General features: G+C 40.0%; 3 protein-coding genes, 3 long non-coding RNA genes and 2 pseudogenes across 22 annotated transcripts; 3 read left to right on the plus strand and 5 right to left on the minus strand.

The window, feature by feature from the left end:
* The first annotated feature begins 238,024 nt into the window (after positions 1-238,024).
* On the plus strand, positions 238,025-598,099 carry SLC8A1 (solute carrier family 8 member A1). Of its 13 annotated transcripts, XM_022573995.3 has the most exons (11): positions 239,620-240,004; positions 258,981-260,812; positions 499,180-499,286; positions 502,741-502,761; positions 503,204-503,221; positions 503,322-503,336; positions 507,445-507,513; positions 512,651-512,781; positions 517,028-517,127; positions 538,326-538,601; positions 579,564-598,099. In XM_022573995.3, exons 1-11 carry the CDS (start codon positions 239,936-239,938, stop codon positions 579,938-579,940), a joined length of 3,015 nt encoding a protein of 1,004 aa, XP_022429703.1. In that variant the 5' UTR covers positions 239,620-239,935; the 3' UTR covers positions 579,941-598,099. The 13 variants fall into 13 exon arrangements, with proteins under 13 accessions (XP_089779371.1, XP_089779372.1, XP_089779369.1 ...); XM_089923245.1 differs by lacking the exons at positions 239,620-240,004; positions 499,180-499,286; positions 502,741-502,761; positions 503,322-503,336; positions 507,445-507,513 and adding exons at positions 238,025-238,111; positions 499,819-499,922 and having other exon boundaries at positions 258,978-260,812; XM_089923246.1 differs by lacking the exons at positions 239,620-240,004; positions 499,180-499,286; positions 502,741-502,761; positions 503,322-503,336; positions 507,445-507,513 and adding exons at positions 238,031-238,111; positions 499,819-499,922.
* On the minus strand, positions 427,749-433,591 carry LOC149747769 (uncharacterized). Its single transcript, XR_016395465.1, has 2 exons — positions 429,765-433,591; positions 427,749-427,919 (listed from the first exon to the last, which is right to left on the minus strand). It is a non-coding gene; the product is annotated as an uncharacterized LOC149747769 (long non-coding RNA).
* Positions 581,563-836,825, minus strand: LOC149747770 (uncharacterized). Its single transcript, XR_016395466.1, has 3 exons — positions 835,221-836,825; positions 769,411-769,604; positions 581,563-584,462 (listed from the first exon to the last, which is right to left on the minus strand). It is a non-coding gene; the product is annotated as an uncharacterized LOC149747770 (long non-coding RNA).
* On the minus strand, positions 617,363-624,688 carry LOC149747771 (receptor-binding cancer antigen expressed on SiSo cells pseudogene; annotated as a pseudogene).
* Positions 836,826-908,113: 71,288 nt separating the features above from the next.
* Positions 908,114-953,753, plus strand: THUMPD2 (THUMP domain 2 tRNA and snRNA guanosine methyltransferase). 5 transcript variants are annotated; one of them, XM_089923253.1, is made up of 10 exons: positions 908,114-908,289; positions 913,372-913,507; positions 914,878-915,284; positions 916,209-916,319; positions 918,712-918,764; positions 926,517-926,604; positions 933,218-933,289; positions 933,778-933,892; positions 946,293-946,401; positions 948,482-949,346. In XM_089923253.1, the coding sequence occupies exons 1-10, from the start codon at positions 908,164-908,166 to the stop codon at positions 948,522-948,524; spliced, it is 1,260 nt and encodes a 419-aa protein (XP_089779379.1). In that variant the 5' UTR covers positions 908,114-908,163; the 3' UTR covers positions 948,525-949,346. The 5 variants fall into 5 exon arrangements, with proteins under 5 accessions (XP_089779379.1, XP_089779380.1, XP_089779377.1 ...); XM_089923251.1 differs by lacking the exon at positions 948,482-949,346 and adding an exon at positions 952,798-953,753 and having other exon boundaries at positions 908,115-908,289; XM_022573996.3 differs by lacking the exon at positions 948,482-949,346 and adding an exon at positions 952,798-953,753 and having other exon boundaries at positions 908,115-908,289; positions 916,242-916,319.
* A 16,788-nt stretch (positions 953,754-970,541) lies between these two features.
* Positions 970,542-1,021,665, minus strand: TMEM178A (transmembrane protein 178A). Its single transcript, XM_022574014.2, has 4 exons — positions 1,017,247-1,021,665; positions 983,092-983,205; positions 980,128-980,265; positions 970,542-971,893 (listed from the first exon to the last, which is right to left on the minus strand). The coding sequence occupies exons 1-4, from the start codon at positions 1,017,644-1,017,646 to the stop codon at positions 971,652-971,654; spliced, it is 894 nt and encodes a 297-aa protein (XP_022429722.1). The 5' UTR covers positions 1,017,647-1,021,665; the 3' UTR covers positions 970,542-971,651.
* A 26,597-nt stretch (positions 1,021,666-1,048,262) lies between these two features.
* On the minus strand, positions 1,048,263-1,077,459 carry LOC111174852 (uncharacterized). Its single transcript, XR_004024172.2, has 4 exons — positions 1,076,325-1,077,459; positions 1,060,628-1,060,729; positions 1,059,621-1,059,730; positions 1,048,263-1,054,342 (listed from the first exon to the last, which is right to left on the minus strand). It is a non-coding gene; the product is annotated as an uncharacterized LOC111174852 (long non-coding RNA).
* Positions 1,069,810-1,070,856, plus strand: LOC111174849 (josephin-1 pseudogene; annotated as a pseudogene).
* Positions 1,077,460-1,144,517: the final 67,058 nt, after the last annotated feature.

Below are 1,144,517 nucleotides of genomic sequence, written 5' to 3' on the forward strand. Positions count from 1 at the left end.
AAAGATGTACTTTCTCATACTTAGAGCTATTCATACAGGAAATGAGCTACAATTTTTGTTCTTTGATCTTCCTGTCATATGAGAGTTCAAGCAGTTTCCAGATGATCATTATTCAGGAGAAGTAGGGAAGCGTGATCTGAGTGGAGATGTGTCATTTGTAAGTTCTAATTTTGACATTCTATTATTTTGTAATTCAAGGTTTCTTTTCGAACCACGCTTGACTGACCTGATAAAACTCATCCTGAACGTTTCCCAATTTGCGACATGAACACAGAACATTTGCTGGGGCCATGTTGTACCTTGTTCAGGATTTGAAGTCCTGATTTGAAAAAAAAATCAAATCCAATGATTGTTGCCATCTAGTGGGTGCCCTTTCAACTTAAAAACCAGAAGATACAATTTAAATCAATCCTGTTCAATAAGCCCAGCTGAAAAAATACACGGAAAATGACCACTGTACACTTCTCTTCTCTGAAATTAAATACTTACATCATAAAAAGTGGCTTTGAAAAACACACAGTCTTGGACTTCCCTGGTGGTGCAGTGGTTAAGAATCCGCCTGCCAATGCAGGGGACACGGGTTCGAGCCCTGATCTGGGAAGATCCCACATGACGCGGAACAACTAAGCCCATACGCCACAACTACTGAGCCTGCGCTCTAGAGCCTGCAAGCCACAACTACTGAGCCCGGATGCCACAACTACTGAAGCACATGCGCCTAGAGCCCATGCTCTGCAACTAGAGAAGCCACTGTAATGAAGAGTAGCCCCCGCTCACCGCAACTAGAGAAAGCCTGCATGCAGCAATGAAGACCCAATGCAGCCAAAAATAAATAAATAAAATAAAATACATTTTAAAAGAAAAGCATAGTCTTTTTAATTAACCAAATGACTTTTAAATGTAAAACTGAAGAAACTTCCTTGTCATTTATAGTTCCTAAAAGTACATGAAGCTATCCTGAAATAGAAATCATGAGAAATTGATTCCCGCACTAAGCAAATGTAAGCCGATGAAATAAATGGAAAAAAAATGAGAAGGAAAGGAATTATCAGACACTGACAGGAATATGACAGTGGCAAGAGAACAAGTACAATATAATAAAGATAAATTCTGCTTGAGCTGTTTTGTCTACTCAGGGAACATTAAATACTGGCTAAAACATTTTTTTCTCTGCTTAGCTTCAAGAACGAGAGGGTGGAATAAGTATTTGAATTGTTCTCCGGCTTTTGTGCCATATGTGACATGTCTAAGAGGCAGTAATAATTTTCTTTGAAGAAATCTGCTCCCACATATAAGAGCTATTAGAACTTCCACATGGTAATAAAGTGGGCCTATCTTAGTAGTCAGGGAGGGTAATAAGGCAAGTGGATACACAGGCTGCATATCAGTCAGGATGGAGTAGGTTACTGTATACTTATACATGACTCCCAAATCTTAGTACCTTAAATCAAGGTATATTTCCCACCTACACCACATGTCCATTATAGGTTGACTGAGGCCTCTACTCCATGCCTCTTCGTTTTTGACTCAGTTTAATCTCTCAAACGTTATCAGGTTCTATGTCTAAGGGAAAGAGACTCTTTTTTTTTTTTTTTGCCGTACGCGGGCCTCTCACTGTTGTGGCCTCTCCCGTTACGGAGCACAGGCTCCAGAGGCGCAGGCTCAATGTCCATGGCTCACGGGCCCAGCCGCTCCATGGCATGTGGGATCTTCCCGGACCGGGGCACGAACCCGCGTCCCCTGCATCGGTAGGCGGACTCTCAACCACTACGCCACCAGGGAAGCCCGGAAAGAAACTTTTGAAGAGTCTAGAAATGGAGATGAATGCCCTAGTCTGGAAGTGACACAGGCCAACCTGTCCACAACCCATTGACTAGAATTAGTCACAAGAACCCACTCAATTTTCAGGAAGTCAAAAACTGTAATCCTGATAGAGCCACAAATTCTTTGACTCTCCTTTCCGTGAGAAGTTGGTTCTGTGACCCTTTTTCTTGAATCGGAGTAGGTTTTGTGACAACTTTTACAAATATAGAATGTAAGGAAATGACCCTGTACCAATCTCCAGGCCCGGCCTTTAAGAGATTGGCAGTTTCCTACTCTTGGAAGGCTCACTCTGGGAGAAGCCAGTTCCTATGCAACATTTCTGACTACCCTGGCACTGCTGTGATATGAGGAAGCCCACGAAGGACACATGGAGAGGATGTAAAGAGAGAGTTGCCTGGTCATTAGGCAAAATGTGGAAAAGAACTGAAGAACCCATTCAACACCCCTATCTGAGGCCCCAGCCATATGGCTCTGGTGAAGTCATCCACTTATATGCAGCCACTGAAGCCACCACAGCTGAGGGGGCACCAGTCACTGTAGAGCAAAAATGAGCCATCCCTACTGTGCCCTTCCTTAATGTCTGATCCATGTGATAGAGAACATAATAAAATTGTTGGTTTACTGCACTAATTTTTAGGAGTATTTGCTGCGCAGCAATAGAAAACTGGCACATGCACCATAAATCTGGAAAGTGGAGAGAGGGAAATATTTTGTACATATATGACCACCACAGTCTTTTTAAACTACAATACACCTTTGTGTAAATACCATAGGTGGTTTTCTAGATGCTTCCTTATTCAATTTACCTCTTAGGATTCTTCTTCTTCCTCCAGTGACAGGGATAAATTTCCTCTACAGAGATTTTAATCTGAGGATTTTTATTGTACCTAATATATTTTACCTAAAGAACTGAAAGCTCATATTCCTCTCGCACTCTATGATTTGAGAAGAAAACAGGGCAAAGATGAACTCTTATGCTCTAATGCACACGTAGAAGGGAAAACATGAATAGAAAAGAAGGATTATATAAATGAAGTGAGAACAGTCTGGATGTTGGAAAATATATTGTTCTTCCCCCTATTTCCCCTCACAGGAGTCAAGATAGAGCTGAGAAATTCTGCAAGCTCTGAGTAGGAAGACATCTTTCTGGCCTCGGTATCTCTGGCAAGAGAGAAGAGGAGACCCTCAGAATTCTGCAGGTTCCTGACAAGATGTTTCCTTTTCCACAGAACTTACAGCCTTGCCTCCTCTCTCCACCTGAGACCATCAGGACTAATTTCAAGCTATCTTTCATTTCCAGAAATCTATGCCTCATTCGTTTCCAAGCAAATTGGAGATAATACCCATCTGTGCCTAATTACGGCAATTCCTACTTCTCTTTCCTTCCCTTGACATAGCACTTATCATATATGACATTGTATTGTAACTTATTTATTTGACCATTTTAATTCTATACCCCTTTCCCCAGAATGAAAGTTTCATACAGTTATGAATATTTGTCTGTTTCATTACTATTTGTACTCCCGAGACCCAGAACAGTGCCTGGCATAGACTGGATTCCCTTTAATTTTATGAAATGCATGGCTGCATGGGTAGATGAATAAATGTAAAGGAAAAATAAATGAAAGATTTTAGTTTCTGTAGCTATGACCCCGAATTTTTAGTTACTGGAATTGTCCTGTAAACTAGATATGTTCCACTTTTTGGATTAATTTAATCCATAATCTCAGTAAAGTTTAGGGAATGCTATATCTTTAAAAAGTGTATAATAACTATAAGAAATGTTAAAAATAAATAATATAGGATAGATAATTATTTTAGTCAGCAACTCTGTTGGCACCTACAGATAACGAATCACTTTTGAGTTACTGTCTTGTTATAATTACAACTTTATTCACTTATTTCCTTTTTGGTACTCCACCTACAATTATGATTAACTGTTCGCCAAGTGAATGGTAGTTAATACCATGTGGATGAGTGACTTCATTTCTACCAGGTACGTATTAAAAATTTTAGAGATCAGAGCCATTAACACATGTATTTATCATATCATCCTGTAAATATGTTTTCATCCAAGTTCTAAATGTAGCAAAACTAAAAAAAACTCTACAAATAAAATATGATACACGTAAAAGAAAAGAAATGAAAAAGGAAGAAGCACCTGTGTTTTCATGAAATATTATTATAGGACATGACAGGTGAGAAAATTTCCATATATTTATCAGAAATGTGCAAGACACTAAAATGGATACAAGCCAGAGTAACTGCATTTCAAAGAGAAAAAAAGTTGATAATTTCAGAATCTTTTTTTTTTTTTTTTTTTTTGTGGTACGCGGTCCTCTCACTGCTGTGGTCTCTCCCATTGTGGAGCACAGGCTCCGGACGCGCAGGCTCAGCGGCCATGGCTCACGGGCCCAGCCGCTCAGCAGCACGTGGGATCTTCCCGGACAAGGGCACGAACCCGCGTCCCCTGCATAGGCAGGCGGACTCTCAACCACTGTGCCACCAAGGAAGCCCCCAGAATCATTTTTAAGTGCCTCAGGGATTTCCTATACAAGAGAGGAAATTTTAAAGGGAAAAACTAAAAAATATTATCCTTCTAAGTGACACTAAATTCTTTGATATCAATTGTTCCCAGGAAATTTCCTGAACTTTGGTTCTTATAAAGATAATCCAGGTCACCTTTAACACTTTTAAATGTACAGCCTACCTGGGAACTAAAGTGGTGGGACTTTTCTTCCCCTTTAATTAATTTCCACCAATCAGCCCATCTTCCTAAAACATCTTCATTCCACAATATTTTCCATTCCAGGAAATGGAAACTCCATTCTTCCAGAAACCAGTGGAATAGAACACAACCTAGAAGACATCACTAACTACTCCTTTACATGATTCCAATTCATCATGAAACCATAAATGTTCTATCTTCAAAATATATCTGTACAATCCCTCTCTCATCTAAACCATGACACTGTCTCTCCTGGGTTATCAGTGCAGCATCCTAGGCAAACACCCTGCTTCCCCCATTGCCCTCCTAAAATTTATTCTCAAAACAGCAGCCAGAGCAAGCTTTCAGAGCATACTCTGATCATGTCTCTCTTTTGTTTAATACACTACACTGATTTTTTCCATCTCAATTAGCTACTGCTGTGATTACTATATCTTACTAGATTTTGGCGTCCCTCCCAACTAATCTCTTATGATTCTCCTCACCGTACCCAGCTCATTCTTTTCAACCACACTTGCTTGTCTTCAAAAAGTCCATATGTAACTCCTGCATGAATATTTTCGCTTTCTACTTATTCAGCCTGGAAACACTTCCCACATATAACTGTATTGCTTGTTTTGTCATTTTCTTAAGGTCTCTAACTCAAACATCATGTTGTCAAGGAACTTTTATTTCTTCCTCCCCTTCCTACTGTAGCAAACATGCCCTATTCACATAAGCTTACACTATTTTTGCCCAGTGTACATATCACTATCTGATAGCTTGTATATTTATTTGTTTATTCATTTGTTTCTCTCTCACTAAGTGAAATAAAAATAAGCTCCATGAAGGTAAGGAATTTGTTTCTTTTGATCAATGCTGTATTTATAGCTCTGAGTGAGTATGGAATGTGGCACATGATCTGAAGACAATCTATATACTGTGTGACTCAGAAAGGACCCTGAAGAGCTGCATCTGGAAGTCTCCTGGGATGCCAGTGTGTTGCCTGTTCTTTCTTTCTCCTACTCAACCATAACTTCTATCTTTATTAAAGCCTCATGAGTAAAAGCCTGAAGAGTCTTTTAAGTACTTTCAATTATCCAAACCTGTGCAACTGATGCAAAATACCATTAAGGTGAAAAACAAGCTCTAGAAGGAAAAAATTGTAATGTCTATATCAATAAAAGGTTAATATTCAGAATATATAAATCAATAAGAAAAAAAGCAGCTCTTTAAATAAAAAATGGGCAAAGGACTTGAACAGGAATTTCACATGGCTGATTTCACAATGAGTAACAAAGTTATAAAAAGGTTATCAAATTCATTAGACATTAGGAGAAATTCAAAATAAAAACAAAATGCAAAGTTGTTCCTATCCACCAAAATCACTTACTTGAAAATTTCAGATAAGATCAAATATATACCAAGGACGTGGAGCAACCACGGACTCTCATATACTGTGCATAGAAATAAAACTGGTACAAGCACTTTGAAACACTGCTGTCAATAGATTTGAAAGTTCATCCTATTCATGGCATTATGACCTAGCAATTTTATTCCTGTTCATACGCCTGATGGAAATGTATACATAGCTCATGAGAATTATGAAAAAGAAGCTCCTAAAAGCACTGTTTGTAATAGTTCAAACTGAAAACATCCCAAACTTCTTTCAACAGTAGAATGGGTAAATAAAGTTTTGTATATTCACATAATGGAATGCTATACACCAATGATAATTAAGAAATTAAACCACATGCAACAGCATGGACTAAAGCTGCCAAATAAAAACAAAGGAATACAAGATTTCAGTTAGAAAAACTTGAGAAAGAAGAAAAATTACTTTAGGCTGTTAGAAGTGAGGGTAAAGGGAACACTAGAGGAACTTCTGGTGAGCTGGTATTAGTTTATTGATTGATTTGAGCACTGGTTACATGGGCTTTATAATGTTGTAAAAAAAATTCATCCATTTGTGTCCTTAAAGGTTTGCATAATTTTATATGCCTATATTTCAATAAAAAGTTAATAATTACATCATGAGTATTTCCCAATATATTCCACTAATCTTTGAAAACATGATGTTTATTTTCATAATATCCCATAGTATTAGTGGACCAAATATATTTAATTAATGGCTAAATGTTGGACATCAGGTTTCTCAAATTGTTATTGCTATAAATGCAGTATGTCCCTGCACTTACTTCAGTGTGGACCTCTCTGGTTATTTCCTTCTCATAAAATCCTAGAAGTGGATATATTTAAAACTTAAGAACAATTTTTCAGAAATTGTTGGTGTGGTACTTCATATTTGGTATAAAGTAAAAAATTACCCTCTAGAGGGTTGATGCTAGTGAAGATTACGCTAACATCTCTGGGTTATCTTCTGTACAATATGAAAGCAAAGGAGTTGGGATAAATATGGAGTTGCCTCATGCCATATTCAAGAAGCTCTGAAAGATATTTATTTGTTTTAGAGTATATTGCCTTTGGCGGGAGATTTTTTTCCATCAAAGGTTTATTCAAGGCAACGGTGCATGAAAATTTCCAAATTATAATCTTCTAAGCAGTCTTTTATGAACAGTATTACAATAGGTTTCCATTCAAGACAAGGAAAAATGCCTACTTTGTCCAAGCCCCAATCATGTTTTATATCTTGTTTTCATTTCATTAACCCTCCTCGCCAGGCAGCTACTTGTTTTCCTGTTTCTCTTCCCTGCCATACTCATTCCCATTTCCATGATTTAATTAGTTTTGTTCCCTGCGTCTAGGTTTTCCATTTTCTACCAAATCATACCTCACCCAGACTTTGAAGCCTAGTTCAAGGTCTGTCATCTTCACAAACATTATTCTAATGTTTCCCAAGTTTAAGCCTTTTCTTTGCTGAATATCCAAAGTGCTTGAGCCTAAACTGCCAATGTGTCACTTTGGAAGCAATGACTACTAGGTACCATTTTCAAATTTCCTCCATTCAAGTCAAGTATTGTACCTAGGTTTTGCTAGAATGAGTGTGCCTTTGTAGGCACAGCTATCTTGTTTACCCCTATGTTCCAAACCCTTAACAAGACAAGAGTTACAGGTGCTAAGTAACTCTTTTTGAAATAATTAATTATTGAGGACTTATCTTCTCGAATCAGCTACTCACACTGGAGTATCTTACAGTAAAATAACAGAAAGAAACATTGTAACTTGGGTGAAAATGAAGCATGATTATGAGGTTCTGTTTGGGTTATACGTAAGAGACACAGTCTACACAGTGAATAGTCTCGAATGTAAACTATCCAATATGGCAACCGTTAGCCACAGGTGTCCACCAAGCCATTGAAATGTGGATAATCTGAATTAAGATATGCAGGAAGAGTAAAATACACATTAAATTTTGAAGATTTAGGCAAAAATAGAATGTAAACTATCTTATTAATAATTTTTATATTGATTACATATTGAAGTAATAATATCTTGGCTATATCATGATAGACAAAATATATTATTAAAATGAGTTTTGCCTGGTTTTTATGTGTTTCTGCCTTCTTAGCGTGTCTCCTAGAAAATTTAAAATTAAACCCGTGGTTCAAGTTATATTTCTGTTGCACAGCATATCCCTAAGTCTTTTTAAGATATAATCTATTATTAAAATATGGAGATGTTAGAAAATACCTACGTAGATTTGTTCCCATCAAGCAGAAACTGAAAGAATGCAGATAGAAAAGTAAGGCTTGCTGATGCACATGACAGTGAACTAGTGAAGATGTAAAAATGTTTGTGATGCTAAATTTTATGGAGACTGGGGCATTAAAGTTCTGAAGACATTCTGAATATTTATGTTTGTCTTTCCTGAAATATTTGTAATATATAATTCTATATTATTTTCCCTCTTCTAAAACTGATGGTTTTACAAAAAATATTGTGGCAGAGGTCTACTTATATAACTGAAATTGCCATGATCTTTTAAATCTTTATTTTATCAAGAATAAAAGCTGGAGATGTGAATATTGAAAATAAACTTTCAGATTAGTTTCTGCCTTTCTTTTAAGGTACATTAAGCTACTTTTGTGAGTCCATTAATTTCTTACACAAATATGTATTATTCTATTGGCTTATGAGGCTTAGTGCCATCATTTGAATTTTCTTCAGTCTGCTTGCATTCTTCATACTTCAATTTGCTAAGCATATACAAAAAAGAACGATTTTTATAATAGGCAAAAGAAAGGGGCGTGTGTGGGTAGGTGGATGGGTGGGTGTGTATGAAGACCCCTCATTCTGAGATATACATACATTGTATGTGCTTGCCCCCATCGCTTATCTTCCCTTTCAGTGACAATTCATAAAATTTAGGTTATCACTCTTACTCCTCTAAGTTCACCAATGGCTTTAAAATTGCAATTTCAAAATATTTTACTCAGCCTCTTTGGGTATTTATCACAATTAAGCATTTGTTTCTTGAAATTCTCTCCTCTCTCAATTTCTATAATTTCTGCTTCTCTCATCATTTCTTCCTGACCTTCTTTATGAAATTTAATGGTTATATATATATTGACAATTTTCAAATCAATGTCTTAGAGCATTTTTTCTCCTGAGATGCAGATTGGTATGTACAACTGACCCCTGAGGTGATGCTGAACCTCATTTACAAATAAACATGCCAAGTCTGAACTCATCTTTTTGCTAATAATACCTTCCATCCAATTACTCAAATGAAATGCCTGCAAGCAACTGTATATTCTACCCTCTTCCTTACTTCTATTAACTCTGCTCCTAAGTCCTGTCACTTGTCAATTCCAGCTCTTAAATATTTTAAATGCCCATTTCCTACTTTCTATTCATTTTCACTGCTGCCCTAGTAAAGGCCTTCATTATCTCCCTCTTATAGTACTGTCATAACTTCCCTAGCAAATATATCATTTTGCCCCCAATATATCTCCTATACTTTTCTCATGCTGTTAACAATATGAAAATCTATTCACATTTCCCACATTACATTTCTTTAATGCTGTGCCATCATCCAGAGAAGTATTTCTCAAAGTAGAGCAGGCCATCATCAACAGAATCACTGGATCAGAAGTACTGGAGACAGTCCAGGAATCTTCAGTTATATAAGTTCTCCAGGTAGTAACATAACACATACTACAGTTTGAGAAACACTCCCATAGGAGTAAAGCAACCAATACACTTGCAAGGCATATACTGCCCTTCATTATCTGACTCAAGTCTATTTTTTTCTAACCTCATTCAATTTTTGTTCCAACACAACTGAACTGATTTGTAATCCTTTGAAGGTACCATTTCCTCTCACAAATTCATTCCTTTGCACAAACTGAACCTTCAGCTTGACATTCCCATCCATGTTTATTTCCTGGCAGTCTTTATTCAACCTTCAAGTCCAGTTATTTTGCACTGGGGAGTTATTTTGAAGCTCTGTGTCCTCAGTGTCTACAAGTATCAAGCATCTAATACAGCTGCTCGAATTCACCACCCCTACACCCCATATTGCTCTTGAGTCATTTCCTCACTTTTTTTATTTATGTTCATTGTAGGTGTCCTTTTCTTCCTTTCCATCATCAAGGGTTAGCTCACTGAGTATAGGGCTTTTGTTTTCTGCTATATTCCTTTTACTTGGAATAGTGGACGACACATAAAAATTTGCTGACTGCCTCACTTAATAATTTAATGTTACAAGTAAATAGATGATAAATCCCCAAATTCCATGATGTATGAGGAAACAACAAACTTTGGAGAAAGCACACTGGTATTCTGGAGAACTCTGTTCTAGGCCTAGCTTTTTTTATCGATCAGCAGTGTGAGCATATCTCTTACAGCCTCTAATGCTAAGTTTTCGAAACAGGAAAACGAGAGGATTTGGAATGTTGGAATGGCTCTCAACCCTGGCTGGACTTTCCATTGACGTGTGGGGTTAAAATTCACTGAGCCTAACCGGGTGTGAGGCCCCAGCATCTGTAGTTCTAAAGGCCTCCCATGGTTTCAGGGAAAAGGCAGCTTGGGCCCCTCTGCAGCAGGTGAGAGTATTGTGTACCTACGGTGTTCTCACCCTATCCTCCGTGACCTTCTGAATTTTTATACACAAAGAATGACATTTATTAAGCTCTTTAAGCACACGTGGAACAGCTAAGTGGTTTTCACATAACATTACTGTTTCTGGTAAAAAATGTCTTTCTGCTTTATCCTGAAGTTTGACGCGAGGTATTTGAAACTGACAAAATATCACAGCATTCACTTCTAAGAAGCGAAACAAAAGCATTGAGGTGAACAAATGCATTTTGTTTTGATTTCTCTACACACACATTCCCCCGCCTTTTGCTGTTCTGGACATCTTTCAGCATCTGTGCCCTTTTGCCTTTCCGTGGGCCAGTGGGATTCACTGACATGGCATTTATGAGATGTCTGAAGAGAAAGAGACAAACTGGCCCTGACTCATTCTGTACCTTCGGAATCAGCCTGTGAGCTAAGCAGAGAAGGAAAAGGAGAGACAACCCACAGGGTATTTAAAGGAAAGCTAAGCCTAAGCTGAGCCACTCTGAGTATGTAGAGTCAACAAAAACAGAAAGAGGTACTATATTTGGTCAATCAAGATTTTCTACTATTTGACCCCAAACTTTCATCTTCCCAGCCTTTTTATCTTTTCTTACATTCTAACATCCAGAAAATGTAAGCATACATATTAGTCCCTGTAAGAGGTACATTATTATGTTTTACTCATGCTAAGCTCACTGTTTGAAATCCCCCTTTCTCCAAGGACACAGGCTCAAATCTTAGCTTTACTTCAAGGTCACCCTCAAATGCCTTCATCCACCCACCCAGGCACCTCCCATCCCTGCTCCAAATGGCAAGTACCCTCTCTCTGCTCTCAATATATGGCTGGTGACTAAGGGTATCATCATCTCACAATTGGTATCACAGTTATATTTGTATAGATATTATGTCTCCAATTTTAAGTTCTGTCCAGGTAGTTTCTAATTTATATCTGTGGCTGACTCAGTGCCTAAAACAGTTATCTTTTGTTTTCCAGTTTTATTGAGAAATAGTTGACGTGCATCACTGTTTATGTTTAAGAGGACAGCATGATGGTTTGATTTACATATATTGTGAAATGATTACTGCTATAGGTTTAGTTAACACCCATCATCTCATATAGATGCAATAAAAAGAGGGAGAAGAAAAAATTCGTGTGATGAGAACCCTTAGGATCTACTCTCTTAACAACTTTGCTACATATCATAGAGCAGTGTTAACTACAGTCATCGTGTTGTACACAACATGCCTAGTACTTATTTATCTTGTAACTGGAAATTTATACCTTTTGACTACCTTCCTCGAATTCCCCCTCCTCCTACTCTCTGCCTCTGGTAACCATAAATATGATCTCTTTTTTCTATGAGTTTGGTGATTTTGTTTGTTTAGAGTCCACATATAAGTGAGATCATGCAGTATTTGTCTTTCTTTGTCTAACTTATTCCACTTAGCATAATGCCCTCAAAGACCATCCATGTTGTCAAAAATGGCAGGATTCCACTGTTTTTAAGGCTGAACCACGCCACATCTTCTTTATCCATTTAACCATGACGGACACTTAGCTTGTTTCCATGTCTTGGCTATTGTAAATAATGCTGCTATAAACATGGGAGTGCAGATATCTTTTTGATTTAGTGGTTTTTTTTCCTTTGTATATATTCCCAGAAGTGGAAGTGCTGGATCATATGTAGTTGTATTTTAAATTTTTGAGGAACCTCCATACTGTTCTCCATAGTGGCTGCACCAATTTACATTCCCACCAACAGTGCATGAGGGTTCCCTTTTCTCCACATCCACTTCAGCATTTGTTGTCTCTTGTCTTTTTGATGATGATCATTCTAACAGGCATGAGGTGATATCTCAATGTGGTTTTCACTTGCACTTCCCTAATGACTAATGATGTCGAGCATCTTTTCATGTACTAGTGCCTAATACAGCATCTTAATTCTAGTTAGTTAGGCACTTCATAAAATTTCCTGATAAAAGAAAGATGGAAATAAATATTATTTATTCAAAGTGCATGTTATTCCCTGACAAGAAGAAAAATATTGACACTTGAAAGAGTATAAGCAGCCTCAGAAACTCTTAAACTCAATAAATTGTTGATGGAGAACACACATACATACACACATAGATGAAACAGTAAATTTGGTTATCATTTGTTATGCCTCAACTTCTGTCCAGGGTGCTTTACATATATTATCATTTTTAAATGTGACATTAACCTCACAAGATAGGTACTATTCTATTTTAAAGTAGGAAAACTGAGGTACAAAGTTGTCTAAGGTTCCAGGCCAAGATAGGGCTTGAAATTGTCTTGTTTATTCCTAAGCCCTTGCTCTTTCCATTATGCTGCATTGCTTGGATAGATGTATTTTAAAATACAGTCAAATAAAAAACAAGAATGATTGAAGAGATATGTGGATTTCGAAACCTTTTCTGGGGCTTCCCTGGTGGCGCCGCGGAGCGGCTGGGCCCGTGAGCCATGGCCGCTGAGCCTGTGCATCCGGAGCCTGTGCTCCGCAACGGGAGAGGCCACAACAGTGAGAGGCCCTAGTACTGCAAAAAAAAAAAAAAAAAAAAAAAAAAAACAAACCTTTTCTGGAATCCTGCTCTTTCATAGAAGAAGTGAGTTCTGAATTTTTAACATTTAAGCCAGGTAATCAGAGTATGAAAAAAAAAGATCCTGGCCTTAATTTGATAGCTTTTGTTCCATTTTAACATCCTTTGGCAGTTTGGAACAGCAGTGTTTTATTCGTGTTAATCCAAGGGCATTCGAAGGTTGATTGGCACCCTAAGATTAGAATGATTTGATTTTGATACAGTTGAGTCTATCTATGCCAATTGTCTCTTTCTGCTGATCCAATCACCCAAGTCAAAGGGGTATATTCATATGAAGACAAAATAAGGATGACTAAGTAGAAAATGGTTTTGTAAGTTTCAAAAATATTAGGTTAACCAAGAAGTTGAAACTCTTGAAAATTGAGAGTGGTGGTACTATGTAAGCAAGCTACCAAATCTCTGTATGTGACTTATTTTGTTATTTCTCAAGCTTTTCATGATCTGAAAGAATCACTTGATTTTCAGGATTTGTAGGGGCTGTGCTTAGACAGTGTGTAAATTTACTGAAGCACATTGCTTGACTTCAGATAATTTCTGGAGGAACCACAGAAGATATGGAAAAGAAGCATAGACTATACATCAATTCACCAACATGGGCTTTTCAAACAGGTTTTGAAGCTTATAAGTTTAAATATTAATTTGCTGGCTTAACAGCTACAAAATGAAAAGGACTAACAAATGTAATATAAGCAGAAGATATTAAGGCCTGTATTTTGCAAGTGGATGCCCTTGAGAGGCTTCTATAAGAGATGAATAGCAACTCCAGAGTTTGTGAATTCACAGACTGTGGAGACCAACATCTGTAATTACTCTCCACCAAGATCTGTCAGCACTGATATGCGACTGGCACCTGTAAGTTGCAAATTCTATAAATCTGCAACTGATGCCGTTTCAAACAGACACACAAAAATTTATATCCATCAATTTCAGGAAAGTATTGTTAATGTAGGTAAACAGATAACGGTGTCTCTAGGGTCTAGAAAAAGGCAAGGTCAAAATATATGTATTTATATACATATATGTATTTAAATACATGTATTTATATACATATATGTATATAAATACATGTATTTATATACAAAATATATGTATTTATATACATATACAAACACAATGGAACAATGTGTTTTATTTTTCCCCTGGGAATTAAAACTGTAACACTATAATACTAATATTGGGCCCACTGGGTAAGCACATATACTTCCTAGTATTTTTCATATTATCAATTAAATATGTTCTAATGCCTCAAAAAATTACTGATCTGTGCTGTTAGTTTCATGCGTGCCCCAGCCATTCTAAGAAAAGGATTTCTCTTTCAATAGTCTTTTTTTTCCAAATAAAGTATTCTAAATAAGTTTATATAATTAAGTTAGATAACAGCAAATCCAGGGATGTTTCTTCTCATTCAATCTTATCATAAAAAAGCTTAATGAAATTTGTTGCATTCTTCAAAAATGTATAAATTTTTTGTTTCATACATTTTATACTCTTTTCATTTCTGAATTATAGAAACTGGAGACAATATCCTTCCTTGGTGGTATTTATAACCACTAGCCAATCCTTCATTCAAGACTCACCTTATTTAACAACAACAAAAAAGAAATAAGAGCTATTTACCAACAATTTTTAAAAATTGAGTTCACTGTGTGTTAGTCAAACAGGAATTTGAATAACAGTATTAAATGAGCTAGTGTTAAAATTGTATACATTCTCATGATGGGTTCTCTTGACAGATAGAGAGCTAGCTGATCCTCATTTTTACCCAGAATTGTTTTGTCACACGTAATATTCAGAAAAGCGAATCCAAACTGGTCTAGCTAGTTGTTTTTGCTAGCCTCGTGATACAGTTTTTTTTCATCTTTCCCATAGTGAATTTATAAAGAGAATTGTCCCCCCAATTTACAGGCTGAACAATTGTTCCCTCAATTTCTGCATATCTCAGAAATATATCAAGAAGAGATATGGCAAGTCTTCCAGGGCATGCAACAATTTTTGTCTAAAATGTAATTGTGGTAGATTGTTTGCACAAATGGCTGTAATCATTCATTTTCCTGTATATGCTCGCATTGGCAATATAACCCCACAGCTCCTCTTATCAAAAGGTGGAGTCTAATTTTTCTATAACCTGAATTGGACTGGCTCTGTGACTTGTTTTGGCCACAAGAATATGACAAGTGGAGCAATGGGCCATTTTTGAACTCGGGCTTCAAGAGGCCTTCATGCTTCCACTCTCCCTGCTGAGGTACCATGTGAACAGGCCAAGGCTACCCTACCAGACTCTGTGAGACACATAGTTCAGCTGTTCCCATTGCTCCAGGTGATATCCAGCCAATCTCCTAAAGCAGAGCCAAGTGGCAGACTTGCCCAGATGCATGTAGAGCAGCTGGGGCCAGAATTGCTCAACTGAGCCCAGTCTAAACTATCAACCACTGAGTTATGAGCTAAATAAATGTTTATTGTTGTAAGCCCCTGAGCTATTGGGGTGACTTGTTACACAGCAACAGATAACTGACAGGCTACTTGTGCATGAGTCCTGTTTCTCTGAAGACTTTAGGGTATTTACCTTTCTCTAATATCTTAGCATAATGTATAGTCCAGAGTAGTTGCTCAACAATGAATTATTTAATTTTTTGAAATGGTTCTATAACAAGAATAAACAGTTACCTTTTGGTACTTTGGTAATATCCAACTAATCACCATGACTAATCAATCCCTCATTCACCTTATTAAATAATTTGAACATTTAACAGATATATTGAATATATAGAGAGGGCTGAATCTCAAGGTGATGGACTGTTTTCATGAAACTTTTGATCTTGGTTTAAACACACATACTCTAATGCCTATAACTCTATCAAGCATTTATCATAGCAGAAAAGTCAGATTCAATATTTTCTTCACATCTGGGGAACAAACCCTTATAACAGTCCTATCATAGCTTACATTTCTGGGAACAGTTCACTAAACATCACTATATTTGCCAACTGACAGACATACAGCAGCCTTTTCCCTCAAAAGCATGGTTCTTGGAGCACATATGATCTGTATTACCTGGTGGCATATTAGAAATACAAAATCTCAGAATCCCCCCACTTCGCTCACTCCTACTACATCAAATTCTTCATTTTAATAAGACCCTCAAGTCCTCTGCCAATCTCTCAACCTGAAGTAACTTAGAGAGCACCTCTCCCAGCCCAGAGAGTGATTAGTGGCACTTCCAGGAAAGGAAAATAAAATTGAACTCATTTAGTGTTTTCAAATCATTTACATACAAGAGTGCAAAAAGACAGTCGGAGATACAAGCGGATTAAGAGACATTTTTTCAGTTCTGTTCAAATCAGCATTACTAAGCTTCACACAGCTACTCATGGAGCACAGAAATTCTCAATATTTCCCAAAAACTTTCTGGGAAATTTTATAATCAACAGGGTGTGAATGAAAAATGTTGGCTGCCTTGTCCACAAACAAAGGGCGTTGCAGCCATCAAGCCACTAAGCCACTTAGCCACTCTAGTGGCCCCTGACAGTGAGCCCTGAGGAAATTCAGGATGGAGACAAACAGGCTGCCTGTTGCCAAGCCCTCAGCCACTGCAGCCACCGCCACCCCTGAGGGGTCTCAGGAGGGAAAGCACATGACACTGGCCCTAGATAGCTAAGGTGCACATCCAAGGAATGATTTCAATGAGCCCAGACTTGCATCTTCCCATACATAGAAAAGTGCTAAACTCATTAACTTGAGATACCTAGTTTTCTTTAATTAACCATAACCTTTTGATCTTCTGACTACCTGGTCTTTGTTGCAAAAACCCCTATATATCCCGGCTCCTCCCTTACCTCTTTGGAGCAAGCCCTCAGAGCTACCTGAGAGGCTGCCTCCCGGGCTTAAGTCCTAAGAAAGTCCAACAAGTAAAACATAATTCTCAGTGTTTAGGTTGTACATTTTTTCAAGGGGACCAGGCAAGAAAAGGGGTTGTAATGGGATAAAACCTCAGAGGGTATTAATTGATTTCTGTCCATGAGCTGGGCCTAGCTGGAGAATGAAAGAATTAGCAGGGGTGAGGGAGAGGACCTGGGAGGATTACCTGTAGTCTCCAGTCACTTTCTATTCCCTGGTAGAAATGCCTGGGAGGCACAGAGATGGACACTGTGGGCCACTGTGACCATGGTTGATTATAAAATTTCCCAGAAAATTTCTGGGAAATACTGAGAACTTCTGTGGTCGTGGTCAACCAGGTTGTACCTCATGGTTTGATAACTGCAATGGCATCAGTGGATCCTTGCACTTTCCATATTTATAAAACCATACAGTTCAAGGGGCCTAAAATGTCATTTTTCTGAAATCATGTTTCAGTGGAAGTATTCTTTCTGAATAGGACTCTCAAACCTGACAGTACATCTACTTGAAAAACAAACAAAAAGGGCTAAGAACTCTCCGTAACTCTCTTTTAGGCTGAAAATGATCAGTCTTTCCAATCTTCTCAGGAAATGGCTTTTTGATCCTCTTTCAAATCCAATTGCCTTCCTCTAGGAAGCACTCTTTGTATTCTCAGCTTCAATTACTTCAATTTGTTTTTGCCAGGCTATCCTAAGAATGGAAGGAAATGCTCTGCACAAATGGTAGAGTTTATTTTTACCAAGACAGCAGAATATATGGTTGGATTGGAAAATAAAAGGAAGTTTATCTTATGTGAACTTTCTGCCCACGGGGACTCAACAGGCTTTTCTCTTCTAAAAGAAGGAGGAAGTCCCAGTAACTCTGCATAATAAAGTAATTTGATTTTTCTTTTCTCTAGTTGTACAGGAAGCCAGAGAGGTTTCCACTCACAGGAAGCCAGAGAGGCTTCCACTATCATATTAAGAGACCAATATGAGAATCACTTCTAAAGAAGTATCTTAAGCAATTATCCAGATATGGAGTTCATAGGCATAAGTTTACTTTGGTTAAGTTTTTGTATGATATTTAAAAATTGGAAGCAATTTAATATCTAACAGTATTGAAATAGTGAAATAAAATCAGAGTATAACCTTCCAATTAAGCATTACAAATCCATGAGTGGAAACTTGCTTATAACACCATGAATACTAAAAATAATTGCAAAATATTATGTTTGCTATGATCATTATATACAGGTTTCATATGTACAAGTGAAAACAAAAATTTATAAACTCTCAATTTGTGAAATTTAATAAATCAAAAAGCCACAAGCCTAATATAACTATGTAGTACACCTGAAACTAACTTAATATTGTACGTGAAATCGATTTCAATATAATTAATTAATTAATTAAAGGAAGAGCTGGATTAAAAAAGAAGTCACAAGCTTGACAAATGCATCTCAAAACTGCCTAATTTTACAGTTTTCATAGTTAAATAAACTTGCAACAGCTTTTGGGTAACCAACATGTAACAAAGTACAGGAACTTCTCACTTCAAAGTAAAAATTACAATATAGTTTCATTTATTATATTGTTTTTAATTTTCTGCGCTTTTCTGTAACCTTATCAAAACTTATAATTTAAAGATGGATGATGGCTATTTTTTATGGCATAAACAGATAAAATGAAAATATTCTGGCTATGAAACTGGAAGAAGTATATTAATATTGATTTTTAAATGCATAGTTAAATTGAAAAAGGGAATCCCCAGGGGTCAAAATCAAAGAGGAAATTGAAAGGCAGAGCAATTAGCTGAAGTGGATGCCTTGGCTGTCCTGAGGGTAGTTATTACAGAGGAGTGATCAAGAGGATTGAGTGTTAATAATTACACAGGTTGAAAAGAGGAGGCTTTGTGTTGACCAAAGTCAAGGAGTGGTAACTTCTCATGAAGCTGGGACATTCAAAGGCTGCAACTTAAATGGAAGTGTGGACAAGAGAAATCCACTCATATTCATGGAGTGATAATAAGGCAGTTAGTCTGTTCCTGGTTGGACTCTGGGTAAGAAAAAAAAATTCCTAGACAATTCATAGCTTTGCAGCAGCCTTCACATTGGGTTGAAGCTGTGATTTCCTGGGTTAGAAACAGAATACATGGGGGAAAATGGGGGGGGGGTCCTTGATTTTTAGCATCTACTAATTTCTGTGGTGTAAGTAATTCCACTGTTGCTGATTTCAAGCTACCAAGGTGATGTCATGAATGTGGAGTTGGGGAGAGATGTAGACAATCAGCTCTCACAAGCCAGTATGAGCTAGCTCCATTCAGCATACCCTTGGTCTAAAGAGTGAATTTATACCACTTGAATAATCCAGAAATAATGAGATAAAGAAATAGCAATCCGGGCTTCCCTGGTGGCGCAGTGGTTGAGAGTCCGCCTGCCGATGTGGGGACACAGGTTCGTGCCCAGGTCCGGGAAGATGCCGCGGAGCGGCTGGGCCCATGAGCCATGGCCGCTGAGCCTGCGCGTCTGGAGCCTGTGCTCCTCAACGGGAGAGGCCACAACAGTGAGAGGCCCCCGTACGGAAAAATAAAAAAAGAAATAAAGAAATAGCAATCCACTGGCACATCGTAATATGTTTACTGCTTATTTATACTTTAACTCTGCAACTTAAAACAAAAAAGTCATTTCTGAAAGGTTTTATACATAGAACTGGCCTCACCTAGATTTCCAATTCAAATGTATACTATTCACATGGCTTGGGAAATCCCACCAGGAAAAGTTAAGAGCAATGAGTTGCTTTGGGATTCATAATTTCTTTGGTACATCTAACAAAGCAAATATAAAATTAGTCTGGAAGAAGAGACTCTCAACCTCGGTGGCACAGGCAGTATCCAATGAAAAATAATGAGCTCACAAAACAAAAATTTAAAATATGCAATGAAACAAAATATATAAGCTAACACTAGTGGAAACAAAAATCATCAGTATTGGATTCTCAACAACTCTAAATTTTGTGTGTGTGTGTATGATGTGTGTGTGTCTGGGTGTCTGGGTGTGCAGGTGTATACCTGTGACTCCATGATTTTAATGACTGTAGGACTATTTGTGTTTTCTAAGTCTCCTTGAGTAAGTTTTATGCCTATATTTTTGTCTAGAAATTTCTTGATTTCATCCAGTTTTCAAACATATTTGCATAAAACTGGATGAAATACTATTATATTATTAATACTATTATATAAATACTATTATACTATTATATAATAGTATAATATTAGAAGTATCCCCTTTAAACCAAGGAATTGGAAAAGGAAGGCTTCTACCTCATAATGAAAAAGCACTATAAAAAAAGGAAAATGACAAAAGTTACAAAGACTGGATAGAAAGAGGAAAAGCTTAAATTTTTTTATGAATTAGTGGTAGTTTATCTAAGGAAAAAAAATAATTAAAAAGTTGTTGAATAGAAATATAATAGCACTACTTAAAATTTGCATAGCATTACTATTATGCCAGGTATTATTCAATTTACTTCACGTCTTTTAATTTGTTTAATCCTCAGGACCATTTTATGAGGTACTTTCTCTTACCCAATGTATAAACGAGTACTCCTATGAAGAGAAATGTTTTGTAGTGGAATAAAGATAAAAAGCTAGTATGTGGAGAAGCCTAGATATGAACCTGGGCAATCAGATTCTAAAATCCATGTTCTTGTCTTATGCTACGCTGCCTCTCTCATTGTATTAGGATTATTATATTATTATAAATAATACAAAATTTCAACAAGTCTTCTGGAAACGGATATGAGAAATGTTTTTTGAAGTACATCTTATATTAGCAATCATAAGCAATTAAAAACAAATCTAACAAAGTACATGCATGACCATATGATACAAAGTGTATCGTACAACTTTATTGAATTTAAATAAATGGAGAGGTTCACTATGTTCACTGATGAAAAGACTCAAAGTGCAAAACAAATGTTAATTTGGCAATCTCAGTAGAAACTCCAAAGTGCATGAATTAAAACTAACACAACAATAACAAAAAAATAAAAAATTAAAATAAAACACAATATTTTAAATCAACTATATTTCAATTTTTTGAAAAAAGTTTATATTCAAGTAAACATTTAATAAAACCCTGACAATTAAAAGACAAGCCTCATAGAAGAAATGTATGAAACTGAGCCCACTTGTGTGACTATTAGTGTACAAAAGAAGTAACATTATGTGAATTTTGAAGATAGATCACAAAAGTGCTATGACATGCACCTTGCTTACTGAAGTCCTAGCTCTCAGAGCCATTAACTGTCATGTAAAGCAATTTGACCACCCTGGGGCACCATGCTATAAGGAAGTCAAACTAGTCCACATGGAGTGACCACATGCAGAAGCCCTGAGAAAATATGACAAAGTCTTGCCCGACTAGTCCCCCAGCTGCTCTATACGTTTTCTCTTCTAGTTCCAGCCACTAACTGACTGCAGCTGCAAGAGAGACCTTGAGCTAGAATTGCCCATCAAAGTCCTTCCCAAATTCCTGACCCAGAGGAAACCTGAGAGATAACAAAATGATTGTTGTTGTTTTTAAGCCACTAGCCGCTGGGGTGATTTGTCATGCAGCAATAGTAACTGATCAAGGTATAATTCTGTGAATGAGAATATACATTCTTAGCATTACTTGACATATCAAAAACTAAAACAATCTAAAATTCTATCAGCAGGGGGATGACTTAGAATAACTTGTAGAGCATATATACAGTAAAATAATAGGCGCCAGTTAAAAGAACTACGTAGACCTACCCACGTAAGTACGGCGAGATCTCCAATAGTAAGTGAAAAAGATCAAGTGAACGGACATGTCACTTATACATGTTTCTATTTGTGTAAAGGAGTTTTATACATCTACATGCATGGAAACCTATTTGAAGGTATATATAGGAAATTTTTAGCAGTGGTTATCACTCAGGCAGGGAGATTGAAAAGGATGGGAAATGAATATTGTTAATGATACAAACAAACCAGGAGTAGGTAAAGCATTGGCCAAGTCCACTCTGCCACCTGTTTTTGTCAATAGAGTTTTATCAGAACACAGCCATACCCATTTGTTTAGGCGTTTTCTGCGGCTGCTTTTGCACTACAACTGCAGGTTGAGTAGTTACAACAGAGATTTTACAGCCAAAGAACCTCTAATATTTACATCTAGCCTTTTACAGAAAAAAAATTACTAACTGCTAATCAAAATAATTCTACTTCGTTTAAGTTTCTGACAATAAATGTACATTTATAGTTTACTTTTTTATTGAGGTATAGTTGATGTACAATATTAGATAATGTAGATTAATGCTTGAAAAATCAGTGCTTACTCCTAGATACACAGAAGATTAGAATACAAGACGTATTTGTACGAAAACATATTGTTTCTGTACTTTGAAATTCAGGTTTGCATTTGATGCCAGAAATATAATCCAAATAACATAAAGTCCCTGCTTTCAAGAAACTAGATAGATTTCTGAAGTAGACTGTCAATTAAATTTATAGGAAAGCCTGGCTATTACTGGCTATGTGTTGAGGAAAAATAGAATACAGACATTTAATAAATATTTTATAATATGTAGCTGGGAATATTAATTTGCATTTGTATCTGAAATCAGCAAAATCCCATATATAGAAGTTGCCAGAATATATCAAATTTTCGTAAGTTAAACTCAATCATACCATGAAATTTTATTATACAATTTATAACCTAATGCCAGAGAAACCTAGGAGGGTGAATTGACCTCACTACACAGGAAGGTTTTGATGGTAACTGAACTCAGTAAATGCATGTGCATTTTCCATGTGTTCTCAGTTCAGGCACCTCTTAATGCTATGTTTGTTTTCTACTCCAACTTCTGCAAACTGTAATAGAACATATAAGAATACTCACAGACACAGTTCTTAAAGCATAGCTCCCTTCATTAAGTCGCTGTGTTTGTTAACTTTTCAATTCCTGTGTTTCACCTCAGTGTTATTTATTACTGCCTGACCTGATACATTTTGACATAAAACCTTTCAGATGGAGGGTTCTTATTCTATACACGTAAATAGCATCAGCATTTTACCAATTTTATACACAAATAATTTAAATTAACTATACTCTTGCATAACACTTTAAACTACCACGGAAATATATAGGCTATATATTTGGAAGTTCTCTCCTCCATATGCTCTGAAACACTGTACAGTATTTCTCTTCTTCCTCTGCTTTTCTCCTGATTCACCGACCACCCCTAACCTTACTGACCTATCACTTTGGAAGAAAGCGTAAGTAAAGAACTAAAGTCAGGCAGGAGAACTACCCAAGTTTAGCTTTATTGCTGAAAATAGTTGTACTCCTTCTGCAAGGCGCTATTTGATAAGAGTAACTCATTTCTAGATCAGGAACTATAGATCAGGAAGACAAAAACGACAGCCATCATAAAAGCCAAAGACAATAAAATTAAAACTACAGGTTCACTGTGTTCCCTGGATGTAGGATAAAACCTGAACCATGAACTGAAAACAAACAAAATACGTAAATAATAAAGTGAGGAATCCTCCAAATTGCAACTGCAACAGTTCTGTCAATGTGATTAATCTGAACAACTAGGAATAAAACTTCAAGTTTTATTAAAATACACACTTCAAGTGTTAGGACGGACACACACACAGAGCTAAAAATCAGTCGTTCTTGTCCAAGCTCCCACTTTGCTTGCTGCTTGCAAACTTTATAAGACATCCTCAGGCCAGAGATTCACCCTCAATAAATAGAGATGTCTACTGCACAGCTATCTTTTGGCCATAAAATAAGAGCCTCTGTAGACGAAAATATTTAAAAGCTACGCGGTAGAATTTTGTCCCCATCTATTTTTAAGGAACAGTGTAAGAGAATTTTTAAGGTAACAAACAAAACCTGATATTTCAGAAGCCTGCCTGCTAGAATTATCCTAGCTATAATCAGTCATCTGTGGAGGATCATCTCCAATTCTCTTTAAATCATCTGATAACGAAGTGTTCTCTTGTTCATCCTGGTACATATCAAAATCCAAATTTATTTCACTAAACTTGTTAAGGAAATAATATATCTGATGGATGTGACCGCCTAGAAACTTCAGCCTTTCTGTTGCCTAACACGTTTCACCTGTTATTGTTGTCTGTAGAAGAATAAAGGGGTTTTGTAATTCATCACTTTTGTTCTGGAGGACCTGGCTAGCAAAGTAACATGGTATTGTTGCCAAGATGACACCAGCTTCTTCTGAGGGCAAGAGGTCACAACAGAGAAAACACTCAAATGCTCCTCTACGCCCAAGGAAGAGGCCAAGAGAAAACTTCATTTTTGGATGTGATCCATGAGATGGAGCTTCTGCCATACAGTCCACTGCAGTCATTACTGAAAGGGCTTTTGAATAAATTATTTCCATCTCACTCTGAGATTTCTGTTTCCATTTTCTTTGTTTCTCCTCTATTTATCCCACCTTGACCTACACCATCATGCTGCCCCACTTGCCCTTAAGTTCCCTTTAATGGGATATTTGAATTTTTCCTATGGATCACTGGAAAAAGGTAGAACCACAAGCTCTCATTCTTAGATCCAGATATATCTTAAAACATGGCTTAAAATGGATTAGACACCATAGATTAAAAATCTACTTTGGGGATAACATTTAAATATGAAGTTTATAGTGAAGAAGTAATATGTCCCCACCCGTTCAATCAATGTGATAAAAAAAATATAAATTTTGCATTCTTATTTTGTTTTAAGGTAATACTAACAAGTGCTTGTTATAAATAAATTTTCAGTTAACAATAATTTATAGGAACTCTAGTTCCAGCTACGGTCATTTGGAAAAATAATACTTTGCCGCGGCAATATGGTACTGATTGAAAGAGTTTATGTCAATATTTTCATATGGAAGGGGTGTAATTTAAAAACTAGAGGCTTTACAAAATTTTGTTTAATAGAGTTTGGCATCTAAGCAATAAAGATTTTGTAGAAACAATGATCCAAGATGGTGGTGAGGGAAGACCCCGAGCCCACCTCCCCTGAACACACTGAATCTACACCTAATAGAGCAATTCTTCCTGAAGAAGACCTGAGGGCTGATTGAACAGCTACTGCGCAGAGAAGGACCACATAGAAACAGGTAGGAAAGACAGAGAAACGGTATCCACGTATCCTTGTTGCAGCGACCTGCAGTACAGAAGGATATTGCTGAGAGGCCCGAGCACAGACTCACCCATGCCAGGATACATCGAAAGAAACAGCACTTTAAAGGGCATCTACATTATATTGGAAGGAAATTCATTTACTAACCTTAGAGCTTCCGTAAACTGTCAGGGAACTGCTGGAACTCTCGGGGTTGACTGCAGCAGCAAGCGGGCACTGTTTGAGCCTCCCCAGGACGCGCCTGACTTGTGCCTGCCCCACCTCCAGCTGCCCCACCAAAGTGGCTTCCGGTGTAGTACTCCCCAGGGACTGCTTCAGGCTCACACACGCTCCAGCTCCGGCCAGCCCGCCAAGGCCTCCAGGTGCAAGCAATCTTCACAAAGCCACTCCTTCAAGACCAAGAGAGGTAGAGGTTTCACCTGATTTATAGAAACAGAAACTGAAAGTCAAACAAAATGAGACGGGAATTGTTCCAAATGAAAGAACAAAATAAATCCCAGAAAAAATCCCTAATGAAACAGGGACATAAATAATTTAGCTAATAAAAAGTTCAAAGAAGTGGTCATAAGGATGATCACTGAACTCTGGAGAAAAAGGAAGGAACTCAGTGAGCGCTTCAAGAAAGACTTGGAAAATATAAGAAAGAACCAATCAGAGTTTAAGAATATAATGACTGAAATTAAAATATATATATATAATAGAGGGAATCAACAGCAGGCTAGATGATAACAGAAGAATGGATAAGGAATCTGGAAGATAGAATAGTGGAAATCACCCAATCAGAACACCAGAAAGTAGAAAAAATTATTTTCAAATGAGAAAACTTCAAGGGATCTGTAGGAAACATCAAGCATACTAATATTCTCATTAAAGGGGTCCAGGAGAAAAGAGAGATAAAGGGATAGAAAACTTATTTAAAGAAAACTTCCCTAACCTGGGGAAGGAAACTCATTCGGGCACAGAAAACACAGAGAGGCTCAAACAAGATGAACACAAAGAGAGCCACACCAAGACATTATAATCAATAGGGCAAAAGTGAAAGATACAGAATCTTAAAGGCAGCAAGAGAAAAACAACTAATCACATATAAAGGGAACTCCACAAGACTATTATTAGATTTTTCAGCAGAAACTTTACAGGCCAGAAGGGAGTGGCAGGATATATTTAAAGTGCTGAAAGGAAAAATACTGACAACCTAGAAAATACTCTATCCAGCAAGGTTATCGTTCAGAAGGGATAGGAGAGATAAAGTGTTTCCCAGACAAGCAAAGCTAAAGGAGTTCATCACCACTAAATTAGGCATAAAAGGAATGTTAAAGGGTCTTCTCTAAGTGGAAAAGAACAGGCCACGGTTAGAAATAAGAAAATATTGTTTGATTTATTTCATGTAGCATAATGCCCTCCAGGTCCATCCATGTTGCTGCAAATGGAAGTTTTTATTCTTTATTGTGGCTGAGTAGGATTGCATTAGTGTGTAGATATACCACATCTTTATCCATTCATCTATTGACAGGCACTTAGGTTGCTTCCATATCTTGGCTATTGTAAATAGTGCTGCTGTGAACATAACATACATATGTTTTCGATTTAGTGTTTTCAATTTCTTTGGATAAATACCCAGAAGTGGAACTGCTAGATCATATGGTAGTTTTATTTTTAGTTTCTGGGGGAAACTCCGTACTGTGTTCCACGGTGGCTGCACCAATTTACATTCGCACCAACAGTGTTCAAGGGTTCTCAGACAGAGGAAAAAAAATCACTGTATGATTTAATTTATATGTGGAATCTTAAAAAAAAAAAAAAAAACCAACCAGCAAGGAAAACCAGAAACATACTCATAGATACAGAGAACATGCTGGTGGTTTCCAGAAAGGAGGAGGGTGGGGGGACCAACAAAATAGGTGAAGGGGATTAAGAGGCACAAACTTCCAGTTTTAAAATAAATAAGTCATGGGGATGTAATGTACACATAGGGAATATAGTCAATGATACTGTAACAATTTTACATGGTGACAGATGGTAACTGGACTTATTGTGGTGATCATTTCATAATGAATAAAAATATAAAATCACTGTGTTGTAACCTGAAACTATATAATACTATATGTTAATTATAACAATAAAAAAATTTAATGCATAAATAATAAATAAAAATAAATTTTAAAAAGATTTTATAGATCTTCTTAAGTCTGGCTTACTCCACAGTGACCTATTAATAAAAATAAAAATACTTATTATTTTTTCCTTTGAACTTGTTTTTATAATTCTATATACAGTAAGGAAACAGACATGGCATAAGTTGCATTTATTAATTTCTAAAATGTTCTCATAACTGAATTTCTTCACCAATATACTTCCTCTAAATTAAAAGGAGAAGAGTCAGAGTGACCTTTTGTTTTGTCTTTAATTACATATTTTCCACACCAGCCTACTTAGATCTGCCATGTTTCTCTTTACTACAATATATTTAAGAAAACTCTCTATTTTGTTTTTTATACTGTCTTCTGTATTTTAAAAAAGTGAAGGGGAAAATTACTTAATAGAAAACAAACTTCTCACACAGGAAAGAATGTACACATTTAATGCAAAATAGAGTAAAACACATGACAAGCTCACCGATGTAGGCATAGTCACACAAACAAACTCTTGTCATAACTTCATATATTGATCATTTGAGTTAAAAACGCTCACATTTTATTTATGTAAAAGTTTTCCAGAATAACTTCACTCCTAATCCTATAACCATAATACTTAAGATAATATGTAATTATTTGATACAACCCTGAATCAACATCTTTTATTTTACTTCTAAATCAGATACATTTTAATTTTAATCATTTCAATTGATATCTTATTTTCAGATGATCTTACTTTTTAAATACTATTTACTTAAAATAAATGGTTACTGACTGTAAAGATTTCAAACACCTTTGATTTTGAATGCACTGAAAAGATTAACAAGTCAAAAAAAATGATTTTTGACTGAAAGACACCTATAGAAAAGATGAGCTATTTGGCTATAATATTTTTAAGACTCAATCTGACAAGTTCACAAACTAACTTTCTTAATAAAATTTAATTTTCTTATCTTTGTGAGTCTTTACTTGTGAAGTTTTCTAAAAGGAAGAATGATAAAGTCTTTGTGAACTTGAACTTAATTTCAAATAATTAACAATTTTAACAGGGCCAGTAACCCAATGGCATGAGGCCAGGCTTACATCAATGCTTCTTTCCTTTTCTGGCAATATGTTGCCGTAGAAACATTCAAGAAATTCCTGGGCTCAAAAACATACTGAATGAGACAAATAAAAGTATTCTCCTTGGCACTCCTCAGCTTTTAAAATGGATTAATAGCCGTTGAAATGTGGTGATTTTGTTGCCACATAAAAGAACAGGCAGATTGCATCAGCACAAGCTTAACGGCAAGTAATAGCAAGGCTGAGATTTCGAAGATGTTGATGTAAGAAGACAAATTAAAACTGGAAATTCATAATGGAAACAATGGTGGGGGAAGCACAGTCTAAGGGTTGCGAGATGGATCTCACATCACGGTTCTTGGAGGATGGTTTTGGCAATGGTGCAGCAAACGATTTTTTTTCTTTATAAAGGCAAGTTCTTTGAGTGATTCCCATCAATGTGACTTTTTTCTTTTTCTTTTAATTTATTTTATTGAAGTATAGTTGATTTACAAAAGGTGACAGAAATAGACCTCTTTCCTCCAAAATTTCTCAACCTAGTATTTAGAGCTGGAATAGATTTTAGATTTCATCCCATATTTTCTTATCATCTTTTAAAATATTTAAAAAAAAGAAATACAGCACTATAAATTTGGCTAAAAGATCAAAACACTCATTATCCCACATTGTTTTTATTTTGCATATCATTTTACTAGTTATACATATTTACCCCAATATAATGTATCCATAAGCACATGTATTCATTTCATGAATGTTTATTTTATGCCTATCTGTCCATGTAGAAAATTAAGATTGTGAGTAAAACAGACACAAATCCTGCTCCTGAAAGGTTATGATCTAGTGAAGAATACAAACATTAAAGAAATCATAGCATGTTTTATTAGTTGCTATTATCAGCTAATGTGTCATTATCAATTCTCCACATTCCTCTCCAATCCTTTTAATCATATTTGCTTTCTGCCTATTTCCCCACTAAGGTAATGAAATGGAATGTAACCATGCCTCTACTCCCCCAATTATGTATTCATTTTTTCCAATAATGAGGAAACTGAGGCCCATTGGGAATAATAGGAATCAGTTGAAGATGGACTAACATGACAACTTGCTCCCTACTAGCATGTCAATATGGCAGACAATTAGAGACATCCTATTCTCGCCACTTTGCAATAATACACCCATGTGGATCAAGGTGGGATGGAGAAGAGGGCTCACCAGTGGGTGCCTGAGGAGAGGAGAGGTGCTTCTGTGAGGGCACAGAACTGTGGAATACAGAGGGAAATGGAGGACACATTTTATCCACTACCCACCACTACACAGCATTTTGTAGGCCCACTCAACCCTGTGCCCAGAAAGGACTCATTTGCATTCTCTAAGGCTAGTAACCCAGTAACCTGAGTTATCTTAGAGGGAATTGCAAACTACTACAGTTTCTTCTGATATGTATCAAAGGAAGAATGAAAGAGTGTGTGGAGGAATCTAACTTATGAATGATGAGACTCTACTATGGGCTGCATCCTTTCACTTACACTTTCTCTTTTAATCTTCATTATAACTGTATAAGTTGGGTATATGTATCCTCATTTTATGGATGACCAAAATTAGGCTGAGCAATTAACAAAATTGTCCAAGATAATAAGGAATAAAAATTTAAACCTGGCTGTATTTCATTCTACTGCACCCAATAACTAAAATGTCTTCAGTAGGTACTTGCATATTACCTATAGGCCAATTGGTAATGAGTACATATTTCTATCTGTAATAAGGCAGAACTTGTATGTATATCTAGTCAGTAGATTTTAGACCTTTGTTGTAACTTATCAAATTATTACCAAAATCTAGTTGCAAAAATGAATTCCCCCAATTTCTGGTTCTGGTGTTTGTTTTTACATCTAGATTTATATGAGATGAAAAGGAAGTTATGCTAAAATTTGCAATGCAGAAAGCATCACTGAAAGTGCTTCGCACAATGACTGGGATATTAGCATTCATACAGACATAATCTTTATATCTATTTTTGAATGTCATATTTTAGGAAAAAAGCATATCAGCTCCTCTCTATAAAAATATAGCATCAGATTATGAACGCTGCCTTTAAGAAGGGAAATCAGCATTTTTTGTGTTTTTTTGCCTTGATCTTACTGTTCTCACACTCCTGAAAACCAAAGAGGGTAGGATAAGAATTCTTCTAGTGGTAACAAATTTGGTAATGTATTTTCTTTATGAAAGAAAATTAGGACCCTTCATATGATTATTTGAACATTCATAAAATAGTTACTTTTCCAACAGTACAAAAAGAATTTAAATTTTCTCCTCTGACCTCAAAAGAAGGGACACTCAAAATTTTATCTCTGGGAAGCAAGGAGAAAAATTAAGTTTATATTACTCTCATTTTTAAGCTTTAGATATATAAGTCGCTATTTATTGTATTATTTGCTGTTTTATTTTTCTATTTAAATAAAACTTTATACACACACACACACACACACACACACACAGTCTTAAGGCTTTAAATAGGTTTACTTGATTGTGAGTACCTCCCCCCACCTCCCTAAACTTATACTATATTTAAGTTCTCCAAAAATTAGTGATTTCTGGAGAAACCCGTAAGTTTAAGACTCCTGGATTTGTAACCTGTTTCAATAGGCCCAGTAATACCAATAATTGGTTGGAATACATTTAAACCTATTGAGTCTAACTCCACAAGGATGAAATCAACCCAGCTGCAGCCTGGAGCAAATGGACTGCAAACCATAGAGCTCTCCAAGGTCCTGCTGGTGATGCATCTGTCAGGCATCCACTAATCTCAAACAATGAAAATTGACATTTGTCTGGCCACTTGAAGATATATTGAATCCTACTGCCCTGATTTAACAGTTACAACTACCCCACCCAGTTGCTTTGAATTCATTCATCTGGTTCATAAGGTCTCTTCAGTAATCTTATCAGTTTACTTCTTAATTTTATGTAATCTACCTTATAACTAATTTGTGAAAGATTACTAGAACTGTTAAGAGAACAATTATGAATAAGACTGGATATCTATTCTGATTAAGTGTTCACTATAGTATATATAATAAGATATCCATTCAGATAACTGCATTTTAATGAAGATGACACTAAGTAAAAAACTGTAATAGAGCAATATGCAACATATGTAGAGACACAAACATCTATACATTTCTGGAAGATTAACATAAGAAGATTAAAATGGTGAAAATTTGTGTGCTAAGGTACAGAGAATTACTATTCAACATTAACATATTTGTGTGTTTATATTTTTAACATTTTCTGATGAATTCATAAATCTTTAAAAACAAAAATCATGCAAATGTGTGAAATCTGCATTAGACCCAATATGGAGAAAGGCAAAGAGATATTTTGATAACATGTGTATTTCATTTTCACTTTCTGCCTGCATGTTTCTCTTGATCATAGTTATCTGATTGTTAAATTGACAAAGTTAGGCTAGATGATCCATTAGTTGCATTTTGGTTTAGATCATTTAAAATGTGATCTATAAATACTTCTCTTAATAATATTGCTAATCATACCATCTGATACTTGACAGATCATCAAAGACAGATGCAATTCTTAAAGTTCTTATATATTTTAAATTTTGATTTCTAAAACACACAACAAAATAATGTAATGAAATGTTTAAATGGGTATAATGTAAGAATTTCCCAAGAAATTTTACATGCAACACAAAAAAGTTTAGAAAATGTCTTTGATGGTTAGCCATGTTGAGCATATTTTCATGTGCCTGTTGGTCATCTGTATCTCTTCTTTGGAAAAATGTCTATTAAGGTATTCTGACAATTTTTCTAATCGGGTTGTTTGCTTTTTATATTAAGCTGTTTATATATTTTGGATATTAACCCCTTATCAATCATCTCATTTACAAATATTTTCTCCCATTCAGTAAATTGTCTTTTCATCTTGTGGATGGTTTCCTTTGTTGCACAAAAGCTTTTAGGTTATTTATGTTCCATTTGTTTATTTTTATTTTTGTTTCTTTTGCCCTTGGGGACAGATCTAAAAATGTATTTCTACAATTTGTGTCAAAGAGTGTTCTGCCTATGCTCTTTTCTAGGAGTTTTAAGGTTTCAGGTCTTACATTTAAGTCTTTAATCCATTTTTAGTTTATTTTTGTATATGGTGTGAGGAAATATTCTAATTTCATTCTTTTACATGTAGCTGTTCAGTTTTCCCATCACCACTTATTGAAGATACTTTTTTCCATTGTATATTCTTGCCTCCTTGGTCTTAGATTAATTGACCATAAGTGCTTGGGTTTATTTCTGGGCTCTCTATTCTGTTCCATTAACCTATGTGTCTGTTCTTGTGCCAGTAAAATGTTGTCTTGATTACTGTAGTTTCGTAGTATAACTTGAAGTTAGGGAGCCTGATACCTCCAGCTTTGTTCCTTTTCCTCAAGATTGCTTTGGCAATTCGGGGTCCTTTTTGGTTCCATATAAATTTTAGAATTATTTGCTACAGTTATCTGAAAAACATCATGCGTATTTTGATAAGGGATTGCATTAAATCTGTAGACTGCTTTGGGTAGTATGAAATTTTAAAAATATTAATTCTTCTGATCCACAAACATGGAATATCTTTCAATTTCTATGTATTCAATGTTCCTTCATCAACATTGTATAGTTTTCAGATTATAAGTCTCTCACCTCCTTGGTTAGCTTCATTCCTAGGTATTTTATTCCATTTGATGTGATTTTAAATAAGATCGTTTTCTTGTTTTCTCTGATAGTTCATTTTTAGTGTCTAGAAAAGCAACAGGTTTTTGTATATTAATCTTGTATCCTGCAACTTTACTGAATTCACTTATTAGTTCTAATAGTTTTTTTGGTGCAGACTTTAGGATTTTCTATTTATAGTATCATGTCATCTGAAAATAGTGACAGCACCACAATGAAAAAACCACAATGAGCTATCACCTCACACTTGTCAGAATGGTTATCCACATTCTGGATATAGACCACAAATAACAAGTGTGGGAAAGGATGCGGAGAAAAGGGAACCCTAGTACACTGTTGGTGGGAATGTAAGTTTGTGCAGCCACTATGGAAAACAGTATGGAGGTTCCTCAAAAAAACTAAAACTAGAACTACCATATGATCCAGCAATTCCACTCCTGGGAATACATGCTAAAAAAATGAAAACACTAATTTGAAAAGATATATGCACCCTAATGTTCATAGCAGCATTATTTACAATAGGCAAGATGTGGAAGCAATCTAAATGTCCAACAACAGATGAATGGATTAAAAAGATGTGGTATATACATACAATGGAATATTAGCCATAAAAAAGAAAGTCTGCCATTTTCAACAATGTGGATGGACCTAGAGGCTATTATGCTTAGTGAAGAAGTCAGAGAATGACAAATATTCTATGTTACCATTTATATGTGAATCTAAAAAATAAAACAAATGAATGAATGTAACAAAACAAAAAGACTCACATATTAAGAGAACAAACTAGTGGTTACCAGTGGAGAGGGAAGGGTGGGAGGGCACTATAGGTGTAGGGATTTAAGAAATACAAACTACTATGTATAAAATAAATAAGCAGAGGACCTTCAAGATGGCAGAGGAGTAGATGTGGAGATCACCTTCCTCCCCACAAATACATCAAAACTACATCTACATGTGGAACAACTCCTACAGAACAGAAACTTAAAAGCTTTTGCACAGCAAGGAAACCATAAACAAGATGAAAAGACAACCCTCAGAATGGGAGAAAATATTTGCAAATGAAGCAACTGACAAAGGATTAATCTCCAAAATTTACAAGCAGCTCATGCAGCTCAATAACAAAAAAACAAACCACCCAATCCAAAAATGGGCAGAAGACCTAAATAGACATTTCTCCAAAGAAGATATACAGACTGCCAACAAACACATGAAAGAATGCTCAACATCATTAATCATTAGGGAAATGCAAATCAAAACTACAATGAGATATCATCTCACACCAGTCAGAATGGCCATCATCAAAAAATCTAGAAACAATAAATGCTGGCGAGGGTGTGGAGAAAAGGGAACACTCTTGCACTGCTGGTGGGAATGTGAATTGGTAAAGCCACTGTGGAGAACAGTATGGAGGTTCCTTAAAAAACTACAAGTAGAACTACCATACGACCCAGCAATCCCACTACTGGGCATATACCCTGAGAAAACCATAATTCAAAAAGAGTCATGTACCAAAATGTTCACTGCAGCTCTATTTACAATAGCCTGGAGATGGAAACAACCTAAGTGCCCATCATCAGATGAATGGATAAAGAAGATGTGGCACATATATACAATGGAATATTACTCAGCCATAAAAAGAAATGAAATTGAGCTATTTGTAATGAGGTGGATAGACCTAGAGTCTGTCATACAGAGTGAAGTAAGTCAGAAAGAGAAAGACAAATACCGTATGCTAACACATATATATGGAATTTAAGAAAAAAATAATGTCATGTAGAACCTAGGGGTAAGACAGGAATAAAGACACAGACCTACTGGAGAACGGACTTGAGGATATGGAGAGGGGGAAGGGTGAGCTGTGACAAAGCGAGAGACAGGCATGGACATATATACGCTAACAAACGTAAGGTAGATAGCTAGTGGGAAGCAGCCGCATAGCACAGGGATATCAGCTCAGTGCTCTGTGACCACCTAGAGGGGTGGGATAGGGAGGGTGGGAGGGAGGGAGACACAAGAGGGAAGAGATGTGGGAACATATGTATATGTATAACTGATTCACTCTGTTATAAAGCAGAAACTAGCACACCATTGTAAAGCAATTATACCCCAATAAAGATGTTAAAAAAAAAACAAGTAACCCAATCCAAAAATGGGCAGAAGACCTAAACAGACATTTCTACAAAGAAGATATACAGACTGCCAACAAACACATGAAAGAATGCTCAACATCACTAATCATCAGAGAAATGCAAATCAAAACCTAAATGAGGTATCACCTCACACCAGTCAGAATGGCCATCATCAAAAAATCTACAAACAATAAATGCTGGAGAGGGTGTGGAGAAAAGGGAACCCTCTTGCACTGTTGGTGGGAATATAAATTGATACAGCCACTATGGAGAACAGTATGGAAGTTCTTTAAAAAATTTAAAATAGAACTGCCATATAACTCAGCAATCCCACTACTGGCCATATACCCTGAGAAAACCATAATTCAAAAAGAGACATGTACCACAATGTTCATTGCAGCACTATTTACAATAGCCAGGACATGGAAGCAACCTAAGTGTCCATCAACACATGAATGGATAAAGAAGATGTGGCACATATATACAATGGAATATTACTCAGCCATAAACAGAAATGAAATTGAGTTATTTGTAGTGAGGTGGACGGACCTAGAGTCTGTCATACAGAGTGACGTAAGTCAGAAAGAGAAAAAGAAATACCAGATGCTTACACATATATATGGAATCTAAAAAGAAATAAAAGGTTCCAAAGAACATAGGGGCAGGACAGGAATAAAGATGCAGACATAGAGAATGGACTTGAGGACATAGGGAGGGGGAAGGGTAAGCTGGGACGAACTGAGAGAGTGGCATATATACACTACCATATGTAAAATAGTTAGTGGGAAGCAGCCCCATTGCACAGGGAGAACAGCTCGGTGCTTTGTTACCACCTAGAGGGGTGGGATAGGGAGGGTGGGAGGGACACGCAAGAGGGAGAGGATATGGGGGTATGTGTATATATATAGCTGATTCACTTTTTTATACAGCAGAAACTAACACATCAATATAAAGCAATTATACTCCAGTAAAGATGTTAAAAAATAATAAAATAAATCAGCAACAAGGATATATTGTACAACACAGGGATATAGCCATTATTTTGTAATAACTTTAAACGGAGAATAATCTATGGAAATGTTGAATCACTATATCGCATACCTGAAACTACTATAATATTGTAAATCAACTATACTTCAATGAAAAGTAGTTTAGAAAATCATGAAAGAATTAGTAATTTGATTAAAGTTGTAATTTTCTAATTCTATTGAATCAACTATATTTATTATATACCTACCTTTTTGAAAATACTGAAGTATATCATCCAAGTTTTGACAAATGTATCACTCCTTGTCTGATTTTTTAATTGGAATTAAAAAGTTGTAGCAATCAACATTGTCTCCACAGAAGGTTCTTTCAATTTTTTGCCCAGAATTTGCCAGTATTCTTGAAGTTAACTGATATATTAGTTTGCTAGACTTGCCATAACAAAATACCAGAGACTGGGTGGCTTAAGCAACAGAAATTTATTTCTCACAGTTCCAGACACTAGCAGTCCAAGATCAAGGTGTCAGCAAATTTGTTTTCCCCTGAGGGCTCTCTTCTTACCTTGCTCAAGACTGCCTTCCTTGTGTCTTCATATAGTCTTCCCCCCTGTGTGTGTGCATCTCTGGTCCCTCTCTGTACGTCCAAGGTTCCTCTTCTTGTAAGGTCACCAGTCAGACTGGATTAGGCCCCCACCACGAAGGCCCCATTTTGACTTAATCAGCTCTTTAAAGGTCCTATTTCCAAATACAGTCATATTCTGAGATACTGGGGGTTAGGATTTCAACATATGAATTTGGTGGTGCGGAGACACAATTGAGCCCTTAATAACTGGAAACGAAAGCAGGGGATCTCAGAATTCAGTTGATTCCCCAGTTTTCAGAATGTGTCTCTATTCTCAGCCCCATTGCTATTCCCAAGAGCAGATGTTCTCTTCACATTTTCCAGAAGCTAAATCTTCAGTTTTCTGCTGGTGTGGTTTCACTGCTCAGGATGGAAGAGGATCCGAACATTTCTTCATTTCATCTTAAGACATCTTTGATCAATCCTTTTCTTTTTAGTCCTAGTTTTATTGCCACTTCCAATGTTACAAGTGCTATCGTCTTTTGTGTTTGGGTTGTTAGCTAGTATTTAATTGGTCCCTCCTTGGCTTTCTCCCCTGGCTTAGAGATCAGGTTTGAGTTAAGACCCTTTTGGCCACCTGCTTATCAGCTTCTGAAATTTGTGATTCTAATAACCCCTCTCATTCTGTCTTGGAATAGTTGCTCATTTTGCAAAAATTTCTTCCTCTGTCTGACATTCTGAGTGGGATTCTAGAGGGAACATCCTAGAGGGAATAAATGTTTGTGTTCAAACTGTCATCTTAAGTCTGAAGTTAAGTATAAAATATGTACGCGAGAGCACTCTACTCAAAATAGTTATTCATAAAATTCAGATTTATGACAAAATATAAATTTGCGCTGTGACAGTTGCATTTGCTACTCAATGCACATTGTAAAGTTTGCCTCACAGTTACGTCAGGTTAGCTCTTCTACTCTTCACTGTAGTTATTTTTCTTGCTTAATTTTTGCAGTTATTAAAATGCAGTCCTACATGGGGAAGTCAGAAGGAGGGCATGCACTCAGCTATCAAGGAATTAGTTGCTATCTAGTACAACTTCACTTAATTTTATTTTATACCTTTCCCTTTTAATATTATTAATAAATAAAGTTACTACTAGAGAAAAATGTTTTAAGGAATAAGATGAAACTGATAATTTTCCATTTTAAACAGTATTCAATAAATGTTTATGGTGGGTATTAATGAATGGGATAAAAACTTCTTAGACCTCTAAAATTTTTCTTTATCATATAAAAATTGTTATCATAGTTGGAAGAGTCCAAATTTTAAAAAAATTAGTAGATAACTGAAGGAGAAGTCAGTATATACAGTCTGCAGTTAAATTATTAATATTTGGTCCAATCTGGGATGTATATGAGAGATTTGGTGATCCAATTCTATGCTTTCTTTGGATTTCTCTCAAAGTGTTTCCTAAGATTATTTTCATATATAAATATTTGAAGGTGATTCTAGCCTAGAAATAACACACAGCATAAAAATACATATTTAAATCTACAAACAGCATAGACTGTGCCATTGAGTTTCAGGACATAGCTTGGCTTGGTCTTAGCTAAAAGCTGTCTTCCATGCAAGACGCATAATTCCATTTTGAAATTTTACCTGCTTTGCCTGAAAGCCACCCACTGTGAAAGCATGAGAATTAGGTGTTTCAATAGAATAAATCATACTCTTTCAAAACTGCCATGGCAACTTACTTCTAAATAGATGATTCATCTTGGACAAGAAAATTAAAATGATTTTAATTATTATAAATAATTAAATAATATGCTGCATGCTAATACATGTAAATTATAATTAAAAGAATTATATATCTATTTTCATATAGTCTATATATATATGGGGTTGGGCAGAGAGACAAAGACAGGAAGAGAGAAAGAGAGAAACAGAAAGAATAAAGATATTGGTGAAAAGTCCTTCTTGCTGTGTGTCAGGAGCCAGAAAAAGGGGGATGGAGGAGGGGACAAGGAAGAAGAGGTAATATAGATATTCTCTTAAGTTACTAGCATAGCAAGTATTTTGGAAAAGTCCTTCTGTGAAAAGTGCTTGGAAACATGCTGTTATTATTGACACAGAGGTACTAATGTGATGAAAGTCAAGACATTATTATCTTGTCTGGAAAATCACATTGACTACTGCCTATTATTTTCAGGAGGAAAAACAATCACATTTTTTATGAACTCTGAAAATATATTTTATTAATCCTAATGAAAGAATCATGATGTGATGCTCTAGTTTTAAAAAATAAGCTACATATATTTTCTAATATCATAATCAAGATGAGAGAAGTTTGATACATCTGCTCTTTCTTTTCTTTTTTTTTTTTTTTTTTTTGCCAAAAATATGGCTCCAGGGTTTTTAAATAAGAATTTCCACATGAAGATGAGAGTGTTTATAACATATTGGAACAATTTTGTTCACTTTCATTTTCCAACCAGATTGATTCAAGGAAATGGGTATTAGAATAAAAAATCATGCTCACATCTAGATGATTATTTACTGAACACCAGACAAGGTCTGTCTAAGGACAAGGACAACTTTGGCTCTAGCAGTTACTTCTGCAAAGTATCCCGGAAAATGTTCAGAAATAAATAAATATTGTGTTATAAAATTCCCCAATATGGCTCAGTACAACATACGTTACATAACTATATATTTTCACACCAACATTCCTGTGGCTGCATGAACCACAGAACATAGTGGGGGTAGAGAAGCTTGGCATGTGGTGAGACTGACATTTCTATCAGAAGAGTAATTTTCTGTGCACGACGTTTAAATTTCCATAAAATTAAGCCATCTGACGAGCTCTTCAAAACCTCTTCTATCTCCAAAATAACATGTCCTTGTTTCTTTTATTTAGCTAAACATAAACAAATCACATTTATAGGCAGCATACATAATTTGAAAATAGGTAACAGGCGTGAGCTATTTGTGAGTGGGCAAATTTTCAAACTTTGTTTAATTCTATGTGTTCTCCAATATTTTACCTCCAAGCTCAGAACAAAAGAAACCATCAGGATATGTCCCATATTTGTCATGATTTCTTTTCCAAACTACACCACTGAGAGCATCTCCCCTTTAAAGATGTATACACATGCTAAATTTAAAGAAAGAAGCTAATTATCTTACACTCATTATCTATTAGCCAACATTCTTTACTGAATGTACTCATGCCTTGCTGCATATTTGGAAAATGAGTCACTAAACTCATATCCTATCTTTGGTAGTCTTGAATTCTACACTGTCAAGGTGGGCAAATGGGAGAGAAAAGAACACTTCAGTAGCAGAAAATCAGCAGAGTTAGTTGAATCTTTCACAGTTGTATGTTTTGAAGAAATATAACAGCATGTTAATGACTATCAGAGGATGGATATCAATTATATTACTCTATTTTTAAAGATTATATGAATATTGAAGAAGAATCTAGAAGTCATGTTTACACCTGTATTAGTGGTACTGCTCATGATTATTATGAAATTTTTAAAACTAATTTGTTTTCTTTGATTCTGTCATGCTTGAAAAGTAGTTAGTATGGTCTAGAATATATGAGACTCAAGAAATTTAATTTAAGTTAAAAACCTGAGTGATTTTTTAATAATGAGCCTATAGGGCATAGCTTGTGTACCTGAGGCTATTAAGAAGGCAATGATGGATACCCAGGAAAAGAGAAGTTACATTGAGAAGAGGAGAAACAGGCTGAAAAATGACAAAAATATTCTTGCAAACTTACAAAATTTTAGAAAAGGTATGTGATTTTTTTTTTAATGTTTGTTTTTGTTCCTGAGGGTTACAAGGAAATAATAATCATGAGGTGAAAGGTATTGAAGCTTCTATGCTTCCTGCTTTACTGGGCTCTAGATGCTACAGCAAGAAAGAACGATGGTCCGCAAAAGCCACAACTCTTGATTCTCTTTGTAATGCTCCCTGCCTAACTGGGGTCGAGTAGCTGGGCCTCTGCAGGCACGGTAAGATTGTGAGTGGGAAGGGCTTTGAGTTCTTTAGAGAAATATGTTTTTAAAATACTATTATTATTACAGCTGTTATCAAGGCTGAGCCCTGGTTTTAGCTGATGCCTTTCTGGAGGCAGTGGGTGGGCAGCAACCCACTTTCTCACCCTTCCAGAGGTACTTAGCATCCTCCTTGCTTTCCACCCTGTGCTGTATCTCAGCCCTATTGTTTTTAGTTTCCTCGCTTTCTCAAGGACCTTACCCTCCCTGCTTCTCACAAAAGGTCAGTCCCCAGAGAGGGAGACAATTGGGAAGGAAATCTCCCAAGAACAAATCAAAGTAGTAATTTTAGTAAAAAAAATAGCTGAATTTAGCCCATGTTAAAACATTTTCATTACAGAGTATTCTTGGCACACACATTCATTACCATACGTCTCTCCCATGCACTGCAGGAGCCCAACATATCAGCTGGCTAGGAGCTTAAATTTTGCTCAGGCATTCTTACAATTTCTCCAGCTGCTTCTTAACCATGTGCCTGGGGCTATGAGATGAGCACTTATCAATTGGATCCTGTCTTAACTTACTTACACACAGTTTGGCACATGTGCAACTTCTACATATCCAAGGAAGCCCATTTTACAGAAATGTTTTCAGAACCTTTTCTTTCTCTCTTTTAAAGTGTTTGAAATTACACTTATGACGTCCAAAACTGAATGTCCTCCCACACACATTCTAATTGTAGCTTGCACCTAGGAAGGCTCAGAATCATGGAAGCATATATGGTTTTACATATATGTACATATGTGTGCGTGTGTGTGTGTGTATATATATATATATATATATATGTGTGTGTGTAAAAAATATGTCGGTAACTGTTGGTTCCCACAAGAAACTGAAATGAGAAATTCCCAACAGAAGAGTCAAGATTGATGTTGAACTCTGCCATGTTTATCACACTGTGGTTTGTAGAACTGGATATTTTCTGAATTTCAGACACTTTGAGATCACTATTTCAAAGAGCACCCAGAAATAAATGAAATTAATCTCCTTTTCATGTAAATTAAGCAACATGGTACAAAATAGTTCTTAGAATAGTATTTTCATAATGAACTTATGAGTCCAGAGGAGGATTTTTAGAGGTCATCTGCCCCAGCCCTTTAGGTTCAGAGACAGAGGAACTGATGGCCAGAAAAGTGAAGTCCCTTCTAAATGTCACATAATTTATGAAAGTGAAAGCCAAGATCAGGGTTTTCAGAGTCAGTGAATTTTCTGTTCACCACTCCTTCTATTGTTATATTCTATTAGTTTTGTCACTCTTGAGAATCAAGAGAAAAATTCCTAAATAAAAATGGAAGTTTTATATTAAATTAAAAACTAATTTTATTGTCTGATTTAAAGATTTGAGAATTATATAGCTCCCCTTTTGTTTTAGACTAATATATTTTTGTGACAAAACATATAAGATGATTGGACTAATTTTGAAAATACATAAAAGGTAGAAAAAAAATACAGAAAAATATATATAAATAAAAATTGTCTCCCAGAGAGAACAACTATTATTTTGATGTAATTCTTTCTATTTTTATCTCTCACTCTTCCATCATAGGTATGTGTGAATATATTTATGCATGTATACATGTACAGACATGTAACTAACATTGAGTTGATGGTGGAAAATAATACACAATACTGAAAAGAAATTAATTTTAATTTGTAAATATTTACAAAGAAGTCCCAAACCTCCAAACTCACATTTGCATTATATTTTGATTGCTATTTTTATTTCTACCTAAAAAAGCCTGTAAATCAGGATTGAACCCAAGGCAGAGTGATTATTCTTCTTTTACTAGTAGATATAAATGGCTATAATGGGACACTGTTGGCCAATAGGATGATGGAATGAACATCTTTATTATAAAATAAATTTTAAAAGAATTGGTCATGGAATCTCAAGAAAGCTAGATCACTGCACTTATAAACCAGAAAAAAGAGAAGCTTTATGAAGTTTTGAAACAGATTTAAGTTCTGATTATGCAAACTGAAGAAAATGGTTTCAATTTTCAACGAAAATGTCATTGCATCTATAATATGCCAAGCATGGTGTTAGGTGTTGGAGACAAAAAGGTACATGAAACATGATTCCAGTCCTCAAATAATTCACATCCTAATAGGATGTACCAATCCATACACCAGTGACTACTATGAAGCTCTCCAATTTAATAATGACATTGTGGATATGTGCAAAGTGCTGTAGAATGACAGAGGAATGATCGATTAAAAATTGACCCATTCCTGGGAAAGATCTAGAAGACCTCTCAGAAAGAAATAGTTAAAAATTACCATCCCACAAAGTGAGAGAGTGGCATGGACATATATACACTACCAAACGTAAAATATTTAGTGGGAAGCAACCACATAGCACAGGGCGATCAGCTTGGTGCTTTGTGACCACCTAGAGGGGTGGGATAGGGAGGGTGGGAGGGAGATGCAAGAGGGAGGAGATATGGGGATGTATGTATATGTACAGCTGATTCACTTTGTTATAAAGCAGAAAATAACACAGCATTGTGGAGCAATTATACTCCAATAAAGACGTTAAAAAACAACAACAACAAAATTAATTAGATAAAATATGCCAAAACATTGTCAGGCTTCTGAACCAATGACTGAATATCAAGATGTTAGGTAATTTTTAGATGTTCATTTTAGTGTCCACTGTTTCAGACCTGCTTATGTAGGGAGTTTTTTCCTAAGGTTGAATTCTTATCTTTATTTGGTAAGACCCACTAATCTGTTATAGGGGGTTAATTTTTCTTGCCTTATAGTTGAGCTGTTTGGTTTGACAAAGCTCAGCAGAAACTTAGTGTGAAATCTAAGAATTTCTCCCACATTCTTTAATGCCCCCAAACATTGCATACACTAGAAAATGCCTTCAATGTGTGTTTTACAAGAATTTTGATACTGGTCAAAAATTTTACCCTGCCAGCAAAGAAGACTCAACTTCTCAGATATACAGTGAAATGCATTGTTGTGATCCAGGAACTTGTATATAGCAAGTTTTAATTGAGTATGTTACATACAAGCATTAAATTCTCAGATAATTCTTAACCTCAGTGATAAGCCTAAATTTACTCTGTCTGGCTCTCTACACATGGCATTTCAGGGTAAAGGTGTAGCATTTCAATGTATAAGATACACATAGTGAACATACGTGTTAGTATCTTCGTTATTAACATCCTTTTTTATTGCTTGGCTGTAATTTTTGTAAAGATAAATTATATTGCTTTTGTGTGTGTTTTTGTGGTATATGTTCAGAAGCCAAGCCATCCTTGGTATTTTGCTAGCTTTGCAGCACCCTACCTGTACTTATCATTACTGTGTAAAAACAGATTTCCAGTACTGTTCAGCATTTGACTTTTTTACATGTTTAAAATGTTGCTGAAGTTTTGTGCTGTTTGCCAAACTTATGCAATAAATAAATGAAGTATTGTGTTATTTAAAAAAAAGAAAGAAAAATCAAAAAAGAAAAATTACCGTCCCAGGGATAAGAGGATGCTTCAAAATGAAACTGTTATAAATACATAACAGGTTGTGTGCTGTAGGAATAACAGAAAATTTATTCAGTCATTGATTCAACAGAACCGTATGGAACACCTACCATATGTCAGACACTATTCCAGACATTAATAACAGAGCTGTGAACCAGACAATCAAAGCCCTTACCTTCAAAGGTGAAACAAAATCTTGAGACTGAACTTCAAGGTAAACTGTGGGCCTAGAGATATAACTTTGACAGTGAATCATCAGCCCACAGGTTTTCATTTAAAACGAGCAGTACCAAATAAAATCATCTAGGAAGTGAGGAAAAGCAAACAGAGAAAGGAGAAAGTGTGAGACTTGGGGCTCCATAACATACAAAGTCTTGGGGAAAAAGCAGAGGTACTAAAAAGAGACTGAGAAGAAATGGCCAGTTAGTTAGTTCAGAAAGTCTCCAGGAAAAACATGACAGGGAGGAATCCCACAAGACAGGTGAAGAAAATGTTCAAGAAAGACAACTGAGTCAAATACATCAAGTGAGGTAAGACTGGGAATTTACCATTGGATTTAGCAGTGATGAGGTCATTGGTGACCTAAAGATTTATTTGAGTGGACTGTGTATATAATTTTAACTAAGATTATCTTCCAGAGGGATCTTAATCTATTAACAAGGCAGAAATTGCACAACATCAAATGATGAGATTTTTGAGTAAGATGAGAACTGGGTGTTTAATATTGGATTTGATAAAATGGCCACCATTGAAAACCCGTGACAAGAGGGTTTTCATTGGAGTATAGGGAAGAAAGCTTGATTACTTGGGGAAGAAAGCTTGATTAGAGAGAATGGGAAGTAGGGCATTAAAGACAATAAAGGGTATGAAAAGCAATTTCATGGAATTTTCCTATAAAAGGAAAGCAGAGTGCAAAGGATTAAAACAGATGTGATACAGAGACCCGTTTCCCTTGCTCCAACCATAGCTTCGGTTCCATTTTCTTTCTCTTTCTCCTCCTTTTTTTTTCCTAAATCTCCCACCCTTGAACCTTGTCTAACCAACAAACCACAGGCTTACCAAACAGCTTTTGATAAAAACTGTTCTGACAGTTATTGGGATGTCATCGTGCCAAGAATACCAAGTAGAAGGAATGGAAAACTGGAACAATCTTCAACCGACCCAACAGCGAGTTTCACAAGAGACAGAGGTGAAAACTGCTATGTGAGTGAAACCGCAAGTCTTCCTTTCTGCTCCTCTCTCTATAAAATCCCACTTTGACTCAACAAGTTACCTGGTCTTCAGGTGGCCCTTGATATGCACCAGGTGAATAAAGCCTTTAACCTTTACTCGAGTTACCTAAACGATTTTTTCCCCGCCTTGGCAAGAGAAATGGGACAGTAACTGGAGAGAGATTTGCCCTCCAGAGAGTCTCATAAAAATAAGAGACATTCTTACTTGTTTCCAACGAAAACAATTCTATGAAGAGGGAAAGATCCCTGATGTATATGTAAAGGGAGTGGATAATTGCAGGAGAAAAGTTTGTGTATCCAAAAAGAGACGGGATCCAATAAAAAAGTGGAACGTAGAAAGGAGCAACGAGAGCTTACCCTTTACTACCGGAGGAAAGTGGAGGATACCAGTGCAGATCTTAAGAGGATTTGGTAATGGAAAGATTTTTTAAAAATCTGTTCTGATAGCTTCTATTTGCTCAATTAAATAAGAGAAGTCATCATATAAGAGTGAGGAAAGAGGAGGGGAGTGTTGGTATTTTAAGGAGAGGTGAGAAGGCAAGAAATGGTATATTCTGTATTATTAATATCTAATTTATTGGATTATGATTCTGGAGTTTGGGCTTGTAAATATCTGGGAAATGTGATGGGATTGAAAGGCAGTGCTAGGAGACCATTTGGGATGATGTGCTGGGGAAATTTTAGATTCAGATAGCAAATAGCATAAAAAAGTGTTTGTTTGAATGTTATTTTCTAACCAATGAAGACACATGAATTTTAAACAAGTGATGACAAGATTGATTCTGTTACAAATGTGTTGCTTGCTTTATGATAATTTTTGACAATAATTTGTTTTTGAAACATATTTATTCAATTTTCTGTGTAAAATATTGGTGATGATCATTGTAAGAGTAAGAAAGAAGTAATCCGTTCTTACTAATGTAAATGTAAATGTTTACCTAATAGCAACTTTTTTGAATCTGGCTCCGTAATAAAATATAAGCCAAATAAACTACTTTTAATTTATCAATTGCATATTATTTTCTCAAATATTCCCTTGAGTATCATTTGAAAATTTGACTATTTGAAAACAAATTAAGTCCTATATTTAGAATGAAGTGTGTTTCGAAACATCATTTCTTTCTGATTACAAAAATAATACATGCTAATTGTGGATAATTTGGGAACTATGAAAATGTACAATGAAGAAAATAAAAATTATCTATAGTCCTAATCCAAATATATAGTCATTTTAATAATTATAGCATATTTCATCACATGCATTTATCATCATTTATTTAATTGGTTATATAGGTAATTTACAGATGCATATTGTATTTGTAAATTAATTTCTAATGAACATTGGAGGAGTGGGAGAAGGGGCTGCATAATCGCAACTCAAGGGCAGATATTTTTGAAAACTATAACAAATTAGACAAATAAAAAATGTAAAATTATGACACTAGCACCCAAAGATTTTATTATGGTCTTCTAGAATGCAGCTCATCTATCTATCTTTCACCTCCTTAAGATTCCTGCATGACCTGGACCCAAATCAGGAATAAACCTTGATTCTTTCTGACTCATAGCAAAACACGTATTGTATTACTTCGGGAAATCTGAAATCAAATAAAACCAGGTCAAGTTAACCGTATGGCAGTGTTTTTTAAGTCTGCTGCAAGTCCTTTTAACAGTGCAGGTTATTATTGTCACAGGGCAAGGCTTTCTGAGTCAGAAAATGTGCATGAACTAGGCCAGGGTTTTGATATTTTGAAGAATTTTTAAAATTAAAGCATTATATACAACATAGAGCAAACGTGGCTTAAAAATAATATCTGAAACTACCTTCTATCTTCAAAAGGTAATTACTGAATCCACAGGATTTGAAAAAAAATAGATGTAGGAAAAAGTAGATTCCCATCAAAATCACTTACCCTCAAGGTAAAATCCATGAGTAAAATCTTAAGACAAAAAAACCCCCCAAAACTTTAAAACTTCCTGTATTTTTTGGCACTTATGGTGAAACCTGATAATACATTAAGGCGATTTATTTTGTTTGTGGGTTTTTTGTCTCTCACTTGTCAAAATCATGGACTCATAAAGTACACATATAGTAAGATAAACATGTGTCTGAAAAAAAAAATTAGTTCAGAGGAGAACCGTACAAGAGCAAAATAAAGATTTCAAGTTAATTGTACTTGCTTCAGTATCACCTCACTGAGGAGGTTAGTAGCCAAAATGAAGAAAATAACCAACATTAGAAAATCTGTGAAAAGAAATGTTGTTTCCTTTCTTTTCTAGATGACATCCTCCTAGTTATAGATGCAGGACACCTGCTTTGGGTCTTATCATAGAGGTGGCCTAATTAGGATAAAGTAGGTCTAGTGAAGGGTATTAAACACGATGATCTGTCAGCCACTGAATGATAAAGTGACTTGTCAAAAGATGTGGGAATGTACAAAAATCGAGATACAGGGAGTTTTTATTTTAGTGAACTCCAAAAGAATGTTGGAATTTTGAACTGAGTTTTAGCAGGAAGGCAGCAGAGTGATTTTCAGGAGCAGGGACTGGTCACTGGCAACAGTTTTATTCCTTAAACACACCAAAGAGATGAACTCAATGTACAGTTCTGAAGCAGTTCATATGATGTGTAAGGGCTCCTGCAAGCAAGAAAGACAGTTACGCTTGCTCTATACACTTTGTTGAGAGGTTTTTTTTTAATCATAAATGGATGTTAAATTCTGTCAAATGATTTTTCCACATCTATTGAGATGATCATATGATTTTTATCTTTTTTGTTAATGTAACATATTTATATTGATTTGCACATGTTGAACCATTGTTGAATCCCTAGAATAAATTCCACTTATCGTGGTGTATGATCCTTTTAATGTATCGTTCAATTCTGTTTGCTAATATTTTGTTGAGGATTTTTGCATCTATGTTTATCAGGAATATTGACCTGTAATTTTCTGTTCTTACAGTGCCCTAGTCTGGCGTTGGAATCAGGGTAACGCTGACCTTGTAAAATGAATTTTAAAGTGTTTCCATTTCTTTTTTTTAAAGAGTTTCAGAAGAATTGGTATTAGTTCTTTAAAATTTGGTAGAATTCACCAATGAAGTCATCTGTTCCTAGTATTTTCTTTGTTGAGAGTTTCTGATTACTGATTCAGTCTCCTTACTAGTAATTGATCTGTTCAGATTTTCTATTTCTTCATGATTCAGTCTTGATATGGTTGTATGTTTTTAGGAATTTATCCATTTCTTGTATATTTTCCAATTTGTTGTCATATAGGCTCTTATGACCCTTTATATTTCTGTGGTATCAGTTGTAATGTATCTTCTTTCATTTATAAATTTATTTGAGCCTTCTCTTTTTTCTTGATAAGTCTAGCTAATGGTTTGTCGATTTTGTTCATTTTTTTTTGAAATCAACTCAGTTTCGTTGCTCTTTATTGTCATTGTAGTTTCTATTTCATTTATTTCCATTCTGATCTTTATTCTTTCTTTTACTAACTTTGGGCTTAGTTTGTTCTTCTTTTTCTAGTTCCTTGAGGTGTACAGTTGTTTGTTTTTTCTTTTCTTTTTTTTTTTTTTGAGCATTTGTTGAATTCTGTTAAAGATATGATTCATTAATGTCTATGTCAGTAACATTTTATGTTATCCATACAAAAATATGAAGCTTTCAATATTAAAAAAAGGATGACTATAAGAGGTTAATAAAAATGTAATCACTGAATGTTTTCCATTGGACTTTTCACAAAACTCTGAGTGTTTCCTATATATTCTATCACTTGAATACCCTATGCCTTGACTCTAAGTATTTGGCCATCTAGCATGTCTTTTTTTAAAATATATTTTAATTCTTAGAGTACTTTTATGTTCACAGCAAAATTGAGTGGAAGGTACAAAGATATCCCATTAGCCTCCTGATCTCACACATACATATCCTCCCCAGTTATGAATATCTCCCACTGGAATGGTACATTGTTACAATTAATGAACCTACATTGATACATCATGATCACCCACAGTCCATAGTTTGCAATAGGTTTCACTCTTGATGCTGTACACTCTGGATTTGGTCAAATATATAGTGACATGTATCTACCATTTTACTATCACACATAGTAGTCGCACTGCCCTAAAAATCCTCTGTGCTTTGTGCATTCATGCCTCCTTATCCCCTAACCCATAACAACCACTGATATTTTTACTATTTCCACAGTTTGCCTTTTCCAATTTTTACTATTTCCACAGTTTGCCATATAGTTAGGATCCCACAGTATTTAGCCTTTTCAGATTGGCTTATTTACTAATATGCATTTATGATTTTTCTGTGTCTTTTCACAGCTTGGTAGCTCATCTCTTTTCAGGACTGACCAATATTCCATTATCTGGATGTGCCACCATTTAGTTAACCATTCACCTACTGAAGAACATCTTTGTCAGCCAGTTTGGGCAGTTATGAATAACCTGCTATAAATATCTGTGTGCAGGTGTTTGTGTAGACATAAGTTTTCAACTCACTTGCTCTTTTGGGTAAACACTAAGGAGTGCAACTGCTGAAGGGCATGGTAAGAGTATGTTTAGGTTTGCAGGAAACTGTCAAACTGTCTTCCAATATGGTTGTATCATTTTGCATTCCCACCAGCAATGAATGAGACTTGATGTTGCCTCACATCCTTTCCAGCATTTGGTGCTGTCCTTAATTATGGCCATTCTAATAGGTATGTAGTGGTATCTCATTGTTCTTTTAATTTGCATTTCCCTGATGACATATGATGGGGAACATCTTTTCATATGCTTATTTGCCATCTGTATGTCTTCTTTGGTGAGGTGTTCATTCAGGTTTTTGATCGATTTTTAAATCGGGTTGTTTGTTTTCTTACGGTTACGTGTTAAGTATTTTGTATATTTTGGATGAAAGTCCTCTATCAGATGTGTCTTCTCCAATGGTTTTCTCCAAGTCTGTGCATCTGCTCATTCTCTTAGCATTGTCTTTTGCAGAGCACAAATTTTTAATTTTAATGAAGTCCAGATAATCAATTATTTCTTTCATGGATCAGGTCTTTGGTTTCGAATCTTAGTCATCACCATATCCAAGATCATATAAGTTTTCTCTTATATTATCTTCAAGGAATTTTGTAGTTTTGTGTTTTACACTTAGATCTATATTCCATTTTGAGTTAACTTTTGTGAAGGCTGTAAGGTATGTGACTGTGTGTGTGTGTGTGTGTGTGTGTGTGTGTAGCTATCCAGTTGTTCCAACACCATTTCTTGAAAAGACTGGTTTTCTGCCTACTGGATCCATTTGTCCAATTGTGGTAGAGAGGTGTTGAAGTCTCCAACTATGATAGTGGATGTATCTATTTCTCCTTGAAGTTCTATCAGTTTTTGCCTTATGTCGTTTGATACTCTTGGCAGGTATATACATGTTAATAATTGTTATGTCTTCTTGGAGAATTGACACTTTTATTGTTATGTTACACCCCTCCTTTCTCCCTGATAACTTTCCTTGTTCTGAAGTCTGCTCTGTCTGAAATTAATATAGCTATTCCTGCTTTCTATTCATTAAAGTTAGCATAGTAGAGCTTTCTCCATTCTTTTACTTTTACTCTATATATGTCTTTATATTTAAAGTGGGTTTCTTGTAGACAACATATAGTTGGGTGTGGTTTTTGATCCACTCTGATAATCTCTGTCTTTTGATTGACATACTTAGACCACTGATTTATTTTTCTTTTTTTTTTTTTTGCCGTACGCGGGCCTCTCACTGTTGCAGCCTCTCCCGTTGCGGAGCACAGGCTCCGGATGCGCAGGTTCAGCGGCCATGGCTCACGGGCCCAGCCGCTCTGCGGCATGTGGGATCTTCCCGGACCGGGGCACAAACCCATGTCCCCTGCATCGGCAGGCGGACTCTCAACCACTGTGCCACCAGGGAAGCCCTATTTTTCTTTTTTTTTATAAATTTCTTTATTTTTGGCTGCATTGGGTCTTTGTTTCTGCGCACGGGCTTTCTCTATTTGCAGTGAGTGGAGGCTTCTCATGGAGTGGCTTCTCTTGTTGCGGAGCACACACTCTAGGCACGGACTTCAGTAGTTCTGGCACGTGGGTTCAGTAGTTGTAGCTCACGGGCTTAGCTGCTCTGCGGCATGTGGGATCTTCTCAGACCAGGCCTCGAACCCGTGTCCCCTGCATTGGCAGGTGGATTCTTAACCACTGTGCCACCAGGAAAGTCCCTTGACCACTGATTTTAAAATGATTATCAATATAGTTGGATTAATATCTACCATATTTGTTATTGTTTTTTATTTGTCGAACTTACTCCTTTTTCCCAGTTTTGTCTTCCACTCTTTGTCTTCCTTTTGTGTTTTTAATTGAACATTTTATATAATTCCATTTTCTCTCCTTTCTTAGCACATTAATTATACTTAAAACAATTTTTAGTAGTTGCCTTACAGTTTGGTAATATACATTTGCAACTAATCCAAGTCAACTTCCAAATAACACTATCCTACTTCAATAGGTAGCATGAGTATTTTATAATAACAAAATAATCCTAATTATTTTATGTCCTTTGTATTATTGCTGTCATTTATTTCACTTATATTTAAGCATAAATATATAATATACTTAAGCATACATAATCAAAATCATTGTGGCTATCGTTATTTTGAAAAAATAGTCCTATTAAATCAATTAAGAATAAGGAAAATAAACATTTTTATTTTATACTCATTTATTTCCTCTTCGCTATTCCTCTTTAACTTCATTCCCTCCCTATATAATCACACCTAGTCGCATGACTTTAAATATTAGTTATATGTTGATAAACTATTATATGTATATATCCAGCCAGGATTGTCCCCCAGTTCTCCATATTCAGATACTCAGTAGCATACAGAACGTCTTCACACAAATGTCTAACAGATATTTCAAACCTAACCAAATTCTTGTTTTTTTACCCCACATGACGCATTTCTTGAAATTGTCCATGACTTAGTAAAGTGCAACTCTATTTTTATCTTCAAAGGTCTCTGCTCAAAAGTTAGAGTGGTTTTCCCAACACTAGATTCATAAATTTACAGCCCCCAATCCCAGGTACTGCTTTCTCTCCTCCCCTGAATTTTCACCATTTGTTACGCTAGTTATGTAATTCATTTTTGTTTATTAGATGCCTTCCCAAGCTAGAATATAAATTCTGATTTTTCTGCTCTATGCCTAGGGCCTAGAAGATGTATTGGAACATGGTTTGTTGAGTGAACAACTGTTAAGCAGTGTAGTTTCTTGGAAGCCTAGATCACAAACTTCAGTATCATCACCTTCATTATGCCAGACAACCTAGCATGTAGCAACTGGGGAGCAGAGCTAGGCCTATAACCAATCCTCCCCAAGATAGAAGTCTCTCCTTTCAGTACCTCAGCTCTCAGAGAGATGAGTTGGAGATTCAGCAACGTTGACTGAATTCGGTTTGGAAAACAATGAGAACTTAGCCCAGCAACCTCATCTTCACTTTGAATAAAATATACCTTTAAAAAGGTGTATTCTGTTGCCTAAGGAGTCTGATGGTGAAAGGCACTAAGTGATAAGTTTACTATATAGGGAATACTACTAAAATATCAGTAGTCTACAGGTTAGACCACATTTATACCTGACTCCTGAAGTCAGGAGTTTGGCTTTATCTGCAATAAAAATTGAATTGTTACCTTCCAATGTACATAGCAAAATATGCCATTTTAGAGATATAAAAATTGAATGACTTACCAAAGATCAAATAATAATAGCCTAACAATACTAGCAAAGATGTCTAGTATTTTTACCCTATGCTAGGTATTATTCTAAGCAATTTGTACGTATGTATTTATTTAATCCTCATAAAAATTCTAGTTGGTATGAACTTTTATAATTATTTTACTGATGGAGCAGCTGAGGCACATAGAGGTAATATTTACTCAAGGTCAGTCAGCTAGTTAGATTACAGGGCTGGAATTAAAATCCAGGCAGTCTGGCTGGAGAGTCCAGACTGTTAAACAGTTCACTTCACTCTTCTCACAGAGGAAAGGAGTGACCAAGTTGTGATTTAAATCCAGTTCTTCCAGCCAAGTTTTATTTCCCTCTCATTTCAGGTGCTGGAAATCTGACTTGTAGTGGAGAAAGAGAAAGGGGCTAATTTATGTAATTATGTTAAAAGAAAAATAGGGTGCCTGAGATATATGAAGGAGTCACGGAAAGCTAAAAGATTTTCCTGGAATTAAAAAACTGGTCGCTAGAAGGTAAGAGAGAGAAACACGGGGAAAGAGAGAATGAAAGAGAAAATAAGCATTTATTTCCTCGACATCAACCTAATCACCAATAAACTGCATTAAATTTCACCAAGAAGTCTGCTTAAATATCAAAGTAATATGATGGATATTAAAACACCATCCAAGTGAGATCCACTATCTTATATGAACTTTGTTCTGCTATAATATTTTGACTTAATTATTAATTTGAAGAATGCCTCCACACTTAAAATAAATGAGCTTATGTTAGGAATTTATCGTTAAATGCTTCGATCTTTCTGAGAAATATAATATTTTCACTAAAAATTTTGATGCACATTAAAAGTGAATGCCAGTTCTAAAAGAAATAAAGATAAATCATCCCAATTTTATCAAGGAAAGGGACCTTGATGAAAGAATAACAATATGGAATTTTTAAATAAGTGGAATATTATATGATCATGTAGAAAATTAGCTCTTTTCTCCAATACCTATGTGGCTTAAATTTTAGTCACAGTGCATTAAGATTAAAGGCCCACATGATAAATGCTCATTTTGCTTACTATTACATTAACTCGTCTATGCAGCTTTCAAGAACAGCAAACACATTCTATTTACCTTTATGCAATTTTAGTTAAAAGAGAAGTATATTAGGAGAAATAAATCAGACCTTAGCTGAGGAAACTATTCCTATGTCTATAGCTCAGAGGTAACCATGGAAGAGATGCAAGTAAGATGATAGAAATGTCACTACACATTTGTTCTGGAAATGTGAGATGCTCAGTAAATTTAATTAGGTAGACTATTGTCTATGTAAAAGCTTGACTGTTATCCAAAGATAAAAAATAGCGAAACTTCATTAGTTGATAGTTTTTCTGCTTCTAAAATGTGTAAAGCTACTAAAAACAATAACATAAATAAAAGCAAATAAGAAAATCACTTAATGGTCTTCCATTTCATCATGACACTTTACTAAGAGAATTACAGAAATATGCCCTCTGCCCTTTAGAACATTAAAATTGATGGTGAATAACAACTTATAAGCAAAAAATTTAAAATGTAGCACAGAATAACACACACACACACACATATACACTGAACACTCCTGTTGAGCTTTGTATCTGGACAAGTCTGAATCAACTGACCTTTGTTCTCATGACGTTTTAATCTAAGAGGAAAATAAAACATATACTTTTCAGTTATACTATATTCATGAATTCCTGATGACAGAACTACCCATGTAATCTGGATGCCTGATGGAGTGCTAAATAAATGTGTGCTAAATTAACATCAATACATAATTTATTTTTTGTAGATTCCTAAATGGCTTCTGTTCCATTTTGATCCAGGTGTAACCACACTGTATTTTCCTCTCCAGTGTACCCTGGCTAAGGAAAGAGTGCCTAGACTTTAAAAGATTTTGAAAAAGACTTTTAAAGGGTACTAAGAAGTAATGTTGATAAGATACATTACTTTGGATTTAAGGATTTACTTTGTGGGAAGTCTGCTGTGTGTAATTTAGATTGCACTGCATACAGGAGGTGATATCTTAATGATTTTTAAGGTACCCAACTTCCATAATCAATGATTCTAAGACAGAAGCCTTTCAGAGAAGTGTGCCAATTTCTCTAATTTTTGATACTAACTAAAATTATTTTGCAAAATGTCTTTGTTCCAAACAAATTGTACTTCATATGTCTAAATTTCCTTCCCAAGTACTATTCTGTCAACACAATCTGTCTTTCTGAAGTTTTATCACAGATTGGTATTGGGACAGTACAGGACATAGTGGGGAGAAACAAGAATGTTAGTATGCATTCCTATAAAATATTTCCCATAGGGCCTCACATAATCTGTAATATCCTGTGACTTCAACAGTAGTATAATCATGGAAAACAGAGAATAAATGAGTATCATTTTTGTAACACATAATTATGCTCCTTTAAATGAGCCATGTTTCCACATCTGAGTGTGAATCAGATAGAATCAATTTTAAAGAATCAAAGATTCATGAAATAGCCTTTGTTTACACAAATTGATTTCAAAAATTAGTTGACTACCGGAAACCTCACTTTTTCCCATATGCCTGATTATTTATTAGACATTTTATTTTTTCCTTTAAGAATAAATCTTCCAAACTTGGTAAGACAAATTTTTGGTATTAAATAAAAATATTTTCTCTTTGTAACTTCTTTCTTCCTTTCCCATATGTCTATTTGTGATCTTTAAACCTTTGTACACCCTATTTAAAGTACTTTGGGTTGTATTGGAGGAAAGAGAAAGAAAGGTATCAACTATGTGGTAAATTAGTGTTTCCTTTGCTTTATTTTAATTACAATTTCTTTCCTACTCAGAAACACTTTCAGAGTATGATATCTACATCAATTTTTTTAAAACTACAGAAATAAATAGCACAGACATAAAGAATGATAAGGATGTGTGTTTCATGGAGCAACCTAAATACCTATTTGAAATTTTTTTTTTTTTGCAGTACACGGGCCTCTCACTGTTGTGGCCTCTCCCGTCGCGGAGCACAGGCTCCGGACGCGCAGGCTCAGCGGCCATGGCTCACGGGCCCAGCCGCTCCGCGGCATGTGGGAACTTCCCGGACCGGGGCACGAACCCCTGTCCCCTGCATCGGCAGGCGGACTCTCAACCACTGGGCCACCAGGGAAGTTCTCTATTTGAAATTTTTGAAGTATTTGGAATATTTTCTTATTGAATAAACTTAACTATACATATCTATCACTGAGATATTTATTTTAAACTAAAAAGTTCTTCCTTGTTTGTAAAAGTAATGCATGCCAGGCTTCATGGCAACTTTCTTTAAATATCTACAGTTGTTCTGTATATACTGTCAGAGTACAAGATTAATTATTTCTAAATGGAATGAAACTTATGGAGAAGGAACAAAATTAACTTAGCACTCCCTTTTATTCAACAGAGCTATGGCATAGAAAAAAACAAAACAACAACAACAAAAAAAGTGAGACAGATGGATGGGTAGGGGCAAAAAAGGGAGGAGAGAGGATGGGACCAGATCCTAGTGAGCTACAAATCTCACCAGAGTGTTGATGGAAATTGAGATTGGTGGATCAGGCCAGGAGACAGAGCCAAGTAGGAGAGGAGTTCTTAATAGAATCAAAAAGAGGGTTGGAAGTTAGGAAAGGGTAGAAGCAAATGTGATCACATGGAAAAGGGAATGGGTTCTTAAATGTGATAACACAGCATCTTTTGAACAGTAAAATATTTCTACAAGGATAGGTATACGCCTTCCACATTTCCCTGCAGACTGTTTGGAATGTGCCTTGAATTCATATTCCACAGTTGCAGAACAAATTGCCACAAACTCAGTGGCTTAAAAGAAAACCCATTTATTCACTCACAATCCTGTAGGTCAGGAGTCTGGGTGGGCTCAACTGGGTTCCATGCTTAGAGTCTCACAAGGCTGAAATCAAAGTTTTGGCCACACTGGGCTCTTATGTGGGAGCTCTGGGGAAGCATCCATTTCCAGGCTCATTCAGATTCTTGGAAAAATCCAGTTCCTGTACCTGTAGATTTGAAGTCCCTTCATCCTGCTGGCTGTCAGCTGGGGACCATTTCTGGCTCCTGGATTCCAGCTGCATCCCTTCTCACTTGGACCCCTCCATCTTCCAGTCAGTAATGGCCCATCAAGTCCTCTACATTACTTACATCTCCCTGACTTTCTCTTCCGTCGCCGGCCATAGAAGGCTTTCTGTTTGTAAAGGGGCTCACCTTATTGGGCCTGGCCCACCCAGATAACCTCCCTATCTCTTTTTTTTTTAAACATCTTTTTTAGAGTATAATTGCTTTACATTGTTATGTTAGTTTCTGCTGTATAACAGTGTGAAGCAGCTATACGTATAAATATATCCCCATATCTCCTCCCTCTTGCGTCTTCCTCCCACCCTCCCTGTCCCATGCCTCCCGGTGGTCACAAAGCACCGAGCTGATCTCCCTGTGCTATGCGGCTGCTTCCCACTAGCTATCTATTTCACGTTTGGTAGTGTATATATATCCATGCCACTCTCTCGCTTTGTCACAGCTTACCCTTCCCCCTCCCCATATCCTCAAGTCCATTCTCTAGTAGGTCTGTGTCTTTATTCCCGTCTCGCCCCTACGGTCTTCATGACCTTTTTTTTTTTTTTCCTTAGATTCCACATATATGTGTTAGCATACGGTATTTGTTTTTCTCTTTCCGACTTACTTTACTCTGTATGACAGTCTCTAGGTCCATCTACCTCACTACAAATAACTCAATTTCGTTTCTTTTTATGGCTGAGTAATATTCCATTGTATATATGTGCCACATCTTCTTCATCCATTCATGTGTTGATAGACACTTAGGTTGCTTCCATGTCCTTGATTATGGGGATTTAATCCACTGCTTCTGAGGCGTCTGAGAGAGATTTCCCTTTCTATTCTTTGTTCTCACAGCTCCCGTGGTTCAGCTTTGGATTTGGCCCCGCCTCTGCGTGTAGGTCACCTGAGGGCGTCTGCTCTTCACTCAGACAGGACGGGGTTAAAGGAGCAGGGGCTCTGGCTCACTCAGGTGGGCGGGGGGGGGGGGGGGGGGAGGGAGGGGCACAGAGTGTGGGGCGGGCCTGCGGCGGCAGAGGCCAACATGACGTTGCAGCAGCCTGAGGCACACCGTGCATTCTCCCGGGGGAGTTGTCCCTGGATCACGGGACCCTGGCAGTGGCGGGCTGCACAGGCTCCCAGGAGGGGAGGTGTGGAGAGTGATCTGTGCTCACACACTGGCTTCTTGGTGGCTGCAGTAGCAGCCTTAGCGTCTCATGCCCGTCTCTGGGGTCCGCGCTGATAGCTGCAGCTCGTGCCCGTCTCTGGAGCTCGTTTAGGTGGTGATCTGGATACCCTCTCCTCGTGCACCCTGAAACAATGGTCTCTTGCCTCTTCGGCACGTCCAGGCTTTTCCCGGGCTCCCTCCCGGCTAGCCGTGGCGCAGTAGCCCCCTTCAGGCTGTGTTCACGCCGCCAACCCCAGTCCTCTCCCTGCGCTCTGTCCGAAGCCCGAGCCTCAGCTCCCACCCCCGCCCGCCCCGGCGGGTGAGCAGACAAGCCTCTCGGACTGGTGAGTGCCGGTTGGCCCTGATCCTCTGTGTGGGAATCTCTCCGCTTTGCCCTCTGCACCCCTGTTGCTGTGCTCTCCTCCACGGCTCCGAAGCTTCCCCCCTCCGCCACCCGCAGCCTCCGCCCGCGAAGGGGCTTCCTAGTGTGTGGAAACCTTTCCTCCTTCACAGCTCCCTCCCACTGGTGCAGGTCCCGTCCCTATTCTTTGTCTCTGTTTTTTCCTTTTTTCTTCTGCGCTACACAGCTATGTGGGGAGTTTCTTGCTTTTTGGGAAGTCTGAGGTCTTCTGCCAGCGTTCAGTGGGTGTTCTGTAGGAGTTGTTCCACATGTAGATGTATTTCTGATGTATTTCTGGGGAGGAAGGTGAACTCCATGGCTTACTCCTCCGCCATCTCGAAGGTCCTCCTAACCCCCCTATCTTAAGGAAATGGGATCAACTTATTAGTAACTTTAATTACATCTGCAAAATTTCTCTGGCCATGTAACATATATAGCCATATCGTATCGTATCTTAGATGAGGGAATTATACAAGGGCAAGGGCTATTGAGGTCATTCTCAGATGTCTGATTACCACATCCTTTCCGAAATTTGAATGAGTGGGTACTGTCAGACATTTATACTGAACTCCAGAAAAGTAGATTTTTTAAAAGTTCACTCAACACACTGATAATTCATGTAATCAAGTAGAGCTAAATCACAGACTCTCCCTCAAAAATTTTTTAATGTAAAATTACAGTTACTATGAACTAGCAGTTAACAAAAGAAAAAGTATTTCCATACTATAATCTTTGAAAAATGGCTATCGGGGGAAATAAGGACAGAGAGTCCAGAGTTTACTACTCTTTCCCCATACCTCTTCTCCAAAAGAATGCATGGTGGAGGTGAAGATAAGTATACATATATTTAAAATCTCATTCACAATTCCCCAATTTGGAGACCAGCTAAATGGCAGGGTATGTAGAAAGCTCAGAGAAAATATGCAGATAATTCCTTTAGTGAAGAAGCAGTCCTGGGTCAACTTAACAACTTAGAGCCAGAAAATTGCCATGGTTTGCCACTGGCTTTTTCCAGAGTGAGAAGCAAGGTAGAGGGAGGAAACCTATGAATCCTAATTGCCCAGAAATAATTATCCCCAGTGACAAAAAAGAAAAAAAATCTAGCAAAAAGAAAGGCAGGGGGAGGGAAGTATCTGATGAATAAGAGCACATCCTCTGAAGGACTGTGAGGTGGGTGGAGAACTATTAGCACGGCCAAGGCCAAGGGAAATTGTTCTCTACCGCAGAACAGTGTCATAGCCAAAATCCATGTATTTACCTATCATTTCCCTCACCTAACTGGGAAGAGCTGCTGGGTGAGGGGCAGGTAGAACAGGAACATTCAACATCTGAAGCTGATTATCTGGACAAAATTCCAAGCATTCCACACTGAATTGGAAAGAAATACAGAAGTCTTGGGGATACCCATACAAACACAACAAATAGGTCTACTGAACACTAGTGCAAGTTTTTAAAAAGAATTTCAGAAGGAAAAGCAAAGACCAAGCCCACTAACCACAACTGCCCAGAGCCCTCGCCAAGATATCCAGTTCCTCTCTTTGTACTCTCATCAATGGAATTGCATTCAGGCCACAGTGTTCAAACTGAAGCTCTACAAAAACATAAACAAACTGATTTCTAAAATAATGAGAAGGGAGCCAAGTAGAGTTAATTCTTTTAGAAAGTAATCCAAGGTCTTGGAGCAGTTTTCATGTTAATCATCAGTAAGATAAAGGATATGATCGTGCAAGTATGCAAAGTAAGGCGTTTTACATGTTTGTGGCCGAGCTAAATACAGCACACCTGCCCTGCTCCCAGCTCAGGTCCGTATATATATATATATATATATATATATATAGTCGACAGCCCCCTCAGCTGGTCATGGACTTCTGGGACCTGAGCAAATTCAATTGATTGCAGTCCTGAAGCTACTGTCAGAGGCAAAAAACAGAGATCATTCCAGATAATTTCCTTGTATTATCTGTGAAGGATGTTCAACAAGTTCTTTATAACTTATATCCTTCTTACTATACGCTTGTTTTCAAACTATGATTACAATCTGTTGAATAAATAATTCTGCCTAAACCTTTAAGTCTACAAATATTCATTCTAAAGAACCCACCATGAACTTAGATGAAAACCAGCAGGAGGGAGAGAGAATGAGAGAGAAAAGAAAGAGATGGTGACACTTTAAAAGATTATTAAGATTTACTTTAAAAACATATCTAGAACTCTGTAACATTTTTCTGAAGTGTATGTGAAACATTTTCAAAAGTTTATTCTGTATCAAGCTTCTAGAAAAATCCCAAATTCATATGAGTATTTCTACAGTTACACATGCTTTGCAGAAATTTCTTTTCCACTCTGAGTTAATGGAAGAGAGATTAAAGTTCTATTTCCATTTCTTGATTGTTTTCATGGGCATTTACTTTAAAAATGTTCTTTAAACTGTATATTTCATTTTAATGCAATTATCTGTATGAACTATTTTGCACAATTCACTAATTGAAAGGGGTATACAAATAAAATAAACACAAAAATGTCACATTTAGTCAATCCAGATTTAAAGCACATTTGTGGAGCGATCTGGGGGGAAGAAAGACTTTTAAATTAGTCTCTTTTAGATGCTGTAAGAGTTAAGTGAAGGAGTGACATTCACCCAAAAACAAATGAAGTTATGGTACAAACACAAGAAAAGGTGGAATAAGACCAATTAGCAATGTATAAGATCCAATTAGAAACTGTGGATACAAAATATAAAAACTGAAATAAAACACTTGTAAGTTCAATAATAGACCAGGCTCAACTGAAGAGAGAATTAGAAGGAAGTTCTGAGGAAGTCACTTAGAACCTTGCACAAAAAGACAGAGAGATAAAAACCTGAAAGAACATGTAAGAAACGGAGAGGAACTGGGGCTACAAAATTATTCTAATATTAGGGCTTTTGGAAAAGGAGAAAAATGGGCATATGTTGAAGAAATCTTTAATGACAAAATAGGAACAGTCTAAAGTTAGGATATAAAATAAGAAATAGTCTTTAGATTTTAATAATGCACTAATAATAGTTTTTTACTTACTTCTGGTAGTGATTTTAGACATAAGTCATATATAATTTTGAGATAGTGGAAAGAGCCAATATAGTAAAATAAAATAAATAACATGATCTGATATGAATCTAAAGTACAGAAATATAGTCTGTACATGTCTCTCTAAGGATTAGCTTCCAGGTCTAAACACGGTTTTATAGAAAAATTATGCCTCCAAGCATAACTTATCTCTATGACTTCTTATCTACCAAAAAATTACCAGGAATGATTCATAGCTGTATTGAATAAATGGATTCAAAACGAAAAATACACTCATTTCAATGAAAGTGATGATGACAGATGACTCATTTTCTTACCAGTTCCTAGGGAATAATCGACCTTGTTAATAAAAATTAAATACAATAAACAAATTGTTGTATAATCTAAAAGATTATGCTATTTTTTTCCTACATGGGTATACAATGCAAACCATAACCAGGACACAGTTAACATAAGACATTGGTAGCTCTCCTGATACAAAAACAAAAAACATATCAGTCACCAGAAAAAAAATGATTATGGTTTTTACCATCGTACACGAAAGAATACTGGACATAATATGCCAAAAATAAAAAGTTGCCATCATTTTGTATTTGCATAGATCTGAATATTCTGATGGCTTTGCAATTTTTGTTTGCAAAAGAAATTGTCATAAATGATGCTAAAGGAAAATTAACATCTCAGGGTTAACCAAACTGTTTTGTAACTACGTTAAACCATTTTCCTTCTAGTTTTTCTATCTTCCGAGTTATTGGAAAATTTTTAAAAGAAAATTCAACACCTCCCAATTGTAAATATATTTTCTTATTTTAAAAAAAGGAATTCTTTGGCAGGTCAGATAATCTTCAAGTAAACACCAGTATTTTAAAATGTGTTCTCAGGAAAACTAAAAACTTCATTTTTGGCAAAACGGGTCAACATGCTCTCAGTTACCTCCTCCAAGATGCAATTACAGTCAGGACTAAATAATTTTGAGCTTCCAGCAGCAGGCTATATTCAAAAAGGTTTCCACAGACCTATAAGTAAATTCACCTTGTCTAAAAGAACCAGAACAAAACCTCACTTAAGCTCTTTTCTGGCAGTTAGATCATGATAGAAAAGCTTGGTTGTCAACTGGATTTTATTATTGACTATTACCTTCAAGAAGCAAAACATTAAGATTAGTTTTCCTTTTATAAGTTGCCAAGAAATTCTTTGTCACCAATTTAAAATTTTCTGAGAAGTGAAAGCAAATTGAAAAGCCACCTGCAGTTTGTTGTAGCTTTTACTGTGACTTACTATGCGAACTTAAATTGCACATCATATACCTTACTTCTAGATGCTTAAAAAAAGAAGAAAAAGAAATAAAAGGAATCCAAATTAGAAAGGAAGAGGTAAAACTGTCACTGTTTGCAGATGACAGGATAATATACATAGAGAATCCTAAAGATGCTACCAGAAAACTACTAGAGCTAATCAATGAACTTGGTAAAGTAGCAGGTTACAAAATTAATGCACAGAAATCTCTTGCATTCCTATACACTAATGATGAAAAAATCTGAAAGTGAAATTGAGAAAACACTCCCATTTACCACTGCAACAAAAAGAATAAAATATCTAGGAATAAACCTACCTAAGGAGACAAAAGACCTGTATGCAGAAAATTATAAGACACTAATGAAAGAAATTAAAGATGATACAAATAGATGGAAAGATATACCACGTTCTTGGATTGGAAGAATCAACATTGTGAAAATGACTCTACTACCCAAAGCAATCTACAGATTCAATGCAATCCCTATCAAACTACCACTGGCATTTTTCACAGAACTAGAACAAAAAATTTCACAATTTGTATGGAAACACAAAAGACCCCGAACAGCTAAAGCAATCTTGAGAAAGAAAAACGGAGCTGGAGGAATCAGGCTCCCTGACTTCAGACTACACTACAAACCTACAGTAATCAAGACCGTACGGTATTGACACAAAAACAGAAATATAGGTCAATGGAACAGGATGGAAAGCCCAGAGATAAACCCACACACATATGGTTACCTTATCTTTGACAAAGGAGACAAGAATATACAATGGAGAAAAGACAGCCTCTTCTATAAATGGTGCAGGGAAAACTGTAAAAGAACGAAATTAGATAACTTCCTACAGCTACATGTAAAAGAATGAAATTAGAAGACTTCCTAACACCATATACAAAAACAAACTCAAAATGGATTAAAGACCTAAATGTAAGACCAGACACCATAAAACTCTTAAAGGAAAACATAGGCAGAACACTCTATGACATAAATCACAGCAAGATCCTTTTTGAACCACCTCCTAGAGTAATGGAAATAAAAACAAAAATAAATGAATAGGACCTAATGAAACTTAGCAACTTTTACACAGCAAGGAAAACCATAAACAAGATGAAAAGACAACCCTCAGAATGGGAGAAAATATTTGCAATCGAAGCAACTGACAAAGGATTGATCTCCAAAATCTATAAGCAGCTCATGCAGCTCAATATCAAAAAAACAAACAACCCAATCCAAAAATGGGTAGAAGACCTAAACTGACATTTCTCCAGAGAAGATATACAGACTGCCAACAAACATATGAAAGGATGCTCAACATCACTAATCATCAGAGAAATGCAAATCAAAACCAAAATGAGGTATCACCTCACACCAGTCAGAATGGCCATCATCAAAAAATCTACAAACAATGAATGCTGGAGGGGGTGTGGAGAAAAGGGAACCCTCTTGCACTGTTGGTGGGAATGTAAATTGATACAGCCACTATGGAGAACAGTATGGAGGTTCCTTAAAAAACTAAAGATAGAACTACCATATGACCCAGCAATCCCACTACTGGGCATATACCCTGAGAAAACCATAATTCAAAAAGAGTCATGTACCACAATGTTCATTGCAGCTCTATTTACAACAGCCAGGACATGGAAGCAACCTAAGTGTCCATCTACACATGAACGGATAAAGAAGATGTGGCACACATATACAGTGGAATATTACTCAGCAATAAAAAGAAATGAAACTGAATTATTTGTAGTGAGGTGGATGAACCCAGAGTCTGTCATACAGAGTGACGTAAGTCAGAAAGAGAAAAACAAATACCGTATGCTAACACATATATATAGAATCCAAAAAAAAAAAAAAAAAGGTTCTGAAGAACCTTGGGGCAGGACAGGAATAAAGACGCAGACGTAGATGATGGACTTGAGGACACAGGGAGGGGGAAGGGTAAGCTGGGACGAAGTGAGAGAGTGGCATTGACATGTATACACTACCAAATGTAAAATAGATAGTGGGAAGCAGCCGCATAGCTCAGGGAGATCAGCTCGGTGCTTTGTGACCACCTAGAGGGGTGGGATAGGGAGGGTGGGAGGGAGACGCAACAGGAAGGGGATGTGAGGATATATGTATACACATAGCTGATTCACTTTGTTATACAGCAGAAACTAACACAACATTTTAAAGCAATTATACTCCAATAAAGATGTAAAAAAAAAAGGAAATATATTTTTTAAAATATGTGTATCCTCCAAAGATCTCAGAAAGGAAATTATGAGATGACTAATATTATTTCCATAGTACATTTGTCGAAATTAAAACAAGGATATAAAAAATGATTCATCGAATGCCTTAAAGATTTTTAGTGGTATAAGTGGTAATTCAACCCTTGTTTTCTGCTAACTCCCCAAACGCAACTGTCATTGTCAAGCTAGAAGTAAAATGTACTGGGGAGAAATTGTTTCAACAAATGTATGAAAAATTGTAATTTATGACTATAATCTTTGTACGACAGGATATTGCTTAGATCTCTTCTGAGTCATGGCACATCAAATGATGAAGAAGCAATAATAGACTGCTTAAATATAAAAGTTTTAAAAATCAGCTTAAATATGAAAGTTTTAAAGATGAGCTTTAATATAACTGAATACTATTTTGCATTGATTCATGCCACATGGAAGAAAAACTGAGGATATGTGAATCAGATGTCCTGCAGATATGAATCTTGGTATTCTAACATTATTCTTATGAATCTTGATATTCTAACATTATTCTATCTCTCAATAGAGTGATTTTACTGTCCACGTGAGTAAAAGTATCTTTCCCTATATCTTCCCTAGTCATTCTAAGCCCACTTCATTAACTCACTGCCCAGGAAAGTACCTTGACAACACACACACAAAAAAAACTGCTTTTTAAAGTCAAGTTCTTACCTATTATCAACATAGAAAATATTCTACAATGGGCATATGGGAAACCACAGAAAAGCTAATGTGTTTTATGCACTGTTAAATGACACATCCAAATATCTAGACAGGCATATTTCATCAGGGTATCATATATTATATAATATTAGCTCTTTCCTCTAAACATGATGTTTATATAAATTGATAAACACTGTCCCACTGATGGATATAACGGAAGAATGTTTAATTTTAACTTCATTTATGTTTATTCTTTCACAGCTCTTCATACTTTACATTAACAGTCAGTTGATTAATTTAAAATATTTACAATGAGCTGTTGCTGTATTTCAGTCTCTGTAGAGATTCATAGTTGATTCCTCAAGAAGTTCATCCACAAATAATGAACTTACTATAAGGTATTCCTACCTCAACAGTATAATTAAAAGTTTAGATGTTCTGCTTAAAATTATTAATATGCAATGGCAAAAGTCCTTCAATAATGAAAATACCACAATATACTCAAATTTTGTGTAATTTTTTGCTTTGTTATTCAGAAATTTTCAATGTGGGATCTTTTAAAATTAGAACATATTAATCTAATCTAAAAGAAGAGCGAAGACTTTGAATAGAAATGTAACCCTGATTTCACATAATGGATATTTCACAGAAAAGGAAATTTGGAGGGGAAATGCAAAAATGAAAAAAAAAAATGTCCTTCGTTATTTGTAATCCAAGAAATGCAAATTTTAATCACAATAAAATGACATTTTATACCCACCAGTTTTAAAAAAAAAATAGCAAGTTATGATAATGCCACATGTTAGCTGGTGGGAGAGTAAAGTAATGCAGTACCTTGGAAAACAATTTAGTATTATCTGGTGGAGTTATGTACATGCAAATTCAGGACTCGGAAGCTATTTCTAGATAAGTACCTTAGAAAACTCTTGAGCATGTGTCTCAAGAGACTTGTAAAAAATATTTATGGCATTGCTGGATCTCAAATTATAAAAACTCAAAATGACCATACATATAAGTATAGACAGATGTGTTTTGGTATAGTCAGACAAGGGAATACTATATAACAGTGAAAATGAATGGTCTGCTACAAACATCAAATTATTGAATGTTAGAAACATATCATTGGATGTAAAAAGAAAGATATAGATGATTACATAGAGTATTATACTATTTACATAAATTTTAAAAGCACACAAATTCAACAATAAAGGTACATAATATATAGCAAAACTAAAATGAAAAGAAAGAAAAATACAGAGGTTGCATATGATTGTTCTTGAGTTGGAGGGGGACAGTGTTAATATATGGAATGTCAAAACTGAGGCACAAAGATGTGAAGTAACTTTACCAAAGTCACTCTGCTTATAAGATGTAAAGTTGGTATTTGAACAGATAGTCCAGAATCTGAGGGAAGCCTTATAGCCATTAAACTGTACTAATTCCTTGCGTTAAAAACAATGTAAGTGTGGCCAAGATGGCAGCACAGGAAGACCCTGAGCTCAGCTCCTCCCATGGGCCAAAATTACACCAAAATTACAACTAGTTACAGAGCAGCTAGTTATGCGAATGACCTCAAGACTAGAGAGATTTTCCAAAACTAAAGATATAAAGAAAGAAACACAACAAAACACGAACGAGGAGCAGACACACAATACAGTCAAGATTCATACCCCTAGGTAGGTGACCCACAAATGGGAGGATAATCACAATTGCGAGGGTCTCCCCAAGGAGCAAGGAGTTCAAGCCCCACATCATGCTCCCCAGCCTTGGGGTCCTACACTGGGAAGAAAAGTCCCCAGAACATCTGGCTTTGAAGGCCAGCAGGCTTGCATATGGGAAAGCCAGAGGGCTATAGGAAACAGAGATCCTTCTCTTAAAAGACACGTGCAAACTCTCACAAGCTCTGAGACCCAGTACAGAGGCAGTAATTTGAAGGGAGCTGGGTCAGGCCAACTTGCTGATCTTAGAGAGTCTCCCAGAGAGGCAGGAGGCAACCTGGGGACAACAATGCTGGTGACAGCCATTTGGGGGAGCTCATTCTACCACAAGGACAGTGGTGCTAGCAAGTGCCGCTTTGGAATCCTCCCTCTAGACCATTAGTGCCAGGGGCTTACTTGCCCGCCAGCAGGCTGGCACCAGCCTCAGGCCCCTGAGGCTGCACAGCCAGCCACCCCTGATCCTGGCTCCACCCAGGATCAGACCTGGGATCCCTGGGACCAATAGTCAGCCATGCCAGGACCCACCCACCAGCAGGCCAGCAGCCACCACATGAGGCACGGCCTGGCAGCCAACTAGGCCAGGGGCCAGACCTGCCTACAGTGTGCCGACAGTAGTCAACCCCACTGCAACAGAAGGGCCCACACAGCCCACAGAGGGATCACCCTAGAGGATATAGCTCTGGTGAACAGAGGGGAGTGCGCTGCTGGGCCCCAAAGGGCATCTCCTATATGAGGTCATTTCTACAAGATTGCGAAATATAACCGACCTACCTGACATATAGAAGTAAACATAAAGAATCAGTCAAAATGAGGAGACGGAGGAATATTTTCCAAATGAAGGAACAGGACAAAACCCCAGAACTAAAGAAGTGGAGATAAGCAATCTACCTGATGAAGAGTTCAAGGTAATGATCATTAAGATGCTCTACAAAAGTCAGAAGACAAATAGATAACCACAATGAAAATAACAGAGTTAGAAAATATAAAGAAGAATCAAACAGAGCTGAAGAATACAATAATTGAAATAAAAAATATACTAGAAAGAATCAACAGTATGTCACAGAGGAGTGGATCAGTGAACTGGAAAATGGAGTAGTGGAAATCACCCAAGCTGAACAGAAAAAAAAAAGAATACAAAAAAAAAAAAAATTAGGATACCTTGAGACTTTTGGGACAACATCAAGCATACTAACACCTGCATTATAGGTGTCCCAGAAGGAAAAGAAGAGAGAAAGGGACAGAGAACTTATTTGAAGAAATAATAGCTGAAAACTTCCCTAATCTGGGAAAGTAAACAGACATCCAGCTCCCAGAAGCACAGAGAGTTCCAAATAAGATGAACCTGAAGAGGTCCACATCAAAATAATTAAAACGACAGAAAATAAAGATGAAGAGAGAATCTTAAAAGCAGCAAGAGAAAAGGAACTAGATACCTACCTATAGATAAAAAGGAAACTTCCCTGAGACTATTAGCTGACTTTTGAGCAGAAACTCTGCACGCAAGAAAAGAGTGGCATGATGTATTTAAACTGATGAAAGGAAAAAACCCTCCAACTGAGAATACTCTACCTGGCAAGGCTATCACTCAGATTTGAAGGAGAGATAGAGTTATACAGACAAGCAAAAGCTAAAGGAGTTCAGCACCTCTAAACCAGCCTTACAAGAAACGCTAATGTGTTTAGCAGAGTGCTGTATATAATATTTAAAAAATTAATGCCTTCAAAATAATTAAAACATTTATGCATGCTGGTGGGATGTTTCTATGACAAAGATCAAGGAGGTTTAATTAGCAACTCATTGATTGAATCAAAGTGAAATGCACTCTCTCAGTTAAAGCAAGTCTGTGACATTTAATGAGTCAGAGCCTACATTTACAAAACTTAAATTGCACACACAATGATGGGTAACTATCTCTTTGACTAACCTGACTGAACAAGGTGTGTCTGGTCAAAATAGAAGCTATAGAGAGTAGAGAAAAAGGAGAGAGCTAGCAACTGTGGCAGAGCTGATAAAGAAATGTGTCAGTCCTCCAGGAGTTGTATATAAGTGTCAGTGAATATGATGTCTTCACATTTCAAGGACTTAAAAGCAGGTATATAAATCGAGCACACACATAAAATGGTAAATATTCTCTGAATAAACTCAGGTACCGGTTAACTAAATCCTCAGGTACTGATCAATTAAACCTTCCTCCTTTGGTAACTCCCAAATCCTACTACTGAAGCTTCATCACTTGTGTCCATAAGCTAAATAACAATGGTATATTATTAATTATAAAGGTGTTCCATCTTTATCACAATCCAAATAAATGATTTTAAAGGATCTTCTAATAGATTAAGGACTGCTTAATAGAGCTGGAAGTAAGCAGACATTAATACACTAGATAAAACATATTGTACTCCTACTCTGTGCTGGTAACTATGCAAGGCACATATATCTTATTTTTATCTTCACAAATACCCTATGAAGTATGCAATATCCTTATTCCAATTTTAAAGTTGAAAGAAACAAAGATCAGTACATTTAAATAATATCTACATAGTCACATATCTTGTAAGACACCTCTATATCAATATCACCAGAACAATTAAAAATATTATATCCCCACTATCATGACTACCATCCTATATTTTATTTTGAAAATAAAGTTAATTTTATTGTTTTTTCTTGATTATAAAGCAATATTTTATCAGTATAAAATAAAGTATAAAGGAATTAATAACCTATAATGCTATCACACAAAGATAGCATTTTATATGTATTCACATTATTTTTTCTAAGGATAGAAACACACATATATATTTTAAAAAGAGAGAGATGGTCTGGTATACATTAAGTACCTCATATTATTAGTGCTTTTTAAAATTATAATCATTATTATGGCTGTACATAGCTGTAGTTCATTTATTTTTATTGCCATAACTAATTCTAGTGTATAGACATACCACAACTTATGTATCATTTCTGCCTTAGACAGACATTAGGGTTGTTACCAGTTTGAAGTTATTGCAAATAACACTACTATAAGCATTGCTTTACATGTATCTTTGTACACATATTATATACTGGTTCTTGGGGTGGCAGGGGAAGAGCCACACTATATGACATTGAACAAAATTCTAATATAAATACTATGACAATGACCAGTTTCAAGCTACCACTGGTCTAAAAGTCAAATCACAAGGTTTCTGAAAATCTAACAGCTGGCTCTCTGGGCTAATACTTGCTGATCTGAGCACATAACTACTAGAGCACATAGATATTTATACTAAGATATGTTTTTCTATATTATATATATATAATTGCTAATACATATATATATATATATATATATATATATATATATATAATTGCTAGGTTATAAAGTTTGTACGTGATCAACTTCAGCGAATAATGCCAAATAGTTTACCAAAGTAATAGTACCAATTTACACCCTCACCAGCAGTACATGAGAGTTCCCATTATGTGTCAGCCTGAAATTTTAGTCATCCAAGAGGTTACGCTGTAGAATGTTATTTTGGTCTTATTTTCCGTTTTCCTGATTACCAATGAGCTTGACCACTTTTTCATGGATTTATGGCTATTTTCAATATTCCTAGGCCTCTTCAAGTCATTGTCTCATTTTCTGCTTACTTGTCTGTTTTTTTCTTACTGATTTTGGATATAGCCATGTTTTATGAGTTGAAAATTTCTTCACCAAGACTACAGCTTGCCTTTCCGCGATCTTAATGGAATCTTTTGATGAACAATCTTAATGTACTCAAATTTATTCACCTTAATCTCCTGATTAGAGTTCTTGCTTTGTTTGAGATATATTTTACTCATCTGAGATCATTAAGATATTTTCTTTCACTGTGCGCCAGAGTTTTTATTGTTTTGCTTTTTGTATTTTGATTTATGTTTTACATAAAAGATAGTTTTGTGTATGACATGAAGTAGGAGCTATATTTCATTTTTATTTTTATGGATATAAAATGCCCCAGCATGATTTATTGAAAAATATTTTCCTTTCCCAGCTCTGGAGTAGCACTCTTTTTATAAATTAACACTCCACGTATGCTTGGGTCTTTTTCTGTAATCTCTATTTTATTCTACTGCTTTATTTGTCTATCTTTACATGTATATCACACTATCTTATTTAGAGTAGCATTATAAAAAGTCTGCATAGAACAAACCCACTCACTTTGTTCTTCTCCAAGAATATTATGGCTACTTTTTTAAAATGTTAACACATTTATTGAAATATAATTGAGTTTCAATAAACGTCTCATATTTAAAATGTTAATTTAATGTTTTTAATGTGTATACACCCCTAAAACATAATCACAATTCAAGACAATGAATATTTCCATCCCACAAATAGTTTTCTTGTGCCCATTTGTTGTCCCTCCATGCTAATGCTGCATGGAGTGTTCTCTAGAGGTATTTTCCTCATTTCTTTACCTAAAGCAATAGTTTTTAGCATTCTGAAATCTGTTTTTCATCTATTATTTCCTTCTCTCCATTTCCTGTAATTAATAATACAATGAACAATGATTCTTAAAGTTTTCAGTTAACAATAAAAGCATTTTCCAACATCGATGCACATACATTTTAGTATCATTTCAAGATACACTGTATCCACCATGTGCATGAGCTATATCTAATTTAATCATTATTTGCTTTAAATCCTTCCTAGAAGAAAATATGACAGTAAATATTAATGAATATACTATTTAATCATTACCTTTTAGATTATATTGAAATAGTCACCCATATAAAGTTATCATGATCATCTTTGTGCAAAAATTTTGACATCATTCTGATTATTTCCTTAGTATATGGATAAATAAAAACGAATTTTCTAGATGAAAAGAAGCATTGCTTTTCAGACATTTCATATATATCCTCATCTTGATTTCCAGAAAACATATATCAGTTTTCACTCCTACAGAAGGTTTATAAATGCCTCTGTATTACCATCCCTCATCAACATTAAATGGTATTTCCTCAAATTTGTTAATTTGATAAATAGTAAATATATTATTACTATATATTTCTCTGAGTTTTTGTGATATTTAATCCATCTGGGGGGCTCGTCTCAGAAGCTTTTGTTTTTAACCCTTTCCTTTTTTTCTGTTAAAGTATATTTGTTGCTTTGAAGATGAGGTCATGAAAGAAAGAACAAAATAAAAGATGACACTGAGAAAATATTAGTAATTATAAATGCATAAAAATTAATGAAAATTTGCTGTCCAAAGTTGTTTATGCTTCTCTTTGAATACCTAAAAATAGCACAAAGGAAGTTTTCTAAAGTTCTTATTTTCCTGAAGTTTTATTTTTCAATAGTATTGAGCCATTTTCATGAGGAGAAAAGTTTAAAGAAGACAGTCATTCAACATAAACAAAATGATAACTAAGATATTCACCCCCACTTTTATTGTTCTTTCTTTTTCAGGCATAAAGACTTTTCTATTTGGTCCTCACATTTTCCTACCTCAAAATATCTATATTACCCTGCTTTTATTATACTATTTCTTAGAATTTAAGGATTTCTTTCTGCCTTTCCTGATGACCGTGCTAAAAAATGAAAGCACTTCTCAAGATTCCTTAGGGTTATACAATCTATAAATACTGTCTTTTGGGAAAATCACTACTTCACTATTGTCTTATTAATGGCCACCCACTGCAGCTCCACCTAGAATGGGCTATATTGAGAGTTGCCCCTTTGAGAAACAGATTTCAAAAAGAGCCAAAGCATCTGCCTGTAAGACTGATTTATTGCTCTTACTTGAAATCACTGATGGTCTTTTCAGTACATGGTCCTAAAGATATTGCATTTTCTTTATATAACACATATTTAGTGATCACCCTTTATGTACCAGGCACTTTTCTAGGTATTGGTGTAGGACAGTGAAAAAAACAGACAAGAATCCCTATTTCATGGAACTTACATTCTAGTATATATCTCTCTGAATAAGCAGCATCTTGCTGAACCTCCCTTTCAACTACTCCAAAAGTAGACATCACATCACTGAGATGTCTAAGGGACATCTAACTACATATAGTCTCAGTGGGCTATATTTTTTTCAAATAGCCCCATATACCCTCTTTCACAATGAATAACACACAATACATTGAAATTTAAATGCATGTCCCTATATGAAAGATGGATTTGAGAATAGATTGTTTTAAGTGTTTCATTTGACAATTATTTACGCATATAGTTTTACTGATGAGCCACAAGGAAGTCACATATATGAGGAAAAAGAATGATATGAAATTAAACTGCTATTAAAATGATATCAGCCAATATTTACTGAGCACTTACCATATACCTGGCATTTCTCTAACCCATTTACTTATATTAATGTGTGAAAGAAGCTCTAGAGGAAAGCATAACACAGAGGTTTAAATAACTTGCACCAAAGAACAGTGATTAAACAGTGGAAATGGGTCAGGTAGAGGGGCAGATGGAGGATTAACATCAGGGCCAGCATTTTTATTTACTTATTTATTTTTGCGGTACGCGGGTCTCTCACTGTTGTGGCCTCTCCCGTTGCGGAGCACAGGCTCCGGACGCGCAGGCTCAGCGGCCATGGCTCACGGGCCCAGCCGCTCTGCGTCATGTGGGATCTTCCCGGACCGGGACACGAACCCGCGTCCCCTGCATCAGCAGGCAGACCCTCAACCACTCCGCCACCAGGGAAGCCCAGGGCCAGCATTTTTAACCAGTAGGCTATGATGATTTCATATATTTGTTTAAGAGTGTTTTAGAGTATGGTTTCAGATCAGTTTAACAAAAAATTACCAATTATATCTAGTCTGGTGTTAAAATAATTGATTAATAGAACTTCACGGCTATTAAGAAGAGACGAAGCTACATAAAAGATGTGAAAATAATGTGTGTGTGCTGCAAACAGTCTTTGATCTTTTATTTATTGATTTCTTTTTCAGATTTATCTATGTATGCTGGCAAACAGAGTGCTCTCTGAAACTTTTACTTTGAGAGAGCATTCCTCACTGAAACGTTCATCTGTCTGCTACAATTTCACCCTGCTTCATCTCAGTCTCCCTACCCTAGTGTCTTCTTCATTAAAAAAAAAGTTTGTCTTTTTACAAATTAAAGTTCTTTCAGTAGTAAAAACGAGCCCCAGAACTTCCAAAGTGCACATTAGAAGCAAATTGCTATGTAGAGATGGAAAGTTACACGTCCCAACACCAGTTTATTTCTGGAAATTCACCATCTCCTGGTGAATGCTCACTCATTCCTACTGGCTCTGTCTCACAGACCTCCAGTTCCTCCTCTTTAATTTAAACGTGTTAGTCCAAGTTTAGGAATATATATATATATATATATATTCAAACTGAAACTTTATTGGTGTAAGGGGGCCAAAGAATTTGCTGAAAGCTGAAGGACAGCCAAGGCTAAAGACACACAGAGGGTGCCATAAATCTAGAAGATCTGCTTTGCATTGTGTCTTTCGCTCATTTCCAGTCTATTGTTTACCTCGTGGTTTCCTCCTTCTAAGCAGCCACTTCCACTGGGCAGACTCCAGTTAGCTTGTACCAGCTCAAGTCCCAGGCATCACACTGACAGGCCTCTTTGCTTACCAGTTCTCCACTGGTTTCCTTATATTCCTGTGGTAACTGATACCAAAATTAATCTCTTTTTTGATGTGTTCAAACCTCTATGGTCTTCATAAGACAGGCACTGATGGGTATAAATACGGCAACCCTAAGACTTATATACTCACCGTACCTGGAGGGGAGGGTGGGAGGAAGCTTGGAAGAGAATGTCTGTTCCTTACCTTTTCTTCTTAATTTTGGGGCTGCCTTTCTAGTCAGAAAGTGGCCTTTGCGGAAGAGCAGCAGATGTTATCGATGTTTTAAGCCTTAGTGGGTGTCTGATGATATCACTGTCTGGACAAGATAGAGCTTAAATGTGATAGGGTAGACAACTATTTAAGTCTAATTAAACCATGGCTGAAAAGAGAATTACCCAGTCACCTGTAACAAAGGATAAATGAGTAATGAAAACGTATTGAGACAAATACTTCTGGAGGAATGGAGTCTGGAGGAAATCCCTTAGTCTGAACTTATCTGATAGTCCTACAATGTGGAACAGAAACTAGAGAAGAGTCCACAACTGCTGAGACTAAGAGTGTAATGAATACTAAACACTTAATAGAATTATACGCCCTCTGTAGCTAATGACAACCTATTATGTGAATTCAGAGGAAAACGAAGCAGCAGCCTACCAAGAACTCTCAAATTCTGGAAGGAAAAATGTGAAAATTCTAACAAAATTAAGTACAAAACCTCTCAAATACAGAGTGAGAGGCAGTTACAGGAATTGTTAACACATGGATTGAAAACAAACTAAGACAAATTCTGATCGCTATTTAGATACGATAATGAATGTTGTAATTGGTGAGAAGAACAAGCAATATCTACATTTTCGTAAGCATGAAGGATTATTGTACAACTCAGAAAGTGACAGCAAATTGGCCTCAGGTTTACAATAAGAAATGACTAGAGTTGAAGCAGCTGGGCTGAGGGATTCTAAACAAAGGAAGAGGATAAATGGTATTGTTCACAGAGCCCTTCAGGCAAGATCAAAGCCCCACTTTAGTTCATTTTTACTAATAATCTGTGAAAATAACAATATGAAAACGGAATTGTGACTAGGAAACTGGGACCTGTGGAGGGTAGTAAAAAATACAAGCTAATCAATTTGGGGAGAAAAAAAAAGTGAGGTAGGTTTAATTGTTGGGTATCAAAATAGAACTGGGTTTCAATATAATTTTTTGCTCTTCAACCAATGCTGAAGAGGGAAGAGAGATATCATCTTTTTGAACCAGGAATAATAACTGTAGCTGTTCTTTGCTCCATATTCACTAGATTCTAAACAGATTGTATGAGACAGGAAGGAAAATATGCTATTTCCCAGCTGTGGTTCTCATTTGTGTACTTCCCCCCAATCCCCTGGCCCTACTTCTAAGTGGTCAACTGCTCCTTAAATCTTCAGACTTTCCAGTTCAGTTTACTCTTTCTTTATCCAAAATGCCTCACCTCAAACATGACCCCTCCCTTGTTTGCCGCCTTCCTTAAGGTGATGACATAGCATCACTATATCAAATTCATTTGTGACTCCTAAAGAGATCTATTCACCTATTAACCAGCGTAGGCTTTCTTTCCGAATTCCTGCCCAACTATCAAGGGTTAGGTCCAGAATTTAGAATTTGATGCAGACACCTTCACCAGATTATATGGATTCTATTTCTTCTCATTAGTGTTTCAAAGACAGAAGGGAAAAATCTCAAAAATATGCTCCTTGAGTAATAGGTAATTATTTAGTCTGAACTAAACGGCTATCATTATATATGTATAAATTACTTTCAAAATGTATTATTCAGAATTCACATTATACATGCACATGTACTAGGCACCAAACTCAAGGGATGCCCTTAGAATTCTAATCATCTCTGTCCTTGTGACAGGATTTATCAAATTGGGTTCTGTGACTACAAAACACATAAGGGATTTGCAACATCGAATATCTTTTTTTGCACTTAATTCATTACTCCATTTTTTTTTTAATTTTGTAGGACATAGCGACAATGATAATATATTTAGACCTAATGGTGGAGTGATACCATTCCACTCTACTGTTAGGTCTCTGATAGTTTCGTGTTTTAGTAGAAAGAGACTTTATTCCTATGACACAGTTCCTTCCCAAACGAATGTCATCCACACTGCTATGCTGTGCAGCGATCTCTTCTAAACACTAAACACATTACCCTGCCTTGGGAACAGCGGCCACCCAGATCCCAGACATGACATCATGTGATTTCTTGTCACCTCTCTCTGCCTCATGGTCAGAAGCCACAGGATTGATGCAGCCTTTGTAACAACAATTTAAGGGGCACATATTTGTAAGATTATGGAAATAACGGCGGTGGTGTATTTAAAATTGGTTTTAGCCACATGATTATGTATTCTTAAATAACTTTGTTACTGAGTAACATATTTTTTGAAAATGTTCAACTTTTTATAAACACTCTCTATATATGTATAAAGTAAAATATGTATGTGTATAATTTATTGGTTCTTATTATGTGCCCAGCTCTGTGAAAAGCAATTTACATCGGTTATCTCACTTTTATCCCCATTAAAACACTATGAAAAAGAGATTACTGAGGCACAGAAAGATTAAACAACTTTCCCCAAGTCACACAATTAGTGCAGAGTCACTACACTATATAAAATCTCGATCCCCACTATTAGCCACTCTGTACGCAAGAACCCATTGTTCTAAGAGGCAGCTATAAATAACTTTGACATTTCAGTTGCTATATATTTCCCATTTCATCAGGAGATTAAAGCTGTATTAGATAAATTCCTCATATTAGATAAATTTCTCATTACTTTAGAGTGACATGTCAAAATAAATCTCATTCTAATTAAAATAAACTAAAATGTGGAAAGCCTAAATTAATTCATTCATCATAACTGAAGGGTGTTATTCTAGAAGTTGTAAATGTTATTTTAGTCTATACATTATTCTATTTTCCAGGGAAGAAAAATACTCTATGTAGCATTCATATTCCTTGCCAGGAAAATTTAGAGAAAGAACACATGGTATGGTCTTCTAATTTTTATCTCATTGATATAACCTACACCTCATCATATTAGAAGCTTTCTCAAGGTCCTTCAGAAACTATGATTTCAGTCTGAAATCACTGAAGGGATCGTTCTAAACCTCTGGGATGTCAAGTATTTAGATGAGGATTTACTGGTCTGTATTCATCCATCCATTCATTCCATTATTATTCCAGCTACTTAAAGAGTTACCTAAAGTTTCTAATTAGACTGTTACAGGAGAAAAAAAAATATATATATATATATCAGTATTTGTTAATTTAGCAAAGACAATTCTTTAACTAAATAGATCTGGAATCTAAAATCTTTACCTTCCGTACAGTAGGGCTTGATCCTCTCTTACTGAGTAAAAGTGTTTACATGTATGTGTTCGTGAGAAATAAGTACATTACACAGATGAAACCATTTTATTCCAACCAATGTAATGCCAATGTCAAGTAGTTTTATTTGATATTTGTATGTGCTCTGTTTTGTTCTAAAAGTGGGAGAGGGGGATGGAATGGAAGGGAATCTTAAAAAGTAGGTTATAATAACATATCTCAAAGATTTTCAACCCAGTAAAAAATAAGTCAGAGAGAGAAAGCCAAATGTTATATGGTATCATTTATATGTGAAGTCTAAAAAATAAAGCAAATAAATACATATAACAAAACAGAAACTGACTCAAACTAGAGGTTACCAGTGGGGAGAGGGGAGGGGGAAAGGGGAAGATAGGGGTAGGGGGTTAAGAGGTACAAACTACTATGTATAAAATAAATAAGCTACAAGGATATATTATACAGCACAAGGAATATAGCCAATATTTTATAATAACCATAAATGGAATATAACCTTTAAAAATTGTGCATCACTATGTTGTACACCTGAAACTTAAGTAATATTGTACATCAACTATATACCTTTCTCTCTATATATATATAATACATATACATATACATATACATATATATATATATTACACACACAAACAAGCAAAAGGAGTCTCATAGTCTCAGAGGAGGATGAAAAAAATAAAGGCTGTTTTCCAACCCATTTGACAGATGCATAAACTGAGGTCAAATTTTTCAGAAAATTTCCCCAAAGCCACAGAGTTAAATTTTGGCAGTCATCATCTCTGTGAAAAGCACTATCTGCTGTGAAGAAAGCAGTAGCAATCCCTACAAGACAGTCTATTATTAACTATTCTCCTTTGTCATTCAAACTGGAAATGTTATGAGAATTCAAAGAAGGCAAAATTTGTATGGAGAAAGTGGGACTTGGGCAAGCTCCTGAAGGGTAGAAATAATTTGGAAGGAGAGAGAAAAAGACATCTCAGGGCTTCCCTGGTGGCGCAGTGGTTGAGAGTCCGCCTGCCAGTGCCCCGGGTCCGGGAAGATCCCACATGCTGCGGAGTGGCTGGGCCCGTGAGCCATGGCTGCTGGGCCTGCGCGTCTAGAGCCTGTGCTCCGCAGCGGGAGAGACCACAACAGTGAGAGCCCCGCGTGCCGCAAAAAAAAAAAAAAAAAAAGACATCTCAGGTGTTCAAGGTCAACTGATCAAAGGTGGATTGGAAAATCATCAATTTACTTTACTGGAGCATAATCCCTTTATTAGAGAAATAAGACTGAAGAGATGCATTAGATGTGTCTCTCAGTATGACAGAGGATTTTGAAAGCCTAGTAATGCACCTCAGAAAATAATAAAAAAAAACCCAGATTGTTCATTTTTCCAGTAGGTATAAATGGCAATCAGATTTGCTCTCCCGTTTCACAGTTGTACAATAGATAGCCAGTAGAGTCTTTTTTCTCCTTTCAAGTGTTCCACCTTTAGCTTACTATTCCTTCCCATTTTTTTCTTTCCTTCTTGGTGAACTGCTATTTCTGAGGACAGTTCTGTTTATTAAAAATACGTAATTTCCATTTTCTAGAAAGAAAATCTAAGCTTTAAACAGCCACCCTTCAGGTGAAAATTTTGAAACATTCCTTCTAATCCCCAATTAATTAGAAATTAGTCAAAGGGCAGGCAGATCAGGAGAAAAGAAAACTTTTGCTACATTAGACACTTTCATGGTAGGAGTTATGCAGAGTGATTTTTCAAATAATATTCTCTGGAGCTCCAGCACTGCAGGGGAGCTGCTTCAAACAGAGCAGCTACACTTTTATTTGTTTTATCTTTGAACTCCTAAATAAGTGTTTATTTGGAAAAATGGTTTCAGAAGCAGCCCATTATTATTCTGCTCTGGGTTCAACACTGCCTCGCGTTTGTTTTTTTAACGTTTGGGACCAACTCACAGAACACAGTGGATTTCGTCTATTTGAAATCTTTGTTAAAAGAATGAAACAACAAACCTGGAAAAAATGACATGTTAGAGCCATGCTGAAGACATGTAATGATTAATAGACAAGTAAGTTTATTTAGCAAAATTCTGGTAGAGCACCATTGCTACTTTAGATATTAAATATTGTTTTGTATGCATGTAAAATTTTTATTGTAAACATTGAAAAAATTAAAATTAAGTGTTGGGGCTTCCCTGGTGGCACAGTAGTTGAGAGTCCGCCTGCCAATGCAGGGGACATGGGCTCATGCCCCAGTCCGGGAAGATCCCATATGACGCGGAGCGGCTGGGCCCGTGAGCCATGGCCGCTGAGCCTGCACGTCCGGAGCCTGTGCTCCGCAATGGGAGAGGCCACAACAGTGAGAGGCCCGCGTACCAAAAAAAAAAAAAATTAAGTGTAAAATTTCCAAAGTAGTAGAGGGGAACATCTGAATTAAATAAAAAGTAAAGAACACCGTATCAAAAAAATACAGATGAGAAAAAGAAAGAAGTCAAATAGTAGAAAAAATAAAAGGAAAGAAATAAGAAGACAGAAAAAATTCCAGTATCATTATCCTAACAAATTAATACAGCACAGTCTTCAGTGAAAACAACCCAAAATTGTCAGACTGAATTTTTTCCTGAGATATATGAGGTTTATAAGAATCATATTAAAAATAATTTCAAAACTTTAAAGCTACAAAGTATTAAATTGCAATGATAAATTTTCAAATACAACAGCATGATCAGAGATTTTATTAAACTTCTAGTAATTACAGACAAAGCACACAGAAAAACCAGGAAAGTACATAATATTTGAACTATATGGTTAGCAAATATGATCTAATAGACATAAAATCTTGCACCAAACAATTGGAAAATATTTTTTTTCAGGCATTCAGGCAAATGAATGAATATTGGTCACATTTTAGACCCTAACATGAGTCTCAACGTTTTTCAAACACTAGTTATCATATGAACCACAGTCTTAAGAATGAAGTTGGGTTAGATATAAATATGGAAAATGTAAAGAAACAAACTATGTATTTGAAAATTCTTAAAAAATACTTTTTTTTTTTGCGGTATGCGGGCCTCTCACTGTTGCGGCCTCTCCCGTTGCGGAGCACAGGCTCCGGACGCGCAGGCTCAGCGGCCATGGCTCACGGGTCCAGCCGCTCCGCGGCATGTGGGATCTTCCCGGACCGGGGCACGAACCCGTGTCTCCTGCATCGGCAGGCGGACTCTCAACCACTGCGCCACCAGGGAAGCCCTTAAAAAATACTTTGATAGGCCAAATTTTATAATGATTAATAATATTATATCTCAAAACTTATGATATGCATCAAGAGCTGCCCAGAGAGAAAAGCTTGAAGACTTCATAATACAGATTCTATTAAAAAAGAGATAAAGCTGAAAATTAGTAAGCTAAGAATGCTAGGTATCAAAAGGGATATAACCACAGAAACAGCAGAGATTAAAAGATAATGAAAACTGATAACGTTTATGATCATATGTTAATAGCAGGAGAAACATACTTCAAGAAAAATGTATAGTACACAAAATGACAAAGAAATAAACCCATAATCATTAGTAGTGATCAGTATGTTTACAACCCAGAGAAACTCTCACATACTTTCTTCAGGAGACACCTCCCACCACACCCCACCAAAACAAAATTTGCATAGGTAGCGTTGTTCATGGCAGTAAAAAAAAAGGCAAACGACTCAAAGGCCCATTAACAGAAGAATACATGTAAAAATGATGACATATTTACGCACAGAAAATATATAACAGAAAAACTGAATGAACTGTGTCTCCCCTAGTCAACATGGCTGAATCTAATAAATTAAATGTTGAGCAAAACAGCAACTTCTAGACATTCCATACTATATGGTTCTGTATATACACCAAGTTTAAAAAGTGTCATGATAAAAAACTTATTTTAGATGGATACACATTTGGTGAAAACAAGAAAAACAAGGGGCTAACCATACAATATATGCTCTGAGGGGGACGGAAAAAAGGGGACGAAACTGGGGAGAGAATCAGAGAGTTTAAGTTAGTAATATTTTGGTTCTTAAGTTGTGTACATGGGTACATGGATGTTTGTGTTGGTACTACTATTTAAAATATACATACATGTTATAAATATTTTCTGTGTGTGATTTATTGCTTATACCAACAAACTGAATTCCTCACAACTTCCTAGGTGATTGACATATTTACTAAACTGTGTCTTCATTCGGCAAATCCTTTTCATTTTTAGCCTCACCTTCTTGATAAAGTCCTCTCTGACTACCAATTCAATAACCTTGCCTCAGGACCACAGCCACCTCCGCTACAAGGCTAAGAACACTAAGGCCTTTTTATGTATATCCATGTATTCTCACAGTGCTCTGTGTACCACTCTTTCTTGCTACTTACATCACAGTATTCTAAACACTGGTCTATGTACCTTTCTTTCCTGCAACAATGTGACCTAATTGCCCACAGAAGCTGTGCCTAAATTCATTATTGTATCCCTAAAAGCCCAACATAATACCTGAAACATAGCCAATGCTCAGTAAACGTGTCTCGTGATGGATGGTTAAATGGATGGATGGATGGGTAAATGGATGTATCGGTAAATGAAAGAAGCCATGAATGTTTTCTACTTTTATGTGTATTGCTTTATTTGGCTTAGATTTGTTTTGGATAAGCACAGTCTCCACTAGCACATCCATCTCTTGTGTAGTGTACCAGTTGACCAGATGTTCATCAGATGCTAGTGTAGTACATTCATATTTCCATTGGCAAAACTTATGAAATGATATTCTATGAAAGAATAAAAAGAATGTAATAAAGCTTTCTACTGAGTGTAAATTTGAGAATTAACTTTTCACAAGAATTTAACATGGGCTCAATCATTTCTTTCAGAGAAGATGCTGATCACAACGTTTACACAGAGATGACCAAATGAAATACTTATCATTCCTAACTATTCCAATTGTAAGGATAGGCACCAATAATTTAACTAATATGATTTTTGTCAGTGACATAATTATGACAGTATTCATATATTCAGTTTCTCATTCCTTCATTCAACAGAAACATTGATAGACTGCTATGTGTGAGACAAAGTGAAAAGTCACTGGGCATGCAAGCAGTGAACAAACCAGGTACAGTTTCTACACTTTTGGAGCTTATATTCCAGAGTATTGATGATGGTGAAGATACCAGCGATAAGAACAGGCACCATTTATTAAGGAATCACTAAGGGCCTGAACCATGCTAACAGACGTGAATGTATTAACTTATGCTGAGCCTTAAAACTACTCTGCTAAGTAGGCATAAACATCCCCATTTCACAGATGAGAAATGGAGATCCAGACACTTTTGTTGAACCATCCAGGGTCACCAGCTAGCAAGGAATGGAGCTGGAATTCAACCCAAATTTTATCAGCTTCCATCCTCAACATTTATAACCACTGCTCTACAAAGCCCCCTTGTGTTAGTACAATTTTAAAAATTAGCAAAATTGTTTTGTGTGAATGAGTGCTTTTTAAAATAAAGAACAATATATGTATATATCAAATTGTATACCTGTGTCTAATCTCTTCATAGAAGAATCATAAAATAAAAGTAAATTAAACAATATACCCATCAAATACTGATAGGGATTGCTACAAAGTCATTTACAGAAGTACTCTTTGCCAAAAAAAATAAATAATTCCAGAAAGAAAGCAACTAACCAGGTATATTTTAAGAGCATGGAATTATTTTCCTTAAAAAACAACTTGTATGATTGGATAGATTTTTATCTTGAGTAATACTAGCATTGGGGGGATTTAGGAATCTACTACTAAAAGAGCATTTGCTGCAGATTTTAATACAATTATTTTTCAACAATCAAATTATTTCTCTTTTATTCCTCTTGCTTTATTCAGTATACTAAATTTTAGTACCCAAATGCCTGACCTCAGAGCCACGTATTTTTATATTTGGTACATAGAACTGACTGTAAGTGAAATAGGTAAAGTCTGTTCTGAGGCTTTAATCTTTTTCTTAGAAGCCTTAAAAAGGAATTAATTTGAAGTCTCGGTTCCCTATCTCCTTAATTTTTATTACTCACTGAGAATAAAACGTGTGCATAAAATGAAGCTAATTAATTAATTTTTATAAAACCAGAAGCCATTCTTTATTTAGTATCTAAATTAGCTTTATTAAGCATTCACTCTTTCTAGGCACTGTAGTACAGACTAGGGATATCAAGATAAATAAAGTCACACTCTGTCTCAATAAAGAAAAGTAATGAGATGGTAAGCTGCTAATAAATGAGAGTACAATCTACTAAGGACTGTCCAAAGAGATCTAGAGTAGACATCATGATGGCATATGTAAAAACAAGACCACATGACAAGCGGTCAAGTGGGGAAAGCATCCCAGAAGTATTGTTTGCCTTGGACTTGATCCACAATTATGGATTTTCTCAGTTGACCAAGAATAGAAGAGTATTTAATACAAAGGAAGAGCAAAAGCTCAGAGATGTCGGTGAGTAAATAAACAAACCTAGGAGACTGCTGGTCATTCCATGGCACCAGGGACCACAGGACTTGAGAAGCGAATGACACCAGATGCTGGGATTAGAAGAGTCACATCACTTCTGTTTCTAGTCACATCACTTTTGTTTCTAAGTTGTTTCTGGAGTAGCCGCCAAAATAATAGAAACAAGACCCTGCTTGGTTGCTTGCACTTCAGAATTTGGGGGCATGTGAGGGAAGGAGAGAGTGAAGAGAGAAAGGTAAAAAGGAGTTTTTCTTTTATTTTCTAAAAAATATCATTTTCATATTCAGATACCAGTGGGTCCATGGCATTGCTACAGCACAGCATCTAGGCTTTGCCAGATGGCTTTTCTTTCCAGAGTTTGGAAAATTTAATGCAGGACATGTAGTCTTGTTTGCCATCAGGTGTGTGTGTTGGGGGTTGAGGGAGGATTGGAAGTAGTACCTAGCATTTGCAACCATATTTGATCTGTTAACATTCAGTGCTTAAAGAGACATGAATCAAGGTGTATTTGAACGCCTTGCCAGCCCTTGACCTAGAAGGAGTTATTTATTTAAAAGAGTCCTTTGGTCTTATTTTCATTAAGAAACCAAGACCCCAGAGCTCAAGTGAAATTTCAGCCCCATTATCTGCAGACAGTCAGTACCTCTGAGTGCACTTAAAATCGCTGAAGAAGAGAAAATCTGCTACTCTGCAAGCAGGAAGCACGCCTCCCGTGTAGAGGTGGCTGAATTGTAAATAGAAGGAATAAGTTTCCGAAGGAGATATTCAGTGATTGGATGGTGCCCATCGCTTCTGCTGCTGCAAGAACTGTGTTGATGATTACCCTGAAAACTGACTTCTATATCACACCATGTATCACAACACAGTGCTTTCATAGACTTTATTTTATTTAGTTCTCGTAAGCATCCACAGATGAGCGAACAAGTTTAAAGAGATTATTCTGCCCAAGGCCACATAGCAACAAGAGGCCGAGTGGGGATTTAAAGACACATGTTGTTTCCAAGCCCAGGGCTCTTTTCACTAATCCTAAACCCCTTTCCTGATCACAGACAGATATTAAAGTCTTCTCCCCACTAATATATAAGGTACTCAGAGAAAGTTCTGGGGGTCCATGATGGCTGAGAGAGACTTTGCTTAGGAGGAAACTTTGGAACAGAAGCTGTGCAGATGAATTCTCAGAGGCCAAGGGAGCTGAGCACACCAGGAGAACAACTGAGCTTGAGAGGACCTGAAGACATGTCATGCAAGGAAGAGTCTAGTAGGAAATGACATGGGACCCAGGGACAAATGATGACAGCAAGAGATGTGGTCATGATATCGAGGGATATTTTACATGAATCATTGTGATATTGAAATGAATTTTTGCTTAATGAAGAATATCTTCAGTGTGCTGATTTTCTTTGCATCAATAGTTTCCATCTGCTACGTTGTGCAGCAAGGGCTTGCAAGTACAGAACTGGGATGAGCTGACTGAACAGGCCAATGGAACATTTCCTCCAATGTCCAACTGAGAGAACTCGGACACCCCTGCTAACTAAATGCTGTCACTCCATGCCCCAAGCATTCCTGTTCTGAGCTACATAAAAATGCAAAAGCATAAATGGAAGCATTCTTTGCTAGCTGAGACACACTTATTTCTATCATGTTAGGGTTATGAATATGACAGAACTTTCATTTAAGTATTAAATTAAAAATTGAAATTTTCTTTATCTCACAGGTTTTCCTTCAAGACCACATATATTAACATTTTCTTTCACTTCTCCTTGACTGGTCTTATAACAAATCCTCAAGCAGTGAAGCAACTTTCCTTGATGAGGACCTCTCAGATTTGCCCTTTGAAAGGCTTTAAGTAAATTTCCTATTTTCCTGAAAAAAAAATTCCTAATGCTTTTCCTCTTCTGCATTGAGAAATCTCTCATTGGACAATTCAGTTGAATTATTTGCTCAATTATTATACATATGTGTGAACTATTTTAGTATCTGAATGTGTTCCTACCAAGGTCTCCTTGCTGTTGCAATTTTATCAAAAGGTTTTCAGAATCTCTTTGCACAATGCATAGCCTTCAGTGTAATTTTTTATAAACTGTTTCTTGTATCATATTACGAGTCTTTAAGGATGCCCTGTTCTATTATTTCATCGTAATAAAATCTCAAATATTATAAAAGCTTATTGGGTGTTCAAATTTTTTTCAAAGCTGTTAGCCTGGATGGCAAAAGATACAATATGAGTAGTGAGAAAATAAATGGAAATTGGTTTGAATGCCCACTTTGTGCACATACTTTTCCTCATCTTATACAGTTTAATTCTCATATCAATCTGGTGAGCTTTTTTCTCTTTACAATGAGAATTTACAATGAGCTCAGAGAAGTGAAATTTTTTCCCAACCAATAAATGCCAAAGGTGGAATTCAAACCTACATGTATCTAACCCCAAGGTTCCTAATATGTCCATGACACCATGCTGATTTTCAAAACTCAGGTATAATCCCTGTCCTCCATGCATGACATGGTGATCTTTGTTTTTCGTGGGTTTTTTTTTCTCATGACAAAAATTTTAAACTGCTTTATTGAGGTATGATTCACATGTAAAAAGCTTTACATATACAATGTACACAATTTAATGAGCTTGGGGATAATTATACACCCACGAAACCATCTCTAGACATGGTAAACTTTGCATTGTATTGCAGAGGTATAAGAAAGTAAAGAGAAGATTTGAAAGTATCGTGATAATCTTAAATGTCCCCTCTTGGGAAACTTGTTGGCTGGCCACGCTGTTACTGCAATCAAGGAGTGTCAACTGGTACCCTGAATCGGTCAATAGATCATTTTTGCTTGATCAATTGCTGGGGGCGTGATTTTGACAAGAGGGGCTAATGACCACTTACTGAACACCTGCCATAATTTCATCCACACAACCTATAACTAGGTACCTTCACAACTTTATGTTATTCAGCCCTCAAATCACTCTACACGCAAGCAAATAAGTTAGTAGATATAATAAGTATTAGAACCTACATTCTTCTTAATAACCACGTTATAGGACTACCGTCCAAAGACAGGTCCTAGTAAGTAAAAAGTTATTTGTATAATAATCAACTGAATAATAAAATATCAATAAAATCTAATATTTTATTGATATGATCTTTACGATGCATAGATCATAGTATTTAAGAATCAAATCTGGGCTCCGTTGACTGCTCCTTCATGAACTAGGCTCAATTCCTGCTCCATTATCTGTGCAACTTCAGAATTCTTAATTTATCTGAGCCTCAGTTTCTTCATCTCTAAAATAGTAATAATAATCCCTACTCCACAGGAGGTAGCAACTAAATGAAGTTATGCATATACATGCTAGCACAGCCTCTGTACAGGAAAAGTGTGGATAACTTTATAAGTAGGAGATTAGGAAATTGAAATCAGTTTCCTCTGCTTAGTAAGAAATAAGCTCATTTGCTGAGAAAGAATACCTAGATTACTGAAGAATTATTGGATTGCTGAAGACCCACAGAAGTCTGAAGAGAAAAAATAAGGGTTTTTTTCCTCCTTTTCTTTCATGAAAATAACCAATATTAACCTAAGAAACAAAAATAACTTTGAAAATCCCTTTCAAAAACAAAACAGGAAACAGCTAAGACAAGAATATTATCTGCCGAAACTCATCCAAATCCAGGGAGGACACCAAATGTCTAAAACATGTCTCCACATCTCAAACAGTGTTCTTTATTTCTCTCAAAATAATGACGCCATCCTGAGAGACCAATGATACATCTCTTAGAATGATGAGAGCTGGGCGTGTGGGTTGGCCAGAGGAAGAATAATTTGGGAATTTGGTTCTAGAGCACAGGGCATCAGAGCAGAAGCTGAGAAAGAAGTGATGCCAAGAGTACCCTATTTATGTCTCCAAACATGACTCGCAACATGAGAAATAAACTGCAAATGAGGCAGGACAGGAAGGGAAAATCACCTTGCATCTGCTAGCAAAATTGGACTGGGCAGATATAAATCCAGGAGAGGTATGCTAGAAACACGCTGAACTGGCTCCACAGTACCTGCTCCCTCTAGAGAAAAGACTCAGGAATGTGTTGCCTCTAGAACAGGAGACACAGCATATTTCTTTAGAAAGTATTTTGAGAAACCATTCCCATTTGGAAGCTACTGATCGCCTCTGCCCATTACTTGTACAAAGGGCAGACCAGAAAACGATGGTCTCCATTCACACACAAAGAACGTTCATGAAAGATTACAAAAGGGATGAATACAGAGTTGATGTAAAGCAAACAGGAGGAAAGGAACATAACAAATAAAAGGCAACTGAAGTGGCAGAGATCAGGAAAGAATTAAAGGTAGTAAGACAGTCATTACAGAAATGGACAATAAACACCTTTTATATGTAACGAGACAGAGAATGGGAAAGGATTTTAGTGATTATGATCAGCACTTCCAAGGAACTGGCTGTAAAATAGAACCAAAAAATGGAGTAGTAGCTAGAGATAAACAGAAAGTAAACAAGCAGATAATGCGGGAAATAGGAAAGAATAACAAAAGAATAAAAAGAAGCCAAATGTGCTTCAACAGACTAGTCAAATAAGTTACGCTACACCATAGAGTGGAACACAGAAATTTTTTCAACATCCAATGCCCAGTGACATAAACAAGGCATAGAAGAACCTATTTAATAAACTCCCATTTGTGTAAAACAACTGGAGCCCACATTGCTTCTCCTGAGAGGAAGCGAGTATCTAGGGGACAGGATAAGCAGAGGGGCTTACTTTTTACTCTATGTGCATCTGTACTCCTAGAAAAGCACTTGCATTACCATATATATATATATATATATATACATACACATATATATGTATGTCTTTTTTATAAGTGAAAATAATGCAAATTTTTAAAATGTAAAGAATAAATTCTTGATTCAACTTTCCCAAAAACCAGCAAATGAGAGGGTGAAGAGGGAATAAATAAATAATAAAATTAGGAAACATAGAGCAAAAAATAAAAAGCAAAAACTGCATTAAAGGGTTTCCCTGGTGGTGCAGTGGTTGAGAGTCCGCCTGCCGATGCAGGAGACACGGGTTCGTGCCCCGGTCCGGGAAGATCCCACATGCCACGGAGCGGCTGGGCCCGTGAGCCATGGCCGCTGAGCCTGCGCGTCCGGAGCCTGTGCTCCGCAACGGGAGAGGCCACAGCAGTGAAAGGCCCGCGTACCGAAAAAATATATATATATACTGCATAAAAATTAAAATATGTACTAGGATCCCTTAGCCACTCACTTGATTTTAACTACCATCCATGGTGATGACTCTCCAAGTTATGCCTCTAACCCATTCTCTGAATTTCCCTGAACGCCAGTTTTTTTTTTAATAGTCAACTACCCACTTGACATATTCACTTGCATTTCTAAGGGGCAGCTTCAATTGAACGTATGCCAAAATGTGCCTTCATCCTAATCTTTTCCCTTCCTATAAAGTGCATCACCATTTACTCACTTGCCCAAGCCAATATCCTAGGTTTTATCTTAAAGTATTCTACTCATCCCCTCATCTCACCACACCCCTATGCTGTTTCCCTAAAACATATACCAATTCTGTTCAGTTCTATCTAGACAGCTGCCACTCTGTTCCAGATGCCCTACATTCCCTCCTAATTGATGTCCTTACCTCCACCCTCTATTATTCAGTCCCAGCACTACCACCATCCTGTGAACACAATAAACTCCCATCGACTTCTACCTCCATCTGCTTGCATATCTCATTTTAGTGCACTTCGATGTATTGCACTTTGCAGATGTTACGTTTTTCACAAATGAAAGGTTTACGGCAACCCTGCACTGAGCAAGTCTATCAGTGCCTTTTAACCAACAGCACTTGCTGACTTCATAGCACTATGTCACAATTTTGTAATTCTCACAATTCTTCAAACTTTTTCACTATTATTGTATGTGTCATGGTGATCTTTGATGTTACCATTATAATTTTTTTGAGACACCGTGAATGACACCCATATTAGATGGGTGAATTTGATAAATTTTATGTGTGTTCTGACTGTTCCCCCATTTCTCTTTCTCCTTGGGCTTCCCTAGTCCCTGAGATACGACAGTATTGAAATTAGGCTGATTAATAATCCTACTATGGCCTCTAAATGTTCAAGTGAAAGGAAGAATTGCATGTCTCTCACTTTATAGCTAAAGCTAGAAGTGACTGAATTTAGTGAGGGCGGCATGTGGAAAGCTGAGATAGACTGAAAGCTAGGCCTTTTGCCCAAACAGTTAGCCAAGTTTTGAATGCAACAGAAAAGTTTTTGAAGGAAATTATAGTACTACTCCATTGGAATAAACAAGTGATAAGAACAAGCAGCAGCCATGTTGCTTATATGGCAGAAGTTTTAGTGGCCCGGATAGAAGATCAAACCAGCCACAGCATTCCCTTAAATTAACACCTAATCCACAGCAAGGCGCTAATGCTCTTCATTTCTATAAAGGGTGAGAGAGGCGAGGAAGCTACAGAAGAAAAGTCTGAAACTATCAGAAGCTGGGTCATGAGATTTAGGGAAGGAAGCCGTCCCTATGACACCGAAGTGCAAGGTGAAGGAGCAAATGCTGATACAGAGGCTGCAGCGAGTTCTTCAGAAGATCTGGCTAAGACAATTAATGAAGGCGGCTACACTAAACAACAGATATTCAATGTAGATGAAACAGCCTTCTAGGGGAAGAAAAGACCACCTAGGACTTTCACCGCTAGAGAGAAGTCAATGCCTGGCTTCAAAGTATCAAAGGACAGGCCAACTCTCTTGTTAGGGGCTCATGAGGCTGGTGACTTTAAGTTGAAGCCAATGTTAATTTACCATTCTGGAAATCCTAGGGCCCTTAACAATTATACTAAATGTACTCTGTCTGTTCTCTATAAACAGAACAACAAAGTCTAGATGACAGCACATCTATTTACAAAATGGTTTACTAAATATTTTAAGCCCACTGTTGAGACCTACTGCTCAGACAAAAAGATTCCTTTAAAAATATGACTGCTCATTGACAATGCATCTGGTCACCCAAGAGTTCTGATGGAGAAGTACAAGACTCATGTTGTTTTCATGCCTGCTAACACAACCTCCATTCTGCAGTCCATGGATCAAGGAGTAATTTCAATTTTCAAGTCTTATTATTTAAGGGACACATTTAATAAGCCTATAGATAGTGATTCCTCTTTTGGATCTGGGCAAAGTAAGTTGAAAATCTTCTGTAAAAAGTTCACATGCTATTAAGAACATTTGTGATTCATAGGAAGAGATCAAAATATCAACATTAGCAGGTGTTTGGAAGAAGTGGATTCCAACCCTCCTGGATGACTTTGAGGGGCTCAAGACTTCAGTGGAGGAAGGATGACTTTGAGGGGCTCAAGACTTCAGTGGAGGAAGTAACTGCAGATGTGGTGGAAATAGCAAGAGAACTAGCATTAAAAGTGGAGTCTGAAGATGTGATTGAATTGCTGCAATCTCATGATAAAACTTGAATGGATGAGGAGTTGCTTCTTATGGATGAGCAAAGAAAGTGGTTTCTTGAGATGGAAGCTACTCCTGGTGAAGATGGTGTGAAGATTGCTGAGATGACAAGAAAAGATTTAGAATCTTACATAAATTCAGTTCATAAAGCAGCATCAGGGTTTGAGAAGATTGACTCCAATTTTGTAAGAAGTCCTACTGTGAGTAAAATGCTATCACACACATTGCACGCTACAGAGAACTTGTTCGTGAAAGAAAGAGTCAATCGATGTAGCAAACTTCACTGTTGTCTTATTTTAAGAAATTGCCACGGTCACCCCAGCTTTCAGCAACCACCCCTCTGATCAGTCAGCAGCACCAGCATCAAAGCAAGACTCTCCATCAGCAAAAGGATTATGACTCACTGAAGACTCAGATGACGGTTAGCATTTTTTAGCCATAAAGTATTTTTTAATTTAATAAAAATATGTACTTTTTAGGTATAATGCTATTATACACTTAATAGACTACAGTATAGTTAAATATAACTTTTATATGCACCAAGAAACCAAAAAATTCACGTGATTCACTTTATTGTGACATTCACTTTACTACAGGGCTCTGGACCTGAAACCCCAGTATCTCTAAGATATGTCTGTATAATCTCCCCTCCACATTGTGGCCAGAGTGATAATTTTTAAATAAAAATAAAATCATGTAATTTACCTCCTTAAAACCCTCCAGCAACTTCACATCACACTTAAAAATAAAATCCAGGCTCCCCATCACAGCCTAGAAGACCCTACAGATACTTACTACTTCTCTCACATTATTTCTACCCCTTTCTCTTCCCTTATTCTGATTCATTCCTTGGGAACTTGATTTTGTTCCTTGATGGTGCTAATCTTGTTTTTGCCTCAGTTCATTTCATTGTCCTGGGATACTCTGTCCCCACGCCACCCCTCAGGGAGGATTTCCCTGTCCACCAATCTAATGAAACACCATCCCATCCATCACTGTCAGGCTGCCCTGTTTTATTTTCCTTATTGGTCTTATATATTTATGTTATTTTCTTCTTTTGCTTTATTATCTGTCTACCCCCAAGTACAAGAATGAACACTGCCAAAAAAAAAGTAGACTCTATATTTGTTGAATAAATGAAGGAATTCCGTTTGTATTTTTAAAATATTAATGTGTCTAAACAGTTCTCGTATAGGCACAAAAAAATGGCTTAAGAGATAAAAAAATTAAGGTTTGTGATTGGCCCTGGGAAATCGGATGGCTGGCCTGGCAAGGAGGTAAACTGACACTTTTTTAATTCAAATGCTTTGGAACTAGCTTAACTTCTGCAATGAAAATTGCATCATTTTTTCTTATTTAAGAAATATATAATGGTTTTACAGGTGGTAAGTCCTGTTCTAGAAAAAAAAAAAAAATCCAGACAGAAATTACTAGATAGGAGATATAAGAATTGAGACCCATTTAGCTAAAAATGGAAAGGCAGTGTGTAATAAAATGTTTGTTAATGATCATACCTTTATTCTAATCCCACCCCCTTCCCTTTAAGCTATAAGTTTTAGATAAAATTTAATTGCTCAACAATATTCATTGTCTCTTTAAAACCAGATGTGTGAGATTCAAAACCAAGATATAGATTCTATTTTAATATCAGAATCGCTTGTTTAACAATATAAATTTAGCTAAATAACACTGAATGTTATTGATATGCACACACTGGATAAGAATATCTTTGAGCAGGTGATATTTTGAATCTATTCTTAACAGACAATGGAAGCTCCTATGATACACTAGGGGATAATAGGAGAGTGTTATAAAAAGTGCCTTTACATGTTATTTGGGTAATATCAGAAATTTCATAAGAAATCTTTACATTTTAATGTGTATTACTGATAATCGATTCTTCAAAATACTGCGGCACGTTACAATCCCACTGCAACTCCACATTAGAGAAAATATTGCATGATGTTTTACATGTTATTATAAGTAGTTAGATGCTTTTCAAAATTGTTATGTTTATTTTTATATTTATCAAGGTGGGCAACTTGTGATTTAGAAATCAAAACCTGAGTCCCTCTCAGAGAGGGAGTCTACAGGCTCTTGGAACTACACTGACCAAAATAAATATCCAAAAGGTCACCATGGGAGGAGGGATGGGCTTTTATCTATCTGACTACAAATGATAAAACAGGGCTGCTGTTAACCCAAAGGTACCTTTGCAAGAATTTTTAAATAGCATTTCCTCCTTAATTTACTTCCATTGGCCAGAAAAAAATATCTTAGTAAACAGACAACTGCACAATGTTTACAATCAGAACAATGCCTCATCAATCAGTGTCCTTGTACAGTGCACAACCTGCACTGTCATACCCAGTGTCTTTGTAATTTAGGAACATGTGGCAGAAGCTACCAGGAGACATTCCAGTTCCAAATTAGGAAGACATTTCTGACATAGTTTTTAAGTCAGAATGAACTGTTTCAGTAAGGTCTAAATCCCCCATCACTAAAGGAATGGAAACTTTGGCATAATTAAACTCACATATTATGTGGAAGTTATAGATGAGATTTTAAACATCAAGTGGTAGTTGGACTTGATAAACTTTAAGGTTTTTTTCCTAATCCTAGAATTTAATATTCCATTTCAAAAAGATTTAGTGAAACTTTAATAAAATGTATAAAATATATTTGCTCATATATATAGGAAAGTGTCAGTCATAGCTTTAAGGGAGAAAAGAAATCTAATGCAATTTATTTTGTTAATTTAAGAATGATTCCTTAATGTCTTTTATTTATAAATTACTTGTGTTACCCTTTTGTACATGGTGCCATTGGTTTCTCAAAACAATGAGATAAGAAGTCCAGGTGTTAGTGAATTCCATGTTGAAATGAGAAAGCAGAGCCTCGGAAATGCAGTTTCACACAAGAAACTTTTCACAAGTAAAAGCTGAAGGAATGAGAGTCAGACTCAGGTTGTTTATTTCCTATCCTTTCTCTTTATATCATTCCTCTTCCTGAAAGTTCGTTATGGCCTTCTAATCTGCCAAAGCAAACACGGAAATATATTAAGCCATGTAAGGCTTACTGCCTGATACAAGAGAAGTTTGACAGGGTATCAAGTGAGATAAACATTTTTACTACTATTATTTGTTTGTTCACTGGTTTGTTGTCTCTCTTTCTTACCTGATTGTAAGATTGATTAGGAGAAGGATTCTGCATCTTTTGCTAGCTAATTTCTACCACTAAGGCTCTGAAATAATAGTCGTTTGAATGAATAAATGGTTTAACCACAATTAATTATGTGGTTATTTATACAATAGATCTTAGACAATATACAAGACAAAGGATTCAACAACAGCTTTATACATAAATCTACCTTAAATATATAATCAGAAAAACACACAGATTAAATGCCACAAACAGGACAGCCTAGATATCAAGGTTAAATGTGTGTAGACCAAATAATCAGTGATTGACTGCATAATCCCCCTTTTAATAGGCTGTTTGGACACTGCACAAAAATGGATTTTTGCATCATCAAAATTAAATTTCAGCTCCAGATTCTTGGTCCATTATAATTTCCATTGGGAATGCTCTCTTCTTTCCTCTACGCCATATTATTTCCTGTTATTTTCACTAACAGGAGAAGGACTGTCACTCCTTATTGAATTCAAGAAAAAAACATTTTTGATCAGTTGGAAGTATTCAATAATATACAGATGGGAAGAAAACGATATGCAAATAGCTCCAAAATGATAGGACTCAGTGGCCAAACTGGAGAATCAAGAGGGTGCTACCGGGCTTCCCTGGTAGCTCAGTGGTTTAGAGTCTGCCTGCCGATGCAGGGGACACGGGTTCGTGCCCCGGTCCGGGAAGATCACACATGCCACGGAGCGAGTGGGCCCGTAAGCCATGGCCGCTGAGCCTGCACGTCCAGAGCCTGTGCTCCGCAACGGGAGAGGCCACAGCAGTGAGAGGCCCACGTATCGCAAAAAAAAAAAAAAAAAAAAAAGAGGGTGCTACCAAAACATACATCGTAAATGGGATCTGGCATTGTGCTCTGAAGAGAAATTCTTTAATTTTATTTATTTTTATCATGATAATTTTTCTAGGGCTTCCCTGGTGGCGCAGTGGTTGAGTGTCCGCCTGCCGATGCGGGGGACGCGGGTTCGTGCCCCGATCCGGGAATATCCCACATGCCGCGGAGCGTCTGGGCCCGTGAGCCATGGCCGCTGAGCCTGCGCGTCCGGAGCCTGTGCTCTGCAACGGGAGAGGCCACAACAGTGAGAGGCCCGCGTACCGCAAAAAAAAAAAAAAAAAAAAAGATAATTTTTCTAGAGCAGTTTTGGGTTCATAGCAAAATTGAGCAGAAGGTATAGAGATGTCTGATATATCTCCTATCCCCACACATGTACAGCCTCCCCACTATCAACATTCCCCTCCAAAGTGGGAATTTTCAATTGATCAACCTACACTGACAGATCATAATCACCCCAAATCCATAGTTTACACTACAGTTCACTCTTGGTGTTGTGTTGTACATTCTGTGGATTTGGCATAACATGTAATGACATGTATCCATCATTATGGTATCATCCAGAGTATTTTCACTGCCCTCAGAAACCTCTGTGCTCCACCCATTTATCTCTTGCCCTTGCCCCAACCCCTGGAAACTCCTAATCTTTTCATGTCTTAATAGTTTTGCCTTTTCCAAAATGTCATATAGTTGGAAACATACAGTATGCAGCCTCTTCAGATTGACTTCTTTCATTTAATAATATAAATTTCAGTTTCCTTTATGTCTTTTCATGGCTTGATAGGTCCCTTCTTTTTAGCACTGAATGATATCCCATTGTCTGAATGTACCACATTTTATCCATTCACACCCTGAAAGCCATCTTGGTTTCTTCCAAGTTTTTGGCAATTACTAATAAAGCTCTGTAATCTTCTGTGTGCAGGTTTTTGTGTGGATATAGTTTTCAACTCCTTTGGGTAAATACCAAGAAGAATGATTGCTGCATCATGTGGTAAGAGTATGTTTAGTTTTTTAAGAAACTGCCACACTGTTTTTCAAAGTGGCTGCACCATTTTACATTCTCACCAGCAATGAATGAGAGTTCCTGATGCTTCACATCCTTGTCATCATTTGGTGCTGTCAGTGTTCCAAATCTGGGCCATTGTAGTAGATATGCAGTGGTTTTAATTTGCATTTCCCTGATGATATATGACTTGGAGCATTCTTTGTATGTTTGTCATTTGCATATTTTATTTGGTGACGTGTCTACTAAGGTCTTTGGCCCAATTTTTTTTTTTTTGCGGTACGCGGGCCTCTCACTGTTGTGGCCTGTCCCGTTGCGGAGCACAGGCTCCGGACACGCAGGCTCAGCGGCCCTGGCTCACGGGCCTAGCCGCTCTGCAGCATGTGGGATCTTCCCGGACCGGGGTACGAACCTGTGTCCCCTGCATCGGCAGGCGGACTCTCAACCACTGTGCCACCAGGGAAGCCCTGGCCCATTTTTAAATCAGGTTGTTTTCTGAATTTTGAGTTTTAAGAGTTCTTTGTATGTTTGGATAACAGTACTATCTCAGATTTTTTTAATCTTTTGTAAAGATTTTCTACAGGTCTGTAGCTTGTCTTCTAATTCTCTTGCATTCTGTCTTTCACAGAGCAGAAGTTTTATATTTTAATGAAGTCCAGCCGATCAGTTACTTCTTTCATGGATTATCCCTTTGGAGTTTCACCTAAAAAGGCATCACCATACTCGAGGTCATCTGGGTTTTCTACTTTTTTTTTCAGGAAATATCTGGAAGGTGTTTCCCTGTCTTAGAATTCAGGTAGTGACTTTGTTCTCTTGGGAAAAATTATTGATATTGAAATAAAAGTCATATATCAGTACTACCATTTTTCTTGATGGAAAAAAGCACTCATTCTCTTTCAGAAAATGTAGGAAGCTTTCATTTCAGTTGCACTCACTCTTTTAAAATTTTATGTTATCTCCCTTTCACTCTGTCTTTGTGATGTATATGTACGACTTAAATTTCTTTTTCTAATTGATGCCATTAAATAAAAAGGAGGCTGCTTTGTGAAGACAACTGACATTTAAAATGATAAAACTAACAACTTTTACAAGGCAGTGGGAGAGGGAAAGCATAGCAATAGAGGCAGAATATCAATTGTACCATATTAACTTAAAGAAAACAGAGGTGCTAGGCATACATTATTTGTAAACAGTTGGTGTCAGGAAACATGGTGTTCATTCTATTTGGGATGCATAATCTTCGATATTCGGACCACAGTTTAAGATGAACATATTGCATTCTCTGTTTCCGGTGTCACAACACAGCAAGTTCAGCTAATTGTGGCAGGGAGATGGGGGCGGGGTGGCTAGAGGACACAGCAACAGTTTAAGGGAGAAGTCTGTGGGAAATTTAGGTAGTAAAGTAATATTGTGAAAGGGGGTATTATTGGGGTAATTTTGTAGAGAACAGTAAAAAGGACAAAGACATAGGTGAGGGATGGAGGAAGATCAAAAAAAATTCTACAATTTATGAGAGGAGAGCAGTTTGGTGGCTGTACCTGTCTCTGATGTAAATGAGAAGTCCCTCCCTCTCTGTCCCATCTACGATGTCTCAGTCTCATCAGAGCGTAGCCATTCTGCAGCAGGGACACGTTTTCTTTGCGTCCCTCTCAAATCATTTTTCCCTTCCTTTGGCTTTCCATTGTTATCTTCAATCTCCTTTAAAACCAAAGGCTGTGACAGGATTTTTATTTGAACTTTTTTGACATAAATGCACCAAGGGACATTAAGAATAAGAGACTACCGATCTCTGGAACTACCCCTGACACACAACTCTTTAACTATTACTAAACAAAGTATTATGTCACTTAAAATGTGCTGCTACAAGGCAGTGAATGCTATAAGAACAGATATGGGAAAATGGAGGGGAAATTGTTCATGGAGCTTAAAAATCCATAGGAGAATCTTAGCCTTTATGAGTCACAGCAAACACTTGTACAATGTTTACAATGCATCATTTTCCCAAACTCTGCATATTAATTCACTCATTTCTCACATAGTAGATACTACTATTTTGCCCGTTTTGCAAATGAAAAGAAGTCTATAGTATTTTCTTGCCCTAGAGACCATGAGACTCAGAGGGTGGAAGGTCTTGTTTTTTAGGATGAGAGGAGCACAGGTTTCTTTGCAAAGACAACACTAGAGCTCACAGTAGAGTTTTGATGTAGGAGCTAAAGAAATGAATGATTGAAAGTCCAAGTAAAATCTTGGAAGTCTTGAAAGTCAATATATTTCTTACATGTGAATTATCTAGTCATATTTATAAAAGCAATTTTAGCTTAGCTTATATTTTTTCTCATTTTGACATTTAACCTAAGAGCACTTCCATTTCTTAAACATTTTCCATATTAAAACTAATAATAGACATTTTTTTTCCATTCCCCAGTATTTTCAGACTGAATTAGATTTTGTTCAATAGGAGTCAAAATGATGACTTTTGCTACCACACATGGGGGTCCCATGACATAAGATGATACTTTGAGTCGTATGGATTTGAAACATTTCTACTCTCCTATTTTACATGTTCCTATTGAAGGCGTACATTTTTTAGGAAGTATTTCATTTAACGCCTAGAAGGTTGGGTGTGATGGACGTATAATTAAATGATAACATCGGTAGAATAGAACATTGCCCCAAGATAACGTTCAGCAATCCTGCTGGAGCATCAAAGGAGTGGCAACCCGAAGCACTGATTTTCCAAGCAAGAAACATTTGTTCAGTGAAAATGTCTTATTACAATTAATTTACTCTTAGTGTACAAATGACGAATGCAAGAGTAACTGCAGCCCCCGCGGATTAGGAAACATTGCTCTCCTGGCTCCTTCCTGGCTCCTTTCTTCTAGACCAGTACAAATCGCAGTTGGCAGCTGCCTGCTGCAGTGCTTAATATTTCCTTCCGTTTGAAGTTTATATCTCTCGCTCTTTTTCCCATTATTAGTTTTTAGCAATGATTTTTTCTCATTCTCCTTCTCACACCCTTTTCTTTCTCAGTTTCCTCTCTCCCCTTCAGCTTGTTATGTTATTCTTCTACAGATTTTTTACTTACTTATCTCAGATAGATTAAGAAATTATTTTCAAACCTGACTGTACATCAAAATTAGATCATTATGATGCGTCATAAAAATATATTATTTATAGGAAAATATTAGGATGTTTTGGAAAGTATTTTAACAATACAGCTTTCAGTCCAGTGAAAATAACATTCCCATATGATTTTTCTAGACCAAATGAAATGCAAATACATATTTCTACTACTCAAGTAGGATCTATTTAAATTTTCTAGGGATAATACACGTTTGCTAGCACACCTTTAAAATCCATGAGCTAAGTCAACCTTATGACTTCTGTCAACTGATAGGATACCAAATTACCTCACTTTTACTAGTTACCCATGATAATTATAACAAATATACATTGAGAGTTCTAGTATCTTGCCAGGTACTGAATGTATATCTTTGTTTTATCAAAATAAAAAGAATTTTGTTTTTTCTTATTATAAAAGTAATACATAGTCATGTTCATTTAAAAAAAGACCATATGGAAAAAAGAAGTAAGAAAATAAGCCCATCAGAATTTCATCACCTTAGAGATACCCAAATCTTCCACAATCACATTTCAAAAAACACACTGCCATATCTACTGTGTTACAATTGTTTGTGAATGGTTTTGTGGCAGGGTTATTGTTCTGCTGCCTTAAATAACTTATTAAATTTTAAAAAGAAAGGTGATATAAAACTAACAAAATAATTATTTTCCATTGCTGTGTATACCCTTCCATTTTTCTACACACATGCATATATACATGCACACATGTACACATACATACACAAATACACAAAAAAGACTGGACAATTTCATAAACTTCTTTGTCATGTAACAATAGTACGAAAAACAATATGGGAATCTTGTCACTAAATATTGACATGTATAGTCATTCATGATAAATACAGAGCATTTCTTCATGTGATTACACTGTCGAACATGTAAAATACTTCTAATTTGTTGCTGCCCCAAAAGGCATCAAGAAGGTTATTACTATACATATACCTTTGCATACCTGTATGCTTATTTCCTCAAGACAAATTTCTAACAGGAAAATTGCTGGCCCAAATTGTCCTGCAGACATCATGCCTAACCCTCAAAAATGCACTGTTTATCCCCATGTTACATATGCAAGAAATGAGTAGAATTAACGTACTCAAGATCACATAGCTTTTAAAAATCTGGATTCAAATAAGGATTCCTCAAGGTAGCTGCTAATCTCATCTAATAACCACATAAAAAATTTATTAAACTCATATTGACTCTTGATATTATCAAGAGGTTAACTCCAAGTCTCCCACCTTTGAGATAATTATTTCCAAATAATGAATCCCAAGAACTCATGCCATATATGGTGGAAAGCCCAGAGCCCTAAAAGCATTTCTGAGGCATACCAAGCACCTTATATTCTTCTGATTATCTCTTGTTCCATGGTTGGTCGCCCTGGACCTCTTGTTTCAACTCTTACAGTGGCCATTCTTTTTCTGGCACCAATTCTAACCAGGACTGGACCCTCACTCCCATTCCCCAAAGCCCCATCAATATAAGATTGCTGGGGCTTCCCTGGTGGCTCAGTGGTTGAGAATCCGCCTGCCGATGCAGGGGACACGGGTTCGTGCCACGGTCCAGGAAGATCGCACATGCCGCGGAGCGGCTGGGCCCGTGAGCCATGGCCGCTGAGCCTGCAGGTCCGGAGCCTGTGCTCTGCAGCGGGAGAGGCCGCAACAGTGCGAGGCCCGCGTACCGCAAAAAAAAAAAAAAAAAAAAAGACCACTCTTGTATCAAAGGTATATACATAGGCCTATTTTCTTAAGACTTTATTTTTTAGAACAGTTTAAATTCACAACAAAATTAAATGATGATACAGAAGTTTTCTGTATACCCTCTGACTCCATACCTGCATAGTCTGATTATTAGCACCAGGCTGCATTACTACCAAATATGAAACTGTATTGACACATCACAATCACCCAAGGTCCATAGTTTACATTCTGACTCACTCTTGCTGTGGTACATTCTATAGATTTGGACAAATGTATAATGATATATAGCCATAATTTTAATATTATGCAAAGCATTTACATTGCCGTAAAAATTTTCTGGGTTTTTCCTTATTCATCCCTTCTCCCCACCCTCACCCCTGGAGACCAAGGGATCAGTTTAATGTCTCCATAGTTTTGTCTTTTCCAGAGTGTCATATAGTTGGTATCATAGAGTATGCTGTCTTTTTGCTTAGTAATATGAGGTTAAAATGCCTCCACAACTTCTCATGGCTTGATAGTTCATTTCTTTTTAGTATGGAATAGTAGTCCATTATCTGGATGTACTACAGTTTATGTATCCATTCACCTACTGAAGGACTAATGGTTGGTTTTAAGTTTTAGTAATTATGAATAAAGCTGCTATTAACATCCATATACATGTGTTTGTGTGGACATAAGTTTTTACCTCCTTCAGGTAAATATCAAGGAATATCATGCTTAAATTTTATGGTAAGGGTATATTCAAATTTGTGAGAAACCACCAAACTGTCTTCCAAAGCGGCTGCACCATTTTGCATTTCCCCCAGCAACAAACAGGAGTTCCTGCTGCTCCACTTCCTTGCTAGTATTTGGTGTTGTCAGTACTCTGAATTTTGGCTATTCAATAGGTTTATATGCAGACTTATTTTTTAGAGAATTCTTCTCCTTACTATGCCCCAAATTAACTAATGGGTCTTTTTCCAAGTCAAAGAAAATGAAATTCTCAGAGCTCTAAGAGTAAGACATGAGTTAAAAATATCTTTCAGTAAAATCCCTTTATTTCTACTCAGTATAAAATTAAGTAATTCTCAGAAATTACCCTTCCATGTTTCTCTGTCCTTTGTCCCTGAGTTTATTCTCTTCCTAAAGTCTCTCACTCTCTTTTCTAATTCTTTCAATCACATGACCTTCTGTTTTCTAGGGAGCACAGAGGAGTGTCTACAAGTAAGGTCTATGAACAGAGCTGTGGCTCTTCTTTTTTGAGCTCTATCTTCATTTTTAATATACAAGACAGCTTACAGTGATGGCATAGAATTACATCTTTTCTATTCTCATTTGGGCTAGAAACAGATACCTAATAGATATTATAGTAAAGAGATACAGTCAAAAGATTACCATGGACCTATTTTATTGCCTCATGGTAAATCACATTACTTTTCTTGTGGAATTGGAATGCCCTATACCTTGTATCACAGTCTTATCAGGTCCCTATGTTCCTAGATGAAAGAGGTATTATCTCTCGGTGGATTGCCTGGTATGCATAGAGCTGCTGCTGTGGTGTTGTCTAAGCATCTCCTAACCCTGGTCATGCCCTGCTAGAACTCCAGTCAAGGTCTAATGACAGTGCAAAGAGAACAAATAGGGTGGAAATGAGTATCCTTCTTGGGCAATGAAAGGGGTAGAAAGAGCGAGCAGACGATCGTACCAAATACCTTTAGGAGTATACTAAACAGGAAAATAGAGTCAATGGGATTCACAGACTCAACCTGAACAATTAGGATATTTAACTGCTACTTTTGTATATCTAAAGAAGAAGATATTTAAAATAATCAGTAGTATTCTTAAAGTTTAAAATTCTTTCCAGGATAATTTAAATTAACCAAAAACACTAAAACCAAAGATAATTGAGATGGTTCTGTATTTCAATAACAAATTTTCATCTGAAAAGTAATTCCAATGAAATAGTTGTGAGAATGTTTAAGACACAGATTTTTCTTCCATCTCCACCTTCCCCTATTTCCCTCTCTTTATGTCTTTTCTTTGCCGCCACTCCCACGTATACTCTCCCAGCAAGCACTCCTAAGCTCCTTGAAGAAAACTTGACAGGCACATAAAAAGGAATGTCAGACGTAGCCATGGCAGCTCAAAGAAGGTCCACACACTTTGGAAAAGCTTACTCCTCCAACCAGAGAAAAATCCAGTTAAGGAGTCATTCCCAATGATTTCTTCCAGACACAACTAAATATTTATAGGTAAAACTATATTTTTATAAAAGTGGAAAATATACAGTATCAGTTGTTGGTGGTTGCTGTTTTTATCATTTTGATAGTGGTATTAACTTGCCCTTATCTGATAAATCGGCCAACATTTCCATGTATAAAATCAAGTTTGAGTGAGCCCCAAATGCATTTCTAAAGCATTGGTTTTCCCCAAGCTTCAGTTTCCTGATGCTACAGTGGGTAGAAATATAAATAGCCAACAGATAAAATGTGGCCAATTAGGAGAGAGTCTATGGAAAGTTTCCTCTACTCATAATGTTTTTACTTATCCTTTAAAGGGCTTGCTTTCTGTGCTAAGACTAGGGAAATGAGCCAAAGAATAAGGGTGATTACTTACTTTGCTCTCATCAATTCTTTTGATGTTACCCCTTATTCATTAGCTTTAAAAATATTGCAGCTCAAAGTAGCAACATATTTATCACTGTAAAAGCAGCATCAAAAAATAAATAAAATAAGAAAACCAACAAAAAATAACCAGATACATACATATATACACAGATAGATACTTAGATAGATACATAGATAGATATAGAGATGAATGTATAGATATATGTGGAGACAGAGGGAGAGAGAGAGCTTCACATTCCAAGACAAACTCTCTTCTTTTTTTTTTTGAATATTTTGAGACAGTTATAGATTCACATGCAGTTGTAAGAAAACAGATAGATACTTTGTTTCCCCATTGACAATATCTTGCAAAACAACAGTTAAATATCACAACCGAGACACTGACACGACACCATCAACATGCAGACAATTTACATCACCACAAGGATCACTCATGGTGCTCTGTATTTATTTTTTGGCCATGCCTCACGGTACATGGGATCCCAGTTCCCCAACCAGGGATCAAGCCTGTGACCCCCACAGCAGGAGCACAGGGTTCCAACCACTGGACAGCCAGGGAAGTCCCTTGTTTTTTTCATGTTGCTGTTTTATAGCCACACCCATAACCCTTCTGCCCACACCCCAAGACAAATTCTCTTCTGAGGGCCTTTAAACCAGATGTATCCTTATAAAGAGTCATATAAAGATAATATTAATTGGAATGAGCAACAAGTATTGAGAATCTGAAACATGTTAACTTCATAGAAGTTCATGCCTACCACCTTTTTGCTCTTTGCCACTTCCTTACCCGGGAACCATGGGAGGGGGGGTCTGGGATGTTGATCAGGGAAGCTTCTTTCTGATCTTCCCTCAAATCCCTCTCTACCAACTTCAACCCTCATGTTCCTTAATTAGGAAACAAGTCCTTTGCCTCATTTCTACCTCATTGTAAATTATCTGGTTTCCCTGGGTCCCACCCCAAAGTGGGAGAATACTTTTCATCTTCTGTCATCAACGTGGAATTCTGGTGCACACGAGCTTTCTCTAGTTGCGGCGAGCGGGAACTACTCTTCGTTGCAGTGCGTGGGCTTCTCGTTGCGGTGGCTTCTCTTGTTGGGGAGCGCAGACTCTAGGTGTGCGGGCTTCAGTAGTTGTAGCACGCGGGCACAGTAGTTGTGGCTCGCGGGCTTAGTTGCTCCGCGGCATGTGTGATCTTCCCGGACCAGGGCTCGAACCCGTGTCCCCTGCATTGGCAGGCAGACTCTTAACCACTGCGCTACCAGGGAAGCCACTGGAATTCTTAATCATGGTAGAAAAGAAGGGACAGATTTAAGTGAGACTTTCGAGGTAAAATATCAGCTAAACTTGACCCTACCACTGTGGAAGGTAAGAGAGAAGAATGAAATCAACAGTGAAGCAAATGTTTTGATTTAATATCTAAGTGGTTGTCCTGGAAGTTTATAATACATGAATTTTGCTTTTTAAAACTGATTTCAGTCACTATTGGTCCACTGCAAAATTGTTCAAGTGGCCGAAATAATATGTGATCTAATCTAAAGAAGCCATCATTGGATAGTAGCAAAATTAAAGAAATTAAAGAAAGAGTAGTGATTCAGTTCCTCTACAGGTTTTCTCCCAGTTTCAGCCTTTATGTACTCAGATATAAGTAAGAGACTTTATCATGGAACACTTTGATATAATTAATTGGCTCAACTGTCCTTTATCTTCTTGGACATTTATGATTTTCTAACTGAAATGAATGAAACATAATAATTAACACACATAATCATCACAATCTCATCATTTTCTCACTTCCCCATTTTATAGACTACAAAGTATTTGAATATACTTAAGCTTATTTAAACAGCAAAATATCACCTTGAATTAGGAGTTTGTGGAGGTGAGAAGACTGAGTGGCCCTGACACAATGCCTGGCGTTTTTTCATGTCTCACACTGTCACTCATTACGGTTGTAACCAGAGTCATTTCAATAGCTAGAGGCCAACCTCAACAAGGACTCGGGGTGCAGATATTTCTATTCATTGTTCTCTCTACTTTTACTGGTACACTTGTTCATGGGATTATATATGATGAAACTGAATTCTTGCTATGAAAATAGATTCCACTATGTGACCTGTGTCGAATTAATTTACCTTAATTTCTTCATTTGCAAAATGGGCATAATAGTATTATTTTCTTAATAGGGTTTTTGTAGGAATTATGTAAGATGGTTTAACTTATTCACTGGCACATCATAAGCTTTTAATAAAATTTATCATCATAATCATGACCATTATTCTCTTGATTGATGATCACAGTAATATTTCTTAGTTCTCTGATTGGACCATTCTCTTACAATCTAATTCCTGTAAGGGCAATTCTAAAGACAGATCAATTTGTATTGCCCTATCTCTACTGTCACTGGATACATTGCCTACCCTTTACTTGTATAACACAAGCTTAACTCAATAATAACCACATCCCAATTATATTTAATGCTCCTGCTTTGCAAATATAATCAGAACAAAGGTATATATACAAGGACAGTGATTGCAAGATAATCTAAGTGATCATCAATAAAAATTAAAGAAAACTAATTATGGCTCGTTCTCATAATAGTACACAATATAATTTTTAAGGAGGATGAAGATGCCCTACGTACTTTGACTTGAGGAAAAAAACATGAAATATTTAATAAAATATGTTTTAGAGAAGAGTATGTATGCTGTAATAATGTTGATATTATAAATTAAATATAATGATATGTATCATATATAGCATGTGCATACACACACACTTTATCATATAGGATTACAATATCATGTAAAGATTACCTCTAGAGTTTGAGAATATAGAGTACTTTCTTCAATAGTTCATACACTATTGTAATATTTGTATTTATTATTAGGCAGTGCTTTAGAAGTTGCAGCACTTAATATTATTCTCACCTCCACATACGGTAGGAAAGAGAATTCTTATTAATGTAAACCACCCCCTTTCGGATCTCAAGACGCCTTTATTTACTATTTCAATTCTTTCTCTAAGGGGCTGACTAATCAAATCCTCAAGGGAAAAATGAATTTAACAGAAAAGATGGCATACAAAGCAAGAGAAAAAAATACATGTAAACGGTATAAGCAAGATTTTACAGAGGCAAATAAAAATTTATAGTTACAACTAGAAAGAGTCCTGAGATGCAGAGGTAATTTTTTAAAAATCCACATGGAAGAATAAAGCTAGTTAATCCATACTGTTTCCCTCATGCTTCTATGAGCAACACCTACTAAACAAGCATCAAATAAGAACTTAATTTTTTTTTTTTAGCCCTCTGTATCTCTCTCCACTTCCAGAATTTAAGTTAAATTTAACTCCATTGTGAGGCTTCATGGATTAACTCAATCCAAGAAATTACATACATAGTCATTTTGATATCTGTACATTTACTATTATTTGTACATTAAATTTTAAAATTAAAAGGGTTTTATTATGAATGCTATTCACATGACAGTCCACAGTCACTGAAATTGTGATTGAAAAATTAAAAATTCAAGAAAAATATTATATTTATTCAATATTTCTAAGACAGCCACTATAAATATTTTGTCTTATTTCCTTCTAAATATTTCTATATTTCATAGATTTGGAATTTTTCAGTTTTATATTGTTGTCATCATAGTGAATGTATAATTTCCTTTTATTATTATGACTTATGTATCCTGCATATTAAACTGGACTCATTAACATAATTTAATAGCTAATATATTCTCTTATGTTTATACATCATGCTTTATTTTACCATTATTTTTGTTAAAAAGCTCAGGTGTTCTACATTTCTTTATTATAGAAGTCTTTGTGCATAAAGTCTTCTTTAAAAAATTTAAAGCACCTTATTTAGCATAATGTTCCAGAAATGAACAAAGTATGTGCATATTTTTAAGGATCTTAATATAGGCATCCAAATTGCTTTCCAAAATGATTTTGCCTATTTTATCTACATGGATGAGCTTGCCTCTTCCTGTATATTGACTTACGAGGGTCTCAAGAACTTTTAAAATTTCTCTCAAAATAAGAAATAGTCTCATTATTTTTATTGCTGAATATTTTGTGTATCTTGCTTTATACACAATGGTATTTTATCAAAATCATACACTGACAGACTATCCTGAGAATATATTCAGTATTCAGTTTTTAGAATATAATCCATAAAACTGATAAAAAGCAAAGGAAGCCCTATCTTTGTGTGTCTCTGCCTACCACTACCATTTCCCCATTTTTAGAAAATAGTTAGTAAATGAAAGCAGAGACATAGGCAGAGAATAAAGAAATAAGTCAGAAGTTTGAGCAGAATATATTACACTGATAAATTTCTGTGATTAATGTTTTAAATGCATGGATATAATTAGATTTAAATTATGTAGCACAAGAAAAGAGTTTAGTGTATTGAATGAAAGCCCCACATAAGCATGTTTCATAACTTAGGATAAAATATAAGTGAAACGAAAACCAAAGAAATTTAATGGTAGTTGTATAAAGAAGAAATAAAAATTATTTTTAATATTATAATATTTCTATTTTCACACACAGCCAAACAACAACATAAACCAGGTGGGAGTTTCAGTTTCAACAATGTCACACTGCAGATTTTTAGCACTGCACCAAAAGCATTACAATGATAAAGTATTTTATATCACTAACATAGAGACATACAGTCGCCTGAACAAATAATGGGATAAGAATCCTCGGCATAATTCTAAAAAATAAGAAGTAAATAAGATTAGGTTAGAGATATCACAGTAACCTAAGCTTCAGAGAATGCAGCATTGGGATGTTAGCAAGTGAAAACAGGATTTAGGTGGTCCAATAACAAAATCTCATCTCTACAAAAAGAACTGAACCAATTGAGAAATGCGAAAAAAGAACCAGCTAAGAATAATTAAATGTGAAGAATGTGGCTTAGGGCTTTTCCCTGGTGGCGCAGTGGTTGAGAGTCCGCCTGCCGATGCAGGGGACGCGGGTTCACGCCCCGGTCCAGGAAGATCCCACATGCCGCGGAGCGGCTGGGCCCGTGAGCCATGGCCGCTGAGCCTGCGCGTCCGGAGCCTGCACGTCTGGAGCCTGCGCGTCTGGAGCCTGTGCTCCGCAACGGGAGAAGCCGCAACAGTGAGAGGCCCGCGTACCGCAAAAAAAAAAAAAAAAAAGAATGTGGCTTATATCTTTAAAGAAACGTGCTCCGAATACTGACTCTCAGAATTAGACAAGTCACAACCAGCACAGAACTAGTACAGAGCGCTACATAAGGCAGAAATTGTTTCTGAAACACTCACAGCATGAAAGAGAAAAGCAGAATTCTTGTTTTATGGACAAGACTGCTCTCGGGGAGCAAAGAAACATGCATGCCAGTTCCCTACTCCAAAATTCACCAATTAATGTATTCCTTTGTCATGATTAAATGTGGGGATGATTAAATGCGGGGATGATTAAATGCGGGGATGAAGGGTGCACAGGGACTTCAACCTAGTGGAACTTTCTCCATCTGGAAGGAAATATCAGGTGTGGGGAAGAAGTGTGCTTCCCACTGAGTATCTCCAACCTCTCTGTTCCAATTTTGCTTTAGATTTAACCATTAAAATGGCCACCCAGTGAAATCCAAATCCATTAGGGCTGTCCTGGCACTATGCATTCATCATACCTGAATCCCTAGAGACATCCTGTCTCCTATTTTAGGAAATAGTATTTGAGACATTGCTGTCTTCCTAAAACATTCAGAAATTCACTACCTCAGAGCTGCACTTATTCAAACCTAAAGAGTAGGTTTTTTGTTTCTACCTCACAGTGACTACCTTTACTATGGAATTACTTCAGCTTGTGAAACCTGCCCCTAAGGAAGCTTAGCGTCTTTGTCTTTACTTCCTTCACAGGAGCTGTTTGGGGTGCAGTGGAAACATGTGACCTAGCTAGATCTCATTCCTCTCTCATGGGCTCTTCAAGAAGCCTCTGCATTTTCAAGAGCATAAATAGCATTCTTTCTTCTGTTTCATTCTTTGTGCAGTAATTGGAGCTGCCCCTAGTGTATTATGGAACTATTATTTACCTGCAGACTAATGTTGTCCAGGGACTAGGAGAAGGGCAATGGAGAACACTTATAAGGAGTATGGGATTATTTTGGAAGGAGGCTGATGAGAAAGTTCTGGGATTAGATAGTGATGGTGGTAACACAACTTTATATACTATATAATATATACTGAATATACTAAAAACCACTGAATTGTATACTTTAAAAGGGTGAATGTGATGGTATGTATATACATACTCACACTCAACTGATTTATTTTATTGATTGATTGGTTTTCTGTTAATAAAAATAACCTGCAACAACCTTGAAACAACTTTCTCTGGATTCTGGGATTGAAGAAATACATATATATGAAAACAAGAGCCAGTTTTCTCACTATTGGCAATAGGAGTTACAAATATGGAAAGGGGGAAAACTAGAATGTCCCCTGTGGTGTTGCACTGGAATTAATATGAACTCAGTTATTATACAGATAAATAGAGGAATAGATATGTACATCTGTAAATGTATAGGGGTGTGTGTGTGTGTGTGTGTGTGTATGCATATATTTTCTAGCTCTGTCTGCTGAGTGGCCTAGAGGAAATGACACACCAGTAACAATAAATACATTTATTCCCCAGAACTTAGTTTCAAATGTCATTCTCTAGTAAAAGGAAACAGGACCCATTGAAGTAAATACTACTACCAAATACTAATACTAAAGATCTGGGGCAGAGAAAATCCAACACGGGTCTGGAACATTTTCACCGCATTAAAGGAATGCTTAATAAATCATGGAGGTGAGCAAAAAGACTGTAAAAGTTCCCACTGGCCAAATCTAAGGCAACTTGAGCATAACAACAATAATACAGTAACAGGGCTTCCCTGGTGGCGCAGTGGTTGAGAGTCCGCCTGCCGATGCAGGGGACACGGGTTCGTGCCCCGGTCCGGGAAGATCCCACAAGCGACCGGGCCTGTGAGCCATGGCCGCTGAGCCTGCGCGTCCGGAGCCTGTGCTCCGCAACGGGAGAGGCCACGGTAGTGAGAGGCCCGCGTACCGCAAAAAAAAAAAAAAAAAAAAAATACAGTAATAATAAGTAACTTTGAATAAAATAGAAACCCATGAATCTATATGAATATATACGAATAACCTAATCAATAACAGACGGGGGAGAGAAGAAACTTCTATCAATAGAATGCCAACTAATAAATACAGAAGAAATGACAGGGTTAGAAATCATCATCAATGTTGCTAAATTTAAAGTGTGAGGGTGATGAGGATTAAAATATTTACATAGTCTTCAGGTGCCTACCCACAAGTTATGGATTCACTGTAAATGGGAAAATGATTTATAGTGGAGAATCGTTGCAAACACCACCTGATCACATGACCGAAGCTCATGTCATCAGTACTGGAACAAACTGACATCATGTGCCTCCTGGTATGAGAAGTGGGAAGGGCACAGCATCATTCTCGCGGTATTCTTGCAAAACAATAATGCAAAACCCAAGTCAAATCATGAGGAAACACCAAAAACACTCAAAGTGCAGAGCATTCTATATTTATATGATTACTATTATTATTATGATTACCTGTTCTCTTAAAAATGTCAAAGTCAAGAAAGACAGAAATGCTGAGGATGTTTTGCAGGTTAATGGAGATGAACTAGACATGGTAAGTACAATACATGCAAGACGTGATCTAGTTTATATGCCTTGCTGAGGGAAGGAAAACTGTAAAATACACTACTGGGACAACCGGCAACATTTAAATATGTACTGTAGATTAGATAACGTATTGTAACAATGCTCAGTTTTTTATTTTATAGTTATTCAGGGGTAGAGATATGATACCTCCCACTGGATCTCAAATGACTGAGGAAACAATATGCTTTACATAGGAATGCGGCTGCAGATCATTGGGCATAAACAGATAGATGTGTGTGTGCGTGTACATGTGCAAACATGTGTGAAGAGAGAAGATGATACAGCAAATGAGGCAAAATTTAACACTTGCTAAATCTGGTTTAAAATATCAGGAAATATCCTGCACATTTGAAATCACAGTAAAAGGAAAATTTACAAACAAAATTCTAATAATCTGCAAAGAAATGAACAAGGTGAATATGCCAAAATACAAATGATAATTTGTACTAATACTAGAAGTGTAGGTAATTTTTATTTGCTTCCTTTGCTCTGATTTTACCCATATCTCTTATTAAAAGTATCTTGTAAATAATCAACTGAAAAAATTAATGGGTACCATAGAACATACCTCTCTTATAAGCTCTGTTTCAACCTTTAACTTGACTCTTACAGTAAAATATGGCATTGCCAGACATATTTAAAATTTTCTTTTATTATTATTATATATTTGTTTTTAACTTTTTCTTCTTTATTGATTTAGGTCTTTTTACTGCGATATTTCAGATACTCAGCCTTTGGCAGAAACTTTTTTGCTGACTTACATGAAGCATGACTTACAGCTTTCTTTTCTCGAGGGAACAAAATCTTTAATTTATTTTAGAGACTGACAACAAAGGAGAGATGTCAACAGCAGCAAGGATTTCAGAGGCAAACAGTACTTGAACTGCCGCTATCAATTCCTCCAGGTCAATTCACCCCTCGCTACACACTCTTTTCCCACTAAATAAAACAAGCCTGGTCCTTGTACTGTCAGGTGTGCAAGGTAAATACACAATTCTCTTCCTAAGCCCCACCTAGAAAGAGTCTATGTGCCCAACTCTAAGTCTCAGAGATACAGAAACTCCATGCTTATCTCTTTTGATCTTCTCAGGAACATATCTAACCCACAGACATGGAGGGCTGACTGTATGACACATTTTATAGGAGGGACTCGAGCATCCACAGATTTTGCTACCTGCGTTTGCGGGGGAGGAAGTGGTATGGGCTGTTGGAATCAATTCCCCGCAGCATACAGAGGGAGGACCGTATTTTTAAATTGGCAAATATTGACCAAGTTTTTAGAGACAGTTAGAAAAATGTCCACAAAATAGGGGAAACATCATTTCTTTTGTAGTCATTTTTGACAATGCAATTATTTTACTGAAATTTGGGTGGCATTAGACTGAAATCCTAGCTCACCTAGGGCAAGAATTGCTTTTAAAACATCAAGAATTATTTTTAATTCAGAAAGTCTGTAATTGCCTTTTTTGATCCGAGAGACAAAATGACTAGTCCTAATTTCAGATTTAATTCCCTTAGGCAAAAAGTCACGGTGGTTACAGAAGAGAAAAGATAATCCTAAGGGAGAAATTGACATTTCCAATGTTATTAATAAAGTGATTTTCTTCGGCTCTGGTCTCCACCAATGAGACCACATTTTATTTTCCTGTTAAGCAAAACATTTATTTTAATTTATTAACAGAGACTTATTTACAATGGTGGTGATGATGATAATGACTGCTGTTTTTAAGGTAATTAACATTTAATACCTTACTGCCATTCAATCATCTTTTAATCACAAAAGTTGTCAAGTAATAAATTTCTTGCCATTGCACCAGCTATTTGGAAGAAAGCATTGATGTGTGTGTGTGTGTAGCAGAGATGCAAGAGAGAAATTAGAAATGACTTCATACTTCATAATACGGAAGTTAGCAACTATGTGGATAATGTCTTTGCTCCCTAAACACTATTGTGTCCACTATCCTGAAAGCTATGGGTACACATCGAGCACCAGAGACTCAGAAGTTATAGATACTGATGTTAATAAATGAAGGAAAAATCTCATTCATCACAGAGAACAGAGCTAAGAGTCTGCTTCTCGGAATAGTGACAATATTGTCTTCCTCTATCACTGTCTCTGGTGTCTCTTTGTTTTTAGGTAAAGGACTATGATGTTCAGATTGCAAAAACAAAATTTATCCAAATGGCACTGAGATGCCTTGGCTGCTAGGCCAAAGGAAAGATGAGCTGCTTGTGGCTGGCAGTGAGCATACTTCAACTGCTTAATGCCAAGGTGCTTATCTGGCAAACAGAAGGTTACATAGCTGTACTAATACGCCACAGCAGGAATTATTCTGGAAGAATAACAGTGTTTGTATTTTAAGTCCTTATGTATAGTTTTCTCAGATTTGGTCATCTGTCTCCTTGGCACAGTTGAATTGTTGTCCATTGTCCTTTTATCATTCAGTACCTATTTTAAACAATAAAAAGGGAAAATAATACTTATCCAGCATTAATTGTGCGCCAGATATGTCATGAGACATATATTATCTCATTGTGATAGGCAAAATAATGACCCTACAAAGATGTCCATTCCGTAATCCCTAGAACCTGTTGAACATGTTACCTTATATGGAAAAAATGATTTTGCAGATGTGGTTAAATTAAGGACCTTGAGATGGAGAGATTATCCTGGGTTATCTGGATGGGTCCATTCTAATCCTGCATACTTACAAGTGGAGAACCTTCTCTGGTTGGTCAGAGAGATAAAAGTATAAGGCATCTACCTGCCCTTGTTGGCTTTGAAGGCAGAGAGAGGAGACCATGAGTCGAGGAATGGGGCAGCTTTTAGAAACTGGAAATGTCATGCAAACAGACCTACAGAAAGGAATGCAGCTCTGCCAACACGTTGATTTTAGCCCAGTGAGATTTATGTCAAAATACCCCCTTTAGAACTGTAAGATAATACATGCGCATTGTTTAAGCTGTCAAATTTGTGTTAATTTGTAACAGCATCATTAGGAAACCAATGTATTCATGAAATTTCCACTATTTCACTTCAAGGGTGTAGCATTTTCTCCACTTCACAGATATCAAAAATGAAGCAAAGAATAATTCATTTCACTTGTCAAAGGTCACATAAGTAACCAACTGCAAAACTGGAATTAACACGTCGGCTCTGGAATTCAACAGCCTTTTAAGAATGATAGGTTTTTCATGTGTGATACACAAGTAGGTATCATTTCATCTTTTAATAAATGTATTAGTTAAATAAATGTACAAAACTAATAATTCAATTATAAATATAATATGGTTGTACAATTTCCATTGCTCAAAATGATGAAAACAATAGTTGAGGAAAAAGTTATAATCATTAAGAGTTTGCTAGGATAGTCAGCCTCATTATGGAAAAGGATACTCTAATAGATTAATTGGATTTTTTTACTTAAGAATGAAGAATAGGATTGATATCATTAGAAAGAAAAGCAATAACTAGTGTTAGTATGTGGAGAAGTTGGAACCCTCATACCTCGCCTGGTGAGATGTAAAAGAATGCAGTGCTTTAAGAAATTCTTTGGGAATCCCACAAAGGTTAAATGTAGAATTACCCCATGACCCAGGAATGCCACTCCTAGATAAATATCCAAGAGAAGTGAAAACATATGTCCACATAAAAACTTGTATACAAATGTTCATTGTAGCGCTATTCATAATGGCCAGAGAGTGCAAACCCCCCAAATGTTCATCAACTGATGAATGGCTAAACAAAATGTAATAAATCTCTATAATAAAATATTATTCAGCCATAAAAAGAAATAAAGTACTGATTTATGCTACAACATGGATGACCTTGAATACATTATGCTAAGTTGAAAAAGCCAAACAGAAAAGGCCACATATTATAGGACATTTGTATAAGATGTCCAGAATTGGAAAATCTATAGAGACAGAATGTCAAATAGTAGTTGCCAGGGGTTGGGGAGAGGGGTAATGGGGAGTGACTGTTAATGGGTGTGGGCTTTCTTTGGGGGATGGTGACAATGTTCTGAAATTAAACAGTGGTGATGCAACCCAACATTGTGGAAACACTAAAAAGATATAAATGCTATGGTACATGAATCATCTCTCAAGGAAAAAAGAACTGAAGGAGTGCCTTTGGAAAACCAAACATGAAAATGTGGATCCAAGGAGCTGAAAATTTTACAAGCAGTTTTCATTGCTGATATACCTGTAGTCTGAACAAGTTGTAGTCATCATGTTCTTATTTGATATCATCTAACTAAGAACATAACCAAGGCCACTCTGAATTAAATATGGATCATTACAATGTCAATAAAAGGGTTTAAAAATGTATTTATGATTTTTAAATACCAGGATATGATTACAGAGAAATTAGACACAAATTGATTTAAGCTAAATTTATAAATGGAAATGCATTCACATTTAAGGTTAATACTTTGTCCTTCTCTGAAACTCTCTTGCTTGGCTTGAATATCCTATTGATTTACTGTTCTCAGAGTTTACTAAGCACACTATATAAAGGCTTTAATTTCTAAAACATTCCTGTGTATTCTAGAAAATCTGCATGCACTATACCACATGAAATTTTAATTGAGGCATACATTGTATAATAAACGATGTCGCCTGGCATTGTTCTATTTGCTTACATAACAATATCTCAATCGACGATCCTCATTCATTGTTAATTAGCCTTTTACCAAGTCGTACTGGCAGAGTTTTCATAATCTTCTTAGCAAATAAAACAGTGGAATATAAGGAAACTTAAGAGACTCTGAAGTGTCTACCTCATTCCCAGAACAATTATTTCAGTATTTAAGTATAAAATCAGTCTATTTGGGGATGCTGGGTCATCCCCTTAAAATTAAAGGGAAATCTGCCAACTTGCTAAGTGCACATGCATCATCAATCAGCAGGAGGGAGACCCACAAGAATAACAATACAATCCAGACCAGCAGCTATCTATAAACACTTAGGCTTTCTAGAGAAAGTGTTTGAGAAAAAGTCTTTTTTTCTTCCATAGAATATTTTTAAATGAATCAGAGGTATGTGAAGACTTCAATCTGTAATCCTTAGCAATCTCCCTCTTGCCTTTATTAATTGCAAAATTACCTGCAAATTTTGTTTGACAACACATAAACGTTTATTTTCATTTTAATTTTGAGGTCACTGATAGTATTCCACAAGTTTCTCGTTTCATAGTCCTCAAAACATGAATTCCAGATTTTTCATTTGGTAACTGCTTGTCTTTCCAAAGCTGTAATGGATACCTTTTGTTGCAGGTATGAAGCAGTAGGAAAAATATAACAAAGCATGGAATTCTAATTCTTATTGGAGGGCTGGACCTGACGTTAACAATTTAAGAGACTGGCTGAATTGTTTTGACTGCTAATTAAAACATGAACTTTTCTCCATATTATTAAATAATTTTGAAAGCACTCTTTTAGTTGCTTCAAAATATGTTACATGAATATTTTGATATTTATATCATCATTTCCCTTTTATTGGGGAATGGGGTCATTTCCAATTTTGGACATTATTTTAAAAACTGTCATGAAAATCTGTCATGTAAATACATATCGGCATATCTGATTGATGATTTCTTTAGAATAAATTCCTAGAAGAAGTGAACTTACACAAAATGTATGAATATTTAAAAGACTCAATAAAATGATCAACTTTCTTTCCAGAAAGTTTAAACCAACTTAAAATCCCACAAGTAATATGTAAGATTATCGCTTTTACTCCACTGTCAACAATCCTAGGCTTATATTTATTAATTTTATGAGCAAAAAATAGTGGGAGGAGGGTGCTTTGTTGTTTTAACTCTAATTTTTGGTTACATGTTATATTGAACATATTACATGTTTGTTTTTCCATATGAAGTGTCTATTTGCATCTTTTGCCAAGTTTTATCTAAGATTCTTGGTGATTTTCATCTCAGTTCTGAAGGCTATTTTTAAGGGAGTTGAATCTCCACCAAAGTAATTGTAAACATTGTCTCTGTGTTCAACTGTTTTAGCTATGCAAATGTTTTATGTGTACCACAGATTATATTTTGTGTATTATGATTTATTGCATTTTTATTTTAGATTTTTTATTTTATCATTTTATGAACCATTGATGTGTATTCTTATTTTCATATTCATGTATATATTTATTTTATTTAGTTTATGTATATTATTTTGGGGTATGCTATTCATTTTTGTATTATATTTTATGTATATCATATTTTGTATATATTTTATGTAGTGTAATTTTGTTAGATAATAAACTCTATGCATTTTTTCCTTTGATATTCATTAACTGAGAAACTTTCCTTAGTGTAAGATCATTACTTCCATTTCTTCTAGATTGTTATTTTTCTTAAAAATTAGGACTTTAATAACTCTGACTTTTATTTTGTTATGTACAGTGAATGAACGGTAGTTATCCAAAGTTTTTCCCTAAAATAATCAATTATTTATTCTAATTCCACATTCTTTTTCACATGTTTTTTGGATGAAATGTTAACATAGAGTCAACTCTTGCAATATTGTTTTGATTAACTGAACATTCATTTTGTTGTAATATGTAATAAGGTCAGCTTTACCTCGTTAAACATTTTTTTTCAAAAAGGTATTTTTTTTTTCACCCGTTAGTTCTCTCAGATGAATTGCAGAATTGTAGAATACTCTTATGAAGTTTGACCAAACAAAACAAGCAACCATCCAAATATCTACTGATTTTTTAAGCTATAAGAACTTATGACTTATTGCAATAACTTATCATACCTACTGATGTCTCCAGTATTCAGTTATTGTGCTTTTTGTATTATAATAAAGTATATTATTCTTGTCTTCTTTTGTAATTCTGAAAATGCTTTGACAGTTCTCATATATATCGAACACATATCTTTTCAAGACCTTTTAAATTATATTTGATGATTACTGTTACTAGAAATGTAGTATATTTTAATACGTTTTAATTTTCTAAAATTATAATACTGATAGAAGAAAGTTATAAGATTTACATAAAAGAAATCAAAATAAAGCAACACAAGTCTTTTTCAATTTTATTTAAAATTGATTCTCTTTTGTTAGGTGGATAATCATACCAAGTTCAAGAGGTTAAAAAAAAATTTCATAATTTTGGAGGCTATATTTTTATGCTTACAAATATTACTATGTTGGTGAAATGTGTGAATCCTGAATTAACCTTTATTTGAAATGAATACTCAATCAGCTGCTCATTTGAAAACTGTTCTAATTTGTTTTTATAGATGGCATCTAAATTTCAGTTAGCAATTAAATTTACTATTATATAAACATACTGTGTACTCATCAATTGAAAGTATAAAAGAGCTTAATTGTGAGGGAATTGGGAAAGTATGGTAAAAACATCCCTCTATGATTTTCTTCACTTTAATGTATTCTAGTGTTATTTCTTATAAATAGAAATGTATACAATTTCACACTTTCGTTTTGTTAAAAGAATATTCTATCAAGTTCCAAAGAATTAAAATTCAGCATTAGCTTAGAGAGGCTTTCTTTGCTTTTATGTTCTCAATGTAATAATGTGTCTATTTTCTTCCATAGAGGAAATTTGTAAGCTTATTAATCTAAACTATCCAAATTGTTTTAAAATTACAGCTGAACAGATTTTGTAGTCCATCAATAGCTCTGTCTTTCTTAATCTCTCTCACCCATCCACTCCTTTTTTTTTTTTTTTACAAGTATTAAATACTGGATTAAAGTAAACTTGGTGGTATGTATGTGGAGGATATTACATTATACCAAAAGATTTTTTCTATACACTAACAACTAAATATCAGAAAGAGAAATTAAGGAAACAATCCTATTTACCATCGTATCAAACAGAATAAAATTTCTTGGAATAAACCTATCTAAGGAGGCAAAAGACTGTACTATGAAGACTGTAAGACACTGATGAAAGAAATTGAAGATGACACAGACAGATGGAAAGATATACAGTGTTCTTGGATTGGAAGACTCAAAATACCCAAGGCAATCTATAGATGCAATGCAATCCCTATCAAATTACCAATGGCATTTTTCACAGAACTAGAACAAATAACTTTAAAATTTGTATGGAAACACAAAAGACCCAAAATGACCAAAACACATCTGAAGAAAGCAAAACTGAGCTGGAGGAATCATGCTCCCTGACTTCCAACTATACTACAAAGCTACAGTAATCAAAACAGTATGTTACTGGCAAGAAAAACAGATACATAGATCAATGGAACAGGATAGAAAGCCCAGAAATTAATCCACACACTTATGATCAATTAATCTATGACAAAGGAGGCAAGATTATACAATGGAGAAAAGACAGTCTTTTCAATAAGTGGTGCTGGACAGTGACATGTAAAAATATGATATTAGAACATTTCCTAACACCGTACACAAAAATAAACTCAGTATGGATTAAAGGCCTAAATGTAAGACTGAATACTCTAAAACTCCTAGAGGAAAACTTAGAGCACTCTTTGTCATAAATCACAGCAATACATTTTTGGATCTGTCTCCTAGAGTAATAGAAATAAAAACAAAAATAAACAAATGGGTCCTAATTAAAAGCTCTTGCACAGGGCTTCCCTGGTGGTGCAGTGGTTGAGAGTCCGCCTGCCGATGCAGGGGACACGGGTTCGTGCCGCGGTCCGGGAAGATCCCACATGCCGCGGAGTGGCTGGGCCCATGAGCCATGGCCGCTGAGCCTGCGCGTCCAGAGCATACGCTCCGCAATGGGAGAGGCCACAAAAATGAGAGGCCCGCGTACCGCAAAAAAAAAAAAAAAAATCTACAAATAATAAATGCTGGAGAGGGTGTGGAGAAAAGAGAACCTCCTACACTTTTGGTGGGAATGTAAATTGGTGCAGCCACTATGAAGAACAGTATGGAGGTTCCTCAAAAAACTAAAAATAGAGTTGCCATATGATCCAGAAATCCCATTCCTGGGCATATATCTGGACAAAAGTATAATTCAAAAAGATACATGCACCCCAATGTTCATAGCAGCACTATTCACAGTAGCCAAGACATGCATGGAAACTATCTAAATGTTCATCAACAGATGAATGGATAAAGGAGATGCCCTGTATATAAATACAATGGAATATTATTCAGCCATAAAAAAGAATGAAATAATGCCATTTGCAGCAACATGGATGGACCTAGAGATGATCATACTAACCGAAGTAAGTCAGAAAGAGAAAGACAAATATCATATGATATCACTTATATGTGGAATCTACAGAAGTGATACAAATTAACTTATTTACAAAACAGAAATATAATAGATACACAGACATAGAAAACAAACTTATGGTTACCAAAGAATAAAGTGGGGCAAGGGATAAATGAGGAGTTTGGGATTAACAGATATACATTACTATATATAAAATAAACAACAAGGACCTACTGTATAGCACAGGGAACTATATTCAATATCTTGTAATAACCTTTAATGGAAAAGAATCTGTAAAAGTATATATATGTACATATATATGTATAACTGAATCATTTTCCTGTACAATTGAAACTAACACAACATTGTAAATTAACTATACTTCAATTAAAAAATGCCCCCAAATATCTAAAATAAACAATATTTTAGTATATTAAAAAAAGATTAGATACAGAATGAGGAAAAATAAAGACATCAAGGATATCACCAAATTCCTTAGGCTGAACGTATATGTACATATAAGTGAATCACTTTGCTGTATACCTGAAACTAACACAACACTGTAAATCAATCATACTTCAATTGAAAAAAAAGATTTCCAGGTAAGGAATCCAAAGTATCTGAATAAATACATTTATATATACATATATAGGATGAAGAAAGTAGGGTTGCCAGACAAAGTACAAGAAAGCCAGTTAAATTTAAATTCCAGGTAAATAATTTTTTATAATGAGTATATCCCATGCAATACTTGGAACATAATTATACAAAGAATTACAAGTTGTTTCTCTAACATTCAAATTTAGCAGGGTGTCCTACACACACACACACGTGCACGTGCACACACACACACACACACACAACAACAATCTGGCAGTTCTAGCAGGGAAAGCTATATTTTACTATAGATTTATAAATAATTTGTACTATGTTTCTCTAAAACTGCCTCTTCTGTACAAAAATTAATGGCTAAGATCCAAATTTGTATCTGTCCATAAAGGAATAGATAAATAAGCATTCTAATTAATAGTAATTCTGTTTAACTTTTGCTTTGAACACTAATTATTTAAAGATTTTATTAAGACCTCAATTTAAAATTTAGCTCATGTAAATGTTAGATTTGTAAAATAAAATATAAAACTAGTAAATTTTAACTACAGTTGTAAAATGCAAATACTATTTTATTTAGTAACAGAGAAAGAGAAATAGAAACTCCAAGTGAAAAGAAATTTACTTTGAATTGAGACATCTACACAAGGAACAATTTTGCAAAGTATTCCTTTCTACTGCAAATATTCTTTTATCTAACTGTTACATGTACAAAGAAGAAATATAACTTCCATAATCTTATGCCTCTTACCAGGAATAGTAACTATTCCCAAAGCCTCTATTACTCAAGCAATACTTTTTTTAGGCAAAAACTATGAAATACCATATGTGATCTGCTATTTTTTTTCTTTTTTAATAAATAATACTTTAAAGTAGCTATTTGAGTATTTGAATTATCTTACAGCATTGGAAGTACCTATCATAGTTATTATTTTGAGATAAAAACATTCATCTTGCACATATGGAGAAAAAAATAACCCTATTTACAAATTTTAAATAAAAAGCACTAATATTTCTTAAAAACACTAACCTGTTATAAAAAGTGCCAAATGATTTTTTTCCAAATTTGTTTTATAACTTTGTTTCTCTTTACTTAACATTCTTTTCCTTTCTCTCTTTTTGCAATACACATTGGATACTTTATTGGTTTTCACTAATTTTAAGTAGGTTATAAAATTATGCCACCTTCATAAAAATTTTAGAAGACAAGGATGATGATAGTGATGATAACAAGCATTCAATTAGTTGCTCATTTAATCCTCACGACCCTAAGAGATTTGCATTGCTATATCTCCATTTTTATAAATAAGGAAACTGAGTCACTTTAAATAGTTTATTGAAATTCTCAAAGGTAGGAAGAGGCAGAGCATGATATTAGGGTCAGGAAGCTGGGCTCTAGAGATTTCTCTTGTCTTTCAAACCAGAATCTGTACAATTTTGAAAGTGAAAGGATGCACTAAAAGTAATAAAAATTGTTCGGTAGTTCATATATTTTTGATAGAAAAATAGTTTTGTTATGTTGCTAGACATAAAATGATGTATTTGACAATTTTCATAGATAAAACTCTAAAAATGAAAATAACATAAAACGTTATAAATATTAATGTAAATAGCATATATTATAACAAAATGCTATTTATATTAAACAAAATATTTTTTTAAATATATAAGCAGAATAATTAATCTTGGCACTGAGTCACAGTGCTGCTGAGTCAATTTCTTGGCTGTACATCTCTTACACTGTAACACTGGAATTTTTTCTAAAGAATGTATTTTTAATATTGTTTTACTATTTTTAATTTTTCACAAAATTGGTAAAAGCTTTCTCAATGACGCATTTTATGGTTAATGAGTTTGAAATTGTCTGTTGACATCTTCAATTGACTCAACTCCATAGAGCATAAGAGTTTTAATTGTAAATCCACTCACTACAGGTGCTGAGATAACTGGTAAGCTCAGAGCAAATTATGCAGAAAGAATATCCTCAATTCAATTTTTAATTAAAATGCATAAAAATTTTATCTCAAATATTGTGTCACACGTACTATCATTTTACCTTCATTCAGAATATTTTTGAAAAATGTTTACAAATCAAAACTCATTAAATGACTTTTATTTATGATTCACTTGAATATTTAGCAAAATTTAGTTGCCATAAAATCAAAGGCCTTCTCAGAACAGACATGAATCCAATTAAAACTATGAGCTCTATTCATACGTTTTTCCCAAAGTCAAGATATATCACAGAGCACAATTATGTAATTTTAGTATTAAATCTTATACTCTGCTCTCTGTGTTTAATTAATTCCACTTTTCCTGGTTTTTGTAGGCATATATTTCAACATGTTTTTGTTTGCCTTGTTCTCAATAACTTCAATTCACTAAAGCTTCAGGAGTTGAGCATTTTTGGCACTCTAGTCATTGAATCCTTTAGTTAAAGATTTCCAAAATTTCAAAACAAATACAACCAAAGTTTAGAACTTTCATTTTCAAAAATTAGCAATTGTACCTACATAATGGTCAAATATTTCACCTTTTATTAAATGAAGTTTTAAAGCACCACTTGGATTCTATGAATTAGATTAAAAATTGAATTATTTTTGGAATTAATTTATTTCCTCTTTGAAATCAGATGACACTGATATAATACTGACATCATTTAACACTGCTGAATTTTTCTGCTGATGGAACTAATATGCTAGCACTTTTCAAACATGAACAAGAAAACTTGAAATCAATAATCAGTGACATTTATAAAAATAATTCTTTGATCTAAATAAAAAATGATACTGCCATATGAAATGCACTTTCTGCAGCTCCATGTGTAAAATTATTTCATGGTAAGTCTTCTTAAAACAATTACTAACTTTTGAAGTAGATGTAACTGCTTATTCAGCAGATTTGTTTCTTGTCTGTCATGTGTCCAGTGACATCACCACAACCCTCATGAAGAATGGTAAATGTTGACAAATTATTTGTGCAATTTAGCTTTACTCAACCTTTTTAAGAAATGCAAATGTAGAACTTATTTTTTTATTTTTTCACAATTTTTAGTTTTTGAGCTCACTGCTGCTTTAATAGTATCTTTCAAAAAGACAAGAAACAATGTAGATTTACATTACAAAACTACTATGAGATAGTTCAGACTGCTCTCTATAAACTCTATGATGAACTACTTAGCCTCTATTTCCTCTACCTATTTCACATACAAGTAGCCTATAATTTCCTCTATTTTCTACTGACCCTACTAACTAGTTACCTGGAGACCTCGTGCATCTTGAGGCCAATGACACAGACCACAGCACAACTGGCTTTAGCACAAAGTGGTTGGCAGAAGCGACAGAGTTGAGTACTTTTTTCCATTATCAAATGAAACCAGAAAGATATACCGCTCCCTAGCTTTTCCTATCAACACACACTTTGGTTTATCAGCAAGTACCTGCTGGCTAATACCTCAAAGAGATATGTTTGATTAATTCTGTAAAGGTTTGGGGCAGGAGAGAGGGTTATAATTGGTCTTCTTTAAGATTTCATGACCTTTAAAGCTAAAAATTCTATTTACTATACATACATATCAATCACTGTTTGATGGGACCACGACCGAAGCTAGAAGTACAAAGTCAAAGAATAATACATTCATTCTGACTTATTTTAATGCAACTACTAATAATAACTTACTACTTTTTTAATGTGATACATGAAAAACTAAATAGAATACTGGAGCAGGGATGGGGTGTGGGGAGGGACACTTGGAATGAACTAAAACAAAATATTATATGCCAAACAGGATGTATGACCTTCCCAGCTTATAACCAGTATGCTACAACATTTGGTGAAGCAAAATAAATAATAATAATGCTTCTCTCGCCCTTAGAAACCAAGAAACACTTAACCCCAAATATTTTGAAAATCCAGAAATGTGTCTAGAAACTTATATTGGCCTCTTGGTAGAGTTGAAATACACTTCGTGGAGGTCTCACGGCTTCTTTCCCAAGAACGGGTCAAATCATCCCATTTCTGTGAGCAAAGGCACTATTCTTCACACTGTCTAACTAATGACAGTTTATTGGCCATTGTGCTAAGCTTGAAGCCATCATGTCAGATAACAAGTTGACAGATACATGGTGTGGTTCTCTGAACTACTCTTCTCTCCACACATTAAGAGTGAAGAGTTGAGTGGTCTGGGGCATATGGGTTAAATGGTAAGATATCAGGGGGACTCTAGTATCTTTCTCACTTAAGACATTAATCTTCCTCACTAAAGATGTTTTCTCCCAAGACTAGGAACCTGACAATAATCTGAAAACAGCTCACTCCTCCCCACAAATACTGACTCTCTCTCTCACGTGATCCTTTCCTTCAGCACTCCTTGTCAGTATACATGCTTATCCCTCTTCTCATTGTGGAATAGTGAGATCTAAGTTCGAGCACTGATGTGGAAGTACCTAAACTGACCTTTGAGGTTGCTTTACTTCTATTCAGGAGGCCTTGGTTTTGGTAATGGTATTCTCCATCTCCATGGGGTCCAGCCAAGCTCGCTGTGTCCTCTATTGGGAACTGGGGTAAAAAATTTCTTGTCCTTAAGTATGACTTTCTCTTCTTTTCCTTCCTGACTAGAGTTGATTGATCAACAGCAGAATACAAATATCTCCATGTCTCCTGTCCACATATTTTTGCTAGCCATCAACATCCTCAATATCTTAGAGAAAATATAATTCTGACACCCATCAGATGAGTAGACTTTACATATTATCAAAGGTCAATAGTCTAAATTCTTCAATAGGGTGCTCAAGCTCTTCATGGTCTGAATGTGTCCTGTACTCTTCAACATAGTGGCCATTAACCTCATGTGGCTATTAAGTACTTGAAATGTGACTGGTTCAATTTGAGATGTGCTGTAAATGTGACATACATACGGATTTTGGAGACTTCACATTTTTACAAAGACGAAAGATCTCATTACTTACATGAATTACTTGTAATTCATGTATATAATGGTAATATTTTAGATGTATTGGCTTAAATAAAATATGTTATAAAATTAATTTTGCTTATTTCTTTATATTTTTTAATCTATTAGAAAATTTAGTTACATATGTGGTTAACATCTTATTTCTATTGGACAGCACTGGTGTAGATCTTGCCTTTTGACCTGAAGCCTTATTCTTCTTATTGTCCTAGCTATAGATTTTTGCTTTAGCACTTTGGAAACAGAGCACTCTGAATGCATCACATTTCCTGGATAACCATGCTTTACAAATGCACTTCCTCTCCAACTTCTACCCCACAATACCCTATAAAACAAATATAATCCTGGCATTCAATAGATTAATAGCTAAAAAGCATAATTTGCATGTCACTCTTTTGCTAAGTTATTTTTGTTCCAAGATAATGAACTGGGCTAATCCTGTTCCTTATGCCTATATTTAGTATGACACTATACTGTAACCATTATTTACATATGTGTCTACTGCCTACAATCTCCTTGAGGTCAAGGGCCATGACATATATATTTAACACAGTACATAGGTTTCAATGAATGTTTCATGAACAGAACCAAATAGTATCTCCATATACTTTGTTAATTTAAATCAATTAACATTAGTACATATTGTATCAAGATTACATCAAAATAAAGTGATATTGAGAAGTTATTGCTACTGAAGTAACTGAAATAATGAATTAAAAAATAATTTGGAGAGTGAAACTCAATATGCTTATCAACAATTACATACTCATCATGAACTACACAGTTGCTCCCTTATCTGCTCGGGATACATCCCAAGACCCTCAGTGGATGTCTGAAAGAGTGGATAGTACTGAACCCTATATATACCATATTTTTTCCTATATATACATACCTGTGATAAAGTTTAACTTAATAAATTAGTCACAGTGAGAGATTAACAACAATAATGAGTCATAAAATAGAACAATTATAACAATATACTATAACAATAGCAATAAAAGTTATATGGATCTCTCTCACACACACACAAAATATTTTATTGTACAAATTTAATGCATTTTCCCTCTTAACTAAGCACTTATCATACACTGTGGCCATAACTTTTGCAGTTTAAGAGGTGGGTGACAGCAAAACTACCACAAATTTATTTTTCCTTCTTCAAAATTTAACACAGAAGATTTGTTCTTATCATAGGTCTTAGCAACCTCATCACACGATTTTTCTTATTAAAGTTGAGAACTTGCACATTTTCACATAAAGGAAGCACTTATGGCTTCTCTTTGGGATATATGAGTTGCCAGCCTCACAACTCCTGTGCTCTGGGGATACTGTTAAGTAAAATAGGGTGACTTGAACTCAAGTACTGTGATTACCATGACAGTCATTCTGATAACCAGATAACCAGGGTGGCTTAACTAAGTAGCTAATGGGCAGGGATACGTTGGACAAACAGATGATTCATGTCCCAGGCAGGATGGAGCCATACAGTGAGAGAGGGCATCACCCTACTTAGAAATGTCGGCAATTTAAAACTTGTGAATAGTTTATTTCTGGAATTTTCCATTTAGTATTTTCAGACTGCAGTTGATCACAGGTAACTGAAACCCCAGAAAGCAAAACCACAAATAAGGGAAACAATGATATTTGGTGTCACATGAAAAGCAAAATTATTTGACATAAAAGCAAAAATAATACTTTTCTGAAAGTTAATAATTTCTAACAATTATTGAGTACTTAATATATGTGTGGCTCAGTGTGAAGTATTCTATATGCTATTGCATTCAGTTTTCCTAGGTTACTGTTATCATGCCAGTTTTGGAAATAAGAAAACCCAGAGGTTAAATGACTTGTCCAAAGTCACCCATAAAATAGGGTAAATCTGGGATTGAACACTTCAGAGCTCTTGAATTTCACAAACTTTCAGAGGTAGATTATAATATGTGTGGTTCAATAGGTTTAAAAATTACTAAAAATGGAATATTTTGCAACATCCAGATAGACAGTTCTGTTTTTTTTTCATCTGAGTGAGATTCTTTGTCCTCAGGTTGGCTAAGAGTTTTACAGGGATCACAATAGTCACTGGACCAGTCCTTTGTAACAAGGATGAAAGACACAGAGGACAATCTCGAAATACATTCTCTATCAGAATATCAGGTCAGAATATAAACAGGCAGACTGGCAGAAAGACAGCAGACAAATTTCATAAGATAGCTCTCTGTGCTTTGCCTTGAACTGAAAAATCTAAAACCACCATTTAGAATTTTTATCTTTTCCACCCCACCATGCTATTTTGGGTCTGTATCTTTTGTGCCTGGATTATTGAATACTTTCCTCACTGAGCTCTCTTTTCTTCCTTTTCGAAAGCAATCTGTGAAATATTGTCCGATTAATATTACAAAAAACTGTTTAATATAAGGCAACTGTTTAGCTCAGATATCTTTAGAGGCTTAGAACTATCTATAGAATAACGTTTAGAATAAAGTTCAACATCGAACTGACCCTCCTAGCTTCCATCAACATCCACCGACTCTTTCCAGTGTTCCACTACACGCCAGTCTTCCTCTACACATAGGTCTATACATGTACTTACGTCCTCTGCTCCAAGGGTACTAATGCAAACAGCCTTGCAAACCTGTCACCTACATTCCTATCACTCTGCCCTGATTCATACTATGTTTCCAGCCTAAAATGCCCTCCACCCCACTCCCCATCTGTAGAAAGCTTATTTCTTCTTACACATGCAATTCAAGTCCCACTGCTTGCCTTGCCAAGTCAGACGCAACATAGGTCTTGCCTACTCTGCATCTAAACACTGGGCTGCCTTATTATTGCCATTGCCTATGTTACATTCCATATTAATACACCTTCTCTTCTCAAAGTGAACAGCTTCTTCAGACAAAGACCATTGGTCATACCCTTTATATTTCTTATGTTACCTAGTATAGATCCATAAGTATAGTCAGACCTTAATACACCTGTATTGTATTAATAAAACCCATTATTAATTGGTTATTTCTCAAATTATAGTCATAGAATGTATCCATCTATTGCAAGATTGTGACATTTGATCTTTACACTAGAGTGAATACCAGCACGGTAACAAAATGAGTGCCCAGCAACAGCAAATATATGAGAGATCTTTGTGAAAACTAAAATACTAAACTAGAAAAAAACTTGTTGAGAAATCAAAAGAGAACTACTTCTGATATTTTTTCCTGGGGTTTAAACTATTTACAGTGGTTCTTTTTTCCATCACTTTACTTTTCCGTATTCAAATTTAACACAAAAAGTGCTTGAGTTGTTTTTGATGCTACAATTAGATTAGGTGTAGGCGTCTCAACACTAAAATCTGGAAGTTAAAAGAAATTAAATATTATTTCTACGTACCTGGATATTGTTCAAATAAGCATGAGAAACTAGCATAGAACTTTGTTCTAAAGAACTAAAGATGTAGAAAAGGCATACCCAAAGAGCTGGCTACAATGACACTCGAAGCCCATTGCCATTTAGACACTCACTAGAGATGGTGACACTCAGCGAGATGCTCTCAACAATTTTTAAAATACTGAATACATGCATTTTGATGCATTCATTCATTTCTGTTCACAGAATGTAATAGTTGTGGATCCTATGAGAATCTCTGGGAGCTTTCACATAAAATGAATTAAAACTACTAATGGCATTACTAATGATTATTTCACAAATGAGGATAAGGGAAGAAAGGAAAGATTTGTGTCAAATAGACTGTACCAATATATACAATGGGATATTACTCAGCCATAAAAAGAAACGAAATTGGGTCACTTGTAGAGACGTGGATGGACCTAGAGACTGTTATACAGAGTGAAGTCAGTCAGAGAGAGAAAACCAAATATCGTATATTAATGCATATATGTGGAATCTAGAAAAACGGTACAGATGAACCAGTTTGCAAGGCAGAAATGGAGACACAGATGTAGAGAACAAACGTATGGACACCAAGGGGGTAAAGTGGGCGCGGGGGCGGTCGTGGTGGTATGAATTGGGAGATTGCAATTGACATATATACACTAATATGTATAAAATAGATAACTAATAAGAACCTGCTGTATAAAAAATAAAAAATAAAGTCCGTATCAAAAGAAGAACAGTTATTTAAGGAAATTGTATTGTTATTTTTAAAAAAATGAAAACAAAATGCTGAAGTGGGTTGTGCTTTTTAAAATGTTTAAAATATGTAATATTATGTATTAGAAAAATTAGGGTCAAGAATCATTCATTCAAAGTATTACTTCTGAGGCTAAATTCCATTGTTGAAAAGTTTAAAATCTGCCCTAAGCCAAAATAGAATCGTTTTCTGATTCATTTTGAAAAATAATACTAATGAAATATGAAATAATTTTCAAACTTTTTATCTTAAAAACTAAAACAAGACAGAGCACAAATTAATTGGAGAAAATCAATTCTTTCTTAATATTTTCCAAGTCTTTCTTTTCGATCAGAAGCCAACTGATAATGAACAGCCCAATGAAAGGAACAGAGTTAAGATAAAGAACAAATTTGAGGCTTTAAAACTAGAAGAAATCACATTGAATTTTGATCCAGAAAGTGATTACTTAGGTTACTGCAATGCCAGGCAAATTCACAGAGGATGCCAAAATTCCTTTAACTATGTTTTTGTCCTCATGGTACTATCTATGCTCTGTAAGATAAGCATAAATAAGACCTTAAGATAAGGTCTATCTGTAAGTCTATAAGACTCTCTATGTACACAACTAGCTGAGCTGAAGAAGGATAAAAATCAAAGTAACTAAAATAATTAGTGTTGTAATTACTGTGTGCTTATGGATTACTTGTTCCTCCTCAGAACTTAACTGTATTTGATCTAAAATCAGTCCATAATACTACATGAGCATACCTCAGAGATATCATGGATCTGGTTCCAGACTACCGCAATAAAGCAAATACCGTAATCAAGCAACTCACACTAACTTTTTGATTTCCCAGTATATATAAAATTTATGTTTAGACTATACCATAGTCTATTAACTTTGCATTAGCATTATGTCTATTTTTCAAAGGACATACCTTAATTAAAAAATACTCTATTTCTAAAAATGCCAACCATCATCTGAGACTTCAGTGAGTGGTAGTGTAACATGAGATCACTGATAACTATAACAGATATAATAATAATGAAAAAGTGTGCAATATTGCTAGAATTACCAAAATGTGACACAGAGACGCGAAGTGAGCAAATGCTATTGGGAGAATGGTGCCGACAGACTCACTCATTGCGGGGTTGCCACAAACATACAAATTGTAAAAAAACAGTATTTATTATAAAAAAGCAGTACTCGTGAAGTGCAATAAAATGAGGTATGCTGTATTAGCATTCTTTTCCCACGTTGACCGCATTCTAGGAGCACAGGTTACTAACTTCTCTTGAGAAAAGGAAGAATTTATTTTGACATTTGGTATCTCACTGGTCTATACGGTTAAAAGGGTAAATTAGTGATGAAGAGATAATACAGTTCAGAGTGCTTTTACTGGAGGTGTGATTTTCTGAACCATAGCAAAAGCTTTATAATTTTATTATAAAAAGGAAGGTAAGGAAAGGATTTTAGTGCTATATAATGAAGACAATGGAACTTCTGAAAAGCAAGGATATAAAACTATAAAAATTAGCAAAATATCTGTATTAGAAAAACCAGGCAAAGATTTTTACAGTTTTATATTGGTTCAAAACTGTATTTCAGAAAATGAGAGGAAGAAGTCTTTTATTTTTAATTTGGCAAAGGAGATAAAATAGAAAAATGGCTTAAATTAAAGACTATAGCTGAATATACATAGAAGCAAATATATAGACACTGGCAAGATTGGGAGATAAATTTGAAGTGGTTAAAGATATGTCCCTGCATTATGAAATGAATGGATCCAAGTTCAATTTCCCTCTCCCAACACTCTCTTTATGGCCACCTCTAACTACTTTCCTCTTATTTACAACTAAACATAGATTATACAAACGGTAGGCATCTACTTCAACCCGTCAGTTTTATATAGGAGCTTTTGAGCAATTTCTACAACAAATGTGCCATGACCATGTAGACAGATGTGTATGGCCTCTGAAATTGATGGCTACACATCTGTACACCCCAAGTTATCCTCTCACTTAGGAGTCTTGTATGAGTCTCCCAGGATCTCCCTTCCTACTATTGTCTTCCCGCACCTGCCTTTCCCCAAACATCTGTACAAGTGGACTTTTCTACTCTCCTCCATGTCCTCTGCTTCTCTCTCTTTCTGTATGAATTCTGTGCTTCCTCTTGGATGCTTTGTTGCTATTTCCTGGCATTGAATAGCAAATACATTTTCTTTTACACCCCTTGCCCAGTCTTACAGAAAATATTCTCATCAAATGCAAGACCCCCTTTGCGGATAGCCCCAGGCTTTGGAATCTTGGGGTCTTGATCAACGCTCTCTTACCGATAGAGTCCTAGAAGAACAACTCATTTTGACCCAATTTTCAAATGAACAATTTAATAAACATTTGTTAGGTGATTATTATGCGTCAGGCTCTCTGCTGGCTCTGGGTAAACAGAGATGCCTAAGCCAAAAACCATTTGCTCCAGTGGTTTCCTGGGGAATATGGGCAACCACACAGTAACAGTAACACCTAAGAGGTGCAACAGAAATACCAGCAGGGTCCTCTGGCAACAAAGACTTCTTGTCTTTGTAAGAACCATGAGTGGGTTTTACAGCCATTTGTATGACAACATTAAAGACAGCACCAGCCAACCACGTGATATATTCTTGTTGGAAAAAATAAAACCTGTGCCGTCTTTTCTGTTCTGTTCCATCCTATTATCCTCCTTGGTTATATCTCCCTTTGAGCAGCACGCTCTCTTTCACTCTCCTTGTCACTGCACTGTATGTTGGTATCATATTGTCACATTTGGACATTCTGTCACTGGACTCCCTTTCTCTCTCTCTGTCTGCCAAGAGGAGCAGCTATGAATTAGATTAAGAGATAAAGCCACAGTTTCTCTCCTTTTTTTAAAGCAAGAAGGAACAGAGAAAAGAAGGGAGATTGGAAATGGAATAGTTATCTTTATGAATGAATAATTTATATTTCTAATTAAAATATTAATCAAGGAAAACTTATTTTGGACTCAGATTTACAGCCATTTGCCCATCTACACACACTCAAGGTCACATGCAGCCATTACCAAGGAAGGAACATAGAGCCTCTTCAGCATTTGCCCTCTCCCCTGGCTATTATTAGTCTGGCAACAGTAAGCTGCTGAAGAAAAGAACGTTACTGCATCTCTATATTGGATCGCCCTGACCCTCATTTACCATGCTGCACAAACCTTGATTTTTGTTCTGTACATTCAAGGCCAATATTCTTTTGTTAAGACACTGATGCTTTCTACTAAGAACACTTCTATTCAGCAACGTTGTCCCACAGACTCACCTAAGAGTGTATCTTAAATAGATACCGCTGGTTCCCTGGGGAGGAGTCCAGTAACACTAGTTCAGGACAGCAGTGATAGCTTCCAGCATCGTTGAGCTTCACAGATCTGTTATCTGGAAAAAGAAATAAGGGCAAAGATGACACATAAGGAGGTGTGTGCAAACTGCTTTCCTCGGGGGGGGATTTAGGCAACTGCCATATGGATCATAACATCAGCTGGAGAAAATGCTGCAGATGTTGTTAATATCTGGGAAAAAAATGATAGGTAAAAAAGAAGAGAAATCTTTCCATCAGCAAATACCTGTCATCCTAAAAATAGAAGATAGAGCCTTTACAGGATTCTCCCAACAGCCGTTTATAAAGGATCTGCAGCTCCCTCCACCTAGTACCTTCTTTGCGGATGGACTTTATTTCTACTATGATCTATGTGATTACTGTTAAAATCATGCACAAGAATACATTTAAATGCCACACCAGCTCCAATAAAAATAGTCAGACACTTCAATATCGCTGCTGTTAAAGGACTAATATGCTGTAAGAATTGCTGCTTGGCCTCAAATTTCACTTAAAGGTTATAATGAGCTGAGCTGAGAAAGAATCTATTATATACTAGAGCTCAAAACTGAAAATGACTTTGATTTCTCATTATTAAAATGAGAGCGTGTGTGTGTGTGTGTGTGTGTGTGTCTGTGTGTGTAGCCGTAGATACCAATAGGGGCACAAAAACCATTTTGTTGATGGCACTTCTTTCCTTGAGTTCATTCATTTATGTGGCAAACTATGTGACGTCCAATGAAATCATTTATAATGGATTGAGAATATCCAAGGGCAGGAAGACTGCTGGGAAAGTAGAAAGAGATGCTGTTAAGTGCAACACTGCTTATTGCCTCAGTTCTCTGACCTTTTCTTCATTTAAAGTGATGCCAACGCCTGAGGCAAGGCTATTAGATTAGCAACATGAGAAAGTCTCTCTTTTCCCTCAGTGGAAATATACTTGGAAAGAATCATGTTAATTCACTATTTCTAACACTGTTGGAGAAAACTAGGGGGTATAATACTGTGATTTAGGATTTACATAGATTTATTCAAAGGTCCCATTACATTTTGTTTGTTTTTCTCCTTGCTCCATTTCATATGTAATGATATCTTACAAAAGAAGGGAATCAAATACTCCAACTCTGCCCCTAATACTCACTTGTTACTGTTGGGGTACAGGAGTAAAAGTGTTCACTGCTGGGGAGACACAAACTTCAGAATTTCTCGGGACCAAAGGTTTAGTTCCAACAGTTATCGTATTGTTTTATCTGTCCATAAACAAATGATAGCTGACTAAAGAAGACTTGCTTACCAACTGGATGAAACTAGGAAGAGGGTCATTGTTAAACTCCAGGGACTTAAGTTCATCATCACCCGAAAGAGCTGTCATCAGGGTTGTGTTACTCTCGTAATGACAATGGTGCCCATATTTATTCATCAAACAGGACGTGATTGAGAGTCAGCTCTATTTCAGTCACAAAATCTCATTCCATCTGGTGAACGGTCTCTGTGAAGGCCTGAGGAAATGTATTCCCTAACAGAAAGTGAAAAGGGCACCAAGAGCAAAGAACACAAACACAGCAGCAGTGGATCTTACACTTAGGGTCTGAGTAGATGCTCGTGGACTTTCCTAAGCAGAGACTGGCTCATGAGAGTTTCTGGATAAATCCAGCGTGGAGCAAACGCCAGATTATTCTTACAGCTCCACCCATTGCTTGAGGGTCCCCACCTGCTTGCTAATCTCACAGAGCACATCACCAACCACTGGCAAAGGCAGCACATGCAGTGCCACTGTCCTATGGCATTGGCCCCAACAGGCCCTTATGCCCTTTCTCACTGGTTCATGTGGCCATTCTACCTAAGGAGCACAGCAAATGCTGTACACAACAGATGTTTTAAGTAGCTACTTCTCTATATCCAGAGCTTTAAAGGACTGAGTAAGAATCTGACTGTAATTTGCTTTGGATAAAGGCTAATTACAAGGATATGTGTTCTCAGGGCCTTTGTTCTTTGGAATATGGGATACTATTTTTGATATACATTCCTCTTGGGCTTATCTCTCATTTCCTACATTTCCCACCTACTCATCTACTTGAGGTTAGGTTTATCTGAAAGGGATTTTGGCTTATGCATCTATAATTATGCCCGTGTCATTTCTTTGTAAGGATAGGAACAATGTGTTAAGCCTTACCAGTGAAAATTCGGCCCTCTTCACCACCAGACTTTCAGCTTCCATTAGGATCATGAGTAAGCTCAGCAAAGGGAAGAGAAAAAAATAAACTCTCTAAAGGTCAGCCTTCTTAATTAAATGAAAACAGACAGCAGCATTAGAAAATGAAATGACTATAGCCTGTGCTCTTTCTGAGGAGACCCTACAGAGTATCCAGCTGATCCTGCCAAAAGCAGGGCAAGCTGAAATACTCCCAGAAGGGTAAGAGGCTGCAGCATTACAAGGGTGGTTCTTTTTTTTTTTTTTACATCTTTATTGGAGTATAATTGCTTTACAATGGCGTTAGTTTCTGCTTTATAACAAAGTGAATCAGTTGTACATATACATATGTTCCCATATCTCTTCCCTCTTGCATCTCCCTCCCTCCCACCCGCCCTATCCCATCCCTCCAGGTGGTCACAAAGCAGTGAGCTGATCTCCCTGTGCTATGCGGCTGCTTCCCACTAGCTATCTATTTTACGTTTGGTAGTGTATATATGTCCATGCCTCTCTCTCGCTTTGTCACGGCTTCCCCTTCCCCCTCCCCATATCCTCAAGTCCATTCTCTAGTAGGTCTGTGTCTTTATTCCCGTCTCACCCCTACGGTCTTCATGACCTTTTTTTTTTTTCCTTAGATTCCACATATATGTGTAGCATACGGTATTTGTTTTTCTCTTTCTGACTTACTTCACTCTGTATGACAGACTCTAGGTCCATCCACCTCACGACAAATATCTCAATTTCATTTCTTTTTATGGCTGAGTAATATTCCATTGTATGTATGTGCCACATCTTCTTTATCCATTCATCCGATGATGGACACTTAGGTTGTTTCCATCTCCGGGCTATTGTAAATAGAGCTGCAATGAACATTTTGGTACATGACTCTTTTTGAATTATGGTTTTCTCAGGGTATATGCCCAGTAGTGGGATTGCTGGGTCCTATGGTAGTTCTATTTGTAGTTTTTTAAGGAACCTCCATACTGTTCTCCATAGTGGCTGTACCAATTCACATTCCCACCAGCAGTTCAAGAGCGTTCCCTTTTCTCCACACCCTCTCCAGCATTTATTGGTGGTTCTTTTTTTTTTGCAAATAAATGGAATTGATTGGGTGTGACTGTGGCCATAACGGAGGTTTCAAATCCTGCAACTGTGCTCCGTGTCCGGCCCACCTTATTTTCACCTTCTCTTTGAATCAGCACCACCATGGCTGCCATTCCCTTGCACTTTCTGCTTTGGCTACCACTGTGCTTCACCTGAGGCCAATGTGAAGGAGGAATCAGTAAAGAGGCTTGAGCTGGGTACTTTTCACATTTAGGAGTTCACATAAAGCCTGGGAGGGAAGTATCACCACCTCCTTTTATAGAAGAGCAAACTGAAATTCAGAGAGGTTAATTATTTTACCCAAGGTCACACAGCTAGTAAAGTATCAGGCTAGACTGGACTGTCTGTCTCCAGTGCCCATTCTCTTTCCATAAGAGCTAACATTTGTATTGCTCTGGTTCTGTTCCCACTGTCTCCATTCAGGAATGTCCGGGATGGTGTCGGAGGATGACATCACACCTTCCCAGGATTACAACAGGATTATTCCGTCTAGACTCTCAGCCTACCTCTATCCTGCCTTTCCCTTGATTTTGTCGTTGCTGTTTTCCAGTAGATCCCTAGACCACTTCTAGTTGGTCAGGAGCTCTGTGAAGTCCTCACAGGAGTAAATGAAGCTAAAGATTTTCAAAAGGAGTAAGAAATCTGTAAGAATTGAGAATGACAGTTTGTTCTAACTGTCCTCCTTTGAAGGCTACGTCATTCCTACCTTGCCCCAACAACATCACTCTGCATAGTAACACCATGGCATTGCTCTCCATTTCAAAAAATTTTGTGCCTATTCCTGGATCTGTGATTCTACTGATTGATTATAATCAATCAAATAAGCAAATCGATAGTAGTAATTCTTTTCCTTTTGATACTAGTAATTCTTGCTAAGTATGTAGGGTCTCTTAAGTTCTTAAAAACTATCACATAATCATAAAAGAGGTAGAAAAACTATCCCAACTCCAATTGCCTTTAAGTAAAAGTAGTTCCAATTAATTATACTTATTAAAACTCTTGGATTTGAAGGTTTTTTCAGAGAGTGGGTTTGCGTTGAGCCACGCTACACAACTCCACCGGGCACTAACTATGTTGAACTCTGGGGGAGTCACTGAGATAGTGCAATGCGGTGGCATCTTCCAAAAAGGAGGCAGTGAAGTGATAAGGTTTAAAGCCCTGGGTTGTATCTCTGGCTGCAGTCAGAATTGCCAGGGGAGCTTTTCGGACCAATGCCTGAGCTCTATTTGAGGCAATTAAGTCAAACTCTCTGAAGGTGGATCTAGGTATCAGTAATGCTTTAAAAACACTGGTTTAGAGTGTGGGATCTAGAGCTTTGGAACCTGAATTTGAACCCCAATTATTAAATTCTCTAAGCTTCATGTACTTCACCTGCAATATGAGGTTATGAATTGTTCTTACTTTATAGGACTGTGAATATAATCTCTATCATTGTACCTCTCTTCTGGTGAATAGTTTTAAATGATTAAGCAATTTTTATTATTATTAAGAAACATATTACTGCTGCTCTAATACATTAATCTTTTTAAAAATAAAAAAGTATAATGTACTCTCACTTAGGTTCATTTTTTCTCAGAGATTCGAAAGGGATGTAAAATATGATTAATAGAGAATGAGTCAGAAGATCATTCATTCAGTTAAACCTGCAGAAATCCTACTAAACTCTGAATGTGGAGAGTCCACTAAAGATAACACCTGGCTAATGTCTGGAGTTCTGCCCTTGGCTAACTTATCTTTCCATTTGAACCACACTCTGCTTTAGCTCATACATCCACATTATTTCAACTCTCTCTCAAATACCATGCCTGAATTTCAAATTTCAAGAAAGATGAATTCAAAGAGGTCCATACTGAGACACATTATAATCAAACTTCAGAAAGACAAAGACAAAGGGAATTTTAAAAACACAAGAGAGAGGCAATTCATCATATACAATGTACCTTCAGTAAGATTATCAATGTATTTCTGATCAGAAACTTTGGAGGCCACAAGACAGTGGGCCAATATATTCAAAATGCTGAAAGAAAACAACTGTCAACCAAGAATCCTATATCTGGCAAAATCATCCTTCAAAAGTGAGGGAGATACTAAGATATTCCCAGATAAAGAAAAGTTGAGGGAGTCTGTTACCACTAGACCCACCTAGCAAGAAATGCTCAAGGGAGCACTTGCAGGGTGATAAGACAGGATACTAGATAGTAACTGAAAGCTATAAGGCAAAATAAAGATCGCAATAAAGGACAACATAAGGGCAAGTATAACAGCTTGCATTATTGTAACGACTGTGGAGTTTGTAACAAGTGGAGTTTGTAACTACATTTTTGTTTTCAACATGATTTATGAGACTAATACATTAAAAATTAGGGTCTCAATAGATATGAAAGATAGATTTCATACAAAGTATCTTTTCTGACCACAGTGGAAGACAGAAATCAGTAAGAAAGGTAAAACTGGAAATTTCACAATTTTTTGGAAATTCAACAACACATTATTAAACAACCAATGGATCAAAGAAAAACTTACAAGTGGAATTAGGAAATACTTAGAGATAGATGAAAATTAAAACACAATTTGCCAAAACTTATAGAACATAGCAAAAGTGCTTAAGGGGGAAATTTATAGCTATAAATGCTTACATTAAAAAAATAAAAACAAGAAAAATCTCAAATCAACAACTTAATTTTACAACTTAAGGAACCATATAAAAAAGAACAAACTAAACCCAAGCTAGCAGAAGGAAGGATATAATGAAAGTTAGAGTGGAGATAAACAAAGTAGAGAACAGAAAATAATAGAGGAAATTATTGAAATCAAAAGTTGATTCTTTGAAAAGACCAACAAAATTGACAAATATTTAGCTAGATGAACTAAGAAAAAGAAAAAGGAGAAATATTACTAAAATGAGAAATGAAGATGAGGACATTACTAGTGATTCTACAGAAGTAAAAATGATATGAAAAGATTACTTTGAACAATTGTACACCAACACATAACCATTGGATAACCATTAAAATTTAACCAATTAACATTTGATAAGTATTCTTGGGACATACCATTAATACAAAAGCTAAGTTGTACTGTGTTAATCTAGGAATCAAAAAAAATCTAAGCCACTCTAAAACTGTTATGGAATCAAAAATCAAAGTGGAGCTTGGTAGCACTTGCTGGCATTACAGTGGATACATGTCAGCTTAGTTTTCTTATCCTCAAGCAAGTATGCTTTCTCTGAGAAGAGAAAGTGAAAGAAAAAATAAAGAAAAATGAACAAGAAACTGAGAAACACAAATTAATAGGTAAGTAATGGAAAAATGGGAAAGGAAAGTAACCAGGGAGATAAGGAAAAGTAAGAAACAGTCACAGCAACTTGTAATCAAGCACTAAGAAGCCTCTGCATTTGTTTCTTTCCTCCAGCTGCAAGGCTTCAGCTCTGGACCAGCTCTCAAATTAGTTTTACACGTCACTTAACATTTCAAGGGACACTGCAGGCTGATGTGTCTGCCAGATCCTCTTCAGGAAACTGAGGAATTATGAATAGAACCATCATGAGAAGAAAGGAGGGCACAAACCAATGGGCTTTATCATTGACCCTGAAATAGACACACATAAATCATGGTCATTGAAAGGAAGTCTCTGTGATTAAGTTACCCAAGACCATTGATGTTACAACCCCTGTTTCTCACCTGTGCTCACATGTTAGAATCACCTGTGGAGCTTAAATATATATATCTATCTTGACTCTCCCCAGAAATTCAGATTTAATTGGTCTGAAGTAAGCCTTGATATTTGGGGTATATTTTGTTTGTTTTACCTCCTAGATGATTATAAATGCAATCTGTGGCTTAGGATCACTTTTACAAAAGAAAATTTATAAAGAAAAGTATTCAGATATGTTGCCAGCTTATTTATTGGTTAAAATAACTAATTTTGACTGTTGTGAACTATTTTTTTATTTCCCCCCCAATCCAGCAACATTTTCTGAATGCTCTGATCTTGTAAAAAATTAATAAACAAAAACCTCAATTAAATAGAACTGAGAGACCATGAGGGGGAGCTCACACTCCCTGTGATGAAAGCAAAGCCCAACAGGAAGAAGAAAGTCTCCTCTTCTTTCCGAACAAGGATTCAGCCAATGAAAGACCATGGACTCTCTGTTTACTAGAGCCCTCTCCACTTCCTTTTCTTCTCTGTAAAACTGTCCTCCTTCCCTTGCCATGGGGGGATTGCCATGGTTGCAGACCCCAAACTGCAATTCTCTGCTGATCCCAGATAAACCCGTCTTTGCTGGGGAAATATCTTGCACTCTATTTGTTTCAGGTCAACATTTCAGTGGCCAATAGAGGGACCAGAGAAGACTCCCAATGGTTCTGGGGCTGGTGAGCAAACAGGTGTGGTACCCACAGTTGAGCCCATTGTCATTCACTGCTTTTCTTGCCAACACTGGGTTTGAAGTATGTCTTTGTCCTCTTTGCATTTGAAGTTCTCCAGGCTTTATTCAGGATCTATATAAAATTTTCATCTTTCTGGTTAAGGCCATGTTCTGTATGCAAATACTCATTTTTTTTATTTAATCTTATCTTGAGATCAGATTTTCAACGGATGCTGGCTGAAATTGCCTTTGGTCCAATTCCTTTGGAAGGGGTGCTTCAAATGAAACTCTACCAGGTTTACAGCCTTAGGCCTATTCCTTTGGAAGAGCTATTTTCTGGAAACAGGCTGAAAAACCCTTGGTCCTCTGGGACCAAACTGTTTCTTTTGAATTGGTTGGAATTGTCTTGCAAGCTGTTTGAATTGAGCCATTTGTGCTGTAAGCTGTCTAAGCTGTTTGAAAATTTTTCTTTCTTCTAGAGGAAAATCGTCTAGGAAATGGGATCCCTAAGTGTTTTGAGGGCATCCCCCCTACAAGGACTCCAGCTGATCTTATGTTTAAAAACTAAGGTCCTTCCTCATGCACCTTTTTAACTAAAGGGAGGGGCCTGACCTAAAGCAATTTAACATATCAATGGCCATTATGGGGAACTTTTGAAATCCTCAAACTTAATTTCCTTAAAACCAAGTTGAACTACAATATCACAAAAATTTCCAGAACTGAGTAGAATGCTTATTTCCATTTGTAATTTGAGGCTTCCCAATGTTTTCAGGAGTCTAAAATTGCCTCTCTACAAAACAAGATGTTAAGATTCACTGAAGCAAACAAACACTTAAATAAAGATAAAATCAAAGCCTCAGGCTCTCCTTTCTTGGCTTCTTTGTTGCAGGCTCCACCTCCTGCGCCATCTTCTTCCTTCCCTCCTAAGCAGCCTAAGCTTCCACTATACCCTCAATCCCCCCGTACTAATTCTCTTTAAAGTTAAGGCATCTGAGGATATAGAGGCTAAACACTAACTTCATAGTCTCCCTAAACTAAAGTTGAACTGTGATCCATAGTCAAAGATTTTCCCAAAGTAACTGAAGATCCTCACAGATTTTCTGAGGAATTTAATATAGTCCTTCAAACTTATCAATGTGGTTTCTCTAATTTATATCAGCTAGTTCATGTGCTAGTTAGCAAAGGCAAGGCCCAGCACTGGATGAAAATCACTAAATAGTGTAAGGCCAACTGGCCCGAGGCAGGGGAATGCAATCAGATTCACAGGTTGCATCAGACCGAAACTCTCCGGACCACCCAGTTCCAGAAACTGACCTGGAGACCTTCCAGACCACCCAGTTCCAGGAACTGACCTGGGGACTTTCCACCCGGCCCAGCCTTCCCGCCTTTCCAGCGGCGGGACTAATGGTCCCAAGACTGATGCGACCGGCACCAGATATTGCCACGATACCAGAAGAGACCACCAAATAAGGAATACCCTGCGCCCTCGCAGATTCACCACACCCCTTTCCCTTCTTCCCCTATAAAATCTTGCCCAACCCTCGCCCGGGTGCGACTTCTCTGGCCCCTTTCTCTCGGACCAGTGAACCTCGCCCGGGAGCGCTCCCTAATAAAGCTCACTTGAAGCTTTCCTCTGTTTCGCGGTGCTGTTTGTTAAGATCTGACCTTACAAATAGGAATGTCATCCATTGGAAAAGATACCTCCAGAAGAACTCTCTGTAGCCTCACTGAAAAGGCTCCTATCAAGTATTGCTAACCAAGCCTTTTGTTGCCAAATTCCAAGGAATAAACTCTTGGATTCACGTGACACACTTAAAGAAAGCACCAAACCCTGACTGGGCCTGCACATCATTTGTGACTTGAACACACAATTTTCCTGAAACTGAAACAGATTTGGAAAAATATTCAGACACAGGCCTGTTGGAAGTTTGTCACCAAACTTCTGAAGATGACATAATGCTTCAGATGATCTCCAATGTCTTCTGATCTTGATAACATATGGACATTAGATAAAAAGTGCCTTAATGTTCTCTCTCTTTGTTCCTAGATTGTGACTTTAACAGGTTTCCAGTTTGTGCACTTTCTGAGGCACTACACCCGGGAAATGCCCTTCTTGACATTGAGAGACAAAAAGATGCTGAAACTAGAAAAACCGGACTCTTGATTAGAGACAGCTTCAAAGAAAAAATCTTGATCAAAAGAGGGAAATATAAAACATTAATAAACCTCAATTGAGTCGAGCTGTGAGACCGGAGGGAGAGCTCTCACACCCTGTGATGATAGCAGATCCCAAAAGGAAGAAGACTTCTCTTCTTTCCTGGCAAGGACTCTGTCAATGAAAAGCCATGGACCCCTTGTTTACCAGAGCCCACCCAACGTCCTTTTCCTCTCTATAAAAGTGTTCTCCTTCCCTTGCCCTGAGGGGACTGCCATAGGTGCAGACCCCACACCGCAATTCTCTGCTGATCCCAAATAAACCCATCTCTGCTGGAGAAATATATGGCAGGATGTTTCAGGCCAACAATCTCATTTATCTGACAGCATAAAGCAATTTACTAAATTGTTTTTAACACACGTTCAAGGCACTGTGTAATAACTTTCTTTCTTATTTCATTTAATTTTAGCCACAGCCCTACAAGGAGCTCAAGTCAGCCTGAATCCAATGTCATTCAGTCGTTGATCCAAAGTCCAATATCATACCTCTTTTATTGCTCTTCTCAAAGGCATTTGAGTATCTTGTACTCCACAATCGGCACTATGCTGTTTGTATGGAATGAAAATCAGTGACAATATCATCCTTTTATCCTACATTTGTGGAAGAAAACTTACCTATCCCAGAAACAGAAGGAGCTGTCTCCCACTACTATTCTCCTCATGTCTTCTATGGGGGAAACTTCCAGCGGTATTAATCACTGTGCTTTTGAGGACATACAGTGTGATTATACATATCTTCCTAAATCCTTATGTCTTATTTTAATAGGCTGTTAACATTCTTAGTTGTCATCATAGCAAAGCTTTAAGATTCTTTTTTTTTTTTTTCCATAATCAAAGCACCTCACAAAGTGCTTAGGTGAATGACAGGATTTCCCAAAGACACGTTCAAGCACTACTGATAGTATTCCCAAAATAGAGATGTAGGCATGAAGTAGTGGAAAGAATCCTGAAGCTGCATTCAGAAGATACAGACAAAAACTAACGTGGAATGCTCCCAAACTGCATGACCTTAAGCAGTCATTTAACCCTTATGAGTCCTGGTGTCTTTACCATGGAGATGGTAGTTCCTGCCCCAACCAGACCACAAAGTGGTATAGTGAGCACATAGGAGGCCCTATTTAGAAGGGCATTTTTCTTTTTTTGACAATGCAAATGGATATGTTTATGCCCCTTCCCTCTCTACCCCTCTCCATGAGGTACCTGGACTCTCAAAGCACCAGCAGGCTCTGTGGGAGTAGAAAACCCAAGGTGGCAGAGTGAGACACTCAGTGAAGACAGGCTGAGGTCAGAGATTAGCCTGGGATAAAGGAATTAGAGAAGACAGTGATACAGTAGGGTAAAAGAATCAGAGAAAGGTAACACATACCTTCACTAAGCTTGCTAGAAGTTCTTTTGCAAAATACTGAGTCTACTTTTTGTAAGGATACATGTTTGATGACACGTTTAAGTTTTCTTTATGGAGAAATCAAGAGCTTCTAAGAAGAAATAGGGACAAGGCTAATCAGAAAGGCTACAACAGAAAACTTCTTTGAAAAGGCTAAATTATTTTGGGAGAGAAAATCAACACTTGATCCCCAGCTGCTGAAAACATATGACCAATGATGACCAACAATACAGTACCAGAAACAAAAGGAAGGAAGAGAGCCCTGGGAAGTCCAAAATGCTTATTGACATTTGTGTAACTTTTTCCATCCTTATAAGGAAAAGGAATAGTAAACTAATCGAGGAAAAAAAGAAATGTATGGGTATCAGAATCCCCTGGGGAAATATGTAACACAAAGGCCTATGCCCTATCCCACTTCAAGGAGCCTGGGCCTCTGTGGGACTTATTAGCTATCCAGGTGATTAAGATATGCAGCAAATTTGAAAAATAACTGCGCTTAATTTTCCTCTGCCAGATGAATGCATTTGCCCCTTAATTAGTCTGCTTGATTCCGGCTTCTCTCTATGACCATCCCTTCTTCAGCCAGTCAAAAAACCTGAAAGATTCCAAGCTGAAAAAAAAAGAAAAAAAAAAAAGTGGCCACTTTTCACACTTAACAGTAAGTCCAAACTTATTATGCATTTAAGGCCCTTCAAGATTTGGCTTTTGTAGTCTTCTCCAGACTCATGTTTCATCACTCCAAATTACATGCACATTTCCCTAATGTACAACACTTTCTCAGAGTCCAGGTTTTCTTCATAATCATTCACACAGTCATTCAAAAATTACTGAGGTTTTACCATCATTATAGCATTTGATCTAATGCGGGGGATAAGGTGGTGAAGAAATGGAAATCATACCCATTCTCAAGGAGTGAAAAATATAAAACTGACTGCATTTAATTTCATTAGAATTGGGATAAATGCTGCGAAAAGTAACTTGTATGGTGTTAGGAAAGCAGATAATGGGGGCCTCGTGTGGCCTGGGAATTTTCCGAGGTGTCCTCCTCAAGGAAGTGATTTTCCAGCTAATGTTTGAAGTTTGGATCGAAATTACCAGATAAATAGCAGGAAGTTCAGAGGAGCCTTTAAAGACAGGGAACAGAATGTGCAAAAGTCGTATGATGGAGGAGAATAATATTTTCAAGGAACTAAAAGAAGGCTGGACAGGTTAAAACTAAAAGAGGGGCTTCCCCGGTGGTGCAGTGGTAGAGAATCCACCTGCCAATGCATGGGACACGGGTTCGATCCCTGGTCTAAGAAAATCCCACATGCCACGGAGCAACTAAGCCCTGTGTGTAACAACTACTGAGTCTGCACTCTAGAGCCCACGAGCCACAACTACTGAGACCACGTGCGGCAACTACTGAAGCCTGCAGCCTAGAGCCGGTGCTCTGCAACAAGAGAAGCCACCGCCATGAGAAGCCCACACACCGCAACGAAGAGTAGCCTCTGCTCACCGCAAATAGAGAAACCCAGCATGAAGCAACGAAGACCCAACACAGCCAAAAATAAATTTATAAATAAATTTATTAAAAAAAACAAAAAGAGAGAAGAGATGCGTAGTCAGAAACAAAGTCAGCGACAGGGGCAGAAACCAGTCAATGTAAGCCCTTATTAGTCATACCTTTTCTTTATCCTAAGGAAAATTGAGAGTTATTGCACACTTTTAAGCAGAGAATTGTCTCAGATTTGCATTTTGAAAACTTATGCTGACCACAGTGTAAGGAATGGACCACAACGTAAGGATGGGCAGTAGGGATTATATACTACTTTACAGAAGGCTGTTACCGTGCTCCAGGAGAAAAAAAATGGGGCTTGGACTGGGCTCTAATCACCAGAGCTGCAGCAAGAAAAATGGTGAGAGAAGACAGATTGAAGGCATGCTTTACATGCTACTCAAATAACCATCGTTTTTCCCCCATCTCATCTCTTGGTTTCAACTGCAAAGCCTAGATGAAGTTGGGTTTTCCTACTCCAGTTATCTTAGCACTGGGCATTTATTCTTGCTATATTTTAAATATTGGGTTATATATCTCTCTCCTATACTAAAATGCAAGTCATTAAGGGCAGGGATTATGTTTTATCTTTATCTCCACTGCCTAATTCTAGGTTTCAATAAATATTTGAAAGAACTGACCATGCATTGACCAGCCATGTGATCTTGGGCAAGTAATTTAACTCCCATAGACCTCAATGTCATCACTCAACAAGTAATCTCACCCACTGTGAGCCCTTGGAGCCAAATCCCAGCAAGCAGATATCTTTTTCCTGGCACTGATGATATACTGAAATTGAATCAGATCCCAGCAGGAAAGATTTAACTGCAAAGGATTTCATGAAGGGATTTTTATAGATGTTGGAGCAGGGTTCAGGAACCAAAAAGAATACATGAGTTGCCCAGGAACTCTGATTTCAGGAAGGCTCTTTCACACCTACACATAAAATAATAAGGGAAAAAAAGTGTTAATAAAGCCTCATAGAGATGGAGCTATGGATGTGGGTCTGTCCAACAGAAGTTGTGGCCAGAACAGGGGCAGCCCCTGCCAGGACTCTGGCCAGTCAACGAGTGAGCTGATGTGGCAGGAGGAATCTAATACATCAAGCTACCTCTTCTCCCAGGCTTCAGGATCATTTCCAGTGCCTCTCATTGACTGAGCCCATTTGAAAGCCAGAGGGCAAGAAAATCCAGGTGATTCTATTCTCGAGGTTGATCTCCCAGGCTATGTAGCAGGATATAGAAAGGAAAGAATGGATCTAAGGAGGCAAATGGAGAATCAGCACAGGAAGAAAAGGTTTGCACAAGTCTAAGAAAACCGTGGGAGATTGAATTTAGTAAGCCAGAGAAGTGAGTTAAATAAAGCCCTCTAAATAATGAACTGGGCCAGATATGAGCAAAAATAAGAACACTGAGTACTCAAACAGGAGATTACAGAACCATGGAAATAATGGCAAGAAAGGATGAAGTAAATGGGCAAAGGGAAGGACAGTACAGGAAAACACTCAGACCTGGATCTTTTGCTGTCTTTCACATTTATGTCCACATCTACATTTGAAGGGTAATGATAAAAAACTTTCCAATCAAGAAATTAAGTGACCTCAATATTCACACATCAATGTATGTAATGTTACTATAACTGAAATAAAATCTTTTTACTATTTAGGACTCAGATCCTCTTGTCTCACAGACTCTACTTAATTTGATTTAAAATATTTAATGACCTAGGAGGGTGAAACCAAATGAAATTCAGTATATCAGATACCAACGGAAAGATTCTTCATATTAACATACATAATTACTATTGATCTACAGAGAAACTACTATGCGTTAGGCCAGGATGAAAGGCCTTGCAGATCTCATCCTTTAATACTACAAAACTGCTTATGGAAGATACTGTAATCCCCAACTTTGCTGAAAGAGCCTGAGGCTTAAAGAGAAAGGTAACACACTCTACATACATGACGCAGATAAAAATGAGAAGACTGAGGTTCACACTCTGGTCTCTGGATATGATATGCAGCTCTCATCCTTTCCTCTATAAACTGTAGCCTAACAAAGCAATGCAGCTGCCCAGGGTTCAGGTTAAAGTGGTTGATAAGTTCCATGTTTAGATATAGGAATACTCATGGGAATTTACTTCTTTTTCTAATTAATTGAGAAAAACATATCAGAAGAGGTGAAAATTTGGAGCTAATTGGTTCAGGGAAATGAAATAGCTTGGTTAAGCAAGAGTACATGATACCCAATAGATGCTTATTACGGAGGGAAATGAGTCTCACCTAGAGTCCTCGGGAGAGTCGGCAGGCTGGGCCTGAAAAATGCGGTTTCAGCAAGATGGAAAGATCGGAGGTGAGATTGCACAAGGAGGTAGTTAGCCACGAGGAATTGTTTGTGGGAAAGTGTGCTTTGCAAGTCTGCCTTCCTGGCTGACTTCAGATGTTTGTCTACATCATCTACCTACTTGTTTTTTTGACTCATTCAAATTTCTTCTTTAATTCCAAAAGCAAATTTGATCGCTTTCTACATTCCATGCACACGACTAGGTGCTGGGGCACATTAAAGACAAAGGGACATACTCTTTCCCCTTCTAGAGTTTTACATCTAGTGGAAGACAGAGCCACAGAGCAGCAATGTCATCTTATGGGACAGGTGCTAAAATGGCTGCTGGGGATGATTTGGAGACACAGAGGAAAACATGTCTTTATCATTAAGAGATCAGAGGGGTTCCTTTTCAAAAACTTGGTTTTGAAGAATGAATATCTAATGGGTAGCGAAAAAAATATCAAGAAGGTTTTTAAGTAGAGCGAATGACATCTATCTGTGTGAAATCCTTGTGGACAGAGGCAAATAGTTTAATACGACCGGAGCGAAAGGTGCTTGGGAGACAGGGTTGCAAGATGAATTGAAAGAAGCAGGCAGGTGTCAAATCAGGAAGGAACTTGTATAGCAAGCTGGGGAATTTGAGAGTAACCACAAAGCGCTGAGAAGCCACAGAAAGATTTAAATCAGCAGGGTGATAAAATCAGATCCAAGCTTAGTAAAGATCATATTGTACAAAGGAGAAAAGACAGCCTCTTCAATAAGTGGTGCTGGGAAAACTGGACAGCTACATGTAAAAGAATGAAATTAGAACATTCTCTAACACCATATACAAAAATAAACTCAAAATGGATTAAAGACCTAAATGTAAGACTGGATACTATAAAACTCCTAGATGAAAACATAGGCAGGACACACTTTGACATAAACTGCAGCAATATTTTTTTGGATCTGTCTCCTAGAGTAATGGAAATAAAAACAAAAATAAATAAATGGGACCTAATTAAACCTAAAAGCTTTTGCACAGAAAAGGAAACCATAAACAAAATGAAAAGACAACCTATGGAATGGGAGAAAATATTTGCAAATGATGCGACTGACAAGGGGTTAATTTCCAAAATATACAAACAATTTATACAGCTCAGTGTCAAAAAAAAAAAATCAGAAAATGGGCAGAAGACCTAAATAGACATTTCTCCAAAGAAGACATACAGATGGCCAACAGCCACATGAAAATATGCTCAACATCACTAATTATTAGAGAAATGCAAATCAAAACTACAATGAGGTATCACCAGTCAGAATGGCCATCATCAAAAAGTCTACAAATAATAAATGCTGGAGAAGGTGTGGAGAAAAGGGAACCGTCCTACACTGTTGGTGGGAATGTAGATTGGTGCAGCCATTATGGAGAACAGTATGGAGGTTCTTCAAAAAACTAAACATAGAGTTGCCATATGAACCAGAAATCCCACTCCTGGGCATATATCTGGAAGATATGAAAACTCTAATTCAAAAAGACACATGCACCCCAATGTTCATGGCAGCACAATTTACAATAGCCAGGTCATGGAAGCAACCTAAATGTCCATTGAAAAAATATATATCATATTGGATGCAATGTAGAGAGGAGATAGGAGGCACCGAAACCAGCTGGAAAGCTTGGTTTCCAACCTGGGTCATTGTGCAAATGGTTGTGATCATGGCTGACATAGGGACACAGGAGGGGAAGCAGACTGGATTCGAGAGAATAAGTTTTCAACATAACTGTTTTCTCTAAGTTCTCATCATTCCTCCTTTAACATGTTAAGAAGGAGAAGGGATAAAGAGTGGATATGATGATGCTTGTGTTTATCTTCTGTCCCTGAACTGAACATAGGCTTCCCGGGAACTGGGTTTTTTTGTAAATATACAAAATTGGGAAAGACAAGACATCAACTGAGCTTTAACCGCTAGGGGCAGTGGGGGTGAGAGCCACCCACTGTCACACTTCCCCCACTAGTCTTTACTCCTCGTGATTTCAAGAGTTTGGAAAGCATCTCTTCACAGTCACGTAATGATGATCTTTGAGGGGGAAATACTAATGCTCTGGGAGGAATAAATGAACTCACCAAGAACATGGCTTTCACTTTGGTACACTTACCTTTGCCAAGTAGTGTCTGTTATGCTAAGACTTGTGAGTGGTATATAGGAGGCTCATCCGCCACTGCGGAACGGATTTCTTACCTGCCTCACTGCGGGTCAAGGACAGAACTGATGTGATTGGAGTAGTTCAATTAGCAGAGCAAACAGATTCTTAGACTGGTGAAAAGGAGACACAACTTTGTCCTTGACCTAGAGAATTACCTAGGCAACCAAAACTTCAGCTTCTCTGTCTCCTAAATGAGACTGTTAAGTGGTGCACTATCCAAATGAGTGAGTCTGAAACCCAGCTGAGTCGATACAGTTTGGGAGCCACAGCTCCAAACAATAAAGATTTTAGGGAGCTTTGGTAAACAGGTACATTTCATTTGGGGCCCCTCCCCCTAAAACAGGGGAGGAAAAACACTGTGAGAGTCAAGCAAAAGTTACAATATCTCAGTAAATGAATGTTAGGAATTTAAGAAAAGTATAATATTGCTGTAATAAATAATGCTTGATGACAAAAATATTGGGTTATTTTACAGTACTGCTCAAATGGGGAGAAAGCACTAATTAAAACACTTTCTTTTTACTCTTCTGTAGCAAGCAGGATTCTCTGGTTGCAAACATAAGAAGCGAACTCTATAATTTAAGGAGAGAATTAAAATTGTGGAAAGTCATGGAGGTGGCTCGTAGAAATGAAGGGTAAGATGATAAGGAAGCCGATAGAGACATGAAACATTTAACTCTGGGGACCTGGGTAGCAGGAACCAGCAGACATCTCTCCTGGAGGGCAGGTGAGAAAAATGAGTTCCTTATCAAGTCGAGTTACAGCTTTTATAAATGATGTTCAGGGAGGGATGAGCCTGCATTAAAAAAGTGATGTTTCAGCAGAGGAAAGCACGTACTTTAGAACTATAAGCAGAGTCCATCAATATGTATATACTTTAGTTCTTTAGTAAGCGTTGATCCCTTGATGAATTACACTCATTTAAAACTGGAAACATGGACTTCCCTGGTGGCGCAGTGGTTGCAAGTCCGCCTGCCGATGCAGGGGACGCGGGTTCGTACCCCCGTCCGAAAGAACCCCACGTGCCGCGGAGCGGCTGGGCCCGTGAGCCATGGCCGCTGAGCCAGCACGTCGTGAGCCTGTGCTCCACGGCGGGAGGGGCCACAGCAGTAAGAGGCCCGCATACCGCAAAAAAAAAAAGAAAAACTGGAAACACCGGAACAAATACTCTATAAAGAACCTACCCTTGGGCTTCCCTGGTGGCGCAGTGGTTGAGAGTCTGCCTGCCGATGTACGAGAAACGGGTTCGTGCTCCGGTCCGAGAGGACCCCACGTGCCGTGGAGCGGCTGGGCCCCTGAGCCATGGCCGCTGAGCCTGCGCGTCCGGTGCCTGTGCTCCACAGCGGGAGGGGCCACAGCGGTGAGAGGCCCGCATACCGCAAAAAAAAAAAACAAAAAAAACTGGAAACAGCCGAACAAATACTCTATAAAGAACCTACCCTTGGGCTTCCCTGGTGGCGCAGTGGTTGAGAGTCCGCCTGCCGATGTAGGGCACACGGGTTCGTACCCCCGTCTGAGAGGACCCCACGTGCCGCGGACCAGCTGGGCCCGTGAGCCATGGCCGCTGCGCCTGCGCGTCCGGAGCCTGTGCTCCACGGCAGGAGGGGCCACAGCGGTGAGAGGCCCGCATGCCGCAAAAAAAAAAAAAAAAAAAAAAAAAAACTGGAAACAGCAGAACAAATACTCTATATAAAGAACCTACCCTTGGGCTTCCCTGCTGGCGCAGTGGTTAAGAGTCCTACTGCCGATGTAGAAAACGCGGGTTCGTACCCCGGTCCGAGAGGACCCCACGTGCCGCGGAGTGGCTGGGGTCTGTGAGCCAGGACCGCTGAGCCTGCGCGGCCGGAGCCTGTGCGCCGCAACGGGAGAGGCCACAACAGTAAAAGTCCCGTGTACCGCAATGTGAAGATCAGGCAAATGATTCGTGGTAAAATCACTTTGCAAATTCTATAGCCTCATATATAATATATATATATACGTTAATTAAATTTATGTTGACATATTATTTAATAATAAACTTCAGGAAAAATTGCTAAGGCTTTTGCTTTCTTGACTAGAGGGCATAAAAACAATCTTGATAGAATTCATGTTCATCACAACCATCTGGAGCAATATTTTGCAAACCAACCCAACTTTTTAAAGTTAACTTCAATGTGCTAAGCTTATACTGGCAACCTTAAAAGGAAGTAATTTATGTCTGTAATGTATGTATCTCTATAAACTATTTATTTTTTTAAGACCGTATGAAACAGCACTAAAAAAAGCTGCAGTTGCTACACCACCTTTGACATGACATAGTGTGAGCATAATTAATATTGCCTACAAATATAATCTCAAAATAGTGGAGCGTGAGCTCACTACTTAATTGTTCTGAAAATGATAGGGTATGTTTCCTTTAGGCTAAACCACCAAGAAATTTTTTTAATTGACCTTTAATAGAAATACTGTATTTTTAGTCTAGAGAAAACAGAGTCTGTGGGAACCACCTTCTTCTGCCCATGTCTTGGCAGTGGGAACTAGTATTCCAGATCAAGACTATTTACTGATCTCCATGGCAACGATATGCTTTATCTTGGATAAATCCTCATATCATAAGGACCCAGTGGTTCTTTAATAAATATCTTAACCTTAATAAAAATCTTAACCTTAAAATAACAATCTTGATGTGAAATATAAATGCTTTAACTAGAAAAATAATTTTATAGACTGTTTCTGTAACACTAGAAAGTCTTATATAGCCTCTTCATCAGATTTTCATTTTTGGAATAAATCCTCACTTCTCAGTAAAGACAGTTTGAAGTAAAGACCTTTCAAAAAAGTGATTAAGTTGTGCCTTTTAATTTGTTACTTGGCAGAGTATTAAATGGAGCGTAGCATTGCTGGGGCTGGGGCTTAAATGATGTCCTACATACCATGTGTAGCAACACTCCACGGAGACATCACCCAGGTGCATGAGTTGCCTAGGTTTAGCGATCATTACCCTCTTGTCTCCCAGGTTTGCAACAAGAAATTAAATCCCTAAAAACTTCATCTACAGGGAGGCTTGACCATTTTCCAGCTTGCTAGATATGCTAAAGCATTCTGGCTAAGATTCCAAATAACAACACAAGAAGATGGAGTTATGCCCATAAAACGCTTTAGGGTCCTCAATAGAAAAATGCTGTATGAATACCAACTAGTGGTATTATTATTTTGTCTCATGGTCAGACCTGACGCTTTTTAAGCCTATAGGATCACACACACATTTTAACAAAACCCGTGTTACACAGAATGTACTTCTGTACAACTACATTATAATTTTTGTTTGAGAGAGTGTGGGTGGTGATACAGATATTCTTCTTCCTTTTGACAGCTTCCCCTCCGATATTTCAAATGCATTAACATTCAGCAGGTGAAACTCAAATACTTTTTATACTTCAGAACCATTCTTTTTTAAGATTGCAAGTGATTTTTAAATCGAGGTCAAATGAACTGCAACTAGATGTATCATTCATTGATTTTTTTTAGTAGAGATTTAACATTTCTATGCATTTTAACACCCTCCCTTGGTAATGAATTGGGAGCCAACTCTCTAGGTCCTTGAAGGCCTGCTGTTCTTTCTCATTTGTCAAGTGATCCATGAACAAATAAAGTAAGCTGGTATTGTCATTAAGAGGAGTATTTCAATACTGGACCCACTGATTGTGCTCTGAATCATTTGCCTCTACCCTTTGCATTATAAAGGCAACCAGATGAAAAAGAGTGTTGTACATCTAAGCACTGTCAGAAGAGTTCCAACAAGTGTAAAGTCTGCCCAGGCTCCAGCTTGCCTCCCCAGGTTCTAAAATAAGTGCCTTTTTTTTCAACTGAAATTGTCTAGTGAGAGTGCTGGTTGGGAAGGATTGGGTGAAGAAAGCAAATGACTTTTAATCTCATTGAAGTGAAGAATTTCATCTTATTCATATTCATATTCCATGTGGTAACTGGCCCAATCAGTGCCTTACATAATTATAGGAATCCCCCAAAAAAAGGAAAGGGGAAAGATTTCTGAATCATTAAATGGTCTTTTTTGTAATATAACTAGGAGGAGGGTTTCTATTTCTTTTTAACTTTATTGATAAGGAAATCCTAAAACAAAGCACAAAGCATAAGTTTGGGGAATATTGCTTACATAGGTATGTGTCTGTCTTTCTCTGTGTCTGTGATATGTGTGTATGATACATGGAGTATGACTATAAAATAATGAGGCTTAAAAAACACATATTTTTGGGCTTCCCTGGTGGCGCAGTGGTTGAGAGTCCGCCTGTCGATGCAGGGGACACGGGTTCATGCCCCGGTCCGGGAAGATCCCACGTGCCGCGGAGCAGCTGGGCCCGTGAGCCATGGCCGCTGAGCCTGTGTGGCCGGAGCCTGTGCTCCGCAGCGGGAGAGGCCACAGCAGTGAGAGGCCCGCGTACCACAAAAAAAAAACCAAAAAACAACACATATTTTTGACAATATTATCTTTGTGTCACAGTGAAGTTTAATTAAATAATGTATGCTAAAATATTTGCAAGTTCTTTTTTTTTACATCTTTATTGGAGTATAATTGCTTTACAATGGTGTGTTAGTTTCTGCTTTATAACAAAGTGAATCAGTTATACATATACATATGTTCCCATATCTCTTCCCTCTTGTGTCTCCCTCTCTCCCACCCTCCCTACGCAAATTCTTAAAGTGGCATCCAAATAGAAAATGTTGCAATTTTAGGTTGTTCAACAACAAATAATTAATTGAGCAATTCCTATGGTCTACAGCAATAAAATTGTAACCTCGGTAGGGACCAGGAAGGATGAAATGACTTGGCTCAAAGCTATACAACTACAGAAAAGGGAGAACAACTAATATAAAAACTGATGGCAAACTGTAGAGGCGAAGCATATTAAAGACTAATGATGAAGCATTCTTACTTGTCCAATACATAATTCGACTTTGGAATATATTGCTTCTTTTATCTGAAAGAGCCATTTTTATCATTATAATTGCAAATCATGACAGCTCAGAAGCTGTCATTAAGAATAAGAATAAACTGAAGAGCTTTCTTCCTCCTCCGCAGACAGAATTGCAGTCTATGGCTGTAGTGTGAACACGGCAGCAGAAAAAGATGGAACACAAGATAGCTTCCCAATAACTTCATACCTGGACTCACTATTGATTCTGTTTGCACTTATTCTCAGCTGCCATCACTCAGTCTCACAGGTGGACAACACCTCTCATTCAAAATAAACCTTCAGTTCTTGATGGCTCCATGTCAGGTTGCTGCCATTGCCAGCTGTTTCTTGACCAGAACACATTGCTTTAAGATTTGCCTCTTTATGTCCTTAGAGCAAATGCACAAGCACAGGAATACACTGAAGCATTTTATGACACTTACCATGTTATTTGACTCTGTAACAAATTTTTAAAAATCACAATGACTAATGCTGTCATTGAAGAGCTGTAGTTTCCATTTATCTGTACCTGTGGATAACAGATTTGTTGTTTTTTGGACCAGAGATTTTCTCCCTCCACCGTGGTTAAAATTTTACATGCAGGAGGAAAAGACTGAAGAAAAGCTAAGTGATTTACTGAACTTGTTTCATTCAGAAAGCCATCTCCTTAAAGTAGCTTGTAGATAGTTCTAACGTATTTTAAATAATATAATCTCTGGTTGGGAAAAACATACATCCTCATGTAACATCTGTGCATTTTTCTAAACACTTGCCATTGCATTTTTCCTGTGTTAATGAATAGCTTAGATGACATATATAATAACTGATGGGCTTAGACGGGTGTAATGAGCCTCCAGACATGGTTAGTTCCTAAGAAATGTTTAGTAACCTGCAATTTTTTAAAAGTCTCTTGATTTTTCTTTGGGACCAATGGCCAGGTGTGTTTGGAGAAATGCTTTCCTACATTTTCAGCCTCATCGTCACCACTCAATTCCCCCAAGTTAGTACCAACTTACTGGCCCTACTGGCCCTACTCAATCTGATCCCAACTAGCCTGCTTATTCATCACTGCCTTTAAATCACCCTCCCCCCGAAAAAATATTCCCTTGGGTCCAACTAGGCTGTTGAGAGAGAATGGTAATAAGGCATTCCAGTGTTTTCTCTCCACTCAGTTGTCCAACAATTGCAGTCAAAATGCCTTGAAATTGCTTACTCTTATTTCAGTTCATCTCTTCAAGCTCTGCCTAATATAACTCAACAAAACTTATGTCAAAAAAATAAAGAACCCACTTCTTCATTGTGCTTTATTTTAGCATTAATGTCTCCGCCTGTTCTATAGAGATAAGCCCATGGACATAATTGTGCTTAATGAGGCTGTCTGTATAGGAAGTTAAAATAGACTTTAGGGCTTCCCTGGTGGCGCAGTGGTTGAGAGTCCGCCTGCCGATGCAGGGGATGCGGGTTCGTGCCCCGGTCCGGGAGGATCCCACGTGCCCCGGAGCGGCTGGGCCCGTGAACCATGGCCGCTGAGCCTGCGTGTCCGGAGCCTGTGCTCCGCAACGGGAGAGGCCCCAACAGTGAAAGGCCCGCGTACCGCAAAAAAAAAAAAAAAAAAAAAAAGACTTTACATGAGGCACTATTATAATTAGTAAAACCTTTTAAGCACTGATTTTTTTTATAGTCGGGGTCTGGTGACAAATAATTTGGATAAGAGCAAAATCTGAGTGAATTAAGGGAAGTAATATTCCCTTAGGAAGTTATTTATTCCTTTAGGAATTCATTTATTTCAGAATAGAATACTATGTTAGGTATTATAAATAGATTACAAAGTGCATAATAGGCTCAGATTCTGAAATCAGGAATATTCGAATCCACTTAAAAAGGAAAATCTATAGTCCCAATAGAAAGCAAAAATAATTGAATACTGTTTTGTCTTGCTTATTTTTTTAGTGAGGTATACAACTAAATTCTGTAATAAGTATAATGTTCTGCCCCGACCCTGGAGTGAGGTCCTCGTATGTCACATAAAGGCAAAGAGTATCATTGGGCACCTATGATGGGCTGGAGGCCTTGGTGCCCAGAAGGAATTTGAGACCACTTCAGGCTTTCTATTCTTTTGTTCGAGGTCTCCTAAGTAGAAGCTTGAACATTCTCCTTGTAAATAATAATAATAACAAAACGTTCCTTGCAGGTCATGGGACATGAGTTTGGAAAGAAGAGGAGGCAAGAGAGCCTGTCATTTACAAATGGCACAGAATAGGAGAATCAAGCCCTTCGAAGAGAGCGACAATGAGATGGATTTACCCAAGATCATCTTCCTGGATACGGCCAGCTCAGTTAGAGCCAAGTTTCCAGTAATGACTTCAAAGCACCAGATTGCATAATCTGAAATACAAGGATGTATAACACAAATAATCAAATATTTTAACAATAAAGATAGCAAATGAATTAAATATACCTGTTATATAGGATTATTAGAATTATTTAAGAGACCTCTTAGAGGCAATCTATTATGTTAAGTACAATGATTCTGCTTTCCAATGCTCTGGACAGAATTTAAAATGCCAGCAATCATATTGGCATGGCAGATCAATTTTCAAACTAGCTGAAGCCCCAGCCCTTCATTCTGACCAGTGATTACACATACTACACCTCTCTGTCTTTTCCTTCTTCTCCTCTAACATATTAAATTCAATAGTTGACTTAGAATGTAAGGTGTCCCTTTAGGAACAAAGAAGGCATTAAGTATTTTCTTCCATAGGGTGCCAAATGAGAATATACCAACCTGTCTCTGTAAACATTTGCTTCTATGACTGTTCTAGTATTCTGTTATCATCAAATCTTATCAAGTAGGAAAATGAAGTCTTATAAAAAACAACAATTATTTTTTGGTGTTGGTAATATCATTCCTTTTTTATGTTTTAAATTTTTAATTTTTCAATAAAAGTTTTTAATGAAGTATAATTGATTTACAATATTGTGTTAGATTCAGGTGTATAGCACTGCAATTCAGTTTTATATATATATATATATATACATATATGTGTATATATATATATATATATACACATATATATGTCTATATTCTTCAAATTCTCTTCCCTTATAGGTTATCACAAAATATTGAGTATTACATACTACTATATATAAGATAGACAACCAACAAGGACCTACTGTATAGCACAGGGAACTCTACTCAATATTCTGTGATAACCTATATGAGAAAAGAATCTGAAAAAGAACGAATGTATGTAGACGTATAACTGAATCACTGAATCACAACATTGTAAATCAACTATACTCTAATAAAATAAACAAACAAACAAACAAACAAAATATATTGAGTAGAGTTCCCTATACTATACAATAGGTCTTTGTGGGTTATCTATTTTATACATGGTAGTGTGTATATGTTAATCCCAACTTCAGCAATTTCGACAGTGCCATAACTCCCCCACTTAACAGACCCCAAACCAAAATGCTGCACCTGCAACTTGAGGCCCTCTGGGTTTCCACTATCCCCTTCAATCACCCCGAGAGTCAGCCCAAAAAGTGGACCCCTCACAATTAGCCAAACACATCCAGTACCCTGTTACTACTACCCCAACTCTTCTGTCTGCCTGGAATCCCTGCCTTCTCACTTACCATTTATTCACTCAGGAACTCAGGACACATATACTTGGTACTTGATCTGTGCCAGGATTTATGCCTATCTCAATGCTATCCCTACTTAAGAGTGAAGAGTCTAATTCAAAGGCAAAATTCCAGGCAATTATTCCATGAAATCTTTCTCTATCCTTCGAATCAAGAATAATTTATTCATCTGTCCATTTAGTCATTTATTCAGTTATATATTGTACTGAACACCTATTGTATGCTAAGTCCTAATGATACAAGTACAAATGAAATCTATTGTCTGACTTTATGAAACTTGAAGGCTAATTGAAAAGCAAACCAATAAAACAGTAATTACCCTACAATTATAGAGCGGAATGTCAAAGTATGCCACTACCTAAACTATACAGGAAACATCTTCTTCCCAGGGGAGGGAACAGTTGATCTGAGCCTTTAAATTCAAAGAGAGTTAGCTAAATAAAGAATGAAGGATAGTCTAGGCAAAAAGAAAAGGCATGGGGGGAAATAGCATAAGAAGTGTGAGGAAAACCAAGGTTTTCTAACTGGCCAGAATGCATACACCAAGTCATTTGCAGTGAATAAATGAAAGAATCTTGGTGGGTGAGTGACCAGAGATGAGAATAAGATGTGAACAACTAACTGTTGAAACATTTTGAAAACTAATTTAAGATATTTACACTTTATCCTGAAGGGTTTAGGGAAGTATTGAAAAATGTTGAACAGGGAGGGGCAAGATAAGAATTTGGCTTTAAATGGTGCCCTCATCCACCCAAATACTTAAGCCAGAAATCTGAGAGGCAAACATGCTACCACTGTCTCTCTCAGTCTCTCACATTCAATTCACCAAATCCCAGATTTCATTGTTAAATATATCTCAGGCTTCATCCACTACTTTCCCCTCTGCTGCCACCGTCTTAAACCGAGGGCAACCAAGATGTACTCAGGAATTTCTCAAGAGCATGTTAACTGGTCTCTCATATCTATCATCTACACAGCATGATTGATCTTCTAAAAATCCGATCACGATGTGCCTCTGCTTAAAATGTTTCATTGATGTAATTCTAAAGAATGTGATTAAAGAAGATCTTGCTGAGGACTTTATATCTGAGGTGAGACCCACAAGATTTACAGAAGCCAGCTATTCAAAGAACCAAAGGAAAATCAGAATGATGTCATTAATAGATTGAAAAGGCAACCCATAGAATGGGAGATATTTATAGTACAGGGCTTATGTGCATAATTAAAATAACAAGGCACAGTGGCAGCTCCTCCACAACAGAGAAGTGAAGAATAACAAGTAACAATAATCAAGTCCTGTTATTGAATGAATGTCTGTGTCTGCCCAAAATCCATATGTTGAAGCCCTAATCCCCAATCATATTTCAATGTGATGAAGGCTTTAGGAGGTAATTAAGTTTAGAGGAGGTCATGAGAATGAAGTCCCCATGATGGGATCGGTACCCTTATAAGAGGCTGAAGAGACAAAAGCTCTCACTCTCCATCATGTGAGGACTCAGCAAGAAGGTGCCCATCTGTAAACTAGGAAGAGGAGTTTCACCAAGAACCCAATCATGCTGGCACCCTGATCTCAGCCTTCCAGACTCCAGAACTCCTGCACTTCCACTAATGTTTGCTATGTAAGTCACCCAGTCCATGGTATTCTGCTGATGCAGCCTGAACTAAAACAAGTCTTAAGGATTATAGCAAGATCCCAGTTTGTGTTCACCTGTGTATCAGTAACCAAGATGCTGAATCTAAATAAAAGGATGAGCTACAGGCAGAAATAATGCCCAGTGTTAGATAGACATTTTGTCATCGATTGCTGATTTCAGTTCAATAAAAAGATATAAAAATCAGGGCTTCCCTGGTGGCGCAGTGGTTGAGAGTCCGCCTGCCGATGCAGGGGACACGGGTTCATGCCCCGGTCCGGGAAGATCCCACATGCCGCGGAGCGGCTGGGCCCGTGAGCCATGGCCGCTGAGCCTGCACGTCCGGAGCCTGTGCTCCGCAGCGGGAGAGGCCACAACAGTTGAGAGGCCTGCGTACTGCAAAAAACAAACAAACAAACAAAATCAAAGTGGGTCTGCTGTTTTAAGAAAACCTAGGCAGAATGCCTGTAGGCCGGGCAGTCTGCAGCCTGCTCGCTGGGGTACAGACCTGATACCTGCTGAGGACCAGAGATAAAAGCCACACCAGTGGGTGGACTGAGTCACTCAGTGTTTGGATTTGTGACGCTTTCATCTGGGAATGCCACCAGAATTTAATAGTTTCACTTCCTTCCAGACATTTCAGTGCTTGATTGTAGAGTAGAAGAAAGTTACTTCAGAGTTCCATTAGCTAGTATGCTTCTGAGATAATAAAATATAACCTATTTTAGTAAAAATGAGTACAAATATTGATGATGTGATATTTTGTTAGAATCAAGGCAGATAGTCATGGAAGACCAGATCACAACTTCACCTATTAGGTAAGAGGCTACATTTTAGACATCTTATACTAATGTACGCCTCATGATGTAATACTTCATTTGCCGATGTTTGCCCTGTTCCTAACTCCAAACCTCATGTCTTTAATGACTGTTTGCAAGTATTCCTGCCCTTGGGATGTCTATAAGTGCAATAATTAGATGAGGTAATTTGTGCAGCCCTGCAAAACAAAGGGGGTGTTTAAACAGCTAGGAATCTGTGGAGAGACCACAGCAGAGAGAAAGATAGGATTGAAAGGCATCCAATCAGTCTGGAGGAGAAGGAAATGACAGAAAGCACACTGGCTAACAAGAAGGAAAGTCAGAAGAAGAATCAAACAGGGAGTTTGGAAGTTTATCTCCATAAATGCTGAGGTTCACCTTACATAGAAAGGACAGGGAAAGCCAGCTCTACCCTATGCTTGGAATTTTAAGAGACTGAGCCAGGTCAGAAAATTACTAGCCATGGGACTATATTGAACTCATACAGCTTTGCCAATAGAGCTATCTCTTTCCATTAATCACACATTTATAATACATAATGAAAACTACAGCCTTACAAGGTTAGTGGTCAATTTCTCCATTAGGTGAAAGAGAAATAGTGATGGTCAATAGTAAAGTAGCCAAAACATTTACTAAGCTACAAATCTCTATAAATAACAACGACAAGCTCACTCTTGCCCTCAGATTGCTCACTTTCCAGGTTGAAAAGATCCTCTGGCTCCCAACTGGCCTTAGTAAACTGGCCTTAGTGTAGTCTTGTTAGACCTATAACATATAAAAATGTAATAAATCTGTAATATATTTGCCAAAAATAGCACAAAGGAGGCAGTGGGAGCAAAGATGCATTGGGCTAATAAAGTGATTATAGGTGGTAAAGTAATAGTTGTAACAATGTACTGTTGGTTTTGGAACATTAATAATTATAATACATATAACAAAAATATTACAAAAAGGAGGAAAAGGAATGAGCTATATAGGAGTAGTATTTCTCTGTATTGCTGTAATTAAGCTAGTTTAAATCTGAAACTGATTCTGATGAGTTAATATGTATATAGTAACTCTAGAGCAACCACTAAATAATAATTCAAAAACATAGTAAAAAATCATTAAAGGAATTAACATGTTACATTAAAAAATATTCACTTAGTGAAAAAGAAATCAGTAAAGTAGGAATAGAGGAACAAAAAAAAAGACATGAGACATACAGAAAATAAAAAGTACAATGAAACATGTATATTCAACTATATCAATAATATTAAATGTGAGTAGGTTAGACAATCCAATCAAAAGGCAGAGATTGTCAGACTGGATTAAAAACAAGCAAATGAAAGACATGATCCAGTGACATGTCTACAGAAGATACACTTTAGATTCAAAGACACAAATGGATTGAAAGTTAAAGGATAGAAAAATGATAGATCATGCGAATAGCAACCGTAGGAAATACTAAGTTAGACAAAATAGATATTAAAATAGAAAATGTTACTACAGATAAAAAGGGACATTTTATAATGGAAAGAAGCCAATTCATCAGAAAGATACAACAATTGTAAACATAAATTGGCAAATGTTTAGCTAGCTTGACCAAGAAAAAAAGAGCCTCAAGACATTAAGAGGGGACATTATTACCAATCTTACAGAAATAAAAAATGATTAAAAGAAATATTGTGAACAATTGTATGCCAACAAATTGATAACTTAGATGAAATAACAAATTCCTCAAAAGACACAAACTACCTAAACTAATTTAGGAAGAAATAGACAATCTGAGTAAAATTATAGCGAGTGTAGAGATTGAATTAGTTTTCAAAAAACTACCCATAAAGAAAACAAAGACCCAAGTGACTTCATTTTCTGTCTGAAAATGAAAGGAAGAAAACAATTCCATCCACAATAGCATCAAAAAAATACCATATTTAAAAATAAATTTATCAAAAAGTGCAAAACGTACTCTGAAAACTACAAAACATTTTTGAAAGAAATTAAAGATGATCCAAAGAAATGGAAAGCATCCCATGTTTATGTATCAGAAGATTGTACACTGTGAAGATGGCATTACTCCCTAAACTGATCTACAGATTCAACATAATTCCTATCAGAATTTCAGCTGACTTCATTATGAAAATTGACAACATGATTCTGAAATTCATACTGAATTGAAAGGAACCCAGAATACCCAAATAATTCTGGAAAAAAAAAGAACAAATAGGAGAATTCACACATCCTAATTCCAAAACTTACTACAAAATAATGTAATGAAGACAGTGTGTTACTGGCAAAGGATAGACATATGCTTAACAGGAATAAATTGAGACTCCAGAAATAAACCTATACATCTAAAGTCAACTGATAATCATCAAGGTTACCAAGACTATTCAATGAGAAGGAACAGTCTTTTCAACAAATAGTGCTGGGACAAATGGATATCAAGACACAAAAGAATGAAGTGCATTTCATAAAGAAAAGTTAGTTCAAACTAGATGGAATACCTACATGTAAGAACTAAAGCTTTAAAACTCTTAGAAGAAAGCATAGGGACAAACCTGCATGACTTCTGACTTGGCAAAGGATTCTTAGCTATGATAACAAAAGTATGAGCAACAAAAGAAAAAATAAATAAATTGGATTTGATCAATATTTAAAACTTGTGCTTCAAAGAGTGCCATCAAGAAAATGAAAAAACAATACACAGAATGCAAGAAAGTATTTGCAAATCATATATCTGCTAAGTGAATTGTATCTAGAATGTATAAAGGACATTTACAACTGAGTAATAAAAGGACAAATAACCCAATTAAAAAATGGGCAAAAAATCTAAATAGGCATATCTTCAAGAAAGAAGATGAAAGAAGCCAGTCACAAAAGACCACATATTACATGATTCCATTCATATAAAAGTCCAGAATAGGGAGATCCATAGAGACAGAAAGTTGATTACTGGTTCCTTAGAGCTGGGGAGGATGGAAGGATAGGAGTGAGATGAAAATGTTCTAATATTGATTGTGGTGATGGTTGCACATATCTGCGAATATACTAAAAACCATTGAATTGTATGTACACTTTAGTTCAGTGAATGGTCTGGCATGTGAGTTATATCTCAATAAAGGTGTTTTAAAGAAGATGTTCGGACACTGTGCTAACACACAAAATTTAATTACTATGTCAGTGGTGATGCTGGGAACAAGTCAAGGAAATCTATTTAGAAGAAAAATGACATTTGAGCTGGTTCTTCAAGGGTAAGAACTGTATTTAATCTCTTTTTCTCATTGCTAGTCTTGAAAGATAGAATGGGTTTTTTTTGCTATTAATTTGCCTTGAAACCCTTTAAAAACTTGCTGTGTGCCTTAAAAATCTTTAGTAAAAGATTCCCTCCATATGCTTAGACAAAAAAAAATATTTTAATCACCAAAAATTGAATATCTGTGATCTTTTTAAAAATTACAATCCTCACCTCCCTCTTTAAGACTAATAATTTGTGTCGGACATCCACTCTAAATGATCTGTGCTAACACCATGGCCTGCTGTTTTAGGTAACTGGAAGCATCAGGTAATCTGCCCAGGTAAATCAAAACAATGTTGATATTTTTGGACACTCTGTTTTTCTGTCTCCTTTGAGTTGATAGTCTCTATCCAGATGGACAGTGGGCTATTTGAGATTTTTATACCTTACCCAGCAGGGAGGGCTGCCAGGCTAATGGTCACTCATTGAGAGTTAACTGGCATTTATCTGTTTTTCACTCATTTACCAATGCATTTAGTTTTTCAACAAGCTTGTGAAGGTTACTATACAACAGACACTGTGATGTGTGTTGGGAATACAAAAGCAACATTTTGCTTTTGACTGGCTTCTTTCAACTAGCGTGTTTCCAGAGTTCATCCATTTGTAGCGTGAATCAATACTTCATTCCTCTTTCTGGCTGAATGATATTCCATTGTATAGATAAACCCTATGCTGTTTATTCATTCATCTATTAACGAACACCTCAATGGTTTACACCTTTTGGCTATAATGAATGATGCTGATGTAAATATTTGTGTACAAGTTTTTGTATTGACATTTGTTTTCTTTCCTCTTGGGTATATACTCGGGAATGGAATTGCTGGGTTACATGGTAATTCTATGTTTCATCATTTGAGGAACTGCCAGATTGTGTTCTGAAGCAGTTGCGCCATTTTATATTCTCACCAGCAGTGTACGAGGGTTCAATTTCTCCACATGCATGTTATCTTTTTTGCTATCTTTTTTTTTTTTTTTGCGGTTCGCGGGCCTCTCACTGTTGTGGCCTCTCCCGTTGTGGAGCACAGGCTCCGGACGCGCAGGCTCAGTGGCCATGGCTCACGGGCCTAGCCGCTCCACAGCATGTGGGATCTTCCCGAACCGGGGCACGAACCCATGTCCCCTGCATCGGCAGGCGGACTCTCAACCACTGTGCCACCAGGGAAGCCCTATCTGACTTTTTTATTCTAGCTATCCTAGTGTTTGTGGAGTGGTATCTCTTTGGGGTTTCGATTTGCATTCCCTAATGACAGCAACATGATTTCCCTGTCCTCCAGGAGTTCACAGTCTAATAGCCAAGGGTGGAGATGTTGGAAAAACCTACAATATGCCATATGTGCTTTAGAATACCTGGCGGTGAGGTCTGGAAAGACTTCAGAAAGTTAGAGACACTGAGCTGAATCTTAAAAGCCTGAGGGTATGTTCTTCTGGCAGACAAAGGTGGAGTGTATGCCTGTGTACATACCCTTGGGGGAAGGTGCAGAACTTTCCGATGAAAGGAACATCTTGTGTAAAGTACCCCATAGTGAAAGAGTGTGCCCAGATGCACTATGCTATATCCTTCTCCATGGCGTTAGACAAATTGATGTCAATACGTTAAATCCTGACTTTCTCATTTACAAGTTTCACGGAGACTAATTTAGCCTCTTTCATTGGAAGCATGATAGGCCTTGAACCTCCTTAACAAGAGATCTTTTCCTTATACACACACCCCAAGGCACCCTCCAGAGTTGAGGAAGATCTCCCTGGCCTAGAGTACTGATTATCCAAGCTAAGGCAGGAAGCTGGCCCACTTCCACAGCCAACCTCACCGAGAACATGCCAACTCAGTTTGGCCAACCCAAAATGGGCAAACACATTTTGGAATATACAAGCTTCTCATACCTTGGATGTTCCTAAGAATTCCCGAGGTTTTAAGTTAAGCCAGTCAAACTGTCTGCAAATTCTTTGAACAGAAAGGAGAGTCCCGCGCCCTGTTACACGTAGTCACTGTGGGTCCTAATGTATCAACCGCCCTGCTAATTAACTAAACAATGCCTTACATTCATATCATCCGTTCCAGTGTGGGAAGCTATCCCACACACATTAATTCATAGGATAATTCTAGGGTAAGAAGGTCAAGGGTTCGCTTGAGGAACTAGCAGATGAGGAAACAGAACTGTGATGTGACCAATGTCAAGCAGCTCGTAAGTAACAGAGCGAGGACCAGAGCATGGTCTTTTCATTCACGTCCTGAGTTCATCATCCAGAATCCACTCTTTTGTATTCATTATGGTTTTATTTTTCTCTTCTGTTAAGAAGTCTGAGGTGGGCAGATCAAGATCACTACAGCAACTCAAGATTGCTGGCAAGAACTGAAATTCTTTCGTCTGTCTGGTCTACCTTCCTTGCTTTGCAGGCCTTTGTCCTCCTGCTTGTCCCTTCCTGGTCATCAAACAGCAGCTGCAATTTCAGGCTTTGAGTTTGCTCTCTCAGAAGGAACTAGGTGGAAGGGGTAAAAGGACAAGACGGGTAAAAGCTGAACCTGTCTCCTTTTTTTTTTTAGCGGTACACGGGCCTCTCACTGTTGTGGCCTCTCCCATTGCGGAGCACAGACTCCGGACGCGCAGGCTCAGTGGCCATGGCTCACGGGCCCACCCCTCCACGGCATGTGGGATCTTCCCGGACCGGGCCACGAACCCGCGTCCCCTACATCAGCAGGCGGACTCCCAACCACTGCACCACCCGGGAAGCCCCTGAACCTGTCCCTTTTTAACAAATAAATAAAAGCTTTCCTGAAGTCACGCCCAGGGGCCTCCTGTTTACACCTGCTTGGCCAGAATGGTGTTACATGGTCATCCCTAGCTGCAAGGGACAAGGAGAAAAAAGAGTTTTGCTTTTGCACTTCTATAGTAAAAAAAAGGCAAGGAGGGGAGGGTATTGAATGACTCCTGGGTAAGGTCACCTTCTACCAAGCCCATCACTGAGCTACGTTTAGTCAGCTTTTTAAATATCATATCTCAATTTTCACTAGATATAAATTATTATTATTATATAGAGTATATAATAATATAAAGGGAATAGATTATTATGCAGATAATGTATAATATATTATACATAAAATGTATATATAAATATTCATATAAACACATAAATATAGTATTTGCATATATAAAAATTGCTGGGAGGGAGGGAGGGAGGGAGAGGTTGGAATAACAGAATATTTTTAATAAAAAACAATGTTGCCTCCTATTTTTCTGGCCTTAGTGCTGTTGCACAGAGATTACTAAAACCTAGGAGTTCTCTAACTTGTCATAAATATATCTGTTTTGTATCCTTGTCTCTTTTTTCTTCTATAGAAATTTTAAAACCTACACAAAGTAGAGAAGGTAATATAATGACCTCTCTATTCACAGGTTGATAGGTGTACCTATAGACTACCTGCAAAAATGATCATTTTGTTAACCTTGTTTTGTCCGTCCCTCCCTTTTTCCTCTGGAATATTTTAAGCAAATTAGCTCCATTTCAATATACCAAAATGAATTTTGCCTGTATGCCTCAAATTTCTTTCTTCTTCTTTTTTTCTAACAAGAGATTCCACAAGAGTTTTAACATGATTTTGAAAAAGTTAACCAGTGGGAAATGTTACTTGAAAGGTCTCTCTCTCTCCATATTTTGACCTCTTATTACACGAGTAACAACAAATTGAAAAAGAGAGAGAGAGAACTTTAAAACCGGAAAAGCTAGATTTCAAAAGAACTGGGACTCCCCAGGGGAGTACGTCTCACCTCTCTACTAGACAGAGCAGGATCTATCCCCCTCCACACCCATCCCACCACTTAAAATGTAGGTCACAGCTATGTGTCAGTTAAAGTACTACTGACAGTTAACAAATACAGTAATTAGTATTCCATTCAGGTTTACATTCTTTAACATTAAAGAAAAAAAGTTTCCTGAATCTCAAACCATATGCTAGATGGTCTCTTAGTAGGGACTGTCCCAATTATCCTAAGTGAGAAGCTATTCAAATAAGAACCTGGCCCTTCCTCCTCTCTTAGAGATTTTGATTACTTTGATCAGGTGCTACTGCCTTATCCTTTAAGACAAACAACCCAGAGTATTAACAACTATTCCCAGTTAAAGAAATACCTTGTGTATTTATTCATCCCTATACAATGTTATCCATTGTTCAGCCATTCATTCATTCGTTCCCTAATATTTTTCAGGTCTCACATATATATCTTATTACTAAAATCTTTAAGGATGAAAACCCTAGTAAGGAACTGTAATCATATCTGTTTTCACAGAGCTCAGGAAACCCATCTCCTAAAAGCTCTATGTGGGAATCAGGTAAAAACTGGTTGTTCTCTAAATGTCTGGAGAGCAAAAATGCCAATCTGAACGTGTATTTGCGAAAAGGCATAGTGGCAGGATGGAGGGGCGGGAAATGGGCCTGGCTGGAAGGATCTCTATATGTGTATTTTTATCAGCCATGTGTTGGATGAAGCGGAGTGCTGCCAGATAGCTTCTTTTCGACAGCTTGGAGTTACTGTTGGGAACAGATCCATGTATGGAAGCGAAAGCCGAAAGGCACAGATAAGCAGAGATCCAGCTATGCAAACCATGTTTAGAGACACTTAAAGGACAAGCATCCCAGGTCCTTTCTTTCTGGTAAATTTGGAGAAACCATCACCCCGGGTCTTTTTTCACATCCAGCCCACGCGGACTGATCAGCCCGGCTCCACAGAGGTAGGTGCAGGGCTTTACGTGATGAAACGTTATCTAAAAGATCATTCGTGAATATTCCCTCCCAAGCTCTTGATGTCCCTTAAGGGAAGCTGCCAGATAATATTTTGGAAAAAAAAAAAAAGAAAGATTTGGGTTGGGGCTGGTGACTAAGAGGTATTTAACAGCTCTGCCTTCGCAAGACAGAGCAGCTTGTTTACAGAGGGAAAGTGGCAGCATGGAATTGCTCCCAAATAGAATCGCTCTGTCCGGGGTCACTTACCGTTCGGATTTCTGGGGATACGAATCTCCCTCAATATTGCCAGCACCTTTGAAATGGGCCCCAGCTTCTCGTGGGTTCTGATGCAGTGTATTTTAGGGGAGGGAGGGAGGATTTGCCCTTTACCTTGCTTATGCGTCCAAATCCAGCATAAACTTAACATGTGTGGCTAGTTCTTCCTTAGACCTAGGAAGAGCTGCTTGTAAACGACGTTATTATTTTTGGCAGCTGAAGTCATTTTTGCAGTGTTTCTCAGCAGATCGGAGGTTGATTACATTCTGTTCAAAGATTCTTGGGTTGTTTTCACAAACATGGGGTCTTGCGCAAGTTGAAATTGCTGAAACCAGCTTTAAGCACTAGACTTTTCTCAGTACCTTCAACATTTTCTTTCTTTTTGGCTAATGACTGAAAACTATGGAGCTTGAGGGGAAAGCTATATGACTATAGTTTTGCCATTGGTAATGTTCGGGGAATGGTAGATAGTGGCAGAATCACAAAAGCTAGATGTCTCGGGGTCCAAAGTAAAAGCATGGCTTTGAAGACAAGAATATCAGAATCGCTATGACTCTAGTCTAGTTTCCAGGATACTGGTTAACCCAGCCAAAGCATATCAGTTACATGTTGAAATGCTATTCCAGCTAATTACCAAATTGTAATCATTAGATCATTAAGCAGTTCTTTTAAAATTGTTAGCAAAACCTGTGAACCTCTGCAAAACACAGAAGTCGGGGGGAAAATTGCAGGTCATAGCTATAAAATGTGTGTGTGTTTTCAAGATTGAACTAAAAGAATTTTTACACAAGATAATGGAATTTAAATTCAAAATTTCTCTTGCTGAGAATATTGTGTCTGTATTACAAGGAAGATTTGAACCAACTCTTAAGTTTTTTAATCTTAAGGTAGAATGTAAGAGAAAAAAAAAGAAAGAAAAATTGAATATAATTTTTTCCTTCTCTGATGACAAAACATGACATGGAAAATGATTAATAAACAAGTGTAAAGAAATAATAGAACAGCTTGTAATACTGACCAAGGAGATGTTCTTTGGATAAATTAGATAGTTGGGAAAAGGATACAGGTGAAGTGACTTTAGTTATGTAGTGGTTTCTTTCAAGTTGTGGACGTTCTCTAATACCAAAAAAAAGTGGCAGGGAAAGAGAAAACATGGTTCTATTTCAGTAAGAATACATTATCATCACTAAGTTATTATTATTATAAATTTTCATCAAATTACTCCTGTTCATGTCTCGTCTATTTAAACTGACAGCATGTTAAATTAACAACACATTCAAATTAACCCTTTCCCCATCTCTAAAATAGGCTATTTTACTTCATTGAAAAATATTGGCTTGGCCCAAAAGTTCGTTCGGGTTTTTCCGTAAGCTGTTACGAGCAAACTTTTTGGCCAAGCCAATACTAATATTCTGTATCTGCAGGAGAGAGAGAGGGAGAGAGAATAAACTATGCCGTCTTTTTTTAAGCTAACAGAGCTAACTAAGCTGTCATAACGTTAGCTAAAGTGGAACAGGCCTACAAAAGGATGGTTTTAAAATACTTAAACACTACATACCAGCCGGCTTTCCAAAAGGAACAGTACCAGCACAGCAGGAGTTTTGTCAATTTTCAATATGTAAAAGGTTATTCTAAATTATGTCACTAGTATTTGTGATAAGATGCACTACGTATATGACATCATCTACTGTTTTCTCATTTGCTTATTGCCAAGTACATTTCAAGGGTGCGCTTCTCGTGAGAAATGTCTGTTCCTGTTCCTGGTTTTCTTCAGCAAACAAATTTAAGAAGTGTAATATAAGTAATAAAGAATGACTTATTGCTATTTTATATATATAGTATGTCATCTATGGAAAAAAAATTGACCATCAACTACTAATGACTTATGACTTCTTAAGCATTTGGTGATGACTGTATGTGTTAGAAAATCTTGAGATCGTATTTTGAGAAGAGAATTGGAAGTGTTGATAGTCTTTTGTGGAAAAAAAAAAATGACATGAATGCTCTATGCTATAGTTAGCTGATGTAGAAGTAAATTTACAGTGGCTAAGGATAACAGGAAAGTTGAAATTTGTCCTAAGAGCATAGAGCACAGATATGAGGATTCTGTCTGTGAAGGGCCAGGGTGGATAGTTCCTGGGCCTGGTTGATGGTACTGCACTGAGTAGGGGGAACAGACTTTTTAGGGGCTTTGATGGCAAACAATATCCCTGAAAATGTTGGGGGAGAATTTGTGTGAACAATATCCCTGAAATTGTTGGGGGAGAATTTGTATGCTTTTCCAAAGGCATGGAAAATTGTGATCCAGAGGAAAGGTCATTAAGTTTCAAGGAAATGATAACAATGGTTACTCTAAAAAAAAAAATTCCCTTGCAAACTTCAAATAAAATATAATTTTCTCCAGTGATTAAAAATTGAGTGGTCCCAGAAAAACCACTGAAGATTTCAAGATTTTTTTAAATGACGTTAAGCATGAGACTAGTAGATGGTCCTAGTGAGGAGTTAAAAGGCCTGAGAGGCTGTATAGTTTCTCCAAGGTCAATCAATGGAAAGTGAAGGGATCCAGGTCACCTGATCAGAACCCATCTGCCCATACTGCTCCTCTTTCAATTACTTAAAATTACACTTCCATTTCAATTGTCCTGGTCAGATATTAGAAGAAAACTCCATGGCAGGGAATTGTTAAAGTAGTTTTCAGGAATATAAAGTAATGAAAGGGGAACAAATTCCCATGGCACTTAGCTGAGGCGAAAATGGCCTTTCCTATTTCATCAACGTCTTCCCATGAGATGATCCATGGTTCTCAACACTTTAAAATCACTTGGTGGGAGTGATGTCCACTGCACCCCTGATCAACTAAATATGCTCATGGGGTCCAGGCAAAGGTAGTTTATTTTTTTAATCTATCGCATGAAATCCTAATGTGCAACCAACATTGAGAAGTCCTTTCTTTTTGCAGTAAAAAAGTGGTAACTGCGCGTGTTAAAAGTGAGCCTTTTAACACTAAAAATGTGAGCCTGCGCGTCCGGAGCCTGTGCTCCACAATGGGAGAGGCCACAGCAGTGAGAGGCCCGCGTACCGCAAAAAAAAAAAAAAAAAGTGGTAACCAGTCCAGTTTATTTCATCGGGGGGTGGGGGGAGGTTAACAGAACCACAGATGAAGATAAAAAAGTGTAATCTTTCCAAGAAAGAGGACTTTTCTGGAAGTTTGATTGATGTAATCTTCGCTGACAGGGCGTTCCTATTTTAAAGTTTCGACGTATTTAAAAAGAAGTTTTCTCTACAATAAAGTACTGATATAGATCTATTTGATATCTCTCATGCTCCCTAGGCTGAAACCTATGTGAATGCTGACCACAATTATTGAAAGGTAAAAAAATATATATGTATATATGACATTATGTTTCTTAACTATAGCTGTTAAATGAAATTTCATATTGTTTTAGCAAATTATCAAATAGTCATCTTGAAAGGGCATATTAAGTTTGGATAGCAACAGTTTTCTAAGGATTAGGCAAATCATTCTCTTTTTTGCCTTTTGCCTTTCTAAATGTCACGAACTTTGGAGAGAGGGTGTGTGATTTTACTCAGAATTTATATTAATTTATCACATATCAATACATATGAATAAGAAACTAACACTAGCCACAATACCAAGAGGCAATGAAGGGCTACAAAAGACTCCTTTCATTTAAGTAGGAACTGAAGGCTGGGCTCTCTGAGGCCTGCAGAAATGATTCTGGGTTGAATGCAAGTAGAGATAAAATAAATAACTCCTCTAGATTCCAACTCAGGGTAAAGAGGACTCTTCGAGAAAGTGGGTGGAGCAGTGATTAGAGTTATGACTGCTGAGGGTGATTGGAGTCTGACAGCCTGAGTTTCAGGTCTGGCTCTTCAATGTATTAATGGCCGTGTGACTTTGGACAGGTAACATCATCTTTTTAAGCCTCTATTTCTCTTCTCTGCAAATTATGGACAGCAATGACCATATTGGAGGGATAAATTGGCAAAGTTCAAATAAAGAATTTAGCTTAATGGCCTGTAAATGGTGGTACCATCTTTGTAAGCAATGTTAAAATCAAATGGATTTTTCTTGAGACTAACTTCCCTGTCACTAGAAATATTAAACAGAAGAGTGATCACATCTCAAAGAGAGTATAGATGAATTCTTAAATTCCTTTCAAGTCAGTTTCTAGAATTAACCCACCATTAACTTTGAATATTTGGCAGATATCGATTAAATACTCTTGAACTGATTGATTATGAAATTGAATTCCCCTCTTACTCCAACTCATACCATGGTGAGTCTGGAAACTATCATTTAAATATCAAAAATAAATAGAGGGCTTCCCTGGTGGTGCAGTGGTTGAGAGTCCGCCTGCCGTTGCAGGGGACACGGGTTCGTGCCCTGGTCTGGGAAGATCCCACATGCCGCGGAGCGGCAGGGTCCGTGAGCCATGGCCGCTGAGCCTGTGCGTCCGGAGCCTGTCCTCTGCAACGGGAGAGGGCACAACAGTGAGAGGCCCGCGTACTGCAAAAAAAAAAAATAAAGATACAGATACACATTCCCTCATGAATATTAAAAAAACTTTCAAAAATTAAGTCATATCTTAATAGAAGAGAAGGGCACCGGTTAAAAAGGTATTTCTTAAATCATTTTTCTGAACAAGGTCTGTTTTAGGTAGAGATAGAAGAATCCATTGAATATTTACCCTATTCATAGTAATGTATTATATTCCAATTAATAATAATATATAATAGTAATAATAACTCTAGTTCTTTAGTTTCTCCAGCAGCTTGCCCTCTGAGAGATAAGATGCAATCGTATGTAAAATGACATATATACTATTATCTATTATGCTGTTATTATGCTATTATCCATCACAAGCTGTTGTTGAATTTCATTCAAAGAAATACAATTTTAAAAACTATTTCCAAATCTTCACTAATATTACCACTGCTTTACCCAGATGGATAAAATATTAAGGAATAAAAATTCTTTTTTTTGGTTAAAACCCTGAGTTCTAGATTCAGACAAATCCCAACTACACTTCTTATTGTCATGTTGGTCAAGTTACCTAATAACTATCTTGACATGGGTTGTACTCCACTATTTTCCAAGCACACTTCTAAGCGAGTCACATATATTAATTCATGAATTCTAACAATTACCTTACAAGATTGGTAACCATTCTGTGAATAGTTATGCAAAGAAATGTTGGTAATATGCCCAAGGTCGCACAACAAGTAAACAGAAGAGACAGGATTTGAAGCTTCTTCTTAGCCTCTGTGTTTTCCTGTCCCGCAACTCTTTTTTGGCCTTTTAAAAATAGAAACAAATAGATTAATGTATGAAAAAATTAATGTACGAAAAGTATTCAACATAGTGTCTGACAAGAAGTGAGAGCAAACCATGTTATTCTCAGATTATTGTCCACTTAATCTGTTTAATGAGTAAACTAATCATTTGAAACAATGTTTCTGAGTACCAACTATATGAGAAATGGTATTGGGCTTCCCTGGTGGCGCAGTGGTTGAGAGTCCACCTGCCGATGCAGGGGACGCGGGTTCGTGCCCCGGTCCGGGAAGATCCCACATGCCGCGGAGCGGCTGGGCCCGTGAGCCATGGCCGCTGAGCCTGCGCGTCCGGAGCCTGTGTTCCGTTGCAACGGGAGAGGCCCGTGTACCGCAAAAAAAAAAAAAAAAAAAAAAAGAAATGGTATTGATTGCTCTTTATAAACTAACATTTATAAATTGTTGACTGGACACTTTTCAGAAATAGAGGTTAAACTGTTACTTTAAAGAGAATGGACTGTACTCCATTTTCTTTCCCTCCCTATCATATTACCTACTTTTCGATAAATGTGTGTCAAAATTTTTACATCCTTCCCCGTCTTCACAGTTATGTAGCAAAGATGATTTGTATAAAAATGATAAAATGCGATAAAAATCGTTTAAATGGAAGTTAGTATTGTATTCAGGGACCCATCTCACAGACATATTAAACTGCATTTAAATTCCAATTCAAAATTTTAAATGAAGAACAAGAGCTCTACCCGGCATTCAACTTACATCTTAGATTATGCTTATGAGCATCAGACCTTAAGGAATTCAACATAAAATTTTCACCAGTATTGTAGAGTTGTGTATTAGTTTCATGAAAATTATAATGAAGTGTATTTTAACTATGGCAATACAAATTATAAAGAAGTTATTCACTTCTTTTTTTGCAAAGAGAATGTAATGAAAGATTACCTCTTTTTACTTTTTATCAGGCGTGTGCAGAGGAATCGAGGTCAAATCCACCTTCTACCACTCTATTTTTACTCTGTTACACATTCAAGATCATTTGTTATATTGTTTCCCCAGAGATGATTCTGCTGCTACTAATTTAAATATTCTTTTGCCTTAAAAAGAAAAATATCTACTTTGATTCACGTAAGGGATAGGGAAAGAAAATCAAAAGATTAGCAACTTAAACAAAAAATGGGGTTCCTGCAGTTCCCATAAATCTGTAGTCCCTAATAGGTTACACTTTTTAAACTATCAAGAATCAACAACACTATCAACAAACAGACATAATAATTAACTTAAAGCACATAATTTCCTAAGCAATTCAAAGCACTGAAAAACGAAACCAAAAACACAGTATGCTAAATACCAGACACCCGAAGTTTCGTTATAAAGAAACAAAATTGAAGTAACACTTATATACTTAGCTTTTGTTCAGTGTGTGTGTCCCAAAGCCACAGTTTAGGCCCATGATCTTTTGGGGAACACAGACTAAATAAATAATTTAGAGAATATATGTCCCAAAGCTCTTTTTTTTTTCCCTCAATAATCCACTTGGGTCTAGCTAAAACAAAATATGCCCAATTTACTGTATAATTTTATCCATTTTTCAAGGGAACATCTAATAAATATTCATTGACTGGTTTGAGAACCAGATCTCCAAAAGTTCAGCAAGGTTGTGACCTTCCAAACCACATCTTCCAAAATGGGATCTGAGAAGGAATTGTTCTTCAATATCTTTGGTGAAATCAAAGGTTCCATTATCCAAAAACAGCATCTGTGATATACTGTATAAAATGAATCTCCATCTCAGATATTCAGAGGACACGCTAACATGTCACTAGCTCTGAGAAATCCTGCAGAAAGATAATCTGGGCATGACCTTGTTGTTATGCTAAATGATGATTTAGAATCCAGATGAGAGGTAGCCCATTCACTGCCCTCCCTGACCTCACAGCATCCGTGGCAAACATCAATCATGTCATCGTCACTGACTCAGCCTAGATTCGTCTCAGAGTCATTCTCAGTGGATTGTTGCAGGCACTCACCACTAACTGACAAGAGTTAATACATAGGATGAAATATAGCTGTCATCCAATCATGGAAAAATCCCCTGGAAATATCAATAGTTAACTCTGAAAGAATTGATTAAACCCAGGCCTATGGTTTTAACACAAAGGACAAGCTATTTAATGGGTCTCTATGCAAAAAGAGTAGAAGGATGCCTAGCTTACAGAATGCCAATTTAAGTTCCAACTTGAAGAGCTTCATCCATATATATGCATAGCTATTCTAAAAGTATAGAAAAGTCTTTTGAGTATTGATTTTGTTGTTTTGGGGAGGTGATAAAGGCACAAATCATAGGTTCTCTTTTGATTCAGCCCTCTGTAGAAGATACGTTTGTGTACTGTATTTGTATGCCTGCATGCTTTTTTTTATTGTGTTCCCAGAGCGCTTAGAATTGAGCTCTCCCAGCATTTCGCACCAGTAAAATTATGTGGTTCTGTCACTATACTAAACTCCTTGAGTTCCTGGAGCTACATTAAATACCAGGAGACACAGCACTGAAGAACTTAGTCTGGTGGGGCAGAGAATCACAGGAACAGGCTGTCGCAAAGCAGTTTCATAGAGAACTATGGGAAAAAGTTAATAGCACAGGCCAGTGGTGACCCAGGGAGGCGGCAGCATATGCAAAAGTCTGGAGGAAAATATGCCACATTAGGGATGGGAAACAGCAAATAGTTCAGCATTGCAAGAGGTGGCTTTTTGGTTGGGTTAACTTGTTTTTGACTCTTTATTGAAGTGTAGTATACCCACAGAAACACGTGGCTGTGCGGTTCAACGCATTTTCATAAATAGAATTCACTCACGTGTCCGTGTATTCAGCACCTAGATCAAGACACAGAACCACTCTCAGCACCACAGAAGGTCCCCTGATAACCCTTTCCAGACATTTTTCCCCTCAAAGGTAATCACTAGACTGATCTCTATCAGTGTTTTGCTATTGCTGAGATTTGAGGTGTGGATTAGCCAGCGGTGAGCCTGGAAATGCGATGGCAGAAAAAAAAGAAAACTCCCTTATCTTGCTAAGAAGGTGGAACTTTGTTCTGAAGGCAGTGGCAGGGGAATGGGAGGTGAGGGGGTGGCAGTACAGAAGGGTCGAGCCAGGACTGTGACCAGATTTGTGATACCTCTTAATTTTGTATCTCCACTACCATTTCCTGACACAAAGTAGACAATTAATGTCTGATGAATAACTGAGTGGCTAAATGAATCTTTACTTACTCTAAGTAATGTAGTTATTATTTAAAATCATGTAAAAGTATTCAAATACTCTAACAAATCACACCTGCGCTAAGGAGATACCAAAAAAATATTTATTTTTTTTTATTTTTTAATTCTTTTTCCGGACGCGCAGGCTCAGCGGCCATGGCTCACGGGCCCAGCCGCTCCGCGGCATGTGGGATCTTCCCGGACCGGGACACAAACCCGGGTCCCCTGCATCGGCAGGCGGACTCTCAACCACTGCGCCACCAGGAAAGCCCCCAAAAAATATTTTTAAACGATTACCTCGTTCTTCTTGTAAGAACCAATGAGATAAAGCATGTAATATGTTTAGTTCCTAGCACATAATAATCACTCAATAAATGGTAGCTATTATTGTTATTCATTCAGTAAGCATTTACTGAGCATCTACTATTTCCAAACGCTGTGCTTTTGTGTATAAAATGATGACTCAGACACAGTCCTTCCTCTCAAAGAATTCATTAATAAAGGCGCAGGATGTAAAGTTAAAGAAGAGAACCATCCCAGAGATTGATAACAAAACATTAATCCAGGACAAGTCAGAAAGCAACATAAAGCTGGGAGGGAAGGTAGAAACCAAGCTAAAATGTTTATGCCTTCTTCAGTGGATCAAATGTGTGCTGTGATGAAAGGGAGGATACATTGGGAAGATAAACCACGGGGTGATGAGTAGGAATTGCTCTAAAGAAAGTTTTAAAATGACTATAGTATAGCATTCATCTCTAGGGTTATATCTACCTTGTCTGTTTGCCTTTATATTTATATGCATTGGCTGAGGATGAACTAAATGGAAACAACCAGAATCCTATTGGGGAATTGATATGTATGCTGGGAAAGGGAAGGATTTTAATTCTTCTGAAATGGCCAGTATTAGGATGATGTCTAGAGATCATGAACCCAATCTTTGCTGCTTCATGGTAAGAGCTTGATTTAGGATGGAGGGTAAAGCAGAGTGAGAAGATAGAAAGAAAGAGTTCCTTTGATACTATGATCCCAAGGTTATAACACTATCTGAAACTTGGGCCACTCACTGCATCCACAGGGGGATGATATATTCTTCTTATTAAACTTTGCTCAGGTCCCACCTGTGTAAGAGATGAGATGGGGCAACACTATTGAAATCCCTGCCAGGTGGGCAACAGGCAACTCCCAAAGGGCTTGATGAGGAACAAACCAAAAGGTGACAGATGTCCCTATACCTGTTGAAGGAAGATTTCCCTTCCTTAGTGTGTTTCCCTGTCTTCCTAGGAGCCTGTACTAGGTGGTGTCTAGAAAGTCTCTGCTTTTAAGTGTTTCTGGTTTGATTACAGATCAATTTTGAAAAACAAGGAAACGAGAAAGGTAGATTTAATCCATATGTTTCAAAACACTGCATGCCAGTCGAAAGAGAGCACTTGCCAATCAAAATACCTAGAACTGAGGGAGATTAATGAAATTGGCAAATTATTTTAAAATGTCAGTGTTCTAAAGCGAGCAAGGGTGAGCATTTATTTTTAACTGTTTTGCTAATATGTTGAAGAACTGAACATTATAGAAATGGTATACAAAGAAGATATACACACTCCAATGGAGGTACTGGAGTGCTAATGTAACTGCGGTATTAGAGTTATAACTCAGACAATATAAACACAAACAAAAAGCACAGCAGGATAAGGAGACAGAGAAAGAGGAGGGAAAGTGCTTTTAGAGAGGGTGGTCAAAGGAAATGAAATTTGAGCAGAAAACTAAATGCAGTGAGGAAACAAGTCAGGTGAATAATTGGGGAGAAGATTTCCAGACAGGGAAAAACTAACAAGTATAAAGGCATTGAGGTAGGAGCATATGTGATCTGTTCTAGGAACAATAAGGAGCCCAATGAGGCTCTATAAAAAGTAGGAGAGTGATAAAAAATGACATCAGAGATATAGGTAGCAGCTAATTCATGAGGTCTTTGAAGCCCATAGACTTGGAAGACTCGGTTAGGGGACTTTAATTCCAAGAGTGCTAGGAATCTGCTGGAGGATTATGAACTAACTTACATTTTTAACACTTAATTCCAGCTGCAGCAGGGAGGATAAATTGTAGAAAGGCAATAAATAAATAAGTAAAGCAAGCAAGCAGGTGATAATAATACACACCTTACAGGTCGAGCGTCTACATAATTGGTCATCAGAATCAGAACATTTTTGAGAGTAAAAGGGGGAAGAATTATAATCACACTGGATCAACAGCAGTGAACTGGGAATGTCCCAGGCAAACTGGGACATATGCTCGCCCTAATTAAAGGGCTGTTTTCAACAATAAATTAGTACTGAGTAGGTGTTCAAAGAAAATCAGCCAAAATTAGTAGCTACCAGAATCTTCCACCAAATACTAGTGAACTGAGTATTAATGGGCTATAAACTAAAAGTAATTCTATGAGAGAATAAACTAGGGACTACTAGGTTAAACCCAGGTAAACTGGTTCTTTCTAAAGGAGTTCTTTTAAGAAGCTAATTCACTCTGGGAATACCTAAGCACTGTTGATCATGTGCAGTGTTTCTCAGTTATATGTCTATAGATTTTATTTTTTCGAGAAGATAATATCTTGTGACACCAGCCTTCCATGGAACTCAGTATGAGGAATAGCAGTGCAGGAGAAAGGTATGGTCCAGGGATAGCGTGGAGTAGACGATGGATGGATATGATTCTAAGATCTGACCCAGGCATTTTAGTTCGATTACTGGGTAGATAACTCAGTGGTGTGTGGAGCTCCAAACTGCAATTCAAAAGCAGTGTCACGCTGATTTAGCAGTTACCAAAATATCAGGGTTGTTCTTAACCCCGGTAGATGCAAAGAAGCCTGTTTTTCATTTTCCATGAAAATCTAATATTTGCTGTGTGCTTGTGGTTCTACGGACTTAAGTTTATGCCTGGGAATTTTTAAAAGTAAAAGGTTCTTGGTGCCCTTTCCTTCTCTAGTAAGGACTTGGGATCAGAGTCGAGGACAGTGGACCAGAAAAACAGATTCTGAATTGCCATTGACACAGAGGCCAGAAACACGTGTGGAAAACTAAATATGTAAAGTATGAAGGCAAGAAGATGAGTTCAGAAATGAAAGAAGTACCTAACCTTGCCAGGTACCCAAGCAGAAAGCTGTCCTGCATCCTAGGGTGGTGGATATTGCTTGCAGCTGCTTCCCATACACTCTGACGGGAGTTATGTGGGTGAGTCAGCAATCAGAATGCTTGGGAAGTGTCACCAACTTCTAGACGCTGGCTTACAAATGATCCGTAAATTCTTAAAATGTGCTCAAAGAGTGCCTCTCTACATCTCTTCTTCTACTTAATATTTCCTTTGGCGGGGCAGGGTGAGGGGATGGTTACCCTCTATGCTCCTATCACTACTACCAGCAATAGTAGCTGACACATAAAGCAATTTCTATGCATCAGGTATTTTCCTCAGTGCTTTTACATACATTAACTCATTAAATCCTGACGATAACCTTACAAGCTGGATCCTCTTGTTATCCTCGTTTTCACGTGAGGAAAATGATAGAGGGAAGGACTAAGTAAACCTTCCTAAGGTCACACAAATAATAAATAGTAGAGCTGGACAAATCTGGTTCCAGAGCCAACGCTATTATTCACTCTACTGTGGGCAAGTTCTTCACAGAAATTAATGGAGAAAAGATAACTTTTTAATCTAATTCTAGTCCTTATGATCACATAGAACATGATTCCTATTCCGACTGACATCACTTGAAGTCTCTGAAGACCAGCAGTTATTACGTTTGTCTCAAACTTTATGGCTCCAGTTTCTTAGTGGGTCCCCTTAGGACATGTGTGTGAATTCCTACTTAATTGAATGCCTGAAAACTCATCTTCGAAGGTGTTTTTCCATTTGTTTTATTTATTTAATTGATGTGTTGATGGGGTTGAGAGCCACAACTCAGTCCAAAAGTACTTGCAGGTGATTTTGAGGGCTCTGGGTGCAGGACGTTGAGACCCACCCTTTTTTTTTCTTTTCTTTTCCATTATAGTTTATTATAAGATATTGAGTATAGTTCCCTGCACTGTGTGGTAGGACCTTGTTGTCTATCTCTTTCATATATAGTAGTTTGCCTCTGTTAATCCCAAACTCCTAATTTATCCCCCCTCCCGCCCCAGTCCCCTTTGGTAACCATAAGTTTGTTTTCTATGTCTATGAGTCTGTTTCTGTTTTCTAAATAAGTTCATTGGTATCATATTTTAGGTTCCATATATAAGTGATATCATATGGTATTTGTCTTTCTCTTTCTGACTTACTTCACTTAGTATGATAATTTGTAGATCCATCCATGTTGACACAAATGGCATTATTTCATTTTTTTATGACTGAGTACTATTCCATTGTATATATGTACCACATCTTCTTTATCCATTCATCTGTCAATAGACATTTAGGTTGCTTCCATGTCTTGGCTATTGTAAATAGTGCTGCTATGATCATTGGGGTGCATATATCTTTTCAAATGAGAGTTCTCTCTGGATATATGCCCAGGAGTGGGGTTGCTGGATCATATGGTAACCTTAACTTTAGTTTTTTAAGGAAGCTCTATACTGTCTTCCACAGTGGCTGCAGCAATTTACATTCCCACCAGCAGTGTAGGATGTAGAGACCCACCCTTTTGAAATTGCATCTATTAAGATGTCTGTGGATCCTGAATGCCATCCAGTCCGTTTTCATTTTTCAACTTTGACATCTATTGCAAATGTAGTGAGAATGGCTTTTATATCTTTATCCTATACTCTGACAAAGTATTTAGCCAAAGGCAAGGACAGTGCATTGCAACACATCAGTCACTTTCCATCCAGCCTGAGTCAGCAATCTTTGAGCACCGTTATTTAGTAAGGACTCCACCTAAACGCATTATCAGACAGTCCATATTCTTCCATTCGGTCCAAAGTACTTCTGTGTAGTTATGCAAAACATCCTGATGAAGGTCAGAAATCATGTACCAACAGCACTTTTCTCTTCAGTTAGTTTAAGATCCCTCAGTGTCATGAGGTTAGTCTGACTTGACTTTGAACATTGAAACTCTGTTTGCTTATTTGTACTTTCATGGCTCCTTTTCCAATCTCCAGAGTTCCTCAAAGAGTACTGACTGATTCAACGTTCTCTTATAAAAAGGTTTCATACATTGGAATGTAACTTACTTATGCAAAGTATCTGAACAAATTTAGAGGAACCAGCTACTATTTTACCATCACTTTTATCTTTGACTCTAGTTTCCCGTTACTAATATCTACTGTCCACCCTCCCATCCATACATTCAACTGTCTATTCAACCTATTTCCACAGGTCCCCTTACTTAAACCTAATATGTTTCAGATTAAACTCATCTTGCTACTACCCACCTCACCAGTGTTTCTGGTTTATATAACACTTTGATTAACCTTAAACCAAGAAGTCAGCTTAGACTCCTTTCTTTGACTTGCTGTCTCCCCACCACAACAAATCAGTCACTGAATCTTTTAGTTCATACCCCCTGAAGTCTCTCATATCCATTACTGCCTTTTATAGCTTATTACATGAGTTATTGCAACAGCACACTAAAAGATGCCCTTCCCCCATCCTGGCCACTCCCAGCTATCCTCCACTTGGTTGCCAAAGTGATCTTGTTAAACACGATCTTGATCTGGCATACACATATGTAAAATCTTTTAATGAATCCCTGTAACTTCCAGGATAAAATCCAAATTCATTAGCTTGGGACCAAAGACCTTTGAAATTGTAGCCCTGCGTACCTTCCTAAGCTTGGCCCTCTCTATCTCCCAATAAATGTTCTGTGTCCCGGCTTCACCAGATTACTTATGTTTCACTGAAATAGTCAAGAGTGGCTCAGATCTCCATTTTCTCACATGTTCATTGCCGTCTTTCTTCAGTGTTGTTGTTTTTTTTTCCCTCTTTTCACTTAACAAACCCTGCACTTGCTTTAAGACTCAATACAAGAACCATTCTCTCTGTGATGCTTCCCTCCCCATTATCCGATTCTGATTTGTATTCTCCCTTTGTGTTCCTACTGCACCCTGCATATGTCTCGTGATAATACTTAGTATTGTCAAGGTGTATTTTTCTGCCTCCTCATTTGACTCTAAGCAACTTGGGGACACATACTTATCTTACTCATCTTTACATATGAAGGACTTTACATATGAAGGCACAGTATCTGACATACGATGGGTGTAGTCCATAAATGTTTATTGAATAATGAAACGAATAAGTCAAAATCATTCTCATTGGATTAAGAACTAGAAGAAAATGTATGCAAAGGAGTTATGTTTGTCTCTTGTCTTCCACATGCCCCCAACAGGAGGTCTATTCCTCGTTTAGCTCCAACCTGTTGAGCTAATTTTAAAAATCTTATTTGTTATTTACATTCTAAGGTCCACCTGACTAACTTATAAACATATTTTTGTAGCATTACTCATTCACATGATGTGTGGACTTGGGTGGTTTAAGTCCAGAGTATACAGTCTGTTTATTTTAAGGCTGCCCAAACTCACCAATCTCAAAAGCTATCAACCTTACCAGCCTCAACATGAGAGGACTTACACGGAAGAGAGGGTGATTGAAATATCTCTCTTTTAGATGAATATTTTCCTTTTAATTATTTTGTCTTCCAATATTCAAAAATATTCTGAGAATAACTTTTCAAAAATCAAGCACTGGTTTATCCGGTTATAAAGGGCAAAAGCAACACATGGTGGTAACGAAAAGTTTCCATTAGCATTTTCAGCAGGGTTATCCAGATCTTAATCCACATTTTGAAGTACTTGTCATGAGCAGTATTTTCTGTGTTCAGACAGTTCTGAAATCCTTTTGGGTAATACTTTGAAAAATGGGTTTTAATCAGACAAAACCAAATACAGCTTGGGTAATACCTCCATTTGCATCTGGAAACTTGCCTCAGTTTACCAATGTACACATGGGAAATACCAAGCATTTCTAGTCACATCGTCTGTTTATTTAGAGCAATGTGGTATCTCATTTAGATAACATCTAAAAAATTAGATAGAACCTAAAATTTGACTTAGGCTTTGTATTTTTTCCATTTATTAGAGTTAAAGTGTTTCCTGCCAATGAGGAGAAAAATGATAATGAGTAAGCAGTGAGTGCCTCATAATTGTTAGAAGAGTTTTCCCCCGAATTCTTCAGATGTACCCCTGAGTGGGATTGCTTTATTTAAAAAAAAAAAAAAAAAAGATAAAATGATACTCTTTGAGGACCAAATAATTTCTGACACCTAACAACTGAAGAATCACTGACAGTCCATTATGACAAAGGTTAACCCTAACAACAAAGGGAGTAAGTCTTTATAAACAGTCACCAGTTTCAAGGCTTGGAGATTAAAAGGAAAACTATTACATTCAGAATTCTATGTCCTGGCTCCAAGTTCCAATTTTGTCACAAAGCGAATAATTAGCAAGGCACTAATCTTCTCCAGACCTCTGTTTCCTCTATGGGATGAGGTAGCTGGACTTGGTAACCACTGGAATCCCTTCTTGCTGTAAAGTTCATGGTCAAAAGTTACATGAAACAATGGAGTCATAGACTTGTAACAAGGCTCTTGTTGTACATGTTGGTTTTTTATCTGCTGATACATCTGTGATTTGTTCCTAGGCCCACTCTTTGTTCTTGATATTGTTTATCATTTTTACATAAATTGTCCTAGTCATTGTCATCTGATGAAAAATAAGGAAGCATAATTGGAAAAGAAATAAAAACATGCTTTAAGAATTTGTCCTGGCCTTGGACCCTTCTCTTTTCTCCTAAATTTTTAACATAGGATGTGTTGTTCCTCAGAAGACACTTTACTTTCAGACACAAAGAGAATAATTACAAAAATTATTATTATGACTCTCGTTTGTTGAGCTACTACATTCTATCTAGACAGACAAGTGAGAATTTGAACATATGTCTGCCTGACATTAAAATTTATGCTTTATCCACCATGTCTTATGACTCAGATAATCACCATGCAAAATGGCATTATTTATTTCGTGACCATTAAAGAGATTGTGCCTATGAACAATCATAAAATTGTGTATCAACTGATATATAGCTTTTCAACTTTATCTTCACTTTATTTATCATGGTGTTTATGTTAAAGGTAAACAGACAAATCTAGTATCAAATTTCATCTCCCAGCAGTATGACTTCTCACTCAAGTGCTAGCTTCAGTTCTTCATTTGTAAATGAAAAATAGTAATGTAGGCTTCACTGGTTTTGGTGGGGGAGGGATGGCCAAATGAGATGACGGGTGAGAAAACATAAAACCATGATATATGACAAATAGTTCCCTTTCATTGTTTCCCCGTGTATTTCCATCTGCATTTTCTGTAGACAATACAACAAAAATCATCAGACAGAAAGACAAAAATTCTTGCTGCTGATCCCAGCTCTGCCAATGGCTGACACAAATTACATTCATGAATGCGTGACATGAACTTTCTTGAACATCGGCCAAAGGAAAGATGAAACTACATAACCTCTAGGTCCCATTTGGCTTTACATATTTATAATTTATTTAATCTCAAAACAATTTCTCACACTTGTGTTTCCTCTTTGGAACCTGGAGTTTATTATTAGTGTATGCAGTAAAAACATTTTTCAAAAGAGTTATTGGATTGAGGAAAAAAATACCCAGGTACCTAAAAGAAATAACAAGGAAAATGGGTGTATCATCAAAAGGCAGTGGGACAGCCAGACCTGTCAGGTTTCTGTGTTATTAGAACTTGGGCCAAATGACTCAAATATTTGATTATAGTGATTGCAGAGGCCTGCAGAAGGGAGAAGGCACATTTGGGCAGATTGAGTCTGACCTCACGTTTCTCAAAGCTGCAAAAAGGGAAAAAGTATCAACTAAAAAAAAAAAGTTGGGAGAAAGAAAATAAAGAAGGAAACCCCATTAAGATGTAGTCTATAGGTCCCAATGCCTGTCCACTGGCATAAATAATGTGGGAAAAGTCACTAGATGATGATGGCGGAAGAACTGGGGTCTAGGCTAGGTTCTCCAACTCACCAGTTCTGTGATCTTGGTAAATTTATTTTCATTTTCTGGATCTAAGCTTCTTCTACCATAAAATAAGAGCTTGAATTGGATGATCACCAAAGGTTCCTCACAACGGTTGAATATTAGGTATAGGAGAAACATAGATGTTATGTATTGTCCTTTTTTATACGGAGAGAACCTCTTTTGTGTTAGTTTGTCTTTGGGCCTTACAAATGCAGAATATAAATTCTATAGTTTATCATGCAGCTTTTTATTTTCACATTCTTATATTAAAGAAATATAAATTTGGTATGAAGTATAGTGAATGGCAGTGTTTTCAAGTTCAGATATGAGAAAAGATTTCTTATCGATTCCCCATTGTTCCTGACTCGTAAAGATTCTTATTTTGAATCTAGTATAACAGATGTTTCTCTATAATACGATTAGCATCTGTGTTCACGTGTTCCAACTAGATGTCAGTCATCATAAAGCTCTACTGTGCTTTATACAGTAATTTTTGCTTCTTTTCACTGATATTACTAATACCTTGTGTTCAATATCTTTGCTAAACTTACAAGTTTTTCATTTCAAGTTTTACTCTTGGACATCCCTGGTTATATGAATAGATAGTTGTGAATCCATGATTCTTCCCATTCCCCACAAATCATCTCAAAATTATCTTGTTATATGCAATTTCACACTTTCAGCATATACACAGCATTTTTCATTTATTGAAGTTTCATTAAGTACTTAAAAGATACTCATCTTTGTTTCCTCAACAGTTATTGGAATGCTAGGTATCTAGGAAGTTCTAATCAGTCTTGAATAAATTAATATATCTGTGTTTATAAAAAGAAGCACAGTTTATGTGTTCCATGTATGAGTGGAAGATTCAGAAAAACAGAGGATATGAAAAGAGTAAATGAAGATCTGAAAACTACACAACAAAAATTATTCTGTGTTTATTACCTTCTGAAATACTAAAGTTCCTATTTAGAATCCAAATCAATAATTGAAGGTTAAAACAATAACAAGAAACCCATCTCTCCATGCTTTCCAATGAGCCACATATTTCAAAGTCAAATACATTGCATCTGCCGTCATACATAATAAACATTCCAAGTGATTTATGATGTTAAAATGTTTTGCATATTTTCCTTGGATATGAGTAAAATACCCACACACTTTCACTAGCTTCTTGGTGAAAGAAAAACTTATACATATTTAATGTCATCAAAGCTCTCATGAATGTGTCTTGATAGGAGAGGAAAAAACAGATTTTTGTGTTTGTTTTTAACACAGGTTTAATGGCACAATGTAAAATGTTAGAAGCATATCATCACGTCCCCCCTTTCCCCAGCCCCTGGTAGCCACCATTCTACTTTCTTTTTTCTTTATTATTTTTTTAAATCTCCATTTTTGCCCTTCTCTCAGACCTCTGGTAACTCTCAGACCTGTTACTATGAATTCAGCGTTTTTTTGTTTTGTTTCAGTTTTATTCAGAAGTAGTTGGCATACGTGACTATATAAGTTCAAGGCATACATCATGATGGTTTGATGTACACATATTGTGAAATGATTATCACAATAGGTTCAGCTAAATTCCATCATCTCATATAGATACAACAAAAAGAAAAGAAAGAAGAAAAGAAAAAAGAAAAAATTTTTCTCTGTGTAATGAGAACTCTTAGGATTTATTGTCTTAGTAACGTTCCTATATATCAGTGTTAGCTACAGTCATCACGTTGTACATTACATCCCTGGTGTTTATTTACCTTAAAACTGGAAGTTTGTAGTACCTTTTGACCGCCTTCCTCCAATCCCCCCTCCTGGCTCCCTCTGCTTCTGGTAATCATCAGTCTGAACTCTTTTCCTACGAGTTTGATGTTTTTGTTTTGCTTGGTTTTGGTTTTAGTTTTTTTTAGATTCTACACATAACTCAGATCATACAGTATTTGTCTGTCTGTGTCTGGCTTATTTCACTTAGCATAATGTCCTCCAGTTTCATCCATGCTGTTGCAAATGAGTTCTGGAGATGGATGATGGTGATGTTTGCACAATAATATGAATATCCTTAATACCTAATGAACTAACGATGCATCAAAAATGGTTAAGATAGTAAGTTTTATGTTATGTGTATTTTGCCACTATAAACTAATTTTTAAAAATGTTTGAAGAAATGGCCATCATGTGAAGGTGAGTGAGTTTCCTAGCTTCACATTGGGCTGTAAAACCTGAGGAAAGTTGTCAGGAAGCCACTTAATGACCCTTGTTAAAGCAGAAGCCTAAGAATTAAGTACTGCATCTGTCTCAAGAAAGAGAACTGAGTCTGTCTATTCTTCTGCCCTCAAGCTTTCTACTAGCCCCTCTCCTTCTTCAACCAAAGTGTTCTAATCCCACAGTGGAACTGAATCTCTTCCCCAATCCCCCTTCCAACAATATGCCACAGTCCTCTTCCCACCAGAGTAGAAAAGGCTGCTCTGGCATCTTAAAGGAGTAACACAATGTCAGAAAAGTGAGAAAAGACTTTTAGGTTCATGAAAAGGCATAGAACCATGACCTTGGGAAGGCAAGTTGTCCCTACTTTCCTCGGCCCTGTAACCCACCTTATGAGGTCTCCGTTTCCCATTTGGCACCTGGTCTATATGTCATGCTGACCTTAACACAAATACTTTTGTTTTCTTTGTTTTTTTGGCCACGCCACCCATAGCATGTGGGATCTTAGTGCCCGACCAGGGATCGAACCCACGCCCCCTGGATTTGAAGTACAGGGTCATAACCACTGGACCGCCAGGGAAGTCCCAACACAAATACTTTTGCATATATATTTAGTTTTGGTTTACAAGGCTCATGTAATCCTATTTACGCACAGCAAAATTTGAGGTACATTATGCTTTTGTTTTACAGATGGTGAAACTAAGCAGATAGACCTGATTTCTAACTCAGTGTCTGTTGTAAATTACCAGCAATGTGTCCCCATAGGCTAGTCTCTTTAGTTTTCTAAGCCTTAGCGTTCTATCTGTGAAACAGGGATCCTGATAACCTCCTAGGTTGATGCAGCAGCTACAGATGTTTGCAAAGCAGTTAATGCTGTACCTGACGCAGAGTAAGCACCCAATCAATGACAATTATCCTCGTTACAGTATTACTGTTACTATAATTATGATTATCTTGTGGGATTCTAACATGGATCTTCTCCTTTCAAACCCAAGATTCATTCTTTCCTCTATCACAGAGCCACAGTCTCCTACAGCGCTGCAATCTACCCCCATGCAGATGGAAGGCTCAGTCACAGAGCACTGTGTATCCTCTCTCCACTTTCACTGAAATGTTACAATGAGGAGATACTCTGTGAAGATATTAAGAATTCTAAGACATTAACACAGTCCTGAAAAATCTCATTTGAGTAAAAAAATCAAATGCTATCTAATACTAAAATGACACCAGGAAAGACCCCCTGTGAACTTAAGTAACCTTTACGAGTAAAGATGATTTAGGGTAGGAGAGGAAGACAAAATATGAATGAGGAAATGAACAGCTTAGCGCAAAAATCTTTGCTTTGCTTTTCCTCTTCCCCCTTCACACTCCCCCACCCCCAGCCAGCCTTTGGTCACTTTACTTAAAAAAAAAAAAAAAAAAGTTGGTTTTGTTCAAAAGTACACTGTCAGATGAGACTTCCCTTTTGACCGTTAAAAGGGGACATGCTCATTCTTTCCACGGGCTGAGCAGGCTCTCAAGAAAAAAAAAAAAAGAAACAACTCAAGAGTGAGCAGTTTGTGAATTCTGTTTCAAGAGAATTTGCCTGCACATTTATGAAATGAGATGGCAAGTGTCAATCCTAAGAGCATTTTGATGACCCGAATCTCCTCAATTCTGTCTCATGGCAATTCCCTGTCATTTACAGTCTTTAACCAGCTTTCTCGGTGTGCTTGGGGGAGATGAGAGAGGAGGAATATGGATTTAAAAAACCTTCACTTTATTTCAGTCTGTCTCTGTCCACAGAAGGTGTCCCCCTTGTGGTAACAGCAAAGGCTAGTCTGGCATTTCATCTAATCTTGTGTATTTCACCCATGTAAAGACCTTTCATTTCTGTCTATCCACCTCTTTAATAGCTCTTGCTTCTGAAAGGATAAAAGTTTATTCAAAGACTCATTCCTACCTGTAAATTAATGCTAAACTCAAAGCCAGATATGTAGTCAGCTGGCTTTAAACTTTTTAACCTCCCTTATCATCATTGTTATTTTAAATGTCTCCTTCCTTGGGACTGGTTGTATTGTTTTTCCATGAAGTAGTATCAGAGATTAAGATGGTGTTATCTGTCCATTAAAAGTTTACTTACTGGAGCATGAAAAAGTGATTAAGCACCAGTGTCTGCTTCAATGCCATGGCTGACCATTAAGCTTTCTCAATTAGGCAACCCAGCCCTGCCTTTTTAGCAGCAGTGGGAAAACTGGTCTGAGTCAGCAGGCACTGCAAAGGGCTTCTTTCACTCCCTCGGATTCAGAGTAAACACCCCACCCGAGTAATGAGAGTTGACAGTTTTCCTTCTTTTTAAGGTAGTATCTCAATTGAAACCCTGGTTCTCTGTTTTGAGTAGTGAATAGGACTTAACTGTTTTTTCCTCTGTCTACTGTATCAATATATCCAGTTATCTTCTCCCAAACTGCAGGAATAGTAAAGGTTTATATGCTGCTTTATTCAAGCAAAATAAAAGGTTATTAAGGGCTCTGAGACATTAGTTTTAGAAAGGAAATCCAAACTAGACTCTATCTTAATTGGAGGATTAAAAAAAGGGAGACAGAAATGTGAAAAAGTTCTCTCAATCAGCCATTTTCTATAACTAAAGTAATTTCTGGGATATTTAGGGAAAATGTACATCATGGACCTAAAGTGTTGAAAATTGTCAGATATTAAGGAGAGAGTCTGAGTAGTGGAAATTAGTATTTAGTAGTATGGATCCCTACATCTTACATATTTTGTCTCTAATGCCACCTCCTCAAGGAAGCATGACAGCACGGGATTTTTCACCATTGACAACTCAATAGCATTGTATATTTCCTACACACAAAACATGCTGTTGAGTGCATAGTTGAAAAAAGAAAGTGAATTTTTCAACAATACTTTTGAAAATTTATACCACCTTCTTCTCAAAACTGATTTATGCAACTTCCATTGAAGGTTTTACATACAATAGACTGGAATGATACCAACAGCAAACCTCATTCATATGGAGTTCTTGGACATAATTCCCATTTTCTACATATTCTTTATATTTTTTACGCATTGATATGTTATCGTCTGTGTTTTCCAAAACTGTGATAACTTTTAAAAGTCAAACATAGAATTATTTGTTAGAGACAGATATATCTTATTGTCTCATGGTAGAATTAGGTTTCATGGGAGTTGATCTGATTAAGAATCCAGGTCCAGGGACATGCTGAGATAACTTCTACCATATTTGATACTCACACTGAAGTAGAAGATATCAATACTCTTTTTGGCCATCTATATTATTTCTCTTGTATCATGATTGTAGTTTTCTAGAAGGCATTGTTTGAATACATTTGTTGACCATTTGTTTAAGAATCCGTAGCATAAACAACTGTATCGTTTTGTATTGCCAGCCTGTCAAGGTGGAGAAGGTTAAGCAGAAAATTAGATGAAACCAAAGCAACGTTTGATTGGTTCATTATCATTGACATTTGTGAAGGGAAATGAAAGGATAAAATATAACTGCCTCTGCCAATTATTGGGCTCTTCGTGTTTTCTGAGGCGCTGGGCACAGTCTAATGGAAACAGTGCGTTTATCATGCCCTGTTATCTTAGGACAAACTGCCGGTCAGTTAATATTGAATCTTGGGATCCTTATGAAGTTCGTACGTGGCAAAATTCCCACTTTTCAAAGCAATAAATTTACCATCTGGGGAATACTGTACTTGCTTTGGCCACCACATTTTTAAAGAGTTAAGAAAATATAAATGATAAGTAAGGCAAAACATCTGATCAGAACTTCAGTGATGAACTGGTGAAGGAGCCATGAATGTTTACATTTATTTGAGAAGGCATAAGAGCTTTCTGCCATTACAGAAAGGTCCATCTTACAAAAGTTGAGTGTTTTGTTTAGAGTACAACACCAGCAGCCAGAGGAGACTTTATAGTATGGAAGGGTCCAGGACAGCAACAAGGAAGTTTCCAGTAATTTAATAGGTACAGCAAACCGTTGGGCTTCCTTGCAAAGAAGTGAGTTTCTTTAGGGTGATTAAAAGTGTTCAAAGAGTGTCAGACAACTAATTCTGAGATGTGTTACTAAAGAAAATGCTTTATTATAAAATATTTTGTACAATATAGTCTTTAAGGGCACTTCCAAGTCAATTTAGAATTATTTGATTAGATGGCAGGTAGCAAGTTAACAAAGGAATGTAAAATTCAGAAGATAAGTTCAGCTTCACACATAGGTGAAAACAAATACTTATTGAATGAATAAAGGAAACTTCTTCTTTTTTTTTTTGCTGTACGCGGACCTCTCACTGTTGTGGCCTCTCCCGTTGCAGCAGAGCACAGGCTCCGGACGCGCAGGCTCAGGAGCCATGGCTCACTGGCCCAGCCGCTCCGCGGCACGTGGGATCTTCCCGGACCGGGTAACCCGTGTCCCCTGCATCGGCAGGCGCACTCTCAACCACTGCGCCACCAGGGAAGCCCAGGAAGCTTATTCTTAAGGGGCTTGAAGTATGAAAGTGGCACTCTCAGATGAGATAGAAGAGTAGGTTGGCCAAGAAAAATGGCCCCAAATCGAACTATGGCTATTTTATAATTTGCACAGTTAAGGGAAGAACAAAATATGTTCTCAATTATTATTTGTTGCAATCATTCATGCAGTCATTTCTTGGGCATCTCATATGCACCAAGCAACATCCTAGTATACCTACTTTGTGTAACTGCTATGCTTGACGCTGGGAACACCAGAGTGAACATTCTCTGCCCTTGATGAGCTTCCACTGCAGTGCAGAGCTAGATATTAAACACGAATTTTATAATTTTCACTCATTACAGTTATAGTAAGTATATTTCTAGAAGTATAGGGTATGTAGCAGGGGTCCCTACCTCCGGATGATCAAGGAAAATTTTCTTGAGGAAATGACATTGAGCTGAGTGAAGAGAAAATAGCCACCAAACTTTAAGGCACTTATAGAATGAATATAACAGTTCTGTACCAACAAAGTGAAAATGCAGAAATATAGACAATAAAAAAGTATATAATACCATGTGAAGACACATGAACTGTGTAAATAATATTTGCAACAGTCATTTGCTATTTATACTAGATCATCACCACGTATAACCTATTTTCCAATAAAGAAATTATCAAGCATGTGGCTTACGGTAAGGGTACATGTCCAGCATATAAAGAATTACATTTTGGAAAATTTGGGCTGAGTATTAGTGAAACATTCTTAAAGATCCCTTCCACCTCTAATGCTATGATACCTATGAGACAACCAACAATGCAATTGATTAGGAGAAATATGGAAAATGTTTGTGAATCATTAACATTAAAATTACAAGTAATCAATACAGAACTGAGGGGTTTTTAGATTCCATGTCATTCTCCATGGTATTAATCACTTCATGGGCTTTCAATAAATAATTATTGAGCAATTGATCTTTCTCTAATACTTGAATTAATTTATTTAGAAGAAACAGATTTTCTCTTTTCTGAAAGATAGTGCTTTGTTAGTTTAATTATTAATCCCCCCAAAGCAACTGTTTTACAATGCTGGCTGGCTGATTTTTCATGATTAGTATTGGTTCTCCAAGCATGAACTTGTTGATTTTGCTCCTAGAATCAAACATCTGCTCCTTCCTTCCACACCACTTACCCTGTAAAAGTGATTTGCTTCATACTCTCCACCAATTTCCTTTGCATCTCAGAAGTTTGCACTTGCATTGCATCTACCAACCAGGCCATTTGTAGACAAGCAATTTATTTATCATTTATTCATTCAACAAATAACTAAATGCCTGATATGCTCAGATCATATATTAAATTTTCTAGCAGGTATGGTGGAAAGGTACCATATATAGAATGTCTTCTCTCCTTTGTTAAAATTTCAGCATTGATGGATTACTTTTCATTAATATTGTTTTCCAGGGAATCTCTTTGAAGTGGTAATTATTCCAGAAAGAGCAACAGTTTTAGCCACTAATAACACAGTTAAAATTATTCAATTTTAAAAATGTTTGTTTACTGTGTGTTTTTTTTTAATTTTTATTTTATATTGGAGTATGGTTGATTTACAACATTGTGTTAGTTTCACGTGTACAGCAAAGTGATTCGGTTATACATATACATGTATCTATTCTTTTTCAAATTCTTCTCCCATTTGTGTTTTCATGTGATGGGAGAAATCAGAGCAAACTGACAACAATGATCCCTGAGATAAAGAGGGGAAGATGACCAAGGGGAGGAAGAACTCTCACCCGCTGCATTGTTTGCTTACCATCCCCTGATATTTAAAAGTAACTGACCATTTGAACAAACAAGACTAACAGGGAATGATCATAAAAGCAGCCTTGTTTTTCCTCCCTGTTCTTTTAAACCTAGATACAAACCTGGGCAGTAAGTGGTAAAAGGCGATTGTTAGTAGAAGTTCTGCAGTCCCTTCAGGATATTAACATAGTCCCAGTTCAGAAAGCAGGTTGCCTGTTTCCACATAATGATCAGTTTCATCTGATATAAGGTTGAGCCCTTTTCCCTGGGCCCTGTTGAGAATGGCTGCAGGCTGATGAGTGGCAGAGTGAAGGCTGGGAGAGAGGGGAGGAAGATGGCTGCACTCTCCTTGCCTGCTGGCTTCTCCACTCCCCCTCCTCTATTCTTTTTTTTTTTTTTTTTTTTTTTTGCGGTACACGGGCCTCTCACCGCTGTGGCCTCTCCCGCTGCGGAGCACAGGCTCCGGACACGCAGGCCCAGCGGCCATGGCTCACGGGCCCAGCTGCTCTGCGGCACGTGGGATCCTCCCGGACCGGGGCACGAACCCGTGTCCCCCGCATCGGCAGGCGGACTCTCAACCACTGCGCCACCAGGGAAGCCCCCCCTCCTCTATTCTTGCTAACCCAATCAGAGTTGCATTAGAGTTCTTTAATAGGATGATTTCTCATAATCTGGCAGGTGTCTGACTCTCTCAGAGATTGTCTTGGATTCTTAAGAGATCCCAGCAGGGGATACACTGAATTATAATTCCCAACATGCAAGCAGTTCATTGTGTTTTTCTCGGGCTTGCCCTTCCATCTTCCCCTGTGTCCTTCCCCTCAGGTTCCATCACACACCAGGTGGGATGGCCCTAATATATAGAAGCTAACATGACCCCACTCCGGCTCTCTTGGGTTATTGGCCCACATCTAGTCCATGAGAAGCACTTAACACATCCTCTGAATGTTGCCTGTGGTTGTTCACTTAAGTCCCAAAGGCAGACCTCAGCCCTCTCTCCCTCTGCCCTGCTAACTTACGTGACAGTAACTGACTCTCACCTTTGACTTTTTGAATGTATGTCACACATTATGTTCTCCAAATTCCGGAAGGCACATTTCAAACTCTCAAGCCTTTCTCACTAGGCTTGGGTGTTGAGGACAGGGAATGCTAGAGGGTGCTGTTTATGTAGAATCATCAGGGAGGGCCTCTATGATAAGGTTACCCAAAAATAATTTATTGTAAGGATACGGGGAAGCTCATGGCATCCCTGGGAAGAGTGGAGAAGGAGGCTTGGAGTGTGGGCAGCCATACTCCAACCCACGCTACTTTATCACAAACCTTCCTGGATGCCAAGCTTGTGTCACCACTTCTTCTCCCATATTGGATAACGCTAGTCCTTCCAAAGGCCACTGTAAGCACTGCTGTACCTAGAAATTGGACGTTGCCGCTGCTTGCACTAGTCCAGAACAGATGCTCCATTGAGAGGCAGAAGCAGGTGCCTTTGGCTGATGGCAGGTTATGTGCCCATATTCTAGGTGCCCAGGGGCCAGTGAAGCAAGTACCTAGACTCTTCAACATCTATGGAGAAAAGCAAGTTCTGACTTAACATTTATTGACTGAATAGTAATTGCAGAGCACCTATGATCTGACAGGCTCAATTATGCACTAGGCCCTGGGGTTGAGCAATACAATAAGATATCGTCCCTCCCTTCACGGAGCTTCCCTTCTAGAGGGAGATGTGGGGTAAAGTTCATAAGCAATGCAAGGAGCGCTTTATTCAGGAGAGCTTCCCTGTTGGGGAACCAGAACACTTGCACATTCCTCCGTGCGAGACCCCACACTACAGGAAGACAGAATTCCTTCACTCCGTGTATCTCTTCGTCTAGCTGTTGATTCGTATCCTTTAATATCCCTTTATAATAAATAGGTAATCTAGTGAGAAAAGAAGTGATGCAGGGGAAAACAAATCCTGATAGAAGACTGGAGAAGGCAAAGGGAGTTACCCAAACTCCTAAGATAGAGAATTTTCAAAAAAGAAAGTAAGAATATCAAATACTTAGAAGCAAAAATCACCCAAGCAATGTCTACCAAGGGATCTAATTTAGAATAAGGTGACTATGGAAATCGTTTAAATGCAGTTCCAAAGGAAAATCTCTAACACTAATTTGACTGGTAGCGGTCCAGTTGGAATAATAATATTTCCTCCCAAAATGACAGTTTGCGAGTGCTCATTTTATTTGGATGCATAAAAACAATACATTTTTAAAGCGTAGTCATATAATGTTAGCTACAGTTATATCTGCTTTATACAATGAAATCTTTTTAGTAGAACAGTGGCTGGGGTCAGCATTCGTAATAAAAGTTTCTATCAGTTACCATTAAGTTCAGCTGCAAATGACAGAAACCGTAAACATTTCTTACATAAGAGAGTGGTCTGTCTCTCTCTGATGAACATAATCTGAAAATAAGCAGTTCAGGGCTGATATAATGATCACTAGGACTCCTTCTAGCTTGATGTTTTGCCAACCCTGGTGTGCTGTCTCATGAATCATCATAGCTGCTCAAATTCCAGCCATCAGTCTGCATTCAAACCAGCAGAAAGGAGAAAGGGGAAGAGAAAGAAACAAAGGGAACATGTCAGCTGCCTTTTAAGAGGTTTTCCGGAAGTCATCACATGACATGTCTGTTTCCATCTCATCAGCCAGAACTTAGTCTTGTGGCCACACTTTACAGCAAAGTAGACTTTATAAAGCAGTTAAAGTTGAAGGGTCTGTTGCTAACAGAATATTGGGCTAGAAGATTAGCAATCTCTGTCAGGTTTTTTTTTCTTTTGTTTCGTTTGGTTTTTGTTCAATGTGGCTATTCTTTTGTGGAGATTAGGATTCTGCTTTCTCTCCTCTCTGAATGCTGAAGCTTCCCACATAATTTCTCATGCTCCTTATAAATTTAAGACTATCTTACACACCCTCCCCCTTTATACACACCCTTGGTTTATGAAATTATAAGCTTCTGGGAGTCAGAGATGTAAATTCTTATACTTTTAATCACTCAAAGTCTTCATCAATTATTTATCATATATAAATTTCTCAATATATATTTTGAGTGATGGTGTATTTTAAATTTAGATTTTAAAATATAAAGATATATGTCAATAGAGTAACTTAATAGTCACTAATTATGCATAAATATTTGACTAATCATTGTATATTTTCATTTATTGTCATCAGCACTTTATTTCGTCCAGAGTGTAACTGTGGCTCCTGTAACAGAAATAAGAAGCATTGCCTCTATGGCTTTCAGAAAACAGGAAGTATCTATAAGAGGTATTATGTTGTCATGGCAAAAAGAACAAAGGCTCTGGAGACAAGCTGCCTGGATTCAAATCCGGGCTCTGCCACTTACTGTGAGACCGCAGCAAGTTACTTAATGTCACTGCTCCTCAGTTTTCTAATTGTGTAAAACACAGACAATAACGAGGATGGATTGTCATGGTGGTACTCGGAAGTGGATGGTGAAGCTAAGGAAGCTTATGTCCAGAGGCCCTCATATCCAGGGGTCCCCACCCAGGCCCTGGGAGAAGTCCTGGCAATATGTTCACATGATTATATGCTTTGGCAAAATTTACAAAAGTAAGATCTTTTTTGTTTGTTTTTTTAAAAGCAGGCGGCCAAACTGTGTAAGTTTCTGTCCCTACAAAACTTGAAGGATCCCCTGGCAGTTTTGCATTGAATTGGGAGCCATAAATGACACTGCACTGAATGAAACCTTGGATTACACAGCCCTCAGCCCACCCTCCATGTGCATGCGAGCCAACTGAATCAGAAACACCTGGGACCTTGTTTAAAAAATGCAGGAATTTGGAATATACACCTTCAAAAAGAGAATCTTTGGGGATGAGTCCTACAAATCTCCATTTTTCAAGTGATTCTAATGTGCCTTAAAATTTGAAACACTCTATTGCAATAGCGTTTCCAACTCTGAAGTTCTTATTTTAAACTACACAACCCTGATTCTGAAATTGCCAAACCAAAGGCTGTGGAAGAATCAGAAACCTGACCCCCTTGGTCAGGATTTGCCCCAGTCAAGGAATTCTCTGAATTTTGAGAGTCAGACAGGAGTAGAGACAGGAAGAATTGGGAACCTGCTTTTCAGTACGCAAAAGCAACTTGTCTGAAAAGGTTAAGACTTCTGAACAATTTGTTTTCCATCTGTGTATTTTCAAGAATAAATACTCCATTCCCTCCCCTACCCATGAACCCAGTGGTAAAGATTATGATAATTCTCTGCAGTATGAGATTTTATTAGCTCAAATTAAGCTATGTTGTTTTTTGACTGACAGACAAGAGGAATCTAAGAAATATTGACTGCTACTCTTTTAAAGACACAGTGCTAGATGCTCTACAAATGTTATCTTCTTGAATTTTTACAACAAGCCAGCAAGAGAGGTGGCATTCCTATTTTATGAATGAGAAAACTAAAGCGCAAGCAGATTAAGTAATCTTGGGTAAAATCACACAGCCAACATGTGGCAGGGATTTAAATCCAGGTATGGCTGAATTCATTGCCTGTTTTGACAACCTCCCCGAAAACTGTGGTGCTTACACATACACATGGCACTCATTTGCATGTGAGGTGACATTCAGAGCTTAAACCTTGAAAAGATATGATATGCCACAGAACCAATTAATTGCTCTCTTTTTTATATCCCTTATTCCTCCCCATGTTAACTCATGTTCTTTAAAACACTAAGTGCCTGTGCACGTATGCAAACACACAGACACAAACACACAACACACATACACACACATAGGAGAACGTTTGCTTCCTTTTAGAAAACAACTCTATGAATGATGTCCTGCTTTTTTTTTTTTTCTTGACATAGTTGTATCTATGGGCAAAAAATGCACTCCTCTCTCCTCTTCCCACATTAAAGGATGTTAGTATAGTTAAAAGGTTATGGTTGTGATCTTTTGCATTTTTACACCCTTGTGTTTAAACATTGATGCAGTTATAGACACACAGATTTCTTTAAAATGTAAGATTAGACAGTGCGTGCTGGTCACGGGTGCCACACAGCATCCAGGTCTTCATCTCTGAGCACATCTCTGAGTTCATTCATTCCTGATGAGATACGATCTGGGAAAAGAGGTATTTTAAGAGCGGTCAGCGCACCAACACAACTTGAATATTTATGTGCCTGAAACCCCTTCGCCCTAACAAGGGTTGTTGGTTAGGATTCAACTAATACACTCAACCTCTTTCGTCTAAGCAAAGTTAGGGCAGCCTAACCTTTGGTGGCAAAAAGCCGTTCATTTGGGGAAGAGAGCAACTTTTGGCTTCCTCTTTCAAGGTTTCATGAGGTTTTTGCTTTGGTTCTAAAGAGGAGATGTTGTGGTCTCTCTCCTGGCACTAGAGAAAATCAGAATCGCAATTTGAATAAACAACAAGAAAAGGATTCTGTTCTTGTATTCTGGCCTTGTCCCGTTTTTCCCCCATTTCTCAGTAAAATCAAGTCTCTGTGGAAACCTTATCACAGGCTCTCAGTCCATTTTCATAGCTACATCAACAGATCGTGGCGTCAGGAAGAAACCGACCAGGGCATTAATTACCGGCACATGGGTGGGGACCGGGGCTTAGCAGTTGCACAGCTACGAAATGGACCACTCTGAGGAGATAAACAATGAAGGGAAGTGTAATAGGCCTGTATTTCTCTCCCAATATCAATGATTTTTAAAATGTTTTCCCCAAAAGCAGAAGTGTTAGGATGGCAAAGCACCCTGTGATCAAAACCAAGATGGAAGCGATCATTTATTGTTAATATTTTAGCAGTGATTTTCCCCAAATACAAATAAAACTAGTGTTATAAAAGATAACATGAAAACCCTACTTATTACCCCTGGAATATTTTCTCTTTCTAACCAAGACGAGAAACGTCTGTGTGTCCTCATCTGTAGAACGTATGAAGTACTCATCGCTGTTATCTCTAGATCAGACTACATTGAGGAAAAAAGTGGTATCCAGCCAAGTGACCAAGAGGAAGATCTTTATGAGTTTATGAGTTTGTGAGAACATTTATGAATTCCCTAAGCCTGAGAAAGTTCGTGATAGGAAGATAAATAGCAAATTAAGAATTTGGTGTTCAGGTTCTAGTGGGACAATGAATTCATTGTGACCATGGGCTGTAAACATAAAATAATTAGACAAGAAAAGTAATTTTAAATTTATGAGTTAAAATTACATACAAAAATACAAATTATGACATCTCTTGAACACTTATTTTTAAAAGATGCCAATTTAGAATTGAATTTCTACCAAAAAGGAGCCTAAGAATTCAGATACTTAAAATGTTTATTCAACAATAACACGTTTGAATGCTTGCACGTTCTGGATTAGAGGTCTGAATTAATGAAGACTGAAAGTTTTCCTGAGGTTTAAAATTATTTGGTCGATAATGAAATGCAATATCTAGGGAAACTGGTATAAATTTCCTTTCAGAAAATCCATCAAAGAACAGACTTGTGGTTGCCAAGGGGGAGGACGGGTAGGGGAGAAATGGATTGGAGGTTTGGGATTAGCAGATGTAAGCTATTACATATAGAATGGATAAACAACAAGGTCCTACTGTATAGCACAGGGGACTATATTCCAATATCCTATGATAGACCATAATGGAAAAAAATATTAAAAAAGAATGTATTTTATATTATAGCTGAATCACTTTGCTGTACAGCAAAAATTAACACAACATTGTAAATCAACTACACTTCAGTAAAAATGCGTTTAAAAAGTCCATCAAAGTATAAAAATCATATTGAAATTCTACTCTCTCTGAGATACTTTGAAACCCATCAGAGACTCATTTTTTTCAGGAGAGAAAGAGAAATGCACACTAAATGTACAGGAGAATTTGTCAAGGAAAAGAACAAACTACCTGAGATTTTCACCATCCAAAAAAAAACAAAACCATAGACTTTTAAATAAATAGTACATTTGACTAACTCACGTTGCTTTAAATAGTATTTCTTTTTTTTTTTAATGTTTGTATTTTCAGTTACAAAGATGACTGGCTATTACAATTTGTCGGGATGGTTTAGCCTCTGTAAAGGTCATATTGAGTTTAGTTGGCCTCAGCAATATGTAAACAGGGCATGAAAGACACTTGGTTCAGCCCAGCACCCTGCTGATTATGGCTCAAATAACAATTGTCCTCACCGTGACAGGTAGAACTGCCTTAAACAGGTGGCCTGTTTTGTTTTTCAGCAAAATGGTAATTGTGTGTGTGTGTGTGTGTGTGTGTGTGTGTAGAGATTAAAAAACTGGGAGGGGGAAAGTGTTTCTATCATCTCCAACCAAGACATAGCTGAATATGAAAGGGCAGAATGAAGAAAGTACCACTCAAACAAAATTAATAAACAGGAAAAAAAGTGTGAAACAGCTCTCCAGAAACTGTATCACTGGCTTTTCACAATTTGATGCCAAAATTTGTGGCCGAGAAGGAAGGCTGAAATAACACTGCCATGTATTAACATAGCATCTTTTTCTGAGAAGCTCTTAATATATTGTGATCATTCGGTCTTTCCCTGAGCTGCCGTCCAAATAGCTCCTGAAAACTTTTGAGTCACAACTACTCTGGAAAATCATTATGCCATGTCAAGCTACTCTAACTCAGGGATGGACAACCCAGTACTAAGAATTTTCTGGGGCCCCTTGAAATTTTATTAACCAATGTCTTTGCATACAGTTCCCACATTGACCAAATCTTCCCCTCTACACACACACACACACACACACACACACACACGTGCACATAGGCGCACACACACATCTGTACTGAAATTCAGCAGTTCAACTCAAGGGCAAATTACTCATGTGGCTTAAGTGTACAGAGCAGAGAAAAATGCAGTAAAGTTCATCTTCAGCCAGAGGAAGGAAAACTTTCCAAGCCACCTGACCCCTTTTCTTCCTTCAGCAGAAGGTCAAGAGTCTTTTGCATTTGGGTGGTGCCTTAAAAGCTGAGGGATCATTTCTAAAGTACTGTTTAAGTGGCAAGAAGTTATCCTCTTTTTAATAATGTGGGACAAAGAAACAGGGAGGGGGCTGGGGGAGAGGAGCAGGTGGATCATTTTACAGATAAATAACCTGAAGCAAAGTGGATTGGATTGATTTACTTGCATGTTTTCAGAGGGTTCTAAGACTAGGAAACTACATAACCTCAGCTCTCAGCCTAGGACTATATCATAAGGTCTTGTCTTTTAAGATAATAGAAAGCTTACATTTTCTTCAGACTCCATTGTAGTTCGGCCTAGAAAAATAAACTAAAAAACTAAAAATAAATAAATAAATGTAAAAAGATCATGTTGCCCAAGAAATTCACATATTTATTTAATGAGCTCTCTATTCTCAATTTCAGAGAATTACATTATGTGTGTTTTTAACATTGAATGTTATAAATAATGCATGACACAGTTATTGCCAATATTATGTTGGCTATAGGTAAAATGTACCCATAGATTAATTATAACCATATTATCCAGACCAAAATATCAGAGAAATTAGTCTGATAACCTTTTTTCACTGATATACTGGTTCACTCATCCCTGCAAAATGTAACGTGTATTTATTATGCAGTAGGCATTAGGCTTGGTGCTCTAAGGAAAGGAGTGAACAAGTGAACAAGATAGACTGTGGAAAGATGATTATATTAGAAAACCTGAAATGGCTGATCACTATCCCTGGATGCTCAGGAATCAAGAGAACGTTGCATATCCTCCATCCCAGTTACCTTCCCTGGAGAGTAAAGAAGTGTACATTTCCCATGAGATACTCTACTCTTCTTGATATGGTCATACCATCAGGACAGAAGTTCACAGCGGATGTGCCAGCATCCAAGTGTGTGCCCCACTTTTTGGAGGTTCATTCATAAGTTTGAAAAAGACATTAAAGTCCTTTGTCTATAGGAGTTAATCAATAAACTTCATTAAAAGAATGATTGAATTGTGTAGTGTAAGGACGGTAAAGAGGTTTCCTTCACTCCACATCTGAACTCTGAAAGTTGCTATGGTAGCTCATGGGATGACCCTGTTACCAGCTAAATTGTGTGTAGATGAAAATCTCTCCAAGAGTTAAGGTATTATATTCAAGCATCAGAATTCATAGTAGGGATCTAAGGACCAAAGTCCCAGCTACCTAAATTGCCACAATCAATTACTGACAGTCTAAATCCTTTTGACTTTTTTTTTTTTATTCCTCAGTTAAAATCTCAAATTTGGACTGGAATGGCCTATACAACCCTGTATTTCTCAGTCTTTATTTCTCATCACTTTTCCATATGCATTAAGCGTTCTAAACAGACCAAACGTCTTTGTACATCACAGGAAGCAAGTTGATGTCTCATGCCACTGTGGTTTTGCATGTCACTCCTCCAGCAAGTCTTCCTAGAAAACCTCTAGTGGTCCTTTAAGACTCAATGCAGCCATCAGCTTCTCTTGAAAGCCCTATTTGATCTTCTCCTCTTCATTCCCTTCCTCTGTGTGCAAAGCTCCCTCTTCTTTCTACATGGCATAACACCCCAATCATACCTCTATTCTGCATTTGCTTGCTTGTCCCTCTGTCTTCCCCGCATGTCAAGCTGGAAACTTCTGGAAGGCAAAGATTTTTACTTATTCACCTCCGCTTCTCTCCACAGACCCAGCTAGGAGGACTGCAGTAAATGTTCATTGGTTAAATGATTGGATTTAAAAAGTGAATGAAAGCAGCATTCCCATGAAAGTTGAGAACTCACTTTCCCTTACCTTCTCCCCTTTCTTGTTTAGAGCCGGATGCCTGGGTCTGCACTAGATCTGCAGTGTTTCAGGCAAGTTCCAGTACTTAGGCACCTCACCATTTTCCCAGCTTGCCTGGAGGTTGTTCTGTACACCCAGGGTATACAACAGCAGGGGTGCTAAAGCATTCCCAGGGTGTGACAGCGACTTTTTCTGAGTCTGATATCAGAACCTCAGAACCATTCCTTATGCTGTCATTTTTTCTTTATGTCATTAGTTTCCCACCGGGAACTGAGGCCTCAGGGCTGACCCATGCAAATTGGGCCTGAACCACAATGTACTCCCCACATCATTTATGCCTCACCTCCTCTTAATGTCTGTTTTTCTTCACCTGAAAACTCCTGCCTTAAAACATGCATTACCCAGACCAACCCTCACTTCATTTCTCTGCATATATTATGATCCGAAGCCTCATTAATGTTCTTTTTTTTTCAGTTTTCACGTTTTATTTATTTTTTTATTTATTTTTAACATCTTTATTGGAGTATAATTGCTTTACAATGGTGTGTTAGTTTCTGCTTTATAACAAAGTGAATCAGTTGTACATATACATATGTCCCCATATCTCTTCCCTCTTGCATCTTCCTCCCTCCCACCCTCCCTATCCCACCCCTCTAGGTGGTCACAAAGAACCGAGCTGATCTCCCTGTGCTATGCGGCTGCTTCCCACTAGCTATCTACCTTACGTTTGGTAGTGTATATATGTCCATGCCACTCTCTTGTTTTGTCACAGCTTACCCTTCCCCCTCCCCGTATTGCGAAGTCTATTCTCTAGTAGGCCTGTGTCTTTATTCCTGTCTTAACCCTAGGTTCTTCATGACATTTTTTTTTCTTAAATTCCATATATATGTGTTAACATACAGTATTTGTCTTTCTCTTTCTGACTTACTTCACTCTGTATGACAGACTCTAGGTCCATCCACCTCATTACAAATAGCTCAATTTCATTTCTTTTTATGGCTGAGTAATATTCCATAGTATATATGTGCCACACCTTCTTTATCCATTCATCTGATGATGGACACTTAGGTTGTTTCCATCTCTGGGCTATTGTAAATAGAGCTGCAATGAACATTTTGGTACATGACTCTTTTTGAATTATGGTTTTCTCAGGGTATATGCCCAGTAGTGGGATTGCTGGGTCATATGGAAGTTCTATTTGTAGTTTTTTAAGGAACCTCCATACTGTTCTCCATAGTGGCTGGACCAATTCACATTCCCACCAGCAGTGCAAGAGCGTTCCCTTTTCTCCACACCCTCTCCAGCATTTATTGTTTCTAGATTTTTTGATGATGGCCATTCTGACTGGTGTGAGATGATATCTCATTGTAGTTTTGATTTGCATTTCTCTAATGCTTAATGATTTTGAGCATTCTTTCATGTGTTTGTTGGCAGTCTGTATATCTTCCTTGGAAAAATGTCTATTTAGGTCTTCTGCCCATTTTTGTATTGGGTTGTTTGTTTTTTGTTATTGAGCTGCATGAGCTGCTTATAAATTTTGGAGATTAATCCTTTGTCAGTTGCTTCATTTACAAATATTTTCTCCCATTCTGAGGGTTGTCTTTTGGTCTTGTTTATGGTTTCCTTTGCTGTGCAAAAGCTTTGAAGTTTCATTAGGTCCTATTCATTTATTTTTGTTTTTATTTCCATTTCTCTAGGAGGTGGGTCAAAAAGGATCTTGCTGTGATTTATGTCATAGAGTGTTCTGCCTATGCTTTCCTCTAAGAGTTTGATAGTTTCTGGCCTTACATTTAGGTCTTTAATCCATTTTCAGCTTATTTTTGTGTATGGTGTTAGGAAGTGATCTAATCTCATACTTTTACATGTACCTGTCCAGTTCTCCCAGCACCATTTATTGAAGAGGCTGTCTTTTCTCCACTGTACATTCCTGCCTCCTTTATCAAAGATAAGGTGACCATATGTGCGTGGGTTTATCTCTGGGCTTTCTATCCTGTTCCATTGATCTCTCTTTCTGTTTTTGTGCCAGTACCATACTGTCTTGATTACTGTAGCTTTGTACTGTAGTCTGAAGTCAGGGAGCCTGATTCCTCCAGCTCCGTTTTTCATTCTCAAGATTGCTTTGGCTATTCGGGGTCTTTTGTGTTACCATACAAATTGTGAAATTTTTTGTTCTAGTTCTATGAAAAATGCCATTGGTAGTTTGATAGGGGTTGCATTGAATCTGTAGATTGCTTTGGGTCATAGAGTCATTTTCACAATGTTGATTCTTCCAATCCAAGAACATGGTATATCTCTCCATCTATTTGTATCATCTTTAATTTCTTTCATCAGTGTCTTATAATTTTCTGCATACAGGTCTTTTGTCTCCTTAGGTAGGTTTATTCCTAGGTATTGCATTCTTTTTGTTGCAGTGGTAAAAGGGAGTGTTTTCTTGATTTCACTTTCAGATTTTTCATCATTAGTGTATAGGAATGCCAGAGATTTCTGTGCATTAATTTTGTATCCTGCTACTTTACCAAATTCATTGATTAGCTCTAGTAGTTTTCTGGTAGCATCTTTAGGATTCTCTATGTATAGTATCATGTCATCTGCAAACAGTGACAGCTTTACTTCTTCTTCTCCGATTTGGATTCCTTTTATTTCCTTTTCTTCTCTGATTGCTGTGGGTAAAACTTCCAAAGCTATGTTGAATAAGAGTGGTGAGAGTGGGCAACCTTGTCTTGTTCCTGATCTTAGTGGAAATGCTTTCAGTTTTTCACCATTGAGGATGATGTTTGCTGTGGGCTTGTCATATATGGCCTTTATTATGTTGAGGAAAGTTCCCTCTATGCCAACTTTCTGCAGGGTTTTTATCATAAATGGGTGTTGAATTTTGTCGAAAGCTTTCTCTGCATCTATTGAGATAATCATATGGTTTTTCTCCTTCAATTTGTTAATATGGTGTATCACGTTGATTGATTTGCGTATATTGAAGAATCCTTGCATTCCTGGAATAAACCCCACTTGATCATGGTGTATGACCCTTTTAATGTGCTGTTGGATTCTGTTTGCTAGTATTTTGTTGAGGATTTTTGCATCTATGTTCATCAGTGATATTGGCCTCTAGTTTTCTTTCTTTGTGACATCCTTGTCTGGTTTTGGTATCAGGGTGATGGTGGCCTCGTAGAATGAGTTTGGGAGTGTTCCTCCCTCTGCTATATTTTGGAAGAATTTGAGAAGGATAAGTGTTAGCTCTTCTCTAAATGTTTGATAGAAGTCGCCTGTGAAGCCATCTGGTCCTGGGCTTTTGTTTGTTGGAAGATTTTTAATCACAGTTTCAATTTCAGTGCTTGTGATTGGCCTGTTCATATTTTCTATTTCTTCCTGATTCAGTCTTGGCAGGTTGTGCATTTCTAAGAATTTGTCCATTTCTTCCAGGTTGTCCATTTTATTGGCATAGACTTGCTTGTAGTAATGTCTCATGATCTTTTGTATTTCTGCAGTGTCAGTCGTTACTTCTCCTTTTACATTTCTAATTCCATTGATTTGAGTCTTCTCCCTTTTTTTCTTGATGAGTCTGGCTAATGGTTTATCAATTTTGTTTATCTTCTCAAACAACCAGCTTTTAGTTTTATTGATCTTTGCTATCGTTTCCTTCATTTCTTTTTCATTTATTTCTGATCTGATTTTTTATGATTTCTTTCCTTCTGCTAACTTTGGGGTTTTTTTGTTCTTCTTTCTCTAATTGCTTTAGGTGCAAGGTTAGGTTGTTTATTCGAGATGTTTCCTGTTTCTTAAGGTAGGATTGTATTGCTATAAACTTCCCTCTTAGAACTGTTTTTGCTGCATCCCATAGATTTTGGGTCGTCGTGTCTCCATTGTCATTTGTTTCTAGGTATTTTTTTATTTCCTCCTTGATTTCTTCAGTGATCACTTCGTTATTAAGTAGTATATTGTTTAGCCTTCATGTGTTTGTATTTTTTATAGATCTTTTCCTGTAATTGATATCTAGTCTCATAGCGTTGTGGTTGGGAAAGATATTTGATACAATTTCAATTTTCTTAAATTTACGAAGACTTGATTTGTGATCCAAGATATGATCTATCCTGGAGAATGTTCCATGAGCACTTGGGGAAAATGTGTATTCTGTTGTTTTTGGATGGAATGTCCTATAAATATCATTTAAGTCCATCTTGTTTAATGTATCATTTAAAGCTTGTGTTTCCTTATTTATTTTCATTTTGGATGATGTGTCCATTGGTGAAAGTGGGGTGTTAAAGTCCCCTACTATGAATGTGTTACTGTCGATTTCCCCTTTTTATGGCTGTTAGTATTTGCCTTATGTATTGAGGTGCTCCTATGTTGGGTCCATAAATATTTACAATTTTTATATCTTCATCTTGGATTGATCCATTGATCATTATGTAGTGTCCTTCTTTGTCTCTTCTAATAGTCTTTATTTTAAAGTCTATTTTGTCTGATATGAGAATTGCTACTCCAGCTTTCTTTTGGTTTCCATTTGCATGGAATATCTTTTTCATCCCCTTACTTTCAGTCTGTATGTGTCTCTACGTCTGAAGTGGGTCTCTTGTAGACAGCATATATATGGGTCTTGCTTTTGTATCCATTCAGCCAATCTGTGTCTTTTGGTGGGAGCATTTAGTCCATTTACATTTAAGGTAATTATCGATATGTATGTTCGTATTCCCATTTTCTTAATTGTTTTGGGTTCATTATTGTAGGTCTTTTCCTTCTCTTGTGTTTCTTGCCTAGAGAAGTTCCTTTAGCATTTGTTGTAAAGCTGGTTTGGTGGTGCTGAACTCTCTCAGCTTTTGCTTGTCTGTAAAGGTTTTAATTTCTCCATCAAATCTGAATGAGATCCTTGCTGGGTAGAGTAATCTTGGTTGCAGGTTTTTCTCCTTCATCACTTTCAGTATGTCCTGCCAGTCCCTTCTGGCCTGCAGAGTTTCTGCTGAAAGATCAGCTGTTAACCTTATGGGGATTCCCTTGTGTGTTATTTGTTGTTTTTCCCTTGCTGCTTTTAATATGTTACCTTTGTATTTAATTTTTGACAGTTTGATTAATATGTGTCTTGGCGTATTTCTCCTTGGATTTATCCTGTATGGGACTCTCTGTGCTTCCTGGACTTGATTAACTATTTCCTTTCCCATATTAGGGAAGTTTTCAACTATAATCTCTTCAAATATTTTCTTAGTCCCTTTCTTTTTCTCTTCTTCTTCTGGAACCCCTATATTTCGATTGTTGGTGCATTTAATGTTGTCCCAGAGGTCCCTGAGACTGTCCTCAGTTCTTTTCATTCTTTTTTCTTTATTATGCTCTGCAGTAGTTATTTCCACTATTTTATCTTCCAGGACACTTATCTGTTCTTCTGCCTCAGTTATTCTGCTATTGATCCCATCTAGAGTATTTTTAATTTCATTTATTGTGTTGTTCATCGTTGCTTGTTTCATGTTTAGTTCTTCTAGGTCCTTGTTAAATGTTTCTTGCATTTTGTCTATTCTATTTCCAAGATTTTGGATCGTCTTTACTATCATTATTCTGAATTCTTTTTCAGGTAGACTGCCTATTTCCTCTTCATTTGTTAGGTCTGGTGGGTTTTTGTCTTGCTTCTTCATCTGCTGTGTGTTTTTCTGTCTTCTCATTTTGCTTATCTTACTGTGTTTGGGGTCTCCTTTTTGCAGGCTGCAGGTTCGTAGTTCCTGTTGTTTTTGGTGTCTGTCCCCAGTGGCTACAGTTGATTCAGTGGGTTGTGTAGGCTTCCTGGTGGAGGGGACTAGTGCCTGTGTTTTGGTGGATGAGGCTGGATCTTGTCTTTCTGGTGGGCAGGTCCACGTCTGGTGGTGTGTTTTGGAGTGTCTGTGGACTTATGATTTTAGGCAGCCTCTCTGCTAATGGGCGGGGTTGCGTTCCTGTCTTGCTAGTTATTTGGCATAGGGTGTCCAGCACTATAGCTTGCTGGTCGTAGAGTGAAACTGGGTGCTGGTGTTGAGATGGAGATCTCTGGGAGATTTTCGCCATTTGATATTATGTGGAGCTGGGAAGTCTCTTGTGGACCAGTGTCCTGAAGTTGGCTCTCCCACCTCAGAGGCACAGCACTGACTCCTGGCTGCAGCACCAAGAGCCTTTCATCCACACAGCTCAGAATAAAAGGGAGAAAAATTAGAAAGAAAGAAAGAAAGAAAGAGAGAGAGAGAGAGCGAGAGAGAGAGGAAGGAAGGAAGGAAGAAAGAAAGAAAGGAGGGAGGTTGTGAGGGAGGGAGGGAGGAAGGAGGGGAGGAAAGAAAGAAAGAAAGAAGATAAAATAAAATAAAGTAAGATAAAATAAAATAAAGTTATTAAAATAAAAAATAATTATTAAGAAAAATTAATAAAAAAAAGGAAACAATGGACGAATAGAACCTTAGGACAAATGGTGGAAGCAAAGCTATACAGACAAAATCTCACACAGAAGCATACACATACACACTCACAAAAAAGGAAAAGGGGAAAAAATAATAAATCTTGCCCTCAAAGCCCACCTCCTTAATTTGGGATGATTCGCTGTCTATTCATGTATTCCACAGATGCAGGGTACATCAAGTTGATTGTGGAGCTTTAATCCGCTGCTCCTGAGGCTGCTGGGAGAGATTTCCCTTTCTCTTCTTTGTTCTCACAGCTCCCGGGGTTCAGCTTTGGATTTGGCCCCGCCTCTGCGTGTAGGTCGCCTGAGGGCGTCTGTTCTTCGCTCAGACAGGACGGGGTTAAAGGAGCCGCTGATTCGGGGACTCTGGCTCACTCAGGCCGGGGGGAGGGAGGGGTACGGATGCGGGGCGAGCCTGCAGCGGCAGAAGTCGGCATGACGTTGCACCAGCCTGAGGCGCGCCATGCGATCTCCCGGGGAAGTTGTCCCTGGATCCTGGGACCCTGGCAGTGGCGGGCTGCACAGGCTCCCCGGAAGGGGGGTGTGGATAGTGAACTGTGCTCGCACACAGGCTTCTTGGTGGCAGCAGCAGCAGCCTTAGCGTCTCATGTCCGTCTCTGGGGTCCGCGCTGATAGCCGCGGCTCGTGCCCGTCTCTGGAGCTCCTTTAAGCAGCGCTCTTAATCCCCTCTCCTCGTGCACCAGGAAACAAAGAGCGAAGAAAAAGTCTCTTGCGTCTTCGGGAGGTCCAGACTTTTCCCCGGACTCCCTCCGGGCTAGCCGCGGCCCACTAACCCCCTGCAGGCTGTGTTCACGCCGCCAACCCCAGTCCTCTCCCTGCGCTCCGACCGAAGCCCGAGCCTCAACTCCCAGGCCCGCCCGCCCCGGCGGGTGAGGAGACAAGGCTCTTGGGCTGGTGAGTGCTGGTCGGCACCGATCCTCTGTGCGGGAATCTCTCCGCTTTGCCCTCCGCACCCCTGTTGCTGTGCTCTCCTCCGCGGTTCTGAAGCTTCCGCCTCCGCCACCCGCAGTCTCCGCCTGCGAAGGGGCTTCTAGTGTGTAAACCTTTCCTCCTTCACAGCTCCCTCCCACTGGTGCAGGTCCCATCCCTATTCTTTTGTCTCTGTTTTTTCTTTTTTCTTTTGCCCTACCCAGGTACGTGGGGAGTTTCTTGCCTTTTGGGAGGTCTGAGATCTTCTGCCAGCCTTCAGTAGGTGTTCTGTAGGTGTTGTTCCACGTGTAGATGTATTTCTGGTGTATCTTTGGAGGCTGGACAGCAATGTAAGCCAAGGCAAGAGGGTAGAATTCTGTGTTGTTTTTCTTTGCGGGGTAAGGGACAGAGCCAGGAACTTGAAGTACAGGATTCGTGCTATGGGTACTTCATTTCTGTAGATCAGGGCTTTCCAGCTGGTAGAACTATAGATGTCTCTCAAGATATTTGGTCTTCTTATCCTTTGGGAAGGCCAGGCAAGTAGCTTGATCCTGGGCTCCTCAGACTTGGGCCTGGCTTAAAGGCAGGCAGGTTGGAGATGCTGGGCCTTAACACGTCTCCTCTGGGTAGTGGTTCTCCAAGTGCAATTCCCAGACGAGCAGCCTCAGCCTCCCCTGCGCGTTCGTTCCCCATCCATGTTCTTTTATTGGCACTGGCAATCCACAGAAACAGACAGCCCTCATCACCAATATTTCCTACCTCTCCTTTCTGCTGATTCAATTTCCAGCAAAGTCTTTTATTAGCTGCGCTTAGAAAATATCATTTTTTATTCAATCAATTATTAAGACTAGTAGAGTTTAGCTATATGACCACACGTTAATTTCTATTTCTAGAATAACTAGAACATGAGGTATTATGCTTAACCCTAAAAGATGCTCAGTGTAATTAGTTTTTTGTTAATGATTCAGAAGGTTTTGGGGACCACATATTAATTTAGGGACATCATTATGAACGCCAATTATTTTCCCATAAATATGAAAAGTATTCAGTGAATATAATGTTCCCAGAAGACAACTACTGGGCAACTATCTTGTTGTTTTTTGTGGGTTTTGGGGTTGAATACAGCAAACCAATTTGTTTCGAGTTGATACATATGGTGCTTGTTCATTAGCAGATTTCTCTGTGAACTGTCAAGAGGGATGAGCTTTGAGCGGTTACGGGGCAAGGATCCTGGTCTATGACATCTCAAGCCTGCTGTGGCACAGGGTAGGGACAGTCTAGGAAGTGGATAAGACCTAAATAAAGGCAGAATAACTCAAAGTGAAGCCTTAGGAGTAGAATCCAGAGCAGGCCAGAGGACCTACCGTCTAGTGTGCCCGCTGCCTGCTTTCCTAAACTTGTGCATCTCTTGGCTCTCAGGACATCACATTCTCCTTGATGTCCTCCTATGTCAATGGCCGTTTGTTCCATCAATAGTGTCCTTCCTAGGTCCTCCTCTTTTTCTCAGTCTTTTAATGTGGGAGTGCTCTGGGCTCAGTCCTCAGACCCCCTTCTCCTCTTCTTTCTGCTCTGACTCATTTGATTCCACCCAGTCCCATGGATTTAGTGACCATATATACTCAATATTCCAATAATACTCAAATTTTCAGTCTCAGGCCACAATACTGATCTAGACTCATATACTCAACTGAGAAGTCAACATCCCTACTTGGGTATCTACTAGGCATCTCCAACTTAATACTTTCAAAACAAAACTTTTTATTTCTAGCCCCAAACAGCAACTACGTTCACCCACTTGCTCAGTAGAAAACTCCACTCGCCCTTGTCTACTTTCTTTTTCATATATCCATCCCACTTTTGATCCATCAGCTAATCGCCTTGTCTCTACCATCCAAATACTTCCCAAACTGGACCAGTCCCCTCCCACTGCTAACATCCTAGTGAAAGCCACCAGCAAGTCTCTCCCCACTGTCTTCCTGCTTCCATCATGCCCCCAGGCTGATTCCTGCTGCTGTACTCAGAGGGACTCTTCTACCCAAAACCTTCCTGTAACTTCTGGCACTGCTAGAATAAATTATAACAGCTTCTCATGGCCTTCATGTCACTTTTTCTGTCTCTAGGGCTTGTTCTTCTGGTTCCAGTCACAGTGCCTCCTGCTGTTTTCTCAAATGCAAATAAGCTAAGTTTCTTCTGACCTCAGGGAATTCACATTTCCTGTGACCTCTGCCAGGACTGCTTTTGCCCTAGAAATAGCCTTCTCTGTCACTTTATTCAGATTGCCTGCTGAGGGGGCCCTTCCCTGACCACCTTACCTAAACCCCATCTTTGCCATTCTCCAGCCCATAACTTGAATAACTGTTTAATAGGCCTTATTACTACCCAACATTAGATTACATCTTTGTTTATTTTCAGTCTTTCCCAGCTGAAGGTAAGCTTCATAAGGGTAAGACTTTATTTCTCTGTCCCTGAATGAATGAACTGGCTCCAGTAGCTATCAAAAATTCAGCCTCTTGGCAAATACAGTCAGGCAAAGCAGTTTGGACAAAAGTGCCAGGTAGTCCTGGGACACTGAGACAGCATTCAGCTTTAGGCCTCAGGTCCAGAGCCTCTATAGGGTCCCCTTTGAGGAATACCAGTGAAGATAGATTGTTATAAATGGGGTGATATGAGGAATACGTGAATAGGAAAAAGTCATGATTCCTGACAGAGAATTTTACGCTTTCATAAAAAAATCAAAATTTTCCACAACGAACCTCAAAATGCTTTAATTGACTTGTAAATAATGTTGTTAATTTCTCATTACTTGTTTCCATGCTTTGAAACAAAACAAGAGTTCTTAGAGATAAGACAAATCTGGGAATATGTTAAAGTTGTTAATTATATTTTGAATAGAAAATTACTTAGACAAGATAATTTCCCCCAAAACCCTTTAAAAATTCTGAAGCATCATAGAATATTACATTTTTGGGGGAAACAGAACTTTTAGGAGAACCTACGGTTTATGGAATCATCTCAAGGAAGCCTTAAGTTTTCTTTTGGTTTTCTCCTAGTCAGTCATTCTAAGACAGCAGTTCTCAAAGAATGATCTAGGGACACCTGATCATCTCAGAGACTATTTCAGGGCGTCCATTAGGTCAATGCTATTTTCATAATAATATGAAGATGGTATTTGCCTTTTCATTCTCATTTTCTCATAAGTGTACACTGTAGCTTTCTAGAGGCTACAGCGTATGTGATATTGCAACAGACTAAATGGAAAAGCAAATGTGAAAACCCAGCTGTCTCTCTGAACCCAAACTTTAGAAATATTTGCACATATGGAAAACAAGATCATTCTTCTTGCTAAAAATTTTTATTTTGGAAAATGTAGTTATTTTGGTAGAAATGTTATTTATGTTCATATGTAATGGGTATGTTATTTTTATTGAATGAATAACTAAATATTAATAAAGTCTTAGTTTTAGTTTCTAATACAATAAATATGTATAGGTAGAACCCACATAAGCAAAAGCTCTTTTGGATCCACACTGATTTTTAAGAGTATAATGGGGAACCACATAGTTACTGACACTCTAAGACACTAAACTATCAACAGATAGGTTGCTAAGTATTTTATAAATTAAATTTATGACAATGAGTATATAGTAAAATAAATAGCCCCGATCACTTTAGTTAAATATATTTCTCAGGTCTCCAAGAAATCATATATACATGATTTATATGTACACACACACACACACACACACACACACACACACTTTGGTATCCATTATGTCTTTCTCTTTCCACAAATGTATTTAGTGTATACTCAGACAATTGTTTCAGCTTATTTGCCCTTACAGATAACTAAAGCTTTACAAACATGAATCCAAATGGTAACCCATGGAGAGTTTTAAGGTCTAGCATTGTGGCCATGAGCTCAGATTCCCAAACCAAACAACCTAGATTTATTCACCCCTTCCATGCTTCAGTTTCTTTAACTCCAAATTATGGATAATATTAGTTCCTAAACCAAAGGGCTGGTAAGCAGATTAAATAAGTTCATATTTGTAGAGTATCCAGAACAGGGTTAGGCACATTTAATAAATGTTAGCTACTATTAATATAGAAGTGTTAGCTACCATTATAATCATTTCTGAGAATAAAACAATATCATCACGAACTGTGGAGGAAAAAAGGAAGCTGACATTAAAAACTTAGGAAGTATTGGGATTTCAAAGTAATTAGAAATTGAAAGATAAATTTACTCTTACCATGGAGATAGTATCAGAGATAGTATCATTTTCTGAGCAATCATACACATTTTCATCTAAAAGTATTGATAAATGGCCCCTTCTGGTGCTCTACCTAGTAACCACGTGATAAGGCTGCATTGTGCATGTTAAATACATGTCCCAAAGGAGAAATGAGACTGCACCTTATGAAGATCAGTAATTATAGAAAAGACATACTGTTAGTCTTAATATATCATCTCCTGACAACTCAGCTTCCCAAGCCAGGAGGCTATATTTAAAATTATACAGCTAGAGGACAATTGTCCTGACATAGCATGATGGGACTCCGTGAAAACCAGCCTTGTAGGAAGACAGTCTACTGAGAGAGCCAGCCTCATCACTTGCACTGAAGAAAGGACAGCAGTGGAAATAATCTTAAATGGAAAGTCCTAGATAATGTGAATTATTTTTATATTAGCTCTAGGATTATAATTTGTGAAAGTTCTATGTTGGCATGTTTTCAATCCTAAATCAGCTTATGTGCATATCTACACTGCATATCAATTCAAATTAGAATTAAGATCACTGAATAGAGCTTTCAGAATGGCAGAATTTGGTCCAATGTAAGAAGAAAAGAGAAAAGATGGAAGATGTCCACCCATCTTGTTTGAGGTAATAAGTTCCCCACCAATGGATGTATAAAAGGAAAAGTCTATATCTTTCTATCAGAAAAAAATCATAGGACCATCTAATTCAACTCTTTATCCATTACATTAATATTCTAGTAAACACATCCATTATGCTTTGTCTATAATGGAAATAAAGTGCTCTGTGAGGCAACCCATTTCATATTCTGAACAATACTCCTTTATTTATCCAACAAGTATTGGTGGACCAGACATTCTTCTATGAACTTGAAATATAGCAATGAGCAAAACACATAAAACCCCTACCTTCACATGACATATTATTTTGAGACAAGGCAGACTAATACATAATAAAATAAGTAAAAGATATATGTGTCAGAAGGTGTTATGTGCTGTGGAGAAAAATAAAGCAAGGAAGAGGGGTAAGGGTGTTGGAATGGAGCTGAGGGGATGTCAGTTAAATAGTAAGGGAAGGATATTCACAGAAGAAATAGAAGAGGTGGAAGTGAGGATTTGGGGAAGGTTTATAATTGGCCATTGATTGAAATTTGCTAACTAGAATGATACCAAATAAGTGTAACTTATTTATACTTAGGTATTTATTATGTTTTAGTCTTCAGTATTCCAGGCTAAATATCTTCAGTTCTTCCATCATTTGCCACGCTCTATGACTTCTAGATCGTCCGTGTCCCTCCCTCGGGTATACTCAGCCCAGACCACTATACTCTAAAATGCAGAATAGAATGGGAAATGTACCCGCTACCTCCATTCTGTGTTCTGTCTTCTGGTGTGAGTGGTACTTCTTTCAGAATGCCTTCCCGACTCCCAGATCTCAACTATGGTCTCCTGTATGCATTACCTTAGCTGTATTATGCTGTGTTAAGCTCACCTTAAACTTGGCAGGCTCCAGGCTGCCTTCTAAATCACCAGCTCCACAACAACAGGTATGTATATTTCTATTCCATCATCATGCGTGACACAATGGCAGGTGCTCAGAAACATCTGTGGAGTTGAATGAGTCAATATCTCTCACAATTCTAATAGTCTACAATTGTAATCTCCACTGATTATGTTCCAGAAGGGCAGAAACTTTTATGGTGTTTACTGCTATACCTGCAGCACTTAGAATAGGACTGGTACGTAGTAGGCACTTAAAAAAAATGTTTTGGAGGACTATACATCTTTGAAAAAGCCTAGAAAAGTGTTGGGTGTAATTGACAAATAATTCTAAACACTCAGCCTTATATTAATATAGTGCTTTATGTTTCACCAAATACTTTCTCACGTGTGTTTTCATATGATCTCACCAACTCCATGGGGTAGGTGGAATGGAATGCTCCGTTTCTATTTTCTAAAAGGAGCAATTTTATGAAGCTCACAGAGATTAAAGATTATTTGGGGTGATGCATGTTGTCAGGCTTGAATCCAGATCTTCCACTTTAATATTTTATGTTTTTTTTAAATTTATTTTTATTCTTATTTTATTTTTGGCTGTGTTGGGTCTTCGTTTCTGCACGCGGGCTTTCTCTAGCTGCGGCGAGCAAGGGCTACTCTTTGATGCCATGCGCGGTCTTCTTATTGCAGTGGCTTCTCTTGCTGTGGAGCACGGGCTCTAGGCGGTGGGCTTCAGTAGTTGTGGCACACGGGCTCAGTAGCTGTGGCGCACGGGCTTAGATGTTCCATGGCATGTGGGATCTTCCCAGACCAGGGATCGAACCTGTGTCCCCTGCACTGGCAGGCAGATTCTTATCCACTGTGCCACCAGGGAAGCCCTATGTCTTTTATTACACAAGGTGTAAGTTAAGTTTACTGCAGGGTTGTCATGTGAAATGGGCATGCCTTTAACATATGCGAGTCAGAATGTCACCATTGACAGCACTTGGCTTTTCATACCACCTTGATTCCTTTGCTTTTATGCCTGTGTTTATAATCCCTCTGGTTTAGATATAGGTCAAGTTTGTTCACAGTCAGTCTCAGGCCATTCCTTTCCCAAGACAGAAGAGTGCTCTGTCCTATGGACTTTATTCTCTATGCTTTTCTTCTATTAGATGATGCATCATAGCTGGATAAACATCTTCTAAAATTTCTTCATTTTTTAAGATTTGCCAGCATGATATAGAAAAGTGTATATTAAAGTTTTGTCTTAAGTTTCGTTTAAAAATGAATCTTGCCCTATCTTGCCACAGTTATCTGATATTGTCTCTATTTATAATTTTTTTAAAAAACCTGTTTTAACTCATTGCAATTGCTGCAATCATTCCGGATTTCCTGTCAACTTTATTGCCTTGGGGTATATGAATAGGGTATTTCCAGAGAGATGCCTGAGGTCAGTAACTTTTTATTTTAATGAAGGGTGTGCTTCCTCTATATAACTGATGGAGAAACATTATTTTTAGGCAGAAATAGCAATTCAGTGTGCTTAGCTCACAATTTATTACCATCTCAGTACATAGGGTGATCGGGGAAGTAGTCTGTCCCTATTTCACAGGAGCTGAAATTGTGCTGGTGCCGTGAGAGTTTAGACATCGATGGATAAGGTAATCTGTTCCAGAAATGTGGTGGCAGAGAATTAAGTACGATATTCTCTGTGTGGTTAGGACGTTGGATAAGACCTTCAAGGTAGGAAAGAAATGAATGAGACTGACATGGGAATGCAGTGGTCAAGCAGGCAAAAAATGGACTTGAGTAAAAATTCCTGGGTCCAAGTCCCAGTTTAGGATTTTAGTAGCTGTGTGAAAATGGGATTTTCTCTCTCATCTATAAAATAAGGTTATCAATACTTGTACCAGAGAGTGGTTCTCAAGATGAAATAGCATGTACATATAGAGGCTCCATGTACCACAGAACATTAGCAGTGGAAAGGTTTCTGTTTGAGCAACTGAACCTTCAGTGTAAGGCTGCCTTCAACCTGGTTCAGTAGAAAATCAGCAATTTCACAGGTGATAAGAAGCATCAAATCTAGACATAAAATTTCAAAAGTTGGCTTAGTAGAAATCATAGTACATAAAAATCACTTACCTGTTTATAATCTGCACTATGAGATTTAAGTGTAGAAGAAACGGTGGTACCTGTTAGACTTAAATGACAATGACCAGGAATCTTCTTTATTTACAAATTGATAATTGATTTATTGGGTTTTTTCAATTAAAGAAGTGTTTATTGTTGATATGAATAAATACTTTTATTCATAGTTAATTGTGAAACTAATTCATGTATTAATGAAAGTAAGTAAAGCAGAGAGAGAAAATTGCTCAACTACTCAAATGCTACCAGAAATCAATAAATATAAGTAACATTTGAAAGGATAGTCTTTCAGAATTTCTCTATGTATATGTCAACATACCTGTATCTATTCATATAAAATTATTCTTTTTACAAATAAAACATCCAACTATACATAATGGTTTGTAACATGCTTTTAACACAATATGTGTTCATGTCAATAAAGATCTATATTCTGTATTGATATACAGATCATTCTGTTTATGTCAACATAGAGCTGTAATTCCATTTTTAATGGCTGTCATGGTGATCATCATGTGTTAGACAGCCTATTGTTAGACATTTAGATTATTTGCAATAAGTTTTTCCTACTATAAACAATGCTGTGTTGAATTTCTGTGCATTTATATTTTTACATACTTTTCAATTATTTTCTTAGGATAAGTTACTCGAAGTAGATTTAAGGGGATGCACAATAAAAATAAAAACTTTGCCAGATTGCCTTCTAGAAAAACTGTTTAGATTTAAACATAAATGGAAAATTTTTAAGTTTCTATAAAGTATGGAGCTTTAATTAAATTAATGCAATTTCAAATTTTTACTTACATCCTGTTTTCCAAAGGAAATATATAGATTTATGGACTATTTCACATAAGAGAAAATAGGGAATGTACACAGGGAGAATTTCATGAAAGTATTAAAACACTGTTCAAATCGAAATTCAAGGTAACCAAAGAATTGATGAGAGTGTAGGGGAGGAAAAATAAACTTTCCTCCACCCTTCTAGGCTCTTGGCTGAGATGCCTGTGATAAAAGATAGATTAAAAGATGAAAAACAAACAGAAGTTTAATAACATGTATACCATCTGTGTACATGGGAGAGTCCTAGGAAAAGGAAGCAACCCCCTGAAATGGCCCAAGCCACCACCTTAAATACCATCTCCAGCTGAAGACAAAAGAAAAATGTTGTGATATCCAGGAGTGGCTTTAAAATAATCAAACCTGTAAGGTGGAGGAGAGATCTGTATACCACAAAATTGACTATTTGTCATTAACCAGTGAAGCTAAAGATGGATACATGGGAACTGGTTCTATTTCTCCGTGTACTTTTATGTATATTAGAGATTTACTACAATAAAAAGTGACGAAAGTATTTAAACATAGATTATTGCATACAAAAGATTTATGCACACTGGGAATACACAAAATACAGTAGAGCTACTCTTAATTAAGAAGAAATTAAAAATAGAAAATTATGATTACCTACAAGCCCTTTCTGTTTCAGAAGGGGCTAAAAAGCGTGTGGAAAGACATGAAAAGTCTTCATAATCAAAATAATTGGGTGCTTGTTGATTTTAAAACTAACTGTTTAGATGAATAGGAAAGAGCCTATTTCTATAAAAAGCAATAATAGTAAATAGTAAAAAAAAATACATAAATACCACTTATTTTTTAAAACGTAAGTGCCACTAGAGTTTGTGTTATCTCAAAGTTATCTTTCCAAGGAAAATGAATGACTATATTTTGAACACAATTAAGAGAATTTACAATCATGGAAGGGAAAGTTAATAATTACATATCACCTCTCTTAGATACAATGTAGATCAAATAATGGGAAGTGAACTTTGAAACCATGAGTAAGTACTGAGACTTTATATCATGGAATCTCAATGTTTTAATTGGGGGAAGAGACAGAAATCTGTTCCACATCCCCATTTTACAGATAGTCACCCTGAGTTCGAGGAAGCTGAAGCAATTTGCTTATAGTTATATCCATACTTAAGAGTAATTAATTTTTGCACAATCATAAGTCACATATGAAAAAGTATTCAAATTTTGTTATCAAAAATTACTTTGTGGGGCTTCCCTGGTGGCGCAGTCGTTGAGGGTCTGCCTGCCAATGCAGGGGACATGGGTTTGTGCCCCGGTCCGGGGGGATCCCACATGCCGCAGAGAGGCTGGGCCTGTGAGCCATGGCCGCTGAGCCTGCGTGTCCGGAGCCTGTGCTCCGTAACGGGAGAGGCCACATCAGTGAGAGGCCCGCGTACCGCAAAAAAAAAAAAAAAAAAAAATTACTTTGTGAAGATTACAAAGGTAAGAGCCATAAAAATTCAATATCATTTAGTGTAACAGATAAAGATAATGAACATAGATACTAGTGAATCCACAGAAAACCACTGTTGTGGTTTTTCTGGAGAAAAAAACGAAAATTAATCAGGATTTAATTAAAGTGGACAGCATTCTGAAGGGAATAACAAGGACAGAAGTTATTTATGTGAATGTCAAATGCAAAGAGATATTATACGTCTCTTCTTTTAGTTAAGGCAGAAGTTGCCTCAAAAGAGCAAAACGGTAGCGAATCATCATTCTGTAGGAGAAAATAGAGACAAAGACAGCAGCCAGCAATGTTTTCAATTAAGAGGAGAAAGATATTTTAGAAAAGTGAATGAAACAATTTAGACATTTGTCCTCCCTCCGGCCATACGTAATAGTACTTAATAGCACCATCACCCCGTTGTTTAGGAGGGCAGTGCTACCGTGTGATCTATAGGGTGATGCTCTATAGGGCAAACCCTTTCATACTGAGTTGTTCCTTTAGCACTGAGACTGAGTTTCCATCAATCCCCACCACAATCTCAGTTTATACAGAAGGAGACTTTTTCAAGACGGGCAGCTGGGGGTTAACAGTGGAGCCTTTGGACAGGTGAAAATTGAAGATGAACAATTGAAAAAGCTGAAAAGTTGAAATTGACCCTCCTGAGGGTCAGATAGATACTTTAAGGGACAGGATAAACATTGTGTTTTAAGCCGCTCAGCCTCCAGCCAGCCGTGGGGATCCACTCTGCTCCTTTCAGAGGATTTAATTAGCTTCTCCCCTGGTGTGCACCAGGTGGGATTTCACTTTCAAATTAATTCACCATTTTTTTTTTTTTTTTTTTTGCGGTATGCGGGCCTCTCACTGTTGTGGCCTCTCCCGATGAGGAGCACAGGCTCCGGATGCGCAGGCTCAGCGGCCATGGCTCACGGGCCCAGCCGCTCCGCGGCATGTGGGATCTTCCCGGACCTGGGCACGAACCCGTGTCCCCTGCATTGGCAGGCGGACTCTCAACCACTGCGCCACCAGGGAAGCCCTAATTCACCTTTTAAAACACTTGTCCTGCTTCTTTCTTTCTCTGCATATTTTGTTTTTCGGCCACCAATTCCTATAAAATCTATGATTAATCTCAATACCTAGACACTATTATATTTAATGCTCTCTTGGGCCATTTAGAAATAAGTTAATGATGTTAAGTAATCATAAATAGCTTTTTTTTTTCAGGTACATAATACATGTGAATGGAGAAATTAAGCATAAACCGTTGGAGATATGGAGACGAAGTCAAAACTTTCAGCATCTGTGCTCCTTGGGGTGGGGCGGGAAGGGTGCGGATACATGCAACCACTAGCATGAACTATCAGATAGTCCTACATGCCCCGCATGGGTCTCAGTGCCATGGAATGCAAGAAGGTATAGAATCGTATTTCTTTTTATTACAGAACATTTTATACTTATTGTACAAAATTATTCTCACAGTAATATTGAAAGAACGGACAAGTTCTTAGCACCCTCCATTTGCAAGGGAAGGAAGGCTCAGAGTGGTATTGACGAAACTCGGCCTCTATTTATCGGTGCCAAATAGAAACTCAGAGACAGAGTTTTGGGTGGAATAGGAAAGAATACTGTATTGCATTGCCGGGCAAAGGGGGCTGCAGCAGGCAAATGCCCTCAAAACTGTGTCTCCCACGTGAGGAGCCTTATAGTGTTCAATGAGCAGAGCGTGATCAGCTCGTGGACATTCTTCTGATTGGCTGGTGGTGAGGTCAGTGGGAGTCAGCATCATCAACCTTCCGGTTCCAAGCGGTCCGGGGTGTCCATGCTCGTGGCAGCATCCAGTTAACTTCTTCAACCTGGTGAGGGTTTCAGTATCTGCAAAACAGCTTAAAGGACGTGGCTCAGAGTAGTATCTGGAGCCCTTGAGGAAGAACTAGAGGTCCTTGACTTTAATGGTTAAAGTATTTTTATTTTGTCTTACTTGACTGTTTTCCTTTCTTTCTGTATTTTCTCACTTCTCTGATTAAACTTATTCTTCGACTAAGGTTTTCTTACAGACAAAAGGCAGGTGGAGGACATGGCGGCGGGTGTCTATTCTGGGAAGGCCTCATGGGGTCCTGCTTGATTACAGTGGTAGTGAGGTTACCAGCAACTAGTTAGTAGCAGAACTGGAACTACATATTCTTTCCACTCTTCAGTTATGTGGTAGGTAGACGACCATCCAATTGGATATAATAGCTGCAGAAAAGACCCTTGAGTCATTTTCCAAGGAGAGCCTCCAGTGGGGCTCTGGGGAAGCTCTTCCCTACAGTGGCTTCCTGAAGGGCATATCAGTCCAGCAAATTTTCAGTTTTAGTTATTGAAAGAGCCTCTTGTAATTGACTCATTCCCTTTCATTTTTAAATTTCAATCTGATAATCATAATTGATTTAAATTTCTCTCCCAACTCTTGCCCTTGACACAGCAGGCTGCATTTGTAAGTCTTAGAGAGTAACAAACTTGGAGAGGTTATCAATTCCTTCAGACCCATCTTTCCCCTTTTATAAAAATACATTGTAGCAATTTTTCCAACATACTGAAATAAAATTGATAATATAACCTATTTCCTGAATAATTTTTTTCAAGTTCTGCATACTATAACTCTAGTATCTGCCAATATTTTCTAATAAATCAACAAGTTGTTCAATTTATGAACTCAATTTTCACCCTAGAAGATACAATGGAACAGCAGATGCCTGTCCCATTAAGTAGCACCCCCTCTCCTAAGGGCAACAGCTGCAAAGGCTGATTATCAAGTAACTGGCCTCAGTGAAGTGATTTTCCAAAATGGTGACTAGCTCTTGTTAAATTCCAAATGAAACAAAGTATAATCTTTTCTCAATATACACAGTAGTTACATTCCTGGAACAATCAACATATGTTAAAACGTGCAAAAAATACTTGGTTCGTATGTAAAAACTGAGTAAGGCGCTAGGCTTGGATAATAGTGTCCTGTAGAACATTTGAAAAGTATGTGGAATGAAGGACAAATATTCATCGTATGGAGCCATCTCACACATTGCAAGATAACGTTGCATCCTTGGTCCAGCCCCATAAATGTCCACTGCAGTGTCCATATTATTGTGACAAGGCATCCCAATGCATTTCCAGGTTTCCCCCAAGTAGCAGTAACACCTTAGTCGAGAACCACTGTTTGAGAGACTTGAAGAGGAAGGGGATATGGTCTACCTTCTCCTCGCCCTCCTTCCTTTTTGCTCCTGTTGTGATCTGGCAGGCAGGAGTGGAGGTAACCCCTCTTGTGGCAGGGTTGCAGCTCCTTCATACTGCTGAGCCATCTTGTTGGTTACCTGCTCAGAATCTTTAGGTAGAGTCTGCCACTGTCCTCCTGGGGTAGAACCTTTTACTCCAAGCTTTGAGGAACTTCTGTGTGACTGGAGGACTATTATTTTAGGTTGATTCCTCCCCCACCCCCACAATGACAGCTTCACAACAAAATCCGTCTCCTGTTCTGAGTCCTTGGGAGGTCTGCTGTCCCTATCTCCTTTCCCCACTAAAGTCCCACTTCTGAGACCACTCCATCCCATTTCTCCCCGTGCTCTTTCCCCCACTCAAGGAGTACATGCTTCAGAAGTAAACTGAAGGCTAAGACTGGGAAATCAGATGCTGGTCTTGCTTTTTTACAATTTTTAAAGCAATTCTTTTGGGAGCCTCCTCTCTTGACCTCAAAAAGGAGGAACTAGCTGAATACTGTCTTACAACTCATTACAGAATGGGTAGCTTACTGGGCATAATCACCAATTTGTCCGTATACCACAATGCAGAAATGTTCACTGCAAATAAACAGGTGAAGATGTAGGAGTGTTTCAAAGTTATGAAGTGCATTGTCTCCTTCCAGAATTGAGCCAGTGCATTTTTATTCCCTTTGGCTATTGACATTGCTTCTTATCTATTACTACATGAGAGTAATTTAGAAGAACATATCTGGAAGATATGTGGGCATAAAAAGATCAGGATTCCACTGAATAAGCTGAACAGCCAACTGGTAGGGAATTTTGGACATTGTAGTGATTATTGATAATCATGTAGGAGAACCCTGATAAGGCACAATGGCGTTAAATAAAATCATCTCAGGAATACATGACTTAACAGATGAAGTCTCTCCCTTAATACCAAACGTGGAAGGAATTCTGGTAAACCATGTGTGAGCAAGGAGAGTCGGAAAGTGAGGAGAAGTTAGTAATTGCAAGGCTAATTGTTCCGGAAGAAACTAAGGCAAGTCCTCAGAATGCACAGATGAGTTATCTTGATCTTAAGAGTGAGACCAAATACCAAACCCTACAGCACTGCATGGCCCTGCCTACCCTCTAGACCCTGCTAACACCCCTCTCTTCCTCACTTTCTGGGCTTTACACCCTCTGACCTACTTAGAGTACCTAGACTGCGCCTTCTCACCACAGGGCCTTTGCACCTGAAGCTTCTTCTGTCCAGAACTAAACTGAATTTACCCTCCTCTGCTCCTAGCCAGCTCCTAGCCATATTTTAGAGCTGAACAGACTCTCCTAAAAAAAAAAGTCAGCTCCCTCTGTTAGAAAATTGTGTAATTTTGTAAATATCTCTTTTTCCCCCAAGATGAAACCCCATTTGTTCATGTGTGCACTGATGACCCCTTTCTGTCTAATTCAGTACCCTGCTTAATGGGAACTTTAAAATACTCAAATAAGTGAGTGAATGAATAAAGAACTTTTATCTATGATTGTATAGCTAGCAGGTAAGTACGAAAACTCAAGCCCACTTCCATAAAATTCAAGTTCATATCTGCTCTGATCATAAGACACTGTCTCTCACAGAAGAAGGAAAGAAGGTTCCAAACTTGTCAGGAAATTCATTAGGTATTTTTCTAACATTACTATTTACATATAAATAACATTGTATTTGATTTATTTAGATAAATTTATTTTAAATTATTTAATTTTAATTAATAATTAAATGTTTTAAAATTTTTTAAACAAAATAAAAACATTTCACCTTAAAACAAGGAGATAAAGATCAAAAAGCCTAGCGTATGCTTTCCATTTCAAAAATAAATCTTACAATAAGTAGTGTTTTAGTGTTAAATTAACACTAGATTTCTCATAATGACATAGATACAATTTTCTACTTTGTGTCAGATCAAGGGTGTGTCACAAGGGATATCAGAAATAAATACGAAAAATCAAACCAATGATTTTATCTTTCTATTGATATTTGTTAGCCAACAAATAAGACTGTTTTGAGCAAAACAATGTTCTTTAGAATATATATATAAAATCAAAAGACAAAAAATTGATTAAATGTAATGATTCCATTCTGATTCCCTTCACTGATTCTGTATATTTCTAAAATAATATTAAAAGCAGCTGTAGTTAGGGGAAGCAAGAGGCTCTTTATAAAGTCCCTACTTCATCAGAATTGGCTCCCTTTGGCTTTCCCACACCATGGATTTAAATGTCTGGAGATTTTCTTGTGGAGAGGATGGGGTACATGTAGGAGAGAGAATCTTTTCACCAGATCCCTGGTTACAGTTCAGCTCTATGTGTCTTAGAAAGACTACCAGATATTCTCAGCTTTCTACAACCTATTTTAAAAGGCAGCCACACATCCAGGGGACTAGGCAGTGGGAAGAGTCAATTTAAGTTGCAAAGAATAAGGGGGTGCATAGTCTGTAGAGAACTTAAACACAATACTAAAACCAACTAAGGGTCCTCTGCTCTTTCTCACCCCTGTGCAGCTTCTCAGTGATGAAATGTTCCCCCTGCCTGCTGGAGAAGGCTACCCTGCCCCCTACCCACTTGAGCAGGCTACTCTTTAAGGAGTGTTTCTTCCCAGAAGACTCACAGCCTTATAGAAGTCAGATGTGTTCCAATGGAAACCATCCATGATGAGTCCTCTGAAAATGAAAACCCAGTGTGTTGTTGTTGTTGTTGTTGTTGTTTTAAATACTGGGCTGGGTGGATGCGAATTTAGCTTAAGAGAGATATGGGGGTGGGGAGCCCTGAGTGCCAGGGAGAGTGCTGCTTGATTCAAGAGTCTTTCCTTTCTGAGCCTCTCCTTTCTGATGGGCTTCTTGAGTGGTATGTGAGGCTCCTCCGGTCTTTTCCCTTCTGCTGGGCACACACTGATGTGGTGAACCCATTCTGGACTTGGGAATCGTCTGAAATGAGGATCTGCCTCTATTCTAATTCTGCAGGGAACACGCCGCTGCTCTGTCTTCTGAATTGGTCTTTATTTTCCCAAATGCTAGCCTGCCTTTTATAATTTGATTTTCAAGGAGGATGATATTTACTATGTCATTTGGAAATAGACTTGTGGGCATTCTCACGTTAGGATCAGCAACTGACATGAGTGTCCTTTTTTCTCTCCTTTTTCATTTGTCCAGTTGGCATACTTTTGCTTTCAATTACAAAAGTAATTGTTGAAAAATTGGGAAGGACACAAAAACACAGACACACAAAGAAAATAAAATTCTCCTGGAAGCACAGTACCTAGTGATAATCATTGTTAACATTTTGATATATGCCTTTCTGAGCTTTTTTTTCCTGTGCTCAGTGTATTAATATTTAAGACATCAGTGAAACAAAATTGAGATCATACATGAAAAAAAAAAGACTCTGCCAAGAATTAAGCCAAAGCAAAAATTACTATTTTCTTCCCTTTCTTCTCCAGTCGTTGTTTAGAGTCCTCTCACCTGGCCTTCTGTGGGGTGACTGTGACCAACTCCTTGCTGGTCTCTTTATTCCTGACCACGCCCACTCTTACATGTCATACACTCAAGATGCCTCTTCATAAAGTGTGTGTCTGGCTATAGGGCTCGCGTGCTCAAAAATCTCCAGAGTCGAATTCTAGCTACTAAATTCCTAGAGGTCATGGGTGGTGTCTAAGCCATTTTTAGTCACCACAGGGCTTGGTTCATGGCGGTGAATGGAGTAGTCACTTGCTAAATTTTGCCTGAATTATTTAAAAATTCAGCTAGTAAATCTGCTATGAAATTTTCTTTAAATGACTGCCCTATAATTAGGCATGTTCCACGAATTTGCATCATTTATTCAACACATACTTTTTTTTTTTTTTTTCGGTACGCGGGCCTCTCACTGTTGTGGCCTCTCCCGTTGTGGAGCACAGGCTCCGGACGCGCAGGCTCAGCGGCCATGGCTCACGGGCCTAGCCTCTCCACTGCATGTGGGATCTTCCCAGACCGGGGCACGAACCCATGCCCCCTGCATCGGCAGGCAGACTCTCAACCACTGTGCCACCAGGGAAGAGCAACACATACTTATTGATCATTTAGTATGAGTTAGGTAGGCATTTGCTGTGTTGAATAATTTTGTCTAAAATCTGCCTTTCCTTGAGCAATATGTACATTTAGAAATTTTTTTTTGACAAAAGAAACAGGAAGACAAAAAATGCTTCTTTCAAGTATCATTTTTAGGCTTCACATCTATCATTGTTCATCTCAAAAGAGAGCAATGCATGGGTCATAATCTGCTTTTTGCTTTTAATTAGAGTTGCCTAATGACTGATTTTGAACCTCTCAGCAACTTCACTGATTCCTTGATTTTTGAAAAAGAAAAAAAGAAAATATAAGTCAATATCTACACAATACATGCCTAAAGATAACAGGAAATAAGAGATTCTCTGACATGCTTACAAACTGGATCAAACAAGAGCTTATAAGTAATTAATTGCTGAGATAACTGACAAGGGGTCAGCTTACAGGCGCAAGCCTGAGGCTCAGTCAGATTGCCATCTCTTGTAGTCCGGTCTCCTGCAATGTCACAGACAATCTGTCATCACAGAGCAGGTGGCCAGGCAGGACTGTGGGTGTGGATATGGTGACCATGTCAGTTGCTAACTACAGCCTGTACTGCAGCTAGGAGGAGATGATAGCTATTAAGTTGCAATTTGCACTGGACAGGGGCCAAAGTGTTTACCCTATAACCCAAATCCATCTATTGTCTACATAGGCCAGTCCCCCTATAGGGGACAGTATGTGTTTTATTAATTCATCTACTACGAACCAAAAACTGCTCTAGATGCTGGGGTCTGACAGTTCAAAAAGAGAGACAGAGGCCCTGCAGTCTTGGATTTGGCTTTCTTGATCATCTGTTCCAATCTGCTCATCTATCTTTGTCACGTCAATTACAATACCCACCTGTGTCTCTTAGCGACTCCAAAAAGGTCCTTAAACATTTCTAAGTTCCCTTAAATTTCCAAGAGGCATCCCCATTTTTATATTCTGTTAAATACCGATGTTCGATGCAGCAGCAGAATAGAAACGGCATTATGGCAGATGTAAGGGGACTTTTTTCGCTTGTCTTTACCACTAATTCGCTATTTGATCCTAGGCCCATGGTTCTCAGCTCTGGCTGAACCTAGAACCAACCAGGGAACTTAAAAAAATGCCAGCACCCATATTCCACTTCAGACCAGTGGGAACAAAATCTCCAAGAGTGGACCTGGGCTTCAGTATTATTTTGAAACAACACAACTGATATTTATGTGCAGCCAGTATTGGGCAAATCTCTCTGTACTTTCTCAACTTGTAAAATGAGGGTAATCATAATTCCCTCCTTAGCTCATAAGGATTTCTTATCTAAAATTTAGGTTGTAGATGTCAAACAATTTTAATAAATACTTTTAATATCTACACAACTAACATTTTTTGGGGTCTACACTCAGAAATTCTTAAACAAATCCAAAGATGGCTAAGACTTTTGTGTGACAGGATAACATTTTAAAAGAAAGGGAAAATAGTATGTAGTTTCTGAACTTTTCTGACTCGTAATTGCTACGGACTCTTTAGGTCACGCTATGTAAGATTCTGAATTTTTAAAGAAACAAGAGCATATAGTTTCATTACTTCCAGACACTTCCAGTGGTAGCAGAATCAGCAGCATTAAAACCATGGATTAAGACATCCATAAATTCAGTCCATTTTCCCCTTAGGTGTCTTGGTTATGACCATTTTCAAGGGCGACTGTCCGGGCACTGTGGTCACCACTAAAACACTGGCAGTTCTCAGAGATTCTAATCAGTGACCAGCAACTGAAGATGCAGTGAGAGAGCTATATATCATAGACAATGCCAAAGAAAAGAGATTTACTGAAAAACCTAAAGTACAGTCTCTCAGGGATGTTGCTTCAGAACTGGATTGTAGGGAACAACTTCCTGGTACAGAGGACCCCAGGGACTTCGTCTTGAATCCCTATTGATGGAGTCCTTGAATCAATGTTGAGTTTGTGCAAACTTAGTAAAAAAGTTTCTGTCCTCTAGATAAGGTCCCCTGTTAAGAAAACTAATGTGACAAACAAAATCTTCCTCGGAGTGGAATTTGTTTAAAATGGCTCTATTGGAAATTAAACCCTCAGATTATAATAGAGAGGGGATCATAGGAAAAGAGGAACATATAGGAAAAAAATACTGTGATCCAGCAAGAATGCGGTACCCCCTTTATTGATCACGTAACCGCACTCTGTACTTACAAAATCAGAAAGTGCACAAGCAACTTCTTTCATTACAGAGAGGGAAAGTACTCTCGTACTGTAGGGGCATCCACTTTCCTGGATTACTCATTGTATAGAATTCTGCATAACAAAAACCTTAGCATAATCATTATTAGTGATGACATGGCCTGATTATGTTGAACCCAATTACATAGAATATTTTTTACTTTATGGGTATCATTTTTATGGAAATTTACCAATAATAACGACAACATTGAGTAATTACTATGATCAGGAACTATGTCAAGCACATTATATACATTTTATACTTTTCATAATTTCTTGAAGGCGATTTGTGATCTAGGTTTTCCAGACAAAGGTATTGTGACACACAAAGGTTAAAAAACTTCCCAAGGTCATACAGCCAGAGGTGAGATTCAAACCCAGGCAGTATGACTCCAAAGCCTTAATTCTTAGCCAGTCTCTGTTCTTTTCTGACCCACCAGTTGATCTAGATAATGATTCTGCCATTGAGTTACTGACTGGTAACCTCACCATTGATAAGGTTTTGGGGTACAAACTAATGTCCTCAATGTTCTAAGGGGAAGAAATGGAAAATGAAAGTGTCAGGATTTTGCACAAGCCCAACTGTTGACTATAAGTTCCTCAAATGCAGAAGTGAAGACCTCTGGTGTCCAAAGACTGTGACAAATTCAGAGGAAGTGGGTGACTTTACAGTGACGGAGCACTGAGGAAGGGTGGGTTATAACTTTGAGTCTACCGGGAAGGCTGATTCCACCCACCAGCAGGGCCACTGACTACGTGGGGTTCAACTGGTCAAAACAAAACAGAGAAGCAAAAATTTAATTTCAGGAACAAGACCGCAGGGAGGAGGAACGGTAGCACTTAGAAGTCACCAAGAATCCCCACAGTCACGCTTGAAGCAAACCCAGGATCCAATCAGCAGCAAACAAAACCTGGTCCAGCGGTTCCCCTGAGGTTCCTGGGTATGGGAAAATAGCTAATGCTAAGCTCCACTCTCTTGCTGGCCAGGCTGCAGATGCTATAATGCTTTTTTCTTATGTAGAAATCAGTATCAGACTGAACCCATGAAGGAGCAGATAGGTGAGTGGTGAAGATGGGCAGAGTAGGAAATGAGGTGGGAATAAACTAGAGCTATATTAACACACTGAAGGAGCTCCAAGAAGTGAAGAAACAAAACAAAACAACGATGGTACCTCTGACCTAAGTAATTCAAAGTACTGTAAAAGTGAAAGGAATTACAACGAAGTACTTGTTTTACCCATGATGAAAAGTGTTGACTGTTTTAATACAATATTAAAAGTAAAATTTGGGGTACCCGCGATCACATGTCTAATTTTTCTGTAGACTGGCCTAATTCACAATATTTTCATTTGGTTTGAAAATGAGTTTGCTAAAAGATCCCCTGAAGGTTTCCAGGGAAATAGTTCATGAAAATCTGAAGCACCTTTAGAATATATCAACTCTTAGTGATTTCCCTGTGGAGTCTGCAAAATGGTCATGCCAACTGCTTTGGCTAGATAACAGTGGAGGCCCATAACTGATTCTTAAGTCCAAAGGAAAGAATGGCAATCAATATGCAAGAATGAATTAGGGAATAGTGTTGCCATTGGAATGTAAATCACCACCTTCCTACATACAATATTTTTTCTTTCCGAAGTCAGAGCCTGTAGCAGCCTGTTTCCTTACCTAGAGCTTTGTGCCAGTGATGTAGCCTTTGATAATTCTTGTAATAAGAATCCAGTCATGTATGACATTTAGGAGGGAGCAAAGGGTTTGATTTCCCTCGGGGCCCTGGAACCCTTATAAAAATGCCTTTAATGAGAAATGAAAGGAAAAAAAAATTAGGGGGTCAGAAATTGAGCCAAATAAAAAATGGTGCCAAATCACTAGGTACTAGCCTACCTTTTAATGGTTCTAGGTAATAGAGAAAACTACTTCATGTAGTTTGTTTTCCTCAAATATCCAAATTAACCTAAATATCAGTCTAAATTGGAAAGAAAGAGGAATAAAGGAAACCAAGATGTCATCTTAATGCCTTCTCTGCTGCCGACAAGATGGATTTGGGGCACCACTGGAATATAGACATTTAAGAACAGGGCTTTTATCACTCCATGTCACAAGCATGCTTACACTTTCAAGAAAATCTGTGCTTTCACTAAAGTGGTCCGTAATAACAATAACAGGCCTCACCCTTTCTACAACATCCGTTCCAATGAGATGTAGTCCACTCACATTTTCATTTAGCTCTTCCATTCAATCCCTTCAGTTAGCTTTGTCCTATTTCCTACGGGTGGAGTCTTTAGTTATATGCTTTTCTCAATGTCATTTACAAAGCAGCCACTTGTCTCTCCAAGCCCCTTTCCTTGAGTGTAAGCCAAATGTCTGCCCCTCACACTCTCTTGAAGTCAGGACCCTATGTAATTTTTGGCTGAGGACATATGCTAACAGAGAGGTGGTGACCTGCGTCTCCCCTCATGTGATTCTGTTACACCCATTAGTCAGTGCAGTCTAACAAAAAGTTTGCATGGAGAGTGGCTTCCAAGAAAGTTTAATTCATCGCAGAGGAAAGGAAAATATTCTTAGGGAAGAATGATTCCTGGGAATATACAAGACAAGAAGCAGCTCAGAGTTTCCTCCGTCAAGCTGTGTCCACAACCACTAGGATGATGTACCAAGCCCCTGCTCATTAAAGAGCAGTTCTCATTCAGAAAGCATCACCATCACTTGTGAGTTTGCTAGAAATGCAGATAACAGGCCTGTTTCAGAAACTGCAATCTCCAGGTGATTCATATATGCATTCATGTTTGAGGAGCATTGGCCAAGAACATGGTTCTCAGCTTTGGTTACACATAGGCACCAACCAGGGAAACTTAAAAATAATTACTGATGCCCAGGTCCCACCCCCAGAGATTCCAAGCTACTCTGTCTGGGGTGTGGCTTAAGCGCTGGGATTTTTAAAAGCTCCCCAGAAGATTCTGAGGTGCAGTCAGAGGTTGAGAGCCACTGGCAAAGAGGCAGAGGAGGGCTACTTTTCCCATCCCCCTGCTCTTTGCCTCATAGTCAAACAGTGGGATTCCTGGAGTCCGAATCTCTCTTTTCCTGTGGCCTGGCTGCCCAGATCTGTGCTGTAAGTACGGGGGAAAACTCTATTAAGAAACTTAACTTTCTGTCTAGTACTTTGGTCTCCCTCCCACTCTCACCCTCCACATAGCTGCCCCTGATGCCCCACACTTTAGCAAACCACACCAGGGGCGAACATCAACCCGTGCTTTAAAAATACAAACTTGGAGTCCACCTTGAGAGCTGCATCAGAGTCTCAAGATAGGACGCTACAATCCGCATTTTTAACTAGCTTCCCAGGTGTGTCTGATGTGAACTCCACAGCGGGTCTAGCCTTTCATCCTGCCAAGTCATTAAGGATTTGTAAGGATGAATGAGCTGTCAAGAGAACAAGGGCCTGATGCAATGCTCCTTTATTAATTATGGCGAAGTGATGTATTGGCAATGATAATGCTTCTCTTGGAAAGGGCAATGAATGGTTCGTCGATTGCTGCATTAGATCTTTCCCAACTTAACCTTAATGCTCAGCTTTTACTCTTCTCTGTAGTTTTAGAAGCTGCAGGGCTTTCACATTAAGCAGCCTCTTGGTCTTTATTCCCAAGTGAGCTGCAATCTTTGAGGGAAATACCAAAAGGGAGAATCTTTTGGAGTTCTTGGCTGGGGAATTAACAACCCCCCCCCCCCCCCGCAATCCTTATGTGCTTGTGTCAGCAGCTCCTAGCCAGCGTATTGCTGTGCAGGTCTGGTAAGTAGGAAAAACACGGAGTGAGGATTTCAGAGAAAATCATTGATACATCCCCGGATCCCTCTGCTAAAGGAAAGCTTCCTTTAGCGGGGGGATAGAAAGTGGAGGAAGAAAGATATATCTGGCTGAACAATTTCAGAGGTGAGAAACGGGTGGGCGAGCCGGGGTGGCGGTTCTGTCTGTGGGTGAGGGGAGGAAGGTGGCAAAGAAAAGTTGCAGCGTCGGTCTGCGCGTGTACTCTATGGGCTGGGCGCCGGGGAAAGCGCTAGCGTGCGGCCGGGACGCACTGCGGGGCCGAGAGCCGGGAGGACGTCGAAAAACCTTCTCCGCGGCCGAGGCTGGGAGGCTGGAATTGCTGCCCGCCCGCCCGGAGCTCCAGAAACGCGCCGGCTCCTCTCGCCCGCGGTGGCCGAGGCCGCCAGGGTGGGGGCGCGCGGGGGGCCGGGGCGCCGGCGGCGGCGGGGCGGAGCGCGCGTGAGAGCGAGTGCGAGGCTGCGGGCGGCGGGCTGGCGGGCGAGTGTGCGCGGGAGGAAGGGAGGGAGGGGAGCGGAGCGCGCGCGCCGCCCGGGCCCCGGCCCTCCCAGCCTCCCGGCCTCCGCGCTGCCTCCCGCCCGCGCGCACCGGCTGCCTGCCGCCGCCGACGCTCCTGCTCGCGCCGGCGCTGCACGGGAGCTTGCCCGCCGCCGCCCGCTTTGTGCTTCCCCCCGAAGATGGGAGCGACCTTTCCCAGCTCGGGAGCTATTTAAAGGGAGGGAGTGCGCCGTCTTTCCTACTAACGTGGAGGAACGGGGGAAGGATCCAGCCGCACTCCCCCAAACCAGGTAGGATCTTCGGAAGGGCAGCAGAAAGGATTTGGTCAGATACCGCCAACTGTTTTCCATTTGTTCAGAAGGCTACACTTCCCTCCGCTTTGGCAAAGGACCAGCTCCTAAATTGCGTGTGTCTGTGTGTGTCCCCACCCATTTTCTGGGGGTGTCCGCGCTTCTCGGGGAGTGAAATTGCTCTGGCTGGTGCGTCTGGGCGTTGAGGGTGCCCGCCTGCCAGTGCCGGCTGCCGGAGCAAGAAAGGGCTGCTGAGGAGAGATGCTGCACCCTGCACCGCGCTGGGCTTAAGGATTCAGGGCGCGAAGAGCGAAGTCCACCCGGAATGCAACGCTGCTGGGGATCCAGGCGTCCCCACCCACTGGGCTCTGCTTCGCGGTCACCCCTCCTCCCGGTAATCCCTGGGGTCTTCCCCAAGGCCACACTCGCGAGTCTCCTCTTTTCCGGCCAGCCCTGGGTGCTCCTTCAGCATCGACTGCGGAGAGGAGGGAGGTGTGGCCGGGGCGGGGGGACAGGCAAGGGAGAGAAGCGGCGGGGGAGTGGGCTGCAGGGTCCCAGTCTCTGGGCACCCAGCCCGAGGGTGCGTTGGGGATCCTGCGCGCAGAGGCATCTTTCCCCAGGACATTCGAAGGGAACTTTGCCGCTGCATTGTCTGCCTCCGGAGCTTCGCTGGCTCTTGGGGAAATGGTCTGTGTTCTGAGACGTGAGGATATCCTTCTTGGATCCTCCTTAATGAAGAAGAGGGAGGTCTTATGGGTGGACGGTAGGCTACAGAAACCAAATCCACCCAGGCGATGCTTTTAAAAATATAGTATGTGTGCCTCCGTGGTTTTTCAATTCCCCCTTCCCTTATGGATTGTGTTGACTGATGAATGGCTTGGGCCGGCAATTCGTATTTCCCTCTCCAGACAAAGTGGCAATAGTTGGGTTGGGAGCAGAGTGATCAAATTTAACAAAGAATTTTGTAAAAAAAGCAATGTGCTTGGTGTCCGCAGTCGCTGGAAAGAAAGTCCTGCTTTGCACTAGGTATTTGCTTAACCCCTCTTTGCCTGGCTCCCTTGCTGGCGCTGTCTACTGCTAGTCAGCCACTAGTGGTTGTGAATATAACAATACAAACTTTGTCCTGCTGGAGGTGTAAAGACTAAAAAAAGAAAAAAAAAAAAAAAGGATATCAGTAGGAGGTGAAGTGGAAGAAGCTTTTTAAAAAATGACGGATGTAAAGACGGTACAGGCATCCCTATCATGGAGGAGCTAGTAGAGTAGGTGGAGAGTCTGATCAGATCTGGTTAAAGGCATAGCTTGGGTCTCTCCAAATAGGAGCAACTGAACATCCACAGCCTAGCATCTGTGTGAAGATTTCCTAAGGGAAATGGGGTGCAACCAGGAGGGGATTCTGAAAGCATACCTCCCACCCACACTCCCCAACATACACACACACACACACTCACTCACTCACTCGCACGTTTTCTCTTTCTCAGAGCTACTTGTGCAAGTCAGGAAAAGAGGGAGGAAAATGTATTTAGATGTTTCATTCATTTCAGAAAAGAAAACAAAGCCGGAATAGGAATGATTGCTTTGAAGCTCCTCTTTCAAATCCTGTGTTGCTTGAATTTACCTCTATGGGTTTGCTAAACTTGCTTAATTGTGAGGTTAGTCTCGCGTGAAAAAAAGGAGGAAGGAAGAGAGAGCTAGCTCGCTCCATCTTTGGGGCCTTGAGAGTGAGAAGGTGGGGAAAGATCCACTTATTTCATCAGAAGCAGTATGTGTTTTCTTAAATGGTTTTCATTTTAGGGACTCTGCCTGCTTGAAGGATTCCATTTGGATCTGAGGGCTCTTTAGCTATGATTTCTCCCACCTACTAAAAAAGGAGCCTTAATTTTTCCCTCCTAAACTGGCTCTTTTATTACATATGGCATGATAAATTCCCAGGGAAAAAGAAAAAAACTGGACAGAGGTAAACTGTTGTTCACTACTGAGCTGTGAAGGGACAGCAAAGAATGTAAGTGTCCATGACAATCAGACTTCCTTTACTCTGTCTTAAAAGCTTAGCAGGGCTGGAAGAGGAGTGTAACAAATTAAAAGAATATGAAGGCTGTGCTTTCTATCTGTGTACTTGTCTACCTACCTACCTGCTATCTACCTATTTACTTTATCATTACTATTTAATGGTTTCTACTGTATCATTTTGGATTAAGATTAAGTACTAGATAACCCTTTTGTTGACCATGAAAGGGAAGAAAAATGCATAGCCCTAGCAGTACTTTAACTCCAAATGAAATTACAAAAGGAAGGTGAAATTGCAAAAAGAAGGTGAAGTATAGTCAGTAACACCTACAGGACTATTTGCAGGAATTACATTAATTGCTCTTTCAAACTTACTATGTGTTAAAAATAAAATATTCCAGGAGAGCTTCAGCATTTTGTTAGCAAGCTATATTTAAGATTTTTTTATCAGATAAAAATAGACTTTTATTTATCTTGCAAAGTAAACGCATAGTTCCTTCCTTGTAAGTACTTAATCTGTTTCTTTGACAAAATAAATGGTGAGAAAAGCTCTGTAGATCCAACGAAGTTGCATTCCCCCTTTAAAGCAAGTACAAAGCATACATTTAGCTCATGGATGGGTTTTTCTCAGAGTAAGTGCATTTTAGGACTGTACCATCTGATTTTCATGTTGCAATTCAGTAACAGAGGCCCTTTCTCCGTGATGACTTCAGGTAGAGGAAGAAAAGCATGTAGGTAAGAAGCAAGCAGTCTGCCCCATCAGCGTGGAAATAAACAAGATCTAAATTGAAATAGAAATTAAATCTGGAGAAAGAAATACACAATTAAAAGAGGATGGTAGAGCACATATCTTGCATGCTTGATATTTTTGCTGTATGTTGCTTTTCTCTAAAAATTAAATTGTTGCTTTACGTTTGCTAACTACTTAGGAATCAGGGTGCTGAGATCTCACTTCTTCCAGATCCTTCCATCCTCTTTTTTGTTTTTTTTTTCCTCTAAGGGATAAATGTCTCGTCAAAACGTCTTCCAGTATCATCCATACCTCATGGTCAGACCTCTCGTCATAACCTCTACCAAACCGTCTCCCATCTGATCCAATTCTTCTGCTCCCTCTTGTGGCAAATGTTCTCCCTGTTTCCCTAGATTTCAGAATCCGTTCCCTCAGCTGCCTATCACTTAGGTTCTAATTTTCAGTGGTAATTGATGCTAACGAAGGCAGTAGGTTGCTGAACTGGCTGCTTCCAATTTTCTCTCTGAACAAAGGGAGGTCTATCCCCTGGAGATGTCCTTGAGATTTAGTGGAAGTAAACGTCAGGTGCTGTCTGACCCACTGAGATGGACTGGGTTCTGGGAAAGTGAGCTTTCAGAGTCTTGCCTCTGAGACTCTGATTTAGACTCAGGGCTGGTCCAGTGGGGCCTCATTAAGTGCAGTGGGATTATTTTCAGTTTTCTTTTTTTCTCTTCCAAAAGATACCTGTGTGTGAATGTGTCTGCATCTGTCCTCTCTCTTTTTCTCTCTCTTCCTGCCTCCCTCTCTCCCTCCTCAGCCTCTCACACGCACACACACACACACACACACACATACACACAGGCCCATGCAGGCCAAAGGGCACATGCGTACGCACGTGCGCACACGCACACACACACACACTTCACAAAAGATATATTATACAACACATATTTTGAAAACAACTAATCAATGATTAGGTTCTCAATAGGGTTTATAAATCAAGCAGCTCATTTTCTGAACTGGAGACTCCTAGGGTAAACTACTCTTACTGGCATGATTTCCTCACAAGCAGTTGAGAATACAGATGAGACTAGGCATCATTTTCTGGTGTGTTGACTCAACTTGGAAGACAGTTGCTCGCAGCCCATGAGGCCTCAAGTGTTTGTTGTAGGCTCTCTTTGTTGTCAACTATGTTTTGAACCCTAAGTGTTTTATGTCTACATTTGTGATTGTCCTTTGATCGGCACAGCCAAGAGTGTATAGTAAGTAACAGGATAGACCAAGGTTCACGAGAATCCCATTTTCTCTCTACCTGAAACTTTCTAGCCAATTTCAGGAGGAGGAGGAGAATGTAGGGAAGGAGAAAAGTCCTGAAGTGATGGAAAGCAGCTGAAGTGATGGAAGTGTGTTTGTGATCAGGGGCAAGTATGTTATAGGCAGCTGTCAAGAAAGTGATTTGAGAAGCCCAAAACATCCCTGGATTCAAAGCATTTCTCCTCCGGCCAATGTAGGATCAGAAATTTTCACTATTAGAGACATTCATTTGAATAAAATAATTCTATCTAGTAGATCCCTAATAGAATGCAACAAGATTACCTAGGAAAGAGCTACCATTCCTTCTCACAAACCATTCGCGTCTGTTCCTTTACTAACTTGGATTGGTTTATCAGATCAGCTGGCAGTAAAGCCCTGAGGGCTGGAACACAGGATGATGCAGAGGAAGTGAAAGAAGTTTGAAATGGGTTGCTGTCCAGTTGGTGCCCCCAGAGGGCCATTCTGATGGGGAAGTACCCGGGAACCGGGCTGCTGAAGTGGGGTGTGGGGGGGTAGAGAGTAGCCAGACAGAGGCAAAGATAAACTGTCACCCTGAAATTTTACTTCTGGGTCAGCAAAGGTAACAAAAATTTGATCTTTCTTGAAAATTTACTCTTCTGAGAAATGGGTGAAATATATCCCGTAGTGTGAGATCATATGCTTAAAGTCTTGAATGGCTTCTACTGTATCATTTTGGAATATTCATACCAGTAACCTAGAACACTAGTGTGATACTCGTTCAGACAAATTTTTTTTGCATATGTAATAGACGTAGAAACATAAATGTAAATATTAGAGTCCATCTTAATTTTTAATTTATTTTTTTAAAATGACATGTCACTTTAAATTTTTATTTATTTATTTATTTTTGGCTGCGTTGGGTCTTCGTTTCTGTGCGAGGGCGTTCTCTAGTTGCGGTGAGCGGGGTACACTCTTCATCGCGGTGCGTGGGCCTCTCACTGTCGCGGCCTCTCTTGTTGCGGAGCACAGGCTTCAGACGCGCAGGCTCAGCAACTGTGGCTTACGGGCCCAGTTGCTCCGTGGCATGTGGGATCTTCCCAGACCAGGGCTCGAACCCGTGTCCCCTGCATTGGCAGGCAGATTCTCAACCACTGCGCCACCAGGGAAGCCCCATCTTAATTTTTTAGAAAAGACAGAAAAAGTCATCACTCTGTAGATGTCATTGCATGTGAAGTCAGAATAATTTAATAATTTCCTGGTTGAATCTAATGTGAAATGAAGTCAAACAGACAAGACAGTGATTCAGCAATTTTCTTCAACCCAACTGTGATATTTATTGAGCGCTCAGTGTATGCAAGGCACTGCGCTGGGCTTTTCAGAGAATGCAGACGCTGAAGAGGAGTTATGTGATGTTGGTTGAATACCCATTATGTTCCAGACATCAGTCTAAGCACTTTGTACATGTTTTCTCACTTAACACCGTTGCAAGAAAGCATCCTGATCTTGACTTAAAGATGACGACTATGGCTCAGTTAAATAACTTGTCCAAGAGTGAATAGGTGATGGTACCCATTTTTGAGGCTGTTTCAAAGCCATGCGCAAAACATGCTCTTTGTGCTGTGTTCCCTGTTCTTAGGGATGTACGGTCTAGAACGCCTAAACACTGGGCTGAGTGAGGTAGATGGATGGCTGCAGCTATCTAATGAGCCCAGTGCTTTAGCGTTGAGAGGAAGAAGAGTACATTGGAAAAGGCTTCATGGAGGAGGAGGAAGCATTTTAGTTGGTTCTCAAAGAGTGAAAGGACTTTGCAAATAAATAAAGCCTCACTATTTTTAAAACATGTAAACCAGCCCCAGCTAATTTATGACAAGGACCACCCCGGAGCAAGGTTAGGGCCATTTCCAGACTTCAAGCTAGCTGCATGTCCCGGTTAAGACCATGCCATGGGAACTGTGGATCTGAAACAGATGCTGGCATAAATCACTGCTAACATGTATTTTACACGGGAACCCAAAATTGATGAATTTCCAGCATGCCTTGGAGGAGAGAAGCTGTATCAGTCTGAGAGGTGAAGCAAGGAACAGACCTTAAATTTGACGGTTATGTTTTCTGGGCCATCACAGGTGGTTTTTCTTTCTTTCTTGAGCACCGAATGGCACTGATGCTTTCTCCCTTGAGCTTTTCCAGTTCCTCACTTCCGCTTCCCCCTAAAGCACAGGACGCAGGGCCCCCTTTGGCTCTGCTCTGTTCAGTGTATAGCACCCAGTTGCAGCAGGTTTAGGGAATGGGTCTGCTTACTCTACATGCCAGCCTCCACTTCCTCTCTGCACCATGGTAGTGCCCCCAAAGTGAGTGACATCAGCCAGGGGCAAAAGGATAGAGCTTGGGGAGGGGCTCAGTCATCTGTCACATGTCCCTCGGAAGTTGCAGGTCGTCACTCTTCCAAAACCATCTGCCTTTCAAATGTTGTGGGATGTGAGCCTCCTGGAGCTGAAATTTGTGAGTTGATGTCAGACACAGTTGGTGACTCTTTCCTCCCCCCCCCCCCACACTTAACTCCACACTTTCTTCTCCTGGCCATGCAGCTGCCCCTGGCCCTTTTTCAGAACTTCTCCTTATCAGTGCTCATGCTGCTTAGACCCATAGCTAGCACTGGAAGACACATCAGAGATCATCTAGTTTTTTAATTAACAAATAAGCAAATGGAGGCCATATGAAATTAAATGACTCAATAAAAGTGAAATGGGACATTATTGAATCTAGATCTATGACTCTGAAGTCATTTCACCAAAGTTACATCTCCCTTTTTTCTTTGATAATATAGAAGCCCCCTAGAAATGTGCCTGTGTTTTCTGGCCTCAGGAGTCCGTGGATGTCTAGCAGTGATTTCCTCAGGTGGAAAGAAAACTATGACTTTGCTTCTATATCGAGGATATTGACAAAAGCAATGAAGTTCCCTATGGTACTCAGACCAGAGTTCTCTGAGGTCAGCAGGCATATCATGTTAGTTTTAATATTTGTTTGAATTCAACAAATGGCATATTTAACATTGTGCAAGATCCTTAACTTTTCTGTGCCTCATTTTCTTCATCTATTAAATGGGAGTAATAGTAGTAAAGAACCTTATGGGGGTTTTGTGAGGAATAATACATTAATGCTTGTAAAACATTTGGAACTGCCTCTGGCACATGAGTGCTCAGTGAGGATTGGTCCTTACTACTTGAGAGATGACCAGTGAGAGAGCACTGTTTCTACCTGTGCTCCTTTATGTGGACATGCTAATTGTGAAGGTCGCCATGGAGAGCTCGAAAATAAGGGCATACATAAGGACTACACCAAAGGTCACAAAGCTGTTTTTTAAAGGCCACATAATAAATATTTTTGGCTTTGTGGACCACAGAGCCTGTCACAGCTACTCAACACTGCTGTTGTAGCGTGAAAGCCATTGACGGTACTTAAATGTGTGAACATGCTGTGTTCTGTAAAACATTGTTTACTTACACTGAAATTTGAACATCATAAAATTTTCATGTCATGAAATATTGTTTTTTTAAATTTTTTTCAATCATTTCAAAATGTAAAAAAAAATTAAATAGGCATTATAAAAACAGGTGGTGGGCTAAATATGACCTGTTGGCCATAGTTTGCCAGCTCTTTTTTTTTTAATAGATCTTTATGTAGTATAATTGCTTCACAATACCATGTTAGTTTCTGTTGCACAACAAAGCGAATCAGTCATATGCATACACATGTCCCCATATCCCCTCCCTCTTGAGCCTCCCTTGAGACACAGATTGTAAGAGATACACACAGGCCATCTTAGGGGGCTGCAGGAAACCCAGCAATAGGGGCTGGTGTCGTGGGAAGAGATCTGGCCTAGAAACTTAGATACCTTGTTTTAGAGCCTGGCTCTGTCACTTCTGAGATGCATGGCTTTGAAAAAGTCTTTTAAGTTATGATGGCCTGAGTTTTCATGTGGGGGAAAAAGGGGAAGGGGCAACGTTAGATGACTTTTAGGGGCCTTCCTGGCACTAAAAGCATTTTAATGAAGGGGAATTGGACATTCGAGATGGGTCATGGAGGACGGGTAGAAAAGCATGAGAAAGAAAAACAGGGTGCATATTTGGGTAATTTTTATTTAGTAGCTCAGTTGTCTACCAGGAACAGTAAGCCTGGGGAGTTAGGCAACATATTGTGGATGATGACCTTGAATGCCAAAGTGAGGGATCAGAATATCATAGCTTTGGGTTGTTAGCCAAATTCCTCAGTTTTACAGATCAGGCTGAGAAAGGGAAAATGACTTGTCCAAGGCCACATGACTGGCCGGTGAGAGCCAAGACCAGCACTCATTTCTTTTGGCTCCTAGACCAACGACCATATTGCCCCCAGCAGCATGCAGTTAATTTCAACTGTCTGACTATGACCTCAGAGGGGAAAACCCTCATGTAAATTATGGAAGCTGTTTTTAGTATTGTCTAAACATGATCTCAACGCCCAGCATATCTAAGAAGGTAGGTCTGTGAGTAATCCCATTACAGAGAAGGGTAATTGCATAAGTGTTAACCTAAGGCCTTGCACTACAGCAACCTTTAGCCTGGCTTCCTGCTGAGTGTCTTTTAAAAAGTTTTGACTCATGTTATTTCATCAGCAGTCTTCCCTAATACCCTAGTAGGTCAGGTTCTCCATTACCGACTCTTGTAGGACTGTGTTTTTCCTTCATAGCATTTATCAATTAATAAATGCTTCTTTCTGTAACAATTTAAATTAACATCTATCATCTGTCTTCCCATCTAGATAGTAAATTCAGGGAAGAGAGAGATTGTGTCTTGTTTAGTTCATGGTTCTAGCCCCGCATATCTTGCCAGATGTATAATAGACATTCAGTGTTTGCTGAATGAAGGAAGGAATGCATGTTCTCTCATTAGTCATTGATCCTGGTGAAAACAGTCCTTGCTTAAGCAAGGACTTAATAGGCAGGTTACTATTTTCACTTGTTAATGAAATGATTAAATGATGAGTATTTCTTTCTCCACTAAATTTTTTCTCTTTTTCAAAAGCTCCTATGTAATCCTCACCTATCACAAAAAGACAATAACATAATAGTTGTGGCATAGTTACCAACATTAAAACCATAAGCCATAAGCCAATATTTAAACAATTCTTCAAATACAGGTGTATGGGATTGGTTTAAAGGACATGTTCACTAGATACCTTACCTAGTAGAGAAACTGTATGTTTCATAAACTGTGTTCAGGGTTTTGTGTAAAAAGTTCATATTTTCCCTCCCAAAAAGCTACTCAATTTATTTCTGTAAACAAAAATTTGGTTAGTTCCTTTTTAAGCTGCTTCCATTTAAAAAATGGATTTTTTGTATATACATACACACCTAGTTTTAGACCCATGTCACTGTGTATATTGTCAGGAACTTTAGAATATTGATGAAGGGTCACCATTATGTGAGTATCAACTTGAGGTTTTTTTTTTTTTTAATTTCTTTTTACTTCCTACTTCTGTTCTCCTCAAGAGCATCTTATTCTTTAAAGGATTATGCTTTTTGACTATGCAGGAAAATATAAAAGACCTACAAACTTCGAGTTGATAGGGTCGTATCCCCCAAACAGCAATCTGCTCGAAGATGAAGCTTAATGACTCAGGGAGAAAGCTGATGAAATTCACCAGCCTCTCTTCACATAACCAGTATTTTCCTTATTAAAAAGGATTTTTTTAAAAAAAGACATCTGCATGTTCCTATCACATAGCTTGAAATTGGAGTCCCTGTTAAACATCCCCAGTCCCAAGAGGCAGACTAGAAAGCCAGAAGAGGGACTGCAAAGATTTACCCTTGAGTTGAAGGAACAGGGGAGTTGGTGAGGCTCCATCCGAAGCCTCTCATGTAAAGAGCACAGCTTTCCTCACCACCTAAGCCTTCCAGTTTGGGGTTTTTGTTGCTGTGTACTGTTGACCTCTGTTCAGGGCTTGTGGACAGAACCTGATTAGAAGGTCTCTAAAGACTTCCGTGGATCTGGTTCTTTGTCCTGTGTCTATGTGGAGTCCTAGCCATCCTTAGCTGTTTCTCCTTAAGGAAAGCAGAACAAACCCTTGGCAAAATTACGAAGTACGTGTAAGTTACTCCCAATGATTTAATCTCCTCTTTGGGGGGCCCTGTTGATCTCCTGTTAGGGTCCATTTTTCTCTACCCTCTTCTCTCTTACCTCACACACACAGTCACCAAGGGGCTTCATATCTTGATGCTGTCTGGAGTCCCAATCTGTGACAACGAGAGCCCATCTGATACACTATTTCATATCAACAACTTACTGATATTACAACAAACGCTATCTTCTAATTTTAAGGTACTGCCTTCCATCAAGGACCTTATTTAAGTCCTCTGCTCTCCAGTCTTTGTTTGCTAAACATGCTGGATGCCCTTTATGCCAGTTTTTTCCTCCTACCCAGTTCTGCCTTTCTACCCTACATGCCAATGCCAAGACCATCCATATCAGAATCACCTAGGGTGCTCGGGAAAATTCAAATTTGGGGGTTCCTCCTTAGAGATACTGTGTATCTGATGATAGGGCCCAGTTGTCTGCACTTCAGTGAGTTTTCCAGATGATCCTTAGGTGACCTGAAGTTGAAAAAGCATTGTTCTATGCCTTTTGTCATATCATTGCTTCCTTCTGGAATGTCCTCAACTCTCTCCGACTTCTGTCATCCTTCTAGTCCCCTCCTTTTATGGAATTTTCCATATTCTTCTATTCATGGTCGTTAGAGTAACTATTACTGGAAGACTGTAAATTCATCAGAAACAGGGGCCATGAGTCAATCATCTTTGTACTTCCCACCGTGTTTGGTCTGGTGCTTTGCACATAGAAGCCCTCAATAAGTGTTTGAGGAACAAATGAATGAATGATCCACTCTCTTAGAACTAGAAATACCAGGAGGGCTATACTTCACTGAAACAAAGGTCTGAAGGCGAAATGTCAACAAGCTAGTGTGGAAAATATTTTTAGGTAGGAAATCTTTTTTGGTGACCCAGAAATAAATGCATGCATATGGCCTCATTTTTTTTTTTTTTTTTTTTTTCAGTGTGTAAGGTTGAACATCAAAGAAAGGCTGCTCTTTCTCTCCAGGGTGGATGGTGACCAAATTATTACCTGAAATAGTAACCATTGTCCAACACAAGGCCCCTGAAAGATTCAGAGTACAGAAAAGGCGATCCAAGGCCCTCCTCTGGGAATGCACTACATTTGAAATCTTTTGATTGCAGGACTGTATGCTGAGCAGTTGGAGGTTTCTAGAAGCCCAGTTTTATGACCCCAAGACCCCAGATATGTTAACCTGGGAACTAGGTGGTCCACTTTGAGAGCATCCAGGTGTAGTCATGGTCTCACTGTCTGAATCCCTGGAAGATCTCTCCTCTTTTGTGATCCCCTAGTAATGAAAGAGTTATGTCTTCCAGAAAGGGGACTCACTCCTTGACTCTTGTAAGGCCCCACTAGAATGTGAGCTTCTTTGGGGATATTATCTTTTTTTTTTTTTGGGGGGGGGATATTTTCTTATTCATCTTTGTAACATGGTATCTGGCACATACGAGTGGCTAAGAAAAACTCGGCAAACAAACCCATGAATGAATGTGTTGTTTTCCCTTTTATTTGGATTACTTAACAGTTAAAAATTAGTGTCTTGACCCCAAGACAGGAAATATGTGGGCCGCTGCATTGAGATTCTCGAAAAAATATTAACTTATTGTTTTTAGGGCCACGTATTAACTTCCTTGTTAGGCTAAAATTCAATATCATTCTCCCCAGCTTTCTGCATTGCCCTCTTTTATTTTAGTTTTGCTTGTTCATGGCTAGGATTTCATTCTCTATTTTCTTTTCTCCTGACTGAATGGAAAAACCTTGAGATTATTACATGACTTTGGAGGGATTTCAGACCTCAGATTTTAGCTGATGATCCCCCAAGTGGATCCTCTTTCCCTTGCTATGTGATGAATAGGAGTGCTTACAAAAGCCTTTCCTGCGGGGTGGGCAGGCATGAGACAGGAGAGGGAAACGTGAATGAGATGATACAAACGACACACATTTATTCAGGTGGGAAGGAGGGGCAGCGTGGGAAGGTTATTCCACACTAAGTACCTAAGTGAGTTGCTAAGACAGAACAGTTTTGTTAACCTGTGTAGTGAAAACAAACAAATGAAAAGGTCCTGCCGTTTTGGAAAGCATTCTGGTTATCATGCAAAATGCCTGGATTTAAATCCTATCTGTCACTTATATTCGTATGATTTCAGCCCGGTTTACTTTGATGAACGATTTATTTTTCTCGTTTGTAAAATGGGAATGACAATACCTCCTTGCAATATTGTCAGAAAAGATAGAGAATGCAGAGTAATCAATAGAGCACCTGGGACAAAGCAAGTGCTCAGTCAGTGGTGGCAGTCATGATTGTCATAAAGGCCCCTGAGGGGGGCCCTTCCACTGCCCTTGGTCCTGGCAGAACAAATCTGAGGATCGTCCTGGCTGACTCTACATGGAGACCAAGATTAGCAGAGTATCTTCCCTTCAAATTCTTCCTTCCATTGGAAGACTCTATTCTCTACCTTTCTTCCTTCTACCCATATATCCATGTCCGAATGCAGAGGTAATATATTTAAATTCATCGTGCTCTTTCCCTTTTATGGGGCCTCTGTAATAGAGGTGATTGGGGGTTGGTGTTTGACTAGATGTCTTTTTAGTGTCCTGAAAGGAGAAGAAGATATGCTCCCTTGAGGATGTGCAAAATATTAGGACCCTCTCAACAGAGCAGATGATCTTGGCATTCCAGAAGAAATCAGCAAGCCAGGGCTGGTATAGGAGGACCAACTACCAGGTGCTGGGGAAAATGTCAGGTTCCCAGCCCCTCTCTTGATGCTGGAGATCAGGTTTTCTAGCCTGAGGTTCTCTGTGAATGACTGAATCACAATTCCTCTCCTCTACCCAACACTGACATTGGCTTTTTAGTCTGACACCGGCCTCTGCTCAGTTTAGGGGCATCCCTTTTACATAAGGAACATTTCTAAATGCATATGCCTGGGTTCAGCCCTCGGATTCTGATTCCACATCAGAGATTTGGTGAATCAGCACATGACCCAATGAGAAATATTTTATTCATTTAATAAAAGCAGGTGCTGTGCATCTTCCATATAGCAGCCTCTGCTCTCGGAACTGGGTGAACAAAAGAGACAGAAATCTCTACTCTTACAGAGTTGACATCTGTTAGAGAGAAAGAGAAAGAGAGAAACAGAGAGAGAGAGAGAGACAATAAGCAGAACCATTAAATAAATTATATAGTGTATAAAAAGTAATAAGTTCTAGGACTCACAGGCATAGAGAACAGACTTGTGGTTGCCAAGGGGGTGGAGGGTGGGGAAGGGATGGAGTGGAAGCTTGGGGTTAGTAGACGCAAACTATTACATATAGAATGCATAAACAACAAGGTCCTACCATATAGCACAGGAAACTATATTCAATATCCGGGGGTAAACCATAATGGAAAAGAATATAAAAAAGAGTGCATATCTGTGTATAACTGAGTCACTTCGCTGTACAGCAGAAATTAACACAACATTGTAAATCAACTATACTTCATTAAAAAGTAATTTCTATATCAAAAAACAAAGTACAGAAAAAGGGTCTCATGACTTTTCAATAACATATTCATTATCCTAAATCCTAAATCCATCTTTCTTTTTTTGGCCACGTTGCCTGTCGCCCCAGTTGCTACCTTTGATGAATGAGGTGGGTGTTTTCTGAGATGGGACAGGGTCCTGACTCCAGTCTTGTAAGCTTAGGCAGGAGGGCTTGAGCCCCTTATGTGATGTCTCACAGCTTGTCTTCTAGAGGACCTGTCCTCATTTATCAGGCAGCAAAGAAGCAACTCTCTTTGGAAAGAAAAAAAACAGTAATAGCAGAGAGTCGTTGTGGAAACTGAACGAGCTCCTTTCTGAAGTGTGGTCAATCAGGCCTGAGGTTGAGGGCCAGAACAGTAATTGGCACCCTCAGTGGATGATCAGATAAGAAAAGTCATCCTCTGGCATCATCTCTTTGTCTAGAAGCATTTGGAAGTGCTTGCATCCATAGTGGATAAGAATTTATGGTTGCTTTACTGTTGCCTTAGAAACAGATTCATTGCTTAGCTTTGAGGCTTTCAGTCAGCAAGAATCACATAGAAGGGGATTCCAGGTCCTGATGGAGAGTCAGGGAGTTCCTTGGAATAACCCCAGCTGCCAGTCAGCAGAATGAGATTAGGCTGCCCCAAGCATAGGACTGGTGAGAATGCCAGAGGTATTCCTTCTGTCTGAGTCAGTTCTCCTTGTAGTCAAAACCACCATAGTTCCTCACTGCTGCGCTGCCTAACTACTCGTTGGACCTCCACTGTGGCAGTTTTGATAAAGATCTGTCTTGCAAGTACATACATCCATTTTTGTGACCTCTCCCTTCAACATAGGTGGCTGGGCTTACTCAGTTTGATACCTGTTCACCATCCTTTGTCAGTTCCATTCAGGTCTGCCATCTCTAGGTTCTGGGGCTGTTTGTTTGTTTTAAAGTGAGGGCTTCCCTGGTGGTGCAGTGGTTAAGAATCCACCTGCCAATGCAGGGCATACGGGTTCGATCCCTGGCCTGGGAAGATCCCACATGCTGCGGAGCACCTAAGCCCATGTGCCACAACTACTGAGCCTGTGCTCTGCAACAAGAGAAGCCACGACAATGAGAAGCCCGCGCACTGCAACAAAGAGTAGCCCCCGCTCACTACAGATAGAGAAAGCCCGTGCACAGCAATGAAGACCCAATACAGCCAAAAATAAAAACAAATAAATAAATGTACAAATAAATAAATAGTGAGCAGAAGATAATGTGAGTATTCTTGCTACTGTGCTGAAGGCTCATTTGGATGATGTAATAATGGATATTCCTGAGTAAGAGCTAGCTGTGGATGTTAAGAGTTGATCTGAAACCACAATGAAGATCAGCCTACCCCATGTTACAGCGTTCAGTAGATCAGGGCAGAAGAAGGCCAGGCAGCAGACCAACATATCAGTGGCCTCTACTTCCTGCTTAATTTTCATGAAAATATATATTGAGACAGTGGGGAGAGTCAGGTAGAGATCTCTTTGAATCTGATGATAGAGGCAAGACCCTAAAAGAATGGAGACAAAAAATGAAGAAAGAACTCTCATTTAGGTGACACCTACCCCATATCCTCACAAGCATTTAGATTTGGCGTTAATTTAATAAAGAAAGAAACTGAAGTCCAGAGAGTTCTTTCCAGTTGCTTCATGGCTAATAAGTTATAGCAGTGTTTTTTGTCCACTGACTTCACAAATTAGACCACTGCCACCTTTTGAGTATAATTATGACATTTTGGAATTAACCTCGGAAGCCCCCTTCCTTTTCCTCTGATAGTGGTGATGGGTTTTTACTGCTCAGTCCATCCTTAGACATTGGTGCCCTTTTGGTTGAGAACATATTGGGGGGATGTGGGTGGGGCAGACCTAAGAGATTGCCCTGAGAGTACTTGCAGGAGAGGTTGCCAGGTAATTGCTAAAAGGTGGAAAAGTGGGGGTCAGCTGTCTCTAGGAACATCCCAGCCCACAGGTTACCTCGGAGCTATGGGTGCTTGTCTAAGCCTCTAATCCATAACATAAAACCAGGCTTGTTGTAATCCTTCCATGGGACTTTTGCTACCTAGGTCCTCCTCTTGGGAACCAGGAGGTTTTCCAATGGGCTAGTCCAAGCCCAAATCCAGTCATTCTCAAAGATTATTTTACATGCTCTCAGGGATGGTAGCACGGAGCAGTGAATTATATCATCTCAGAGACAGACCAGGCTTTGAATCTTAGTTACTATGTGTCTGACTTTCAGCAAAAACTTAACCTGTCTGAGCCTCAGTCTTCCCACCTACAAAATGGGCTTATAATATCTATCATATAGGGCTATGGTTAGGGCACTGTGCACTGCACAAGTCCAGGGGTGCTATTCACACAGACTCTAGTGGAAATGGCAACATTAGGAGTTGTGTAACAGGGCAATGCTGGTTCTTAGAAGTATTCGATATAATGACCCCTGTAAAGAATTTAGCATGGTGTCTGGGACAGTGTTTAAGAATGGAGCCTGGTATTTCGGTCTCAGGCAATCAACTCTGATTTGCTGTTGTGCCATTTTGAAACTTCCTTCTAAGAAGGAAAATAGTTCAGGGTACAGAAAACACAACGTGCAAAGACCTGGAGGTAAGAAAGTGTTGTCACGTTCAGGGAGTGGAGAGAATTCCCAGATTCTGGAGCTCAGAGGCCGGATCCTAAAAGGTATAAACGCCCTATTGAGGGGGTTTGGGTTTGTCTTCAGGGCAATAGGCAGCCCACGAAGAGTTTTGAGGGGAGTGAGAGAGTCTGATCTGCACTTTAGGAAGTTTGTTTTGGCTGAAACTGAAACGTGAGGAATGGAATGATGAGACTTGGCAGTGATTTGAAGGGAGTGGTTAATTCTATCAGTTCTGGAGACAGGCGCAGCTTCGAGTCTCTGTCCAGTGTTGGCTCTCTGTGTTCTGTCCTACTCCCTCTGAGCAAATACTTAACCTTTCTGATCCTGACAGGTTACCAAGACGTTTTAAGCTGTAAATCTTCCAAAAGGGTCACTGCAAATGTTTCTTTCTCCTTTTTAAACTTTAGATCTTTACCGTATCGTTTTATATACCTAGCAGGCATTGGGGGTCCTTTATAAATCAGATTTTTTTTTATAATAGGCAAATAGTGGCTTCCTTGTTTCTACTCTTACCCCTATAGTCTATTCTTCACTGAACGAGCAGAGAGATCACTTGAAAAGGAAAATCAGCTCACATCACACTTCTGATCGGAACCTCCCTATGATTCCCATCTCCCTCACAGTCAAAGGCAGCATCTTATAATGTCCTCAGTGCCCCCTCGTAATCCATCCCCACTGTGTTCCCAGCTCTTGAGCCCTGCTCCCTTCACTCACTGCCCTCTCAGCACGTTGGTTTCTTCGTGGTTCCCAGACTGTGCAGAGCACAATTCTCATCCGGGTCTTTGCGCTTACCTTGGAATTCTCTTCCTGCAACTATCCACAAAGCTTGGCCCCTTTCTTCCTTCAGGACTTTGCTCAAATGTCACCTTATCAGAGAGGCCTTCTTTAAACCATCCATTATAAAATCATGCATGCCATGTGTGTGCACACACTGACACACACACAGACACACTCACACACTGACACTCATACACTTCCTGTACTATTGAAATTGCTCCCTACCCCCCACCACTATAGCACTTTTTACCATCTGACTTTTACATTTATTTGTTTGTTTCCTCCCCATTAGAATATAAGGTCCACAAAGGTGGAGACTTTAAAAAAAATTCATTGATGAATTCTCAGGACCTAGAAGAGAGCCTAGTATACCCTTTTAAATTTGTCTGGGTGGCTCTCATAAATATGGGGAATAAATTGTGGCATCAGGGAGTTAGAACTGGGTCTGCCACTGCTCTTACAGGATGGTTCAATGTTACCTTGTTTTAAGGAGAAATCCTATAACCCACCCAAGCCCAGTAATGACTGAACAAGTAGACACACTGACCATGAACTTTTGCATATTTTGAAAATACGCTTCTTCTAGTTTTCGACCTTTTACTTAGAATGGAATTCCACCACCGCAGCCCTCCGCTGTGTCTTCTTTAGCATGGGAAAACGGTCAAAGCTTATCTCCCAACATTGATGAGCTAAAAACAAGGACTTTAGGTGATGGTGGGCTTGCAGAGGGTGTGCCAGAATGGGCTGGGCCAGGGTGGAGGTTCTCCTGGGCCCAGGTGCAGTTTTCAGTATAAGCCATCAGCCTCAAACATAGCCCAGAGAGTCTAGGTGAATGTGGGCGTGACTCTCAGACAGCATGAGGCTATGAGCGGGTCTAACTCAGCTCCACTTTTAACTTTGTGTCAGGCCACAGGGCTAAGCTCTGGCTCAGGACCCTTCTTATCCCCGTGTTATCCGATGTCATAACCATAACTGGCTTTCCAGAACAGACCTACCCTGACTTGGAGCAGACCCTTCTTAGCTTCAGCGCCTGCCCCTACAACCTTCATCAGAGCCCTGGAATCAGAGGTGATACAAGGTCACTGAGAGGCACACAGCTTGGTTAAGCAAGGCAGAGTGGTGGATGGAGCCACCATGCACCTGAATTCCCCCGCCAGTGATGCTGTTGCCATATCCCTAATTGCTTACTGCCCTTCATCACATGTATACGTTGTGGTCACTGTCATTTTGTCACATGAGCTAATTTAGATGGGATTATTGCCCTTGCATTTTTGGGTCACTTGAATCCTCTATAGAACTAATATGTATTTTAGAATGACCGTGGCAAGTCTGACATCGACACAGAGAAGGAACATTTTATGGCTGGTAACACTGATTTCACAGCCTGCCAAGCAAGAGTCTTACTTACACACTCCAAGACCTGGACCTGCTTATCTCCCTTTCCTGTGTGGGCAGCCTGCAGATTCTAGAGCGAGATCTGTACACAGATATGAAGAGCAGTGCTTGAGGAACCAGATGCCCGGCTGCTAATGCAACAGGAGACCTGGGCTTGCTGAAAATTAGGAGGAAATGTGCTCTCATCAAAACATGCTTTTAAAAACTGTACTTAATGTGTGGAAATATTGCCTTATAGCAGATTTTTTTTCCCCTCAAGTACAAATGCCATTGAGCTTTGACTGCAAGCAAGCTTGAAGATTTCTCTGTGCTGCCAAGAGCCATAGGACATGATTTCATGAAATGCAGTGAAAAGTTGTGCTCTAGAATTTAAGATCATCACCAAGCCTTGCGTTGGTAGGATTTTTAGAGTCTAAATTTCATAGCATCACTCTTAACGAGGTGATTTTGGTGATGAAACAGTTTCTGGAAGGTGATTGTACTAACCACAGTTTAAAAGGAAATCTGCCTTAGCAACAAGGAGAAAATTATTCAATGTGTCAAAATTTTTTGTTTTTTCTCATTGGCTGTTAGCATGCATGCATGTGTATTCAACAAGGCAAGGATATAATTGAACATTTCATTCCAGTAAGTCAGCTGTGTACATTGCTCAGTGAATGGGGATTACATGTAGAAAATCCTCAAGTGGAGAGATTGGGCTGTAAACGTTACCAAGGATTGCTTAATCGCAGATGGGTTCTTAGAATCATGATTCTCCGTAGATGTTGTGATAGTCAAATATAAACAAATCATTAGTAAAAGTAATAAAAATAAGTAATTAGTCATGCTTTGGATCTGGATCTAATGATGTGATTTTTGCCCCCACCCTCCCCCTATCTTATTTTTCCCAGTAGGTTGGGACAGTTGGAACTCTGCCATTGTCCAACATGCTGCGATTCAGTCTCTCACCCACCTTTTCGATGGGATTTCATGTGTTAGTCATGGTGGCTCTCTTGTTTTCCCACGTGGATCGTATAAGCGCTGAGACAGAAATGGAAGGAGAAGGCAATGAAACCGGCGAGTGTACTGGCTCCTATTACTGTAAGAAAGGGGTGATTTTACCCATTTGGGAGCCCCAAGACCCTTCCTTTGGGGACAAAATTGCTAGAGCGACTGTGTATTTTGTGGCCATGGTCTACATGTTTCTCGGAGTCTCTATCATTGCCGACCGATTCATGTCCTCTATAGAAGTCATCACGTCTCAAGAAAAAGAAATCACCATAAAGAAACCCAACGGAGAGACCACCAAGACAACTGTGAGGATCTGGAATGAGACGGTGTCCAACCTGACCTTGATGGCCCTGGGATCTTCAGCTCCAGAGATTCTCCTTTCAGTAATTGAGGTGTGTGGCCATAACTTCACTGCAGGAGACCTCGGTCCTAGCACCATTGTGGGGAGTGCCGCATTCAATATGTTCATCATTATTGCACTTTGTGTTTACGTCGTCCCAGATGGGGAGACGAGGAAGATTAAGCATTTGCGTGTGTTCTTTGTGACAGCAGCCTGGAGCATCTTTGCCTATACCTGGCTTTACATCATTTTGTCTGTCATCTCTCCTGGGGTCGTGGAGGTCTGGGAAGGTTTGCTTACTTTCTTCTTCTTTCCCATCTGTGTTGTGTTCGCTTGGGTGGCAGATAGGAGGCTTCTGTTTTACAAGTATGTCTACAAGAGGTACCGGGCTGGCAAGCAGAGGGGAATGATTATTGAACATGAAGGAGACAGGCCATCTTCCAAGACAGAAATTGAGATGGATGGGAAAGTGGTCAATTCCCACGTTGACAGTTTCTTAGATGGTGCCCTAGTTCTGGAAGTCGATGAGAGGGACCAAGATGATGAAGAAGCCAGGCGAGAAATGGCTAGGATTCTGAAGGAACTCAAGCAGAAGCATCCGGAGAAGGAAATAGAGCAATTGATAGAATTAGCCAACTACCAGGTCTTAAGTCAGCAGCAAAAAAGTCGAGCATTTTACCGAATTCAGGCCACCCGCCTGATGACCGGAGCGGGCAACATTTTAAAGAGGCATGCAGCTGACCAAGCCAGGAAGGCCGTCAGCATGCACGAGGTCAACACGGAAGTGGCTGAAAATGACCCCGTCAGTAAGATCTTCTTTGAACAAGGAACATATCAGTGTCTGGAGAACTGTGGTACGGTAGCCCTGACCATTATCCGCAGAGGTGGTGATTTGACCAACACTGTGTTTGTCGACTTCAGAACAGAGGATGGCACAGCCAATGCCGGGTCTGATTACGAATTTACCGAAGGAACTGTGGTCTTCAAGCCTGGTGAGACCCAGAAGGAAATCAGAGTTGGCATCATCGATGACGACATCTTTGAGGAAGATGAGAATTTCCTTGTGCATCTCAGCAACGTCAAAGTGTCTTCTGAAGCCTCGGAAGATGGCATCCTGGAAGCCAATCATGTCTCTACACTCGCTTGCCTGGGATCTCCCTCCACTGCCACCGTGACTATTTTTGACGATGACCACGCAGGCATCTTTACTTTTGAGGAACCTGTGACTCACGTGAGTGAGAGCATTGGCATCATGGAGGTGAAAGTATTGAGAACATCTGGAGCACGCGGAAATGTTATCGTCCCCTATAAAACCATTGAAGGGACCGCCAGAGGCGGAGGAGAGGACTTTGAGGACACGTGCGGAGAGCTCGAGTTCCAGAACGATGAAATTGTGTAAGTTCTTTCTTTATACCTATGTGTGTGGTTGAGTTGCGTTTGTGGATGTGCGAATGTGTGCGTGTTTTTTTTAAAACTAAATGGCGAAGAAAGAATGGAACAGTTACCATACAAGACGACCTTCAAAATATCGAAATATCCTAGCTTCTAGCTCCTATACCACTGATCAATATACTGTATACCCAGAGATCCTAATTTGATTTTATTTTTACTTTTTGTACTTTTACAGTTTTTAAGTACATTTATAGCTTTTAAGTAGATTTATAGAACGAGTCTTCTGACAGAATTTATCCAGGCACTTACGATGGGTTGAAAAATTTGTATTCTATCTTGATCACGTAATATACACACAGAAAGGGAACATTGAAAACCTCACATTATGTCCTAACTTCATTACTGTGTACAAATTGGGAAAGCCCAAAAAAAGAAACATCCCTGAAAAGAATGCCTGGCTACCAGGGCTGGCTGAAATGATTTCTGCCGCTTTTATCTGACACTGTTTTTGTGATTATATAATGTTTCTGCTTAACTGCTAATGCTTAATTATGACTTAATGACCAATCCTGCCTTTTCAGTTTTATGCCAGCGGGGAAAGTCATTCAGCTCTTATTTAGTTCCGGTCTGATTTTACTTTACATGATTAAACAAACCCTTTTACCCTACCGGTACAAGGATGGGGAGAGAAGTAGGATTCTGTCCAAGCATCCGAGTTGACAGGGAGCAGGTCAGAGAAAAAAAAAAGTGGGGAACAATTTACTGTTCCTACTGGCACTTTACAGTGACATCTGCCAACACTGTAACACAGAATGGCGGGTTGTGCGATAATTATTCCAAAGACAGCTGCTGTTTAGAGAGCTTTTCCTCCTTCCTTGCCGAGGGCCAGGGGCATTGCACTTACCAAAAGCAAACCAGAAAATGTGACTCGATGAGCAGTATCCAGACTGGAAGGACGAAAGGAAACTATTTATAATATCTGCAGTGCAAAAATAGGACATTCCAGTGGATAATTATGTTGGTGGAATCATTGGCAACTTAGGAATTTCAGGAGAAACAATATAAAATATAGTTTGTTCTCAAAATAGTTAACTCTTGTGTAAATGGCATGTGATATATCAAATGGGGTGCATTCTCTCCAAGATGAAATTTCTTCTACAATAAGTGAAGGGAAAACAAAAACAAAGGGAGCCGGATGGGCAGAGGAAACATATTTCTGAAAGAGCCTTCCAATACCTATCACCTCTTTGACGTTGTTGTATAGAGATGGACAGTTAGTGTGATATCACAATGAAATCAAGCAAAGAGAGATAATAGCCATCTTCGGATGTGTGTGTGGGGAGAGCTTTTGTTGAATATCTATTTTACGTTGGTTCTTATGTTGTTAATGTTCCGCTTAGCGAGATGTGTTTTGTCGGGACAAATATTTTACTGAAAGATAGTAATATAATAGCAAATGAATCTACTGCACGCCCAAGGAAGGATTTTCCCAAAGGCTCGTGTTGAATGTGATCCTGCCCACATTAGCACATAAACTTTATTTCTTTGCTAGGAATTCTTGCTCATTCCATTTTATAATCATTTCAATTATTGAACCCTCTTGTATTTGATATAGTTTTACATGGATTACAAGTGGTATTGAATGTTGTTAAAGGAATATTGCATGTTGTTAAATGAACTCACAAGGGTAGCTCTTAAATATGACCAAATTAGTGTTTTGTTTTATTTACTCATTTTACTTAGGGTGTTGTCTCAAGAAAATGTGATCTTGCTTTCTCCTGAGAATACTGGCTCTCTACTTGTTCGAGAGGCAGACTTTCCCATCCAGGACTTCTACCAAAGCATAAATAAATAATTTTCTTTTGGGCACAGTGTAGTAGAAGATGAAGAAGGGAAAAAAAAGAGACAGTGATTTGATGGTATAATTTATTCTGTCAAGCTCCATTTCAAACATTCAGCCTGTGCCATTAAATTGATTTCATTCTTGCTAAGGAAGGAATATTGCCAAATTTCAGCTTTAGAATCTTAGATACCTTGTGAAAGCTGGTAAGAACTGCTGGAAGTATCAGCATGTCTCTATATGTGTTCTTAGGCATATTCTAGTTCAATGGCCAGTTCCTAGTTTTATAAAATTTTTCCTATATTTTATTTGCTAAGTTGAAATATGAAATTTTAGCAACGGCAAAACATTTTATTTATAAGTGAAATGAAATTACAGCCCTACATTTTTCTCTTCTTTCTAGAATTTTAATTTTAAGGCGTTTTTATCTTAATGTTGTAGAGTTTTACTACTGACGAGGTTTGTAGATGGGTAATCAGTCTATGGCTTGAATAAATTTATTGCAGTGCCTGGGACTTAGCCTTAGGCTAGGCACCAAGAATTCAGACAGAATGCTTTTAGAAAAACATAATATTATCAAGATCCCTTACTCTTTCTTGTTATGGATCATTTTTCCTCTGGTAGTTTCCAATGCCAGGTCCACACAGTCAGATCCATGTGAAAGAGAGTTTGTCATCATGCAGCCTAGTTGAACTATGTAGACACAACTCAATTTATCTTTAAAAATGAATTTATATTTCATCCAATTAGTTACTCTTGAGAGATGACTTTCTCAAAAACCTAAAATACATAGATGGGACTATTGACGCCACTGAGCTTTATTAGATACTTAAAAAAATTTTTTTTTGTTTGTTTAATGATGTGCATGAACCCAGAATTTATGATTCTTTCCAGAGCATCATAAAGAGATTCCTGGAAAAGCCTGGATTTAAAGTATATCTAATTTTAAGAAGCCGTTAACCAAGGTAGATATAGGGTCCAGTCTGATCAGGGATGGAGATCAAGAGGCAATCGGGTTTACTGATTCATAGGTTTTAAGAACAAGACAGATTCCTAATCTTTGACCTCATATTTAGTGTAGAAGAAGTCTCTTAAGTTTATAAAATAAACATGTCTGTACCTATTCATTCATATTTTTATGTAAATGAGTTGAATTATTTCAACATGACCTCTTTTAAGATCAAAATCCATATTTGAGGAAAATACCTGTAAGTGGTAAGTGGTGTTTGTAGTCTCTAATAAAATGTATTCTCGGCAAAACATTTGAAAATTACAATGCAAAAACTCATTACATAGATATAATTAACAGTTAGCACATGCTTTTGTATAAACTCAATCAGTGACAAATACTAAACCCATGCCAGCTGATCTTGACTTTCAACAAGGAATTCTGTCTAATGTTAACAGCTGATAAAAAATAAATGAAGAATATGCTAATTTGATTTGTGATTTGGTAGGTGACATCCACAGATTTGAAGTGCTACTAATGTTTGTTCTTTAATGATGCTAGTTTAGTGATAATAATTATTACAAAATGTTGTTTGGTTTTTCAAGGTCTAACGTGTTAGCTTGACTGTTCTGGAAAATGTTAAGTTTAATTAACTAGAGTAGATACAAATCAAATTTAATTACTTAGTTATAGCCCAGCAATCATGTCATTTTGGGAAGATTACGCAAAAGATCATGAGCATTTACTGTTATACATTTAAAATTCAAAGTTGGAAAACAAAGAATGTAGGTTGGAAAATTGACATAACATCTTGCTTAGCAAATCATTTTACTGGGAGTTTCTAGCCATAATTTGTTAAGCAATGGATCTGTCCAGAATTAATTTGGCTTTAAAGACTCTTACATTTTCAAGTTTGATTGTAACTTCATTAACTCTAGCACATACAATATGCAAGACATCTCAACAAATATAGCTTTTGGATGCAATATATTTACATCACTTTTTTTGGAAAAATACATAGAAAAGAAATTTTTAGTATTATATAGGTTTTATGGAATCATTATTATTATATTCCACGGAAAATAAGTACTTTGTTTTTGCTATTTATATTACTAGTGTTCTTTTCTTGCTCTATAGAATCCCAAGGAGTAAAGACCTAGCTATATGAGATAGCAATTCAATTCTGAGAGTAGAACAAATATGTAATACGAGAAGGCAATCAGCTATTTAAAAAATGAAAAAAATATTACGAAAATTTGAAATGATCAGAACAAGAATAATAATGTGTGTTTGGGGGAATCCAAAATGATGAAAAAAACTAGAGAATGTAGTATTAGACAAGAAAGACTGTTAGCACATATTACCTAGAATCCAACATATTCAAGATTTACTTTGTGGCAGAAGAATTTTATCTGCAACGTTTAGCCTATTAAAGTGACGGAAGCATGATACTTTACACTGACATAAAGTTTTCCTGTGTAATGTAAGAAATTTAGATGGAATAATTTTAGGGTTTTAATGGACTTCTGCTTTGGTGGGTTATCTTTTCAGTCTGGAATATTTCTCTCTTCTTAGAAGCAAACCACATGTAGTATCATCTGAAAATCTAAACTATAACTACAAGAAATGTTTTTATAAATGTATATGTTTTCATGAATGCATAACTGTTATAAAAAATAAGACAGGGTAAGAGCCAAAAAAAATTACAAGTTCTAATTCACTGCTGGCGGGAGCCTAAATTGATTATGTGCAGAAGGGTTGTTTACCATGTCAATCAGATTGCTATGTTTGCTGTTGTAACCTCATTCTCCCACTGCTGATTAGAGTTTGGGGTTATGATATAGTTATGTAAAGAAGTTTTACCTTAGCAAATGAGGAGATGTCATAGTTTAGACACACTGAAGTGTTTAAAGTATGGATTCTTTTCTGAGTCATCATTCAAGGTTATCGCGTAGGGGGCTCTTTGTTTCTCTGGTTCAGGGTTAGAGAAGAATTTATATAACAATCAATCTGCGCATACTTACTAAGCTCCTGATTTGCATTCAGCGCTGGGCTAATCATTAGGAAGGAAACAGAAGAAATATCCTCCAAATACTCTAAAATGGGAGATAATGAGATAACATATCTTGTTAAGTACAAACATCATTACAAAGATAAGGTATAAGTTGTAGGAGAAGCCTTAATTTAGGGCAAAATATTTGCATTTGCTGGAAGCATAATTGGATAGAAAAATGTGATGTGCACTTTAAGATGGAATCATAACTTGGTAAACCTGAGTGTGTGGACATTTTCAATAAATAAGATGGTTCTCAATATTAATGAAAGACTCAGTGACCATTCATTTTCTTTAGTGGGATTTTATTTTTATATATATATACATTCTTGTTTCTATTCTTTTCCATTATGGTTTATCCCAGGATATTGAATATAACTCCCTGTGCTACACAGTAGGACCTTGTTGCTTATCCATTCTGTATATACTGGTTTGCATCTGCTAACCCCAAACTCCCCCTCCATCCCTCCCCAACAACTCCCTCCCCCTTGGCAACCACGAGTCTGTTCGCTATGTCTGTGAATCTGTTTCAGTTTCGTAGATAAGTTCATTCGTGTCATATTTTAGATTGCACATGTAAGTGATATTATATGGTAATTGTCTTTCTCTGACTTACTTCATTTAGTATCATAATCTCTAGGTCCATCCATGTTGCTGCAAATGGCATTATTTCATTTAATGGGATTTTAAGTCATTATGAGGGCATTTAACTTAATCTGAGTATATATCCCTTTAAGCCAATCACAGAAGACCAATACTGCATGATTCTACTTATATGAGATATCTAAAATAGATAGGAGATATCACTCAGAGAAGCAAAGAGCAGAATTGTGGTTGCCGGCGGAAAGGGAAGGGAAAACGGGGAGTTGTTCACCAACGGGTATAAAGTTTCAGTAATGCAAAACGAGTACGTTCTAGAAGTCTGCCGTACAGCATTGTACCTGTAGTTAACAGTATTGTGCTGTACTCTTAAAAATCGGTTAAGAAGGTGGATCTCGTCAAATGTTTTTTACTACAGTAACGTAAAAATTAAAAATTGTTAAATGAAAAAATACCTGTTCTACTTAAAAAAAAAAAAAAGCGTATGTGCTCGCCCCTCCATATCTCATTGCGTCTTAGAGTTTCTAAGCGAACTTCACAAGATTTCTAGTAAAATGTTGCCAGTATTTTCTTTTGCACTTAGTGAATTAGTCCTTGGTCTCTAGAAATGCTTTTGACTTCCTTTAATCCTATAACAACTGGAGTAGCCCTTAACCCACTCTGCCTCCCCATTCCCTCCATCTTCTCGGTGATACCAGTGTACAACCATCATCTTGGTAGAACCCAGGCAGATGTCACATCAAATTGTGAAGTGGGAAAAGATTTTCTTTGGTTTTCCTTCCTGAGGTCACTGGTAACCCATGGAAGGAGATTTAAACGTGCTTAATTCTTTTGAATGGAGCCACCTTGAGGGTATAACACCTGTAATGGGGTTTTATTTGTTGTTAGCTGTTCTGTCCTTGTTAGCTGAGGTGTAGAAAATTGCCAGTGGGTTACAATATCTTGAGAACCATAGAGGTTTTCCTGTAAAGTATCTTGGTCATGTTCTGGCATGGTTACTGAAATCTGCTCACTGGAGATTCATTCTTTGGGATAGGAAAGCTGTTAGGCCCCTGTTACATTGTAAATGCCATGCAACTCTTAAGGGTTATCCTTGCAACAGTAGAATAGAAGTGGCTCTGGGCCAGGTGGCAGGAAAGAAGGAAAGGACAGCCAAATGCAAGGTGGGTCCGTGGCACTAGAGATCTTTATCACTGGCTTGGGTGAGCGAGCTGAGGGGGGTCCTGTGGAAGGTGTCAATGGAACCAACCAGCACCTAGTGGGGTTTTGCTGCCGGCTTCCCACAATGCCTTGCACTTTCTGTCCTGGGAGTGGGGAAGTCCAGAAAGTCCTGGAAGGGAAAACAAGCAGTAAACAATATGGGCAGAATTAAAGGAAATCTCCTCCTTTGCTTCCTCTCCTGGCTTGACAGACTGCCTACGTAATACCAGATCTGTTTGCCAAAGGTTGAGCCTTCCAGAGCTCATTCTTTTTACAGGCTTATACAGCAGGCTTGTTGTAAAGCCAGGCGAAATAAACAATGCCTTTTCATTTCCTGCCTTTCTCCCCAGGACTCAGTGCTCTCCATGACATTTTCTTTCCCTCTTACAATGTCTCTATAGGGTCAGAGAGGGGAATAGGCATTGTGTTCTCTGTGACAGTTGAAGATATGCAGGCAAGGGACAAAAACAAGCAGAAGCAGAAATCAGGGAAGTTTCACTATGTCTGGTAACTCAGATATTAATGACAAACCTGGAATATTTTATTTCTAGATACAATTTTTTAAGCTTAGGTAAGAGAGATCCTGAGTGCTGGGTACCCTTGAAGCCCTGGGGTGACCCTTGAAACCAAGACCACCTGGCTTTTCCATGTTAGGCTTTCTGAGATAAAAGGTGGACTTAGGAGGAGCTCTCAACTTGGCTTCCATACCCAGGATTGGAGCTCTACCTTTGTCCCCTACTAGCTTTGTAACTTTCAGCAAATTACTTAAGCTCTGTGTCAGTTTACTCACCTGTAAAATGAGGACGATGGTGGTAAAGGTGGTGATGGTATTGGTAATTGTGGTGCTGGTGGTAGTGGTGATAATGGCAGTGATACTGGAGCTGGTGGTGATGGTGGTAGTGGTGTATGTAGGTGATGGTGGTGGTGGTGATGATAATGATACTGGTGGTTGTGGTGGTGGTGGTATTGGAGGTTGTGGTTTTGGATATGGTGGTGGTGATGGTGGTGGTAATGGTGTAGGTGGTGATGGTGGTAGTGGTGGGGATGGTGGTGATGGTGGTGGTGGTGATGATAATGATACTGGTGGTTGTGGTGGTGGTGGTATTGGAGGTTGTGGTTTTGGATATGGTGGTGGTGATGGTGGTGGTAATGGTGTAGGTGGTGATGGTGGTAGTGGTGGGGATGGTGGTGAAGGTGATGGTGGTGATGATAATGATACTGGCGGTTGTGGTGGTGGTGGTATTGGAGGTTGTGGTTTTGGATATGGTGGTGGTAGTGGTGCAGGTGGTGATGATGGTGGTGGTGGTGATAATGGTGTTGTTGGAGGTGGTGGTTTTGGACGTGATGGTAATGTGCAAAGCGACAGTGGTGGCGGAGATGGTACTAAGACGTATTGAAAGCCGGGTTTCATGCTGTTTTCCTTGCAATATTCATTTGATTTAATCCTCACAACTGTGTTAGTTAGGTGCTATTTTGCAGATGAAGAAATTGAGGCTTAGAGAGTAACTAACTTTCTTTGGGTCACACAGATAATAGGGGAAGATCTAGAATTTAGCAGTAGGACTGCCTGACTGTAAAGGCTACATTGCCTCCTCTGGGCTGTTCTCCCCTCCCCTCAAGTGGCTTTCATAGGTGAGATGGGGACAAGCAAGCAGGTCATGGTGCTGTGACCCTGACTACATGTGGTCATGCAGCTCCGAAGATGGGAAACTAGAACAGTCATGTATCTTTTCTGGAGTTCTTGAACAGCATTGCCCCCGACACTCCATCAACCTAGAAGAGCCATGATGAACTGAGTTTGAGAAGCAAGAAAAACTCTAAATCCCTCCATGTACCTGACCTGCCCAAATTATTGTCTATTCTCTTCTCTCTCAGAGTATTTATTTCCTCTTTTCCTAAAGAGTAAAGAAACCCTATTAATAGCTTTCTGTCATTGCCTGCACTGGCTCTGTAATGTTTAACTTCTTTATATGGCCAAACAGTGAATGCAGCTTTTCTCCATTCTTAAAATAGTAGTTTCTTGGTGTTTCCTTTTTGTATATTACAAGACAGTGTAAAGTAGTGATGACCCATCTACCAGAGGATGCTTGTTACCTTGCGTCAGCACTGCCACTAAATTTAAGAAATTATGATGTCTGACCCTGGAGGTCATTAACAGTAAGAATTCTTGGTTAGGAGGTTTTCCTAGAGGAAGGGACCTACATGGCAGTTCAAAGGATACAAACCTACCCACAGCAAATGGAATTTTCAGCAGCTTTTTCAAAAGTCCAATTCCAAGTCACTCTTGCTTTTGACCTACATTCTTTCTAGGGCACAAGAACAACAATAGCAACAAAACCACTTCGAACTAAAGTCAGATGACTGTCCAAAGACAGCCTGTATACACTTTATACAAACTCAGTATTCAGGTGTGTCTGTAACTCATTTGCTTTCAAGTAAAGTTTTATTTTATTTTTTAAACTTTTGCAGGGGAATTATTGGTCTGTTTGGAGTAAATTCACTGCCGATATGTTTATAAATATAACTAATTGTAACATTTAACATTAAGAAGCCCCCAACTTTTCCCTTTCAAAAGAGAACTTTCCTCTCTCACACACACACATTTATTATTTACCAAGATAAGGGTGGGAAAGCAAGATTAAGTCCTGTTAACATAGAGTTTAATTTTTAGGGCACAATAAAACAAAAACAACTCCCAAAGGACAGCTTTCATCCTAGCACGTTAAACGTTGCAATCTTAACTTGACACTGTGTTTAAAATGAGCTATTCTGTTTAATTTGTAGAAAGAGAAGGGGAGAGAATAGAGAGCCGAGGGAGAAAGAGAGAGAGGTGGAGACAGGGAGAGTAGGAAAAGGGTGGGAGTGGACAGAGAAAGAGGGAAGAGGGAAGGAGGAAGGCGGGCAGAGGGACAGAGACAGAGGCAGAGAGTGTACAGCCCTGACTAGATTTCGGCTGTTACTAAAATGAGGCGAAGCCTGGAATTAGTTCAGATTCTTGCTCAAGCAAACAAACGAAAGGCATTTTAAGAGGAAGAAAAGAGACGTGGGATTCACTCAAACTGCTGCTTTATTAAAAATAGACAGCCACTTTGTCCTTGGAATCAAATGTACACATGCTTGAGGAGCCAGAGGAAGCTGGTGGGATCCAGTAGGGCTGGTACCCACTCCACTTTATGAATACCCTCCTGTGTCAAGTCCCTTGTAAGATGCTGGGACAAGAGTGGTGACTAGGACACAGCCCCTGCCATGGAGAACCTCACACTCTACTTGAGGCAGTAGCTGTACAGATATCCAGTCCTACAGCGACGTGGCTGTAGCACAGCCCATCGCCTCTCCGTGCCATCCTGCCTTCCTTGGCCCCATCCTCACAGTGCCTTTTGAGGGGGCTTTTGCCGCTGCTCTTGAAGCTGAGAAGGAAGGACGCTGAGCCGTCAGCAAGGCTGCGGGCAGAAGCAACCACGCCGTGTGCCTGCTCTTCCCCAGAAGAGAGCCACACTGCGCCCTCTGCCTTCCCGTTCCACTCCCCCAGATGGCTCCCGTCACCATTTTGGCTGCCCTCTCAGATAGAGACCAGAAGAGTAGAGACTGGGAACAATTCAAGTCTGGTTCATTGTTCATAGCCATCGTGAACTCAGAGGGATGTGAAGTAGGGAAAGGTGGCAACATTGGCTTTGAACCTGAGCAGCTGTCTGTCTTCAACTTTGTTTCCTAATCCTGTGCATTACGAGGGGAAGCGGATGTTACTCATGTCTGAGTCTTTCCTCTAAATGGTATGAATTTATTGAGCATAAACCACAAGGCTAATACAGACATTGGAGCCACCTAGCCAGGAATTCAATCAGCTGGGGCTTAATGCCTTCAGGGTCCCAGACTCAGGTAGCTCAGCATCGCAGAGTATCTGGACACGGCGTTGAAGGAGGATGGACAGATTACCAGGGCAAGAAAGTAAACTGCAGGGGTCCTTTTTGAGTTGTTCATAGGGAAAAAGAACTCTATATATGGGTGAGTTCTGGCATGGTTTAAGTCGATGTGTTATAGGAAGTGTAGCTGTAAATATAAAAGTAGATATAATAAAATAATAATATTAAGTCTTCATTGACCTGACAATATCTAGGGTTAAAATATCTTGCACAAATTAGTTGTTTGAATAACTGAAGCATATTGTATAGTTTGAATTCTTTTAGGAAAGGAACATCTTTCCTAATAGCCCATGACTTCCATAGCCATTGTGAACTATATTCTCTTAAACGGATGTGTTTTTATTTGGTTGTTAATTTAATAATCAGTTCTCACATAGGAAATCCTTGGGATATTTTGAGGTGGATCTGGGTCTTTGGTCTTGCAGTAAAGTTTTCCAGTCTTTAAGTCTACTGAGTTTTGAGTCCTTGTAATATATATATATATATATATATATATATATATACACACACACACATATATATATATTTCCTTTTTTACAGTTAGGCTGTCAGTGTGCCTAACTCTGCTATGTTCATTTAAAATTTGTTGCTTCTCTAACTTGCACACAGAATGAGAGTGAATGGAAGGTATCATTATGGACACAAAATGACAGTGTTCAGAAGTGAAGGTCTTAGCACTTTCCTTAGTGGATGGTCTTTGTGACAGTTGTCGTAGCTACCCAGAACCATCATCTGTGGTAGTATAATGTTTGAGAGCAGTCATTGTGGGCCACACTAGCCGGGGCTTAAATCCTTGCTCTGTCACTCATCAACTGCATAGGTTCATAAATTTTCAACCTCTCTGTGTTTCAGTTTCATCATCTATAGAGTGAGGATAATAGAACCTATTTCAAAGGTTTAAATCCAGCTAGCCCATACCTGCAGTATAGTAAGGTCTCAGTAAATGTTAGGTGCTATCCTTGTAGCCTTCAGTTACTTTCCAGCTGGTTATTTATGGAATTCTAAGATAGGCTTGCTGGGAATTAGGCAGAGGGATTTCTTCTCTTCCTTTTCTTAAGACGCACACACTACGGAGTTTTGGGACTGTGTGTGTGGTGCATGTGTGTGTACCTTGTGTGTGTGCACATGTGCTTGTGCTTAGGGGAGGGGAACTCAAGGCAGTTAGTTGTCTCTACAAGCCTAGTAAAAATGATAGCTACAGAAAATGATCAAAAGTATAAGATGCAGCCCAGAATATACCCTGTCAGTGAAATCATAATTTTGGTGGAGGGCGGGAGGGGAAGCAAGATAAAATATGGAGACCAGAGAACTAGGGCTAGTAGAGAACACAGGAGGGGTCAGAGCTTTTACATAACACTATGCTATTTACAAGGTTCCTGTGTGTCTATTTCATCTTCACACCAATCCTTTGAGGCATTAGTGCATTTATTTTAGGGCAGAGAGAGTTCCACAGTGATGGATACATAGTAGGAGCTCAACAAATCATTTTGAAAAGATAGCAGAAAGAAAGGGGGAAGCAACAAAACGTTTACACGTGAGAAACTGTAAGTTCACAGAATGAGATGAATTGTAACAAATAGCAGAGCCTGAACAGGAAACCAAGTAGTATATTGACACCTCATTTGGTGTTCCTGACCTTACACCAAGTGGTTGGTTGTTGGGTCTTGTACTTACCCTACATCTCTTTCATATGCTATCATCAAGTCAAACTCTGGAGAAGCTGCCTAGCTGGGTACCCACTCTCATTCCCACTAAGTTTTCATGGCAATTCTTTCCTTTATTATCCTTTTGAAGAGTATTTTAGCAAGATTCCACTTCGATTAAATTGTTTGGCCAAGGAGGGGGAAAGTGTTGCATTTTGATTCTTTGTGCTCTGCATCTCCTTGCCTCAGGAGTATCTAGGATGATGATATAAATATGCCTGAGACGTTTTTGTGAGATCAGGCGAGTTACTAGGAGTCAGAGGTGGGTGGTGGATTATGATTGGAATAATAAGAGTAATAATATGCTGTATTGAAGTAGTGGAATGTCCACTTCTATTATGATTGCTGTGAAATGAAATGCCTCACGTGACAATGCCAGGATAGTATTCTTAGTCTTACCCCAAAATACACAGGTCCTTGGACTTGGGTGATGCCTTTTACGTCAATGTTAATAATGCTGCCTTACAAGAAACTGGTTACATTAGCAACTTACCCATGGATCCTCATCATGCCTGGCATGCTGCTTTTGTCCACATTGTCTAAACTTATCTTTATTCCTTACCAATTCTGTTTCTTGCATCCATCCGTGTGTTAATCGACCACAGCAGAAATGTATTAACTTCTTAACTGTGGCTTTTGTGCTTAATCTAGAGACTTGAAGACGATTGAGAGTCCCTTTTTTCCAAGCTTAAATTTTAATAGAAAAAAGAACAATTATAACACAATAATTCTAACATAGTGATATAATCATGATGATAGAGACAAAGTGCCTTGGGAGTTCAGTAACGCTTGGTCTGCAGTTGTACAAGATTAATTTTTCTTCTCTCCTGTCTTTTTCTTCTTCTTTTTAAAATAATAATCCCCAAACATATTTGTTACAAAGAGTTGAATCCTCTTGGTAATTGTGAAAAGTATGGTGAAATCTCATCTGAACTACCTGAAAATGATAATCAGTTTTTTCACAATTACGACCATACATGATATTCACAGCATACTGACTGATTCCATGATGGAAAATAATCCCTAAATAAGCATGATTTGTCTAAATTTGTATACGTGTTAGACAGATGGGGGCGTCCAATATATGCAAGAAGAATTTATTGTAATATATATACTAAATCTTCATACAAGAAGAATTTATTGATATGATAAATTCAGTGAGCAAACATATTACTCTGAATTCAAATGCACATTCTAATTCAACTCAATATCTAACAGTATTTAAATCTGTGTCAGGAAGGAAATAAAAGCACTTTAAGGATGGCTTTTTCACTATTTTTGTTTTAAATACATTGCTCTAAACACGTTTTTTAAAAGTTTTACCTTTAAATTTTTGGCAGAACTAATCCTAACACTTGCTTTAAAGCCAATTAGACTTTGTATTAGACTGAATATTAAGAAATAAAACTTGATTATGTTTTTCTTAGTTTAGCTCCCAATCCCCAGTGATGTCTCTTTGGAGAGTCCTCCCAAAGTTCCTATCCTTCTTTCCTGTTAAAGTCTGTTGCATTGAAGTTAGTGACAAGATGCAGAACAGGGAGGATCTTCTTTGCATTATTTTAAGTTGTCAAATATCAATAGTCTAAGACAGTTTAAAATGCTGATTTATGGGGCTTCCCAGGTGGCGCAGTGGTGGAGAGTCCGCCTGCCGATGCAGGGGACATGGGTTCGTGCCCCGGTCCGGGAAGATCCCACATGCCGCAGAGCGGCTAGGCCGTGAGCCATGGCCGCTGAGCCTGCGCGTCGGGAGCCTGTGCTCCGCAACGGGAGAGGCCGCAACAGTGAGAGGCCCGCGTACCGCAAAAAAAAAAAAAAAAAAAAGCTGATTTATGGAAACAAACTTACTTTGCCCACTGAGAGAAATGTTGGCTGGGTCCTAACCACATGTTCACATGTGTGAATCCGAGTCCTCCGACCCAGCTCTACCACTAACCAGACCAGTAACTTTGGGCAAGTCATTTCATTTCTCTGAGCTTCAGTTTTTTTGTAAACTCAGTTTTCGGTAAAATCAGAGTCGCAGTAAATGATATATACATTTTCTTCCATTTCAAAAGAAATGGCTGCTGTCCTTTTGAGAGAAGACATTTAAAAAAAATCACGTAACACTGAATAAGATTTACAGTGACGTATGAGGAAGCTTGATTTGTAGTTCTTTTTGTTTTTTAATCACTCCGTGTCTTAGTTTTCTTGGCGTAGCCATTTACAAAAAAGAAACACATTGAAAGACAACAAGTAACCTAAAAACCAAATAAGTGAAGCTTAAATCCTTTCTTAGGGAGTCTTGATAAGTTCTGAATTTGCAAAATCATATACATCCACTGGATTGATCTGTTAAAATGGTACGATGTCTTATTTAAATTGACATTCCTGTCACTGCGTATTAGGGTAACCGTGTAATTTATTGTCCATATCGGAGCACTTTTTCTAGTAAAGGGGGGCATTATTAATAATTATGCAGTTGTAATAATTAGGAAGTATGGCATAGTTAACCCTAATTTTAACCACTCTCTAAGTGCGTGCCGTTTCAGAAAAGTAGAGATTGTGTTTCTACTAAAGACAATTGTAATGAGAGCAATAGTCATCAGAAATGAAAGACTTTGATGTTTCTGTCTGCTTCACTTACCCACATCCTATCCATTTTTTTTTCCAATGAAGCTATTCAAAAATCATCTAATGCAACTTGGCTGGTAAACACATCTGCTAGAATGCAGACAGATATGAGGGATTAATTAGATTAGAGGCAATGGAAGAGGGAATCCATTATGCCCAAACCACAACTCCGGTGGTTTGCTAGTCAAACCACATTGACAGGTTTCCTTTTTATTTTTTGTATGGATTAAACAATTGATTTTTTCTTCTCTGTCTTCAGGGAAATTGTAGAAGCAGATCTGTGGGGTTGTAAGTATAGTGTTCTCTGGAGCACACAAAAAGTTACCAATTATGTCTTCATTTAAGAAAAAAAAAAAAGAATCTCTGAAGTCCCTTCCAGCTTTAAAATAATTCCAGCAGCATTACACCCTCCTGAGACTCTGTGACCATGTCTTACCTTATATGTCCTTAGACTTGATCGGCCAAGCCTAGAGAAATGCTTGGTGAGCTTCTTTAGGCTATCCCCATCATTCTTCATGCATTCCGTGGATACTCGTCTGGGCCCTGTCCTTACATACTCTTCCACTCCCTCCTACGACAACTATCTGAGCCAGATGGTCCATGCTCTTTGGTATCCAGATGACACAGATCCATCTGTGTCTTTCTTCCCCAATGTTACCATCTGCAGAGGGCTTTCTTACATTGATTCCTGCTGTCTTATTATAAATCATTTTCTTCTTTTTTTAACCTATAGTGTTCTTTTCAGGATGGCCATGTCGGAGTAGAAAGGAAAATATATTGATCTGTAGGCATAAGCCAATTCATTCCAGTCAAGTTAACTCTCTGTTTTCTGTAGTACATATGTTGACTCATCATAAAGTTATGACAAACGAGGCTTATTTATTGATTTATAAGAAAAGGAGGGCTTCCCTGGTGGCGCAGTGGTTGAGAGTCCACTTGCCGATGCAGGGGACACGGGTTCGTGCCCCGGTCCGGGAAGATCCCACATGCCATGGAGCGGCTAGGCCCGTGAGCCATGGCCACTGAGCCTGCTCTGCAACGGGAGAGGCCACAACAGTGAGAGGCCCGTGTACCACAAAAAAAAAAAAAAAAAGAAAGGGAAAAGGTATTGCAAAATTACCTGAACAGTGAATAAACTTCCAAGAGACTAAAACAAGTCCTTATTTAAGCATAGGAGTGGATGGAAGAGAAAAATATTGGAAGAATTCAGTATTTAAATTAATGAAGTGATAGGTAATTATAGATCAGTCAAGGCAAGAACAATAGAGAATTTAGCCCAAGGAAAAATCAGTCAGGCAAATACAGAATCAGAATTATTAGACCTGGAAATATCCTTTAGTAAAAAATAAATCTGAGAGTTTTAATTCACCACACCCATGTTACTCAGCAGAATATACAGGTAACATTATGCAGTGGTCCCAGTGTGCTAGGTACACATCAGTCACACCATCACATTAAAACCCACCTGGTTGCTACACCTCATGTAGAACTCTCTATATAGATGCAGACATGTACAGATGTTTACTTCCCCACAGTCTACCTGCCTCAGTGGCTAGAACCTCAACAGTTCCCAGAGTTTTGGTCTCAATATTGTTTTTTAACGAAATCAGCACCTAAAATAAAAGGCAGCAAAGAATGGTTTCAGTCATTAGTAGCTCTGTAATCACTTTGATTTGTGTTTCATTTTATAAACTACTTGATGGGCATGAGCAATCTTTTTACATTAGGGAAATCAAGGTTTTGGTTTTCTGTTTCTAAATTGTTCTTACAATTAAGGTGCAATTTAAACATTAGGTTATTTCTCTTGCATACTTCCTATATATTTCCTTTTTCAATTGGTATAAAATATGAGACTCAAGAAAGGAATTTTCTGAGCAGCTGTTAGGTGGTAAATCAATCTGTATAATTCAGGTACTACCTCGTGAAACACTTCACCAGGTGCCTGCAACGGGTCAGCTTATCGTTCATGAGAACATATGCATCTTCTTTTATTTACATCTATTACACTTTTACCTACGTACCCAGGGATTAGTAAATATCTGCCTTATAAACAAAGAAAATTGAATAAAACTTCTTGACACACGTTACACCTTTGTATACCTTTGAGTTCCTACTTAAAGGATGTTGATTTAGGTTTATCATGCTGTGCCGTAATATTATATGTAATAAAGCCTCAAAAAAGCTGTGATATGAGTGTTTCCATGCGATATGAAACTCACATGGTATTTAGAGAGAAGGTGTAAAGTAAATCAATGCTAGTAACATCTGAATTCTTCCAGACTTTTTCTTTATTAAGAAAAAAAAAGGGATCTGTTTGTAAAGATTCTTAAAATAGATAATTTTAAAGATCAAAAATGATAGCCAGAAAAAAATACCCTCTAAATTAGACTCTAACTTTTCAGGGGTTACTTAAATGGAATCAATAACAGCAGAAGTTTTCAAGAGTTTTCATCTATAGTAAAATTGTGTTTATGTCTTTCTAGTTGATATTCTCATGATAATGCTCTATATTTTTATTATTGTGACTGACTTACATCTTTGCAGTTTTAGCAGCTTTGGTTTTGTGGACATTATATTTGTCAGTGAATTTAACAGGAATCTTTGAAATCGATAAGATTACCTGTGCCGTCTTTGATCTGTGCAGGCAATAGTGCCTAAGAAGCATATTTTTAGCAGGGAAACAGTCTGAATATTCTTGCTGTTAAAGTAGTGCTCCCTTCCTGTGGACAAGAAATAGCTTCAATTAAGGGTGCACACCCCCTCCAAGGCAGTGTTAAATTTATAGCAATGAGCGCTATAACTAGATAATTTTTCTCAGACTTTAGTCCAGTGCCTTATATACGGCAAATGGATGGAAATAATGTACTGCCCCTCTATGTTAAACAGCCTTTGCATTTTTAGAAGGAACACATTCGTGAAAACTAGTAATATATAGGGTAAGTTAAATACACTTCGTATACCACCAGAATCACAAGCCATCTCACCCACAGGGTTATTCACCTTCATAGATGAGAGTCCCAGTTGTAGGAGATTGCTTTCTCTGTGACGTTAATATGTTCTGACACATCCCTAAGCCACCTGTATAGTATGAATAGTAGAGCATGGTCCTGAAGAGCGTGAGTCTGGAGTCAGATGATTTGTTTCATGTCCTAGCTCAGATGTTTATTTGGAAGGTAATGTTGGGCTGGTTGTTTAATGTCTCCCTGCCCCAGTTTTCTCACCTATTAAACAGGATAAATAGCTCCACATCAAAGATTTTTATGAGAAGTAAATGAGATAATATCTGTAAAAAGGTGAGAACCACGTCTGCCACGCGGTAAAAACTCAATCCATGTTGACCATTATTAAGATACTGACTTTAAAATAGCTTAGGTGTCTGTAAAAAAAATCATGTACCCAATATAAAATATTTTCAAAAGATAAGGAGAAAATTGTAAGTAACCTCGCAAACCAGAGATAATGACTTTTTACCTTTTAGTATATATAATCTTTGTTTTGCTCTCTCTTTTGCTTTGTAGGTATGTGTTTAAAATATTCCTTATATAAATAAAATTCTTTAAAATAAAAGCTTAATAGCTGAGTAATATTCTATTATATAAATACAATTTACTTAGTGACGCCCCTATTATTGGATTTTCTTTTGATATTTTTTTTTTGTTTTTTTTCAACAAGTGTTTACATATAAACAATGAATGCCATAGTGAACATTTTGGAAAAAAATCTTGGTGGACACTTAGTTCTTTAAGTTAAATCCTTAAATTAGAAGAAGTAGACCAAAATATATAGTCATATTAAAGCTCTTAGTAACTTTTACCAAGTTATTTTAGGAGAATCTGTACCAATACTGTGCCAGCCGTTCTCATCCATTAAATTTGTCACCTTTGAAGTGTTCCTGGATTCCAGAGTACCCTTATTCTTCAAAGTCCTTCTTGTATTTCTCTTTTGAAATTATCTTCAGAGCCACAGATAACATCTATTTTAAAAAGTTTCATACAGCATTATCTTTCTGATCATTCACATTATTTAAAAGTCTTAGTGCCAAATAACTTTAGTCTGGTTCCAAAATCAAATACACGCTAGAAAATAATTATTTTTCAAAATAATTTATTAAGCTTGCAGCTGTATTGCAGTATTACAGAATGGCCACCGTTCTTGGGGTCAAACACCTCAGTTTGAATCTCATTTGCTGCCTTTGTGGGCATAGCTAATTTAGTTATATGTTCTTAAGACTCAGTTTCTTTTTCTAAAAGAAAATATTTCTTAAAGTGCTGCGATCAGTATCATGAGATATGTAAAAATGCTTTGTTAATAAAATGGTATTGATAATATTGTTATTGTCAAATACTAAAGATAATTTATAGGGGATTTCAAAGAGTGAGAGGACGTGTAAAAATAGCATGTTAGAATTATGATGATGACTATATTTATATGGTAGGAAAATCTCACAGTTCTATTTTTTCACCACTATTCCTGCAAATAGATATCTGCTAAGTTTTAATCTTTCCTGTAGTGCTCATAAATCTTCAACTACTGATAGACTATATAAGCCTCTTTTATTAGTCACCATGTAGATAGCTTTTAAAGCAAACCAATTAAAATTACCTTCAGTGTTATCCCTAGTATGTGATGTTGGTTTCATCCTTATTCGGCCAGTAACAAGTCAAATTGAAAGGTTTTACTGGAATTCCTGAAAAATGGGATAATTTAGTGTTCTGATATTCTGATTTCTCATTACATCATTTCAGTGCCCTTAGAGGGGTACTATAATAATCTAACAAGCCATATCTAATATTTATTGCCTGAAGCTTTAGTGAAAAGAGGCATGCATGGGAAAGCCCCATAATGTATTGAAAAGTTAAACCAGAAAGTTTGTATTTTATAGGTTTCCTCTAGTATTTGCTTCTGGAGGTTGCCCCCCCTCTTCTTTTTCTTTTCTTTCTTTGTCCTCCTTTTTATTCTTCTCACTCTTAGTCCGTGGTTGCTTCTATTCACGGGGCTATTTTTACATTGCTCACAGCACCCCATTTTTGGTGGTGAAGGGATGGGAATAGGGACTAACAGCTCATGAATAAATTAGCGGCTTCATTGGTTGGTTGAGAGGCAAAGTAGGAACAAGGGGTCCATATGCATATGACTACATTCTCACTACCACTCCTGTCCTTTAGAATGATACTGCCAACCTTTGGACAGTATGGCACCGGGATGCATAATTTCCACTGTGTTCTGTGCAAGATGATTCAATTGTAATTACTTCCAAAACCCTGGGTATTTTATTTCTCCTCTTTCCACTCTCCAGCCTCATTATTTGCCACGCCTCAAACTCTTTTCTATCCAGCAAGCTAGATGATGGTTGGAGTTTGTACTGTAAGAATTAGCGTATTCTAAATTGATGACCACATACCCACTCTTGAGAAACTGAAGCTCTGATGTGGTATTGTGTATGTGTGTGTTTCTGAAGGTTTGTGAATTTAAAACTCTTTGCAGGGGTTCAAATTCATTTCTGGCCAGCAGCTTGCTTTGGACAATTTTGAAGCAGGAGTTCTTGACAAAGAGCCTAAGGCTCCATTATCTTTTGGCTACGAAGCAGGTCAAAAACCCTGATTTCTCTGTTGTCTCCAAGTGTATTTCTGAAGGCTGAATCTGCAGAATTATTTTCCCAAAAGAAAAAAAAAAAAACAGAATATACCCCTATTAACAAAATATGATTGATTGCTTATAGGTGGTATTTCATTCAACTAATAGGCCATTTCAAATGAGGACCAGAAGCTGAACCAGTGTGACTATTTCAGGAAGATTTGTTCTCTCTGAGGAAAGTACCTTGCATTCTTGGCTTGTGGTCTCAAAAATAGGAAGAATTTTGCAGGCCTTTCTTGAATTGGTATTTTGCAATCATATCAAAAGTTACGTTTAGGTATAATCACTTACTCTGATGTAGAGCATGTTATATAATGATAACATATTTCATTCCTGTGAGTTGCAGTTAAGTGACCAAGGAAAATTTGGTTTTTTTTTAAGGCTTCCTAAGGCTATAAATTATTTTCCTATATTAATGTCTTTTAACTGAATACCATAGTTCAGATTTTCTCCAATGCTGTATCTTTCAGCATAGCAGAATTGGTCAAGCCCAAGGGACAAATAATTTCTATTGCTGAACCCTGATCAAACTCATGAAGTTTAGAGCCCCTCCAAAGTATGGGACTTCAGTGCTGTCTCCCCACTCGCGTGAGCACCAAGGCATGCTTGGTGTGCAGAGGTTTGTTAATTAGCAGCTCTGTCCCTGCGCTTTCTGTTCCCAGTTGGGCCACCTACTTGTCGCTACCTTGTTTCCCAATGCTAAGTGCTGTCTCTTTTAGCCCAGATTCAGGCAGTTGAATTACGTTTTATTGTGTCCTTTGCGTGAAGGGGAAGTCCAAAGTGCCCAAACTCCACGTGCTTTCAGGAGGGACATACAGAAAATCAAACAAGAGACAATCTCTCCACTTTGTATTTCCGAATGGGCCTCTGTTTGTGTGACTCAGCAGAGATGTGCCGCAGCAATGAAGATAGCCACTGTCTAAAAGAAAATACGGATGAAGCAAGGCCGGGAGGGTCGTCTGAATGCTGGCCTATCTTACAGAGAACAACGTAAAATGAAGACTTGAGGGAATGAGTGTAGATTGGACGTGATCTGGTTCAACCCCAAACTTTCAGTCAACATGTACTAAAGGATGTTTGATGCCTCCAGCTATGTCAGGAGTTGTTGGATGGTGGGGAGGAAAGAGATAAAGAAGGAAGTTGAGAGGGACAAAGAAAACATGTCCCTTTCCATGGCCAAACTCACAGACTAGTATGATAGAAGGTGATTAAACTCTTACAGAGAGAATATATCTCTGACTTTTTTACTTATGGAATATAGTTCTTGGTGCCCAATAGAGTTATTTGCCTGTACTTGTGAGTAAATAAATGCAAGTGGGCTAGTAATTATAAGTATTATAAGCACCAGTGAAGACCCACAGCTCAGAAAAGTCACCTCAGATGAGACAGAACACCAGGCTGGCTCTTTGTGAAGAGAGTTGACCAGAAAAGTAAAGAGCGACTCTTCGTGACCATTCTCTTTGTCTAAGGGGACCTTCCAAGAAGGTTAGAAAAGTCAGTTATTCAAAAGATACTTACCAAATGCAGTGTTAAGTGTCACAAAGTTGGGAAGATAGGAGAAATAAGAGAGAAAAGGTCTTTGTTGACAGAGGCTGACGGTCTATGCAGGTAGAGCAATGGAACCCTATGTGCTGAGAGCTGTGGGAGCTCCATTTCCAGACTGATGATGTTTTCCCAGGCAGGGGACCCATGAAGGTGGGAAGAGGAGCTTCACTGAGGTGAAGGATTCAAAACTCATGGAGAAATGATCACAGGCCAAAGGCAGGGAGAGAGCAAACTACCAAGAAAGAAGAAACTGTGACATTTAGAAGCGAAAGGAACCCTAGATAGCATCTAGTTAAACGTGTCCTTTCATAGATAAGGAACCAGTCCAGGAGCAATCTAGGAAGTGACTTACTAAGCTCTTGCAGTTTGGAAGGGGCACCACTGGGCCCAGAACTCGCTTAGCCTCATCCTCAGTCTGCTGTTGGCACTGCAGTCATGAAGGAAGAAAACTGTGGGGAGAAATGGGAGAACACAGCCCAGAGATGGATTGTTTTGTTCCTGTTCATGTCTATACAGTCAGCATGTGGCATAGATACGGGGAGTACATAGCATATGGTAACTTACCTAAGTTTAAGCCCCAAGCGGTGAATGTGGGACATTAAGTCCTTCTGTGGATGCCTCTGAGCGTCAGAGAAGTGACCCACGACATGCTTTGGCTTGGAACCAACGGGATCAGCTGCAGTGGTTAGATTGTAGGCTTGATGGAAACGTATAACCACACCGGCCCTGTCTTCGTGGCCAGGCCCTTAGCACCGCACACGCAGCCGTGCTGGGCAGGAAAGGCCCTTGGCTTCCCCTTGGCTCCGCCACGCTGATTTCACCTCTGGCTTTCCTACCATTCCCTCCACACTCAGCCCTCATCACAGCTCAGGTGTTGACATCCTTTCCCACCCCACGTGTCTGGTAGTGAAAAGCTGCAGACATCGATAGCCCTACAACCCAATTAAAATTTCTAAACTTCCCAGTTTGGCATTTATATATTGAACATTATATTGAAAATTGCTGGGGAACATGCTCACATCTTGCCAAAATCACTGTGCATTCATAAAGAATTAGAAAGTCCAGGAATGCACAAAACTCCAAGAGCAGATATATCTTCTGTTCTATTCATCTTGCATATCAAAGGGAGCATGCTCTAAATGTTTCCTGAGACCATACTTAGCACACTCTTTGGCTTATTTGTATAAATTTTTTGAAGAAATGAGCTTCTGTGTGTATGTGTATTTGTGTTCGTGCATATTTTGTAGAGATGACTGGTAACAAATGAATCTAATATTAGTTGCTTTTTCCCATGAGAAGAAAACATTGAGAAGCTCTGCACTATAGAAAGAGGATGATAGGGCTTCCCTGGTGGCGCAGTGGTGGAGAGTCCGCCTGCCGATGCAGGGGACACGGGTTCGTGCCCCGGTCCGGGAAGATCCCACATGCTGCGGAGCGGCTGCACCCATGAGCCATGGCCGCTGAGCCTGCGCGTCCGGAGCCTGTGCTCCGCAACGGGAGAGGCCACAACAGTGAGAGGCCCGCGTACCGCAAAAAAAAAAAAAAAAAAAAAAAAAAAATACGTAGCATACAACGATGTATTGCATGAGATGATTTTGTCAAGATTCTGATAGTCATTGAGGACTCAGCTAACAGATTTTTCAAACTCATGCTAATCATTTTCAAGGAACAAGGCGAATTTATGGCAATTTAAATTAGATTTCAGGTCAAAACTTATTAATGCAGTCAAAATAATTCACAGTTAGTGTGTTACATGGATTGACCAGAGTAGAAAAAAATGGACAAGGAAAAGATAAAACACCTGTTAGCACAAGTATAAACACTGTATTTTGTTAAAATTGTCAAAGATTAAGGGTTGAAGAATTATTTCATCCTTCCCACTCTAACATTTCTGAAAATGAAACATGACCAAACTAACCAGAAACCATCATGCGAGCACTGTAGTGCAAATGTAAAACAGTGAAATCCCTTCTCTTTGTTGGAAGTTGGAAGATGAATTGGGGCATGTCTCCCAAGAATTCTTGTTTGTAGGATATGCTGGAAAAGGGGCCAAGTGTCCCCATCCATTTTATTTTAAAGACAACCTCTTGAAAACTATCATTTACAAGATATGGAAACCTCTATGTACTTTTCTTAAGCAATCTATATTTAAGACATTCCTTGGCTTAGATCCACAAATGTTTCCCATATTTATTTTTTTCTTGCAGTAATTGCTTCAGCAAATGTAGGTATACAGCCCATCCTAACGCTAAGCCACTAATTCTGCCCTGACATCTGCACTCAGCAACAAAAATGGGATGCATTTATGCTCTGAAATGTGGCTATTCTGTCCAATAATGGGTATTTGCTTATTTAAGAAACAAGGGTATTTCTTATGGAAATTGGGAAGCATGCTTTCCTAGCATTTTCCCCCTTCTGCCGATCAGGACTCCCTCCTTTACATCACTGACTCCAATTCTCCATTGAAATGAGTTACATTCTGTGGGTCTGGGGAGGGGGAGTAGCATGGGCTTGCTCAGTGGTTCAGTAAATTACAGAATTTTCAAGGGATTATAAATCCACTTCTGGATACAAGTATTTGACAGACATAAATAATTGCTGTTACCCATAAGCTTTCATAGGCTTTGAAAAAAAGAAAAAAATCAGTCTTTGTCAATTGCTTGGATGTAGCTTGTCTATAAAACAAAAAGCCACCATGGCACCTTACCCTTCAGCGTCCATTTGAACAGCAGTGAGGTCACTTTCCGACAATCTGTTTAGCTGTTTGACAACTAGCTTTCTGGTTAATTTTGCATTTCAAACTAGGAAGCAGTGTACCCATGCCAGCCTGAACTGCTGAAATGCTTTAGTTCTGCTTTCTGATCATGAAAATGCAAACATCCCTCTAAGTCAGCCCAATGGTCCTTAGAGCCCATATTCTATCTTTTAGTGAATCTGGGGCATTGATGACCAGTGAAGGAATGATGATTCATTAATTTAGTTACGTCTTTCTTGGATTTGTTTCCTCAACATGCACAAACTCCTGGGATGCTGAATTTTACAAATTTGATAGCTGTTGCATAAAATTACATATTTTAATATGGTCTTTTCATATCACTGTATCTGTTGCCAAAAAAAAATGTATTCCCGAAGAATCACCAAAAGCAATACATTGCAGATGGAGTGTAGAAGTGATCTTGGTGTTTGCAAAGGACTAAAAATGGTGCAAGTTTGGTGATCATAGGTGTACACACATAAGGACAAAAAACAGAGAAGAAGGATTTTTCTCAGATATGTATAGAGAGAAGCAGTTCTTCCACTAATGATTGACAGCTGAGGGAGCTGTAGAGAAATATGTGAAAATTCATGGATTTCCTTTATCTTGTTTGTCTCAGGTTAATATGCTCTATTAGATACCAGTGGATCTGTAAATCTCTGATCATCTTAAATCTATGAAAAGTAACATTTTAAAAATAATCAAATGAAATAGTGCCACTTAATAATCAAAAGCAACAAAACGCCTTCTACTTATTTTCTTCAGGGCACATATGGCCCTGTCAGGAGTTTGTTTATTCTTTTAGGGGTTTATTTTTACTTCATCGATGTATTTTTGTGCTCTTGCCTTCAAAGACAATGCTATTATTATTCATTATTAGTTACACATTTGTCTTGGATGCCAGAGTGCTTTCTAGGAATAGGATCTGTGCTTTTTGAATCTTGGACAATGTTCCCTTACTAGTCTGAAGCTAATGTCGAACTGCGAGCTAACTGTATGAACAGAGGAATAACAGAGAGAGGAAGGTTTTCCAGATTCCTGAGAAGATTGCCTAGAAAACCTAAGAGTCAGATGGTCAATGTCTTGACTGTTTCAGACCATTTAGAGGGTTCTACTGAATTTCCTCCTGTAGGGAAAGTGAGGACAAAACCCCAGGCACTCCCTTGGTGAACAATAATGTCTTTCTCAGTATGGAAAACTGCAGCTAATGGACATAGGTGTTGGCTTCTGTGGCTTGAGGGGAATGAGGCAGTGGTGGCCGCTGGGGCTCTTTGGAAGGGGAGCCATTGAAAAAGCTCCCTCGGCTGTTTACGCTGCTAACCTGCTAATCCTGGAGCAAATGCATTTCCTCCTTGAGTAATTAAGAGTCTACTTTCTTCTTAATGCTTGAGTTTAATAGGAGAATTTTTTGCTTTGCAAAATGTTTACTTTTGAATAAAGGGAATTAGCATGCTGTACTGAATAAAGCCAGTTGCTCAGTATTTTTCACGCCTGCCTCATTTTTAATATTTCCTATTCAGTGAAGATTAACTTGAAACACTAATTTAAATCTAATTTTAAGTTCAAAAATGATTTCATATGGTGCTATTGATGTGTCTTGTGGATAGAACCTATACCTTATATATTGGAGGGCCACTTATGAAAGGCACAAATGCCCAATTAGAGGAGAAATTCGTGGCTTTAATTCTGTGAACTGTGACTCAGATCTGGAGCAACAGGTCACAAATAAAAATCAAATGGTGCAGTTGTGTCAGCAGCTAATAGCAAAGGCTTTAATCTGAGAGAGGCTTTAATCTGAGAGAGGCTTTAATCTGAGAGAGGCAATATACTTGAGCACAGGGTTAAAGGCACAAGTAATGATGGTAGAGTCAAGGTGACTAGCTGAACAGTGACTCCAGAACAGTACTTGCAAGCTTTTTTTCCCCACTTTCCTGTGGTGGAAAAGACGGGATGGAAGTTCTGCTGGGTGATGTGGTGAAGACAGTTTATCTTGAGCACTGGATAGATGGCAGCCATAACTAAGGGAAAAATGAATACTAATCTGGGTTGTGATGAAAGTCAAAGTGAAATTTGAGGTTCTGTTTAGCACCTATGTTTTAATCAATAAAAGTCTATAGGTTAAGTTAGTTTAGTTAGTTTAAATTCAGAGTTAGTTAAACCTGACTGCATACCATTTTTCAATAAGCACTGACTAGTTTTTAAAGATGACTCATAAACTCAACAAAGAAAAATTGAAAAATTTCACTCATTTTAATGAATTAAACAGCCCCACAATTACACACACAAAATGTTATATTGATATATAGAAATAGATAAAGGTTAGTTTTCCATAAAAGTGGGATATAGAATTCAGTTAGTAAAAACGTAGCACTAATTGTAAGTAGAATCTACTTTGGCTTTAGGGAATATTTTTTCATTTAACATACAAGGATATAGGTATTAAGAACTCAATTATTTTTTACTAGCCCATTTATTCAAAACTAAATTTTTATACTGTGCAAGTTTTAGTAGACATTAAAATGAATACAACGTTAAATTTAGTATGGGAGAAGAAATGTATATAAATATCTGTAATACAAAGAATCATGATGAAGATACCATAGAAGAAAAGCAGGTAATATGGAGACTTAGACCTTGAAAGACATGGGTAACATTCTAACAATCTAGGTTGGGCAAAGCTGTTCAGGAGCCAGAAATAGCAGAGCAAAGACATAGAGACAGGAAAACTAAAGAATAACACCGCTGTACTTTATCTAAGGTATATGATCCTGAAAATAAGTGGTATTTAGAAGATAACACTTGAAAAGGTTAGTTGGGTTAAACTTTTCAAAGGCCTTGGATGCCAAGTTAAGTAGACATTTTAATATTCAGAGGGCAAGTGGCTGAGCTCTTTGAGTAGTTTAAAATTGTATTCATGTTCTATGAAAGTTAGTCTGATGGAACTTGAGCATAGGTTTGTTAGTTGAGTTGAGTGAAAACTAGATAAGAACTTGAACATGGGAGTTTGAGATTAGCAGAGGCAAACTATGATATACAGGATGGATAAACGACAAGGTCATGCTGTATAGCGCAGGAACGAAATTCAATATTCTGTGACCAATCATAATGGAAAAGAATATGAAAAGGAATACATATAATATGTGTATATATTATATATATGTATGTATAACTGAGTCACTTGCTGTACAGAAGAAATTAACACAACAGTGGAAATCAACTGTACTTGAGTAAAATTAAAAAAAAAAAACAAAACGGACTTGGACATCAAAGGAAGGCAGAGTGGAAAGAAGGGATATGCCTGAGAGACTTTGTGAGCTAAGAATCTATAGATTGGCAACTGGAAGTCAGTAAGAAAGATAGATAAAGAATGGCCAGAAAGGAGACTGAAGTTTGAAAGGGGGATTTTAGGATTAAGACCTTGGATTCCAAGCAGTTCCTGACGAATGTTTGTGCCTTTAATAGAATAGACTAGAGGGAGGACCACTGGAATGGAGGGCAAGCCAATTCAAAGCCAGGCGACCGGAAGATGATTGATTCCACAATTGGAAATACACATTTAAAACCAGAAAAATACCAAAATTAGACATCTTATTTTGTGATTACATTCAAATTTGTAAGAATCCTAACCTGAAATTCTGCATTAAGTACAACTACATGCATTGAATACAATTAACGAACAGGATTTTTATTGCTAAATTTCATTAAGAAATATAGACTCGGGATAAATATAATTATTAGTCATCAGCTATATGTAGTTTAAAGTAGGATAGCTTTAAGCTATCATTTTGGGTTTTGGAGTGATGAGGAATCTGTTGTTACAAAAGTGTGGTTCTTCGGTGGGTAGAATGTGGACTCTCCTTCCCGGCTGGAGGGCTATACGTGGAATAGAGCCTTTAGGACCAAGCCATGGGCACATAGGGAAAGAAAGCAAATTAGCAGGTGGGTATGTGTGTAGAACTCTAATAACACAAACTTTTATTAAAGGCAACCTTCCAAAGATACCGTTCATCATATTTGAAGTTTGTAAAGTAAATGAGGGAAAAATGCCTTTTTGGTAAAGTGGAGAAAGATGAAAGTTTTGCAGTTCTAGATACAGGGAAGGATGGCTTCCTTGTGTGCTGATTTAGTGACCTTGGTCAAGTTATCTGACTGTTGGGCTTTAGTTTCTCATCTGTACAAAAAAATGGATCTACCTTTCCTGTTATTATGAGGATTAAAGATACCCTGTATCAAGATCAAAGCACATGAAAGGCACGCAAAGATAGCCCCTGTTAGGGTTTTCTAACGTGTCACTAGGAGATGGAGACTGAAACAGGCTTGAGATTTGGGTCTCCGACCTTCTTGTCTAGCAGCCTGTGGGTGATGCCATATTGCCTGCAGTCACTGCAAAGTGGCAAAATCTGCCTGAACCCGGAAGCCCAACGAGGGCCTGATTCAACAGCAAACTCAGAGTGCTCTGGGGCAGTATGAAGTTAAATGAGGACCCAAAACCCAACGGAATAGTTCTTTATTGAAACCGATATTCCGACACATACCAAAATCAATACCGTATTTGGATTCACCGAAGAAACTCAGATTTGGTATCCCCATATATTTCCTGTTGCTGCAGAGTTTTCATTTATCTGTGACGTTCCTAAAGAGGGATGACAATACATGGAAGTCAAATTTGGGGAGATAGCAAATCAAGATGATTTAGAAGTTAGGACAGGTCAAGATGTAGCTTTTTTTTTTTTTTTGCGGGGGGGCGGTGAGGTCATTGGTTTAGAGGTTAAAGGAGGCTCTCCCAGTGGCCAGTGGATGAGTTTTGATGTCAGAGTATTTGGGAAGATACCTTATTTTTCCTTCTAAGCTCAGAGTTTGTCTTCTTTCCTTCTACCCATGGAAAGAACAACTGTCTCTAGGTATGAACCAGCCAGTAACAATGCTAATAATAATAATAGCATCGTATGAATACATGACTGTTTACAAAGCCCTTCTAACTCTACTCATTCCGTGCAGACGTGCCCCAGAGAGGCTGCTTACATGTCGTAGAAAGAACATTAGAAAGCTGGCAATCAAGTATATCACTTATTTCTGGGTGATAATTTCTTCATCTGGAAAATAGCGATAATTGTGCCCGCCTCGCAAATCACTGTGAGGCTTCGGTGTGATGGAGGCTGTGTTTTGTAAACTGTAAAACGCCATGCAGATATAAAATATGGATGCCTCCCCTCACCGAGGGGACCGCGATGCCACGTTCTGCCCCTGCTGTCCGCTCTCTCGTGTCATTCAAAGGTGGCTTTTCCCACTGAGTTGAATGCTCCCTGCCCATTTCCTGCCTTTCCTTCTTACAGAGAGAATTGGCACTGCGGCCCATGCCCCCTCTGCCAGTTGGCAAAGTCCTTAGAAGGCAGGTGCTCTGTTTCTGACATCACCATGGGAATCTCTCCCAGTTTTCTGAGAAGAGCCCTCCCCTGACCCCTCGTTGCAAGAGAACTGGCACCTCTCTCTCCCAGGCTGCCCTGGTCCTCCCACTTCACCCTCACGCTGGAGGAGGCAGTTCAGCCCCCGCTGTTTGCCGGCAGGGACGCCCTCCCCCTCCCTCCCCCCTGCTGCCTCTCCTTCTCCCCTTTCCGCCCCATCTGACCCATGAAAGTTTCACAAACAGCTGTTACTCAGAGGCGAAGAGAAAACAAAAGATTGGAAAAGAAGAACCCAGTAAATGTATGGTTCGATTTTCAAGGAAAAATTTGCTATCTTGCCAAGGACATTTTGCCTGGCTTCTAGCTCCCTTGGTGAGTTCTCAGATAGCCCAGGCTGGTTGCTTTTCTTTGTCTCCGCTGGATGAGTCTGTCCCTCAATTATCCACCCTCATCTTTCAATTCTAGAATCTGCCTTCAGCCTCTGACTGTGTTCTCCTTCAACTTAAGGTACCTATTTGTTAAAGGAAATGGAATGTAGTGACTAGTGAGAAAGGTTGTTAATTGGCTGCGGAATTTAGAAAAATGGTTTTCATTTTGTCACTTTCAGCAACTTAAAACAGCATCCCGATTCTTCATCGGTGATTTTTTTTTTTTTTTCAAATGTCCTTGGTAAAAGCGAGAGGGGCTATTTATTTAATATTAGTGTTTCCCACAGCATAGCATTTTTGGAAACAACAATTTAAGGCCCCTAGGGAGGATTTAAATGGTTTTTCATTCTGGTGAGAATCAGACAGAAAATTGGAGTCTTTTTGGATCCAGACCTCTAGAGACTGGGCCGTTTCAGACCTGAGTAAAGTTCCTTCAGCCGACTTCCCCTCCAGAGGTTCTGCAGAAATCATGCTAGTGTGGCTGTGACCTGGGCAGGGTCCCAGTGACCACAGCCTGCCTGGCATGTGCTGATCACATTGTTCCCCGGTGGCCTTGACCCCGGGGGCGTGTGTGTGTGTGTGTGTGTGTGTGTGTGTGTGTGTGTGTGTGTGTGAGGAAACGGAGGCAGACAGGGCCTCACAAAAGTCATGTCAGCCAATCTCACCTTTGGTTTCCCCAAGGCGTCTTGCTGGCTGCAGCTTGCCTTCCAGTGTTGGGAGCTCAAGCTGGTGGGGGACCTTCAGCCCTTCTGCAGTTCTGGCCTAACCCAGTGAAAGGGAGTGAAGTAACACTTCAGCTGCCTTGCCTGTTCTTTCCTCTTTTATATACATTGGACATATTAGCAAATATAAGTGGACTTTCTAAATAGTAGCTGATCCCAATGGACAAATCTCTGAGAGGTTCTCTGTCCGTTGGGGCTTTCCAGCTGTTCATACCTCCACATGCCTCGTTTCATCTTCAAAAGTCAGTTTTTAAAATCTATTGCCAAATATAGGGCTTCCCTGGTGGCGCAGTGGTTGAGAGGCCCGCATACCGCAAATAAGTAAATAAATAAAATCTATTGCCAAATATAAACAGTATTTTTGTGTATAGTATATTTTGCCATATGTATGTGTGTTTGTATATATGTTTGTTTTATGTATTTATATAAATATATATGTGTATATATTTGCACTTCTAGTGGACTTTATTGTCCTGCTTCAACACCACAGTAAAAATAGGACCTGCAAGCTTCCAGCCCTGCACCCTGTGTCACCACAACTAAAGCAGGACCCATTTGAACACATTCCCACCTCACCCCAGACCTGCACCGTGGATAAATGTGCGTTACAACATTTTTCAAAAAAGAAAACAGAATAAATTAGTAGCTTAGGTGATGAGGAACAGTAATTTGAAAAATTAAATGTCACTTTTAAATGGTAACAGGTCAAGAAGCTAAGACTGGGCTTCTTCTAGCTCATTTTCTCTTCCCCCAAAATAGTGAACAAATAGGAAATAGATATATATATAGGATATATATATAATATAGGATATTATATAAATAGGATTATATGTATATCATATAGTATATATATAAAATTTCAGTGAACAGCAATGATTCTTTCTTTCAAGGCATTTGGATATGACAGTAATATATATTGGCCTGTTTCTCGATAAGCTGCAGTGACAGTCTTTGTAAACATTGAAATCCATTGCTTCTTCCGAGGCCTAGGACGGTGAGTCATCAACAGTCAATCATGAGAGCGTAGTAGCGCTGATAGACTCCTCTGGAAAGCCAGCGAGTTGGAGGCCAGATCAGTCAGAAGAATTGAAAAATCAGATCAAGACTAGAAGGAGGCATGCTTTGTGCTTTTCTTGAGGCTGGAATCTGGTTTGCACTGAAAATAAGCTGGTAAAGAAAAAAATGCCTCCTAGTATTTTGAGAGCTAACAGGCTATGGGAGTTGCTGGATTATTTTCTTTGAATGACTGCAGGGAAAAAATGCCATTTTGCCAAGCTGGCACCCATGGAAGGTGAACGGAGGGTCTCCCCATTCTGTTATGTCCCTGGCAGTTGAAGCATCCATTGGCTCAGCTGTTGAATGTGTAAGTTTAGTGTCCCATGGGCCATTCTCCGTAAGGCAGCAGCTACCCAACCATGATAAATTCAGTGTCAGGTCTGGATTCAGAGCACACTGTGTCCCACTTTAAGAAAGTGCTCTGGGTCGTGTAGCCAGCCTTAGAGATCCGTGCAAATGATGTTGATTCTCAGGGGAGAAAGAGAATATTTTCCTTTGACCCTTGATCTCTCTTTCTATGGATTCACAGGGTGGTCCTCCTGGTGAGAACCCTTTCCATTTCAGAAAGCTTTGTTCTGCTTTTCTCAGGGTGAGGCCTGAACACTGACATTTTTTTGAAGCTATATAAATGATTCTAATGGGCAGCCAGTGTGGAGAAGGCCCATCTCGAATAGCCAGGCTCTGCAAATGTATCCAGATATATAATAATGACAACAAGGAAACTTTCGTGTGCACAGGGGGTGCTCATGCCTATGATCTGTGGGTGATTTTGCACTGATTTTCCACCAGTGAGAGCAGATTTGTAACAGTTCGTTTCCTTGTCTTCATTGAAAGCAATGGAAAACTCGATTGAGGTGACCTTTGGCTATGGAATAAGACAAGGCAATTAATTCTTGTTGGAACCGATCCTGAACTTAATTGTCCATAATACTCATTTGTATCAACTGGGAGAACTGGCCTGGCAGTCATAAACTAGACCGTCAAATGGGCACATTAGCTTATAAGCTGTTTATACCACGAATACTGAACATGGAAGTATAGCTCTGAAAGAGACAAAGGGAAAAGATCAGACACATTATTGGATACCTACTCTGTACCAGGAATTGCTTTAAGCATGACATACTTATTTTTATTTAATCCGTAAAACAACAGTTCTGTTTTTTTCCGTTTAATAAAATTCACTGGTCTAGTCCCTACAAGGGAGTCCTAAGAGATGCTCATCACCATGTTTCAGTTACGGAAGCAGCACTAAGACATTACTTTCCCAGGGCCATAGAAATCGCAGATGCAAATGCTGATCTTCCTGCTTAGAACCTGTCAAATCTTATTCAGGCTGAGAAAGTACACCTTCTCAGTGCCATCCTGAGAGTTAAGTCTCTATACAGTAGCTGGAGGACTGACCTAGAAAGTCAAGTCATCGTCACTGGATTAGTTGTCATCAACACAACCACCTACTGTTTCTCTGGCTTGTTTCTTTCATTTCTCTTCTTGTGCTCTACCTAGTTTCTAGAGATGATGGTGGCTAAAAGCATACGCTTAACAGAGATAAAATCTTTTTACACCAGTAACTTTTTTCTCTTCTTAGTGAAACATCAGGTTCCAGAAAATATTAATGAGTTAATCAGATATTTCTCATCACACTTTTTCGTTGTCAACTATTTTTTCCAGGTTGTGTAGGTAATTGAAAAGGTATTGCATTGTGTGTTATCCTTTGGTGCAGTCTTGTTTTGAAATCTGTTGCTTTCAAATTTCTATCATGGTTTTCTAGTGATCTTAAGTTTGCATTAGATACTAGAATAAAATGGTGGCATTATTACTGGCAACAGAATTGAAATCTGGGCTCTAAGTGGTTTACAAACCGTCCATAGATTCATTTAACCTTCGCAATTCGTGACTGAGTGAACAATTGACATCTAGAGGAAAGGTGATACCTTTTAAATTGCTGCCTAATTAACAAACACTTTCTGTCAGTGAACTGAGGATCTAAAGCAGAAGAATGGTCTTACTTAGTGCAATCGAATGCATATTTGCTCCCAATTACATATTTCTCACGTTTTCCTTTAGAGACCAATAGCTTTAGAAACATTTTATCAAATGTTTTTGTTTTTCTAACAGAGATGCATTCCTTTGAGTGTTTTTAGCAAAACATCCAAGGTTTCAGGAAGTAATATCTTTCTTTTGTTTAAACCCTTGCCCACATCCATGATGTTAAAAGGAAATGCGTGGCCAGGTCTTTTTTTTTTTTTTTTCCTAGTGGAAAATAATAGTAAATATGCTGAATTTTAAGTTTTTAAGAGTTAGTTTCAAGGATAGATTTAAGGGTCTGTTTAAAAGACGATGTCTGTTCATTCTCCATGATGCTGTTGGTGAAAACATGGTCCTCTCTTCTCCTTTACAGCAGGCCTTTCGTGCTTTGAGGCTCCTATATAGCTGTGAGACAATTCTGTAAAGCTTTGGATAAGGAACAGCTTTAACTTCACATCTCTAATCTTTTCTTTCCCATGTCTTAATTTTGAGTTTCCATCACTCCGATAATAAGCAGATATTTCTGAAAATTGAAAATCCTTCAGCTCTCCTTTTGTTTTTCTTCCCACCACTGCCTTTCTTCTCTTAAAGCAGTAAGTAGGTCAGAAATTTTAGGGAGCCTAAAGTCACCCAAGTATGTGGCATTTCCCATTAGTGGCTGGACAGATTTATGGAATACCACAGGCAGGAAAGCCAGTGGATTTGATTTGAGAAATTGGGAAGAATCTGGTCTTCCCAGCTTGGAATGTCAGTTATAAAAATCCAGGTTAACACAGACCCTTGTCCTAAGACAGGCCTGGACACAGTTCTGGAGAAGAATGTTTATAGGCATTTCGAGGTCTGAATAGCAAGGCTAGATCAGATTCAAGACCTGAGTTACCTAATCCTAGAAAGAATTTAATCAGTCAGGAGTCTCAAGCAGGACTTTTTATTTTATCAAGAATTCAACAGTTGATTCTGGTTTCTTCAGCGAGACTTTCCTACTTTTTGTATTAGTCCCCTCAAAGGATTTTCTTTTTTGTTTTTATTGTTGTTATTGTTTTGGTCCTATCCTTAGAGGGCAGTAGATTAAGGTACATTTTTGTTTTAAAAAGTTTTATCTAGTTAGTGCCTGTTTTCTGGATATCAGTGGTTCTTAAAGCTATATCCAGTCACAGAGTTGCTTAGTTTAGGTAGACATATTTGGGAGTTTGAGGTTTCACACCCTGCTGGGAAACTTTGTGGAAAAGAAGAGAGACCCTACCTCCTTAGCTCCAGAATCTTTTTATTTCAGTGTCCCATTTCCTCTCTGGGACTGGGATAGAGTTCTTGGCACAAAAGATACCAACAATTGACTTTCTGGGAATCTTTGTGTAAACGGCAACTTGTATGGCTTTCAACTTCCCTAAGCTAGCATAATGGGTAGATTAATATGTTCCTCCTTGGCAGGAATGGAAACTAATATTTTAAAAGAAGGAGGAAAAAACATGTGCTAAATCAGTGATTGCTATGGCAACAGGTACCTTATACATGTTAGAGAAAGAAGAAAAATGCAATCACAGTTCTCTAGAAAGGAAGAGAGCAGAAATTGGTTCACGGACTTTTATTTTTTCATAACTGATAAATATGTATTAGACATTCCTAATATGCTCTGTATAATCTTATCAAAGAGTATAGCAGAAACTTGACGATAAAATTAAATCTGTCATTTTGCTTTGTTAAAATTATCTCTTGCAGAAAATCACAAAAAGCACCAAGAGCAAACACCAAATTTTAAATATGAGTTAACTTTCACTTCCCTGATAAATCCACATTAGAGAAGGCAAACATCTTACTAGTTTAGTGGGCATAAACACCGAAACTGGAACAAATTACTCTCCCTAGAATAGCAGTCCTCACCCACCCTGTCCCCACTTAGAAAGTAGGGATTTGCATGACATTGCAACTGTATTGGGTGTCTAGCTCTTAATGTTTAGGGCAGGGCTTCTCAGCTGAGCACTGTTGACGTTTTGGTCCAGATAATTCTTTGTTGTGAGAGCTGTCCTGTGCATTCTGGAATATTCAGCAGCAGCCCTGGGTCCTTCTCACTAGATGCCAGTAGCATCCCCCAAATTGTGACAACTAAAAATGTCTCTAGACATTGCCACACGTCACGTAGAGGGCAAATGACCACTGGTTTAGAACCACTAGTTTAAAGTAACGTAGTTGTGTTCTCAGGGCTTGTGATATCTGAGTAACCTACTGCCACGCTAAAGGTAATATGCATAGGTATGAATGCTGTCCTTTTCAGTTTTTTGGTTGATTGGGTAATTTGGTCCACTTAGGTTACATTAGTTCTTTGTCTGGTGACAGAGATTCTTATATAACTAAAATCACTGTTTCTTCCAGCTGTGGTATCCAATTACGTTACAAGGTGAATTTTGACAAACCAAAGAACACAAGGATAATATTCGAACTTTTTATCCCTTTACATTACACAGTTATCCCCTCATTGTGTTTGCTGTGAGCATCTTCACATGGGTTTATATGGAATGGGAAAGAGCTTGTATAAATTAGAGTTTGTATGTATATATATATTTTTTCAGAATTAAGGCTTCACAATGGAAATAGGAAAAGAATGTAATAATGTTTTACAGCAAGTGGGAGTGCAAATTATTTTTATGTACTGAAAAACTACTGAGCTGTAAGAGGACAGATAAACATTTGGAGCATAGAAATCCTTCCTTTGATCCTGTAAATGTCATCTCATAAACTTTGTTTGTGAGATTTTTTTTGTATTGTAATGCCAGATAAAGTGACCACAAGCAAAGATTGGTAGGTTTCTTGGTGTGCATCCTTTGATGAATGTCCCCAAAGCGCAGTAGGATATATTTGGATGGTTGGCGGGTTTTCTTCCTTAGCTAAATAATACAGAGCCGTGAGGTGAGAAGTGTGTTCTCATTATCACCCTTCTCGAATTTTCAGAAAGTCTAGAGGCAATGCTAACATTTATGTTTTGGATGTCGTGACTTTGTTCTTGACATTTTATTCTATAAAAGAGTTTACATTTTTAAAAAAAATCTGAGTGAGTTTATATATCTGGGATAAAGATGAAAGACCGATAAAATTCAGTCAGTACCGGCACTGATCTGACAATGCATTTTTCCTACCCTTGTTCTATCTACTGACTCATGCCACCAAAAGTGTACGCGTTTACTAGTACACGATAATCTTTAGGGTTCTCAAAAGGCACAAACAGTAAGTATTTAACTCCATGTAGGGTAAAAGTAAGTGAACCCAGAGACGAATAGTATAATCTGTCCCAGTATTTGTAAACATTAATACCAGAAGCCGTTCTTTGATCCGTTAATCATAACCATGATATTTCCCTTGTCCTCTTCGTTCATTCTCTTATCTTCCCCTCTTATACTTTTTGATCATCAGCGTCTCCACTTGAGGACTGAATGAGAAGAAATGATGTTGAACTTGATCTTGGATCAAGTTTAGTTCTGTGTCAAAACATCCCAGTGGTAAAGGTCATTTCGTCACTAGGGTGATATTGGTAGTGATGGAGGCCAGTGACATAGGGCTGAGGGCTCTGCCTGAAAAAGTGGATCCTTGTCTCTTTATTACTGTGTGATATGGATAAACCTTTTTGTCTACCTGACTTCATCGTATTGGCTGATAAGTGAGAACATTTGGTTTAAGTGCCCCCCTGACTTTCCTATAAGGTTCAGTAATTCTAGGGTCTGGGGCTGAGAGTTCAACAGTATGGAGACTGGATGATTGCCAAGGGCTCTTCTAGTCCCAGAAGACTTTGAAGTAAAGGCTCTGAGAAAGAAAGAGCAGGAAAGACCTAATGCTCTCATGAATCTTGGGAGATTTACAGGAGAAGTTTTTATGGTTAGTGTCAAATTCCTTCTGGCTCTATGACTACCCCACACTGAACAGGGAGAGAGAAATTAGGCTGTAAGCTTCTGGTTTACCATTAGCCAGAACAATTGGATTTTCTTAAAATAGGACGTCAGAGCTTACAGAAGATATTTCTAGTTTCATACTCTGCTTTTTTGAAAGGATTCATCTTCCTATTTATTCAAATCCTTAATGTCACACTAGCATCTCCTTCCTATTCTGAATAATAAATTACTTCTTCTCAAAGCAGCCTTAGCCTTTCCCCTAAAATGGAGTTATTTAAATATAAAATTATATATGGATTATATTTTAAATATATAATACGTGTACGTATAATTTAGAGGAGAATAGAACATATGGCAGGAAGGATTAGCAGAGGAGCACTTTTTGAGAGTCACATTTTTCAAGTTAGAAAAAATCAAAAGCAAGTATAAACCGCCTCCAAAAAAATGGTCTGTCTTGTCAGTGATATGTCCAGAAGTAGCTCCACAGCATGCTAGAGCTGCCTCAGGATACATCCACAAAGAGCCATTTGGTGGCTTCCGTATTTACTGTTTGCCCCTTCAGACTGCTTCCTATCAGAAAATAGACATGCTAGGGTAAGATAAAACTTCCACCGAATTGGTTAGAGATCTTTGATGAACTTTACTTCACATTCTCTTATGAAGCTCATTTGGAGTGATCACACCAAAGGGTTCGGATTAAGATCGACTCAGGCCAGTGACATTAAAATGTTGCTGGGATGGGTATTATGCGTCAGATTTTTGAAAGAACTGGTGTTTGCCTAGGTGGGTTTATGCTTATGTGCAATGGCTTACCTCAACAGCATGGTCTAGCTATAGGATCATGCTTGAGTAAGCATCAGGGTCACCTGGAGGTTTATTCAAACACAAATTGCTGAGTCTAATCCCCAGGGTTTATGATTTAGTAAATCTGGAATGGCACCCAAGAGTTGGCATTCTAGCAAATTCTTAGGTAACTCTGAGATAGCTGGTTCAGAGACCACACTCAGAGAACTACTGGGATTATAATTATGCTCCTATAACTATTTAGAATAATTAGCAGGAAGCATGTGAGAAATTGCCATCAGTTTTAGAGCTGAGGTGAATCAGCCCCACTTAAGATAACACCTTGTTCACAACTGATTCTAAGCCAAGAGATAGTTGCAAGCTGAACAGAACCTTCCCTTTAAGGAATGCCAGTGAAGGGGACAGGAAAAGAAAGCTGAATCCGTCACTTAAAAAGCATCTAAAAATAGTCTACTTTCTATTAATACTTTAACTTTACTATAATAACTAGGCCATATAATCCAGATCTTCCAGGGAGATGTTTCTTTCATTCTAATGCCCAACAATAAATTATGGTATATCTGCATAGTTATGTTGCCGTTGAAAAGGATAATTTTGAGGAATTTTGAATGATGAGGGGAAAATGTTCATGACATGTTGTTAAATGGTAGAATACCAAATTGTGTGTATGTGTCTATAAATTGGAAGAAAATAAGCATTATCAGCTGTGCTGGATTATTAGAATAGTAATTTTCTTCATTATACTTTTCTATATGTATAAGCTCTTTAAGTTTCTATAATACAAATTTAGGTGAAAATAATTTCTCGTAATTTAAACTCCTTTGCTGCCCTACAGCGAGTTATGAGACCCACCAAATGACATTGGGGTTAGGAAAGGAATAACACTGGGAGAGTTTGGGCTGCTTCTTCAGTTGGATGGCATATGGGGCAGTAAGTTTTTTTAGGTAAGATAAAAATAGTCTAAGTGGTAGGCTTAGGATTTTTGGTAACTAACACAGAGATTGTTGTAACCACATTTAGTCCAAACCATACTATAGCAATTTCGTTTACTAAAACTTACACTTAATGATAAGGATTTTTATATTATCGTTATATTATGAGAAAACCCTGGAAGCGTAGGTTAGATCGTAAGCAGGAAGTATTGTGAATTCGTGGCTTAAGATTGCCACCAAAGGGTTTAAGAATTGGGTATTCGGCTCACCCTTTTAGTACACAGGGCATTCACCAGGGAAGTCAGATCACTTGGGCAGCTAAGACATAAAGGGGAAAAAAATGCTCACTACGCTAGCCAATTGTTGATCTCCACAAATTGTCAATATGGTCTCTGTTGAATAAGCCTATCAACAGGATCAAATATGAAATAGGAATATTTTAGGTAAAGCTTCAGGCCATCATTGGAAGCATTATTTACACACACACACACACACACACACTCATATATACACACACACGCACACACACACAACGCACGCATCAATTTAGCAAAGTACCTATTATATATATAGGAAAACTCACTTTGAGTTTTCATTTGATTTGGCCCTAGCTTCTGAATAAAACAAGAAAATTTTAAATGGAAAATGTTCAACAAAAATTGTCAGAAAGCCGTGGGTTTAACAAAAACATTTGCCAAGGCAACATGAACTACTGATACTACAGAATGTTGCTTAGATGTACAGGTTGTTTTGTTTTGCCCACTCTCATCAGTAAGTGAGCCTAAAAGTTTTAAATAGACCCTTCTTGTTGTCTAGAAACTTGAAGTCAGTATTGAAAGAGATGTTTTTCAGCATTTTCTCTATCACCAATTATGTATGAGTACTGTGGAATGAGAGTTAAGATACCGCTGAGACAAAAATCATCGTCTATGAAGTGTACAGCCGAAGAACGTTATGTAACAGATGTATGTTATGTCTGCTAGGGACACATACATATATTAAAATGATCCATGAAACATCTCCAAATGACTGTTTTATAGCAATTCAAGTTGAAGCACTTTTATGAATTTAATTACACTCTCAAATGTAGTGTAATCAATGTCCATCATAGTAACCCCTATTTCCAAGTGGCTCTACTCATCAATAACATAAATGTTTATTTATCTGGCCTAAAAGGGAACATATTTCACAGTAATTGTTTTGAAAAGGGGTCATGTAGTTTTCAGTCACAATTTAAAGATGTCAGTCTGAGATGCTCCCCAGGATTGTGCTTTCATCTGTACACATACGTCAATGTGGCTGCATTGATTAATAAGTGGGAGAGACTCGGCTCGTTAGTGGCCCATCAGTCTCAACTAATTCTTAAGTACCCTAAGCTAATCTCCTGCTGGTACAGTTGAGTTCAGCATAATCAGCCTAACCAATTGTACTATGCATTCTATGGTGCCCCTTTATGCAGATAAATAGCAAGAAAGTCAGGTACAAGCAAAGAGGAACAATCAACTCCTCTTAGGTAGATTGGCTACAAAGTTGTGTATGTGGTTTCAATTAGCTTTGCAAAAATGTGGAAAAAAACCATTTAATTTTAAATACCAGCCAGCACATGAAAAGCTTGTTTCTTTCTACTTTTACTCCTATGCAATTTATCAACTCGATTTTTTTTTTAAGAAGATGTGTCAAAAGAGGCACATTAAAAAAAATAGAGTCCAAGTGAGGAATAACAGGTCTCCATTAATTAATTATGCAACTATTAGGTACTTCTAATTTGCCAAGCACTGTATCCCACACTCATATGTCAACAAGCTTATAGCCATAATACAGATAGATGGTGCATTAGATAATATAAAAGCAAATAAAGTGTAGTATTCATCAAATATTCAAATGAACAAATGAATGAGTCAATCAAGAAGGACATAAAATAATTGCAATAGAATCCCTCTAATTCTCTGCCTGGTAGTTAATCACAATGTAAATTAAAGCAGGAATTACAAATAAACTTAAAATGAATAGACATTGGATTTCAACTAAAGCATGTAAATGTACTTTCACTCACTAATATTTTCACAGAATTAGTAGTTTCTCTTTAAGTAAAAATCCGCTGCTTATAATTCTGTGTTTTCTTATTTGCTTAAACCACACCCATAATGTACAATTTTCAGTCGCAGTTAATAGTTGCAAGGCAGTCTAATTGCAGAGTTCATCCAGATTTTTTGCCCAATCTTCTACAGCTGTCTTGCCCACATCAAATTAAACAATGAAAAACAGCAGCAGCAACAGCCACTAGTCTTAGTTGAGTATTTGCAGAGCATTCTACTGGATTTTCATAGGAATAACTGTCTCTCCAGCAGCCATATTTCATTAGTTCATATAATATTTAATCAGATTATGTAATTACAGTAACAAAAGTGGCATATACAGGTTTGGGAATAAACAGCCTGACCCTTGGTAACTGCACTTCCACCATCCAAGTATACCTGAGAATAATCTACTAGGGGCAGGTACTTCACGTGCCATGGAGAGCAGAAAGGTCATCATCAAGTTCATTCTAAGTTCATCATTAGGTAGAGATTGGTTAGGAGAGCTTCTCCTGTCAAGTCTTGCTGAGTCCCTACGATGCGCTAGGCTCTGTGGAAGGCCATTGGAGTTAGCTTATCTTAATGGATTCACTCTAGTGAAGAAGACAGATATGTAAGTAAATAATTACAATATAGTGTTACATAGATGAATGTGTGAGTATCTGAGATTGGGAAGGAAGGTTAGACTAACTGAATGGAGACGGGAAGAATGGGGTACAGTAGAGCACATTTGACCTGAATATGATAAAGTGCATTGGATTTTGCTAAACTGAAGAGGGAGAAATCTATTCTAGAAATATCGGTTGAGGGTTCACAAGTTCGTGGAGATATGGGAAGCAGCCATGAAATTTGTCCCACTGGAGCTTCTAAAATACTAGACAGCCTGTTATAATCATTTGAAGAGAAGTATAAGAGGAGTGTTATGGAAGGACAGAGAAATGGAAAGGAGAGTTCCAACCAGGTGTGTGTGTGGTGGGTGGAGGATGTGATGGATTGTGAAGGGCTCCCTGGAGGAGGTGACATTTGAGCATTCATCATACAGTAAACCTTTTCAGACAGAGCTGGTGTTATTGCCGAGCACAGCCAAGCCCTGATTCTGATGTCCGGGGCAACCGCAGAGATTGACGGGGATCTACAACCTAGAGAACTTGGCTAGCCTGCTTGGTGGAAAATTTTCTCTCTGTGGTCGTATTCTCTTATAGGAAGCATAGAGAATATGGGGCTCACAGAGTCTGGGTTTCTTCAACCTGGGAAAAGCTTCCAACTCAGCCACTGAAATGTGTGGCAACTCTGCGAGTCAAAGCTGAGGGAGGAAAAGAATCTGGCGTGTCACAGAAAAAGAGACATTTTTACTGCCCTACTTTGGGTCAGATACGCAGGGTGATTTGTTAAAAAGTAGCACATTCCCTAAAGAAGTAGGACACCTGGTAACCCTTATTTTAGTAGAAAGGCCAAACCTGGCCATTGCCAGAGTAGTCAGTAATTTCTGCTTTCCTAAAGTTGTGAAAAACCTACTCAGATCCAGTGTGGACCCTCATTACTCAGGAAATTCCTTTAAGCACAATCACTGAAATCCTAAAAACTGTAGCAACAAAATAATTAAGGCACTCATCACTTGCCAAGAGTTACTTTCTTTTGCTTTATTAGGACAATGAAGCATGCTTCGAGAGCAGCTGGCAGAACCCACTTGTGCAGAGGAATTAGTGATGATTTCAGTCAAACTTCGATGAACAAATCAAAGAATTATCTAAACATCTGTCTTATAGTGCTTGGTTAAAAAAAAGAAGTGGGACGACACAGATACTTTTTCTTTTTTTTCCGTCGTGAGTTTTCTTTGTGAAGACGCCAAAATATCATGAAGAAATTGAATAATGCCCACGTTCAGGGCATTTCATGGCAATGCCTGTGATTGATTTATTCTTTTTTAAGTTGTTTTGTCACTAGACTGTGGAGGCAAGGACCTGGCATCCTTGACATATAATTGAGTCTAATCCTACTGCCTCTCAGCATGGCCTGGCGGCTGTTAACCTCTCCAAGCCTCAGCTCTGTTATGTGGAAAATGAGTACAAGAATAGCTGTCTGGCCTACCTCTTAGTATTGCTGTTGAGATGCAACAACAAGCTAAAAGTATTAAGATGCAATTTTGCATGACACTCACGGTGGATATTGTGATGCAATTATAGTTTCACAAAGTGCTGGTGTGTGGTATCAAGTCACTGCAAACTAGATTGGGAGTGCTTTATTTATTTATTTATTTTGTAAATGCTTTAGTCACATGCCCATCTTCAACAGTATTAGATCTACTAGAACTCTATCTTAATAGCTCCATTTTGCAAAATATTTGAGTGAGCTGTTCCACTTTTATGGTGGTTATGGAATTTACCTTAAATGTAGCCTGAGAACTCCAATCGACTTTTAAAGAGAGAATTCAAGTCATCTCTACAAGCTGAAACTTGTCGCTACTCACGGAAGCTAGCTAGATCTAGAACAGTTCTCTCTGTCCTGGCACTCAAACCTGAATCAGAAATTCTGGAGAGAGTGTCCAGCCACCCATGTTTTAACAAGCCCCCCGTAGCAGAGGAACCACTGATATGGGAGTAAATAGCAATGGGGAATTGAAATTTTTGCATTTCTTCATTTACTCCAAGAAGTATTAAAACAGCTTCTATTCTGAGGCAGATGCCATTCTAGAAACTAGTAGAGGTAGAACAGTGAAAAAGATGGGCAGAGAGCCTGCCCTCATGGGGGGTACATGCTGATCCAGGGGACAGACTAGACAAGCAAATAAATGATGTAATGTAAAGTAGTGATAGATGCTATGGATGAGGGGGTCAAGTGTGGGAGACTGCTGTTTTAGAAAATGTGGTCAGGGAAGGCCTCTCCAAGGAGGTGACATTTGAGCTCCTCTCAGTGAAGTGAGAAGCAAGGCCGCTTTAAAGAGGGCAGTGAGGGAGCTGGGCCCCCAGAAGAGTTTAACAAGAACAGGAGCATGAAAGGGACACCAGGCTGAGTTCTTTCCTACCCTCTGACTTCCGCATTTTTCCGCGTATTTGATTCATTCCTCTTTCTCTGCCAACAAGACTCTGCCTCTTCTTCCACAGGATTGGTAGAAGCCACTTCCAGATATATGAACACTTTGACTTGGTTCCAATTGAAAAGTCCCAAGAAAGGCGTCTCCCTGACAATCTTCTGCTCAAAACCCTCTCCTGGCTTCCTACCTCATTCAGAGTAAAAGCTCCTCCAGACCTGGCCTCCCGGTCGCCTCTCAGGCTCATTCTCCCCATGGCTTATCCTGCTTCGGCCACCCAGGCCTCCTGCAGTTTTTCTAGGTCTCCTACTTCAAGGTCTCCACCCAGCCAGTTTGCATGCTTCCTTCTGCCTGGAGTGCTATTCTTCTAAGTATCCTCTCTGCCATTACTCAAATGTCACTTGCTCCAAGAGGTCTTCCCTGAGACTCTATAGAAAATTCCATCTCCCTCATCTGTCTCTGTGCTACCCTTTGCACTTATCAACATCAAATATACTATATTATATATTTGATTGTTGTGTTTATTTGCTATTGCCCTTTCACCAGAATTTAAGCCCTAGGAAGACAGGGACATTTGTTTGTTCTGTTCAGTCCTTTATCACCAGCTCCTTGAACAATGCCTGACACAGAGGAAGTGCTTAATAAATGTTTGATGAACGAATAAGTGATGCCTAGGAATACAGGATAATTTTCTATAAAGCCTGTGAATTGAAGGCGAGCTTAAGCTGGGAATTATAAGGCCATGAGAAGGGTTACAGCTGGGTGGGATAAAAAAGGTTTCACTTGGCTGTGAGGTTTCCAAGTCTTGAAGCTTCAGTCTTGGTCTTCAAGCAAGCGGCCTTGAGAAAGTGGCTGCAAATTTCTGGGGCTCTCCTTTGTTTTCTGTAATAGGGAGAGAACAGTAGTAGAGCTGTTTAGAAAGGCTGGGAGAGGACCAAACCTATCTGGGGATGCCTCCAGCTCCTACACTATAATGCGGTACCTGTAGCCCAGAGACCAAATATATGGAACAGGGTATTTTATTGTCTACGTGGAAAGTTATTCAAATATGCCTATGAATAAACAATGTGATGCATGTGTGCGTTGATTCATTCTGAGCTGTCCTCCAGGGCTGTTAGTAGGGCTGTTAGTTAGCATCTGAAACACCTATTCCAGAGGTGGTGCTTAAAGCACTACAAATACCTTTATCACGATCCATATATATTAGTTTTCTATTACTGCATAACAAATTACTGGAAACATAGTGGCCTCAAACAATATGCATTTAACTCCTTGCACTTTCCACGGGTTAGAAGCCCATGCAGAGTTTAACTGGGCCTTCGGCCCTGGGTCTCACAAGCCCGCAGTCAAGGTGTTGGTTAAGGCAACGATCTTTTCTGATGCATGGGGGCCTTGTCAAAGTTCACGTGGTTGTACTTCATGGTGGCTTGCTTGTTGAAGCCCACAGGAGAATCCCTTTGAGTATCTTTTTTCAGTGATGACCTGGACCCTCTTCTAAAAGGCTGACCTAATTAGATGAGGATCACCCAGGAAAAACTCTCTTTTCATTAACTCAAAGTCAAATGACTGGGGACTTTAAATACATTTGCACACACTCTGCACTTTCGGTATATAATACAATCTTATCTTGGGAGTGCTATCCTGTCACCGTTGCCATATTCTATTGGTTAGAAGAAAGTTACAGGTACTTCCCATGCTCAAGAGAAGGGGATTATACATGGTCATGGGTCACTGGGGGTCATTTTAGAAATCTGCCAATCATACCATAATAGAGAGTTTGGTAATTATGAGATATAAGAGATAAGTTTCCATTTTGGAAATGAGAAGTGTTCAAACTTTTTGGCTGCCTAGAGAGATTCTGTAGGTCCCACTGCGCCTGCATTAAGGATGTATAGAAACTGTTAGCCCAGATGTCCAACACCTTTGAAGCAGTTAGTACTCAGGGTGAGAGCATCATTGGTCTGATGGCAACTGTTTCATGGGGGCTCTGCTGCCAATTCGACTGAATAGTTGCCTGGTCCTGCTCTCGATGCTTTCATCTGCCTCAGCATGAACATTTCTTATACGGCACGTGTGCGACTGTCAACAGAATGGGACTTCCCAGGGTTTATGATGCCAATTTTTGTGCTTGCTTATAAGTAAATGTGGAAGTTTTAGCAGAGTTTGGCCTAGATTTGCTTTCATGGAAAAGGCCACTTAGTAGTGAAATTGTAAGAGAAGAGACCATAGCTACCATCTACCTCTAATCCCAGGTGACCATGAACATTTACCAAAATACTGAGAAGCAAATTGGCTTAGGTCAGATCACATAAAAAAGAAATCATTAGGGTGCCTACACCGTACATCGTTACACAGTTGAGGTTGCCAGGAAATACTTGAAGGCTAGGTTAACCGTTAAATCACAAATTTGTGTAACAATTAGTGAAGCTTAAAAATAGCATGATAGGGGTCTTCCCTGGTGGCGCAGTGGTTAAGAATCCGCCTGCCAATGCCGGGGACACGGGTTCGAGCCCTGGCCCGGGAGGATCCCACACGCCATGGAGCAACTAAGCCCGTGCACCACAACTACTGAGCCTGCGCTCTAGAGCCTGCGAGGCCCAACTACTGAAGCCCGCGCGCCTAGAGCCTGTGCTCCGCAACAAGAGAAGCCACCACAGTGAGAAGCCTGTGCACCGCAACGAAGAGTAGCCCCCAGTCGCCGCAACTAGAGAAAGCCCGTGCACAGCAATGAAGACCCAACACAGCTAAAAATAAAAACAAATAAATAAATAAATTTATAAAAGAAAATAGCATGATAATGATGTCAGAAAAAAATGTACCGTGGAGACACTTTTAAGTTGGAAATTCTACCTCTTTATTCTGAGTTCTAAATATCTTGCTGAAGGAGTCAACCTACAAACCTTAACGCTTGGCTTCATAGAGTTGCTGAATCTTTCAGTTGTTTCAGTTTCTTGAGGGATGGATCTCTCCTTATCTAAATAAAATCTCTAACACATTTAAAGAGAATAATTGACTAGAAATCTCTTAACCAATTTTGTTAATTCTATCTGTGGTAATGATCCTGGAGTCATATGTTATACATGAAAGTTTAATGAAGATGCTATAGTATTTGATGCCATGTTGAAAGTGGAACGTATAAAAATTCTTCTTAATTGGATATAAAGCTATCCAATTAAGATATCCTTTAAAAATAAGCTGCACTTTGCAAAATGTATATATTGGAAGTCTGTTAGTTAGAAAAATCCCCCCTGCTCTAGACTCCATCGTCTTAAAATTCCCTTCTTGAGTTGAAAAAGAAACCAAACAGACCAACAAGAAGAGAAATATTACCAATATTTTGGGTCAGTCCCGTCTTGAGAAGTCATCAAAACCAAAAGTACTGATACCTGAGTAATATTCGCTGTTCTGTAACTCCCTTGGCATTTCTTTTCTGTTTGTTTGTTTGCTGTGTTTTGTGGTTGCTAATTAACGGATTGAGCATTCCTTTGATCTTCACATTTCTTTAAAATATCACGTGTGTCTTGTGACTGCCATAAGCTGCAAACATAGCATCAGTTAACTTACCAAAACAGAGTGTTTGGTGATTAATCCATAATGACAGGGCTGTTCTCCGGAATGATTAAATTCATTATCAAACAGCCAGAGGTAGAGTGCTTTCCATGGAAGATTTATTGCTCTGGAATTACCTTTCTCCCTTGTACCGATGAAGCTTGATCTGGTAAATGAGAAAGATGAGAGTGCAGGGGGCTCCTTTTTAAAAGATAATGATAGTCTATATTTTCAGTGCCTCAACTCCAAAAAGCAAAGTACCTCTTTGAATGTATGTCATCTTTGGTCATTCACAAACCACTTGGTACTGCTTCATTATCACCATGTGAAGTAGTGGGTATCTGCAAGGATCCTGTGTGTGCGTCAGGCTGGGAAGCTGATTGTCCTTGTTCTTTCTACTAACACATTGGTACACCTTATCACCAGCAAGGCTGGATTTGGGTAATAACTTTCTACATGATTTCTTTGCCCAGCTCTCCCCTCTATCTACACACCTTCTACAAGCCTATTCATGGTCCAGATAATCTCCCTGACTGTGATCTCGTCTCCCTTGTGCAAAATTTACAGTTTATAATTCTAAATGATTCACATACACACAGACACACTGCAAAATAGGCTTAAACCTTTTCCGTATCTAAATTCTCTTCTTTCATTCATTCTGTTCTTTAGAGTTTTCTTATCCACCTGAATCCAAAGGCACTTCCCTCTCCTCATTGTCTATATCATTTGGGGCATTTAATAGAGCTCTTTCTGTCGCTTAATATTATTTCTGGATGTTTCTTTTGAATCCTCCATGAACTTGTGGGTGCCCCAACAGTAGAGAAGTCCAAACTTTTACTTCATTGCACCTTGTGTTTCACACTGGGTCAGGCAAGGAGCATATCTGTAAACAGACCGATACCTCTCTCTGAGATTTCTTGGGAAGATGACACGAATTTAGTTACTCTGTCAAGCTGCCTTCCTATTCATCTGATCCATACTCATTTGAAGATGTATGAAGAATACCTAAACCTACTGCTTGCGGGATGCTGTTAAAAGATGTAGTGCACAGATAGCAAAGAATGGGGGAATGGAGGGTGGGGATACATACAATAAAATCCAATATCCAAACCACTTCCCATTGATCCTTACCCTTTTTTGTTTACCTACTGTTTTTTTTGTTTGTTTGTTTGTAGGTAGGAAAAGTAAGAATGCTGGGTTCCAGCTCTTACTGTGCAATTTTGGTTGTGACTCAAGTTCTCTGAGCATTTGTTTACTTATCTGTAAATTAGATGTATTAATGCCTATGCCAGTGAGTTGTTGGGCGAGCTGAATAGTGTAGCAGGTGTAAAACAACCTGCAAAATGATTACCTTAAAATAGGCACTCAAGAGATCTTAGTTTTCTCTTGAAACTGTAAATCAGTCTTGGGGTCATTTTAGTGCGAGGAAAAGCAGGTTGACTATAACTTTATTATTGGTTATTTAGGGTGTTATTCAAATTGACAGTGAATTTTGAGCCTGGGAGATTTAATCACAATTGTGATTATCTGTTTTTGGAGAGTCACGCTTTTGCTGAGATTGACCCAAAAAGAAGACCTAAGGGCTTTGTATATTAGTAAAGGTACAGAGTCACATGCACTGTAATTTCTCAACTGACAGTCACCCTTTTTTAAACCCACTCTTAATATGGTAACAACACGAATCTAATAGTAACAGCTTTTTAAAGAGACATCCTTCAAACTAGAAAATGTAATAATGACGACGATGATGAACATTTCGACATTTCTGGGATTCCTTCCTCAGTTTAAAGTTGATGACAAAGTTTAATTTTTTTCCAAGTCGGTTGGGTAAGTTTCAATGGAAACCATAAGGTTGATGCTGGTATTTTGTAAGAATTCCTTTTTTCCCTTTAGCATCCCTTCTCCTTTGTATTCCCTGGACACCTCTCCCTATAAACCACCTGGGATTTCCCTTCCATTCACTAGTAGGTGAGGCAATTTGCTTTCCCTTCCTATGTTAAGATCAAAGCCAGAGATAATGACTTTCCATTGTTAAACGGGGGAAATGATGAAACAACGAAATACCCTATACACAATGGCTTGTTAACTGCAAGAGAGGAAGTATCTTCAACAAGAGTCCCTAGAACCCAGACTCTTTGTGGAAGTGTCTTCAACCCAGAAAGAATGTGGGAAGATTTGCCATTTCTAAGAATATTTGAATGCTTTCACGAAGTATTTTTTCTAACCTAAAGGCGAAAAGAGGTAGAGAGAAAGGAGGGGGGAAAAAATGTCTTAAAAGTTGACCCCAAGAAAAATTAATATGTCTTGCCCTCTCTGGGGCGGTCAAGCCCACAGAATACAGAATCCAGCTGTCTTTGATGTTTGTCCTAGCAGCTTTATCTGTGAAGAAAATGCAGTGTGGTAAACAGTGAGATTTCCCAAAGGGAGGGGAGTTTGTGGCTTCTTAAGATGGAATGTGTTACATGTACTTGAATAAAGCTGATTAATGAAGCTTACTTGTAAATTTTGCCAAGGTTAACAGATCCGGGTGCTAGAACATATACACAAATTATAAAAGACATGGCATCTGCGGTTTTTTCCTCCTTCTTTTCCTTTTTCTTCCCTTAGGAGTTCTGTGACCATATATAGCCATGGCATCAGCTTACAGTCTGTAGGATTAAAGTTTTCTGTTTAGATTCATAGATGACAGTCTGGAATGAATGTGATTATTGTAAATATTTCTTGATTGCTGGTAGCAAGCTCTCTAATCCTTCCTGCATTAGGAGGGGCTTATCGTAATTTTCTTCTTTTTAAAAAATTACTTGGCTTTTGCAGCCATCCATGGCTTGGAAAAGCATTGAATTTGCTCTGAAGAGAATAAACAATGCTTTTATAAACTAAGAAATGGCTAAGACATTGCATCCCGATTTCATGTACGAATATAACCCGGCTTTTGGTTCTCAGTGCTTGCCTGGGAGGCCGACTCTGGACCTCATTCTGTTGTAAAACTATGTTGTCTGGCTGCAGGGCTGCTGCTATGGCAACAGAGGAACCAACGATGTCACATGCTCAGAAACTGTGTGCCAGAGACAGCATTTCCACAGAACAGGGTCAACTCTGCATGGAGACAATTTTACACACCCCATCCCAAAGAAATACAATTTAACCTTTAATTCTTGTATGTTCCCTCTTGAAATATATATGTCTCCGTTTGTTCTATCTTCAGAAACAGATAAAAATCTCATAATAATAAAAAGAACTAGGATTTATTGAACATTTACTATGTGCAAGTTCTGCGCATTATGCTTTACTTTCACGATCTCAGTCAGTTCTCACAAAAATCCTAAGAGGTAAAATATATTATCCTCTCTTTTTTTGTTGTTTAAGAATTGGGAAACTGAGGCTTGTTAAAATTGAAGTCAGTGTTTGCCAGACATCAGACTCATGTTCAGAATCATCGAAAACTATCCATGACTTTCCCCGTCAGGTCTATGATAGTTGACAGGGCTGCCCTGGGACTTTGCCCTTTTTTCTCTTATTTTTCCTCCCCAAATCCCTCTTTATTTCTGTCGTGATGATGCTAGTATGAAAGACAACAGTGTAGAAATTTAGTTTGAGAAGTTTTCATCCACTTTATCGAAAGCTGATCCCTTGGAAAGAAGACACAGTCTGTGCTTGAAATCCGAGTTCTTGGGTCAAGAACCTGAAATGATGTAAACTGGAACCATTCCAGAAGTGGGGCTGGAGGCCGCTAGTATCATACTTAGAAATCCTTGAACCTTGGGCACAATTTTGCAAAAAAGAGATCCTTTCTAGTTATTATCCCCTTAAAACAAACTTTTCTGAAACTTGGAGGGAGCAAAGGCAAGACAGAGAGTCTTAGCTCTCCTAAGTCAGAAGATGATATTTAGGTGGTCCTTATTGCTATGGAAATCTAAGGGGGTGGTTCCAGATGACTAAGTAAAGAAAAACACTAATGCGCTGAATTTAGAATCATGAGCGTTGGGGTTACATTCCTCAATCTCTCAAGTTTCTTAACTTCTTGGACCTTCAGTTTCTTTATTTGTAAAGCGGAGATGATAATAGTAGTACAGTCTTAATAATACTGTTAATAATGAGGTTGTCATAATTAAAATAAAAAGACAGGTGTGAAAGTGCTTTGTAAATTGTAAAACACTAAAGTTGGTATTAATTTCTTGAGATACTGACCCAAGAATCTAGTAAAGACTTTCTTTGCTCCCATTGTAATACATTTATAGGTTTAGTGTACTTCGTAAATTTAGCATATTTTGTCATTCCTTATTAGAGTTAAACACACTTTTAGCAGGAAGCTCAAGTCGTCTGATAAGAATAAGGTATCTAAGAAGTAAAATTTTCACCAGGAGATCGTGGTCGACTCGGGAATAATTTAGACTGTTAAGTACACAGGAAAAAGCAAAGTCACTTTAAAAACAACAGGAGGCCAGTGAAGCCTACACACAAGTTTGAGGTGAAATGAGGGGGAGGAGAGAAAAGAGACATTTGAGAGGCTTTTTGATAGAAGAAGCTAGCGGAGAGGGTGTCCTGGAGGGAAGGTTGGAAATGCAAATTGATTTCCTAGGGATCTGATGTCCCATCCTCTGTTGAACTTACAGAAAAATGTCTAAGCCCTAAGAACTCACCAACCTATGCTACGGTTCTAGAAGAAACTCTGAAAGACTTACCACTCCTGTTCATACAGTGACTCCGTGACAGAGGAAAGAAATCCTTTTTCTTAATTTTAATGTGTATTATCTTTCTGTTGAATCTGTTGCCCAGAATTTACATCCGGACTTTATAAACGTGCAGTTATTAGAATGCCATATCTCTCCATGACATGTTTTCTAAGACCACCAGGCATCCCACAAAGTTTAATGGTTATCTCAACTTCTTTACCTCTTTGTGGGCTTTATTTCATAGATCTTTATCCTTAGAGATGTAAATATTGCAAAGATACAAACCAAAGGGGAAATTCTGAATTATTTCTTCAATGTTTCTAATCAGTGTTTTGCCTCATTTCTTTTCCACCCCAGTGGTGGTAAAGTAAAATCCCTTATCATGATGTTCAGCTGCCAGGCTTAACCCACAGCTGATTTCCCCCAATTGGCTCAGCCAATGACTCAACAGTTTAACTGGAAAGACATTTATAAAAGCTGCTAAAGAGAATCCAGATAGACTTGCCAGAATTTTGTTTCCGGCGTATTCTGTGGTATTGGTGTTGACATGTACTGAAATGCCTGACAAGCCATAGATAGAAGGACAGGGGCTATGGGGCTGGCCAATCCATGACCCAATAAGCATTACTTTAACAACCGAGATTTGACTGGAATAGAACGAAACGTCCCAAGACAACTGATGGCTGAAAACAAGACAAAGCTCTAAAATTATTACTTTTTTTAATCTTTATTTGAGTATAATTGCTTTACAGTGGTGTGTGAGTTTCTGCTTTATAACAAAGTGAATCAGTTATACATATACATATGTTCCCATATCTCTTCCCTCTTGCGTCTCCCTCCCTCCCACCCTCCCTATCCCACCCCTCTAGGTGGTCACAAAGCACCGAGCTGATCTCCCTGTGCTGGGTGGCTGCTTCCCACTAGCTATCTACCTTACGTTTGGTAGTGTATATATGTCCATGCCTCTCTCTCGCTTTGTCACAGCTTCCCCTTCCCCTTCCCCATATCCTCAAGTCCATTCTCTAGTAGGTCTGTGTCTTTATTCCTGTCTTACCCCTAGGTTCTTCATGACTTTTTTTTTTTTTTTTTAGCATTGTTAAAACTATCCAGTTTTTCTTAAAGTGGAGCTGTTGAAGCTCATGCACATTAATAACCAAGAGATTCTGTGCAGGTGCTTTTGCTCCCCACTTAGTAATTTATGTCCTCAGCTAGTGGTTATCACGTAGGTGCTTGTTCCGTGAGCATCGTGGAGTTGCAGACACAGCCATAACAACCCACCTTAGAGGACGACAACGTGAGGGTGGTAAGAACAGTAATAACAGAAAATGGTTCTCATTTTAATAAAAACAGAAGAGGATTACCCTGGAACTAGCAAATCCCACTTCTTCCCGATAAAATTCAATGTCAGACATTAATATTAATTAGGTTATATTCATATAATGTCTAGTATATTAATAAGTAATATTTAATATTGGATTATAGGAAGAAATTGGGATAAATACAACGATCTGAATTTTGGTTTTGAAAAAGTACCAAGTGCATAATAAGGAAGTGGGAGACCTGCCCTGGCACTAGTTCCCGTAAAGATAGGGAGGCTTTTGTTGCCTTCAAGCTCCATGTGAGTCAGCGGTGTAACGTGTCTCTGAACAAAGCTGGTGTAACCCTAGACTGCATCTCAGCAGAAGCAATGCGTCCAGATCTTTTAGATTTCATCGTCTTCCTACACTCAGTATTGGGTGGATCACAGCTCAAGTATTCAATTCCAGTTCGGACCTGCATGTTTAGATATCATGGAAAGTCTAGAGGCATCTAGATGAGATGGTGAACAATTATGGCAGAATGGCACAGACGGATCACACATGTCCATTTGCGTTACTTGAGACTGGGTGGGTGGTTTTCAACGGGATAAGGAGAAGACTTGCTGCACAGTTTGGTAACTTGTGTTTCCATTGGAAGAAGCAAGTTACCAACGTTTATCAGAAATCAGCAGAGCAGGGGCAGAAATGGGGCTGGACCGCTATGGCCAGAAGCCATAATCTGGAGGTAAGTCAGTAAGGGAAAAGGGGACACGTGGGTACCATGAATGCAGAGGACAAAGCAAAGATCAGAGTTGGATGTTAGAGTAGTTATAGTGTAGTGTCAGAGAAGGTAGGCCAAGGTCAATGTCAGGAAACTCCAGGTTGGCTGGGAGACACAGGCAGGAGATGCTGAACATTAGACTCAACGTTTGATGTCCAGGAAAAAACTGGAGGTAGCGACCAGGAGGAGGAACAAGGAAGCCAGAAGTGGCACCACAGAGGCCAGCACAGGTGACAGAGCTGGGACTATTCATTCTATGTGGCACCATCTGTTTGACTCAGCAAGAGTCGGTATGAGCTTTTATATGTGAAAGCTTGTCTTTGGGGACCAACACACTGGCAGGGGCTGGGCTCTCCAGAGAGGTCTTACAATTCTACGAGTTTGGTTTTGTGAAAAATTCCTATGAAATCACCTAGAACTGCAGTAATTCATCTCTCTTTTTTGACCACCTTCAAACCCTTGAAAATCAGATGCCAAATCTCCGGTGTAATTTTAAGATGTTTAATTTTCATGTGTATAACCTAAAACTGACAGATGAAGTCCTTTTAAGAGGATTTTAGATTGATTAAACTTGTTAATTACTGTCATGGGATTGCTGCCATGCACTTTTTTTTTTATTCCTTTGTAATGACAAAATCTCTCTAAAATATAAACTACATTTTCATCAACATTGTCAAATGCCATTTATAAAAAAACAAGCATAGCAACACACAGAAATAATGTTCTAGAGAGATCATAGTTCTGTATGGAGCAGTTATGAATAGTGAAAAGGATACTGGAATTGGAGGGACCAAAAAAGACCTAATTTTTTGGTTTGAGTGTTCCTACATGCCATCTAAATGACCTTGAGCGAGTTACATAATCCTCTTTAAGCCTGTTGCCTCATGTATAAAATGAACATAATCACATCTGCAGAACAGTGTCATTGTGAGGATGGAATTAGAGAATAAACACGACAATTAACATTTATTCCACACTTTATAAAGCCTTTCTGTTGTGTATTATTCCATTTGATCTTCATAACAGCCTTGTGAGGCCGTTTTCATTATTGTGGGTTTTATATTCTTATTTTTCTGATGAAGTAACTTCCCCCCAGATCACATATTGGCAAAACTGCAACTCATTTTACATGCACCACATAAACATTTATGTTATGACTACCGTGTGCCAGACCTATTTTAAGAAGCACGGGCAACTGTAATAATAATAAAAGCTAACATTTATTGAGCGCTTACTATAAGTTGCTCGAAGTATGTATGTTTATTAGTCCGTTTAACAGTGTCCTTATGGGGCAGGTACTCTTATTACCCTCATATGACAAATTAAGAATACAGAAATAAAAGAGGCATATCCATTACAGTTTTCAGGGAGCTTGTAATGTACTGCGAAAGGATGAAGCCCTGGTTTTCTGACTCCCAAATCTATTTTTTAAAAATATTGTAGAGCAATTTTTAGACTCTCAAATGCAAGGCAAATGAGTGACATGTTTATGTGTATAAATGTAGGTATGGACAGGTCATTGGATAAACAGGAAACCTGACTTATTCTCTCTGCGTAAGAAGGAGTATTCCCGAAGATATCTTCCAAAGGCGACTCCGAGTCTCCCTACCGTAGGGGTTCTTGAATGATGTGATTGAGTCCAAGAGTAGAAAAATACTATTTGGCTATCTATATCTAGGTGAAAAGTGAAATGGGCAGTTAATCATCTCTCATTATGTGTGGATGCCAAGTGTTTAGATAACTGTGAACACATACATTATCGATTTTATTTTCTGCAGGTTATTTAGACGTTTGAATTTATAACAACATAACCCTGAAGCAAACTGATATTAAGCTAAGTATCAAAATATGATACAACAATATATAGCAGATAAAAGGGCCACCAACTTGGGTAGGAGAAAGTCTGAATTCTTGTCCCATTTTCCTGTTTTTGGTTTAGTCACATGTAAATTTGAGTTTAATACCTTCCCTGCCTACGCTGTGGTTTTCTGAGGTTCAAATGAGGTAAAGCAGTTAAATACACTCAGAAAATGGTAAAGCACCATAAATAACTCATTGAGAACATGGCTTAGTATGGATCAATCCCAGAGTGGTTTTAGGACTAAAAGAATACATGCGTGCAATACAATAAATACGACCCTTACTTGATCTCTTGATTAAAGAGACATGTACTCCAGCCATAACCTTAAAATCTCCCTTTTCTTCTCCCGTCTGTTATCTATACACACCCTGAACCTGTTCCCTTTCTTCTCTCAATAAAAAAAATTTTAAAGGATAAAAATTTCCACCTGTTGTATCTTCTTATCCTCATCCATTGCTTTTATAAAAACTATCTTTAGCGCTATAGAGGTAACAAGGTGAGAAACTCCAGGGTAGTTTTAATTAGTTATTTTTTAAACCACTTATATTGTGCTCACATTTTTCCCCAAAACTCACAGGCATTTTTTCCCCCCAAATGCTACCAGAGCAAATCTCCCTAGGAAAATTCTTCTCCTACAGAACAGGCAAATAACGTGGCTGTCCAGAATCAATCAGCCTTAAAGAAATGAATGTTACAACTCAGGGCCCAAACCCAAAGCTCCATTTGCCTAACTAGGCATAATCCTCAACCCAACCGGTTATCAATAGTGAAGCCAAGCACACGTATTATTACCTGCCAAAGAGGTGCAGATCTAAAGGAGGGCTCTTGATCTGACGGGCTTGTTTCCATGTTTATTTAAGAAGTGTATTGTTCATGGTATAACTAAATAACTACTGAACAACTGACACGATGGTAAAACAAGCTTTTTTGAGTCATTGCCCCAGGGTGGTTTGGGATTTAATGGTTATAGCTTTTGTTTTGCAATCTTTTATGTGTGTCAGATGATTGACAGGTTATTTCTCGTGGATCATCGATCATCTTCACAAGGACCGCAAAGAGGAGCTCGGAGGGCTGTGCTTTGAAAGCACTCAGTTTAGTGGTGGCACAAAATAAACGCTTAAGTGAATGTTAGGTGCTATCTTCATCATCGTCATCTTCCTCGTTGTTATTTCAGTGGGTATGAAGTTGGACAGCAAAAGGGCAAGGAGACAGCTTAGATTATCAGCTGTTTATTATTCTTTTGGCAATAAGCTTTAACTTGAAATTCAAAAAAGAAAGCGTGTTGAATGTATGGCTTATCTCATTGACTGAACGTCTGGTTTTGTGTCTCTGAGTTTTACTGAAGTGGAGAATGATTGTAACACCCATCCAATACCAACCTTTACCAGTAAAAACTCTTTCATTCCCCTAGATCAGGTGTACAGACTAACACAGAAAAGTCCTAAGCCAGTAATCCTGAATGAAAGCAGTACCTCCTGGGGGCTGAGGTTCTGGGGATGCTTCGGGATAACTGGTGGGGCTTTGTTATTGCTGTCCTGGTGACGAGGAGGCAACAGAACTAGAACTTAGTGAACGTGGGGGACTAGGGTGCTGGATAAACTGCATTGCATGACAGAGTCTCAAATGACAAAAAATCTCCTTGTGTTCCGTGTCACTCTGGGTGTCTCCCAGAAATCCACATGAGTGAAAATTCAGTTCATAATTATCTGATCATGTTTGAGGGATGTAGCTGGCTTGCAAATAAAGGGAAGATTGTACTTCACCTGGTTTAGAACTTTACCAAGAATTGCTCACAGTTTTGGAAAATTGCATCCCAAGGCAACAGTAGTTGTCTTGTTTGAGTCATCAAGACACCATATCCATATTGATCTTCAGTTACAACTGTCACATGCAAATATGTAATTTTATTAACATAGCATATTATTAATAATTAAATATTAAGCAAAGCATTAAAAACTATTTTGTTTTTTGCTACCCTATATATTAAGGATAATTGGCAGCACAATGATAAATCCTTTCTTCACTTTGATGGTTGGTAATTTGTCTTGGATAAATTATTCCTACTTTAAATTAAGATTATTTACATCTTATCCTAATACTGGTTTTTGTTTTTCCTTTTCTTTTTCTGGGACCCATCTTTATACTGTATATCTGTTTTTCATTTTCCAGTATCCTTTAGACAGGAATCGCTTCTCATTTTTCTTTTACATCCAAACTTATTCATTATTGGAGGATGTAGCCTAGTGTAATTATTGTTGAACAATTACGTAGTTAAATCGATAACATTTTATTTTAAATTAATATCTTACATTTTAAATTTATATTATCATCTGTGCATTATGTATGTATATTTGCCTTTAGGAATGTAAGTAAGTTTAATTATTTAAGATAATGGATAAGGAAGAAAAGTGTTATAAAATATTGTTATAAAGAGGAACTGGATCTGATAGGATCGATAGCTGCCATTGTAAACAAAACTACGGAACTGCTGCTAATTTAGAACCAATCCTTTAAACATTCATTCATCATTTTTTTTCTAGGTAATGATTTTCATGAGGTAACTGGTGTTGAATGTGATGAAAAGATTATCAAATTGGATTATAGTTCATTTGGGGAGAAAATAATTTCCCTTTGGGATCTCTAAGACCTGGCTATGAGGAATTTGAAAGATGTTGCCATTCCTTCAGATTAGATGGAAATAGAGCCACTGAAATATGGTTGGTTCCTGCTGGTGTGGACCTGTTTTTACTTATAGACTGGTGTGGTCTGGAGAGCAACCTGTTCAAGGTAAATCGCAAGATGGAGAGGAGATGTGCCTGGAAATGTGGGTGGGTGCAGGCTGGGGAGAACTTGGGACAGTGCTGTTCTATGCAGTTGTTACTTCAGCAACAGAGAGGGAAGTGACGTGATCAGCATTTATTTTACAGACATTTATTTATGACATAATGTGGAGGCTTTTTTGGGGTTAGGGGCTAGCTGGGAGAAGAGAAACCAGTTTAGAAAATTATGTAAATTTTACAGAGAGTGGTAATGGGAATGGAAAGGTAGACATAGATTTAAAGGCTACTTGGGAAAGAAAATTTATGTCTGACAAAATATGGGCAGATGAAGGAAGGGAGTGGGAGAAAGACCTGGAAGCAAACATGATTCCAAAGTGTTCACCTTAAGTAAATGTCCATCCAGATAGAAAGTACAGGGTGGTGAGGAGGTCTGTGGGGACCTCTTAGATTAGCTTGGTGTTTAGTTTCAGATACCCGTGGGACACCCATACAAAGGTGTTCAACTCCTTCCCTATTAGATGAAAGGTAGAAAGATAGTGAAGATGTCTTATAGTAGCGTAGTTACTGTTGCATTAAATTTGAATGAAATCAAGCTGAATATATTTGCTAACATAAAAAAGTATATAGTGTTTAAAAGAAGGAGGCAATTTTCAAAGAAAAAGCTATGTTTCAAATAATCTTAGGTGAATTTCAAGGTAAAAGGTGATATACTATTCCTCTTTGCTTTGTGTAAAAAATACCCCCAAATCGGAGCTTCCCTGGTGGCACAGTGGTTGAGAGTCCGCTTGCCGATGCAGGGGGCACGGGTTCGTGCCCTGGTCCGGGAAGGGCCCAGCGGAGCGGCTGGGCCCGTGAGCCACGGCCACTGAGCCTGCGCATCCGGAGCCTGTGCTCCGCAACGGGAGAGGCCACAACAGTGAGAGGGCCACGTACCGCAAAACAAAACAAAACAAAAACCCCCAAATCAAAAAACAGATGAATGAATAATTCTCCCCACCCCCTAGGGTATCAATTACTAGTCTTTTCCCTCCAAAAGAAATATGTCTGACCACATATTGTTGAATACCTTTTTTATTTCTTAATTTATTACATTTGCAAATAAATACTGTTACATTTTTTTTTTTTTTCTACTGACTCCGTCTTTCACCTCAGTCCTTATTACCAGCCTTCATTTTCTGGTCTTAAGAATTTTTGTCTGAACGTTAGGACATTTATAAAGGCCACCAGAAGACCTTGTGAAGAATACTCTTGTAGAACACTATTTTCATAATGTCTTCTAAAACTGTTAATTTACTGACAACATTTAATGAGACATATAAAAGTTTTATTCATTCATTCACTATGTGTAATGCCAGGCATTGTACTAGATGCTAGGGATGCCGTAATAAAGAATGAAAATTAAGTAAAATTAATACAAAAGGAGGGCAGGATTTGCCTTCCTGGAGTTAGAGACAAGCAATTATAGTCAGGTCTGATAAGTTCTCTGACAGAGCAAGTGCTGGGAATCTTGGCAAGGTTACTTCTCATGGTTGCCAGGTGGGCAGGGGGCAGTCCTCCCTACGTATTACGTATGGCCACTTAGCACACAGGGCATTCAATTGACTTTTCCGAATTCCCAGTGACTGCAGAGGGCACCATTGAGTAGAAAAGCATCATGCTGCTCCCAGTGTACAGGCAATGAGGCACCTTATAGGTTAGCCCACCTTGTAATGAGGTCTTGTTCGTACTTCAGACCATCTTGATGGACACCAGATGGGAACCTTTTATATCAAACTGCCAGGTACTGAATATTGTTCTAAAATTGTTGATAAGTAATAATAAGACTATTTTTTAAATGTGATTCCTTTAGGGAGTCTACTAATGTTTGTGACATTTTAAAGCATTGAAAGCAATGAAATGATCGCATCAGGCGCGTATCTGCCCAACAGATTTTTCAGATCAGAATACTAAGCCCTCTTAGACATCACAGAATCAATCTGTCATTTGACACTTGAAGGAAACAGCTCATATAAAATGCCTGGATGGCTGGTCACAACCATCCAGTTCATTATCTGAACTGCTAGTAAGCCCTTCATGCCCTGTGTGCTTAGAGAGTATCTTAACTCTTAAGCTCCATTAGTAAACAAGGGTCTCTTGAATTCACTGTTAACGCCCTACTTAGATGGTCTCTGCTGTTGGGAAATTTTCAGCTTACTAAGCCCCTTGTTTTACCTCTTTTCCCTGCTCTAAACAATGTCATCTGAGACAGATGATGGCTTCCTGCCAGTGGACGTTTCTAGACCCAGGATAAATGTGCTCTTTGCATTGAAAGAGATCCACAGGCTCTTTTTGTACTCATTTTGCTCTGACTCTCCAGTTGTCTGATCACCATTTAGCCTTGGATGATTTCCTAGATTCACAGGGCAGGTGCCCTGATAAACCGTCACGCTGTGTGGCCCTGGGAGAGGGTGCTGGACCCATGGCACACTAATTCTAGGGAGATATTTGTAACAACCAGGGTCCCATGGAATAGTGGGTTCAGACTCAGAGTGGTTCAAAGTGAGTCATGGACTCTTGAGTTAGGTTCCTTGGGGTTAATGCCTTTACAGCTGTGTGACTCAGGGCAAGTGACAACCTCACTGTGCCTCAGTTTCCCAATCTATAAAATGAGAAAATTATCATACCTACCTCACAGGTACTTATGCTAAGAATGAGGCATAGGTAAGATAATGCAAGTAAAATGCTTAGAGCAGTATTTGGCATACCATGTTTTCAGGAAATGTTAAATGTTCTCGCTCAGTGAAGTGTGGGATGACCGTCTATCATAGACAAAGAGCTATCACGTACATACCTGTTAACCACATATAAATAAGTAAGCTATCTCTAATTCTATGTTTTTTAAAAAAAGCCCCAACTTTGATACCGTGTGGTTGAGTCAAGATGCAACGGGGTTGAAACTTGGTTCTACTTCTTGTGAACCGTATAACGTTTATTCTTTCATTCTGCCCATGTTTACTGAGCGTTTCGGTATACGCCAGGCAGAAAGTTGGGCTGTAGGTATATAGTGGGGAGAAAAATCAAAATGGCCCCCGTCTTCATGGAGCTTCAATCAATTTTTTAACCTCTTTGTACCTCATTTTACTTATCTCTAAAATGGGGTAGTAATATGACCTCATAAGATTCTCAGAAGGATTGAATGAGTTACGCATACAAAGCTCCAGGTACGTGGTAGTGAGCACTAAATAAGTATGAGTTCTCTTTCCTTTTCTCCTCAGGAGACAGTCTTTCCGTCTCTTGCACATGGTCGATACTCTTTATGTATCTGTTGATTTAAGTTCAGCTCTGGGTAAAAGATATTTAATGCTTTAACCAGAAGGCAGTTTCTTGGCGTGATGTTGGAACCCGATTTTTAATGAAACCCATCGTAAGACAGAAACAGCAGCAGCATTGTATGGTACATCAATGCTTGGTACATTGTGTGGTACATCAATCGATATGGCACGTCTTGTTTTTCACTTTGTGCTTGCACGACACTGAATTCATACCTCTTAGGTGGGACTTAGGATGTTATAGCACATATTTCCATATATATCTTGTATTCCCAGCTGGAGTTCTGCCCCATGGAGGATCTCAACACCATATGCAGTTCACTGCTGGGGCCTGTTGATGTTTTCCTCCTAAATATCCCTCCATCCTCTCCCCTTCTCATCTCTGTACTCCTTGACCCTAAACCAAGCTGCTGTGAAGCATCTTGCCTAGTCTGTTGCAGTCCATAGCTGATTTTCCAGATCCCCTCTAGCTGGCTTTTGATCTGTTCTCCACCCAGAAGCTGGAATGATCCTCTCATTCCTCTGCTTAAAGCCGTCCAAGGCTTCCCATTGTGCTCAGGATAAAAACCCTTGTGTGGAATTAAAAGGCCCTGCATGTACAACCAACACCTTCCAATAACCATATAACATGAGCCACGTATGTAACGTCTAGTAATCATCTTAAAAAATTAAAAAAAAAATAAAAGCAGCTGAAATTAATTTTAATGATATATTTTATTTAACTCAATATATCCAAATATTATCATTTCAACATGCAACCAATAGATATAATCATTGAGATATTTTGCATTTATTTTCCTGCTAACTCTTTGAAATTCAGTGTGAACTTTGCATTGACAGCATGTTTCATTTTGAAGGAGCTGTGTGTGTGCTGGACACCCCCTCCCCATCTTGAGCTACACTCTCGCTTCTTTCCTGCCCATTCCCAGCTTACAACCACATTGACCTTCTCAGGGTTCTTTACCACTGCTGGGCTCTCTTCTGAGGCTTTTACACATGCTGTTCCATCCCATCCATCCCTACTCCATTACCCAGTACTCTCTCATTTATCTCTTAACTTCAAAGTGTCTCCCTCAGTGAATTTTGCCCCGGTGTCCCTGTCAACGTTGGCTTCTTTGTGCACGTGGAGAAGCATACCCCTCCATTGGAATACATACTTTAATTTGTCATTATAAATTCATTAGTGTGATTATTTTATCAGCATCTGGCTGCCCGCTACACCAAGAACCCCATGATAGTAGGTGCCTTGTCTGTTTTTCTCACCCGTGTACTCCTACTACACCTAGGACAGCACTTGGGTGTTGAATGAATGAATGAATATATGAATAAACATGTAAACCACATGGTTATTGCATGAGTTAATTTATTTGATCCTCAGTTCAGCTCCATAAATTAAAGAGAATAAGTAGAATAAGATGGGCCAGTTCTCAAACTCAGGATTTTCTTACTCCCAATTCCTTGTTCTCTCCTTGGTGCTGCAATGAAGAAAAATAAAACAAATTTGGGGAAATTTCTGATATATGCGTTGCCTTTGATATTCCCAAGTACCTGAAACTATACTTCTATTCTTTAGCTATCAGGATGTCTATGGAAATATGCTTCACAGAGACTACAGGTATTTCTGCAACCACACTTTTTTAGGACGTATTTAAATATAGGCACCATATGGTAGGCTTTTTTTTTTCATCCTCTGCTTAGATTTTAATTTTTAGAAGTACATGCATTTGAGGACTGATGTAAAAACCTCAGCTAGTTACTGGATCTTGCCTGAATGAATAATGAGTTAATGGGGGGATGAGTGCATGGATGGATGCTTTCCTCAGCCTCCCTCCAGTTTCCTCATCATAACAGGGATGAAGGCTAAGTCATTACCAGAACCACCCCTTGCAACTTTTTTGCTTCCACTGCATCTATTTTTTGGCATTCACTGAGCAAAAATAACTTTGTGATGAATTCCCTTTTATTCTCGTTTACATAAACACTTCAGGATAACATATCTGGCAGCACAGAGATACCATGCAACTCAAAAACAAAGATTTGTCTTCCTAGCAGCTTGAGTCCCCTTAAAGTCAGGGGATGGAGGAGAGAGAGAAAGGGAGAGCAAGAAGGCATCCACCGGACCTTCCTTAAGAAGAATGATACACGCCCAAGGACTGTCACATCAGGCAGTGGGTTTGAATCTCTTTGATTCGCGTTCAGTGAGATAGCTGGTATGCTATAGGCTGGTTATCAATGTGAGGACGAGGTTGCTTCTACACTCAGCACAGAAATATTGCTGTTTACGTCCTTTCTTTAAATACCTTTTAGAATGTCATTTCAAGGGTAGGTGATTATCATAAAAATACACTCTCCAGGTTGTTGGCTGGGATAAAGCAGGAACTCTTTGTCATATGAGCTGCCTGCCCCAACATACCTGCATCCGTAAAGTTTTTCCTGCAGTTTTCTGCAGATATAACTGGCAGACTGACTGGTGTGTTGTAATTGAACTCTGAATAGTTGTGGCGTGTCCTTGTTTACAGTAGGACTCGGTAGTTGATGACAAGAAACAGAGAAGACATGGCATATACCTTTTGTCATTTTTTTAAATAATTGAGGCTTAAGGAGACAAGGTTTCTGTAATTAACCTAGAAATACGACTGCTGTTCTCTCACATTGATTTGTCACCACATTAACAAGGTTTGTGGAAGGCAGGAGAGGTGACAGCCTGAAAGAGCAGGTGGATTGAAACAGACCGAAGTGTGATGTGTCTCTCTCAGCTGTGGTTTAGTCTGGCTTGACCCTTCCCTGCGCAGGACCTTCACTGAGGTCGAGACCAACATCAACTTATTCTAATACTACCCAGATTATCTTTGAAAGGTACATTGGACGACATTTCATAATTCAAAAATATTACAATTTGTATTTAAGACATCGTAAACGTATTACTGGGTTTTATCAATAACTTAGGAAAGCTCAGCTAGCTTTTATGTGATCTTTGAGAACAAGAATTGTTTCTTCATCCCTTGATTCGATCAGTTAGTCATAAATCTGAGTGCTTCTTGTGTGGCAGTCATAGATGCTGAGTGGATAGAGATCAAAGGTGGAGACAGGCATGCAGTGGTCTAGGTGTAATGTTGTGTATAACAGTAGAAGGAGCTATTTGGGAGCTGGGGTTTGGGATGGCATACATAATTCAGACTGAGATGAAGCTCAGTAAGGCTTCCTGGAGGAGGGGGCATCTGAAGTGCATCTGTGGTGAGTGTGGCAGAACATTAAGAAAAAACAGCTCATGCACAACCATGAATGACTTTGACCTTCAGCCCTCAGCGGAGCGCCTGCTGTATTGCAGACTCAGCACATGTTTATGACTGAAGGAGTGAAGGGGCCAAGCAGAACATCAGGCTTTTCCAGCAAATCCCACTTCACGGGTTTGTGGAAGCTGATGAAATTTTAGTAATTTAGTGACATTGGCAGATCAGAATCTCTGTTGTAATAAAATGGCATAAAATACCAGGAAAAGCAAATGCCAAAGAAACAGAATTATTGGGACCACCAGGGAGTTTATACTGACATTTAAATACTGATCTGGATCAGGGACAGGTGTGTGTGCACCACAAATTAAAGTGAAGCTCGATTCTGATGGACTCGGTGACGTGACCTCAGGGTAAACTGTTATCTAGACGCGTAAGTCCATGACAAGCGATAAAAACAGAGTGGCTCTACATCTGAGAAAGAATGATGATCATTGTCAGGGTCTCTGATACCATTTGAAAGAAAACCCCCCATCTTTCTTAGGCTATTTCTCATGGCATTATGGAAGTGGTGACCCTCACACCCTTCTGACAGTGCCCGTGAGATGGACCGAGGGAGTCCCTGCCTGCCACAGAGATGTCTTCTGTGGCATGCCCTACCTAATAAAGTCAAAGGAGATTAGAACTGAACGTGACCTTGTGGAGTACCCCACATCAGACCTGGGTCACATGATATTTCCTCCCTCCCTCCCTTCCTTTCATCCTTCCTTCATTCCTCTCTTTCTTAAAATTCACACAACTTACAAAACTGTGAATACTACATTTCAGAAAAAGGAGAAGACTAATCATGCAGGCAAGATTCCAAAATAGCACGGAATGTAAATTTATGGAGTAAGTAATGTTCCTTACTATGCTCTGGAGAGTCACCTTCGCACGCTTCATTCAGCTTCTGCCAAACCAGTAACTAAAGACTGAGTATGAGAAGAAGAAAGGCTTCTAGATCCGTTGGCTCCTCTGACAGACAAGTCACGTCCATCCTCATTCAATTCCAGAACATGTGGAAGATGGGCGAGCTGCCCATGGGGTGTGACCTGCAGGTAAAGAAACAGTGCTTTGGATTACCAAATGCCTTCTGCCAAATACAGAAATTTAAGGGAGAATACAAAGGGCCCTTAAACATAGATAATCTCACTCATAATAATGTAAATTCAAACTGCACCAAAAAACTGTTTCTCATTCATTAGACTGGTAGAATTCAGCAGTTGGACATGGCACTTGGTTGCAAAGCTGGGAGAAAACAAGCACTCCCATACATTCCTAGAGGGAGTGCCAAGTGGCATAACCCTTATGGAGGGAGATCTGGAAATAATGAACAGAACTAGAGACGTATTTGTCCTTTGACCTAACAACCCCATTTCTGGGACTCTGTCCTAAGAAAACACCTGCACAAGAATGACATGACTTATGTATATAGTTTTCAATTTGGCCTTATGGTTCGACCACTTACCATCTGTGTGCCCTGTTAGTAAAATGATATGCTTATTAAATGTCTAACTCATTTTCCCATCTCCAAGTCAGAAAGAGGCTCTGGGTCCAGGAGGAAGTGGCTCCTAGTTTGATGTCTCCCTCCCTTCAAAGGGCTTTCCCTGTATTAAAGGGTGTCCAGACATCAAGATGGCAACTGTGATAGTATCATTTACCACCATCAGGGACCAACTGGGGAGATGAAATTGGGACAAAAGTTTCTAAAGGGAGAAGTGGAAGGGGACTTTGGAAGAGGAGGTAGAGAGCATGTGGGCAGTTTTAAGGGAGAAGGGTACATCTGTGGGCTATACTCCTTTAGTTCTCTCTTAGTTCTCAGGCCAAGAATGATAACATGCCCGAAGTTTACCATAGTTGGGGATTCTTCTCACTGTTGTCAGCTCCAGAGAATGTTTTTTACTCACGATATTAGAATGTTGGACTCCATGTGTTAGTGATTTAAAACGGGACATGAAAGGAGCGAGGTTAGGGTGGAAATTGTTTAATAATGGCCATTTTCCTTAATGAGAAATCCACAGGACTTGGATAGGCTATGAGGAACAGGGGAGGATCACAGAGGATGTCAAGTGTTCATGGCTGAGTGACCAGGAGAAGGATGGGGCCACAAGGAAGGGCTCTAGGAGAAGCATTGCTATTTTTTGCTTCATCTCTTTTTTAGCTGTCGGGGGTTGGCCCCCAAGGCGACACAGAGACAAAGCTATACGACAGCAAGCGTACATTTGAGGAAGGGAGGTTTTGAGCTTTCAGGAGACTGTTTTCTAAAAGTATTCTCACCAAAACATTTTACCGAAAAAGATTTTCCCCCCTCTCCTCCTTAATAACTTTGTAATTGATGATAAAAGTTATGGCTGAAGCAGGAGTAAGTCAGAAGGTGAACACAGAAGCGTGACTATGAGATCTCCACCCTTTCAGGAATCCAGAGATAAGAACTTAAAAATAAGGTGGGGTGTGGACCTTCCGTAAATGAGCTGTACACCCTGCCAGCTTTTAATACCCTCCCTAGTTTCTCATAGATGTACCAGATAAGCCACAAAGACTTGGAAGGCTCTTACTTGGTATTTGGTATAGACATGACTGGAGAATGGGGATTAACTCAACTGGATCCAACAGACAAACATCAATGCCAATTTTAAATAACTTAGAATCCTGGTGTTAATTTAAAGTAACACTCTCCTTCTTAAAGCAGTCAAATTGTATGGGAAAAAAAAATTTTTTGAGCTAAAATGTGACCACATCAGTCATATTTTCAAAAGGAACTAAGTCAAATCTTAGAGACTTAAATCCTGTGTACTCATAGAAGTCACCTTAAAGGGTCACTTTAGCCGCTCTTTACCTATAGCCAAAATTGCTCCCAGATTTTTTTTTTTTTTGTGTGTGTGTGTGTGGTTCACGGGCCTCTCACTGTTGTGGCCTCTCCCGTTGCGGAGCACAGGCTCCGGACGCGCAGGCTCAGCGGCCATGGCCCACGGGCTCAGCCGCTCCGCAGCATGTGGGATCTCCCCGGACCGGAGCACAAACCCACGTCCCCTGCATCGGCAGGCGGACTCTTAACCACTGCGCCACCAGGGAAACCCGCTCCCAGAATTTTAAAGAACAAAGTTGTATGTTATAGTCTTCATAATCAAATTAAATTCTATGCCTGTTTTTGATACTGAGTTCTGATGACTCATAAGTTTCTTTGAGTTCCCAGAGATTATGGAAAGAGAATTCACCAGCCTTTGTATAACGAATAGAAATGTCCACTCCCCAATGGAAGGAACAGCATGGGAAAGCATAAGGTTGGCATTTGAGACATTCACTGAAATCTTATACTCCACAGTAAACATCCTGTTTTATTTTTAGCTTTGGAGAATATTATTTCAGAAATAATAATCTTAATTTTCTGGGCTAAATTTAGCCTCTGCCACTTTAATGCCCTAATTGAATGTGTTCTTAAATTGAATTGTTCTCGGGATACATTGGCTCCAAACTCCAATGCAAGTGCAGGTTTCTTCCCTGAATTTTTGTGACTAAATTAAAAAACAACAAAAACAAACAACTAGGCGAATACAAACCACTTATCTATTTATCTCTAAAAGAATAACTTGTCACAATTGTTGAGTATAGTCCTTAGTTAGATGAACATAAGCAAACTTATTTGAAAAACCTTTTGTTTTTCTTAGGTTGGCTTCTGCTTCTTTTGAATTCTTTATGACGACACATATACCTATTTTGCATGGTGTGGGAGAGATCTGCTCTGAAAACCCTTTGATTTGTGTTTGCTCTACGTCACCTTACGATCCCAGGGGAGTCCCTTGGATTTGTCGGTTTGAATCTTTCATTCGGATAATCTCCACAACCTCCAACACACAGGCAAGCTAACCCGTTAACTGTAGTACACAGAGTTCCTCACTGTCTCCATCAAAGCTTCCTCCCACCCCGCCCACCTTTCTTCAAGTTAATGAGAAATGGGCAGATTTTAGTGTATGCAGAAAGTTGTTTGGGAGTGCTTGCTCGTCCTGGATGGAAAGTGGGCTGAAATATAGGTATTCTGGCTCTCTGCTGAACGCACTATTCAGTAGACCAGTCTACTCAGATATAATACATCACTAAGAACGGACACCAGAGTTGGAGACAAGGGCACTGAAGACATCTCAGAAGGTAAGTCGTGAGCAGCCCAGGAATCACTGTGGAAGGGAAGTGCTGTAAAGAAGCCTCTGTGACTCATGGCATCTTTCTCTCCTTTAGAACTTCTCATTGCAACCACTGTCTTCCTGTTCTCCATCACCTGTACTGCCTTTTAACCAGCGTGATGGGAACATGGGTGAGAAGCCAGAGATGAGAGGGTCAGGGGAAATGCCTCATCTCTACATCATTTCCATGGGATGTTTCAAATCTGTAATATGTACTCATTCACTCATTGCCTGTTTAGATGTCTCTTCTGTATGAAAATAAAATTCAGACTCAGTCTCTACCTAATAAAGTAGGTAAGATGTGGCCCCCGTTATAAATTGCTAATATACAAATGTTGTAAAATAATGATACAGAATATAGTGGGAGGTCCCATTCTTAGCCAAAATCAAGTTATAATGCTTTACCTGAGATTGTCCAAATTTTCTTAGTGTATTAAATATTCCTTAGAAGAATATGCAGTCCTTTGCATTACAGGCAATAGGATAAGGACGGAGCTGTGAAGTTTAGGTGGACCTGCATTTGCCTTTCAGCTCTGTCACATAATAGCCCAAGCCCTGTGACAGGTCATATGCTCCTTGAAGCCCTAATTTCATCATCTGTAAAATGGCAAGAGTAATATCTTTTTTTTTTTAAGTTTTTTGGAATAGATGAACTTATTATATTTTTTTAAGGGAGATTGCAATTGACACATATACACTATTTATTTATTTTTGGCTGTGTGGGGTCTTCGACGCTGTGCGGGCTTTCTCTAGTTGTGGTGAGCAGGGGCTACTCTTCCTTGCGGTGCATGGGCTTCTCTTTGCGGCGGCATGTCTTGTTGTGGAGCACAGGCTTTAGGCACATGGACTTCAGTAGTTGTGGCACACAGGCTCAGTAGTTGTGGCTTGTGGGCTCTAGAGCATGGGCTCAGTAGTTGTGGTGCACGGGCTTAGGTGCTCCGCAGCATGTGAGATCTTCCCGGACCAGGGCTCGAACCCATGTCCCCTGCACTGACAGGCGGATTCTTAATCACTGTGCCACCAGGGAAACCCAATAATATCTTCTTGACAGGAAAATTTTTAGGATTAAAGATAATTTATACCAAGTTCCTACCAGAGTGTCTGGCTCATTTACAGGTACTCAAAAAGTGGTAATTTATGCTAATCAAAAGAGCAGTTTTTGTGCCTTTATATTTTATAACATCTTTTGGTTTTGTACAATAAGATATATTATGCTTAAAATAATATTATGTATGTAAAATGAATGGTATGCCAAATTTAAATATAGAGTAATAGTTCAGCCATACCCAGAAATGCTTTTTGTTTGTTTGGGTGGAAGTAGTGCTTGGTGGGGCAATTGTAACACATAAATATTTATCGAGAACAGATATATAGCATATTGATAATACAGCTTTAGACAAATTTTGGCTTGCTTGGGTGAAATGTATTTAAAACACTCATACGAATATGGTATAAGTAATAAATAAGCACAAACATTCTAGTGAGGAAAAAACCATAAAATTAACTAGTAAAAGAAGATGGCTAAGCTATGAATTTAGAAAAATGCATGGTCTAAGACAAAAGCCCAGACTTTTAGTCTTTGATATTTAATGGTCTCTGGATGTGAGTATTTCTCCTTACTTTGGTGCTCTGTTTTAATATTACCATTAATAGTCCCCTCTTGCAGAGATAGAAACAATTGTGTGTTACTGGGAAAATGTCATATTTCTTTTTCTGCTTTGCTTCAGACTTTTTTTAACTTGTACATTAATCTCATCCTTTTTGGAATTATCATATATAAGTCTAATGTTAAAAAGATGATACGTTTTTCTTTTCTAGTTTGGTTTGTTTTCAAAATTACTTTTGAAGGCTGCCACATGTACAGAAAGTGCCACCTAAGATAGGCCACACCTTTTTGTTGTTGATAAATACCTCGCTTAATGATTACTTCTTACATGCCAGGCACTGTGCCATGTGCTTTTCATCTGTTAGCTCTTTAATCTTCACAGTAAGTCTGTGAGCTAGACTCCCATTATCCCCTTTCACGGAGGAGACAGTTGAGGTTCAGAAAGGAACTTAAGTGAGGTCAGTTAGCTAGTATGGGGAAGGAATGGGATTCATTTTTGTGTCTCTCTGACTTCAATTGTAAGCATAAAATATTTCGTCTTCCTCTTCTTTTTTCATAAAAAGCATTCTCAACAGAAATTCCCAAATCACTCATTCATATTCATCCCCACGTCCGGCATGTCTCTCTGTCTCTCTCTTTCCCTGCCCCCATCAGCTGTCATGATTGAAAGTTGATGGGAGCAGGGAATGGAGAGGACACAATGCTGAGACTGTGATTATGATGACGACATGGCCTCAGTCTTTTATTTTTTATTTTTTTGCGGCACGCAGGCCTCTCACTGCTGTGGCCTCTCCTGCCGCGGAGCACAGGCTCTGGACGCGCAGGCTCAGCGGCCGTGGCTCACGGGCCCAGCCGCTCCGCGGCATGTGGGATCTTCCCGGACCGGGGCACGAACCCGTGTCCCCTGCCTCTGCAGGCGGACTCTCAACCACTGCGCCACGAGGGAAGCCCTAGATAGGTTCTTTGATGTGATGGGAGATCTGATATTTTCCTTTTAGGATCACAGTGATGGCTCTTCCCAAACAGTTCTCAGGACGATCAAAATACAAAACTTGAAGGAGGCTGCACAGTTAGCTAAGCCAGCCCTTGTTTTTACAGAGGAGGTGTTATGCCTGCCTTCAGAGACATTAAATGACTTCTTCCTCAGATGCCAGCGGATGGAAACTGCAGTTTGAACCAGAATCTCATGCATGTTCAGTATCATTTTTGCCCTTCATACTGTCTTCCAGTTCTTGAAAATGTTTCAGTCCTGTGAGAAAATTAAGAGGAAAACATCTTCTCAACTTCTCTGTAACTACCAAATTACTGATCTTCTTCTTTTGTTAAATAAATAAGCACTGGAGCAAACACAGCTAATTTTTTTTAAACATTTAAAAAATTCTAATTTAAATTGCTTGTAAATTTGAATGTGGATCCCTAGACAAAAATCAAAAACAAAAACATATGAGTTGTGAGCTGTCATTTTATTTCATTTCTATATTTTATTACTAGTGATGTGGTTGATTTGAAGGTGAAAATATAGAAAATACATGGGCTTTAGAATTAGAAAACCTTCCTTTAAATTTAGGATTAAACACTTATGTCTGTGTTGGAATTCACATTCGATAATTCTAAACGTGTTTTCAGATCTGTATAGTGGAGATGATAGTAAGAAACAGTTGTGCTCTGAGGAATAAAGGAAGGTGATATATTAAAGAGCCTAGCACTCTGCTTTATAGAAGATACTTAGCAACTTTTAGTTCTCTAAGAATAATGGACGAGGGAGGTGCCAAAATCTCTTTACTAACAAATCCCTCAATGTGATTTCAAAAAGACAAAATTAGGGCTTCCCTGGTGGCGCAGTGGTTGAGAGTCCGCCTGCCGATGCAGGGGACACGGGTTCATGCCCCAGTCCGGGAAGATCCCACATGCCGTGGAGCGGCTGGGCCCGTGAGCCATGGCCGCTGAGCCTGCGCGTCCGGAGCCTGTGCTCTGCAACGGGAGAGGCCACAACAGTGAGAGGCCTGCGTACTGCAAAAAAAAAAAATAATAATAATAATAAAAAAGACAAAATTCCTTAACTGTGTGTTTTTCCTTTTCAATATCCTATAGTACTGACTCCTAAATCTTTCCCTTTGTCACTAACGTGAGACGTTTTTTCTTATCTCACATTTCACTACTGGCTTTTTGTTTTAAACTAGGCTACTGTGCTTGACTGAAATCAAAAGGACGCCACAGACAATGGGTTACTGCATTTATTCCATTATGTCTTCTAATATAAAGAAGGAAGTAGCCAAAGACATAAACAAATGGTGACTAAATGGAGATCCCAAGTTTTGGCCAATAATGTTTCACCTTGTTTTCCAGAGTTATAAGTTAAAGTAATGAACAATATTTTGAAAGTATCTAGTTTCCTTGATTTAAAAATCATTAATAGATCATTTCATTAAAGCCAATAGATGTTATACATAGTTAAAAAAATCCTGGTATCGTTAAAGAAAAATCATATATTTTCTCACTGAACCTTCCCAGGAATTCTGCAGTATGTGTGTTATTCCCATTTACAGATAAGGAAACTAAGGGTCAGAGAGGTTAACTATGTAACTTCTTTGATGTCACGTTTATAGCAAGAGGTGAAGCTAGGCATTGAACTGAAGTTGTCTGGCTCAGAACCCTGGGTTCTCCTCATTGTTCCTTGCTGACTTCTTTGATAGTACATGCAAAGGCCCTGTGGTGAAAGGAAGTGTGGTATATGAGATCCTCAGAAAGCTTCTGCCTTTTATGTGGTTAAATGTATAGGTGAGAAGAAGCTAGGTAGCTTTCTAGGAAGTGCTGAGGTAGCACTGGCTTTCTGTTTACTGCAAACTCAACACCTGGCCACATCATTCTTAAATCATCTTATTCCAGCCTGAGGGGAAACAACACTCAGTTTCCCCTGAAGGACTGAGATCTATGTCTATCCTTACCATTAATGTATTGTGTATTTCTTATATGCCTTACACTGTGCTAAGTGCTTCACACCATTTTATCCATTTCATGCTCTATCCACTCTATGAGGTGTCTACTACAAATTTGAAGATTGGAAATAGATATCTTAAATTTAGCCCAACCAAAGCAACTCTTGGTTTACATTCCTTTCCTCACCCAAGCCCTCACCTCGCTCTGGGTTCCTGGTTCCAATAAATATCATTATCATTTACCCAGTTGCTCAGAGCAAAAACCTAGCAGTCATCCTTGATCCTTTCATTAGTAAATGATTATCTCCTCCTTCTAAAAAATGTCCCGTCTATCCATCTCGCGTCACCTCCGCAGCTTGTCCAAGCTACCACCCTCTCTCTTCAGATACCTGATTGCTTTCTTACCCATGATCCACTCCATCCTCTCTCAGCTCCCCAGTGAATTCTTACATAGCAGCTGGAATGATCCTTTAAAGTCTAAGTCAGATCCTAGCATTCTCCTGCGTAACAAACTCCAGTGTGTTCCTATCACGCTCAAAAAAGAAAAAGTCAGACACAGGACAAGCCCTACATGATACCGCATATACAAGGAATCTAAAATAGTAAAACTAATAGAAGCAGAGAGTAGGATGGTGGTTGCCAGAGGCTGACAGTGGGGGGATGGGGGGGGAGGAAAGAGGAGTAACCTTACTAAAAGGTTACTAAGTTTCAATTTTACAAGGTGACTAAGTCCTAGTTATCTACTGTGCAACATAGTACCTATAGTTAACAATACTGTATTGTGTGCTTAAAGATTTGCTAAGATGGTGGACCTTATGTTAAGGGTTCTTGTCACACACAAATCCATACTATTGGCTACAGACCCCACGTGATCCAGCTCTACCCTCTTTTTCCCTTATGCATCTTGGCCATATTGGCCTTCTTGGTATTCCAACCGCTCCACACTCATTTCTGCCTCAGGACTTTTGCACTTGCTCTTCCCTCTGGAAAGCTTTTTCCCGAAGTAGCCTCACGTCTTCATTTCACTCAGCTCTCTGCTCAAATATCAAAAAGGCCTTTACTACCTGTTGTGTTTAAATATCACCTTCACCATCACCCATTTTATATTCCTACTACCCTGCTTTATTTTTCTTCACAAGATTGACATTACTTTATATATATATATAAAGTAATGTCAATTCCTCTGGAAAGTTTGTTCTATGAGATCATAGTATCATTCTTGTTCACTGTGTAAGCGATATTTGTAACAATTTTTGGTACATAATGGCCACTCAAAACATAATTGTTGGGACTTCCCTGGTGTTGCAGTGGTTAAGAATCTGCCTGCCAATGCAGGGGACACGGGTTCGAGCCGTGGTTCAGGAAGATCCCACATGCTGGGGAGCAACTAAGCCTGTGTGCCACAACTACTGAGCTGCACTCTAGAGCCCATGAGCCACAACTACTGAGCCCACATGCCACAGCTACTGAAGCCTGCACACCTAGAGCCTGTGCTCTGCAACAAGAGAAGCTACCACAATGAGAAGCCTGTGCACCACAACGAAGAGTAGCCCCCGCTCACCTCAACTAGAGAAAAGCCCACATGCAGCAACGAAGACCCAACGCAGCCAAAAATAAATAAAATAAAATAAATAAATTTACTAAAAAACCCCATAATTGTTGAATGGATAAATCAGTGAACAAGGAAGTCCTACAGAGGGTAAGCTAATTGCCACATTTCAAAGAGCCTGTAAGTGACAGAGCCAGAATTTGAGCTCAGGCACAGAAAGCTACGCAAATTCTATCCAAAATTCTGTCTACTGCCTTGATTCTGTGGAATTGTTCATGTCATATGCTGTACCTTGATATGTGTACAAAAGGAGACATGGGAAATAGAAAATGGAATAAGTGTTTTTTCCATCTCTTAACCTGCTTGTATGTGGGCTGATTACTCAGGGAAATAAAAGCCAGACTGAAACTTAGTGAAACACAGATGCTGGTTGAAAATATGCACAGATTATTGCTCAATTTACAATTACTCCAAACTTGAATGATCATAGAGCTCCAAGATTTCTTTTTTCTTCCCTTAGTTTATCCTCTGTAAATTTTGGTGCCTTTAGACAGGATACAGACAAAACAACTTAGCCCCACGGGTCATTCTTCTCTGTTTGGCACTCAGACTTTTTTCCCTCTTTGCCTTCCTGTGTCCTACATTCCATTTGGGGGACTGTACTCCAAAGGCCAGACTTGTCACTTGCATTATAGCAAGAGCTCTGGTGGAAGAGAATGAAACATTGACTCAGGCTTGTTCTTTTTCCCAGAAAGGGTCACGATAACTCTGATGGCAGGCGGTGGTCCTGGGAGGAATGGTGCTGTAATTTCAAGGCTGGGACTGTTACAACACGGAGTGCTGGGCCTCACCCCCAGATATTCTAATCCATCTGGGGCAGAGCCCTTGAACTTATATTTCTAACAAATTCCTGGCGATGCCCATCCACTTGAACACAGAGTACAGTGATAAAGAAAGAAACTGCCCGTCGCAACTCTAGCAAAAGAACAACTTGGGAAAGGAATCTTGTTACTCACGCCATCAATTACTTAGTGTTTGCAACACAGGAAAACGAAAACAACTCCAAATGTAGAGATGCACAGCCAGGCTTCCTGAGTCTTAAAGGCAGCTTGTTAGCTCTGAAGAGCACAGTCAGGATCCTTCAGGAAAATCAGAGGTTTTCAAAATGCAGATTTTCTGGTCATTGTAAAGCATCATGGCTCAGAGTTAGGGATACTCAGACACAACTTTGCTTCATTTTTCTTCTATTCATTGACTGACAGCTCTGGGAATAAATCAGTGGCCCTGTCCATCTAAGAGCTGAAAGGTATCATCTGTCATGTTCTTGGCTGTGGAGTTCTTTCTCTGACATTCTCCCTGGGGCTCCCAGGAATCTTCTGGATGCTTTCCTACATAGCTCCAATATAAGTATGTTTTCTTCCCCATCACGCTGCAATTTCCTTTGCAGATAAATGGAAATTTAGTCGTGAAGCACCCCTGCTGGTTTTCCAACATGTTTATTTTTAAATATGTATGTTGTATTCATGAGGCAGAGATGTAGTCATTCCTTTTAAAGTGTGTGGTAAGAGGTATGGGATCTGTGAAGAGTAGTCGTACCAAAATGAAAGCTTTCTGCTCTGCTCTGATTGTGACCAAAGGAGATGGAGTGTTCAAATGTTTACTTTTCACGCTTATCACCCTGAAACGTGAGCATCCACCACACGATGAAGAGAGTGTCTTGACCCTGGAAGATCCAGTAGGATTAGAAAAGCCTTGTATTCCAATCTTGGACTACTCAAACTGAGCCAGTCACCGAATTTGAAAATCCATGGATTACACCATCTTGCCCCTTTTCGAAAACAGACAAACAAACAAAACACTGCAGGTAACTCCCAAAGCTGTCCACAGTTTGTTCATCCTAACCAGTGCTGATTGGTTCATAAGGTGATTGGTCGGGGCAAGAGAGATTGGTTGGGGAAGCGTGTATATGTGCTCTCAGATCTCAAATGCTTTTTACCACATTTAATGCTCAGTTTTGCGTATCAGGTTCAAGAACTCTTGGCATCAGTCCGGGAATCTAGGTCCTGCTAGGTACACGACCTGAGGCCAGTCCTGAACAAGAGCTTCCCAGCAGGCTCAACCTCAAAATTCTAAACTTATGTACATTGGGCTAGATTGGCCAAGACTAAGGCCACTAGGAGACTTAAAGTTTGTGATTTTTTTTTCTCACAGCGTTTAAATATTGCTTCATAAGATGGTTTACTCTCCACAGATCTTTCTGTGTGCATTTCTCTTAGTTGTTTTTCTCTGTAATAGTTTACACTAAAATAAACAGTGGGTCTGGGTGTCTACTTAAAGATGAACTTTCTCAGAGACAAAACCACTACTGCATGTTCGTAGTGCATACCTGGGGTGACCCTCTTTCTTGTCCCTTTTGTCTTCTGTCATTAAGGGACAGGGGAGGGGTTGGATAGAAATTCTTTACACTGCACTGAATTCTTTACACTCCACTGTTTGCACTGAATCTCTCTCTCCACTGCATCCTCCCTCACCTACATTGGCATAGACTCACACTTTGACCCCTTAAAATAATATTGCAGTAAGTCCCAGACAGACAGCTTGTGAAAGAAGCAGAGCCTGTCTTTTTGAATTGTCCCAGGAAAAGGCAGCTGATTTTGATCCTCTGCTGCTAACAACTCGATATTTTAAATAACTCTAGCGGAGTATGTTTTTCACATCATGCCCTCGCTGACCCCTTCTTTCTTACAAAATGACTTCTCCAAGGCTTAGGTCAGTTAGTTTCCCTGGACCTTTTCTCCCCTCTTATGGCTGATCCACTAGGTTGACATTGTACATACCCTGTCTTCCTCATAATATTGTGAAATTCCTGGGACCTCCATCCCTGTACCTGACCCAGGTACTGGCATGTAGTTGACCCTCAATTGATTATTGAATGGCTTTGTACGTTTGGGTCACCAACATTTCCATAATAAAAATGGAAAGGAATATTTCTGAGCTTCACCCAATCATTAGCAGAAGCGTAAGAGTTTTTCTTTGATTCCAAATGACAAGTAGAGTGGTCTGGAAGCTCCCGAGGCAGTTTTCAAACTATATTTTCCATTCACATATTTCTTCAATCTGTTGTGAACCTCTTTACCCTTAATCAGTAATAAGCACAACTATAGAACTTATGGTATATTTGTATTTCATTTATAGAAATCGATGCCTTTGTTTTAAACCCTAGCCAGCTCTGCATAAATTACCTGCACAATTTTGCATATGTAGGTATGCAATCCTATGGGCCCTAGTACATACCAGGTTGACGGTCACAGGCACCAGTGTTTTCACCTGATCTGAATGGGTTGATATTTCTTAAGTGAATAGAAGAGTTCCTGGAGAGTAATAAGCGCTGTATAAATTTTAATGAAGTTATCTCAAGTGACCTTAGAGATGATTATTCTAGAATTTCCTAAACTGTTACTTAAAACTTGAGTTTAAAGTTCATAGGTACTGTTTATAGGCATGTTCATAGGTGATGGATAAGAAAAGGTAGGGCAGGGCTTCCCTGGTGGCGCAGTGGTTGAGAGTCCGCCTGCCGATGCAGGGGACACGGGTTCGTGCCCCGGTCCGGGAAGATCCCACATGCCGCGGAGCGGCTGGGCCCGTGAGCCATGGCCGCTGAGCCTGCGCGTCCGGAGCCTGTGCTCCGCAACGGGAGAGGCCACAACAGTGAAAGGCCCGCGTACTGCAAAAAAAAAAAAAAAAAAAAAATTAGGTAGGGCAGAAGGGAGTTATCCTATAGCCAAACAGATCGAGGAAATGCATCACTGAACAGAATTTAAAAGGTTTATTTGCTGCTGAACTCTTTAGAGAGTCTATTATATACTACTATGACTCTTTTTAAGTAGCCGTTTCCCAGGTTTTACGGTGAATCATATATCTTTTGCCTTCCATTTTTTGTGTTGAATATTTCACAGAGAAAGAGAGTCTTGATTTAGTCCAATATCTCCATAATTAGATGAGGTCTTGAAGGCTTAAGTCCTGAAAGTCCAAGCTTATGCAGAAATTACAGGATACAGCTGGAACCGGGCTTGCTATCTTTTAATGTATGTGGTGAGGACCTCTGTGTGGATATGTTTCATCCTGGTATAAATCTTAAAGTGGTGAGAACGTTTAGCACAGTGTCAGGGATACGGAATACTGTTCATATTTTAAGTGACTGATCTTTTAGTTACCCCCTAAACTCTCTGGGTTTCCATCAGCTCAGATATAAAGTATAAGTGGATAGTAATGCACATTGAAGTTTATTCCATGAGAATTTAGAATCATCAAGTGCAACTGTGATAGTGTACATTCCAGTTATTAGAAGGAGCCACTTTTTAAGTAATTTCCCCAACTTACTTGTCACCATAAACCATATAACAGCACGTTGACCCCCAGGCGGAATACAGAGAGAAAGCAAGTTTTAACATTTGTTCAATTGAAATATAGTTGATTTACAATATTGTGTTAGTTTCAGGTGTACAGCATAGCGATTCAGTATTTTTGCGGATTCTACTCCATTATAGTTTGTTACAAGATAATGGCTATAATTCCCTGTGCCATACAGTGTATCCTTGTTGCTTATCTATTTTATACATAGTAGTTAGTAGCTGTTAATTCCATTCCCCAATTTGCCCCTCCCCGCTTTCCTCTCCCTTTTGGTAACCACGAGTTTGTTTTCTGTGTCTGTGAAGCGGCTCCTGTTTTGCATAGACATTCACTTGTATTATTTTTTAGATTCCACGTGTAAGTGATATCATACAATATTTTTAACTGAAATTTTCCAGAAACTCTTCGTTTCCATCTAGCCATTCATCCATTTCTCTTCCCATTCATATTCTATTACTCTCTTTTCCAGTATCAGGATACTGGAAAAATGTTGGGACCTCCACAACAACAAAATTTCTATATCACAGTTAAAGCATAGTTTAAGAAAACTTAAAAACATGACTTACATACATATAAAGAACGTGTCAAAAAATTTTCAACTTATTTATTAGTTAGGGATTCAGTAAGATCACAAGGCCAGTTTAAAGAGCTGAGTTATGTATAGGCCATTTAATAAATGCTAGACTAAGATTGCTGTTTGAGATACAGAAGCAGTTAGTACATATCTACTGAGCAATACATTGCAACCTTTGGGGTTATCTTTTCTATCAGACATAAATTATTTATATCTCTACCAGACAAAATTCTCCACGTTAACACGAAACTTCACTAAGTCTTGGACCTTGAATCAATAACAAACAAACTGAACCAGCAAAACATACTTTCCCTAAATAATTAAATAACCCTTGGTTAGGTCTGTGCCCTCATATGATACTGAAAGGACATGCTATCCACCTTTTTGCCTTTTTCTAAGGTTAAAAATGTTTTTCCTTAATATCATAAACAGTGTCCATACACTAGGCAGATAGGGTACATCATTTTAGAAGGATTTGCTAAATCTGCCTCAAGTGTGAGAATTATGATCCTCCTTGGTGGTCCATGCAGTGAGATTTGGCCCATTATCACCATTGCCTGGTGGGTGGCAGAAATGGAAGTCATGCATAAAACCAATATTAATAATAATGTTTTTAAAATAACCTTATGGTTTAAAAGAGTCCATTCACACACACTTATATAGTCTTACAAACAATCTTGAGAACTAGGTGATATTAATTGTACACATAAGAAGGAGAAGCTTTTTTTTTTTTTTTTGCACATAAGAAGGAGAAGCTCAGAGAAGTTAGGAAACTTTCCTAAAGACATGATGTTAATATGTGCTGAAACCTAGGACTAGAATCCAGGTCCAAAACCATGATGTTTTAACTGGTTGTTGACATTTGCTGGACTCTCATAAGACCTGAAAGACACAATAGTTTGATTGGTTCTGTATTTTGAAAACACTACAGCATTTTTGTTATTAAAAAAATTTCTTAATTCATAGGAGGTAAGCCAAGGAAGGACTTAGTTCATAGGAGGTAAGCTAAGGATCAGCAAAGCCATGGAAGGAACTCTCTTTCGTTTTTACAAAAATGCCCAGAGCTTTCATCTCAGTTACTTGATTTAGACTCCAGAGTAATCTAAATGTGTTTTTGTGGTGCGATGGTTCTAGTTAGAAGGGTAGTTAAGGCCAGGTGAGAGGGCAACTGTTGACCACCACCACTTGCTTTGCTTTATTTATCCCTCCAGATTTGCGACATGCATTTGAAAATCAAGCTAACCCTAGGGAAAAGCGCTTGCTAATGCTCTTTGAGCTCCTTCCTGAAGATGAATTAACCTGTTTTGGGGAAGGCAATGAATTGCTGATCTCACTTTTTCATATGTGAAAAAAAAAAAGACACGAAACACCAGAGAGCACACAAAGCAAAGCTAGTCCTATATCAAACAAGGAAGTAGCCCAGGTTACTTCCCCTCCTCTGTAGACTCCACTCCTTTCTACTCTTGGGCATCAGCTCCTTCAAGAGCTTTCTCCCAAATGGAAAACATAAAATGACCCATAGTAGGTTATAAGATGGCTGACGATAGCCCAAACTGTGAACTTTTTCAGGAGAATTTGTATTTGTGCAGGAATCAAAGCCTTAAGCGAAAAGGAACAAAAACTCAAGCCTGGCTCTCTGGTGTGTTTTGGTCAGGGAGAGGGTGCTTTGCCCTCTCATTGTCTCTGAAATAACTCCCTCAGACTTCCTCCAGACCTCCACATCTATGAGGCTGACTTGCATGAAGAACTTGCATTTTCCTTGCTCTCACGCTGAGCTTGCAATTTAGCAAGAAATGGATTAGCCTGGGTCAGACTTAGGTATTAAACTCTGAAAACCTTGAGCACTGTGGGGTCCTTACGCTGGGTAGAGGATCACACAGCAAAACTCCTGAGCCTAAACTTGGGTTTCTCAAGGAGGAAATGGAGAGCTGTATTTGACAAGCCCAGTCTCCCAATTGCCCTTTTGACCAATTTGCCCAGTGAATTTGCAGAATGAGGACAGGGCATTTGGACCCGACACGGTCCTTATGGATAGCAAAGGTATATGTTGATCAGAATCATAGACCTCCACTTCTAATGTCTAAAGAGTACCTAAAATATCTTGACTTTAAAACAAATTGGCCAGAATTTAACAGGGGTACAGGCTACAGTGAGCACCGGGACCTTCTGTTCTCTGTATATGAACATTTTTATTCTGCTTCACGTGACTATTTATTCTCAATAGGTATCCACAGTGCACATTAAAACCTCAAAAAAATCATGAAGTGATGAAATGTATTCCGCTTTATTGGCCTAGTATTTTTAACTGAATTTGTGAAGGTATGCAGAATAGGTATACATAGGATATATTGTATTTTGATTATTTTTTGCATGATGTATGTTCATGATTTTTCGAATTACACAGTAGTATCTATCCGTCTATCTATCTATACAACCACCTCTCTGTTTGGATACACCTTAGAAATGGAAAGTATTCCACAATACCTAACTCATACTTCCTTACCCAGTTCATTGCTAATAATCGAGTACTTTCCAAATATCCCTATGCACATGCCAAACATTCACTGGTTACATACAAAATGGCTAAAGGGGATCATAGATTGCATTCTATTCCATAACCTGCATTATTCACTTAAGAGTATCTACTGGACAGTTTTTCATACCTGTGCATAACTTATTTACCTTGTACTTCAATTATTTTCTCTTTTGATCTGGTATTGTGAAAAAGGTAAAGGACATGGTTCTAAAACAAATTCCAAGACCAAGTATATATGGAAATGACGGAGTGAGTTGTGGCTCCGCCTGACTTTAGAGGACCCTCAGCTTCTCTGTAACTGGATGGCCACAGCTCTTGCGAGCAGCTCAAAGCACGGCTGCCTCTACCTGTAGATGAAATGCAGCAAGAGAATGCACGTTCCCTTTACCTAATCACTGACCATCTTTAGACAGGATACTCTGATCTACCGTGAGCATCACAGCCTACCAGACAGGAGTTGCTGCAGGTGACGGCATCTCGGGAATGAGGCACTATTATTTGCATGCTTGCTAAGAACTAAACAAAGAAACCTGGAAGAAGATGCTGGAGGCAAATAGTGGGCATTTGTTTACTAATATATAGATCGTCTTGGTTTTTGAACTTCAGACAGATTCTGCGCTTGTGTGATCTGTGTTGGGGGTATTGAGTTTTCTTTGCCTTGGGTGTACAAGAGCAGCCCATTAACTGAGGCCAACAGCCTGGTTTCCAGGAAAGCTCACCATCTGTGGCTTAACAGGTAGTTCTACCATAAGATCGTGTATTCATCGGTAACTTAAATGCGAATTCCTGTTTATCATTTCAATTATGTTTATGTTTCCTTATATTTCTAATGTGTAATATATTGTTTTCAAATATTTCAAGTCACAGCTATGTGTAGTTAGTCTAGCATTTTATTGGATTCCTCTAGTGTGTATGGTATAACTTGCAGTACCTGTTAGGAGATTTTAACAAGCAGAAGATCTAATTACTGAAGACATCCACCATCTAATTTCAGAGTAAGAATCATCACTAGTTTTTGTGATAGAACCGTGTTATTGTGACTTATTGCTGGGAACACGCCTGCAGTCTTGTTAGTTACGCTTCTCAATAATCATTCACACATATTTATTGGGTACTTTCAATAGCGTCTGATGCCAGATGAGGACATTTACACAGCAGGAGTAGAATCAAGGACCATGTTTTGTGGGCCAGGAGCCTTGACTTGTGTTGCATCCCACCCCAGGGTAAGCTGCCACCAGCAGGTTCAGTGTTCTCAGAATAGCTGGTGTTCCTTTCATATCATCCAGTTTGTAGAACACTGGCCTTCACATACACACACACGCTATTGTTTGTTTGTTTGTTTGTACAGGTTAGTATGCGCCACATTTACTTTTATGTGTGTCAGTATTTGCCTTACAGGCAGAATGGCCATGCCTCTCTATTGCAAATACTCACATGTCTCTGTCTTCGGGAAAGTTACCAGATGCTGCCCACTAAGGTTACCCATTGGCTGGGTTTTAGCCTCATTGAAGGAGAGAGAGAGAGAGAGAGAGAGAGAGTTGAGACAGAGCACAGCTTCTGGACCCGCGTGTTTCCTGAGTTCATATGAGCTGGGTGAGGCTGCCTACGTCACTTTACCTCTCTGAGCCTTAGGGGTTCTTCCTTTCCAGCTGTAACTCATCCTAAAACGTGACTTTTTGACCCAAATACCAGTAAGACAGATCTAATTTAGGTGATGTAGGATTATTAAATGATAGAACTGACAGGTGAAAAAGAATCAAGGCATTTAATGGTCATGCAGTACTTTGGAAAACTTAAAATAATTGAAATAGGGAGATTTCCTGGAATCGTCAGGATGGTATATTGCTCCACACACAGAAAGATTGATTTTATATTTTCCTAGAAGCATAAATAGGAATATAGGAATATAACTAACAAGAAAAATAAATTGAGGAAACCAAGGGTAAAAAGTCTAGGAGACCATGGGGAAAGTATCTAGGGAAAGAGAAAAGTAAGAGATTAGTCCATACTGAATATTATCACTGAGTGCCCATTATTTGGATCGAATAACTACTGTTGCGTTATTGGGGAAGGGCTGATGGAGATGAATAGTTTGCTGTATTTCTTGCTTTTTTACCTGACTTCCTTGATAGGCTGTCTTTTGAGTCAGGTACTTTCTTAAAGCTTAGAAAATTCAGAGTCATAAGGCAATAAAACAGGATGGACCTAGAGATTATCATAGTAAGTGAATAAGTCAAAGAAAGACAAGTATCATATGATGTCACTTATATGTGGGATCTAAAAAAATGATACAAACAAATGAACTTAGTTAGAAAACAGAAATGGACTCACAGATACAGAAAACAAACTTACAATTACCAAAGGGGAAAGGTGCGGGGGTGGGGTGGGGTAAGTTAGGAGTTTGGGATTAACATATACACAGTACTATATATAAAATAGATATACAACAAGGACCTACTGTTTAGCACAGGGAACTATATTCAATATCTTGTGATAACCTGTAATGGAAAAGAATCTGAAAAAGAATATATATATGTGTGTATATATATATGTGTGTGTGTGTATACACACATGTATGTACAAATATATATGCATACGTGTATGTAGTACATACATATATGTGCACGTTCATGCACACATACATGTAGTATGTATGTATATGTATATATACATGCACATATTTATATATACACACACAACTGAATCACTTTGCTATACATCTGAAGCATTGTAAATCAACTATACATAAAAAAATAACTTCTATATAAATCAGCTGACCATGACAGCCTTATACTATTTATAAAACAATATCATTATTAGGATGCAACCTTTCCTGGATGCAACCATTCCTAACAAAATATTGCAGTTCAGGTATAAATCTCAACATACCATTCTGTCGCAGTGAATTTATTTCCTTTTCCTCCTATTCTTCAAGTAAAAGGAATTTATTTTGCATTTTTAAAGCTACACAGCAGCTGCAGAATGTGCCCAGTATATTAATTAAGTAGCTAACGCAATCACCATGTTTGTATTTAAATAGAAGCAGCGTTCGCCTTGTTTCCAGCCATCTTGAGAAAAAGTGGTTAGCTATTGTGCATTACAAAAATGTTCTTATTTTCTTAGGCATCTTTAAAGCTACTATTTACTGAATGCCTGTTTGGTGCACTATCTCAGGTACGTCATATTTGATGCCCACTGCCTCCTAGGAAGTAAGTACTATTATCCCTGTTTCTTCAGGTAAGCAAACTGAGACTCAGGGAGTTAATTCACTCATGGTCCAACAGGAAGTGGCAAAGCCAAGATTCAAACTCAGATCTCTCTCACCAAATTCTATGATCTTTCCATGGATTTCATATTTTTTAAAAAATTTTTTTTTCATTTACAAAGGAAGCAGGAACAAAAATACTAAGGTACCCTGAAATGAAACATGCTGGCAGGACGCGGAGGTTTGTGCCTGTTTTGGTGGTGAACCAAAGTGAACCTAACAACCCATAGCTATGATAGCATCTCCAGAAGTGGAGCCTAGACCAGTAGCTGGAGGAGTTGCAGGGGAAAGGGTCAGTTTAGATAACCTCCCTAAGGGATGTGAAGTTATTTTTCAGAGAAGTTTTAACTGAGATTGATCTGGAACTCCGAGGAGTCCTCTGGACTGGTTTAGACCTCTCAGGGGTACTCAGAACTGACTCAGTGTAACATGGGGCATTCTGAGCTTTTTTTAGTGAACATCATTACAGACTGCAAGGGGCAAGAGTGGCCCCTGCAAGGCCTTTGCTGTCTTGGTTAAATCCTTACTCGTTCATTGATTTGTTTAGTCATTTGAGAGTATAAATTTGTCAGACACTGGTACAGTGTGATATAAATATGTCCCCCGACTTCAAGTAGAGGAGACAGGGCAATCAGATAATTACAATGCAGTGTGATCATTGCTGTACTTGAGATGCTCCTATGTCTTTAAAGTTCCAACCAAACTGGTCCTAGGAAAACCAAGGTCTGCCTTATTATTGGAGTGAAGTGTAGAATCTCAGAGACCAGCCATTGTCCCTTAACCATAGGCAGAAATTTGGTTTGTAACCATGACATAACATCATAGGAAATGCAGTGCCCTATGTTCTCTGACTTGTAAATCCCAGTTTTTTTAAGATATAGCTCTAACATTACCCTCTCTGTGGAACATTTCCTTTCTTCCCACTCATTCTCAATCCCTTGATTGATATACCAACTAGTTGTGTTTTCAAAACTTCATTCATTTATCTTTCTTGACTTTTTCCCATAGGCCCATTCCACTTATACTAATATGGTCAGATTCCTAAAGACCCAGATTCACACAGAGCCAGCTAATCATGTAAAAGACAGAGCTTCAAAACACATTCATTTCCCATTGAGAAGAGGATCACCTTATTTAAGACTACTTAAAATTCTGTGAACCGTGCAGTTTGTACTAAAGGGCTATTTCTGGGTTGCCCCTGGGGTCCATGGAAAATAGACATTCCTGTTCTTTTAGGGCTGTCACAGTTCTAAGTTTGGAGAAAAGACACTTTGGTATGATTCACATGATTTTTAAAAAAATACAAATTAGGCATATTTCTTAAAAGAAGTTAGTTTGTTGTCAGGCATTCCTATCTTATTTTCCTATTCATAGACAGTATTATTTGCAAATTTAACTTGAAAACATAACGTGTATTTAAATAAAGTTATAGACCAACCACTTTTGCTTAGTCAGAGGGAATATGTTTTCCAGATGAAGCCATTTGAAAGACATCAAGTATACAGTAGTCATTTGTTCTTTCAGTGGTTATTTATACTTTGATATTTTAAGAAATTAGAAAAATATACGAACATGCTGCTAAACTTTCTGGACATATGTCTGTTTAATTTGTCTTTACAACATTTAAATTTCTAAGATAGTCGGAATGAAAGCCACCTGCTCAGGAGGATGAATGTATAGATATTGTATATATCTATATCACATCTCTATCTATCTACCTATCTACCTACCTACCTATCTTAGCTGGAAACTCGTTTGAGATTTAGAATATGGTTGTGTACAAAACTGCAGCGCTGGTCCCTCCCAGGAGGTTGAGATCTGTGAGTTAATATGAGTAGGGTTTTTGGCTTTGGGGCTATAGGATAGATGAGTAATTTTTACTGCAGGCCCTGGTAGAGGTCAGGGACAGAAAAGGATAGCACAGGATGGCATGAAGTGTCTTTCCACTCCCTACCCCAACCCTGGCAGGTTAAGGGGTTGCTTTTAGGATCAGAATGAGAGAGCTGTAGGACTGAAGGCAGTTCATTCTCATTATATTTATTTTAAATGTCCCAGACACAAATTAGATATCTTTCCTCTTTGCTAATATGGTGTTATCTGCCTGAAAAGACGACATCATTTGATCCATGGTTTGAGAATTTTGTCATTATAACCCTCAACTTCAGTTATTCATATTTATGGCTGAAAAAAATGTTTTGGGGGACATTTTAAGAGCATCCTTTTTTAGAGTGATTCTTGCCCTTTGAGTGCATTGCAGAAGTTACCCTTTCTTCTCCTAGTAGAACCGCATATAATTCTCTTGTTACTGGTACCTATCAAATGAGCTTTTAAGAATGTTTATGCATATGTGTTGTTTGTTATAACCTAAATTGTATTCATAAATTTTATTTTCTAGTATTTCAAAAATATGCACAATGACTATAAAGAAAATATTGTCATTGCCCAGATATGTGACCTTAAACTACACTTAGGACATCTATGGATAAAACAGAAATGACGATACGCATGATATTAAATTGTTGAGTGTGTCCGAATGGGGAAAAAGACATGAAAGCCTCATACAGTATTCAGTACATGGTAGTTTTACTTTCCTCCACCCACAGCATCACACTGGACTAGAACTTGGGGGGGCTGTGGGGAGGATCAGATACAAGCCTTTTTGGGAGAAATGACTAACCTCTCTGAGGCTCATTTTATTAACTTCTGAAATAAGGCAGCTGGATAATCTCTAAGCCTCCTTCTAACTCACTCTATCTAACATTCTGTGTTTCCCTGTATGTGCTGACGTTGGCACAAGAAAATGGGATATCCGTGATTTTGCATATAGATGTATTTATAATATGATGTTTATTGACTCCAAGCTAATAGGAGACAACTGATTATATGGTAAAATAATACTAAGTTAAGGAGGCCCTAAAAATCAAAACTGTTTTATTCATTCTTCTTTACGCTACTGAGAAAATAATGGTGATAGAAACATATATGTTTCCCATCACAAAGCAGAGAAAGCTCAGTGGGAGGCCTGGGTCTTGAATAAAATAAACAGACTTGAGATTCTTCTCCTTGACATTCCGACGAAAGTAATTCTGAAATGAAAGAGACTTTTTACGGGACACACCAAGAATTTTTGTTAAGGTTTTTTCCTCCGCAATTGAGCATCCTACTCAGCCAACCTTTAATCCAGTTTGAAGCCCTAAAATTCTCACATAATCTAGAAGCATTAAGAAAAGAAGATTAGGAAAGGAGGCTGTACGTTTGTCCCGGCTTGCATAGTATTGCGTTGAAAATTACATTCACATGGCGAATTTGCTCTCTCTGTCTATGAAAAACCTTGGGCAGTCCCAGAGGGCATCTTTTCAGCTTCTTGTGCTCCCCCATGCCATTTTGGTCGAAAGTATTTATGTAAAATATATTGCTTTGTTTATCTGATAACACATAACCCTGGAAAGCTAATCTATCTAACTTTGCTCACAGAAATATCAGAATGATTCAGCCGGATGGTTAATTTTGGAAGTCTGGGAGTGTAAACTCACTTCAAAAGGCTTTTAAACAGGTTTGACATTCTTTTCCCAGAAGAAAGCCTGTATATATTTGACCTTTGGATTTAAGCCAACCCTGTCCTTCTTTTCTGCAGCGTGGTAGAGAATTATGTTCCTAACCCATTTTTGACTCCCTAGCCTTTTTTCCCCCTAGTGTCACAACACAGCACTGAGACATCAAGTTAAGAGAAGGGTCAGAATAAGCAATTTAGGGAATAGTGGAATCCTTTCGTTAGAATGGACTGGCTTGATAAAGATACATAAGAAAGCACAAGGGGAAACCCATTCCTCAAGTCTTGGGGAGAGAGGATAATCACGTTGCTGTTTGAATTGAATTATGTAGTAATGTGAAGGGTACATCCAGAGTCAGGACTTGGCAGTGCCAAAGTTCAAAGCCACTTAATGAGAAACAGAGCTCTTCACCATCTCAAAAAGGATTTCCTAAGCAACCGATTGCATGTGTTGCTGCAAAGAGAATTACATAGACCCAGCCCATGACCTTCAGAAAAGTATAAGAAGATTTAGAAATAAAATGCTTAAGAGTATTGCCAAGTCACTACAGAAATCGTTTGGTAAATCTCTATTAGAAAAACGGTCATCAAGGAAAATAATCGATAAGGTTCTATCCAAAGCCTGTTCCATTCAGTGGAAATTCCACTAATGTATAGGACATTTTCTGATTCTCCTGGGAGGTCTTCACTATATGTGTCAAAATGGGCCATGGAAGCAAATCGGAGAAATACCAAGCACAGTTGGGCACTGGGGGAAGTATTTTCATTTTGTGTGTGTGTGTTTGAACTAGATTATTCTATGAATTTCTTGTAGAATACGAAGTTAGAAGCAGTGTCTTGACTGTTCAACATTTTAGCCTCATTAATAATAATAGAAGGCACATTTATTGAGAATGCATCTTGTGTCAGACACTAAGCTTAGCATGGTACATGGCATCCCCTCAGTTAATTCTTACAACAATCCCATAACATAGATAGTATCACCCTCATTTTCTGAGAGAGGAAATGGGTGTGAAACGGTTAAGTGAATATCCTGAAATCCCAGGGCTACTAAGTGCTTTAGCAGAGTCAGGATTTGAACCCTTGTCTGTAGACCTAGGAAGCCAGGGCTCCTGCTCTGCACAGGTACTGCTCCACACTATATAATAAGCACTCTATAACACTTGGAAAAAGAAATAATTTATGATTATCTTGAGACAGTTCTATTCATTCTATTTTGTATGTGGTTCTTATTTGCAGATAAATTTATAATGCTGGATCATATATTTAGCTATAGTTATAGGTTTATAGTTACTTAGCACATGTATCCATTAGATTCTAAATTAGTGAATTCTGCTGTTTGTTCAAAATGCCTTAGTTTACTGAATCATAATCAGTCAGTCATTTAGCAGTCAGTGCAAAAAGAGGGAATATGTTTTCATTTTGTTTCCTTTCCTGAGCTAGTAATTGATGCATTCACCTTTGCAAAGAGAATCAACAGACTAAGAGTATGAGGCATTCTGTGTACAGAGTCTTCTCTTTCTCAGATTGTAAGCTATTGGTGTGCAGATACCAGGTTGGAATTAGCATCAGGTGCCACTCTGTGTCTTCTAGATTTCTGTTTCATTTTAGTTTATCAAATATAGTCAGACTTAGAGATTGCCTTTATTGTTCACTGGTTTTTTATTCTTTTCATACATGTAATCCAACAACATGTATAGTTTTTGAACAAGTAAAACAAAATACTGTGGGAATTTAGCCTGAAGAGTCATGGAGAACTGGTCTTGATGAGACACGACCATTTATCCTCAACATTTTACTGTGTTTCTTTTACCAGCCTCACTTCAGGCAAAAGCAGATACTATCATTAACTTGCCTCTGCTACGCAAATGGAAAAAATACAGTGCCACCTAATGTCATGAACTCAGGAAGTCAGAAATAGGTCTTGGGAATAACCCTGAGTCCTAATAAACAGGGCTGTATGTTCCATTCAAAAATATCATTTAAAATCCAGTTTTCTTAAGATATGAAATCTACTTTAAAAAAGTCTCATGCGCTCTACACCCTTTTTTATTTAGAAACGTTAATGTTTCTGATGTTTTAGCTCCCTCTCTTTAAATAACTTGGCTTTCTTTTTTCCTTTTTTGTTAGCTCAGTACTTTCCCAGGGTAAGTGATAAATAAAGCGGGAGTGTTGGTTGCAAATTCCCTTCCTCTCTCTCGCCTCTGTCCTACCTCAGGTTTATCTGGGGATCAGGGCATCCCACAATGTGCTAGGACACCAGTCAGCATCACATGCAACAGCAAGGGATTGGGGAACAGTTAGAGCCTGGGAGTCTTCTGAACTTAAAGCTCTCACTTTAAACCTAAGCAAGGGCCTTGAACCGGGGACAAAAGAGCCTAGCACAAGGACTTGAATTTGCAATGCCACATTTTTTGTTAAGAACCCATCATGACAAGTGATTAAAGTTCTTGATATCTCATGTATCATTAAGGATATATCGTAGGGCTGATTGGAGAGGAAAATCTTTGGTAACTTCTCAGACGCTTTTTTCCTTCCTTCGCCTCCTCTCTCCATACCTATTGGATAAGAATTCTATTGAACACCTTCTTGAAGGCTTTTAGGTTTAGCTGGCAATCCTCTAATAGCCATTTATCAAGTAGCAGGGGGAAGCTCAGCCTTTGGCCAGAGAGATTAAAAAATTAGTCACACTTCAATTTATGGAATTTCTTAACTTGACCTTCAGACAAGGAACATTCTAGTCATGCAGACAGAAATGTAAATGAACTACTCTGTGCTACAGAATATAGGAAGTCAGAACATAGGAGTCCAAGCTGAGGAGACAGAGGTCTGGGAAGGCTTTTTGGAAGTGATGACATTTGGTTGGACCTAAAGTTTGTATTAGATTTCAGTAGACCAGAGCATGTGAGAATATTCATTCAATTCAAAGGAAACTGCAGAAGAAAAGATTCAGCTGGGTTAAAGTCCATGTTTATTTTCAGTAAATTTTAAATGGTCCAAGGCTGTGTGTGTGTGTGTGTGTCTGTCTGTCTGTCTCTCTGTCTGTCTGTAGACAGGTGTAGTATGAGGAGACGAAATTAGAGAAGTATAATGGGTCCAAGTCATAAAGGATTAGTGGAGATGCATTAATGTATTTGGATTTGACTCTGCCTCTGACTAGATCTATTGGAAGTCCTCGCGTAGACAAGTCATACAATCTACTCTGTGCTTTAGGAAGGTACCTGGTAATGGTGTGGGGCGTAGATTGAAGGGGATGAGGTTAGAGGCAAGCAGATCAGATAGGAATCCTCACAATATTCTAGGTGAGAGATTTCGACGGCCTACAATAGGAGGAAATTGGGATTCACTGTGAAGCTGGGACCAAATTTGGAAGCTTGATTGAACTGAGCCATGAGGATGAAAGAGGCATCAAAGATGATGGCGCTTCTGAACTGTGAGGCTTTCAGATGATCTGGAGAACACAGAAAGGGTTCAATTTTGGACTTGTTGGATTTCAAATGCTGTCAGCTGCAGGTGGAAATGTATCAGACCAAAAAGGAGAATTGAGAGCTGGGAATAGAGATTGGGGAGTTAGTAGCAAGAAGTAATGGCTAGAGATGACAGATCAAGTGACATTACCTGCAGAAAATATGGAAGGACTGGAAGAGAATGGGGAGAAATGCCTTATTTAAAATGAAGAACTTGAAGGAAAGAAGAGGACTGGTTAGAGGCAGAGGAGGTAAGCCTCTATAGCATCACATCAGATGTAACAAGGGAAGAGAAAGTTTCAAGGACAAGGGTGAATAACTATTACTAGCAGTGGAACTACCCTTGGGGAGTTTACAATCTACGTGGATCAGACTGAGTTAAATTTATTCACATGGTGCTTTTGAGTCACAGGGAATTCCTCGGATTGCTTAATTTCCTTCCTTATCATACTGTTAACTGGCTGGATATTCTTCCATCTCAACTCAGTTGAGACTCAGTTAAGAGTCTAACTCTTCAGCCACTGCTGCTCAATAGGATCTTGTTCTTTTTTCTCTGAAACCCCATAGTCGATATAGTTCTCTTTTCACACGTGTATGTATTATTTCCCTAAACAGATTGCATGATTTTTCAGGGCAGATACTGTATTTTAAGTGCATTCATTTCTGCCTCAAAATCTAGCAAAATGCTTTGCACGAGGAAGGTACTCAAAACTTTTTTTTTTAAGGAAAAGCTATGATGTGAAATTTGGTAATATGTGTTAGGTATCATAAAATGGTTACCTCCTGTGACACATTAATACGTCTTCTGGGATGATAGTCTATAAAAATAATCTGAAATGTGAAAATGTCATATGCACAAACATGCTTGCCAGTGTTCTATTCAAAACAGTTCAGAGGTTTAGTGTTGTAATAATAGAATGTGTGAACTATATAAATATTTCATTCAATGGACTCATAATTTTTAAAAACTATGAAGACTATTTACCAACTTCGAAATGTGATTATTATTTTTTAAAAAAGCAGGGTGCAGGGCTTCCCTGGTGGCGCAGTGGTTGAGAGTCTGCCTGCCGATGCAGGGGACACGGGTTCGTGCCCCGGTCCAGGGGGATCGCGCATGCCGCGGAGCGGCTGGGCCCGTGAGCCATGGCCGCTGAGCCTGCGCGTCCGGAGCCTGTGCTCCGCAACGGGAGAGGCCACAACAGTGAGAGGCCCGCGTACCGCAAAAAAACAAAAACAAAAACAAAAAAAACCAGGGTGCAAAAATATTTGTGCACTATGGTTTCAAATGTATAAAATGTACGTCTGGAAAATATTAGAAGAGAATAGATTAAAGTGGTAAGTTTTAAGACAGTGGTAGAGTTGCAAGTGGTTTCTTTACTTTTAAAAGTTGCCTTAAAAGTGTAGTATTGTTAGAAATCATCTTACATAAAAGCAATGTTTTGTTTCCTATGAAGGACCTAATGCTGTGCAGAGAGCTTGGAAGGTGTCCTCTTTAAACATACAAGTCATTACCAGGCCGTCAGAATCCATTCACATACGGTGGTGACCATCACCATCGATGAATTTGTTTCGGCTCATAAGGGGGCCATCTTGTCCTTTAACTGTTGGCAGTGCTAAGGTTAAAAGAGAAAGGAAAAGTGAGAGGAGAGTTAAGAGTGTGAAAATCCAGGAAGAGGGGAGGGAGCAAATGAGTGGGCTGTGAAAGAAATAAGAAGAGACAAGAAAAGACCAAGGGCAGAGAAGAAAGATTTTTAGCTGTGTGCCTGCCTCTCTCTGATGTTCTTTTCCTTCACCTTTTTTTCTCTTCCCTGCTGCTCAGGGGAGCCTTTCAAACAGAAGCACTGTATTTTCAAAGGCCATGACTATTTTTGATCTTGCCAATATTCTGAGCTGGTCTTGGCAAGAAAGAGACCTACTCTCTGGAATCACAAGTGGGAGGTTCAGCATCACAGGCAAAGACAAGTACAAAATAATGGGGTAAATAGAATACTGGTAGTAGAAGGGAAAGTGAGAGTGTAGACTCATCAAGAAACTATAGGATGCTTTCTCCGGGTACCTTTTAGCTCTGAGTTTGAAAAGGCTGGTGAAGATGAGCTGGTTCTATATCTCTGCTACCTAGACCTGCCTACAAATTCCAGAACAAATGATTCTTTTTTTTTTTTTCCCCCCCCAAGCGTATGAGAAATTTAAGCAGCTTTCATTTTCTAAGGGTAGAAAAGACAGTATTTGAAACAAAAATTCAGAGTTGCAATTCTTCAGTTCATCACTCATCTTCAGTACTAGCAGATATTCCAAGTTTAGATTGGACAGCAAGGTCATATTTATATGTATTTGTAAAGTCCAATTAAGTATTTACATCTGCCCATGGTAGTAGTTTCCATCTGTATGATCATTGAGGTATAAAAAGGAAAACCGGATAAATAAGCTTTGCAAATTTTTTTAAATTTATTTTTTAAATTGAAATATAGTTGGTTTACAATGTTGTGTTAGTTTCAAGTGTACAGCAAAGTGATACAGTTATGTGTATATAATATATATATATATTATATACACATACATATTCTTTTTCAGATTCTTTTCCTTTATAGATTATTATAAGATATTGGGTATTGTTCCCTGTGTGCACATTTTTTTAAAAATAAAATCATTAAGTCTGTGATGAAGCCAGTTAGAAGTTCAAGACCCCTGAGGCTGTTTTCTCATTTCTAAAGTGGGGATAATAATAGTAATTATTTCAGCTGGTTGTTTGATTAAATGAGACCATGTGTGTACAGAGCTTGAAAGTTAGTTAAAGGGTTTGGTTATAGACAAAGATTTGGTAATTTCTGATACTGGGGGAGAAGGTATAGAACAAATGATTCTTGATTCCAAAACCACATACATTGGACAACTGCTTCCAGAGGGTGTGTTACATCTGCTTATGAATCGGTCCTGGATGGTTCAGAGTTGCAGACTTTCTCCTTTGGGCTATTGAAGAAGGCAACCCATGTTTCTTGACATTAGGCAGGCCCAGTAGGGTGTCCTAGCACAGACATTAATGTGTATTTTATTGGGTTGGCCAAAAAGTGCCTTTGGTTTTTAAATAAAAATAAAAGGCCCATTTTTTATTTTCACCAAGAACTTTATTGAACAACGTATCCACCCTTTTGTTTCACTACTTTCTGCCATTTGTCAGGTAACTTCATAATTCCATCTTCCCAAAACTTTTTATCTTTTTGAGCAAAGAACTGGCCCAGGTGCCTTTTACAGTCTTCCAGGGAATTGAAATTTTTTCCACTAGGAGAATTTTGTAAAGACCTAAATAAACAGAAATCCGAAGGTGCAATGTCTGGTGAATATGGAGGATGAATCAGAACTTCCCAGCCAAGCTGTAACAGTTTTTGTCTGATCATCAAAGAAACAGGAGGTCTTACGTTATCCTGATGCAAGACTGCATTTTCTGTTGACTAATTTGGGATGTTTTTTGTCGAGTGCTGCTTTCAGTTGGTCTAGTTGGGAGCAGTACTTGTTGGAATTAATCGTTTGGTTTTCTGGAAGGAGCTCATAATAGAGGACTCCCTTCCAATCCCACCATATATACAGCATCACCTTCTTTGGATGAAGATTGACCTTTGGTGTGGTTGGTGATGGTTCATTTCTCTTGCCTCATGATCTCTTCTATTCCACATTATTGTACAGTACCCACTTTTCGTCACCTGTCACAGTTTGTTTTAAAAACGGAACATTTTCATTACGTTTCAGTAGAGAATCGCATGCAGAAAGACTGTCAAGAAGGTTTTTCCGCTTTACTTATGCGAACCCAAATATCAAAGCGATTAACATAACCAAGCTGGTGCAAATGATTTTCAACACTTGATTTGGATATTTTGAGTATGTCGGCTATCTCCCGAGTGGTATAACGTTGATTGTTCTCAATGAATGTCTCGATTTGATTGCTATCAACTTCAACTGGTCTACACGACCATGGAGCATTGTCCAGCGAGAAATCTCCAGCATGAAACTCGCAAACCACTTTTGACACATTCGATCGGTCACAGCACCTTCTCCGTACACTGCACAAATCTTTTTTTGCGTTTCAGTTGCATTTTACCTTTCTTGAAATAATAAAGCATGATATGCTGAAAATGTTGCTTTTTTCTTCCATCTTGAATATTAAAATGACTACACAAAAATTCACGAATTTTGTTAAGTCTTTTTTTAAATGCACGCTGATATGACAGCTGTCACACACAGCCTAACAAAATTGTCTTGAATGAAGTTAAAGACAACTAAGTGCTACTAGAGCCATCTTACGGGAAAAAACTAACAAACCTTTTGGCCAACCCAATACCTTTTCACTCATTTTAAGTCTTCTATAAAGGACAATGAAACTTAAAGAGATATCAATGTGAAGAGGTGCTTATTTTTTATGACAGCAAGTCAAAAACCTCTTGATTCAGGTTTTAAGACTGGATCTGAAAGGCATTGAGCCAAGATTTTCTACTTTTTTATTATTTTTTTATGTATTCAATACATCTTTATTAAGAACCTATTAGATTGAATCACATGAAATTGTCAGCGGTCTAACATGGGTGATTTTATTTTTTATTTTTTTAAATTGAAGTATAGTTGATTTACAATGTTGTGTTAGTTTCAGGTGTACAGCACAGTGATTCAGTTATACATACATATATCTTTTTTTTCAGATTCTTTTCCCTTTTAGGTTATTACAAAATATTAAGTATAGTTCCCTGGGCTGAGCCAAGATATTTTAATATGACATTCTTAGAGTATAATATATATTACAACATACAATAATGAAATAGTAAATAGGTACAACCTTCTTATGTGCTTGCGTTGCTGGTAGATTGATTAATGGGTTTCTAGAGAAAAATGCCTTTTTCAGGCATGTCATTAGCCAAATTATTGATCTGCACAGCTGGTTTGAAAGGGAAAAGCAGCATCTCTGGGGTAGACTAGGACTCCTCCCTGGCTCCAGGCTCTTGACAGTCCTCTTGAAAAACATTTTCTCTGGCCTGCCTCTAAAGGTCAAGGTTTTTCACTGCACTTAGCAGAAGGGGCAGAGTTGTGTTCTCCTGAAATCTCTGAGCATCACACCTAAAGCCTCACAAGTAAAACTGTCTGCTTTTTATCTGGTCATAAAACAGAAAACGTAAATCATTTTCTCTATAAAAGAATTAATTGTAGTTTTTCTCTGCAGAGTCTGGAGGGAGAAAGCAGGCCTTTAAATAAATAAATTGGGTCATTATTTATTAAGGAAAGAGTGGGAAGTGATGTGGCAGGGTTTTCCTGGGAATAAAGAAGGGGTGTTGCTGGAGAGCAGGAGAGTGTGCCGAGCACACGGTCAGGATCTGCAGAGAATCCTGGGAAGGAAACAAGCAGGGCCTAAAGATCGTGGCACAAACTGTGGGCCACATCTTTCCCATGTCATCTGTATAGCCATCCTGTCCTCACACGGCAGGAGGTGAGGTGGCGTCAGCACTGTCACCTGACAACACCTGTACTGTCAGAAGATGCTGTGGATTGTCCTTCTATAACAAGACATGGTGCTGTGGCATTTCCAGTAAAACCGAGAACTTGGCAAGATACTGCCTTTGTGAGTTATCCAAAGTAGTGTGTTTTTGACAACCTTTAGACCTGAGATGTTTATGTTTCTACTTAAAAGAAAGAGAGGGACAGGGGGTGTGAGTCGGGGAAGGAGGAAGGAAAGAAGGACGGAAAGTAAGAAGGGAAGAAAGGAAGGAGGGATGGCAGTCAACAGAATGGCTACTTTGTGGAGACTAAAACCTTATATTCTTAATAAGTGAATGAGCTACTTCACTTTGAATCATATTTAGAGCAAGAATTTATGATGTTTCCCCTTACAGTGACAACAAAGAGAAAGAACACTTCCCCAGAGTTAGAAGGGAAAAAAACTTGATGGTTTGATCCTTTTTAAGTGTAATATTTAAACAGGACATTTAAATAATCCTGCTATGTAGATTTAGGAAGAGCCTCTGAAATAGCCTCGTCTTAACTTTTGATCCCATTTTATCACTGTCTGTTCAAAACCAGATGTAGCTCCCATTCCTTGATCTTTCTGAACATTTCCCCCTTTTTAAAATGTAAGCCCTTTCCTCCTTCTCACTTATAGTATCAATTCAGACCACCTCTTTCCTTTAAATCCAGAGTCTGTTTAAAAGTTAAACGCTCTTCACTAATTCTTTGTTTTTAAAAAAATTTTATTGAAATATAGTTGAATTTACAATGTTGTGTTAGTTTCAGGTGTACAGCAAAGTGAAGCAGTTATACATATACATAGATCTACTGTTTTTTAGATTCTTTTCCCATATAGGTCATTACAGAGTATTGAGTAGAGTTCCCTGTGCTATACAGTAGGTCCTTACTAGTTATCCATTTTATATTAGTAGTGTGTATATGTCAATCCCAATCTCCCAGTTTATCCCTCCCCATGCCCCTTCCCCCCCCCCACCCCGGTAACCATTGCAGCAACATGGATGGACCTAGAGATTGTCTTAGGACCTAGAGATTGAGTGAAGTAAGTCAGACAGAGAAAGACAGATATCATATGATATCGCTTTTATGTGGAATCTAAAAAAATGGTACAAATGAACATATTTACAAAACAGAAATAGAGTCACAGACATAGAATACTAATTCTTTTAAACCCATCCTATTTCAGTCCTATAGATTTCTGTTTAGATATCTCCGTCTCTTCTTTATATGCTAATTTATAAATAGGGTGACTATATGTCCCAGTTTTCATAAGGCAGTCTTAGTTTACATGTACTATAATTATTAATAGTGCCCCTTTTATTCACCAGGTGTCCCAATTTGGAGTATAAATTGTATGGTGACTCTACTTATAAGTTAAGTATGCATGGAAATGAGCAAAATATTTTTACAAACTTCTTTCTATTCTAATCTTTCAAAAAATTAACCTTGTGAAATTAGACTCACCTCTCATAATTTTCTCGTACGCATTCAAAAACAAAATAAGCACCAAAAAAAAGTTGAGACCTAACATTCTAATATTGTTTCAGATCACTTAAACATTTTGGAATGTTTCTAAATCCCTGCAATGCACATAAAGTTTAGTTAAACACTCCTGGAAGTTGCTTGGGTGGGAGAGTTTATCTTTGTTGTATTTTCCTCCCCAAAACCTGGGCAAGAAGACAAATAATCGTCAGGTTGCAGATGTTTTGGTCATATGGTCCCTTATAACGCCACTCTGTTAATTTTGCATTATGCTGCTTTTGGGTACTTAAATTTTGCCTTACAAATATTGTGGAATGAGTGTTAACAGAGTTTTAAATTCAGGATTTTAAAAAGAGGATTTTGACAGGCAAGTAAGCCAGAAACCCAGATTTGTTTTACATCAAATAGATTAATCATTCAGAATTGTTTTTAGCCAAGGAAATTGACCTTTTTTTAAAAAAAAAAAAAACAGGTAAAGAATTAATTTGCGACTCAGATAATTGAAGAAATAAATGATTATTCTATTTGTGAGACCTTTGGGCTTTTTGAGGGTAGCAATTTCTTGTATGAGTCTACTAAAGTCTTAAGTTCCTCCTGTTTGTATTTCAAATCCTGAAAAAGAAATATTGATAAAAATCAGGATGATTAATTATCAAGTAGATACTATGCTATGGGTGTCAATCTTTATAGCTTTTCAATAGAAATGATCATCACCTTTGTAACTTGTCTACGAAAAAGACACTAGAAACTATTGGAAAAGAAAGCATTATAGTTGTCTATGTGATGTTGCTTTACAAAGAATTAAGATTATTTCTGTAAATATTCTTCTCAAGTCAATAACCTTTGAATCTATTGATCATTAGTTCATTTTAACTGTTATTTAATCAAATGAATTTTAAATTATAAAAGCTCTTGGACTAAAGTCTCAGTAGCAATGAAATGGAATGTGACCCTTCCTGAACAATGCTAAATGTCTTCATTTTTAATGTTTAAATATGGATTATAGAAACTAAAGGCATAAAGTATTGTTCTAAGGACTAAATAATTATATATATTTATACAGTATATATTAATTAATGTAACGTAATTATATATATATATTTCACAATGCCTGATACATGGAAGGCATTATATAAGTGGCATTTATACAATCATCATTGTTACTTATTTCATACTAAATTGATTAATTCAATATTGTTCAAACTTGGCTTAATGGCAACCTATGAAGGCCTTAAATGGGTGAAAATTATGGCTTCTTTTTCCTTCAACAAACATTTATGGATTGCTTATACCTACTATGGGATAGTTCCTTAAAAGTTAAAAAAAAAAAAAAAGAATAAAATAGTTGTTACATTCAAGAAGCTTAGCTAGTAAACAAAGGAGTACTTTGAAAACTCTGCTCTTATATTCTGCAAAGCCACAGAGCAGCCTTCTGAAATCATTACGAATGCAGTCTTTTTCTAAACTCACTCAGTGGGGTGTAACAGGAGAAAGAAGAGTCAAAGAAATTGATTTACTTCTTAAGAATATATGAATCACACAGGGAGGGGGAAGGGTAAGCTGGGACGAAGTGAGAGAGTGGCATGGACATATATACAGTACCAAATGTAAAACCGATAGCTAATGGGAAGCAGCCGCATAGCACAGGGAGATCAGCTCCGTGCTTTGTGACCACCTAGAGGGTGGGATAGGGAGGGTGGGAGGGAGACGCAAGAGGGAGGCGATATGGGGATATATGTATATGTACAGCTGATCACTTTGTTATACAGCAGGAACTGACACACCGTTGTAAAACAATTATACTCCAATAAAGATGTTAAAAAAAAAGAATATATGAATCTTAGGAATAAATATTGTATCAACTCTAGCGGCAGACGTCGTGCGTGAGCCGTTCTATTTTCACAGCGATTCAGCAGCAGATCCTAAGGTGACAAATGAGTGACAAGATTACTCAGTTGCAGCAGATAGTAGAAGCTTAATAAATGCTTGTGAAGTGATGAGTAGGAAATACTTTATGTACCAGTGTCTCAGGTGATTCATAACTTGGAAGGTAACAACCCATAGGCCCCACTTCTTAATGAGAGTCTTCTGGTCTGTTTTCAGATCACTGCCTGTTTGAGTATGTCAAACTTGAGGCTCACTTTCTTTTCTGATGAACAGAATCCCAATCAGAACTGATGTAAGTGGTCATGAATGTCTTAGATAATTGACTTGTGCAAACCATACACCAGAAGAGCAGAAAAATCTATTACATTCCTTAACAGATGTTTTCTATGCAATGTTAAAGTAATTTGAAAGGCAAAAATCCAGCTGTTGGATTTCTATGACAGAAAGAGGTATGTACTGTTTTTTTGGAAAAAAAGAAGTTTCATATTCCCTTTAATTTGTAGATGAGGAAATTGAGGCAGTGGAACCATAAGTAGGTGTATGACCTTGAAAAACAGACTGAGACAGATGTAGCTCAGGGTTTCCAACTGTCAAACCAGGGATTTTATAGCCATTCACCTTTGGTTTGCATGCCTGTTTCTCACTCCCAATCCCTCCACCTGCATGATTACAATGGAAAGTGCAGGGGGACGGGCTATTAGGATGAAGAAATAAAAGATGTTGATGACTCACAGCCAAATAGGCTAATTTTGTTCTGAGCAGTGACTGATAGAATGTTCTGAGAGCACAGGGAGAGAAGAGGTCATGATTTTAATGCATTTTCATTTCATCAAATGCTCTTTTGAGGAGACTCTTAAAAGATCAAGTTTTTAAAATATTGAAAATGGAAGAAAATGTCTTTTGTAAGTATGATCTCCTATGTTACATGATCCATTTAAGATCAAGCCATTCCTCACTCTTCTTAACCATGAGATACACATCAAAGTGATTCAAAGAGGAAATGTTAAGAGTTTAAAGAGACGTAACGTCGCTCAGCCAAAAGTGATTTTCTTATTATTTAATACATTTCTGAGTTTGGGCAGATCCCATTCTTTTTCACTTTTAGCATCCAATTGTAGTTTCATGTGGATTTGTTTAGGGTTATCCATAGCTTGAAACACACATGAAATGGCAAGAAAGCAGGCTGTGTGTTCAGAAAGCTATCCCCTTATCCCAGGTAAGGCGGACCAGCCAACTCTCTACAGAAGTGCTGTGGGACATAATGGTTTGGGGAATCATGTAATGTTGGAGGATAAGATTGACCCCTCTTCATCTGGCCAATATTTGAATCAGTATTTTGGCGAAGACATTGGATGTTTATTAAGTTTGCATTGAATTACAGAATAATTTTTCAAAAATTTTTTTTCTGGTGAAAACTAAATATATATGTGTGTATCTATAAACGTATGACGGGAGATTTTAGTTAAAAATAAAAAACACCTGCAACTCTACAGGCTGTGACTTAGAGAATAGGATGATGACGACAACAGTGACAACAAATGCTACGTTTATTAAGTCCCAACTCTACGCACGTTTCTGTCCTTGGCAGTTTATCTACGTTCTGCCTTCTTTCAACAGCTTTACAAGGGAGGTGCCATAATCCGCATGTAGTAGATGGAGAAATCATCCACTTACTCAGGAAAACATTGATTGAATACTTCCTATTTGATCAAAAGCCACAAACCTCAGTGTACCAAAGGTGAATAAGAGTTATTCCTAGATCCTAAGACTCCCCTTGTTTGTTCTGCACCGTTTACCTTCATGGATTTTTTAAAAAAATGTTTCCCCCCATTTATTTATTTTTGGTTGTGTTGGGTCTTCATTGCTACGCAGGCTTTCTCTAGTTGTGGAGAGCGGGGGCTACTCTTTGTTGCGGTGCACGGGCTTCTCATTGTGGTGGCTTCTCTTGTTGCGGAGCACAGGCTCTAGGCACGCGGGCTTCAGTAGTTGTGGCGTGCGGGCTCAGTAGTTGTGGCTCACGGGCTCTAGCGCACAGGCTGAGTAGTTGTGGCGCACGGGCTTAGTTCTGCGGCATGTGGGATCTTCCCAGACCAGGGATCGAAGCTGTGTCCCCTGCATTGGCAGGCGGATTCTTATCCACTGCGCCACCAGGGAAGCCCTTCATGGATGTTAAATGTACCTCATAGTACATGGCACGTGCTGATTGTTCAAATAATAGTATTTAATTCCCGTGTTTTTTAAGTGCAGCATATAGGGCAATAATAAGGCATTTTAATTAAATGCGAAAACCATTGCTCACCTAAAATACCACATAAACTCTTGAAATCTATGCCAATAAAACACTATTTTTGGAGGAGGCAGGAGTGTGGAGAAGAAGAAAGTTAAAGATTCACAGGAAACTGCAGTGTTGAGCTCACATCAGGAATACTGCGTTCAGTTCTTAGTGCCACTTTTGAAGTGGGACATGGGCAAACTCTCCCGAGAATGATGATCAAAACGGTGAAATATCTGAAAGTCGTGTTCTAAAAGAAACAATTGACAAGAATGTAGAAGATTTAGGATTCAGGTGTTCACAATCACTTCTTTCAGATGTTAAAGGCGTAGCGCTTGGGAGGAATTGCTTCTAGATCCAGAAAGGCAGAATGAGGGCTACTGGAGGAAAGCTGAATGAAGGAGATTTCTGCCTAACATGGGGGGCTTTATGGCAGGCAGAACTGCTCACACACGGGGCGATGGCATGGGCTGCTTAGTGAGGCATGCCTTCTTTCACTCGTTGAATTGTTTCCTTAGGAAACTTGTACTGAACCTCTCCAATAAAGAACATATGGCCTGGAGAGTGATCGATATGGCCAAAGCTGGCTCAACCAGGTAACAAAGGAAGCTCCAAGAATTAATTGAATAGCAACTGGAAAGGTCTGTGCTGCAGAGAACTAAAGAATAAAATCCTGATGATGTGAAGTGAGGCATAGTGCGTCCCTTAATCCCGCCACCTCGGAGCAGAGTGAAGCAAAGCAAAATTAAAGAGTTAATGTTGAACAATTTGTGTCTTATTCCAAATGGTATGACCTGCCAGAGGCTTCATGAACACCTGCTAATTGTTCCACTTAGGAAATGGGAGATTCTTGTTGTAATTACATGCATCTTGTAAAATAATTTGTCACTTTGATTTCTCTCTGTTGTGGAATAAAGCCATTCTCATACCCTCCTGTAAACAGGAGTATGCCAGGAATTAAAGGCCTTCTCATTGTGTCTACCTATATGACGTATTCAGCTGGGCATTCATGTCTTACCCTTTCAAATCCAGTGTCCTGGAAGCTGAGAGCTTTCCAGTAGGTGTTTTTATAACAGTCACAAATCTATCAATTCATTGTTCAAATTCTGGTAACTCTAATGTCCATAGAAGTTTTTTACCCTGAGCACCAATTTTTCATTCAAACATCTCAATAAAAGGTTGAGGGTAAAAAAGAACAACTTCCAAAAAATAACCTCCCCAAATGCTGAACAAAGAAGTCATTTAATACAGCAGTTAGGCTCATGTCTAAATTTATATATATATATTTTTTCCTCATTGGTTATACTCAGTTGATAAAAATATTAGTGTTATTTTTGGACAGACTCAGAAATATCTTTAGGTTTTACTTAGACAGCAATGGTCTACATTTACCCAACTGGGTTGGAAGCCATGTGTACAGCAGTTAAGGGTGTGAGATTCAGAGCCAGATAATTGTTGCGTCTTCACTTATGGGTCATGTGACCTTGGCAAAGTTAGCAAGTCTGGGTTTCCTTCTCTGCAAAATGGTGATAATAATAATACTTGCCTTGTAGAATTGTAGTGAAGATGATTAAATTATCTAAGATGGTACATGGGAACGGTTTAGGACAGTCCTTGGTGCATAGTAAGTGTGAAGTCTAAGCCAGCAGTCCTCAAATTGTGCTGAGTTTCAGAATCACCTGAAATGGGTTTCTAAAAATACAGACCTCTCCATGAGAGTCTTTAATTAGGTAGTTTGGAGATGAGGCTCAGATAATCATATTTTGAATCATTTCTCCAGGAAATTCTGATGCGTCCCAGAATTTGAAAATCACTTGTTGATGATTTTGAATTATTCCTCCTTCCGAACTTAGCCCTGTTCCAGCAAGTTTACTTGGCCTGCTTAAGACGTAAAGAAAGGAGAAGGAAATTCAGTTTTCCATGTGAAAGCACTCGTTACTATGGATACATATTTAGCCGGTCTTTTTCAACCAAACCCTCTTCTGGCCCCTTGTTGCTCTCATGCTTTTCTCAGCCCTGACCACACCAGGAAATCCATGTTGTCAGTATGCTTTGAAGCAGTGACATCAAAAAACTTCAGATACCATGGTGAGGAGTAAAGCAAATGCCAGCATCAGTTTTCCAGTGTAATGAAGATAAAACACAACTTTTAAATATTGAGGAAACACCACAATTTACTGTCTTATTTACATGTTGCCATGATTTTCGGATTAAAAATAGTTCTCTTAGGGGACTTCCCTGGTGGTCCAGTGGTTAAGACTGTGCTTCCACTGCAGGGGGTGCAGGTTCCATCCGTGGTTGGGAATTAAGATCCTGCATGCCGCACAGCTGCAGCTAAAAACATAAATAGTTCTCTTAATTAAAAACCACTTAAAGTAATAGACTTACAAGGTTTGAGGAATTCTGTATTCAATTACAAATGGAGCATGATTCATTTTTTCAATAGTTTCTATCTTTAAAAAAAGCACAATGCAGAATAACATTTTTGATAAGTATCCTATCTTTCTAATTATTGTTTTTTTAATTGTTGGCATATAGCTGTGTGTGTTTTTGTTTTAAAGGACATTGAGTCAACCCATAATTAACCGATAGTTGTGTAGAGTCGTTGTAGGTTTTCACTAATAAAAGTTGTTTTCAGTCTTTTATTTTTATCAGTGTCTAGTTTGTCAGTGATTTGTTGATATGAATTAGAATTCTACTCCTGCCTAAACCCAATCAGCTATTTTCCCTAACTCAGAAAAATATGAATCACAAAACCAATACGATAATATGGTGTAGGTAGCTTATTTTATTACCACTGCCTTCTCTCAATCTGAGAAGTGATGGATACTGTCTATTTCCAGCCTGGAGTAAATATCAGAGAGAAATTGAACAAGAGAAGTTAGAAAATGGTATCCACTTGAGTCAGGAAGAATTAACCTTAGCCTCTGCCAAAAATATCTTCAGAGAAGCTGAACTTCTAAATAACGGAAAAACTTAATACTGGAAGAATTTATGTTCAGTGTTACTGATACTACTAAAATAAGTGTTATCGGTTTAAGAAAAATTGCAAACATTTACTGCAAGCCAGTAAACAAAATTAGCAAATTCTCTACCCTCATGGAGCTTATATTTGAGTAGAAGAAAGCATAAATAAATTAGGGAGTGACGGATAAGAGAGACATAGAGAGCTTTAGGGATAGCAAGGGCCCTGAAACCTGGTTGTTTTTTTCTTATCCTGATGAGACAAATTAGATGTTGGCCACTCTGAGATGCTGGACTACTACTGGGTAATATATGAAGAGAAACCACAAAGTAGGGCTGGAAGGTGTTTTGGATGGCAGCTGCATAGGGCCCCCTGCATGTAAATAAGGTTCCCATTCGAAACTGTGCTCAGGAAAGATGTGAGAAGAAGCAGAGGTGAGGAGGGTTGCGTAAGAATTCTATCAGGCAAAATCTGCAGGAGGGAATTGGCATTGGCCTAATGTATCATTGTGCTCATTTTGTAGTAGCTTCCTCTCGTGACTTATATTCTTATCAGGGGAACTCATTAGAAAGGCGAATCCCAGACCCCATCCCAGACCTACTGAATCAGGAACTGGGGCCCTGCAATTTGTGTCTAATTCGACCACCAGGTCACCAGTGGGAGTGAGGCTCCCACTCTGTGAAGGAACTTGATTCTGTCTTCCCACTTCTTCGCTAAGAACAATTTCATTCAACAGGGTTGTTGACCAGCTCCCAAGGACCGCCTGTTAAGGTAGGGGAGCTCTTGAAGTTATCTGTAGGATCTCTGATCTGATGGGACAGAAGCATCTCTCTTTTTTTTAAACTTTATTTTATTGGAGTATAGTTGATTTACAGTGTTCTGTTAGTTTCTGGTGTACAGCAAAGTGATTCAGTTTAAATATATATAGTATTGTTTGCATTTGCCAATCCCAAACTTCCAATCCATCCCTCCCCCACTCCCTTCCCCCTTTGGTAAACATAAGTTTGTTTTCTGTGTCTGTTTCTGTTTTGTAGATAAGTTCATTTGTGTCATATTTTAGATTCCACATACAAGTGATATCATACGGTATGTGTCTTTCTCTCTCTGACTTACTTCACTTAGTATGATCATCTCTAGGTCCATCCACGTTGCTGTAAATGGCATTATTTCGTTCTTTTTTATGGCTGAGTAATATTCCACTGTATACGTGTACCACATCTTCTTTATCCATTCCTCTGTCGATGGACATTTAGGTTGTTTCCATGTCTTGGCTATTGTAAATAGTGCTGCTATGAGCACAGGGGTGCATGTATCTTTTTGTTTTATAGTTTTGTCCGGATATATGCCCAGGAGTGGGATTGCTAGATCATATGGCAATTCTATTTTTAGTTTTTTAAGGAACCCTCCAAACTGTTCTCCGTAGTGGCTGTACCAATTTACATTCCCATTAACAGTGCAAGAGGGTTCCCTTTTCTCCACACCCTCTGGCGCATTTGTTATTTGTAGACTTTTGAATCATGGCCATTCTGACTGGTGTGAGGTGGGACCTCACTGCAGTTTTGATTTGCACAGAAAAGTCTCTCTTGCATGGAGCCTTGGTACACCATTTCTTGTTCTCCACCCCACAGCATCACAAAACCTACTCAAATGATAATAAAATTACGTAATTCCCTTAAGGGCAGCCTAGAATTTAATAAATAAAGATTTAAAAACTGGCTCACAATCCAGTGATCTAACATGGAAAACACCTGTGTAGGGAGGCGAAGCTGGGTTGAAGTTTACAGGGCTCCTTGGCTCTCAGGCACGTCATAAGATGCCGAGCAGCCAGATGTGTTGAGAATATGTTAGAGTGTGGCTGTCCTGCCCACCGGCTCCAGCCTCAAATTGCCTAGGTTGAAATCCTAATTTGACAGTAGCACTTGAAAGTTAATACTTTTATCCACTATATTTTATAGGTTAGGAAATGGGGTCACTATGGCCCTATTTTATCATCTATAAGATGAGGATAATGTTAATAATAATAGTTAACGTTCATTCAGTGCTTACCAGGTATTGTACTAAACACTTTAAATGTATGTGCCATTTCATCCTCCCAACATCACTATAAGCTAGGTACTATTATTATCCCCATTTTGCTGATGAGGGAAACTGAGGCCCAGGAAAATTGAATAACATGCCCCAAAGCATACTACGAATTTAGTGGAAGAACTGGTATACAGAACCAGGCAGTCTGGCTTAACTACTATTACACATTAATGTTATAGCGTTCAAATTCTAATTTTAGATCCACCATTATTTAAAGGTAGTACAAACACATCCTAAAGTCAGATATCAATGACTTCTGAATTATCTGCCTGGCAACCCCCTTTTCATTTTTCCGGTTACCACTTCAGCGCTACCCTCTCTGTGAAGCCTTGTCCTAACTCTCCCTTGAGAGTTCGACGTCACATTCTTGCACCAATTATGTGCCTCTCTCTGACCAATAAAATGAGAGATCCTGAAGCATAGGGATGGCTTTATTTACGTGTCTATTTCTAGCTCTGGCACATGTTCCCTTCTTTCCCATTGCCACGTCTTTGCATTGGTGCATATCACTGAGGGTTATATTTTAAGGTGCAAACAATCCATCAGAATATGACTTGACACACAGGCCTTGTGTGTGCAACAGATGGAACCGTTTAGCAGAAAATCTCATCGGCGCTTTGTGAAAGACGCTCCAAAATGTCAACAAATGGTATTCTGAGAATCCGTTGTTGTCACTGGCATTACAGCATCATTTTTCACACTCCAATTATGTTACCCTTCTGCACGGTGGTTATCTTTATGTTTCATATTTCACTTAACTATCTTTAAGAAGAGTTATCTGGGTTTTTCGTTGAATTAGGGTATGAAAACCAACAAACCCACATGTTATTACAAACATCTGAAGACTGCATTCAAATACCCAAATCATGACTGCTGAGGGGGCAGGATGAAATCAGAAGTCAATAATCTCAAATTTGGTAATTTTTGAAATCTCAGCTGTTAATGGAAGTCCCCAAGGCCCTCAAGAGACACTAGCCTTGGAATTACAAATGCACCCAGCGCATTTCATTCATAAATATATTTGAAGATGCCGGGAGCAGATTCTGAGAAAACTGTAATCCAATCCCTAGATAGACCATACTGACCACATCTACCAGCTTCATCCTTTTTGATATTCCTGACAAGGTAGTCTAGTTTTTTGTTTTCTAAATTTATTTTATGTTTGTGCATAAAAGTGTTTATGGAGCATCCACTTTTTCCTTGACTCTGAGTTTTTGTTCAGATTGACTAAACTCATTGAAGTTCACAAGTGATTTAGGAATGGTATATGGAAGTATTCAGGTTCTAAAGATTCTGTGCCAAATAATAAGGAAAACATACTTCCCCCTCAAAAAAAAAACTGAGTGAAATAAGTTGACTTAATGAACTACATCTCCTCTTCATGTTAATCTGTAATTGTATGTTGATTTCACAATCATTTTATTTGGCCCTTGTAGTGATTTCATTATTAGCATTCTTGATTGCCGTATATGTCATTGACATCTATGTAATCGCTTGGTTAACCTTGGCTTCTACATCACCAGTAACCAGTCAGTTTATGGAAATATCAGTGCAGTTGGTAATTTTATCAAAAGCAATTTTTTCTGAATTAATAATCACTTGGGTAAACTGTTGGCCTCTATAATTCTATAAAAGTACAGTCTGAGATCAATAGGTATTTCATTTTTATTAAGCAGTTGAATATCAATGAACATTTAAATGGATATATGTAGCCCTGGAACTTTTAGTTTATATTATTATGGATATTACTATTATTTTTTGTAATTCCCATATGACCTGTGTTCAGACTTTTTGTTATAGGTCAACTTAGAAATGCTATTTAGTCATTAAAAATGGTGGAGAAATTTTTTCTACAAGCTGATGTTCTTGAATTCATGCTTACAGCTATTTTAAAAGAGAAACAAACTTTGAGAATGGAAAAATTGTTGTGGTGTGAAAGTTCATGATTTCAGCTAAATTTTTTATCATGCTTATACAAAGAAAATATGCTCCAATTTTTAATTTCTATAATGAACTAAGCAGACTTTTTATACGAGACTTATTTATTAATGTTTAACCAAATTCTGTGTTCATACACAGCACTCAAATAGGAAAAAATTATTCTTATCCCTTAAGCTCTTTGAATGTCTCTAGGTTTTTTCCAATGAAGTGAACGCATTGCTTTGCAGAAGTATCTAAACTTATTCAAGTGGTGTTCCTCTTAGTAACTTACTTTTTTTTTTCCCCAACACCCAAATGGCAAGTCTACTTACTTCTCAGTCTCCTAATGCTCCTTAGACTGCAAAAGAAAGTGCAGTCTAGTGCACAATCACACCAGTCTGAATGGATCGTGGCTCACAGACCAAATATGTTTTTATTGACCATGATGAGCACAAACCAACACTTTTCTTTTCATCGTGCATACCATGTCAAGGAATTCTAGATACTCAGAGAGGTTGTCTCAACAACAGAGACTCAGATCCTGCTTAGAGAACAAAAGACTTTCATATGATGTTTTTTCCATGAAACTTTTGAATACAAAACCTATAAACCTTTTTCTACATAGAAGGTTTCTAATATACAATTTAAATTGGCCTGAGACCAGTGCAATTACTTGTCTTGGTTGTATGCCAGGTTCATTTCTCTTTTTTTTGCGGTACGCGGGCCTCTCACTGTTGTGGCCTCTCCCGTTGCGGAGCACAGGCTCCGGACGTGCACGCTCAGCGGCCATGGCTCACAGGCCCAGCCGCTCCGCGGCACGTGGGATCTTCCCAGACCGGGGCACGAACCCGTGTCCCCTGCATCGGCAGGCGAACTCTCAACCACTGCGCCACCAGGGAAGCCCTCAGGTTCATTTCTTGATACAACCATTCTCAATTGCAAAAAACTTTTGAGTATTTCCCCACTTTTGTTTCTTAATGAAGTATAACCATGTGCCAAAGGCTACATAGAACTAAGGTGAAATTTAGATAAATTCATATCTCTGGGACCCCGTTACTGGAATATAGTTTTCTAATATGACTGGTACTCCAGCTTCGTGAAAAGATAAATGTTCCAAAAGGTTTATTTTGAATAAGAGAGTGTCATTAAAGACACATGATCCATTTTTATTTGTATTTATCTATTTTGACCAATTCTTCAGTCAGAGATGATGATTTGGGGCCACATTTAAAGCTTCACATCTACGTTAAAATTCACTCTTTCTCTTTTCTAAAGCTAGTTCAGAACTAACACAATTGCATCTCACAAATGTAGACAGAAAGGCAGTTGAAACAGATTTAGACAATTGAAATTCAAAGGAGCGTTGCTAGGAAAGGAGACAGTTATTTGTTTATCTCACTCAGGCCAAGCCAATGGCATGGAGGCAGCAACCTTGACCAACCTTCTGCTTTTTCAGAAACTGGTTTGTTTTGGAATTTAACATTAGCAAAAATAATGAAGTGTTAATCGTATTATTAAGCTGATGAGCATCATATTAATAAACTCAAAAAGGAAAAATCATATGATCATCCCAATAGGTGTGGAAAAAGCAATGACTAAATCCAACATCCGTTCCTAGTAAAAACTCTCAGAAAAACTAGGAATTTAAGGAAAGGTCTTCAACCTAGTAAAGGAAATTCATGAGAAACTTAAAACTAACATCGTACTTAACAATGAAAGGCTGAATGCTTTTTCCTTAAGATCAGGAACAAGGCAAAAATATCTGATTTCACTAATTTTATTTAATGTTATCCTGGAAATTCTAGCCAGGGCAATAAAGGAAGGAAAAGAAAGGCATCCAGATTAGAAAGGCAGAAGGAAAACCCCGTATTCACAGACAACATGATTGTCTATGTTGAAAATCCAATGGAACCTACAAAAGTAAAACTCCTAAAACTAGTAAAGGAATTTTAAAAGTTTGCAGCGTACAGGATCAATATGCAAGAATTAATTGTATTTCTATATACTAGCAGTAAATGCAAATTGACATTAGAAAGTCAGTACCATCAAAAATATAAAATGCACTTTAAAATGTTCAGTTTATTATATGTTAATGGTACCTCAAAAACTGGAACAATAGACCTTGAGAGTATGGGAATAATTGTGAAAAGTTATTAGATATAAAACTAACCTATATTTGCAACAAGTGATAAAGTCTAACACTATATCTAACAAACCGTTATTCCAAATCTCAAAGTAAGAGCTTCGATTCTGTTCATGGGATCAGCTGGGTATCCAGTACTATCTTGTATTTTTCAATGAATGTGGTCCACTGGTTTTGGAACTAGAAGTCCATTCTTAAAAGTACTTGTGAAATTTACAGGAGACCTAAGGAGAATCTGTCTCTCTATGGTGAAAATGGTGCCTGTCACTAGTGTTCATTATGATGACCCTGGTAGTCTGAGCCCTTGTAAAGTGGACATGATCTATTCTTGTAGCTTTCAACCTCATGAATAAGCAAATGGAGTGATTCAAAGTGCCCTATTAATAGGACTTTCCTATGAGATGAAGGTGGGTAGAAACAGACTCAGCAAATATGCCCCTTGAAGGGATGCTTTCTGTAAACTTTGCAACAAGGCAGAGGTGATTTGTAAGTTTTAGATATCAAGTAGATGACCTAAAGCCTGAAGGTAAATTCTAAACCATGAATTCTATGCTTAACCTAGACAGAAGATCCTGATTTAAGAAATCAGAAGGAGTGAAAAGGAGCTGCACCTCTTGGGGAGAGAGAAGGGCCTAGAAGCAAGAGGGGAAGAGAGGAGATAGGTCATGACCCCATGCATTTGTTTCTTTTCACAAGCTTCCTTTTGTATTGATTCATATTTGATGCAGAAGATTTGAGCACTTTCTGAGTTTCTGAAGATGGTAAAAGCACTTCGGTTTTATTTTTGTTATAGATTCTAAAAGATATTTTTGTAGGAAAAATAATAAGGAACCTGTTTTGCAATCACAATATTCAAAATAAGGTCTGTTTTTAGCATTTTAATTATATAAGTAATCTGTGTTCATTTTAGAAAAAACAGAAGATAAAGAGAACAAAAACAAAACAAAACAAAAATTCAAATCCTCTTATAATTCCACTCTTTGGGGATGTAATTCTCAATACTTTATGGATGTCCTTCCAGATGTCTTCTTTGTGTGTGTGGGTGTGGGTGTGTGTGTGTATGATATACAGAGATCAAACTTTAAATATTCTTATGTAACCATTTTTCTATTAACAACAAGTTATCAAACTCTTTTTGCCAGTAAGGATACGTCTATACCACCATCTTATTGCCTTCAGTTGCTTCATTCTGTGAATGCACCAAAATAATTTTAACCAATCTCAAAGCTGTTAAGGTCTATTTATTTTTAATTTCCTTTCTGTTTTTCTGAAGGAACAAAGATTTCCTCTGTAGCATGGTCCTAGCAGAAATTGATTAAAAAGCTGTAGTTCTGGATTTTAAATGGCAAAGTGCTTTTGGAGTCAAAGCTTTTGAACTGTTAATTTTATAATACTGTTGAACACTGAGCACTGTTTAGTGGTCCTTACATGATATTTATGTGTGTATTCTGGGCATGACTGTATTAATCGCTGTACAGAATTAGGCCTTTTCCACTGGCTGACTTCTTAGGGAACCTCATTCATTTCTTTCAGTTTCTAAACCTACAGATTGATCCTAATTTGTGAAATTTATTTAAAATATAAAGGAACCCCCTATGTTTAGACTACCAGTAAGGCTGAGGTCAGAAGACACCAAACTTTTTTTGAAGCTAATGTAAAAATCTCTTAAGACCTTCAGCTGGCTCTTACATAGCATGACGTTGTGTGAATATGTGCCTGCTAGGCTGTATTTTGACACCAACATATGACTAAATCCAACTGCTGGGACTTTGGCAGCGAGCTATCATAGAAAATACATCCTACTGAGAGGAAGGAGACTAAGGAGATAGTCTTTATGGTTTGTGAACTTGGGGAGGTCTCTTAGCCTCTCTGGGGTTCAGATTGTTCAATTTTAAAATGATGGAGTTGGAGAAGACAGCTCTAAGTTTTCCTCCAGTGCAAATATTCTGTGGTTCTGTGACAGAGAACTCTGGAGCCCAAGCCCTAAGTCAGGGCTGCTGCTACAGACCCAGATACTACAGATCCCTGGCTGCTTGGCCTACATCCTTGGCCACTGACCTCATCTCACGCACTGCTCTTTCTCTCTTATTTGGCTTCTCACTCTGTACTCAGATCTTAACGGTGCCCCTTGGCCTCCTTTATCTTGTACTTTCTTTCCTCATTCCCCAGTTATGTCCTGCCTCTTGCTTATGTTCTGTGAAATCTGCCATGTCCCATTGGGTTAGCCCAACTCTTATTCGGTCCTGGTTACCCTTGGCCTGCACTAGAACCATGCTGCCTGAGACCATGACATCTAGAGTTGGTAATGAGGGTGAGTTGAGTCTGTTCCAACTCCCTACAGCTGAAAGAAAAGGAGAACTTTAATATCTAGCTGCCTTGTAATTGCTTAAAAAATATTAGTGCTGACACATGCTATGAACTTGTAAACGTTATGCTAAGTGAAACAAGCCAGCCACAAAAGACCACATATTGTATGATTCCATGTATATGAAATACCCAGAGTAGGCCATTACGTAGAGACTGAAAGTAGGTTAGTGATTGTCAGGGGCTGGAGGAAGGGGAAAATAGGAGTGACTGGTAATTGGTACAAGGTTTCTTCTTTAGGTGATTAGAATATTCTGGAATTAGAGAGTGATGATGGTTGCACAACCTTGCGAATATACTGAAAGCCACTGAATTATATACTTCAATAGGGTGGATTTTATGGTATGTAAATTGCATCTCAAAAAATATTTGTTTACTAAGTAACACATTCAGGTAATCATTTATTTACACAGTATGAATTGCTTAGACATTTGGGGATATTTCAACAACCGATTTCATGGAGAGGGTTGGGACCATGTAGGTACAGCCAAAAACACAGGTGCTTTTTATCTGTGTGCTCCCAGAGCCGGAAGTCCTCCCTAGGGAGGAGTTTCCCTTGATCACTGTAGAGAACAGCAGGAACAAATATCTGCCGACTTTATTCCTGTGTTGTTGAAAATGTAGTTCTTGTCATTAGAACACATTAAAAACACACCTTGACTAAGAAGGTAAATAGGGAAGAAGTGAGATTTTTGCCTGAAGCACTACCACTTTGGTATCTGTTCCCTCAAAAGCTAAACTGAGCTTTTAAAAAAATGAAAAATCAACAATAACAAAAGCAAGTTGGATTTCACAATCAGAGGGGTATTTTTCCTCCAAAACAGTGATTCAACTTGATATTTCACCGCGTTTAGTAGGAGTTTTAGGTTGAATAAACATCATCTCAATATCTCCAGTTAGCTTTGGAGTCCAACTGTCCACAGGACCCAGTGCCCTAAATATTTGGAGAAATATATTTTCCTATCCAATTCCCCAGGCAGGTTTATACCACATCAACTTACCTGCTGAGAGCCTGTCCTATTTTTAAAGGCCTCCAGGGAAGATGCATCTTCAAAGAGATGGGATGACAGAGCTTTGCCCTGTGTAGCATTCCCAGTGGAGCTAATCAGCCAGGTGCCTGATCTCCACGGCATCTACCTGGCTCCTTCCTCCCCAGCAGGACTGAACCGCTATCAGAAATTATCGGAAATAATTGTGAACCCAGCACACCTTTGGGGGTTTGTTTTTATTCCGTTTTGATTTTTTTTTTTCCAGCAGAGAAATTCCTTCTGCTTCCTGAGTGAAGTTCAGCACTAAAATATTAGCCATGATTCCCAGAAGTCCTGTTGGCTCAGAGCCTTACAGCATCACTTCCCAGGTTCTTCCTATTTGCTGCTCAGCAGGCATGATCCAGGTTCCCTCAAACCAAGGAGTCACTGGTTACTTTCCATCACATGTGGCATCAAAAGTATTTTGATGTGACTCTTCCACCCTACCCTCTCTGTGTCTCCATGGCAGATCTGAAAGATGTCTAGCTTAGTCTTGTCACTTTGCAGAAGAAGAAACCAGGTGAGGTCTAGACTTGTCCAGGGTGATCCAGGAAGGTAGTGATTGATGGAGAATCCAGACATTGAGGCTCCAGTTAGGTGATTCCATACAATGGCCATGCTGCCATATTGTTAGAGTCCTATCATTCCACTTAGATTCTTGCTCCTTTCACCACAGGAAGAATTATTAATAATGAATAATTATTAAAAATTATTGTTACTACAGCAAATCATGAAGCAGTTTCTACTACTCAGAAACTAGCAAAAGGCAGGTGCCCACAAAAGAACAACTCCATGCTTTAGTAGTTCATCTTATGGGACCCAAATGGGTTTCTTAGGCTTGAGAAAAGAAACTGTCTTGAATAGTGTTGAATAGTGCTTGTTTAATTGGTATTATTTCTTTTACTGAACCTCTTATTGTTTTTGGTTTTGGTTTAATGACCCAGGACTGACTACTGTCTTTAGAGTTGGTTGCTTAGGACGTTACATGATCACAACCCAGCCTGCAGTACAAACTGTCCATTTTCCCTTCTGGATGGTTCCAGAGCCTTTGCTGTTATCCCATGCCACTGAAAGGCACAAACTCAATAGAACGTGGGCTGATACTCCTAAATTGACGTTTGTAGATTTGTTTCCTTTATGTGAACAAAGTGTGTTACTTATCAGACACCTCTGGTAACCAGGGGTCTTGGCTTCCCATGCAAAGAAATTGACCAGAGACTGTACCCCTCTAGGCAATTTCTAATATTAAAACCAACAAGGGAGTATTATTAAAGGGGTTTTGGTTTTCTCTGGTTGAATTATTTGTGTCATGATTGTTTCAATTTATGGACTAAATGAGCCTTTACTACAGTAAATGTGGGAACAGTCTTTATTTTAAAAGAAAATCAGAGATTTGTCTTCTGACTCATCACAATATTTCTTCAGCATAGTTTGGTGGAAAGTATTAGCTTCCCCATTCTCTGGATAGGAAAATTGGATCCAGAATATTGTTTCACATAGCCAACTAGCCATGGAGCCTGGCTTCGACTTCAGATCTGCTGATTTCCACTTCTGTTCAGGAAAGGACATTGAGGCTTAAATTAAGAAACCGTATTCTGAAAGGAAAGGTTTGCCATAATTTGGGCAAAGGCTTATTATAGACTTTGGCAATGGGACTGAGTGTCACACTTTCCTTTGGCAACTGTGGGTATTCCAGTCCAGTCGGTATATATTTCCAAGAACTTTCCCCGTGGGCCTATTTTTGGCTTCCATTTGCACAGTGTTAAGGGATAATAACATCTACCAAGTTGATGTCTAAAAGTTTGCACAGAAATGTTCCATGCTACACACTCCCTTCTCCTCCATTCTTCTTTTTACATGTCCTCAAATGCCCTTGCACCTCTGGATTCTCCTGCCACAGATTTATTATTCCACTTCACACTCATACTCTTCTCTATTCCCGCCTCCATATCAGAATATAATCTAAACTCCTTCAATTGCGACCTTGTTATGTGAGCCCAAATGCTGACAATATTCATCTTCACTTACCATCGGGCACCAGGAATGCTACCCTACAGCTGTCCTTCTCATCTCCTCCACCCCAGGAATGTGGACTCTCCCTGGCTTCCCTCTTACTCGGGTTCCCCAAGCTTATCTGCTTGCTGGCTTGCCATCCTGTTGATGCGTGGTCAGATGTCAGATGCATTTGTGTAGAAGCATAAGCATCAGAATAGACAGGGCCTTGGGAATGCAGTCATACTCACAAAACTTGGAGGGGAAAAGACGCAGCTGCTTCAGGGTGTACATTAAGGTGAGCCAAGCTACAAAATGCACCATTCTGCTTGAATTCATTTACAGAGTTACATGTCCGCACACTCTTTTCTGTCATTCTCTAATATGAGGGTTCATATAATGCCAAAAAAGCAGTACAAACTTCCTATTTTAAAAAAACTGTTATTTATTATTGTAAAAACCTCATTTTCTTAGAAATCTGTACTCCATCTGAATTATTCTGAAAGGTAAGCTTGCTTTCTTCCCCTGTCATGCACCTGGTAAATATATCCATGGAAATTCATTATGTCAGTGAAGTAGTTAGATGTTTATCTTTGGAATGTGCGAGGATCATTTCCACTAGGTGAGGTCAGAAGGATAAATTGTTTTAGTCACCAGGGAATGTGAGGACATTGGCAGTACATTCATTTATCTAACACGTTTTCTTGAGCACTTACTATGTGCCAAATGCTCATCACATGCTCTGATGTTAGTGATACTTTTTCCCCTGAACAGTGTACACCCAGCTCTGTAATTTGATCCCTATTTCAATTCTTAATTTACATGTCTGTCTCTTTCCTAGACCAGGGATTCTCAACAAGGGGCAGTTTTGACCCCCAGGGGACATTTAGCAATGCCGGGAGACATCTTTATTGCCACAACTGGGGAGGTGCTACTGATATTTAGTGGGTAGAGGCCAGGGATGCTGATAGACATAATTCACAAGACAGCCCTACCACAACAGAAAATGATCAGCCCAAAATGTGACTAAGAAAGTGTTAAGAAACCCTACCCCAGACGATATGCCTTGAGGGCAGGGACTAGGTCGTGATCATCTTTGTATGTCCACTGCGGGCATATGTAGAAGGGCCTCACCAAGTGGTGGCAGTGATAATAAGGCTGACATTTCAGGAATGCAAGCGTGAATAGAACAAAGCCCCTTTCTTCGAGCCTTGCTACTCCTATGTGATTCTGGACCAGCAGAGTTGCAGCCACCTAGGAAGTTGTTAGAAAGGCAGAATCTCAAGCCCAACTCCAGATCTACTGAAGCAGAATCTGCATTTCTTTTTTTTTTTTTTTTTTTGGCATTTGCCAAGGCTTTTTATTTTATTTATTTTATTTTTTCTTAACATCTTTATTGGAGTATAATTGCTTTACAATGGTGTGTTAGTTTCTGCTGTATAACAAAGTGAGTCAGCTATACATATCCACATATCCCCATATATCCTCTCCCTCTTGTGTCTCCCTCCCACCCACCCTATCCCTAACAGAACCCTCAGGTGATTCACACACACATGAAAGTTGAGAAGTACTGACCCCAAGGTCTTTAGAGTTAAATGGGTGGAGCGGATAGGCTGAAGATGCTCCAAAGCAACGGTCCAAGTTTACCTGGCAGCAAGAGCACAGCAGCACCGCCTGGACTCATCTCTGGAGCACACAGTCTAGGTGGGCAGGGCTGTAGCCCAGAAAACAGCTGGAGTTGGGGACCCCAGCACCGTAGCTGGTAACCCAGGCGAAACCACGCAGAACACACGGAATAGAAGGCAGTGGTGGTGATGAACCAGCAGACACTGTAGCATAAGCGGCAGCGGCGGCGGCTGGGTCAAGGAAAGGGGTGGGACAAGACTCTGGGCAGTCCGCATGGAAGAGGAAGGCTGCCAGGCGGCGCCAAGGGGGCTGACAGTGGGAAAGGACAGGCCACGTGCCAAACCCGGGGGAGGCCAAGGCTCTGAGACTGCAGGGGTGAGAGGCAGCAGCCCAGGCTGGCTACAGGCTGTCATTCCATTGTCTGGGTGGCTGGAGTTCATTAGGGGAATCGAGTTACTCATAATCTTTCTACAATAGCTCATAGTCCTTCCAGGACTTGATAATGTGGTAATTAACATGGGGATTCCAGGAATGCCTTGGATTTGAGTTCTGTCTGTAGCAGGCTGATATGTCTGGAATCTGGATATTGAAAGTTGCTCTTCCAACATCCTCCTTATTTCCTTCATAAAGGATCAAGCGGACTAAAAATCAGAGCAAAGGGGCAAATAGGAACTAGAGGAAGGAAATCTCTGAGGGGTCCGTGTCCTGGCGGCCCTTCTGTATTTGCCTGTGATCAAAATGCTACCATGGTGTTTGAACATGTGGCATTATCCAAGTTTATGAGCACTGTTAAAGGCCTTTGTTTCATGTGTTTGTTCAAAAGCTACCAGAACCCTTTTTAAGGAGCTGTTGACTTAACCAAGCTGTCTTGGTAAACGACATCTTGTTGTCCCAGGTTCCTGTGACTTCTAACCATGACCTGGAACGTTTCACTTGCTCTGGGAATGAGCGAGAGGTGTCCACTGCCCAGATTTGGCTGGGTGAAGAGCCACGTCCCTTAGTAGAGGAACCGGTCTTCCTCTCTCTTCCCCAGATTAGCTTCAGCAATTGTCTGTGTCTCATACTTAGCTCAGGCTTGAACAACAGGAGGTCTGGAAAACCCAGAATCCCCCATCCTGTTATCAGAAGGACAAGTTGCTTAATCTTCTGGGAGCCCACCAATGATTCCTCTGAGTATGTTTTTATAGCAAATGGTACTTCTGAATTGTGTCCCTAAGTTGATTTCAGATTATGAGTAGGCCTTGACATCAAGTCCTTGCCATCTGTGCTTTTCTTTTCCTCCGGTACTTCAGGAGCACACAGGAGTGCAGGCAACCAGACTTCTAGAGGTCCCCCAAACTCGAGACGGTCCAAGAAAAGCAAAGTGAGTTAGTGCAGCGTCTTGTCCTTGGCATGGGTTACGCTTGCCACAACTCCCTGTACTCTGCCCATGTATCCATTTTGTAGTGAAGATACCAGTGGGTACCTAGAGAGTATCTCCTCCTTCCACTCTCCACCCCCCAACCCCCAGTGTTGACCCCAGGAGAACATGGGCCACTGATTAGACTTAGAATGTGATGCATATGTTTGCAGTGAAGCAGGAAATGATACTTGAAGTAAAATTTCCTCCTCTTTGGGAAAGATTCTTTCCTGCTCTTGAGAGGATGGGGGAACCTGGAATAGTATAAAGTTTTTAAAGTGAAGGAACATAGCATCATAGGGTCAGCTGAGAATTATACTTCTGGAAACAGTCACTTGTCCAAAATAAATCCGATCCTGGCAGGGTGTAGACACAGTATACAGAGTCAATTCATTTTGCTAGTGTTTACAGTCCGCAAGAGAGGGAGAATGTGAAAATGCCGTATTGGTTTTTGCCTTTTTTAGATGTTGAGATCTCCGTGGACCCCAGAGCTAGGCATGCAAGAGCTTTTCAGATCCTGTGGCCCATGGTCAGAATTTTATGGATAAGGAAACAGACTCTGAAGGGCAGAGTAACCTAAATTTGAGTGTTGGATTCATATTTATGTTCTACTAGTAGCTTGGCCACCAACTAACTTTATGGTCTTGGGCAAGTTACATCGACTCCTCCAGCCTTAGTTTCTTTAACTCTAAGAAGGGGCCTTATAACACCTAGTTTAGAGGGTTGTTCTAAATCTTAAAGGAAATAATACATATAAAGCACTTAGCCGAATTCTCAAAACATAGCATACAGTGAACAAAGATTGGTATCGCTATTTTTGTTGTTGTTATTGTGGAGCTAGTTGGTACAAGAGGCAGGATGGAAAGCTAGACTCTCTTGACTCCCCACCAGACGGAATTCCTTAACCTCCTTCCCCCCACTCTGTTCCTACAAGATTGTAGGGCCCAATCACACTTCCCTGTTTCTCTTCACCTTGGAAAATTCCTATCCTCAGAAAGAATGATTAAATATTGATTCTTCCTGAATAGGAACTGAGTTGCCTTAACCTACCAGCGCAAGACACGTGTTGGTTACTCCTTCCTAGTTCTTGGGTCTACCTGTTGGGCTCCGACAAAACTCAAAGCTCAGGGGCCTGCAGCTCGGAGCTTGTGTCGGAGGTTTGAACCGCAGAGAATTCCTGGGCTCACAGGGGCACAGTGGGACTCGGAGGGATTCTGGTCTATTATACACATCTTGTTCCAGTTTTATTCTGAGGAGCTGAAGCAATGCTTTATCATGACTCAGCCAAGGAAATAAATAGGAAATGTACAATGTCTTCTCTGTGGGATAGAACATTCTAGATTTCATGCACTCAGCTTTCTAAAGAAGTGGGACATAAAGGCTTTGGAATCATCCAGAGCTGGCTGGGAATCCTGGCTCCACAGTTTACTAGTTGTGTGACCTTCTGTTAGCTATGTGACCTCTCCAAGCCTGTTTTCTCATGTGTGAAATGGATGTAATACCAATAGCGACTTTATGGGATTGCTCGGAGGATAAAATGAGGTAGGACCTAATGCATGCCTGGTATGTATTAGAGGAACTTAAGTGACCTAGATCTTATTGAGAGGCTAATTGGTGCATGGGAAATTAAAAACCACACTTGTTTTCCTCGTTTGTCACCAAAGCAAGTAGAAGGTATTACGCCTTTCCCCTTTGGAGGTATTGGTGCTATGCACTCACTTCCTTTCCCGAGGGCCAGGACTGCGATGGGGGTATCTACGTGAGCATGGGGTGCAGGGGTTCAGGAAGGCTCAGGGATGCTCACAGGGAGATTCTTCCGGGGATTTGGCCACTACTCCGTCACCACTGCCCTAGACTGATTAGTATGGACAAAGGACTCCTCCTTGGCAAGTTACTCAGTTTATTTTTCTCATGAGCATAGAATATGGCCCAGGGCTTACACTTCCACCCAACTGCATTTCCATTGGGAGGATGTTTGGGCAGAGGCACATGGGAAGCTCTTTCAGGTGCAGTAGAGTGATGGAATTGAAGGTGAGGGAGGATGCAGGCAAGAAGCCAATCCCCCAGTCCCCTGGATCATCATCACCCTCAGTGAGTCCAAATGTTTCCAAACCGTTTCTGCAGTGCCCCTTCCTGAGAAGTGAGCCAGCAATTTGTAACTTTCCTACATCTCGCTTCCCTTCTCCCGTCTTCAGAACAGGCTTGACAGATGTTCCAGGGATCTTGAATTCGGGACGAACAATCCAAGCAGGGAATGAGTTTATCTACAGTTTCTATTAGAGAATGAGGGAAAGAGAGAGGAAGAAAGGAGGAGAGCCTGACTGCTGACAGTGCAATCTTGTGGCTTAAAGTGTCTTTAATAGGTTTTCCCCACTCTGTGGAGAGCAGGCAAATCACTTAGGCAATCAACTCCTTTCCTGGATAATGAGTATGGACATCTTTCCCAGGATCCTGATGGCAGAAGATGTAGAAACAAATTGTGACACAGAGCCACAGAAACCTTAGCTGGTAGGGGCAGCACAACAATCTCACTTGGTTTTGATGCCCAGAGAGGTGGGTCGTGCAATGCCCTCCAGCCTTGAATCCTGGTCACTTGGTGAGAGATGCCTCCAGTAATTATCATGCTGGAGAATTAAGAGTCTGGAACTTTGTTTTTTCTTACTCTTTGAGTAGCTTACACCTCTGCCCCCAGTGGATCCAGATACATTGCCACGCTCCTTATTCCCTATATGTGGCCGGGGGTGGGGAGTGCAGGAGGGATGAAGTCCAGGGCAGAGTATGGACTGACTAGTTGCTGTAGACATATAAATCGTTCATTCTGAATGTTCTGGAAAAACATTCCTAAATTCTAAATAAACAGTCATCTATTTGATTTCACCATCAATAATAGTACTCTGCAATTATATTTAACATTCATATAAGCTTTTATGGTTTTCAGCATGATTTCCTGTGCCCTTTCTCACATCATCCTTACAATAGTGCTCTAGAGTATGTGATTTACTATCACTTTACGAGCTACACGTTGACCACAATGTTGAAACCTTAGCCTTTTAAATTCTTTCAAAATAGAGGAAATGTGGTAGGTCTTATCTGGAACTCATCTAAAAAGATTAAACTCATTCATCACTTTGTGGGACAGCAAAAGTTGGTGAATATTGTCTATGTATGTTTTTCCCCTAAAATTACCACCTCCACTATTCCCCATTTCTCATCCCCCCCCAAAAAAAATGCCTTAGTAAATTGTTCTTTTTAATAAAAACAGCAGATTTCATTCATAAATCCCTTTTTTAGCATAAAGCTGCTGAAAACACAGTATACCCTGTTTTCCTATCCTATAACCTAATCCATTTATGGGAAGAAAATGGCCAAGAAATCAGTATGATTCCCAGTAGGAGGCAGGTGGAAGCAATTTGCAGGACAAAGTAGCCAATTTGTGTTTGATGTGTGTGCCCCATTTCTATGACCCACACACTAATTAGCCACAGTAAACAGAGACACTAGGGTTTTTTAGAATAGGTATTTCCTAATTCTCTTAGTCTGTATGAAACTCACACTTAAGCCATGCATCTTTCTCTTAGTTTGTGGACAGAATTCTTCAGTTTACCATATTAAAATAGTAGCCCCTCCTCTTGGAAGGACCCACTGCAGATGAGTCAGTAAAGGTTCACTCATTCCCTGGAATTGTCCGTCTCCTAATGCTAAGATCACTACCCTTCCAATAATGCACTTTAGGGTTTCTGAGTTCATATTTACAGATGTTAAACAGCTGGATGAAAAATCCAGTCTGCATTATTTTTTCCAAGCTTCCAAATGATGGGCATCACATTGAGTCTTTAGAGTCAACATTAAATTAAATATGATTAATTTAATTTAATCATATTTAATTAAATGTGAGTAAATATTTGATTTACACAATGTGGAGACAACACACTGATTTTGTCTCAGGATGTATTTTATTTATTTATTTTTGGCTGCATTGGGCCTTTGTTGCTGCGTGCAGGCTTCCTCTAGTTGTGGCGAGCGGGGGCTACTCTTTGCTGCGGTGCGCGGGCTTCTCATCGCGGTGGCTTCTCTTGTTGTGGAGCATGGGCTCGAGGCACGTGGGCTTCAGTAGTTGTGGCTTGCAGGCTCTAGAGTGCAGGCCCCGTAGTTGTGGTGCACGGGCTTAGTTGCTCTGCAGCATGGGGGATCTTTCTGGACCAGGGGTCAAACCCGTGTCCCCTGCATTGGCAGGCAGATTCTTAACCACTGCGCCACCAGGGAAGCCCATCAGGTTGTACTGACACAAAAATATACGTATTTTTAACTTCTTTCAGAAAACTAGATAGAGTTAGGGGAGATGGGTCATCATCCCATTTTGTTACAAGGTAAGCAGTGGTCACTCCAGGTAGAATTTTATACCTGAAAAAGATATTAGAACATTTTAGCACTTTTTTGTTTCAGATGTAGAACGCAGATTCTTAGAGACTGAGTCACACGATAAGAAAGCGGCATCTCTAGGACCACTAAGCAACTTCTTCAAACATCTGAGAATCTCCCAATAAACGATTATTGAGCATATATTGACATATCATGCAGTTAATGGGTCTGAACCTGGAAACTCGGGCATGGGTAGGGTACAATGCCTGCCCTCAAGCAACTCACTTTCTATCTCTCTGTCTTTTGACATAGTTCCTAGTGATAAGACCAGAAAAATACCACAAGTACCAGGTGTCTTCACTTCAACAAGACTTTGATGAAAAGCTTTCATTATAGTCCTGTGAGCAAGACAGAAATATGAGATCAGAGTTGCATAAATAGCTCATAAAAAGGTAGTAACGGGCTTCCCTGGTGGCGCAGTGGTTGAGAGTCCGCCTGCCGATGCAGGGGACACGGGTTCGTGCCCCGGTCCAGGAAGATCCCACATGCCGCGGAGCTGCTGGGCCCGTGAGACATGGCCGCTGAGCCTGCGCGTCCGGAGCCTGTGCTCCTCATCGGAAGAGGCCACAACAGTGAGAGCCCCGCGTACCGCAAAAAAAAAAAAAAAAAAAAAGGGTAGTAACTTACATACAGCACTATTGTAAGGATGATGTGAGCAAGGGCACAAGAAAACATGCTGCAAACCATAAAAGCTTATATGAATGCACAATAGTTGCTGGATTATGCAACTAATAAGTAACAACCACCAAAGTGTGGTGCTCAATGTCAGCTTGGTCAAAGGGAGTCTCTAGTTGAGTGGTACAGAATAGTCCTTGGATGAGTCTGACACTTTGTCAACTATTTGGGTGAAAATACAGGATAATTAATGAACCTGATGATGACATAAAGGAAGGAGCAAAGGCACTATGTGACAGTTTCAGTATCAACAAACAGTTCTCAAAGGATGTAAAATGAGTCAAAAATAAAATAAGGACAATTAATAGGAATAAATATAAAACACTGCCTGGAGCTAACCAGCTTGACAACAAATACAATTAATTAAAATGACTTAGCTGTTTTGTTTTTCTTTTTCCATTGAATACTTTTAACAGAGTTTTGTCTTTAATTTTGTTTTATTTGGTAAAAAGAGAAATAAAAAGGAATCCAAAGTAGAATTTAGGAAATTGTACTATGAAGGCATATTAAGGGGTGGATTTATTACAAATGAAAAAAATGAAAATTTTGGCTTTAAATGACTTCAGTTTTGTCCAGTTCTCCGTGACTTACCTTATTCCTTAAAAGTATTCTATAGAGAGGCAAATCTTCACTTTTTCTGCTTGCCTTAAAGCGGCAGTTTGAGTTTTGTACATTAGATAACAAATCTTTTATATTCAGTATTTTGTTTCAACACATTTGCAGGAGAAATGATGGATGTTTAAGTACATAGTAGCTACTCCTGATACTGAGGAGGGTTCTTGGCCTTCCCCAATCAATAGAAATTGACTAGAGACCAGACAAGAAATTCAAGCAAGTGTTTGTTTATTGGGGCCCCTGCGCTGCAGAAGGGAGCAAAAGCAAGTAACAGGTTCCCTTGCTTGCTCCCCAAGGGGGCAGTGAGCTTGTTGCTTAAATAGGGTGAGCATAGGGGTGTATCCAGTGGTCGGGCCAGAGCTTAGATGGCTTAGGTGTTCTGCCCACCCCTTTGTGGTGGTGTGTGCAGGAGGCATGCGCAGCACCCAGCTTTTGCTCCTGACACCCAGTTTTTGCTGCCGGCTCTTCAGGTGTGGCAGTCGGGTTTTTTTGGGTGTTTTTGTATCCTTTGGTCCAGAATTTGCCCCCGCTGCGCGTGCCCACAGTCAGTTATTTTTAGTCCCATGTAGTTTCTTTGTATTTTGTTGCTGGAGGAGAGGTGTGTCCAGGTGCAAGCACTGCAGCCCTACAGCAAAGGGTCCCAAGTCCCAGCCTGCCTCACTCCTAGTGTGCCTCTTCGTTAGCATGCATTTATGTATAGAAAACACATCATTTGGCATTCAGTTGCAATTTTAAATGTCCACTTACCAAAAGTCCCTTAGTTAATGGAGAGTTTGAAGAGATCATCAGCTAGTTTATCCCACCCATATAGTTAATGGCAGAAAATAGGAAAATGTTTCAAAAAGTCATAGAAGGTAGCAAAGTCTCGTTTTACCTGGAAGTTTAATAGATCTCCTAAATGAGGCATAACACCCTCTTGAAAAAGAAATCGGTTTACTGCTGTTGCTTGGCTGGCATCTTCACTCTGTCTCGTTAAACAACTAAAAGTTCTTAGGAGTTGAGCCGTAGCATCTGCCTATTTTAGGTGGCTCTCAACAAGGAGATGTCACTCCCAGAAATTTGGGGACCTAGTCATTCTTGGGCTGTCCTAGTTAAGAAAAAAATACCTGAAGCACTTTCTAGCCTGAGAATCACTTTTAATATTCTTCAGCTGCCACCAAGGGAGTACTAATGTACAATGCAAATCAGATCTGACTAAATGGATTAAGGAAAGTGGATTGAGGCTTGTTCCTCATTTCTTTGCAAAACTGAGTAAATTATTAGGTTATCTTGCCAAAGCCCAAGAGCGTTGACACGTTTTCTAGCAGTAAGGGCAACTCTCAGCTTTCAAGATGGCGCTTGGATGCTGGGACTGTCTTTCAGTCTCCACCACCCACAGCCTCCTTTCCTCAGGCACACCCTCACTCTTCCCCTCCCCTCCTTCTCCTGCTGTCAGGAGTGAGCTGTTAGAGAAGCAGGAAAGAGGAACGTTGCCCTAGAGCCTTAAGATAGCTGTGTCTCTAGATGTAGTATATTCCAAAAGTCGGTTGTTCGTGGAGGGATTAAGGGTAAAGTTCTTGTGTTCATAGGAGCTTATTAAATTGAATTTAACTTACAGGATTAATCATCTTTGATCACATTCTCACTATAGAGGATTTACCAAAATTCCTTGTCAATAATGTCATGACTGACAGACCTTTCTTGCACCACATTTCCATCTTGTGATCGAAATCTGATGGACTCTTATCCTGCCTTTCGTCATCCATCACATAGAAGAATTTCATAGCCTAACACTGAATCAATAAAATGATTATCAGGACAAAGAATTTTCTCATTTCTTTAGTCATATTTATAGACAGCTATTTTTGGAAAAATACATGAATCCTTTTAGAATGACTGCATTAAACACCAACTCGTCACAAATTCCATTATGATTTTTCTGTTGAGTGTATTCCTTTTCAGTTCATTCCTTGTTAAGTAATTTTGTTATCTTTATGAATTCACTGTAGTCATCATTTTTCTTGGAAATACTGTGTGTCTAAAGAAATTTGGGGAAGGTCTGGACTTAGTAGCCTGGCATTCCTTCTGTTCTTTTTTTCCCTCAGTGGGAGTCATCTCTTCAGAATGGTAGATTTGCTACATACAGAGTATATGTACATGTGAATTTAGGCTATATAAAATTAGATTCTTTCATTACATCTTTTCATTATTAGGAAACAAAAATATGACCATTAAGCATTATACCTTTTCACTGGTTGCTTTTAGGGCAGGGTTGGGAATGGGAATTAAATTACATTTAATTTTATTTTAATAACCCAAGAAATATATCTTTTCTTTGCCATTTAAAACATAAAATTAAAATTATTCAGAAGTTTAAAAAAAGTAAAAGATGAAAGTCCACTTTAAACCTCTGCTTACAAATAAGACATAATTACTGATTGGTTTGGACAGAAACTTCTAGACCTTTTCTAGGCACGCATATGCATATGTAGATATACATAAATAGTGCTATTTAATTAGAACTGTATTTGTAATTATGCAACTTCTTCTCTTAACCTAAAAATATTTCCTGGATATTTTATCAGTAAATTTAGGTCCACCTCATTTTTAAAAATTCTTCCTTGGATTCAAACCATAGCTTGGCCTCTTAAGGCCTCCCGTAAGCTACTTTACCTCATCATTAAGGATTGAAGATTGCTGTTGTTATGAAAATTAACTGAGTAATTGTGTGAAAATGCCTAGAACAATTTCTAGCAGATAGCAAACAATGTATGTCAGGAAGAAGAAAATCCCATACTGATGGACATTTAAGTTGTTTCTAGGTTTGTTTGTTTTTTAACCAAAATGCTACATTAAGAATTTTTATGCACTTGTGAAAAAATCTGTAAAATAAGCTCTTTGAGGTAAAATTGCTGGATTAAAGGGAAGGCACAAATAATCTTCTTGTATAAATAATCTCCTTGTTAATTTTGACCATAAAGATATCTCGTTGCAGTTTGATTCTAGTTGATTCCCCACTTGCCCTTCAGCACTTTATTGAAAGTATTAAATAGATTGTCATGGCTTCTATTGATCCCCACACTTTATATACACAAAACTTCCTAAACCTGCCACATAAACCTTCATATAATAATTGAAATGCCTTGAACTCTGTACCAGTTAACACTGTTTCTAAAGTAACATCTGGATACTTTATTTTACAACTTGATTAAATGACATCAAGATTTTGACCTTTTTTATGACAAAAAATTATATAAATGAATATACCATAGATAAGTCTGTAGAACATACTCCATCTGTATGGCTCTGGATAGCGGTGGAATAGCCACCCAGAAATTGTACCCAGTTGAGAACTTTTCAATTGCCTTGAAGAAACCAGAGAGAAGCTAGGTCAAAAGCTTAATAGAATTGCTTTCTCTGCCTTTCACTTAGCATCAACACAGTGATTTTTCTTGAACTTACGAAGCCCAATAATGCTAGATATTAAAAAGATTCTGATATTATGGGAAGCATGAAGTGTTTAAATTTCACCTGGAGGACATGCTCCTATTGAGAAAAATGTGATTTTAAAATATGAATGATTGAAACCTTCACCGATTTGTGTAAAACTCAAAAACTCCAAGTTTAAAGTTTATTTAATTGGACACAATAACGTCAGTACAACTTTATTTAAAATTCAATACGGCTATCAGGTTTGTTTTTTTTTCAGAGACTCCATTTAGTCACCATTTAAAAAAAGTCCTTGATACAGCAGATATCTGTTTAGTTCCTACTGCGTGTTACATATATGTTCCCTGCCTTTGTGAGGCTCTCATGCTGGTAGGAATCACAGAAATAAGAAAGGAGACAAACCAAAGTGTAAATGCGGATTGTGAAAAAAAAAATGTAAAAATGAAAGGGTTCAATAAAAGACTGAAAGGGGTTACCTGATTTAGATTAGGTGGTCAGGCAAATTCTTTGCTAAGGAAGTAGTGTTTGGATAGAGACCTGAAGTACAAAGTAAGATTTAGAAAAAGGAATTCAAGACAGAAGAAACAGCATGTGCAAAGATTTTGAGGCAGGAAAAAAAAAAAAAGTGATCTACTCAAAGAAGGGAAAGAAGGCACTGAACAAACCGAGGGGGGAAGTAACCCAGGATGAAGGTGGACAAGTCCACAGGCCCTCCTCTAACATGATCTGTGGTCTTTCAAAGTCAGTTGAAGATGAATTTCTAAATGCCTATTCTCTCTGCCCTTCCTGAAAGTCCACTAGATGGATGAAGGAATAGACGCTCTTCTTACTGAGTTTGGAAAGATAATAGACGGGATAACAGAACATTCTTTTATCCCCTGTTGGCACTATTCAGGGTCTAAAATCCCCAGGTTCAGCCCTTTCCTCAAAATGACTTAACAAAAGACAAGTCGAAAAGTACAGTGGTATGTTGAGAAGGGAACTGTTATTTTCTGAAGTCAGTTTACAGAAGGCTTCCAAGATTCTGTTCATCTAAAAGATCACAATCACTCCTCTGGGTGTATTTCTCTCTATTAGGTCTTGAATCCACACCATATTATATCCTGAGATGAGTTTTCCTGGGATAGATTTGTCCTCATGATGGATAATCATGTAAATCGTGACAAGTGACAAGGGATATCTCCAAAGGGCGGGGTGGGGGGGGGTCTCTGGAAGCAGCTGTTCCACAGCAGCATGGCCCCAAGTCCAGCTCAGATACTGGAGAAAAAGGCTATCACATTATGAGGCGGGGAAATAAAAATGAGAGAAAGGACAGATCAATAGTCTGACTTGTCAGCAGTAAGCACTTGGAGACTCCTCTCATATGTGTTAACATCATAGGTAGAAAAGTTTTGAAAAAAAAACAAAACTATTTTCTTTTGTCACTGCCCCGATGAGGACACAAATGTCCTAGAAAGAAAAAACCCTGTACGTTGATCTCATCGCTTAATTTTTCCTCCTTCTTTTCTTGCTTTCCTTCCACTGTATCACATGTAAAAACTCTTTATATAGTTTATATTTAACTCACCACGTACATGTAAAGACTAAAAATAAAATAATTACATGGCTAAGTATGTGGTACTACAAGTTAATGTGATATTAGATCTCTGAAGTGTGTTGCATGTACAAGTGTTTTTTTGTTTGTTTGTTTGTTTTAACATCTCTATTGGAATATAACTGCTTTACAATGGTGTGTTAGTTTCTGCTGTGTAACAAAGTGAATCAGCTATACATATACATATATCCCCATACCGTCTCCCTTTTGCGTCTCCCTCCCACCCTCCCTGTCCCACCCCTCTAAGTGGACGCAAAGCACCAAGCTCATCTCCCTGTGCTATGCGGCTGCTTCCTGCTAGCTAGCTCTTTTACGTTTGGTAGTGTATATATGTCCATTCCACTCTCTCACTTCGTCCCACCTTACCCTTCCCCCTCCCCGTGTCCTCAAGTCCATCTTCTACATCTGCGTCTTTATTCCTGTACAGGTGTTTTTAATGATTTGTAACTTACAAGAATTTCAAAGTGATCTGGTGGGTGCTGAAAGAGACAAAGGTGTTTTTCCAATAATGGCTGTGCTGTTGTGACTCAGTATGACGTCAACCTCCCAGTAGAAGTTGAGAGTGAATCCATTTTAGCTTGTTTTACGAAAATATGAAAAAAACTTTACATTAACTGAAACATCCAGTGGGTCAAATACATTAATAAAAATAACAAAGGGCTTTTTGAGGGACATGGGAAGTTGTTCCTTATTTGAGGTCATGTGGTCCTTTCAGAGACGATCGAGGCAGTGGGGCTCTGGAGTGACAGGAGAGAGAGTAACCACGAGGCCTTTTCAAAATGCAAAGCCCCATTATGCCATTGATAGACCTCACCCCCACTTGCCTGTTTCTTTGAGAAAAAATACCCCAGTGGCTCATTTCCAAATGGGGGTGGGTCGGGTTGTGACAGTGGAGCCCTGGGTTTTGTCAAGAGACTCCTAGTGTGAGATCCAGGTAACTTCTAGAATTTCAGCAGCAAAACTTATCGCCCCCACTGATAATATGCAGACTTTGTTTTCATTTTTTAGATTTTGTTGAATGGAGTAAGGAACTCAGATGTAAAGTCATGGAATCATAAATTCTTAAAGCCACGGATTAATACTTTGGACATGTCTTCCCTTTGTTTCAGCTGTGGCTTTACATTGGAGGCTGGCAAGTGTGCTTGAGAAAACACTTCTAATAATCAAGAACGCAGATGTTCAGTGGCATAAACTTTGCCTGCTGTGTGTTGCATTGAATTTTTGCGCCTAGAAAACATGCCCATTGCTTATACATTTCTGTCATGGGCACAAACCATGGGGAAAATGTCAGAGTTGCCAGAGGAGTTGCTTAGAGTTTAACCAAGTTGCTTGAAACATTTTTGGTTTTGTTGGACTGCTTGAAAGTACCTGTGAAAAAAGAGAAAAGTAATTATTCATTATTAGATGCAATGGAATCTTTATGGTCCTTTGAATCCTGATGCCTGAAACACAAAACTACCTACAGCAGCTATAATATTCTTTGTTTTCTGGTTTCAACAAATGCATTGTTGATTTTTAGAGACACAATTTCCCTTTGCTGTAATTCTTTTACTTTTGAGCATCTAACAAAGACTCATAGGACAGTTAAGCTGGATGAGAAAGCAGCAAGTTATCGCAGGAAATTCATTACTGTAAATCTGGCCCTTTTTCTTTGAAAACTTATCAACTTGGATTTCCCATCTATAGGAGGAGATGAAATAATTGTTGTGAAAGGAACATAAGTTTAATATCTGATGTTATCTCCACACTTTGTGAGAATTGATGCTATATGTGGATTAAAGAGAAGATGTAGAATTGGCCCAAACTATGCTATCTCACTTACATTCTAAACTAAGAGAAAAACACAGAAAAACTTTTGAAAAACAGTAAATTTTTGCCTTTTATACTACATTCTTCATTATGTCAACAGCTATTTATTGAACTTAAAATGACACAGGTACCATCAAGCCACAGCAGTGAGGAAGATGGAGGCCTTGATTTAGTGGAGCCAACTGTCCAGCTCACAGACTTGAGACCAAATCATGGGCAAAAATTCTGTATCCTGCAAGTGTCCTTATATTTCCGCAAATTCACTATTCCAGACCTCTTATTCCTCCAATAGAACCCTTGCTCAAGACTTCTTCTAGGTCCAACTACCTACCAAAATAGGTTTGTCCTTCACTCCACTCCTTCAAATCCTATCTGTTTACTAATCTGATTATATCTATATCTATATCTGTATCTATATATGATAATCTTTCATTTCCATGTTACCTTTCCAGGGAACCAATTTGTATCTTAAGAAGATTTTCTGAAGGTAGTAGCTCAGTGCCAAAGATAGACTACAAATCAGGCATTTAGGGCTCTAAAGCAAGCTGGCGAGAAAGTTGTTAGAGGCCATTTCGGACTCCCTCATCACCCCCAAATGTGAAATTATGTTTGTAACTGGAAAAGGGGAAATTTTGCTCTTTGTACTGTAACATAAACCATACTAATATATGTTCTAAATAGAAACATTTTTATAAATAATTTAACATTTCTATCAGATTCTATCAAAGCAAATTATTCTTTGAAAATAAAGATTTGGTTAATCTATCTACTTTTTTATTCTTTCATAGCTTACATCCTCATATTTTCCCCAAAGGAAAAAATGCTATTATTTATGATTTTATAGCACATGTGAATGGAAAAAAAAAAGAATCATTGCATTTTAGCATTAAATTTAGCTCTTAAACTATATGTTTTCATAAAATGTTTAATTTTTTTACTTTAATTTTTTAATTTTATATTGAAGTATATTTGATTTACAATATCGTGTTTGTTTTAGGTGTACAGCAAAGTGATTCAGTTTAACATACATACATCCATTCTTTTTCAGATTCTTTTCCCATATAGTTTGTTACAGAATATTGAGTAGAGTTCCCTGTGCTCTGCAGTAGGTCCTTGTTGATTATCTGTTTTATATATAGTAATGTGCATATGTTAATATTCTCTAGTCATTTAATAGAAACATCTTAACAGTCAAGTACTTTTTGAGCTTCTCTGAAAAAAACTCTTTGCTGGTAAACTGGCCCTCCTCAAAGAAAAGTCCTGATTTGTAGCATTTGCCTATTCCCATGATGCTAATATTTCCACCATGGATGATTGCAAGCTACTAACATGAGTTCCCTGAACATAGAGTTGGGAAGAGATATGCACACTTGATTCCCAACAGCCAGGATAAGCTGGCTACAACACAACACATGGGCTGTACAGGCACACCTCAGAGGTATTGTCAGTTTGGTTCCAGGCCACCGCAATAAAGCAAATGTCACAATAAAGCTAGTCACAGATTTTTTGGTTTCCCAGTGCATGTAAAAGTTACGTCTATACTATACTGTAGTCTGTTATGTGTGCAATAGCATTATGTCTAACAAGCACAACGTACACACCTTAGTTAAAAAATACTTTATTGATGGGCTTCCCTGGTGGCGCAGTGGTTGAGAGTCCGCCTGCCGATGCAGGGGACACAGGTTCGTGCCCCGGTCCAGGAGGATCCCACGTGCCGCGGAAAGGCTGGGCCCGTGAGCCATGACCGCTGAGCCTGCGCTCCGCGATGGGAGAAGCCACAACAGTGAGAGGCCCGCGTACCGCAAAAAAAAAAAAAAAAACAAAAAAAACAAACTTTATTGCTACAAAGAGCTAAGCATTCAGCAAGTTGAAATCTTGTCTTTTTTTGTTGGTGGAGGGTCCTACCTTGATGTGGATGGCTGCTGATGGACAGAGTGGTGGCTGCCGAAGTCTGGGTTGGCTGTGGCAATTTCATAAAATAAGACAATGAAGTCGGCCTCATTGATTGACTCTTCCTTTCACTTGAGCACCCAGAAGCCATTGCAGGGTTATTAATTGGTCTAATTTCAACATTGTTGTGGCTCAGGGAATAGGGAGGCCTAAGGAGTGGGAGAGAGATGGGGGCACAGCTGGTCATTGGAGCAGTCAAAACACACAATTTCATTAATTAAGTTTGCTGTCTTATATGGGCACAGTTGATGACATCCCAAAACAGTTACAGTAGTAACATCAAAGATCGTTGATCATGGATCACCATGACACATATAATAATGAAAAAGTTTGAAATATCGTGAGAATTACCAAAATGTGACACAGAGACAGGAAGTGAGCAAATGCTGTTAGAAAAATGGAGCTGAAGGACTTGCTCAACACTGGGTTACTACAAACCTTTAATTTGTAAACAAAACAAAACAAAACAAAAAAAACACAGTATCTGCAAAGCACAATAAAGTGAAGTGCGATAAAATGAGGATATGCCTCTGCTCACTTTAAAGTTACCCTTAGCTTGAGTGTTTTAGCTGAGGTAGAGGTGGAAGTCAGGGGGCAGGAGAGGGGAGGAATTTTGGCCGAGTCATGGCCAGCAAAATCAAAAAGACCAACTCATCTCATTCTACAGAGCTTCACTGAAGCCAGAACTTCCCTGGTAGAACTTCTGCAGTTTCTCTTTTTCTTCAGCAGAACATACATTCCCTTTGAAACCCGTTTTTTAAAAATCCTTATCTTTGTTTCAGATTCTTTAATGATAGATGATTAACTTTCCGAAAATGTGATTCTGTTAAACAAAAGCAAAGCAGATGAGAATTTCATTTCGTGTGTGAGGCCCTAGGAACAGTTCTCCATGGGTGCATGTATTTGTTTTTCAGATGAAAATTCATGAAAACACTGTCATGAGTCCAGGCCCCAGGGTAGGTTTATTTCCAGATCAGACCACCTTGCCTTAAACACTGCATATGGTTTGCAGAGCGTCTGCAGGGAACAGTGTGGATAAGGACAGCGGAAGGGGAAAGCAGAAGTGGTTTCTAAGACAAAAGACCAGGAAGTGCTTTCACACAAAAATACACTTCTTTTTCTTTTCCTTGTTGCTTCAGACCACTGTCCATTAAAGTTTCATAAGCTCTTGTGTGCTCGTCTCCTTTCCTGAATCTCTGCAGGAACCATGATCAGCTTGGGGCTTGGCAAGGCCGAGAGGTATCCGTGATGAGCAAGGGCCTTCTGTTTCCATCCTTCCTCTCTGCCCTGTAGAACTAGCCAGGAGTGAAAGAAGAAAACAGAAGTTTACTCTTTACCACTACACCATCCTGTCTTTTAAAAAAAATTTTTTTTGAAGTATAGTTGATTTACAATATCATGTTAGTTTCAGTTGTATTCAGTTATGTATCTATTCAGTTATGTATCTATTCTTTTTCAGGTTCTTTTCCCTTATAGGTTATTACAGTAGGTCCTTGTTGGTTATCTGTTTTATATATAGTAGTGTGTATGTGTTAATCCCAGCCTCCCAATTTGTCCCTCACCTACCACCCTTTCCCCTTTGGCAACCAGAAGTTTTTTTTTCTACATCTGTGAATCTCTTTCTGTTTTGGAAATAAGTTCATTTGTATCTCTTTTTGTTTTAGATTCCACATATAAGCGATATTATATCATATTTGTCCTTCTCTGTCTGGCTTACTTCACTTAGTATGATAATCTCTAGGTCCATCCATGTTGCTGTAAATGGCATTATTTCATTCTTTTTTATGGCTGAGTAGTATTCCATTGTATATACCACATCTCTTTATCCATTCATCTGTCGATGGTGTTTAGGTTGTTTCCACGTCTTGGCTATTGTAAATAGTGCTGCTATGAACATAGGGGTGCACGTGTCTTTTCGAATTATAGTTTTGTCCAGATATATGCCCAGGAGTGGGATCGCTGGATCATGTGGTAGCTCTATTCTTTTAGCTTTTTAAGGAACCTCCATATGCTATTCTGTCTTGATATAGAGGAAGAAAGTGCCTGACTTATACTCCCACAGTGAGTTCATGAAGAGCAGGTGGGGGGAGAAGAGACAAGCTTGCATGCTCCCACTTGCCAGGATGGTTCTTCATTATCAGTCCCTGCAGAGCCCCCGTCCCAGTTTCCCATCCTTCAAGTCTCCATCTGTTATCCTCCCCTGTCCCTTCCTCCAGCCTTCATGACCCCATCATCTTGCTATAGTGAGCTGGAGCTAAGACCCCCCCTTGTCCTTGCCATATGCCCACACACACATATATTTACAACCTTTCTCGGCTTGGTTGGCTGAGAGACTCAGGAATCGGATTACCCTTTGCAGGGAACTTCTGGGCAATTACATTCCCAGCATCCCAGATACTGTTCCTCTTGGAACAATAGAGCATCCTGAATTTATATCCCTAAGTCTCTGGTTCAGGGGCGTTATGGATCACGTAAGCTTTTGTGAGTGGCTCACTCCCCTTATTGTTCTGAGAACATACATAGACTGCTGCCAACTTACAAACACGTTTTGGGAATGCAGGTGTTTTATAGACCCTTGATCACTGACATCTCAAGCAACCACTTAATTCCACACCTATAGAATTGTATTGCCCCTTAATTATTACATTTGTGTTTGTCTTTTCTAGTCACTAGACACCACAATACTGCATGTGATACTTTACATTTGTCTCAGGGTGGTATTAATAAATATTTACTGACAGACCACCTTATCTGGAAGCTCAGTAAAGCATCACTTATTGAGCTCCAAATTACTTAAAATGCTTTTTTTAGGAAGTATGGGGTGTGTGTGTATGTGTGTGTGTTTTGGAGGGGCTGGGGAGTTGATGATCTGTTACTCCTCTGGAAGAGGGTAGACATTACTTAAGGACCCTCGGAGGTCACTTTTTTGAAGTCGGACTCCATAATGGCCTGATGGTATGATTCCATCCTGCCCACCATCACATCCACCTTCCACTTCGCTGGGTCTAAGTTGAAAGTGCAAGGAAGAATGCATGTACAGAGCTGGTTCAATCATGACTCTGGTCAGACCAATTACACACATGTGCCTTAGAGGATAACATGATCCATTGCACATGGAGTCGTCAGTTGCTCCAAGTTCCACGTGGTAGGTCCCTGGTTGTTTAGTTTCAACTGAAAGCTATTTTAAGAATGGTTCTGAATGGACACCGTTTGAACATACTTGTCCATCTTAGCTCAGGACTCTGAAGACAGTCATAAGTGGAACAGAGACACCAGTGTAAGTTGCCTAGCACAAAGCTCACTAGACTGGTACCTTAGCCCAGCTGCCTTAGAAGGTAAACTTCCCATCTTATAGACTGGTAATTAAGGGGCAGCCAAATCTTTCCTCTTTTGGCCATCAAAGGTATCCCCAAGGAGTTTATTGGTCACAAAACCCTCTTCTATAATCAATGACTGCATTTTAAAGAAAGCTCATATATTAGTTTTAACATAAGCATGTTTCCAGCATGGTTACCTCTCAAAATAAACACACTTGAGGTAATGGCAGACTACAGGAGGTGTCACCTATCTTTCGTGTCCTGCTCTGAGTTCGCTGCTTAGATTACCGTGTAGAAGCTTGGATCAGAAACAAATAAAAAGAAGATGCCCCTTGTGGACCTAGGATTATTCCTATAATGGAGTCTCTTCTCTTGGAAGATAAAATGGAGTTTAAAAAATGGAATGAAAGAGTCCTCCTCTAGGAGCTGCAGGAGGCACCGTAGTAGATTTCGTTCATTCGTTGAAGAGACATCTATTAGCTACCATTGTCTACTATGTGCCTAGACACTATTCTAGGCACTGGATACTGAGCAGTAAACAGCAAAGAGAACTAGCTCAGACTTCCAATCTCTGCTTCTTAGACAGCATTTCTGGTTCTCAAATTTTTCTCTTAGAGATTTTCTGCAATATTTCTAGTGTCTCAAACATTGTTTTGGCATTTAATCTCCAGTCAGATTATGTAAAAGACTTAAGGCAAAATATTCCATTATTAAAAACAATGAAGAAAAGCCAAATGAAAAGTAAAGAATCCCACCCTTTTTTGATGCCTGGGGGCCAATGGGACTGATTTTCCTTTCTGTCTCAATTGATTGGATTAACAAATTATTTTGTTGTGAAAACTACATTGTGAATATCTGGTGAAGAGAAATGAGCAAAATCAAAAGCACTGCCAGTGCCCTTACCTTGTATGAGCAAAATAATTATACTTTGTTTAACTGAGACTGATTATTTAAGTTGGCATACAGGCTCAGAAGAAAAGCCAAATTATATCATGTGCAAACGCTGTGATCGCCCTCTTTCTGTTTGTGACACGGGGCTTCTCTACCGTTGTCATTCCATAGGTTTAGACGAATCACACTCAACACTGATGGGATGACATAAAACAAAGCTCAATTCTTAAACCAATTGTTATTATATTTTATTTGAGACAGTGGGTATGGAATATTAGGTGACCTTTTATAAAAATCTACAAAAAACTAGAAATTGACTCCCGGACCCAAGCTCACAGTTGATGAAGCTATTCTTTTACACAGTATTACTGAAAGCACGTATCTGTCATTATATAGAACCTTCCTCCTACGGTTGTGAAAAAGTTAAAGAGAATGGCCATCAGAGATGTATATTAGAGTGGATCAAAAATACAGGCTTTGCTGGGGGGGGTGGTGGATAAACTGGGAGATTGAGATTGACAAGTACACACTACTATATATAAAATAGATAACTAATAAGAACCTACTGTATTGCACAGGGAACTCTACTGAATACTCTATAACGGCTTATATGGGAAAAGAATCTAAAAAAGAGTGGATATATGTATATGTATAACTGATTCACTTTGTTGTACAACTGAAACTAACACAATATTGTAAATCAACTATACGCCAATAAAAATTAATTAAAAAAAATGCAGGCTTTGGGATCAGACCTGGGTTCAAGATCTCATTTTATCTCTTACCAGTTGTGAACACCTTGAGTTTCCATTTCCTCATTTGTAAAATCAAGATAATAAGACCCAATTCACAGAGTTGTTGATAAAGCCTTAATAAATATCTCTTGAAGGAAAAAATTCTGCCACCTCTCTGTTCCTAGGGTCTGGTTGACCATTTTGCAAAGACGATTTTGTGCAACGTTGTACTCTATGGCTTAGAAGGCTTATAATCACGTTTCTACCTCTGACATTCTCTGGTTATAAAACTAGACTATCAAAATGCATGAAAGTGAGAACTGAGGAAGGCCCAGAGCCTGCCTGTATAACCACCCATACGAACATGAAGCTTGCTCCTTCCAGGGGTACAGGAATCTGCCCCTTTTAGCTCCCGAAGAATTGCTGGTAGCGTCCTCTCCTGCTCAGATGCATAGAGCAGCACATCGTTGGTGAGCAGCTGTCAGCAGGGCTGACATGCACTAGCAAAACTTCATGGGAAAGGAGATTGAGGGAGCAAACTTCATTAACCATTCAGTATAAGACTAAGCAACAACCCAAGAAAATGTAGAAAAGTACATTTTTAACCAAAAAAATGCATATATATTTTTTTCATTGAAATCTTTTGGGAAAAATGGAAACAAGATTCACATGCAAGACTTTATACAGATGAGAAATTTGTTTTCCAGCTTAACCTCCCAACGGTCTGGGGTTCATATTTGCAGATATTCTATATTATGGCCAAGATCACTGCTTCTCTTAAACCACTAGAAGTACACAATTACAAACCTGATTTTCCTCAACTCTACCAAAATCCCTGGGTGAACAGCTATACAGCTTTGCTTTTCAGAAAAAAAGTGGGGGGGGGGCGATAAATATGCCAAACCACTGACTTTTCCTATTATTTTCTTTCTGCCTGATCCCAGATCTCTGTTTTCAAAGCCTTCCTTGTCAGTGAAAGTCTAGCTCTATCGCATCTTCAGTGTCTGTTGTCGGGAAGACCGTTAAGGATATACTCGGGCATCCAGTTTCTTCTGTGTGTATGGCAGAAAGGACAGCTGAAGTGAAGCCCCCATAAAGAGCTGTGCTTTGGTGTTTTCAAGGACTGGGGGCAAGAGAAAATGAAGCGACATCCATTTTTGCTCTTTGCGCTTTGCCTTTGTTTTCTTTTGCGATTTTGGAAAGGTCTGTCACAGAGACGTGTGTTGGGAAGATGTAATCTTCCTCGGAATCATTGGCAGCTGATATGACTCTTGTGTAGGTGTCTCTGAGAGGGAGGTTCTGAGCAAACACCTTTAAAATGGTCCCTGCGGAACCATATAACACTCTCCAAATAACTGTTTGCTATTCTCTTTTACAAGTCATTGCCTGCCAGAAATCCACGTTTTACCATTTGTTTAACTTGTGTTTCGGGTTTATCAAAAAATCAAAGATAATAATAGCATCTCACTCTTACTGTGACACCAGTTTAACTGGATGAGAAGTCATGAAATCAGTCAAGATACTTTCTTCATTATATTTCCACTTTCACATCCCTCTCCTCCCATTGTGGGGGCAAGAAAGGAAAAAGTTTAAAGTGTTTGGATTTTATTTTGTTTTGTTTCCACTGAGTGGGCCAGTTCTGACACCATGTTGCAAACTCAGTAGCTCCTCCATTTTCTTGAGATCTGGTAGAATAGTCAGCTTGATAAAGTAAAACTAGTGACTTGATAAAGAATCAAGGCTTTTTTGAGAATAAGTGAATGAGAGAGAAAACTAATGAAAATCAGATCCATCCAGTAAGAACATTTAATCAGGCAGGACCAACTGGGTATAAGCATAGGTCATCACTGTACTGACAAAAGAGTAGGGCTAATTCTAGGGTTTTCAAGATTCCTGGTGGTGGTTGGGGCCGGGGGTGGGGGGGGGAGTGTCAGAGATGTGGAAGGGCTGATGGGAAGTGTGTCTGCATCTGTTGGACATACACTGTATCAGAGGTCAAGTTCCCCTTGCAGCCAGTGTTTGGATACTTTTAATAGCTGTTCTCTCTTCCTGGGCAGGACTGTACACAGGGACAATGATGATCCTTTAAAAAACCACTAGTGGGGCATCCCTGGTGGCGCAGTGGTTGGGAGTCCACCTGCCGATGCAGGGGCCGCAGGTTCGTGCCCCGGTCCAGGAGGATACCACGTGTCGCGGAGCGGCTGGGCCAGTGAGCCATGGCTGCTGAGCCTGCGTGTCCAGAGCCTGTGCTCTGCGATGGGAGAGGCCACAACACTGAGAGGCCCGCATACCACACACACAAAAAAATAATAATAAATAAATAAAATAAGATAAAAACCACTAGTGGGACTTCCCTGGTGGCTCAGTGGTTAAGAATCCGCCTGCCAATGCAAGGGACACGGGTTCAATCCCTGAAGATCCCACATGCCGTGGAGCAACTAAGCCCGTGCGTCACAACTACTGAGCCTGCGCTGTGGAGCCCGCGTGCCACAACTACTGAAGCCCGCGTGCCTAGAGCCCGTGCTCCGCAACAAGAGAAGCCACCGTAGTGAGCGGCCCTCACACTGTAATGAAGAGTAGCCCCCGCTCACCGCAACTAGAGAAAGCCCTCGCGCAGCAACGAAGACCCAACGCAGCCCTAAATAAATAAATAAATTTAAAAAGTAAAAACTGCTAGCAATGAATTCCAGCAAGAACAGGGTCTCACCCTTCCTTTAAAAGCTATGGCATGTTTTCCTTTTGGTACTTGACCAAATCGAGCAGTGAAGTGTGTGAAAATGAGACAGATGCATCTCACCTGGCATTGCAGTTGGGCGAAGGAAGGGCTTTTGAAAGCAGAGTCTTTTAGCTTGCATTTATAATCTTGGATAATAATAATAAGCCAACAGTCTGTATGTGCCTGAGTGCAGTAATGAATGTACATATGCAGACTTCAAAACTAGACCGCCTTTGCATTTCAGTAAGCATTATACATGCCCTCAATATGATACTCAATATTCTGGCCACTGTAAAGATACAGAAGTCTTTACCCTCTGCTGGGTGTTTAAAGATACTTTATTGGGTAACTGTAACATCCGTTGTTTTTTCTCGCAAATGTTAGTTAGTTTTATTGTGTTGTACCTGGAATGAGAAAGCTGATTAGAGGAGCTTATCCCGGATCAGAAATTATTCCCTACTACAACTCCAATCTTAAGGCTTTCCAGAATGTTTTCCTTTAAGATTTAGTTAAGTTTCCCAGCACGCCGCTGAATTAGGTGAGGAAAATAAATGCTGTAGAAGAAGGGAAAAGAAAAAAAAACAGGAAAAGTGGCATTTCCCTGCGTTTTATTATTTTGCTGTTAAAAGGAGAGAAGGCTGCAGTTGATGCAGAGCTCTTGTCATAAAGCTGTGCTCTTCTGGTGGAGCTGAATAGAGGAATTAGAAGACAGAGCTAATCCACTGGTATCACACTGTTTAGAAGAATAAACAGACTCCTGTGAATCACCAGTTTTGACTATTTGATTAGGTTGAATCCAGGACGGATTTCATCCACCCAAGATTCAAGTGAAGACAAAGCCTCAAAAGCGCCAGGATGAAGAGTCACTTCCTGAGGATCAGGGAGCGTTTACCTTTAAAAACCATCATTAGCTGATTCCGGCTTATAGATATTACCCTGAAAACTGCTGGTGAAATAATCGCTGCTCTCTGCTCTACTTCTTTAAGAAAGAAATCCATTTTAGAAGATGGACCTTTACCTTTCCAGAGCTTCCTGCCCCCGTATACTTAAAGCTTTCCTTTGTAAGTTGCTGAAAGGGAGCAGAGCCCCCTCCGGCTCTGAAATGAAACTCTTTTTGTGTGGATCTGGCTAGGGCCCCCGGGCTGAGCCGAGGAAGTGGGCTCTGTCTTCAGAGCGACCTTCACAAATGCTGGATGGGACTCCACAGGGTCCTGAGACAGAACCCACAAGCCCTGGTGGGTTTGCTCTGCTGCTCGGCAAGGCCCTGGGTAGGAAAGGGTATGGGACATTTCTGCATTATAGTACCTTTCAACTCCGGCACTGAGAATGCTGACCAACACAGATGCTTTTTCTGTTCTCACTGCCTTTTCCAGAAACTGTGTAGAAGGCAAAATAGTTCCCATTCCTCATTCCAGCCATGCCATCTGAGAGCACATTTCCCAGACCCTTTTCCTCATGACCACAAAAATGTCTTGGGGATCAGATGCTTTGAAAAGATGAGAAGATTTTCTCCTGCCCTGTCCCTGGGAATGGGGCCATGTTTGCAAAAGCCAAAGGGCTCCTCTTGTGAATGAGAGTTTCAGTGAGTGTTTTGGTGAAGAATATATTTCACAGGTGACTCTTGCAAAATCTCACTGTAATTTATTAATTAATCCTGTCAAACCTGCGTGGGAAAGTATAAGTGCAAGACAAAATGGGACATGCAAAGATGGATCGGCCTGCTTCTAGGAGGTTGTCGTTCGCCGAGAGAGCCATGCAGGTGCATAAAAATATGCATAATATTCATGGTAACAGAAATATAGATGACATGATAAGGTGCTGTATATGAGATTAATTCTGAGATATTACAGTTCCTTTTTTACCCATCTCTGCTTTTGCACAAACCATTCCTCCTGCCTTTCCCTGGCTATCCTTATAGGGCCTTAAAGACATCATTCAGACGTCACCTCTTCTAAGGAGCCTTTCCTGATACAGCTGATCTGATTCGTTGCTTCTCCTCGACTTGCTCCTGTATTTCTCTCTATCACAGAGCTAATCACATCGTATTTTAATGGTTTGGTGTTTGACTTCCTGGCTAAAGTGTGAACTCCCTAGGCAGGGATGAAATGTTCTATTTCAGCATTCCCAGTGCCTGGATGTCACTCTGTTTACAAAGGGAGAGGATGCATAAATCAACGTCAAGTTAATTAAGCATGGTGTTGCAACTTTTTGTGCTTATCAGAGTTTCAGGATTGAAACAAATGTGATATTTGTGTTTTTGGACCACTGGCTTTTTTACATCAAGAAAGAGTAGTTATCTAAAAATGGAATCCATATTTCCATCTACTCATGTGAAAAATTCTCTGTGGAGCTTTTCAGAAATGGATTTTTGTTGTTTTTCCATTAGAACAGATGTTTTATCCTGTGACTGTGTATGGTGAAATTAAATTTCAGGACTTTTAAGGAAGAGAAGATAACCTGCTATTTTCTAATGTTTATTTCCTCAGGTTTTATCATCATTAGATTCTTTTATAATAGCCGACATTCATATTTTAGAGTCATATTTTAGTTGGGTTTACAGTGTCAGAGTTCATGTCTGCTTTTGCAATTTACATGGGCCAGAGATAATCCTAAAAAGCTGCAATCAGTATGTAAGAGGCTGGGATTTTCCATTCTTTATTGCCCTTATCTAACTTTTCAATGTGGCACTCACTGCTTTTCATATCTTGCAATTCCAAAATGCTTTCTTCTTACGAAAAAAGAAAGTGGGTCCCATGATTTTAAATACCATATGGTCTATCACATACAGATGCACTTGTATATTAAGAATTTATTTTATCAGAATGGAAAAGAGGCAGGGAAGAGGTTTTTTTAAATCAAACATTTATATAGTGTTTTCTCTTTGCCTGACATAATTCTAACCGGTCACAAATACGAATGAGCTTAACATTTAAAACAATCCTATGATATTGTTATTACCCCTATCTTATAGATAAGGAAACTCAGGAATAAAATGTTAATGTAGGCAAGTTGAAGAATAAGCAATCAAAGACTAAATAAACAATAGGAGGACAAGGGCTAGAGATTTTCAGGGAAAATTTCAATTTTTCGCCCTGGTAATAGATTTTATTTTGTGTGCCAGTGTACTTTAAGTTTATCGGATTTTCAAGGCTGATATATTGACTTCTTCCCTTAAAAGAAGGGCCAGAATAGGATTTCCAATGCACACTTGGGAAGAGAGGTGTCAGACCCTATCAAACATGGAATCAGATACAGCACTTCCAAAATCATGTTCACGTGCACTAAAAGTTGGTTAATTTACCCTAAAGAGTATCGCTTGGTTCCTTACAACATTAGGAATTGTTCCATTGTGTTTCAGATATCACAGTGCCCCAGATTGATACTATAATAATCCCTTCTTCTTATACTAAAGAAGTTACCTAGCCCCGGTCTTAGTTTAAGTAATTTTTTTCCCTCAGTTTCTGGCACTTGCTTTTTTATTCAGGAGTCATTTTCTGTTTCACCAGCATTTGAAAAAGTTGCCTGTTTTAAAAGCCTGTATTATTGATAAATTGTCCAAGCGCCCTGTGAATGCCTTAATGCCGTGAGGCCACAGGGTAGTATAAGGGAGCCAGAAAATTGCTAGTTGAAGGAAACGCTGTCTGAAATGAGAGTGAAATTAATAGCATTCCCTGGAGGGTCACCTCTTGGACTCTCCACGATCTTGGGCACAAAGAGACAACAGCTGTAAACTACTCGTAAATAGCTATGGGCCACACATTTCAAAATGTCTGCATCAATGGGAAAACAGTTTTGAGTCTTAAAATTACAGGCTTGATTCAGGGTTTGGGCCCTGTAAAATAATCAAGCTGTCACGTCTTAGAAGTCTAAGATCAAATTTAAAATTCCATGGCTCTGGAGTAACCATTAAGATCTAGCACAACCAATATTTAAGCATCTGGGCTTTGAAGACAAATCAAAAAATGTAGAGGAAATCATTACAAAATAAGAATGGGAAAAAAAGCTATAAAAAGTGAATATTGATTAAATTGTACAAGATTTTTAAGAGCTCAGATGTCAAGTGGGGCGTTCTGTTTTCTTGTACAGGCATTAGTTACAGAATCAGAGCTAGATGTACAGAAATAGAAGAGAGATAAAGGGCCTCCTGGTCATGAGTCCAGACATCCTATCAGTGTGTACCTTGTAAGAAAAAAATGAAAGAGAGATCAAAGTGCCCCTAATCTCCAGATCTCACTCTCTAACGCTTAAGTATATTGTTTTGTCCACATTTCACATTAGGTACTATTTTTTTGCATGTATGAGTGAATAATACACAATGTCACTCTAATTTCCCCATGTCATCACTTTGTGATACCTTTATTTTCAGAGATCCAAGTGAATAAATTATAGAGTTAATGCCTCCTATAAAATAACCATTGCATATTTTAAAAAGAAACCAGTGATGTTATAAACAAGTTATAAAAACCAAGAATTTGTTAAATCACCTCAGGAAACACTGAGATACCTGCAGATCTCCTGGTCAAATTCTAGCTTCATCACGTAGACAGGTAAGTTACTTTGCCTTTCTGTGCCTTCCTTGGTTTCCCTGTCTGTACAATGGGGATAATAGCATCGCTACCTTATGAAATTGGTATTAGGATTAAATATGTTAATAAATATAATGATGATATGTGTTTAGGACAGTGCCCAGCACATAGCAAGCAACTATATACCTATTTATTGTTGTTCTTATTCTTTTTTAAATTTATTTTTGCAGTCAAATAATAAATATTGTTGATTTTATAACAGCTAATGTTTGTTGGGTGTTTACAATATTTCAGACGCTGTGCTAAACACTTTGCAATGATTATGTCATTTAATTTTTATGACAACCTTATGAGGTGGCTACTATTACTATCCCTATTTTAAAGATGAGAAAACTGAGGCACAAACAGTGTAAGTAACTTGTCAGAGTAATAAAGCTAGCGAGTGGTAGAACCAGTCAATATGTGTTATTGTTACTATCAGCATAAACCATATATATTTTTGTTATGTTAACTTCCTCTTCCTTTATCCTTGCTCATTATACTGTGATGTTCATGTAGCAGGATTTGGTCATTGGTTTTTAATTTACCTGTGACATTATTTCTAGTTGAATAATTCTGCTAGGTAGAATCTCATTGTCCTATTCAGACATTTCTAACCTACATCATTTAACTGAAAGTAACCTTTCTAAGCTGAACCACCACAAAAAGTGGTTTTCCCCATAATTCCCAATGTAAATTGGACATTGCCAATGTCCAGAATAAATCCTCCAATGTGAATCATTTCAACCCTGAGGAAGCCTAGTATAGGTGTCAACAAAGCAGAGGAATAAAAAATTCTTCCGATCTGGAATAACGATGTCCAATAAAAACGATGGCCTCTTTAAAGTGCATTTGGAAGGATTAAAGAAGTAGTAGTTTCCTGGAATTATCAACACGCTGAATAAGACAAAGGAAGAAAAGTACTGTCCTTCACTGCACCCCCTTCCTGATATTTTATATCATCCACTTTGCTGGCCTTGATATGATTAGAAATCACTAGATTCCTTTGATAGCTGAGAGTCTCTGTCCTTTAAAACCATAGTCCATGAAGAAAGAATGAGCTGGGCACCTTGCTTTTGCTGGCTAGAGAATAATACATACAAATAGACATTCTCTGAAATGAGGAAAACACATCAAATCTGTTTAAGGCTCTTTTGTTTTCAGCCATTGTTCTCATTAAGCCTCAGAGATTCAAACAGAAACATAATCTCAGGGCTTATTTCCTCAGTCTTTGCCACACACTGAAACAATTTAACCAACTGTTTTTATAAAGGCATCCATTTAAGGAACATACAGTCACAAAGAGAGGCAGTGAGTCTGATGACCTCTGCCTTCTCTAACAGGTGGGGGACAGAAAGGGAAGGGAAAGCAGCTCTTCATTAGCTCCAAAACTCAAACTTTCCAAACAGTTCCCTAATTTGCCAATATAAAGGCATCAAACTGGCAATACTCAGACCAGAAGATTTCCTGTGTTGGATTTTTACAGCTCGCCATATAGATCTGTTCACAAGTTAGAGTGTAAACATCTTGAGCTCAGTCAGCTCTCAGGACAGATTACAAGAGCTGTGGCAGTTACTTGTAGAGAGGTGGATAGACCTAGAGTCTGTCGTACGGAGTAAAGTAAGTCAGAAAGAGAAAAACAAATACCGTATGCTAACACATATATATGGAATCTAAAAAATAAAAGAAAAAAGGTCATGAAGAACCTAGGGGCAGGACAGGAATAAACACGCAGACGTAGAGAATGGACTTGAGGACACGGGGAGGGGGAAGGGTAAGCTGGGACGAAGTGAGAGAGTGGCATGGACATATATACGCTACCAAATGTAAAATAGATAGCTAGTGGGAAGCAGCCACATAGCTCAGGGAGATCAGCTCGGTGCTTTGTGACCACCTAGAGGGGTGGGATAGGGAGGGTGGGAGGGAGACACAAGAGGGAAGAGGTATGAGGATATATGTATATGTATAGCTGATTCACTTTGTTATACAGCAGAAACTAATACACCATTGTAAAGCAATTATACTCCAATAAAGATGTTAAAAAAAAAAGAGCCAGGGCATGAAACTTTCAGAGTCCACTTGTACTGCGGTGTGTATGTAGAGATCCCCCCCCACCCCTTGAATGAGGTCACCATCCTGCAGAGAGAAGTTACTGAGTCCCTCCCTGCACCACCCTGCCCCCAGCACCTCCCAGGCTGACCTCCCAGCAGAGCCTTGCAAATCAATGGACAGGCCCAAGGCCCTGCCTTATTAGAGTATTTCTGAGTTTACGAAGCACCTTGCACATAATTATCCCATGTGACCTCCCACCTTTGAGGTAGACAGGGCTAGAATCCTTATCTTCATTTTAAAGCCAGGGGAAACCAGGCGACAGAGGACCATGGCTTACTCAAGCTTACGTAAGGGCCAAGTAAAAGAGAAAGGCCTCAGACGTGGGCCTTCTGGCTTTAAGTCCAATTCTCCTTCCAGACAACCTGCTACTGTGGATGAAAGCAGGCTCTACCCCAAGCCATAGAGAATACGTTGCTTTTGCAGATTAACCTAAATTTTCTCCATAGGTAGAGTGGTTCATTTGCAAAAACTAGTACACTTGTTCAAGGTTCGAGTGACATTTGTATCCAAGCTAACTCTGTGGATCCTTCGCATAAGACAATTTCCTCCTTTGTTCAGATAGAATTGATTTGAGTCTCGTGGGCCCTCTGTCCTGTAGGTGCCTCGTGGTGAGAATTAGTGACTTAACTGTGATGCTGTATACAGATTCTTCAGTCTTCTCTCTATACCACTATTGCTTGTTCCAGGATAACAAAAACGATAATACAATAGTTTCGATTCAATTTCAAAGTGTTTTAATTGTAAAACACAAGTATGTACTCCTTATTCCATTCATTTAAAATAAGGGGGAATTGGAAAATTTAACCATTTGTCAAATACGTTGGTTCTAATTCGATTAATCTTAAAATCTTATATTAAATAAAAATGCTTAACTCTGATGCACTTTTGCATTAGAGAAAGGACTTAATTCATGTATTTGTAGTCTACTTACTGCTTGTGGAAAATAGGCACTTTGTGCCATTATAATTTCATATTTCTACATGACCTCAATTTAATATAAGGGAAGAACCAACCACAGCTTCAACCCTTGTCCATTTACAGAACTTCTGGGAGCCAGTCTCCATTTGTAACAACCAGATTCTAAGAAGCACTTTGAGTTTTATAAGCATTTGTTGTTTTCTCTGGGGATATATAACTTTTAGTCATTTATAATGATTTAGGTGGCCATAGAGCATTTTGATTTACTGTCAGCAATGAAATTAGCTTTCCAATGAAAAAAGCAAGAATTTCTATATCTGGATTTCCTACGGCACAAATAGAAGCTGTTGGTATGCACATATCATTACCTAATCTTTTGCAAAGTTTCTGTTCCTGAGCATTGATGTCAAATGATCAAGAGAGTTTCACATCTCTTGTTCATGTACCCCCACATAGAGTCGAATGGTCTCTCCGCCAGTCTCATTTTCAGGACTTCCCCACTCCGTGACTTTTGACCTGGCTGTGGTTGAAAAGTCTTGGGACACAATTTCCATTGCCCTTTGGTATTGGGCTGGACAGCCAAGCTTTGCTGTTACTAGTTTATTTTTAATCCTAGAAATTATGTGTTTATTTCCACAATGAGCAAATGTGGATAAGTCAATACACAGAGGCAGAGCTAGCAACATGGTAAGATGTGGTGCCCCAGGTTTCCTTAGTTGAAGACAATTATGTGAATGTCACCCCAGGAGGCAAACAGCTGGGAAAGCTTCAGCGCCCTGTGCATTTCATTCAGAAGGACTAATCCACATCTCCCTGTGGCCCTCTGACCCCCAACTAGTCAGAGAAGGAAATGAGCAACTGGGACTAAATGACCTAAAAGCAGCGATGTGATGCTTTCTTTCTATGGGGGAGGAGAGCTGAAGGGCAGGGCCGTCAGAGAAGTGCACAGCCCCCTGCCTGCATACCAACACCCTGCAATCCTGGGAGTCCCAGAGCCCCCCCAGAGAAGTAGGACCACCTCATCGTGCTCTGGCCAAGACAGCCCAACCGAGCTAAGATGGAGAGAGGAACATGGCATATTAACTGTTTCTTCTTCCTTCTCCTCTTTGCTGGGCAAGTGCGCTTGTGAATCACTTGTCAGGAATTTCACCCCGTCCTGAGGCATTAAACCAGAGAGGGGAAAAGTTCAGACTGACCTATAAATGCTGTGGTATCATTTAACAACCTCATTTAGTGAATTACTGATTACTGGACCTCGCTTTCAAAGTATAGAGTTATGCTTAGACCTTATTAGCCCTTATTAGAGTGAATAAATGACATCTAATTTTGGACACCCTATAGAGTACTCCGGGGCTTTCCATATGGCTTATACTTTAAATAAAATTTCTGACATCAAGCTTTTTCCGCACAAATCGGTGAGCAGTACCAGGATTTGTACACCTTATGGAGCTTCTTCTTGGCTTATCCATTCACAGGAAGTATCTCTTTATACTTCCTGATTACTAAGAGTATTTAAAGTGTGTGCATCTTCTCACAGAGAGCCCAAACTAACTGCACCACGCATCTTGTAGTACAGGCAGGGCATGTGTCAGTGCTCTATCTGATTTGCCATAGGCTGTGGTAGCAGAGTGAGCTCAAAGGTGAAATTAGCTCAGGCTTATTTAGAAACATTTGTTTAGCATATGTTCTCTAAGTAAAACATGGAATTGCAAGCACAATGGTGAACAAGAAGTGGAAAATGTTAAAATGGCATTGCCTGGCATACCGCCACCTAGGCTGGGCTGTGAATTCGGATTGCATGCCTATTCTAATTTGGCTGTGGGGTCAGCTAGTGTGACCTCTAGACCCATGTGGTAAGGTCTGCAGGGACCTCACCCAGTCCATATGGCACAATCTCTGCATTGTTGGTGCTGGGCCCATGTCTCCTGACTCCCCCATTACCGAAATCCTTTGATTATTTTAGGGAGCTTCTGTTATTACGTGAAGATGCTTTCATCTTTGCAGATGAATTCGGATGAGAAAAAGAAGAGGTGTGTAGGATTAGAGGCGGGAATCTTCCTAGAAACTTCCTACCCCTTATCTGCTTCTCATCATGGCCACCAACAAAAGAAACCTCCCAAACGTGATGTTCTTATTTCAGGGAGAGGGACCTATTATGGATCTAGGTTAGGTGCTCAATAATATATGTTAACTGAATGAGAACGGGGGAGAGCCATGAGAGGGAAATGGGAATTAAAAAGTAAACTTTGGGCATCAGTAAAAGTTGACTCTGGATAGGAAAACCAATCAATCAGTGGGACACTTGAGGGAAAAGGGCAGACTGTATGTCTTTTTCACTGCTATATCACAGTGTCTTTTACATATTGGTGCTCGACAAATACGTGTTGAATTAAATCTTTATGTAATACACAGATATTTAATGTGTAAGGCACTGTTCTTGGCTCATTGGGAATCCCCTGCCCTCAGGTAACTTCTGCATTCTGGTGGCAGAAACAAATAATCAACAAAGAAAACAACAAAAGAAATACAACGTCAGGCAGTGATAAGGAACTTGAAAAATAAATATATACATCGGTTAGGGAGATAGAGAGTGAAGGAAGGGCTTGGTATTTTAATGAGGTTGGTCAGAGAAGTTCTCTGAGGAGATGACATCTCATCTGGTTCCGGAAAGAGGGGAGGGAACACATCATGCAAATATCTGGAGTCAACGTTCCAGGTGCAGCAGAGGCCTAGGTGAGAGCTGGCCTGCGGAGATTGAGGAACAGCAGAGAGGCAGTGTTGCTGGAGCCCAGTGACCACGGGAAGGAGGGTAAGAGCAGATCAAAGAAGAGTCCTGGGCCAGGCCAGGTAGGGTTCTGTCAGCCATGGTGAGGGGCTTGGGAGGCTTGTTCTAAGTGTAAGAGAAAGACATTAAAGGGTTTTGAACATGGGAGTGGCATAATATGACTGTGTTTTTAAAAATTACTCTGACTGCTATATGGAGAATTAGCCTGGGGCAGGGCAGGTTTGAACGTAGGACTCTAGGGGACCAGTGAGGAACGATGAGTTTATAATCCAGGTGAGAGGGGTTGGGCCAGAACGGTGGTGGTAGCAGTGAGGGTGATAAAGAAAAGGGGATCTTTAGAAAACCAGCCCGGCGGTCCAGTGGTTAGGACTCTGTGCTTTCCCTGCCGAGGGTGCGGGTTCGGTCCCTGGTCGGGGAACTAAGATCCTGCGCAGCCAAAAAAAAAAAAAAAAAAAAAAAACCAAGAAGAAAAGAAAAGAAAACCAGCCTGAACTACTTAAAAGGTCCTGGAAAGACAGCACCAACCTGAAGGCCTATAAAGATAGCCTCGTCGTAGCTTCTTATCTGGGCTCCTTCGAACCTCTGGGAACCTCCCTCTTCACCACCTCTTACCCTGTGTGGTCGGCAGAATAATGCCCAACACACACACACACACACACACACAAAGATGTCCATGTCCCAATTCTCAGAACCTCTGAATATGTTACCTTACTTGGCAAAGTGGATTTGGAAGATGTGATTAAGTTAAGGACCTTGAGATGGGAAAATAATCCTAGATTTCCCAGTGGGTCCAGTCTAATCATGTGGCTCCTTAAAAGCAGAGAACCTTTGCTGTCTGGAATCAGAGGCAGATGTAACTATGGAAGAATAGTCAGAGAGATACGACATTGCTGGGTTTGAAGATAGAAGAAGGGGCTGTGAGCCAGGGAATGTGGGTGGACACTAGAAGGTGGAGAAGGCAACAGAACAGATTCTCCCTTACCGGCTTCGGAAAGGAACACAGCCTTGTGGACACTGACATAGGATTTCTGATCTACTGAACTATAAGAGCCCAGGACCCACTGGCCCTCCTGGCCCTTGTAATCAATAGCTTCCTGCTCCGAGACTTGACAGAGCTCAAGTTCATATCAGACTGAGCTCGATAAATCCTCTTCTTGCTTTAAACTTCTTCACACAGTTCTAGAACATCTCTCCTATAATAGAAATGGTCAGTAATAGAATTGAGTTCTCAAAGGCTTGTGAAGGCTCCCTGACTCTCTTCCTGGTCATAGACCCATCATCATCGTGGTTTTCCCAGGAACTTGAGTGTCTGTGAGTTTCGTGGACAACCTGAGTTCATATTTGGAGTTGTCATGCTCTCTAAATTGTGTTTCTTAATCTCATGCTTCTCCTTAAGCAGCAAGTGAGGTTATTTTGGAGTAGAAATGTGTTATTTGGAGAGGTTAATAGTTTGTAACAAGTTTATTCCATACTTTTATCTTTAGGGGATGATTTGCTTTTGTTTTCTTGCTATTGAAACTCTTTTTCCTTAAAGTTTGCACTCTCTCTGACCTTCCTTGGCTCTGGGGCTGTCACCCACTGAGGCAGGCAGGAGAGCAGGAACCCTCTCAGGACTTTGGAGCTTGTTGATACAATGGAATAGTTTGCAGAAAGTAGCTTACCAACTGTGACCTATTTTTTGCCCTTATACATGTGCAAAGGAATCCAGATGGTTTGATTAAATATAGCCTCTCCTGGTTCTAAAGGGAACACTTTACAGCATGGAGTATAGAGAATTAGCCACATGATTCCCATTAACATTAATGGGGGCTACCAAGGCATTCCCTGTATTCTGAATTGCAAATGCAACCCTAATGTTTGCTAAAGGGGTGGTTCTATTTATAGACCATCTGGCTGCTAGTATTGTGCAAATGCATGAAAAATTTCTTGCCCCAAGAATGTGTGTTTAGAGGCAGATGGACATAGTACAGCACTTCTCAAACTTTAGTTTGTATTAAGGACTATTTATTGAGTTGCAAAAATGGAGATTCCAGATTCCTGGGCCCATTTTTCAGGAATTCCACCTTAGTGAGTCTGGGACAGGGCCCAGGAACCTTCATCTTTAGTACCTACACCATATGCACCACGGCCTGGAGTTTGGAGAAAGTCATTTCTCCTAATTTTTTTTAGTTGAAGTATAGTTAATTTACAATGTTATGTTAGTTTCTGGTGTACAGCAAAGTGATTCAGTTATACACACATATATAAATTCTTTTTCATATTCTTTTCCATTATAGGTTATTACAAGATATTGAATATAGTTCCCTGTGCTATACATAGGACCTTGTTGTTTATCTATTTAATATATAGTAGTTTGTATCTGCTAATTCCAAACTCCTAACTTATCTTTCCTGGACCCCCTTTCCCCTTTGGTAACCATAAGTTTGTTTTCTATGTCTGTGAGTCTGTTTCTGTTTTGTAAATAAGTTCATTTGTATCATATTTTAGATCCACATATAAGTGATACTATATGATATCTCCTAACTTTTGATTACTCATTTGATTATAAGACTGGTAATGTCAGCATGATGAGTTCATTTTCAGGCTTCAATGTGATAAAGTATGTGAAACACCCACAACAATTCCCTAATTTCGTTTTCCTTCTCCTTCCCATCCCATTGAGCAAGAGATAAGCGCTCAGTGGGAAAGGTGAGCTGTCATTCAGGAGTCTCCTCCTGCCATCCTGCTGACTGGTCCCAGGACACTCATAGGAAACTATGTGGGAAGGGCCCTGATTGTCACAGAGGAGGGAATCGCTGCAGCACAGTCCCTCGTGTGCTGGCCACATGCCTGAAACTCACTGAAGCCGTTTCTTCTCCTATAATATGAGAAAAATAATACCTACTTTTTGAGTTGTTATGAGAATTCAAAATATGATTAGTGAAATGCCTAGCACCACTACCCCATAGTAGGTGCTTAATAAACGACAGATTCTATCATTTTTTCTCATTCATTCAATAAAAAGTTGCTGAATACCTTCTGCACGCCAGGTACTACAATGGCGGCTGGGACAGACAGTCAAGGTACATGTTTCCCACTTCCACAGCACTTACAACTGAGAGGGACCAAGCAGGCAATTACAATACAGTGTGTTGAGAACTTAGTGTCTTCCTCTGGATTGGTGTTTCTTAGAAACAACTATAGGACTCAAGAAGAAGAAAAGTACACAGAATAGTGGCATGGTAGGAAAATGTTAATGAAAAAAATGGTCATTTGTCTGTGTTACAAGCCCACTTACTAAGTAAATGTTATTAAGTTTCTGGGATAGCAGTCCATATATTCTTCCTGCCTCCGTCCCTTTACTTCTGTCACTTACAAATGATAAGGATTATGACTGAAGTTATCTGGAGACATAAGACTCATCTAAGTGACTTAAGCAAATGCAGTCTTTCTCCTGCAAGGGAAGGATCCAGGATCTTGTTAATATATCAGCAAAGCCCTTACTCGTTTGTTTTCTTGTCTTATATTCCAGTTAGTAAGTGTAAGTGTTTCAATATTTGATGGTGGTAGAAGAATCCTCTTTTTTTTTTTTAACTCTATTTTAGATAGTTTTGCCCACATTTTTACCCTGCAAACCTAATGAACTGGGCTTCCCAAAGTTTGCTAATGAATGATGAATCTGGTACACAAAACAAACTAAAAACAGGAAGGAAAGCCCTCAGCCCCTGCCCTTAATAAATAACTTGTACTGACAGGATGTTTTATCCTTAGTCATACCAGTTCAAGCCATTGACTGATGAGCTAGCATGCTTTTAACCATCGAAGTTAGTGAGAGAGAAGCAGAGTACTAATTTCATTCACAACCCACTGGAGGGATATGGCCATACTTAATGACGCAGGAAATGGTGATCCATAGGCACCAACCTGCAGCTTAACCAATATCATTGGCCCAATGAGGAGAAAAGTGTGCAGTGAACTGTGGAGACGGATGTGGTACAAAATGTACACAAACCTATGAATGGTCTGCAATATGGAGCTGGTAATTGACCAAGCTGAGTTCTCCTAACTCTTCCCTTGGGAAATTTTGTCCTAGAAAATGGTAGAAGATAAAATGGCAGGTACCATTCTCCACAGCCTTCTAACTTTTCTAGTGTCGAGAAGCAATGGGCAAACTTCTTTCCACTGGTCTCAGAGTAGTTCCTAATCTCCCTCCATGCTATTCAGGGTCTTTACCCCAAACCTAAAGATCACAAGGTGCAAAGGACATACTCAGTAGCCCCTTATTATCAAATTATTGTGAGCCCTGAGCTAGAGGAGTTTTAGGGTGATATGGTTGATGAGAAAAATGTGAACCTTGTTCTAGGTAGAGTTGGTCCTCAGGTACTAATAGACGGAGTAATAGTAATATTGGGTTCAGGCTGGCAAGCTGAAGAGTAGGGAGCCTGGAAATATAGTTCTTCTGCAGTTTTGAAAGAAAGAAATACCTGCATGTGGTGGCCCAGAAGAGGCATCCTTATAGCAATTTTTTCAAATGCACACATTTCAAATGAAGTTGAAATAAGCTTCACGCACCAAATTCTAGAAACGTTTTGAATTCAGTCTTCTGGAGGAGCAAAAACCATAGGAATTCTAAATTCTTTATCCTCTCATTGTTAAAGTTAGTGGTAATATGATTTGATACAAGAATGACTCTTCTTGGGAAGCTATTTTGGGCTGCTTATGTTAAATATGTTAAACCAGATAGATGGGAAGATTTGGCCTTGAAAATTTTTCAGAATGATTATTTCAGTGCATGCTGAGATCTTTGGTTTTTAGTAGATTTTTTTTCTCTTTGCCTGGGACTTCCCTCAGTTAATAATGCTATAGAAATGCTATGCTCTCAAAACTTGTTTCCAGTGATATATGAGGGGAAGCACACTGTAAATAAAAATTAATCATTTTTCAACATCTAAGTGGCAGCTGAGTGCCACAGGGAGAATGAGTTACTGCCTTCGGTCCTAAAGGACATAACATAAATCATTTAAAAATTGATTTTGTAGCTACCAAGTTGCAGGCTTTTGATAAGGGCCTCCCTTCATCCCATGTAATATTCAGGTCATGAACCTATGGGAAATAAAGTGTTCTGCAAAAATAATAGAGCTTTTCAACCAGTTTTATTATCTGCCTACCTTTCTCCAACTTTTCAGTTACCTTCCATTAACCTTCGCTCAGAGAATTTTCTTTCTATGTCCATAGAAAAAAATTAATTTTATTCCAAGTCAAGGATAAGAGCAACAGGAAAGTCAGTTTTCTCCTGAAGACCTTACATCCACTGGGTGTTTTATTTCTAAGAAGCAGTGAGGATATCTGTAAGCCATGGCTCACGGGCCTAGGCGCTCCGTGGCATGTGGATCTTCCCGGACTGGGGCACGAACCTGTGTCCCCTGCATCGGCAGGCGGACCCTCAACCACTGCGCCACCAGGGAAGCCCTGCACTGTATTATTTTATTTTGTATTCACAACAACCTTATAACCTAGGCATTGTTATCACCACTCTACAGGTGAAACTGATGCTTAGAAAGGTTAAGGAACTTTCTCATGAATCAACCAGAAAATAGTAACGCCATGACTTAAATTATCCTTGTCAACCAACTCCCCGGCCTATGCTTTGAGCCTGCTCTGTAGGTTGTTCAAACTTCAGATCATTCGTTGAAGGGATATTCACATGGTAGAACCACTTTGGATTTGGCATTACCATATCATGAAGCCATTTCAATGCTTAAACATCTTACCTTCTTGGGAATTATAGGAGGGCCATTTGCTAAGAACAATGTTACTGCATGATCCCTGGGCACCTCTTTCCCCACTTCATTCTGTGCTTCTAGATTCACCTCATCCCACCTTAGTTGGTGAGCGAGGTGACAGGAAAACTAAATATGAACAAAATTTTAGCTGGCCTCTCTGGTCTCATATTATTTGTTTAGGGCAGTTTGGCCTAAAACTGCTACTTTGGCCTCTATGCCCACCAGTTCAATCACAGATGCATCACTACAGTGAAAGCTCCATGAGCAACCCATCTGCCATATTCACCATGAATCTAGAACCATTCCTGGCACAGTGTAGGGGCTCAGAAAATATTTCTTGAATGAACAAATGGATGCTATTATATTTTTCTTTAAAATAAGACAGTTTTTCTATTTACAGCTTAAAATGGTTTATAAACCAGTTACACCAAAATGGTCTAGGACATAATAGAATTATACTCATTTGATATCAAAGTCAGATATTACTGGAATTCCCAATAGATCAAAGACCACCTTTACCAGGTAATCTCCATTCCACCACTGGCTTTGGTCATTGTCAAGCCTCAAGAAAATCCTTACCAACTTCTCACTTGGAGAAGAATGCGAACCGTTGGTTTAAAGGAGACAAAGTATTTATTTGTCCTTTCTTGCTGTGTGCCAAGAACTATAGTCAGTATTGGCAATATAGTAAGGAACAGAGCAGCCACATTCCCTGTATTCATGGAGCTTACAGTTTATTTGTGGAGAAAGCACTAAACAGACACTACACAAAGGAATTTGAAATTGTAAACTCTGATAAGAGTCATAAAGGACTGTTCTCTTATCTATCCCAAAACTTCCCTTGGTATCAATGGTATCCCTTCCCCATCATCATTTTCTCTTCGTCTTAGGCAGGAAGACATGAGAGGAAAATGTTCGTACTTATTGAAAAACCCAGTGCAAAGACTGAGCTGAATTACTATGCAATGCTCACTCCCACATTTTCCTCTTTAAATAATTCATTCACATGAATTTATTCATGCACGTAAATGAAGGCATAGTATCTTGTCATCCAGGATAGCATGGGATCTTCCTCAAATGGCTGATGTAAAAGCTGCCTCATATTCAGGGTCTACCAGACCTCCCATCCCAAACTAGCATTGCCTACATCTCTGAGAGCAGGAGATCAAGTCAACCAAGTGGGACCTTGGGATTAGAGTCACCCAAAACACTCTCAAACTTTTATCACATTTTGTTTGAGCACTTCAACCCCAGTAGAACTCCAGTGAAATACCAATAGATCAGTTTCTAATACACTCTGTTAGATTGGTGCCCCTGCTTAGTACCAAGGAGAAACCTTTTCAGCCAAAGGGGAAAATAACCAATAAATAGAATCTGAAGGGAGCTGAAAAATTATTGCCTCTGCAAGCACAGGCTGTTACTGCACGTGCAGAATACTGATGGCTTGGGCTTCCCCTGTTTCCTAAAGAAGAGAAGCTCCACAGAGATTTTTGGGTAATTGCTCTTGACACATGCAGTGAGCACATCCCAGACTGGCCTTCCAGTCAGTGTGATAGAAGAACCCACCATTTTACGGCAAAAGGTCCTCATAGTCAAGATTTCCCAAAGTACAGCAAGTGCCATTTTGACCTGTTTCTGTTGTAATCTTTATATACTCTACATATTTAGATGGTAAAGAAAAGTTTATAGGAGTCCTTCATCTCTCTTCCTTCCTGTCTCTTCAACAAACTGTATTCCCAGCTGTGGCTACATTAAGATATCCACCCCCCCCCTTTTTATTTTGTGGATGGAAACAAGATGAAAAGTTCTTGAAAACACTTTGATTTCTGAAATGTTTGCCACACACTCTCAGGTCTGACTATGAGGGAGAGAAAACGGTATGACTCTCTTTCTTGCCTGAACAGATCCAAACGTGTAAAATGAGCCACTGTGTTTCAGAGATTGTGCTCACATGTGGGAAATTAAAAACAAAAATTTTTTTAAAAACTTCTTATCTCAGAAATGAAAAATAACATGGTAGACCATGTTACAATTGGGGTTAAAAGGATCCCAAAGTTATCATTTCAGCATCTGGAAGTGTGAATTCATATTACCTTACCTCTCGTGACTGTTGGTATAATTGATATAAATTTGACTGTCCCTGAATTTATTCAGTCATCAAGTTTGGCAAGAGAGAATTCTAAAAGGAAGTTCATTTATTTGGGTCTTTATGGCGAATGCTTTTGTTTTTGATCAGCCTAGGCCTATGAAAGTAGGTTGGAAGCTCATGGGACAGAAGTGTTAAAAATTGATTTGGTGAGGTTGGTTAAGAAGCTGTTCTTTATCTTCAAAGTTGACACCATGGACTTGCCTTCCACAGGCTGTAGACCTTTGAGTTGTTCATTCCGTAGCTGAGGTGGGTTTTCAGTGAGCTCTGTACATCCCTTACCTGATCCTGCTTTATGGTTTGCCTTCGAGAAATAACTTTCAGAGTTAGATGAGCAGGTGGTGGGGATAATTCACATTTGTATATAAAGAAGAATGAGAGAGAGAAAGAGAGAGAATCAAACCTTTGTTCACTTTCTTGAGCTAAGGAAATGAGTCATTGTTGATGTATAAATGGTTCATTGGATTTCAGTAAATTAAAGTGTTCAAATATAAGCTGGGAATACCCTGGTTTAAATTAGTCCATTGAGTTCTCTATCAGCTTTCTTAGGTATGAGACATGAGACATTTTGGTGGGAAATATGGTCGGAAAAGGTCCTAAGTGCCATCCAATTGGGATTAATCTAGTGTAAGAGGGTCCCTTGGCAGCCACCAATCATCATGGAGGTATTGAATGCTGTGTGAAAAAATTAATAAAAGAAGATACATGGGCAAGAGGAAATTAGAGCTCATTTACTCTGTGTGCTAACCTACATGATTTACCATATTTCGAGTAAAATGACTATTGGCTGTTTCTAAAAATTGAAATCTACCTGAATAAAATGAAGATACGATGATACTCAATGACTGTCCAAACAGAAGAGGATCACGAGAAGAAAAGGTACTCTTGTGGGTGTAAAGATTGAAAAAAAAAAAAAGGTGAAAAAAGAAGTGGGAACGAATTCTTCCAATACAATGGAAAGAAATGGCTATTCAAGCAAGGCATTATTTAGAGCAGGGGTTCCCAACCCCCGGGCCACGGACCAGTAGCGGTCCATAGCCTGTTAGGAACTGGGCTGCACAGCAGGAGGTGAGCAGCAGGGCCAGGGAGCGAAGCTTCATCTGTATTTACAGCCGCTCCCCATCACTTGCCTTACCGCCTGAGCTCTGCCTCCTGTCAGATCAGCGGTGGCTTTAGATTCTCATAGGAGTGCAGACACCCTACGGTGAACTGCGCATGCGAGGGATCTAGGTTGCACACTCCTCATGAGAATCTAATGCCTGATGATCTGAGGTGGTGATGCTAGTGCTGGGGAGCGGCTGCAAATACAGATTGTCATTAGCAGAGAGGTTTGACTGCACAGAGACCGTAATAAATCAGTTGCTTGCAGATTCATGTCAAAACCCTGTCAGTAAGTGGCAAGTGAAAACAAGTCAGGGCTCCCACTGATTCTGCATTATGGTGAGTTGTATAATTATTTCATTGCATATTATTACAATGTAAGAGTTATAGAAATAAAGTGCACAATAAAGGTAATGCGCTTAAATCATCTCAAAACCATCCCTCCCCCAACCCCAGTCCATGGAAAAATTGCCTTCCACGAAACCAGTCCCTGGTGCCAAAAAGGTAGGGGACTGCTGATTTAAAGGGTAAGGCAATATTTAGAAGATAGGGGCTCTCCCTGTTAAGTGGATCTTAATGTTGAGGAAGGAGTGGGATGGGCTGTTGAAGACAGCAGAGATCTAAGTCTTAGGTCTTTTAGCAGCCACATGTTTGTGATGGGAGGACTTCTCATCCCCATTCTTGGAAGCATTCCAGTTTAGAATAGCCACAAGAAATCTCATAGACGAGGTTTCCCTCATTAGCTGAAAAGGTAGATTAAATGACCTCTAGGGTCCATTTCAACACTTAGCAACCCAGATATCTAATTTAGAGACTGTCTGTGGACGTTTTACAAAATAATATTAGCACCTTACATCTGTTTCATTGGCTCCTGACCTCTGCAAGGATGGCTCCTTGCAGTATTTCTCTCAATGTATAAGAATTTATCCATAGGGGAAAAAAAAAAATTATCCATAGGACTATGCCAAACTCTAAAGAAACGGGATTATAATAGGATTAAAACTGTTGCCATTTCTTTTTCTTTCTGGTTCAATTATAGCCATTGGAGACATCATCAGGAAATTTGATTTTCTATTGAAAAGATCAAAACCCTCAAAACATAGTTTGACCAAGTCCAGGAGCCCAAACAGGGTCTTGGGTGAAGAGGGACAAAGAGATGATGTGTAGCAAGACCATATTTGGTGCAGAAGACCATTTTTCAAGTTTTAGAACCAATGTGACCCTAAGAATCTAAGAAGGAAATACGGATGTTGGTTATTTTATTTATTTTGAGGTCTGAAGGCAATTGGCATCCCATGCATTGAGAGGTCCTTTGCTCTTGCTGTTTGTACATCAGCTCTTCCTAACGGCGGCTAGAGCCCACCCCAAAGAACTGCTCAATTGATGGGAACAAATTGCCGAGCATTACATCTGATGCTGGAGATGTCAGTCTGCAGGCAGTCAGGGAAGCTGGGGTTGTAAATTGAACAAAATGTCACTGTTTCGAGATTTTTTTAAAATGTGCTTTTTCTGTGACGATAAATCACAGGCCTGTGCAGGGGATAATAACACAAAATGTTTGACAGCTTTTCTTACAATTGTCTGGCATTCTGTTTGCCTAATTATTGTCAGCATCACCCACATGGGGGAACTGTTGTTGAAGAAAGCTCGGCCGTGACTGTCAGAATGTGCACCCGCCCTTCTCCTGCCATCCTCTGGACTCCTGTCACTGTGGTCACAGGTGGGGGATTGCCCATCTTTGCTGTGCGAAAGGCTTAGTTAAGCTTGGAGTCTTGCGTCCACGCAGAGATGTGGCTCTGCTCTCTGACCAGGTAGGACGACAAACCAGATAGACAAAGTTGATGGAGAATTTCTGAAAGGTCATACATACAAAGAATAAGGATAATTTAGTTCAGTTAGGTTCTTTGGCATACTGAGGGAAGTGCCGAGAGATCACTTGCCTTATGGGTATGCACTGGAAAATTATCTATTTGTGTAATCATTCTCCTTTGAAAGGCAAGGTAATTAATTGCTTTAATTAGCTCCAGTAAAGACTAGATTGTTACAGGGGGAGTGTTGGCATAATGTGCTTGGCCGTGATCCGATGCGCTCTGAACATAGTAGCTATCTCTAGAATCAGTTTCCTTTCTCTGAGACCTCACTGATGATGTTCCTGCCATAATTAGGCTGCCTGTGAGGAGGGTCAAAACAAAGAAGAAAAGGTCACAGAGAGGGTAGTAAAAATCTCGTTTTCACAGTTGTCATTGCTTTTTTACAGGAGTTTCATTATCTTTCTTAGGTTTCCCCTGATTTGAGCCAGTCTAATTCTCCATCAGTAGCTGATAGCACGTGAATATCAGGGACATAGTGAGTCAAATGTCATCACCTGTTTAGGAGCTGTGTGTTGAGAACTCGTTTAAGAGATACTCCCCTGTGGTATATCTAAAAAGGTTTTCTGAAATACATGGAAGCTCGCTGGTGTGTTAACAAGCCTCCAAAGTACACTGGAGTTCATTTAAAATGAGCAAATGACATCTGCAAATAATTTTCCCCATGCTTTTGGCTAAAACATAGCTAAAAAGATTATAGCAAACTATAAGATTTAGGCTGAGAATTATGAATATATACATGTATTTATATACATACATATGTAATATATATGCAGGTGGCAGGTTGGAGGGATAGACCCAGCATGCCAAACCCTGTGGACGCAGGAAGTGCCTTTGACCTCCCGTATCCAGTAGGCCTGGGGGATGTTCTGGGAAAGCCCAGCTCAGAACTGAGGATAGGCCTTTGGGCTTCTCTACAGATGTTTTGCTTTTCCCTGACTGCCTGGCCTCAGCATCCAAAAGTGTTGAATAATGTCAAAAACAAACAAACAAAAAGCTACCCAGCCCATTTATAAAGCAAACATGTGCTCCAAAGGGAACATATAATTTAATAGAGAGGATTGAAGAATACTAAATATATCCAACAGAACGCTTTAGATCGTAAAGACAATCACTTCCATTATGAAGCATTTGAAAAATAGGATTGTCTTTTACATTCATTTTGGCATTTTTATAATATAAATATATGCACATATTTAGGGCTATGTCATAACTAATATACATTCTCAGGTTCATGAAAGTGTATCTTGGCCAATGAGCCTTGGTTTTCAAACGTATTAGGGTAACCCCATTAGAATGCAAGCAGCCATCCCCCAAAGTGATTTTATATTTCTTTATCTCTCCTGTCTTCTTCCATAGAATTTTGAAGTGTCCTTAAGACTGCTATGACAAGACACTTATTAGGAGGAGGAGGAATCAATATACTTTGATGTTCATGTTAGGAATCAAAAATGTTGTGTATCTTGTGGTTTTAGAAGTCTCTCACAAGGCCACAAGGTAGCTTTTCATACAGATATTGCCATGTAGATCCCTATCCTGTGGTTTCTGTTGGATTTCAAAGTTGCAGTGTAGCACCAGGAGTAGTTCCCAAGGCCAGTCAGCCCTGCTTTTCCAGTTTGCAAACTGGGATGACTGTACCATGGCTCTAATTTCAGTTCTGATACGTGGACACAAGGGTGGTGCCAGTGAGGGCACCAAATATCAATAGAATTATTGCCTCTGTCTTTTTAGCAGCAGGCTCTCAGACTCAGAGTAATCGCGTTTCCTCAGCTAATTGAAGGGAAGAGTATGGCATAGACATGTTTTGGTAGTGCAGTGATATTTCACTCCTAACATAGACTGTCAACCCAATTATAGGAGACATACATCCTCAAACTATTTTCATTCTTCTTTTATTTCTGCACATATTTTCCAACAGAATCATGGAACTTTAAAGCTGAAAGCTCTCCCTTTAGAAATGAGAAAACCAAACCCCAGAGAGGTAAAGCAATAGACCTAATATTTCCTACTTGGAAAAGGAGGACCCTAAGGGCTGAGGTTCTCTGACACTCAGACCAGAACACTATGCCCTACTCCACGTTGGCCTCCTTTTGTAGTGGAAGATCCTCTCTATACAGAATAGCTTAGAGAAATATTTTACATTTTACCTTTGAATGCACATGGCAAGAGATAGTCCAATAGCAGGGAGGCATCATGAGCTTCTAGGACCTCCCAGAAGCTGAGGATCTGGATCCCTGCCATGGGCTGCAACTCCAGCTGGTTTTCTGCGCACGCACAGCCTGCGAGGGTGCAGATGGTGAGGATATCATCGTTTCCACCATGGAAGGGGGGGAGAGAAGAGACACTGTTCCATTACAGTTTATTTCGAATTCCTTGTTGTTTGTCGTGTTCAGATTCTCTCACATTTGCAGATGTCAGCCAACAACTAGGAGGAAAGAATTCTTGTTTCCAGTGCAGCCATAGAGAGATGGCATGAAAAAAAAAAAAAGATCTGTCATTTATCGAGAGGGAGGGAAGGAAGGAAAGAGGAGAAAAAAAGCAGAGGAGGAAAATCTAGGAAGAAATACAAGTTGGAAGGAGACAAAATGGAAGAATCAATGACAGGGCTCAATCGCCTACTGTTCTTATAATTAAATGGTGCCTTGCACATCAGTCCAAATGTTCACTCTTTGATATAATTGTCTCCTCATTAACATATGCAAATTTACCATTGCACAATATGAGCTCTCAAGTGGAGATGTCAATATTACCATAATGAGCCTGTCAATCTTGTGAAAATGAACAGAAACAAATATGCTGGCAGACTTCACAGTCTCCTGAGAATTGGGGGGATCTGATAAATTTACCTATTCTAGGGACCAGCTAGACCCTATTAGGATGGCATTACCTTGAAGCATGTCTCCTGTAGATTAAAACTCACAATTTTCTGGGGGAGAAATGAAAAAAAAATTTTTTAACCCATTTCTGTAAAGAAAATGATATTTTTGAGAGTTCAAAACAGTAACTCTAGGCTGCATTTAATTTCATGTTTTCTGGCGACCTTTCTGAAGAGGCTGCTTGATGCAGCATAACAACAGCCTGCAAAAAAAAAAACAACACATGTTTAACAACTCAAGTTAGGAGCAGTTTGATAGAAAAAAAAAGTTATTAATTCAATATGCCGACTCTGAACACTGACTCTGGGCTGCCTTCTTACAAAGGGGTGTTCGCTTAACCCTCACAGTGTAAAGAAATGACTTAAGACCCCAATCTTGTTTCTATTTTTAATCTCTTGATGACTTAGCAGTTGGAAAAATTTTTTTCTTTTAATATGTAACTACCAATGCTAACATTTGCCTTCTGATTGAGTGGAAACTTTCCAATGTAATAAGGGCTGGTTTGCAGTCTTACTTTATCTCGCTTCAAAACAAGCAACTTCTATGATGACAGGTTTGAAGAGACACAGTGAAAAAGACATGTGCTTTTAAAAAAAATCTTGCCAACAAACTTATAGCTGTAGAAAGAACTGTTTTTATATCTTGGTTTTGTCAAACTTACCCATGCTCGTCTTGAACTCTGTAAAAGAATAAATTGCGAAGTTCAACAACTGAAACCAGATTCACATTCATAAACTATAAATTTTCTTTGTATGAATAAAGTCATATAGACACATGATAGAAAATTTGGACATGAAAAAAGAAGGAAAAAAATAATAGTCCATAATTTTCACATCCATTATTATTGGCCATTAACTATTTACTTATTTATTGTTTGCTAAAGAGTTTTACAGATCTGTAATCATACTGTATATTTATTTAGTGGTGCAAAAACACCAAATTTTCCTCACTAAAACTTATAATGAGAGCATTTTTCTATACCATGCACTATAAACATTTTGAGGGATGGATTACTTGTAACTATACTGCATTTACCTATAATACCCTGTATATGCTGATTGAATGAAGCTAATGAAGGGGAAATAATTGCATTTGGACATACAGTTGGATTATATATTCTTCTAAAAGGGTAAAGAGATGTAAGTCATATGAGGCCTCCTGTGTGGGTATTTCATCATTAAATGGTGACCCCGTCATGCAGACTTGGTTGCTTACTCCCTTGGTGAACTTCCAGGCATTCCCTCCTGCCTGGGAAGCACAAAATAAACAGAGGTTGAATGTCTGAATGAAAAGATCCCAAGTCTACCTCCTCACACAGCTTATCAAAGTACAGGGGGTAAAGTATTAAGGGAATCATGACACAATGCACAGGGCTTCCAACCTTTATTTCCAAGTGATTCACTACAGTTTGACCTGGGTCAGCTAGGTTCATCCCTCAGGGACTCTGATGGCCCTCCTTGGAAGAAAGACTCTTCTTGTTTTTCTCCCTCTCTGCCTGCCACCTCTTCCTGCTCTTCTGAAAAGAAGCATGCCACAGAACAATGAAGAGGTTTTCCACATTAGCCTTATTGTCAGCCAGCCACTTCTCTTTGTTTTAGTCTGTTTGCACAGTCTCCTTGGCAACATGAGGTAGCTGTAGACATTTTTTTGTATCTCTTGACTAGCAGGTTTGGTTGTCCCTTTGTCTGAAGCTTATCCACCTAACACACTGAGTTTTTTTTTTTTGTTTTTTTTTTTTTAAAGAGAATCATTTTCACACTCTAGTATCTTAGGAATATCCCATTCAGATATCCAATATTTTAAGAGGTTCTTTTTTTAAAAACCTTCAAATTGAATACTGAATAAAACCGTTTCTTGCTAATATTTAACTCTTCCTAGTAATTTCAGTAGGTTCTGTAGATCTGTACACACTCTCCTGCCCGATGCTTTCTTGTGATGATGGCTTGAGGGGCCAGGGACCATGAAGCAGAGAAAACTAAAAAGCCTGAGTGAGCGTCAAACTTTTAATCCCTTAGTTCTGTGATCCAAGTAGTGGAACTACTTAGTAAACAGGCATAGGCACTTTTTTGCATACAAATATACTTAAGTACACTTAAGTTTACTGTGCTGAAGTACTCTGGGAAAACATCCCATTTGTCTTTCCCCAAACCCCAAGTTAAATGTGAGGCTTGAAGAGACTTAAACCATATTGGTACTCTTGGCTAGGAGAAAGTTTCTTTAGTAGCAGACCACTGCAGTGATGACCCAATCATACCCCATAAGTACATCCAATGAAAAGATTAAAATTAATTAGACCATTCGTTCTTAACCAGAGGTGTGCATCAGAATTATCTGGAGAGCTTTCTCCAAACACACAAGTCCCACTCTGGACTTAGATTCTCCTGTCATGGGACCAGGGCATGTGTATATTGAAAATTTGTCTAGGTCATTTTTGTTGCCAAGTGCCAATTAATAATCATTGATTTTGATGACACTGGCAATGTTGGGCACCTATTATTTGCCAAAGCCTTGGACTGTTTTCTCTAGTTAGTATTTATAATCTCTTTGTAATGCATATACTATTCCCATTTTCTTGATTAAGAAACTGAACCTCAAAGAATTGTCTAATGTCACATAGTGATAAAGCAAAAATTTTAACTCAGCCTAATTCCAAAATCCCAGTCTCCTTACACATTTTTAAATTTCTTCCCCTTAAATAATAAAGTAATACTTAAGAAACAGTTCACTGTATTTCCAGGCAATTTTTATTCTGTTGACATTTTTAATGTCTATCACAGTATGCCTTTAACAAGTTTAGGTAAGTAATTGTTTTGTAGGTTGTTAAGTCAGGGTATAGAACAATGGCTTATCATGAATTACTTAAAACATATCTCACACACACACACACATACACACACACAAAGATTTTGAGAATAGATAACTAGATCGGTAGATTTGGATGTTTATTTCTTAATATAGCCTCCACACCTTTCTTTGAAACAACTATTGCTACTTATCAAAATACATTTTTTTCAACCAGAATCTACTAATTGAACATCAGTGAGTCATTTGCAGTGAAGTCTCCACCCTTCCTTGTCTTCAGCAGGTCTGGGTAGGTAATCAGACCAGGAAGTATTTTGAGCCATGTAATACATTATAGTTTGTCAATACTCTTACTATTTAAATAGTCCTTTGGCAATTGTTATTACCTACAACATGAGGAACACATGGCCAGTATTCAAAACAATGGTAATATTCACACTGACTTTAAGTAAAAAAACAAATTTTAAGCCAGGTTTTAAAAAGCTTGAATATTTTTGGAGGAATCATCTAGAATAGTGCTTCTCAATAGGGTAGGAATAGAGGGAAGAGAAACACCTTCTCATTCTCTCATCGCCTTGTTGGAGACTATGGCGGGGTAAGGCCCAGGCCTCCACCCATTTGAGAAACACAAAGGGTTATGAAAATATTACGGAACATGGTGAATTATGCAAATTAATAGACTGAATTTTGAAAACCACTGATGTAATGGGACATATTGCCTTATTTTTTAGCATTTATCCCAAGTAAAGCTACCCCGAATTTTTACAGCCGGTGTTCTACTTATTTCAAAAGGTTTTGAGAATCTACTCTCAAAATGAACGGACATTTATTAGATCAACAAGCTTATGTTCCACTTGATAGACATCATAATAGAGGCATTTCTAACGAGCTAATGGCAGCTCTGAGAGGTTCAATAGCAAACTAATTGCCCTGCTTATGTTTTTAGCATGGTAGAGCAGCTCTAGCTTGGTCTCCTTCAACAGTCATTTTTTAAAATTCATCTGCTTATAACATCATGAAGAAAACTGGAAGGAGCCCTAATTCCATCTCCAGAGCAATGGAGTTTTGTGGAAGCTGTTATTCATCTTTGTTCGCTTCCTAGAAGGTGTCACAGCAGGACACAGAACCCAAGGACACAATCCTGCAGCAGTTGACAGGATGATCACATCTTCAGCTCTGCTAGTCAACATGTTCTCCCTCAAAGGTCCTAAAAACAAAATCCCTTTTGCCCCTGGTGATGTGGAATCAAAGTAAAAGATATCATTGGGTGTAGTTTTTTGTTTCTTTTGAAGTTGCTTATGACCAAAACGTTACTTTACAATGAATAGACTACTACACAACCCCTTCAAAAGCAGAAATAACCTAAGGTTCTAAAGATTAGAACTAGTTCTCTCTCAATAGCCAGTAGTCCCACGTTCCACCTTCTTCCTGGCTGCCATCAGCTTAATTTGGTTACAGACACCAATCCATTTATGCCCAGACTAAATATCAAAGGAGATTTATTAAACCTAGAAAAAAACTGACATCTTTTATAATTATTCCCAATGAGACCTCAGTAGGGAAACCCTGAAAGAAATTTCAAATGACCATGGACAAATGCACCCTATAGTTGGTACTTTATTTTTAATCTACAATCTGGAACTTTCAGTTCTCTTAATATGCCTTAATGTCCCCCAAATCTGAAAATTTTGTTTATTTATCCCCTGGAATGTGATTTTTCTTTAAAAAAATCTATAAATGTTTTTCGTGTAATAGCTAAGATTTTTTAAAAATCAAGCAGTCTGGTTTTTTTTGTTTTTGTTTTTGCTGTACGCGGGCCCCTCACTGTTGTGGCCTCTCCCGTTGCGGGGCACAGGCTCCGGACGCGCAGGCTCAGCGGCCATGGCTCACGGGCCCAGCCGCTCCGCGGCATGTGGGATCTTCCCGGACCGGGGCATGAACCCGTGTCCCCTGCATCGGCAGGCGGACTCCCAACCACCGCGCCACCAGGGGAGCCCAAGCAGTCTGTTTTAATGGACTCAGAATTACTACCTTCCATCAAGTTTGAGGTCAGAGAACATATACTTATTAAAATATTGTTGCAAAATTGTATTGAGAATTGAGCATAGCTGACATGTTTTTTTTGTTTTTTTTTTTCTTTTTTTTCACGGTATGCCGGCCTCTCACTGTTAGTGGCCTGTCCCGTTGCGGAGCACAGGCTCCGGATGCACGGGCTCAGAGGCCATGGCTCACGGGCCCAGCCGCTCTGCGGCATGTGGGATCTTCCCGGACCAGGGCACGAACCCGTGTCCCCTGCATCGGCAGGCGGACTCTCAACCACTGCGCCACCAGGGAAGCCCCATAAGTTTATTTTTGCTTCTACATCTATTACAGGTGATAGTGGAAATAGTACTGACATGGAGTCAGAGAACCCATATTCTAATCACAGTCCTGCCATTAATTTGCTATAAGACCTTGAGCAAGTCACTCAACTTCTCTGCATTTTGCTTTAATTCTTGACCTCACCTTTAAATGAGGGCTGGAGGAGATTATCCCTAAAGTCCATTTCTCTTAGAAAATCCAATTATTTATGCATTTTTATTAGAATCCTATGTAAATTTGCATTTTCTATTAACATATTAACAAAAATTTTAAGCAGAGCTATAAACTGGAGTGATCAAAATGTTTACCATTTGAATGCAGGCCAGTACAGCTAATGTGACATATATGCTCTGAGCCTTTTCCCCCTCATTTTTGTAGCACCATCTGGTGCTCTAGCTTATGGGAGAGTTTATTTAAATAATCACATTAGTAAAATCCATGCCTCAGACCCATCTCTACATACACACACACAGCAAAAAATGCACATATACACATACACACCTTCAATGTGTTTTAAAGTTGCTTTGGTCAGGCTCCTTCCATAGTCTGAGATTAAGCATTTTCAATCACTGGGCAAGTGAAGTGAAACTAGGTTTCTCTGGATTTGTTCTAATCTGGAGTCTGACTGGTTAGGACCACAGTGGGCCTCAGCTCAGCAGTGTTCCCTTCCTGTACCTGCCATGCTCTCTGGGGATAGTGGGCCTCTCCATTCCAGGCTGCAGAACGCCAATGCCCCATGCCTGGAAATTGACCAAGGCTCAAAGCTTTAACCTAGTTAATAGTTGATTCTAAGGTACCAACTCCCACGTCTGCCCAGGAAGACAGCCAACTTCTTCTCTAGCACTAGTCTATAGAAAGTATGCTTGGCCTTTCCACTCCAGCATGTTTTCACACTAAAATGACTCTTTTCCACCATTCAGGTATTACATTTCAGGAAATGTAGGAAAAATGGAAGAATCTGAGGCAATAATGGAAAAATGCTCATTTTGTTTGTTTGTTTTAAACCGCAAAACTGTTAGGTAGAAGCTTTGCCAGGCACTGGGAACTAGACTGTGTTTGCACAGCCCTAGAAGCAGCAACTTTTATTTGTTTTATAAAAGGTCTATTTGGAGGACAGCGTTGAAACATAACAGACTCAACTGGCAGATCTTAAAGGTGGGATGTGCAGAGGGATGGACTCTTGAGCCGTTTGACCAGTCCAATGTCTGGGCTATGCTGCTGTTGTATGAGGTTCTTCTGAGTGAAACTCAAGGACAACTGCAGTGAACAAGTCTGTCTTGGGGACTGGCTGGAAGCATTTATAACGAACCATACTGAGTAAAGTCCAAGCGGAAAAACTGTTGCCCTATTTGACTCTGGCCAAAATTTGCATGATTACAGGGTAAACCCAATACAAGCAGGCATTCTTAGATGGAGTCAGGACCACAGTCTGCATATTTCAAGTTTCCCCTCTTTAGAATATGTTTCTAAAGCTAGATCTGGATGGATGGATGTCATGTGCTTGTAGTGTGGGTGTGGCCACCCATAACCAAGGAGTGCAACTATAAAGTCTCTATCTGGAGAATGTGTTTGTTTTTTTGTTTGTTTTGTTTTCATTTGAACTTGTGTGTGGCTTAAAAAGTTATTGCCAAACCAGGAAAAGAAGCACTTAAAATCTGCAAAAACTCTTCAGAGAGGTTAACTGAATAGCTATTTTATAAACTAGTCTAAGATAGGTCATATACCATAATGATTAAAATTATAGGCTGAGACAGACCTAGAGATCCCAGCTGAGCAACTTAACTAATTGTGTAACCTTGGACAAGTTACTTGACCTCTGTAAACATCAATTTCCTCATCCATAAAATAGATTTTGTGGAATAAAATAAGGTTATATATATAAAGCATTCATAATATATAATTATATATATATAATTATATTACATATTATATAATAATATATGGTATCATTGTAGCTTAGAAACTGGACCATAATGTCTAATTGGGGATATTTGGCATGATTTTAAAACCTTTTGTTTGCATTTATCACAGTATACATCTCAAGATAGCAAATAGTGCAGGGGAGGAGTGTTTTTTTTTTTTCTAAAGAGTCAGCTTTATAAGTAAGATGAAACCAAATAAAAACATTAATGCAGTTACAGGACTGGTTTGGTTTGGTTTGTTCTGTTAAATTAGGTGGTTCAAGTAGGTTCTGTACATTCATGGTTCTTTTTCAGGCAGAAGCAAACAGGTACATAGAGCATAAAATCAGAGTGTGCAAAATTCTTACCTTGTCAGCTTCCATGCTTGCTGAATTGTCCTCAGAAAATTCTATTAATCCATTCTAGATTTGCACCTTGTTCTTCCAGGTGGACATTTGGCCTTTTACTGTAAACATTGTCACAAGGAGAAAATGTTTTGAACATATTTCTTAGTTTACAGACACTTAATGTAACTACCTAATATGTGTTGGGAGTTGGAAAGGGATATCAGAAGGACCAGGTATAGACCCGCCAAATAGAGAGAAGGCTGTCATATCGGGGAGAGAGATCTGTACACAGAACAGCACAAAGGGTAGAATTCTGACCCTCTTCTATGTGTCATTTCCATAAGACTGTGTCAGTCTGAGTGGGAATGATTCTCAATTTATACCGAATTCCTCTTCTTCTGATTTTGTCACAGCCATAACATATGGTGTGTATCATAGTCTATTTCAGCTTGCTCGATTATATTGGTTGCCTATTTTTAACATGGCCATTTATGGAACTCTTTCAAGAGCCAGGAAGCTACTTCTGAAGTACATTGTCAAATGGTCTTGGATTTACTAGGTCCCTTATCGCTTGGCAAATACGTACAGCAGATGTTTTCCAGAGGATGATTACGGGGAGTCTTATCCTCCAGACATCCCTTCCCTTTGTTAAGCAAACCCACAGGCTTTGCTGGGACTCCAGCAACTCTGTCCTTGGTGGCGAGAAACCTCTGGATTCAGGAGTGACCCCCTGCGGCTACTGTACAGTGTAACGGATCCTTTAGTGATTTGTGACTAGCTGCCTGGGGTGGCACTCCACAGAAAGCAAAAGCCCAGCTGAAAATTGAGGTAGAATCTGTTCATTTAAACATATCCAGCAGTAGGAAAAGACCTCAGTCATTCATAGGAAGACTGAAATTGACTAGTACTTTGTGTCAGTTTTTTGGGTGGGGTTTTTTTTTTTTTTTTGGTTTTTCATATCATGCACAACACTTGCCCACTCAACTCCAAAAACAACATTCTCTCACAGCAATTGCCAGGGAAAAACATGAGGTGGAAAAATCAGAGTAACGTCTTCCCTTAGGGCGAGATTATACAGGAAAAATCACTGGACAACTCCCAGCCTGGGCTTCATAGGTTGGCAGGAAAGGCTGTCATTACCTTAGCGTTGTTGGGAAATTTAAGGAGGTGATAGACGTGACACGCTCAGAATAAGACTCTCCCATAGTAGGTGTTCAAGAAATGACAGCAGTTAGCCTATGGCCCCTTTTCATTTCCATTGACTCTTTTCTGGTCCACCTCCCATCACTAAATCCAAGAGCTCAGACCTTCTTAGAGGTCTGGAAGGCTTCAAAATTTCTACATTGGAAAGCTCAGAGGAAGCAATCTACTTGGAATGTCACACTGGCAGCTACATGTTCACAACTTTCCTTTAAATTACTCAGATGTTCATTTTTCATATCCGAGAAGGGGGACTGCTGAAGGAGAGTTGGCCTCCACTCTAGAACCCTCTGCGCTCAGTCAGCACTCAGAAATGTCTCATCTGCTAAAAACTGGCCCCGTTCTACCTGCTTTTGCTTCTTCTACGGCTCCTGACTCAGGTGTTCCTCTTGAGGTTTTACAAATGAAGTTTGTTTATTCAGCATTTAGACCCATCAGAGGGAGGCACTAGAGCATTCGCATGGAATTCTTTCCCCCGCTTGAATATTTTTTAATCTGTAAGGGAAAAAAATTGATTCTACTCTAAATGTGCAGCAGAATTTGTGCCTTCCACCGTGAATGTATTTTCAGGTCCATGGGCCAATCCATCACAAAGGAAAAGTGCAACACCTTTCAAAAACTATATGGCGCTGGTGTAACATTGCCTTCCTTTGTTCATTTTCCTAGCGTGAGGTTATGAGCTACAGGCCCCTTTGGAATGGATTTCTTAGTCTAAAACAGCTAAACCGACCCTAAAGGCACGATGTCACTAGTTTTTTAAATGTTGAATTTAGACTTGAGAAATCTTTCTACCTTCTTAACTCCAGTAAGTATTGAATTGACTTAGTCTAAAGATTTAGGGGCTTCCTTAATATCCAACCAGCTACTTTATGTAGAAGTTAAGGGCTTTGAAATGAGTCTTTGATGTCACTAGTCTGGCTCTTACTGACACTCAGTAGGCACTTGTATACATGTTTGGTGAAGGAAAGAATGAGTGATTTGTCATAATTACACTATTTATTTCCTCCAAGATCCCAGATTTAGAAAAATATTCTTAATAATCATGGAATAAAGAGTGGAGCCTCTAGATAAACAACAAGGACAGGGAATTATATTCAGTATCTTGTAATAACATATAATGGAACAGAACCTGAAAAAATATACATATGTGTATACATATATATATATACGTATAACTGAATCACTTTGCTGTACACCTGAAACTAACACAGCATTGTAAATTAACTCTACTTCAATTTAAAAAATGGTTAAAAAAAAGAGCAGACCCTCATTAGCTTTGCTTTTATAAAAATGGGGATAGCGCAAAGTACACTCTGCATTTCAAATTTCTCTTTTCAGTCTGGCTAACTCTGCTCAGAGGCACAAATTTAGTCTCTGTTTTCTAAGCAAGCCTGGAAAGTCTTCAAACACAAGTTTTGGTTGTATCTCTCTGTTTCCTGGAATTATCGAGTAATTGTAGGCACAGTATCTTCAAAACTCTGGTCCTTGGTTGGCTCCTGACAGGATGGATAAAATGATACCATGAGTAAATGTTGAAAGAGGTGCCCAGTGGCAGCTGAGTTTTAGGCCTTCCACATTCAAAATGGTATCTGCACCATTCTGCTTTCTATGTAGAGCTTCACAAAGGGAGAGTCGAATTGCCGGGTGCAACCATTGTTCTTGTTAGTGGATGGAGATTTATAATTATACCCTTTTCTGCTTAGAGCACATGCCACAGGGGGAAGCTACATAAACAGAGGCAGCATGTCAGGGGGGGTCCAGGATGATAATGAGATTACAAATTACGCAAAGCAATTTCACCATTGATGAAGTAAGCTTTATTTGCAAATGCAAAGCGAAGTGTAGGCTTTTTACCCTTATGTTTTAGTTTATTTTCTAAAATGATATTTACAAAGAACTAGGCAGGCCTACTTAAACATATTTGACGTTTTCATTTCTGGATTGCAGTGAAATCCCAGTGGATTCATTTCTCCTAAACAATCTCATATGCATTCTTCCTCTCTCTCTCTCTCTCTCTCTTGCTCTCTCTCTCACACACACACATGCACACACAGACACACACACACTACACAAAACATCTTCTTCACTGCTTAGGGGAGTCATAAGACATTGCTGCCATATATAACAATATATGTAGTCAAAATTGAGACATTATATTCATTTCTTGGGAGTCTGCCCCCAAAGTCAAAAACAAGCTATAGGAAACAGACAATATACACTCTTGAGTCAACATCGCTTGAGTTGTAGAAATATACATTATTATTCTTTTCCACTTTATTTTTTATATGTCTTATCTCAAATATTCAACAACACAAATATTTTATAATCAGAATAAAAGTACCTAAGTCTGTCTGTCTAGTCTCACGAGATTTGAACAGATTTGCAGACGTTTATGATGAAAAAGCTCGCAGTCCTTACTAGAGCTGAAAGGTGACAAGTCACTCTCAGAATCTGGGGGGTCCATCTTTAGAAGTAGAGGGTTTAGCATGGGCGTCACAGGCTCTGAACTGGGCCTCAATGGACCACATTCACACCCTTCCTCCTCTACCATGTTGAGGGTGTTTTGCAGAATTTGGAAGGACCGAAAAGTTGTTCATATCTCAAAGCTGGGGGACAGTGAGGAGAGATGTAAGGGGAACTAATATTTATGACAGACTCCTACACCCTGTGTGTTTTTCTCACGCTGTGTTCTTTAATACCTGTGAGGAAGGAATTCATTATCTCTATTTTAGAAGTGACATGTGTGTATGCACATATACATACTGGAACAGCATGCCTGGTACTTAGTAAGTGCTCAATAAATATTTATGGAATGAATTATTCCAGTAATAGAGATTTATACAACTTCACCTATCTAACATATCTGTATATTTATACAAAAAAGTGTTCATATTGCACATTCATGTGCGAACATATGAACGACAGAGACATAGCTCCTCTGGGATTTGTTGAATATGGCAGGAATTTTTCCCTTCTTTAATAGTACAGTGGAGTTCAATTCAAAAACTCCTCTTACCCAATCCAAATAATGTCATTTCCCAGCTGCGGTGTTACACTGGGTCCCACTCAAGTGCCAAAAGCTTAACGCAGAGGAGGCCAAAACAATCACACCTTGAACAGTGAGAGTATTTTCCACCCACCATCACTGTGTGACACACTGTCTCGGGGCCTCCTAGAGCCTGGAGAGTCCTCGGCCCTGCCAGAGACTCGGCTCAGAGCCTGCCACACCGGCAGCCCTTAACGGCAGTTACATAATAAGTACTCCTCTGTCTTGGGGAGTACCCATTTCCCAGTCATAATTTACGACCATGAGGGCTTTCTTTCCCCAAGTATACTGCCATAACTTTGTGCTCCAAATAATATACTGGAGCCCCAGCCATCATTAGATAGCTTTAAGTTAAGCCTCATGGATGTGTTTCCCAGGCTCTTGACTTGGAGGTGAGCAGTGTTTTCACAGTTGGCTTTATTACGAGCCTGGGACATTTGATGAGCACGACTTCAGAGTACAGAAGAGGTGCAGCAATGATTACAAATCAAGAAAACTTTCCCTTCTTTTAGTACATGAAGGTATTAGTTTGGTTTTCAAGGTACAAAGTAGTAATTCCCACGCAATCAAGATTCGTTGAGGACATACATACTTTAAGGGAGAAGTGAAAATTTTATTTCATTTAGCAAATTGGAGTAACTCATTTGAAGGTAAAAATGGGCAATAAAAATACTCAAATATTCAGATATTCAAATTCAGAACTTGACTTCCTGCCTGCGTGAAAGTTTTAACCGGTAGTAAGGAGGGCTGCAATTCACAAGGCAGCATAGTGATTACCTGTGGGGAGGAAAGTCAGGGACCTGAGTTGTAGACCAGCCACATGAACTTTTATTACCTTGGATAAGTCACTCACCTTTTTTAGGCCTCAGTTCCCTCGTCTATAAAGTAAGTGGCTGGAATAGATGTCCTTTAGAGACAGATGTCCAGAGAGACCAGCTCTGAAAACATTGTTGCTCTAAATCTGTTTACCTCATAACAGTAGAAAGCCCAAAGATGACTGAAACTAGGAAGAGTCTTCCAATAACTCACTGATTTTAGTAGGCACCACCCAAGCAGCTAATACTCAAATATGTTTCAACCAACGATAGGAATATTGATTGAAAATGGGCAACGTTAAAGATAAACCTTAGGGGGAAGGGTAAGCTGGGACGAAGTGAGAGAGTGGCATGGACATATATACACTAGCAAATGTAAAATAGATAGCTAGTGGGAAGCAGCCGCATAGCACAGGGAGATCAGCTCGGTGCTTTGTGTCCACCTAGAGGGGTGGGGTAGGGAGGGTGGGAGGGAGACGCAAGAGGGAGGAGATATGGGGATATAGGTATACAAATAGCTGATTCACTTTGTTATACAGCAGAAACTAACACACCATTGTAAAGCAATTATACTCCAATAAAGATGTTAAAAAAAAACTATACTCCAGTAAAAATTAATTAAAAAAAAGATAAACCTTAAAGAGCTAGCATTTGGGTGCTTCGCTTATCTTTAAATAAAGCTCATTTATATTCCTTTTTTGGATGCTTGGCATTTACTGACTGTTGTTTTCCTTTCAGATGAATGTTACCACCATGTGGTTTTAGTCAGATTTTAGTTGCAAATTTCACTAAATAATTTAGAAACCTCCAGAAAAGTATTTATTTATTTATTTTACCTGCCACAGTTTCATTAAAATTCATTTGGGAAACTATACGGCCTCAATAACAGAATCGTATCTTATGTTTTGGAACCGTTTCCATGGCAGCAGTGACAGGTGCGAGTTCTGGTGTGTGTGTGTATGATCATTTAAAAGGTTACTGCAATTATCACCGTAAAGGTAAATTAACTGCAAATAACATCTAAGCACCTACATTGTTACTGTTAGGAGAGAATAGCTTCTATACATAATGATATACGTTAATTTCCTCCAGAAGGAAAAAAAATTCATAAAAGACTTATTCATAAAAGCAAATCTTTGAACAATACTTGAGTTACTTTATATAATAGAATCTCATACTTAACTTCATAGAATGTACAGACTTAAGGAATTTCAAAGACTTACTCCATAGCTCTTACTTGGAAGATATTGCCATGTAAGAAAAAAATGTTGGACAGTAACAGAAAGTTATTAGAATTGCTTCTACAAGTCCATTCTGTTTGAGGATATGGATTAAATCTCCTTCTCTTAACCGGAACCTCCTAATCTCCAATCTGTTTGCATAGATAGATGCCATGTAAATAGCACATCACCCTGAATGTGTAACCCTTGTCATTCCTTTAAAAAAGTTGGAAGCCCCCAAAGTAGTAACCTATGCTGTATTTACATGTTCCATCTCTCTGAAAATAGCACACTCTGTAATCAGAGCATCTATGTGCGGACCAAAAGAGGACACACCTACCTGGATGCCCCTGGTTTCCTTCTGTTATATTCCTACAACATGGGAGCCTAAACAGAATTGAGGGCTCAGAAGAAGACAGGTGAAAATAGTCATTTGGTCATGGCCAAGGTCTCCTCAGGGTTGGTTTCTGCTTCCACAAACCCCTAATTAGATTCTGACCCTTTGTCTACCTTGACCTTTAATGATCTACCACCTCTCTTAAACTTTGCTTTACTCTTTGAACTGGACCCATTTCTTGCTAACACCTTCCTGGCCTGCTCTATCTTAGGGCACAGCTTTATTCTGTTAGATGGGAAGTTTCTTCATCTCAGGATTTTTATCTTACTCCACCCCTCCAGTCCGTAGTCCACCCTGTTGTCCACCCCTCCAGTCCGTAGTCCAGTGCCCCCCACATTATAAGTATCCCAGGCCAGAGCCCTGTCCTGGGCTGGATTCACATTCAAACAGGAATGCTGAAAAAAGAAAATTGTTTCCCAAAGTAAGTTGCTTTCACAGGTGGTAGTGAAGGCGGCTGCTATTGATGTAGGTGTTGCTGTCTCTTGATGAGAAATGCACACACCTCACAGCAGCTTAACCTGAGGAGCTTGTCTTTCAAGTGAGATTTACGTGAAAGAGATGAGAGAACATAATTGCCCCGAAACTCAGGGGAGGCGATCAGTGGAAGGAACCCTGGAGAAGAATTACTTTTAAGAGAACAGTGAGAAAGCCAGATTCATGATATGGATGGGAAAACTCGAAGAGAGTCCCGGAAGAAATGAATAAGTAGCTTGACCTTGAATTGAGGAGGAAAAAATAAAGAGGAGGTGAAAATAGAGGGCTGATACAGCCATTCTGAAAGAAACAGATAGCCATCCTTGCAAAGTATCACCTATGGAGATAAAATGGGAAAATTTCAAATCCTGACCAACTATAAAGATCTACAGATGTATATCAGGTACATGCTCCCAAGTTAGATGTTAATGACAAAAGGGTAATGCATATTTTCCATTTCCTATATGTGTGCATTTGTTAGACTCATCAAAATGTAACTCCAGTTTTGCTTTATATCTTTCATGCCACCTTTTTCAGTTCAGGAAAAAATTGTGCCAAGAACCCCAACTTCTCTTGCAAAAGGGGCATTTATCACTCTTCTAGAAACACTGAGTATTCCTTATATTGTATCCTAAGACGAAGCAGGCCAGGAAGATTTTAGCAAGCAGCAATGAGTCCAGTTCGGAGACGCAGTGGGTCCAGTCGAGAAAATCAAGCAAGGCTTGAGAGAGGTGGTCAAGCTTGATTTCCACACACCCCCTTGGTTTGATGATATAGTTTGAGCATTTGACTACTTATGCATCAAAACAGATTTGTTTTAAACTGCTCCTAGCCACGCTCCCTATTTCTGCTTCCCACATAAATGGCGGCAGATATGTGCCTGTGGAGAACTCCCTCCCATGTGAATTAAGCTTTGAAAAATAAGACAGAGAGGCTCTTCTAAATGGAGAGCAAGCAGAGCCATCCTTTTAATTTGTTTATGAAAGTACAGTAAATATGATAAAGAGCTGGACATGGTTTACATACAAAATTTGCAGTCAATTTTATATTAAATATATATGATCATTCATTCTAAACAGTATTCAATTATAATTGTAATGGAAAATTGAACAGCACATAAACATTTTCCATTCACTGAGCCATTCCTGTCTATCATGTACATCCTTTGAGTCATCAAGTAAAAGTTGAGACATAAAGTTATAAATGTCTCACTTGTTGAACTAAGATTATAAAACAGGTGAAGGCAAGTGTTTATTTTGTTTTGCATTGTGGATCTAAATAGTGCTTCTCAGTTGACCGAAGATGTAATGTGTGAGCTCTTAGGATAGAAGCCAGCCTCTGGAATGTGTACAATTGGAATTAGAATGAAGTGATGAGGGTCAGAGCGTTCTAAGAAGTGGGAAAGGTACAAAGTCAGAACAGCAAAAAGGCAGAAGTGTCCGGGATTCGTTTGGAGCTGAAGATTTATATATAGAAGAACAGGGGCAGACAAAGCCAACCTAGCAAAAGCTGAGTCTTTAAAGGAACCCACGATGTTTCTGAACTGGCTGGAGTTCACGAGAAGCCAGTACCCTTCTCATAATATGATGAAAAGGCTTGCCTTTGAGCTGGGAGTCCAGGGAAAAGTTCCAAACTGGGGATCTATAGAAATATTGTAGCCACAGCTCAGGTGCCAGCTCTGGAACTTGTAAGGAATCAATTCATCCTTCTAGACCTCAGTTCCAAATCTAAATGATAAGAGTTTTGGTTTAGTTGATTCTAGGATCTTTCCCAGATCAACAACAACAAGTCCATCAAGTAAGACAGGAACTTATCTAGCTTTCGGGACTGATGTCACTGTCATTAGTAACTAGGCTCTCTTAGATGTACATTATTTATAGCTTCAACCAACATACTTTTTCCTAATACTCTTTCTTTTGCACATGAATAACTGCTCCTTCAATAAGCAAATGCACACACACACACACACACACACACACACACACACCCCAAACAGAATTCAATGGGACAAAAGATAATGTGTATGACATACAACACAGATCTTGCCAGCCTGTTTCCAGAGCATTTTTAGAGAAGTACAGTCATCAGAGGATCATAGTGAACATTTCCAGGAAGGGACATGGAGATGAAGCATATTAACAACAGTGGGCAGTGCTGTGGAAATAGGGAGAGGTCTAAGTATTTTGGGGGGACATTTGCCAATAGAGAGTCTTGCAAATAATCTCAACTCTTGATTGACTAAACGAATGAAGTTTTGCAGCTGCATAGAAAAAACGAGAGATTAATGCGAGGACACATTCATTCAGCTTTGAAAGGAATTAAGGGGTTTCTCTGACAATTGATTTTTTGAAGTGTTTTCTGTTTAATTCCTAAGTTGTGTGATTTGTGTTCTTAAATACAAATTTCTTTATGTACGAGAAAATAAGTTCCTATTGAAGTGGCATTTTTATTTTTCTATTTTTTATAATTATTAAAATAGTATTCATGCAACGTGGTGGGCTCAGAGGTCATTTGCTATCTCTGGCACCTTTTCTACTCAAGTTTAATCCCTGTTAATTGCACATGGAACAAATCCAATTTATTTGTGAACAACAGCCAAGTAAATAGCTTTTGGGGGCAGAGTCTAAATGAAAGGTAATAAAGTTCAGCTTTATGGTTATGCTTATTAGGTTATGTATAAAAATAAACACAGTTTTTTAGCACCTGAACATTTTAGCGCATAACCATCATGAAATTAACCATGACTGGCACATAGTAGCCTTTCAATAAATGATGGCTTGAATACATGAAAAGAACAATTGATTTCCCTTCCTTATGCTTAATAAAAGGGAAACAATTTAGCAAAATACATTATTTGCAAGAACTGAAAACTGAGCACCTTTCACATAACCAAAATATTTAGCATATAATGTTCATAACCATAGGTGTAGCTTCATTCCACACACTCCTCCCCCAATGGTTTGCAGATAAAATCTAGGTACTTGAGTATTTGTGCCTCAAATTTTGTTTTTGTTTTGCGGTACGCGGGCCTCTCACTATTGTGGCCTCTCCCGTTGAGGAGCACAGGCTCCGGACGCGCAGGCCCAGCGGCCATGGCTCACGGGCCCAGCCGCTCCGCGGCATGTGGAATCCTCCCGGACTGGGGCACGAACCCGTGTCCCCTGCATCGGCAGGCGGACACTCAACCACTGCGCCACCAGGGAAGCCCAACAGGTTTGTTTTAAACTACTTCTAACCACCCTGTGTGCTTTCCATACAGATGGCAGCAGATGTCTGTATGTGAGAAGCTCCTGCTGCACAAACCTTTAACGAGGACTAGAGTATGGCAGTAATGGAATGGGCCCGCAAGGAGGACCTAGGGGTCTTCTCATTAAGTGAAGCTCAGTGATGCCAGTCCACTGCTGCCTGTGCCAGGCCTCACAGCAGGGCTTTTGACAGCCTGGGATTTGGGCTGCAGCCTTTGCTTCTGGTATCAGATTCCTCAACTTTGTTTCCCGGACAGCTGCAGCTGCCTCCAATTGGCTGTCATTCCAGTGTCGTGCCAACGTAGATGGCAGCCTTTTCCGCAGCCTTTTCCACGTCGTCACGTATGCCTAAAAGTTTAAAGCGAACTCCGGCTTGCTGCTTCAGGCCTGTGAATTCTCATGCAGGCATATTTGGTTCTTGTTTGGTGTATGCGTGGTCTGTCCCTCAGCATAGTTAAAGCTAGTAGCAACTGCGGGAAGGAAGAAGGATATTACATACGTAATGCCAGTGCTTGGGTATCCTTTACACTGAGAGATGATGGGAAGAATAACAATTATGTGAAGTTCTGTATTTCACAGCGGGGAACAGGGCTTTGTCAACAACTTTGTTTACTAAGGGCAGTCATCAAGGCAAATTGGGGTTTTTCTTGTTGTTGCTTTCTTTTTCTTTTTTTAAATTATATAAATTTCAGATATACAGTATTATAATTCAACATCTGTAGACACTGCAAAGCGATCACCAGTGTAAGTCTAGTTTCCACCCATCACCATATAGTTGGCCCCTTTTACCCATTTTGCTCACCTGGCAGCCCCCCTCCCCTCTGGTAACAGCTAATCTAATCTTTGTATCTGTGAGTTTGTTTTTGTTTTGTTTGTTTGTTTGTTCTGTTTTTTTAGATTCCACATATGAGTGAAATCATGTAGTATTTGTCTTTCTTTATCTGACTATTTCACTTAGCATAATACCTTCAGGGTCCATCCATGTTGTCACAAATGGCAGGATTTCATTCTTTTCTATGGCTGAGTAGTATTCTATTATGTATATACACCACATCTTCTTTATCCATTCATCTAGTGATGGATGCTTCGGTTGTTTCCATATCTTGGCTATTGTAAATAATGCTGCAATGAACATAGGGGTGCGTATACCTTTTAAAACAAGTGTTTTTATGTTCTTTGGATAAAGACTCATAAGAAGAATAGATGGGTCATATGGGAACCATATTCTTAATTTTTTGAGTTTTTCAGTTCAGTTATAACTTCTGTGTGGTACTTTCTTATATTTTCCCTTTCTTTGTTGAAGTTGTCACTGTGTTCATCCATTCTTCTGAGTTCAGCAAGCATCTTTATTGCTATTACTTTTAACACTCTATTGGGTAGATTGTTTATGTCCATTTTGTTTAGTTCTTTTTCTGAGGTTTTTATCTTGTTCTTTTGACTGGAACATATTCTTCTGTCTCCTCATTTTGACTAATTCTCTTTGTTTGTTTTCTGTATTAGGTAAGTCAGCTATCTCTTCCAGTCTTAAAGAGAGGCCTTAATTGAGAGAGAGATGTCCTGTGAGGCTCAGAGGCACAATCCTTCCTGGTAGCAGAGCCCAAGGACTCAAGGAGTATCTCCTATGAGGGATGCATGCACAGTCTTGTTGCCGCGGGGCCGTGGCTGCTACCGCAACACACTCGTGGGCAGGGCTGCTGCGGGGTGCTGGTGGGAAGGGCTCTCGCTCTGCTGGCTTTGAGGCCCAGCTGATGCTCAGGATTGGCAGGCTGCTCAGTGGGGCGTGTCCACTGGTGCTAACAGGTTAGAAGGGGAATTTCAAAATGGCACCCACCAGTATTAGCAAGGTAGCTTGAGGTCACAAAGATGGCTCCCACCAGTGCCTCAGTCCCCAGGGAGCATCCCACCTGGTTCCTGCCTCTCTGGCAGACACTTCAAGATTCATAGGTGGGTCCCCTTCACCTATGGTCCGTGTGTTTTTCAACCTGCTGTTTTTGTGCTGATTTGCAGGTCAAGCGAATCTCCAATACAGGCCCTCTAAGTGGGTTTTCTATTTCCTGCGATTCTAAGGTTTGCTTAGATGTATTCCCTGCTGGTTTTTAAAGCCAAGTGTTTTAGGGACTCTTGTGCAGGATCTAGGGGCTGGCGTGCCTAACGTGGAGCTTGAATCTCTCACTCCTCAGGGAAAAGATCTATACCTTTGTGATCCTTCCCAATTGTGGATCGCTGCAACTAGGTTGTGTTTTTTTCTTTGGTGAGACTATCTCTCTGCTTCTCCTACCTGTCTCGGTGCTGTCCTTTAACCCTTAGCTGTGGAGGCTCAGCTCATCTAGTTTTCAGGACTGTCTCCAAGAGAATTGTTCCATATGTAGTTGTAAATTTGTTGTGTCTGTGGAAGGAGGTGAGTTCAGGATCTTCCTATGCCACCATCTTTAATCCTCTCCAGCCAGCAAATTGGTTTTATAAATTAGATAAATGATTGCATGTGGAAAGAGAAAAGTAATTTTAAACACGTATGCTGACTGCATTTCCTCTTGGGGGTATTTATTCACCAGCAAGACTTGAATTCTGTGTATGTAAAATGTGAATAATAACCATTTCTACACCCTAAGACAGAAGAACAAACTGAATGTACACAACACGACTGTTTCATTGGTCACAAATACTCAGCACTGCCCAGGCATTGTGCAGAGCCTGATGCTAGGTGTAGCAAATGAGAGAGAAAAGACAGTCACTGATTCCAAAAACCTCATCAAGGAGTTAGTTGTTATTTGAATATGGTATGATTAGGGTGTAAAATAGGTAACAAAACACTCCATGAGATCACGGAATATGGGAGTCATTCAACCCTGAGGTACAGTTGGAGAGAAGGAAGAGAGTTAGGGAAGACATCCTATTATAAATAGGGTCCCTGTTTTCTGTTGCTAATAATATCGCTGTGGAGACTGTTCTGGCACCCGTAAAACAAAAAGCCATGCAAAATTAAATGTTGACTTAAAAAGCATGGGCACCTTGTTATGTAGGAAGAGTTCAGAGGAACAATCAAAGCTTTGACACCCAGTAAAAATAATCAAGACAGGTTCTATGGAAAAAGAGGGTCTTGAAGCACAACTATCCACCACCCCATTTAAAACGTGATGGTGAGCCCCACCAAGCAATGCCCCTGTTGCTAAACCGTTTAGTTGTGTTCCGATCACACTAACAGCTAGTGTGTTTTCCAGCTCTAAATTTTTCAAGAGAGCTACTATGATACCGAACAGAATTAGGTTTGTTTTGTCCACTTGTTTTATTATCCCTCCTGGCCATTGCATTAGCAGGATTGCTTCAGTTGCCTTTATTAATAAATGCTCATTAGCGGTAGTTCCGTTAACTAATTTCAGGATTATGCTAAAAGCTACAAGCTAATCTTTTAGATCATTCATGAACAGTTGGACACCTGCATTTGCTACTCTTACGGACATTCAAGTGTAGACACATTAGTCAATGACACTTCCACATCATCTCAGAGGAAACAAAAGGCAAGTCAGCCTAATGCCTACAGTATTGGTTCTTCTCTGTCCCCAGAGTGGAGGGGGGGTAAGGTGGGAGAAGCCAGGCCCTTTCTAGAACGCTAAGTGTCTATAACTGACTCCTCTATGGAGGAAGGATCCAGAGGCAAGGCCTGTGTACAGAAACCACATGATTCTCTAGTGCCTTGGCGTTCTAGGCCTTCTCTGTGCCTGAGCAGGTGTGTGTTTCCCACCTATAGTCCGTTATTTCCCCGAACCTCCATTTCAATTTCTCGTGGACCACAAAACTGGCGCTTGAAATCACAGAAATTTGTCGTACAGAGAATCCAGATGGTATATAATGCTTCCAAACTTCCATCCTCTCTGGAGCCTGCGAGCGTTGTGTAACTACAGAAGAGCTGCATAGACCCAGCAAGGCTAAATTTGAGTAATTGTGTTGAACCAGCCCAATTTGCCATCCCTTGCCCTGCCTATCACCCAGCAGGCTCCGGGTGCTTGTAAAGTACCTGTCATATCAAGGGCTGACTTTTCGAGGGAAAACTATAAAACCAGCTCTCATCTCAGGTAATTGAAAATGGGTTAAGTTAGCCAGAATAATTGGCAGTGAAGCTGGCTTGTGAATTCATCATAAACCTGTGTGAGGAGAGCTTTGTTTGTTGTCTTATTTGTTTGCTGAGCGAGTGGAGCTCACCGATTTTGTAAAAGCATCAGGATTGCCTGCAGAGGAGAGTATAGGTAGAGCAGTTCTAACACTGAGGCTCACCATTCAAGTGGTAACCGTACTTGTCTACGTCTAGCAGCTCATAAGATTACACCAGAAGAATCTGTTTATCCAAACCATGCCAAGGTAAAGTATGATGCTTGAGGAGTGGTATCACCAAGAGGCATCTTCGCGAGGGGCTTTCACCTCCCCACCCCTGCCTCTGTCAGCCATTCCCCCCACCACCACCAAAACACCTCCTAAGAAAAAAATAAAGGATTTGATGGCCAAAGGAGAACACGGCTTGGAGATAAGTCCCCTGTTCCAACCTGACTCTTATATCGAGCCCCTTATATAGAAATTATGTATGTTCCACTGGGTATAAGAGAGACTCTTCACGATTCATTATAATCTTTGACTGTATCCCATGTCTAGTGCCTTCTACCCCATCACCACGTTATTTTGTTTAAAGAAAAAGGAAAAGCAGAGAAGAGTGGGACAAATGTCAGTATCTGGCGAAGAGAAGATTATTAGGAACCAAAAAGAACGACTGCTTGTGGAGTGCCTATTAAGTGCCAGACACTATTTTAACTCCCTTATATGTTTTTCTCATTTAATATTAAAATGCAATTTGAGATATTGTTTTTCAGCCCTGTTATACAAATGAGGAAACTGAGGCTTAGCATGGTGGCATGCCCATAGTCACACAACTAACCACAATGAAGACTACTGCAATGGGGCTTCCCTGGTGGCGCAGTGGTTGAGAGTCCGCCTGCCGATGCAGGGGGCACGGGTTCGTGCCCCGGTCCGGGAAGATCCCACATGCGGCGCAGCGGCTGGGCCCGTGAGCCATGGCCGCTGAGCCTTTTTTAAAAAACTACACTTGCCTAGCACTAACCCAAAGCGTAAGCAAGTGGATTCTCTCGTGGGTGGTGGGCTGGAACACGTAAGCAGACTATGTATTTTTCACTTGCACGGGTGATTGAGATGCATGGCCATGGCTGGCAGTCATTGGATTGGATTGGACGAGGTATGTGAACTTCCTACCACCTCGCGCAGTGCCAAACACATACTAAAATAGTCTTATTCTCCAGCTATGACTTCGTCACCTTCATGGGATTCTGCTGCTTTTCTCATAAAGTAATTGAGTTGTAGCTCTCGGTATCTTCCTGTTCTAAACAGTAAAGTTAATTATGGGCTTTTAGGAAGACCTGAATCCCAGCAGATCTGGGAGAGGCAAGGTAACCTTTTGGCTTCTCTGACTGTTTCTTAAAGCTTTTTCATTAATAGAGTCTCAACCCTTTCAAACCTCCCCCAAGGACCCCGATCAGCCTCTGAGAGACAGCCTCGTCTCCCGCTAAGCCTATACCTTTGTTGTTCAGTTAAAAAGAGTAAGGAGTGGACTTCCCTGGTGGCGCAATGGTTAAGAATCCGCCTGCCAATGCAGGGGACACGGGTTCGAGCCCTGGTCTGGGAAGATCCCACATGCCACGGAGCAACTAAGCCCGTGCACCACAACTACTGAGCCTGCCCTCTAGAGCCCGCGAGCCACAACTACTGAGCCTGCGTGCCACAACTACTGAAGCCCGCGCACCTAGAGCCCGTGCTCTGCAGCAAGAGAGGCCACCACAATGAGAAGTCCGTGCACCGCAACTAGAGCAAGCCTGCGCACAGCAACGAAGACCAAACGCAGCCAAAAAAAAAGAATACACATGGGCAGGGTATGATTCTCAGTACACAAACTCAGAGATGCAGTAAACATTTAAGAAAAAAGAGTAAGGAGCAACATGATCAGTTAACGTGACTCCATCTCACTAGACAATTAGCTATCATTTACCTACCAAATCATATCATGTCTGAGTCCGTACATAGTGGAAATTCTAGGCACTTTAATATCTTTGTGGTGGATGTATTTGTGGCCAAACTATGCTGGGCCCATACCACTTAGGTGGTTACCTGTGTAATTTCTGGGCAAGACCCATTCTGATTCGTGAAGGCTCATTCCTGTTTTGTCCCTGATCATTATGGAGACGGGGCAAACGTCTTGCTCATCCTTCCCCACTTCTCCTTTATAAATTAGAATATACTCACTTCTAATACATTGACAGTCCAACAGATTAGGAAAAAAAGCTGTTCTTGTGGTAAAAATATTTACTTCACTGAAATGAATCAAACAGGTATTTAATCATTTGTATCTATAACCCATTGTTTGCTGCTTGCTCTCTGGGCCAACATTTAGTACATTAAATATCGTGATGTAGGGCTTCCCTGGTGGTGCAGTGGTTGGGGGTCTGCCTGCCGATGCAGGGGACGCGGGTTCGTGCCCCGGTCCGGGAGGATTCCACGTGCCGCGGAGCGGCTGGGCCCGTGAGCCATGGCCGCTGGGCCTGCACGTCCGGAGCCTGTGCTCTGCATCGGGAGAGGCCACAACAGTGAGAGGCCCGCGTACCGCAAAAAAAACAAAAACAAACAAACAAACAAAAATATCGTGATGTAGTTATCAGTGAAGCACCAGAGACTAGGTATAAATGGGTCTTTTTTTTTTTCCTCCAGTAATTTCCAAAACCTCGGGAGAGAGAGAAAGAATATAGGGGTATAAGTATATAGTATATAGGGTTTTAATTTCCCCCCCTCAGAAAATAAAGCATTATAGCAATGACTCGTACGTAAGATCACTAAGGCATTCTCTTAAGAAAATGTTATTTTTTTTAACTATTAAGAAGAAAGGGAGCTATTCCCATGGTCTTTCCCTCCTCCATCCAGTCTGAGCCCGTTACAATCCTGCACAGTTCTTGTAACCATCAGGCAACCTGTCAGGAAAATGATGAACAAAGAAGACAGAGCTGGGAAGAGTGAGATGAATGCACAGAGCTCTAAGCCAAGCAGAGAGTTTTCATCTCTCCCATATCCATGCCCTAAAATGGACACGAAATTGCACATGCTTCTGTTTCATTGGCCAGGTTCAGAGTTAGCAGAAATTAATAGCTGAGTGCCTTTTTCTTAATGGAAGTACTGCTTTGTCAGGATAAGAAAGTAGAAGAGCTATGAGGCTAAACCAGTCCCCAGACTAACTGGCTAGCTGGCCAGCCTATGGCAAACCAAATGCATGAAGACCTGTGTCCAATGGGCCGCCTGGCTTGGGACCTTCCAACAAGCACCCAAGCAGTGATGGCAAAGCATCAAGCTTAGGTCAGACTCCCTCATGACCTCCTTCGGAAATAGTGCTGTTTTTTCCTCGCAAGGAGGTGAAGAAGCCGAGTTAGAGGTGTCTCAGCTGTCTGAGTTGGCACTCCCATGGAAGCTCTGACAACTGAAATTCTTTTCTCCTTCTTCCCAACCCCCTTCTCTCTTACCTCCCTTTCCCTTCCATTTTCTTCTTCCCTCCACTGTTTCCCTCCTTCCTTCTCCTCCCTTGTCTTTTTCCTCTTCCTTTGTCTCTATTTCTCCTTTTTCTTCAGAGAAAAACCTATTAAGTCATAGCCACAATTCATTCTTTCTCAATATCATTGCCAGCCAGCTGTAAGGCTGGAGACTCAGAGATACAAGAAGAGCCAAGAAAGGTTGGCCTCATTTGCCTGAGATGAAAAAAAGGAAACATAAGAAATAGTGATCTATGTCTCTCAAACAAGATAAAAATAATCTTATTTACTAGGTGCAATTTCAGTCAAATTCTGCCTAACCAAACTCTGAGAGAAAGACATTGATTTGTTAAAAATCATCCCATTGTAAGGAAGCTCTACGAGGGCTAAATCACAATTTTCAAACCACCTCATAGATGGGAAACTGAATTATAATCACATCTCTCTTATGGACATTATAATGCCAATTAAGGCACTGATTTGACTTCTTTATGGCTATTTCTAAAACTTACAAAATAAAAGCATCACTGCTATAAGCTGAAGTGATTTTAGAAGACCTTTACTTGTTAGGTAGGCTAACAGCTTATTAGAATGTAAGGCTGAAGGGGGGAAAATACCTTGTAATTGTGGCGTTTGAGGCCTATTTAAAAATGTTGACAAGTTTTGTTATATGTCTGAAAGCATCACTGAAGGAGCCTCCAAGGCGTATTATTTCAATTCTATTTCTTCTGCTTTGGACTACTTTACCAACATTGAATTGGACAGAGAATTTCTAATGTCTCTCATGATCTCTTATGGGTTGATGAGAAATTGAAGGAAACATTACCAATATTCTGCATTGTTTGGCAAGAATTCCCTGCTGTCCTCTCCACAGCAAACTTTGCCATGTGCTGACAGTAAGGGATGAGGCAAGTGCCATGATCACTCCTTGGAGGCCTCAGCCAGTTTCTAAATTTTAATCCCATGCAGCAAGCTACGAGGTCAATGACAGCTGCCCTTCACTTTCCCTTTCTCCTTGTTCTCTGCCATTGCTCCTCTGTGGATACGCACACATCTGGATTTACCTTCACTACCCAGCCCCTCTCCTGCATCCCCATTGACAGGGGCACATAGATTGAGTCCCCCAAAACTAGGGCTCTCTTCTCTCCTTAACTTCTCCCACCAAGGTTTTTATGAATATGGTGATTGTATCAGACCAAGGAGACCAGTTGAGGATTGCAAGTAGAAATAAGACTTGATTTTGATAGTTATAAAGGGAAAGCCCAGTTTCCTCTGATGCCCTGGCAGATCTTGCTTTCTAAGTCACAACTTTAGTGTAAGTTAAAAAAAAGCACTCAGGGGTAACTCCCTGCTACAAAAGCTGGGCATATGGCCAAGACACTGCGCTCTTAGCCTCGGGGTGAGCCAAGATTCCCAGAACACACTGGTCAGCATTTTTCGTCCAAAGATCAGCACTTTTCATCCAAAGATGAGGGTGTTCCGCTGAAACCTAAGATAGAAGAAACAAGGTTACCAGTCTCTGCACACAAGGAAATGAATTGGCTTTTCCTCCCAGAAGAATGTGTTCACCTTTTATAAAGCATTAGTGGCCCTAGATAAACGTTATCATCCATAAAATCAGAAAAATACATAGGCTAAGGCCTACAGTAGGCTTCCTCTTTTCCCCCTTCTGCTACTTAGACATAAAATTCAGTCAATAAAAATGTATTATGGTAATTTTAACCTACTTGGTCATACCAAATGTGTTGAGATTCAGAAACAGTCTTTCTAGTTGTTGATATTTTATTCAAAAATGTTCTGCCTAATTTATTGCCATTCCCTTTTCCACAATGCAGTAATTAAACACAATTTGCAATGAGTTTACCAAAACAAAACACAGCTAGCAGTGGGAAAAAGGGCGTTTTTTAAATGTAAGCCTAGTAGTCCAGGCGTACTAATAGGTAGCAGAAGGGAGAAATACTGATAAAGTGATATTTAGAACCAGAGTGGTTATTAATTGCAATTTTCATTAACAACAATGTCAGAGTTAAATAGATTTTCAAGTTAACTGTAAGTAGTTGAAATAGAATCTCCCATGACATCCTGAAGGCTGCATCCCTTTGCTACACCACTGAGACAAATTAGTTTTTCCCTTCCTCTTAATATTGGGCCCGTAGGCCTGGATGTGAAGCATGCCTTCATGCAGCCTATCTACCACATGTTGATTTATTTCAGAATACAGCATTGTTCGCTATGAGGTAAAATACAAATTAAGTATATGGTTACTTAATATTTTTCACTTTTTAACCCCAGTTCTGTTGCCATGCAAGTAAAACTTAGATGGGCTTATTTGTTAAGTTACAAAACTGTAAGAACTTAGCACCGTGTGTGTCAATGTTGTGATTAAAATCTTCAAACCTGTCATTTCACAGACCGACAGGTGGAATCATTTTAGCAAAACCTTACCTTGTAGTTCTATTTCACTGGCTTCTGCACATAGTCTGGGATAGAAGTTGGGATCCCAGTTCACTCTAAAGTAGGAAGAATCCTGAGCTCAGAAGAACACCGAGAGCAGCGTTCGATGGTGTCCCGAAAGATGACCTCTCATTACCTAAACAGAAAGAACTTGAGGGCAGGGAAGAGAAGCATCTGAAAAATCATACAGGACGGAGGCGAAGCCTGATAGAAACTGAAGCCCAAAGGAGAGGTTCAGGTCAACAAGTAACATACACTAGGAAGGCTTATCTGTCAACCCACAGTCACCCATTACCACCTAAATGCAGGTTACTTTGTCACGTGTCAGACCAGAACAGAGGAGTTTGGCAGGATTATGAAAGATAGGAGGGGAGCTCAATTTGGGTTTGGAGTTGGGAGCTGTGCAATATGATTGGAATAGGTCTTGAGGATAAAAGCTAAACATATATTGAATTCTGTGTGCTGTACCCTTATAAACACTTCAGCAGGGCAAGAGAGGGCAGCTACTGACATAATCATGTGGATTACCATCCCCCCCCAAAATTAGGAAAATATGTCTAGTGCCTTACAAAACTCATTAGACCCTGTCTTACTTTACAGCGTTCCTGAATTTGAAAGTAGAGACTGGCCCAAGCTGGTTCTGTGCTCCACAGGTATTGATCCTGTGGAATCATGAACAAATCCATACAAACAAAAGTCAGAAGGTCAAAACTAAGCTAGCAGCCTGCGCTGTGTTAATTGGAAAGAGAAACAATGCATGCCCCGCTGACCTCTGAGTTCTCCTGCGCTGCACAACTCACATCACCGGGGCTCTTACCCTAGCGTTAGAGGCACGTTGTGTGGTCCTGGGCTAGGTTCTGTAATGAGCAGGTACTTGGGATGTCCATAGAAGCAGATGGTGTGATCCTGGACCACCAAAGTAGTAGGAGCATCTGAAGGTGGCGTCCTACTTGGGATGAGATTTTCAGCCCCACACGCCCCTCCTTTTATGCACTAACTGCTCGCTCAAAATGCCCACCATCTGCTATTCCTTTGAACGTTGGCCTGGAAATTCCCTATAAAATACTGATCTGTGATATGAGTTAACATAATGTACAAATAGATGATCTGCTAAGCCACTTCTGGAGCCCTCCTCGCCTGCAAAGTATAAAGGGCGGCAGTTATATTTAGGGAGAGCTGAGGGGGTGAGGACACATCCCAACACGGCTCACTGATCCGGAGGGAGGTGCTGTTCGGTTCCTGCTCTACTGGGCCTGGGATGATCGAGGAGGCACTGCGAGGGCACCTGGGGAGTGAGAAAGGAGTTGGGAAAAGCAGACTTCAGGGACCGTGAGAAAGACTTCACTGGATTCATAGTGAAAGAGGCCATAATTCCTCTGTCAGCATCCAACAGTTGTGTGTTTTGGTCTTGAACACGTGAGGGGTCGCGTGTGCATGTGTGTGCCTATTCATACATGAAAAAGTATAGAGAGGCAGATGTAGAAGCAGATGCGTGGGCCCATTCCTAAGACCCTCAAGCCAGGCTTCTCGAGCCACACCGTCGTTATTCCCACCACTGGTGGCCAGGCTCAGGCTTTCTGAGGATGTCTGAATATCTATGATCGTCTGTGCCTGTTCGTTTTTTTCACGGCCCATTTAATTGAAAGGTGATGCGGTTATTGTTTTTCTTTTAAGAGAGTGGAGTTGATTGCCCTGCCGTCTCTGGAAATTAACCACAGCTTGCAGATTTGGAACACCCAAAGCAAGCATGATAAATTATCCCCGGTGAAATATCCCCAGCATTTCTGCCAAAAAAAAAAAAAGGCTTGGCAGCCTGTGAGAGTTGACACAGCTCTCTTCTCTTCTCTTCTCTTCTCACAAAGCTGCAAAGGGACTTTCTCCCATCCCGCCCTCCTCCCAAACCACAGAATAAAAGGATCACTTTTGAAAAGTATTTAAGGTGGAGGGAAAAGATTGCAGTTGGGATTGTTTCCCAGAGGCTGGGCTGGTGTTAAGCAACATTGTGAAGAAATGAGGGGACTTCGAGCACCCCGTTTCCTCTGTGTCCCACTGCTTCCCTACGGCTACTGTTCCCAGTTATTCATTTATCCGTGAACAACTGCCTTGTCTCTTACAAAGCACTTCAGGTAAGAGCCATCCATGTCATTCGTGACGTTCACCAGCTGAAATTGCACACGACGCTCAATATTGAGTTGTTGGGGATGCCTTTGTCCCTTTTTGAAAGACAGCAGCACTAACTACCAGGTCTGAAGTTCTGAGAAACGCTTACTCCATCTGCTGATGAAAACCGTTCTGCCCGGGAAAGGCTATTTTCCTGGGCTGTGGACTCTGTGTGTAAGGGGATGGGCTTGGAAGCCAGGAATGCAGTTCTAAGTAGCTATCTTGGACCTTTAATGGTAGATTTTATCCCTGAGTCACATGGTGATCTTCCCAGCAAATTATCTATGGTTGCTGATATCACCAAGAACTGGAGTTTGAGGCTGAAATAAAAATGTGCCATCCTTTCTGAAGTTCAAGGGGGTGGCCTACAGGGAAGAGTGAACTTGGTCATCTGCTTGAGATGATAGAGATTTAAAGTTGGCGCACCACGGTTGAGTTCTTAAATGCTGGCCTGTATGGATCTGCAGCTACTGTTGTCGCTTCCCCAAATCAGACCTGAGGGTTCTATTTGGTAGCCTGTAGTCAGCTACTTGGTCCTGACTTAGCTTTACCCCTCTTGCCCACCCCCAGTCCCGCCTCCATACGTACGCTTTGTGGTCCCCAATGTATGGGTCCATCCAGAGGACTCTCCAACTAAGTTCTCCGTGTAGCTGCTAGAAGAAGACAGCACTGTTGCATAAAGAGGAGCTCTGGGTCCAAGCCACTCTGCCCAAGAATTTGAACATAATGTTTCCTGGAGGAAAGAGAAAGCCAGAAAGTCTTCACTCTTTAGTACGCCCTCCTTGCTTCTTTGAGGTACTCATGATGCATTCAAGATACTACATCCCTTCTGACGAGCACTTGGTGATAAGTATAAGATAGTCACCAGAAAAAGGAACTAACTGTCTCTTGGTGTCTTCCCTTAGGTTGCCTAGTAATTATGTCCCCTCTTCTACCCTTTCTCTGGACCATTTTTAAATGATCTTTCCTCCTCCTCTTCATTGCTTATTTAAATTATATAAAATACTTATAGATTTTTAAAAATAAGACAAATGCAGTATACTGGAGAATATATTAAGAATTCATTCAAAATTCCTTTTGTTTCTGCTTTATACTCTGTTCATCAAATTTTGATTAAGTATAGAATCATGGTACTATATACTGTTCCATATTTTATTCACGTGTCACTTTTTTTATGTCTTTCATGTTTTAGTCATGTATCACTCCACCCTTCACTCTTGCAGGAAAATCATCTCTCCTTCTTTCTAAGACTAATGCTTCTCCTCATCTCCAAGATTCTCTCTACTCCCATGAAATAAGAGGGTTATTCGTCCCTTGGAACCTGGTTTTTTCACCCACAGCTTTGCTGAATCCACCCTTTGAGGATGACTGATTTTTTTCCAAGTTCCATATCTGCAGTTCTTTTTTGATGCCTATAGCCCTGACCATTTGAAGTCCCTTGAAGATCTAGTCCTTTGACTTCCATACCACTTTCAGAAGTCTGCTGCTTATCTCTTTCCATTCCCCCGAATGGATCTTTTTATGACTTGCCTTTCTCTTCCCACTACCTAAATATGAAAATCTCCCAAGGTGCTGCTTGCTGCTGTCAGCCACTGCTTGTGCCTCCAAGGATCTCTTTTTTCTGTTTTTTTCTTTTTTCTTCTGCAAAACCTACAACTTTCATCTCAGTATTGTTCATTTCCCCATCTATCTCTTTGGCCCCAATCTTTGTCGTAAACTTTAGGTACACATTATTAGCTGTCTTATGGAAAAGCCCAACCATAAGTCCCACTGGCTCTTCACAATGACAAACAAATATCAAAAACTGAGTTTAAAAGCCCCAAAGTCATTAAAACTTTTAAGAGGAAGAACCTGTAGTTATTTTAGAGGTGCCAATCTACGTGAATTGAAGATCTAATGAGTACCCACAATAAAAAAATGAAAAGGGCCAAGGCTGGGATGGTGGTTGTGAGATGATTAGAGAGACTCCCACTAGTGCCATGATTCAGAGTAAGTCCTCAGTCAGTGGCAGCCATTCATTTTATCGTTGCACTTGACATAGTAATTATTTCTAGACTGGAAAGACAAAGGAAAGATCTACTTAAGAGTGGCCTGATTTTTCCAAAGGTGATAGACCACTTGAAAAATGAAGGTCTTGATAAAAATCTAACAAGAACTCTGTCATATGTGAGCTAACCCTGGTCATCTGCTTATAATCGTGTGTGACTTCACAGTGTTAATGGTCCTTCTAAACTTATGCATTCTCAGAAACTGTAATTGACATAAAGGACAGAATGATGGGCAGACTAAGATCAGGTAAGAGAGAGGAAGGATGATAAAGGTCAACAAGCCTTCCAAGAAGTAAACTGAGTGGGAAGGAGAGTGGAGAGAGAACTCATGAGAAGCAATTCAGAAGAGTAGGGTGTTCTAAAGGTCAGAAACCGATTCCCGGTGTGGGTGCAGAAATGACAATAAGTGCTTTGATTACTCAGCGTTCATTCAGTAGTACTAAATTGCTGGTGAAACAGAAAAGTCATTTGCATTTCAGATTTACCCCTTCTCCAAGTTTCATTTTATGGCAAGAACCCTTTTAAGACGACTTCATGGACATTTTTCTTTTTTCCCCTTTAAATTGCGAAAGCAGGCATACACACCGCATTCAGTAGGGACCAAGATGCTTCATTATCTCCTCAACTTCTTGAAATTAGTTGTGATTCTTTTGGGTCCAGTTGAAAAGTCATGCCAGTTTATTCAAAAGAAAAACCCTGCTCATCTCCCTGGAACTTTTTGAAAAGTGAAGCCAGTAGGTGAAAAAGATATAGCCTTGAGTCGGAATGCAGAGAAGTAAAAGTTATGTGGAAATCGAGTGACAAGGTGTCTTCTTCCTGCTGCATTAACAGAGCTCACGTTTCACTCAGCTTGCAGCTTGATACCCTTATCCTATAGCATGAATTCCCAAGAGCCTTAGTCATCAGTCCTCTCGGTGCATGATATTTAGATAGGCATCCTAAATTGTTTTCCTTACTAGAGTGCTAGCTAATCTGTAATTGGTAAACTATCCTCAAAGATGGAAGTTTAAAAGAAATGTTCTTGACCTCAGTTTACCAAAGGAGTAGGTGAGATTAGATCAGAGCTAACAAAAACACGTTCTCTCATCTGCCAACTCAGATCAATCAGTAGGGCTGTTTGGAGCTCTGGGTAGAGAAAGATTTTGATACTTGTGGGAAAGAAGGCAATATTGAGTAGTAAGCGCTCGATGACGCCATCAGTCAATCTGTATCTCCCTAGTCATTCCAACTCCCACTGTCCTAAGCTATTTCGGTCAAGCCTTTTCTCCACTCAAACGTCCAGTACCTCCCTTTCTTCTGCCCCCACTCTCAGCTGGTGATCTTGCTTCCCAGCTCCCTGAGAAAAGAGAAGCAATCAGAGTACTTTCCAAAGATTCCCACCACCACATCCACCCATCTGCCAGCATCTATAGTATACACGCTGCCTTCCTAAATGTTACTATTCTGTTCTGAAGCACCCACATCTTTTGCCTGGAGCTACAGTAGCCTCCTGGGTACCACCCTGATCGCTACAACCTATTCTCAACAGAGTAGCCAGGGTGATCCTCTAAAGCTTAAGTCAAATTATATCCCTTCTCTGTACAAAACATTTCTCCCCAGGACTTCCGTGGTGGTCCAGTGGTTAAGACTCTGGGCTTCCACTGCAGGGGGTGGGGGTTCGATCCCTGGTCGGGGAACTAGGATCCCACGTGCTGCGCCGTGAGGCCAGAAAAAAAACAAACAAAAGAAAAACGTTTCTCCCCATTTTGCTCAGAAGCAAATTCCTTTTGAGAGTCTCCGTGGCCCACTTGGATGACCCTTCTCCCCTCCACCCTGCTTTCACCCCTCACCTTTCCTCCTGGATCATTTTTTCTTCATCCACAGTAACTTCCTTAAACCGTAAACAAGACTGGTATGCTCCTGTGTACTGGCCGGACCGACTGTCACCTCTGCCTCCCCCCAAAATATGGATGCCGAATTCCCTCACCTCTTGAAGCCTTTTCTTTTCATTTCTTTTTTTTTTTTTTTTTTGGATGTTTCAACTTTTACTGAATAGTTAGGAAAATTGAAACAGAAAATATAACTTTGTTTCTTGTTTCTCAAAGTCATACAACTAGTCAGCAGTGACAAACATTATTTCTATAGTTTATTGGATGCCTTTTTTATCAGAGGCATTTAGCATATATTGTATATTGTGATACATGTTTTAAACCCTTAAATGCTAACCTTTTCTTTTTTTGCCACCTTACAGTCGATTTGCAATCTCATGTTAATATCAGGTGTACAGCATGGTGATTCAGTTTATATATATATATATATATATATATATTCTTTTTCAGATTCTTTTCCCCTATAGGTTATTACAAAATATTGAGTATAGTTCCCTGTTCTTGAAGCCTTTTCTTAAATGCCGCATTCTCAATAAGGCCTACCTCCACCATCTTATTTAAAATGAAAACTGCCACCCCTTCCCCAGTACTCCTTATCTCCCGAGCTCTCCTTTATTTGTTCCATAGCATTTCTAGCATTATATATTTTAATTATTTATTATATGTATTGTATACATTTGTCTCACCTCAAGGAGAGGGCAAAGATTTTTTTTCCTCTTTTGTTTCATTGATCAAAATCCAGCCCCAAGAACAGTCTCTGGCACATAATTGGTATTTGTAAAGAATTGGTAAATGAATGAATAAATGAATGGTATGTGGCTTGGGTGTGGGAGGGAAGCATGGAAGCATTCATCTCCGGAATGAACAGCATCAAGGGGCTCCCAAATTTGACATTCTCTGATTCGTTTCCCTTCAAAAATAAGCATGCATTAAGTGCTCAGGGTTCTGAGTTCTTTAAGAAACATTTAAGTCTCAATGGATATAGGAGAGGAGAGGGGGCCCTCGTTGCCCTCTGGTTTCTCATTTCAACCCTTCTTTGCTTTCCACTGGGGAAGAGGAGGCTGAAGGCCCCAAGGATTCCTCTGGTGCCCAAATTAGTCCACTTTCCTGTTTATAGGACCTTCCAGACAGAGTTGACTGATTGATGTGCCAAAGGGAAAACTGTTGCCCTCTGTATAATTTCACTTCCAAGTATAGTAACCAAAACCCCAGAATGATGCCCAGAGAAAAGGGGGTTCTGTTGCATTCCCAGACAGGCTGCCAATCTCAGATACAAAGGGCCAAGGATTTCTCTCTGTTCCCTCCCTTTCTTGCCCAGTGGTACCTGAAAGGTTAACATTCCAGGAAAACTCACTTGACTTCAAGTGCACTCCCATTGACATATGAGTGCCTAGTGGTTTCTAGGAGAGACTGTAAATGAGGTTTAGATCTATTCTTGCCAAAAAGATTTTATAAAGGGGGGAAGAGGTGAGCCTTTGGAACCTTGACTAGGGAAAGACATATCTGATGAGAAAGTGAGAGACACGGAGGAAAAACCTGATGAATTTGCTTTAATACTCACTGTCTTGAGGCATAAATGGGTTCTTTCTACAAGCCACTCCTTTTCTTCCTTCATGCGCCCATCTCTTTCCTTGGCTGGAGGTGGATACACATATTTATAACAGTTCTCTTGGGTAGCTTGGATTACAGGGAGAGAGGCAGTCCCTCCAGTGATGTGACTATGAAGGAGGTCTGGTTCCTAAGCTTCAAGGTTACTTCCATCTGGCCAATTTCAAAGAGCTGCAGCATACTTTGAAAAGAGACCTAGCATGTATTCCAAGGCCATGTCCTAAGAAACCCTCTAGATAAAATGTGGCAACTAGTGGGAACTCCAAAGAGCAGCACCCTAATGATGCTGAAGAAAAGGTGCGGGGAGAGGTTATGTTTTAACAACTTATTCTCTAGAGCTGGCCTTATAGATGATTAAACCAAACTTTCCAGCTGGCATGAGTCCCATATTCTGATTTAGAAACTTGGATCGGCATCTATGATATGGGGACTTCATGCTTCATATTTTCTCGAGCAATCATCTCATGTTACGTTCATCTTTTTAGTAAGTGGATTTGTTAAGTGTATAAATATAATTTAGTTTGTTTAGCATTTAAAGTCATTCCAAGTAACAAAATTAGAAAACCAAGAAAAAGATCTTTTGTCTTACCTTGGATCACTTTTTTAGTTTAAGAAACTGTAATCATGGTTTCTGCAGAGCTTGTTAAAGGAGAATACTGTCATTTGTAGGAAAAATGAGACCGTTGCAGACCAAATCATCCAATGTCTTATCATACAGGGAGCCAACATCCCCCCTCTCTCTCCAAGGCCATTCTTCCCATAAAAGGATGAAATCACACACCTCTGAGGGGTGATTGGAAAGTGGCCGGCCATCTGAAGATGGCTCCCATTGGATGGAACATGTCACTTGGGGAATAAAAGCCCTAGGAAATTAAGGGGGTGTAGGAGTCAATATCATTTTTACACGAATTTCAAACATCACTGATTGTACATCTTATTATCAACATTTTATGTACCAGCAACAAATGAACAATGCCCACAAGTAACTAAAACACAGTGCTTTCTTATCACCTAAAATTTTTATTTTATGCTTAGAGAAACAGACTCTTTTAGTCTTAATTAGATTTTTTTCTTATTCTTTTTCATACATAATAAGAAAAATACATTTGAAAAAAATGGCTATGTTAAAACGTCTTCCCTTCAGAGTTCAGCTCTTCTGCCCCACTTGGCAATTCGGAATCATTCAGGCTCATGTTTCTCCACATGAATTCACATTTTGTGCCATCAAGAGCATCAGTGATGTAGTGCCTCTTACAGGAATCTATGAAACAACAAAAAGCCATTGATGCTGGGCTCTTAAGAAGACTGTAGTTAGTTAGACATGGTGTTCACCTCCTTGTGAGTTCTGTTTCAGGAACATACTTGATTCTCCACTTCCTTCAAATTTGCCTCAACCATTTGGTTTCTAGGGGTGAAAAGGATGTTCTACAACTTTTGCCTCTGACATTTTATTTCAAGCCCTAATACTTATTCCACTGGTTCTAATGCTCCTGCGTTCGATGATTGCCTTTCAGGATAATCAAAGGAAGTATTTGAGTCATTTGATGAGTTTTATTCTTAATTTTTTAAAAAAAATAAATTTATTTATTTATTTTTGGCTGTGTTGGGTCTTCGTTTCTGTGCGAGGGCTTTCTCTAGTTGCGGCGAGCAGGGGCCACTCTTCATCATGGTGCGCGGGCCTCTCACCGTCGCGGCCTCTCTTGTTGCGGAGCACAGGCTCCAGACGCGCAGGCTCAGTAGTTGTGGCTCACGGGCCCAGTCGCTCCGCGGCATGTGGGATCTTCCCGGACCGGGGCACGAACCCGTGTCCCCTGCATCGGCAGGCAGATTCTCAACCACTGCACCACCAGGGAAGCCCCTATACTTAATTTTTATGACAACCTTTAGGCCTTCTCTGAATTTCTGATGCCTAGATATATCATTACGATGACCTCCAACATTAGCTTATTCTCACTTTGAGACTGATATTCATGAGATCAGATAGGAAACAATTCCTAAAATTAAAAAGATATAAGAACCCTTAAGGCTTAGCCTTCATTTTGGCTGACTAAAACTTGCATTTAATAAGCTATGAAATCAAGGCATGAGTAAGAAGTGAATAATGCAATCACTCCTTGAGTTAATAGGATTTTGTGACAATAGCTTGATCGAATAATTACATCCAGGACAGATTAAAATAAATGTCTCAAGGTGATGAAGTGACATCTTTTGATTCTAGAAGTAGGTAGATGTAGAGCAAAGAGGCAGATACCCTAATTTTATGACTAAAATTCAGTCATTTTCCACAACTCTGGTGTTTGTAATAACACAGGCTTATTTATACTCACGTTGCAGAAATCAGGGGAGAACACAGTCTAATTGGCTCTTGTTGGTTCTTCATAGCCCCAATCCTTTTGTTGGTCCCGTTATCATTGTAAAGCGTAACCTTAGTTATTTATCCCCCATACATTTAGTGAACCCTCTGAAAACAACCTGATTTTCCATAATTTTATTTTCTCCATTGAAACCTTTTCATTAAATCTACTTAATTTCCATGTCTCAATGATTATGCCAACAGATCATACAAATACAATCCATTCCTTTACCAAATCGTGTTTTCCTACCTCTAGGGAGGAGAAAATGATCACTGTACCTGTGAGGCAGTTGTACACAACACAAATGAAGCAGAAAGTTAACAAGATTTTGGAGATTTAGTCAAACTCAAGACTTTCACATCATGCCTTAAGGTGCTTGATACATTCTGTGATCACTTACCTCAAAATGGGTCAACAGGCTAAACATTTGGGCCTTCTTCTGCCTCTAGCACTTTTTAGACCTAAAAAATTTATGTGTTTTTTGATAGAAATTGTTTTCTTTCGTAGGGAGTAGGCTGGCTGTTACTCTTTGATCTTTAGGTTCATTCACCATTACAAAGGGTTGTATGTTCAGCTAATGTCCAGGTGTGAAAAGTGAAGTAATAAACTCTTGAAAAAGATCACGAGTGTGAACAATGGAAAGAAATGGAGCAGAAAACGCCACCATGCAATCCTGCACTGTCCAATATGCTAGCCACAAGCTGTCTGTGGCTATTAAATCATTGAAATGTGGCTAATCTACATTAAGAGATGTCATAACTGTAAAAGATATCCCAGCTTTCAAAGGTTTAGTATGAAAACAGAATATAAAATATCTCATTAGTAAATTGTATGTTGATTATATGTTAAGATAATATTTTGGATATATTGGATATATAAAATATATGATTAAAATTCATTTTGCTTTTTCTTTTTACCTTTCAAAAAATGCATATATGTGGCTTACATTCTATTTCTATTGCACAAATCTGTCTAACCTATTCAGAATGAGGCAACTTATCTAGCCTGCTCTGAAACAAGACACCATTAGCTCTGCCAAAGGGATGGAGTCATTAAAACGGGGCTAATCCATGTCTGTCACTGGTTGGGCTTTGCAAATTTAATTAGCTAATGGAGTGCTGGCTAAGACCAAGGTCCATATGGTTGTTTTCCCTTCAGTTAAGGGCAAAAATGTGTAGTCGCTTCTGCTGAAAACTGAGGTATGTTGTTGTTATTGTGGTTACCCTTAATTGGGATGGAAAAATAATCTGAAAACCTGTAGTTGATTTTCTTAAGGGATCATGGGGGGAAAATTATCAATTTTAAATGCCCTTGTAGGCTTTTAGGAATTTTCAGATCTTGGAATTTTCTATAAATGTCGCACCTGGAATAATTCCACAATTCTTATTAAGTAAGTAAGTGGTCTAAACCAATGGTAAAAGAAAACAATGTATCCCAAGTTTAAGATGTTTTCTGAACAGACCTTCAAGCATACTGCCTGAATAGAGACAGCAACAAATGGCTTTTAAAAGGATGCAAGCGTGTTTCAAATGTCATCTAAAGAACACACAGATCGTTCTGCATTTTTTGTCCTTCCTCTCTTAAACTTGGTTTGTAAAATTGTTTTTAACCCTCACCTTGTTAGAATGTAGGAACTTAGATGAAAGGAAACTCCCCCGTTAGCAGCACTGAGTTTGTTCATGTTTTTCCATTTATTATTCTATTGGTTTTCTCCATGTGTTGTAATTATGTATTTTTGGCTAAGGCTCCTCTGAGCTATTCTCACAGCTCTCTCGGGCAACTAATGGAAGTTTTAGTAGTAGGCATGCTATGGACAGCATTTTTTCAGTCCAGTGATTTGGAAATAGCTCATAATGTAGAACATTTTCTGTTTAGGTTTTGCTAGCCATCAAACCGAGTGAATGGAAGGAGCCAATGGCAGTGCAGTGTTACGGGGAGAACAGAATGCCTCATTTCTAAGTACATTACAATGAAGTTCTTTAGCTGTAAACCACCCCAATCTTTTATGCCCTTTAATTTGTTTGTCTCTGGATATACTTTGAGCCTCTTTCCATTTGCTAATGAAAGTTGTGTCTCCAGGTTTATTACCTCCAGGATCAGGAATGCAGAGTTTCTAGTAAGTGACATTTGGAAGGAATTGCAAGTAAACATGCTTAAGGGGTCCTGAGTAAAGCGGCACTAACATAAGCCAACTGGTGAGAATGAGAGAAGGTGACCAGAAGTGATCCCTTTGCTTTATGGAATGTGAGCAGTTGGCACAAACTCAGCAATCCTGTGTGATTGTCTGAGTGGGCTCCAAGCGGAGCACGGCTGTAGAGTCACTGAGTTCTTTAATATAGCATGCCAGCTCTCCTGGCTCATCACGGGAGCACTTCTTAAATCACGCCTAAAGCTGCTTACATAGATGCCTTTCTGGTTGGCATCAGCTTCCTCCGGGACCAGCAGGGTACTCTACCTGGGCATGTTATTCATGGCAGTTTCTTAGTCATGAATAAATGCTTTCAAACCAAAGGGTAATTGCACTTCATGAACAGTGACTTTTTAATGAAGTGACATGTTGATTGTCCAGAGCCACGATTCCTTTGACTCCTTGAGATGAACCTCTCCCTGCTTGCGTGGGTGTCCAGTTTAGCTCCGGTGTACTTCTAAACCTAGTGAATGTTGTCAGTCTCAGTGCTTTCTGCAAATGCTTTTTTAGAGTAGGGGGAATGGTGTTGGCCCAGAAGAAAAAATTATATGTGTGTATATATACATATATGTATTCTATATATATATATATATGTGTGTGTGTGTGTGTATGTCTCTGTGTGTGTGTGTGTGTATATATATATATATATATATATATATATAGCCATCATTATATATTCTTTTTTTTTTTTTCAGTATGCGGGCGTCTCACTGTTGTGGCCTCTCCCGTTGCGGAGCACAGGCTCCGGACGCACAGGCTCAGTGGCCGTGGCTCACGGGCCCAGCCGCTCCGCGGCATGTGAGATCTTCCCGGACCAGGGCACGAGCCCACGTCCCCTGCATAGGCAGGCAGACTCTCAACCACTGCGCCACCAGGGAAGCCCCATCATTATATATTCTGATTCAATAACTACTTCTTGATTGCTTTCCCTTCTCTTTAGAAATGCAAAGTTGAAGCAGATACAGATTTTGTTCTCAAAGCATTTATAGCCCAGTACTGGTGATCAGGCAGGAACAGAATCACCATGCAAATCAGAAAGTGGTATATGCCATGTGAATTTACAAAAAAAGTGGGATAGTAAATTCAGAGAAGAAAGAAGTAATTCTGAATGATAAATCATAGATGGCTTTGTGGAGGAGGTGGCCTTATAGCTGTGTCTTAAAGGATTGAGTGGGCTTTGGGCATGCAAAGATGTGAGGAATGACATTTGAGGTGGGGAAAATTGCATCAAAAAGTGAATACAGTCAGATCCCAATGAGAACTTTAAACACCTGGTCGCCTGACTACACTGAGTTGACAACATTGGATTCATGTTCATCCCTTGCTCTTTGCATGGTGCTGATATAATCTCTACAAACTCATCCTCTGAAGGACAATACAGCAGCAAAAGGTCTGGCGCATACACACACACACACACACACACACACAGAGACACACACACACACATATGCACTTATATATAAAATATTCATCACTTCCTACGACCAAACAGCTTTCCATGTTCCAGACTGTATAACCCTTTGCTTTACATGATCCATATAAGCATAAGCTTCTTCAAACCAGAATATTCTGGAACCTCTAAGTTTACATTTCCAGAGCCAAAGCTCAGTAAAATACCATGCAGTCATTCAGGGAAAGTGGAAACATGCCTGTACTTTCAATCTGGATCCGTGGTTCTCCGCTGGAGATGATTTTTCTGAGGTTGATCGTGGATCAAGCTTTATTTCCATTTCTTCCCAAAATAAAATCTTGATACCTGCCTTAAAATCTCTGGTTTGGAGGAATAGATAATCTCAGATTTATCACACAAAATATCTGTAAATTCATTTTTGTTTTGGTTATAGAGCCAAAGAGCATTGAATGAGTAGGAAACACCGATTATACCCCGACTTATCAGCCCTTGACTAAGTCACAAGAAACCAAAAATCAGACCCATGAGAAACAATGGCAGCGTTTGTCTTACATGTCATAGTGATCTTGAAGGAGAAACGTATTATTTATGGATAATTTTTTGCTTTTTTTTTTTTAAGATCTTGGGGGTAGGAGTTCATTAATTAATTTATTTTATTTTTGCTGTATTGGGTCTTCGTTTCTGTGTGAGGGCTTTGTCTAGTTGTGGCAAGCGGGGGCCACTCTTCGTCGCGGTGCGCGGGCCTCTCACTATCGTGGCCTCTCCCGTTGCGGAGCACAGGCTCCAGACGCGCAGGCTCAGTAGTTGTGGCCCACGGGCCTAGTTGCTCTGCGGCATGTGGGATCCTCCCAGACCAGGGCTCGAACCCGTGTCCCCTGCATTAGCAGGCAGACTGTCAACCACTGCGCCACCAGGGAAGCCCAATTTTTTGCTTGTTTTAAGGGAATGTGGTCTCCATTCAAGAATAGAATAATATGTCTGACATTTTGGTTTTAGAAATATACCCTACCTTGAGTCTTTTCTTTTATTTGCTTAAAAGGCAAAAAAGAGAGAATGAAATGAGAGGGAGTGTTGTAAGAAAAGAAATGCTAGCATTCCTTATAATACTAAATATATTAGCTTGCTTTACTAATCCTGTTGATAATCATTGGTTTAATCATAGGTAAATATCTAAGTGGGTTGATTTTTCCGATATGAATGTTTCATTAAAGAATTATATTATGGACAGTTAGAATCATGAGGTCAATTAAGGGCAAAAATCTCCAAAACTATCTTTCTTTAGGCTCGTTGCATAGTTTGGAGAGTTTTAGTGACGCGATCAACAAGGGATGTCCTCATTTGGCATTTGACCATGAGGTCGATTTACCTGAGGATGACTTTTGTTAGTGCCTTCAGTTCTTGGTCCCAATCCTATCATCAAGGCCACAAAGGTTATAAAGCAAGTGGGACTGCAGGAGACATAAGGGAGGAAGGAGGAACTAAGCTTCCAGAATTATGGTGTCCATGTGCTAAGTCCATATGAATTCTGCTCCTGGATTTGGAATTGTTATCTTCCAAGTTTCAAAGGTTCAGTGGGACAGACAGTGCACATGTTATTCTTAAGCACTTGGACCATAAATGAATTTAAGTTCATCAGGGCCCAGGAAGGAAAGGCAAAGAAAACAGGCAAGAAAAGAGCTCCAGCCAGTGAAAATCTTTGGCCTTTTCCTACCACAAGACAAGTACCTGTACTTTCCTCTAGGAATCAAAGAAATCACTAGAAAGGGTGTTTTATATTGCAATGACTTATGCTGCAGAGAGATGTGGGGATTAGTAGGTTGGGAGCCAGCTATGGAATGTTCTGAGAAAATCTTAACTCCTCCTATAGTGTGTGCTTGGCAAGTCCTCTGGAAAAATCTAGCTCATCCTCTCCATGACAGTATACAGAGGAACATTTGTGTGATCTATTTAAGAGTGATGTAAGCTGACTTTGTTATGAAAACCATGTAATTTTAACACTGGAATGACATCTGGTCTGTGCCACAGCTCTATCAGGATGAATGATAATAGTGGGGGAGAGAGATTTGCCTTTGCCAAATACGGTCATTGATGAGTAATGCTTTATTCCTCTCCTACTTCCCCTGCGAAGACTGGAACTAAGAACAAGAGCCTCATGCTAAGTCCTGTCAATTTCCAGGTGATCAGTTACCCTGTAGAATCAGCAATGTGTGTCAACATGCACAAACTCTGGGGCTGAATTTTTATAGCTGTGTTTTTCTAAATGAGGAGAGGAATTTTGAGAATGTAATTTCCTGGCAAGAGATGTACAGGAGAATTTGCTCTGCTTCCTCCTCAGAATCCTAATTCTGAGGGCCTGTGATATACAAAGAAGGATTTGTACCTCGAACAATTTTGCATAATTATTACAGCCTTCCTTTGTTGTCTAATTATTCTAGAGTAGTATCCATCCCTTAGAAAATAAATCCTACTGGCTGCCTGCGTTTTGATCACCTGTGATATAGTATAAGAGACTATACTTATGGAGGTCTATTCTCTGTAGTCTGACCATGATGGATTAAGAATATCATGTGGGGCTTCCCTGGTGGCACAGTGGTTAAGAATCCGCCTGCCAATGCAGGGGACACAGGTTCAAGCCCTGGCCCGGGAAGATCCCACGTGCCGCTGAGCAACTAAGCCTGTGTGCCACAACTACTGAGCCTGTGTGCCTAGAGCCCGTGCTCCACAACAAGAGAAGCCACCGCAACGAGAAGCCTGCGCACCGCAATGAAGAGTAGCCCCCGCACGCCGCAACTAGAGAAAGCCCACGTGCAGCAACGAAGACCCAAGGCAGCCAAAAATAAATAAATAAATAAATAAATAAAAGAATATCATGTGTTAGCCTAGAGGCATGCTGCTTCAGGAGAATACACAGCCCCTGCACTCCAGGCTCTCTCCTAAGCAAGCCAGGGATCCACTGGTAATTCAATCAAGGTTCCCAAAGTCCCATCACTGCAGTAGTTATGCAAATTATATTACTTAATTCCTCTGTTTTCTAGGATTCTGAGTAAGCCCCATCAAATACCCTAAATCTGATGACTAAAAATAGAGAAATATTTTTAGCTCCACTTTAAAATGGGATCACGTTAATTTGGGGGTTATTTAAATTGAACAACTTTCCATTATGTTAGCAGCCAATGTCTGTGTTTATTAAGTGCACTACCAAAGAATTTTCAAATATAATGCTTTCCATCAGGAAACTTACAATTCAGAATCATGTTATGGGCTCTAGAACAGATCCTAATTCAACTCCTTTTATTTTTTTTCCCTTCAGTTGACTTCCTATAAAACTGCAATTCCTATGGAAGCTCAAAGCTTTGAACACAGAAAAATCCCTTCAACTTCTCCATAGTATAAAGGAGTGACAATTGAGTTGATGTGAATTTTGTCACCATAGTAAAGGCCTGGGAACTACAATTCAGAGTCAGTCTTGGGGGTAGTTAGTGCCTTAAAGAGGGAACCTCCACAGGATCCAGCCAGTCCTCATTAACATGCTTCCAAACATGCTTTGGGTACAACTGCAGAGTACATCAAATACCAAGGTCTCTGACTTTGGGTTTTATTCTCCTTATTTTTCATACCACTGTGGATGTTTTGTTTTGGTTTGGTTTGGTTTGGTTTTTTGTGGGGTTTTTTTTTGCGGTACGCGGGCCTCTCACTGCTGTGACCTCTCCCGTTTCAGAGCACAGGCTCCGGACGCACAGGCTCAGCGGCCATGGCTCATGGGCCCAGCCACTCCACGGCACGTGGGATCTTCCCAGACCGGGGCACGAACCCGTGTCCCCTGCATCAGCAGGCGGACTCTCAACCACTGCGCCACCAGGGAAACCCTTGTTTTGTTTTTTACTGTGGGTTACATTCTGTATTTACACTCTGGGTAGGATTTACTAGATACAGTTTTTTTTAAAAATCAATAAATAATTTTCTCATAGCAAATGAAATTAATAATATTTGAATTATTTTATAGAACTTAGATGAGTTAGTGAGATATGATACCAAGTGCTGGGGCATTTCAAACAGCTCATAAATATCTCATGTTGATATTTATATATCATCTTTCTAGGCTAAGAAAATGCAAATAAGAGCTCTGGTTAGTAGCATTCCCTGAGATCGTCCAGTCAATTAACCCGCCATGCACGGGACTAATGCTTCATTTCAAAAACAGTTGTTTCCCAAGTGAAGAGGACATTTTGCTACCGTTATCTTCCCTACCACTAACTCCTCCTTTATTTCTAACTCCTGTGTTTTACCCATGTTTACATAATTCCTTTGTACTTGTAGCTTTCACTTAAACTACTACAAATTCATTTGAGAAGTTAATATATACCCAACTTTTAAAATTAAGGTAGAATAAATTTTAGTGATATAATTTCATCTTATATTTTCACAGAGAAATCGACTCAGAAATCCCCTATATTTCCTTCTGCCCAAAGACCTGACTAGAGTTGACAAGTCTTTCTAGAAGTCTGGAGCTGACCTAAATTGTGTGGTCCTCAGCTTCTCCCCATCTGGCCAATTCTGATACGCATTCATGGGAGTCCTTATGACCTGTGGCCAGCTCGGCACTAAAGGCACCTGAGAGAACTAAAATGCAGGAGAGGGGCACTGCTTTTTCTCCACAGAAGCCATCCCCAAGGAGCATTCTTGGGCAGTCCTTCTCTCCTGGAACTTTGGTCATAGATCTGGCCTTGAATCTCAGAGATAAAACTACTCTCTCGGTTCCACAGAGTTGCGGGACAAAAGATGTAGCAAGACGAGAAAATTTCCAAACAGGAAATTGTCTTGGAGACAATCAGTTTCACTCTGACTACTCAGTTCTCTGCCATCCTAAGAACACTCAATTCTGCTTGACAGACCTTATCTATAAAGGAGTTTGGAAAATGGAAGTGAACCCAAGAACACATCCATCAGAAAGCACTCCAGAGGAGGGTATGAAAGAGAGGTCTCTTGCTAAAGATGGAAAGTACCTCATTTTATCATAACTGTCTACTTAATTAAAAAGTGCATTTCCTGGGCTGTTTTATTCATAAAAGTCAGCATATAGGTAAGGGAATAATTGATTGCTCAGAAATTGGCAAGTACTTCCTAAGGAACATTTTTCTTTATGATGTCTTTGGCATTTGTGGTTTACTAGTTCCATTTCCAGCCTTAGACTCTGCACCATAAAATTACAGCTCCATCCTGAGGCACCAGCTGTCACTTCTGCCAATAATCTCCGGGCTCAGAGAAAATAGCACAGTTACCCACATGCATGGAAAGTGGATCCCTCAGTAAATGCTAAATTTATCAGGAAGGATGTCACTATTGAAACACCCTGGCAATTACTTTATTTGACCCCCAAATAGGAACTGGGGCGAATGTCTTTGCCTGGAGTAGTGCCAGATGAACTTGGTCCAATTCCACAGTAATAAATGCCAAGCTCCATTTTCTTTGCGGCCCCTGATGTATGTGATATATACAAGAACGTTTCCATGAGATATTCTAACGGACAATTATACAGGCTGCAGAACAAATCAGTCTACCATAAAGAATACCCCCTCTGCAGAATTGTCACAGGCTTAGTCATCCTAAGAGCTAATTCATGAATTTTTACCACAAATCAATGTACTGAGAATAGACTTGATGGAAAATGTACCTGCTACATTACAGTGGGCAGAATCTGCAAGGGCCCCAAAGTACCACCTTTTGCTTCTACCCTGAATAATAGGCAATATGATATATGATCAATCTGGGAAAGTGTTTTGGAAAAAGATACATTTCATAAACTGTTTCATTGCGGGAAGTGAGGCATATATGGAAGACAGATTTTTTAAGGCGCTGTTCTTAATGATATTTGCTGTTAAGACTAGTAAAATATTTTCCTAAGGCCAATTGATGGATCGTGCTCTTAGAATTATTAAGGGAGCTTTTTCTCACTATAAATTCCCCCACTGAGCCTTCACCTATGATACATCCTAGGTTCTGATTCTGTGGTGAGAGCAAGGAATCTGTATGTTTGTTTTTAAAGCTCGGCAGGAAATTTTGGTGATCCGCCGGATCGGAGGAACCACTAGTCTGATATTATGTTCCTTCCATAAACCTCAGGACTCCCAAGTTCAGAATCTGATTTCAAATAATGCCATGAGTCTTGTTTTCACTCAGAACCCATTTCTTAAGTTTTAATCCACGCTGAATTTTTCTCAGGCCACTTCCTAGGAAAGTCACCATTCATCACGACTGCTCCTGCCATATGCCATCTCATTTGCTTTCTCTTTGAGTGCACCAACAACATTGCTACCTCAAACTCTTGCCTTATCTCCCTTCAAATTACTACATAAATCGGCCTTTTGGCCTCATTTCCAAGAGTATCCTCTTGACCCAAACCGTGAACTCTTTTTTTTTTTCCTGTAATTGCAGGTCTTCTGATTTTGCATGTTAAAGCCTCCTTCTTTAAGTTAAAGGATATCCTACCCTAAGCTTCAAGGACCCTGCAATTTCTCAGCCTTCCTGTGGTCACTGGTGCCTTGCTGTCTCTTGCTCTCTCCCTCTCTCTCTCCCTCTCTCTCTCTCTCTCTCTCTCTCCCTCCCTCCCTCCCTCCCTCCCTCTCCCTCTCTCCCTCTCTCCCTCCCTCCCCCCCTCCCCCCTCTCATCTCTCTCCCCTTCTTTACACTATTACCAGAGATACTGCATTATTGGGTTCTACATTCCTTGCCTTTTTTTTCTAAAGTCCCTCCTTTGGAGAAAGTCTAGCAGCTCATATGAATGGCCTCAATTTCCATGTCAATATGCATGACAAATATATAGAGACTCCTCATCTAGACACTTAATCTTCACTGAAGGCTCATATTCCATACATTCTTTAAGACATTTCACATCACAGCTTAGATTAAATATATCTAGACCAAAGTTTATTATCTTCTCCCCACAAAATTTCTTAACCTTCCCCATCATGATGTTAACCATCTCCCATGCTTAGACCCTTGGAAACACCATTTACTTAAATATCTAATGGTTATAGATCGTCATAAAGAAATATATAACCATACAGAAGATATGTGGGAAGAAACAGGTAGAAAGAGTCCAAGGAAAAGGCCTTATGGTGGCTGCAACTTTTTCTCCAAATACGTTTTCAGCCTTTCCCTTTCCTCCTATTCTCCACAAGCCAAGACTGGTCCCGGCCAGCTTTCTCATCCCCACTCCACCCTGATCTTAAGTAGGAGGGATTTCCGAAGCACTAGCCTAGGCTTCTGAGCCTCAGCATCACAATAAGCTCATTGACCATCATATTCTGACCTGTCCTCCAGTTCCAATGGTCCAGGCTGTCATTTCCCAAACACTGTGGAATTGCTGTGCATCCTATGTATTCTTCCAGGCACTCAGGATAAAAGCAGTAAACTGCTAGATTTCTGAAATCGATCTGAAAGTCAGGTTTGATTTCCTATCTGGTTTCTGCCTTCCTGTCTTGATTTCATGACTTCAGTTTATCCTAAATGAAGGCACATCATTCCTATAATCGGTTCCTTTGTAGGACTGGTGCCTCTCCTAGGTGAGGACGGGGCTCTGATACATGATGCTGTATGCAGCCCTTTGTCCTTGGAACTCTTGATGTGGCTGTATCCTCAAGTCCACAATACTCAGCTTCATGTTCTCTTGCCCATCTGACTCAGTGGTTTACCTGGCTTCCATCTATCATATATTTCTATACTTTCCAGGTGCTGTTTTTTGCTGCTTTGGAATGGACCTCCTCCGCTTTTGGTGGGTTTGTTCAGCCTCCCTCATTCCCAAACCCCTGCTCTAGTCCGGTGGGCAGATCGTGTTCCAGTCTCATCCTCTTCCCAGTCTGTTTCATCCCACTGTGATGAATCAGGCCTGGCCCTCGGACGTAACACCAAATGTTGCAGCTGAACCCTTGTTATCTCTTTTGCTTTCAACCCCTCATGGTTCCTATCTGCCTAACACAAAGAAGTGCCGGGAACAGATGTCATTTTATTCATGCCTTCAATCTTTTTACATCTCATTTGCCTCCCATAGTAAATTATTGTTTCTCACCATAGATCTCAAGGTACTTTGTTCTTTCTATTTTCTCTCTCTCTTTCACTCTACACACACACACACATGCACACACACACACATACACACACACACTGCCTGCTAAGTAGCCTAAGAATCACTTTTTCTCAGTGACCTCTCACTGTATCAGGAGAATGATATTCTTTTTACCTTTCCCACACCCCAGCTTGTAAATTTCCATTTCATTACATCATCTTGGTTGTGTTCTCTCACCAATCCTCCTGCCAATACTGTATATGATAATGTAATGTGATAGCAATTTTCCATGTAATTCATTAACCTGAGACTTCAGTTTCTGATACTTTCATTTAAAAACTTAATGTATACATCCAGTTATCGTTTTGTCATAAAGCTTGCCAAAACCACTCACAGTTGATAAAAATAAAATGAAATATGTGCTCAAACCTGAATTGATGGTAGATAATTAGATTTTCTGTTCATGAAAACTAGGTCAGTTTCATAATCTGATGATGTTTTCTCCAGCAGAATTTGTAATTTTACAAGCTCCATCTTGTTATAAGAAATTGATCATTGCAGGCAAAAGGAGGAGCTCAGAGTGACCCTTTCATGGAATTTCAGTTTGTTTTCTCTAACCCCCCAGACAAGTTTTCAGGAAGGTATAGTTGCAGATGAGAAATTAAAGCAATTTCTCTCTATTTCTTCAGTTTTGACAGAGCTAGACTGGAGGCTGGGAGCCAAACACTTTCTCAAAACATGCTGCTGGGGGGCGGGGGCGGAGGGGGGGTTGGTGATCCCTGGCTGGATATTCTGGCCGGGACTTTAGGCTTTGCCAGTCCAGGGGACAGCATTTTCTCCATGGCTGCTTCCCTGGCCTTCTCCTTCACTTTTTTCTCTTCTTCTACAACACAAGCTTTATTCCCAGAGTTAGATTGATTATCCTAAAGGTCAAAATTGATCATGGCAGCCCAAAATCAAGAAGGCCCGTTGGCCCTTTATTAACAAATGGTGCCCACATGACTTAGTATTTCTCCTGACCCCAATCTCTCTTCCTTGATACACCTTCCATCAACCCTCCTTCAGGTACGTGTACATGGGAAACAGGAACCAGACAGCACCTCACCCTTCTTGATGTGCTTTTTCATTTCTCTGTGATTTGCATCATTTGTTTTTCTCTTTTTGTCTTTGAGGCTTCCTTGCATTTCTGCCTGGCAAAACTCTACTCTTTCTTCAAGACCCAGTCCAATTATTCCTGCCATTTGTGAAGTTGCCCCCCCCACCCCTGAGCTCCCACAGCACAGAGCCCATGCTTATACTTAGCACATAGAGAGGTAGGCAATCTTTGGTTTACATGCCTGTCACTCCTCTGAGCTGTGAATTCATATTCCTCTTTTTATCCCTGTCACCTAACGTGGGCCTGACACATGGTTTGATACCAGATAAAGGTTCGTGGAATGGCTGGACAAAACAACATGCCGTAGGGATCTGACGTGTGCCTGATAAGTTCACTTGGCCTTTCCTAGGAAAGTGCAAGTCATGTGCTTGAATCACGTACACGACACTCATTTTGTTCACTCTCATGGCCAAATCTATGCTAAGAAGCCTATCTTTTCACCTAAAAAATATGTGGGCTGTTCTTACCGAGAAATCTAAAGACCTTGATGGATTGGCACAAACTCAAGTACAAATATGTACAGTGAGAATATCTGTGTTGATTACAAACGTCTATTAAGCAAACACCATGTCCTGGCACAGTGCTCATTGCCATGGGGAATGCACACAGAGTACCCAGGGTTGTCCTGGCACTTGGCAACATGGTTGCTGTTGAGTGTAGATGGCTTTGACAAAAGACTTAACATTATTGGGGCTCTGAAGACCCAGAACTGTTTTTTTATGGATTCCCTTCATTTCCACCATCAGTTTCACTAATCTTTGAATATCTGTATCAGGAAGTCTTACGTCATGAAAGACATTTAATTAGAACCATAAAGTGAATTTTGATTATGCCAGAAACTCAAAGATAACTCAGTAGAAAAAGTATTCAGGACTTAACGAATATTACACCAAGACAGTAAGTTAATACAGAGGGAAGAATCCATAAATAACCTTTTAAGGGTTTTCTGGTCTAAATAGTAAAAATAGATAGATAGATACATAGATAGATACATAGATAGATAGGTAATTCTCATTTCTACTGAATTAGTAGGATTTATTCGGGATACATAGACCTATCCTTGAGATGCACTCTTACTTCTCTCTATTTCTTCATATTATTAAATGAACCATATATTATGATTAATATAAGTCAAATCCAATTCTCCATGATTAAAATTAATAGAAGTGTTAAAATCCAGTAGGACATATCAATAAATATTTAATAAAGTATTATTTCGTGTTCTGGCAGTCAACAGTATAGTGGCTATAAATTCTAAGTTTCAGTTATAAAAACATAAAATGTAACTCTGAAAGGAGATCCATGGAAAGGTGTCAGATATTATTGCTGTTCTGTTCACACAATAAACTCCTATTTTCCAAAAATGAATATTGGAATATTATTATTAGTATACTATACATATTCTATACATATTTCAGAGTGGAACTGAGGAAGCTAAAATAGAAAGATTGTTATAATCAAGTGACCTAAGTTCCTTCAGTTGCAAAATGAGAAGATTAAGTTAGCACCTTGCACTTGAAAATGCTCAAAGTGTACAAACTTTTTTCATATACATTATTTCATTTGTTTTTCATGTCAATTCTCATTTTACATTCGATGAGATTGAAATTTGGAGAGAGAAAGTGACATGACCAAGGTCATGCTGCTAAAACATATATAAATATGTATATGTTATATAAATATAAACATATTTATGTTTCTATAAATGTACTTAATATCCTTAAATATTTATAACATATTTACAGCCAAAAGCTATAAATCTGTGTTGCAAATGCCAGTCTAGATCTCTTATGTCCCCGCCACCTCCAAGATTCTCTGAACAAAGGTACAGACTTTCTAGAGAATTTATGAAACAGCACAAATCCTAAAAACAATAACCTTTCCCTATAAGAAGAGTATGTCTGCATCAAAAGCTAATATAATGGCAAGGATTTGCTTTTTGAGCACTAACTGTGAACTACATACAATCCATAACAAAATCAAAAATCAAAAAATATTGTCAAGCCGACTTGCAGATTTTCCCCTAAAATCAGTGTGCACTTTAAATGCAGCTCATCAGGATCCCTATAGTTAATCCCAGAATTGCTCACCAAGTACTTTCTCACTGTGTTTGGTCTAGTGGTTCAATTTTGTTAAACAATGTCATTATATGCATTCTGTAAACCTGCTCTGGTTCTATAAAGTCTACCTGGGGAAAACTTCCATTACAAACAAGAAACATAAAAGGGAAAAAAAAGGCAAAACACATTTTCAATTCAAAGCCAATAAACTCCGTTCTGTTTTTGGTTCATTTTGATTTTCAGCTTTAAATTGCTTGTATCCATAAGAAGCTTAATTGTCTTCTTGCTGATTTTCTCTGTGATGATTACCTATAAAATGCCTTGGGTCCCTTCTGCTAAGAATGTGAGCTCCAAATATAACTGTCTGTGCGGTTTTAAACTAAATAGAATACCTGGAAAACATTTAAACGTCCAAATAAGTGCCGCCCCTGAAAAGCTCAGTGTGAGTCCGCAGTCAAGGAATCACTGTGTCCTGCAGACAGTGAAAAGCATAAGCAGAAAGCAGGGCACCTATTGAGGCCCTTGATATTTTGCTCGTAATATCTTTTGATTCATAGTTTATATCAGTTTTAATTTTTACCTGTCTGTGATTAGACACTCAGGAAATATTTCACCACATAGACGCACACTAGTCGGAGCACTTATAGCCTTGCCACATGGCTGCAAAGCTATTTCCTTCCATAATTACTCCCTTTGAATTAAGCAAACGGGGTCTCTTTAAAATTAGAAGTATGTTGTAAATGAAAAACATACACACAATTATCGACCATTCTCATCTCAGTACAGACAGATTGTCACGTTCCTTATCTAGTGGTTGATAGGGACACACCATGGCTCTGGTTGAAGAAGGAAGGAAAGAGAGAAAAATGCAAAGATGGATAACTGCTAAACATGGTGCCCAGAAGACTTGGGATACAAATAAGACTATGGGTTAGTTTTTATTTATTCTTTATTTAGTGTTTCTGTGGATGTTGTAGATTGTTTTCATGTCAGAGACTCACCAGGTCATGACTCTGTTTGGCCATCCTCACTAAAGAAAGTCTGTGTTTCCATCGTATGGGCTGTTTAATTTATAAAGCATCCGTCAGCAAGATGGGCAACGATGAAAAGGCAATGAGTTAACAAAGAAAGTCATGCATCTCCTTCTGTTATCAGCATCAGTTTTTACTTCATTAAAAAGAGATGGGAGGGCTTCCCTGGTGGCGCAGTGGTTGAGAGTCCGCCTGCCGATGCACAGGGGACGCGTGTTCGTGCCCCGGTCCGGGAAGATCCCACATGCCGCGGAGCGGCTGGGCCCGTGAGCCATGGCCACTGAGCCTGCGCGTCCGGAGCCTGTGCTCCGCAACGGGAGAGGCCACAACAGTGAGAAGCCCGCGTACCGCAAAAAAAAAACAAAAACAAAAACTCAAAAAAAAAAGAGATTGGAAAGGAAAAGCTTTCTATGAAGAGTGGTGAAATGGATTTCAGCAACACCCAAGAAGAAAAACACTAGGGTAATTGCAGAGGAAACAAATACCAGACGTGGATTTAGAGTCTGAAGATGAGTTTTAATCCTGATTCTGGCATCCACCAGCTTTGAGGTGTGGGCTAATTTCAGTGAGTTTCAGTTTGCTCATCTGTATAATGAGAGATGAACCAGCAGATTTCTATGACCAGAGATTGAGAGACTCTTCTAGACTGGAGAGTAGAGCGTTTGGGAGGGCAGGGGCTGAATTTGAATGGAAAATGACTGATGCTGTTTTGATGACAGACCTGGGAATGGGTGATTAGTAGAAGGACACTAATCATTGGTTTTTGTGAGTGATTTAGCATGAGGAACTGTGTGTTACATAATCAGTGGAAGCTTAGCAAGGTAGCCAGAATGGCCTTCTAGGGAAACAACATTGGCAGGTGATACTTGAAAATTTTTTCAACAAAACTGGCTAAAAGGTTAGGAATGACCAAGGAGAGAATTTCTCCTTTTAAAAATGGATGCATACATTTTCCATAGGGCAGAATTCAGACAAGAACTTCTATAAAGACCAATAGAAGAACTAGAAGAAGGCAGTTACCGTCTAGGTTAGGAGTCCAGGATAGGGCCCAAGCATGTAAAGAGGATTGTAGGGAAAATAAACATTCAGCTCTAAGAGACCTAATCCCAGGTAGCTCATCCATAAGAAAGCACCAAAAGTTCATAATATTTTTGGTGTGTTTTAGTTATTCCCCACCCCCTTACTAAAATATAGATCAGTCTGTTTAGATAGGGACAGCAGAGAGAAAGAAATGAATGGCCCACAATCCATTACTATTATAATTCATTATCACATATAACTGTAAAAAATATAGTTAATCACATTATTGTGAAGATATTTCATAGACCATCTTGTGCCATTTTAAAGGAGAGTTTTTATATTTTTTTATGTCATGGGAAGTGTCCAAAATATAACATGAAGTGAAAAATCATGACACCAAATTTCATTTATACACCCCCACACATACATACACACATAGTGTGGTCCAAATTATGCAATTGTGTATTTTAAAAGCTAAAAGCAAACATTTTTAAATGTTAAATGGTAATCTCTAGTGGCAGGCTTATGGGTGATTATTATTTCTTTTGCTTCATTTCTGCATTTGTCAGATTCTCAACGGTGAATAAGTATGATGTTAACAAGCAGGAAAAACACGTTTAGAAAAATAACACAAAAATGATCTGAAAGCAATTTATATTACTTGAATTGTATTTAGTGAAAAAGAGCCCATGAAGTACAGACTGGCTAATACTAACTTGTTCATTCTGCCAATTTATGATGTTTCACATGGATAGGGTCAGGATCAAGTTTTGCCTGGGTTATCAGGGAAAGCAAATGCCAAAGATATACACTGAAAATTTGATTTTAAAAAAATCTGTGGTATTGATTTCTACTAACCTACCCCTTGATACTAGCTTTACTGAAATGCTTTAGTCCCTAGTCCCTTTCTTCCTTGCATTCTGTAACAGTAATTATGATAACCACCACTGATTGAGCGCTTCCCGTGTGCCATGTCCTGTTCTGTTTTCCCATATAATCCCCTGAACAACCTCATGATATAGATGTAATTATTTTATTTTTACTTATGAGGAAACTAAGGCATAGATTAATTCATTTGCACGACTTACAGGCAGCTCAATCCCAAGAGTCTCAGCTCTTAACACAATATTGCTCGTGGTCATAGTAGACCTAGTTGATATTCATTTAGCACTTAATATATGCCAGGCTCTGTGTTAAGCACCTTATATGTGTTATCATGATTTATTTGCAGCAGTCAGAGATAAATACCATTTTTATAACCCGTTTACAGAGCAGGAGCCTTAGGAAGAGGAAGTAACTCACACAGGTTCATATAGTAAATGACAGAATAAGAATTTTGCAACCTGAGTCCCTTTCCTAAGACAGCATTTTAGGAGGTCGTTTTTCCCCACCAGTATTGTGGAACCACTCAGAGCCATGGTCATGGTTACAGGGACCTGATTAGTCTTAATAATTCTGTTATTTATGGAAGTAAATTAACATTGGAATAGCTTAATAGACTTCCTGGAGAGCTCTCTTCATAACACCTTCAGGATAAAGAAACCTGAACCCAATCTGTCTTTCCAACCTTATACCCACTGGGTAAGTAAATTTTTTTCTTTTTTCTGTAAACCATAGGCCTCCACTGTGAAATACAAAATTAAAATCCAAACATATTTATAGAATAGATAGTGTCAGGGAGAATAAAAATTTTCCTCTACCCTTCTAGGTTCTTCTGGCTCATCTAAGAATTAAATTGACATGAGACAGATTAACAGGAGAAAATCAAATTTAATTTCATACATACAGGAACCCAACATGCATGAGAGGGTCAGAGATCCCGTATACATGAGAGGTTCAGAAGCAGAAAAGTTAAATGAGATAAATGCCATCCTGAATTAAGGAATAGGAGCTGGACCCGGGGCTTCCAAGGTCAGGAGGGTCATTCATAGGACTGTTAGGAGAAGAACAGATGTTTGGTAATTAGATGTTTGCCCTGCCATACACATAACGCCACTTAGATAAAATTTATCTCTGGTCATAACTCTTTTTCTGGGAAAAATCGCCACTTTAATTTCTTCTAGGTAGTTAATGGAGAGACAATAGTTTCTCTTGAATCCACAGGGTCTTGATTGCCTTTAGCTGAAAGTAATCCTCATGCAACAGTGGGGAGGCTCATTCTGAACCCCTACAATAGTATGAAGACATAAGAATTGATTGCTTAATCTAATGTAGAATACCAATAAAATATTAGACATGGAATAGAAATGTGAGATATAAAAATCAGCATCAATTCATTAATTATCACTTTATTTTAGTTATGTTCAAGAAAATTCCTGGCATCCTGTCTTTCAGAATATTTTATACAAATGCATGCAGAGAGAGATTGATTTGCCATTGAGTATTTTGTGGCTTTGGAGAAAGGGAGGGAAGGAAGGAAAAGAGAAAGAGGATATGAATTAAAAACCTTAAGAAAGACCAGCTTTATTTCTTGGTGTTCTATTTTTAAAGCTGGCCTCTTTTGGATAGAGATGCTTTCAGCATATTCTAGCTGCTGTCCTATAATGTTCTAAGAGTGAAATCTTTCCATTGCTTTCCAGGGAAACTCTTTACTTTGAACAAAGAATCTTGACAAAGGAGGAAGGACCAAAGGTATAAGTAATCTCTGGAGAGAGTCTAATGACAACCCAGGAATGTTGAAAATGTTCAAGATGAAGAGAGCTTTTGAAAAGAATGGAAAACCAACTGTTTCTTTGAAATTCAACAGCAACAATTTCATCTAATTTCAAATTCTTATAAAGGGCAGTGGCAAATTGAGGATTTAACAGAAGTTTCTAAAACTGAACTAAAATGTTTTATGTGTTCAGTTTGTAGAAAAGATACTCAGTGCCCCAATGTACTCCTAACGTTATCCTCAAACTTGAGAAATTTGTTAAAACAACTTTTTCTAGAGAATTTGGCCTTTTTTGTTCCCTTTAAGGAATACAATGAAGATCTCAGATTACAAACAATCCTAACAAATTAAGGAATCAGTTTAAAAGTTGGTGAGAATCCTCCATCATTTTGTTAAAAGGGCCTCTCTCATGGAACTTGCACAATGTCAGTATTATTAAACAATAAGACTAAGATCCATTTTGATGTATTTCAACATGGTGCCCAGTGCTTGATCCACTTTGTTTTTCACTAAATTGACAAATCGTCTCAGCGTGCACATGTAGGTAACAAACCCAGGATCCTTATTAATTTAGCCTTCTTAAGACTGAAGTATATATTAGCTGCAGGGAAATAAAGCAATGGTAAGGTATACATTTTATACATCACAAAATTATGGACATTTTAAAATACATCCATATCATTTTCTCTTAGCAAACTTTACTCTTGTGATTTCCATATTAGCATACCATCATAGGATAAAACCTTTTGGGGAGGGTGTTGGCTTCCAGAGTTCCCAGCATATTACTTATTGGAACAATAACTCCAGGATCTCTGCAGTGTCTCTTTCAAGTGGTCAACCAGCATGTCTTCTAAGGATGGGAAGGTAGCTCTAAAGCTGACAATTGATTGCTAAAAAGAGAGAGATCGAAAAAGAATTACACTTGTTCCTATTTTGCATTTGAACAAATGAATTGGTTGCCATTCAGATTCAAAAGCAAGCAGAGGGAAATAAAATAGAGCAAGGTTCTGCTGGAAAATCCCTACTCCAGTGCTCTGTGACACTGCCCTCTGGTATGCCCCAGAGAACAGGAGGATTTTAGCTATCCCTGCTCCTTGCTCTGCTTGAAGCAATGATTTCAGTTACCACTTGATAACGCAAAGAGATCAGTGCACGGATGACAAGCCCTCCTGGAGAATTACTTTGATTCAGCTCCTTTAGCAACTCTCATCTTCGGAGTCTATTAAAATTAAAGAATAGTACCACCCGGACTTGTCAGGCTCTGCTTCATACCAGGAGCTCCAGGAAAAGTACAACTTCTGTCCCCTTTGTGTATCCAGCTAACGTGGTGAGTGGACACCTGTCAGGGCTGGGACTGGGAAGCTAACTAGTATTCCTCTTTATTTGGATTTGGAAAGTTGTGTTCGTTTCTGGTATACAGCAAAGTGATTCAGTTATATATATATATATGTATTCTTTTCCAGATTCTTTTCCATTATAGTGTATTACAAGATATTGAATATAGTTCTCTGTGCTACACAGTAGAACCTTGTTGTTTATCTTATATATAGTAGTTTGAATCTTCTAATCCCAAACTCCTAATTTATACCTCCCCTCTTTTCCCCTTTGGTAACCATAAATTTGTTTCCTATATCTGTGAGTCTGTTTCTGTTTTATAAATAATTTCATTTGTATCATATCTTACATTCCACATATGAGTGATATCACATGATATTTGTCTCTGTCTGACTTACTTCACTTAGTATGATATTCTCCAGGTCCACCCATGTTGTTGCAAATGGCAATATTTCATTCTTTTCTATGGCTGAGTAATATTCCATTGTGTATACATCTTCCTTATCCATTCCTCTGTCGATGGACATTTAGGTTGCTACCATGTCTTGGCTATTGTAAATAGTGCTGCGATAAATATTGGGGTGCATGTATCTTTTCGAGATAGAATTTTCTCCAGATATATGCCAGTACTTCTTATGCATTTTGCATCTTTAAGTTTAGAGTTCTGCACCTGGAAAGTCCATTATGTGAGATGTGGTCCCAAGCTACATCTGAGAGTGAATTTGAGGGTATTGCCCATTACTCCATTGAGTATTTTCTGACTTCCACCTCTCACCTGCCAGCTGCCCCTTTGGGTGACTGGGTGAAGGAGCAAGTAAAAACTATAAAGTAAACCACTCCTTTTCAACTAATAACAACTCTTCCTAACATCTTATAGTCCTTTGCAGAATGGTTTTGCATGCATTATATTATTTGACCTTTGCAATCACGTGTGAAGTTTTATTATCCACAGTTGTTGAATGATGACACCCATTATCTGATCATCACGACACTGTGAATATTATAGTCACTGCAAAGTGAGTTTCCTTATCCACATTTGATAGATGATAACACTAAGGTCTAGAAAGATGCCAGAACTGGCCCACATATCTCAGCTAGAAAGTGACAGAGTCAAGATACAAATCCAGGGTAATTTGAGTCCTAGTTTGGTGCCCTGGACAATTCAATGAAGGAAACAGTAGATTTAAGTCATGATCTAGTCCCTCTTCTATGACCATCTTAGAATGGAACCTTGAACACACTCCCAAGTGAAGTCATGCCAAGGGTTCCTCACCAATAATCTGAAAAGGATGTAAAAGTATTATTAGAAATAATATGAAAAGCAGTCTGTTCTTATCCTATTTAAAATGTTAATTGGGGGGGAATTGTTTGGGGTCACTTATGGAAAATGTTGTGAATATATGTGTCGGTCTTCTCTGACTGCCCCTTTCTTTCCCTAATCACCAAGCAACTCACAAAGTCAATTTTTTTTTTTTTTTTTGCGGTACGCGGGTCTCTCGCTGTTGTGGCCTCTCCCGTTGCGGAGCACAGGCTCCGGACGCGCAGGCTCAGCGGCCATGGCTCACGGGCCCAGCCGCTCCGCGGCATGTGGGATCTTCCCGGACCGGGGCACGAACCCGTGTCCCCTGCATTGGCAGGCAGACTCTCAACCACTGCGCCACCAGGGAAGCCCGCAAAGTCAATTCTTGAAGGGAAAAAAAAAGCTTAAAATGGGCCAGGAATTTAAGCCAAGCGATACAAAGGCAACACATAGCAAGCATATCTTTCCTTGTTGGTAGAGAGAAATCAATGCCGAAAAGAGCACTGGATAATGCCCTAGGTGATGTGAAGAGAACTGTTTGCTTTGCAAGGGCAGCAGGCATAACCCACAATTAGAGTCCTTTCCTTTCCTTTTAAATGAATGCCATGAAGGAAGTGCTACTTCTGATTTTTTCATAAGACTTTATCCTCTGGGAAAAAGAAACCTGCCAAGGAAGCCAGGCCTGAGGTAACATCCACCAGAAATGCTTAACCTGTCAAAGCACGACATCAACAGCCCTTGATCCTGAAGGAGGCAGTGAGTGTTCTGCCTGGGGAGAGGGAGGGATTGAGGGGTGGCGGAGCTAGCTGTCACAGCAAGGGCACTTAGCTTTGATGCAAATGGTTTTCACTGTCTCAGGGCCATGCAGCACCCCAGTTTTCTGTTTGGCAGTACTAACAAAATTTGAAACTTCTAACTGAAAATTCACCCCAAACATTCTCACAACCTTTTCTTACCCAAGGAAACGGCTTTTTCTAGACTACGATTTTATCCTGAAGTTTGTTTGTCGTTGCTGTTGTGTTTTGTAATAACAGCTTTATTGAGATATAATTCACATACCAGAGAATTCACCCATTTAAAATATGCAATTCAGTGGGTTTTATTATAGTCTCAAAATTGTGCAACCATTGCTATAATCGATTTTAGAATATTTTCATCACCCCCAAATGAAATCCCATGCCCATTAGCAGTCACCCCCATTTATTCCCCAATCCCCAGCCCTAGGCAACCACTAATTTACTTCCTGTCTCTACGGATTTGTCTATTCTGGACTTTTCATATGAATAGAATCATACAATGTCTGAACAGCTGTGTCTGGCTTCTTTCACTTTAGCATAATGTTTTCAAGGTTCATCCATGTCAAAGTGCAGGGGAGGAAAAATAATTTTCCCTCTACTCTTTAGAGTTCTTGGCTGAGATCATGTAATAAAAGACAGATTAACAAGAGAAAAACAAACAAGTTTATTAACATGTGTACATGGGAGATACCCAGGGAAAATGTAAGCTTGAATACTGTCTTAATAGGGCTCGGGCAGAGAGGATATTGGCTTCTTAGGGGAGAGTACATGAGTTTTAGGAAAGATGAAGAAAAGATGGGAGATATGACAGTTTGTGACAACGTTTGCCTGGTGTCTACTTCTAGTCTCCTCTCCTGTGATAAGAGTCACTTTCCCTGGTTGATGAAATTCTCAGGGAGGGAATTTATGACACTTGAGTTCCTTTTGGAACATCTGTCTTTAGGCAGATGGGAGAAGTTCAGAGACAGCGTCTCCCTGCATTTGCTATTTTTACATACCCCCAGCTCAAAATAATCAATATACCAAAGCAGTATGTTTGGGGGTGACATATTAACGCTACTTTTTAGTAGCCTGTATCAGAATTTCATTCCTTTTTATTGCTGAATAATATTCCATTATGTGGATGTATCACATTTTGATTATCCGTTCATCAACTGACAGACATTTAGGTTGTTTCCAACTTTGGGCTATTATTAATAATGCCGCTGTAAACATTCATGTATAAGTTTTTGTGTAGACATATGTTTTTAAATCTCTTGAGTTCCACCTAGAAGTGGAATTGCTGGGTCATATGGTAACCTGATTTTTAAACTTCTGAGGAACTGCCAGACTTTTCCAAAGCCTCTATACCATTTAACATTTCCATCAGCAATGTAAGAGAGTTCCAGTTCCTCTACATTCTCCGTATAACACATACTATTATCTGTTTTTCTGATTATAGCTATCTTGGTGGGGGTGAAGTGGCATCTCATTGTGGTTTTGATTTGCATTGCCCTGATGACAAATGACGCTGAGCATCTCATGTACTTATTGGCCGTTGGTTTACTTTCTTTGGAGAAAAGTCTGTTCAGATCCTTTGCGCGTTTTAAGTTGGTTTATTTGTCTTTTTTGAGTAAGAGGAGTTTATCCTGAAGCTTTTAACATCAGGTGTACTGGGGATTCAATGTCAAACTTGCCTTACCTGATGATATCACTCTGTGATCAGAGAAATTGCCAGATATTTTCCCTTCAGATGAGGTCGGCCCCGGGTCACTTCTTTCTTTAGTCTGAATGTGGTGGCTTCCAGGTGGAAAGTTTCCAGTTCCACAGACATGGCCTTTGACTGACATGGCTCAGAGGCTCTCTGAGAGAAAGAATATAAGACATTAATTACTGTCTTCTGTGGCAAATGAAACCCTTAGTTATTCTATTCTCCGAATAGAACCTCTGTTGTCTAAAAACCTAGCACCAGAATTCTTATCTCTCTGAGAAGGAAATCACTCTGCTGCCCAGAGGCTAAAGGTGTTTTCTCATCTATAACTATTAAGTTTGCTTGTGGAGACCAGCATTTCCTGAGAGGAGAAAACGACAACTTTTTGTGCTCTCTATAACCCAGAAAAGAATACCAGTGAAGGACAAAGTTAAATGTCTCTCCCATGCTTCAGCCTAGATAACTAATTAGGTCTAAAATTTAGCTTTGACCCTTACTTCCTCACAGTGCTACCTATTCCTTATTTAATACATTCTTCTAAACGTCAGGCCAGACATGCTGATTCTCCATTAGCCAGCTCCCAGCCACATTATTAGAATCCCTTGAAAAACTTTGTAGAACTGTATTCGTGCCGAGGCCCCAAAACCAGAGAGATTCATCTCACTGATCTGGAGTGTGCCGAGCCCAGGCATTTAGAGTTTTCAAAGCTGCACACATGATTCTAATATGCAGACAGTTCCAAAACATAAGCCCAATTACCACCAGCCTCTTCATTTATTATCTGTAATAAAAGAACCCTTTATCCTGTCTAGATCAGCGCTTCTCAAACTTTTGCTTGCATCAGCATCATCTGGGGATCTTGATAAAATGCAGATGCAATTTGGTGGGTCTGGGGTGGGCCCTGAGATTCCGCGTTTCTGACATGCCTCCAGGTGAAGCCAAGGCTGCTGGTCGGTTGCTCGTATTCCTCAGAGTTGGGGAGCCCTCGTGTGTTCATGGTGCTTTTCAGTTAATCCTAACAGGACCTTTATTGCCTCAAGGATTTTACCTTTTCACGACGGCCGTCATCGAATGTAATATGTGCTGCACTCCTTTTAAAAACAGAATTGAAAAATCTATCGTTGCTCATCCAGGTAGTCTTTGTTAACATAAAGATTAAACAATAAACCTGTATATGACTTCAAAATAATGATTCAGATCTTTTAAAGCGGTCATAAAACTACTGCACAGCTGAATGAATACGGACTGCGTGGGTCACATAACTGAAAGATGTTGGTCTTTGGAGCCAGTTACAGGAGTCTCACTCTGTGACCTTGGAAGTTACTTAACTTCTCTGAGTCATTGTTTCCTCTGAATTGTACAAGTTGTAGAAGTCGCTCCCAGGGCTGCTATGAAGATTGATTGGTGAACTAAAAAATGCAAAATGCCCATCAGTCCATTGACCCCTGAGTACGCCTAAAAAGAGGCTAAATCTTAAAAATAAAATAAATTTTAAAAGAGACATTGTAGCATCTACAGGTGTGAAATCCTCACTAAAATCTTTTTGATTTTATGAGGATTTAGAAAGAGTCTCTTCTTTTTCATCCTCCAACTCTTTTCCTCACTTCTCCCAATATCAAGAGCGGTCTTAGGGAAAAGAAACCACAGAGGACTAATTGAGGCTGAAATTTGAAGAGACTGATAGGACTTTGGCTTAATAATGAGAGATTAGAATGTATTTTGAAGAGACTTTCTTTTTTAGCTCCCACTAGTAACACCATGTCTTTCTCTTCTTTCTCACAGTTTACCTGAGTCACCACCTGATATAAGAGCTCCTTACTAGAATGTTTAAAGATGTTTGGTCCTTTGAGACCCATCAGATAAGAGAGAGACTTGGAAATAAAGTATAGATGTGGGCTTAGTATCATCAAAGGAAAGGCACTGCAAAAATCGAAAGGAACAACCTGTATTTTTCCACTAAATAAATTGATCTTTCTTAACCAAATGCCTTTTTTTTTCTAGAAGTGGATCCAAAATGTATATCCATAAAAATTTTGGCCATCCTGACAAATTATTTAATGTTTTAATGTTATCATGAGATTTGTAACTCGTTGCTAGTTTCTAGGAAACATAATTGTTATAGTATACTCTTCAACTTTAAAGTGATGTAAAAAAGATCAAGTGAGAAATTCTCCTTACCTTCTTCATCATAATTACAGTAGCTGAAAATTGCATGACACAGTTTTCTATCTGTTCCTTATCAGTGTAATAATAGTGCAGGGGTTGTTGTTAGATGAAGGGCTGGGTCTGCCTGACTATTCCAATCTTGTTTTGGTTAACCTGTTAATTTAAAGAAATAACAACACTACTGTATTGCACAGGGAACTATACCCAATATCTTGTAATAACCTATAATGGAAAAGAATCTGAAAAAGAACATGTTTATATATATATGTATATACACACACACATATATATAAGGATCTGAAAAAGAATATATATATGTATATATGTATAACTGAATCACTTTGCTGTACACTTGAAACTAACACAACATTGTAAATTAACTATACTTCAATTAAAAAAAAAGAAAGGACAACAGCTATCTGACTGCTTCCCATTGGTAAATGGAAACAAAGTACAACACAACATGAATCTGTGTTCTCAGAGAGAGGGAGTCTTTGGGACAGTGCAGAAGCCCTGTGAATGTGGGAATCGGTGTGGCAATGGGGGGCAAACTGGAGGACCTTTAAGATCCCTTCAGTCCTTGAGATATAATTTCCACTGCAGAACTGTGAGGAACAGAGAGGTATACTTCTGCTGATTATCAAGCTAGTGGAACTGGGTTCTTCACCAGATAAACTCCATCTCCTGTAACATCCCCAGTGATGGAAGAAGCAATGACAGTCCCTTTCCTGTATTAGTTAGGCTCTGGAAAGTGAGCAAAAGACATCACAAGGATATGATCCTTTAAAATTTATATAGGTTAATTTCACATTCTCCACCTTTGCTAAGGGGAGGAATAGTTCTGTTCTGGAGCAAAAAGTGAACATTACCAGCCCCTTCTGATTTTTGCCTCTTGATTCAGAGGGCTAATTCATAATGATTGACTTTATCTTGCCTCTTTAAATTGACTGAATTGTCCTTTAATAATCAAGTTTCCTATTAATAGCTTTACTGTGCAAGAGAAGCAAACTCAATATATAATTTAATGGCTCCTCCTGTCAAGGGCACTACTGATTGTATTACTAATGATTTTGAAATAATATGCCATTATGCAAATCCCATTCATTTTAGGCATCTTTGCCAAGTACCTACGGAAGTACTGTTTTCTTTCCCTTCGTAAGTCGAATTTCCAGTGTCATAGTTATCCAGTACTGAAACGTTTTCTAAGGATTATGATCCCAGTGAATAGCGATAGTCTACTGATAAATTTTATGTGCTTATTTTATTATACAAACAAATTGGGTGGGACCCTATATTTCTCACATTCATCAGCTACTCAGAGTGTAGAAAATAAACCTATCATAGCAATAGCAGATTAAATTCACCAAGGATAAGAAACACTATGTTATTTGGGTTTTTCTATTTATTTGTGAATAAGTGGTCATGTTGCCCTTTGGGAATGAAACTGGGAGCCTTTCCTAAACAAATGCTCACCCTATTAGCAAGACTACTACAACCATCTCCACTGTGTTTTCTTTATTTCTACAATCTAATAAAATATGAGACATGAGATAGATTGGAAGTACAAGATGGAAAAAGATAAGTCAAATGTTTTTAAGTAATATATGCAAGAGCATTGAAACATGTACCCTACCATGAAGTGCCTTGGTAATGAATTTGGGGCCACTGGGGCCAGAAGACGATAGCAGGGCCCTTCTAATGCCCACCAATGTTTTCCCACCCATGGTCATATTATGCTGGTGACTTTAGCAGAGATGTACAAGTATAATTTATGATTACAAGGCAGTAAGATGGAAATTAATACCTAAAACACATAAGTTGGATGACAAAAAGGGTAGACGTTTGGCAGGTTTTTGAAGAGTAAATTTGATCTCACTTATAACATCAAATTCAGTTCTGAAATTAAAAACACACATATCATCATTTCTTACATCTTCTTGTGCTTTCTCTAACATTTTGTGTTTTTTGGATATTGAGGAATGATCAGATATCCTGGTGTAGTCAGGGCAGGCTGTATATATATATATATACAGCCTGCCCTGACTACACCAGGGTACTTATATATATATGTATATATAAAGTAAATGGGTGAATTCCAGAAAAATAGTTCTAGAAGTTAGACAGGAACTGTTCACTATACACATGTGGTTGGACTTTTGTCGTACTGTTGGTAGTTTTGTAAATATCTAATTGCTCTTAAAAAATGATTATTGCTTTAGCCATTGACAGCTGCTCATCTGGCCTTTGAGGACAGAGCTGAGATAGAAAGGCACCGTCATGCACTCCAACTCCTTAGTAGTGAGAAATGGGGATGTGAGCGCTATGAGGGATGTTCTTTAGCTGAGGAGCAGCGAGGAGGTTATGAGGCTCCCAAGAATCAGAAGCAATCATTTGATCTCACTTAGCATTAGGGGCTGGGAAATTCAGAGAATTAAAAGCAACTTCTACCTTTATTCTCCTTCATACAAGAAAAGAAGACTGGTGCTCTTTGGCTTGCATAGGTCTACATGAAACTTGAGGGCTTTGATCAATATTGAAAAAAAAAAGGTTATAGACTAATTTCCTTCCAGAAACCTAGAAAATTCCACCAAAACTAAATAATGTCCATGACATTAAGACTGTGTGTCTTTATGAAGTCATTGTTTTAAAACCTTTAGTCAGGGCTTCCCTGGTGGCGCAGTGGTTGAGAGTCCACCTGCCCATGCAGGGGACGCGGGTTCGTGCCCCGGTCGGGGAGGATCCCACCTGCCGCGGAGCGGCTGGGCCCGTGAGCCATGGCCGCTGAGCCTGCGCGTCCGGAGCCTGTGCTCCGCAACGGGAGAGGCCACAAGAGTGAGGGGACCGCGTACCGCAAAAAAAAAAAAAAACAAAACCTTTAGTCAGAAATGTTCTTGGCCAATGGTACTGAACAAAAAAAATATTTTCAAGGACAAACAAGTGTTTGGGGGCTCTGAATAAGTTGTAATACATGAAGTGATTAAGCCCTTATTAATTAGAAGGTAACATTAAATTTCTTTTCAGAGTCATCAAGTCTTGTGGGGAGTTGAGATTTGCATAATATTTGCATTTGTCCTACCTACCTGTCAATCACAACCACAGGATAAGGCAAGAAGCTCTAAAGGATGCATTACAGGAAGAATTCTTAATGAAATGCCTTGGTGTATCGGTGGAGTTTGAAAGTAGGGTAGAGTATATTTTGTCAAAGTTGAAGGTCAGCTTTGGGAGGGAAGAAAATAACTAGAACATCATGACTCCCCACCCCCACCTTAGGAGGCTTCCATCTTTAGAAAGACAAACAAAACATGAACAACTTCCCCTTGTGATCTAGGTGGAAAATCTGACTCACCTGAAAAAGAGTTTGAGTCTAGGACATTGGGTGGGGTAAGATAAAAGACTTTTATTTTATTCTGTGATGCTCTTATGCATTTATTATTTTAATAACATTTTATGGTAAAAATGTTATGTTTGGAAATACAGTGAAGCAGAATGAAGGCCCCCAAAAATGACCCTTATGCCTGTTACTCAGATATAACCTCTGTTCATATTTTGATGTGGTTTACTGATTTGTTTCAAAGGGTTGAATTCCAGAGCACGACTCAGACAATCCTGTGGTTAAGGCATTTACTAAATAAATATATTGTTCTTTTCTTATTACTGTGATCTGTGTCTTTCTGCTTCCCATGATGATGATAAACCTAGTAGTATGAATGCTGTATTTTGGCTGAAACAAGTCTGTGGTCCTGGGCAGGGCAGCTGTGCATTGGGTGACCTTTCCACTCTCTCAGACCCATCCCACACCCATTCTGGAAGGACAGTCTCACGGTCCAGAAGTTTCTCAGTTGCCATTTGTCTGGAAGTGCCACTCTTTAACCTTGCTTTCCTCTTCTCTATGTTCCTTCTCTCCTATTTCCTATTCCCCTTGTTCGTCAATTTCTATTCTTCTCTGTTTCAGCAAAACAATATCAGTCAAGGTAATTGATGATGAGGAATATGAGAAAAACAAGACCTTCCTCCTTGAGATTGGCGAGCCCCGCTTGGTGGAGATGAGTGAGAAGAAAGGTGGGGGAACTGCTCCAGGGCTGAGCCCAACAGCTTCCGCTGGCCTGTGCCACCCCTGGATGCCTGCACTCTTCAGAACGTGACTTACAATGCACACATCCCTCCACCTATGTAACGGGGCATAGATCTCCTCTGGGGCCACAGGGAGCCCAGCCTGGAGCTCCATCAGCCAGTTTGGGCCACTCTGCACATGGCAGTCTGAGCTACTCATTGTCAGTGCAATCGAGCCTGGGAAAGTTGGTGCTGATGCTTCCTGCACCCACATGAAGCCGACTTTCTGATTTCTCTTCCTAATTTGGGATACCTCCTGACTGCTCACTGAAGCAGGAAGAATTTGTAAAAATGATGGATTGGCAGAGGAAACTTAACGGGGCCAGCTGGGAGTACCTGGATGCCCTTTTACATACTCCTGGAGGTCCATGTGTGGCCAGTTCTCCTTCCATAACATCACAGTAACATGCTGCTTGGTGAACACCTAGCATGAGCGTGTGACTCCAACCATTTGTTTTGCCTTTGTCTTGTGTTCCCACAGGAAGATCATTACCATTAGAATATTTGACCGTGAGGAATATGAGAAAGAGTGCAGTTTCTCCCTTGTGCTTGAGGAACCAAAATGGATAAGAAGAGGAATGAAAGGTGTGAGAGTATACAAAGACATACCAGCGAGAAATTGTACTCTTCTCTCTGTGTCTCCTACTCTCACACTTAACTCTCTCCTCTTCCTCGGCTTCCAAGTACTATACTTCCTCTCCTTTGAAGCTTTAGCCATTTCATTTTCCTGCCCATATTCACAAATGCACCAAACAATGCCCCTTTTCTTCAGAAAATGCCAGCTCACCTTGATTGATACCAGATTCCAGAAATACTGGAAGAGATTTCTGTAATTCAGAAGGGATGACATAAAAGAATGATTTCTGGGTTTAGTTTTTCACTATTCGGGAATCATTCTAAAATTTGATTCCAGCTATTAAATATCCCCTAAAATGTTAGTGATGGAGACTACTTAATGCCTATTAGTCATGGTAGATGGGTCTAATGGCAACTAATAGGAAATTTCAGAAGAATTCAATAATTAGTCTAATTTAGAGAAGCCAGTTTTAAAAAAAAAAAAAACTTAGAACAAAGATCCTTAAAGAGTAGTGGCATCAATATCCTAGTGTTCATTTTGGCAAAATATTTTTCATATCATCAGATATGATATTTAAAAGAGACCATATATATGAAACCATGGTCATATCAATTTTCTTTAGTAGGAAGGATATGGTAGTTCAGTAAGAACTTAGCCCTTACTTAAGGCCGATCCTGCCTTATGCTTCAAAATCTTTTGATTCTTGTAGAATTGACACATTTCTAACATATAGAATCTTTTTCTAAAAATAAAAAATAAACAGCAGTATCCTTATAATTAGATTTTTGTGTTTATATTTTTAGAAACTATTTGAAGAAAGAAGCCATATTTTTTGCTGTCTTTGATTTTATATCTATTTTATATGACCTATATTTGAGAAGGAAAGACAGGAATTTTATATCAGCTTTAAAAATAGTTTTTTTATTCTGAATTATTCCGAGGGCGTCCCATAATTACCCTCTAATAGTGGTCATTTTATTTTGTTTGTTTGTTTTTGTTTTTTGCGGTACGCGGGCCTCTCACTGCTGTGGCCTCTCCCGTTGCGGAGCACAGGCTCCGGAAGCACAGGCTTAGCGGCCGTGGCTCACGGGCCCAGCTGCTCCGCGGCATGTGGGATCCTCCCGGACCGGGGCACGAACCCGTGACCCCTGCATCGGCAGGTGGACTCCCAACCACTGCACCACCAGGGAAGCCCTAGTGGTCATTTTAAAAGCAATGGTATACACTTAATTATATATATATAAAATGAGCATAGTACCTATTAATAGCGCTTATTAATTGCATTTAAACCATTGATGAAGGCAGTATAGATGATTAGGTGACCACTTTGCAAGAAATGTAAACTTTTACATGTAAAGAAAAAAAGTCAAATACAAAGGACTAATTCCTATACAGACCCAACATTTGGGGGAATTTAACTAATCCCACTTTTGTAAGAACTCACTGGCCTCAGAGTCCATCAGAAAACAAACAAAAACAAAGTTGTCCTGACTTAATCATGTTCAGAAAGGTAACAGGAGCCTTTGGAATGATGGAGAAAAGAGCACTGGGGACCCATTTTAATGCAGCCTATTTAATATGCTCCACAGACAGCAGGCGGAAGAAAAAGACACTAGAAAACTGCCGATTTCTTACAAAGATGGGATCAAAAATGCCTCATTAACATACAGGAAAAAGCACTTACTTCTGAATGCATTCCTCCAAAGGACTGCCTTTTATCTCAAGGAAGAGCATCTTGAATACAGCTCTTTCAATTGTCATTTTGGTAAAATATGCCTTCATATAAAAGTAAATTAAAATTCCTTGATAGCACTATTTGCTTTTGACACCCAACAAGTGGATCTGTGTCACCATAAATAAAATTACTAACTTGTTTTATAAAGTATCCTCTAATGCCACTACCAGTAGAGAGAAAACTGGTCCTGAAAAGGTAATTGTAACTTTCCCATCTACAACTCTAGAAGTAATTTATTTGATACATTTAGTCAGGTAGCTTTCACCAGGATAAAGTGCTACAGCTATAGTCTGGGTTTAAAGCACAAAACCTGAAAGACAAATTATGTATGTCAGGCCCCACACCCCACCTCCGCTGCCCCAGACCTTCTGTCCCTGTCTTGTCAGTTTCTGTGGAATTATGTGTCCACAAGAAGCTATCTGGTTGTCCGATTATACCGTGCAGGTCATAGATAAGGACACACAAATAAGCAGTCATTCCTGGGACGCAGATTTTGAGGATTTAAAAAACATAAGCATTCCCTGATGACCAAAATATCATGCAAATAGAGCCTCCAGCGAGAGAACTTCATCTTGGGCCAAAGTCTCCTTATGGGCGGGGCGGCCAAAATGGAATTTCCTAAGATGTTTTCTCTGTTTCCATTGAAAGGTACAATCCCTGAGATCCTGGATGCTTTAAGACTTCCATATGTTGAATTCACTGACTGCCAGGCACTTATTTCAAGAGGAAGGCTCACTCAAATAAGGTTTAGGATTAACTTCATAAAATATTTCTACTATATTTGGCAAACTAGATGTATAGACTGTGTGTAAACATATGGCAGAAATGTTTTCTTAAATGTCAAGAAATAATATATAAAGTGAATTGTTTATATATATAGAATCAGTCACACACGTTTGCAGAAATCAGTTCTGGGATCATCTGGAAATACTCCCAATGCCACATTAACTTGCCGTGCACCAATTTTTTAGTAGCAGCTCCCTACCACTGTGATCAGATCTGCCTGGATTTCTTTCTGCTGATATTCCTCTTACTTTCATTATTCATCTGGTCTCTTATTCTGTGTTTGTCTTTGTCTGTTTCCTTCACAGCCCTGTTATTGAATGAGCTTGGTAAGCATTTCATTTCTTGCATTTCCTTTCCATTTTTCTAGGTTATTTTCCATTTCTGTCAGGTGCTACAGTAGCTTTCTGACTTATTTTTTATTTCTGCTGATTTATTAGCAAGATTGTTGTTTAGAGCCATTGGCCTCATAATTTTGTGAAGGTTGGATAGTTTACATTCCGCTTTGGGTTCAGTATGACCTTTTACAAAATCAGTGCTTTCTTAGGTATGCACAAGAATTAAATTTGTGCACTAAAGCTCATAGTCTTAAAAGAATGATTAGCGATTAAGTCATGAATGGATGTTTTCATATTTTTCTTAATTGTATATACAATTTGGCAAGTTTTTGTACTTTGGATGGGCTGTCAGGCGGTCTGACGTCACTGGTATTTGTTATTTAGAGTGTAAATTAAATGAATTGTAACATTTCTTTCTTTTTTTCTTTTTTAGGTGGCTTCACAATAACAGGTATGAATTTTTTAAGTCTAATGAACCAAATTTTATTTTGTACCGTGAGTTGTTTACATTTTTAAAAATTATTTCTCATTTTTATTTCCTTTTAATGAAGGAAAATACCTGTATGGTAAGACAATTTTTTAATGTTCTTCATTTTCCCCCAAATACCCTTAATTATCAAACAAAAACCACATCTTATGTACCCTGCATTAACACTTAGCTATGGCACACGGTGTGCTTTTGCTGATTTTACACATTTAACATTTTACACATTAACAAGGTGTGTGTTGTGTTTACTTATAAGCAAATTTGTGTGGAGAACCTGTAATTGGTCATATTTTGACACTGATCAATTTACAGATGTTCACATAGCACTGATGATGTGAGTGTACCTTGCTAGATGCTCCAGAGAGTACCAGAATAAATAAAACGATTGCTAGTCTCAAGGAAACATAGGAGTTGACATACAAGCCCACTCCATGGCCCAAGCTCAGGGTCCTAATCATAGATAATGCCCTATTGGGAGAAGATAAAGCATGCCTTCCCCTCATCCCACCACACCAATCTGCGAAGTTTTAGCATTCTTAACATGGTAATAAGTACTATGTCTGCCACTTGCAGTGGATTCCAAAGTGCTCTGTAAAAACTCAAAACGTCAGTCAAAAAGTTTAAAACCCTTAATTTCATAATGGTACCCAGCCGCTGTTGATTGCATTTTTTAGCCAGCAGAACTCTAAAGCTATTTCCTTACATAGAGAAGAAAGATATTTCCTTACAGCATCCTCTCTTTTGACCCTAAATATTTTCTCACCCTTTCAGAATCATCTATATAGACTTAGAGAGGGAGATACATATCAAATGGTAGGCCTGATTTGTCTGAAGCTGCAGGTTGAAGATGTCCCTAAAGGCCATCCTAATGGCCGTGGCATTTTCCAATATAATTATGCAGATATCTATATTCTAATTATTTTTTTCTGAAACCAGATAGCTAAACAAAATATTTAGAAAGGAAATATTTTCAAACATTCTAAGTTTGAAAATGTTATGGTGTGGGGTGGCGTTAACTTAAACTGCCATCAGTGTAAACTCATGATCAAGAAGTTTCAACATGATTCCGTCCAAAGTGGAACTTTCTGAACGCGTCCAATTTCACATGGGCTATTGCCCTCCACTTCTTCTCTCCAGACACAGCATTTAAAGACAAAATGATTCATAGACTCTTGGAGACATAGAAATTGAAAAGGATAAAAACGTTAAATAGAACAAGTGCTCATAGAGGATTTCTTAAACCTGATTCACCTGACACTCTCCTAGGTCAAGTCTTCCAAATTCTGCACTGCCAAATATGCTGTTTTTGAATCCGAGTTAAGGAATTTACATTTACTTTTAAAACTTTAATCTTCCTTTTTTCATCCCATCATTTTAACTTATTGAAATCTTTTTGGAAATATTCTGATTCTATCACCCAGTAAGTTAATGATCCTTGTGAGCTTTGAGGAATGTAGAAATTTGGCAAGCCAGTCTTCATGGCTTCCTTGAAGTAATTAAAAAAAAAAAAAGTCAACCATCTGAGGAATAGTATAGTATCTACAGCTCCCTCAGCCCTATGCAGCCTGATAATGAGACCTTAACTAAAAACGTTTAGTGGTAGAATGCCTTGTTAAAACGCATTTATGTGTTTGGATAGCTTCCTGTTTTATCATTGAATATGTCAGGAGTTTGCTTTTAGGGCCTTCCTTCCATTGAAACATCTTCCTTTTTAGTAACTAGGTAATGGGACCCTAATTTTCTTTTCTCAGAAATTGTTCGTTTCAAGTTCTAGAATACCCCACCAGTAACGTCCAACATTTTCTGTCTCGGACACGTCACGCATCCAAGAGGACAGAATCACTTCTTTCAGAGGTTTTCTATTATTTCATGTACTTCATTAAGCTCTTTCTTATAGCTTGAACCTTAATCTTCAATAGCAATTTTTCTGTTTTACCACCTCTTCCCAAAACCTGAAATTGATGCAGTTAAAATGAGAGAAAGTTGCAGAACCCTCTGGGAATTTCCACATTGGCCTGTTCCTCTCACTTTACATGATCCTTCTTCTCCAGAACCAGGCCAGAGTGCCTGGGATCCACTCTCTATAGATGCCTCTGGGGAAAGTTCTAAAATTTAGGTCTACACAGTGAAAACCAGCTGTAAGCCCTGGAGAGCTTTTCTTTGAAGTCAGTTTGAGGCTTTGAAGTCAACGCTTTGAGACGCAGGGGCAGTAAAGGAAAATTAATCTAACTCTTGGACTTTGCCTGCAGCTTTTATGCAGTCTTGTGCAGCTAAGTGTGAAAATCTAAAGTTGAAGCAGGATATATGGAAATCGAAAAAATCATTTGGTCCACAACCCAGTACCTCTATTTCAGAGGTGTCATTAGTGATGGACATTAAATGCTGGAGGTGCTTTTGGAATTTGCAAATCTTCACCTGTTGCTCTCAGACTTTGCCTCACTGAAAGGCCCTTGTTGGGACCTGTGATGTAATTCCCCCTTGACCCTCCAGGCACATAACATGATAACCCCCTATACATTATAGCTCATTAGAATTTGGAAAGTATTTCTTATTCATTATATCATTTAATCCTCAACCTTATGGAATAAGATCTTTTGTTCTCACTTATAGGAGAAGAAATGAAGGTTCAAAGATGATCAGTCTACTCCAGTCACCCATCCAGGGCTCAGAGCCCGGCCCTCTAACTTTAAGTCCAAGGCCATGTGATGACTACTTTAACCCAGCACTTTTAGCTCCTTTCTCCCAACTTGTATATTCCTACCTGCATCTCAATCCCTTTTCGATCCAAAGCCTCGCTATGTCTCTGAAATGCCATCAGTATGAATTTCAGTCAAATGAAAAATGAGGAGGACCCCAAAAGGGGGAAACTAGAGTACATTAATTTGGATATTTTTAACAAAATTAAGTATTCTGGCTCAATTTGGAAAGATAGAGGCATGTTTCTGTCCCCAAACAGGCAGCAAAAAAGTTCCCTAATTAATTAAAAGTATGTAACAGTCAGTATACCTTTTTAAAAGTTACTCTTCCCGGGGCTTCCCTGGTGGCGCAGTGGTTGAGAGTCTGCCTGCCGATGCAGGGGACACGGGTTCGTGCCCCGGTCCGGGAAGATCCCACATGCCGCGGAGCGGCTGGGCCCGTGAGCCATGGCCGCTGAGCCTGCACGTCCGGAGCCTGTGCTCCGCAGCGGGAGAGGCCACAACAGTGAGAGGCCCGCGTACCGCAAAAAAAGAAAAATAATAATAGTAAATAAATAAATAAAAGTTACTCTTCCAATCATATTACACTCATCACGTGAGTCTTCATAATGCACATGGCTTTTTAAGGAAGACAAGCTATGAAAATTCCGACAGTTAAACACACTTTAGTCACTCCAGTATATAGGTTAGAGAAACAAATCCCCTTCAAGTTTGCCTTCGTTGTACAATTGAGAAAACTGAATCCCAGAGAAAAGAAACACCTTGCCCAAGTTTAGATGGAAAGCATATGGCAGAATTTGCAGAATCCCAATCTCATGATTCCAGGTCAGTTCCAGGATCTCTTGGTAGAAGCGAAAAGCAGGTAGTCAGTTGAACCAGGAGTTTCATGAAAACCCTAAACTAGGTAATCCAGCCAGTCACTGTGACAATGGTGAACCCTTGTAAAACCTGCCAGTGTGTACAGCCTTCTCCCATTCAGACTGCCAAGGAAACAAATAAGCATGTTTCCTGATGTTATGTTCCTTGACCCTCACACAGACCTGTGATATGGACAGAGCAGGCACTATTATCTCCATTTCACACATGGGGTAACTGGAGAAATGGCCTACTTAAGGCCATGTTGTTGGCACCACGAGGCTACCTGTCATCACACCGAGTGCTTTTCATTGTTCCGTGATGCCTCTGGAAGCAGGAACTTGACGGGCATGGATACTCCATCTCAGACACCTGCAGGAATCTGGCTGCACCCCTGCTGTGGGGTGTGTGCTTTATTCACACAATCTGATTGGACTCCTAGAACACCTGCCCCATTTATTTACTTGCTCACTTCTTCAACCTACATAACAGTGACCTCTGACCACTCAGTCCCCAAACTAACATTGCTTGCACTGGGTGCATCTGGGCGTGACATTCAGCTTACTAATTCCACAAAGCTCTTCTGGCAAACCAGTGCAATCCAGTCTGCTGACTTTCTGCCTGTCCTTTTGCCAGGCCAACCTGTCTTCAGGAAAGTTCATGCTAGAGAACATCCGATCCCCTCTACTATAATCACCATCACAGGTACTCATTTCATCACGGTCCTTGAAAACCACAGTTTAATTGCCTTCAAGGGTTCTTTCGGTCTTTCGACATTAAAGTGACACAATTCACCCCCATTACCTCTAAAGCATTGCTACACAATGCCGTGGCTTCTCTGCAGTTGGGGGTATGATGAGTCAGCAACAAGACACCACATCGGCCCAGGATGGGACGCATGGTGGAGGGGGAAGCATGGGCCTATAGAGAAGATTGAGTCCAGCAGCCTCTCAAGTTTCAGTATACTCCAGATGTCTTGCAAATCTCGCTTCTTCAACATGGGTCTTTCATTGCAAATGTCATGAAATGTCTTTAAAAGCAAGCTGTCTCTCTTCCCAGAGTCTGCCTTTCCTTCCGCCAGGCAACATGATGTTAGCCAAATATGCACAGATGACAGTACATCTGTGGGTTTTCTCCAGAGGGGAACATTGACAGGGTGACTAAAGGATGACAAAGCTATCCCAGATCGACTGTAGGATTAGAGCCCGGGTGTGAGCCCCTTGCCTTAAGTTACCAAGACTCTGGATAAGGACACGGATACTCACTCTTCAGTTGTCACCATCGCCCATCGCTGGTCATGGCTGCAGAAACACTTCTGCCTGCCGCAGTAAGACTTTGCTCGTTCTCGCATCCCACACCCCCATTCAGTAATCATGCAGCCCTGACTGCAGAGTTGTTCCAGAATATTCCTCATGGAAATAAAGTACCAGTCTCTTTAGGTTCTAATCAAACAGACCAGCCAGGTGCTGAAAAAGAGATCTCCGCTCTCAGACGTGTCAACACAGATCTGAGTGAAGGATTAAAATAACCACAAGCAAATTGTCCCACCACTGGCCTTGTACCCATTTCCAAATTTTACATTGTTTGTTGAGACAAAAAATTGCAAATGCATTCAAGAATATCCACAGTAGCTCCTCGGGTGCAGATCTCCATGTGGGTTGTATTGTTTTCTAATAGAGATTCGTGTTCTCAGCCCTTCACCTCTTACGGTGATGAGGCTTCAAAATGCAGCCTGATCAAGAAAGCATTAACAGCAGCTTTTTCATAATTCTGCTTTTCCCAGATCCCTGGTACCTATTAGCTATTGTGATGTGTCATTTGCAAAATCAATTACTCAGGGGAAGGGAGGACCCCTACCAATGATTTCATCACAGCATTGTTTTCTGTCCTGTCAATACTGATTTTAACCATGGCCGTTAATTATGCATTTGATCTTTAAGTTGGGTTGGTTGGTTAAGACCATGATGTTATATAATTTATTATCAACTTCTCAATAAAATATGATGAGTTTAAAAATATGTACATATATATGTACATATACAGATAAACAGGATTACACAGAGAATTTCCTCTACCTGAGAAGCAGAACTAAAAGCACAGCATATGCATAAATAAGGAAATGAGACTGACTTGGCCACAGTAAAATGAACTGCATCTGATCCAGCACTCAAAGTGAAAAAAAAATAGGTGATCAAAACATGTGCCGTTAAACGATTTCCTATTCGATAAAAGATACCTAAAGAGAAGTCACTTTAAAAAAATAAGCTTAGCTCTCTTCTTTGCCAGTTTCAAAAATCTGGATCACAAATATTAATTTATCTGTATCATTATAGAGCAATAAAAGGATTTATCCAGCTGTCTTCTCTCAGTTACATATAAGTATAATTATCTCTTAAATGTTCACGATGTTTATTAAGTGAAAATATCCCTGACCCTACCATGACACTAGGCCTTTGTGCTTTGACTTCTTTCTGCCTGGAATGCCCCTCCTTCCTCTACTACCTCCTAGCCAGCCTTCCCACCACCTTCACCTGGCAAGCTCCTATACATGCTTCAAGGCCAATTTCAAATATCTCCTCTTTCCTGAAGCCTTCCCTGACTCCTTTGGTCAGAGGGAGCTACTCCCTGACCCTGGACCTTCAGCCCCTACCTTGCTGTACTAGAAGTTGTCCCATCTATATGCCTCACTTCCCACTAGACCATGAGTTCCTGGAAAAAGAGGCGGGGTGGGAGGGGCCTCAGTATGCTGACATAGTGTAGGAGTGCAATGACGTGTGAAATGAACAAATGGTCTTTACTATATGCATAGAGCAAAGAAGAGGCTTGTCTAACAGTGAGTTGGACAGTCACATGACAAATACTTATTGGGCACCTACTACTTTCCATACATAGTAATAGGCTCTGAGGGATATGAGGAAAATCCAAAGAGCAATGAGACATATTGTTCTATCTTGGTAAGTTTACACGTTGGATATCTGTATGTAAAGGTAGTTTAAATATTAAAAAGTAGTATATTAGAAGTGTCCACGTTTAATATGTACACACAACAAATATTCAGAATTTAAAGTTAGAGTGGTCATTCCTAAATAGGTCAATTGAGGGATATTTCATGCGAGAAGAGGTAGGGTTTTGAAAGGTAAGTAGGATTTAGCTAGATGAAAATGGGGAAGGTTTTCCAGATGGGTAGACAGTGGAATAAAGTGTGGCATTAAATTCAAGTCTAGCTTGGAGCAAGAATGTAGAAAGTGATAGAAACAAGGTTCCTGCTTTTCTTTAGGTTAGTATGAAATCTGTTAAGACATTAATTCCTAAAATTTTGTTCTTTCGCATACCTCTTTTACAATATTTCCTTAGGCCGCATACCAACTATGCTATTATTTACTTCATGCAATTTTTTGCCTCATGTTTTTACTTCACTAGATTTGTTTAAAAAAAAAAAACTTTAAGTTACTAACACTAATAGAAAGCTAGTATTTATCACATAGAGAAAGTAAGGTTAAAATTTTTAGAATGAAAAAAGTTATTACTTCTAGCTCAATGCAGTCAAATGCTCTATGCCTGAAAACTATTTTCTCTTCCATAAATGGTAGAAACCCTAATGTCAAGAACTAGTTACCAAACTTCTTCATCATAAGGACTAAAGGAGGATTAAAAAGGGAATAACCTTTTCACTCACTATGTGATTTGGTTTCATTTACTACCATGTCCATTCATTTAATACCATGTTCCAAATCATTTCATTTTGTGAGATGCGGCTTTCAACAATGCCACCGCATCACCTTTCTTTCATAATTTCTCTATTCTTTTTACCTAAATTGACTTGAATGCCATTAAAAGCAACTTCCCATTTATAAGTAAACTATTAAAAGGGGGACATAATAAATATTCTCCCCCAAATGGCTTTGTAATTCAAATTAAAATCTAAGTTGTAATAGTTTTTCTTCTGGAAAAATAATTCTTATTTGACTAAGTCTCCAAAATATCCATGTTCAGCCAGGGTTATGAAGAAAGACACTAATATAACCTGCTCCTACGAAAACTCTAATAACATTTTCCTGGGCTTAAGATCAGAAAGCAGTGGGAATCAAAATATGATTGGTTTGAGCATTGGATAAATGGGACTTCACATACCTCAGCTCACCCCCTTGACTCTACACACTTAATTTCAAGGGCAAATCATGGGGACACCAATCAAAAACTTTTGCCTTCCCTTGGGTCATAACTTCCCAAGCCTACTCTGAGAAATATTATAACTTTTACCATTAAAGGTAATCTACTTGCACCTCTCTTTTGCATCTGCTAACACTTAGCAGACTTTGGCTAGTCCAAAATCTCTTATTTTTAGTCTTCTTCGAATTTCTTTGGGGCCCTGTAATTACTGGGGGTAGGAAAGCAGATTCTGAAATATATTTTTAGGAAGACACTATTGAATACATAATAAAGAATTCTTTGATATGCTACCTTCTGCTTTTGCCTTTTGCTTGGTTTTGACACTTCGTATGTAAAATGCTAGCAGTGCCTCTAGCCCAACTGCTCCATGGCTCAGTAATCAACAACTGGCCTAGGAACTAGTCTTCTGCATCATTTGCTAGAGCATCAAATGAAGCCACCAAGGCAGGGTCCCTCAGCAGAGGGAAGCCATGTATGGGTGGGATGAGATGGGAGATGTGGACTCCTGCAATAGTTGATGCCTAAATGCAAAAGGCAAGGAGTCTGGGCTAGAAGTCCCTCCCTTCCTCATCTCTCCTCAGTCAACAGGCTCCCGTTGCAGGCAGTTTGCCTGGAAGGTTCTAGAAGCAAGGGCGTCAGGGCTGTGGTCTTTCTGTACCACCAAGACTACTTCCTTGGAGATGAGGTCCATTCAGCTTGACTGTGAGGGGAAGTGGCCTGTCTTGTTCCAGCATCGTGAGCCTGAGGACAGGAGGCTGAGTGGTTACAGGAGTACTGTTTGTCCTTCACATGTGCGTGGCCTTTTCAGTCTGGGATTTATCCTAATGACCTTCACACAGAGAGGACCCAACTGTGAGCTTCCCCTCATTAATGGACTCTCAAGTCCATTAGCATTTTCTGAGCACCCACTAGCCTCTCCTGGATTGTAAGCTACATGGTGGTTCCGGAAATAATCATGCCCCCATGGTGAGTAAGTATGAATTTCCCAAAGGCCTCACCCTCGCTCTCCCTGTTTCCTTTAACGTTAACATGGTCAGGGTCCTCCCAACCCATCTCAGCTTTGCACCAGAGGGAGGCAGCTCTGGAGCGCAGGTGTCTTACTGACCCGTGGAATTCGTGGATGTTTTGCTTCTTAACTTGCAGCAGGGGCTCTTGGCAAGTGAGAGGCTAAGATCAGAATTTCCCATCTATCGTCTCTTTGGCCCTGGGCCATTTTCTTTGCCTCTAGAAAGTGGAGAAGAGGAGGCCAGAGTTACATTCCTTGAGTCGCTCTGGAACTTTAATTGTGTTTCCTCTTGGTCATGTGCTAAAAGGATGTGTACAGACAGCCAGGTGAGCCAGTGTCCCAGGGGACAGCTGGGTGATTCCCTCAACGCAGACAACATGTGGACAGAGTCTTTACCAGTGACATGGCCCTATAAGTTGCTCTTCTTGATCTGCCCTTTGGCAGGTGCTTAGGTTGTGGGATATTATGATCACTTGCCGTCAGAGTGATCACTGCCCCACACAACAAGCGTCTGTCCAATTCTCCCCTCCAGCCTTACGGCACCACCCCAGGGGCTTTCAGTAGGTCATCAGGGCTTCCTTCCTTCTTGGTTTTCTTGTAGCAGGATCCAGGGATTTCCAAATAAATTTGAATGCGTTCTCACTCTCTTGTCCTTCCCTTTCACAGAGGAATACGATGACAAGCAGCCGCTGACCAGCAAAGAAGAGGAGGAGAGGCGCATTGCAGAAATGGGGCGTCCCATTCTGGGAGAGCACACCAGGCTGGAAGTGATCATTGAAGAATCCTATGAGTTCAAGGTACGCGCACCAGCATTGCCCACCAGGGAGGCCAGGCCCATCTCTGCACCAAGACGGTTCATGGCGTCTGTCTATGCTGTACGAGAGGCAGATGTAATGTCAGGAACTGGCTCGTTGATGGAGAGGCCTTTAGAGCAGAAATGGGATTCGCGAGTTGCTAGGGAAACAAGAGATCCTATAAACTAAACGGTGTCAGAACCAGGGTCTGGTGGGTGGCACACATCACTGTGCAAGGTCAGAGGCGCCCTAAAGGGAGGGCTTTGGATAGCAAGGAAGAGGCAAAGATGGATTCCAAGAGACTGTTATGTGTGGAAGAAACGGTGCTTTGTTTGAAAAAGCTAATCAATCTAGTAGAAGCAAAGCCTTGACACTGCTGAAAATGAGGCTTTTGTTTTGGAGGAAGGATGGTAAGCTTTCCCTGTGGAACATGCCATTGACGAGCTCCCGTATATCATGTAGTCACCTTCTTAAGATCCTAGGACACTTGAGCACAATCAACAAACTGAAGGCAGAGTGCCCGTAACTGGAGGGTTTATAACTGGGCTGATGAAATTGGATTTCCAGGTCTCTAGATGAGGAAAGTCATTTTTCAGAAGGTAAGCAGATGGGCCTTAGGATGAGCTTAGGACTTTGAAATGAACCTTTTGGACCACCCTTAGCTGCTCCCTCGGCCCCTGCCCCAGCTCCCATCCCTTTTCACTCACGTGGTCCTCACACCTAGAAGCCCCCGGGAGAGCCGCACCTGCATTCTGTAGTGGGACATGAAAAGGAGCAGCCTCTCTCTGGTTTTCCCGAACGACAAGCCAGAGCACAGCAGCATTTTCCCCACTTATTTTTTTTAAAGCAGATTCTGCTCCTGTTTGGAAAACCAGAATGAAAATTCCCAAAGGGAGAATCAGGTCACCAACCTAAAAGCCTCAGGATCATATCTGGAGTTTTCACAGTAGTGGCTTCTTTACCTTTTGCTGGGCCCGTTCAGTATTTTTCTAATTTAGTTCACAAATGAAGGTGCCTGAGAGGTGACAGGTGGAAAGAAAAATGTCTTTGCAAATTAAAGTGGCATTTAAAAGATAAACAACACAATTAAACTTTCCCCTTCAGGCCACTGTGGATGTATGTGTTAACTCCTCTCATTCATTCCCACAGAAAGAAAGAGCAGGGCAGACCCTGGGACTAGTGCTTTCTAGGCAGACCCCCACCATCAGAGCCCACCTGGCGTTTCATCCAGAACCTGGCTCACTGCACACACTTGACTGGTATATGCACAAGTTCCCTGAGATTCCTGAGGCACGGATATCTGAGACTGTCCATTTCTGTGGACCAGTCTGTTCCCGTCTCCATCTTCACTCTTCGTCATGCACCCTCTTTTCACCTGGAACCAGAGGGCGTGGTGCCACTTGCGACAACAGAGATTCTACAGCTTGGCATTTTCTGTAAACGCTTGTCCCCCACCCCTCCCAGGACTCTCATGGGGAATGATTGTATGCCCTCTTCCTCACGGGACCACCACGAGCACTCCCCTTCCATGCACCCATGACCAGGAAGAGAAATCATAGTCACTTCCTGTAGGAAGGGTATGGCAGGGCACAGTCTTCTAGGCATAAAAGTTTTCTTGTGTCCAAAGCTCTCTCTGGTAACCACTCCAATGATCCGAGCATTTGAAAGTCAACCAAGTCTCTCTCCATAAGTCCAGTTGTTTGGGGTACTTATCTTCCTAGAATATCTTCCATAGACTGTTTTCCTCCCATCTGCTCAAAGTTCATCAGGACAGTTACTGGTAACACTGAAGGGTACCTTGGGGCATGTTTCTGAAGTGCCCTCTAGCATCAATGTTGATTTCATATTATTTGTTTAGGAAATTTTTTCTAGACCATAGCCGTTTTAAAGAAATTGTTCAAAGCCCTCAGAACTGCATTAAAGACCCAAATCTGGCTGATACCCCACAATGTCCGAGTCTGCTTTGCCCACTGGGTTCTTGTTTACTATGTTGTGACCAAGGGCTGGACGTTTCTAACACCCATGCCTGAGAGTGAGGTTAAAACTATTGCTACAGACTAGCACCGTGAAGACCTAATGACTGACACGTAGGAAACCTCCAGGTCAGTGTCCCTGGCAAAGTTCAAGGATCAAATTTCAAATTCCTCCTCTCCTCCTATAGGTCCTCTCCTATTCACTCCTCTCCTCCTATAGGTCAAGAGAGGACACATATGTAAATTAAGTCCAGGGAAGAGCCCAGGCTGTCTCATATTCTGCCAGGGTTATCATGAACTAAAGTTTACAATCTACCCGAGGTTTTATATATATACATTATATATACATATATACATTTTATAATATACATTTTAAGTTTAGTTTATCTTAAAACTTTGTTCTTCAGAGAGATTTTCTGAGGCGAGTCTGTGTTTAACTGTTAGAGCAGTTTCACTCTTCAATTATTTATCCCCCAGTAAGTGGGATTCTCTGCCTTGGCTTTAGAGTAAAGAGGGCTTCCTTGGAGAGACCTGCCCCAAGTTTCCATCACATTTAGGAAAAGTCAAGGTTATTTCTTGTTACATTCTACACGGGGGCTTCCCTGGTGGCACAGTGGTTGAGAGTCCGCCTGCCGATGCAGGGGACACAGGTTCGTGCCCCGGTCTGGGAAGATCCCACATGCCGCGGAGCGGCTGGGCCCGTGAGCCATGGCCGCTGAGCCTGCGCGTCCGGAGCCTGTGCTCCACAACGGGAGAGGCCACAACAGTGAGAGGCCCGCGTACCGCAAAAAAAAAAAAACAAAAAAACAGGAACTTCGAATTGGCATCAACCGAGACACTCAGAGTGCTTGATGAGATTGGCCAAGTCCAGAGAAAAGTCAGATGCTTGTCATGTGCCTCTGGCTATGGCGGCCAAGAGCCCTGATGGTTACAGCTATTATCAGTGGCACTAGCAGTTCTAGACACAAAGCTAGAGGCCGAAACGTCACCACCATAAGGACAAACAGTCTAGCAAAGGATGATGTTGAAAATACAGAGTGGGCCAGTTGGAGATGGGCCCTTTCATGTTTATTATCATCTCAGTGTTTCAAGTCAGTTGCAGTGACGGTTGAACTAACACACTTGACATTCTGATGTAGCTTTGGCCTTCTGCACGGGCCCCTGGGATCACATTTTCCTTCCTCCCGGTTAGCTAATAACACGCTCTCTCAACCCTTAGTCAATTCAGGGACACTGCTCTAAACATGTACAGATTTTGACCTAAGACACATAATACGTGTTTTCTGACTCTTTGCAATAAGTGGGAATTCGAGGATGCTCTGACAGTAAGGGTGGGGCATGTCGTGGACAAGTCGGTGTGGTCGTCTCTCTGGGAAGAACAGCTCCCCGTTCCGGAAGTGACCCTTCTCCCTGTAATTGCTGTGATTTGTGGTAGCACTTTGGGTGCATCTGCTCACTTAGTTTTCTTGTGAACGCTTGACTGCTTCTGCGGTTCCATGAACTGACATTCATTTGGAAAGCTAAGAGTGCTAATTGTACAGAAGCAAGTGCCTAAACAAGGTCTTAAAGAAAAAGAAAAATAAGAGGCTCAGAGCTAGTAAAGCAGGGGGAGATTCAGTGCAAGGTCATTGCAGTTTGCCCTGAACCATACAAATGGACCGTTTTTGTCTTTTCTTGTTTGCCGCAGGAGTCAGGTGAGATGAATTCTCTACCAGCCACCAGGCTGACAAAACCAGTAGCCAAAGAAAAATCCATTTATTAATGATCATACAGCAGCAGCCTTGAGGCTCTGCTGTCTGGCTGCATTTCATTGATCAACAAAAGTATAGTAAGAACAGGTTTTAGTTTCGTAATCTCTCTGCCACTTCCAGTTATCCACCGATAGGTAGTGCTGAGCAGGGCCTAGGTTAATTCAGTTGCAGACACATACTCTAGATGAAGCCAGGAGAGAAGCAAGTTCATGAAGCGTCCGAGGGGAAGGGATGGGCTTTTGCAACATCCTCAGTTGTAACCGGTGAGGCTCTTCTTCCTTGGCTATTAGGCAGTGAAGGAGGCTTGTATTTGCTATGAAGAAGTTTCCATTTCAGGATGTTTCCAAGAAAGGACGATGCTTGTTTGCATAATCGTAACAGCGTTTGATGTCAATACTGTTGCTCTGAGCCTAACACCTGCTACCCTTTAGATAACTCGGGGGTTTTAAAATCATCAAGGTCTGAGATTTCCCGAGGCCTTAACCAACCCGACAATTATTTTCTGATTCTTTTCAACCTCTCTAGAGTACCGTGGACAAACTTATTAAGAAGACAAACCTAGCCCTCGTGGTTGGGACAAACAGCTGGAGAGAGCAGTTTATCGAAGCGATCACTGTCAGCGCTGGTGAGTGCTTTTCTCTGCATATTATAAATGATAATGTCCCAAGCTTTCTTTTCCTGCCGTCACCACTTGGTCTAGGTCAAAGCACCAAAGACTCTCCATGATAAAATTAAAAGAGAAATAAATGTATTTGTAATGTATATGCACATTTTGGGGACGAATTTAGACTTTCTAAGATGAAGCAAATGTCTTCAAACAGGACATCCTTCTCTGTCTACATTGCGTCTTTCTCTCTGGAAATAGACAAGATAAATTTAAAGCCTACTGTGTCTCTTACTCGTGGATAGCCAATCACAGAGTTTTATCTGGAAAATTCCCTGAGAGCAGGAGAAGTGACGAAGTGCAGGTCAGAAAGGAACCATCAAAATCATAGGTGGGACAGGGTGACCTTAAGACACTTCACCACCATCATCTACATCATTTTTCACTCTCTTCAACAACATCTAACAAATAAGTGTTTGCACTGGCTCTGGAAGTGAAAATAGAATCACATTCTGTTTCTTCCTATACAAGCAAAGTGCAGAGTTTTATTTAGGAAGATCCTATAAAATGAAGAGGGTTGCAAACTCAAGGAGCCAGACACTTGAGGAAATTAAATTCAGAAAGAAGTATCCCTTTTCTGTGTCACCAAACCTTGTCCACTCTCTGTGTGATTGTAAAGGGGCGGAGGAAAGCCCCTTTCAACGATTCAGGAAAGCAACACTCTCATGGGATTTTCTGGTTTTCAGTTCTTCTGTTTCATTTCCACTGGTTCTTTCTCTTTAAAGATCACCACAGGCTCATTTTCTACTCTTGCAGCTAATGAATAAAACTAGAATTTTCTAACTAGTGTTTCCCAGACTGGAAAATATGGAAACAGTGTCACTAGCGGTTGGGTCATGACTTCTAACACAACTCCCTCTTTCCAATCTGCCACAGAATAATTTGACAGATCTCCCAAGTACTGTGGGAACAGAGGGTGATAAAAAACGTTTGTGCCTGTTTATTATTAGTGCTGTTAATAATCACACTTTGGTTTCTTGCAATAGAGTATACAGTGGAAATTTATGAACAGTAAATGATGAGTAATTGCTTAGGGGAGTAGATTTGAAATGTACACATAAGTTCTAATGGAGGTGGGGACTCCGTGTCTCAGTCCTTTTGGACTGCTATGACAAAATACCACAGACTGGGTGACTTGTAAACTACAGAAACTTATTTCTGGCAGTTCTAAAGGCTGGAAGTCCAAGATGAAGGCCCTGGTAGATTTGGCGCCTGGTGAGAGCCTGCTTCCTGTCTCATAAGCTTCTCACTCTGTCCCCACATAGGGGAAGGGATGAGGGAGCTCTCCAAGGTCTCTTTTATAAGGGCATTAATCCCATTGATGAGGACTTTGCCCTCATGATCTAAGCATCTTCCAAAGGCCCCACCTCTATATAACCATCATATTGAGAATTAGGTTTCAACATATGAATTTGGGAGGGACACAAATATTCAGTCTATAGTACTCCCTCATTATGGCTTGTATTTTTTCTATAAATCTAAGATTAATACCTGAGGCGTGAGCTATATTCCTTCTTCGTAGAGAGAACAAAAACTAAAGGGACAAAGATAACTTGAATAAGAAACTGTTGACAAGGCCAGTGGTAGAAAATATTAAAAAATAACCAGGGCTTCCCTGGTGGCGTGGTGGTTGGGAGTCCACCTGCCGATGCCGGGGACGCGGGTTCGTGCCCCGATCCGGGAGGATCCCACATGCCACGGAGCGGCTTGGCCTGTGAGCCACGGCCGCTGAGCCTGCGCGTCCAGAGCCTGTGCTCCACAACGGGAGAGGCCACAGCAGTGAGAGGCCCGCGTACTGCAAAAAAAAAAAAAAAAAAAAACAAATTATTTTATGGGCCTTGACATACTAGAATTGAAACACTAAAAGCAGCATAAGCCTTAACAGACCATTTCTAATAGTTTCCAGGTTTCCTTTGACTGCAGATATATGAGTATTTGTATGATGGTCACGAGCTGGACCTCATTCATTCATTTTTCTATATGTCAATCATTCATTGTTCTTGCTGAGAAGGATATGGCAGTGAATGAAAAAGACAAATAACCCTGCATGAAGCTTACCATCTAATTGCAGGAGACAGCAAATAAGTAAAATAAGCAAGAAGTCAAATAAGGTGTCTGTACGATGGTGAGCTAGTCATGGAGAACAACAAAGCCATGGAGGGAGACAGGAAGTGTGCATAGAGGCTGCATTGGATGGTAGCCAAAAAGACGCCATCCATAGACACGTCGTTGCTGAATTTGCTTTTCTAGCCGTGGAGTGGTTTGTGTTGGTTCATTCACACATTTTTATAACTTTCAGGGACCAAGGTAAACATTTTATGTCCAGTCTATGGCAATGGAACAGGGTGGTTTTAAACAGCAAGAGTGATTATGCTACAAACAAAGTTGTGTATTTGCTCCTGGTTAGAATAGGTATACAGAGAAACAACTCTAAAGATGCTAAGACGTTCTTACTTTAAAGGGGAAGATTTTGGTTGGCCAGTACTTTCTTATGTTGAATCAAATGCTCTCGAAATCTCATGAGGTCAGTATTATGATCATCCTGACCTTCTGGAGGAAGAATCTGAGCCTCAGCAAGGCAACTTGCCTTTGGAAGGTATAGCCCAGAGCCCTGATCTACCAAATACTAGTCCAATGTGCTGTCCACTGCCCTTAAGAGCGAGACATTTCCAAGTGAGGAAAATTGCTCCTCCCATCTGGCTCATGGAGTGACGCTGGCCTTGTCACCTCTCCTGGTGCCATGGTTTCAGCACTTACATGATGGGAGTAACTCCCACTCAGATCCTTTGAAGAACGGTTCATGAATGAAATGCCAAACCTCTCAAAGGTTCTTATTGATCATGCAATATATTCTGTTTTATGTTTCTAAGTGACTGCTTGGGAACAAGACAAAATGGCTCAGAAATTTGCAGGCTGCTGGGTAAAATTGATCTTCTTTACAATTTTGAGACAAAATATCAGAGAAGCAAACCCATAGCTTATAGCCATTAAATTACATGAAGGGCAGTTAGGAAGCTTAGTTGTTGTCATTATGATTAAATTTAAGTCTCTAAAGAATGTTACTATTCTTGGGTTTTTAAGTAGACAATACAATTTGTAAAGCAGTATTTCTTGAAAACAGACTTTCATTGGATTTTAAGATTTCATGGCTAAATAGTTGAGAATCAGAAACAGTTGCCTTATTAAAAATGTTAAATTGCTTTTAAATGTCTCTACTGGGAGGCTTTTTCCTGTGCAATTTTCTGTGCAAAATTGAGACGATCTATCTTGCTAAGCAAAAGTAATAATTTTATAAATAGGATTTTGCTTCTGTTTCCCACTGATTATATTTAAGCTAATTTCAAGGTAACCCCCTGGCTGTCTTTTGGTCCTCCTGTCTTCTCTGAATTTCATAGCTCAGTCCCTGGGCCTCCTATGACCATAATGTTTCTGTAAACCAAGTTCTTATAGTTCAATATTTGAAGAGTTAAAGGACTTACGAGACTCAAGGGATTAGGAAGGGATTATATAGTCATGTCCTGGCAGTTCTCCTTCTGTCTTTCCCTGCGTAGAACACCAGGAGCGGTAGCCTGCAGCAGTGAAATGCCTGTCAGAAATTTACAAGGCAAGTCTAGTACCATCAGGTGCTTTTTTTTTTTTTTTTTTTTTTTTTGCGGTACGCGGGCCTCTCATTGTTGTGGCCTCTCCCGTTGCAGAGCACAGGCTCCGGACGCGCAGGCTCAGCGGCCATGGCTCACGGGCGCAGCCGCTCCGTGCCATGTGGGATCTTCCCGGACCGGGGCACGAACCCGCGTCCCCTGCATCGGCAGGCGAACCCTCATCCACTGCGCCACCAGGGAAGCCCAATCGGGTGCTTTAAGATGTGGCAGCCGATGTATTTCCAAGGGAAGCCAGCACTCACTGTGTGTCTGGTTTGAATTTCCCCCAGTGCCGCCATCTTTCTAGTGTCTCGGCTAGGGCAGAATGGAGGGTTGGCTTTAAGAAACTGTGGACCAGCTGGGCTAGGAGGGAGAAACAGATGTTTCAGGGAAGAGGGCAAAGGTTAGCTGGGTAAAGAGAACCAGGATGCCAGTGCCCGTTCCACAGCCAGCACACTGTTGTTCTTTCCAGCAACCTTGGGCGGTGGTGAGGTGAAGGACAGAGTGATGGCAAGCCTGGCTTTGGAGTAAGATGTGGATTTGTGTCCCAGACCTCCAAAAACTCCCTGGGTGACTCTAGGCAGATTCCTTCCCCTCTAAATCTCAGTCCCCTCGTGTGTAAAGTGGAGAAAACTGTTCCTCACTCATGGAGTTGCTATAAGGATTGATCAAGGCACCGCGTATTTTCACAAGGACTGTCTGTGCATTGGGATAGCACAGTTGGTTATTTGAGAGGCAAACTTCTTGAATATTCTACGATAAAATAGAACCAAATTTTGTGGAAAGGCAGTCAATTCAGTTTAATTACTAAAAAGGCTAGGTGACTAAAAACACTGGTTGACCTTTTTGTTTTGTAGTATTACACATGCCATTTGATAGATAAGGAGAGTGAGATTCAGGAAAACAATGTGAGGACTTGCCCAAGATGCCAAAGCTGGTGAATGTCAGCGCTGGGGTACATATCAGCCTGGGATTCTCTTCTGGGTGAAAAGTGCGCTCACTCGCTGTGCCTGAGTCCTGAGCACACACACGTGCACACACACACACACAGAACACCTGTATACATACATACGCAGATGCATGCAGACATGTATGTGTGCATACATGCAGATACACAAAACACAGGCACAGAGGCAGGCACCTTATATGGCCTGTATCTTTATGCATTTGCATAACTGAGCTGCAGATTGAAATATGAAGGGTTTTTCTTCCCCTTAATATTTGTTAAACCTCCCTAAGCCCAGCTCATGTTTCCTTCAGGGAAGGCACCAGTCAATTCTCTAAAGAACAGAGGGAAATGTTTGTTTCCCTAGGTGCATCTATAGTCTTCTCCTGCCTAGTAATTGGTGACATTCTTTCAAGAACATCATCACACTGCCCTCTCTTTTACCTGATCATTCTAAGTATCCTGCATTAAGGCTTTTTCTCAAATCCTTTTACTTTTGACATCGATTTTGCATATCTGATATAATATCTGTTGGACTTCTCATAATGAAGGAACACTCAAAAGTGGCCAAAAAAAAAGCCTTTTTGTAGTCTTGATTCTGTCTCTTGTCAACTGTATAACTTGACAAAGTATTTAATCTTTCCGAATTTGAGTGTCACCATCAGTAAAATGAGAGGGTTGGACCAGGCGAGTTCTAAGAAACCAGCCAGTATAGAACTTTGGGAGCTCTGTGGATGTCAGCTGTATTTGTACAGCAGCCCCGATGGCATCATGTTTCATGGACCACCTGATTCTGAGCAATGGAAAAAAAAAATGCACTCTGCTCACCTTCCTGGCTTGCTTATATTAAATGTTCAGCATAATAGCAGCATGCAATTCACATCTATTCTCCTAGAAGGAAAGGGATGAGAAGATAGTCTTCCATTGTAAAAAAAGAAACGAAGTGAGAGGACGATTCGAATATTTCTAATTTTCTTCCTGCTTGGTAATTGGAGCCCAGAAATCCCTGTGGAATCCTTGACAGAAGAAGGGTAGGCATTCAACAGGAGGCCAGGATCTTAGACGTGACTGGCCTGTCCACCCTCACTACACTTCACAATAGATTAAAATCAGAGACACCGACACCAGCTAAATAAACAGGTGGAGTGGGTGCGGTCTCCTGAGTCTACCATTCCAGTCTGGAGACTAGCTCAGTTTGGGGGATGCTTCTGTCATCGGTCTTTCATCCATGCATGTTATGTAGAGTAATAAGTGCTCTCAGATAAACTGAATTATTTAATAGCAAAAACTGTCACCTCAATGGTGCCCATGAACAATAATTCACTTTGACAATCCTGTCAACCTGAAGACTGGTCCACTGCCCAAGTCCTAAATAACAAATAATAAAAATGGTACCTCCAGTGAGTTTCAAGGGGTTGCCGTGCCATCTGGTCTAAGCAGGAATCTTTCTAGGATCTATTATCAAACATCATTACTATGGAGACACTCTCATTACTTAATGTGTAAACCCCTGGGTCATACGGAAATCCCATTTAAGCAGCTGAAAAAAAATAATCCTGCTAGGTCAGCTTTGACACAGACTTCATGTGACTTTGAGAAAATCAGAAAAACAAAGAGGGAAGAGGGTGTTAGGGATTTGGGAGTTTTCATTTTTGTCCTGTTTCTTGTGTGACTATAAAGATTCTTAATTATCCTTTATGTAAAAATAGAAATTGACTGAGGTTCATGAAAAAAGCTGAGGTTTCCTGAGAAATGGTAGGTACAGTTACCTCTAAGGAAGTTGGTCCAAAACCTATGTATAAAATTTCAGCCCACTTTCTGCTTAAATAATGTTACCATTTATTGCTTGTCTACTATGTCAATGAAAATAATCAATAAACAATCTATAACAAAAATAGAAAAGAGTTTTATTTGAGCCAAACTGAAGACTATAGCCTGCAAGACAGCTTCCCAGATTACTCTGAGAAACTGCTCCTGAGAAGCATGTTTTTCAGCACAGTCTTATATCTCGTCAGAACAAAGAACATTATACAAGTCAGGGATACATTTCTTCAAGGTTTCAAGAAAAAAAAGACAACAGACCAGCATGTGCTCAGCAAGTCAATATGGCCTTGGCACCTGGGAAGAGAGTCTTGTCATCCAAGGAGGACCAGCATTGGAGTTCCAGGAAGGGAGGCATTTAGGTTTTATTTTTAACATGGACATTCTTTACTTCTGGTCAATGTGCCCTTTTCTTTAATAATTAAATCAGATATACAATATGTGTTTGATGGGCCACAAACAGGTTAGGGCATTGGAATGGAAGACCTCTGTTTTTGGAACATGGAAGTACTAAAGGGTCCTCTGAAGGACCTTTCATTTTCAGCAATACATGTCGACTTACTCTCAATGGCACTGCTATTTGAAATTTAGAGCTCTGGCTTTAATCCAATGAAACATCTGCCTTAGAGTACATATTAGATAAACTGGGTAATTACACCAACTGGGCCAGAGCTCATTTAAGAGATCTAATGCTTAAGACACACTGTCTAATGGTCACGTTAAATTCAGTAGCTGCTCTTCCTTGCTTTGAATTAGATATCAGGAAAGTAAAGCTTCTTTAACTTTTTATCAGAGCCTCTATCAAAACTGCTCTCACTGGATTATAAATTAATAATTTTAATTTTTACCTTTAAAGTATAATATTTGAAAAGTATTTTTATCTTTCCTTAGAGTTATTATTCAAGATGTCCCTTACTATAGTTAAAGAAAACATGATAGGGCTTCCCTGGTGACGCAGTGGTTGAGAGTCCGCCTGCCAATGCAGGGGACACGGGTTCGTGCCCTGGTCCAGGAAGATCCCACATGCCGCAGAGCGGCTGGGCCCGTGAGCCATGGCCGCTGAGCCTGCGCGTCCGGAGCCTGTGCTCCGCAACGGGAGAGGCCACAACAGTGAGAGGCCCGTGTACCGCAAAAAAAAAAAAAAAGAAAGAAAGAAAACATGATAAATTCCTACTTTAGTTTAAAGAAAAGGAGTTTTGTTTTTTTCAGCAAATTAATTTTTTTCAGTGTTTTCTTATTTGCTTTGACCACCAGAAAGCTTAGTCAATTTTTTTTGTCCAAGTATTCAATATTCACTCAACTTACGTGTCTGAAAGTGTCCTTTATTTCTGCTTTCTTCAGATATTTTTTGGTCCTATTTTATCTTAAAGTAGTTTAACTTTATTAATAGGTACAGATCTGCTCAAGTCCTCTTGGAAGTAGAAAGAGTCTAAATTAAAATACTTTTTTTAACAACAGCAAATCTGTCCTGTTTACCACTATTTCTCTAGTACCCAGGCCAGTGTTTGACAGTGATAAGAATTTGTTGAATAAAGAGTGAATGAATTTAGGTGGGAATCAATGTTTTCCAATCTACATGTAACTGGATTAAAAGCCTGTTTTCCCTATATCATACTGCCATGTCTGATCTAGAAAAAATCTATATAAACACACACATACCCTCATCCATACATATGCCATATTTCAAAGAGTTTCAGACACATTTAATTCATATATAATATACACAGAACATACAGATATACAAATGCATGTAATTGTACCCATATAATACATTTATTTTTGCATATGCAAATTGGATATGCAAATCCATATTTTAAATTGCATTTTCTGTCAGTTTCCTTAGTGGAATTTGAGTGTTTTTTGGCTGGTTATTATGATCCAAAATGAGAAAGAGGAAAAGCAGAGGGCATGAGTAACAAAGAGGATGATGGTAAGTTCCATAAAGAAACTATTTATGGCAAATATTCTAGGGCCATATTGGTAGGTAGATAAAGCAAATCTAGGATATCTATCAACTTTAAAATGTCAGTGGTAGCAGAATAAAATGTTGAATCAGGTAGCTTCAACTCTTAGTTTCTGAAAGAGGCAGGCCAGCCACACAGCGGTGAGAGAGCAAGAAGGCGGGAGAAGCAAGCAATTATTTTCTGGCCCCTGGCTTTAGCTAATATTTCTGAAAAGAATACTGGCTTGTTGGGCTGTTTTTCTCTTAAATTGCTTATTACAGAATCTTGAGGAAAACACTGTACCAAAGGCTTGGGAATGATTCAGCGTTTTTATTTGTAAGCCTGGAGTCACATCTCTAATGTGGTTTGGAGGAGAGGCAGCAGCTCAGCTCTGCAAACAATGCACCATCACTGGATCCAGTAGCTCTTTTGTTGGCTTCGGTTGCTGCGATGTGAATACAGTTTTAGTTGTTGCTTCCAAATCAATGCACGAGGTATTGAGGGGGGTTTCATCCCAAGGCGGGAGCCTTGGTACACTGTTTCCAGTGGGGGAAACATTTCAGCATAATCCAGCGAGGTGGAAGGAGGAGAAAACATAACCAATCCCCCCCAAAACACACACACACACACACACACACACACACACACACACACAGGTGGAGGAGCCTTGTGAAAGTGACTTGCAGCATTAATTCTTGCTGTTAACAGGCTTCTGTCTTGATAAAAACCTTGTCATTCTGACTCCTGCAGTGAAAAGCCACTTGCCTGGACCAACAGGCTTTGACAAAACCCAACAGCCCGTGCCTCTCTCCTGCCTTGCCTGTGCCTGTTCACATCTGGCTGGGTGTTGTCTCTTCTGTCCTGAGAAAGCATCTTAGACCAGAATCCTGGTGCAAACCTGAAAAGGAGCTTACTGATCAGCTGGTCCAACCTTGCTTTTTTTTAATAAACAAGAAGCTGAGACCAGAGAGGGAAAGAATTTCCTCCAAGGTCACACAGAGCCTGTTTCAGAATCCAGGGTACTTGCTACACCACATAGCACCGCTCTTATTATTCTTTCCAAGTTGGCATTTATGGAACCAGCACCTTTGCCCTTATTCCATGCCTGTCCCCTGATGTCACCTAAGGACCTCTGGGTTTCTTGATGACGTAATGCTTCAGGATTAAGCGAAGCAAAGACCACAACTTTCTTGGGCCAGCAGTTTAGCAGCATTCGAAGAAGTGAATGGCCCTGCTCTTGATGAATAGTTGTTTTGTGTTCACACCAGCCTCACACGGCAACCCTGTGCAGTAGGTATTCAGGAACCTGTTTATGAGATGGGGAAACAGAAGTTGGGATTCACACTTGACCCATAGGTTCTGGTTCCAAGGTTGGTGCTCTTTCCACCTTGTCACACTTGTGCATCCCAGAATCTAATGCCCGTAGGCCACAAGCTTATTACTTTTATTCCTCGTACTTTGCTCTTGCCTCAGGGCTTGTGCATAAGTTTTTTCCCCTGCATGGAAGGCTTTCCCTCCATGTCCGGATGTTCTCAGCATTAAGGTCTCAGCTCACGGGTCACCACCTCAAAGGACTTTCTGTACAACCCAGTCACTCTTTATTATACTATCTGACTTCAGAGTCTTCAGAGCCCAGATCAACATCTGAAATGATGTTTGTTCATTTGTTTTACTTGATTACTATCAATCTCTCCTTACTAGAATGGACATTTTATGGGGTCTTATTTGTTTGCAGTTTCAATGCCTAGAACTGTACCTGACATGTAAATGATGAATAAATATTCACTGCAGATACGAATGGTACAAATAAAGTTACTCTTTTAACCACTGCATTCCCTTTGAAGAAGAGGTTTATTGGTTATTTTACTAGGGATATTGGTTCAGGTTAGAGGTTCAGCCTAGGCTTATGGGACAAAACAGTGACCTGAAATACTTTTAGAGATCAGACCTATAGACATAACAGCATTTTCTCCATGCCTTAACCAAATAAGGAAAATAGGCCACAGACATTGATAATGAGAGGGGAGAGGATATTTTAAAGATGCTTTATATTAAAGAAAAGCATCGAACAGCTCCATTACAGGATTTTTTTTTTTTACGAGAGATGAAAAATCCACTGACGAACAGACAAATCTGATTGTCAACACCCACCTTAGGCAGCCTACCCTTTAAAGGAAGTGTTCACGTGCAGTCAGGGAACAGGATGCTCCATCTGAATTCCACTAAGGAGCTAATCTTCTTGTCCAAAACCGATTTCACTACATATAAGATTCTCACTTCTCTTAAAAAAAGTCTCGGGCTTCCCAGGTGGCACAGTGGTTGAGTCCGCCTGCTGATGCAGGGGACACAGGTTCGTGCCCCGGTCCGGGAAGATCCCACATGCCGCAGAGCGGCTGGGCCCGTGAGCCATGGCCGCTGAGCCTGCACGTCCGGAGCCTGTGCTCCACAACGGGAGAGGCCACAATGGTGAGAGGCCTACGTACCGCAAAAAAAAAAAAAAAAGTCTCATTTATCTTTTCAACAGCACCAAAGAGAAAGTTGGTTGAGGCTAGCCTTTGTTTCCAGGAGATGAATCTGTCAGGTGCCCAAGAACATGGAAATCATCAAAGCCTCTTTGCTGTCAGTGCAGAGCCCTGTTTACTGGCAACTCAGTGAAAATCACAACAGAGAGAAGGGACCAGGGACGAGCAGATGAGGTGCACCCTGAATGATTGCAGTCACTTTGTATTGTGCAAACCGAGGCCATGATGAGATTTCTAGATACCCCACTTTCATCACCAGTTTGCTGGCAGATCAACTCACAAACCCCATGATCAGAAGAAAGTCCCTTCAAGTGGTCCTGAGACCAGGAAAGCAGTCACAAAGCAGGGGAGTTGTCTTTGCCCAAGAGCTATCTAGAGTCCATTCCATTCTCTGTGCAGAGACTGATGTTTGCCACAGTATGAAGAAGATCCCACTTCCCCCCAGGGCTGACATAAACCACTAGTAGAGGATTTTCCCAAAGAGTAAAAGAAAACCAGACTCTTTAGGAAGAAGAAAGGAAGTAGGGTCATCCGTTCATTCCCTGAAAGAGCCTTCAATATTTTATACACGGTAGCATATGAAGGGGTTTATTTTAAGGAGGTAGGTTATTTCCCAATTACACTTTTCATAAAGTAATGTCAGATGAGCTTAGATTTTTATCAGATTGGATTGTTGCTGGACAAACCACAGAGATTTTTTTCTCTGGGAAAAATGGGTCAAGTAATTGCAATAAAGTGAAAGAGTTTAAATCTCATAAGCAAGTCACTTAAACTGTGAGCCTTCGTTTCTTCATCTTTAAAATGGAGAAAATAATACCTACTTTACCAGATTGCTGGGAGATTAAGTGGAATGTGTGTATTGACCCATATGCACGAAGGTAGTTAGGCACTTAGTAAGTGAATCTGAATTTATAGTTTAATCGCAGCAGCATCTTAAGAGAATCTAGATCGTCTTTGTGCTCCTCTGCATGTGGGGCAACCTTTGATACACATCTACCGTTTATATAAATTTCAACATTTTCCTAGGACATAATGTTGATTTTTGTTGTTGTTGACAATTACAGGGTTATTGCTGCCCAAACAGTTCCTCCAAGGCTCAGCTTCCCACACTCCAGGAGGCTAATTCAGACACAGCTGCTGGTATTTACAAAGAGTTATCAGAGCCCTCGGTCCAGTCTTGGAATCTAGTGTGCCCACATACTACCCACTTTAACTAAACCATCTAAACTAGCAGGAGGCATCTACACTTGCTGAGTATCACTTCTACTTTTTGGAGGTTTATTTCTTAGGTGCTCCAGTCTGCAGGCAAGATGCTTCTTTATTGCAAGAGCCTGAAATTCTGTCAATCCTACAATCAATAAAGGGTAAGAGGACCCTCTGAATTTCAAGACTCAGCCTGACTTGGAGTGATTTTGCAAAAATAAAGCTTGGGGCAAAAACCACATGTGACTAATTCTGTCAGCCCACAGTCATTTAGGAGCCCTCAGCTCACATAGAGGAATTCTTTAAAAAGAAAGAGGCTAAGCAATCGAGTTTCAGCTTTAAACTGATTCATTTGGCTAATAATCAAACTTGCATGGAGCTAGAACTCCTTAGTGGATCCGTTTTTCATTTTGACAGTGGCTACATTTGCTGAGAAATATTTCTGTCACGTTAGATATTTCTTGTGCTGTGTTAACCATCCTAACAAGGTCCATAATGACCTAAACTATTAAGCATTCTGTTCTTTGTGGAAAATTTCACCCAGGGGTTCATTTGTTTCCAACAGGGTTGAAAGTTATGCACAGAGAGTGAGCTGCCTTCAAGTGTCCCTTTCAGGATTGTCACATATCACGTTTCCTTAACCGCCCAAGTATGGAGTGAAAGTAGCACTGGTCCTGTGGGGCAGAATGGCCCATAGCTATCTAAGTAGATGGTGGGGATGATTAACGGGGCCTGTATAGGTGTCCTCTCCCTCTAAGAACAGGCCAGAAGTTCAAGTCACAAAGCCACAGCAGTCTCGAACTCATATTTCTTACAACATGATGTTGATATCCAATGCATCTCTCCAAGGAAATAGAATGAAAACTAGAGATCAGTCAAGTCGTCTCTAGAATAAAGGACATACTCCTAGCCGTGGGTGTCTAGGCACAGTGGATTTTAGGCGTGGGGTCTCCACACTAATTCTGATCCCCACGACTTAGTAAAGACGGGCCTCTTGATATATGACCAGGCTTGCTCTCAGGCCTTTGGCTGCAGGGGACGAGGGCAGTGAGACTAGAGACCATCAGAAGGGCCCACAGCCCGCCACCCCCAAGGATAACTAGCCACACCAAGAGACTTTGTCATAATCCAAATACATTTTAAAGAAGGCTTCAAGAATGACACTTCTTAGAAAGAACTGGTATGCTATCAAGGTTCGAGTTGTCTCATGACAGAGTTTTACATGGATTGAAAAGACAGTAAGTAATCACTTCTTTTAATCACTTCCTATTAAGGATAGGTGAAAGGTTGTACAATTGTGTCCCCCAAAATCAATTACGCTAGTGTGGAAAATGGAAGATATGACCTAGAAATGTCTTTGGAAGAGTGGATTGTTGGTGTTGGTTTACTCGTATGACAATGTGTGATGTCAGCCCAACGTGTTCATTAACAAAAGTGCCCAGAATGAGGATGGCAAAAGTCCTTCCCCGGTGCAGGCAAATAAGCGCCTCTTGGAGTTGCATTCAGCTCCACGCACTGCATTCTAAAAAAGAAGGCTGTGTACTTGTCAGTCCCAAACTCCCAATCTATCCCTTCCCCCTACCCTTCCGCGTAGACGCTGCCCTATTTAAAATAGGTAACCAGCAAGGACCTACTGCATAACACAGGGAACACTGCTCAGTATTCTGTAATAAGCTAAGTGGGAAAAGAATTTGAAAAAGAATAGATACATGTATGTGTATAACTGAATCACTTTGCTGTACACCTGGAACTAACACAACATTGTTAATCAACTAGACTCCAATAGAAAATAAAAATTAAAAAAAGAAGAAGAAGCAGACTGCTCAGAGGAGCATGGCCAGACTGAACTTGGAGCGAGGACTGAGGGTGAAATGAGAGGAGCCAGCATCAAGTACCTGAAGGAATGTCATGTGGAACACGATTAAACTTACTCCACATGGCTTAAGGAATGAGACCCGGACAAATGAATGGACTACCAGCCCAAGCTGACAGCCAGAGCTGTTAAACTGTGCATTGTGAGACTATGAACTCCCTAATAGCTGAGACTCTCAAGTGTGGCATGGGTGACTATTTGGCAAAGAGATTTTAAAGAAATTCACATTAAACGGGGAGCTGACATGGGCAGGTTCCGAAACCCTTCCAGTGCTTTAAGTTCAGGTATTTTTCTAATCCCCACACATTTCATTTGATAGAAGCAAATGTCTGTATTCTTTCCCTGTGCTTTGGCAACTCATAGATCTAGAAATTTGAGTGAATTATGTTTTGAGATCTCTGTTGATAAGGAATTATCTTGCAATATACTTGGAAGAAAAGTTGCTGACATCTTCTACTTTGCATCAGAGAATAAGTATTTGGCCAAAAAGTTCGCTTGGGTTTTTCTGTCAGGTGAACAAAAATTCATCAGTTGAATCAGTTCTCAGTTTGTTCTCTTAAAATTAGAAGGGGTAAATTAGCTGATTGCTAAAGTTTCTTTCATTTAAAATATTTAGTAATTTTGTAAGAACCTTTGAATAAGAGAAATGGAAATATACAACAGAAGAGTAGAACTTGATTTATAATTATTGTATATCGGGTTGCAAAAAAAAAAAAAGTGATAGCTATGGAAGAGAAAGCCCATTCAGTAACAAATTAGCTTGTTAATCTGTTTGAAGAGAACAAATCTTTGTGCTCAGAAACTAAAGAGAAACAAAATCAAATCAACCACACAGGAAAAAAGGAATAAAATTTCAGAAAGAAATTATGCCCAAAACAATGTCTACAGAATGAAGAAAACCACTGTAGTGATCTACCTTCATGGTTATTGATTTGTATATTACATGAGGCTGCTGAGTAACACTTATTGGGCTTAGAAGATCTCATGAAGGCAGTGTGGTTGCCCACAAATATCATCCTAAATCCATCGTGTAATGCTCCCGGAAAGCATTCTGATCGTTCTCATTATTCTCATAGTTGGAGGATAGTCTTGCAAAATAAAAATGGACTAATTATAAATAAATGAATATCTAGAAGGAATTGAAAGTCAGTTTCTCCGATTAACAAGATTCTCTAAACTGCTTTCCATTACAGAGTTGTGATAATTTAGGCCAGTTTCCCAAATTCTAGAGTGAAGAGCTAGATGCAAACCAGGATGTTTGATTCAAATGGTTGGCCTTTGACGACTGGAAATGAAAATAACTTGCCACACTCTAGAGATTCAACATCAGCCATAACCATGATGCTCTCCCTTACTGTATTGTCTTGTCTCGGGGGTTTAGTTGGTCCCCAGGAACTCGAGAAACAGCATATGGCTGACTGCCAAAAACATATCATAGCTAGAAAATAAATTAGAAGACAAACATTACTGATGCTGCAACATCATTTTTACAGTCCTACAAAGAGACAACATTGCATTTCTATAGCATGGGGCATCAGAAGAATTCTCAGGTTCAAACTTTGAATCAGTGTGTGACGATCGATGCTGTAGTCCTCAACTTGCGTCAACAAGACATCATGGGAAGTAAAATGTTCCCTGGGCTGTTAGATCAAATCCCAACTCAGCCACTTACTGACTGTGTCATTATTTTAGAAAGTCACTTAACATCTCTGAACTTCATCTGTACGATGGGATTTATGATGCGGTTACTGTAGGGATTAAATAAGATCAGGTATGTGAAAAAAGTTAGCTCAGTGTCTGACATTTAGTAGACACCCCATCATGTTCTCTCCCTCTGTTCCTTTCTTCCTTTTTTCTTCTTAAAACCAAGCAGCTCGGGGAAGCTGTAGTGGTAACGGCTCATTCAAACAGAATATAGATTCTGTGCAATCAAGATACTCAGATCATATTGATTTACTGCCTTTCTTCTGACAAATAACAATGATGGAATATGGCACATCTGTCTGTAAAGGGGTTTGCAGTTTTACAAAGGACTTGGACATTTCCACTCCTGGTCCTTACAATAGCTCTGTGATGTGGGATTTAGGAAACTCTTCTGATGAAGAATTGAGGCCCAGGAAGGTCAAGTGTCTTGCCCCCAAACAAGCTATTAGAACCAGAAATTGACTTAAGTCTTCAGACCCAAATGTCCATTACACCCCAGCAGCCTCTATTTCTAGTTCTTAAAGTTCTCCCTGAGGCCAAACCCTGAGCATCTCTACAAATTAACACCTGGTTTACTTTAGCTGCTGTGTACTCTGCAGGTGCCAAGCCCAGGGATTGCCTTTCTTGATCAATTAATTGTGCTGACAATGCCTTTGTTCTCATGCTCCAGAGTAGGGCCAGGGCAAGTACCATTATATCAGTAGTTGAAGGGATGCTCTGTCTACTCTCTGTGATTTTAATGATTAGACTACTTTTGTAGTTATATTTAGGAAATCCAGTATGAATCAAGGAAACCATTTAAAAAGCCATGGGAGGGATTAATCAAATACAGCTTGTTTGTTATCTTCCCATTGCTGAAATCCATAAAGCTGAAAAGAAGGATTCTGGGATAAGAGGGTCCTTTGTTTGGGATCCTATAAAAGGAAACCCACCAACCTGCCTGTTTCTTTGCTAATACAGAAGAGAGACTTGAAAGAATTACACAGCATCCAGTAACCCTGAGCTGGCAAACATACCAGCAAATTACTCTCATCTCTACCATCACATAAAAGATGCTCCAGGTGTGTGTGTGTGTGTGTGTGTTTAATGCTCCACTGCTCTTTGCAAGGAGCACACTTTTAAGTATAGTCCAGGTGGTGATGAATGAACATAATATTTCTTTGTCCTTCTCCAAGACAAGGTAATTGTGCCTCATACATGGCAGTCAGGGGTCATTTTTAATATTTAAATAACATCTGAGTGGGAGATTAAAATTTATAAAGAGCAGTGAGATACCAGGAAAAAGATGGGAAGCCACTTCTACTTTCAAATGCAATAAAACAGATGGGCCTCCCAGTCCAGACTTAAGCATTAAGATGTTTAATATTCCTTATAATGTTGGAAGCCTACAGAAGGAAATTCTCCCTCTCTCTCTCTCTCGCATGCACACACACACACATTTTGCATTGTACACTTACAAGTCATAAAGTTAATTCCAGAGGGCAATATTAGATTTTGTTTTTAAAAACCGAGAATGTCACCTTAGGACCCAGCATCTTGACCAAGTAATTAAATAATGATGGGGAAACGCAGTAACAATCCTAAGTGGAGGAAAATAATGATAACTACCATGCTAATCATTACCTTGAAATATCCTCAAACACTTTGCAGAAATGATCTAATTATTCCCTTGCACATCCCTCATGGGAAAGGGGTTATTATTTCCATCTTGAAGACAAATACAACATCTACTCTCAATTTATGTGTCATTTCTTCTCAGAAGCTTCATTATTTGTTTTCTTGTTCGTCTCCACAGTATGAGACTTGGACACCCCAAATTAAGTAATTTTGTAGAGTTAGAGGCAGAATAATCTGTGTTTCTATGAATGATTGATTAAAATCTAGTGTTTTCCAAACTGTTTTAATCATACCCCCTATGAAATGATAAAATATTTACAAATAGAGATATTTTGAAGGATCAGATACAAAATAAATATAACTAGAAAGTCTAGTGCTTTTTTTGAGCTTTCCTGGGGTACATGCAGTCCCCCCTTTGGGCTGGGAAGCAGGGAGAAAATGAGGTAGAGAAATCATTAGCATGGTCCTCTTCTTCCTACCCCCCTCAAACAAGGACTGACAATTGCAGCTCTCACAGTGAGTTCCACCTGGAGCTCAAGTGGAGGGTAAAAGGGAAATGGGAAGAAAGGTGAAAGAAGTGAAACTGGGAGTCAAATCCATTTCACCTGCCCTCACTAATCAAGGCCATTTTGAGACTTGCAGGTCCTCCAAGTAGCTTAAACCATAAGATGTTGGCCCAAGTTGTTTTAGGAACTTGGAGTCAGCTGTGTCTAGTTGGAACTGAGCTGGTTAAGACTGGGTGGGACCGCTGACCCTCCAACTGGGCATGCGCGGGTGCTCGCTTAGTGACGTTTGAACGTGCTTAGTTACGCCTGCGCAGAGCCAAGATTACCACACCTTTTTCCAATCGCCTTTCCCCATGCTCCCCACACCCCAGACCACTCTGCTTCTTTATTCGTCATCCCATAAATACCCGGAACCCTCTGCTTTCATAGAGGGAGCTTTGAGGTTTGTTCTCCCATCTCTTTGCTTGGCTGCCTTGGGGAAAAACCCTCTCAGCGTTTTGGCTTGCTGTGCCTGGGACAAAACGAACCTGGTTCAGTAACAGAAGGAAAAAAGAAGAAATGGAAGGAAACAAGAAAGGAGTAAGTAATAGAAACACTGAGTGGCTCTTCCTATATGTCAGTGCTATGCCATAGGATGCTTCCAAAGGGGCTGTACTAATTTGCTAGGGTTGCCATAGCAAAATACCCCAGACTGGGTAGCTTAAACAATAGAAATGCGTCTTCTCAGTTCTGGAGGATAAAAGTCCAAGATCATGGTTTTGGCAGGTTCTGCTTCTCCCAAGGCCTCTTTCCTTGACTTGGGGGAAGGAAGGGCCACCTTCTTGCTGCGTCCTCACGTGGTCTTTCCTCCATGTGCATGTGTCCCTGCTATCTCTCTGTGTCCCAATTCCCCCTTATAAGGACACCAGTCAGATTGGATAAAGGGCCACCCTAACAGCCCCGTTTTCATTTAAGCATCTTTTTGAAGGCCCTGTCTCCAAATACAGTCACATTCTTTGACTGGGGGTCAGGCTTCAACATGTGAATTTGGAGGAGATACAATTCAGTCCATAACGTGCTTTTACTTAAAAGCATCTTCTACTTTCAGGCACGGATGATATTAGAAATATGTAATAACCATACAGTGTGAGCACTGTAGGAAATGGTTGATTATAAACTGAGGCACACTAAAAGTTTGTAAGAGCTTATTTGAGCAAACATGGATTCACATCAGGCAGAATCAAACCAAAAGTGGTTAGGGGCACTCTGCCGTTAGGAGCTGGGAACAGTCTCTTATAGAGCAGACTCAGAAGTGAAGCAAGGAAACTGAGTGGCTCTAGCTTAAGCAGTTGCCTTACTTAGGAGAGCCTAGGTGGGCTGTTTGTGAATGTTGGTTCCTCGGTTTCATTTTCTCAGATACAAATGTATTTATAGGAATTGACTCTGGCTGAGGTTTCGCTTGCTTACATTCAGTTACTAAGGCGTTAGAGCCACTCCTGTCTAATGGCCTCCTTGGTCAATTACTTTAACATGGTCAACTAGTCTCTTTCACTCTAGTGTGTCACTCACTTTTCCATCAGCTGACCTGAGTCAAGTCCTCTACCTAGTTCGTTTCCAAAGGTGAGTCCATCGTCTGCTGAGGGCTTCTTCCCGAGAGCTTATTGGAGACCTTCCAGAGCCTCAAAGATGAGGCTACTTTCTCTGCAGATCCCCAAAGTTTATGTGCATAATAATTCTGACCGTGCACTCACTGAAGAGTGAACCATTGCCTCTTCTTTCGTCCTGTAAGATGACAAGTTACAAATCCAGACACTCCTCGTGTTTTGTGAGAGGCACTTTTCGCTCAAAGCTCCTCGGATTTAAGAGGGTTTCCCAGTTATGTGCTGCTCCAGAGGGCCTCACCAAGGAGTGTCTCATGAAGAGTACGCACGTTTGCCCCATGCTGGCAATCTAAGATTGGGCAGACAGCTGGGAAGTGTGACAGCCTCACCTGCTGCCAGCTGCATTGGTTGGAGGAAGTGGATCCCTAGTGACAAGGTTCGGGGAGGTGGTAGTGGTGAAACAAAGTCTCAAGGAGAAGTCCTTTCCAAAATGGCTACAAAACACGTAAATATATACTAGCCACCCCTTCAAGAAGAGGTGACATTCAGTAGCTCAATTTTAAAATATGTGAATGGGGATTATATCACATTGTAAATGAAGTTTCCATTTTAGAATACTATTAATTTCCTGGCTCCTTTAAGTAGTAAGCTTTGTGAATTTACTTGGCAACATTGTTATATGTGTGTGTGTTATGTAATTAAGTAGTTACATATGTGTATTATGTAATTAAGTAGTTACATAAAGTCAGTGGAAATTCATACATGCATGCACGTGCTGGAGATTAGACCAAACACTAAGGACACAAAAATGAACAAACTCCTGCCCTTGACAGGCTTGTGGTCAAATGGAGAAGGAAAGTGAACAGGCACAATCTAGAGACTGGTTCTCAAATTGAGCATGCATGAGAATCACCTGGAAGCCTTGTTCAAACACCTCCCACCTCACCCCCACTCCCCTAGTTTCTGATGCAGCGGGGCCAGAAATTTGCATTTCTGAAAAATTCCCTTGTGCTCCTGCCTCTGTTCAGGGACCACAGTGATCCAGTGTTAGCAGTGTTGAGCGGGGGGCTATGGAAGCCCCAAGAAGTTCCCAGAAAGCTGGAGGGCAAGGGGCGGGAGGGTGGTGGTCAGGGGAAGTTTCACAGGGGCAGTGATTTTTTTTTTTTTTTTAAAGGATAAGGAGGGAGGGATTAGGATATGCCAAGCACGTTTAGTTCTAAAGGACAAAAGTAGGAGAAAGTACATTACATACAGTGTTTTAGAAAATGCAAATAATTCCATTTGGCTGGGATGAAGTTTGAGTTTGAAGTAGTTGCAGGCGATGAAGCTGGAGGGCCCTGTTAGAACATGGTCCTATACAGGATCATATGGCCATGAATCCCCAGAGCCAGACTCCAAGCTGGAAGGAAAGAATCCTGGTAGAAGAACTGTCAGTCATCTTTCATTAAAGGAGGCTTCCTTCCAAGCCTGGCACACGACTTTCCTGCCTTTGGGGAGAAATCCTTTTCATTTCTATGAAATGACAATACTCACGGGAGGTGACGTGGGAGTAGAAAGTATGTGTTGATTGCATGTAACCGGAACTGGTTGGGGCTTAAGGTTTTGCTATTGATCTGTGAACCACAGCGAGGGGGCATGTCAGTACTTTAATAATGACTTGGTTGATTATGATTGACTCTTGGAAAACCCAAAGCTTCACCCACCTCTCAAGGGAGGGCCAACAGGCCTAGGAAGGAGAAAGTGGGAGAGAGGAAAACCCTGATAGCACAGATTTTGATGAAATATTCTTCATTCCTTTCTCTCTAGGGGAAGATGATGACGACGATGAATGTGGGGAGGAGAAGCTGCCCTCCTGCTTCGATTACGTGATGCACTTTCTGACTGTGTTCTGGAAGGTTCTCTTCGCCTTCGTCCCCCCTACAGAATACTGGAATGGCTGGGCATGTTTCATCGTATCCATCCTCATGATTGGCCTACTGACGGCTTTCATCGGAGACCTGGCTTCCCACTTTGGCTGCACCATCGGCCTGAAGGATTCGGTGACCGCGGTAGTGTTCGTCGCGCTTGGAACCTCAGTGCCAGGTAATGAATACATCCCTGTGTGATTCCCCCAGGAGTGGAAGCCCATTTGCTTTCTTGACCCTTTTGTTCCTACAATTTCAAGTGCCGTGCTAACAAACCAGGCCTATGAAAGACAAAAGCCCAGAGCTGTGCATAATGTCACTGCCAGAACATCATCATGGCATTTCTCAAGGTTAGAAAGCTGGTCAGTATCATCATGACAGGTTAGCATTCCCAGAGGGCCTGCCTGCACGGAGAGCAGATTGATTTGATGGATAGTTTGATAGGTCAGCTTCCCATTACAATTAGAACTTTCAAAAACACAACTACAGAATTATCTTCAAGAACAAAATTTCTGTCTTCTACGTATTTAGTCAAGTTTGGATGAAGCGCTGTATTTGTTGGGTAACTAAGATAAATACTTAAGACCTGATGATTCTCTTGACCCAAACATTAATGGGAGTAAATAGAAAACAGACATGGATCAGAACAGGAAAAAGTTATCCTGAGCAAAATAAGCAGGCCAGGTGGACATCCCTTCATGCATTCCCGCTAAGCTGAATTTTTCTTCCAGCCTGCAACTGTAGCTCGTTATGTGTACTCGCTCTTCTAAGTAAGACCTCGTCCTCCTGAACATAACATTGAGAGCAGTAATTTTCAAACTTTGATGGGCATCAGAATTACCTGGGAGTTTGTTTTTAAAAATGCAAATGCCTGAGACCCACAGCCAACCTATGGAGTCAGAAGGTCTAAAGAAGGGCCCAGAAATGTGTGCTGAGCTCACAGGTGATTCTGATACACATCAGAGCTTATTGTAACTGAAGTTCTGGACCTACTTCCCATCGCTAGTTGACCTCTTGACAGATGTGTAGTCTCAACTTAGAGCAACAAGACTTGCATCTCTACCAACAGAAGGTCAATGACAAGGGTTGCAGTGGGCTTGGGAAAAGGCAGGAATTGAGGGGAAATACAGCCCTGCGGATGGTGCCGTTCCTCTCCCACTTTCCCACTTTGCCACAGCCTTAATGAAAATGCTGTGACTTCTATTAACACTTGCCATAGTTGGCAACCTGGCTTTTGAGTCTGAAAGCAAGCACAGTTTAAACCATGTGTCTCTTGACTGAAATCACTGGCTGTTCTTCTCAGATATTCATTATCTCAGTGACTATGGATAGATTACTTCTCTGAGCCTCGGTTTCTTCATTTATGAAATAGGGACAACCAGATTAACTTGCAGGATCAGGGTAAGGATTGGAGAAAACGCCTATAAAAATATATAGCTAGGAAAGCATCTGGGACGTGGAATTCAATAAAAGAGCAGCTCTTGTGATATGGTGTTGAATGGCTAAGGAGGATCTGACGAGTATGAATTTGGACGCCTCCCCCCTTGAGAAACGAAGGATGGATGAAAGGTCCAGATATATCCTGGTGAGCCGTGGCACATGGTGTATTACAACTGATCGACTGTTTAGGAGTCCTGATCATGCTGGGCCCAGCATGGTTTTGGGGGTCCAGCTGAGTTAATGGAGGAGCTGAGGGATTTCGAGAGTGTTCTCCCTCCCCGCCTTTGCAGGGCTGTGCGGAGTCGTCTGGTTGACTGGTGATCAACCGGGGTCGATTGATTCCCCCTCAACCCCAGCGGTGTTCCAACAGGTCTATATTTGGTCTTTATTTTTAACTTTTTCCCAAAATGACCAGAAATGTAGCAAGCAAGAGGAAAAACTTAAAAGTATTCGTATTAAGTTGCTTTGTTTAGAGAACAAGTATACAACCACAGGAACTAAGCATCATCGTTAGCCATGGCTCTATCAGAGGTTACTATAGGAAAATGTCTGGGGGAGCCTTCTTTCCTTAAGGCTTAAATCACTATCAAGCGGTGCTCAAGTTAGTACACACTCTCGGCCATGGGTTTAACGCTTGAGGAGAATGTGTGCAAATTATGGTAATGAAGGCAAACTTAGGTCTCACGACAGTTATCCAAAATTAGCCTGCCTTTCTGAAAAGTCAGCATCCGAAGTCAGATCCTACCGAATGCCTCTCTTGCTTTAAAAGGGATTTTAAAAATGTTTTCCCTACATGAAATCCTTGGGCCTGAAAATGTCTTGGGGTGTTTTTCTCTTTTTCTCAACTCGTCATACCAGTATCTCAAAGCTGGCTCCTTTTTCTATATACCAATCTGCCAAAATGGCTCTGTATCTCTTGTATTAATGAACTCTTTTGAACAGTATGGAAGCCGTATGATTAAAATCTCTTGTGTAACATGAAATGTGGATTACAGTGAACCTAGTGCTCGGAGTCATTTGTTCTGCCATTTAAAAGCAGCTCAGAACCCAGGTAGGGGTGTCAAGAGGTAAGAAAGCCTGTGGGATAATACAGCGAGTCATTAGTTGTCAAAATGGTTTCCCTACACTGCCGTAAATTCTTCCCATTGGGAAACAGATTTCTTTGCTCTGTTAGTGGGAGAATTCCTATAATTTGCTGCAGTATTAACTGTGTAGCATACTCCCCAAACAATATATTCACAGATAATCTCAGATGATCATATCTATATAAACCTCCCCCCGCCAAAAACGGCCAATTGTTCATTCAGCATCTTGTTCAATATTTCTGACTTTATTCTTCAACCCTGATGCTTCAGAGCATTGCTTTATTTTTTTTTTTTACATCTTTATTGGAGTATAATTGCTTTACAGTGGTGTGTTAGTTTCTGCTTTATAACAAAGTGAATCAGTTATACATATACATATGTTCCCATATCTCTTCCCTCTTGCGTCTCCCTCCCTCCCACCCTCCCTATCCCACCCCTCTAGGTGGTCACAAAGCACCGAGCTGATCTCCCTGTGCTATGCGGCTGCTTCCCACTAGCTATCTATTTTACGTTTGGTAGTGTATATATGTCCATGCCACTCTCTCACTTTGCCTCTTCAATAAGTGGTGATGGGAAAACCGGACAGGTACATGTAAAAGTATGAGATTAGAACACTCCCTAACACCATACACAAAAATAAGCTCAGAATGGATTAAAGACCTAAATGTAAGGCCAGAAACTATCAAACTCTTAGAGGAAAACATAGGCAGAACACTCTATGACATAAATCACAGCAAGATCCTTTTTGACCCACCTCCTAGAGAAATGGCAATAAAAACAAAAATAAACAAATGGGACCTAATGAAACTTCAAAGCTTTTGCACAGCAAAGCAAACCATAAACAAGAGCATTGCTTTATTATATTTCCTGACTTATCAGGGGGAAAAAAGATGCTATTGTTCTCAAGTGACGAAGCCCAGTTGCTATAGGCAGAAGAAAAAAGAGAACTAATTCTCTTCACTTACCCCTACCGTTCATCTGTATTGGTCCTGGGGCCCAGCTCTTTGTCTAGGCTGAAGTCTTGACAGTTTTCCTAAGGCAGAAGGGTTCCTGGCTAGTGTTTGGTAAACTGCTTCCTCCTGGAGGTGAGACTTAGATTCTTAGATTGTGATGGCCTTATGGGCATTGAAAACCTTCCCTATTAGTCCTCCTGCCTCAGGGCAGGATTCAATATCTATGTATCTCATTAATAGTATTTTTTTTTTTACCATATTCAAAATCTTGGAAAAAAGAGCTTATGACTTTGCAGGTGAGACAGAGCTTCTTCATACCAACTGGTAGTGAAATGTTCCATTATAATCTACTGGCAGAAAAGGACTCCTGACCACCCTCAGGTGTGCCTATAAGAGCTTAAAGACCCACAACTGTTAATAGAGGAACAGCCTCTTTGCCTGAATGGCCCTTCTACAGAGCCGCCTGTCTGGAGAAGAGAGGAACAGTCTCTTCCCACCTCTCAATGTTGGAGAGAGCCAGAGCCTGGTCCCCAGGCCTCTTCTTGGTCCATGCTCACCCCCTGGGCCATCATCCCAGTATCCAAGGCTTAAATGCCATCGATATGCCAGTGAGTACCCAATGTAGCTCCCCAGCCTCAACTTTTCCCTGCGTTCTAGATTCATATACCAACCGCCTTCCTATATCAAGGCTGGATGTGTAATTCACAGCTCAAAATTACCATATCCAAATAGAACTGTTGGCTTCTACTGCCCAGCTGCCTTATCCTTCAACCTAACCTATTCTTCCCATATCTCACCTTTCTCAGGAAAACAGTATTATCTACCCAGGTGTTCCTGATTCCTTTTTCCTCCTCCCCAGTGAATCCATTCATAACTCCTGCAGATCTCTCCTCTACAGTATATCTTGATCAGACCCACTTAGCTGTCTCTACCACAGCCATGCTAGTCTAGGCAGCCATTCTCTCTCATCTGATCCCTGCAGTAGCCCCCTAACTGTCTCCATGCTTCTGCTAGAGATTGTTTTAAGATGTAACTCAGACCACATTTCTCCTTACAGTTTTCCAAGGCTTCCTCTTTCACTTAGGATAAACTTCAAAAGCATAAATCTGGCTTACAAAGACCGAGTGATTTGGCCCCTTCCTGTGTTTCTGTTCTGTTTACCTCCTTGCCCACTGCTCTTCAGCCCCACTGGCCTTTTTCTTGTCCTTCATGCACCAAGTCCATTCCTTCCTCAGTGTTGTGCTAGCTGTCCAAAGTGCTCTTCCTCTTCATGTGCACAAGACTGGCTCTTTGTCTTCAATTATATCTCATCTTAAATGTCACCTATTCAAAGAGACCTTCCCTAACCACACGATGCAAAGTGGTCACCCAGTTTTCCTGTATTATATCACCCTATTTATAACTTTGTGGATTTTTTTGTTTATTTGTTTTGGAGTGTTATTATTGGCCAGCCCTCCTCACTGAAATGTAAGCTTCACGGGAGCAGAAACCTTGCCCTTTTCCACTGTTATATCCCTGGCCCCCAGAATGATGCCTAGCTAACACATAAGTAATGCAATTATGTTTGTGCATGTGTTTGTGTATGTGTATATTATAAATTAATGGACAATCATTTACACATGAGTATGAATTTGTTTGTCAGATTGCTTTCTTCCTAACACCTTGTAGATTCAGCTAAGAATTAAAGTTAGAATCAAGGGAGATGAACAGCTATTTCTATAGTGTAGCTTATTTTTGACGAGTAGAATATACCTGAGTAGGTTACTGTAGTAAGAACGGTCAAAACTAAACTTCAGAGCACTAAGAGTCTCAGAGCAGAAACATTTTTTTCTCATTCATAGTTGAGTCTATGGTGGGAACTGAGGAGGAAGATAGTGTTTTCCCTCTTCATTCTTTTCTCTCCTATAATCTCTGCTTCTAAGACCCAGAACTCAGTCCAGTGCTGTTAAAAACTTTAGGTATTCTTGGGGGCTTCCCTGGTGGCGCAGTGGTTGAGAGTCCGCCTGCCGATGCAGGGGCCGCGGGTTCGTGCCCCGGTCCGGGAAGATCCCACATGCCGCGGAGCGGCTGGGCCCGTGAGCCATGGCCACTGGGCCTGCGCGTCCGGAGCCCGAAAAACTTTAGGTATTCTCTGTGAAGTGCTAAATAGGCATTTTGCAGTAGCCAGTCATAGGTTCATAACCATGTTATTATCACATTGCTTCTCCGGAAAAACAGGCTCAAAATTCGAGGAACACTTCTAGCCCAGCCTTTTCTGTAGCAGGGACCACCTGTAATTGACATTCTTTTAGCACATAGTCATTTACTTGAGTAAAACTTGTGTGTATTAAGTCAAGACAAGCTTCTACGTCATATTCCAAATATGGATTTTTTTCTTTCATCTCTTGCTCCTTTTCAGTCAAGTCAAATAGAAGTAAGCGTTCCTCCTGAATTACAGAGGAAACTCCGAGATGTTGATGAGTTGGGAATAGTTTGACCTAAGTCCTGCCTTGGTCTTTCTCCATACATCTTGGTTGGGCTTGTGCCTGAAGCTCGCCTACTGCCCACTTTATCTTCCCTTTACTGGTTGTTTACTCTTGGGACTAGAACAGTTTAAAACTTGGGTATTCTAGGCTGCCCCTTAACCATTGGCATTGTCAGACTTCTGTTTGCTTGCAGTGTTTTGAATATGCTTTGAGTTCTGTCAAGTAGGAATTATTTCGCCCTAGATTTTAAGGCATGGAGGAGTAGGAAATAGACAATTTTAGGGGGCTTTCCCTATTTTGTATATGGAATCTCTTTAAAAAAATCTTTCTTTAGAGAAATTATATGTCATTTTTAAGTTACCACTTCCAGACCTCTATATACCATAGGAAATAACATGATATAAAACAGCCATACTAGCTGTTCACTTTGTTCTCTGATTGCAGTGTTGGTGAATATACACCAAGAGGGTATAGAAACGAACTTTAGAACTGAATTCAGGAAAGAGAACTTCTAACCATTATTCACTGTGTTGCTGGAATTAATTTCTTGACCCAGCCTTGCTTTTCTTGCCTACAAAATAGCCATAATAACCCATGGCAATTTAAAGAGTTGATGAGATTTAAGTAATACAGATTTCAGAGCACTTTGTAAACTGTAAGTTGGTATAAAATGCAAGAAATAATTATCATTATTTACACTGAGATCAACTCTCAAAATGCCAAAAAAGGAATAGAAACCATCAGAAAATGAGAATGAAAAGTTTTATGACCAGAGAAGGAAATTCTTTTAATTTATTACGTAGCTCCAACTGTGTGCTAGGCATAAATACCATTTGTACATTATACATTATTTATTATCTTGTTTAGGTTATATCATTAAGTTATTTGAAGTGACTTTCCCTCCTCCCAAGGTATTTTGGTCCCTTAGACCCATCTCCTGAAAATGAGATTTTTCTATCTGTTTGGCACTGTGCTTGAAAATATATTTGTTTTTGTAACAAAAAATTAGCAATTGATTCCTTTTCTTCAGTTTTCAATTTCCTGACTTCTAACACCTCTGAAAACGAAGATAGTCTAGAGTATGCTTAAGTAACATTTACTTACAACTTATGTCCTCCTGCTTCATCTCTAAGTGGATCCTGAAGTGATTTACATGGTTGCACAGGTTGTATGCTGCAATCTCAAGAGCTCAGCATCATCTAAATGATGCCCTGGAGCTGTACGGGGTACCACATCCATGGATGTGTATAGTGGTGGCCCTGTGTAAAGGCTACTTAACAGCATATAGGAGAGCGAGCACCAGTACATGAGAAAATTAAGGCTTATAGAGAAATGACTTGACCATATTTCATCCAAGTTTATATCAGTGGTAAATGGTGGAATCCATATTATCTCTTTCTTATAATCTTATTTAACCGCTCTATCATTCCACCTGGGATTTAGTTTCAAAGTAAGCATTGCATATACTCTTTCCCATATAGCTTACAATTTGGGGGAAATTCCTCATTTCCCTTTTTGCCTTAATTTTAGTATTTTCCATTTTTAAAGCATGCAACAATGGATTATACTCAAGCTCCTTGAGGTCCGACACTATCATTATTCCCTTTGGCATCAAACACCTCATGGAGTCCATGCTTCAAAAAACTTCAGAAATGAATAAAGACCTAATCTTCTACCCATAGATTCTTAGTGTTTCAATTTTTATATGTAGGAAATACTAAGATGACTGGAAACTCTTAAACATGTTCAACTCTGACCTAGCTGGTGAAAAATAGCATGCCAAGATAACCTTCATCAGCACAGCCATGGGCTGCTAAGCGAAACCACAAGGGAGGTTAGGCCATTCCAGGTCTAGACCAAAGCTGCCTGTGATATGTGGCTGCCCAGGCACTGGGGTCAGTGGGGCCCAGGAAGGGTGTATTGGGGATGCTCTCTCAGCAGTCACGTTCTGCAAAGACTTAAGGGCAGCTTAGGAAATCAAGTGTCAGTGTTCTAGCAGAAGTAGAAGCCCAGGGGGCAGGATCGCTAGAGGTTACCGTCCAAAGCATCTAGCCGCATACACACTCAGCCTGCCCCTGAGCTAACCAAAGAGATGGGGTCATAAGGCAACACAGCAGCACCCCACCCAGAACAAAACTCTTCTTAGGGGATATTGTACCCAGTCACTCTGAACTCCCGCAGTCATCTGAGCTACCTTGGAGATGGAATCAGACTGACTGAATCACTTCCTCTCCATTCTACTTCAAACAGATGCGGTGTTCTCGTTGCTGGACTCACAGGTTAACTGGTTAACAGTCTCAATCTCAGAAAAATTATGCAGAATCTTCTCTAGTGCCATGTTAGTGAACATGCACCAACAGAGTATAAAAGAACATGAATTCTAGATTCGAATAGACCTGAGTTCAAACCCACCCTCCCCCACTTACTAGAGGCAAATTGCTTAATTTCTCTCAGCCTTAGTGTCTTAACCTGGATAATGGGCACATGAAAATCCACCTCAGAGTTGAGGACTATATGAGAATGCCTTTGTAAAGTATCCAGTGCAAGGCCCTACATATAGTGGACCTGATAAAAAATGTTAGACCTCTTTCCCCTTCTCCTTGAACGTACTGATAAATGGGTTTAGGCTTCCCACGGTATTTTTAGCTCTGCTATATTGCAGCCATTGAAGAAACAGAAAGTCAAGAACATTCTCAGGCTATTTTTATTATTATCCTATGTTAAGAATTCTGATGAGGTGAACATCCCCAAATGTGTTCCTGTCTCCTGCCGTGCCACTGACTCTCTGTGAGCTTTAACCCCTGAGCACTGGCATTTCAACTCAGCGCAAGTTGAAGAGGAAGTGCCACTGCTCCCGTGTGTATACATGTAAAACTGGAGGATTAACATTTCACATCATCTTAAATGGGAATGAAAACAGAATTATTTACTCTGAGCCAAGATTTCCCACTGGCTATGGTGTCAGTTCTCCCAAGAGGACCCTAAAGGGCAGGTATATTTTGTTTTCAAATGCTGTAATACACACTCAGTTTCTTTGCCACCAGGAAAGGTCAGAACTGCTGCAAATGGGCCCTCTGATCTGTAGTCAGGCCAGGAGGCAAAGCCACCCAGGGACACAGCCAGAGGAGCAGCCCCGGGCCACCCCAAACACTCAAATGTCTTTTCATGGAAACTTATCTTAACCTCACATCAGTGAGAAGCTGTTGGGGGGTAAAACACCCTGTACTTTCTAGCGCACTTTCCCACGAATGGGTGATGTCATTAAAATTGAAGGGATCCTACGTAAGCAAAACTTTACAAGGACAGAGCAAAGTGAAGTAAAGCCAGACACCAGATTTCACAACGTTTGCTCCATAAATGGCACCAGAAATGCCTATTATCCTAAACTAAAAATAGACTGTATGCAGCAAGCCCAAAAGCATTTAGTAAAAGCCAGCCTGGAAAAGACCCATTTCAAAATTGTATTTGCATCCTTTATTCCTTCTACAAAACTTAAACTCTACAAAAGAAGAGTTTGTGTTCAATCCTTTTAAGTTTTTTTCATTGTCAGTTACAACCCCTCTTTTTCTCAAAGGGCAGCGCTGCATGGGCACCTGGCGGAAACATCATGCTGTTCAGGGGCGCGCGCGCGCGCGTGTGTGTGTGTGTGTGTGTGTGTGTGTGTGTTTTGTGTTTAGAGACGTGGTATTATGGATGTGCATTGTAAACAAATGTAAGCTTCCTCTTTTCTATCTCAAGGTGTATTCCAAAGGGAGCAAGCGTCAAGTGTAGGGAGAGCATGTTAGGTGTTTTCCTTCCCGAGGATTAACAAGTGTGGGTCTTTACTGAGTGACTGGTAAACAATGTACAGGTGATGACTTTCATTTCTCCCTTTGCACATTTGAAAATATAAGATAATGAAAATGACAGTTTTCAAGGGCCACTGCTTTTTTCTTTTCTTTTAAATTCAAGCCCCAGCCTGCATTTTTAAGCAACTTTATTGAGACATAATTTATATACCATAAAATTCACCCATTTGAAGTATACAATTCAGTGATTTTTTTTTTTTTAGTAAATTTACTGTGTTGTGCAACCATTACAACCTGATCCAGGTTTAGAATGTTTCATAACCCCAGGAAGACCCCTCATGGCCATACATAGGTAATCGCTGTTTCTATCTCCAGCCCCAGATAACCACTAATATACTTTTTGACTTGACAGATTTGTCTGTTCTCAATATTTAAGAGGACCGATTTTAATGCAAAAATGTCATGGATTCCCTATGTGATAGTAATTATACTTGTTCTACATGATGTTAGGGATTTACCATGGATTCTGTAAGATTTAAACATTTTTATTTCATCACAAAATCCCTACAGACGTTTACAGTCTACGTGTGTGAGATGTTTTTCATCTTCATTGTTTTGTGCATATATGGATTTGCTCACCTTTTAAAACAGTCCCATTACCCTCCCGCCAGCAGTAACCTTGGCTCATATATTAGGGATTGCTGGGAGAAAATATCACACAGTGGTACTTAGAATTAGCGCTATGAATCTTGGGGTAACACCTCGTTTAATACAAAATAAAAACTTTAAAAGTCCTTTAGTTCGTTTATCATAACACAGTACTAAGGAGGCAAGTTCAGCTGCTTATTCTCATCCATGGCCCCTGTGTATCACCGTGTTGGCCTTTGGATCAGTACAAATCCATGGAAACCATTAGGAACAGAGACCAAGGCCTATAGAACAGAGGCATGTGCCAGGACCCCACCCCCCACCAAGAACGATACATTGTTACTAAACTTAAAAAACCGTGGGCTATAAAAAAGCATAATTTAATTTCCATGTCATGAGTACCGCATGAGCAACAAAACAAATTTAAGGTGCATTGGTATTTTTAGAAAAGGCAAATGAGATGCTAACTCAGTTTACAAGGCGAATCTTACATGTGACTGTAGAAGAATTTTAGTATCTGTTGGGGATAGTGTGTATTCTGGCTATGAAATCATGGTGCTTGGCATTTATGCACGATGCCAGCTGGAACGCCATTGTTGCCCCTCAGCACACAGACTTTGCATCCTGCCTCTCCGCAGGAAGGAAGCACGAGCTATGTATGACTGTTTATACTCTGCTTTATTCCAGAAAAGGATTTAAATCGATAAAATGCTTTATATGGTTCAGCCACATTTTCTGGCACATGATCCAGAAATGCCAATTCTGTTCGTGACCATTTTTGATAACCTTTGTTTAGCTCAGCACCTATAAATCCAATATTTTGTGTACCAGGAGAAAAGAGCTTATATTGGTTCAGTTATTTACAATCAGGAAATTATGTGGTGTTTTCCCTCCCCTCTCCCCTCCCCTGCCCTCTGGAGCCCAGGGGGCTTTTTGACATGGTCCTCCATAAATTTCAAGCTATTATTAGGTTACCTCTGTAAAAAGAAACAAAAAAACAAACAAAAAAACCCCACATGTGTTGAGATAACAAGCAGGGCTTGCTGTAGTCCCAAACTAAAATGATCCCCACTGGGGTCCACAAATGGGCCCAGTAGAGGACTAATTACACCTTTTCATTCCTGACTTACAGTTGCAAAAGAAAAATAATCATAATTGTGCACAAGGATTGTGAAAATGTCCTGCTCTGAAGGATTCTAGTTATGGTGATGCCTCAGATGGTTGAAATATGGCAAACCAAAGCCCCTAAACTAACCCATTTGTCAAATGAGAGGCCGGCTGTTTAGAGGGCGTCGGCTCTCAGTGTGAGGCTGCATTAGGAATGGTTCCAGGCACTGCCTGTCCTTTCTTCTGAGCTTCTGGAGTTTCACATTTCAGGAGAAAGGGGGCAAACCACATACAAGAACCTGACGTCAGTAACTTCTGCTATACCAAGTGTTCTTGTCCTAAGAATAAGAATTAAACCTGATCTTCTACAGCTTCTACACCTGAGCTGAGTCTATGGGGGGATATTAACGACTAGTAATATTCAAAATTAAAAAACTGTTCTGACAGATACCGACAGCTAATGAGGAACCCCCACACTGACTCCCTGAGGCAACGTGGCATCTTTGATCCTCAAATATTCAAGCAGTCTTCCCTCTTCACCAGTCACTAGGCATGGAAATTTTTAAAAAATTAAAACAAAGGGAGCAATATGATACAGTGGCAAAGCACAGGCTTCTGAGCTATTCTGCCTTCGTTTTCATTTATTTATTTTACAACTATTTAGTGAGCGCACACTAAGTGCTAGGCCCTGTTCTACACGGTGGAGTTAGAGGGAAATAGAAGACAGGTGTTTAACCCCATGAAGCCAGACACTTAACAAAAATATGATAAACTTCAGCTAGCAGTGAGGATGAATATTGTTAAGAAAACAAAACAGGATCGTGGAATCGAGTGTGTGTGGGGATGGTATTTTAATAGGGTGGTATGACTCCTTATAGCACTGATGGTTGGCAAGTCACCTAATCACTGAAGCCTTTGGTGTTCCCTTTGCAGACTTACCCAGACAGTTCTAGTCTTAGAAACTATGAAAAAGTATTGCATTCCTTGGACCCCCCACTTCAAATAATGCCTTTGAGTTACCTGGTGTTTTCCTTCTCTCTCTGGTAGCTAGTACTCTTGTCACTCCCACGCCATCTGTTCTGACCAGATAGAATTTCAGTGCCTTGAGTGTTTCTTCCCAACACCCTTTCTCCTCCCATCTAAATATTCTGGGTTATTGTTACCAACCAGGATTCTTGGCCCCCTTAATCAATAGAAATCGATCAGAGACCAGAAAAGAAATTCAGGCAAGGCTTTATTTGGGCCCCTGCTGCAGCAGCGGGGAGCAAAAGCAAGTAACAGTTTCCCTTGCTTGCCCACTCGCCAAGGGAGGGCAAGTTTGTTCCTTATACGGGGTGAGGCTAGGGGGGTGTCCAGTGGTTGGGCCAGAGGGCTGGCTTAGGTGGTCTGCCCACCCCTTTGGTGGTGGGTGTGCAGGGGGCAGGCACAGTACCCTGCTTTTGCTCCAGGCTCTTCAGAAGTGGCACTTGAGTTTTCTTGGTCTTTTTGTATCTTTTTGTCCATAATTTGCGTCAATTGCACATGCATGCAGTTATTTTGAATCCCTTCTAGTTTCTCTGTATTTTGTTACTTGAGGAGAGTATTGTCCAGGTGCAAGCACTCCAGTAAAGGGTCCCAGCCTGCCTCATTATAGCTTCAGAATATGCAACAAATGATCCACACCAAGGTATTAATGATTTCATGAGGGCAGAGCCTTTGCATTGAACGCAGAACAGTAACTACATTTGCATAGCTTCATTGTTCAAAAAGTACACTTGTGTAATTATCCCTTTGATATCCGCAGCAGCCTTGGGAGTTAGGCAATCTAGGTGTGTTAGGTTCAGAGCATGGGGTAATATGTGGTGAGAACAGGATATGATAAAGGATCCTAGAAACGAGACTGCAGCGTGAAGACCTGGGCAACAGGCATCACTGACTGTGGGTTCTAGGCTCACCCTCTGCACTCACAGCCCATCCACCCTAGGGAGCTTCAGTTTCCCTACCTGAAAAAATGGGGCTGATGGTACTGTTCCCAGCCACCCCCCACCCCAGAACTGTCAGGAAGAACAAATAGTATGACATCTGTGGAAGTGCTTTAAAAATTGTAAGATGTTGTAAAACTAAGAGCTGTTTATCAAAAGACATTTATTAAATACTAAGCTGTGTCGGTACCTGGGAGAGAGACAAGGACAAAACATGACAGGAGAGCTCAGACTCATCACATATTCACAGCAGCTTAGAGAGAGCCCTACCCCTTATTCTCTGGTCTTTGCATAACAAATGACATCTCTAGTAAGAGCCCAGGTACAAATGATAAAAGACGGGCGTGACATCCCTTCCCAGACATGCCAAGGGCACAAATCCCTTATCAAGCTTGTAAAAAGTATTTGTCAGGTCCAGTGAATATGCAAAGCAATTTTGTGAGTTGAAGTCAATAAAATCAACTCTTAGTAAATAAAATGTGTTGCTGTAATACAAAATTAAAAGAGGACTTTGGCCTCACTCTACAGTCCTTCATTGCTTGACAGGAGGGGTTGGAAGGAAACCAAGAGAGACATATCTCTTCCCTTCACAGCCGGCCCTGGGAATATTTTATAGTGGGTGAAATTTGTTTTTTAGAGTTTTTGTTCCACTTTATGGCCTGTCCTGGGTACCTTCATGTCTCTGAGCTCTAGGCCAGCACCTAATGGCCAGGAAATATCCTCTTCATCTCTTCCACTCCCCCTCCTCACCCTGTGAAATGTACCTGCTTTGTGTATAGTATGTATGATGCCTTCCTTCCATCTAAGGATTTGCCATATCCATGACTACTGAAAGAACCAGAAAAGGCTAAAAATCAACCCTCCATCCCTTCCCAGACAGACCCCATTATTTAGATGAGACTAAATACATTCTTTGTAAGGATAATAGGAAATATTAATAAGCAAAGAAATACAATCCCAACAATCACTTTTGCATTCTTTTTTTTTTTTTTTTTTGCGGTACGCGGACCTCTCACTGTTGTGGCCTCTCCCGTTGAGGAGCACAGGCTCCGGACGCGCAGGCTCAGCGGCCATGGCTCACGGGACCAGCCGCTCCGCGGCATGTGGGATCTTCCCAGACCGGGGCACGAACCCGCGTCCCCTACATCGGCAGGTGGACTCTCAACCACTGCGCCACCAGGGAAGCCCAATCATTTGCATTCTTGTATCTATCTTTCAAATTTTATTTTATATAGTATATTACCTTTATTTTTCATTTGTCGTTTTAGAGTATCCAAACAACCAAAGAATCTGAAATTAGATTTCTGCACACAGGAAAATTATTTTACCTTACATACTGTTCCCCTCTTGAAGGGGCCAGGGGTGTATGTGGTAAGAGTGGGACCAAAGACCATCTTGACTGAGGTTTCTCTATTCCTTTCTCAGTTAAATAACTGTATTGAATGAAGTTGATCTCTCAGTTGTTAGAAGCTTCCTTTCAAGGCCGTGTCCAATTTTTTCTTTATATCACAAAATGGGGTGCATGTTTGCCAAATTTGGTAAGAACAGTGAGCAAATGGAAGAAAACATAAACCATTCATAACCTTGCCCCCTAGAGATAAACACTGTTAACATTGTAATGAATATTTATACATATGAACTGTACGCACTGAACTTTACATTGTTTTATGTTTTTTCTCATGACAATAGATTATTTTATGTCATTTAATTTTTTAATTGAATACCTCTTATAAGCATAACTGATATATTTAATTGAAATATTATGTGTTACGCATGAGAGAAAGTCTCTAAAGCCAGTTTGGACCTTCGTCTCTAGGTCTCCATATGGCCAATGATTAGGACAAACATCTCTTCACAAATATTTGACAGGATGCCATATTGTGTTATGGGTTATAATATCTATTGATTAAATGATTTCACGCGTAAGGCCTTTTTACCCAGTCATTTGTTAAAAATCAACCATGTCCCAGATATTATACCAAGTACTGAACATACGGAGAATAAAAACAGCCTCTGCTCTAACGAACTTGCACTTCGGTGAGGTAAATAAAGGTGTACCACAAAGTAGGAAATGACATAGCTTAGGATATATGCTGCGGTGGCTCAGAAAAGGTAGCTCTTGTTTCCACTGGGTGTCTGGGAAGGTCTGTGGCGAGCTGGACTTTGACTTAGGCCCTGAAGGATGAGTAGAACTTGGACATGTGAGATTGGGTATGAGAAAGTGAATGAAATGTAAATTATTGAAGCAGAGAGTATGGGATGAAACGGAGCACTAAATGGTTTGGTGTGTTTAGACAGAGAGTTCATGGAAGATTAAGAACACAAATGTGTATAAGTTTGTTTCCATCATTTTTTAGTAATCTTATTTCAGTTTCTTTTAATCTTATCCAATTGTTTTATTCTTCATTGACATATAACTTATTTACAATATTATATTAATTTCAGGTATACAACATAGTTATTCAGTATTTTTACAGGTTATATTCTGTTAAAAGTTATTACAAGATAATGGCTGTAATTCCCTGTGCTATATATTTTTTTGTTTATTTTATACATAGTAGTTTGTGTCTCTTAATACCATATCCCTAATTTGCCCCTTCCTCTTTTCCTTTCCCCATTGGTAACCACTGGTTTGTTTTCTGTATCTGTGAGTCTGTTTCTGTTTTGCATATACATTTATTTGCATTATTTTTTAGAGTCCACACATAGAAATGATGTCATACAGTATTTGTCTTTCTCTAACTTACTTCACTAAGCATAATATCCTCTAGGTTCATCCACGTTACTGCACTTGGCAGAATTTCATTCTTTTCTATGGCTAATATCCCATTGTGTGTGTGTGTGTGTATATATATATGTACCCAGGAGTAGAATTGATGGATCATGTGGTAGTTCTATTTTTAGTATTTTAAGGAACCTCCATACTGTTTCCCATAGCAGCTGCATCCATTTACATTCCCACCAACAGTGTATTAGGGTTCCCTTTTCTCCATATCCTCTCCAACTTTTTGTAATTTGTAGACTTTTTAATGGTAGCCATTCTGCTAGGTTTGAGGTGATAGCTCATTGTTGTTTTGATTTGCCTTTCTCTATTAATTAGTGATGTTGAGCATCTTTTCATGTGTCTGTTAGCCACCCGTGTGTCTTCTTTGAAAAAAATGTCTGTTCAGTTCTTCTGCACATTTTTTGATTGTTTTTTTTTTTTTTGCGGTACGTGGGCCTCTCACTGCTGTGGCCTCTCCCGTTGCGGAGCACAGGCTCCGGACGCGCAGGCCCAGCGGACATGGCTCACGGGCCCAGCCCCTCCGCGGCATGTGGGATCTTCCCGGACCGGGGCACGAACCCGCGCCCCCTGCATCGGCAGGCAGACTCTCAACCACTGCCGCACCAGGGAAGCCCTGATTGTTTTTTTTTATATTGAGTTGTATGAGCAATCTATATTTTGGATATTGACCCCTTGTCGGTCATATCATTGGCAAATATTTTCTCCAGCTAATTCCATAGGTTGCCTTTTCATGTTGTTGGTTGTTTCCTTTGCTGTGCAAAAGGTTTTAAGTTTGATTAGGTCCCATTTGTGTACTTTTGCTTTTATTTCCTTGCCTTGGGAGACAGATCCAAAAAAACGTTGCCACGATTAACGTCAAAATAGTGTTCTGCCTATGTTTTATTCTAGGAGTTTTATGTTTTCAGGTCTTACATTTAGGTCTTTAATCCATTTGAGTTTATTTTTGTACATGGTGTAAGGAAATATGCTAATCTCATTCTTTTACATGTAGCTGTCCAGTTAACCCAGCACCACTTGTTGAAGAGACTGTCTTTTTTTCCATTGTACATTCTTGCCTCCTTTTTCATAGATTAATTGACCATAGGTGCATGGGTTTATTTCTGGGCTCTCTGTTTCATTGATCTACGTGTATGTTTTGGTGCCAGCACCACACTGTTGTGATTACTCTAGCTTTGTAATATAGTCTGGGGTCTGGGAGCATGATGGTTCCAGCTTTCTTCTTTTTTCTCAAGATTGCTTGGACAATTCAGGGTCTTTAGGGGATCCATGTGAATTTTAGGATTATTTGTTCTAGTTCTGTGAAAAATGTCATGGGTATTTTGATAGTGATTACATTAAATCTGTAGATTGCTTTGGGTAATTATGGCATTTTAACAGTATTCTTCTAATCCAAGAACACGGGAGATCTTTCCATTTCTTTGTATCATCTTCAGTTTCCTTCATCAGTGTTTTATAGTTTTTGGAGCATAGGTCTTTCACCTCTTTGGTAAAGTTTATCCTAGGTATTTTATTCTTTTTGATGCAGTTTTAAACAGGATTTTTTTTTTTACTTTCTCTTTCTGATAGTTCATTATTAGTGTATAGAAAAGCAACAGATTTCTGTATATTAATTTTGAATTCTGCAACTTTGCTGAATTCATTTACTAAATCTAATAGGTTTGAGGTGGAGACTTCACGGTTTTCTATATAAAGAATCATGTCATCTGCAAATAGTGACAGTTTTACTTCTTTTCTTCCAATTTGGGTGCCTTTTATTCCTTTTTGTCTGATTGCTATGGCTAGGACTTTGAATACTGTGTTAAACAGAAGTGATGAGAGTGGGCATCCTTGTCTTGTTCCTTAATTTAGAGGGAAGGCTTTCAGGTTTTCACTGTTGAGTATGATGTTTGGTGTGGGTTTGTCATAAATGGCCCTTATTATGTTGAGAGATGAGTGTAGACCAACTTTGATGAGAGTTTTTATCATAAATGGATGTTATATTTTGTCAAATGGGCTTTTGGCATCTATTGAGATGATCACGTGATATTTATCCTTCCTTTTGTTAATGTTGCATATCTGCAAATGGTGAACCATCCTTGTTTTACTGGAATAAATCCAACTTGATCATGATGTATGATTCTTTTTATGTATTGTTGGATTTAGCTTGCTAATATTTTGTTGATTTTTTTCATCTATATTCATCAAAGATATTGTCCTGTAATTTTCTTTTTTGTAGTGTCTTTGTCTAGTTTTGATATCAGGGTAATGGTGGGCTCATAGAATGGATTTGGGAGTGTTTTTTCCTCTTCAATTTTTTGGAATAATTTGAGAAGTATTAGTTCTTTTTTATACGTTTGGTAGAATTCCCCAGTGAAGCTATCTGGTCCTGGACTTTTGTTTCCTGGGAGTTTTCTTTATTAAAAATTCAGTTTCACTAGTAGTAATCAGTCTGTTCAAATTGTGTGCTTCTTCTTGATTCAGTCTTGGCAAGTTGTATATGTCTAGAAATTTGTCCATTTCTTCTAAGTTGTTCAGTTTGTTGGCATATAACTTTTCATAGTATTCTCTTATGATTTTTTGTATCTATGTGGTATCAGTTTTTTAAAATTTGTATTGGAGTATAGTTGATTTACAATGTTGTGTTAGTTTCAGGTGTACAGCAAAGTGAATCAGTTATACATATATCCACTCTTTTTTAGATTATTTTCCCATATAGGCCATTACAGAGTATTGAGTAGAGTTCCCTGTGCTGTACAATAGGTCTTTATTATCTATTTTGTATATAGTAGTGTGTATATGTCAATCCCAATCTCCCAATTTATCCCTCCACCCCTTATGTGGTATCAGTTATTTCTCCTCTTTCCTTTCTTGTTTTGTTTATTTGGCTCCTCTCTCTTTTCTTCCTGGTGAGCCTGTCTAAAGGTTTATCAATTTTATCATTTCAAAAAACCAGCTCTTGGTTTTATTGATCTTTTCTATTTTATCTCTATTTTATTTTTTCTCTGATATTTATTATTTCCTTCCTCTGCTGACCTTGGGCTTTTATTGTTCTTCTTTTTCTAATTCCTTAAGGTGGTAGGTTAGGTTGAGATTTTTCTTGTTTCTTAAGTAAGGCCTGTATTGCTATAAACTACCCTCTTGGAACTGCTTTTGCTGCATTCCCATAGATTATGGAATATTGTAATTCCAATTTCCTCTTTGATTTCTTCATTGATCCATTGGTCTTTAGTAGCATGTTGTTTAGTCTCCATGTGTTTGCTATTTTCCCATTTTTTTCTTTCTGTAGTTGATTTCTAGTTTCATTCCATTGAGGTAAGGAAAAAAAAGCTTGAGATAATTTCTGTTCTCTTAAACTTCTTGAGACTTGTTTTGTGGCCTAGCATGTGATCTATCCTGGAGAAAAATCCATGTGCACTTGAAAAGAATGTGTATTCTACTTTTGCGGATGTTGTGTACTGTATATATCTGCTAAGTCCAACTGGTCTGTTGTGTCACTTATGACCACTTCTGCCTTATTGATTTTTTTTGTCTGCGTGATCTCTCCATTAAGTGGGGTGTTAAAATCCCCTACTATTATTGTATTGTTATCAATGTCTCCCTTTATGTCTGTTAGTATTTGCTTTACATATTTAGCTGTTCCTGTATCTGGTGCATATATGTTAACAAGTATAACATTCTATTTTTGTATTGATCCTTTTATCATTATATAATGCCTTTCTTTGTTTTGTTATAGCCTTTCTTTTAAAGTCTATTTTGTCTGATAATAGTATTGCTACCCCCCACTTTGTTGTTGTTTCTGTTTGCATGAAATATCTTTTTCCATCCCCTCACTTTCAGTCTGTGTGTCTTTAGCACTAAAGTGAGTCTCTTTTTTATATCCAGTCAGCCACCCTATGTCTTTTGATTGGAGAATTTAGTTCATTGACTTTTAAAGTAATTATTTATAGGTATGTACTTATTGCCCTTTTATTACTTGTTTTCTGGTAGCTTTTGTAGTTCTTAGCTGTTCATTTCTTTTTGTTTTCTTGTGGTTGATTTTTTTTTATTATGTTTGTATTCCTTTCTTTTTGGTTTTTGTTATATCTATTGTAGGTTTTTGACTTGTGCTTACCATGTGATTCATATATGTTGACCTGTAATTATATCTACTTAAAAATTTTAAGCTTCTGGTCATTTAAGCCCAAAAACATTCTAAGAGATCTACACTCCCCTCCTACCATATTTTGTGTTTTTGATGTCATATTTTACATCTTCATGCTTATCCCTTAACTGTTTATTTTAGTTATAGTTGCTTTTACAATTTTTTGTCATTTAATCTAGGTACTGGTTTATTTAAATGGTTGATACTCAGCCCTTATTATATATTTGCCTTTCGTAGTGGGATTTTCCCTTTCCTATAGATTCTTCTTTTCTATTTAGAGAAGACCCTTCAGCATTTCTTTTATGGTAGGTTTAGTATTGATGAAGTATTCTAGTTCTTGCTTATCTGAGAAGTTCTTTATCTCTCCTTCTATTCTAAATGACAATCTTGCTGGATAGAGTATCCTAGGTTGCAGGTTTTTCCCTTTCAGCACTTTGAATATATCATGCCACTCTCTTCTGGCCTGCAAAGTTTCTGCAGAAAAATCAGCTGATGGCCTTATGGGGAATTCCTTTGTATATGACTCTGTTTTTCTCTTGCTGTCTTTAGAATTCTGTCTTTAACTTTTGCCATTTTAATTATGATATGTCTTAGTGTGGAGCTGTTTGGGTTCATCCTGTTTGGGACCCTCTTTGTTTCCTGTATCTGTTTCCTTCTTTAGGTTTGGGAGGTTTTCAGCCATATTTTCCTCAAATACAGTTTTGATCACCTTCTCTCTTCTCCCTCAGGAACTCCTATAATGCAAATGTTAGAACACATTATTCCAGATATCTCAAATTGCTTTTATTTTTAAAAATTTGTTTTTCTTTCTGCTGTCCTGATCGTGTGATTTCCATAATTCTATCTTCCAGATCACTTATGTGTTCTTCTGTATCACTTAGTCTGCTAGGCATACCTTCTGGTGTATTTGTTTCAGCTATTATTCATTTCTGATTGGGTCTCTTTTATATTTTCTAGTTCCTTGCTAAAATGGTCAATGATTAGATCAATTATTTTCCTTAATTCAGTTAACATTTTTTTTCTTTCATCTTTCTCTAGATCTTTTTTCATTTTGAAATAATTGTAGATTCACATTCAGTTGAAAGCAATAACACATAGAGATCCCACATACCCTTTACCCAGTTTCCCTCAATATAACATCTTGCACAACTGTAGTATAATAGCACAACCAGGAAACTGACGGTGATACAATCCATCCACCTTATTCAGATTTCACCATTTTTACATGCACTCACTATGAAATGTTATCACATGTGCAGGTTATGTGACCACCACCACAGTCCAGATAGAGACCATTTCCATCACAAGGATGCCCTGAGCTACCCTTTTAGAGCCTTAGCCACTTCCTTCCCTCCCCCATCCCTGACAACTGCCAATCTATTCCCCTTATCTATAATTTTGTATAATTTAAGCTAGGAATCTTTGAGATGGGCTTTTTTTCCACTCTGCATAACTCTTTGGTGATTCATCCAGGTTGTCGTGTATACCAATAGTTCCTTCCTTTTTATTACTGAGCAGTATCCCATTGTGTGGATGGGCCACGGTTTGTTTAATCACTCCCGAAGGAAATTTCGGTTGATTCCAGTTTTGGGCTATTATGAATCAAGCTGCTCTGAACAGTTGTGCACAGGTCTCTGCATGAACATAAGTCTTCATTTCTCTGGAATAAATGGCCAAGAGTGCTGTGTGGTATGACTTGGTTAGTTATGTAAAAAACTGACAAACTGTTTCAGGAGGCTACACCATTTTACATTCCCACCAGAAATGTTTGAGTTTCTCCACATTCTCATCATCATTTGGTGTTACCATTATTTTTTTATTTTAGCTGTCCTGGTGGGTATGTAGTGAGCTTTCATTGTGATTTTAATTTCCATTTCTGTAATGGCTAATGATGTTGAACATCTTTGCATGAACTGATTTGCCATCTGTACATCCTCTTTGGTGAAATGTCTGTTCATGTCTGTATTTTGCCTGTTTTCTAATTGGATTGTTTATTTTCTTACTGTTGAGTTTTGAAAATTCTTTATATATTCTAGATGTAAGTCCTTTGTCAGATATGTGGTTTGCAAATACATTTTCACAGTCGATTGCCTGTCTTTTCATCTTCTTACAGGGTCTTTCACAGAGCAAAAGTTTCAATTTTTTTCTTTTTTTATTGAAGTATAGTTGATGTACAATATTATATAAGTTATAGGTGTACAATACAGTGACTCACAATTTTTTTTGTGACTCACAATTTTTAAAGGTTATACTCCATTTGTAGTTATTTCAAAATATTGCAAAAGTTTTTAATTTAATGAGGTCCAATTTATCACATTTTCCCTTTATGCATCATGCTTTTTGTGTAAAGTCTAAGAACACTGACCAGACATAGACCTCTAAGAATTTATCCTAAGTTTTTTCCTAGAAGTTTTAGTTTTCTATCTAAGTCTGTAATCCATTTTGAGTTAATTTTTGTATAAAGTATGAAACTTAGGTTGAGGTTCTATTTTTCCCTATGCCTGTCCACTTGCTCCAGCACCATTTATTGAAAAAGCAATCTCTTCTCCATTGAATTTTTTAACCTTTGTCAAAAATCAATTGGACATACTCATGTGGGTCTAATTCTGGTTTCTCTAACCTGTTCCATTGATCTATATATCTGTCTCTCCATCGATACCACACTGTTTTCATTACTATAGCTATCTAGTAGGTCTTAACACTGGATAAAATGATTCCTCCTATTTTACCCTTCTTTTTCAAAGGTGTTGTAGCTCAGTTAACATTTTTATTGCCAATGTTTTGAACTCTTTATCTGAAAAATTATTTGTTTTATTATTTTTTTCAGAGGTTTTCTCCTGCTCTTTCAATTTTGAGTAGTTCCTCTGCCTTTTCGTTTTGCTTAACTTTCTCTGCCTCTATGAATTTAGGTGGAACAGTTATTCCGGCCTTGAAGTGGCATTCTTATGTGGGAGTGTCCCTATACAGACTAAATGTGCCCAGTGCCTTTGGTGGGAGGGCTGGATTTGATGTAGATGCTCGTCCCGTCTTTCCTCAGGGTGTGTTGGCAGCTATTACCTTGGTAGGGGGTAGGGCTGGAGATGGAGGGCTAGAGCTGATGCCAGGTGTGAAGTGGGACTTCCTCTCTGCTTAGTGGCCATCACTGCCTTGTCAGGGTCATGGTCTGATCCCAAGCTGCTGGAGCAGAAACCCTGAGGGCCGGGCTCAAGCTGACTCTGTTCCCTTAAAGAGTCTGTTTTTCCCTCTCCCTGCACCAGGGCCTTTGCCCCAGAGGGGTGTGCTGAGGCATGTGGGGCCTGTATGTAGACAGAGGTTCAGTGCACGGCCTGTATAGGCATCTGGTACTCCACTGAGATGCAGCCTTGGGTGTGAATCCCCTTTGTCTCTCAAAGCCAATCACTGAGCCCTGCCTCCGCCACCCCTGCCCTATTGTAGAACCACTCTGCAAGTCTGGCAAGGACCTGCATGGACTCTCAGCAGGCACTGGCAGATTAGTCATGGTAGAGGGGCCTGTCTCAGTGATCTGGGTGGCTCCTGGTCTGCTGCCTGAGTAAGCAACAACACTGGCTACCGCTGCCCACCTGGGCTCCTCCCCAGGATGGGTCACCTTTGTGTCCCATGGTCTAGTCTTTCCCTGGTCCTGGCTGCCCCAGATCCAGTACTGCACTGTGGTGTGGAGTAAGCAGGGCCAGAGCATTTGTTCAGGTCAGGCTGGGAAGTGGACCGAGGCAGTCACTGGCAACCTAGCAGCCACTAGGGTAGACCTCTCTCTGCCCTGCCTTGGGAGCTAGTCAACACATGCATGCTCCTCCTGAGCGGTATCCAGGCTTCTCCAGCCTTTCCATCTGACCCAGTGTTCCTCCAGCCAGGCAAGACGGCCTCTCCTCTGAGTAGGACCCCAGAACTGGGATGCCCGGTCTGTAGCTTGACCTGCTCACTCCACAGGTCCACTCTCGTAATCTCGCTTTTCCTCTGAGTCCCCTTCTAGGGACCCAGGTCCTGAACTAATCACTTTTCTTCCTTCCTACCTAACTATGTGTGTACCTTTCTTACAGCTTTGGTTGTATAGCTTCTACCAGTTTCCAGTTAGTTTTAAGTGAGAATTATTCATGGGGGGATGGGAGTTCCATGTCCTCTTACTCCATCTTGATTTCCCATCTTTCAGATTTTAAAATCCTGGGATACGTAAATAAATTGCGCAAAAATGTGTATACAAAGACATGTCAAATATTTACCCACATTTTTTAATGGACTCATACTAGACATAGTTATATAACCTGCTTTTTCTGTTAGCAAAATGCATCATGAACATTTTTCTTTGCTAGTTAGTGTACCATTATGTCATTATTTTAACAATTACACAGTATTATGTTATATGAAGTTGCAATTTATTTTACCAAAATTATGGACAATTCAGTTGTTGCTAATTTTTCTCTGACATAAAAACTGTGCTCTGACCATCCCCATACATACACTTTCACACTTGTAAAATTACTTCTACATTCCCAGAAGTAGAATTGCTTGACCAAAGATTTTGTGGGTTTTTAAGACTTTTGATGGACATGTCTTTTTGCACCATATAATTCATAGGAATGAATTAATGGGAGAAATGTTACACCAAGTCAAGGAAAGGAGGAACCAGAAATGGGAGAATTGTCAGAACTTTCCAGGACCCCCTCAAGTCTCACCTGCTGCCTCCAGTGCTGGGTTGAAGTTGTATGCACTGGCCTTTTATGTTTATTGAGTTGCTTCCATTTGCCTACTTTTAATAATTTTCATGTTCTCCTGAGCTTATAATACACAAAGCAACCTCTTCAAAAAGAGAATTTCTGTGTGGAATAAAAAGCTGCGTAGGCACCCACAGGGTAAAAGCACAGGTTGACTGTCTTCAGTGTATTGTCTAGATCCATAGACTTAGAATCACACCGTATAGCCACCAGACACGGTGTTTCCATTGTGACTCATTAAGGCTACCTGGAGGTGAGAGCAAGGGTTTCTGTTTTCATTTTTCTCCAGATTTTTCTTTCAGATCCTTCTCAGCTGTATTTAGCTCTAGTGAGACTTGGGGGACCTTTCGCTTTACCATGTCTAAAGTAGGACTAGAAAAGAGGAGGGAGAGGATTTGAGAAGATTCAGATGAGAGATGGATGTTCCCCACAACAGAACAAAGCATAGAAGAGCGAACCAGGCTTCAAATGCAAGGAAGTTTAAGAGAGAGAAGGAGGGAGAAGCAAAATGGGGGACAATTTTTTGTGCAGGGCAGCTCTGGACTGTTTTTGAGGCAAGGAGGGAGTTTCAGTTGTATCTTTCTAATAACAAACCAACACGGCTTAGGAAAGTGACAATTAATGCAGCTCTTTGTTTTGGCCCCAATTCTGCCCTTCCTTTTTTCCTTTTGAAAATGTTGCTTGACTACATCTTACTGATTTTTTTACCCTCATGGATTTGGTATTATTAAAGCTTCATTATAAGAGTAAGAGAGTTATGGCTAAAAATTCAAAATATCAAAAACTTTATTTTTTTAATGTAGATTCATTCAAACCCATTTTTATGGGTTAAAGACGGGGTAAATGTAATTCTGGGAGGAGCCAGGAACATAAGGAGTCAAAACAATTACTTTATCAGTCATTGATCTCTCAAAATGATCAGCTGTTTTAACACCATGTACTTACAACCATAGTTCAATGTGATGAAGTTCCTGTACATTTTCTTTGAACCCTTTGTCCATTTTCAAGTTTAAAGTATGTCAGTTATCTAGTCCTTATCCATCCCCCATGGACTTGTGGTTAAGAACGTGCACTCCAGCTAGAGTCACACTCCTTTGGTCTGAATCCTAGCTTCACCTCTTACTGACTGTGTAACTTTGGTCAAATTTCTTATACTCTGGGCTTCAGTTGTCTCATCTGTTAAATAGGGATGATAATAGTAGCCATATTAAAGGGCTGTTTGTGGATTAAATGAGAATCTATGTATGTATAGTGCTTCACATAGGAAGCCATATAAGTGTTAACTATTGTTGTCCTTATCTCCTCTATCATTTCTGGACATCAAAGACAGAACCACATTTTCCCATAATCCTGCATAAGGCCTATTAGCCCTAAATCACCTGGCTGAAGGAAACCATAATAAAAGATTTTAATATCATCATTTCCTTTGTTATCACCAGAACAAAGATTTCTGAAATATAATAAGAGGTAGCATTTGTTGTGCACCTGCTAATTTCCAGACACCACACTAAGCCTTTTTGCATCACTTCTTTTAATTATCTTCACAGCCATACAAATGAGGACTTGTATTTCACCTCTTTTACAGATGAGGTTTCAGAGGCTTAGGGAGGTTATACTGGGGTCACACGGCCAGCGCATGGCAAATGTGAGCAGAACCAGGTCCTGCTTAAGCTTAGGCTCCTTACTGCCATAACTAGATATATTACGCTGGCCAGAGTTATTAGGACCGGCGTTCTTCAGTAGCAGTAGTCGTTATCCAGAGTAACACAGACTCAGGTGACCAAACTGGCCACCCACGGTGGCCTCAGCTTACTAAATGTTGGGCTGGCCAAACAGTTCATTCGGTTTTAAGTGAAAATAAAAGACATTTTTCATTTTCACCAAGAATATTATTGAACAGTGTATTCACTAACGGAATGAACTGTTCGGCCAACCCAATATCTCCATGCTAAGCAGAACCATTACCTCACATGGACCAACTGGGAACTGTAGGACACCATGGTCGTCATCCAGCTGCTGGTTTACCAGAGCAAGGAGACTTCTTTAAAGTCAGTCAGCCTTGTACCCCTTACTTGATCAGGCACACATTGGAATGTCCACCACTATAGTCTGCATCAACATTTTTATTTGGGGAAGTAAACAAGCAGGACTCCCAGGGTACCACGCATACATAATCTGATCCACTCCAGAACCGTGTTAATCCAGGTCTCAAGAGACAGCAGGTCAGAACACAGCTTGTTTCCTCTACACCCAGCTAGTTGATTTAAGGTTCTTTTCAGAATCAAGAGTGAGAGGGGGGAACAGATGACTGAGAAATTGAAGAGCCCCATCTCAGATAAACCATCAGAGTTCTTTGGAAGGCTCAAAGTGTTTTTACTAACATCAAAGAATTAGAATCACGGACTTCAGAAAATTTTAGCAAACGCCATGAAGCTAAGAGCTTGAACAAGGAAGGGGAACCTTGGATCCACTCTTGGACATTCATGAACGTTGTTCTGAAAAACAATCCCGTTATGGGACTATATGTTATGGGTATGTTTAAGAGTGGAGTGTTTACTGTTTTTGAGAACATGTATCAAATTAGTTTGGAAGGCAGGTCAAATAGCACTGCTGGTTATCGCTCATTCTCTTCTCTGCCTTGTGTTCCCTGATAAATAAACCCCTATTATTTTTCTATTTTATTTGGAATTAATCTTTCTTTGAACTTGAAATACACCAGGATTTCAGATACATCATAGGAAAATTAAGTCCCAGCGGTAACCCTGCAAAGTGCAAACATTCAAGTTAACATATCAAAATGAAAAATTATTTGATAACAAAATGTTGCTTTTTCTTAACTTTTTATTTTATATTGGAGTATAGTTGATTAACAATGTTGTGTTAGTTTCAGGTGTACAGCAAAGTGATTCAGTTATACATATACATGTATCTGTTCTTTTTCAAATTATTTTCCCATTTAGGTTATTACACAATATTGAGCAGAGTTCCCTGTGCTATACAGTAGGTCCTTGTTGGTTATCTAGCAGTGTGTATATGTCAATCCCATACTTCCAATTTATCCCTCCCCCCCCCACCTTTCCCCTTTGGTAACCATAAGTTTGTTTTCTGTCCATCTGTTTCTGTTTTTCAAATAAGTTCATTTGTATCATTTTTTTTAGATTCTAAATAGAAGCGATATCATATGATATTTGTCTTTCTCCGTCTGACTTACTTCACTTAGTATGATAATCTCTAGGTCCATCCATGTTGCTGCAAATGGCATTATTTCATTATTTTTATGGCTGAGTAATATTCCATTGTATATATGTACCACATCTTCTTTATCCATTCCTCTGTTGATGGACACTTAGTTTGCCTCCATGTCTTGGCTATTGTAAACCATGATGCAATGAACATTGGGATGCATGTATCCTTTCAAACCATGGTTTTCTCTGGATATATGCCCATGCGTGGGATTGCTGGATCATAGGGTAGTTCTATTTTTAGTTTTTTAAGGAACCTCCCATACTGTTCTCCATAGTAGTTGTACCAATTTACATTCCCACCAACAGTGTAGGAGGGCTCCCTTTTCTCTGCACCCTCTCCAGCATTTATTATTTGTAGACTTTTTGATGATGACCATTCTGACTGGTGTGAAGTGATATCTCATTGTAGTTTTGATTTGCATTTCTCTGATAATTAGTGATGTTGAGCATCTTTACATGTGCCTCTTGGCTATCTGTATGTCTTCCTTGGAGAAATGTCTATTTAGGTCTTCTGCCCATTTTTTGATTGGGTTGTTTGTTTTTTTAATATTGAGCTGCATGAGCTGTTTATATATTTTGGAGATTAATCCCTTATTAACTAGTCGGTTGCATCATTTGCAAATATTTTCTCCCATTCTGTGGGTTGTCTTTTCATTTTGTTTATGATTTCCATTGCTGTGCAAAAGCTTCTGATATAATTAGGTCCCATTTGTTTATTTTTATTTTTATTTCTATTACCCTAGGAGACAGTCGAAAAAGATATTGCTGTGATTTATGTCAGAGTGTTCTGCCTATGTTTTCCTCTAGGAGTTTTATAGTATCAGGTCTTACATTTAGGTCTTTAATCCATTTTGAGTCTATTTTTGTATATGGTGTTAAAGAATGTTCTAATTTCATTCTGTTACATGTAGCTGTCCAGTTTTCCAAGCACCATTTATTGATGAGACTATCTTTCTCCATTGTATAGTCTTACCTCCTTTGACATAGATTAATTGACCATAGGTGTGTGGGTTTCTCTCTGGGCTTTCTATCCTGTTCCATTGATCTATATTTCTGTTTTTGTGCTAGTACCATACTCTTTTGATGACTGTAGATTTGTAATATAGTCTGAAATCAGGGAGCCTGATTCCTCCAGCTTTGTTTTTCTTTCTCAAGATTGCTTTGCTTATTCGGGATTTTTTGTGTCTCAATACAAATTTTAGGATTTTTTGCTCTAGTCCTGTGAAAAATGCCATTGGTAATTTAATAGGGATTGCATTGAATCTGCAGATTGCCTTGGGTAATACAGTCATTTTCACAATATTGATTCCTCCATCCAAGAACACACTAGATCTTTCCATGTGTTTGTGTCCTCTTTGATTTCTTTCATCAGCATCTTACAGTTTTCAGAGTACCGGTCTTTTGCATCCTTAGGTAGGTTAATTCCTAGGTATTTTATTCTTTTTGATGTGATGGTAAATGGGATTGTTTAACTTCCCCTTCTCATGTTTTGTTGTTAGTGTATAGAAATGCAACAGATCCTGTGTATTAATTTTGTATCCAGCAACTTTACCAATTCATTGATGAGCTCTAGTAGTTTTCTGGTGGCATCTTTAAGATTTTCTATGTATAGTATTGTGTCATCTGCCAACAGTGACAGTTTTACTTCTTCTTTTCCGATTTGGATTCATTTTTCTTCTCTGATTGCCGTGGCTAGGACATCCAAAACTAAGTTGAAAAAAGAGGCAAGAGTGGACATCCTTGTCTTGTTCCTGATCTTCGAGGAAATGCTTTCAGTTTTTCACCATTGAGAATGATGTTTGCTGGGGGTTTGTTGTATATGGCCTTTATTATGTTGAGGTAGGTTCCCTCTATGCCCACTTTCTGGAGAGTTTTTATAATAAATCGGTGTTGAATTTTGTCAAAAGCTTTTTCTGCATCTATTGAGATGACCATATGGTTTTTATTCTTGTTCATGTGGTGTATCACACTGATTAATTTGTGGATATTGAAAAATCCTTGCATCCCCAGGATAAAGCCCACATGATCATGGTATATGATCCTTTTAATGTATTTTTGGATTCGGTTTGCTAGTATTTTGTTTAGGATTTTTGCATCTGTGTTCCTCAGTGTTATTGATCCTGTAGTTTTCTTTTTGTGTGACATTTTTGTCTGGTTTTGGTATCAGGGTGATGGTGGTATTATAGAATGAGTTTGGGAGTGTTCCTCCCTCTGCTATATTTTGGAAGAGTTTCAGAAGGATATGTGTTAACTCTTCTCTAAATGTTTGATAAAATTTGCCTGTGAAGCCATCTGGTCCTGGACTTTTGTTTGTTGGGAGTTTTTAAATCACAGTTTCAATTTCAGTACATGTGATTGATCTGTTCATATTTTCTGTTTCTTCCGGGTTCAGTCTTGGGAGACTGTACCTTTCTAAGAATTTGTCCGTTTCTTCTAGGTTGTCCATTTTATTGGCATATAGTTGCTTGTAGTAGTGTCTTATGATCCTTTGTATTTCTGTGGCTTCCATTGTAACTTCTTCTTTTTCATATCTAATTTTATTTGAGCCCTCTCCCTCTTTTTTTTTGATGGGTCTGGCTAAAGGTTTATCAGTTTTGTTAATCTCAAACAACCAGCTTTTAGTTTCATTTATCTTTTCTATTGTTTCCTTCATCTATATTTCGTTTATTTCTGATCTTTATGATTTCTTTCCTTCTACTAACAAACTTTGGGTTTTGTTTGTTCTTCTTTCTCTAATTTCTTTAGGTATAAGGTTAGGTTGTTTGAGGTTTTTCTTGTTTCCTGAGGTAAGATTGTATTGCTATAAACTTCCCTCTTAGAACTGCTTTTGCTGCGTCCCTTAGGCTTGAGATTGTTGTGCTTCCCTTTTCATTTGTCTCTAGGTATTTTTTATTTCCGCTTTGATTTTTTTTTTTTAGGGATCCATTGGTTGTTTAGTAGCATATTGTTTAGTCTCCATGTGTTTGTCTTTTTTACAGTTTTTTTTTCTTGTAGTTGATTTCTAACCTCAAAGTGTTGTGGTCAGAAAAGATGCTTGATATCATTTCAATTTTCTTAAATTTCCTGAAGCTTGCTTTTTGGCCCAGCATGTGATCAGTCCTGGAGAATGTTCCATGTGCACTTGAGAAGAATGTGTGTTCTGGTGCTTTTGGATAGAATGTTGTATAAATATTAAATTCATCTGGTCTAATGTGTTGTTTAAGTCCTGTGTTTCCTTATTTATTTTCCTTTTGGATGATCTGTCTGTTGGTGAAAGTGGGGTGTTAAAGTCCCCTACTATTATTGTGTTACTGTCGATTTCCCCTTTTACGGCTGTTAGCATTTGCCTTATGTACTGAGGTGCTCCTATATTGGGTGCGCGTGTATATTTACAATTGTTATATCTTCTTCTTGGATTGATCCCTTGATCATTATGGGGTGTCCTTCCTTGTCTCTTGTAACATTCTTTATTTTAAAGTCTATTTTGTCTGATATGAGTATTGCTACTCCAGCTTTCTTTTGGTTTCCATTTGCATGGAATAGCTTTTTCCATCCCCTTGTTTTCAGTCTGTATGTGTCTCTAGATCTGAAGTGGGTCTCTTGTAGACAGCCTGTATACAGGTCTTGTTTTTGTATCCATTCAGCCAGTCTGTGTCTTTGGGTTGGAGCATTTAATCCATTTCAGGTAATTATCAATATGTATGCTCTTATTGCCATTTTCTTAATTGTTTTTGGTTCGTTTTTGTAGGCCTTTTTTCTTCCCTCCTCTTTTGTTCTCTTGTGATTTGATGACTTAGTGTTGTGTTTGGATTCCTTTTTCTTTTTTGTGTGTATATCTATTGTAGATTTTTGGTTTGGTTACCGTGAGGTTTTGATATAGCAATCTGTATATAAACAAGATTGTTTTAATTTCCAGTGCATTTCCAATATCCTGCAGTTTTGCTCTCCTCTTCTCATGATTGCTGGTTTTGATATCATATTTGTGTATGGGTAATTTCCTACTTTTACTATATGTTTGCCTTTACGGGTGAGCTTTTCCATTCATAATTGTTTCTAGTTGTGACCTTTTCTTTTCCACCTAGAGAAATTCCTTTAGCATTTGTTGTAGAGCTGGTTTGGTGGTGCTGAATTCTCTTAGCTTTTGCTTGTCTGTAAAGCTTTTGATTTCTCCGTTGAATCTGAATGAGAGCGGTGTTGGATAGTCTTCTTGGTTACAGGTTCTTCCCTTTCAGCATTTTAAATATATTGTGCCACTCCCTTCTGGCCTACAGAGTTTCTGCTGAGAAATCAGTTGATAACCTTATGGGAGTTCCCTTGTATGTTATTTGTTGCTTTCCCCTTGTGGCCTTTAATATTTTTTCTTTAATTTTTGTCAATTTGAGTACTCTGTGTCTCGGTGTGTTCCTCCTTGGGTTTATCCTGTATGGGACACTCTCTCTGTGCTTCTTGGACTTGGGTGATTGGTTCCTTTCGTTAGGGAAGTTTTCAGCTGTTATCTCTTCAAGTATTTTCTCAGGTTGTTTCTCTCTCTCTTCTCCTTCTGGGACCCCTTTAATGTGAATGTTGGTGTGTGCAATGTTGTCCCCTAGACTGTCCTTATTTCTTTTCATTCTTTATTCTGTTCCATGGCAGTGATTTTCACCATTCTGTCTTCCAGGTCACTTATCTGTTGTTCTGCCTCACTTATTCTGCTCTTGATTCCTTCTAGTGTATTTTTCATTTCAGTTATTGTATTGTTCCTCTCTGTTAGTTTTTCTAGGACTTTGTTAAACATTTCTTGTATCTTCTTGTTAAACATTTCTTGTATCTTCTTGCTCCATCCCTCCATTCTTTTTCCAAGATCTTGGATCACTATCATTACTCTAAATTATTATTATTTTTGTGTGTGTGTGGTACGCAGGCCTCTCACTGTTGTGGCCTCTCCCGTTGCGGAGCACAGGCTCTGGATGCATGGGCTTAGTGGCCATGGCTCATGGGCCCAGCCACTCTGCGGCACGTGGGATCTTCCCGGACCGGGGCACAAACCCATGTCCCCTGCATCAGCAGGCGGACTCTCAACTGCTGCGCCACCAGGGAAGCCCTGAATTCTTCTTTTGGGTAGATTACCTATTGCCCCTTCACTTAGTTGTTCTTCTGGGGTTTTATCTTGTTTCTTCATCTGGGACGTTTCCTCTCCTGTCTCATTTTTTCTCACTTTCTGTGATTGCAGTTTCTGTTCCACAGGCTGCAGGATTGTAGTTCTTCTTGTTCCTGCTGTCTGGCCCCTGGTGGATGAGGTTGTCTCAGAGGCTTGTGCAAGTTTCCTGGTGGGAGAGACTGGTTCCTGCCCACTGGTGGGTGGAACTGGGTATGTCCCTCTGGTGGCCAGGGCCGTGTCAAGGGGTGAGTTTAGTGGGCAGCTATATGCTCAGGAAGACTTTAAGCAGCCTGTGTGCTGATGGGTGGGGCTGTGTTTCCTGCCCTGTTGGATGTCTGGACTAAGGAGTCCCAGCACTGGAGCCTACAGCCTGTTGGGTGGGGCCGGGTCTTGGTGAGAAAATGGTGGCCTCCCCAAGGGCTCACACCAATGAGTACTCCCCAGAACTACCACTGCCAGTGTCTTTGTCCCTACAGTGAGCCACAGGTACCCCTGCCTCCACAGGAGACCCTCCACCAGCAGCAGGTAGGTCTGGCCCAGGCCCTTATGAGGCCACTGCTTTTTTCACTGGGTCCTGGTGTGCACAAGACCTTGTGTGTGTGTGCCCTCCAAGAGTGGAGTTTCTGTTTCCCCCAGTCCTGTGGAATTCCTGTGATGAAACCCTGCTGGCCTTCAAAGCCAGATTCTCTGGGGGCTCCATCTCCTGTTGCCAGACCCCCAGGCTGGAAGCCTGACATGGGGCTCTGAACTTTCACTCTTGTGAGGACTTCTGTGACAATTATTTTCCAGTTTGTGGGTTGCCCACCCAGTGGGTATGGGATTTGATTTTATCACAATTGAGCTGCTCCTACTGGCTCACTGTGGCTTCTCTGGCTTTGGATTTAGGATAACTTTTTTGGTAAGTTCCAGTGTCTTTTTTGTTGATGGTTTTTCAGCAGTTAGTTGTGATTTTGGTGTTTTCATAATTAGAGGTGAGCTCACGTCCTTCTACTCTGCTATCTTGTGTCTCCACCCTGTTGTTCCCAAAATACTGATTTTGTTGACCTACATGTCAGAGCTATTCCATGCATTATTTCAGCTAATCCAGGGAAGGTGCCATTGTCCTCCCACAGAGGGTGAGGCAAGGGCTCTGAGTAGTTGGTTAGTGGACCTCAGTCTGCTTGGGGAGCTTTAAAAGATGCCAGTGCTCAGACCACATTCCAGACCAAGGAAGCAGAAACTCATAGTGGACCTCACAATTTGGTATTTTTCAAAAGTTACCCTGGTGATAAAAATGAGTAGAAACAGGTGTTCTGACCTGCCAACATGAGTCCTCTTGAGCTTTTCACTTACCTCTTTTCTTCTCTTCTAAAAATAGGTGTCATTGTCTCCATTTCTTTTTCAGGGACAGTTTTTATGGGCAGAAATTTTAAGTGTTTTTCCCTTTTTCAATTTTTACAACTCCTCTCCTAACTGGTCATTATTCAGTCAAACATCAGTAATTCCCTGATCTCTTAAACTTCACTTGGATGCCAAACAAGGTTTCTTTTTGTTTGACCCAGTGAAGTGAGTATGTGTATGTAAGTAAGAAAGTGTGGGTTTCATATTTACTGGGGTAAATAAATATCACAACCAAAAGCAAAAACTTGTTTAAGGTTCTTAGTGACAGAGGAATTAGTACATAAATAAAATTTCCATTTGAATTCTCAAAGAGGGAAACAAAAAGTGCATAGAAGAGAGGAAAGAATAGAGAGGAATCTATACGTTGTTTAAGCAAAGAGGTCTGCCTTTCACTTTCAGTCACTAGTAAAATTAGGGCCATAAACCAGATCTCTAATGTCTTTTTATGACTTAGGTTATATGGAATTTTCAAAATAAAAATCTCTTTGATTTTATTTTATTTTTTTTGCAGTACGCGGGGCCTCTCACTGTTGTGGCCTCTCCTGTTGCAGAGCACAGGCTCTGGACCCGCAGGCTCAGCGGCCATGGCTCATGGCACCAGGGAAGCCCTGTTCTACCACATTGTTAAATAACTAGGACTATAAAGTTAATATGTCTTTAAAGGGTGTTATAACTCCCCAGAAGTTTAGAATCATTACAGTAACTCACAAATTCCAGACCACTTATGGATTCTCTTGGGATCTGGCTCTGTTGTATTATAAAAATAATTACTAGGGCTTCCCTGGTGGCGCAGTGGTTGAGAGTCCGCCTGCCGATTCAGGGGACGTGGGTTCGTGCCCCGGTCTGGGAAGATCCCACATGCCGCTGAGCTGCTGGGCCTGTGAGCCATGACTGCTGAGCCTGTGCGTCCAGAGCCTGTGCTCCGCAACGGGAGAGGCCACAATAGTGAGAGGCCTGCATACCACACACACACAAAAAAATTACTAATATTGAGCACTCATTAATTGCTAGGCCCTATTCTGAGCGCTGTTCATGTTAACTCATTTCCCTCAAAACCATATTAAAGTAGGTAAGCTTCTTACCTGGCAAGTGAAAGAGCCAGAATTCAACTAATTTAAGTAAATTTCACTCTTTCCTTGGCCTTTTATAGTTGCCATGCTGGAATGGGTTTTTTTTTTCCAAAAAAAATTAAGAGTATAGCACAACTTGAGAGTGGGGGACTTCGTGGTCAAGCAGTCCCTAGGCCCTCCACCAAGCTGTTTTATGAGCAAATGACTACTCTATCACAGGGCATCACTGTCTCTAAGAGGAATCAGTTGCTCCTTACTTCTCAATTAGCTGCTTCCCTGAAACTCAAACATCTCTTCCTGCCAGCAAGGCCCCCCCAAACTGTGGGCACTGGGAGTAGTAGCTTCCATTTCCATGCCTGAGAGCTGTGGTTCTTGAACCTTGGTGGAAAAGCTAGGCACCTCAGGCACTTATTAAAATGTGTATTCCTGTATCTTTTTCTCAGAGAGTCTGATTAAGTGGGTGAAGGGTGGAGCCCCAAATTTTCATTGTTTTTTTAACTAGGCTGTCCCAGTACTTCCAGTGCCAGTGATATGCACACTTGATTGACATGATACACAGTATCTGAAAGTCATCACTGCCACCAGTTATTGCATGGCTACACTCATATAAATGGTCATGTGATTTGAAGTAAGTAAACTTGCCAACATTTCTTTCCTGTTTTTAAGAGGTCAAATGACCCTGTGCTGTGTGGTTCAACTCCATAAATATCGCCACAGTTTCATCACTGGCAAGATCTTCAGGTCTAGAGATCACTTTGACTATTTCATCTAGGTCATTTATTCTTTAAAATGAGATATCGTCATCGATTAGTCAATTTGAAGCAAGGTGGGTGGTCATGTACAAACGCCTGCAAAAAAGAAAAAATCCCACCAAAATCATATATATGAATTTAGTCTCTCGATGTATTCTATGTACCACCCAAACAGTAGACTTAGGAAACCAGAACCCGCCCCCCCCCCCCAGAGAGTGAGTGTCTTGCCCAAGAACACACTGACAGAAGAGCCCAGAGGGTCCCCTTGATGAGACTTCTCCCACTAACGCAGCAGGAAGCTCTGAACCACCTGGCCTGTCCCCTGCGTCATCAGTAATTCACAGGTGATGGGAGGCGGCAACCATGCCTCCGTAGCAGGCTGGGCTCCAGTCAAAATCTGCTCCTGAGCGCGAAGCACTTGAGAGTTGCACAGCTGGCCCCCAGCACATGCAGAGTCAAGACGAAGATAAACCACGTGGGGTGGTACTCTAGGTAATATGTAAACCCTTCCTGTGACCTGCAGGGCTGTAAGAACTATCCTTTTTACAGAAGAGATGTTTGAGGCTTAGTCTGTATGTAGCGATAAAGTTTAAGTTCAGTTAAAAAATCATTTCTGGAGGAGAGGGGAGTGTGTTGATATCTAATCAATATTCCTGCATATTGACTAGATGACTTAGCCGCCAAGGTTAGATGCAGAGGACAATTATGTCCTGACTCTGTAACATATGGCTTAATTCCAGCCACAGTGCCTCCCAAACAAATCTTCCCTGTTAGTGGGTACCAAGGGGGCAGGACCAAAAGTCTAAAACTCTACGACTAATTTAAAATTGATTAGCATTCAGGGGGCACGGGTTTGATCCCTGGCCAGGGAACTAAGGTCCTGCATGCCTTACAATGTGGCTTAAAAAAAAAAGAGTATAATTTTAGCGCTTGCATTTCCGTCAAGAAGTTTACAGGGGCTGAGCAAAGGGCTCAGAATAGTGACTAATCCATGTGTCCACCCCATCGATATTTGCCAAGATTATTCCTATTGTGAATCTTATTACATAATAAAAGACATTGCAAACAAATTATAATGTGGATGAGCAATGAATAGAACTGAAGTTTGGGAATAAAGATGTTTGTAAGAAAGGAAAAATATAAAAATAAAATTCATTAGAATTCAAGGTGGGAGTTAGTTAGAAGCAAAAATTATTAGTAGAATACTAACCTGAAGTATATATGTAGGTACAGGTATACACACGTATGTAAATGATTATCAACATAACTTAGTTTGTACCAATCACAGTGGCAATCTGATTCATACATGTTTGTGTTTAACGGGCCAAGTTCTGAATATGCTCACGCCATGTCAATAGTCCTTGTTTGGACTTCACTCCGGGGAATGGCATTTGAGTGGCTTTTGCCTTGTTCAGCCATAGCAGGTTGCGGGCTTGGCATTCAGGGTCAGGCTTGACCCTTGGCAGGGCCTCGCCTGCAGTCTGCTGCTCTGCGCACTAAGCAGTGGTGAGAGAAGATAGTTTGGGGAGATTCCATCACACTTCATTTGGAAGTCAGAGTTGTCTCTGTTGCAGTTAAGGCTGATGGTTTGGATTTACTTGTGTTCCTACAATTTTTTTTACCCAGCTTTTGAATTGAAAAGCAAAGGTCTGATGTGTAACCCAGGTAAAAAAAAAAAAAAAAAACCTCCCTGATTCAGAGGCCCAAACATGTTTCATTTATGTGAGGAGCTAATCGCTTTGGCAACTAATTTTCAGAGAATCCAAAGAAAGGCATTTGTAAACAGGAACCTATTATTACAAGAATTCTCATGCGCTATTCACATTAATTAATAGGCTATTGAGAAATGGCTTAAGGGAGAAGAAGTCCCTGCAGACCCAGGAGGGCCCAGTACATCTTTGAATTTGTGCCTCACTCCCTTCTGGGGCGGCAGCAGAGATGCCATCCAGAAAGTCCAGGGTTTCCGAGTGGAGAGGGAGGGGGCACCCAGGAAGTCTAGTGTGCCACGTACTTCGTGCCGGGGGAGGTATGCATGCGTAAGCTGTGGAACACGCCAGGTGCCCGCCCCTGCAGCATTGGGGGGAAGGCACTAGCCTCCGCCAGCAGCCACGCCAGCGCAGAATAACATCTCAGGTGATCCTCAGCAGCAGCTGAGCTGTAAAAGTGGCTTTCTCCTGCTTTAGACTCTGTTCCTTTACTTTCCTTGCTGAGCTGCCTGTCTGTCCTCGAAAAGTCAAAGCAAAATGACTTCATTGTTTTTGAGGCTGCGGCTATGTCAGGTCCTAACAACTCTTAATAATGAACAGCAAGAGACCGTGACGATTGTCTCACTGGGCTTTTACTCACCGGCCTCTGTTGTGATGGTCCTGACAGGGCTGCGGTGTGTGATCACGAATGCAAAAAGGCAGCACCCATCCAGCAGGACGGGTTAGCAAGCTGCCTATACCTCCTTCAGTCTTTGCTCTCACTGATACAGGAAGGAGCTGTTTCAAGGTTTCTGAGTGGAAGGAACAGGGCAACCTGAAATGGACAGAGGGAAGGAAACCTTTAGCCTTCCTAGGAGGGGCAGTGAGGTCTAGGGTGAGAATGGGCTCTGAAATCAAACAGATTTGGCCTCAGAATCCTTGCTTTGTTGACGGACACCCTGTCCAAGAGGCATACTGTCACAACATCGCTGTTTCCCACATTGTAAAAGCGGAAATAGTAACATCTACTCTATAAGGTTGATAAGAGGGTTGAATGAAAATATCCGTGTGACGTGTGTAGCACAGAGTAAGCAGTCCGCCTCTTTATAAAACAGTAACTAAAATCTGCTTTCCCTCACAGACAGGTCAGGATCAGTGAGATGGGCCCTCGAGGTTAACCAGTTTCCTTTCAGAAAGAATGTGACACCACAGATCCAGTAGCTTCTCAGCACCCATGTTAAAAGCATAAGAATCTACAGGCTGATAGAAACGTACGTGCTTTACGTGTCATCCTCATTGGAAGTGGCAACGAATAGCAACAGAGGGGAGAGAGTAATCCAGATAGCACACAACTACACGCATGCTCAGAGCATACTGCCTTGTGGTAGCAGCATACCTGCCATTGCTGGCTTTGCAAACGTGAGTGCAACTTGACAGTTACTAATATCTACTCTAAACCGACCGTGCAACGTATTTTGCAGAGGTAACTGAAAGGACTTTGATACCAGTAACTAGGTGAGCATAGAGAAAGGAAGTTGAATATCTTACAAGTCCTGTTCACATTCTTAATAAAGGGAGCTATTTCAGATCCAGCGTCAACTTGTAATAGATGGATCTAGGCAGCTCCATTCACATTGTCTTCCCAAAGCACCAAAAGGAGCTACTCTTGCTTTGTACAAAGAAACGTTAGTTAGCATTTTACATATAATAGCTCAATTGAACAAAAGCACTCTGAAGTGGGCATGACTCTCCTCATTGCACAGATTAGGAAATTGAGTCTCAGAAAAATTAAGTCATCTGCCTGGGGTCACACATTCAGCTGTGCAGGCAGAATTCCACACCCTCTGACTCGGGTTTGCACTAAGCCCTGGTGCTCTACTCACCAAGTGTAAGTGAATCTTGTCCTACTCCCTGTAGAGGAAGGAAATGTATGATTTTCCCAGCTTCAGAGAAAAGAAGCATACAGGATTACTGGCGAACAAAGAGCTTTGAGGATGGCCATTAACGTGCCAGGCCAGGGAAGGGTGAGATGGAACGATGAACAGCATTTGCATGAAGGCAGGAGGCCTGAGCTCAAGCCTTAACATGGCTTCTTCCTTGCTGTGTGATGCCGCACCTCTCAGAGCCCAGTATCCTCACCTATAAAGTTCCCTCTCCTCATAGAACTGTTGTCACCATCAACACAATAACGTAGGTGAAGCTGCTTTCCTGTCTGTAAGGCTCTAGGCAAATGTCAGTTGTTATCATGGGTCAGTTAGTTTCACTTCCACCACTGACTTGCTCTTGAATCTTTGGAAATATTTCCTGAGCCCTGAACCTTCTCATCTATAAACTAGAGCGGACGATACAGCAGCCTTCAGTAATACCCTTCAGCAGCCATTCTCAAACTTCATTGACCTAGAATCTTTTGGCATGTTGTAAAAACATGTTCCTGAGTCCCGGCACTTATGATCTGGCATGGCTGGACGGAGCCTGGTAATACTCATTCTTAAGAAGGACCCCATCTGATTCTGATGTAGATAGGCCGTGATAACGCTCTGAAACATGCCTCCCTGCAAACTCAGTGTTACAAAGAACCGTGGTATCTGTGGGTAAAGAACTTGACCAAGGTCACCTATAAGTCAGCAAGTCCTGATACCTGGATCCTGCCGTTCTGACCACACGACTGGGACTCGAGGGAACATCAAAGCTCTGTCCTGGTCACGGGGTCTCCATCGACGGTTTGATTCCAGAGTGCGCAGCTGAAGCTGCCGGCACTCCACAGACCTCTCTAAGTGGCTAAGTGTCATGGCCTTTTTCCTCTTCCTCCACAGACACATTTGCAAGCAAAGTGGCCGCCACCCAGGACCAGTACGCAGATGCATCCATAGGTAACGTCACAGGCAGCAACGCGGTGAATGTCTTCCTGGGAATTGGCGTGGCCTGGTCCATCGCTGCCATCTACCATGCAGCCAACGGGGAACAGTTCAAAGTGTCCCCTGGCACGCTGGCTTTCTCCGTCACTCTCTTCACCATTTTTGCTTTCATCAATGTCGGGGTGCTGCTGTATCGGCGGAGGCCAGAAATCGGAGGTGAGCTGGGTGGGCCCCGGACTGCCAAGCTCCTCACATCCTGCCTCTTTGTGCTCCTGTGGCTCTTGTACATTTTCTTCTCCTCCCTGGAGGCCTACTGCCACATAAAAGGCTTCTAAAGGAACAATCAGATGTAGTAAATTTATATATATATACATATATATACATAAAAAATTATAACGAACAGAAGAATTGTCATTTGTCATGTCCACTTACCTGCTGATGGAATCCAGCTTCACGAGCAGACTCTGTACTAGGGCCAGAGTGAGAAGGAAGGCATCACCTCCTGTTCCCAGGGGCGTCGTCACGTTGAACCAGGCGTGGAGGCAGGGCCATCTTTGCAGCTCAGCCTCTGAGGGCTGTGTTCTCCCCGGGTTCATAAATCGTTAAGTCTTTGATTTGTTTTCTGTTTGTTTTTGCTTGTTTGGGGGGTGGGGTTGGGGAGGTAGTTGATGTTAGGCTTTTGTTTTGGTTTTTGGGGGGAGGATCAGGGCTTTTGCTTCTCTTGTGGGAGGTGATGACCAATCTAAATGCAAATGGGTTTCGGGTAAAAATGGAAATCATTAAGATAACTCTCCCTTCCCCCAAACATTTAAAAAATTATTTTGGATGAAGAGAGGAAATGGGTATGGAAAAAGAAAGAAGCCATGTCTTCACCATATAACTAAATTGCATGCTCATCTCTGGGATGGGAGCAGAGGTGAAGCTGCCTCCAAGAAGAAACATGGCAGCTGGAATGGAGCCCAGAAAAGTCACGGTCCTAGATAGAGTCTGATAGGCCTGGCACTCTTGTTCGCCAGGTACAGGAACATCGCGCCTAGATTCCCAGGAACGTGCAAAATCCTTTCTTATCTCTTTAGCACTGGACTGTGATTAGGAAGGCCCTTATATTCTGGTGTTCCAGCCCTGCTAACCCCCCAGGCCCCCCCCCATCCCAACCCTCCTGCTCACCTCCCCTCAGACAAACAGGAAGAATAACCCCATTCCACCCCCAGGCCCCCCCCCCATCCCAACCCTCCTGCTCACCTCCCCTCAGACAAACAGGAAGAATAACCCCATTCCAAAAGCACATCATCCTTTTCCACTTGCATCACTGTGTGTCCCAGTCCCATGTTGCTCTTGCCTGGGATCGTCCGTCAGTTTTGTTTTCAAAAGCATCCATGGCCTGCACACTCCAGTTCCAGTCGTGACCGAACATCTGCTCCTCCTTCGTGGGCCTGTTTGGGAATGTTGTTGTGATACCTGTTACACGGCGCATGGATGAAAAACAAATACGACAAAGCCAAGCGCATCTGTACATAGCAGAGTATAGCACGTACCGTTCTCCCATTGGGCAACGTTGATTGATTGGTCGTTGAAGACATAAGTGAGTTTTCTTTTCACCTGAGTTGTAACTTTTGTGTTGTTATTGAGTTTGATTAGGGATAAAAGGAGAAAATGGCTTATTCATGGATCTGCATGTTCATTACTAAGAAGCAATAACTGTTACATGGGAAGTTAAAGCTATTGAGAGGACAGTAGGCAAACTACAAAGTATCTTCATGGAAAATTAGCCACTTGGTACACATCAGAGCCTCAGAAACTCACCTGTTGGTTCAGGAAGGCCAAGGAGAAGGGCATGTAGAGAAGCGGATGCGTTAGATGTGCCTGAGCTTTGAAAGCCCCCATTCCCACAACACCCCTGCCCCCAAAGTATTTATTTCACATCTGCTCTGTCTGGCACAGACGGTAGATAGTGCTGGTTTGTTCCTTTTATTTTTGTATGTAAAAGGCAATTTGGAGCCCTGTTTCTTTCACCGTCCAGACCCCTCTGATTGTATCTGCAGTTCCTGAGGAGGAAAGAAGCCGTGGTGAGCAACAGGCCTTTAAAAGTGTATCTTCTCTACTTAGGACTAAGGAGGAAGCAATTAAATGGGATGATTAGTGCCTCCCAGGAGCATTGCCCTGGGAGATTTTTAACGCTGGAAAAGGAATGGCTCTTTCTGTTTCACAGTATCAGAGAGGGTGGATAAACCCAACATTCCAAAGCCATGAGTCCACGAATGAGGTATAAATGGATGACTTAGGTCCCCTCTCAGACACTTCTCTATCCATAAAGAATCCCAGGCCGGAGACACCCCTAAGCCCTCTGTATTGATTCAAAGATCCTTAACTCTCAACAATTTTAATTTGTATTTTCTTCCACTTAATAATCAGGCTCATTCATCATTTAATAAGCATTGGGTGACTGACCGAATGAATAATTAAATGCTGGTTACCCACTCAATATGCCAGGCACTGTGCTGCCTCTTGGGGACTAAACCATGGACAAGACAGCCCAGATCCCTGCCCAGAGGGGGTTAACACAGTCTCATGGAAACAGTCTGATCTTATGAGAAAAACACAATCCTGAAACCCTCTTGTCTAAATATCTAAGATTTTCTTTAACTGAGACAGTATAAGGCATAGGGTACGAAAAACATTCTATGTAGCCTTAGCCAATCTTGCAGATCTGCACATCTTCCCATTTTAAACCAAGTAAGGCAGTTGTGCTGGTGATCCGGATCACTGAGAAGGCCCAATTAACCCCAATTTTTATCTTTCTTGGACAGCAGTACTTTTCTATGCCCCCCACAGCTCTACAATTTCTCCTATCTCTTGGAGCCTCACCCCTACCTGTCATGGCCCAACACACTGGTGGCCTAACTCCTTTGAGGGCAAACTCTAACCCTTTTTTTTTTTTTTTTTTTTGAAGATTTATTAAATAGAAAGCTAGCCTAGGAACACCAAGTAAATTGTCAAGGGATATGAGTTGTTGAATAGAAAGACTTTGCCCTCCTTTCTAGCCATATTTGGAATGTTAATAATCCCATAGCAAATTTTCACAAAGGACTTTAAGAAATCCTTGCCGTTGGTCAACTTCAAAGCTTTTTGGTTTGTTTGCTTTTTAAATTTTCATGTTTTAGAGAAAATATGATTCTGGTTGTTCAGGGTTGTATTAGGAATTATAGTCGTGTAAAATTATTTTGATTATTTTGTGTGTATTATGCACAGCTTGGGGGGGAAGTGCACTAATTGTGCTGTTCCTTATAAATGGTACACACTATTGACACAGACAAATAAAGTTTCTAATTGTTTCTGATTTAATCACTAGTGATACAGCATATTCTGTATGGAATGTTTTCTCTCTTCTCATTGTCATCTACTTCATCTTTTGCTTTCATGTTTTGAAGAAATAAAGACCAAAAAGGTATTATTGTGCAATTGGTATCCTCATCCAAAAGAAAGAAAATAGACGCCCAGTATTCGACTTGGCAAATGTCAACCCTTTGGTCATGCACTGTTTCCTTTTAATGTCCCAAAGGAGCACAGGGTCAGAATATTGAGATAAATGATACTTTATGCATCTCACTGTCTTTAAATTTTTCTTTAGAATTCCTCATATTATTCTTTAGAATTCCCATATTATATCCATATATGGTCATACGCAGAACACTTTGCTATGGGAAGGTAATTTTCTTGGATCAACAATTAATGTGTCTCTTGGGACCCAATCTTTGGTTTAACACAGAATGAGCAGCCAACGTCTACTTCTTTAACAGCAAAAGGAATAATTCAGTGACCAGAGTAGCCTTGCCTGTTGAGCAACTCTTCAGCAAAATGCCGTGGCCCAATGATTCTAACCTCTTATAAGCTAATTTTATTCTTTCAAAGATTCCGATTCAAGCCTTCCACCAGGGAAGGTTTTATGGAGCTCTGCTCTTGTGGCTCACAGCATAAACACACTAAGTTTTTTCTTCTTATAATTTTTTCTTATAAAGCATGCTGTCTTCAACTCTGTAGCTATTCTGATAGGTGGCTCTCATCCACAATGAGACTTCCTGATGCAATACCTTCCCCCGCAGTGGTCTCACGATTAATAAAAGATCATTGTACGCATGCTCTTGTCCACGAGGGCCTAGATTCATTGTTGATTCCACAGCCCAGGGCCCCTGCTCCTAATCTGTCAAAGTGAGGTTCACCAGTTTCGCTGCTTCCATCTGAGAACATTGTGGGAGCAATCAGAAAAATAACACGTTTCCTCTGGTAGATGATGAAGCCCTTACATTCTCTAATGGTGACAAAACTTCACTATCTCAAGAATGTAAATCAACTCCTTTAAGACTTCTTTCAGTGCTTCCTGGCTCAAGATGGGTAGTTTCTCTTTGATTATGGTTTTCTGTCTGTGTCTGATTGTGGGCAGTTATATCCAGAGCAAGTCATGAGTATAGTTTCATAACTTCAAGAATATTTGGCCATTTCATGATCAACCATGTATGACACTGGATCTTACAGTGACCTAAAAATGGCACTTGGCTTTTGTTGTAGTAATCACTGCACTTGGCCAAGACATTCCAGCTGTTGGTAAAATTGAGCATTTCAATTGATAAACAAGCACATGACACAGAAGAGACGTACAAAAATCATATTTCTTTTACAAAGAAAGAAAGGTGCTGTGATGAGTGGCTTCATGAACGTTCATTCAGATCTACTTACAGATTTTGGTAATGGATTGCATTTCTGCTCTTCTTTCCAACCATTGTGTTCTTATCACCTCTAGCCACGTTCATTGTCTTCCACCCAACATACGTCAAGTGTTGGTCGGTCCTGATGATATTTCACCTGCAAAGATAGCATAGGAAGGGGTAACAATTGTAAGAGACATTTAATTTTTAGAGCTTAACCCAGCCATGGTTAATCATCTCCCAAAGCAGGGAATGTCTTACCTATAGGAGGAGCAACCACTAAGAGGTGGGACTCCCAAGGGAGAGAGTGCTTCAGCATTCCAGCCAATGAGAAATGGGTGAGTATCTAGCTGTGACTTTTTCCCTGCCAAGATATCCAAACAGATGCATTCAGAGGCTCTCCCAATTTCCATTTTGTCAAAGGTCCTCTCACTGACTCTCCTGTGGGACTTTTAAATCAGTGGTTGGTCATTGTATAAATTATTTTCATTGACTGATTGATTTGTAGAACAGAACATTATAACTTCAAAAAAGCAATATAACTTTGTAGTTAGGATTATGACCCATGTCTCGACAGGAAGAACTGCTTGCCCAGAATTGCCTGGTAATCAGTGCAGTATTTTACAGATGCTTAACCTGCTCACGTGCTTTAAAATCATGCAGTCTAACCTTTTTTCGAAGATCCAGAGAAGTGTCCCCTTGGGAATATGCAATCGTAACCTTTTTTTTTCCCGATTTCCAACCTTTGTAGTTCTTCCGTGGCTATTCCCATCATATTCATTACCCCTAGTAGTGTTCACTATTACCTCTCAACAATGCGGAAAAGGCTCATACTAAAAATACTCTGGTCATGTTTTATTGAAAGTGAACTTGTTATTGGAAAGTCTAATGACGTTCCACCTGGAAAACAGGCACCAGACAGTGGTATCTCTATAAATGTTTAGGAGAGGATTAGACCCTACAGCTACACACTGCAGCGGCACTGTTCACTTTGTTCCTCTCTGGATCACATGCTTCATGTTTTAGTGCCCACCTACCTAGCCTTTTATTCTATAAATGTATGCAGGTATGGGTCGAGGATAAAGACCCCCACGTACATCTCCAAACGTGAAGTGTGTAACCATAGAAACCCATCATATATAGCTTCTATGCCTCCAAGAAATATGAGTGGATCAAATGCTTCTCTGTAGTTATTACATTCATGATATGCAAATGGTAGGGAAATTCACATTAGTAACCAAAGACGCCAAGAGAGAAATTAGCTAACGTCAATGTTACTGAGTCAATTTTGACAGTTAATGCAGAGCCCAGCCCTCCTAATTTGTTGACTGCAAAGAGATCTACCTACCCAAATCCAGTAGTGTAGAAGGGAATTAATTTACTAGAATGATTTTACAGCCCTCTGTACTGGAAACTGTTTATTTGCCTGGAAGGATATGGCCCAGAGATTTTCAAAGACATTTCCCCTACATTCCCAAGTTGAAATAACCCACATTTAATTTACGGCATTTGTTATTAGACTTCTTAAAGCCACATGGTAGAGCAATAGATAAATTCTCCAAGGAGATCTTTCCTAAAAACATTATCCTAGGTTTGCAGTGACCCATCCTCCAGTGTGAAGGTTCCATTCTTTCCAGGTGGAAGGAACAGTTTCTCTTAAATGTATACCAAATATATAACCACTTTTCAAACTATGTCACCTAAAAAGACTAAATTATATAAATATTTAAGATAAAGCTGATATGGCCCATGTGTCTAGTTGTGAGAAAAATAATTCCCTACCTTCTTATACTCAACATGAAAATTTGTAATTTCTTCCCAAGGAAGACATCTTAAAAGATTTTCCATTCTCATGATACTCATATAATTAAAGAACATGGCTAAAATAATGATGTGGGTGAGAATTATCTATGTGCTTGACGAGAACATATTTAAAAATGAGAGAATTAGCCAAAGGAAAATTGTTAAGATCTCATCCCAGGCTACCCTTGTCTAAGATATTTGAAAGCCATTATCCTTACAGAAGATGGATTCCCAGTTTTTAGAAACAACAGTACAATTAACACTCTCGTTCTCAGTTTTTATATGAAAATCAAAGCTGAGCATGCATAACCTTTGGCTTTGGCAACCAAAAAAAAAAAAAGTATGCTTTTGGCACACTTTTCTATACTGCTGAGTTACTTTGTGTAATGCACTGGACTTACACAGGTGTCTCATAAAAATGCCTCCAATAATTTCTACCCTCTTTTTTTAAGCCATGAAGTTTCTAAATTTCACAACATAATAACCTGATAATTTCATTTATAAAAGGCTGATTCTATTTTGATGTTATTTACATTTCAGAAATAATTTGAATATTTAAAATAATAACACATCAGATGGGATATTGAGCTTGAATCTAGCCCAAATAAACGATAAAGCTCAGACAGACCTATCAGTAGTTAAAAGGCTTGTGAAACACTGACCTTTTCATGAACAGCAAATAGAAATGCTGTTTTCAACCTTCTTTTTACGGAAAGTTGCCATTTCAACCAGTGTAAAAACAAACAAGCAGAAAGATTTGAAATGCTAATTTGAAATTATTTCTGTGAGTATCAGATACGGTTTCAGAAGTAAATCTCTTCCTAGAGCATAGAGATACATAAATACAAAAATAGATGATGTATGTCAAAGAACTCGAATGGCATTTTCAGATGTCTAGGATTGCCCTGAAAGCCCATGTCAGGTTGGTGTTCCTTTTTATCAGATCTCTTTTATAAATGGGAGAAGGGGGGCGGGGGGGGGGGGAGACATGGAAGGAAGCATATTCCTGAATTTTTTTTTCCTTTTTAGTTAAAGATGTAAATTCCAAGTTGTTTGAAAACTGCTTAGGATACTGTTAATTATATCTATCCTTCTAAAAACATACATAGATTTTTAAAAGAAAGAAATTCATTTTTTCTTTCCTCATTTGGCAAGCATTTCTGATAGAAAGTTTCTGGATCAATTAGGGCTCCTTTCTGACTTTTCCAATTACCCTCTGTCTTTTGGGGGGTTTTGAATACAGCTCTTGAAAAACAATCCTCATCTAGGTCAAATCCTGGGGGATTAGAAGGATGAGAGTCTATATTTTCCTGGAAACATAGCACTGAGCAGATCAGCCCCCATACATTAGTTGATATTTTCTAGAACTGTGTTTTGGCGTGTTGGGACAAAAGGAATGGGACTCCCACCTAGTTTTGCCACAAATACCTAATCATCTACTGACATGTAGGTTCTCCACTAGCTGTAGTTTAGCTTAGATCTTCTCAACTAAACCCACCCTCAACTCTCATATACACTGGTTGTCTTATCCTTAGTGTTTTGCTGCCAAGATCTTACTAACAGGCAAACTAGCCCTTTCAACCAGTTGGTACGTGAGATTTCTCCAAAGGGAAGGATGAGGGATGTGTACAGAGTGGGGTGTGATGTTCATGCCAAGTCACTGGAACCTGTTTAGTCAAATGCTTCATTACATACTGGACTCTGTTTGGGACACTTACTATCAAAAATATTGCAAGGACTTTATTTTATTGATATTGCATCAACTAAACTTTTGTGGTATTGGATCTAAGCAAGGGATGGCATCATGCCAAAACGTAAAGTTTTTTTTTTGTTTTTTGGGGTTTTTTTTGCGGTACGGGGGCCTCTCACCGTTGTGGCCTCTCCCGTCGCGGAGCACAGGCTCCGGACGCGCAGGCTCAGCGGCCATGGCTCACGGGACCAGCCGCTCCGCGGCATGTGGAATCTTCCCGGACCGGGGCACGAACCCGTGTCCCCTGCATCGGCAGGCGGACTCTCAACCACTGCACCACCAGGGAAGCCCCTGTAAAGTTATTTTTGTTAGCTACATTGTTATTGTTACAATTTGCAAGAAAATAATGTCTGATATTTCCGTCTAAAACTCTAAGCACAGGTTTTTGCTGCCATCAGTAATCTGATAGGAAATTTGACTCTGAATCTTCTTTGAGACAGAGGATGCCGTGGTAAATGTATATGTGAGGCTTAAAATATTCTTGGTATTCTCAGGTTGTTCTCACAGACTCTGCGTAGATTTACTTTTCTAAAACAAATGAGTATCTTTCTCAACAAAATGGATCGGGAGTTTTCCCAATAAGCACCCAAAGAACCTGTGAGCATTAGGTTGCATCAGTGGCTCTACTTCAGTGACCCCTTTTCCTACTTCTGACTCTTAAGCCCTGTGCATATCTTTCAGAAACAACTGCGGACAGTGAGAGAAAGCCAAAAAAGAGTTGTCCTCCCTTTCCAAACGAACGAAACCTGCTTCTTCTCTTTAAAACTGTGACTGTTTCAAATGTTTAATATTAAACACAAAACCGAGAGAGATGCTTTTAAACCCCAGATCTGAAGCAAAGATTGCATTTTTGCAAAGCTGTCAGGAGAATTTATGTTAATCATTGAGACAAGGGATTTACTAACATCAGTACCCAACCACTGCCCTCCCCCATCCCGTTCACAGAGTATCTAGAGGCAAACAAGCAGTCAGGCAGGGGAGACGGATCACTATTAATATCATAATCACACCACCATTTAGTCACTAGATGGCATCAGGAAGTAGGCAAAACAGATGGGATCAATCCTAGTCCTTGAGCCGGATCACCACTTTGCTCACCCCCGTGACGGATATATATGGTCTATGAACATTAGAACAATGCAAGAAGGATTTTTTTTCACTTGATGGGAATATTACCTGCAGAGATTCCTTTCTGCTCTGAGCCAGCATGTTGTGTTCGACTCAAACCTTTCCAAACAGAGTCATGCAGCTCCATCACCTACTTATTGCCTGCTTGGAGAGTGAATCCCTCTCTCCAAACTGGTTGCCATGGAACGAATTTTTTAAAACACTGAGAAAGCAACAAACACTTAAGTATTGGACCTAGTGGTGAGGAATCTAAACTTGCATTTTTTTCTTTCCAGCCAATGCACTGACACTCCAACTCTAAAAGTCATTTCATTAGTAAAATGAAAATAATAGTTGCTTTGTCATTGTTCACAATTAATTGATACCTCTTCAGAGCTTGAAGCTTCCACTAACCAAAATGAGATCCATGGGCAGTATTATTATGACTCTGCCCAAAGACTAGGTTTGTTTTGTGAAGAGACCAGAATTGATTTGGGTCCCTTTAAAGCAACAGACAAGATATTTAATAACATTTGAACACAATGAAGAAGATTCAGCACATGCTGCTGGGTTACAGGAGGGCTGGGCTTCTGACAGCCTCTCTTAATGTACTGCTTTTCCACCTAAGGTTTTAGCTGTCATGGCTCCCAGTGGAATATTTCCCCACACTTATTCAGTGGGAAGATACTGACACAGCTCCAGACTCTGCCTTTTATTTCCTAATTCTCTCTGGAGAAACAGCCATTCCAGAGCTTGTGATATAAAAGGAAAAAAGAAAAAAATGACAGGTGCCTCATCGGTTGATCGAGAAGTTTTGTACAAAAACACAGACCAGGGCTTCCCGGGTGGAGCAGTGGTTGAGAGTCCGCCTGCCGATGCACGGGACACGGGTTCGTGCCCCGGTCCGGGAATATCCCACACGCCGCGGAGCGGCTGGGCCCGTGAGCCATGGCCGCTGAGCCTGCGTGTCCGGAGCCTGTGCTCCGTGGCGGGAGAGGCCGCAGCAGTGAGAGGCCCGCGTACCACAAAAACAAAAACAAACAGAAAACACAGACCATTCTGATTGTCTCCATACTGACTAACACTGTACTTACTAAGTGGCTTTGTCTTAAGTGACTGCAAACCACACCAAAAAGAAAAGGTTTGAGGAAATATTTCCAACCCTTAATCAAAGGTCAGAAATCACTTTGATGACAGGATATCAAATGTCACTTTATCTTCCTGCCTAGTCCTCGCAAATCAATAAGGATTGAAAAATGCAGAAAGTGTTTGGACAGTACTCACAAATTCAAATTCAGATCTGGAAACTGGAGCTTGTTAAGCACCAACTGACAAATTACCCAAGAAAGAGAATCAGAAAGAAACCAAAGAGGGCCTAAATTTACAATTCTGTCCTCCAAGATCATTGACTTACTTGATACTCAGTTAAAACTTTCAAAAAGTCATCTATAGAGCCAAGGCAGTGGAACAATTTTTAAATCAAATATCGGAGTCTATTTCATTTTTTCAATCATACAATTCCATAAACCTCAAAACATTTCTTTTGTGCAGAGTATTATACTAGGCACCCTAAGAAAGTATGAAGAATTCAAGACAAGTTAATTTCAAGAAAATTAGCACTAGCCCTGAATTTAGTCAGGAAGAGTCCAGCTATGGCACACTAATTAAATTAACCTTCCATTTCGGTCTAGAGACATTTTATCAGTTTGAGACTGCTAAACGGAGCCGTTCTGAAAAATATCCAGGAACATTCCTTTAATAGAAATAGAACTGCTCATTTTCTTAACTTCACATTCTATCTTTCACCAACGAGATAAACGGATACAAACTCAACTAACATCTCCAGAGTCTACAATGCACCAAAGCCTGTGTGAGACTGACATACAGTCTTTTGTTTCAGCGTTTCAAGTTGGGATAAACTTGTTCCAAAAATAATTTGCCTTCCCATTCCTGAATTTTTTCTACTGGGTGTGGATATTAATTCATCACTGAATTTTCTTAACTCTGCCTAATGCTCTTTCGACTTTGAGGCATCTGGCTGTATTTCAGTGAGTTACAACTCCAGCTGTCACATTTTAACAGCCAAAAAGAGAAGACCTCAATCCTCATGTCTGAGTACACAATGTTCTCTTCATTTCAACATCAAATAGTCACCAACGAGGAGACCTCAAAGGCTTTCTTCTTTTGAAAATTAGAATTCCATTGTTTCAGAGGATTGTGAATCCTGAGCTCTCTCTGGATTTGAATTTCCTCATCATTAAATGGAGGGGCTTCACCTTAAACTTGGTCTTCCAGAACACATGAAGCCCCGGCGTGATCCTGGTATCAATCCAGTGGGTATGGGTTGAAGGTGCTTTATGTTGGGAACCAGTTGGTCCTCATAACACTCCTCATAATACTTGATTACCAATGTAAGCCTCAAGCCAATAAAACCACATTAAGTCTGACAGGAATTTAAAGATTTATTTTGAAACAATTCTTTACACACTGCTGAAAAACTTTCCCTTCCCTAACTGGAGTGAAAAGTTTCTCCCTTTGTGGGATGCCCAACAATAGAAAATTTAATGAGATAGGAATGCATTCCACCTCAGTGACTTCCTAAGGTTGAATCTGCTATTCTTCTAAATGTAAATTTAGAATTCACACAGTTTCCTACAATAGTTCCACTTTTATTCTTCAATTTTTGTCTTTTTTTGTTTGTTTGTTTGTTTTTTTTGCGGTACGCAGGCCTCTCACTGTTGTGGCCTCTCCCGTTGCGGAGCACAGGCTCCGGACGCGCAGGCTCACGGGACCAGCCGCTCCGCGGCATGTGGGATCTTCCCGGACCGGGGCACGAACCCGTGTCCCCTGCATCGGCAGGCAGACTCTCAACCACTGCGCCACCAGGGAAGCCCTATTCTTCAATTTTTATACTTAGTGACAACCTTTTAGGAGAAAGAGACAGCCAGCAGTGATTTTATACTAAAGTGTGTGAATACAGACAGGATGCACACTGACCAGGAGAAAGATATTAAAAGATATAAGTATTCTAAAGGAAGACGAAAAAAGGATTGCATTTGCTGCAGATTCAACTGTCTTTTCAAACGCCTCCCTTGTTATGGAGAAAATGACTCCTCAGAAAGATTTTACAAAAAGACTTAAATCCCATCCCTAGCAATCATCTGGTTTGCCACAGCCCAAATGTCTCATTAGCAATCTGAAATTGCACATGGTTGGAGAAAATATAGCAAGAGGATGTAGACATTGCCATGGGGAAAAGAGAGAAAAAAAGAAAAAGCAACCATGACAAACTCTGCTTATGTAAACAAGGAATGTTTTAGCGGAATAAATGTAAGCTTTCTCTTGAAGGAATCCCAGTTAGAATGTCATCAGAAATGGCAAAACCATGGCAACATCACAGCACTAAGATATTCCAGTTTTATTAGCACTGAGGCAAAAAGCCAAATTTGTCAGGGGGGGAAAGGTAAACAAAAATTCCTGGCATTGCAACAGATGAAGTGATCTCGCGAGCCTCGTTGTTGCGAGAGAAAATTAAAAGATAGTATTTTTGTCCTAACTATAGTACTGTCTAACTTCCACCTGGGGAAAAAATTACTTTTCCTTCTCTCATTATATGTCTTTATGTAGAGCTGCTATTCAGTTACGGTAGGCATCATATTTTTATATTTCCGTTAAGTCCCTCATGTTGAATCTGACCCTCATTTCACATTTGATTAGGAAATCCTAAATTGGAAAGGTAGATTTTTCTGCCTTTTTTTAAATCTGTGCCATAAGCATTTTCTAGAGGTGACTGCCTTAAAGCCATCCTGGTAGCTCTGTCAATCATCCGTAGGTGCTTGGTTTAAGGCAGAGAACCCATAAATAAATGGAGCTTTCCTTCTGCACAGGGAGTGGCCCCTTCTGACAAACTCATGTCTGTTTTTCCTCAACCCCTTGTGCCAGTCCAGCCTCTTGATCGACCCAGGTCCACCTGTCAGTCAAAAGAACCGCCAACTCTAATTACATGTGCTGACAGCTTGTTGAACCGAATTCCTCATCAACGGGATTTCATGGAGTGGCCCTTGCTGTTCTTGTTTACTCTTTACTCTTTTATATATAGGTCCTTACATTTGGTAGGCTGTACAAAGGATTGTACTAGAAAAAGTCAACAGACCTTTGTGTTCAGTGAAGAAGCTATGAACAAATTTAGCTGTTATCATGTTAATCCTCCTGAGGTCTCAGGGAGAATATCACCTGTGTGGCGAGAGACTTAATGCTATTCCTAAAATACTACTCCCTGAAGAAAGGCCATAGAGTCTTCCGCAAATAGCCTTTTGGGACTCAAATTTAATGATGTATAAAAAGCATATTCTCTTGAGAGGAAGGTCATAGGTTAGAGCACGAGTTTGAGTCATATTTCACTTTTGGGTTTGCTGTATATGCTAATATAAGACTTAAACTTCTGCACCTCTAGTTTCTCAAGAATTAAACTAGCACCAATTGAATCTGTCCCTTGCCTACATTATAAGAATGCCTCGGAAAAAAATCCAACACTGACCTTCACATTCCAAATGGAAAAGTTTTGTCCTGGGAGTGCAATTAAGGTGATTGAATAACTAGTGTGTTTTAGGATAAGCTACTACAGTGGTTCGTAACATTTGGTCCCCAACGAGGCAGCATGAGCAGCAACTTTGCAATTTGTTGGGTATATAAATTCCCTGTTCCCACCTGAGACCCCAACCCAGACCTGTGAATCAGAGATTCTGGGAGTGGGCCCAGCAATGTGGGTTTTAACAAGCCCTTGGGATGATTCCGATGTACGTTCAAGTTTGAGAACTACAAACAGTGCTCTGAGTGGTCAAGAAAAGTTCATGTCACCCACTGTTTAACTCTGCTTCCTCACAGGAAAAAGCTTAAAAGCTTAAGTGATAGATTCCACCTAGGCCCAATACATTCTGATACATGGACAGAAATGCCCACCATTCAGACATAAAATATAATCTGAAGGAAAATGAATCCTTACAAATGTTCTTCACTGGTGTTAACAGCTTCAGGCAGGATCTCCAATCAGAAAGATTTCTCATCAGCTCTTCTAGTTCTTTTAAAAAACCAACAGCAAATCCGCTTTGCCTGACTGCCCAGGGCCTAGAGAATGACCTTGGACACCTTTCCCTTAATTGATCAGCTCTGGCCCATTTACCTTAATGCTAAGCCATCATGTAACAGAACTGAGTTATATTTAATGACATGGTCTATTGGTTTGAAGAATGGGTGTGGACTGAGCTCAAATGACTAGTGGTTCTAAGTGTGTTTGGGTTTTCGAAGATAGTGTCAAAGGCTCACATAGCTCATAAAACCTGGAAACCACAGACAATGTAGACATCAATCCCAAGACCCCTGGGAGCTTTTTTCTAGGTTCATTTGAATTGGTGCAGAACCAGAGTGGAAGGCCAGCAAGTAACTTGGCTTATAAAAATGGCTTAGGAAAGGGAATTTAAGATTGTGGGCTATGTGTGTGCATGCATGTGTGTGTGCTTCCTTAAATCTAACCTGAAAATAACACATTTACAGCTACTTAAAACATCCATATGTATTTTGACCTTTTTTTTTTAAACATCTTTATTGGAGTATAATTGCTTTAGAACGGTGTGTTAGTTTCTGCTTTATAACAGAGTGAATCAGCTATATGTATACATATCTCCTCCCTCTTGCGTCTCCCTCCCACCCTCCCCATCCCACCCCTCTAGGGGTTGACCCCTCTTTTTGATGCAGAAAAGTAAATTCAGAGTAGCTGAAAGGAGGCCTAAAATGGAACCTCAACAATGATATTCTGAAGGAAAATGCTAAACTATACCCCCAGGCCTTCCTTTGAAGGAACGACACTTGTCAGATATCTTGGAATGACTGCTCTTTTTCAGGAATTACTGGAAAAGAATAACTGATGTATCATAATGTTCTACCTTCTTCTCTAAAATCTGTGTTGCATTTGGGTGTCCCATTTTCTGTCTCTGACAGCATTTTCTCATTGGCTCTTTCCCCAGCTGCGACCTGATCACCACACAACTCCAGCTAAAACACCGCCCCCCCTTCCTCTGTCTCCACCATTGTGTCCATTTCCATCTGCATATTCTTTTACTCAAAGTTAAAGCCTCACTGAGAAGATACTTCTTAGAATAATCACCAAATGTCAAGGTGCTTGGCGATGGAACATGCACATTTGCAGGGGAGGGGCTGGGTCAGACTGACTGGGACTCACTCAGATCCAGAGCCTTGACCTCCCTTCCAGACCTCTGTAGTCCACAAGGCAAAATTACAGTGGTGGCTTGGCTTTGTCGACAATCCATGGTTTATGTTATGGCCTCAAGTCTTGAAATCTTGAAACAAACCTGGATTAAAAATTTCCCTTGGAAAGTTTAAGAGAAAAAGTTACATGTTCTAAAGCCCATTAACTTATGTGAAACATTAAAAAGGCCTTGACGTGACAAGGTAACAGATAGTTGCTTTAATCTCCCAACAGCTTCTGCCTTTCAGTGCCATTCATGGTGATTTTTGTAGGCCAGGGGTGTAATTCGCTATTATTCTAATAAGCCATAAAAATAACTGTTGGCACAACTGTTATTCCAACAGGGACTTTCCTGGATTTCACCCATTAATTTTTGTAGACAGTAGGAAGCTCACACTGAGGAGACATTCTGAGCTTCCTAGAGGAGGACAAGAGAAGGAACTAGCATCTTGTGCGCGCTATTTATCTGCACAAAACACTGCTCGGTCCCACTGGGAGTGTTCCCCCCAGGGCAGGCGAGATGGAAGAATTCAGGTAGGAAACAAATTTAGAATGTCTCTCTCACCTTTGATGGTTAGGATGGCAATGCCTTCCTACCGAAGAAGCTTGGTAGGTACTTTTGATAGTAAACTGAACCCATAGGCAATCCATAAAGAAAAGGGAGGCAGATCACTGTGCCAGAAACTCTTCCAAAGAGGCGATCATGAATTCCCCACACAGGACAGAAAAGGAAAGACCAGCCCATGTGCACATGTGCACATCCTGTGTGCACAGTTTAAAGGACCCACCAAAAATAGCCTCCAAACACAGGCTGCGGGGGGGGGGGGGGGAGCGGAAAGAAGAGAGGCCAAAGTGGAGAGAAGGAGTTCGTGCCTCGAAAAATGAAGTGAGCAATCCTAATGTCCCTCTAGTTGATCCTGAAGAGAGAGTCACCTGTCTAAAGCTGATTTTTAAATAATTTCACCACACTTTGGAATTCCTGAGTAGTGGTATGTCAGTAATACATTTGGCTACTTAACTGAATTTTTCAGGTTTTATTCTTCCATGCCAATGCATGTAATCTCTAAGACTTGCCATTTTTAAGTACACACACACACACACACACACACACACACAAAGGTTAAATGCATTATATATTACTCATTTTGTGGGAAACACAATGTACTATAATCAAAAAGATTCCAGTGGCTTCTTTCAGTGTGTTTCAGTGATAATATTTGGTATGAAATAAAGGTATTCAGACCCTCTCTTTACTGACCATATTGTCAAAATTACGATCTTAAGCAGCTCTGTTAGAAATGCCCGTGTGAAATAGCATCTCTAGTATCAGTGAGTCAATACACTTATTTAACTTTCAAAAAGAATATGTGCTAAACTTAAATATTTTTATATCTGTGGTGTTTTCCTATTAACCTATAGTTGTAAACAAGTGAGCTTACAACTGATTATCACAAAGCAAAATGGCCTACACAAGACGTTACAAGTAGAGGAAGTTATTTATAAAGTGTTCTGCCAAAGACCATTTAATGATCTGTAAAACGCAGATTAACTTCTTTCATCATGAATGTGATTGTAAGAAATGCTCACCCTCTCATCCTCTATCTTTTGAAAATTAATATTTTGTATTTCTAAGGACCAAGGAAAATATTTTTTAAGCCAATGTAATACACAGACCCCTTGGAAATGAGAGATATTGATACAATGACTCAGATCAACCGTGTAATGTTAGATTAGAAGTCTGACATCCGATGGTAAATTTATCAGTCTTTCCTATAATTCTTATACTGCACTAAATTACATTTGGGAAATTCAACTAATCTCTTCAAATTAAAGGCACCAATATTAACGGTAGATCTCAACATGGAAAGCATTAAAGTACTCCCTTTCAAGCACCTTGAGAGGATGGAAATTACCCCCTAATTTTCCCACCTACCATCTCACGTACGTTAACTCAGAGGTCTAACAACGTCGCGTAGAAGGTTAACAGACTATGTACACCGAGGATATTCAATTTGTGCAGTTAGTAAGAACTAGCCATTTAAAAATATATTCAAATGTTTTGTAAATAAAATTTTTGATGCCTATAGTTTTGTTCAAACTACTATCTTTTAAAATAATTAGATATTATTTGAATTTTAAAAATAATCTATTATAAGTTAGATGTTGCTTTATTGACTCTGTGATTCAGTGTACACTCAGCCATATTCCTGTGGGGAAACAGCAATCTTACTTTCTTGGCATAAGCCAAATCTTCATAGATTATTTAAGGACTCTAAATATGAGATGAAAAACAAACAAACAAACAAAACACCAAAATTAAATGCTAGTGAAGAAATTAGAAACCTATTGTATAAAATATCTTAAAATCTTAAGATATATGTGATTTACACTGCCTGTTAATCTAGTCTCTTTGTGAAATAACCACAGCATAATATTTGTTTAGACTCTGAAACACCAAATATTTGTGATGTTTGCATAGCACCATTGTTATAATATGTGATTTCAAATGGTAAGCATCTTTGTTGTAATCATGTGAATCCACAGAAGAATAAATTCCTGCTGTTAATGTACAACCAGCTCTCAGAATTCAGATTTCCTGCAGCTGCTGTATCGCCAATAAATGAGAATTAATTGTGAAAACAGTTTTTAAAGAATTGAGTTTATGATCACTGTGCATTTTCCTGATGAATGAATTCAGAGAGTTTTATTTTTTTTACCAGAAATGCACTCTCTGTCAGTCAGTAAATACAACTGCTGATTCCGACCCTCCCATCATTTCAATGGTTTCTGTATGGTTGATCTAACTACCCAAAACTGGAAGCTTGTTGCAAGATGTGTCCTAACAAATGTACAATAAATGACTTTTCCTGCATGCTGCCTGAGATATACTGTAATTTGAAATGTCTTATCCAACAAATTATATATTTCATAACCCCAAATTGAACTGGCAATATTTCTCATGTTTATAACTAATGGTATGTTAATATCAAAATCAGAAGCACTGTCACACATGTATGTTACGTGTGGCGTTTAACTTGGTAAACTGTAATCAGTGAAGTGTTCATTGCCTGAACTAGTCAATTCTGTACAAATCACTGTCTTAACTGTCTTCCAAATCGTACCATATTTCCTAACACTTAAATATAAATGTCTGTAAATTAGTCATTCATTTTTTTATTGACTTTGTATGTATCTTCAGTGTGACCCCATTAACTAACCCAAACAAAGGAGAAACAAAATGTTCCCCTGTCATAGTTAAGTCCAGGCTCAAGGACATTTTAGCTATGGCAAAAGTTCGTTCATTCGTCTGACAAATATTTATTGAGTATCTGCTGTGAATCAGGCTCCATACCAAATATTGGGAGAATTTCTGAGGACTAAAGTATTCACAAACCTACGTCACACCCCGTGAGGACTTCTGAACTTTCCCTAAACCATTCTTCAGTGACTTTCACAGAATTAAGAAACTACTTTGTTTCTATGTTCTATCAGAGCTAGAAATTATCCACTGAAGAGTCTTGGATTAAAATGCAGTACATTTGGCCCAGGAAAATGCAACTATCGCTCACAGGAGTATTGTCTTAAGGTCAAATTTAAAAATGAATTAAACTAAAACTCAATTTAAGAGATTTGACCCTAACTCCAAAAGAAACACTTAAAAGGTCTTCTCTTGAAATTTATATACTAGGTCTGTTTTAAAACATTATCCTTAAGGTTCTTTGCTACACATAAAATGTAGCATCAGATCACATTTCCTTAAAACCGTACCCCTGTGGGGTATCAAAGAATTCTGTAAAAGAGGAAGAAAATGTCTGTGAAAGGATAAATATTTACAGAACAGCACAGAAGGGAATACACCCAGATGTTTTCTCAATGACAGATTTCCTTACATGTACCATATCCATTTACCACTTTTCCAAAGTGCTTGTACACACTCACAGCCAGATTCATCTCTCTCACCACATTCTCATTGTTCTTACTCAAGGAGGTGCCCCAATAAAACCTTGTGGTTCCTGCCATCACAGCACTTAGGGTAATGAGGTTGATGAGTGGGTTATGTCTTGACTTTACTATCACAAATTAATTTTTGCAGCGCTTGTCATTCCTCTGAAGCTGCTGAAAACAACAGCAACTTGCCATTCGCACAGAGGTTCATTCATTCATTCGCTGTGAATATTTGCTAAGCGCTGGAGATGAGACTAGATCTTTCCATACAGCCACACGTGCCTGAGATGGAACAGTGCCCCCCGAGTGCTGGCTGGTAGAGTCAGAAAACTCTGGATTTAGAGTCTAGCTTTGTCAGTTGACCTGGGTAATCTTGTTGAAATCCGTTCACCATTCTGAACCTCAGTTTCTTTCTGTGTAAAATGAGACTAATTGTATCTATCCTTTAGGGTTGTCATAAAGGTTAAATGAAACAGCCACCATTTATGGAGTGCCTGATCCTCATAAGGCCGTGAATAAATTGTTGTTGGTATCGATGTCCTAAATATTACTTACGTCCCTTATACCAGTGACAAAGCTTTCTCCTTGACCAAACTTGAGTAAGGCTCCTTGGAGACCTCTTCTTGACTAGACCCTGACTTTGGGCTCTGTCCTTGGCCCACTTAGTTCAGTTTTGGCAAAAAAATCCTGCTGGGTCAGTTGAGTGAAAATCCCCCCAACCTCTGATACTTGATCGCGTTGCCCATCCCCCACGCTTATCACCCTGTTGTGCCTTCAGCAAGATTCCTGTTGAGTCAGACTAGCAAAAATCCACCTAGTTTTGATGTTGGCTTTTAGTAATTTTCCATCCATTGACCGCTGACTCTGCTCCTTGGCTTTAAATCCCATTTGTCTTCATTCTATAGAGTTGATGAGCTCAGTCTCTCTCCCCTACTTGCAGTAGTCCCCTTTTTGAATAAAGTCTTCCTTACCATCTTTAACAAGTGTCTGAACAAGTTTCTCTTTAACGCCAGCAACATCTTCCGTGATGAAAGATGAAAAGACCAAATGAGCTAAATTCTCTCTTCACCATAGCGGCTTTAGCCAAGATACATCAAGTGCTTGCTATCAACCAGATAATGTACTAAACACTTGACTTGGATTATATCCCAAATCCTCACAAAAACCTTCGAAAGGAGCATAATTTCTTTCACTTCTTACATATGAGAACTTGAATCTTAGAGAAATACTTGCCCCAAATCACACACCTAAGTGGCAGAATCAGAAATTGAAATCCAGTCTGCCCGACTCCAAAGCTTAAGCTTATGATCATTGATAGAGAGAAGCAGAATAACACAATCTTGAAAGTATCTACTTGGACTGAGCAAGCTCCCAACATGACATAAAACGATAACAGTATCTATCAATATATGCTACCCATGCAATCACCATGATCGCTAGGTGAGTCCAAAAATTTCATCAAAACTTGATATACAACTCCATGGTAACAATCCTATAGCATTACTATCATAGATCTTATAATTTGTGATATGAGATTATATAGAATGTCTTGTCACTAAAGAGACTTTAGCTGATGTCCCCCAGATGCAAGAAAAGCACACTAAATAAGTTTTTCATGCCTCATCAAAGTCAAGTTGGAAACAACTCATCCAACACCACCTTCGATATTTTAGACGACCATGGAAAACAGACATATTTCTTTCTTGCTGTTTTGGTCTGCCTTATCTGTACACATCTGATGTGGGAACAAAAATAAACCTGATTTCACTCACAGACTTACAACGCAGCTCTTTCAACAAAGCGAGTTACAAGATAATCCAGAACAACAACAAAAATGACACGTCTGTGGTAGATAATCCATGAATGGGAACAGCTATCAGTCCAAAAATGGGCTTGATTACACCAGGAATTCTCTTATTCCAAATGACCGGTTTGTTCTAAGACAGTCCATAGCACTAGCTATGTTGCAACACTATTTTCGTCATCTGTGAACAGCTGTGATTCTCCAATTGTGCCTAGTCTCTGTGCTTATCAGCTACATACCATGTAGTCACAGACAGGGAAAGACAATATAAACAGATCCAGAGATATGCCAGTAAACCCTTGATTTTTCTTTTCATTTAGAACCCAATCATTAAACATGTTTAAGTGCAGATTCCCAGGATCCTACAATTTACATGCTTACATAGGCAGAACTATTAGTAGCTCTTCCTAGGATCTGTGCTCACCCCTTCAGTGGCAGACGAAACTTCACCGCATTTCAAGGAATAACAATGGACACAAATATACAATTAGCAAAAGGTCACATTCAATCCTTAGTTGGCACCTTAGCCAGATCCTTTTTAAGTGCCTCTGCTCCCATATCTCATCCACTGGTTGAGAATGGAATGCCATGAAATATTTTCAGAAATTCTGAGATGATAAATCTGTAACATATGAAGGTAATCTACAATGGTCCCAGGCATATCCCATTTATTGAAAGGAATTCATGTGAGCGATAACGCTGGCCTTCATTACCAAAGATCTGATATTGCAAGGACATTTTTAATTTTTTATAACAATGAAAAATTATTAAATAGGGAATATGCAACAAAGGATTCCTTCTGGGTTCTTGTTCCTACTATATCACTAAAAACAAGGTACAAGTGTAATAGTAATCTAGTAACACACACTAGGAAATTCGACAAAAGTCAAGCCCTCATCAAACAGCTGTACCTGTTCTGACAGCTCTGCTGGTTTTACTTTGTGAGAAAAAAAAATGTCAACAACCTTCTTTGGTTACCATGAGAACTAGAGCACAAACAACCAAGCAAATTTCCTAAAGGGAGTGGCCATCTGTTTCAAAATTCTAGCCAGCAAATTCCAAGTGTGTTTAAGTCCCGGCCCTAAAGAAGCCAGGACTTAAACCTGCAAATGATAAAATTTTGTCCTTGATTAATCTGAGGGCAACTCATGCTTGGCCATAGTGCAATAAGCAATGAGGCAAAAATTATGGTTCTATTATTGATTACAGAAAATCTGTATTTTCTTGAATGAAGGTGCCATGATGCCTCATCCTTCACATATTTGTGAGGGTTTCTACTACGCCACAGTTCCATAAATTCCAAGGGAAAGATTAACTCAAAATTCCTATCTAATCTCCTTCTGTTGAGAAATCAAACAGAGAGATTTTTTTCAAACATCCTTCCCCAAAGGCTTTTCAATTCAATAGAAACAAATTATCAGAGTGCCTCTGTCTTTCTGAAGATAATGTGAAGCATAGCCCAGATGTCCAAAAACATCCAGTTGTCAAAAAAGGATTCACGCACACACTCACACGATGGCTACAAGAAGAGCAAAGACAATGATTAGAGCCTTTTAGAATTGAAGAATGAAATAGAAAAAATCCTAGGCAAATGCCAGACCCTTTCAGCTCAGTCAGCAAGAGCACTTCATTTTTACTGGAGTCAGAGGAAACTTGAGATAGAACATCATGTTTTTTAGTCATGGGAGGCACTAGAGCTTGACCTGCTATGACTTGAAAAATTGCAGGGTGAATCTTATGAGTCTAAGTGTTACTGTATTTCAACTGCCTAACTCCCAGTGTTCCTCCAGAGGGGCACTAGAGAGTAAAGAGCATAAATCGTGGACCTGAACTACTTGAGTTCAAATCCTGACTCTGCTAAGCTAGGTGAACATGGGCCAATTATTTACTTTATGCCTCAGTTTCCTCATAAGTAAAATAGTGAGGATAATAGCACCTATCTCGTGGAATTATTGTAAAGATGAAATGAGTTAATACACACAAAGTCCTAGAGAGTGCCTGCCACAGAAGGAGTGCCAGGTAAATGTTATATACCGTCATTGTAGCCGGTAGATAGAGAGCTGTGATTGGTTCCTTGCTATCTACCCATAGTGAAGTATGACTTAGTTCTACCGTATGTTTTAAAAAAGGGAGAGAAACGAAAAAGAACAGAAGCAACTGAGACACAATGGGGAAGAGACAAAAGGAAAAATACAAAAGGAGAAGAAAGTGCTGGTGGGAAAATGAACACTGAAAGGAAGCATTTTAGTGTACAATAAGAAAAGGAGGGTGGAATAAAGAAGGAAGATTGATAGGTTCAAGTACTGATACACTTAGTGATGCCTGCTAAAGAGGCAGGGGGCAGGGGCACCCACCCTCCATGCAATCAAAAATCCGAGTGTAATGTAGAGTCGGCCCTCCATTTCGGCATCCACTGATTCAACCAACCATGGATCGTGTAGTACTATAGTGCTTACTACCGAAAAAAAATCCATGTATATGTGGTCCCGTGCAGTTCAAACATGTGTTGTTCAAGGGTCAGCTGTACTCTAGAACTTCTGCTTTATTACTGCTTCATAAAAAAAAAGAAATAATATCAATAGTTCACCTTTATTAAGTACCAGCCACTGTTAGGCACTTAGAAACCCTCACCCAAAAATAAAAATAAGTCAGGTATTATTATCACCATATTTCTCACAAAAGCTTGAGAATTAAAGGCGTCCTGAATGTGTGAGGCTTACGTGGCTAGTCAGTGCAGAAGCAGCCTGAGGACGGGCCTGACTGCAGAGTTTGCACACTCATCCACTGAGCTGCACTCACTCCTACGTAAGTGACAGGACACGGGGAGAAATTCCGGAAAAAGCCACATGTAGAACTGCATGAAAATGGTAACAGCTATAAAGAAACCTACTTGTGAAATTTTCTCTTCTGTTCTCCTTGAGGATTTTTTATTATCTTGATAGTTTTACACTGTGTAATTCCTCCAGTAGCAAAATAACTTCTTACTCCTTCATAGTTTTCGTGAATCTATGGATCTATTATTGTTGTCATTGTACATATGCATATTGCAGAACCGGGCTTCTGCTATGGTCGAAATAAAAGTAATTCTTACATGATGGGTCTTTTTTTCTTTTTAAAGTCCCACACATCAAAATATTAAAACTCGAGCCTAAGATTGCCACGTGGGGAAAAATGTGAAAAACGGTGTGACTGGTTTCATAACCACAAATGCTTATGCTTGATAAACTACCGCATTCCAGAAGACTGAACTGCATCAAGTCTTCTAAGGTGAGATGCATAAAGTTTTCTAAACTGCATACAAATCTTTTTCACAGGGAAACCAAATATTTAACTGCAGAAAATCATGCTGAAGTTGACACTGCATCCTAGCATACTTGAACAATTTCTTCTGAATTCTTTCATAGTTCCTTTAATATTTTTAGAGCAACAAGTTAGAAAGTGAAAGAACCTGTTTACTGTGATCAAAAACTTTATGAGGTATGTTTTGGGGGAACATTTTACAGAAATCTTTGAAGAACCCCTGAGAAAGATGCAGAGTCACTAATCATCCGAGGAAACTTGTACGTTGTCCTCTTCGTTCCATTGTAATGACACTGTAGCGCTGTAACCATGGGAGGCATGAGACAGCAATACACTGTTCAAAGTTGAGATTAATTTCCTCCCACTGGCAAGATGACAAATGAGCACTTACACACTGCGTACCAGAATCTCTTAGGAATAACATGTGTTTAATTGGCAAAGTGCTTTAAGGGTAATTACTTTGCTTCAAAGACTGCCTATAAGAATTTAGGACTAAATCCACTATGACTGGCAAAGGGCACTTCCTTTTGATCTACTTATAATTAGAAACATTTAATAAACTATTGTCTTTATGTCAGTGATTAAATGGAATTAAAAACGAGTGAGGGGCTTCCCTAGTGGCGCAGTGGTTGAGAGTACTCCTGCCGATGCAGGGGACACGGGTTCGTGCCCCGGTCTGGGAAGATCCCACATGCCGTGGAGTGGCTGGGCCCGTGAGCCATGGCCGCTGAGCCTGTGCGTCCGGAGCTTGTGCTCCGCAACGGGAGAGGCCACAACAGTGAGAGGCCCGCGTACCGCAAAAACAAACAAACAAACAAACAAAAAAACGAGTGAGAAGGTTTTAGAACCCATAGAAGACATAATTTACTTTCTTCACCTCATATGCCAGAATACAGAAATCTTTCTTGACTTCTTCTGGGGATTAATTTTACTAAATTGCCATATTTATTCATGCAGGAGAGGTTTGGGAAATTAACCCAAAGCCTCAATAGCAATATGCTTGGCTTGGAGTTGGCACTCACATATTATATGGATGGATGGATGGATGAATAAATGGAAAGGCCAAGAATAGAGTCTAAAGACTGGATGGGACCACTGTGGTAAATCAGGTTCCTGGGGAAGATTTCAGTTCCAGGCAATTAAAGCAGTGGTTTTCACCCTGGCCAGACATTGACAAGCACCAGGGGAACATTTCAGATAAACACTTGGCTCAGGAACCCCCATAGGCCAATTAAATCAAAATCTTTACATGTGGGGGTAAGTGGTAGAGTATAGTATAGGTAGTTTTCAAAAATTTACCAAGTAGAGTTACCAGGTTCTGCAAGTAAAAAGATAGGATGCTCAGTTCAAGCTGAATTTCAGATTGAAAAACAAGTAATTGTTTAGTATAAGTATGTCCCAGGCAACAGCTGGGATATACTTATACTAAAAAATTATTTATTGTTATTCTGAAATTCAGATTTAACTATGAGTCCTTATTAAATCTGGCAATCTTATCCCTCAAGGTATTCTAATGTACCGTTCTGAGAACCACTGAGTTCCATTAAGTGAAGTAGGTAGTGTGACATCAAGAAAATACAATAACAGCAAACTAGGCTGTCCAGAACATCCAGCATTTGGCAGCCAACAGCAGGGACACAGACCCAGAAGCAGTGCTCTACTCTGGAAAGACTAATGGAAGTCAAAGTAAATCCTCAGTTTCAGAGAAATTGGGGTATCAGATAAGAAGCCTAGGCAGAAACTTAAGTTTAAATGAATAATACAAGGACCCAGCTATTTAGTATGATATACTATGGCGTTTTCATGGTCAGAACACTGTTGTGGAAACAGAGAAAATGAGAAGAGAATTTACAAAAAGCAAGATCCTTCACAGCAGCACCAAACTGTGGATCCAGGACACCTGGTGTTTTCTCCGCTAAAGAATGAATTCATCTCAGAGCCTGAGCATGTAAGTTTAAGAGAGTTCTGAAGTGACCTTATTTCTGTGATTGGAGGCCTTTTGGGTTGAGGGCTGGACGTTTCACTATGGCAGAATCAGCAAATAAGCCAGCACTCACATCAACAACTCTTAAATGTGTCTCTATTGACCAGTATTCATGTGAAAGCAAAGGCCAGATGAGAACGGTGTTAAGAAGATAAGCCTTGAGAAGGATAAATGTCAGTCACTACCTATAAGAGTTTCCTTTTTGTGAGCTGAGGATGGCAAAATGAAAGTAGATTTTGACATTAATGGGACTACCCAAGAAAAAAGGTTTAAGGAGTCTTGCTCCGCCCTAGAAAAGTCCAAAGATACTCTGGGAAAAAAAAAAAAAAAAGAGGAAAAAGAAAAGAAAATGTAACAGTAGAATATATCTCAGTTGGAATACCAATTTTAAAATACAGTTGACCCTTGAACAACACAGGTTTGGACGGAACGGGTCCACTTATATGAGTTTTTTCAATAGTAAATACCACAGTACTACACGATCCATGGTTGGGTAAATTTGTGGATGCAGAGGAACTATGTATGGAAGCGAAGGGCTGACTATAAGTTACACGCAGATTTTCGACTGTGTGAGGATCAGTGCCCCAACCCCCATGTTGTTCAAGGGTCATCTATATAGACATAATTGTAACAAGAAATATGTATAATATCTTTAAAAACTCCAATAACTTCTATGTAAAAATATGAAAAAAAGAGACATTAACAGAAAAATGGACAAGAGTAGAACAAACACTTGCAAAGCAGGCTATCCAAGTTGCCAAAAATAAACAAAACATAAAAGGCAATAACAACTTTAGGAACTAGAAAAATGCATATTAAAACTACACAGTAATGATACTACATACCCACCAAAATGGCCAGAATTTAAAAGACAATGTCAAGTGTTGGTAATAACATGAATAATTGGAACGCATGCACTGTTCAATCATTTTGGAAAATCATTCAGCATCATCTATTAAATGTATAACTTTGCATATCCTGTGGTCCAGCAATTTCATTCCCTAGTACTCAACAGAAATGTGTGCAATATGCATCAAAATTCTTATGCGTGTATATTGACAACCCACACTGGAAAAAACTCAGATGTTCAATAGTAGAATGGTTCCATAACTTGTGCTATATTTATGCAATGAATACAATATAAAAATGAAACTCAGCAAACTACAGCTATTCACAATCATTTCATGAAGCTCACAAACGTAAGGTGGAATTTAAGAAGCCAGACATAGAAAAAAAAATAGTATAAAGTCCAAAAACAAGCAAAATAATTTTAACTCTGGAAGTCAGGACAGTGATTATTTTGGCAGAAGATGAGGAGTGGTATTAGGGAGGAGGTATGACTGTTACCGAACACAAGTTCGTGTGCCTGATGCAAAATGGGGCCAGATAATACTGAAATATCAGAGTTTGGAGCAGAGAAAGGTTTATTGCGGGGCCATGCAAGGAGAACAGGTAGCTCATGCTCAAAACAAAAACAAAAACAAAAACCCAAACTACTCCTCGAAGGGTTTTAGCAAAGCATTTTTAAAGGCCAGGTGAGGGAGGGGCATCCCAGGGTATGTGATCAGCTCATGCACAATTCTGTGATTGGTTGATAATGATCAATCCTTAGGCACCAAAAGATCTGGGGGCTACGTGCTCATGATCATCAAGTAGTTAATTTCTTCCATTTGGTGGTGGTGTTTAGCATCTGAAAAACTCAGGAAATATGCACAAAATACTCTTATCTGGGTACTTCAGAGAGGAGCTACAGCAGAGGACAGGGGGGAGTGGTCTGTCTCCAGGAAGTCCTCATAGGGTCCTGCTCGGTTACATGACAGAAACATTTGAGATGCTGGTACTGTTCTACTTATCGACCTGGTGGTAGTTATGTGGGAATATTAACTTTGTGATAATTTTCTGGTCATTTTACTTTTCTCTATGTTTGCTATATTTTAATAAAGGTTTTAAAAATTAAAGACTTATGAAGGGATCTAAAAGATTTGCATAAATATAAATGCCCTATTTCTGTGTAGGAAAACTCAAAAACAATGTCAATTCTTCTCAAATAATCCCTAACTATAATATAATCCCAATAAAATACCAACAGTTTTTTAGGGTAAGGGGAGGGTCAGTAGATGATATTTAAATTCACATGAAAACTCTGTAGAGAACAGAGTAGTTCAAGATATTTTAAAAGTTAAGAATAGTGATGAGATGATAGCTCTTCCCAGGTAATAGTGTCAAAAGAAAATGCAGAAAGCCTCACTTGATATGACTACTTTATTGACTGAGAAACAAATTGGTGAACAGGGAGACTTTAAAACCCAAAGTGCTAAGAAGCTAGGCTCTCAGCAGTTACAGCTCAGTTTATAAATTATGAATGAAGAAGTACATTGTTTTCTGTTGTGATTGGTTACTAGAAACTTACATTCCTTTTAGAGCAGTAGCACTGCATGATGTTACTTGCTTGTAGCCGACTGGCTAGGAAGTTGCAAGGTCATGCTGATGTGAAGAATGCTTAAGCTTTAAGGTCAGAGTCATCATTTTAGTGAAATCAGGACAGTTTCATTTTTGGTTAGAAGGCTATGGGTGGTTGGCTTAGGGGTGTTCTCAAATTGTAGTCTCTGTTGTTTTTGTTTTGCTTTGTTTGTTTTGTTTTTAATCAGTAGTAAAACATTTGACAACTTAATAGTAAAATATAAAAATAAATATTCAATTTCTAAGTATATTAGACGTAATATAAAATCACAGTAATATAAACAGTTTGGGACTTGTAAATGAATATAGAGATTAATAAATTGAACAGAATTGAGAGTCCAGAAGTAGTCAATTACATGTGGAAATTTGGTAGCATTCTAACTCAGTGGAGGAAAAACTAGATTATTTAATAGAACATATTAGAACAACTGTACATTCATTTCAGAAAAATATAAGATTCTTGCCTCTCTCCCTGCAACAAAATATATTTCAGATACATTAAGAATTTAAATGAAAATAATATTAAAGCCTTAAAGAAAACAATCACAAAAGAAATATTTTCTAAGAAACATCAAATTTGAGTAATAAATTGGTATTTTGAATTACACATGGACATTTTTTAATTTGTGTGGAAAAATACCATAAACTTCATAAAAATTAAAAACTGGGAAGAATATTTGCAGCAGATGGCAAAGGACTATATTCCTCAAAATAAAAAGAGCTCTTAAAAACCAATAAGGAGGGCTTCCCTGGTGGCGCAGTGGTTGAGAGTCCGCCTGCTGATGCAGGGGACACGGGTTCGAGCCCTGGTCTGGGAAGATCCCACATGCTGCGGAGCGGCTGGGCCCATGAGCCATGGCCACTGAGACTGCGCGTCCGGAGCCTGTGCTCCGCAATGGGAGAGGCCACAACAGTGAGAGGCCCGCGTACTGCAAAAAAAAAAAAACAAAAACAAACAAAAACCAATAAGGAAAAGAGCATCAAGCCAGTAGAAAAAAATGGACAGAGACAAGAACAAACAATGCATATAGGGCTATAAAACTATATTTATTTGTATGGTACTGGCACAAAAACAGACATATAGATCAAAGGAACAGGATAGAAAGATCAGAAATAAACCCACACACCTATGGTCAATTAATTTATGACAAAGGAGGCAAGACTATACAATGGAGAAAAGACAGTCTCTTCAATAAGTGGTGTTTAGAAAACTGGACAGCTACATGTTAAAGAATGAAATTCGTACATCCTCTAACACCATATCCAAAAAATAACTCAAAATGGATTAAAGATCTAAATATAAGACTGGATACTATAAAACTCCTAGAGGAAAACATAGGCAGAACACACTTTGACATAAATTGCAGAAATATCTTTTTGGATCTGTCTCCTAGAGTAATGGAAATAAAAACAAAAATAAACAAATGAAACCTAATTAAACTTCAAAGCTTTGCACAGCAAAGGAAACTATAAACAAAATGAAAAGACAACCTACAGAATGGGAGAAAATATTTGCAAATGATGCGACCGACGAGAGATCAATCTCCAAAATTACAAAGAGCTAATGCAGCTCAATATCAGAAAAGCAAAAACGGGCAGGAGATCTAAATAGACATTTCTCCAAAGAAGACATGCAGAGGGCCAAAAGGCACATGAAAAGATGCTCAACATGGCTCGTTATTAGAGAAATGCACATCAAAACTACAATAAGGTACCACTTCACGCTGGCCAGAACGGCCATCATCAAAAAAGTCTACAAATAATATATGCTGGAGAGGGTGTGGAGAAAAAGGAACCCTCCTACATGGTTGGTGGGAATGTAAATTGGTGCAGCCACTATGGAGAAGAGTATGGAGGTTCCTTAAAAAACTAAGAATAGAGCTACTATATGATCCAGCAATCCCACTCCTGGGCATATATTTGGAGAAAACCATAATTCAAAAAGGTACATGTATCCCAGTGTTCATAGCAGCACTATTTGCAATAGCCAAGACAGGGAAGCAACCTGTGTTCACTGACAGATGAATGGATACAGAAGATGTGAGATATATATATATATATATATACATACACACACACACATATATATATACACACACACACATATATACACACACACACACAATGGAATATTACTCAGCCATAAAAAAGAATGAAATACTGCCTGCCATTTGCAGCAACATGGATGGACCTAGAGAATATCATACTAAGTGAAGTAAGTCAGACAGAGAAAGGCAAATATCATATGATATCATTTATATGTGGAATCTAAAATAATTATATAAATGAATTTATTTATAAAACAGAAATAGACTCATAGACATAGAAAACAATATTTTGGTTACCAAAGGGAAAGGGGAGGAGGAGGGACAAATTAGGAGTTTAACAGATACACACTACTACATATAAAATAAACAACAATGACCTACTGTTCCTTCCTATAGTACAAGGAACTAAACTCAATAACTGGTAATAACCTATAATGGAAAATAATCTATGTACATATTTGTATGTATAACTGAATCACTTAGCTGTACACCGGAACTAACACATTATAAATCAACTATATTTCAATAAAAATTAAAATATATGTATGAATTCATAAATATATAATTCATGAATATATGAATTTATGTTTTTTACCATATTAACCATTTTAAGTGTACAGTTAACTAGTTTAAAATGCATTCACATATTTGTGAAACAAATCTTCAGAAATACTGACTCCATATATGAAATACAAATTAAAAGTAAGTTTTCGGGCTTCCCCGGTGGCGCAGTGGTTGAGAGTCTGCCTGCCAATGCAGGGGACACGGGTTTGAGCCCTGGTCTGGGAAGATCCCACATGCCACGGAGCAACTGGGCCTGTGAGCCACAACTACTGAGCTTGCACGTCTGGAGCCTGTGCTCCACAACAAGAGAAGCCGAGATAGTGAGAGGCCCACGCACCGCGATGAAGAGTAGCCCCCGCTCGCCGCAACTAGAGAAAGCCCTCGTGCACAAACGACCCAACACAGCCAAAAATAAATTAATAAATAAAAAAATTAATTTTTTTTTAAAAAGTAAGTTTTCACCAGTAAATTGGTCATGATCAATAGTTTGGTAATATACAACATTGATGAGGGAAACAGTTACTCTCATTCATAACTGATAGGAATATAACTTAGTTTACTTTGAATGACAATTTGGCAATGTCTTCCAAATTTTAAATGCATAGACATTTTGATGCAGAATTTACATTTGTAGCTATTTTTTTCTGCAAGGATATATTTGTATATACACAAACATAAAATATATTTGGTTCAGCATTGTTTGTGGAACCTAAATATTGATAAATAAATCATGTCATATCTACTTAATGGAATCCCAAGTAGCTCCTACAAAGAATAAGCTTGATTTTTGTATAATGATCAGGAATAGCCTCCAAGATACAGTAGAAGGTACAGCATTCAACACTACTATTTGTGTTAAAAAAAAAAAAATACTGACAGGGGATAAACAATGATGTGCTTAGATATACTGAGAATTTCTCTGGAAGCGTTCACAAGACAGTGGTTTGAGAGTTACCTCTTTGGATCAGGACTGGAATATTAAGGGTCAGGAGCACATAAGACCAAAACATGTGTTTCACTGTAAACTTTTATACTGTTTGAAAGTTGCCACATCCATGTCTTACTAAACCAACTCTAAACCAATGGCAGCAAAACAAAGACACCCTGAAACAAAATAACTCTCTTGTCTTTGAATCTGTGAGTCTTACATCAGAGCGTTTTTCCCTCCAGCAGAAGAGGGATTTCTCCTAGCACCTGGACTGCCTGACTTTTCTCAAAGAAGGAGATGAGGGTAAACCTCACTGTAGCCTTGTGCTGGGTGCCATGCTGTAAAATGATTTCAGAGCTCTCAGCATGAGAGGGAACATTACTAGGCAAGTCCAGTAGTCTCTGAGCTCACCTCACTGAAGTAGATTTGAGCAATTAACTACTCCATACTTCTGTTTTGTGTTCATCTGCAAATTAGGAATTTTGATAATGCCTGCCTATAACAGGGAAGAACAAATCTGACTCCATATTAGATCTGTTTTACTTTAACCCTTGTGCTGTTGCCTGTGCTTAGTCATGCTGGCTTTGTACCTTTCGTAAAAGAATGTTGCCTATAGCCTGAAATATACAGGATAGCCTATTCTTAGGGCTCTGACCTTTAAGAGTCCATTCATATAGAGATAAAAAGTAAAACGGAGAATAACATTTGTCTTTTTGGAGGTTTACAGGAACATAGTGACCTGACCTATGTGGACAGCTACGAGAACAAAGGATCCAACACCAACAAGTTTGCGACAACTAACCACCCGCCTCCCTCACCTTGCCTTTAAAAGTGCTTTGCTGAAACCCTTCGAGAAGTTCGGGGGTTTGGGGGCATGAGCCACCCGTCTCCCTGCATGACCCTGCAATAAACCTTCCTCTGCTCCAAACTCAAATGTCTCTGTTTTTTGGCCTCACTCTGCATCGGGCACACAAACTTGCGTTCAATAACAGGCCTGCTTCACAGGTGTGTATGATCACATGAAATCATGTTCATGAAAATGCTTCATTAACAAATATTATCATGTATTTTATTCATTTAAGTCTCTGAAATAGTTTTCAAAAACATGAGCTTACTTTTACAACTAACATGTTACCTGACGGAAGTGTCACAGAAGCGCTTTCCTTGCTTGTGCAAATAAACCAAGACAAGAACAGCTCATTATTCTCCCATCTTCTGTTAAATCCAACCTGAGTCATAACATTCTTAACGTTCACATGGGGTAGGTCTTTGCGGATGATCGTGTCTCCCCCCTCACACCTAGTGAGAAACTTCATACAGCCTCTCAGAAAACGACGTAGATGATTCATCCCTATTCCTTTGTATTCACTATTCATCTACCTCTCAGTTTTTCCCGGTGACAGTTATCAACAGTTTTCAGGCTGTTTCAGATTTGAAATGTGACATTCGTGACTAGCAAGTGCCCTAGAGAAAGGACTCGTGACATGTTAGTATTGAAGTAAATGGAGGTGCAACAAATGACCTGTTTCTCTTCCTGCTCTCACACCAGGCAGAGAGATCCTTCTGAAACGTACCCTCTCTTCCTTTTCCTTTAACTCACACCAAGACCTATCTTTCCAGGTGCCAGTGGTCCCTCCTCGGCTTCTGCTGGCTCAACACAGCCCATATCTGCCTTTGTACTAGTGCCACAGGCAGGTCACCCCAGGTTAATTCCCTACATGACTGAGTCCTCATACAGCATCATCCCTGTCTCTCCTCTATGGTGTGTACAGTTTCAAAAGCCGACTTTCATCAACTGTTCTTCTTGCTTCCCCTTGCCATCACAAATATTATCGTGAGGGTTTCTCTCCGAATTATCCCTCAGTAAAGAGGGGGTCACATTATCCACATTCTTAACAAACTGCGCACATCTATTAACTTTACTTGGAATAATGAAGTAAATGAAAGATGTTCACCTGAAATACCCACTATTAATGCTAGTTTGATGTGTATAGAAGTCACATGATGGATTAGGTTGGAGACAATAAGGAAACAATAAATCGAATAAAGATGTAGGAATTATTCCTGGGGTATGAGCTCATAATTGTGAGTGCTGGATGCCATTGTAAACAAGCCTCTTAAAGATCATTTGAAAAATCAACATAATGACATGTTGTAGGTATCACAAACACACACAAAAGAAATGGAGATCAAGGATACTGTCTTTTGAATGAGTATTTGTGACAAGGGATAATAAATGCCAGTGAAAACGTCCTACACAGATTCAAAAGGGACTAAGTTTCAAAAAACTTCAATAGAAATAAAGATGGCATACTCTGGAAGACTGTTAGGTGATTCAAAAGTGGCTCTATTGGGCTTCCCTGGTGGCGCAGTGGTTGAGAGTCCACCTGCCGATGCAGGGGACACGGGTTTGTGCCCCGGTCCAGGAGGATCCCACATGCCACGGAGTGGCTGGGCCCGTGGGCCATGGCCGCTGAGCCTGCGCGTCCGGAGCCTGCGCTCCGCAACGGGAGAGGCCACAACAGTGAGAGGCCCGCGTATCGCAAAAAAAAAAAAGTGTCTCTATTGAAGATGATGCTCATGTTAAATATTTTATGTGTATGAAATAAAATTACTTACAGAACATGAGGGTAGAAAACACTGTGTGACTAATGCTTTATAAAATATGCTATCTTCATAAGTCTGTATAAAGAAATAAAAAATAAATACAATTTGATACTCATTTGCATTCTGAAAAGTTTACTTATTATAATTGAACTTGTTTTGTGCGCCTGCCATACTTCCCACTGGGAAAGTGGGAGACCCCTTATGTGGAGTCTCCTCATAGTTGTGTTTATTAGTCATCTGGATCCCTCCCCACTCATGTATTCACAGGGTTAAGAAAACTGAGGCTCCAGGAGAGGGTGTTACATTCAAGACTCACAAAGAGTGGTTAATGGCACAGGTGGGACTAGAACCCAGGTTTCTACGTAGGTACCATGCTCTTTCAGTCAGAGAGGGAAAGCCCAGCAACATCACAGAGATAGGACCGAGTATGCTGGGGGTAGACAGTGGTGACGGCAGTAAATGGATGACAGGAAGAGACTAGAAAAGTTACAAGACTTCCATTTTTCCTAAAATAACTATATTCTCTTTTTTTATAACTGAAAGAGTAATACATATTATGGTAAACATGTGGTTTGGTTGCCTTTCTTCTGAGGACTAATTCTTCCCACTCCATAAAGTGTTGTCAGGGATCTCTACCATGGAATTGTGCCCTGTGACAGGAGAGGCACATGACTTGGTTGTATCCTTGAGAGACTCCTCCTCTCCTGAACGTAGTTACAAATCTACCTAGGCCATGCGACCAGGAGGGGTTGTAACAGGGAAGAACAAGTCTGACTCCATATTGGATGTTTCTTTTACTTTAATCTTTGCATTCTATCACTTTCACTACAAGTTAATAACTAAAGGGATGTTGCCTATAGCTTAAAGTATAAATAATGGCCCATCTCTGGGAACCCTGCCTCCCATGTGTGAGTGTTAAGCTAAAATATCTTTGATGAGATCACAGAAAACATCCTGACCAGGCCCACCTGTGAATGGCGGCAGGAAAGAAGAAATTAACACATCCCCTCTGGAGTCTGGCTGGAACCAGGAAATGTTTGCAGCAACTTATTGCCTTTTTTACTCTTCACCTCTCCCTCTTTGTTCTGTAAAAGAAACTAGCCTCCAAACCCCGGCAAGATGGTTCTCTGGGACACTAGTCCACCATCTTCTCGGTCTGCTGGCTTTCCAAATAACGTCGCTATTCTTTGCCCCAACAACTCAGCTCTCGATTTATTTGCCTGTCATGTGGCAAGCAGTACAAGCTTGGACTTGGTAACAGGGCCAGTCAGAATCATCTGGAGAAACGCTCTTTCTCCTGGAGTTATGGAGTGGAAATAACAAAGAGTAGTGTTGCCATTGGCCACGTCTCCTGGCCACGTGGAGGAAGATCACCTTCAGTGGGTGGGAAGGAGGCCAACACTCAGAGCGAAACAGGGTCAAGAAATCTAATGAAGGACAACACCCTGCTTTGATTCACATGTTCTGGTTGTTGCGGAAATAGTGTCCCTAGACTTCCCAGTCATATAAGCCACTAAATGTCCCTTTTTATTCCAGATCAACCAATAGTCTTACAAGTATATCAAGGAAAAAATAGACAATCAAAAGAAGAAAATAGACCCACACACCTATGGACAATTAATCTTTGACAAAGGAGGCAAAAATATACAATGCGGAAAAGACAGTCTCTTTAGCAAGTGGTTTGGGAAAAGCTGGACAGCCGCATGCAAATCAATGAAGTTAGAACACACCCTCACACCACGCACAAAAATAAACTCAAAATGGTTTAAAGACTTAAACATAAGATAACATAAAACTTCTAGAAGAGAACATAGGCAAAACATTCTCTGACATAAATCGTACTAATGTTTTCTTAGGTCAGTCTCCCAAGACAATAGAAATAAAAGCAAAAGTAAACAAATGGGACCTAGTCAAGCTTATAAGCTTTTGCACAGCAAAGGAAACCATAAACAAAACAAAAAGACAACAAACGAACTGGGAGAAAATATTTTCAAATGATGTGACTGACAAGGGCTTAATTTCCAAAATATACAAACAGCTCATACAACTCAGTAACAAAAAAACAAACAACCCAATCGAAAAATGGGTAGAAGACCTAAATAGACATTTCTCCAAAGAAGACATACAGATAGTCAATAGGCACATGAAAAGATGCTCATCATAGCTAATTATTAGAGAAATCCAAATCCAAACTGCAATGAGGTACCACTTCACACCGGCCAGAATGGCCATCATTAAAAAGTCTACAAATAATAAATGCTGGAGAGGGTGTGGAGAAAGGGAACCCTCTTTACACTATTGATGGGAATGTAAATTGGTTCAGCCACTATGGAAAACAGTATGGAGTTTCTTAAAAAAACTAAAAATAGAGTTGCTATAGGATCCAGCAATCCCACTCTTGGGCATATACCCAGACAAAACTATAATTCGAAAAGATATATGCACCCCTATGTTCATAGAAGCACTATTTACAATAGCCAAGACATGGAAACAACCTAAATGTCCATCGACAGATAAATGGATAAAGAAAATGTGGTATGTATGTATATATATATATACATACACACACACACACACACACACAATGGAATATTACTCAGCCATTAAAGAGAATGAAATAGTGCCATTTGCAGCAACATGGATGGACTTAGAGATTATCATATTAAATGAAGTCAGAAAGAGAAAAGCAAATACTATATATATCACTTATATGTGGAATCTGAAATATGACACAAATGAACATATCTATGAAACAGAAGCAGACTCACAGGCATAGAGAACAGACTTGTGGCTGCCAAGGGTGGGGGTGGGAGGTACTGGGAGTCTGGGATGAGCAGATGCAAACTATTATATATAGGATGGATAAATGACAAGGTCCTACTGTATAGCACAGGAAACAATATTCAATATCCTGTGATAAAACCATAATGGGAAAGAATATGAAAAAGAATACTTATATGTATAACTGATTCAGTGCTATATAGCAGAAATTAACACAACATTGTAAATCAACTATACTTCAATAAAATTTTTTAAAAGAGAGGAAGAAGAAGAAAATAGAAATCAACCACATTCATTACCCGGAATGAAAACACACACACACACTCACATGTAGAAATACACTGTTTAATAAAAGATTTGTTTTTTACTAACAATATATTGCAAATATATTTTCATAGGAGACTTCATTGCTTTTGTCGACTCTAATACTAACCAGCTGCATAAGAATGAGCCACCTCTTAAAATCTCTGGTTATCAGTTTTTGCACCTGTCAAGGGAAGAATCTGGAAGTAGACTCCTAAAATCCAGCAAGGTTGGATAGGTAAGTGAGACCTTTGGATGAAATGGTTTAAATGCCAGGTAGAGCAGTTTGGGCAGCATTGAACTACGGTGGCCTCTGAAGCCACAGACCTTCTCAACTCCATTATTTTTTTTTAGTATTTAAAATTATTTATTTTATCATTATGCACATTGAAGGAAAGCATTATAGACAGCACAGTTCTTTCCCACCATAAAATTTACACCCATTTAATTAGCTAGAAACACTAGCTTGAAGAGGTACTGATCTGTTCCATTTGTAATAATTTCTCTACAGCAAACAATTGTCTTACAGTTGGAACATGTTGAAGAAAATATTAACTCACAAGTCTTTTTTTGTTGAGTCTCAATCACTAAGAGTTCAAGGGACTTTGAGAGAACCCTGGTGTCCTGCATGGCCTGATGAATGCGTTAAAATCAAGCAGTGTATTTGTATTCTGAAACTACTCTTAGCTCCATACAAATGTTACTTGGGTTGTGGAGCTCATGTTTCTCGTACTGGCACTTCGATGACATCTGAAGAGCATTTTGGCATGAAAGTTTCACACCAATTTTGTTTCGTTCTTTCTTCATTAGCCCCTGTGCGTCCTTTTCCATTTTCTTCCTTTGCTGTTCTGCTGCTCTCTTTTCTCTCTCTTCTGCTGCCTCAGAACTTCTTTGGCTTGCCAGGCCGCATCTTCTTCTTCTTCCCATGCATTGGTATTTTCCTGCCAGGTACCCAAGTCACCTGATTCAGGAGACTGATGAATAAAAGGCGTATCTTGTGTAACTGCTAGTCTACTAGAGAAACCCGTGCTACCGTCTGGGATGCCAAAATTTACTGGTTCTCTCTTCTTAATAATGATTCTCTGGGTTTTCCTTATAGCTGGTGTCATGTCCTTAAAATAGTCAGGTGCCAGTTGTTCTGAAGCATTTTGCTGTGTTGCCACATTCCCATTCCCGCCTTCAATCTTTACACTTGTGGGTGCGTCTCCATCCCAGGAAGCCCACCCTCCAACATCTGTCTGCTTAGGAACTAATGAATGATCAACTGTAGTTGGCAAAGTTCTTTGGTCTCCACTTAATTTCCGTCCTCTGCCAGGTCTGCGTATTAATATCTTTAGGCATGAGAATACTGTTGCTGGGCAGGTACAAACTTTAAATAACCGAAACTGTGTGATACCCATGGTGGGAATCAAAACCTGCCCCTTCCCCTCCCCGCCCGCCCGGCGGAGGCTCCCAGCTGCTGCGGGCTGCGCGCGCGCACAGAAGGCGCGCGCACGCGCACTGCTGATCGCTTGCTCGAGCTTGCGCTCCGCCGGCTCAGTCCCAGCCTCGCTCATTCAAAGCTGGGCGCGCGCTCCGTCTCAGCCGCCGCTGCTGCCCGCAGCTGCCATAGCCGCCCCCTCGTCGGGAAACCCTCCCCCAGTCCCTCCTCCTGCCTCTCCTCCTTCGCCCTCGAAGGCGGCTCTCGGTAGTTCAACTCCATTATTTTATATATATATATATTTTTTTAGTTCTTATAGCACCGTTTGAAATTTTAAGATAGTCCCCCAAACACAGCTTTATTTTCTTCCTATTTTCCTGTCATTTCCTGAAAATAATACATTTGTTTTTCTTATTATATGAAATGAGCCTTGTTATATACAAGCCACATATAGGAAGTTGTAGCCTCGGCTTCTGAAGAGGGGAAGATATGAAAACCCATGGCTCCTCCCGCTTCCGTGGACTTAGGGCCATGCTCTTATTTAAGATCCTCCTTCTAAATCCCGTTGACGGGACCTCACCCGCTGATACTGTGGCTTGCCTCGCATCTAATAATATCCTGGATCTGGATTTCCTTTCAGATGTTTCTAAATTTGATTCCGCTTCGTTTCAGCCACAGAGCAATCCCAGAGGAAAGGGCAAAGAAGGTTATGGGCCCTTTTCACCCCTGGGAATCTTAGAAACCCAAGAAGGGATTCTCGCAAGAAGGGACTCTTCAGGATAAAAGATCTCCCTGTGGGGAGATGACTAAACCCCTTTATCTGGCGTGTGGCATTTGTGCCTTGTTACGGCAAATTCCTTTAGGGACGTGATTTCTAACAGCCTTTCCTGGAATCGGTGGATACCGTCATGTACAACACACAACCTGAGAAGAGCAATTCAGACACAGAACTGGAGTCCATAAACAAATTAGCCCCCGTGTCCCTCTGCCTCGGTCTCTTCCCTATCTGTGTGGCATGGTTTTACTTTGTCCCAGGCCGCGTTTCCTAACACAAGTGGTTTCATTTGGGTTAACCTCTAACGTTCCAGTCGCTTCAATGACATCCCATCATTATCCTTAGACTAGCGGCTTTTAAACACGATTTCTTGGCACTGGTCTGCAGGTCAACACCGAGATGTCCTGTGCCCCTCAGCACTCAGTGGCTCCCACTTAGGGAAGGTAAGAAGAGAGCCCGTGCTGTGAACACCCTCCAAGGGCCCAGGCACACTGCTTGGCATTTATGTTCACTATCTTTTTTTTTTCTTTTTTTGCGGTACGCGGGCCTCTCACTGTTGTGGCCTCTCCGGTTGCGGAGCACAGGCTCCGGACGCGCAGGCTCAGCGGCCATGGCTCACGGGCCCAGCCGCTCCGCGGCATGTGGGATCTTCCCGGACCGGGGCACGAACCCGTGTCCCCTGCATAGGCAGGCGGACTCTCAACCACTGCGCCACCAGGGAAGCCCTATGTTCACTATCTTACTTCATCATTATAACCATATAGTCTGTAAGTATTATCACTTTTTTTTTTTTTTTTTTACAAATAAACCAAATCTCAGAGAAGTCACTTTGCTCTTGCACATCACCATGTCACGTGGGACATGAAAGAGCTACAATTAAAGCCCTCAGCTCTGACTCCTCCCAGATGAGACCAGAACCTTTCAGAGAAATCCCTAGAGGAAACAAGAGAACAGAGAAAAGAACTGTGGTTTTTCTTTTCCTCACAGAGTAGATCTGTCACAGCTGACGAATCACAGTTGGTTCTCGAGTACCTGTTGACACTCTTTTGCTCGAGGTCTGTTGCGAAAGATGGGGTAAATTGAGATGGAGGTGGAAAAGGAGCAGGGAACTGGGGAGCCTCATTCGAGCTTCTAGGTGCTGGTGGATCCTTCTGACCTATGACACACAAACCTGGGGGCCCCTCTTCAAGTTCTTCTCCTGGGAGACTTAAAGACAAAGCTACTTGTCTGAGCTGAGCAGCTCTAGGCAGAGGAAGGACAGCAGGACTTTTGTCAAAGTGCCAGATGGATGGCCAAGAGGAAGATAGTAGCGATGGTATCCTCTGGAGATGGCTGGCTATTCACAGTCCAGTGTAGGCTTGGCTCTATTAGCTGTGAGGTGGGGATGTACATTAAGATACCAGTCAGCAGTGTGGCCCTGTGAAAGCCATTCTCTATGACTGAAGTAAAGCAAAAATTTGGTTTTGAATTCTTATCATCATCCCCTGACTCCCCAGCCACTACTACACACGTGTGCACACACCCGTACACCCACAAACACAGAAGCTTGATATCTTGCCTTTGGAATTCTCAGGATGCCATGTCAACCCTGCCCTGGGTAGTAATACATATACCTCCAGAACTAGGAAAAGGGCCTGGTCTTTAGCCTTCAAGAGGTAATGGGGAGGTTTCCTAGCACAAGATAATAACGTTTCCCTGCCTTCCAAGTCCTCGGTTGGCACAGGTAATCTTGATTCCCTACCCTCTCCCAGTGCCCTGGTGAGATGCTCAGTGAGGCTGTGATGGCAGTGGCTGACCCCAGGCTGTCCCGGCTGCCTGAAGGAAAATGTACTGCTCTTATTCTCACGTGCTGGAGATGAATGAAGAAAGTGTGTTACACACCAATATCAGGGGGAGGACTGACCTGAAGGGTAATCTGTGATACAGAGGAGGAAGAAGAGATCAAATTTAGCTAGTGCAAACTGAGTTAGCTATAAAGGCGGAAGAAACCGCACAGCAGATCTTGAGAACAAACAAAGAAGAGCAAAAGGCAGAATTATAAACCAGTTTAACCACAAGAGTGAGGCTAACCAAGGACGCTGAGTGAATCAGACCGCGGAGGGGTAAGGCCCTGTTAAGGCTGCACTGGGCACACACCGCCCTGGCCATCACACATTCACCTATTCTGACCGGATTTAAATGAGAAAAATTACATGTGAATAAAAGAAACAGGAATGAGGGAGCAAAGCGGCACATGCTGCACCTTGGAGACTGTTCTGGGAAAGCAGTCCTTGGAGAAGTTTGCAATGAAAGCCAAGGTTACATAAAGGGGTTAACTTGCTCTCCGGAAGAGAGGCAGACCATCAGCACCAGAGGCCTGTTGTTTCTGCTGCTTTGGTAGAGGTCATGGTAGTAATAAGTCCTGTTCCTGCATCCTGGCTAGCTTCCTGCAGCCTCCCACCACCTCATGGCTAGAAATCAGCCCTGAGGGAATGCAGATGCTCACCCTGCAGTGGCCTCTTGTCTTTGCCCTGGGGATCAGGGCCCTCCTAGAGTGGGGTTGTAAACAAGGAGTCAATGACTAGAACTGGCCAGTGATCACGTGGCCCGGGGGTTGTTTGAAGACCCTCACAAAGAAAGAGACAGGTTGGAGTTGGAAGGGTTAGTGACTTCTCTCAAGTAAGACAGCAGTCTGAGCCTTTGTTTTGGTTGACCAGGGCCACACATAAGAGCCTTTCCAGCATCTGAGGTCTTAGCTATGGAATAATGATAGCTTAGCCTGTTGTAAATAACAAGGGAAGGACCAGACTTTAACAGCTGTGGCCAAAGCTGTCTTCAAATAGATATCACCCACTTAGTATGGAACACCATGTGAGTGGTTTTATATGTACATTTTACCTTTACATTCTCTCTCTTAACCTCACAATAACTCCATGGAGTAGATACTATTTATTTCATGGATTAGGAATTTCAGATCAGAGAGGTTGAGTAACTTCCTTAAAGTCACACAGCTATCAAATAGCAGAGTTAGGATTCGAACTCAGGACTCCAAAGTCAATGCTACTCCCCCTGCTGTGTCTCCTGTTAAAAACCAGCTATACCCTCACCCTTGCCATGCAGGACCCCCAAGAGTCTGTAGTCAGTATCCGTACCTTGAGCCAGACCTGGCCTTATTCTGGTTGATCCACACTTCTTAGTATAGTGTGTTAAGGATCCATATTGCATTTTATTGACTCCTTTCATAGAAACAGTGGTGTGCGAACTTGAGTGTAGATCAGAATCACTTGAAGGACTGACTCATTAAAGCACAGATTGTTGGCGCCAACCCTTTGGCGCCAACCCTACAGTTCCTGATTCAGCAGGTCTGGAGCAGGGCCCAAGAATTTTCCCTTTTAACAAGTTCCTAGGTGTTGCTGGTCTGGAGACCACACTTTGAGAACCATAACACTCAGATAATCATGCTGGGGTCGGTGTGGGGGGAAAAAGGGGTTAGTGATGTCCGGGAGAGGTTAGAGGGAAGGCAAAAATTCAGGCTGTAGAGCCTCAAACTGTTGGGGAAATCCAATGTACATTGTAAATTAATGTGTGTTTGTTGTCTACTTTAAAAGTACCAGGACGGATTCTTGAGACAAGTAGATTTACACCTGCACCCTCACAAAGGGAACTATTTCACATCTTCTGAGTCAACCTCACGTGAAAGTGGAGTAATTCTCTCACGCACTCTCAACTTTTATAGTTCCGGAGTCCTGAGGGCTTGTTTTGCTAATGCCTGTTTCTCTTCCATCCAGCGTCATTCTTTAAGAGTCTGGTATCCGAGGAAGTGCCCCTTAAATGCAAACATGTTGAGAAGGTAGTAAGTCTATGAGAGGCGGTGAGCATGGAGGTTAAGGGTGCAGGCCTTGGAGTCAGACATCCTGAACTTCAATTTCCACTCTGCAACGTATTTATTTATCCTTTATCAGATAAATCATCTGCCAATGAGTAAAGCAAGAGTTACAAAAATACGGAGCATTGTCTTACGGCATCGTGAGGTTAGAGTACTACTGTAAGAGAGCAGAGCATTCAAGGAGGAGGACACCAGAGGAAGGTAAATGATGGGGGCTGACGCAGGAGACATGCTAAATGTTAGACTCTGATGTCACAGTGTTGCACAATATGCCTACAGCTGGAAGAGAGAACTCCTCTTATTTATGAATTAGACTAAACAATCCTGGTATTTATTTGTTTATGCTTTTCCTTTCTGGAATTGACGATCAATCCGCATTACCTAAATCAGAAAGTTCTCAGATTTCTTTCCCTCCAAATAATATTTAGGGGAGTTAAGTGTAAATGAAAATGAAGCAGATGGATTAAATTGCCACTTAAGTACACAGAGGCTTGAGAAGCAAATGGAAAAGGCGATTAGCAAAATTCCCATTCTGAGTTCACTGAACCTGAAACACTTGAAAAGGTATTTGCCAGGTGAAACACCCCCAAAATGCAGCTGCAGCTCTACAGACCCCAAGCCCTCTGTCACTGGTCTCCCAGAGTCCCCACCTGCCACTCACCTCACTCTGCTTTCACCAAAAGCCATACAGACTAGCAGTGAACTTGAGAACATATTCCAATTATTACTATTCTTTTAACAGTGAAACCGCTCTAAAATCTCTCTGCTTTTGAAACTGGCCTTCAAGGCTTACTTATAACTTTTGCCACTGAAAAGCACAGAAACAGATCAAGGTGAATGACTATATGGGTTTGAAATCCACTATTGATGTATTTATTCATGTAATTTGCAGGTATATACCAGGAAACTGCAATGTGGAATGAATGAATGAATATGCAAGTATCGTGTCCTAACTCAGACAGTCAGACACCAGGATGAGTGACATCCCTCAAAGACATTATACGTTAGAAAGGGAAGTAAAACTCACACACACACACACACACACACACACATCATCCAGATGAAAAGAAGGATAGTATCAATTTGTAGCCAAAAAGAGGGATTACAGGAGTTTAGCAAGCAGAGTCCAGAGAGCAGCAAATTTAAATAGAGACTATGAAAGAGATCTGAATTCTCAGCTTGGCCTTACCACTCACTAGCTGTTTCTGCCTGGCAAGTCACTCTGGGCCTCGGTCTCCCCACCTATGGGTAGTTGGAATAGATTCATTTCCTAGCATTAGCACCCTTTTCATTTTTTTGTAAATGAAATCTTAACACAGAATTCCAGTATATTAAATAAGTCAAAGCAGAGCTTTCCCAGGAGACACTGGGTGGAGCCCCCTCTTACCATGTCATCCAAAGCAGACAAAACAGAGGTGGAAACCTCTGGGCTAGATGCTTGAAGGTAATATCAAGTCTAAAAATCTATAAGCCTGGAAAATCACTCCCAGATGAGGTGAACAAAGATGTCTTCAAAGGAGAGGCAGAATACCGGATAAATACAAAGGAACTCAAGGAAGGGGCACTTGCTCATGGTGTATGGACCTCCAAGCGGCTTGACACCCAGCAGTAATGAGCTTGTCCACTTTCATGGAACAAGATGAGTAGGAGGGGCACTGGCTTCAAAGTCAGACGGCTGAGTTTAACTCATTATGCTATGAACGCAGCTGGATGACTGCGGACAAATCATTTTATTTCTCTGAATCTAATTTCCGCACCTTTAAAGTGGTTTAATAATGTCTATCCTCACAGGGTTGCTGTACGTTTTCAGTAAATTTTATATACACACACACTTTTTTTTATTGTGGTAAAATAAAATTTACCATCTTAACCATTTTAAGTGTACAGTTCAGTAGTGTCAAGTATTATTCACATTGTTGTGAAACAGATCTCCAGAAGTTTATCTGGCAAAACTGAAACTATATCCATTAAACAATTTCCCACCCCCAATCCCTAGGAACTAATATTCTGCTTTGTTTCTATGGATTTGACTAGTTTCCTCATGTAAGTGGAATCACACAGTATATAACATTTTGTCATAGACTTATTTCACTTAGTGTAATGTTCTCAGGGTCATCTGTATTGTAGCATGTGACAGGATTTCCTTCCTTTTTAGGGTTGAATAATATTCTGTTGTATGTATAAAACACATTTGGTTAACCATTCATCCACTGATGGATATTTGGTTTGTTTCTATCTCTTGGCTATTGTGAATAGTGCTAAGTGAATAGTATACAGTTAACCCTTGAACAACACAGGTTTGAACTGGGGGGGGGTCCACCTACACACAGATTTTTTTCAATAGTAAATACTACAGTACTACACAATCTGTGGTTGATTGAATCTGCGGATATGAAACCACAGATACAGATGGCTGACTATAAATTACATGTAGATTTTCAACTGTGCAGAGGGTCAGCACCCCCAACTCCTGCATGTTCAAGGGTCAACTGTATTTGAACAACCCTGATTCTTTAAGTATTGGCTTTCTTTGTTTTTTTGATATTTTTGTTTTTAAGCAAAGATCAGTATGCCTTATCATTTCTACTTCGTGAATTTTGCTATTCTATCCGCACACATTTCCTGTTCTTCTTGTAACCAGTATAACTTCTTTATGACCAATAGGCCAGGGTAAAGATGTAATGAGCGACTCTTAATAAAATATAAAGACCTAATTAGCCCAGCTGAGTTTTGAACCCATAACAATGACATCATGGTACAATGATTCAATTGAGTTTAGTAGCTATTGTCTTCTATTACAAAACTGCCTACTCCTGAACTAAAGCAGCAGTAAGAATTAGAAAGATCATCTCCAATTTTCATTAAAATACTCTTGGGTTTCTTACTTTGTCCCCCTGCTTTTCTTCCCCCTTTTTTTCCACCAAAGTCCAAACAAGCTTGCACGCAATTTGGAACTAGACAGATTTTGTCTCTGAATTTTCTGCTTTCCTATTCTGTGAGTTGAATGAAATATTCCAAACATGAATCTAAAATTACCTTCATTTGTTTGATGTGAGTTAAAGAATTCCAGACAAAATTCTGCTTCCACACGAAACGTGGTCATCCACTGATGACATGACTATTAACAGCAACTAAGACATACCACTGGGAATTCTTCCACAGGTCACCGACACTGTGTTCACATTTACAGCAGCTCTTTAAAATCCTTGTTTGCTAATTTTATCATCTCTTTATCTGTTTGTCTTGACTGATTTCTCTCTTGGTTATGGGTAACATTTTCCCATTTCTTCACCTAATAATTTATGACTGGATGCTGGACATAGTGAATTGTTAGTGCCTGGATTTTGTTCCTTTCTTTAAAAAGTGCTAGTCTTAGTTTACCTGTGGATCATCAAATTATTTTGAGGTTTCTTATAAAACTTAGTAAGAATGGGTTTTTTAGTAGACTCTGGGAATTATTCAGCTTCTAGGTCCCTAGTAATTCATCATTTTCCCAGCAGATCTTCTTTGCCTGGCCTTGTGGAGTTTTTCACTGCAACGTGTTCAGATTAGTGATTATCCAAGGAATTGAGGAAATCCCTATGCATCTTTCTATGCTTTTCTCTTTCTCTAGTATTCTATGCCACAAATTATAGCCACCTTAGTGCCTCAAACTCTGATCTCTGAAACTACTTAGCTCAGCAAGACCACTTTGCTCTACCTGGGTTTTTTCTTCCTGTGCAGAGTCCAGAAGTTGCCCGCAGGTAGGAAGCTGGGATGATCATATTGTTCACCTTGTTTTTCTTTTCTCCACCTCCACAGTCCTCTGCTATCTATGGCTAAATTTTGGGGAACAGTTGTTTTCAGATTTTATAGTGAGAAGACTATTCAGGTACCAGTTATCCTGTCATGGCCAGAAGGTCAAAAGTTGATTAAAAGAAAAAAAAAGCTGCAATTTTTGAGATTCTATTATGGGCCATGGGTTTCACATACATTATCTCTGTTCTTTACAACCGTCGCTGAAAGGTTTGTAGTTTATTTTCATTTTATGGACAAAAGATCAGAGGTTCTAAGAGTTACTGTCATTTGCCCAAGATTGTATAGCCAATAAATGAGTTCTGATTCCAAAGAATATTTGAAGCAATTGGTAGATCATTCCTTTTTTATTTATACAGCTACGCTGGCTTTATCATTCTATTTTTTCTCCTTCCAGAATCCTTATCCACTGATATTTTAAGATGATACCTTCTTAAATGGAGACAACCACAACCCTACAGTTATCTCAAAGGACTAACAGGTTAAATTTCCTGGAGCTTAAATTTTATTTAATAGTAAGTGTTTTAAAACATCACTTTTATTTTAAAACAAATATATATTATATTGATATGTATTTATATGTAACAAATATATATACGTGTGTGTGTGTGACCTATATTATGGAGTAGAATTCATAGTCAACGTGAATATTTAAGATAAAGTTAAAGGTTTCAGAGGCATGTTGTTTTTCTCCAGGAGGCTGCACTGGGTTATTCTCTCAGAATCCCAGAAGTATAACTTCACTTTCTTCTATTAGGGGCACTTGTGAAAATTTTGTGACACACATAGGCATGAGGATATGTGCATCACATAATGGTTGAAGGGAGGATAAGAATGCAAGTAATAGACGTTAGAAATAAAAGGGTATCCCTGTTCCATAATAGGATGGAGTATAGTTTTGCCTCTCACAGTATTTTCTGGTCTCTAGTTTTATTTTATACTGTAGTGCATCCTGGTTGCATTTATGAGGGAACATTTTATCTCCCTTCTCTCTACCGTGGTGGCTTTCAAATTTACGAGTCTCTAAGACTCACTCAGGGAACTTTTTTTTTTTTTTTTTTTGCGGTACGCGGGCCTCTCACTGTTGTGACCTCTCCTGCCGCGGAGCACAGGCTCCGGACGCGCAGGCTCAGCGGCCATGGCTCACGGGCCCAGCCCCTCCGCGGCATGTGGGATCTTCCCGGACCGGGGCACGAGCCCGCGTCCCCTGCATCGGCAGGCGGACTCTCAACCACTGCGCCACCAGGGAAGCCCTCAGGGAATTTTTTGAACACCCAGACTCCCAGTCCCCACCTCCTGAAGATCTGATTCTGTGATCTGAAGAAGGGCTCAGAAATCCACATCCCATCAAGCTCATGTGATTCTAATGGTCCTCTGACCACACGGAGAACCACGGCTCTTTCAGGTGTTGTCCAGGGCTCTTCCACAAGCCTGGGGAGGAGATAAAACCTGCCCATACTTCTTATTCGTGGGCAATAACTACAGGAAAATAACACCAACTGTTGAATAGAAATTTATTTCAGTCATATTTTCGGACCTCATTATTTGAGTTGGCCAAGCAAAAACCAATTTATAAATGCTACAAAATTTCACCAAATGGCTCATAAGCCTGGGATCTTAGACTACAAAAGCAGAACCACGCATTTCCTAAACTCAAGCAGCTCGTGTGCTAGTCAAAAAGACAGATGTGTGAGCAGTTAAATGACAGTGTAAATCTGATAAGTACTATTCCTGAGGTAGGAAGTGGGAGAATGGCGTACAAAACAGCTAACGGCTAGAGGGCACTCCGTAAAAGCTACATTAAATCAGTGACATTTAGGCTAGCACTTGAAGGATAAGTACACATTTTCAGTAACACCGGGGGCAAAGAAAACGCACAAAATACCTAATCTGACCCTTCAGGCCTGTCCATGGAATGGCTAGAAGTTCAGTGTGGCAGAGGACAGGGTGATGAGATGTAGGGAGAAAAGCCCATCTCTTCAAACCATAACAGGTGGCTCTGTCCAAGAGCTAAAGACAAGGGCATATGCGGCAAGGAGTGGAAGGGGGTAAGGATAAAGTACAAAGGGACTGTTTGAATCCAGTCAAGATGCAGCCCGGGGCCTACTCTATGCCTCTGCAAAGCCACAGAGTTGTTTAAATGCCCAGAAAATTGTGCCCAGATGTTTTGACATGAGGACCTCATTTCCCAGGAAGTCAATTAGACACATTTTTTGCTTATCCATGGAGCTCTGGTCTCTGCCAGATTATTCCGCACTCCAGGGGATGTGTCGTGTCTCCCCAGTGTAATTGTCATGTATGTGTCTGCAGCTAATTGATGCTTACTTGCTTTTTAATAACTAGTCAGGTGGTGGTAATAAAAACTGGACTAAAAAAAAAGAAAACAAACCTGGGCTGAGTTTCATTTAATGACTGTTTGGGTAATGAAAATTAATAGCAGAAGAATCCAAGCACAGCCTGCTTTGATCTTGTGTGCTAAAATGGAGGAGGGCTGAGGGGTGTCTACCTGAGATTCAGGGGTGGGGTGAGGAAAGGAGGCCAGGTGCGAGCTGAGCCTTTTTCAATTCCCTGGAGAAAGACACTGAGCAATCATCAGTAGAGCAAATAAACTTGTCTTAGAACATTCCCTTCTCATTTTCTTCACCCTTTTCCCACTCGTGGCACTTCTTCCCTCAAAATTGTTTCATGTAGCCCTGTTTTGCCAAGCTGCCCACTGGAGAATTGCACAAGGCCTGTCCAACAGGAAGTGTTGATCTCTAGGTACCACCTCGATCTACCACGTCCAACAGGAAGTGTTAATGGAGGACTGCAGCAAATGTATGACAGACAGTTCTACCAAAAGCCCAGAACCCGCTGGAATAAAAATTTAGATCGCTTCATTAGACAAAGAAACTGAATCAGCTGAAGCTTGGGCAAGAGGGAAAGAGAATACAGAATGGGTAACGTCAGAGGAAATTTATTAATATCAGCTACACCCTTGCAAGTAGTTAGGAAATAATTATTTTAGCTCCTCTGTGTATTGTTCTTGCTGTTTTCTATTCACCACTCAAGCCTGGGCCCCTGCACTTAACACTAGACTCTTTTATTCAGCTGACCTTGACATCTGCCCTTAGAAGTCTTATAGGCATCTTCAACTAAAAGTGTCTAAAAACAGACTCTTTATCTGCCCCAATTCCTCCATCTCAATAAATGGCAACTTCTAACTTTCCATTTGCTCTGATCCAAAACCATGACATCATTCTTTATTCCTCTCTTTCTCTCACACTTCACATTTAATCAATTAGCAAATACAGTTGGCATTCTACCTTCTATAGAAGTCCAGAGTATAATGATTTCTCATCACCTCCCCCTCTATCTCCCTGGCTCAAGCCATCATCATCTCTCCAAGAACCAGAGTCTTTCTGTTGGCAGCCTCTGAGAGTTTCCTGCATTCAGGCTAAGAGATAACTTTTATTAAGCTTCTACTAAGTGCTAGCCAGTGCTCTAAGCATTTCAGGAACAGGGATTCATTTGATCCTCATAACAACTTCATGAAGTCAGCACTGTATTTATCTCCAAGTCTCCAAATGAGGAAACAGAGGCATGAGAATGTAATCACCTTGTCTAAGTTCACAGTCCTGGTTACTGTCTGTCTTAAGGCCTGATTGGCTGTCTCCTCCTCTGATGCTGGGCAACAACAGTGTCCTTCCAATAAGTTACTATTAGTAAAGATAACTTTATTTTGCTTGCATCCAAAGAACCATCATATGCTGGTCTCACCCATCAGAATGTCCTTCCCCATGTTTTTTTTTTACCTTTAGGAAAGACATTTGATTAATTAGTGTTCATAACTGGTAAGTGGTATATCTATGTGTGTGTGCCGGAGACCTCGGAGGGGAAAACTGCATTTTCATAGAAGACTCCTAAGTATACAATCCCTTAAGCCTAGAGGAATGAATAATTAACAGCAAAATTCCTGGCACCATGATAGGTTCATGATGGAGCTTTTGGGGAAGAGGGGGGGAAATCTGCTCATAGATGATTTCCCTGAAGTCACATCTCATTATTGATCCCTAGCCCTGGCAACAGCCCCTACGCTTAGCCTGAAGCCTCAAGAAAAGACTCAATCCCTCCACTGCTCTCATACTGAAATTTTTCTGAAAACTCATCTGCTGGTAAAGTTCCATGATATTTTAAAAGAGGATTTAGAATGTCAGGTTAAGATATTTGGCAAACTAATAAAAATATAAAGAAAAATAATCCTATCATCCTTCACTTTTATTCCTATTTCTCTCTTTCCAATATCCCTCCCTCCCCACTCGCAAACCCTGTCATTTCCAAGAGACTAAAAGCAGCTCTATATATCATACTCAGGAGATTTTTCTGGTTTCTATCCTTTAAAATGCTCCAAAGGTAACAGTGGAGATGGACATTAAGTAGAGATGTTGATATGTTAAATGTGGCCACTAATTTCCTCCCATAAGAAAAATATTAAAATGGCCTTTGGAGCCAATTTCTTTAGAGCTGTTTACACATAGTTTAACAAAAGGTCAAATTTGCCAAATGCCAATGAAACCAGCAGTAAAAATGAAACCCTCGGGAAATGCTTTAATCTAAACCACATTCAAAATGGATATACTTATCAAGTATGCTTTTTAAAAAACTAACAGTTTTCCAACCACATACAAAGGGATGGAAGGTGCTTTATGTTAGGAATTACTGGACAAACTCAAGGTTCTTCCGGATCTGATTGTGTCCAAGGTCAGAATAGTCAGTACCAGCCGAGGACTTACAAGGAATCAAACAATCTTGGTTACTAACACAAACAGATATCACATCTCCAACCCCTGTGTCCATCTCAGCTTATCTCATACTCTGCAAACCAGCAAAATGAATTCAGAAATCAAATATAGAGAGGGAGAAACAACAAAAGGAATACACAGTCCTTAGGACATATATTAATTGGGTGGAGGGTGTGAATTATTCATACTGATGAATGCTTGTTAAATTCATCTTTTCATTCAGCAAAGATTTCTGCTACATGTGCTGGGGAAACCACGATGAATGAGGGTCTCAACTTTAATGCTAGTGTGGAATACAGGCACTGCAGATGTTTTTAAAGGTGTGAAAAGTACTATGAAAAGTGCAGCAGAGGAAGCTGCAGAAGCACATAATGGGTAAAATTATCTGGGGGTCAGACTAGGCTTGTGTGAGGAAGGGAAAACTAGTACTGAACACGAAGAATGAACAAGAGTTAGCAAAGTAGAAGAGCGTGGTGAAGAACGCTGTAGGTCTTTCCTACATGTTTACACGTCTGGAGAGAGAGGAAATGAAAGTTGCCCAGCAGGCAGCCAAGGGGCTACATGGAAGCAGGGTGCAATGGGGTTGGAAAGGTGAGCAGAGCCAAAGTGTTACTTAAACAAGGTTTGGGTTTAATTCTAGGAGCAAATACATGCCATTGAAGGCATTTAAGCTATAACAACAGGAAGGGTAATATAACTAGACTTACAGTTTTCAAAGAATATGTTGTATGTAGACTAGAGGCTAGATGTGAGAAAGACAAGAATGAATAACTTAATTCATTCACTAAATACATATTGTACAACTACTGATGACAATATTTGCCTAGGTGCTAAGGATATGGCAGCAAATGAAAAAAAAGATAAACATAGGAACATCAAAAAAGGAGATTAATAAGGTAGCCCAGATGGGAAGTGAGGGTGCACGGACTAGGATGCCAACTGTAAGGCGATCTGAGAGATTTATGAGAGACCTTCCATATGATTTAGTGATAATACAGGACTAGAAGTGAGAAAGAGGAGTCACGGAGTGCCAAGTCTTTGTCTTGCACTATTTATAAAATGCAACAGGAAAAAACCCTGAGGGACACGCAAGTTTGCGGAAGGTGTCGATAAATTCAGCCTTGGACATGTTTCCAAAAGATCTTAAGGTGTGTTGGAACATCCAAGTGGAGAAATCAAATAAGAAGCTTTATACGAGTAGATGACGCTTGGCTAGGGTCAGAGATGGATCTGGGTAGTGAGTGAAACCATGGCAGTAGATGAGATGGGCTGGGAAGAGTATAGCAAGTGAAAAATAGAGCCCTGTAGAATTCTAACACTTACAGGTTACTTAGAAGAAGAGCTAATAAAGGAATCTGAAAAGGAATAACCAGAGAAACCATGATAAGTGGAGTTTTGAGGAGGAAGAAGTGGTCAACGGTGACAAATGTTTCCATGAGGTTAAATAAGGACTTCAAATTGTCCATTATATTTAACAATATGAAGGTCATTGGCAACCTTGATGAAAGCAGTTACAGAGCGTTGGAGGAGGTAGAACCGCATTATAATGGGTAGAGGAGTGAGTGTGAGATTGGAAAATAGAGATGGTCAGTGATAACAACTCCCTTATGAAGTAGCTGGAAAAGGACAAAAAGTAAAGAAGGCAGTCAAGATGTGATTTGGTCTAGGTAAAAAAAAATTGGGGGCTCTTCTCCCAGAAAGGAAGGCCCAGCCAAAAACTGCAATACGAAAGATGCCCAGTGAGGGGTGTGCTCAGGCACCCTTCCAGAGCTCATCATGCCCCGACACCCCAAAGATTTGGTAAACTGTACTGGCTTCGCACTCTCATCTCTACCCCATCTACGTGCTTTTTGTTTTTTCAAATGGGGGAAATCTAAGAATGTTGAAAAGCTGACTGGAATGAGTCAATAGACTTGGAGAAATTAAAGCTCCTGGAATTAGAAGGGATTTAAGAAAAAGATAAGCTCCTGGAAAATAAGGAAGGTGTGCAATTTAAAACAGAGTGTAGGAATCAGAATTTTATAAAAGTAGCTTAAACTACAGCAGCAGATAAGGAGGAAAATATGATTGAAATAGCTGGATTTGTGAATTTGGTAGCACTGATTTGAACAAGTTCCTGTCTGATCATGTCTATTTTCTGTACAAAAGAGGAGCCAGATCTATCAGCTTAATTGAAGGAGAATATATTTGGTTTGGAAGTTTGAGGATAGTGAGACAGTTTGAAATGGGAGAGTGGACTGAGAGATTGCTGGGTAGTATCATGCACTCAGATTGAGATGATGGCCACGAATTTGAGACAGTGTCAAAAAACACCCAATAAAACAGACACAGGCACTTGAGAAAGTGGGTAGTTGGATCCGTCCAGGATGTGGGGTTTTTCCAGGTGGGTGTAATTAGTGTGGGAAGTTAGGTTATTAGAAGAGAAGTTTGAAATGATAGAATGCTGCATATAGGCTAGATAAAAGTGAGAGAGGCAGGAGGTAGAGGAATCAATGAATGAGAAGTCCTGATGTGTGGAATAAGAGGGGTCACGAGGAAAACCAAGTCAGCAGGCTCCAAGCAATGAGTCTGAATTATGATTCTGGAATGGTTCTGGCTGATTGACAGGCTCCAGGCTATGGCTGTGCGAGGGTGAAACTGAATGGAGGAAGAGGTCCTTGAAGAGAAAGAAACTGAGAGGCCAAGGTATAGGATGGGTTGTTTATAGAGCATGAAAATCCCCCTGGATGATGACTGGACTTTGGAAGCAGAGGCAAACCACCATCAGGATGAATACTCAGTGAGAAGGAGTCACTGGGTGGTCAGCAGATAATAGCAAAAAGGAGACATGAGAGGATGATCGACCGAAACTCATGAGCCTCCAAGAAGCAAGATGGCAGGATCATGGTCTGGCAGCCTTAGGGAATGAAAATCACACCAGGCCATCTCGGAGCCTAGGATCAGCGGAGGGATGTAGCAGAATGAGCCCCAGGGGAACGCGTATCCCAGGTGGGACCCTGGTTTCTGCTACAATCAGGAGGTGCAGGGAGAATCAAATAAATAGCACAAAGATATAAGGGAGTTTGTTCGTCAGTGAATAGGAGTTCTGAGTGGCGAATGGAAGGGCACAAGGAGAGAAACTAGAGTGGAGGGTGACATCAGGGGAGAGGAAGCCCCCAAAAAACTACAGGAAAGGGAAGCTACAAACTCAGGGACACACAGAGACACACAGGACGGAGCAAGAGTAATGATGTGATGCCCTTTCAATCCTATTTCTTTAAGTATCTGTTTAATGTTTACTTAAAGAGATTAGGGGGGAATCTGATTTTCTATTGATAAAAAAATCTGGATTTTTTTTGGCTTTTTAAAAATGAAGGATAGTGATTTTGCAATGTTGTGTTAGTTTCAAGTATACAGCAAAGTGATTCAGTTACACATACATTTTTTCAGATTCTTTTCCATTATAGGTTATTACAAAATATTGAGTATAGTTCCCTGCACTATACAGTAGGTCCTATTGTTGTCCTATTTGATATATAGTAGTGTGTATATTTTTATAAATGAGGAGTTTAGGATTAAAAAAAGTATCTGTGTTTTTAAGTTCAAAATATGGGAAGTATTACTTACATTAAGCACATGGAAGGACAATTTCCAAGATATGAAGTTTCTGTTTTCTTCTTCTCCTCACAAATTAAGACAGGCAGCAGACATTAAAGGAGGGACCTCTATCCCCCTGACCTTATAATCCTGATTGAGGAACTCCTGCTAGAACACTTACTGCCCTTCTGGCTCCTTTACCCTCTCCTGCCCAAGGGACAGTGACATGTCTAATTGGTGAGCTCAGCGTGTGCTTGGCTGAGCCGTTTCCAAGTATCCTCCCCCTGCTTCGTCCTGCCCTCAGGATGTGCACGTTCTCTGCTCTCCGCCAAGGGGATCACTCCCTGGAGAACGAGTTAGCAGAGCTCTGCCAGGGTCTGAATACATAAGCCTTTCTCACTCAGGGGTAAAGGATTAACAAGCCCACAATGCACACAAAGAAAAAGCTACCTTCTCAAAACCCCTTCCACAGTAGTAAAGCTAACATTCTAAATCTCCATCCTTCTGTCTCTTGTGTCTCATTTCTCAGGTGGCTCCAAACTCAGGATGAGCATACATAGATTGCGTCTTATTTTCCTATTGCTATTATAACAAATTACCACAAACTTGGTGACTTAAAATGTTATCAGTTTATCATTTGACACTTCTGTAGTTCCCACGGTCCGGGGGTGAGTACGTGAACATCTTAAGAGGCCACAGGTTGAAGGCTGCTTGATATGCCATTTGCAGGCTCAGTGCTTCCTACTTTGAGAGAGATGGGGAAGTAGTCTTAGCTGGGCTACTCAAGCCTTCCCAGATTTTGTGTCCAAAAGCCCACAGCCATTGTAGAGATTTTGCTAGGTGGCTTGGAAATTTAAAGTGAACTTGAAGGGAAACATGAAGATGGAGGGATTCCCTCCAAATTAACAGGAAGTTTGGGGAGCTTGGAGAGTGGAAAGGAATGTCGTGGAGTCAGCTGGGAATCTTTCCCCCACCTGTGAATATGGAACAAGCAGTGGCAGGTATGCCCTTGGAGGCAGGACCTCAGCACCAGGGTTCCCAGATCGAGCAAAGATCTCCCTTCTGCATGGGAATGTATGGTGCCAGAGAACCACCAGGCGCCATGGTGCCTTGAACAGTGAGATCAAGGGCCTTCTCCGATTTTCTGCATCACTGGAGACACTTGCTCAAAACAACTACAACTTTTGGGCTTCCCTGGTGGTGCAGTGGTTGAGAGTCCGCCTGCCGATGCAGGCGACATGGGTTCGTGCCTCGGTCCGGGAAGATCCCACATGCCGCGGAGCGGCTGGGCCCGTGAGCCATGGCCGCTGAGCCTGCGCATCCAGAGCCTGTGCTCCGCAACGGGAGAAGCCACAACAGTGAGAGGCCCGCGTACCGCAAAAAAACCCGACTTTTATCCTCCTTCCTTCATTTCAGAAAAGTTTCCTTTTTTGTCCATGGTTTCCTTCTCCCCCAACCCCTTTCCTCCTCCTCCCCCTTGTCAGTTTTCCCTTTCGACTTTCTAAACCAGATAATTTCTTGGAGAGCATACTAAATTATTTAGATTTTAAATAACAAATCACTCATTTTCAGTACATGGAACAATGCCCAGCATTGTTCAGTTTTTCTAGCCAAATGAGCTACAACGTGCCAGCTGGCTGATGCTAAGGTAGATAGATATAAGGTGTAGACACGGAGATGAGATTGGTAGAAATGAAAATATATATATATATATATATTTTAGTGTCTTCACTGAAGACGCTGGGAGCCCTGGCTAAAGCGGGGCAAGTTTACATTTCCTGTAAGGAAATCCGAGTTAACTAGCCCCACATTTCCAACATTCCTGAGAATTCTGACCTGCCCCTTCCGTGGAAAGCACAGAAGTCCAGAAAGGACAGTCTCCTGGAGGATGCCTGAGATAAGCAGTGACAGGAAGCACGGCGGCCAGGAGGGTGGGAACCAGACCTCACTGAACCCACCCAGGGCTCGCTGCGGAGGACCCAGGGCTTTGAAGTGAAGCAAGAAACTCCTTGGCTTCTTGGTTCAATAAAGAAGCAGCGGGTGGGCGGTTCAAAGGCACAAGCAGAAACCTTGATACCCTGCACGCGTGTGTGGGTAAGATGCCTCTCTGCTTTCCCTGACTGTATGCAGTTGAGGCTCAGCCCTGAGTTGCGGTCAGCACTGCAGGCGGAATCTCTTTGCTGGGCTGCTGGCTGCAAGACTCAGTGCACAGTTCAGATTTTTTCCCTCAAGTACTGTATTCCAGACTTTTGTTCCTGAAGATAACTCTGTCGTTATTCTTAGCTGATTCAGCAGTCATTTAAAGACACTTATTGACTTGTTTGTGGCTGTCTAGCATCCTATCTCTATCCCTTCCAGTTAGCATTCCATCTTTCCTTGGAGAGATTCCGTGGAGCCTTGCGGAAGGGTGATTTCTAACAACACCTTCCCCCAGTAGGATCCTCCTTTGGAAGCTCATAGGACCTATGACCAGTCCATTGGATGCTTGCTTCTGGGACTCAGAATCTTGAGCGACTGTAACCAAGGCAGGAGGAAACTGAAAGTTCAAATTGATTAGAAGTTGTGGAAGAGCAGTGGCATTTGGACCAAAGTGGCTGTACAGCATGACCCCGGCTGGGTATCTGGCCGCTCTGCCCCAAGCCTCCCTTGGCTTCCTGTCAAATTGCCACTCTTGGACCTTGAGTCTCCTATAACTGCAGAGATCCCTCCCAGTATCCTGCTGGCCAGTGTCCTTTTTGTTAAGACAGTTTGCTTGCAGTCAGGAACCTGACTATTGTATTTTTTATAGAGCTTTGAGGCCATCAGTCAAGATAGTTAAGAAACAACATTTAATATTCCCCCCCTTATGCCAGTAAAAGTTGAGTTGGCACGGGGACAGAAGGAAGATGAGTACAGATCACTTAGAATTTGGACTGGTCCTATGCATGGTTTCTGTGAATAGTACAATCTACTCTGAGCATGGATGAGAACGAATGGCTGTATTGAGGAAGAATGATGAGATAGGAGAACCAGGCTGCTTCCTAGCATTCTTCTATGTCAGTGACATCATTATCTATGAGGAAATACTGAGAATTCCCAGAACTCCAGACACAGAAATCCCTAAATTTAATCAAAGAATTACATTCCAATGCAAAATATATTCTTTCTATCATACTAACCACTTGGATTATCTCAGATAATCATACACAATCAGCCATTGGGTATCAGAATTCCTAGGGATTAACAGTGGTACAGAATACTTGAAAAGTGCAATGGAAAAAAAAAATCCAAAAATCCTGGAAGAGACAACCTAAAGGAACAGATATTTCGACTCGAATTCTTTGGGACTCTAAGGCCATCCTAGGCACCACAGAAAGAGTCCAGTCAATCTGTCTCCTCTTCTTTCACACTGATAAGTAGGGCTGTATTTACTCATAAAATGTCAAATTTAGTTGATACCTTTTATTTAAAGAAAAGTACTCTAAAAGCTTAAAAAAAAAAGTATACCCAACTTAAAGTGACAGGTATGACATCAGCTAACAAAAGGTCCAAATTCAGCTGAAATATTCTAGAGAAGACACACTTCCTAGAAGTAGTAATAGAAGAGTCATTTGCCAGGGACTTCCCTGGTGGTGCAGTGGTTAAGAATCTGCCTGCCAATGCAGGGGACACGGGTTCGATCCCTGGTCCGGGAAGATCCCACATGCTGCGGAGCAACTAAGCCCGTGTGCCACAACTACTGAGCCTGCGCTCTAGAGCCCATGAGCCACAACTACGGAGCCTGTGTGCCACAATTACTGAAGCCCGCGCACCTAGAGCCCATGCTCTGCAACAGGAGAAGCCACTGCAATGAGAAGCCCGCGCATGGCAACGAAGAGTAGCCCCTGCTTGCTGCAACTAGGGAAAGCCCACGCACAGCAACAAAGGCCCAAGGCAGCCAAAAATAAATAAATAAATAAGCCATTTGCCAAATTAAATAACATGGCAATTATAGCTTTTCAATTAAGCCACCGCAAGCAACCGCCACACAGATTAAAAGTGAAATGGCACATCCATCAAAGTAATGACATTGATTTATTAGTTCTAAAAGTACACCATGAAAGCTAAACAGCTCCTTCCTAAGTGCAGAAAGATGAAATGAACACGTAAATGACTGCTAACGCTAAGGAATTTTTGTAAATTAAATAGTACCAGGGACTGCTCAGTTATCCTATTCAAAGCCCCATTCCCACAGAATTCTGGGAACACAGAGCTTGAATCATTTACTTATACAACATTCACTTGTATTTTTGGTTTTAAGAAGAAAATTCTTATCCAGTGTCAAATGTGAATGAAATTGTATGAGTGGTACATCAAGTGTCTGCTATAAAAGAATTCTAAAACACAGAAAGATCACAAAAAGCAAGCCCTAAGGAATCCAAGTTTATGACATTGGAACAGTTTAGCACTAGCAGTAATTCAAGCAAGTTTTTCATTTTGAGTGTTTTTCCTATATGTTATCTGTCTTTACCTCTCCTCCCCCAAATGGGGGGAAAATGACAGCATACATATCTTGAGAACCGGTAAAAGACTCTTAATTTCCCCCTACCTCCTGCACCTACTCAGCCATATATGTGTGCAGTAGAATTGACTTATATTTAGAAACATTAATGTATTTAAGCTGCTGTCTGTCACAATACTCTAGAAACATAAAATGGAATAGAGATGCAGCACCTTCCGTCAAAGGAAAACGCACTGCCTTGTCTGATCTCTCCAGCCCATCCTTCTGCTGTTTATGTCAGAGACGATGGGAACAGCCACATTAATGAGAATAGCCTCATGCTTAGAGGTCCTGTGGATGTGGCTGAGACTCACCAAAGAGTCCCATTCCCTCCTCCCCAATCCCATGCCCACTACCAATTCACTCTGCTTCTGGGTCTCCTGCTGCCAAAGGAGCAGAAAGCTTTCAGAAAGAGAAACTGGCCTCTGGCAGGAAAAGGCATGGTGCACCAAGCTGCAGGTAGATGCGGTGGACGGAGCCGGATGTGATGTAGCTTTCAGCCGCCTCCCCGTTGGAGCTGCCACCTGTGTGCCCCAGCTGATGGGAATGGCTGAGCCCGCAGCCTTGGCTGGAGGCAAGGTAGGTCCTTGATTTTAAGTCAAAGGAAAGGCAGGAGAGGCAGCTTGTTGGGTGAAGAGTTAGGAAAGATTTGAGACTGGCGGCCCCCAAAACCAAAATCCCAGTTTCTTCAATATGTAGGAAGGAAAATTGCCAAGCTCTTAATAAGCAGCCCCATCTTGATTCCCCCAGAAATGCTCTGTATGGAGACTGATAACTACAGATTTATAGAAGTCACCGATGTTATCACTGGTTAGCCACACTCATCTCAACATGGCTTTATATACAGCCCCTTATGTAATTATATCATTCATTGGAACAGAAATTAGGTGGAAATATTTTATGAACGAAATCTCTTATTTTTATAATGACGACTGCTATCCAGATGCATCTGGGGTTCAGTCCTTATGACAGTGTGCTTATTCCAAGTTTTATAATAATGTTCTATTGGGTAGAAATCTCCTGGTGGGGTTGAATAGTAAATATTTTCTTGACTTGTTTCAAATCCTGCTAATTTAGAATTGCTTAGGGAAAAAATGCTTTAATTTCTAAGTATCTTCCTTTGCTCTGAAATCAGTTAAGACAGCAAGGTAAAATAAATTAGAACTAAGGGCTGGAAAAACACCAAACAAAGAAAACAAATAAAATTAAAAATGAATACAAAGGTTGTAACCTAGAGCCAGGAGTGAGGCTGATTCGACTGCATTCTCCTTAAAGAGCCTGGGCCATTTAGCATGGTTGAATGCCCTTCCATCCACTCATTCTAATAATTAATTATTTAGTGTCTATGTACCAGACACTCCAAGGAACTCTCCTCTTTAGCTTTCAGAGCAATGTCCTCTTATGACGGTCCTCCTCTCTGTTCTCTTAATTGGCCCCTATTCCTTCTACTTAATTTGAGGAATCTTTTTTTGTTCTACTCTCAGTCTCTTCAATTTTAACTTCTCAAGTAAGTAATTCCTAAATATAGGAGCAAACTCTTTCCAAAATTGGAATTCTGCATTTCTCAAAAGCTACAGGATGTTTCCACCTTAACAGTCTGCTGGTACCACAAACTCACACGACAAACCTGCTTTGTGCTGACCGGCCTGAAATCCCACTCTCCAGAGTGTACTCACGTACTACAGAGAGAAAACTAGCTCATCGTGTCCTTCACTTTACTAAGGTCCCTGCCAAACTGCCAACCACCCAGGCATTAAACTACGAAAGCATTTTGTCTCATCCCTCACCAATCTCTAGCCTCCTCTCCCCATCACCCTGACAACCAGCACAAAGGGAGATGGACAGAATCAAGAATGTACTGCCATGTGTACTCAACCTGAAAGAGGTAAGACAGGCCTCTGTTTATAATAGAAAGACAAGCTGGTGGAAAAACAAATTTAGGGGGGAAAAAAGGAGCAAAAATAGGCTAGCTTAGAAATAATAAATAGACATAATCATGGTTGCGAAAGATTAAAATGTCTATGAAACAGTGCTACATGCAGCTTTGTGGCAACAAAGGCTCATACATTTGATTACTGCCCTTAGTGAGTAAACATATATTGACTCAACAAATAGCTTTCCCTATGCTATTACTTTAGATGAATAATTGATTCCGAATATAAACAAAGAACACGGACATTGAAATTGCTTGGGAGTACTTATATGCTTATATTAATAATTTTGTTTTAGCTTTTAAACATCATCAGGCATCATACTTGTCATCAAAATCTATTGCTTTTTGAACACTTCTTCTGTGCCAGACAGTATTCTAAGAACCTCATATTGGTCGTCTCCTTGTACTAGTAAGGTACTGTTATAGATATGAAGAAACTGAAGCTTAGTAAGATTAAGGTTTTTTTAATTTTATTTTAAGGTCAAACAACTAGAAAGTGGTAGGGCATGGAATGGAACCTAGTAAGTCTGATACCAGAGTTAGTCATGTTACTTAGATCACTGCTTAACCATTAATTTAGGATATGCTATAGTTACAAAATAACATACAAGTCTTAGTGGCCTAAAATGACAATAGTTTCTTTCTTTCTCAAGTAGACCACAAAGTCCAATCAGTCAAGCAACTCTCCAGGGCAGTTGCTCCAGGAGGTGACCCTGTGGTCCAGGTTGCTTACATTTTGCGGCTCTGCCATCTGACCACATCACTTCTGCAGCTGCTGTGACAGAGAGAGAGCTGGAGAGCTGCCTGCTGGCTTGGACATCCTTCAGCCTGGAAGGGACATCTGTCATTTTTGCCGACGGCACATAGCTCAGACTCATCACATAGTCACATCCTAACTATAAGGGAAGCTAGAGAACATCTTCCACAGTTCCCGAGAAAAATGAAATGGGATTTGGTGTCTCTGCCATAATGCTCTCGACCCACAGCTTGAAAATTCTTGAAGAGGCTGTTTTATATACCATATGTAACTTTATTCAACAGAATGCCTTTTAGGAAGGGCACTGTCTGTATCTAGAAGAACAATTTCCTTAAGGAAATTTTGGGAGAACGTAAGACTCCCAAGGTCATGATCCAGTTCAGAAAGGTCATTAGCGACTTGTAATGAAATGAAAAGGAGAGAAAGTTGTTTTTCTTCTTAGAAGAATGATCAAGAACAGAGAATACATTTAACAAGGAATCAGAGTAAACCCTAGCCTAAAGAGACAGAGGAGCCAGTGGAGCCCATTTTTGCTGCAGGTGGAAAGGTGAGACACAGGAAAAGGAAAGATAGTCAGCGAGATGGCATGACGCTGAAGGGTAATGTGATCTCTCCCCGGGACCCCAGTCTTTAGTAAAACTGACCAGATAAAATATTTATAATATGTGGTTTTTATTTTTTGTGGAAAATGATGAAAGAGCAAAAGAGCATATCTGAGTTGATGTGAGCTTCATCAGAGGGAGTAGATTTGACTCAGGAACCCAAAGTCAAGGAGGCCACGGGAAAGTAATCCCCTGGGAATCTACAGAAATCTGGAATTTAAATCCTCATTTTGCTTTCTTTCTTTCTTAATCAAACTAAAGCTAATTATGAGCCCACATCCACAGTGGTGATGGAATAATTCACAGTCACTTCTGCAGGTCTCCCCCTCCTTAGAATTTTGGAAAAGTCCCAGAATATTATGCAGAGCCAAGCAGCAGGGAGCTCCCTTAGGTCATCGGTAATCATTGTCAGTCTGCACTGGTCAGTCACTCCATCCCCAGATGCCACTGCCCAGCAGGCTCGAGGCCTTCTGCAGGGTGAATCTGTTTCTTCTGTGCCTTATGTGAAGCTCTGGAAGCACTGGCAAGCCTTAGAGTCCCTGTGCCTAAGGTCCAGTCTTTCTGGGATACCAAGGAGTTGCTTTTCTAGCAACCCTCCAACCTTGGATTAAATCTCCTCTCGCTTGCTACTGTCAAGGTGCTATAGACTGAATGTTTGTGGCCTCTCAAAATTCATATGTTAAATCCTAACCCCTAATGGCATGGTATTAGGAGGAGGGGCCTTTAGGAGGCAATTAGGTCATGGGGATGGAGCCCTCATGAATGGGATTAGTGCCCTTATAAAAGGCCCTAAACAAGAGAACTCTCTGCTCTCTGCCATGTGAGCATACAACAAGTTGGTAGTCTGCAGCCCAGAAAAGGGACCTCACCAGAACTCAACCATGCTAGCACCCTGATCTTGGACTTCCAGCCTCCAGAACTGTGATAAATAATTTTCTGTTGTTTATAAGCCACCCAGTCTATGGTATTTCATTATAGCAGCCCAGACTGACTAAGCCACCAGGGTTCCCTCATTTCCCCTCTTCCTCCAGAACACCTAGAATAATCTCTGCAATATTCTTACAAAAGACAGGAGGATGCACTAACTTCATGTACTGTCTATTTTCAGTTCTTCAAAACTCCCTGAGACAAGTAAATATTAAGGATAGAGCTGCTTTGAATGGTGGAGAAAAAGCAAGAAAAAGTCGAATTTCCAACAAAACAAAGCAAAACCCCACCAATATACATGCATAGAATACACACACATACACACACAACGAAAAACCAATTTTGGGTAGGAAATACACCAGAATGATGACAGTGGTTATCTCTGAGAAGTGAGATTATAGAATTTTATTTTCTCTATTTTCCAAACTTTCTGTGGTGAATACATGCAAGTGTTATAATAAATCAACAGAAATCCCCTAGTCTGAGATGACTTCTAGGACAAATTGTTTCCAACCTGCTGACAGCTCCCACCTGGAGCTCCTGATTTCCTCTCAGCCTCTCAAGCCTGCTCAGCCTTGTCTGCACCAGGAACTTCTGAGTAATATTTGACCACAAGGCCAATCCCCAACTGAGGGGGGCTGGGAGTCAATAGATGTCTCAACTCCCCATCCTCCAGTAGGACATCTGGCACATATCCTACAAAGTACCTCAGAGAGTCCCAGTGACCCAGAGTGGGATGTGCTTGTCGACACACTTTACACTGGCTTTTCTCCCTTCCCTGTCTCACCTTCCCCAGTTCCTCAGCTGTGCTTCCTGGGATCACTTCCCAAGTAAACTACTCCTGACACAGTCTTCTTTGGGGAGGAACGTGAACTAAGACAGAGGGAAAGTCAGTATTTCACAATGTCACGCTTGTTCACATCTGTCTATAATGCAGTGGGCTCTACTGAGAGCTTCGCTGAACCAGGTGAAGAGGATTCCTACAACCAGAAACCCATGGATTACCAGGCACCAGCCTTCATCTTTATCCCTGTACCTCTACATCACCTAACATAGAGCTTTGCCTACATTAAATACTCTATTAAATGCTTGTGGAATTCAATAGATTTTCATTTACCACAGCTCTAATGGAAACTTGAATGCTCCTTTCGATGAGCCAACACCAGCATGGGTTCAAAACCAGAGTTCTGAATCTCTATTTGCAGCACAACCAAAGGGTGCTCCTTAAAGGGCACTGTGTGCTGTTAGCAGGTCTTCTTTATAACTCGTCAGAGTGCCCAGGAGCACATATGTCTGAAGTCAATGATGGGAGCTTGCAAGTCAGTTCAAGTGGGCGTTATTTCAATGATGGTCAATAGTGTACATCAAAAGGAATGTCACTTCCCCTGCCCGTCCCTTCTAGAATAGTCACATCCTTAGCTGCCAGCAGTATCTCCACAATGGTTAGTTACCCTCAGAAAGTAAATACTGGCTTGCTGACATTCTCTCTATTTGAGCTCTCCATGAGCCATTGCGTCCACAATTTGCTGGCACGATGAGAATTTCTATTCATGATAATGAGACAGAAGTACTAACTGCATGATCCTCAAAGGCTATCATCACAGAAAAATTGAATTAAGCTTAATTGTATAATTCTTCAAAAATGGGCAGTCTATCTGTGGGCAACTAGTACCTCTCAGTTAACCAGAACAGTTTATTAATAGCAAGGTCCCACACGTGCTGAGCCCACAGGAATTCAAGAGTGAGCAGGACCCCAACAAATGACAAAGGACAAACACGGGACTTGGAACCACAGACCTCTCCCTCGTCTGGAGTGTAGTTCAAAATTGAATCTTGCTGTGAGTCTTTCTTAGATGAAGACAGAGATTCATGTTTCACTTGTGTTTATGTTTGGACTGGAGACAAGATTTGGGGGCAGGGGGCAGTAGGTGAGGCCCACAGGAATTCATCACCTACATCACCAAAGGCATTGACTGCCACATCTGGTGCTGTCGATAGTCCTGTCCCTCTGTCCCGTGACAAGCATGTAGCTAAAGTCTTTTACCTTGGCATCCTGAAAGCAAGGGCAGAGGCTGAGCAGAGGAGAGAGGAGTCCATAATAACTTGGACTTTGGAATCAGATACAAGACTGTAATCTTTGTTTCCACATTTAACCTAACTCATGATAACCTCATAGATATCTGACAAATAAAGGTGAGCATGATTTTCATGGCCTTTTTAAATACCCAGAAAAGAGTCTCAAGTACTTGGTGGCATTTAAAACTTCCAGAAGATTCTCCTCATCCCTCACTGCATTTGAACCCTAGGATTAATTTAGGACTGATCTTGCCAAAGGAAAAGTCAGCAAAGTTTCTCTTGTCGTCTGGTGCCCTCAGTTCCCCAACTCAGCCCTCTTTTCCTTCTTCCTCTTGAGTGTGCAGGACCCCATCAAACGGCAAAGTACAAATGTGGGACTTCGAATCACAGACCTCTCCCTCGTCTGGAGTGCAGTTCAAAATTGAATCTTGCTGTGAGTCTTTTTTAGATGAAGACAGAGATTCATGTTTCATTTGTGTTTATGTTTGGACTGGAGACAAGATTGGGTGGTGGGGCAGTAGGTGAAGGAGTGACAAAGAAGGTTGGTGGGCTTTCACCTGATGGAGTCATGCATCTTTGGACATATGTTCTCCTGGTTTCTCTTCTCTTCCTTCCTGCTCCTAACATTACCTCCACATTCTCCTAGTCTTACTTTCTCTATCTCTACTCCTTCCAAACGATAAATGTGGAAGAAAGGAGATTTGAGGTATTTTCTGTTTTGTATTTACATTTAAGGATGAACCTATTTATTTAGTGCCATGTGCCATTTATGACATTTTCTTATATAATACCTTAGTGCCTCTGTTTACATTCAAACCCAGTTCTCTTTCCTCTAAATGTCGTGTTATTTTCTCTACCCAAAATTATTCAGAGGAAGGTAGTCAAAGTAAACTAGTAAAAGTGCCCTTGTATTTCTTTTGCCCAAGTACCCAGTTTTAAGTACAACCCAAAGGCGACTATGAATTCAAGTGAGTCCAAAATGTATACAGTACATCATCTTCAATGAGCAACAAGAAATGGTTGAGAGAAAAGAACAGTTGACCCTTGAACAATGCGGGTTTGAACTTACAATTTTTTTTCAATAAATACGTACAGAACTACACGATCTGAGGTTGGTCTAAGCCACAGATGCAGAACCACAGATGCAGAAACACAGAACCACAGGGCTGACTATGGGACTTAAGCATCCACAGATTTTGGTATCCACAGAGGGTTCTAGAACAAATACCTCATGAATACAGAGGGACAATTGTACGATTATAGTTGTGATTGGTACCCAGATAAGTTACCCAGAATGACAGAATGGCTAAAATTGGGGGGTTTTAGTTAGGTTACCTGGTTCCATTGTCCACTACTTAAACTTTCTAAGTCTCCATTTTCTTATCAATTACACAATAATTCTAAGCCACAGCACTGGTAAAGGATTACATGAGATAATACATGTAAAACATTTAGCACAATTCTAAGACATAATAAACTACCCATAAAAGAAGTTTATTCTGAGCACAGAGTTATTTCTTTTTTTTAAAACTCATTTTCCCTTCTCAATTTTCACTATTTAGAATTAATGGCCTTCTTTCCTTCCTGATTTGCTTGTGTTCTCTGTGTGTTATCAATTAGAATCTCAGCTATTCTGGGAAACATGGTCTAATTCACCATGGGAGCTGCCACTTTCATTGATAGTAATTACACTAACGTCAGTGGCCACTCCTGAAATTGAATTAGAGCTGTCTTCAAAGGCACTGACTGACTAGTTTTCTCATGGTAGTTATGAGCCAATGCCCTCTAGCTTCCTTGCTCAGCTAAGCCAGCCTGAAATGCTGCCCAGCTCCAGCTCAATTTGAGAAATTAGAGGGTAATGAGGAAATAGGGAGTGAGTTGGTAAAACAACCAAGGACGATGGAAAGTCTGACATGATTCACACATAAAAATCAATGAAGAAGGCGAGTAGAAGAAACAGAACGTAGCCAAGACAGAGAAGGAGAGCAATTTTCCGTGTTGGGCTGTACTTTTAGAACTATCTTCACAATCCCAAAGGAAAGAAGTGAAACTTGCCAATGAACATATGACAAAGTCAAATTTGGAGTTTGTTCATCATCCATTTGAATATTTATTGAAGTACCAACTACGTAACAGGCCCTCTTTGAGATGCTGTGATATAAGGCTGAACAGAACCCAAAAATCTATACCAGCAGAGATATGAAGTGGACTGCTTGCTAGCATTTGACCAACCTTGCTTTTCTCTTCTAATCCTGTGGGTCTGAGAATGTCACGGGTTTAAAAGAAGTCAAAGGACTTTCACTTCTTCTTTGTTGATTTTTTTTTTTTAGCAAGAGGCTCTTGAAGGAGCCACAGTTGTGAAGAAAAAGAAGTTAGAAGAGCTAGAGAAGGAAACATGTAGAGAGGTGAGAAAAAGGACTTAAAAAAAACTAGAAGGCCCACAGATGCAAGAAAAAACGAGAAGGCCCACAAATGCAAGCCTATCAAAACCAGAACATGTATTGACGATATTAAGTGAAGGAACCAGAGAGCTAAGCCCTTTGAAACCATTTCCAATGTTAAACATCAGTGTTGGGGTTCCTAAAGCTGAAGAACCTAAGGTTAATTTAGCACTTTTCCTAAGCTAACTCAGTTAAAAGCCGGTAAGCCTCGTGGTGTCAATGTGACACAACTATTAGAATTTCCCTTAATGAAACCAGCAGCCCTTGGTCCACAGGTCAGAAACTTTATATTAGAACGTAGAAACAAGAGTAATGCAAGTCTGTCCTCTGATTCTCCACTGAATTGAGGAGAAAGTTACATGTTGACAGTGGACTAATTCTTTTTTTTAATTAATTAATTTATTTTGGCTGTGTTGGGTCTTCATTGCTGCACACGGGTTTTCTCTAGCTGTGGTGAGCAGGGGCTACTCTTTGTTGTGGTGCGTGGGCTTCTCACTGTGGTGGCTTCTCTTGTTGCAGAGCACGGGTTCTAGGTGTGCAGCCTTCAGTAGTTGTGGCACTTGGGCCCTAGAGCACATGGGCTTCAGCAGTTGCGGTGCATGGACTCAGTAGTTGTGGCATGCAGGCTTAGTTGCTCTGTGGTGTGTGGAATCTTCCCAGACCAGGGATCAAACCCATCTCCCCTGCATTGGCCGGTGGATTCTTAACCACTGCACCACCAGGGAAGTCTGACAGTGGACTAATTCTTTTCTTTTTTTTGAATTTTATTTTATTTATTTTTTTATACAGAAGGTTCTTATTAGTCATCAATTTTACACATATCAGTGTATACATGTCAATCCCAATCTCCCAATTCATCACACCCCCACCACCACCAACCACCGCTTTCCCCCCTTGGTATCCATACGTTAGTGCTCTACATCTGTGTCTCAATTTCTGCCATGCAAACCGGTTCATCTGTACCATTTTTCTAGGTTCCACATATATGCGTTAATATACAATATCTGTTTTCCTCTTTCTGACTTACTTCACTCGGTATGACAGTCTCTAGATCTATCCACGTCTCTACAAATGACCCAGTTTCGTTACTTTATATGGCTGAGTAATATTCCATTGTATATATGTACCACTTCTTCTTTATCCATTCATCTGTCGATGGGCATTTAGGTTGCTTCCATGACCTGGCTATTGTAAACAGTGCTGCAATGAACACTAGGGTGCATGTGTCTTTTTGAATTATGGTTTTCTCTGGGTATATGCCCAGTAGTGGGATTGCTGGATCATATGGTAATTCTATTTTTAGTTTTTTAAGGAACGTCCATACTGTTCTCCATAGTGGCTGTATCAATTTACATTCCCACCAACAGTGCAAGAGGGTTCCCTTTTCTCCACACCCTTTCCAGCATTTGTTGTAGATTTTCTGATGATGCCCATTCTAACTGGTGTTAGAAACTACCTAACTATCTACTACCTACTACCTCATTGTAGTTTGAATTGCATTTCTCTAATAATTAGTGATGTTGAGCAGCTTTTCATGTGCCTCTTGGCCATCTGTATGTCTTCTTTGGAGAAATGTCTATTTAGGTCTTCTGCCCATTTTTGGATTGGGTTGTTTGTTTTTTTAATATTGAGCTGCATGAGCTGTTTATACATTTTGGAGATTAATCCTTTGTCTGTTGATTCGCTGGCAAATATTTTTTCCCATTCTGAGGGTTGTCCTTTCGTCTTGTTTATGGGTTCCTTTGCTGTGCAAAAGCTCTTAAGTTTCATTAGGTCTCATTTGTTTATTTTTGTTTTTATTTCCATTTCTCTAGAAGATGGGTCAAAAACGATCTTGCTGTGATTTATGTCATAGAGTGTTCTGCCTATGTTTTCCTCTAAGAGTTTTACAGTGTCTGGTCTTACATTTAGGTCTCTAATCCATTTTGAGTTTATTTTTGTGTATGATGTTAGGGAGTGTTCTAATTTCATTCTTTTACCTGTAGCTGTCCAGTTTTCCCAGCACCACTTATTGAAGAGGCTGTCTTTTCTCCACTCTATATTCTTGCCTCCTTTATCAAAGATAAGATGACCATATGTGTGTGGGTTTATCGCTGGGCTTTCTATCTTGTTCCATTGATCTATGTTTCTGTTTTTGTGCCAGTACCATATTGCCTTGATTACTGTAGCTTTGTAGTATAGTCTGAAGTCAGGGAGTCTTGACTTCTGGATCCCTCCAGCTCCGTTTTTTTCCATCAAGATTGCTTTGGCTATTCGGGGTCTTTTGTGTCTCCATACAAAGTTTAAGACTTTTTGTTCTAGTTCCGTAAAAAATGCCATTGGTAATTTGATAGGGATTGCATTGAATCTGTAGATTGCTTTGGGTAGTAGAGTCATTTTCACAATATTGATTTTTCCAGTCCAAGAACATGGTATATCTCTCCATCTATTTGTATCATCTTTAATTTCTTTCATCAGTGTCTTATAATTTTCTGTACACAGGTCTTTTGTCTCCCTAGGTAGGTTTATTCCTCGGTATTTTATTCTTTTTGCTGCAATGGTAAATGGGAGTGTTTCCTTAATTTCTCTTTCAGATTTTGCTTCATTAGTGTATAGGGATGCAGGAGATTTCTATGCATTAATTTTGTATCCTGCTACTTTACCAAATTCATTGATTAGCTCTAGTAGGTTTCTGGTGGCATCTTTAGGATTCTCTATGTATAGTATCATGTCATCTGCAAACAGTGACAGTTTTACTTCTTCTATTCCAATTTGGATTCCTTTTATTTCTTTTATTTCTCTGATTGCCATGGCTACGACTTCCAAAACTATGCTGAATAATAATGGTGAGAGTGGACATCCTTGCCTTGTTCTTGATCTTAGAGGAAATGCTTTCAGTTTTTCACCATTGAGAATGATGTTTGCTGTTGGTTTGTTGTATATGGCCTTTATTATGTTGAGGTAGGTTCCCTCTATGCCCACTTCCTGGAGAGTTTTTATCATAAATGCGTGTTGAATTATGTCAAAAGCTTTTTCTGCATCTATTGAGATGATCATATGGTTTTTATTCTTCAATTTGTTAATATGGTGTATCACATTGATTGATTTGCATATAGTGAAGAATTCTTGCATCCCTGAGATAAATCCCACTTGATCATGGTGTATGATCCTTTTAATGTGTTGTTGGATACTGTTTGCTAGTATTTTGTTGAGGATTTTTGCATCTATACTCATCAGTGACATTGGTCTGTAATTTTCTTTTTTTGTAGTATCTTTGTCTGGTTTTGGTATCAGGGTGATTATGGCCTTGTAGAATGAGTTTTCGAGTGTTCCTTCCTCTGCAATTTTTTGGAAGAGTTTCAGAAAGATCGGTGTTAGCTCTTCTCTAAATCTTTGATACAATTCGCCTGTGAAGCCATCTGGTCCTAGACTTTTTTTTTTTTTTTGGAAGATTTTAAATCACAGTTTCAATTTCATTACTTGTGATTGGTCTGTTCATATTTCCTATTTCTTCCTGGTTCAGTCTTGGAAGGTTATACCTTTCTAAGAATTTGTCCATTTCTTCCAGGTTGTCCATTTTATTGGCATAGAGTTGCTTGTAGGAGTCTCTTAGGATGCTTTGTATTTCTGCGGTGTGTGTTGTAATTTCTCCTTTTTCATTTCTAATTTTATTGATTTGAGTCCTCTCCCTCTTTTTCTTGTTGAGTCTGGCTAATGGTTTATCAATTTTCTTTATCTTCTCAAAGAACCAGCTTTTAGTTTCATTGAGCTTTGCTACTGTTTTCTTTGTTTCCATTTCATTTATTTCAGCTCTGATCTTTATGATTTCTTTCCTTCTGCTAACTTTGGGTTTTGTTTGTTCTTCTTTCTCTACTTCCTTTAGGTGTAATGTTAGATTGTTTACTTGAGATTTTTCTTGTTTCTTGAGGTAGGCTTGTATAGCTATAAACTTCCCTCTTAGAACTGCTTTTGCTGCATCCCATAGGTTTGGGATCATTGTGTTTTCATTGTCATTTGTCTCTAGGTAGTTTTTGATTTCCTCTTTGATTTCTTCAGTTATTGCTTGGTAATTTAGTAACAGTGTTTAGCCTCCATGTGTTTGTGTTTTTTATGTTTTTTTCCCTGTAATTGATTTCTAATCTCATAGAATTGTGGTCAGAAAAGATGTTTGACATGATTTCAGTTTTCTTAAATTTAACAAGGCTTGATTTGTGACCCAAGATGTGACCTATCCTAGTGAATGTTCTGTGCGCACTTGAGAACAAAGTATAATCTGTTTTTGGCTGGAATGTCCTATAAATATCAATTAAATCTATCTGGTCTATTGTGTTATTTAAAGCTTGTGTTTCCTTACTTATTTTCATTTTGGATGATCTGTCCATTCGTGTAAGTGAGGTGTTAAAGCCCCCCACTATTTTTTGTGTTACTGTCGATTTCCTCTTTTATAGTTGTTAGCAGTTGCCTTATGTATTGAGGTGCTCCTATGTTGGGTGCATATATATTTATAATTGTTATATCTTCTTCTTGGATTGATCCCTTGATCGTTATGTAGTGTCCCTCCTTGTCTCTTATAACATTCTGTATTTTAAAGTCTATTTTATCTGATATGAGTATTGCTGCTCCAGCTTTCTTTCGATTGCCATTTTCATGGAATATCTTTTTCCATCCCCTCACTTTCAGTCTGTATGTGTCCCTAGGTCTGAAGTGGGTCTCTTGTAGACAGCATATATATGGGTCTTCTTTTTGTATCCATTCAGCAAGCCTGTGTCTTTTGTTTGGAGGATTAATCCATTCACGTTTAAGGTAATTATCAATATGTATCTTCTTATGACCATTTTCTTAATTGTTTTGGGTTTGTTTTTGTAGTTCCTTTTCTTCTCTTGTGCTTCCCACTTAGAGAAGTTCCTTAAGCATTTGTTTTAGAGCTGGTTTGGTGGTGCTGAATTCTCTTAGCTTTTGCTTGTCTGTAAAGCTGTTGATTTCTCCATGGAATCTGAATGAGATCCTTGCCGGGTAGAATAATCTTGGTTGTAGGTTCTTCCATTTCATCACTTTATCATGCCACTCCCTTCTGGCTTATAGAGTTTCTGCTGAGAAATCAGCTCTTAACCTTAGGGGAGTTCCCTTGTATGTTATTTGTCATTTTTCCCTTGCTGCTTTCAATAATTTTTCTTTCTCTTTAATTTTTGCCAGTTTGATTACTATGTGTCTTAGCATGTTTCTCCTCGGGTTTATCCTGTATGGGACTCTCTGCGTTTCCTGGACTTGGGTGGCTATTTTCTTTCCCATGTTAGGGAAGTTTTCGACTATAATCTCTTCAAATATTTTCTCAGGTCCTTTCTCTCCCTCTTCTCCTTCTGGGACCCCTATAACGTGGATGTCGTGGCATTTAATGTTGTCCCAGAGGTCTCTTAGGCTGTCTTCATTTCTTTTCATTCATTTTTCTTTATTCTGTTCTGTAGCAGTGAATTCCACCATTATGTTTTCCAGGTCACTTATCTGTTCTTCTGCCTCAGTTATTCTGCTATTGATTCCTTCTAGTTTATTTTTCATTTTAGTTATTGTGTTGTTCATCTCTGTTTATTTGTTCTTTAATTCTTCTAGATCTTTGTTAAACATTTCTTGCATCTTCTCGATCTTTGCCTCCATTCTTTTTCCGAGGTCCTGGATCATCTTCACTATCATTATTCTGAATTATTTTTCTGGAAGGTTGCCTATCTCCACTTCATTTAGTTGTTTTTCTGGGGTTTTATCTTGTTCCTTCATCTGGTACATAGCCCTCTGACTTTTCATCTTGTCTATGTTTCTGTGAATGTGGTTTTCATTCCACAGGCTGCAGGATTATAGTTCTTCTTGCTTCTGCTGTCTGCCCGCTAGTGGATGAGGCTATCTAAGAGGCTTGTGCAAGTTTCCTGATGGGAGGGACTGGTGGTGGGTAGAGCTTGCTGTTGCTCTGGTGGGCAGAGCTCAGTAAAACTTTAATCTGCTTGACTGCTGATGGGTGGGGCTGGGTTCCCTCCCTGTTGGTTGTTTGGCCTTAGGCAACCCAACAGTGGAGCCTACCTGGGCTCTTTGGTGGGGCTAATGGTGGACTCTGGGAGGACTCATGCCAAGGAGTACTTCCCAGAACTTCTGCTGCCAGTGTCCTTGTTCTCATGGTGAGCCACAGCCACCCCCTGCCACTGAAGGACACCCTCCAACACTGGCAGGTAGGTCTAGTTCAGTCTCCCCTGGGTTCACTGCTCCTTTCCCTGGGTCCCAATGCACACAGTACTTTGTGTGTGCCCTCCAAGAGTGGAGTCTCTGTTTCCCTCAGTCCTGTGGAAGTCCTGCAATCAAATCCTGCTAGCCTTCAAAGTCTGATTCTCTAGGAATTCCTCCTCCCGTTGCTGGACCCCTAGGTTGGGAAGCCTGACGTGGGTCTCAGAACCTTCACTCCAGTGGGTGGACTTCTGTGGTATAAGTGTTCTCCAGTTTGTGAGTCACCCACCCAGCAGTTATGGGATTTGATTTTATTGTGATTGTGCCCCTCCTACTGTCTCATTGTGGCTTCTCCTTTTTCTTTGGATGTGGGGTATCTTTTGGTGAGTTCCAGTGTCTTCCTGTTGATGATCGTTCAGCAGTTAGTTGTGATTCTGGTGTTCTCGCAAAAGCGAGTGACAGCACATCCTTCTACTCTGCCATCTTGGTTCAGGGCCCTATCTGGACTAATTCTTAACGTCCAGAAGTTTCATGCAGAAAAGACTACTTAGGAATTGAAAGATCAAATGACCTTATAAGCTGTTGTCAAGAGCATGGTATTTAATGAATATGAGTCACCTTTCCTCCTATTTATTACTACACAAAATAGTAACTGATGTCAGAAATTCTACTATAACCAAATAATTTGAGAATATCCAATAATTTATAACTCCCCTCTTCTCTAGCTCCCAGCTCCTATCCCCAGACTGTATTAACTTTCATAACAATGAAAGCAATAATCCCTTTACAGCAATTATTATTTTTAGATTATATTTTTATATTGACTTGGATAATTATTTGATTGGCCTCTTTTCCCTCCACCAAGTTATAAGTGGCCATGAGAGCAGAGACCAAGTCATATTTTTATTAATTACTGAACCACCAGCACCTAGCACATAGTAGGACCTCAATAAATATTTGCTAATTGAATGAACTTTCAACATTTATGATTGTGGACTTGGTTATATTCCAAACACAATGTTATGATGGACAAAGCTGGTGTGAATAAGTTATGAGGAACTGGGGAAAGGGAAGCAGAATGAGATTATTTATGATAAGCAGTAAATTGTGCCTGTGGGAAAGCCCAATTCAAAATTCCAGGAAAGGGCAGCCACAAATCTATAGGAATCAGATGTGCTGATGCCAGCTTCTTCAGCAGTTTTCCGGCTGATGTTGTCAGTAGTCATTTTCATCATCATCATCCTTATTATCTGTGCCAGGCATGTCACATATATTATTCCTAATCACCAATAACCTGCTTAGGTGTGATTATCTCCATTTTATAGCTGAAGAGACTAAGGCTTCCTGAGTAAAGCAGTAGAGCCAGAAATCAAACTCAACCCTGATCCAAGTATACTGCACTTCCTTCCCCAAGACTGGCTCAGGATCACAATTTTTTTTTTTTTTTTACCTAGAAGATGTCCTACCCAAATTCACCATCTTAGATTTCTCAGCACACAGTTTTGCCTCTCCATCTGACTTGGTTTGACCCTACTGGTGGCCATTAGATTCGGCTTGTTTTTTGCAAAGAAGATGTTTCTTTCTGTGATGTATTAGTTTCCTATAGAGTCCTGTTCTGACAGCTCTGGCTGCTCTAGCCAAAGAGTAAATGAGACAGTCCTGGGAAGAATACCCTATGGTAGAGGGCTGAAATCATCCATTTTTTAACTTGCAGGCTAGAGCCAGCTTGAGAATATCACTCTTTTCTCACCAGAAATCCATAGAGTATGAAAGAAGGGGTCCTTTGGTCAAAGTATCCTTTAAAACTCATAATTTGTTTTTTTCTTAATGGTTCAACAAAGGAAAGTGCCAAGTCAATCATATTTATGTTGTACTTTCCCATCTCTAGGCATAATTATTTGCATAATAGAAATCTCATAAATGTTCAGTGAATTTTTTTTTTTTTTTTTTTTTGCAGTACGCGGGCCTCTCACTGTTGTGGCCTCTCCCGTTGCGGAGCACAGGCTCCGGACGCACAGGCCCAGCGTCCATGGCTCACGGGCCCAGCCGCTCCGCGGCATGTGGGATCCTCCCAGACCGGGGCACGAACCCGTGTCCCCTGCATCGGCAGGCGGACTCTCAACCACTGCGCCACCAGGGAAGCCCTCTAACTGGCTTTTTAATAGATCATCTATTCTAGGGAGAAAGGAAGATCCAGTTTGAAGCTGACAATGAAGGCTTCAGGAAGAGGCCTAATCAGACTTGATGGCAAGTAAATAGTGGAAATGAGTGGAATTATACAAAAGTGTATGGTTCTACCTAGTCCATGACATGGCACCTTAGTGGACAGTGACCTACAATGCCAAGACCTGGAAGACCATCAGAGCAGGCTAGGAGAGACTAGAATTAAATGTAGTGTGGTTTTTCTTTCCTCTCATTTACAGTTGTCTTTGGGAAAATGGATGACGTTTCTCAGTGACCCACATATACATGACACTTCAGGTCCCCTATGGGTGATTAGATCAGAAAAATTAGAGAATCATGCTGGGTTCAATGCAAATAGCATATGTTAACTAGTTTACACTCACTGATGGTCAAGAAAAATGTTCTCTTCGCTTTACTGGATCACGGTATCTGGCGTGTTAAAAAAAAAAACAACTAGCTATACACCTTCCATTTTCCATCCAACTTCCAAATGTTTGGTCCTTTGCCGAAATATTGATAAATGTAATAAGTTAATGACCTGAAGGACAGAATCATCTCTTGGGAAACGTTTCAAATTAAGTACTCCTCAATTTAGGGAAATCCCATTTATGAAATTCTAAGATTTCAACCCAAAATCTGTATATAAATTATGGATCGGAGGAAGGAGCGGAGGGTTTATTTAAATTACTACCATAATCTGTTCTATTTCACAAGATTCTCAGGAGGCTTACTTTAAATGGTACATTAGTGCATTGAAAATATGGGTTAGGAATTTATGGCATGGATGAAATTAATATAGTGTCCCAAGGCTCCTTCCTTCAGATACTCGACCTTTGGATTCAATTCAACAAATTTCCAAGGAGGGTTCAGCTCTGGTAAATACTGGAGGCGTGGGAAGATGGTGCAGGACCAGTGTGTCGCCTCACCTCCCAGGGACACAAAAATACGTAATTTCTCTCTGTTCCAAACAGTCTTGGACCCTCAGGCCAGCAACCGCAATTTAATAGAAGCCCCAGATGAATTAACCTTATTTTTTAATAAACTACATGGAGCATTCACTGACATGAAAGCAGAACTTAATTAAAACTGAAACGTAGATGAGCTGGAACTGAAGAGAGAGGAAGTGCCATTAAAACCAAAGCTGTCTTTCCTCTCGTGCCCTCTACCCCCAGGCACACAGAATGAGCAGCAGAGTAAGCGGGGACGTCAGTGCCCTATTAGGGTAAAAATAATCATGCTAGTACCAATGCCCTGAACAATTATTATAAGATTCTAAGGCATTCATTATATCGAACTGTACTGCTGATGGTACCACAGTAATGACTACCGAAGTACATCTTAAAGGCTAGTTTTAATTATGAACAGTGATCATTCATACTACAATTGAAATTGCTTCCCCCATCCTCTGACAATTAGACATTCTCTCAATGGCAGGGATTAAGAAGACACATATTTAGAAGTCTGGAGAAAGACTTCTGAGGAGAAGGTAAGGTGACCCCTTTTGTACCCCAGTGGCACTGGTTATGGATCCACTTTCTCCCCAATACCAGGCTATTGAGATGATTTCCTGTGTTTTCTCACTTCCCCATCTACCCTTCCCATAAACACTCATCACCAAAATGTGCCCAAGCAGGTCACTGTTTCTTACAATCGGAAAAAGCATAGCTAACTCCCGTGGCTAATTCCACGTCTGCCTAACTGCTCAAGTCTCACCCCACTGCTTTAAGAGATTTCAAGAAGGAAAGAGAAAAATTCACCTGCCACCTTCCCTCCACCGCCTCCATTCGTGCATATCATCCAATGACATAAGGCTTCGGAGAAACCAAAACATTATATCTCATCGTGAAAAGATTAGGAATCCTTAATCTATACTTTCTGCTAGACCCCATAATACATTACAGTCTTGCGTAAATGTGCCTGCTAAGTCAGTCAGCAGTTACTCAGTGTCCTAATAAATCACCTTCTAGCTGCAGACCCAGCCCAGCAAGGCAGCTCTGCACTGCAGTTACTTTAGGCACCTGGAAGAATGTGTCCTATGCCAAACCCTGTCCTACTTAGTTCTCTAGTGTCTGAAAAATTCTGTACCCCTATATTTAAGATGTATGTCTCATAAGCAGCATATAGTTGGGCTCTGAGTTTTTTTTCCTAATCCAGTCTGACAATCTTTAAATTGGAATATTTTAGCATGTTTATTTCAAATGTAATGACTCATGTATTTGAGTTTAAACTACCACATTACCATTTGCTTTCTGTTGGTCCCATCTGTTCTGTGTTTTTCTCTCTCTCTCGTTTCTCCGTCTATCTTGGCTTTATTCAGATTTATTGAATTTATTATTTTTTAATCTATTTTCCTCGTGATTATCTTGTTTTCTTGGTACTAGTCCTGCTTACGGCATGTATCTCTGGTTTGAAGGTTTTTTCATCACTGCTGGAAAATGCTGTCCTGTTTCTCTTCAAATATTGTTTCTGTTCTATTCTCTCTCAGTCTCACCTTATATTTTCTTGAAAATATTAAGCTTAGTTATTTTAAAGTTCGGGTCTAATTAATGCCATTATCTGGATCCCCTACAGATCTGGTTCCTTTGTCTCTTGTTTCTTTTGGTCTGTGGTGACAAATTTGTGTTTCCTCATATGAAAAATATAGATAAAATTTAAGGCTCTAAAATATGGTATCTTCCTTCTAAGGAGTTTTAAACATGCTTCTAGATCTAGACAAGGGACACTCACAATTCCAGATCACCACAATTTAGTCAGGGTTTGACATGATTCAAAACCTATTTCCAGGAGAGGGTGTGGAGAAAAGGGAACCTTCCTACGCTGTTGGTGAAAATGTAAATTGGTGCAACCACTATGGAGAACAGTATGGAGGTTCCTTAAAAAACTAAGTATAGAACTACCATATGACCCAGCAATCCCATTCCTGGGCATATATTTGAAGAAAACCATAATTTGAAAAGTTATGTGCACCCCAATGTTCATTGCAGCGCTATTTACAATAGCCAAGACATGGAAGCATCCTAAATGTCCATCAACAGAGGAATGGATAAAGAAGATGTAGCATATATATGCAATGGAATATTACTCAGCCATAAGAAAAATGCCATTTGCAGCAACATCGATGGACCTAGAGATTATCATACTAAGTGAAGTAAGTGAGACAGAGAAAGACAAATATCATGATATCACTCATGTGGAATCTAATTTTAAAATGATACAAATGAACTTATTTACAAAAAAGAAACAGACTCACACACATAGAAATCAAAGTTATGGCTACCAAAGGGGAAATGTGGGGAGGAGAGATAAATTAGGAGATTGGGATTAACATGTACACTACTATATATAAAATAGATAACTAACAAGGACCTACTGTATAGCACAGGGAACTCTACTCAATATTCTGTAATAACCTATGTGGGAAAAGAAAATGAAAAAGAATGGATATTTATATATATATATACATATATAATATATATATATGTGATTCACATTGCTGTATACCTGAAACAGAACATTGTAAATCAACTATACTCCAATAAAAATTACAAAGAAAAACAACTGTTTCCAATTTACTCTTAGGTTTGCCTTTGGGATCCCAACACAAAAACCTGAGGGGTTTAGCAGAGCTCCCTCCTTGATGAACCCTTAACTCTGGTGTTTGTCTCACCAGCCCTGTAAGGCTGTTAAAGCTCTGTGTAATCTTAGCCTTTGAATCTCCTTCTACAGGAAAGCAGCCCCAAAGGCCATCCTCATCTCTTCGGATTTCTTCCCCCAGAACTTTGATACATAAGTTGTCACTGTATTGCTACTTTCTTAGCCTTAGAATAGATGTTTTTTATATTTGATCCAGCTTTTCCATTATTCCCAGCTGGAAGATTAACCTGAACCATCTAAGTTCACCATTACCAGAAGTAGAACTCCCAGGGCCTAGAATCTAACCATTGGAGAGTTGTCTTTAGCTGAAGGTTTTGCTTCTACTTAAAATCTAAATGTCAAATAAGAGCACATCAAGTCTCTTCACTTATTTACATTTTCAAGGAAATAAATATATTTATTATTTCCTAGGTGATGGGATTGGGGATAAAAAAAACAGAAGGAAATATTGGGTGACTTAAGTTATAGTTTAGCTGGTGGGAAGGATTTCCAGAAAGTCTTGGATATACAGATAACAGGGATAAACTGATACACACATTAATCTACACACACACATGTTTTTGATCCCGGGAGTTTTACAGGTGCTGTTTAGATGGTTCTTTGCCACTCAAGTGCCACACTGAAAAGATCAGTGTAAGGACAACAATCCACCCATCTGTGGCTGCCAATGGGAAGGTCAATCATCACCTGTACTGTTTGCCCTTAGCACGAAATATCTGCTCAACCTTAGCCTGATAAGCAACTCTGATGCCTCCCCTCAGGGAAGCATGGGCTGCTACTTGTGAAATGATTCTCTTGGTATTTCATAAAGTTTATGCTCCCAGCCAATGGTGAATCAATTCTGAACCATTTTTTTAAATGCACAAAGCACTAAGGTAGGTGATGTGAAAGGTAAAAAAGATGAATCTCAATCCCATCCTTTCATAAAATGACTCACTATATAACTATGGTTTTAAAAGTTTTATTGTATCCATCTTTATTGTAAGTCATTTCAGGTCCTTTTTGAAAGCAGTCAAGGCATAAATAATTAATAAATCTATGAACAAATCTCTATCCCTGTTCTCAAGGAGTTTATGATCCAGAACTAACTCAGATGGCCGTGGAGTTAATTAGGATGGGTTTGCCCTTTAATGGAACGTCCTTGAGCAACACTGGAGCACACAGGGATGCTCCTGAGATGTGGACACAGTGAGTTACCTGCACAACAACCAGTGCTCTTCCTCTTCTTCTTAACAGAACCCCAGTATTGTTCTTGTATTTATCCTCCCCACCCATAGTCAGGAAAGGGGAAGCTGACCACCCTTCCCTCCCCAACATCTCCAGAGGTGGGTGTGGTTGATCTAAATGAATCCTCGTCCACAGCCAGTAATTAGGGCAGTGGTAAGTACATGACCCAGCGCTGGTTCTTGAGATGCGAGAGCGAGTCAAGCTGCTCCTAAGACAAAGCCACAGAAAGAGGCACGCTCTCTTCTCCCTCCAGCTGTCTCTGTGATTAATAACGGCACCTAGAGCTGCACTCGCCATCTTGCAACAAGGCTGAGGATGAAGCCAATGTGGAGAACGGCAGACTAGAGATGGCAAGGACGTGGCACTTTGATAACGTCGTTAAGCCAGGGGGAGCTGAATGTGTAAGTAATTCATTGTAGACATGATTTTCAAGAAGGAGAGAATGTAAAGAATAAGAGTTAAAAATATATATATGAGAGAAAAACACTTTTTGGTAAACTGGGTAGAGTGTTTTTTATAATGTCCTTTAATATTCCAGGAAAAAGGTGATAGGATGAGGGACATGCTCTCTGATGGATATATCTATCAGGCTCCACTGTAATACTCCCTGCAGGTTTTAAAGGCAATCTCTTCAAATAAGTACTTCATCACAATCAGTACATTTCTATCAGCTGTTATTGATCAAATGTCCAAGATCAAGGTTTCCCAGCCTCGACCCTATTGACACCTGGACCTGATAATTCTTTGTTGGGGGAGGCCTGACCTCTTTAGAGTGCTTATCAGCATCCCTGGCTCCTACCTGCTAGATGCCAAGTAGTGCCCCCTAACCCTTGGTTGTGGCGGCTAAAAATGCCTCCAGACATTGATAAGTATCCCTGGAGGAGGGCGAGGGGACTGCCTCCAGTTGGTAACAATGACCTCAATAAAATCACTTTTTTAACCACCTCAGTCCAGTATGAAGGCAAATAAGCATTCCTTTTAAAAATACACCTTGCTTATTTTCTTCTTTAAAAACTTAACATTTTGAGTGGTACAGAAACATGTAATGTAAAAGGAAACTCATTCATAATCCACGCCCCTCAAATATTAACAATTTAGTGTATAAGCCTTGATATTTTCTATTCACGTGTTTACATATACAGAGATAATTTTGTAAATATAAATAGGATTGTAAATTATGTTCTATTTCTATTTGTTCAATTCCTGCATATCAACGTATGTAGTGCATCTTTTCATATTTATAAATATATATTTATTTCCATATTTTATATATACATATAGATAACTCCCAACCCTATTCTTTACAATGGCTAAGTGGTATTTTACTGCATGGATGTTCTACAATTTATTTATCTAACTATGTAAAATTGAACCTCGGGGTTATTTCCAATTATTTGCCATTACAAACAACAATGCAATGAGGATACTTATATGGAAATCTTTGCATACACATGTATTTCTTAGAACAAATTACACGAAGTGGAATTAATGACTCAAGGATCATAAAAGCAGCCCTTTTTGAAAGTGTAAGTGTACTCCAAATGCGGAATAATAGAATATAAGAACCAGGAGGAATCTATTGCATAACATTTATGCTAACTTATGTATAACAAAAAGTTAACCTAGGGGGTTTGCGGGTAAATTACCTAAGGTCACACAGCTTTTTTGTGGCAGAGCCAGGACTAGAACCCAGGCCTCTTAAATCCTATTCTGGTATATTACATAGCGAGATGTATGCGGAAAGCCAATTTACATTGCTACAAGTTTCTTAGATATTAAGAAAAACTATTCTCCATTTGACTGTCTTGCAAAAATAAGAAACAGGCAGTGAATGTTATAGGGAAGTGTGGCTCTCAACAGAAAGTGAGTTTGCCGCCCTCGACCCAGAGGACATTTGTCAATGCCTGGAGACATCTGGTCATTATAACTGGGTAGGTGCTCCTGGCGTGTAGTAGACAGAGACTAGAAATGCTGCTGATTTCCTAGAATGCACAGCATAATCCTCATAACAAAGAATAAAGGGCCCAAAACATCAATAGTGCTGAGGTTGAGAAACCTGCAATACAAATACAGAGAGATTTTTAGATATAGGGAATGTAGACTCTTTTCCCATGTTTGGTCCAGGAAGAGAACTAAGGACATTGCCACATCCCTTGCCTACCTTACTCTACACATATTCACACATGAAGGAACCACATGGAAGTCACTGGGAGTGGGAGATAATCATTAGTCACATCCTTCTCCTCTTAGTGAGTTCGGCCCCATTTGATAAGACACAGAAATTGGACAAATCACGATAAAAATGACAGCATCATTCCTGACGAGGCCAAACTAAAGAGTTGGGCTTGACCTATGGCCAGAGTTGAGCTTCCTAATCTCTCTCTCAAGTTGTATGTTACCCCACAGTTGAAGCCATCCCCCTCCCCGTGTAGGGACAGGACCTACCTAGAAAGTGCCTCACAGTTATGAGCAAAGAAGTACTGCTGAGAACAGGTCTTTCCAAGAGACACCTGGGCAAGCCTGAGCCTTCCATGCTCAATCCCTTCATTTTCCACACTCCCTAATCCCATCTCCCCTGAGAAATACAATGAGAGCTTACGAGAGGCCACATGTATTCCTTCCATTTTTTTCCATGTTGGGGCAGTAGGGTACTAGTTTCTTCCTCTCTATGAAAACTGGAGGAAAGGGGGACAGCTCCTGCACTGGAACAGGGGCAGAAGCTTTGTTCAACAGAGGAGCACTTCTTTTTTGCCTGGTTTATATTCCAATCTTTGTAGCATGTAAAACAAGTTGGTTTAGGTTTTTTAAAGACATGGTAGATAGCTAGACAGGGCTACATACACATGTACATATATATGTATGTTATCGTGTGATAAGGAAACCAAACTTTTCTCAGTTAAAACAAAAATTTACTTACTGGAGACTAACATTTTTATTAAAGAAAACTCTGATGGAGTCAGATTATCTGTGCACATGACGAGTGATGGCCTACAAAGTTTGCTTGCTTCATCACTCCTTTCCTTTCCTGGCTCATTTTTGATGGATTTTCCCCTTTGTCCATCCAACTATACCATCCACAGATAACAATTTATCCACTTACTAATTATTTCTTGTAATGTAGAGACAGTTCCTTCAAGATTTTACTTGTATCTCAGCATTGTACCTGCTTCTCATCAGTAGCCAAAGCCTAGAGAGAATAGGAATGACTTGAATTGTGCTTCAGGCCAAACGGGGGAAAAATCAAATTAAACCCATCAGTTTTAAATACCTTGGTCTCATCTCCATGAGTAGTAATACTCAGAAACTGCTCAAAATGAAAAGGCTCAGTTGAAAAGATGTCAGCTGCACTCTTCAACTTATGGAGCAGCAGCTCGGGCCCTCCTCACCTTCGATTCACCAAAGGAAAGAGTCGCTGAGCCCAGGGATGGGTTTAGCAGCTCAAAGCTCTAATGAGAAAAAGTACTTTTGAGCCTCACTGCAGTTTCCCAGCCAAAGTAAATCCCCCTGGGAGGGCAGGTGCAAAATCGATACCGAAGGGAGCAGCTGACATGCACACAGGGAAATGCTGGCCAGAAAATGTTCAGAAATAATATTTGCGTGGCCAACCATCCTCGGTCTGAGGCTGACCGGAAGCTAGCAGAACTAAGCTCTCAGAGTCACACTAGATACATTTGGTATTTTCTCACATGAACCTCTAGTACAGATGAAGGAAGGAAATAACACCAACGTAAGCTAAGATTTAACATATGCATTCAAACAGCACATTCTCTAATTCCCACTCTTATGAAATGAAACTTTTTTTTTTTTAATTATTTTTTGGCTGCATTGGGTCTTCGTTGCTGCACACGGGCTTTCTCTAGTTGCAGTGAGCAGGGGCTACTCTTCGTCGCGGTGCACAGGCTGAAATGAAACTTTTAAAAATGAAAATTTTGGGCATCCCTGGTGGCGCAGTGGTTGAGAGTCCGCCTGCCGATGCAGGGGACACGGGTTCGTGTCCCGGTCCGGGAAGAGCCCACATGCCGCGGAGCGGCTGGGCCCCGTAAGCCATGGCCGCTGAGCCTGCGCGTCCAGAGCCTGTGCTCCGCAACGGGAGAGGCCACAACAGTGAGAGGCCCGCGTAACGCAAAAAAAAAAAAAAAAAAAAAAAAAATTTTACCCCCCAAATTAGGAGAATAATATCATGGGCCATCTGTGCTCTCCCCAACTAACTTGAGAGATGAAATATTATAAACACATTTGAAGACTTTCTCCTTTGCATGACCCTCCCTTCCTCTCACCCACAGCAAAATACTCTCCTGGATTTCCTGTTTATCATTCTCATGCATGCCACTTTCTACCATATATCCGTAATCCATAAACAATATACAGTATTTTAATGGTTTTAAAGTTATGTAAGTAGCACCCTACACTAAATACCATTTCTGCACCTTGTATTTTTTTTCCTCTCTCGACATTATGTTTTCCAGATTTAAGATTTCTGAGCAGAGGAACGATAAGACTTTTCCTCTTGTTTTGACTTAGGCCATCATAGTCTTGAGACCAGTCAGGTAGATGAATAATAACTGAAATACAGTCGGCCCTTTATACCCACAGTTTCCACATCCCCAGACTCAACCAACCATGGATTGAAAATATTTGAAAAAACAAATTCCATAAAGTTCCAGAAAGCAAAACTTGAATTTGCCACACACTGGCAACTGTTTACATAGCACTGACATTTTATTTGGTATTATTAGTAACCTAGACATAATTTAAAGTATATGGGAGCATGTGCATAGGTTTCATGAAAATTCTACACCATTTTACAATAGGGCTTTGAGCATCCACAGATTTTGGTATCCATGGGGCGAAGTGGGGGGGGCAGTCCTAGAACCAGTACCCCCATGGATACCAAGTGATGATGGCAAATCATCCCAAGACTACACCAAGGTTGTTACTGGGTCCACCTATAACGAGCTAGTATCAACATTCTTCAAACAACTGAAAAAAAAATTATTTCTCTTTCTTTATATATTTCAGACATCATTTCTCCTTTCGTAAATACCACCCCACCATCCAACACCCTTCTATTCTTTCTAATGCTACCATCCTTCTAAGACAGAGAAATATGTAGACACCAAAATACCTTATGATAGGAAGAAATAGATAAGATGAATTCATCATGCTTGATCCTAGAAAAATGGGAGTCATCTTTGAAGAGGTATGGTAGGATGGGTATAAAAGAGACTGAGTCCCCAAGCCACTCAAAAAGCATTCCCAGTATGTTATAGTCCCAGTTCATAGGTCACTGTCCCCCTGAAGTGAAAGCCCTGTGAAGGCAGGGGGTATGTTTCTACTTCTCTATATCCCAGGGTTCAGCATATGCTCTGCATAAAGCAAGTTCACAATGAATATTTCTTGAAAAATCTGACAGTGGTGGTGAAGATGACTGGGACCAAAAAAGTGCAACATTAACACAATGTCAGGCTTTAAATGATCAAGATTACTGACCTATTGTCTTTTTATGTAAGCTCTGCCTAATCCTTTCTAATGTTTCCATTATAAGCATCCTTTTTTTTAGTGTCCTTTCAGTCTCATTAGTAAAAAAGGAAACCTTGCCACCTTTGAATACTAATTATCTTGACATTTTCATACCTGAGGCTAAATGTATCATCAATGAGCTTTAACCTTATCAGCTAGAGCCCTGTACCACTGTGCTGACAGGAGAGCCAGCTGGTTCCCAGAGGGTATTCTGTCAAGGTTACAAATCAAGATCTTCTTCGAGGAACCATCAAATCCTGCTTCATCCAGGCCATGGTAGGAAAAATGAACTTATATGTCAGAAAGCCAGTATATTGCTTCACAACAAGAAATAAAGCTGTCAGGGAGAACAGAATGTGCCAGTTGTCAAGCCTGGGCTTCCTCTTTCTCACACAGTTCTGGAGGCTTGTTGATGACATTTGTTTTCCAGAAGGTCACCCGTGTGTGTGCCTCTTTGCAGAGTTGCAAGGGTCCCCGTCATTCTCAGCCAGAGGGCATGTCCTGCTTGACCTTAACCAAGCTTAGCTTTCTCAGAGGTCTATCTTACACTCAGTGGGCTTCTAAGTAGAAGTGTGAATCTCTGCTCTCGGTCTCCTTTTAGTCCTTGTTTGTCTTTCTATTAGTCCTTCTTAGTATTTCTATTAGTCCTTCTTATTCTTACAAAACTGATCTGATTAAGCCCTGGTCCGCAAAGCAAACCTCATAAGGGCAATGTGCATCTAAGAGCTGAGCTTAGTGCCATAAAATCTAAGGGGGTTCTTTCTATATGCAAATAGTCCAAACCAGATCTACTGAATCCTATCTGTACCTACATGCACTTAAAGGTTAATTAAAGTATTACTATCTCATGAAACAGGTACATCTCTTCAAGAAAGCTGTTATACAGTAGTTCACAAGCATAGCTCTCAATTCTAAAAACTGTATATTAACTCATAATCTGAATTAATGAAGATATAGACAAGGAAATAAACAATATACACACTGAAAAAAAGAGAACTCAAATGACTTTAGTCCTCTATGACATTTTTGCTAACAGTTTATAATATCAGAATGTGTGAGCTGAAAAAACTTAAAAAATGTTTTTTTTAGCACAAATCTCACAATGGTGCTTAAACTGACTTTAGTCAAAATAACCAAACTATCACTGAACATTTTACCAGGACATTAGAATGTCTGAATCGAGCAATTATCTAGAAACTAACCATTGATATGGTCAAAATTTCTATTAATAGCAAAAACACTGAAGCTATCATATGAATGCCGAGTATACTCCAGCTTTACCTAGCCCCTCCCCACGAAAACCAGCATAACAGCTTTCCCATAATTCCCAGTCATTAACTAGTTATGGATTTCATTTAATCTCAAAACCCATAAAAGAGAACTGGGATCCACCTGGATCATTTTTAGCAGGCCCGTCATCTATTGATTTTAAAGCCATCTCAATAATTTGAGAAAGGCCAAAGAAATTCTTAGCAAAGAAGTTAGAGCCATTACAAGTTTTGGCTGATGTGAAAGGTCAATCTTGCAATAATTCCCTCCTGAATTTAATAAAACCTGAGCAAACATAAACCAAAATTCGTTGATACAAAAATCCAAAGGTTTAAGATGGATTTGTGCTAGAGGAAAAATGCATCATTTCATCATTGGAGGAGCTCTGCCTTCTAACTTCAAGGCCAGAACGTGAGCTCATGCATTGGCCTTAGATGACAGGGGTCCAGTGGCTGTCCTCACGCCAGATGCTGAGAGCCAGGCTACTACAAGTGTCGGGAGGTGGGGAGGTGAAGACCAAAGTAGCTTCAAACATTGTCTGTGCCTTGTGCAGTGCTTGTAAAAGAGGAGGTAGAGAAGACAGTGGAGGATTAAGACGCGGAGATCACCTTCCTCCCACGAATACATCAGAAATACATCTACATGTGGAGCAACTCCTACAGAACACCTACTGAACGCTGGCAGAAGACCTCAGACCTCCCAAAAGGCAAGAAACTCCCCACGTACCTGGGTAGGGCAAAAGAAAAAAGGAAAACCAGAGACAAAAGAATAGGGACGGGACCTGCACCAGTGGGAGGGAGCTGTGAAGGAGGAAAGGTTTCCACACACTAGGAAGCCCCTTCGCAGGCGAGACTGCGGGTGTCGGAGGGGGGGAAGCTTAGGAGCCGTGGAGGAGAGCGCAGCAACAGGGGTGTGGAAGGCAAAGCGAAGAGATTCCCGCACAGAGGATCGGTGCCAACCAGCACTTACCAGCCCAAGAGGCTTGTCTGCTCACCCGCCAGGGTGGGCGGGGCTGGGAGCTGAGGCTCGGGCTTCGGTCGGAGTGCAGGGAGAGGACCAGGGTTGGCGCCATGAACACAGACTGCAGGGTAGGTTAGTGCGCCACGGCTAGCCGGGAGGGAGTCCGGGGAAAAGTCTGGACCTGCCGAAGAGGCAAGAGACTTTTTCTTCCCTCTTTGTTTCCTGGTGCACGAGGAGAGGGGATTAAGAGCGCTGCTTAAAGGACCTCCAGAGACGGGCGCAAGCCGGGGCTAAAAGCGCGGACCCCAGAGACGGGCAGGAGACACTAAGGCTGCTGCTGCCGCCACCAAGAAGCCTGTGTGCAAGCACAGGTCGCTATCCATACCCCCCCCCTTCCGGGGAGCCTATGCAGCCCGCCACTGCCAGGGTCCCGGGATCCAGGGACAACTTCCCTAGCAGATCGCACGGCGCGCCTCAGGCTGGTGCAACGTCATGCCGCCCTCTGCCGCCGCAGGCCCGCCCCGCACTCCGTACCCCTCCCTCCCCGCCCAGAGTGAGCCAGAGCCCCCGAAGCAGCTGCTTCTTTAACCTCGTCCTGTCAGAGTGAAGAACAGAGGCCCTCAGGCAACCTACACGCAGAGGCGGGGCCAAATCCAAAGCTGAGCGCCGGGAGATGTGAGAACAAAGAAGAGAAAGGGAAATCTCTCCCAGCAGCCTCAGGAGCAGCGGATTAAATCTCCACTATCAACTTGATGTACCCTGCATCTGTGGAATACATGAATAGACAGTGAATCATCCCAAATTAAGGAGGTGGGCTTTGAGGGCAAGATTTATGATTTTTTCCCCCTTTTCCTCTTTTTGTGAGTGTGTATGCTTCTGTGTGATATTTTGTCTGTATAGCTTTGCTTTCACCATTTGTCCTAGGGTTCTATCCGTCCGTTTTTTTTTTTGTTTTTAATTTTTTTCTTAATAATTTTTTTTATTTTAATAACTTTACTTTATTTTATCTTACTTTATCTTCTTTCTTTCCTTCCTTCCCTCCTTCCTCTCCTTCTTTCTTTCTTTCTCTTTCTTTCTTTCTTCTTTTTCTCCCTTTTATTCTGAGCCTTGTGGATGAAAGGCTCTTGGTACTGCAGCCAGGAGTCAGTGCTTTGCCTCTGAGGTGGGAGAGCCAACTTCAGGACACTGGTCCACAAGAGATCTCCCAGCCCCACATAATATCAAACGGCGAAAATCTCCCAGAGATCTCCATCTCAACAACAGCACCCAGCTTCACTCTACGACCAGCAAGCTACGGTGCTGGACACACTATGCCAAAAAACTAGCAAGACAGGAACACAACCCCACCCATTAGCAGAGAGGCTGCCTAAAATCATAAGTCCATAGACACCCCAAAACACACCACCAGATGTGGACCTGCCCACCAGAAAGACAAGATCCAGCCTCATCCACCAAAATACAGCCACTAGTCCCCTCCACCAGGAAGCCTACACAACCCACTGAACCAACTGTAGCCACTGGGGACAGACACCAAAAACAATGGGAACTATGAACCTGCAGCCTGCAAAAAGGAGACCCCAAACACAGTAAGATAAGCAAAATGAGAAGACAGAAAAACACACAGCAGATGAAGGAGCAAGATAAAAACCCACCAGACCTAACAAATGAAGAGGAAATAGGCAGTCTACCTGAAAAGGAATTCAGAATAATGATAGTAAAGATGATCCAAAATCTTGGAAATAGAATAGAAAAAAATGCAAGAAACATTTAACAAGAACCTAGAAGAACTAAAGAAAAAGCAAGCAATGACGAACAACAAAATAAATGAAATTAAAAATACTCTAGATGGGATCAATAGCAGAATAACTGAGGCAGAAGAACGGATAAGTGACCTGGAAGATGAAATAGTGGACATAACTACTGCAGAGCAGAATAAAGAAAAAAGAATGAAAAGAACTGAGGACAGTCTCAGAGACCTTTGGGACAACATTAAACACACCAACATTCGAATTATAGGGGTTCCAGGAGAAGAAGAGAAAAAGAAAGGGACTGAGAAAATATTTGAAGAGATTATAGTTGAAAACTTCCCTAATACGGGAAATGAAATAGTTAATCAAGTACAGGAAGCACAGAGAGTCCCATACAGGATAAATCCAAGAAGAAATATGCCAAGACACATATTAATCAAACTGTCAAAAATTAAATACAAAGAAAACATATGAAAAGCAGCAAGGGAAAAACAGCAAATAACACACAAGGGAATCCCCATAAGGTTAACCACTGATCTTTCAGCAGAAACTCTGCAAGCCAGAAGAGAGTGGCAGGAAGTATTTAAAGTGATGAAGGAGAAAAACATGCAACCAAAATTATTCTACCCAGCAAGGATCTCATTCAGATATGATGGAGAAATTAAAACCTTTACAGACAAGCAAAAGCTGAGAGAGTTCAGCACCACCAAACCAGCTTTACAACAAATGCTAAAGGAACTTCTCTAGGCAAGAAACACAAGAGAAGGAAAAGACCTACAATAACGAACCCAAAACAATTAAGAAAATGGGAATAAGAACATACATATCGATAATTACCTTAAACGTAAATGGACTAAATGCTCCCACCAAAAGACACAGATTGGCTGGATGGATACAAAAACAAGACCCATATATATGCTGTCTACAAGAGACCCACTTCAGACCTAGAGACACATACAGACTGAAAGTAAGGGGATGGAAAAAGATATTCCATGCAAATGGAAACCAAAAGAAAGCTGGAGTAGCAATTCTCATGTCAGACAAAATAGACTTTAAAATAAAGACTATTAGAAGAGACAAAGAAGGATACTGCATAATGATCAAGGGATCGATCCAAGAAGAAGATATAACAATTGTAAACATTTAAACACCCAACATAGGAGCACCTCAATACATAGGCAAATACTAACAGCCATAAAAGGGGAAATCGACAGTAACACATTCATAGTAGGGGACTTTAACACCCCACTTTCACCAATGGACAGATCATCCAAAATGAAAATAAATAAGGAAACACAAGCTTTAAATGATACATTAAACAAGATGGACTTAATTGATATTTATAGGACATTCCATCCCAAAACAACAGAATACACATTTTTCTCAAGTGCTCATGGGACATTCTCCAGGATAGATCATATCTTGGGTCACAAATCAAGCATTGGTAAATTTAAGAAAATTGAAATTGTATCAAGTATCTTTTCCGACCACAATGCTATGAGACTACATATCAATTACAGGAAAAGATCTGGAAAAAATACAAACACATGGAGGCTAAACAATACACTACTTAATAATGAAGTGATCACTGAAGAAATAAAAGAGGAAATAAAAAAATACCTAGAAACAAATGACAATGAAAACACGATGACCCAAAACCTATGGGATGCAGCAAAAGCAGTTCTAAGAGGGAAGTTTATAGCAATACAATCCTACCTTAAGAAACAGGAAACATCTTGAATAAACAACCTAACCTTGCACCTAAAGCAATTAGAGAAAGAAGAACAAAAAAACCCCAAAGTTAGCAGAAGGAAAGAAATCATAAAAATCAGATCACAAATAAATGAAAAAGAAGTGAAGGAAACAATAGCAAAGATCACTAAAACTAAAAGCTGGCTCTTTGAGAAGATAAACAAAATTGATAAACCATTAGCCAGACTCATCAAGAAAAAAAGGGAGAAGACTCAAATCAATAGAATTAGGAATGAAAAAGAAGGAAGTAAAAACTGACACTGCAGAAATACAAAAATTCATGAGAAATTACTACAAGCAAGTCTATGCCAATAAAATGGACAACCTGGAAGAAAATGGACAAATTCTTAGAAATGCAAAACTTGCCAAGACTGAATCACGAAGAAATAGAAAATATGAACAGACCAATCACAAGCACTGAAATTGAAACTGTGATGAAAAATCTTCCAACAAACAAAAGACCAGGACCACATGGCTTCACAGGCGAATTCTATCAAATATTTAGAGAAGAGGTAAAACCTTTCCTTCTCAAACTCTTCCAAAATATAGCAGAGGGAGGAACACTCCCAAACTCATTCTATGAGGCCACCATCACCTTGATACCAAAACCAGACAAGGATGTCACAATGAAAGAAAACTACAGGCCAGTATCACTGATGAACATAGATGCAAAAATCCTCAACAAAATACTAGCAAACAGAATCCAACAGCACAGTAAAAGGATCATACACCATGATCAAGTGGGGTTTATTCCCAGGAATGCAAGGATTCTTCAATATACACAAATCAATCAATGTGATAAACCATATTAACAAACTGAAGGAGAAAAACCATATGATCATCTCAATAGATGCAGAAAAAGCTTTTGACAAAATTCAACACCCATTTATGATAAAAACCCTGCAGAAAGTAGGCATACAGGGAACTTTCCTCAACATAATAAAGGCCATATATGACAAACCCACAGCCAACATCGTCCTCAATGGTGAAAAACTGAAAGCATTTCCACTAAGATCAGGAAAAGACAAGGTTGCCCACTCTCACCACTCTTATTCAACATAGTTTTGGAAGTTTTAGCCACAGCAATCAGAGAAGAAAAGGAAATAAAAGGAATCCAACTTGGAAAAGAAGAAGTAAAGCTGTCACTGTTTGCAGATGATATGATACTATACATAGAGAATCCTAAAGATGCTACCAAAAAACTACTAGAGCTAATCAATGAATTTGGTAAATTAGCAGGATACAAAATTAATGCACAGAAATCTCTGGCATTCCTATAAACTAATGATGAAAAATCTGAAAGTGAAATCAAGAAAACACTCCCATTTACCACTGCAACAAAAAGGATAAAATATCTAGGAATAAACCTACCTAAGGAGACAAAAGACCTGTATGCAGAAAATTATAAGTCACTGATGAAAGAAATTAAAGATGATACAAATAGACAGAGAGATATACCATGTTCTTGGATTGGAAGAATCAACATTGTGAAAATGACTCTACTACCCAAAGCAATCTACAGATTCAGTGCAATCCCTATCAAACTACCACTGGCATGTTTCACAGAACTAGAACAAAAAATTTTACAATTTGTATGGAAACACAAAAGATCCCGAATAGCCAGAGCACTCTTGAGAACGAAAAACGGAGCTGGAGGAATCAGACTCCCTGACTTCAGACTATACTACAAAGTTACAATAATCAAGACAGTATGGTACTGGCACAAAAACAGAAAGATAGATCAATGGAACAGGATAGAAAGCCCAGAGATAAACCCATGCACATATGGTCACCTTATCTTTGATAAAGGAGGCAGGAATGTACAGTGGAGAAAGGACAGCCTCTTCAATAAGTGGTGCTGGGAGAACTGGACTGGTACATGTAAAAGTATGAGATTAGATCACTCCCTAACACCATACACAAAAATAAGCTCAAAATGGATTAAAGACCTAAATGTAAGGCCAGAAACTATCAAACTCTTAGAGGAAAACATAGGCAGAACACTCTATGACATAAATCACAGCAAGATCCTTTTTGACCCACCTCCCAGAGAAATGGAAATAAAAACAAACAAAAAAAATGGGACCTAATGAAACTTCAAAGCTTTTGCACAGCAAAGGAAACCATAAAGAAGACCAAAAGACAACCCTCAGAACGGGAGAAAATACTTGCAAATGAAGCAACTGACAAAGGATTAATCTCCAAAATTTACAAGCAGCTCAATAACAAAAAAATAAACAACCCAATACAAAAATGGGCAGAAGACCTAAATAGACATTTCTCCAAAGAAGATATACAGACTGCCAACAAACACATGAAAGAATGCTCAACATCATTAATCATTAGAGAAATGCAAATCAAAACTACAATGGGATATCATCTCACACCAGTCAGAATGCCCATCATCAGAAAATCTAGAAACAATAAATGCTGGAGAGGGTGTGGAGAAAAGGGAACACTCTTGCACTGCTGGTGGGAATGTGAATTGGTACAGCCACTATGGAGAACAGGATGTAGGTTCCTTAAAGAACTACAGAGAGAACCACCATATGACCCAGCAATCCCACTACTGGGCATATACCCTGAGAAAACCATAATTCAAAAAGAGCCATGTACCAAAATGTTCACTGCAGCTCTGTTTACAATAGCCCAGTGATGGAAACAACCTAAGCGTCCATCATCGGATGAATGGATAAAGAAGATGTGGCACATATATACACTGGAATATTACTCAACCATAAAAAGAAACGAAATTGAGCTATTTGTAATGAGGTGGATGGACCTAGAGTCTGTCATACAGAGTGAAGTCAGTCAGAAAGAGAAAGACAAACACCGTATGCTAACACATATATATGGAATTTAAGAAAAACACAATGTCATGAAGAACCTAGGGGTAAGACAGGAATAAAGACACAGACCTACTAGAGAACGGACTTGAGGAAATGGGGAGGGGGAAGGGTAAGCTGTGACAAAGCAAGACAGTGGCATGGACATATATACACTACCAAACGTAAAATAGATAGCTAGTGGGAAGCAGCTGCATAGCACAGGGAAATCTGCTCAGTGCTCTGTGACCACCTAGAGGGGTGGGATAGGGAGGATGCGAGGGAGGGAGAGGCAAGAGAGAAGAGATATGGGAACATATGTATATGTATAACTGATTCACTTTATTATAAAGCAGAAACTAACACACCATTGTAAAGCAATTATACTCCAATAAAGATGTAAAAAAAAAACCAAAAAAAATTACATACAAAGAATAATAGTAAAAGCAGCAAGGGAAAAGCAACAATTTGCATACAAGGGAATCCCCATAAGGTTAACAGCTGATCTTTCAGCAAAAACTCTGCAAGCCAGAAGGGAGTGGCAGGACATATTTAAAGTGATAAAAGGACAAACCCTACAACCAGGATTACGCTACCCAGCAAGGATCTCATTCAGATTCGATGGAGGAATTAAAACCTTTACAGACAAGCAAAAGTTAAGAGAATTCAGCACCAACAAACCAGCTTTACAGCAAATGCTAAGGGAACTTCCCTAGGCAGGAAACACAAGAGAAGGAAAAGACCTACAAAAACAAACCCAAAACAATTAAGCAAATGGTAATAGGAACATACATATCGATAATTACCTTAAATGTAAATGGATTAGGTGTTCCACCCAAAAGACATAGACTGGCTGAATGGATACAAAAACAAGACCCGAATATATGCTGTGTACAAGAGACCCACTTCAGGGGGCTTCCCTGGTGGCGCAGTGGTTGGGAGTCCGCCTGCCGATTCAGGGGACGTGGGTTCGTGCCCCGGTATGGGAGGATCCCACGTGCCGCGGAGCGGCTGGGCCTGTGAGCCATGGCCACTGAGCCTGTGCGTCCGGAGCCTGTGCTCCGCAATGGGAGAGGCCGCGGTGGTGAGAGGCCCGCGTACCGCAAAAAAAAAAAGAGACCCACTTCAGACCTAGGGACATATACAGATTGAAAGTGAGGGGATGGAAAAAGATATTCCATGCAAATGGAAATCAAAAGAAAGCTGGAGTAGTAATTCTCATATCAGACAAAATAGACTTTAAATTAAAGACTATTACAAGAGACAAAGAAGGACACTCCATAATGATCAAGGGGTCGATCCAAGGAGAATATATAACAATTGTAAATATTTATGCACCCAACATAGGAGCACCTCAATACATAAGACAAATGTTAACAGCCATAAAAGGGGAAATTGACAGTAACACAATTATAGTAGGGGACTTTACCGCCCCACTTTCACCAATGGACAGATAATCCAAAATGAAAATAAATAAGGAAACACAGCTTTAAATGATACATTAAACAAGATGGACTTAAATGACATTTATAGGACATTCCATCCGAAAACAACAGAATACACTTTCTTCCCAACTGCTCACGGAAAAATTCTCCAGGATAGATCCTATCTTGGGTCACAAATCAAGCCTTTGTAAATTTAAGAAAATTGAAATCATATCAAGTATCTTTTCCTCACAACACTATGAGACTAGATATCAATTACAGGGGAAAAAAATGTAAAAAATACAAACACATGGAGCCTAAACAATACACTACTACATAACCAAGGTATCACTGAAGAAATCAAAGAGAAAATCAAAAAATACCTAGAAACAAATGACAATGAAAACACGATGACCCAAAACCTAAGGGATGCAACAAAAGCAGTGCTAAGAGGGAAATTTATAGCAATAAAATCCTACCTCAAGAAACAAGAAAAATCTCAAATAAACAACTTATCCTTACACCTAAAGCAATTAGAGAAAGAAGAACAAACAAAACCCAAAGTTAGCAGAAGGAAAGAAATCATAAAGATCAGACCAGAAATAAATGAAAAAGAAATGAAGGAAACAATAGCAAAGATCAATAAAACTAAAAGCTGGGTCTTTGAGAAGATAAACAAAATTGATAAACCACTAGCCAGACTCAGCAAGAAAAAAAGGGAGAAGACTCAAATCAATAGAATTAGAAATGAAAAAGGAGAAGTTACAACTGACACTGCAGAAATACAAAGGATCATGAGAGATTACTACAAGAAACTCTATGCCAATAAAATGGACAACCTGGTAGAAACAGACAAATTCTTAGAAAAGTGCAACCTTCCGAGACTGAACCAGGAAGAAATAGAAAATATAAACAGACCAATCACAAGCACCGAAATTGAAACTGTGATGAAAAATCTTCCAACAAACAAAAGCCCAGGACCAGATGGCTTCACAGGCGAATTCTATCACATTTAGAGAAGAGGTAACGCCTATCTTTCTCAAACTCTTCCAAAATATAGCAGAGGGAGGAACACTCCCAAACTCATTCTACGAGGCCACCATCACCCTGATACCAAAACCGGACAAAGATGTCACAAAAAAGAAAACTACAGGCCAATATCACTGATGAACATAGATGCAAAAATCCTCAACAAAATACTAGCAAACAGAATCCAACAGCATATTAAAAGGATCATACACCATGATCAAGTGGGGTTTATTCCAGGAATGCAAGGATTCTTCAATATACGCAAATCAATCAATGTGATAAACCATATTAACAAATTGAAGGAGAAAAACTATATGATCATCTCAATAGATGCAGAGAAAGCTTTTGACAAAATTCAACACCCTTTTATGATAAAAACCCTGCAGAAAGTAGGCATAGAGGGAACTTACCTCAGCATAATAAAGGTCATATATGACAAACCCGTATACACTACCAAATGTAAAATAGATAGCTGGTGTGACGCAGCCGCAAAGCACAGGGAAATCCGCTCAGTGCTTTGTGACCACCTAGAGGGGTGGAATAGGGAGGGTGGGAGGGAGATGCAAGAAGGAGGGGATGTGGGGATATATGTATACATATAGCTGATTCACTTTGTTATACAGCAGAAACTAACACATTGTAAAGCAATTATACTCCAATAAAGATGTTTAAAAAAAAAAAAAAAGAGGGGGTAGAACAGCGAAATCGATGTCCATTGCATCAAGCCAGCAGGAAAAATATCACATATTATAATACATGGAATAAACTTTTAGTAATACTTCTAATAATTTTTACTTAGGTAGCATCTAATTATAAGCCAGCAACTGAGTTGTCCCCACCCAGCTCTTAGCAGCTATACCTAAAGAGAACCAAGGCTTTCCCTATACCATGTGTGGCAGGATACAGAACACAGCTCCAGGTCAATCCTGGATTTTCTGCCACTTACAAGCCTTCTGGTTATGAACCAGTTCATGAACCTCTCTGAGCCAGTTTCTTCTTGACAGAACTATGGCCAAGATCTGAAGAAAAGATGAGATAAAGATGAGCTATCAACACTTCATGAAACGGTACCCGGCTTTTCTTGTCAGATAGCACGGTACAGTGAGCACAGGCTCAGAGCTGGAGAGTTACGGGTTTGAATCTCAAGTCTGCTAACTAGTGTCTTGTTACTTAGGAACAGTAGCTAACATCTCGAGACTTTATTTTCCCCATCCGTAAAATGGGGATAATGATACCTCCACCTTGCTTTTTAAGAGACGTCTTCACAGTGAGTTTTGCAAGGGCAGGGACCAGCACTTGTAGGTAGTCAGTAAGGGTGGCCATAGTAGTGGTTTTGCTGCTGTTGTTATTTTTACTATAATCACTGTGCTGGTTGATTGATCTGGGAAGGCTGTGGGACCGACTGAAAAACAAGGTGAAGAAAGAAGGGAGAGAGAAGCAGCGCTGCCTTGACAGAAAGAAAGGGACTAGTGGCATGTGGGGAGAAAAAACAGGTTAAGAAAAATAGAAATCTTTAAAAAGGCCAGGGTGGGAGGTCACTCCTGGGAGAGAGCCAATAACCACGTGAAAGTAGGTTGAGGAGAGGAAGAACAGAACTCATGGGGATGGCGGGGGTGGGGGCAGTTCTGATGAAAACTTCAAATAGACACGTGAGAATAAAAAGCTTCCCTGGGACATGGGGCCACAGGTGGGCACTGTGATTCGTATGATTAGAGAGGTTCCTTGGAAAGAACATGCCATCACGACAGCCAGTTGAAAGGTGTGATGGCTGCTATGTAGGCATCCAAAGAGAGCTGCTTTCATTACACTGAGAGAATATAACAAACATATACAAATTCTAGCAGGTGTTCACTCCCCTACTGCCTCCTAGTTTAAGGGAAAGAGGGTAACAAGGAAAAGAGCCTGTCATTTCCAGTGCATAACTGAATAGCAGAAACCCTGTGGAGAGGGGACATGAAGTTACCACTGGCCTTCAGGACTTTAAGTACCAAAATAATAGCCCATCTCCAACCAGAGGACACCATATGTGTTTCAGGGGAAATTTCTGAGAGGGAATTTACTGCTACACAAATCACCCTTGCCTAACCACAACTAACCAATCAGGTTACTCAAAGAAATCAAGGACGTTCTTTGTAAATATCACACTAGGATCCCTGATTTCCAGCACACAGGGGAGAGGCCTTCCCAGTTCCATCTCATGAAGGAACGGCTGCAGGTGCCTCATGCCAGGCCCTACCCTGTCTTCAATAATGCAGATTCTTCACCTCACCTCCAAGGTGCACAGCTGCCCAGTTACAGAAAGTCTCCATCAACCGGGCAGCTGAAGCTTGCTCACCATAGAATGGAGGGAAACTTGGTGACCTCAGCTTCTGAGGACTCAGAACACCTGATATTAAAAGGGCTTCCTGGGACTTCTCTGGTGGCACAATGGTTAAGAATCCTCCTGCCAATGCAGGGGACACAGGTTTGAGCCCTGGTCTGGAAGATCTCACATGCCGCGGAGCAACTAAGCCCATGCGCCACAACTACTGAGCCTGCATGTCACAATTACTGAAGCCCATGCGCCTAGAGCCTGTGCTCCGCAACAAGAGAGGCCACCACAATGAGAAGCCTGCGCACCGCAACAAAGAGTAGCCCCCGCTCGCCGCAACTAGAGAAAGCCCACGCACACCAACAAAGACCCAACGCAGCCGAAAAATAAATAAATAATTTTAAGAAAACAAAACAAAGTAGACACTCGATATTGAAAGAAAAAAAAGGGGGCTTCCTGCTTCTCCTGGCCTCTCTGTTAAGGGGAAACAAATCGAAGCATTTCTTGAAACACTGGGAAATCTACTCAGCTGTACTAGTATAGGTTGTGCCTTTCTAGCAAAGACATGTCAGCCCAGACCAAGATGAACAGAACAAACCCCCAGATAGGTGAGCAATGCATAGAGACCCAGGTTGAACATGGACAGAAACAGTGAGTGAAGGAACGTGGAGGGAAGAGCCATGAGAAATAGGCCAATGGCCATCGTGGAGGACAGACAGGGTGATATATAGGGGATGGCAATGTGGTGCCCATCCAAGGAGCTCAGGATAGGAGCAGGCTAAGGGCGGAAGGGCCCACACGGAGCGGGCATGAAACTGATGGCAGAGAACATGGCGGGTGCAAGAGAGACTCTAAAACAACGTTCTCTTTTTGCAATCCCAGCTGATACCTTCATCACGGCTGCTTCAGGGAGGAGCCACAACAAAGCTGTTTGGTTTTTATTTGACAGTGTACAGAGAGCCGCTGCTTGGCCGCATTTTACATGAAACCATGATTTCTGAGGCAAAAACACTGGTGCAGGGTGAGAAAATTTATTCCTAGGATTTGATTGGCTTCTTTCAAACAAACGGTAAAAGATGTAGGATTTATCCCTGCACATCAGCTTTCAAACTGTCTTCACCAATACATATTTCCCCAGAGCACACACAGGACAGGGCTCGGTGAGAAAACAATGTTCACTTTCTCATTTCCAGTAGGTCTCAAAATATTAAATTTACGTCAAAGGACAAATCCCTTCCAAGCCCTGTGAAAGGAGAATGCTCACAAGAACAAAAAGAAGGAGGTGAACTCAAAAGTCCTCTTATTGTGTCTTCAAGTTGCTTGGTTACTAACAGTTTAAATACTCATTACTGGCCCTTTTGCAGAATTGAGCAGCTGAGATCTTTTATCGAATTTTCATTCCTTAATAAAACACAATTCTTTAGGCAGATTTACCCATACCTAAGAAAACACATTCGGCTTAAAAAAATTAAATGCAACCGATGTTGACAACGCTATATAATTTAGCATTCGAGCTCAGAAAGAAAGGGGGATTAAGTGATCATATTCCCCCAGGACCATGGCTGCCCCTGTGTCCAGACAAGCCTAAAAGTACCCAACTTGTCTGTAACCGATTCTGATAAACCAGCAGCAAGACCGCTAAGTACTAGGACTGAGGAATGAGGGGAAATAGGTACCACAGAGTTCAGGATTTGTCTCTCCCCTTAATTCACAACCCGAGATAAAGACAAATGAGAAGAGGGCAGGAACAGAATAACAGGAAGGTTAATCCCAGGAAAAGAGAGAAAGACGAGGTTCATCCAGTGGTAGAAAAAGATCTATTTAAACACCTAAATACTCTACCTATTGCCAGGTATCACCGACATTAGCCAACAGAATTACTGTATAATCAACTGGAGGGGAAAGGGAAAAGTTCCCACATGTGGACCAGAAAGCCTCCTCCACTGCATCTTATTGGCTGCTCTGCTTTTCACTGTGGAAAAATGAGTCACAACATGTGATACTAGGTGATACGGGCAACTTATGACTGTCAGACCATCCTGGAATGAGGTCCAGGTAGTGCCAGTAAGGCAGCTATTGTGCAAATATTCCTGATGTCTGATTCTTTGCAAGATATTTTAAACAAAATACAAATCATTATTTTGTTGTAAAATAAAACATGGCACATCGAAACCTCAAAATGGTTTTGCTCTTCTAATATGGTCATAACCTTACTTTAGATGAAAGAGGGGCAAATACCCTTCACAAGTAGGGTTTTTAAATTAAAAACATTCAGAGATATATTTTGCTTTGTTTTGCGTAACTCTCTTTTGACTTCCATCCACCAACTTTTGAAGCCTGCATAGGACCGTAGTCCCCAAAGAGAAGACATGCCAAATATTTGTTGTTTTTAAACATGGCTGGTTAGTCAATAAAATAATAACTCCTTCCGTTTATTTCACTTAAAGCCCGTGTGTCCTCGCTCTGTCCTTTCTACTACTATGGGTGTTGAGATCTCCAAGAGTGTAACTTGAGAGCCCCTATGACATCGTGATGATATCCACATGTAAGACTTGCAATATTTAGGGCCAAGCAGACAGGGTGGCAGTCTACAGTAAATACTGGTTCCAAAAATTTAGAGGTAAAGTCATCCCTGGAGAAGGAAACTACTGAGATTCAACACATGATTCGGAAGTGGTTTGCAAACACACCGCTGATGAAGAACTGGGCAACAGTCAAGGTCGGCATAGCCTGCCAGTAATGAAAGACAGTTTTAAAGGAATCCTTGGTCCAGTAACACATCTGAAGATAGATAGTGTTAAAGAAGTCAAGTGATCTGCACAGAGAGTGTTTCAATATATCCCTTTGGGAGACAGTTTTCAGTCAATAGCAATGCCTTATCTATTGCTTTAAAATTGGATATAATATTTTTAAGGACAATGTGCCTGCGTCGGTTCTGACCCCATGATTTCAAAGCAATTTCATGATCATTTATTTGGTGTGCCAAATAGCGTGACCCCAAGAAGATGCCCCAGATACTGAACACAGTACTCCAGTTCCTGGAAAAATATTCACCCCACTGTAAATCGCTGTATCAACTTCCTGGTTTATCATGTATTTCTTAGGGGTTTACTGTGTGTCAACACCTAAGAGCCTCAGGAACTCTGGGAAAATTGAATCCAGAAAGCTGTCTCTTGTCATTAAACCGCAGAGTCTCCACCAAGGAATACCTAGTGAGGCTTTAATTGAGCGAACGCCAGCTTCGTTCGGCAGCATCTTTTTTTTTTTTTTTTTTTTTTTTTAAAGCAGAAAAGACACAGTGTTCCCCCTGCCTGAGGACTGTTCAGTTCTCCTCCAATAGCACTGTGTGCTCTCAACAGATCATTCAAATGTACCCCCCACCAAAACGATGATGTTTTGTTCTGGTGAACAGTAGTTAATGCAGATGTCAGAACAACCAGGAGTCATTTTTATTGTGAAGACTTGATGTGTAATTCAAACTTGTGAATTCAATAACTTCTCATTCTAGCACCCAGAGGAAATGTGTCTAGTCTAGCTCATTGCAATCAAATGCCCTCCAGCACACTGAACACCCATTTAGAAAGAACAAGCTACTCCAAACACTTGCAGCACCAGGGTTGGGTGCACATGGGAGATTGCAGCCCCCTGGAAATAGGAAATCACGTAATTTCGCTACCAAAAAAAAAAAAAGTCATTATCTCTTTATTTACTTCACCTGGGATGCTCTGAAGACTAGCTACCTTTTCCCCTTTCCCTGAGAGCCCTAGGGCCTTCATGAAATACATCATTTCCCAATGATGTACCTAAAATACATCTCTTAATGAGTGTCTAGATGGGTCAAAGCTGCATTATTTGTCGGTGTAGATGAGGCTTAAAACTTGGCTTGGCCTTAGGCGTTGAGGTCAGTAATTTAGAGGGTAGTCTTGAAAAGACTCCTGAACTCCAAAAAGAGTACAAATTATACCTGGCACTTGCCTTGTGCCAGACACTACCTGGGAGCTTTTGACATGTTTCTAATTCTCCCCAATGACTCTGCAAGATAGTTATTATCCAGCTTTTACTAATGGAGAACATGAGAGATAGGAATGTTAAATAACATTCCCAAGGTCACACAGCCAGACAGTCAAAGAGACAAGTCCATCTGATGTCTCAAGACTTTTCCTTGAAATGCACTGGAGCGCTTCTCAGAACATCCTTGCTCAGTTCTGGATCAATGACTAACTTTAAACAATCAGCCTCTCTTTGCCTCAGTTTTTCTCCTCTATAAAATAAAGGTAGTGCACTAAGTAATTCTGAGTTTCCTTGTTGCTTTAAATCTTATGACACCATGTGAGTTCCACAGTTAAAGACCATACTGCCCAACACGCAATGCAGTGACATTTCCCTAGGATTTGTAGAAGCCTTTGAAATTCTAAAGCACAAAATCTTGTTTATAATCTATAGGTTAAACACTCTGCTAGCAGTTACCTTCAATAGGCAGTTTCCAAAACTGAACGTGGAGGGCAACAAATGGTCATGGTCCTTCCTAAAAGTTTGATTGTAGTCAACAGAAAACAAACAAACAAATGTATGCTCCTCAGTGAATCTAACTATAGTCATGTAATTATTATGGGGTGATCTTTGAGGGCTGGGCCTGTAGACAACTGTAGCTGCCACAGTTCCACCAGTGTCTTTCATGTGCTTTGGACTAAGTTTGCCTTCCAGTAATACCTCTTCCATATGTAGATATGAATATCTGAGAGCTGAAGCACTATAGCTGAAGTTCTTTGCAAAATTCCAGGTTCGAATAATTCAGTCCATTGTAAGATCCCCTGTTGGTATTTGGGATTTTAAATTAGGCAAAATGGTTTTGTTGTAACTGGGAACTATTTCTGGGAATGTAGCAAAGTAGTTGAAGTCAGACTCAGGTGCAAGTCGTGTTCTGCCATGAACAGGCCGTGTGACAGAGGGTTAGGTAGAGAGCTGACTCACCTCCTCTGAGCCTCAACTCCTTACTGGCAAATGAGCAGAATAACATCTACCTTAAAGGGTTGTTGTGGGGCAATATGAAGTGAGATAAAGTACAGACCTTGGCTAATATCATACTTGGATTCCGGAAACAGCCTCCTAACCGGTCTCTCTGCTTCTATCCCAGCCTGCATAGACTTTTCTCAGCTCAGCCGCTAAAGGGATTTGGATAAAAATGGAAGTGAAAGAACTTGCTATCTCACTCACAGTAAAAGCCAAATGTTCTTCTGTGTCATAAGGCCCTCCAGGATCTGCACCCTCCCCTTGCCCCCTCACCCCCTAGTTTTCTGTCCTTATCTCTGGTCACCCTCTGTCTTGAACAGTGTGGCAGCCACACTGCCCTCCCTGAAGGCTCTGGAGTGCACCAGGCACGCTCCTGCCTTAGGACCTTTGAACTTGCTGCTACCTCTGCCTGAAATTCTCCTTCCCTGGACACGTGCGTGGCTTATTTCCTCACTCCTGTGGGTCTCTGCTCAAAGAGCACCTTCTCAGTACGTGCTTCCTTGGTGTCCTTTCCAAAATGATCATCCCTCTGCTACCAAGACCTCCTTTCTCCCTTCTCTGCTATATTATTTTTTACTTTAGTATTTATTACCATATAACAGATTATAGAGTTTACTTATTTGTCTTGTTTCTTAGCTGTTTTGCCCTCTAGAATCTAAGTTGCCAATACACAGATCTTTGATTGGTTTGTCCACTCCTATGACCCGAGTTTTTAGAGTTGTGCCTAGCATATTAGTACTCATTAAAGCAGCCGCATAGCACAGGGAGATCAGCTCCGTGCTTTGTGTCCACCTAGAGGGGTGGGATGGGGGGGTGGGATAGGGAATGTGGGAGGGAGACGCAAGAGGGAGGAGATATGGGGATACGTGTATATGTATAGCTGATTCACTTTGTTGTACAACAGAAACTAACACACCATTGTAAAGCAATTATACTCCAATAAAGATATTTTTAAAAAACTGTTTGATAAAGAAAAGGAAAGAAGGAAGTGTTTTGAAGGCAGTACTGTCCACAGTAGCAAAAAGCTGGAAAAAATAACTGTCAACAGATAAGTGGATAAATAAATTGCTGTATGACACACAAAAATTACTATGTAGTAGTGAAAAAACGAAGGTAACTATGTGAAAAACATATTGATACATGGTTCTTAGAAATATAATTTGAGTGAACAGTAAGTTGCAGAAAACTATAATACACAGCATAATACCAAAGCCCAATTATAAGAAAAACAAAACAGTATATTGTTAGGAATACATTCATAGGTGATAAAAACCATATATATATATATATATATATATATATATATAATTTTTTTAAGGGATAGTTAAAGGAAATCCCTGAACAGTACCTGCCTGTAGCTGTCGCATATGTAAATCAGGCTTACCACACAAAACAATAGACTATATCATTTAAATATACATATATAAATATATAGAGAAGGTAAGAAAATAAACAGAAATGGGATGTACAACTGCTTCAGGTTAACAGTTATCTCAAGAGAGAAGACCGAGATGAAATGTGAAGGGGTATCATTAACTGTATCTGTAATATTTTCTTCTTTCCTTCCTCAATTATATTCTTTCTTCCGTCCTCTTTCTCTCCCTTCACCTTCCTTCCTTTCTCTTTGAGAGAAGAGAGAGAGAAAGTGAGATAGATGGAGAAAGGGAGGGAGAGAGAAAGGGAGGGAGAGAGAGAGAGAGAGAAAGGAAGGGAGAGAGATGGAGAGAGAGATCTGAAGCAAATATGACAAACAGTTAAAACCTAACTTGACATTTTATATGATTCTGTTACATCATTTTCTATGTAAATATTTTTCAACAGCTTTTAAATGTTCCAAAATTTAAAGTAAAAGTTATATAATATCATGAGAAAATTTGTTTGTTAACATGAACACAGAACAAATGAATAATTTTCTAAAGAACAAGTCATTTTTCAAAATGCGATGATTAAAAAAAATAGACTGAAGACTGTTTAAGAAATGAAGTAGTAATTTAATATCTACCTACAGGGCAGGGGTGGGGGGAGAGGCCCAGATGATTTTACAAACAAGTTTTACCTAATATTCAAGGAAGAGATAATCCCAATATTATGCAAGTATTCAAGATAAAAATGGATGGATAAAAAGGAAATTCTCTCTAACTCTTTAGAAGGCAAGTAAATCCTGGATTCTAATAACAGACAAGGACCATAAGAAAACCATAAGAAATTATAAGATAAGAAAATTAAATAAAGTATAAGATTTAGAAAAGAAAACTTCCCTTCACTGAAATTAAAATTGTAGATTTTAGAAAATTCAAAAGATTTCTATTCAAAATATTAAAACTAATGAGAAACAGAAAATTTCCCAGATAAAAACTAAGTATAAAATAATTATGTTTTTATATAGAAAATTTTTAAGTAAAAATAAATTGATAAAAAGATGTCATTTAAAGCAGCAGCAAAAACAATACACTTTTCAGGAATAAATTTAAAGAGAGAGAATGAGAGGTATGCCACCCCTTCATGGACAAAATTATTTTAAAAATCATTAAAAGTCATTAAGGAGACAAATAAAGGAGATAAATATGTGGAAAGATATAACATATTCACTCATGGGAGAAAAACCCAACAGTGTGAAAGTGTTAAGTATTCCCAAATTAAGCTATAATTTCCATGTAATTAAAAATTCCAACAGGATTTGGAGGAATCTGAAAAGCATGTAATCCTGAAATGCATACGGAAAAGCCAAGGGCCCAGAACAGGCATGAAATATAAAGAAGAAGAATATGAACAAGAACAAGGTAGGATTGTTGTCTGGCCAGATACTACAGCACCCCCGCCCCACCTTATCTGCAGGGGATTCATTCCAAGACCCCTAGTGGATGCCTGAAACCATGGATAGTACCCAACCGTATATATACAATGTTTTTGTCCCATGCCTACCTATGATAAAGTTTAATTTATAAATTAGGCACAGTAACAGCTTAACAACAACAATAATAAAATAGAATTATAATATACAGTGATAAAATTATGTGAATGTGGTCTCTCTCTCTCTCAAAATATCTCATTGTACTGTACTCACGTTTCTTGTGATGATGTAAGATGACACAATGCCTAGATGATAAGAGAAAGTGAGGTGAATGAAGTAGGCATTGTGACATAGGCTTAGGCTACTATTGACTTTCTGACGAGTCAGAAGGAGGATCATCAAGACATGACCTATGAATTGTTTATTTCTAGAATTTTCCACTTAATATTTTCAGACCATGATTGACTGTGGGTAGCTAAAACTGTAGAAAGTGAAACTGCAGATAACAGGGGTGGGTGTGGGTGAGGGGGTACTTTCAGCACAGTGGTTAATTGCACAAACTCTGAAGTCAGACTTCATGAATTTGAATCTCTGTTCTGCAATTTACTGCCTATGCGAGCTTGGTTGAGTTTTTTCACATGATTCTTGTTCAGATAAAATGACTTCATACATAAAGCCCTTCCAATTTGCCTGACATGTAATAAGTGTTTTGTAAGTGTTACATATTACTATGGAAATACTAAATTAGCAAAAGACGTAACTAGACAATTCACTAAAGTAGAAACTTTAATGTCCAATAAACATGGAAAATTGTGTCAACCTCACTAACACCTAGGGAAATGCAAGTTAAAGCAATAAAAAAAAACCCAAAAAATTTAAACGTCTGACAATACCAAGTATTAAGGAAGTTGTGAAGAAAAAAGTAATTTTTTTAAACTACAACATCTTCAATAAACAATCTGGCAATATTTATTAAAGCTGAGTAACACATAAACTACAATCCAACAATTTTACTCATGGTGAGTACTCTAGAAAACTCTCCGAAGTCTTGTAGAACATGACTTGCAGAGTATCAATCATTACAGTTTTGACACAGATAGATCAAGATGGTGGAGTAGGAGGACATGGAACTCACTGTCCTCCCACAGACACATCAAAAATACATCTGCACATGGAACAATTCTCACTAGAAACTGGCAGAAAGACTCCTATACAATCAAAGCTATAAGAAGGATATACATGGAATTGGGTAGGAAAGGAAGAGAAGCAATCAGGTCAGGACCTATGGCCCTGGGAGGAGACTCAGAGGAAAAGCAAGATTACATGGGCAGAAATTCACCCTGGGAGTGAGCAGTTCAAGCCACTTACTGGGCACTCCATCCCTGACTCTTATCTAGGGAAGACAAGCCCCTTGGCTGGTTGGAGGGCTGCTGGAACTAACAGGAGGGCTATGGAAAGCCTGGGCTCCACTCGTAAGGAGTGTGTGCATGCTTCCTTGCCCCCAAAGGCAGAATGGAGAAGGCAGATTTAAGACTTCTTTGTCCAGTTTCCTATGACAGAGCCAGCACACGCCCCAGCCTGAGCTGAGCAAACACTCCAGCTCCACTTACTCCATGTTACAGCTCTGCATTGGACCAAGAGCTGCCACGACTGAGAAGCAGGTTGGCCATGGGGCACAGAGGCAATTCAGACACAGGGTGGCATCTGGGTGGGGTGGGGGCAGTCATTGTTGGTGTGTACCCAGAAGCACATCAGAAGCAGCCTGGAACTCTGATGGTGGCCAGTCCCCCACAGCCCATGCCCCAGTACATGCAAAGAGGCAATGTGGGTCCCATCTACCCTGCAAGTACAGCTCCACAACAGGGTGGGGGGAGTTACTGGCTATGAGGGACAAAGAGTACTTGGACCCAAGACCAGGGCTGAGCAGGGCGAGGGCAAAAATTGCTGGTATCTGCACAAACAGTGCATCAGAGGCAGCTCAGACCTTTGTCTGCAGCTGATCTGCTGCAGCCCATGCCCCATCATATCTAGGAACCTACACAGGCCCCCCTTATTTTAGGACTGCTCCCCTCTGGGGCAAGGGTCCCAGTGCTGGGAGAGAGGAAAACGTACACATAAAGAAAACAGAGCCAGCTCAGACCCGAATCTCAGAGCTCTACCTCACACCTGGCTGTAGATCTAGCCCCTCCATCTCCAGCCTCACTTCCTACCAAGGTGATAGCTGCCAGCATATCCTGAAGAAAGACATGACTTTGGTCCACGTCAAATCTAGCTCTCCAATCAAAGGCACTGGGCATAAGCAGGCTATAGCGGACACTCCTACGTAAGGGCACCACTTCAAGACCTCAACTAATAATTGTTGGACCTAACTTCATAGAGATAGAGATAGTTAAACAAAATGAAAAGGCAGAGGAACTGCTCCCAGTTGAAAGAACAAGAGAAAACCCCTGAAGAAATAATGAAATAGCAATAAACAATTTACCAGATAAAGAATTCAAAACATTAGTAATATGAGTGCTTACTGAATTAGGGAAAAATAGTAGATGAACACAGTGAAAAATTTAACAAGAAACTAGAAAATATGAAAAAAACAATCAAATGAGGAATTTCATAAGGAAAATAAAAAACACACTGGAAGGAATGAATAGCATAGTAAATGATACAGAAAAATGCACAAGTAATCTGTAAAATATAATAATGGAAATCACCCAATTAGAAGAGAAAAATAAAAACAAATTGGAAAAAAATGAAAACAGCTTAAGAAATCTTTGGGATAATACCAAGCATACCAACATTCGTATTATAGGGGTCCCAGAAGAAGAGAGAGAGGAGGATTGAAAATGTATTCAATGAACCCACACACCTATGGACAATTAATCTTCGACAAAGGAGCCAAGACTATACATTAGGGAAAAGACAGTCTGTTCAGCAAGTGGTGTTGGAAAAGTTGGACAGCTACATGAAATGCGTGTTAGAACACACCCTCACACCATACACAAAAATAAACTCAAAATGGCTTAAAGACTTAAATATAAGACATGACACCATTAAACTCCTAGAAGAGAACATAGGCAAAACTTTCTCTGACATAAATCATACCAATGTTTTCTTAGGTCAGTCTCCCAAGCAATGGAAACAAAAGCAAAAATAAACAAATGAGACCTAATCAAACTTACAAGCTTCTGTACAGCAAAGGAAACCTATGGACTGGGAGAAAATATTTGCATATGATGAGACAGACAAGGACTTAATTTCCAAAATATACAAACAGCTCATACAACTCAGTAACAAAAAGAAGACCTAAATAGACATTTCTCCAAAGAAGACATAGAGATGACCAATAGGCACCTAAAAAGATTTACATTTCTCTAATAATTAGTAATGCTTATCATCACTAATTATTAGAGAAATGCAAATCAAAACTATAGTGAGGTACCATCTCACGCTAGTCAGAATGGCCATCATTAAAAAGTCTACAATAAATGTTGGAGAGGGTATGGAGAAAACATTCCCTCTTATACTGTTGGTGGGAGTGTAAACTGGTGCAGTCATTATGGAAAACAGTATGGAGGCTTCTCAAAAAACTAAAACTAGAGTTGCCATAAGATCCAGCAATCCCACTCCTGGGCATATACCTAGACAAAACTATAATTTGAAAAGACACATGCACCCCTATGTTCATAGCAGCACTATTTACAATAGCCAAGATACAAAAACAACCTAAATGTCCATTGACAGATGAATGGATAAAGAAGGTGTAGTACATATATACAATGGAATATTACTAAGCCATAAAAAAGAATGGAATAAGGCCATTTGCCACAATATGGATGGACCTAGAGATTATCATACTAAGTGAAGTAAGTCAGAAAGAGAAAGACAAATACCATAAGATATCACTTATATATGGAATCTAAATTATGAGACAGACGAAGATATCTATGAAACAGAAACAGACTCACAGACAAGGAAAACAGACTTGTGGTTGCCAAGGAGGAGGGAGTGTGGGGGAAGGAAGGATTGGGAGTTTGGGATTAGCAGGTGCAAACTAGTATATATAGGATGGATAAACAGCCAGGTCCTACTGTACAGCACAGAGAACTATATTCAATATCCTGTGATAAACCATAATGAAAAGAATATGGAAAAGAATATATATCTACAACTGAGTCACTTTTCTGTACAGCAGAAATTAACGCAAGACTGTAAATCAACTATACTTCAATAAAATTTTAAAAAATAAAAATGAAAATAAATTTATACCTAGATATAGTTTTTTTTTAAAAAAAAGAAAATGTATGCGATGAAATTATGGCTGAAAACTTCACAAACCTGAAGAATGTAATATATATTCAGGTACAGGAAGCACAGAGAGTCCCAAACAAGATGAACCCAAGTAGACCCACACCAAGACATATCATAATTAAAATGACAAAAGATAAAGATAGAATTCTAAAGGCAGCAAGATAAAAACAAAAAGTCATATACACAAGAACCCCCATAAGGTTATCAGCTGATTTTTCTGCAGAAACTTTGCAGGCCAGAAGGAAGTGCCATGATATATTCAAAGGGCTGAAAAAGAAAAACCTATAACTTAGGATACTCTATTCAGCAAGATTATCATTTAGAATAGGAGAGATAAAGAACTTCTCAGACAAGCAAAAACTAAAAAGTTCATCAATATTAAACCTACCCTAAAAGAAATGTTAAAAGGTCTTCTCTAAGTAGAAAAGAAGTAAGAATCTATAGGAAAGGGAAAATCCCACTAGAAAAGGCAAAAATATGGTATTTAATAAATGGCTAACAGAAAAACAAGATATAAAATATGACATTAAAAACACAAAATGTGGGAGAGTAAAAATGTAACTCTTTTAGAATGTGTTTGAACTTAAATGGCTACCAATTTAAAACAAGTAAATATAGTTAGAGGTCAACATATATGAACCCCATGGTAACCATAAATAAAAAACCTAGAGTAGATACACAAAAACTAAACAGAAAAGAACCCAAGCACTCGTAAAGAAAATTAGCAAACCATGAGGGAAGAAACAGAGAAGGACTACACAAAAAACCAGAAAACAGGTAATAAAATGGCAATGACCACATACCTATCAGTAATTACTTTAAAAGTCAATGGACTAGGGGCTTCCCTGGTGGTGCAGTGTTTGAGAGTCCGCCTGCCGATGCAGGGGACACAGGTTTGTGCCCTGGTCCAGGAAGATCCCACATGCTGCAGAGCAGCTGGGCCCGTGAGCCATGGCCACTGAGCCTGCGCGTCCGGAGCCTGTGCTCCGCAATGGGAGAGGCCACAACAGTGAGAGGCCCACGTACCGCAAAAAAAATAAAATAAAAAAAAAATAAAGTCAATGGACTAAATGCTCCAATCAAAAGACATAGGCTAACTGATTGGATTTAAAAGAAAAAGATACTCATCTATATGCTGCCTATAAGAGACTCACTTCAGAACTAAAGATACATACAGACTGAAAATGAGAGGATGGAAAAAGATATTTCATGCAAACAGAAATGACAGGAAAGTGGAGGCAGCAATGTTTCTATCAGACAAAATAGACTTTAAAACAAAGCCTATAGCAAAAGACAAATAAGGGCATTATATAATGATAAAGGGATAAGACAAGAAGGGGTGCATTAACATATATGCACCCAATAGAGGAGCACCTAAATATATAAAGCAAATATTAGCAGACATAATGGGTGAAACTGACAATAATACAATAAGAGTAGGGGACCTTAACACCCCACTTACATCAATGAACAGATCATCTAGACAGAAAAATCAATAAAGCAACAGTGGTCTTAAATGACACAATAGATCAGCTGGACTTCCATCCCCAAACAGCAGAATACACATTCTTTTCAGCTGTACATGGAACGTTCTACAGAACAGATCACATGCCAGGCCATAAAACAAGTCTCAACAAATTTAAGAGAATAGAAATTATATTAAGCATTTTTTTCAACCCCAACACTATAAAACTAGAAATCAACAATTTAAAAAATTGGAAAAAGAATAACTATGTGGAGACTAAACAACATGCTGTTAAGAAGACTGGGAGGTGGGGTGGGTGGGTGGTGGGATGAACTAGGAGATTGGGATTGACATATATACACTAATACGTATAAAATAGATAACTAATAAGAACTTGCTGTATAAAAAAATAAAATTCAAATTCAAAAAACAAATTAAAAAACCAGTGGGTCAATGAAGAAATCAAAGGAGAAATTAGAAAATACCTAAAGACAAATGAAAATACAAACAACACTCCAAAGTTTATGGAATGGAGAAAAAGCAGTTCTAAGAAAGAAGTATATAGTGTTAGAGGTCTTCCTCAAGAAGCAAGAAAAATCTCTAACATTACCTACCACCTTCAGGAATTAGAAAAAAGATAAACAAAGCCCAACATTAGCAGAAGGAAGAAAATAAAGATCAGAGAGGAAATATATAAAACAAAGACAAAAAAATAGAAAAGATCAATGAAACAAAGAGCTGGGTTTTTTGGAAATGATAAACAAAAGTGATAAACTTTTAGCCAGGTTCACCAAGAATAAAAGAGAATGGACCCAAATAAACAAAATAAGAAATGAAAGAGGAGAAATAATAATACCTTAGAGATATGAAAAAAATACATAAATGAATACTACAAAGAGTTATATGCCAACAAAACAGACAACCTAAAAGAAATGGACAAATTTCTAGAAACATACAAGGCTGAATCAGGAAGAAACAGACAATTTGAAGAGGTTGATCACTAGAAGTGAAATTGAATTTGTAATAGACAAATTCCCAGCAAACGAAAGTACAGAACTGGATGGCTTCACAGGGGAATTTTACCAAACATATAAAGAAGAACTAATACCTATTCTTTTCTACTGCAAAAAATTGAAGAGGACAGAACACTCCCAAATGCATTCAGTGAGACCACCATTACCTTATATCAAAACCAGAGGAAAACACTACAAAAAAGAAATTTACAAGCCAATATCTCTGATGAATATAGATGCAAAAATCTTCAATTATAGCAAACCAAATCCAACACATAAAAAGGATCATATACCATGATCAAGAGGGGTTTATTCCAGGGTCACAAGGGTGGTTCAACATGCACAAAATCAATGTGATACACCCCATTAACAAAAGGAAAGACAAAACCCATATGATCAACTCAATCGATGCAGAAAAAGCATTTGACAAAATTCAACATTCAAGCATGATAAAAACTCTCATCAAAGTGGCTATAGAGGGAACATACCTCAACTTAATAAAGGTCATTTATGACAAACCTACAGTCAATATCATACTCAACAGTGAAAAGCTGAAAGCCTTCCTGCTAAATTTAGGAATAAGACAAGGATGCCCACTCACAGTGCTTCTATTTAACATAGCATTGAAAGTCCTAGCCACAACAATCAGACAAGGAAAAAAAAGTGTATCCAAATTTTAAGGTAAGAAGTAAAACTTGTCACTATTTGCAGATGACATGACATTCTATGTAGAGAACCCTAAAGTCGCCACCCAAAAGCTATTAGAATAAATGAATTCAGTAAGGTTACAGGATACAAGACGAATATACAGAAATCTGTTGCTTTTCTATACCCTAATAATGAAATATTAGAAAGAGAAAGTAAAAAAAAAATCCTGTTTAAAGTTGCATCAAAAAAAAAATCCTAGGGATAAACTTAGCCAAGGAAGTGAAAACTATAAAACATTGATGAAAGAAACTGAAGATGATTCAAAGAAATGGAAAAATAACTCATGCTCTTGAATTGGAAGAATCAATATTATTAAAATGGCCATACTACCCAAAGCAATCTACAGATTTAATGCAATCCCTAACAAAATATCCATGACATTTTTCACAGAACTAGAATAAAGAATCCTAAAATATACATGGAAAAACAAAAGACCATGAATTGCCAAAGCAATCCCGAGAATAAAGAACAAAGCCAGAGTTATAACCTTTAGAGACTTCAGACTATACTAGAAAGCTACAGTAATCCAAACAGCATGGTATTGGCACAAAAAGAGAAATATAGATCAATGGACCAGAATAGAGAGCCCAGAAATAAAAGCATGCACCTACAGTCAATTAATCTATGAGAAAGGGGGCAAGAATATGCAATAGAGAATAGAAAGTCTCTTCAACAAGTGGTGTTGGGAAATCTGGATAGTTGCCTGTGAAACCATAAAATTAGAACATTTCCCCATACCATATACAAAAGTAAACTCAAAATGATTTAAAGACCTAAGTGTAAGACCTGAAACCATAAAACTCCTAGAAGAGAACATAGGCAGAACTCTTTTTGACACAAACCATAGCCATATTTTCTTGGATCAGTCTTCTAAGGCAAAAGAAATAAAAGCAAAATTAAACAAATGGGACCTAATTAAACTTAAAAGTTTTTTCACAGCAAAGGAAACCATCCATAAAATCAAAAGACAACCTACAGAAATGAAGAAAATATTTGCAAGTGATATGACAGACAAAGGGTTAATATCCAAAATATATAGACAGCTCATACAACTCAAAATCAAATAAAGCAAACAGATGGTTAACAGGCACATGAAAAGATGGTCAACATTACTAATTATCAGAGAAATTCAAATCAAAACCACAATGAGGTATCACCTCATACAAATCAGAATGGCTATCATCAAAAAGAACTCAAATAACAAATGTTGACTAGGATGTTAAGAAAAAGGGAACCCTTGTTCATTGTTAATGGGAATGTAAATTGGTGCAGCCACTATGGAAAACTGTATAGAGGGTCCTTAATAAATCAGAAATAGAACTACCATAGGATCTAGCAATTTCACAGCTGGGTATATATTCAAAAAAATTGAAAATGCTAATTTGAAAAGATACATGCACCTCAGTGTTCACAGAAGCACTATTTACAATAGCTAAGACATGGAAGCAACTCAAGTGCCCATCAACAGATGATTGTATTAATTAATAAGACGTGCTCTGTGTGTTTATACACATGTATGCACCATGGAATATTGCTCAGTCATAAAAAAAAGAATGAAATACTGCCATTTTTATCAACGTGGATGGACCTAAAGAATATTATGCTTAGTGAAATAAGACAGAGAAAAACAAATACTGAATGATATCACTTATATGTGGAATCTAAATAATAATACAACTGAATGCATATGCAAACAGAAACAGACTGACAGATACAGAAAACAAACTTGTGGTTACCAAAGGAGAGAGGTAAGTGAGGAGGGACAAATTAGGGGTATGGGATCAACAAATACAATAATATATGTAAAATCAATAAGCAACAAGGATATACTTTATAGCACAGGGCATTATACCCATTGTCCTGTAATACCTTATAATGGAGTATAATTTGCAAAAAATACTGAATCATTATGCAGTACACCTGAAACTAACACAATATTGTAAATCAACTATACTTCAGTTTTTAATAAAAGGTTGAAGAGGATGTAACACTCCAAATTCATTCTACAAGGCCACCATTACCCTGATCAAAACCATACAAAGACAATGCAAAAAAAGAAAATTATAGGCCAATATCTTTGATAGATATAGCTGAAAAAACCCTCAATAAAATATTAGCAAGTCCAAATCAACAAAATATTTAAAAGAATCACACACGATGATCAATTGGGATTTATTCCAGGGATGCAAAAATGGTTCAATATTCACAAATCAATTTATGGGATTCACCACATTAACAAAAGAAAGGATAAAAATCACATGATTATCTCAATAGATGCAGAAAAAGCATTTGAAAAAATTTAAAATCCACTTATGATAAAAATCCTCAACAAAGTGAGTACAGAGGGAATGTATCTCAACATAATAAAGGCCACAGCTAACATCTTACTCAATGGTGAAAAGCTAAAAGCTTTTCTAAGATCAGAACCAAGAAAAGAATGCCCACTCTCACCATTTTATTAAACATAGTATTGGAAGTCCAAGTCAGAACAATTAGATAAGAAAAAGAAATAAAAGCCATGTATATTGGAAAGGAAGAAGTAAAACCATCACTATTTACAGGTGACATGATATTATATATAGAAAACTCTAAAGACTCTACCTAAGAACTGTTAGAATTAATAAATTCAGTAAAGTGGCAGGATACAAAATCAATATACAGAAATCTGTTGCATTTCTAAACAAACTAGCAGAAAGAGAAATTAAGAAGACAATCCCATTTAAATTGCATCAAAAAGAATAAATACACGGGGATAAATTTAACCAAGGAGGTGAAAGATCTGTACACCGAAAACTACAAGACATTAATGAAAGAAACTGAAGAAGACACAAATAACTGGAAAGATATTCTATGCTCATGGATTGGAAGAATATTGTTAAAATGTTCATACTACCAAAGCAATCCCTATCAAAATTCCAATGACATTTTTCACAGAAATAAAACAACCCTAAAATTTGTATGGAACCACAAAAGACCCCAAATAGCCAAAACAATCTTGGCAAAGAGGAACAAAACTAGAAGCATGCTCCTTGATTTCAAACTATAATACAAAGCTAAGGTAATCAAAACAGTATGGTTTTGGCATAAGAACCAACACATAGGTCAATGGAACAAAATAGAGAGCCCAGAAATAAACCCACAGATATATGGTCAATTGATTCACAACAAAGGATCCAAGAATATGCAATGGGGAAAGGACAGTCTCTTCAATAAATAATGTTGGGAAAACTGGACAGCAACTTTATTAAAGACTTGAATGTAAGATTTGAAAGCATAAAACTCCTGGAAGCAAACGTATGTGGTAAGCTCCTTGACATCACTCTTGGCAATGATTTTTTGAATCTGACACCAAAACCCAAGGCAACAAAAACAAAAATAAACAAGTAGGGGTACATCAAACTAAAAAGCTTCCATACAGCAAAGGAATCCACCGACAAAAGGAAAAGGCAACCTACTGAATGTGAGAAAAGCTTTGTAAATTATATATCTGATAAAAGGTTAATAACCAAAATATATTAAAAATTCATACAACTCAATAACAAAAAACTCCAAAGATCCAATTTTTTAAATGGGCAGAACTAAATAGACATTTTTCCAAAGAAGACATACAGATAGGCTTCAGGTACATAAAAATTGTTCAATATCACTGATCAGGGAAATAAAAATCAAACTCACAATGAGACATCACTGCGCACCTGTTAGAATGGCTGTCATGAAAAAGATAATTAACAAGTGTCCACAAGGATGTGGAGAACAGGGAATCCTTGTGTGTTGCTGGTGAGAATGTATATCAGTGCAGCCACTATAAAAAACAGTATGGGGTTTCCTCAAAAATTAAAAATATTCCTATCACATGATCCAGCAATTCCACTTCTGGATATTTATCTAAAGAAAACAAAAAGATTAACTCAAAAAGACATACGCACCCTCATGTTTATTGCAGCATATTTATAATAGTCAAGATATGAAAACAACCTAAGTGTCCATCGATGGACAAATGGATAAAGAAGCTATCACACCCACAAACACACACACACAAAGTGGAGCAGTGGAGTATTATTCAGCCATAAAAAGAATGAAATCTTGCCATTTCAGACAATGTGGATGGACCGTAAGGGCATTATGCTAAGTGAAATAAGTCAGGCAGAGAAAGGCAAACACCATATGATCTCACTTATATGTGGAACCTAAAAACAACAACAACAAAAAAAAAAACCCCCAATAGAACAACAACAACAAAACACAAACCAAACTCAGAGACAAAGAACAGATTGGAGGTGGGGGGATGGGCAAAATGGATGAAGAAGATCAAAAGGTACAAACTTCTAGCTGTGAAATAAACAAATCATGGGGATGTAATAGACAGCATGGTGACTATAGTTAATAATAATGTAGTGCTGCATATTTGAACATTGCTAAGAGTAAATCTTAAAAGTTCTCATCATAAGAAAAAAATTGCAATATATGCAAATACCAAATCATTATACTGTGCACCTGAGACTAATTTTATATATCAATTCTACCTTAAAACATTTAGTAAAAGTATAAAAACATATTAGGGATGAATAAGCACCAAATTTAGAATAGAGATTACATTTGAAGGAGGGAAGGGATAAAGGAAAGATATTGAGGGAGCATCAACAAGTATTTCTACTGTGAAACTTCATTAAAATATATGAAGCAAATTAAGCAAAATGTAACCATTCACAAAGCTTAGGTAATAGGTAAGTGGATATTTCATTATTGTTGAAACTTTCTACGTGCCTGAAATATTTCATAATTTTTTAAAAATCTGTGTATTATTGAGTATATTGTTGAATATTGCATTCAGAATCACATTCCTTTAAAATAAATAAAATAAGCAGGAAGAAAATGGCTTTATACACGTATGTCAATGCATTTATGAAGGAAGATGCAGACAGACTGCTGACTGTGGCTACATCTGGAATAAGAAATGAAAAGGGGGAGGAAGCAGAGAGAAGTTTCATGTTTTGCTCTGCATGCCTCTGTGTTGTTTGAATCTTTGAGAATGTTCTACTTGAGTCATAATAAACACAAAACACAAAGAATTAAGCCCAGAGCAGCACTCAAAGGCAAACCCCAAAGAACACAGTTTCTCGCTTTTCTACACAGAGAGACTTTCTAACCTTCTTGAGGGAAATGTCTTGCCTCTTCAGTACCAGTGAATTCCTTTACGAGAACCTCAGAAGTGCTAAAGCATATGAGGCATTACTGGGGGGAAATCACTTACCACTGTTATCCTGAAGCTACACTCTCTGAGCAGGAGACTGAGTCTTAGGATGGCACAGTGATCATAACCGTCCTATTTATTTGTGCAGGACAATTGTTTCTAAGCCATGGAGTATTCACGAAATGGAACCATCTTGAGTCTCATAGATTAAACGGCAAGACAGTGCTGGGAGGGGAAGGGATTTGAGAAGCTGTTCTTTTGATCTCCAAAGATGAGGAAGCACATCCTCATTAATCATAGTGAAATCAGAGCTCAGCAATAAAAGTGGCTGGCTTTAGAACGAGCTGTTTTCCAGGAGTCATTTATTTATTTGATGTTATGTCCCTGATAAACTGCGCCAACCATGATTAAGCTAAGTTTATTCAGATGCACACCACTGCCTCCTGAAACAGCTAAAGCCAAAGCCCTCGATCTTTGTCAGGGACTCCAAACTACTTAGGCAACTCAACAACAGGTCTCTGGTGGTAGCAACCAATGCTTAAAATGTAAAGCGTGCTCATCAAGGTACCTAAAAGCAGGGGCTTCCCTGGTGGCGCAGTGGTTAAGAATCAGCCTGCCAATGCAGGGGACACGGGTTCACACCCTAGTCAGGGAAGATCCCACATGCCACGGATCAACTAAGCCCGTGCGCCACAACTACTGAGCCCACATGCTGCGACGACTGAAGCCCGTGCACCTGGAGCCCGTGCTCTGCAACAAGAGAAGCCACCGCAATGAAAAGCCCGCGCACCGCAACAAAGGGTAGCCCCCGCTCGCCGCATCTCGAGAAAGCCCGTGCGCAGCAACGAAGACCCAACGCAGCCAAAAATGAATAAATTAATTTAAGAAAAAAAAGGAACCTAAAAGCAAAGGGAAGGAGGTGTGGAGGTAGTGCAAAGGAGGGGGAATCTTTGCAGAATCATGTCAGAGAATCTCAAAGTCTGGAGGATTGTCCTTCATTGTTTCTGGAAATTCGAATAATTGGAACAACACATAATATCTGACATTTCTTGTGGACTACTCATATGGCCAGCAGGAAACTGGTGTTTGTATTTGTATCCTACTTCTTTAACCATCACAACCCAATGTAGGCTTCTGTGTCATCAGGCCATGCCCTCTGAACCTTCTGCCCACAGCAGAGCAGGGTATTAGCAGGCTGGTGTTGGTGTGAGTTGGGATGAAGTCCAGTTGTGGTATATCCTTTGGGCAAATCATTTCATGTATCTGAGCTCCAGATTCCTCTCCTTTATCCTCATTAATGATAAAACAAAATAATGAATATAGAAAGTTTTTGAAAAGTGTTCAGCTACTAATTCCTATAAAACCTAAATAAAGAGTAACAAGGGGTATAGGATTCCTCCAGCATCCAACACACACACACACACACACACACACACACGCCTGTCCTCAATTTCACAGGCACCGTATCATCTTCCCTTTTTTTTTTAAAGAAAACTATATTCTTGGACTCTTTCCTCAAAGCAATATCAAAACAAGAAACAGACCAAAAAAGAGGCTTCTCCAGAATACAGCAATACATACACATACATTCCATTTCCCTATATCACACTGCCCATATTGCATCATGCTTCCAACACCCACTTCCCTTCCCATCACGCAAACACCAACCAGATCTCTTCAAGTGGGTGACTGTTTTCTTTTCATCCATTCTTGGAGACATAATAATGTAGTTTCCATCTAAAGATGGCAAATCATTGTATAGCCAACAAAAATTACAGTGTAGTTTTATTGCTTTGAATTATTCAAATAAAAATAATGCCTTGTTCTTGTTAAAAAAAATATATATAAGACTTAAATTCTCTTTAACTACTACCCCTAATTACTTTTATGCATTTATTGGCATAGACACACACACACATACACAAAATTGTTATATGTGTCACATAAATAGTGTTACACTGTACAAATTCTGTAACTTGCTTTTCTGCAACAGTATGTCTGGACTTCTATCCATGTTAGCTGATGTCCTGTTTACATAGACTCCATTCTATGGAACTTGATGGGATTGAGTGTATCTTATTATATTATTACTTAGAAAAAGTGAGGACAGTTTCTATTTCCAATTGAGAGGAGAGAGGAACAGAAAGATACAACTGCTGGGCTGGTTTCAGGGACATTAGGTGTCCTGGTCCTCAGTTGAATGATTCAATTCACACTTGATCTCTTATTTATAAGTGACAGTGTCAGGAAATCAGGCAAATCAGGACAGAATAGACAGTAATAGCTCCAGAGCTTCAAAACGTAGAAGCAGATTTTTTAGCTGGAGGGGCCAGAAAAGAATTTTCATTTCAAATCCCTTCATCTACCGATAAAAAATCTGAGACTAAGAAACACCATCAATTTATCCAAGATTATAGCCTAAGGTGCCTGGCTTTGCCCCTGTAATGGGTTTTCTTTTTTCCTACTTCTGCAGATCCGTCTCAAAGACCTCAGGAGTAATCAACAAAGTAGTCCATATTTTTTTTAAAAACCTACCCTTGTTGCTCACCAGCTATAAAAGCTGCTGTATTTGATTTGTTCTTTGAGCTGGGGGCATGGTAGTAAAAATTAATTGATATTTAATCAATCAACAGTGATAATGACAGATTGCTTTCAGACATTTCTAAAGGCCTAAAAAGTCAATATTTGCTCAAGTGGGGCAACCACAGGACTTCCATTGGCCACAAATAATATCTGTGGTGAGAATTAAATTTAATTAAGTGATGCATGTGATGCATTTACTTAGCACAGTGCCTGTTACATCAATGCTTCCTACTGGTAAGCATTTTTATTTAAAGACACCCTCTTTGCTGGAAATTCTCTCATTGTTCTGAAATGGATGAAACTGAGGACCACTGAGTCCTGCTTACCAGCACCCTCGACCATGTCAGCTTTCCAATACTTGTTTTACTTTAACCAGAGAGGGGTGATGATGGTTTATGGTCTATGGTGTTTCGGTCAATTCCAAAAGAAAAAAATCCTATTTCATTAGGAAAAGTGTCTTCCCATTATGGAAGCCAACACTTCTCCTACCTGGCATCCCTGCTCAGTTATGAGTGGAAATGGTTTCTAATCATCCTTCCAGGCCCCCTCTCTCTAAGTCTTTAGGCAGCTGCCATGTACCAGCTGGCAATAAGCACTGAAGAGACTCCTCTCAGGTTTTGCACATTTGCTGTATTAACAAGTTTACCCATTTGATCTTTTCCAAGATCTTCTTTCTAAATGAAAAGTAAACATGCCATTGCCCTTGGATAAGAGCCTCTATGACCTTCTCTCTTAGCAGCTTATGAGAAGCTGACGCTATGTGGTTATAATTTGGGCCTGGGGAAACCCATCTGTGTTCTAATCATATATGTGTAAGCCAGATGTCGGCCAAGGAATCCTGGCCCCTTGAAATGTAGATAAAATCAGCTCCAACCCTTGTTCCGTGCTCAGTGCAAGTCCAGAGCATCTGCCCTCCTTCCAAACTTTCTTTCAGATTCCTAGGCAGCCTCATGCTCACGGTCACCTCTGCTCCAGGCTCCTATTTCTCATAGGCTTGTTTCCTCCACTCAGCACTGAATGTCCCCAAATGTCAAACTTAGCCTTGGAAGCAATTTCCAAATCCATCAATCAAACATAACCCCAAAGCATGTACGACTGAAATTCAATGAACTTAGGATCTGGAGGGAGACAGAAGAGGCTGTTGCCATCACAACTTTTATGCATCCCTGTTCTTAAGATGTCTTTAGGTCACTTCACCATGGGGAATTTCCACTGGCTACTCCTGAGACCAGCTTCACCCCATCTTTCTGGCTTCTTTCTTCTTATCCAAGCTATTTCATCTCTCTTCTTCATGCAACTCCAAATTCCTCTCTTTTGGCTATGGAAAGCCATTCAACTCTCCCAAGACAAGATAGAAAAAGCCTGTCTTAGCTTACCTTCATTCACCAAACCCAACAAGCTCCTCAGCAGGACTATATAAGCTCTGCCCTTCTTAGAGAGCAGTTGTCATAGCTAATGGAAGTTTGTCGATTTTTTTCCCATTTTGTTGCATATAAATCAAGTTCTTGGTTGGGGATGGGACCAGAGGACAGGGGATGGTCATACTGAAGTTTCTGTTCCCCTTAGAGTTGTGCGCTCAGATGCATAGCCATTTGCAGTCAACTTGAATAGAACCAAGTTACCAATCAGTTGAAGTTGTAGGAATTGACACCTTGGAGAGAAACATTTGAGACATAGGAAAGAAATGAGTTAGTAGCTAAAATTGTGGGAAGAGAAAAGAATGGGGAAAAAAAGAGTGACGAGGGCTTCCCTGGTGGCGCAGTGGTTGAGAGTCCACCTGCCGATGCAGGGGACACGCGTTCGTGCCCCAGTCTGGGAAGATCCCACATACCGCGGAGCGGCTGGACCCGTGAGCCATGGCCGCTGAGCCTGCGCGTCCGGAGCCTGTGCTCCGCAACAGGAGAGGCCACAACAGTGAGAGGCCCGCGTACAGCAAAAAAAAAAAAAAAAAAAAAAAAAGAGTGACGAAATAAGGTGAGAAAGAATGAGAAACAAAAGGAGTAGCAAAAGAAGAAGAGGGGGCTGGTTTTGTGACAAATGGCAAGAAAAGGAAGGAAAAATGTGAAAGAAGGGAGCACTGAAGTGGGCAGTGGGAAGATGGAGGTGACAGAGAAGAGAGGTCGCTCTGCCCACATTTTCTCCTGGCTCCATCATCCTTTGGATGTCACCCAGCCCGCAGGTCTTTGGCAGTGTGGTCTAACAAAGCAGAGCGCTAGGCTTGAACTCTGATCCAAGGTCTAATGAATGTCTGTAGGCAGGTCATTTACCCTCTCTGGTCTGCTTGATTCACCTCTAAAAGATAGCAATTAAACTCAATGTAAATGTCCCTTCCAGTGACAAGATTCAATGTCTCCATGAGACAGGAGAGTTAATTCCTCAATCTCTTACCCCACTGCACACTTAGTTGCTCCCTTCTTTACCCCCTCCCCTTCCCTCCCCCTTCTTGATCTGGGCATAGTGAGCCAGAAGCCAGGAAGTCCACGCTGAGTCAGCTGTCCATCTACTGCCTAGGTAGCTGTTAGCTACCCAACAGCATTCCAGAAACAGTCAGAAGGAGGCACAATGTTCAAACGCATCTTTTTAACCATGATTCCAGCCACTTTTAAGTGTCATGTAAAATCAAGTGGTATCAAAATAAACTGTTTTTGCTGTTTAGTAACTGGTATTACTGTTTGAAGATTTACTGTTACTTCTTGACCTAAAAGGCCAAAATGCTGTGTGAATTTACATGCAGAGCTCTCTGCCTTGTTCAACACTCATTAAGTCCCAGAGTGTACAGTGGAATAGAGTCTACTGTGGAACTCTGGAACTCCCTATGGAAGTTTCCAGAATGAAAGTAATGTGGATTGGGGAATCAGGTGTGTCCCAGTCAAGGAAGGGTAGTGCTGGCAAGTAGGAAACAGCTAGATGATTCTGGCCCCAAAGCGCAACAGCCTGTAACAGTCCTCATCAAAATTCCTACCCTCTCAAAGCCCTCTCCCTATAACCTTCCAAGGGAAAATAATTAGAGAATTAAAACATCTAATTCATCTGATGCTATCAATGGCTAGAAGATACTCTTTCTAAGACAATACTAATAACGCTACATAAATGAGCTGTTAAGTATATCATTCATATCACAAAGTGGGCTAAAGAGAAATACAGATAGTTTTGAGCAAAGGTACCTTTTCTGTGCCTCTGAGATTATACTACACAGACTACATATTTCTCCACGTGTACATCAAGTTGCATTTTTCAGTTTTAAAAAGGTTTTGCCATGTACCGATACGAAAATGGAAAAAATAAAAAAGGAGAGAAAGGCTGGGAGATAAAGAAAGGGTAAAAAACGAATTAAGAGTCCTAGGGATGGAGAATCTCACTGTTATTCTTGGAGCAGACTTTATTTATATAGAGCAAGCCTGGCTGTAGCCGATTAAATGCCTGAGAATTAGGTCAGAGAATTGGCCGGCACTTACAGTTTTGAGAGTTTTAGTGGAAACCCTGAGAGAAGTTTTCCACTGTCAAATCTATTTGGGAAATGCCATGTTCTATACCCCTGTCTTTGATAGTCACAATACATACTAAAGACCACAGGTTTCTTGTAGGAAAAAAAATTATCTAACTCAGTAAGCTCAGCCTTGCCCAAACCCATTTGGCTACAGAACCCTTTTTTCACATAATGCCTACTAGAGCTAGTATTCCAGAAGCACACGTTGGGAATGACTGACACAACATCGTTCAGGTATTCATAATTAACCTCTCCTCTGTCATGGGAAGATGAAGCCTAGGAGCTGTAGAGCCTTAAAAATAAAATAACCCAGATTGGTGTTCACAGATGAAAGGCAAGTTGGGGGAGGCGGGTTTAAGTTCACCAGGTGGGATAAGATGCAGATTAACAAAAAAGCACCGAGATGTTTATCACCATAGGAAGCCTTTCATTTTCTGGCCGTTGCTCTAGACTTGTGACGGACCACATGATTTTGAGCTACATTTGCATAGCATGTTACCTGACCTTCCTCCCACAGATAGATATTTTTCCTTCTTAATTCTTCAGTGAAGTAATCTCACTTTGTCATTAATGCAAAAGTGTGTTGTCGTCTTGCTTATAAGAGTCACAAAACCAAAGATTCTTAAGACAAGATGGAGGTAACTAGCACCAGTACATGCAATACGAGGGCACACGTAGTTCAAAACTGTCTGTGAGAACTAGTGAGTACAACCTTGAACAAGGCGAGGCCCCCGACTGGCTGCTGTGTGACCTCACCCAGCCCGCCTAGCGTTCGGCCATGACTGCCTCACTTTCTAGAATGAGAGGGTAGGAATTGATTCTGCTCAGAAATCTCAGGCAGCTTTAACATAACAAGAGACAAAAGAGTAGTTAAATATTCTAGCTTTAGAGTCAGAACAACCTAAACAGGAACCCCAGCTCCACCACTGATCAATTACGGAACTTCTCTTGACTTCGGGATAATAATCATCCCCAATTATCCATTAACAGGTAGTTGACCTGATACACGAGGCTTAAATACAGTCAGTTATATTAAAAAATTTACAGTCTGAATCTATAACTGTTGCTATTTTGATAATCATTAGTTTCCTATGCCACTGAGTTCTGGGTATCTAGGTAACAGATTGCGCCCCCAAAAAAGGGCCAGACTGGGTCATGAGAAGTCCACAGACACATGTAGAATACTTTGATCGTGCTAGCCTACACCACGTGTTAGAAATGCCTACTGCCTCCACATATAGAAAACAAACTTATGGTTACCAAAGTTGATAGCGGGGGGAGGGAAGATAAATTAGGAGGTTGGGATTAAAATACACACACTACTGCATATAAAATAGATAACCAACAAGGACCTACTGTATAGCACAGGGAACTGTATTCAGTATCTCGTAATAATCTATAATGGAAGAGAATGTAAAAAAAAGGATGTATTTTATATGGATGTATAACTGAATCAAGTTGCTATACACCTGAAACTAACACAACATTGCAAATCAACTATATTTCAATAAAACTAAAAAAAAAAAAAAATCCCTACTGCTAGGTCAACTCACTGAGAGCTTGAAATGAACTGATACCACAGTTGGCCCTCCATATCCTCAAGTTCCACATCCACAGATATGAAGGGTCGACTGTACTAGGCCCCTTTATATGAGGAACTTGAGCATCCATGGATTTTGGTATCCGCGGGCGTCCTGGAAGCATCTCCCTCGGATAGGGAGGGACGACTGTACTTAACTCAGATACCGTCAAAGCTCTGCTTAAAACTCATTAATGGCTACTGGTTTTATTCTATATCAAGAGTAAAATACCAACTGCCTACAGGTCCTGGTCCCAACTGGTCCAGATTTCCTCTCCTCCTTACTCACTTCTCTAAGCCATGCTGCTCTGCGCTCCAGCTGCTGCTCCTGCCTGGGCGGCATTTGCCTTCATTGTCTGATGGCCTGTTTTTTCTCACCTTTCAGATCCCAACTGAAATGTTGTTTCCTCAGAGAGACTTCCCCAACCACACCATCGAAAGTGGCTCCCAATTTCTTCCACTTGCTGTGCCAAATCCCATATTTATTATCCTAGCACCCTGTGATCAATTCATTTGTTGATTTATTTGGGTCCAGCTGCAGTATCTCAGGGCCCATTTAAACAATAACAAGTTATGCAAGCAGAGAGGAAAGTTAGTCTGAAATTTTAATCCTGATCTTTTGGCTCCAGTGTCCTCGACTCCCCAATCACAGCCTGTGTGTCTATTAATTAAGAACCTGAAAAAACAAAAAAGAGAATCTTACTGGTGCAGCTAAGTTTAGAGATTTATCCTTAGTCCAATTAAATACGGGAAGGAGGTAGATCCATGCCATAAAATATGATTTACCATTATGGGAATGGGCTGGACAGATACCCCAAAACATGTCTGAACAGTGTTTAAGGTCCATGGAGCACAGTAGGAGAATCAAGCTCTGAGCAAAAGCTAGAAAACTTCTGCTCCTTTCAAGACCCACTCAGCATCTCCTTCACTTCTTCCTCCTCCTGTCCCGTGAGGCATCCCTGACCCCCACGAAATCTTTTCCTAAGCAGCAATGACCACTTCCTCGTTTCCGAGAGCACCGACATTAAACATGTATCTCTGCACTGTGACTTGTTTTGGGAATAAGTTTATCTCCCCCAATGAGCTGTAAGCACCTCGCACAGTGCCTACCTTGTATTCGATGTTCAACAACTCTTTAATAAATGAAGAAATCGATGCATGAATGAACTAACTGAAAGTTAACAGGTGACTATGACAGATTCAATAGATGGGAGAGCAAAGAGTCATACCGAGCAATGTTGGGTCAGATATTAGAGGCGTTGATCTATACATAGTCAAGGACATATTGTAGAAAGACAGGTCATCTGTGTACGCCAGTGACTGCCCCATAGTCAACCTCAGTAACTGGTAATTGTAATGATGATGATGCCAGCATTTAGGGATGAGGTACATAAAACATGTTTTCACTTCTGATGAAAAGGTGACAACTGTCCAGCACCTTCCCTCATCTTCTTTTCTCTCCACGTACTTTTAAAGGTCACTCTCTAAAAAGACCATTTCATCCTGGTTCTGTGGGAGAATAATTAAAGTGAAAATATCCACATTTCAGAGGATGCCTTATGCTAAGCTGAAATTAAACTCAAAGAAATAATTCCATTTTTGTCCCAAACTTCTTGAAACTCTTTTGGTCTCCAGCAGGAGAGGGTAATCCAGTTTTTATCATTTGCTTTGCTTGAATACAGCTGCTTCCTTTTGCTGAAGCAGCTGGAATTTATCTTATTTCCAAAGTTTTGCTTCAGAACTTGGCTTTCCCCCTTTTTTTCCCAGGCCTGGTGTAAATAAGGACATAAGCTGAGAATAAAAGCATGAACCGAGACCAACCATCTAAGGAGTTTGAAAGTTTATTTTCCTATAAGCAGCGCTGGGACTCCAATCCATCACCAATTTCCCAGGAATGTTTAGATGTTAGATGGGAGACCAATTACAAAAAAGCAGAAAGCAACCTGTGTCTAAAAGGATGAAGTTTTGGAGACACAGTTCCATAAAAAACTAATTGTGTATGTTTCTCAGAACGACGACCTTAATAATTTGGGTATTGTGAATTAAGACTGTTGAAGCATCACCCCATGCCCAGTAACCCTGGCAGTAAGCTAAGCGCACTGCTCAATGACAAATGAATATCACAATATTGGACCTCAGTCATTGGCTTTACAAATTAAGAATGTTTCTGAGAGCGCTGGGGAATGTTTGACAAAAGAAAAAGAGAATTGCTTTCTACATATTAATAATAATGATGGTGATTCCATGATATTAATAACAAATATCATTATTGATACTTTATTTGATACCTTATAATTATAAATAATTGGGTTTGAATCTCAACTCCATCACTTACTTATAGTTATGTGACCAATAAGTTGTTTAATCTCTCTTTACCTCAGTTTACTCACCTGGAGGATGAGGTTAATAGTATCTACCTCATAGAACTGGGCAAGGATTATATCAACAGTGCATGGTACAGAATAAGGGCTCTATAAATATTAGCTCAATTATTATTGAGTTCTTACTATGTATCTCAACTTAGTTTGACACTGAAGTCTCTGCCCCTAATCACCATTCTATTCCGCCTCTGCCCTCTGTAGGTGGGGTGGGTGAGGAGGGTGTACGAATGGAAGATAGAGCAAAGGGAAGCATTAACAAAGAGACTCCAATAAACCTTGTAAGAGCTCACTTTGTGACTCATACCACAAACTTACATATCACAAGAGAGACACTTATAAACCATGATCTACTCTGGAGAGGAGAGCATCTTGGAAAAAACCTCACTCTATACTCTATTTCTTCCAGACCATAATATTTTCAATCAGGGAAAATCTGATTAAAATCTATTTAACAAAGGTTTACCGAACAACTGAATGAACCAAGGATAAACCTTGGGTAACGAAAAGGCAGCAGGTAATGGAGAAGATGTGGAACTTGTCAGAGGACAAGCCGATGGTGGCTGCGGGGGGCCAGTGGGTAGGTGGGGTTACCAGTGGAGTGGAGGGCATCCCATTTAGCCCTCTACTTTTCTGTCCTCTTTTGATTTACATGATGGCAGAACCTGGGTGAGCCCCCATTTATAGTCAAGTTCTGGGGGCAGCCCGGTCTGAAACGGAATTTACTGTGTAGAAAATTCACTAGAAAGTATCCTCAGGATCAAGCCTGGCGGAAGGTGGGAAAAGGAAGCAGGACGGGGAGAAGGGAGAAGCTATACTGTGAAGCAAGACCTGGGGCCTCAGCCGACACCATGAGGGACTTTGGAGCTACCATGGCCATGAGATTGATCTATGATGAGCCGAGTGCGCCAGGCCTTTGTACTCCTGCCTGGATCGGTCACTGTTTGGGGGATGGGGGCAAGGAGGCTTTCTGTCGCTGAAGCAATCCCTGAGGGGGCTGAGAGCACTGCCAGCAGCGGGGGCAACAATCCTTCCTAGAAGGGGGATTTGGGAGAAGCACCTGGCTGGTCCTCACAGCTCCCAGGTCAGTGTTTCTCTACCTGTAGTCAAAGAAGCACCTGCATCAGCTTCACCTAAAAAGGGCATATTCCTGGGCCCCAACTCCAACCTACTGAATCAGAGTCTCTAGGGGTAAGGCCTGAGAGTGTGCATTTTAATGAGCTCCACAAGTGAATCTGGTTCACAGTGAAGACTGAGAATAGCTATAGCTATATGTAAGAGAATTAAAAACAAAAACAAAAAAAGTTGTTGCCAAACAAAGTAGGAACTTGAAAAAGAGAATTCCTAAATTCTGCTACTAATCCCACCATGTTCAATGTAACTGACAAAGTAAATTCTTGCCTAAAGTAAATTTCCTCCAGCCCCCTAGGTGGCTCCTGTAAGAGGATTTTCCTCTGTGGGCATGGATGTGTTTTCTGTAGCTGGCCATCCATCCTGTATGTCTGCCCACTGATTCCCAAGAGGGACACAGGGCTTCCTATACATCATCCCAAGCCCGGCAGCCCTGGTGCTACAAACGCTGATTCATTGTGCCAACAGTCTACGGGCTCATTTGTGTCTATCTTCCACAGAATCCTTGTCGTTTCTGAAGAGTCCATATGTTAATAGTACAACCCAGCTAAATCACTACCTTGTATAAGGAAGCTTTGGGAGGGCATTGAATAAACTCCCAACTCCACACACCCTGAGCAGTAAAATACTTGGAGTGCAATTTAATCTGTCTCAAAACCTCCGCTTTTCTATACTTAACTGTTCATCCGAAACCCATCCTCTGGACACTACCATGTTTACCCCTCTTCCTGCCTTCCTTCCAATAAGGTCTGGGGCTAGCAATGACATCAGCCTAAAGGCTTTAAGGCTAAACCAGCCAGACAAAATTAAACATATGGAAAACAGCAAAGTTTTCTTTATGAAAAAGTAAATATTCGTATTTGTCCATATGCATTGTGAAAATTAACGAAGTTCATTTTGACTCCATAATTCACCTCTTGGAAGTAACCTAAAAAATAATAATAAATGTGGAGAAAGCACAAAGATGTTCATCATAGAATTACCCATAACAGTGATACAAATGGAAAAAAACTAAATATGCTACAAAAAGAATAACTGACATAGCTATTAAAATGTTTAGGAATAGTTTTGAATAACAAAGCCAAGTGCCTTCATTTACTAGTAAGTGAGAAGTGCAGGTTACATAGTTGTTCACACAAAAGGAATTCAGATGTTAGAACTGCTTATAAAAAAAGACATTTACTAAAATGTTAATAGTAGTGTGTCTGGGTGATAGAAATGAGTAATTTTCTTTGAAGAATTTAAACTTATACTCTAAGTATATAATTTTTAAGAAACATAGAAAACTTAAATCCTTGAGTTTAAGAAACATAAAAACTTAAATCCTTGAGTTTAAGTCTCATTCTCTGTATTATCATAGAAGTCCATTAAAATGTAGATTCCTAAGTATGAGGATGGTGTTTGCTTCCTAGAGATACCCTGTTATATCGGAAGTGTATTGTAGAAGGGATCACTTGTTATTATAGGTATAATCAATCCATAGACTTGGGCAATGTTGTACTCTTTCATCTGTGTTTCCAGAACAGTTTTATTTGTTCATAATCCCCAAAGAAACGGCCTTTCCCTGGTGATGCAATCAGAGCCACAAGCAGTCACCTCTAGAAAGGAGTTTATAGCTGCCTGTGCTGTACATGTGACATCTACAGATTGCTTTGTGCATCTGGCTGTCTCTACTGGAGCCTCAGGTATTATTTCTGGTCATTCTGTACGGGTTATCATTCTTTGCTTGTCTTTTCATGGAAAGAAGTAAGAAACTGGATTATATAATACTAAATTCATTTACATAAAAATTGAAAGCAAAATTAAAAGGATAAAAGATTTAAAAGCAAATAAGCTGGGGAAACATGTGCCATAAGTATAAGAGGATAGTCCTTTTATTAAAGGACAAATCAAAAGGAAAAACAGGCAGTTGCACAAAAGTAAATAATAGAAATTCATTAAATAACTAAAATTCAAGAATTTAAAACAAGTTCTTTTTCACATAATCTTCAATGCTGGCAAATATACAGTGAAACAGACACTCCCATACACTGATGAGAGGGGTGCAATTGACAATGTTTCTAGAAGTCTGTAAGGCAATATGTATGAAGAGCCTTTAAAATATTTATACTCTTACACAGCCTTTCCTTTTCTAGGAATCTATTCTAAGAAGACGATCAGAAATGTTTCTGGTTATTTATCACTGTGTAACAAATCTTCCAAAATTTAGTTGCTTAAAAACAGCAACCCATATTTAGCTCACAAATGTATGAATGTGGCAGGGCTCTGCAAGGAAGGCTCATCTCTGATCCATGCAGCAGCAGCCAGAATAGGTGGAGCAAGGAGGTCCGTGTCGATGCCTGCTAAACTGGGGCCAGCTGGGAGCTCAGATGGAGCTGAAGCCAGCGCTCTGGTGGGCTAGAGTGACACGTCAAATAACAGCCGCGCACTGCTCCTCCCCTTAAGTAATTACTGGTCATGCTCTCCTTGGTGTACCAGAAAGAACTGGGCCTATTTGTCCACATTTCTCTTCCCCTTCTATACCTCAGCTCACTCTGTCCTCACCACCTGAAAACATTCTTCCCCCAACATCCTCAACCCAGATATTTTACTTGAAAACTGAGCAGACTCACAAAATTACCCAGCTGAGCTCTTTTCCCTCTGAATGCTGCTAGCTCCTTGCTTCCACCATGACTATGGTACTTAATCCTTTTATCTACATGCCATTCCTCTCTTCTCCTCAACAGCTCAGACTAGATGTGGCTTCCCTGGAGTCCCCCCATACCTAACCCCACCCAAAGCTATGCTGTCCTTTCAGTCGGCTCCTGTGCGACTCTGCTGACTCCTGTTTCACACATCATATTACAATTATCTGTCGATTGTTCATCTGAACAATAAACCCCACCCATTTATTAGTGCCCCGAAAACAGGAATTGTCTTGACCACTGTATTTGTAGTAGACGCTGGCTTCCTCCAAAGCCATTTGCGATCCCCTCTCCCTTGCCACATCTCACAATGGAGATTAAAAAGTCAAATGCTTGTGTTGCCAGCCCTCCTTACAGCAAGGAGTTACGGTCCATGAGACATGACAGAAAGTCTGCTGTGAGGATTTTTATTTAAAAAAAAAAAAAAAAGCAATATTCGTCAGTGTCCTGGCCCTTTTCCTTTCCCTGTTATTCCTACCTTGAGTGGCATCATAATAGCTGGAGGACAGTGGTCATCCTGTCCCCATAATGAAAAAAAAAACAAGAAAATTTCAGAGACAGTGGCACTACTATGACTGAGCTTCTACATCCAATAGCAGCTACCTATGGGCATCTTATTACCTGAGAATAATGAAGACCTATCTGTTTAGACCAGCAAACTGTGGCCCAGGGCCAAATCTGGCCCACTTCCTGTTTTTGTAAATAAAAGTTTATCGGAATATAGCCATGCCCATTCACTTTCGTATTGTCCATGGCTGCTCTTACAATGGCTGAATTGAGTAGGTGCCATAAAGACCACATGGAAAAGCCTTAAATATTTACTATCTGGCCCTTTACAGAAAGTTCATTGACCCCTGGTTTCAGCACCTGTTGGTCACGGTTCCTGTTGAGTACATACAGCCAAGTGACTTTTTGATGAATGTTATATCCCCAATCTCTAACACAGGACCTCTCCTACAGAAAATGCTCAATGTGTCCAGGGAATGGATGGGTCAATAATTTGAGGTCACTGGCAATATCTCCATTAAAAAAAATCTTCCCCAGTGCCAAGCAGCACCTTTCATAGTGGACACTTAATAAATGTATAGAGATTTGTACTTAGAGGTGGATACAAAAAAATAACTTCAAAACAATTAAAGAACATTTAAATACTAAACTGTGTGGGCTTAAGGGTAACCATTCCGAGAATGCAGAGCTATATGTGTGGGCTAGTGCAGTAAAATTAATTTTCATGGTGCAGCTGGGAATTTTAACAATTTGATTCCCGTTTCTTGGTGGAGTTACATTCAAACAACTCACACAGCATTTGACCAATAAAGAAGGGCTTTTAGAGGCATATCAATCCAGGATGATTTAGAAAAACACCTCCTAGGACTTGTGGTCCTAAGCATGTGACAAGGACTCTGGCAGGTTAAGACACTAGTTATTTAACTGAGTAGAACTTACAGCAGAGGAGAGGGCTGGATGGGAATTCCAGATGGGAGGTGGAAGGTGCTGTCATAAGAATAAAGTACAAAGGTAGAAAAGACTACGGCATACAAGACATGGAGCAATATTTTAGTTTCTCCATTTACTCTGGAATGTTGTTTTCCTTCTAAATAAAAACAAATAAATACTGAATTCAGGATATTAATGGGTCCTCTCACTTACTAAATAAAAGTATTCATGGTCTCACAACTAGAGGTCTCATCTTCTGAAGTCATCAATGACTTTAAAGTACAATGAACAAAAGACCTATACTTTTACCTTAGGCCTATCTGCATGTAGGACAGTTTACTAAAATAATCTCTTTTCAATGTGTGCCTTTAAACACTCAGGTGAGTCCATCAATAATCCAGAACTCTTCTGCATTTTAAAGTGATTCCTATCATAAGGAGAATATGTTCAAATAAAGGTTCTTGCTTTTTTTGTTGTTGTTGTTGGTACGCGGGCCTCTCACTGCTGTGGCCTCTCCCGCTGCGGAACACAGGCTCCGGACGCGCAGGCTCAGCGGCCATGGCTCACGGGCCCAGCCGCTCCACGGCACGTGGGATCTTTTCAGACCGGGACACGAACCCGCGTCCCCTGCATCGGCAGGCGGACGCTCAACCACTGCGCCACCAGGGAAGCCCAGGTTCTATTCTTGATACACCCCTTCTGCCTATTTCAGGAAGACTGGAAGCCTAATGTTAAAGATTTTGTAACCACTGTGCCATCCTTACCAAGTATTGCCTGCACAGCTGCCAGAAATCTGAACTAAGAACCTCCTAACTCTCAGTGGAGAAAGTAAATGAAAAGTATTTTTTTTAGAAATATAGAAGTGGTTTTATTGGAGGGGGGAGAGAAATGGAGATGAAGGAAACCTTAAGTTAAACCGAGGCAAATTCAAAACATAATAAAAATAATAACGGACGGGCTTCCCTGGTGGCGCAGTGGTTGAGAGTCCGCCTGCCGATGCAGGGGACACGGGTTCGTGACCCGGTCTGCGAAGATCCCACATGCCGCGGAGCAGCTGGGCCCGTGAGCCACGGCCGCTGAGCCTGCGGGTCCGGAGCCTGTGCTCCGCAACGGGAGAGGCCACAACAGTGAGAGGCCCGCGCACCACAAAAAAAAAAAAAATCATAACGGATCCACCAAAAGTTGAAATGAATAAATGAGTCACGGAATCAAGGTTGGGATAACTGAGTATATCAAGAGATGAAATGGAAGGATGAGGGGTCGGCACATAAACCCCACTCACTGCGCTTCAACAATCTTGGGCTTGACTTAAACCCCACCCTTGCTTGGTCAGCTGGAGCCCCAAAGGGAAGGCAAAAGACTCAGTGAGTTTATTTCTCTAATATTTAGAATCCTTAACTCATCAGAGGGCCCATTTACAGGACTTCCAACCGTGCACACAGGATTGGCCAATAAAGGGCCTTTACAAGCATATTGAGCCATGATGATTCAGACGAAAAATCTCAAAGGATTTCTGATCCTAAGGATTTGATAAGGAGCCCATTTCATCTAAAGACTGTGACACCTTAGGGGGTGCCAAAGCGCTTTGCCCTGTAGATATCCTGGGTCTTTTTTGTCTTTTCACCTACTTCCTCAGGCTAGTAAGAGAGATGAAAAGAACATTATATGAAAATCAGACCTGAATTCTGACCAAGGATCTGCCACAGGTAGCCTCTGGCTGAAGTCAAATCACTTAACCTTTCTGTGTCTTAATTTTGTCTTTTGTAAAATAACAGTTCAGGGCTCTGAAGTCCTTTCCAGCAATATGAGCCCTGATGGTAACCCAAGACCTTGTCGTGATTATTATTCTGGATCGTAACTGCACTAAGCTTCTGTAGAAATAAATTTAAGGAGAGTACATTTGGGAAGATGGCGGAATGTAACAGAAAGCATGTGTATTTTGGAGTCAGATACCTAAGCTGACAGAAGGAAAAGAGCTGCTCTACATAAATACAATTTGCCTGACTTGGGGCTGCCTCCTCAACCTCTGTGAGCCTCATTGCATATAAAGGTATCATGAGAATTACATGAAGCAACATATAAAACAAGGGCAAGGTGCCTGATAAATTTCAAGTACTTTGTTAATGACAGTTCCACACTCTCTTTACCCGCCATGATTCAAGATGAGGAAGAGAGGGAAAGAGACAGACAAGAGTTCAAAATTACAAAGGGCTTGACCAAGAATAACCAGCAGTATAGTGAATAAAACAGACATGGAAATTTAGTCAAATAAAATGATTTGAAGGTAGAGAGAGTTTAGTTTTAGGAATATCAGTTTGAGATGAAAGCTAAACAACCTAGATAAAATGTCTAGTAGGCAGTTGAGAATGTAGAAAATAAGACTTATGAGAAATGTAAGAGGAGATTAAAAAAAGTAAGTGTCCAAAATGGATTAAAGACCTAAATGTAAGACCAGGCACTATAAAATTCTTAGAGGAAAACACAGGCAGAACACTCTATGACATAACTCACAGCAAGATCCTTTTTGACCCACCTCCTAGAGAAATGGAAATAAAAAAAAAATAAACAAATGGGACCTAATGAAACTTAAAAGCTTTTGCACAGCAAAGGAAACCATAAACAAGACAAAAAGACAACCCTCACAATGGGAGAAAATATTTGCAAATGAAGCAACTGACAAAGGATTAATCTCCAAAATTTACAAGCAGCTCATGCAGCTCAATATCAAAAAAACAAACAACCCAATCCAAAAATGGGCAGAAGACCTAAGCAGACATTTCTCCAAAGAAGATATACAGATTGCCAACAAACACATGAAAGAATGCTCAACATCATTAATCATTAGAGAAATGCAAATCAAAACTACAATGAAGTATCACCTCACACCAGTCAGAATGGCCATCATCAAAAAATCTACAAACAATAAATGCTAGAAAGGGTGTCGAGAAAAGGGAACCCTCTTGCACTGTTGGTGGGAATGTAAATTGATACAGCCACTATGGACAACAGTATGGAGGTTCCTTAAAAAACTAAAAATAGAACTACCATACGACCCAGCAATCCCACTACTGGACATATACCCTGAGAAAACCATAATTGAAAAAAACACATGCACCACAATGTACATGTAGGACAGGACATGGAAGCAACCTAAGTGTCCATCAACAGATGAATGGATAAAGATGTGGCACATAGGTACAATGGAATATTACTCAGCCATAAAAAGAAACGAAATTGAGTTATTTGTAGTGAGGTGGATGGACCTAGCGACTGTCATACAGAGTGAAGTAAGTCAGAAAGAGAAAAACAAATACCGTATGCTAACACATATATGTGGAATCTAAAAAAAAAAAAGGTTCTGAAGAACCTGGGGGCAGGACAGGAATAAAGACGCAGAAGTAGAGAATGGACTTGAGGACACGGGGAGGGGGAAGGGTAAGCTGGGATGAAGTGAGAGAGTGGCATGGACATATATACACTACCAAATGTAAAATAGCTAGCTAGTGGGAAGCAGCCGCATAGCACAGGGAGATCAGCTCGGTGCTTTGTGTCCACCTAGAGGGGTGGGATAGGGAGGGTGGGAGGGAGACGCAAGAGGGAAGAGATATGAGGATATATGTATATGTATAGCTGATTCACTTTGTTATACAACAGAAACTAACACACCATTGTAAAGCAATTATACTACAATAAAGATGTTAAAAAAAATAGAAGGCCAGTGAATGCTAATAAGGGAAATGCAATATGAGCGGAGACCCCATCAGCAGAGGCAGGTTGCAGAGAGAAAGGCAGCAGCTTGGGGAGGAAAAAAAAATTTAAGAATGTCATTCATCATTAACACTCTAGAGGGAAGTTTTTCAAATGTTGACTGCAAGCCATTTTAAGAAATACATTTGACCTTTCTAACTAGTAGTTACAAAGTGTATATGTGTTTGGGCGTGTGCACATGTGTACGGGCATGTAACAAATTCTTCATTTAGAAGTTTGTGCCCTTGGGGTTTCCCTGGTGGCGCAGTGGTTGAGAGTCTGCCTGCCGATCCAGGGGACACGGGTTCGTGCCCAGGTCCAGGAAGATCCCACATGCCACGAAGCGGCTGGGCCCGTGAACCATGGCCGCTGAGCCTGCGTGTCTGGAGCCTGTGCTCCGCAATGGGAGAGGCTCGCGTACCGCCAAAAAAAAAAAAGTTGGTGCCCTTATACCATGATACAGCTGTGTATTTTCTATTGCATTCTGGTCTATTCTACTTTCTCTGTTTCAGTAAGGAAAAAAAAAAAATTCCAGTGAGAACTCTAAATTGATTCCAGGCCCCAATAATGCCGACAACCTACAGTTTGAAAGACACTATTTTGGAGGAAATAGAGTCATAATTTATAGCTATTATCTAGACCATCCACAAGAAGAATTCAATAATGACATTCCAGCTTTCTCCGCAAAATGAGAACAATCCCTGGTTTCCCGAGACAAGGTAATTCCATGTGTCTGGTAATTTATTGGTTGATTTAATGTGCCCTTGAACAATAACTGACATGAGTAAAAGCTTTTAAAAGTTTTAAACTGTGTTCATCTGGATTTGGGCCTTTGATTCTCACCAAGCCTGGTAAGAAGTCACATTGGTTCATTTGATTTGTGAAGAAACTGTGGTCCCCAAGTCACACAGCTGTGAATGAGCCCAGATTTCCTTATTTTGGAGGTCGTGCTCTTCACAAGCAAACTTGCATAACTATCTTGTTGAAAGCACCAAACAGACTGATAAACTACGGACAAAATATTGTTACAAGTCAGTTCCTGCTACTGCTACTGCTCAGTACAAGCTTGACCCAAAACACAGTGCAGCATGGACTTGTGTCTCCCTCCAAGAGTGTCCCCAGGTTGAGGGACTATTTCCATCAGTGTCACATCAGGGTTCTAGGCATCTGCCCCCGTCTGCAGTTAGGTTTCAGTGCTCTGTTGTTTCCACATAACAAGATGAGAGAGGATCATAATTGAGATTATTACCGTTAATTTCTCTAATGAGTGGTTTCTATTAAACCAAGTCCTTAGCTAGTCTCAATAGAGAGGAGGTAATTTCCTGATACTGGCTCTTTTTATGACTTCTTATAAATGACACAGTGGGGGGGAAAAATGCTTTTTCCTCACAGCTCTTTGCCCTATAACAATTTTCTACCCAATGGAAAAATTAAAACGAGGAACATTATATTCTTTGTTTACTTAGATCTCTTTGATCCCTCCTCTCCCTCTTTCATATGCTTTGAATAAAATTAAGCTAAATTACCAAATAATCAATTTTTGAAACGGTTTTCCTCTTGACATTCTCCTCCTTCAAGACCCACTCTAAATGCATCTTCTTTGCAAAGATTTCTCTGGTCATAATTAATGACTTCTAACATCCCATAGCACAGTCTATGCATCTCTATTTCAATCCTATCATTCTGCTTTTATTATTTAAAATTTATTTTTTGTTTAAAATTACATTAAAAATTTTATATTATTTATCATTATTTTGCGTACATTTTTTATTGGTTTATAACCAGACTCCTTCAAAAGTCTAGGTCTCATTTATGACTTTATCTCCATACCTTATGCAAAGGAGGTCTTCAATAGATAGTGAGACTGAATGATCCATAAGTTAGATATCAATGTAGCTTTGCAATATTCTTCCCTGGTACTAATCAATATAAACAGTTCTTACACTGATACTGTTTCCTCTCAGGGAAAGAAAATCATAATTAAAACCAAGGATAGAGGGAAGACCTCTATGGACTACAAAGGAAGGAGGAAAGGCAGAGTCAACTGTGGAGAATCCCTGTCATTAAGCAGCTGAGAAGGTGAATGGGAACTGAAATAAAACAGAAATAAATACAGAAATGAATGAAAAGATATAAAATTATGAGATAATAATTGGAAGGAACGACCCAACATTGACTGTAAATCTAGTACATACCCTGGATATACACAGTGCCTTATCCAGTTCTCATGACAGCTCAACCAAAGGGTGATCTTCTGTCTTACAGATAAGGAAACTGAGGCTCAGAGAAGTTAAGCAGTTTGCAAAGGTTATATCTAACAAGTATCTGCATCAGGATTTAAATTTGGGTCTGTCTGATGCAAATCCCCCTCTTTTCCCCACATGTGACTGCCTGTCTAAAATGTTACTCTTTTCCTATTCCAGTTGATAGGATATGTAAACATAGAGACAGCTATAAGGCATTAGAATTCCCACCTCTTAGGTTTTATTAGTGCTGCCTTTGTCCCAGGGAACATATGCCCCAGATTGTAATAATAGGACTGGCTTTATTTGCTTTTCCACAGATGCTTGATCATAATCCACTGGACACTGAAGATACGCCTTTCTATCAAGGAACAGGCAGAGCTGCTAACCTTTAACCATAGGCGTCTCAGAAGAAGCATCTTGAGGCTCTAATGTGGGAGCGGCAGGACTGAGGGCCCCAGAAGGGACAGGAAACCTTGCTCATAGGCAACTCAAATTATATACTCCATCAGTTCCAGGGGGAAGTCATCAGGGTTTTGCATCAATCTAGAATCACTTTTTCCTCATTTGCACTGATTTTAAGAGTTGGAAGATCTATCTATCAAATGTTTAACAGAGTAACAAGTAGAAGCAGCCCCTTAAAAGGCATTTGAATGAATTATTCTAACCCCTGCCCTTGAGATCTTAATGTCTGATTAAAAGCTAAACCTAACCTTGGCCAAATACAACAATAATCAAAGTCATAGAAACAGAGAATAGAATGGTGGTTTCCAGGGGTTGGGGGGAAGGAAGAATGGGGAGCTTTTATTCAACAGGTATAAAGTATAAGTTCTAGAGATCTGCTCTACAACAGAGTAGCTGCAAATAATAATACTATACTGTGAACTTAAAAGTTTGTTAAAAGGGTAGATCTCATGTTAGGTGTTCTTACTGCTAGGGAGGGAAGGGTAGGGAGAGAGGACTTATGTTGTGGAGGGAGGATAGGGAGAAAAAAAAATTTCATTGGTGGTTACCAGAGCAAAGGGAGGTGGGGTGGTGGGAGGTGAAATAGGTGAAGGGGATTAAGAGGTACAAACTTCCAGTTATAAAATAAATAAGTCATGGTATGTAATATACAACGTAAGGAATATGGTCAACAATACTATAATAATTTCATATGGTAACAGATGGTTGCTAGACTTATCATGGTGGCCATTTGGTAAAGTTATTTAGCTGTTGAATCACTATGTTGCACACGTGAAACTAATACTGTAGTCAACTATACTTCTCAAAAAAAAAAATCTCAGCCAGGGTTCGGGACACCAATTTTACACTGAGCCTGTCAGAAGCTTCTGATTTAACTTTTCTGTATTTATTTACAAAAATGAGCAGATACAAATATCTTTTCCTATTTCCTTCTTACCTATATTGAAGGGCACTATATTACAGACACTTTCTGTACTTTTTCACTTAACCAATGTATCCTGGAAAAATCACTTCATATTAGTTCACAGAGACCTTCCTCATTCTTTTGACAACTGCAGAGGACTCCATTGGATGGAGGTACTGTAGCTGACTCGGTCACTCTGCTATGGATGGACACTTAGATTTTTCCCATGTGTATTTTCCAATTACCAATGATAAACCTTGTGCATTTATAATTTTCATATTTGGGGGGATGTATCTTCAGAGCAGATTCCGAGAAGCGAGATTGCAGGATCAAAAGGTGAGCACAGTTTTGTAGGCATTGCCAAATAACCCTTAAGAAGGGTTGTATCTGTTTGCATTTCATGTTGCAGGTATGAGAGTAACTGTTCTCCACAGCCTTGCCAATGGAGTATGTTGTCGATACTTTTTAACTTTCACCCACCTTATAGGTGAAAAATGGTATCTCAGTGGTTTTATTGATTTGCATTTATTTGATTACGAAAGGAAACTTTTTCATATCTAAGGGCCATTTTACGTGTTAATCTGTGAATTATCTGATCATGTCTCTTTCCCACTTTTCTGTTGGATTTTGGCTCTTGGCACCTTGATGTTTAAGGTTTCTTTTTATATGTTAACGGATATTTGGCTTTAGTCTGTAGTATATGCTGCAAATATTTTCTCCCAGTTTTTCAGTTACGGTGTTTTCTTCTAACATGTAAAAACGTCTTATTTTACGTAGTCAAGAGTTATCAGCACTTTACTGCCTATAGATTTTGAGGCGTAATTAGACTTTTTCTACACCAAGTAGATAGGAATTCGCTCATGTTTTCTTTTTAACTGAGCTCCTATATACATATATATATATAGTTATATATATATTTAACATCTTTATTGGAGTATAATTGCTTTACAATGGTGTGTTAGTTTCTGCTTTATAACAAAGTGAATCAGTTATACATATACATATGTCCCCATATCTCTTCCCTCTTGCGTCTCCCTCCCTCCTACCCTCCCTCCTACCCTCCCACCCTCCCTATCCCACCCCTCTAGGTGGTCACAAACCACCAAGCTGATTACCCTGTGCTATGCAGCTGCTTCCCACTGGCTATCTATTTTACGTTTGGTAGTGTATATATATCCATGCCACTCTCTCACTTTGTCACAGTTTACCCTTCCCCCTCCCCATATCCTCAAGTCCATTCTCTAGTAGGTCTGTGTCTTTATTCCCATCTTGCCCCTAGGTTCTTCATGACCTTTTTTTTTTTCTTAGATTCCATATATATGTGTTAGCATAAGGTATTTGTTTTTCTTTTTCTGACTTACTTCACTCTGTAAGACAGACTCTAGGTCCATCCACCTCACTACAAATAATTCAATTTCGTTTCTTTATATGGCTGAGTAATATTCCATTGTATATATGTGCCACATCTTCTTTATCCATTCATCTGTTTATGGACACTTAGGTTGCTTCCATGTCCTGGTTATTGTAAACAGCTATCCTAGTAGTGGGATTGCTGGGTCGTATGGTAGTTCTATTTGTAGTTTTTTAAGGACCACCATACTGTTCTCCATAGTGGCTGTATCAATTTACATTCCCACCAACAGTGCAAGAGTATTCCCTTTTCTCCACACCCTCTCCAGCATTTATTGTTTCTAGGTTTTTTGATGATGGCCATTCTAACCAGTGTGAGATGACATCTGATTGTAGTTTGTTTTTTTTTTTCTGGTTTTTGTTTTTTTTGGTACACGGGCCTCACTGTTGTGGCCTCTCCCGTTGCGGAGCACAGGCTCCGGACACGCAGGCTCAGTGGCCATGGCTCATGGGCCCAGCCGCTCCACGGCATGTGGGATCTTCCCGGACAGGGGCACGGACCTGTGTCCCCTGCATCGGCAGGCAGACTCTCAAACACTGCGCCACCAAGGAAGGCCTCTCATTGTAGTTTTCATTTGCATTTCTCTAATGATTAATGATGCTGAGCATTCTTTCATGGGTTTGTTGGCAATCTATATATCTTCTTTGGAGAAATGTCTATTTAGGTCTTCTGCTCATTTTTGGACTGGGTTGTTTGTTTTTTTGATATTGAGCTGCATGAGCTGCTTGTAAATTTTGGAGATTAATCCTTTGTCAGTTGCTTCATTTGCAAATATTTTCTCCCATTCTGAGGGTTGTCTTTTGGTCTTGTATATGGTTTCCTTTGCTGTGCAAAAGCTTTTAAGATTCATTAGGTCCCATTTCTTTATTTTTGTTTTTATTTCCATTACTCTAGGAGGTGGGTCAAAAAGGATCTTGCTGTGATTTATGTCATAGAGTGTTCTGCCTATGTTTTCCTCTAAGAGTTTTATAGTGTCTGGCCTTACATTTAGGTCTTTAATCCATTTTGAGCTTATTTTTGTGTATGGTGTTAGGGAGTGTTCTAATTTCATACTTTTATATGTACCTGTCCAGTTTTCCCAGCACCACTTATTGAAGAGCCTGTCTTTTCTCCACTGTACATTCCTGCCTCCTTTATCAAAGATAAGGTGACCATATGTGTGTGGGTTTATCTCTGGGCTTTCTATCTTGTTCCATTGATCTATATTTCTGTTTTTGTGCCAGTACCATACTGTCTTGATTACTCTAGCTTTGTAGTATAGTCTGAAGTCAGGGAGTCTGATTCCTCCAGCTCCATTTTTCGTTCTCAAGATTGCTTTGGCTATTCGGGGTCTTTTGTGTTTCCATACAAATTGTGAAATATTTTGTTCTAGTTCTGTGAAAAATGCCTGTGGTAGCTTGATAGGGATTGCATTAAATCTGTAGATTGCTTTTGGTAGTGTACTCATTTTCACAATGTTGATTCTTCCAATCCAAGAACATGGTATATCTCTCCGTCTATTTGTATCATCTTTAATTTCTTTCATCAGTGTCTTATGGTTTTCTGTAAATAGGTCTTTTGTCTCCCTAGGTAGGTTTATTCCTAGATATTTTATTCTTTTTGTTGCAATGGTAAATGGGAGTGTTTCCTTAAATTCACTTTCAGATTTTTCATCATTATTGTATAGGAATGCCAGGGTTTCTGTGCATTAATTTTGTATCCTGCTACTTTACCAAATTCATTGATTAGCTCTAGTAGTTTTCTGGTAGCATCTTTAGGATTTTTTATGTATAGTATCATGTTATATGCAAACAGTGACAGCTTTACTCTTCTTTTCCGATTTGGATTCCTTTTATTTCTTTTTCTTCTCTGATTGCTGTGGCTAAAACTTCCAAAGCTTTGTTGAATAACAGTGGTGAGAGTGGGCAACCTTGTCTTGTTCCTGATCTTAGTGGAAATGGTTTCAATTTTTCACCATTGAGGACGATGTTGGCTGTGGGCTTGTCATATATGGTCTTTATTGTGTTGAGGAAAGTTCCCTGTATGCCTACTTTCTGCAGGGTTTTTATCATAAATAAGTGTTGAATTTTGTCAAAGGCTTTCTCTGCATCGATTGAGATGATCATATAGTTTTTCTCCTTCGTTAATATGGTGTATCACATTGATTGATTTGCATATATTGAAGAATCCTTGCATTCATGGAATAAACCCCACTTGATCATGGTGTATGATCCTTTTAATGTGCTGTTGGATTCTGTTTGCTAGTATTTTGTTGAGGATTTTTGCATCTATGTTCATCAGTGATATTGGCCTGTAATTTTCTTTCTTTGTGACATCTTTGTCTGGTTTTGGTATCAGAGTGATGGTGGCCTCGTAGAATGAGTTTGGGAGTGTTCCTCCCTCTGCTATATTTTGGAAGAGTTTGAGAAAGATAGGTGTTAGCTCTTCTCTAAATGTTTAATAGAATTCGCCTGTGAAGCCATCTGGTCCTGGGCTTTTGTTTGTTGGAAGATTTTAAATCAAAGTTTCAATTTCAGTGCTTGTCATTGGCCTGTGCATATTTTCTATTTCTTCCTGGCTCAGTCTCAGCAGGTTGTGAATTTCTAAGAACTTGTCCATTTCTTCCAGGTTGTCCATTTTATTGGCATAGAGTTGCTTGTAGTAATCTCTCATGATCTTTTGTATTTCTGCAGTGTTAGTTGTTACTTCTCCTTTTACATTTCTAATTCTATTGATTTGAGTCTTCTCCCTTTTTTTCTTGATGAGTCTGGCTAATGGTTTATCAATTTTGTTTATCTTCTCAAAGAACCAGCTTTTAGTTTTATTGATCTTTGCTATCGTTTCCTTCATTTCTTTTTCATTTATTTCTGATCTGATCTTTATGATTTCTTTCCTTCTGTTAACTTTGGGGGGTTTTTTTGTTCTTCTTTCTCTAATTGCTTTAGTTGCAAGGTTAGGTTGTTTGAGATGTTTCCTGTTTCTTAAGGTAGGATTGTATTTCTATAAACTTCCCTCTTACAACTGTTTTGCTGCATCCCATAGGTTTTGGGTCATCGTGTTGCCATTGTCATTTGTTTCTAGGTATTTTTTGATTTCCTCTTAGATTTCTTCAGTGATCACTTCGTTATTAAGTAGTGTATTGTTTAGCCTCCATGTGTTTGTATTTTTTACAGATCTTTTCCTGTAATTGATATATAGTCTCACAGCGTGTGGTCAGAAAAGATACTTGATACAATTTCAATTTTCTTAAATTTACCAACGCTTGATTTGTGACCCAAGATATGATCTATCCTGGAGAATGTTTCATGAGCACTTGAGAAAAATGTGTATTCTGTTGTTTTTGGATGGAATGTCCTATAAATATCAATTAAGTGCACCTTGTTTAATGTATCATTTAAAGCTTGTGTTTCCTTATATATTTTCATTTTGGATAATCTGTCCATTGGTGAAAGCAGGGTGTTAATTTCCCCTACTATGATTTTGTTACTGTCGATTTCCCCTTTTATGGCTGTTACTATTTGCCTTATGTATTGAGATGCTCCTATGTTGGGTCTATAAATATTTACAGTTGTTATATCTTCTTCTTGGATTGATCCCTTGATCATTACGTAGTGTCCTTCTTTGTCTCTTCTAATAGTATTTATTTTTAAGTCTATTTTGTGTGATATGAGAATTGCTACTCCAGCTTTCTTTTGATTTCCATTTGCATGGAATATCTTTTTCCATCCCCTCACTTTCAGTCTGTATGTGTCCCTAGGTCTGAAGTGGGTCTCTTGTAGACAGCATATATACGGGTCTTGTTTTTGTATCCATTCAGTGAGTCTGTGTCTTTTGGTGGGAGCATTTAATCCATTTACATTTAAGGTAATTATTGATATGTATGTTCCTATTACCATTTTCTTAATTGTTTTGGGTTTTTTATTGTAGGTCTTTTCCTTCTCCTGTGTTTCTTGCCTAGAGAAGTTCCTTTAGCATTTGTTGTAAAGCTGGTTTGGTGGTGCTGAACTCTCTCAGCTTTTGCTTGTCTGTAAAGGTTTTAATTTCTCCATCATATCTGAATGAGATCCTTGCTGGGTAGAGTAATCTTTGTTGTACGTTTTTCTCCTTCATCACTTTAAATATGTCCTGCCAGTCCCTTCTGGCTTGCAGAGCTTCTGCTGAAAGATCAGCTGTTAACATGTTTTCTTAGAGTATTAAACGGTTTTGGTTTTACAGTTAGATCTTTGATGCATTTTAAGTTAATAATGCATTTGCTGTATAGTGTAAAGTACAAATCTAATTTTTTTTCTTTTTCCAAGTGGTAACAGGGTTGTCCAAGCTTCCTTTATTAAAAAGTCTATATTTGCCTTTTATCTTATACTAAATTTCCATATGACCATTGGTCTATCACTGTGTTTTCTCTTCTATTCCACTGGTGTATTTGTCTATTTATGCTTCAATACCTCCTTGTTCTAATTACAGAGGCTGTATAGTATGTTAATATCTGATAGGTTTAGTTCACACTCATAATTTTTCTTTTTCAGGGATTCTCTGGTTATTCTTCTACATTTGGTTTTCTATAAAAATTTAAGCATTAATTTGTAAAATTCCATAAAAAATTATTTATATTTTATTATTGTGGTAAATTTAGAAATTAACAGGAAGAACTGACATATTTGTGATGATGTGTTTGAATCATTTTTATCTTTGATTCTGTTCAGTTTGTCAAATGTAATGTATCTTGTGCAGATAGATATAGGTTTACTTCTTTATCCTTATCCTTTGATTTCTTGCATCTAACGCATTGGGTAATCCCTCTAGCAAAACACTGAAATTTAGTGAATATACTGGTATCCATGCCATACATTCCTGATCGTAGAAATTCCTCTAGTATTTCCCAATTAAGACACTGGCTTTGAGATTAATATATATTTAATCATGTTAAGAAAGTAGCTCTCAATTCATTTTTTTCTTGAATGCTTTTATCATCAGTCAATTTTGAATTTCATCAATGGCTTTATCAGCATCTATGGAGATAATCACATGATTTTTCCCCTTAGAGCTATTAATATGGTATGTGATATTAATGAATTTACTAATATCAAACCAACCATGAAATAAATCTCACTTGGTCATAGTGTATTTCTTTCTTAATGTGCTGTTGAACTCTCTTTGCTATTATTTTTCATCAATATTCATAAATAATATGATTATTATAATTTTACAGTATATTTAGCAGGATTAAGTATCAATATTATATTTGCTTCATAAAAGAAGTTAGGACATTTTTCATTTTTGTTTTCAATGCTCTGGAACAATTTATGGAGCATTAAGACTACTGCTTTTTGAAGACTTACTACAATTCCTCTGTGAAATCATCTGAGCCTGGTCCTTTTTGTGTGGGATAATTCCTTATCTCTCATTATTTCTAGTATGAAAATTGATCTGTTTATACTTTCTAACTCCAATTGGGTCAATTATGGTAATCTCTATTTTCCTAAAAATGTATCCAGTTCATCTAAATTTTCAGATTTATATCGAGGTCTATAGTTTATTAGTACTTTACTTTTAAATTTTCCTCTGTTTCAATGGTTATTTCCCCTTTGTCAGTTCTTATTTTGTACTTATGTGCTTTTTCCCTTTGTTCAGGATCAAGTTAGCTAGTTTTGTTGACTTATAAAAAATACAATTTTGGATTTATTGATTAGGTCTACTGATTTGCTATTCTTTACCACAATGATTTCTGCTTTGCCCTTATGATTGCCTTCCTTGTGCTATATTTACTTTGTTGTCCTTTTACTAGATTTTGGAGCTAAAACATTATTTTCAGAACTGCATTTTTACTGATAAAAGTGTTTACTCTGATGAATTTTGCTTTGACAACTGCTTAAAATGTATCCCACAGATTGTAATAAAAAGAGAGCTTTGTCTTAATTTTTCATTCTATAATTTCATTTTCTATTTCCCCTTTCACTGAGTTATTTAATAAAAAAAATTTAAATTTCAAAGAGCAGTTCTCTTTTTGTTAGTAATTTTTAGTTTTTAGTTTTATTGCTTTGTGATCACCTGAGTTTCACCTGTAATATTTCTACTTTATAAAAACTAGTAATGTGTTAGAGCTGACTTGTACTAGCTTATGAAATCCAATTGTCTTCATCTCTTCCCAATTCCTTGTTCAGTGACATTACCTTGGTAAATTCAAATTGGCTGTATGAGGATTTACATCAGAGAAGTTAGCAAATACTGCAACAGAGCTTTATTCTCATAGACACATGCTTGTTAAATATTTATCATCATACCACTGAATTTACTGTGTGTGTGTATGTGTAGTAAAAAATAATCAAATTGTGTGACTGGTGCATGAACTCGAGAAAAAAAAGTCTTCTCTATTGTCAGGGTATAGAGTGATACCTATGCACAAGATCTTCCACATCTGTAATGTTTTTAGGTCTTTCATCTCCTATGTTTTTTGTTTACTTCACCTTTCCTGTATTAACAGCACTGTATGAATGTCTCCTACTATTACTGTAGTTATCTCTGTCTCCTTGCATCTCCTGTAGTTTATTTTCATAAAGGTGGTTGCTATGTTATTTCATGCATAAATATTCATAAGGATACACCTACATTGTGAATTGTGACTTTCCCATCAGAAAGTACCCTTCTTAGGTCTCAAAGAGAGAATTCATACACTGATGTTTATAACAGCATTATTCACAATAGCTAAAAGATGGAAGCAACCAAGTGTCCATCAAAGGATGAAGGGATACACAAAATGTGACATATACATAATGGAATATTATTCAGCCTTAAAAAGAAAGGGACTGAGCTCTGCCCACCAGAGCAACAGCCAGCTCTACCCACCACCAGTCCATCCCATCAAGAAACTTGCACAAGCCTCTTAGATAGCCTCATCCACCAGAGGGCAGACAGCAGAAGCAAGAAGAACTACAATCCTGCAACCTGTGGAACAAAAACCACATTCACAGAAAGATAGACAAGATGAAAAGGCAGAGGGCTATGTACCAGATGAAGGAACAAGATAAAGCCCCAGAAAAACAACTAAATAAAGTGAACATAGGCAACCTTCCAGAAAAATAATTCAGAATAATGATAGTGAAGATGATCCAGGACCTCAGAAAAAGAATGGAGGCAAAAATCGAGAAGATGCAAGAAATGTTTAACAAAGACCTAGAAGAATTAAAGAACAAACAAACAGAGATGAACAACACAATAACTGAAATGAAAAATAAACTAGAAGGAATCAATAGCAGAATAACCGGGGCAGAAGAACAGATAAGTGACCCAGAAGACAGAATGGTGGAATTCACTGCTGCGGAACAGAATAAAGAAAAAAGAATGAAAAGAAATGAAGACAGCCTAAGAGACCTCTGGGACAACATTAAACACCATGACATCCACATTATAGGGGTCCCAGAAGGAGAAAAGAGAGAGAAAGGACCTGAGAAAATATTTGAAGAGATTATAGTCGAAAACTTCCCTAACATGGGAAAGGAAATAGACACCAAGTCCAGGAAGTACAGAGAGTCCCATACAGGATAAACCCAAGGAGAAACACGCCGAGACACATAGTAATCAAATTGGCAAAAATTAAAGACAAAGAAAAATTATTGAAAGCAGCAAGGGAAAAATGACAAATAACATACAAGGGAACTCCCATAAGGTTAACAGCTGATTTCTCAGCAGAAACTCTATAAGCCAGAAGGGAGTGGCATGATATACTTAAAGTGATGAAACGGAAGAACCTACAACCAAGATTACTCTACCCGGCAAGGATCTCAGATTCCATGGAGAAATCAACAGCTTTACAGACAAGCAAAAGCTAAGAGGATTCAGCACCACCAAACCAGCTCTACAACAAATTCTAAAGGAACCTCTCTAAGTGGGAAACAGAAGAGAAGAAAAGGACCTACAAAAACAAGCCCAAAACAATTAAGAAAATGGTCATAAGAAGATACATATTGATAATTACCTTAAACGTGAATGGATTAATCCTCCAAACAAAAGACACAGGCTTGCTGAATGGATACAATAACAAGACCCATATATATGCTGTCTACAAGAGACCCACTTCAGACCTAGGGACACATACTGACTGAAAGTAAGGGGATGGAAAAAGATATTCCATGCAAAAGGAAATCAAAAGAAAGCTGGAGTAGCAATACTCATATCAGATAAAATAGACTTTAAATTAAAGAAAGTTACAAGAGACAAGGAAGGACACTATGTAATGATCACGGGATCAATCCAAGAAGAAGATATAACAATTATAAATATATATGCACCCAACATAGGAGCACCTCAATACATAAGGCAACTGCTAACAGCTATAAAAGAGGAAATCGACAGTGACACAATAATAGGGGGGACTCTAACACCTCACTTACACCAATGGACAGATCATCCAAACAGATAATTTATAAGGAAACAGAAGCTTTAAATGACACAACAGACCAGATAGATTTAATTGATATTTATAGGACATTCCATCCAAAAACAGCACTTTACACTTTCTTCTCAAGTGTGCACAGAACATTCTCCAGGATAGATCACATCTTGGGTCACAAATCAAGCCTCAGTAAATTTAAGAAGATTGAAATCATATCAAGCATCTTTTCTGACCACAATGCTATGAGATTAGAAACACAGGGGAAAAAAACGTAAAAAAAAACAAACACACGGAGGCTAAACAATACGTTACTAAATAACGAAGCGATCACTGAATAAATCAAAGAGGAAATCAAAAAAATACCTAAAGACAAATGACAATGAAAACACGACAATCTGAGACCTATGGGATTCAGCAAAAGCAGGTCTAAGAGGGAAGTTTATACCTATACAAGCCTACTTCAAGAAACAAAAAATAATCTCACATAAACAATTTAACCCTACACCTAAGGGAACTAGAGAAAGAAGAACAAACAAAACCCGAAGTTAGCAGAAGGAAAGAAATCATAAAGATCAGAGCTGAAATAAGTGAAATGGAAACAAAGAAAACAATAGCAAAGATCAATAAAACTAAAAGCTGGCTCTTTGAGAAGATAAACAAAATTGATAAACCATTAGCCAGACTCAGCAAGAAAAAGAGGGAGAGGACGCAAATCAATAAAATTAGAAATAAAAAAGGAGAAGTTACAACAGACACTGCAGAAATACAAAGCATCCTAAGAGACTACTACAAGCAACTCTATGGCAACAAAATGGACAACCTGCAAGAAATGTACAAATTCTTAGAAAGGTATAACTTCCCAAGACTGAACCAGGAAGAAATAGAAAATATTAACAGGCCAATCACAAGTCACAAAATTGAAAGTGTGATTAAAAATCTTCCAACAAACAAAAGTCTAGGACCAGATGGCCTCACAGGTGAATTCTATGAAACATTTACAGAAGAGCTAACACCCATCCTTCTCAAAATCTTCCAAAAAATGTCGGAGGAAGGAACACTCTCAAACTCATTCTATGAGGCCATTATCACCCTGACACCAAAACCAGAAAAAGATACTACAAAAAAAGAAAATTAAAGACAAATCACTGATGAATATAGATGCAAAAATCCTCAACAAAATACTAGCAAGCAGAATCCAACAACACATTAAAAGGATCATACACCATGATCAAGTGAGATTTATCCCAGGGATGCAAGGATTCTTCAATATATGCTAATCAATCAATGTGATACACCATATTAACAAACTGAATAAAAACCATAGGATCATCTCAATAGATGCAGAAAAATCTTTTGATAAATTCAACACCGATTTATGATAAAAACTCTCCAGAAAGTGGGCATAGAGGGAACCTATCTTAACATAATAAAGGCCATATACAACAAACCAACAGCAAACATCATTCTCAATGGTGAAAAATTGAAAGCATTTCCTCTAAGATCAGGAACAAGACAAGGGTGTCCACTCTTGCCACTATTAATCAACATAGTTTTGGAAGTCCTAGCCATGGCAATCAGAGAAGAAAAAGAAAGACAAGGAATCCAAATTGGAAAAGAAGAAGTAAAACTGTCACTGTTTGCAGATGATATGCTACTATACATAGAGAATCCTAAAGATGCTACCAGAAAACTACTAGAGCTAATCAACGAATTTGGTAAAGTAGCAGGATACAAAATTAATGCACAGAAATCTCTTGCATTCCTATACACTAACGATGAAAAATCTGAAAGAAAAATTAAGGAAACACTCCCATTTACGATTGCAGCAAAAAGAATAAAATACCTAGGAATAAACCTACCTAGGGAGACAAAAGAACTGTATGCAGCAAACTATAAGACACTGATGAAAGAAATTAAAGATGATACCAACAGATGGAGAGATATACCATGATCTTGGATTGGAAGAATCAATACTGTGAAAATGACTATACTACCTAAAGCAATCTACAGATTCAATGTAATCCCTATCAACGTACCAATGGCATTTTTTTTGGAACTAGAACAAAAAATCTTAAACTTTGTATGGAGATGCAAAAGACCCTGAATAGCCAATGTAGTCTTGAGGGAAAAAAAAGGAGCTGGAGGAATCAGACTCCCTGACTTCAGAGTATACTACAAACCTACAGTAATCAAGAAATTATGGTACTGGCACAAAAACAGAAACATAGAACAATGGAACAAGATATAAAGCCCAGAGATAAACTCATGTGCCTATGGTCAACTAATCTATGACAAAGGAGGCAAGGATATACAATGGAGAAAAGACAGTCTGTTCAACAAGTGGTGCTGGCAAACTGGACAGCTGCATGTAAAAGAATGAAATTAGAACACTCCCTAACACCATACACAGAAATAAACTCAAAATGGATTAGAGACCTAAATGTAAGACCAGACACTGTAAAACTCTTAGAGGAAAACATAGGAAGAACACTCTTTGACATAAATCACAGCAAGATCTCTTTTGATCCATCTCCTAGAGAAATGGAAATAAAAACTAAAATAAACAAATGGGACCTAATGAAACTTCAAAGCTTTTGCACAGCAAAGGAAACCATAAACAAGATGAAAAGACAACCTCAAAATGGCAGAAAATATTTGCAAACGACTCAAGGGAAAAAGGATTAATCTTCAAAATATATAAACAGCTCATGCAGCTCAATATTAAAGAAACAAACAACCCAATCCAAAAATGGGCAGAAGACCTAAATAGACATTTCTCTAAAAAAGACGTAAGGATGGCCAAGAAGCACATGAAAAGCTGCTCAACATCACTAATTATTAGAGAAATGCAAATCAAAACTACAATGAGGTATCACCTCACACCAGTTAGAATGGGCATCATCAGAAAATCTACAAACAACAAATGCTGGAGAGGGTGTGGAGAAAAGGGAACCCTCTTGCACTGTTGCTGGGAATGTAAATTGATACAGCCAGTATGGACAACAGTTTGGACGTTCCTTAAAAAACTAAAAATAGAATTACCATATGACCCAGAAATCTCACTACTGGGCATATACCCAGAGAAAACCATAATTCAAAAAGACACATGCACCCCAACGTTCATTGCAGCACTATTTACAATAGCCAGGTCCTGGAAGCAACCTAAATGCCCATCAACAGACGAATGGATAAAGAAGATGTGGTACATATATACAATGGAATATTATTCAGCCATAAAAAGGAACGAAATTGGGTCATTTGTAGAGACGTGGATGGATCTAGAGACTGTCATACAGAGTGAAGTAAGTCAGAAAGAGAAAAACAAATATTGTATATTAACACATATATGTGGAACCTAGAAAAATGGTACAGGTGAACTGGTTTGCAGGACAGAAATTGAGACACAGATGTAGAGAACAAACATATGGACACCAAGGGGGGAAAGTGGTGAGTGGTGGGTGGTGGTGGTGGTGGTGGTGGTGGTGATGTGATGAATTGGGTGACTGGGATTGACATGTATACACTGATGTGTATAAAACTGATAACTAATAAGGACTTGCTGTATAAAAAAATAAATAAAATTAAATTCAAAAATAAATAAATAAAAGGAAATTCTGACGTATTTCGTAACACGAACGTTGAGGACTTTATGCTTAGTGAAATAAGCCAGACACAGAAAAAACAAATACTGTATGGTTCAACTCCTGTGGGGTATGTAGAGTAGTTAAACTCATAGAGACAGAAAGCAGAGTAGTGGTTGCCAGGGGCTGGGAAGGGCAGGGTGATGGGGAGTATAGAGTTAATGAGTATAGAGTTTGTTTTGCTAAATGAAAAAGTTCCCGAGATAGGAGGTAGTGATGGTTGCACAACAAAATCAATGTACCACTGATCTGTACACTTAAATATGGTTAAGATGGTAAATTTTATGTATTTTACTGCAGTTAAGAAAAATGGGGAACAAAATGCCCCTCTTTGACATGTTTATGCTTTTGGGCTTGAATTCTATTTTGTCTAATATCAAGATTACTACCCCTACCTTCCTTATTTTTCCATTTGCCTGCTATGTCTTAGTTTATCCATTTATTTTTAACCTTTCAAAACTACTTAGTTTTGGGTATAGCTTCTATTTACAGTATATATACAGTTAGTTCATGTTTTGTGAGCCAAATTAAATACCTTTTTTTTTAGTACATGAGTTAAACGTATTCACATTTATTGATATAACTGATATGGTTAGTCTCAACCGTGGCAAATTTTTTCCTATGTATTTTGTTATATTTGCTATGTTTCTTTTCCTATGATATGTATTCTTTGCTCTTTAATTTAAAACAATTTTTGGTATTTGGAAATATTTGTATTTTTGCACTGGTGATTACAGTTGTGCTTGTACGTTTGTAATGCTTCTAATCTCCTGGGGTTGGTTGGTTGTTTGCTAGGTTGGTTGGATTTTGCCTTTGGTGATATTGTTTATCAGTTTTTGTTACCATACTTTACTGCCCATCTCCTGCTTATACAACTATCAATAAGCTTATTCTATTTTCTTCTTCCCTTTCCCTCTCACTTTTCAGTCACATTATTTCTATTTTTTCACAACATTTGTACTTTAGACTTCTACCCTCATCCCCACCTTTTTTTATTCTTATATCTGTCATTTACATACTGAAAAATTTCACCTGAGGTTTAGGATTTTCAGCAAAATCCTTTGGTTGAAATTCTCTCAGTCATTTCTTGGGGGGGATAAATTTTATCCTCTATAACTGACAAAATTAATCCAATAACGAACACATCTTCAACTTATTTTGCTATATAAACGTTATTCTAAAACTATGCTGTTGGGACTTCCCTGGTGGCGTAGTGGTTAAGAATCCGCCTGCCAATGCAGGGGACATGGGTTCGAGCCCTGGTCCTGAAGATCCCACGTGTCATGGAGCAACTAAGCCCGTGTGCCACAACTACTGAGCCCACATGCTGCAACTACTGAAGCCTGCGTGCCTAAAGCCTGTGCTCCACAGCAAGAAAAGCCACCGCCATAAGAAGCCCACACACCGCAAGGAAGAGTAGCCCTGCTCACCACAACTAGAGAAAGCCCGTGCACAGCAACAAAGACCCAACACACCCAAAAATAAATATATTTTTTAAAAAAACTATGCTGTTGCTATTTTCTTTTCCTTAAACTAAATTAGTGACAAAATACGAACTCTGTCTCTCCTTCCTACCTTCCTCTGCTAGGAAAAAAAAAAAATCTTAAGTCCATAGCAATGTCTCTTTCACATTGAGTGACCCATTTGGAAATATTGTCATTAAAAGCAACAAAAACATACCACACATCATAAGAAAAGTCTTTCCAAAGAACTTTTAATAACATTCCCACTGGAACATTTAGATATAACCACCATTTAATTCAATCTCTGCTAAAACGTATAACGTTAATAATGATGTTCAGTGCTGGCATCATTCCCAGTCAATTGCAGTTCTATTTATTCATTTGATGTTTTAACATTTAGTTGAATCATCTAACCAAAACACCCCAAGAAAAAGAATGGAGTAATTATATAAACACTTGGAGCAGAACAATTATAAAGCAAGAGCATTAGCATTCAGCCAGGTTAGAGAGCTAATCTGCATATGCATATATCCTGAGGAGCAGGCACTGGTGGCCTTTACTATCTGTTTCATTATGTTTTTCTTTGATTTCTGTATGTTTATTAATTTTCTTTAATTAGATGGCATAGAATGTTTTCCTCACTTAGGTGTCAATGGTCATATATGCATATACACAAATTCCAATTCAGAGATGCCCAGGAGCCTTGGAAACATAGGTGGAGTATAATTACAAGACACTGGAACATCAACAGGGAAGAAATAAACAGGGGAGTTTGGCTGGAGTTAGACCTTTGGTGCCCATGATAGGCACAAGGTCTACAATTAAATTCCTAAGTGAGCCTTCAACATGCACATTAGCTCATCAGGAAAACCCCTAGCATTTAACTGTAAATGAAAATGTCATGCAATTTTAGAAGACCTTTTTGCAGCTCTGGGTCCATTTCATTAGCCTGAAGGGAAACCTTTAAGAAGGAATAATTTCTCTGACCTTATTTTCTCGGTAGCCTTGTGTATCCTACCTTTTCCTCCTCACCATCCTCTCACACAGCAACTATAAATATCTCTTTCTTGAACCCACGTGCTTAGGTACTTGACAGCTTGACTCAGCTCTCAAGGAAGATGTGGTTTTGATTCATCTGTGCCTAAATCACTTGCTTTAAAATATCACATTTCTCAAGAATATACCACTTGAGTCCAAGTGAAGGCAAGGAATATTTCATAAAGCTCGGTAGAACTAAATTCTCTATGGGAGAAAGGAAAAAAATCTGGCCACTACAGAATGTCATTCTACAATGAAAGGGACTAGATAAATGGCCTCAGGGACAGAATGTGTCAGAACATGATATTCTGTACAGAGACATCAGAAACCAAGATGTGTGTCACCCAGGCAAGGTTCATTGTTAATCCATTCACTCTATGTGCTCTAAAATAAGGAAATAAAAACCTTAAAGGCACATCCCTTGCTTTTATAGCTCAAGAATTTCAAGGACAGGTATGTGTGTGAACTTAAGTCTTGATGAGGTGGTTAGTGCACAAAGGGAACATAAATGACTCATTCTCAATGATTCACCCTCATTCCCTCTTTAAAAAAACTTTCTAAAACAGCATGTAATTTCAAAGGTTCAAATTATGTGACCAATTTTTCCATGACATGTGTTAAGAAATCCCTCAGCAATTAAAAAGTTATGACAGTAATCTGCTAGTATCTTTTTGATACTGATGTACCGTTTTCTAAAATAGCTCAAATCTCTTTATGGATAATTATTCTCAAAGTTTTCAAATAGTATGATCTTTAGCCTTCTCCTAGTCTAGCCAAAGGAAGTCCAATAAGGGTACCTAGAGTGAAAAAGATGCCTGACTCACCAGGGAAAGAGGCACAAGGTAGTGGAAAGGACTGAATTTAGAACAAAACAGGCAAGCACATGATACACAGTGAGACAGAGGTTTTTTGCCAAAAACAAACAGGTTGAAAGATATTTAGAGGCCTAGGGCTCCCTAGACATAACACCTAGATAAATCTGTCATGATGTGATTCTTACAATCAACTTTACAGGCCTACGCACCGGAGACTCAGACATGAACATACTCTTACTGATAGGGTCACAATAATGAAATTCACACTGAGACTCATATATAAATCACAAAGCTAGTTTATGAAATTCCCAGTGGGGGTGTGGTAGCCATGGAGGTTCAAGAGAGAACCTGCAACAAGGAATGGTTAGACCTTTGGGGTCTGCCGCAACATTTGAGCCAAGGCTAAAAGAGATAAGCATAGCTCTTACCTGGCAGCCCCTGCCAAATACTGAGCCCAGCACTGAGCAGGGACACAATGGCTTGGCTATTACTGCCCAGTGCAGACTCTTTTATGGGCAATGCACTAGAGCTTCGCTTCATTTGACAAATATTTTCTCAGCTTTGCACCACAATCTAAGGCTCTTCATACCCAATCTTCCTGCTTTCCCTGAGACCCGCATAGCAGACTGAAGTCTACCCCTGCCTTCCCCTGTTTCTCTTCCCTTTGTCTCTTACAGACATCACTCCCAATAAATCTCTTTTACTTCTCTTTCCTGGCATCCACTTCCCGGAGGAGTTGACTGTCCAGAGTAACCATCTCTTTCCTGTAACTAGAATGCTGTATCCACATGACACTGCCCTTGTTATCAAGGCACCAGAAGAACAGTCAGTAATCAGAAATCTGTTGAGTCTAGCAATGAGACATGGCTGTTTCCTTGAACTCTGTCTTCCAATAGTTCTGACATGATTGCAGTTCTCTCAAATTCACCATGAACTTTTCTCCCTCTTCCCCTACCTTTACCTGGTTTGCTCCTATTTACACTTCAGGATCAAATTATGTACCTCTTCTTCTAGTAAAACTTCTCTGACCTGAGCTCATCCACAGCTTTGGTGGTGCTGTTTTGTTTCAAAAGGATTATATATGTATCCCTTTTGTACCAATTACACTATATTATCCAAAAATTACATGGCTATTTACCCAACTAGAGTACTATCTTGTGAGCAGGGACTATGTCTTATTTGTCTTTGTATCCCCAGTACTAAGCTCAGTGCCTGGTATTAACTAGAGTTCAACAAATGCATGATATGGAAGGGCTTCTGATTTTGGAATGAGAGCAGAATAAGATAACTTGAAAATCCTCCTACTACAAATACAGGCAAATGCTAGATGAAACATAGGAAACATTATTTCAGATGCATAGCTAAGCTGACGATGAAGAAGGGAAATTCCCAAATGTTAGAAATGAAGGCAGCCCTGAAAACCAGACAACTATGTGCTGCTAATGCTATAGCTTCCCTAGGAGAGTTTGGTGAGAGGTGGAGGGTAGCAATCTTGGTAAAGTAGGAGATGGGGTTCCAGTGTTCATGCAGAAATAGGAGATTGAGGCCTTGGGCCAGTGTGAAGGGAGGAGGGGGAATTGAGTTTGGATACTTGAAGTGTTACAAATTTTATTGAAAGGTTTGACCAGAAAAGAAATTCCCACCAACACTCTAGGAGATGACAGAAAAATTTCTCTCTCTCTCTCTCTCTCAAGACTCTGGATAAAACAAATTCTCTATAAAAGTTTAAAACCCAGGCCTTCACTTCCTTTGGGTTTCTAATTCAAATATGCATTGGCCTGGAATTTCCAAATCAACAAACTAACAGAAATTAAGTTCAGACTCAAGACTTTCCTGCGATACTTGTCAAGAATACATGCAAAAACATACACATGAAAACTGCTCTAGAGTGTTCTGTTCTCAACCTGAGTTATAGCTTTTCATCTACACATGCACACTGTGGTCTAAAACAACAAAATACCTAGCAATCCACTGTGAGCTAGAGACAGCATAAGTATTCCAAAAACGTTGTGCTAGAATGTCAACCTGAAAGAAAATATTTTTAAGGTATACTTAAAAGTATTAAATACACTAATGGAAGAATCAAAGTCTTAAGGAAAGAATAAGACACCATAAAAAATAATAGGTAGTAAAATTCAAGAGTCGGGCTACAATTAAATTCAGTAGAACTTCAACAAATACTACACAATCTTAAAGAAAATATAATTGTTATCAAAGAAATAAACAGGAAAGAAGCTTAAGAGACTGAGACATTATGTAAAAAATGAGGGAAAACTTAAACAAATCACCAATATAATGTCTCATAACAAATATGTAGGCAATGAAATTTTAAACAGATTACCCCTATCAAAATACCTATGGTACTTTTTACAGAACTAGAACAAACAATTTTAAAATTTTTATGGGAACACAAAAGACCCCAAATAGTCAGGAACAATCTTCAGAAGAAGAACAGAGCTGGTGGTATCAGCCAGGTGCTCCCTGGTTTTAGACTATACTACAAAGATACAGTAATTAAAACAGTGCGGTACTGGCACAAAAACATACTTATAGATTAATGGAACAGAATGGAGAGCCCAGAAATAAACCCATGAACTTATGATCAATTATCCTATGACAAAGGAGGCAAGAATATACAATGGAGAAAAGACAGTCTCTTCAATGAATGATGCTAGGAAAACTGGACAGCTACATGTAGAGGAGTGAAATTGAACATTTTCTAATACCATATACAAAAATAAACTCAAAATGGATTAAAGGCCCAAATATAAGATCAGAAACCATGAAACTGTTAAACGAAAACATAGGCAGAAATCTCTGATAAAAATCATAGCAATATTTTTTTGGATCTATCTCCTATGGCAAAGGAAACAAAAGCAAAAACAAACAAATGGAACCTAATTAAACTTAAAAGCTTTTGTGCAGCAAAGGAAACCATTGACAAAATGCAAAGACGACCTACTGAATGGAAGAAAATATTTGCAAATAATATGACCTATAAGGGGTTAATATCTAAAATATATAAACAGCTCATACAACTAACATCAATAAACAAACAAACAAAAAAAACCCAGCATAGTTAAAAGACAGGCAGAAGATGTGAATAGACATTTTTCCAAAGAAGACATACAGATGGCTAACAGACACATGAAAAGATGCTCAAAATCGTTAATCATCAGAGAAATGCAAATCAAAACCACACTGAAATATCACCTCACACACATCAGAATGGCTATCGTCAAAAAGACCACAAATAAATGTTGGCAAGGATGCGGAGAAAAGGGAACCCAAGTACACTGCTGGTGGGAATGTAAACTGGTGCAACCCCTACGGAAACAGTATAAAGTTTTTTCAAAATAGTAAAAACAGAACTACCATATGATCCAGCAATTCCACTCTTGGATAAATAGGTGAAGAAAATGCAAACACTACTTCAAAAAACTACGTGAACTCCAATGTCATAGCAGCACTATTTACAGTTGCCAAGATATGGAAGCAACCTAAGTATCCATCAACAGATGAATGGATGAAGAAGACGTGGTATACATACACAATGGAATACTAATCAGTCATAAAAAAGCATGAATTTTGCCATTTGCAACAACATGGATTGACTTGGAGGGTATTATGCTAAGTGAAGTGTATTAGAGAGAGAAAGACAAATAATGTATGATATCACCTATAGGTGGAATCTGAAAAATAAAACAAACCAGTGAATATAACAAAAAGAAACAGACTCACAGATATAGAGAACAAACTAGTGGTTACCAGTGAGGAGAGGAAATGGGGGAGGGGCAGGATAGGGGTAAGTGTACAAACCACTATATACAAAACAAACTACAAGGATATATTGTACAGCACAGGGAATATAGCTAGTATTTTATAATAACTGTAGGGTAAAACCTTAAAAAATTTTGAATCACTATGTTGTATACCTGAAATTTATAATAATATTGTAAACCAACTATACCTCAAAAAAAATCAAATTAATCATACTTTGAGAGACTTAATGAATTGGAAGATAGATCTGAGGAAATCTAAAATAAAACAGAGAGAAATAAAGTTAGAAAATATAAAAAGAAAGTGAGGATGCGTGAAAGAGAAATGAGTAGCTCTAATTTACATCTAGAAGGAGTTCCAGAAAAGGAAAATAGGTAGTGAAAGGTAATTCTACAGAAGTAAGAGCAGACCACGGCCTAGAAAAAAGAGAAGGGAAAGACCTACAAAAACAAACCCAAAACAATTAAGAAAATAACAAAAACATACATATCAATAATTACCTTAAATGTAAATGGATTAAATTCTCCAACAAAAAGACAAAGAATGGCTGAATGGATACAAAAACAAGACCCGTATATATGCTGTCTACAAGAGACCCACTTCAGACCTAGGGACAAATACAGACTGAAAGTGAGGGGATGAAAAAAGATATTCCATGCAAAAGGAAATCAAAAAAAAGGTGGCGTAGCAATTCTCGTAACAGAAAAAATAGACTTTAAAATAAAGACTATTACAAGAGACACAGACGGACACTACATAATGATCAAGGGATCAATCCAAGAAGAAGATATAACAATTGTAAATATTTATGCACCAAACATAGGAGCACCTCGATACATAAGGCAAATGTTAACAGCCATAAAAGAGGAAATCAACAGTAACACAATCATAGTAGGGGACTTTAACACCCCACTTTCACCAATGGACAGAGCATCCAAAATGAAAATAAATAAGGAAACACAAGCTTTAAGTGACACATTAAACAAGGTGGACTTAACTGATATTTATAGGACATTCCATCTAAAAACAACAGATACACTTTCTTCTCAACTGCTCATGGAACATTCTCTAGGATAAATCATATATTGAGTCACAAATCAAGCCTCGGTAAATTTAACAAAATTGAAATTGCATCAAGTATCTTTTCCGACCACAACACTAGGTGACTAGATATCAATTACAGGGAAAAATCTGTAAAAAATACAAACACATGGAGGCTAAACAATACGCTACTAAATAACCAAGAGGTCACTGAAGAAATCAAAGAGGAAAGCAAAAAATACCTAGAAACAAATGACAATGAAAACACAATGACCCAAAACCTATGGGATGCAGCAAAAGCAGTTGTAAGAGGGATGTTTATAGCAATATAATCCTACCTCAAGAAACAAGAAACATCTCAAATAAACAACCTAACATTACACCTAAAGCAATTAGAGAAAGAAGAACAAAGAAATCCCAAAATTAGCAGAAGGAAAGAAATCATAAATATCAGATCAGAAATAAATGAAAAAGAAATAAAGAAAACAATAGCAAAGACCAATAAAACTAAAAGCTAGTTCTTTGAGAAGATAAACAAAATTGATAAACCATTAGCCAGACTCAGCAGGAAGAAAAGGGAGAAGACTCAAATCAACAGAATTAGAAATGAAAACAGAGATGTAACAACTGACCCTCAGAAATACGAAGAATCATGAAGGATTGCTACAAGCAACTATATGCCAATAAAATGGACAACCTGGAAGAAATGGACAAATTCTTAGAAAAGCACAACTTTCCGAGACTGAACCAGAATGAAATAGAAAATATAAACAGACCAATCACAACCACTAAAATTGAAATTTTGATTAGAATTCTTCCAACAAACAAAAGCTCAGGATCAGATGGCTTCACAGGCGAATTCTATCAAACATTTAGAGAAGAGATAACACCTATCTTTCTCAAAATCTTCCAAAATATAGAAGAGGGAAGAACACTCCCAAACTCATTCTACAAAACCACCATCACCCTGATAACAAAACCAGAAAAAATGTAACACACACAAAAAAAACCACAGACCAATAACACTGAGGAAAATAGATGCAAAAATCTCAACAAAAACTAGCAAACAGAATCCAATAGCACATTAAAAAGATCATACACCATGATCAATGGGGTTTATCCCAGGAATGCAAGGATTCTTCAGTATACACAAATCAATCAATGTGATACGCCATATTAACAAACTGAAGGATAAAAACCATATGATAATCTCAATAGATGCAGAAAAACCTTTTGACAAAATTTAACACCCATTTATGATAAAAACTCTCCAGAAAGTAGGCATAGAGGGAACTTACCGCAACATAGTAAAGGCCATGTATGACAAATCCACAGCCAACATCATTCTCAATGGTGAAAAACTGAAAAAATTTCCTCTAAGATCAGGAACAAGACAGGGTTGTCCACTCTCACCACTATTATTCAACATAGTTTTGGAAGTTTTAGCCACAGCAATCAGAGAAGAAAAAGAAATACAAGGAATCCAAATTGGAACAGAAGAAGTAAAGCTGTCACTGTGTGCAGATGGCATGATACTATACATAGAGAATCCTAAAGATGTTACCAGAAAACTACTAGAGCCAATCAATGAATTTGGTAAAGTAGCAGGATACAAAATTAATGCACAGAAATCTCTTGTATTCCTATACACTAACGATAAAAAATCTGAAAGAAATATTAAGGAAACATTTCCATTTACCACTGCAACAAAAAGAATAAAATATCTAGGAATAAACCTACCTAAGGAGACAAAAGAACTGTATGCAGAAAACTATAACACACTGATGAAAGAAATTAAAGATGACACCAACAGATGGAGAGATATACCATGTTCTTGGATTCAAAGAATCAACACTGTGAAAATGACTATACACCCAAAGCAATCTACAGATTCAATGCAATCCCTATCAAGCTACCAATGGCATTTTCACAGAACTAGAACAAAATGTTTCACAATTTGTATGGAAACACAAAAGACCCCGAATAGCCAAAGCAATCTTGAGAAAGGAAAACGGAGCTGGAGGAATCAGACTCTGTGACTTCAGACTATACTACAAACGTCCAGTAATCAAGACAGTATAGTACTGGCACAAAAACAGAAATATCAATCAATGGAACAGGATAGAAAGCCCAGAGGTAAACCCACGCACATATGGTCACCTTATCTTTGATAAAGGAGGCGAGAATATACAATGGAGAAAAGACAGGCTCTTCAATAAGTGTTGCTGGGAAAACTGGACAGCTACATGTAAAAGAATTAAATTAGAATACTCCCTAACACCATACACAAAAATAAACTCAAAATGGATTAAAGACCTAAATGTAAGGCCAGACACTATAAAACTCTGAGAGGATAACATAGGCAGAACACTCTATGGCATAAATCACAGCAAGATCCTTTTTGACCCACCTCCTAGAGTAATGGAAATAAAAACAAAAATAAAGAAATGGGACCTAATGAATCTTAAAAGCTTTTGCACAGCAAGGGAAAACATAAACAAGATGAACAGACAACTGTCAGAATGGAGAAAATATCTGCAAACGAAGCAACTGACAAAGGATTGATCTCCAAAATATACAAGCAACACATCCAGCTCAATATCAAAAAACAAACAATCCAATCCAAAAATGGGCAGAAGACCTAAATAGATACTCCTCCAAAGAAGATATACAGATGGCCAACAAACACATGAAAGGATGCTCAACATCACTAATCATTAGAGAAATGCAACTCAAAACTACAATGAGGTATCACCTCACACCAGTTAGAATGGCCATCATCAAAAAATCTACAAACAGTAAATGCTGGCGAGGGTGTGCAGAAAAGGGAACCCTCTTGCAGTGTTGGTGGAAATGTAAATTGATACAGCCACTATTGAGAACAGTATGCAGTTTCCTTAAAAAACTAAAACTACAACTACCATATGACCCAGCAATCCCACTACTGGGCATATACCCTGAGAAAACCATAATTCAAAAAGACTCATGGACCACAATGTTCATTGCAGCACTATTTACAATAGCCAGGACATGGAAGCCATCTAGTTGTCCATTGACAGATGAATTGATAAAGAAAATGTGGCACATATATACAGTGGAATATTACTCAGCCATATAAAGAAACGAAATTGAGTTATTTGTAGTGAGGTGGATGGACCTAGAGTCTGTCATACAGAGTGAAGTAAGTCAGAAAGGGAAAAACAAATACCATATGCTAACATATATATATGGAATCTAAAAAAATAAAAAATGGTTCTGAAGAACCTAGGGGCAGGACAGGAATAAAGAGGCAGACATAGAGAATGGACTTGAGGACATGGGGAGTGGGAAGGGTAAGCTGGGGTGAAGTGAGAGAGTGGCATGGATATATATACACTACCAAATATAAAATAGCTAGCTAGTGGGAAGCAGCCGCATAGCACAGGGAGATCAGCTCAGTGCTTTGTGACCACCTAGAGGGGTGGGATAGGGAGGGTGGGAGGGAGATGCAAGAGGGAGGTGATATGGGGATATATGTATACATATAGCTGATTCAATTTGTTATACAGTAGAAACTAACACACACACACACCCCAAAAAAGAAAAGAAAAGAAGCCAGAATAAAATCTTGGTGGAATGAATTCAAAAATAAGAGTTTGATTTAGACCAGAGAAGACAAAGTTTCTATTTTGTATGCTCTCTTCCATCACCTAGTTATGTTCCCCTGGAAGGATTTTTAAGTCCATTCATTCTCAGCAGAGGGGAAAAAAAGTCCTTAGGGCTGTGTGTCATTGGCAGAAGAAAGGCAAGTAAAGCTTCAGTGTGTGTGTGTGTGTGTGTTATCCATCCAAAATCTAGGCTACCGTAAGGCCCAGTGAAATATTATTGCCCCACAGCAGAAAATACCTTTCTGGGGCCAAAAAGTCAAAATAAATGCCTTTACTTTTATTTAATGAGGCTGTTCCAAGAATCAAGCTAATATACATACAACATATCTTGTAAAAAACATTTATATTTAACAAATGGAATGGCAATTCTGATGATAATACTGCTAAAGGGGTCTTCACCAACATCCTTTGAGCGCCAGGACTTGGGACCCAAACATGCCCCCTTCAACTTAGCAGAAGGAAGTTGATCCCTATGGTATGAAAACTGAAGGTGAAACTCAAGGGATCTAATACCAGACTGGCCCCAATTAACTCCACCTTCCCCAACAGTGGCCTGGCATTTATGTGTATAGGTGTACAGCATAATTATAACTGGTTTTTTAAAGGCAGAATCCATTAAGAATGTGAGTTTTATTACTAAAATACTATACAGTACATAAAACTTTTTGGAACCTGGGGTATATTTTCCCACACAAGTAGTGTTAATGGAGAGCTTAACTCCCAAACCAACATAACAGACAAAAATCCGCATTGTTCATGGTAAACAATGGAATACACGTCACTGGGTACCACCTCGCTCTGTGTCTTGTCCCTAAGGGAACGTCCACATATAGATCCAATGTAAAATGGAAGACCCAGGACTACAAGACCACAGTCCTTTCCTCCAGCCGTGGCTTTCCCCTTTCACCATGTGTCTACCAGCTCTCCTGCCCCTGGACACTGAATCCCCCCAACCCCAAATTCAGAGGCGGTTGAAGCAGGATGAAAGGTTCCAATACCACCTGTGTGGGCTTAGGGAGAGTGAGCAAGAAATGGTTTCCTTTCCTGGAGACAGTACGAACATGCTTACAAGCTAAAAATTAAAAAAAAAAAAAAAAAAAAGACAAGGTGGCAGAGCCAGGATACTTCTAGGTTTGTCCTCAAGACATCAGTCTATTAATTAAACTAATTCAAATAACAATGTTTGAGATGTACTAAAGGTTTCAATAAATCAAGTAAGGCTCTGCATTAACCACTTCATATATAGTATTTACGTCTTCTAGCTACCTATGTGATAGGTATTATCTCCCCCATTTTATACAGGAAGAGACTGAGGCTTTGAAATGTGAAGTTACCAGTCCAGGGTCGAAGAGCTAGCCAGCCATGGAGACACGATTTGACAAGACGAAGATGACGCCTGGCTCCAGCTGCACGTCTGTGAAGCATGGCTTCCTGTCCAACCCCATTAGGCTGTCAGTAAGAGCAATTACACACTGGTGTGGCAAATAGGTTTTAACTCATGCCAGCTCTGATCTATTTGTGATTGTTTTGATAAAGATTCCAACGCCCCATCAGGACTCAGTGAAAAAGAATGCTGTGCTCAGTTAGCAGTGTCTGCCCTTGGTAGGAAAGAGGTCAGGGGATGCTATTTGCTACGTATTGGCCATCCCAGAGTAGTGAATTCTCTGGAGAGTTTCTATCTTTAATACTCAAGTTAGAGTTATAAGAAGAAAAATAACATTGACAATTGGTGTCACTCCTGATTTATTTTTTAATGGAAAGGCACCCATCTGTGATATAAAACTTAAAAATGGAATTCATGCTGCTAAATTTTTCTCAAGTCTGTATCGGGAAAGGTTAACCTCAAACACCACTGCTTCCAACATTCCATAATCTTTTTTAATGATAAAAGAAGTGATAATCCAGCAGCAGAGACAAAATGAAATGGTATGCTTCTCCCCTCCCCCCCCCCACAAAATAAAAACCAAAACAAACAAAATCCCTTATAACTGTCAAGCAACTTCCAGGAGTTTCATGAGTCAAGCACCCAGATTAATAAATCACAGTTCCCCACTGACCCAGGGAAACACACAGGAAAATCACATCTGTCCAAATATATGTCCCACCACTTCTCATCACCAGACCAGCAACTGCCATGACCCAAGCCATCCTCATCTCTCACCTGGATGACTGATACCCCCTACATGGCCATACCTTTATCCTCTACAGATTTTAGCACAGGTGCCAGAATGATCCTCTTAAAACGTAAGTCAGATCCTGTCATTCATTCCTTTGCTCAAAACCACGTAACGTATTACAGCCCATATTACTCAGATTAAAAGCCAAAGTCCATACAGTGGCTCCTTAGGCTCTAAGCTGCCTTTGTTCCCCTCCTATCTTCGTCTCACCACAGTCCCCTGGCCCCCAACTCTAATGACACCAGCCTTTTCACTATTCTGTAAACATGCCAGGCTCGCTCCATCTCAAAGCTTCTGTAGTTGTGGCTCCCTTCGCCTGGAATGTTCTCGGCAGATCTCCCCACAAGCTCACTCTCTCACCTCCTTCTTGTCTTTGCTCCAACGTCCTCAAGGAGACTTTTGCTCAATAAAGCTTTTTTTTTTTGGCTCAATGAGGCTTTTTTTTGCTCAATGAGGCTTTTTTTTTTTTTTTTTACCTAAAACTGCAACCCCACACCCTCTACCATATCTGCCTTCTCTGCTTTTTAAAAACGTTTTTGTCTGTATCCCTTACAACCATCCTACACATTACATATTCACTTTTTGTTGACTTTCCCCTTCTCTCCACCCCCACTAAACTGTAAACTTCCTGAGGGCAGGGACATCTTCCGTTTTGTTTTCTGCTCTCTTCCCAGCGTCTACAATTGTGGCTGCTATATAGTAGACACTCCATGAACGATTGAGTTAAGCACCTGGACTTATAAATTCTGTTTACTGCCAAACAGGGGACAAAAAGTAAAATAAAAATTTCTAAGCTTTTTTTTTTTTTTTTTTTTTTTTACAGCAGATCCAGAAAGCAGCAAGATTCCTAAATGTGGCTTTATGTGGGAACCTGAGCCTATTTCTTAATAAAGATCCAGTTTCTAGATGTCTTAGTCCCTAAGGCTCCACACTAAAGGGCTCAGTTCACATAAAAGCATATTGTGTTCTTACTGCTGCGTGTATAGCCAGAACTAATGAATCATAATATACATTTTACCACCACCAACCCAGGTGATCCTTATGCACTTGAAAGTCTAAGAAGCAGGATCCTGTGTGATGAGCTTCCAGCAAAGGGCTCTGAGGTCTTATCATGAAAGCACAAGCCAGTCTTTGGACTCCAGGGAACCCAGGGGTTGCTTGTTCTTAGGTAACAGAGCTTTAAAAAAAAAAAAAAAAAAGTCGACCTCAAAAGTCAGGCTTCCATTTCTAAGTCCTGCATCAGCTACTTGTGAAATCTCCTAAACTAAAAGAAAAATCTTTGCTCAATGTACCATGCTGCCTTTAGTTAGCGTCCCATGGCCAACATGCACCACAGCTTAGCCAAGAAAGCATCCTACGAGGGAACTGATGCCAGAGCTCTCGCATTGTAAGCCCTTTGACAGATCACGTTTTCCTCTTCGGGGCCCAGCTGAGTCATCTGTTTAGGTGGGTAGGAATACAAACCCTCCCTCCCCTCAAGGATGTTTTGAGTTTCAGATGGGATCTTATTTGTGAAAGTCCTCTGAAAGGATAACAGTGCTGTATAAGATGAGGTATTATTTAAGCATTAGTATTTTACTCGCCACTTCCTAACACATGCTTGGTTCATGCTTAGTGAGATGGATTCACGCCATATCACGATTAGCATCTGAGGACCAACTGTTGTTTGTTCTTGTGCCAGAAGCCATAGCAGCTAAGGTAGGACATCTTCCAATTATATGGTTTGGGTCCTAATTCTTTTGCACAGCACCCACACAGCAATACATTTTCCCTTGCCACTGACAGAATTATAAGAAGTAACTCTCCTTCCTTCCTGAATCATCCAATCATTAAAACTGAGCTCTCCCGCCCCAGAGAGTTCTCACCCTCCTTCTGTGTTTCAACCACCTGGTCCCTAGCAAATCTTGCCTCACTTTGAGGAGCCAAATAGCCTTTTCCTCACCAGGGAGGACACTTCTCACCCACCAGAGCAAACAGTTGCTGCCCTTGGATCAACAGGCAGGCTAAAACATCTTGTAAATCTGCATTCCTATCAACACCACCTTCTATATGCCCTGGGTATTTGGATGTCACTCCCGACTCTCCCACTCTCTCCTGCGTTTACTCCTTCCTCTCTGACCTCATCGTCGCTCTCTGAATTCACAGGATTTACCCACCAGCAGTTCCACAACCCCCCAGGCCCCCCACTTGTGATCTTTGCCTATATGCTGCATCACCAACCCGAGCCAAAGTGCCTGGGCCTAGCCCCTTCTGAGTTACTCGATTCCAAAACCACTCGAGAGCCAGTACTGGGTACCAACATGCCAGTCCTTCTTGTGAAACAGCTCACTCTGCTTGGGCCATATCTGGGTGCCATTGCTATTTACAACCCATGGCTGTTGTGTAGGACACTTTCCAAAAGCTCCCATAAGTTCATTTATTTAAAAAGATGAACTTATCCACTCAAGTGTAATGAACAGAGACACACATGAGTCATAAACGACTCAGTAAATATTCAGCGTGAACACGTGTGTATGATTTCCCCTCAGATCAAGAAATAGGACATTTGCAGCGCCTCAGAAGCCCCTCATGTCCTTTCCCAGCCATTAAAATCCCCAAGATAAACATTTGCTCCGCCCACTCATCATCCACCTCCCCCCAAATAACAATTACCTTGACTTTTAACACCATAGGTTTGTTGTGCCTGCTTTTGAACTTTATATATGGAATCATGCAGTATGGACCCTTTTGTGCCTTTTTCTACTAAACAGGTCTATAAGATTTATCCATGTTGTTGCATGTAGCAGCTTATCCTTTATTACTATAAAGCATTACAGGTTATGAATATACCACTGTTTACCTGCTTTTAATGGACATTTGGTTATTTCCAGCTTTGTTCTATTGCAAGTAGCATTGCCATAAACATCCTTATACATGTCTTCTGGTGAACATAATGTACACATTTCCTCTTGAGTTATAACCAGGAGTAAAATAACTGGTTGAGAGGATGTACATGCCTTCACTGTCAGTACATGTAGCAGTGTTCCGAAGCTGTTGTACACATTTACACTCCCATCAACAGTATTTGCAAATTCCAGTCCCTCTACATCTTTGCAAACATCTGGTATTGCCTTGTACATTTTAGCCATTCCAGTTATTGTGATTTAATGTAATTCCCCCATGACTGACGATTTCAAGTACCTTTTAATATGTTTATTGACATTTTGGGTATTTTGTAAGTGCCTGTTCAAGTATTTTGCCCATTTTTCTATTCACACATCTTCTTCTTCTTGCCATGTGGGGTAAGAATATTTATGTTTGTAGGTAGTGCAAATGCCATCTCCCACTCTGCAATTTGCCTTATCACTCTCTAAATAGTGTCTGTTAATAAAGAGACATTACTAACTCAGAGTCCGGAAGTCAAATTTTCCCCTTACGGTTAGTGCATTTTATGTGTTCAAGAATCCCAGCAAGTGACAGTCTGCCTCTGATGGATGCAAATTGTCCCCACCGTGGCATCTGCTGGTATGAAAATCACTCAAAATAGTCAATCTTTAAAGGCATACAAATGGCAAAATTTCTCAGGTTTTCCCTGAAATTGACTTTTCCCAAAACTGAGCCAAGGGCTGGCCTGGACCTTCAAGTCATCCACATACTGCTGATATAAGATTTATTGACATTGGCTTGAGAACTCCAGTCCCAAAAGATCCCCAGTGAATGAAGCAAAGACCTGTTATAAAAATGCCTACCTCATAATTATTTAGCAATCAATGTGGTAAATAAAGACAAAAAGTATTGTGTTTAGCTCTACTGCCTTATAAAGAAAATATTGATCAGCATCAGACAGGACCATTAAAGCCCAGAGATGATTTAGGGCCATTTCATTTAATCCTCACCACAGAGGAGACAGTGTTTTATCTTTTATGGGTGAGAAATTTGAAGCACAGCTGTAAGAAATTAGATAATGCATGAAAGTCCATAGAACAGAGTCTGTCCCACTAAGCAGTCAATAAATCTTAGCTACTGTTGCCGTTATTCCAAGTTCTTTATGTTGCAGTTGTAAAAACTGAGGCCCACAAATATAAAGCACCCGCTTCTCAACTCACATGGCTTTCTTGTTCCAGAATTAAGACTAAACCCTATAGAATCATATTCTCAGTCAACAGTCTCTCAGAATTGCCCACCTAAAATAGTTCCCGAGGATATTTACAGGGGAAATGGATTCATAAATACTTAATAGCTGACAGGGTACACAACTTTTCATTTTCATCACTTTATAAATTATAATACCATGCTTATAAAGAACTGATCTTTTCGTTATCGAAACAACACTCATCCTATTTTTCAACTAAGATCACTTTTCATCACATATGAATGTTACCTTCTCCACCATAAGACTATGATGAGTGTTTCAGTTAACTTTTGCTGGGTAACAAACTATCTCGAAACGCGGTAATGTAGAGCAGTGATCATTTATTTTTCTCAGGAATCTAAGGGTCAGCAATTTAGGCTTTGCTTACCTGAGTGGTTCTGATCTCAGCTGAACTCATTCACACACTTGTGCTCAACTACGGATCAGCTACCCAGTTCTGCTTCTGGGGGCTGACCGTTTGGCTGCTGGCATGACAGAGTCCCCAGCCTATGTATCTCTCATCACCCAGTAGGCAACCTGGGCTTATTCACATGGTGATTCCAAGATGGCAGGTGAAAGTGTAAAAGCCTCTTGGGGCCTAGGCTCAGAAGGAGCAAACCACTTGCTACATTCTATCGGCCAAAGCAAGTCACAAGTTGTTGGAGGTGGTCATCGAGAGGACATGACTGCTGGCTGACCTAGATAACTGGAGGCTCCTCATGACCTCACCTCTTCTTGGAATGGAGGTCCCACCTACTATTCCCATACTAGCAGCCACTTCAAGGACAAGGATGCACCCTTGAGAAGAAGTAAGCGGTTGTTGAGACCATCCAGCTGTGGTTAAGGCCTCTACAGCAATTTTTAAGATTCCAGCAGTTGGTTGGGGAAATCTACTCGTCTTGCAGCCACCTAAGACAAGCCCCATATGTAAGTTCCCTTGCTCATTAAACCTGCCAGCTACCAATCCGGAGTGGTCTGCCTCTTTCTTCCATCACTCCTTGCCCTCTGTGTATGGGAGCCAATTTGCGAACCAACACAAGTCCAACCCAGATCCAAGGAGTGAGGAAATGGACTCTACTTCTTGATGAAAGATTCTGCAAAATCACATTGTGAAAGTCGGATATGGCGAGGGAAACAATTGTAGCCACTTTTGAAAAACTTTACAACAATGAATATACGTAACTGTCAGATAAACATGTTAATTTTATCCTTGTTTGGACTAGAAATCCTGTTATCTTTCAGCAAAATAAAGCTTTCTCTGCGGTCATTAAAATAAGGATTTGTATTTTTATATTTTTCTCCTGTCACATGAGCAAATATTTAAAAATTATAATACCCGAGGCTGGCAAATTAGGAAGGAAATGGACCCTCTCATATGTGTATGTATCAGAGTGCATACATTTTGAATCAGGAGTTTCATGATGAAGAAGTTATTATTTAAAAAATCATGGATTTCACAAAGATATACCTCTCTGGCTATTTAACGAACCATTATTTTTTTTAATATCGAAACACTGAAAAAAACTGATGTCCACCAATAAATAATTGTTAAACACATTATGATATAACCATATAATGGAATACTATAAAGTCATTAAAATGAAGATATAGTCAAATTTTAAATGATTTAGAAAGATAGTCACAACATAGAAAGGTCAAAAAGATTATATATGGTGTTATTTGCTTTATTTATATTTTTTGGTTATAACTATTTTCTAAAGATATTACAATTGGTATTTGTTTTTTGCAATCAGATGGATAGATGCCCTTTGACTATAAATTTGTCAGTCCTCTCACCTGCTGCAAATTAGCATTTATAAAAAACAATCTACCTTTGGTGGTATTATCACAGAAGAACTTAAAATCTCATGTACTGTGAAGCATTGTTTAAACTTGAAACTGTGCAATGAGTCATGAACCCATGCTTGCCAGTCATTTTCTGTTTTAATACTCCAGTAACTGGTACCAGCAGCACAATTTATTTGGAATGGTAGTCATAAAATGTTAACAGGTCCAGCTCTGCCAAGTTCTGGTTGAATGACTTGAAGAAAATCACCATCTCTTTTCGTTTCATTTTCCCATCTGTCAAATGAGGATATAATGGACTTCAAACTCCCTGAGAGAAAAAACTGACCAGGTCTTATTCCACTTTGTGTCCTCAGTCTTGCCTGGGGATACATTATATGTGCCCCAGTAGCATACCTGCCTACTTCTCAGAGGTGTTTGCAGAGCCATGGAGGTTGTATGGAATATACCATCACTCTACAAGGAAGGTTTCCATAAGGAGGGAAGAAGAATCAGACACTTCTTATGCACCATGTCACGCCCTCTTGTATTCACCTATGCCCAGGGCATTTGGCCACTTGTTCTAACCTCAGTGGCTGCAGTAGCTACCAGCTCTGTGGGAAATCTGACCAATCTCATTTGGGTACAACCCAACAGCATCTTACCACACACCCGTATCATGGAAGATTGAGACACTACAGGACCCAGCTGAAACCCACACACATGCAATTGCAAAATTACATAAGAATTAACACTCAAGGTGATACTCTGACCAGTGGACAAAGTCTTCTCCCTCCCTCCCTCCCCAAACAGACCATCCTGAGAAATGGTCATGTATAGGGCCAATGTCACCTGGGTAATGCATCGTCATGTTAGATTGTCCACCTTCCTTGCTTCACTTCCCCTTTCCCTCACTCCTACTTCCTAGGATTCTAGGCCTGCCCACCCCAGAAGGGCCTTAAAGGGCAGTGGTTAATGAAATGCTAGTGGGCAGAGCCGTGAGCAGTATATTTTATCATTTACTTTGTATGGAGAAATCGCCTAAAGTATATTTATACAAGGAATCCTGGGCAATGAATTGGCTGGCTGGTCAGGGTCCCAGAAGGAAAGGATTAGAATACTGGGGAGAAAGAGGCCTGTGAAAGAGATAATGATGGACATTTGAGCACGGGCACAAAGTATGCAAAGGTTATATCTCACGTCCTCCAGAGAATGTGAATGTCCTCCAGAGAGGATTCACCATAAAGGAGACTCTCAAAGACCAGACGATAGGAATGACTTATCCTGTGGATGTCAGCCAGGCTGTCTCCTTGCGTATCACAGGTGGCATGATGAGCCCATGAACAGAGCCATCATGGTGGTGGGAATGGAGGCTGTACAAGGACCCCTCAGCACAGACTCCCTCTCAGCAACACTGATCCAGTTCTACTACTGCCGAATGCACAGACTGCCAGAAGGAAAGACTAATGCTGAGCCCTCATACAGCACCATTTTGGAGGGGACCAGCCAACCGTTTGATGACGAGTTAACCATATCCATTCCACCTTCGAGGAGATAGCAATTTATCCCAACCAGAATGTGTGTCTACTCTGCATATATGTTTTCCTTCCCTGCTACACTACAGAGCCTCTGCCAATATCAGCCCCCATGGACTTTCATAATGTCTCTTCTCCTGACATGACATCCCATGTAACATTGCCTTGGACCAAGAGACCCATTTCTCTTCAAGAACACTCAACAATAGGTACATGAACATGTGATCAACTGCTCATCACCCAAAAGCAGTCAACCTAACAAAACAGGCTGTTAAAGGCTCAGCTAAAGTGCCAGGTTGAAGACTACTCTTATGGAGTTGAAGCTTTCTTGTCTAAAATGTGGTATATGTATTTAACCAAAAGGGCTGTGTTCCCAATATGTAGAATACGGGAGTCCAAGAACCAAGGGGTACAAAGAGGATCGGCCCCTTTAATTGTCACTCCTGATGACCCACTGTGGAATCTGTGTTTCTCATCCTATGTCCTAAAATTCAGGGTGCGGGTAGGGAAAAAGTGAGCAGTGTGAAGAACAAATTTTTCCATCATGTAACACATAATGGTTCCAGTGAATTCCTCACTGTAATACCATAGATCACTGACTTCCTTATGCTACTGACAAAGAAGAGAATCATCCTACTGATAAGAGCAATCAACCCTGACTGCCATGAGGACCTGAGGTAGCTGCCACACAATGGATGAAGGAGGAGCACGTCTAGAAGCAGAGGATTCCCTAGAACATCCCTTGGTGCTTCTCAGTCAGTAATAACGGTAAACAGACAACTGTAGCAATCACAGCCTGACACAAACAACGCACAGAAGATATCAGGAATGAAGGTTTGAGTCCTCTTACTGGGACACACCAGACCTACTCAAGTGTTGGCCACAGGTAGAAGAAATCTAGAAGAGATGGTGGAGGAGGGAGATGATACATATTAATTAGCAACTGTCATTTGCGCCATTAACCTTCTTGTCCAACCAAGCCTTTTCAGAGTTTGAGCTGCCTATTCCTTGAAAGATCCTCTGACTGACTGGACTTGTGCCCTCCCCTCCCAGAGAAGGCACCACTTTGTATTATAGGAGCCAAATACAACGTCTGTTCTCATACCTGCACCATGTACTTCTTGCCTCCTGCCCAGGGTTTCCTGTTGTTACTAAGATGGGACATGCCGCAGAGCCCATGTATGCACATCCAAGATGTTCAGAGGAATCAACACCCGTGAGGTTAAATTTTGACCAAGGGCAGGCAGGAGCCAGTGGATGGATTCTTCTCACTTCCTCCCTTGGAGGAAGACAGTCTTTTCTTGCCGACCAGTCATCTATACAATCTCTAAGATGATCCTGCAAGACTGAGTTCCCAGTTGCTCTTGACACCAAGTGGTGGTGGGCTTAATAATGTACCTTTATACTGGCTTTCCCTCCTTTCCTGACTCATTTCCATTTTCCTTCCCTCCTGTTCCCCGGGATTATATTCTCTAATAAAGAAGTAGCACAGAAGCCTCTGCCTCAGGCTTTGATTTAGAAACCAGGATAAGACAGAAAACGTTCGGCAGGCACAGCCGTGGTATTCACACCAGGGAGAGAAACCTGTGAGGGAGGCAGCAAGCCTTCTAGAGGTGGGAGGACACAGCCCACTCTTCCCAGAAACATGAGAGTCTTCATGAACTTCCCAGGGACCTGGGTTCAATGCCAAGATTAAGGCAAAGAATAGCCCTGTAGCAAACAAATGGACAGATATTCCCCAAATCCCTTTCTTCTTCAGCCTTGAAGAAGGCTGGAGGCAGGTCCTATCAATAAGTCCCCCACCTCCAGTACTATGATTGTTTTAGGGATTAGTCTCTGATTGGAGCCAAGCCAGTCAGGATCTTCTCTGGGATCTTTCTACCAGTTCTATAAAAAAAAAAAAACTGCTTTCTTTTTGCTGGGGCACTGAAGCTAGGAGGATGAGAGTCCTGAGCTAGTGGCCTTCATTGATGCCACATGGAATCTGCCCCATAATGCAGCCAAAAGAAAAAAAAGAAGAACTTAGAGCCGCAAATAAAGACTTTTATTTATTGACACCACCGCCATGGGTCCAGGTAGGACTGTCGATAAATAAGCACGCATCAGCTGTTAGGAAAGGAGTCAGGGTTTTTTATGACTACAGTACTGACAAAATGAGTTGAGCCCTTATGAGCTGAGATTTGAAGGCTGTCAAAATGCTATTAAATCTAGCATCGCCATAATGTCTAAAAGGTAGGGCTGGCTTCACATATGGCTGGATCTGAGGGTCCAAACAGTATAACCAACAGTATAACCATGACTACCTCTATTTTCAGCTCTGAGCTCTGCTTTTTTTCTGTTGGCTTCACTATTGGGCAGATTTCATGTGCAGAACAGCCATGGCCTTGAGGCTCAGCGTGGCTATGGGAACTGCAGTCATTCGTGGTTGCAGTGGGCAGGAAGCAGAAGAGGGAGCTGGGATAAGGCAGCTCTGAGAAGAGGAGCAGCAGGTCCATCCCCGCACTGGAAGTGAGCACTTGACAACCACAGCCAGGAGAATAGATGCTCCACCCACTTCTGAATTCAGTGGAGGTCATAAGGAAAAGGCAGGCCGAAATCAAAGGTGGAGTCCTAGGGGTCACTCTGGAAGGGAGCTAGGGAGAAAAATGGTGCTTCTGGTTGGCACTTTTTTTCCCCTCTATAGCTCCACCTTTGTCCTGCTATAAGCATGAACCAGGTCAAATGTTAGGCAGGTGACATTTGACCGTCCCAAGAAAATATTTTCTCTTCTCCTTACGACCCAACATTCCCCTGCACACCATTTGGATGTATCACCCTTGCTCAGAATTCTAGCAGCTGAGTCACGAGAAGTGACAGACTGAGAAATAATACTTTCTTAATTTAAAAAAAATTTTTTTAAGTTAACATAAACGTCAAACTGTAAAGGCTGAGCATATATGAAACTTCGTTTTGCATTTCATAAAACTTCCAACGAAGTTAATTTCATACCTCCTAAGACACACATAGATAGCATTCTTATGATGCCTAGGAATTACGTATATGGGTAGTTCTAAGAAATGACTTGTCATTGTTGCATTTTTCATAAAGTTAAATCCAACTGAGTCCTGTAGAGACAGGAAAGAAAACAAATAGTTCCCTTAATCCTCTCCCACTGAGAAGCAATGCTGGAAGGAGCTCATCCTTGTTCCAAGGACCCCAACCCTCGTCTGGAATTTAGACTTCCCACCCTACTCCCGACAGCCAGGGCCAAGACAGTGGTCAGCTAGTAGCTTGTAGAACAGCTGGAAACTCCATCCAGACACTTGTGGGAACCTCAGTGGTGGTTTCATTTGCCCTGTGATTAATCCAAGAGATTCCAGGGCAGCTCCCTGTTTCTTTTAAAGAACACACAACATTAGACAAAGGGATTTTGAAGTTAGCAAGAAACTTCACATCCAACATGTCTAATACAACAATTTTACCAAAATAAGGGGTTTCCTGTTACCAATTCTTTTTGCTTTCTGTAAAATTTTAGCATACACCGAGCTCAAAGAAGAGAGAGGACTACGGGCTGAACTGTGGTCATTCCAGAAAGGCAAAGACAAATGAAGCTAATACTAATAGTTATTTGGAAGGAAATATATAATAAAATAACTGATGCTTTCCTCTAATTAAAGAAAGTAGACAATAACACTGTAAAACTCAAAACCAAACACCTGATCCCCTTCCACGCCTCTCCACCAGACTACCATGTCTCTACCTGGAACAGTGCTGTGTGCTACCTGAAGGTATAAAATGGTGAGAAGAGGGAGAGAGACCCCGCCTGCCTATAATCAGTGAAGCGCAGGGTATGTGGAAGTGGTGAGAAGGGCCCCCTAACCCAAACTCTGGGGGTCAGAAAAGCTTCCTGCACAGAGTGGTATCCAAGCCAAAAACTAAATATCAAGTTTAGACACTGTGGAGAATAGTGTTTCAGGAAGAGGAATGACGTGTGTTAAACCTGGGGAGGAAAGAATCATTAAAAGAAGTTCAGGGCAGGAAGTAGGTGGGGAGTAGAGAATGAGGAAGAGATGAAAATGGAGGGAGGGACGCAGGAGCCAGGTCATGAAGGGTTTTAAGTCACGCATAGGTGTTTGCAGTTAAACCTCCCGAAACGACAAGACATTGAGCAGATTTAAAATGGGGAGGAATCTGTACGTAAGTGTTTGAGAATCTTTATAATCTCAGTGTCTAGTATGGTACCCAACTCTCAACAGGTGTTTAATAAATGCAGGGGTGAGGGGGTGTGGCGAGTGCAGAAGAGATGACTAACCAACGAAAAGATGGGTCTTCTAGACTATTATAATACAAAGCATTTATAAACACACTAATAATTTTAAGTGTATGCTATAAAAGAGTCAACTGTCATTAGATCACAGTCACAAACCAAAAGCCATCACAATGTTTAGGGTGCCAATATCTTCTTAATTATTAAAAGGAAAACCATGAATTATTTCATGAGTGTTTCCTCATTGCATAAATCCGGTAGTTGTGTGTGTATGTGTGTGTGTGTGTGTTTTTTAATGCTAACATTAAGGAAACAGATGGCAAGAATGTTCTGGAACCTGGGGCGGGAAAAATGATAGCATAACTGTAAAGGGTATGGGCCCTGGTTTATTCTACTTACATTCAAATCCTGGATCCTAACAAGATTCCCAGATGTGGAACACTGGCCAAGGATCTCACCTTTCTGTACCTCAGTTTCCTCATTTGACAAATGGAAATGAAATCAATTACCTCCGAAGTTTATTGTAGGAATCCAGTTACATAGTACCTGTAAAGCAGCCACACCATGCCTGACAGGGTGACTGCTTGGTCACCATTCACTCCTCACATAGGTGAGAGGAGGGCTTTCAAGGACAACATTATGAAGACTTTAGAGACAGCGTGGAATTCTCGAGGGCTGGAGGCTGCAGAATAAAATTTAGAAAGGAGGGTGCCAGAGAATCCTGATCTACTCTGAAATTATCTAGAGTTAGGCCCACCTCCTTTCTTGAGAATTTAGAACTGGGACAAAGTTCTGGTTCATCTTACGTTCGTTCATTCATTCATTCCACAAGCATTTCTTGAGCATCTACATGCATTTCTTGAGCATCTACATGCACTAAGGAGTAGAGATTTGGCAATGAAAAGAATAGATCAAAAACAAAAAGGAAAACCAGGCGACCGGTGTGTGAAGTACCTTTACAAAGAAGGTTTACACCTACAAGAAAGAAATGGAGTGATTTAGGCTGGGGTTCTTCAGACATTTTGTGAAAGGTGAGCTTCTTGTGGCTTCCCTAAGCCTAGAGATGAAGTGCTAACAGGAAAAGCCCTGAGCAAAGTAAACACACAGCCAAGCAGAGGATGGAAACACTGATGGCCCAGAGATACAGCAGATACACGTGGGCGCGACCAGCAGATCCTGATGCACTGGTGAAAGTCTCAGGGTTTAGCAGAGCTTGTAGGGACTTCCTGAAGAATCTTCTAAAATTGAGAAGAATTAGGGAAAGTAGAGATAGCACGTAGGAAGTTATACATAATTTTTTTGTTAAGGCCAACAATAAAGGTCAAGGAAAAAGGAGGGGGGTACAGTACCTGCTCAAGAGGTGGGGGTGGAGATGAGAAAGAAGGAGCAGCAGCAGCTTCTTCAAAGGTACTAGAGACCTTAAAACTGTGTGTGAAGGATTTAGGACTGGTGAGTGGGAGCAGACTAGACACCAAAGGGAACAAGAAAACATTTGTTGGGATCTCATTAAAAAGAGAAGGGAGGGCTTCCCCGGTGGCGCAGTGGTTGAGAGTCCGCCTGCCGATGCGGGGGACACGGGTTCATGCCCCGGTCCGGGAAGATCCCACGTGCCGCGGAGCGGCTGGGCCCGTGAGCCATGGCCGCTGAGCCTGCGCATCCGGAGCCTGTGCTCTGCAGCGGGAGAGGCCACAGCAGTGAGAGGCCCGTGTACCGCAAAAAAAAAAAAAAAAAGAGAGAGAAGGGAAAGAGAAAGTCATTAAGAATTGTAATTCACATCTGCTGTTCAATAAAGGTTTAGAAGAGCACAGCAAAAGAATAAAGCCTATCTTGTATTTAAAAAGGGGGGATGAAAACTACAAAGTAATTTGTTTTATCAGTATAACCAGCACAGTCCTTCTCTCTCATGTATCCCCATTCACCAAATGATGATATCTGAGATCCTTATTCCATTTGCCTGGTTAAATCATCCTCAGGTATTCTGGACTCCCTGGGAAATGTTTCACACTCTTCAAATCCATCCTGATTGTCCCCTGGCTTCAGGCTTCTATCTGTGGACCATCACTTGCTCCAGCATATATGACCTCCTGCCACCTCATCAGAGGTTGCCACTCCTCTCCTTTAGACTGCTTCGTCTAAAACCTGGGTACAGATGCTTCCTCGAGTTCCAGTTAAAATAGATCAAATAAACAAAATTTTGTTGCTGTTTTGAGGATAATAGAGGGGTTGAAGAAAAAGAAATAAAGTGGTCCAGCGGTTAAGACTCTGCACTCCAAATTCAGGGGCCCAGGTTCAATCCCTGGTCAGGGAACTAGATCCCGCATGCATGCTGCAACTAAGAGTTCGCATGCCACAACTAAAGATCCTGCACACCGCAACTAAAGATCCCACATGCCGCAATGAAGACCTGGCACAGCCAAGTAAATAAATAAAATAATTTTTTAAAAAAAGAAGGCAGTAAAATTGAAACCGCTTTTACATATGGTGCCCACAAAACCTACAAGCCAAGACCCAACACTAATTTCAAGACATCCATAACTGTACCTCTCCCATCTAGACCATGTTTTAGGAACCTGCTTATGAACCACACATGTACGCTAGTGGAATGTCCTTAAACATATCCTGGTTTTCAATAAAACAAGTTCCTAACCCCAATGTCCAGAAAGACAAAGAAGTTTATTTCTCACTTCCTAGTGTTCATTCCATGACCTTGGACCAGCCCCTCCCTTTCAAGGGAAAACCTCCAAGCTAAGGTCTTGCTCTATGGTCTTCCTTTGAGTGAGCCCATAAATACACAAGAATTTGTACAGATGCCCAAGCCTGGATATTCACTTCTTTTTTTAAAGTTTCCTATGCTGTACAATATATCCTTGTTGTTTATCGAGTTTATACATAGCAGTATGTATCTCTTAATTCCATATCCCTATCTTGTTCCTACTCCACTTCCTCTCCCCACTGGTAACCACCAGTTTGTATTCTGTATCTGTGACTCTCTTTCCATTTTGTTGTATACATTCATTTGTTTTATTTTTTAGATTCCTGGATATTGAGTCTTTAATGTAAAGATTTGGGACCTCAACAGTCTAGCTTGGGCAGAGCTGCACCAGACTCAGGACACATGAGGTAAAGATCATATCTGCACATGTTTCCAGCCATGGCAGGTCTCAGCTTCTTCTATCCTATCAGCAGCAACTTAAATACACATGAACTTATCCAGAGCAAAGGCAAGACTATATTGATACAGGGAAATCCAAATTTATGCATAGAAAAGAAGCATATTCTAGGAAAAATGATCCTGAGGTGCAATTCTGTTTGCTGTAAAGACACACTTTAAATTATAAAGTCAAACAGTTTAGCTTTGGGGGGCCAGGAAGCCTCAACCCTTTTGAAGTCCAGAAAGGAAAATTTGCTCTGTCTTCAGCTCAAGGCCCACAGCATGAGGGATGATGGTGTTCAGAATAAAGAATGATTATGAACCTCTGGTTAAGTAGCTGCTCTTCTGAAACTCTAAAATGAGCAGTTTTCAACTTCTACCCACCCCACTGTTAGGACCCCAAGACACTAATATATAACCAATTTGATATTTGTGAAGCTTTTTTTTTTTTTTTAGCACTGAAGCATTAACAGTACATCTGTATGTTACACATTCATTTTTCATAATTGAAAAAAAACCCTGAGGTCAAATATATGTGAAAAGGCTTTGACAAGTATAACATACTGCCTCAGCAACTGTAAGGGGGGTCAGTCTTTGCAAAGCTGAAGACCAAATAATTTGGAGACAACGCAGACTGAAATAAGCTCAAGACCTTGAATACAACAAAGAGAGTGTCATGTCCTCAAATTCTTTCATATCCTAAATTATATCCTTAGTACATTTTGAAAACCCATATTCCTGGCCAGAGGTCTTAGAAGGCATTCATCTCTGAGCCCTTAACTACTTTAAAATTCTTTGGTGCCAGAGAATCACTAATTGATCAGTTGCTTCTCAAACTACATATGCCCCTTAGAGCTAAAGTCCTCCTACAGAAATTGTATATGTGAATTTTCCATAAAACTGAATATCAACCTTGGGCTTCCAATTAAACATAACTTGAACACACATTTATTTTCACTTCCAATTCCACTGAGATTACAGTGAATTCATTTCAAAATTTGGCAGGGCAGGGGGCTTCCCTGGTGGCACAGTGATTGAGAGTCTGCCTACCGATGCAGGGGACACGGGTTCGTGCCCCAGTCCGGGAAGATCCCACATGCCGCGGAGCGGCTGGGCCCGTGAGCCACGGCCGCTGAGTGTGCGCATCCGGAGCCTGTGCTCCGCAACGGGAGAGGCCACAACAGTGAGAGGCCCGTGTACCGCAAAAATAAAAAAATAAAAAAAATTTTAAAAGGCAGGGCAGGGACTTCCCTCGTGGTGCAGTGGTTAAGAATCCACCCGCCAATGCACGGGACACGGGTTCGATCGCTGGTCAGGGAAGATCCCACATGCGGCGGAGGAACTAAGCCCGTGCGTCACAACTACTTAGCCTGTGCTCTAGAGCCCGTGAGCCACAAGTACTGAGCCCACATGCCTAGAGCCCTGCTCCACAACAAGAGAAGCCACCATAATGAGAAGCCCATGCACCACAATGAAGAGTAGCCCCCGCTCACCACAACTAGAAAAAGCCTGCGTGCAGCAACAAAGACGGAAGGAAGGAAGGGAGGGAGGGAGGGAGGGAGGGAGGGAGGGAGGGAGGGAGGAAGGAAGGAAGGAAGGAAGGAAGGAAGGAAGGAAGGAAGGAAGGAAGGAAGGAAGGAAGGAAGGAAGGAAGGAAGGAAGGGCAAATTCCTTAGGCTTAGGAATTCCTTGGAGGTACCAAGTGCCTCTGAGGTTATGGGAATTCAGTGAAAACCCACATGCTGAATATGAAATCCCTAGTTCTTTTTGCAATTTAACTCCTAAAAGGCAAAGCAGCCAGGCATATGCTCCTCAGCCAGAAGATTGGAGAATCATCCCTAGGAAAAACTACAACTCAAGAGAAAGACCTAAATATACTGATATTTTGCATCCACCACTCCACAATGAAATGTCTAGGTGACACCTGATCACAAAAGTGGGCAAGCCCCATGATCACATGAGACTTTCCAAAGAGCATTTCAATGCCCCACTCTCAAAATGCACAGCCAAGGACAACCAGATATTTAAGAAACACCTCTAAAATGAAGACACAATCCAAAACAAACAGAAAAAGAAAAGATACAAGGAAGAGTCAGAGATAATGCAGAGAAGAGAAGAATCTTTGAAAAGAACTATTAACTATCATGCTCCAAGAGAAGATTTTTGGAAACATTACAAGAATGTGGTACTTGGAGGTGATATCAGCATCATGGTGGCACAAGATGTCCCTCATTTTTGTTCCCTTCCAAACCCTCCCCCTCAAAATTCAGCATTCATCCATGGACAAAAGTGCCCTTGAGGGATCTGGATCCAGCACCATATACCAAGGGACCCTGGAAGTTTCACCTACCCATAAATCAAGTAACAGGCAGACAGACCTCAGTCTCACCTATGGACTTTGCAGTAGCCCATGATCTGATTCCAGATTTTTTTTTCTTTTGGCCTATCATGCTTTATTATTTCAAGAAAGGTAAAAACGCAACTGAAATGCAAAAACAGCTTTGTGCAGTGTATGGAGAAGGTGCTGTGACCTCTCAGCCATAGTCCAGGAGTGCCTGGAAAACATTGTCTTAAACACTCACCCGTGGATGAGAGATTCTTTGTGGAAGCCCAAGTTTCCAGAGGAGAAGTTCCAGTACACCGGTGAAGCAAAAAAAAAAATGAGTTTGGACGCATTGAAGTGGGTCAGAAAAACAACTTGACTTTACTCACATCACCCCTCTTCCAATATGGCACAGGTTAGGGCCAAGAGATCTTCTCTTGCCTGTGATTTCTCCTGCAAGAGAAAGAGAGAGTATGTGAGTGAGCAACAGGGTTCTCCAGCTATGCAGGATGCTGACAAAGAGGTTAATGTCTCTCTCATCCCATCCAGAGTAATGATTTTGAGCTACACAACTGGGAGGTAAGGGGAGGGGGCAGAAGAGACTGGGAGAATGGCAGATATGTCTCTAGGAGAGCATTAAAGGAACTAACTCCATCAGAAACTTCATCAAGAATCCTGTCCATGAGTTGCTGGGAACGTCTCATCCACAGATCTCCCCATCTGGCCCATGGGCACCCCACAGAACTCTGCATGCCTCACCCACAGACCCTCCCATCCTGTGGCTGGCTCCCTGTGCATGCTCCCAACAGTGGCAGCAAGAACAACATTTGGCAGACAGCTAGTAGCATGCACAAAAAGCCAGTCCAAATCTACCAGACCCAGAGAGACCAAAACTTGAATTTCAGCATCATCTTTGGAAAAATACAAGAGGCTGTCAGCACTCAACCTGGTGTGTTGCAGGATCTGGAAAAGTCATACCAGTTTAAGAGTTCTGCAACATGAGGGAGGAAGCATGGGGCTGGTTACCCATAGAACGTCTGAGATAGCTTCAGAATCTCTAGCAAAACTAATGGAAGTCATCTCTCTCCAGAAAGCAGTTATTAAAGACTAGAGGAGGTGACCGCTACTTCAAACACAAACTGCAATGCAAAACTTCAAGGAATATGAAAAATCAATATAACATGACACCAAAGCATTACAGTTTTCCAGTGACCAAACCTAAAGACATGGACATCTGTGACTTAGCCATTAAGAATTAAAAGTAGCTGTTTTAAAGAAACTCAGTGAGCCACAATAAAATACAGAGACAATGTAACAAAATCAGGAAAGCAATACATGAACAGAACAAGAAAAATCATAAAAAAGAACCAAATAGAAATTTTAGAGCTGAAGAATAAATAAATTCAATAGAGGGCATCAAAAGCAGAATGGATCAAGCAGAAAAAAAAAATCTGTGAGATACAAGACAGGAATTTGAAATTATCCAGTCAGAGGAGAACAAAGAAAAAAATGATAAGGAGTGAAGCCTATGTGATCTATGGATTACCATCAAAAGTCACAATTTTTTAATTATTTTAGTTCCCAAAGGAGAAGAAGGAGATGGGAGTAGAAAGCTTATTTAAAGAAATGATAGCAGAGAACATCCAAGTTAAGCTGATAGATCACCAAATAAAAATCAACCTAAAGGGACACTCTCCAAGAAACATTACAATAAAAATATCAAAGATCAAAATGAAAAAGAATCTTAAAGCAGCAATCATGTAACTTACAAGGAAACCCCCAATAAGGCTATAAGCAGATTTCTCAGCAGAAACCTTACAGGTCAGAGGAGAATGGGATGGTATATATTCAAAGTGCTGAAGGAAAAAAAACTGCCAACCAAGAACATTTTACCCAGCAAAGATTTCTTTCCTAACTGAAGACAAGATAAATGCTTTCCAGGACAAACAAAAGGTGAGGGAGTTCGCCACCACTCCCAAGTGCTAAAAGATCTGAAGGAAGAAATAGACAACACTACAATAATAGTAGGGAATTGAATATCCCACTTTCAACGATGAATAGATCAATCATACATAAAAAACGAAAAAATTTTGGATTTGAACTATTTTTTAGACCAAATGGACCTACGAGACATAAACAGAATTCCATTTAACAGCAGCATAATGTACTCTTCTTAAGCACACACAGAACATGCTCCAGGAGAGCTCATATGACAGGTCACAAAGTAAGTCTTAGCAAACTTACGAAGACTGAAATCATACCAAGTATCTTTTCCCACCACAATGACATGAAACTAGATATCAATAACAGGAGGAAAGCTGGAAAGTTCACCTACAGTTGTTCACATTCCTGAACAACAAATGGGTCAGAGAGGAAACCAAAATGGATATCAAAAAATATCTTGAAACAAATAAAAATGGAAATACAACACCGAAAAACCTGTGAGATGCTACAAAGGCAGTTCTAAGAGAAAGTTTGCAGTGATAAATGCCTACATAAAGAAAAAAGATCTCAAACAACCTAACTTTACACCTCAAAGAACTAGAAAAGCAAGAACAAACTAAGTCCAATGTTAGCAAAATGAAGGAAATAAAGATCAGAGCAGAAATAAATGAAATAGACCCCAGAAAAAATAGTAGAAAAGATCCATAAAACTAAAAACTGCTTTCCTGAAAAAATACACAAAATTGACCAATCTTAACTAGACTAAGTAGGAAAGACCAAATAAATGAAATCAGAGGAGACCTTGCCACTGATATCATACAAAGGATCATAAAGAGACCATTATGAACGATTATATGTCAACAAATTGGAAAGCCTAGAAGAAATGGATACATTTCTAGAAACATACACCCTACCAACACTGAATCATAAAGAAATAGAACACCTGAACAGACCAATAATGAGTAAGGAGAATGAATCAGTAATTAAAAACTTCCCAACAAAGAAAAGTGCAGGACCAGATGGTTTCACTGGTGAATTCTACTAAACATTTAAAGAATTAACACCAATCCTTCACAAACTCTTCCAAAAAATTGAAGAGGAGAGAATATTCTCAAACTCATTTTATGAGGTCACCATTATACTGATACCAAAACCAGATAATGATACTATGAGGAAAGAAAACTACAGGCTAAAATACCTGGTGAATACAGATGCAAAAAATTCTCAACAAAATATTAGAAGACCAAATTCAACAGCACATTAAAAGGATAATACATCATGATCATGCAGGATTTATCCCTGCGATGCCAGAATGGTTCAACATATGCAAGATCAATAAATGTTATATTGGTATAGAAGGAACATACCTCAACATAATAAAGGTCATATATGACAAGCCTACAGCTAACATTATACTCAGTGGTGAAAGGCTGAAAACTTTTCCTCTAAAATCAGGAACAAGAGAAATGTACCCATTCTCTCCACTTTCATTCAACACAATAGAGTCAGCCCTTCATATCCATGGGTTCCACACCCACAGATTCAACCAACAGTAAATCAAAAATATTTGGAGGAAAAATTCCAGAAAATTCTAAAAAGCGAAACTTGAATTTGCAGTACATTGGCAACTATTTACACAGTGTTTACATTGTCTTTTACATAGCATCTACACTGTATTAGGTATCATCATCTAGAGATGATTTAAAGTATATGGGAGGATGTACATGTATAGGCAAATACGCCATTTCATATAAGGGAGTTGAGCATCCATGGATTTTGGTATCTGCAGGGCTCCTGAAACCAGTCCCCTGCAGATACTGAAGGATGACTGTATTAGAAGTCCTAGCCAGAGTAATCAGGCAAAAAAAGAAATAAAAGTCAGCCAAATCAAAAAGGAAGAAGTAAAACTGTCTCTGTTTGCAGATGATATCACCTTTTGTACAGAAAATCCTAAAGATTCTACCAAAAAAAAAAAAATCTGTTAGAACTAATCAACAAATTCGCTAAAGTTGCAAGATACAAGATTAACATACAGAAACCAGTTGTATTTCTATACACTAGCACAAAATAACTGAAAAAGAAATAACCCCATGCACAGTAGCATCACACAAAAATAACTACTTAGGAATAAATTTAATCAAGGAAGTGAAAAATCTTTATATGGAAAATAATAAGACTTTGTTGAAAGAAACTGAAGGCACAAACAATTGGAAAGATATCTTGTGTTCATGGATCAAAAGAATATTGTTATCATGTCCATACTACCCAAAGCCATCTATAGATTCAATGCAAACCCTATCAAAATTCCAATGGCATTTTTCACGGAAATAGAGAAAATAATCCTAAAATTTGTATGGAAACAAACAAAAAACCTCTGAATAACCAAAGTAATCCTGAGAAAGAATAAAGCTGGAGACATCACACTTCCTGATTTCAAACTTATCATACAAAGCTATAGTAAAAATAGTATGATACTGGCATAAAAATAGACACACTAACCAGTGGAATCAGAACCCTCACATACACAGTCAACAAATATTTGACAAGGGGGCCCAGAATACTCAATGGCAAAAGGACAGTCTCTTCAATAAGCGGTGTTGGGAAAACTGGATAATCAGATGCAGAAGAATGAAACTGAACTGTTACCTTACAGAACTCTCAAAAATTAACTCAAAATAGATTAAAGACTTGAAAACATAGGAAAACCACTCTCTTACACTGGCAATGATTTTTTGGATATGATGCCAAAAGCACAAGCAACAAAAGCAAAAATTAATAAGTGGGACTACATCAAACTAAAAAGCTTTTGCATAGCAAAAGAACCTATAAAATGAAAAGGTAACCTTACATAATAGGAGAAAATATTTGCCGATCGTATATCTGATAAGGGGTTAATATGCAAAATATGTGAAGAATTTGCTGAATAGCAAAAACACAATCCAATTATAAAACGGGCAGAGGGATTGAATATTTTTCCGAAGAAGACGTACAAATAGAAACAGGTATATGAAAGCGTGCTCAGCATCACTAAGCATCAGGGAAATGCAAATCAAAACCACAATGAGGGCTTCCCTGGTGGTGCAATGGTTGAGTCCGCCTGCCAATGCAGGGGACACCGGTTCATGCCCCGGTCCGGGAAGATCCCACATGCCGCGCAGTGGCTGGGCCCGTGAGCCATGGTCGCTGAGCCTAAGTGTCCAGAGACTGTGCTCCACAACGGGAGAGGCCACAACAGTGAGAGGCCCGCGTATCGCAAAAAAAAAAAAACAAAAAAAGCCCACAATGAGATATCACCTCACACTTATTAAGATGGCTGTCATCTAAAAGACAAGAGATGAACATTGGTGAGGATGTGGCGAAAACATAGGCAGAAATATAAAATAAGATACCCGTCATAGAAAACAGTGTAAAATTTGCTCAAAAAATTAAAAATAGAACTACCATAAGGTCCAGCAATCCCACTCCTGGGCATATAGCCAAAGGAAATAAAAACAGGATCTTGAAGAGATACCAGCACTCCACATTCACTGCAGCACTATTCACAATAGCCAACATATGGAAACAACCTAAGTGTCCATCAACAGATCCATGGAGTATTATTCAGCCATGAGAAAGAAGGAAATCCTTCCATTTACAACGACATGGATTGACCTTGAGGGCATTATGCTAGTAAAATAAGTCAGAGAAAAACAAATACTGTATGATCTCACTTATACGTAGAATCTAAAAATGTCAACATCATAGGAATAGAGGGGTTGTCACCAGGGGCTGGGTGTGGCAAAAAAAAAAAAAAAATGGAGAGATTGTCTGGGGATCTAATGTACAACATGGTGATTATAGTTTGTAATATTGTATTATATACTTGAAAGTTGCTAAGAAATAGATCTGAAATGTTCTCACCACAAAAAAGAAATGATAATTATGTGAAGTGATGGAGGTGTTAGCTAATACTATTGTGTTAATCATTTTGCAATATATAAGTATCAACTCAATCTGGTGTATCCCTTAAACCTGTACAATGTTATATATCAATTATATCTCAGTAACACTGGTAAAAATCACAATGGCAAAAGCTATTATCAGTAAAGTTGATATGCATTTTAAAATGTGGTGAATCTAACTGTGAAATATTCCAAAGAAATATTTCAGAAAAGTAAAAATAAAACACTTTTAAAAGAAAACAGAATGAGGTGCCTTAAAAACTAAAATGGGGAGCCCAGCGGCCATGTTTTCCTGGGGAAGCAGCAGGCAGGGTGGCGCAGCCAGTAGGGCCTGGAAGCCGCTGCCACCTAGGTGGGGTGCTGAAAGTCTCCTCTAGAGCTCTGGAAGGCTGAATGGATTAAACATGAAGACCTTGAAAGCCAAGTTCAGGAAGAGTGACAGAAAAAATTCACAGTAATAACACTATTAAAAGCGTCGGTGAGAGACCTTCAAGACGGCGGAGGATTAAGAGGTAGAGATCACCTTCTTCCTCACAAATACATCAGAAATACATCTACCTGTGGAACAACTCCTACAGAACACCTACTGAACGCTGGCAGAAGACCTCAGACTTCCCAAAAGCCGTGTGGCTGACAAGGTCTTCACGCTCCAGCCAGGTGTCAGGCCTGTGCCTCTGAGGTGGGAGAGCCAGGTTCAGGACACTGGTCCACCAGAGACCTCCCGGCTCCACGTAATATCAAATGGAAAAAGCCCTACTAGAGATCCCCCATCTCAACGCTAAGACCTAGCTCCACTCAACGACCAGCAAGCTACAGTGCTGGACACTCTATGCCAAACAACTAGCAAGAGAGGAAACAACCTCACCCATTAGCAGAGAGGCTGCCTAAAATCATAATAAGGTCACAGGTACCCCAAAACACATCACGGGACATGGTCATGCCCAGCAGAAAGACAAGATCCAGCCTCATCCACCAGAACACAGTCACCAGTCCCCGCTACCAGGGAGCCTACATAACCCACTGAACTGACCTTAGCCACCGGGGGCAGACACCCAAAACAATGGGAACTACAAACCTGTAGGCTGCAAAAAGAAAATCCCAAACACAGTAAGTTAAGCAAAATGAGAAGACAGAGAAACACACAGCAGATGAAGGAGCAAGGTAAAAAACCCACCAAACAAATGAGGAGGAAATAGGCAGTCTATCTGAAAAAAGAATTCAGAGTAATGATAGTAAACATAATCCAAAATCTTGGAAATAGAATGGAGAAAATACAAGAAATGCTTAATGAGGACCTAGAAGAATTAAAGAGCAAACAAGCAATGATGAACAACACAATAAATGAAATTAAAAATTCTCTAGAAGGAATCAATAGCAGAATAACTGAGGCAGAAGAACGGATAAGTGACCTGGAAGATAAAATAGTGGAAATAACTACCACAGAGCAGAATAAAGAAGAAAGAATGAAAAGAATTGAGGACAGTCTCAGAGACTTATGGGACAATATTAAATGCACCAACATTCGAATTATAGGGGTCCCAGAAGAAGAAGAGAAATAGGAAGTGTCTGAGAAAATATTTGAAAAGATTATAGTTGAAAACTTCCCTAACATGGGAAAGGAAATAGCCAATCAAATCCAGGAAGCACAGACAGTCCCAGACAGGATAAATCCAAGGAGAAATACGCCAAGACACATATTAATCAAACTGTCAAAAATTAAATACAAAGAAAAGATATTAAAAGCAGAAAGGGAAAAAAACCCAAATAACATACAAGGGAATCCCCATAAGGTTAACAGCTGATCTTTCAGCAGAAACTCTGCAAGCCAGAAAGGAGTGGCAGGACATATTTAAAGTGATAAAAGGGAAAACCCTACAACCAAGATTACTCTACCCAGCAAGGATCTCATTCAGATTAAATGGAGGAATTAAAACCTTTACAAACAAGCAAAAGTTAAGAGAATTCAGCACCACCAAACCAGCTTTACAACAACAGCTAAAGGAACTTCTCTAGGCAGGAAACAGAAGAGAAGGAAAAGACCTACAATAACAAACCCAAAACAATTAAGAAAATGGTAATAGGAACATACATATTGATAATTACTTTAAATGTAAATGGATTAAATGCTCCCACCGAAAGACATAGACTGGCTGAACAGTCTACAAAAACAGATACAAAAACAAGACCTGTATATAGGCTGTCTACAAGAGACTCACTTCAGACCGAGGGACACATACTGACTGAAAGTGAGGGGATGGAAAAAGATATTCCATGAAAATGGAAATCAGAAGAAAACTGGAGTAGCAATTCTCATATCAGACAAAATAGACTTTAAAATAAACACTATTACAAGAGACAAAGAAGGACACCACTCCATAATGATCAAGGGATCAATCCAAGAAGAAGATATAACAACTGTAAACATTTACGCACCCAACATAGGAGCACCTCAATACATAAGGCAAATACTAACAGCCATAAAAAGGGAAATCGACAGTAACACAATCATAGTAGGGGATTTTAACACCCCACTTTCACCAATGGACAGATCATCCAAATGAAAATAAATAAGGAAAACAAGCTTTAAATGATACATAAAATAAGATGGACTTAATTGATATTTATAGGACATTCCATCCAAAAACAACAGAATACACATTCTTCTCAAGTGCTCATGGAACAATCTCCAGGATAGATCATATCTTGGGTCACAAATCAAGCCTTGGTAAATTTAAGAAAATTGAAACTGTATCAAGTATCCTTTCCGACCACAACGCTGTGAGACTAGATACCAATTATAAGGAAAAATACGTAAAAAATACAAACACATGGAGCCTAAACAATATGCTACTAAATAACCAAGACACCACTGAAGAAATCAAAGAGGGAATCAAAAAATACCTAGAAACAAATGACAATGAAAAAACAACGACCCAAAACTATGGGATGAAGCAAAAGCACTTCTAAGAGGGAAGTTTATAGCCATAGAGTCCTACCTCAAGAAACAAGAAACATCTCAAATAAACAACCTAACATTACAACTAAAGCAATTAGAGAAAGGACAAAAAAAAACCCAAAGTTAGCAGAAGGAAAGAAATCATAAAGATCAGATCAGAAATAAATGAAAAAGAAATGAAGGAAACAATAGCAAAGATAAATAAAACTAAAAGGAGATGAACAAAATTGATAAACCATTAGCCAGACACATCAAGAAAAAAAGGGAGAAGAGTCTAATCAATAGAATTAGAAATGCAAAAGGAGAAGTAACAACTGACACTGCAGAAATACAAAGGATTATGAGAGATTACTACAAGCAACAATATGCTGATATAATGGACAACCTGGAAAAATTGGACAAATTCTTAGAAAAGCACAACCTTCCAAGACTGAACCAGGAATAGAAAATATAAAGAGATCAATCACAACCACTGAAATTGAAACTGTGATGAAAAATCTTCCAACAAAAGCCCAAGACCAGATGGCTTCACAGGAGAATTCTATCAAACATTTAGAGAAGAGCTAACACCTATCCTTCTCAGACTCTTCCAAAATATAGCAGAGGGAGGAACACTCCCAAACTTATTCTATGAGGCCACCATCACCCTGATACCAAAACCAGACAAGTATGTCACAAAAAAAGAAAACTACAGGCCAATATCACTGATGAACATAGATGCAAAAATCCTCAACAAAATACTAGCAAACATAATCCAACAGCACAGTAAAAGGATCATACACCATGATCAAGTGGGGTTTATTCCATGAATGCAAGGATTCTTCAATATATGCAAATCTATCAACGTGATACACCATATTAACAAACTGAAGGAAAAAAACCATATGATCATCGCAATAGATGCAGAGAAAGCTTTCAACAAAACTCAACACCCATTTATGATAAAAACCCTGCAGAAAGTAGGCATAGAGGGAACTTTCCTCAACATAATAAAGGTCATATATGACAAACCCACAGCCAACATCATCCTCAATGGTGATAAAATGAAAGCATTTCCTCTAAGATCAGGAAAAAGACAAGGTTGCCCACTCTCACCACTCTTATTCAACATAGTTTTGGAAGTGTTAGCCACAGTAATCAGAGAAGAAAAGGAAATAAAAGGAATCCAAATTAGAAAAAAAGAAGTAAAGCTGTCACTGTTTGCAGATGACATGATACTATACATAGAGAATCTTGTATCCTGCTACATGGGAAAGTAGCAGGATACAAAATTAATGCACAGAAATCTCTGGCATTCCTATACACTAATGATGAAAAATCTGAAAGAGAAATTAAGGAAACAATCCCATTTACCACTGCAACAAAAAGAATAAAATACCTAGGAATAAACCTACCTAAGGAGACAAAAGACCTGTATGCAGAAAACTATAAGACACTGATGAAAGAAATTGAAGAAGATACAAACAGATGGAGAGATATACCATGTTCCTGGATTGGAAGAATCAACATTGTGAAAATGAGTACACTACCCAAAGCAATCTACAGATTCAACGCAATCCCTATCAAACCACCAATGGCATTTTTCACAGAACTGGAACAAAAAATTTCACAATTTGTATGGAAACACAAAAGACCCCGAATAGCCAGAGCAATCTTGAGAAGGAAAAATGGAGCTGGAGGAATCAGGCTCCCTGACTTCAGACTGTACTACAAAGCTACAGTAATCAAGACAGTATGGTACTGGCACAAAAACAGAAATATAGATCAATGGAACAGGATAGAAAGCCCAGAGATAAACCCACACACATATGGTCAACTTATCTTTGATAAGGGAGGCAAGAATGTACAGTGGAGAAAAGACAGGCTCTTCAATAAGTGGTGCTGGGAAAACTGGACAGCTACATGTAAAAGAATGAAACTAGAACACTCCCTAACAGCATGCACAAAAATAAACTCAAAATGGATTAAAGACCTAAATGTAAGGCCAGACACTATCAAACTCTTAGAGGAAAACAGGCAGAACACTCTATGACATAAATCACAGCAAGATCCTTTTTGACCCACCTCCTTGAGAAATGGAAATAAAAGCAAACATAAACAAATGGGACATAATGAAACTTCAAAGCTTTTGCACAGCAAAGGAAGCCATAAACAAGACAAAAAGACAACCCTCACAATGGGAGAAAATATTTGCAAACGAATCAACTGACAAAGATTAATCTCCAAGATATACAAGCAGCTCATGCAGCTCAATATCAAAAAAACAAACAACCCAATCCAAAAGTGGGCAGAAGACCTAAATAGATACTTCTCCAAAGGAGATATACAGATTGCCAACAAACACATGAAAGGATGCTCAACATCACTAATCATTAGAGAAATGCAAATCACAACTACAATGAGGTATCACCTCACACCGGTCAGAATGGCCATCATCAAAAAATCTACAAACAAGAAATGCTGGCGAGGGTGTCGAGAAAAGGGAACCCTCTTGCACTGTTGGTGGGAATGTAAATTGATACAGTCACTATGGAGAACAGAATGGAGGTTCCTTAAGAAACTAAAAATACAGCTACCATGTGACCCAGCAATCCTACTACTGGGCATACACCCTGAGAAAACCAGAATTCAAAAAGAGTCATGTACCACAATGTTCACTGCAGCTCTATTTACAATAGCAAGGACATGGAAGCAACCTAAGTGTCCATCAACAGATGAATGGATAAAGAAGATGTGGCACATATGTACAATGGAATATTACTCAGCCATAAAAGGAAACGAAATTGAGTTATTTGTAGTGAGGTGGATGGACCTAGAGTCTGTCATACAGAGTGAAGTAACTCAGAAAGACAGAAACAAATACTGTATGCTAATACATAAAAAATGGTTCTGAAGAACCTAGGGGCAGGACAGGAATAAAGACGCAGACGTAGAGAATGGACTTGAGGACACGGGGAGGGGGAAGGGTAAGCTGGGATGAAGCGAGAGAGTGGCATGGCCATATATACACTACCAAATGTAAAACAGATAGCTAGTGGGAAGCAGCCATATAGCACAGGGAGATCAGCTCACTGCTTTGTGACCACCTAGAGGGGTAGGGAGGGTGGGAGGGAGACGCAAGGGGAGGGGATATGGGGAGATATATATATATATATATATATATATATATATATATATATATATATATATATATATATATATATATAGTTGATTCACTTTGTTAAAAAGCAGAAACACACCACTGTAAAGCAATTATACTCCAATAAAGATGTTAAAAAAGAAAAAAAACTAAAATGGAACAGTATGGAACAACAGACAGTTTGTGGTAATTAAAAATCCTATATATACATATATATGTATATATTGTGGGATATATATACATATACATATATACATCATAATTCAATGTCTCTGAAGATAACAGTTGAACAAATCTCCCAGGGAAGCAAGTAGCAGTAGTAGTTTTGGGGTGTAAGCCACTGGAATGTGGCCACACCAGCTGCTCCCACTGGAGCTGTGCCACATCAGGGGGAACTGAGCTTCCAGGGCACCATATAAATTTACTCCCTCCTAAATGGTCTGAAGCAGACAGAAACTTTCACGCTATTGTTCCTTCCTCCTCTCACACAGTGCCAAAGCATTCTTATCAACCGGAGCATTTACTTCATTAGATAGACAGTTGGAATACGGGATGCCAGATATCTCTAAATTCAGTTCAGTCCATATAGACACTACCCTGAAGCAGGGAGAGGGCAAATCCTCAGAAATGTCCCATTCACTGTGTAACATGCACTGCAAAGCAAAGGGGCATTTTCCCCCTGCATTTCCTGCTTCCACAGTCAGCTCCAAATAAATGATTAAAACATAGGAAAACATGACTCTTTGTCACCCATCACTGTGGTGTAATGATCGCTTCAGTCATGGAGTCTTAGCGGAGTGGAGTCTACTCCGCTAAGGCAACACGCTGCCTGGAAAATGTAATGTTTCATATTCATGCATCTGTGCTCTTAAATGCTTTCTTGGCACCACTGTGCTTTGTATGATTAATTTTCCACTAGATTTACAAAGGAATAAAAGTCCTTCTTTATAGAAGTTTGACTTGTATTTTCTGAGTAATTCCTGACACCAAATGCTGAAATTATGCTTTACCTTTCAGCAGAGGGAAAAAATGTTTCTCTAGCTAGACATTTTTATTTGGACGTTATCTTTTCTAACCTAACTCTATGTTTTATCAGATTTATTTAGCAAAAGCACATATTGGATATGCATTATAATATACTGAGTCTTCAGGCCTATTGCAGTCCTCCTAAACTTCCATATAGAAGGTACAGAGTAAAACTCAGGGTCTCATTTCTCCGGCCCAGGACATACAGAACAAGCTACTGTACAACCATCAGGGTACAATTCCAAGAGTGTAAACAGGAGAGCTCTGTAGGAGAACGGCATGACACTGAGCTGGGCTTGCTGTCCATTCGCAGAATGCAGAATAATCCCTCTTTTCTGAATTTGAGTCAGGGTCATGGAAAAGTAACAGAATCTTCAGTGTCCTGGGTCAAATGAAGAACCAGCAAGTGAGCTGTACATCATAGGTGCCACGCATATATATCAGGAGGCACTATATTTTGTAGACAGTAAATGTAGAACAAAAACAAAGCAAAACAGACACAGCTTCCTCTCACATCCCCCTAACTCACCCTGCCCTGAGCAAATGCTTACAGACAAACCCACAAAATTAGATTCATTACATGTAAGATAGGGCCCAAGAATCTCTATCTCTGAAAACCCCCAGTGATAATCAACTAGGGGGCCACCTTTCTAAGTCATCATTTAAGTCCCTTCCAGGGCTTTGGTAGATAGAAGATATGGCCTGTGCTCTCCAGGAGCTTGAAATATAGTTAGACAGTTAAGACAGAACAGAGCAGTATCATACATGATGAAAGTTCTAGGAATATAAAGGTTCAGAAGCTCATCTCTGGAGGAGGAAGACCCCGAGATAAGTGTCAAAGAATTTTTAGAATATGCAAAGGCAGGAGAGACGGAGGAGGCCATTCTTGGAGACAGATACAAAAAGAGCACTGGAGGGTGCTGCGGGAGGCCCAGTGTACATGCAGATGAATGCTGGCTATGAGTGCTGCCAGCTGGGTCTTGACACAACAACTCTCCCCTCTGGAGAGTTTTCACCCAGGTTGGTTTACCTTATGATGTCCTGCAGGGGGAGGAAGGTGAGTACTCAGCCTACTACACTGATGTAGACAGCCTGGTGTATCTTTCAAGACCTAATTCAAATCTAGCCTCTTTCATAAAGCCGTCTCAGGTCAACCTAAACTATTATCTTTTTCCTCCTCTGAACTCAGCTAGAGATGAATTAAGAGCACTTATTCCAGCTCCCTTCTGTTACATAACACCATCCTGAAAGGTTCAGTTGCTTGCCCAATGTCGCACAGGTAGAAGAGCCAAGCGAAGTAGACCTCTGGTCTCTTGTTGAGAGCTCAATGTTCTCTGCAGTGGTTGCCTATGGTTGACGGAAGTTGGAGGGGCTAAGGGGTGATGGGGTATGGAGTTTTCTTCTGGGGTGATAAATATGTTCTAAAATTGATTTTGGAGACAACTGTGCAATTCTGTCCAAGAGCCACTAAATTGTACACTTCACATGGGTGAATTGTATAGCATGTGATTCATCTCAATAAAGCTGTTAATAAAAATAGGGTCAGACTTCCACTCTCGGGAAGATGGAGTAGACATACTTTTCCCTCTTCCTCCTGACAAGTATAACTAAAACCCCTGGACATGGTATATAAAAACAACATAAGAAGACTCTGATAGGTAGAGAGAAGACAGACATTCAAGAATATTATAGATAATTCAATATTCTGAAAAGTTGTTCCAGTAACCCACAAAAAGGCAGAAAAAAGAATATTAAAAAAATACAGAACAAATCAAAAATTAAGATGGCAGATTTAAGCCCTAAAATATGTAAAAAGTTATATTAAATGGTCTAAATACATCAACTAAAAAGACAGACTGGCAGAGTCGATTTTTAAAAATGACCCAACTATATGCTCTCTGCAAAAAACTCACTTTAAATGTAATATAGGCAGGTAGCAAGAAAAAAGATAAGAATATATCATGCAATTATTAATATAGCTATCCTTGCTTTCCTTTGATATTAGACAAGTAGACTTTAGAGCAAGGAAAATTACCAGAGACCAAAAAAAAAAAAAAAAGACATTATATAATGATAAAAGGGATAATCTACAAAAAAGACACAGCAATCCTACTTATGCATGCTTCTAACAATAGAGCTGTAAAACTGATAGGGAAAAAAAGAAATCCACAATCATACTTTGAGCCTACTGTCAATATAGATGTAACTACTCAGAAAATCAACAAGGATGTAGAAGAACTTAATAACACATCAACCAACAGGACCTAATAAACATTTATAGAGCATTCCACCCAAAAGCAGCAGAATGTACATACTTTTCAAGCACCCACAGAACATACATCAAGATAGACCATATTCTGGACCATAAAACAAACCTCAACTCAGAACAGCTGGTATTATATAGAGTTGATATTCACAATGAAATCAAACTGAAAATCAATAGCAGATAACATGAAAATCTCCAAACACTTGAAAATGAAATACTTCTGAATAATCCATGGGTCACAGAGGAAGTCTCAAAGGAAATTTAAAAATATATTGAACTGAATGAAAATACAACATATAAAAATTTGTGGGACACAGCTAAAGCAGTGCTAAGAAGGAAATTTATAGCACTAAATGAACATGTTAGAAAAGAGAAGTCTCAAATCAACAATCTAAGCTCTTGCCTCAAGAACCTAAAAAAGAACAAGATAAACTCAAAGCAAACAGGGAAGAAAATAAAGAACAAAAATCAATTGAAAGTAGGAAAACAATTGTGAAGTTAATAGGAAAAAAACTGGTCCTTTGAAAAGATCAATAAAATTGTCAAACCTCAAGCAAGACTGGCAAAGAAAGAAAACACAAATTATCAATAGCAGGAATGAAACATGTGATATCACTACAGACTCTGCAGACTTCAAAAGGATAATAAGCGAATGCTAGGAATATCTCTGCAAGCATAAATTCAACAACTTAGATGAAATGGACCAATTTCTCAAAAATGAACTATCACAACTCATCCAGTATGAAATACAAAACTTGAATAAGCCTGTAACTATTAAAGACATTAAGTTATAATTTTAGAACTCCCAAAAGAGAATTTGCAAGGCCAAGATGGTTTCACTGGACAATTCTACCAAACATTTAAAGAAGAGTTCATATCAATTCTACATAATCCCTCTCAGCAAATAGAATAGGAGAGAACACTTCCCAATTCATTTTATGAAGGCAGTATTGCCCTGATACCAAAACCAGACAATATTTTTAAAAATCACAAATATACTCATAAATATAGATGCAAAAAAATCCTTAACAAAATAGCATATAGAATTCAGCAACACATAAGAATTACATGTCATTTATACCTCAATTTTGTAATTCTTTATTTAAAAAAAAAGAATTATACACCATGACAAACTGGGGTTTATTCTAGAGATGCAAGCCTGGTTCAACATTTGATAGTCAAACAGTATAATCCACTATATCATTGACAGCCTAAGAAGAAAAATCCCTGATCCTACCAATTAATATGGAAAATGCATTCAATGAAACTCAATATCCATTCATCATTAAAAAAAAAGAAAGAAAAAGAAAAACCTCTCAGTAAGGAGAGAGAACTTCTTCAACTTGATCAATAGATTCTACAAAAACCCACAGCTAACAGACTTAATTGTGAATGAATGACCGCTTTCTCCCTAAGTTCAGGAACAGGGCAAGGATGCTTGCTTCCACCACTTTTATCCATAACTGTACTGGAAGTTCTACCCAGTGCAATAAAGCAAAACAAACAAATAAAAGGCACATAGATTGGAAAGGAAGAAATAAGTGGTCCCTGACTGCAGATGACACTATTGCCTATGTGAAAAATTCCCAAACCTCTACAAAACAAAACCTTTGTAAAACTGAGTCTGCAGAGTCACAGAATACAAGGCAAACGTACAAAATTGTATTCCCATATACTAGCAATGAACACTTGGGACACTGGAAGTTAAAAAACAATAGCATTTAGTGTTATTCAAGAAAATAAAACTTAAAAACAAACATGGTGTTAATCTAATAGTCTCCACTGGAAATAACCCAGATGTCCTTCAACAAGTGAATGGTTAAACTGTGGAATACCTAAAAGGTAGCATACTGCTCAGCAATAAAAAGGAATGAACTATTGAGACAACAACTTGGTAACTATCCAGAGGAATCCGCTGAGTACAAAGAACTAATCCCAAAAGGTTACATACTGTCTAATTCTATTTAGACACCATTCTTGAAATGACAGTTACAGAAATGTTGAAGAGCTCAGTGGTGGCCTGGAGTTAGGTAGGAGGCCGAAGGGGGAAGGAAGTGCGTGTGGCTATAAAACGGCAACACGAAGCATCCTTGTGGTAATGGAAAAGTTCTGTATCTTGACTGTATCAATGTCAGTATCTTGGTTGTGATGTTGTGTTATAGTGTTGCACGATGCTCCCAAAGGGGTAAACGGGGTGATGGGTATATGGGATTCTCTGCCTTATTTCTTACAGTTGCATGAAAAGCTACTATCTTAAGATCCACAAACTCAAAATTAATTTTTTTTTTTTTTTTTTTTTTTTTTTGCGGTACGCGGGCCTCTCGCTGTTTTGGCCTCTCCCGTTGCGGAGCACAGGCTCCGGACGCGCAGGCTCAGCGGCCGTGGCTCACGGGCCCAGCCCCTCCGCGGCATGTGGGATCTTCCCGGACCGGGGCACGAATCCGCGTCCCCTGCATCGGCAGGCGGACTCTCAACCACTGCGCTACCAGGGAAGCCCCTCAAAATTAAAATTTTAATTTAAAAAGGTGGCATGCTTCATGAAATAACATGCATACAATTTTGAACAAGCAAACTTTTTTTTTTTTTTTAATCTAAATATCTTGTTCTGGATACTCATCCAGCCTCATTGTTCTGCAGGGCTGCTAGGGGCAGCATAGTGGACAAAGGATAAGGAAGGTCACACACCTAGAAGTCACTGCCTGGCCTTGAAAGTCACTCAATCAACTCCAAGTTCGACAAAATGCCCCCCACCCCCCACCCATAGACCTCACAGAGCTCTAACCAAGATAAGCAGGATGACACCTGTGACAAGGATTGAATTTCTCAAGAGATTTATTAAGCGAGAAATCGATGTCTGTGGTGGTCATGATTGCAGTTTGAAGGAAGGGAAGGTAATTCACACTAGGGATTTCCCCATGCCAACAATTTGCAAGCGGAAAAGTGAAACAGGAATTGAAATAGAAAGGTGAAAAGGAAAGGTTTTAGTCCCAAATTGCATGGGACTAAATGCAATTTGGGACTAAAGCCAATTGGTGGGGGGACTAATTGCTTCCCAGACCCCACCACCTAGAGGCACAGGACCTCAAGAAATCCCTTCAGGATGTATGTTGTCTATAACACAGAATCCAATTTCAATTATGTGGTATCTCCTGTCATATCAAATTGTCTCATCAAATCATTTTATATATTCTAAATTTAGCAATAGTCTGCGTTCACACACAGCTTTCTCAATTTGAAAACTTTATCTTAGAGTCATTCCAATGCCAACACTACCCTCTAGTGGCTAGGACAGGAAACTAGGTGGATACAGCTGAACTTGCCTGTTTTGTCCGTTTTCTTTGTCATATTGAGAGCACTCTCCTCAACCAAAAGCAGTTTCACAAAATAACTATTTCTTTTTGCTAAAAACTAAATCATCCTACGGTATCATGGACAAGCACGTTAGAACAGTATTCGTAAGAAGGTTAGCTAATATGACTATGTTTAAGCCTCACTGAGTAATAGCTAAATTTATCCCAGATTTTAAAGATTTATGATAGGATTCTGTTTAAATGTTCCTTATACGTTTGCAATATCATTTTACAAAAATGAAACATTTGCCCACAACTCCAGGAATACCTATGGTATAAGATGAGTATGTAGGTTTCCATGGCCATTTAAGGAAGAAAGGATGATTCTGCCTCTTCAGAAGGCAAGATGTTTGGGAGTTATGTGGAGTAAAGGACACATGGTTTGGAGGTCCCCAGATACAAGTTTAGATCCAGCCCTGCTATTAGTTAAGGATCTTCATCAAGTCCCTCGATTTGATGATGCCTTAGTTGCCCCGTCTATAAAAATGGGAATAAAAATAATTACCTGGCTCACAGAGTGGGAGAAATTTTATAATTCCTGGCATAGAACAGCTTCTTAATAAATCATGTCTATCGTTAGGTATAAGTCTGTATCCATTTACACATGCCGGAGAAACTAAAGCATACGTGAAAAGTCATTAGGAAGAATTATGAAAAATAATTTCTTTTCCAATGTAATGACCAAGATAGGAACATAAGACCCTATCTCCAAATGCTATATCTTTCAGTAATTCTTTGAAATAATAGCATTTACTGTATGATAACCCCTGTTTTCAATACTTTACATGAAATACTTAATCCTACAAATATCCTACCAGAAAATCAGCAACAGAAACGTCAAGGTCTCATGGCTTTATGTGGCCCAATGGGTACTTGAACCCAGACACTTAACTCCAACTGCACCCTGCTACTACTATGTGGTATCACCTCCCTCAGGCAACCCAAAGCATGTACAGGGGAACGTTGACTTAAGACTTGTGTTATCACTGATGGCTTACTGGCTTACTCTTTTTTTTTTTTTTTACATCTTTATTGGAGTATAATTGCTTTACAATGGTGTGTTAGTTTCTGCTTTATAACAAAGTGAATCAGTTATACATATATCCCCATATCTCTTCCCTCTTGCGTCTCCCTCCCTCCCACCCTCCCTATCCCACCCCTCCAGGCGGTCACAAAGCACCGAGCTGATCTCCCTGTGCTCTGCAGCTGCTTCCCACCAGCTATCTACCTTATGTTTGGTAGTGTATATATGTCCATGCCTCTCTCTCGCTTTGTCACAGCTCACCCTTCAACACGTAAGACCAGGCTGACTGGTTTTAGAGGACAGAGAAGTGAGCTACCACCCAAGAATCAAAATGTGAATTTCTAATAAAAAATTCTTCCTACCCACTCAATTTATTTGCTTGCCATGCAAAGAAAAATGAACAAGCAAACTCATCTTGTTTGTTCAGCATTTTACGGTGAGTGGTTCCTTCCAACTCCGGAAGACTATTTCCCTCCTCACAATAATGCTGACACAGGAAAGTGTTATCCCTCACTTTAGAGACCCGAGGCCGAGATGGTTACGTGCATCACCCAAGATCACAGAACCAGGAAATGTCAGAACTATGACCCTTAAACCCCATCCTTCACTGCCAATCCTGTTCTTTCCCCTACATGGTCTCTGTAAACAAAGTCTCTAGAAAATCCTGTTTCTAAGTAGATCTTGAAGCCTGCTTTCAACACTGCCAGCAATGGAAAAGCCAGTCTTTATTAGGGGGGGAATGCAAACAAGCTGGAAGTTGATCAGGCCAGAGTTCCACATTTTTAAGGAGCCACTGTTGCCTTTTCCTGTTCCTAAGTCAGCCATGGCTCCTCCAAGCCACAGAGAGATTAGGACAGGGGAAGCAGGTAGATGTGAATCCTCACGTCTACCTTTAAATCCATCAGCACGTAGAAACAATTCATCTGCCAGCTCTCAGGATCAGTAACTGCACTGCTGCATTTGGAGGACACACATCCTATTTTGCCTTATAATCAGGAGGCAATGGAATTGCTATTTTCAGAACTTCCAGTAAAATCCGAAGGTGGTGGAGAGGCTCTTCCCAAAATCATCACGTCAGTATTCTAGTGGCTCATCCTACCCCAGTATTCCTCAGGCCCACATCTATATATTCAAGTTCTATCTATCACATCCGAATACCTCATCTTCAAAAGATATTTTAGGTGTTAAGTTGGAAGGGTCCAGTCCCTTGAAATCGCTATTCTGCATCTTGGAAAACCTATCAACTATCCATGTTTATAATCTTCACTCAAAATGAAACCATACTGAAGGGGAAAAAACCCTCTAAAGATGTAATGGGCTGCCTGTGCCCCAGGTGCCATGATGTCTTATGGTGGAGGTGGGAAGCTTCAGTGGCTTTTCAATTCAAGAGGCAAAGTCACCCTCAAGCATACAGGGACAACGGAGACTACACTTTCCAAAGTTGCCTGGCAAATTATCTTGTCCCCTACTAAAAGAGAAACAAATCCCTACAGATATATGCAGCAAGCAATTACTCATCTCCATTAAACACTCGTTAAAAGACTCATTGAAACAACCCACTGCCTACACCTGTGGGAGGAAAGTAAACAAGTTATAAGGGGAAAGGGCAACATCTACACTAAAAAAAAAAACAACCTGTTTATAAAAGTCTGTAAATGGTCATTTCCAGAACACCAATATTAACTAATCAAGGCATCAAATTCTTCTTGTTAGTGACCTGGGTTACTCACAGAATAAGCAATCTATTGCTTCTGTTGCTAAATATTATCAGTTTCTTATTACATAAAATACATCTCATGCTACTCTTTAAAAATGGCATAAAATTAACAATTTGGGAGAGATTTTAGGGCCCAGTAATAGCCTCCGACTTCCACCCAGGGACAGAAAAATGTGTGCTTAAAGGTTTCACAAAGCAACAAAAATCTGTGCAGGGCACGAATGTGAGATACATAGGTCTGGACATGACCTATGATCCAGGCAGCATGCTGGGAACATTTCATGGGTTATTTTATTTTCACCACAAATATACAATGAAGTTCAGAGAAGTGAGGTAAACTGTCCTTGTTTGCACAGCTTGTGAACAACCATACAGGACTTGGAATCATCTTACTCCCAAGCCCGAAGTCTTAATCACTCTGCTGGTCCACCTCAGGGGCTGAGTGTTTAAAACACAGAATCTCAAATTGGGCTGCATGTTGGAATCAGCTGAAGGGTTGTTTTTTTTAATACTAATATCTGGATTCAACCCCCAGGGAATTTGATTAAACAGATTTCAAGTCTGTCCTCGACTTTGGGTTTTTTTTCTAAAATGTCCCAGGTAATCCACTTGTGTTTGTGAATTGCTGGTGTAATAGAACCAGTAGGGCTCCTGCATTTCTTTTCTCTTTATATCGGGTGCTGGAAATGGAAGCAGTTTAGCACAGGGCTTAAGAGAATTGGTTTGGGGTCATTTGGATCTGGGTCTGAATCTCAGCTCTGTCACTTGCTGGTTTTATAATTTGGGCAAAATTAACCTCACGAAACCTCAGTTTTCTCATCTATAAAATGGAAACTCAGTTAATATGTGATTATTTAAGGGCTTGGCATGATGCCAGCAGGCAGTAAGAATTCTGAGAATGTCACTATTATTATTACTAGCATCATCTTTGAAATATTATATAGCTTATCAGTTTAGTGAGTTTGTAAAATCAAGATATGAAATTATGCATAAAATAACACTATTAATGTTGATAACCATCCTGGTGATTACCCATTGGAGTTTGTAAGATATATTCACTTATCACCTCATTTAATACTCATCACATCTCTGACATTATTATTCCATATTATAAGTGAAAATGAAGTCCAGAGGTACTAATTTCACACAGTTCCAAAGGGGCAGAACCAGAATTTGAATCGACTGTAAAGATGCTTCAGGTTCAAGTAACACTTCATACAAACTGAAAGTGGTATTTTTTTCAGAAACATCAAAAAGCATGTAAGAGTTTTTCTTCAATGTAGACTCCTCATTCTAAACAATTTGAGGTTATCTTTTGAATTGCCTGTAGAGCTAGTTTTTAAGTGCAACATAAAACCACTCTCACGTTGTTCTTTATTTTATATGCTAAGTATTAACCAGTTTGATTACTCAATCCACTGTGCTTACTTTTAAATGATATTTCTTTGAATATGGATTTGCTTTCAGAAAATGGACAGAGTTTTCAATCAATGAGCATGTTCAAAGGGATTTGCCTCAGATTCTGCAGGTAGTTTCAGAAATGGAATTTCAAAACTGATGAAGCTATCATAGCATCCTACCAAAATGACTGGAAGAGATTGAACGTCTTTGGATGGACAATGGTTTGTTTTTAATTCAAGGTTCCTCATTTTATTGCAGCAGCTTATGTATGTCTAGAGTTTCTAAGAAGGCAAGAGTTAGACCTCAGGAAATAACTATTACAATCCAATGACCAAGATGGTTACAGGGAAAAAAAATCCAGTTTTATTTTCACTTTGGATTCCAGTCAGTGCAAAGGCCCAAAAATCTTTTTCTTCAACTGGGAGACATTTTTCCCCTGATGCACACAGATGAAATCACCTGACTTCATTTTTCTTTGACTTTATAGAAATGACCTCTGTAAGGATATCCTGGAGGTTTACTAATTCTCACAATAATTTTCTTTACATTTTAATAGCTCCTTCTAAAGTTATACAACTATATTTCTATCAAACCTGTAATCTTTATGGAATTGAGGATATTCTAAAAAATGCCTGAAAACTAATCTCAGAAAGTTGCCCCTAAGTAAATATGTATGAAATACATGGAAAGAAAAATTAAGGACCAATATAGGCAGCAAATGGAAATTATGTCCAAAGACTATTATAACTAGAAGGGGTACTAGAGATCATCCAGTCCAACTCACCTACCCCTACCCATGAGTTAAACTGAGCCTGAGAAGTGTTGAAGGACTTGTCTGCAGTATGGGGACGATATAACTCTTAAAATGTATCTTCTGACTCTTAGGGTCGGGCCCTACATCAATGTTTGCATTGCTCCAAACATTAATAATAAGACAGCTCCTTCAATTACAACAAGTTTTGAAAACATGATCATAATGAGATATTATAAAGATGAGGGAAAAAACACTAATGCTGAGTCCAAGAAGTGTTAAACTCCAGGGGCTAGAGAATCAATAGATTCCTCGGGTTTACAAAGGGACTTGGAGATCATCTAATCCTCAGTTACTTTACAAATAAGGAATCTACATGCAGAAGAGATGGCATAACTAAAAAGTAACAGTAATAGCATACCCTGACTTCTGCTCTGAGTTGAGCACTTTCCTAAGCCACTGATATGCATATTCTCATTTTTTCTCACAACAGCCTCATCAGGTAGGTCCTATTAGTAGCCCTGTTTGTAAAAGAGGAAATTGAACAAAAGAGTGTCATTACCAAGGTTGCATGGCTGCTGTGGTAGGCGGTCTTCTGAAATGGCCCCCTGGTATTCATATTTACTAGTGACTGATTTCTAACAAATAGAATACAGCCAAAGTGATGGGATATCACCTCTGAGATTAGGTTACAAAAGACTGACTGGACTTAGTGGGCTTCTCTCTCTAGTTCTTCTAGCTTGCTCGCTCCAGTGAGGCCAGATGCACAACGTGAGCTGCTCTATGGAGAGTCCACATGGCATGGGACTGAGGGGTGGCTTCTGGCCGAGAGCCGGCAGTAAACCGAGTCCCTCAATCCAACGGCCCAAAAGAGAATGAATCCTACCAACAACCAGGTGAGCGAGCTTAGAATTAGAAGCTAATCTACCCTCAGTTGAGTCTGGAGATGACCACAACCCAAGCCCGCACCTTGACTGTAGCTAGTGAAGACGCAAGTAAGGATTCATGACACACAGAAACTGAGGAATAATATTGTTTTCAGCCACTAATGTTTGGGATAATTTGTTATGCAGCAGCAATTTGATAAATAATACAGCTACAAAATTGAAATCTCAGGGTTTAAGCTCAAGGGCAACTGACATCTCCCATTTCTTAGCTTTTACAATAACGTTACAAGGATAGTTTATGGAAGATCCTAGTCAACCTCAAGTATCACGGCTAATTCACATCTTCATTCATTAATGAATTTTAAAAACATTATTGAACCTCTACTAGGGATAAGAAACACCTAAATTCTACGATATGAAGATGTATAAGACAAGGTTTCCAATCTTATACTATGTAATTTCTATTAGGGAAGAAAAACATGCAAACAAGTAAACATTTCAATTACCACTCAAATTCGAATTACACATACTTTTTTTTTTTTTTTTTAGTAGCACTGGGATTAACCCTATTTTACACATACACAACGTTATTTACTATAAAAACCATTACCCACTTCTATCTCTTCGTTCAACCTAAACACACTAGTATTTTAAATAATGCTTCCTGAAATTAATACAAGAAGCAGACATACAGAAGATGGGGTATTACAAAAGGAACCTATGGGGAAAGAAAGTGAGGTATTTAGAAGTAAAGCACCGAGTAGAAAATAAGGAAATTTTTTAGGGAAATAAAATGCAAGGGTGACAATAAACTTGCCAGAAAAGAGCTGATAGAATTATTGATTGCTGGCTGTAGCTAACCCAAGTGATGACTTTGCTGCTTTCCTCTTAGGTGCAAATGAGGAGAGTTTGCATTAAAATGATAATCCATGGTTTATTTGAAAATGCATCTGACTTCATTAGCAGAGGACAGCAGAGAGGATAATGGCCCTGAAGGTTTACTTTGGGTTCCTACTGGTTTTCAAGAGAATTTGTCTCAGTTTGGTTGATGAGACTGACAGGCTATGAAGTCAAAGTAGTGACAGAATAAAAAATGTGTTTCTCCCTCAAGCTATTGGATAAAGAGCTAAAGATATAGATTTTTCATGAATTTACATTTTAATATCCATAAATGTTTCTTTCTGCCTCAGACAGCTTACACAGTCTTTCCTTTCCTCATCTTTTCCACTAGCTCTGGCTCACTTTTTGGTTTCACATTTTTATTTGCTTTAACCGCACTAATGCTGTGTGTTCCACCCTACAAATGACTTTTATGGGAAATAAAGCAGTGGTGGGTTTTTTTAATTCTCTAAAGTGAAAGAACTTCATACACACTAAATTAGCCACACCCTCATCATTCCTGCCAGGCTGTGTGCCTAACAGGTAAGTGTCTTCAAGGGAATTATCCACCAAGCACATGAAGATCCCATCGGAGTTTCTGAGTGCCTGTCTTAGCTTAGGCTACCAAAACAAAACACCATAGATTAGGCGGCAATAAGTAACACATTTCCCATGGTTCTGGAGCCTGCAAGTTCAAGATTAGGGTGCCAATACAGTCAGGCTCTGGTGAGAGTGCTCTTCCGGGCTCGCACACGGCTGCCTGTTCCCCGGGCGCTCGCATGGCAGACAGGGAGCAGCTCCAGTCTCCTCCCCCTCTCATAAAAAACACTAATCCAGGGCTTCCCTGGAGGCGCAGTGGTTGAGAGTCCGCCTGCCGACGCAGGGGACACGGGTTCGTGCCCCGGTCCGGGAAGATCCCACATGCCGCGGAGCGGCTGGGCCCGTGAGCCATGGCCGCTGGGCCTGCGCGTCCGGAGCCTGTCCTCCGCAACGGGAGTAGGCCACAACAGTCAGAGGCCCGCGTACAGCAAAACAAAAAAAAACAAAACGCTAATCCATCCCATCACTGGAGCTCTACCCTCATGAACTCCTCTAAACCTAATTATCTCCCAAAGGCTCTACTTCCAAATACCATGGCATTGGGGGTTAGAGCTTCAATAAATGGACTTGGGGAGAAACACAAACATGCTGCTTTTAACACTGCCTAATATCTTCCCTTTAGGACACCGGGGCTGATAGGCCCACAGTAGAATGAGATGCTCTGCTCAGGCTGTGGGGCTGTGGTCATGAGCTGCTAAGGGCAGACAGTCGGGTCAAGCTTGACTATCTATGAAGCACAAGCACAACTAATAGAACCACCTATGTATGAAGAAAACTAAATGGGACGATTTTAAACCAGTACAACGAATACATAGAACTGACAGAACATAAAGCCAAATAAATTTGAACACATAAAAGCGGGATAAAAGAATTGGAACGTCACTGAATTTAAGTTGGATATGGAAGTTGTTACATTGAAATGAAAACTCAGCAGAACGAATTAACAGCAGAATGGACAAAGTTAAATCACAGATCAGTGAGCTGAAAGATTCCTGGGAGAGTTCCTCAACCCAAACATCATGAAGGACATAAGTATAGAAAAAGAAAACATAAAGATAAAAGATATGAAGGACAGGAGTGCCAAAAAAGAGAAAGGGGAGAAATTATTTGAAAAAATGACTGATGAGACTTTTCCAGAAATAAAGACAGACCTGAGGCCACAGATGGGAAGAGTTCCAACTGCAAGGAAGTTTGAGAAGACAGTCATTACTGAGACCCATTCCAATTAAAAAAAATTAAGACGAAGGCTTCTGAAGTACATGAGGGATGCAAATCTCCTTCCAAAAACACTCTGAAACTGATGTCAGTTGTCTCAGCTGCACTGGATACATGAACACGAAGTGCTAGTATCTTCAAACTGCTGAAAAGAAAGATGGTTAACTCTAGAATATTATATCCTACTATGCTAGCATTTGAAAATGAAGACACACTAAAGACATTTTCAGACTTGTGAGATGTCAAAAAAAAAAACCACCATCACTGAAGCCGTTTGAAAGATGTTCTACAGGAAGAAGAGAAATGAATGCAGAAGGAAGCAAAGAGATATGGGGAAGTAAGCAAAAAAAAAGAAATTCATGAAGTTCGTGGTTTAAATAAAGAGGAGGACGGAAGATGGAAGGTGGGAAGGATGGAGGCAGAGACGGCGGTGCAGGTGAGGGCGATCGAAAGGGACAACAGGAAAAGAAAAACTACAATTGTAACAATCTGGGGGGGGAAAAACACCTTAAAATACTAACAAAGGAATTAGGAAATGGAGGTGGGGCAGGAAGAGGCCATAGGAAGATGAGAGTGTGCTATATAAGTCCTACCCTTGTGTTGGTTGGGAGCCATAAGCACTGACACACTTTATAAAGTGATAGGGGAAATAACTGAAAATACAGCTTTCAGTAACTTAGGAGTAACCAACAGAATAAAAATTAAAGCTCAACTTTCAAGCCTATCCAGAAAGAAATATTTTTTTTAAAGAAAGAGCATAGCAAATAGGAATCACTGAGCTAATTCTGATATTTTTGTCTTTCAGTCTGTGCAGTAAACCACATTAATAAATTTTCTGATGTTGAATCACCCTTCTCTTGAGAAACTATATTTAATCACGATGCATTAAAAATGCTATTAGATTTGTCTGTGCACTATATTAAGATTCTTGTATCTATGTTCATAAAGGAAATGGTCCTATAATTTTATTTTTCTTGTGTTGTCTGGTTTGCATATCAAAGGTAATCTATCCCTGTACAATGATTCAAGCAGTTTTTGTTGTTTTTTTTTTTACTATGTTCTGGAAACACTTAGATACAGCAAAGTCAACTTGTGCTTTGAATTACCTATAAAACCCTTTGTGCCGAGCCCACCGTGTGAAGTGGTGGATTCTTGCCATTTTAACGTCTTTAATGGTTAACAGGGTCTCAAGGGTCTTTTCAATCTGGCCCATTTATATCTCCAGATAGATTATAAGAGGTAGACGACGATACATGGTCCAGCCAAGCTAGCCTACTTGTAGTCGTATCAATGTTACTTTTTCCCTTCTCACTTCTTGTCCTTTGTAGGTATTCTTTCTTCTGCCTGGTCAATGCCCACTTGCCTTTCATGCCTCAGCCTGGGCATTTCTCCTCCTGAACGCTTCCTCGGTCCACCCTCCAAGGGTCCTACACTGGGTTCTTGTCCATTGGATGGAGTCAACTCTCACAAATACCCCATTTTCCATTTACACATGTCCTGGTTTCATAGTTGACACATTTCCAAAACCCTCTCAGGTCAAGACCCAAGTGTGGAACACACGCTCCTGCCACAGCACTCCTGGTCTCTCCTGTTCTATGGAGCCACACTGACCTCGAGACGCAGGAGCCCTTATCAGGTCTCAGCAACCTGAGGAATCTAAAAAGGGAGTGTTTTCAATGATTAATATCAATACATAAGAAACAGGTCAAATTGACAGAATCCATCTTTTACAGAACCATCACCTTTCCAGGATGTGCAATCGACCTGACAGAAAGGCTCAGGGCATGCTTGGGTCCACCATCTTTCACTAGCTCGAGCTCTTTGACACTACCACCATACCTCACAGCCCTATGATTACCACTATCACAATTCTCCTTACACTGCATTGACATCTGTCCACCTCTGGGTGCGCCACCAGCCTAGAAGTTGGTAACAGCAAACTAAGAGGCCCCTGGGCTGAAGCCAGACCTGGAATCTGAGGTGAGGTGAAGTCCTAGCTACACTCTTTACAAATTCCGTACCTTGGGCGAATGACTTTAGTGCTCTGCCTTACAATCTCTCTATAAAATATGCATGCCTATCTAGCTCACAGGAATTCCTACCACGAAAGGGGTAAAATGAGATTTCTCTTATGAAAGTGTCTTATAAACAAAGAATTATACAGATATATTATTCAGTAAGCAAAGAATTGGTGGCTGGCCTTCAAAAGGGCTGCAGTATTTCATAGCTGGCTTGTACCTTTTATGTATTAAGTACAAGAGATAATTTTCTAAATGACAGTCTCCTGGCTTGAAACGTTCATCTAATTCCCCTAGCTAACTAATTAACTCCCTTAGCTAAAAACTCCCCTAGCTAAAAATTGTGCTGACTTCTTAGAGGAAGGACCAGACTTTTTCCATCTGTCTATACGTACAACAGGGTCAAAAAATTTAACTCACACAACTCAGATGTGCAAGGTAGACAAATAATTAGTCTATGATTAATATCATCTTTCTTCCAAGTCCCTAACGTCTTCTCAGTCCACTTTAGACATAATCTGATTCAATCATTTAAATGGTTCCTCAGAATAGCATTCAGTCTCTCTAGGGAAGGATGCTCAGCGTCCCAGGTTGCCTCTACCTGCCCCTGCCTCTCTCCCTGACTTGGCATCAAGGTGGATGGGGGAGTCAAGTATTTGAGTCCCTGGGGACATTGGGGGGGGGGTCCCCCGATCTTGTACTGGGGCTCTGTGAGCATTGACAGGCCTGACCTCTAGAACAATAGTCCTAGTCGGCCCAGGTCCCTGGGCTCTGCTGGCCTTCCCTGCTGAAGCTGGTGTCATTTAGGCTCATTCTTCTGACTCAGATGGTGCTCTGTGCTGACTCACCATAGTTTGGTGGCTATGGGATTCAGGCCATGAGCTACTTCCATCCTCAGTCGAGGGTCACCGCTGCTGTATCAGCCCCCTTCACGGACCCACTGGCTCTCAATCCTAACAGAGGAATTAGGGCAACTCAGGAAGGCTCAAGTACCAGCTTCTCGACGCTGAGCACTCGGCATGCTTTCCCACAGCCGTGCTCCAGAGAAACAAGGAACAGGGAGCCTTTTCTGTCTGGCATTAGCTTCACTTACCCCACATACCTGTCTCTCTTCAAGCCTAAACCTGGTGAAGGAAAAATGAGTAGCACACGTCTTACCATCTTCCTCCTCCCTTTTCTCTCTATTCTCTGCACAGTTTTACAAGACAGCAGACAGAGGTGGCATCCTTTTTTTTTTTAATTTTTATTGGAGCATAGTTGATTTACAATGTTGTGTTAGTTTTAGGTGTACAGCAAAGTGAATCAGTAATACATATATCCACTCTTTTTTAGATTCTTTTCCCACACAGGCCATTACAAAGTATTGAGTAGAGTTCCCTGTGCTATACAGTAGGTGCTTATTAGGCGCCCTCTTAATTCTCCCGCATCCTGTCCTCTCCACCCACCCCCCCTCAGAGGAGCCAGCTGGCGTGAACAAACAAGGCATCTTCCTCACAGCTAGAAGGACTCGGCTTATTTGTTGATCCATCCAGTTGTATGTGTGACTATTAAGGGGAGATGAGGGAATGGAAACATTTCTCAAGACTGTATCATGGCTCACAACCTATTTTTAAGTATCAAAATCTGAGCATGCCCTTGCTCTTTCCCTCAGCATCTCTTTTGTAATACATTCTGTTCCCCAGCCCATCCCTCTGCCCCATGGCTTCCTGGGGAAGGCTGAGCTAGAGAGCTTGTATCCAGAAAGGGAAAAGCAGAAAGCGAATTAATAAATTTTAAAGATATTACCCTTGTGACAGACAGGTACATACACTGTGGAGACATACAATGTTTTCATGGAAGGATGAAGAGTAGAATTCAGACATAGACCTCCATCTGGAAGTCTGACTTCCTGAGGCTTCTTGAGATCTCAGAACAAGGGATTCTCTAGTATTCAGAGAGCCTGGAAGATGCAACCTAGAGAGGGTCCAAGTCTTCAGAGTGGTCAACCCTAGTATCAATCTATGGCCACTATCCCAAAAGCTCCTGATGGTGATGCTGGGGAAGCAGTTGACTAGGGCTATAGCCTGAACCCCTATATTTGTAGCAAGCAGGGGCCACAAACCCAGATGTTCACAGGCAACAGGCTGAGAGCACCTATGTCTGAAGCAGTTGTGGCTACAGGACGTTAGAGGGTGGATGGGGCTTCCGGGGCACCACGGAGTAGAGACTTCTTAAAATTTTTTAAACACTGTTTCTTCCCCACCCAGCTGCCAAAGCATTTAAGGCCAAATATAGCCTGTATTCCAAATTTTGCATCTTTGGGATTTACATACAATTAAAATAATCCTAAATGATTGGTGTCTTCAGAGCGGAGAGGGGGTTGGCAGCATTGAGAGTAAAAATAGCATCTCAGAAAACACATGAAGTGAGGAGTTAGTAACTGGCTACACTTCATGTTAAACTCAAATGACTCTTTAGAGTAAACCTTATTTTGTCTATATTGACGGCGAAGAGGTTGTGAGATTATATAGTGCGGAATCTATTTCTCTCATGATTGATCTTCGAAAAGTATACTTCAGTCAGGAGTCACAAATCCAAATGGCCACAGGGCTCATGCAGGTCAGACCACTGTGTGGGGCAAGAGGTGGACCACAGGACTGGGGGCTGAGAAAACCTGGAGAGGCCTGTCTGCCGACATTCAAACGTAACGTTTTAAACTAATCCTGAGTGACATCTGCTGCATCTCTGGGGTCGGCAGGAAACCTCTTGAGAGCTCTGGTGTATGTCAACAACTCAGGTATCTCCTGAAGAAGTGGAACTGGTTTCTATTTCATAGAACAAGATTATGTGTGAATTAAATTTCTCCTCTGTATGTGTATAAGTAGACATGTGTGTCTGTGGTTCCAACACAGAACACAGGTCTGTGACCTTTGAAGAGGTTCCGTGTGAAAAATCAGTGAGACGGCCATGAAGATACAAATGTCACAGGTTTCAAATCTTTCTCCTTAAAAGAAGGGCTGAGAACCTCATTCCTTCTATATCTTTTCACTATCTTTTTCTCTGTGTGCGTGTGGTACGCGGGCCTCTCACTGTTGTGGCCTCTCCTGCTGTGTAGCACAGGTTCCGGACGCGCAGGCTCAGTGGCCATGGCACACGGACCCAGCCACTCCGCGGCATGTGGGATCCTCCCGGACCGGGGCATGAACCCTCGTCCCCTGCATCGGCAGGCGGACTCCCAACCACTGCGCCACCAGGGAAGCCCCTCTTTTTACTATCTTAATCAAAGGCAGCCTGAGTTAGAGAAAACTATGGCTTGGTGGGAGGGAATATGTGGAGAGAAGATAAATATTAAGAGAAAGCCCAGGCTTCTTGTGTGTTAGTCCTGCAAGCCCTCTCTCGCTTTACAACGTTGGGTCTTTTTATAATGACCCAAATCAGTGACATTTGCCTGCAGACATATTTCCTTGTGCTTGTCTTAGTGCTTTTAAATACTTGAATTATTTTCCATCCTTTAAGAGTTAGACTTCAGAGATCCCAGCAGTACTTGAGCCAACATTCTGCCTGAGCTGAATAGAGGACGCCTCCCTAGACAGGACTGTGCTCCCCGTTCACCACACTCCCCACCACTCTCTTTTGTCTTCCCCGTCATGGAGCTTGCCTTTGGAAGCCATCTTGTGCTACTGTTGTATTTTTAGATACCTGATTACTTATGTTTCCTGCCTGGCGCCACGGGCAGTGGAGTCCACAATCCCTCTTCTAGAGTTCCCATCCCCCTCCCCCTGACCCGCTGCCCGCCCCCCCCAACACCAGGTTGTGATCAGGATCGCCCCCCATGCTCAACACTTTGCCTGTGGGCTCAAGGGAGTGGCATAGAGAACGAGATGCAGAGCGCACATCCACAGAAGTGTTTTGCCTACTAGAGATAACCACGACTCGGCTAATCCTGACTCTAAGTGGCCCAGGACAGAGCAGGCTCAGAACTTGAGTAGCGGTGCTGGACAGCAGCCGGCCCAATTTAGGGGGAAGATTCTTGCATGAATTCCTAAAGTGACTTGTTCCAGTGGTTACCATACATGAATTTCCTCTTTCTGGAAAAGAACACACAGATCTTACTGACACTTGCTTAATAGTCATAGTTTCTCCATTTTATCTTCATCTCAGAAGAGAAAATAAACATCATTAAACCTGATGATTATTAGAAGGGTGTGAACAAGGTGTGCTTGATAGAAAAGCAGGAAAATTCCATCTTTAAGTTACTTAGTTTTCTGTCTCTGTGTGTAGAGTTATAGAACTTACCAAGATCTTGTAAAATTAGACCTACTCAAAACCTACCCTTCTAGCTTCACCAATTGCAGTGATTCGTCCTGCTTTTGGAAACATCTGTGTTCTCGGCAAGCATCTGACTGCCCTGGATGTTTAGCCTGTAATTCAAGGTGTGACACTGCCATGGACCCTCTAAAGATCTCATGGGCTTATGGCTTTTCTTCTTCCTCCCAAGCAAAGGCTAAGCCTAAGAGGGTGAAAGAGGTCACTTGTGAAAAATCGGCGCCATATGTTCTGGGAAAGCAAGCATGGGGTTTGGGGTGGCAGGCAGGCAGAAGGGACAGAATTGTGACCAGACGCCATTCAGAATATTTGTTAAGTATTTCCTAGCATAGTTGTCCTTCTTGATAATTGTTCTTTCTCTGCAGCCATTCTATTTTTTGCCCCAGAGAAGAGGAGGGGCAAGTACCACCTGGGGCAGAAGGAAATGTAGGGGCAGTTCCTGTCAGTCAAGAACAGGAAACAGGAAATCCTCACTGTGAGGGGAGAAGTAGCTGCAAGACATAGAAAGGTAACTTGTGAGCAGTCAGATAAGTTTCAGCTTGAGGAATAGGGAGTAACTTAAAAAACCCAGTTGGCTACCAGGTGCCAGGTCAAGGTACGTCCAGGCCAATTTTGTCAGTAATAAAACATTTTATCCTTATTTTTTAAAAACTCCTATATCATTTTTAATAAGTTTTAAATAGAAAACAGATAAGAGGGGGTGCTGTTTATTAATTCCTCCTAAAACCCCAATAAGTATCAGGAAACTTTTATGTACAGAATATTAGCAGTTCTCCTGAAGCGCAGCTTTGATTAAATTCTTACATCTTAAACAATGATAGAGATAAAATGGGCTGTTGAATCTGGTTAAGGATCGCTGTCAGCCTTCCATAGGAAATGGAAGGTAATGAAATGAAATCTAACTGTTACACAGAAGGTAAAATTGAAAGGACCATGAGGGATGAGGCAATGGAAAAAAACTTCTTGGCTCTATAACTAAGATTTTCTTGAAGGAATTCAGTGTCATTAAACCAACAGACTCTTTTCTCGTTTCCGCTGAGAAAAACAACAAAAGCCAAATAAAATAGCCAGCATTCAATCTTCCTCCCAAGTCTAACAGGGTGAAAGAGGTCATTTGGGAGAAAGAATAGGCACACATAGCCATTAAAAAATTATACAGCACAAGAGTCAAAGAACGCAAGGCAAGCCATGGACATTCACGATGTTAGCAACAGAACACAAGGATTAAAAGATGAAACATTATTATTCCTTTAGAAAGATGACAGAACAGATGCTGGTGTTCTGGAACAAGTACTCCATTTCCTGTGCCAGAAAGCCTGCACATAACAGGACAAACTATGAAAGAGCCAAGGTGAAAGTCGTCGTGAAGATCAAAAGGAGACGTGAACAAACCAGAAGACATAACCCTGCACTTCCTCCCTTCTGCCCCTGCAGTGAGATCCACAGACGAGACCTTGACCATCTCTGCCTGTGAAGCACACATTCAAAGAACTACCCATCTCCTTCTTGAAACCTCAACATTTAGGTCAAAGGGGATTTTTTTCCTCCACCAGCTCCCTTAGGCCTCTATCGGCGTACCACTGAACTGGAGATACAGACAAGATGATGGGTTCCCACAGCGCTTTATGCCTCATGACTTGAATCTTTATTTCCTTTTTTCATTCAGCTCCTCAAGCCAGCTTTTCTACACCTTCCAAGCAAATTTGCTCTTCTGACTATCTGCTCATGTCACTCTTGCCTCTGGGGTTCTCCAAGGCACAGCTCACTCGGCAACTGCATTCTCAATTTGGCCCAAATTCCAGTCACCCATCCCTTGGCACCACCCCACCCCCAAATCACTAGGCTTTTTACCGTGTTTTTCAAAAACCATTACATTCCATATTTTTTCACCATGAACTACTAGACAAGAAATTTCTAGAATTTACTCTGCCTAAATATTCAAATTCTAGGAGCTGGTTTATTCAAAGAATTTTTATATTATCTGCAAGCCAAAGGGTAAATGAAGTTTATACAGGTAGTGATGATTCTTTTATTAAATTAGAGGCCCCTAGAGGGTAGGGAAAAATCTTGTCTCTAATATGTTACTTTTCTCCCAAATTAGGTTATTAATGCTTTTAATAATGAAGATGAAATTCCCCACAACACTGGTTTCATCCTTAAGACAAAAAAAAAGAAAGTGCAGGGGACAGGGAGAGACCACCTCATGCCTATTACGCTGGTTGCTATCAAAAACAAAAACAACAGCAAAACAGAAAATAACAAGTGTTGGCAAGGATGTGGAGAAAAGGGAACCCGTGGGTACCATTAGTGGGAATGGAAAATGGTGCAACCACTATGGAAAAGAGTGTGGAAAGTCCTCAAATTTAAAATACAACTACCATATGATCCAGCAATCCCACTTCTGAGCATATATCCAAAAGCATTGAAAGCAGGGTCTCAAAGAGACATATGCAAACCCATGGTTATAGCAGCACTGTTAACAGACAAAAGATGGAAGCAGCCCAAATGTCCACCGACAGATGAACAGATTAACAAGATGTGACATATACATAGAATGGAATATTATTCAGCCTTAAAAAGGAAATCCTGTCACATGCTACAATATGTATGAGCCTCAAGGACATTATGCTAAGTGAAAGAAGCCAGTCACAAAAAGACCGTAGGATTCCATTCATGAGGTATCTAAAGTCGTTCAAGTTATAGAAACAAAGTAGCATGGTGGTTGCTAAGGGCTGCAGGGAGGGGGGAAAGGAGTTGTTTGATGGGTATATATCAATAGTTTCAGTTTTTCAAGATGAAAGTCTTCTAGAGATCTGTTTCACAACAATGTGAATACACTTAACACTACTGAACTGTACACTTAAAAATGGTTAAGATGGTAAATGTTACTTTTTCTTATTGTGATAAACACGTAAGTGAACTCAACTTCATGTTTAAGTATTACCTGCTTAGTGCTGATGTTCTGTGTACTCACATCTAAAACCTGCCAATTCAATCCATTTGGTAAAACATCTTATTGAATCAATGTAAAATGAATAGCTCAAGCTAGTTTTCGCACTGGATTAACCAAGATCTCCATGTAGACAAGGTCTCAGGCATGTGAAGGTATGTTTCATACAGTATATGGCAATAAACAGATTATTAATAGCATCCCTATGGTTAGGAACTCTGCCAAATAGTGTAATAAAAAGTACTGTAGGGTAAGCCTGAACCAAGATGGCAGAGTAGAAGGATGTGCTCTCAGTCCCTCTTGCAAGAACACCAGAATCACAACTAACTGCTGAAAAATCGTCAACAGGAAGACACTTGAGCTCACCAGAAAAGATACCCCACATCCAAAGAGAAAGAAGAAGCCACAATGAGATGGTAGGAGGAGTGCAATCACAATAAAATCAAATCCCATAACTGCTGGGTGGGTGACTCACAAACTAGAGAACACTTATACCACAGAAGTCCACCCACTGGAGTGAAGGTTCTGAGCCCCACGTCAGGCTTCTGAACCTGGGGGTCCGGAAATGGGAGGAGCACTTCCTAGAGAATCAGACTTTGAAGGCTAGCAGGATTTGACTGCAGGACTCTGACAGGACTGGGAGAAACAGAGACTCCACTCTTGGAGGGCACACACAAAGTAGTATGTGCATCAGGACCCTGGGGAAGGAGCACTGACCCCAGGGGAGACTGAACCAGACCTACCTGCTAGTGTTGGAGGGTGTCCTGCAGAGGCGGTGGGTGGCTGTGGCTCACCGTGAGGACAAGGACACTGGCAACAGAAGTTCTGGGAAGTACTCCTTGGTGTGAGCCCTCCCAGAGTCTGCCATTAGCCCCACCAAAGAGCACAGGTAGGCCACAGTATTGGGTTGCCTCAGGCCAAACAACCAACAGGGAGGTAACCCAGCCCCACCCATCAGCAGTCAAGCAGATTAAAGTTTTACTGAGCTCTGCCCACCAGAGCAACAGCCAGCTCTACCCACCACCAGTCCCTCCCATCAGGAAACTTCCACAAGCCTCTTAGATAGCCTCATCCACCAGAGGGCAGACAGCAGAAGCAAGAAGAACTACAATCCTGCAGCCTGTGGAACGAAAACCACATTCACAGAAAGATAGACAAGATTAAAAAGCAGAGGGCTATATACCACATGAAGGAACAAGATAAAACCCCAGAAAAACAACTAAATGAAGTGGAGATAGGCAACCTTCCAGAAAAATAATTCAGAATAATGATAGTGAAGATGATCCAGGACCTCAGAAAAGAATGGAGGCAAAGATCGAGAAGATGCAAGAAATGTTTAACAAAGACCTAGAAGAATTAAAGAACAAACAGATGAACAATACAATAACTGAAATGAAAAATACATTAGAAGGAATCAATAGGAGAATAACTGAGTCAGAAGAACGGATAAGTGGCCTGGAGGACAGAATGGTGGAATTCACTGTTGCAGAACAGAATAAACAAAGAAGAATGAAAAGAAATGAAGACAGCCTAAGAGACCTCTGGGACAATTTAAACACCACGACATTTGCATTATAGGGGACCCAGAAGGAGAACAGAGAGAGAAAGGACCCGAGAAAATATTGGAAGAGATTATAGTCGAAAACATCCCTAACATGGGAAAGGAAATAGCCACCCAAGGCCAGGAAGCACAGAGAGTCCCATACAGGATAAACCCAAGGAGACACATTGAGACACATAGTAATCAAATTGGCAAAAATTAAAGACAAAGAAAAATTATTGAAAGCAGCAAGGAAAAAAGGACAAATAACATACAAGGGAGCTCCCATTAACAGCTGATTTCTTAGCAGAAACTCTACAAGCCAGAAGGGAGTGGCACGATATACTTAAAGTGATGAAACGGAAGAACCTACAACCAAGATTACTCTACCCGGCAAGGATCTCATTCAGATTCCATGGAGAAATCAAAAGCTTTACAGACAAGCAAAAGCTAAGAGAATTCAGCACCACCAAACCAGCTCTACAACAAATGCTAAAGGAACTTCTCTAAGTGGGAAACACAAGAGAAGAAAAGGACCTACAAAAACAAACCCAAAACAATTAAGAAAATGGTTATAGAAACATACATATCGATAATTACCTTAAACGTGAATGGATTAAATGCTCCAACCAAAAGACACAGGCTGGCTGAATGGATACAAAAACAAGACCCATATATATGCTGTCTATAAGATACCCACTTCAGACCTAGGGACACATACAGACTGAAAGTGAGGGGATGGAAAAAGATATTCCATGCAAATGGAAATCAAAAGACAGCTGAAGTAGCAATACTCATATCAGATAAAATAGACTTTAAAATAAAGAATGTTACAAGAGACAAGGAAGGACACTACATTATGATCAAAGGATCAATCAAAGAAGAAGATATAACAATTATAAATGTATATGCACCCAACATAGGAGCACCTCAATACATAAGGCACTGCTAACAGCTATAAAAGAGGAAATCGACAGTAACACAGTACTAGTGGGGGACTGTAACACCTCACTTACACCAATGCACAGATCATACAAAATGAAAATAAATAAGGAAACACAAGCTTGAAATGACACAATAGACCAGATAGATTTAATTGATATTTATAGGACATTCCATCCAAAACCCGCAAATTACACTTTCTTCTCAAGTGTGCACAGAACATTTTCCAGGATACATCACATCTTGGGTCACAAATCAAGCCTCAGTTAATTTAAGAAAATTGAAATCATATCAAGCATCTTTTCTGACCGCAATGCTATGAGATTAGAAATTATTACAGGGAAAATAACCTAAAAAACAAACACACATAGAGGCTAAACAATACATTACTAAATAACCAAGAGATCACTGAAGAAATCAAAGAAGAAATAAAAAAATACCTAGAGACAAATGACAATGAAAACATGACGATCCAAAACCTATGGGATGCAGCAAAAGCAGTTCTAAGAGGGAAGTTTATACCTATACAAGCCTACATCAAGAAACAAGAAAAATCTCACACAATCTAACCTTACACCTAAAGGAAGTAGAGAAAGAAGAACAAACAAAGCCCAAAGTTAGCAGAAGGAAAGAAATCATAAAGATCAGAGCAGAAATAAATGAAATGGAAACAAAGAAAACAACAGCAAAGATCAATAAAACTAAAAGCTGGTTCTTTGAGAAGATAAACAAAATTGATAAACCATTAGCCAGACTCATCAAGAAAAAGAGGGAGAGGACTCAAATCAATACAATTAGAAATGAAAAAGAAGTTACAACAGACACCGCAGAAATACAAAGCATCCTAAGAGACTACTACAAGCAACTCTATGCCAATAAAATGGACAACCTGGAAGAAATGTACAAATTCTTAGAAAGATAAAACTTCCCAAGACTGAACCAGGAAGAAATAGAAAATATGAACAGACCAATCACAAGTCATGAAATTGAAACTGTGATAAAAAATCTTCCAACAAACAAAAGTCTAGAACCAGAGGGCCTCACAGGTGAATTCTATGAAACATTTACAGAAGAGCTAACACCCATCCTTCTCAAACTCTTCCAAAGAATTGTGGGGGAAGGAACACTCCCAAACTCATTCTATGAGGCCACTATCACCCTGACACCAAAGCCAGAAAAAGATACTACGAAAAAAGAAAATTACAGGGCTTCCCTGGTGGCGCAGTGGTTGGCAGTCCGCCTGCCAATGAAGGGGACAGGGGTTTGTGCCCCGGTCCGGGAGGATCCCGCATGCCACGGAGCGGCTGGGCCCGTGAGTCATGGCCGCTGAGCCTGTGCTCCACAACAGGAGAGGCCACAACAGTGAGAGGCCCGTGTACCTCAAAAAAAATAAGAAAATTACAGACCAATATCACTGATGAAAATAGATGCAAAAATCCTCAACAAAATACTAGCAAGCAGAATCCAACAACACAATAAAAGGATCATACACCATGATCAAGTGGGATTTATCCCAGGGATGCAAGGATTCGTCAATATACGAAAATCAATCAATGTGATACATCATATTAACAAACTGAAGAATAAAAACCATTGGATCATCTCAATAGATGCAGAAAAAGCTTTTGAGAAATTCAACACCCATTTATGATAAAAATTCTCCAGAAAGTGGGCTCAGAGGGAACCTACTTCAACATAATAAAGGCCATATACGACAAACCCACAGCAAACATCATTTTCAATGGTGAAAAACTGAAAGCATTTCCTCTAAGATCAGGAACAAGACAAGGATGTCCACTTTCACCACTATTATTCAACATAGTTTTGGAAGTCCTAGCCATGGCAATCAGAGAAGAAAAAGAAATAAAAGGAATGCAAAATGGAAAAGAAGAAGTAAAACTGTCACTGTTTGCAGATGACATGATACTATACATAGAGAATCCTTAAGATACCACCAGAAAACTACTAGAGCTAGTCAATGAATTTGGTAAAGTTGCAGGATACAAAATTAACGCACAGAAATCTCTTTCATTCCTATATACTAATGATGAAAAATCTGAAAGAGAAATTAAGGAAACACTCCCATTTACCACTGCAACAAAAAGAATCAAATACCTAGGAGTAAACCTACCTAGGGAGACAAAAGACCTGTATGCAGCAAACTGTAAGACACTGAGAAAGAAATTAAAGATGATACCAACAGATGGAGAGATATACCATGTTTTTGGATTGGAAGAATCAATATTGTGAAAATGACTATACTACCCAAAGCAATCTACAGATTCAATGCAATCCCTACCAAATTACCAATGGCTTTTTTTTTTTTTTTTTTTTTTTTTACAGAACTAGAGCAAAGAATCTTAAAATTTGTATGGAGACACAAAAGACGCCGTATAGCCAAAGCAGTCTTGAGGGAAAAAAGCCGAGCTGGAGGAATCAGACTCCCTGACTTCAGAGTATACTACAAAGCTACAGTGATGAAGACAGTATGGAACTGGCACAAAAACAAATATAGATCAATGGTACAAGATAGAAAGCCCAGAGATAAACCCATGCACCTATAGTCAACTAATCTATGACAAAGGAGGCAAGGATATACAATGGAGGAAAGAGTCTCGTCAATAAGTGTTGCTGGGAAAACTGGACAGCTACATGTAAAAGAATGAAATTAGAACACTCCCTAACACCATACACAAAAATATACTCAGAATTAGAGATCTAAATGTGAGACTGGACACTCTAAACCTCTTAGAGGAAAACATAGGAAGAACGCTGTTCGACGTAAATCACAGCAAGGTCTTTTTTGACCCACCTCCTAGAGTAATGGAAATAAAAACAAAAATAAACAAATGGGACCTAATGAAACTTCAAAGCTTTTGCACAGCAAAGGAAACCATAAATAAGACGAAAAGACAACCCTCAGAATAGGAGACAATATTTGCAAATGAATCAATAGACAAAGGATTCATCTCCAAAATATATAAACAGCTCATGCAGCTTGATATTAAAAAAACAACCCAATCCAAAAATGGGCAGAAGATCTATCTAGACGTTTCGCCAAAGACGACATACAGATGGCCAAGAAGCACATGAAAAGCTGCTCAACATCACTAATCATTAGAGAAATGCAAATCAAAACTACAATGAGGTATCACCTCACACCAGTTAGAATGGGCATCATCAGAAAATCTACAAACAACAAATGCTGGAGAGGGTGTGCAGAAAAGGAAACCCTCTTGCACTGTTGCTGGGAATGTAAACTGATACAGCCACTATGGAGGAGAGTATGGAGGTTCCTTAAAAAACTAAAAATAGAATTACCATATGATCCAGCAATCCCACTACTGGGCATATACCCAGATAAAACCATAATTCAAAAAGACACATGCACCCCAACGTTCATTGCAGCACTATTTACAATAGCCAGGTCATTGAAGCAACCTAAATGCCCATCAACAGACAAATGGATAAAGAAGATGTGGTAGATATATACAATGGAATATTACTCAGCCATAAAAAAGAACGAAATTGGGTCATTTGTTGAGATGTGGTGGATCTAGAGACTGTCATACAGAGTGAAGTAAGTCAGAAAGAGAAAAACAAATATCGTATATTAACGCATATATGTGGAACCTAGAAAAATGGTACAGATGAACCGGTTTGCAGGGCAGAAATTGAGACACAGATGTAGAGAACAAAGGCATGGACACCAAGGGGGGAAAGCAGCGGGGTGGTGGGAGTGGTGGTGGGATGAATTAGGTGATTGGGATTGACATGTATACACTGATGTGTATAAAATTGATGACTAATAAGAACCTGCTGTATCAGAAAAGAACAAAAAGAAGAAGATTCATATGCACAGGGAACCCACCCATCTGAGGGAGGAAGCCCAGCAGAGGCCATCGGAGTCTGATCAAGGGAAGAGGAGCCAAAGGGACCACGGGAGTGGTGAGCCAGTGAGCCCGCGGCTCCAGCTGGGGGGTGCACACCCACGTGGGTCCAGCAGAGTCTGGAGCGAGACTCAGAGGGCTGTGGTAGGAATGCTTATTCAGCTAAAAGCAGGGCCACAGAGGAGGTAAAATTAAAAAGTGGAACTGCCTCTCTAAACCTAAGTGTGACCCAAGGAATGGCTGGGGGAGAGGGGGAAGTGAAGAGGATCCTGAGAGTAGGAGATGTGCTATTTTAGGGATCGCAGTAGCCCGGAGGGAGGCTAGCCACAGCAGATGCAATGTCAAAACATTCAGAGGAAAGATAAACAGAATCCCACAAAGGCTCTCAAATAGCAGTCCTTAACCTTTTTTGGGTCTCTGATCCTTTTGAAAATATGATGAAATGTACAAATTCTCTTCTTGGAAAGAGAGCATAAATGTACTCATGAGGGACTTTTATGGCTAAGAATCTCTGTTCTTTAACATAGTGTTGTAAGTCAATTATATCTAAATTATAGTTAGATAGATAGGCACTTGCCATATATAATATATATAATTATCTATGTATATAAAAACTGGAATGAAATGCAAAAAACAAAAGTACTGTAGGGATAGAGGGAGTCCCATTTTCCCTTCCCTGCGAAGCAGGAACAGAGCTTTCTTCCTGTGGTATTTAGGAATCTAAGCTGGGAGTAGGGAATAGAGGCTGTAAGCTTTAATAAATGAAATAGGGCTTCCCTGGTGGCGCAGTGGTTAAGAATCCGCCTGCCAATGCAGGGACACGGGTTCAAGCCCTGGTCCAGGAAGATCCCACATGCCGCGGAGCAACTGAGCCCGTGTGCCACAACTACTGAGCCTGCACTCTGGAGCCCGCGAGACACAACTACTGAAGCCCGCGCACACCTAGAGCCCGTGCTCTGTAACAAGAGAAGCCACCGCAATGAGAAGCCTGCTCACCGCAACGAAGAGTAGCCCCCGCTCGCCACAACTAGAGAAAAGCCTGCATGCAGCAACGAAGACACAACACAGACAAAAATAATAAATAAATTTATATTAAAAATAAATAAAAAATAAATGAAATAAGGTAGATGGTTTGAGAGGCACTATCCAGAAATGAGAATCCAAACAGAATATTCATTTCAGGAGGAAGGAAAAAGAGAAGTAGAGTCCAAAGAAGACAAAATAGATGAAAGAGATCTGAAGTCTACTTTGACCTCGCTTCCTAGGCCAAATGGCCATATTTTATGCTCTATTAAAACTTCTCTCAATGACAATTATAATATCTTAAGTGTAATTACTTGACTTGAACTCAATAGCCTAGTTAGGTATGCCCTTACCGGAAGGGAGAAGAGTGATGCCACATTGTGAATCATATCTCAGACCAAGAAATCATCCAGGATAAGTCATCATGGTGGGTACCTCTAACACCTGTGTACTCTGCCCAGCCCACGGCCCCCCATTTAGTCATGGGAACAGAGCTCACCTACCCACTTGAGAGTCCTTTAAATTTCCACTTGGGAGACTGAAATCAGAGGGGTAAAATGGGACATTAAGCGGGAATTGTTGATTTGTATTTTGTCAGGGTTGCTTTTAACCATTTAACAACTGCCCTGGAAAAAGGAGAAACCAAAAACGTCACACCTTTGTGGCGATGGGAAATCAGGACAGACAGGCTCTTGTTAGAAGAATTTATTTCTTGATTTGGTTTCATCATCTTTGCTTCTTTCATAAGAATTTGAACACTGCTGAAGATTCATGAATTGGGCTATTTTTATGCTGCTTTAATATAGGACATTATACTTCAGAAATGGGAGGGGGATTAGTTTTTCAACCACATTAAACAGTATAAGGCTGTTCCATATAAGCTCAACAAGTGTCAATATATGTTTTCTTTCCTAAGAAACCACCAAAAGCAACATTTATCCCAGTATGAAGAGTTTAGTTAAAAATCAGTTTGCCTAGGTTTGAACCCCAGCTTTACTACTTCCTTGCTATGTGGTTCTAAGAAAATCACTTAAGCTCTCTGTACCTTCATTTTCTCATCCATGGGATGGGTATAATACTACTATCTACCTCATGGGACTGTTGTAAGGATTAAATGCGTCGATATACGTAAATGCCTAGACCAGCACTTGGTATGTAAGAAGTGCTATATAAATGTTAACCCTCATTTCCTAATATTCCCCCAGCTGGTTAAAGCTGGTTTCGTTTAAAATCTTACTACTTTGCAACAGCATGACCTAACCTCCGTAAAATGAAGCATACTCATCCAAAAATGTTGAAAACCCCGTGTTCCCTTCCGAGTTTGGTGAGGATTCAGTGAGATGATCCACGAAAACCTTGTGCCTGGGACCTGGTCCATGGTAACTGCTCAGCTTTCATTTTAGCATTCATACAGTCAATTCACAACTTTTGAAGGCGTTCTACTTAAGGCACATGGGAAAGAGTCTCTTGTCCTCATACGTATTCCCTTTTACTGAATAAAAGTACATTTACAATCATGATGTGGGAGTAGTGCTTGAAGAGTGGACAGCACAGATAGAGCATGGGCAGAGCACAGAGGAGGAAAGAAACCTCCGGAAAAGGCTTCACGGAGGAGCTGGGATCTGAACTGAACTTTAAAGAATGGGTAAGACTCGGAGAGGGAGAAACGATGGGGGTGGAGGGGTAGCTGCATTTCCTGGGTGAGGACATTGAGCCTGAGAGAACAAAATTCACTTGCTACAGGGCCCCCAGGGAGCAGGTGGCAGTGCCCAGGCCTGAATCCAGGCAGGTGGGATCATAGCCCACGCTCCCCCACCAGTTTCTCCAGGAATCTTCACGTCTCTTTCAGAGTAAGATTTAGCAGACAAAATGTTTTCAACGTTAGATAATTCAGATAAAACTAAAGAAAACTTTCTGGCCCAGTTAACATCCTCTCTCCCATGGTTATAAGCCCTCTAGCTGATCTTTCCTTGACGGACGTGAGCCTCCATCACACCCCAACCCTGGGAGGGCCCGAGGGGTTAAATTTAAAAATCACATGGAGGGACTTCCCTGGTGGCGCAGTGGTTAAGAATCTGCCTGCCAGTGCAGGCAGGACACAGGTTTGAGCCCTGGTCCGGGAAGATCCCACATGCCGCGGAGCAACTAAGCCCATGTACCATAACTACTGAGCCTGCGCTCTAGAGCCCATGAGCCACAACTACTGAGCCCGCGAGCCACACCTACTGAAGCCTGTGCACCTAGAGCCCGTGCTCTGCAACAAGAGAAGCCACCGCCATAAGAAGCCTGCCCACCACAACGAAGAGTAGCCCCTGCTCGCTGCAACTAGAAAGCCCACACGCAGCAACGAAGACTCAATGCAGCCAAAAATAAATAAATAAATATGTAAATAAAAGTAAAATCACATTGCATTTTGGGGAACAAGAGGCCTGCGGCTTTAACCCTGGCACTCTCTCCACATTGCAGATGGTTATGGAGCTGCTCCTTATGGAGAGGGCCAAGCCTCTCAGAAGGGCTGCAAGGGTGACAGGATGGCACTAACTTTGAGTGACCCTGGGAGATTTATTTCATGTTAAGTTTTTCCTCCCCAAGTGGGAATGGTGATATTGACTATATATTCTTCCTCACACAATGACCAAGGCCCAGGCCTATGAATATTTCTATTTATCTCAGGGAGGCCCTGAAATCTTTAAGGAAAAACAATCTGGAGCTCTATGATATTTACTGGATGCCCATGATCCAATGGGGACCCACTGGTCGCCAATGGCAGTGACACTTCAGTAGCTCGCTATAAACCAAGTTAACTACCCAGGGTAATGGCCTGTCCTCTGCTGCCCACCAGGGGTCACATTCATTTATCTTCCATGGATTCTAGTTTTCTTCTCAGAGTCTCTTTCAAGTTATGGGTCATAGAAGACCTTGACTGACACCAGGTGCAATTAGATTTGCCAGAAGGTAAGAATTCAGAGATAGTGAAATAGATTATTCCAGAGCTACCTATTACAGAGAAGATGGAAAACCAAGATGGAGGAAGCTAATGGGAACATATCTCCAGGGAGGGATGGGGAACCAGAAGGATTCTCCCTCCAAAACATCTGTTAGTATCAGTAACTCCCACTGATGGGCCATTTCTGAGATGCTGGGCACTGCAGCCACATGCTTTGCATACCCCAGTTATTCCACACAAGAACGCCGGAAAATATATTATTGCTTAGATTTTACAGTTAAAGAAACTGAAGCTGAGCGTAGGTAGGGAACTTGTCCAGAGTCACAGAGCTACCAAGTGGCAGATGTGGCATTGAAAACAGCTCTGATTCTGATCCTGTGACTGGTCCCCTGGAGACCCAGCCACTCTGGAAGCAGGAAAGGGGGATGGAAGGGACTGATGATAGCTAAGTAGGCATCTCCTAGGCCTCAACTGTTACAACGTTTGTTTATGAGATGAGGTTAGTCATCAGGACACATAGAGCTGAAGGTGATGACTCAACCATTAGAGGAACTATTGTAGAAGAGGCTTTAGCATGACATAGACTCGGGGTCTATCTAGACACAAATTATATGGCTTCTCTGATCTTTTCTAAATTCCCTCCTGTAAAAGTAGAGCTAACACCACCTGGTTCAGAAAGGTGGTTATGAAACTGAGTTACTTAACATACATTAAGTCATCTAGAACATAGTCAATGCTCAAGAAATGCTAATTCCCCCAATCCCTCCTCGTAGCCCCATGACTCCCTTCTCTGTCTCCCAGTTTTGTAAGAGATGAGCATACAGTCCAACAGAATAAGCTCAGTCAACCAAATGTGTAACCTTGCCAGGGCCTGGGTTTCTCTTTTGCAATTTCTTTTTCTGACATTTTATAACTGACTGAAGAAACAAACATTTTGAATAAAAAGCTACCCTTAGCCAATCTATTGCCTTTTTGTCACTCCCTTTTCTATACAAACCTCACATGTGAGAAACAAAATGTACTTGATAATATGCTTTCAAATATAATTTCCTTCCTTCCATCTTCCCTGTGGGCACAGCTCCCAGAGAAAGTCTTCATACTTCACACACACACAAAAAAATCACTGACTTTATTAAGAGTTTAGTTCTGGCTAGCCTTTCTTGGTCCCAGAAGATCTGACTGTTGTAGATTTTCCCCAAAAAATACCCGAAAGGAGAATGACAATGGAAAAACAAACCTCCACAGGCAGGCTGTAAATCTTATTACTGTTTAAGGCATTATGTTTATGACTTGCCACACTTGATAAACAAAGATGCAACTTTAAGAAATACATGTGACAAAGAAATGTTAATTATGTGATGTGATGCCAGTGTTAGGTGATGGTACGATGGTCATTTTGTAATATATAAATGTATAAATCAACATGCTATATACCTTAAACGTATAGTGTTATGTCAGTTGTATCTCAATAACACTGGGGAAAAAATAATACATGTGACCCAATAGTTACAACCAAATGCTTTGAATTACATTGTCCAACACAACAAAACCCATTTTCTGATCTGTATGAGATTATGGTTTACTTTTTGGTATTTTTATATTACTTGGAAATGCCCAAGTACTTTTTTTTTTTTTAAACTATTCAACAAATTCCTCTCACACGCTCATGCTTCTAGCCAATCCTACCATCCTTTTAACAATACAATTTAATGGTATACCACTGATACCTGGAAAGGATTCTAGCCCCTGGAAGGCAGATTCCACGTAATTCATTTTGGTTCCTGGTTCAGGGTTGCACATAATGGATGCTCAGTAAGTATTTAAAGTCAATTGAACTACATCTTATTCATCTCTTGGATGTCAAATAGAGCCTGAACTATTACCAGGTATCTAGGTTATTTATATCCTTGGTTATTTTCTTGAGTTGGTGGATTGTTAACTTCTTTAAGGCAGGCATGGCACTTTACATGGGAGAACACTGTGTACAATAAAGCATTCCCTGCATATTCAATTAAGTGGGAATTAAGTTGAACATTCCATGTAATGAACAATTAGTGGGCTGGAGAAAACAGCTTGGGTCCTACTCTACCACTCTTATGCAAAACAAGTAGTTGATGTTAATTCTTATAGCAGAGAGATCAAGGAAGGATTCACTTAAAGTGTGAAAATGTCATTTCTCACTTTGATAAGGACATGAGGTTCTCCTAGTTGTAAAAAGGCTCTAATTTTGTGAATATTGTACTACATGAGACTAAGCAATGTAGTACTTCAGCAGAGCAAAAAATCACCTAGATTTGAAGTGGGAAATACCTCTATTCTAGATCAGTTGTTCCCAATGGGGGGGGGGCAATTTTGCTCCCAGAGGACACGTTGCAACATTCGGAGATATATGAATGTCACAACTTGGGACAGAGGACAGTTTACAACTGGCATCTAGTGGGATAGAGGCCAGGGATGCTGCCAAACAACCTACAATGCACAGAATAGCCCACCACCACAAAGATTTCTCCACCCCAAAGTAGTAATAGTGCTGAGGCTGAAAAACCCTGTTCTAAACCAAGCACTACCACTTGCTGCTTGTGTGACCTTGACTTCGATGAAGTGACTTTCCTTAACTGTGATGTGGAACATGGAATTCCTTCCCTGTCTAGCTTGTAAGTGTTGTGAAGACCCAACATGGTAAAAAAAAAAAAGTGGTATTTGATCAACTAAGTACCTATATAAATATGTTGTTAGCATTAAAGCATATTTAAGAAAGCATAAAGGTTGCTAAGTCACGGGTAGCCTCGGCCAGCCAATGCACCTCACAATGAGCAGCCCCAAGGGGTCAGGCCAAGGACGTAGCTTCAAACACAGCTCTCCAGCAAGAAGGCCAGTTTTCCCTAGAATCCCAGGTCTACCTCAGAGCAGGCCTTAACCCCCAAGGCTATTCTAGAACAAATAGAATCCCTCAGAAAGCATCTAAGAGATGACTGGGAGAGCCACTAGGGAAGGGTATCTGGTTCCCTCCACCAGACCCCAAGGCAGTGACCAGCTAGCCTATCCCAAGACAGACTTCCAACTAGAGACAATCAGGAAAGCCAAATCTGTCTGTATTCCAGTGGAAGTTCCTTAAATACAGAAACATTTATCGACTGAAAATCATTTGTCAAAGACATTCTACCAAAACTTGTTGATCTCAGACCCTGCAGCTTATGGATTAGTGATGAGTCCAGGCACAGCCCAAACTCTTATAGAAATGGGGGCAAAGTAGTTCAGAAAAGCAGTTAGTATCAAAACAGGTAAGATGGCCAGTTCTTTTTCAGCTGATGAAAACTCTGGCAGAGAAGTCGCTCTAAGCCTTTCTTTTTCTTCGTAGGCGATCCTCGGAGAAGAAGAAATTTTCTAGAACTGTCTTCAGAAATCATAAGCTTACTTGATGGGGGGGTGGGGAGAGTATAGGTATACCTCAAAGTTCAAATCATGTTTAATTTATTGTAAATCCTTGAAATTTAGGACATTTAGCGGCATGCCCCCAGAGCTGATGAACTGTGCATAAAATGCTAAGATTTTTCTTTGAGGTTTAGCATTAGTATTAGTTCAGTCAGCCTGCATCAATCGTCTCCTGTAATTTAATAACACAGAGTAAACCTCTATGGTTAGGCTCATAAAACAGATGTTAGAAGAATTAAGCTATGTGTGGATACAAATCTTAAAGAACATGGGAAAAAACAAAGTATAAATCATAGATATGTGTCACTTTTTTTTTGTCACTTTAAATAAGTTGTCTTCAGTGTGAAATTCAGAGTTAAGGAAAGTTTTCCAAATATGTATGGCCATGAATTATAAGGCATGAGGAAGGCATTATTTTCCAAATCTTAGGAAACCAAATGTTAGTGATTGTGGTACATTACTATTGGTCCTAGTAAGATTTTTTTTCCTTTCAGAAAACTTATTAAAAGATCTGAGGATGAAAAATGTCGGTTTTTCCTACATTCTGTGTGTAAAAACACACTAAATCCTAACTTTATTGAAATGTGCTTATTTCTTTCTCCTTAAATGATCCCTGGATTTGGAGCCATAAGAAAAGATCAACGGCTGATGGGTTCTTCTCAAGCACCCAAGTGAAAAGCACTCTGTTGAGGGCTCTCAAAAATACATCAGATCTCATGAGGACACATCACATCTCATGAGGTTCCTGCCCTCTCTTTTTTTTTGGGGGGGGGGAAGGCTTAAATTTTCAGGTTTAATGAGGAAAATGAGAGAAAATGAAAAACATGATCATACAGAGATTAATGTGTTCAATATACCATCATAAGAGATTTTATAAAGCAGAGTACGATTACTTATTCCGTACATAGTGTAAACTAAGGGCTATTAGAGTAATTACTGTGAATGGGAAAAACCTAGGAAGGCATCACTGAGCGAGAGATCAGAACTTTTCCGAAGATGAATAGGATCATGACAGTCAGAATAAAAAGGGAAGGTATCAATATTTCCTTGTGCCAAGCAAAATGCAAAAGAGAAAAAGTGAACAATTTGGCTGGGTTGAACAATTTGGCTGGACCAGAGAATGAAGGTAAGTCACTGGAAGGAAGACAGAAAAACAAAAACACATACACACACAGAAAAAGGAGGAAGGGAGAGAGAAAGAAAACCCTCCTTGATGACCCAGTCCTGACACAAATGGCATAATCAAGACAGTATTTTTAATAAGATTAATTTAGTAGTAACACATATAGTGCATCAGAAAAGGAAAAGCCAAGACTTAGATGGACCAAGGCCAAAGAGGAGGTATCCAGCAGTTCTTCCGAAGTTCAATTCCTTTAGCTATCCAAAGCTACGTTTAGTAAGAATGATATAATACCAATTTTGACTCACCTACTAAAAGGATCGTTCATGTAAAAATAGCTGTCAATTACTTAACTATGTTTTCTGCACGCCAATCAATATTATTAAAAATGAATCCTCTTGTGGGTTCTACCACTCCAATTAAAACATTGCTCAGTGAAAACCATGGACCACAGACTATCACAAAGGCTTGATTCAATTATCTTATAATGGCTAAATGACAGAAATATTGTTCAAATTATGAAGCCCAACAGTCCTACTGGTTCCTACCCATCAGGAACATTGTGCTAAATTCTGGGGACCATATTTTAGAAGGACATTGGTTAACTCACCAGAATTGTCCAGAGTAGGGCAACCAAGTTGGTAAAGAATCTGAATATAAAGCCAAAGAACGATGGAAGGAACATTTCAGATTCCTTACCAACCTGGTTGTCCCATTCTGAACTATTACATAATGTGTAAAATATATATTTTGCTTTCCCCGCAATACACGAGAAATGAGAAGCAGAGTGACTTTCACCAAGAGTTGAAGAACCATCCAAAAAAGCATTCTTCTGTACTACTCTGGATGTCAGACCATAAACAGTAGATTGAAAACATAGTGGAGTAAATTTGGAGGAATATAAGAAAATTCAGACAACCAAATATAACCATTTGACAATAGAGCAGACCTCCTCAGCGTATAGTGACCTTTCCAACACCAGAAGTTGCAATCAGAAGCCAAACCACCATCTGTCAAGGAGGCTACGAGAGTGATTCCTCAATTTGGTGGGAAATCTAGGATTTAATACAACCCTTCCATCTCCATCCTAGAATTCTCTCCTCTCCTGAGAATCATTTTGTTTGTTTACCAGGAACTGAAACCTACTCAAACCAGCTTAAACAAAGGGCAAGTTTTACTAGAAGGCCCTAGGGATGTCTTCTTGCCAAAAGGCAAGAAGAGTAGTTGGGCCATAGAAGGGACTAGAAACAGGGACAGAAGATGATCAGGATCCAAGAAGCAATCTGTTTCTCAGTGTCTCCCTCCCCACCCTCCTCTCCTCGTCTTCTTCCCTCCCCCGATTTATATATGTATATAAACATGTACGTATACCTGTGTGTGTGTATATATACATCTCAACATTCAGATGGCAGCAACACTTCCCATATATATGTGAAAGTCTCATTTGGATCCTCAGAACAACTATAAAGGTCTGCAGAGTGTATTATCATCTTCACTTAATTTTGAATCAGCTTTATTATCTATGAAACGAAGTCTACCAGTCTTAATGAATGGCCTTAATGAATGGCCTAACTGGGCCTACATCTGGAAAGTCCAGAGTCTTTTCAACTGCTCCTGCCACACCATATGCTGCCTCCCTTGATCAACTTTATTTTTTGTTTTTTATTTTTTAATAAGTTGGTAGACTCAAGTAAGAATTACTTCACAGCCCAGTGAGTAACAATCTACTGCCTCTTACACACCTTTCTACAACATGCTGCTTTCAATTATTACATTAAATTGAACTTGGCTTTGAAAATATTCAAAGAATATTATAGACAAGCACAGATATACAACTGCAGTTCTTTCTGCCTGGGTCTCTCCAACCGCCCCCCGCAATATACATCTCTTCACCATCTCCCCCACTAGGATATAAGCTCCATGAGGGAAGTGCCTAGAATAGCACCTGATGCAGTGTAGCTGCATGATATATATTTGTTGAATGAATAAATAAACCCATCTCTCTGTTAGAGTCTATGGACCTCCAGGAATTCTGGATCTCTTTCCAATAAAAGGAATAATTTTCCTGCAGCCTCTGCTTAGTTTTGCTTTGGAGAAACTTTATCCAACCCACAAAGCTGAATACAACCTTGAGCAAGAGAAGTAGGTGGAATAATTTTCCAAGAACAAATAGGTCTCCTCTGAAAACTGCCTAACGCAATAGAAAAAAATGAGGGAGAAAAAGGAAATAACAGACCCACATTAAGAACAGCAGACAAAGACCCATGAATGCTTTGACTGAGACATCAAAAGGGGACAAAGTAGTGATGAGTGGAGCTACTCAGAGAAGAGACTGAGAATGTGGGGCACTAGCACCCAGAGCAAAAGGAGGACTGCAGTGGGTCAGGTAGGGATAGAGCAGCTGCCATCTGATTACATTGAGAACCTGACTTAGAACTCTTCTTGCAAGTGAAGAAAACCCAAATCCAAGGCAACTACAAAGTCCAGGGTACTGGTTTCCAGGACAGCTTTGAGCAGGGCTCAAGTCATGTGACCAGGACCCAATTTCTCTCCTTCCACCTCCCTGCCTTTTTCTGCCTTTATTCTATCTTCAGATAGTCTTTCACCCTGGGGCTGCAAGAGATGGCAGCATTTCTAGCCTACCTCCTTCCAACTTCAAGTTTAGCAAAAGAAAGAGTGAATGTGCTTCAGTGAAGGCACAAACCCATGTCCCAGAGTTGAGTCTCATTAACTCTGATTGGCCAGACCTGGGTCAGACTCCATCTCTAACCCAACCACTTTGGCTAGCAGAATGGCATGTTTTGATGGACTTGTGCCTAGGTCTCACACTCCATTATTAAAATCAATTATGGAGTCAACTTCTCTTGGAACACAAACTAAGAGTATGGAGAGGGAGGACTGCCCTGATGGACTATCAGGGTATATTTTTCCTAAGATAAAGTAGATGCTAGAGGCAAAAAACAACTAGTGTTTACCCCATTTTCCAACTCAGCTCAAGTGTGGCTTTAACCTAGTTGGCCAAGGATATGCTTTGATTCTGCATTTTCAGAATCTCTCCAAACATCAGAGGCGACAAATTTGGGAGGTAGACAAACGTGAATTAACATCTGGCTCCAACTTATATTCGCTATGTGATCTATAGCAAGTTACTTAACCTCACTGATCATTTTCTTATGTATAAGATGGGGATAATTTTTCCTCGTAGAATTATTAGAAGGACTTAAATTGTGTAGGTAAATTTCTTGGCTCAATGATGACTGACTAGTGAATCCCAAACTGGATAGCTACGATGAAGATAAGCATGACGGCATTTAGAGTTGCACTACTGCCAGAAGGACTTACTTATTAACCTATTTCTCTATTTTGCTATGCTCAGCATACTCAAGGAGACATCGTTCACCTGAAGAAGGTGCCGTGGCCATCCTAACCCATGTGTTCTACCTTTCTTTGATATACCACCTCAGTTCTATGGGGCTAAGATTTCATTAGCCTTAATTTTTTTTTTTTTTTTTTTGTGGTACGCGGGCCTCTCACTGTTGTGGCCTCTCCCGTTGCGGAGCACAGGCTCTGGACGCGCAGGCTCAGCGGCCGTGGCTCACGGGCCCAGCCGCTCCGCGGCATGTGGGATCTTCCCGGACCTGGGCACGAACCCGTGTCCCCTGCATCGGCAGGCGGACTCTCAACCACTGCGCCACCAGGGAAGCCCCATTAGTCTTAATTTTTGACATCTTAATATATGTTAAAGCAAAAAGAATAGTTTCTCTCTCCCACAAAATAAAAGATTCACTAGTTCTACCTTTAAAAAGGCAGAACTTCATTACTGTAAAAAGAGAAATACCAAATCCCTTTGGAAAGCTGACCAAACACTGGGAAGCACGTTTTGCCTCTGTATCACACTCTCTGCATCTGTAATTCTGGCATACTCTACAAAAATCCCTTTTCTTGGGCAATAGAAACAGTTTATCACCCCCTGTTGCTAGGGCGTAATGAAGCTGGTTCATCGACAGAAACGAGCAAATTCTCTCAACGTCTCTCAGCAGCTTCCCCAGATTGAGGAAAATGGAGCTTCCATCTTGAATATAGAAAACCTTCGTTTCTGTTTTACTTTGAACATGCCGCCTAAACTTCAGGCTCTCAGTGACAGTGGGAAGGACTTACTTGGACCATTAGATGGAAGGCAGTATTTCTCTGTACATTTTAATGGTCTGTATTTCTAATGCTTTCTCTATGTCCTTTCCTTGCCTTTCACTATGACTAGCAAATCCTCAGAAGGCCTCTTGGCACTATCCGTAATTCAGCTTGTCCTCATCCAATTTGATTCTACTTTAGAATAAATTAATAGCTCATTATGGTCACTCTTGTCACACAGTGAACACCTCTGACATCAGAGGAGAAACTCAGTTTTATCATCTGGGTCATAATCTGAAGTATTCTTTTTTTTTTTTTCTTCTTTTTTTTCCCTGTGGTATGCGGGCCTCTCACTGCTGTGGCCTCTCCCTTTGCGGAGCACAGGTTCCGGACACGCAGGCTCAGCGACCATGGCTCATGGGCCCAGCCGCTCTGCGGCATGTGGGATCTTCCCCGACCGGGGCACGAACCCTTGTCCCCTGCATCGGCAGGAGGACTCTCCACCACACCACCAAGGAAGCCCTGAAGTATTCTTAATACATACTTTTTTTGGTATTAAATTTTTGTACAAGAATTTACCACCTTTTTCCATGCGACATTTTTTTAAGTCTGGTTTTCTAACATCTTCTACAAGGAGGTAGGCCACTACAGTAGGCCTTCTACAGTAGGCCACTCAAATAACATTAATTACAGCCTTCAGATTTACTTTGGGAAATGTTAGAGGGCAAGAAGAATTTTGTAGAGTATGTACACTCAAAAGAAAACTTCATATGTATGATTCCTTGACAGCATTCAAGATAGTTTTCCCTCATCATTGTGCTCAGGAGGTATGAGCGTCCCACAGGCGAAAGTTTAAAAACAAAACAAAACACCAATGGGACTAATGACAGCTCATCATGTGTTGTCATGAGGTGGCTAAACCCAGCACACATTCTTTGCTAGTAAAAGAATCCTTGCATGAAAGAATATACAATGGAGAAAAGACAGCCTCTTCAATAAGTGGTGCTGGGAAAACTGGACAGCTACATGTAAAAGAATGAAATTAGAACACTCCCTAACACCATACATAAAAATAAACTCAAAATGGATTAAAGACCTAAATGTAAGGCCAGACATTATAAAACTTAGAGGAAAACATAGGCAGAACATTCTATGACCTACATCACAGCAAGAGCCTTTTTGACCCACCTCCTAGAGAAATGGAAATAAAAATAAACAGATGGGACCTAATGAAACTTAGGTTTTCAATGAAACTTAGGTTTCATTAAAAGTTTTTGCACAGCAAAGGAAACCATAAACAAGATGAAAGACAACCCTGAGAATGGGAGAAAATATTTGCAAACAAAGCAACTGACAAAGGATTAATCTCCAAAATTTACAAGCAGCTCAAGCAGCTCAATATCAAAAAAACAAACGACCCAATCCAAAAATGGGCAGAAGACCTAAATAGACATTTCTTCAAAGGAGATATACAGATTGCCAACAAACACATGAAAGGATGCTCAACATCACTAATCATTAGAGAAATGCAAGTCAAAACTACAATGAGGTATCACCTCACACCGGTCAGAATGGCCATCATCAAAAAATCTACAAACAACAAATGTTGGAGAGGGTGTGCAGAAAAGGGAACCCTCCTGCACTGTTGGTGGGAATGTAAATTGATACAGCCACTATGGAGAACAGTATGGAGGTTCCTTAAAAAACTAAAAATAGAATTACCATATGATCCAGCAATGCCACTACTGGGCATATACCCTGAGAAAACCATAATTCAAAAAGAGTCATGTACCAAAATATTCATTGCAGCTCTATTTACAATAGCCTGGAGATGGAAACAACCTAAGTGTCCATCAACAGATGAATGGATAAAGAAGATGTGGCACATATATACAATGGAATATTACCCAGCCATAAAAAGAAACGAAACTGAGTTATTTGTCGTGAGGTGGATGGACCTAGAGTCTGTCATACAGAGTAAAGTAAGTCAAAAAGAGAAAAACAAATACTGTATGCTAACACATATATGTGGAATCTAAAAAAAAATATATGGTTCTGAAGAACCTAGGGGCAGGACAGGAATAAAGACACAGACATAGAGAATGGACTTGAGGACACAGGGAGGGGCGAGGGTAAGCTGGGACGAAGTGAGGGAGTGGCATAGACATATATACACTACCAAATGTAAAATAGATAGCTAGTGGGTAGCAGCCACGTAGCACAGGGAGATCAGCTCGGTGCTTTGTGTCCACCTAGAGGGGTAGAATAGGGAGGGTCAGAGGGAGACGCAAGAGGGAGGGGATATGGGGATATATGTATACATATAGTGGATTCACTTTGTTATACAGCAGAAACTAACACCATTGTAAAGCAATTATACTCCAATAAAGATGTTAAAAAATAAAATAATTTAAAAAATAAGAATCCTTGCCTGAGATATTCACTTTATTAAACCTATCTGTACAACAACTGTAAAAACATAGGTTTTTGATATTTTCTTCTCTTTAACATAAATAAAACTTCTAGAAGAAAAACTTCCAGGCTACAGTCTCCTGGATTAATGAAGCCAGAACAGAGCATTTTCTTCCTTGATCATGAAAATGAAAATTCTCAAGTTAAATCTTACTAACCAGGCGATCTGACAACACTAACACCCCCGTTCTTCAACAACAGCTTGTTTCCCTGGAAGACATCTGCTTTTAAGATATTAAGAAATGTTCTGTTTAAAAATCAAATCCTATTTATGAACGCTACTTTTATTTCTCCCACTCAAATTTTACCTTTCTATTTTCAAAAGACAAAGATACGTTTTGACTTCTTGGGATTTTATATCATCTTCCTTTCAGCCTTAACAGTCACTATTCTTTTATAGAGCTTCTTAGGACTCCAATGCTTGCTGGAATTTGAAGTTAACCTAAGTCCTGGGATATTAAACAAAGCTTCAGTCTACGTCAGAGAACATACTCCCAATTCACCTGTTAGAGTTCTGGGTGAGGGGAGAGGATGGTGGTAAAGTCAGTAACTACACAAGACTCCCCCTTCTCTCTCCACACTACGTGCTAGCTTTCTTCCCAGCACATCCTTGCTTGCGCCATCCTCATGGGGCTTACAGAAAAGAAAAGAAGCCCCTTCATTCATATTGCTCTGGGCTCTGCCAGTCACTCGTCTAGTCTTGGCCATGACTTGTCACCCAAAATCAGACACTGGTTCTCCTCCTTCTTGGGCCCAGCCTGGCATCTAGAGCTCTCTTTCTCTGAAAGAGGTTCCAGTGACTCCGCTTGCTTCCCTTTCCCCTTTAGTACCACCGCTGCGTTCTTTATTCCTTGGGCTTGCCACCCCAAGCTGGCTGCATGATGCTTAAGGTATTGGCTCTCTCCTGCTTAGCAGACACACCAGTGATATCATTTTTCATTTGATGGTCTGATAATGAACCACTAAGGAGAAACTAAAGTAATCAACATGGGGATGTTATTAAGTTCCTGGCAAAGCAAGGGGCAGACCACTTATACTCCAGCCCACCTGTTTTACCACTAGGGGTGGAATGAAAAATCCACCCCCACCAGGCCTGAACAGTGAAGCAGAAAAGAACAGAACCTTCTTGGGTAACCAGCCTTTCTGTGGCTCACCAGACCAGACGACTTCCAGTTCTCCAGGCCCCTGAGTCCCAAGGACGGGAACCCTCGGAGCATTTTCTCAGAAGGCAAGACTCCACGAAGACCCAGAAGCAAGAAAGGCAGGTGGGGTCAGAAGACGGGGCCCTCTGCTCTGTGAGACCTGGGCCACCTCTATAGGATACATCCTCTGATTAGGCCCATTTTGAAGAGAACTCTGGCGCTTCAGGAAGTGAACTTTGCCAAGATCGCACAGCTAATAAGTGAAGAGCCCAAACCCAATCTGCCCAACTCCAGAACCTCTACTCTTGATTGCTCTGCGGGACCACTTTCCACAACCCTCGTCTTCCAGGGCAGTTATTTTTTCCCTCCCCACTATTCCGAAGAATTTTTAGCTGCTGTGTAAATAAATGGGTGCAAGTAGAAACGAGGGGCTCTGCTCCCCCTGCCCTACTCACCAGCAGCTTCAGGTCCCAGATGTAAATGTGCATTGTGGGTGAGGCACAAGCATAGCCAGTTCTAACTGCCTGGGGAACCAGTCTGGGGACAGGATCGGGCACAAGCCTGCACCATGGGATGGGGGACAGGTCAAGGCACACCCTGTCGTGGCACTCAGGGAGAGAGTCCTTACAGCAAAGAGAAATGTTGGAGGAGAGGACGTTGGTGCACGGTCACAGCACAGGAGAAGCTGAAGGGAAGCACCAGGGACATGGCAGCAGTGAAAGGTTGTCACACAGAGAGGAGAGGAATTTTTGGCAGCTGCCATGAACTGGAAACCATGAAGAAAGGAAGATTGCTAAAGTCTTAGGAAGCCTTCTGTGTGGAAGTCTCCATAAAATATCTAAATATCATACTACCCTTCTAAAGAAGCTTATGATTTCAGACTTCCCTGGTGGCGCAGTGGTTAAGAATCCGCCTGCCAATGCAGGGAACATGGGCTCTATCCCTGGTCCGGGAAGATCCCACATGCCGTGAAGCCACTAAGCCCATGCGCCACAACTACTGAGCCTGCGCTCTAGAGCCCACGAGACACAACTACTGAAGCCCGCAAGCCTAGAGCCCGTGCTCCGCAACAAGAGAAGCCACAGCAGTGAGAAGCCCGCGCACCGCAACGAAGAGTAGTCCCTGCTCACCGCAACTAGGAAAAGCCCGCGCACAGCAACGAAGACCCAATGCAGCTAAAAATAAATACATACATTTTTTAAAAAACTTATGATTTTAACAAAAAAATTCAAGTCTTCTGAAGTTAAACTGTTATTTCCTTGATGCAATATCAAGGTATACTGGGCCACATGAGACTTGGGGATTTTTAGAAGTTACATAGAAAACAAATTAGCACCTTAGCACTATTTCTTCTTCTTTGGAAATGACCAGAAGCCTCTCTGATATGATTCATCCTACCCATGAATGCTGCTACTGACCACTGGCTCCTTTTTTTTTTTGCAGTACGCGGGCCTCTTACTGTTTTGGCCTCTCCCGTTGCGGAGCACAGGCTCCGGACGCGCAGGCTCAGCGGCCATGGCTCACGGGCCCAGCCACTCCGCAGCATGTGGGATCTTCCCAGACCGGGGCACGAACCTGCGTCCCCTGCATCAGCAGGTGGACTCTCAACCACTGCGCCACCAGGGAAGCCCTCCTTTTAAAAAAAAAAAAAAAAAAAAAAAAAAGTCAAAAAGAAATTTTTTAAAAATACAAAACCCTACAAATTGGTATTGGAGTTTTTTAAAAAGCACTTCAGGAGAAAAGGAAAATTCTGGCAAAACATAATGAGCTCCCTGAAGAGCAGAAAATAAACCACATATGCAATGACTAGATGTGTTACTTCCCAAGTGTTAAAAATAAGGTTTGATTATTAGGGATACCCACCTCCCTGCTGGGTCCTACTAGGTATCTCGATTCCAGGTGAACACTTTAGACCCTAGAGGACTCTGGGAACATGTACGTGTATTCAGAGATAATAGTCCACTAAATGATGACTCATTATGCCAATTTTTCACCTTAGCCGAAGTCTCGCGTTAAGAGTCCATTAAATTATATTTGCTCTTTGGAGACTGACTTCCTGATCTACAAGGCAGAGTAATGAAATAGCGATACTCGTATCAGGAGATGAAATTAAGGAGGTTATTTTCACCTTAGCAGGGAATAATTCACTTAGTAAACAACCTGGTAAAAAAATGCTAAAATGTCAGAAGTAAGAATCCTGATGTCAAATTAACTCCCAAGCTGCTGAAAAGACGATTAAACTTGGTTAACAAAAGCGGGTCTTCTGGACTCTTAACGAAGCCATTCCCTGAAATGGTGGCTGGCTCTGTGAGTACAAGGCTTGGGGAACATTTTCTTCCTTGGACTACAATACAAGCCACTCCAATGAAACTGGATCCTCAAGTAGACAAGGAAATCCCATAACTTTTATCCGGATCTTTCCTCACTAAGAGCAACGGTAAGTTATATGCTGTCATGAGATATTCAGGATCCTCAAGAACAGAGTCCCAGGGCCCTCATTTTTTTTCCCATTCTTTATAACTGAGGTAAAATTCAAATAAAATTCAGTGAATCACTATTTTTAAATACACAATTCCGTGACATTTAGATCATTTACAATGTTCTGCAATCGCCACATCTAGTTTCAAGACACTTGCATCACTCTAGAAGGAAACCCTGCACCCATTAAACAGTCAATTCCCATTTCCCCTCCCCCCAGCCTCTGGCAACCAGTAGCTTTCTCTATGGATTTACCTATTTTGGGTATTTCACATAAATTAAATCCTATAAATGTGGGATTTGGGGTCCACGGCTTCTACTTAGCATGAGGTTTTTGAGATGCATCCATGTTGTAGCATGTATTAGTACTGCATTCTTTTCCACAGCTTTGTAATATTTCATTGTATGGATAGATCACATTTTTTTTATCCATTCATCAGTTGGTGGACATTTGTGTTGTTTCTGCCTTTTGGCTCTCATGAATGCTGCTGCTATGAGCTGGGGCCCTCACTAATATAAATATTTTATTCCTATAAAGCATTTTATAATCTTCAGCAATTTGCATATAATACCTCATTTGACTCTCTAATAAGATCCTCCCTATTCATTTCTCAGATACTAAATCTATGTTTCAAAAGATATAATTCCAAGTCACCCACTCTACCATCACTTAATGGTAGAACCCACGTCCTTTGACTCTTAGCAGAGAGCTGTGTACCCCACACATGAGGGCTTCTCGTCCTTAACTCTATATTATTTTCATCTGGGACCAATTTTCCTTGGGCAGGTGAGGCCATGCAAATTCATGCTCCAAACTCCATTCAAAACTGTGGCTAGCTGAAGTTCCTAGAGAGTTGGGATTGAGTTTTCTCTTTATAGCCTACCATCTGATACAGCATCTCTCTAGCACAGAGCCGGCACCAAAGCTTTGGAGGCAGCAGAAAGAAAGGGATGGAGAGGAAGAGAAGGACACACACTAGACAGACTCACAGTGTCACAGTTGGGAGAATATTTGTTCCTGTGACTTCCTGAGTTTGTGCCCCTTTTACACACAATGGGGACATGAAGACACGAGTCGGGGGACTTTTGGAGAAAGTCCAGACTGGAGGTAAACTCAGTGGTGGAAAGCGCTGTGGTCAGATCCCCAATCAGCAAATTCCTGCCATAACATCAGACCTTTTTCTTGTCCCCGTTTTGAAACAATTACACTATCTAAAAATAAGCTCACATGAAAACTAAGAACAAGCGCAGCAGCAAAAAATGCTTCCTAAAGGGCATTTATTCCATCATCCCACTGCCAAGTTTGTATTGCCCAAACCATGGTCTGTGTCCAGGAGAAATTATGGCTCTGGGTACATTGTTCTTCTATCAAGGCAAGTCCTGGATTTATGATCCTACACACAAAGTATGATCCTCCACTCAAAGTACAGAGTTTCTAGGACGCTGGACCGGTCCCAGAAGATGGATTCTGATTCTTGAAACACCCTAGAATCATAAAATCTCAGAAACCTGTCCAATTCATATTCCCAATCTTTTCTCCATAGCAGTATACATAAAGAATTATTTTCCTACAGTGCATTGGGTTAAATGACTAGCTGCTCACAGCTGGAGGCAAAGGGGTCTGGGCCTGCTAGCTGAGAGGGATGGGAAACTTTTTTCTTTGTAAACAGGAGCAAAAAACCCAATCAACACAATCAGCAACTGATCTGAGGATATCACCTTACGGTATTAACTTAGTGCTTAAAATGTTCTTCCCGTTTCCTTGTTGGACCCTTCACATTAGTGTTATATAATCCTCACAGTGACTGAAGTAGGTAGTAGTAGTCCCATTTTATAGATGGGGAGACTGAAGCTAAGTGTAATTAAGTGATTTATCCAGCTAATAAGATCTACGGCTCTGTTTAGACCGGGCCTAATTAAATCTATTGTTCATGACAGAATTTGTTCCCAAACTTGGATGTGCATCAGAATCAGGGAGGCTTGTTAAAATACAGATTCCCAGGGGTGGAACCATGGGATCCGTGTTTCTGACATGCCTCCAGGTGCAGCCAGTCTTGGGCGCACGTTCAGGAACCGCTGCCAAGCTGACATCCCACTACAGCTGTCTGGAGAGCTTAAAGCTGACCAAATGTTCACCATGGCCCATTAGTTACCCACTGACTTGGCCTCACCAAGCTTTCATCAGGCGTCTGTCCTCCCCACAGGCCTCTGAACTTTGGCCCCAAGCCTGAGCAACAACTAAAATGCAGAACATTGAGCCCTTAATAGCTCATCCTGGAAAGAGGCTGACTACAGTGAGAAACACTTCCTGTCTCACCACCTCGTCCTGCTGTCTGTCTGCCCCCTGCTCACTTTCCTGATTTCCCCTCCAGAGCTCCTCCTAGACCTGCTTCCCCCTCCCTAGAAAAGAAAAGGCTTTTCCTGTTTGGGTTTGAGATGCTTGTATATCCTGAGATCTGAGCACGCACCCTCTTGCAACAGTTTTTTTTGTTTTTTTTTTTTTGCGGTACGCGGGCCTCTCGCTGTTGGGGCCTCTCCTGTTGCGGAGCACAGGCTCCGGACGCGCAGGCTCAGCGGCCATGGCTCACGGGCCCAGCTGCTCCGCGGCATGTGGGATCTTCCCGGACCGGGACACGAACCCGTGTCCCCCACATCGGCAGGCGGACTCTCAACCACTGCGCCACCAGGGAAGCCCACAACAGTCTTTTAAATAAAGTCGCTCCTTACTCAAATCCAGATTTGTTTTTACTTGACAAAGCCCCCAGCCACTGACTGAGCCTCAATCTTCACGGGGCTTTCTCCACGGGGGCTGAGAGGTAATTACACATCACCATTTTGGGTTCTTTTGTGTATGCAGCAAACTGGCTGGGAGTCTGAACCCATGACCAGCCTTGGGGTGCCATCCCAGGCTGACGCGTGTTTGTCTGCACTCACTGTGGACCTTTCTGACCTGAGCTTCAGGACTCAATTCCTGGCATTTGAACATCAGCCCCATAGGAACCCTAAGATGAAACAACTCAAAGAAGGTTAAAGTGTCTGCCATGAAATACTTCTCTCCAGAGATGCACCAGCATGCTTGCAAGCATCCTCCAGAAACATTTCACAGACTTGTCAAGGCTCCTGTCAAAGTGATCTCGAAAGCTGACTATTTTCCTCCAAGGAGCTGTCTCCCTTGGCTTTTTCTCCACTCTAGGTCGAGACACACACTTTACATAAACTATGACTAAGCAGAATCTAAACAGCATTAGGCTGCCTGCACACCCCTGCATCTCCCGGCTGAACACTTGGCCTTGGCTTTGCAGAACTCTTGCCAGTAAATCGCCCAGGCTCCCAAGATGCAGATTTTATGGGAAGAGGAGAGTGCCAAAGAATGAAGTGAAAAGATCTTTCTAAATGTAGAATCCCTTTCCACCTGAATTAGAAAGCATTAGGCCGTTTCTAGCCTAATGCTTAAAATGATTTCATTTGACAGTTGTTTGTATAAATACACAATTATGCCCTCTTTACACAATTCTATGATGTTGCCAACTTTGTCTTTCAAGCAACAGAAGAAATCGACATAATCCGTATTTATTATTATTTATTATTAAAGATTATGACAACCACAAGCAATGCTGCCTATGTAGTGCTACCAACACAGTTCTAAAGCTTTCCAAGAGGTAATGCTTTGTCTTTTCTCCTCCCCTAGAGACTCAACAGCAAAGGTGATTAACAGGTTAACAAGCAGCAGCATGTGTTGGGAAGAAAAACCCTAGAGGGAAAACACCCAGGTTGCAATCCCAGCTCTCCGCCCGTCTAAGGCAAGTTTGTTCTTAGGCAAGCCACTTAACCGCTTCGAATCTCGGTTTCTTGATCTATGAAAGTAGGCAAAAACAGCATACAGCCCAGCCTACCTCCTCATTTGGTTGAGAAACTGAAGCAATTTGAAAGCACTTTGAAACAGTAAAGTGTTTTAGAAAAGCAAAGTAATAAACAAAACACAAAATGCCATCATTAAGGCCTTCAACTCATCCCAGCATGATTGCTATGTACCCTTTATTTCACATCTCCAGAGAAAAGAGAACAATTCTCATCCTTGTTTTATATCCCGAAGTCTTCATGAATGCCTTTGTCCAAAAAAATGACTGTACAGGTAAACGGTGGTATGTAAACAAATATCAAAGTGCATAATGTATGCAAATCTTCCTAAGACAAATCTTAGTTAATACATATACTCAATTTAAATACAACAGCGCTCCACTTATCTAAGGCCTCATTTGAACTCTTATGGGAATTCAGCAATCAATTTACATAACTCAGTAGAACTGGTTGTATACAGAAAGGCGCAGATTATTGTCTTTCAAATGGACAAAAACCTTGCAGTATTTTTCCAAACAAATCTTATCACGATGTCTCAAATACATTCTATTTCTCATGTTGGACCTACCATGGACAATGACTGTATTTCCATCACTTTAGAGAGAAGGAAACAGAAGCACAAAATAAACAAATAAGTCAAAAAGAGCTTTTAAGTATGTGTAACGTTTCTCTAGTCCTGGGCCTGGAAAAGAAGTTGAAAGTTAAGTTTCTACCTTATGTGAATTTACCTTGTGGAGTGAAAGTGTCTCCATGGCCTGGAGTGCTGAGGGAAGATCTTGTGGAAGACCAGAGTTCAGAACTGAGGCTTCAAAAAAAAAAAACCGTCACCGCAAAAATTCCAAAACAGAGCTAAGACCCAGTGTACCCGGGTCCCTGTTCCACCAAATCACACTCAACTTCAGCGGTGCTCGAAACGTAGCCCTGGGGGTAGCAGAGACAGCAGACCGGCGTCAGGACCGCACTGTTCTCCAGACCCACACCAGGCAGCTAAATAAGAAGCTCTGGGGGTGGGGTCCAGCAGTGGTTTAACAAGCCCTCCAGGTGATTCTGATGCACAATTAAGCGTGAGTGGCTCTGCTAACTTCGTGGTATACTGGAGAAAGCATGCTATCTCTGGTTTTAGGATGCTGTCCCTAATGCCTGAAGTGGTCCTGGGTTCAGTGCAAACTCCCTTCATGTGCCACTTTATATCATTTTTATCATAAGGAAAAATTTAAGTCATGTTGAAACCGTGGGTAACCCATTAGTCAAATCCATTTCACCTGGCTTTGCTAATCTAGGTCGTTTTTAAGACTTGCAGTTCCTCCAAGCTGCCCATAGCCTAAACAATAAGATGTTTGCCCGGGTTGTTTTCCAGGAGCTTGGAGTCAGCTGTGTCTAGTTCAGCTGAGATGGTTAAGACTGAAGAGGATCACCCACCCCTCCAACTGGGCATGCACATCTGCTCGGTGACCTTTTGATGTCAGAAAGGCAGAAAACTCTACTCTCAGATCACGCTAAGCGCCTCCATTTTTTAACGTGCAGAGGCCCCGGGCTTAGTTAGGCCTTAGCAGAAGGAAGATTACTGCACCTTTTTCCAATCACCTTTCCCCACCTCCTCATGCCCCAGACTGCCCTGCTTCTTTATTCTTTATCCTATAAATACCCCAGCCCCTTGCCTTCCTGGAGCATCTGAGACTGTTTCTCCTGTCTCCACGCTTGGCTGCCTTGGGAATAAACCCTCTCTTTGCTGCAAACCTCAGTGTCTCAGGGATTTGGCTTATTGAGTGTTGGGCAAAACACCCCTGGTTTAGTAACAATGTATTTTAAAAAAAAGAAAAAAAAGGGAAATAAAGTAGGCGATGCAGTACAAATAGAACACACCTGTGATCCCACAACCCAGAAATAACCACTTAGGACTACTGCTTCGCACAACTCCTGGGCTGTGTTTCACACAATACAACCTGAGTTATGTAACACGACAGTCTTGACCACAATTCATATTTCTGTGAATATCTTTCAAATACCTATATCCTCCAAATGGAATTGATGGTACATACCGTTTTAGAAACTGCTTTTTTCACTGAAAGATATAATCATCTCACTTTTAATGGCACCACAGCAGTCCTTTTACGAATATAAGTTACTGTTTTAATTGAAGCATAGTTGATATACAATATTATGTAAGTTGCAGGTGCACAGTATGATTCACCATTGTTAAAGGTTATAGTCCATTTATAGTTATTATAAAATATTGGCTCTACCCCCCGTGTTGTACAATATATCCTTGTAGCTTATTTTATACATTATAGTTTGTACCTCTTAATTCCCTACCCCTATCTTACCCCTCCCCCCTTCCCTCTCCCCACTGGTAACCATTAATTTGTTCTCTGTATCAGCTCAGTGGTAATTTTTGTGGGTCCATAATTTAAGAAATCCTATATTTTTTTATAATTTGTGTATTTACAGTTTGGAACCCTTATAAACATTACAATAAACAACTTACAGCTGTCTCTTTGTGCACACCTATGGTTATTCTTTTGTGGTTATAGTTTAAGCAGAGAAGTTAAGAATAAGCCTTGTCATTATTTGTACTGTTATAATTCTATTCTTCTGGGTAGCAAGCACTAATCTCTATATTTTGAAATCTTCCTGTCTTACCTATTTATGCTTGCTCAATTAAGTACAGTAGGCTTTATCTATCTTTATCACAGAAGCATCTAGCTCAACAAAAAAATCAGTAAGAAAACACATGGATTGGTCTGCATGCTACCATGTTAAAGAGAATTGAGAGCCTATGATAGTTCTATTTATAATGTTTTTAAGAACCTCCATACTGTTTTCCATAGCAGCTGCACCACTTTATTTTCCCACCAACAGTGCACTAGGGTTTCAATTTCTCCACCTCCTCACGAATACTAGTTACCCAGCAATCCCACTCTGGCTATAGATCCAAAAGAATTAAAAGCAGGGTCTCAAAGAGATGTTTGCACACCCATGTCCATAGCAGCCTTATTCACAACAGCCAAAAGGAAGAAGCAGCCCAAATGTCCATTGACAGATGAATGGCTTAACAACACGTGGAATACACATGGAATGGAGTATTATTCAGCCTTAAAAAGGAAGGAAATCCCATCACATGCTACAACATGGATGAACCTTGAGGACATGATGCTAAGTGAACTAAGCCAGTCTCAAAAAGACAAATAGAATATGATTCCACGTATGAGGGATCTAAAGTAGTCAAATTCACAGAAAAAGAAAATAGAATTGCGGTTGCCAGGGCCTGCAAGGAGAGGGGAAAGGACAGTTGTTGAATGGGTAGAGTTTTGCAAGTTGTGCAAGATGAAAAAGTTCTTGTGATCTGTTTCACAGCACTGTGAATACACTTAATACTACTGAACTGTACACTTAAAAATGGTTAAGATGATAAACTTTATGTTATGTGTTTTTTACTGCAGTAGAAAAAAAAAGAAAAAAAGTATCGTCAGCTTCATGTCTAAGCGTGACCTGCTGGGTTCTGATGTCCTTTGTACTCACACATAAAACCTGTAACTGGAGTCAAACTTAGAGGAGCAGAGAGTACAGCGGTGGTTGCTTGGGCTGGGGGTTGGAGAAACGGGCAGCTACTGTTCAATGGTTATAAAGTTTCATTTAGGCAAGACGAATGAGTTCTAGAGATCTACTGTTCAACAACATGCCCCTAATTAGCAATACTGTATTGTGACTTAAAAATTTGCTGAGGGCTTCCCTGGTGGCTCAGTGGTTGAGAGTCCGCCTGCCGATACAGGGGACACGGGTTCGTGCCCCGGTCCGGGAAGATCCCACATGCCGCAGAGTGGCTGGGCCCGTGAGCCATGGCCGCTGAGCCTGAGCGTCTGGAGCCTGTGATCCACAGTGGGAGAGGCCACAACAGTGAGAGGCCTGCGTACCACAAAAAAAAAAAAAAAAAAAAATTTGCTGAAGCATTAAGAGTGATGCTCTTCACTCGCCGAAGTTCAGATCCCTTCCAATATCTGGAATCCTCCAGAGGCCCTTTTCTTCCCTTCCCCCAGGACTGAACGGACCTTTAATCAATGTGCATTGCGTGGAAGCAAAGCCACTCTGGAGGGAACGGTGTTCCTGTGCTCTCAGCACTGATGCAGGCAGACCTCAGCCTTCCAAGAAGCCATCTCGTAGCGGAAGGCACTTCAGAACCCTGGAGCGCTGGGATTACGAGCTCTGGGCCCGCGTTGGGCAAGCAGGGAAAATCCACCTGTCAGTACAGCACAGCCAGCTCCCTGGTTGCAGCGCTGCAGTCATTTGGCTGAAAGCTGCAGAGCCGGCTCCAATGCACCAGCTGGGGAGGAAATGAATCGCACAATAAAACTGAGCAGAGCTCACCCCTCTGGTCCCTGGATGCCCAGCATGTCCACCGGGCCGTTATTCAGCTCACACGGGCTGGAGGGAATCTGGGTTTCTCCTTCCTCCGGGTTATCACTCGATCTGCTGTGTTTTCTTTTCCTCCAGTTACGGCAGATGCTGAAATATACATGGAGGGAAGCAGCACGGATCTAGGGAAGCAGGTGGCCTAGAACCGTGTGGAGGTGGACATCACCAAGGCCTCGGGTCCTCCCTCTCCTCTGATTCCTCAGTGGCCTTGCCTATAAACAGGTAAGCATGTTCGCTGTCCTTATCTCTCATATGTGGGGTCTTAGGCTGAGCCCGCAACCCCTATCACTTATGAACTGCCCCCGACGCTCCACTCCCACCTTCAGCTTTTAGGGACACGCCCTGATATAATGAGGCATTAATTATGTCAGAATTTTAAAATTTATGTGGGCCTTGTTTTGCCCCTTGAAATGGTCTCTTCCTACCATCCCCTCTTTCTCCACCTACTTGATACTATTTACCCTTCGACATCCTTCCAAGTCACATCAAGCCCCCCTCAGCCAGCCACTGAGCTCTCTCTGACAGCCCAGTCTGCAGCCCACAGTGGGTTCTTCCTTCCCAAGTACCCTGGAACACTCACAGTCCCTCCTGATTCCTAGGGGCTTATACTTACTTGTATTATACTTCAATTAATTGTGTATATGTCTCATCTCTAGCACTAAATTGTAAACTCCTTAAAGTCAAAGATTATGAGGAATGCCGCCGCGCACGTCCTGTGATGCCTCCCATCACGGCATTTATCTTAAGAAAATTATCACAGGCACTTAACGATTGGTGAGTGGCAACCACTATGTCAACAGTAATAACCACTCCAAAAGTTTCTTTTCTCCCAACAGAGCCTGAAAGAGCAGTGATAGTCTGTCCTTCCCTCACTTATCACTGTCCCCCTGCTTCCTAGTTCTCCACATCCCAGGACCCAATCCCCTGGCTGTTCTCTAGTTCTCCAAAAACTCTGGAGATTGCTGGACCAGGAGAGGGCAGGGTGGGGTTGCTGCTAAAATATCCCATAGGTGATATGTTTTCGGCAAAATTCCAAACTGCCTCCAGTTTCTTCAGAAACAAGCACAACGTTCTCCAAAGTTCTCAAAAATCAGAACACTGTATTCTAGGGGGCATTCTGAACTAAAATGAGTAAGGATGAATGGGGAATCACTGACCGGGAAGAAGCTCCCTCAGTAACAGAGGGGACTCCAGTGTGAATGGCAGGGCTCAGTGGCAGGCAGAGGAGATGGGCTTCTCTACTGACGTCTCCAGGGACCCCTAGGGGCTCAATCCCTGTCTCCTTACTACTGTCTCCCATTTATTTAAAACCAGACAAAGCCTTTTGTTCCGCAATCAGAGATCATGTTTAAAATGCAAATATCCCCAGTGTTTAAATTGACATTGAGATGTAAATGGTTTGTGTCAGATCCTTTACTTAATACAGGCTTTGACAGCAAAAAAATAAAAGGAGAGTCACTGAATAAAGAAGAGAATAGAAAAGGAGCAAAAGTCTCCCTTTGGGGCCAACAATGAATTTTTTCTCTTTTTTTTTTTTTTTAGCCCTGATCACATCTGCTCTAGAATAATAAAAAATCAACAGAATCAAAAATCGCAATTTACTCTTATGGATGGTAGTCTACAAAAGACCTTCATCGTCATCGCCTAATTTGTTTTCCAGAACAATTCTGTGACTTACGCATAGTTCCCACTTGACTGGTAAAAAGAAACCAAGCCTCACGGAGGCAAAGTGAGGACCTCAAGATATCACAGGTTGACTCAGGTCTCTAGCTTGGTCGTATGTACTCAGCAATAATGATGAAAGACTTACTCCAGGCCAGACTTACACCAGGTGCTGGGGATAAAATTATGTGAAAAACTCATGCAGACTGTCCTTAGGGACCTTGGAGCTAATTAAGGGGACAAGTGTTCAACTAATAACAGAAATAAATGTAGCGTTAAAGCTATGATAAGAGGAATAGTAGTGATGATAGGAGAATTGGCCTAGAGCCAGCCTATGCATTCCAGAAATTCTAAGAATGCCAGCAGGGCAGCAGGCAGAGAGCAAGGTTGCGGATAATTTGGGGAGGTAGGTGGGAGCTAGATTAGCAGAAGGATGAGTCTGAGAAGTATCCATAATTGAAAAACATCCTTGTGGATAATGGTATCATGTTCCCACTTGGAAATATGTCCAACTGAACTGAACATCTACAGTGGGCAGTGGGAAGCCGTAGCCCTGCCACTAGCCACTGCCGTGCAGATCTGAGGGATCTGCATTTGACATAAGGCCATTATCCCTTCCTCTTTCCATCCAACCAAACATCTCTAGGGAGCCCCCCCATGTAAGGTTCTGGGATGGACCACTCCAATGATGTCTCAGACTCAGACTCTGCTCTAGGAGAGGAGCCATGCAGACAGAGAGCTCGAGAACAATGTGGGGAGTGATGACTACCTCTTGATAAAGGGAAAGGAAATAATCACAGAATGACTGAGCTGCAGTCTTTCCTCAAGATTTTGAACACTTGGTTTTCGTTGTTTTCTGATGTTTTTTACTGCAGAGAAGTCAGAGGCTATGCTGATTCATTCTGTTTTATGCAATCTCTCTTTTCACTTTTCAGACATACATAAGCTTTATTCCTGTATCTTTGCAATTCAAAATTTGACTCTGAGTCAGGTCACTTTTCAGTGATTTTGCTGAAAATATAGATTGCTTTCAATCAGCCTATTTGAATCTTTTTTCAACTTAGGAAAGTTTTCTTTGAATATATTGTTAGTTAATGCTTCTATTTGGAATGTTCTGGTACATTGTCGGATCATATAAAATGATTAAGTTGGTTCTCTATTCTCCTATACATATATATATATGTATGTATAAACATATATACGTTTATACATATATCTGTACATAAGCACATATGCACATACACTTACATACACATATGTATGAATGTACAAGTATATATCATCTGATATGCATGTGTATAGAATAACATCTTATCTTTCACATTTATTATCTCTTTGTCCTTTTCCTCTGAATTCTGAGCTACTCTGTTAGCCTTCCACACCATTAATCTGATGTCCTGTAAGTCCACTCTTCATGTTACTGCCACTAATGAGAATTTAAATGCTACTTCATTTTTTATTTCTTTCATCTTATTACATCAGTTGCCCTGATTACATCTCTGGTTGTTCTCTCCTTACAGTTTTCTGCTTTTATTTCATAGATACCATGTCTTCTAGCTTTTTATTGAGGCGGCTAAATAATGATTACATTTTCCCTGGTGATCCCTCCAGTAAATAATTTTAATAAATCTTCTCCTCCTCTGAATTTTCAGGATGATGTACCATCTTACTTATTTTGCAGAAAGTTCTGTCTCACAGGAAATATATTCTTGTTGTTTTTTGTTTTATTTTTATTAAAACACAAAGGAGGAGATATCTATTCAGGCCTGCATTTGCCAAGAGACAAGGAGGTGGAAATGTCCTTGGCCCAGCTCTCTGTTCCATCTTGACTTTATTGAAAATCCTTTCTCAAGTCCATAGGTGGTTGTGTGCAGCTCAGACCAATTTCCAGTCTTGAATGGACTTTTCCTCAAGAGCAGCTCTGCCAGGCTTCTGTGGCATCTTTCCCAACTCTGACTGGCTGCTTCCCAGTGTCTTGAACAGTTGGAGTAAATAAAAACCTCTCTCAGCACCTGTCTTCAACCCGTTACTCATGGGCCAGCACCAAGGCGGGCTTGTGAGCCCCACGAGTTCTCCCACCACCACCACTCCCTGCCCATGGCAGTCCCAACCTCTCAATGGAAGTGTCACAATGAAAGCGAGAGGGGAGATGAGACTGTGGTAACACTAAATTATTAGCCATGCAGGAATGCAGATGGATGACTAGTTTTCTGGTTGATACCCATCTTGCATTTCACATGCAGGTGGCCCAGCAGAGTGGTTACAAAGGGTGCTCAGAACCTACTCTTCAGAAGACAATCTTAATTCATTTCTAAACACAGGTGGGCTACTGGTTGTGTTTTTCAATTCAGTTTTTCAGCTGTGTAGTTTGTGGAAATTTCTCTCAAGTTTGGGCAATGGGCTGTCAGTCATATTTCCCATAATTTTTTCAGTGTCTCTCAGGGTATTTTATTCAGAAGCTTAGAGAGGTTATGTAGGGACCATTCAAACCGTACTCAACACGTTATTTTTAATAAAGGCTTCTCGTTAGTATCTGGACTCAACTGCAAGAATTAACTCCAGGGACTTCCCTGGTGGTGCAGTGGTTAAAAATCCACCTGCCAATGCAGGGGACATGGGTTCAAGCCCTGGTCTGGGAAGATCCCACATGTCGTGGAGCAACTAAGCCCGTGTGTCACAACTACTGAGCCTGTGCTCTAGAGCCCACGAGCCACAACTACTGAGCCCGTGTGCCACAACTACTGAAGCCCATGTGCCTAGAGCCAGTGCTCTGCAACAAGAGAAACCACCGCAATGAGAAACCCTTGCACCACAACGTAGAGTAGCCCCTGTTCGCCACAACTAGAGAAAGCCTGCCCGCAGTGATGAAAACCCAATGCAGCCAAAAATAAATTAAAAAAAGAAAAAGACCTAAATGTAAGACCGGAAACTATAAAACTCTTAGAGGAAAACATAGGAAGAACACTCTTTGACATAAATCACAGCAAGATCTTTTTTAACCCACCTCCTAGAGTAATGGAAATAAAAACAAAAATAAATAAATGGGACCTATTGAAACTTAAATGCTTTTGCACAGCAAATGAAACTATAAACAAGATGAAAAGACAACTCTCAGAATGGGAGAAAATATTTTCAAATGAATCAACAGACAAAGGATTAATCTCCAAAATACATAAACAGCTCATGCAGCTCAATATTAAGAAAACAAACAACTCAATCAGAAAATGGGCAGAAGACCTAAATAGACATTTCTCCAAAGAAGACATACAGATGACCAAGAGGCACATGAAAAGATGCTCAACATCACTAATTGTTAGAGAAATGCAAATCAAAACTACAGTGACGTATCACCTCACAGTGGTTAGAATGGGCATTCAGAAAATCTACAAACAACAAATGCTGGAGAAGGTGTGGAGAAACGGGAACCTTCTTGCACTGTTGGTGGGAATGTAAATTGATACAGCCACCATGGAGAACAGTTTGGACGTTCCTTAAAAAACTGAAAATAGAATTACCATATGACCCAGCAATCCCACTACTGGGCATATACCCAGAGAAAACCATAATTCAAAAAGACACATGCACCCCAGTGTTCATTGCAGCACTATTTACAATAGCCAGGTCATGGAAGCAACCTAAATGCCCATCAACAGACGAATGGATAAAGAAGATGTGGTGCATATATACAATGGAATATTACTCAGCCATAAAAAGGAATGAAATTGGGTCATTTGTAGAGACCTGGATGGACCTAGAGACTGTCATACAGAATGAAGTAAGTCAGAAAGAGAAAAACAAATATTGTATATTAAAACATATATATGGAATCTAGAAAAATGGTACAGATGAACCAGTTTGCAAGGCAGAAATAGAGACACAGATGTAGAGAAAAAATGTATGGACACCAAGTGGGGAAAGTGGGGGGCGGGGGGTGGTGGTGGGATGAATTGGAAGATTGAGATTGACATGTATACACTAATTTGTATAAAATAGATAACTAATAAGAACCTGCTGTACAGCACAAGGAACTCCACTTCACTGTACAGTAGAAACTAACACAACATTGTAAAACAACTATACCTCAACAACAAAAATAAATAAATAAAAAATACAACAAAAAAAAGTGCTGAAACAAAAAAGAACATCAATGGAGAATTCTATATCCATCAAAACTTTCCCTCAAAAATGAGGCAGAAATTTAGACATTCCTAGCTAAATAAAAGGGATTTCATTACCTGAAATGAGGGAGTTCATTACCTTCCCTAAAAGAAATGCTAAAAGGAGTCCTATAGGTTGAAATGAAAGGATCCTAGATAGTAACTCGAACCCATATGAAGAATGTAAAGATCTCCAATAAAGATAAATATGTGGTCAAAAAAAAAAAAAGTAAGTATAAGGGAGGATGCTGTGTAGGTTATATGCAGAGACTAAGCCGTTTTTATAAGGAACTTGAGCATTTTTGGATTTTGGTATCCATGTGGGTCCTGAAACACAATTCCAATGGATACCAAGGGGAAACTGTATAAACAATTATTAAGCCCTTTGAACTGTATTTCACGCAGGCTCAGCGGCCATGGCCCACGGGCCCAGCCGCTGTGCGGCACGTGGGATCCTCCCGGACCGGGGCACGAACCCACGTCCCCCGCATCGACAGGCGGAACCCCAACCACTGCGCCACCAGGGAAGCCCTGAACTGTATTTTTAAAATGTTTGTTTTATTGTATGTAAATAATACCACAAAAAGGAAAAAATAAATCTCAATAATCATTAAAAAAAAAAAAATAATTAACTCCAAAGCCAAGAAGAGAGCAGAATAGGGAATGCGCGGGCTGGAAAAGTGCAGTCCACTCCTCCCGGGTTTACACGTCTCAACACCTGTCAAATGGAGAAACTATGACGCATGAATACAGACTCTAACCCTCCAGCGTTTGTCCTGCCCACCCTTGAAAGGATGATTCCGGGAACACCAGACTAGGATTTATGCCTGAAAACTGATTGGTAATCAAACCCAAAATAAAAACAAATATAAATGTAAAGGTTCAAGTGTGAGCTAAGATCTCTAGACTCTGGGTCTAGCTCTGTTCCTATCTGCCTGTAGGACTTGGAGAAAATTCCTTGACTCTAAGCCTTGGGGTCACTCATTCATTTAAAGAGTTGCTGCTCTAAATGAGAGGTTCTCAAGTAGAAAAGATGTTACTAATAGGACGGTACCACATACATGATGTCTGTGGAGGCAGATAAACAACTGACAACCCTGAGATCTCTGCCCAAAGTGCAGCCAGGTCTAAAATCCTGCGGTTTTATGAAAACCAAATTTGGCCAATGAGAAAGTGAAGTTCTGGGTGATATTTGGTCCTACATCCTGCCGTCCCATAACTTCCCTGAACTGCCAGGAAATGCTCTTGCCAAGATCTCTGGAATGGCCTAGCCCAAGGTTGCTTTAGGGCTGGTGTGTGCTTTCCAAAGTGGTAATGTTCCTTACGTTGCCAAACCAGTTGTGCTGGATTCAAACAATGAGAAATGATAAACGTAAAACCCATTAAACCAAAGCAGGCATGAAGTAGTTTAGGCAAATGTGTATTGCACAAAATAGTGTTACCTTATTTTTTTCTTTCTTTCCAGCAGAGTGGGAAGGGGAGAGAAAATCTAGAGCTCTTGTATTTCGACCTAAAGGGGGGACATTGCACCCTCTAATCGTGCCTTTACTGTGTCTCCTATTTCTATAAAACAGCACAGGACTACCTCATAGGGCTGTGCATTCATACAGACTTTAATGTGAATGGCATTCTCCAGATTATAGGCTGCACATCCTAGACAACCATACACAACAAATCTGTACATACACATGTGAACATATGTATGGACATAGCCAACATATACACATATCCGTACAAGTACGCTAAACATATACACACATACCAAGGTACATATACACACAGTACATACTACAAATATACCTATACAAACAGTAATGCATGCATGCAAACACAAGTACAGCATACATCATATGTACAATATGTGTATACCTAACATACACACATTTACATACATATATGTGGAACATATATATGGACATAACCAACATATCCATATACATACACTAAGCATATACACACATACCCAGACAGTTATACACACAGCACAAATAATAATATACCCATACATGAAGGTTGATGCATACATGCAGATACATAATACAGCATATAAACAATACACATATACCTAACATATACACATTCACATGCATAAAAGTGTAAGTGCATCCACACATGTGCACACACATATACGCTCAAACATATACATTCACAATAAGCATGTATATACATACACATGTATGTACCACAAGCACATATACAAACATATATACAAAGTTATGCCTCTGTACATACATACACATGCTGATTCCCTGATACATTATAATTAATCTATGAGAACAATAGTAACTTTATGGATTACTTTTTATGGGCCAGGCACCTTTCAAAATGATTCACATGGGTTAACTCATTTAAACCTCAAATAACTCAATGAGCTCTTATTTTTATCCCCATTTTACATGAACCAACTGCGGCGAAGGATGTTTTAGTAACTTGCCTACGTTCATAGAGCAAGTAAGAATCAGAACCATGGCTTCAATAGGGTCCATACTCACAGCTATACGAAAGCTAATCAGTTATAGTTAAGGTATTAGGGAGCATTTCTGTGGAGAGAAGTATGTTATCTTAGTTAAAAATGGTATGTGATAATGTCTGTAAGCCCATAAAGTTAGACTGCAATGGCCTCTCACCTGCCCTTTGAAAATGTTTTATTCCTTTCCTGATGCTTTCTCTGTATCCACATCTTCCCTTACCATCCTCACCTCTACCCTCCTACACACACACACACACACACACTCATTTTGGCAGTCTTCCAGATCTTCACCTTATATATCCACACATATGTTAAGTGTAGTTATTTATCATTATATCTAACATTTATAGAGTGCCTAATATATAGAAGATGCTTTTCCTATATTTCTATACTATTTAATTCCCATAGCATCCCTGAAAGTTATTTAGTATTGTTCCTATTTTATAAGAAGAAACTAAAGCACAGAGAGAAAGAAGTTTGCTCAAGGACCTGCAACTAGTAAATAGCAGAGCAGGAGTGAAAACCAAGCGTTCTGGCTCCAAATCTCATGCTGTCTTCCCTGTATCACCCTGCTTATCTCTTTTCATTCCATAAAAATTCCTACCATTTCCATGCACAGATCACAGAAATTGTGAAGGATGAAATCTAGTGAGCCAAAAGATTTTAAGATTTTTGAAATATAATTGCTGGATTCAGTTGCAAATAATAAAAATCACTGTGGCCATGTTAGGGAGAAAGAAGTTTCATACAGGTGATTGGATGCTTACAAAATTACCAAAGGCCTGGCACCTGGGCAGGGCCTGACCTCCAAATACCACCGCAAAATGGGCCTGCCCGTGCAACTTCTACCTCTGCCCCAGGCAGGAATCTGGAATGAGGACGGTGGTGATTTGCTGCTGGCTGCCAGGTCCCACCACACCTGCTGTGACCTGCACATCAGAGGCCTCTTTAGGATGGTTGGCCCAGAGCAAAGCCATGCCTGCTGGGCTCTCATGAGCAAAATAGAAGCCTCCTGTATCACCACCGTTCTCCCCACGGAGCTGATGTCTGAATTTAAGTCTCCTTGAAGTGCACTCAGTTGATGGAACCCAAATCATATCCAAATCCCTACTGCATGGAAGACTGGGAAAGAAAGTTGATAGTTTTCCAGCTGCAGTACAACAAGGCACACAAGAAAGGCTGGAACAGATGTTGAGAGACACAGTTCCTACCCCATCCTTTTTAACAGAAAGAAAGTGAGTCTCTAAAAGAGGAGTTTTTGAAAGTGTACATATTCAAGAGAGCCTCTCAGTCAGCCAGCAGATAGCCCATAAAGGAAAGCACCCGCTCTGTCCATTGGTAAAGCCAATCCTTTGTGCTAAAGAACCAACTTTGTCCTGGGAGCTTTGAAATATTTCACTGGTGACAAGGAGGACCTTCAAAGATTACTACCCATTAAAGGTATGACCAGAGCAGGGGATGATGGGATGACTTCCTTCTGGTCTCAGACTTTGGGAGTATCTTTCCCAAGCCTGAGAGAGGACAGACGGTGCTAAGTTGCCCCTCAGCAGGCTGCAAGAGGTAAAGCACTTCCCGAGAGCTGCCATTTGCTGGCCTCTCACCACCTGGATCTGCCCAACCCATGGCATTTCCATCTGGCACACTGAGGACTTGGCAGGGAGAGAAGCTACCCCAGTCCAACCCAGGCAAAATGAAACACTTCCTTCTAATTCTGAGGCCAAAATATTAAAAGGTTGCAATGATTCCCTGCTTCCAAAATCACCTTGATTTTAATCAGTCTGTATTTGCCTGCCTTTAGGTTAGAGGGGCTGCAAACCAGATGGGACCAAGTCAACACAACCAACCAGTTTTTTGAATACAAGACTGAATTTTTTGAGAGTAACTGTGGTTCAGGCATCCAAAATACAGCTGGATGGCCATCGTGGACATGGGTTCAGACATGTTCCTTTATTACTGAGAACCTGAGTTTTCTAAACTGTATAAAAGACTTAAGGACACCATCAGCCATTTTCAAAATACCTGCTAGCAGCTGCCAACTGCAACTTTATGCTTTCAAGGTCTCTTCTTGTAACCATGAAAATTTTTTCTTATTTTTTTAATTTTACTTTTGGCTGCATTGGGTCTTTGCTGCTGCGTGCGGGCTTTCTCTAGTTGTGGCGAGCGGGGGCTACTCTTCTGTGCGGTGAGCGGGCTTCTCATTGTGACGGCTTCTCTGTTGCAGAGCACAGGCTCTAGGCGCACGGGCTTCAGTAGTTGTGGCACGTGGGCTCAGTAGTTGTGGCGCATGGGTTTAGTTGCTCCGAGGCATATGGGAGCTTCCTGGACCAGGGATCGAACCCGTGTGCCCCTGCATTGGCAGGCAGATTCTTAACCACTGCGCCACCAGGGAAGTCCCCTTTTTTTTTTACTACATTGGTGGCAAAGAAGAGAGTTCAAGCTATAGCCTCCCAGCAGAAGGCACTAAATTCTTTAGCCAGAATAGAATTAGCTAATAAAATTGCTTTTTAAAAAGGGGAAAAAGAAGGTGAATTTTTTTTAAAAAAGGAAAAAAAATTATTTTTGAATGTCTTCCATGGACCAGATGCCATTCTAGGCACTCTATGTTTTACTTGATAAATCCTCACACCAAATCTATCAAACAATTCTCACTCTCTCCATTTTCCACTATTAAGTAATTTGCTTCAGGGACACAACTACTGAGCTATGGAGCTGGGGTTTGGACTTAAATCTCTGATTCCATAGCCCTTGTGGCTCCTAGTACATTGGTATTTTTCAGCCCTTTTTAGCCATGTCCTACCCACAAAGCGTTGCTAAGCATTCCCTTTGGTAGCTTATATCACAAAAATAATAGGCACTCTTTTTACTTTCCAAATATGAGTTATTATAGTTCATTGTCAAATATAGAATTATTGTATGGTCGTATTTATTCTTTCAAAATGCACATGCATCCCAACTTCTCTGCAGGTCATAATGATACACCATTTCCCTCACCATTGCTATTGTGCCTTAAAGGATTAAAATAACATCAACCAAAGAAGAATAATTGAAAAGAAAGTGGAGGAAATTTCTAAACAATGTAAAGAGTCATGAAGTTTATAGACACAATCACCTTAGAATAAGATATCCCAAATTCAAGTTTCGACCTCTTGGGAGTTGGCGTCTTCATTTACACATTTGTGATATCCCACATACTTTAAGGAGTTGTGAAGATGAATTATAAATTTTATGCTATGCAAAATGCTTTGTAAGTTGAAAGACTGTACAAAAGAAGATAAAGTGTTCTTTTTGGATACTAAGACATCTGTAACCAAATTGATCCCTATGACTTGAATAAACCAATACTCATATTAGAAAGCAAGTGCTTTCTTCCTTAGGTACAGGTGAGCATAACACTCTGAAAGAAATCTGGCTCAGATGTCTATGGACATAAATTTCTAGAGAATGGAGATTTTTGTTTTATTTTGTTTTGTTTGTATATTGGACCCAGGAAGTATGGCCTCTAGTGAAAGACAGAAGACACATTTTGGAGTCAGAAATCCTGGATCTGCACATAGTTTCTCCACACACGTTTTGAACAACATTAAACAAACTCGTTCTCTCCGAACCTCATTTCCTTATCTTGAAAATTATGCATTTACCTACATCACAAGCCTATGGTAAAAATATGGGAGACAAAGTATATGAAAGTTCTATACATGCATAATAATTATTACATTACATTCAATATATCAGCATCCCTGAATCGACCACGCATCAGAGAAAACACCAAGTTATCTTTTGATAAAGTTAATTTTTATTTAAAAAATAACTGTTATATATCCGTGTTGTTTCTAAAGAAAGAAAAAATATCTAACCCACCCAACCAAGTGTATAATGCTTTTTGATGGCGATCAAACATTTCAGTTACCACATATTCTTCCCTGAAATAGTAAGATGAAGTTCTTGTATCGCTTTAGTTTCATTTTTGTACATTTACATCCCGATACTATTTACTGAGCGAAGATATAATTTTCCTGATATTACATGTAGCCCTATTCAGCAGGGTCAGTAGCAAGAGCCGACTCTCCGCAGCGCCACCTAGTGAGTTGGGACGCACGTGCACACCAAGTCCCTACAACCAGTGTGGTCATTGCTGTTTCCTCAAGTTTCTCAAACACTTACACAATCTTATACTGGCTTTTAAAAGGTACACTACACATTGAGGTATATTAAAGTGAGAAAGCTGATTTTATTTATCCACATAATATATATTAAATGTGTAAAAAAAAGTATTGATTTCTTTTAAAAATATTTAAAGAAAATACTTTTAACGGACCCTGCACCCTTAGAATATGAGAAAAGCATGCTTCTAAAAGTATTTAAAATCCTCTTTATACACATAAATCTAGGAATATTTGTGGGGAAATTAGCATTAATATTAATCATGAGGATCTTAGCAAATACTTTCTCCCCAAATGGCAAAAATTATATCCTTAGTCACCAATAAGATATGAAATGTGTTTTAGGAAGTGACAAAAAATATAAGGAAGATGCATATAACTTGATGGGGCGGATGGATACTGATACAAAAAAATATCTGAATAGTCATGAAGTGTCAAAGGTAAAAACGCACACGCGCACACACACAAAACTTCAAGCTGTGTGATGTACTTTTTCTGGGGCTACAAATATAATTGAGAGTCACCTTTATCTAGAAGAGGTGGTAGGGTAAAGAGAACTATGTCCTGAAAGACCTGGGTAATTTGCCAATACCTGCCCTGGGCTGATTCTTTTTAATTCAAAAAGATAATAGATTCATGACAGTCCCTGGAAAATTATCATGCAGTATCCTAGGAAACAGATGTCCATCAAACTCCATTCCATAGCTAACACGAGAATTCAGAGATTGCGTTTTTATTCTCTTCCAATAATTTTTAAGTCTGAAATATTTCGAACATATGGAAAAGTGTAAAGAATAATAAGCACATAGGAACCCATGTGAACCAATGTTAACACACTGCCCAATGTGTTCCAAATATTGTGTTTGTTTCTTTCTTTTATTTTAAGGAATAAAATATTGCATAAAGTGTTGAAGTCCTCTATTACCTCCTCTCCAATCCCATTTCCTTTCTTCCGACTCAGAAGTAATTGCAATCCTGAGATTAGTGCATATTCTAATAATATTAGAATTAATGCTGACAGTTCTCTAATAATATAAAAAGTACCTGGTGAGAATAGTCAAAGACAGCATGTGTTGCTTTTGTTTGTTTATTTTACTTTACAGCCCACATAGACCTGCTTAAAATCTACCCCAGTGTGGGGAAAAAATCAACTTTCAAAATTAAAACAAGTCAGTGTCTGTTAAATATGATGGCATTCTTTTCAGCCTGGGATAATTTTTTTTTCTCCAGGCACAGCATCTTAGCCAAGGGACTCAATACTGTCTAATTTCTTTTGTTCTAACAGCTTTCTTTGCAATACTTCCCCCGTCCCTTATGTAGTATTCATTATCCAGAACGTTCAAGCTCATATTAGCAGTTTCCATCATCAACCAGTGGGATTTCTGAAAATGATAGCAGCATTTCAAATCAGTCTGCAGTCCTTTGCTGATACTGGCCACGCAGTGTCACTAAACGTTTGGGCTGCAGCTCGCCATCTTTGGAGCTGCACTTCCTGAAGACTCTACCGTCTTAGAGCTATTTTCATCACCTCTATTGTTTTATCAAATGAATCACAAAATCTCTCTTCATTCATTTCCTTTCTGAGATAACTTCTGAAAGCATTATAATAGAATAAACTTTGAAAATCTTATGTTGCCTCTTGTTTCAAATTGTTTTCATCATAACCCAAGCAAGAATTTTGCAATCAAATCTTCCTGGCTAGAGGTGTGAAATATGTAACACAACCAAACAGAAATACGTAGGGGTGCTGACCATCTGGTTTTGCCTTCACTGGGGACCAGGGTCTTGGCCTGCTACCAAATTCCCCATGTTTTTATATATAATAATACCAAGATGGAGTAACTTTAACTTCAGAACTTTATGGAGACGAAAGGAATTGTCAGAATGACTGAATTCACATTTGCTATGAAATCTTATAAACAAGTTACTATGCATATTTATACGTAACAACACTTAGAGTTTAGCAACTGGTAATAAACTTTGACAGCTACAGCTAAGGGAACAGTTGTGGTGGTCATTATTCAACCTCTGTGGGGCTCTCCATCATTATTCTTTCCCTGCATGGTCTTAAATCCGAAGCATTTTGCTCTCACAGATTATTTGCAGCCTTCTATCATTTCCCCTGGGAGACTGCAAAATGCCGCCCCTCTCCCTCTCTGCCTCTGCACCCAGAGCCTGGTGTCTGCGGAGCAGCTTCTCTGCAGCTCTGAGATACATCTGAGCACGGGGCCATCGGAGGGGGATTGGAAGCGGTGCCTTCCGTAGTAATGGAGCTACAAATGGATCCTACATTTGCATCGTACTGCGATACATTCTGTGCAACATCAGTAGATATTCTCCAACCTCTTCATAAAAGTAACCTAGAAGTAACCAGGGCATTATGATTGAAGTACCTTCTTGCCCAGTCAATGGACTTAAGGTGTCCTTTGACAGTCATAGGGAACCATCAGAAACGATTGATCTGTTTTGACCTTCTTGTCCTAAAATACCCTGACTTGTAGAGCAGAATCTTGGCCACAAAAATGAGCTGAAAATCATCAATACCATTATAAGAGTATCTTCATGGCCCTCTCTAGATACAAGAAAGGGACAGCAGCAGAAATGGAGATTCACTGACTCAAGTAGTAGAAAAGGAAACGGAGATATTATGGTCAGATCCTATCTATATTTCAATTCTACTTCTTTCACAAACCCTGAATCTCTCATCCTACTAGTTAATGTCTTCCTTCTTTGAACTCCTGCTGCATTTCATCTCTACCATGTATTATCACATGGCTATACGCTAAACTGTATACTCGGCCATTGGTCCATGTCTTAGGCTTGACTCTGCAATCTATATTTGAGAGCAAGTGCTCCCCAATACACGTGAGTCCCTCTCAGCCTCTACCCTATTTCTAGGCACATGTCACATGCTCCATAAATACTACTGTTTAATAACAGAGCAGTCATGATTCACAAAGGACATGACTCACTAGGATATACTTGGTATAGCAGCCTTCCCAAAATAAGAGCTAACATGCCACAAAACCAGAGCCATTGTCATGCACTTCTTGAAATGGAGTAGGTATGGGATGAAAGTTGCACAGTAACCAGTAGACTGTTCCTCTGATCCCACTGCTAGTTAAGACCTGCTCTGCAGCTGTTGGTACCGGTATAAGTTAGTACTGGTCTAAGTGCAGAGCAGATCTGTATGACACCAACGTCACAGTGGATATCACATCATCACTGCCAATCTCCGCATTAGAATGCCAACATCTTGCATCATCCTTGCCTTCCCTCAAGTCATGCCGTGAGCCCTAATCAGGAGTCTGCTTCATGGTGGATGTTCAAGGCAGATCACTCAACGTTCTGCTTTGGGGTGAAGAAGGGCTGACTCTAGATCATTTTCTCTCTTTCATAGATTACTTTGCAACTGCTGAAAAAGAACTGAGTTGTGAGGCCAATTGTGATAGAATGCTATTAGATCTGTGACCCTAACAGAGAGGAAAAGAGACTTGTGTGATCTGCTGTGCCAATGAAGCACGAAATGAGAGTCGTTTCATTTTTTTCCTATATAACCCTAGAGCAAAAGTAAACCAGCTGCTGGTTCTAACCCCCAAACCAAATGCCATTAGTATACAGAATCTCCCTCTTCAATGAATCTATAGCTCCTTCTCTCTATAACAACACCCTAACACTATCCAAGTAACATCTACTTAAAATTAAACCAGAATGCAGACTCTAACACAACAATTAGATCTCGATTTATTCTTTCAGTCTGCAGACAATGCTTGGTACATGTATAAAGTCACTCGTGAATCCTATCTATTTCTCAGCCCCTAAGATGTATGGTCCATCTTGAGAATGACACGACTCATTTGACAAGGAAGTATTGGCTAAAAATGGGAATTGTCTTGAGTCGCTATATTAATTCACTTAAAAGCAAACTCTATAAGTGGCATGGACATATATACACTACCAAACGTAAAATAGATAGCTAGTGGGAAGCAGCCGCATAGCACAGGGAGATCAGCTCGGTGCTTTGTGACCACCTAGAGGGGTGGGATAGGGAGGGTGGGAGGGAGGGAGACGCAAGAGGGAAGAGATATGGGAACATATGTATATGTATAACTGATTCACTTTGTTATAAAGCAGAAACTAACACACCATTGTAAAGCAATTATACTCCAATAAAGATGTTAAAAAAAAAAAAGTAAACTCTATAAAGAAAAGGATCTCGTTTGTGTTGTTTTGTTTTATCCCCAGGGCCTAGAAGTGTGAGTATCATAACAGGTATTAACTAGATAACTGTTAAATGTTACATGAATTCGTGTAATTTAATTTCATTTTTCACGTATTTATGGTTTCTTTCTCCACTTCACTCAGCTTTTCCTACATCTGAGTCCTACCTGGAAGGTGGTCGGTCACATCTTAGGCTCACACTTCAATGCTCTGACTCAGTAATTAATGTGGGAGTTTGGGGCATCGTGCTAGAGCCCAAAAGGAGGCTGTTTGGGTGTAGTGATTAGAGGAATTTCTTATGGCCCTCAAAATATCCTGTATGGGTGTCCTCCAAGTGACATCACAGTCTTTCCATTTAAAAGTTAACTCCAACAAGTGGTGGACAAAGCAAACCCTAGCCAAACAATGAGAACACAGAAGAAAATGGATCCAGAAAAAAAAAATATGCCATGAGACATCACACATGACTTTGCCTGGTTAGTCCCATAGACATTCGGAGGAAGGGGTGTGGAAGTGAGGAGTGAAGTAAAGGATGAGGGAAGGGAGACTTTGCCAGCAATCTTGGATATGCAGCTTCAGACTTAATTGAAATGGAAAGTTTAGGACTAAAAACCCCTTGAGCATCTTTGAAACAAGAAAGGACACTGAAGAACATTTAAATCATCTTTCCCTCGCAAAACAAACCAAAGTGTTGAGACATTTTTATGCCACATAATGGAAAGTCAGGTTTCAACCTTGCAGAAGAATAGGTGATTTTAAATTGCAAAATAGAGTGTGGGAATTAATAGTACCATTAACATTTAAAAATGCTGTCCTGAGCAGTGCACTAGGAAATTATAACAATGTGAATCTCCTGTATTTAACAGCTCACTGCTTCTGTACACCCTGCTCTCAGAACAAACACGCCAAACTGAAGAAGGGGCACATTGGCCCTTTGTCATTATGACAGCCACAAGCAATAGGCTTTTTCCAATAGCCCCTATACAACCTTAATAGTAACTGTGGTCCTCCCCCAGTTTTCCTCCCACACTACTTCCTCCTATGTCTTCTAAAACAAAGACCACAGCAGGACTTAAATATGAAATCTTTCAGAGATACCCACATTTTTTCTCTTTTAAGAACATAACAAGACATTGCAATCAATTTCAATCTGTTTACATTACTCCATTGAGTTATACCTTTGGTCCTCAAGGGCAATCAAATCCAATCTGTTAGCGAGTTGTTAATATTTAGATATAAGGAAAATATCAAATGAAAATGTAAACAGAAATTTCAAATCTCACAGTGCAAGTAAAATTAAAAAGAAGGCATGGATGACTATATTCTTCTAATATTTTAGCTTTGAATTTTCATCACCAGCAGAATCACCGAGGCAGGGGAAAGGGAGTATGCCTACCTCGCAGGCTCAACTTACCGCATTTGTCTTTTTCTCTTTGTAGCATTAAGGACATGCTTGGTCAAGCAGCAAAAAGATGCACATTTAATCATGGCTCTACCACCGAACTGTTGCATGGCTTTGAGCAAGAAATTCTTGGAGCTTTGGTTCCCCCATTTATAACTCTATCCCAGATCCTTTCTTGAGTTCCAGATATGTAAATGCAACTGTCTTTCTGACATCTCCACCTTGACGATCTCAAAGCATCTCAATCTAACAGGAAACTAACCTGTGATCTCCCACCATGAAATTGGTTCTCTTCCATCATTCCTCACTCATCCACCTGAGCCAGCCAGGAATCTGAAACCCATGCCTGACATCACCCTCTCCTCTGATGTCCAATCTATGACCAAGTTTTGTTAAATTTAGACCTTTCATTTCTGCCCACCTCTGTCCATCTCCAGCACAGCACCACTCCCATTTAAGCCACCTTCACTCTCATCAGGACTACTGAGAGACTTCCTCACCAGTCTACCTCCATCTACTCTTTATCCTCTAATCATTTGTCTATCTTATCGGCATTCTTTTTAAAACGCAAATCTGATGATGTCACCCCTCCACCTAAAATATTTCAGTGACTTAGTCTAGCTATTTGGAAATCCAGCAACAGTCTCTGAACTCTTATCACACAATCCTTCTCTCAGTTGCTTGCCCCTCACACCACAGGGCCTTTGCACATGCTCTTCTCCTGCCTGCCATACTGCCTCTTCTCCAGCCAACATCTAGTCTTCCATCAGACCTCATCTCGATTCTCCTCAGAGAAGCTACTCTCACCTCCATATTATGTCAATTCTTCTAATAATTCATGCTTATAGTATTCTTACAGTTGTAATTTTTCGTCTGTTTTGTGATCATTTGAATATTGCCAGCTTTCCCATTAGACCAGAAGCTCCATAAGGGCAGAAACCAAATCTCACTTTTCTCACGTGACATGTGCACAATAATTACTTGATGAACAATTGAATGCATGAATGAATATAAATAAATTAATAAAGCTATGAAATTAATAAAGCTCTGAACGCGAAAACCTACATCTATTATTTAACTTCTTTGTGCAATCGCTAGCTGCATTAAAATGAAGGAAAGCCATATAACTAAGTCCAAATTGGCCTAATATCAGATTTTACTGCTAGCATAAATAAATAGGTCTTGAAAAAGTTCCTATATATCTAAGCCTTGACAAGAAAGCAAACCGTCTATCAAGACACTGCAGGAAAGTTATACAGGAAGGGAATGTTTTGATGGAGATGTTGAAAACAGGGAAGAAAGACTGGTCCAGACAAATGCTGACAAAGAGAACAGCCTAGATAAAAAATATCTGAGGGGAAAGGGGCAAGGGGAATATGGTATGGAATACCCAAGAAGCATGAGCCACAGAAGGAGAAAAAGAGGTAGGAAATTATGAAATAGTAGAGCTGAGTCATGTATCACCATGAACAACCTCACCTCACACAGGATCTGATTGGTCAGGTGCCCTGTAAAATAGTCCAGTTCTAAAAATTGAATTTTTTTGCTTGGGACAGCGGTTTTACTGCGGTGTTTTCATCGTTGGCAGCCCGAAGGATATTAGAGCAATGATCGTCTCCTGCCAACAGTGTGCTATTTTGTTGGCTGCGCTGATGGCAAAACAGTTTGCTTCTGGCTGTAAACGAGTTTCTTGATTACCTGCATTAAAACCCTCGCTGCGGGTTCTATGGACAGATTCTGGGAAAGGACAGCATCAGAGGAACTTCAGAAGCTACCAAGAGAGCCTAATACACACACACACACACACACACACACACACGGACCTCTTAAGCACAACACAGAGGTAATGTCTAGTGCCTTTTTCACTGGACTAAAAAGAAGAGAGAAACATGTCACCCTTTATAAGAATAGGCACCTTTTGTGGAAAACCCTTTCCCAGCACTGCATCTACACAGCCAAACCTCTAAGGGGCTCTGTGATTGGCTCAAGACCCCACTCAAGTTTTTACATCTCCAATCCTCCAAATATTTTAGGGGATAGTTGCTATTCCCCCTCCTTGGTGACAAGTACAATAAGCCCCCAAACTTGTGGCCTTCCCATAAGTTTTAAGCTCTTAAGCTGACAATCGGGACCTAGACCTTTCTCAAGGGAGTTCCCAACCTGGCAGGTGGGCCAAGCAGCAGACTCAGGGCAGCACCTCGTCAGCCACTCCCTCCAGCCTTCTCGGCTCCTGGCCTTTTGCCGAGAGGTGGGATTCCACAGTTTTGGTGTATCAGAGCCCCAGAAGGCTTCTGCTGAGCCCTCTCCTTAACAACTATGCCATCCAAGACACAACTCTTGAAGGGAACTTGGTCTGGATCTCTTAGGGTTGGATTAGGGACCCTAGTTTCTGAAACAGTTCATGTCCTTCAAGTCTTTGGGGCTTGGGGGAAGACACAGGTGTGCAAACTTTTCCTCAGCTCCAGCTGGTTTCCATATCAAGAGAATCTCTACTAGTATTCAGAGAAGAACCCATAATTCTCTCCTGGCAAATTCAAACTCAGGTCTTTTGGGGAGCTGATCCCCAAATCCCTCCCATATGTTCTTCCAATAAGACATTGGGATGCATTTGAGAATTAGGGTCAGGAAAAGAGTTTCCTAATATTGCCATTCAAGCTAATCTCCAAAACTATAGAGAAGATGCCATTATTTTTTTTAAGGAATCATAGATTTAAGATGAAAATCATGTCTCTCCAACCACATACCGTGAAGGAAACATTATCTCAGAAAAAATGTTTGAGCAGAGGAAATAGGAAAAATATAAATTCCTTTTAGTACCCAGATGAATCTCTGGCAAGGTATTGTGTTTAGTCCTTAGTACCTGACTAATTTTCATCCCTGGGAAAAATCAAGAAGGGGATCTTCAGAATACAGAATTGCCTCTATTCTTAAGTGACCCACCAAACCTTTCCAGTGATTGAGAACAATATATGTGTTAGATTTAAGACAGCTATAAAAGTTGCCTAATAAACGCGATTACAAAATAATGGGAATATTAACCATACAAAATAAACCAAAGAGACTTGGTTCACATTCAGTAACTTCTAAGCTTGGTTATTAATACAAATTTTACATCCAGTCCTAATTTACATTGAGAGGAGAAGCTATTATATTTCTATTTCATGAAAGCATGACCTGGACCATGGGAAGAAAACAAAAGGAACAGGAGGCAGAGGGAATGTTGCCTGACTCTAAAAGCTCCCAATATAATGCTAAGGAGCAAGGCATCACCCCTATGATTGATCTTTCATGCCCTCAAAAACCATCCTAAAATCTTCTAAACTGTTTGAAAAAATTTCCCCAAAAGTAGAAATAATATACTGATTGTTTATCTTGCGATCCTAGACTTATACCTTTGACTATATAAACTATGTATGAATGCCACACCAAGTGTAGGCTATAATTCACACAATTATGGTTTCTTAAGCCTACATCGAGATATAAGAGGTAAATCACTGCAGAGTTCTTTCATTTTTTTTCCCTAATATCAAACAATGACATCGAGAAGCATATGAAATGACTGTTCAAATTAGAGAAACGTTCAGTACCTCATCCTCCATGTTTCTGCTCTGAATGAAGACAGTTCTTAAAAACTCACAATAATTACTATGTACTTAACAGCTTCTTAAGTAGCCTCTGAACATGTGAGTATAATTCTTTTCCAGTGCTTTCTACGGTAGAAAAAGAATCAAGTTGTTAAGAAATTAAATGACCCTACCTACCCAGTCCATGAAATTATACATACAGACGATGTATACAGGACACAGTTCCTCACGAAATGTTATTTACTCACACCCTGATGGCAGCTCAGCCTATTGGCTCCATGGCTCCAGATAAAGGATGGGAGGCTCAGATTCTAGTTAAAAGTAATGTCAATTTAAAATTTTTCCGTTACTGCAGAAGAGGATCCATTCTATGTCCAAGTGAGAGAAGAAAATCATCAAACTCAAAATAAAAATTTACCTCCCGGGCTTCCCTGGTGGCGCAGTGGTTGAGAGTCCGCCTTCCGATGCAGGAGACACGGGTTCGTGCCCCGGTCTGGGAAGATCCCACATGCCGCGGAGCGGCTGGGCCCGTGAGCCATGGCCGCTGAGCCTGCGCGTCCGGAGCCTCTGCTCCATGACGGGAGAGGCCACAACAGTGAGAGGCCCGCGTACCGCAAAAAAAAAAAAAAAAAAATTTACCTCCTTACCCAAGTCCCCGCCCCTCGTGACATATGCAGGCATTCTTGCCCTTTGACCACAATTCTCCTTAGTTGTTTCCAGAAGTTTACAGACTGTCTGAAGCCCGCACGTCACATACGCCCATTTCTGGCTCCTTCGGCTTCACCTTATTCTCCGCACACGCAATGGTGTTCAGGTATTTCCTTAATGTCTGGGCAGCTGCAGCAGGACCCCGCCATGTACCCTGAGGTATTGGGGCTTCAGCCATAATCCTTTAATGGGGTGGGTCCCTGCAGTCTTCACTGCTTTTCCTCTGTCCTTTCTCAAAAGTGTACACATTCATGTTCCTACACATACACCATAATATTTGTGTTAACAACGGTCAAGGAAAAGCAAACTCGGGTTCTTTCCAGCATAGGCCTGAAACTGGGACAGCAAGTATGAGCCCAGCTGCCCATCTTGCTCCCGTGGCCAACCTCAGTGGGCACTGCAAGTAATAAGGTGTGAAGTATGACCTTTGCAGAAAAGACCATGAATGGATGCAGCTCCCTCCACCTTGTTATGGAAAAATTAAAGGAAAACATTAACAGAAGAGGGTAAAGAACTTGAGGCTGCCTACAATTCAAAGCCCTATTTACTCAAAAGTCTGGCTAGATTTCTACAGATTTACTCAAAAGCCCAAATTCATTTGATGTTGTCACTGCAGGTGGGTCTAACTACTTGGATTATGATGATTTAAGGGACCGACTTTTTACAGGTTGGGAGAGTCACCAAAGATGGCCCTTCTCGGTTTTTTGTGTGACTTTAAGAAACTATAGTCACCACGCTGTACATTACATCCCAGAACTTACTCATCTCATACCTGGAAGTTTGTACCCTTTGATCACCTTCACCCATTCCCCCCACCCAACCCTTGCCCCCAGCAACCACCCATCTAGTCTCTGCTTAAAATATACTTGTTATATTCTTTCACTTTGAATGTTTCTGTAGCCCCATATTCAAGGTGTATCTCTTGTAAACAGCCTATATACAGGTGAATTTTGTTTTTTAATCCAGTCAAACAACCTTTATCTTCTAGTGTTTTATTTTTTCTTCTAGTGTTTTTAATCCAATTGCATTAGGTATAATTACTGATATATTTGGGTTTAAATCTACAAATTACTATTGTAGATTTTTTGGTCCCACCTATTATACATTTCTTCTTTCTCATCTTCTTGTCTTATTCTGTATCAAGTAGTATTTTATTATTCTATTTTCCCCTCTATTAGCTTCCCAGCTAGACAATACAATTCTTTTACTATCCTTGTAATGGTAACGATAGAAATTACAAATGCACTCTTGTTTTATTAAAATCTAATTTAAATTTGTGGTTTTATCCATTGTTGAACAATGCAAGGATCTTTGAACATATTAATGCCATTTACCCTTCTGTCTTTTGTACTATTGGTATCATGTATTTTAATTCTCTCTATATTTTAAACCCCACAAGTCCTTACTGCCTTGGTAGCTCTCTGATCTGTATGCATACACACCTACACACACACACACACACACACACACTCAGCTTTTCTGGGGTTTTTTTTCCAATGGAAGAATTGGTCAGTAACCAGCTAGTCTCTCACTGTTGGATATGGAAATCCAAATAACTCTATCTTAAATGGGATTAGTAAACCATGATTTATCTGCTAATGTTTCTAAAGATCCCTTTTGTCAGATCCTTAAAATACAGTCATAGATTTCATATTTTCATCAGCAGTTGACTATGGTTTCTTCATTTAATTCAAGGATTAGAGAACTACAGCCCATGGACTGTCAGGCCTGTCGCCTGTTTCTCTAAATAAAGTTTTATTGGAAAACAATAGCCATGCCATTTGCATATTGCCTATGGCTATGTGTACACTACAGAGACCACCTGGCACATAAAGCCAAAAATATTTACTATCTGACACCTTACAGAAAAACTTTGCTGACGCCCTGATTTTGAAAATCAAGTCTTGTATTGATTCTTACCTCCATTATCTGTATTCCAACCTAATCTGGATATCTCTGGTAGATTAATATTCCAAAACTCAGGTCTAATCACACAGTGTTCGGCCTGATATGAGTTATTTGTATGAACTTATTTCATTTTCTTTCTAAAATATTTATAGTGTTCCTTTTTGAAAGCAGGATTTGTCCATCATATTCTAAAGTTCCTTTTTACTATGCTACATGTGATAGGTGATACATAATCAATATTTGTTCATGTAATTGAATAACAAATTTATTCATTGTTAGAAGACATAAGATGTTCTTTTTTAGTCTACCGTCTGAATATTAATGTTAGGCATCTGAAATGATACATATTATTTCCAACTCACTTCACTGCAATTTCACTTGAAAATAATTCACCTCCCGTGGGCTGCTTCCCTCAATGCCATGCGTCATCCCCCCCCATAGAACCCAGTTTTATCCTTCTGTCCCAGTCTCTTACTCCCACTGGCCAGTTCAATTTGGAGCCCTCTTAGTCAATTAAACATTCCTCCTTCCGACCACATCCTTCTCAGTGTTCATGAGACGTGTTGTTATTTGTCTTGTCCTTTGGCTCAGAAGTTATGATTTATCAGATAAATCCTGCTCTGCTAAACTACAGTAAGAGCCAGCCAGCCCACTTCCCCACTCTCCCTTCTGGTCTAAAGACATAGGATTTAACTAGAAGCATAAGCGAAAATAAAACCTGAGCAACGTTTCTCCTTTCTCCTTTATTTTCCTGTTTAGAGACTCAAATCTCTAAAGAACAGTATAGATGACTCCTCTAGGTGACTCAGCAGATGTAGAGAAGTTTTGGGGTGGGCAGGACACTCTACAAGGCTACAATACACATCAAAACTTCATCTGAAAAGGTCCCCAAACCAACTCTTTCTACACCCCTTTTTTTTTTATCACTGAGACATATTTAACTCAAGAGTTTTGCATAAATTGTCCTTTACAACATGGGTCTTCCTTGAAATGTTTAGCAGGTTGTATAAAAATGACTTCCTTAGTGATAAGTATGGGAAATTATAAGTAAAATAGGTTTTTCCACTGCAAGTTTCTCAGAGCCTTCACTATTCTAATGGGCACCGTGGATCTGGGAGGGATGGGCGGATACACAGCAAGTTACCTTCCCAAGCTCATTTCGCCTCACTTTTGGAGATCAGCTATTAGTGTCTTGATGGACCACCAGTGTTCCCTCTGAAAACAGTTTAGTAAATGCTGATAGAACTCCCAACTCCACCTAGGGCACTAAAGAAGATGTTTAACACCCAGCTGAACTGTCTTCCTCTCACTACTGCTCTCTATTGAAATACTATTGCACTGTCAACTTGAACTCAGCATTCGCACGGAAGCTGAAATTCTTACAGCACAGTATTCCCAGCAAGGACTAGGCTATCTTCCTATGAGCTTGCCGGGGGAGCTGTGAGGTCTAACATATCTCTTGATGGTGGCTTGAGTTTAATTGAATAAATCTGAAGTTAAACAGCCACAGCAACTGAAGAAAACCTAGTCTGTATTCTTTATACTTCTCTATATTATTATTTCATTTTATCTTGTATGTTTGGTTTGAAATCACTTTAAATGATATTCAGGGTCAAAAAGGAGAGTAAATTACAATTCTACCCCCCGATCCCTTACCTTATATTTATTTGCCTCTCCCCAACCTCTCCCTTGTCTGTTTTTTCCTTAAAAGAAAATAGTCCTGGGCTTTCCTGGTGGCGCAGTGGTTGAGAGTCCGCCTGACGATGCAGGGGACACGGGTTCGTGCCCCGGTCCGGGAAGATCCCACATGCCGCGGAGCGGCTGGGCCCGTGAGCCATGGCCGCTGAGCCTGCGCGTCCGGAGCCTGTGCTCTGCAACAGGAGAAGCCCCAGCAGTGAGAGGCCCGCGTACCGCCAAAAAAAAAGAAAAAAAAGAAAAAGAAAATAGTCCTGCCTGGTTTGCTATATGTTTCCTTTTCTTCTCTGGGTAAGATTATTAAATCATTTGGTTATTGGTTTATCACTTGGACCAGCTTGTTGTAGAAGCAATTTTTTCAAGCCTATTTCTCATCTCTAACACACTGAGGGAGACTGCAGGATTAGCTTATGAACAGATGCACACTGCAGCTTCCTCCGATAATGAAACCATAGGAAACATGTTTAAGAAGCAATCCCATCAGTCCAGAAGCGGTTATGAAGCCATTTGTGATGATCAGAGAAGCCTGGTGGCATGCTAGTAAGACATGGATGACAGAGGAAAGTTATAGGTCACTAAACTATTTCATGTTCTGCTGAATTTTTCAAAAACCACTTCCAAACCTGTTATTTTACTACCGCTGTTAAAAATAGAAATGGCTTCCTCTCAGAAACTTGAAATATTCTTGTAAAGGGTTGTCCCCTTGCAGAACTAGTAAGACATAAAACTGTATCCACATGCATGTCTCCTCTCTTCTCCTTTCCCACACTGTACCCCTTCTAACATGGGATGAAAAGGGAAACCTGAATATGATTATTGAGGCATAATTTGGTCACTTGATGCCCAATGACCCACTCATCTCAATCCTAGGAGTGTATTCTAGAAAAACAGTTTAACAAAAAACAAGTATTATGTGCATCAATAAGTTGCTGTAATTTATAGCAGAAAAAAAAGGATATAACATAAGTACTTAATAAGAGGGAAATGTTCAATAATTTATCTACAACATAAAATTTGATAGCCCTTTTAAAATGTAGACAGAGAAATATTGTATATGTTAAATAGAAAGGCAAAATACATAAATCTTAAACTCTGAAAGAAACATACACACATATGGATATACTGAGAAAAGCAAATTAATGCACTGGGTAATTTTTACCTTATAAAAATTTACATCAGAAACCATCTCATCAGCTTCACATTTCCTTTGCATCCTAATTAAGGTTACACTTAGCCACTAAAAATACAGTAGACCAGGTAAATTTTAATTTCAGATTTAAAAGACAACTAAACTTTAGTATAATTAGTATAAAATATAATTTAATACTTTAACTTTTTAATATAGTATGCATGCAATTTGGGGACATATTTATACCCCTCAAATTTTATTTGTTAGCTGAAAATTCAGATGTAACTGGATGTCCCGTATTTTATCAGGCAACCCTACTCCAATATCATCTAAGATACCAAGTCAAATGGAGAACTGGAAAAAGAGGTCAGTGTTTGGGAGGAAAAGATCATTTAATCTCTAGTGACCCAACTTCTCATGTATGTCCCAAAAGAGAAAGGCTATGCTGGACTTGGTTTGTCACTATCAGTGTGGAGTTCCCCATATTGGGTAGAGTTTCACACCAAGCTTCTCCAACGACCAACTAATCTCGGGATGCCTTTGACTTAAACATTGATCCTTAGTGTGGCCAGAAATGGTGCACCATTTCTACAAATATGGCACAAACCACAAAAATTTCATGCAGAAATAATATCTTCAACTGCTTTTCTCTAATGGGGAGTAACAGGCACTTAGACTTTCTGGAATCTTCTCCATGACAAAAAAAGTTCAAGTGGAAAAAAATAAAATATAAAATGCTTCCATCATGTCAACCTTGAAAATTAGTATATCTATATGCAAACAAGATTTTTATAGCGATACTGTTAGCCTACTGCTAATAGTAGGCAGAATGGTTTGTGGAAATAGGATTTCAAATTCTCAATATTTTCCTTTACCAACCGTAACAATAGTCTGGCTATCTGAATTTTTAAGAGAGAGTATCATAAAAATCTTCTCAAAAGTGTAGAAGACATCTTACAGAGTAGCCAGTAAAATGCCTCATTTTACAAATAAAAATGGAGATGCAGACAGGTTAAATAAGCTGTTCAAGGTCCCATCTATGTCATGACTTCCCTTTAGGAAGAATGACTGAAATATTTCCATTATTTTCCCCAGTACAGAAAGGTGACTGAGGACCGACCATTAACAGCAGCAGACTGATTTACTAGGACTAGCAGTTTCAAGTAAGCAAAAGGCAAAAAACAGGGCAACAGAGATAATTCTTGACAGTTTGCTTTCAGCATAACTCAAAGATGAATTCAAGGATTATGATTAAATAAATATGTATTGATTTATCCTAAGAATATAAAGAATTCTTGATTATTAATTACATCAATTTCCATTTTACAAGTCAATACCTTTTCGTCATGGCAGCCTTCAACTCTGCATTTAAGTGACTGTGTATTGATGGATGCAGAGAGGATTGTCGGGGTTAGGAGATGTGACCCATCAAACAAATAATTAAAAACTAATCCCATGTCCAATTTTTGCTTCCACAGACAAGAGATCTCTACCTCTCTCTTGAAGAAATTGTTAGCTTAAAATTGTGGAGAGTGACCATATGTTACTTAGTGTCCTTTGTAACAGCTTGACCATATATCAAAAGCTAGGCTAACAACAAGAATTCAAAGTAATAAAGCTTGCACACAAAATTGTAATCCACTGTCAGATAAGATGGAAAAGTCATGCTTCCATAGCAGTTTAAAAGAGTTTTAGAGGGCTTCCCTGGTGGCGCAGTGGTTGAGAGTCCACCTGCCGATGCAGGGGACACGGGTCTGGGAAGATCCCACATGCTGTGGAGCAGCTGGGCCCGTGAGCCATGGCCGCTGAACCTGCGTGTCCGGAGCCTGTGCTCCGTGGCAGGAGAGGCCACAACAGTGAGAGGCCCGCGTACCGCAAAAAAAAAAAAAAAAAAGAGTTTTAGAAATTGCTAACAAGGAACTAGTTTCTTTCCTTACACCAAATGCTACAGAGCAAAATACAACAGCTTTTCCTTCATCCAAGATGAAGCTCGTTGACATAAAACTGAGCGAGATGGACTCATAAAACACTTGCATTTTATTTAGTTAACTTACTCTCTTCTTTTCAAGGGAAGGGTGGCATCTTGTGGTACAAACACAACTTGCTTCGATAAGCTTACTTTCCCTGTGAGCAGAACAGTTTGGAAAATGGCATCTGGTTCTGAGCAACTATGCATATTTTTAAATTTCTTCTCCCTATGGGACCAGCCCCTCTCCTGCCCTTTGGTGGCTGCAGTTACTTTCAGGAGACTGAGGGCAGGGGTGGAAGGTGCTTGGTTTATTAAACACAGTCTGACAGCCAAACCACCAAAACAAGATTCTTCTGGAACAGCTGTACTCACCCCTCCCCCACCCTATTGCCCTGGGACGGGGGACCTTGATTTTCAAATTTCCTGAGATGTTTTTCTCCTTGCTTACTTAGCCTAAGCAATTAACCCTTCCTATAATTACAGTCTCGGAAATTTTGTTTCTAAAAGCACTTGGCCTATTTCTGGGATAGAGAATGGTGGCTATGGGTTTACAGCAATTCAGTGTTAGAGTTTTAATCACAGTGCCAGGAAGGAGGAAAGCCCAGCACAGTTGGGACCAGGAGGGAAAGAAGCAAAAATGTTCTAGAACGCTTTACTCTATTTCATACTGAATGAAGGCAGGAACCCTGACATGATAATGACTTTCGTGGGAGTTAACTTGCATTGTAAACTTTTGGCTTCACAGATTTGACTTGCCTGGAGGGATGTCTTCTTTCACTTGTCAGTGACACATAAGACTGAGGTCTGTGTTTTCTCCTCACGCTGAAATCACGCCACTGGGTGAGGCAGACACACATGCACACAGCACTGCCCTCCATCCATTCATTTCTTCCGTAGCTTGGATCACAACCGATCACTTTTGAAGCAGCATCGAAGGCTTGCAAAGATGTTTTAAACCATGATTACTTGTGCTGGTAGTTTCTAATTTCTCCCTACTCTTTTTTATAAAAATATTATTGGGGCTTCCCTGGTGGCGCAGTGGTTGAGAGTCTGCCTGCCGATGCAGGGGACACGAGTTCGTGCCCCGGTCCGGGAAGATCCCACATGCCACGGAGCGGCTGGGCCCGTAAGTCATGGCCGCTGAGCCTGCGTGTCCGGAGCCTGTGCTCCGCAGCAGGAGAGGCCACAATGGTGAGAGGCCCGCGTACAGCACAAAAAAAAAAAAAAAAAAAAAAATCATTGGTGCACAATTGTTTCATACGCAGATCATTCCAGTATACGTACTATATGCACGGACATGTCCCCATGTTATGAAATTTAATGCCCACATATGTTCTCTATGTAGATGTATTTTTTAATCCCCCCAATTTTTTTTTTTTTTTTGCGGTACGCAGGCCTCTCACTGTCGTGGCCCCTCCCGTTGCAGAGCACAGGCTCCGCACGCGCAGGCCCAGCGGCCATGGCTCACGAGCCCAGCCGCTCCGCGGCACGCGGGATCCTCCCAGACCGGGGCATGAACCCGTGTCCCCTGCATCGGCAGGCGGACTCCCAACCATTGCACCACCAGGGAAGCCCTAATCCCCCCAATTATTAAGCACTAAGGTTGTTCTCCTTATAAATAACATTATGTAAATCTTTGTGCACAGTTTTGATTATTTTCTTAGGAAAAATTCCTAAAAGTAAAATTTCTGGGTTAACACTATGCATATTTTAAGTTTTTCAATATATTACCAAATTGTCCATCTAAAAGATTGTACCAATTTACATTCCCCTCAAGCAACATTTTCAAACAGCAATTTGAGTTTTATTGCCTCTTTAAACCTTGCCATTTCGATAGGTGAAAACGAGTGTCTCATGGCTAAAAGATGAATTTGTATGATTTCTAGTGGACAAAATAATTATATATTTTTACTTCATATGAATGTCTTTGTTTTTATTCCTTCAAACTCTTTGCCTGTTTTTCTATTAAATTGTATATTTTTGGGAAGACTTCCCTGGTGGCACAGTGGTTAAGAATCCGCCTGCCAACGCAGGGGACACGGGTTCGAGCCCTGGTCCAGGAAGATCCCACATGCCGCGGAACGATGAAGCCCGTGCGCCACAACTACTAAGCCTGCGCTCTAGAGCTCGCGAGCCACAACTACTGAGCCCACGTGCCACAACTACTGAAGCCCGCACGCCTAGAGCCCATGCTCTGCAACAAGAGAAGCCACCGCAATGAGAAGCCTGTGCACTACAACGAAGAGTAGCCCCCGCTCGCCGCAACTAGAGAAAGCCCGTGCAGAGCAACGAAGACCCAACGGAGCCAAAAATAAATAAAATTTTTAAAAAATTGTATATCTTTTTATAGTAATTGAAATAAACTTTTTCTGTACAATGTCAACTCTTTATCATTTAAGTAAAAAATATTGCCCCCAATTTTTCAATTTTACCTTAATTCCAATTTTTTAAAATTCTGGTTCAGTCTGTTTATATCTCTTAAGTCTGCCAGTAGCCTCTTCTTTTCTTTTTCTAGCACACTTTAACTTGCCTAAGATTCATAGCTTTTATTCCTACCAGAAGTTGACTTTCTTCCTTTATCAAGTCTAGCATTTGCAACAGGTTGTGTTTCATGTCTGAAAAGAATGGATTGATTATTTAATAAATGGTGATCAAACAACTGGATGTCTAAAAGGATATAAAACTTAGATTCTTACCACATACCTCAGACATACACACAGGCATACACAAATTCCAGATGAGTTCAAGATCAAAAGATAAAATAAATAATAAGTGAAAATAAAATAAATACTAAAATAATGAATTAGAAAAATGAATGAAAAGAAATAAAGGGTATTAGTCTCAGCAAAACAATCTTGTGTGAAGTCCGGTAAAGAAGCAGAGACACTGAGGACTTAAATAACGGGCATGTGAACAATATCCACGTGGATTGTAGTGCCCAAGGGCCAAACACACTGCTCTGCATAAGAGAACCTTCCCACATCCATGAAGGTTTAGAAGAATCCCCACGATTACTGACCTTGAGTTTCTCATGACTGGCAGACTGTTAGGAGAGATGCATATGATCGCACTTAAAAAACATAAAGTAGGGGGCTTCCCCGGTGGCGCAGTGATTAAGAATCCGCCTGCCAATGCAGGGGACACGGGTTCGAGCCCTGGTCCCCGGGAAGATCCCACATGCCGCGGAGCAACTAAGCCCGTGTGCCACAACTACTGAGCCTGCGCTCTAGAGTCCGCGAGCCACAACTACTGAGCCCACGTGCCACAACTACTGAAGCCCGTGTGCCTAGAGCCCGTGCTCTGCAACAAGAGAAGCCACCGCAATGAGAAGCCCGCGCACCACAACAAAGAGTAGCCCCTGCTTGCCACAACTAGAGAAAGCCCATGCACAGCAGCGAAGACCCAACACAGCCAAAAATAAATAAATAAAATAAATTTATAAATAATAAATTTAAAAAAAGAAAAATAAGGTAATGTAGCAGTTCTTACATGCCTGATTGGGGTCACAGACTCATATCTGATAGATGATAGATAGATAGATGGACAGGTAGGAAAAATAAAGAAGAGATCAAAATCTAGATTATAAAAATGGGTGAAGTATATAAAAAGAAAATTCACAGAAAAGATACACAAATGGTGAATATACATGTGAAAAGGTCTCAGACTCATTAAGTAGTAAGGGAAATGCAAATTCAAACAAAAATTAGATGTTATAATTTCATCTACAAAATTGCCAAAATTAATAACTTGATAATATCCAATCTTGGGAAAACTGACATAAACCCTCATATGAGTGCGAACTGGCACAGCCCTTTTGGAAGGCAGTTTGGCAGTATTGACTCATGTTTTAAATGTATAAGCTCTTTGTCTCAGAAATCCACGGGTGTCTTTCTAGAAAAAATTTACACCTAAGTACAAATGTGGTAAAGAATTTTCTTTCAGCATTATTTTCCAACTTTTCAGTTTTACAGGCAAAGTTTCAGTGAATGTTTTTGTAAAATTGTTTGTGCATATGTAAACATGTATTTCTATAGAATAGAATTTGCTGAGCCAAAAAGTATACACATTTAAGTTTTTATATCAGTGGACTAATTACCCACCAAAATGGTCTTACTAATGTACTCTCTCACCAACAGAGTTTGAGAGTGCCTATTTTCCTGTTCTTTTGCCAACCTTAGGTATTGTCAACTTTAACCAAATAATGGGTAAGAAGATAACATCTCAGTTAAACAATGTGTATTTCCCTAGTTACTAGAGAGGTTTTCAATCTAAATGCTGTTGAACTTGTACATCTTCTCTCTAATAGCTTCTGAGTTTTAGAAATTTTTCCTAATGCTATTTAATTTTTTCACTTTTTAAAAATTGTGGTAAAATACACATAATATAAAATTTACTATCTTCACCATTTTAACATGTACAGTTCAGCAATGTTAAGTATATTCACAGTTCTGATGCATCCAATCTCCAAAATCATTTCATCTTGTAAATCTGAAACTCTGTACCCAGTAAACAACAAGTCCCCATCAACCATCATTCTACTTTCTTTCTCTATGAATTTAATGACTTTGGAAACTTCACATAAGTGGAATCATATAGTATTGATATTTGCCTTTTGTGATTGGCTTATTTCAATGCAATTTATTTTTAATAATGAAAACTAGAAACAACCTTCTAGAAAACAGAATAGTTAAATAAACAAAAATATATCCATGCTTTTTATAACATGCAATTATTTGTTTGTTTTATAAGAGAGATGTAGATGTATTGGCCAGAGGTAATTGTAACAGATCAAGATCACCATCTTGGGTGCAGGTGGTAAAAACTGGCAGATTCTGGATATATTCTGACGTTAGTGGCAGTAGTATATACAATTGGGTTGAATATGGGATTTGAGAGAAAGATGACACTAGTGTTTGTGATCTGCGGAAAGGGAAGATTGGAGAGGGTATTTTCTGAGATCGGAAAAGTGATTAGGGGAACAGGTTGGGACATCCAGGAATCAAGAGGTGACTTCTGGTCATGTTAAACCTAAGATGTATAGTTGACATCTATAGTGCATATGCAGCTATAAAAAACCATTCATTTTAAATCACTGTCTCATGACTTGAGGTTAGACCAATCAATTTTTTTCAAAGGATTCAATAACTTTAACTCTATGGATTAAAATTTTTTTTCAACATTAAAAAAATGAACACCATATGTAATTACAATCTTTTTAGCCAAATTTGCATTTTAATATGGTCTCCTATTATACATTGTTACCACCTGTGTAAAATGAGTCAATCATAGTTTAATGAGACTTGGATACAGTGAAGCAATTTATAATGTAAAATAGAATTATCACATTTGGTGATTATCAAAACTGCAAGCTGAACGAAATGAGAAGTTCCATCTGTTACTCTCTACCTTTCACCCCTACGTGAAGGAAATATAAAAGGGAAGAGTTACAGGAGCTTCTCCAAGTAGATGCATAGAGTGAAAGTTCTCATTTGGCAGGGACTGTGTGTTATTCATTTTTGTATCACCCACAGCGGTTTGTGTGTAGTAGGCGTCCAATTAACATTTGTGGAATTTCATCAAAGCCTACTGAGCTGTAAAGAATAATGTCACGGTCATTATTCAATACATTTGCACAAGCATTTATTATGGAATGTGAAAAAAACAGCTTGACTTCTGGCAACTTCAGTTATCCACGACACAGATAGTAACTGAGAAAATAAGGGAAAGAGAACTAACTACCATAAAACCACCTGTACTTTACTATTGAAGAGAAGTCATCTTTAGGCCAGAGAAGAACTTAGAATTACAGGTAAATTAAAATGTATTGGTCTAATAACTTAAGAGTAAATTAGAAGCAACAGATACAGTTATTTTAACTGAAATGCACCAGTAAATGATAACAAATGAAGGAGAGAAAATAGGATACCAATTATATTTATTTATTTGGTTGCTCCAGGTCTTAGTTGCAGCAGGCAGGCTCCTTTGTTGCAGCTCACGAGCTCCTTGGTTGCGGCATGCATGTGGGATCTAGTTCCCTGACCAGGGTCAAACCCGGGCCCCCTGCATTGGGAGCGTGGAGTCTTAACCACTGCGCCACCAGGGAAGTCCCAGGATACCAATTATAAAGTAAATAATGTAAATAATATATTGACCACTGGTGGCATTTTTCTCTTACAGCAAAGTGTCATAATTGATGTGCATGATGTGAAAAGATTCAGTTCCACAAATGTTTTGGTAGATAACACATAATCAGATGCTACGGGGATTCAAAAGTGAGTAAGACATAGACTTAGCTGCCAAAAACCTAAAAGTCCCAAGGCAGAGATAAGAAAAGTATACAAGTATAAGCAAAAGCAGACTATGAAGTTTACACAACATTGAGAATACAAAAGAAAGAGAAATAAGAAAGATGTGATTCAGAGGGTGTGGAGAAAAAGGAATCCCCCTACATTGTTGGTGGAAATGTAAATTGGTACAGCCACTATGGAGAACTGTACGGAGGTTCCTTGAAAAACTAAAAACAGAGTTACCATATGATCCAGCAATCCCAATCCTGGGCATGTATCTGGAGAAAACACTAATTTGAAAGGACACGTGCACCCCAGTGTTCATAGCAGCACTATTTACAATAGCCAAGACATGGAAGCCACCTGAATGTCCATTGACAGATGAACGGATAAAGAAGATGTGGTACGTATATACAGCGGACTATTACTCAGCCGTAAAAAAGGATGAAATAATGCCATTTGCAGCAACATGAATGGACCTAGAGATTATCATACTAAGTGAAGACAGAGAAAGACAACTATCATATGATATCACTTATATGTGGAATCTGAAAAAAGTGATACAAATTAACTTATTTACAAAACAGAAATAGACTCACAGACATAGAAGACAAACTTCTGGCCACCAAAGGGGAAGAGGTAGGGGAGGGATAAATTAGGAGTTTGGGATTAACATATACACACTACTATATATAAAATAGATAAACAACAAGGGCCTACCGTATAGCACAGGGAACTATATTCGATATCTTTTAATAACCTATAGTGGAAAAGAATATGAGAACGTATAGATTTATATGTATATACATATATGTATAACTGAATCACGTTGTTGTACACCTGAAACTAATGCAACGTTATAAATCAACTATACTTGAATAAAATTTTTTTAAAAAATAAAGAAAGATGAGATTCATGGAAGGAGTCCAATGTAAAGGAAAGATCAGGGAACTTTACCAGGTGAGCCAAAGCATAGGAATAAGTCAGAGACTAATGAGAGACGTAAATGGAAAGATGGGTAGGAGCCATATTATGGAAGGCACACACACCAAGATGAAAATTGTTTTAATTAGTAAGGGTGGGTATTTGAGAGTCATAGAAAGATTTTGAGCCGGGAAATAAGACAACAGGAATTTTGGTAGCGAGAAGATTAACTTAACAATATTGCGTAGACTTTGCTCCTGCAAGTGTCGTTCCCAGACCAGCAGCATCAGCATCTAACCTTAGCTTATTGGAAATATAGACTCTCAGACCCCATTTTAGACATACAGAATCAGAATCTGCACGTGGACAAGATCCCCCAGGGAACGTGTAGCACATTAAAGTTTGAGAAGAACTGTTTTAGAATAGCCTCAAAGGGAAACATTCTGGAATTGGAAAGCCAATTAAGAGTTCTTTAATATAAGAAAAATAAGAGTTGTAATAGTACAATCAATAGATAATGAAAAGCAGAAAACTACTACTGCCATGCTTCACTTATGCAGAGCTAACCCTCAGATGAGAATGAGATGCATCTTAAGTAAATCACTGCTCTGTGAACATGATGGTTACTGGACATCTGGTCCTTTCTTCTTGAAGCCCTAGACTGGGTCTCTAGTTCTGCTCAGTTCCATCATTTTTTTTTCATGTGATGAGGTTAAGGGCATCACCTATCCCTATTCTCTCTCTCTGTCTCCCCTTCTCCTTCCTCCCTCCCTCAGAAAACTAATACATGGTAAAGATAATACCACAATTCAATGGTGGAGGAATAAATTGCTTAATCGTGGGTATTGGGGAGAGTGGTTCACAATGAATGAAAAAGAGACTGGATCACCACCTGACATCACATACAAATGTGAGTACCAGATGAATTAAAGACTTCATGTGAAAGGAAAAAACAAACAGTAAATAAAGGCAGGGAGGGGGAGTCGTGGGGGAAGGTAAGGGTAGTAGAATATCTTTGTGAGCAAGAGGCAACACACAGGCCATGAGGGAAACAGTCCACTCAGTCATTTGTAGCATGGACAAACTTGGCAGTCACATGACAAAATGGAAGGAGGTAACTGCAACTTTTAACACCAATTAGAGATTAATAGCTAGAATAGGAAAGGAACTACCACAAATCAAATTGGGGGGAAAACGAGTGATTCTCAACAGAAGAATGGGAAAGAATATGAAAGGGGAATACAGAGAAGAAAAAAAAGATGACAAACATAAAAAATACTCAAATTCATTAGTAATCAGGGAAATGTAAATGAGAGCAATAGTGAAATACATTACGTTAAATGAAAAAGGAAGGATGCTAGACCATGTTCAATGCTGGCAGAGGTGCCGCTACGAAAGGCTCCACATGCACTGCTGGTGGAAGTAGAAGGGAGTAGCCATTCCCAAAAGCAACCTGGCAGTGCTTAGTCAAATTAGTATATGCATAGTCTATGGCCCAGCAGTTTTTCTCCTGGCTATATATTCCAAAGAAATTCTCACATACGTCTATTCGAGAACACCTAGAAGGCTAGTCATTGAGCATTATCTGATGATGAGAGGAGTTGGGGGCAACCTGGGAGAATGATGAGCAAAAGGTGGAGGATGCACACCATGGAGTCCATGCAAGAACTTGATTCAAAGGACTCCATGTAGGACTTCCCTGGTGGCACAGTGGTTAAGAATCCGCCTGCCAATGAAGGGGACATGGGTTCGATCCCTGGTCCGGGAAGATCCCACATGCCGCGGAGCAACTAGGCCCATATGCCACAACTACTGAGCCTGCATTTTAGAGCCCTCGAACCACTACTGAGCCCACATGCCACAACTGCTGAAGCCAACACGCCTAGAACCTGTGCTCCACAACGAGAGAAGCCACCGCAATGAGAAGCCCACACACCACAACAAAGAGTAGCCCCTGCTTCCCGCAACTAGAGAGAAAATCCACACGCAGTAACAAAGACCAAACGCAGCCAATAAATAAATAAATAAATAAATAAATAAAACAAAGGATTCCATGTACATCATGTTTATATCACAAAATTTACCACAATAATAATAACAATTGCTAGCATTTATTGACTGCTTACTATATGCCAAGCATCATTCCAAGCTCTTTACATATGTTTATCCTCACACCAACTCAGGTATGTACTATCCTTAGGAAAGTAAAGCATGGAGAGGTCAAATAACTTGCCCAAGTGCACATAGCCAATAAGGAGCAAATAATGAATTCAAACTCCAGGCAATCTGGCACCAGAATCCATGCTATTAGTCACTATGCTACACAGCCTGCTCTGAGATATACTCTCGGAAGTGTTCCAAATTCTAATAAGAATGTCTATTGTTGCATGATTTAAAACAGAGAAAAAAAGTCTGCTGTTAATCTAAATTTCCGTTAATAGCTGTCCATATGCCCATCTGTTTGGCATATGAACTAGATCTTGCATGTAGTCACATGAAAATACCTAAAGACGTAAGTGAAATACGTAAGGAACAAAATATTGTGTATAATGTAATTTATTTTGTGTAATTTCCTTTTTCAAAAGAAATGAGTGTGTGTGTGTGTGTGTGTACACACATGTGCAAAATTGTGAGTATGTATGTATGCAAAAATATTTGGGGGGAAATAATACCTAGGAATATGTTCACAGTAGTTTAAGTTGGGAAAAGAGTCTGGAAAAGAAAAAGAAGTTTTACTTTTCATTTTTCCTCTTAGGATTGCTTAAATATTCTAACCACACACACATTACTTTGTTTTTTTAAACAATTATAGTTACCAGAATGATGAGATTGTAGGCCATTTTTGCTCTGTTCTTATATTTTTTGTACTAAAAAAAGTAATAAACATAATTTGAACAAATATGTAAAATTACCTTAAATCCATTGATGGCATGAATCACTGATGCTTTCATAATTGAAATTTTCACTCTATGTCTGACATTGTTAATGAAGCACATCACAGAATACAATTGTACAGAATGTAATCTTCATGGAGAAGAAAAGTAGCTTCTCTTCATAAAAAGCTTGTAACTCTAGCCAAATGAAATAGCAAGATATAGATGGCATATCTCCAATACGACAGCATGTGGCCTTTCAAATGGATTTACATTAGAGCTGAGAAACACCGTCTCCTAATGATAATATGAAGGAGAAGAGCAGAGGGATCTAGATTAAGAATTCTTTGCAAATCCATTTAATGGAATTGAACATTTTACTTGCCAAAGACTTCTCGGGAAAATTAGATGTAAAGTACAAATGCTACCAAATGATCTGGATGATACCCGATGTCTAGGTGGTTTGCATGGTCAACAGAGTTATTATGGTCAATGGTTCCCACGTAGGAGCGTTATGAGCATTGCACTTAGGTACAACATTATGAAACATGAATTCAGGTGCAGGATCAGCACAAGACATGATACAGTATTACCTTATACACTGTTACCTTACTATCTTATATATTTTTCATGGCACCAAGAAAACATTGTTTTCCTCTAAAAAATTTGAAAGGTGTTCCTCCATTGTTAACTAACCTTTTTTCCCTTAGGGGATTTTATAATCGTGGAAAAATTTTTAATGAAACTAATGCACCCTTTTTTTCAATGAAGTTTGAAAGAGGCTGATTTGAATTATTTAAGAATTGCTTTTATTAACTTCAACCAGTTAGCAGTTATACTAGAAGACTCCATTTTCAATAGCAACAAAAAGATAAATATAATATGCAATATATATATTAAGGAAAAAACTACTCCTAAAACAGCCAAAAGATAAGTTGAAAATATGAAAAATCACATCAGTAATGATGGTAAATCTCTCCCAAGTTAATCTATAAATCTGAGACAAACTAACAACAACAAAAAACCACCAACCACATCTTTGGAAGCCAATTAGGAAGATCTATCAAACTTTAAATGTACATTCAAATCCTACTTCTAGGAATTTATCCTACCAAAAAAAATAAAAAACAAAAAAAACCTACTAATGCCATGATCCGTGTTCAAGGTCATTCACTGTGGCACTGTTTGTAAAAGCAAAACCGCAAACAACCTAAGTGATCATCCATAGACCAGTTAAATAAATTATTGCATATTTATCCAGTGATATACTGTGCAGGTAATAAAAAACAAAATATTACAAAGCTCTCAGACTATGACATGTTTTCTTATCAGTTATAATTTTCATTTTAACCTGAGAGCTCTCTTTCAGACTTATTTATAGAATATTATTATTTATCACTACTGTGCATACATAAAAAGGAAAATGTAAGTGAAATCAATTTAGGGATTCCTAAAACTTTTTCACATTTGGAGTTCAACTCCCTCGAGGCTCAGAATTATAGAAATCCATATTTTGCCATGAAATGTCATCCTCTGGGCTCCATTATTATCTTCAAGATCATCTTCAAAAATGCTGACACATGTTATATTACCTTTGAACCTTTTAAACTTTTACTAGAAGAAGGAATTGGAAGGTTTTCAGTTCTTCCAAAGTGGTCTTTCCCAGTGGTCTATCGACTGAAACATCAAGGCACTGCAGTTGTCCAGTCCGTGAATTCACAGACAGCAATGATTGCACCACAACTGCTACTTATTAATGATGGTTGTAAAATGTCATTGAATACAAGCCTCAGGTTAATTTAAGGCACAAATATATGAAAAAATGTGTCATCTTATTGTTGAAATACATTATAAAGTGAAAGGAGCAAGACACAAAACAGTGTGTACAAACAAAGCCATCATTTGCTTTAAAAGGGGTTAAAGAACACATACATATGATTATGGAGACATAAGATATCCCTGGAAGAACACACACGCACATAACTGTTGTCTGGTGGATGCGTGCTGTGCTGCTAGAGATGGCGTAGGAAGGAGAACTTCATTGTATAGACTTTGCGTCTCTTGAATTTTAAACAATGGGAATGTTGTATCAATTCAAAAAATTAATACATTTTAAAATTTGTAGATTTGTTTTTGCTGTTTTAAAAATAAAATTAGAAGTGAGGTGTCATTTTCTTTTTATCACAATTTAAAGCAAGTTTTCAATGCTACATAAAATATGTTTGCATAAGAAGTAGCTAAATCCATTGCTTTATGCAAGCAGTTACTTTCAGAGCAAAGAGACCCCAAAGGATCCAGCACCACAAGTAAAACATAAATGAAAGTACAAATCAGTTGATAAGTCATTCCTGGGCTGTCATTTATGTCCTTACTAGTTGAGTCCAAAAAGACATTTAAAAGCTTTGAACCACAGGGAAATTGAAAAATGCCATTCCCATTCTGGTTTTGAGCTGTGTCTATATATTCAAAAGGGATGATAGTCATTCACTCAGTAAACTACTTAGTGGCTATTATCATGGGACTAGAAAGACAAAAGTCCTGACAAAAGTTCTGGTAAGGGTAAAGGATATATAAACCTATGATAGGACTCAATGCAGAATGCACACAGTGCAATGGAAACCCAGGAGAGTGTCTAGCTTATTTTAGGAGTATATAAGAAGACTTACTCTGAGAGTTGGCACTCAGACTGAATCCTAAAGGCTCTTAACCCTAAAGTAAACAAACTCATTGGAAGATGTCCTCAAAATCTGGTCAAAGGATCAACTCACCCCTGCTCTTAAGCCCCTCACCATCTGAAAATTGATTAACTTAATAATTCTATCAATTATCTCTCTTCTATCTTCAACCTCTCATTTCACACTAGCTCTTCTTTCTCAACATAGAAATAAGCTTTCTAACTATTGTCCTACTTCTCTTCTTTCCTTCACAGCCTTTTAATAAAACATGCTACATATGCTATCTCTGCTCTCTCAGCTCCCATTCATTCTTCCTGCCACCTCACCAATAATGACTCTTGCCCAAATGGACAATGATCTCTTGCCTGGAAAATTTATTTAATACTTTACTGTGTCTAACTTGATCTCTTTTTCTCCTTCCTTGGCTTCTAAAATCTTTCAGTGACTTTCCATTGACTTTATTAGAAAAATCCATGCCAGCAGCATGGCATGTAAGGAATTAATTAGTTTGAAAACAATTTCATTTCAGGAAAAAAAAAATGCCTACAGGAAAATAGATTAGGACACATCACAGAGAAGTCCAAAAAAGTTCATCATACTTAATCAGATAATCAATTGACATATACAATATAAGAAGCATGTGGCAAAAGTAATAGCCTCACCAGCATCTTTATTTCCAAGCTTAAGTCATGGTCAGGAGCAAACCAAAGTTCTTGATCTCTGTAGGCAGGGAGTTCTCATGGAAAAAAGCAATAGCAAACAAGGTGATTTGAATTAACCCTCTCACTGAGAACAACTAAGAAAGCTGAACAAAAACCAAACAAACAAACAAAAATGAAAATAAAAAGACAAAAACAAACCAAAAACTTTACAAAATAATGAAGTATTGTGAGGCCAAGATTAGAAGACAAGAGCTGAGAAATGTAAGCTGAGGCACTCAAAGCTGCATTTTTTCCAAAGGCATTTGCTTATGACGTAAAACAAACTATGAAGTTCATCTGTATTTTGGAGACCTCTTGAATCCAAGAAGACAGAAATTAAAGCCTGGACACTGCCAAGGGATGGGATTCTAATAAATTAATTCCCATTTTCAACTAAAATTATGAAAATCATGTCATCAGGATAGGTGTGAACTGAAAATAAATCATCAATAGCATGGATTTGTATTCTAACCTCGAAATCAGCTAGATATCCAGTAACCTCAAGCTTTGAACCAACATGAAAGAGGTCCCAGAATGGGATCCCAAACAACGAGCAGAACCCAACGAAAGTCCTCTCTGGAAAAAGCACCATCATCCAAGGCATCAAAATTTTTATCCAAATACCTTTTAAATACAATGTGAAGCATAGACTTAAAGATAACCAAACACACAAGGAAACAAATACCCTAAGGAAAAAAAACAATATAAACAATAATTAACAGAAATGACCCACAAATATATGATGTATTGAAATTACCAATGACTACTAAGAAAAGCAAAACAACAAAAAACAATTGTGTTTATTATGTTGAAAGAAATAAAGACCAAGATTCAAATTTTAGTCAGAAGACTAAAAGAAAAACAAGAGAAAGTCTAGAAATGAAATACATAATTCCTAAAATTAAGAACTCAATATATGGTTTGAATAATATATTAGACATAGAAAAAAATCAGTCTATTGAAAGACAGGTCAAAAGAAACTATCCAGAATATAGCACAGAAAATTCAGAAAAGAAGGAAAGATATTTAAAGGATATGTTGAGAAGGTATAATGAATGTTTCATCAGAGCTCCAGAAGAAGAGAGAGAGAATGTGCTGGAGACAATATCTTAAAAAGAGAGTAGCTGAGAATCGTTGAAGACCGATCAAATACATTAATCCACAGATTCAAGAAGACAAATAAATGCTAAGCAGGAAACATAAAAAGAAAACCACATCTAGATACATCATACCCAAAAGGACAGAAAAAAAAACACACACACAAAGGAAATCTTAAAAGCAGCCAGAATAAAAGAAGCTACAAAGGATCAAAACTGACTTTGGAGCTGACTTCACAATAGCAACAGTGAAATCCAGGAAACATTGGAATATCTTCAGTGTGTGAGGAGGGTGGAAGCAGAGAGAGGTGAGGGAGGGAATACCACTCTAGAATTCTATATCCAGTGAAAATATTATTCAAAACTAAAGATAATGAAAAGATGCTCAACATCACTAATTATTAGAGAAATGCTGATCAAAACTACACTGAGGTACCACCTCATCATTAAAAAGTCTACAAATAACAAAAGCTGGAGAGGGTGTAGAGAAAAGGGAACTCTCTCACACTGTTAGTGGGAATGTAAAATGGTGCAGCCATTATGGACAACAGCATGGAGTTTCCTCAGAAAACTAAAAATAGAGTTGCCATATGATCCAGCAATCCCACTCTTGGGCATATACCCAGACAAAACTATAATTGAAAAAGTTACATGAACCCCTACGTTCATAGAAGCATTATTTACAATGGCCAAGACATGTAAACAATCTAAATGTCCATCAACAGATGAATGGATAAAGAAGATGTGGTATATATATATATATGCAATATATGTGTATGTATATTTATACAATGGAATATTACTCAGCCATAAAAAAGAGTGAAATAATGCCATTTGCAACAACATGGATGGATCTAGAGATTATCATACTAAGCAAAGTAGTCAGAAAGAGAACAACAAATACCATATGATATCACTTATATGTAGAATCTAAAATATAACACAAATGAACGTAGCTACAAAACAAAAACAGACTCACGGATATAGAGAACAGACTTGTGGTTGCCGGAGGGGAGGAGGGTTGGGGTGGGAAGGACTGGGAGTTTGGGATTAACAGAGGCAAATTATTATATATAGGATAGATAAACAACAAGGTCCTACTGTATAGTACAGGGAACTATATTCAATATCCTATGACAAACTATAATGGAAAAGAACATGAAAAAAGAATATATATACGTATAACTGAGTCACTTTGCTGTACAGCAGAAATTAACACAACATTGTAAATCAGCTATACTTCAATAAATTTTTTTTTCTTTTGCTGTACGCGGGCCTCTCACTGCTGTGGCCTCTCCCGTTGCGGAGCACAGGCTCCAGACGCGCAGGCTCAGCGGCCATGGCTCACGGGCCCAGTCACTCCGCGGCACGTGGGATCTTCCCGGACCGGGGCACGAACCAGTGTCCCCTGCATCGCCAGGCGGACTCTCAACCACTGTGCCACCAGGGAAGCCCTAAAATTTTTTTTTTTAATGAGGATAAAATAATAATACTTTCAACTTAGAAAAAATACTTAGTTATCACCAGAAGACCTGTGTTAAAGGAAATTCTAAAGAATATACTTCATGAAAAAGAAAAATTATCCACGATGGAAGCTCCGAAATACAGCAAAGAATAAAGGATGAATAAGGTGGTAAAAATACGTGTAAATATGAAATAACATTAACTGTATAAAATAATGTCTTATGACATTTAAAATGTTAGTGACAAAATTATCTGGAAACAATAGCATATTAGTTACGAGGATAATTAACAGAGATAAAATATTTCAAGGTTCTTATATTTTCTAGGTGAAAATCTTCATTAACTTAGACTTTCACAATTAATGAATATTTTTGATAATTGAAAATGTATCCTCTAATTTTGAAGGTAATCCCAAAAAGAATAAAAAAAGATGTATAATTTCAAAAATAATAGATTTTTAAAAGATGGAATCATAACTAAATCCAAAAGAAGGCAATAAAGGAAAGAAAAAGAAACAAAGAATGAGTGGAACAAATAGAAGACACATAATAAGATGGTAGATTTAAGTCCAAACACGCAGTAGTTTCAATAAGTGGATAGAATCTCAGAATTAGAAAGCCTTCCTCACCTAGTCACAGGAAGTTCTGAAACGATCACAGGCCTCTCCCAGACACGGATAAAGGTAAGCCTCCCCATAAGTTTTGCAGCATGGAAAAGCAGAAAAAAAATTCATTCTTCCTTGGGTCAGCTGGGTTCCATGAGAAAAGAGGAAGGGAAGGCTCTGGACTCTGCATGCCACTTCCTGTTTCCAAGTCTACCAGGCAAATAATTCACTTTTCCCCTGAAAGGATGTGTGAGGGGGCAGAGAGGGGTCAAGCATATTATAATGATTGATAAAACTAGGGAAAATTCAGGCCACCCTCATAGTAATATTTATTGTTCTAGTCTGGGCCACTGAGACATATTTGTTTGAGGGGTGTAAGAAGGATAGGTTAAGGAGGGAGAAGGTAAGTGTACAAATAAGACAAGTCTTAAAAAATAAAGAGCAATAGCAGAAGATAGAAATGATTGGGAGAGACAGGGAAGAAGAATTGGTTAATACAAAATTACAGATAAAATATAATTTCTTCACAGCTTTACCTTGAAGAATATCAGTTGCACAAAAGCACTTTTTATTTATTTTTTAAAATTTATTTATTTTACTTATTTTTTTGGCTGCGTTGGGTCTCCACTGTTGCTTGTGGGCTTTCTCTAGCTGCGATGAGCCAGGGCTACTCTTTGTTGAGGTGCACGGGCTTCTCACTGCGGTGGCTTCTCCTGTTGCAGAGCACAGGATCTAGGTGCACGGGCTTCAGCAGTTGTGGCACGTGAGCTCAGTAGCTGTGGCTCGCAGGCTCTATAGTGCAGGCTCAGTAGTTGTGGTGCATGGGCTTCGTTGCTCCATGGCATGTGGGATCTTCCCGGACCAGGGCTCGAACCCATATCCCCCTGCGTTGGCAGGTGGATTCTTAACTACTGTGCCACCAGGGAAGTCCCCAAAAAAGTACTTTTTAAAAGTTGCATTTTTCAGCTAAAATTGAAGAGCAATTTCCATCAAAGGGCTCAAATAGAAACATCTCAATCCTTCCATCTTTAAAAACACTCCTAAACTAGCCACCTCAGAACGATAAAAATATATTCTATATTTAAAGACCTCCAGAGATAGATTTTACATGCCATCTCAGTAACTAATTTCAGCACCTGACACAAACTTTTTATCAACTAAATTAACTATCATTCAGAACCTTAATAGGAATATCTTCTTTAAAAAACTAAATTAATCTAACCTACAGGTTAAATCTAAATTTTTTTTCCTCCAGGAAAATAAATATCATATGAGCTCCATAAGGCTGGTGGTAAGATGCTCTGTTGAACTCTCAAGCAAACCTCCCCACAAGAAGACTTACCAAAGCAGGAAGTTGCGTGAAAATGAAAACAACAGAAAGAGCATCAGTCTTCATCATCATGGCTGGACATATCCAGTGTAGGTGCAGAATTTATAATGCTGAAGCAAATGGCTTGACTTTGTGGAAATCAATAGACTAAAATTCAATTTAAACTTTTTATGAAAATAACAAATTTTAAGATGTGACTTTGCTGTTGTAGTAAATCATCATCATTGTTAAAAACTACAAGACGTAGACCCAGAAAATCATCATTCAAGTACATAAATTATACCCCTGAAAGTAGAGTATTGGCCCTTTCAGCCTCATCAAGAAAAGAAAAGTTGGGCTTCCCTGGTGGCGCAGTGGTTGAGAATCTGCCTGCCAGTGCAGGGGACATGTGTTCGAGCCCTGGTCTGGGAAGATCCCACATGCCGCAGAGCAACTAGGCCCATGAGCCACAACTACTGAGCCTGCGCGTCTGGAGCCTGTGCCCCGCAACAAGAGAGGAAGCGACAGTGAAAGGCCCGCGCACCGCGATGAAGAGTGGCCCCTGCTTGCCACAACTAGAGAAAGCCCTCGCAGAAACGAAGACCCAATACAGACAAAAAAAAGAAAAGTTGAGCCAAGTCTATATACTACGGGCATACCATTCTATTCATGTCAGCAAGCTCCAGAGATAGGGATCGATATGGCCAAGGTAATTATACAGTAATATGCAACGATTATTAAAGTTACTGAAATTTGGGAAGAAGCAGTGGTATACACTGTCCTTTTAAAACACAGTTATAGGGCTTCCCTGATGGTGCAGTGGTTGAGAGTCCGACTGCCGATGCAGGGGACACGGGTTCGTGCCCCAGTCCAGGAAGATCCCACATGCCACGGAGTGGCTGGGCCCGTGAGCTATGGCTGCTGAGCCTGCGCGTCCGGAGCCTGTGCTCCACAACGGGAGAGGCCAAAAAACACAGTTATACAACTTGAGAACTGGTAATATTATACAGAATGTACCCTTGTGGCATGACAGTGAACTAGCCCAGATTGCTAGCTCCCTCTCCTGAACCCAAACCCAAAGAAGCAAACACCAAAACAAAGAAAAAACAAACCAAAAACTAAGAGGAAATCACATGCATTTTAAACACTAACATAAAACCCATAAGAGACTCCTGAAGATCTAGAAGGTGGTTAGGATCTTAAGTGGGGAGGAAACATCAGTCTCCCCAGGAGGTTTACAAACCAGGACCTGAGCTTCAGACTCCTCTCCCTGGATACTCATTAAAAGTCAAGGTACACACACCTATGGCCAGTTAATCTACAACAAAGGAGGCAAGATCATACAATGGAGAAAAGATAGTCTTTTCGATAAGTAGTGCTGGGAAAACTGGACAGCTACATGTAAAAGAATGAAATTAAAACCTTCTCTAACACCATACACAAAAATAAACTCAAAATGGATTAAAGACATAAATGTAAGACCTCATACTATAAAACTTCTAAAGGAAAACATAGGCAGGACACTCTGACATAAATCGCAGCAATGTCTTTTTAGATCCGTCTCCTACAGTAATGGGAATAGAAAGAAAAATAAACAAATGAGACCTAATTAAACTTAAAAGCTTTTGTACAACAAAGGAAATTGTAAACAAAACGAAAATGCCACCTGCAGAATGGGAGAAAATATTTGCAAACGCTGCAACCAACAAGGGATTGATCTCCAAAATATACAAACAACTCATGCAGCTCAATAGCAAAAAAACAAACAACCCAATCAAAATTTGGTCAGAAGATCTATATATACATTTTCCAAAGAAGACATAAAGATGGCCAAAAAGCACATGAAAAACACTCAACACCGCTAATTATTAGAGAAATGCAAATCAAAACTACAACAAAGTATCACCTCACACCAGTCGGAAGGGCCATCATCAAAAAGTCTACAAATAATAAATGCTGGAGAGGGTATTGAGAAAAAGGAACCCTCTTGCACTGTTGGTGGGAATGTAAATTGGTACAGCTACTATGGAGAACAGTATGGAGTTTCCTTTAATAACTAAAAATAGAGCTACCATATGATCCTGCAATCCCACTCCTGGGCATATATCCAGAGAAAACCATAATTCGGAGAGATACATGCACCCCAATGTTCATTGCAGCACTGTTTACAATAGCCAAGACATGGAAGCAACCTAAATGTCCATCGACAGAGGAATGGATAAAGAAGATGTGGTATATATTGGGCTGGCCAAAAAGTTCGTTCCAGTTTGTCCATAACATCTTACAGAAAAGCTGAAACAAACTTTTGGGCCAACCCAATATACACAATGGAATATTACTCAGACATAAAAAAGAATGAAATAATGCCATTTTGCAGCAACATGAATGGACCTAGAGATTATCATACTAAGTGAAGTAAGCCAAAGATAAATGTCATATGATACTGCTTATATGTGGAATCAAAAAAAAAAAAGATACAAATGAACTTATTTCCAAACAGAAATAGACTCACAGACATAGAAAATAAACTTATGGTTACCAAAGGGAAGGGATAAATTAGAAGTTTGGGATTAACATATACACACTAGTATATATAAAATAGATAACCAACAAGGGCGTAGTCTATAGCACAGGGAACTATACTCAATATTTTATAATAACCTAAAGGGAAAAGAATTCACATATATATATATATATATATATATCTGAATCACTTTGCTGTACATCTGAAACTAACATGATACTGTAAATCAACTAGACTTCGATTAAAAATAAAAAAATAAATATAAAATTAAATTAAAAATTTAAAAAGTCAAGGTAGCAAATACCCACAGGGGAATATAAGTTCAGAAGGAAAAATGGCACTTGAAGAATATAAGTGCTATAAAACAAAAGACAACAAACAGTAACATATAGCAAATAAAGCTGAATTATTGGAAGAAGCAGATTAAGAATGTAAAGTAAGCATAAGATCAAGTATTGGTTACATGATGAAGCAACAAGAATTTTAAAGAACCAATGAAGAACCATGAAGGACAATATGGATAAAGTGGAAAACTTAGTGAGCTGGAAGATCAAGGCAAAGAACAAAGGATTCAGGGATGAATTAACAGATGGAATATATGTGGGATATTACAAATATATTTAAAAGATATGAAAGTAGAGTGTTACCATCTGCATAATAGTATACAGTTGACCCTTAAACACATGGGGGGTAGGGGCGCTTACCCCCCACACAGTCGAAAATCTGCATATAACTTTAGTCTGCTTCCATATCTGCAGTTCTGCATCCGCAGATTCACCAGTGACAGATCATGTATTACTGTAGTACATATTTATTTTTAAAAATCCACATATGAGTGGATCCATGCTGTTCAAACCCATGTTGTTCAAGGGTCAGCTGTAATGGGAGAGTAAATAAAAGGAAGTAAATATTTGAAGAATTAATGACTGACAGTTTCCCAGAATTAAAGATGAAAGCCCTCATTTTAAGAAGGCACATAGAGTACCAAGGGACAAAGAAAAGAAGGAGAAGGAAAAGAAAATCCAAAATCTAGACATCAATGGAGGAAGACTAAAGGACTCCAAAGTCTAAGAGAAAACTCTGAAAGCTTCTAGAAACAAAGAGCAATTCAACTACAAAGGATAAAATTCAGACAATTAGCCTTCTCAACAGCTACACTAGAGGCAATGAAAAAATATTTTAAAAGTGTTTCAAGAATATATAAAGTTAAAATTTTTATGTCCAGTAATTCTCATTTAACTATAAGAAGCCAATAAGAATATTCTTTGTATGCAAAGCCTCAGAATGTTTACCACACAAAGACCTGCTGTGAAAACACTCAGAAAAAGTATGCTAACAGAAAGAAAACAAACTAACCCTGATATAAAGGAAGTTAGGGTGAGTAAATAATTCAGAAAGTTTTATTTTGCCTGAAAAAAGCAGAAGAGAAGAAAATTAATACACATAATAATCCAGAGCTGAAAGGGGATGATACTAAGTGGACTTTCTTCAGAAAAGAGGAAAGTAGAGGTTGCCATCAGAAGTAAGACACCATTTTACAGATGAGGAAACTGAGGCACGGAGCGATTAAGAAACCTGTATGAGGACACACAGCCAGTAGGAGGCAGTACCAAGATTCAAATTCAGGCAATATGATTCAGAGTTCAGTCTTCAAGGGGAAGATATAGATATTGATAAAATCAAGAACTATGAAAGGGAAAAAAAACATAAAAGTGGGTCTTAAGTTTGAGGTAACCACCAGACAAATAAAAATTTAAAATGTATACCTGTCTAACCAGCATAAGAATATTTGATTTATTGAGTGGAAGGAAGGAAAGGAAAAATAAATAAACCAAATGAAAGTATGATAAAGAGATAAGGTGAGTTAGATGGTCTCAATAATTCTAAATATGACAATAACTAAAATAAATGTAAATCATTAAACTAACCAACAAAAAAGAAATAGGGTATCATACCAGCTTAACAACAAACAAAAAATTAGATGCAAAAATAAGTTGTCTACAGAGACATGCTCAGATACAGAAAAGCTGAAAAGGAAAGGAAGGAAAGAGATGTAATAGGCAAGTGTGAACCAAAAGAAAGCCAGAGAGGCAACTTTAACGTCAGCTGAAAGTGAATGCCGGGCCAAAAATAGCAGTGAAAATATGAATACTATATATAGGTTAAAAGAATATAAATCAAAAAGATATGATTACATCCCTAAATGCACTTAACAACACCTCAAATAATAATAGTTCATGTGCATTTAGTGCTTATCATATTCCAAGCACTGTTCTAAGAGCTTTACATGTATTAACTCATTTAATCCTCAATAACCCTCTGGGGTAATTATTACCTCCCATTTTACAGAGGAGGGAACTGAGACACAGAGGGTTAAGCGGCTTACACAAGGACATGCTCAGACTACCTGACTCAGAGTTCACTTTCTCAACCTCTATTTTCTGCTACTATTCTAAATTATAAAGTAACAACTGACAGGTTTTTAAGGAGATAAATCAAGAACAAATTATGAATTTACTTGGAAAGGTTAAGACACCCTACAGAAAATGATAGATCAGGTAGATAACAAGTAAATAAAGCAATAGAACATGGATCAGCAAATTCTGACCTGCAGGCTGACAGTCAATTTTTGAAAATACAATTTTATTGGAACACAGCTATACTCACTCATTTACATACAGTCTATAGCTGCTTTTGCATTATCACAGCAGAGTTGAGTATTTATGACAGAGACTATATGGTCTGCAAAGCCTAAAATATTTACTATCTGTCCTTTAAGGAAAGATTGCCAGCACCTGCTATAGAAGATTTAAACAAAGTTAACCAGCTTGGCCAGTGATATATAGAGCGTTTCATAGCCAGAGAAGAGTCTACACATCTCCCTAACAGTATGTCAAATTCATTACCTTAAAGCTCTAATTCCACCCTCCTTGCACAAAAACAAAGCTACCCAAAATATAACCCTAATCACAATATTAGAGAATAAAACAAACATAAGGACCAGGTAAATAAGATGAAAATCAATGCCTTAAGAAAAGGCATTTGAATGTGACAGTCAAATGCAGAGGCCTTTAGTGCTAATTTAAATGAGCGAAGAGGAATAGATTAGTAAAATGTCTCAATGCAACTGTGGACATTTGTCAACAAATTTAAGATAAGCATTACCCTACAGTTATTGAATCATCTACTGCACATCCCTTGAAGGAGAAAGAGTGAGTATAGCAGATAAGAGCCTGGGCGTTGAGGTCTAGCAGCACAAATTCCATTCTCAGCTCTGTGCCTGAGCACTGTGTGGTTGTGGTTAAGGAAAGTCACTTAACCGTCTGTGCCGCGATTTCCTGATCTGTAAGATGAGGCTAATAATAGTGCCCATCTAACCATAGAGTTATTGAGAGTGATAAGTGAAATGATGTAAATGAAAAGGGCTTAGCATAGTCCCTAGCATACAGGAAGTTTTCAATCTATTGATAATCGGGGATATCACCCAATTGATAATTGAGAAACCACCATGACTCCAGAAACAGTGTATTATGAAATTACTTTCTTTTAAGTTTAAAAAAATTCTTTTCCTGTTGTACCATCTGTTGAAGCAGTAATATTTTGAGAACACAGGTTGCTGCTATCCTCTGTTCTTTCATTCACTAAGAATATCCAAGTTTAGAAGCAAGAGCATTGTGAGGAGTGGGCAGGGAAAGAGTCTGATATATGTACTGAGGGGGAATAGATCCAAGATGTAAGGAAATCCAAGTTTAGAAGCCTATGTTTTGTTTAGTTCTATGAGTATCTCCTAATAATGACTGTCATAAAAAATGGTTAAGCCAGAGATGTTTTTATGATCAGTACCCTAGAAAGCAAGATGTTAGCACCAAGGTCCTCTCTGATAGAAAATCAATTTTAAGAACAGACGTCCAGGACATGGGTTCGAGCCCTGGTCTGGGAAGATTCCACATGCCGCAAAGCAACTAAGCCTGTGCACCACAACTACTGAGCCTGTGCTCTAGAGCCCACGTGCCACAACTACTGAAGCCCACGCACCTAGACCCCGTGCTCCGCAACAAGAGAAGCCACCGCAGTGAGAAGCCCGCGCACCACAATGAAAAGCAGCCCCTGCTCGCCGCAACTAGAGAAAGCCTGCGCGCAGCAACAAAGACCCAACACAGCCAAAAATAAATAAATAAATAGTATAAAAATTTTTTTTAAGAAAAGAACAGAAGTCCAAAGGATATTTTCTCTTAAATCTACCTATAATCATGATGCTGTAGGTCAAAAAGCTCTATCTCATTCTGATCAGGGCTGAAAAGATACAGAAGACAGTGTTATCAGACTTCAAGAGAAATAAAGGTTCACCAAAATTTAGGTGGATTAATTTCTTATTGTACAGTCATCAGAAATTAAAGCAGAGCAAGAGAAACTGGCAAAGCTCATGACTCAAAGATCTGGTTTAATAGCAGAACTTGGATACAGGATATGTCATTTATGATGCTTTGGGGGAAAGTTTAACTTTGCATATCTCTGGATATACCTTTTAATTTGAATATTTACTTTGTAGAATTAAACAAACCTCAGCTAAATTTGAAGCCAGGACAAGCCTGTGGGAGGAGCTCTCTTTGCCCTGCCTTGCATCATCAATTACTCCAAACAGGAAGAGACATAAGCCTACATCTCTGACAGGGAGATATCGCCTACTTTACTGTCCAGCAGGAAGAAGAAAACTCTCAGCCCCTGACAATCCAGCCAATCTGATAGCAGCCCTACAGATAAGAAGCCTTCATACTTCCAGACTTGCAGCTTCTTTCCCTTTGGTTATCACAGCCCTTCCCTACTCCTCCCTTTTCCCTATAAAAGCCAGTTTGCATTCCTTGTTCTCTGGATTGCCTGTGGTCCCGAATAGCTCATGTATCCCAAATGGCAATTCCTCTGGCTATTTCTGAATAAACTTGCTTTTGCTGGTAAAATAACTGGCTATGGTATTATTAACATTGACAGCTCAAAGCATAACCACAGTCTCTGCAACAAAGGAAGCCTAGAGAGGAAGGCTAGAGTACATTCATCATTTTGGGTGAAGTTTCTTACAAGATTGTAAGTCTCTTTTTTGGGAAATCTCTAATTGAGAATATTATCATTTATATAAATAGGACTGTTGGACTCATGGCTAACTGTGTATCATGGGCTTCAGGTGATCTGAGTCCCTTTCCATAAAATGTGAGAATCTCTTAAGTGATCATTGGAACCCTTCAAACCAGTTTCTTTTCTAAAGACCTTTTTTTTCTTCTGCCTGTAAGTCCTTATAGTGCAGCTTACCCTATTATCTCTTCAAGCTTCATCAATAATTATCACAATTGGTCATTTTCATTTAGACTATTATTGAGAAATAGCCCCAAAATAAACTCTGAAAAATTAATAGCTTGAGTTGTATCAGTGTTCTTGTCAAATGTTAGACTGGATGAATTAAAACTTGTATTTAAATAAATTATACTATCCACTCCAAAGGGAAAATAATTAGAATAAATTCATTAACACTCCATCTACTGATCTGTCGATTCCTAGTATAGATAAGAACAAGATTTTCTTTGATTTCCAAATACTTTTATTGAATTAGGCCTAACCACGCACAAGATATATAGCTGTGTTGATTTTCAAAATCATAGAAACAACACCAAGCAACTTGAAATTTGATACAGATTTTCTTCTGACATTTACTTACTGAAATATTTGTTTTCGATTTCAAGAGAAAGGAGGGAAGGAAGGAAAAAAGAGGGAATAATGTCACACACATCACAAAACCTCATTTCTGTAGGCAATGCTAGCGTTAATGCAATCAAGTGGAATAAACAGGAAAAAGCTTATAAAAATTGTATCTGAGTGATGACTACTATTTTTAAAATTTGTTCCTCAGGTTGTATCTTATCACACTTCTGTTTACACTTAATCCAGGATGTAAGACGGGATGATTTGCCTCTGTCAGATGTTGAAGCCCGGGTAAAATAAACAGTTGTCATTTGATGTCATTAAACTTCAGCCTAGAAGGCCATCACAATAACTCAGGAAGGCAAATAAAACACAGAGTACTCCAAACAGAATTTTTTTTTTCTCCTCTCACTTCATAAAACCAAACTGGGCTAAAACCATGCAGCCATAAAACATCAACCAGCCCTAGATCACCTCTCTCAAAGGCCCTGACCTCCAGAGACTTCTGTTTGCTCTGCGAAAAATTTTTAATATGCAAAATCTTATGCTTATCAGTTGCCTTAAAAGAGACCATGAGAGTCCCCATACATTGCTGTAGTTTGGCTAACGGTGAAGCTGTGTCCCTTTTCATGGATATTTTTACAAAAGAACAGCCTTCTCCTTGATTTTCAGTGTTTTCTCCATTCCCTAGACGTGCACCACCTCCCACACCCCGCCCAAGTACATTTAAAAAGACTTTTCTTTAGAAATGTAAGCCAAGGGGTAGTTAGTGAAGAATTTTCCCCACTGGGCTCCCTAGAATAACCCTTATATTTAGTTGAGAAGAATTAAATATCAATAATATTCAAGCCCTGGTCTATAGAGATCTTGGTATTTCTTTAAATAACTAGTTTTCTAAAAATAAAGTTGCCATATGATCCAGCAATCCCACTCCTGTGCATATACCCAGATAAAACTATAATTTGAAAATATACACGCACCTCTATGTTCATAGCAGCACTATTTACAAGAGCCAAGACATGCTACTTACAATAGCAACCTAAATGTGCATCAACAGAGGAATGGATAAAGAAGATGTGGTATATATATAAAATGGAATATTACTCAGCCATAAAAAAGAATGAAATAATGTCATTCGCAGCAACACGGATGGACCTAGAGATTATCATACTAATCAAAGTAAATCAGAAAGAGAAAGACAAATACCATATGATGTCACTTATATGTGGAATCTAAAATACAACACAAATGAGCATATCTACAAAACAAAAACAGACTTACAGACATAGAGAACAGACTTGTGGCTGCCAAGGGTGGGGGTGGGAGGCACTGGGAGTCTGGGATGAGCAGATGCAAACTATTATATATAGGATGGATAAATGACAAGGTCCTACTGTATAGCACAGGGAACTATATTCAATATCCTGGGATAAACCATAATGGAAAAGAATATGAAAAGAATACATAAATGTATAACTGAGTCACTTTGCTATACAGCAGAAATTAGATACAACATTGTAAATCAACTATATTTCAGTAAAATTTTTTTAAATGACTAGTTTTCTACCATTGTCTCAAAAGTAATTTTTAAAAACCTTTCCAAAAGCTTACATAAAATTTAATAATTTATGTATATGACTTTTATCAATATCTCAAGCAATTAATTGAGGTAAAATCTGAGGAAGATCCTTAGGAGAGACTAATTCTTATAGCTGTCTCTTTCCCCCTCCTTGCATTCCTGATTGGTGGGGTTTCCCTGGGAACTCACAAAACTGCTATTAAATCAACCAAAGCGAGCTGGACAGCAAAGAGTGACAAGAGTGGCACCTGTCACAAGTAAGAACGGAATGCCCACTACTGGTTGTATCCCTTCCCTATTCTCAAATACAGCAACATGTCACCATCATAATGTCCTTCTATGTCCAATCTTACTAAAATAAACCAAAACCCAAAGGGCACGGGGAAATCACATGCTTATGAACAGACAGAGGAACTTTCTCCCTGTTTTAGAAAGTGAGGTCCATGAGCTCGGACCTTTTCAGACTGGTTCACGACCATATTTCCAGCATTTAGAACAGGCATCATTATGATTTTTGAGAACCACTGTTTTTAATTCTGTACATTCAAACTGCAGAAAGTAACACCAGCTTTTGGGTTCTAAAAATTATCCACCATAAGATGTCTAATAAGAATATATGATAGGCAGGAGGACACACAATCTCCACAAAATCGAGGATCAATTCTTTTCCCCTTATCTGTGGCTAGCAGGTATAAACTTCACCAGCCCTTTGGGGAGCACACTTTGGTTACAGTACATTTTCAGAAAACGAATCTAGTACTTAAAGTTAACTTCATTCTCCATAATGATCCTTTTACCTGAGTATTTAAAGACGTATCATGTCAAAAGTAAAATCAGTGAGGTCTGCCTCCTCTACCTGATTTAAAACTGTGAGTCTTTCTCTTTCCTGTGCTCCTAGCCCTCCTTAACCTGTTCTATTTCTCAATAGCACTTTTGACATTCTAACACACCCCACATCTTATTTATTATCATGATGGCTTCTTTGTTTGCCTCCTGCAGCCCCCAACTAGAGTATCAGTGCCACAGGGGTATTTTTAAAGACAGAGTTATTTGCTTTGTTCACTAATGTTCCCATATGCTTAGCTAAACTCATGTCTGGCACAGAGCTGATGTTCAATAAATATTTGTTCAATGAATAAATGTTATTTTTCATTAGATAAGCCATTCTACCATGCTGACATTTATTACTGTAAATATAAAAACATAAATGCAAAACTGAGTAAAAATTATATGCAACTTTTGGGCTTCCCTGGTGGCGCAGTGGTTGAGAGTCTGCCTGCCGATGCAGGGGACACAGGTTCGTGCCCCGGTCAGGGGGGAATCCCACATGCTGCGGAGTGGCTGGGCCCGTGAGCCATGGCCACTGAGCCTGCGCGTCCGGAGCCTGTGCTCCGCAACGGGAGAGGCCACAACAGTGAGAGGCCCGCGTACCGCAAAAAAAAAAAAAAAAAAATTATACCCAACTTTGGTCTGTTTTTGATAGTCACATCAGGGAATGTTTTACAGGAAATATCACAAATCTTTGCCATAGCAGTTATACATGTAGGCAAATAGTTTTAGCCAGGTTTTCTGAAAAATGTTTCATCATGGGATTTATCTGCATCCAGTCTGAGTTTGGTCTATGATACCCTTTGTTTCAGCTCAGAATGCTTTTGTAAGCAGGTAATGAGAGAAGAGCCACTGTTAGGAGGATTAAACCATAAGGACACTTATTGTTTAGTAAGCAAGAAAAAGTAGGCAGTCCCATAATTCAACAATGTTATTAAAGACCCAGGTTCTTTCCAACTTTCTGCTTCCCCATGAACTTGTTGGGTTTTTTACCTTAATGCTTGTTGCCTCATGGTTGCAAGACGGCTACCATAGCATACGGCATCACACCTGCGTTCAAAACAGAAAAAAAGAGGAAGATGCCATAGCATTAAGTTCTCTGGTATCTGTCTCTTTTATCAGGAAAGCAAAAGGAGTGCCAGAAGACACAGCAGAGATTCATTGGCCAGAACTAGGTCACATGGCTGACCCCAGAGATTAAAAAGCCAGGAAAAGCAAAGATCTGACAAGGAACAGGATTGCCTGACAATGGTTCTCTACCCTAGTGAGAGATTTTTTTAAATGCTAATGACCCACTTCAAACCAATTAAATCAGAATTGTGGAGGCGGAGCAGGAATCTGTATTTTTTTCTTTTAAGAATTTTTTTTCTTTTTTTTTTTTATGCCATTCTCTCCAGTTCTGTCATTTTTTTAAATTTTTATTTTATATTGGAGTATAGTTGATTAACAATGTTGTGTTTGTTTCAGGTGTACAGCAAAGTAATTCAGTTATACATATACATGTATCTATTCTTTTTCAAATGGGAATCTGTATTTTTAAAAGCAAAACAGGTGGGACTTCCCTGGTGGTCCAGTGGCTAAGACTCCTGGCTCCCAATGCAGGGGGCCTGAGTTCGATCCCTGGTCAGGGAACTAGATCCTGCATGCTGCAATTGAAAAGATCCTGCGTGCTGCCACTAAGAGCCGGCACAGCCAAATAAATAAATAAGTAAATAAATATTTTTTTAAAAAAGAAAAGAAAAAGCAACAGAGGTGATTGTCACGTGCAGGCAGGGTTGAGAACCACAGACTGGACCATTCAAGAGTCATTGCTAGGATTAGCCACATCCATTGTCATCCCGAATGAAATCTGGCTTTTGTAAAAAAGGGGATGGGTTAGGAAAGCAAATGGTATCAGCCACATCCATTAACTTAATGTTATTACCACAATTCTATTTAAAAAGACTCACTCTGCTGTTCATTCTTGCATTCAGTCAGAAGGCATTTATTAAGTACCCTCTAAGTGTAAGGCGCTGAGGACAAAAGATGAGTAAGTTCTTAACTTAGAAACTAATGAGGGAGATAAACATGTAGAAAAAAAAAATCCATCAAAATCCAATATGCCAGGGCTTCCCTGGTGGCGCAGTCGTTGAGAGTCCACCTGCCGATGCAGGGGACACGGGTTCGTGCCCCCAGTTTGGGAAGATCCCACATGCCACGGAGCAGCTGGTCCCGTGAGCCATGGCCGCTGAGCCTGCGCGTCCGGAGCCTGTGCTCCGCAACGGGAGAGGCCACAACAGTGAGAGGCCCGCGTACCGCAAAAAAAAAAAAAAATCCAATATGCCAGGGGCTGGGGAGAGGGAGAGACGGGGGTGGGAGGGGAGGGTTTGTTCAGTTTTATAAGATAAAAAGTTCTAGAGATCACTTGCACAACAATGTGAATATAGTTACTACTGAACTGTACACTTAAACATGGTTAAGATGGTAAATTTTATGCTATGTGGTTTCTACCACAATTTAAAAAACAAAGCAAAACAAAACAAAAAACAATATGGTAAATCCTAATAGAGGAATAAGACTAAAGAGCTTATGGGAGAACAAAGAAATTTTTTTCACTTATCAAAGTCTTTGGAAGTGAATAATTACCCATCTAGCCTCTTCAGTAACCATCTGTCTCTATGCATCAATTTCACCCTTTATGACCTGATCTTGGGACACCTGCCTTGCTTAGATTGTGATCAACAAATGGTAAAGAGCAAAGGCTACACTCTGGGCCACCAAGAAGACACTGGTGGTCCCCTGGGAAAGGGACCAGCAGGTCAGAAAGCCAGAACTTCAGACTCTGGGACTTGAAGTCCCAAAGGGCTTTAAGAGTTGAACCCATGCATTTTTTTTCCAGTTTTCTTTATAACAGACTAGTATCCCACTAATGATCCCATTCACGTATTTGAAGATATTTAAGGCTTTTTCTTAACCTTCCTTCATTTCAGCAAGCTAAACAATTTCAACTCCTTCTTACCTTCCATGTAAGATTTGTTTTCCTCAGTTATTTTTTTCCCTAACCTTCTCTGCTTTCATATCCATGTCAAAAGTAAAATTATTCTAATAAATGCCCTAAAATACTATATTAAGTAATTGTTAACAAATATGCAGTTTGAGGTCCACTTTTCGTATTTAGGCTTAGAACAACTAAATTTGGATTAAACTTGTGTCTAGTCAGTCCTTCCCAATTTTTTTCCTTGCATTTGCCCCCATCAGATTTATCTTATTAGTGAGATTTTGTCTTCAAGTTTTTGAACATCTCTTTGACAGAATCTGGGTAGAGAGCCAACTGTAATTCAGAGAAGAGCAAGGAATTTCCAAATCAAGTTACCACCTAACACGGTTTTCAACAAGTTATATATGTGAATGTTTTAAATTCTATGTATACCCATTTTGAAATAACAAATACTATTACTTACCACATCTGGGCCGTACATTTAAAACATATGGGTGTCAAGTTTATCTGGCATTGTTTGGATTAACCGTGGTTTCCAGAGCCTATGTCTTCTAGCTGCCCTCACTGGGTGCTCAGTAACAAAGGAGCCTTCAAGGAAATCCAACTCTCAAAACTGTGACTGCTATTCTCACCCCACAAACGAAGAGCCTCACTATGCATTCAATAGCCGAATGTCACCCCCCTCCCTAACACACAGTCTTTCACAACTTTAGGAATTTGTTTTTGAAAGAATCCAAGTCCACTGCCACAGTTAAGAAAAGTGCTTCCAATTAAAAGAGTGTATGTACCCCAAAAGTCTAAAAAAGTCTGGAAAATCTGCACTAAACTACATCCAATGTAGAAAGCTGGTGCAGCATCCAGTACAAACCACATACAACGTCCAGACAACAGATTTGAGCAAGTCTGATTCTTGTGATTACTCCATGTGCAAAACTAGTACTATTTTACAGAATAATTTAAAGAGACTATGAGAAAATGATCATCCAAAACTACAAAACTGAGAATGTTGGGCCCAACCTCTGATTATAATCCCCATTAGTTAATCTGCCCTGGGTCACCCTGAGATTGCACTGTCTACACCTGTCAACAATAAGAAAAAAGTACTGAAGGATTAGACACTTGGTTTATATAAAATCTATTGCTGCAGGTGAGGGATGAATTCAGACACTTAGGTTTTCCTTATGGGCTCTGGTCTGAGTTCTTGCTTCCACTGAATTTATTCAAAAGATAGCCACAATGCATGTAAAGGGTACCACCCCTTTTCCACATCAAAACATACTGCTATATGTAAAATAACTAACAAGGACCTACTGAGAACCTGAAAAATTTTATATATAGATATAGATATAGATATAGATATATAACTGAATCACTTTGTTGTACACCTGAAACTAACCCAACATTGTAAATCAACTATATTTCAATTAAAAAAAAAGAAAACACCCTGATAACTTTGAATCCTAAAATACCTGAGGCAAAATCTATTTCTGTCTATTTGTTTTACTGAAAGTTTGGGTACTCGAGAGGTTAAACATGGCAACACCAGAAACAAATTTAAATTGAGTACTGAAGATCCTTCTTAGAAGTCCTTCAGCAACCATACCACAGGCAACCTCTCACTGGCTGCTTTTCCCCACTGGCCTCAGCTTCCCACCCTGCTATCCCACACCCCCCTTTCCTTATCTGATCTCCCCCCATCACCATATTCCCTACCTCTTATTGACTTCTCAAGCAGAATGGTTTAACTGTCTCTAGATTTCTCTGGTCGGGGACTTGAAGCCTCACTGAACTCCATCGAGGAATCTTCTTAAACAGACTATTTTGTATCTAAGGTGAATTCTGAAGCCTGCTTTAAGATTATTTTTCCCAGCCTGGCTACATTTAGATTTTGAAACTTGTGAGGCAGAAGACCTGTGTCATCTAAGTTGATCAGAGTGACGAGGCAATAAAGCAAGATACATATAGTGATTAAAGACACAAATATTATTATCTGTCTGGGATCTAGAAGCTCACCCAGTACCAAATAATTGCAGCATTATGTCTCATTCTGAAGGTATTTTATGAAAGACCCAAATGATTGCCTAAGCTGGTGCTACAGATTGCATCTTTCATTTTGTATCTATATTGTTTTTCTGTTAAGCTAAGTAATTAATACCATTATTAAAAATTATAGAGGCTTCCCTGGTGGCGCAGGGGTTAAGAATCCACCTGCCAATGCAGGGGACATGGGTTCGATCCCTGGTCTGGGAAGATCCCACATGCCGCGAAGCAACTAAGCCCCTGCGCCACAACTACTGAGCCCGCAAGCCACAACTACTGAAGCCCGCGTGCCTAGAGCCCGTGCTCCGCAACAAGAGAAGCCACCACAATGAGAAGCCCGTGCACCGCAACAAAGAGTATGGCCCCCACTCGCCGCAACCAGAGAAAAGCCTGCGCAAAGCAGCAAAGACCCAACACAGCCAAAATAAACAAATAAAATAATGAAATAAATAAATTTATTTTTAAAATTATAGCATTAAATGGAAATAGAATATCCTTCATTATTAAATCTAAAAATTTTTTTAAAGAATTGTTGGGAGACAAGCCTGATTATGTGTGGATATAGACTAGATCAGAAAGAATTTTCCAAAAGTGCTAAAAAATCTATTTTTCAAAGCAGCACAAAATGTCCATGGGCAGCAAAGTATTATCACCCTTCAACAACAACAAAAAAAAATAGAAAGATATGAATACATAATAAAGTAAGTTTGCTTGCTCCACAATTTACTCTCAATTCTTCATGCCAACAATGGGAGAAAATTGACTGAATCAAGCTAACAGTCTAATAAAATCTCCAGATTCTGTTCTGCCAAATACCATTCACGGTAAAACAGGGTGTTCTTTCTGTATTTTCGAGGAAATAAAATCTGGTTGTTTTTGTTTATTTGCAGATCACAGCTGCTTGAGTTTTAAGGTGATTTTTTTCTTCAATGACCACTGATAAACAGGCAAAATAAACAGCCGTCTACTAGAAAGCAGCAAGACTTACAAGAAAATGAAAGGGGGAAAATATCAAAATATGGGTATCCTAGGTAGTTTGGGACATTTCTGGGGCTTTCTTTGGACTAGGAAATAGAAAGGTAGGTAATAGCAAACCTCTCAAGGAAAATAATTCATAGTAAACATACACATACACGCACCACAAGAAAAGGAATATTAAAACAGCAGTCGGAGTAAGGTGAATATAACTGCAAGAAGAAAATGGCTTTATTTTATTTAGGCAATATAGTTCACTCAAGCAAATTGAAGAAAATTGTAGATTCAGTCATTCGTTCAGTCAGCAAATATATCCAAGAAATAATTTTCATACTCTCTTCTAACTGGGACATTATAAAGGTCTATCAGATATAAATACAGTTTTATGGGCTCAAAATACATTTAAACAAAACCACATCAAATACCCTAGTGTCTTGAAATATGCATTAAACACTCAGCACGCTTTTCTGAAAAAGCACCGGATATACTAGGTTTTATTTGTACATCAAAATAATTTCATGCACTGCATAACTAAAGGAAGATAATATCTATAAAAGAATTGTCTCTCTAGATCAAAGCATGGCAGTTGTATCTTTTGAATTTTGATGCTACAATTAAAACTACAGTGATATGAACACTAATGAATAAATAATGCTTTAAAGCAGTATTTACATACACAATGCAATAATTTTCTGCTAAATTTTCTTTTTTGACTGTACGTTCAAAGAAGCACCATGCATGATGATGACTGTGTGCATGTAAGTGGTTTAAATGATCAGTATGTGACCAAGAGCTTTTCCCCAAACTGCTTTTGCCACTCCAGACATACAAATATATTGATTCTTTCACAGCCTGCACTGACTTGGTTGGAATGTGTGTGTGCAACAGACTTCTGTGTCTGTATCTAAGGTTTTACCACAATGCTACAATTCAATTGAATTCTAAAAATTTTGTAAAATCCTACTCTTTTTAAATTACTATGCTGGGCTATGTGAACAGAGTTCATCATACCTCCGTGGGGCTTACTAACTACATATCCACCTTGAGGAGGTGGGTTTCTGAAGGCAGAGAATGTCCTGACTTGGCAAAGACGTTCAAAGTGAGCTGAGAAGCCACAGATGTGACAAGTGTTCACTCAACTTCAGAATAAATTCATTTGTTCAATCTTGTTTATAAAGTGCTTACTATATGCCAGGCCCAATTGCTCTCCTTTCCTTCCCATATATCACACTGTATTGTCATCCTTTATATGTCTCTCTGGGCAATCCAGCACCATCACATTACCTCCCATTAAACTGAAAGATTCTCAAAGGCTGGGACCTTGTCATATCAACTGATACATTGCCATAGACTCAATAAATATTTATGAATGAATAAATAAATGGTAAATGTATAAAATGTTATGTTGTAAAGGCAGGAAAAGAGCTTCACGGAAGATGTGGCATTCTAGCTTAGCCTTAAAGAGAAGAAAGGGAAGAGAAGAGGGTTCTAAACAAAGGGAACAGTATAAGCGAAGGCCTGCGGCGAGTGGGGAAAGAGCAGGCATTTGGGGGAAGTCAGCAGTTGAATTGGTTGGTATATAGCAATGGTTCCTTCCTGGGGAGAAGGGCCCCAGCTTGTCACCAACCCCACTCAACTGTACCAGAATACAGGGGAGAGGGGGATGGCAAGCCCGACATATTGAAATGACTCCCCAAGTCATTCTGAGGAGAATCCCTGGTAAGGAAATGTTATTTATAAAGTGGGGGGGGGAAGGCTAGAGAAATGGTGAGGCAGGGGGAAGTAGCAGGCAAAGTTGCAAAGAAGTTTATCTTTGGGGTCCTCCTGTCCCCTGAATTCCCTTCAGTGGTCTCAGTGCTCTACTCTTATCTCCATGTCTCACTCACACAGGCCCCCACTGATATGGTGGTGATAGCAATCCCTTCTAGCTGAGGGGGATTTCTTTAGTGAGTGGCCTTCCATTTAGTCACGATTCCATCCAATTCAGCCTTCACTGACCAAAGGCCCACCATACACAAGCCAGCATACTCTCCTCGGATGCCCAGATGAATGACATCATCCCATCCTCAAGGATCTCGTAGTCTAAAGCATTTGAATTTTAATATCTAAGTTCATACATCAAATGCTTTTAAGAACTAAAGGAATTGCCAATTGCACCAAAATAGGGAGAGACCTTGAAGCAAATAACCTTGCCCTAAATTCCTAAAACACCCCCAATTAAAAGTGTGTCTGTTCTAAAATTGCTAGTGCCAACTGCCAACTTCCTATGTGTTAAATCTGCAATATTCAATCAGCAAAACAGCTGGCTAAGCTAAACATCTATAGGGATCAGTGGTTCTTCTTCAGTAGAGACATTTTTGAATGAGAAACAGAAATGATGGAGGAAAATCATTCGCATAATAGGGAGAGAATTCCAGGCAAGTCTCCTCTCAAAAAACCAATTGTTTTCTCCCTAAAGAGGCAGCTCTCTACCTGTTTCATCTTATCTCAAGCATTGTGTGAAAGGCATTGTCGGAAGGGCTGTGCTGCAGCAGGGTCCAAGGGTGTGAAAATGCACTTGACCCCCCAGCTGGAACAAGAGTGGCCCCTGACCTTGCCGACCAAAGGCTCCTGGAGAGGCAAAGACAACAGAAGAAGGGAAAAGCGGGGGAGGTAAGAGGAAGATGGGCTGTGCAGGCATGGTTTTGTCCAGGAGAGCATATTGCTGGCCAGCCTGAGGCTGGAGAAGTTATTTCTTCTTCTGCCTTGGGCAGCACTGCTGTGACCTGGTCCCTACCGACCTTTCTACCTTTACCTCTATCGACCTCAACTCATACAATTTATGCTCTTATAATACCTAACTGCCGCTGTGGCCTTCTGTCTCTGTCTCTGTCTCTGTCTCTCTCTCTCACACACACACACACACACACACACACACACACACACACACACACTTGCATCTGCTGCTCCTTCTACCCAAAACTCTACACAACGATTACAACCCCTCACCCTCTCCCCCATCCCCAGTGAGTCATTTAACTCTTACACAACCTTCATGGCTTGGCGTAGAAGTGATTTTCTCCAGGAAACTCTCCCTGCTGCCTGTTTGTTTGTGCTGCCACAGCATCCTGGGTAGTCCTCACTAAATCAATCTCACCATCCTCTGAGCCCCTTGAAGTCCAGACCCTTACTTACTCATCTTTGTATCCTCAAGACTTAGTGTGGCATCTGGTAGGGAGTGGGTCTGGTACGTGGTGAACTGAATGGGATACCGTATGTCTGGGTGCTTACCATCTTGGGTCCAGAATGTAGGAAGTACTATGGAGGTTTCGTGGGTTTCCCCAGACAGACTTGAGAGTCAGCAGCCTCAAAGTATAGAGGAGTTGGAATAGCTATGGCAACTGCCAATAGAACAAGAACATAAGTCTGGAGGGAAAAAAAGATTTCACCAAAATGCATGGGTCTGAGAAGAAGTTTTAGGACTGAAGCTTTGAAAAGCCCAGGTTACCTGATTCCATAACAATTTTCACGGACTTCTCTGGTGGCGCAGTGGTTAAGAATCCGCCTGCCAATGCAGGGAACACAGGTTCAATCCCTGGTCCGGGAAGATTCCACATGCCGCAGAGCAACTAAGCTTGTGCGCCACAATTACTGAGCCCACATGCCGCAACTACTAAAGCCCGTGTGCCTAGAGCCCGTGCTCCGCAACAAGAGAAGCCACTGCAATGAGAACCCCGTGCACTGCAACAAAGAGTAGCCCCCACTCACTGCAACTAGAGAAAGCCCGCACATAGCAACGCAGACCCAACACAGCCAAAATAAATAAATAGATAATTAAAAAATTTTTTTCATAATACTGTCCTAGTGGACCATGAGCTGAGGAGGGGGTGGGACAGAGGGAAGGGAAGTCCATTATTCACCTTGGTGTCCCATTCTGAAGCGCGTGAGACGTACTGGCTAGACAGATACACATTTAATAGTTCCTATATATCTGATTCATATAACTACAGAGCTAATTTAATGCTGTTCATACTATAATATGGCTTCTATGTTTCCCAAGTAATATATTCATTGTCAATTTAATTCATAGTTTAAAAACAAATCCCTTCAAATACTGTTGAGAGTCAATCAAATCAGGTGGCCCAAACTGGATGGTGTATTCATTACCCTAATGATTAACTTAGTGCAAGAAATGTGACCTGTTTCATGAACATAAAGACATTTTGTGGGAGCACGGGAAGTTCTACTCTTGGGCCTAGGAATTCCCAGTTTGAGCCCAATGCTTGGTGAAGGCAGAACCAGGCTCCTTACATGAGAAGAGTAGTGGGGAGAGATGGAGAGGAGGGGAGGGAGTTGGGAGGAATGGAACAGAGCTCAGTATAGTAGATGCCAAGGCGGCTAGGTTCCAGCCTCAGCTGCACCACTAACTCACTGTCCCTTGGCCTCTCTAGGCATCAACTTCCTCAATCTGAAAAACAAGACAGATGGATGAGATGATATTATATCTCCTTTCTAAAAAAAAATATTTCACGCCTTTATTTTTAAAAGTTATGTCAGAGATATAATTTGTTTTAAAACTATGCTAATGCATATCATGCTTGATTTTTATTACCTATTTTTATTATGCTTATAGTCAAAGATTAAAAATAAGAGTACACGTTGCTGTACTCTTATTTGCCTTCTTATCCAAGTTCCAATGGACTTCTGATGAACTGTCTTCTCCGAGGTACAAGAGAAGGACCTATTACTGCGGTAGCTTCCTTTGTTATAGACATTTAAAGCGTAGCAGTTACAGAGAAATCATTTTTTAAGGCTTTATTTTCCCATCTTAAAAAAATATTTGATTTGAAAATATTTTTAACAAGTTACTCATCTGTTTTATTCACCAACAATTTATCAGTTGGAATAGGATTTCTCATTCACACATCTCGCTACTAGCACAAACCCGTAATCTTATCCACTTCGGGAAGAGAATTGGGGTGAAATCTAATGGATATTTCAAGCATCACATCAGTTAGCCCCTATAGTCTGCCACATTTTACGTTGCTTCCCTATAATCATCATTCATTTCTTCAGCACCGCGAGGCCGTGAGTATCAGAGGCAAAGATGTGTCATGATGTCTGCTAAAGATCTAACAGATCGATGGCAGTCTATATTCTTTCTGAAATAAACTCTGCCACCCTCTATGTGTGTGTATATATATATATCCTTTTTTTTTCTTTTTTGCGGTACACGGGCCTCTCACTGTTGTGGCCTCTCCCGTTGCGGAGCACAGACTCCGGACGCGCAGGCTCAGCGGCCATGGCTCACGGGCCCAGCCGCTCCGCGGCATGTGGGATCTTCCCGGACCGGGGCACGAACCCGTGTCCCCTGCACTGGCAGGCGGACTCTCAACCACTGCGCCACCAGGGAAGCCCTATATAGCCTTTTTATATATCCCAATCATATCCCTTCCACCTGTGACTGTAAATAATTCCAGATGCCTAATCAAGGGGGTTCCAAGCAGTTAACCTAGGAGACCCACATGGCCCTTCCCAGCCGATCGCACCCTCCCGGGACCTCCCTGCCCGGCTCGCCTTTGGCAACACCCGGCCCTCCGCCGCGTGAGCGCCGCCTCCGGGTTCGCTGCGCCGAGGCGCGCGTACCCGAGGCCACGTGACCTCGAGCCGCCATGGCGGCGGTGCCGGGCGGTCGCCGCTCCGGGCCTGCAGCGGGCGCCCGCTTCTTCTGCACCGCGGGCCGCGGCCTGGAGCCCTTCCTGATGCGGGAGGTGCGGTCGCGGCTGGCGGCCACGCAGGTGAGTCGGCCTGGTCGCGCGCCCGGGCGGGAAGCAGGGCGGCCCAGTCCCCGGCCCTGGCCGTGGTGCCTCCCCGCCGGGATCCGTCCCAGACCCGGGAAAGCGACGTGAGCCCCGCGCTCTCGGCCCGCGAACCCACGGAGGCGACGTCCCGGCCCTCGGAGTTCTGCTGGCAGGTCCTCTAATTACTGCCGGAAAAACTCGCCAGCCGTTTTTCCCTGCCCATCTGTTACCGCGTATCTGTCACGCGTGAAGTTTTGTTAAAAAGAGGGGTTGACGCAAGTTACTTCATGGATTCTTTAAAAGAAAAGTGATAGTGCCTATAATTAGAATTAGACCTATCAGAATCCTTTCTCCATCCTTTAAATGCAAATATAATCTTCTGGTTCAGCTGTTTTTGTCAGTTTCCCGACAATGATTATGTTTATCTCATAGGACTTTGGGGAGGATTAAATGATAAAGGGTGTGTAAAGTACACCTTAAACACGCAGTAAATAGTAGGTAGAAAAATTCTCTTGGAAGCCTCAGAGGAGGAAGTTAACAGTTGCTGGCATTTATACGCTGTTAATTTCAATGAAACGAAGGAGGTTTTAAACATCAGTTTAGGTTCTAGGACGTGCTGAGCCTGGTTCTTGAAAACAGGAAAAGGATGTAATAGAAAAATGCTCCAGTATCTTGATGGGATATATATGACAGCGTGAATGATGTGTTTTTGGAAAATGAAAGCTTAATGAAAGAAATAGACCACTCCACTCCCAGGACTCCTGCAGTGTTGAAGGTCCACAAAAGGAGTTTCCGTGATGAGGGGGTGGGGAGAGGAGGATCGAGGGGTCATGAAGAATGGTATCAATCTTTATTAGACTACCTGCCATTTGTGGTTTTGGTCACAGAATGTCATAGAGTATTGAATGTAGCTAATCTAAAAAAGCAACAATAGCAGCCGCTGACATGGATTAAGCATTTAATATGTGTCAGACAATTTTCACAACTGCCCTATGGTATGAGGTAGGCTCCACATTTAACAGAAACGGAAAATGAGGCACAGGTAAAGTCCAATGAAATATTCAAGTCGTGGAACCAGAAAACGGCAGAGCTGGGATTCAAACCCAAGCTGTCTGAAATCAAGCATGAGCATATTATCATGTTCAACCTAGGCAGGCTGGGACCTGGGTCCAGTTCGTTAAACACTGTGCGGCCATGACGTCTTGCTGCACTGAGGTTTTAAAATGTAAACGCAGAGTTCTTGGTATGAAAAACAGATGGCTTGACCCAGTCTGCATATGCTGCATTATTAGAAAAAAGATGGTCTCTGCTTGTTCTCAGTCTTTGCCATTTGCTTCTCCATGGTGTGGTTTCCTATGTTCCCCTATCCTCTGTGTTTCCTGTAAATCGGAGTCCTGTAAGTTATAGCTAGCACTTGGTCATATTCAGGTTTGATTTTTTTTTCTCCTGGTGGTGGGGCAAGCCTCTCTATAGGTTCCTGTGTATTTTTAAATATTTAATTTATAGCATATATATACTGTAGTATGTAGTGTGTAGAGTACTTTATAAAGAAATGTCTTGGGTAAAATTAAGCTTTACTTTGTAATAATGTTTAACGTGTTAAATACTGTTAGTTATTATAACAATAAAAGCAGGAACAGTAATTTTGGAGAGAGTAGAGGTGTCTCCAGTGCCAGCTGGCCAGGAGGCCCTGTCAGTTGGTTAGTCAGCCTTTATAAATCCACATAGCAAAGACAATTAACCCAGGTCCTTTTGTTTTTACTTTTTTAGTGGGGTCATGACGACAGAGGGCAGTGGGGTACAGCTAAGCAGACAGTTGAGTTGTTCCATAGTTTTTCATTTAATGTAGTAAAGTATATATTTTTAAGTCTCTCTTCTAAAATGATCCAGAAAAGCTCACACCCCACCTCAGTCCTTCACTTAGTACTTTAAAATTAATTCTGAAATTAAATGGCATCTGTAGAATTAGGATAACTTTGGTATCTCCCTATCTTACTGTACCTTACTTTTTTGCATAGGCTTAAGCTTTTCATCTTTGTGTCAGACTTGAATCCCTGAATTGTAAAAGAAAGGTAAAACTGCTAACTGCCTAGATAACGCTAGCCGATAACAGAGCTATTTTTTTCTTTAATAAAGGCTGTTATTTCATCTTCTGAAGTGTTAGACATAAAACCAGCTGGTTTTAGGCAGTTTTTAATGATTTAATTCCAAATGGAAAGAACAGATTGGATATATAAATAAATTTTCAAGGAACAAATACTGGGGTGAAATATTCTAAAATGCCACAGTTCTCCCTAATTATTGTAATTGAATATGATCAGTAACAAACTAAAAAAAATGAGTAACGGTAGCTTCAGTGTTGGAAATCATAAACACCAAAATTCATCTCTCTACTACTTTGAGACACAATGTCTTTACGAAGGGTGAACTGTTAAAGTGCTTTCATATATATGACTGATTCTCACAGTGGCTGTTTTACAACTTCATAAACTACTTCTGATTACATGCTCATTTCTTGTAAAAGGAATGTAGGCCTAATGTTAATTTTTTAAATAAAGAGAATAATGTTGCTTTTGGTTTTGAGAATGTATTTAGTGCCTCAACACATATTATTCTTATGATTGGATACCCCAAATAAATTAAATGACCTTTTAGGTCCTCTTAATTAACTTTATTTTCAGTCAACGTTTTTTTGTTCTCCACACCCCCCTCAAAAACAGATATTTTTGGAGGAAGTTCGTTATATAAACTGTTTCCCTTGATACTCAAGTAAATGAGAAAAGATAAGATCTTTGTACAATTAAATAACAAATTTAATGTCTAGACTACTTAGGTTAAAATCACTGGTCTAGATGTTTGCATCAGTTTGTTTATAAGACTTGGATCTTAAAACCATACATTGTCAGTAAAATATTTATTTCAGTTCCCCCAGAATCTGGACAAAGTATTTCATGTCTGTTAACCTGTTTTGTGATGGCTTAATATCAGCTATATTTTTAGGTCAAGTAACATAAAATCTAAACTTCTAAAAATTTACTTTTTAAAACTATGTCTCCAAGTTCTAAGCACTTTTGGGGTATATATTTAGTTTTGACTTTAGAGAGAAAATGTCACCTTTGTAATGGGAAAGAAGTAAATTGTAGACACCAGAAGTTCTTGTTTTAGTTACTTCATTATCCCCTTAAATCCTGATTCCTAAACATTATTCTCATTCCCTGCTTCCTCCATCTCTCTTGGTCAGCTACATTGCTGGTACCTAAGCTATTTGGTTTTTTTTTTTAATTTATTTGTTTTTCCAGCTCTCTTGAGGTATAATTGACATACAACATTATGTAAGTTTAAGGTGATTTGATACATTTATATATTGCAAAATGATGACCACCATAGCATTAGCTAACACCTCCATCCCATCATATAAGCACCATTACTTTTTTTGTGGTGAAAACATTTAAGATCTACTCTTTTAGCAACTTTCAGCTACATAATACAGTATTACTAGCTGTAATCACCATGCTATATGTCAGAGCCCCAGAACTTGTTACTCTTGTAACTGGAAATATTGGGGTTTTAATTGTTATCAACCTAGGGCTTCCCCAGTGGAGATTCTTCTTCATCAAGCTAGAGTGGTAACCTCAGAAATTACCATCTGCAAAGCTTAATTAGACCAGGTCAGATCAAACATAAAACATTTGGAGTTCAAATTCCCATTGAATGGGAGCTACCTACGCACATGGGATCCCCCAAATTCCATGGTTGCCTCAGTCCTAGGAAATGACATAAAACCATGTCAGTCAGCCCATGGCCACTGCTAAAAGGAGAATGCTAGGACTGTCCACATCCATCCTGAACCTGAGGGCGTTGGAATGACCCAAAAGGTTTAGGGTTCCATTGGCATTAAGCACCATTTGCTGTACCTCATTCGATTCTCTGTGAGTCAGTGCTCTCTTCATTTTCCTTTCTTCATGACTTTGACCACATAGCCATCCTGTCTCCAAAACCTCTTTCTGTTTGATGCGTACTTCTTGCTTCTGTCCATTTTCCAGTTCCCACAGCCAAATGGTTCATTATTTCTTCCTCAGTAATCTACTTCTCCCTCCAGCATCACGTTCACCACTCAGTCCTTTATGCCTCTTCCACAGTAATTTTTTCTGCCAGCTAATTTAGTGCTGTCATAGTTTTCATCAAAAGCCTGTAATGCTTGACCATTAGCATCTGTGGTACTCGAAATTTCGTGACCATTATCAAGCCGGCCTGAGCTACACCATCCATCCACCCGACACCATCAGTCAGCATCACACAGCAAATGTTGCCATGCTGACTTACAGTTTACTTCAGCCAGGTTGTCACTCCCATCTGTGTGTTCTTGCCCTTTTTTCTTTTGTTAGAATCCCTCTTCCTAAGTCTTATAGGATTCTTCCCCGAGACTTTTACTAACGATGGCTTCCATCGTTGGTGCTACTTATTGTACCTACAACTTATCAGTGCGTTTATTATGTTAAGTTTTTAGTTTTCTTCTGGGTTTAATGCAGATTGTTGTCTTATAAATTTTACATTTTAATTTGTATGTCATTGTATGCCTATTACATTATTATTCATCTTTAAGATTTATACTGTATGCTTCCTTGTAGACCACGAGGTGGATGTTTAAGAAATACCTACTGATTATTTTAACCTTGGGCTAGACACCTCATTTGTCCTCTCCATTATACCTTTCCTTTGCCCACTCTTAACATTTGAGTGAGATTTGATAATTAATGAGTATTTTGTGTTCTATTTTTTTAGTAGTGTGTGCACACACACACTTTCCAAAAGGTAACATAGAAAGATTATGATCTTGGTCACTATGTGACTTCATACAAATTATTTAACCTCTCTAAGCCTCAATTTCCTAATCTATAAAATGGGGATGATAAAATCTACCTTAGAGGGCTGTTATAAGGATATGGGGGGAAAAAATGTATTCAGAGGGCCTAGTACAGTGTCTGATAAATAGTAGATACTTCAGAAATGGTCATTTTTGTTACTGTTAGTCTAGGTGCTATGTTTTAATTCATTAATATCTATTTTTTCTATCTCTAGGTTGAATATATTTCAGGAAAAGTTTTTTTCACCACCTGTTCTGACTTGAATATGCTGAAAAAATTAAAATCTGCAGAAAGGTTATTTTTGCTGATTAAAAAGCAGCTTCCATTTAATGTTTCTTCTGTAAGTAAAGGTACAGTGTATACCTATTGCTTTTACCCCCCATGATATATTGTACTCCAGAGTTTTCTGCTTGGTAATTAATATGTAGCCATTTCACATTTTTAAGATTCATTCAGACCCGTGGGATCGTTAGTTATTTTTCTGTATTTCCTGAACATTATCACCTAATTATGTCTCTTCTCTTTGCAATCTGCTGCCTGTCTTCTGAGATTTTAGTGTCCTAAGTCACATTTCTTCCTTAAGAATTACGATCAGACACCTTCTCTAGAACTGTGTGTGGTCAGTGCATTTATTTAGATTTAGGAGCATGTAATAACCCAAAATGCATTGATTTAATTAATTGGTCAAAACTGTCACCATCTAAATTTTAACTGATGAGTGATATAATTGGAAAAATACTACATAGTAAAATTTCCTGTTTGGGGAACTTTAAATGTTTTGAAAAAACTTATACCCATTTATAAAGCATTAGAGTTAAAGAGGGCTTAAGAGATTTCTTGTCCACTCCCTAATTTTATAAATATGCTGCTGAAATAATGTAAAGATCTTGATAAAAGCAACAAAATAGGATCAGATACATCTGGATAAAACATTGCCTTAAACCTCATTTTGATTGCTGCTTGTGCACAAGAGACCATGTCATCATATAGTCTATAATAAAATGTGTCAAGAAAGATACAAATGGCGAGAAATCAAGACAGGGCAGAAAAATGGTTTTAAAGCAAATCTAAGGTATAATATTGTGGGGTCAATAAAATTTCATCCCAATATTCCACACACTTTCATATTTAGAGAACTACAGTAATTATTCTTGGGTCATTTTTACGTCCCTTGTTCATCAAGGAAAGGTTACATTTTATCGAGCATGGCTGGCAGTCCCTAAGTTATGAATGGGTTGTATATCTGAAGTGTTACTTTGTGGGAAATCATTTTACGATCTGTGCTAATATTGTATGGTCTAAAATAGTCCCAAGATTCAGTTGCTCTGTTTTTGAGCTCTGTGTTTTGCAATTTATTCTGTTTTTTTAAACTTAATTTTTGTAGGCAAGATCAGCATTATTTTAAAGACCAATACATGCTCTAGGTCTATAAGTATATTGAAGAGATGCATATGTTATCGTAGGACAAATGATCTTGCTAAAGAAAATGATAACTTTGTAGGAATTTTAAAACAGTTTTGGCGTTAAGTATGCAATATACGAATGAACTTTATTCTGTACAATATTCTTATGTTAAATTATATAAATTCCAGATGAAAGGGAAGTCACTATTCATGTAGCAATTTAATAAAATTTCTTATTTTAAAGAAATAAAGGTAATGGGATTTGGGGGGTGATGAATAGCTTCAATAAAGGGTAAACTGAGATTTTATTTATTTAGGAAAAATATTTAATGAAATGCAGAGACTAACAAATGATGATCCTGAAAGTTGGTTGAATGCCATTTCAATTTGGAAAAATCTTCTTGAACTTAATGCAAAAAAGGTAAAACTTTCTCAAAAAAATGCTAACCCACTAAAAAGAAAAGTGGGAGAAAATGACATCATTGCTAAGAAATTGAAAACAGCAGAAATGCAAGAGATACAAGAGAATAAGGAATGCCAAGTGGAAAAACAAATAGAAGAAGAAACACTGGAGCAAGGAAATTTTACCACTAAAAGAGACAAATCTCAAGAAGAACTTCAGAACGATGTAGCAGAAGCAGTTGATACTCATAACCAGAACGACTTAACTTTCAGAGTTTCCTGTCGCTGCAGTGGAGCCATTGCAAAGACCTTTACTGCACAGGTATACTTTCCCCCTCCAGAGTGGGTTACCATTTTCTAAGAGTTTATTACTCTTTAGATCTAAAAAGAGGTGAAAACCTTTCTCAGAATACATAAACCAGGCCCAGACAGATAACTAGGCCTAATCTCATATAACTAAATCTCTTCTAAAAATGCATTTTCCTTCTTAACTGTACCTCAGATGCTTAAGAGGAATAGTATGCCATTCTATGTAAAGACTTCCTTTTACTTTCTCCCTAAAAGTTTCGTTAAACGAATAGATATCCTTTACATTTGGAAATCCTAATATCATGGTCTGAAGCTGTTTGGCTCTCTCTGTAGTTCGCTTCTGTGTTTATTGAATTGTTGCTCTGCACCAGGTCCTGCATGTGGGATTGTCCCAGGACCCAGATGCAAATACACAGATGGACGGAAAAGGAGAACAAAGACCACGAACAGACCCTACAAAGTTCAGTAATATAAAGGGCATAAGCCTAGGTCCTTTGGCCAGTCTTAAAATCAGACAGACCCTTAAGTTTGAGCCTAATGCTATTGCTGGTAATTTTTAAACATATAGGATTGCCATAGCTAAAATAGTTCATCTTTCAGCTTGCATCTGTCTCCTAAAACCCAGAATGACCATATTTATCAGGCCATGATCTGGTTATTTCATGTATCTAAAATTACAAGAATAAAAAAAATAAAAAAATTAAAAAAAAATAAAATAAAATTACAAGAATAAAGATTACATACAAGTAGACGTTAATGCCATAGGATGTGTTGGGGGTGGAAGAAGTAAAATATACCCTTTTTGCCTTGAGTAGAAGATGCTTTCGTGTGATATTTTAATATTGTAGCCTTAAATTACCATCAGATAGTCTGATTGATTTTCCTGCAGACTCTGTTAGTTTTTGCTTACATTTAAACTTAAAATTTTCATTTTTAGTATATTCTTTTCTATAACCTGCTGCTTTTCCAGGAGGCAGGAAGAGTAATTGGAATTGCTCTCATGAAACAGTTTGGATGGAAAGCAGATTTGAGGAATCCAAATGTAGAGGTAATGAGTGTTCATTTTATTTTATATGCTTATAACCTAATTCTTTAAAGACGATGCCAACTATTCTTTTTTTAAATTGAAATATAGTTGACATAAAATATTATGTTTCAGGTGAACTACACAGTGATTCGACACTTGCATACATTACAAAATAATCACCATGATAAGTCTAGTAGCCACCTGTCCCCATGCAAAGTTATTACAATATTATTGCAATGTCAACAACTTTTATTCTGCTTTTCAATTTTGCTTTAGAGTTTTAAAAATCATGTCTACATGGATCCAGCAGTCTGTTTCCTCTTTAGCAATAGAATACTACAGATAATTTTGCTAGTAGTTTTCACTGTGAAAATGTCTCATCCAAATTAGGACTTTTGGAATGGAATTGTTTAGTCACAGTTAAACTGAACATTTAATATGAGGTTGCAGAGATGCTCTCTATAATCACTATAATAAATAACAAGTCTGTATAATAAGAAATTCTAGCTAATGGTAAAAAAAAATCGGAAAACAAAAAGGCCAATACAAAGTTAATTAGTGTGTTAATCATGGCTTTGTTAGGGTTTGGGGATTATTTTTCTTTTTCTCTATTTTCAAAATCAATTTAAGGAGGTTACACAATTTTTGATTAGAACAAAGTAAACACATGGGAAAACAAATTCTAGCTATAACAAATATTCTTCACTATTTTTTGAAAACCATCTCATAAATTTGACCAGTTTAGTCACTTTTATGATTCGTTAATTCATAAATTTATTGTTATATAGCTTTAAATGGAGTAATGGCTGGCCAAATCAGAAGATTTTGTGTTGTTTTTCAGTTTTGTTATTTGATATTTTTTGCTTTTAAAAAGTCGTGCCTCTTTTATATTCTTTATTGCTGTTATGCAAAATATTTTGACCTCAAGAATGTTTTGACATAAGGGTGTCTTCCTTCATCTGCCCCTTTCCACTTTGCTTATCTTCAGCTCTCCTGTTTCCTCCTCTCCATCTCTCCCTGCCTCTATCTCACTGTCTCAGAATTATAGTTTTCTCATAGTTTAGCTCATAACTAAATATATCTAATTTAATTCCTATCATCCATTTAATGCAATTAATAATAGCTATTGGTAGAAATAATCAACACAAAACAAAATTGACAACAATAGAATCACACATAGTAAAATCCGTGACCAAAATTGACAGAAGAATCAAATCTTAACAAATTTTGTTCTGTACAGTTAATAGAAAAACCTTCATAGTGGGGAAAGCTATACCTGATAACATTTGATATATAAAAATATCAGTATATCATATCTTTAATATAACTTTTAAATAGAAAAGAATTAATCCCAATTAGTAGTTTTGCTAGAATGAATAATATAAAAAATTGGAAAGTTTAGCTTCAGTAATCAAGGAATTAAACTGACTAAACGGAGTTCACTCCAGATTATTCTTTTCTTAATAAAAGTTTATCAATATTGGAATAATTCTGATTAAACTATATTAAAATACCTTTGGGGTAAAAGTGTCAGGAATCAAATGTTCTTGAGGTCAAACAGCAGAATTAGAGAATTCCATAAGCCTCATCAGGCTACAGAAGGAGGGTTCTTTAAAATCTGTGTGGGCTACTAATTATAACTTGAGGCATTTAAATCCTCATCATGGCCTGTCATGACGACTACAGCTGACACTGCTATACAACTTAAAGGAAGGCGGCTAAGAGAGTAAATCCTAGGAGTCCTTATGACAAGGAAGAAGTTGTTCCTTTTTCCCCTTCTTTTCCTTTCATCTATATGAGAAGATGGATGTTAGTTGGACCTATTGTGGTAATCATTTCACAATATACATGAATGAAGCCTTCATGCTATAGGCCTTAAACATATAGAGTGATATATGTCAATTATTTTTCAATAAAACTGGGGAAAAAATAACAAGGTAATAGAAGGAAGAAGCTCCCCTATAAATAGTAGGGAGGGGAAAGGTCACCCTTGCTACAGTATATTTGGCTTAAAGAAAGTTTTCTGTTAACCATGGCATCAAGTCTTATTTGAGGCTAGAATTAGGGTAGATTTAGGTAGTTGTCTCTAACCTAAAATTATGAAAAATCTAATTTAGTTAAGGTAATTCAGAGAAGCGCTGGGAAGAAAGGTGACCTTGAGTTCTTCGTAATATGATTCGCAATATAACTTGTATACAATTTGACCTCAGAATTTTTCTATGAGACGTACTTAAAATTTACTTTGCCTCTGCTCAGTAAAAAATATTATGGAACATTTTTCTGGATATGACAAAGCCTTGGAATTTCTTATTAAAATATAGGTTATATAGGTTCAAAATGGAAGTTTTCAAATTGTCAATCATTTGGTAATGCATTTCCTGTTCCATTTTAACTTCTGTATTTGTTCTTTCAGATCTTTATACATCTAAGTGATATTTACTGTGTGGTGGGAATTCCTGTGTTCAGGTAGATATTGTTTCTAAGTTTCAGGTTTGTTCCTTAGTAGATTTTGTAAAATTAAGAACTTTGTGCTTTTATTTATAGTATGAAAGAAACGTTGATATATCAGAGGGAGCTAAAGGCAAAGCATTTGAGTTCTTTGCTTGAGCCAGTAAAGTATTTTCACGGAGCTTAGTAGATATCTGATCGGACTAGAGCTGTGAAAGATTTGATCACAATAACCCACTGATGACATGATTCATACTGAAAATTATATCTAATTATTTCTATTATTAAATGATTTTCACAGGCCCATATTTAAGCTAAAATTTTTGGTCTGTTGGCCTCTTGGATTTTTTTATTAAAGTAGAAAACACAACACAGTACTTAAAAGTCACCTTAAACATTCTTCAAATTTTATTGCAGCTCTTTTTTCGTGGGAGAGTCATTCCAGTTTTTAAAATCTTCCGGTTTTCTCCCTAGTTATGTTGGGTACTATATAATAATAAATGCAGTTGATTCCTTTTCTTATTCAGAAATACTTATTGAACGCTTATCATATGACAGGTCCTTTTTCTAGATGCTTTGGGAGGAAAGAGCTGGTTGGATGATGGAAGTAGGGATTTGCAGTTTGTTGGGAACATGTGAATATTGTTGGCATCTTCAAAACATTTTATTTGCAAAGCCCTGTTTACACAGTATAAGGTGATTTAGATACCCTTTCTCTAGGTGATTCTAGGCATGGAATGTTTTTAAAATCCTAAAAGTGCTATGGGAATACCTCACTTGCCCTAAGCTCACATTTGTGCATGTGTAAGCCTGAATCGGGCTGTAAAAAGGAGTGCTGAAGGTCACTGTAATAGCTTTTATCAAATGGTGCACAATGCTGAGAACGCTGTAGATGTTCAAGAAGTGTTGAACGACTGAGTTCCACTGTGTGCTAGTCACAGGGTAGACCCCACTAGCCTCTAGATTACAAAAATCATGCACCAAATAATATTTCTTGTCACCTCAACACACACGAGGTCATCACATGCCTCAACGCCCTGTTGGTTTCCCTTGGCCCCCACCTACCCCAGTAGCCTACCAACTCTCCCAGATGAAACCTAACCCACTGTTTTATACCTACACCTGCAAGGGGTCCAGGCTGCCCTACTCCAGTGCCTTTTGAAGTCCCAGGCCCTAACCCCTGCAGAATATTTGTAAAACATTTTTTTCTTTTAAGCAATTTTGGTTTTTTTAAATTTTATAATAGTCGACAGGAAAGGTGGGAGAAACTGAAAGGTGGCCACATTTCAACCTAGTGTAATTATTGATAGTCACCAAGACAAGGGTAAGGAAGACTAGTAAGACAGTAAAATATGAAATATATTTTTAGAAGGATTCATAAAGCAGCTAAATATTCTTTAACACTTTGGCCCCTAAAAGGGTGAGCTTAAGTGTCTAGAATATTGATTTGTAAGGAACATTTCATCCCCAGCAGGGCTGACTGATGCAGTATGAATGTATTTAGATTTTTGGCACCAAATAAAAGAACTCATTTTTAATTTGTAATCATAGATAAAAATGCTAACTTTCATGCTCTTTTATTATTAACTTAACAAATATACGTAAGTTTTTATATGTGTTTTTAAAAGGTGTACAATTTTATTTAATGATTGCTAGACACCCTCAAGAAGTCATGCTTATGGCATCTCAAGTAATAACTGGTAATTTAACCTAAAAGTTGACAAATAAAACGTATGTATCTGAAAATTAAGGCTCAGACCCTGAATGAGCAGTGGCCGAAAATAAGATTGCATTAGACACTCTGTAATTAGTCTGTTTCACTGCCTCGGCGAAGGAAGGAAGCAATCACGAAGTGTCTTGATTAAAACAGTTCACCATTGTGTGAGGCAAGGGAGGCATATGAAGAACTGAAAAGCAGATAGCGGTGGACAAGAGAAGTGATGGTGGAGGTCAGAAACTGTAACCTGGTGACCCTGACAAGAGAAGAAAGTCAGAAGTGATGGAACAGAGGACAGAGCAGCCATCGAGTTTGAGGGACACACAAAAATGTGTATCTTAGTAGCACATCACCTGGTACAGTAAGCATAGTGGATAAGAACCATGGACTTCAGTTCCCCCTTCTCCACAAAATAACTCTGCGAGTTGGGGCATATTATCACATTCCTCTGCTATAAAATCAGGAAAAGGATGGTATCTACTTCCTAGCTTTGTAGTTGGGATTAAATGAGATAACACGTATGAAAATGAGATAACTGCTTTTATGATACAGTAAGTGGTGAATAAATTTCAACTATTCTATTTTTAAACAGATCAGCAACTAGGGAGGGAAGGGGAGAAGCATTTACCAGAGTAAGATTAATTCATTCAATTAATTTCAACTGAAATTATCTAATGAGTACTTACTCTGTGCTAAGCATTGTGCTACATATCCAGTGTTCAAAGATGAGTAAGATGGTTATGAAACACAAGGAATTCACTCTAGTGGGAGAACAGATACGTGGTCAGTGCTTGATTGGAATTAGAAAAGAGGACCTAACTGATGGAGGACAGGTGAGCAAAAGAACACAGAAGAGTATCACTCAGTGTATCACTTAAATGGAGAATAATAAGCAAGGATATCTCAAGTGGACAAGAGAAGGAAAGGATCTTACAAGCAAGGAACTGCACGTGTAGAGGCATGGAGGTGTGAGGAGGCTTGAGGTGCATGGCGGACAGCAAGTAGTTTCGGTATAGATGGGACCGGGAGTGCATAGGGAGAGTGGTGGAAAAGGAGATTGAGGATTAGGAACGAGTCATGAAGTGTCTTATAAGCCGGGTTAAATAACTTGAATTTTATTCGAAAGGCAGTAAGAATTTGAAGCAGAAGAGTGTTGCGATTAGGTTTGTGATTTTTAAAAAATTACCAAGGAAATTGTATTTTAAAGTGGAAGGGAAATAAAAAAGGGGGGTTAAACTCATACCGGTTCAGGCGATGAATGATGAAGAAATGAACTAAGGCAATGCTGGGGGTAATAAAAAGGAGGCCGTGCATTCAAGAAAATGTTAGGGAGTCTAGAGTAACTTCCAGATATCTGATATTGGCAACGAAGAGACACTGGTGTCAGTCACTGAGATATAAAATATGGGGAAAGGAAGTAGGTATGTGTCCAGTGAAACATGTCCAGGTAGATATTTAAAGTTGCAGCTCTGGAGTTCAGGTGACAAGTCTCAGCTGGAGGTGTAGATGAGATTACCCAGTACATAGATGGTAAGTGGCCTAAGGAAATGAAGACGTATATCAAGATAATAAATACAGGGAAAGGAGAGTGTACTTAGTTTATATCTTTAAATTTTGCAGTACTTAAAGAACCTCCAGGTAAAAGATGTCCAAATACACGTTTGAAGATAAAGATCTGGGATTCAAGGGACAAATCTAGGCTAGAGAGATGTAGGTGAGAATGTCTTCAACTTGCTGATAGACGGTGGGTAAGAGAAAAAAGAAGAAATGTATGTAAGATCAAAAACACCTTTATTTATTTTTTTACCATCTTTATTGGTGTATAATTGCTTTACAATGGTGTGTTAGTTTCTGCTTTATAACAAAGTGAATCAGCTATACATATACATATATCCGCATATCTCCTCCCTCTTGCGTCTCCCTCCCACCTTCCCTATCCCACCCTCTAGGTGATCACAAAGCACCAAGCTGATCTCCCTGTACTATGTGGCTGCTTCCCACTAGCTATCTGTTTTACATTTGGGAGTGTATATATGTCCATGCCACTCTCACACTTCGTCCCAGCTTACCCTTCCCCCTCCCCGTGTCCTCAAGTCCATTCTCTACATCTGCATCTTTATTCCTGTCCTGTCCCTAGGTTCTTCAGAACCTTTTTTTTTTTTTTTTAAGATTCCATATATATGTGTTAGCATATGGTATTTGTTTTTCTGTTTCTGACTTACTTCACTCTGTATGACAGACTCTAGGTCCATCCACCTCACTACAAATAACTCAATTTCATTTCTTTTTATGGCTGAGTAATATTCCAATGTATATATGTGCCACATCTTCTTTATCCATTCATCTATCGATGGACACTTAGGTTGCTTTTGTGTCCTGGCTATTGTAAATAGTGCTGCAGTGAACATTGTGGTACATGACTGTGTTTGAATTACGGTTTGCTCAGGGTATATGCCCAGTAGTGGGATTGCTGGGTCATATGGTAGTTTTAGTTTAGTTTTGTTTTGTTTTGTTTTTTTTGGTACGCGGACCTCTCACTGCTGTGGCCTCTCCCGTTGCGGAGCACAGGCTCCGGACGCGCAGGCTCAGTGGCCATGGCTCACGGGCCCAGCCGCTCCACGGCATGTGGGATCTTCCCGGACCAGGGCACGAACCCGTGTCCCCTGCATTGGCAGGCGGACTCTCAACCACTGTGCCACCAGGGAAGCCCCTCTTTTTAGTTTTTTAAGGAACCTCCACACTGTTCTCCATAGTGGCTGTATCAATTTACATTCCCACCAACAGTGCAAGAGGGTTCCCTTTTCTCCACACCCTCTCCAGCATTTATTGTTTGTAGATTTTTTGATGATGGCCATTCTGACCAGTGCGAGGTGATACCTCATTGTAGTTTGGATTTGCATTTTTCTAATGATTAGTGATGTTGAGCACCCTTTCATGTGTTTGTTAGCAATCTGTATGTCTTCTTTGGAAAAATGTGTATTTAGGTCTTCTGCCCATTTTTCGATTGGGTTGTTTGTTTTTTTGATATTGAGTTGCATGAGCTGCTTGTAAAATTTGGAGATTAATCCTTTGTCAGTTGCTTCGTTTGCAAATATTTTCTCCCATTCTGAGGGTTATCTTTTCATCTTGTTTTTGGCTTCCTTTGCTGTGCAAAAGCTTTGAAGTTTCATTAGGTTCCATTTGTTTATTTTTGTTTTTATTTCCATTTCTCTAGGAGGTGGGTCAAAAAGGATCTTGCTGTGATTTATGTCATAGAGTGTTCTGCCTATGTTTTCCTCTAAGAGTTTGATAGTGTCTGGCCTTACATTTAGGTCTTTAATTCATTTTGAGTTTTTATTTTTGTGTAAGGTGTTAGGGAGTGTTCTAATTTCATTCTTTTACATGTAGCTGTCCAGTTTTCCCAGCACCACTTATTGAAGAGACTGTCTCTTCTCCATTGTATATTCTTGCCTCCTTTATCAAAGATAAGTTGACCATACGTGCATGGGTTTATCTCTGGGCTTTCTATCCTGTTCCATTGATCTATATTTCTGTTTTTGTGCCAGTACCATACTGTCTTGATTACTGTAGCTTTGTAGTATAGTCGGAAGTCCAGAAGCCTGATTCCTCCAGCTCTGTTTTTCTTTCTCAAGATTGCTCTGGCTATTCGGGATCTCTTGTGTTTCCGTACAAATCATGAAATTTTTTGTTCTAGTTCTGTGAAAAATGCCATTGGTGGTTTGATAGGGATTGCGTTGAATCTGTAGATTGCTTTGGGTAGTATAGTCATTTTCACAATGTTGATTCTTCCAATCCAGGAACATGGTATATCTCTCCATCTGTTTGTATCCTCTTTAATTTCTTTCATCAGTGTCTTATAGTTTTCTGCATACAGGTCTTTTGTCTCCTTATGTAGGTTTATTCCTAGGTATTTTATTCTTTTTGTTGCAGTGGTAAATGGGAGTATTTCCTTAATTTCTCTTTCAGATTTTTCATCATTAGTGTATAGGAATGCCAGAGATTTCTGTGCATTAATTTTGTATCCTGCTACTTTACCAAATTCATTGATTGGCTCTAGTAGTTTTCTGGTGGCATCTTTAGGATTCTGTATGTATAGTTTCATATCATCTGCAAACAGTGACAGTTTTACTTCTTCTTTTCCCATTTGGATTCCTTTTATTTCTTTTTCTTCTCTCATTGCTGTGGCTAAAACTTCCAAAACTATGTTGAATAATAGTGGTGAGAGTGGACAACCCTGTCTTGTTCCTGATCTTAGAGGAAATGGTTTCAGTTTTTCACCACTGAGAACAATGTTGGCCATGGGTTTGTCATATACGGCCTTTATTATGTTGAGGTAAGTTCCCTCTATGCCTACTTTCTGGAGGAAAAAACACCTTTATTTTTGTACTAAGGTAAAAGCCAGCTAAACTCTGATTAAACACATCAGCGGATTTTACGAAAGTAGGGAATTATTTTTATTTTCAAGGAGTTTATTTCTGAACACTTCTTTCCCCCGAATAATTTTATTTTTACTGACATAATGAGGCCGTTTTGTTGAAATAATAGCAGATTAGTTTTGCCCAAGGTTAAGCAAAATAAGAATGTGTTCACTTTTGTCACATATTAATAGAATTGGCTTCCATAAAATAAAACCTCTATTAGTAAAAATATGCACATAATGGCTAAAAATTTAAAGGTTCTACATAAATCTCTGATGCTTAGAAAAGCACTTTGTAATATATATGGACAAAGACAGTTTTCCATAATAATTCTCGCTCGCTCTCTGTGTTTGTTTCTAGAGTGAAAATCATCTCTTCATTTTGGTTTTAACTAATGTGTTTTGTAGCAAGATAATTGCTGCAGTTAACCTGCAGAAGCAAGATTCATTGATCAAAATATTTTATAGTGTTTCTACCTGCAAAGTTTATATCCCAGATTCCAAATCTGTGGATATAGTACTATTTACAATGTGAATTTTTATTTCCTGAAAAACCTTTCAAGAGAAAAAAAAAAAAAAACTTTCGTAGGTTTACCGTTCAGGGCTTCCTCATAATAGTAAATATGCAATTATACTGTTTTATTTGATAAGGTATTTATAATTACCTCATTTCATTCTAAGATCTTAAGAGGCTTGCAGTAAATACACACAAAACAGGATAACTTAAAGTCAAAGAAAGAGCAGAAATAAAATGATGAAAGGAAATAGGGTTTGGAAAACACTGTGGCTTTGTGTAATGTTAGTAGAAGAGCCCCTTAGTGGCTTTGGAACAAGTCTATCCCCAAAACAACCAGGCACTGATTCTTGAAATCATACCCATAATGTCTTACCAACAAATTGTATACATGAAATAGAAAAGTGCATTGATATTTCCAAGGAAATGCTTGTTTGTTGCATTAGAAACATAAAAATAATTTTCTGAAAATTTGTATCAAATCTAGAAACACCGATAGTAGCAATGATTAGGTAGAGGATAAAGTATAAAGTGATACATAATGGAGACCAGTGAACTCATTGGGGAGATGTCTGCTTCAGCCCTTCGTTCGATAAATTATCTTAGGCAATGCAATGTCATGCTTCATTCCATCTTTTGAGAAAGATGCAAATGAGCAAGAAGCAAACTTACAAAAGGGACTTTTTAGAAAACATATTTCAAGGGTTAGCATCCATTCAGCCCTGCTTCCTATACTACATCTATATCACAGTGCAGTCTGTTCCTCTTGATGACTCCAGATCAGCAAGGCAAGGTCTAGTCCGTGTGGGAAGTCAGGGAAGTATATAAACACTTTAGGAAGATTTCCCTCATGTGATTAAATCTTTATAAGTTAAACACACAATGGTTTAAATTTCACTTATCTAAAAAATTTACCTTTCTGAAATACCACACTGGCTGGTTAGACAAGGTGCCAATTAGAGAAGGTAATTTTGTAATAAGGTTAAATATTCTCTAACAGGAAATACTTTAGTGCATGTTGTATGAACTTGTTAAAATGAGGTACAGATATGAATGGGTTAATTTTTTTGTTTACATCATATTCTTTAACATACAGTAATATTGGGTGTTCTTTTCTTTTAGGGTTCCTTTAGCGAGCAGAGCTTACATCAAGACAGCAGGACTGAGATCTACCATAGCGTGGGCAATGGCCTCTCTCGCAGAAATTAAGGTAAGGAAACTGTTCTCATTCTTATTAATGTAATAGCAAAGTCCTTTAACCAAGATCTTGATCAGTTTTTGTAAATATTCCATGGACATAAGAAAATAATTGTATTTTCTAGTCAAGAGATGGCCTTTATATCTTGACTTACTGTTTTACTATCTGCTCAGTTCTGAAAGAGGTGTTTTGAAATTTATTAGTTTATTACATTTTTTTAAGATTTTGCATTTTTATTAGTTGTTACCTCATTCAGCTGCTGTGTAGTTTGGTTTATACTCTTTTATGAATGTTACTGCTTCATTGTGAAGTGTGCCTCTTTCTTGTTATTAAAGTTTTCATTATCTTGATTTGGAAGTTTAAATTTAAATTTCACCATGTCTTATTAATATTTTCACCGTTTTCTTTCTCTTTGCATTTTCCTTTGTAGTAGTTCTTTGACACTGCTTTATTTTCAACTTTGTTTTCAGTGTGTTTTTTTAATAAACACAGAACTCTGTTTTTATCCCACTCTGATAGGCTCTGTCTTTCAATGAGAGCATTCAGTATTATGATAGATACACCTGATTGCATTCCTCCTGTTTTATTCTGTTTGTAACTTCTTACAGTTTATCCTTTATTTTTGCTAGTTTAAGCAAGTTAATCATTTCACTGTTCTCCCTGAGGTTGGATTTTACTTTATGTTCTATTCCATTAGTGGCTCCCTCTCCCAGCTCTCTTAATTAAACACATGGGACTCGATTCTAACTTTACAACAAGACATCAACTCTTTTCTTTGCCAAGACACTGTTTTTACCACCAAGACACTCTAATCTTCCCTCCTCTGTCCCCTCTTCCCTATCATAAGATGAGACCTCCAGGGTACTTCTTTCTCTTCTGCCCCATAGAATTACTCCTCCCTACAATGAGACCTTTGAAACATTTTCCCCTCTTCCACTCCCAACTCCCAACTACTAGATTGAACTAAATTATTTATTATGTATCAGAATTTCCCTTAAAGCATGACCCTCTGTTTCAAAAGTTCTTATTCTGCACTTATATTACACAGCCTATCCTTAATCATTAAGATGTAATGTGTGCAACATGCACGTTTCTGTATAAACACACAAAGATATATTGTGAGGTGCATTGCTCCTCGCCTTTGTCCTTCACTTTGAGGCCTCGGCTCAGGTTTATTTGTTGCTTGGTTAGTCTTTCCTAAGCTACTTTCCTCAAATGTGGTATTGAGGAATATACTGTCTGGATTCCTATATATCCTCAAACTTCTTCCTGTCAACCTGGGTATCGCCACTTTGGCTAGGTATAAGATTCTTGAGTTGCAGTCCTTTTCTCTCAGAGGTCTGTAGATGCTATTCCATTGTCTTTTCACTTCTGGTGTTCTAGGTGAGCAGTTCACGCCAGTGTGATTTTTCTTTTCCATTATGCCTGTCTTGTCCTTTCTGCTTGCAAGCTTATGAGAGTTTTCTCTTTAATCCTCTAAAGTTCAGGAATATCACCTGGATGTAAATACTTATGTAAGAGTCTTTTCTATTCAGCCCAGAACTCGGTGAGTCTGACTGTCTGAGTTCTAATTCTGGCTCTACCACCTACTGGCTGGGAAACTTTAGGTAAGATAACTTAACATCTCTGTGCCTAGGTTTCTCATTTGCAAGATGAAAATAATAATCTCACAGGGTCATGTGAGGACTAAGTGAATTAGCATTTATCAAGTGATTAGAACAATGCCTAGCATATAGAAAGTATGTAAGTGTTGACGTCTGCTATAGTAATGTCGGGGAGGTGAAGACTTCCCTCCTACCCCTCTTGAGTTCTTTTGGCTGGTCTAATAATTAAATTGACACAAGACAGATTAATAGGAGGAAAAAAATATTTAATTCATATGCATGGAAGTCTAATAGACATGGGATCCCTGAAGTGACCAAAGCAGGCTGTTTATTATTTTTAGACAAAGAAACAATTATTTGTGAAGATTTAATGAAACAAAGGGGCTTGTGCTTGTAGTAGCAGATGAATGAAGAACTAACAAAGTTTGTTTATACAGCTTTCTTAGCCTTCAGTTCCCTAACTCTGGTGATAAGGATGCTTTCTATCTCCTCCCAGTAGTGGGAGGATACCTTCACAAGGGAAATTTAGTTCCTGCTTTCAGGGGGAAAGGAGGTGTCTTTTTCTTTCTTTCCTTCTTTGTGAATATCACTTCTTTTTACTGGCTGTTTCTCAAGTAACTTTAATTCAAGATAATCAATATGCCATTGAAGCATATTTTGGGGTGGCCTGCCCTGGACCCCAACAGTAATAATAATCATAGTTATAATAATTATTATTTGGAATTTATAATTATAAAAAAACATTGTTTTCCTCCACCTCAGGCACTCTTTCGTGCATTATTTACTTAATTATTATTTCCTCAATTATTTTGCTTTAGTGTCTTTAACCTTAAACTACTTCCTTTTTTCTGCTTCCGGAATTCCTGTGATAAACATGTTAAGCTTCCTTTCTCACATGCTCTCCATCTCTTTATATTTTGGCTCTGCGTTTTGAGTTATTCTTGGATATTATCTTAGAAACTATAACAAGAGTCACAAAGATGTGCTCTACTTTATTTATTGAAATGTTTAGCTTTAAAATCACGGTCTTTTTTAGCTTTGGAAAATTGTGTGTGTGTGTGTGCTGTATTTGCTATCTCTAGAAGCTCTTACTTTTTTTCACATGTTTATCTGTTCCCTCCAAAAGTTTCATTTCACTAGATGTGTGTTCTGTTTGCTCTATGTTCTCGCTAGGTTTTGAGGGACCTCCTCCCCTTAGATGTGTCATTATTTTTCTTTGTTGGCTCACTGGGCTCAAGTGTGGTTAGTAAAGTATTTTAAATGCCTGGAATCCTGTAAGTGGTAAAAGGCAAGTGGATCTCTGGCACCCCTGGGTCTGGTAGTGTAAGGAGACTGTCAGCCATGCTCAGGCACTCAGTGAAAACTCTCCTATGCACTAGTCTCCCTGCAGGTCCACAGATCTCTGAAGACCAGGTTTTTCCCTGATTCCAGTGGTTTCCCCTCTGGGTTCCAGTGCTGGTCTCTAATCACCCACCCAGCCCATGGCAAGGAGACCTCATACTGGTTCCTTCTCCTGGGACCTCAGCAGAGCCCAGGGCGTCTCTTAGCGCCGGTTGCCTGTAGTTCTGAGCATCGCTTGCCTCAGAAGTAAGTGGCTCAGAGTTGAGAGAGCAAGGAGAGAGCTATTTCCATATTACCACGTTCCCGGAACCCATGATTTTCTTTTTCATTTGATTTAAATCTTTAGCCTAAGTTTCTTTTAGTAAGGAGAGAGGGGTATGGTGACAGTTTATTTTTTCCCAAACTTCCAGTGATGTCACCACAGTTTATATTTACATATAAATTTATATAACCACCTACAAATTTGAAATGTTACCTTTATCTGATATAAACATACAATTTTCAGAAATATAGAAAGTAAATGATCGAAAATATCCACAGATAATACTCGATGAAATTTTTCCCCTTTGTCAGTTTGTCCTGCTAGGACCGAAAGTAAAAATTGTTTCTCTAATGTGACCATCAGCAAAGAAGGTCTGTTAAAGTAGGTGAGAAATAGCACAGCAGGTTTCTTTTGGGGGGAATGCAGTGATGACCCACTGTGTAAGTGATCCCAGTATCCAGCATTGATCCAGGCCCCTCTTTGGAGCTTGGTACCCAGAGCAGTGCACAAGCAGCTCAATCTCAGGTAGGCCAGTGCCACGAAAAATGAAACTTAAGTCTGGGGTCGTTAGATCTTTTTCATGTTTACTATAAACTGTTCTTCCTATATATCATAACAAGTAAGGAAAACCAAGTTCTATAAATCTCAGTTATTCTTTTAAGCATATGGAAATACTTCTCTGCTTCTGCCTGTGTACCCAAATGTCATGGGTAGAAAAGGTCCTACAGTAAAATAGACACTGAAAGATACTTAAGGTCAAATTACCTCATTGAACAGGGACCATGGGGGAGAAAGAACACAGTGTTTGGCACATTTTAAGGTCTTAATAAAAATTAGTTCTCATACCACTATTAATCTTAAAGTTGCCATTTAAATCATTATCCTTTTTGTTACTCTCTGCCCCTTCATGGGGGACCCATGTGATACTCTCCGGAATTTCGTGCCAGGGGAAAGTCTCTCTCTCTCGAAGGACATTTTGTTTCTTTCCATCAGGTACCCCCTGATGTCCTGGCTGTCCTCTGAGCGTTCTGCCTCCTCTGTAGACAGACCAAGGGACCGCTGGGCCTGGAGGTGGGATAGGCGTCCTGCTTGGCCTCGTCGCCCCTTCTGCCCCCAGATCTCTCACTGCCTTAGAAGCGCATGCCATCAGATTATCCCGGTATCTACAGATCTCTTCCTATCTTTTCTGTAATGGTTTAGACCGTTTCTCCTGTCGTAATTCTTTACGACCTCAGTGTCCACTGTGTAGTCTGCTCCCTTAGTGTCTTGGCTTCCCTACCTCTAACGATCTGCCTTAGTCACATCCTAGACTTTGTCATACCCAGAAGGGTATACCTTCCAAAATCTCAGATTCAAGGATCCTGCTGTTAACCTTCTCTTTCGCATTCACTTCCTCTTGGGCCCTAAAGCAGTTCTTTAACCCCGTGGGACCTCTAGTAGGCAACCCTACTCACCACCTGTCCTCAGCCCCCTTTCGCAGCTTGGATTTTATGTTCTATCATTACAGCCATTTCTTGCCCATACTTTGAATTCTCTTACTTCTTAATTGACTTAAATATTGGAATCAGAAGAGAACTTTAACATGTTCCTCCCACCAAGTTTACCAACATATTGGAATCTACGCCCTCATACTTTGCCTGGTCTTCATTATAATAAACGAACTGTCCTTGTTTCACTCCATTACTTGTGTACTGGATTCCATTCCCTCTTGCCTACTTGAGGACTTTTTTCTCTACTAGGTCATTCCCATCAGCATGTACACATCTTGCAACTTAAAAAATAATTAACCCTCTCCTGAACCCACATGCTCCATCAGCTACCACCCCCTTCTCTGCTTCCCTTTACAGAAAAACTTAAACTAGTTGGCCGTATCTGGTGTCTGCTTCTTCTCTTCCCACTCTTCCTTGTGCGCACTTCCCTCAGGCTCTCATCGCCAGCGCTCCACTGAAACAGCTCATCTTGCTTAATCTACTAGCATGTGGACACTGTCATCACTCCTTCTTGAAATGGGTGTTTCCACTTGGTTTCAGGACCACTCTAGGTTCTACGTCAGGATGTGCTGCTGTCAGTGTGCACTGCTGAATACTCATCTACCAAATGTCTGTAGTTAGGAGATCACGGGCATCCAGCCCGTAGACTGTTCTTTTCTAACTTCTCTTGCTTCCTAGATGGCTTATCCAGTTCTGATGCTTTAAATACCATTTACAAACTAACAACCACGGTTCCTAAATTTATATCTGTGGCCTGAACCTCTCCTCTGAACTCCAGATGCTTAAGTCCACTTGACATCCATGCTTGGTCTAAGAGGTATCTCAAAATGAACATGTCCAGAAGTATACTCTTGTCTCCTTTGTAGCTTTTCCTCCCCAACACTTCCCAGCTCAGTAACAGGCAGCTCGTCTTCCTGATGCTCAGGTCAAAAACTTCAGTCACTTCAGACCGTTGTCATTCTTTAACATGCCACATGCAATCCATCCTGTTGGTTCTACCTTTAAAATATACCCAGAATCCAACTACTTCTCCCCACTTCCACCAGCGTCACTCTTTGTTCAAGCCACCGTTATCTCTGCCTGGATTCCCTAACTAGCCTCCCTGTAACACTCTTGCCCTTCTGTGATCCGTTCTCAACAGAGCAGCCAGAATGATCCCTTTGAAATGTAACATCGTGTTACTCCTGCTTAGTTTCCCTCCAACAGCTTCCCACCTTTCAGCATAGAACCAGACCCCTTGTAACACCTACGAGATCTGACGTGATGTGACCCCACCCCAGCCCCACTGCCCAGATGGGAGAGTTCTTAGTTTTTTCTCCGCATTTCCTGTTCTCCTCTCAAGTACAGATAGGATGACACTTTCCTGGCCCCTTCAAATTGTGTGTGTCATGTGACTGACACGCTTTCCCCAATTAAATGTTGGTGGAAATGATGTATGTCACTTCCAGATGGCACCTTTAAAAGCCAGTGCCTGATTTGTCTTGCTTTCTTTCCCTCTGCCACAGCGGTGGCCATGCTCCAGGTGGCGACCACTTCACTGTTTGACTTGCTGAGAGAGGAGCAGAAGCCCCAGGTGTCATTCTGTGGGCTTGGAGCCTGAGCTACATAGTGTTTTCAACCTGTAGGACTTGGTGGCTGTGACTGCACACGGTGTAATGCAGCCCATCTTGATGGAGTAGTCTGGCCACCTCTCTGACATAATCACTACCTTTCCCCTCTCACTCACTGTGCTTTGGCCACACTGGTCTCCTTCCTAATCTTTAAATGTGTCAAGCATACCTGCACTAGGGCTTTAACTACCTGAAATTCCTAATAAAGTATAGAAAGGAGTCTTTACTCTGAAATATTGATTCCTCAAGTGTTAGGTTTCTTTTATAATACCTATTATAATAGATTTAATGATAGCAAATCAACATTTCTGTCTATAGGCTGGCGCAGTTGTTTTAGATCCAATGTGTGGACTTGGAACAATACTTTTGGAAGCTGCTAAAGAATGGCCAGTAAGTTCTAAAGTTTGGTAAACCAGGCAATGTTTTATGTTAATCAGTGTGTGTGTGTATTCACTTACCAATTATTTACAGGTAGACTGTCTATTTAGGGATTATTTTTTAATTATACAAGTTGCTATATAACTAATAAAAATAGACTATGAAGGGTTAATTAAATTGCTGTGTTATTTCTTTAAATACTGTGATAAATTTAGGAAAATATGGTAGAAATACAATAATTAGTCATGACCTAGATTATATAAATCCCTAAATTCCTTAGACATTTGTAATTGTAAAATATTAACAGTTTTTAAAATTTTAACAAAAACTTCTGTTTTTTGCCCATGAATGTCATTTTAAAGAAATATTCTAAATTTGTTTTAACCTGAATTAACAAATCTATTAATTTCACTTTCATCATTGAAAATGCAAGTAGATTTTCTTAACTACATAAAATATGGGTTTATTTATACTTATAATATGAATTTCTTCCCTCACAGGATGTGTATTACGTGGGTGCTGATGTCAGTGACTCACAGTTACTAGGTGCATGTGACAATCTGAAAGCTGCAGGCCTTAAGGATAAAATTGAGTTACTTAAAGTCTCTGTGATAGGTAAGGTATTAAAAATGCAAACATTTGGGGTAAATGAACATTTGCAAATACATTTAGAATCATAATATAAAACAAGACTCACTTTTCATATATAAAGGTTGAATTGTTTGTACCCTGTAATATATCTGTGGTGCCAATACTCAGTTTACCTCCAGTATGATAATTGTAACTTTTTAATTCTTCAAATGATTCATGATCAGGAACGGTATTTATGTAGTTTCCCTAAGCATGTAAGTAAAAGCATGCCTTCTTAAGATGTGTTTGTTGCATCTGAACCATTTCTCACAACATCATAACCAGGGATCACTTAGTATAGGCATAAAATAAACATAATAATAATAATAGCTCTGTGGATTCTTTCAGATAAAGTATATGAAATGTTTTGAATTATCTTACCTTCTCCTTGCCTCACTGGACAGTATTCCTGTGATATAGGGAGTGAGGTGACCGACTATCCCAGTTTGCTAAACCAGTACTACTTTCAGGGCTAAAACTGGGAAAGTCTGGGGCAAACCAGGACAGTTGGTCACCCTGTGAGGTAGAGGGAAACCATTACTCCCAGTTTACTGATGCGGAATCAGCAGCAAGCCACATGATGAGGAATCAAGTCTGTGGAGTCCAAAATAATATTTCCCTAAGGCCCAAGGTACTTAGACTGTTTGAGAGAAGGCCCACATTCCTTGTTTTTTTCCCTTACTGCACCTTTCTCCCTTAAAAGTGACCACATTTAATTCCCAGCTAAGAAAATCGTATTCTCTTGACATGAGAATGAGATAATAGGTGGTAGGTAAGTCCCAGTATTGAATCTGTAATCTAGAGGAACAGAATATTGTTTAAACAAATTTTTATTATAGTAGAAAAGTAGTAGGGATGAGTTATTAACAAGAAGAAAATATTAGGATAACTTTTATATAAATGCATAATAAAGCAGCGTCAAAGAAGAAACTGTACTATTGATTGAGATCGCATAGTTGTTTGCTATCAATGACTATCTTTTCAACCTTTCTGTCAAGGTTTTTAACGGGACTCTGCGCGTAAGACACAATTTTCTAGAGGAAGCCAAGGGGTGATTAGACTGGAATCAAGTTTTCATGTACACTAATTTCTTTAAAAAAGCTATTTTTTTGAGACCTCAAGAAAAATGGAATAGCTCTATAAGTTGTTCCAGAGCAGTGGTTTTTCATACCCTGTACAATCTCCAAAGTGCCTTAACACCATGAGGAAGGAAGTACTGATTTGCCCATCAGAACGTTGCTGCGCTCCCAACTCCACTTTCATCAGTTCTTATGTTTGGGGCATTTCCCGTAAGATTTCACTTTAAAATCAAGTATAAGTGCTCAACTGTTATTAAAAAAAGTTTTTTTAAGAAAAAGTTCTCTATGACACCAAATAAATCCTACTTTTTTAAAAGATCACTCTAACTGCTGTGTTAAGAAGAGACAATAGTAGGGCAAGGATTGGAACAAAGAGACTAGTTACAAGACTATTGCAGTAATCCAGGTAAGAAATGGTGGTGGCTTGGGGCAAAGTGATATTGGTGGAGGTGTTAAGTAGAGGTCAGAGATATGTATATATTTTTTCTGAAGGTAGAACCAACAGGATTTGCTGGTGGATCAACTATGAGCAAAAGAACAAGGATGACTGAGCTTTCTGACTTGAGCAGCTAGAGGGCGGAGTTGGGGAAAACTGCAGGTGGAACAAGTTGGAGTTTGGGGCCTGTTCAGTTCCACGTGATGATTAGACACCACATGGAGAAGATGTAAGTGTAGTACGTCAGTATACAGACCTGGAGTTTCTTAAGGGAGAAGATAGACATCACTAGTATAGATCACATTTAAATCCATGAGATCACCTAGGAAATAAGTACAAATAGAGAAAAGAGAGGCTTTCTCTGAGGATGAGATGCTTAGCGTTCTGGAGGGTGAGAATCTAGTAAAGGAACAACCAGTGATGAGAAGGTAAGAGAGAATCTGAGGAAGAACCATCAGCTGTGTCAGATGCTGCTGGGCGGTGAAGCAAAATATGGCCCGGCTGTTTCCGTGGAGCAGCGGGAACATAGACCTGCCCACCTGAGTGGGTCCCGGAGAGAATGGGGGAAGGTAGCCTGCAGACGGCTGGTCCTGGTCATTCTTTTGGGCAGTTTGACTGGTAAGGGGAGCAGAGAGATGAGGCAGTAATAGAAAGTGGTGAGATTAGGGATCAAGCAGGGATTTTCTGAAGATAGCATTCACTTTTTTTAAAAAAGTACAACATGTTCTTATGCTAAAGAGAATGAACAGATAAACAGGAGAAACTCGACAGTGTAGGAGAGAGAGAATTGCTCATCTGATACACTCACAGCCCCCAAGAAAGGATGGGACGCAGTGCACAAGTGGCAGGACGGGCACTCCTCGTGACGAGAAGGCAGAGCGCATGAGGATGGAAGTTGTAACAGGTCACACCAGACCAGGTGTGGCCACTGTAGTGCACATTCCCTCAGCCTTTGTTGAGGCTGGATATTATCGTTCTATTACGATTTTTTTAACTCTTTACAAATCTGGTAAAAGTTTGTAAAATTTACCTTTAATTACTAGTGAGATAAACCCTTTTTCACTTTATGTCATTTGTAGATTTTTCTTTTGTGAATTACTGGTTTTCAAGATAACTTTCTGGAGGAAAGAATAAAACATCTGTTTTAAATTATTTTAACATCACAGCCTTTTAATATTAAAAGTCAGTCTAGGGGGGATTATATGTCTTGTGTACGTAGGGGCCAATATTAACTATTTAATAAGTACCCTTTCGTTGTATGCCTCTACTTTAGAGGTGGACATTCTAGCTAGATACAAGTGTTTATTTTCTTTTTTTTTTAACAACTTTATTCGAGTATAATTGCTTTACAATGGTGTATTAGTTTCTGCTGTATAACAAAGTGAATCAGCTATATGTATACATATATCCCTATATCCCCTCCCTCTTGCATCTCCCTCCCACCCTCCCTATCCCACCCCTCTAGGTGGTGACAAAGCATCTAGCTGATCTCCCTGTGCTACATGGCTGCTTCCCACAAGCTATCTATTTTACAGTTGGTAGTGTATATATGTCCATGCCACTCCCTCACTTCGTCCCAGCTTACCCTTCCCCCTCCCCGTGTCCTCAAGTCCGTTCTCTACATCTGCATCTTTATTCCTGTCCTGCCCCTAGGTGCATCAGAACCATTTTTTTTTCTTTTAGATTCCATATATATGTGTTAGCATACGGTATTAGTTTTTCTGTTTCTGACTTACTTCACTCTGTATGACAGATTCTAGGTCCATACACCTCATTACAAGTAACTCAATTTTGTTTCTTTTTATGGCTGAGTAATATTCCATTGTATATATGTGCCACATCTTCTTTATCCATTCATCTGTCAATGGACACTTAGGTTGCTTCCATGTCCTGGCTATTGTAAATAGTGCTGCAATGAACATTGTGGTGCATGACTCTTTTTGAATTATGGTTTTCTCAGGGTATATGCCCAGTAGTGGGATTGCTGGGTCGTATGGTAGTTCTATTTTTAGTGGTTTAAGGAACCTCCATACTGTTCTCCATAGTGGCTGTATCAATTTACATTCCCACCAACAGTGCAAGAGGGTTCCCTCTTCTCCACACCCTCTCTAGCATTTATTCTTTGTATATTTTCTTCATTAATTTGGTTTTACCTTTTAAAGCTCTAATCATAACTACAATTTAGAATTGTATTTCTACACAAGGATCTCACACTTCTTACTATAATGAGAGTACATATGAACTTCAGAATCAAACTGAGTATAAATCCTGGATCCACTGTTATTTCTTCACTGTGGAGCCTTCAGCAAAACACTGGACCTCTCTGTATTTTCTCATCTATAATATGAAGCTAGTACCTACTTCATAGGGCCATAGTGAGAATTAATTACATAACTACATGGAGTCCAGTGTCTGACACACAGCATGAATTAAAGACTTCTGTAAGCATGGATACATCTAGGAACATTAGTATTCAATGAAACTCCTACCGTGATTTGTGCTTTTGCAGAATCACTGTCTTTATTCTTTGTATGCATTAATGGCCTTATTTTTTTCTACTTTTTTAGTAACATTCACTTTATCTTATAACCCTCTACTAATATAAGATGAGATAATCCTTTAACATGCAGAATTTTTGCACGTGTTTATTCGTAAGTTTTAATCATCATGAAAATTTGGAACCAAATGAATATTATGTTGCAGGCTGTCTTAGGAAATAATTAGTCATTGATTAGGCTTTTTTTAAATCTACAGAAATACTTACATTCTCAGTATAATATATATACAGATTTGAGCAAAAGAAACACACGAATGATTAACTAAAATGACAAAATTATAGGCAGGTGAAAAAAGGGGAATGTTTTCACTTCTTCTAACTAGACATTCTGTAGCCTGTCACATTCAGTGAACGAGTGTATAATAAGATTATTGGTAATAACCGTGCTTTGTTCTCAGTCACATCTCTGCCTTCGTCTCTACGCTTGTAGATATCAGGCATATGCTTTTTTCTACACCCGTAAGCTCCCCATAATGTGGTGGTTGCATTTTGTTTCTTATTAGTGTGAGTTTTCCTCTAATACCAGTCCTGCCCCTGCTCACCTGGCCCTCGGTGTTCTAGTCAGGTGTGTTGTGACTCACACCATATCCTGCAAGATTCATGAAGCTGCCAGGATGCCCTGGCATTTGGGGAGTCGGGGGAAGTGTAGGAAGTGATGGGTTAGGTGTGTGGGAAATATGTGTGGGAAATAGGGGGTAAGAAGCTCACCATAGAGTTTGAATGTTTTTGCTACAATGGCTTTATGGTTTATCATATGGTATAAATCCCTTTTTATTATTTGGTAATGCTACTATTCTGTAACAAACTCTTTCAGCAGCAGTTAGGTTTTAAAAGTGCATATTTAATGAAAAAGTTTATATTTCTCAAGAAAGCTGTTGATGAACAGATAACTTGAGTAAAATGTTTATTACCATTTATCATCCACTGTGAGGGCCATGATGATAGCACTAATCCAATGAAACAAATCTGTTCGTAGAAGCATCTAGCATTTACTTCAAAACTTCGTCATTATTTTAAGGAGGCTGAGCCAAAATTAAGTATTTATCACATGCAGCTGAAAGAACGGCATTTAAATATCACTCTGAAGCATGACTTTTCATTTAGATCAAATGACCACTCCTCTAAATTAATTTTGCTCATTTTCAATTCCAAATTTCCTTATGTACATAAATAAAATGAAGCTATAGCTATTAATATGTTGGCTCCGTTAGCAGAAGACCTCTGCAGAAAGGTAAATGTTGCCATTTTTGTATCCGTGTTATCGGATGCTTCAAAAAGAAGATCAGCTAAGTCAGTTCCAGTAGTGGTTTAGCTTTTTTTACCCCCCAGTTCTTGGAAATTTAGGAAGTTTTTTCTGCCAGAGATGAAACATCTTTCATTATTTTGAATGCTACTGTAAATTCAGCTCGGCACTGCATGTGTGTCTGTTTATGCATTATTTGGTGGACCACAGCATCATGGTGAAAATTAATGTTCTTATTAAATAAAGTAACCTGTGAAGCAGAAATGTACTTGGAATTTGACATGGTACCTACATAATTCATAATTACCTCCAAACAAGCTGTGATGTTCCGAATTGAAATAGAAACTTAAGTTATCAAAATAACAGACTTTAAAAAAAAATTTAATATACGCAGAGTAACTGAACTGCAGGCTATCTGTGATAAAGATGGTTGAATGCAAAAAAAGTAATTCAGCATGACTGTACATGCTTTATTTGCTTGCCCATCATTAGGTAGGTTTAAAAATGTTTAAGCCTTTCAAGAATATAAAATGGGAAAAAGACAGTCTCTTCAGCAAGTGGTGTTGGGAAAGTTCGACAGCTGCATGTAAATCAATAAAGTTAAAACACATCCTCAGAGCATGCACAAAAATAAACTCAAAATGGCTTAAAGACTTAAACATAAGACACGACACTATAAAATTCCTAGAAGAGAGCATAGGCAAAGCATTCCCTGACATAAACTGTACAAATGTTTTCTTAGGTCAGTCTCCCAAGGCAATAGAAATAAAAACAATAACAAATGGGACCTAATCAAACTTACAAGTTTTTGAACAGCAAAGGAAACCATAAAAAAAAAAAAAAAAGACAAGAAGACAACTTACGGAATGGGAGAAGATATTTGCAGATGGTGCATCTGACAAGGGCTTAATCTCCAAAATATACAAACAGCTCATACAACTCAACAACAAAAAAACAACCCAATCAAAAAAGTGGGCAGAAGACCTTAATAGACATTTCTCCAGAGAAGACATACCGATGGCCAGTAGGCACCTGAAAAGGTGCCCAACATCACTAATTATTACAGAAATGCAAATCAAAACTACAATGAGGTACCACGCCACACTGGTCAGAATGGCCATCATTAAAAAGTCTGCAGGGCTTCTCTGGTGGCGCAGTGGTTGAGAGTCCGCCTGCCGATGCAGGGGACATGGGTTCGTGCCCCGGTCCGGGAAGATCCCACATGCCGTGGAGCGGCTGAGCCCGTGAGCCATGGCCGCTGAGCCTGGGCATCCGGAGCCTGTGCTCCACAACGGGAGAGGCCACAACAGTGAGAGGCCCACGTACCGCAAAAAAAAAAAAAAAAGTCTGCAAACAACAAGTGCTGGAGAAGATGTGGAGAAAAGGGAACCCTCCTACACTGTTGGTGGGAATGTAAGTTGATGCAGCAACCATGGAAAACAGTATGGAGGGTCCTCAGAAAACTAAAAATAGAATTACCATGTGATCCAGCAATCCCACTCCTGGACATATACTTGGACAAAAGTATAATTCAAAGAGATACATGCACCCCTATGTTCATAGCACTATTCATAATAGCCAAAACATGAAGACAACCTAAATGTCCAACAACAGATGAACGGCTAAAGATGTGGTACATGTATATACAATGGAATATTACTCAACTGTAAAAAAAGAATGAAATAATGCCATTTGCAGCAACATGGATGCAACTAGAGATTACCATACTAAGTAAGTCAGAAAGAGAAAGACAGGGACTTGCCTGGTGGTGCAGTGGTTAAGAATCCACCTGCCAATGCAGGGGACATGGGTTCAAGCCCTGGTCCAGGAAGATCCCACATGCCATGGAGCAACTAAGCCTGTGCACCACAACTACTGAGCCTGCACTCTAGAGCCCCCCGGCCACAACTACTGAAGCCTGCGCACCTAGAGCCTGTGCTCCGCAACAAGAGAAGCCACCACGATGAGAAGCCCACGCACCACAATGAAGAGTAGCCCCCACTAGCTGCAATTAGAGAAAGCTCGCGCTCAGCAACAAAGACCCAACGCAGCCAAAAGTAAAATAAATTTATTTTTAAAAAAAGACAAATACCATATGATATCACTTATATATGGAATCTAAAATGTGGCACAAATGAACATATCTACAAAACAGACTCACAGACATAGAGATCAGACTTGTGGTTGCCAAGGGGGAGCGGGGAGGGAGTGGGATGGACTGGGAGTTTGGGGTTGGTAGATGCAAACTATTACATTTAGAATGGATAAACAACAAGGTCCTACTGTGTAGCACAAGGAACTATATCCAATCTCCTGGGATAAACCATAATGGAAAAGAACATAAAAAAGAATGTATATATGTGTATAACTGAGTTACTTTGCTGTACAGTGAGATTGGCACAATACTGTAAGTCAACTATACTTAAATGTTTTAAAAAATGTTGAAGCCTTTGAAGAATTACTTTGTAAATCAGCCAGGGTATCCTATAATTGTGCTATAAACTTTTTAAAATAAACAAGTTGCCTAATTGCAGTTGCATTTCTTTCAAAATTCATTGGAAATCTGTAATCAAAGAATTCAACAAATGGAGTGCCAAAAACCTTAAGTTTTTGGAAGTTTTGATGAATCGCAGTTATAAAAAACAAAACTGGCAACTGGACATTAAAAGCTATCCCTACAAACACCAAGGAAGAAATGAACAAATTAAAACAGTGAGAGCTCAATTATGCACAGTATTTATTCTGAAATTTGTAAATACACCTTGGGTATATTATAGGAAGAATCTTCTAATGGCTTCCTTAATTTTAATTGGATAAATGTATATTCTAGAATGGAATGGAATAAAATTGAGAAGGCTTAGATTTTACAGCCTCTAAATTTGTCATAACAATTAAAAGAATGATAGAGACAACTTATTTGCGTTTTGTGTTGTGAAAATATTTGTCAAAGGCACTCTGAATGGAGAGACTGTGAACCAGAGGGCTGAGATATTTACACTTTCCCCATGAAAAAAATAGAATTGAGAGTCTCCTCCATATAGCAGAATTTACTCTGAGCTCTATCGTACTATCAACCGTAAAAATGAAACTTTGAAGAATGTTGCAAGCAACTGTACGAAAAATTTTAGAAGTCCATATTTTAAAAAAAAATACTGGGCTTCCCTGGTGGCGCAGTGGTTGGGAGTCCGCCTGCCGATGCAGGGGACGCGGGTTCGTGCCCCGGTCCGGAAGGATCCCACCTGCCGCGGAGCGCCTGGGCCCGTGAGCCATGGCCGCTGGGCCTGCGCGTCCGGAGCCTGTGCTCCGCAGCGGGAGAGGCCACAACAGTGAGAGGCCCGCGTACCGCAAAAAACAAACAAAAATACTACCTTCTTCTGAAAAATGCCAGTGATGACGTGGTATTAGAGCTGATGCATCCAAGAAACTGCTCAGCATATGAGTACAGACCATAAGTATTTCACTTATTTTTAATGTTAAATAATATTTTAAGTTTTTATTTAAAAAAAGAAAACTTCAGGGCTTTCCTGGTGGCGCAGTGGTTGAGAGTCCACCTGCCGAGGCAGGGGAAACGGGTTCGTACCCCGGTCCGGGAAGATCCCACATGCCGCGGAGCGGCTAGGCCTGTGAGCCATGGCCACTGAGCCTGCGCGTCCGGAGCCTGTGCTCCGCAACGGGAGAGGCCACAACAGTGAGAGGGCCACGTACTGCAAAAAAAAACTTCACTAACACAACATTGTAAATCAACTATACTCCAATAAAAAAATTATTTTAAACTTCACTATGCCAGATATGTTATTTTTTAGGTTCACCATAATAATAAACCAATTTGTTAGACAATAAATATCTCAAAAAGTATATAATTTTATTTCTAACCTCTTTGTTCTCAAAAATGTTTCTGTTTGCTATAATGGAAGAGATTCTGGAAAAGAATACATATGTATATTCTTTTATATATATATTTATACATATATAAAAACTGAATCACTGTGCTGTATACCTGAATCATTCAATCAATTATACTTCAATAAATAAATAAAGATTTCTGTTTGGACTATAAATTAAATGGTGACCAGATCCAGATGCCAAACTACATTTTGCATATTCAAGACTCATTATGGATTAAGAAGACAGATTGAAACTTCAGCTTCATTGAAGTATTTGTATTCTCTTGTATTTAATGAAATCAGAAAAAGAATAGTATAAATAAAAGGGAAAAATTTCACCAGCAGCAACCAAATAAGGAAAGTGCATAATCTAATGCAATAAACTTCAAAATCTGGCTGTGATGGAAAGAAACAAAGTGGTAGAGCAATAGCCAGTGGAATAGTGGCTACCTACAAGGTTACTGAGGCAAAGTGGGACCCAGAAATATCACGCCCAACCAAGATGTCATTTTAGTATAGAGATATTTTCAAATATAAAAAGGTTCAGGCAACATTTCACTAATAAGCACTTTTGAGGGGGGAAAAAAATAAAATCCAGATATTTAAGAGATGAACCAACTGAGGAGTAGAGAAAGCCAAGGTAAAATGGTCATGAGGATTGGATCAAATATACAACTAATTTTGGACACCTGAGAATTACAGGACAGAATGCCATTGTTATAAACCTGGATGATGGGAAGAATAATAAACAGAAGTACAATTAAAGAAAATAGAAAAAGGGCGTGCCCAATTTTATAAAAGTGCTCAATTTACCTTGTCTCTTGTCTAAGTAGACACAAAGAAAGATATCTTAAAGGCTCTTAAAACCTTTTGGAATAAAATATCTTAGGGCCATAATCCTGGTTTTAAGAAGTTCTTACTCATTTTTCTCCCAGAAGGAGGGAGTAAATAGGACAGTTTTTGTTCAAGACATACCAGTCTTTTAAAAATTTTTTCATGTTCTTGAATCATCCTGCAGAGATGTAAAAAAGAGATGATTTACTTGTTTGTTTTGAGTTCTGTTTCTATTTCAGAATTTTATCTCCTTAATTACAAACTCTTTGTTCACAGGCAGTTTAAACATTTAATAATTTAAAAGATTTTACTGCGTGTTTAATCTTACGGGTCAACTGCTCGTGATTTTCGGAGTTTCTGCATCAGAAACTCTGGAGGCAGGGCCAACAGTCTGTGTTCCACCAAAGCCCTTCAGTCGATTCTGATATGCACTAAACAGGTTTGGCTGGGGGCCCCGAGAGTTTGCATTTGTAGCTCCCAGGTGATACTGATGCTGCTTCTCTAGGGACACACTTTGAGAACCACTGCTGAAGGGAAGGTGAGTTGGAAAGAGGCCCATCTGGAAGTAGTTGCTCCACCTAGGCCTTTGAGGCGCTGTGACAAGGAATTGCGAAGTTCTGCAGAGTTTCCCTGAAGGATTCTGACCCACTGGTCTCCACCTGGCTGTCATCTCCTTATACACCTCAGAGAGGACATTGTAAGTAATGACAATAGCTGACAGTTACTGAGTGCTCGTTACATGCCAGGCACTGTTTTACATACTTTCCGTGAGTTCCTCGCTTGTTAACTTCTGAGATGGGTAGTCTTATCCCATTTTACAGATGAGAAAACTGAAGCAATAATCTCCCAAAGTCGCATAGCTAGTAAGTGGCAGAGCCAAATGCAAGCTCTCTGACGCCAGAGGCTACACAACAAAAGGCACATCAACAAAAGTTCAGATTATTTTATGTTCTGTTGGAAGATGACACCACTCAGCTCTAGAACTTTGTAAAAAGTTACTCTCTTCTATCTCGAAGTTTATTCCTTCAGCTTCTAAAATGATTTAAAGCAGTTCAGCAAATTATATGATACAGAGTAGAAAAGTTACAAATAAAAATAGACACCAACCAGAAGGGGAAAAAGTGTTACCAAATCTGAAGATGGGCAACTCATGTATGTACGTGTTTAAGTAGACAAAAGACTTGGGCTCAATCTCAGGAGTAAGTTACTGCCTGGTTCCTCATGTAGAAACGTTTGATAACCATGTCTGTACATTGTCTTCAGTAGTTTCACAAAAAGTATAGTTAACAGTGTTCAAATGGATGTGTCCCATATCAGTAACCTAAAACCAAAGGCATGAAGTCAAAACGTGACCTGGAGAAAAGATTTCCTGCCTAGTCCGAACAGAATATTATCCCGTTACTTGTTTTCTAACAGCCTGCTCTTCTACTAATCTCAGGTAAGGTCAGAACTAGGAAAGATAAGCAAGTGTTCATTAGACTCTCCCAGATAACAGGATTTTTAATTTTGTTTTTAAATTTCCCGCCAACAAAAATTTGTATTCAGATAGTAAAGACTATTTAAATTCTATTGCACCTTCTATAGAATTAGATGCTTTCCAAAATAAAAATGATTATCTAACTTAGTTTAGATGGTGGTGGAAGTAAAATAATTGGAAAGTGAAAAGTTTACTCAGAAAATGTGGAAGTTAAGATTGGGTGTAGGTAAGATTACCTTATGGTAATCTGATTTCTGAGAATAAGATGTAAAGTTGAGAAGGAAATTTAGATTTGATAATCAAACACTGTATTTTGTTTTAGAGATGATATTCATTTTGTTGATTATTGATTGTTTGGCCTTTTCTCTAGTCTTAGGACTTAAGTAGATGTTCTTAACCCTTTGAGTCTCCTTTAAAACCACAATGAAAGCTCTGGGCCACCTCTCTTAAAAACAAATAGATCATGCAAAATTTTATATATGATCATGAAAAGAAAAATAAAAGTTATAGGACATAATTTTGTAAAAGGTCTTTCTAGACATCCTAATATATTTCTTGGATCTAGTAATTATCTATTCATGTAATATGTTTAAAGAGTTGAATTTTCTGGTTAATTTAAAATTCTGCTTATGTCATATTTTATTATACTAATACCTAAAAAAACACTTTTCAAAGAACGGAATACAACAACTATGCCATCTATCTTTGGTGATTATGAAAGCCTTTCAGGATCTTGTAATTCCTTAGAAACAGTATTAGCAACCCTAAATTTTATTTAATATGCAAAAATAATCCAGTGTACTTCAGTTTTCTCATACCTAGGTTGCAAATGTTTGAACTTACTGCCATCAGATTCTCTCATTTTTGTGTTTCAGAATTGCCATTGCCTTCAGAAAGTGTCGATACTATTATTTCCGATATTCCATTTGGGAAAAAGTTTAAGTTAGGAAAAGACATCAAACACATTATACAAGAAATGGAAAGGTGAGTTGTTGAATTTATTTCCACAATTTTTGAGCTATTGGGCATTTAACCAAAATGTATCATAGCTCTTAAGATTTGATTGCATTTTAGTAATTTCCCGGTTTTTATAGCTTAATTTTCTAAGGTTTCAAATCAGAAGTTTTTAATTGAAATAGTTATTCTGTATCATCATACTATAAGTTTATTCAGGAAAAGATATTAAGTTTTCATTACTGCCTGAAATTTGAATATGTAAAACAATGACATATTTCAGTTTCTGAGCTAGTTAATTTACGTATTTACTTCTAATTCTCCCCAAAACCCTATCTCCTTTGTGTTAATCCCCCACACTTTACTGGAGAGAACCTGGGACCCAGAAAGATGATCTTTCTCAAGGTCACAGAGTTACTAAGCAGCAGAACAGAATTTACATACAGAACATTCAGTCACATAGAATGGACACTTTCACTGATTGTGAAATGAAAATGCAAAGGTGCTATTCATGTAGTGATTCTCAGGTCAACCTCAGGGAAAGTGTTTCTTGGAGAGGTTCAGACAGTGAGGCCTGAATATGTATTTTCCTGATCATTTCAGTTGATAAAAGGGAGAACCTTTCGCAGAGGAAAGAAAGGACATGGATAAGGAGTCAGTTCATATTAAATTGTCTCAACTGAGCATTTGATGGTGCAGGATAACATACACAGTCAAGAGCCTGTATGTAACCCTGTTACGCAGTTACCTAACTCATGACATCACCTGGGATCTCAGCATCTGTAATTCAGCCATTTCCTGAGCTCCTATATCCCCTTATATGTGCCTGACAGCACGTTCCCCTCGAGATTTTGTAACTCTGACTTCATTTTAACATCATTTCAGGAGCTTCTGAAAAATACTGATGCCCATCCTCCACTCCTCCCCACCGAGGCTAACTTAACTGGTCCAGGGTAGAATCTGGGCGTTGGTATTTCTTAACGGCCCCCCAGGTGATTCTGTTGTGCCACCAGGGTTAATAAGCACAGCCTTTGCTGGCGAGGTAACTCACCAGGTATACTATGAAGCCAGCTCGTTGTGAGATACTACTCTGGGAGCATGCTACACTTAATATGGAGATTTACAGTTAACCTGAACTTTGCACCAGAGATGGTGGCTTAGCCTACCTGACGATCTAGTGCTGTGTATTTTAAACATTTCCAAAAGTCAGTGGAGGGCAGTGTTTGGAGTAGACAATCTTTTCAGCTTTAGTAAAATTAGACCAGCCTCACTTTCTCTACACCAGTTTTGGTTTTTGTTCTAGGTAACTGAAAATGAGGCAGTGATAGATATGACTGTCCTCACATTGTTTCAGGAAATTTAAATTTTTACCTGAGAATCAGGAAGACATTCAAGATTTCCCACATAATTCAGGTGCCTCCATAGAATCAGTTCAAAGTTTATGTATTTGTACATAAGGAACTTTCCCTGCTCCTGTGACCAAGCTTCCTTGCCACCTGCCCTCAGCCTTTATCGTTTGGCCTTTGACTTTTCTGGTTTGAGGTTTTATACAGGCCGTGTAGTGTAATGTAGTGGTGAAGATCACGGGCTTTGAAGCCAGAATACCTGGGCTGTAATCTTGGCTCTATTACTCAATAGATCTTCTGTCACAGGCACGTTGCTTAACCACCCTGTGCCTCATCTTTAAATAATAGTACCTACTTCATAGTATTGTCCTGAGGAGTCAGTGGATTTAAAGCTCTTAGAACAGTGCTAGGCACCTAGAAGGGCTGTTAGCTCTTTTTTAGTGTAAACCACTTCCAATGCTTTGGGAAAGTAGATGGGGATGTATATAAATATATATAAGTACACATACCTTTTTTTCCCAGTGGTTTACCAATAGTTTAAGACTCTAGATAGTAAATGGAAGGGAATGGAGGGGGAATTGTGTTAGTAAAAATAAGAAAAAATACAAGAGTTCAGTAAACCTGTTTACAATAGGCAGTAGAAATAGTTGGCCCTGAATGTCAAACAGCACTGGATTCTTCAGGAAAGGACATGCAATCAGAATTTTAACTTCCCAGACAGATAATTGCTCTGGTCAGTTATTTCCTCCTTCAATTTATTTCAGCAATAACAATTTCACGTATGTAAAGTGCTTCAGAGAAGTATAATATTTGCGCTTTCCTCTCAAATACAACCATGTAAAACAGATGAGCAAAATTAGAAATTAAACTTGCTAAGCTTCAAGGAAGAAGTCACTACATCCCCAAAAGACTTGAGGTGGATTCATGGAAGAAACATGATTTCAATGAAATTTAGAAATTTGCAAAGAATAAAAAAGGAGACCGCACCATGTTTTATACATACAGATATTCAACAAGTATTTCTTGAGTAAATAGTGAAGCAAAAAGCGTGTTCAAAAAACAGTGAGTAGGACTTCCCTGGCGGCGCAGCGGTTGAGAATCCCCCTGCCAATGCAGGGGACACAGATTTGAGCCCTGGTCCGGGAAGATCCCACATGCCACGGAGCAGCTAAGCCTGTGCGCCACAACTACTGAGCCTGTGCTCTAGAGCCCACCACAACTACTGAAGCCCACGCGCCTAGAGCCCACGCTCCACAACGAGAAGCCACCGCAATGAGAAGCCCGCGCACCGCAACGAAGAGTAGGCCCCGCTCGCCGCAATTAGAGAAAGCCGGCGCGCAGCAACCAAGACCCAACACAGCCAATAAATTAATTAATTAATGTTAAAAAAAAAAAACACCTCATTAAAAAAAAAATGAATATACCAGACTGCTTGGAACAGAGATTAGTGGTAGAAGGTTAAGGCCTAATGCCTTCCAAGTTCAAATAATTTGGGTATTTGTATCACCTACCCCTAGTCTTGCAGGTTCACATGCAAAGAGAAATCTCTTTTGTGTTGTTTGATACAGAGTTTCCCCCAACTTATTGACCACATAATTCTTGGGTTTTTTTTTTTTTAGCAAGAAATAATCTCTCATACTACACTAGTGTTCAGAGGAATACAATTTGGGAAATGTTGCTTTATAATTTCTGAATAGCTTTCTTAGTAAGAAATTATGTGTATATGATCATGGAAAGTTGCCTAGAAGAACATTTATCAAAAATGTTCATCTCTGAGTGGCAGGATTTCAGGTGATTTTTACTTTCTTATTTTCTCCATTATGTGAAAAAATTTATAGTAAATTAATTGGTGAATGTCCTGCTAGACATTATTCCATGGACATACACACAAATAGATAACGTGTTTTCAATTCTAGCCATACATAAATAGGATCATCCTTAATTTACTGCACTGTATAACCTTTTTTTTTTTCCCACTCAAAAAATATGTCACGAGAGCTTCTCTGGTGGTGCAGTGGTTGAGAGTCCACCTGCCGATGCAGGGGACACGGGTTCGTGTCCCGGTCCGGGAAGATCCCACATGCCACAGAGCGGCTGGGCCCGTGAGTCATGGCTGCTGAGCCTGCGCGTCCGGAGCCTGTGCTCCGCAACGGGAGAGGCCACAACAGTGAGAGGCCCGCATAAAGCAAAAAAAAAAAAAAAATATATATATATATATATATATATATATGTCATGAATCTCCTTTCTGATCAGTTGTTATAATGTACCTGATACACCATTATGTAGCCCGTATACATAATAGGGATGAGCATTTAGGTGACTCCCACTTTTTCATTTTAATAAAGAACAACGCTCTGAACATCTTTGCACCAAACAGTTTTTCAAACTTACTGTAATAACCAAGTTACTTAAAACCACGGTGCCTCAGTTTCTTCATCTGCAAAATGGCTGTGCTAACAGAATATACTTGAATTCTGAGGATTAAATGATATATAATACAAAGCATTTAACACAGTGGCTGGCACATAATAAGTACTCAATAAATATTAGCTGTCACTGCCATTATTGTCACTGTTATTATACTACTGCTTCTGCTTCTACTCTTATATCTTAGAATAATTTCCTAGAAGTGAGATTGCTGGGTCAAAGGTTATGTACATTCCATATTTTTGATACATTATTGCTAAACTACTGTCAAAAAAGTTATACCAGTTTTTGTCTTTGGGAGTACTCATTTTCTCCTAAATCTTGCCATCCTAAGTATGGTAGTCTTTTTATTTTTGTTAATGTGGTAGGTAAAAAATTGTATCTCATTTATTATCTTAATGATGTTTTCTCCTGTGTGTTTAGAGATACTTGTATGGTTTTTGTTTCCGTCCCCTGGTACAGCCACATCTGTCCTCATCTCGCCCCCTCCTCTCCCAGTAGCCTGCGTTTATCCCCTTGGTTCCTACCTCCTCAAGGATCGTTCTCTGCCCACTTCTCATTCTTATCTTCAACCTGTTCATCTCCTCGTTCTTTCCAGATCCAGCCATCCCTTCCCAGGACACTTTTGTGGCCTTGCATATCCACCCGCTGTACTAGGCACTGGGGCTTTGGCTGTGAACAGGACAGAGCCTCTGCTCACCTGGGGCTGGCACTCCAGCGTGGGAAGACAGATCATGAATAAATCAACAGGATAATTTCAGATCATGATTGGTAACATGAAGGAAACTAAAAGGGACATTTTTGCCAGAGAGTGAATGAGAGAGAAGCAGTGCCTACCTTAGATAGATGCTCAGGAAAGGCCTCTCCAAGGAGATGGTGTTTGACCTCTGGGACAAGGGAGTGGGTGTCAGTGCCACACAAACAACAGGGCTGGACGTCCTGATGTGAGAAGGGAGGTTGGTGTGTGGAAAGCATAGTGGGCAAAGGGAAGCAAGCAAGTGGGAGTTGAGAGTTTCTTTGAAGTATAATGGAAGAGAGAGAGGTCTCAGGGATTTGCAGTTGTGTCCTGTGTGGAAACTGGGAAGGGGAGGTGGGGAGATGGTGACAGGAATGGGAACCAGGCCTGTCGGGTTGCGTTAGTTCAGGAGAAGCATGAGCGTAGGCTGAAGTGGATGAATCTGTGATGTCGTTTGGAGGCGGACTCGTCTAGACGGGCTGACTGTTTAGATAAGGGAAAGCTGCTGAAGCTCCTGACGTCTTTGCTGGGCGTGGCGGGGGGGTTCCCGTTAAGTCTTGGTCCTCTAGCTGCCGCCCGGTTTCCTTACCTCTGCAGCCAAGCTTCTCCAAAGAGAAGTCTACACTCGCCGTCCCTGCTTCCTCACCTTCCCGCCCCCCATTGACTCCGACAGACCAGCATTGGCTCCTGCCCTCGACTAAGTCACTAATAACTTCTCATCCCCTCGTCGCTTGTTAGTCCCGTAGCATTTGACGCTGTTGAGACTATTCATTCCTTTCTTGAAACTCTACTCTTCTGGCTCCCATGACATCACCGTGGTCCAGACTTTCTCCCAGGCTGTTTCATGGGCTCTTCCTCCTTCCTTGAATGTTAAGTCTGTTCCTTGGCCCCTTGTCTCTCCTCTCTCTGTTCTGCCACCGCAGGTGATCTCGTGCCCCATGATGGCTTCATCTGCCGTTTACTGCTGGAAACTGTGAAATCTCCACCTCGAGCGCTGGCCTTTCTCATCACCCGCAGGCTGGACGTCCAGCTGCCGGTCGGCCCCCAAGCTCGGCACTTCACAAACGGAGCTCTTGCCCTGCCCCTCCTCCCGGCCCCCTCTGACCTGCCCTTGAGCTGAAGCACTTCCAGTGCCTCCTGTTTTCCGCTGCTCCCCGTCTTGGCTCCTTTCTCGGCCTCCAGCGCCCCCCTTGCTCTAGCCCCGCCCTGTCCCTCGGCCCGGCCCACGCCTGCGTGTCCTTCACACCCGCTGCAGGTATTCGCATCCCCTGGGGATCTTCCCCACTCTCAGTGCTGGGTGTGGGCCCCACCTAAGGTGCTCCCACAGCACCTCACTCTTTCACTCTTCCCTTGCCTCTCTCCCACTGCTCAGTCCTCTCTTTAGCAACTCAGGGGACAGTATGTCCTTTATCACTTTTCCCACGGAAGTGCCATATGGACTTTGGTCAGATGATTGAGAAAATGAATTCTCCTCCACAAGCTGACATTTCAAGGTCTTCCCTTCTTTTTCTGATCTTCCCTTTTGCCCTTTCTTTGTTCATGTCCTCACTCCTTCCTGGTGACTTTCTTCTGCCATCAGCCTGCTGCCTTTCACATGCGCCAATTCCTCGGGATTCTTTCATTTGCCTTTTCCTTTGTGCAATCATATATTAAACTGTGACTACACATTACTTGGAGGCTTGCCTTTTAAATAGAGTAAAAATAGATAATTAAAGCAGATTTGTACTGGTGATTTCATAATTACTATAATGAATATGCATTATGGGAGATACCACCTAATTATCAAAATCCTCGCATTTAAATAGATAAAATTAAATTTCAGATTAAAAACACCAAGTATTTTAAACAAAGTGGGATTGTGTGTTGTCTACAAAGGGGGAAATACTCCCACCAATTACCATTTTTTTTTGTCACAGGGTGCTTCGTGTTGGCGGGACCATCGTGTTGTTGCTTAGCGAAGATCACCACAGGCGCCTTAAAGGTTGTGAAGAGAGCAGCGTCCCTTTGAATTCCAAGGGCAGCCGCACGGATAAACCTGGAAGCACAGAGCTCTTGAATCCTGAAGAAAAAGCTGCCATATCACAGCCAGCGTCATCTTCCTTTGCAGCCAGTAACCAGGAGTGCTTGGACGGAATGCCACCATTCGGCTCTTTGGTGCCAGTGGAATGCTACAGAGTTAGCCTTGGAAAAACAGATGCACTCATATACAAATATAAGAAGTCGCACTCCCCTGGGCAATAGCGGGCTTGCTACTGTGAGCCACGTTCAAGTCCTCGTACGTCAGCTGTACAGAGTTGAAGAGGGTTGTCTCTGGAATCTTGACAGTGCCAGAGGCTTCCAAGTAAACAGACTCCCCTAAGACAGGGCGGTGGCTGCTGGACACCTGTTCTTCATAAGAGCTTCTGTTTTACACTCTAAAGAGTGTTTCTGACAAAGAACAATTAATGGATATTTGAACTAAAGGACTCTTAAACTTGGCCTTCTGTCAGAATATGAAAAGGTCTGCTCTGCTTGCTCTATTTATGAGCAGAAGATTCAACTTCAAAGCAAAAGTTTCAGAGGCTCAGCATAAAGTATATCTCACTCATCACAAGTTTAGTAATATTTTCACTGTCACATTTTTTGAAATGTAGAAACTTTTATGTGTTGATATCAACTTTCTTTTGATATTAAACTTGATTTTTTTGCACCTGTCATTTTCTTCTCTGTTGGAATGAAAATAACTTTTATCTGCAGTACATTTTATATGTCCCACATTATGTGAAACATCAGTGGGAATAATAATACGAATTAAGCCAATATCCTCCCACATGACGGAAGATAAACTTCGTATTTTTTGTGAAAGTATTAATAAACTGTCACCTCACTCTCATTTAATTTGAGTGCATTCCTTGTGTTCACTACTTAAAGAAACAGGAAATTGAGGAAAAATATGATTTCGTTTTTTTCAGTAGTCCAGTGTAGTGACTTAGCTTTGTGGCTGCTTTAGTACCATCTGAACCACCTTTCCACGCTGGGGAAAACTCTCACCTTGTGAATCCCACCTCTCCAAAACAGAAGCAAAAACTTGTTTTCCAGCTAGGGTGTGGCATGTAACCTAGGCCCAGTGTCAAGGTCCACTGGTCAGTGTGGGGCGAGTGTGGCACAGGTGATACGTGGAATTTTTACCTGGGAGCACCTCACAGTGGGCCCAGTGGGACTGTAGCCTATCACATATTTATATGGTAAATATTTATTGCAAACCTCCTATCTGCCAAGGCACTGTTCTAGGCCCTTGGAGCATATCAGTGAACCAAACAGATCCCTGCCCTCATAGGACTTAAATCTAGTGGGGGAGACAGATAAGAAATGATAGACATAACAGGTAATTTATTTGATAGGTTAAAAGATGAGGGGCCTTGCAGGGGGAGCAGTGATTAGGGGCGCACAGGAGGATGGGGACAAGTGTTATGCATTCTTTTTTTTTTTTTTTTTTGCGGTACGCGGGCCTCTCACTGCTGTGGCCTCTCCCGTTGCGGAGCACAGGCTCCAGACGCACAGGCTCGGAGGCCATGGCTCATGGGCCAGCCGCTCCGCCGCATGTGGGATCTTCCCGGACCGGGGCATGAACCCGTGTCCCCTGCATCGGCAGGCAGACTCTCAACCACTGTGCCACCAGGGAAGCCCCCTTGCATTCTTAATAGAGAATGTGAGATTTGAGGAAATATGTGAAGGGCATGGAAGAGTGTCCAGGCATATGGAACAGCCATTGCAAAGGCCCTGTGGCAAGAAGGTGGCTGATGTGTTTGAGGAACAGCAGAGAAGCACCAGTGGCTGGAGTAGAGTGAGTGGAGGGGAGAAAGAGGGGTTAAAGAGGAAGTGAGTGGTGGGGGGAAGGGGGGCAGGTTAGATCGCATAGGACCTTGAAGACTGTTAGAAGGCTTTGACTCAAAACCACTGTAGAGTTTTGAACAAGTCGCAGTCTAACATACATTTTACAGGATCACTGTAACCACTGTGTTGTGAATCAATTGGAGGGAGGCAAGGTGGGAAGTAGAGAGGCCAGTTGGGAGTTTCTTGCAATAATCCAGTTTTTTGCAATAATCTTGTCCCAGGGCAGTAGCAGTAGAGGTGGTAAGAGGCAGCTGGATTCTGGGTATATTTTGCAAGTATAATCAGCAGGATCTGCTGATGTGTTCGATGTGTGGCGTGATAAGTGGAGAAGAGGCAGGAATGACTATAAGATTTTTGGCCGAGCACCTGAAACAGTGGAGTTTCCTAGTCAACTGATCAAGGAGAAACTACCGGAGGGCCGGGCTTGGTGGGAAATACCAGAAGTTTCGCTTCAGACTTGCTCAGTTTGAGATGGGCATTAAACATCCAAGTGCAGGTGCTGAGTAGGCAGTTGAATATACAGTCTGCAGTTTAAGCCAGACGTCCGTTCTGGAGACAGGAATTTGGGAATTTGCAGCGTAAAGGTGCCAGGAAACTGGATGGGATCACCAAAGGATGGAGTGGAGGAAAGAAGGGAAGAGGACCCGGGCCAAGCCCTAGGTTCCTCCAACAGAAGAGGGATCTGCAAGGGAGACTGAGAAGGAACAACCAGTGAGGCAGGAAGAAAACAAGAGCCGTGGCCTGGGAGGCAAATGAACAAAGAATATGGTGGAGGGAGTGACCAACTATTAAACGCTGCTAACCAGCCTAGTACGAGAAGGACTGGAAACTGACCGTTGGATTTAGCAATGAGGAGGTCACGAGTGACCTTGACAATGGGAATTTTGATGGCGTGGAGAAGAAGCAAAACCACACTGGGTTGGGCTTCAGAGAAAATGGGAAAAGAGCCAGAGGTAGTGAGTATAGGCAACTCTTTCCACTAGTTTTGCTGAAAAGGGAGCAAAGAATGGAGGTAGTAGGTTGTGGCAGGGGACATGGAGTCGAGGGAGTGACTTTTTCTTAAGATGGGAGAAGTAGCAGCATGTTTTTTTTATGTTGGAAGAGAATGTTGCAGGAAAAGCAAAAAGCTGATGAGCTAGGAAAAGGGAGATAAACACCAGAGCCATGTCCTTGAATAAGGGGATGAGTCCACAGGAGGAGGAATCAGCTTTTGATAACAGCGTGAATAATTTCTCCATGGTTACAAGTGGGAAGAAGCATGCAGGCATTTCTGCCATAACAGGATAAATGTGCTCCTGAACATTTTTTCATTCCCAAACTCATGCACTAAAAATAACAATTTATGGAAAAAATAGCGTTGGGGCAGACCATTCCAAACCTATCCAACTTTGCAAACTGCACACTAGCAAAAGCACCAACAAACATAGTTTTTAAAAAACTTTATACACCTAACAAATAAATGCATCAGAAAATAAAGGATTCCACCTTTCCAAGAAAAGGGCAAAGACAGCTTGCTAGAATTTGGTAGGAGGGTAGAAGCTGCTGAGTTACACAACAAGCACTTCCAAGACAGAATCTGTGGCCAAACCACCAAGACCTGGAAGGAGCAGTGAGCACGCGTCACGTAAAGTACCTTATTCTTCTGCAGCTCCTCCATTCAGCTCATCCTGTTGCTGTCCTGCACATTCGGCTGCTTTTATCTGGTGGAACAAAATAATGTGCTGGGGGAAAAAAATCACTTGTGATCCAACCCAATTTCCACATTACAGTGACATCATCCCTACTTAGCAATAATATTTAACGTCCATTTACAGAAACACGCAGTGTAGAACAGACTGTAAGTGGGAGATGCTGGAAGGTGGGCGGATGTGGTGGTGGAAGACCGTGGAAGTTCACTTCTGACTGTTTTAATTTTGTCAGTGAAAAAGTATGTGGCAATTTCCCCAGTTCCTGAGCCCGTAGTTGGAACGGTTCCCCTCGGCAATGAAAGAATCTGCACAATGGCTTCCGAACCCTGGGCCAAGGGTGTCTATTATTGGAGGACCAAGGTCACATACTCCCTAGGCTCCCCCTTCCTACCAAAATGGACAAACAAAAGCAATACTGTCTCTTTGTATGAACCGCAGCTATTAGTGCCACCAAGAAGAAAGAGGCACAGATGCTCAGTGGAGCTCTTTGGCATCTGAAGGCAAAGCTATGTCAGCCTGGGGTCTGCTGCTTTGACTCATTTACTTTTTTTGTTTGTTTGTTTTTGTGGTATGAGGGCCTCTCACTGCTGTGGCCTCTCCCGCCGCGGAGCACAGGCTCCGGATGCGCAGGCTCAGTGGCCATGGCTCACGCGCCCAGCCGCTCCGCGGCATGTGGGATCTTCCCGGACCGGGGCACGAACCCGTGTCCCCTGCATCGGCAGGCGGACTCTCAACCACTGCGCCACCAGGGAAGCCCTCATTTACTTTTAATGGAGGCCTGAGCAGGGGAGGGCTCTCTAGCTGGTCCAGGCACACTGTAAGATCTCTGCATTTTGCCAGGAGGACCCGGGAGATCTAATTACGCTCAGAGTGTCTGTGACCGGCCTGGATGCTGCGTGGAGCCAGCAGCAGATCCCAATAGGGAAAGTGCAGCTGTAGCCTCTTAGCTTTTGGAGCAAAGCCAGGCTTTCTTATGCAAGTAATTATTTTCCTCTTAGAAATAACTCTTGCTATGGAGGGCTTGACCACAGGAGACTAGGTGACCACGTGACCTAAACTGCCCCTCTTGCAATTTGATCCACCAAGCCAGGAGTTCAGTGGGCCCAGCCCGGCAGCACGCCCTCATCAGGTGGGAGTGGTATATATCAGCACCGGAGGCCACGTGGCGGATGGTGCCCGTGAGCTGCAGGGACCTTATCCTGCGAGGCGCCTCCTGCCTGCCCCTCCCCGCCCCTCCCCTTCCTCACAACCATGGTCCCGTGGAGAATTCCCAATGAGCAGTTTACCAGAGGAAAAAAAAGTCAAATCTGGTTTGGAGACGGCTCTGCCAGTTTGGCTGGCACCTGCTGAGGCATTTCAGCCCCACTTGGGGCCGAGGGACAATGGGGAAAGGAGATCGTCTCAGGGACCAGAACTTGGCGTGGTCTGCATTGTATACTTTACCTAGAAGGAGAGATGACCTGGGAGGAAGATAACCCACCATGTCATGGGCAGTGGCTACCACTCGGAAAGGATGGTCGGCGACATGAAAGGAGGTCTGGGGTAGAGGAATGTGGCTGGACATCTCAGAACGGGCCCCAGTGCGGGAGAGTCTTTGGGTCTTAACCACTGGAAAAGTCAAGAATTCCCGCCATGCATGAGGTTCTAAGTGTTCAAGCGGCAGATTGCCTGCCCTGTGCCTTCGGCCCCTGTCCTCAGCCACCCTCGCTCAAAGGCCTCATGGACAAAGTGCATGGTTTCAGGGACAGAGATAATGCATTGGCCCAACAAGGACTTCTCATCAAGGCTAACTGCCTACTGCCCCTGCTGATGAATTTTCAGCAGCAGTGACCAACCCCGAGACTTGTTATAATACCCCACCGAGGAGGGGGTTAGAGTGGAGACCCTTCCCTTGCAGAGAGGGCAGTCACTTGTCCTCACTGGACTCACTGCTCACTCTGGACTTGGATTCTCCAGACCAGACACACCTTTCATGAACTTCCCAAATTGCCTTAATTCACTATCATTTGTTTCCCGGCAACAATGCTTTTCACCAGAGTTCAGTTACAGTGGTGTGTGTGAGGCAATAGACCTAGGCTCACAGAATTTCTAGTCCTATGGCATCTACGCATCACCTGAAACGTAAGGCCTGAGGGCAGGGTGGAATGGGCTACTCGACACTCAACTGTGCCAGCAGAGAAGTCCTTGAGAGGCTGAGACGCCGCCCTGCAGGATGCTGTGTGTGCTATGACCCAGCGACCAGTAGATGGCGATCTTTCCCCAAAAGTCAGAAAAAAGGGACCAAGGGGTGAAAGTGGGAGGGATGCCTGTTACCACGTCCCTTCTAATGAAGCAGGCACCATGATGGAATCTGCTTTCCGGAAGGGTGTCAGAAGCATCTAGCCTCAGGAGTCAGTAGGGACAGAGCGCAGCATTCAGGGCCCAAAAGCAATGGTACAAGCTGTGCTATGGGCACCCAGCAGAGGCTGCAGTGGGTCATTGTGACAACAGCCCTGTCATGTCAGTTGGTTGGTGTTCCTGGTTGAGTAGCCACCTAGACTAATTTCCTGCCCTCTTGAACACCTTAATGTATTTTTTCAATGAACTCCTTTTCTGCTAAACTACCTAGAGCATATTCTGTCGATTGCAGCTGGAGACCCTGCCCCACACACCTGGGTTACTAAAGCCCACTCCTGTCCTCCAGGCACTGCCCATCTCATTCTCAGTAGGATGTTCACATCTGTTTCGCATTTATCCTTTTGCCGAATTTTCCAGGTCTGTTTAATATTCTTTGCCACCTCCCACCCAAAATTGCTTTTAATGTTTGGGCCTCTCAAAGATGTTGAACGATACAGTCTTTTTCATTCTGTGCCCAAGCCTTAATTGAATCTTTAGGAGAAAAAAAATGTGTGAAGGTGGACATCTTTGTGTGTGTAACCAAGATGCAGCAAATGGCAGGTAGAAAATGTGTTTCTTCATGGACTTGAATGACAGTGGTAGACATATTAAAGGCGGTGGTTCTAATTACCTTTGCGTACTTGGCAGAATTAAATCATGGTTTCAGACGCCTAAGTAGCTTTAATATCAAATGCACAAGAGATAAAGCTTTTGAGAATTTTCCACAGTTTGAGGATATCTTCTAGTTGGAGTATTCTACAGGACTTTTTCCCCTTTGGCACAGGGTGTGGCCACCAAGAACAGTTAATATTTCTTGGACTAAATTAAACTGGCTCCTATTAGAAGATAACAGATGCCTGTGGATCTGAGGACAGTGAACCAAAGGGACACCCAGAAAGCCATGCGAGAGACGGACAGCTGTCAGGGGAGACACCTACTCTCTACATGACCTGGAAAACTAAGCCTCAGGGATTCAAAATATATTGATTTTTCAAGAGGAAACACTCACTTGGATATTAGGTAAATATGATTGTGCAAGGAGCTACGCAAGAAAGCTTTGGGGCAAATATTAGGTGAGATGCAAGGTCTTCACAGAAAAATCTTGGTAATAAATCTTGAGTATTTTCATGCATGTTATACAAACACTACGTATTTTCAGAGTGTTTATAGCCTTTTCAATTCTCTTATTCTTTCTCTCATTCATTTGCTCCTTCATTCATTCGACTGCCAAGCATCTCTGGGAACTTGCTGCATGTCAGGTTCTGGGGATGCTCGATGGTAAAGCAGCCCTGCCTGAAATGCTGCTGTGACAGCTCTCCAGGTGAAGAGGCAGGCAGGGAGCAGGAGAGTGATAGCCAGAGGTCCCAGTGTATGACAGATAGGGTTATCCTTGACCTCTGGAAATAGAGGGATGGAAGCACTCTCTGAAAAAGCTCGACAAAGAGAGAAAGATGAACAGAGTCCAGGAAAGTATTTGAGAGTGAAGAAGAATTGATTTGTGGGGAGTTTAAAAAAAAAAACAACTGAGGGCTTCCCTGGTGGCACAGTGGTTGAGAGTCCGCCTGCCGATGCAAGGGACACGGGTTCGTGCCCCAGTCCGGGAAGATCCCACATGCCACAGAGCGGCTGGGCCCGTGAGCCACGGCCGCTGAGCCTGCGCGTCCGGAGCCTGTGCTCCGCAACGGGAGAGGCCACAACAGTGAGAGGCCCGCGTACCGCAAAAAAACAAACAAACAAAACAACTGAAAACATGCCTAGGTGTGGTTAGCTTCATCTTTTAGTTACATCCTATGACTTTAACATGTTCAAGAAAATCAAGAATTTGAAGTGTCATTTTGCCACCTGAATGCCACAATCATTTAATATTGTCAGTTTTCATCAAGTTCCTTCAGCAAGTAACTGCCTTCTCAACTGTGTAACAAATGAGAGCAATTACAACGGGTCCCCCTCCTCTTACACATTTATTCCTACCACTGAGTGGCTATCCTTCTAGCTGCCCTTCTGTGGCTCCTGCCCTTGATATGTCTACGCTATTTGCGGTTGGGCACCTTGGAAGAGTGCGCATATTAACCACATATTCTGCCAGGCGTCCCCAGATGCCCAGTCCTGGCCTCTGGGTACTAACATGATTCACTGGGCCAGAGGTTTTTTTTGGTTTTGTTTTTATGTAAGTCAGATGATATCACTCTCTTGCACAAAACCCTCCAGTGATTTTCCATTTTCCTCAGAATAAAACCCAAAGTCTTGACCTGGCCCCTGGCACCCCTCTAACTTCATCTCTAACACACCCCCTTTCATTCTGGCTCCTTGCTGACGCTGGAATGTTGCAAAGCTCTGTCCCATTTCAGGCCTTTGGACTTGCTGGCCCTCTCCCTGGACATTTCCCCGTGCGCCTACACTGCTCAGGCTCTCTGCTCAAATGCCCGCTTATGAGCATGGCCCTCCCTGGCCTCCCAACCTAAGCCAGCCACCACGGCACCCTTCACGCCTAGTCTCCTAGCCACTTCTCCATGTCTCTTCATGTGGCTGACATGCTTGCCTGTTGGCTGTCTCTCAGCCATTACATTGGCCACTCCATAAAGGCAGTGGCCTCTTTGATTTGCTCACAGTTTATCCCCTGTACTGAAGTCAGTCTCTGACACATAGTAGGCACTCAGTATAGATTTGGTAAATGAAGGCCCACGTGAAGATTCCCTTCCATAGTCATCTGCCAACCAGACGAACAGAGCCAGAAAGGCCCCGGATGCTAGAGCAAGTTCCCCCTCACTCTAACCAAATCCATGCCCTCCAAAAAGGAAATGTGTTCAACTGTTATTCCCTGCAGGGAAATTTTTTCATTTGTGACATTCAAATGTATGGAATCACGCAGCACAGAACAAGCTGCTCAGTCGTTACTAGGTAAAAGCCTGACATTTTCTGTGATACCCTTCTTGATTATGTAGGCGTATCACAGCCCCGCAGGCTGATTGCTTTTAGAAATAACGAAATTGTACTAAATTTCACCTTAACCCATGACATTCTTCACTCCTCTGGCTCCCCGCAGTATCTGATATGTTGTTCTGTTCGTTTGTTTTGACAAGGTTGTGAGAAGAGGGCGTCCACTTGTCCCGCCCTGCACCCTCTCAGCCCCTCAGCCCATCCCACATTCTTCCCTCTCCTTCACTTCAGTTCCCTTGAAAACCCTTTTCCACTCCTGTGAACACTCTTTAAGCTGTTACTTGATTCGGAAAATTCTTTGTTTAAGAACTGGCTCATCCTTCAAATCAATACTGCATTAATCACTTGTGTTATCTCCCCCAGATTACCTTGCACACTTGGTTTAGTTTCCATTCCCGAGTCCACTTTATCTGAGAAACATGTTGGCACGATAGCGATTTACTGTATTCACAGCAGAGACATATAAAGCAGGGGCTGATGACACATCGACATGTTTGCAGGAATATAGATACCTACTTTGGCGACCTCAAAACCTCATTAGCTCATCTGCTGGGGAAGATTAGACACCTCACCAGAGACTAGCTGAGAGACCTTGGGTTAATACTCAGTCTCAGTTTCCTCTGTTGTCAACAGGATGACAATCAGAGCCTCCATATACCTCCCAAGGCTGTCTTGAGGTTTGGTTTGGTTTGGTTTGGTTTTGAAGTCACCATACAGCGACCAACCTCTCCAAGAGAAAATATAAAATGAAGTACTCTCCTTGATTCAGAATAAAAAACTTGGAGGATATCCTTATTTGACTCAACATCAGATGGCTTTACTTTACTGTCTGTGTAATTTCCATGCCCTATTTTCAAAATCAGTTCTCATTCAACTTGGATAAATAAAAGTTTATAGAGGTATTCAAAGTATTCAAAAGTGTGGTTATTGAAAACATCCCTGGAAATCACATCAGCTCATGGAAGTGTCCAGAAGTTCAGTAGAGATGACTGGCTTTCAGGACCACACATCAGGACAGTCACAAAACAAGGACTAAGATTCAAGAGTCTCTGAGTTCCTATCTCTAACCATATAGCCTCCTATTGGAGTAGTTGCTTTTATTTAATAATTTTTTTTTTTTTTTTGCGGTACGCAGGCCTCTCACTGTTGTGGCCTCTCCCGTTGCGGAGCACAGGCTCCGGACGCGCAGGCTCAGCGGCCATGGCTCACAGGGCCCAGCCGCTCCGTGGCATGTGGGATCTTCCCAGACCGGGGCACGAACCCGCGTCCCCTGCATCGGCAGGCGGACTCTCAACCACTGCGCCACCAGGGAAGCCCTATTTAATAATTTTTAAAAAGCCATCAGGAATGCTTTCACAGGACAAAGGAAGGAGGACCTGCCCGCTTAAATATTAATCTTTGAGCCACCCTGACATGGGAATTTCTCAAAATGTTCTGTCGGGGGAGTGCCAAGAAGGTAATTAAAATTGCTGTCATACCTTTAGGCTACTGCAGGGACAGGGTCTGCTGAAGGTCACTCATGTAAGGAGAGTTTCCATGCTTATAAAAAGTCTGACATTCTTTACAGAATTACAAAGGGCAGTGTGTGCTCCGGTTTAGAAATGCAGCAGCCTGAGGCCTTCCCTGGTGGCGCAGTGGTTGAGAGTCTGCCTGCCGATGCAGCGGACGCGGGTTCGTGCCCCGGTCCGGGAGGATCCCACATGCGGGAGGTTCCCACATGCCGCGGAGCGGCTGGGCTCGTGAGCCATGGCCGCTGAGCCTGTGCTCTGCAACGGGAGAGGCCACAGCAGTGAGAGGCCTGCGTACCGCAAAAAGAAAAAAATACAAATGCAGCAGCTTGATTAAAAACTGCAGAGCAATAATTTCCAAGGGGAACCATGAAAAACGTGGGGGCCGGTGAACCTATGTAGATGTATAAAATTTTGAAAACGAAGCTCAGATGTGGTTAAAAGTGCACTTTAGGTGTTTGTGCTGGGTTTCGTGTAGGTGATGTGGATGTCATGTGGAAAAGTGGAAAGAGAAATGACTTTGGAGTGAGCAGGCCAGAATCCAAACCTTGGCTTGGCTACTTGGTACCTTAGGGAAGGTGATTTAACCTCTAGGAGCCTTTGTTTCTCCATCTATAAAGCAGAGGCTATAAAACCAAGATAAGGTTTGTAAGGAACATGGCCTGGGACAGTCCCTGAGGAAACAGTCCATCCCTTCAGCATCTCATCAATGTCAAGAGACAGAACTGGAGAGGACTTGAGAATCAGAGCTTTCTTTTCCACTTCTCATTTATATCTAACATTTACAAGACTGAAGGAGACCTAGGAATTGATAGGAATGGGACTCCAGCACCAGCCTCTTAGAATCAAGTGCTTTGAAAGTGGGAAGTGGTTTTTTGAGCACCTGAGAGAGTCCAGAACTAACAAATAGAAACCAGGGCTTAGGGGGAGATGAGAAAACCTCAACAATTTATGCAGGTGTCTGGGTCCCTTTTGTCCTCCTATGCTTAACAGCTTCAATCGGTGTGATGAGCTGTGACGTGTTTCACATGTGGGGAATGAGTTTGAAGCCCACTGATGCCACAGCTGGGTGAATTTCAGTTCCGGCGTGGCCAAATCCCTAAAGCAAGTATTGAAGTGCTCATCACAGTCAACCTGATTGACAGGCAAAGCCATGAGGATAAAAATAAATGGTGTTTTATAATTCAAGAACTAAACATGCTAGGCGTGACATCTGTCTGTGATTGTGAGGGACTTACTGTGTTCTGAGGGCATCGTCAGCAGGGTCCCAGGCCCTTCTTGGCAGGATCTAGTGGAGCCTCCATGAACCCCCGATCCAGCAGTGCTTCCATGCATTTCCCAGAATCCCCAGAGGATGTCACTCCACATCTATGCAGCTATTGAAGGAATTTACCTCTATGGTCCTGTGTAGACCTAGAACGTTTCCTAAAGAGCCTGACGGTACAGTTCATCCATCCTCACCAACCCACGCTCAAGGTCGTGGCATCATCTGAGTTTTGGCCATCCAGAATGAGCAGAGGACGGGGCAGCGGTCTGTGCATGTCGTGAATATCAGTAATGCCAGCCCTAAGACATGATGGAAACTTAACAAAAGCAGGGCAATAGTCTCTGAGGTAGGATTTAAGCTGGGGGTGGCCAGGGCGTGACATCTGCCTTACCATTCACTCACAATCACTATATCCTTTCCTCTGTGGCTGGACTGAAATCTTCCCAATCACCACTAATTGATCAAGTTCACACTCAAACTGAATCCTATTTGCCAACCCTGGTATAGGCAGCTTCTGGAGAACAACTAGAAACCAAAGAGGAAGAGGCTGGCCATTGGATCAGTTAGAGAAAAGGCGTGTTGGGGTCATTGGACCATATTCTCAACTATGGCTTTTCAATCCTGGGCTCCACTCAGTTAAGGATTTATCCTAACCTAGGTGCCATCCTAGGTGACACTGGGTTTGCCATAAAACTTTGTGTGTTTTTCTTTTTTCAAATTATGGTATCCCCTTTTTGATACAAGAACAATAATTTCCTTAGTAAATAACCTAACTCTCAAAATTACTTAGTTGTCATCCTTGATAATATCCCTTCTTCCCCCGCTCCATCCACTTTACCAGCACACCTCATCAATTCCATCTCTAAAATCTATCCGCCCACTTCTGTCTTCCTCACCGTAGTTGTGGCCACCATCACGTCTCCTGAACTCCAGCAACAACCCCCTCCTCAACGGGCTTCTCCACCTCCAGTCTTGCCTTCTTCTAATCCATTCTCCATCCAGCGACAACACTGACATCGTTAAAGTAGAAATCAGATCCCACTGTTGTCCTTTCAAGACTCTCATTGCTTTCTATTGCCAGAATAAAACCCAGTGCCCTTATGGTGGCCAGCAAGGCTCTGGCTATCTTGGAAATCTCGCCTACACCACATCCCCCCTGGCTCTTGCCACTGCATTCCTGTCTGCAGAGAGGCCCTGACAAAAGTCCATGTGTAGCCCAAGGTCTTACACATAGCAGGCAACATTTTACAGTACATGCTGACAAGATAAAAAAATAGGAAATAAAGACAGAAAGGTATCTTACTTTTTAGCCAACCAATTTCTTTTCCTCTTAAGGTTGTTATAAGAAGACATGTTCTATGAGGTTTTAGAACAATTAGAAATCTTGCTTTGAAGCATGGCAAAATATAGGTTGTGTATAAAGAGGAAGTATGTTGGATAGCCATGTTCCCAGTATGCAGTGGGGTGCCCTGAGTGTCTTCAAGCATTTGTGGTTGTCCTACAGCAAGGAGAACTTCCAGTCAAAGGACAGGGCCCTGGGGAAATTCAAATAATGCAATTTCAAAGGGTTAGGACTTTCCTGGTGGCGCATTGGTTAAGAATCCGCCTGCTAATGCAGGGGACACGGGGTTCGATCCCTGGTCCGGGAAGATCCCACATGCCGCGGAGCAACTAAGACCGTGCGCCACAACTACTGAGTCTGCGCTCTAGAGCCCGCAAGCCACAACTACTGAGCCCGTGCACCACAGCTACTGAAGCCCGCATTCCTAGAGCCGGTGCTCTGCAACGAGAAGCCCACGCGCCTAAACAAAGAGCAGCCCCTGCTCACTGCAACTAAAGCCCACACGTAGCAACGAAGACCCAATGCAGCCAAAAATTAAAACATAAACTAATTTTTAAAAATAAAATAAAAGGGTTCTTGGTCAGTAAAACTATTTGCTTTCAAAGGAAATCCTTTTTGAAGCACTCCTTTCAGAATTCCAATTAGAGATTTGAGACATATCGGCGCATAAATGGAAGAGCTTTAAATTGTAGAACAATATTGAGGTTACTAACATCATACTGTTTGAGCCATCAAATAAACGTTCCACAGTATTTAGTTCATAACACATTTCAAGTTATATCTGTGTTAATGTGTGTTAATAGTCCCTTTAATTATTCTAATGAGACCTCCTTGCTTGCCAAGCTAGATTCTCATTCCATTTAGCCTGTTACGCTACCGTTCAGTTTTTCATGGGTTCCCTAAAATGGGTGGTAAGGGAGTCAGTTCTGTCCAGGGCAGCGGATAGCTTGTGTCTGTGACTCTGAATTCACGCATTTCTTCCACAAAGGTTTATGAGCACCTGTTGGGTTCCAGGACTAAACCCTGGAGACAAAACTCAACCAAGACACAGTTTACACCTTGCAAGAAGAGTCTATGATCCAGTTAGGGGTGAGCAGGTGATTAGCATGCAGAGTGTAACTGGGCAGGAAAGGGGTTAAAGCAGGGGAGTGTGCTCAAGCCTGGCTTCTAGGAGTGTTGTGTTGAAGCTGAGACACAAGGAAAAGGCAGCAGGAGCCAGGAAGAGTAAGAGCAGGTGTCCCAGCTCAGAGGAAACAGCCTGAGAAAGACCTGGCGGCATTAGCATCCCATACGCACCGGCCTCCACTGGGTAGGTTACCTTGACCTTGTGGCCTGAGTCTCCAGGATCCCAGGTCCCTCTTCATTCTTAGCTCAGATAACCTTAGGAACCAGGTTCCCTAGCTCGGGTGACTGAGGCGTACTTGTGCAGTACACCTTTGTGTTCTCAGATTTCAGTTTCAACTGGGAAATCTTCGAGAGGCAAACTCATCCCCCAGCACCACAAAAAAAGTTAATAATGTACTTTTTATGTTACTGAGGATAGATTCAAATAAAATGATATGAAGTGAAATATACAGCCAATGAAAACATAAGTCAAAAGAAACTTATTTTAATAACTGGGTTCAACTACTTTAATCTGGGATTTATGAAATCATGTGGGGCTTGAAAGGGTGACTTGAATCTTTTACTTGTATTGTACTGAATTTTACTAGAATAAGCTTCACAGGGGCAAGAACCTTGATCTGTTTTGCTTCATGGATGTTTCCCAAGTGCCTAGAATACCACTTGGCACACAGTAGGAATTCAATAAATATTTGTTGACAGATACAAGGACTTTTATGGAGAAATTACATTCTGGGTAAGTTTCCTACATCCTGGACCCTTGATTATCAAGGGTCCATGGTGCTGTAAAGAAGGAGGGGGTAGGGTTCCCTTGGAGTGGGCAGCTATGTTCTAACATTGCAAATAAACCAAAAATGACATTGGTAAGAGGAGGGGCCTATGGGGCCTATGGTTGTCTAATCAAGGATTTGGGTAGAGCTCTTTTTTGGTAAATGTTGTCTATATATGGCAGATGGACATGAGTTTTAGTCTATAATCTCAGGTGTCCTGTAAATCCATTTACTTTCTATTCACAGTCCTTTCTTGTAGGTTTAGGAGGAATTAGCCCTCATTCATTACTGCAGACACACACACAGCTGTACCAATGTCCCTGGACCTTCCAAGGGTCAGACTGGCTGCCACTGAGAAGCCCATTATTCCAAGGCTTGGTTCTTCCCAGCCCATTGATTCTGCTGCTCTGAAACCATGGTTGGGTCATGAGAGCCACTGTACCAAGGGCTCCAGTATCTCTGGACACCCCATATAGCCATCCTTGCCGAGGTCCTGATAACCTCAAGAAATGCAAGGACCCAGCTAATCACAGGACTGCCATCCTTTTTCTTTCCAGTCTCCAGGATGCCCTTAAGTACTTCTAGCCCACAAAGTCAGCCCTCTGGCCTATCCTCCCTTTTGGACCCAATGCATCCTCACTTCAAGGAGATCAGCTACCTCTGCCTTCTGCCCTGCAAAAAATGCCCAAGGCAAAAAAAAAAAAAAAAAAAACCCACAGCCTGGCTATAGGCATGCAACTAGAATTGGGACAGAGAAAACATAGGAAGAACAAACTATCTCAACGAATTCTTCTGCTCATGCAGTACTGTGCAGCCATTTCAATTACTCCTCATTTGCAAGCCAATTAAGAAAACACCCCTAAGAGAAGCCTAAGGACTGGGAACCAAATGCAAGACTGGCAACATTTACACTCTGTGAAATGTAAACAGAAAGCAAGGAAGCTTGCTCTGAGCTCACTTTGGCTGAAAGGCAGGGAAGCTCTGTTCTTGCCAACACACACTTGAATCCGAAGTGAACTCCCCTGGCTTCTGGGCAAATCTTTCTGGTGTGTGAACCCTTTCAACCTTCTGTCATTCCAAGGCTCTCTTCCACTCACACCTCAAACCCCTGGGAAGCTTCTCAGAAACTTCAAAAGTCACTCACTCAGACGCTGCTTTGGTGGTTGGAATATAAATGCTCAAGAGTCTTGACATCTTCTATGGGGAATCTTTAAAGAAAACTTCAAAGAAACAGCTCTCCTGCTTTGAAAAGTAAGTAATAAATGAAAGTAATAAATGAAAATAATTGCTCCTTTCTCTATGTCTCTGATCTCATCCAGAGGGATGGGTTTATTAAACAGGCCTGAGAGATTGCCAGGGAATACAGCCACAGGCCTTGGTGAGAGCTTGTGTGGTCACCGGGATCACCTAACCTCTTCCAAAAGGCTTATGTAACAATATGTGGACACCGTCACTTGGAAACCAGGCTTGATTTTTGGGTGGGGGTAGGTAGATTATCATTATCCTTTTACAAGTACCAAATCAGGTTTTATAATGAAGGGGAAAAAAGCATTTATTTTTTTTGCTTTTGTCTTTTGCGGTACGCGGGCTTCTCACTGTTGTGGCCTCTCCCGCTGCGGAGCACAGGCTCTGGATGCGCAGGCTCAGCGGTCATGGCTCACGGGCCCAGCCGCTCCGCGGCATGTGGGATCCTCCTGGACCAGGCCACGAACCCGTGTCCCCGGCATCGGCAGGCGGACTCTCAACCACTGCGCCACCAGGGAAACCCGGAAAAAAGCATTTTTTATTAAAGTCTGAAGCACTGTTATACTTCTGGCATAGCACCTTCCCTCTTTTACAGACAATCTTTCTCGTGCATACAATACAGGATAATGATGGAGTTAAAAGGAAAAGCGTAGAAGTTAGCTAGTGCCCACCCTTCCATTTAAAGATAAAGAAATACCATGGAAGGGTTTTAATTTTGTCCTATACCCACGCGTCGAAAAAAAATGAAGCAAATGTTCTGAGTCTGCCCTTCAGCTTCATTATCAGTAAAATGGAAGAAGAGTTACCTACCTGTATGGTCAGGCCGCCCCAGATGGTTCTTCTCTTGCTCTTTGTACATTCTCTGCTCAACTCAACCAGTCCCTGCTTCACCTACACCCTTCTCACAGGAATGTGCTCGCCTCCTGACCCTTAGGCCAGAAGGGCTCCACCTGCTAGTTTATTAAAGTGAAACAAAAGCCCTCGTGATAGTCTTAACCTGAGGGGCTGTGAGGGGCTTGCCTCGGCCCGCTGGTTTCCTTGGTAACTGATAAGCCAACCTGTCATCAATTCCCCCTATAAATGGGGGAATTCCTCCTTCTCCCCCAGGTAGCAGAGTGCTGCCATGTCCTGCCTGCCATCTATGGTGGGGTGTCCCTCCAGGACCTTTTGCTTCAGATGTGTAAGATCCCCTATCCAGTAAACAACTGATGTCTCTGTCGCTGTCTCTGGGCTCTTTCTTTGGTCTTGAGGCCGGGCATCCACAAGGCTTGCAGGCCTGCAGGGTGCAGCCCAACACTGCCTCATAGAGCTTTTGAGAGGATTAAATGCAATTATACCTGGAAAAAACAGAGCCCAGTTACTGGCACACAGTAAGTGCTAAGTAAATATTAGCTACCAAGGAGATAACTGTAGCTCTGACCCAGTACAGTGGCTCTAAATCCCAAATGAATATCAGAATTATGAGATTTTTTTTTTTTGAAAAATACTCAAGCCCAGGCCCAGCTGCAGACATTCTAAGTCAATTGGTCTGGGGTGGGGCCCAGTTCAGGCACAGGTGAAGATGATTAACCAGGTGATCGGATGTGCAGCCAAGGCTGAAACCCACTGGGGTAGGAGGTTCAAGGATATGGCCAGAGACTGTGAATCCTTATCAGTGGCTAAATACCAGGCAGATGGTAAACACAGACGAAGAGGGAGAGAAGAAAACTCAAAATACTATGGTAAGGTTTTAAAAGAAGCTTGGAAAATGATCTCTATTGTCAAGAGCATGTGTGTGATTGCTACAAATGATAAATAGAAATGACCAACCTAACTGAGATGAAGCAAGTCTCTTAAAAACAAAGAGTTCTCACCTGTCCGAATGGCTAGGGAGACCTACTGCCACGGCTGAAAGACAGGGAAACACACCCAGATTAACAAGGGGGCAGTCATTTAATGCAGAAATCCAGTTAACGTAAAGAGACAGGTCGAACGACAGATATGACTTCTCACAATACTGCATAGCATTACAGGTTAGCTCTTCCAGGGTTGATCTGTTTCTCTTATGATTTTGATTCCAGTACAGAGATGGAGAAGAGACTTCAATTAAAAATAAATAAGGCAACAGAAGAATCTCCCTGTGACAAAAAGCATCCACAAATAATGCACAAATGTTTGGTGCTGACACAACAAGACACCATAAGGACAAGTTCTGAAGGTGCTGCATTAAATTTAACAAGCATGGTACAATGACAAGAAAATTATACTCGCTTTGTCATGAATCCTTTTGCAAATAGAAATGACTCTCGGGTAATTGTTATGTACAAACTCTCTGAAATAAATGGCAATCATACAAATTTTTCCATTGCGGTTTCCTCTTTTTCTGAACCCAGAAATGTTCCATGGCTCTGCTCCCTACTCCTCGCCGTCAAAGCATGAATAGTCATTAAAGCAGTTGAATCCACAGTAGTCTTGTCCTTAGAAAGGTATGGAGGTTCTGCATGATTTGACATCAGTCATCCAGAAGGGGCTGGCAGGCAACAGGCTGGAATGTACAAGACCGATTTTGTGCTTGGGATCCTGACTCAGACTCTGCTCCGTCCCCTTCAAGGTTCGTCCGCACTGTGGACGGGCCACCAAGCAGTGGACTTGAGTGTGGACAGTCATACCGTGGAGTCTCTGCCAGACTTTAGATGTGCAATCTTGGTCCGGCTAATAAATGGGTAAGCGATGCAGAGACCTCCAGCTGCCACAATAAAGCCTAAACTGCACCAGGCACAAAAGATAGACCAGCTGTAGCCGTGTTCCACATCATCAGGCAGGCTATAAATTAGCTTCGGGACCCGGTTCAAATCATAGGAGATGCTGGCGGCGTAAGTGCAGAGGGAAATGGTGCAAAATATTCCTATAAATAATACAAAGAGAGCAGGGTGATGGGTTACGGTTTTGCCTGCTACAAGGCAAATGCCAGACAGGCCTTCGTGAACATCAGATCAACAGATGAGATGATGAATCCAAATGAATAAAGGACTGACAATTCTTTCACTTGAGTTACTTCATTCAACAAACATTGGCAAAACCTTTATGTGCCAGACTGTATGCTAGGTTCTGGAGATATAGGAGTGAAAAAGATGGGAAAATTCTGATAACTTGAATTATTCAGAATTATCTCAATTAAATTGGTACGTATACATGAATTTTTTTTTATACTTAAAAACAACGTAGTAGAAATTTTAATTATTTTTAAGGAAAAAAATAATCACTCAAACCTAATACAAACAATTTTCATTTCCCTTTGTTCTACACCTGAGTTGACACAGTTTTAGGTAGTTGCAATCATCATACCAAGTCTTTCTTTTTCAATTTCCATTATCATTAGTATTTATCATGTTGCCTGATAATATCTTAAATGAATTTTTACAAGTTTTTTTTAAGGCACAGAGCCTGGCACATTCTAGGGCCTCAAAAATCACTTTTTTTTATAATGAATGGATAAAAAGATTTTAAATAATATAAATTAAATCCAGGATGTTGGAATTGTCGTAAAATAGCTGACATCATATATCAGCTATCGGATTGCTCCTTTGTCTTATTTGTATCCCTTATTTGTATTTATTTTATCTTGAAATATTATATACATCTCTGTGCCACTTAAGTTCTTTTAGGATTAGGGCATCACCAAACCTTGATGAAAACCTGCTTTATTTCCTTCTGCCTTTACTCACTCAGCTGAGATGGAGGGGTGGAGGAGGTTACGTGAGCCCATAAATATGCCTGATATCTGCCCCTCCCCTTCCCACAAATGTCCCCAGAGACTGCTCTCCAAGGATATTTTTTCTCCCTCCAAGATGCTCCTGAAGTAGTTCTGAGAGAAAAGCAAAGATGAACCAAAGAGCATATCTAAGAATTTCCCCTTTCTGGACCCTCACATATCTAAGGAAGTTTGCAAATACATAGCTGCCATAGCTGTTATCTGTGGGGTGGGCAGGACTGTTTGATTATTACAGAGAAATGTAGGGAGAGGAGACAAAGCGGTGTTTCCAATGTAGGCAACTAGCTTTTGTAAAAGAGGCCTAACCCATTCAAGATATCTTAATAAGGGGAAAGAAAAACCCTTCTAACTTTGAAGACACTAAGGAAAAGTGTATAAAGGATGAAGACATCTTTGTTGTAGCTAGATTAGTAGTCATAGGTCGGTTTTGATCCTGCGGAATTCTATTTTAGTTCCATATGCATGTCTTACAGTCCTCATGTGTATTAGTTTGCTCGGGCTGCCTTAACAAAGTAGCAGCAGACTGGATGGCTGAAACAACAGAAATTTACTTTATCACAATTCTGGAGGCTAAAACTCTGAGATCAAGGTCCCAGCAGGGCTGGTCTCTTCCAAGGCCTCCCTCTTTAGCTTAAAGATGCTGGTCTTCTCCCTGTGCCTTCAGTCTTCCCTCTGTAACTATCTGTGCCCAAGTTTCCTCTTCTTTATGAGGGCACCAATCGTACTGGATTATGGCCCCACCCTAATGACCTTATTTAGTTAGTGTAATCACCTCTTTAAAGACCCTCTCTCCAAATACAGTCACATTCTGAGGTTCTCGGGGCTAGAACTTCAACATATGAATGGCAGGGCTGCAGGGCGGGCACACAATTCAGCTGATAACAACATGCACACGCCCCGTGTGTGTGTGTGTGTGTGTGTGTGTGTGTGTGTGTGTGTGTGAGAGAGAGAGAGAGAGAGTTTGTGTGTATGGTCAATGTATGAAGTCTATTTCCATCCCTTTTACAGGCCTAAGCAAGATTTTACTATTTTAGGTGTTATTTAATCAGTTATTCAAGAATTATTTATAAGCATCTACTATGTTCCAGACCCAGTTCTGATTATGTTAGAGGTAGTTAAGTTGAATGAGTTCTTGATGGTCACAGCCATCATTGCTTTGATGCTGATGTGATCAGGAACCCCAAGTGTTCTTTCCACTCACTTTCCAGCATGCATGTCAGGGAAAAGGAGTAGAGACCCCTGGACTTCCTGTAAGTTCCACATGGACCCTAATAGCACTGAGGACACGGAGTGTGCAAAACCTGCTTAAGAAAACTGAGTTCTGCAATACGGTGAGTTCTACACACCTAAGAATCAGTTCATCCTAAATCACGTCCTGTAGGATTTACCTAGATGGCAAGTTATTTCCAATAATGTTGCTTTCTTGTCAGTAGCAATCTAGTTAATGCAAGATATGGGATGAGGGCATGGAAAGATAAGGTACCAGCCTTGCATTTCAAAAGTTCAAAATCTAATGGTCATTCCTGAAAAGCCACGAGGAGAGAGGTCACCTCTCCTCCCTTCTTCTCTTAGACATTTCCTTCCCTTTCCCTTCTCCCCTGACCAGCCAGGAGTTCCCTTGGGCTACCACCACTGATACTCTTCAGCCCAGCTGGTGGCGCCAGGGGAGAGGGGTTTATAAGTCCCAAGCTCAGTCCTGGCTACTGCTGGTAGCATCTTCAAAAGGGTGAGTAACTACTTGTTCTGAAGAGCGCTGTATGCAGCGACTTTTCTTATAAAATATTAAAAGGTGTTCCGCCAAAGTTCTTCATTAGAAGATACAGTGATATCACAGAATTACAAGACCGGAAAGGATATTTTTGGATCAGAAGAGAAATAAATTTATGCTGCCATCCCAGATCATCAACCTAATTTCCTTCCCTAAACTTCATGGTGCCTATGGCCAGCTGGCAGGGTGTAGTTAGGGTAACGGCCCACTCTTTTGACCATCCTCCTTTGATGTGCTTGAAAGGCGGAAAGGAGTGGAAGTTGCTTCACCCTGGTTAGCCTGCTTGATAAACATAGCTGCAACACCCACAGACATAAACATTGATTTTTTTTTTTTTTTCACTCCTTCAAAAGACGGCCTGCCCATCATTCTGGCCTCTTTGCAATTCCAGAAAAAAAAACCGCCTCAAGCTAATTTTCACACAGATTGCTCAAAAAGCCATTGCTAAGTTGCCTTAACTAAATGACTGGGCAGGACTAATAGAGACAGACAACACTTTTTAAAAAAATCAGATACAAGACCCACAATCTGCAATTAACTAAATCCGAAAAACATCTGATCTTTTTCCCAAAGATTGCAGCAATCTCACTGACCGGCAAATCTGGCCTGACGTGACATAGGCTATTTAGAGTCCTTATTGATCCCACCTAGTGTGAATATTCATGTGTTTGGTTGCAGAAATGTTAATGTATACTTGATTTCAGACCCTGCTCAGGGTGTTAGATAATATAGAATACATGCACTATATTACCTTTCTAAAATAAAACTTAAAAATCCTGAATTCCAGGGACTTCCCTGGTGGTGCCGTGGTCAAGAGTCCACCTGCCAGTGCAGGGGACTGGGGTTCAAGCCCTGGTCCGGGAAGACCCACGGAACAACTAGGCCTGTGCGCCACAACTACTGAGCCTGCGCTCTACAGCCCGTGAGCCACAACTACTGAGCCCATGCGCCTAGGGAACGTGCTCTGCAACAAGAGAAGCCACCGCAATGAGAAGCCCGCACACCACAACAGAGAGTAGCCCCCGCTCGCCGCAACTAGAGAAAGCCCGCGCTCAACAACAAAGACCCAAGGCAGCCAAAAATAAATAAACTAAATAAATTTTTTAAAAAAATCCTGAATTCCAAAATTCACCTGGTCCCAAGGGCTTCAGATATGGCATTAAGGACCTGTAGTTTTAGGTCATAATCAGTGGCTACCCTAGAGAATTCAATACACCTACAGAGGAGTCTTTGTTTTAATTTGAATGTATTGAAGCAAAACAATGGGTGGCCTAGCGTGGGTGTTACCTTCCCTGAGCTTTGCTGGGGCAGCCTGGGCTGTCTCTTCTTTCCCTACTGACCCGAAGGCCCTGCCTCGTCCGTCGGCAGTGGCCACTCAGGGCACAGCCTATGAAGGGGAATGGAGGCCCCCATCAAGGGAGGACCAAGCTTTATCCAATTTTTGAGACTCCCAGTATATTAAAAGGTAATTAAAACCCTACTACAGAGACATAAAAATTGTATTTAAAAATATTTGCATTGAATAAATTAACCTTTTAAAATATTTATATTCCTAACAAATGATAATCATCATACTAGCGCAACAGCAATCTAATAGAATGCATCATTTAAAGCTGATGGAGATGCTCACTCGCAGTGCAGGAGGCAGTGTGGTCTGGTAAAGGGCAGCCCCTCACTGTTGGATCATGTCTTATTCCCTTATCTCTGGATATGCCTCCGTGACGGTGTGTGTGTAACTTCAGAGGACATGAGGTCAAAAGGCTACATTTGAGGTTCTGTGCCCCTGGCCCTGCTGGAGGACCCCTTGAGAGGCCCCAGGGAATTAGGGCTGGGAAGTGACAGTCAGCAGCCCTGCTGCTCCACGTGTGGGTAATCAAGAGCTGTCAGTATGCAATAAGGCCTAAGGAGAGAGATTTGTTTCCAAGTTTCCATTTTAACATCTCAAACTGTCACATCACTGATGATCTTCATTGAAGGTTTGGCTAATAAATTCAGGTAGAGAATGAAGATGCCAGCGCCTTAGAAGAGGCTAAGTTTAGCATCAAAAATCTGTGGTGTGATGCCGACTAAGACTGCTGCATTAAAATCAATTCTTTTAACCCTATTTGCTCTCATCTCCTGCTGCTACCTGGGAAGGTCCTACAGCTAATTTATCTCATGCAATGGATTAACATAGTTATCTTGGTGTTTACAAAGGAAATGGAAAGGGATTATTTGTAGTAGCGGAAATGGAAAGGGATTATTTGTAGTAGCAAAAATGAAACAAACCTCCCTAAATCCCACAGTAAGGGAACATAACGCGGCAAATCTACTCCATGGAAGAACATGCAGCTATTAAAAGCTATTACAAACCGAACACAGAACAATATAAGGCCACCGGGAATGCTTACGGTATGATGATAAATGGAAGCCCAGAAAACAAAATATTCAATACTTTCCATGTGATGATGGGGGCAAACATTTTTTCTTTCCTTTTTTTCTGTTGTTGTTTTTTTCTTTTAAATTTTTATTTTGAAAAAATTATAGACTCACATGCAGTTGAAAGAGATAACACAGTGAGATCCTGTATACCCTTCACCCAATTTCCCCAAACAGTAACGTCTTGCACAACTCTAGTATAATAGCACAACCAGGAAACTTACGATGATACAATCCATCCACCTTATTCCGATCGCACCACTTTTACATGCACTCAGTCACTTGTGTGTGTGTGTGCACTTAGTTCCATCGAATGTCACCACGTGTGCAGATTATGTGGCCACCATCACAGACCAGACACAGACCATTTCCATCGCAAGGATGCCCTGAGCTACCCTTTTAGAACCACAGCCACTTCTCTCCCTTTTGTTATTGTCTTTAGTGAGACAAAGACTTGGGCAAGATTTGGTCCAGGATAAGGAAAATATTTTAACAACTAATTTTTCAGATGGTGAGATCTATAAGTGGGTTTTCCCTTTATTCCAAAAAAAAGCAAAAAAGAAAGCCAGTGTTATGTGGTAGGTCTGTCCACCCTTCCGGCCTGGTCATCAAACTTCAAGTTTATAAGTTTAGGGTGTTTTGGGGTTGCAATGGGTTTTTGCCACTATGGCTATTGTTCTGCTTGTTTTGTTTTTAACAGCTGCACAGGGGCTTTTGATGATAAATCCTGCTGAGCCCTGAGCCAGTCTGGCCCAGAGTTACACAGATGGCTCAGGAATGAGGGCTGAGCAGGGGAAGGTGGGGCTGGCTTCAGAAACTCAGCTCCTAGCTCTCCTCTGAGCCAATGCAAGACTGAACTCCCATCCTCCTTTCATTTAAAACCAAACCAGCCCCTCTGCCTCCCAAGAAACGCTCACTGAGCCTGACTTTTATGGTCCTGTGATTTATTTTCATGCCAACAATTGTTTGATATCTAAGAGCATCCTAAATTATTCATGCATTACCCACATTACAAGGGTCCTTTAAAAACTACTACTACTGAGGCTTTTGTCTGGCCCTCAGCTCCTTTCATTTTCCTGAGGATGCTATGTGGGGCCTTTCCAGGGCTGGGGGGTCGTGAATACTTCTTTGATGTATATGAGGACAAGAGTTAGAAAAATGGGGGCCCAACTAATAAAGGAAGGGAAGAAAATGGGGGGAGATATTTCATGACCATTAAGCTTAAAGAAATCCCCTGGGCAGCACCGGCCTCTCTGATTCTTTGACACCCTCACCTGTTCATTCTACACCCTGGATTTTTTTTTTTTTAATATTTATTCATTTATTTATTTGGCTGTGCCGGGTCTTTGCTGCTGCACGCAGGCTCTTAGTTGTGGCATGCGGGATCTAGTTCCCTGACCAGAGATCGAACCTGGACCCCCTGCATTGGGAGCGTGGAGTCTTAACCACTGGACCACCAGGGAAGTCCCTACACTTTGGATTTTAATGAATCCTTTAGGCAGGCACCCTCCCAATGGCTGGTCTTGAAGGTTCAAATCCTCCTCCAAAACCTCAGAAACTAGAATTTTAGCCTCCCTGGGCTACAGTCCTGCAGCCTCTGTGTATTCACCCAAGTCTGGAAAACTTAAGTTGTTTTTCTGCTAAGAATTATTCAAAGGCCAGGTGACTTTTTTTTTTTAATGCTCTGTCGGGATGCTTACAATGATCATCCATTATTCCAGGTCACTGCTGGTTACAGCTCCATCTCATGGGGTCGGAAAGGGGCCGACAGGACTTAGAAAGAAGGAAGGACGTCTGTCTGTGAATTGGGTTACAGGAGCTGACTGGCTGACCAACCAGAAGGCAAAGCACCACCTACCTGTCAGCCCTGAAAGACAGAAAAAATGGTGCCAGTCACCAAGCGGTGCTGCCGCCTCCAGGGAACACGGGCTTGAGTGAGTGACCATGACAGCAAGCAGTGCTAGAAACCCCAGTCGTGGTCGCTTGAGTAACAGAACTCCAGAGAAGCAGGAATAAGCTTATTCAAAACGGCTACACATCTAGCGTACTATTACCCCTGATGCTCAGCGTACTTTGTGAAACTGTTAACTTGGCATTCACTAATCACAGACACAATTTTCTGGGAAAAAGCAGGAGGAAAGATTTCTTCGCCGCAGCCACCTTCAGTCAATTTCAGCCATCAACTCAGCTGCTGACTCCTTCTTAGACAAAAATGTTCTTCACCCGACAATTGAAAAGACCATAGTCGTGTCTCCACACACCCCCTTCCAATCTCCTGATTTAACAGCAAGTCACTCCTTGGCATAAAACCTTCTGGTGGCTTCCACCACCCTTAGATTAAAATCCAAGCCCCCGCCTGCTTCTCCACCTCATGGGATGCTGTCCTCTCCTTCCCTGCCCTCGGCCACACTGGTCTCTCTGTGGCTCGAAACACATACGTTAAGCCATCCCTGCCTTAGGCCTTGGCACCGTTCCTTCCTCTGCCCGCAGCGCACTCCCTATGTGGAAGAGGGTCCCCTACACCACCTCCTTTACCTTCCTCAGAGCTTTTATCGCTATCACAACTTATTATTTGTGTCTCCCCAAAACAGAAAGGGAGAAGGATTTTGTCTGCCTTAATCATTATGTGTCTTTAGTATGTAGAGAAGTGCCTGGTCCATAGTAAGTCCTCACAAAGTATCTGTGGAGTGAAATGAATGAATGTCTTGTGTGTAAAAATGACACCAATGACTCCATCACTAAGAAACAGACTTTGAGTTGACCTTCAGCCCAGAGGCGTGGGCTGTGCTGAGCTATCACCCTCTCCTGGAGGGCTCCTGATAAGCAATTGCCCATGTTTGCCAAGAGTCCATGCCAGGGTTAGGGGCACAATAGGAAAGAATGGGACAGAAAAATCAGACCTGCCTCATATGGAGATTAAACCCAAGACATTTCCATCTAACCTTGTAACGGGCCACAATGGGGAAATCAGGGCTGCGTTTTTAACACTTTCTTTTTTAACACTTCTTTCTTTTTTAACAATTTCTTTAAATTCTGTATTGCCCACCAAAGCCAAATGACCTTCTGGTTGCTTTTCTCACAAGTGAAAACAAAATTAATGGAGAGATAACAAAGTGAAGCTAGCTGCCTGCAGAGAGGCCTTTGCTTTCGCTGGGAGAGGTGTCAGAGGTGTTCCGCGTACCTGTCATGAGGAAAAGGAGTCCGGCCACATGCTGGGTCAGGCTTTCCTCCCAGAAGAAGCTGACCATGGCCACAATGCAGCCACAGAGCAGGACGGCCACAGCCATGCCCAGGAAGCCAGCAGTGATTCTTCTTAAATCTAATCTCAAAACACAAACATTCAAGATAATAAGCAGAAGAAGGAGAGTTATTGAAAATTCGAGAATGAAGAGCTTTGTATACATTGTGAAAACTAAAATACGTTACATGGACAGGTGTAGGGTCTTCAGGGCCACGGTGATTTAGGAAATAAACTTCCTAGGTATTTCATAAGAGGACAGATGGGGTGTAACAAGTTGAGGGGTCAGCATCTACCCTCCCTGAGTCCATGGAGAAGTCCGTATCAAGTAGAAAATAGACCAGCGGACACCAGGGTAAACAAGGGTAAGAGGTAAAAAGTTACTTAGTAAACTGACAGTGAGGAAGGTTTGCAAAAGATCTTTATTATCCTCCAAAGAGCAACAGAATCATAGGTCACCACCACTGTAGTGGCTGTAATTAATCTGACTTTGGGGAAAGAGCCTAAAAACTGAGATATAGTGAAATATGGTTTGACCTGTGCACCAAGGATGCCAATTACTTTATTTTTAAGTTATACTTCCTCCTGCCTATTTTCAAAAAGGATTTGAGAAAGTGAAGGCAACCGTAACTGAAATAGGGCCCAACATGCACATATAGGACATCTACTCATTAAGGCCCTCTTCCCTTAAACATAGGCCCTACAACCCAAGCTCCCAAGTACCCAGGTTAAGAAAAGGCTGTTCCCGTGGGCCAAGCCCCACTGAACACACAAGAAGTTTGGTCTATCACAAAAACACGACTGTGATCACTGGGCCAGGAACCCAGGCCCTGGCCCACCTTCTAGGCCAAAGCAAGAGATGGACTGGCTGGACGTATGGGTACACTTCCACTCCAGTTGCCCACCCTCCTGCTTTTTTGCTTTTTCTTTCTATTTCCCTCCCTCTTTTTTTTTTTTTTTTTGAATGAAGCTAATTTTAAAAATCGTGAGCTAGATTTCTCTGATCCTTCTTGGAGCAACAGATCCCAAACATAAGTCTGCCGCTGAAGCCAGTGAACAGGTCTAGGCAAGGTGGACCGTGCACTCCTGCACACACATGGAACCAAGACCAGAGGCACACCCCGCTGTGTGAGCGTGGGCTGCTCTGCGAAGGCGCCCAGGCAGCCACCACCTCACTGTGTGTTCCTGTGGCCTCTGGCAACTCGGGATGATGTATACAGGGTGGATCACGGTAGCTTTCAGCCTTGCCCTTGTCACACGTGGTCCATCCCTTTCTTTTCAAGGGATTTTTCATTTCTAGCTCAGAGCATCTAAACTGAAGCAGGGCGTTGCAGCCTAGAAGGGGCAGTGTAGACCACCACAGAGCTAGGGGTCACGGGCACTGATCATTTAAAGGGGCTGTTTAATATTAAGGTGTAAGTCGTTCTGAGACATCCAGTGTAATCATAGCTCAGTCACCATTCTCTCACAACCTCCTAAACTCCCTGTGGTTCGAGTTTTATTTTCTATGGCCATTAAAAGGCACAAGGTTCAGATATAATCCACATGGGATTTGCCTTAGTACGGGATATGCTAAGCTTATCTGGTAAACATGGTACAGATCACCAAGTGTGACTTTCTTGGAAAAAGCCATGCCTGAGACTGCCGAAAGCATCTTTCCATGAGAACCTCAGAGAGGATTAAGAGGAGAATGCTCAGTACTGTCTTGCTGGGCAGTAACAGGGTACAAACTCTTAAAGAGATAAGGTTCTTTTTCAGGACCCTGTGATGATCTTTTCTTGCCAAAAACCAGTGACTGTGTGGCTTTCTGCATAGATGATTAAGGCAAAGAACTCCAAACATGCTCATAAAGAATGAAGATGTAAGAAGACTTAGATAAGGCTCTAACTAAGATCTGCTGAGAAATGACCATTAAGATCAGCCAGCAAGAGATAATTTTCAGGAAGTGATACTACTCAGAAATAAACCACATTTTAGCCAATGACTTTCCAAGTCCTAAATTTGCAGATCATAATATTTATAACATTACACCACTGCTGTGGGCAATATCTTAAGAGCTTCCATTTACATCTTTGAGATTCAAAATAGAGCCCTTTGATCTGTAGAGAGACTTGACTTTACAAAATGAAACTCTACTTGGCTTCCTGTAGTGACTTGGGTCACCAAACAAGATCACTGAAGTCCTTGCGTTGATTGCATTGGAAATGACAATGTCAACCTCTGATTAGGGTAAACACTAAAAAGAATTAGGCCTAGTTTTTTGCTTTCCTGAATTATCTATCCCTAGGCAACATGAATCGACAGTTTTCAGGTAAATATCAGTCCTCTTTGGTGTCACACTGCACAATCCTTTCTACAGTCTCACATTTTCCTGACAGTAAAAAAGATAGTTCCTGCCATCGGGATGTGGAGATAACAGACCCCTTCTGAGAAAATTACAACATACACTCATAAAGATATTTTAGCAGAAATACCAAGGTCTGAGATAGACACAGTAACTAAAATGAATATTGGATAAAGAAAACTAAAATAACACACCTAAGGTATAGTCTCCATGGTTTACTAAGACAAGCACCAGATCAGGGCCTTGTACCACATGGCTTGGTAAAGAATGCACTCAGGAGGTGGACTGTATACCGACGCCACAAGGACAGACACGCTCGCGGCACTGTCTCACAAAGCCCCACGCCTGACTCTCACACATCTGATCTGCAAACAAGTTGTGACCATGGCACAGTGAAATGACTCTCTGAGTCTCTGACCAAGTCGGATGGGGCCCAGAGGCCCACGTAGGATCAGCAGAGCATCTTTCGGTCCATATCTGAAAGGGCTGGTGGGAAGGCTTTTTGTTCAGAAAGACACCATTTCCTCTCTGACCCTCTCTGACCCTTTCCCAGAAATACTCACGAAGCAGGTGCCATTCATCTTGCTGGATTGTCTTGGTCAAGTTGAAAGGAATGTTTCGTAAGCGTATCGGCTGAGAAAAGTGGTACTTGATAGCTGTACATCGCTGTGCAATACCTTGAAGGAAATAAGAAATGTGATTTACTAGTCCACGCATTTGTAATAGAATTCTGGAAACTGAAGGCAGGACAATGCATCCTAAACTGGGTTGAAGGGGCAGGGGATAGGAATCTCTTGATTACTCTCATTAATAGAGACAAGTCAGAGCAGTAAAGACCCAAAACGTGAAATAATTTTTTAAATCATGTTTCATTTTTGAATGTATTAAATTTGATAAGAATCTAAACTCCCCTAATTATTTTTTCAATGTTGAATTTGTATGAACCAAACACAAAACTCCTCAAGGAGAAATGGCCTAAAAGTATACAGATGATTGGGAGAAATCAGCTTGGAATTTGAACACAGATAAATTTCACGCATCCAAATTTGATCCAACCTCAAACTCTCAAATGGGCTGAATCAAAAAGTATATCAGGAAGTGTGTTATTTGGAAACCAGAAGACATTTTTCAATAAAGAGCCTTCTATGTAGCGGTTTAAATAGTGATTAGGTCTCCAGACAGCCCACGAGAGCCTAAGTAGCCCTACAGCAGCTGACATAATTCCTTAATACACATTTTACTGATCTGAATTCTAGGTTCTAAGACAACGGGTAATATTAAAAGGAGAAAGGAGAAAGAAATGTTTTCCTCCCTTTCCTGGTTGTATGCACAATATTTTGAAATGGGCAAGTATCCACTGCTTTATCTAGTATCTTTTCCTACCTTCCCTCTCAATCCACGCTTTTATTGCATAAATTAACACAGGCCTATTTTTCCCCTAAAGTCTTCTGAATCCCACGAAAGTATCTATCTTCCTGTCAAATTAAAATGAAACAAAACTTCCTTCTTTCCTTGTAAATCACCTTGACCAGCTGTTTGGATAAATGCACTCTGATTAGATTAATTTTAAAAGAGCTGTGAGTAAATGTTAATCTTTTCACTCCGGTAGCTGTTAAAAAATATTCTCATAGATGCAAATAAATCTCTAATTGGTGGAATTTGAGTAAATGTAATTAAAAAAGTGAAATTTTTAAAAACTCAGGCATTGAAAGGGGGGATTGGTATTTGAGCACAGTTAACATCATGAGCCACTTAGTCCCTGATGGGAAGGCACCTACAGGATCACCTCCCTTGTCTCTCAATCCTCAGTATGCATAAGAATCACCTGGGGAGCTAGTTTAAAATGTAGACTCCTGGACCCAACCCAAGATATTCTGACTCAAAAGATATGGGATGGAGCCAGGAACCTGACTTTTAACAAAACATCCCAAGTAATGCGGATGCAGGCAGCTAAGAAACTACCCAGGACTATCTCTGCTTTTTCAGAATTTTTTTTTTTTCCTTATGAAACCACAGATTCTCTAAAAGCTCACAGCTCTTTCTATTTTTCTCTTTGTTTTTTCAACATAGGCCCCTGGCGGTGGTTGTGAGGTCTAAGGCATATAAGTTCGGTGTTTACATATAAGTGACGTGTTTATAAGTCAGAAAATGCCTGTGCTTACAAAGAGCAAATGACCTGGTCTGAGAACAATAAAAGATAACAGACTGCAATAATAGCTCTCATTTGTGTTTTTCAAAACTGTCATTCCACTTGATACTCATCCTCGGGCTAACCTTGAGGCTCTGTGTAAGCAGGAAGTGAAGGTTAAAGTAGAGTTGAACACATGCCCCAACACACACACAGAGCCCATTGGCAAAGACTGGGGGACTTATTGGTTCCAGGCAGTTAAGAACACTTCTGTCCAATCATTAGCATCCCACTAAGCTAGCCAAGCAGAGGCTTCAGGGCTCACATATGACAAAGGATACAGACTTTACAGAATTGGTTCAGTAGAGTCACTAAAGGAACAAACAACAACACAAAAACAATAACAAAACCTGAGGAGGAGGGAGAATCTAAATTCCAGAGTTGCTATATTATTTTAAATGTCCAGTTTCAATTAAAAAGTATAAAACATACACAGAAAAAGGCTCCTACATAGAAGAAAAATGTCAGTCCATAGAAACTGTCACTGAAGAAGCCCAGACATTGGATTTACCTAACCAAGACTTTCCGCGCGGCATGTGGAATCTTAGTTCCCCGACCAGGGATCGAACCTGCACCCCCTGCAGTGGAAGCACGGAGTCTCAACTACGGACCACCAGGGAAGTCCCTACCCAAGACTTTACATCAACTGTTTTAAATATGTTCAAAGAACTAAAGGAAACCATGTCCAAGGAACTAAAGACAAGTGTGAGAATGATGTCTCACCAAATAGAGAATATCAGTAAAGTGATGGAAAGTATGAAAAGAGACAGAAAAAAAAACAAATAGAAATTCTGAAGTTGAAAAGTATAAAAATGGAAATTTAAAAATTTACTAGAGGGGCTCAACAAAATTTTGAGCAGTCCGAAAAAAGAATCAGCAAATTTGAAGATAGATCAATTGAGATTATCCAGTCTGAGGAGTATAATGGGAGACCCAAAAAGGAGGAGAGGGAAAAGGGGACCAAAAGAATATTTGAAGAAACAGTTGTCAAAAACTTCCTAAATTTGATGAAAAACATGAATCTACACATCTAAGAAGTTTGATGAAGTACAAATAGGATAAACTCAAAGGGATCCATACCCAGACTGTTGAAAGCCAAAGATAGAGAATCTTGAAAACGGCAAGAAAAAACGTAATGTATCGTGTGTAAGAGCTCCTCAGAAGATTAGAAACTGATTTCTCATCAGAAAACATGGAGGTCAAAGGGAGTGGAATGACATATTCAAAGCACTGAAAGAAAGATTATCAACCAAGAATTCTATATTCGGCAAAGCTATCCTTCAGAAATGAAGGGAAAATGACATTTCCAGTTAAACAAAAACTGAGAGAATGTGTCACTAGCAGACCTACCCTACAAGAAATACTAAAGGGAGTCCTTCAGGCTGAATGAAAGGACAGTAACTGAATCCACATGAAGAAACAAAGAACATTTGTAATGTTACAACACAGGTAAACATAAATGGACTAAAATATAAATAGACCAAACACTCCAACCAAAAGCAGAGATTGGCATTCTAGACAAAACAACATGATCCAACTATGTGATGTCCACTAGAGACACACTTTAGATTCAAAGACACAAGTAGGTTGGAAGCAAAAGGATGGAAAACGATATATCATGAAAACAGTCACCAAAAGAGAGACGGAATAGCTATACTAACATCAGGCAAAATAGACTTTAAGACCAAAAGTGTTATTAGAGACAAAGAAAGACGTTTTATAGTGATAAAAAGGTCAATCCACTAAGAAGATATAACAACTATAAACATATTTTATCCGCTTACCAACAAAGCCCCAAAATACTTGAAAAAACTGACAGAATTAAAGGAAGAAATAGACAATTCAATAATAATAGTTGGGCACTTCAGTATTCCACTTTCAATAATGGTGGAACAACTAGATAGAAGGTCAACAAGGAAACAGAAGATTTGAACAACACTATAAACCAACTAGACAAAACACACATCTATAGACCACTTCACCAAACAGCAGAATATACATAATTTTCAAGTGCAAATAGAACACTTCCCAGCATACCCCATATTTTAGGCAATAAAACAAATCTCAATAAATTTAAAAGAAAGTCATACAAAGTATGTTCTCTGACCACAATACAATGAAATTAGAAATCAATAACAGAAGGAAAATTTGGAAATTCAGAAATTTGTGGAAATTAAGTAACACACTTCTAAACAACCAATGCATCAAAAACAAATCACAAGGGAAATTTAAAAACACTTTGAGATTAATGAAAACAAAACCACAATATATGAAAATTTATAGGATGCAGCTAAAGCAGTGCTTACCGGGAAATTTATACCTGCAAATGCCTACATTAAAAGAGAAAGTCTCAAATCAATAGCCTAACTTTCCACCTGAAGAAATTAAAAAGAGAAGAACAAACTAAACCCAAAGCAGAAGGAGAGAGATTACATAATTAGAGTGGAAACAAATGAAGTAGGGACTAGAAAAATAAGGAAAATTTAAAAAAACAAAATTTGGTTCTTTGAAAACATTAATAAAATTGACAAATCTTTATCTAGACCATTTAAGATAAAGAGAGAAGACTCAAGTTACTAAAATCAAGAATGAAACAGAAGACATTACTAACCGTCTTAGAGAAATAAAAAGTGGTATAAGAGAATACTGTGAAAAAATGATATGCCAACAAATTATATAATACAGATTAAATGATAACTTCCTAGAAAGACACAAATTACCAAGACTGACTCAAGAAGAAATAGAACATTTAAACAGATCTATATCAAGTAAAGAGAATGAGTTAATAATTAACTTAGTAAAAAAATTCCCACAAAGAAAAGTCCAGGACCAGAGAGCTTCACTGGTGAATTTTACCAAATGTTTAAAGACAAACTAACAATTTTTCATAAACTCTTCAAAAAAAAAAAAAAAAACAGAAGAGGAGGGAACAATTCCCAAATCATTGTATGAGGCCAGTATTGCCCTGATACAAAAAACAAAGGTATCACAAGAAAAGAATATTACAAAATATTTCTTATGAATATGTATTCAGAAGTCCTCAACAAGGTGCTAGCAAAGTGAATTCAGCAACATATAAAAAGGATTGTACATCACGACCAAATGGGATTTATGCCAGGAATGTAAGGTTGGTTCAACATATGAAGATGAATTAATGTAATATACCTTATCGATAGAATAAAGCACAGAAATCACCTCATAGATGCCAAAAAAAAAAAAGCATTGACAAAATCCATTTGATACCCACCAAAATCCCCTATGAGCTAAATATGAAATAGGTATTATTAGCTCCATTAAGCAGGTAGAAAAATCTGAAGCTCAGAGAGGTTAAGTAACTAGCCCAAGGCCACAGTGCAAAGCAAAAACCAAGCTTTTAACATATATGGTGTTACCCAAACTTTGTATAATGCTCACTCAGGAAAGTTAGAAATCCTTACGCTTTTAGAAATGCATCTTAATTCTGTGGGTAGTGAGAACTGCAGCTTTTTTTTTTTTTCATGGAAAGGCATTTTATTTTAAACATAGCAGGGTGTACATGTCAATCCCAAACTCCCAATCTATCCCTCTCCCCCCACCCTTCCCCCCTGGTAACCATAAGTTCGAGAACCGCAGTTAGTAAATGAACTGTCAGTTTGAAGTGAAAAACAAATTTTTTCAATTTAGTACAAATATATGCTCTTTTGGAAACAAAGCGGATACCTAACTGAGCCTTCTGTTTGTATATTATCCATACCTTTCAACACACATTATTTGGAGACTGGATTGGCTCGTGGCTGACTTAGTGGCTTCATCCTTCCTGCATCTCACGGAAGCTACTTAATGCTAGAGACAGGGTTTGGATTGGGGAGAAATTCTCCTCTCGGACTCAGCGGGGCTGGCCTTCCACCAACTCCTGTGCCAGGGAAATATGTGGTCCCTTGACATCATTGCTAATACTCTCAGAGCCCATCTCCTCCTCCGCCCCTTGCTGGGAACAGGCGTGATCCCAGTGGACAGAGAGAGTAGCAGAAAGGAGGCGGGCAGCCGGCCAGCCCAGTGCTCTCCTGCTCCCCCAGGAGAGCGCCACACGTGTGCCAGGAATGAGGTAAGCAGTGCACACATCACCAAATTACCTTTCCTTCCCCAGTAGGCTCCCAAGTTAAATTTAGACTGCCAAGAACTTGAAATGAGAAGAAAAAGGAAGTGGGAAGAGTGACAAGGTCTGGACTGGAGAGTAACAAGCAGTAACCCAAAGGTCCCAAAGACTGGGAGTGTGGTAGGGAACCCAGAGCTTCTCTCTTGAGTTTGCAAGAAAATGCTCTACAGCCCTGGTGCTCTACTCCCTTGCTAGATGATTAGAGACTTCAGGCAGAATTGGAAGAGAAAGATGGAGTAAAGGACAGATCAGCAGTAGTGTCAGAGGCCTGCGATTAGCTCTTTTATTTCCTTTTTCTTAAACACTTGCTCCACTGTTAAAGCAGAAAGTGAAATAGATTCGAAGAGTAAAGTATGCTATTAAGTTTTTGCTTCCTACGGCACACATGTAAAACTGACAAAATGAAACTTGACAAAAATCACACCAGAAAAGACCTCTAGTCGCTTAATTTGCCAAAAACAAATTAAGTCCTTTTGGTAAAAAGACAAGTATATATATATATATATATATATATATATATATATACACATAGACAGTGGTACACACAGAAATGCCAGGCGATATGTTGAAGAGTGATACTGTGAAAATCCACAAGGAGGCATTGGATGCAAATTTTTTCAAAGCCATGCATGCGAACTTTGAAATGAACTGGCTTTCCGGGTTTAGAGAGCAATGAATCTGGCTCTTTCAAAAGGAACACAAAAAGCATGAGCTCATAGCACCAGATGGCATCTCACAATGGGGGGAAAGAGACACGCAGGGGGTTGAAAAGAACAACTTGTGGTCTATATTTAGTGATTAATTAGCTTTTTAAAGGGCCAAGTAGAGCCACTTTAATGATGATATAAACCATAGAATAAGATATATAAAATATGCTGCACAGGGGTTAAAAATGGGGCTTAGGGGCTAGTGAATTTCTGCTGTTTCTGATGCTTAGAGAAAGGAATCAAATTCTAAGCTAACTTACAGAAACTCACACTCTCGGTTAAATGAGGGAGAAAAGTGAGAAACAGCAGAAGATGCTGTTAAAAGTCATTAGCGTTAATCAGTGATGAGGCAGTATATGCAGTGGCTAAAGGCTTTGAGGTCAGCCAGGCTCGGATTTGACTCCCAGCTGTGTGACTTTTGGTAAATTACCTTACCTCTCTGAGCCTTGGTTCCCTCATCTGTAAAAGAGGGGGAATAACGGCAGATACGTTATGGAGTTATTGTGAGGAAAGAAAGAGACATCGCACAGGATGTGGCCCACTCTAAGGCTCAATAAATGTCAGCGCTGGATTATGAGTTACCTCTCGGCATCTGCCCACGCTCACCAACAGAACAATCAGACGCACTAGGAGTCTGAGCCCTAAATGAGCATCGCAGATCGACCAAGTACACAGAGAGATAAACAGACACGTGAAACAGCTGCCTGAGCAACGGTCTAACCAGTGGCTCTCATGTTTCCTCTCCACTCTCACCACTTCTCAAGACTCCTAAAGAGTCTTCACTTCACTCCTAAACAGTTGGCTAACTGGCCTCTTTGCCACTCTCTCCCCATTTTCCATCCCACCCTGCACGCCACTCTTAGATAAACCTACTGTGTGAAGACCTGGGGCCTCTGGAGCCTCAGTTGCCCATCCGCAATGCAGAACATGAAAACCTTTAAGATTTTTGTTATATCCACCTGCCTTTCACAGTATCATGAGCTTAATATGTTTCTTTAAATTGATAACTATAAGTGGGACACAGCTTTACTTGCCATCATGTAACGTTGTATTTATTTTAGAATTCTGTGTTTATTGAAAAAATAAGGTGCCTGGCAAAAGGTAGGTGCTCCATAACTGTATACTGAATAGCTTTAACGCTGTGCCAATGTACCAACTTCCACACTTGGGCAAACAGGAGATGAGAAAATTTCTGGTGGTCCCTGAGAGCAATAAGCCTGGGGTTTTCATCATCCAGCTCTGTTTTGCCCCATCGAGAACATACCATCAGCTTCCCCCGAATCAAGCCCAGGCTACGGGCCCCTATCATCTATCCCTGCCCCCCAGCTCACTTACACTTACATGTGACTGGTCCCCAGGGACTCCCCGCATCCCTCCCAGACGTGTCCCCTGGCAGTGTCATGCCCATTTCTTCCTATACCTATAGCCTTCACCTTAGAACGATCTACAACCTACTAAGCCCTCCAGGCCTACAGCCTTCATTCAAAAAGTCTTCCCCACGCATGCAGCCCATATAACTCCCCCCTCCCCCCGTTCTCTGGCTTTATTTTGATTTTAGAGGCTGAGCCACACAATCTGGCTCTAGTTACTCAGTCTTCGTTATTTCCTAATAGGTCAGCAAGTCTGCCTCCCCCTGAATGTCCCAAGTTCCTCAATAGTCGAGGCTGTGACTTCTCTCTGGATCCATGACGTTTAAGAGGTTGCTGACAACTACAGTATAATTGATGCTTTAGGTCCTCTAGCAGATGAAAGTGTCGGTGAACAGTCTGCATTGTTTCCTAAAACATTTCAAAGGCAACTTGGAATTCCATAACTAGCCCATGGGCAGAAAAATGAAGAACGCTTTTCCTACCAGCTCTGCCTGTGCACATCCCAATTTAAAAGGAAAGATCAACTGTGGGGCACACAGGGCAGGGTGACTACCATGTTCTTGTCCATGAGATTTAATTTCTGAGGGAATCAGGTGCTAAACAGACAAAAGAAAAGGTTTTCCTCATCACCTCCTTGAATGAGTATGAACAGCCCTCGCTTAGATAAATAAACTAAGTACAGTAAGCTTAGTAGCTTAAAGCTGACTTTTAAGCCCCAGATGACCAAAACCAGTCCTGAAGGGCAAACCCATCATGAAGTCTTCAGAATTGAAAGGAGAAAGATATAAAATCAGTAAATCTAGAGTGTTAACGTCCAGTAGAAATAGAATGCAAGTCACATATACAATTTTAAATTTTCTTATAGTCACACTACAAAAATAAACAGGTGATATTAATTTTAATATATTTTAGCATGCAATCAAGATTTTGAAAATTATTAATGAGGTATTTGACACGCTTTTTTTCACACCAAGTCTTTCATTTCAAGCTCTCAGTCGTCTCATGTGGCTGGTGGCTTCTGTGCTGGAGAGAGGAGATTTCCAGATGAAGGTGAATAAGACTCCAATTAAAGCAAAAGCAACTAAGAGCAAGAGGGCGTGATACCGCAAGTGTCTGAAAGGTGTGAATGTTATTCTTTGCTTAGATTCTTTCTCCACAACATACTAGCATGTTCTGCTATAATTACTTCTTATTACTCATGGAGAATCAACTTCTTAGAAGCATATAATTATATTTGTGTTCCCTCTATACTCTCTTTGGAGCAAGACAGCATGGATTTGCATTCTGGTTTCACCGCTCACTAGCTGTGTGCCTCTGGCTAGTTCTTTAACCTCTCTGGGCATCAGTTTCCTCAGTTGTAGTATATAGACAGTAATAGCCCATCTATCTCATAGGAGGATTCAATATACCATACTTACATAATATAATGCTTATATAATACAATTCCTGTAAGCTTCCATTATTATTATTATTATTACTACTACTACTATTATTACTGTTACTACTTCTGCTGCTGCTACTTTATTTACCTGGACAAACCCAGACAACTGGACTATTCCTTAAAGGCAAGACTGAAGTGAGTTCCTTGAACTGTAAACACATGATCTCTAGGGGCCAAAGAGGGAAGGTTCAATGCCAAGGCTGAGGGATTCAACCTATTGTAGAAAGAGTGAACGTCATCACAGCAAGTTTTTTTTTTTTAAAAAGTAACAGTGGAGGGCTTCCCTGGTGGCGCAGTGGTTGAGAGTCCGCCTTCCAATTCAGGGGACACGGGTTCGTGCCCCGGTCCGGGAAGATCCCACATGCCACGGAGCGGCTGGGCCCGTGAGCCATGGCCACTGAGCTTGCGCGTCCGGAGCCTGTGCCCCGCAACGGGAGAGGCCACAACAGTGAGAGGCCCGCGTACCGCAAAAAAAAAAAAAAAAAAAAGTAACAGTGGAGAAAACCAGAAATAACTGTTCAAACAGGCCTGATCCTGTACAAAGGTGGAAATTCTCACTGGGTTACGGTAGTGGATGATGACTGGTTTGCTGAATTAAAATTTAAATGTCCTTTAATTTAGTTACGTTGCTGTGTCTACAATAAAAACTAATACAATATTTAAAACTTTCAAGCCAGGGATTCTCAGTTTCTCAGAACCATCATGGCATACAGTCAATGATGTGTCTGGTGGGTTGGGGATTTACGATTAGAGGCTGAAGAGAGGATGTGATTCTATGCGGCTTAATGGGGGATTTCAGCCCAGCTGGGTACTGTCTGCCTCTCTCTCCCTCCCCATTCTCTTATCCTCCCCTGCACCTTCTCTCTCTAGCAGGAGACCAGAGAATCGAAATGTGGAGACAGGCCCTGGCCTCTTTTTTGCCATCTCAGAGTTGCCAGTGTGGGAAAGGGGGACATGATCATGCCATTGGAGAGAAGGCAGACACATTAATAACCGACACCCCATCTCATGCCTTGTGCCCTGAGCCCCATCTCATGTGAAACCAAATACAGCCATCGACTCAGTGGATGCAGGAGTCTCACACACTGTGGTATCTTCCCTCCCACAGGGGATACCGTGTTACAGGGACAGGCCAACAGTCACTTCTAGTTACTCTTGCTCTGGTCACAACATGCTGACCTCAGAGAGATCAATAAAGTCTGGACAAAAGCTGTCTTAATAGCACCTGGGTCTCAAGCTGTTGTTAATACACAGTTGAAGTTAAAATCTCCTGGATTCAGGGAGACATACAAATAGTCAGTGTGGGAAGCAAACCTAAGCTGTCTTCCCTCTCCCGTCCCCATGACTTTTTCAATTCGTGTGAATATGAATGAATATATATATTTTTTAATCGGAAGGTAAACATTTACACTCTAAATATTGGGATAAACTTGGGAATATGGGGCTTTTTGTGCATTTAACATGTGCGTATAAGAAGCAGCATGCAAGAGTGCAAACTAGAATGTTGGCTTTGGAACCAGCTGTGTGATTTAGAACAATACACTGGACCACTCTGAGCCTCCATTTCCTCATCTGTAACATAGAGGTAATAAAACCTCACAGAACTGTCATGAGGATCAAATGAGATAACATACATAGAGTGTCCTAACACTGCCAAGTCCATAGTTGATGCTTAATAAAGGACAGTGTCTATCCACCCCTTCCCCTCCCATCCCCCTTCATAAGCAGGACCAGTGAAGCATGAGTCCTGACCTGAAGGACAGCAGTAATTTTGTCCTCATCTTCAGCATTGGTGAAAAAAAATTAGTGGCCAAGTGTCAGTCGCTGCCTTTTGCCAACAACAATCACCTCACCATTTATTCTTTCTTTCACTTACTCATCTGTCCAACAAACATTTATTCAGCAAGTGCCTTTTAGACGGAGGACCTACTTTCTGAATCTAGAATATGGTTCCACAAAAACTGAAAAGTAACAAAGTGCAACTAAACAACAACTCTGACATGGGGAGAGGGGGAAGGAGGGAGAGAGAGAGAGAGAGGGAGAAAGCTATCTCCCACCTGCCACACGATGACCTATAAATACTGATACCTTTAGCAATTTCCCAAGTACTCAGAAAAGAGCAGCGTACTGGAGAAAGGCTGCCCACTTTAGAGTGTGTTGGCAGTGTCCCAGGGCAAATGATCCTTAAAAACAATGCACTCGGGCTTCCCTGGTGGCGCAGTGGTTGAGAGTCCGCCTGCCGATGCAGGGGACGTGGGTTCGTGCCCCGGTCCGGGAAGATCCCACGTGCCGCAGAGCGGCTGGGCCCGTGAGCCATGGCCGCTGAGCCTGCGTGTCCGGAGCCTGTGCTCCGCAACGGGAGAGGCCACAACAGTGAGAGGCCCATGTACCGCAAACAAAACAAAACAAAGCAAAAACAATGCACTCTTGGCCCCTTCCAGGTGCCTTGATAGAATCCTTCAAATTGAGCTACACTTTCAAAAGTTTGTTTCCTTCATGAAGATAAGTCCTGGATAGAGCTGGATTGACTAATTGCTACTGTACCTGGAGATGAGGAAAGCAACGTCTGGTAGAGCTCATTTATGAAAATATAGACAAGGGCAATAGCTTTGCTCAGACTGTGAAAAAATTTAAACATATTTGCTGCCGTGAACAATGTTCTTGTATCCTCTTCACTAGATGAGCTGCTGGATTTATGCTGGGAGGTGTCACAGATACACATCAAGATAAATGGAAACTAGGAGCCCCTTTAAAGCCAGGCTTCAGGATCTAAAGGGAAAGCCTATTCTATTGCTGGATCACTGACAGAATTGTACTCCTGGGCTTTGACAGATGATTGAAATCAATTTCCAAAAACAATACAAACTGTTTTTAAACGATATTTTCAACTTTTTCTAAGTAATGATCAAGGCTAAGCAATGATTAAGCAAAACTGACAAGTTCGAACTTCACTCCCTTTTTTACTAGCGATACTTCAGTCCACCCTCTCATAGCTAGGTGGCCCGGTGGGTGCCAGAGACAAGAAGCAAAGGAGCAATAAAATCTCCAGATTGGATGAATCATCAAGGATTCGCTCCAACAAGAGCTGAGGATGGCACTCACCACCGTCCAGTGCAAGAACCTTACAGCAGAAGCAGCCAAATCTCAAAGCCATTTGTAGCAGCAGCAGGAAGATGACAGTCAGGACAGGACCGTTGTTTCTAGAAGCTTTTACACTATTTCCCATGTGTTCTGGCTCCCACAACAGCTCCAGGCATCTCTAAATCAGGACATAAATCTGCAGATAAGCACACTTTTGAGACTCCCAGAATTGCTTTAGTGTAGTTATAGGAAAATGATAATCATGCTCTTATTTATTGTACGGCCTGTGATGCTGTATTGAAAGTGCCTTCTTCCGCATCCTTGTTAGTTACATAAGGCAGATATCCTGTCCCTCTTACAAATAAGGCACTAACTAAGGCACATAGCTAAATAGTGATGATGATAATTTACTGAGGACCTGCTATGTGCCAGGTTCTATCCCCCATGAGATAGGTTCTATTTTACAGAGGAGGAAACGGAGGCTCAGAGAGGTTAAATAATCTGCCTGAAATCCCACAGCTAACGAGTGACAGAGCTGGCACTGAATTTGCATCTGCTTCCAAAACCAGTTCTTAGATATCTTAACAGACTTTATCAGGTGAGAGTCACTATGACGACATCTGATCATGCCTAATTAGTCCTCTTAAGTGAACAAGGACAGAGCAGGCGGGCATGGACTGACGCGTGGCATCGCTTTTCTCGTCATATTAATTTGTGTATTTCCATCCCCTTTGCTCTCACACTGCCCCCTACCCACAAGGAAGCACAAAGACTGGAGGAAACCACTGTCTAAAGCGCTGCAGGCAGACTTCTTTCCCTGCTCGCTGAGCAGGGCAGAGGAAAAACAAAAGGGGCACAGGAGTGGCTGGGAAGACAGAGGAAGGTGTGGGAATCTTGCGACGGGAAGGAGGGCCATTTGGGGCACAGATTCCACCCCAGAGCCCCAGACCCACATAGGTCCCAAATTGGGGGAGCGGTGTTGGGATTCAATACCTAAAGCGAGGATTGGAGGGGTGAACTTCCTCCTTGGCCAAGTGGAACCCGCCTCCGAAGGGAATCTCTGTTGGAGGGAAGGCGGAGAGGGCCCACCCGACAGATGCACACTCCAAAGTGAAGTCCCCATCCTTTCTCCTACCAGAACTACCCACCTACCCACATAGTTCAAGCAGCCAAGATAACCGTCGGGTGCTTGAGCCTGAAACACAAATGTACCTCTGGTCCAGTTCCAGTGACAGCGTGAAGGAGAGCTTTAGTTCTCTTTCTGTTTTCCGCCTGTGCTTATCACATCTAGTCGTCACAAGTCCTTGTCTGCAGATGAGGACAGGACAAGATAACTTGCATAGAGTCCAGAGCTGTAGCTTATTTACTTCAGTGCTCATTGCACCTTATAACGCACACGTGGGTGCTCGTGCGCACACACACACACACACACACACACACACACCCCACATTTCAGCCCACATCTCATCCAAACATGCCCACGAAATGTTTCCGACCCTAATTTTACATCAAGCAGCATGAATGGCATAGAAAACTGGGCAGGAAAAAAAAAAAGTGCCAATAGGCAGTTTTGCTAAGCATCACTTCAATCAGCTATTTGAGGATACGGTGCTAAGAACCCAGGAAGCAGGCAGAGTTGATCAGAATCACAAAAATTACAGGTTAACCCCCAGCCCCCATTCATCCAGTTGGGTCAGCAGCCAGGCCACGAGCCTCTCCTCTGCTCCCCACAGGGTCCCGCAGCCCTGTGCTCAGGGAGGCCTCTCCTTCAGCTGCCAGCTCAGCCCAGAGCTATAGCCCATTAGCATTCCTATCACTCCCCTCAGCCCAAGGGGAAGAACTTCCAGCTGCCTCGTACTTAACATCCCCCTCAGCACGGTAAGCCTGAGCCTGTGCGTAATTGACAAGGAATATGCTGATAAGGAGCAGGGCTGTTCCAAGTTTCTGAAGGATAACTAGGTAATTAAAAGAAAAACCTAATTTAAGGAAATACGGAAGAAATGTTTTAAAACTCTCTGGCAGCATCCTTTATGGATTATTCTCTTTTACAGAGACTTCTGTTCTGCCTTTGTCTGGTTTTCAAAGCCTGAGGCTGGATCACCGGTGTTCCAGGGCATCCACAGCCCCCAGCCTCCTCTGGGGGTAACTTAAAAAGCCCGGGACTAGAAGCAGAAAGGCCACCTCCGTTGCCCAGCAGGGCTCAGAAGTACCTGAGTTTGCTCAGGTCTGAGCACCTGGGGACTTCTTCCTCGGGATTGAGCACTGTACCCTCCGAGGACCCTGGGACCCTGGCCAACAGCTGCCCCCACTTCTATCGGGCACATGCAAAAGGACTCAGAGGACACCACGAATTCCCAGGAGCACCAATGTGCAGAGATAAAATCAGCCCCTGCAGGGCTCCCTGCTTCTGGCCGCACCGCTTCTCTCTGCCTGGCTGGTTTAAGGCCATACAACGAGCCAGCCAGCTGCCCAAATGCATCCTGAGACACACAAACGAACACCTGGGGCTCCACCACCGCACACCAGGAGGTCCGTCACCTCCCAGTAGACAGCCTGGACCAGCATGTTCTTCATTCCACACAGCCCCCTCTCCTCGAGGTTGACTTAACATTAAATTATGGCCCTCCCCCCTGCTACCTTCATGAAAATCTCTGAGTCTGAGTTAAAATGAGGCTGATAATGTTGATTTCATAGGCTATTCCAAGAACTATAGGAGATCACCTCTAATCCATGCGTCTGGCATTGCCCCACTTGGTGACTTGGGACGGACCTGGTCTCATCTAGCTTGATTTGTTGGTAGCTTTTCTAACGTCAGCTACTGGACCTTGCGATTTTCCCCCAAGCCAATCCTACCTATAAATGAAAACGAACAAAAGTCTCACCCTCAGAGAGCTTAAAGTCTAGTGAAGGACAGTGGCATTATTGAAATAATAGCACAGACAGATGCCAAATCACAACTCTGACATAAGGGAGAAGCACACAGTGCTCTGAGAGCACAGAAGAGGGTGGCTGAGTGCTGAGGGAAAGGTGGAGGCCGTCCAAGAAGGCTGAGGTCCCAAGGATCATGAGAATTATCCTCGTGGAACAGAAGGAAGGGCGCGTATGAGGGCTTTGAAGAGGAAGGCCTGCGAGACTGGGCTGAGGAGATATCAGGGAAGATGGCGCTGGAGAAGAAGACGGGGGCTAGATCGCGGAGAGCCTGAACGTGGATCGAGACTTGGCCTCTATTGTGAGCCTCAGTGGAAGCCACCCCAGATTGTAAATGACCAGAATCAATGATCAGAATTGATTTTTTAAAACAAACCGGCCAGAAAACATTTCCCTCTTGCCCTAGCATGGAGAATGCCCTGGAGGGGGCCCAGAGTCATTTGAGTGATGGAGATCCAAGCAGGTCATTACAGAACTGTCCAGAGAAACAGGTTCCCGACGAGGGAAAGGCAGAGAAGGCCTCCTGCAGGGAACCTTAGAAAGGAGCCAGAGACAGCCAGGTCACAGGGGTGGTGGCATCAGAGGCAGGAGTGGGCATCCCAGATGGCAGAAGAGCAAAAGGGAAGGTGCAGAGGTAAGGAGTGTTGAGAGGAACTGACAGACAGGAGGTTGTTCGGTGCTGTGTGAGATAGAGCGTGATGAGAAGTAAAGAGCTAAGAGGAGAGGTTGGCAGAGACCAGGCAAGAAAAGCTCCTTCCCCCACACAGTGAGACCTCATCCAGCAAGTAATCAGGAGCTGCAGAAGGATTTAAGCAGGGAAGTGACAGGATCAAGTTTTATTTCTGGGAGATGATTCCGTCAGGTAGACAAAAAAGGATATGAGGAGAGGCTCGAGTAGGAGAGATCAGTGATTAGTTAGCTAGAAGGCGATGCACCCACATATTAAAATACTTTGCAGATATTAAAAATCATTGAAATCGGAAAATTCTTGTGGCTCAATGCTGGATACAAAGCAGTATATATCATATTATAGAAACATGTCTTTGTATATATATTTGCATAAAGACTGGATGAAAAGAAATCAAACTTTGAACAGGATTATATAACTAAGTTGGAGGGCTACAGTTGATTTTTGTTTTCTTCTTTGCAGTTTTCTGCAGTTTCTATAATGAGCGTGTGTTTATGAAAGTTCATAATTAGAAAGAAAGATGTAAACTACATGGAGGCAGCATGAATGGTCCTATCAAGCCGATAGCAACCATCTACATTTCAAGAGTGTGTGACACTTAGTGACCCTAAATCTTAAGTCACAAGATAAACATCATTCTCTCTGTGTTCACAGAGAGAAAAATGAAAAACAGGGAAGCAAAATGATTCATTTAATATGACACAAAGGGCTAGAGGCAGAAGCAGATAGGAACTAGGTAGATGCATGTACTCTTGACCTGGTTCAATTCTGTTTTGCTGAGAAATTATTTTAACAGAACAGGTCATGCACAATCCAATAATTAAGATAGCCAAAATAATTAGAACCAGCCCAACAGACTGCATGATTATCAGCCCAAATCAATAAAGAAGAAGTCAAAGCCGTGGATAAATAAGGCCTCAGGCTGCACTGCTACAAGGACTGTAATTCCAGAATCCCGAGAGCGATTATGGCAGTATTTTTCTAGAAGTCAGGAGGGGCCAGCCTTAGAAGGGAAGAAAGCAGATGTTGCTTCCACACTGTACCCACCCTCATCCTTCCCGATGGTGTTAAAAGAGAGGAAGATTCTAGCGTAAGTGGGACACAACGGTGGCTCACTTAACTCCCATGCCAAAATGGGTGGCACCGTCCTGTTTCTCTAATTACCGATCATCTTCTGGCTTTTCCCCACACCCCCGGGAGTTACATAAACACAATCCTGGATGAAGCCACAGCTACATATACTGGACCCTCCTGGCTTCCTCCTGCCCAGGATGAGCTCCTATCCCCCTCTTGGGCAGGGGAGCTGTAGCCCCAGGATAGCACCAGGCCTGACTGCTTTTCTCCCATGAGTGCCCAGAAAACACAGCAAAGAGAGCCCCACAGGAGACTGGCCCATGTGACATTCATTCATTCATTCATTCATTCATTCATTTATAACTTCAGAAAAGCTTAGAGAAACCCAGTGGTATTTTTTAAATATGGCTCCTACAGCCTAAAATAACATTCTTGGCTTTGCTGGGTGAGAGAGGGGAGATCATGGGGAGGGAGGATGGAGGAGGTAGGAGGCTGCCCCAAATTGCCAAGCTTGCAGATTAAAGAAGTGCAAATTAGTCAGTGTCCACGTTTATGCTGAAATGGATGACACTGTATTTTGCAAGCTAATAAAGCGGCATGTACATGTAAATACACAGAAATGAATAACCAATTTACATTTTCTTAAGCAACCCGCAAGTGGTCCCGAGGATCAAAAGAATAACGATTAACCAGAAGTTCAGCGTCCATGGGTCCTAATTCAACATTGCCACTGCCAATCCCCCTGTATCTGCTTCATCTAAAGAAGGCAGTAATGGGCTGTCATGGTGGAGAATGGCTGCAAGCCAAGGCTGTGAACAGGATGACCTTGTGGGACGCCCTACAAATGAGGCTTGGCCCTGCCTCTCCGTCACCTGGACACTGTCACGGATCCGCACACCTGCCCTCCTGCTGACACGCTTCTATTTCTGAGCCCTCTTGTAGTCCCTTGGGTTATGTCATTCCTGCCCAGCTCTCATTCTTATTTTCTCCTCTAGGAAGGATGGTCACAAACATTACATCATTCCATAAACAGGAAGAGCCAGACACCTCGATACTGTACTTATCCAAGGGCCGCTTACTGTGACACAGAACACCCCAAAGGCCTCAGGCAGCGACCCGAGGAAGTCACCAAATCTCCACCCTCAGGGCTGCCTCCTGAAACCTCACCTGGTGACCATTTGCCCTAACTTCAGACCTAATTCCAGCTTGCTTCATCTATGACCCCCTGTTCCTAGCCCACTAGAAGCAGCAAAGTGGAATACAAAAAGGGACAGCTCGAGACAGACAACGGAAACAGAAAGAAGTGATATTTAGAAAAGCAGCAAGCACACACACACACACAAAATCAGAACCTCACAATCATTTTTGTGTAAAGGACAGTGTGCTGCATCATTTGGTTCTGAGGCACACAGTTCTACACACCTCTATGTTCCCCAAGGGGACCTGGCTATTACATCATAGTTCATAGCAACAACCTTGAGTCATTCAGCAAAAGTTAAATTTAGTGCTCTCTGTTTCAGAAAGCAGAGATGTGCATAATGCATTGAATAATATATCCATCCAGTCAGATAAAAACAAGTTTTTGAGGCACAGAAAGGTAGGTTTTGGCTTTCTGGAAAACTCACCCTTTCCTTCTGATGCTCTAAATAATCATAAAAGGTAATAATCTGGAAAACTCTTTGAAATCATGAAGTTCAACTTTAAAAATGAGAAGCTGAGATCTAGAGAGGTTTAAATGACTTGCCAAGGTCCCACGGGTGGCGGAAAAGCCAGGACCAGGGCCACAGCTCCCAGTTCCCAAGGTTGCTCATCTCCCCCACCGCCCCCTCCACGGGGCCACCTTCCCCTCCGTATACAAGCAGTAATTAACAGCAGTCCCAATGTTATTCTCCTCAATCATGTATGCTTAGTCAGAGAACGTGTCTCCTTTTTCTCTTTGTAAAAACCGCTCTGGGTTATGAGGAAGGAATCTGCTGTGTAAATTTAAAGTGCTTTTTCTCATGAATTCCATGAATATCACACTCCTCGTCATATGGCTTCTACAGAGTAACTTCAGTTCCCTAGTTCATAATCTCCCACAGACTTTGTAAGACTCTTCCTAGTGTTACTATTTGTAAGAGGAAACAAACAAACAAAATTCCGAAAGAATGAAGAGACTTTCTAAGAATCAGGAGACCAAAGTTGGGCTTCCCTGGTGGCGCAGTGGTTGAGAGTCCGCCTGCCGATGCAGGGGACACGGGTTCGTGCCCCGGTCCGGGAGGATCCCACGTGCCGCGGAGGGGCCGGGCCCGTGGGCCGTGGCTGCTGGGCCTGCGCGTCCGGAGCCTGTGCTCCGCAACGGGAGAGGCCACCACAGTGAGAGGCCCGCGTACCGCAAAGAAAAAAAAAAAGAGAGACCAAAGTTAAGACGGTTATGTGATGACTCTCATTCTCCATGGGGTTGCCTCTTCCCCTATCTTCCCCATCACCATTCAGTGCAGTGCTGTCAACCTGTTTTGAGCAGGTTCTTTTTTTCTTCCTCTTAGATAAACTTCTAAGTCTTCCAAATGACCAAAATGCTTATGATGGGGCAAAGGTGAGGTAGTATGCTTGCTACCTTCAGCCATATCCTCTCTTGTCTTCTGGAACTCACACTCTCTCTCAATAAGAATCAGCCTGACTGTGATGGGGATGATACAGATGATTGTCTCGTCTACCTCATCTCTGCTCTGTGTGGAAGGATTTAAGTAAAAACTGGTCCAACCCAGCATCAGAAGTGGAGCAGCAGATCTGCCATTATAATCATTGCCATGGATGCCTGAAGAGGTTTACTTGGGCGTATCCTTTCATCTACACAAAGGAAGAAATTGGGGGTCAAGGAAAGTCATATCATGTTCAAATTTTTTGAATAGGGCTTTCAGTGAAATTAACTATTATGCCAATTACAATGTGTGGCAAGCCACCTAAAATATCATCTGAGGGGAAAAAAGAAACAAGCGAATAATCAAGATTCATAGTATGAATTAAAGTGGTCAAATATAACTTCCAGGTATTTAACACAGCGGATTATTAAATCCAGAAAGCGTATCTCTAAAACTTCTGAACAGCACGAATCGTAATAGATAATTGTGGATTTCTATTTAACTTCACGTGGCTTATGAGTATTAAATACTCTCATGAAGCAAAAAAGGAATAAACCTAGGATTTTTTTACCTGTAGTAACAAAAAGAAAGTATATGATTTTCTTTCTTCCATCAAAAGCTCTCAAACTTCGTCAAAAAAATTTTAAATGAGCAGGTAAGGCAAAATTTAAATTATACGATGCAATTTTCTAAAGGGTGCTCCTTTTTTGCTCTCTATTATGAACTCTAACTTCAGTTCCTAAAACCAGATATAACTTATTATTACCAATTCCCTGTGAAATCATCTAACAAGGAAAAAATTATACAGTTCAGTCCTTCCAACCACATGGCAAACACTGCTCCTACAGAAGAGAATTCCTGGAACAATATAGAAAGTCCTGTTTTCTCCTTTGAAACCCTCAGGAAATGAAAAAGAAAATTAGCAGTAAGAAAGCATGTCACATTCAAAAGAACAAAGAAAAGGCATGTGGGTGAACAACTGGAAAGAGACAAAGGCTCTTAGATTTGGATTGTCCTAACATTTACCTGCTTCTAGGGAGAACCGACCTTTTTCTATCCTTACACTTTGTGGAGTTAATTAAGCTGCTGTTTGCTGGGCATCCTATAGTTACAGCCAGTTAATGCTCCAAGAGACCCAGCAGGTTACACTGATCCAACCTCTGTATGTACAAATGAGAAAATGCAGATCTGCAGAGGTGAGGTGACTTGCTCAAGGTCACACAGCTAGTTAATAGCAGAGGGAAGAAGATGCCCCAAATCTCTGCCTGCTGTCACCTCAATAACCTTCAAAATAAACTTGCTGAGAGGGAGATCATTTCAGCACACCAGAAAAGCCACCAGTCTCTTGGAGAGCTATCTCAGCTTGAAGAGTCCGAAAAGCCCACTTGAACCCCAGTTGCTCCTCCAGGCTTTCTTTCAGCATACAGGAGCCTCCCTCTTAAGACGTCTGACACAGCATCAGAATAGCTCAGTAAAGAGCCTGATGAAGGGCAGCCACCAAGAGTTTTTCAGATTCATTCTAGCTATTGTGCTTGCTGGTGAAAGGAAGTATGTAACTGGACTTGCAACAGTTTTACTGAAAAACAGAATAGTTAATAAGTCAAAACTGTACAAGAAAATACTTGGAATAAACCTAGGAAAACAATACCCATCTATTGAGTTCCTAGTATCTGAAAACCACCCAGCTAGGTCCTGTGAGAGAACAAAGGAACAGTTCCTTGAAGGTAGGGACTTCCAATGCGGTATAAGCAGAAAGACAAGAAAATCGCAATAATAATGTAATCCTTTTGTTAAGGATTAAGAACATTTTATGAGGCAAATCCTCCATAAAAAGCACCCTGTAAAAAAAAAAAAAAAAAAAGCACCCTGTTAGTTTTACGCTGATTTCTGGAATACGTTCAATATAAAAACCACCATAAACGCTTCTTTTTTTACATATACTACTACTACTGCTTTTTTTTTAATGCCAATTACTTCATCTCCTTTGAGTTAATTATTAGTGTCTAGTCTCTGAAAGATTAGAATAAGTCTCTCTTCTCCTTGTCCTTGAATTGAACGAGAAACTCTGGAGTGGGTGAAAAAGAATGGACCAGATATGACGGTGATTTGAATCAATCCAGTGGAATTTTTTCAACAGCTATTCTATGGGAAGATCGCCATGTGCCAGATACTGAGCTGGGTGGCATCCATCCCCAACCTTAAGGTAGGGGGTAAAGTGGACAAGGAAATAAACCACAATACAATGTAGAAAGCACTATAATAGTACAAAGCACACTGGGGTCCCAACTAATAAAGCAATTAATTCTGCAGGTAATGAGAGGCTAAGGGGAGAGTCAAGGAAGTCTAGAGAGGAAGTAACAATGGCACTAGGAAGCTTTCAAGGAAGAGCGACCAGATGGACAAGAGAAGGTGGCATTTCAGGCAGAGGAAACAAGTTCCACAATGACACAGAGTGAAGGGAACATGTACTGAGGGAAAAGCAAGTGGTCTGGTGGAGCCTGACCCTAGATTTCATGAAGTGTCTCGCTACACAACCAGAAAGGGAATTGGAGCCACACGGCAAAGGCTTTTTTATGACCTTCGAAGAAGTTTAGACTTGTAGATGTGGACAGTGCAAAACCATGAGAGATTTTGGTTTTGTTTTGATCACATTTTTCAAAGTGTCCTTTAGTACGTTGTACAACCATCCCCACTATCTATCTCCAGAACATAGGTATCAACCCAAAAGAAAACCCTATACCCATGAAGCGGTCACTCCACATTCCTCCTTCCTTGTTTTCTGTCTCTATGGATTGGCTTATCCTGGATATTTCATATAAATGGAATCTTACAATACTTTGCCTTTTGTGTCTGGCTTGTTTCACCGAGCATAGTGTTTTCACGGTTCATCCGTGTTGTGGCATGTACCAGTACATCGTTCCTTTTCATAGCTGAGTAATGTTCCATTATATAGACATAGCACATTTTGTTTATCCATTCATCAACTCATGGACATTTGGGTTGTATCCACCTTTTGGCTATTATGAACAGTGCTGTTATGAACATTCATGTATAAGTTTTTGTTTGAGTCCCTATTTTCCATTCTAGGGTATATTCCATTCTAGGGTATATTCCTAGGAGTGGAACTGCTGGATCATTGAGTCAGTCTATTTTTAACTTATTGGGGAATCCATCAGACCGTGATTTTTAATCAAAGGAAAGACATGATACGATTTTATTTTAGAAAGATAAACCTGATAGATATTTAAAGAAACAAGATCCCAGAGAGCTGGTTCCCCAAAGATCCACCAAATAGTTGTTCATTTGCTCCTTCCTGCTTTCCTCTCTTTCCTTCCTCCTCACTTGCTTTTTTTCTTTTTGAACCTACAAATTGGCATGCAATCTGGTGGTCCAAATATATGTCCTCCCACATACCTTGTGGCTCTACACCATCTTTTGAGGCTTCTATGCTAACACCCTGCTAGCTCAGCCCATCTGCAATAGTTCAGATTGTTTTCTTGCTTTGTAATTCCTGCTCTAAAGAGGTATCCAGCTTTAATAAATAGGCCTCTCAGTTTCAAATGAGAGGTCCAAGAAGAGCATAGCAATTCCATCAGGAAAGGTGAAGTGCCCTGGAGTGGTCTGACTCAAACATTCCTGCCGAGATGCCTGAGCTCCATCAGAACGCACTCTCCCTCCATCCCACTCCTCCAAACACAGAATCATATGTTGCTAAATAACCACTTCCTCAGGTGGCCTTCCAGGTGTGTAACAACACTGACCTCATCAATACAGTGTGTATTAAATTAATAACAACTGCACTATCAGATCTTGGAGTACATCAAAATCCCCTAAAATGCACAGTTTTGAACATTTTACATCCTTTTTTTTTTTTTTCTTTTCCCCGTACGCGGGCCTCTCACTGTCGTGGCGTCTCCTGTTGTGGAGCACAGGCTCCGGACGCGCAGGCTCAGCGGCCATGGCTCACGGGCCCAGCCGCTCCGTGGGATCTTCCCGGACCGGGACACGAACCCGCTTCCCCTGCATCGGCAGGCGGACTCTCAACCACTGCGCCACCAGGGAAGCCCTACGCTCATTTTAAGAATGGTTTAGGAAAAAGGGGCATGGCCTCTCTCTCCTGCTTTATTAGCCTTTGAACTATTGCTATGTGATGAAGTGACTGACACTCCTGCTGACGACCAGCAAGAGACAAGCCTGAAGCCCCTGTTGCGACAACTAAAGCCCAACAGAATTCAATCTTTAATTAACCAGCCTAGGTACAGGCTTCCTCCAGAGTTCTTGTTATGGGAGATGATACACTTTCCTTGTAGGTTAAGCCATTTTTATTTGGGTTTTCTACTATTCGGCACTAAAAGATCCTTAACTGATAAACCCACATATGTGAGTGGATGAATGTTTATCAAGCACTTTATTAATTGCATTTAAAAAAATGAGACTGACAACCCAAATTATAATGTTTCATACCTGACCTTTTCAGGAATAAAAACAACTCCGGAAAGCTAGATATATGGGAGAATACTTAGCCAGGGGGGAAAAAAATTAGGTCTGCCATTTTAACCTGCAAATAGAACTGGAAGAGTGCGAAAACAAGAACTGTGTGATAATTTAGGAAATAAAAACATGCTCTCGAAAATACCTATGCCACAAATTTCCGAAATGAAAATCTGGGGCATATTAGTAAGAAGCATCAATTTCTCCCATGGCATAATCAAATATGACTGCAGAATCCTCTTGTATGTGTGGTTTACTGAATAGTCAGCTACTCTGTTTAACGGCTTTCAGGGGCTCTCAGACAGATTTATTTCAAGAACTCTGTCACACTTGGAGGGCAAACAAAACTGTGACCTTTTATGATTTCTCCTGTCATTTTTTTTTAACTTTCTCAAATCAGGTATGTTGGGACCTGTTCATAAGGCTAACAGGTAATGAGTTATTAATACAGCTCCCAATTTCCAAATCAGTGGTGGTGCCTGGGGACGACTTTGGGAGACTGAAGTACGCATGCTCACAGTGTCCACCAGCTCCCTGTGCCAGCCTCACCCCTGAAAAACACACAACCTGGATAAAGCCGCCACTCCCACAGCCAATCAGATGGCTGTCTCTAAGCCTCCTCTATACAAGATCAAAGGGCCTCCCCTGTCCAAAAGCTAGACTCCGTTTTATAAATTAAAACTGATCGAGATTATGCTGATAACAACATGCCCTCCGTCATAGGCATTCTGAAAACATGCGCTCAGAGAGAAAAGGAGGGAGTCAGAGCTGGTGTGCTAGGAATTGCATGTAATTGACAGAAGTCTGTAGGGCACATGAAAATCCTCTATCACGGCATCACAGGAAAAAAAATTAGGTGAGGATCACGGCTCAAAGTTCCTTTCAACTCTGTGAATCTTTGATTCTACATGTGCTTACCCATTTTCCTCCAACCAATCTGAGTTTCTTTCAGAAAGAAAAGGTAACACTGAGGAAAAAAGGAAAGAAATACATGACTTTGAGGCTTCTTCAGCAGACATCTTCTGGCTGGATTTTATCTTTTACTGCTGAATAGTAAACAGTTTCCTTGTGCCCTTTTTGTTTTGTTTGTTTCAAACACCCGAACAGAAAGACAGTATTTTTCAGAAACGTTCCTGTCAGCAGTCACTGTCGCTTCTCCTGCCACTCTAGTTCAGCCTAGCTCTTTATTTGTCTAGTATTTGTTCGTTTTAGCTTCTTTCAACCAACACTTCCATTGTCTGAACACCAAACAAACTCTCCCTAAAATATGTTAGATGCTAAGGATTAAATCACCTGGAATAAGTGATTAAGTATCAGGGGCATAAAACAAACATACTGAGCTTCAATTGGCCCACACTCAATTATTATCATTGACCATTGTATTTTTAGTTTCTTCCCCCCTTACAGTTTATCTTCCGCTAGGTCAAACTGTCTCTCTGATGATGAGTTCCATAATTTTTCAAACCCATGACAAGTGATCGATTCTGTTGCTTTTCAGGATAACCTCCTTGAGTACCATTTAACAGGATGCCCATGCTGAAAAATTCCATGACAACTGTAAACATGACTGTAAGCAGTTTTCAAAATTGTGAGAACATAAGAAATGGCATTCGAACTCAAATTAACCAACAGCCCCATCCGCCTGCTCAGACCCTCTTCCTCACTACTCTGGGGGTCCTTGGAGAAAGCACAACCTCACGGGGCAAGGAGGATACCGCACCCGTGTTTTTCACTGAGCAGCCTCTTCTTTGCAAAAGCAATTCGTTTCAACACTCATTAGTAACATTTGTTGACTGATTTCTGAGTGAAGCAAATGTTTACATCCCCCGCACCAAACAAAAATTCCTTAAAATGTAGACAAGAGAGATCCAAGTCACATACAGCCTCCCACCCCTACCCTCACGCCCCACTCTCCCAATCCTGCCTGCTATAGACGCTAAGGATACAAGTCAGTGCTTACTGGCATGGCAGATGGAGGCATCAGTGTTGATTTACAGTTGAGGTACCTGTCGTAAAGGGACAATGAAGCCTTCTGGAATTATCTATACATCCAGAATTTCCCACATACTTCTGGAATCGCTTCCCCGTCTACCTATGTGGTATCAAATAACCCGAAGAAACCAAAAGGGAACATATTACAACCTTCTGGTCCTTGAAGGAGAAATGAGTTGATTGATTTTTTCCCATGAACAAAATACTTAAAAAGTCTGAACACTGGGGGACATCCAGCAAATTACAGAAAATAATTCAGTGTGTCCTCAGTCAGTCAAGATAACGGAAACTGAAATATGGTTTGTATTGTTCCCCTTTTTTCACTTGCTAATGCATTCCCTGATGGGTGTCCCCATGACATTATTATTTGGTCTGCAATCAGCTTATCTGGCTGAGTTACAAGAAAGATGGAGTGCAGCCTGTAGTTTCCCCGTACTCTGCAGCAAACAAAGGCTGTCAGCTTCAAGAGGGCCGATGTGGGCTCTCTCAGGCTCCAAGAAGTTCAGCTACATCCTTTTAGTTAAAACTTACAATAAAACAGATTAATCACTGCAATCACTTTTAACCACAGGTAAACACTGTAAAAAAGTGAAAAAATAAACCATCATAAATTTTACCAGGTTTTGAAGATAAAGTCCATTTTCTACTGAAAAACGCCTTTATTTTGATAAAAATCTTTACAACCAGTTGTGCAAAGCTTTAGACAATAGCAATGGTGTAGTGGGTTTTTCTTATGGGTTTATTTATTTATTTATTTTGCGGTACGCGGGCCTCTCACTGTTGTGGCCTCTCCCGTTGTGGAGCACAGGCTCCAGACGCGCAGGCTCAGCGGCCATGGCTCACGGGCCCAGCCGCTCCGCGGCACGTGGGATCTTCCCGGACCGGGGCACGAACCCGTGTCCCCTGCATCGGCAGGCGGACTCTCAACTACTGCGCCACCAGGGAAGCCCTATTTTTATTCTTTTAACCAGCAAATAATACAGGAAAATGGGCCTCAGATGGTCACACAATTGAGTGTCAAAGAAGGACAGTGGAATCTCTCTGAAAGACAAGGTGGACAGACACAAGAAAGATGGACTCAGGAATAAGGACACAGTCAACCCGAGGTCACAGTTTGCTTGGCAGAGGTCAAAGGTCAGTAACCTGGGGTATACCACACTGCAGGCGGGCTCAAAGAGGAAAGGAGCGCTCACCCTTGGTAACTGTTGGGAAAACCCTAGGACCTGCCTAAATTCCTTCAGTGTGGCCACTCCCCATGCTATCCCATTTAGCATTGACACTGGGAGACTCGGTTACTCCCTCAGTGGAACGTAACTTACAGATGCTCCCCAAACAAAAGCATATCTTCTGTGGTAATCAAGAACACTTGCAATTATGAGCAGTCTGCCTGATGGGGTTTAACGGCTCATTTTGAGCTTTGAAAAAGAAAAATCAGGAGCTAAGGAAAAAATCACAGCCACTCGGGTATAACTGGTTGTGAACTTTCTATGGCATAGCCAAAAAACTCTTCCGTTTTTCCCCTCAAGGCCATTGCTAAATGTTATCCATGAGACATGGTGGATACAAATGGCACTGACTCTGGCAATTTTGATCACAAACCACTTAAAGCACCAACCACTTTTGTGTTTATGAATCACTTTTAAAAGGTGACTTCCCTGTGCAGATGGAAAGAATGGAAGCAAGTATCTTTTTTTTTTTGATAGCAGAGAGGCGAGTAAGACTCTAATTTCTATGCAAGATAACCTTCAGGAGTGTTAGCAACAGGATGTGTTGAAACATAGGGTATCACACTTGGGTAATGCTGTGCCTAATGTCAGAAATGATACAGAAATAAAATGCATCTTCTTCTCTCCCCTGTGCAAGATGAATACGTGTGATACAACGGTGGCCTGGGAGACCCACCACAGAGGTCAGCCATGATAGTAAACAAACAATCCTTCTCCTTCTGCCCAGAGGAGAAACTCAGCTGTGCGGATGTGCAGTGAGAATAGCAGTCTTCCAAGAGGAGTGCATACATGCCAGGGGGTACACAAGCAGTCCTTTGGAACGTGTGGGTGAAAATAGTTGAACTTCTTTTTCCGTTTATTACCCCATCCCTTCAAGGTTTGCTTTTGTCTGTGTTTCATGATGTGTATGTCAGGACAGTCCATGCACCTAATTTTAAAATGAATAAATATAAATTACATAGAGTGAGGCTGAAGACAAGTTTGGAGACCCCTGCCTTGAGAAGTAAAGAAAGAAAAAGGAAGTCTTAATGATACCCCCAGCACCCCCAAAACTGAGGAATCCCTTTGCCAGCAGCATCTTCTGGTCCAAGAGAAGGTCTGAGAACAGTATGTGAACAAATGGGTCAGAGAAGAGAAACAGTGTTTGCCTCTCAGATTTCCCAGATACCTCTGCTCTTGGGAGATAATTATTCTAACACAAATGATACTTTGGTCTACAAATGAGCTGAAGAAAATCATCAATCTATTTCTGTGTTAGGTAGAACGTAGTGTGTCCTGTACAGACTATTAATTTCATGGAAAATAAGCCAACAGGGGAAACAGATATATCACTAGCAGAGTGAAGAAGAGACCCAATGAATTCCTACCAATCCTCCTACTTTCTTTTACTTGCAGAGAGCGAAATGACAAAGTATTTATGTCCTACTGTCTTTGATGTCTCTGTTTATCTCATTAAAGGAAAAATGCTTCTGAAACCACAAGGACATACTGTATTTCAAGTTTCAAGAATTCAATCCCAAATGATTTATGCAGGTTAACAGTATGCCTACAGAATTAGAATCTTCACATTGCTGAAATTCTATCACTTTTAATTTCATAAAAACAAAACACTACAACATTCATTCTCCTTTTGTTTATTGCAGGCAATATATAATATTAGGATTTGGTTTACATAAACAAAGTACATCTATTTGAAAAATAGTGTTAATTGTTTTTAATGAAATTTTTTAATTAAAACTTTTTTTCCAATTAAAGTTAAGGCTAGTAAGAACAGTTGGCACTTTTGATATCATTTCAATGACTAACTCCTATTCAAAATTAATTTCTCCAAAGTTCCACATAATGTATTCACAAGACTCTTCAATGTTTATTTATTAAACTCAGTGTTTTCAGTAACTGAAAGAAGCATTATAGAATGTTTCCAACTGAGTCTCCTTCCATCTGTCCTCCTATTTTACTGTTCAACCAGTAGTTTAAACCTAAGAATTGCACTTGGAACAGAATGGCCGGGCGTCCCCCAAAGGGTACAGCTCTCCATCACTCTGCACTGTATTTTCTGTCACATACTTACCAGCTCTAGCAGCTTGCACAGCGTTCTTCCCACAGCCTACTAAGAGTAATGACTGTATAATCCACTAGAAAATAACTCCACCACTTGATATAAACTCTATTAGGGCAGGCGTTTTTATCCATTTTGTTCAATCCTGTATCTTCTATACCTAAAACAATACCTGGCTTTCAATATATATTTATTGAGGGAATAAACTGGATGAATGAAGGAATAAAGAACCTACTCTTTTTTTTTTTTTTTGCGTTACGCGGGCCTCTCACTGTTGTGGCCTCTCCCGTTGCGGAGCACAGGCTCCGGATGCGCAGGCTCAGCGGCCATGGCTCACGGGCCCAGCCGCTCCGCGGCACGTGGGATCTTCCCAGACCGGGGCACGAACCCGCGTCCCCTGCATCGGCAGGCGGACTCTCAACCACTGCGCCACCAGGGAAGCCCAAGAACCTACTCTTTAAACCCATTCTCTCAAGTTCCTACCACAAGCCTCCTTCAACTATTCTAGCCCCCCTGTTGCTGGGTGGAGGATGACTTCATTTGCATACTTATCAGAGACTGTCTTTACTGTGACAAGCAAAGCTTCCTTAGCAACAAAAGTTAACTGTAAGAAGGGTCTATGTATGGAAGAATAAGTTAGTCAATTGACCAGCTCAAACACAAAAGAATCCCCACATGTGCAGCCGAAATCTCCCTAATATGACCCTGCACATAACAGCCTTTCGATGGGCATTTGTTTTATTGGATAGTAAACTATGATAATATAGTGTGAACTTAATATCTCTACAGCATTTGTAAGTTCCCACGTTATCCCAGTGGGCAAGATAGTGAAATGTGGATTAGTCAATACAGTAAGAAGAAAAACAACGGTATGCAAACTGTGCTGGTGGCTGGTCTTTCGTCAGCCTGGGAGAGTAGCATCGAGTTCTAGTCTTGGTCCTTAATAGATTTATCTATAACTTTACCTCCATTCTTACTGAAGGTACTGGTTGGAGGTCCAATCTAGGGGAGACCTTCTAGGGTCACTCTGGGCTAGAAGTAAACAGAATCATAATGAAAGGGTGACAATCAGAGTTTGATGATTTTCCCAAATACTTGTCCCAATGAGACCGCTGCTCTTCTGGCTCATGTGATTTCTCTTAAGTAGATGAACACTACAGAGCCTATATGCTGCACTTCTAAGCCAATCTCTTATTCTCCCCATTGTCTGTTTCTTTTTCCTCTACATCTCTCAGAAATATTTTCCCAGCCTCCAGGAAATGCAAACAATTCCAATTGTGAGAGGTCTTCCATATTATCAACTCTACATTTTCCCCTCTGTAACTTTCACCCACCTCCTGGCTTTGTTTTTGTTTTTGTTTTTGCGGTACGTGGGCCTCTCACTGTTGTGGCGTCTCCCGTTGCGGAGCACAGGCTCCAGACGCGCAGGCTCAGCGGCCATGGCTCACGGGTCCAGCCGCTCCGCGGCATGTGGGATCTTCCCGGACCGCGACACGAACCCATGTCCCCTGCATAGGCAGGCGGACTCTCAATCACTGAGCCACCAGGGAAGCCCCCACCTCCTGGCTTTGTGCTCTAAGTCCACACGAAGAAAGGCTGACCTCCTTTTCCCTCAAAAGCTCATTAAGTATGTCAGGCACTTCTTGTGGCCCTTTCCACCCCTCCCCACTCTCCCATCTGAGTCTACTTTTCTTCATTTCCTATCGTTAACATTTCTAAATCTTAGGACTCATAAGGTAGTTCAGAGAAGAAAGTAAGAATGAAATGTGGGACCCTAGTTGTCCAAATTTTTTAATTAGATGTCATGTTGATTTCTAGTTATACAGGGCTCATTTAAGAAATTCATACCACAGCCACAGATGTCAAAATACACCACAAATGCCAAATTCATATCACAGATGCCAAAACAAAGGTAATAATGTTTACCTAACATGGGTGTCAAAATCATCTGTTGAAATTATTCTTAGAATCACAGAATTTTAAAGCTGTTCATTTCACCCATTCATCTCACAGATGATAAAACTGAGATCTAGAAGAGTTAGGTAGGTAGCCCAAGGTAGATGAGTAGCAATACTGAAAGTACTTGAGGCCCTTCTGGCCATCTCCCAAACAACAAATTATGATCAAGGACGTAACGTACTGAACGTCTGTCATTTCATCCAAACTCCTCATGTCAATAATGTCAGGGCGTTAACTTCCCAGGAAGCTAAATTTACATTGCTATTAGTACAACAATGACAGATTTTAGAACTAGAAAATCCCCTAAAGAACAGTGAGCCTTCCTACTATGAACTAGAAAACTGAAGGCCAAGGAGGCCTGGACACTTGTTGGAGGAAGCCCTGCGATTTAGCAGTAGAGCCAGCAATGGAGCCCAGGTCTTCTGATGACAACCTAGAACTCTTTAGTATCCTACAAAAAGGATTAGCTAAACACCATCAGTATTACAAATCTGAGATCGTTTTTCTTTTTTTTTTTTTTTGCGGTACGCGGGCCTCACTGCTGTGGCCTCTCCCGTTGTGGAGCACAGGCTCCGGATGCGCAGGCTCAGCGGCCATGGCTCACAGGCCCAGCCTCTCCGCGGCACGTGGGATCCTCCCAGACCGGAGCACGAACCCGTGTCCCCTGCATCGGCAGGCGGACTCTCAACCACTGCGCCACCAGGGAAGCCCTGAGATCGTTCTAACACAAACTTGCATTTATGACTAGAAAACTATAATTCTTTTAATTAGCACACAAGTTCTGTCTTAGGAAAGTGCTAGGCTGGACAACTGTTTGTCAGAAAGATGTAGAAGAAGGGAGTCAACAGTGCGGGGGAGGTTGGATTGAATGACCACTAAAGTCCCTTCAGCCTCTAGGATTATTCGATTCTGAACTTCCCTGGAGCTCGGCACCTCAGCTAGACAGCCCAGGTGGGGAGGTGGGGAATGTGCAAGTGTCCTGTGGGACACCCTCTCCTGCCTGCCATTGGATTGAATGAACTCTACCCTGCTGTTTCAGGCATTATTCTATATCCAGTTTACATGCAATCAAATACTCTCGGCAGAGGAAGAGCGTAAGGAAATGCAGTTCTGTCATTTCCAAAGACAGACTACACTGCTTAGCTTTCAAAATTGCCTTGCCTAAACGAGCATTCCATAACCGAACCTCCAAATTCAGCTTTTACAGTTTGTTCATGTACTATGCTACTATCAAAATTAATTATGCAGCATCTTCACGAGGAGAAATCAGATTTGGATGTGAGTTAGGAGAGGAAAGAATACAGCGCCCTTCCCAAAGGAAGGTTAGTGTATCTGCTTCCCCCAAGAGCGCTGGAGTCCTTCCACACACAGACAGATTTCAGATGGCAGTCCCCAGCTGAGCTAGCCATGGGAAGGAAGAAGTTGACATGTTTGAGAAATGAGGAATACGCCAACGAACAACACTCTGAGGCCAACATGTTATTAACCCCCTCCTTTCCACGTAATTCCATTCCAAACCGGAATTCAACACAAATCTGCTTCTTTGCTTTCCTGAATGGCTACTAAATCTTTAAATGTACTGATTTTAGGCGTCTTCTTTTTTCGCAATAATGAGTCCCAGGAAAGAAGGTGGGTTGTTTTATTTTTTCCATCTCAGAGAAAAAGAATTTGTAATAAGGGTCAAGCTCGGAAAGTTAGAAGGAAGCCTCAGCAGTAGGACTGTCACATTGAATATTCTTACATGAATGACATTTACCAAAAAAATTCAAACGATCTGATTACGCACATGGGAGCCAGGTGTCACCTAGACCTCAGAAGAGCAAATTGATGCTCTACAACTCAGTGTCAAATAACAAAACAACAACAAAAACAGCCTTACGAGGTATCACAAATTTAAGAGAGAGTGATTCTGTAGAGACTCCATGTGCAAATACGGAAAGCTCTTCTTTAAAAGGCTTGGACCGGTTTTCCACTCTCCTCGCCCTGGTGTGACTAGCCTAAGGATGGTGTGCCCAGTCATCAGGAAGGTTGGAAAAAAGTAGATGTCCTATCGGCATTCAGCTGCCTCCACCAATGCATTAATGTTATCTGAGGTCTAACCCAAAGGAACCCTGCACTTCGGGGGTTTAGAGGAAGGCTCCTCCCGCCTACTGAGCTCCCCATTAGCCTGCCAGGCTGGCATACCACATCAGTCCCGTCTGCTACCAACATCAGCACAATACAAGAAAAAGCCCTTTTCCTCCTCTTCTGAGGTTTGCACCACTTTTCCTTCAAAGGTATTTCTAAAAGGAAAGTACAACTTAAGGGAAGGAGCCCAACTGGGAAAGGTCGGGTCTTTTTGATGTTTACCTTCCCGGGCAGCAGCGTCCAGAAAACAGACCCGTGCGTTCCAAGTCAGGCACGTGTACAAAGACAGCGAAGGACGAGAGGCGAGAAGAGCGGGGAAAGGAGGCCAAGGAAGCAAAGGAGATAGAGGCGGGGGGCTGAAGCCCAGACTTGAGGGAAGACGGGAAAAGGAAAAGGAGGATGGAGAGGAAAGAAGAGAGCCGGGGAAAGAAAGAGGAGCGGGAGAGAACAAGGGAGGGACGGGGAAAGAAAGAGAGAGGGGAGGGGTAAAGAAAGGAGGCGGCGGGGGAGACGAAAGAATGTGCCGGGGACGCGGCGGGGAGGCGGCCGCGGGGACAGGCGCGCCCCTGGGGAGCCGCGGGCTGCGCTCCACACGCGGGCGCCCGGGGCGCAGGGCGCGCCCGCCGCTCACCTTTCAGGATGAGGGTGTCGATGTCCCGGTCGATGCCCAGGAAGTAGCACTTCCTCCAGAGGCCCGAATAGGTGGCGAAGAGCGGCCGGCCGCACTCGGCGTCCAGCCCGCCGAGCCCCAGCAGCGAGCGCCACGACTCGGGGTCGGCGCGCCCGGGGCCGCCCGGGAGCAGCCGGCGCCCGAGGGGGGGCGAGTCCCGCAGCGGCAGGTGAGATAGCGGCATCAGGCGGTTCTTCTGGTCCGGGGGGTCGGCGCCCGCGCGGCTGCGCTCGCAGCTCTCCTTGTGGCGCCGGGGGTCGGTCTCGTACCAGTGGTCGGTGAAGATGGCCGTGACCAGCAGCCCCAGGGAGCAGAGGCTGAGGCCGAGGCTGAGCGCCGTGACGAGCGCCCGCGGCTCCATGGCTGCCCGCCCCGCCGCGGCCGCCGGTGGGCTCGCGCGCCGCCGCCAGACACAATGCACTTGGCCTCCGCTCGCTCCGCGCTCCCCCACCTGCCCCCCACCTCCCGCCCGCCCTCGGCTCCCGGCCCGGCGCGCTCCCTCCTCGGCTCCCTTTCGACCGCGCGCCCGCCCCTCCCCGGTCCGCCGCTCCGCGCCTCCCCGAACCTCGAGCGCTCCCTCGCCCCCCGCCTCTCCCGCAGCCCCTTCGCCTCCCTCCCGGCGCCGCCACCCCCGCGCACCCCTGCGCCCGCTCTGCACCTCGCGACCAACCCGTCCTCCCTGCTCTCCCGCGATCCCCCTTCCCTTGTGGATCCCTCCTCGCCGCCCTCACTTCTCCCTCGTCCCTTCCTCTCTCCTCTTCACCCTCTTCCTACTTTCCCCCTACTTTTCTTCAACTCTTCCTCCCTCTCTTTTCGTCCCTCTGTTGGCCTCCTCCTTGTCGCTTTCTGTCGCTGCCCTGGACGCGATGTTTCTCTCCAGCTACCCCCGAGCACACTGCCTGCCGTCCTCTCCCCTCCAACGACCTGAAAAGACATCCACCAACATCAGACCTAGTCTTGTCACTTGTCCAAGTTGATGTTGATCAGTGTCGCGTTTTCTACCCAGAAACAAATCCCATCCGGGTCGGGCTGCGTGGTGATATTTAACTCTTAGGAATCTCGATCTGGAGACGAAGACCCTTTCTCCGTCCTCCTGAAGGATGCAGCCTCGGAGACCCCTCGGCAGCTCTGTCTCCCTGTCATCCTCCCTTTCTCTCTCACTTGCCCACGGCAGCCTCTCAGCGCTCTCTTCGCTCCAGCCCCTCTTTCTGAAAGAAAGGCACCGAGCGTCACTGGAGCCGTAGGTCTCTAGGGCCAGAGATTTTCTCCCACTCCAGCCTGCTCGGAGATGGACTTCTTTTTCGTTGACCACCTCCATCTCCCGCCGGAGTGACGGCCTCCTGGCATTTCTAGAAGCGCACAGGATCAATAAGCCCTTGCAATGGCACCTGCTCTGTGAGGTGATTACTGCCTTTGAATAAAGAAAGCCCTTAGTAATAAATCAGAGGAATGATTTGTTTTTTATCTCCTGTGCAAGTTTCTTGCATGGACTGTGAGGGTCAGCAGCGAAGCAAAGTCAACATCTCAGCTTGCTTCTGTTTTCCAGGGCACTGGGCAGTCGCAGATGTTAATTCGGAGAATGGCAGGCAGATTCACATTTTCTAAAATGAGGAAACGTTAGGACTCAGGGTCCTGAGTTAATTGTGTTGTGCAGCCTCACGACAAAGGAGCAATACCCTCGTGCCACTTAGTGCCCTTGGGGCCACATCACAGACAGAAAACCATGCTGCGTGAGCCCAGGGATGCCAATTCTTGTGTTCTTATGCTGTGAAATATTAATGATCAAAAGATGGTGAGGCATTCATTAGATGCTGAATGTCATTACTCCACGATTTAATGGGACTTACTAATTAGTGCCCCACATCAATTGGTATGAATGTGATTTATATATTTCCTCTGAAATGACATCTGTAAGGGTGATATAAGAAACTTGCTGGGATTTATTTTCGTTGCTGTTTGTACTCAGCATCTTCAGAGGGTTTATTTCCCATGAAGACTGTGTACCTCTCCTGAGCACCTCCGTTCACAGATAGATCACGTAAGCAAATCCTTCAGTCACACTGGATGCCCCGTGCCCATTTCTGCTGACCTGACCATGTGAATTATTACTTGAATTTTATCACAGCTTCAGCAAGATCTATGGTGAGCTTCAGTCTAATTAAGGAAGACAAAGAATTATAATTTTAGTGTTCCTCTCACCTATAAGCTTTTCCTTAACAGGAACCGCTAAGCTCATCAAAGGAGTCTTATCTGGATTTACACAAAAATGATGAGACTTAGAAGCTCTCTTTTATTTATACTCTCTCTATACTATGTGTAAATTCCTAAATCTTTATGGATACAGAGAGAATATCTTTAACTGTGAGCCCACGGCTGACATCTACAAGTTGTCATGTGTCCTTTTATTTTTTAAAACACCTCTTGAGATAAAGATATTACAAACCCTACAAGTTCCAAGGGTGGTCAAACCTTTAGCAGCTCTTCACCCCCTTTTCAAACCCTGAGGTACTCTAAGAAAAAAATATTCTGCCACATTTCAGAGCCATCTGATTATCTTCACACAATAACCATGCCCCGACTGGGGCTGACAGAAGGAAACCTCTTTTTCAGGCACTTATGTTTAACTTAAAAGAAAATAATGTTCTGCTTCATTTTCCTAGCCAGAACCCTTGATCATACCCTTCTCAGAAAATAGCACGATCCTTGAAGTTCATTTATGTCTATGTTGAAGACCAGTCTCAGCATATAATCCAAAGGTTACCATGTGATGGATTACCCTTGACAGTATTCCATAAAAAATGTCACACGTTACAAATATGGGCCAGCAGCATGTAATGAGAGCACTGCCTCTGCTGGTGTAGCATTAACAGCATCAGCGGGATGTGACATATGATGTGTATACAGGTTTTGCTACAGCAACTGCATATCGTTCCATCCACGTTCTTAAATCTTTTGGATATTTCCAACAATGAACTATCACCCATGAGCCCCACTCTGTTAAGGGAGTGGGAAATACAAAGATGAATCAATGGTTCCCATCTTCTGGATGCTCCCAGTCTAGTGGTGAGAGACAGACACATAGATTTTTCTGTGCACTGTAGCACAAAGCAGAACAAAGTGTGTGGCAACGTGGACAATGAAAAGACCAACCACCTGGGGAAGTCAGGAAGGCTACTTAGAGGCAGTAACTTTTGAGTTAACTCTCAAAGGATGAGTTAAACTTTACCAAGAGGACTAGATCAGAGACACTGGCATGACACTCAATATAAGTCTGACTTACATATCTACCCGACAGATTTGGAGGCTTCCATACTTGAGCCCACTGTAAAAGAAGAATGCTCTTCTGTGTTTTTAAGTCATAAAGTTGACATCTTCTAATCCCTGACCACAAGCTAAATACTTGCAGGCGAGGAGAAGCAGGAGTCTAAGCCAGAGCACAGTCGATGTATGAGGGCATTTAGCCTGGCAGGTAGTCAAGATGATGGGAGATCACATACCCAACCAGAACACCGAGGCATGTCTCAGCAGTGCTGAGGGCGGTGCCGTGCCCTCAACGTTTTCAAACTTAGCTTGTTCTTCACTTGTCTTATATTTCCCTTTGCCATCTCCAGATCTGATATCACCAATATCTCCCTTGGAGAATAACAGTGTCCTAAAACGACAGGGATAGAGCTAGAGAATTTCCACCTGGGCGTTTCACTGTGTTGTAGAACTCAGTATGTCTAAAGGTCAACTCATATTTCCCTGTGGTCCAACTGCCCCTCCTCACTCCTCTCTCTTTCTGGTGTTGACAAGTCAGTCAAGACACTCAGACCCAATATTTTAGAATTCTCTATCGCATTCAGAAAGTGGTAGGGATTCTTCCTTTTAAATGCCTTTATAGCCAATCTTTCCTCTTCATTTCTACCACTTGCTATCACTATGCCTCTATCACCTCACATCTGGATTATTATTCCAGCTCCCTCCTTGGCCCCAGTGATTCCAGGACAGCTGGGTTCACGGGCAGATCATCCTGAAGTTATCCTGGACACTGATGCCAAATGCATCTTCCTCCAATGTTGTTTTGATGACGTCATCCTTCAGCACCCAACTCTCCTTTCTAGGTTAGAGAGAATTATCCTCTATATTACACTAGAGTCCTTCTTTGTTACTGTCAGTATTCCCGTAGCATTTAAACATCCCAATTTATGTGTTGGCCATGTTTAAATATTGAGAAAACAAAACACTTTTGCCTTCTCCAAACACACTTATCATAATATCTAGGTGCTTTATGACATTCATCGTATTTCTCTACACAGAAAGTTCTTAAATATTTTCTTACAAAAAGGTACACACACACACGGGGTGGGGGGAGAGAGAGAGAGAGAGAGAGAGAGAGAGAGAGAGAGATCTCCAATTATCACAGAGCTATGGCAATGATTTATTGACATACCTATGCTAAGCTAACCATGCTAGCCATGAATATTCTAAAAGGCTTTCACCCTTTTGCCCCAGTGCTAAAACCAAAAGCAATATCTTTCCTCATCTCAAACATTTAAATTCCGTAGAATTTACACTATGACGTTTAACCAAAACCACACACTGGACTTCCCTGGTGCCTCAGTGGTTAAGAATCCACCTGCCAGTGCAGGGGACATAGGTCCAAGCCCTGGTCCAGGAAGATCCCACATGCCGCAGAACAACTAAGCCCGTGCGCCACAACTACTGAGCCTGTGCTCTAGGGCCCGCGAACCACAACTACTAAGCCTGCGTGCCACAACTACTGAAGCCCATGCGCCTAGAGCCCGTGCTCTGCAACGAGAAGCCACCGCAATGAGAAGCCCGCACACCACAATGAGAGAGTAGCCCCCGCTTGCTGCAACTAGAGAAAGTCCTCCCACAGCAACGAAGACCCAATGCAGCCATAACTAAATTTAATTAATTAATTAATTAAAAAACCAAAACAAAACCACACACTGGCTCTCAAAAAGAGGAGGGGTTTATTCATGGTACTATCAGACATTTTTCCAGAATTTAATGTAAGGATAGAGTCAATTATGTTATTGATCTACAATATGTCATTTCGGCAAATAATTGAGATATCTTATTTTAACATGATCATTCTAAACTGTTCCCCTCTAACAATTTTATTTTAATTCAATAACATTTCTTGAGCACCTCCAGGGTAAGTTATTGTGCTGGGTCCCACTGCATTATGCAAAGATGAAACAAAACCCATGGCCTGTGCCCTCAGGGAGCTTTAGGTTAGTGGAGGAGAAAGATAGAAATGCAAGAGGCTATAAAGAGGGATGCCTGGACTGAGTGCTGTCGCAGAGGTGCAGACAAAATTCAACAGGGAAACCTAGTGCAGGGAGATCAATTTCCAGTGGGAAGAATATGGTTAAGCCAAGTAGATAGACGCTATCTCAGGGAGGCCTTGGAGGAAACAAGGCATTTTCTGTATATGTGTCAATTTAGTCCGGGGCAAAGCCAAAAGTAAATTTTAGAAGTAGCACCTACCATGGTCCTCCTCTCTACCCCACACATGTGGTAATTCATCTTGCCATTTTGTCACTAACTGGAAGCCTGGAACCAGAAAATACCACAAAGCCCTGAAATAGATGGTGCCTGATAAGTTTCTCATTTCACTGACACACCACGGAATGTCACCGTTCTTTTTCACATTCCTGGATTAAGCTGTTTCCTTTTCGGAGCCTTTAAGCACATATGGTGGAAAAAAAAAAAAAAAAACACGTTCAAAGAAACCCAAAACCATGTTAAGTCCCACTCAGAGTGTGATGTTTTAGCAGATGGTGGCTCATTATTGCCATACCTAACTGTATTCCCCGCCTTATCTGTGTGTCTGGATACTGGCTTTCTAAGTAGAGGGCTAGTTCAGCTCGTTCAGGCCATGTTTGACAACCAAGGCAGAGCTGGACATAACTGAGATAGGTATCTACTCTCTCTGATGACGCTGCCCAGGTGAACAAAATCTATTGTTTCCAGGTGTCTCTCCTTTTTCTTACCCTTGAACCTCATCTCTGAGTTGTATCTACTCAGAGGCACCAGGATCTGGGGGATACACGTGCACTGGAGTCAGACGACCTATAAATTCCAGACCTACTACTTCTTACCTGCTCATCCTTAGTCAGTTACTCTGAGCAAGTTCTGAAAACCAGGGATATCAACATCTACCTCTCAGGATTAATGAGTCATCATTACCACATGGTAAATATGTTTCCTCCCACTCTTCCCTACTCCATCCACATAAACACAGAAACATGCTTCAGAAAACCCACAGCCTAAGCCCACGTCATTTAAATGTCGTAAATACAAATAGCTAAATAAGTTATTGATGCCATGATTTTTTTCATGTTACTTATTATTCATCTTATTCTCGTAGGAGAGGCAACCTACTATTCTTGTTTGTAGTGAGCACCTGTGGGCCAGGGAGAGCGCATTCCCGGGACAGGGAACTGCCAGTGCAAAGGTCCTGAGGCATGAAAGAGCTCTGTATCACTGGGGAACTGGAAAGACACCACTGTAGCTACAGAGTAGTGAATGAGGCAGTGAGCAGTATGAGATTCAGCGGCAAAGTTGGTCAACAGCCAGTTCACACATGGCCTAGAAGGGCATCCTATGAAGTTTGGACTTCGGTCATAAGAAAACCTTTGCAGGGTTTTAAGGAGGGGAGGGGCACGAGTTGATTCATATATTAAACGTCACAGACGACTAAGTGAAAAATGAACTGGGGCTGGGGATGGCAAGTATGAAAGCAGGGAAACCAGTCAGGAGGCTATTGCAATAGTTCAGACGAGGGATGTTAGTAGCTCAGACTAAAGACACAGCAGTGGAGGAAGAGAGGTGGGTCGAGGTTGAACTCATGGAATTACTGGGAGTCCAGATGAGGAAAAGGAAAAATCAAGAACCAGGCCTACATTTCTGGTTTGAGTGTTTGAATGGCGGTATCATGAAGTGAGGTGTGGAACATTCTTGAGAAAAAAGTAAAAAATTCTGTTTGGGGCATGTTAAGTTTGAGATGCCATTTAGAAATCTCAATTGGATGTATGAATCTGAGAGTAAGGGCAGCAGTCTGGAAGGGAAGATTTCGATTGTAGAATGTCAGCAGATAGGTGTTAAATGCATGTTGATATTTAAATTCACAGAACTAGGTGAGATTGCTTAGGGGAGAGTGTGGCTAGAAAAACTAGTAGGTTTGGGTCAAGGCAGGCTCGAAGACACTGGAGCATTAAAACCTCCATGGGGAAAAAAAAAAAAAAAAAACAAAAAACCTCCATGGGGGGAGGAAGAACCACAAAGGAGACCAGGAAGGAAGGTAGGAAGGAAGCCAAGAAAATGCATGTCCCCAAAGCCAAGGCAGGGGAGTCTGACGATATGCTCTGATGACATAGCAACAAGACATATAGAGTCTGGGCTGTGGGGTTGGAGGGACTTGGGCTCAAATTCTATGTGATTATTTTGTGGGGAGTAGGATTTGCTTAGCCTCTCCAAGCTTCTGTTTCCTCATCTATAAAATGGGGATCAGAGTAATAATAGACCTGCTATGAGAATCAAACACACAATGAAAATAAAGCATTAGCAACACAGTGAATGTAAAGGCTGGCGTGTAATAAGTGCCCTGTATGGCAGCTGTTGTGATTGTTATTTACCATCTCCAACAATAATATTTGGTGGCTGCTCACATCTGCAGGTCATGACCCTTGTGCAGTACAGAACGTTACTCTCCCAAGGGTTGAACCCCAGTGAAAAGCCTGGAGGCTTACCATAAGGCTCCTGCAAACATAAATCATCTATAGCATTGGTGGAATGATGGGCGTTCAAAAGTGCAAGAAACCATTATGCTCTTTCAATAGGCTGTTTTGTTATGAGGCCATAAAGGGGTTCAATGGTGTTTTCTTTTTTGCGGTACACGGGCCTTTTACTGTTGTGGCCTCTCCCGTTGCGGAGCACAGGCTCCGGACGCACAGGCTCAGCGGCCATGGCTCACGGGCCCAGCCGCTCCGCGGCATGTGGGATCTTCGCGGACCGGGGCACGAACCCGCGTCCCCTGCATCGGCAGGCGGACTCTCAACCACTGCGCCACCAGGGAAGCCCTCAATGGTGTTTTGTAAATAACCAAAATGAACTGCCAGAGTACGATAAAGTATCTCCAGTCCTCAAGGTCTCTAAATGGATTAGAGAGAAAGGCCTCTGTAGAAAATGACTGCCCATTTTTATGGAAACAAAACACATTAGGGGAACCTAGGTAGAACCTGGATGTCCCCTCCCCATGCAAGGGGCTGGGAAAGCCCAGAGAGGACAGGGGGACATTAAGCCAGCTGTAAACAGTATCTGGATGAGAGGAGAAAAAGAGACAGCCTCCTCTAAAAAGGGGCAGGCAGAAAAAGGCAGACTCAGGAAGGACCCAAGACCCAGCCACGATGCGGCTCCTAGAAGCCATGAGGCAGCTCTCCACAAGTGATGAGAGATCCAAACTTTGCCCACGTGACCAAAGTCGACATTCCAGATTCACATCTGGAATGTCACCAGGGGACGAAGATTGAGTCAAATGACCCCGAATATGTGAATTCAACCCAGGTCTGGAGGCATTTTCCCCCAATTCAGAGAGCGACATCACCACCCCGGACAACTCTGGTGTTTTCTTCAGTTCTTGTTTTGGATAAGCCTCTTGAAAAATTATTTGAGTCCAGGTAATCATTAGCCAGTATGTGAACAGCTATTATGAATCAGATACTCCGAAGAACACAGAACAATGTGTCGTGTTCTTTACAGCTCGCGGCATGCCGGTGTTTCATCAGGCACTGTGGCGTGTAGTCATCTGCTGCGCACGGTGCTTGGAGAACCATCCTGTTCTTTTGGAAGGAGTCACCAGTTTGGCAGGACTTGGTACACACCTCCCCACAGCCACACCTGAGCCCCTGAAATGAATGGGTGCCGCGTGGCACTGACGGTCACTCAAGTGGAGAAGTAGATGAAAGCTTGAGGACAAATTACCATCTCACCTCTGACCGCTGGTATAGAGAGGTAGGACCTTGTCAGGGTCAGATTTATGAGGCCGATTAAAAAAGAGAGAAAATGTACCAATGGCCAAAAAGGAGTCCAAGTAGGTGGCTTTGATGTATGAGTTCCATCTGCCTAATTTATTTGGTGTCTGTAGTCTGCATGTGATCAAGAGCCCTGGACTAGGTGAGCGGCAAGTCAGGGAGGGGGCTGACAGTGGGGGAGATGTCACTTAGTGTTTTCCAGCCAGGCCACCATGTGCCCTTATGAGCCCCGCTGAGACAAAAACACAACAGAAAGGGATTCTCTCCAAAGAATCCTGGAATTTAGCCAAAAGAAATCCCTGAAGTTTCAAACAGTGAAGTTTAATCCCCACTTCTGGACTTTCTGAATATTTAGGGAAATGCTTCCATTTCTCAATTTTCTTTTCTGAACGCTGCCTGGCTTTTTTGGTACTGAATAATGTGGACATAGTTTGAATTACTTCCTTTTTCCATCCTCACTCAGCAGTTTACCCTTTTCCATATCAACCACTTTTGCAAAGAAGCCCAGGTTCTTTGTGTCAATAAAATGACAATTGAAAATGGCTCTCATGGCAGTATTGTTAACTGGGTTTATAGAACACTCTTTTAAATGTTATATTTGGTAGCAATGACAGCAAACTCTAGATATAGAATCCTGAAAGGGGGAGTCAACACAGAATAGAGCCAGGATCAGGACTAAGGAGATTTGGAGAAGAAGAGCTATCGGAAGTACTCTAGAGACAAAGGAAAAGAGGTGACGATAGCAAATACTGCATGATCAAGAAATGTTAGAGGGGGCTTCCCTGGTGGCGCAGTGGTTAGGAATCCACCTGCCAATGCAGGGGACACAGGTTTGAGCCCTGATGCAGGAAGATCCCACATGCTGCAGAGCAACTAAGCCCGCGAGCCACAACTACTGAAGCCCACACACCTAGAGCCCGTGCTCCACAACAAGAGAAGGCACCACAATGAGAAGCCCAGGCACCACAACGAAGAGTAGCCCCCACTTGTCACAACTAGAGAAAGCCCGCACACAGCAACGAAGACCCAACGCAGCCATAAATAAAATAAATTTTTTTTAAAAAGAAAGAAATTTTAGAGGGACTTTCCTGGTGGTGCAGTGGGTAAGAATCTGCCTGCCAATGCAGGGGATACTGGTTTGAGCCCTGGTCCAGGAAAATCCCACACACTGCAGAGCAGCTAAGCCCGTGCGCCACAACTACTGAGCCTGTGCTCTAGAGCCCACAAGCCACAACTACTGAAGCCCGCGTGCCTAGAGCCCGTGCTCCGCAACAACAGAAGCCACGAAAATGAGAAGCCCCCACTCGCCACAACTAGAGAAAGCCCACACACAGCAACAAAGACCCGACGCAGCCAAAAATAAATTAATTAATTTTTAAAAAGATGGTTAGCATAAATTAAAAAAAAAGAAAGGCTAGCTATGTACTATTATTCTATAAATCAGTAGGTAAAAACTGCACAAAATAAGCAGCATATCAAGTGGTAGGCACAGGTCAGAGTTGGTGGGAACAATTATCCCCCAGCCTGGTTCAGCATGGGTTTGGGTATTTAAAGATCTAGATGGCTTATGCTTAGGAGAATGGCGATTTCCACGGTTTCCCTGATCTTCCTGCCTACTACTTCCCACCTACAGTCATGGAGCTTTTATGGATTTATAGAATAATAGTATGGATCTGACATTTGTTGGTCACATACCATTTGCCAGGCATTGTTCTAAGCACTTTATATGGTTTTTCACTTAATCCTTGTAACAGTTATCCTCCTCATCACCCTTATTTTATAAATGAGGAAACTGAAGCACAGAAAGGGTAAGTAACTTGCCCAAGGTCATACCCTTAGTAAGTGGCAGAGCCAGGACTGAGCCCTGCATGCTGTGACTCCAGGGCCTGCACTCGTATCTGTTATTTGTATCATTACAGAGAGAGAGGACCGTGTTTTAGACCAGGTGACAATAGTAGAACGACAATGAGTGGTTGGATTCCAGATAGATATTGAGAGTAGTGCCCACAGAATTTGCTGATGGTAAGAGAGAAAGAAAGGGACTGGGTGGAGTTGTCATCAGTGGACACGGGGAGACTATGGGAAGTGTAGGTTGGAGCAGTGACGCTCTCAAGAGCTAGGTTTGGGATGCACTAAATTGAGATGCCTATTAGATCTCTAAGTGGAGATGCTGAGTGAGCAACTGGAAACACACATCTAGGGCTTGGGGAAGGGGTTCAGGCAAAGAGATAAATTTGAGAGCCAACAGAATCCACATATAGATGGTACTTTAAACCATGAGGCTGGATGATGTCACCCAGGGAGTGAGTGTTGATAGAAAAGAAAAAAGGGCCAAGGACTGAGACATGGAAATCTGCTACAAGTTGAGAAGCATGATGAGTTGAGTAAGAACTAGCAAAGGAGACTGGAGGGGCATGGACAGAGACAGGAGAGGGTGGGGTCTGGAACACCAAGTGAAGAAGGTGTTTCAAATAGAAGAGAGTCATCAAGGTCACAACGTTTCTGATTGGTCAAGCAAGATGGGAAATGAGAACTGACCACTAGATTTAGCAAAGAGGAGGTCCTTGGTGACCTTAATAAGAGCATTTTCAGCAGACTGTTGGGGATGTAAGCTCAACTGGAATGCGTTCCAGACAGAATAGGAAGAGAGAAGTTAGAGCAGTTTAGATAGATCACTTTTTCAAAGGAGTTTTGCTGTAAAGGGAAGGAGAAAAAATGAATAGCTAGAGGCAGGAGTGGGATTAAGAGAGGTTTGTTTGTTTGTTTGAAGATAAGAAGATAACAGCATGCTTCTGTACTGATGGAAATGATCCAGGAGGGATGGAGAAATTGATACAGAAAAGAGAAGCAGAAATCCTGGAGTGGGATCTGGTAGATAAATGGAGAGGTTGTCTTAGGTAGGTGCCTGCAGAGTTCATCCATAGTAACAGTGGAAAGAAATGAGGACATGGTGACAGTTGCGGGAAGATGAGTGGGTGGATGACTGGACCTTATGGAAGTTCTCTGCTGATTTGCCATGTGCTCTGCAAATGTTAATACGTTCAGAGGAAGGAGGAATCTTAAAAATGGAGACGGCCAAAGAAGTATTGATGGGGAGATTGGTACTCGAGCTTCAAAAGATCTATGAGAGTAAATAGGTGGTGAAGGAGATAGTATTTCAGGAATGGAAAACCATGTGAACCCAGAGATAGTAATGAACAAGGTATGTTCATGGGATAGTGAACACCCTGGTCCTCCTAGAATTTTTGTCATGAAAAGTTTGATAAACTTGGAAATATTGATTAGATTCAGACAGCAGAGGGTTTAAACAATAGGAAATGAAGAAAGGAAGAATGACATGATGGAAGAAGAGAGATTAGGAATTAATCTAGCAGTGGTGGTAAAGTAAGTGCTGAGAAGGACTTCAGATCACCCAGGCCATGGTGGTGAGAATCACGACGGCAGCACTGGAAGCAAAGGAAGAGATGCCAGAAACATTATGAATAAAAATAGATAAGTCTGGGCTTCCCTGGTGGCGCAGTGGTTGAGAGTCCACCTGCCGACGCAGGGGACGCGGGTTCGTGCCCCGGCCTGGGAAGATCCCACATGCCGCGGAGCGGCTGGGCCTGCGCGTCCGGAGCCTGTGCTCCACAGCGGGAGAGGCCGCAACAGTGAGAGGCCCGTGTACCGCAAAAAAAAAAAAATAGTGAATAAGTCAACCAAATGGGATAAAAGAAGTTCCACACCAACGCTGGAATTCAAGCCAAGACGATTAGGATCATGATGGATCTGTTGACTAAAATGAATAAAAAACCTTTATATAAACAAGTCGGTACATAAATCAGGATGGAGAAGAGATTTGGAGATTTAAGCTCTGGTCATTTGGGTTTGAGAGGGCAGAAGGATACCTGTGTAAAAATGTCCACCAAATAGTTAGAAAAGTAGATTCGGTGGGTATCTGTGGGAGTCTGGGTAGAAAAGAAGAGCAGAGGTCGTGTCTGGAGGTGAGGGCTGGGTGGAGGACGAGGGACCAGGGTCTGACAGCATGGTGTGAGTGACTCAGGAGAGCCAAACAAGCCAGGGATGGGGAGTTTCAAGAAAGGCCTGGTCAACGGTGTTGAGAATCATGGGACTATCCAATAGCAGATAGAAAAGTGAGAAAGTGTCTCAGTGACATAATACCTGGGGCCTTCGGCAGGTCATCATCCATTGAGGAGTTAAGGCAGGAGCCAAACTTCTGAGGTCTGAGGGATGGATAGAAGGTGAAGGAAAAAATGGTAACACGCTGATTAATTTTTGGAGGACTTTGGCAGTCAAAGGCAGGAGGGAATCATTCTACAGCTAGGGAGGTCAGGAAGATTAAAGTTTCTTGAAGGCAGAGGAAGCTACTGGATGTGTGAAGGAGAGACATGGAGAAGGAGAAATGAAAGTTACCCCTAAACCTTAAAGTAGTAATTTGAATAAAGAAAAATTGTGATGGAACTGATAATATTATTATTGCTTGCCTATAATAAAATTTCACTTATCACTTATTTGATGTCAAATAGAGAATTTTTAAAGATCTATGGCTGTCCCATTAGATCTGAGGGAGACAAAGAAGGTAGGTCGAAAGGTAGACACTTCTTTTTTCTGTCTCAGTGAGGATATCGACTTCGTGGTATGGTAGGATAGAGTAACCTGCCCGCTCCACCCCTGGGACCTATGAATGTGTTACCTTACATGGCAAAAGGGACTTGGCAGATGTGATTAAGCGTCTTGAAATGGGGAGTTTATCCTGGATTACTCCAGTGGGTCCAATCTAATCAAATCACACGCATTCCTAAAACCAGAGAACATTTCCTGGGTACCGTCAGAGAGACGTGTAAAATGGAAAAAGTGTTAGAGAGATGCATTGTTGCTGGCGTTGAAGATAGAGGAAGTAGACCGCAAGTCAAGGAATGCAGGAAACCTCTGGAAAAGACAAGGAAACAGATTCTTCCCTAGAGCTTTTAGACAGGAATGCAGCCCCGCTGATGCCTTGGCTTTAGCCAGGTGAGACTAACTTTGGACTTCTGACCTACACAACTGTTAGGTAATAAACTGTCTTAAGTCCTTAAGGTGGTGGTAATTCGTTATAACAGCAATTGGAAACTAATACTTTAGTTAAATTGCTTTCTTTGTAGGACGGTAGCCCGCAGTTCTCCACTACTTCCCCTCCTCCCTGACCCTGTTCCCCCTTTGATCATGCTCCAAGGTTCTACTGAGTTCCAAGACAGGACAATTAAAATTCCTAACAGCTGGAGAGTGAATGCCTTGGCCAATCCTCCTGCACCGCAGGCATCCGTCTTCTCCAGGCATTTATTTCAGCTGAGCCCTCATTCCTTCGCCCAAGGTGCTGCTCTGCCTGCCATCCAGGAATGGGAAAGGCTGGAGAATGACTGTGGGTGGACGCTCCAGGAAGCAACAGAGAAACATGAACGCCAACGATGTGTCCACTACAGTCACAGGAAAGAGGCATAGTGTGAGCTCTTCAGATCTGTGCAGAGCAATGAGCTCTTTCCTGTATCAAACAGCTGGAAAGATTATTTTTTTCACCTTCACTTTGAATGTAGTCAGAATGGATTTCCACCTGAAAAGAATTTAAAACAATGGAGCATATGTAGCTATTGCCCTGATTACCTGAACCAAGTTATCAAAGCCCTAGAGGTTGCTTTGAACTGTGAACATGGACTCTGAAAAAGGACCCAAGTATCTTGAGAGTTACTTATAAGGCAGGCGTGTACTGAATGAGGAGTGTTGATCCAGAGGAGGAATTTATTGTACAGGAGGAAGGAAAGACATCAAGGTTAACTAGTAGATACAAAGGAGCTAAGTTAATAAATCCAGGGGAATGTGGACAGGTCATGAATACTTCATGGAGAAACAGCCAAAAGCAAACATACAAAAGAAAAGGAAGGAGACACTGAAGAATGTTTATATTCTTAGCACCGTAACAGTGAAGGGTGTGAAGAATACAGTTGGGGTGTAGACATAAAGCGCAGAAGGTCTGCCCCAGTCACTGCTGCAATGGAGCTTATTTCCCTTGTTAATGATGTTATGACAAGAAGAAAAGTGCATTAGGTTGGTTATTAGAAACTGGGTTACATGTGTCTGATTGGCACCATCTTGAGAGGAGATTTGAGCAAGGGTTTAGAGGAAGGTGGCTGTGCAGCCATGAGCGAGGTCATGAAAGAAAGGAATTAGTTGCCTCTAAGAGGTTAATAAGCTGGACCCTTCCAACAGAGAGAGCTCCTGGCTCAGAAACCACCCTACCCCGGCCCCGTCGCTTCTCTGGCTGGACTGGCAAATGGGTATAAAACATGTTTGTGTATAAGCATTGTCTTGCCAGACCTACAGGGGAGAAAATTCTCGGAACACAGGCCAGTGGTGCTCTGTAGAAGCCAGTGGCTCGCCCCGTCTCACTGGTGTTCAAGAGGGTGTGCCTGCCCCGTGGGTGTGTGTAAAAGAGGATAGAGTCAAATGGCACTCATAATTCACATATAAAAATAAGACCAGTGTTCAATAATACATGTGGGCTAATTTTTTAAGTAGACTTGCTCAAGGGCATCATACATTACAGCACACAAATCTATTGATCCTGATGATGTCTTTACATAAGTCATTCCTGAAAAAATGAAAGATGTGTGCTTACTTGTACGTTGTTCAGAGATCTCTAACTAGACAAGGGAAGGGGCAGGTGTTGGGAGTGGAGGAGCAATAATGTGATAAATCCTGTTCAACTTTAAGATGCTTTTTTGTTGAAAGTCCATGGTACTTAAATTAAGGTTTATGTTTTGTCTTCCTATACCTTGATTAAAGGTATGTATATATATCAGCTTGCACTCACACATATTTGTAAGTATGTACTACCTCTCAATATATATAAGTTAATAATGTGTGTATGTATAGGGGGTGAGGTGGGAGGGGCTAGAAAATCCCACCACTAAGAACCCACCGCCACTTGTTAATTGTATAGCTTCATTGCTGGAGAACTGAAGAAATAAACTAGCTCATAGGACAAAGTGATCTAGTGCTCTTGGAAGAAAACACGTACAAGCCTTTCCCAGACTTACTAATGCCAAACCAGTGATCCACGATGAAAGTGTGCTATGTCAGTACACATAATATTATACAGAATGATAGGTTATATACTCAATTTTTATTAGCACCGCTGCTTGACAATTCTTTGCTTCCTTCTAAGGCTACCCTAATTTAGATCAGCCTTGTAGCATGCCTTTTTATTCTGAAGCTTGGACACCTGGGGTCTTGTTGACCCTGGAGAGGCTGCCTCTCCCAGGGCCAGCCAATTCCAGAGAGAATTAAGCACCGGGCCAGGAGCACGCCTTTCATATGCAAACCAACCCACTCAGAGCCATGGGAGCCTAACCACCGCCTTTACTGGGCTTCTGCACGCTGAGCCACTGTCCCCCTGCCCTAATCACACCAGGGCCAGGGTACCAAAGAGCCAGAGACAGCCCTTATATCCCAGAACCCATTGGAGTTATTCAAACTAGTCAATCCTAAACTTGTTTACCCTGCCTCACCTGCTTCTCCCCGCGGAAACCACAAAGAGGGATCTTGCCGTTGTTTTCCCCTTGGTCCTTCCGCCTCCTGACTGACTCCGCCGCTTCCCCGCATTCTCCTCCCCCTCCCCCAGGCATGGTGGAGCCCCTCCCCTTGGGAACTGTGAGTAACAAACTAATTTTTCAATGACAGTCATCTCTTGATCTATTGTCCTCACCATTCCTGAATAAAAACAAAAAACTATGTCTTAAAACACAGCCCAGGCTTCCCTGGTGGCGCAGTGGTTGAGAGTCTGCCTGCCGATCCAGGGGACACGGGTTCGTGCCCCGTTCCGGGAAGATCCCACATGCCACAGAGCGGCTGAGCCCATGAGCCATGGCCGCTGAGCCTGCGCGTCCGGAGCCTGTGCTCCGCAACGGGAGAGGCCACAACAGTGAGAGGCCCGTGTACCGCAAAAAACAAAACAAAACAAAAACACAGCCTTATGGCGGTAGGTTCATGAAAATTGTGTTGATTAGTGAAAATATTAGGAATCGGTTACTTGGGAGATGGTACTAATAAGACCAATAGTTCAGTCATAGGAAAAGTAAATTTCTTTTATGACCCATTGCCAAATATTTACACTGCAAATCCAGTTATTAGCAAACATTTATTTAGAACTACCATGTACCAACTAGACCTGTATAAAACCATCTCTCGACTCTAATTCACGTGGAATGCTTATATAAGTAGCTGGAATTACCAAGGCCAGGAAAGAAGAACTACAATTCACCTCTGGTGGGCCATGACCATCTGTGCCACCTGGGATGGAGGGTCATGGCAGGGATGTGACCATATCACCTTGGGTTCCTTCCAACCAATCTGCAATAATTTGTCCTTTGAATCACTTCACAAATATACAGCCTTTAACTTCACACCTAAATATGCTAATAGAAAGAATGACTGCCATGGCTTTACAATGTATCTTTAAACACATCCATAGAATTTTCCCAAAGTTAAATGCAGGGTGTTAGATAGGAAGGATCTACTTGGTTTCACTTAAACAATTTGTATACTTTTATACTTGGAGAACTTCACCATCCCAGTTGCATAGTTGAGGAATCTGAGACCTAGAAAAACAGTGACTTCTAGAATTAATGGCTAACTGGGGATAGAATCCCTATTTGACTCCTACTGCATTTCTGCCCTAATTGTGTGATTTAGAGCATATCTCCAAATTTCCCTGAACCCCAATTACTTTTTCTGAAAACAAGGATACTATTACCCCTTCACAGCTTTGTTGTATTATTCAAGAAGTGAAAAGTGCTTTGTAAACCATAAAATAGGAAATGAATAATGAATGTTATTAATAGTATCACTAAGCTGTTAGAACAAAGGGGTCAAGCCAATAAACAACTTGGACTTATAGCTGCACCTTCTCTTAAAAGACAGAACACATATTCCTAGAAATACACTCAGATGAAATGCTTCATTCAAGAGCCTGGAGCAATGATGGAACCTCTGTTTATAATTATGGATTTATTCTTTTTGGCTACTGTGTAATCCCAGGATTACTCTGGGCATCTTGACTGAAAAGCTTTTAAATTATTTAATCTCCTTTTTGCAAATATATATTTAGTTACAAAAGTAATACATGTTAACTGCAAACTTCCCAGTAAAACAGAAATGTAGAAAGCCAAAGTGATGATCGTTCCCTCAGCTTTCCCAATTCCAGTCCCCCAGGGCAGCACTGCTACACACACATAATTTTTTAAACACAGAAATGGGATCATGATAGATAGATAGATAGATAGATAGATAGATAGATAGATAGATTAGACAGATAGTTTTTTCCTCAGCAATCTACAGTGGGCAGCTTTATTCACATAAAGCTGCTTGGCTGTTTTCACAGCTACATAATATTCCATTGCATAAATAATACCATAATTGATGGCCCCCCTCCCATTTAGATTGTTTCCAATTTGTCATTCTTGTACATGTCTTCATTGCGGATGGACTTGTAGACACTTGTTTGAGTATTTCTGTAGAACTGATTCCTGGAAGTCAAAGTGCAGACACCTTTATGGGGGCTCAGAGGACCTAGACTTGGGGGTTTCCACTTTAAGTAACTGTCCTCACTTTCACCATTCTTTATCACCAACTATGCTTCCAGGCAGACAATGGTGCAGAGTCCAAGGCAGACGAGTCTAGATGGGGCAGTCAGTAAGGGCATGAGAATAGAACCCGTTACATGAGAGGGGTTGTGTGGCATGCTCTGCAGTGACTCAGCCCTCGCATCGTTTGCCACTCACCCTGTCAAACTCTGCGTTCCTGCTGACTTGCAGCATCTGTGTGTACAATGAAACTTTTGACAACACCAGCCTAGGGTTGCTTTAAATACACCAAGGAGGTCATGTCACATTTAGTGAACATTCATAAATAACTTCCTAATGAATAGAAACAAGAGGAAGCTGAAACTCCCATCCTCCAAAAAGGTCAGACTTGGTCTCCATTTGGAGACAAGGAATATCCACGCTTCATCAGTCTGGCAAAGCCCTGGCCCGCCCAAGGCATGGTTCTACCCAGTGGGCTGTTCACTACTACGGCCTTTCTCAGCTCCCACAGTCCCAGTCCATGCATGTGAACTCCAACTCTTGGGAAAATGCTGGAACAAATCCCAACTTTTGGAGTTGTCTTCAGCTTTGAGAAAATGCCTTCAGTGGTCCAGCTGCATTTACTGAACATTCATGGAACAATTCCTGATGCATCTAATCTTCTATACCAACTGTAATTCACCTGTTACACTGGGACTTTTGGGCATGCTACGGTTTTCCTAAATTGAAATGTTTCTTACGCTCAAAGATCTCCCTGGTGTTTAAAAGCAAAATTGGTTTCCTATAAAAACTTGGCATCACTATCATTAATTAACAGAAAGTAGGATGCCTCTGTGTGTTTACCTTCACAAAGTGTATCCATGCAATGCATTTCTTTCCCAGAGGCATGGTTTATTCCTATGGACCAGAAATTAAGAATGTATTTTAAAAAATAAACGCATGCTTTTCACCAGCAGGGAAGTTTTGAGAAGTAGACTACTATATTTCATGAAAAGACATCAGACACAGGGGTGTGAAAATTAAATAGAGCCTCTCACTATGAGAAAGCAAATTATGTTAAATCGCTCACTTTATCTGAGGCTACTTTTCTGTGGCTTGATCCAATTTGCCAAACAATGTATGGGCTGATCAGCCAGCCAGCCAGGAGCTATTCACTGGCCAGCGTTATGGCTGATCTGACTTGCTAGTAACATTGCAAGGTAGAAGTGTCTGTGTGTGTGTGTGTGTGTGTGTGTGTGTGTGTGTATGTGTGAGAGAGAGAGAGAGAGAGATTTTATTACTAGTTATAACAAAGGGACTCTTGGAACTTCGGGGCTTAAAGTTAGAATTCCTTTAGAGACTGGTGCTAGAAAGCAAGATTACAACAAAGTTTCTCTGTGTGGTTTCTTTTTGGTTGGTATAATTTGAGTCATGGTATATCTAAAGCCATAAATCATATTGTGATAGTAGTTATACTTCTATATACATTAAAGACTTTAATTCATAATGATTTCTGGGTAAGCCCCTGAAGTCTAGAACCATATTTTATATCATTTTTGCCTCTGTGACTTTTATAACAAGGTTAGGGATACAAGTAAGACCAATAACTAATAGACATTTGATAAACACTTGCTGACTTTAATTAGAGATGATCTCTTCCCTCCACTATTTATGTTCTATGATAGACAAACATAAAATGAAACACTTTAATTGAAAAATGCTACTCAGAATCCTTCAGGCTTGTCACTCATAAGAAGCCGGGGGCACAGTGGGACTTAGAGTTGAAGGAAATGGCCTTGTTGGCAGCCCTCTTTTCTTTTCCCCTTCTGTTGAAATCAGGACCAGAGCCAAACAGGGCAATGCCATGTGTCCTGGGAGCACTGAGCAACATCAATTCTATTAAACTGAAAATGGGACAGAGCCCAGACTCGGGCAGGCAGGAGGCTTGCTGAGGCCTTGGCAGCCAAGAGCAGGCAGGAATGGGCGTCCTGAACCAGAGTACAAGCTGGGCCAGCTGCACAATTGAAGGTCCTGAGCCCATCCTGACAGGTACACTCCCTGGCATACAAAAGGGTCACAGGGCCCACAGGACTCATCCTTTCTACCACCATCCCTCACCTAGTGCCCTGCCTGGCCTCTGTGCTAGCCAACCATTCATTTCAGCCCCAGTTTCAGTCTGGGCACCTCCGTCCACCTGTTCTTTTGTACAATAATGTACCCCTTCAACTCTAAGCTCATGACATTTCTCCTTCCTCGTTTAGTGATGCTTCAACTCCTTTTCTAGAATCTCGGGCATCGCGGCCCCTTGAGCCTATCCTTGGCACGCACTCCTATAACTGCCCCCATAGGCAACCAGAGTGTTCAGCCCAGCATTCCCAGCTTATGCTTTGCCCTTGGCTCTGGGCGGAGAGAGTCAGACTCAGTCTCGAGGCATAATTATCCAAGGGCATAATGAGGTCAGGCGCAGTTCACAGTTTGTGGATATGCAGAGTTTCAGCCCAAAGGGAGGAACACAGTAGCAAGAGAGTCTTAGGGCAGGCTCAACTGCAATGTCAGGTAAGAGGCTGCTATCAGGATTGGGTGACGAGGAAGAGCATGGGGCCCACCATGTCACTGGGTGCCCAGGCCGGGAATGTGAACTAATCCCTGAGGTGAGGCTGATACACTTCCTGCCAGGATTGATTCTGGAACTGAGGTGGAAAGGAAGTTGGAATTAGGGCCATTTTTAAGTCCAGCTTTCAGGAGTTATGGATGGTGAAGTCAGAGGAATAAAGATGGTCCAAGAAGCAAGTGATCTAGATGCCTCTTGGAGGAGATGCAGACTTAAAAGATGACTATTTCAGTTTCATTAGGTTCCATTTGTTTATTTTTGGTTTTATTTCCATTACTCTAGGAGGTGGGTCAAAAAAGATCCTGCTGGGATTTATGTCAAAGAGTGTTCTTCCTATGTTTTCCTCTAAGAGTTTTATAGTGTCTGGTCTTACATTTAGGTCTTTAATCCATTTTGAGTTTATTTTTGTGTATGGTGTTAGGGAGTGTTCTAATTTCATTCTTTTACGTGTAGCTGTAAAAGACAACCCTCAGAATGGGGGAAAATATTTGCAAACGAAGTAACTGACAAAGGATTAATCTCCAAAATATACAAACAGCTCATGCAGCTCAGTATCAAAAAAATCCCAAACAGCCCAATCAAAAAATGGGCAGAAGACCTAAATAGACATTTCTCCAAAGAAGACATACAGATGACCAAGAGGCACATGAAAAGATGCTCAACATCACTAATCATTAGAGAAATGCAAATCAAACTACAAAGAGGTATCACCTCACACCGGTCAGAATGGTCATCATCAAAAAATCTACAAACAATAAATGCTGGAGAGGGTGTGGAGAAAGGGAACCCTCTTGCACTGTTGGTGGGAATGGAAATTGATACAGCCACTATGGAGAACAGTATGGAGGTTCTTTAAAAAACTAAAAGTAGAGCTACCATATGACCCAGCAATCCCACTACTGAGAAAACCATAATTCAAAAAGAGTCATGTACCACAATGTTCACTGCAGCTCTATTTACAATAGCCAGGTCATGGAAGCAACCTAAGTGTCCATCGACAGATGAATGGATAAAGAAGATGTGGCACATATATACAATGGAGTATTACTCAGCCATAAAAAGAAATGGAGTTATTTGTAGTGAGGTGGATGGACCTAGAGTCTGTCATACAGAGTGAAGTAAGTCAGAAAGAGAAAAACAAATACCATATGCTAACACATATATATGGAATCTAAAAAAAAAAAAAAAGGTTCTGATGAACCTAGGAGCAGGACAGGAATAAAGAAGCAGATGTAGAGAATGGACTTGAGGACACAGGGAGGGGGAAGGTTAAGCTGGGATGAAGTAACAGAGTGGCATGGACATATATACACTACCAAATGTAAAATAGATAGCTAGTGGGAAGCAGCCACATAGCACAGGGAGATCAGCTCTGTGCTTTGTGACCACCTAGAGGGGTGGGATAGGGAGGGTGGGAGGGAGGGAGACACAAGAGGGAAGAGATATGGGGATATATGTATATGTATAGCTGATTCACTTTCTTATAAAGCAGAAACTAACACACCATTGTAAAGCAATTATACTCCAATAAAGATGTTAAAAAAAAAAAGTGAATCAGCAAGAAAAAAAGAAAAAAAGAGTCATGTACCACAATGGTCATTGCAGCTCTATTTACAATAGCCAGGACATGGAAGTAACCGAAGTGTCCACTGACAGATGAATGGACAGAGAAGATGTGGTACATATATATAATATGGAATATTAGCCATAAAAAGGAACGAAACTGGGTCATTTGTAGAGACATGGATGGACCTAGAGTCTGTCATACAGAGTGAAGTGAGTCAGAAAGAGAAAAACGAATATCGTATATTAACGCATATATGTGGAATCTAGAAAAATGGTACAGACGAACCTATTTGCAGGAATAGAGACACAGACGTAGAGAGCAGACATGTGGACATGGGTTGGGGGGAGGAGACGGGAGATGAATTGGGAGATTGGGATTGACATATATCCATTACCATGTGTAAAATAGATAGCTGGTGGGAACCTGCTGTATAGCACAGGGAGCTCAGCTCGGTGCTCTGTGGTGACCTAGATGGGTGGGATGGGGGGTGGGGAGGGAGGTCCAAGAGGGAGGGGATATAGTTATACATAGAGCTGATTCACTTCGTTGTACAGCAGAAACACAACATTGTAAAGCAACTATACCCCGATTAAAAAAAAAAGATGACTATTTATAGTATATTAAGACAGAAAAAAATCTTTTATTCCACTAAAAGAATTATGTTTGAAAGAACTTTTAGGAAGAAAAAAAAGATGGAGTAGGTAGCAGTTTGGAGTTTTCCAAACTAAACAAAAAGTGGTTATGATAGCAGCTCTAAACTTACAAACCAAGAGCATGCATGGTGGCATGCATCTTGCAGAAGGAAAAAGAATATGTCCCTTTCAGAACTCACAAGTTCAAGTCAAATGACAACTCTCTCCATAGAGCAGACAGTTCAAAGGAAATAGACAAGGAGAAGGCCTGCTCCTTATAAGGGAACATCTGAACTCCCAAACCAAGATCAAAAGGTGTCCTCCCCAAAGTGTGTGTCAGTAACTTAATCCTCCTCACTGTGTAATCTGATTTGCCAGTATAAATCAATGCAATAATCACAGCAGCAAATACTTAAATATATGCTTCAAACCGGGATCATTGCCCAGAAGTAAAGTGCATCCAAATATCTGATATTCTGACATTTAATAAAAGTTTGAATTATATTTGCAGTCCCCTGTGATTTAATTTTCTTGAGCTCAATATTTAATAAAACAATAGAAAATTATTACAAGTATCTTGTGCCATTCAGAAACCACTGGATATGTGCCTCGTTCTGGGGTCAGACGGTAAGATTAAATCCCAGTTTAGCCACATACTAGTTGTCTGACTAGCAACTGACTCAACCTGTCTGTCCCTCAGTTTTTCTCACCAGCAAAATGGGAATTATCCTCGAATCTATTTACCACGGCTGTTGTGAGGATTAATAAATGATTATATACAAATTGCTTTGAGCACTGCCTGTTTATATTATAAAGAGGACCCAGCAGAAGTTAACTAAGGTTATTATTTTTTCAAGTGGAACCGGGCTACTCACTCTTCTCGTTTTGTTTGTTTGCTTGTTTGTTTCAAATAGCTGTACAAACATCTGCACACTTTCCCAGTTTGTTTCAAATATTCTTAACTCTTTTTAGAAAGAGAAGAATTGAACCGATAACAGACTTCAACACAGAGAATCTGAAGTTATGTGGTTTGAGAAGATACCCAGTGAGGCATCTGAACTTCAGATCACAGAGAAATCTGACTTTAAGGCAAACTTAAAATGGGCATCGGCCTCTGAGTTCCAAATCTGAAAGAATTTCCAGAAAGCACAAAGAAAGAAAGAGCTGGTGAAGAAAGTAATGCGATAATATTGCTTAGGTCTACCTCTGCCCTCTCTATTGTAAGCCCCGTGATAGCAGGAAAGATGGCACATTTGCCTTTTCATCCTCAAGGCCAGTAGGATCTCAAGAACCTAGAGGGCACTGGGTGAATGCTGGCTGGTTGATTAAATGAATGAAATTAGAAATGAACCACAGACACGGCACTGAGCTCATAATGCATCTTCATGCATGCTAGCACTGGATCAGAGCAAAGTACTTGTGAAAATATTGCTAGCTGGGGACAGAGATCTTGCTTCATTTTCCAGTAAAATTTTGTTGAGGGCTTTGTTTTTCTTCCTGGATCTCTGATTATTTAGGTAACAAGAGCACATAATAGGAAGAAATCCCATTTATTGAGTTTAAATGTGCCAGGAACTTTGTGAAGCACAATACATTTGATCTAATAGTTCTTGGCTGAACTATTACTACTGTACTAGTTTTACAAACTGTGAAGATGGAGAACAGAAAGGTTAAGTGAATTTTTTAAGATCACACAGCTAACAGGCAGCTGACATAGGCCTGAAACCCAGCTTTATCCAACTCCTAAAGACTTGCTTTTAACCACTGCATTGCATTAAACCCTCTTAAAGTCCCAAAATATCAGAGACTAAGAAGATCATTAAACCCTTACCTGTATTTTACAGGTAAGGAAACTGAGACCAGAGGTGTGAGGTGCCTTGCCAAATATAGCCTGGTTCATCAAAGCAGAGCCTGGGAGTTGAAATTAAGACTCTTATCTGACAATCCAAAATGATTTCCCCTGTACCTAATCACTTCCTTTTTAACAAAAGCAGCCTTATTCTAACTTTGGTAAACCCAATCAATCTCTTTACTGAATGCTAGAGAGAATTTCCCTGCCAGAAATGACTTACTCTTGTTTCATAAGCTCAATCAGTTCTTTTGTAATCAAAAATATGCACCACAAAATAAATTCCATGGGTTAGCAGTCTAAGCACTCATTTTTGGTTTTTGGTTTTTTCTTTCCCCTACCTTCAAAATCGCTACTCAGAGCATGCTGCCTGAGACAGACTCCTTTGCAGGGGCTGGGACTGATGGAGAATAAGGAGAAAAAAAAAAGACAAAGTGCAAATCTATTTTCACAGTCAGATCTAGCATTCACCAGATGATTGCCACATAATAGATGTGGGTGACAATAGTCACCCAGTGAGGTCTAGCATCTTAACCAAGATGTCTATTGTGTCCAATCCATTTGCTAAAGATGGTCTTACTACACCGACCATGTGATGATTAAGGCATTGTTCCCCAAACCAGGCATTATGACTGATGTTTAAAAAAAAAGTGCGTATGTGCAAAATGCAAATCTGACTACCGCAATAATAATCCTGTCTCTGTTTAAAAGGAGATGATTTCCAGCATATATGTGGGGCTGTTCTACTCCAGCAGTGATGGAGGTTGGATCACAGGCCCGACACTCACTCTCCTGTTAGAATCAAGGGGTGTCTTCACAACGGAGGGAGGAGAGAAGATCCAGTTTATGGATATAGGACAAGGGGAAATGGACAAAGGATTTATATAGTCTCTTCGGAATCACCCACAGAGCCCCCCAGTAAAAGTGTCCTTTGCGTGTAGCTTATGTGGCAAAATGTTGATGATTACTGAATGTGGAGGATGAGTAAAAGAGTCTATTATTCTGTTCTCTCTGTTTTTGTGAATTTGAAAACTTTCACAATAAAGGTTCTTTTTTTTTTTTCCTTAAAGTAATCCTTTCCTTGGGAAGAAGCTTCCCAGAGTCTTGTCTTAGTGATGACGCTCATCTAGGAGGGAAGGATTAGTAGAGGGCGCTGGACTTGAACTCAGAAGTCCATGACCTTAGCGGTCCAGCAATCTCCCGAGCCACAGAACCCTGAGGGTTCAACCTTCCCTAACTTCTACTTTGTTTCATATTCTCCCCTCCATTTGCTCCCATCATACCCCCTGATAGTCCTTATCATTTCATATTTCCTTTGTCTTCTTCCCTATTCCCCCAGGAGTACAAGAACTCCTTGAGAGGTGGTATCATGACCCATTTAATGCTAAATCACCAACACCTAGTATGACGTCTGCACGTATCCAATGCTCAGTAAATACCTACTCAGTCAAGGAAAAGAGCAACTGACATTAAGTATACATTTATTAGCAGTACCCATTTCCTACTGCTGTTGTCAAGATTGAGACCGCTTAGCACAGTGGTTGGTGTGTAATAAGTACTCATTTAATGGTGGCTGCTTTAATAACAATCATTATTACTACTATCATTATTATTACCCACCTATCATATGCTATTTAATCATGACCTGAAAGACAGTTCTCACAGAGGACCCAGTCACACCGTTACTGACAGAATTCGAACGTAAGACCATTTGTGGCCAAAGTTCATGCTCTTAGCTCTGCATCATTCTAATTTATTTCTCGTAGATGGGCCTAAAGAAAGCCAAAGGATCTCAGTTGTGGATTGTTATCCTCACCAACAGGATGTCAGATTCTAGAGGCAAGCCACCTGGCACCTTCCATGGCTGAAAAGAGAAGGCATCAAACTGTTCCAGGCTGCTTAAACTCAATTTAATCCCTGAGTGAACAGAGAGAAACAAATAGCAGTCACTATAGCTCACGTGGTGGAAATAAATGTATATTTAGCGAGTCAGCAGTTCTCTCCCCCCAAAATGCATCAGTGTTAGTTTACTGTACATATACTTTTCTCTTTAGACTTACTCATCACTATATTAAATCACATGGGGGCTGCTAGTCCAACAGCACAGGTTTGAATTAAATGTTAAGAGAACACTGGATTGAAACAATTTCCTTTTCCTTCATCTGTGCTTGAATTTCCCTTTTCCTAAGGAGCTGTGGATGGCAGCTGTCAGGGAAGACTAAGGGTGAGGGTGACTGGCTGGGCAAGAGGTGCAGTAAGAGATAATTAGTCTATGAGCTCTGCCCATTTCACTAACTCGGTGATCTCAGACCATTCATTGCTGCTCTTTATGCTTCTGTTTGCCCAGCCATAAATGAGAAAAATCATGCACAGTGAGAGTTGGGAGTTCGCATTTGCAAAGTGCTCTGAAAACTAAGAGTTAATAAAAATTTATTACACATGCAACTCTCCATATTGTTACACCCCTTCCTTAAGAAGGTGTCAAGACAAAGGTCATAGGATATCTCTTATATGTGGAATCTAAAAGAGATACAAATGACCTTATTTACAAAACAGAAACAGACTCACAGACATAGAAAACAAGCTCATGGTTACCAGAGGGGAAGTGGGAGAGGGATAAATTAGGAGCTTGGGATTAACAGATACACATTACTGTATATAAAACAGATAAACAGAAAGGTCCTACTGTATAGCACAGGGAACCATATTCAGTATCTTGTAATAACCTATAATGGAAAAGAATCTGAAAAAGAATCTACATATATACACACACACACACACACACACGCATATAAAACTGAATCACCTTACTGTACACCAGAAACTAACACAACATTGTAAACCAACTATACTTCAATTAAAATTTTTTTTTAATTTTTAAAAAAAATTAAAAAAAAAGAAGCTCTCAAGAAAGCACAGATTTTCTTAGCTTCATTCTAGTATGCCTTCCCAGCCCACAGCTGAAGAGCATCAGGGAGCCACAGCCAGCCATTCTCAGGCAGAATGTAACCTTAGGGTCCTTTTGGCTCCCAGAGATCAGATATGTCCTCCTTGCGATGTGTTTTCCTTGTGAACTCAGCCAGGGACCTAGAACTGGACCTCCAGGACCAGCCCTCAGATACTCCTTTTCTAAACGTATCACCCAGACCATCAGATAAAATTATAATTGCATCAAACAACCTAGATTAAGCTCACATTTGTAGCTTTCTGGGGAACTTAGAGTGAAATTCAAAAGTACCTTCCTAGCAAAGGAAGGGAGGTCCCTAAAACAACAAAATGAATCATTGATGTGGCAATAAAGGGTTAAAGGCAGCAGTGCCTCAGATCCTGAAAGGTTTGCCAATGTCTTCAAAGCTCGGTGGCCTTTCCTCCTTCCATGGGTTGCGTTTTTTTGTTTTTTTCCTTTTCTTTTCAGCCGCACCACCGGCATGCAGGATCTTAATTCCCTGACCAGGGATTAAACCCACACCCCGCCCCACTAGCCCTCCGCAGTGGAAGCTCAGAGCCTTAACCACTGGACCGCCCGGGAAGTCCCATGTTGGGGCTTGTTTTAAAAGAATATGAAGAACCTTAAGCTCCTGGGAAGTCAGATATTTCCCTCTTCAACAGCAAGCCTTCCTGGGAGATATGGAGCTCCCCTTCCAGCTACACACATGAAATAAAAATAGGAAAATAGTGGGAAAAACAGGAGATAGTAGTATGGATGAGGACCAAATGTGTAGAAAGCAAAAGAGAAATCTCAGGAACCAGAAGGTGAGCTTTTAACAAGTTACTGACCTGGTAGGAAAGTCTAGAAACTGTGATGCTAATGGAATTCTGAGACAACTTCCTGAAGGAGTCTATAGCCCTTTAATCATGAACAAAAGGGAAAAATGGATCAAGACACCCAGAAGAGATATGCACTCAGCCCTGACAGTTAGGGAGGAAAAATTTGTCTTGCCCTTGTGTGATGAGAAAGAGCTAAACATAACTACCTGTGTAATGAGTTGACTAGTTGAATGAACACTAAATCAACTCTACTAAGCACACCGTGTTGTCTTCAAATAACCCACTCATGTTTTTAATCTTCAGTTCGAGAATCCTAACTAGGTATTATTTACAGCAGCAAAAACTGAAACTGACAGATCCTAAATGCCACCTGACATTCACACTGGTGGTTAGATCAGCCTAGATTGGAAATACCTGCACACTCTCCAGCACAAGGGGAAAATGTGTAAACACCACATAGAAGTGACCATATCCAGGCTCCGTGCTCCCTTGTTAGTCTCTAAAACCACCGCTGTGACTCTTCACCTATTTTGCCTCTCCTCACATCACCTTCATGGCCCACTCCCCACCCTCTTCCCTAAAAATAACACTCCTGTTGCCAGAGTTTGCAGTAATCTGGTTAAAGTAATTTACATTAAATTATGTATTTTTGATAGCCCTAATCTTTCCAGAATAAGTTTCACTTTTAAAATAGAAGACCCAGAGTCTGTCCCATCAGGAAACTTGCACAATCCTCTTAGATAGCCTCATCCACCAGAGGGCAGCAGCAGAAGCCAGAAGAACTACAATCCTGCAGCCTGTGGCACGAAAACCACATTCACAGAAAGACAGACAAGATGAAAAGGCAGAGGGCTATGCACCAGATGAAGGAACAAGATAAAACCCCAGAAAGACAACTAAATGAAGTGGAGATAGGCAACCTTCCAGAAAAAGAATTCAGAATAATAATACTGAAGATGACCCAGGACCTCAGAAAAAGAATGGAGGCAAAGATTGAGAAGATGCAAGAAATGTTGAACAAAGACCCAGAAGAATTAAAGAACAAACAAACAGAGATGAACAACACAATAACTGAAATGAAAACTACACTAAAAGGAATCAATAGCAGAATAACTGAGGCAGAAGAACAGATAAGTGACCTGGAAGACAGAATGGTGGAATTCACTGCTGTGGAAGTGAATAAAGAAAAAAGAATGAAAAGAAATGAAGACAGCCTAAGAGACTTCTGGGACAACATTAAACGCAACAACATTCGCATTACAGGGGTCCCAGAAGGAGAAGAGAGAGAGAAAGGACCCGAGAAAATATTTGAAGAGATTATAGTCGAAAACTTCCCTAACATGGGAAAGGAAATAGCCACCCAAGTCCAGGGAGCGCAGAGTCCCATACAGAATAAACCCAAGGAGAAACATGCCAAGACACATACTAATCAAATTGCCAAAAATTAAAGACAAAGAAAAATTATTGAAAGCAGCAAGGGAAAAATGACAAATAACATACAAGGGAACTCCCATAAGGTTAACAGCTGATTTCTCAGTAGAAACTCTACAAGCCAGAGGGAGTGGCATGATATACTTAAAGTGATGAAATGGAACAACCTACAACCAAGATTACTCTACCCAGCAAGGATCTCATTCAGATTCTATGGAGAAATCAAAAGCTTTACAGACAAGCAAAAGCTAAGAGAATTCAGCACCACCAAATCAGCTCTACAAGAAATGCTAAAGGAACTTCTCTAAGTGAGAAACACAAGAGAAGAAAAGGACCTACAAAAACAAATGCAGAACAATTAAGAAAATGGTCATAGGAACATACATATCGATAATCACCTTAAACATGAATGGATTAAATGCTCCAAACAAAAGACACAGGCTTGCTGAATGGATACAAAAATAAGACCCATATATATGCTGTCTACAAGAGACCCACTTCAGACCTAGGGACACATACAGACTGAAACTGACAGGATGGAAAAAGATATTACATGCATATGGAAATCAAAAGAAAACTGGAGTAGCAATACTCATATCAGATAAAATAGACTTTAAAATAAATGTTACAAGAGACAAGGAAGGACACTACATAATGATCAAGGGATCAATCCAAGAAGAAGATATAACAATTATAAATATATATGCACCTAACATAGAAGCACCTCAACATAAGGCAACTGCTAACAGCTATAAAAGAGGAAATCGACAGTAACACAATAATTGTGGGGGACTTTAACACCTCACTTACACCAATGGACAGATCATCCAAAATGAAAATAAATAAGGAAACAGAAGCTTTAAATGACACAAAAGACCAGATAGATTTAATTGATATTTATAGGACATTCCATCCAAAAACAGCAGTTTACACTTTCTTCTCAAGTGCGCATGGAACATTCTCCAGGATAGAACATATCTTGGGTCCGAAATCAAGCCTCAGTACATTGAAGAAAATTGAAATCATTTCAAGCATCTTTTCTGACCACAACACTATGAGATTAGAAATGAATTAGAGGGGAAAAAACGTAAAAAACACAAACACATGGAGGCTAAACAATACGTTAGTAAATAACCAAGAGATCACTGAAGAAATCAAAGAGGAAATCAAAAAATACCTAGAGACAAATGAAAACACGACAATCCCAAGCCTATGGGATGCAGCAAAAGCAGTTCTAAGAGGGAAGTTTATAGCTATACAAGCCTACATCAAGAAACAAAAAAATCTCAAATAAACAATCTAACCTTACACCTAAAGGATCTAGAGAAAGAAGAACAAACAAAACCCAAAGTTAGCAGAAGGAAAGAAATCATAAAGATCAGAGCAGAAATAAATGAAATGGAAACTAAGAAAACAATAGCAAAGATCAATAAAACTAAAAGCTAGTTCTTTGAGAAGATAAACAAAATTGATAAACCATTAGCCAGACTCGGCAAGAAAAAAAGGGAGAGGATTCAAATCAATAAAATTAAAAATGAAAAAGTAGAAGTTACAACAGACACTGCAGAAATACAAAGCATCCTAAGAGACTACTACAAGCAACTCTATGCCAATGAAATGGACAACCTGGAAGAAATGGACAAATTCTTAGAAAGGTATAACTTCCCAAGACTGAACCAGGAAGAAATAGAAAATATGAACAGGCCAATCACAAGTCATGAAATTGAAACTGTGGTTAAAAATCTTCCAACAAACAAAAGTCTAGGACCAGATGGCCTCACAGGTGAATTCTATGACACATTTACAGAAGAGCTAACACCCATCCTTCTCAAACTCTTCCAAAAAATTTTGGAGGAAAGAACACTCTCAAACTCATTCTATGAGGCCACCATCACCCTGACACCAAAACCAGAAAAAGATACTACAAAAAAAGAAAATTACAGACAGTATCACTGATGAATATAGATGCAAAAATCCTCAACAAAATACTAGCAAACAGAATCCAACAACACATTAAAAGGATCATACACCATGATCAAGTGGGATTTATCCCAGGAATGCAAGGATTCTTCAACATATGCAAATCAATCAATGTGATACACCATTATTAACAAAGTGAAGAATAAAAACCATATGATCATCTCAATAGATGCAGAAAAAGCTTTTGACAAAATTCAACACCCATTTATGATAAAAACTCTCCAGAAAGTGGGCATAGAGGGAAACTACCTCAACATAATAAAGGCCATATATGACAAACCGACAGCAAACATCATTCTCAATGGTGAAAAATTGAAAGCATTTCCTCTAAGATCAGGAACAAGACAAGGATGTCCACTCTCACCACTATTATTCAACATAGTTTTAGAAGTCTTAGCCATGGCAATCAGAGAAGAAAAAGAAATAAAAGGAATACAAATTGGAAAAGAAGAAGTAAAACTGTCACTGTTTGCAGATGACATGATACTATACATAGAGAATCCTAAAGATGCCACCAGAAAACTACTAGAGCTAGTCAATGAATTTGGTAAAGTTGCAGGATACAAAATTAATGCACAGAAATCTCTTGCATTCCTATACACTAATGATGAAAAATCTGAAAGAGAAATTAAGGAAACACTTCCATTTACCACTGCAACAAAATGAATAAAATATCTAGGAATAAACCTACCTAGGGAGACAAAAGACCTGTATGCAAAAAACTATAAGACACTGATGAAAGAAATTAAAGATGATACCCACAGATGGAGAGATATACTATGTTCTTGGATTGGAAGAATCAACATTGTGAAAATGACTATACTACCCAAAGCAATCTACGGATTCAATGCAATCCCTATCAAATTACCAATGGCATTTTTTACAGAACTAGAACAAAAAATCTTAAAATCTGTATGGAGATACAAAAGACCTCGAATAGCCAAAGCAGTCTTGAGGGAAAAAAGCAGAGTTGGAGGAATCAGACTCCCTGACTTCAGACTACACTACAAAGCTACAGTAATCAAGAAAATATGGTACTGGAACAAAAAGAGAAACAGAGATCAATGGAACAAGATAGAAAGCCCAGAGGTAAACCCACGCACCTATGGTCAACTAATCTATGACAAAGGAGGCAAGGATATACAATGGAGAAAAGACAGTCTCTTCAATAAGTGGTGCTGGGAAAACTGGACAGCTACATGTAAAAGAATGAAATTATAACACTCCCTAACACCATACACAAAAATAAACTCAAAATGGATTAGAGGCCTAAATGTAAGACCGGACACTATAAAACTCTTAGAGGAAAACGTAAGAAGAACACTCTTTAACATAAATCACAGCAAGATCTTTTTTGATCCACCTCCTAGAGTAATGGAAATAAAAACAAAAATAAACAAATGGGACCTAAAGAAACTTAAAAGCTTCTGCACAGCAAAGGAAACCATAAACAAGACAAAAAGACAACCCTCAGAATGGGAGAAAATATTTGCAAACAAATCCACAGACAAAGGATTAATCTCCAAAATATATAAACAGCTCATGCAGGTCAATATTAAGAAAACAAACAACCCAATCCAAAAATAGGCAGAAGACCTAAATAGACATTTCTCCAAAGAAGACATACAGATGGCTAAGAAGCACATGAAAAGCTGCTCAACATCACTAATTATTAGAGAAATGCAAATCAAAACTACAATGAGGTATCACCTCACACCAGTTAGAATGGGCATCATCAGAAAATCTACAAACAACAAATGCTGGAGAGGGTGTGGAGAAAAGGGAACCCTCTTGCATGGTTGGTGGGAATGGAAATTGATACAGCCAGTATGGAGAACAGTATGGAGGTTCCTCAAAAAACTAAAAATAGAACTACCATATGACCCAGCAATCCCACTACTGGGCATATACCCAGAGAAAACCATAATTCAAAAAGACACATGCACCCCAGTGTTCATTGCAGCACTATTTACAATAGCCAGGTCATGGAAGCAACCTAAATGCCCATCAACAGACGAATGGATAAAGAAGATGTGGTACATATATACAATGGAATATTACTCAGCCATAAAAAGGAACGAAATTGGGTCATTTGTAGAGACGTGGATGGGTCTAGAGACTGTCATGCAGAGTGAAGTAAGTCAGAGAGAGAAAAACAAATATAGTATATTAACACATATATGTGGAACCTAGAAAAATGGTACAGATGAACCTGTTTGCAAGGCAGAAATAGAGACACAGATGTAGAGAACAAACGTATGGATGCCAAGGGGGGAAGCGGCAGGGGGTGGGGGTGGGGGTGTGATGAGTTGGGCGATTGGGATTGACATGTATACACTGATGTGTATAAAACTGATGGCTAATAAGAACCTGCTGTATAAAAAATAAATAAAATAAAATGCAAAATTTTTTTAATAATTAATTTAAAAAATAAAATAAAATAGAAGACCCATTAACTTCACTTGATGTTCAAGGTAGAGGCTTTAGTTACATGCAGATGATTTTTTTATATTAGAATGTTTTAGTAGAGATGTTATTGAAAGCAAGTCAAGAGGGCATCTGTGTTTCATTCTTCTGTCTTCCTGTATACCATCTTAACATCTTCTTCATCCACATGGCAGAATATAGCTGCCCCATGCTCTTGAGATTCCATACTGCAATTCTAGAGACAGACTGGCTACCTCTAAATACCATTTTTAATTTACAAAGAGAAAATCTGATTGGCACAGCCTGGCTTCCTTTGCAGCCAGGGACATGGGTATGACAAAGCCGAATCATGAATACTAAGGTCCAACCTAGGGGTAGGGAATTGTATTCTATTGTATTGGTGGCTGAATGGACATCCAAAAAGCTATCTGCTATAAAAGGCCTTCCCGCAGAACCTCTGAATCTGTGTTTTCCAAATTTCTCTGATGGTAGAATCATCAGGCCCTTGCCTGAAGAGTCTGAATCAGTGGGCCTGGAATGTTTGTTTTTAGTGAATACATCAGGTGATCATTATCATGAGGGAAGCTTGGGAAACCCTGTTGAATCAAACCAGAGGCGACTGCCTATACAGAAGGACATCTCTGACCGGTGTAGCCAAGCTCCACCAGCCCGCATTCCTCAAAATGTCTTGACCTGTGATTCTCAATGAGCCTACTGTCACCTCAATCTGATCTCTTGGGAGTCTTCTATCCTGAATCATTTTCAAAGTCCCAGGAAGTAATTGTGAGGAGACTCAAAACTACCCACACTTCAACTTGAACCGGAGATAGGGGTCCATCCTTTCAATGCTGGATGTAAAGCAAGGATTAAAAAGAAACAGTCAACTTCCCATACAGATTCCTCTCCCCGTCCTTAGAGATCAGGATAGTACGAAAAACTCTCTTCCCTTAAGAACTCCAACTGCTTTGACATCTTTCATATTCTCACTTCACCCCATCCCACCATTTCAGCCAACTAGGTATTCTGGTCTCAGACATTTTATCACATAGCTTGGAAGATCGATTCGCCTCTCCTAGAACATCTTCATAAAGGACAGTGTAACAAACTAAAGGCTTAGCTTTACATGTTGTTTGAAGACTCAAATACTATTATGCTAATAATGCAATGCTGGTTTACCTTCAGGTTGGGGTAATCAACTAAAGGACGCCACTAGAATAAGGAACAAGCAGACATTTAATGACAACTGCCAAAATCTTTTTCCTGTGTAAAGCGCAGCTGAGGTTTTCAAAAGACATATGTTGCAAAACCAGAAATACAAAAGGCCAGTGAACATGTGAAAAAATTGTTCCACCTCAGCCAGAACACAAATTAAAAGAACAATGAGCTCAATTTTTACCTATAAAATTGGCAAAGATAAAAAAGAATAATCCCCAGTGCTGGTGAGGTTGTGGGAAGGTTTACTCCCTTGCTGGTAGGAGTCTGAACTGGGACAGCTTTTCCAGAAGGTAATTGGGGTATGTATTTCTAAAGCCTTAAAAATGGCCACACTTCTTCACATAACAGTTTTGCCTTTTAAGAATTTATCCTAAAAAAAGAACTAAGACTGGGCACAAAGATTTATGACAAAGTTGTTCATTACAACATTGACAATATTGGCTAATACCTGGAGGAAAGAAAACCCACCAACAGAAGCTGGTTGAGCAAACCGAGGCAGAGCCATACAATAGATATGCTGATTGTATCACCATCACAAAAACTGAGGAGGTATGATATTATTTATAGGCAGGGAAGTATTTTGGCAAAATAGTAAAAAAAAAAAAAAGCTACAAGAGGTATGATCTTATTTTTTTAAAAAATGTAGTAGAACATTTGGGCAGGGTTGCCTACTCTATAATCCATTATTTGGAATTACCCCCATGCCCCTACTGAAAGGGGTAGCCTTCTTGCCTTTGTTTTAATAACAACTTGACTTGGCTGATTAATATGAGAGATCAGTGAATAGCCTAGAATTCTCTGACTGGAGAATTAGAAATAAGAGACACAAAACCATGCTCACATGATTGCTGGCGTGTGAAATGAAGGATGTTGTCCAATCAGGGCTGGGGTGGCCATTTTCATTCACCCATAAGCAGAGGAGTAGTGGAGACAGCCTTGCCTGCAGAAGGGAGAAGAAGAGAACAGAGAAACAGAACGTGTGCTTCACGAGACTGCGATGGGTGAAAGGAGGGGTGTCACTGACTCCCTACACCCCCACTTTTAAATAAGTCCCCTTTCCTTGAGCTATCTTGAGTCATATAAGAGTAAACCTCCAAATTTAACAGACATTATTCCTAAAAGACGGTATTTCAGTTCAATTTTATGGTCTCAGTTTTGCTTTTTGGTATTTTTTTTTTATTGTAACATATGAGATGAAAGGTCAGAGAGCCTGCACTCCAGCCAGGATTATGCCATTAACTATGTGATCTGGGGAAGTCACTCCACCACCTAGATTCTGTGGGACTTTTAAGCAGGAAATCCCAGGCTTTTTGGAAAGGACAAAGCAAACCCATGTGGGTAGGACCCACAGAACTCCCTATCTGCCCATCTCGTAGATGGCTCAAAACCCAAGTGAAGGGCTTCCCTGATGGCGCAGTGGTTGGGGATCCGCCTGCCGATGCAGGGGATGCGGGTTCGTGCCCTGGTCCGGGAGGATCCCACATGCCGCGGAGCAGCTGGGCCCGTGAGCCATGGCCGCTGAGCCTGCGCGTCCGGAGCCTGTGCTCCACAACGGGAGAGGCCACAACAGTGAGAGGCCCGCGTACCGCAAAAAAAAAAAAAAAAAAAAACCCAAGTGAAAAAGACTGAATCACATCCTGCCAAAGAGTGGCAGCCTAGATGTAAATCCCGGTTCTCCTACTTAGGGCATGTGGGTTTGGGCAAATTGCTTAATGATTTTATATCTCAGTTTCCTTATCTGTAAAGTGGCATTAATTCTAATACTGCCTCCTTAGAACTGCTGAAGGATTAAAATGAGGTAAGTTGTGTAAAGTTCTTAGCCCAGTGCCTAGAACATAAAATAAAGATTACCTGTGGTCCCCAGAGGCCCTGTTCAAGGAAAGGGTGTTCCTTCCTTTTCAAGAGACACACTAGGGCCCTAGGCCCATGATTCTCAAACTTCAGCGTGCCTAGAATCCCCTAAAGATGTTGACAACATGCAGATTTTGGGGTGGGCCCTGAGAATTTGCATTTCTAACTAGTTCTAGCTAAACCGATGCAGGTGGTCCACCAGGTGGGTAGTGCTAACAATTTTGCCTCAGAGAACCCTTAACACATAAAAGCTTTTCATACCTGTTTCCAATATGCAAAGCACCTTCAATCAACCAGAAAGCTTTAAGAGTGGGGCCTTTTAATTACTTGGATGTTCTCATTAAATTGGAGTTAAACATCACCATGTTTTCAGTTTCAGCTCTTGGAGCAACTGTTTCTAAAATATATTATTAGTTCACTTTTTGGCTTTGGTAAGTTCAGGACATAATTTAGTCTTTCTTTGATGATTTGTGAGGCACTTCAGACCCTTGCAGCGCCTCCGGTCATTCATTTTAACTGCCTGGCTCCATAGACACAGGAGTTATGGGGTGAGAAATTGGACTGAACTTGTTCAGACCCAGAGCAGAGGCGGTACTCCACTGAAGGGTTTTACATGTTTCTACTAACTCTTTGGAATGAGTGTCTTTGCTGGCCGTAAAGTGAAATGAAGGGTGTTATTCTGGTTACTTGAAGGGCCCAGTCGCGCTCCAAATAGTTGAGCGAGATATATACACACCGCTACAGAATAACACTGTGCCAGGGATGCAGCCAGGGACTCCCTGGCCTCCTATGGAGGGCGCTAAAGGATGTATCCCTGGGACGCATTCAACTTTGAGGACGCCAGCAGCCCTTTCACCTCATCACTTATGCAAATACTCCTTTCTCCCCAGTCTTGTCTTAACAAAGAATTGGGGCAGCTTCAAAGCCGTTTCTCAAATAAATAGATTCATGACTGCTGCTACTGAACATTCAGGAAACCTGTTTTTTCTTTACTTGTGGGGGTTTTACAGAGGATTTCTGCTCCGTGGAGTGGTCATTTCTCAAGCTGTTTCAAACTCACAAGATCTATCGGGGACCACATGAACCACGTCTAGCCTTGCGTGGCTATTTTTCTCAATTCAGTTCTATTTCCTTCCTTCTCCTCTCTCCCCCTCCGTCCTTTCTTCTTTTCCTCTTTCTCCTCCCTCCCAGGCATCAGGCATTCTTGTTTTTGTTTTTTTTTTCAAACATCTTTATTGGAGTATAATTGCTTTACAATGGTGTGTTAGTTTCTGCTTTATAACAAAGTGAATCAATCAGCTATATGTATACATATGTTCCCATATCTCCTTCCACTTGCATCTCCCTCCCACCCTCCCTATCCCACCCCTCTAGGTGGTCACAAAGCACCAAGCTGATCTCCCTGTGCTATGCGGCTGCTTCCCACTAGCTATCTATTTTATATTTGGTAGTGTATATATGTCCATGCCACTTTCTCACTTTGTCCCAGCTTATCCTTCCCCCTCCCCGTGTCCTCAAGTCCATTCTCTAGTAGGTCTGTGTCTTTATTCCCGTCTTACTGAGCCATGACACACTCGCAGAGAAGGCTGCACCTTCTCTCCCATCCCCGCTGTTTCCCATCTTTGCCCTCTGAGGTTTCTCTGTTAATACCAGTTCTGTTCTTGTAGGAAAACTTGGTCTCCTTTCGATATATTTAAGTCAGGCCCCATTTCTCCCAGGTATTTCTCTGACTCTGAATCTTTCCAAATGTCTGCAGGTCTCGGCACACAGATGTACTTACCAGAGCCTGCTGACCAATGCTCCTTTTGGAGCCTGAGATTTATCAAGTCTAACCCTCCCTTCCATTTTGGCCATCAACAGACAAGGGTGTGAGTGTCTGCTTGTACAACCCTGTAGCACCACCAATACCAACCCAAAATAAACACAAATCTAACTCCAGTAGCTTTGAAGAATCATTTAGATTAGTGCTATCCAGTAGAAATATAACATCAGTCACATTATGTTTTAAGCGTTCTAATAGACACATTTTTTTAAAGAAACAGGTAAAATTAACATTAATGATATACTTTAATCCAATATATTAAAATATTATCGTTTCAACAAGTATTCAATGTAAAAAATTATCAATGCAATAGATATTTTACATTCTTTTTTCTACACTAAGTCGCCAAAAATCCAGTGCGTATGTTACACTTGCTGCGCATCTCAGTTCGGACCAGCCACACTTCAACGGCTCAATAGCCAAAGGTGGGTCCTGACGCCCACACTGGAAAGAGCACAATGTAGATGTTTACTGTGATTTTCAGGAAGCAGCAGGGTGAGAGGTTTTACAAGCATAGCATAAAGGCTACATCCTTAAAATCTTTCTTAGACAACTCTCTCCACCCGAGTGCTAAGAATCTCTCAGCCCGTTCACCCCCCAACTCACCCCCTCACTTCTTCGTTCTGTTCTTCCTCTTCCCTCTTCCTTCTCCACTCACCATTCCTGCCCTAGGCCCCTGACACTGAAAACGCTTCTCTGACAGCATTTCCTCCAAAACTTAGTCCTCCTGGAATTGTACTGAGTAAAATTATCTATTTTGTTGGCTGATTCTTAAAGGTTCCCGGTTCAGCCAGCACCTGCTCACCAGTCTCCCAGGTTTCTCATGGGTGCCTGGGTGAGCACAAGCGATCCCCAGCCGGAAACAGATGAGCCACTCTTCAGATGCGTGGGGACTTCACCAAGGCAACGGAACCTGCCTGCAGTGAAAATGCTCCTGCTAACCAGCCCACGTTGCAGAGCCCTTCTCAGGACCGCTGCCAGCACTGCAGCTCTAACAGGCGAGTTACTCAGAAGAGGAAGGGTTCTGCTCTATGGCAAACGCCATTCCCTCCCTCTGACACCTAGAGTCTCGGGAACAAGCGGGTAGAGAACATGGAGGCAAAGCAACAGTCCCTGGACCCCAGTTTTGTTATATTCAGCTGTAAGGACTACAGAATTAATCACGATCTGTTTGTACAACTTTTCTGTCAATACCACTTATATCTACTCTGTTTCTCTAAGACTCAGTCAGATGGGCTGTCCCCCAGAGACTATGCAGGTGGAGTTACAGCTTCCGGTGGTGAGAATGGATTTGCTCAAGTTCAGCCCTATCTTCCCTTAAGATTCCTTTTGCAGCTCATAGTTTCAGATCATTTGGTTGGAATGAAGATGGCAAACTTTGCTCATGAAATAGATCCTCTATCTATGGAAAACAGATACACAGCATAACTAGATAAGTAGCCTTGACCTTCTTGAGACGCTATTGGATCTAACTGAATGGACCCTCATTATTACCATATCCACACAAAAGATATGATTGGACCAGGCAAGATCTACCCCCAAATGACCCAAATTTTCACAGGAATCAAAATCAACTCAGACTCCCAAGGGTCATCCAGATCAAAAGAGACCTAAAGCTAGTCTAGGAAACCCCTGAAGTTTTCTAACCCAGTGCAGTACTGGCAGAAATGGGTCACCCAGGGAGAGCACGGATCTGAACCGCACTCTGTTCAGCCTCTTTCACGCCGTATCAAGCACTCAGAGAAAACAGGCTGAAGACTTGGCGACTCTCAATACAACCTCTTGTATCTAAACATTAATAAATATCCAGGAAATATCAATTGTTCTTTTCTTCTTTCCCCAGCTGAATCGCATCATTCTCACACTGAATGGCTTTTTAATATCTCTGACACACTCCCCCTCCTGTGTCTGCCAGTATTAGAATGTATTATTTGGCTGGTGATTTTTCTCATTTCTCTTCTCAACTCAGCAGCCAGAACTGCTCCTCCTGACTTGGCAGAAGTTGGGGATGTCCATTCTTGCTGACTTTTGTGCCCGTTCATTGCCAAAAACCCATAATATTTAAGGTTTTTAATTCTTCCTCTGCATTTTTTTTTGAGAGGGGTTATTATTTGTGGCCAGAAAGTCAACATTTTTCATATTCACTCCACAGTTTATAAAGTACCTAACACAGGTCTCTACTTCCTTGCAATCCTCAAGAAATATGTAATTGTCAAGTGAGACAAGTTATGTAAGAATTCTATATACAATCTAATTAACTACATACAATCTACTTAATTCTATATACAAACTAATTAATTAATCTAATTGATCTGTTTTGTTATTGTTATATACAGGAGCATGTTTTCCTGTGTGTGGTACACAATCATAGTTTCCTCTGAGCTAGTTCATTTACAGTACCTCTCTCTGCTGATCTGGATGAATAATAATTTCAGATAAGTTTAAGACAGCTGAGGCACAGTGGAAAAGGTGTCAATGAACTGGACTCTGCCACTAACTAGCTGTATCCTTAGAAAGTCACTTAATTTCCACAAACCACATTTACCTTCATCTGTTAAAACAGGAGACTGGATTAGATCAATGGTTTCCAAGGTGCAGGTCCCCAGGGCCCTCCAAATTCATGGGATCTCCAAATCCATGCGTATACCTAGTAGGCTATAGATGAAATAAGTGATATGTCTCACTCATACAGGTATAGCTATTTGTTTCAAGTATATGTAATTGCTGTTCTGATTAACGAAGTTTAAATTCATGCAAATTGAACTCATAGTGGCATATTGTCATTATATACCTTCTCAGTCCATGCATACTACAAGTTCAAGTCCTACTAAATGGGAATCCAAAAAACGTTGAGATTGAAAAGGGGTTCTCACACTTGAAAAGGCTTGGGAATCTCTGTGGTATAATGATCTGTAAGATCCCTTTCAGCAATAAAATTCTGTGTCTAAACATTTCTATTTTGATAGGGGGTCTTCCATGCTCTAACTCAAAGGCCAGTAAGGGAAATAGCTGAGCACGGGGTGGACTTGGAGTAACCCTCAGCCGGCAGCATGCAAACCAGAGCTCCATCCAGCCACACTGCACTCTAACTGCAAAAGCTCTTACAGAGGAGAGGAAAATTCCAGATGGGGGCTATTACTGTCTTAGAAGATTTCTTGAGACTTTTTTTTTTTTCCTCTTCTCTGTTCCATTTAACTGTTGACTCACTTCTGGCTATACGTTTCTGGAATCGGTATCAATTATGGCAGCCAAACATGAAGCAAGAAATCTGCTCTCATTTATAGCCTTAGTGTTTTAACTTGAAACACTAGGTCTTTTCAAAATAGGCATATGCAAATACTAAGCAAATTATACACAAACCACAAACCACTTCTTTTGGGAACCATCTAATATTTTTTTCACCTTAATATAAGCCTTAGGATAGTCCTGATGGTAAGAATTATTCCAAGGGTGTAGGACTAGATACTCATTTATGTCAGAAACCAAGTTTAACGATTATGAAAATAAAACGATATGAATGTCTTTTAAAGAAATAAGGAAGGGACAACTTACTTATTATGGGTTCCTTGAAGGATGGACCATGTTTTTTATCCCTCTGTGTCCCTGTATCCTAGCATTTATGGTTGTTGTTATATCTGTTAAATGGTGAGTTTCCTGAATATAAAAAGAAGCATTAGAATTGGAAGAGGATCTTGACTGCCCTTCAACTAAAAGGGACAGGATTGGAAATAATCAATCACAGCCTATGAAATTAATATGAATAATACAGATTTGAAGAATATTTATGTGAATGCATTTTCTAAAAGCTTGGGGGGGAAACAGGAAACGAGCCAATAGAACTACCAGAGCAAATCACTGTAAAGTGATAGATACCAATTTTTCCACTATCTTAAAACTGACTTCTTGGGAACTGGTGTATCAGATTATATGTGGAGTTAGCAAACTACTGAGAGAATATAAAGTGGCTAAAAATGTCAGAGGAATGACTCAAAGGGACCATTTGCTCCAATCTAAAGATGCCAGAGAGTAGTAGGCCCTAAAACTCATAGGAAAAGAATGAAGCAAAATAATTAAAAAGAGAGTTGGGTCAAGATGCTCAAGAAATAGAGTTTAGGCAAAAACAAAACAACTGACTTACAATGTTTCAAAAGAGAGAAGGCAGTGGTGAGTTTGTGATATATGACTGAATGGTTAGCTTGACAACAAAGAGAAACTTCAACCAAAGAAAGAATTATTTACAAGAATAATAAAAGTGGCAATCAACATTCTTTTTAGTAAACATTATGTATCTGGCACTATTCTCATCTAATTCCATCTTCTTGGGACTTCCCTGGCAGTCCAGTGGTTAAGACTCTGTGCTTCCAATGCAGGGGGCGTGGGTTTGATCCCTGGTCAGGGAACTAAGATCCCACATGCCATGTGGTGTGGCTGAAAAACACAATGGTAATTCCATCTTCTCAATTCTGCCATTAGGTATGTGTGATGTGATCCTGTTTTACAGACGAGGTTGGAAAAGTTTGCCCCAGATGACTCAACCAGAAAGTGGCAGGGTCAGGATTCGAAAATAGAACTCTTTGAGATGATGGGTGTTCAACATCACTCCCATTAGGGATCCTAATGGAAACTAAAGGAGCAAGGGAAGAAGCACCTTTGTGAAAATTTCAAGATCAGCTTCTACTAAATCCATGAGAAAAGCCTAGCTAGCTGCACGTGGAAGAAAGATGAAATGGTCCACTTCATAAAACAAGGGGACCGAGCCTCATATTAAAAGAAAGAAAAGGGAGGCATTAGTAGCAGAAGCCACTAACATTGCAACACACTGTTTACAAGATTTTTGCAAAAATTCTGCTTCAGTTGTTGACAAGAACAGCCAAAGGCATGATTTATACAATCTGGCAATCTGCCATGGAGAGGCGGGAAAGAGCTGACAGTTGGTGAACTTAAAAGAAGTCACAAAGAGGGGGTGTAATAGAAAATTACTAGATTTTGAACAGGGAAGAGGCTTTTTGCTCAGATAACACAAATCATATAAATACAAACTAGACAATAATACAAAACAGTATAATATCAAGGAGTATGGGAAATATTACCTGTGATATGGACTATAAGAAATATAGGAAATCAGATATTGGGCTAGATACCATTTATGCATTTTATTATTTTTTTAAAAGATAATCCTAAAAGAAAAAAAACACAAAAAGAAAAAAAGATAATCCTAGATCCTAGTTTGAAAAGTATTTTTAATTAGAATTCAATTAAACAAACGAAAACCAATGAGGTTTCACTGAGTAACAAAGAAAGTACTAGACTGAAAGTCCAGAGATTTAATACAACATTTTAAAACAAATACCTTGGTATTGCTAAGTTTAATTTCCTCCCTGGTAAATGGGGTATAATAATAATACAAGGCTCAGAGGATCTTTGTGAACATTAAATGCAACAATGTTTGTGAAAATTGCCAGTGCTGTGCAATCTTCATCATCGCGATTGTAATTCCTGCTCTGGTCCTACTTAGCTGTATGACCTTAACAACTAGAAAATGGAACTTGAAATGAGGAGGTTAGACTAGATTACCCCTTTAAACTCTCCCATTCTCTGCTAATATAAATCACTGCTTTCCTTCAAAATTACGTAAATATATTTTGCAATAGATAAGCAATTAAAATGTGTAAGAACCCAGCATCTCCATACCCAGTGGGTAGAGAAAAAGCGAAATTAAACTGACAAGGAGAGAGGCAAAGCTGCCCGTCTCATCCCATATACTGTGTGTGGCATGCAGATCGGTCAGTTGTAAGAAACTGCTTGTGAAATTTAAAGGCAGTGGAGTGAAATTTTGAAAAGAAATATCCATATACAGGCAGAGCCCCCATCACATCCCATTCAAAGGACACAGGTCAATGATAGTAGAATAATACAGCAATGCTTCTTTTCCATTTATTTGGTAAGCTCCTACTGATTCTACAAAGCTGGATACAATTGTCTGTCACCTCCCAATTTGCTCCCAGAGCACTGTGTATATCATAGGCTTACCAGTCCTTTGTAGTTGGTTGTTTTGTACATCTATCTGTCCACTAGATTGCTAGGTCCTTAAGAATTAGAATAGCAACTTATTCGATTTTATCGCCTAGCCAACCACAGGGTCTGCCATATAAAATTTGCTCAATAATGCTGGTTTGAGAATTGAATTAATTAATTAAGTAAATGCTGAAAACACAAAGTACATGATAGAAACTGGCTCTTAAGTTAACAGAAAAGACTTTCAACTTTAAATGGCATCTGAGAGTCTCTCTAAAATTTCCCTTAAAATAAGCATGAATCAGAAGGGAGGGGGGGAATTAAACACGAACACTTTCATTAACCACCATACTGATGGAACTGTGCTGAAGAGTGCAGGTGGTAAATCCTTGTGTTATGCTGCCTTAACAGAAAGACTACCCATCTGAAAAAAAGGTACAAAGTCCGTTCAATTCTCCCAAACGTTCTGGCTCCCTGGAATAAGAATGCAAGACCTGTCCCAACCCAGAAACTGGATAGCTGACCTTTACTGACCAGCTGCTGCTTTTGGAGGCTGTCAGAATATTGTTATTTCCCACCATCCCCAACGTATAAACATCCAACCTAGGAATTATAGGCGAAAGAAACCAAAGCAAGTGGAATAGAAATTATAATCAAAGACACAGTTGAAAAAAAATCACAAATTGGAAAAAGCCTCAATTATGCAGGTGTAAGGAGCCCATAATGTTTCAGAGGGAAAATATATATAAAGAAAAAACTCTTCAAGCATCCAGACAGGAATAATGAATTGCATAATAAAGGGAGGGAAGTCAGGCTGATCACAAACTTCTCCTTCATATTATTATTATTATTATTATTATTTTGGCCGTGCCACATGGCTTGAAGGATCTTAGTTCCCCAACCAGGGATGGAACCCCAGCCCCTGGCACTGGAAGCTCAGAATCCTAACCACTGGACCACCAGGAATTCCACTCTTTTGCATTATTAAATGTTAGAAGGAAATTAAGCAGAGTATATAGAATTTTGAGGGGCAAAAGTTGCAATTCAAGATTTTTATACCCAGTTTTTATGACTCTTTTAGTTGCAACCGAGAGGAAACCCAGTTCTAACTAGCTTAAGGGGAAATAAATGAATATATTGTTTCACAAAACTTCCAAGGTAACTTTAGGTACCGCTAAACCCAAGGGCTCAAATATTGTCATTGCCCCTCTCTCTCTTCCTCCCTGCCATCAACCCCGCCAACTCTTGCTTCATCCTGTCTCTGCTTTTCTCTCTATATTGGCCTCATTCTCTCCCACTGTTATGTACACTCTTTCCCTATCCCAGGGAGTGTGGCCAAGGAAAAAATTCCATACCCACATTGTTTTAGCTCATGATTCAAACGGATGACAGACTCCCTGCATCCGTGAGATTTTCAATCTCATGAGAATACTTTGGTTGCTTGTATTCAGACCATGTCTAATCACCATGGATGCGAAGTTGGCCCATTATTGGTCAGGCCTGAGTCACACACTGGTCCTGCAGACAGCGCATACACTGTGATTAACAGTCTCACAAGAACCTAATGAGATGGGAGGGAGACAGTTCCTTCATAGAAAGAAAGAGTGGGCAGATAATAAGAGCAAATATGAACTACATTTCCCCCATGCCTACTTAACACAAACTCAAACAATTTCAAAAGTCCCTCCACCTGATATTTGTCCAACAAATGTATGTCCAACTAATGTATAACTAAAGTCACACTTACTCCAAAAAGAGACAACACAGAATCACATCCAGTTACTACCCCACCTCCATGCCCAGGATCTCTGGGTGATGTACACATCTCTGATATCCAGATATGGTTTCTCTTGATTCAATAATCTGCAATATATATTTTTAAAATTACATTCAAGAAACAACTGGAAGTCTGAACACTGCCTGGATATTTAATAATAATAATGAATCATTGTTAATTTTTGGGGTGTTATTGTATTACGGGTTTTTTTAAATAATACTTACGACTTATTAACAGATGTAATGATACGATGCGTAGGGTTTGCTTCAAAATAATCTAGTGAGTGGAGCTATGCATAAAACCAGATTGACTATAAGCTGACCATTGTTGAGGTTGGATACATCAGGGTTCATTATTCTATTGATATTTATAGTGGTTGTTTGAAATTTTTCACTATAAAGGTACAATAATAATAGTTATAATAAAAAAATAACCTGCAGGGCTTCCCTGGTGGCGCAGTGGTTGAGAGTCCGCCTGCCGATGCAGAGGACACGGATTTGTGCCCCGGTCCGGGAAGATCCCACATGCTGCTGAGCGGCTGGGCCCGTGAGCCATGGCCGCTGAGCCTGCGCGTCGGGAGCCTGTTGCTCCGCAACGGGAGAGGCCCCAACAGTGAGAGGCCCGCCTACCGCAAAAAAACAAACAAACAAACAAAAAAACCCCTGCAGTTTAAATGATCAATGTAATGATCCCCTACAGCTCCCTTACACAGTAGAGGAGGAAAAACAGCATATCTTCCAATAAAACTCCATTCAGGGGACTTTCCTGGCGGTCCAGTGGTTAAGACTCCGTGCTTCCACTGCAGGGGGCGCAGTTCAATCCCTGGTCTGGGAACTAAGATACTACATGCCTCGCGGTGCGGCCAAAAAAACTAAAAAACAAAAACTCCATTCAGAAAGGGTGCCATGATGTATGCCACAGCATGTACCAGACCCTACAGAATAACACAGCAAGAATTTACATCTTGACAGTGAAACCAATCTGACAACCTCAGGCTTCTCCCTGTGCACAGATCGCCCACATTCATTATTCTTCAAGGCTGTACCTAAAATGAATGTAGGAAAAAATCCTTCTGGAGGTCCTGCCCCTTAACATCTCTCTTGCATTTGGTGTTATTACAAGGACCTGGGGATTGCCTTAGAAATCCAACAATCCCAAATGCTTTCCGGTTGATATTTCTCTGGAAGTTCAATACTTTTAAACCCCTAGACATCTACTGATTGGGTCTACTTCTGTAGGTGAAAATCAGAAATCTTGTCTTGTCCTTGATTATAGACCAGACTCTTCTGCATACCTGTTTCTTAGCAGCAGTTCTTAGCCTTCAGCTATGAGAGTCCTAAATGACTCAGGCTGAGGTATTGAGGCAGAACTGCTCAGTGCTGTGCCCAGGCTGAACCGGTTGGTTGGCTGTTTACTAGGGAATGAATTGTTACCTTCCCCACCAGCCAGTGCTCAGCAGGATAGCTTGGGGAGGGGCTTAAAGGATCAGGCTTCCGGATTTCTCAAATTCCTCCTGAGTCCCAATCACAACCCCTACTCCATCTCCCACCTCCCAACCTCTGCCAACACTAACTTCAGCTTGGGTCAGGGATTTTGGCTTTTGTAGTTCCATGAGGTGCATGATTATCTGACCCCCAGCAGTCTTAGCTTACTGCCCACATCCAAATGGAGGAAAGGCACCTCTTAACGAAGTTATATACTATTTCCTTCCTGCTTTCACAGGGACCAATTTATACTGAAGCTTTTTCTTTTCTTGAATGACGTGCAAGAAGCGGGCAACATCCTGAAATTCTGACAATTCCTCTAAAGCTCCAGTCTCAGCAGGCACATGTCTGAGTCCAAAGAAAGAAGAGGTCACCCTTTAACCATATGTTTTGGAACAGCATAGCAAAGATGGACTATTTTCTTGCCCTTGGTATGGGGGTCCTCTCCATCCTGTGATACACTTAGACTCAACCAAATCTTTACTGTAGAGTTTATTCCTAGCAATGGCCTTTTCCTAATAGCAATTCTATACTTACTTTTTTTTAGTTGTAAAGGACAGAAAACCAACTCAAACTATCTTAAGAAAAACAAAGGAAATTTATTGGCTTGTCTGACTGGAAGGTCCAAGAGTAAGACTTCCAGCGCAGCTGATCAAAGATCTCAAACAATTCTGCTAGCTCCACTCTCATTTTCTCATTCTCTTCCCTCCAGCACTTGGGTTCTCTCTCTCTCCATCTCTAAGATCTGCGTGTTTCATTTTGTTTGTTTCATTTTGCTTATGTTGGCCTCATTCTCTCTTGCCACAGATGAACTCTGTTCACAAGGCAGAGAAGATGGCCCCTCGCAGCCCAGCTCTACATCCATACAGCTCACAAGCCATGCATGTAATTTAATTCAAAGGCCGTGACTGGCCCTATTTGGATTATATCCCCACCCCTTGTAGAAGTCATTAAGGACAGGCTATCACAGTTAACCAGGTCTAGGAACATACCGACTCTGAAGTGATAATTATACCAAAAATACATGGGTTGAGGGAGTAAATGTTCCTCAATTGAAAACAAAACAAAACAAAAACAACGACAATGACAACAAAAGACAAACAGGAAAAGCTGAGCAGAAAAGCACAACAGATGTTCCACTACTCCAACTTACTTGTCTTCTATGCCTGAAGGCATTCCCAACATTCCCAAGATTCATGGGGTCAGAAAATACATTACACATTTATCTTTTCTGATAAATGTACTTGAAGAAGAAATTCCAGCTAGCCAAAATTAAGACACTAAGACAGATGTCCACATACTAAAAAATACCAATGTACTTCCTTTCCTCAGTTTGACTCTAGACTTGGGAATTAAGTTTTATTTGTGCTTTCAGGTAGATTTTTGCCATACTGGGCTGAGACTTGGTCCCTCTTTTTTTGTTTTCAACTTAGCTTCTGCTTTGGCTCCTTTCCCAATTCCAAGAAATCTGATTCTCAAGTCACATCCTTCATCAAACATTTCAGACAGCACCTTTTATTGGATTTGACCAGTTAACACAGTTGGTACATAACTACTAGCATGGATAAAATCCAAAATACTGACAACACCAAATGCTAAAGGATGTTAAGACAACAAGAATTCACTGCTGATGAGAATGCAAAATGGTACAGCCACTTCGGGAGACAACTTGGCAGTTGCTTACAAAGTTAAACATAGTCTCACCATATGAGGCAACAATCACACTCCTAGGTATTTACGCCAATGAGTTGAAAACGTATGTCCTACAAAAACCTGCACATAAATGTTTACAGAAGCTTTATTCATAATTGCCAAAACTTGGAAGCACCCAAGATGTCCTTCAGTCAGTGAGTGGATAAATGGTGGTACATCCATACAATGAAATATTATACAGTAATAATAAGAAATGAGCTATGAAGCCATGAAAAGACATAGAAGAACCTTACATGCCTATTGCTAAGTGAAAGAAGACACATCATACTGTATGATTCCAACAACGTGACATTCTGGAAAAGGCAAATCTACAGAGACAGTGAGAAGGTCAGTGGTTTCCAGCAGTTTGGGTTGGGGGGAAGGAGGGAAGAATAGATGGAACACAGGGAATTTTTAGGCTAGTGAAACTCGTCTATATGCTACTGTCATTGTAGACACATGACATTATGCATTTGTCAAAACCCACAGAACTAGACAGCACAAAGAGTGAACCCTAATTTAAACTATGGACTTAAGTTAATAGTAATATATCAATATTGGTTCATCAATTGTAATAAATACACCATATCAGTGCAAGATATTAATAGTAGGGGAAACCGAGGGGGGTATATGGGAACTCCCTGTACTTTTTGCTCACTTTCTTTGTAAACCTGAAACTGCTCTAAAAAATAAAGTCTACTCATTTAAAAAAAGAAAAATACAAATAGCAGAAGCATCTTTTGGTGCCAGAAATAAGGAAGTGCTCAAAAATGTGTGTATGTGAAAAGGACATAGGATCCAGTCTAAAAGAGCTCCCAGTAGCCAAAGTTGGACCAACTTCATAAATAATGATAGCGTGGGGTTGTATATAATCCTAATAATAAAATAAATATCCACAAGTCCATACTGAAATAAATAAATAAGATACAACTCTTCCTTATGGAAGAATGAATTCCAATTAAGAAATATGGGGGACTTCCCTGGTGGCGCAGTGGTTAAGAATCCGCCTGCCAATGCAGGGGATAGGGGTTCGAGCCCTGGTCTGGTAAGATCCCACATGCCGCGGAACAACTAAGCCCATGCGCCACAACTACTGAGCCTGCGCTCTAGAGCCCACGAGCCACACCTACTGAAGCCCGCGCACCTAGAGCCCGTGCTCCGCAACAAGAGAAGCCACCGCAATGAGAAGCCCGCGCACCGCAACAAAGAGTAGCCCCTGCTCGCAGCAGCTAGAGAAAGCCCGTGCACAGCAATGAAGACCCAACGCAGCTAAAAATAAATAAATAAATAAATAAAATAATTTAAAAAAAAAAAAGAAATATGGGCTGGAGCCACTGACGTCGGGCTCAGGTGCACGCGCTCGCTCGCCCGCCCGAGCGCGTCCCAGGTGGCGGCTCGCAGCTCCAGGTGGCGGCCTGCAGCGGGCCGCGACGAGAGGGTGAGAGTCCGCGCTTTCCGAGGGAGCTGCGCCGGCCTCGGCCCCGCGGGGGTCCCACCGCACCCGAGAGGATGGAGAGCCTCCTCCGACGCCCCAGCAGGGCCCGCGATCCCACGCTGGCCGTCCCTCACTAGCCGCTCGAAATCTGCGTTTTACCCACCACCTCGGCCTTGTCTCCTGAGTCAGTGGCGTTGTGGTTCCAAAGAAATGGAAGAAAAGGAGCGATGTGACCGACTCCGTTCGGTCCTCCTGCCTTGAGGTCTGGCTGGCATTTGCAGAAAGGAAAATACAGCAAGAAAATCGTGTGTTTTTGGAAGGGGTAGAAGAGGAAGGTGGAAGAAGGAAAACAAGGTCTTAGATTTTATATGATTTTTTAAAACTTCTGCACTTCGACAGTGGTGGCAAAATACACTGAATCCAAAAGTTATCTTTGTTTTGAGAAGAGGGGGATTATTTTGCCTTTTGATTACAACCTTTTCTCCCCGTGACAAAGCATAAATCATGGACATCAGAAAATAAGGTAGACCTCAGGAATCCTGCAAAGACTGAGAAGCTTACATTCCTCCTCAGGAGGAAAGAGTGGGGTGTTTTTAGCCCTCTCTGGAACCTAAAACGAAAAACATGAGTTGCGTGCCATGGAAAGGAGACAAGGCCAAATCCGAATCATTGGAGCTGCCCCAGGCTGCACCCCTACAAATCTACCATGAGAAACAGCGCAGGGAGCTTTGTGCTCTGCACGCCCTCCGTAACGTCTTCCAGGACAGCAATGCCTTCACCCGGGACACGCTGCAAGAGATTTTCCAGAGGTTGTCTCCAAACACCATGGTGACCCCCCACAAGAAGAGCATGCTGGGAAATGGGAACTATGATGTGAACGTCATTATGGCAGCACTTCAAACCAAAGGCTATGAAGCTGTTTGGTGGGACAAGCGCAGGGATGTCGGCGCCATTGCTCTCACTAACGTTATGGCCTTCATCATGAATCTGCCCTCCAGCCTGTGTTGGGGTCCACTGAAGTTGCCACTCAAAAGGCAGCACTGGATCTGTGTTCGAGAGGTGGGAGGTGCCTACTACAACCTCGACTCCAAACTGAAGATGCCCGAATGGATTGGAGGTGAGGGCGAGCTCAGGAAATTTTTAAAACATCATTTGCGAGGAAAGAACTGTGAACTCCTGCTGGTGGTACCAGAAGAGGTGGAGGTCCATCAGAGTTGGAGGGCTGATGTGTAACACAGTTCTACCCAGCCTTCCCTCACCTCAACCCCCGAAATCCTCTGTGATGTGCTGTGGCCTCTACAGTGGGTCTGCCCTTGCCACATCCCCAAACATCTCATCGGGTTTTTCCCCTCAGATTTGACAGTGCAATAGGACAGACGTGAGGACTGTTACAGAACCAACCAGCGTTACTTGTTCTGGGAAAGGAAAGTAGGAGCTGTGTGTGCTTAGGGCAAGCTATGGAAGACTTTGGTTTTATTTAAGAGAGGAGAAAGAAATGTGGGTCTTAGCTTATTTCCCCGTTTCTCTGAGGACTTGCCAGAGGCTCTGCTGGAGTTCACTGCTGCTCTGGCTCACCTGGAGATGCTGCCTTCACTTCCCCTTTCCTGGCAACCAGTGGGTCTGAAGACACAGTACAGGCAAAGCCCATGTGACGGGTTTGAAGGACTTAGAGCAAAAAGGCCTCTCAGGAAACCATCTCCAAAACTGCAGCAGCACTACAGCATGCTGTCTCCAACCCTTAATGCCGCCCTTACCCTGTTTTTAAGAGTGGTTTATGGCCATCCTTGGAGTTTTATAATGAAAAGTTCTCTAATATTCCATGCCGGGCGGTTGAATCCTGCGATATTCTAGTGTGACAGGGTGAGCTAGATACCTAAGAGGATGTGGCCAGAACCAGGCTGGGGCAGGCATGGGCAGCCTGTCCGCCTCACTCCGGCATCATCCCTCCCACTTCAGTGCATTGCACTGGTTTAGGAGGCTTTGAGGCACAAGATAGGCAAAAGGGCAGTTTTCCCAGCTGACCCACTCTGGCAAAAATCAGGAAAAAATAAGACTGCCTTTGACATCAAATTCTACTAGTTTGAGACAGAGTTGGGCAAGGAAAGTATTGGGAAGATAAGCCTTCAGAGACTTGGAGCAGCTAGAATGGGTAGACGTCCTAGGCTTGGAGCCACTATAGTGACAAGCAGCAGAGCCCTCACATTGGGTGGATATGTGCGTTACGCTTTGTCATCTCTCTGCAGCTTCCTTTACAGATCAACTGAGAATGGACCCGCCCCCTACCTCTTTAAATAGTTGTAGGCCACTTTTCTCCCCGTAACTTGGGAAAACAAAAGGAGAAGTAAGGGTCATACTATACCGCCTGTCACCACAGTGGCTGTGGTTGTCTCAGGGCAGGCGGGCAGGCAAGGATGGCCTGTCCAGCCCTCACAGGTCAGTGGTTTCGGCAGGTCTGACAGCTGCCCCACTGGCCAGACCTCTCCAATAGCAGAGCCAGCCTGGGGCTTGCATGTCCAGCCTGAGCAAGCTTAACGGGATGAAGCTGAGGCTTTCTCCCCACTGTGACTGGAGTGCATGTTTACACCAGCACTTTTTCTGCACATGTATCTTCAATCCAACAAGGCCATTTTTTCTGCTGAGTAACAGAGGCCACCAAGCGGCAACTGCATTACACCCTCTCAGCAAGTGGCCGCATTGTCTTCTGCACCATTTTCTACACCAGACCTGCTTGGCACCACAGGGAGCTCTTCGCCCCCGCACAATGACATTCCAACCACCACCAGCCAGAAGTTACAGCCAACCTTGCTCATTGTCACAAGCAGGACCTTGGGTCCATCGGCACTGTCAGTGATGTAAGCCATTTCCTGGGAGGAGAAGGAAACTCCTTGCCACCACTCTGCTTGGGCCTGTGCAAATGGCACTTCAAAGGAGTCCCCATGCACTTGGAGTCCATGAGCCAGTGGGATATATGCAAAGACGCTTAAACATTTCAGGGCTGGTTTCTCTGCTCATATCCAATTCTGGTGCTTAGGAACAGGGACCTATGCTGATGCCCAAGGGCAAAAAGCCCCACTTCCTTTAAGAAAGGGGGCAGGCCTGACGCTGATGCCCAGTAAGGGGCAACCCTAGGCTTTTTGTTTTTCTTGCTTTTATTCCTTTTTGTTGGCCTTGTGCTGGGTTTGTTTACAAAAGATGTATTTTGTTTAACCAAATATTAAAAATGGAAAACTCCATACATAGAAAAAAAAAGAAATATGGAAGGAATGAGGGAAATAGAAAATTGGCATTAGAACACTACCGTGTTAACTGTTGCAGGCAAGATCTACTGATGAATGCTCAAACTAATGAGCGAAAGCTTGAAGAGAAACAGGATATTTGCATAGTCTCAAAATATTGTCCTTGGGCTTCCCTGGTGGCACAGTGGTTGAGAGTCCGCCTGCAGGTGCAGGGGACGCGGGTTCGTGCCCTGGTCTGGGAAGATCCCACATGCCGCAGAGTGGCTGGGCCCGTGAGCCATGGCCGCTGAGCCTGCGCGTCCGGAGCCTGTGCTCCGCAACGGGAGAGGCCACAACAGTGAGAGGCCCGCGTACCGAAAAAAAAAAAAAAAAAAAAAAAAATATATATATATATATAGAGAGAGAGAGAGAGAGAGTCCAAAAACTACTTATTAATTACAATGCAAAATAGTAACGGTATAATAAAGTAAAGCAGACATCACCTTAACCAAGTGATCAAGGTTAACATCACTAGTAATAAAACATTGAATCATGTATCCGCCAATACGATGCACTGAGAAGGGTACATGACCCCTAAAGTATCCTTCCCAAAATGCAAAATTGCAAGCTCACCGTGAAAAAACACCAGGCAAACCCAAATTGAGCAACATTCTACAAAATATCTGATCAGACTCTTCAAAAATATCAAAGTCATGGAAGACAAAGAAAGCCACGTTCACATTGGATAATTTGAGGGGACTTTAAACAGGGGTAATTTAAGGTGTCGGCAGAGTGTAGGGGAATAACAAAGGATGGTCACAGTGGCCAGCACTGGGCTTGAGCAGGCAAAGGGAGGAAGTAGTCAGTGGCGCCTGGATAGAAAGCTTGTGGAGAGGCCATCCGACAGGACCTGTGACTTTCAGTCAAGGACACAGCCATCCTGATGTGACTCGCCCAGGGAGGGATCTAGAGGAACAAATTCCCCAAACTCACTCTCCCTGCTCCCTCCAGTCTCCTGCCAGCACTCCACAAGGAGCAAAACCCAACCTGGAGCCACAGGTAAGGACTGTTGATGTGGTCCATACAACACCTGTCTGCTGGGTCAACGCACAGGGTGGAGAAGGCAGAGCATGGACCTGGAGGGCCAAATGCAAGCCGTTCAGCACAGAGCTTGCCCTCACAGAGCACACATTTTCGTGGAGGAAGACAAACAACATAGTAACAGCAAACATTCAGTGAATGCTGACCACGTGCCAGATGCACTCAGCACTTTACAGTGTTATAACTCACTTACCCCTCACAATAGTTAATGAACTCAAATTAACTTATGAGGAAACTGAGGCACAGAGAGGTTAGAAACCTTGTGCAGAGTTTATATGTGCATGAGTTGGTATCAACTATTATAATTTGAAAAAAGACGAAGCCACATCTAAACTCTTAAGTAAATCACAGCAAAATGTTTTTGGAAATTATAAACTAGCATTTGGGGAGGATGGAAAATGACGGCAAAATGAATATTATGGGTAAAAGACAGAGGGTTTATTTTTAAGTTGTAAGATTAAGACTAATAGTCCTGGGGATCAATTGAAATATAGTTGCCAATGGATGTGTAAAAACAAAGTAAAAAAAAAAAAAAGTCAGAAGAGCTGGATCAAAAAGGAAAACACATTATAGTAAAAGAAAAGAGAGAAACAGGGGTGGGGAAAGTAATATGAGCATATTCTGTTAAACAAAATTAATATGCAATTATAACTATTTGAATATTCATACTATGTAAATTCTCTTTGCAAATGAGATTATAGACTTGCTTGCAAACAGTAATCGTGCTAAATAAATGTAAGGTGCTATTATTTAAAACAACAACAATAACTAGTGGATAATACTGGCAGCAGTCCCTATAGAAAGCTCAAGCTTCCAGGAAGATACTATCTATAAAGAAATATGCAGGGCTCACAGCATCCCCACAGCTAGAAGGGGCTTAGAAATGAGAAACATTTCTTTCTCAGTTCTCCCTTGAATTGAAATTGATTGGCTTCCTGGACAGTAACATGGCGAGTTTCAGGATGGAGGTTCTGAGGACAGAATCCTCCGGGCTTATGACTGCCCCACAAAGTTTCTCTGTGGGACCAGGACAAACTTAAACAGTTCAAATAAATGGCCCTCCAGCTCTGGTCCTTGTAACTGTAAACATGTCTGTGCGGCCCCCGTCCACTCAAGCCCCTCCTCCCCTTCATCCACAGAGCTGACGAAGCACAAGGAAGTTGAAGTCGCTGTGTGTTTAGATCAGTTCTGCAGGACACAGCAAAATCCGAAATGGATTGTGACCTGCTGATAATCTTTCACAGCAAACCAAGTGATCATTGATTAAAAATAGCTTTGAACATGTATTGCATATCTATTTCAGGCCTCGTTTTATTTGGAATGCAAATACTGCTGGAAGCCAGAGCTACACGAGCAGCAGCTGGAAAGCTACTCAGACATTCTAGCCAATTCTTGTCAAGCCCAGTTGGTGAAATGAATGCCATTCTGCGGTCTCAGTGAAGGAGAGATTGTTAATTATGCCCCACTGCCCAGTGGTTTCTATTATGGACACATCTGAAATGAGAGGCTCATTTGAAATTCCCAATTTCACTGCTTCCCGGAGCCTAAACCAAGTTTAAAAACTGATTTGCGAGGATGAGAGGGTAGTGCATACAAACTGCCTTGCCCACAGACTCCAGGTAGGGCTCTAATGAAAGTCTGTCCTAGTTTCAAAGGCTCTTTCATGCCCCGGGTGCTCATATTTTCATCGGTATTTCTTACCAGTTCCTAAAATGCAGTGTTTGGGCAGGCTTCTCAGTAAATAATAAATTAAACACACACACCCATCCCTACACCTCAAGGCTAAGGAATTTAGTTTTCACAGCGCTCTCAACCACCACAGGCTGTGATATTTTCATCTCTCTGAAAGGAAGGCAGGCTGGGATCTTGTCTGTTTCGACAGAAAGCCTTTCAAGGAATGTGTATGCCCTGCATCAAAAGACACGGCTGTTTTTTCTGAGGAAAACTCCTATCCAAATGATCGTTGACTCCTGTTTTGGCAGCGGGAAGGGTGGAGTGGAGACTGCACTGTGGGCGTTGCCATCTTTGAGAAGGGAATGAAAACAGATCATCAGTCAAACTGAGGGTGGCTATTCGAATCCTACTGGGCTTATACTTTGAGCCAACCGGCCACTTTCTATTTCACTTAGATCTCAAGTAACACAGGTCCCTGATCTCCCTATGCTCTTCTATTCCATCTTCCCATGAGACCACCGGTGTTCACAGAGCGGAGATCGTCATCTGACCAGGCAGCAGCCCAGCATGGAGACGTAGGACCAGGCTCACGTTGGCGAGTCAGGTGTCCTACGTGACGCAATATTGCTACCGAGCAAAGGCTGGCTGCCCCAGGCGCACAGAAGCCAATATTACGGCATTAGCTTTTGAGAAAAGGAAGAGCTTTATTGTGAGATTGACCGGCAAGGAAACTGGAGACGAAGTTCTCAAATCTCTCTCTCTATCCAGGCTTCAGGGCAAAATTTAAGGAGTTAGGGGAATTTCAAACTTGGAAGCTGATTGGCTAGTCTTGAATTAGTCCATATAAGCTACTTACGGTGCAGGAGGCCAGATTTTCCTTATTGAAGGACTTCTTGCTTCGTAAGGGGCTCCGGTGGCAACACTTCTATCCTTTGAGTTCTGTGGACTGAAGATCCTAGGTTCTGGGGTCATCCTGGAGAGGTGGGTTCGCGTCTTGCACATGCGCAGTGCTGCCTCTGTAAAGTAACTCAAGGTTTGATTAATCAACCTAGTTACAGAGGCAAAACCAGTTTAAGCTGGTGCTGTTTCAATTTGATTAATCAACGCTCTGTTTAAGGAGGCAAAACTAGCTGAAGCTGATCAATGTTTTACGTGCTGTTTCAATATCAGAATTGCTGGGAAGCTATGTTCCCTTACCCCACCCTCCCTTAAACTGCCTGATGACTAAGATTCATTTTATTCCTTTATGCCAAACCTTTCAAGCCTTCATCCTTAAAAAAAAAAAAAAAAAGTATAAATGCTCTTAGGAGGAGACAATCATGTTTTATCATTCACTTACCCCTGGTGGCTAAGTTTCCAAATTTTTTCTGACAGCGGGAATTCTGATGGGGGAAGAAAAGTTAGACTGGAGAGGGTGAGAAGGGGCTGTCCCTAAAGGAAAACACATGATTAAGGACAATGAAAGTAAACTCCGCTGGAGAACCTTATTCATAATTTGGCCTGGAACTGACCTTGCTTAGTCCAACCTAATTTGTACCAACTACTTGGATGATGGATCAACTTTATAGAAATTAGTCTTTGATAAGATTGAGGAAAATCAATCAGCTGAAGAACTTTAAAATTATAGAGAGCAATATACAGGCTTAATTTTAAAAATGTTTCTGAGCTGCCTAACAATGTATCAATTAATGGGAGAGATTGTGCCATTCCTTCCCCAGGAAATATTTAAACAGTCTCATTTGTTTCAGACAATGGTGCTCGACAGGGCTTTTTGGCCTTAGGGAAGTGTGGAACTAAATCAAGCTGGAGGTCCAATCCAGCTCTGAGGTTCTCCTGTTTACTCAGCTATCTCATGGAGACTCATGATTCTGACCTAAGGAGCTGAAGTCAATGTGACATTAAAACAGCCAAGCAGGCACACAGGTGCCCTCAATTAACAGGATTAGGACCTCAGGCCACAACTCTTCTGTATCTCTGTGAACTGCCTGGTGTCCAAAGAAGGGACTCCACACTTATCCGGCCTGGACATCAGAGATCCTGCAGTCGAGGTCACTGTGCAGGATCCCTGGCTCTGGAAACAGCCTTACTCTGAGCTGCCCAAAGCCCACAGGATAGAAGGTGGTAACTTTAGGGAGTGCCTCTTGCATTTCTCGACCATGAAACCAAATGCTCAGAATGGTGCTTCCAGCTGAAGCTGGAACCAAGTCAAGGAAGGGAATGACAAGTTGGGGTCAGATATGGAAACTAGGCAGAATCCAGATTTGCTCAAAACTAAGGTTAAGGGTGGAGCCTTGGTTCAGAAACTTAACCAAAAAAAAGCATGGTGCCATGGAAAGAGCAAGTACTTTGGAAGCAAACAGACTTGCATTCAAATCCCAGTTCTACTGCAAGATCTTCAGGAATTTCTTTGTTTTATGAGCCTCCATTTTCCTCATAGGTAAAAAGAGGCTAATCGTTTTTTCTTTGAGAAATTACATGAGAATTAAATTAGATAGAATATGGCAGGGCAGGGAGCTAGGCTCAGAATGGGCATTCTATAAATATAAATTATCCTGCTCCCTACTCCTTGGCCCAGTGACTGCAGATTAGAATCAACTGGGAAAATTTTAACCCATTCCTATGCCTGAGTCTCCCCTACCCCAGAGGTTCTGATGTAATTGACAAGATGCGGTCATCAAAATTTTCAAATGTTTTTAAAATCTTTCCAGGAGATTCTAATATGTTCCTAAGAGTGAGAACCACTGTCCAAGTATATCAGAATGAGTATCACCCTTGGATTTGAGACGTTCTATTATGGTTTAGGCAAATATTTTCTTCTCTGAGGCTTAATTTCTTTATTATTTTAAGAAGGGGAATAATATTCTGATCTTATAATATTGTTTTGAATATATCATGAGAGATATTTAATACAGCTACTAAAAGAAGGAACTGACAATTAGTAGATGTTCGATGAATATTCATTTTTCTCTTGTTATTCGTCAGAGAACACACTTGGCCAAAATATTAATAAAATAAATAAGGACAACAGACACGAGATACTGCCAATCAGGCAGTTTTGAAGTTAAGATAATTACTCTCTACCTCAGGCAAAACTTTCTTACCTATCTTGTGGTGGAACATGAGGTTAAATCCTAGGATAGGGATGACAAATATGGTGCCCATCTACCCCAGTCCTCCCTGCCATGCTCACGGCAGACATAACTAATCAATTACAGTACTCTTTCCTATTGAGCCCTGATGAGGCCACAAAGTCCTTTACTATACAGCTCTCTCAGGCCTACGCGAACAATTAATCAGAGCTACTACATGTCTTGAAACAAATCTGCCATCCTTATTTTAGGTCAGGGCTGCCTTAAGCCTACAAATGTGGCATATTTCAGAGATGATCAAGTGGGTTCCCTGGTCAGAAGGAAGTGTGTGGCCAGAGATAGAAGCAGACCCTGAGAGCACCCAACTTTGTGCAATCTGATAAGCAAATTAAGCTACTCGAAATGAAAGAACCAACCCTACACGCTGCTTGGTGCACTCAAGGGGTCGCTACCTCCCACAACTTCCAGAAAGAGTTATCAGATTGTTTTCCAAAAGCCAGATTATTTCTTGGACTTAGGAAATGTGAAAGGAACTGTGGCAGGGTTTCCCCCCTAAGGTGATAGGCAAAGGCTCTGATGAGAAACCCCAAGGAAGCTGGGTGAAAGCCCGACCTTGATGCCTACAGGCCTGTCACAGCTGAGACCTCGTGAATGCCAAGGCCGGAGGACTGGGGCAAATGGCTGGGACCCTCGCCTGCTGTGCCCGCCCAAGGACAGCCAACACTTCGGCAATGGAAGCTTCTGCTAATACTCCTTATGACTGATTGACGCCTTTGAAGGCCATCAGTGTGTTCACTTGTTACAGAGCAGCGTTAGCCCGTGCTGGGCAACATCAGGAAGGCTTTGAGCTGATTCCACAGCAAGCACAGGTTATCATTCTAATAGCCTGTTAAAAGTCTTCTGCCTGGGCCGCATAGCACAGGGAGATCAGCTCTGTGCTTTGTGACCACCTAGAGGGGTGGGATAGGGAGGGTGGGAGATGCAAGAGGGAGGGGATATGGGGATATATGTATACATATAGTTGATTCACTTTGTTATACAGCAGAAACTAACACAACCTTGTAAAGCAATTATACTCCAATAAAGATGTTATAATTAATTAATTAATTAAATCCTTAAAAATAAGTCTTCTGCTTGGGACTTTAAATAAAATTGTAACTTGCTCCACTCCATCGTTCCCTTTCTCTTTTTTTAAAGACTCAGTGCTTTTCTCTGTAAAAATTTAGGAACAGGACTTCCCAGTGACACAGTGGTGAAGAATCCACCTGCCAATGCAGGGGACACAGGTTCATTCCCTGGTCCGGGAAGATCCCACACGCCACAGAGCAACTAAGCCCGGGCGCTGCAACTACTGAAGCTCACGCACTCCAGGGCCCACGAGCCGCAACTACTGAGCCCGCATGTTGCTACTGAAGCCCACGTTCCTAGAGCAGACTATCTGTCTGACCATTGATAGATACATGATAGAGCCCGTGCTCCACAACAAGAGAAGGCACCGCAATGAGAAGACCTCACACTGCAATGAAGAGTAGCCCCAGCTCACCACAACTAGAGAAAGCCCGTGCACAGCAACAAAGACCCAACGCAGCCAAAAAAAAAAAAAAAAAAAATTTAAGAACAGGAATTAAGAAATAGAACTACTGCAAAAGGAGTAAATGGTTTTGTTCACTTGGGTTTCATCCCTTCAAAACGTGTTGCCTGCTCCCTCTGCTTCCCTTCCCAGCATGGAGAACTCAGCACAGCAACTGAAATCACAGGATAGTGAGAGGGTTGCGGAAGCCATGCAGAGGCATGGATGCAGGGCAGGAGGCGGTGAGACACAGGGTAAAGAGGCGGGATGTGAAGGTGGTGGGCGGAAGAGACAGCGGGCGTGGTTGGGAGATTGAGCCAATAAGTAAATATACTAGCATAATAGGAGCCAAAATTCTCATTGCCAGAGAAGGTATTTACAAACATTGAAACAGGAAGTCTAGAAAACCATGAGGGTTTGGATTGAAACCACAGTATCAGTATGAACTTAGCTTTTATTATTATGTGTGTTGGTGTGTGTGAATATATACATACACCCAGATAAATACAGAAATAGTTACAGATGTATATGTGTGTATGTATATATACATATATTAACACACATATATATCTCATATATATGTGTGTGTGTACGTGTGTGTGTGTGTATTTCCTATGTCTGTCCACGGAGTGAATGAGCCTAAAAGCAATGACACCCCAGTAGCAATTAAAACATTGAGTGCCCAAATCTTGGTCTCTGAATATACCTTTTATTAAAGGAAACCAGAGGTCCTTGGGAAAATGGCTGATTCCAGGCCTAGAACAGGGAAAGTACAAGTTGAACCTGAAACATCATCTTATGCCCGAAAATAAGGAAATGCTTAACAAACAATGGGGACATGCAATACCATGGATGAATCACAAAAACGCAAAAACGTTACGCTGAGTGAAAGACATATTGTATTATTCTATCTACATGAAGTTCTAGAATGGATATCTGTGATGGAAAAAAATCAGAGCAGTGATTGTCTGGTGGGGGAGTGGTGCGGAGGCAGGGAAGTACCCCAGGGCGGAGGCATGAGGGAACTCGCAGGTACAGTAAAGTTCTCTCTAGACAGAAGTTTGAGTTATGCAGATGCACACATTAGTTAAAACTCATCAAATGGTTCACCTAAGATTTGTGCATTTCCTGTGTGTAAATTTTACCTCACAGGGAAAGAAAATGAACTATAAATAAATATTAAACTATAGTTGTTGATATGTATACTGAAGCATTTAGGGAAAAATGTACTGATTGATGTCAGCAAATTACTTTGAAATGTGTCCCCAAAAATGAAGTGGATCAATGGATGCATAGAGAAATAAGTAGATTTGTAATAAAGCAAGTATAGTAAAATGTTAACTGTACAATCCGATGATAGATACGTGTGTTCTCTGTAGATTTCTTTTATCTGTTCTGTATGTTTAAAAATTCCCATAATAAAGTGTTGGAAAATTTTTTAAACCTTGCCATGGACTAAAAGTAAGCGTGGAATGAGCTTACTAAGGTGAAACAGCATAAGGCAAAGAGCAACCGAGAAGCCCAGACAAATTGCACTGGAGTGTTTCTCCCAAGAGTGTGTCCTAAAGAAATGAGATATAGGAACATCTGTGGGTCAGTTCTTCCCATCATCCCTAATGTTGAGATCATTCAGAATGACTATCCGTCGGACCATTGACAGAATACTCTAAACCAGCAAATCAACCTAATCATTTCTACTTTCTCTTCTTCTGAAAGTGTTACCAGTTCATCAAATTGCATGAAAACACCATGTTTGGTATAACTGAATGTCCTTTCATTCCTATTCTAGATCAGTAGTTATCTACTGGGACTGTGTCTCAGATTTTAATATATCATTTTTTGCTATTGTATTATAATGGTAATGCATGATATACTATATGTAATGTTCTGCTAGCTGCTTTTTGCCTGTTATATCCCTGGACAGCTTTCCATGTCAATACATATAAATTACATCATCTGTAAATGGAAACATGATAATTGTGAAGATAAATTTAGTTAATAGTTATAAATAACTTAGAGCAATGTCTGGCACATAGTAATTGTTTAACTAAGATTAGCTATTTTTATTTCATTGTAAAGATGTTTCATGATTTGAATAATTTATTGATGGGCAGGTTACTGTTACTTTTCCCCAACTACAAATAATGTGGAATTAAACAATCTTATACATATGTCTTGATACGTATAAATATTACTAGGATAAATTCCTAGAAGTGGAAGTTCTGGGTCACAGAGAATGTACCCTGTACCAATTATATATCTATTGTCTCTCAGCCAAACCCCATCCTCCCACACTTTTTTTTTCCCACCCTGGGGTAGGAATCTGTAAATTCCCTTTCCCAGACTGCCTTACAAGCTGGCTTCTTTTGGGTTTCCAGGAAGATATTGCTAAATCAACCTCCAAAATGGTTGCATCAGTTTGAATTCCCACCAACAGTGTATCAAAGGGCCTATTTCCCTACTTAAGGAATTTTTAAACAAGAAAAAAATATAGCTAAAGGGCCCCAATCTAGACCTCCTAAGTAAGAATCTTCAAGGGTACGGCCCAGGCATCTGTGTTTTCTAAGAGCATCACAAGTGATTCCAATGCACAGCCAGACAGGAACCACTGTTCTAGATCTTTGATTCTCAAAGTGTGTCCCTAGACCAGCAGTGTGGGCACCACCTGGGAGTTGGTTAGAAATACAGAATCTCAGGAGCTGCATCTTAACAAGACCCCCAAGGGATTCAAATGCACATTAAGGCTTGAGAAACACTGCTCTATAAAGGATGCTATCAGATGAGCAGCAACAGATCCAGTTCTTGTGGGGCCTAAAGCTTATAGAATTTGGGGGCCCTTTTTACCGAAAGAAATACAAAATCACAGACAAGAACTGAGCACAGATTGAACATTTGTTTCCAATGAAGTAAGAAATCATAATAAAATACTAATTTCTAAAACTGAAAAATTCCACAAACATCACAAAATCCAGGGGGGGAAAATGACAAAACATGTTCCCTAATGAGCTGCCTAAAATACATGTTTAATATTTTTCTAAATCTGTAGTCATCTCTTTATATGATAAGCCACTTTGTTCTGCAGTCTTTCTATAAGGAGATGAGAAAGATAATTCAGTCTAGCAGAAATTTGTTTTTTCATTATTGATAATTTAGAAAAGTTTTTTCCAACTTCCAACTCATTACAGTGTCATGTAACATTTTTAGAGTTTTGTCAAATTTGCGCTAAGCTCTATCCAGTTTTCTTCTCCTATGAGCTAAAAGAGTCATGGTATTTCAGGCTTCTTGAGCAGTGGCTAATTTTATTTTATTTATTTATTTATTTTTGCAGTACGCGGGCCTCTCACTGTTGTGGCCTCTCCCATTGTGGAGCACAGGCTCCGGACGCGCGGGCTCAGAGGCCATGGCTCACGTGCCCAGCTGCTCCACGGCATGTGGGATCTTCCCGGACCGGGGCACGAACCCGTGTTCCCTGCATCGGCAGGCGGACTCCCAACCACTGCGCCACGAGGGAAGCCCATCAGTGGCTAATTTAAATACCCTTTGACACAATGACCGAGTCATTAACTTTTCTGTAGTCCATGTCCTCGTGCAGACCATTACTTTCCTCCTCCTGTTCTTCTGTTCTTTGTCCTGGAATGTCCCAAATTACATAAATTTTCTCTCTCTTCTGTTATTGTTTTATCTATATTTTCCTTGCTGTTGTGATCCTGTTTCTTGTCTTTATGACTCCGGCCATCAGAGTTTTTAGCTTCTGTTGTGATACGAGAGTTTTCAACATTTTGAAGTCTCTGCTACTCTCCTTTCTTTTAGTTTAGATCATCAGTTTCCAATAGGATACATCCTTCCTTTCGTCTTTGAGTTTTAGTGTATCAACCATTCTGAAAATAGATACAAAATTAATCCGAAATTAAGGCATGCCCAAGAGCAAGTCAAATACATTTCTAAATTGTGACTACAATATATTAAGCTGTGTAATAGTATAATCGAACTACTCTTATTCTCCATCCATCACCTTACTGAGCAATATAGGAGTTCTGTCACTAGAACCCTTGTTTCTTGAAGACTTTTTAATGCATTGTGTCAATACTGCATGCTGTTTCATCTAAAACCAGCACAATTCATCTTGACAAGATGTGTCAGATACGCTAAGACTTATTTTGAGATGCATAAAACCTACAAAATCACAGACTTACTGCTTATAGTACTTAAAGGTTTTTGCTCCTACAAACACAGGCATTCTGGAAAATTCTATTTCAAGCACATATAATAAAAAAATAGAGAAAAGAGTGTGTTTATAATTGTATATGCTACATTATTAAGTATATTTCTGATGGAAGAACATTTCCATTTTGTTTAGGCATCATTGAGAACTGAAACCTGCATTTATAACTTTATGTGTCAGACGACTGGAAGAATTTTCAACAGACTAGCTTCTGGCTCTGTACATTTCACACTTGTCTCTCTCCCAATCCCCACATGCTTCCAGTGCCAAGAGTTGTAGGATAAGTTCATTCCATGGCACCATGTGTGCCTTGCACCTTCATGCCACACTGGTGAGGGAGCATGCATTGATATAACGCATTAAAAAGTCCTGAAGAAACAAGGCTTCTAGTGGCAGAACTCCTATATTCATCAGTAAGGTGACAGACGTAGTAGAAGAGCAATTTGATTATATTCTTATGTAGCTCAAAATGTTATAGACACAATTTAAAAATGTATTTGACTTGCTCTTGTGTGTGCTGGATGGCATGAAATATTCTTGGAAGCCATACCTAGGTTAGAATGACTAGTAACAAGGTAACTCTACACAAAAGTAACTCTAGACTACATAGAAATGTATCATTAATATCCTCAACACAATTTCCCTTTATCTGAATCCCAAAAATGCCCACAGCCGTTTCAAGGCCACCCCACACCTGGGGAATTATAATGAAGGGGGAGAGGGAGTAAAAAGAGACAGCTGTCGTAACCAATTTCAGTTAAAATATTTTACTTTTGGAACTTTACAAAAATATACGACCATGTGAAAGATCTTATGGGGCCCTTCCCAGGGCTTCCGAAAAGAGCTGTGCAAGCAAAGATCCCTGAAGCTTAAGCTTCATTACGTTCACAATCTGTCCCTACAGAGCAGCATGTAGGATCAAAATGATAAAGCAGAGAACTATCTTCAGAGATCCCTAGTAGAACCCTCTTGATATAAAGATGGAGAAGCTGAGGCCCTCAGAGGTTGTGTGACTCCCCCAGGATCACCCACTGGGTTAGTATCAGAGCTGGGACCAGACTCTTGACTCTTAAGTCCAGTGCTTTTCTCTAGAGTGCTTCTAGCTTTGTGGGTTTTCCCATTAAGACCTTTAGGCTTTGAGAGCTAAATTTAAATGTGTACTGAAGGAAATAAAGTATTAGAAGAGGTATCCCTCCAGATTTCATTTAGGCAAAGTGCCAAAAAAATACCCTTTACTCCTGTGACCAGTTTCACAGCCTCTCACAAAGTACTTGCCAACAGAGATTTTTTTTGCTGATCCACTGAATCTTACATGGCAAAGAAAATAACCCTTTCTATAAGTCACAACACACGTGTTGATGAGATGTGATTTGATACCAAAACAGGCATTCTCTACCACAAAGAAGGAAGGATTACCTAATGCTAATACTAATGTTGATGTTATCCTGTTACAAGGGTCTCGTGCTGGGCTCTATTCTGATTTGTGCCTTGAGATAAAGATTTAATATCCCTCATTTAAATTATAGTATCTATTGGGTCTTTATGGGCTGCCCCATGTTCCTATACTAACATTTCAATGCAGTCATTTCTACCCCAAAGATTTATTTCGTCTGACAATTCAAACACATCCCACAATTAACTCAAATATCAGCTCTTTGGGCCGTATTCTATTGTCCTCATGCATGCAACAGTCATTTATTGGATGCCCCTGCTGTGCTGGGTGCTGTAATAGGGGAAATAGGAAAGGCATGTGACATTGAAGAGGGACTACAAAGGTGAAAGACACAAGATATTTGCCCTCGTGGAGCTCCTAGACAAGAGGGAGAAACAGATACCTGGCCCGCTGGTTGCAATGCAATAGGGTAGAATCTGAGAGCACAGAAGAAGGGAACTGTTACTGAACCGGGGAGAAGGAAATTCAAGAAGAATTTGGAGAGCTGACGTTTGAGTTAATTCTCAAAATAAAATGTTCACCAGAGAGAGAAGAGGAAGGGCATTAGAAGTGGAAGGGCCAAACTGTGCAAAGGTTTGGAGATGTGTTGGAGAATATTTAGGAGACAACTAAACCTTTATTTAAGCTACAACCTAGAAGCCTGGGGGCAGGGAGGGTGATAGCAGGAAAAAAAACTGAAACGCAAAGAGTGTCATACCTGCCTGCTAAGTCTTTGTGGACTTGCTTCTGCAGGAAAGGGTAAGATTTTAGGCAGCGTGGTGACATAATCAGACCTGGGTTTAGGAAAGCCAAGTATAGGAGGCACGGACTTAAAATGCTGTGTGTGGCAAAGGTCCAAGCAAGAAATAAAGAACCTGTACTAGGAAATTCCCAATGACTAGAATGACGGCATCCACTGGATATCAAGAGATATCTTCCGAAAATCATCTCATTGTAAAGGTCTATAACTAGAATTGTGAGGGCTGGATAACCGGACTAGAGCCCTCCCCATTGTCTTTCATATAGCAAGCAGTCATTTACAACATAAAGTTCCCAGATCATTTCTCTAAGTAAATGAGAAGTGTCCCAGGATGACCTGTATCTGACCATTCTCACGTGTTCTAGCCTGATGACATCACATGCTGTTCACTCTTTTTTCTTCTTTTTCTTTTTTTTCATTTGGGGCTGGATCTAGATAGGCCAATAAGTCTGATCCGTAGAGAAAACAACCATGTACGAGGCTTGGGACCTGAGTCTCAAAGCTCCTCCCTTCTAGGTCAGACAGGAAAACACAGAAATGCACTGGCCCGGTGGGAATGAAATTATCAGTTTATTACTAGGCCAGCAAGCACCCAATAATCCCCCAAATGCAGAGTTCACTGGTGAAAGCTAAACTGAAGAAAAAAAGATTAAATTTTAAGATAAACGGGGCCTTTGCTCCCCTCCCAAATCTATACCTTGGAACCAGAACACTCCGGCATATCTATGATAAATGGGCCCTCAGAACGGACTGCAAGTCCACTGAATCATTGGGATGGATGTGTTCTGTGGTGGGCAGCAGGACAAAGGGAGAGTTATCTACCTCTTCCCCATGAGCAGCCCTGCTCGGGGGCTCTTTCAAGAGAGAGGGAGAGGAAGAGACACCTCAGCGCTTGTGTCTAGGCAGTGTAAGCCAAAGGAAGTCAAAGGCCTTGCCTTAAACACAGTTATCCTTGTCAGTCAAATGCAGCCAAGGAATTTTGCAGATTCTGACCAATCAGAGTAATCAGAAGGTCCCAGTAAAAGGATGGAGAGAGACAGAAACACCCTCCCCACTTAGTGAGAGGGGCAGATATGTTTGGTGGAAGGCAGAAGTCACCAAATAGGATATAGAATGCCCAGTAAATTTGGATTTCAGATAAACAGCAGATAATTTCATAGTATAGGTATGTCCCAAATATGGCATGGGACAATGCACTAAAAAAATTTATTCATTGTTTATCTGAAATCCAAATGAACTGGGCATCCCATACTTTATTTGAGAAATCTGACACTGCTAGTAGAAGAATCTTCCTCCATGGCCTAGATGTTCATATCCCCACATCTAAATTAGAATCTCAGGGTTCCAGAAATGGAGAACTTTAAAATCACCCAGTCCATCAGCTTAAATGTATCCATGATGGGAGTAAGGAGACCCAGAAAACTGCAATAGCTTGGCCCAAAGTCACACTTATAATTAATGGCAGACCAGGGCATAAACTACATCTGCAGATCCTACTGCAATGCTCTTTCCCCTCTGCCACCCTAAGCCCCTTTGTCCCTTGGCTCACTAGCTCCTGAATTACATGAAAATTCCCTAAGGGCAAAGAGAATTATTTTTTAATACCTTCTCCCAATGCCTAACACAATGCTTTATGAGCCCTGGCAGCAAAATCTATATTGTGGAGTGGCATGCCATGGGGCCAAGTTACCTGGATGGCGGCCACCTCTCTCCACTGCACTCACACCTGTGTCCTCTGCTGCTGAACCCATTTGGGGGCGTTGCTAGGAGGCTGGCACAGCCTCCAGCCAGGTGTGACATTTGTCTCAGCCCTCCTGAGAGGCCGTGAAGTATGACTTTCTGAATAACACACAGCCTTTGGGAGGGATCCTCTCTGCGGAGGTAATGGGTTCAAGGAAAACACAGCTGAGACCTGCGAGCTTCTGTGAAAGGGAGTCTTATTTTAATCAGAATTTTCAGCTTCCTCCACAGCAAACCTTTGACCAGAGCTGCCAGCAAAGAGCCAGCTGGACTTGTAGGATTTCCTTCTCTCCTTTCCCTTGCCTCCCTCTTGTGGACAAGCAGGCAAGAAGTTAGCACAAGGAACATGAGGAGGTAGGAGCCTTTAAACACACGCTCAGACTGATAGAGCAACGGCTCTGCTAAGTAAGACACTTGTCTGCCAGCCCTTGACAAATGTATGAAGTGGGGTGATCTCGACTGCCCTCTGGCACTTCTCACAGCTCACACCACTGTGTCTTCTCCTTGTTCCCAGGACCCTGATCATCTTCCCTCCGCCCCAGCCTCTCCTCATCTCCCTCTCTCTGTTCCTGACCTCCTTCTTCTATAACTCATCCAAGACCTAGGCTTCTTGGCGTCCTAGTGCCCCCGGCAAGCAATTCCTTACTCCGCCAGGGGACAAACTGCATCATTTCAATTAGAAGAAGCAGCACAGTCTTAAGCAGGATACTGAGATGCTTAATGACAACGATAATAACATTTATTTAGTGCTTAATAAGTGTAAGCTCCTTTTGCGAAACACATGACACACATTATCTCATTTACACTCATACTCCTCACAGCAAACCAGTGAGGCAGATACGGTGCTTATGTCCATTTTACAGAGGAGGAAATCGAGGTTTGGAAACATTAAATAATACACTCGAACTTTTACTCTAAGTGGCAGAACTGGGATTCAGACTGAGAAAATCTGATTCTAGACTCTAGAAAGCCCTGCAGTAATGGATATGTTCTTTGCTGTCCAATATGGTAGCCACCAGCCACAAGTAGCTACTGAGCATTTGAAATGTGACTACTGCAACTAAATTTTAAATTTTATTTCATTTTAATTTAAATAGCCACAGATGACTAGTGGCTGCTCTAATGACTAACACAGCTTGGAGTATAAGCCCTGTGTTATTCTCGTTACTTGCTTTCCCCTTCCCCACACACAGATGCACAAGCACACCCTGAGTGGGTTAGGGAGATATTTTGTTTACATCATTCCCCTGGCCCTTACTCCACATAGATTTAAAGTAGACCCTGACGAGAAAATTGATAGTTGATTTATGTCCTCTTTGATGCAATAAGGCAAGGGAAAGTGAATCTGTGACATAAGAGATACGAGCTCTTATCCTCACTCTGCTAGTGACAAGTCACGTAATTTCTCTGGGCCTCAGTTTCTGCCTCTGGACAAGGACAGACTATACTCCCTGATCTCAAAGACCATGTCCAGCTTTAGTGTTCTGCAGTTGGAAAGTGCCTCCACAGAACCCCTCTCTGGCTCTCAAGGTGGCACATTGAAAACAAGACCCCCAGGTGAGGAGTCTGGCACCAGCAGTGATTACCTGGAGGAAGAGTCAGCAAGCGCGCTTGATTGTGCACATCCAACACCCCATAATAATGGGGTTCTTTTTTTAGAATCCTAATCAGAGATTCCATTTGCATAATTAACATCTTTAGGCTTAATTGCAAATGACACATCTGTTCACCATCACCCCCTCCTTGGCAAACTATGTGTTATAAACACAGCTTCTTCAGCTCTGTAAACACTTGGTGCCTGTCCTTTGCTTGTTGCTTTAGTCACTTTCCACCTTGGGGCAGTAATAACCCCGTGTGACCTGTCCCTGTGTGGTCCCATCCCTTCTGCCTGCAGTGCTCAAACCAGATTAGGACCTGCTTGCGACAACTACCCATTTTGACTGGCCACAGTGCATGAGTTCTTAATCTTGGCTTCCTAAAGATGCTCCCTAAAGGCTTCAAAAGATGCACAAAAATTTTTGAAGTTCTGGGTAAATACACTTGTGTATGTATGTTCTGGGGAGAGGGTTCATTTCTTCCATTTGAGTTTCGATGGGTCTTCATGATCCAAAAAACTGTTAAGAACCACATGCTCCATGATTTCATTCATATGAAAGTCTAGAATAGGTAAATCTACAGAGATAGAAAGTAGATTAGTAGTTCCTTAAGGCAAGATGCAAGGGGGGTATGGATAGAAGGATGAGGGAGTAATCGCTAAAGGCTACTAAATTTCTTCTTGAGGTGATGAAAATGTTCTAAAACTGACTGTGGTAGTTGCACATACCTGTAAATAAATACCACTGAATTGTACACTTTAAATGGATGAATTGTATAGGTGGATTATATCTCAATAAAACTATTTTTTAAAATGGCTAAGAACCCCTGCTTAGAGAAAAGAGCTGTAGACTGTGGGTGACCACAGACAGTGAGGCTGAGCCTCTCTGCTCCCAGAAAGCCTTGGGTGGTACCAAGCACAGTTCTTTACTGGAAGTAAGGCCACGTTTATGTGGGTCTCCCGTGGGGTGTGAATTAAAGGCATCAAGAAGGCTCTCTAGACTCATGCTCCTCAAACTTCAACAAGCATGTGAGGCACCTGATCTTGTTAAAATGCAGATTCTCATTCATGTTCTGGGGTGGGTCCAAGATTCTCCTGGTGGTCCAGTGAATACACTACAAATAACAAGGCCCTAGACCAAAACTGCGATAGCACCCTTTTGCCTCCCTGGAATCTTCATGTCATCTAGCTACTTATGACGATACTTAATTTCCTGAGATATATGGCCCTGGGTACACTTTCTTCCTGACTACGGCTTTCTCCCAACTAACTTATCTGCTCTCTTGCTCTAGTGAACTAAGCTGAACAGCTTGGAAACCTCAAGGGCCCCCTTTATCCTTCTCCCTGAAGTCTAAGCCAGATACAGACCCAATCAGCTCATTAATTTTATTTCCCCTCAGTCCCACACTGGCCCAATTTAGCTCTTCAGAATGAGGTAGTCTCCTGCAAAAGGCACACCTAGCTCAAATAGAACTTTGACAGAATAAGTTAGTCCATCTGTGTGTCCTAAATGTAAATTTTCTTTTGCTCATCTCACTAAAGATTTCCCTTCCCCAGTACTGGATAAGGAAAGATGTGACCCTAATGCTTATTTTGAACCAAGGGGATGTTCATCTAAAGGGAGAAGGCTGTGGGTGTTCTCCATGAAAAAGATACCTCTAGAAAGAATAAGGACCCTTTCACCAGACTTATTCAATTAGAACAATACCACAGATGCTATAGCAGGGATTAAATGGTATAGTAGGTTGAAAAATATGATTGCAATATTTGGCAACAACTCCCATCAAAGCGTGGTGTCTGTTTCTATGCCTTGAATCTGGGCTGGTCCCATAATTTGTTTTCACTAATCGAATACTGGCAGAAGTGCCGCTGTACGAGCTCCAGAGCCCAGCCCTCAAGAGGCCTAGCAGCTTCCTCACTCTTGAAACACTGCCCTGAGAGCGGCGTGTAAAGAACCCAGCCTAGCCAACTAGGATGAGAGGCTGAGAGAGGAGAACAAGGCACCCCAGCTGACAGCCAGGGCCATCTGAAGGGCAGACCAGTGAATGAGGCCATCTTGGATCCCCTCCCTGACCCAGTTTAACAGAGACACTGAAGTGAGTCCAGGTGAAAACAACAGAGGAGCTACTCAACCACCACACCGAACTGTGAGGAATAACACACCACTGTCATTCTGAGTCACTAATTTTTGAGGTCGTTTGTCATACAACGCAGATAAATAAAATAGATGGGATGATGAACTAGATAACATCTAAAGGTTCTTCAAACACGATTCTGTGTTTTAAGAAATGCTGGGGGGGGGGAGTTGATTAAGCCCCAATCAAGCTTTTTTCTTCTGTCTACTTACAGCTCTCTTCTCCATTCACAACCAGTTGGCTTCCACATGTGCTTGTTGCCGACCTACCATGTGAGGAAAACAGTGAATGCCCCCAAAGGGCCTCTTCACATCTTTAGTGACACTATTGCAGCAGGATGTCTTGCTTGAACTGCTGCGGGATTCAGGTATGTTCTAAGGGACTAGAGTTAGGTCACATCTCCCCCCTGCCAGGAAGTGCAGCGCCTGGGGGCTTTGGGATTTAGATTGAACAGACTTGGGAGAGTGCTGATATGGGGTGCCTAGGGGAAGAGAAGGGACAGCAGGATGGCAATGGTGGGGACGGAGTAATAGACCCCCTTCCCCTGACTTCAAGCTCACTGCACAGGACTAATTTTGAATCTCTAAGAAAAGAGGCATTATGGTAGAAGTTGAAGGAAGACCTTAAGAAAATCTAGGTACCCAGGCTGCTTTAGAGTCCCAGAGACAAAGCTGGAGACACGCCTCTCTTCCTTTACTCACCCTATCCCAACTCTGCCACGCGTGCAAAGCAGCTTGGGCTTTCTAAGAAGGGAAGACGACGGATGTGATTAGTGGGGTCCCATTCTCACTAAGGGCTCGGTCATCCAACACAGGGAAAGGGCCCCTGACAATGGAGCCAAAGCACATGAGCAAACTCGTTTCTGAGCCCAAGTGATGTATTGTACAAACACCCCAGGGACCCCCTTGAAATAACTAGAGAAGCCTCTGAGGGGAAGGTGTTGGAGGTCCAGCGCGGGCAGATAGAGAACTCTGTGGAGCATCGATGTGAATATGTTCAAACATGTACACACAGGCTGGTTACACAATGAAATAAAGACCTTTTTCAGTTTCTACTCTGATAGTCAGAGGTCTCCTTGACCCTGAATCAGATGTTCTGATATTAACCAGGTGCTTTGTACATTCTTCCATTTTCAAGAGCTGTTTTTCTATAGGTGTTTTAGGTTATGTGAAAAACAAAGCTAATTGCCCAACCTGGGTATATATTTTAACTAAGTTTGAAGATAAAGCTATGGAATGAAGGTTTGGTGTTCAGAAGGATAACTTAGATCCTCTCCTCCAGCTACTTATGGTAGAATAATATAGAGATGTATTATTATAGAGACTCTAATAATATAGAGTCTAGGTATTTTACCTCAAGGAGGATACAGATTGTATTATACTCCTATTTCAAGAAGGGAAATACAACCATAAATATCATGAACCAGGTTACAGGAAATAACCACAATTTGCCTGATTCAACTAGTTTTTTGTTATGTCTTGTTGCTATTGGTTTACTACAGCTTATTCCTCTATTAGTCTAACCACTAGGAGAATGCTATATGAACTATTTTTAAGTGCACAGTTTAACAATTTGGTAATTAAATGTAAAATTTAAGAAACCTCGTAACCCAGCGATTCCACTCTTAGGTATAGACAGACCCTGAAGAGAAAACCTCATACATGGACCTGAGGAGACTTCAACAAGAAGATGTATTGCAGCACTTTTTGTAGTAGGGAAAACATGTTTATCAATAGGGTAGAGTGAAATAAATTTGGAGTTATTCATACAAAGCAATACAATGCAGCAGTTAAAATCATTGAACTAGATCAACTGGTATTAACATGGGTAAATTGCAACATAATGTCACACGTAAAAAGTGGTTAAAGGTGGACCTAGAAATAATCATACTAAGTGAAGTAAGTCAGAAAGAGAGAGACAAACACCATATGATATCACTTATATGTGGAATCTAAAGTATGACACAAATGAACTTATCTATGAAACAGAAACAGACTCACAGATACAGAAAACAGACTTGTTGTTGCCAAGGGGGAGAGAGGTGGGGGAGGGATGGGTCGGGAGTTCGGGATTAGCAGATGCAAACTATTACATATAGAATGGATAAACAACAAGGTCCTACTGTACAGCACAGAGAACTATATTCAGTATCCTGTGATAAACCATAATGGAAAAGAATATAAAAAAGAATGTGAATATACATATATATATATATATAACTGAATCACTTTGCTGTATAGCAGAAATTAACACAGCATTGTAAATCAACTATACTTCAATAAAATAAATTTTTTAAAAGGTTAAATTGAGTTACAAACACATTTTTTAAGTTGTTACAAGATACGTTCCGGGGCTTCCCTGGTGGCGCAGTGGTTGAGAGTCCGCCTGCCGATGCAGGGGACACAGGTTCGTGCCCCGGTCTGGGAAGATCCCACATGCCGCGGAGCGGCTGGGCCCGTGAGCCATGGCCGCTGAGCCTGCGTGTCCGGAGCCTGTGCTCCGCAACGGGAGAGGCCACAACAGTGAGAGGCCCGCGTACCACAAAGAAAAAAAAAAAAAAAAAGATACGTTCAGAATATATCCCAAGGGTTAATATTAAAAGTCCACCTTCAAAGAGGGCTACATATTCTGTCTGCATATATATCTATATAGTAGAAGTAATTTTAATGAACAAGAAAGATAAAGTCTAATGCTGTAATAGCACTTCTCTCTGGAAAGAAAGAGAAAGGAATAAAACAGTGGGATGGAAGTATGGAGATGTAGCTATATTGTAACATTTTGTTTCTAAGGAAGGAAGGCAGGGAAGACTGGGAAGGGAATAATAATAACAATAATATGGCAAAATAGCAACTCTTCAATCTGGGTAGTTGATACATGAGTGTCAATTATGTTTTTTCACAGTTTTCTTATGTATTTAAACTATTTTTTTTCAATTTAAAAATGGACAGCTCACCAGCAAAAGGACTTCACCCCCTCTGCTGTAGTGCCTACTCACTTCTTGGGTTTATTAATGACCAAGGCACAAATAGGCACACCCGTGGATTAAACACTTATACCCATCTCTTCTCATCCCTACACAAGCTATTTTTCCTCACTGTTGCACACATGCATCACCTTTGGTTTCTGCGGAGGATACTAGCCCCAGGAGACAGGATAAGAAGGAAAAGGGGGGAAAACACGAAACCAAACCCTTGTAAGACAGAAAGAAACACTTGCTCGGTTAGAGCCCACTCTGGAACCTCTGCGTTTCTGTCACCTCAGGCACTCTGAGTCATTCTGAGCATCTCCTCCAGATACAAGTCACTCGGCCAGCCAACAGGAGTAACAATCACTGCTGCCTTAAAAGATTGGTTGATTTCTCCAGCGTCTATTTGCCTGCAGTTCTGGCTCTCTGACAAATCAAGTCAGATCAATTTGTACCCTAAAGGGTAAGTGGGAGGATGTGATTATTTTCTGGTTCAATAGAAAAACATTTCATCTCAAAAGGCTGCTGCATAGCATTTCTTCTGGGATTCACTAGGAAGGGGTCAGGTCTGTAGAGAGTAAATGATGGGTTCTCAGGAGGACAGCTCGGTTTTGCTTCCCACCTAAGCTTTGGGAACAGAGGCAGTATGTGGGGTTGAGCAGAAAGCATGCTCCACCGAGAGGAAGGCTCTATATATCCCATTGTCTTAGTTCAGGCTGCTGTAACAAAATACTATAGACTGGATGGCTTATCAACAACACAAACTTGTTTCTTGCAGTTCTAGAGGCTGGAGGTCTGAGTTCAGGGCCCTGGTAAGGGTCCTCTTCCAGGCTGCAAGTAGCTGACATCTCTTTCTATCCTCACAAGGCAGAAAAGAGAGCTAGCTAGCTCTCTGGCCTCTTCTTATAAGGGCACTAATCTCATTCATGAGGGCTCTACCATCATGACCTAATTACCTCCCAAAGGCCCCACTTTCAACTACCATCACATTGGGATTAGGGTTTCAACATATGAATTTTGGAAGGACACAAACATTCAGTCTGTTGCGCCCGTGTTTAAGGGATATTTTCTTCGTCTCATCAGGCGCAGCGAGTCTTCTAAGAGTTAGAAAACCTGCTAGAGATTCTGGAGGATTGAAATATAATTCTACAGGCAGCCACGTCAAGATCTAGAAAATTACCCCTGAAATGGAACAACAACGACCACAACAAAAACCCAGAAAGTTCTGAAGAACAAGAGGAAAACAGAGGTGGGAAAACATTAGAAGCAGTTTGGTCCTTGACATTCAGATGCCCTTTACTTGCCTGCTAACAGATCTGTTGGTTGAGACACAGCACTGGGGGCTGCTTCTGGGTTCCCGTGACTGAGGGCTTTCCCTGTGGGCTCTGCCTTCTCAGATGTTACCCGACACTTGAACTCAATGTTCAGGGTTAGACTCAACCCTCACTCCTGCACATTTCCCATTCCCTCACCCCACAGACATTACAGTTGACACATAGGAGTTGGAATAATGTAGGGGAAACACTGCAGCTTTGGAGGCAGGCTGCGTGGGTTCAGTTCTCTGCTCCGTGGTTTATTAGTCATAAGACCTTGACAAACAATCTATGCTTCAGTTTCCTCATCTGTATCACAACAGTATCAGTGCCTTCCTCAAAGGGTTGTTGTTAAAGGACATGGTGGGTATGAAGCTCCTAGCACAGTACCTGGTGTGGGTCAAGCGCTCCATAGATGTTCACTTTGATTACTGTTGTTGTCTACTGCTTTGGCTATGTGATGCTCTTTGGTTTCCTATGAAGGACTTGGAGATTCTAAATCCAAATTTTTGTGGGAATATGTTTGTTACATGAACATCAGATATATCCATTTTAGTGGGGCTCTAACCTTAGAGGTACCATCAAGGCTGCCTCTGAGTCATTCCAGTCTATCATGGAATTGTCATCCTTCCTTACAGTGATCTCCATGGCAACCAGATATTTACTCTTGCTCCCCAACTCTACAACACTCTATGTGAGATACGTTTATTCAGGAGCACCATCGTGTAGCAATGGACACGAAGGCTGAAGGCAAGAGTTCTGGTTCTTTCTGTGGCGATAACCAGTGGTCTGTGAGCAATTTGTTGACCATCTCTGCCTTTCAGTTTCCTCATCGGTAGACTGAGGGTCATTTTTCATGCTCTATTTACTTCATCGGGTTATGAAAAACTGAAAAAATGAATGTGAAGGTATGTTGACTTGTAAAGAGTGAGGAGGAAATGCAAGAGACCACGGCTGGCTGGTTATCTTTATTCTGACATCTGCAAGTCCTTGAATGCATGAACCCAACCGTCCAACATGATAACACAGAAGGCAAGAAGCACGTCTACATGATACTGCTTTCACCGGCCTCATACTGTAACAACAAGGGGCTTCATAAATATTGTTGATAGTGGTGGATCCCCAAGTAAAGTTTAAAACTTTTCAATATAAACTATAATTTCTATCTGTAAACTGTTAGTTGCTGCCACACATTACATAAACTTGGCAAATTAAAAGCCTTCCTTCCTTAAATTAGAAACCGATCATGCACAGTTTCTGGTTGGTTCATATATCGCATTTATGTCTGATTTTAAAGTCTAATTTTCATAAAGGATTGCTAAGGGAGAAATAAATTTTTGGCTTGCTTTCTTTTTATTTTCAAAACACAATTGTCATGTAAAGGATTAACCAACTTTGTGTTTTCTGGCTATATTTTGAAAGTCTCTCGAACTGTCGCCAAGCCCATTAAAACTTTGTTTGTAATGGGAAATGACTGCCACTTATGAACATTTTCTTTGTGTTTCTGCTAAGACTGGGCTAACACCTACTGTTACCATTATCTGCCGCACAGCCCCAACAGAAATGATGCTTACAAAGTAAATTGTAAACAGTTTATTTGTAACAAGTATTTCCCGCTGCTAAAGACTTATGAACACCCTGCTTCATATACTTGAGCAATTTGGAGGTGATTAATCACCACTCCTGCTTAGAGTATGCAAATATAGGCAACTAGGGGAAATGCATTTATTGATATTAATGGGATTTATTTCAGATTTTTTTTAAGTGTTCTGTCTCCCTAGTTATGGTGAGACTAGAACTCTCAGACCCTTTTGTTCCAGGGAAATTACTTTGTCCTTATTTTCATGCCTTTGTTCATACTGTTTCCTCAGGCTGGTTGCCTCCACTCCTCCATTATTTCTATATCTGTCAAAACCCTTTCATATGCCACCTATTCTGTGATGCCTCCTTCCCCCTGCCCAACCCCAATCCAACTCCCCCTCCCCTAAGCTCTCATAGCCATGTGCTTGTATCTCTGCATGATATTTATTCTGTTCAGCTTTTTAAATTCTTCATCTCATATAGGATTTTATGTTTCTTGAAGGACTGTGACCTATGTACTTCAGATTTTTATCTCTCTCTCTCAATACACATGCACGTACAGCACCTACATGATGCTTTGCACATAGTAAACACACAATAAATAATAATTGACAGATCATACCAGCTGTAATGTACTCATTCAATAAGCATCTACTAAGTACTTCCTATATAATAAGTACTTCCTGGCTTGTGCTAAACTCTGAAATTGGAAGGGGATAACAAGGATGAGTAAGACATGGTCTAATGAAGGAGACGGCCATACCAATAAAAATGACAACACATTGTGATAAATTCCGGATAAAAATATGCAAAATAATATGGATGCACAAGAGTGGGAGAGACCAACTCCACCCGGGGGAGTCCAGACAGGTTTCACAGAAAAGGCAAGCTTTGAACTTCAACTGAGAGGAATTCACCAGGTGACAGGGGTGTGGTGGGTGTGAAAGGCATTAGAAGAAAAGGGAATCACTTGTGAAAAAGTCATGGAGGTGTGAAAAGAATGATGGTGGGGCAAGGGGGGTGGGGTCATGTGATTGGAGCCTTGGGCAGGTGGAGGTGAATGTGGTGCGACAGGCTAGAGAGATGGAGCCAGGTTGTGAAACATGCCAGGCTAAGGCGCTTCTCCTTGACCCAGCAGGCAGGAGACCTGTGTCAGGTTTTGCAGCAGGAGAGAAAGTGGATCAGACCTGGGTTTTAGAATGATCATGCTGATGGCCGGCTGCTCACCTGACCATCCCTTTTGGCCCTCGTTTCCATTTCCTGCCCCTGGCACTGGTGTTTCACTGTGCTCTGGGGAATTTAGAGCAAATGAGGGTGAGTTCCCAGGAACTGTTAATTCCCTTTAACGCTTCAGTCCAAAGCAGTCACATTCTCAGAATGTAACTTTACTTTTGCATACTTTCACGTAGGTAATCACAATAAAATAAAAGTTGCTAATTAGTGTTGGCCTTAAAGACTAACAACATTTAATTTCTCCCCCCTTCCCCGTGAAATGGCGTTGCCTTCGTAAGGAGTCAGAGAAGAAGGGAATGGGGCAAGTGAAATATATGAATAAAGCAATCACAGTAGTTTAATTAAGTGAAACTCTGACAGCTGCTGTGAATGTGACCCCACAGCCTTATTTTGTTTATATTTCAAATCATCCTTTCCAAAGAAAGAGAAGAAACGTGCCTGGTAAGAATCTTCCTATACTGCCCCCCTCCGCCCCGTACACACACCCACACACACGCTGTTAGGCAAACTAGATCTAAGTGGAGTCATTTCTCAGACCAACAAGAGTGAGAGGCAGTGGGAGCAGTTGGCAGTGACCCTCTGAGCCTTGCTAACAGCAGCTAAAGTGCTTCAGGATCCTGCAGGGAGTGGAAATATCCTAAAGCTTCCAAAAAAACAGGCAAGAAGCAGTGGGGGATAAAGGATGCTCTAATTCTCAATTGGTTCTGTCGCTTTGGCTAGTCTTAAAGAGCAGGGAGGGGCCTCACTATGAGCTGAGAACCCTAATTTCCTAAATACCATGCTCTGTTTTTCAGGACCATAAGTTTTAGCAGCCCAGAATGCAAAGATCTCATTCCAAACAGCCAGTTTCCTTCTTCCAGTCCTTTGAGGGAAAACAGTAAGGCCTGTTCATTTTCACTGTTGACTTACCTCTAGCCAGTGAGAGCAACAGTTCAGGTTTGGACTTGAAGGTCAGACCTGCCAGGTTCTGATCTTTAATCCACAAATTTCTGTGTTATTTGGGGCAAATTACTTACCCTCTCTAGGCCTTGAGTCTCTCATCTGTAAATGGAAGTAAAGAAAGCAACCCCCCCCAAGAGTTACTGTGGGGACGAAGTAATATAATGGATGTTGTCTGACACCAAATAAGGACCTTATAAATGTTAGCATCATCAGCAAGTGTCAACCAAAACTTATTACCAACTGCGTCTTACCTAGTAATACTAATTAGTGTGAATTGGTTTATCAAGTTGCTTTAGAAATAGAACTGTAGAATCTGGGTTGTTAAAAAAAAAAAGTCAAAGAACACAAAATCCAACTCTTCAGAGAAGGAAACTGAAGTTCAGTGATCTGTCCTTGAGCCCCTGACTCTTTAGTGGTCAATCTGGGACCAGAGCCCAGGGTCCCCCATTCTAGGTAAGTGCCCTTTCCACCATGTCATGCTTTGCTCTGTGAGAAGAGAGACTACAACCACAGAAGGTCACTGAGTACCTGAGAAGCTGGTAGTCATACACTCAGCTCCTTGACAGTGCTGAGCTTAGGGCTACGGTGACCAGTTGTCTGAGTTTTCTCAAAACTCAGGTGGGGGACTTCCCAGTTGGTCCAGTGGTTAAGACTCCACGCTTCCAATGCAGGGGGCATAGATTTGATCCCTGGTCAGGGAACTAAGTTCCTACATGCCGTGTGGCATGGCCAATAATCCCACTACTGGGCATATACCCAGAGAAAACCATAATTCAAAAAACCACATTTACCCCAATGTTCATAGCAGCACTATTTACAATAGCCAGGACATGGAAGCAACCTAAATGTCCATTGACAGAGGAATGGATAAAGAAGATGTGGTACATATATACAATGGAATATTACTCAGCCATAAAAAGGAATGAAATTGGGTCATTTGTAGAGACGTGGATGGACCTAGAGAGGGTTATACAGAGTGAAGTAAATCAGAAAGAGAAAAGCAAATATTGGATAATAACGCATATATGTAGAATCTAGAAAAATGGTATAGATGATCTTAGTTGCAAAGCAGAAATAGAGACACAGACGTAGAGAACAAATGTATGGATACCAAGGGGGAAAGAGGTGGGGAGGGAGGAATTGGGAGACTGGGATTGACACATATACATTATTGATACTATGTATAAAATAGACAACTGATGGGAACATGCTGTATAGCACAGGGAACTCACCTAGTGCACTGTGGTAACCTAAATGGGAGGGAAGTCCAAAAGGGAGGGGATATCTGTATGTGTATGGCTGATTCATTTTGCTGTGCAGTGGAGGCTAACACAACATTGTAAAGCAACCATACTCCAATAAAAATTAAATAAAACTTAAAAAACCCCCAAAACAACAGCAACAACAAAAGCAAAGGGGGTTCCTGGGACATAGTACTTTCAGTTCTAAGGCCAGGACAGTGGCAGGCAAATTGGCAGTTGGTCACCATACTTAAGGCAGACTCTTGGTAAGTATTTATGGAACAGGTGAATGAACGTCTCCTAAGGACCAGTTAAGTTCTCTGTATGAAGGTGCTGGCTTATGCTGGGTCAGGGAGCCATGCCAGAAAAACAGAAAGCGGAGAGGTGGTTTGGCCCCTTGTGTTAACAATGAGAAGTCTGGCCAGAAAACTGTGTCTTCTTGGTTAAAAGGAAAGCCTCTCAAAATGGATCCTTTGTGAGAAAAGAAAAACTGAAAAGATGAACATGATGGGCTTTGTCTAAAAGAAAAAAGCAGGTTAGCCAATAAAACACAGCCACAGCCAGGGGGGCTGGCTGGCTCTGGTTCATTTTTTCTTGAGGCCCCCTCCTAGCTGAGGGCTGGGAACTAGGCTAGGGCTCTCCCTGAATATGGAGAGGGACACCTGCACTGCTGCAGGGCAGGGACATGTCACGTAGGCACCCCCAACGGCTGCACGGCACAAGAGACGCTAGTAGAAAAGAAAGCTTCAAACCTGGAGAACTAACACTGCCTGAGAGATAGAAACGGAAGAACAGAAGAGAAAACACAGCCAGCCAGCCGGTTTCAGAATAATTAAAGGATTCTTATACTGTGAGTCACAGGCAGCCTAGCGAGACAGTCAGGAAGTACAAAGCAATATTTCAGGGCCCAAGAATTTGCTGTGCATAAACAGCCATCACTGTCCCTCCAAAGCAAATGGTATTTCCCTAAAATCTAGTGCTGCATTAAACTGGTAAAACAAGTGCCTTCCCGCCACAATTTATGTAAAATTGCATATTAGCGAACATATGGCTCTGGTTCAGTCGGTGAAAAAAACGCTGAAACATGTAGAAGATGTTTATTCCCTTTTTATTAATAATAGTTTACTGCACAAACTCCACCTGATGGTGAGAGGTAATAATCAAGCCCACTGGTAATTTCTAATTCCTTTTTGGAAAGTTTCCACTTCCACCAGACACTCTTCAGGTGATCCTGGGCGAATCACAGCCCCCCCTCCATACCTGAGCCTCGTCCTGGACATGGTGAATGAAAGAGCTCATTGCTGTTCTTCCATTCTATTCTGTGACAATGGAATACTGGAAATATTTTGCCTATATTTTCAACACAGCCTTGAGTCTCTGACCAGTCTTAGACTGCCCTTAGAACTCACTGTCTGTAACGGACCCAGGGAAAGATGAATGGGACAGGTGTCTTGAGCTCCTAGAGGCTGGGTTTAGGAGCCCAGCAGACAGACTTGCCAAAATTAACCAGACCAACCCTCCAAACACCAGACGTGTATAAAGGGGCAGAGAGGTTGCCATCCTCCAGGTCCTCAACCAGTAGCTTTACCTGTTTCTGTTGGCAATTCATGCACAAGTTATTTTTGCAGCTGGACCAAGATTACTGAACTAGAAAGAATAAGGTCCATATGTCCCCCTGATGCAATTTGGCAGGAAGTCTGGGATTTCCTTCCCCAACAGGGCTGTGGATCTGGATACCTTTGGCATAAAATCAACTAGCTAGGAATACACCAGTTATTCATTCCCACCCCCATCAATAGGGCACTTTTTCTGATCTGCCACTACTGCTTCTCCTGCTGCTTAACTAACGACACTAAGCAGGGCAAAGTATAGGCAAAATTTAACAGTACATGGAGTCTGCCTGAGAGATTCTCTCCATTTCTCTTTGAACATGATTTTGGCTATGCCAGTTTACCTCCTCCAGCTGCTTCAAGGTCAACAGGACACCACGACCTGGGCACCCCAGCTAGAACTGCCACATCCATGGTATTATGCTCTAGCCCTTTCTAGAACCAGGAATTACCTCCCTCTGTCCTATTTTCAGGGTCTTTATGGCCACCAAGCTAATGAATCTTAGTTAATTTAGATGCTAGTAAAGGATTCTGGTATATTTGCACTTTAAGTCCTTCACTTTTGTAAAACAAAGAAGTTACATAATAGTAGAACAAATGTCTCATCCAAAATGCTCTTCTAAAAGTAGCAGAACTGGGATTCAAAGTGGTCTGACTCAACAGAGACACAGATGTAGAGAACAAACGTATGGAAAGGGGGGAAAGTGGCAGGGAGAGGGGTGGTGGTGGGATGAATTGGGAGATTGGGATTGACGTATATATACTAATATGTATAAAATAGATAACTAATAAGAACCTGCTGTATAAAAAATAAATTAAATTAAATTAAACAAAGTGGTCTAAGTATAGTTCTCCCACCATTGTAAATAGAGATGGAGCCACACTCAAAGATATTTTTCTTAAGATGTGTTAGCTCTTTTCGATCTGATGTCCTCAGTCTTTCTCTAATAATGCCTTATTTTGAGGGATACAATTGAGCAAGAAAGATCTGGTAACTCTTTGAAACTTTCTCCCCTCTCTGACAGAGATCCATGATGTAAAATAATACACGACTTTATGCCTTTATGCTGAGGGTCAGTCACTATACTGTGACAACTCTGAACAAGAATCATCTTCCATATCTGCTTGTTTATACTTCTCTAGATCACATCCAAAGATACAAACAAGCCTAAGGACTTCTCAGGACATTTCCTGTCAATTGAGCGGAACATTTCCCAGATGGTCAAATGAAGTGGAGCGCTAGCAGGAAAATTTGAATAAATAATCATAGATAAATAATTCCTGGCTTTCCTGGCTCCCTGAGCCATGATGCTAGAACAGGATCATACTGCTTTCTCCCCAGCTCCTCAAGGCATTCTCTTAGCCCACAGAGTCCCAACAGCTAGATACCAGGCTGTTAATGTTGAAAATGCTGCCCTTTGTTAGTTGGGAAGAAGTTCTAGAAATTTAGCAAGTGCAGTTGCGTGAGAGAGAAAGCAGAGTCCGTCTTAAGAGAGTTTGGGGAAATTTTATCAGTAAGCGTATTTCTTGGAGCAAGGTGTTTTAGTTTTCTTTTCCCCTCTATATACAAAGTCCTAATGAATTACTTCTTAAAAAGAGGAGTAGGAGAATGGGGTAAGTGATAGGGAAACCATTCTGTAACTATTTCTTTTGTCTTTGTCTATCTCCATTTCAGACTTTCTTCACTTCTCTTTCATTAACAATAGTTAATTTGGTAGTTATTTTATAAACCTAAAAAAGTCTTCGAATATTTCTTATAAGATCTCCTTCAATGATTATGCAAAATATGAAAATGCTGCATAAACTGTTCAGAAGTCAGGGCAAGGAGAGAATCCAGTTGGTATCAGGATTCATTATAAACTAAAATGCAAGAGACCAAGAGCTTAGGATAAAAATGGGGAGGGGGGGTGGAGAGTGTCAGTGGGGTGCTGTGGTCATGAGCAAGCAAAAGGTATAGAAATCAAAAGGTCAAGTGTAAGAGGAAGGAGTGAGTAGGTCCCGTGGGTCAGGGCAGATAAGGTCAGGAGCCAAGAGGTCAAGTCCATCCAAGGAATGGCCCTAGGAAGTAGAGATCCTTCCAAGTGGGCCAAACTGGGTCAAAGGTTCCATTCCACTTTGTTTACAAATCCTGCCTATGTAGAAACCAGCCTGGGGGTGAATCCAATGAGCAGATGGATATTTCTGATAAAGTAGAAAAGGGAACAAGAATTAATGAACCCCAAAAGCATGCCAAACATTGGACATACCTGCTGGTTTTCACCACACTTTGAGAGAGAATGTACGTCATGTTTTCGGGTTACCTCTCACCTTTTGTGTGTTTTGCTATGTTTGGGCAGTTCCCTGCCTTATGAGGTCTGCCTCCCTAAAGTCAAGTCAGAGAATCTGCTTCCCCAGAGACCTCAGCAGCTAGAACAAAGGCATGACGCCTAGGGTCTGCCACTAAGATGCTCCCAGGCAACAGTTTGATCAGAAAAGATGAACCAGAGGAAGGAGGTGATACATGGGACCCATTTGCTGACAAGGGTGGTGGCAGAGGCATCCAGTCTTCTGGGGTACCAGTTGTTGTAAGAACAGTTCCTGGCCCAGAAGTATCAGTGCTGGCAGAGCTCCAGTAGAGTGTGCATTCCCGGCAGCCATTCTGGGCTCTGGGGGAAAGCAGGGTCAGCAGCTTCCTTATTGGGTCACTTCTGCAGCATAGTTTCAGGCCTTGACCCCAGAAGCTTAGCCTTAAGCCTGCTTCTCTAGCCTTGCCAACTGCTCTGTGAGCTCCCCAGTAACTTTTCTGCTTAATCAGTGTGAGTCAGCTGCTGTTGCTCATAATTAAGAGCCCTGAGTGTTTAGAGATAAGGATTGCTACTATCCCTTCTTACTGAATGGAGCCCAGGATTGAAAGATGAGAGGAAGCTAAAATAAAAGAAGAAAAGTTAAGTAACTTGGGATTGACATATATACACTAATATGTATAAAATGGATAACTAATAAGAACCTGCTGTATAAAAGAATAAATAAAATAAAATTCAAAAATTCAAAAAAGTTAAGTAACTTGCCCAAGGACATGAAGTTCAAAAGCATCAGAGGCAGAATTTGAAGCCAGGACTGTCAGACTATAAAAATGGTGGGGCTCCCCATTTATAACAGGAAAAAGATCAGGGAAAGTGCACTTATGTAGGGTAGGATAGGGAACAGCTTGCATTTCTACAGATTCCAGATACCTTAGTAGTTGGGACACCTTTTTCTCTTTCCTTGCCTCAGTCACTTTTCTGACTTAACTGTGTGCCAATAAGCATATGGGCGATGCTAAAGATAAACCAGCACCACCAATTTCCATTGCTACCTTCAAATATTGCCGTTCACAGTTTCCAAGGGGTGGGACCACTGTCTGTGGATTGCTGAGGAGGTGGCCAACTGTTGGGGGTTTGTTTACCATTGCTTTTGATGAGTCACGGCGAGTTATGCATTATTCATAAACTGAAGGTTTGAAGAAAGTTCCCTTGTGCAATTTCTGCTCATTGGCTCCTCCAATCCAAGAATGAAACAAACAGCAGGAGATAATGAAGTATATGACCCCACCTGCGCTTTCTAGTAGTGTGGACTAATACCCTGAGAACAAGAAAGACAGGCTGGAAGAGCAAGTGTTAATGCAGAGTCCTGACATGTATATGAAAAAATGAAAACTGGGCATACTGATAGATACATAACAGATTGGAAATAATCTGTTGACACCTGAAAATGCCAATATCCTTGATTTTTTCTTGATTTTTTAATATTTATTTATTTATTTGGCTGTACCGGGCCTTAGCTGCAGCATGTGGGATCTAGTTCCCTGACCAGGGATCGAACCAGGGCCCCCTACATTGGGAGCGCAGAGTCTTAACCACTGGAACACGAGGGAAGTCCCATGAAAATTCCAATATCCTTTAAGGTGAAAAAATAAAAATGAAAACTACCTCAAGCAAGTGCCAGGAATTAGTGCAGTTCCAACGAAAATGTGAAATAGCAGAAATCTTAGAGCCCTCAAGCTTCCATTCTTTCCTCCTTTATTCCTCTAATGGTTCCCTCAACCTTTCCACTCCTCAAATACCTAGATTAAATTCTCTCTCCCTCTCCAAATTCCATTCAACAACTCACTCATTTGCCTTCAAACCAAGATACAAATGACTAATAGCAACTTAAAAAACTGCTCCTTCCCCAAGCATTTACACTTAAACTCAGTCAAAACCTTAAGAACAGGGACTACATTTTGTAGTGGCCATCAGTCACTTGTAGTTATCCCAAAATCCTTCTTTATATCTCTTAATGAAAATAGTATTCTTTGATATATATATAAAACTGATGTGTGTCAATTTGACTGGGTAAGGGAGTGACCAGATATTTGGTTTAAACACTACTTTTGGGTGTGTCTGCGAGGGTGTTTCTGGTTGAGATTAGTATTTGAATTGGTGGATTGAATAAAGCCAATTGCCCTCCCCCTTGTGGGTGGGCCTTTTGAAGGCCTGAGTAGAGTAAAAGGCTGAGTGAGAAAGAATTCTTACCCTCTGCCTAATGGTGTTTGAGCTGGGACATTGGTCTTTAGCCTTCAGACTCAGACTGGAACTCTATCATTGGCTCTCCTGGGTCTCCAGCTTAGCCTTCAGATTCAGACTGGAACTCTATCATTGGCTCTCCTGGGTCTCCAGCTTGCCAACTGCAGATCTTGGGACCTTTCAGCTTCCATATTCACATAGGATAATTCCTGATAGATAGATAGATAGATGCATACATACATAGATACACAGATAGATAGATAGAACGATCTTATTGGTCTGTTTCTCTGGAGAAGCCAGACTAATACACATATGTATTCATTATAAAGTATGAGAAAAATAATAAATCCTGGGAATTCCCTGGCGGTCCAGTGGTTAGGACTCCATGATTTCACTGCCAAAGGTGCAGGTTCGATCCCTGGTGGGGTAACTAAGATCCTGCAAGTGGCACGGTGCAGCCAAAATAAATAAATAAATAAGGAATCCTTGTGGGCCTACCACCCAATCCAAGAAGTCAATTCCTACTGCTCTTCCCTTTTCTATTCTCCAGGCTCCTTCTCAGATGTCCAAAAATATTTTGAACACCTTCTTAACATTTTGATGGTTCTTCACTCTGTAGCTCCTGTCTTCTCAACAAAAAATAAATAAAAACTTGTATTTCCCAGTTCTTGTGCAGGATACCTAGGGTGATTCACATTCCACCAATCAGATGCACCCGTATTAGACGGATTCAAAACTGAGTTGTAGGGCTTCCCTGGTGGCGCAGTGGTTAAGAGTCTGCCTGTCGAGGCAGGAGACACGGGTTCGTGCCCCGGTCCAGGAAGATCCCACATGCCGCGGAGTGGCTGGGCCTGTGAGCCATGGCCGCTGAGCCTGTGCATCCGGAGCCTGTGCTGCGCAACGGGAGAAGCCACAACAGTGAGAGGCCCGTGTACCGCAAAAAAAAAAGAAATGCTGCTGGGTGTCCTGGTCTTCATTCATTTTTAAATTGTTAGGCAACTCTAAGGTAAAGTTGGACTTCCTCTTCATTCCTTTGGCCTATTTGGGCTGTTTCTTTTTATTCTGTGTCCTTGCAGAGATTGGACCACATGGGACCTCAGGAGCAGGACTGAGCTTCCCCCTGGATGGAAACCCTCTATACATGAGCCCAGAGGGCACTTTTCACCAAAGCTGCTGAAGAACAATAGTGCAAAGAGCAGAGGTTGAACAGGATCAAGCCGTAATAGTCATTTGTAGAAAACTGGAAAGCCAAATGAACATTGGCAACCCAACACCATAGTCAGTGCTACCAAATATGGGAGAATGCATGGTAAGGAGGCAATGTACCAGCCAGAGAACCAGCCTGGGCAGTAGAGCAGCTTCTCAAACTGTAACCAAACACAATCACCTGCAGATCTGATTAAAATGCAGATTCTGCACTTCACACCCATTAGGATAGCTACTATCAAAAATAAACACAAACAAACAAAAAACCCAGAAAATAACAAGTGTTAGCAAGAAAAGAGAGATGCTGGAACCCTTGTACACTGTTGGTGGAAATGTAAAGTGGTGCACCTTCTGTGGAAAACAGTACGGTGGGTCCTGAAACTTTTAAAAATAGAACTGCTCTATAATCCAGCAATTCCACTTCTGGATACACCCAGAAGAACTGAAAGCAAGTCTCGAGGAGATATCTGTACGCCCATATTCACAGTAGCACTATTCATGAGAACCAAGAAGTGGAAGCAACTCAAATGCCCACCGACAGATGAATGGATAAATAAACTGTGGTATATACATACAATGGAACTTTATTCAGCCTTAAAAAGGAAGGAAATTCTGACACATGCTACAATACAGATGAACCTTGAGGCATTAAGCTAAGTGAAATAAACCAGTCGCATAAACACAAACACTGTACGATTTCACTTATATGAAGTACCTGGAATTGTCGAATTCATAGAGAAGAGTAGAATGGTAGTGTATGGTCAGGCCACTCAAGATGGCTATTCTCTCGCTCTCTCTTGTACATCCCCTGCTTGACCAGTCACTGCAGCACCTACACTCTGCTCATGTGAAACGTGCTCGCCCCCTGCCCAGCTAGTGATGATTCTAATCCTTAGACCAGAACAGCCACCCTCGTGATAATTGTTGACCTGAGGGGTTGTGAGGGATGTGTCTCAGCTGCTGGTTTCCCTGGTAACTGATAAGCCAACCTGACATCAATTCCCACTATAAATGGTAGCCTCCTCCCCCAAGTAACAAAGGTTGCTGTCATGTTCTACCTGCCATCTGCCATATATGATAAGGTGTTGCTCCAGGACCCTTGTTTTGGATGTGTAAGATGCCCTGTCCAATAAATCATGGATGTCTCTGTTGCTGTCTCCCGGCTCTTTCTTTAGTTGCAAGGCTGGGCAACTACAAAGCTCGCCGGCCTGCAGAGTGCATCCCACACAGGGCCTGGAGAATGGGAAATTGTTGTTTAATGGATATAGAGTTTCAGTTTTGCAAAATGAAAATAAATCTGGAGGTTGATTGCACAATAATGTGTATATACTTAGCAGTATTAAACTGTACAGTTAAAACTGATTAAGATGGTAAATTTTATGTTATGTGTACAGTTGACCCTTCATATCCATGGATTCCATATCCACAGATTCAACCAAAGGTGGACTGAAAATATTTGGGAAAAAATTCCAGAAAGTTCCAAAAAGCAAAGCTTGAATATGCCACTCACCAACAACTATTTACATAGCACTTACATTGTATTAGGTATTATAAGTAATCTAGAGATGATTTAAAGTATCCTGGAGGGTGTGTGTAGGTTATATGCAAATACTACACCATTTTATAGAAGGGACTTGAGCCTCTGCAGATTTTGGTATCAGCAGGGCTCCTGGAACCAATCCCTTTCAGATACTGAGGGATAACTGTATTTTACCTCAATTTTTAAAAATTTATATGCAAATTCTGATTGTAAGATCTGGAGTGGGGCTAGAGATTGTGCATTTCTGGGGGATCTCTTTAAAATTCCAAAGCCCAGGCTACATTCCAGACCCATTCAATCACAACCTCTGGGGGTGGATCCCAGGCATAGGTGGGTTTTGAAGCTTCCCCAGGTGATTCCTATGTGCAGTCATGTTTGGGAACCACTATTCTCCACTGAACTGGTTTTCACAAAGGATCCACCTCACTCTCTTCTAGTAAAGAACTGATTGAACAGGGACCCTAGAACAGGGACTCTCCATCCAGGCTGCACTTTAGAAGCATTTGAGGAACATTTAAAAACACTTGCACTTTGGTGCCACCATCTCCCACGTCCCAAGCGGTTTAATTGGTCTGGAGGAAGGCTTGGGCAGATTTTAAAGCTCCTCAGGTGATTCCAGTTGAAAACTCTTAGCTGAGATGTTTCCTATTAACTGCAGCCTCTGCTTAGCCCACGTCTCTGCTCTCTGATCTAGCCCACCTGCTCAGACTCTGCCCTTTACCTGTCCTCTGTGCATCCCACACTCCGACATTGGTTTGATTATCCTAGTATTACAGTGTGGTTGATGATTAAGGGAGCACAGTACCAACTAATCAAGTGTATCCGGCTGGCACTGAATGCTGTCAGAAATCACCAATCTACTTTTGTGCCAATTAGCTCCGTGCCCAGAAAATTTTGATCTAAACCATCCACTTTAGCCTCACAAATGCATTCATTCCTTACAAAAGTCACAGAAAAGGTGCTTGGTTCATGTAAGTTGTCCTAAAATGGGAGTAGGATGGGTAAGGGATTTGGAGAATATATATGTGTCAACTTGCCTGGACCACAGGGTGCCCCTGATATATGTTGAAACATTATTTCTGGGTGTGTCTCTGAGGATGTTCCCAGATGAGATTCACATTTGAATTTGTAGATTGAGTAAAGCAGATTGTCCTCCCCAGTGTGGGTGGGCCTCATCTAATCAATTGAAGGCCTGCATAGAATAAAAGGATGAGTCAGAACAAATTTCCTCTCTCTGCCTGACTGCCTTTGAACTGGGACATTGATCTTCTCTTGCCTTCAGACTCGAACTTGGACTGGAATTTACTTATACCATCAGTTCTTCTGCTTCTCAGGGCCTTCAGACTTGAATTGGAACTATACCATTGGCTCTCCTGGGTCTGGACTCCTCAGTCTCCATAAGTGTGTGAGCCAACTCCTATGTGTACGTATGTATGAATTATATATGTTTATATATGTATGAGTGTGTATACCTGTATATATACACACACACATATACCTGTATCTGTGCCCTAGTAGTATTTCATTTATTCATTCATCACTTAAAAACATATATTTATTGAAAGCCTCCTATATGCTGGACACAGTTCAACATGCTTGAATAAAATCAGCATGCACTCTCCCAGCTCTGGAGGCCTCTCTTTCCCAGATTAGTAGAAAACTCCAAATACCTGTACCTTATATATGAGACACAGATTCTATACAGATTAGTATCAGGGCTTGTTAGCAGAACTTCAGCAATCAGGCACCATATTAAGTCCCTGCCTGCCATCTCTGATGTGAGACCCAGAGGTTCCTGCCACCTCTGGGGTACAGTGTCAGGCAGGGCTAAGGAGAAAACGTACTTTATAAACACTGATTGCTTCTTGTTACACCTTGCTAATGTAATCTGTGTTGCAGATTAGAATTAGCATAATATTATCGGAAATGCTGGGCGAAAATGGTCTGAGGTGCTGTGCTGTTTGTGGTTTGGGTTCTGTTCTTCAGGAAGTTGTTTTAGGAAGGGCCATAGCAAGACCTTGTATTTTCTTGCCAGAGTTTTAAGAGAGAACAACTTCTTTGCCCTTTTCTTCTTCAAATAATGAATCATGAGTAATAAGCTACATCACTGCGTCATGTATGACTGTTCCTGGCCAAAGAACATTTAACAAAATTCTGATAAGTCACAAGATTTTTGTTTGTTTGTTTGGGGTTTTTTTCCAGTTCTTTTTGACCTTTCAGATCAAAACTGTGACTAACAGCAATGTTTGGGACAGTTCCATTTATGGTGCACTATTTGTAAAGAACCTAAGCCATGGCCTTTCTAGAGATAGGAGCTTATACACACCTACACATAAGTACAACTCTTCCAAGCACTAGTCTTCTGCTGATTACATGTGAGTCTCTCTCATCTGCTGTATTTTACTATAAATCCCTCGCAGGCAGAAGCCTTGCCTGCTCATTAGGACACATTTCATGCCTGCTGGCCTGTTGGAATTTTGTGACTCTTGGAATATTGTTCGCTCACCTCTGTTAACATTAAGTTCAGACTATGAAAGAGACACTAGCTACTGATTCTCCAGTCAACCTTGAATACAGAGGGGTCAATGGCACTTGCTGGGTCCTCGGAAAATTCCTGTTGAGTGCGTCAGGGAGATGCTTGAGTCCATCTGCAGGCTTAGCTTGGTCTAAACCTCCACTCTGAATGCGGCTCATTCTCTCAGACTCGACAGCCCCTCCCCTGCTGAAAGACATCCCACATTCTGATGTCAGCTTGAACACCCTGGACTGGGTCTCCAGCTCACGTCTCTTGAATCCCCTAATTCCCACACCTCTTTCCTGAAAAATCTGTTTCCTGACTAGGATGTTAGCAGTCAGGTTCACTCGAAAGTAAAATGAGGGGGCACCTTCAAGATGGCGGAGGAGTAAGATGTGGAGATCACTTCCTCCCCACAAATACATCAAAATTATATCTACATGTGGAACAACTCCTACAGAACACCTACTGAACGCTGGCAGCTCAGACTTCCCAAAAGGCAAGAAACTCCCCACATACATGGGTAGGGCAAAAGAAAACAGGAAAAACAGAGACAAAAGAATACGGACGGGACCTGCACCAGTGGGAGGGAGCTGTGAAGGAGGAAAAGTTTCCACACACTAGGAAACCCCTTCACTGGGGGAAACGGGGGGTGGGCGGGGGGGAAGCTTCGGAGCCACAGAGGAGAGCGCAGCAACAGGGGTGTGGAGGGCAAAGCTCAGAGATTCCCGCACAGAGGATCGGTGCCGACCAGCACTCACCAGCCCGAGAGGCTTGTCTGCTCACCCGCCGGGGCGGGCGGGGCTGGGAGGTGAGGCTCTGGCTTCGGTCGGAGCGCAGGGAGAGGACTGGGGTTGGCGGCATGAACACAGCCTGAAGGGGGCTACTGCGCCACAGCTAGCCAGGAGGGAGTCCGGGGAAAAGTCTGGAGCTGCCGAAGAGGCAAGAGACTATTGTTTCGGGGTGCGAGAGGAGAGGTGATCCAGAGCACCGTCTAAACGAGCTCCAGAGACAGGCATGAGCCGCAGCTATCAGCACAGACACTAGAGACGGGCATGAAACGCTAAGGCTGCTGCTGCAGCCACCAAGAAGCCTGTGTGCAAGCACAGGTCACTATCCACACCTCCCCTCCCGGGAGCCTGTGCAGCCCGCCACTGCCAGGGTCCCATGATCCGGGGACAACTTCCCCAGGATAACACATGGAGCGTCTCAGGCTGTAGCAACGTCATGTTGGCCTCTGCCGCCACAGGCCCGCCCCGCATTCGGACCCCCCCCCCCCCCGGCCTGAGTGAGCCAGAGCCCCCTAATCAGCCTCTCCTTTAACCCCATCCTATCTGGGTGGGGAAAAGACGCCCTCAGGGGACCTACACAAAGAGGCGGGGCCAAATCCAAAGCTGATCCCCAGGAGCTGTGTGAACAAAGAAGAGAAAGGGAAATCTCTCCCAGCAGCCTCAAGAGCAGCGGATTAAATCTCCACAATCAACTTGATGTACCCTGTATCTGTGGAATATATGAATAGACAATGAACCATCCAAAAATTGAGGAGGTGGAGTTTGGGAGCAACTGTAGACATGGGGTTTGCTTTCTGTATCTAATTTGTTTCTGGTTTTATGTTTATCTTAGTTTAGTATCTAGAGCTTATTATCATTGGTAGATTTGTTTATTGATGTGGTTGCTCTCTTCCAGTTTTAATTTTTAGATATATATATTTTTTCTCCTTTCTCTTTTTGTGAGTGTGTATGTGTATGATTCTTTGTGTGATGTTGTCTGTACAGCTTTGCTTTTGCCATTTGTCCTAGGGTTCTGACTGTCCGTTTTTTTTGTTTGTTTTTCTTGGTTTTTTTAGTATACTTTTTAGCGCTTGTTATCATGGGTGGATTTGTTTTTTGACTTGGTTGCTCTCTTCTTTCTCTCTCTCTCTTTTTATATTACTTTTTAATTTTTTTAATTTAAATATTTTTTTCTATTTTAATAACTTTCTTTTCTTTCCTTCCTTCCTTCCTTTCTTTATTTCTTTTTTTTCCCTCTCTTTTCTTCTGAGCCGTGTGGCTGACAGGGTCTTGGTGCTCTGGCTGAGTGTCAGGCCTGAGCCTAGGAGGAGGGAGAGCAGAGTTCAGGACATTGGATGACCAGAGACCTCCCGGCCCCATGTAATATCAAACGGTGAAAGCTCTCCCAGAGATCTCCATCTCAACGCTGACCCAGCTCCACTCAATGACCAGCAACCTACAGTGCTTGACACCCTATGCAAAACAACTAGCAAGACAGGAACACAAACCCACACATTAGCAGAGAGCCTGGCTAAAATCATAATAACTTCAAAGACACCCAAAAAAACATGACCAGAGGTGGTCCTGCCCACCAGAAAGACAAGATCCAGCCTCATCCACCAGGACACTGGCACCAGTCCCCTCCACCAGGAAGTGTACACAACCCACTGAACCAACCTTACCCACTGGAAGCAGACACCAAAAACAATGGGAACTACGAACCTGCAGCCTGCAAAATGGAGACCCCAAACACAGTAAGTGAAGCAAAATGAGAAGACAGAGAAAGACACAGCAGATGAAGGCGCAAGGTAAAAACCCACCAGACCAAACAAATGAAGAGGAAATACGCAGTCTACCTGAAAAAGAATTCAGAGTAATGATAGTAAATATGATCCAAAATCTTGGAAATAGAATGGAGAAAATACAAGAAACTTTTAACAAGGACCTAGAAGAACTAAAGAGCAAACAAACAATGATGAACAGCACAATAAATGAAATTAAAAACACTCGAAAAGGAATCAATAGCAGAATAACTGAGGCAGAAGAACAAATAAGTGACCTGGAAGATAAAATAGTGGAAATGACTACCACAGAGCAGAATAAAGAAAAAAGAATGAAAAGAATTGAGGACAGTCTCAGAGACCTCTGGGACAACACTAAACACAGCAACATTCGAATTATAGGGGTCCCAGAAGAAGAAAAGAAAAAAAAAAACGGAATGAGAAAATATTTGAAGAGATTATAGTTGAAAACTTCCCTAATATGGGAAAGGAAATAGTCAGTCAAGTCCAGGAAGCACAGAGAGTCCCATACAGGAAAAATCCAGGGAGAAACACGTCAAGACATATTAATCAAACTATCAAAAATTAAATACAAAGAAAAATATTAAAAGCAGCAAGGGAAAAGCAACGATTTACATACAAGGGAATCCCCATAAGGTTAACAGCTGATCTTTCAGCAGAACTCTGCAAGCCAGAAGAGACTGGCAGGACATATTTAAAGTGATGAAAGGGAAATATCTACAAGCAAGATTACTCTACCCAGCAATGATCTCATTCAGATTCAACGGAGAAATTAAAACTTTTACAGATAAGCAAAAGCTAAGAGAATTCAGCACCACCAAACCAGCTCTACAACAAATGCTAAAGGAACTTCTCTAGGCAGGAAACACAAGAGAAGGAAAAGATTTACAATAAGAAACAAAAAACAATTAAGAAAATGGTAACAGGAACACACATATTGATAACTACTTTATTTTTATTTATTTTTATTTATTTGTTTTTGCGGTACGCGGACCTCTCACTGTTGTGGCCTCTCCCGTTGCGGAGCACAGGCTCTGGACATGCAGGCTTAGTGGCCGTGGCTCATGGGCCCAGCCACTTCGCAGCATGTGGGATCTTCCCGGACCAGGGCACGAACCCGTGTCCCCTGCATCGGCAGGCGGACTCTCAACCACTGTGCCACCAGGGAAGCCCTGAAAACTACTTTAAATGTAAATGGATTAAATGCTCCAACCAAAACACATAGACTGGCTAAATGAATACAAAAATAAGACCCATACATATGCTGTCTACAAGAGACCCACTTCAGACCTAGAGACACATACAGACTGAAAGTGAGGGGATGGAAAAAGATATTCCATGCAACTGGAAAGCAAAAGAAAACTGGAGTAGCAATTCTCATATCACAAAATAGACTTTAAAATAAACACTATTACAAGAGACAAAGAAGGACAGTACATAATGATCAAGGGATCAATCCAAAAAGAAGATATAACAATTGTAAACATTTATGCACCCAACATAGGAGCACCTCAATACATAAGGCAAATGCTAACAGCCATAAAAGGGGAAATCAACAGTAACACAATCATAGTAGGGGACTTTAACACCCCACTTTCACCAATGGACAGATCATCCAAAATGAAAATAAATAAGGAAACACAAGCTTTAAATGATACATTAAACAAGATGGTCTTAATTGATATTTATAGGACATTCCATCTAAAAACAGCATATTACACTTTCTTCTCAAGTGCTCATGGAACATTCTCCAGGACAGATCATATCTTGGGTCACAAATCAAGCCTTGGTAAATTTAAGAAAACTGAAATCGTATCAAGTATCTTTTCTGACCACAACACTGTTAGACTAGGTATCAATTACAGGAAAAAAATCTGTAAAAAATACAAACACATGGAGGCTAAAAAATACATTACTAAATAACCAAGAAATTACTGAAGAAATCAAAGAGGAAATTAAAAAATACCTAGAAACAAATGACAATGGAGACACGAAGACCCAAAACCTATGGGATGCAGCAAAAGCAGTTCTAAGAGAGAAGTTTATAGCAATAGAATCCTACCTCAAGAAACAAGAAACATCTGAAATAAACAACCTAAACTTACACCTAAAGCAATTAGAGAAAAAAGAACAACAAACCCTAAAGTTAGCAGAAGGAAAGAAATCATAAAGATCAGATCAGAAATAAATGAAAAAGAAATGAAGGAAACAATGGCAAAGATCAATAAAACTAAAAGCTGGTTCTTTGAGAAGATAAACAAAAGTGATAAAGCATTAGCCAGACTCATCAAGAAAAAAAAGGGAGAAGACTCAGATCAATAGAATTACAAATGAAAAGGAGAAGTAACAACTGACACTGCAGAAATACAAAGGATCATGAGAGATTACTACAAGCAACTCTATGCCAATAAAATGGACAACCTGGAAGAAATGGACAAATCCTTAGAAAAGCACATCCTTCTGAGACTGAACCAGGAAGAGATAGAAAATATGAACAGACCAATCACAAGCACTGAAAGTGAAACTGTGATTAAAAATCTTCCAACAAACAAAAGCCCAGGACCAAAAGGCTTCCCAGGCAAATTCTATCAAACATTTACAGAAGAGCTAACACCTATCCTTCTCAAACTCTTCCAAAATATAGCAGAGGGAGGAATACTCCCTAACTCTTCTATGAGGCCACCATCACCCTGATACCAAAACCAGACAAGACGTCACAAATAAAGAAAACTACAGGCCAATATCACTGATAAACGTAGATGCAAAAATCCTCAACAAAATACTAGCAAACAGAATCCAACAACACATTAAAAGGATAATATACATGATCAAGTGGGGTTTATCCTAGGAATGCAAGGATTCTTCAACATACACAAATCAATCAATGTGATACACCACATTAACAAATTGAAGGAGAGAAAGCAGATGATCATCTCAATAGATGCAGAAAAAGCTTTCGACAAAATTCAACACTGATTTATGATCAAAACCCTCCAGAAAGTAGGCATAGAGGGAATTTACCTCAATATAATAAAGGCCATATATGACAAACCCACAGCCAACATCGTTCTCAATGGTGAAAAACTGAAACCATTTCCACTAAGATCAGGAACAAGACAATGTTGTCCACTCTCACAACTATTATTCAAAATAGTTTTGGAAGTTTTAGCCACAGCAATCAGAGAAGAAAAAGTAATAAAAGGAATCCAAATTGGAAAAGAAAAAGTAAAACTGTCACTGTTTGCAGATGACATGATACTATACATAGAGAATCCTAAAGATGCTACCAGATAACTACTAGAGCTAATCAATGAATTTGGTAAAGTAGGAGGTTACAAAATTAATGCACAGAAATCTCTTGTGTTCCTATATACTAATGATGAAAAATCTGAAAGAGAAATTAAGGAAACACTCCCATTTAACTCTGCAACAAAAAGAATAAAATACCTAGGAATAAATCTACCTAAGGAGACAAAAGACCTGTATGCAGAAAGCTATAAGACACTGATGAAAGAAATTAAAGATGATACAAACAGACGGAGAGATATACAATGTTCTTGGATTGGAAGAATCAACATTGTGAAAATAACTCTACTACCCAAAGCAATCTACAGATTCAATGGAAACCCTATCAAACTATCAATGGCATTTTTCACAGAACTAGAACAAAAAATTTCACAACGTGTATGGAAACACAAAAGACCCTGAATAGCCAAAGCAATCTTGAGAAAGGAAAACGGAGCTGGAGGAATCAGGCTCTCAGACTTCAGACTATACTACAAAGCTACAGTAATCAAGACAGTATGGTACGGGCACAAAAACAGAAATATAGATCAATGGAACAGGATAGAAAGCTCAGAGATAAACCCACACACATATGGTCACCTTATCTTTGATAAAGGAGGCAAGAGTATACAATGGAGAAAAGACAGTCTCTTCAATAAGTGGTGCTGGGAAAACTGGACAGCTACATGTAAAAGAATGAAATTAGAACACTCCCTAACACCATACACAAAAATAAACTCAAAATGGATTAAAGACCTAAGTGTAAGGCCAGACACTATCAAATTCTTAGATGAAAACATAGGCTCTATGACATAAATCACAGCAAGATCCTTTTTGAGCCACCTCCTAGAGAAATGGAAATAAAAACAAAAATAAACAAATGGGACCTAATGAAACCTAAAAGCTTCTGCACAGCAAAGGAAACCATAAACAAGATGAAAAGACAACCCTCAGAATGGGAGAAAATATTTTCAAATGAAGCAACTGACAAAGGATTAATCTCCAATATTTACAAGCAGCTCATGTAGCTCAATATTAAGAAAAAAACCAACCCAATCCAAAAATGGGCAGAAGACCTAAATAGACATTTCTTCAAAGAAGATATACAGATTGCCAACAAACACATGAAAGGATGTTCAACATCACTAATCATTAGAGAAATGCAAATCAAAACTACAATGTGGTATCACCTCACACCTGTCAGAATGGCCATCATCAAAAAATCTACAAACAATAAATGCTGGAGAGGGTGTCGAGAAAAGGGAACACTCTTGCACTGTTGGTGGGAATGTAAACTGATACAGCCACTATGGAGAACAGTATGGAGGTTCTTCAAAATACCTGAAAATAAAACTACCATATGACCCAGCAATCCCACTACTGGGCATATACCCTGAGAAAACCATAATTCAAAAAGAGTCATGTACCAAAATGTTCATTGCAGCTCTATTTACAATAGCCAGGACATGGAAGCAACCTAAATGTCCATCGACAGATGAATGGATAAGAAGATGTGGTACATATATACAATGGAATATTACTCAGCCATAAAAAGAAACGAAATTGAACTATTTGTAGTGAGGTGGATGGACCTAGAGTGTGCATACAGAGTGAAGTATGTCAGAAAGAGATAAACAAATACTGTATGCTAACACATATATATGGAATATATAAATCTTAAAATCTTAAAAAAAAATCTTAAATCTTAAAAAAAATCTTAAAAATCTTAAATCTTAAAAAATCTTAAAAAAAAATCTTTAAAAAAATCTTAAAAATCTTAAAAAAAAAAAAAGAATAGGTTCTGAAGGACCTAGGGGCAGGACAGGAATAAAGACGCCGACGTAGAGGATGGACCTGAGGACACGGGGAGGGGGAAGGGTAAGCTGGGATGAAATGAGAGAGTGGCATGGACATATATACACTACCAAATATAAAATAGATGGATAGTGGGAAGTAGCCGCGTAGCACAGGGAGATCAGCTCGGTGCTTTGTGACCACCTAGAGGGGTGGGATAGGGAGGGTGGGAGGAAGATGCAAGAGGGAGGAGATATGGGGATATATGTATATGTATAGCTGATTCACCTTGTTATACAGTAGAAACTAACACAACATTGTAAAGCAATTATACTCCAGTAAAGATGTTAAAAAAAAAAAAAGCAGGGCTTCCGTGGTGGCACAGTGGTTGAGAGTCCGCCTGTCGATGCAGGGGAAACGGGTTCGTGCCCTGATCCAGGAAGATCCCACATGCCGCGGCCCGGAGCAGCTGGGCCTGTGTGCCATGGCCACTGAGCCTGCGTGTCCGGAGCCTGTGCTCCGCAACGGGAGAGGCCACAACAGTGAGAGGCCCGCGTACCGCAAAAAAAAAAGCAAAATGAGTCCTTGAACCAAAAAACCTAATTAAGCTTGTAATTTTTCTGATGGTAGATCCAAGAGATGAAACTGCGGTTTTGATTTTTTCCCATGTGTAGAAACAGGAAGATGTAGATTACTGTGCTCCCGACTGACTCTGGGAAACCATTTCTCTCCCTGAGATTGGCGTTGACTATGAATACCCCTTATTAACCCCATTTTCACTTTTCCCTGATTTTAGATAGTTCCATCTTTGCTATTGCACATTAATTATAAAGAAAGGTGATGAATTTTTTCTTAAGTACTTAACTCAATGGAGGTTCAAATTTTCAACTTGCAAAGTACTTGAGATTAGGATGCATGAATTGCATCGTATGAAAAGTTCAAGGTAACTTTATTTTATGCAACTGATATTTTCGTGTTTTCCCCCATTAGAATATCCCCATTATTTTTCTCTCCATATAAAAATAGTACTTGCTCATTTAAAAAATAATCAAGCAGTATAAGACTGTGTACACAAAGAAATGAAAATTATCTACAATCTCACCACCCAATAACTTCTGGCAATTTTTAAAAATTGAGATATAGTTCACACACTATAAAATTTATCCTTTTAAAATGAACAATTAAGAGGTTTTCAGTATATTCACAAGATTGGGCAATCATCACCCGTATCTAGCTCCAGAAGTTTTTCAGCATGCCAAAGAAACCGCTGTACCTATTAGCTGTCACTTTCTATCCCCTGTACCCCACCCCCCCAGTCCCTTGCAACCAATAACCTATTTTCTGTCTCTCTGAATTTCCCTATTCTGGACATTGCATTTAAATGAGATCATACAGTATGTGATCTGTTGTGACTGGATTCCTTCGTTTAGCATAATGTTTTCAAGGTTCACCCCTGTTGTAGCAGGTAAAAGTACTTCATTCTTTCTTATGCCTGAACAACTTTCCATTTTACAGATAGACTACATTTTTTTAAACCACTCATCCTTCATTGGTGACTATTTGGGTTGTTTCCACTTTAGGGCTATGATGAATCATGCTGCTATGAACATTCACGTACAAGATACGTTTTCAATTCTCCTGGCCTAAGAATATTTTAATCAATAACATTTCAGACTTTTTCTATGCATATCTATATTTACAGATAAATATATTGTGATACATTATTGTCCCCAACTATTTACTCCCATTTCCTGTAGGAGAAATAATTCCTGTAGGCAATTAATCAGTTGCCAAAAGACTTGCAGTGCCTTCGGAGAGAATATATATCCCTACCCCATCATCAACCCCATCATGTTGCTTCCTTGGTCAATGGTCTGTGAGTGCATGCAATACACTCCACAACTGAGCAGAAGTTTTAGAGCCAGTGTGTTTTTCTGTGAGCTGTCCTGCTCTTTCCCTCTGCAGTGGGTAGGAGACTGCTTCTTCAGTTTAGGTCCCAGAACAGGACCAAGGAGCTGAAATGCAGCTGACTGTAGCCATTAACAATGTGAAAGAGAAATGAATTAGTATTATGAGCCACCGAGATTTGGGGGTCATTGTTTCTGTAGCAAAGCTGACTAATGCATAAATAAATCATATATTTTCTGTTTTCCCCACTTACTGTTATAGTGTTGACATTTTTACAGATGTAAATTTATAACAGTGGAGTTACTGCAACTGAGGTCCAAATAGACTAAGTGACTTGTTCTAGGTGACAAAATTAGTAAGAGAGACAAAGTCAATTTTATATCCCTGCTCTGACTTGCAATCCTGTTTTCTAATTAAAGCAAAAGAGACAGTAATCTGGGACATTCTGGTGGGATTACAGGACATTTATAAAAATCCTCATGCAACTGCACAATTGTCGGTCTGAAAATTCCAAACTGACTCATGTTGTACTAATGAAGGAGTTAATACTAATTGGAAAATTGTAAGAAGCTGAAATGTGTGTGCTGTGCTTTTTGCAAAAATTTCTCTTTTAAAGTGGGTAGCATATTATAAGAGTTAATCCTTATTCTTTATCTCTGCAGCCTTCAGGTCTGGAATCCGTACTGACAAATAAGTAGTTCTCTGCTTTCAATCCATTTTGTGTGCCTCACCCAACTGCCACTGTGTTTTGCATGATTTAACACAATTGCCTGCTTTTGCCCCAGAGGCTGGATGCTTAGCCTCCAAGGAACCATGAAAGGAAGGAAATCTTGGCCAGCATCTGCCCACACTCCGTCTGGTTTAAGGCAGTATTTCCATCTCTTTTTCTATCTTAAACTCATAAGTAAATAACAGTTTTCCATAACTAATTTTCAGAAAGAAAGGATTTTGGTAAATCACCACTATTAGTTAATAATAGCCAATAGCTTACAAATTACCATGGTTAGAACATACAAGTTTTAGTCTTACTATCACTTATAGGTGATAAAATGGCCACTGGTGGTCTTCAGAAACCTGAACCCAATACCAGAAGAGTTTGTCTTCCTTATTTTCTACTGAGGAGGCAAAACTCCATTAAAAATAATTGACTTCCATGCTTTAAAAGAGGTGAGAATAGTTGTTTCTTTTACCAATTTATTTTTTTCCCTCTGATCTATTGGCACTTATACACATAAATATAGAGCATATGACCAGAATGCTACAAACTGTGAACCTTTTATACCAAATCTATTTTATATGTATTACAGCATAGGCTTTTAGAGATCATCTTAGTCTAATCACCTCAATTTACAAGCAAGAACAATAATATCCTCAGAACGTAAAGGGCATTTCCTAGGTCATGAAGCAGGTGGCAGAGCTGGGCCTAGAACACCCGTCTCCTGAGCCTTAGCCCAGGTCTCTCTTCTCACTCCAGGCCACTCCCTTAGCAAATGTGTAACCCAGATGGAATTTTTAAGACCTGCTCAAGATGGGAATAAGATGACACCATTGAATCTTCTAGAAAGTTGAACCACCCAGGGAAAGTGCCCTGTGGGTGGGCATGAGCCCTGTGGAGGAATAGGAACAAAGATACCTGCTAAGGTGACGGATGGCAACAGACACAGGCCTTTATCTAGTGGCAAAATTATGACCAAGTAAGTTTCTCCAATCCTCGGATTGTCCCCCGAGTGGGACAAGCCAGGGCTAGTCAGAGACATCTAACGCAAGAGCAGTAGAACAAGGAACCCTGAGGGGGGTCAGTGGTTAAGACACTGCCGATGTATTAACCCCTGAGCCCAGCAAGATCTGGATTTGGTCTATGAGAGGTAGGAACAACTTTGGCCTTGCAGCTGCTGTGAGGTTAATTATTCTCCTCATCCAGCCAGAAGCCTTCAGTCCCTGGATCTGAAGGGAGAGCCACATCCTCTGGCCACATTCACCAGTGTCCACATTTCACCATGACCCAGGCATATCCTGGAACTGGGAGAAAAGTCAGAGGAAGCAAGACCTTGACAAGGCGGGTGGAGGGGAAACTAGAATCAGCAGGTGACCCCCAAATAATACTACCAACTCTGATCCAAGCTCAGGCTTTTAAGAGGGAATTAGAAATGCCCTTCATGGGAGGCTCACACAGGGCTTAGTCTATTTGTTTTTAAACCACCAGGTTATTCTTAGGCACAGGGTTTCATAAGGTCTCCAAGATAAGCCAGTGTTTGGAAGGCTAAAAAGGTGAGACACCCAAGCTCAGTAATAGGACTTATGGAAAAAATTAGGTCAGCCATTGTTCTAAGGCCTCAGAGGGCCAACAGTTGAAATGATTTTGCTTTTCTAGCTTTAGACAATTGCTAGGAGCACGGGGTAGGAAAAGGAACCCCAGATTATGAAGCAATGTGGAAAACAGACATGGTGTGAATAATCATAATCAGAAGATCTTTTTTATGTAAGTAGAAAGAGTTGTCAACCCGTAGGATTTTTGGTAGATTATATACCTAGATTATTGTTGGCACTTAAACTTTCTTTCCCTTTTCTCCTTTCTCTCAACTCCCCCAAATAGCCTCTGCTTACTGAAAAAACAAATCCAAAATGCCACATAAATCTTCATTCTGATTACAAAACTCCAATGTGTAGGCATTCCGTCACTGCTTGTTATTAAACAACTTCTGCTTCCAAAATGTAATTTTTTTTCCCCTTTTTTCTTCCTTTCAGACTTCCCCAACATTTTATACTCCCAATCAGCTGTTTCTCATAACATACCTCTTAGGCAGGTCAGGGAGAGTTTTATCTGCACATTCCACTGGCACCCAGAAATCAAGGTTAAGTGTAAGATCAAGGACACAGAGCCAGCTGGGGCAGAGCAGGAGCCCGGAGGCCCTACCACCCAGGGCTCCACACGTCTCATTATTTTTTTTTTTTTTTTGCGGTACGCGGGCCTCTCACTGTTGTGGCCTCTCCCGTTGCAGAGCACAGGCTCCGGATGCGCAGGCTCAGCGGCCATGGCTCACGGGCCCAGCCGCGCCGCTTCACGGCATGTGGGATCTTCCCGGACCGGGGCACGAACCCGTGTCCCCTGCATCGGCAGGCGGACTCTCAACCACTGCGCCACCAGGGAAGCCCCACACGCCTCATTATTACACCGCCTTTTGAAAATCCTTGCTGAGACTGGAGTTCCTCCCCTTTTATTGTCACCCTTCAAATTATTAATGGTCCAAGAATCCAGAATCCCAACTAGAGTTTTCCTGAAATACCTCACCATGGTTGAGGCACACTCAGTGTGAAGCATCATTAAACTCACTGCCAATGGACCAAGCAAGACAAAAGAGCCACAGAATCCTACTTGTGAAACTAAAGGGATATTAAAGTCACTTTCATTAGGCTGAGTTTTTCACCCACTTTATACTCGCTCCTCTGTTAACAAGGGGACCCCATTCCAAAAGCACTCTGGTGTCAGCATCATCGTTACCAGAGACAGAAATTATATCTGAGATGTTAAGATGTGTTTAAGTGCTGGCTTTCTTTTCCTGGGAGGGCATGGGTTAATCACTCCTCTATCTCACCATCCCCTTGCATTCTAAGCTTTGCAATTATTCCTTTCATGTTAATGATGGAGCAGAAGTATCATTCTGCTTCCATGAAGCTGAGCTATGTGGGCTCCAAGGGTGACCCTGCCCTTGGGAAGCTCAGAACCTAGGAGCACCTCCAATAGCATTGTCAGCTGTTGGTCTTCTTGACCGTGACCCTGCGCTGGAAGGGTCAGAGCTGCTGCCTGAACTTCATTAGTCAAGGCCGAATGGGGTGTATTCCCCCACCTACCCAGGCCTACATTGAACATATCTATCAATATAGCAACATTCAACTGGATTTAGAGCACAAATCTGGCACTTTAAACCAACATTTGGACGGTTCACTATGAGAAACTTGGGGCTATAACTTTAAATTCTAATTTTAATCATTCATCCTGAGATGTTTGGTACCAAAGCAAAAAGTCCTCAAAGGTTGATCCTGGAAGCCATTTGCCTGAATCTCTCTGACAAAAGCACAAAGGGGAAGAACACCTGTTTTCTAGTCTCATTTTCATCCATAACCAGCCATCTGACCAAGTCACAGGACCTCTCTCAGCCTTCTCACTCTCCTTATCCGGGGAAAGACAATACTTCACACTTTACCTTCAAGTATTTCAACAATGATGTTAAGTAACACAGGCAAAGACACATGGTAAAATGTAAAGCACTGTGTTCAAGAAGGAGAAGATTGTGATTTCTTTGTTCACTTGTGCTAGCATCCATCCTGCCATGTGAAAACTTATGGAGTCCGGTCAGCTGGAGCCAATGTCAACCCAAAGATTTTAATCATCACCAGTGTAGCCTAGTAGCTGTCCATTTATAAGGATTCTCTGAAGTCTTGGTGTATATCTTCTCTTTCCAATAACAATAATATATTTGTGTACCTCTTCATGGTGTGAGTGTGTCTGTGTCTTCTTATTTAAATATTTCAATGGCACAGGAACCAGCCTTCAAAGAATTTTTTTTAATGTGTTTCCTGTGAAGGATGTCTTTTTCTCAGACCTTCTCTCCAGCATCTACTTAAAATCAAAGCCTGTCATGCAGCCTGCAGTGTAACCTAGACTTTTATTTAACCCTGTCTTGTGATGTTACGGGATACAAATGAACAGGAAGTGTTGAGATGGCAACTGTTTGGAAAGAAGCCTGGGGCTGAAGCAGAGGACTCTATATCTCAGCCTAAAAGTGGCCATGGCCTCTCTATGTTAAAAAACAAAACAAAACAAAAGTCTACAGATTCTTCCACAAGTAATTTGCAATGGAAGAGAGAGACAGAGAGAGAGAGAGAGACAGAGAGAGGTGGATTAAGGATTTAAGGTCATAGTGCTATGTACCCCCTGATATAATTCCCATGAGAGGGACACTTTACCCTCTATGATATTCTTCCCTCAAACCCATAATCCCAGTCTGATCACGAGAAAACATCAGACAAATCCAAACCAAGGGACTTTCTACAAAATACCTGATCATGTCAAGACAAACAAGACTGAGCAACTGTCACAAATCGGAGAAGTGTAAGGACACAATGACTAAGTGTATTGTGGTGTCCTGAACTGGATCCTGGAACAGAAAAGGGGCATTAAGGGAAAAACTGGTGAAATCTGAATAAAGCCTGTAAATTCGTTAATAGTAATGTCCCAGAGTTAATCTCTTAGTTTTGACAAATATACCATCAATATGTAAGATGTTAACATTAGGGGAATTTGGGTGAAGGATTCACAGGAATTCTCTATACTGTGTTTGAAACTTTTCTGTAAATCTACAATTATTCCAAAATAAACAGTTTATTTTATTTTATTTATTTATTTTTGGCTGTGTTGGGTCTTTGTTGCTGCACATGGGCTTTCTCCAGTTGCGGCGAGCGGGGGCTACTCTTCCTTGCAGTGCGCGGGCTTCTCATTGCAGTGGCTTCTGTTGCTATGGAGCACGGGCTCTAGATATGTGGGCTTCAGTAGTTGTGGCTCGTGGGCTCTAGAGCACGGGCTCTAGAGCACAGGCTCAGTAGTTGTGGCGCACAGGCTTAGTTGCTCCGCGGCATGTGGGATCTTCCCGGTCCAGGGCTCAAACCCATGTCCCCTGCATTGGCAGGCGGATTCTCAACCACTGCGCCACCAGAGAAGAGAGAAAGAAACACTTCATAAACTTATCCACCAATCAAATTGTGGGACTTTATTTGAACCTGGATCAAAGAAACTATTTTTAAAAATTTATTTATGAGACAACTGAAAATTTAAACACTGGCTCTTTGATTATATGAAGGAATTAATTATTAATTAATTTTAGGTGTGCTAATGGGATTATGGTTATAGTTTTTTAAAGGAGTCTTTATTTTTTACAGACACAAACCAAACCAAATTTATAGATGAAATGATACAATGTCTTGAATTTGCTTCAAAAATAATACAGGAAGGGGAAGTTGGTGGGGGTGTGAAAAGCATGAGTAAATAATTACTGAAAATGGGTGATGGATGTTTCGGAGTTGATTATTTTATTTTACCTTCTTTGGTATGTTTCAAAATTTCCAGAATTTTTAAAAAATTAATTTAAAAGATCCAGCGGAGAAAATCCGTAATCCCGTACATTTTGATCACATCGCATCATCTCTGCTGCTGTACCTGCCACCTCAGCAGCCCCCCAGTTATTTTCATGCAGCCTCCCACCCTTACCAAACCCAGAGGCCAGCTTTGGGATCAAAGTTCTCCCCGGATCGCCCACTCACTCCCATGCGCCTCTGGGACAGGCTCAAAGGTACCAGAACATCATCTGGTACCAAGGAGGACTCTCAGCTGGGAAACCAACCCCGGGAACCTGAATCGGTTCTCCAGTACTCTGGTAGCCACACGGGCCACCCAAGCCCAGCAGTGAGGGAAGAGGGTGTTTATCATGAGTCTAAAGGCAGCCCTATCCTTCAGCCAACTCTAGGAGCAGAGAGGTCCCTCCTCTCTCTCTCAGCGATGGTTTTGACATTTTAGTTCCTTTCAACCTCCAAGCAAATTGGATCTGAACACAGATGAACAGGAAGAGAAGTGACGAAAAGTCAGGGCTTTATTTTAATGCCGAGTTTTTTTTCTTCCCCAGTGCAGAATTCATATTAAAGAAACAGCAGGATGCTGACAGGAAACTGTTGGTAAGTAGAAATAACACTTAAAACAAGTCAGAACAGCAGGCGTATAAGTTGGTTTGTTAATTATATCGGATTTTATTTTCTAATGAATGCCCTAAGAAAGGGGGGAATCATTCTGACAGCTGTTTGAAACCAATTTTTTTTTTTTTTTTTTGCGGTACGCAGGCCTCTCACTGTTGTGGCCTCTCCCGTTGCGGAGCACAGGCTCCGGACGCGCAGGCTCAGTGGCCATGGCTCACAGGGCCCAGTCGCTCCGCGGCACGTGGGATCTTCCCGGACCGGGGCACGAACCCGCGTCCCCTGCATCGGCAGGCGGACCCCCAACCACTACGCCACCGGGGAAGCCCTAAAACCAAATTCTAAGTCCTCTTAGAAAGATGATACGGAGCAAGAGCAATCAGATTGCTATGAAGCAAGAGGAGGTCTCCACCAGCCCCCGTCGTCGATCAGATCTGTGAAGCTTAATGATTTATAATCCTGTGGATGAGGATCTAAATTCCTGTTTTAACTGATGCCTGTGTTACTTGGTAGAGAAAGTCTTTTGCTCACTTATGGGGAAGGTACTGATCGAGACATACACGAAATGCACATGTAAGTTGCCCACATTTATAACAAATAATCTATAGCTCTTTTCTAGGTATTATATTCCCAGAGAGAACAAAGTAAATTTGCCTTAGAGGAAAGTGTTAATTTTATCCTGATTAACTAGCTAAATGATTTACACAGTCATGAATCAGAAAGAAAGATATAACTTTTAAAATGATTTAAATGAGAAAGCAAAAAACTATTTGGGGAGCAAGGGTGGGAGTGAATTAACTGACAAGAGTGTTTTTAAATTGCCCTAGGGTGAATTAAGCCTCCTGCTTTTTTGTCAGAAATGAGTAATTAGTAAAAGGAAGCAGCATAGTTCACATCTTGGCATTTTTATCCAGAATTAAGGTTTCACATTATACATTCCCACTCTATGTGGCACTTTACAGTCTAACTACAAATACCTGCACATCCAATCAAGGATACCTTGGAGATCAGGTCTATGCAGACAGAGCAGTCTGAATCATTTAGAACACAATATGTGATGGATAAAATACAATAATTAAGGGAAAAAGCAGACTTGTCATCTAGATAATCCAAGCATCATCTCAGTTCCCAGAGGGATGGCCCTCCCTCCTCTTCCCTTCACCCAGACCACCTTCAAAACTCTGCTTTGAATGGTGCCTCCTACAGGAAGCCCTCCCTGGTTCACTGACCTAATCCTTTCATTTTGCTCCTCACTGCCACAAGTAGCATGTCTGTTTTTTGCACTTGGTCCGTAGTAGCTTATCTTATATCATTATTAAAGTGTTCCTTTGCCTTTGTGTCTTTATTTTATCTACCCCCTTATAGAGAAGTGCCTTAAGGACCCCACTGTGTCTTCCATTTGCTGGGTATTTCCCCAGGGTGCTCCCTGTCATCAAGGAGGACTCACAGGAATGTTGCCTATCAACTGTGCACAGCCAGCATCAAATTGATGGCTTTGGCTTGGCTATCAGTCCTGTCTAAAAGTTTGGAGGGGGGGAAATGTGAAATTATATAAATAATTTTATTTTTTTTTTGCGGTACACGGGTCTCTCACTGTTGTGGCCTCTCCCGTTGCGGAGCACAGGCTCCGGACGCACAGGCTCAGCGGCCATGGCTCATGGGCCCAGCCACTCCGCTGCATGTGGGATCCTCCCAGACCGGGGCACGAACCCGCGTCCCCTGCATCGGCAGGCGGACTCACAACCACTGCGCCACCAGGAAAGCCCTATATAAATAATTTAAATTAGATTCTTTTAAAATCTCCTGGAACCTGTTTCATTATCTGTTATGTAGAAATAACGTGAAATTTCCATCCCTCACCCTCCACCCTGATTTTCTTTAAATTGGCTATTCTTGGTTTTTTTGAATTGAAGGTTTCTTCAGGCTTGCTTGAATTTTACTAATAAACTCAAAACCCAGCCTGTGGGCTAGATGCAAGGCTGTGTCAGCACAGATGCCAGCTCAGGGCAGCAGTGCTTCCTTCTCAAAGGGACTGGCTTGGCCACATTCCGAAGTTAATGCAATGTCTGTGGCTTGGGGGAGTTTGGCACAGTAAAGGGGTCTGAATTCCTACAGTCACTGACTCTGCAGTCCCTCTGGGGAGAAAGAAGGAAATGAAATTCTTTAACACATTCTCAAGTCCATGGAATTCTGGCAAACAACAGACGCGGTTAATTCAAGATGGGGCTGAATTAAGACAGAGCCAGAGATTGGGAATTGATTTCCCAGGGATTGACGTAAAATATTTTCTATTTGAAACACTTTCAAAATGGAATTTCTTACCCTCTCTTTATTAATATCCAACGTATTCAGGAACCTATCCTGAGGCTGTTTTAGCCAAGACATGTAGGCTTGCACTTAAGAATGAGTGTATGTTGGGATTTGGGAAGGGAGGAGAAACTCGCTGTGAAGAAATGCATCCCTTCTGCTTCTGAGAGCCAAGGACAGCAATCCAATCTGCAAAATGTCTCTCATCAGCTTTCTTTCCACCAGCATCTCACAAAATTTCCTCAGAGTTTTCAAGAAAACTGGTGGAAGAGGTCATGCTGACAATGAGGGGCAGCTGTAGGCAAATTAGCTCAGGTGTGGACTTAGGCAAGAAATCAGTGGCTAAGGCTCCATGCTCCCAATGCAGGGGGCCCGGGGTTCAATCCCTGGTCAGGGAACTAGATCCCACATGCCGCACCTAAAGATCCCGCTTGCTGCAACAAGGATCCCGCACACGGCAACGAAGTTCCCATGTGCCGCAACTAAGACCCGGCACAGCCAAATATCTAGGTAGATGATAGATATATAGATAGACAACAGATAAATAGAAAATATTTTTTAAAAAAGAAAGAAATCAGGCTAAGGGTTGGAACAACTAATGAAAGTGCTAAGAGAAGAATGTCCAGTTGACAGCACCGGTATGTACCCCAGCTGCCCAACCGTGATGACGCTGGGTAGTGGGAGAAACCCGTGAATGGGAAACCAAGCGGTGGGAGCAGTTTCCAACTGTCCAGTGACCAGGTTCTAACCATCTCTCCAGCACCCATCAGCAGGGGCCTGGCAGTGTCTTGCTATGCCTTTCTAGACCTAGGGTCCCCCATCTGTAAAATACGCAGGGCCAGCTCCACGGGCGTGCACTGGGCTTAGTGCTCGGCTGTCACCGTCTTGAAATTCTTAATAACAAGGGACCCCATATTTTCATCTTGCACTGGGTCCCACAAATTATGTAGCTGGTCATGGAACTAAAAGTAGGATATTAAGGGGTTCTAGTTAAATGAATTGATTCATTTATATTATTTTAAGCTATCTATAAAATTATCCTATGAAATCAGGGTGATGAGAGAATGGAAACTAGAAAGAGACCACACTTTAAACATGCTTTATTGGCAAATGGTGTGGTCTTGATCAAGAGGCTACTCCAATTAACTGACAAGGTTAGCTGAACTCCTCCATATAGATTAACTGTCAGCAATAAGATGCTGAGTTACTTACTAAACACGAAAATTTATACTCAAGGTATCTTAATCTCCTGGCTCTTTCGATGTCAGGGGATGCTCATTCTAAATTCTCATTGAATAATACAACATAGAAAATGTATGGCTGTTTTAGTTTCTGGTGATTTTAGTTATATTAAGATCATAGTAATATTCACAATAAAAAGCAAACATTTATTAAAGACTGACTATGAGTAGGGATCTTTGTTAGGTTCTGGGATTTGAGATTTAGGACTAGGATCAAAGTCGGGATTAAAGTTATAGGGGTTAGGATTAGGGTTAGGGGTTGGGATTATGATTAAGGCACAGTACCTGCCTTGGAGACATACTACACACAGAAACCTAGACAGACTATTCATGTGTATAAACAACATATACATGCTTGCACACACATACACACACTGTAGAAAAAAAGAAGGAAGTTTGGTTAAGGACCAGTGAGCCTCAGAATACTGCAGGAGTTCAGGGGAGGGCAATCTCAGGAAGCCAGTCTAAACCCATCATGGTCCCCCTTGGTGACAACAGGGTGGGCCCCATCATATTCCCTGCAGCTGGTTCCTGTTCGAGTTTGGGAGTCATCGTTGAGTCAATGAATATGTGGTGACACCACTTCCCAGGAGGCTCTGGCTAGTCCTATGGAGACCCAGAGGTGAACAAGCTGAGGCTCTGGCCTCCACACAGCTCCAACCCAAGGGAACGAGGAACACAGATGTGTGACGGATACCTCTCCATGACCACCAGCCCTGCCCCCTGCAGCTGAGTGACAGGAGGACTCTCAGAGAAGATGCTTCAATGTAATTCTCTTTGGGTTATTGATGGAGGCAGTTGGAAAACGAGAAAAACATCAATCAGGGGAATCAAAAGAAGCAATCTTCCATCAGTAGGAGTGCACCAGGAAATGGTGAGGTGAGAATGTGACTTAAGATAGAGGCTTGGGTTTTACTCACTAGCTGGCTGCCAGGCAGTCCCAAGATCTTCCCAATCCTATTTGCTCAGAGTGACAATCACAAAAAATGTTACCCGACATTTCTAAAAGTAAAGAAATATGCAGCATCATTTTGCTTTGCTGTAAACAACTCTGATTTTTAAAATCCAAAGAGATAAATCACTGAAGAATCCCTGATTTTATAAAATGTCTCACTACAAGATGGCCTTAAAAAGGAAATTCCCACAGTAGTACATTTTAGGTAGAATTTGACTTCCACCCAAAAAATTTATATGCAACATGGAAGCAGCCCATGTACTATATAAAGTCAGGTAGGCTTGAAGTCGATCCAAGTCATAAAAAAAATATGAAGCAGTCATTCTTCACCAAGATTATTCAATTGAGAAATCTGGAAGAGCAATCTAAACAACAATCTTCCTGTCAGTGGCTGTATTATTAGACTGCAGCTTTCCAGTTTCCTGTATGTTGACAGGAAGCTGATCTCCTGAAGTAGAAAGAATAAGACAATGTATACCCGTGGGATAATTTCTCCAGCCCCATTAAATGTTAGTCAGGGCCAGTCTGTCTACACGCAGCCCCTTCCACTGCAGAGAAAAGTCTGAAGTAACAGATTGGCATACAGGGATTTCCAGGAAAGTTCCAGAATGAAGTATTTAAATGATGACTTGTGAGCACTTAGAAATTGAGAAGTGATCACTGATTTGTATTTTCTTGAGCAGCCATCCTAAATGATTGATGAAAAGACTCATGTGAAGCCAGAGGGAGGGCCCTAATAGAATATCACAGGGCTCTTCCCTGCTCAACATTTTTTTTTTTTTTTTGGCGGTACGCGGGCCTCGCACTGTTGTGGCCTCTCCCGTTGCGGAGCACAGGCTTGGGACGCGCAGGCCCAGCGGCCATGGCTCACAGGCCTAGCCGCTCCGCAGCATGTGGGATCTTCCCGGACCGGGACACGAACCCGTGTCCCCTGCATCGGCAGGCGGACTCTCAACCACTGCGCCACCAGGGAAGCCCCCTGCTCAACATTTTATCAACTCCTAGAATAAACATTTGGAAAGCCCTTTTATCAAAATCATGTGGTACACAAAGCTGGAAGGCTAACCTATTAGGTAGCAGAATCTAGATTCAAAGAGTTTCAGTAGTATGGAAGAAAGAATCAAAACAAACAAAATATAGTTTATAAGGGATAAATGTAAAATTTCACATTTAGGATTTTATATAAAGGAAAAAATCTGGCTTGATGGAAGGTCATGTGACAGAGAACTAGGTGTCTTGGCTGGACACAGGTTTTACATGGGCCCTTAATGAAATATGGATATTAAAAACAACAACAAAACGCTAATGGATTCTTGGCAGTTAACATTTATTTTCTCCTTGGTTATCAAGGATTCTTATTTTCTTTATACTCTTCTGAACTTTTCCAAGTTTTCTACAATAAGCATATGTTATTTTTATGAACAGAAAAAAATTAGTCTTTGAAAATATTTTAATGACTGTCTATGGAAGTTGGAGCAGGGTATTCTGTATAGTTTTAGAGGCTGGAACTAGGAAAAATGGCTAGTATCCAGTTCACAGTGGAGTGAATTCCTACTCCCGGAAGTGTCCACATAAATGTTGGCTAACTACAAAGGTAGCATAGTATAGCACGGTGGCTAAAAGCTCTGGTTCTGACAATGGCCTGACAATGGGTTCAAATCTTGACTGTGCCCCTTATTACTTGTATGACTTAGACAGGCATTCTACTATTTCTCCATCTATGAAAGAGGCATGATGGTAACTGTACCCTTATGGTTACAAAGGATTCAATGGGTTCATCTGTATCAATGTTCTTAAGACAGTAACTGGTCTATGCTCAATAAACATTAGCTACTAGTATCTGTCAGAAGTGGTACAGAAAGGATGTCTGCTTCACTTGAGAAATAAAGCTAAATGATTACCAAGGGTTCCCTGCAATTCCATGATCTTATTGTTCTAGGTGGGAGATTGCCCCCCTCAGGTGGTACTCTCTTATTACCTAAGTCTGAAGTTCTGAACAGAATCTTGATAATGACAAAATTATTGCAGGAGAGGAAGTGTCCACAGGAGGATGCCGTCCAAAGGTTATGCAGAATCTCATGAGTTTCCTTACCAATAATAGAAAGGAGACCCAGCAATGGCACTGGACATGTAAACCAAATTCATGATTGAGGTTCCAATGACTAGACAAAAGATAGGGCATGGGTGAAACAGTCAGAAGAAAAGGGAGCCAAAGGAATTACAGTAAACAAAAGTCCATGTTCATTTATTTATTCATTCATTCATTTATTCAACAAATGCATTTCCCAAGCATCTTCTATGTATGTACTAGGCACTGTGCTGGCTCTAGGCACAGAAAACCAGGCAAAGTCCCTACCCTAATGGAGTCTACAGTCAGTGGGAAGTTTATTTGAACCAAATAGTTATACCAATAAATATAAAATTACAGCCATGATCAGCATATGAAGGAAAAGTACCCAGGGTCATATGGTAGAGATTTGCCCTGGATATAGAGGTCAGGGAAGATAGCCCTGGGGAAGCCATGACTGAGCTAAGATTTGAAGAAAGGGGGGAAGTTACAAGATGAGAAGGGGCAAAAAGCAATTGGGGAGGGGAAGCATAGCAAGTAAAAGGAAGTGAAAGAAGACCAGAGTGACTGGTCTGCAGGAAGCATGGTGGAGCATGGTTTGAGATAGAGCTGTATGGGTGCAGGGCCTGTTAAGAATATTGTACCCTAAAATAATGGAAAGGCATTCAAGTATTTTAACCGTTTTCAGGTGGCGTGGGGGTGGACATGAAGACCAGGTGAAGAAATCACTCTGGATACACTGTGAGAGGCAAAGGTCAAAATGGCTGCAGATAGACCAGTAAGGAGGCTTTTACAGCAATCTAGGTGAGAGATGATGGTAGCTTAGGATAGTGGGAAAGGACGAAGGGAGAGGAGTATGGATTCAGGAGAGGTTTAGAAGGCGAAATTGAATGTGAAGGGTAAAGCAGAGGAAAGGGTCCTGGAAACTCCCAAGTTCTGGCCTGTTTAACCCTTCAGTGAGATAGGGAGCACTGAAGAGATTTGAAGTGGGGCCGGGGGGAGATCAAAAACTTGGTTTGGGGACAAAACTATAATTCAAGAAGATACATGCATCCCTATGTTCATAGCAGCACTATTCACAATAGCCAAGACATGGAAGCTACCTAAACGTCCATGAATGGATAAAGAAGAGGAGGTACGTATTATATATACAATGGAATACTATTCAGTCATAAAAAAGAATGAAATAATGTCATTTGCAGCAACATGGATAGACCTAGAGATTATCATACTAAGTGAAGTAAGTCAGAAAGAGAAAGACAAATACCATATGATGTCACTTATATGTGGAATCCAAAATACGTCACAAATGAAGCTATCTATGAAACAGAGACAGACTCACAGACATAGAGAACAGACTTGTGGTTGCCAAGGGGGAGGCGTGGGGGAGGGATGGATTGGCACTAGCAGATGCAAACTACTATATATAAGATGGATAAACAACAAGGTCCTACTGTACAGCACAGGGAGCTATATTCAATATCCTGTGATAAACCATAATGGAAAAGAATATAAAAAAAGAATGTGTATATATATGTATAACTGAGTCGCTCTGCTATTCAGCAGAAATTAACACAACATTATAAATCAACTATACTTCAATTTAAAAAAGTAAAATTGGAAAAAAAGAGTTTGGTTTTGGATGTGTTACATTTTAGATGTCTGTGAGACTTCCCAAGTGGAAATGTTAAGTAGGAAGTTGGATATGTGGGTCTAGAGCTCAGAGGAGAGATCTAGGCTGGGGAAACATTTTTGGCATGAATAAAATATAGAATAAGGAGAGAAGAGTGTCCAGGAGTGAGCCTTGGGTGTTTTAATATTTATTGACTTGAGAAGAATAGATAAGGCTACAAAGGAGATAGCAAATTGGCTGTCAGAGAAGGTAGAGGAAACCAGAAAAGTCTTGTGTCACTGAAGCCAAGAAAAGACAGTGGTTGCAGGCGGAGGAGTGGTGAACAGGGTGGACCACTGTTGGGAGGTCAGGGAAGAGGAAGAACCTCAGCACAAGCTGTTTGGTTGGGTTGATGGGTCAGGACCCAACCTGGCAGTGACCTGAGGAGTGAGTGGGAAGTGAACAAATAGAGTCCACAAGTATATTCTTTCTAGAAGTCTCTAGAAAGGGGAGAAGAGAATGTGATGGTTTGAGAAGAATGTACGGTTGGGATACGGTTGTCTCCACTCATCCCACTCCACTCTCAATGGGAGTCTTGAGTATGCTTTAAAGCTGACAAGAAGAATCCAGTTGAGAAGAGACTGAAAATAAAAGCATGAGGAGAGAACATGCAGCACCACAGTGGGATAAGGGGCTAAAAAGGATACATGGCCAGGGACTTGCCTTTTGGCCAGGGAGATGACGCAGGAAGAACTGCCTGGTCACAAGGTGGTCACAAATGGTAGGACTCGATGTTATGACAATGCTGGTGGAGAATGAAGCAGCTGGGATCAAAGCTCTGTGTTTCTCCCTGGTTTAGGCTTCCAAGCCAAATATTTGTGAGAAATTGGTACGGTACTACCAAGAAATCTTAGCTCAGGTATCCCAGAGATTGGATCCTTGCCCCAGATAGAAATAGCAGTAGTCCCTGTGGGTGGGAGTTCTTAGGGTTCTCTTCTGAGTTGAAATCCAGACCAATTATTATCTGAGGAAATGATATCAGGTATGTTTCCTCATTCAGGTCACAAGATTATTTCCCAGAACCATAACATTTTGCAAATGAAGAAACTGAGCTGCATCCCTAGCTATGGCTCATCTCAACCAGAATGGAAGAATTTGGAGTTTGCACGAGTCCAACTTTCCAGTGTTTTCTAAAGTGTAGAATACCAACATGGCTTGAAGCCATCGTCTGAGACACAGTGTCTTCAGACACCCACTACCAGGCCTTATGAAGTCACAGCAGTGAAGGAAATCCAGTTTGTCGCGAGCATCTGCTAGGTGCCAGGCTGTGTGTCAGTCTCATTGGCAGGCATCATCTCATTTAATCCTCCTAACAGTCTCTGGATCTGAGCTTCTACCCAAAAAAAGAGAAATCTGCTTTGACACCTTTCTGAGAGCTCCAGGCTGGTTCATTTACTTCCCTGGTGGCCTTCATGTATGGCTCCAGGCTAACCTGGCCTGCCAGGCCCATGACAAAGTAGATTTTTGAGTTTATGGCAGCACATTTCCCTGAGCTTTTCCATAATTCTCCCAGCCAACCCAAGTGCCAGGAAAGGTCTGTATTTTTATCTCAACTTTCCTTTCTTCCAAGTTGTGTTCCAGACAAATATTTGTGGTCATTGCTCAATGAGACCAAAGCACACAAATGTCATGTGCTAATTAAAAAAAAAAAAAAAGATAAAAGGCAGGAGGAAGGATTTTCTGAGTACTTACCAGAGACCTAATACATTACTTTTTAAGCCAAGCAACCCAAGCTTAATTCCAACCCCCATTGTCAAAATCCTTCCATCTCTCAATTGACAGAACCAGAGCAAGCCACTGAGCAGGGCTTCGAGGAGGAAGTGAGGTTTCCAACAAATAGAAGGCAAACTTCTTCTCCTCTCCATTTCTCAAAGACATATTTCGTCTGTGCTTGGCCACTAGGGACACTTAGGATCAACACTTTCCTTGTTGCTAGTCACCCTACCATAACTGCAACACCTCCTATGAGAATATCTCCCTAATCAGCTTTTATGTTCTGAATTTCTATAAATGTTTCTTGGTATCTTGTTTTTCCCAGTTTTATAATCAGGTGATATAAGCATAAGTAGAATGCTGACCACTGACCCCAGACTCATAAAAGCAATCCCTAAACAAGTTTGTTCCTAAGAAACAGCAGCTCCGATCCCAAAGGATACTCCTTCACAGGGCAAATAAACATGATGTGTCTGTAATTCCAGAGGGCCCTAAGGATTGCTGAAGTGGGTCAGGGATTCAGAAGGCTGCTCCATTCCCATCTGGGAGGAATTCCTACTTCCTTCCCTCTCCACCCTTTGTCTGCCTGCCCCCAACTCCCCACACTTCCTCCGAGTAAAAATGAGGGAGGCTTTCCTCCTCCAAGTTTGCACCCACCTGTCCCTGAGTTCAGTAATGAATCAGTCAGTAACAATGTACTGAATACCAGCTACATGGGAGACTAGATTACCTTTCATTACCTCTGTCTGCATAGCTCATTAAGAATGAGGAACATAACTCTTTGAAAACACATACTGTAGAAATGCTGAATAATAATGATAACTATTAATAACACATCAGCCTAAGTGGAAATCGAGTTTTACTCAGGTGGATAAAATTGCCTGCAGAGTACAATACATCTGTGGAATAAAGTGAGTCAGCACCCAGACACTTGTGTTGTTTGTAACAGTGATATTCTTTATTCAGTGTGTAAGTCACACCTGGCATTCAAAGCCTGTTTCTCAAACACAAGGCCCTTGAAAGCTTTTCCTTTTTAATATATATGCGCCATTGTCTTTTTCACTAGAATAATTTCGAGTTACAGGCTCTTTTCCCAACAAGATCAGGTAGGAAAAAAATGCTGATGTGAACTTATTGTGTGTTTAATTCATTCTTTCCTTCCTTCAGCGAGCATGTGTTGCAGGCCTGCTATGCTTCAGGTATTAGGCCAGGCACTGAGCTACCAGGGTTAGCAAGAAACAGTCATGCCCACAAGTTGCTCACAGCTTAGCAGGTACCTACCCAAATTACAGCAACTGTTACAGGTGCCATGACAGACATCTGTGAAGTCGTTACGGTAGGGGCCCAAAAAGCCGATAAGATGGGTTCTACCTATGAAAGGTCATAAAAGACTACAGAAGAGATGGAAAACAATCACTTGGCCAAAAATGCACACCATTTCAGATTCACATTCAAGCATCATGTTTCAATGCATTTTGTCATTAAGTGACTAATCTCTCTAAATACAAAAGGATTTGTTATTTCTGGCAGAAATGATAGTCAAGCTTAGGAATTGCAGTAGTGGCTCGATCAATATGTGAGATGTTTTTAATTGAGGTCTGTGGTTTGTATATTCTTCTATAGAACAATCCACAATTGCTGTCAAATTTTTCTATTCTCAGCTGGCTGATCTACAAACAAAATAAAGCAACAGTTTCAACCCATTCTGCAAAAATCTTCTGGCCCAGAATCTACTAAAGTTGCACATCCTAGAGTAGTGACTTCACTATTTAAAATATATCTGGTGAAATTTGAATAATCTCTGCAGTTTAGTTAATAGTTTTGTACCAATGTTAATGTCTTCATTTGGAAAATTGTACTACGGTTGTATAGAGTTAAAATTGGAAAACTTGGGTGAGGGAATATATGGGAAAGCTCTGTACCAGTTCTGCAACTTTTCAGTAAATTTAAAATTAGTTCAAAATAAAAAGTAAATAATACACGTGTGCGTGTACAGATGCATTTACATTTTTATGAGATCAATGCTACACAAAATGTGTTTCATAAATTCTTTTTTTTTTGGTGGGGGGCTTTGAGTCACCCATCCATGAGGTCTTTTCTCCAAGCAGTTTCTTTTATCTCCATGAAGATTTTATTTATAAAGTGCAGCTTATTTATAAAGTGCAGCTGTTAATATCTACTTTTTTTACTTTACATTTTTTTAAACACTTTTAAAAAAATAAAATTATTTTATTTTATTTATTTTAATTTTGGCTGTCTTGGGTCTTCATTGCTGTGCGCAGGCTTTCTCTAGTTGTGGCAAGTGGGGGCTATTCTTCGTTGCGGTGCGCAGGCTTCTCATTGCGGTGGCTTCTCTTGTTGTGGAGCATGGGCTCTAGGCACACGGGCTTCAGTAGTTTGGCACATGGGCTCAGTAGTTGTGGCACATGGGCTCAGTAGTTGTGGCACGCAGGCTCAGTACTTGTGGCGCACGGGCTTAGTTGCTCCGCGGCATGCGGGATCTTCCCGGACCAGGGCTCGAACCCGTGTCCCCTGCATTGGCAGGCGGATTCTTAACCACTGCACTACCAGGGAAACCCTACCTTTTTTTTTTTTAATTGAAGTATAGTTGATTTACAATGTTGTGTTAGTTTCAGGTGTACAGCAAAGTAATTCAGTTACATATTATATATATCAAAGAATATATATAATATGTATTATATATATAAGAATATGTATTTTTTTCAGATTATTTTTCCATTATAGGTTATAATAAGATATTGAGTATCATTCCCTGTGCTATATAGTAGGACCTTGTTATTTAACCATTTCATATATAGGACTGTGTATTTGTTAATCCCAAACTCCTGATTTATTCCTCCCCTCCTCAATATCAAAAAAAACCCACCAAGCAACCCAGTCAAAGAACGGCAGAAGACCTAAATAGACATTTCTCCAAAGAAGACATACAGATGGCTAACAGGCACATGAAAAGATGCTCACATCACTAATTACTAGAGAAATGCAAATCAAAACTACAATAAGGTTATCACCTCACACTGGTCACGATGCCCATCATCAACAAGTCTACAAATAATAAATGCTGGAGAGGGCGTGGAGAAAAGGAACCCTCCTACACTGTTGGTGGGAATGTAAATTGGTACAGCTATTATGGAGAACAATATGGAGGTTCCTTAAAAAATCTAAAAATAGAGCTACCATATGATCCAGCAATCTTACTCCCAGGCATATATCCAGAAAAGGTGAAAGCTCTAATTTGAAAAGACACATGCACCTCAGTGTTCATAGCAGCACTATTTATAATAGCCAAGACATGGAAGCAACCCAAATGTCCATCAATAGATGAATGGATAAAGAAGATGTGGTATATACGTACAATGGAATATTACTCAACCGTAAAACAGAATAAAATAATGTCATCTGCAGCAACATGGATGGACCTGGAGATTATCATACTAAATGAAGTCAGACAGAGAAAGACAAATATCATATGATGTCACTTATATGTGGAATCAAAAAAATGATACAAATGAACTTATTTACAAAAGACTATTATTACTATTACTAATCAGACTATTACTGATCAGAGAAACTAAATATGGACACTGAAAGCAAGCATTTAGAAACTTTTATAACAATTTAACATTTCCACAATATTTAAGCATATGATTGTTTTCCTAAAAATTTATTTTTATTGCCTTTTTTAAAAGTATCAATCTATATGAGGCAGAGTTCTCCAGAGAAACAGAATCAACAGGATGTGTGTGTGTGTGTGTGTGTGTGTGTGTGTGTGTGTGTGTGTTTATATATACAGAATTCCTTCTTGCTCAGGGGAGTTCAGTCTTTGTTCTATTAAGGCCTTCAACTGATTGGATAAGGCCCACCCATACTATAGAAGCAATCTGCTTTATTCAACTACTGATTTAGCTGTTAATCTCATCTAAAAAACCACTTTCACAGAAACATCCAGAATAATGTTTGACCAAATATCTGGGCACCCTGGCCTAGCCAAGTTAACACAAGTTATCACATAGTCCATGACAGGTTGGAAGATAGTTTGAGAAGCATTGTACAAGACAACTTTTAATAGTCTACCAAATGGTTCCATTAATAAAAAATCATTCAGACTAAGAATGTTCATTTTATGTGGAAACAGGGGAACTACTGTGAGCAGTGCCCTGAATGGTCTGGGGGAAAATAAATAGAATCACTTTTCTGTACTCACCATTGAGCTTAAGCCATTAAAATCCACCTTTGCCCTTTGAGACAGTTTGTATAGCTCTAATCTTGAGGTTCCCAAACTTTCCCAATTCACAGCATCTTAGTGTCTCAGTAATTTTTTCACAGAGCTCCTAGGCCAAAAGAAAAAAAAAAAACCTAACGTAAATCTCATTTATCCAGTAGAAAGTTCCCAACAACTTAGCCATTTGAAAATATAATACACATAAGTTGAAAGAAAAAATATTTTTATTTTGTTCTTAACCACAGTTATTTATAAAAGGATATGTATGCCAGGCATTGAATATCGTCTCTCAAACCTTGGAACCTGTATAGACACCACCAGTTATTCACCTCGTGTTCACACTGATTTTCACTTACTACTTGCATTTTATAACAGCTGCTGAAAATCCAGCTTCTCAAAGATAAGACATCTTTGAAAGGAGTGCAGCACAATCTAATGTTGAAACTGTGAACAATCTTGACCAAGTAGCTCACCTGGTGGCCAACAGATGTCAAGCATCACCACATCTCCCTCAACATTTAGCCTATGCCACGGGATGTCCGTGAGTTTGCTGTGGTGTCCTGGGCACCTAGCACATAGTTTGTGATTCCTGGCTCTATTCTTTTTCCATTTTTGATTCTATTCTCCCATTTGTAAAATATAAGCACCCACTTTAAGTGTCTAGCAACTACCTCTGTTAAAGCTGGGATTAAGCAGAATATAACATTTACTGTCATGTTATAACTCTGACCTTTCACTGCTAGCACTCAAGAATCTGTGTATTCCATCCTCTGTTCTTTGTCTCTGGTAAAGGCTGTAGAGGATGAGAAGGCTCCCAATGGCCAGGCATACCAAATATGTGTCTCGGAGAACAGAACAAAATCTTTTGCTCTGTTATACATTTAAATAAAAATACAGTTTTTAAACAAGCTCATAAATAAATACAGAGAACAGATGGGTGGTTCCTGGGGGAGTGAGGGCGGGGGACAAAATGGGTGAAGGAGGTCAAAAGGTACAAACTTCCAGTTATAAAATTAATAAGTCATGGGTATATAATGTACAGTGTGGTAACTATAGTTAATGATACTATATTGCATATTTGAAAGTTGCTAAGAGAGTAGATCTTAAAAGTTTTCATCACAAGAAAAAAATGTTGTAACTATGTACGGTGATGGATTTAACTGGACTTATCATGGTGATCATTTTGCAATATATACAAGTATCAAATCATTATGTTGTATACCTGAAACCAATAAAATGTTACATTCAGTTATACCTCAGTTTAAAAAAAAGAATACAGTTTTTAACTCATGATGTTATCTTTTAACAGATCATTAGATCAAGACTGAAAGCAGTACAAAAA

This window comes from Delphinapterus leucas, chromosome 13 (assembly GCF_059928025.1).
Source record: "Delphinapterus leucas isolate spDelLeu-1000000601 "Yukka" chromosome 13, BTC_Dleu_Yukka2, whole genome shotgun sequence".
Classification (NCBI taxonomy): domain Eukaryota; kingdom Metazoa; phylum Chordata; class Mammalia; order Artiodactyla; family Monodontidae; genus Delphinapterus; species Delphinapterus leucas.

Coding starts and splice junctions, on each gene's coding strand:
- SLC8A1 (XM_022573995.3), top strand. CDS start 239,936: ATGCAACGCTGCTGGGGATCCAGGCGTCCCCACCCACTGGGCTCTGCT. Junction 499,287..502,740: donor GGAGATGAGTGAGAAGAAAG/GTGGGGGAACTG, acceptor TTTCCTTCACAG/CCCTGTTATTGAATGAGCTT. Junction 512,782..517,027: donor AAGAATCCTATGAGTTCAAG/GTACGCGCACCA, acceptor CAACCTCTCTAG/AGTACCGTGGACAAACTTAT.
- THUMPD2 (XM_089923251.1), top strand. CDS start 908,164: ATGGCGGCGGTGCCGGGCGGTCGCCGCTCCGGGCCTGCAGCGGGCGCC. Junction 933,893..946,292: donor ACTTAAAGTCTCTGTGATAG/GTAAGGTATTAA, acceptor TTTGTGTTTCAG/AATTGCCATTGCCTTCAGAA. Junction 946,402..952,797: donor ATTATACAAGAAATGGAAAG/GTGAGTTGTTGA, acceptor TTTTTGTCACAG/GGTGCTTCGTGTTGGCGGGA.
- TMEM178A (XM_022574014.2), bottom strand. CDS start 1,017,646: ATGGAGCCGCGGGCGCTCGTCACGGCGCTCAGCCTCGGCCTCAGCCTC. Junction 983,206..1,017,246: donor CGACACCCTCATCCTGAAAG/GTGAGCGGCGGG, acceptor ATTTCCTTCAAG/GTATTGCACAGCGATGTACA. Junction 971,894..980,127: donor ACTCCTTTTCCTCATGACAG/GTACGCGGAACA, acceptor TATTATTTATAG/GAATATTTTGCACCATTTCC.